We start from the raw sequence: 1,153,433 nt of genomic DNA, 5'->3' as shown, positions 1-1,153,433 counted from the left end.
CTGGGTCTATAAGGGGATGATGATTCTGTGTAAAATCGTCTTAAATTTTCCTCTATGCTAGCTATGTAGGTCAGATTTCCTGAGGTTCTATACAGCAAGGTGGCAAATCTATTGATTGCCTTTTTGAATTGACTTTGAATAATTTCTTTTATATTCTCAATATTACTTTTTTATTTTTAAGAGAAACAGCATCAAAGATTAGAAATCTCTAGATTTTTCTAGGAATTTTTGAGAATTCTACATTTATTGAAAGGAAAATTTTAATCTATGTACTGAGAAGAAATTTTTGGAATACAAGTAAGTCCTGGAATATAAACTGTAAATGCTGGAAGAGAGATGGGATTGTATAATGTAAATTTTTAAGGAGAGAATAAGGAAGCCTACAGAGATAAATTTATTTATCTAGGGGATGGTCATACAATCAGGCAGTGGAGAAAATGTGGTAGGAGGTTGTAGTTAAGGTCTAGAAAAAGTAGAAAGATGAAAGGAACTCTCAAACTTTTAGTAACTAGCCAGATATAATATTTCTTTGAGAATCTGTCTATGTAGTAAACAACTGGAGTGCTTCTCTCAATATGAAAGAGTTGACCTGTCAGCTCTCACGATACATTCACTAACCAACAGGAAGTAGGTTAAGATGAAAAGAGGTACTAGGCGGCTGTCGGACCAAGAGTGTATCACCATAAGAGACAAAAATCAAGCAGTAGTCATTTATTGTGCGGTGGGGACTCACAAACAGCTGCGTGGAATGTTTTACATATGGAGAGCATCTTAAAGTTGAGAGAGATTCAACTGGCCATTGAAAAACAAATTTTATACGAGGCCAAAGCTTAGAATAACGCTCTAAGTGAAGGAAAATCAGATGCAGAGACTTGACGGTGTACCAGAACATAGGTTTTGCAGGGAGGAAGACTTCAGGTTGTTTGCTGGGGGGAACCGCTTCACAGAAAAACATCCAATGTGAAGCAGGACAGTGCAGGAAGATGAGAACATAAGCTGTAGGACCTTTTAAATTATCTATGGCTACTGGGCAGTTGTTTTTTTTTTCCAGAGTAGAGGGCCATTGAGAGGTCCAAGCAGGAAAACAGTGCGGTCTCATTTATTTGAGAAGACCTCTCTGGCAACCTTGTGGAAGATGTGTCATGTAGGTAGGTGTCAGGAGTGGAGACAGAGACAGATAGGAGGCAGTAACAGGAAGAGATGGTGAGAGCCTGAACGGAAAGCACTGGTGGTGAAGATGGGGGAGGTTAGGGAAGCGGAGAGCATTACAAACAGTAAAATGGGGTGGCCTTGATGATGGGTGGAGTGAGGACTGGGAATGGGAAGACAAAGTCAAGATAATGCTCAGATCTCTGGTTGATGAGGACTGGGAGCCTTACTGGTGTCACAACAGGGTGACCATACATTCCAGTTTGCCTAGGATTCTCCTAATTTTAACAGTGAAAGTCCCATATCCCAGAAAACTCTCAGACCATGCACAGTATGCTTCCCAAGAGCCTAATACACTGTCCCCTTAAGTCCCCACCACCAGGCACTTCCCTGGCCGTGAAGCTACCAGCTCATACCCAAACTCTGTTAAGTTTTCTATTTTTTTTTAAGTAAGAGACAGACAGACAGACTGGAAGGGAGAGAGATGAGAAGCATCAACTTGTAGTTGCGGCACTTTAGTTGTTCATTGATTGCTATCTCATATGTGCCTTGACGGGGAGGCAGGGGCTCCAACTGAGCCAGTGACCCCTTGCTCAAGCGACCTTGGGCTCAAGCCAGTGACCTTTGGGCTCAAGCTGGTGTCCATGGGATTTTGAACCTGGGTCCTCATCATCCCAGGTCGATGTTCTATTCGTTCTATCCACTGCACAATTGCCTAGTCAGGCACTAAGTTTCCTAACTTAATACATCTGCACCGCAGCCTCATTTCCTGCTCTAAGAACAAGGTTCTCACCTGGGCGGGACAGCTGTACTGACTGAAGTGTACTCAGCCAGGTTGCGCTAGCCTAGGGACACCTCCTCCCAGCGGCAGCACCTTGTTTCCCACATTTTGGCAAGAAATAACCAACAAGACTGGCTACTCAGAAGTCACTGTAGCCCTTCTGTTTTGAGCTGTCCTCACCTTTAGAGCCTTATGCTTTGTGCCCTCCCACTAGACTAGATCCTCAATTATATGAAGCCAGAGTGAGCTGTGAGCCGGGAAAAGAGAATCAGCTTTGTAGTGAAACAGATCTGAATTGGATTTCATTTGAGTCACCTCAAGCAAGTTAGCTAACCTCTTGAAGCCTTATCTGTAAAAATCAGATTACTGTTGGAAATCAGTATGACAAATACATGTAAAATGCTAGCCATCAGGAATTTGATTTTTTTTTTCTTGCGTCTTTGGGATTTCAGGTGAGGCTTCCTCCCCTGAAGGAAGACTCTGAGTTCCAATCCTTTCGGCCTTTGTCTTTTCTGGTCCAGAGTCTGTCTTTCCCCAGCAGTCTCTGCTGAGATCCTTGAGTGGTTAATGCTGAGTCTATTGGGAGTAACATCCCCAGAGGAGAAAAGAGAAGAAAGTGACCAAGAGGAAGTACAGCCACCAGTGGTTTTGGGTACTGCTGGTTTCACACCTGTGCTTGGTATCTGTTTATAGAGTCATGCATATGCATTTTCTTTCTAGAAAACAGTAACGTTTCTTGTTTTTGAATAATTATTGAAGGATAACCTTCTTTCTTTGGATAAATCAATGCTACAATAAGTAAAACTACTAACTTTTCTTCTCCAGAGAGATGCATATTTCAAAGTATAGAGGAAGACTTGGTTGGCGAAGTTGAAAAGAGCTGATGTCTTAGGGAAAACTGTTTTTGTCTTTTTTGGTTTTTATGTTAGCCAAGGAGTGGAAAGGTAGATATAATCAGATATGTAATTCAAATTGCTGGTAAATTTAAACATTTTATAGGATTTGTGCACAAAAAGAGGAGACAGGTAAATGCCATTCTGATTTCAACGAAGTCAAAGTTGTTGCTACTAACTGTACATCTGTGAGTTAAATGTCAGTCTTTTTTTTTATTATTATTATTTATTTATTTATTTGTATTTTTCTGAAGTTGGAAACGGGGAGGCAGTCAGACAGACTCCTGCATGCGCCCGACCGGGATCCACCCGGCATGCCCATCTGGGGTGTTGCTCTGTTGCAACCAGAGGCATTCTAGTGCCTGAGGCAGAGGCCATAGAGCCATCCTCAGTGCCCGGGCCAACTTTGCTCCATAGGAGCCTTGGCTGCGGGAGGGGAAGAGAGAGACCGAGAAGAAGGAGAAGGGGAGGAGTAAAGAAGCAGATGGGCGTTTCTCCTGTGTGACCTGGCTGGGAATCGAACCCAGGACTCCTGCACACCAGGCCGACGCTCTACCACTGAGCCATCCGGCCAGGGCCTAAATGTCAGTCTTGAGTCAAAGTCTAGAATAGCCTACTAAAAGGAGACCATTCAGTAGATGTGTGTGGATGATAGCATCCAAAAGCTACTTCCTATTGTAAGCATGTCAACTTGAAGGAAGGCATCTGGAGAAAGGAAACTGAAATGTGTCATCAATGATTTTGGAAAGAAATATGAAAGGCACTGTCATTAAATATATGTATAGTTTGTATGTGATGAATGACAAATGTCATGACAATGTAAAGCATGTGTGAGAATTTGACAGAATGGAAATTACTAGGAAACTTCTGACATATTTATCAGGATGACAGGATAGAGATCACCTAGCTGTAGTACATAGAAAAAGATTTGGAATCTTTATTAGATAATAAGCTCAAACTATGACAGCAATATAATGGAAAATGCAAAAAAGTTTTTTAATGCAGCCTGCATTACTATAAGCAGCACATCGGAACAAGACAGGTGATGGGCCAGTCCTGCTTCTCTCTACCAGACAGTGTCTGCAAAAGAGCTGAACTGAGAAGCCAAGCTGACATATAGAAAAATATTACTCCATGTTCTTATTTACTTACTTACTTACTTACTTACTTACTTATTTTTAAGTGAGAGCAGGGGAAATAGTGAGACAGACTCCTACATGTGCCATGACCGGGATCCACCTGGCGACCCATCTGGGGATGATGTTCAAATCAACAGAGTTAATTTTAGTGCCTGAGGCTGACATTTGGACCAACTGAGCCACTGGCTGCAGAAGGGGAAAAGGAAGTGAAAGGGGAGAAGGGAGGGGGAGAGAAGTAGATGGTTGCTTCTCTTGTGAGCCCTGACTGGGAATCAAACCCAAGATATCAGTACACTGGGCCAACTCTCTATCCGCTAAGCCAACTGGCCAGGGCCTTATTCCATGTTCTTTATTAGAGGAGTGTCCAGGATAGTAAGGAGTCTGAAAATTTGAGACATGAAGAATAGTAGAAACAGATGGATAAGAGGAGACTTCAAAGACTTAAAGACTGTCATATGGAAGTGTAGTTTTATTTTTTATCCCAGTGATCCCCCAAAGCAGAATTAAATTAAAACAGTAAATGGAAGCTACAGAAAGACAGGTTTTGATTCAATGTCAAGGAAAAAATTTAAAGGAGAGGGGTGATTATTTAAATATAGAATGGAGGATGAGTCAACCATTATTAGAGGCATTCAAGAACAGACTGAGAATGAATGGGCTTTTGGGCACAAGTATTTCATGGAGGAGGAACACTTTTTCCATTGATGTGAGAGAGGGGAGCAAGAGAAAGAAAGAGAAAAGCGAGCAAGAGAGAGAGAAAGAGAAGAAAAGCGAGTGAGAGAGAGAAGCATCAACTCATTGTTCCACTTAGATGTTCCATTTTTAGCTGTACACTCATTGTTTGCTTCTTGTATGTGCCCTGATCAGGATTGAACTCATGACCTCAGCGGGCCAGGATGCTCTATCCACTGAGCCACCTGGACAGGGCTGAACAATTTTTTAAACCAGAGATTCTGTGATTCTCCCAAACTAGCGAATGACACATTAGGTCGAGACTCTTGCCACGAGAACTTATAATTAGTTATTTTGGGACTATGAAAATGGAAATTGTTATGAAAAATAACAGAGCAGTTGGAATTAATTGCCTTCCAGAGCCCATGTCTTTTGCTCTGCTAAACCGCTAGGAATTATATGCTGTGAGTGTACTGTCTTCCCCACTGGATGACCATGTCAAGCTCCCTCATGAAGGCACATTATCTTATTCACATCAATTCACTCACTAGATTTTTTACCTGAGTACACTCTTATTAGCCTCATTTTTTAAAAGCCTTCCAGAGTTCAAATGACTCCTCACCACTATCATTTTATACCATGTTTATCAATGCTAAATGTGTACATTTAGCCATGTCCTCAGCATCTGTCAATCATATGGTCTAACTGTCAATTATATCAATGGAGAAGAATACCATATATCTTCTGTAAATGTACCTCTGTGGCTCTGTGGTAAATAAAATGTACAAAAATGTGAGCATAAATAACTTGGAATAAATTTTGGGGTCTCTTAATAAGGTCATAAGTAGTCACAAGGCATATATTTCTTTCCCTTGATCAATGAATTTCCTTTATAAGTAACCATTCTGAACCCAAAACCATCAAGCCCAAATAATACAGAAACCAAGTGGTGAAGAATAGTGAATGTCGTAGCTATGCCAACAGAAAATTTCTGCCAGAGAGCAGCATAACTTTCTATGTTCATGTTTATGACAAAATGGTCATTAGGTAAAAAGTAATTTCCAAAGAAGACGGGTCAGCTTGACAGTAAACTGCGTTGTGTCAATGTCACTTACTTCACTTAAAATGAAATCACCATTAGAAACTATGTTAACATTTTATCTTTTCATTGTTATAAAAGACAAGAGATGTTCCAAGCTCAAAGTGACAATATTTTGGGTGGGAAAAATAGTGAGAGAAACACCTTTCTTTCTTTCTTTCTTTTTTCTGAGAGAGAAAAATGAACACATTGGTCTGTGAGCAAGAGTGAATTTGTGGCAGAACTGAGATTACCAGGGCAGATTTTTTATATCACTCGTTTCTTTACCCTGGCCTCTCTAGCTATACCCAAAAGCAGTTTCTAGTTGACTAATTTGAACTGTATAAAATTTACAAGAGGTGTGAACACTTGGATCAATGGGGATCACATGGCAGTTCTACATGATCTATTTTGGTGGATCCTTGGCTTCCATTTTTAAGAATCTTATAGTCATAGTGATCCTCTCAGAGCACCTTAAATACTGGTCTACTTTCCCATCTGGATGCTGACAATAAGTGCTACATCCAAGAGTACTAGGCTACCCGTTAACCCCTTTAAAGTTCTCATGAGAATCACAGTACCTTCTCATGTGTCCAAACCGCTGGCCTATGACTATTACACAAGGTGACTGAGCAGGGGAGTGAAGGATGAGCAGGGAAAGCAGGAGGAGTATACAGGGCTCCAGAAATTTTAAGGCTGCCTTATTCAATTTCCTTTTCTTATGGTGTGCTATATATTCCAGAATGTTCTTCCACTTCTCCCTCCTTCCCAACATCCCTCCCCCTTCCATCCCTGAATATTCCTCTTTCATCTCCCAGAGAGCTGGAGATAAAGACATGGTCAGGCTTGTTCAAGAGAAAACATGCCCCCACCCTGACGGAGGGTGTGAGCAGTTCTGTCTGCACTCCTGGGCTTGGGTGTCCTGGCAACCCCTGCTTTTGCTGAAGGTGGGTCCCCCCATTTGGAATCTGTTTTGATCCTCAGTTCGTGGGAGTTCAGGTCTTTGCCTGTGTCATAGGACACAGTTCAATCTTCATCTGTTCGGTCAGTCATTTACTTTACAGCATTGGAAGAATGATTATTGAAGTTGTGGTTAATAATAAATGACAACAATTTAGGTGTTTAAGGACTTGTGCATGAACAATGGAGTCTCTAAGGTATATTATATTCTACCTTGGAAAAGAACTATTTTTTAAAGCTACTTTATCTAGGAATATTCTTTCTTTTTAATTAAATGTATTGGGGGTGATATTGGTGAATAGAATCATATAGGTTTCAAGTAGATAAAGACCGTATCCTTTATTTAAGGGAGTGAAAATGAAAGCTAATACAGTTAATTGATGAGGGCTTGGAAACTTCATTGTATACATTATCTGTGCATTTCACTTTCATCAAGAAGACTCATCACTTTTTTTTTTTGTATTTTTCTGAAGCTGGAAATGGGGAGAGACAGTCAGACAGACTCCCGCATGCGCCCGACCGGGATCCACCCGGCACTCCCACCAGGGGCCACGCTCTGCCCACCAGGGGGCGATGCTCTGCCCCTCCGGGGCGTCGCTCTGCCACAACCAGAGCCACTCTAGTGCCTGGGGCAGAGACCAAGGAGCCATCCCCAGCGCCCGGGCCATCTTTGCTCCAATGGAGCCTTAGCTGCGGGAGGGGAAGAGAGAGACAGAGAGGAAGGAGGGGGGGGTGGAGAAGCAAATGGGCGCTTCTCCTATGTGCCCTGGCCGGGAATCGAACCCGGGTCCCCCGCACTCCAGGCCGACGCTCTACCACTGAGCCAACCGGCCAGGGCCTCATCACTTTTTTAAAAATTCTGTTTCTTAATTTTATTTTATATTTTGCTTTATTTTTTAGAGAGGGGGGAGGGAGAGAGAGAGGAGAGAGATGAGAAGTGTCAACTTGTACTTGTTTTACTTTAGTTGTTCACTGATTGATTCTCCTATGTACCTTGACCATGGAACTCAAGCCAAGCCAGTGACCCCTTGCTCAAGCTGGCAACCTCAGGGTTTCAAACTGTGGCCCTCAGAATCCTGGGCCAATGCTCAATCCACTGTGCCACCTCCGGTCAGGCAAGAAGATTTACCACCTTAAGAAATAGAGAAGCAAACAGGAAGACATTGAAAACATTAAATGGTGCCAAGGTAAATGACTCTGGATGCCAGTTAAAAAGAGGGGGAAATGATCTCATTTTTATAGTATTTAAAAGTGCTTTGGGCACAACTCACATAGGGCCCTCAAAGAGTAAACCTTCCATGGAGCGGTGTCTGAAAGTTATAGAACTTATGAAGGTAACCTGAATATATGTGAGGGTTCACCATGAGTGAGCTTCAAAATTAGTGACCTGTTAAGGCTAAGAAACAAGTGACTATCAAGAGAAAATCTGACTTAAATGTCTTGGCTCAATTGTTTCAACAATAGCAATTGACTAAACCTGACTTACTTCTTGAACTCTAAAAACTATGAATGAAAGTAGGAGTGCCTAACTGAAGCAAATGCATGTCTTTTTTCTTTGTGTGTGTGTGTGTGTGTGTGTGTGTGTGTGTGTGTGTGTGTGTGTAAATTAGAGTTGACATTCAATAATATATTCGTTTCAGGTATACATCATTGCAGTTAGACATTTACATACTTACAAAGTGATGCCCCCATTGATATTTCTAGTGCCCCTTTGACACCATTTATAGTAATTATAATATTATTGACTACTTATTTACAAATGCACCTGGCTGCTTTCACCAAAAGTAAAAGCACTGCAATTTTTCCCCCACCTTAGGCAAAGTGTATACTGAATATGCACACTTCCTCATTTAAGTGTTTATGGGCAATTTTGCAATGGAGCAAGTATTCCCTCACTGAACAAGCCATATCGCTTTGCAAACTTGAAAACTTTATTGATGAACTGCTCTTGTAACCTATAATATATAAGCAATGAAGCTAATTGGTTTCCATTTATTTATATTTATAGTTAACTTTTCATTAAGTATTCACTTGTCCCTGGCACTTTGCTAGGGACATAAGGGAAGGAAATTAATGTCCCCTGTATTCAAAGAGTTAGCAATCTTATTGAGGATGTAAGACTTACTTGCATTATTAAAATAGCAAAATATATAAGTCAGTCTACTCACGGATCAAAATCTGACTTACAGATACTAACTCAATGATTCTTATGTGTTAGTGCACATAAAACTGTGAGGAAAGCCAACGAAACATGAAGATTCCCAATCCACATGTTGATCTAATTTGGCAGAAAAAAATCTGCATTTTTATCAAGCACTCAGATTATCCCTGATGCAGTTGAGCCAAGGATCCTCCTGAGTAGATGTGCAGAGACTCAGGAATTGGAGGTTTGGGCAAAGACTGGAATTGTTGGGATGAATTTACAGACAGCAGGAGATTTGAGATGACGCTGCAAGGTCTAACTTCAAGGATGGATGGAATTTAAAGACACAGAAAAGAAGGATATTCTTGGAAAAGGGAAAGGACTAGAGAAAAGCCCAATTTTGGGACTAAATGTGGCCTAAGAGAGGAACAGCAAGAAAATAAGCCTGAAAGAAACATCTAAGTTGGCCACATAAACACTGGTATCCAACTCCCTCATGTTGATGGTCCACACAACTTAAGCATCTTGGACAACCTAACCTCTTTAAGAAGGTAGCCAGAATATAGAAAGAAAGAATCTTTCTTTTATGCTTAATCCTGAATTTCACATAAGTTATGTCTAATTATAAAGTTCTATGAACATTAAAAAAGCAAGCTCTAAGACCTTGGCTGGTTGGCTCAGTGGTAAAGCATCGGCCCAGCATACAGATGTCCCAGGTTTGATTCCAGGTCAGGGCACACAGGAGAAGTGACCATCTGCTTCTTTACTTCTCCCCTTCCCTCTTTTCTCTGCCTCTCTTTCCTTTCCTCCCACAGCTATGATTCAGTTGGCTCAAGCACAGTGGCCCCAGGTGCTGAAGATGGCTCCATGGAGCCTCTGCCTCGGGTGTTAAAAATAGCTCAGCTGGGAGCATGGGTTCCAAATGGGTAGGGCATCGGCCCCAGATGGAGGTCGCTAGGTGGATCCTGGTTAGCACGCCATGTGGGAGTCTGTTTCTCTATTTCCCCTCCTTTCCTCAAAGATAAAGCTAGCTAGATCACAGCTCATAATAGGAGGGTCCACAAGCCTTTGTCTGGTGAGAAATGGGGACCAGAGCAGGGAAACTAGGACACGGAAAGGAGGCCCTGAGAAATGTCAAGTGTTTTTTTCTTTAGGCACTCGTTTGAATACTGTTGTTCCCCAGTATTCACTTTAAATTCCCCATTTCTATTGAATGTCTCTCAAATGCCTTTTTATTTTTGATGTCATGTCACAAAGTAAAATTCTCTCAGATGAGAAAGTGAGGCTTACTTTATCTTTACCAGGTGACTGAGGGAAATCTGACAACAAAAATGGTTTCTTCAGAAAATAGTTTTAAAAATGTAATTATGTAGAAAAATATAAGTATTGGAATTGCTTTAGATAATTCATTTCCTTTAATGTGCTTTTAATTTTAATTTTATTTTTCTCAAATAAGAAGCAGGGGAGGCAGACAGACTCCTGCATATGCCCCAACAGAGATCCACCTGGCAAGCCCCCTGAGGGGTGATGCTCTGCCCATCTGAGGCCATTGCTCCATTGCTCAACAACCAAGCTATTTTATTGCCTGAGGTGAGGTTATAGAGCCATCCTCAGCACCCAAGGCCAACTTGATCCAACTGAGCCATGGCTGCAGGAGGAAAAAAGAGGACTAGAGAAAGAGAGAGAAAGGAGAGGGGGAGAAGGGGAGGGGTGGAGAAGCTGATAGTTGCTTCTCCTGTGTGCCCTGATCAGGAATTGAACCTGGGACATCCACACACCGGGTCAATGCTCTACCGGCCAAGGTATTTAATGTGATTTTAAACACAATTTATTATTACTGCCTCTTTGTTGTTGCCCACTATTTTTTTTACTAATGTTATTTATAATTACCCTCTCTTTTTGTCTGAGAAATTCTAGATATAATGTGCCTTTCTGGTTTCAAGACATTTTCTGCTTACTATTATAATTTTCCTGAATCACTATATTTAGAAATTTAAACTTGTAGAGGAAAATAATGCTTTTTCATTTACATTAAAAATACAGTGAGTGCTGGTGAAAAGAATTCTTTTCCTTAACAGGAAAAGAAGGCAGAGTACATTAGTATGGAATTGGAGATAAGGTCCAAATGCTAACCATAGATTAGATAGAAGTGAAGTTATTTGTGGCGAAAGAAACAGATTATAAATTATAGAAGAAAATGTGTTTTGTTTATACCTAGGGCTGGGGACATAGTTATTGCTTAGTTGAGGTTTATTAGAGGATTAACTTACAACACAATGGGAAACACACCCAAGTCCCTAGCCCTGAGGAGTTTCAAACAGGTCCTTTGTGTTGCTGTCAAAACAGTCTCCATTGTCACAAGTGCACATGTGTGCATGCACACACCCTTGGGTGGCCCTCGTGGTTCATTCCTTTGTGGTTATCTAGTCAGTATCAGCACAATAATATCAACTCAGTCTTGAAAAAGTCTTGCAGGGGGTTGCTTAGATAAGGCTTTAAGCAGGGGTCCCCAAACTTTTTACACAGGGGACCAGTTCACTGTCCCTCAGACCATTGGAGGGCTGCCACATACAGTGCTCCTCTCACTGACCACCAATGAAAGAGGTGCCCCTTCCGGAAGTGTGTGGAGGGGGGGCACGGATAAATGGCCTCAGGGGGCTGTATGCGGCCCAGGGCCGTAGTTTGGGGACGCCTGCTTTAAGGTAACTTTTGGTTTCTTATCAAAAGAGCCAACAGTGTCACAGAAACTTGCTTTCAAATTGTGAAGGAATCATTGGGCAGCTGAGTGTGGTCTCAGGGAGAATGAATGCTACTTGATTTTGGAAGCAGCATTACCTTTTCAGTGAGAGTCAAGGATTCCTGAATTAGAGAGGTCAGGAGTTCTTCTACGGGTCAAACTTCGCGTTGCCAGTGGAGAAATTTGCCTCAATACATTATCTGAGAAGTTCCCGAAAAATCCTGTGTACCAAAAACTTTCCCTTGCAGCGAAATGCTTACTGTTGAAATTGCTTCTATTCACACATGGAAAATGTGCTTTCTCAGGAAAGGCACCAGAAGCACCCAGTCAAGTATTGCTCGAGGCACCACCTAAGGGTGGTGCTTCTGTTGGGAAGCCCACAAGTCAGCGGACATCGAAAGGGGTAGGGGCCCTTCATGGTGGACAAACTCAACCAACCTTACTATTTTGTCTCCTCCTTGGAGATATACACTAGGCCAGTCTATGTTTCAGTTATTGTGAATACTGAAAATATGGGGAAATAAAAAACAATTCTACCTTTCTAAAGCCATCCCAGCAACTGGTCTTTGATTTCTTGCAAATGTTTGGCTTATCACTTTATGTTAATTGCGACAGTAAAACAATAAAGACTGGGGTTTAATTTTAACTCTTGCCGGTCAGTCTAGGGCAGTAGTGGAAGATGAGGAGCTGGAGAAATATTAATCTAGGCTGATTATTTAACTTCAGCTCTATTTTGAGAAGAACACTATGATAGATGCCCGCTCAAGACAATGAGTCTCTTCAGTTGTATTTGGGTTTATCGCCGGTTTCTCCTCATTCTTTTCACTCCATTGATTTTACTGCCCCTGCCAGTCATCCTCCAAAGCAAGGTAAGTGCAACCCTGGAGAACAGGCTGGTGGATTTCCTGATTTATTTCATTGTCCTTTATTGTTGGCCCAGGTGTTAGTTCATTCTGGTATACTTCTAAGCATTTTTCTGTTTGCTTCTAAGTGTGGTCAGTGTGTAACGTCCAGAATGACAAACTCAGTGCAGTGGCAATCTCTTAGTTAAATGACTTGAATCAGTACATACTTTGTGACTGCCTTCTCTGTGCCAGTCATGACGAATGTCACCGGCTGGTAAGAGGACAGGCGCCCTGCTTCAAGTCCCAGGTTGACCACTTACAAGCTGTGTGGCCTGGGTGAGTTACTCAAGCTCTCAGGGCCTCGGTTTTGTGAGAATCAAATCAGTGAGCACTTATCATTCCCAGAGCCTGGCACACAGGGAGTGGGGCGGCGTGGGTCTGCCTCGTGCGTTGCCTTCACAGCAGGTGCAACTCCCACGATGATGCCGTTTCTCTGAGTAGAGAGAAGCAAGGATTAATCAAGGCTATACCATTCCGGATTAAAAGAGAATCTCTGTCATTCTAATACCATGGGTCCAGCAGCCACTGCAGAAGTTGTCCACCAAGCTGGGAATCCCTGAAAGAAAGCCATGGGAGCCAAAGAATAGTCGTTTTTGATTCTGCTGAGGTTCCTTCTACCTGCATAGCCGGCAAAGGGACCAGCCTCTGCTGCCCAAATGCAGGTCATCTGCTCTCAGGGCAACTGGCCAGCTGGGCATCCCCTTGCGTTGAGGCCTCCTGGTCCTTTGTGGAGGGAAGGGAGAACCCCATCCTCACTCCTATTGGTCCAACATTGTTCTGAACCCCCAGATTTATACAGAATTTCTAGTGAAAACAACAGGCACAGTCAATTGTTTTTGGTTGGGTTGGTTTTGTTCTGCAAATCCCGTCCGTGTGACTGATCCTGCTTCTCCTCCCTGCCCCTCCCACACTCCTGGCTTTGGAGCTCTCCTCAGGAGTGTCCCGCATCCGTTAGAGCAGTGGTCCCCAACCCCCAGGCCTCGGACCTGTACAGGTCCATGGGCCATTTGGTACCGGTCCACAGAGAAAGATTAAATACTTACATTATTTCCGTTTTATTTATATTTAAGTCTGAACAATGTTTTATTTTTAAAAAATGACCAGATTCCCTCTGTTACATCCATCTAAGACTCACTCTTGACACTTGTCTTGGTCACGTGATACATTTATCCGTCCCACCCTAAAGGTCGGTCTGTGAAAATATTTTCTGACATTAAACCAGTCCATGGCCCAAAAAAGGTTGGGGACCACTGTGTTAGATGACAAATTGGAGTGTCAGACATGGGGCTGTAATTTGAATGCCCGCCCTCTACCCTCTTTGAAGAGTTGTTACTCCACCTAGCATATATGACGTCTTCTCGTTCCAACCTGGTCCTAAGGTCCCCCACACCTAGCTGGACCCTACTGTGAACCCATCCTGGTTCCTAGATGGACCCCTGCTATCGTGTAAGATCTCTTTGTTAGTCTCGGCATAGGTCCTGACTGTCCAGCCCTGGAAATAGGAAACCACGCTCGTTAAGACAAACTCAGGCCACAGCTGCTTACCATCTGGGCTGCTTCTTTGACGTATAAACCCAGAACACTCGGACTATCATCCATCCTTTTCAGAGAAAACAAGTAAATAAATAAAAAGCCATGACTTCAGCGCATGGTTCATTAACTGAAAAGTACATTCTTGCTAAGAAAGGCAGTCATTGATTTTTTCCAGGTGCTGTGATAAGAGTACATTACGTCTGTGGGGACACAAGGGGCTGGGCATTTAATGAACTGTGTTTCCTTTCCTTTCTCTCTAATCAACTTATTTGTTAAAACTCAAGTAATGTCAACAAGAAGATTTTTTCCTAGTACAATAACAGAATTTCATTTTTTGGCTACTCTGAATGCATAATCATTTAATCAACTGCCCATTAAATTCAGAGTATTATTTTAACTGTTGCTCACAATGAAAGCAGAATTTTTTCCCCCAGAGAATATGGGCCTTTGGAGGGTATAAAATTTAAGTAGAGGCTTGCTTTGACACAAATCCAAACCAATTTATTAAAACTTTTAGGTTACCAAATTGGAGAACCTTACACTTCTAAACACACAGTAACAGAAAAACTAAAGATTCACGCAAAATAAAATGTCAGTTTTGCTTTATAGGAACAAAATAAATCTACATGATCTAGAACCAACAAGCAATAAATTATTGACTGGTGCTTTTATTTTTTTCAATTTCCTTCCAGTTATTGAGTTGTTTGTATAGACCAGGGGTAGTCAACCTTTTTATACCTACCACCCACTTTTGTATCTCTGTTAGTAGTAAAATTTTCTAACCGCCCACCGGTTTCACAGTAATGGTGATTTATAAAGTATGGAAGTAACTTTACTTTATAAAATTTATAAAGCAGAGTTACAGCAAGTTAAAGCATATAATAATAATTACTTACCAAGCACTTTATGTCAGATTTTCACTAAGTTTGGCAGAATAAATTTTTATAAAACAACTTACAATAGTTAAGTTAAATCTATCTTTTTATTTATACTTTGGTTGCTCCACTACCGCCCACCATGAAAGCTAGAATGCCCACTAATGGGCGGTAGGGACTAGGTTGACTACCACTGGTATAGACTGACCTTTAATTCCATCTCAGGTCAAAATGTGGCATCAATAATGAGAGCTCCTCAGTGGTTTTTTTAATGCAATGTTCAAAGGGGAAAAGAAGAGGTTCACTCTGAGGAGCTTGCTTCTGTTCCAAGCATTCTGCTGGTTGCTTTATCTAGATTATCTTATTTCAGTTACAAATAATAAGATAATCGCCTCTGTTCTATCACTCTCTCTTTCCATTTGAGGACAGTGATGCTCAAAGGCGTGGGACAACAAAGGTCACACGAATTTTGTAGAAACCAGATTTGAACTTGGGTTCTATCAGAACCCTTAATGGACCCTTCCACTGTGGTTTTCTTTTGGTCTTCTTGAAATTTTATACTTTTGATGATTTACCCTCTATTTTGAAGAGTTACTTAGTGTGGCTTGATAATCATTTATTAACAGCTCGGGCATTTCTCTTCATGATGATGCTTAAAACAGGTCAGACCACAATACGCAATACTGTAACCATTTTCCCAATTGACCTCACGCTATTCAATATCTTCAAGAAAGAAACTTGCAGTGATTCTAGTCACTGGGGATGGGCCTTGCTAACCAGAGGAGAGGTTCAGGCTATAATACAGAACATAAGGCATTTATGTTAGCAAATAATTTGCCATCAGGAGAGGCAGATTCAGGTAGCAACTCAAACTGTGCTCTGGAGAGAACAAAATGTAATTGTCATGCAAGTGAAGGATTGCTGACTAGGTTAACAGGAACTGGTTAGTTCCAACATGCAAAGAGGGGAGATGCTAATTACAAGGAGGAGGTAAAGTCCATGTCGCAGTTGTCATTCCAGGATGTTTATGACTGAGCCTTGAGCTGAGGTTAGCAACAGTTGAGCAACTTACTATAATAGCAGTTTTGAGAACTGAGGCACAAGTCTTGTTGGTCCCACTTCCTTAATAGTTTCCTGACTCTGTTTCAAAGCGATTCTCTTAGCAATACATATTCTACACTGCTCACAAAAATTAGGGGATCAGGGAATGTGCAGAGACTCCAGTGCTTCCAGCCCTTTGAATAGAGCATTTTCACCAATGAAATAAGTTGGTTTTGATTCTCATTTGCATAATTGAACTTTCTTTGACTTGTTTTTTGATATTCTGCAGTTCTTGTTTAATAAAAAAATCAAATGTTTCTTTTTTTATCGCTTCATTTTCATTTTGAAATATCCCCTAATTTTTGTGAGCAGTATATTTTATTTTTTCGTTATCAGCCCATGAGAACTGAAGTAGCTGTTGGTCTTCTTATGTGTGTCATTTGAATCATGTCCCAGGGTCCTTCCCAGCTGTACAAGCTCTTGTCAGTATATGGTGTCCTCTTCCCTTCCATATTAAGTGTTCTCCATGAGTCACGGCATTCATTAAGTTGGTATCTTAATATCCTTAAGTTGGAAGAGACCTTAAAGCTGTGTGTTTTATTTTTCATGGAAATGATATTTTATAGCGAAGGAGAATATGCCTCACCCCAGAAGCTCATGGGCGTAAATTAAACAGAAACTCAAATTTAATCTTTTAGATTTTATTATTAGTTCAATTTTGCAGATTAGAAACAAAGACAGAAATAAGTAAATAGGTTGCCAAATGTGACTATTAAGATGTTTCTGTAACTGAGCTCAAGGGGTTGGCCACTTGAGGTGCTCTATTCTATTTTTAGTTTTTACTTATTTTATTCTTATTTTTTAAGTGAGAAGAGGAGAGAGGAGATAGACAGACTCCTGCATGTGCCTGAACTGAGATCCACCTAGCAACCCCTGTCTGGGGCCATGCTCAAATCAAACGAGCTATTTTTAGTACCTGAGGTCGGAACAACTGAGCTATCCTCAGTGCTGGGGTTGATGCTCAACAAATCTACCCACTGGCTGGAAGAGCAAGAGGGAGAGAAGCAGACAGTTGCTTCTTTTGTGTGCCCTGACAGGGAATCAAACTTGGGATGTCCACATGCCGGGCCAATGCTCTATCCACTGAGCTAGCCAGCTATTCTAAAATGAACTGTGGTTGTGGCAAGGTAGTTTCATTTACTTGTAGGGAGCTCTGTGTACCTGAAGGGAGACCTAGCTATTCCTTATATACATTGGCCAATTAGCTGTTGATTTCTTTTTTGGAGCTGGCTACACTTACCAGGTTGGGTTCCTATCTAGTTGATCCTGTTTAGAGCTGATCTGCAAAATACTGTGCTACATTTTAACATTTAGCAAGAATAGTATTTAGTAAGTACATTCCAGACCATTGAAGACTGGGAGACCCATGTCCTACCTAACATATCCAACCAACATCTGTCTGACTCTAGAGCCAGTGATCTCAACCACAGTTGAGTATCTGTATCTTATAACTTCCAGAGTGGTAATAAGTAGACCCTTAATACATTGGTGCAAATGTCACTTTACTAATGGAATCTTATCTTTTTTATTGCTTAATGCTAAATCATCAGAAATGCTGTTTTTTTAATTGTTACATAGATATCATGGTAGTTTTCCAATTAGTAGTTACTGATCAGTAAAACAAGCCTGTAATGTGATTGTTATTTATGTAAATATTTGAATGAAGTTAATAAGTACACTGGATTTTTCTCATTTCAGAAAGGAAATTTCTTAAATATTCCTAGATAAAAACTTGTTACAACTAGCTTAGGCTATGTTCCTAGTTCTAGTGGTGTTCTCATGCAACACTGTTCTTCTGCGACTATTTCCAACATCTTGTTTATTGTTACTCTTCTCAGTACTCTGTGCTGTTTCTTCACTTCTTTTCCAGTTCTTGGGTTTTCTTTGCATTTCTATAATGAAACCAAAAGATAGAAAAGAAAGCCAGGTTTGTTTGAGGAGTAGTAAGAGAAGAATATTGTACAATGCTATTTTTTGTTTGTGGAGAACATTTCTTCCAGGTGTCTCCATCTGTCTAGTGTCCATTAATTAGCAACCACAGAGCCAGTAAGCAGCATTCTCTAATTGACTAGTTGTAAATCCAAGACCAGATTTCAATTTTCTCTCCAGTACTTCTGGATTTCTCTAGAAAATATTTTACACCAAGAGAGACTTAAAAGAAGAGAATGTGAGAGTCAACATAGCAGGGCAGGACAAAGATGGGAAGAAGCCAAGCTCCGCCCCTTAGCCCTAAACCCAGACAATTCATGTAAGAAAGTGATTCACCAGACGGCATGGCTCAGGGAGGGAGGAAATCCAGTGTGAAGGGCTGACTCTATTTCATCTGCTGTTCCCCTCACAATATATTCATTTTCAAGATCATCAATTTCCTAATTTGAGTAGAAATTATAATAAATAAAAGAAATGATACATAATGAGAGGCTTATGGTGCCGAATTTAAATAAACTAAACAGATGGGAGAAACACAGTGCTTGTAAAGAACTGTAAACTTTAAAGGGATAAAGGACCTACTTAGAAGTCTGATCAAGAAAATAAAAGTGGGTGGGAAGAGATTTAAAAATACTACAAGTGAAAGAAGAGGAAGGGGACAAATGCCAAAGAAACATAAAACTTTTTTATTATTCTTGATTGATTTTAGGGAAACACAGAAAGGGAGAGAGAGAAGGAAGCATTTATTTCTTGCTCCACTTAGTTATATGTTCATTGGTCGCCTCCATTATGTGCCCTAACTGGTGATCAAACCTGCAACCTTGGTGTTTTGGGATGATGCTCTAAAACCGACAGAGCTAATTAATCAGAGTCAAATAATAAAGAACTTTTAAAGGGCCAAATCAAATAATTAAATATTTTAATAGAAACATTTGACATCATTTTAAATGTCGCTTTAAAATATTGTAGGAATAAGCCCTGGCTGGTTTGCTCAGTGGTAGAGCATCGGCCTGGTGTACAGGAGTCCCAGGTTTGATTCCTGGCCAGGGCACACAGGAGAAACGCCCATCTGCTTCTCCACCCCTCCCCCTCTCCTTCCTCTCTGTCTCTCTCTTCCCCTCCCGCAGCCAAGGATCCATTGGAGCAAAGTTGGCCTGGGCACTGAGGATGGCTCTGTGGCCTCTGCCTCAGGCGCTAGAATGGCTCTGGTTGCAACAGAGCGACGCCCCAAATGGGCAGAGCTTCACCCCCTGGTGGGCATGCCGGGTGGATCCTGGTCGGGCGCATACGGGAGTCTGTCTGACTGCCTCCCCGTTTCCAACTGCAGAAAAATACAAAAAATAAAAAATAAATAAAATATTGTAGGAATATAAGATGAAGGGGGAAATGCCATAAACTCTAGGAAAGTGACTATTTTGAACACAAGAAAGCACCACAATGATGGAGGGCAAGAGAAAATAGAACTCGTGCTAACAGTAATGAGATAGATGAACAAAGCCAAAAAAAATCCAGATTTGATATATTTTTATCATATAAATATTTTCTTAGAAGTTGCTAAGCCAAAGTGTTTGTGCTAAAAACTATGAAATCTAAACAGAAGTCTAAATTAATGTTCATACCTTCAAGTAGCTCATACAATGGCTGAAAAGTCAATGGATACTAGGGCAAATATGACTCACACAAGAAGGCTGTGCAGTAATAAAAATCATTCTTGTGTTATAGATGTGTAATCAACAGGTGGATAAACCTTTAACAGTTCCACTTGCCCATGACCTGATGCTCCTATTTTCTTTTCTTTTCTTTTTTTATTTAAGTAAGAGGAGAGGAGGAGAGACAGACTCCCACATGTGCCCCAACCAGGATCTACCCACCAAACTCTCTCTGGGCCCATAGTCTGCCCACTTGGGGCCATGCTCACAACCGAGCTATTTTTAGCATCTGAGACCAATGCACTAGAACCAATCGAGCCATGGTTGTGGGGGAGGAAGAGAGAGAGAGGGAAAGAGAAGAGGTAGGGGGAGGAGTGGAGTAGCAGATGGTCACTTCTCCTCTGTGTCCTGACTGGGAATCAAACCCGGGACATCCACATGCTGGGCTGATGCTCTACCACTGAGCCAACAGGCCAGGACCGCCTATTTTCTTTATCTTAAAGAATATGTCCAGTTGCTAGGCCTGAACCTAGGTATCATCTCAATAGCTTTATCTTGGCTCCCATCACTCCATCTGTGTTGATTTACATCTTCTATCCCTGCTCCACCCATCTGCTTCCACATCTTCTTTCTAGATGGCCTTGCTTGCTTGAAGCTGACCTCATCTCTTTCTCTCATAGACCATGTTCACACTCTTCCTCCAAAGTCTTCTTCCAGAGTACTATTTTTAACATGCCAACCTGATCTTATCATACCCCTGGTCAGACTTCTTTAAGGGCTTCCTTATACATACAGGGGGGAAATATCTAAACAAACATGCATATATTGATGGATCTTTAAAATTTTGTTGCCTGACCTGTGGTGGCACAGTGGATAAAGCATCAACCTGGAAATGCTGAGGTCGCCGGTTCGAAACCCCGGGCTTGCCTGGTCAAGGCACATATGGGAGTTGATGCTTCCAGCTCCTCCCCCTTTCTCTCTCTCCCTCTCTCTCTCCTCTCTAAAAATTAATAAATAAAATTTAAAAAAAAAAAACCTTTTAAAATTTTGCCATTTATTTGTCCTGACAATCCTCCCCCAAACCCCCAATACCTACTACCCCCATTCAAATTTTCCACACTAGTAGTATTTCCCTCTTTGCAGTCCCTAGAATCCCCAAGATCAGTGCCTCTGTCTCTGCTCATGCAGCATCCTTTTCCTGGAATACCCTCTCCTTTACCCTGTTCTTGGAAGAGCAGCTCAGGCTGGTATGGAAACAGTCTCATCGTCCACATTCTCATTGCATCACGGATACACTGGCCTCTATTAGAGTATACAGTGTATATATTCCACTTTGCTTTTATCCTTGCTTCCCATATAGACTGTAAATACCTAAAGAGTATGGAATATAGTATTTATTTTCTGTTTCTTCCAGCACCGAACACAGTGACTGTCACATGGTAGATAGTTGATAATTCTGCTGAATAGATGGACTGATGATCTTTCATGATAGAAGGGTGTGGAGAATGAAGCCAGATCTTCTAGGAAGGGCGGGATGCAGGAGACAGGGGTAATAAAATGAAGCAACTTCAAACAGAGTGAAAAGAGGTACTAAGGGACAGACAAGGATGTTGGTGTAACAACAGCAGGGTGTGTCTTCCACCAGCTCTTCTTTTCCTTTCATAGTACATTTTTATTATATATTTAGTTTGGTCACAATAATGTGAATGTCCACTATAAGCTTCATAATAACCATTAGAAATAGTCAATATTATCATCCCTATTTTACAGATGAGTAGAGACTCAAAGAGGTTAAGTAATTTGCCCAGAGTTACACAGTCTATAAAGGGAGAGGAAGGATTTAAACACAAGTCTGATTCCCAGTGCCGCCATTTGCATTGCTTATTTCATGGTCTTTATCGCTGATCTTTAGAAGTATGTGCATGGGTTGCCTTGCTCTATTGTTCCTGCATTTGCAATTACCAGAGTGTATTGTATATTGAGATGAGGGCCCCTCTGCCTGGATTACCGAGCAAGACATAAACCTGGGTTATTTAAACTGTTGAGATTTAGGGAGTTTTGCCACACTGTACCCTCATTCATTTATCATATTCTGAAAAACACCCCAAGTGATTCTGTTGTGTTCCCTCGGCCCATTTCCTCATCACTAAAATGAACGGGGCTCTTAAAAGAGTTTGAAATGCTATCTGTGTGCATCAGTGGCCTCAAATTTGCCTGGGATATGTGTTTAAAACTACAGCCTCTGGGTGTGAAGTCCAGGATGCTGCAGACTCTTAATGTTTTGGAAGCAGTAAATTCCGTGGTTGCATTTTGGTCAAAGACTAATGCACAATGCACTGTGTGGCTGGAGAACTAAAGGATCTATGGCTATTTCTAGTTCCACTGTGTGCATAGGGCATAAAGATAGTACATCTTCATTGCTAATTAGTTACAGAGATTAAATGAAAAGAAAGAGTTAAAAATTTCTCAGTAGCCTGACCTGTGGTGGTATAGTGGAGAAGCATCCACCTGTAATGCTGAGGTCGCTGGTTCGAAACCCCAGGCTTGCCAAATCAAAGCACATACAAGAAGCAATTACTATGAGTTGATAGTTCCTGCTCCTCCTCCCCCCCAAAATCAATAAGTAAAATCATAAAAAAAAATCCCAATAATAGGCATAATCCAGCCACCAATTACCTTTCCCTGATCTCCATATGGGCTAAAAAGAAAAGGACCAGAAAGTGCTAGTTAATTTTTCTTGGCTTTGTAGTTTAGCCCCTTCTTACTCTCCATCTTCCCAGAGGAAGATATTTCCAGTCATTTCAAGCCTTGCCGTGTACATAGATTAGGTCTTGAAAATCATTGCAGCATTATTGGTAGGTGTATTATGTACCAAGCAAAGCTGGTTACAGGCTCTGTCAAATAATGTGTTTTTCTTCTAACACAGATTTAGAATGCATGATTTTTTTCCCTTTATTAATTTCTTTGTGTTCTCTTTAGAAAATCAACTGCAGCCAGTGGGGTTTGTGATTGGTCCCACCTACTCAAGCTGTGCTGAGAGATCATATTCACATACGTACTAAATCATCAGCCAAATTACTTCCTTGTATTAGTGTGTCATTAAAAACGGAGGGAAGGGTGAGAGAAAAAAACACCTCTGTATTTTAAAACCTAATTTATATTTCAATTCCATCTGGAGCTATAATTTAAAGTAGAACCAAGGTGATTTTTAAGTATAATCAGCCAAGATAATTTGACAGTCAGAACTTGGTGGAGGGGAGGGGGAGGGGCAGCCCTTCTCCAAATTGCCTCGTCATAGCTTCATGAGCCTTTTCCGCATGTGCAGCAAGCTTCCTGGCAGTGTGGAGTTGAGGTGCTTAAGACAAGAGATATAGTTTAAATGGGGCTTGGGGAAGTGGGAGAAATGTCATCCATGGGAGATTCGCCAATGCAGGTAAAAATTTCCATTCCAATTCTAGTTTATTGCCAAGAGACATGTTACCTCCAGGGAAAAAGGAAAGACATTCACCCATTGGAGTGAGGGTCAAGATTCCCAGTGCCAGACAGGTAGGAGAGAAAACAGGAAAGAAAACAAGGCAGAAGAAAGAAGTTTATAAGCTAAAGAACTTACGCCTAGCATAGTGACTGTTTTATATAGGGGTCACGATATAGGAATAAAAACAATTGTAGAAAGAATACAGAGAAGAAACATTTGTTTATTTATTAAATATTCCTGAGCATTTACTACATATTGGGCACTGTTTAAAGCATAGGAATAGAGCAGCAAATGAAATGAGGTACACTCTCAGGGAGTTTATGCTTGGGTTGAACCCCAACTTTACCTCCTACTAGCAATGTGATAACTGATCCTTAGTTCAGCATGGCATTTTGGAACCGCAAGTGTTGTATTTGGCATGTTGTAGGCATCATAAATGTCTTTTTTTTTTTTTTTATGTAGCAGACTATCTTTTAATTTTTTTTTTATTTTTATTTATTCATTTTAGAGAGGAGAGGGAGAGACAGAGAGAGAGAGATAGAGAGACAGAGAGAGAGAAGGGGGGGAGGAGCTAGAAGCATCAACTCCCATATGTGCCTTGACCAGGCAAGCCCAGGATTTTGAACCGGCGACCTCAGCATTTCCAGGTCGACGCTTTATCCATTGTGCCACCACAGGTCAGGCCATAAATGTCATTTTTTCGTACTCTTACTTAATCATAAGTCAGAAAAAATATTTGTTTTACTTGGAAAACATCTTCACCTTTTTTTTTCTTTTTTCTATTTTTCTGAAGCTGGAAACGGGGAAAGACAGTCAGACAGACTCCCGCATGCGCCCGACCGGGATCCACCCGGCACGCCCACCAGGGGGCGACGCTCTGCCCACCAGGGGGTGATGCTCTGCCCCTCCGGGGCGTCGCTCTGTTGCGACCAGAGCCACTCTAGCGCCTGGGGCAGAGACCAAAGAGCCATCCCCCAGCACCGGGGCCATCTTTGCTCCAATGGAGCCTTGACTGCGGGAGGGGAAGAGAGAGACAGAGAGGAAGGCGGGGGTGGAGAAGCAAATGGGTGCTTCTCCTATGTGCCCTAGCCGGGAATCGAACCCGGGTCCCCCGCATGCCAGGCCGACGCTCTACCACTGAGCCAACCGGCCAGGGCCACATCTTCACCTTTTAAATGAGCTTTTCTATCTATAAAAGCTATGATCAGCAGTCTAAATAAATGTTATACAACCAGGACCCCCTTCCCACACACAAACTCCCTTCTCCACACTAACTTCAAAGCAAATAAAAATTTCTGTTGATCAGAATGGCTCAGAAAAGCAAACGAGTGGAGGGAAGGTGGGGAAGGTGGGGAAGGTGGGAGACTGTGGTCTCAAGTGCTCTCACATCATTCTGGGGTCAGAGTCGGCTTCAGTGTCACAAACTAAGGGCCAGAGGGAGGTTTTGTGCTGTCCTGGCAGGACAACACCTCAGACTGCCAAGGTAACATCTTCCAGACAGGGATCTAGGGACTAGTGGGAGGCAATTATAAAACTTCTAGATAAAGAATAAGGAGTACAGAAAGAAAAAAAACATAAAAGGGACAACTGCCACCCAGGATAAATCTGAAAATTAAATCTTAAGTTACAATAGGACAATTAGGAAAGACTGACAAGGAAATCAATACTGAGATGAAAACACTCTAAATAAAACAAAAATGTTAGGGAAATCAGTGAGAAAGATAATAAAATCCACAAAATAATAAACTATTTTTTACAAATAGAGATATGTTAACTAAACACTAACAAAATGGATGACATGGAAGAAATAGATAAATTTGTAGAAACATACAACCAATCAGATTAAATATAAAGAAATAGAAAACCTAAACAGTACTAATAATGAGAAAAGAGCTTGAATCAGTAATCAAAACCTCCCAATTCATATGCAAAAATATGAAATGTGGCCCTGGGTGGTTGGCTCAATGGTAAAGCATCGGTCCTAGGTTTGATTCCCAGTCAAGGCACACAGGAGAAATGACCATCTGCTTCTCCACCCCTCTCTTCTTCCCATCTCGCTCTCTTCCCCTCCCACAATCATGGCTCAATTGGTTGGAATACATTGGCCCTGGGTGCTGGGGATGGTTTCATGGAACTTCTGCCTGAGGCTCTAAAAATAGTTTGGTTTCAAGCATGGCCTCCGATGGGCCGAGTATTGACACGAGACAGGGGTTGCCAGGTAGATCCCAGTCCAGGCTCTTGTGGGAATCTGTCTCTCTATCTCCTTTCCTCTCACTTGGAAAAAAAGAAAAAAAAAAAGAAATGTACATAAGTGATTGAGGGAAGGCTCCACAGACAACATATAAATCAAACTGCACATTGAAGGATGGGCAAGTTTTCAAAGTAGGTTATGAATCTAGCTTGGGCAGAAGGACACTACCTGGAAGCAAGTTTCTGTTTGAAAATTGAGTACAGAATTAAAGATATAATGGAGGTCTGGAAGAAGTAAGCCATTCTTCTCACTTTACCCTATAAAAGAGACCACTTCAGGAACTTGCTGGCCCTGATTCAAAATGTTGGGAGAAGGCCTGAGACTGTGCATATCTCACAGCTTGGGGCTCATGGGATCATGTACCACTGAACAGGTTTACAGGGAAATTCAAATGAACCATCTAAGTGTTGATTCTAGGATGGGAAAGCAAGATTTGTGAGGCAGAGCAAGTGGGAAGTGTTTTTCTTGTCAGAGATTTTACTTGGATGCATAGAAAGACCAGGCAGGTAAGAGAATACATGAGATGGAGTGGTGGTGTTGAACACAGAATCGAAAAATACACACCAGTCTCTAAAGGGCAAGCTTTTCTCAAGTCTGGGGAATTGTTGACATGGGAGAATCTGATCCCGAAGTTACCAAATTTCTTCATTTTCCATGAGAAGCCAGAAATGTCTGTCTTCTTTTTAATATGAAATCTGTTGGGTTTCAAATCCTGACTTCAAACATACACATACCATTGTGAGTCAAATAAATGGTGTTTTGTTGCTAGACTTTGCCATCAGCTTGCAATTTCTTCGTCTAAAGAGTCAAACTAGGTCAGAATTCAAGAGTCCACAATAGGGTCAGAGGCAGTGGTAGGTGGGGACCGACTGGTGTGACTGGCTGGTTGAATATTATGGACTAGAGTTCAGTGAAGGAGTGCATAATCAGACCAGAGGTCAGAACACAAATTTCAAGCTTGGAAACAAAGACTCTTTAAAAATAGAGTTGATATCAGGAAGTAGTGGAGTAAGTGTTATTATGGTTAGACTGACGGTGACCTTGAATGCAAGAGGAGGATTTTGAATTGTTTTCAATCAACTACTGAAAATCACTGACTTGATTGTTTTAAATCAGGGCTGGGCCTGTTAAAATATGGAAGTATTCCAGGCAAGCAAATAATTTAATACTAGAAGTTTTGCTTTTTATTTCATCCTCCTCAAAGTTGCCCTAACTGAGCATGATTATGACTGTCTAGTTGAAGTAAATCCATGTTGAATTGAAATTTCACCCCTCATGGGATTATGTGTGTGAATAGAATTAATAGCACTGTTCTCTTTCCTTCTTCCTTCCTTCCTTCCTTCCTTCCTTCCTTCCTTCCTTCCTTCCTTCCTTCCTTCCCCCCTCTCTCTTTCTCTCCCTCTCTCTCTCTCTTTTTCTTTTTCTCTCTCTTCCCCCCCTTCCTCCTTCCCTTCCTTCCTTTCTTTCTCTCTTTTTTATTTTTCTTTTGTTGTTTTAGCAGTCCCTTATGGATGAGTGCTCCAGATTAGATGTCAGGAAGGCTAGCCCCTTAATCTGGCTTTATGCAAAGAAATGACAAAGTCAAAGTGGGTTCATAGAAGATGATCTGGTTTTGGAACAAGCTTGCCTGCTGTGAAAGAAGTGGGGTCAAGGCTGAAGGGCAGATTTGAGAGAGAAAATGATAGGAGGTAGAGGACCAGGAGACTGGTTGATTGTGCCTGGAGAGCAAGGTAGTAAAAGGTTTCTTTTATCTTTGATATTGAGGTCCTTGATACCTTTCTATGGTAGAAAACATAAAGTCATCAAGAGGAGCTCTTAGGTTATTCTAGTATTAGAATTACCACGGTGAGTCAAATAAATGGTCTTTTGTTGCTTGACTTGGCCATCAGCTTGCAACTACTTCATCTGAAGAGTCAAACTAGGCCAGGATTCAAGAGTCCAAGATAGGGTCAGAGGCAGTGGTAGCTGGGGACCGACTGGTGTGACTGCCTGGTTGAATATTATGGACTAGAGTTCAGTGAAGTAATGCATGATGAGACCAGGGATCAGAGCACAAATTTCAAGCTTGGTAACGAAGACTTTTTAAAAAAAGAGAGTTGATATCAGGAAGTAGTAGGGTAAGTCTTATTATAGTTAAACTGATGGTGGCCTTGAAGGGTTATTCATGTGTGTTCTAAAAAGCAAGGCAGGTCATCTAAAGGGTAAGCATTTATCAAATCTGGAGAATTGTTGACATGAAAGAATCTGATCCCAATGTTATCAAATTCCTTAGATGTTCAGGAGAAGTGAGGAATGCCTATTTTCTTTTTAATGTGAAATCTGCTGGGGTTTAAATCCTGACTTCTATTAAACACACACACACCATAGTGAGCCTTTCTGAAAAGCAAGACAGAAGCTTCCTCACCTCTGTGTCAATGTCCCTGAGGGGCTAATGCAGTCTCACCCATGCTACGTAAGTTGGCACTGTCCTCCTTTCTGTGAAACAAAGCACAGCAAAAAAGTTCTTCTAGGTTGATTTCCCCTTTAGTAGAAGGAAAGGAAGGCAGGCACGCCTGGGATCCAAACAACCCGGTTCGGAGGGGTGCAATTAAAGGCAAGGGTCCTGCCCCAGGGACATTTCTACACTCTGAAAGAAAATGGACGTGCATTTCATTAGCAAAGTAAAGGTGGGCAGCAGCATCTATATACATTGACAGGAGCTCAGAAAGTTAAATATATACTGTTATCTGTTGAAGGAAATATGGAAGAAACTTGACGAATGAGGATTTGTTTTTTAATGTCTATGGTTTTTTCATGTGCATTCAGTTTTGGCTCTTGGAACCCCTAAGAAATGAATTCACTGCCCAACTCAAAACACAGAGGCCTTGGAGTTTCTTCCTACTTTCTCCGTGACATGGCTCCACTCATCAAATGTGGTTGTGATTTGAACGATGACTTCCCAGCCTCACTGTTTCACTGTGTGTTTTTGCTCTTTCTAGGAAGCACAATGTGCCTACATACTCTTCATTGTCGCCGTATTTTGGCTTACAGAAGCTTTGCCTTTGTCCGTATCAGCTTTGCTGCCTGCCCTAATATTCCCATTGTTTGGGATCTTGCCTTCTAAGAAGGTAAGTTCTCTAGCAAATGTTTGTCATGATTAGATTCCATGTCTTGTGCTGATATTTACACAGAGAAAAGTTATATTTAAAGGTAGTGATAATCCTGTTAATAATGCTTCCACATAAGTCTTCCAAATTTCCAGTTGTATCTCTTCCCTTGAATTTAGCACATGTGTGTCAACCTTCAGGTGGACAAAACCAAACACAGGCTGCGGGTCCTTGGACTCTGCATGTCAGTAGAAGTGTGTGTTCCGTATCCCCAGGGTGACATCTATGTCTGTGCTTCTCTCCCAACAAAGGGGCCAATTCTTCCACAGCTGGCGTAAGCTTTTTGTGTTTAGCAGAATTCAGTCTCACACAGTGTTGGAAAGCAAATTTTTTTTTTAATGAAGAAGAAGCTTCCCCATTTTCTTTTCCAGAAACCTGCCATCTCAAAATATAAAGCCAAATTAACTTCGCATGTATTTCTCTTTTGTTCTTGCTGAGAGGAGTTTATTCATGCTGGGAGGTGCTTCGTACCTTCATACAGTCTAAAGGTACCCATCTGAAGAAAACGAGTTTAGTTTCCTATTAAAACCATGAAAGTCACTGAATCCAGAACATCTAGCTCCACGTGGTCTGCAGCCACCCAGCACACAGCAGCCTAAACCACAGCGGACACATTCTCAGGATAGGTGTCAAGATGCCAGTCCATGCAATTTCTCACCTTTGGGCTTCTTTCTTCTGCCAGGTTCCTATATTACTGTCATGAAGCTCATCTGTCTTATAATGTAGGCGAAGATTGTCCTTTAAATTTTTTTAAAATTTGTTGATTTTTAGAGAGAGAAAGAGAGAGAGAAACATCAATGCTGTTCCACTTATTTCTGCATCCATTAGTTGATTTTTGTATTTGCCTTGACCAGGGATTGAACCTGCAACCATGGCATATGGGAATGATGCTCTAACCCAGTGGTCCCCAACTCCCGGGCCGCGGACCGGTACCTGTCTGTGGGCCATTTGGTACTGGTCTGCAGAGAAAGAATAAATAACTTACATTATTTCCATTTTATTTATATCTAAGTCTGAACGATGTTTTATTTTTAAAAAATGACCAGATTCCCTCTGTTACATCTATCTAAGACTCACTCTTGACACTTGTCTTGGTCATGTGATACATTTATCCATCCCACCCTAAAGGCCAATCCGTGAAAATATTTTCTGACATTAAACCAGTCCGTAGCCCAAAAAAGATTGGGGACCACTGCTCTAACAACTGAGCTGCCAGGACAGGACCTGGAGATTTTTCTTTTTAACTAACCCATGATAAAGGGTTTTTTTTGTTGTTGTTGTGTTTTGTTTTTTTTGTTGTTTATTGTTGTGTTGTTGTTGGTTTTTTCCTGTGGGAGAAACTATTATTCTTTTCCTTATTTTCATGTTGCTCTTTCTTATTTTGGAGTCTTTAAAAAAATTATTCTTTTTGCATTTTTATTGCATTTCTGATCTTTTCTGCTCCTCTTCTTACTGCATCTTTTCCTCCCTCATAACCTTGACTCTTATCTTTCTAGACACCATTGATTTGGAGGAATGTAACTGGGGCTGCATGTTAGTTCTTCTCACAGACAGAAGCTTTGCTGCCCACAGAATCCAGGAGCTATAAACTAAGGAGTTCTCAAATGTTCCAACGTGCTCTATGGCAAAGGAAATATAAAAGGAGTTGGTCAGTCTTAAAAAATAGAGTGCCAAATTAGTAACTCCTGTCTTGCTGGCTTGTGGGTCCCACCGCCAGAGATAATTAAATTGATGGTCACATATTGATCTCTTATACTTTAATAATAATCAAACCAGCTAAATTCACATTTTATAAGAGCCTTAAACAGGAGCAAGATGAACTAGAATCGTGGGGCATTTCTGTAGTAAGCAGGCTGGAGGGAGGAAGGCGGAAAAGATTACCTGGAAGGCCTGGCTTTGTGGGAACTGACAAGAATGACTGTGCCTCTTTTTAGTACGTGAAGGCCCCAAGAGAGGCAGCAGAATTCTAAGCTCCAGGGCCAGTTGCATTACTCAAGCTGCTGTTAGCTGTCCGAGAGTCCTTTACCCCTGAAGTGTCAGCCTCAAGCTAATTTAACAGTAAAGGAATCTTGGACTTAGAAGGAAGTTCTTCTGAGTCATTCTATCCTGGACAAGGATTCCCCTCCACAGTATCTCTTACAGGAGAGATCACTCTCAGGGGGTGCTTAAAGGCTTTCTCGCTGTGGGCGTGGAATATGCAAAAGAATATCCAAACCATTTTTGAATAATTTTGATACTTAAGTGACTCAGCTTTATTGAGCCCAAGTCTGAACCTCACTCAGTCACTTTGACTCTTTAAACTTTTCTTGGACAGCTAAGATTCCACAAATAAGCCTCATCTTTCTTTCACAAGCTAGTGCTGCTTGGCCTTGAAAATAAATATTATCTCCTCTTTAAGTCTTCTCACCTCCAGCCTTTATGGTTTCCAGAGCTCGACCCCACCACCTCAACCTCCACCATCACCACCATCTTCCTTTCTCTTGCTGAACCTACCTCTGGTTTGTCAGTGGCACCGAAGGATTAAATAGTTAATAAATGCAATGTGTCACATACTAAGCACTCAATACATGTTAGTCAATATTAATATTATTATTTGTACACTGACAAAAGTGAATAGATCACTTTAGAGATATTCTGGGGTTTTTTAAAGATTTTATTTATTCATTATAGTGAGGAGAGAGAGAGAGATAGAGAGAGAGAGAGAGAGAGAGAGAGAGAGAGAGAAGCGGGGAGGAGCAGGAAGCATCAACTCCCATATGTGTCTTGACCAGGCAAGCCCAGGGTTTTGAACTGGCAACCTCAGCGTTTCCAGGTTGACGCTTTATCCACTGTGCCACCACAGGTCAGACCTGGTTTGTTTTTTTTCTTTTTCCAGATAAGATTTTATTTTGAAAATTATTTGAAAGACAGTGAGGACTCAATGGATGTAAATTCCAAGTTTCTACTCTGTCTAATCCCCACCATTGTCTCTGTCAAGCTAAAATCTTGCCTTCTTTGCTAATTTCTCTTTTTAGCTTCCTGGAGAAAAAAAAATCTTTTCCCAGAAACCATCGTGTGTGTGTGTGTGTGTGTGTGTGTGTGTGTGTGTGTGTGTGTGTGTGTGTGTAGAGTAGAGCTTTATTTCTAGAAAGTCGCAAGTTTGTTGGAGATGGGTATTTTTTAAAACAACATCTGGTATATTTAATATGTTCACCAAAGTGGTCGTGGCTCAGCCGGAGGTGTAGTGGTAAGGTTCTCTAGCATTTGCTTATCATTTGCTGCAGGCAGAAATCCACAGGTGGGAGTAGCATCCAAGTGCACGGTCCTACACAAAGTCGCCCTGTCTTTGTGGCGTCAGTACTAACCATGGGTACCATTAAAGCTCATGCAGCATGGCCCCTGCGCCTGACCACAGTCTTAAATTTCTGCACGGTTCATGTTGTGACAGCAATGCCATAGGCTATTGGAAAGTGGTTTTTCATTTTCTTCCAGGTCATTTAATTCTGTTACATATAATGTCACTAAGTGAATATCATCTTGTCTGTCAAATTTATTAAGAAGTTGGTGGTCAGTTTTTGTGACAACTGCCTATCATCCCCAAAGCTACCCACGAGGTGTACACTTCCTCCACACTGAGCATGGTTGGAAGAGGGTTTTATGGTGTGTGTGCAGGGGACCTCAGCTTTGCTGTAGGTTCCATCACAGTGTGCAAGCAGGTAGCCCCATTATCTGCGTGCCTCAGAGCCATCATGTGACAAGCACCGGCTTCATCAGAACCCAGAATGGAGATGATGCCATCCCATCCTTTGGGGGGGGGGTCTCTGCTAATTTTCTTTACTGAACATACAGAAGGCCCTGGGGTCCCATTTGTGGGACAGACTGACCTCTGAGAAGTCTGGCTCTTTCCTCCAGAAGAGGGTGAGCTCAGATGAGGTCCCCTGTGGAATGCCACAGCCGCCCTCACAGTCCCTCAACCAGAAGCAGCATCCTGGGGGCCGGCACCTCTGCACACTCCCCACCCCCTCCTAGAAACATTCTGATTGTTGCAAAGTTAAAGTGAGTCTGTCATGTCCCTTCTGGTGTTTCACCCTATATTTGTTTTAAGCTTTATAACATTTTTCAGCTGTTAAACTTAACTGGAGCTTGAAACAAATCAAAGTCCTTAGGACTTTTAGTGGAGAAAATGGTTTTCTAGTCTTGTGATCCTCTGTCCAGACAGAACAACTGACCTTTTACTAGAAATAGCAGACCCAAGCTGCAAGAGAAGGGCTAGAGATTTAATCAGAAGACCTGAGCTGAAAACCTGATATTCACCAATAGTTAACATGCCTGAGCCTGACCTTGTCTCATCTGTAAGTGGGGAATGATAATGCCACACAATCCAAGGGTTATAACAATCAAATTAAATAATATATGTGAAACAATGGTGCAAACTAAGCATCAACTATTCTTAGGTGTCTTAATATTCACATTTAAAGTTTGTTTGAGTGTTAAACTATCATTCCAGCCTACTGCAGCATTTTGGAATCTCAACTCTGCTATTAAAGTGAATAATATCTCTTTAATATCTTTATCTAAGTTAAGAGCCCTACACATCTCTCTTTGCTGCATAGTTTTAACCTTATTTTTCTTATCAAGCGAGTGCTAAGTACCTATATCTAACTGAGCCCTTTGTTGAATAGGAGAATATCAACAAGTATTGAATTCCCTCATCTATTGAATAAAATTTGAAATGCTAAATATTTTGTGTGCCTAATGATATATCCCAAAATGAGTTTATTATTATTATTAAAAACATTTACATACAAATTTTAGATATATAAACACAAAGATGTACATTACAATAAGATGTTATATTACATATTTAAATAGTCATTTAATAAATATTTATGAGATAAGTCTCAGCCAGGCATGTTAGAATACATCAATGAATAAAAACCAACAAAAAGCCCCTGTCTTTCTGGGAGAAAAGAGACAACAAACAACATGCCTTAATGAATAAGTAAATTACTTAGTGAGTTAGAAGGTAATTAGTGTTATGAAAAAAATGCAACAGGAGAATGAGGATCAAGAGAGGGCTGTATTTTGGGTTTGGATTTGGTTTGGTTTTAGTGAGAGAGGGAGAGACAGGGTCAGACAGACAGGAAGGGAGAGAGATGAGAAGCATCAACTCAGAGGTGCAGCACCTTAGTTGTTCATTGATTGCTTCTTATACGTGCCTTGTCTGGTGGTGGGGTGGGAGGTCTCTAGCTGAGCAAGTGACCCATTGCTCAAGCCAATGACTTTGGGCTTCAAGCCAGTGACCTTTGGGCTTAAGTCAGTGACCATGGTGGTCATGTCTATCATTTCACACTCAAGCCAGTGACTCCATGCTCAAGACAGAACCTTGAGATTTTGAACCTGGATCCTCAGCAGCTCTGGTTGATGCTCTATTTACTGCACCACCAACTGGTCAAGTGAGGGATCTGTAGTTTTAAACAGAATTATTGGAGTAGACCTCACTGAGGTGTCCATACCTGAATTAGCATCTTGGACATATAGGGAACAACCGTTGCTGAAGGGGAAATACCCAGTGCAGAGACCTTCAGGAAGGTTTATGTCTACAATATGATGGAAGTGGAATGAGTGAAGGAGAGAACTATGAAAGATGAGGTCGGAGAGATAATATGTTGAGAAACTGGATCACATAGAGCCAAAGTAGGCCACAGGTTTTAACTCTGAACAAAGTAGAGCCTCTAAAGAGCTTTGAGTAGAAGTGTGATATGAAGGATTTTACTTTTACTTTGAAAGGATAACATGGCTGCCATGTTGAGAAACAAGGTAGAAAGGCAACTATTTCCTGGGAGGTTTTTTTGGTTTTTTTTTTTTTTGTATTTTTCTGAAGTTGGAAATGGGAAGGCAGTCAGACAGACTCCTGCATGTGCCCGACCGGGATCCACCCGGCATGCCCACCAGGGGGCAATGCTCTGCCCATCCGGGGCGTTGCTCTGCCGCAACCAGTGCCATTCTAGCGCCTGAGGCAGAGACCATGGAGCCATCCTCAGCGCCCGGGCCAACTTTGCTCCAATGGAGCCTCGGCTGCAGGAGGGGAAGAGAGAGACAGAGAGGAAGGAGAGAGGGAGGGGTGGAGAAGCAGATAGGTGCCTCTCCTGTGCGCCTTGGCCGGGAATTGAATCCAGGACTCCTGCATGCCAGGCCGATGCTCTACCACTGAGCCAACTGGCCAGGGCTTCCTGGAAGGTTTTTTGCAATAATCCAGGTGAGGGGCCATGGTAGTTCAGACCAGGGATAGTAATGGGGATTTTGGATATATTATACCTATTTCTATTGATATATCTCATCAATAATTTCCTGAATGATTTGCTATGGCATATGAAAGAAGGAAAGGAGTCTAGGAGCCTCATAGCATTTTATTTTATTTTTGAGTTTTTAGATATTTGTGGGAAGTTCAAATGGAAATGTCCAGTTGGATACACCAGTCTGGAACTCAGAAGACTGATCTGTCTGAACATAAAGATCTTAGTATCATCAGCATTAATTCAACAAATTGTATTGAATGTCTACTATATGCCAGACATTATTTTAGTCACATAAGGAGAGAAATTGAAATCATAAGATTCAACCACTGGATATATAAAACAAGAAGACTACAGACAAAACCCTGATTGTACAAATATCAGCATTTAAGAAAAAGGCAAAAGAAGCCCTGGCTGGTTAGCTCAATTGGTTAGAGCTTTGTGCTGTAACACCAAGGTTGTGGGTTCAATCCCTGTTCACAGCACATACAGGAAACAACCAATGAATGCACAACTAAGTGGAACAACAAATGAATGCTTCTCTCTCTCTTCCTCTTCCTTTCATTCTCTGATTCTCTAAATCAATCAAGCAATATTTTTGAAAAAGAGAAGAGCAGAAGAAAATAATTTTGTACAAGGACCAAGAAGAAAAATTTAGAGAGGCAAGGATAGAACCAAGGAGCAAAAAAAATGGTTCACAAATGTGGAAACACTGGTAGAGTAAGAAATTGAAAGAATACTTATACTGAGAGTTAAGGTTGAAGAAGTAAGGAGAATAGAATTTTGGAAACAGAGTGTAGACAGTTGAGACTTCGGAGCTCTGTGACCATAGCTGATTCATTGATTCCCTTCCTCATGTATCCAATACTATTGACTGAACTCCTACTCCCTAGCAGGAATCTGCTAGGTGCCAAATACAGTGGCTAGCAAAACAGCATGTGTAGTGTAATAGAGAAGACATGTAACAAGCAGATAAACAGACAGTATTTACATATTGTGAAGTGCTGAGAAGAAAACACATAGGGCTCTGCAATTATGTAAAATAGTAGTATCTACTTAGGAAAGTTTGATATTTGAGCATTAAAGAGTTGGGAGGAGGAAAACTGTGAAGCATTTATACTTATATCCCCTGCTCATATAGCACTTTTGGCACATGATCAATGCTTATTCAATGTTAGAGTAATTGATAAATGAAATAATAAGAAAATCAATGTAATTATTTACTTTCTATTATGCAATTACTACTAAATGTAAAGAGATAAATAAAAACTTTGAAAGCATGATGAATTGACTTTTCATAACACATGAAAATATCCACTTGTCCACTTCTATGCAAGAATAATTTTTAATTTTTTTCTTTTTTTAAACCAAGCCCAAGCTTAGTAAGCTGTATTAAAAATGCAGATGCCGTTTAAAATAGCAAAATCACCATGAGAATTGATTGTCCTATTTAAATGGTTTCATAACATTAGCATAGTTTTGTTCCAGTTCTTCCATTCTTTACCAGATAATATTCGATTTTTTTTTCTAAAAAGGGATAATATAATCCTTTTCTTTCAACATAGCCTTTTGATTCAGGTTAGCTAAGCATTTCTTAAAGTCAGTTCTAGAATATCAGTCCCATAAGGTACATCACTTCAAAAAAATTTTTTTTAAGTTTCACCATTAGATAAGTTTGAAAAATGTGTTGTATATGTAATCCCACCCTTTGGCAGTGAGAATATATGTTAATATTTAATGGTTTTTTTTATGAGACTTACAGAAAAGAATATTCTAGTATTTCAAAGTTCTGATTTCTAAACTTATTTGACCACAATATATATATATAGTTTTAGAAAAATATTATATACCTGACATACTTCAAAGTATTCTTTGGTAAATACTGCAGCAAATGGTTTTCCAAAATGTCTGCACACTCTACTAAATCTGAATAGTGTTAGCTAAAAATTGCTTAAAATGTTGGCCCCATTCAAGGGAATTTATTTTATTTTATTATTTTTTTAGGTGAGAGGAGGGGAGATAGTGAGGCATACTCCTGCATGCACCCTGACTGAGATCCACCCAGCAACCCCCATCTGGGGATGATGCTTGAATCAACTAAGCTATCCTTAGTGCCTGAGGTTGATGCGCTCGGACCAACCAAGCTAATTTCAGTGCCCAGGATGTGCTCCAACCAATCAAGCAACTGACTATGGGAGGGGAAGAGGGAGAAAGAAGGAGAAGAGGGAAGAAAGGAGAAGCAGATGGTTGCTTCTCCTGTGTGCCCTGACTATGAATTGAACCCGGGATATCCATACGCCTGGCCAATGCTCTATCCACTGAGTCAATAGCCAAGGCTAAGGGCATTTACTTTACAATAAATAATTTTGAAGGTAAAACCAATTAAAATACAAACGGTAGTGAAGATATTGATGAGTTGGAAGGTTGACTCAGGACTTTCCCAAATCCCAGTCATTGACATTCTACGATAGGAGCATAAACCAATTAACCGCAGTTTACAGATGGAGAAGTTAAAGCATAGAAGGCCTTGTCTGATGTTACTCAGCTGTTTAAAAACCCGAAATCCTGGGTAGTTTTTTTTTTCTATATATTATCCCTTAACACGACTATTCCTGGATAAGAATATAAAACATGTTTAAGTTTGTAGTCAAACACATGTACCTTTCTCTCAGCCAAGTAGAAAGATCAAAGAGCAATGAAATAATGCCTTTCTTGTGTAACGTTATTTCCTCCCCACCAACCTAAGTCATCGTGGTTTCATTGTAATTTCAGGTAGCATCTGCTTATTTCAAAGATTTTCACCTACTGCTAATTGGAGTCATCTGTTTAGCAACCTCAATAGAAAAATGGAATTTGCACAGAAGGATTGCTCTGAGAATGGTGATGATGTTGGGTGCAAACCCAGCTTGGTAAGCGCTGTTTTGCTGTTCAAGGTTTCCTCTCGGAACATTATTTGCATGTAGAGAAGATAACCAAAAAGTAATGCATAGTCAGGCGATCATTTGTGCTGCAGCATAGTTCATGACTTCTTTTTTCCCTCTGAAACATGTAAATGATATAAAGTGTATTTGAGTTTCAGGAAAAGAAACAACTTCCCTTTCACAGACAGTCTAACTACAGGGAGACTGCACACTATGCTCTCACCTTTTATGCACCGTAGGAGTCAAAGCTGAGGGAAGTCTTGAACCTCAACAGACAAGACTGATAGACTTCAGAGTAGCTTTCATATCATCTTGTTTATCTGGCTGATTAGACATTCAAGACTTGTTCAAGAGCATCTTTAATCCCAGGGAGGTGGTTAGGAACCAAAAACAAAGACATTGTTGACAAAATACAAATATGTGCAGAAAAATTCCAAGGTGTACATTTTTCTTTTTAAAGAAAACTTTTTAAAGGCACTGTTGTTGCAAAGTGAAATAATCAATGAAGAAACTTCATCTGCAGAATGTGAAATCACTCGTTTGACTGATATTCCTCAATGAGATGATTTTTCCCCCATTAAATTAATTGGCTATTTTAGTTTTAATTCCAGCTTCTAAGAATATAGATGTAAGCTTAAAAACAAAACCAAACAAACAAACAAAAAAAACTCCCCAGTTTCAAAATTATCTGCATAATGGAATTATGCTTTACAGCCTTGGATGATACTTCCCTACTCATCTTTCTTTGAAAATGAGAAAATTGTATTGAAGTCTGTTGCATAATTCATTCCAGAGTATAAGCACATCTGTGTTTACCATTTATGGAGCAAATTGTTGTGTTAAATACAAAAAAAATTAAATAGCTCAGATGAGACAAATTAAAAAAAAGTTTACTAAAAACTTATTAATATATACATTAAGGGCATTTCATATCCTTAAGAGTAAAATGGTGTTCCATGCGTCTGGGGGCGTTATAGAAACGAGTCTCTTTTCCTCACCCCAGGGGATAGGGTCATGCACCTCACTGCGGAGCACTGTTCATTATGCTACTAAATGGCTTTTCAAAATAAGGCATTTTTTTTCATTTAATCATTTTATTTAACTAACATTCATGCCTTTAGAACACTGTGCCAAACACTGGCAAGGCAACCTTTAAATGTCTATTTATTTATTCTAAGTAACTTGACAATTATTACAGTGATTGTGTATAAAATAAGGCATTTTTATCACACAGAAACCTTAGCTGATTCCAACCATTTTTTATTCAAAGATTTTTGTCTTGCCAATGCATTATGTTAAAAGTGTTTCTAGTTGTCTTTTATTTTTTTCTTGAATTTATCTGAGTGACATTGGTTAATAAATTATGTAGGTTTCAAGGGTACAATTCCACAATATACCATCTGTATGCTGTACTGTGTGTTCACCACCCCACGTCAAGTCTCTCTCCATCACCATTTATCCCCCCATACCTTCTTCTCATTTTATTTTTATTAAGAATCATTTCTTGTCTAAGCAGACTTCTAAAACGTTTTCTTTTATTTTGCTTTTACACATAAGAAATATTCACCTTATCTAAAGTTGAAACTTGCAGTGTAAAATTTTTCTTGCAGATCTATTTTTAAAGGGAGTCAGCGAATTTAATAAATGGTTCTATATGGAAAGATGTGCTTCTGAATAATTTTGAGGGGACCACCTACTCAAAAAAGATCATATTTTATCCCAAGTATGATTTTGAAAACATATAGACATGGTTCAGAATCCTATAATTTTAGTTATGTTATTTTTAAGGAAGAAGAGCTACTCTCTTTATAAGAGAAGACAATGTGATATATTCAGTCCTGACAACAGGCAGGAATGTCAGATTCAGGAGAGCATGAATAATAGAATCTACAGAAAATTCTGAAACCTCATTTTAGCCATTGATTTTAACCATTTCCTCCACCCACTACATATTAAACCCAAGAAGCACACAAGTAAAAGGCAGATTTATAAATATTAGTCTTTCTCCTTGTCTTTTTGCCTCCTTGGCAACATACTAATAAACAGAGATATGACCAAAAGATAAAAGGAAGAATAAGCAATACTAAATTCAAAAGTTGATTGCATCTTATCTTACTAGGATTTGAAGGTGTCCTCTATGAAGGGCATTTGAATATTGGCATAATATTAGAACCTGTTATACCGTCTCACAACTCGCAGTCTAGTTATACATTTAATTATTATTCTCTTTTGGGAGAGAAGACTTTTACAGTTTCCCAGGAGACAAATTTTGCTGAGACCCACTTCTTACCTCTGTCACTTTGATTTCTATGGTCTGTGACTATCCTCAGAGTTTGTCATCTGGGAGGAAACCTAACCTTCAATGTTTCAAAAAAATAAATTCCCAACTCATAAACAGCATCCTTACAGTTCAGTAATAGAATAGTGAAGCTATGAGCACAGTTTATTCTAAAAGTCCTCTCATTTCAGGCTGTCATTGGGATTCATGGTCTGTACCGCCTTCTTATCTATGTGGCTTAGCAATACCTCGACTACGGCCATGGTGATGCCCATCGTGGAGGCTGTGGTACAGCAGATCATCAGTGCTGAAGCACAAGTCAAGGGCAATCAGATGACTTATTTCAGTGGATCAACCAATCTCGGACTGGAAATGAACGGTATCACATGTAACTATGGCCACAGGGGGTCTAGTCATATGAGTAATAGGCATAAACTCAAGAATTCTGGGTTATATTTTGAATGAACTGTCCCTATACGCATGATGTAAATTTAAAGTTCCTCTTTCTATATTTCCCAATATTTATACAAGGTAATTATGTCACCTAAATATTAACTTTAAATTAATGGTTGAATTGACTGTCTTAAGCAAAAGAAGAAGAATGCCCTGTCCATCCTGCAGCCAGTCTAATGGAACTCTGGCTCATATCTTTATCAGTAGACCTCCAGGTTACTCTTTTGTAATGAAATTATGTTCCTGCATAATATTGGAAATCTTTAATTCCTACATTTTGTTTGGAATGAGCATCTCACTAATTCTGCCTCTGATAAACTGCTCTAATGCAGTGAAAAATGTTTAGGAATATTTGTATTTATAAAATGTGTTATTGGCCCTGCCTAGTGGTTTAGTTGATAGAGCATAGGCCTGGTGTATTGACATGCCAGGTTTAGTTCCTGGTCAGGGAACACAGAAGAAGCAACCATCTGCTTCTCCTTCTTCCCTCTTCTCTCTTTTTCCTCCTCCCGCAGCCAGTGACTTGACTGGTTCAAGTATGGCTCTGGGCACTGAGGATAGCTCCATCAAAGTGCAACAGCACCAGGTACTAAAAATAACTTGGTACTCAAGCATCAACCCCAGACAGAGTTGCCAGGTGGATCCTGGTCAAGGTGCATGTGGGTGTCTGCCTCATTGTTTCCTCTCCTCTCACCTATAAAAAGAAGTTATTAAGATGAATACTATGTCAGTCTGGGTAAAAAAAAAAAAAAAATTTATTTTTCCAAAGTTAGAAGCAGGGAGGCAGTCAGACAGACTCCCACGTGCACCCGACCGGGATCCACCCGGCATGCCCAACAGGGGGTGATGCTCTGCCCATCTGGGATGTTGCTCCATTGCCGCCAGAGCCATTCTAGCACCTGAAATGGAGGCCATGGATCCATCCTCAGTGCCCGGGCCAACTTTGCTCCAATGGAACCTTGGTTGCGGGAGAGGAAGAGAGAGATAGAGAGGAAGGAGGAGGGGTGGAGAAGCAGATGGGCACTTCTCCTGTGTGCCCTGACCAGGGATTGAACCCAGGACTTCCACACACCGGGCCTATACTCTTCCACTGAGCCAACTGGCCAAGGCCCTCAGTGAATTATTTTATTTTCTGTTTCTAGGAATGCTTCCATCACACACACACACACACACACACACACACACATACACACACACACACACTGATAACCCTTCATTGAAATTATTTTTATTTAATGTTTTGCAGAATGTGCTAATGGATATGAAACAAATGAGAAGAAAGAGAAAACAAAACCAGTTCTACGGTAAAGAATATTGACATTTTGATTAAGATTTTCCAAATTACATTTTAATAATATTATAAACTGGATCAATTTATTTTTCAGACACAGTAATGATGCAGCAAAAATTTCAAGCAAGATGGAGTTGGAAAAGGTACATTAAGTTTGATTTTTTTCTAAATAATTATACATAAAATTTATTAGATCTAATGTTAGCTATGTATGGATTTTAGAAACTCTTACGCGCTTCCTTGTCTACAAATTACTGTGCTTGCCGAAGTCAAAGCACGGCGTAATGGTCCTCTTTTTCTTCTAAATACTTCAGTGTGTATTTTTTAAAAATCAAGAGCATTCTCTTACATAACAAGCACACAAATGTGTCAAAATCAGAAAATCAACATTGATAAAGCACTGTTATTAGACCCGTGGACCTTATTCAGATGTTGCCCATTGTCCCCCTTGTCCTCTGTAATAAGAATTTTTCAGGTCCAGGGTCAAACCAGGATCACCTGCTGCCCTTTGGTTACCACGTCTCTTCAGCTTTCCTTGCCCTGGGTCAGTTTCCATCCACTTTTCTTTGCTCTTCTCCACTTTGACATTTGGAAGGAATGGGGTCAGTTACTTTGCAGAATGACCCTCGTTCTGGGTTCATCTGATACTTCATTATGTTCAGGTTATGCTTGGGTGGCAGTAACACTGTGTTCTTCTCATTAACCCTATCGGGCGGCAGGCAATTGTGACTTCTTCCACATTGCTGATGTTAACTTTGATCAACAAGTCCTGGGCATATCCTCCAAGTTTGCAGTTTTTCCTTTTGTAATTAATAACCAACCTATGGGGAGGTTGTTTGAAGATTTGTGAATATACTGTTCCTTGTAGAAATTGATAACTCTAGCCTGAACCAAATTACTATAATGATTGTCAAATAAGTTATTTTTTTACCTCTGTCATTCCTTCTGCATTTATTAGTTAACACTTTAGTGTAAGAGTATTTGCTTTTCCCTTATTTATTATTTACTTCTGTCATTATAAACCTAGTAATTTTTATTTTATTCAGTGGGTTGTAATTCATTACTATCATTACTTATTTATTTTTTCTTCTTTTCCAAGTGAGGGAGGGAAGATAAAGAGACAGAGGCCCAAAGTGCCTCAACTGGGATCCACCAAGAAAACTCCATCTGGGGTGATGCTTTGCCCATATGGGGCCATGCTCACAACTGAGCTATTTTTAGCACCTGAGATGGAAGCTCCATGGAGCCATCCTCAGTGCCCAGGGCCAATGCACTTGAATCAGTCGAGCCATGGCTGCAGGAGGGGAAAAGAGAAAGAAACAGAGAGAGAGAGAGAGAAGGTGGTGGGAGGGGGCGAGGAGAGAAGCAGATGGTCACTTCTCCTGGGAGCCCTGGCTGAGAATTGAACCCAGTACATCCACATGCCAGGCCAAAGTTCTACCATTAAACCAATTGGCCAGGGCCTCATTACTTATTCTGATACTCAAATTGTCCCAGATATGGTCAGTAGGAGCTTCCTTCTTTAAGTTGGCCACCATTCTTCCTTGCGCACAGATGGTCCATGCTTCCTCTCCCAGCCCCAGCCCTGGATTCAGTCGTCCTAAATACCCCTGGTTCTTTCAATGGGTTGTGATATTAGAACTCAAGATCTAGAAGCTGCCTCACTGTCAGTGTGGTGTTGTTGCCAGGTCCTTTCAGTGGACACACTAGGAAAATTAGCTATTTCCTATCGATTCTTGCCTTTCCTTATCTTTTATTTGTAACTTTTCTCTCACTATCAGAGCCTAGATCCCAACGAGATCATTCTATTTACTCCTTTGCTCAATTCTGTAATATACATAAATTTGCTTCAGAATTACTACAGCCACACCACTGCTAACAATAAGCCTACTGACCTATTAAGTTAAATTTAACTTCTGTTTGCAGTTCTCTTGATCCTTTTATCTTCAGACTGTGGGTAGTGAAAGTACTCTATCTAGCTCAAAGCTACTTGGCTTCTTTTTTCTACTTTTCTTTAATGTGGTTGTTACCATTTGCTAATACAGGGGGTTGGAAAAAGTAGGTTTACAGTTGTAAGCATGCAAAACACAGTTTATTCTTGTATTATTTATTAATTATTGTATTATTTTCCATATGAACAACTGTAAACCTACTTTTGCCCACCCCTTTAGTTGAGTTTGTTTCTGCTTGTTTTCAACGCTGAAGTTAAAACAAAATAAAACAAAACAAGACTTATTCATTTAAGTTTTGGCATTTTAATTATGATGTGTCTTGGTGTGGGCCTCTTTGGGTTCATCTTGTTCAAAACTCTCTGTACTTCCTGGACCTGGAGATCTATTTCTTTCACCAGGCTGGGGAAGCTTTCTTTCTTTACATAGGTTTCCTGTCCCCTTCTTCCTCTCTTCTCCTTCTGGCATCTCTGTGATTTTATTGTTGGTACACTTGTATTGTCACAAAGTTCCCTTAAAGTATGCTCATTTAAATTTTTATTTTTTATTTTTTGCTGTTCTGATTGGCTGACTTTTAATTCTTCTTTTCTTCCAGATCACTGCCTTATTTTGAATCAACTTATCTGCTGTTGATTTTTCCTCGTGTATTTTTCATTTTAGTTACCATATTCTTAACTTCTGACTGGTTATTTTTTATGGTTTCTATCTCTTTGTTGAAGTTCTCACTGAGTCTATCTATTTTTCTCCAGAGTTCTTTGGGGTCCTTACAACCAGTGTTTCAAACCCCTTTTCTGATACATTTCTTGTGTCTGTTTCATTTAGTTCTTTTTCTGAAGTTTCGTCCTCGTCTTTCTTTTGGAACATATTTCTCTGTTTATTTTGGCTGTCTCTCTGTGTTTGTTTCTATGAATTAGGTGAAACAGCAACCTCCCCTGGTCTTGAAGGAGTGACCTTGTGTAGGACCTACCCCTCTGTAGACTGCAGAGCATTTTTGGGTAAAAGATAATTGGGGGCAAGCTTTGTTTGGGCCTGGAGCTGGAGCTGGAATGGGCATGGGCCAAGGGAAGTCTAGGAGGCAGGTTGCATGAGATGTGTTGGCAGGCCAATGGAGTCGTAGCTGAGTGGGCTCTATTGTCAGGTAGTCCTGGGGGCAGACGAGTCACATCACTACCTAAAGCGGAAGTGGGAGTATCTGGCGGAAGTCCTGGGGACAAACGCCAGCTGGACAGGAGCTGTAGCTAGAGGGGGTGTGAAGCTGGGGAACAGTCCCAGATGCCAGTTGCTCCTGCCAGAAGCTAGAGCTGGAGCAAACCAGAAGGAGACCTGGGACGAACCACACTGTGGGCAGTAGCTGTAGCAAGGCTGAATGCAAAGCTGAGGAGTCCTGGGGGCAAGTAACACCTCTGCAAATGCAGCCTTGGCAGGCTGGCTGGAGCCTGGAGCTGGCGCAGGCTGCAGGGAGACCCGGGATAAGCGGCAGATTCGCGATGGGCCTGGGGATTGGGGCACTGGCACGGCATGGGACTGCAGCGAGAGCACCTGGATCGAGCTCCTGCCCTTGTGATCAAAGGGGAAGGGGAGGGCCACAGATGGCGCTCTGGTGGCAGTGTGCTGGGTGTGGTGTCTACAGTGCAGTGTCTCCGGCTCTCATACCCATTTCTGTGTGGTCTGCATTTTGTATGTCCTGCAAAATCTGCTCAGTAAGCTCTTAGTTCTTCAAGGAGAACGGCTCTGTCTGTAAGAGTAAGTTTGATGTATTCTGGGAGGAGGCAAGCTCAACATCCTTTTACCCTGCCATCCTGGACCAGAGGCTGTCAGTGTAATGGTTTCATAAGCCTTGGTGGATTACCCAAATCACCATCCTGACAGAAAGCATTTCATGCTCTGAAAATTAGCATCATCATTTTCTCCATTTCCTAGGTTCTTGATGATGGCATTTAGCATATGTAGTTGAAAGAAATATAATTCCAGCCTCAGAATAGTGTTTCATTCTTTTTATTAAAATATCGCTGACCTGACAGCCTGATTTTCATTCAAGCCATCCTCATTTCTCCCAGTTTATGAACTTAGAGCTACTCCTATTCGTGTAGTCACAATCCAGTAATCTTTAGTGCCCCCATTGCCACTAAAAAATTCAATGCAGAATTCATGAGTTGCTACTGTCAAATGAAGATGAGAAAGCCATTGTAGCCATTCTATCAATAGTTATCAAAGGAAGGATGGAGACTCTTGTAACTATCCCATAGAATTTATTTCACTGGAATAAATCAATGTTAAAATGTTATACTAGGTTGTATTGGGAACAATATATGAAAAATAATATGGTTTTTTTTGTAATCTAGCCCACTGAAAAATAATCTTGCATAGAAATAGTCCTAAGGTAACCATGGCATTAGGAATAGCAGAGTGAGGCATATGTTCCTTCCTCGGGCTGTAATGCATTACTACTAATTCAATAGGGAAAGAAAAACCCTCATTATTTACAGAAATCTTCAAGGAAAGAATGATTTCTATGTCAAGAGAAAATGAATACAAAGATATATTTTAAGCCACTAGTTAGAGTGTACAATGAGGGTTTTAAAGTTGAGAATTTAATATATATTTATGAAAACATCAGCTTTAGGGATAGAAGTAATTCTTTTAAAACAGTAACAACTAACCAATAGCCTTTTAAAACCATTATGAAAATTGGAAGCCTAAACAGAAACAATAACCTTGCACTCTGGAATTTTCTGTGGTCATCTTTAAAAACTCAGTTCTCTGGCACGGTGCCTAAATTTCGGGTTAAACCCCTTCAAATTGCTTTGACATCCAACACTGTCCTAAGTGTTATCAGAAGGTCCATTAATTAAAAGGCCTGCTCCTTACCCTAAGGCGCTCAGAGTCCAGTGTGGAATATCCACTTAACTAGCTCCATCTGGGCTTATTGCAGTGGGGAGTATGAGGTAAAGAGAGCTGGGTGTAGAAGGCAGGCCGCATACACAGTCAGAGGAGTGTGGGTTCCATGCGTGCAGGGACCCTGTCAACTCTGTTCACCATTCAATCCCCTGGCAGTCCCATTGCCAGACACAGAGAAGTATTTGATAGGTGTTTTTACTTATTAATTGATGAATGAGTGGGAAAAGGAAGAGGTATTCTATTCAGAGAATACAATGAAATAAAAAACCCAAGTACGGTATGTAGAGAACAAGGCTTTATTCAGGAGCCATCTCCTGCAGGTGCTAGAGATGTGTGTTGGTGTGGCGAGTGAAGCACGTGGATGGATTGGGCCAGGTTACAGGTTTATAACATGCAAAGGAGTTTAGTTCATCTCAGGGGAAACAGAGAGCTTCAAAGCTGAGGAAGCAATGTAAGTTCTATCCTTCGAGGAGCTTACGGGGGCAACATTGGGAAGGGGGAGGGGATGAAGATGAACCTAAGTGGACTTTTTGATTAAGCAGACTTTGGGGATGAGAGACAGGGAGGTATAGAAGATGCTTCTGCTACAGTGGACTGGGGATTTATTGGTTCATCATGATGCTACTGATTGAGATGGGGAATAGGGAGGGGGAAATAAGCTTTCAAAGGAGAGAAGTAAGATACTTTGGGTGCATTTTAGGCAATAAAGACTGAGATTTGAATTTGGGAGAGAAGAGCGAGGCCTTTGAATGATGAATCTATTTTTTTTTCCTAGAACCCAATGCATAAAAATTCAGCGTTATATAAAAAAATAAATAAATAAAGGGAGATATTTTTACTCTACAAAGTAGTCTTTATAAGAAATATCATGAAAGTATTTTACACATTGTGCATTTAAGGTACATTTATTTGATTTTTAATAATTATAAATCTCTTCTCAGGAATGAGCAGATTATATGGTTTGTGTTATGATTATAATAAAATTGCACCTGTTCTTGGCTAGGTTTTTACAGTAGGGAATTTAACACAAAATGATTATGTTGAAAAATCTGTGCCTATTTTATCTTGTTATAAAAAGAAGAAATATTTACATTTACAATGTTTTGGTTTATATTCTTTTGAAATAGATGGCACATTCTATTGAATTAAAATAAATGCTGTGAGGTTTGGCTTTGAATTTGAACTACAAATTTTAAAAAAGGATTTAAACATTACTACTTCTGAGGGGGTATAGTTTCAAATAGATTTCAAAAACAAAAATAATAGAAGGGGTTAGATTTTGGGGGAATTGGCATCACTTTGCTGTGTTCCTCCTTAAAATATTAAGTTTGATTTCTAATGAAAATTACTACAATGTCATGCATTTGAATCACCATTTGCTTAGTAAAAAAATTAAAGATTTTTGTTAAATTTAATTAAAATATTTTGTTAATACAATTAAATCAATCAAAGATGACCAATAAGCTTATTACTTCATCTTTTAGAATTATATGCTTACTTAACTTTTTAAACAAATACAGTATATATTTATCTCTAAAGGCAATAACATTCATACTGATTTATATAAAGTTATATATGTCACAAGCAGAAAGTTCCCAATAGTACAAAAAAATCAAGAATTATTCCCAAATAAGTTCTAAAGTTAATGATTATAATAATATATATTTAAGAAATATATATTTAACATTTGCTCAGATATTACCTTCTTTATGAGGTCCACCCTAACCACCTATTTTTACTGTAGTCAATACATCCCTCCTCCTAATCCCCCTAAATCCGCCCTATTTTTTAAAGCATGGAAAACACCTTCTTACAAACTATACAATTTACCTAGTTTTTAATTTTTTTTAATTCTTTGTTTTCTCCGCTAAAATCATGGTCCATTTGTTGATTTGTATCTCAAATATCTAGTTAATTGCCATAGAATAAGCATTTAGTAAATATTTTCTGAGTGAATGAATAAGTTGAGCAATATTTTTCTTAAATAATTACAATTAGATTAAAACAACTCATTCTGGATATAAACAATAGTAATAGAAGAATCAAATTGATAAAGGTTAAAGGTAAAACCATGTATCAGATTAATATCACTGTTTTACAGTTTTATTGAATTATAATTGCCACATAATATTGTGTATGTTTAAGGTGCATAACATGTTGGTTTGATACTCTTACATGTTACAGAATGATTCCCACCATAGTGTTAACACCTCCCTCATGTTACATAATTAATTGTGTGTGTGTGTTGAAAACATTTAAGATCTACTGTCTTTAAAACCTTCAAGTATGTAAGTATTATTATACTGTTGTTTTATAAGACAATTTATACCACTCACAAAATACTGTATTATAAGAACGTACTCATCTTATAACTGGAAGTTGTACCCTTTGAATAACATCTTCCTGTTTCCCCCAGCCCCAGCCCCTGGTAACCATTGCTTTACTCCATTTCTAAGAGTTTGGCTTTTTTAGACTCGACATATAATGATAATGCAGTATTTGTCTTTCTCTGTCCTCTTAGAATAATGCTATTATAACGATTGCCATTCTAACAGTTGTGAGGTGATATGTCATTGTGGTTTCGATTTGCACCTACTACGTGATGATGAGTGATTTTGAGCACCCTTCCACAGATTGGTTGAGCATTAGTATATCTTCTCTGTGAAAATCTGGCTTTTGTTTTGTTTCACTATTGAGGTGTTTGAGTTCTTTACATATTTTGGATATTAACCCCTAATCAGATATATGATTTGCAAATCTTTTCTTCATTCCATAGGCTGCTTTCCCACTTTGTTGATGGTTTCTTTGCTGCAAAAGTTTTTTAGTCTAACGAGGTCCCACTTGTTAAGTTTTGCTTTTGTGCTTGTGCTTTTGGTGTCAGATCCAAAAAAAAATCCTTGTCCAGACAATGTCAAAAAGCTTTCCCCCATGTTTTCTTCTAGAAGCTTCCTGGTTTCATTTCGTAGTTTAAGTTTATAACCCATTTCAAGTTGATTTCTGTGAGTAGTGTGAGATAGGGGTCCACTTTCATTCTTCTGCAGTGTGCCTATCCAGTTTTCCCAACACCACGTATGGCAGAAACTATCTTTTCCATATTGAGTATTCTTGGCTTGCAAATATTAGTTGACCACATATGTGAGGGTTTATTTCTGAGCTCTTGATTCTGTTTTGTTGATCTATGTGTCTATTTTTATGCCAGTACCAACCTGTTTTGATTACTATAGCTTTTTAAATTTGAAATCAGGACATGTGCTATCTCCAGCTTTGTTCTTTCTCAGGATTGTTTTGACTGTTTGGGAAGATTAATTTTATTTTTATGGAAAGAGAATAAAAGTTTAAAATTAAATTTATCAGCCCTAAAATTCTTGATAGAATTGCAAAATTCTGATCTAGATGATAATAACGAAGACAATTTTGCCATTGCTGCTGCTGCTACAGCTGATGGTGATAATCATGTGTTAGTTTTGAAGATGATGAATAGTCAGCAGCTCCTATTCAGTAATTCCAGGAACTGATTAAGGAGGACTAATATCTAAGAGTCTGATTCCTATGAGCACACCTAGAAAAGTGATGTTATCCATTACCCACCAGTTGCCATAATCCAAACAGTAGCAGGACTCTTTACTTATGCCAGAATAAAAATGGTGGGTAGATATATAGCCCTTAGATCCTGCAGTACTCCAAAAGTAGCTAAATCACTCTTAGAGAAGAAACAGAGCAAGAAAAAAGGACCCCCCCAAAAGGGACATGGGACCATATATTTGTCAGGTTCCAGGGGGGAAACATAGACCAACTACCACTTATATTACATCCATGAGAAATGAATTCCAGGTATAAAAAACTTAATATTTTCATACCAAAAAACAAAAACAAAACTCAAGTTGCTAGATTTTCCCCTTTCTTATAAGCACTAATATTTTTCAAAGATATACCCCAGAGTTTTGCACTAGCTCAATTCTAAATTTCCAGCCATCTTCAAATAAAAGGAATTGAAAAATCAATACGCTTTTAATAAAAAGGCCGAGATCATTGTTTTTCTTTCATCCTCTATCATTTGTAGTTCCCCAAGGGAAAAATTTCAAAGGAAAATTTTTGTGAATGAATTGAAATCTTGCTTTTAATTAGGTATTGTTTAGTTTTAAGATTAAAATTCTTATTCTTTAAAATTAAATCCTATGAGATAGGACTTATAAATGTTCTTTGAGAATACACAGAACCATATAACAGTAATAAGCATGGTTCAGAATATCAGAGACGAGAAGCATTAGTTCTTTCAAGTAAGACAATATCAGTTCTAGTATCTGGCCTGAAGATCAAACATGGAAAAAGGTATTTTAGGTAAGGCCAAGCAGGTACTACAAACAAAAGTTAATTCTTCTTGATTACTCTTTTCTTCCCCTTGACTGGGTGAAATTGTGTGGCAAAGCCAGCGTTAGCGTGGCTCAGTCCTCACCTGGCACAACCTAGCTGTCTCCTTTTCCTCATCCAGCCAAATCCTATGGTTTATAGAAAGGTGATGAGACGTGCACACACATGTACACACACACACAGACTACCCCACATTCTTTAGGAATCACAAGAGCAGCACAAAGACAAGGGACAACAAATGCTGGTGAGAATATAGAGAAAAGGGATCCCATGCAGGTTGATGTAGTCACTATGGAAAACAGTATGAAGGTTCCTCAAAAAATTTAAAAAAAGAACTACCATCTGATTAAGCAACCCCACTTCTGGGTATTTATCTAAAGGAAATTAAATCACTATCTCAAAGATTTATATGCATAACATTACATAACATTATATGTAGCAATGTTCCTTGTAATATTATTCACACTAGCCAAGATATGAACACAATCTAAGTGTCCACCAAAGGATGAGTGGATAACAAGATGTGACATACATTTACAATGGAATATTACTCAGCCATGAGAAAGAAGGAAATTCTGTCATTTGTAATAACATGGATGAACCTTAAAAACACTATTCTAAGTGAAGTAAACCAGACAGAGAAAGACAAATACTACATCGTATCATTTACATGTGTAATCTAAAACTAACTAACTAAATAAATAAATAAATAAGGAAAACTCATAAAAACAATGATGAGACAAGTGGTTGCCAGGGGCTGGTGGATTAAATAAATAGGGAGAGGCTCATAATAGGATACAAACTTTTGTTTATAAAGTAAATAAGGTCTGAGCATCTAGTGTAAAATGTGGTGACTACAGTTGATAACACTATTGCATGGCTGAGACTACACTTGATAACACTATTGCATGGCTGAGATTGATAGGGGAGTAGTACTTGAATATCTCAATAATTTAAAAAATATGGTATGTGAGATATGTGGGTGATGAATGTTTCATTGGCTTGATGGGGTAAATCTTTTTTTTTAAAGACTTTATTCAATTTTTAGAGAAGAGAGAGAGGGAAAGAGGAAGAGAGAGAGAGAGACAGAGAGAGAAGGGGGAGAAGCAGGAAGCATCAACTCCCAAGTGTGCCTTGACCAGGCAAGCCCAGGGTTTCAAACCAGCGACCTCAGTGTTTCAGGTCGACACTTTATCCACTGCGCCACCATCACAGGTTAGGCATGGGGGTAATCTTTTAATAATGTATACATGTGTCAAATCACTATGATGCTCACTTTAAATATATTACAATTTTATTTGTCAATTATACCTGAATAAAGTTAAAATAAATTGTGGGATATTTAAAGTGTACATCATGGTGATTTAATGGATTTGTTATAAAAGGATTTCCCCATCTATATAGTTGATTGACATACACATCACCTCATTTATTTGTTTGTTTGTTTTGGTAAAAATTTTGAGTTCTACTCAAGTCTTGAGAGATTTCAGTCATGCAGAGTAGTATCAGCTGTAATGATCATGGTTTGCATTGGACTCTCAGTCGATGTTCAGCTCCGAGCTGGCAGTGTGGGGCCCTTGACTTGATCTTTTTGAACCTGGCAGTTCTCTGTGCCTCTAAGACCACAAAGTGAAGTTGAACTTTTAAAAGAAATCATAACTCATCCACTCACTAATCCAACTATGAGAACTTATTCCATTCAACTGAGAATTTAGAAGCCTCATTTTCAATAGTATTATATCAGGAGAAATGATTAAATTTCTGACATAGAATGGAAATTCAGTATGATCTGCAAAGGGTCTAAAGTGAAGGTAAATGCCTGGATATAGACAAGTGTTTAAAACCTAATCCATCTGAAATTCTGCCAGGTGTATTTTCTAAAAGAAGAAAGAAGTGGGTGGCAACAGTTGTGACATAAATTCACTTTGGAATAAAGGTTTTATTTAACATTCATTAAGAAAGGGAACTGTAGCAGCAACCAGTAAACATCACCTCACTCCAGATTTCAATTTTTATTATAGTCAAAGCCTAATTCCATTGATGGCTATAATTAGCTGTGTTTCCACAAACATTTTGTCCTTAAAGAAATGATTGACTGTTGATGATATCTAGTCTTCATATATCTTCAAGCAAATAACATAAGCTCAGCCATGTTGGAAGCATCTGTACTTTCCTCTAATTATACAGTAAACCTCCCACACTAATGTATTCTAATACCGTATTTTGTTCTTAAAATCTCAGCAACGTTTTTCTATGCATCTTTCAATGGCATTTCTTAACAAGGAAATGCATTTATTTTGTCTCCAAATTGTTTTATATATATTAATTATGAAATATTTTATACTTATTTATAAAATGTAATAATAATTTTTAAGAAATAATAAAATGAGCAAAATGGGATATATCATACCTCAGCTTAAGAAATAGAATAGCCAGCCCTGGCTGGTTGGCTCAGTGGTAGAGCGTCGGCCTGGCATGCAGGAGTCCCGGGTTCGATTCCCAGCCAGGGCACACAGGAGAAGCGCCCATCTGCTTCTCCACCCCTTCCCCTCTCCTTCCTCTCTGTCTCTCTCCCCCCCACCCCCCACAATCAAGGCTCCATTGGAGCAAAGTTGGCCCAGGCACTGAGGATGGCTCCATGGCCTCTGTCTCAGGCGCTAGAATGGCTCTGATTGTGGCAGAGCAACGCCCCAGATGGGCAGAGCATCACCCCCTGGTGGGCGTGCCAGGTGGATCCCGGTCGGGCGCATGCGGGAGTCTGTCTGACTGCCTCTCCGTTTCCAGCTTCAGAAAAATACAAAAGGAAAAAAAAAAAAGAAAGAAATAGAATAGCCAGAGGGAAACGAAAGGGGAGGGAAGGCAAAGAGGGTTGAATGGGGGTAGAGAAACTTTGTATGGGACCTGAGGGGGCATGATGTGGTATGTAGAGGGTGTTATATTGAGTGGGACATTTGAAACCATTAAAAATAAAAATTTTAAGTTAAGGCAATGGCAAGTTGGCTTAGTGATAGAGTGTCGGCCTGGCATGTGGATGTCTGGAGTTTGACTCCTGGTCAGGGCATACAGGAGAAGTGACCATCTGCTTCTTTCCCCAGTATTTCTTCTGGATCTGTCTCAGTCTCTTTTCCATGCTTCCTAACATCTCATTTCTTCTCTGTCTTGCGGGACTACACTATGAAGAATAACTTCAGATCTATCTACCAGTTCATTAATTTTCCCTTCGTCTATGTCTATATTGCTATTTAACCTACCCACTGAGTTTTTAAATTCAGTTATTTAAATTTTAATTTCTATAAATTTTTATTTATTTATTTATTTATTTATTAAGAGAGAGAGAGACAGGCAGACAGACAGGAGGGGAGAGAGATGAGAAGCATCAACTCAGAGTTGCAACACCTTAGTTGTTCATCAACTGCTTTCTCATACGTGCCTTGACCAGAGGGCTCCAGATGAGCCAGTGACCCCTTGCTCAAGCCAGCAACCCTGGGCTCAAACCATTGATCTTGGGCTTCAAGCCAGTGACCAAGGGGTTATGTTTATGATCCCACACTCAAACCCGTGACTTTGTGCTCAAGCTGGTGAACCAGCACTCAAGTCAGTGACCTCAGGGTTTCAAACCTGAGTCTTCAGTGTCCCAGGCCAATGCTCTATCCACTGTACCACTGCTTGTTCAGGCAATTCCTATAAATTCTATTTGTCTCTTTTTAAGATTTACTTGGTAATTTTTATAGTTTCTTTCTCCTTACTCATACTTTCCATCCTTTCTCTAACTATGTTAATCATAAATAAATTGACTTATATTTTGTATCTAACTGTAGTGTTTGAAGTTCTGTGGATCTTTCTCTTTGGCTTATTTTTGTTTCCTGTTGTTTCTTACTTTTGTTACCTTATTTTCTTGTATGCTTTGTGCTTTTAAATATTGAAATGTTCATTTTCCTTGAAACATCTATGGGAATTCCTCTAGTCCTGAGTTGCAGCTGCATGGAAGAGTTTTGAATTATATTACTGTTTTTTGTTGTTGTTGTTTTGGTTTGTTTTTTTTTTTGTTTGTTTGTTTTTTTGGAGCAGACATAGCCTTTATTATTTACACTACAGAGGCAGTATTGAAGGCGGCTAGTTGGTGAAAGTTTCATGCACTGGTGGGTGGGGTTGCAGTTTGAATAACTAAGCCCTAGGCAGTCACTCAAGTGAAACTTTCCATCTACATGCAAGCAAGCAGGTGAGCAGGAAGTAGGGGGAAGGATATGCACTGTTCTGTATTATCCCTCCTTGATACATATCTGGTGACTCAGTTCCATTGTTCTTAGTGATACCTTAATTACAGTTTTACTACCCTTTATCTCATGGCCTGCAGTTAGGATCCATGACCATGGTTCCATGTGCCTGGAGAGGGGGAAGAACAATGTCCTGCATCAATCTTACAGTTGGCCCCATTTATTCAGTTAAGCAAACCAAACACTCAGGCATCATTCTTAACACCTTCCCTTCCTTATGTTATATATCTAGTTCATCACCAAGTTGTATCAAATTTTTACCTTCTCAATATTCTTAAATCAATCCAAAATTTTCCATTTTCATCACCACCAGAAAGTCTAGGTTACCATAATCTTTTGTTTAGACCACTACAGTAACCTCCTTACTAGTTTTTCCAAGTTTACTTTCCCCTTCTCTAATCTGTTTTTCACATGTGCTACAGTAATAGTGATATTTTCCAGATGCAAACCTCATATTGCATACACTCCATACTCCAGCCTTCCAGCAGCTTTCAGTTATGCTTAAGACAAACTCAAATCATTAATATGGTCAACAACATCCCATATGTGCTTGTCTCATCCTATATTTTCAGTTTCATCTCACATTAAGCTGCCTCCTGCTCTCTGGGTTCCAGTACCTGTTTCCCCCCTTCAATTGTTCTGTTTATCTTCTTTTTTTTTTTTTTTTTTTTTAATAATTTTATTTTTTTAATGGGGTGATATCAATAAATCAGGATACATATATTCAAAGATAACAAGTCCAGGTTATCTTGTCGTTCAATTATGTTGCATACCCACCACCCAAAGTCAGATTGTCCTCTGTCACCTTCTATCTTGTTTTCTTTGTGCCCCTCCCCACCCCCTTTCCCTCTCCCATTCCCCCCTCCCCCCCGTAACCACCACACTCTTATCAATGTCTCTTAGTTTCACTTTTATGTCCCACCTACGTATGGAATAATGCAGTTCCTGGTTTTTTCTGATTTACTTATTTCGCTTCATATCATGTTATCAAGATCCCACCATTTTGCTGTAAATGTTCCGATGTCATCATTTCTTATGGCTGAGTAGTATTCCATAGTGTATATGTGCCATATCTTCTTTATCCAGTCATCTATTGATGGGCTTTTTGGTTGTTTCCATGTGAACAATGCTGCAATAAACATGGGGCTGCATGTGTCTTTATGTATCAATGTTTCTGAGTTTTTGGGATATATACCCAGTAGAGGGATTGCTGGGTCATAAGGTAGTTCTATTTTCAGTTTTTTGAGGAACCACCATACTTTCTTCCATAATGGTTGTACTACTTTACATTCCCACCAACAGTGTATGAGGGTTCCTTTTTCTCCACAGCCTCTCCAACATTTGCTATTACCTGTCTTGCTAATGACAGCTAATCGAACAGGTATGAGGTGGTATCTCATTGCCGTTTTGATTTGCATTTCTCTAATAGCTAAAGAAGATGAGCATCTTTTCATATATCTGTTGGCCATTTGTATTTCTTCCTGGGAGAAGTGTCTATTCATATCCTCTTCCCATTTTTTTATTGGATTGTTTGTTTGTTTGTTGTTGAGTTTTAGGAGTCTTTGTATATTTTGGATATTAGGCCCTTATCTGAGCTGTTGTTTGAAAATATCATTTCCCATTTAGTTGGCTTTCTGTTTATTTTGTTATCAGTTTCTCTTGCTGAGCAAAAACTTCTTAGTCTGATGTAGTCCCATTCATTAATTTTTGCCTTCACTTCTCTTGCCTGTGGAGTCAAATTCATAAAATGCTCTTTAAAACCCAGGTCCATGAGTTGAGTACCTATATCTTCTTCTATGTACTTAATTGTTTCAGGTCTTATGTTTAGATCTTTGATCCATTTTGAGTTAATTTTTGTACAGGGGGAGAGACTGTAGTCCAGTTTCATTCTTTTGCATGTGGCTTTCCAGTTTTCCCAGCACCATTTATTGAAGAGGCTTTCTTTTCTCAATTGTGTGTTGTTGGCCTCTTTATCAAAAATTATTTGACTATATATATATATGTGGTTTTATTTCTGGACTTTCTATTCTGTTCCATTGGTCTGATTGTCTATTTTTCTGCCAATACCATGCTGTTTTGATTGTCGTGGCCATATAATATAGTTTGAAGTCAGGTATTGTAATGCCCCCAGCTTCATTCTTTTTCTTTAGGATTGCTTTGGCTATTTGGGGTTTTTTATAGTTCCATATAAATCTGATGATTTTTTGCTTTATTTCTTTAAAAAACGTCATTGGAAGTTTGATGGGAATTGCATTAAATTTGTATATTGCTTTGGGTAATATAGCCATCTTGATTATATTTATTCTTCCTAGCCAAGAACAAGGTATATTCTTCCATCTCATTATATCTTTTTCGATTTCCCTTAACAATGGTTTATAGTTTTTATTATATAAGTCCTTTACATTCTTTGTTATGTTTATTCCTAAGTATTTTATTTTATTTTTTGCAATCGTGAAGGGGATTATTCTTTTGAGTTCCTTCTCAGTTGTTTCATTGTTGGCATATAGAAAGGCTATTGACTTCTGTATGTTAATTTTGTATCCTGCGACCTTACTGTATTGGCTTATTGTTTCTAGTAGTCTTTTTGTGGATTCTTTGGGGTTTTTGATGTATAGGATCATATCATCTGCAAAAGTGATACCTTTACTTCTTCTTTTCCGATATGGATGCCTTTTATTTCTTTGTCTTGTCTGATTGCTCTGGCTAGAATCTCTAGTACCACATTAAATAACAGTGGAGAGAGTAGACAACCCTGTCTTGTTCCTGATTTAAGGGGGAAAGCCTTCAGTTTAGTGCCATTTAATATGATGTTAGCTGATGGTTTATCATATATGGCCTTTATCATGTTGAGATATTTTCCTTCTATACCCATTTTGTTGAGAGTCTTAAACATAAAATTGTGTTGTATTTTATTGAAAGCCTTTTCTGCGTCTATTGATAAGATCATGTGGTTTTTGTTCTTTGTTTTGTTGATATGGTGTATTACGTTAACCGTTTTACGTATGTTGAACCATCCTTGAGATTCTGGGATGAATCCCACTTGATCATGATGTATTATTTTTTTAATATGTTGTTGTATTCGATTTCCCAGTACTTTGTTTAGTATTTTAGCATCTGTATTCATTAGAGATATTGGTCTGTAGTTTTCCTTTTTTGTGCCATCCTTGCCTGGTTTTGGTATGAGGGTTATGTTGGCCTCATAAAATGTGTTTGGAAGTATTGCTTCTTCTTCAATTTTTTGGAAGACTTTCAGTAGAATAGGAACCAAGTCTTCTTTGAATGTTTGATAAAATTCGCTGGTATAGCCGTCAGGGCCTGGACTTTTATTTTGGGGGAGGTTTTTAATGGTTTTTTCTATTTCTTCTCTACTGATAGGACTGTTTAGGCTTTCTGCTTCTTCTTGACTCAGTCTAGGAAGGTTGTATTGTTCTAGGAATTTATCCATTTCTTCTAGGTTGTTGAATTTAGTGGCATAAAGTTTTTCATAGTATTCTACAATAATTCTTTGTATATCTACGGTGTCCATGGTGATTTCTCCTCTTCCATTTTGGATTTTGTTTATATAAGTTCTTTCTCTTTTTTCCTTGGTAAGTCTTGCCAAGGGTTTGTCAATTTTGTTGATCTTTTCAAAGAACCAGCTCCTTGTTCTATTAATTTTTTTCTATAGTTTTTCTGTTCTCTAATTCATTTATTTCTGCTCTGATTTTTATTATCTCCTTTCTTCGGCTGGTTTTGGGTTGTCTTTGTTCTTCTTTTTCTAGTTCCTTAAGGTGGGAAGTTAAGTGGTTCACTTGGGCTCTCTCTTGTTTGTTCATATATGCCTGAAGTGATATGAACTTCCCTCTTATTACTGCTTTTGCTGCATCCCATAGATTCTGATATGTCATAATGTCATTTTCATTAGTCTGTATATATCTTTTGATCTCTGCACTTATTTCTTCTTTGACCCATTCATTTTTTAAAAGTATGTTGTTTAGTTTCCACATTTTTGTGGGATTTTTCCCCTCTTTTTTGCCGTTGAATTCTAGTTTCAAGGCTTTATGATCAGAAAATATGCTTGGTACAACTTCAATTTTTTTGAATTTGCTGATGTTGTTTTTGTGGCCCAACATATGGTCAATTCTTGAGAATGATCCATGTACACTGGAGAAAAATGTATACTCAGTCACTTTGGGATGAAATGTCCTGTAGATGTCTATCATATCCAGGTGCTCTAGTGTTTTGTTTAAGGCCACTATGTCTTTGTTGATTCTCTGTTTGGATGACCGATCTAGAGCCGTCAGTGGTGTATTGAGGTCTCCAAGTATGATTGTGTTTTTGTCAGTTGTTGTTTTAAGATCAATAAGTAGCTGTCTTATATATTTTGGTGCTCCTTGGTTTGGTGCATATATATTAAGAATTGTTATGTCTTCTTGATTCAGTGTCCCCTTAGCCATTATGAAATGGCCATTTTTGTCTCTGAGTACTTTTCCTGTTTTGTAATCAGCATTATCCGATATGAGTATTGCTACTCCTGCTTTTTTTTGGGTGTTGTTTGCTTGGAGTATTGTTTTCCAGCCTTTCACTTTGAATTTGTTTTTATCCTTGTTACTTAGATGAGTTTCCTGTAGGCAGCATACAGTTGGATTTTCTTTTTTAATCCATTCTGCTACTCTGTGCCTTTTTATTGGTGAGTTTAATCTGTTTACATTTAGTGTAATTATTGATACTTTTGAGTTCCCTATTGCCATTTTATATCTTGCTTTCTGTTAGTTTTGTGTCTTGTTTGATCCTTCTCTTTCGTTTTTCTATCTTTTGTTTTTATTTGGTTGTATTCCATACATCTTTCCTCTGTTGCTATCTTTTTTATCTCATGTGCTTCTGTGGTGGTTTTTTCAATGGTGGTTACCTTTGAGTAATGAAAAGGGTCCCTACCCTGTTCATTGTAGCAAACTATTTTGTGAGTACTTTTGCACTCCATCGTCCTTTGCTACTGTTAATCTCCATCTTCTCCCCCTCTTTCTTTTTGTTGTTGTCACAGTTTAAATTTGGTTTTATTGTGTTCTTCTTGGAGCTTTTACTTGTGGCTCTGTTTTTTTTTTGTTCTTTGTATCTGATTGGAGAACCCCCTTTAGTAATTCCTGGAGTGGGGGTTTTCTGATGATAAATTCCCTCATCTTTTCTGTATCTGTGAATGTTTTTCTTTCTCCTTCATATTTGAAGGATAGCTTTGATGGGTAGGTATAGTATTCATGGCTGAAAGTTCCTCTCTTTCAGGACTTTAAATATTGGGGTCCACTCTCTTCTAGCTTGTAGAGTTTCTGCTGAGAAATCTGATGATAATCTAATGGGCCTTCCTTTATATGTTGTATTCTTCTTTTCCCTGGCTGCCTTGAGAATTTTTTCTTTGCTATTGGTTTGTGTCAATTTCATTATGATATGCCTTGGAGTAGGTTTGTTGGGGTTAAGAAAACTTGGAGTTCTGTTTGCTTCTTGAACTTGAGGCTTTAGTTCTTTCCAAAGGCTTGGGAAGTTCTCATCTATTATTTGTTTATGTTCTCCATTCCATTTTCTCTCTCTTATCCCTCTGATATACCTATTATTCTTATGTTATTCTTTTTGATGGAGTCAGATAATTCTTGTAGGGCTATCTCATTTTTTTTTAATTTTTGAGTCTCTTTCTTCTTCTCTCTGTTGTGCCTCAAGTTGCTTGTCTTCTATTTCACTAATCCTCTCTTCTATCTGACCTGTTCTATTAGCTAAGCTTGTTACTTCGTTTTTCAGCTCGTGAATTGAGTTTTTCATCTCTGTTTGATTTGTTTTTATAGTTTCAATTTCCTTGGACATATATTCTTTGTGTTCATTGAGTTGTTTTCTGAGCTCCCTAAATTGCCTTTCTGTGTTTTCTTGTATATCTCGGAGGATTTTTAGGATTTCTATCTTGAATTCTCTGTCATTTAGCTCCAAGGTTTCCAATATATTAAATTTTTTCTCCATAGATTTTTCCTCATCTAGCTGTGTTACCTCTCTTTCTTTTGTATCCATGATATTTGATTTTCTCTTCCTTAATGGCATCTGAGGGTGGTTTTGTTGATAGTATTAATGAGATTTAATAAAGAATAAAAAGTTAAAAAAATAATAAAAAAATAAAAAATCGAAAAGAGTTGTTTTTTTAAAAAAAATTAATAATGAAATAAAGAAAAATAAAATAAAATAAAAACTTTTAAAAAAGGAAATTATTCCCCCCCTCCTTTTTTCCTCTCCTCTCCTCTCCCCTCTTTCTTGAGAAAATCTTGTGGTGAACTGTGAATTATAACAAACAATGCCTGTGATGGAGGGCCTGAATTGGGGAAAAGTAATAAAGGGGCAAAAAAAAAAAAAAAAAAAAAAAAAAAAAAAAAAAAAAAAAGAGCTTATGGACCCACAAAAAGCAAATAAGGAAAAAATTTGGGTCAAGAATAAAATGATTTGCTTTTAGGTGTTGGTTGTCTAAGAGTTATAATGAGAGGAATAAGAGGAAAACGGAAAAATGGGGGGACAAATTAAAAAATTACTATTGTATTTAGTGGAACAAGAACTAGATAAAATGGAGAGCCAGGGATGGGAGCACTGCTAGTGAGTTAAAAAGGTGAAGTAAAACCCCCCCAAAATGCCACAAACATAAGTTTGAGTCCCAGATAAGATAATTTGTTTGTTATTGAGGTTTGAATAAGAGGAGATGTAAAGGAGAAAGGAAGAAACTAATATAGAGGGAGAAAAGAAAGAGAGAGAGAGAAAAAAAGAGGGAACCACTAAAAGAAGAAAAAAGAAAGGAGAGAGAGAGAGAGAGTTAAGGGTTTTGGAGTGCAACCCTCATAGAGAGAAAGGAAGAGAAGAGAAAAGATAATGGGAGATGTAACACTTATGGGTAGTGTAGTTCAAGGAGAGGAGAGAGTAAGACCGGCAGAGAGTTAATCGGCCAAATTGGAGGAGGAAAAAAAGTATCAAGAATGAAGATAAGAGAAATAAACGAACAAATATAATAAAATGGGATAGGTTATAAAGTCTGCAGATTATTCTTGATTTTGAGAGGTTATCATCTTGCTTTTTCTTTTCTCTCCCTCTTCCTGGTCGGTGACTCTGTACCCCGGGTTCTGTCCCTTTGGCACGCTCAGGTAGAGGCTTGCAGTTGATAAGTCTCTATGGCAATGTCATGTATTGTGCTTTAGTCTTGTTGGCAGTCGAGGCTCATTAGCATTTATAGGCTCCGACAGTGAGAGAGTCCGTGTTCCTGGAGCCTTTCTCCTAGTCTTTCCTTCCTCAATTAGTAGCCTGATAATCCAGCTATGGGGTTGCTGCTGCCTCTGCCTGGATAGTAAGAGGCTCAAAGAGCTGGCAACTTCCCCGCTCTATTTCCACTCAGCACAGGGCTCTGGGTAAGGCTCAGTCAGTCAGAGCTGCTAGCATAATCAGGCGGGCTTTCTGCCCACTCAAAGACCTCTGGCTCTGTCTGCCACTCTGTCCGGTAACACAGGCGGGCGCCCACTTCCAGGGCACTTGGAGGAAACTCTCACTCACTGGCTGCGCGCGCAGACCAGGATATCCGGCCAGCAGTCTCACGCTCTGAGTGAAACCCACAACCGCAGGGAAAAGTTGCAGCGTTAGAATTGAGTCTCGCTCCGTCCCTGTGCGCAGCTTTTGCAAGGCGCTGGGGCGGCCCGAGATTCCGCTTTGGCCCACACAAAGGCCCCTGACTCTGCCCCTCAGTGCGATAACACGGGCGCGCACTGCCGAGGCACTTGGAGGAATCTCTCATTCACTATCAGTGCGCGCAAACCAGGATATGAGGCCGGCCGCGTTTCCCTCTGAGTGAAACCCCCTCCAGCATGGAAAATTTCCACCGTTGGAATTAGTTCTCACTCCCTCCCGTGCGTGGCTTTCCCAGGGCGCTGGGGCTGCCCAGAGACTCTGCCCTCGGCCCACAGAAAGGCCTCTGACCCTGCCTCTCCGTGGGGCAACACGGGCACCCACTCTTGGGGCCTAGGAAGAAATCTCTCGCCCACTAACTGCGCGCACGCCGACCAGGAGACCGGGTAAAATGGCCGCCCCGCTTGTCTTTCTTTGTTTGGGTTTGGCGCGAGTGTTAGCTTGTATTGCCCGGGTTGCCACAGGATCAGTTTTTCCTCGGTTTGGATCTCCGTGCCACAGCCTGGTTTGGCCATTTGTGCTGCGGCCTGGATCTATTCACCCCCTTTGCCCACCTCAGTTTCTATATTCACAGTTACCAGAGAAAGCCGCCCTGTTTAGGTTAGTGAGGAAGGCGGAGCATTTCTTACTCCCTATTTCCTTCGGGGTTTAGTTATATATTTAGCCAATTTTTCACTCAAGCATACCTTTGGGTGTATTGCGAAGCATCTGGAGGCTCCAAGTATAGGTTTTTCTGTTTCTGGTTGAAGATCTTGTTGAGTTTTGGGGGAGATTTATCGGTATCGCTTCCTACCCCGCCATTACTCTCTGTTTTGTTTTTTTTTTTGTATTTTTCTGAAGCTAGAAATAGGGAGAGACAGTCAGCAGACTCCCACATGCGCCCTACCGGGATCCACCTGGCCCGCCCACCAGGGGGCGTTACTCTGCCCCTCCAGGGTGTCGCTCCGTTGTGACCAGAGCCACCCCAGCGCCCGGGGCAGAGGCCAAGGAGCCATCCCCAGCGCCCGGGCCATCTTTTCTCCAATGAAGCCTCAGCTGCGGGAGGGGAAGAGAAAGACAGAGAGGAAGGAGAAGGGGAGGGGTGGAGAAGGAGATGGGCGCTTCTCCTGTGTGCCCTGACCGGGAATCGAACCCGGGACTTCTGCACGCCAGGCTGACACTCTACCACTGAGCCAACCAGCCAGGGCCTTTTTTTTTATTTTAATACACATACCAATTAAGGTTAAAAAATGCTCGTGGCTACGAGTTTTCAACATATATTATGTTTTCCCTGAAGTCAGCGTGAGATTTTCTTGCTGTCTACTTCAAAGGACACCAGCTTTGGGAATGTTTTCCTGTCCGGTCCCCTGGACAGGATGGACTTGAGGCATCATCTCCTGTGTCCCACTCTGCCTGCACAAGAATAAACTGAAACCCTCAGGTCACAAAGGTGCCTATTCAGTCACTGAGATGCCACTTCCACTTTTTTGTGATTAAGGCTGATTTCTTACCTGTGTATCAGTTTAGTGATACATTTTTAAAGACACTTTTAAATATTTTAAAGAATGGTTCATTTACCATGGAATCTGACTTATCATGTAGCTGGATAGAGAAACCTGCTACATTATTTAGATACTATTTCAGTCATTTTTACCACTATAGAAAAAGTAAGATGTTTCCCGATATCAGATATATTTTTACTGTCTGCTCTTCACTAAAAAATTACAAGTGAAGCTTCTAAATATTTAACATTTAGAATAACATGATTTTGGCAAATAAATCTTGAATTAAATTGACTTTCAACATGGTTGAAAAAGTAGAATATTTTTATGAAGAGTCCTCATGCCTGGAGTGTTAAATTTTTAATATCTATCTATTCATCATACTCGAATTGTATAAATGACTATCCCATCTCACCCTATGCAACATAATTCTTTATTAACTACAGTGACTATGACTCACATTTCAAGGAGCTTTATAGATAACGTCAATTTTGTCACCACCTTCTCTGAGCTGTTCAAGTTGTTACTGATCACAGCCTCACCAGATCTTTATGAAGAGATTGTGTCAAGAGCAAAGGACTCTCCTCTTATATTTTCTGCTGCTTGCTTACTTATTCTCTTCATTCTCGTTTCTTTTCATAAATCACTTTCTGTAGAAATCATTTAGAGCCATGTGCCTATCATGAGAGAGTTGGCTTCATTAAAATGAGAAAGCATAACCTGTTAGCCACTTACCCAATACCCTGTAAACCCAATAAGCTGACAGCTGCAAAGAAGATAGGGCCAGTGTCAGCCCCTCTGCACACTGGGGCTTTTCCTCTCCACTCCCCTTTCACCTAAATCATCGTCCAATGAATGGACAGCCAAACTCTGTGCAACACTTACCAGTTAATGTTCACTTATTTCTTGGTCTTTTTTAAATGTTAAAAGAGAAATATTGCAGATTGAATAGGCCCATTTATCTTCACTCTATCCTGAATCTCTATTAAAACAAGAACAGATGAGCCTTTTAAGTCATAACTCACAATTAGATAAATGTCAAGAGCAGAGAAGATAGCAGGAGCATTTTGGAAGCTGGAAAGTAAAAGAATGGGTGGGAAATGATCCAGTTAGCCCGCAGAAGTGGCATCCCAAGCCAGCAGTGAGGAATGACAATAACCTGATTTAAATGGCAGTAGCCTTTCAAGTTTTTAAAATGCTGAAAAGTAGGGGTAAGTAAAAAACACTTATGAAACAGTTAAATATCCAAATTTCTTCCCCAACTTAACATGAATACAACTGCTCCTCCCCCACCAAAGAGAAGTGTAGTCTTTAGACATGATGAAGCAGAGAGTAAGGAGAACAAGACACAGTTTAGGGCTGGGGGAAGGTTTCACAATGAATATAAGGGCATTGAGTGACAGTTTATATGCTGAACAGTGAGAACCCTGACTTGGCACTCCACCTGCTCTGTTAGCTAGGCCTACACCCTGGAGGTGTCAAAGGCAGGAGATTATAAATTTCTTCCTTAAAGGATACAATGCGCACAAGAGATAAGATGAAAATATACAGCATTGGGTTTTCTCACAAAAAGGTCCAATCAGATGATAATGCACTGAAGCCTACAGTCAACATCAAATCCCGAAACCCCAGTACAGAGCTTCCAACCAGCTTTTCCCTGACTTACAACTCAGAATTCCTGAATACCTGAAGACAACTTCAGGCATGGAGAGAGAGCATCCCAAACAAACAAATATCTAAGAGAAATCTGCAGGAAGCTGAGATGGTACAAGAAGATAAAAACACAAGAAAGGAAACGCTCATTAACTTATTCAGAAAGGTAAACAAAGAAATCACATTTGTGAAATATGAATGAATGACATTCTATAAAACAGGAAGAAGAAAAAATGTAAAATAGACATGTAAAGTATAATATAAAGATATAAATGGAAAATTTAGTAGGAAAAATAAGAAGCAAGAAAAAAAATAAGAGTTTCAGAAAAAGAATAGAGAAAAACAAGAAGATTGCATTAAAAATTCAAGCAAATATCTGTAATGGAGAGGATGATCGTTGTGGCTACAAGACCCACTGAATACCAGCACAAGAGAGAAAAAGACTTTGAGATTTCAGAATACTTGCCCTAGCCAGTGGCTCAGTGGATAGACAGAGCATTGGACCAGCAGAAGGATGTCCGAATTTAATTCCTGGTCTGAGCACGCAGGAGAAACAACCATCTGCTTCTACCCTCTCCCTCTCCCCTTTTCTCCCTCTTCCCCTCCCAGAGCCAGTACCTCAATTGGTTCAAGCGTGGCACCAAGGCCCTAAGCATAGCTCTGTTAGAGCACATCTGCCACAGGTGCTAAAAATAGCTCAGTCCTTGAGCATTGGCCCAAGTTGGGGTTGCCAGGTGAGTTCTGTTCGGGCACATGTGGCAGTCTGCTTCACTATGTCCCTTCCTCTTACCTAAAAGAGAGAGAAAGAGAGAAATTTCATAATACTGTGGGTGATGTGAAGACCCTAAAAGTTTCTGGAAATGGGGAAAAACAGATTCCTTAAAAAGGATAAAAATATAAATGGCTGAAGACTTCTCTATGGCAACACTTGAAACGCAGAGACACTAAGAAAAAAAAAATACCTTCAAAATTCAGAGTGACATTTATTTCCAATCTATAAATCAATAGTCATGAAACTATCAATGAAGTGAGAGGATAAGCTAACATGTAGATAGCCCATTGCAGGTCTAGAGGGAAGAAAATAACCTGGTGTAGAAGCAGGAAGGCTCTGGAAGAGGTGTGTTCTCAACAATGGAGCTGTAGACTATTTGACATAGATTAGGTATCCTATCACTTAACTAGACTGAGAAAAAAATCCAGTGATTTAGTGAAATGTACTTAGAAAACTAAACAATTAAGGAGGTGAGGAAGATGCAAAATATATAGCCAAATGCCAAGATGATAATAGACTTTAGACAACATTCTGAGCATTAAACTCTGCGATAAGTACTATCTAGCCATAATGAGAAGATGAATGAGACATGAAATGTGTGAGTGTGATTGGTGGAGGAGGCTGTGAAAGGAAGCTCACTTCACATTAATTGTAATGCCTACACCTTAGAAATCAAGGCGTAGTATCGTATGAATATTATTATGATAAGTGCAAATAAATATCCAATAAGAGCTAGAATATTTTAAAGTTGCTGTCTTTGGCAAGCAGAACGTGATTAGCAGGAACTAATATTTTGTGAAATTAGCCTTACATAATTATTTAAATATAAATAAGAACCCAAATGTTGTCATACCATATTCACCCAAATGAATTATGTTCTAGAGCGCTGTGGAGACCACTGGTTAAGTCCATGATTCACGTAGGTGTTTTTAGCCCCTGAGGTTGGAAATGCTGAACTGCCGCCAGGTGGCAATAGTGAGTTACTTCTGACTTGCAGAAATTTTCTTTTGAAAGGTCCCTTGAGCACCATCCCATGTGACGATGTCATAAGATTCTGAATTTGGTCATGTCCTAGACAAAATTTTTTAACCACTTAGGAGAATTTGTGGAACTCGTTCAAAGTCTAAGATGTTTTTATGTGAAATACAAATGTCTGACACAATGAGGATTGAATACAAACACAATAGGGTACAATTGCCTGGATGAATGCAGTGTGAAATGCAATTAAATATCAAGTCTTAGATGTAGTTTTAAACACTCACATAGGTAAAAAAAAAAAAAAGTGCTCTGGGAGGCGGGATAATAGAAGAAAAATTATCGAGAGGGAATTCATACATGGCTTCCCATTTCAATCTGCGGTCACCAGCTATGTCAAAACTGAGACTCATTCTGCTGTTCTGACAAGTTAGGCCTCTGTATCAGATAATAACTAAATATCTCTCTGCTGTAATAGTCTATGATTCTTTCATATATTAAAAAACTTTTTATGATTGTGGAAGATACAAAAAATATCCAGAAGGTAGTAGATATCCCCATAATCCCATTGTTAAAATTTTAACATATTTTATTTCAGTCTTATTTCTAGTTTCTAGGCACATTATGTACATGTATGTGGAAAAAAAGTCTCCATATATGTAATATATGTATGTGGATATATTTTTATTTTTAAAAATTACATCACTCTGTATATTGAGTTCCATGAAACATACCAGAAAAGCGCGTCCACTCACAGTACGTCCATGACAATGTGCCTTGGGTACCAGCACTGGAAACTTTTTCTGGCCAGTTCACCTCTGACTGTCTAGATATTTTGCTTCTCCTTCTTACTTTTTCTTTGGATTTTTTTTTCTCTCCTAAACTCTTAGGAGAAAACATGTCTCTCTGTCTCTCTCTCTGTGTCTCTGTCTCTGTCTCTCTCTCTCTCTCTCTCTCACACACACACACACACACACACACACACTTCCTTTTCCACTTTTGAAGAATGTAGTCATTATCAGTCATTTTTTTGTTGTGCTGTTATCTGCAAATATATGCTGTGAGAGTCAAGGTCTTTCTACCCCCAAAGACTGATTCCACCTCCCTCTTAGGCTAGGGTCAAAGCCTTGGTCTCATATCAAAACTACTGCCCTGTGGAGCTGGAGACTAATCTGCTGAGGACCATCCCACACTCCTTTCTGGAGCTCTTGTGCCATATTTGGCTCAATCAGCACCTCATCTCTGGCTCACTAAGAGCTCTATTTTCCTGCCCCTGCCCTCTACTACTGGCCCCTTGGTCCTCAATCTTTATGCCTTATTACAGTATCATCTCTTTAACTAGCTTAGCCTAGCAATCACCTGCCCTAAGCAAAAATAACACTAGAATTGACTGTGTGGGACTCACGTTTACTGGTTAGATAAAACCAGAAAAAAGTGGTGCACCCCATCCCACCTCCCAGACAACTCCACTGAAATGGGGATGGTGGCATTAGTACTACAGAATTTGAATTTATCTTAAGTTTTTAATCTGTGCCTAAGTTGTCTGTGTTATTTTCATAGACATCACCTAATGTGAATTAATGTATGTTTTAGAGATCTTTATAAAAGAAAAAAGTGTAGAAAATCCATAAGGGGTAAAGAATGGCAAATAAATTAATATTTTTTCTATTTTTATTTTTAATTTCATGTCTTCTGGTGCATTTTTATCATTGTTATAGATGTATATATATGCACATATTTGCCATTAAGTTTTTATATAAAATAAATTTTTCCTTTGTATTTTTGAAAGTTTTAACGTGATAGTGGGAAATTATATACACATTACATCTTTAAATTTTTATTCTTATTATCAACTTAATAATATCCAATCTATACATTCCTTTCTGGCTTGTGTTTGAAGTGTTATAATAAAGTAATATTTAAACCTTAAATTTCACTCATAAAAATTTATAAACTTATTTTGCTATTTTATTTACTTACCATTTATTTTTCAAATTCTCAATGGAAACTTTTATCATAAAGAATACAAATCATTTTCATCTAAGAAATATAAGGCAAAGGAGACATTTGTAAATTAATTTATTTGGAGTAAAGAGTAGATACCCCTGGGGGAGATAACCTTTAAGTTAATTAGAAAGTAAAAGGCAAATTACAATTCAATTCACATGACCCTGTCGTACTAAATGCCATTCAAATATCCAAATGGCTTTTAGTGAGAAGAAACATTTTTCCTATCATGAGTTCTCAAAAAGATCTTTCAGTTCCAATGTCACATTCAGCGGTGGAGCAGGGTGAGCCTCCTGTTTGTATATTTCTTAAATACATCTAGACTTTTTTAGAAGACTGTAATGTGCAGAACAGATCTGAAATAGGCCCGAATTGATACAAGGAGGCCCACAGGGAGGCTATTATAGCAACCCACAGAGATGATGGTCTAAGTCTTAGACCAACACAGTAATGACAGCAGAAAAAAAACAGAGTCCAGAAACACTTAAGTAGATAAATTTGAGAGGGCTTGGTGGGATGAGAAAGAGAATGAATTTAGGGAGGACAAGCAATTTGGTGTAGTGGCTGAGCTCTACCTGGGAGCTCAGGTTCTGTAATCTAAACCTGCCATTCCAGGCTCTGTGACCTTGGGCAGTCACGTAACCTCTCCGGGCTTCTACTATGTCTTCATAGTAGAGTGAGACAATGACAATACTAACCTATTGTATTGTGAGAATAACATGAATTTAATCACTTATTCAATTTTAACTTTAAATATGTTTATTACATGCTAAGCACACTGTGTTTGTAATTATGGGATAGAAGTAACTCAACAGCAGAGTTGGGAGAAGAAGCTGCGGTGAGGGAGCTGACTTCTCTGTCAGTGAGGCGGTGAAGTGAGGCCCTTCCTGGCCCCGAGGAACTGCAGTACCAAGTATTCCCATACTGCGCTTACATAGGACTTGCGAAGGGAATGACTAAACATCAGTTTAGGTGCTTAAACTTAGCATTGAAAATTAAAGAAGGCTGACAAACAGTCTTCCTTTAGAACAAGTTGGAATACTTTCCCCTACACCCTCTAACCTGTATCACCAAGGAGGAGGGAACGGAAGAGCCTCCCACTTACCTCAAGATGGTGAGATGGAGAAACCACCACTTGGAGAACTTCAAGATCTATTCTTTTGACTTAGAAGAGGTCAGTGCACTAGTATTTGACACACACTTGAAATTTTTGAAAGTGAAAGGCCATGACTGAATTTCCCTTACCTAAAGGAATTTCAGATGCACTTTTACTGCCTACAGGGAAGAGGTATCTATTTTCCATGGACCAAATGTCAGAAACATATGGGAGAAGTGGTGTTTGGGGTCATTTGAAAAACCAGCTTTCTCCAAGAGAATTTCTTGACAAGGCAAGTTGACTTAAGCCTGAAGAGATTTGAGTGGACCATCATATGCATAAACCACAAGTGTATCATAAACAATCATGTGAAAAAGATGCATTATCTGCAAAGGAGATAATGCAAAGGCGTGACTCTAATGTTATTATTTGAGTGATTGAAATCTCTTAAGAATCCATAAAAGATCCTGACCAGGCAGTGGCACAGTTGATAAGAGTATTGGCCTGGGATGATGAGGACCCAGGTTCAAAACCCTAAGGTCACTGACTTGAGTGCGGGTTTACCAGCTTGAGCATGGGGTTGCTGGCTTGAGCATGGGATCATAGACATGACCCCATGGTCACTGGCTTGAGCCCAAAGTTCACTGGCTTGAAGCCCAAGGTTGCTGGCTTGAGCAAGGGGTCACTGGCTCATCTAAAGCCATCTGGTCAAGGCAAATATGAGAAAGCATTCAATGAACAATGAAGGTGCCAATACTGTGAGTTGATTCTTCTTATCACTGTTCATTCTTTTCTTTCTGTCTCTGTCTGTTCTCTCTTTCTCCCTCTCCTTAAAAAAAATTCATTAAAAGCCTATCAGATGTAGGAGTCATTTGGACCAGTCATCAAACCTACAGAGTACTAATGTCATGTCTTCATCATACCAGTCAAACAAGACCTCTCCTGATCCTCACCACCCCTCTCCTAGTCCTGTCCATCCTCTGCATAGGAAGGGTTTAGGAGTTGACACTAGCAAGTTATGGAAGGAACTGAAGCTAGAAGAGAGAAATAAAGCCAATCTCCTTTCGACTATGATCCTTACAGCAGGTGAGATCTAAGGTAGAAGGTTTGAGATCTTTACTATTCAATGGAGAACTGTATATTTCAACTACTCAAATGAGGTTGCTGTTTGTTTTAACTAAATGTGATTGAAAGACTTTATTAAACAAGTGACCAGAAAAGTTATAGATTCTGCCCCAGACTTCACCCCAGGGACAACAAAAATCAGACCAATAGGAAGTGTTAATATAGCTCACGGGCAAGAAAAGAAACGAAGTTGCTTTTGTCTTTCACCCTAAGAAGTCCTATTCTGAAACAAAATGCATGAGAATTAGTGATTCCCAAGACGGAGTCATTTGAGGATATGTTGCTGTCCAGAGTGGAACTATAGGAGAGGGTGACTGAGATAGAAGAGTTAAGGGTTTCTGGAAATAAGGTTAAAAATAAAAAGATCTATAAGGCCAAGATATTGAAGGACTATTCATCAGCATGTGATAGTTATCCAGCCACCAACATAGGGAAACACTCCTAGAAGAGTCTTAGGGATGTACCACCACGTAACACCAGGTCAGCAGAAAAACAGTAGAGAGATTTGGGAGTGATAGTGAGAAGGAAAGAACAGAGGAAAGGGTTGGTTCAGGAATAAGAAAGAAGCATGAGCAAATGAGTAAGACTGTGTTTATAATATATCTCAGGAGTTTCAGGTTAAATATTAATATTGTTACATTTCTATTGATGGAAAGATACATGCTGTACTACCAGGCTGTCATAGCAAAATACTATAGACAGGTGGCTTGAACAACATGAATTTATTTCTTATAGTTCTGGAAATAGATGTCTAAGATCAGGGTGCAGCAGGATTGTTGTCTGGTGAGGGCTCTCTCCTTGGGTTGTAGGTGTCGCCTTCTTTGTGTTATTAGATGGTGAAGAGAGATCAAGCTCTCTGTTATCTCCTCTTAAAAGAGCACTAATCCTATTAGACCAAGGCCCCACCATTATGATCTTATGTAACCCCAAGTACCTCACAGAAGCTGCATCTCCAAATAGCATCACATTGCAGGGTAAGGCTTCAACATATGAAATTTGGAGAAACAAACATTCTATCTGTAACAAAGCTATTACTGCTTGTCATGACTGCAAATAGAGCTGTTCTCACAGTCCATTTTCTTGTTGGACAGAATGCAGTCACAAGAACCAAATACCGAACAAAGAAGGACCACATGATGTGTAAACTTATGTGTTTGTGCATTGCTTACTCATCTACCATTGGTGGGCTGACAACGATCACTGGTACTTCCACCAACTTGATCTTCGCTGAACATTTCAATACGTAAGTAATATACTGGATTAGTGATTTAATAATGGACAGCACACAACTGACCTAATTTAGAGACTCCAAGGAAAAAGATGCTGTATTGGGTTAATACTCCTCTGTTCCCTATCAGGCTATTCATGGGTCTAGAGACCTTCCCTTCTACTGAGAATTAAATATGTAGGACAAAGTAAATTAACAGATGCCTACAGATTCCCCAGGTCAGCTCAGAAGAGATCATTCCTGGCTGACCATTCTAATCAAACAAGGAATATATTTTAATTATAAATAATACAGCAAATGGGAGAAGTAACAAAAAGGGATTATTTGTGTGGGACAGTTTATATAAGGTTTGGGAACTGGTATTTAAACTTGAATGATGAATGTCAAATAGTGGTACTAATTGTAAAAGGCATGGCTTTGAATTCAAAAAGATCTCAAGAATTAAGCAATTACAAGAAATGGCAGCTTGACCAGGCAGTGGTCTGGTAGATAAAGTGTTAGCCTGGGACACTGAGGACCCAGGTTTGAAACCCCGAGGTCATCAGCTTAAGAGCAAACTTACCTGGCTTGAGTGTGAGTTCACCAGCTTGAGTGTGGGATTGGTGGCTTGAGCATGCAATCATAGACATGACCCCATGGTAGCTGGCTTGAGCCCAAGGTCACTGGCTTAAAACCCAAGGCTGTTGACTTGAACCCAAGGTCACTGGCTTGAGCAAGGGGTCACTGGTTTGACTGGATCCTCCTGGTCAAGGCACATATGAGAAAGTGATCGATGAACAACTAAGGTGCTGCAATGAAGAATTGATGCTTCTCATCTCTCTCCCTTCCTGTCTGACTGCTCCTCTCTCTCCCTCTCCCTTTCTCTCTCTCTCTCACTCATTTTAAAAAAAAGAAAGAAAGAAAAAGAAATGGCAGTAATAAAGTATTCTAAGGACAGATGTATGACTCTAAATATAAGTTTGGAACTGAGTTATCACTCCATTGCAGAAATGAGGAACCTGTGGATATAGTCAGAGCATTTGGGCAAAAAATTTTACAATATTCAGTCACTTTCTTTGTGAATTTGAAATATAAAAAAGTACATTCCACTCCAAGAGTTAATTTTTTTCATATCTAAAATATCCACTCCAAGAGTTAATTTTTTTCATATCTAAAATAAGCAAAGTTTATATGATTATTGTGAGAATTAAATGAGACGACTCTTTAAAAATACTTGACATTATACTTGAAACAATAGTTTAAAACACCATGCTTTAAGGTGAGAACTCAAACTGATTCTGCTTCCGAGGTATATTTTTAAGTACGACTAGTACAAATTATTGTCAGAGTTCCAGGAAAGTGGGCACCACCGTGATACTCTGAAATAGGATTTAGGACCTTATCACAGAAAAATTTAGGTGCAAAGGCAAGGAAGGTATACTCGAAGCAGCAGACTCACAGACTATTTATGAGCTTTCTAAAATTATTTTCTAAATGTTCTGCCTGCATAACTTTTCCAAGAAATCCAGAACTCAAATATATCACTCTCTGTTCTGGGAAGAATGAGAACTTTTGTACCAAGAAAACTGGAATAGAAATTAAGGGACCATACCACGGAGACCTCCACGTGCACGCATGTTTCTATGAGTACACATTCATTGTGTATATTCAACAGGCGGCTTAGAAACGAACCTTTGAAAGACATTAGGCCTATGTGAGGCTTCTGAAATTCACAGTGCCAGAGAGCATTTGCCCCCTAATTCAAGACAGGAAATGTAATCAGTCCCTTTCTGAAAGTAGATTTCTGTTCTTTGTCATGAATTCACCAAAGAAAGATTTTCCACATCTTAGTCTCTTCGGTAAATCTCTTCTAAGATTTAGACCAAATTTTTGGTTCATGGATGTTGATGTTAGAGAAATACTGCTTTCCACTATTCCCGTGGAATTACTTAATGCCATCAAAGGAATTCATATTGAGTTTACCCTTGGTCTTGGTTTTCTTGTATAATGTACTTACCAAATTTTCTTTCTTTTAGTTAACTGTTCCTGGACTTATTGAATGCCTTATTCTATTTGCAGCGACAGATTGAGAACATTGTAGTATTTTGAGCAAAATGTTTCAGTAACTATTTTTTCCTAATTGTCTAATCTTCTAATTCTCATAGTCATGGGAATTTGGCCAGAGTACTCTTTAAATGTAGAAAATGCTCAAAATATATTTTAAATTTAGCAATAATTTTTCTTCATGTTTGCTTTAACATTAGAAATTATATTAAAACTAAAAAAAAAAATAAAAACTTCCGAGTATCCCCTCTTGATAAAAAATATTAGACTAGAAAGGGAACATTACCTTATGTGACAAAATATAATTGATATTAAACAAAGTAGATAGTTAATTAACTTTTTCTTAAATACAACAGCATACAAAAGCAATAATAAAATCAATGCATTCCGTTTCACTGGGAAAAGTTTCACAAACCTAAAACATTAGGAAAAAAATAGATGTATTTATTTTTTGCCCAGATATTTGGAGTTGGAGAGAAATTGCCCTTTATTTCCAAATTCAGTACAATAATTTCAACTTTTTCTCTTGACACTGCTTGCATTCTTTTTGAGCAATATCAATGCATATTGGGTGTCACCCAGCTTCAAAGGGCACCTGTGCCAGTGATTTCCTACCATTGACATTTAAGGAAAAGCTTCATCTTAGTAATAAACTGTGGGAGGGAAATATTGGATAATGAATTTCAAAGCCCTATGTATCTATCCATCCATCTATCTATCTATCTATCTATCTATCTATCTATCTATCTTATATATTAGATATAATGGTTTTTGTTCTCTTTTGTACACACAAAAAAATAAGAACAATGAATTCTAAAAAAGCTAAACTCTATTTACTGCAAATAAAAACAGACTTTCATTCACTCAATCAACAAATATTTGTTAAGGACTCTCAATGTGCAAGACACTGTTTGGAAATCTTTTGGAGAATGCAAAAAAATAAAACCTACCAGAAGGAATAGTCCATCTAACTGTCTAGACAAAACACACCTATGTGAAAAGTATTAAAAAATTTAAAACATTATAACAATTATTTTATGACATCCAGGGCAGAAAGGTCAAGTGACATGAATTGAGCTCTTGTCAGATAATTACATATATTTTGTGTACACATGTCCTATATGTCCTTGCTATGGAAATGGTACATAACAGTGATTAAGAGCACAGTCTGGCCTGACCTGTGGTGGCACAGTGGATAAAGTGTCGACCTGGGAATGCTGAGGTTGCCCGTTCAAAACCCTGGGCTTGCCTGGTCAAGGCATATATGGGAGTTGATGCTTTCTGCTCCTCCCCTTTCTCTCTCTCTCTCTCTCTCTCTCTCTCTCTCTCTCTCTAAAAAAACTAAATAAAGTTAAAAAAATTAAAAAAAAAAAAAAAAGAGCACAGTCTGAGGGTTTAAAATGTCTATGTTTAAATCAGAACTCTATTTACACCTATTTACAAACCAGGTGAACTTGGACAAATCTCTTTAAGCCTGTTATCTTGCCAGAAAAAAATAAAGATAATAATATTTATCCTTTTAAAGAGTTGTTTTGTGTTTTACATGAAAGAAATAGCACTTTGAATAGTGTGTAGCATAGCTCAATAAATGCTGGTGAGTTTTATTAGAGTCAAGACAGTTGAGGTTCAGCTTAGCAGAAAGATAACCAAACCAAGATCAGTCAAACCCTCAAAGTGTGTCTCCCTAAAAACTAGTTCCCTAGAAACATAACTGAACATGTGTCCTGTAAGAGGACAGTAGCTGTAACTGCTACTTGATGTGGCGACACCCCTTTGATCACTAGGGGAAACTTGTCCTTACAACATGGTTCAGTCTTTAAAGAGGTAAACACCATACTTTTGAAGAAACAAATGCAAATAATTGATATAATTAAAGCACAAAAAGTCTGTAAAAGGCTTTTGGGGAGGCATTGGAATAGTTTGTGTCTCTTTTTGCACAGTTTAGAATAGCATGTGCAGAGTGATTGGCATTCTATGAGTCTGAGGACAGGAGACCAATGAGGAGTCTATTACCAAGTGCTGACAAATGATAACAGGGCAGAACAGGCTAGCTGTGAGTGATGGGAGGACTTAGACCCAGGACACGGTACAGTCAGAAGTGGTGTTTTTACTGAGAGTCTGGTGGAGGTGTGGGATTATTATTATTTTTATTGATTGATTGATTTTAGTGAGAGAAGAAGGGAGAGAGAGAGTCAGGAACATCAATCTGTTCCTGTATGTGCCCTGACTGGGTATCCAACTGGCAACCTCTGTACTTTTGGCTGGTGCTCTAACCAACTGATCCATCTGGCGGGGGCTAGCATGAAATTAAAAACAAGAGTAGATGTAGATTTAGAGAACAGTTTCACAGTTGCCAGAGGGGAGGGTAAGGGGGGTCTAGGTGGAAAAGGTGACAGGATTGAGAAATACAAACTGGCAGTTACAAAATAGTCACAGGAGTGTCAAGTACAGCAGAGGGAATACAGTCAATAATATTGTAATAACTGTGCCTGTGTCAGATGGGGCTAGATTTATCAGGATGATCACTTCATAAGTTGTATAAATGTCTAGTCCCTGGGTTGTACACCTGAAACTAATATAACATTGGATGTCAACTGTAATTGAAAAATAAAATATTACAAGAATAGAAATGTTAGCCTTGGAAAAGAAGGACCTAGCCTCTTGACTGATGGTGATGAGTGGGAAGAAGAGAACACACAAAGACAGAAATTTCAAGTGGTGTAGTGTAGACTCCTCCCTCACTGCGCAGATGAGCAAGCTGATGCTCTGAGCACCTGAGTGATGATCACTAGTCAGCGAGGACCTGGGAGGGGACAGGAGATGCCCGAGTCCCAGAGCTTCCCACACTGCAGTCTCACTGCCTCACAGACTGTATGTGACAGGGCCCTGTTGGCAAAATTCTAACTCAAGATGCTCTTTTCCTCATCTGGATCCACCTCTCCACTGACATATTCTTCCAATCATCACTCAATCCCTCCCATTACTAATACTGTTGTTAATAAACACCACTCTATAACCCATTTCTTCCTACACTGGTCATCAAAAGACAAGTTCTTTCTCCACTTGTGTGGATGCCATATTGAAACCCCTGTTCAGTTCCTCCCACACTGCCATTCCCGCCTCCTCTTGTCATAAACGTAGTCTGCTCCACACACACGCACAGCCACCACCCCTGACTGCAAGCTTATGAAGGCTTCATTCTTATTTTTCTTTTTGCCCACAAGGGGCACAGGTAGGAGATCAACAAACATTATGATTTTTACAAATTGATTTTCAAGAGAAAGTGAGAGAAGGAGAGAGAGAGAGCAAAACATCAATTTGTTGTTCCACTTACTTATGATGCATTGGCTAACTCTTGTATGTGCCCTGACTGAGGATCGAACCAACAACCTTGGCATATCATGATGACTTTCTTTTCTTTTTTCTTTTTTTTTCTTTTGACAGAGACAGAGAGAGAGTAAGAGAGAGGGACAGATAAGGACAGACAGACAGGAAGAGAGAGAGAGATGAGAAGCATCAATTATTGATTGTGGCACCTTAGTTGTTCATTGATTGCTTTCTCATATGTGCCTTGACTGTGGGCCTTCAGCAGACCGAGTGACCCCTTGCTCAAGCCAGCAACCTTGGGTTCAAGCTGGTGAACCTTGCTCAAACCAGATGAGCCAGTGCTCAAGCTGGTGACCTCGAGGTCTCAAACCTGGGTCCTCTGTATCCCAGTCCGACCTGGTCAGGCTCATGATGACATTCTAACTACCTGAGCTACCTAGATAGGGCTGGAGATCAATAAACATTAGTTGAGACAAACTGTACCAAGGCATAAATAAATTGCTGATTGTTCTTGAGAATCATCTAATTAACTAAATAATTTTTATATTAAAATAAAGTTATTAAGGGAAATCTTATTAAGTATAATTACTGTTTTCACAAGAGTAGCTTTGATGCATCAATATTACTTAACAAATGCAACAGCTATTAGCCATATACAAAACCCACATCTACCAGACTAAGAATGGAAGGTTATCACAAGTAAAATTTCATAGCTTGCTGATTATTGAAGTAAGTTATTCAGTTCGTGGGTGTCAGCTGTGAAATACGTGGGTATAAAAAGCAGCTTGGAAGGAAGTTGTATTATCAATGATTAGTACACTCGCTGTTGCTAATTATGTGTTAAATAATAACCATTACAGGTTCACAAACCAACAATGGTAAAAAGAAGTGAGTTTATAGCTGCTCTAAGTACAAAGCCCACATCCTTAACTTCTTTTCTTGGCTAATTACAGAGGGAAAAGCTAAACCAGTAACCTAGCAATAGCTACCTTCAGAAGTTACCATAATTTTCTCCTGCAAAAATGGGCAAGAGCTATTTCTCAGAAAGAATTTCTCTGGATACTGCAGAGTTTGGACTCAGACTTTGGTTCAGATTTCAGGCTGGCCATGTATTGGCTTAACTTCTGTGAACATCAGTTTTTTCATCTGTGAAATGGAGGCAGAACTGTAATTGAGGACATTATTGTGAAGATTGAATGGCCTAACACATATGGGGCTTTTAGCAAAGGGCCTGGCGCATAGGAAATTGTCAACAACGCTAGTGCTGTTGCTGCTGCTTCCACTTTTGTTATTACTGTTAGAAATCAGCCCAGTTCATAAATAACAAGTAGTTAATATTTGAAAAGAAACCCGTGGAAGTACATAAATACAAACCTGAGAAGTGGCTTTGATGCAGAAATAATCAAAACAGCCATTAATCAAAAAGACAGTAATCACTGTGGACACTAGTTTACAGGGATCTCAGTGGCCCACGTCTCTTTACAGGCTGTGTATTTCTATAGCTACATTTATTCTTTTGAGACCATTTTCATGCATTTCATTAGAATTATTCGTCATTTTGTAGTTGGTCATAAGATCGGCACTGACAACACTGTCCTCCGAAGTTTCAATGTTGGTAAGCATGTGTGCTTTAGGTCAAGGCATGTCTCTGCTATGGAGCAGTCATTTCCATTGCTCCACAATGTCCCTAAAACGTCAAAGATGGGCTCTAGCCTCTGCATATTGTTCAGTATATATGGAATTCGCTATTTTCTCCTCAGAGCTGCAGTTCAGAACACTAAGCTTTAATGAGAAAAGGTTGTGTTTTAAATGTTCTTCCTGGGTTAAAAATCCATTTTGACTGCACGGTCCCTGACCATGAGCAGTTTACCTTCTGGGACTCCATGTTATCCCATATAAAATAGAAATACAGTGGTTTTCTTACAAGGTTTTGTTAGATCATCTGCTCATGCCTACACCTCCGCCTGCCCTCTGACACCTACAGTGGCCTCAGGGTGCATCCCGGTTCCTTCTATCTCCATGGACTCCCAAAATGATCATGCTCATTCCCATGGTTTGTGAACCTGCCCATTATGTTTGGTAACTACCAATTTTACATCCCTAACCTGCTTTCTCCTCTCAGCTCCAGATTCATTCACCTCCTGCCCATCTTACTTCCCTCAGACTTCATTTGAATAAATGGAACCTTGTCTCCATTTCCTACATGCTACCCCAAATATATCACAGTCTATTGCCTTCCATTTATCTGTACCACTACCAATCTAACTTCAGCTAAAATTGACTCTACTCCCACTCTCCCTGTTCCTGTGAGAAACTTTCTCTGTCTACTGATAGATTTCCTTATGTGTTTGTCTCTATTGCTATGTTATAAATTACGATCAGTTTAGTGACTTAAAACAGCACAAATTTATTATCTCATAATTTCTGTGGGCCAGGGCAGGAGTCTAGGTATAGGTTTGCTGGGTCCTTTGCTCACGATTCACCAGCCTGCAAGCTGTCAGCTGGGCCTGTAATCCTCACAGAGGCTCGGGGTTCTATTCCAAGCTCATCCAGGTTGTTGACAGAATTCAGTTCCCTGTGTTTGATTACTGTAGTGCCCATTATTGGCTGACAGGTGGCGTGGGGTCACTCTCAGCAACTACCAGCTACCTTGAGATACTTGCCACGTGCCTCCTTCCTTTGAGCACTTGGAAGCTTACTTCTTTAGGCTGGCAGGAAAAATCTCTTTTAAGGTCTCACCTGATTAAGCCAGTCCCACCCAAAATAACATTTCTTTTGATTAATGCAAAGTCAAATTGATAGGGACTTTTATTACTTCTGCAAGATCCCTTCACTTTTGACATAAAAGAACCTAATCACAGGAATGAAATCTCATCATAGTCACAAGTTCTATCCACCCAGGAAGGGAAAGGATTATACAAGGCATGTACACCAGGGGCATAAATCTGGGGGATTCTCTTGGAACTCTGGCTATCACACTTTGGCTTCTACTCTTGTTCCCTTCAATGCTGAGAATTTACCTAGCTAACATGTTTTATTTAAATCACAACTGTACTCAGACTTTTAATTTATATATATATATATTTTTCTGAAATGAAAAGTAGGGAGGCAGAGAGACAGACTCCTACATGTGCCTGACATGGATCCACCCAGTATGCCCACCAGGGAGTGATGCTGCTCGGCCCATCTGGGGCATTGCTCTGTTGCAACTGGAGCCATTCTAGTGTCTGAGACAGAGGCCATGGAGCCATCCTCAGCACTCAGGTCAATTTTGCTCCAATGGAGCCTTGGCTGCAGGAGGGAAGAGAGAGATAGAGAGAAAGGAGAGGGGCATGGGTGGAGAAGCAGATGGGAACTTCTCTTCTGTGCCCTGGCCAGGAATCAAACCCGGATTTCCACACGCTAGGCCGATGCTCTACCGCTGAGCCAACCAGCCAGGGCTATATTTAGACTTTTAATTAGGTCATGTCACTAATTTATTTAACATGTTCCAACAACTCCTAATCCCATTTGTACTACTATTCAAAATCCTTCTGATAAGCTACAAGGTATTCTATGATATGACCCCTTCTGACTATGTCTTGGGCATTAATTTCATGTCACTATAACCTCAGTACACTACCCACAGCCGCAGTGGCCCTTTGTCTAATCCTCAAACATTCCAAATTCATTCCTACCTCAGGGCCTTGGTACTTGCTATTTCCTGTCTATAATGTTGTTTCCCAGTTATTTACATGACTAGATATTTCTTGCCATATAGATCTCATTTCAAATATTACCTTCATTGAGCATATTCTGTAAAATTACTCCCTCTCCCTGATAATTTTTATTAAATTATTTTCTCTTAATTTTGGATTCATTATATGCTTACCTGTTTAATGCCTGTGTCCCTCAATTAAATATAAACTTTAAGAGAGTCTGAACCATGTCTGTCTAATTCACCACTATACCCCCAATAGCTAGGAGAGCAGAAGAGTGCCCTGCACATGGTAGACACCCAAAACATAGTGTCAACTGAAGGAAGAGTATCTAATCAGAATTAAATGTACTTATATAGATCACAATGGAAGAAATCTATATTTGCTTGAAACAGATAATTGCATTCACTTCACTTTTAGGATATAAGGAAGTGGGAAAAGAGACACCACAGTCAAACTAATCCCTTAGAATATGCCTTTCATTCTATTTCCATCCAAAGTATAGTATATATTTACTCTGGGTAGAAGTGTAAGGGTTGTAATAATGGAAGTCAGTGTCCTATATGCTGTTTACTCCCTGACCACTGAAGACAAACAAACACATAGAATTTAGCTTTGTCAGGCTTCCATTTTTCTAAATGAACTATCCTTCCATGCAAAAATTCTGAAAAGCTCCCTTTTTCAGCCAACAAATCTTACAGGTTTCTTTCTGGTGTGTAGAGGTAACAGCGCAGCCTGATTTCAAGGTATGAGCCACAGATGGTGGAAAATGAAATTGGGTTTGGGGTATTCTTTTGACCCTGACCCAAGTAGCATTTCTAAATGTCTTTTGGCTGAACATGATAACACAGGCCATTGACCTGTGATACAAGTTAATAAATTAATGGGAAATAAGGTTAGGCCTTTCCCCCCTTATTTTATCTCCCAACTGAAAACAACAAATTATTATTATTATTATTTTAAGCAAGCAATATTCAGTAGAGCCTGTGGACATGAAAAGCATCTTTTCATTCATCAATTCTTTGTATTTACTAGCATTTCTTATTTATCATTTGTCACTTTCTAATGCATAAACATGTAAGCTAATCCTTGGATCTCTTCAAGGTAGATAAAAATCACCCTCATGTTGCCGATGATATGGCCTAGGGAGAGCAGCAACTTTCATATGCTCAAAGAAATTATAGAAATCGTTAGACGTCTAGAGTTTCAAACCAAGTCTTTGCATGCCTGACTAGGCAGTGGTGCAGTGGATAGAGTGTCAGACTAGGATGCAGAGGGCCCAGGTTCAAAACCCTGAGGTTACTGGCTTGAGAGCAGGCTCAACTGGCTGGAGCGCAGGGTCACTGGCTGGAGCATGAGATCATAGACATGACCCCATGGTTGCTAGCTTGAGCCCAAAGGTCACTGGCTTGAAGTCCAAGGTCGCTGGCTTGAGACCAAGGTCACTGGCTTGAGCAAGGGGTCACTTGCTCTGCTGTAGCCCCCCGCCTCCAGTCAAGGCACATATGAGAAACCAATCAACGAACAACTAAGGTGCCAAAGCAAAGAATTAATTGATGCTTCTCATCTCTCTCCCTTCCTGTCTGTCTGTCCCTATTTGTCCCTCTCTCACTCTCTGTCTCTGTCAAAAAAAGAAAGTCTCTGCATGACTTAAGAACTATCCTAAATTAAAGAAGGCTCTAAAATACATAAATTTGGCTTATGTTGATGCATTTATCATGAAATATTTTGTTTGCTTACTTGATCTTTTTTATTTTATTTTATTTATTTATTTTCATTTTTCCGAAGCTGGAAACGGTGAGACAGTCAGACAGACTCCTGCATGCGCCCAACCGGGATCCACCCGGTATGCACACCAGGGGGCGATGCTCTGCCCCTCTGGGGCATTGCTCTGCTGCATCCAGAGCCACTCTAGCACCTGAGGCAGAGGCCACAGAGCCATCTTTAGCGCCCGGGCCATCCTTGCTCCAATGGAGCCTCAGCTGCGGGAGGGGAAGAGAGAGACAGAGAGGAGGGAGGGGGGGAGGGGGGGAGAAGCAGATGGGCGCTTCCCCTGTGTGCCCTGGCTGGGAATCGAACCCCGGGACTCCCGCATGCCAGGCCGACGCTCTACCGCTGAGCCAACCGGCCAGGGCCCTACTTGATCTTTTTTAAACAATACAATACAGATATGATGTGACTTAGAATTTAAGTCTTATTTCTATAAAGTTCTCTATATTTGTGATTTCAAAAATAATAAAAATACACTAAAGTTGTTTTTATTAATTCTGTATAGTTTTTGTACTTTCAAAATTTCCAGTTTTGTCTTTATGTTCCTGCTTTAGGGGAAAAAAAAAAGCCAACTGTTTCTCATATTTCTTATTCTTCCCCATCCCCACCAACAACCATAAAATAGATAACTATATGAAAATTTATTTGGAATTTAGATTACATTTTGAAACAATGAAAGTTAGGTTACCGAAGAAACTGTGTTTGCACCTGACCTTCTTTTGCTGTTGCTATTATTTTGTTATTATGTGAGCTAAAAAGCTAAAAGTAACTAGGCGAGATAAAGGAAGAGTTGATGTTTTTACACCAAACTTTTAATTAATTTTTATCTGGCCCAAATTTATTGCATTTGACTGACCCCCCAGAGCACTGTCTAATTCTAGGAAGAAAGGACTGGTATATGTCTGGTGTGATGGTTGCAGTTGCTTTGGGGCAGAAGAAACAAATGTGGGCTGGATCCCAGTCCCTTCCCAGGCGCCTGGGGTGCCCGCTTCCAGGGTGCAATGGTAATGGACATCTGGTTCTGTTCAGTTAATTTTAACCAGTTCCCAAGCCTGCTTATCCATCTTTCCTCACTCCTACATTCATGATTGGAGTACTAACAAAGAAACATACACATACAAACGTGTTTCTCGTGCATTTAACGAGTAACAGGTCCCTGTGAGATGTTCTTTCACAAGCATGTCCTGACAGACTTGAGTCAAGGAAAAAAACTCATAACATACCCACTCTTGTGTTTGTGGGAAGTAGCAATAATTATGCAGTTAAGAATCAAGAGCTAAGGAGAAACACTAACCTCTATTCTTTTTTAAAAATTATTTTTATTGATTCATTTTAATAAGACAGAAAAGAAGCATTCCTTTATTGTGCCATTTAGTTGTGCATTCATTGCTCCCTTCCCATATGTGGGTTAACCTGGGATCGAACCTGCAACCTTGGTGTTTCAGGACAACGCTCTAAACAGCCAGGGCCTAACCGCTGTTCTCAATGGTGGATACCCCTCAACACCCCCAGACCCCCCTTTGGTTGGCATCACAGGAGAGATGTGTACTGCCGCTTCCCATTGACCTTTGGGAGGTCACTTGTCTCCCCTCTGAACACTTTCCCGTGTTTTCACACAGGCGCTACCCTGAGTGTCGATGCATCAACTTTGGATCCTGGTTCATGATGTCCTTCCCACTTGCCATTATTATTTTACTGTTGTCCTGGATCTGGCTGCAGTGGCTCTTCCTGGGATTCAAGTAAGTAAATTGTCCCCGTTTGACAGATAAATGAAGGTGTCCAGGTTCCAAGTTCTCAGGTCCTCACATATACTCTTCCCCATTTCATGAAGCTACATTTCTGCATTTCTCTTCCGCACAAAACTGACATGTATGAACATATATTTTAGGAATAGTCTAGAATACCATGTAAGCAACATTGACTGGGAAGAGAATTTGTGGGAAGCAGATTCCATCTTGGTTTCTTGTGAGTCTTAAACCAATAACTTGATAATAGGCCAGAAAAGCATATGGAGCTCATTATGATGAAGGTGAAATTTTAAGAAGTTTTGCCCCTCCTCTTGATTTAGTATGGGGATTTCCCCACGTTATTGAGTTACTTTAAACTATAATATGCAGGGCTTCCTGCTTTACCGTAGCACCAAACCAATATGTCCTTGGAAAACTAAGGATCTGAGCATGTGCTCTGTGCAAAGAACCTTGGATTTGGAATCAGGAAGTCAGGGACAAAGTCATGTCTTCTCCAAGCCAGACGAGTGCCTTTTGCATGTCTTGATCCAGTCTCAGTCTCAGCATCTTCAACTGTAAAAAGATAGAATTTAACTGAAAAAAAAGCCTGGCCAGGCAGTAGTACAATGGATAGAGAGTCAGCCTGGCACGCTGAGGACCCAAGTTTGAAACTCCAAAGTCACTGGCTTGAGTGTGGGATCATAGACATGATCTCTTGGTTGCTGGCTTGAGCCCAAAGGTCACTGGCTTGAGCAAGGGATCACTGGATCAGCTGGAGCCCCCCAGTCAAGGCACATGTAAGAAAGCAATCAATGAACAACTAAAGTGATACAGCTACAAGTTGATGCTGCTCTGCTTTCTTCCTTCCTCTCGGTCTGTCTGTCTGTCTCTCTCACTAAAAAAAAAACAAACCAAAAAACAAAAAACTGGAAAATCAGTAACATCACTTCCAGTACAGTAATTCCAACACCTTCAGGCCCAACATAGAAGCCACTCAATAAAGAGCCATTAAAATACCAGATGTATGTATTCAAGAAGAATTTGGAAAGGACTGAAGTTGGTGATTCATCAGTACCAATGAGCTACATGACTTTAGTGACAGCTTAGTATTTTGAAGTGCTTCACAAAAAAACCCCCAGATGTAACAACACTCCAAAACAAGAAGGTTACAGCTGGGTGTCAATCCTTGAGGACTTTTCCCCCTGAAAAATAAAGCAATTCAAGTTCATTCTTTTAGGGTTTTATTTAAATAATTCCAACGACCAGTGACTAAAAGGGCATGTTATCCACCACGCAGATGAAACTGACACCTGCTCTTTGTACTTCCCCTGAAAAGCAAAACGTCGTGATGGGGTGCTGGTCCATTTTCCAAGTCTAGCTGTAGAAGGACGGACCCTTTCCCCCTCCATTCTGCTTCCTGGTTTCCCTCCAGAACTGCTGCAGTGTTATTAGTAGTGGGGAGACAGTAATGATGATTTTTTTTTTAAATCTATATGGCCAGATTGTGGGAGCAGTGTGTGGCCATGCTCCTGCTGACGCAAATGTGTGGAATGTCACTGACTTCAGCAGGTGGGCATCAGGGGGGGACAGGCCAGCTGCACGCTAAATGCCCCTTCTTGAAAATCAAGCCTTCGGGGGGTCTACTCCATTGTCCAGGTAGCAATGCAGTCCGCAGGGGACAAAAAGCCCAAACCAACAGAGAAAGCATCCGCTCACAAACCCACAGCTGTTTCCTCCTTTTATGGCTACATTTATAAAACACATGTGCAGCTGTTGTCATTATTTGGAAATGGCCTCTCCATTTTAAAAGGAGAAATTAAAAAGATAAAAGGGAGAAGTGTTGAAATATGTTCTCTAGGAGGAAAAAAGAAATCGTATGAAGTGCATATATTAGGCAAAGTCCATAAATCACAACCGGTGGCATGTTCAGCAGTCCCCTTGCTGTTCCTGCAGGTTAGACATCGCACAGCTTTGTGCTCCAGCTCATTTTTCAGCGTCCTGTTCAGTCTGCCAGGGTGTCCAACTCCAGAGGTTTGAGATCAACAAACAGAAATGATGAGCCACTCCCTTGGCAGGCCACCATACATTTTGATTAGTGTGTCGGCTGTTAACACAGTTAACATTCATGTTATAAATGACCCCAACATACTTGGGAAGAGGAGGCTCATCTGTCAGTGCCACCAACTTATTTACGTGGAGAGGCTGATGCTTGTCACGTGCTTCATCGGTTCCTTTGTGAAGACATTAACCCTCATTTATAGCAAAGCCAATTTGGCTCTTAACTATTTATGGTCCCCAACCCAAGTGACAAAATGCAAATGCAGTCTACAGGGTGGAAAACATTTCTAAGGAGATTCATTTTTTTTCTTTGACTCTCCTTTTCTATTCTACAGATGGTTCTCAAGTGGGTCCATGGATAAGTTTCTTATACTAGCATTTACATGTGACAAGGGGTTAAATTCTGACACAGGCACTAGTTAGTAATTTAACTGACTGTTAATGCAACAACACCCACCTTATGATGTTCAGGGTTGGAGTGCATGCAGGAGAGTGATTAAATGTGTAGGATGGCTGACTTAAGAGCTGAGGAAGAGCTGACTTAAGAGCTGCTTCAAAAGCAATAGTCCAAATAAGTTTGAGTACCAGTTACGGAAAAATACGTAAGTGAATCAGTAAACTATGTCTTTGTGTGATGATAACCATCACACCACCTAAATCTTCCTATTTATTCCCTCATATATATTGATGTTTACCCCAACACTTTTACAGAAGAAAATGCTCCTGCTTTAATTCTTTTTTAAAACTGCTTTATCAAGGTTGGCTTGACATCGAATGAGATTCTATGTCATTCTTTTTTTTTTCTTTCTGAAGTGAGAAGCTGAGAGGCAGAGAGACAGACTCCCACACACATCTGACCGGGATGCACCCAGCATACCCACTAGAGGGCGATGCTCTGCCCATCTGGGGCATTGTTCCTTTGCAACTTGAGCCATTCTAGCACCTGAGGTAGAGGTCATGGAGAAGCAGATGGGCGCTTCTCCTGTGTTCCCTGGCTGGGAATGGAACCTGGGACTTCCATACGCTGGGCCAATTCTCTACCACTGAGCAAACTGGCCAGGGCCTGAGCTGTAAATTCCTAATGTGTTCAAAACCTGATGTGTTTGGGAATATATACCCAGGAAACCATCATTAACAGCAATGCTCGACCTTATCCAGCATCTCCTGAGCCCTTTGCTTTTCAGTTTTTTTCTTTTTTCCTTTCATGGTAAGAGCACTTAGCATAAGACCTACCTGCTTAGCAAAATTTTAAGTATACAATACAGTATTGTTAACTGTAAGCTCCATTCCAGAACTTAATTATTTTACATAACTGAAATTTTGACCCTGTGACTAACACTGCCCAATTTCCCCTCCTTTTAACCCCCTTGGAAACCACTAATTTTACTCTCTGTTCTATGTGTTTGACGATTTTAGATTCCACATGTAAGTGAGATGACACAGCATTTGTCTGGCTTATTTCACTGTAGCATAATGTCCTTTGAGTTCATCTATGTTGTAGCATGTATCAGTACTTTATTCCCTTTTATGGGTAAATAATGTTTCATTGCATGTATACACCAGTATATCCATTTATCTGTCTGTGGACAGTTAAGTAGTCTCAATACCTTGACTATTGTGAATTATGCAGCAATAAACATGTGCACGCAGAGATCTTTTTAAGACCTGGATTTCAATTCCTTTGATTATATATTCAGAAGAGTTTTTATACCTACATGTAATGTAATCTAACTGAGCTACTCATAGACATTCCAGGAGATAACCTATAAGAATCTAGGCATTTTCCATTTGTTTTTCCCTCAAAAGTGGGGACTTTTGTTTTTAAATCTAGGTGTAGAGCATTACTTTACCAGAAACTGTTCAAAGTTTTGAAGGCCCTGAACTTCAGGATATAAAAATTAGTCTCACCAAGGAAAAGGGTCACTAAAATTGCAGCTAAAGGAATAAGAAACGGAAAGTCACTATTGGAAATAAGTTGAGAAATTATCTATTGGAGGCTATCAGGAAACAAGAAGGAAAGAAACTTGAAGAAAAAATGTAATAGCATTGGTTTTAGTTTGGAAACTGGATCCCATTTGGACTATGTCCATAATCAGTGTATGTGACTTTTCTGCCCTCGTGTATATTTTGAATTTAGCACATTTTGTGAAAATTGATGGGTCTGACATCCTACTGTCTCAAAAATTTGACAAAGGTACTTTTGAGTTGGTGAATCAAGCATCTGCTGTGTGTGCCAGTGTCTAGCCAGTGTCTAGAGATATTGGGCCAAAGAAAACATCTATGAGACTCTTCTTTCCCTCAAATAACTAGCTACATAGTAAGATAAAACTCACTCATGTGGAACAATGAACAATCAAGATAGCTAATAAGTACATATAGTAAAATATATAACAGGTATATAATTAAGTGTTAAATTAGAGATGAGTGGAACATGGCAAAATTTTAAGGGTGCAGAAAGTCTTGAAAAAGGAAGAGATCTGTGGAAGATATGGAAAATACAGAAGATATGGAAAATATGGAACAAAAATTAAGCATTGAAAATTGAGCAAACCAGGCAAAAACAGAAATGAGGGGAGAAGGCATTTAAAAAGAGATGGAGGTACAGGCAAAGATCACAGATTTCTTTTTTTTTAATTTTTAAAATTCATTTTAGAGAAGGGGAAAAGAGAGAGAGAGAGAAGGGGAGAGAAACAGCAAGCATCAACTCCCATATGTGTCTTGACCAGGCAAGTCCGGGATTTCAAACTCTAGACCTCAGCATTCCAAGTCGACGCCTTATCCACTGCACCACCATAGGCCACACACAGATATCCATTATTAGCAGGGAGATTTGTAATCTATGAAGCTTTCATTACAAATATTTTCTATGAAAGGTGAATCCTTTGCTTAACTGGATTAATCACTCTTTTCAGTTTTAAGGAGATGTTTACATGTGGCAAGACCAAGACAGTCGAACAAAAGGCTTGTGAAGAAGTGATTAAACAAGAATATCTAAAACTTGGTCCAATAAGGTGAGATTGATGATGTGTGTGCATGCATGCAAGTGGTCACACACATGCACACATGTACTGCTTATACTACAAGTATTTATTAAAGGCAAACAAGCACATAAATGTCTGTTATGTATTTATAACACTTGAAAGGGCCCCAAGTAGCTAACCTGTATGAATGTTCTAACCTCAACATGACAAAATACATACTTTTTCTAAATAAAATTTACCATATAGAATGACAAGAAGCTGAAAGATCCATCAGTGAATCAAGTCCTTTTCTTTCTATTTTTTGTTTCTTTTTCCAAGTGAGAGAAGAGGAGATAGAGAGACAGACACCCACATGCGTCACAACTGGGATCCACCCGGCAACCCCCATCTGGGGCCAATGCTCTGCCCATCTGGGGCCATGCTCACAAAGAACTATTTTTGGCACCTGAGGCAGAGGCTCCACAGAGCCATTCTTAATATCAGGGCCAACACACTCAAACCAATTGAGCCATGGCTGCAATAGAAGAAGAGAGAGAGAGAAGAGGGAGGAGATGGGGTGGGGGGCGGGGGAGAAGGAGATAGTCTCTTCTCTTGTGTGCCCTGACTGGGAATGAACCCGGGACATCCACCCAGGGCTGACGCTCTACCACTTACCCAACCAGCCAGGGCCTCAAATCCTTTTTTAACTGCACTGATTTTCCCAAATTACTGACATGTCCAGATTTCAGTGTTTAGCGTTCGGGTAAGATTACTCCTGATAATAGCTTGGGAGTTTCTACAAATGCCCTGACTGAGAAAATAAATGAAAGGATTGAACTTTTTCCACAGGTATCAGGAAATTGTCACCTTGGTCCTCTTCACTGTAATGGCCCTGCTATGGTTTAGCCGAGAACCTGGCTTTGCTTCTGGTTGGTCTGCACTTTTTTCTGAGTAAGTGTTTGTGTTACATTTGTTAACCCTTCCTGTGTTTTCCTTGGCTCTTCTCCTAAGTGATCCCTTTAACTTTGATTATATGAAATTTTCTTCTTTCCATTGAAAAGATTTTTTAAAATTCTAATCCTTTCAGGAAAAAAAAAATTAAAAAGAATGCAATCTTAGCTAAGACCTCGGACCAGATAATCAAACTTCCACATAACTAAAAATCAGGCTCTTATAGACAAAACTATTTTAATCCTTATGAAATTAAAAATATAATCTGCAAGAGAGCTATGTTCTGTGGTAGGTAGGAGTGTAAATTTTGGAGCCACACTCCTTGGATTCTGTTCCTGCCTCTTTCACTTCCTTTGGGAAGGTTGTGTTTCTGAATCTCTTCATCTGCAAAATTGAGCTAATAATAACACTTAGAATAGTGTGGCCCTTCTCCCCAAACAAGGTGCAGTATAAATGTTTATTATATAAAATGTCACTTGATGCTTTTTAATACCGTGGCAGGAATTCATATTCTGTGATTTTTGTCAACTTAATTTTTTTTTTTTTACTTCTATGGTGTATTATTTATTTGGTTCAGTATGTTGTCTTTTTCTCTCTGTATGTCTATTAAACACTAATTCACCATAAATGCATGCCTGTCCCTATTTTGCAGATAAATAATTTCTAATTAAGTAATAAATCTGATTTTACAAACTAATGTTAGAAGCTGGGTCAGAGTTAATTTCATCTCTCAGGGTCTGATATCCCAGCAGTCATTGCTGAGTCATATAAAACGAGGGGGCAGAGTGTAGCCTACTGTTCTAAATTAAGGACCATCCTACATTTCATTATAAATACTTTGGCTTTCAGATTTGTGTTCCCAATCCATCTTTTACTGAAGTAATCTGGCTCCTAAATTCAGCAGATCTCCAATTTGGACTTCCTGTCTCATATCCCCCAGCAAGAACCCATGTATTTGGGGCAGAAATCAAAATTGTTGGAGCCAAAAATATTTTTTCCACATAAGATTAAAAAATTCCTTTTTTTTTTTTTTAAACCCAAGCCTTCTGGTTAAACAGGCATTGCCAGCGCTTTTTAAAGGTGCAAAATCCGAGTCCAAATTCCTCGTGAGCACACAAGTGTAGTGAGCAGGGTGGCAGCAGTTTTCAAAGAGTCCGCTCAGCTCTCTGAACTTTTTCCCTTAGGGCGAAACTGTTTGTTTTAAGAAGTCTAAATAAAAGACAGCCACCGATTATTTAATGCAAGCTATTTAAAGCAAACTATTGTTTCAGGTTTGATGGTGCTATGTAGCTTTGTAATAGGACCTAAAAATTACTGTTTCTCCTTTTTAAAATCTAATTTGTACCATCCTAGGTAAGGCGAGTCTTTACTAAACACCGGTATGTAAAAACAAAATGAAATCAAACAATAGCTAATAAAAACTAGGCAGAAATCACAATAGAAAATTCAATATAATCAGTTTCTAATTTCTATTACTTACAGGAGGAAAATGTAATGCAGAGATGTTTTGTTTGTAGCAGAAAAACAGTATATTTGCAATGGGCAGGTTCACCTGTTACCTAGAATTGTGAGAGAAAACAATAGGAAGGAGGATGGAAGAGTTGAGAGAGGGGGAGATTTAAAGATATAAATAAAAACAAACCAAATTATATAACCTTAATATTTTTTTAATACTGAGTCAGCCTAAATTAGTTTATAATAAACTAAAAATAAAATAATAACAGTTTTAAAAATCTTCTGAAAGTAAATTATGTCAGTATTTATGGCTTGATTTTACTTTATGTATATATTCTGGAGAAAAATATATTTGTAATGTAGTGGTTTTAGGCATTTAGATGTTCCAAAGCTAGACTGACAGATCAAGAGTTATAGCTCCCACCTAATGCTTGCATTCCATCTGTTTGAACTTGGACTGAATCCAATCTGTCTTTTCATAAAAACAAAATCAGATTACATGATGCCTGACCTAATTTGGCAGAATCCAACTAAAACTTATAAGTGAAATAAAAGAAATAAGGAACAATGAAATAATAAATATTGGTTAAAGTTATTAAATAAATTACACCATAGTAGCTTTTTTACCCAACAATGAAATAAAGAAAAAAATATATGTTTTAGGGAAAACCAGCTGCTTTCTGAAATTGTCAGTTTAGATAAAAGAATACATTTCCTTGATCATTTATTTTGTCTAAATAAATTACCAGAGTAGAGAGCATGTATAATATGTATGCATTGCTGAGTTACAAGGTAGCAAAATAACTTTTTGGATGTAAGGATTTCTTCTTAGAATCCAAAGATTCAACTAGTTAAATATTGCTGACTTTTAAACCTGAATTCTAATTATTGATGCCTGTGTCATTCCTATCTAATCTCCAGGTGCTTCTTTACTGTTGAGGCTTCTGGGAACCTGTCTTACTTCCTGGAATGGCCTTGTGATTCTGAGACCCCATCTGTTCCTGAATCACTCTTAATTTGAACACTGATCACTTATGAGCATATCATAAGCCATTCTAATAATTAATATCCTTGATTAAGTTTCATAGGGTGTAAAGCATTAAATGGGTTGACTTCATCTGTATGATATGGCTAGGGCTTATAATCATGAAAGCAGATGTTATAGCTTAGAAAAACAAATCATTCTCTTTCACCATTTACAAGTTTTCAAGGACTCTAGAAACATCTATGCCTTGCCACAATTCAGTACCAGGATGTTGTAAATCAGTTATACAAGGCTTTGCAATTGCTTCAACATCAATTCTCTGCCAATATAATTAAAAGAAATAATTCAAAGAAAAATTTGTTTACCAGATCTGTAAGCTTTATCTAAAAGGGAAAGTTGCCATGTTGGCCAAGTAGGTCAGCATGTGTACACGTGGTTTTGAAAATGAAGAGAAGAATAAGGAAACAATGGGAACGTGGTCTGAGCTTTACAGTTCCACTAGATTATTTAATGGAAAATCCATAGATTTTAGAGCACATTATCCAGAATGGACATACTACAACACCATTGCTATCTGTATGTCCTTAGCCTAGTCAGTTCGTGTTTAGTTCCCACAATTCTGGTTGCCGTTGGTTAATGTGCACGTTTGTCCTTTTTCAGGTATCCTGGCTTTGTCACAGACTCAACTGTTGCCTTACTTATAGGACTCCTATTCTTTCTTATCCCAGCTAACAAGTTGACTAAAACTACATCTACAGGAAGACTTGGTTGAGTATTCTTTATCATTCTGAATTAATTTGACGAAGAGCAAAAAATACACAAAATTCCCCTAGTTTCAGCAAAATTCCCCTGGTTTCAGTCAGCACTCAGAACAGAAGGCCTGGATGTGTTGACACATACCCGGTCTGCACACGGCAAGCCCTATGCAGACAGTACCCACCCTTCTGTGACAGGGAGGATCTTCTTACTTTGCAGAAGTGAGAAGTAGGTTTCCTTATGCTTCATGGTAGGAACTCTACTATGAGTGATACTGTTTCATCTGTGATAAGCCCACTTTCCCTCCAATGATCAGGATTACTCTTACTATTGGCAAACATAGGAACAAGAACTGAGAAGTCATATTTCATGATGAGCCCTTGGTACTAAATGCTGAGTATCTACAAAGGTGAGGAATTTCAAGGGAAAGAGGATTTACAGCCTCATAGTAGTCTTGAAGCAAATGCAAATCAACCCTACAGGAGCCCATAACCTACTGTGACAATTGAAAAAACAGGTATTTAGTGGGAGCTCTCATAACACAGACACATATAAAGTCAGGTGTCTTTTTAACTCATGGACTAAGACACATGCATGTGTATGTGAGCATACTCCCCTCTAAACACACACACACACACACACACACACACACACACACACACTTCTTAAACACATCCATGTTTGTTCTTTATACTAAAACACCATCATTTTGGAAGTCAGATTTCTATGTTGTTAATGTGTGACAAATGGTTTAAAATTTTCTGGTAATAAGTCTTGTAGAGTTGTGGGTTTTTTATTATAGATTTTTCTTTTCTTTTTTCTTTTTCCATTTTTTTTTTTCCTGGGATGGAACTGGGACTCATGCTCTTAGATTGGCCCACCTGACTCCCTGAGTCCGAACCAATAAATGACTAATGAGTCAGACTTCTAGACCCTGACAAATGTAAACAGCACAGCATAGAATAAATGCCTTTTGTTCTTCCTGGAGACTAGAACATCTCAAAGTATGTTATAAGGAGATATTGCAGGGCAGAGCGATGATTCTTTGAGACCCTGAGAATCTCTGACCATTGCAACCAAAGCTCCCTGGCTGGTAGGGCAAGTGTGGAGGACCAGTGCTTGACTTGACAACCCACCCCCCACATCTGAACCTCCCTGGAGAGAGCCTTGCCCTTATCTGCCGTTCTCTTTCTTCTCATTTTTCCCTGATAGACTCATTCACAGTGGGGTTAAAAATGACAGCTAAGGCCCTGGCCGGTTGGCTCAGCAGTAGAGCGTCGGCCTGGCGTGCAGAGGACCCGGGTTCGATTCCCAGCCAGGGCACATAGGAGAAGCGCTCATTTGCTTCTCCACCCCCCCCTCCTTCCTCTCTGTCTCTCTCTTCCCCTCCCGCAGCCAAGGCTCCATTGGAGCAAAGATAGCCCAGGCACTGGGGATGGCTCCTTGGCCTCTGCCCCAGGCGCTAGAGTGGCTCTGGTCACAGCAGAGCGACGCCCCGGAGGGGCAGAGCATCGCCCCCTGGTGGGCAGAGCGTCGCCCCTGGTGGGTGTGCCGGGTGGATCCCGGTCGGGCGCATGCGGGAGTCTGTCTAACTGTCTCTCCCCGTTTCCAGCTTCAGAAAGAAAAAAAAAATGACAGCTAAGACATATGCTAAATTTTTTTATGAAAGATCCATTTCAAAGATGTTTGCTTTTTAGCAAGATATATGGCCTTCATTTAGGTAAGAAATAGCAAAATTTCAGTCAGCAGTGAAAGTCGGTTTGGTTAGGTTTTGGGAAAAGGGATAGAAAGGAAGCTTATTAGTCACCTTAGAATCTCCCCATGTGGAAGGCTGCCTGTTACACATAAGTGTTGAGTGGGCCTAATGTGTTCATGGGAGACCTTATTCCTCAGAAAAGTCTATGAAGCCATCAGGACCCAAATATCAAGAGAAATCTTTAAGATAATTGCTGTAGAAGCATTTTAAGGGTCTCATGAATGATACTTAAATGTTTTAACCTAAACTTTGAATCACCGTAAACTGGAATTTTGATGAATATATTATGACCCCCGCATAATTTGAAAAAAAAAGTATTCAGATAAATACTAGTGAACATTAATGTTACACTGATGCTATGTGAACCATTGGACTATTGCAGACATTTTACATAGCAAAGAATAGTAAAGTCTGATACACTGTGTTACTCATAGTAGGCAAAGATGTTAGTGGAATCAAATGAATGAATGAAGAAATGAATGAATGAATGAATGAATAGTATTATAAATGACGATGTTACAATATATCTAAATTTACTCTGTAAAATAATCTAAAGGATTTCTCCAAGTTCTGACTTTTTTGAAGTACATAATATAATGTTCCACCTAGACCCAGTGAAAATTGCTCCAAGTCCAGATCAAACCCCCTAACTAAACACAACAGAAGAGTATTAAAAACTTCTTGTGAGATGGTTATCATGATCATGAAGAAAAATGTCATATTAGCGTATTTTAAGCAATGTGTAACACGAGGGTTTTTGTTTTGCAGTTGCTTTTGATTACTCTCCACTGATTACTTGGAAAGAGTTCCAGTCCTTCATGCCCTGGGACATAGCCATTCTGGTTGGTGGAGGGTTTGCCTTGGCAGATGGCTGTGAGGTAATACCCTGTGTTTAAGATATTTAACAATTAAGTAAAGTGTTCCCAAGGAGAACACAGAGACATGCAAGCTCTTGGTATATTCCGCTTCGTCCTATCATTTTAATGACCCATGTTTCAATAGCCACTCAGTAAGTACCTCACACAGATGAGGCGGAGTTCAGAATTCAAAACGTTTTACAGGCTACAAGCATAACGCATCATTTTTCATGATGTACCAGCCTGTCAAAAGAAATAAAGCAAAGATTAGAATTCTTAATTCGTGAAATAGTGTTAAAAGAATAGCTTAGTAAGAAAAAACATAAAAATCATATGGACGGTGACTCATTGAAATTTTTTTTTGTTTATATTTTTACCTTATTTCATGATGATTTTGAATAGTTCTCAGAGGTCTCTGCAATATTTCATGGTTCAAATGTTGTCAAAGGAGGAGAATAAAAAATATTAATACTTTATTACATTATTTATTATACATTAAGTATATTAAATGTACTGAATATACATTTAGTGAATCAAATCTTAAGAGAATTTCACATAACCATGCTTAATATTGTATTCCATCTAAATTTTAGGGAGAAGTATGAGGATTAGAGTTGGCTATTTCTTTGGCCTATCTATCCAGTTGATACAAAAATTAGGAGATATTTTACTGCTTCATATTCATTTTGAAATATCCCCTAATTTTTGTGAGCAGCATATAAAGTAGAAACCGGGGAGGTCATTGTCCCCTGAAATTGTCTGGGTCATTACAGGGTTGCTTCAAAAATTAGATAAATATCCACTACTCTTGGACATATTAAAGACCTTTCCTTTCTGGATTTTATGGCCTTCTGTGAAACACTCAAAACTCACAGATGTTCCATTGTCTTATTCTGTCATCAAAGTAAAAAGGATGGTGAGAGAGATGTCATGTCTAGGTTTTTAGTTCCTGGGAAGTTAAACTTTTTATATTTCTCAAGGCAAAACACAACCTGTTCTGTTTTCTTCTTTATAACCTATAGGGAGGTTGGTTTTTGCTTCTGAGTTTATTGTCAATTTTTCTGCACTGTATTTGGACACCGAGCTTTCAGCAATAAGATTTAGTAATAACTGTAATTCTGAGTGCCCTGACAAAGTTGTTTTCAGTCTAGATTTGGCTTGCCTTGTGGACTGCTCAAATATAAATGAGAGAAATATAAGACAAATACACTTTTCTACTAGTCCTGCAGTAATGAGATCTGGCTTTTCAGAATCAATAGCTTCCTTTCCTATGCCTGCTCGTTTGAATCGGGAGGAAATCTGAATCAGCAGTTTATCTCTCCTTCCCAGAATATCAGTCTGGATTGGCCACTCAAAGAGGTTTTAAAAGCATTGGCCAGACCCTAGTCTAGCAAAGTCTAAGGACTCTATCTGATGCAGTAGGCTGTCTCACTGGAAGAACCGGGAAACTACAGAAGGAGGTCTAGTTTACTATGAAAATTCTAGTACTACATAGACTCAGATTTCTATGGGGTACCAGAATAACCCTGAGTGGTGAGGTCAAAGTGACAAGCTCCAAAAATCTGGTTTGGGGCAAATATACCCCTAGAAACTGGATTTACAAAGATATGGAGACAATGAATTAAAAATTTATTTTTTCTTTCCTTCTAAGTGGGTCCATGAGATTGCAGATACTAAATCATTTACCTCTTTCTTAAATGTCCCTTGATGTGTTCTAACATGATAGAACTCTCACAAGCTGGTAGTCAGTTTCAAATTCTTATCAGGGAATAACCCCCCTCTTTTTTTTTCCACACATCCCTCAAAACTTTTCTCTTGATTTAACTAAATGTGAAAATTAAGAAAAAGTGTAATTTTGAAAAATTGCCATAAGTACCTAAACATAGCTCTAAATAACTAATAGCGGTTGAAAGTTTTTATCTCTATAGAAAACTTCTTAGGAAGGGTGGGAGGTAGACCACAAGGACAGCTCTTTTCTTGAAACCCTATAGTACAACTTGACTTGTTAAAATGTGCACATACATTAATTAGACAGCATTAAAAACTTAATTGAAAAATGGAGACAATTCAAACTCCCTAAAGCATATTGGTAGAGTTAAAATAAGAATAATTGAGAGCTTCTCCATGTCAAAGCTACCTAGATCTAGCGAACCACAAGAAAATATGAGATTAAAATTATATTTTAGACACTGAGTTTTTAAAGCAAATAAAGCATTTTATAAATTTAAATTGTGTCTATTAAAATGGGTTCTTAATGAATAACATCTATTACAAAATTGTTGTGTTTTTTTTTTTTTAGCATTCAGGACTATCTAAGTGGATAGGAAATAAATTATCTCCTCTGGGATCATTACCACTGTGGCTAATAATACTGATATCTTCTTTGCTCGTCACATCGTTAACAGAGGTAGCCAGCAATCCCGCTACCATCACTCTCCTTCTCCCAATATTAGCTCCATTGGTGAGTATCTCATTTATCCCACTTAAACTCTTCATCCAAAGAACTTTGTTGGCCCTTCTGTTGTGATTTAGAATCATTTTGAGCCTGAACGGTCCTCCTGGAAGTGACTCATAGAGTGGTCCTTATTTGCAGTAATACCTTTTAGGAGACCCCAACTCGGAACTCTTGCACATTTAGGAAGCAGGACTTTAACCACTTATCTTCTCTCCATCCAGATTTTTCATTTGCAGATAAATGGGAGGGTCAACCTAGATCCTTTCTAAACTCGGAGACTTCGGAATTCAGTTTCCTGGCCCATTTAGTATGGACACTTCTTCCTCCAGAAGATTATTTCTGGATTTCTGAGAAGTGCTTCATATAAATGATTTGCAAATGACTTTGAAAATGTAGGCTTGGACTTCAGGCTTCAAGCTTAAATATCTTAGACACAGTTCTCTACCTGCCTAGGGAAGATTTTTCAAAGGTAAGAGGCAGATTGGCAAGAATAGAGAAAGAAAGACTGTCTTCCCTGCTTCTTCACATCTAGCTAGCAATGACAAGAACTAGCTTTAAGGAAATGTTTTTCTTGTTGGGACAGATGGGTTTGGTGAGAGCAGAGCATTTTAAATTAAGGATTGCCTTCCTGAAATTTCTCTGCCACCAGCTCAAGGGGTATATGAGCTGGCATTCTTGAGCTGCTGCTTCAAATTGGAAAAGAAATGTTGGGAGTTTAAATTGGCAAGATATTATTTTGGTTCTTCTTTTTTCTGGTTTTTATTTCTCAACACAGAGAAGTTAAAATTTTATGTGATAAATTAAGAATCATAATCATTCTTCTTCTGTGATGATCCCTAAGCAAATTTGAAATTATATATGTCCCAGAGGCAGTAAAGTTAATGGATTGATGAGAAGCTTTGGAGCCAGAGGGATCTGAGACCCTACCTGGGCTCTACTGCTTCCCAGCTATGTGTTTGACAAGTTACTTTAGACTTCCTGGGCCACAGTTTCTTCACCTGTTATTTGGGGTGGCTATACTAGCCATCTCATAAGATCATTATGAAAATTAAGTTATATATATCTATATCTATATCTATATATATATGAAAACTCTACATATATTATATATAAACACATGTATTTTATATATATAAATATATAAACACTTAGCATAGCACCTATAAATAATAAATAGTTGCTGTTTTTATTAAGTTTCTGATATATATATTTCATTATCACAATAAACTGAGTTATAATACTTAAGTAGGCATTAATCACCACATATACAAGAGGAAGAGACATTTTTCTGGGGAATATTCTTCAAGTTATAACTGTATTTAGATATAATTTTATGTCTTTAGGTTTCAACCTGCTTCTGGGAAAGTGTATTATTATGGTTTTGTTCATTTGGATGCTTGGTTCATCTCAGAATTTTATTTAGACTTGTTTTTATTTTTTCCAACAGGCTGAAGCCATTCATGTGAACCCTCTTTATATTTTGCTACCTACTACTCTGTGTACTTCATTTGCATTCCTTCTACCAGTAGCAAACCCGCCGAATGCTATCGCTTTCTCCTATGGCCATCTAAAAGTTATCGACATGGTACGTTAGCCGAACAGATACTCTCAGGTTCAGTGGCCACTTTCTGTGATGTCTTACGTTCTCTCTCCTTCTACACACGAATCAACTACTATGAAGGGCACGGTTTGAGTTCTGCTTCTGGAAATGATGGTGTGGTCATAGGGTCATTTGTAGGAGCGATAACTAGAAGCAAACATGTCATTGGATCAGGAATAAAAGATAATGAATGGATCAGTAATGTCCCAGCAGAAGAAAAAGAGCATAAAATATGCTCAACACAATGGTTTAAACTTACATGTCAAGATCAGCTCTAACTTGACCTAGGCAAAGGAAGTAATGGGGTTAATGAAATTGAGCAATCAAGCACTGTCATTTGCTATCACAAATATTTATGCGACTGATATTTTCTCTGGATAGACATGGGGTTCAGTGCTCAACTGATGAAAAGTCATCTTTCTTGTTCTGATTCTAATAGCGACACCTGAAGTGAATGTACAAGCAATGGTAGAAAACATAAGTGATAAAACATGCTCATTTTTACAAAGATGAAAGTAGCAACGGTTTAGAACTAGCTTGAGAATAGTCTAGTCTCCCCCTCAATTTTGATTGCCAGCTTCCAAACCAAAACCAACAAGAATATAACTGAGGTAAATGCTGCAAGCTTGCCATAGAAATGCAAGATCAAGTTACCGTAAGTCCCAGCTCCCTTGCCTCCCCACACAGATTGCTAAAGCCCTGCAAGGTAAAAATTCTGGGAATGCCCCTATGCAGAAATCATGTAATATTATTTTGGTAAAGAAAAATGTGCATAACATAAGGTACGCCCTATATATGTGAATCAAAAAAAATAAAAACAAGGTTCTGGAATAAATGAGAGTGGCTTGTGGGGACAGGAAATGGGACCTCAGTACGGATCGCTGCTAGGTGTCCTCCTTTTACTGTGGGGCTGCATGTTTTAATACAAAGAATGCAAAGATAAGCAGCTTTCTGTGTAAAAAGCCAGATATTAACTGTTTGAAGCTCTGTGGGCCATACAGCCTTTGTCACAACTACCCAACTCTGCCATTTTATCATGAAAGCAGTCAACAACAACATGTAAACAAGTGAGTGTGGTTGTAGTGCCACAAAACTGTATGTACAAAAATAGTTCATGGGCAATAGTATGCCTACCTCTCTTTTAGTGGATAGGAAGCAACTTTGAGATTGTATGTATAATGGACACCAGAATGATGATGTCAGAGCTAGAAAAATGGACACTCTAAGAAAGATGAATAGAAGTGGCATTATTTAATCTCAATAAGAGAATACTGAAGGGTAAACTATTAATATTGACTATGTAGAATCCAGATATTATAAAGTGACCAGAACCTTATCCATTAAAATACAAAGCCACAAAACTCAAATTTTGAAGCTTATGTTGTTGTTTTTTTAATTGATTTTTTTAGAGAGAAAGAAAGGGAGAAAGAGAGAAACATCGATTTGGTGTTTCACATATTTACCCATTCACTGGTTGCTTCTTGTATGTGCCCTGACAAGGGATCAAACTGGCAATGTTTTGCATATCAGGACAATGTGCAGTTCAACTGTGCTACCCAGCCTGGGTTCAAGTTTTGATTTAACATGAAATGGCTGATTTTTAAAGGGGTTTTATTCTAATCAGAATAACTTCAGTAGATTCATAAGAGGAACCTCTCTGAGACTCTTCAGGTAAATGGCATTTAGTTGGGGACAGATTCTCTTTTAACCTGAAAGGAAGAACTCCTTGTTTTATGAAATCATCAGTTTATGCTAATCATCTAGTATGCATGTGAATCTGACAGGTGCCTTCTGTAACAATATTCCCGTTTTCCGGTAGGTTTTCTACTCAGGAGACTGACATTTATGCTCTTTCCTGTTCAAGGTTAAAGCTGGACTTGGTGTCAACGTTGTGGGGGTTGCTGTGGTGATGCTTGGCATGTGCACCTGGATCGTGCCCATGTTTGACCTCAATACCTACCCTTCCTGGGCTTCTGCAGTTAGTAATCAGACCATGCCATGAAAAGCACAAATGCCATCCTGTGGTGAGTTTTGGGATCCATTAAGAATTAGCTGCAGAATTTAACTCTGGAAACTGATGACACATGTAAATCAGTCCCGGTGTGGCTGCTGCAGTTCCAGAGAACACCTGAAACCTGCCGGCATAACTCAGAGTCCACCTTTCCTTTGAGATACAGCTGAAGAATTTCCAAACGTCTTTGTCAAGAAGCCTACGGTCATGATTTTGCTCAACAACCACGTGCATCCTGCTTCCTCGTACAAATTATTTATAACTTAACCTTCAAAGAGATTAGGTCATTTGCTTAATCTTTCAGTGTAGGTTCGGTGTAACATTTGAAATGTCAGTTTATTATTTGAGAAACTTTCCATGAAGCTATTAGTAGAAAATAAAATGTACAAGGTAATAGGATGTTTGGAAAAATTATTTCTGTAGTGTTGTTCAGGGAGATTTTTTGAAAAACAAAAGCTGTAGTCATCAGGTGGTACAAAAGCAAAGTTTAATCTAAATAAATGTGAAGCCACTAAACAACATAACACTCATCATAAGGACCAATTTCTATTTGACCTTATGGTTAGAGTAATATAATTCATACAGTGCACTGAGAAATACATTTCGTAGTCATATGATTTGCACCATTAGGACAGTATAGTTAGAAAAGAAATCTCAACACCATTAAACTATTAACCCACCATGTGCCATGGTATTGTTTTACCAATTTTTGCTAATAGGTTTTAATAAGTAATTGTAATGCTGGTGGTCAGGCCAGGCAGCTTCGCATTGGATTTGTCAGAGGGTAGAGGAATTGTGGAGCTGGAAAGAGTTGGCCCATTCCCATTTATTGGATTCTCGTAGGGGCGGGTGAGCAAACAGGCAGGGGCAAACTTCTCAGGGTGGCAGGTGAGCAAACAGGAAAACCATCCCTTGCAGTGGTGGGAAGTAATCTGTGCCAAGGGAAGGTCCCTGTAGCCTTCCATAGGCTACATGCATGTGGCTCTGCCACGTGCTCACACACTAATCATGCAAAGGTCAAGCAAGCCTAACACAGCTGTAATCCCAACAGTAATATTGGCTAAAAGTATTCCTCCTTACCTCACAGGCTGCAAAGGAAAGAACAAAGCTTCAGATACCAAGTAAGGTGAAAACAGGGCCCACATTTGAAAGGAAGGAAGTCTGAATTAGAGATGCTGACAGGCACAGAGGCAGCTGGGTGAGTAAAGGGTAGACATGTGCCAGTAAAGCCTTCTGCGTACCTAGGTGGACGGACAAACAAGCATTTAGTGAAATTGCTGCTATTATCTAGATAAGATCAATTCCTAAGTAAAATACTGGGATTTAAAGTGACAGAGATTTCTAGTTAACATTAAGTAAGAATCAAGATAATAACAAAAACAAGATCTACCACAGAGTGGGAGGACAAAGCATTGTCTGTCTGATCTTTATTAAAGTTGCCTTTTTTTGAAACTTTCAAAGGCAGTATGGAACTCTCAAACTAACAGAGCTTAGGATCTCAATGACAATGCAAATTTGACACAGTCTAATTTCTTCTTCAAGAGACTCTTAGCCAAAATCTCACTGAAGCCTTAGACAAGCAAATTTTGTTTAAGTCAGAAAGGTTACTCTTAGACCACCTCGGCAGAGATTTCCAAAGAACCATTTAATTTTGACCCAATGTCTCCTTAGATGAGTGAGGATGCTGGAGGTAAAACAATGAACAGAATATGCATGTTAAAAAATAAGCCTCCCCTTACAGAACTCAGCAGCACATAAAGAAAACAGGAAAACTGTACACAACAGTGGTTTTCAACCTTTTTACACTTGGAAACTGGGGAAAATTAGAGAACTATTTTAGGGACCACTTAAGGCAAAAATCACCCTGAACATAAGCAAATTCGACTAAGATTATTGGGTCTAACTAAAAATCTTCATACAGCATCAGGATGGTTAACTTTTTCATGGACTGGCACAAAATTTTCGGTGGACTGGTCCATGGATATGCAGTTGAAAAAAACTGGCGTACAATACCAAAAAAAAAAAAAAAAAAAAAAAAAAAAAAAAAAGCTCAGTATCTTATTGGAATAATGTGGCACACTGGCATTGAATAAGCCTCCCCCTCCACTAAATGATTCTCATCATTAGTGTTCACTTCAGGGTAGTTCAACCCCCACCCCATGTTGTCAGGGCTCCTTGGAGCATTCTCTGCAGGGTTGTGGATGAACCCAGACAGCCTTAGTTCTGCACACCTGCTGAGCTGAACCAACCCTCTGACCTTCCGTCAGCAGCACATCCAAGGCCGGGCCACTGAGTCAGACTTCAGACTTTATGCCTCTGTGCTTATTGTTCTGTAAAAAATGTATCTATTAAAGGCTATCAAAATACTCAGAAATGTCATGCAGCCTCTCCTTTATTCAAATAAAATGGATGTGCTCTTGCATCCATGTAATAGCCAGCCTTTCCATTCATTTTCTTTCTTGTTTATTCTAATTGCTGCAGTCGGTCTTTTTTTTATATGGTGCACCTTTCTTTCCTGACATGTCTCTTTTTAGGGCCTTCAAATGTGCTTGGAGTCTTCAGAAGAGTCAGATGCTGCATTTGTTAGAGTCTCTGAGAATAGTGGCTTCTTACAGTCTCCTACATAAAGACATTACAAATATATAGCTTTCTACATGGACTCTATGTTCTATGGCCCAGGAATAAATTTTCAAATAAAGCTTGAAAATAAGCTTATGTTTCATGCAATGGTTTTCCAACTTCAAGTTATGCTGAAAGAGAGTGAGGGAGAATTTTGGCAGAAAAAGCTTAGGGCGGAAGAGAAGAAATGTTCTGAAGACAGCATGTTTGATTCCCCTAAACATGATGGCCACAAAATCTTTTAGTTTGAATACCCCAATTCCTCCATTTTTTATCTTTTAGATATTGGGCTTCCAGACTAGTTTCCAGGAGTATTCCTTACCTCACATTTCTAGAGATTGGTTTCTTAAATGAATAATAAATAATGATGGGTTATTCCTCAGGTTCTTGGAAGTCTGATTTGACACAGTCCTTGTTATTCCTCTCCGTAAACTTTTCATCTCCATCTCAGCTGGAAAAGTAACTACTTTCTGTCAGAATTGGGGTTCCACAAAGAGTGAGTAGTCTTGTCATCAGGGCATGTGGTAGGTCTCTCTGGATTGTCTTTATCCTCCTCCATAGAGAACCTACCCGTGGCTCCTTCTCAGAATTTGAACAGGGCCAGAACCCATCATCAGAACTGGAACACGACATTCTCTTATTACTAAAACTGTCATCAAGATTATATGTGAAATTTCACGTGCTTGATAATTTACACTTCAGTCTAAAGCCAGCTTTAGAGTTCATATATTTCTGAAATCTAGTGTTACTTATAGTTACTAACTAGTTTGTCTCAGAGCGAGAACTGTGAATGTTATAAAAAAATCCCTGTCTTCCCACGGAGACAGAAGTCTCATTGGCCACACTATATATCTCCTACATCTATTTTCTTTATTGTCATACATTCACTTGACAAAAGAAGGTAAACAAAGAAACAAAACTACACACAATTCCCTAAAGTGCTTTTGAGCATTTCCTTAGTAATTGGCCTTTTAAAATATAACATGAGTCAAGTACTTTACAAAATAAAAAGCAAGTTTTCCACAAAGAGTATTCTTAACTAGTAATCCTTGCTGTATTTCTTGGAAAAACCTATATGGAAAGCAGAGATGCTAACTAATAGGCAAGTATGAGTTGCTATAAGTTGCCTCTTATGCAACCTCTCTTGAATCTATTCTCCAAATATTATGGATATCAAATCATTATTCAGGTGGCTCTATATATTAACTAAAAGCATTTAAGGAAGTTTAAAATAGTTCTTCATAACCATGGATCATTGTAATAAGCATTCCTGTCACTCTTAGGGGAAAAAGAAATCAAAATCAACAATGGGTTTCTGGGAGATTCTGTCGACTCTTAGAGGTTTAGATGTCACTTCCAAGCTATACCTAAACTTTGGTGAGCTGAAGAAAGGAATGCAGGACTGATATCGAGTCTCATTTTCCTCTTCCTTTTTTTCTTCCTCACACTCCATCTGTTTTTTGTTCTTACTATCTGAATGACTGACAGAATCGCTTTTTAAAGCACTCAGAATGTCAGTGTGTGAATTGAAAGACGAATCACAACATAATTGCATGTTCTCAAGGAATTTTCACATTGTTCATTTTTATTATAATCTGATTAAGTGTCTCCTAAGAGGCAAAGCAACAATATCTGAAATTATCGAAGCAATCATCGCCAACATATCTTCGAACTTCTCCATGAAGAAATGTCAGCTTGTAAATTAGGAGGTTTTCCAAAAGTTTCTTGTTAATATTTTCTAATTACTCTTTTTATTCCCTTAGAGTAGAAAATATAACAAATGATTTAAGAGTGCCCTCTGTCTCTCAAGTATTGTTCTAAATTCCTGTAAGAGTATGTACAAAAATTCTAGGAAGAGTTAGAAAACCAGGTACTCCCCCTTGTTCAGAGGTTCAAATCAGTAGGCTAGTAGGCTGATTCAACCCAATGTTCAAAGCATTATCTGTTTGTTTGTTTTGAGAGAGGAAGGGAGAGAGAGACAAGAGCATTGAGTTGCTCTTATATGTGCTCTGACCAGAAAATCGACCTGGCAACATCCACGCTCCATGAGGATGCTCCAACCAACTGAGTTATACAGCCAGGGTACAAAGCATTCTTCGAAACAAGATCTTCTGATGGGTTCTAGGAGTTCATGATAATGCATCATTGTAATAAACATTCCTGTCATGCTTAGGGAGAAAAGATCAAAATCAATGATGGGCTTCTGGAAAAGACTATTTAGTCCACGTTTTCACATATTGGATAAATATGAGTACATAAAGTTCTTTGATATGAAAAGCTCATTAATCAGTTGGTTCTAGAGTAGGTCTGACCATGTTGTTCGTTTGAGTGTTTGAGTGGAGTGTGAAAGCCTGGGAGAGGGGAAGCAAAGTGAAGAGGGACTTATTGAAAGAGCAATAGGGGAGTGACGTCACGGAAATGGCGCCGTGAGCAGCGCGTCCGACAGCTCTCCCCTAAATCACAACAAATTTATCAACTAGAAACAGAAAAATTTATCCTCGGAGCATTCCGGAATTCCACACAAACTGATAGCGAAAGGACTGTTATCACTTGAATCTGAGAGACGAGGGTGTGGAGGAAGCTACCGCAGGGACGTTCATTCAAGCCGCGAGGAAGTGCGCCTGTGGTGAGTCAGCCCACACTCGGGAGCCGCGAGCAGCCGCGAGTAGCCGCGAGCAGCCGCCGCGAGCAGCCGCCGCGAGCAGCCGCGTGCACGCCCGGTCCGGTCGCAGAGCGAGCACCGCTTACGTTCCCAGCGGCCCGCGCACTGCGAGTGAGAGTTGCCAGCCACCGGTGCCCGGAGCACCCCATTCGCGCGTGTACCCTGGGCATTCCACGCGTCCAGAGCGCCCTACTGGCCCGCACACCCAGGGTGCTCCATTATCCTGCGCCTGGTGCGATCCAGCCGCCAGCGGCAGGGTGAGCAGGAGAGGCCCCAGGGCGGTATTCCCTACTTGGGAGATTCTCTCCGTGGGCGGGGCACCTCACCCAGCCATTCAAGCTAACAATCAAGCATTGGGGGAGGGGCGCGCGCAGGCAGCCTAAAATACCTTCGGGAGCACAGCTGAGACCCAATCACTGAAATTAGCTTAACCCATGAAATCTGCGCACGCTCGGTTCTAATTGATAAGATCTCTCTCAGTTCAGCGATCCAAGACAAGAGGCGTGATATTTTTCAGTGCCTCTCGCTAAAGGGGCGGGGGCAACTTCTGATGGATAGAGCCTCCATATTCAGGGATAAATGCTAACAAGAAGGACTTGGCAGATAATAAGATCTATACTACACTAGTCGCAAGCAGAGACTAGTGCCTCTTCTTCCCAGCCAAAACAGGCTACAAAGTGTGGAAAGCCTGGGTTGAGAGGTCCAACTGAATGATAGGCGCTGAACAGTCACCTTGACAACAATTGACTCCCACCCCCGCCTGATTACACTGGAGGCCCTGACTGCCAGAGCCCTTCCCAAAGCCTTGCACTGAGTGGGGATAGAGTGGGGATTTCCCAGCTCTTTGAGCCTCTTACTCCCCAGGCAGAAGCAGTTGCAGCCTTATAGCTGGATCACCAGGCTGCTAATTCAGAAAGGGGGGACTAGGAGAGAGAATCCAGGAAAGAAAACTCTCTCATCGTTGGACCCTGCAAACGCCAACAAGCCTTGACTACCAGCAAGACTAAAGCCAATTATATGACATTGCCATAGAATCCCATCAACTGCAAATCCCTACCTAAGTGTGACACAGGGGCAGAGCCTGGGGTACAGAGTCACCGACCAGGAAGAGGGAGAGAAAAGAAAAAGGAAGAAGTTAACCTCTCAAAATCAAGAAAAATCCACAGACATTACAACTTGTTCCACTAATTTTTTTGTTGTTGTTGTTTGTTTCTTCTATCTTATTGCCTTTATTTCCTCCACCTCGGTCCTTCTATTCTCTGCCCATCTTATGCTTCCCTTTTCTTGAACTACACTACCCATGAGTGTTACATTTTATTTCTCTTCTTCATCCTCACCCTCCTTTAAGGTTATACTCCAAAACACTTAACTCTCACTCTCTCCTCTTTTGTTTTTTTTTGTCTTGCTTTATTTTGTTTTTTTTCTCTTCCTATTTTATTTCTTCCTTTGTTTTTCTCTTTTTCTTATTTTTTCCTTTCTATTCGTTTTTTCTTCTCTCATTTTACTTTCCTCCCATTAATCCTCAATCACGAACAAATTAGTTAATTTGGGACTCAAGATTTTTTTTGGCTTTATTTTTCTTTTTTGCTTTTGTTTTTATTTTTTTTCTTGTTTGTTTATTTTTGTGGCATTTTGGGTCCTCCCAACCCAAGGTCTCCATTGTATTTAGTCTTCGCTCCACTTAATACAACAGATTTTTACTTATTATTTTTATTTTTTTTCTTCCTTATTATTCTTTTTTGGTCCTTTTTTATGGTTCCCTCTTATCCCTCTCATTATATCTCTTAGTTGACCATCACTTACAAGCAAATCATCTTATGCTTGTCCAAGATTTTCTTCCTTTTTTTTTTTTTTTTTGCATTTAATAGGTCCCTACTCCCTTTTTTTGCCCCTTGAACTCTTCACCCCAAATCAGGCCCTCCATTATAGGCACGATATTTCCCTGAGGAGGGGAGAGGAGGGAAAGCAAAGAAAGAAAAAAGGGGGAAATAATAAATTATTACTGTTTTTTTTTTGTGGGGTGTTTTACCTTTTTTTTTTTTTTTTTTTACTTTTTACTCTTTATTAATTCTAATTAGTGCTATCAACAAGACCACCCTCAGATGCCAATAAGAAAGAGGAAATCGAATATTATGGATACAAAAGAAAGAGAGGTAACACAAATAGATGTGGAAAAATCTATGGAGAAAAGACTTAACATATTGGAAGCCTTGGAGCTAAATGACAGAGAATTTAAAATAGAAATCTTAAAAATACTCAGAGATATACAAGAAAACACAGAAAGGCAATATAGGGAGATCAGAAAACAACTCAATGAACACAAGAATATATTACCAAGGAAATTGAAACTATAAAAACAAATCAAACAGAAATGAAAAACTCAATTCACGAGCTGAAAAACGAGGTAACAAGCTTAGCTAACAGAACAGCCCAGATTGAAGATAGGATTAGTGAAATAGAAGACAAACAACTTGAGGCACAACAGAGAGAAGAAGAAAGAGACTCAAAAATAATAAAAAACGAGAAAGCCCTACAGGAATTGTCTGACTCCATCAGAAAGAATAACATAAGAATAATAGGTATATCAGAGGGAGAAGAAAAAGAAAATGGAATGGAGAATATACTCAAACAAATAATAGACAAGAACTTCCCAAGCCTGTGGAAAGAACTAAAGCCTCAAATTCAAGAAGCAAACAGAACACCGAGTTTTCTTAACCCCAACAAACCCACTCCAAGGCACATCATAATAAAGATGACACAAACCAATGACAAAGAAAAAATTCTCAAGGCAGCCAGGGAAAAGAAGAGTACAACATATAAAGGAAGGCCTATTAGATTATCATCAGATTTCTCAGCAGAAACTCTACAAGCTAGAAGAGAGTGGACCCCAATATTTAAAGCCCTGAAAGAGAGGAACTTTCAGCCAAGAATACTATACCCATCAAAGCTATCCTTCAAGTATGAAGGAGATATAAAAACATTCACAAATACAGAAAAGATGAGAGAATTTATCAACAGAAAGCCCCCACTCCAGGAAATACTAAAGGGGGTTTTCCAACCAGATTCAAAGAACAAAAGAAAACAACACCACAAGTAACAGCTCCACCAAGAACACAATAAAACCAAACTTAAACTGTGACAACAAAGGAAAAAAAGGGGGGAGAGGATGGAGATTAACAGTAGCAAAGGACGATGAAGTGCAGAAATACTTATAAGATAGGGTACTACAATGAATATGGTAGGTACCCTTTTCATTACTTAATGGTAACCACCCTTGAAAAAACCACCACAAAAACACTTGACTTAAAAAAGGTAGCAACAGAGGAAAGAAGTATGGAACACAAACAAACAAAAACAAATGATAGAAAAACAAAAGAGAAGAATCAAACTAGATACAAAACTAACAGAAAGCAATTTATAAAATGGCAGTAGGGAACCCACAAGTGTCAATAATTACACTAAATGTAAATGGATTAAACTTACCAAAAAAAGACACAGAGTAGCAGAATGGATTAAAAAAGAAAATCCAACTATATGCTGCCTACAAGAAACACATCTAAGCAACAAGGATAAAAACAAATTCAAAGTGAAAGGCTGGAAAACAATACTCCAAGCAAACAACACCCAAAAAAAAGCAGGTGTAGCAATACTCATATCTAATAATGCTGACTACAAGACAGAAAAAGTACTCAGAGACAAAAATGGTCATTTCATAATGATTAAGGGGAAGTTGAATCAAGAAGACATAACAATCCTTAATATATATGCACCAAACCAAGGAGCACCAAAATATATAAGACAGCTACTTATTGACCTTAAAACAAAAACTAACAAAAATACAATCATACTTGGAGACCTCAATACACCGCTGACGGCTCTAGATCGGTCATCCAAAGAGAGAATCAACAAAGACATAGTGGCCTTAAACGAAATACTAGAACACCTGGATATGATAGACATCTACAGGACACTTCATCCCAAAGCGACAGAGTATACATTTTTCTCTAGTGTACATGGAACATTCTCAAGAATTGACCATATGTTGGGCCACAAAGACAATATCAGCAAATTTAGAAAAATTGAAATTGTACCAAGCATATTTTCTGATCATAAAGCCTTGAAACTAGAATTCAACTGCAAAAAAGAGGGGGAAAAACCCACAAAAATGTGGAAACTAAACAACATACTTCTAAAAAATGAATGGGTCAAAGAAGAAATAAGCGCAGAGATCAAAAGATATATACAGACAAATGAAAATGAAAATACGACATATCAGAATCTCTGGGATGCAGCAAAAGCAGTAATAAGAGGAAAGTTCATATCACTTCAGGCCTATATGAACAAACAAGAGAGAGCCGAAGTAAACCACTTAACTTCACACCTTAAGGAACTAGAAAAAGAAGAACAAAGACAACCCAAAACCAGCCGAAGAAAGGAGATAATAAAAATCAGAGCAGAAATAAATGAAATAGAGAACAGAAAAACTATAGAAAAAATCAATAAAACAAGGAGCTGGTTCTTTGAAAAGATCAACAAAATTGACAAACCCTTGGCAAGACTCACCAAGGAAAAAAGGCACAGGACTCAAATAAATAAAATCCAAAATGAAAGAGGAGAGATCACCACAGACATCATAGATATACAAAGAATTATTGTAGAATACTATGAAAAATTATATGCCACCAAATACAACAATCTAGAAGAAATGGATAAATTCCTAGAACAATACAACCTTCCTAGACTGAGTCATGAAGAAGCAGAAAACCTAAACAGACCAATCAGCAGGGAGGAAATAGAAAAAACTATTAAAAACCTCCCCAAAAATAAAAGTCCAGGCCCAGACGGTTATACTAGTGAATTCTATCAAACATTCAAAGAAGACTTGGTTCCTATTCTACTCAAAGTCTTCCAAAAAATTGAAGAAGAAGCAATACTTCCAAACACATTTTATGAGGCCAACATAACCCTCATACCAAAACTTGGCAAGGATGGCACAAAGAAAGAAAACTACAGACCAATATCTCTAATGAATACAGATGCTAAAATACTAAACAAAATACTGGCAAACCGAATACAACAACATATTAAAAAAATAATACATCATGATCAAGTGGGATTCATCCCAGAATCTCAAGGATGGTTCAACATACGCAAAACGGTTAACGTAATACACCATATCAACAAAACAAAGAACAAAAACCACATGATCTTATCAATAGATGCAGAAAAGGCTTTTGATAAAATAAAACACAATTTTATGTTTAAGACTCTCAACAAAATGGGTATAGAAGGAAAATATCTCAACATGATAAAGGCCATATATGATAAACCATCAGCCAACATCCTATTAAACGGCATAAAACTGAGGACTTTCTACCTTAAATCAGGAACAAGACAGGGTTGTCCACTCTCTCCACTCTTATTTAACGTGGTGCTAGAAGTTCTGGCCAGAGCAATCAGACAAGACAAAGAAATAAAAGGCATCCATATCGGAAAAGAAGAAGTAAAGGTATCACTTTTTGCTGATGATATGATCCTATACATCGAAAACCCGAAGGACTCCACAAAAAGATTATTAGAAACAATAAACCAATACAGTAAGGTCGCAGGATACAAAATTAACATACAATAGTCCATAGCCTTTCTATATGCCAACAATGAAATATTAGAAAACGAACTCAAAAAAACAATTCCCTTCACGATTGCAACAAAAAAAATAAAATACCTAGGAATAAACATAACAAAGAACGTAAAGGACCTATATAATGAAAATTACAAAGCATTGTTAAGAGAAATCGAAAAAGATACAATGAGATGGAAAAATATTCCTTGTTCTTGGATAGGAAGAATAAATATAATCAAAATGGCCATATTACCCAAAGCAATATACAAATTTAATGCAATTCCCATCAAAATCCCTATGAGATTTTTTAAAGAAATGGAACAAAAAATCATCAGATTTATATGGAACTATAAAAAACCCCGAATAGCCAAAACAATCCTAAGGAAAAAGAATGAAGCTGGGGGCATTACAATACCTGACTTTAAACTATATTATAGGGCCACGATAATCAAAACAGCATGGTATTGGCAGAAAAATAGACACTCAGACCAATGGAACAGAATAGAAAGCCCAGAAATAAAACCACATATATATGGTCAAATAATCTTTGATAAAGGGGCCAACAACACACAATGGAGAAAAGAAAGCCTCTTCAACAAATGGTGTTGGGAAAACTGGAAAGCCACATGCAAAAGAATGAAACTCGACTACAGCCTGTCCCCGTGTACTAAAATTAATTCAAAATGGATCAAAGACCTAAATATAAGACCTGAAACAATAAAGTACATAGAAGAAGACATAGGTACTAAAATCATGGACCTAGGTTTTAAAGAACATTTTATGAACTTGACTCCAATGGCAAGAGAAGTGAAGGCAAAGATAAATGAATGGGACTACATCAGAATAAAAAGTTTTTGCTCAGCAAGAGAAACTGATATAAAAATAAACAGACAGCCAACTAAATGGGAAATGATATTTTCAAACAACAGCTCAGATAAGGGCCTAATATCCAAAATATACAAAGAACTCATAAAACTCAACAACAAACAAACAAACAATCCAATAAAAAAATGGGAAGAGGACATGAACAGACACTTCTCCCAGGAAGAGATACAAATGGCCAACAGATATATGAAAAGATGCTCAACTTCATTAGTTATTAGAGAAATGCAAATCAAAACTACAATGAGATACCACCTCACTCCTGTTAGATTAGCTATTATCAACAAGACGGGTAATAGCAAATGTTGGAGAGGCTGTGGAGAAAAAGGAACCCTCATTCACTGTTGGTGGGACTGTAAAGTAGTACAACCACTATGGAGGAAAGTATGGTGGTTCCTCAAAAAACTGCAAATAGAACTACCTTATGACCCAGCAATCCCTCTACTGGGTATATACCCCAAAACCTCAGAAACATTGATACGTGAAGACACATGTAGCCCCATGTTCATTGCAGCACTGTTCACAGTAGCCAAGACATGGAAACAACCAAAAAGCCCTTCAATAGAAGACTGGATAAAGAAGATGTGGCACATATACACTATGGAATACTACTCAGCCATAAGAAATGATGACATCAGATCATTTACAGCAAAATGGTGGGATCTTGATAACATTATAAGGAGTGAAATAAGTAAATCAGAAAAATACAAGAACTACATGATTCCATACATTGGTGGAACATAAAAATGAGACTAAGAGACATGGACAAGAGTGTGGTGGTTACCAAGGGTGGGGGGAGGGAGGACATGGGAGGGAGGGAGGGAGAGAGTTAGGGGGAGGGGGAGGGGCACAGAGAACTAGATAGAGGGTGGCGGAGGACAGTCTGACTTTGGGCGAGGGGTTTGCAACATAATTTAATGACAGAATAACCTAGACATGTTTTCTTTGAATATATGTACCCTGATTTATTAATGTCATCCCATTACCATTAATAAAAATTTATTATAAAAAAAAAAAAAAAAAAAGAAAGAGCAATAGGAAGGTTTTGTACAATTGTATTAAAATATTATTGAAATGCCTTTGCACTTAGGTGGTTTTCCAGAATGTTATTGTTTTAGATTAGTAAAGTAAAATATAAGAATTAAGAGCATGATTTCAGAATAAGAAATACCAGGTCTTAAATATTACCATTTTCTAGTTGCATAACTTTGACCCAGTTATTTAACTCTTTAACCCCCAGTTTCTTGTCTGTTCAATGTCATAATAGTGCTTCACTATTGTCCAATTTCATTACCAAGGATAGACTACTCTTATGTGAATTGAGTATCTTTCCAATTTTTTTATTCTCTAGAATCATTTCTATTAGATATGGATTGTTTTTCTTCCAAAATATCAGAGAAATTGACTACATAAATATCTGAAAAATTCTCCTAAGACTTAGTATGAAAATTCTCAAATAAACAATAAAATTGACAAAACTTTAGGAAATACCCCTACCACCTAGATCAAGGGTCCCCAAACTACAGCCTGCGGGCCACATGCGGCCCCCTGAGGCCATTTATCTTGCCCCGCCGCACTTCCGGAAGGGGTACCACCATCTCATTAGCCAAAAGGAGGCCCATAGTTCCCACTGAAACTGGTCATTTTGTTGATTTAAATTTACTTGTTCTTTATTTTAAATATTGTATTTGTTCCCATTTTGTTTTTTTTACTTTAAAATACAATATGTGCAGTGTGCATAGGGATTTGTTCATAGTTTTTTTTATAGTCCAGCTCTCCAACGGTCTGAGGGACAGTGAACTGGCCCCCTGTGTAAAAAGTTTGGGGACCCCTGACCTAGATTCTGCCATTTATCACATATCTGTCTGTCTATCCTTTTGTCCAACTAGATTTTTGCTTAGTATGTAGACTTAACATATTGATTCTACTTTAGTGTTATAAATCAATTCAAATTTAAAAAAATTTTGTTATGAAGTTCACCTTAGTTTTCAAATTATTAGAATAAATTTTTAATATGATTCTTATTATTTTATTTACTGTATTTGTAACTATACCTCATGTCTCTATTATTTACAGACTGATTGATCATGAACTAGTTTACAGAACAAGTCTCAAGAAATTAAAATAAATCAATTTTATGCAGTCTTTTCTCCTCACAGTGCAATGAAATTAGTAGCTAATAGTGAAAAAATAGTTCATAATAACCTCATATGTTTAGACGTTTTTTTAAAAAAACACTTCTAATAAATTTTAATACAATGCAAGTTATGTATTTTGTATGTATGTTACATATATTCTATATGTTACTTGCCAGTAACATCTTTAGGTTCTCAACACTTATTGCTATCAATTAATTTGTAGTTATAGTCAATATGCATTTTCTTTTCTACTACATTTCAGCTCTTGTTTTGTGTGCTTTAATAAGATTCTAGTTTTATTCTTATAAGTCCCATGCTGGTTCTTGTTTTTGATGTTATCGTTAGCAAATACTTTTCTTTTTTATATATATTTTTAACGTTATTATTATTATTATTATTATTTTGCATGTGTCTTCACATACCAACGTTTTTTGTTTGTTTTTATTATTATTTTTATTAATTTTAATGGGGTGACATTGATAAATCAGGGTACATATGTTCAGAGAAAACATCTCCAGATTATTTTGACATTTGATTATGTTTCATACCCCTCACCCAAAGTCAAATTGTCTTCTGTCACCTTCTATCTGGTTTTCTTTGTGCCCATCACCTCCCCTCACCCCTCTCTCTCCTCCCCCCCCCCCCGGTTACCATAACATTCTTGTCCATGTCTCTGAGTCTCATTTTTATGTCCCATCTATGTATGGATTCATATAGTCCTTAGTTTTTTCTGATTTACTTATTTTTACTTATTTCACTCAGTATAATGTTATCCACAGGCAAGTGAAATAAAAGACAGGATAAACAAATGGGACTATATCAAACTAAAAAGCTTTTCACAACTAAAGACAATAAGAACAGAATAAAAAGACAAACTACACAATGGGAGAACAGATTCGACAATACGTCTGATAAGGGGTTAATAACCAAAATTTATAAAGAACTTGTAAAACTCAACACCAGGAAGACAAACAATCCAATCAAAAAATGGGCGAAAGAAATGAATAGACACTTCTCCAAAGAGGACATACTGATGGCCAATAGGCATATGGAAAAATGCTCAACATCACTAATCATTAGACAAATGCAAATTAAAACCACAATGAGATATCATCTCACACCAGTCAGAATGGCGCTCATCAACAAAACAACATTGAATAAGTGCTGGCAAGGATGTGGGAAAAAAGAACCCTTCTGCACTGCTGGTGGGAATGCAGACTAGTGCAGCCACTGTGGAAAACAGTATGGAGATTCCTCAAAAAATTAAAAATTGAACTGCCTTTTGACCCAGCTATCCCACTTTTAGGAATATACCCTAAGAACACCATAGCACTGTTCCAAAAGGAGAAATGCACCCTCATGTTTATGGCAGCATTGTTCATAATAGTGAAGATCTGGAAATAGCCCAAGTGTTTATCAGTGGATGAGTAGATTAAAAAGCAGTGGTACATATATACTATGAAATAGTACTCAGCCATAAGAAATAATGACATTGGATCATTTACAACAGCATGGATGGACCTTGATAACATTATACTGAGCAGAGCAAATACTTTTCAACTGCGCTCCTCTCTTTGTGGAAATCCAAACAATGTTCAACTGACCCACAATAATTAGTGCATACTTTCCTTCATTTGTTTCAACATGGTTAAAAGCTGTTGTCCCGTATGTTCTCGCTGGGAGATGGCATGTGTCGCTGATTTTCTTAATCAGAATTTTTTTTTCTATTTAGGTTACTTACTTTCTGACTCTGAAAAGGGGTTGCTTGAAGAGCATTTGCTGAACACAGTGAGCGACAACTGCACAGTCCCATTGCAGGCACTGATGCTATAGAACAGCAATATATATTCCTTGTCTACATAAATGAGTTTCCCCCAGATCTTTTCCCTAATATTCAGAATCAGCAAGAGGAGAACTTCTGTGCTAACATCCTTCACTATGGTTCTTTTATTCAGTTATGCTTCCTTCACGCCATTAGTTGCAAGGTACTTATTTCATTCAAAGCTGTAATGGGCCCTAGCACTGATAGTAACAGTAACTTATACAGAGTTTGTCATGCCGAATGCTTGCTTCTGGGAGATTTACCTGTATTTCCTCACATATTTTGGGTGTGGCTATTTTATTTCACAGTCGTCATAGTAACATTTTTAACTCTCTTCTTATAATGTGATATAATTGATGTTTGTCCCACTTATTTTTTTGAGGGCAAAAAAATCATTAGAGTTCAGATTCAACATCAGCAGGGTTAGTTAGAAACAAGTTTTCAGCGTGTTCCTCTTGCCCTTATGGTTAAAATTAAGATTGTTGTAACATATTAGGTTAGCATAATTTCAGTTATTATTTGCATAGGCTATGGGAAAATATGCAAAGTCAACCAAATGTAATTTATTAGTTGGCCTTTAATACACTTAAAGTCTCTGCATTGACTGTAAAAGGTTATAAATAATTCTCGCAATTTTTAAATTAGTTTCTTCTCCGTCCATTTGGTACCGTTTACTAAAGCTCATACCCACCGCATTTGCATTCTGTTCATGGTAAAACAGACAGGGGAAAGTACATATATAATCTCATTTACTCTTCATAAGCAAGATCTGGTCTTATTCCTGCAAGCTGAGATCGCCATTAGGTGATTGTTTCCTAATGCTGCTAATTAGATACTTGCACCTTCTTTTTTTAGCTGCATGACATATCAACAGGTTCAAGAACCAAGATATGAAAACAAACAAACAAAAAAAAGAACCAAGATATGCAGGATTTTAACCCTCTTCTGAGTCAAATTCTTTAGGCTTGCTCTTAGTTTTCTCTAGTCTGGGCAAAAGCTTTTTCATTCTGATCACTACAGAGATAAGTGTTTGCCCTCCACTGGGATCTACCCTACTTCCATTTCATAAAGCATGGTGAAGAGGACAGGCCCCTCGACCAATCAAACAAAACACCAGGCCTTTTTCATGCACTGAGATCTCTTGTTCTAGGAGATTCTGATTTCCGTTACACATTTGCTCACTTCAAAAAACTAGCTTACTAGTTAGCCTTTGAATGTCTTTCCATATCTCATCAGCATAAATCAGGGTTCTCAAAACGAGCACTATGACATTTTAGAGCAGATACGTCTTCCATTGTGAGGAGCTGTTATGTGCTTTGTAGGATGTTGGCAGCATCCCTGGCCCCTAACCCTCTAGATACCAGAAACAAGCATCTTCCATTTGTGACAACCCAAAACATCTCTGGACCTTGTCAAATGTCAATATTAACATTTAATATTATATTTATTTGTAATTATAGGTAATATTAATCTAATTGACAGAAAATAAGTAATTGCAGAAAAGAGTGGCTACTATAACAAAGTGTGGTAGAACTTTTAAGTAATTGATCAGATTGACAAAAATATTAAGTAATTCGGTCCATGGGAAAAATGTTAATGTGACCAAGAACATTGCGTCATAGCTATCAGGGCACACCAGCGAGCTGTCAGGTGCTTGAATGACAGTGGCTGAGATGCACCACTCTTTCTTTCCTTCAGGAAATCTGGAATGATTATTCTAGAAATAGTGTGAGAGGCTGAGATTTGCAAAAATGAAAACAAAACAAGATAAGAACAGTCTTTTTCCAGAAGTCCCGGGTTCGATTCCCGGCTGGGGCACACAGGAGAGGCGCCCATCTGCTTCTCCACCCCTCCCACTCTCCTTCCTCTCTGTCTCTCTCTTCCCTTCCCGCAGCCGAGGCTCCATTGGAGCAAAGATGGCCCGGGCGCTGGGGATGGCTTCTTGGCCTCTGCCCCAGGCACTAGAGTGGCTCTGGTCACAACAGAGCGATGCTCCAGAGGGGCAGAGCATCACCCCCTGGTAGGCAGAACATCGCCCCCTGGTGGGCGTGCCGGGTGGATCCCGGTTGGGCACATGCAGGAGTCTGTCTGACTGTCTCTCCCCGTTTCCAGCTTCAGAAAAATACAAAAAAAATAAATAATAAAATTTTTTAAAAAAACAGTCTTTTCTTCAGATAAAATGGTGGTTGACAATATAATTTTTCCGAAGATATAATCTCGATAAACTTAAGACAGATGTAGTATGAAGTGGACTTTGAATCAAAGTTTAATTCTAGATTTTGTCATTTTCTCAATTTTTGTCAAACTATTGTGTACTTTTTCAGGTGTCAATAAAAAATAAAATTTCACTGCCTTTAGTAAGTGAAAGAAATATTTTTGTCAACGTTCAAATGTTGTTTAGTAAGTTGTTTTGCATTTTCTGTTGTTCAAAATAAATGAATAAAATCTCGCCAGTTAAAAATTTTAAGGATATGTTTTTGTGTCTCAATGAACATGATTTGAAGTTGGTTCATGTTTGTACATGTTTCTTTGATAAGATATTTTCCTTAACAAGATATATAATATATATAATGACATGATAATACACATATTTCATTCATGTATAAAGAACATAGAAAGTTTTCATAAAATGTTTCATAAACTTTATATTTAGAATAGTTTTAGATTCACAGAAAATTGTGAAGATAGTATAATATAGAGAGTTCTCGTATGTTTGGGGACCAGTTTCACCTATTACGGAAAGATACCTTTTACTGTGGTGTATTTGTTGTAATTAATGAACCAATATTGGTACATTATTATTAACTCAAGTCCATTTGGTCGGGTTTCCTTAGCTTTCAGACAATATCTTTGCTCTGGTTCAGCATCACATGCAAAGACCACAGTTTCATTAGGTTGTCAGGTCTCCTTAGGCTCCTCTTGGCCAACAGTGTTTCAGACTTCCTTGTTTTGATGATTGTCACAGTTTGAAGAGTATTGGGTCAGGCATTTTGTAGATGTCACTGTTGGGATTTGTTTATTTCATGGTTAGACTGGGGTTCTGTTTCTTTTGTTTTGTTTGTTTGTTTGTTTCTGACCTGGTTGGGGGCCTGAGCTCTCCCCAGAAAGCTTCCTTATGTGAACAGTACAGCTTCCCATCCTTATTGGTGCCTGTGTAGGTTTTCAGCCTGACATCAGAACCAAATCTGGGGGAGGAGAGACTGTCAATCCCCTCAGGAGGGTGGCCACAATGACCACATTGTTTATTAAAACAAATTAAGTCTTCTCTTTTTTGAATTGAGTCTCCAAACTTTATTCTAGTAAATGTTTACAGAATAACTGAATATTCCTTTCAGTGTCTGTCTCACCAGGACATCGATTGTGAACCTGCAGTGATAGTTATTGGTGCTGTCTAACTCTCCCCTGTGGACTAACATATATTACCTTCCCTGAGATCATAGTTATTCTCTTAAAAAAAATGTTAAAGCTTTGCTCTTACTATTTTGGTATTTAATACATCTTAAATTTATTTTGAACTTCTGTAAGGAAAATATCTTTTTTTTTCTATAAAAATAATTACCCAATACTGTTTGTTGTTTGCTCCCATCTTTCCCCACTGATGTGAAAGACTCTGTCAAATAAAAATATTTCCCTATGTGTTTGTGCTGTACTACTCATAGACTCCAAGAGGAGGAACCTCTAGCTTAGGACCCATGTTTCAAAGGGTCTGCTCTGGTCCCCCTGGGCCATATCCTTCCTATGGTAAGAGGACGTGGCAAGGCAAGGGACAGTCCCACTAAGAGCCCATGTCTCAGTTTTAAACCTACCTAGTAATAAGTAGCCCGTATTCCAGAATTTCCTGCTCAAAATGCTCTGAGACTACTTATAGAGCCTGAGCAATTTACTTCCCCCAAGAGCAGGCCATACCAGCAGTAAATAGTGAAGGCTGGTCAAGTGGAGGCTGTTTTGAGGGTTTTGGGGGAAGATCTTGAATATGTGAGTAGATTTTAACCACTACTTTGCTAACTAATTTCTTACTTGTTGTTGGGCAGATAAATTATTTTATGCCCACTCTGTTAAAGATGGCCACTGCCCATGTGGGGAGGCTGATTACCTTCTTGCTTGGGTAGGGGCTTGGTTATGCTAATGTGTGCTGGAGGAGGGGCTTTCGCACCAAAAAGTTTTAAAAGATGGAGCTAGGAGGCCATTTTTAGAGAGACCGCACTGTTTCAGGAGACAGAAAGGCCACGTGGAGGGGGGAGGCAGTCAAATGGCGGAATGATGAAGGAAAAGCCAATGCGCACAGGAGAAGGAGATGGGAAACAGAGGTGAATCAGACTGGTGAGTGGAAGCCTTTGATTCTGGGAATACTCAGATGAGTCAGTGGCTTTGGGAGCCTGGAATAGAAAGGGAAGTGTTTCCTGCTCTGTGTATTTACTCGCTTGCCGGGTGTGAGCTAGAATTAAAGGAAAATTGGCCACCAGTTCTTGGCTCAATTGTTTCTGTATGATCTGTCCGAATTAAATGTAAACCTACTTGGGCCAGGCGGCTTTGATGGTGGCCGTGTCTACTGGCCGTACATTACTTCGTCTGAGATTCTCCAACAAGTTTTCCACTATTATCTTGTTAATCCTGCCCCAATGCTCCAGAAATAGTTAACATACTCAACCCTTGTTTCATTAATTTAGAGACACAGATAGATCATGTTCTTTAAAAAAAAAAATAAAGCTATTGAAATACATGTTTTGTGAAGTCCTCTGTTTCATATAAAGCGATTAAAAAATCCCCTAATTTCTTTGAGCAGTATGTTATGTGACTGCTGATACTTTCTTTCATTCCTCTGCTTTGTTAAAGTTAAATGACTTTTTTTTTCAGGCAACAATACACTTTCTACTTTTCAACATACTATTGAATTCTAAGCACCTAACTCAATATAGAAAGGAATTTTATTTTATTTTATTTTTAAAGATTTTATTTATTGATTTTAGAGAGAGGAGAGAGAGTAAGGTGGGGGGAGGGCAGGAAGATACGGAGTGGGAAGCATCAGCACGTTGCTTTCTGTATGAGCCTTGACTGGGCAAACCCAGGATTTCTAATGGGCAACCTCAATGTTCCAGGTCAATGCTTTATCCACTGTGCCACCACAGACATTGGAAAAGAATCTGATTTTAATACACACTTTAAATTTTTAGTTGGGGGGTAGAACTATTTTCCTATTTAAGGAAAATCCAAGAAAAACTTTTATAAAAATAGTAATGGTTTAATGATTTTGGATCTTCCATAGAAACTAATGTTGTAAAGAAACAAAAGCGAATCAGGATAAAACCATGTTATTTTATTTTAGACTTTATTTGTAAGCATAATATTTGAAAGCACAACTATTATGCCATGATTCTTAAAGGATTATTTCTAAGAGCATTCTCAAGGAATCTCAAATCTGGATGTGGTCATAAAAGAATGTTTTATGGTGAGGGCATTGGTCCTGGGTTTTATAACTGGCAAGAGGCTTTAAAAAGGTTTATATTTCAAAAGAACGGAGAAACAACTTCAATGTTTTGTAAAGTAAAGAAAAGGAAGATCAGGAATCTGGACTCAGAAAGAAAGAAGCTTGTCTAAAGTCAGGCAAGCTGAGCAGAAGGTTAAGGCCATCTTGGTCATGGGTCCATTTGAGTTACAACTGAACTAGATTTTCCCCACAGTATGATTTTCTACAGAACAGAATTTGGTAGAAAACTAACTTTTGTAACGCCATACAAGAAGGGTTAGCCACAGGATTCTCTCACTGGGAGAAATTTTCCTCTGAGTCAGATCTCCACGCTCCTGTCTATTGAAAACTCACAGCAAGTTTCCCAATCTCACTGACTACTGTGATTAAAGCACAAAACTCATTATCAAATGAAATGAAATCAAGTTACCATATGGTTCAAGTGCCCTGAAGACAAAGTAATTAGTTTCTGGGCACTTGTTCTATGCTCAGGCATGGAAGAGAAACCCTTAGAAACTTTTCTTCTGTTTAAGGGTATGCAGTGATGGAGTTTATAGTTTGCACCCCCTTTTCAGACATCACAATCAGATTTTCTTATCAAAAATCAAAGGCTGATTTTCATTTCCAAATCAAACCTTCCCCCTTTTTTACCTCTGCATTTTTTTTTTTTGAATGTTGCAAAACTTATTTAACATCCTATTCTTAAAACATGATTTGAGTTCTGTTTCTTCGGGCACCCAGAAGCCAGAAGGCATCACATAAATAAAATTAATGGCATTTTGAACCAGGCTTTAAGCTGGTTAATGGAAACTGAGATGAATTGTGTCTGAATGAAAATCAACTCTCATCCCTGCAATTGGAACACCTGTCCAAACAAATAAAAGAACTGCTGCTTAAGGAACAATTTTCTGTGTATAAATCACTCCGTGAATCTCTAATTACACAAACAAAGTATAAGTGAGGGAGAAGTTCACTTCCCAATAGTCAGATCTTCACTTCCTAGCTTGCATCCCTCAGGCCTCTGCTGGGATTAATCATTCGTACCTGCATAAATTGCTGCCTAAAGCATTTTTGCTTATACCAGCAGCCATCAAAAATTATCCACCCTCTGGGCTAGACTGTTGCCCTAATTGCTACTTCTCTATGAATTGCTCAGAGCCAAACACTCACAGACTGCTTTTTTTCCCCCTAAGGAGTGTGCTTTCTTAGTATTCCTCTGTGTTTTCTTTTTTTCTTTTTCCAGCTTTCTTGAGATATAATTGACATATAATATTGTTCAAGTTAAAGTGTACAATATACCTATTTACTGTGAAATGATCACCTCCATAAGGTTAGTTACCACCTTCATCACCTCCCATAGTAACCTTTCTTTTTGGGAATGGAGGGGGGATTTTCAAGATTTAATCTTTTAACAACTTTTGAATATACAATACAATATTGTTAAGTATAGTCATTAGGTTATATGTTAGAGGCCCAGAACTTATTTATCTTATTAAGGTTTTATTTATTTGTTTTAGAGAGAAAAGAGAGAGGGAGAGAGAGAGAGAGAAAGAGGGAGAGAAAAAGAGAGAGAAGAGGGGGAGAAGCAGGAAGCATTAACTCTTGTATGTGCCTTGACCAGGCAGGCCCAGGGTGTCAGAAAGGCAACCTCAGCTTTCCAGGTTGATGCTTTATCCACTGTGCCACCACAGGTCAGGTTTATTTATCTTATAACTGAATACTTCTTTGCTGACATCACCCCATTTCCCTCACACCCCATGTGTTTCCCTAACAGAAAATCTATTCCTTTGGTGTATATTTGGCTTCTCAGTTGAGTTGGGTGATCACAAATTGCAACTTTTTAAAAAATGCTGATTGCTCATTTTTACCCTTAACTCAAGTTCTAACATTTTCATAATAATGATGATGATGGCTATCTAAGCAGAAGGAAATATTTCACCTTCACCTGAGCACAGTATATGTTTTGGGATCTTATTGGTTAGCACTGAATCATCTGAAGTCTCATTCAGTCTTTGTGACCAAAAAATTAAATGAGAAAGGCCACAGAAGTCTTCAGATACAATGCAAAATCATAAAATAGAGTCTCTTTAACATGATTAGATATTGCTATCAATTTCTTGAAGTAACATGACACATCCTTCATGGGAAAAAAAAAATAACTTACTGAATGCTAGTAACAAAACTAGTGAGAAGGAAGGCAGCCACGAGGGAAACAGGCAGGGAAGAAGGAAGAATGGAAGAAAAGGGGTATGGGTCTTAGAATTAGTAAAACACAATTTTTATCTGAGAAAAACATAATTCTCATTCATGATGTCATTTTTCATCATCTGTAACTCATTTAATATATATTCAACCTTTGGACTTGTATATTTTCTATTATTATAAATTCTTCTGCAGTAAACAGAAATAAATACACCTTACATTACAGCTAAATAGTAAATAAATACTATGACCAGGCACTACACATACCAGACCCCACACAGCAGTGACTGGAGAAAACTGGCCAAGGCAGGGTTAACAGCAGCAGGTGCACAGTTCCCTGGGGCTTATCTCATAGAGCAGGGGTCGGGAACCTATGGCTCACAAGCCAGATATGGCTCTTTTGATGGCTGCATCTGGCTCGCAGACAAATCTTTAATTAAAAAAATAATAATAATTAAAAAAATAATATAAAAAATATATATAAAAAATAATAACATTAAAAATATAAAACATCCTCATGTATTACAATCCATTCATTTCCTACTGCTCATGTTTATGGTTGCGGGTGGCTGGACCAATCACAGCTGTCTTCCAGGACAACACCAAATTTTTATTGGATAATGCATAATGTACACGGGTCATTGTGAGGTCAGGAAGTAAACCTTTCTCCTTTTAATCAAGTAGTCAGCTAGTTAATTGCAGAAACCCTTTTGACAAAGATGGCTAAAAGAAAAAAAAAAGATGAGGAGTATCGTACTTTTCAGCAGGAATGGACAGAGGAATTCGCCTTCGTGGAGAAAGCAGGTTCGAGTATTTTTAGCACTTGAGGCTGGTGCACTCCAATGGAGCTATCCTCAGTGTATGGGGCCATGCTCAAACCAATCAAGCCAGTGAGGGTGCAATGGGAAGAAGAAGAGAAGGGGGACGAGGAAAAGAGGGGAGAAGTAGGTGCTCGCTTCTCCTTTTATGCACTGACCAGGAATCAAACTCTGGATGCCCATATACCAGGCCGACTTTCTATCCAGTGAGCCACTGGCCAGGGCCTAAATTTGCCTTTTTTTTTTTTTTAAAGAAAATTGAAATTGAAAGTGAAAATACTCATGTGGCTTTAAAATATTTAGCAACTACTAAAAATAAAAAGAAATAAAATATTAACGTTTTATGGATAAAATACACATTCTTAAAGCTTGCATATTAGTGATTTGAATTTTCTACTCACAAGAAAAGACATATATCATACCTTGAGAAATTAAGCTGAGAAATTTGATGACAATTCCAATGAATGTTTTCTAAATGAACATTTTAAATAAAATAATTTGCATATTCTTGATAAGAGAAATGATTTCCATTTGTATTTGACTGACTCATGACAAAGATAAAATGTATTCTAGGCACCATTGCAAACCAGCAATCCTGAGAGTAAATTTACTAAAATCCACTCTCTTCCCCTGGGTCTGCGGATCAGCACTGCCTAATAAAAATATCATGCAAGACACAAAATTTTCTAATAGCCACATTGACACATAACATATAAACCAATACTAATTGTAATAATATACTTTATATAAATAAATATATTAAAATGTACTTTCTTGTTGTTCAATATATAGTTATTGAGACATTGTAGATGTTTTTCTCACTAATTTATGACATCTAGTGTGTAGTTTATACTTATAGGACATCTCAAATATCAGCCTAACTCTACACGTGCTCAAAGCCCTGTATCTAATGGCTTCCCTATCAAACAGCAGAACTCTTCTATATATCTTTAACTTTTAACTTCTACTGAAATAATAATGCAGGCACTGTAGACACGTAAACTAAAACTGCACTTTCTTTTCTTTTTTTTTTTAATTTTATTTATTTTTTTACAGGGACAGAGAGAGAGTCAGAGAGAGGGATAGATAGGGACAGACAGGAACGGAGAGAGATGAGAAGCATCAATCATCAGTTTTTCGTTGTGACACCTTAGTTGTTTATTGATTGCTTTCTCATATGTGCTTTGACCACGGGCCTTCAGCAGACCAAGTAACTCCTTGCTTGAGTCAGCAACCTTGGGTCCAAGCTGGCGAGATTTTTGCTCAAGCCAGATGAGCCCACGCTCAAACTGGCAACCTCGGGGTCTCGAACCTGGGTCCTCCGTATCCCAGTCTGACGCTCTATCCACTGCGCCACCGCCTGGTCAGGCAAACTGCACTTTCTTAACACTAAATGTAAACTAAAACTGCATTTTCTTTACTTTAAACAAAACTAAAACTGCACTTTTTTTACTTAAAATGAAACCACAAAAACTTAATTGTAAAAAAAAAAAATGCACTTTCTTAACTTTAAGCTTAACATTACGTATTTTTCATTTAATCATCACTGGGTTTTGCCTTTTGGGCTGCACTTTCGGCACTTTCACTTGTAGGACTTTTGAATAAAAATATATCCAAAGAGGTTTGCTTTTGCCTGCCTTTTAAAATGTTATGAAAATGTGACAAACAAGTGTCATTAAAAACTGCTGAAGCATGACCAGTTGAAACATTTTATGGGTGTTTCTTTTCAATGAAACTTGAAAGATTGTCCCACATTGCCAGCATGTCTTTAATTTCACTTGTAGAAATCACTTCCTCTGACTCTACCTCCTCCTCACTACTAATCTCTTGCAGAAGCTCCATATGTTGCATCATCTGTAGCTCCTTCAACTCCTCAGTTGAGAGTTCCTCTTCATGTTCCTCGACGAGCTTATTTAAGTCACCCTCATCTACCTCCAGACCCATCGACTTTATGAGGGACACAATCTTCTCCGACACTTCTACCTCAGTCTTGGTCTCTGGTTTGAATCCTTTGAAGTCCCTGTCTGCAACAACATCAGGCCATAACTTTTTCCATACTGAGTTCAACGTTCTTCTTGTAACCTCTTGCCATGCCAAGTTAATAATGCCTAAACATATCACGATGTTGTAGTGATCTTTCCAAAACTCTCGAAGGGTTAGAATTGTATTCTCAGGCACCTCAAAGCAGTGGTGGAACAAATTCTTTGTGTAAAGCTTTTTAAAGTTGGAAATGACCTGCTGATCCATAGGTTGCAAGATTGAAGTCATGGTGGGTGGGAGGTAGAGGACTTTCACGAATTTGAACTCATCAAAAATGTCATCTTCAAGACCAGATGGGTGGGCTGGAGCATTTTCAAGGATTAGTAATGCTTCTATCAGGAATTTATTTTTTTGAAGATATTTTTTCACTGCAGGACCAAGACGAGATTTACCCATTCAATAAAAACTGCTGCATAACCCCTGCCCTAGCATTGGTGTGCCATATAACCTGAAGTTTTTCTTTAAGAATCTTGTGAATCTTAAAGGCTCTAGAATTTGCAGAATGATACACTAGCAGTGGCTTTACTTTACAGTCACCACTAGCATTTTCACACAAAGCAAGGGTCAGATGGTCCTTTATGGGTTTATGGCCTGGCAGCTTCTTCTCCTCTGTGGTGATGAAAGTCCTCCAAGGCATTTTTTTCCAAAAACAATCCTGTTTCTTCACAGTTGAACACTTGTTGGGGGATGTAGCCTTCCTTTCCAATAAGTGCAGCAAAACATATGATGTACTCCTCAGCTGCCTTAACGTCAGCACTCGCAGCTTCACCATGCCTCACCACCGAGTGGATGCCTGATCTCTTCTTGAAATTTTCAAACCAGCCGTGACTTGCCTTAAACGTATCTTCTGCTGCCTCTTTTGAGGTTGATGGTTCTTTCTTCAAGTTGCTGTAAATAATACATGCCTTTTCGAATATTACAGTCTCCATCACTGTATCTCCTGCCAGCTCTTTCTCTTTCACCCACACCAGCAGAAGCTTCTCTATTTCTTTATAGATATTTGTCCTTAATTGGGACAGAATTGTAGTTCCTTTTGCTGGGTTTGCATTTTTGATGGCATCCTTTTGTTTAAGGATGGTACAAATTGTAGATGTATTGGGGTCATACAGCCTTGCCAGTTCAATCACTCGTACACCACGCTCATGTTTTTCTATTGTTTCTTGCTTTCCTTCTATCAACATCATTCTCTTCTTCTTCTCACTATTGTCCTTTACACTCACTTTCTTCAGCCCCATGATAGCACACAAAAAAAGTTAGGAAAAATGCAAAAATGATGCAAGAACAAGTACAGTGCATGAGATTCAACTGGATTCTGTGGGTAACACATGAGAAAGAACGAGATGCTGGTGTTGTGCTGCCAATACTGAACCCGTGCGCCAATGCATCAACTAGTGGCAGCTTCTCGAATCACGACTCATATCTCGGAATTTCTCTCAAATCTTGAACAAAAATATGGACAGAGTCGCAACTTATATCTTAAAAATTCATTTGTTGGTCTGCTCATATCTCAAGGTACCACTATATTTCAAAATGAATATGAAGCTATAAAATATCCCCTAACTTTTGTGAGCAGTGTAATAGAAGTTATAGATTTCAGTTACAGGGTCATCCTTTTAATGAGGAAAACTTGGAAATCTTAGACAATGGATGGTAGAAAGAAAGTCAACAACCTATAACTTACCAATTTGTGTATTATTATCTCTTTGGTTGATTAATTTAGTTGTAGTATGCCAACACGTTATATTTAGTGACTTACTGACTTCCTGCAGACTACTTAATTTTAAAGAATGTTTTCTTTGGTTTATACTTTACATTTCTACTCTTTTAGTGATCCTAACTAATCTTTAAGATTGCATATAGTTGTTTTTAGAGAATGAATTGAGTAAATATGCCCAGTATTTCTGTGTGTATGTAGACAACAAAACTAAGCTATTGTGTCTAAAATTCTGTGATCAAGCCCTGGCCGGTTGGCTCAGCGGTAGAGCGTCAGCCTGGCGTGCGGGGGACCCGGGTTTGATTCCTGGCCAGGGCACATAGGAGAAGCACCCATTTGCTTCTCCACCCCCCCTCCTTCCTCTCTGTCTCTCTCTTCCCCTCCCGCAGCCAAGGCTCCATTGGAGCAAAGATGGCCTGGGCGCTGGGGATGGCTCCTTGGCCTCTGCCCCAGGTGCTAGAGTGGCTCTGGTCGCTGCAGAGCGATGCCCCGGAGGGGCAGAGCATCACCACCTGGTGGGCAGAGTGTAGCCCCTGGTGGGCGTGCCAGGTGGATCCCGGTCGGGCGCATGCGGGAGTCTGTCTTACCGTCTCTCCCCATTTCCAGCTTCAGAAAAATATTAAAAAAAAAAAAAATTCTGTGATCAAGTATTCCAGTGCTTTAAACATTATTGATTTGGAATTTAATAAAATTAGGTGAATAATAACTTATAAATGTCAGCTCTGGATGGTAAGGTAGGTACACATCTCAGCAGTAAAGAAACAGGTTAGAAAATCTCTATAACACATAGTGTGTCATCAAGAAAAATATAGCCATGGAGGTCCATGAAACTGAGCATTTTAATGTTCTAATACTAAGTCAAAGACTATTATTTCCACATGATTAAAATGACTGATAAAACAAAGTTATGCTCATTGTGCAAAACTAAATAAGAGAAACAATCTTGTATGCAGTGTTTCCAGATCATTTCGTGACCACATAGTCTACACCACTTTTTTTTTTCTTTCTTTCTTATTTTTGTCAGGCAGTATCATTTTTTCATGGCTTGCTTTTCTCCTTAAAGTGTCATTCTTCCTAATAAGATCAATAGGGGGCACTGTGCCTTGAGTGGTTAAGACAACAGTAATATATAAATTTAATATGAGATATAAACAAAGTTCTTCAAATACTGTTTTTACGATTTTTTTTCTTGGATATTTCTATTATTTTTCATGTCTTCTAGTTTGAAAATCTTTGACCTCTGGAACTCCTGGGGCCCCTGGTAAAGTGCCAAGAAGCCTGCAGAGCCGGTGCCCAGGCGGGGTGAGGAATGTCAAGCAGGGGCTCCAAGGTCCTGAACAGTCCCTGCATGGCGGCTCATCTGATGTCAAACGCCTGCAGCCCATGGGGGGAAGTCCCAGGCTTAGGAAGTCCAGAGGGTAGGGCAGCCATTGAGAAGTTGCACTCTGCCATTTTCTCTTCATACATTGGACTTGTGAGTGCTGCCCCACTCCCCACCTCTGAAACTTCCCTTTCTCTTCCATGTGTCCACCCCTGTGTGCCCGCCCCTAAGATCTATTCATTTTGGCATCACAGGTGCATGGCCAAAGTTCCGTGGGTTCAGTGAGAGCTAGAACTCCGGATAATAAAGGCAGCGTAGGAGCACAGCTCCTACCATCAACTCTATTTCTGGGTTCCTATCACTCACAATCTGCCCGAGATGGGCCATTTACTTTCAAAATTGACCTTGCCTTTCTGCTGCTGCCATCCCTTGCCCGGTGGCCATCACCCAGCAACTTCCCCTGCCAGCAATAATCGTGATTCACCTGTCCAGGACTACTTTCGTATACCTGCACCTGCCCTTGGCCTTAGTTACCGGCAGATCTACCAACCTGACGTGGCTTTAACACTCAGCCTGTACACCGAGCAAAGGAGGTGGTGTCCTGTTCCACAGACCAGCTGCGCTCCTCTAAGGGTCTTCCCTGTAATTAACTAGCACTCTCTGAAGACGTCTGCTCATGTCACTCAGCCTGCTTTCTCTTTCTTCCAACCTGGCTCTGTGATTGTCCACACTCAGCCTGGAAAGATCCCCGTGTCCATCAAAGCTAGGGCCTGGGCAGGTTTGTCATCTGAGCCTCCTGTATGTGCTCACATCACTGAAATAAACACGTCTTCCCGCGCTGTCATAACTTCCGCAAATCCTGTAACGTCTGCTGTTAACATCGATGATCGTTCCTGGGGAGTGCTATCCCACTCTTTCCTTGTTGCCAGGGAGAATGATGCCAAACCAATGGGTACCACCATTCCTTCTGCAGCCGTATCCAGGGAGAATGAAAACAAACCGATGGGCACCATACTTCCTCCCATTGTTGCCTCCTGGAAGGATGATGGAGGACCAATGGACACCACACCTCCTCTGGACATTGTCTGCCTACAGGGATGACGAGGAAGTGCTAATGGACTCCACTTAGTCTATCTTTACCAGTATCTCCTTCTTACTAATGAAAAGCACCCCTCATTGTCTATGCTCCATCTCAAAACCCCTTAAACCTGGAAGAAGGAATTTCCCCAGCACAATGTGCAGGTCTAACTTCACCTGCCCTTCAGCCAACCAGGGGCAGCATAATGCACTCAGGTTTGCAATTGCCAGATTACACATTTGTCATCACTGGCCACACCCAATTTACCATTGGTTGACAACCCATGTATTATCCAGACTGACACATCCACTACTGTCCGTACTGGAGTTGCCACCCAGACACCTAACTCGGGTGACAGTAGCTCACTCTTTGCCACTACATTTGCAGACCCACCCGTTGTAATGGGTCCCCAGCTCCCATGAATTGTAAGAGCTGTGCAGTCCATGGATCCACTCAGGGACCCATCCATTCACAGGCATCCAGAGCATCAACATTAAAGGCAGATTTAGGATTCATGACGCTGCTGGATGTGAAGCTGACAGATGCCTGAGTTAAACTGCAAAGTGAGCATTCAGGAGTTGAAAGTGTGATGTGGGATGTGGAATTCTATATTATTTTGTGTTTACTTTTTCTTTCTCTCTTTGTCTAAATGTTTCCTTGTAGAACATAAGTTGCTTATGTAATAAAAGTTCTTATTTATTCATAAAAAGGCAAAAATACAGTCTTTGCATGAATCAAATCATAATGTCCTTACATAAAGAATCCTACCACTGGAAATAATAGCCAGACTCTAATCTTTGCTGATCAGCTTACCTCTACACGTAACTCTGATATCACACTTTAAGGGCAGCATTAATAAGTTAGAGGGAGAATGTGAGTTGCAAATAGGGTTTGACATCTTGTTAAAATCAATAGTTGCAAGAACTGAAATGTCTAGCGTGGACAAAAGTCTCCTTGTCCACCCTAGGCCCTACTCATTTGCAGGCATCCAGAGCATCAACTTTAGAGATGGACTCAGGAAGACACAGATCACTGCCTTCTCTCTCATTTTGGCCATCCAACTGGGGACACACCTGGCCACAGCATGGCTGCTGCAGTAGCTGCAGTAGAAGGAGCGGGCACCCTCTCAGTGCTCAGATACACTGCTTGTTCCTCCTTAATCTGATCACCTGAAGCCCAGCTATCCATAACACAAATATGATATAGTGATGGGGGAGTATAACACTATCCCCATTATTGGAGGTGCTAGCGTTTACACTTGCCATCAATGCACCTGGGCCCACCTGGACAGAGAAAGCCTCCTATACTTGCAACAGCACCACCATGGACAGTAAATGTATGTCATGAGACATGTCTGTTTCTACATTTATAAGATCATTAGGGGGCTCTCCTGGCTACACATTATCAATGCAAGCCATAGCTTCATGCCTGTGTTTAGACACAGTTGTAGTTGCAGTTTTCCCCCAAAACACCTGGAACCCACCTGTGCAGGACCTGTGTGATGCTATGGGAGGGTATAACCAGTGGTGGGATTCAGCTGGTTCACACCGGTTTAGCAGAACAGATACCTAATTTTTTGTTGAGTTTTGGTGAACCGGTTGTTAAAATGGCACTTGTAATCAGGGTTCTCTTTAAGGTGGGCACCTGGGCAGCTGCCCAGTGTGGAAATCACAAATTTACATACATTCCTTACTCTTTTTAAATGTTCATCTATGAAACAGCATATTCTAAGCACTCGTAGTAATGTTCATTCTGTCCATAGGTGAAAACAATTGCATAATAGGACTAATAGGACTCTTAATCAGGAAGTAATATGAAAATGTCTTAAGTAACAGTTTTGTTGTTTTTTGTCAGGTATTAGTTCATATTTTTTCATTAATATTTTGGAACTCTTTCTTATAACATAATCTAGTTTTGTGTCCCTCTTTCACTGTTTTTATTTAAATATTAAATGCATGAAATAAAAACCACCTTTTGCTATATTGTATTTTTTTTATACTTAAAACATTCATTAGGGCAGAGAATCAGTTGTCAAATTATTTGAATCCCACCACTGGTTCCATCAATAAGATATGACACAATCCTGGTCTCCTGCCCTGGACAACCCTCTGAGCATTCGTGGTGGATTGAAGATCAAGGGGAAAACCAACACAGAAGAAAGAATTTGGAAAAACAGTGGCTAGGTGAAATCTTTAAATCTTTAAGCTAGAAGAGTGTTTCAGGTAACTTTGTACTTTTAAGGAACAATTATTGCCCATGTTCTATAAATTTTTCCACAGACTTGAAAAGGAAGGATGGTTTCTCAACTTCTTTAATGCATCCAACATTATCTCAATGTACAAATTGTATAATAACTTAAAAAAAAAACAAGAGAGCAATCACACATGACATGGCTACATATGTAAATGTCCCAGATATACACCAGAGTGGGGACAGAAGAAAAGGGGACAGGAACTGAAGCAGTGTAAATTTACCCACATGTGTGAAGTATTATTAAGTTCAAAAAGAGATTGATATCAAATATTATGTATGATTAAAACAATGTTTAAATATTAACAGCTGCCACCTATTTTTTTAAAACTCTAACCATAAAAAGAGGATTTATTCTATCATTCAGTATAAAATGAGGAAATCTATGTGCTTATCAGCAACTCACTCTTTACACACCTGAACTCCATTATCCACCTGAACTCTGTTCATTTAGATACTGTTGATTTGAATTTTTAACTATTAGAGATTATTTTTGACATTTGTCTTCTGTTCTGGGTACTAGATTTATTGAGATCTATTATATAGACCATAAAGTTCACCTGTTTTCAATGTAATTAAATGCTTTTTAGTTAATTTATACAATCATGCAACCAGAATCACAATTCAGTTTTAAAATATTTCCATCACTCCCAAAAGATTACTTTTTTAGGTCTCCAGTCAGTCTTCCATTTAAATACCACTCCTAGGCAACCACAAATCTTCTTTCTGTCTCTGAATTTTCTTTTTCTGATATGTTATGTAAATGGAATCGTGCCATATGTAGTACTTGCATCTGCCTTCTTTTACTTCATGTAACGCTTTTGCTCTACATCTATGTGTCAGCATGTATCAGGTGTTTGCCCTTTTTACTGTTGAGTAATATTCCATTTTATGGATACGCAATAGGCTTTTTCTTCAGTTATTTATCCATCCCTTAGCCCATGCTAACTTTCTGCTTGGTATTACCAATACTCAAACTTCTTGTTTGATGTAATTAAACTTGGGCCTCTGGTGCTTTTGTTTTCAAATATCAATCAGTATTGAGTACTTTTAGGGTCCAAATAGTGTTGACTCCTCAGGAAGTGTGGGTACATTCTCACAGACTCTCCTTATAGTCTTCCCCTTATGCTGCTGTTTCTCAGAGGAAACCAGCAGACTTGGCATTTCTATCCAGCAGGATTTCTCTGAGGTTTCCACCCCATGGATGATACCACTTCCTAGTTTCTAACACAGTAATATGTTTTAATACACTCTCATGTCCTCCGGTCTTTTTGATGGAAATCTAAGAATGTAACTGACAGCTGCCTTTGCCCACTGGTCCCACCCACCTTTACATGAAATTTGTGTATATAAAACACCTTGATTCCAGGAACAAGTCATATTCTAATCACATTCAGTTACTTTCATTATGGATCTTCCCCACCTTCGAGCACTGTGGGAACTCCCTTTCTAGGTCTCTGTCCTACAGCAGCAGATTTACAGTGTCCTTTATAAATATGTGTATTGTTGGAAACAGACACTGTTCGGGCCAAGGCATGCTGTGGATATGGAAACAGAAAATCTGTCGGAACAAAGTATACCCAGCAAAACTATTCATGCAGAACTTAGCTTAGTGAAAGTATGACCTTGTTGTCTTGGCAGGGACATAAAGACCTGCAGTGGTTATTTCCTGAATATCTCACAGTAGTCTGACAAACTACTAACTCCGGGAAATCTTTGTCATTATGGAACTGTCAGCATGAACCTTTTAGCCCCGTCATTTCTGATAGATTTCTGGAACCCACCAGCTTCAAGCCCATTACCCTTTGGACATCCTAACTGTGAACCCATAGCTGCACCTAAGAAAAGACAGTTGTATTGAGAGGGGCAAAAAGGAAGCTCTTAAAGGGACAACTTAATGCTATTCACTTTTTAAAAATTGAAATTTATAGAATCAAGGAGCAAACCTAACCCTGCAAAAGAAATACCACGCACAGGACTATTAGTTTCTTGAGAGAAGGAATCACTTAGATTGTGCAAACGGCTACATTCCAGTATCTAATAGCATATTGTTTGGTATACAGCACATGCTCAAATAAATGAATAAATCACTTTAATATTTTCTGTTTAACAGTTCTTCTTTAATAGCTGAATAATATCTATAACACCTAACTTAATAAAAATGTTTTATTGGACAGTTTATAATGATCACAGTTACAATTTTTCCCTTAATTAAATGTCTACCAAATAAAAGGAAAAGTACCTGTTCAACAAGTTAAACATAAAAATAAAATAAAAAGTCTGTTCTATTTAAAGTAGTGTGTTAAGTAGGTTCAAATGTACATAAAACTTAAGTCCTTAAAGCATTTTTAGTGTTCTTCATTGCATATTCAAAAGTACCATGTGAAATAAACAGACCAAATCATATACATCTTTTCACCGCTGTGGATCATGAGACTAGAGTTGGAATATTCCCAACTGGTAAATTTAAAACCCAAGTGTCTTACATTGAGTTCAGAATAATCTGTTGTTATTAATGACAGATATTTTTTTGATACCCACTATGTTTATGGTTCTTCCCCAGAAACACAAGTTAAAACAAGTCCAAAATACACAATCAAACTATACTAAATGAAAGTGATACTAATAAAGGAAAAATACTAATAAAAAGTGTCTAGCACCAATGTATCTGGTTTGAGACAGCTACTTCATTATTTTTATTTATGAATGCTAGTTTACCAACTAGATTATGAGCTACTAAATCAGTACTGTCTAATACAAATATAGTGTAATCTACATGTGAAATTTAAATTTTTCTACTAACAGTTTTAAGGAATAAAAAGAAATAGTTGAAATTAGATTCTATAATAAATTTTATATTATACAAAACATCATTTCACACTACCCACATTTCAATTGCTCAGTAGCAAACATGGTGGTTAGAGTATTGGGTATTGCACAATAGATCTAAATTGTTAAATATGGCAAAGGATGTGCCATCTCCAAGTGTATATTACCTCTTGCACAACATAGCAGGTAGTAAATATTGAATGAATAAGAACTCAACACATGTTAAATGAACTGCTGAATTAGTATGTGAAAGAAAGAATATCCTGCTGAAGGTCACTGGGCTTCTCAGATCTTTAGGTTTTTATCAACTTTGAGGACTTTCAGTCTTTGTCTTCAAATATTTTCTACCCATTCGCATTCTTTTCTTATCCTGGGACTTGAGAAACATTTATGTTAAACTAGGTGATATTGTTCCACATATTTCAAAAGGACAGTTTATTTTTCTCCAATCTTATTCTCAGTCTGTTCCCGACTGAAAATGTCTATTGATATATTTTAAAGATTTTTGATTCATTTTTTCATTCTCAAATCTTCTCTTAATGTCTACTCAATTTCTCATTTTAGATACTATTCAATTTTAGAATTTCTAGTTTTTAAATTGATTTCAATTCCCTGATGGAATTTCTCATTTATTCTCTTATGGAAAGATATTTTTCTTTAGTTATTTGAACATATTTTTCATAAATTTTTGTAATCTCAGTTTAAGATATTTGCTTGCTAAATCTAAGATGTAGGCTATCTTGGAGGGAGGATTGTGTTGATGACTCTTTTTTTATGACTATGGATGCCTATTGATTTATATGGGGCTTCTAGGACAATACATGGCAGAGACTCTGGATTCTGTTATCTTCCTGTGAATAGATAGCTTAAGTATAGGCTGATCACCTTGAACTTGCATAAGCTTGTTTTTACATTTTTTTAGACACAGTTCTACAGTCCCCTAAGTGTTTTCCAAGTCCCTATAATTTGGTGGGTGTGAAACAACAAAGGCTATCTCACCAATTCCACTCTTTCTATCCTGAACAATCACTAAAAGGACTTACTTGTTAAAACATAAATGATGGCCCTGGCTGGTTGGCTTAGTGGTAGAGTGTTGGCCAGGCATGTGAATGTCCTGGGTTTGATTCCTGGTCAGGGCACATAGGAGAAGTGACCATTTGTTTCTCTACTCCTCTCTCTCGCTTCTCTCTCTCTCTCTCTCTCTCTCTCTCTCTTCCCCCTCAAAGCCATGATATAGTTGGTTTGAACACATCGTTTCCTGTCACTGAGGATAGCTCTGTGGAGTTCTGGCCTCAGGCACTAAAAATAGCTCAGTTGCGAGTATAGCCCCAGATGGGCAGAGCATTGGCCCCAGATGGGGTTGCTGGGTGGATCTCAGTTGGGGCACATGCAAGAGTCTGTTGCTCTATCTCCCTTTCTCTCACTTGCAAAAGAAGAAAAAAAAATGAGAGCACATCAATCTTCTGCTTAAAATTCACATTAGTGTCTACTGTCTGAAAATAGAATCTTTCCACCTTATAATGGTCTTCAAAATGTGAGTTTGAGTGATTTAATTTTCTTACCTCTTCTACCTTACTTCCTCCACTTTCTCACCCATTTCCTTGTCCAGGACCTTCTCTCAGTTTCTTACAAAGGCCAAACTCATTGCTGCCTCAGACTTTTAGTGCATCTGTTTCCTGCACAGACTTGTATGGCTGGACTCTTTTACTATACAGATATCAAATAAAACCACACTCTGAAAGTTCTGGCCTAACCTGCCCAGCTTACTTCAAGCATTCTCAATTACATTGCCCTTGTTTAATTTCTTTGTGGAAATTAAAATAATTCCAGGTATTATTACCTGGAATTAATTTCTTTAAGTATTTCTTTATTTACCTTGTGTCTCTTCAAACTTAAATATAGATTTCATGTAAAGAGACTTTGTCTAACTTATATTTCTAACACCCAAAGCAGTATCTGAATCATCATAAGTCCTTAGTAAATATTTGTTTAAAAAAATTAATAAATAAACAGTTTTTTGTTACCTTAAAAATTACCCATACTTTAGATATAGAATGCATAATATTATATAATAAAGTATACATACATTATTGTGGTGCAGATGCACCATACATACAGGTATGAGTATATATATATATATATATATATATATATATATATATATATATATAGTCCATATTTGAGTGTATGTGTCTGTTTGGGACTGACATGAAACTAAACCTTCATTGAGACTGGAAACTGGATAACTATCTAAAAAAACAACACAGCAGCATCACAATTGAATTCTCTCTGCCCACTGCCCCCTGGGTCTTGCTTCCTTCCAAGGGAAAATAACAGGCTATTTACCTTTTTCTTTTTTAATCAATATAATTGCATTCTGCCACCAGCTGTCCTTTCTCACTGTAGTGCAAACAAATTAAAGCTGGATGAAGAGGTGTTTCCTTCTCTGGAGTTTAGATATTTCTGGATTTACTTCTGGATGTGTCATCATGCTGATGTCTGCAAAGTGCCAAGGGGTTTGAAGGGTTCTCAATAATCTCATTTGGAAAACATTCTGTTATTGGAAAAGCAAATTTGGGGCTCATGCTATCCCCCCTTCTCATTTTGGAAAAATAAATAATAATAATAATAATAATAATAATAATAAAAATGGAAGGCAATCATCTTAGACTAAGAGGAAGATTATGGAAGCTAGTCTGAAATAGGTATTACAACTGCTCTGAGAATACATTGTCAGGAACTTGATGTATTAGATAGATAAATAAAGAGGAAATCAATCATCATATAATCAAAGAACTTCATCATATTTTCTAAAAGTTAAAAACCTAATTTAAAAATATCTTTAATGGTTTATTCCTTTGAATGATCAACAAAACCTCTTCAAAGACCTTCAATGTCAATGTCATCTTTGTTCTTCTGATTATTTTAATTCCCCTTCTTTTCAAATGTTATTTTTTGGTTAAAGGCTCATATTCCATGGGGCATTCTAAAACAGTTCCAAAGGCATGGGTGGAGGAATCTGGGTTGAACTGTACACTGATAGGTCAAGAGGGAGATTTGGTAACTCTTAGTTTCTGGCTGATGATCTCATTTCTTGGTGAGTATTCACAAAGGCTATATTAAATTTTCTAGCCTGTTTCCCCTCCTACAGCTGAATTAGACTTAGGCAGGGCTATGTGAGATAGGTCCTCAGAATGAGAGCATATAAGAAACTCTACTTGAACTTGCCAGCTAGGAATGAGATTTTCTCTTTCCTCCTCAGACACACAATTTATTTAGATATTAGAGTCCTTCTTAAAAAGACAACTGAGTTCTCTGACTTCTCATAATTAGAACTTTGTCACTAGTTGAGACTAGGTCTCACAGAAATTGGCTGCCAAGATTAAGTAGATTCAGGTAACACTGTTTTAAGACTTTTGCCACTGGGAACTTCACATGTATCACAGTGTCAGGGATGAAGGAAGAGAACACTGTTATATGGTTAGAAAATGTACTGACAGGGCTTGTCAATTGGTGCTAAGTGGAGACTTAGCTTAACAGGACAGTCATCAGCATTCAGCGTTAGGAAATAAACATTTATGTCCACTTAGTTTTACTGAAGAATGCCCATCAATCATAGAGAGAGGATAAAGCAAGGGGTGTAGTTACTGGGTTCACCTGTTGAAATCATACCTGCATGTAGACAGACAGAAAGGTCAGTACCTGCTCTACTAATGTGTTTAGACTTGGGGGATACTGACAAGGGTCCCATCAGCCAGGTGTTGTGAAATTCAGTTTGATGAAACTGAAGCATTAAGCCAATACAGCTTTCAAAGATGATCAGGAGTCCCTACCAAGTGTTAACTTTCCTCGGAACTCCTCAATTCTTGCTGTTAGTGAAGCTATTCATGAAGTATAATAAACCAGCAATGTCTTGGATCATACAAAAGCATTTTGATTGTAGCTTCTGTGTGAATTTGAGGGTCCAGAGGTGAGGCAGGCAGAAGCCAGGCTGCTGAAGCCAGATCCCATCCAGCTAGGTCTGAGTGAGCAGAGAGGTAAATCCTTAACCTGGGTCAACACCTCCAACTATCCAGGCATCTGGATCATACCATGAGCCCCAAATTTGCTTTCCCAATAACAGAATGTTTTCCAAATGAGATTATTGAGAACCCTTCAAACCCCTTGGCACTTTGCAGACATCAGCATGATGACACATCCAGAAGTAAATCCAGAAATATCTAAACTCCAGAGAAGGAAACACCTCTTCATCCAGCTTTAATTTGTTTGCACTACAGTGAGGAAGGACAACTGGTGGCAGAATGCAATTATATTGATTAAAAAAGAAAAAGGTAAATAGCCTGTCATTTTCCTTGGAAGGAAGCAAGAACCAGGGGACAGTGGGCAGAGAGAATTCAATTGTGATGTTGCTGTGTTGTTTTTTTAGATAGTTATCCAGTTTCCAGTCTCAATGAAGGTTTAGTTTCATGTCAGTCCCAAACAGACACATACACTCAAATATGGACTATATATAAATATATATGTATTCATATCTGTATGTATTGTGCATCTGCACCACGATAATGTATGTATACTTTATTATATAATATTATGTATTCTATATCTAAAGTATGGGTAATTTTCAAGGTAACAAAAAAGTGTTTATTTATTAATTTTTTAAGCAAATATTCACTAAGGACTTTTCTTTCTAGAGGATACACTTTTAGCACCTTGCACAGTATCTTTTCTGTTCCAGATTATTTTTAGCAAAGGTTTTTCAGTCTGAAGTATAATTCAAGATAGGGTATGGCCCTGGCAGGATAGCACAGTTGGTTAGAGCATCATCCCAATGCACAGAGGTTGCCAGTTTGATCGCCGGTCAGGGCACATACAGGAACAGATTGACATTTCTATCTCTCTCTCTCTTTCTCTCTCTCTCTCTCTCTCCCTTTCTCTCTGTCTAAAACCAATAAAAAATAAAATAAAATAAAATAAAAAGATAAACTATGAACTATTTCCACTCTTAGACTACAGATAAATAACCCCCTAAAACAATTATTACTATCAAATAGTATTTAAGTGGCAATTTTTCAATAGTAAAATATAAGGCTTGATTAATAGCTGTTTTTGAATGTCAAAATACGTCACACTCCTTTCACTTTTTATAGTCAATGATTATAGCAGCTTTGGAGGAAAAATATGTCCCTGATATGTTGCCTTTGAGTTACAAATTCTCCATAGACTGTTTTTAAATCATATTTGTTTCAACTTCTGTTTAAATGAAGTTGTCTCAGAAATTAGATTAGCTAAAAATATCAGATGCCCGATTGGAGTGAGACTTTGCAAACTCAGTATCTATTCAGTGTGCCTTTTAAATCAGCTGAACTCAGTGTCATACATTAGAGTCTCTGAGGAAAGTTTAATTGGGTTTTTATATATATTAAGTGTGGAGGAGACTAGAGATTTTAGAGATTTTAATTTAATTGGGCTAGAGTGGTGCTTCTAAAAAAGTCAAGATTCAAACCATTGATTTTCCTAAAAGGGAAAATTGAAGAGTCAGGGGAAACTGTAGGACCAGGAATCTGTTTGTTTATATCTTTATACTCCATGAAGGATTTAAGGTTAACTAATGATGCAAAAATCACTTACCTTCTTCCATGTTTGTTACTCCTACATATTTTCATAAATTTGGTCTACCCAAATCCATGTGGGGTTTTATTTTTGAGCAAGCATATGGGGGAGACAAACTTAGAGAAATCAAGAACGAGCTATCTTAATTTAGACGTGAAACTCACAAATGTACTTTCTAATGTGGCGATTTGGACTAGAACATTTTATATTGTTGTCTCAAGACTTTACACAGGAGAGTCTAAGGGCTATAAAGGATGACATGCTGCAGAACACACTATGCTTCTGCCTCTAAAAGTGAAAGTTTGGAGAGGTCACATCCAATTTTCTGCTGATGCAGAACAGAAGAAGGTGGAAACTTTTAAAAAGCAAGAGTTCCTACCTTGGCCGGATTACTCAGTTGGTTAGAGCATCGTCCCAAAGCAATCCCCATCAGGGCACATACAGGAACGGCTTGATGTTCCTATCTCTTTCTTTCGCTCCCCCTATTCTCTTGTTAAAATCAATAAAAAAATAATTTTTTTAAAAAAGCAAGGGTTTCTATCCATTCCTGGAGGTATAAAAAACCTGGGTAAAAATACTGAAAAACACCTCCTGGCTTCTCAAAGTCTTGAGTTCAGTGGCTTTGAGCTCATCTAAAAGACACATTCATAGCCAACTCCCCCATGCCTGGTACATAATAGATGCTCTGTCAATGTTTTGGAAATTGATCAGAAAAATGACAATAACAAAATGCTTGAATCCACAGGAAAAGAGAAGTCTTCCTTAGATAAAAGCCCACTGATTTACAATGATGAAGAAATGTTCTTTTACCTTAAGAAACTTGGTCATCTGTGTCCTTAGATTACAGAGACAATCTTTTAGAAAAACCAGCGGGACTGTGGTGCAAGGAGCTGACGCTTAGAAGGGACAGCTGGTAGAAGACCCACAGCCAGAAAAACACAGTCATGTGTGCCCAGTAAAACTAGGACAGTACTGGTTCCATAAGAGGAGTTTACACTGTGTTCAGACTGCTGTAGGTAATAGGACAAGAAAATATCTGATCTACATGAAAGGGATGTCACAAATATCTAAATGGTTTAAATATAACAGTGGATAAATCATGTCTTAATTATTATAAAATTTTAATTCTGGGAAACAATTTATTTTCTGAAAATGCTACATAGATGAAATAATGGTCTTTTTTTTTACCTCTATAAAATTAAGACTCCTGGTCTTACAACAGGAGTAAATTTTCTCTGTTCCACTGAAACCCATTAATTGTCCATTTCTTCCTGTTACTGTTCTAGCAAATGGATTGAACACCAGTCAATGTTAGGTACCGACTCCCAGGGGCTTCCGAAGCTCGCACGCTGACTCTGTAATTAAAAGCCCAGGCTAGGAAGCAACTGTCAGCTCAAGCCTTGTCTCCTACTGTTGGATGTCTGTCAACTTGAGGATTTATTTTTTTAATACGAGAAAATGTCAGCTGCCACCTCAAATAACTTTTTTGATGATTCATGCAAATGTTGAATGCCTGATGGTTAAATAAGAAAAAAAAATGCAACATTGCTTTGAAAGCAACTCCTTTCATACCGTGAAGAGGATTTTACCCAAGATCTCAGCATATATCATAAACAATATATATGCCCATTTTGTAAATGGACTACACACACACACACACACGTCTGTATGTATATTCTAGGAATAGTATTTTTTAATAGAAGAATCTAGAAAAGCTCAGGCTCCCTTATGATACATCTGTTTCAATGAACACAAAGACATTCTTAATAAGAAAATACCCATTTCCTATTACAAAGATAATATACTTTATCCAGTGGTCTGTGGATGGCACTTGGGCTGCTTCCATATCTTGATTATTGTAAAAAATCAATATATTGTATTGCTACAGTATAAACATAGGGTGCAGATATTTTTTTGAATTAGTGTTTTGGACTTCTTTCTATAACTACCCAGCAGTGGAAGAAGTGGTACATTTATATACAATGTAATATGACACAGCCAAAAAAAGAATAAAATGTTACCATTTGCAACAGCATGGATGGACCTAGAGGGTATTATGCTAAATGCAATAAGTAAGACAGAGAAAGACAAATACCATATGATGTTATTTATATGTGAAATCTATAGAACAAAATAAACGAATAAACAAAACAGAAACGGACTCATAGCTACAGACAACAAATTGATGACCACTAGACTGGAGGGGGTTGGTGCTGGGTGGAAAAGATGAAGGGGTTAAGAAGTATAAATTGGTAGTCACAAAAACAGTCATGGATTAGCTGGGGACATTGTTATCTCAATGAAATTAATGTTTATTAGAAAGGAGAAAGGGGATATTAAATACTGGCTGCATTGCTGGGCATTCTTAACACTCAACCTACAGTAGATTAGAAAGGGGGAAAATCGAATGCTTATTTTAAGAACATGCTACTCCACAATTAGATAATTATTTTTTGTACTTTTCAAAACACTTTTTCATACGTTATTGTGTTTGCTCCTTAAGACAACCCAGTGAAGTAGTGGGAAGTATGCTTTCAGGGTTATTTTAAAGAAGCAACTGAAAAATAAGAGATGGTAAGCAGTGAAAATAAAATAAAAACCAACTTTTGTAAGATTAGAACTTTTGCCATTATAACAAGGAACACGATGGACTGGTTTTCAGCTGAATTGACAAGACATTTTTAATATTCTGTAGACTTAGCTTCTCCATCCTTCAGAAGATATAGAGAATAGCAGCAATTTATTTTCAAGATGATATCAACTTGAAAACATGGGTCTATGATTTGCTTAAATAATCCGAGAACCAATATTAGGATAGCATCACAAAGGGCCTTGAAGTGGATGCTTAACAACTAAATGGTGGGGTAAGGGAATGCCAGGAGAATGGATGATCAGACAGTGTTTTCTCTCTCTCTCTCCTTTGATCTTATTTGCTACTTACCATGATGGGGAAGAGCTTTTGGTAAAGCAGACTTTGCTTGCTTGCTTGCTTGCTTGCTTGCTTACTCACTTGTGTTTAATAATGCTGCCATAAGACACAATTGAATGTACATACTGTAGATGGTTCATGCTGAAGAGACTGGATAAAAGGAGGTTCTTGCTCTGAGGGGTGGTGAGAGCCCGTCACTATCTGGCCATGGGAACTGTCACTCACCCTTACCTCAGAGACACCGACACTTGCCTCCAGAAAGTAGCTGGACCCCTGAAGGGACAACAGAGGCTAGCAAAGATGGAGGACAACCTGGAGGAGGAAAAAGGAAGGCAGCTGGAGAAAGAAGGTATCCGCACAGGAGGCAGCCTCTGTCTGCACAGAAAGGCAACTTGATGTAAGAAGTGTCACCCACCTATGGGCCTTTATGAGCATGTGTACCAGCTAGTTATGAATTTGTATTCTTTTTCATAATGGACTCTATAAATTCATTTCCAGATGTTATGAACATGAGTAAGTAAGTCTACTGATCAAAATAAAATAATCAATCATTGAAAATAGTTTCTGATTATTGTTTGAATCCTAAAACTTGTATTTCTGTTTATTCTGATTTATTCAGGCCTACTTATTTATTTATTTATTTATTTTTTACAGGGACAGAGAGAGAGAGTCAGAGAGAGGGATAGATGGGGACAGACAGGAACGAAGAGAAATGAGAAGCATCAATCATCAGTTTTTCGTTGTGGCACTTTAGTTGTTCACTGATTGTTTTCTCATATGTGCCTTTGACCATGGGGCTACAGCAGAGCGAGTAACCCCTCACTCAAGCTGGTGACCTCGGGGTCTCGAACCTGGGTCCTCCGCATCCCAGACTGATGCTCTATCTACTGCGCCACCACCTGGTCAGGCCAGGCTTATTTATTATATAGGTCAGCATACCAGAAGAAAGTAGAAGCACTGATGTAACCAATATATATATTGAGATTTTACAAGAACAAATTTCACATGGAGGAGGAAAGGAAAGAAATTGGAAAGTGTGACCTTCCACACAGAGACAGGGCCTGGGTTCTTTTGCATTTGCCACGTGTTAGCAATATTAATTTCCACATCTGTGGTTGCAGCCAGATTTTCCTACTTCAGAAATTAGAGGTTCTTTCTGACTGACCATTCCTTTAAACATCTTGGTATAGCTGGGATAGCTCTTTAAAAAAATCAAGACTTGAACACATGACAACCTGAGGAGTGTCACGAATGAGAAACAAAACTAAAATGCTCTACATTGTCTTGTTCAGATTTGAGCTCAGCTATTCTTCCCATAATTTCTCAGAAGCTTGCAAGTGTTGATGGTAGAAAAACAGAGAAAGTTAAAAGAAATACAGAAATGTTGCTCGGTGGCCTTTTAATTCCAGAGAGAAAAAAAGAAAAACTGACACCATGGAAATGCAGTCATTTTGCTGATGGTTCTTCCTTCCTTCCTTCCTTCCTTCCTTCCTTCCTTCCTTCCTTCCTTCCTTCCTTCCTTCCTTCCTTTCTTTCTTTCTTTCTTTCTTTCTTTCTTTCTTTCTCTCTCTCTCTCTCTCTCTCTCTTTCTCTCTCTCTTTTCCTTCCTTCCTTCCTTCCTTCCTTCCTTCCTTCCTTCCTTCCTTCCTTCCTTCCTTCCTTCCTTCCTTCCTTTCTCCCTCCCTCCCTCCCTCCCTCCCTCCCTCCCTCCCTCTCTTCTTTGTCTCTCTCTTTCTTTCTTTCTTCTCTAAGTGTGGTGTTCATTTGCAGGTAAACATACCCTGCAAGTCAACTTTCTTAGTTTGTTCTCTGGCATTCTTAACTGCCAAATGATAATACAATAACAAAATTTGCTAAATATTTCACTTCCTTCCAAAAACCATTTGATATTCCTTGTTCAAGCAATTTCTCATTAAGTGAAAAATATTAATTATGTTCATGATTGTTATATAAACAGATCAACTTTTGAAATTTCTGCTTTAAAAATGTTCTACATGCCAATCACCTTCTCCTTTCAACATTTCTCCTTTGTGACTAATATGTTTTCTTTTCAACTACTACCTTACTTTCCAAATTATTACTTTGTGAAAAATGTAAGAGCTATGACAATCTTATGAAAACAATCCTAGGCTCTGGCTGGTTTGCTCAGTGGTAGAGCTGGAAGTCCCATGTTCAATTCCCGGTCAGGGCACACAGGAGAAGTGACCATCTGCTTCTCCACCCCTCCTGCCCCTTCCACTTCCTGCAGCCATGGCTCAAATGGTTTGAGCAAGTTGGCCCCATGCACTGAGAACGGATCCATGGCCTCACCTCAGGTGCTAAAAATAGCTTGGTTGCCGAGCAACGGCCCAAGATGAGCAGAACATCAGCCCCAGATGGAGTGTTGCCAAGAGGATCCTAGTCAGGGCACATGAGGGAGTCTGTCTCTCTGCCTTCCTGCCTCTCACTTGATAAAAAAAAGATAGAAAAGAATCCTATATGAAAACTTTAAGCATTTTGTTTTCCATTAACCTCTGTTGTTAGTGTTGTTTTTGTTACTTGGAGAAAGGCAAATTTATCCACCAAGAATCTCTAGTGTAATAAATGAAGTCTTTATATTCGTGTATTGTCTCAGCTCAGGACACATATCATAGACTTCTCTGAGTAGCTCAACATCTCTGGTCAGTTGAGTGCTCAACACCCTATGATTTTCTTTAGTTCTGAAAGAATGGTGATTGCATTTTTCAAGGAGTAAATATGCTTGGCAGCTCAGGTAACTTTCCAGGCATTTTTTACTGCTTCTGGCAGGACTTGTGTCATCCTTTTGGGGGTTTATCTGTTCTTCCTGCCTTCTATTTTTTTCAATTTAAGACAGCTAAGAAATATACAATGTGTCTTTTACTTTCATTCTCAAACTTTCAGTCCTTCACAAATAGTAAAGAGAAAAATGTCTGAAGTTAATGAAAGGCAATTTTTTCTTCACCCACTGGAGAAATTGAAAATATGACCTTTCCAAGAGACATAGAGAGAGATAGCTTAAAGTCTTATAAAAATCCATGTCAAATTCAGTGATTCCCCCATCCCATAATTGGTCATTAAGTAGTTGAACTCAGTCAGGATTACTTAAGAGCTAGCCCATCTTGTACAATTTACAAATCCTTTCTGCCCCTTCCCTGTGAATTACCCTTTAGTTTCAGCCCCATTATTTTACTCTGTCATTTTTCAGCTTTCACCTATCTACTGATCAAATTACACATCAGACACCAGTAACCTTGAACACCAATTTCTAGCACAGTGATTTGAAATGAAGAAGTTCATAGAAATGTCTTCTTTACCAAAAAGAGCATCTTCATTTCTATGCTGAGAAAAAAAAAATCTACATACTATTATGGGTTTAGCTATGACTAGCAATTTAACCTGAAGTTAGTCTTATTTTTACATTGTAAAATAAGGATGAATAATCCTTTTAGGTTGGCTATAAGAACAGAGAAAGGTCATGTTCTACGATCAATAAGATACATTTTAATAAGGATACTAATAACATGAAACAAATGACCATCTAGCACTTTCCGTGATGCAAAAGAGTTTCACATATAAGTTTCATATATGTGCATTTCCTAACTTGACTTCACAACAAACTCAAGAATTAAATAGCTATTAGATATTCTAGATGAGGAAACTTAAACTGACTTGATGAAGGTCACATAATTAGGAGGAATCAAAACCTTCGCTAATACACAGTCACTTGAGTCTGCTCCCCACACTGTTTTTCCATGCTTTTAAAATAGAAATGAAATGAAATAAATTTTGGCCGAATCTGTTTATCTTCACTTGTAAAATAATATTATTCTGATCATTTAAAATAGCCTCAAAAACCTAGAAAAATCTAACAGCCCAGTCTCTCACTCCATCCATACATCTTTTCCACAACACAACCGATCCTCTGGCTTCCTTTGTTGCTGGTGTCAGGGAGCACGCCACCTTGTACATGGCAGCTGGCTCCACTGTTAGTTTGAGTTCTCCTATCTTCTTCCCTTCAGCTTCAAAGCCCGTTCACCATCTGTCCTCTCTGTGTAGTGCACTCTGTCTGGCATTTGGTTATGGCCTCCAGACTTGTTTAGCCTAAACTACCAGACAACAGCTCTATGGTGGTTCTGCATAAATTTTAAAATAGGTTTCTCTTCTATTATCTCTTCTCTCAGGTAAATTTCCCAAGATTCTTCTATGATACATTTACCTGCTTTCTCTCTAGCACTGATATATATCTCCCTTTTGGACATTTTTTAATGGTCAAAAGAGGATCCAAAAGAAATCCCAGATATCTTCTCTTTAAGAGTCCCGTAGACATTTGAAGTTTCATCTACCCTCTCCTCTCCTGCCTATTTCTCAAGGGGTGAGAAAATTAAAACCAAAAGAGCTAAGTGACTTATCTGAAGACACAGAAGTCATGACACATGACTCTTGGATGGTAAATATTATTCTATTATTATCGTGATACTAATGATTCTTCCTTCTTATATCTGCAAACATGAATGCAGAAAAGTCACTAAAATGTTAAAACAATTTACTAATTCTGTTAATTCTTCAGTAAATTGGTCATGTGACATACCTATTTTGGAGGGCTGAACACAACAGTATCAGGGTTCTACAAAACCAGTGCTGCACTTCAAGAGAAACCACTTCCAAGATCACTGTAGCTGTAAAACCCTCTGGTTCTATATTTGAGGTCAAATGCTCCTGTGCATTCTACTTCCAGGGAAGGGTACTTGTAAGACTATTATTGAATCTCTGCTGCTGGCCTACTGAATAACTGAATGATGTAAAAAAAGGTCTTGAATGTCTCTCAGTCTAAAAATAAGCTATAGGGCCTGACCAGGCAGTGGCGCAGTGGATAGAGCGTCGGACTGGGGTGCGGAGGACCCAGGTTCGAGACCCTGAGGTCACCAGCTTGAGCGCGGGCTCATCTGGTTTGAGTAGAAGCTCACCAGCTTGGACCCAAGGTCACTGGCTCTAGTAAGGGGTTACTCAGTCTGCTGAAGGCCCATGGTCAAGGCACATATGAGAAAGCAATCAATGAACAAGTAAGGTGTCGCAATGCACAACGAAAAACTAATGATTGATGCTTCTCATCTCTCCATTCCTGTCTGTCTGTCCCTGTCTATTCCTCTCTCTGACTCTGTCTCCCTCTCTCTCTGTAAAAAAAATAAAATAAAATAAATTAAAATAAATAAAAATAAAAGTAAGCTATAGGAAATATTTTTAAAAAGAGTATTATATATTTAACATGTATTTCTAAGCTCTTAATACAAACAAGTATTAAGTACACAAATATCTATTAACTGATATAATTGAGGTATAGGTTCTTTTAACTGGCTCCTGTTATTACTATTAGAACTACTGTGCTGGGCAGAATAATGATCCCCTAGAAATGCTCAATTATATCTGCAACATCCCTTTGGTCACCCATGGTGTCTTAGGATGGGGAGATCTTGGATTATGTTTGTGGACCCAACAATTGCAAAGGTTCTTGGAAGAGGAAGGCAGGAGATGTCAAAGAAGATAATAGGACAGCAGAGGCAGAGTAGAAGATGTGGAGACTGAAGTAGAGGAGACTAGGACAGACATTTGAAGATGCCATTCTGTTGGACTTGAAGACGGTGTTGGGGCAACAAGCCAAACACATGCAGGCAGCCTCAAAAAAGTTCAAAAGTCAAGGGCACGCATTCTCCTTGAGCTTCAGAAAGGTCACATCCCAGCAGACCCATTTTAGCCTTCCAATCTCCAGACTATAAGATAGTACATCTGTATCATTCAGAACCACTACAGTAATTTATTCAAACAGCAATAGATACAAAGGCAGCTATTTTCATTGATTGTGGTTAAATTATCATGGGTTGTTTGTATTTCTGATTTTTGAATTGCCCAAACCAAGAAATATGTATCTAGATCTTTTAGATTATAAATACATTTGCTTTTCTTTCTTTTTATTTTAATATTTTTCACTTCTATATTCATGCACATAAAATGTTTGGCAGTAGTCAGAGGTCATCCGAGGTTACCACCCAAGTTAATAAAATCATAGGCCTTATATCATAGAAGACACAGGTTTCACTAATATACTTGGAGACACATAGACTTAGAGACAATTAGCTCTTTAAAGAAACTTAGAGACTGTGTAGCCTCACAAAGACTAAAGGTGTTTTTTCATAAGGAATACCTCAAATTTTCTAAGAAGTGATGCACACTTAGATTAAAAATGCATATTGCTTAAGTTAAATTCAACTCACAATGAATTAAAATGGGCTAAGCTAGCAGGGTCACAGTCATCTGCTACAATAGACGTGAAAACATAAAAATATTGTCCAAGCATCTCCAAACCCTGGGACAGCCTAGCCAGCACACAGGAAAAGTTCACACCAAATAACCAACTCAGAGAGGCAACAACCAGTATCTACAGCTTACCCATGAAACAGGAAAGACCTAAGACTATACCTCCTGCCATGGTAGCCTCTGTTTCCCAGACACTGAGTATAGCATCCACATATCTGGACCCACCTTTCTGCATAGCAGGTGGTGTTTTGGAATCAATCAGCACCCTTCTTTTGGGGTCAAAATGCGAGTGACACTCTACATCAAATAGGCCCAACTTAACTGAAGTTTTAAGTGAACAATGAGATGAAAACTTCTGAATACCAAGGACTGGAATATTGCTAAAAAAAAAAAATGGTGGACCTATACCTTCAATACCTGTAATACCGTTATTCAACACTACATTCTGTTCTCTACCAATGAGTTCTCCTTTCTCAATTCTTTGAGTGCACACCAAATACCTACATAAGCACAGGTTCTCTGAGAAGCAGACATCAAGACAATTAAATATGCAAGGATTATAATATGGAAAATGATTGTGTAAAAGAAACACTGGGGGTGCTGGAGGAGTCTGGGAGAGACTGAGATGAAAAGTCAGACTTCAGCCCTGGATGGATAGGTCGGTTGGTTAGAGCATTGTCCCAAAACTCAGAGGTTGCCTGTTTGATCCCCAGTAAGGGCAGACACAGGAATAGCTCAATGTTCCTCTCTCTCTCTTCCTCTCTTGCTAAAATCAATAATTTTTTTTAATTTAAAAAAAGAAAGAAAAGTTAGACTTCAGGTGAAGGAGAAAGCCTGTGTTTCCCCATTCAGCCAGGGACATCATGCTCTAGAAACTGAAATATCTGGTTCTAAACCCAACTCCATCACACTATTTAAAAGTAGAGAGACTGTGGACAAAGAGACTTTGTTTCTTTGACGATCTAATGGGAATACTAAGAGTGTTCTCCTGCAATATCTGAGGTAGAGGATGAAATAATACACAATTCTAGCTCTCCACATATGCTAAACATCCAATAAATCAAGCTGTTGCAAACAAAACTTGATTACTTCACTTCTAGTTAAAAAGAAACTGGGTTTAAATAATATTTCTCTCTTGAGATGCAGCATAGTGAAGGGGTGAGGGAACTGGATGAAAGAAGATTAAGGGATAAGCCAAAAAACATCAATACATGACACATACACACAGAGAACAAGGTGGTGATAGTCAGAGCGAAAGGGGCGTGGAGGCAAGGTGGAGGTGGGCAAAGGTGGGGATAGGGACAGAAAGAGACTTTGCTTGAGGCAGATGCAGTGGGCAGATGATGTTATATTGTTGTACACTTGAAACCTGCATGGTTTTGTGAACCAATGTCATCCCAGTAAATTCGATAAATTGAAAAGAAAGACGAAAGAAATAAAGAAGGAAGGAAGGAAGGAAGGAAGGAAGGAAGGAAGGAAGGAAGGAAGGGAGGGAGGGAGGGAGAGAGAGAAAGAAGAAAGAAAGAAAGAAAGAAAGAAAGAAAGAAAGAAAGAAAGAAAGAAAGAAAGAAAGAAAGAAAGAAAGAAAGAAAGAAAGAAAGAAAGAAAGAAAGAAAGAAAGAAAGAGGAGGAAAAGAAGAGAAGAGGAGGCTTGGACTTTGTAATCCTAGTGACCAGAGTCTGACTCACATTTTAGCTCCCAGCCTCCAAAGCTAGCTTGACACTTTGCAACTTAAGTAAAATACCTGAGATTTCCAAAATCTGTAAAATAAGGACAATAATATTATTTATAGCACATGGTTATTTCAAGAATTAAATGAGATAATAACTATTCAAAATGCCTACCTAGTGCCAAGCGCATTATAAAAACTCAGTAAATGTTAGTTATCGTCAGTTATTATCTATTACATAATATATTTTCACAGTTGATGAGTTAAGTAGGGTCATCAATTCCTAAAGCTGATAAGTGAGAATGATTATCCTCAAGGTTTTCATCATCCTTTTAAAAAAGTCTTTAAATATTTTCCTGTTGTCATTCATCACTCCTGAATTCAAGGGCTATACTTGTCATCCTCACCACAGTTATTGTAGTGTCTTTGTTTCTTTCTTCTTAGATTTTGCTTCTAAGGTGCTTGGTCACTAGAGATTCAAATTTAACCCAATTGCATATAAAATAAGAATACATATATTATGAATGAGGGTCTGATGACTTTCTGTTGGCAGAGTGTTGAATGGGAGTACTAGGACTTCTATGAAATGCATTGTACTTTCCAAAGGCTCTGTTCATATGCCTCCTGACTGCAATTTTCCCCCACCAGAACTGAGCCTCAGGTGGGTTGTATTGCTAACTACAGTCCCAAGCACATAAAAGATGCCAATAAATGGTTGTTGATGGAATGAAATGGAAATAACTTGAAATTTAGTGGCATATGGTCCTCTCAGTGAGATATGCAGTGTAATAGACTAAATGGTCTATAAGTGTCTACATTATTTTAATTCTATCAATCACTTACATATCTGGTCATATGTCTTTAGTAACTTTTGTTTTCCATCTTTTATACCAAAAGAAAAATAAATGAAAACTTTGCTAATCTTGTCCCTTCCCCTGTGAGGACCCATCCCTGTGTCTGAATAGATAAGCATTGACATGTAAGCCTGCTTTTAGTCACGGCAAAAATTCACTGTCTTCCTACTTATCTGACTTTAAAAAGGTTTGTGAAATGTATGCCAGGGTATTCTGAGCACTTCATTTTCCTTCTTTTTCAAGTGGCTTTTAATACTAAACAAAAACTGATCAGAGGTTTAGAATTTTCCTTGACCCATTGTGTTTCCATGGTTACGGGTCTGTGGTGTTCATCTTCTGATTTCAGCCTCAATAACTTACGCAGCCTTTGTTAACCATGCTTCTTAAATCTTGAATACTGTGTTCCATCCATGATGACCTGTTACTTACACACTACAATTGCTTCTAAAGGAGGCAGCCTTCCTGCATTGTGAACACAAACACTGCTTTTTCTGTATCTCTTACCTCTCATGATAAAGTCCAAAATAAAGTAACTGGCCACTTTTCAAGTTACTCCTAAAAAGGGGTGAAATTAATCAATCAGGGTACATAGATTCAGAGAAAACATCTCTAGGTTATTTTAACATTTGATTATGTTGCATACCCATCACCCAAAGTCATATAGTCTTCCGACACCTTTTATTTGGTTTTCTTTGTGCCCTTCCTGTTCCTCCAACCCCTCCCCACCCCCAGTAACCCTCACACTCTTATCCATGTCCCTGAGTCTCATTTTTATGTCCCACCTATGTATGGAATGATATAGTTCTTAGTTTTTTATGATTTACTTATTTCACTCAGTATAATGTTATCAAGTTCCATTCATGTTGTAAATGATCCAATGTCATCATTTCTTATGGCTGAGTAGTATTCCATAGTATATATGTACCATATCTTCTTTATCCAGTCATTTATTGAAGAGCTTTTTGGTTGTTTCCATGTCTTGGCTACTGTGAACAATGCTGCAATAAACATGGGGCTGCATGTGTCTTTATGTACCAGTGTTTTCTGAGTTATGGGGGTATATTTCCAGTAGAGGGATTGCTGGGTCATAAGGTAGTTCTATTTTTAATTTTTTGAAGAACAACCATACTTTTTTCCATAGTGGTTGTACTACTTTACATTCCCACCAACAGTGGATGAAGGTTCCTTTTTCTCCACAGCCTCTCCAACACTTGCTATTACCTGTCTTGTTGATAATAGCTAATCTAACAGGTATGAGGTGGTATCTCATTGTAGTTTTGACTTGCATTTCTCTAATAGCTACTGAAGATGAGCATCTTTTCATATATCTACTGGCCATTTGTATTTCTTCCTGGGAGAAGTGTCTGTTCATATCCTCTCCCCATTTTTTCATTGGATTGTTTGCTTGATTGTTGTTTTTTTTAATATAAATTTTTATTAATGTTAATGGGGTGACATTAATAAATCAGGGTACATATATTCAAAGAAAACATGTCCAGGTTATCTTGTCATTCAATTATGTTGCATACCCCTCGCCCAGAGTCAGATTGTCCTCCGTCACCCTCTATCTAGTTTTCTTTGTGCCCCTCCCCCTCCCCCTTCCCCTCTCCCTCCTTCCCTCCCACGTCCTCCCTCCCCCAACCCCGGAAACCACCCCACTCTTGTCCATGTCTCTTAATCTCATTTTTATGTCCCACCAATGTATGGAATCATGTAGTTCTTGGTTTTTTCTGATTTACTCATTTCTCTCCGTATAATGTTATCAAGATCCCACCATTTTGTTGTAAATGATCCGATGTCATCATTTCTTATGGCCGAGTAGTATTCCATAGTGTATATGTGCCACATCTTCTTTATCCAGTCATTTATTGAAGGGCTTTTTGGTTGTTTCCATGTCTTGGCCACTGTGAACAGTGCTGCAATGAACATGAGGCTACATGTGTCTTTACGTATCAATGTTTCTGAGGTTTTGGGGTATATACCCAGTAGAGGGATTGCTGGGTCATAAGGTAGTTCTACTTTCAGTTTTTTGAGGAACCACCATACTTTCTTCCATAATGGTTGTACTACTTTACAATCCCACCAACAGTGAATGAGAGTTCATTTTTCTCCACAGCCTCTCCAACACTTGCTATTACCTGTCTTGTTGATAATTGCTAATCTAACAGTTGTGAGGTGGTATCTCATTGTAGTTTTGATTTGCATTTCTCTAATAACTAATGAAGATGAGCATCTTTTCATATATCTGTTGGCCATTTGTATCTCTTCCTGGGAGAAGTGTCTGTTCATGTCCTCTTCCCATTTTTTTATTGGATTGTTTGTTTGTTTGTTGTTGAGTTTTATGAGTTCTTTGTAAATTTTGGATATTAGGTCCTTATCTGAGTTGTTGTTTGAAAATATCATTTCCCATTTAGTTGGCTGTCTGTTTATTTTGATGTCAGTTTCTCTTGCTGAGCAAAAACTTTTTATTCTGATGTAGTCCCATTCATTTATCTTTGCCTTCACTTCCCTTGCCTTTGGAGTCAAATTCATAAAATGTTCTTTATAACCCAGGTCCATGAGTTCAGTACCTATGTCTTCTTCTATGTACTTTATTGTTTCAGGTCTTATATTTAGGTCTTTGATCCATTTTGAATTAATTTTAGTACAAGAAGACAAACTGTAGTCGAGTTTCATTCTTTTGCATGTGGCTTTCCAGTTTTCCCAGCACCATTTATTGAAGAGGTTTTCTTTTCTCCATTGTGTGTTGTTGGCCCCTTTATCAAAAATAATTTGACCATATATATGTGGTTTTATTTATGGGCTTTCTATTCTGTTCCATTGGTCTGTGTGTCTATTTTTCTGCCAATACCATGCTGTTTTGATTGTCGTGGCCCTATAATAGAGTTTGAAGTCAGGTATTGTAGTACCCCCAGCTTCATTCTTTTTCCTTAGGATTGCTTTGGCTATTCGGGGTTTTTTATAGTTCCATATAAATCTGATGATTTTTTGTTCCACTTCTTTAAAAAATGTCATAGGAATATTGATGGGAATTGCATTAAATTTATAAATTGCTTTGGGTAACATGGCTGTTTTGATTATATTTATTCTTCCTATCCAAGAACAAGGAATATTTTTCCACCTCATTGTATCTTTTTCGATTTCTCTTTACAATGCTTTGTAGTTTTCATTATATAGGTTGTTTACATTCTTTGTTATGTTTATTCCTAGGTATTTTATTTTTTTGTTGTTGCAATCATGAAGGGGATTATTTTTTTGAGTTTGTTTTCTATATTTCACTGTTGGCATATAGAAAGGCTATGGACTTTTGTATGTTAATTTTGTATCCTGTGACCTTACTGTATTGGTTTATTGTTTTTAGTAATCTTTTTGTGGAGTCTTTCGGGTTTTCAATGTATAGGATCATATCATCTGCTAAAAGTGATACCTTTACTTCTTCTTTTCCGATATGGATGCCTTTTATTTCTTTGTCTTGTCTGATTGCTCTGGCCAGAACTTCTAGCACCACGTTAAATAAGAGTGGAGAGAGTGGACAACTCTGTCTTGTTCCTGATTTAAGGTGGAAAGTCCTGTTTTATGCCATTTAATATGATGTTGGCTGATGATTTATCATATATGGCCTTTATCATGTTGAGATATTTTCCTTCTATACCCATTTTGTTGAGTGTCTTAAATATAAAGTTATGTTGTATTTTATCAAATGCCTTTTCTGCATCTATTGATAAGATCATGTGGTTTTTGTTCTTTGTTTTGTTGATATGGTGTATTACGTTAACTGTTTTATGTATGTTGAACCATCCTTGAGATTCTGGGATGAATCCCACTTGATCATGATGTATTATTTTTTTAATATGTTGTTGTATTCGATTTCCCAGTACTTTGTTTAGTATTTTAGCATCTGTATTCATTAGAGATATTGGTCTGTAGTTTTCTTTCTTTGTGCCGTCCTTGACAGGTTTTGGTATGAGGGTTATGTTGGCCTCATGAAATGTGTTTGTAAGTATTGCTTCTTCAATTTTTTGGAAGACTTTGAGTAGAATACAAACCAAGTCTTCTTTGAATGTTTGATAGAATTCACTAGTATAACTGTCTGGGCCTGGACTTTCATTTTGGGGGAGGTTTTTAATAGTTTTTTCTATTTCTTCCCTGCTAATTGGTCTGTTTAGGCTTTCTGCTTCTTCATGACTCAGTCTAGGAAGGTTGTATTGTTCTAGGAATTTATCCATTTCTTCTAGATTGTTGAATTTGATGGCATATAGTTTTTCATAGTATTCTTCAATAATTCTTTGTATATCTATGATGTCTGTGGTGATTTCTCCTCTTTCATTTTGGATTTTATTTATATGAGTCCTTTCCCTTTTTTCCTTGGTGAGTCTTGCCAAGGGTTTGTCAATTTTGTTGATCTTTTCAAAGAACCAGCTCCTTGTTTTATTAATTTTTTCTATAGTTTTTCTGTTCTCTATTTTATTTATTTCTGTTCTGATTTTTATCATCTCCTTTCTTCGGCTGATTTGGGATTGTCTTTGTTCTTCTTTTTCTAGTTCCTTAAGGTGTGAAGTTAAGTGGTTTACTTCAGCTCTCTCTTGTTTGTTCATATAGGCCTGAAGCGATATGAACTTTCCTCTTATTACTGCTTTTGCTGCATCCCAGAGATTCTGATATGTCGTATTCTCATTTAAATTTGTCTGTATATATCTTTTGATCTCTGCGCTTATTTCTTCTTTGACCCATTCATTTTTTAAAAATATGTTGTTTTGTTTCCACATTTTTGTGGATTTTTTTCCCTCTTTTTTGCAGTTGAATTCTAGTTTCAAGATTTTATGATCAGAAAATATGCTTGGTACAATTTCAATTTTTCTGAATTTGCTGATGTTTTCTTTGTGGCCCAACAGATGGTCAATTCTTGAGAATGTTCCATGTACACTAGAGAAAAATGTATACTCTGTCACTTTGGGATGAAGTGTCCTGTAGATGTCTATCATAGCCAGGTGCTCTAGTGTTTTCTTTAAGGCCAATATATATTTATTGATTCTCTGTTTGGATGACCGATCTAGAGCCGTCAGCGGAGTATTGAGGTCTCCAAGTATGATTGTATTTTTGTCAGTTTTTGTTTTTAGGTCAATAAGTAGCTGTCTTATATATTTTGGTGCCTCTTGGTTTGGTGCATATATATTAAGGATTGTTATGTCTTCTTGATTCAGTGTCCCCTTAATCATTATGAAATGACCATTTTTGTCTGTGAGTACTTTTGCTGTCTTGTAGTCAGCATTATTGGATATGAGTATTGCTACACCTGCTTTTTTTGGATGTTACTTGCTTGGAGTATTGTTTTCCAGCCTTTCACTTTGAATTTGTTTTTATTCTTGTTGCTTAGATGTGTTTCTTGTAGGCAGCACATAGTTGGATTTTCTTTTTTAATCCATTCTGCTACTCTGTGTCTTTTTATTGGTAAGTTTAATCCATTTACATTTAGTGTAATTATTGACACTTGTGAGTTCCCTATTGCCATTTTATAAATTGCTTTCTGTTAGTTTTGTATCTTGTTTGATTCTTCTCTTTTATTTTCTATCATTTGTTTTTGTTTGTTTGTATTCCATACTTCTTTCTTCTATTGCTACCTTTTTTAAGTCATGTGTTTCTGTGGTGGTTTTTGCAAGGGTGGTTACCATTAAGTAATGAAAAGGGTACCTACCATATTCATTGTAGTGCCCTATCTTATGAGTGTTTCTGCGCTTCATCGTCCTTTGCTACTGTTAATCTCCATCCTCTCCCCCCCCCCTTTTTTTTTTCTTTTCTTGTCACAGTATAAATTTGGTTTTATTGTGTTTTTGGTGGAGCTGTTACTTGTGGTTTTGTTTTGTTTTGTTCTTTGAATCTGGTTGGAAAACCCCCTTTAGTATTTCCTGGAGTGGGGGTTTTCTGATGATAAATTCCCACATCTTTTCTGTATTTGTGAATATTTTTATATCTCCTTCGTACTTGAAGGATAGCTTTGATGGGTATAGTATTCTTGGCTGAAAGTTCCTCTCTTTCAGGGCTTTAAATATTGGGGTCCACTCTCTTCTAGCTTGTAGAGTTTATGCTGAGAAATCTGATGATAATCTAATAGGCATTTCTTTATATGTTGTATTCTTCTTTTCCCTGGCTACCTGGAGAATTTTTTCTTTGTTGTTGGTTTGTGCCATCTTCATTATGATGTGCCTTGGAGTAGGTTTGTTGAGGTTAAGAAAACTTGGTGTTCTGTTTGCTTCTTGAATTTGAGGCTTTAGTTCTTTCCACAGGCTTGGGAAGTTCTCATCTATTATTTGTTTGAGTATATTCTTCATTTCATTTTCTCTCTCTTCTCCCTCTGATATACCTATTATTTTTATTTTATTCTTTTTGATGAAGTCAGATAATTCCTGTAGGGCTTTCTCGTTTTTTGGGGGTTTTTTTTGTTTTTTTTTTTGAGTCTCTTTCTTCTTCTCTCTGTTGTGCCTCAAGTTGCTTGTCTTCTATTTCACTAATCCTACCTTCTACCTGGGCTGTTCTATTAGCTAAGCTTGTTACCTCATTTTTCAGCTTGTGAATTGAGTTTTTCATTTCTGTTTTATTCGGTTTTATAGTTTCAATTTTCTTGGTAATATATTCTTTGTGATTGTTGAGTTGTTTTCTGAGCTCCCTAAATTGCCTTTCTGTCTTTTCTTGTATATCTCTGAGTATTTTTAGGATTTCTATTTTAAATTCTCTGTCATTTAGCTCCAAGGTTTCCAATGTATTAAATTTTTTCCCCACAGATTTTTTCAAATCTATCTGTGTTACTTCTCTATCTTTTGTATCCATGATATTTGATTTCCTTTTTCTTAATGGCATCTGAGGGTGGTCTTGTTGATAGCACTAATGAGAATTAATAAAGAATAAAAAGTAAAAAAAATGGGAAAAAAATTTTGGGAAAAAAAGGGAAAAAAATCCACAAAAAAACAGTAATAATTTATTATTCCCCCCCCCCTTTTCTTTCTTCTCTTCCTCTCTTCTCCTCTCTTCCTTAGGGAAATATTGTGATGACCTGTGAATTATATTATGCTAAATGGAAGAAGATGGGAAGAAGATGCACTAGTCACTGCCTGCAGTACAGGTCTTAACATCTGCCAAGTCCCTCTTGTTAGCATATATCCCTGAGTATGAAAGCTCTGTCAATCAGAAGTTGCCCCCGCCCCTTTAGCAAGGGATAAGAAGGAAACAGAAAAAAGGAGAAAAAAATCTATTGTATTAAGTTGAGCAAAGACTAAATAGAATGGAGATCCTGGGTTGGGAGGAATGCTAATGAGTTAAAAAGCAAAGTAAAAAGCACTCAAAATGTCACAAAAAAAAAAAACTTGAGTCCCAAGTTAAATAATTTGTTTGTGATTGAGGATTGAATGGGAGGAAAAGTAAAAGGTGAAAGGAAGAAACAAATGGAAAAGGAGAAATAAGAAAAAGGGGAAAAAGAAAAGAAGAAAAAAAGGAAAAGAAAAATAACAAAAGGAGAGAGAGAGTTAAGGGTTTTGGAGTGTAACTCTCATGTAGAGTAAGGACAAAGAAAAGAAATAAAATATAACACTCATGGGTAGTGTAGTTCAAGAAAGGGGAAGAATAAGATGGGCAGAGAATAAAAGGACTGATGTGGAGGAAATAGAAATAATAATAATAAAGGTAAGAAGATAAAAGAAAAAAAATAGTGGAACAAGTTATAAAGTCTGTGGATTTTTCTTGATTTTGAGAGGTTAACTTCTTCCTTTTTCTTTCCTCTCCCTCTTCCTGGTCAGTGACTCTGTACCCCAGGCTCTGCCCCTGTGTCACACTTAGGTAGGGATTTGCAGTTGATGAGATTCTACGGCAATGTCATATAGTTGGCTTCAGTCTTATTGGTAGTCAAGGCTTGTTAGCGTTTGCAGGATCTGACAATGAGAGAGTCTGTTTTCCCAGAGCCTCTCTCCTAGTCTCCCCTTCCTGAATTAGCAGCCTGGTGATCCAGCTATGAGGCTGCTGCTGGCTCTGCCTGGAGAGTAAGAGGCTCAAAGAGCTGGCAAATCCCCACTCTAGCCCCACTCAATGCAGGGCTCTGGGTAAGGCTCTGGCAGTCAGAGCCGCCAGCGTAATCAGGCAGGGCTAGGAGCCAATTGCTCTCAAGGTCTCAAGGTGACCTTCAATGAGCCTCTAGGCCTGTTCAGCACGCCTAGCACTCTGTGGGACCACTCTCCCCAAGCTTTCCGCACTTTGTAACCTGTTTTGGCTGGGAAGAAGATGCACTAGTCGCTGCCTGCAGTACAGGTCTTAACATCTGCCAAGTCCCTCTTGTTAGCGTATATCCCTGAGTATGAAAGCTCTGCCAATCAGAAGTTGTCCCTGCCCCTTTAGCAAGAGGCACTAAAAAGTATCATGCCTCTTGTCTTGGATAACTGAACTGAAAGAGATCTTATCAATTAAAGCCCTGTAGGTCAGTTGGGAGGTGCGCAGACTGTGGGTTAAGCTAATTTTAGTGATTGGATCTGCAGATGTGCTCCAGGACAGACTGCAAGCTGCCTGCGTGCCCCTCCCTCAATGCTTGATTGTTAGCTTGAATGGCTGGGTGAGGTGCCCCGCCCACAGAGAGAAGCTCGGGGGTAGGGAAGTTTGCTTTGGCGCACTCCCCGCTTGCTGTTGCCGGTTGGGTTGCACTGGGTGCGCGGGAGAATGGGGTGCTCTGGGTGCATGGGCAAGTGGGGTGCTCTGGGCACGCCAGCGGCTGGGGATGCTTGCGTGTGTGGGCCGCTGGAGACGCTCGTGGCATGCCGGACTGCGGCAAGGGGTGCCTGGTTTCTCACAGTAATGCTGGCGGCTGCTCTCAGCGTGCAGGCTGTTGCTCCCTGAGTGTGAGCGGGCAGTTGCTCACGTGGGTTGACTCACCACAGGCACACTCCCTCCTCGGCTTGAACAAACGTCTGTGCCGCAGTTCGCTTCCTCCACACCCTCAGCTCCCTCCTGACTCTCAATTCCAAGTGAAAGCAGCCCTTTCGCCTTCAGTGTGTGTGAAACTCCCTGATGCTTCCAAGGATAGATTTTTCTGTTTCTAGTTGATAAATTTGTTGAAATTTTGGCGAGATCTGTCGGACGCACTGCTCACAGCGCCATTTCCGTGACGTCACTCCATGTTGTTGAGTTTTATGAGTTCTTCGTATATTTTGAATATTAGGCCCTTATCTGTGCTGTTGTTTGAAAATATCATCTCCTATTTAGTTGGCTGTCTGGTTGTTTTGTTGTCAGTTTCTTTTGCTGTGCAAAAGCTTCTTAGTCTGATGTAGTCTCATTCATTTAATTCTGCCTTCACTTCCCTTGCCTTTGGAGTCAAATTCATAAAGTGCTCTTTGTAACCACAGTCCATGAGTTTAGTACCTGTAAAGCCAGTATCCACGGCGAGGGCTACCATCACAGCAGCCTGGCCCATGCAGGTTTGCATTGGATTTCAACAGTAGGTAAAGAAACAATGGAGCCAAAACTGATGGGCCATAATCTTTAATCCTAGCTTGCACCCAGCGGGCAAGTAAAATCACACACTGGGCTCCAAAACCCACTCACATTCAGTGCTCACAAAGATACTGACTTATCCGAGTTTCCTAGAATCAAAGGTTTCTAGCTCACCAGACTTATTCACCTCTGTTTCCCATCTCCTTCCTTCTTCCTGCGCAAACTCTGCACAAACTGGCTTCTCACTTAACACTTCACCATCTTGGCTGCTTCTCCTGGCCTCTTCCACGTGGCCTTTCTCTGCTCTCTGCTCTCTAATGTTAATTTCAGGAACTAAAAGAGCAAGATCCCATTCTGCCCCCATTTTATAGTGTAGAAATCCAGACCTTTAATCCAATATACAAAATAGGGAAGTCTCTAATACAAAGTCACTTTCTGAGGCATGATAGGATTGTACCACCCCACATGAAAAAGAGTTGGAAAGGCTTAATCCCAAAACCAAGCCCCAGGCTACAAGGATTCTGCCTGCCCACAGCCAGCCCCCAACACAATTAATATCACCTGGGCAACAGCTTCTATGTGGGCAGCACCATCTTTAACAAAGTGAGCATAATATATTTTATCTGCCCAACAGTACCTATGTTTTTCTTCTATGTAATTTATTGTTTCAGGTCTTATACTTAGGTCTTTGATCCATTTTGAATTAATTTTAGTACACGGGGACAAATTGTAGTTGAGTTACATTCTTTTGAATGTGGCTTTCCAGTTTTCCCAGCACCATTTGTTGAAGAGGCTATCTTTTCTCCATTGTGTGTTGTTGGCCCCTTTATCCAAAATAATTTGACCATATACATGTGGTTTTACTTCTGGGCTTTCTGTTCTGTTCCATTGGTCTGAGTGTCTATTTTTCTGCCAATACCATGCTGTTTTGATTATCGTGGCTCTATAATATAATTTGAAGCCAGGTATTGTAATGCCCCCGGCTTTGTTCTTTTTCCTTAGGATTGCTCTGGCTATGTGGAGTTTTTTATAGTTCTATATAAACCAGATAATTTTTTGTTCCATTTCTTTAAAAAATGTCATAGGAATATTGATGGGAATTGCATTAAATGTGTATATCACTTTGGGTAATACAGTCATTTTGACTATATTCATTTTTCCTATCCAAGAACAAGGAATATTTTTCTATTTCATTGTATCTTTTTCTATTTCCCTTAACGATGCTTTGTAGTTTTCATTATATAGGTCCTTTAAATTCTTTGTTATGTTTATTCCTAGGTATTTTATTTTTTTGTTGTTGTTGCAACCATGAAGGGTATTGTTTTTTGAGCTCATTTTCTGATGTTTCATTGTTTACGTATAGGAAGGCAATGGACTTTTGTATATTAATTTTGTATCCTGCGACCTTACTGTATTGGCTTATTGTTTCTAGTAGTCTTTTTGTGGAGTCTTTGGGGTTTTCAATGTACAGGATCATATCATCTGCAAAAAGTGAAACCTTTACTTCTTCTTTCCCAATATGAATGCCTTTTTTTTTTTTTTTTTTTTTTGTCTGATTGCTCTGGCTAGAACTTTTAGAAATACATTGAATAAGAGTGGAGAGAGTGGGCAACCTTGTCTTGTTTCTGATTTTAGGGGAAAAGTCCTCAGTTTTATGCCATTTAATATGATGTTAGCTGATGGTTTATCATAAATGGCCTTTATTATGTTGAACTATTTTTCTTCTATACCCATTTTGTTAAGTGTTTTAAACATAAAATGATGTTGTATTTTATTGAATGTCTTTTCTGCATTTATTGATAAGATCATATGGTTTTTGTTCTTTGTTTTGTTGATATGGTGTATTATGTTAACCATTTTACGTATGTTGAACCATCCTTGTGATTCTGGAATGAATGCCACTTGATCATGATGAATTATTTTCTTAATGTGTTGTAGTATTCAATTTGCTAGTATTTTATTTAGTATTTTAGCATCTGTATTCATTAGAGATATTGGTCTGTGGTTTCTTTTTCTGTGTTGTCCTTGCCAGGTTTTGGTATGAGGATTATGTTGGCCTCATAAAATGTGTTTGGCAGTATTTCTTCTTCTTCAATTTTTTGGAAGACTTTGAGTAGAATAGGAACCAAGTCTTTGAATGTTTTATAGAATTCAATAGTATAGCCATCTGGCCCTGGACTTTTATTTTTGGGGAGGTTTTTAGTAGTTGTTTCATTTTCTCCCTGCTTATGTGTCTGTTTAGGCTTTCTGCTTCTTCATGCCTGAGTCAAGGAAGATTGTAGTGTTCTAGAAATTTATCTGTTTCTTCTATATTGTTAAATTTAGTGGCATATAGTTTTTCATAGTATTCTACAATAATTATTTGTATATCTTTGATATTTGTCGTGATTTCTCCTCTTTCATTATAAATTTTGTTTATATGAGTCCTTTCTCTTTTTTCTTTGGTGAGTCTTGCCAAGAGTGTCAATTTTGTTGATCTTTTCAAAGAACCAGCTCCTTGTTTTATTAATTTTTTCTATAGTTTTTCTATTCTCTGTTTTGTTTATTTCTGCTCTGATTTTTATTATTTCCTTTCTTCTGCTGGTTTTGGGTTGTCTTTGTTCTTTTTCTAGTACCTTAAGATGTAAAGTTAAGTGGTTTACTTCGGCTCTCTTTTGTTTGTTCATATAGGCCTGTAGTGATATGAACTTCCCTCTTTTTACTGCTTTTGCTGCATCCCAGAGATTCTGATATGTTGTATTGTTATTTTCATTTGCCTGTATGTATCTTTTGATCTCTGCACTTATTTCTTCTTTGACCCATTCATTTTTTAGAAGTATATTGTTTAGGTTACACATTTTTGTGGGTTTGTGTACCTCTTTTTTGCAGTTGGATTCTAGTTTCAAGGCATTATGATCAGAAAATATGCTTGGTATAATTTCAATCTTTCTAAATTTGTTGATGTTATTTTTGTGGCCCAACATATGGTCAATTCTTGAGAATGTTCCATGTACATAGAGAAAAATGTATACTCTGGCAGTTTGGGATGAAATGGCCTGTAGATGTCTATAATATCCAATTGTTCTAGTGTTTCATTAAAGGCCAATATTTCTTCATTGATTTTCTGTTTGGATGAATGAATGATCTAGAACCATCAGCGGTGTATTGAGCTCTTCAAGTGTGATTGTATTTTTGTCGGTTTTTGTTTTTAGGTCAGTCAGTAGCTGTCTTATATATATTTTGGTGCTGCTTGGTTTGGTGCATATATATTAAGAAGTGTTATATCTTCTTGATTCAATGTCTCCTTTATCATTATGAAATTACCTTTTTTGTCTCTGATTACCTTTGCTGTTTTGTAGTCAGCATTGTTAGATATGAGTATTGCTACACCTGCTTTTTTTGGATGTTATTTGCTTGGAGTATTGTTTTCCAACATTTCACTTTGAATTTGTTTTTATCCTTGTAGCTTAGATGTGTTTTTTGTAGGCAGCATACAGTTAAATTTTCTTTTTTAATACATTCTTCTACTCTGTGTGTTTTTATTGGTAAGTTCAATCCATTTGCATTTAGTGTAATTATTGACATATGAGGATTTCCTATTGCCATTTTATATATATCTATATTGCTTTCTGATAATTTTGTAGCTTGTTTGGTTCCTCTCTTTTATTTTTCTGTCATTTGTTTTTGTTTGTAATCCATACTTCTTTTCTCTATTACTTCTTTTTTCAAGCCATATACTTCTGTGTTGGTTTTTTCAGGGGTGGTTACCATTAAGTAATGAAAAGCATACATATCATGTTCATTGTAGTATTGTACATTATCTCATGAGTGCTTCTGCACTCCATCCTTCTTTGCTACTGTCAATCTTTGTCCTCTACCCTTTTCTGTTTCTTTGTCACAGATTAATCTTGTTTTTTATTGCAATCTTGATTGAGCTTTTACTTGTAGTTTTGTTTTGTTTTTTTGTGTGTGTGTTTGGTTGGGAAACCCCCTTTAGAATTTCCTGAAGTGGGGGGGTTTCTGTTGATAAATTTCCTCATCTCTTCAGTATCTGTGAATGTTTTTATTTCTCCTTTGTATTTGAGGCTAGGATGGGTATAGTATTCTTGGCTGGAAGTTTCTCTATTTCAGAGCTTTAAATATTGGGGTTCACTCTCTTCTAGCTTTTAGAGTTTCTGCTGAGAAATCTGTTGATAATCAAATGGGCCTTCATTTATATGTTGTATTCTTCTTTTCCCTGGCTGCCTTGAGAACTTTTTCTTTGTCATTGGTTTGTGCCAACTTCATTATTATGTGCCTTGGAGTAGGATTGTTAGGGTTAAGATAACTTGATGTTCTATTTGCTTCTTGAATTTGAAGCTTTAGTTCTTTCAACAGGCTTGGGAAGTTCTCGACTATTTTTTGTTTAAATATGTTCCCCATTTCATTTTCTCTCTCTTTTCCTGATATACTCATTATTCTTATGTTTCTCTTTCTGATGGAGTCAGACAATTTCTGTAGGGCTATCTCATTTTTTTTTAAATTTATGAGTTTCTTTCCTCTTCTCTCTGTAGTACCTTTAGTTTTTCTGTCTTCTATGTCACCAATTCTCTCCTCTATCTTGCCTGTTCTATTGGCTAAGCTTGTTACTTTGTTTTTCAGTTCATGAATTGAGTTTTTCATCTCTGTTTGATTCGTTTCATCATTTCAATTTCCTTGGTAAAGTATTCTTTCTATTCATTGAATTGTTTTTGGAGCTCCCTAAATTGCCTTTCTGTGCTTTCTTGTATATCGCTGAGTATTTTTAGGACTTCAATTTTAAATTCTCTGTCATTTAACTCCAAGGTTTCTAAGCTATTGAAATTTTTTTCTATGGATTTTTCTCATCTATCTGAGCTACATCACTGTTTTTTGTATCCATGATATTCTATTTCTTTTTCTTTAATGGCATTTGAGAGTGGTATTGTTAATAACACTAGTAAGAATTGATAAAAAAATTTTCGATAACATGCAGTGAAAAACTAAAAATTCTATTGTGCTAAGTGGAACAAAAATACATAGAATGGAGGGCCTGGGTTAGGGGGAGTGACAAAAGCCAAAAAATGAGGCAAGAACCCACAAAATGCCACAAAAAATATCTGGATCAAGAATAAAATAATTTGTTCGTAAATGATGGTCAAATGAGAGAAATAGTGTAAGAGAAAATAGAAAAAAAGAAAAAGAAAAAAATACAGTGAAAAATAAAAATTCTATTGTATTAAGTGGCACAAAAACTAGAGAATGGAGAGCTGGAGTTGGGGGAAATACTGAAGAGATTAAAAGTGAAGTAAAAATCACACATAATACCACAAAGAAAAAATTTGAATCTAGAATAAAATAATTTGTTTGGGCATGAGATCCGAATGAGAGATAAAGTGAAAGAGAAAAGAAGAAAGAAAAAGAGAGAGAGAGAAAAATTAAGTTAAGTTTTTTGGAGTGTAAAACTCATAGAAAAGGAAGAATTGAAAACGTAACACCTTTGGGTAATAACATTCAAAATGAAAAGAAAAGAATAAAACGAAAAGAGGATAAAATGACCATGGTGGAAGGAATAAAGAAAGATAAAAAATACAAAAAAAATGGAAAAAGTTATAAAGAGTGTGGATTTTTTCTGGTTTTGAGAATTTATCTTTTTCCTTTTTCTTTCTTCTCTCTCTTTTTGGCCAGTGGTGCTGTACCCCAGGGTCTGCCCCTGTGGCACTCTTAGGCAGAGATTTGTTGTTGTGTCACTATGGTGATGACATAAACTAGGCCTCAGTCCCCTTGGTAGGCAGGGCTTGTTAGCGTTTGCAGGCTCCGACAATGGGAGAGTATGTTTTCTCAGAGACTCTCCCCAAATCTCTCCTTCCTGAACCAGTAGCCTTGGGACCCAGCTGTGAAGTTGCCCCAGCCACTGCCTAGAGAGCAAGAGGCTCTAAGAGCTGCCAAATCCCCCCTCTATCCCCACTCAATGCAGGGTTCTGGGTAAGGCTTTGCCAGCCAGAGCTGCAAGTATAATCAGGCAGGGCTGGGAGCCAACTGCCTTTCAGGTGTCTTTCTATGAGCCTCCGGGCATGTCTAGTATGCCTCAGCACTGTGCAAGTATGCTCTCCACAAGCTGTCTGTAAGCTGCCTGCACGCCCTTCCCCTCACCACTTCCACAGTTCTCTTCCCCAAGAGTGTGATTTGTTAGCCTGCATGGCTGGTGGAGGTGCTGTGCCCAGACAGGTTCGGGTGTAGGAAAGCTGGCTTTTGTGCACTTCCCATGCGCTGTTGTTTGAGAGGCTGAGATTATTCAGAAACTCTGGTCACAGTCCATACACAGGGTCACTACTGACAGTCTCTGACCCAGTCCCTATATCTGGGAACGCAGGAACCCATGCCCAAAGCGCCAGGTGGATCCATTTGCACACTGCCCGTGCTCACCAACCAGGATACCAGGAGTAAACAAGGCAACTGCTCACTCACCTCTGCCAAAGTCTGCCACTGGCATTAGCTCCATGTGGGCTGAGCCACAGGCACACTCTTTCCTTGATTTGAACATCTCTGCCATAGCCCAGCTTTTTCCATGCCCCCAGCCCTCACTTTCTTTCAGTTCCAAGTGAAAGCAGCCTTGCTCAGGTCAGTGAGGAAAGCGAATACTCCATTTTCCATCTTATTTCCTTCAGAGTGGGTTATATATTCAGCCACCTTTTCAACCAATAATACCTTTGTTTGATGTATGTGTATTTCAGATGCTCCTGTGATTGTTTTTCTGTCTATAGTTGTTGAATTTGTTGAAGTTTCAGGGAGCGGTATCAGGAGCACTCCTCACAGAGCCATTTCTCTGATGTCACTATACTTTTTTTTTTTAACTTTCATTAACAATGTTGTTCCTTTAAAATTCTCTCCAACATAGGATTAATCATCCACTTTTTGACCTTTCCATCCTGCAAAATGACTGTTTGTCTGTGTTATTACCAAGATAAAAGATTAATTAATATAGAAAACAATGAGGTTGTGCTATCAAATTAATAGAATATTATAACACTAATTAATAAAAAATATTTTGAGAATACAGTGGTAATTCAACTCTATGGGAGTGCCTGCTACCCTTAGTGAGTAAATTTTTGGAACATCTTAGATAAGAATATAGTAAAATAGAGACAATCAAAGCAAATTATCAAAGGAAGGTAATTGAAAAGTAGTCTGTCAGAATTAAGCACAGCTATTTCATATAAGGATAGTAACAAAAATAACAAAGAAAATGTCTCAAGTAATATACAAGTTTATATATTTCATACAAGGACTCCAAAAATAGGCAGTCTTCAAAGGGCAGCAGCTCCATTGTCATCAGGGACCCAGGCTTCTTGTACTTTACTGCCTTAGAGCCCTCAACAGGGTGACTCATGATCCAGTATGGATGCCAAAGCTCCAGCTCTTATATTGACATTACAGGCAACAAGATGGAGAAAGGGCAGATTCCTTGAAACTCTACACATCATTTATTTACATCAACTCTAATTGAAAATAAAAGAGATATTTCTTGAAAAAAGGCTACAAAGATTTGTAGAATTGTATGCAATTGTAGTTTTGATGGTTTGGTTTTTATTTGTCTTGATTGTACCAGCTGAGAATGTTGAGAATATTTTAAAGTATAAACAGCTTCTGGGGGCCCTGGCCAACTAGCTCAGCAATAAAGCATCGGCCTGGCATGTGGAAGTCCCAGGTTCAATTCCTGGCCAGGGCACACAAGAGAAGCACACATTTGTTTCTCAACCCTTCCCCCTCTACTTTCTCTCTATCTCTCTCTTCCCCTCCCATAACCAAGGCTCCATTGGAGAAAAGTTGGTCCAGGCACTGAGGATGGCTCTATGGCCTCCGCCTCAGGTGCTAGAATGGCTCAGATTGCAATGGAAACAACAACCCAGATGGGCAGAGCATTGCCCCCTGGTGGGCATGCCTGGTGGATCCTGGTAGGGCACATGTGGGAGTCTGTCTCTCTGACTCCCAGCTTCTCACTTCAGAAAAATACAAAAAAAAATAGCCTCTAGGCTATTTGGAAAGGAAAAAACAAAATGTGAAAGCAACCCCAGATAGGTGGGATAGGAAGTAACGAGTGGGGAGTGAAGAGCACAGGCTCAGCAAGAAGATAGAAATCCACTGTCCTGAGCTATTTGGAGGAATAGAGCTTGTAAGAGCAATTAATAATCTCCTTTATAAAGATTTGGCCAGGGGGAAACAAGACGGCCATGGAGTAGACAGACATTTCAATTCCCACATCCCAGAACCAAAATGGATTACAACTTAATTTTGAGAACAGTCATCTTGAAAGACTAACTTTGGACTAAACAAAGAGGATTGTACAGCCAAGGACCACCAAAGAACCCACACTTAGACTGGTGGGAAAGGCAAAGATGCGGAAAGGGATGCCTCGCTCCCGGGAGCGAGTGGTGGCCCAGAAGGACTCTCGTGGCTGGGAGGATTGCCCAGCCAGTTGTGGGTTGTGGGTCCTCCACCCCATAACTGGCATCTCAGCCTACAGCCCTGGAGCCTGGAAGGGGCAAACAGACTGTATATGGCTAAGAAAGGAGCCTAGATACTGTTTGAGAGAAGGAGACAGAACTCTTGGACCCAGGCTTCATATTAAAAGGACCACACAGAGAGCCTTGCTCAGAGCCACCTGTCCGGGGCTTTGGGAGAGCAGAGCACTGGGAGGACTGGAGTTGCCAGGGGAGAGTATGGTCTTAGAGGCACAGGGGGAGAGACTTTGAGTGATGGGCACCCTAACCCCTGAGCTGAATCATGCCCCAAATCTAAAGTGAACATTTTTCCTCGGGGCAGCAACACCAACAAAGGGAAGAAATTACCCCATCCACCGGAGGTTCCTCTGCCCCAGTTAGAAAAAAGAAGCACGTAGAGGCAGGCAGCATGTTAGGGACACAGGTAGTGAGTGCTGAGGTATGAGCTCCACTGCCCCCTTCGGCACCTTGCTGAGTGTTCACCAGGTATAGGTGCGTAGGCAGCAGTGGGGCATGGCTGCAGGAGCCAGGGAAGTCTGAGCGAGCACAAGTGGGTCCACCTGTGAAGCCAAAAGGCACAGGAGCTGCTGTGGAGATTGGGGCAAGCATACAGGCCTGCCAGGGGCACAAGCCCGGATGACTGCAGAGGTAGTCAGAGTGGGCACATGCAGGCCAACCCGTGAAGGTGAGGGCCATGGCAGCCACTGCAAAGGTCAGAGCGAGCCCACAATCCCACCCACCGCTGAGCCCGGGATACTGCAGAGGTGGTCCAATCGCAGATGAGCACTCGGGCCAGCCCATGGAGCCGGGGGCCCTGGCAGCCACTGCAAAGGTGTGAGCTTGCATGTAACTCCCTTCCCTTGTAGGCAGAGGGGGCACAGAGTACAGTGGGTGGGGTCCGAGCGGCTGTGCGCTGGCCCCCCCATGAAAGCAGAGGCCACGGCAACTGCTGCGGAGGTCTGAGCTTGCGTTCAATCATGCCTGTAGCTTAGGCCCACAGCTGCCAGTGGCTGAGGCATGGGTGACAGCGGAAGAGGTTCAAGCAATTGTACATGGGCCCACCCATGAAGCCAGAGGCCGTGGCAGCTGCTGCAGAGGTCTGAGCTCATGTGCAGTCCAGCTTGCAGCATGAGCCTGCACTTGGTGGTGGCTAGGGCCCAGGCAACCTTGGGGTCCTTCCAAGTGGGTGCACACAGGCACACCAGGGGCGGCAGAAGCCGCAGCCACCATGAAGGCGGGCTGGCACCCGCAGTGCCCAAGCCCAGATGCCTGAGGCGGCAACAACAGCAGCAGGGGGCTGGTGAACAAACCACACATCAGGAGCACAGAGGCCACACCCACTGGTCCCCTGAGACCACACCCTTCTGAGTGCTGAAAAAGAAGAAAAAAATAATAAAATAAAATAAATAAGAAGCCTGGATAGAAAGACATCTGAGGCTAAGGGACAAGCCACATCCAGTACCATACCTAGTCACTGAATTACACTACTGCCCAACAAGTAGCCAACAATAAGAGGCAGCAGAAGGCGAATTTCAGGGGAACTTGAACTTTCAAAGGAACTTCCCCCAGGTCAAGAGTTGATAAAAGTTAGCCTAGGAATGTAACTGATATTTACAATGGCACCTGGGCTCAGCAGAGGCAGCCACAAGATCTGGATCATCTGTAGCTCCAAAAAGGAAGATAAGAGCCAGTCACAGGCAGTGACCCCACCAATCTGGCCAGGCTCTGGACAAGGAGGTCCAGGGCAGGCACATCTAGCAGCCAGATATGGAAAGCATTAGCTCAGGACTTAACAACCCTTGTTAGAGAGGTAGCTTAAGGAAGGTCTCCTCACAGTTGACCCAGCTAAGACACAGAAAAGACTGACACAAATAACAAAGAATAGTGATAGCAGATAAACAGTCCACAGCAGATTACAAATAACAGCTGATGCCAACCTAAGGAGACCTAGAAACAACACAACTGAAAATTTGAGGAGACAATACCAACCCCAGACTCAGCTAGCTACCCAAACAACACACCTAAAGGAAGAGTGTATACACAAAATGGGAAGACAAAGAAATGCAATCCAAATGAATTGGCAAGAGAAATCCCCAGAAAAAGAACTGAGTGAGATGGAAATAACCAGATTACTGAATGCAGAGTTTAAAATAATGATTGTAGGGATGCTCAAAGATATTAGAGAAACAATGGATGCACATAATGAACACCTAAATAAAGACATAACAAGTAACAAAAAGGATATTGAAATCATAAAAAAGAACCAGACAGAAATGACAAACACTATAATAAAAATGAAGACTACACTAGAAGGAATTAAAAGCAGGCTGGATGAAGCACAGGATCGAATCAGCGACTTAGAGGACAAGATAAGCAAAAGCACAAAAGTAGAACAGCAAAAAGAAAATAGGATCAAAAGTTCTGAGGAAACTCTAAGAGAGCTCTCTGACAACATGAAGAGAAACAATATCTGTATAATAGGAGTTCCTGAAGGACAAGAGAAAGAAGAAGTGATAAAGAACCTGTTCAAAGAAATTATAGCTGAAAATATCCCTAAATTGATGCAGGAAAGAGTCACATAGGTTCAAGAAGCAGAGAGACCCCATTAAAAAAGAATCCAAAGAGACCCTCACCAAGACACATCATAATCAAAATACTAATGCTAAGAGATAAGAAAGAATACTAAAAGCTGCAAGAGAAAAACAGTCTATCACCTACAAAGGAACCCCCATAAGAATGACATCTGACTTCTCAACAGAAACACTTGAGGCCAGAAGGGAATGACAAGAAATATTCAAAGTAATGCAGAAAAAGAACCTACAATCAAGATTTCTTTGTCCAGCAAGATTATCATTTAAGATTGAAGGAGAAATAAAAAGCTTCCCAGACAAAAAACAAAACAAAACAAAAAAACACCTCAAGGAATTTATCACAACCAAACTAATGCAGCAAGAAATGTTAAGGGGCCAGCTGTAGACAGAACAAAGCAGGGGGAAAAATCTAGTAAAAGAGTAATATAGATATAAAGACTAAAATGGCAATAAACAACTACATATCAATAATAACCTTAAATGTAAATGGATTAAATGCTCCAATCAAAAGACATAGGGTAGCTGACTGGATAAGAAAACAGAACCCATACATATGCTGTCTACAAGAGACCCACCTCAAAACAAAAGATACACATAGACTGAAAGTAAAAGGATGTAAAAAATATTTTATGCAAATGGAAATAAAAAAAAAGCGGGGGCAGCAATACTTATATCTGACAAATCAGACTTGAAAACAAAGACTATAGTAAGGGATAAAAAAGGTCACTACATAATGATAAAGAGAACAATCCAACAGGAAGAGATAACCATTATAAATATTTATGCACCTAATATAGGAGCACCTAAATATATAAAGGAGACTTTGATGGACATAAAGGGTGAGATTAACAGCAATACTATAATAGCAGGGGATTTCAATACCCCACTAACATCACTGCATAGATCCTTAAGAAAGAAAAGTAACAAAGAAACAGCAGAATTAAGGGACACACTAGATCAACTGGATTTAATACATATTTTCAGAACCTTTCACCCTAAAGTAGCAGAATATACATTCTTTTCAAGTGCTTATGGTACATTCTCTAGGATAGACCACATATTAGGACATAAAATGAGTCTCAAGAAATTCAAGAAGATTGAAATTATATCAAGCATCTTTTCTGACCACAATGGCATGAAACTAGAAATCAACTACAATAGAAAAACTGAAAAACACTCAAACACGTGGAAACTAAAAATCATGTTATTAAATAACAAATGGGTCAACAATGAAATCAAGAAAGGAATAAAAAATATCCTTGAAACAAATGAAAATGAGTATATAAAAACTCAAAATCTATGAGACATAGCAAAAGCAGTCCTGAGAGGGAAATTCATAGCATTACAGGCATACCTTAAAAAGCTAGAAAAAGCTCAAATAAACCACTTAATCCTGCACCTAAAAAAACTAGAAAAATAACAGCAAGTAAAGGCCAGAGGAAGTAAAAGGAAGGAAATAATAGAGATCAGAGTGTAAATAAATGACAGAGACTAAAAAAAAAAAAAAAAAAAAAAAACAACAATGAAAAGGATCAATGAAACCAAGAGCTGGTTCTCTGAAAAGGTAAAAAAAAATATCGATGAACCCTTAGCCAGACTTACCAAAAAAAAAGAGAGAGGATTCAAATAAATAAAATTAGAAATGAGAGTGGAGAATTAACAACTGACACAGCAGAAATACAAAGGATTATAAGAAAATACTATGAAGAACTGTATGCCAAAAAATTAGACAATCTAGTTGAAATGGAAAAATTCCTTGAAAAATATAATCTTTTAAAAATCAATCTGGAAGAATCAGAAAACTCAAATAAACCGATTACAACAAATGAGATCAAAACAGTTATCAAAAAACTTCCAACAAACAAACTCCCATCTGGCCTTGGGTCAGATGCCTTCACAGGTGAATTCTACCAATCATTCAAAGAAGAACTAACTCCTATCCTTCTCAAGCTATTTCAAAAAAATTCAAGAGGAGGGAAAACTTTTAAGCTCCTTTTATGAGGCAAGCATAATTCTGATTCCAAAACCAGGCAAAGACAATACAAAGAAAGAAAACTATAGGCCAATATCTTTGATGAATTTAGATGCTAAAATTCTCAACAAAATATTAGCAAATCGGATAAAGCAGTACATGAAAAAAATCATACATCATGATCAAGGGGGATTTATTCTGGGGAGGCAAGGCTGGTACAATATTTGCAAATCAGTCAATGTGATTGATCATATAAACAAAAGGAAGGAGAAAAACCACATGATAATTTCAATAGATGCAGAAAAAGCATTTGATAAAATCCAGCACCCATTTATGATCAAACTATCAGCAAAGTGGGAATACAGGGGACATACCTCAACATGATAAAGGCCATCTATGACAAACCCACAGCCAACATCATACTCAATGGGCAAAAATTAAAAGCAATCCCCTTAAGATCAAGAACAAGGCAGGGGTGCCCCCTTTCACAACTCTTATTCAACATAGTTCTGGAAATCCTAGCCACAGCAATCAGACAAGAAGAAGAAATAAAAGGCATTCAAATTAGAAAAAAAGAAATAAAACTATCATTATTTGCTGATGACATATTACTGTACATAGAAAATCCTGAAGTCACAGTCAAAAAACTACTGGACCTGATAAATGAATTCAGCAAGGTGGCAGGATATAAAATTAATACTCAGAAATCAGAGGCATTTTTATACAACAACAATGATCTGTCTGAAAAAAAATGAAGAAAGCAATCCCCTTCTCTATTGCAACAACAACAAAAAAATAATGTACTTAGGAGTAAATTTAACCAAAAAGGTTAAAGACTTGTACTAAAAAAATTATAAAACATTGATAGAAGAAATCAAGGAAGATACAAACAAGTGAAAGCATATACCATGTTCATGGATAGGAAGACTAAATATCATTAAAATGTCCATATTACCCAAAGCAATTTATAAATTCAATGCAATTTCTACTAAAATACCAATGACATACTTCAACGATATAGAAAAAAATATTCCAAAAATTTATATGGAACCAAAAAAGAACATGAATAGCCTCAGTAATCTTGAAAAAGAAGAATAAAGTGGGTGGTATCACACTTACTGGTATTAAGTTATACTACAAGGCCATTGTACTCAAAACACTTGGTACTGGCATAAGAACAGGCATATAGATCAATGGAACAGAACAAAGAACTCAGAAATAAATCCACATCTTTATGGACAATTGATATTTGACAAAGGTAGTAATAGCATACAATGGAGTAAAGACAATCTCTTTAACAAATGGTGTTGGGAAAATTGGACAGCTACCTCCAAAAAAATGAAACTAGACCACCAACTTACACCATTCACAAAAATAAACTCAAAATGGATAAAACACTTAAATGTAAGCCGTAAAAATAAACTCAAAATGGATAAAACACTTAAATGTAAGCCGTAAAACCATAAGCATCCTAGAGGAAAACATAGGCAAAAAACTCTCCTACATCTCTTGCAGCAATATATTTGCTGATTTATCTCCACAGGCAAGGAAAATAAAGGACAGGATGAACAAATGGGACTATATCAAACTAAAAAGCTTTTGCACAGCTAAAGATATGAACAAAATAAAAAGGCAAACCGCACAATGGGAGAACATATTCAACAATATGTCTGATAAGGGGTTAATAACCTAAATTTATAAAGAACTTGTAAAACTCAACACCAGGAAGATAAACAATCCAATCAAAATATGGTCAAAAGAAATGAATAGACACTTCTCCAAAGAGGATATACAGATGGCCAACAGGCATATGGGAAAATGCTCAACATCACTAATCATTAGAGAAATGCAAATTAAAACGATAATGAGATATCAGCTCACACCAGTCAGAATGGCGCTTATCAACAAAACAACACAGAATAAGTGCTGGCGAGGATGTGGAGAAAAGGGAACCCTCCTGCACTCCTGGTGGGAATGCAGACTGGTGCAGCCACTGTGGAAAACAGTAAAGAGATTCCGCAAAAAATTAAAAATCAAAATGCCTTTTGACCCAGCTATCCCACTTTTAGGAATATACCCCCAAGAACTCCATAACACTGTTTAAAAAGGTTAAATGCACCCCTATGTTTATGGCAGCATTGTTCACAATAGCGAAGATCTGGAAACAACCCAAGTGTTCATCAGTGGACAGTGGATTAAAAAGCAGTGGTACATATATACTATGGAATACTATAGGGGCATAAAAAATAAGGAAAGCTTACTTTTTGCGACAACATGAATGAACCTGGAAACTATTATGTTAAGTGAAATAAGCCAGGCTGAGAAAGAAAAATACCACATGACCTCACTCATTTGAGGAATCCAATGAACAATATGAACTGAGGAATGGAATAGATGGAATCAAAGGGTCCAGAGGGAAAAGGGATGATAGGATGAAATGAGAGCAGAAAAACAAAACCAAGGGGAGGGCGTTGTGGGGAGAAGGATAGGGCGGAGGTGGTGAGGAACAAGGGGGAGGGCGGCATGTGGGGCAACACTAGAGTGTATGTACACCCAATAAATTAAAATGAAATTTAAAACAATAAAAAAATGAAAAAAATGTAAAGACTTGGCCAGGCATTACTGTTAGCTGAGAATTGAGAGTAGGAGAAGAAATATATATAAATAAAAAGGAATAATGGGGAAAAATCTTGGGGACCAGCCACGAAGTGACCCAGAAACTACACAAGGAAGGTTAGGTGCAGAAAAATCCTCAAATGGCTTTGCTACAGCATAGGAACAATAGTGATACCGAAGGGGCTAAGGAAGAAGTCACGGGGGGAAGAGACTGAGGAAAACGGTTGAAGATAAAAGGTTCTGAGAACAGGGTCGGGGTGTCTGGAGGATAAAGTGAGTGAGGGAGGGAACAGATGAGTAGACATTTCCTCTGATCAACCTTTCCTAGTCAGGTCATTGCATTCCAAGGTAATTTTTAAAAATGTGCTGTTTTCACACATGACAACGGGAGACGAAAAGGAGAACATCTTGTACAGATCAAATCTGTAAGAATATTTAAAGCAACAGCATATTGTTTATTATCATATTTTATAATCAGAGAGTCATTATACTCAATCGACATTTCCCTCAAGTAATCTTTTTACTTTCCTCACCAGTATTACATTTTACTTCTGTGATACTGTTTACAAATTTATCTATTGGGTTAAATAAAATCTTGAACCACTGTTCCCTGAAATAATGAATGAATTAGTATATACTACAGACACAAGGTTAAACTGTACCCTGTGGCAACTTCATTTATGGTAAGGTAGACGCTGGCTTTCTCCATGAAGGGATTTCTGTGTTTTCAACACCACGCTAGCATTTACTTTGAATTATTTTCTCAACATGGGGAGTATTTCCAAACATCTGTCTGCACTCCTTCATCTGGTTGCCTTTGTGATGATGAGCAGATATTTTCAAGATGTCAAGAATAGCCTTGGAAAAACTTACAAGAGCTTATGACGGAGAAGACTGTCCCATTCCTGTGAGACAGGAGACTCCCGTGGCTTGAGGATTCCTCATTGACTGCCTGGTGCTTAGAACTGCTCTGCTACCTGTTCCTCTGCCTGGTCCCCTCCTTCACTAGAGGTAGGACTTTCATCATCGTCTGTAGAATCTTCTCACCCTCTTCACTACATCAATTTTTCTTTCCTAGGCACTTATAAAATAAATCTCATGCACAGCTAACCTTATTTTGGTGTCAGCTTCTCAGAAATATAAACAAATATAGGAGATGAATCATCATTAATAAAAAAATATTTCCTGATTCTTTTTTTGCTTGATATAAGATTGATGACTATTGTTAATCTCACATTTAGTCTTTGATGACTATGCTTTACCTAAGAAGTAAGTCTATGCCTGACCGGGGGGTGGTGCAGTGGATAAAGCATCGGACTGGGATGCGGAGGACCCAGGTTCCAGACTCTGAGGTCACCAGTTTGAGCACGGGCTCACCTGGTTTGAGCAAAGCTCACCAGCTTGGACCCAAGGTCGCTGGCTCGAGCAAGGGCTTACTTGGTCTGCTGTATGAAAATATTCAAGATCTACTCTTTTAACAACTTTCTTATATAAAGTATAGTATTCTAGATTCTAATCACCATACTGTATGCTAGATTTGCCAGAACTTATTCAACTTATTCATCTGGACATTTGTACCCTTTGATCAATATATTACCATTTCCCCCATTCCTTTGTCCCTGGAAACCACAAGGCTATACTATAATTCTATACGTTAAGGTTTTTAAGATTCCATATATAGGTGAGAACATACAGTATCTGTCTTTCTCTGTATGACTTATTTCAGAGAGCATCATGCCCTCTGGGTTCGTCCATGTTGCTCAAAAGGCAGGATTCCCTTCTTTTCTCTGGCTGAATATCTATGTAATATATATCTAGATCAATATCAATATAGATATATAATAGTATTTTCTTTATTCATTCCTTCCTCAGTGAACAGCTAGGTTGTTTACATGTCCTGGCTAGTGTGAGTAATGCTGCAAGGAGCATGGGGGTGCAGATGGCTCTTTGAGATAGTGGTTTCATCTCCTTTGGACACATATCCTGAAGTGGGATTGCTCGATTATATTAGTTCTATTTTTAATTTCCTGAGGAAGCTCCATACTGTTTTCCACAATAGCTACACCACTTTATATTCTCACTAAGAGTGCACAAGAGTTCCTTTTTCTTCACATTCTCACTAACATTGTCTTGTCTTTTTTTTTTTTTTTTTTTTTAATTTTTTTTTTTTTTTATATTTTATTTATTCATTATAGAGAGGGGAGAGAGAGAAAGAGAAGGGGGGAGGAGCAGGAAGCATCAACTCCCATATGTGCCTTGACCAGGCAAGCCCAGGGTTTTGAACCGGCAACCTCAGCGTTTCCAGGTTGACGCTTTATCCACTGCGCCACCACAGGTCAGGCTGTCTTGTCTTTTTGATGATGGCCATTCTAACAGATGTGAGGTGGTATCTCATGGTGGCTTTGATTTGCATTTCCCTGATGTGAATATAACCTGCTAGTTCTCTTACCAATTTTTGTTGCTCCTTTTATGTTTAATCTCTTTCCTCTGTTATCAAGTTTTCCATATTCCCATCTAGGTCCTGCTGGGACTTAATCTTGTTATCAGCCTGTCATCCAGGGGAGGGAATAAGGCCACTCCTGAGGACATGAAGGGAGAGCCTCTATGCCTGACCAGGTGGTGGCGCAGTAGATAAAGTGTCGGACTGGGATGCGGAAGACCCAGGTTCAAGACCCTGAGGTCGGCAGCTTGAGTGCAGGCTCATCTGGTTTGAGCAAAGCTCACCAGCTTGAGCCCAAGGTTGCTGGCTCAAGCAAAAAATCACTTGGTCTGCTGTAACCCCCGGTCAAGGCACATATGAGAAAATAATCAATGAACAACTAAGGTGCCGCAACGAAGAATTGATGCTTCTCATCTCTCTCCCTTCCTGTCTTTCTGTTCCTATCTGTCCCTCTGTCTGACTCTGTCTGTCACAAAAAAAAAAAAAAAAAAAAAAAAAAAAAAAGGAGAGCCTCTAAAGCATCGTCCGGTGTGGGAGATGGACTGGCTCTTAAAAGGAATGGCGGGATACCTCAAATGTTTTGAGTGTACAATGGCATCTGTATACACAAAATCCTAAGGAACAGGCATTCAAATATTTTTTATCCATGTGTAAAATATCCCAGGTTTTCTCAAACACGGTCCTGATATGACCCTAACAAATCTGACTTGCTGACCATTTAAATGGCTCTGGATCTCTTCAACACTATCAAATCTTCAGCATACTGCTTAGCTCTGCCTGGTTTTTGTTATTCCTCTATAAGAGATCAGGACTTCATTATAATCCACCAAAGGTGCCTCTGGCTCTCACACTTAGCCCTACATTGTTTGCCAGTGACTCTTGTTGCCACTTATCCCCCTCCAGGGTCTCAATACAACTCATCAGTAACCACAACTCCACTGTCTTTATAGATATTGTTCATTTTGTATCTTTCAAATGACTCTCACAACTGCAAGAGCAGTTCATTCTACCTGTATGTTTCATCAGGGGTGAAATCTTTAGAAACCAGGCCACCATGTTATGCCAGGGACTCTTTATGTTCCAAATAACACTCATATTATAATCTTCTTTGTTTTCTGGGGCATGAGTGAGTCAGTCGTCAAATCCTATCTTTTTACTTGTTTCTTATACCACTCCTGATACCTTTTATGTTTGTCCCAAAGATACCTACATAGCTGATGATAATAACAAAAAGTAGATATCAAAGTAGAATTAGATGTGCAAGAGACTTATTGGAGAAATGCCTAGGAAACCAAAGGAGGACGGAGCTGGGGAAGACAGAGATAGAATTCAGAATGAGATGAGACATGACTTCTGCAAAGGAGTGGAGGGGGGGAAGAAGATTAGGTAGGAAGATTCTTGCACTGCAGTGGAGTTCTAAGAATGTTCTGGCCAAAATGAAGAGCATCCTTGAACCAAAGGCACACGGTTGAGGAGTCCCCACTCTCACAGAAATGAATCAGCATTATTCTTCCTTTTACCTCCACCATGCTCAGTTGCTGGGTGAGGGTATCCTATAGGAAGCATGGCTTTTATTGCAAGTGGTTGTGGATCCAGAAAGGCAGAAACTGGGACCGTAGGTCAGTTATGTTGCCAGCAGCAGGAAATCCGAGCAGCACATTTTCCTAGCCAAAGCCGCCACAGGTCCTTGCTGACGAGTCTATGTAAACGTTGCCCCCTTGAGTTCTGCGAGGCACAAGCCCTAAATGTCTCTGACATCCAAGGATCTCCTGCATAAATCTGCATGTGTTCAAATCTCAACGTTTTCATTCCTTCTTCATTCTCAACTCATGGGGCTCTCCTTCCAGCTTCACTAAAAAGACAGGCACACTAAGAAAGGAACTTCTATTGTGTTATCAGCATCAACAAGCTATCATGTGTGTACTTATTGTTCTCCTGCCACTAGGGAGAAAAAACTATCTTTGCATAAAGCAAACATCAAATCCTCTACTTGCTAGACCGCATCACCTCTTGCTACTAGGACAAAGCTCTAAAAGTTAGTCTCTCTCTCTCTTTCTCTCTCTCTCTTTTCCTCTCTCCTGTACCATTTCCCACTCATCCCCATCATATAAAAACATTCTATTATTTATCTTTTAAAATTTTATGAATTTGTGGGTATGAAGGTTGGAGGGATGGGAACTGGTTGTAGCAGGATAGTGGCATGTGGTTGGCATCTTTTCCCTGAGAAAGACTGTTCCCAAACTCCAGGGACACATTCCCAGCACAGTCTTCCTTGCCTCTGCTTGGAGGGGTAAAGCAGTCTACGAACAAGTCTGAATTCTAAGATGGGACAAAGACCGGGAGGCATAAAGACTCTTGTCCTTTTACTTTTCGTTTCTTAACCCTTCCCCTTTCTTCATTATCCTGTCTTTCCTTTTCGCTGTTTTTGTTCCCCCTGCTCTGTTTTTCCTATGCAAATCCTTCGGTGGTGTAGAGTGTTCTAAGTCATCCGTGACGGTTGGCATCACTGTTTGCTCTCAGGGCTGGCTGATGAGTTACTGCGTTCATACTTGAGAAAAATACAGAAGGTAACCAAAGAAGGCTTCTCAAAGCTCTGCAGTAGCCCATCTATCTCTCATTCCCCTTTACTGCATATTATGAAGTAGTTTTATTCTAAAACCTCTCTCTAAAATACTCAATCTCTGGAAATTTTATACTGCCCCAAAATTAGAACAAGAAACTTTTCATAGTGGGACACTATTAAAAACAAGAACAAAAATCTTACTTTTTTTGGGGGGGGGAGAGAGAAATAGAGAAAGGAAGGGAGGGGAGAGCAGAGAGATGAGAAGCATCAACTCATAGTGGCTTCACTTTAGTTTTTTATTGCTTACTTCTCATATGTGCCTTGATGGGCATGGGGGGGAGTGACTCAAGCTAAGCCTGTGGCCCCTTGCTCAAACCAGCAACCTTAGGCTCAAGCCAGCAACCATGGGACCTTGTCAATGATCTTGTGCTCAAACCAGCTACCCTGCACTGGAACTGGTGAGTCCACTCAGGCTAGATGAGCCCATACTCTAGCTGGTGACCTTAGAATTTCAAATTAGTGACCTCAGTGTCCAGGTTTGATGCTTTATCCACTAAACCACAACTGACTAGGCTTAAACCCACTCTTAATTTGCTGAAAGAATCTCAGCTTGGACCAAGGTTGTGTCTTTCAGTGGACTCAGATAAATCTATTTACATCCAGAAAGGCCATTGGGTAGCCTGTACGTAAAAGGACCAGAGTCATCCCAAGGGTAAGGGACCAGACATGAGATGTGGAAATCAATTTCTCAAGCTTCATCATGCATCAAAATCAACTAGAAGCCTTGTTAAAATTCAGATTGTTGGATCCCACTCCCATGATTCAGTAGGTCTAGGGAGGGCCCAAGAATTTGCATTTCTAACTGTTTTGCAGAAGAGGCTGATGCTGTCAATAAGGGAACTATGGCTTTAGATGTTATAAGAGAGGGGTGTCTCTAAGGGCAGTATTTATTGTCCTGCCCTAACCCCTCCCAGCCTTGTGGACGTATACTATATCTTAGGGAGAGAGACAAAGTCAATAAACCATGTCTGAGGCTCTGGAGTGTGTGTTTGGCTTTGATAACCCTGTAATTGAATGTAACGGAAGCAGTGGATATAGGGGGAGAGATTCTGCTCTACATCAGTGCAGAGGACACCAAGGTTCAAGGACACCAAGGATAATTGCTGGTAAGAGTGATGAAAGCAGAGGCAGTTTCCAGTGGAGTCACAAGTGTCACTTGAAACATAGTCGTTTTGTAGCTGATGATGGTTTTTATCTCCTTTTGTTCAAAATTTTGCCTAAAGCCTATGGGTGGCATCATTTTAGTATGAGAGTGTAGTGCTTGTATTTTCTATCATATAATTAGCAACTGACTACATACATGTTCCCAGGGTTTCAGTAATGTGTATATTCAATAAATTGCAAACTGAACAAATTAATGCCATGATTCTTCTTTAAAGAATAAAATTAAAGAAAGAAAATAAAGACTTGCTTCAGGCCATACAGGTTGGTGACAGAATTAGAAACAGGAAAGAAAATGCACCCTGTCCCTGTGCTTGGACCACACAAGTTACTATTAGATACTCTTTTTACAGTGCTGATCATTTGGATGTTGTTTTTCTACATAAAAAAAGAACAATTCTGTTATTGAATGCTAGTAACACAAGGAATAAAATGTGTTTGACTAATTGGGAAACATCTGAACCCACCGTTTTTTGACAAATGAAAGGGTCAGAGGCACAAAAACTCTATGACCAGCCTGTGGGGAAGGAGTTCTATTTTTCAAGAAAGAGATTTATGAATGGAAGGTAGGTAAACAAATCATGCTGTTCATTTGGAGGTGAAGATGAAATAGCTTTTTTCAGTCTTCAAAAATGGATGCAATCTTCCTTCACAGAAAAAAATATAAATCGGGAAAAATGAGACCGAATCACACACTGAAAGAAAACAAGGAGCCTCTTTATAGGAAGCAAGAGTAGGTTCGTTGCCTCCAAAGCTGAAATATCTCTACATTTTTCTAATACAGGTAAGGTAAAAGAGGAATATAGAGTATAAATCTTTGTAGGATCTTTAGAGAAGAAAACTTTGTTTAGAGGCTCTAGGTCTTGCTTAACGTACAGGCTTTAACGCTATTAGAGAATTATAACACTTATGGAGTTGGTGAATATTTTGAAATACTGAACTATATAGCATTAAACATTTTATTTGTAGTTGCAGAGAAGTCGTGGCTATTTTAGCATAATTTTCATATCAGATATATCAAGTTTGTCACAAATAAGAGGCTTTTTTTCTTTTTTTAAGCTGGCTAATATTCCATCGTAAATAGACAGTAGTTCCCCTTTATCTGTGGTTTCGCTTTCCAAGGTTTCAGTCACCTGCAGTAAATTGCAGCCCAAAAGATCAAATGAAAAATTCTAGAAATAAACAATTTGTAAGTTTTTAAAATGCATGCCATTCTGAGTAACAGGATAAAGTCTGGTGGTGTCCCACTCCACTGTTTGCACATCCACACTGCGCACGCTCTTGCCCTTCAGTCACTCAGCAGCCGCCATCTTGGTTATCAGCTCAACTGAGTGGTATCTCATGCCTATGTCCAAGTGACCCTTATTTCTACTTTATAGTGACCCCACAGTTCTAGAATAGTAATGTTGCGAATTCGAATATAAAGCTGTAAAGTGATTCTTCATGGGAAAAAGTGTAAGTTCTCAACTTAAGAAAAAAAATCGTATGTTGAGGTTATGAAAAAATCTATGGGAAGAACAAATCTCCTATCCATGAAATCGTGGAGGAGGAATGAGTTCTTGGTAGTTTTTCTGTCACATCTCAAAATGCAAGAGTTACAGCCACAGTGCATAATACGTGCTTAGTTAAGATGGAACAGGCATTAAATTTGTGGGTGGAAGATGTGATGTCATCGTGGTTGGATGACCTCTTTGCATTATTGTCAGAAGGTCAATAGCAGCAGCCTAACCCTACCTCACAAGGCCCACGTTGTTCATTTCCCTTCCTCTCAACATGTAAGCCTTATGTCAACACAAGAAGGATGACTACAGACATTAACATATTTTGAGAGAGGGAGAAAAACCTTCATATAACTTTTATCACAGTATACTGTTACAACCTATTTTATCAGTATCTATTGTTGTTCATCACTTACTGTGCCTAATTTATAAATTAAACTTTATTGTAGGTATATATTGATATGTGTAGGAAAAAGTAGTATATTTAGGATCTGGTACTATTTGCATTTTCAGGTATCCTCTTGGGGTCCTGGAAGGGATCCCCAACACATAAGAGGGTACTTCTGTAGACCAAGTGTATAAATATTATATTCAAGTTCTGAAGGTCAGAGTCACAGGTGGGTCTTACGGGTCTAGGTATTGGCAGAGGTGTGTTGGTTCTCGAGAGTGTGTGCTCTGCCTTCTGTTGTTGGTCTCAGCCTGCGTTCCTTGGCTCAAGTTCTGATCTCTGCCCCTTATTTAATTTCTCTCTGACTCTCACCTCTCTGCCTCCCTCCTGTAAGGATCTTTGTGGTTATATGAAGCTTACCCAGATTTTCTAGAATAATCTTCTCATCTCAAGATTTTTAACTTAATTATTTCTGAAAAGTCCCTTTTGTCACATAAGGTAATATAGTCACAGGTTTGGGGGATTCGGATGTTCTGGGGGTTATTATTTGACCTACAGCAGTATAAAGAAACTACCATGTGATGCAGACATGACCAGAGCATTGTGGAATTCACATTTATTAACTTGGCATCCATTTTACTAGTCCCCCTTTTCCTACTGCCCTAGTAAATCCATTTACCAGGATTCACTGGTCCAAATCCTGATCAACAATGCACATTCACAGTACAGACCATGGGAATTGCTCTTTACAATCTCACATATAATGGGAAAAAATTGTAATCATCATTTGTCTCGTTCAATTTCTATTCAATTTTTCAAAAGAAATACCCAAGACACACATTTTTTCCCTAAAAAATAATTGCTGCCAATTTGGTCACACTTATATTTTAACATCTTTGCTGATTTTCAGTTTAAATGACATAAGAATACAATCATATGTAATAACAGTGTGTATGTCTCAGCTATGCTAGGATGCTGGTTTTATGGCTGTCAAGGTCCTTAACACTTATAATACAGTAGGACACATGGCTCTCTAGTCTGTTGCTCTCCCTGTTCTCATTAATTATTCCACAGATATTTTCTGAGTGTCTCCAAGGTATTGTAGTGTCTTAGTCGCTGAAGCAAGGGATCCCAGAGGTGGTTCTGCAGGATTCATATGCACACAAAATAAAAAAGCCAGCCTTGAACTCCTCACCCCAGGGAGCATCAACTGCTAGTCTAAGAACTAACTTAGAATGTCTCACATTCCAACTCTCCCAAAAAGAGTTTCTGGGTTACACAACTGGCGACTAACACCTAGAGCAGTGGTCGGCAAACTGTGGTTCGTGAGCCACACGCGGCTCTTTCACCCCTTGAGTGTGGCTCTTCCACAAAATACCACGTGCAGGCACACAGGTACACGCAGGGGATCGCTGGTGGGGCGGCAGGATACGCAGCGCTGGGGAGGCGCGCGCAATTCATGCACAAGTTGAGTGAGCCCGTCAGTCAGCAGTCTCATTGTGCAGTGGTTAGTGCTAGTCCCGTCGCAAGTCGCACACGGGAGACATAAGTATCTACACAAAGCATAAAGTTACCTGTACTTTTCCAGCCAGCTGCAAATCCTACAGGTATTTTTGTCATCAATTTAAGAACTGTAATTATTTTGTGTTGGTGGCTTTATTATTATAAAGTGAAACATTTTTTTAGGTACCCTGTCTGACAAGGCTACAAAGAAGAAGCAAAGAAAACAGACGACGAAAACCGTGAATTTAAAGTTGAATGGACCAAGACTTTCGCATTTATTCAAAACTTACATGGCCTTCTGACCTGTCTTATTTGTCAGGAAAAATTGGCGCATAACAAGAAATCAAATTTGGAGAGACATTTTACAACTAAACACGTGTCATTTAGTGCTAAATATCCTGTCAATGATGAAGGAAGAAAGCAGTTGAGGAACTTCAGAAGAGTCAAGAAAAATCAAGTTCTGTATTTAATTACTGGATGCAATCTTCCAACAATGTTAATATTGCAAGTTTTGTGGTTACTCAAAAGATTGCTAAGAAAAGAAAAGCATATACAGATGGTGAATACATAAAAAGTTGTTTAATAAGTGCATCCGAAGAGCTATTTCAGGATTTTAAGAACAAAGCAGATATTCTAAAAATAATTAGAGTTACCATTGTCTGCTAAAACAGTGAAAGATACAACAGTCAAAACACTTTCAAATATAACCAACCGGGTAGTCGAAAATCTTAAATTGGTTTTAGCTTTATCAATAGCAGTTGACGAGTCTTGTGACAAATGATACAGCTCAAGTTTCACTTTTTGTATGATTTATTTCATCTACAGTTTCTAAAGAAGAACTTTTAAGATTATTACCACTCAAAGGTCAAACATGTGGAGAAGATATAGCAAATGCTGTAATTGAGTGCATGGAAAAACATCATATTCTACTCAATAAAATTGTCTCAATTTCAACAGACGGATAAATATAATTATAAAAAATATGACCGGCATTAAGAAACGGGTTTGTTGCTATTTTGAAAGAAAAAATTAATCACAAGGTACTTCCTTACCATTGCATCATTCATCAAGAAGCACTTTGTGCACAGACATTTCCAGAAGAAATTTGCAAAGTTATGGAATTGGTGATTAAGATTATCAACTCCATTGTAGCTAAAGCTCTTCATCATCGCCAATTTAACGAATTTTTAGTTGAAATGGAGAGTGAGTATGAAGATCTTCTGCTGCATGACAAGGCATGTTGGTTATCAAGAGGAAACGTTTTGAAACGTTTCGCTTCCTTATTAACAGAAATTAAAGCATTTCTCCTTGAGAAGGGTGTTCACTATCCAGAACTAAGGAACAATCAGTGTATCCAAAAATTTTATTTCATGATAGATGTTACGTCTCATCTAAATCAGTTTAATCGTAAACTACAGGGGAAAGAAACACAATTTTTTCAAAACAAATTATCTCTTTTTGCTCAAGATTTTGAAAGAGAAACTTTGATTCAATTTCCAAGCCTGTTGAAACATCACCAAAAAAATAATTCTGATATTGACATTTGCTATTTCAAAACAACACTTTTAAATATGAGGAAAGTTTTTCTCAGCAGGTTTCAGGAATTCAGAAACAGCAAAGTGACATTAGCCTTTGTTTAAAAACCTCTTAATGCTACTGTAACAGAGTTAAATTTTTCTCCCTTTAATATTGACATTGGCAACTTTGAAATGCAATTGCTGGATTTAAGAAACAAAGAATTGTGGAGCTCAAAATTTGAATGTCTTTGTGCTGATATAAAAATATTGGAGAAAAACAAATGTGAACTTAGTTCACAGCACAAGTGGTCTGCTTTGAAAGACCTGGAGAAGGAAGTTATGTTGATTTTTAACACCTGGAATAGTATTCTTGACTCATAATCAGCTGAAAAAACTAGTGTTTGCTGTTCTTTCCTTATTCGGGTCTACATACTCATGCAAACAGTCATTTTCAAGCATGAACCTTATCAATAGTAAATTGAGAAGTCATCTAATTGATGAGAACCTGGAATCATGACTAAAATTAAAAACAACAACATACAAACCTGACTTACCTAAACTTTCCAAGGAGATGCAAGGCCATTATTCACATTAGTGTTTGTCAGTCATTGTCATGATAAATTTTATGGATACCTTACAATTTAATTTTATCAATAAATAATATCATTATTGTTGGTCAAATAAGTTTGTAAATATGATATATATATTTGCTTGCTTATAGTCTGCATTGGGTGTGGGGGACAGGCTGTAAGCAGGCAGGGTCCTTATAGCCTAAGGCTTAGTTTTAAGACTAAGCTTTTCCCCACACCCTTGACTGTTGCATGATGTGGGTGGTGCACTCTCATGAGGAATCCCATTATGCCTCAGATAAGTGATTTTGTATCAGAGACTTCCTTGTTTGTATATTGGATTAAAAGTTTTGATTTCTACACTATAAAATGGGGCAGAGGAGCCCATGCTAGAAGAGAGCAGATAAAGGCCACGTGGAGGAGAGGAGAAGCAGCCAAAATGGCAGAGTGCTAAAGGAGAAGCCAGTTTGTGCAGAGCTTGTGCAGAGAGAGGGAGATGGGGAACAGAGGTGAATAAGGCTGGTGAGGTAGACACCTTTGATTTTAGGAAACTCTGAATAAGTCAGTGGTTTTGGGAGCCCTGAATGGAAAGAGAAGTGTTTTCCCACTGTGTGTATTTCTTCCCACCAGGTGCAAGCTAGGATTAAAGCTAATGGCCCACCAGTTCTTGGCTCCATTGTTTCATTACCATCTATTTGAATCAAACCTGAACCTGACAGGCCAGGTGGCTGTGATGGTGGCTGTGGCTACTGGCTTTACAGTTATTAAGTATGATATCAAGTTTTATTCAACGTACCTATAGTTTAACTAAGACTTAAAACTTTAAGTAAAGTTTATTAAGTTAATTTTAGGGAGCGCTGTGGAGTAAAAGATGGAGTGAATTTTAGGGAGCGCTGTGGAGTGAAAGAAGATGTAGTGTCAAGGATTAAGAAAGGTATGTTGAGATGGTTTGGACATATAGCGAGGATGAACTAAAGGAGATAGACAAAACAAGTATACAAGATGAGTGTGGATGGGAGAGTTGGAAGAGATTGACTTCAGCGAACGTACCTCAATCAGATTGAGGACATTTTTAGCAAAGGCCAGTTTAGGAGTACCCTAATTAAGTTAATATGATAACAATGTACCTACCTATATAGTTTAAGTTTAAAAAATTTGGTTCTCAACAGAAATTTCAATCTTTGTACTGTTGATATTTGGCTCTGTTGACTAATGAGTTTGCCTACCACTGTCCTAGAGCGTGCCTGTAGTATAGAGTAGTATTGGGTCATCTCTCAGGCTGCAGGCCAGCCTAGGAGTGGCTACTTTAGACAGATGCTCATTACTGGTCGAACTGCTCTGTCTGGTATCTAGTCATGAGGGCTATAGCGTGGGGATTGCCCTTCAAAGTCCCGCAGATGGCAGATGGAGGTTTGGGGAGCACCATGAGCTTTTCGGGGTTTCTCAGATTGAGCCAATATGTTTTAGGAGGCAACATGCTTAGTGTATCCAGGAGAGAAAAGCCAGTCAATGCTATTATTGACTATCTCCCTACATACCGCCATTTCTTTTCTTTTTTTCTTTTTTTGTATTTTTCTGAAGTTGGAAATGGGGAGGCAGTCAGACGGACTCCTACATGCGCCCGAGCGGGATCCATCCAGCATGCCCACCAGAGGGCGATGCTTTGCCATCTGGGGCGTCGCTCTCTTGCAACCAGAGCCATTCTAGCACCTGAGGCAGAGGCCACAGAGCCATCCTCAGCGCCCAGGCCAACTTTGTTCCAATGGAGCCTTGGCTGCGGAAGGGAAGAGAGAGACAGAGAGGAAGGAGAGGGGGAGGGGTGGAGAAGCAGATGGGCGCTTCTCCTGTGTGCCCTGGCCGGAAATCAAACCCAGGACTCCTGCACGCCAGGCCGACGCTCTACCACTGAGCCAACCGGCCAGGGCTCATACCGCCATTTCTTATCTTTCTCTCTTTTTATTATGTCTGGATACATTTCAACCAATTAACCTTTCAATTGAAAACTATTGGACAGATGCTCATTTTATCATCTCATTTTTAAATTTCCTGATTCTTACATTTTATTGAGAATGCAAAGCAGATGCTTTCTAATATTTTGACACCAAGTGTGCTGTTTAAAACTATGCTTTATCTGCCTGACCATGTGATGGTACAGTGGACAGAGCATTGGCCTGGGATGCTAAGGACCCAGGTTCGAAATCCCGAGGTCATTGGCTTGAGCATGAGCTCATCTGGTTTGAGTATGGGCTCACCAAATTGAGCACGGGGTTTGCCAGCTTGATTGAACATGGGATCATCAACATGACCCCATGGTCACTGGCTTGAACCCAAAGGTCAGAGGCTGGAGCAAGGGGTCACTGGCTATTCTGTAAACCCCTGGTCAAGACACATATGAGAAAGCAATCAATGAACAACCAAGGTGCTGCAACTATGAGTTGATGCTTCTCACTTGTCTCCCTTTCTGTCTGTCTGTCCCTCCCTGTATCTATCTGTCTCCCTCTGAAAATAAAATAATACTACTAATAAAATAAAACTAAACTTTACCTTTGCATTATAAGCTCAATGATTTTGTTTTATGTTAAAAATTTCTAAACTTTACATTTGAGTACTTCTGTTTTCTCCTCCTTGAATAATTAAAGTTCACACAAACTTAGTGCTTATCACACACAGGGTCAACAACTCTCTTGTCTTGCTCACTGAGAAACAATTATTAGAATTCTCCTCTCATTTTTGAAGCCACTAATTAAATATTTGGTGTCTATCTAGTATAGTTTTCATGAACTTATTTTCTGATTTCATTCTCTCATCTGCTTAGATAGCCATGAATTAATTTCTAGATACCGAGAAGTCATATGTAGTTTGTTCCTTGTCCAAAACAGCACCTAAAGTCACAAGTTCACAAGTTCCTGCTTAGAGGGATCTTTTGGCCTCTGAGCCTTTCCATTTCCAGCTTCATGTTCCAAACTCCCCTGTACTGAGTGTTTATATCTAATGGGCACTTGACATAGAAATGCAATTAAAAAAAAAAAACTTTTTACTCATAAAGAGGCCCTCTTTCAATTCATCTTGACCAATGTGAGCAGTAGCAGAAAGACCCTCGCCATGTAAGAAGAAAAAACAACAACAACAACAACAGTAATGTCAATGGAACAAAAGCAATTCCCAAAGATATATAAGTATCAATGCTTTAGCCTGAACAGGTGGTGGCGCAGTGCATAGAGTGTTGACCTGGGATGCTGAGGACTCAGATTCAAAACCTCGAGGTTGCCGGCTTGAGCACAGGCTCACCAGCTTGCGTGTGGGGTCTCTGGCTTGAGCATGGGGTCATAGACATGACCCCATGTTCACTGGCTCGAAACCAATGGTCACTGGCTTGAGCCCAGGGTTGCTGGCTTGAAACCAAGATTGCTGGCTTGAGCAAGAGGTCATTGGCTCAGCTGGAGACCTGGAGTTAAGGCACATATGAGAAAGCAATCAATGAACAACTAAGGTGCTACAAGGAAATATTGATGATTCTCATCTTTTTCTCTTCCTGTCTGTCCTTATCTGTCTCTCTCTCCATCTTTCTCTCTCCATAAATAAAACAGAACAAACCAAAAAAGAATGCTTTGGAATTGCAAGAAGAGTAGTGAAGGATGCCCCACCTTGATGTCAGGAGTGATATGGGGAGGGTGCAGGGGTTTCTCTGAGTTGAGGAATTCAACAGGCAGTTATGAAAGTGGTCTGGATTGGCAGGTGATACTTAAAGGTGTGGGGTCCCAGCATTTTCGTGGGTGGGTTCTCAGAATAAGGACTTTTTATTATATTTTATTGGCGCTTGTACTTTGGTTGCAGCATCTACCCCCAGCTACTGTAGAAGCAGGAAGACAAGGTTCCTGAAGTTGTCATGATTACAGCACTCTGTTAGCAGAATAGATATATTACTCAGGACATGAATGAGCAGCAAAGGATTTACTTTTCCTGTGGTTCAAATTTTAGGTTAAAAGAGTGAGAAGATAGATAGAAACATAAGTTAAAGACACCTCTCAGAGATAAAGAGGAAATAAAAGACATGGTTATAAAATAGGTATTTCTTTTATGGGAATAATCAAATCACCTTGGGGGCAGGAATCCACATTCAAACAACATTTCCCTGCACTCAGGCCTGATGACAAGCCAGCAAGCAAAGCACAAGCAAATCCTGCAGGTATGAAAATGGCAAAACCAAAAATGGGCCAGGGAAATTTTGCATCCTCAGGGAGGTGTTTTTTTGCATGAGATAATAGTGACCAGGAATGTGTTTCCTACCAGGAAATTATTGCAGAGGTTCTGAATCTGTGCACAGGAAGATACTTTGGAGTAGAAGGATGATGATACCCAGCCAACTCTCTGACTTCTTCATGATCATCTATTTCCTTGAGTCCACAACCATAATTGTGCAGAGTAGCTTAATTGTTGCAGTGCTGAGCAGAGAATGGCTGCAGGTCAAAAGGCTGTCACCTGTGGACATGATTCTCATCAGCCTGGGCTTCTGCCGCTTCTTTCTACAGTGGTCATCAGTGCTGTTCAATTGTTTCTCCTATTTCTACCCTAACATTTTACTTTGGCACGTGTCAATCACCTGGGAATTCACTAATACTCTTACGTTCTGGTTAACCAGCTTGCATGCTGTCATCTACTGCGTCAAAGTCTCTTCCTTCACCCACCCCATCTTCCTGTGGCTGAGGTGGAGAATTTTGAGGTTGGTTTCTCGGCTGTTGCTGGGCTCTCTGCTGATTTCCTGTATGACAGTGATCCCTTCAGCAATTAGGCAATACCTGGAGGGTCAGTTAGTCTCCAAGATGCATTTCTCTAGAAATGACACGGAGACTGAGAGACTTCATACATTTGTGCATAGTTTTTTCGTAGCTCAGCATCTGGTTCTGTTGTTTATTCCTTTCCTCCTGTTCCTGGCCTCCACCGTCTTTCTCATAGCCTCATTGTGCCAACACTTGGGGCAGATGCAACATCACAGGACAGGCCACTGCAACTCCAGCCTGAAAACTTACTCCACTGCCCTGAGGTATCTAGCCTTCTTCCTCATCTTCTTCACATCTTACTTTCTAACCATACTCGTCTCCTTTATATCTTCCAAATTGAAGAGGAGAGCCTGGTTCTGGGCCCTGGAATCCGCCATCTATGCTACAGTCTCTATTCATTCCACTTCACTGATGCTGAGCAGCCCTACATTGAAAAAGGTTTTCAAGGTAAGGTGCTGGGGCCTAGAGGCAGCCTGAGGCACCGGGTACAACAAGACTCAGAGCAAATGGGAGTTGGCATTGACTCAAATAATAACAATAACCAGCATTACCCTTGACAACCCCATATGGCCATGATGTTCCATAAATGCAGGCAAGCCTTGATCTCTTCCAATCTTGAAGCCATTCAAAATGGTGACTCTCTGATAGTGCTTGACATGGAGTCTGTTCCTAATTAGACACACAACCAAACTTATGTATTGAATGATATTTTCTATGCCCCTCTCATTCATACTGTTCAGGTTACATGGGTTCAACAAGTAAATTGCACTGTTCACTTATTTTGGAGCATGACACTCAAGAGTTTTCAAGATCTGCCTCTGATCTACTGGTCCAGCCTCATCTTCCAAGAATCTTCAACATAAGCCAAAGTGTTTGCACCCAATGCATCTGTTTATTGTTTCCTGAAAATCCATATGTAGTGCTACTTCCTCACATTTGCTGATGTCATTTACCTTACTTGGCACTAAATGTAAGCTCTATTCCACTATTAAACTTCTCTTTCTTTTACCTTTTTTTATATTAATATATAATGGACTTGTAACATTATGTAAGTGTAAGGTCTACAACATGTTGGTTTGACATCTTTATGTATCGAATTATGATTTCTACCATCGCATTATGTAACACTCCAACACACCACATAGTTATCATTTCTTTCTTGTGATGAGAACATTTAAGATATAGTCACCTAGCAACTTCCAAGTACATGATGCAGTATTGGTAACTATATTCACAGTGTTGTGCATTGGATTCCCAGAACCTACTTATCTTAACTGCAGTTTGGACCCTTTGGCCAACATATTCCAATTTTCTCCATGTTCCAGCCCCTGGAGACCACCATTCTACTGTTTGTTCAAGTTTGGCTTTTTTAGATTCCAAATCTAACAGATAGCATATAGTATTTGTTTCTCTCTCTGTTGGACATATTTCACTTAGCATAATAGCCTCAAGACCATTCAGATTGTTGCAAATGGCAGGATTGATTTCCTTTCTCTTGTGGTTGAATAATATTCCTGTGTGTGTGTGTGTGTGTGTGTGTGTGTGTGTGTGAGAGAGAGAGAGAGAGAGAGAGAGAGAGAGAGAGAGAGAGATCTTCTTTATCTGTTGATAGCTCCTTAGATTGTCTCTATATTTAGCTAGTGTGAATAATGCTGCAAAAAATATAAGAGTGCAGATAATCTTTTCAATATCCTGATTTCACTTTATTTGAATGTCTACTCAGAAGTGGGATTCCTAGTTCTATTTTTAATTCTTGCAGAATATCTATACTGTTTTCCATCATGACTGAACAAATTTACATTCCCATCAACAGTGCACAAGTGTTCCCTTGTCTCCATATCCTCCATAACAGCACTGGTTACCTCTTGTCTTTTTTGATAATAGCTGTTTTAACAGGAGTGAGGTAAAATCTCCTTGTGGTTTTGATTTGTATTTCCCTAACAATTAGTGCTCTTGAACATTTTTTTATGTACCTGTTGGCCATTTGTCTGTCTTCTCTGCAAAAATACCTATTTATTCCCTCTGCTTTTAAAAAATCAGGTTGTTTGCTTTTATAATTGAATTTTATGAGTTCTTCATATATTTTGGGTATTAGTGGATATTAACCCCTTATTAGATTTATAGTTTGCAAATATTTTCTCTTCCTATATCAGTTGCCTTTTTATTTTAATATTTATTTTGCTGTACAAAAGATTTAAAATTTGACACAGTCTCACTTGATTTTTGCTTTCATTGCTTGTGTCATATCCAAAAAACCATTGGCAAGATCTACATTTTTATTTTACAAACTTTATAGCTTGGGGTATTATGTTTAAGTCTTTAATCCATTTGAGGCATTTTTTTAAATTCAGCGGAAGAAGGAGAGGCAGAGAGACAGATTCTCACATGCACCCTGAAAGGGATAGACCTGGCAAGCCCACTAGGGGGTGATGCTCTCCTCATTTGGGCATTCCTTCATTGCTCAGCAACTAAGCTCTTCTTAGTACCTGAGACAGAGACTATGGAGCCATCTTCAGCTTCCAGAGCCAACTCACTCCAATTGAGCCATGGCTACAGGAGGAGAAGAGAGAGAGAGAGAGAAAGAGAAAGAGAGAGAAGTGAGAGGAGGAGGGTAGATAAACAGATGGGTGCTTCTCCTGTGTTCCCTGACCAGGAATCGAACCCAGGATATCCATATGCCAGACTGATGCTCTACTACTGAGCCAACTGGCCAGCTCTGAGCCAAATTTTTTATGTGTGGTATAGGATAGGGATCCAATTTTATTCTTTTGCAAGTAATTATTCAGCTTTCCCAATACCATTTACTGAAGAAACAATTCTTTCCCATTGAATGAATATTCTTGGCTCCCTTGGCAAATATTAGTTGACCGTATATGTGAACATTTATTTCTGGTCTCTCAATTTTTGCATTCATTTTTCTGCCAGTACCATACTGTTTTGATTACTATAACTTTGTAATATAGCTTGAAATCAGGAAGTGTGGTGCTTCTAACTTTGTTTTTTTTCCTCAGGATCATTTTGGCTATTCAGTCTTTTGTAGTTCCACATAAATTTTAGAATTGTTTTTGTATTTCATAGGGATTTTGACAGAAATTACATTGACTCTATAGATGTTTTTGGGTAATATGGACATTTTAACATTATTAATTCTTCCTAGCGATGAACACAAAATCTTTTCAGTTGCTTGTCTTCTTCAATTTCTTTCATCAAAGAGATTATAGTGTTCAGTGTCCAGATCATTCATCTTCTTGCTTAAATTTATTTCTAAGTATTTTATTGTTCTTGATGCTATTGGGGATGGTATTGTTTTCTTTAGTTCTCATTTAGATATGAATTGTTAGTATATAAAAACATAACTGATCCCTATTTGTTGATTATCTTACAACTTCACTGAATTCATTGATTAAATTCAGCAGTTTTTCGTTGAGTCTTCAGGATGTCTTTTTTGTATAATCATATCATCTGCAAATACAGACAATTTTACTGCTTCTTTTCATATTTAGTTGCTTTTTATTTCTTTTTTCTCACCTGATTCCTATAACTAGGACCTCTGGTGTTATGTTGAATAGAGTGATAAAAGTGAACACCCTTGCCTCACGAGGCAGTGGCACACTAAATAGAGTGCTGGACTGGGACACAGAGAACTCAAGTTTGAAACCCTGAGGTCGTCGGCTTGAGCACAGGCTCATCCAGCTTTAGTGCAGGGTCACTGGCTAGAGCATGGGATCATAGACATGACTTCATGGTCATTGGCTTGAAGCCCAAGATCGCTGGCTTGAGCCTAAGGTCACTGTTCTGTTGTAGCCCCCTGGTCAAGGCACATATTGAGATAGCAATCAATGAACAACTAAGATGCCACAATAACAATTGATACTTCTCATCTCTCTTCCTTCCTGTCTGTCTACCCCTATCTTTCCCTCTCTCTGTCTCTCTTTCTGTCTCTGTCACCAAAAGAAGAGCACCCTTGTCTTGTTCCTGATCTCAAAAAAAGTTTTCAACATTTTACTGTTGATCGTGATGTTAGCTGTGAGTCTGTCATATATATCTTTTATTATGTTTAGGTATGATCTTTATATACCCAATTTGTTGAGGATTTTTATCATAAAAGGATGCTGAATATTTTCAAATGCTTGATAAAAATCATTTAATTTTTATCTTTTATTATGTTAATGTGAAATTTTTTGTTTTGTGTATGTTGAGTCATCTTTGCATCCAAGAAATAAATCCCACTTGATCATGGTGTGTGATCTTTTTAATGTGCTGATGAAGTTGATTTATTAGTATTTTGGGGGGGATTTTTTCATCTAGGCTCTTCAGTGTTCTTTTCTGGTTTGGGTATCTGGGTAATGGTCTCACCAAATAAGTTTGGAAGTATTTCTTCCTCTTCAATTTATTGGAAGTGTTTGAAAATACTGGTGTTAATTCTTTAAATGTTTGGTAAAATTCACCAGTAAAACCATCTAGACTTGGGTTCTTTTTTTCCTCCATTACTTAGGTATTTAATCTCTTTAATCATTATTGTTCAGTTCCGATATGCTTCATGATTCAATCTTGGTAACTTTAATGTTTCTAAGAATTTGTTTCTTTCAAGTAACCCATTTGTTGGTATATAATTGCTCATAATAGTTTATTATGATCCTTTGTATTTCTGTGGTATCAGTTCAAATGTCTTCTCTTTTACTTCTTATTTAATTTGAGTCTTCTCTCTTTTTTCCTTGGTCTAGGTAAAGGTTTGTCAGTTTTGTTGTTGTTGTTGTTGTTTGTTGTTTTGTTTTGTTTTTTGTATTTTTCCGAAGCTGGAAACGGGGAGAGACAGTCAGACAGACTCCCGCATGCGCCCAACCGGGATCCACCCGGCACGCCCACCAAGGGCGACACTGCCCACCAGGGGGCGATGCTCTGCCCCTCCGGGGCATCACTCTGTCGTGACCAGAGCCACTCTAGCGCCTGAGGCAGAGGCCAAGGAGCCATCCCCAGTGCCCGGGCCATCTTTGCTCCGAGCCTTGGCTTCGGGAGGGGAAGAGAGAGACAGAGAGGAAAGAGAGGGGGAGGGGTGGAGAAGCTGATGGGCACTTCTCCTGTGTGCCCTGGCCGGGAATCAAACCCAGGACTTCTGCACTCCAGGCCGACGCTCTACCACTGAGCCAACTGGCCAGGGCAAGGTTTGTCAATTTTATCTGTTAAAAACAACTATTAGTTTTGTTGCTTTTTCCTATTATATTTCTAATTTCTATTTCATTTATTTTTGCTGTGATCTTTTTTATGCCTTTTCTTTTGCATACTTTGGACTTAGTTCCTTGAGGTGTAAAGTTAGGTTGTTTGAGATATTTTTTTATTTTTATTTTTTTATTTTAGTGAGGAGTGAGAGAGAGACAGAGAGAGAGAGAGAGAGAGAGAGAGAGAGAGAAGGAGGGAGGAACAGAACACTTCAACTCCCATATGTGCCTTTATCAGGCAAGCCCAGAATTTCAAACTGACAACTTCAGCATTCCAGGTTGACCGTTTATCTACTGCGCCACCACAGGTCAGGCTATTTGTTTTTTTTATTTTTTTAAATATAAACTTTTATTACTTTAAAAGTTCCCTAAAAGAAAGAGGCTATGGTTCCACAATGGGGCAAGAGCTTGGAGAAGTTTAGCAGACAAGCATCTCTCCCTTACCAAAGAATCATGAAGTATAGTAATCCTCTCTGGGCCCTGAACAGGAAACAGCCTGCAACAGATAGCAGTAGCACTAGTCAAGAAAGACTTTCAAATTTTATTTCTCTCACCTCCTCAACTCCATAGTCCTCTAAGAGCAAGAAGAAGAGGGGTACTAAGGGAGTAAAAGAATTGAATTTCCACTTTCTTCCCTTCTTGTTCCCAACCTCTATATCAGACCTATGGTAAGGGGGGAAATGAAGACTTTAATTAGAAGCCACATTAATAATGTCTTGATTTAGACTCTTTATTACCTGGAAACAGCAAACCTGTGGAATCTATAATGCTATCAGGAGGTGAGAAAGAATGAATGATCTCTGAAATATTTATATGTTTGAAGTTGGGGGTTAATGAAAGACTTGTTTCATCTGAACTCAGTCTATTCAATAAATTTCTTACACGAGACATACAAGTCAGTAAGATGTTAAATACCTCTACATTTTCTCTGAGGTTGTTTATCAGATGCTGTGTGTTACATTCCTCTTATAAAAAGATCCAGAGATAAATTTATTTCTCAGAAGCCAAAGACTAAGGTAAAAATGTACCTTTGATGAGCCTTAGTTTTCTGGACACCACAGCCATTGTGATTCCCTCTACCTGAATCCACATAAAGCAGCCTTCAATTTTGGGCTTGATCACAATACCTTTGTACGTAGGAACTCATGAGTCTGTCTAATCAGATCCTTCTTCTAGGCTAGATAGACAAGCCTCTGTGGTGGCCATTTTGGCTTCCACTGTACATACTTAAAGTGAAAGCACAGAAACACCCACTACCCCAAACACCTGACCATCAGCGCTTTGGAGGGATTCCCCCCAAATCTGAGTTCTGAGGGCTGAAGCACAATGGACTCTGAGGACACAATGGATTCTTGAATTGTGCTGTTGAGCACAATTGTGAATACTTTAGCTTTCTAGCAATTTACACTAAATTGGACCTTGCAGTTTCTTACTGAAACAGGCTTTCCAAATTTTTTATTTTTATTTATAAATTTTAGAGAAAGAGGAAGGGATAGAGAGATAAGAAAATTGATCTGTTCCTGTATGTTCCCTGACCAGGGATCAAATCAGCAACCTCTGCGCTTTGAGATGATGCTCTAACCAACTGAGCTATACAGCCAGAGCTGGCTTTCCAAGTTTTAATATACATTATGTCCAATTCCCTTTGCTCCCTTTCCCTACTAATATCTAGCTACCTGCCTATACTAACGGGTTCAGAACTTTACAATGAGTACTCAGCCACTTTTGCCACCACCCAGAGAGCATCCCCTGAGAAACACGAGAAACCCCGAGAAGCTGCACTCTCTGTGTCTCCAACGTTAGCATCATGTTTCTGACCCTGGATAAATAGTGATATACTGGTGTCGATGAAGTTCATTTCTGCTATCTTCATCCTCCATTTCAGTTTCCTTTACCCAGGCTTGAGATCTTGTAACTTGAATTTAGGCAGAAGTTCCCCTAACATCTTGACCATTTAATATACATGTTTCTCCCTGTCTCAGTCTCCTTTGTCTCAGTTTCAAGATATGAGTCAGTTCGTAAGCCCCACCACCCCAGAGAACTGACAAGGGTGGGTCTCTGGGCCCACAAGTTAAGGAGCAGAACTTAGCATGTGGTAACCACACTAAGATATCATTTTAAGAATATACCTGCCATACTTAGGATTATTACTTTCTAGGGTACTTCTCAGTTGTAGGCAATAATATTTACTCAAGGTGATTTGAAGAAGAGGCATTTATTACAAGATTCTAGGCAGCAGACAGATTCAAGGGAGTCTAGGAAAATAGACAGAAGCAATGCAACCAGAGGAAATGCCCAGTCATCCACGAGAGAGTGGTTCCAACAGCACCGTCTGCCACTTGGCATCCATGGCACCCAGGAACAGGAAACAGAACTTGCATCACAGCTGCCCAGGAGCCTTCTATGCCTGTGAACCAAGATCAGATCTTGCCTACACAGCCACTGTCCTATGCCACTTACTTCCTCCTGGTGTGACCAGGGTGGGTGCCCCTGCTTGACCGAACCTGGGTCACATGGAGACCCCTACCTGCAAAGTGTCTGCAAAATGTCATGTTTAGTTTCCCAGCCTTCAGTGAAGTCTCACAGGGAGGGATGTACAGGGAGAGCAGAGAAAGACCAAGCAATCTCTTCACAGTTTCTCTCTTTTTCTTTACAATCAGCAATAATCACTCACGCCTTGGATAAACCTCACTGGCCACGATATTGCCACATCACAAAGCTCTTCACCTCTTTCTTACACAAATACTTATTATCTGTAATTTATAGAACTCACATATTTGTCACCATTTTTCACTAATAAAAATTAGTTATTGCCAAAAAAATGTCCTTATATGGATAGGAAAATAAATAAATTCTCAAGCAATCGATGCCAGAAAAAAAATACATGTAAAATAAACAAGAATAATTTAATATGGCTACCTTGGTATTGGTTAAAATCAAGAATAACCTAATTTGAATAATTTTGAAGCTATAGGTAAGATACACGTGAGGTGATGGCAAGCTTGACAAGAAACACCATGCTCCTCCTTATGCTTTTTACATTCTATTTTAACGGGAAAGGTGACCTTAGACTTATTCATAGGAAAGGGGGAAAAAAGATTATTGTCTATAGTAAATGGTCTACATTTCCTTCCTTGATCCACTTTACCAAAAGTCAATGCATGTATCCCCTGACTACTATCGGTGTGAGCTGCCACAAGCTCACAGATGTCTCCTTCTTGAGAGAATTGCCAACAGGCAGCACCAGCCCAGGAACTGCAGCCTACAGCTAACGACTAAGTGACCCAGGGTATCAGAGACCAACTCCCCAGGGCCACATCAACTCTATGGTGTAATTCGTGCTCAGAATTCCCACTGGGTTCCCACATCCCATCATTACCTAGGTTTTTTCCACCTTGTCCAACCCATCCAACATTCCTCACTTATTTTCTCCAGAGAACATTTTTTAAATACATTACTTGATCAAGTGGCTGTTCAAGTTTTGTTTCCAGAATCATGAACTAAGAAACAATACTGTTGTGGTAGAAAACAAATAGAAATAGCAAAGTGAAAAGAGTAGGGAAAATAACATTGGGGAACATTTTTTTTTTTCATTTTCTGTTGCATGAGGTTTTAGAACTGTTTCTATATATTTCTGCATAGCTGATTCCAAATCCAGAATCTATTTGTTGGTGCATGCTATAGTATATATGCAATTTTAATTTCTTTTTGTTACAGTTAATGGCATGCACTGGTTTTTAAATTGGAGTTAAAGGGCAATGACTCTTGGATTGAACATAACCACAAGGCAATTAATGTTTTACAAACATCACTTTTACACAATTGTAGTTGTTTTTAAATGTAAAAAATTATTATTTGATAAAAACATCCTTTTATTTTGTTTTAAGATTGAATCATGGCTTCTTCAGGTAGGTGTCAATGTAAGAATAGTCCTGACACTTTCTGTTATATATGTAGCTGTTACACACTTCAACGTCAAAGGTGCCATATTTCATCATTTGTGACACTTGCATATATTGCCTATTTTCAAGTTCTCCTTAGCGATCAAGACAAGAATTGGGCTCCTCATATTGTGTGTCATAATTGTGAGAAAATGCTTCGTGATTGGACAAAAGGAAAACGCAAAGGAATGCCTTTTGGTATTCCCATGGTTTGGCGTGAACCTAAGGACTGCAGCAGTGACTATTATTTCTGTCTGATCCAAATAAATGGCATTGGCAAGAAAAAATGGCATATGATTGCATATTCTAATATTCCTTTAGCAATACGACCTATCCCACACTCTGAGATACTCCTGGTTCCAGTTTTCAATAGTTTTATTTCTTCTAAGGACAAAGAAAGTGAACATGGTGATCAAGTGTATTTTGATAAGATGCATGAGGAAATGGTTGTAGAATTTGAAGGGTCTTCTTCTGATGTCAAGCAGTCATTAACTCCTCAGCAGTTTAGCCAATCCAAATTGAATGACTTAGTAAGAATGACATAATAATTGTCCTCGACTTTCTGAAGTAGGAGGAGCATAATTGGATCATTTGTGTGGATCTTAAAATGGTAAATTTCCTGCTAGGACAACAGAGAGGTTTCACAAAGTATCCTTGCTTTCTGTGTTTGTGGGACAGCCGAGCTCAGGAGAAACACTGGACACAGAAGGAGTGGCCAAAACTTGAAGCTCTGGAAGTAGAGATGCAAAATATTGTGAATGAACCTGTAGTTAATCAAGACAGGATCATTTTTCCCCCACTTCACATCAAACTTGGCTTAATGAAGCAGTTTGTTCAGACTTTGAATAGAGAAAGTGGATGCCTTCAAAATATTATTTCTGCTTTTTCTGCCTTATCTTTCGAGAAGATAGAAGCAGGTATATTTGATGGACCTTAAATTCAAACCCTCATACTTGATGAAGAATTTGCCAAGAAGATGAATAAGGAGGAGAAAGCAGCATGGCAGTCTTTTGTGGCAGTTACAAAGAACTTCCTTGGCAACAAGAAAAGCAGAAAACTATGAACTTCTGATTCAAAGGATGCTGTTGGCTTTTTGTGACATTGGATGTAACATGAGTGTTAAGATTCATTTCCTGAACAGTCATCTTGATAAGTTTCCCAAAAATCTTGGAACTCTTAGTGATGAGCAGACTACTGCTGGAGCATCAAATGAGATTGTCCTCAACAAGTACACAAACACAAGAGCTACAAATGCAAATTTTTGCCTGAATAAAATTTAAATAAGTTTTGCACAAATTTTATGATTAAAATAAATGTTGTAATATGTTCTATTTCAAAATTGTAGACAAATTTTGATGCAGTCATATCTTTTAATGTATTAGTATATTTACTGCATTATATAAATTATTATATTTTCACAAAGATGGTGCCCAAGAAGACATTCTACTTCATTATGTTAAACTAAATGTTGAAAATTTTATAATAAGATGAAAACCTGAAATCTTGAATTGCAAAAAAACTGTAGCTTACAGAGAAAAACTAATGTTAGATTTGAGATCAGCATACTCGAATTAGGTAAGAACAAGTGTTTTTGTGGATGCAACAAAAATTTTGTTCCCCAGTGTAATTAGTGAAGAGAAATATATGAGAGCAAAACAGTATGAAAAATAAGGCAGATAGCCTGACCAGGCAGCAGCACAGTGGACAACAGGCCTGGGATGCAAAGAACCCAGGATCTAATCACCGAGGTCACCGGTTTGAGTGTGGGCTCACTAGCTTGAATGCGGGGCTGTTGACTTGAGCTTGGGATCATAGACATGACTTGGGCTTGAGCCCAAGGTCACTAGCTTGAGCAAGGGGTCACTGGCTCGGCTGGAGCCCCCCACACACACACACATAAGGCATGTATGAGAAGAAATCAATAAATAATTAAGGTGCCACAACAAAGAATTGATGCTTCACATCTCTCTCCCTTCCTGTCTGTCTGTTCCTGTCTGTCCCTCCTTCTCTCTATATATAAAAAGGAATGAAAAAGGCAGATATATGTCAACCACTAAACACAAATAACAGAAAATATGCTTTCTTTTTAGTTGTACATGTAGCATGTTATGAAAATTGACCATCTATTAGACCAGAATAGAAAGAAGTCTAACAGCATTTGACATAATGCAATAAACCTGATATTAATAATAGAGCTGTTTAAAATGTACTTTAAATAAAAAAAAACTTGGGTGAAGAGAGAACACAAATCAAGATTTCATAATTTATTGACAAAAACAACTAGAAAAATACATCAAATCTGTGAGATAAACTAAAATATCTATATGCCTATAAAAATACATACACAAATGAAAATTAACTAAGCACTCTACTCAAAAAGCTATAAAAGAGAAACAAGAGATAATTAATACAGATAAAAGCAACAACTAATGAATTCAAAACAGAAAAAAATAAATAAAATAAAAAAGTGTTCATTAAAAATTTTAACAGATCAAGTGTATTTTGATAGTTCACTAACTTAATCCAGAAATAAAGGTGAAAAGTAGTATTGTAAAAAATTATAAATGACCAAAGAGAAATAAACCATTTAAACAAAAGGACTTTTAAAACAATCCTTGAGATGACTTTGCAAAACTCAAAGCAAATCTATTATAAATACAAATCAAATAAATTATTTTTCTATAATAATATGAGAAACAATTCTAGCTTTTTATTCTACATGTAAAGATCTTAGAAGATGTCCTTCCTTCCTAATAACAAGTAAAAAGCTGGACAGACTGAACGCTGACAAATACCTAGACTATGAGATGAAGTTTAACCTCGTCAGTGACATGCCATGTCAGCAGCATGGGACTGTGGTATACTGTAATGGGAATGACACTTTACCTCTGCGGTATTCCTTCTAAAAGCCCAGTCTAACCATGAAAAAAAAAATCAGACAAATCAAAATTTGGGGATACAGTATTCTACAAAATATCTGACTAATATTCTCAAAATTGTTCAGTTTATCAGAAAGTTCAAGAAACTGTCACAGACCAAAGGAGGCTAAGGCAGCATGATAACTAAATTCATTGTGATATCTTGGGTAAGATCCCAGAACAGAAAAATGACATTAAGGAAAAGCTAATGAAATTTGAATAAACTTCAGAAGTTAGTTAATAGCAGTGTCACAAAGTTCGATCCTGAGCTGTGACAAATGTATGGTAGGTGCTCTATGTATCTTGATTAGCAGTAAGGAAAACCATGTATTAATGCTCTTTGTTCTATCATTACAACTCTGGCGCATCTCACAGTATTTTAAAATCATAGTTTATATTTAAAGAGCAATGAAATTCCCTGTATAACACTTTCAACACATGGGTCATTTCTGTCTCTTGAGAGTGATTTTATTCATTCTACTTATGTGTTTCATAAATTTTTATTGAATATCAGCACCTTATGCAGAATAGTAGAGATTGAGGTAAATAACATTTGTTCCTAGCGACAGGCATGCTTTCCTTCTGTGAGGGTCTAAGGATGGTGGCTGACATCTCTTTCTACCTTCTTTTATTCTACATGGTCCATTCTACACATCTCTCTATGAAGGAGGTTGTCCCTCATCTGTTTCCAATTGACCAGTTGCCTCATGTCCTTTGTTCTCTGAGAAATTCGGGAAAAGTTATCATTTTGTCATTTGTCCAGCTTTCTCATCTTTCTATATCCTAAGAGTAATCATAAATCCAGGGGTTTTTCTCCCTCCTTAATTCTGTATACACTACAATTAAACTTGCATGTAGAAAGAATGAAAACAGAGGAAATGATTTAAAACAGAAGAGTCTGAATATGTGAAAATTCAGAGAATCTCCACATGGGAAGGAAAATATTAGGAGCCTTCCATAGTAGTTTTAAAATCTTTAAACCATGTCCTCTTCTGTTAAAATTAAAATTTCACTCCTCATGTTTCTTCCAAGAAAAGATAGCTTCTACTTAAAAATCACTATGTCTTCTGCATCTTGCCACCAATTATCTTCTTTCAGCTGAAATAAAAAGTATAGTAATAATTTTCCATTTGATAAGTAAAAATGATCTATTCAGAATGTTTTCAAACTATACACCTTTTTCCTGATTCAGGTTAATAGCTCCATATAGTCTTCCCCCACTGCAATTTAAAACTAATTCACCTATTTCAAACCCCCACTTAGCAAATATTTTTCTCCTCTATGTGTGCCTATAGATAGAAGTAAGTGTAATATACTTTAGATTTTTTATACAGACACTACACACCAAGAGAGTAGTCACAAGGATGAGGATGCATATAATGGTCTGAGTGGAGGTCAGGCCTTTTCTCTTTTGCATGATTGAAAGATGGATTGTATAAAACAGAACTGCCCATCTAAGGACACAGTGCATCTAAGCCAAATGTGCTGAGCACCGAATTGCTGAAGAACTGAGGTGATGGATCAGATCAGATCAAGCATCTCTGTTCTCTTTTTGGAGGCAGAAGCAAAAATCCATTGAGGAAGAAATAAGAAACATCCACAGTGTGAGGCCTGAAGAACACAGCCCACCTTCTGTTTCTGTTTTTTTGTTTTGTTGCTTTTTTTTTTTTTTTGTGACAGACAGAGAGAAAGACAGAGAGAGGGACAGATAAGGACAGACAGACAGGAAGGGAGAGAGACGAGAAGCATCAATTTTCATTGCAGCACCTTAGTTGTTCATTGATTGCTTTCTCATATGTGCCTTGACGGGGGGGGGGGGGGCTACAGCAGAATGAATGACCACTTGCTCAAGCCAGCAACCTTGGGCTCAAGCCAGCGACCATTGGGTCATGTCTATGATCCCACGCTCAAGCCAGAGACTCCATGCTCAAGCCGGATTAGCCTGTGCTCAAGCTGGCAACCTCGGGGTTTTGAACTTGGGTCCTCTGCATCCCAGTCCAATGCTCTATCCACTGTGCCACTGCCTGGTCAGGCTGTTTCTGGAATTTTTAAGAAAAAAATGTGTAATGATTACCACTGATGAGTAAAATCTAATCTTGCCACAGTGTTTCCTGAATTTTATCATAGGAATCATCTGGTTTCCTATTAAAAATAAAGAGTCCTTGGAGAAGCTCCTCAGGACCTCAGAACCAAGGCCCATGGGACTCTTTGAATCACAATTATTTGGGAATCTTAGAACACAGTCTCTTCCCAATTTCTTGCCCTAAAGCACATTTTGTGTTACTAGCAAATCATTTCTGATGGTCAAGGCATGATAATCCTGATGCTTAACATTAAATTATTAAATACTGGGAGCTTCCTGGGTGCTTGTTAATTTATCATTTCCTTTCTGGAGCCATAAACAGAAGGAGCTCAAAACTGAATCTCCTTATAGTAAATTTTAGTGAAAAACTGGTAGCACACTAAGCAAAGTATGTTGTTTATTTTACTTTGAATAATTTTAGAAAATTATTTAAGGACAAAAGAAATAACCATAACCTGCTAACATTTTTTTTTTTTTTTTAGTAAGAGGAGAGGAGATAGTGAGACAGACTCCTGCATGAGCCCTAATGGGGATCCACCCGCATCCCGTCTGGAGTTGATGCTAGAGTAATTAGCTATTTTTAGTGCCTGAGGTTGTCTCTCAGACCAACTGAGCTATCCTCAGTGCCCAGTGCTCAAACTAGTCAAGCCATTGGCTGTGTGTTGGCAGGGAGAGGGGAAGAAAGAGAAAAGGGGGAGAAAGAGGGGAAGAGAAGCAGATGGTCATTTCTCATGTGTGTCCTGTTCAGGGATCAAACCCAGGACATTCATATGCCAGGCCAACCTGCTATTCACTGAGCCACAGGCCAGGGCCAAGATAACCTTTTAAACAAATTATTGCAATGCATGTAAAATTATACATGCAGGAAAATATCAAAAGTTACTTATGTGAAACAGGACTGACAGAGAGCAGGATCATTACTGCAAATCTCTTGAGAGCCTGTCTCAACCTCTTTGTGAAATATCCAGGGCTATGCACTTCAGGGAAAAGGTATCTGCTTTACTCAAAAGGGGGAGTTTCTAATGGCAAGAACTGTGTCTTTTGTAGAAAAGACCCAGCGTATTAAGCTTGGTTTTAATTTGGGGGGAAAAGATGAAAATACTTTGGAAGAGCTCTTTGAATTTTCCTACAAACTACCTCCTAAGCTTTGATTCTTAACCTGTAGGCAGTATTGCTTTTTCTTTACTTTTTAAATTTGTTTCTTACTAAAGTATAGTCAGCATACAATATTATATTAGTTTCCAATGTACAACCGAGTGATTCGACCATTTTATACATTACAATATGATCACCACGTAAGCCTAGTAACCATCTGTCACCATACAAAGTTACTACAATCTTATTGACTATTTTCCCCGTGTTGCACGTGGCATCCGAGTTATTTATTTGAGAACTGGAAGTTTGTACCCCTTATTCTCCTTCACCATTTTCATTCACCCCCAGCCCCTTTCCTTTCTGGCAATCATTACTTTGTTCTCTGTATCTACGAGTCTGTTTCTGCTTTGTTTGGTTTTCTGTTTTAGACTCTCCATGCAAGCAAAATCATGTGATATTTGTCATTTTCCGTCTGACTTATTTCACTTAGCATAATACCCTCTAAGCCTAGCCATGTTGTAGCAAGTTAATTCTTTCTTATAGATGATTAATATTCCACTATCTGTGTCTCTATCCATATCTGACACATCTTCTTCATCCACTCAGCTATTGATGCACACGTAGGTTGCTTCCGAGTCTTAATTATTAGAAATAATGCTGCAATGAACATAGGGGTGCACATATCTTTTTGATTTAGTATTTTTAAAGTAAATATCCAGGAGTGGAATGATCAGATTGTGTGATCGTTCTATTTTTAATTTTTTTGAGAAACTCATTCAGCTCAACATAAAAAAATAATTGATTAAAACTGATCAGAGGACTTGAACAGACATTTCTTCAAAGAGGTCAAACAATTGGCCAACAGACATATGAAAAAATGATCAACATCACTAATCATCAGAGAAATGCAAATAAAACTACAATGAGATATCATCACCTTCTACATGTCAGAATAATTATTATCAAAAAGTCAACAAGGCCCTGGCTGGTTGGCTCAGTGGTAGAGCATCGGCCTGGCGTGCAGAAGTCCCGGGTTCGATTCCCGGCCAGGGCACACAGGAGAAGCACCCATCTGCTTCTCCACCCCTCCCCCTCTCCTTCCTCTCTGTCTCTCTCTTCCCCTCCCCCAGCCAAGGCTCCATTGGAGCAAAGATGGCCCGGGCGCTGGGGATGGCTCCTTGGCCTCTGTCCCAGACGCTAGAGTGGCTCTGGTCGCGACAGAGCGATGCCCCGGAGGGGCAGAGCATCGCCCCCTGATGGGCAGAGCGTCGCCCCCTGGTGGGCGTGCCGGGTGGATCCCGGTCGGGCCCATGCGGGAGTCTGTCTGACTGTCTCTCCCAGTTTCTAGCTTCAGAAAAATACAAAAAAAAAAGTCAACAAATAACAAGTGTTGGCAAGGGTATGGAGAAAAGGGAATTGTAAGTGAAATTGTAAATTAGGCAATGTTTCTTAATGTTTGGTTCAAGATGATCTAAGTCACAATAATTTAAGTATGTATTTAAAATACAAATTCCTAGGCCTCTATCAATTCATTGAATTAATATTTCAAGAGTGAAACCCAGGACACTACATTTTAAAAAATCATTCCAAAGCATTGAGATAAACTTTGAAGAATGAAAATTAGTGCCATAAAGCAGAGGTCAGGAAATTTTTTTCTGGAAAAAGCCAAACACAGGCAGACCTTGTTTTCTTGCACATTGCTTTATTGCACTTCACAACTGGTGCATTATTTTACAAATTGAAGGCACAAGCTTTCACCAGCAAAAAAGATTATGACTCACTTTATTATAATCCTTGCTTTATTGTCGTGGTTTAAAACTGAACACACAGTATCTCCAAGATCTTTCTGTACCAAGTGTTTTATTTCATTTTAAACCACTTCTTTTTAAATGCAGTTGACATTAAAAAAATTGTACATATTTAATGGACACAGCTCAATGAGTTTGAGTGTTAAGTATAAACCTGTAAAACACTCATCATCGGTAGGTCATTAACATATTCATCACTTCCAAATACTTCTTCCTGCTCCTTTATTATTTTTATCATTGCTTTTTTCTGTGTGTATGATAAAAAGACAACATAAGATCTACCCTCTTAGCAAATTTTTAGTATACAATGCAAAATTGATAGCTATAGTCATTATGCTAGTGTAGTAGGTCTCCAGAACTTAGTATCTTGCATAACTGAAACTTCGTACGATTTGACAATCACCTTCCCCATTTACTTCTCCTCATAGCCCCAACAACCATTTTTTTTACTCTCTGATTATGTGAGTTTGATTTTTTTTAGACTCCATAAATTTCTGTGTCTGGCTTATTTAACATAACATATAACATCCTCCAGGTCTATCCATGTTGTCACAGATGGCAGGATTTCCTTTTTCTTAAGACTGAATAATACTCCATTGTATGTATGTACCACATTTTCTCTATTCAAACATCTGTCCTGGACAGTTAGATAGTGTCCAGATCTTGACTAGTGTGGACAATGCAATAATGAACATTGGAGAGTGGATATCTCTCTAAGATCTCAATTTTAATTCCTTTGGATAAATACAAAGAAATGGGATTGTTGGGGCAGGTGGTAGTTTTATTTTTTGAGAGAATGTAATTTTATTTTTGTTTGTTTTTTTGTCTTGTTTTTGTGAAGAGACAGAGAGAGTCAGAGTGAGGAACAGATAGGGACAGACAGACAGGAAGGGAGACATATGAGAAGCATCAATTCTGCCTTGCAGCACTTTAGGTGTTCATTGATTACTTTGTCATATGTGCTTTGACCGGGGTGTGAGGGGGAGCTACAGCAGACTGAGTGACCCCTTGCTCGAGCCAGTGACCTTGGGCTCAAGCTGGTGAGCCTTGCTCAAACCAGATGAGCCCACTCTCAAGCTGGCGAGCTCAGGGTCTCGAACCTGGGTCCTCTGCCTCCCAGTCCGATGCTGTATCCACTCTGCCACTAACTGGTCAGGCGAGAAGAATGTACTTTTAGAACGCATTTAGCTAGAGGGATAAACAAAACTGTACCTTTATCTAGAATGTTTTGTATTGTCTACTTAAAACAAAACTTAATAACCTTAGTTGCATTTTTAATAAGAAAATTCACTTAGAAATTCTAGTCATAATTAAGTGCTTCTTTTATTTTTAGCTTATTTAGAAAAAGACTAAGACTTTTGGAGCTCTTGGGACAAATTATCATTTGAATCTCCACCAACAGTCTTTGGCTTAATATCTTTTTGCCTTATTCTTTTTTTTTTTGAGGGGTGGGGGCAATGGTAAGAGATGGATAAATGTACTTTGATGTTTACAAATTTATTTCATACCAAATTGCTATAATTGTCTAGATCTAATATCAGAACTGAGTATCAACTTTGTTTTTATTTCATACTAAAAAACTACTATGTCCATGAGACATATATTTCTTTCCAAAGGTAAACTTTACCCTACCAAAAACCTTCCTATATACTACAGGTTCCCAAATATTTCATATATATATATATATATATATATATATGGTGTTTATATAGCCTTTGCTATTCCCATATATATATGTATGTGTGTATGTATACATATATATGTATGGCCTTTGCTATTCCAATCCCTTCATCCCCATATCCACCATGTTCACACACTCACACTGGGTCACTACATACCCTTTCTTTTCCATAGATCTCTAAACATGGTTACCTGACGTTTGTCAATTTACTAATAAATTTATTTTTTTGCAGGGGAAAATTTGTCTGCTGATAACAGAGAACTAGGAAGAGAATTGTAAAGAATGGAGTAGGAGTTGTTTGGAGGTAGCAATGAATGAAGTAATTGTTTGAGACAGGGAGCTTCATATGTCTCTTCCTTCATGATCTTGAAATAGTCATGACATATTGATACAGAATTTGAGAGCTAGGAGAGATCTTTACTTTCTCTAGCACAAAGCCGTTAGTTCACAGGTTTTTAAAAAAGAAGTAAATAATAGGTGACTTGCTTTAGGAATTTAAGTAGTTGGCAGGGAAACTAGAATTAAAAACTGTATCTTCCAGTTTTCAAGTGAGAGGCTATTTTTTTCTATTCATGCATTTAAAAAAAAAAGATTTTAGTGGCTCTGGCTGGCTGGCTCAAAGGTAGAGCATTAGACCAGTGTGTGGAAGTCCCAGGTTTGATTCCCAGCCAGGGCACACAGGAGAAGCGCCCATCTGCTTTTCTACCCTTCACCCTCTCTTTCCTCACTGTCTTTCTATTCCCCTCCAACAGCCAAGACTCCATTGGAGCAAAGCTGGCCTGGGCGCTGAGGATGGCTCCATGTCCTCCACCTCAAGGTGCTAGAATGGTTCCCCTTGCAACGGAGCAATGCCCCAGATGGGCAGAGCATTGCCCCTTGGTGGGCATGCCAGGTGGATCCTGGTTGGGCATATGGGGAAATCTGTCTCTCTGTCTCCCTGCTTCTCACTTCAAAAAGTACAAAAAAAAAAAGATTTTATTTACTGATTCTAGAGAGAGGAGAGAGAGAGAAAGAAAGAAGGGGAAGGAGTGGGAAAGATTAACTCAGAGTAGCTGCTTCTCATATGTAACTTGACTGGGCAAGCCCAGGGTTTCAAGCCAGAGACTTCAACATTCCAGGTCAATGCTCCATCCACTACACCACCATAGGTCAGGCATCTATTCATGCATTCTTACCAGAGTGTACTCATCCTAAGCCAAGTCAGACAAGACTGATTTTTCAGGCCCTGCCTTTCAGGGTCATTATCATCACAGTAATAGTTACAGTGTAGTTACACTAAAACTGCACAAGGGACCTAGTTATTTTCAGATTGCACAGGAACAGGACTATGATTCACTTATGCTAATTAATCTGGATTTAATTGGATGGATATACAAGGGCATAAATTAAATAGTAAACAGAATCTCTTGTCCCATAACTAGGCTTCACAGAGCACTGGAATTTACAAAATGACTTAGTGCCCCAAGTTTTTCATGTCCAATCATCAGCAGGAACACCTTGTCCACTTTTTCAGTGTTTTGACAGGATGTTGACTTAGCTAATCTCTAAATGTAATGCTCTTGTTTTTACTAATAATAGACTTCTTTCTCTCTCTGGGTGTGACTATTTAATTCCAACATCTTAGAAAAATGTTCGTCACCATTCAATATGGATTAACCCATGGAAGTCAGAGAGAACTTGCGAGCAAGTCACTTCAACCCACCGACTGGTTCTTTGAATCAGATGCTTGTCCTCATTTCAGTCAGCTGTGGTGACTCTGGGGGCACAAAACATGGCATCAGAAGACCTAACGATTCCTCAGTGAAGGCTGTCGGTATAGCACTGTGGTTTCTAGAAGGGTCATGGTAACTGTGAGTATTTCACATGGCTCAGTCTGCACAGAAACAAACTCTGTAAGCTACAGTATAATGGTGCAGTATACACAATGCAGTGAGATTTCTGATTTAGATTAAATGTACACAGTCGTCACTCCTGAAACCACATTAATAAGGATGATAAAAATTGAGGGAGGTTAGAGGTTCCCCAAACAAATAGCCCAGCCAAGTCACCCAGAAGTGATTTCCACATTCGACACACCCCCAGCCTGTGCCTGGAGCCCCCCATTGGCATGTTAGTGCCATATTCTTTAATATGATTGAACAAACAGCTTTCCAGATATTTAGAGAAATCTTCTAACAGCAAAAGGAGAGAAATAAGAATACAGGAAACAGTAACTTGGTAGGAACAAAAATTGAAGGCTTTTTTTCATATCCTCTAATGAATCAAGCTCTTTGCGGCCACACCCTTTGCAAGGTTGTACTGCTCCTCCTCCTGTGAACAGTCCGAGTCCATTTCTCCGCCTTCTTGAATCTGGCCTGGTGTGTGATGTGCGTTCACCAATTGACCAATGGTGGGGTGAGGGTGTGTCTAAAAGGCCTGGAAACAGCGGCTTTTGCTTTCTTAGAACCCGGAAACTGCCCAGCCAATACACAGAGTCATGAAAAATTATAAATTGAATTGTTGTTTAAAACTGCTAAGTGTGACATGTTCATTTTAAGATTGCCATGAGATTTTTGCCTTTATAAAAATTATACTTAAGCAATAGCCAGGTTCTCATTTTTCTTAAGTTTAGAGATAATGTCTAAAATTGAGAGGGGAAAGAAAAGTATGCTACTTAGAATAATAGGGGTTAATATCAAAAGATTCAATTAAAACTTGAAAGTGCTGCTTTTCCTAACAAACTTTGTAGAACTTTAGTTCTCTTAAAGCCTTATGCATGTATAACTGGGACAAAAACAAAACTTTCAAAATATAAAAGCCTGGCTCTGACCGGGTGGCTCAGTGAATAGAGTGACACCCCACACACTAAGGTTGATCCCCGGTCAGGGCACACAGCATATGCAACCAATGAGGGCACAACTAAATGCAACGACAAAGTAGAACAATGAACAATGAGTTGATGCTTCTCTCTCTATCTCTCATGCTCTCTCTTTCTCTCTCTTTCTTTCTGTCAAGTCAACGGAAAAGCTATTTTAAATTAAAAATATATAAAAGTCAATAAAATGATTAAGAATATGCACCAAAATCTTCATGATGTTATTGATTGTCTAGTAGATGACTAGTGATATTTATTTTTCTTGCTATACATTTCTCCATTTTCCAAATTTTCCACACTGTGTATATATATTGCTTACATAATCAGAAAGGGGGGAAAAGGAAAGAACTCTGAGAGACAGAGAAAAAAATGAGAAATGAAAGGAAGCTCTCTTAACCACGATGAATTAGGTTGAAGTCCCAGGCTTTGCCAGGCTTCGCATCCCCTCCCATTCTCCTTCTGATCTCTGTATGTGTTCATGTCTTCCTGCTCTCACATATAACGAGAAGACGGAATCAGCTTTGGTACAATAGCTCAGTTTGCTCTAGGTTTTTAGTTCTTCCTGAACACAAGGCTCCTTTTGCCTGTGTAGTTCAGTTTCCTTTGATTTCTAACAATCCTCTGCATTTCCCCATAACTGTTTGTTCCTACCCCATCCTAACCTCTAAGACTCCCAGTTTTGCCTAGTCTACCCTCCCCTCTCCAGTGATAAGATTCAAATAATTTCACAACCCGTTCTCTGCCCTAATGACTGTTTTTAGTATAAAAAACGATATACCAAAAGGTAGTTTATTATTTCATGCATTTAATACTTAAATAAAAACACTAAAAGATGTACACAAAACCAGATGATGTTAGAAGAAAGAGTTTTAAAATATTAATGAAAAATATTAAATAAAACCTGACAAAAAACAATACAAGTTGTCACCCCCTGGTTGTTTGGCACTTTTTCTCTTTATGTTATACGTTTATTTACTGAAGTAACAAACATGAGGGAGTGAAAATGCAGTACAGTGGTACCTTGAGATACAAACAGACCAACATACGAATTTTTAAGATACGAGCTGCAACTCGGTCTGTATTTCTGTTCAAGATCCGAGCAATGTTCCGGGATACGAGTCATGATTTTGGAAGCTGCCGCTAGTTGGCCCACTGGTGCATGGGTCCAGTATCAGTAGTTTGATATACGAGTTGACTGACTTACGAGCTCGGTTACAGAACAAATTAAATTCGTATCTCAAAGTACCACCTTTGTATTTCATCAAAGGATTTAATAGTGATTCAACATTTCTGTGTTGACCTATGATCCACTTTCCCAAGCTGTTGTTCTCACATGGTGGGCTGATGTTGGCCAGAGGAATGATACAAGTTTTACTGGTCTCCGGTTCCACTCCCTGTGAGATCTTTATAAAGGATGCTGTGACATTGAATGCCATTATTCACCCCATAATAGCACAGCTCACTCTATCTACCCTGTTGCCCAGGTTACAGGTTGATCTGCATGAAACATAATCTCTAGGAACCTAAGGGTCCTACAGAGCCGATCACTGAAGGAGATTAACCATAGGAGAAAGATTTTCCTAGAGTGTTAGCTCTTTCATGTTCAGAAGCAAGGCTAATTTCACAAATATATAAAATATGGTGGAGACAGCAAAGGCCAAGAGAAGGTTATGGCTTTCACTAAAACATAAATATTTTATACATGAGAGTTGAGATTAGCTTCTGCTCTGGTCTATGGATTTTATTCTCCAGCTAGAATTTGCTTTTTCAAACTGTAGATGAATATTATACTACAACAGCATTTCCTAACGTGGCCACTGTGCGACACTTAGCTTTCTTGGGTCACCTCTCTACATTTTGCTTCAGATTACACATATAAGTAATTCTTCAATTGTATGCTTTATAAATTATTTTTAATATTTGTATTCTTAGTGGGGAAAAAATCTCCCTCATCCTCTCTCCTCATCTACCTGAGAGAAAGGTGGAGTAAGAGAAGAAAGTGGTGATAAGCTAAGGGCGGGACCATGAGTAAAGTATTTGTTCTTATCTAAAAACTATATTGGTCAAACAACTCATGGAACACAAAGGATACTTATATTTACATATAGTGCAAGGTCTTCACATGTAAACTCTGCACGTTCCAGCTGCCTGTCTCTCAGGAAATAGGAGCTAATTCTTTGTGTCGAGGGACCAGGAAGCTCTCCACTGATTCAGGGAAAACCCATCAAGGGGAAGGAAGGAAGGAGCTAATTCTAATTCATTCAGAAAGTTTGAGCAATACTGATTTATAATAAAAAGAGTTTTGGATTTTTTTTTGTTTGTTTTTTGTATTTTTCTGAAGTTAGAAGCGGGGAGGCAGTCAGACAGACTCCCACATATGCCCAACCTGGATCCACCCAGCATGCCTACCAGAGGGCGATGCTCTGCCCATCTGGGGTGTTGCTCCCTTGCGGTGGGACCATTCTAGCACCTGAGGCGGAGGCCATAGAACTGTCCTCAGCACCGTGGCCAACTTTTGCTCCAATGAAGCCTTGGTTGCGGAAGGAGAAAAGAGATATAGAGAGGGAGGAAAGGGGGAGGCGTGGAGAAGCAGATGGGTATTTCTCCTATGTGCCTTAACAGAGAATCGAACCCAGGACTTCCACAAGCCAGGCTGACACTCTACCACTGAGCCAACCAGCCAGGGCCTATAGTAAGGTAAATTTTTAACTTAATATGAAGTTCAGGGGAAAGTGATGTCCAGACACATCAAAAAAAAGGACATTAAATGCTGTCTTATAAAAATGTGAGCAATAACGATCCGTGGTTGAGACTTTTTTGTTTAAAGGTACCAAAGAAAATAAAAATAAAAAACTGGCCCTGGTCAGATAGCTGGGTTGGTTGAAGCATCGTCCAGAAGTACAGAGGTTGCTGGTTTGATATCTAGTCAGGGTACATACAGGAACAGATCAATGTTCCTCTCTCTCTCCCTCTCTCTCTCTCTCCCTACCTTCCTCCCTCACTAAAATCAATAAATAAATGTGCTTTTTTTCTTAAGTGAGAAGTGAAGAGGCAGAGAGACAGACCCCCGCATGCACACCGAATGGGATCCACCAGGCAAGTTCCCTATGGGACAATGCTCTGTCCATCTAGGGCCATTGCTTGGCAACCAAACTATGTTAGTGCATAAGGCAAGGCCATGGATCCATTCTCAGCTCTGGGAGCTAACTTGCTCCAACCAAGCCATGGCTGTGGGAGTGAAAGAGAGAGAGAGAGAGAGAGAGAGAGAGAGAGAGAGAAGGGAGAGGGGGAGGGGTGGAGAAGCAGATGGTCACTTGACCTGACTGGGAATTGAAATCAAGATGTCTGTACACCAGGCTGACACTCTACTACTGAGCCAACCAGCCAGGGAAATAAATAAATATTTAAAAAATACAATAAAAGGACTGAAAAAAGGCCTTATCTATGGTGGTACAGTGGATAAAATATTGACCTGGAATGCTGAGGTCGCCAGTTCGAAACCTGGGCATGCCTGGTCAAGGCACATTTGGGGGTTGACGCTTCCAGCTCTTCCCCTCCTTCTCTCTCTCTTTGTCTTCTCTCTAAGAAATGAATGAATAAAATATTTTTAAAAAGAAGGCTGAAAAAAATTAAGTACTTTTTATATATCCCTGAGCCTGTGAACACAGCCCACCATGCCTGGGTTATTTGGGGGGACTGGAGTTTATGGGCACAGTGAGTTAGGTCACATACCTGAATTTAGAGAGTTTTTAGAGGAAAACAGCCTGGCTTCTTTGTTTTTAATCATTAGGGTATTTTACATTTAAAAAAAATTTTTTTTTTTTTTACAGAGACAGAGAGAGAGTCAGAGAGAGGGATAGATAGGGACAGACATACAGGAACAGAGAGAGAGATGAGAAGCATCAATCATCAGTTTTTCGTTGCGACACCTTAGTTGTTCATTGATTGCTTTCTCATATGTGCCTTGACCGCAGGCCTTCAGCAGACTGAGTAACCCCTTGCTCAAGCCAGTGACCTTGGGTCCAAGCTGGTGAGCTTTTTTTTTTTTTTGGCTCAAGCCAGATGAGCCTGCGCTCAAGCTGGTGACCTTGGGGTCTTGAACCTGGGTCCTCTACATCCCAATCCGACGCTCTATCCACTGCGCCACCACCTGGTCAGGCTATTTTACATTTTTTTAATTTTGTAAAATAAAGAAAAAGAACTCAGAGAGATAGAAAACTGTGATAGAGATTAAAATACTAAAATAAAACCTACAAAAAATGAGAATGGCATGGGGAGGTTAATTACTAATCTACATCTGATTTCCTCACCTATGTTTTATCAGAGTTCCTGGATCTCACTTTAAATATAGCCTTTATCTTTTCCTAGAACATCGTGTCAAATTTTTCTTCTCTTCTTTCCAGATGTATATATTTATTGCTCACTCTTCTTAATTTCCTCCAGTTGTCTTTCCTCCTCCACTTCCTATTTTTCTTTCTCCAATAACAAGAGAATACAGAATATAAAACAGAATGGCAGTCTTGTTTTTAAACAAGATGGTCAAGTTTTCACAGACACATGGAACATTTAGAAGAAACTTTAATTCTGTGTCTCTGCTTTTCTGAAAAAGCAAGATGAAGAAGAAGAGAGGAGGAGGAAGAGGCGGAGAAGAGGAGATTTTCACAGATAACATGTAGTGACTTTGGGGGCAATTGGACCCAAGCTTGAAGCACTAAGAAGTACCCAGTTAAAAGGTGGGGAATAAGAGAGAGTGCTAATAAGAAAACAGGGAATGGGATTAGTGGTGAATACAAAACAAGTAGGAAAATGTGTACATTTGATTATTAAAATTTATATTTAATGCTTTCAATGGTTGGAGCAATAAATAAATAAATAAGGCTTTCTTTCCGATAGTATCAAATAACATACAAGTTAAGTATTATACATTGTTTTAAATATATATTAATAACAGATAAAGTTATAATATGTATAAATTCTTAAATTCTGCCTATTTAAAACTATTAATAATTCAGCTTATTATATAGCTGATAGTTCAGACAAATGGTTTCAGCATAGTCATTAAATAATGAAAGACTTCATTAATTATAAAGGTTGGTAGATGAATAGAAAGGCATTCAAATTGGTTTCTTTCTGTAATATGCTCATTTTTTTTAGTGGAGAGAGGGACAGAAAGGGAGAAAAATGAGAAGCACCAACTTACAGTTGTGGCACTTTAGTTGTTCACTGACTGTTTTTTGTGTAGTTATTTATTTATTTTTTTTGTAACAGGGACAGAGAGAGAGGGACAGATAGGGACAGACAGACAGGAAGGGAGAGAGATGAGAAGCATCAGTTCTTTGTTGTGGCACTTTAGTTGTTCATTGATTGCTTTCTCATATGTGCCTTGACCAGGGGGGCTACAGCAGACCGAGTGACCTCTTGCTCAAGCCATTGACCTTGGGCTCAAGCTAGTAAGCCTTGCTCTAACCAGATGAGCCCGCACTCAAGCTGTAGACCTCGGGGTTTCGAACCTGGGCTCTCGGCGTACCAGTCCAGCGCTCTATCCACTGCGCCACCGCCTGGTTGGGCTCATTGATTGCTTTCTTATACGTGCCTTGATTAGGGGGTTTCAGCTGAGCCAGTGATGCCTTGCTCAAGCCAGCTACCTTGGGCTCAAGGTAGATGAGTCAGTGCTCAAGCTGGCAATCTTGGGGTTTCACACTGGGGACCTCAGCATCCCAGGCCAATGCTTTACCCACTGTGCCAGCACCTGCTCAGGCTCTGTGATATGCTTTTATACTGAATGTTTAAATCCTCTAAGTTTAAGCAAAGATAAAATTTCAAACTATCAGAACACCAAAAACTAAGGGCTTTACTACTGCCAAATATTTATTTGTACTCAGTATTATACCATACCATAAAGCTTTATTTTTTAAAAAAATTTGATGATCATGTCCCACAGATTGCATAATTGCTGTATGTCCAATTACCCTGCAAAATTTCTAAGGAGCACATTTTTTTTTCTTTTGTATTTTTCTGAAGCTGGAAACGGGGAGAGACAGTCAGACAGACTCCCACATGCACCCGACCGGAATCCACCCAGCACGCCCACCAGGGTCGACGCTCTGCCCACCAGGGGGCGATGCTCTGCCCCTCTGGGGTGTCGCTCTGTCGCGACCAGAGCCACTCTAGCGCCTGGGGCAGAGGTCAAGGAGCCATCCCCAGTGCCCGAGGCCATCTTTGCTCCAATGGAGCCTCGGCTGTGGGAGGGGAAGAGAGAGACAGAGAGGAAGGAGAGGGGGTGGGGTGGAGAAGTAGATGGGCGCTTCTCCTGTGTGCCCTGGTCGGGAATCGAACCCGGGACTTCTGCACTCCAGGCTGACGCTCTACCACTGAGCCAACCGGCCAGGGCAGGAGCACATTTTTAGATGAGTGGAAATATAACTAGGTAAATTCTATTTATTATACAAAATATACTAGGAAACATAGGATTATTGGTGAATTTAATTAATAGGATAATTGTCTTAAACTAACACTGGTTTGCAAAATAAGTAAATACACTTTAAAAATATGTTCTCTAATTTTATTCAGTCAAAATTACTAATCAGCTACTCTTTTTTTAAAGACTCTATATTAAGCACTAAGGTGAATCAAAGATTTTCGGTGGGAAACAAAGATACAAATAATTACAAAACCATGGTTATTTATACATGTACTTGAACAGTTCAACAGTACAATGGGAAAACATATGTGGGGGATATGAAAATACAATATGGAGACCTGAAAAATTCCCATGAAGAAGTGAGAATAGTGCAGTGCTTTCCACAGACATTACAGACAGAGGAAGAATATAGGCACCCCTATTCATTGCAGTGTTATTTACAATAGCCAAGACCTGAAAACAGCCCAAGTGCCCATCAGTGGATGAGTGGATGAAAAAGCTATGGTTTTTACACAATGGAATACACTGGGGGAAAAAAAAGAAAGAAAGAAATCTTATATTTTGCAACAGCATGGATGGAACTAGAGATCACTAAGCTAGGTGAAATAAGCCAGTCAGAGCAGTACAAGTGCCATATGATCTCACTTATATATGGAATCTAATGAACAAAATAAACTGAAGAACAAAATAGAAAGAAACACATGGACACATGGAACAAACTGATAACCTTCAGAGGGGAGGGAAATTGGGGTACTGGATGAAAGGAGGTGAAGGGATGAAGCAAAAAAGCATATATATCAGGTCTACCGGAAAGTTCTGTTCATTTCTATCACAACAAGTTTTGACATGTAAGCACATGTTTATTTGGCACATGTGTGCCTCTCTATTTTTATCACTTAATGTATACATACTGATGTAGCAAATTAACTAAAACAAAGTTGATTCACGTTAGTCTTATGTGTGAAGCCATAGTGTACCCATGGCTACTGATAAAGTTCATTTACGCCACTGTAATTTTTATGAATTTCAACGAGGAAGAAATGCTACAGAAGCATGTCTGTCACATCCACCATATTCCCCAGACTTAGCACCCTCCGACTATCACTTGTTTTTCTCCTTACAAAGTTTTTTGAAGGGCAAAAAATTCAAAAATGAAGAAGATATCAAACAAGCACTGATTCAATTTTTTACATCAAAAGATAAAACATTTGGCCCTGGCCGGTTGGCTCAGCGGTAGAGCGTCGGCCTGGTGTGTGGGGGACCCGGGTTTGATTCCCGGCCAGGGCACACAGGAGAAGCGCCCATTTGCTTCTCCACCCCCACCCCCTCCTTCCTCTCTGTCTCTCTCTTCCCCTCCCACAGCCAAGGCTCCATTGGAGCAAAGATGGCCTGGGCGCTGGGGATGGCTCCTTGGCCTCTGCCCCAAGTGCTAGATTGGCTCTGGTCGCGGCAGAGCGACGCCCCAGAGGGGCAGAGCATCGCCCCCTGGTGGGCAGAGCATCACCCCTGGTGGGCGTGCCGGGAGTCTGTCTGACTGTCTCTCCCGGTTTCCAGCTTCAGATAAATACAAAAAAAAAAAAAAAAAGATAAAACATTTTTCAAAAATGGGATATACGAATTGCCCTCATGCTGGCAAGAAATCATTAATAATAATGGCAATTATATTATTTAATAAAGTTTATTGATGGTAAGAAAAATTTGTATTTTGTTTTATTCCAAAAACGGACAGAACTTTCCGGTAGACCTTACGCGTTTATGTTATGATACTTAAACACAGACAACAGTGTGGTGATAGCCAGGGGGGAAGGGGGGGAATGAGGATGGAAGGAGAGTTTGCTTCGGCAATCAGGGCACCATGCAGTGCACAGATGATGTTTTATTGAGTTGCACATTTGAAACCTGTACCCCAATAAATTCAATTTTTTTAAAAAAAGAGCTAAGGCCCAGAGCTATGCAAGCTCTAAGTTCTGAAGTTCCTATGCTATATTCATCTGAAATCGGTACCTCTGTGATTTCAATCGACTTATATTTCTCCTGTCCATGGGGTCACACACACTAAAACTGTTCATTCCTTTGAAAGAAGGCTTTTAATAATTCCCGAGTCTTCTGTAATGAAAGCTCTTCTGTCCATCTTAGATGAAAAGTTTTAAGTGTTTCTTAACTGTCAAAGTTTTGAATCACTTTATTTTCCCCATTGTATTCCTCTAAATCAGTTTCATATCGATCACAGTATTTCAAATGTGTTGTGAAAATCATTTTAATAATGACAAAGCAAAGCTGGATTGTAAGATCTTCTACTTTCAAAAATTAAGTAAGGGCCCTGGCCGGTTGGCTCAGTGGTAAAGCGTCAGCCTGGCGTGCAGAAGTCCCAGGTTCGATTCCCGGCCAGGGCACACAGGAGAAGCGCCCATCTGCTTCTCCACTACTCCCCCTCTCCTTCCTCTCTGTCTCTCTCTTCCCCTCCCGCAGCCAAGGCTCCATTGGAGCAAAGATGGCCTGGGCGCTGGGGATGGCTCTGTGGCCTCTGCCTCAGGCGCTAGAGTGGCTCTGGTCGCAACATAGCGACGCCCCGGAGGGGCAGAGCATCACCCCTGGTGGGCAGAGCGTCGCCCCTGGTAGGCGTGCCGGATGGATCCTGGTGGGGTGCATGCGGGAGTCTGTCTGACTGTCTCTCCCTGTTTCCAGCTTCAGAAAAATACAAAAAAAAAAAAAATTAAGTAAGCAACAGAAAATAATATGTAAGTATTATCTACATCAGGGGTCCCCAAACTACGGCCCCCTGAGGCCACTTATCTGGCCCCCGCCGCACTTCCAGAAGGAGCACCTCTTTCATTGGTGGTCAGTGAGAGGAGCATAGTTCCCATTGAAATACTGGTCATTTTGTTGATTTAAATTTACTTGTTCTTTATTTTAAATATTGTATTTGTTCCTGTTTTTTTTTGTTTTTTTTTACTTTAAAATAAGATATGTGCAGTGTGCATAGGGATTTGTTCATAGTTTTTTTTATAGTCCGGCCCTCCAATGGTCTGAGGGACAGTGAACTGGCCCCCTGTGTAAAAAGTTTGGGGACCCCTGATCTACATCATTCTAGGTCCTATACTCTTTTTTAGGTGAGAGGAGGAGAGACAGTGAGGCAGACCTCCCTTGAGCCCCAACCAAGCTCCACCCAGCAACCCTGACTTAAGCCAGTGCTTGACTACAGAGCTATTTTTAGTGCCTGAGGCTGATGCTATCCAACGGAGCTATTCTCAGAATCAGGGGTCACACTTGAACCAATCAAGCCACTGGCTGCAGGAGGAGAAGAAAGAGAGAAGGAAGAGAAGCAGATGATCACTTCTCCTGTGTGCCCTAAACAAGAAACGAATCTGTAATATCCATACGTCAGGCTGATGCTATATCCACTGAGCCACCAACCAGGGATGGTCCTGGTACTTCTAATAATGTGACTTAAAATGACCTATTATTTTGAGGTTGTCAGACTACATTGTTGTTTCATTTTCAGCTAACAAAGAGAGAGAAGAAAATCTAGACCTTAACTTCACCTCTTTATCTGTCAATACATAACCACAGTGATCTTCAAAGAAATGACTACTTCATGTTTTCCTTTCAAACCTTGTGAAAATTTATCTGTTGTCCCACTCTAACCTAGAATCATACAGGCAAAGGGGATTCTGGGAAGAATAGTTTCCGCTTCACCAAGTTTATATGGTTTGTAAACTGCCACATTAGTAGCCTACTGAGTCAATCCATCAGAGGAAGGAAAGAATATGACACTGAGAAGCATAGAAGTCTGAATAATGATCACCCAAGGATACCAGGTTTTAATCCCTGGAACCTACAAATATTACCTGGTAAGGAAAAAGGGTCTTTTCAGATGTGATTAAGTTAAGAATCTTGACTCTGGGACATTATCTTGGATTAACCTGGATGATGTGGGGCTATATCTAATCATAAATGTCCATATTAGTAAAAAGCAAGCAGATATTGGGCACATACCAAAGCAGAGAAGGCTATGTGTTCAAGAAAATAGCTACATTTTGCCATCAAAACCCTACAAAATTCCTCTTTCATCTGGCTCTAGCTTAAAACCATACCAGAAAGGGGATTCTAGGAAAAGTAGTTTCAGTTTGTTCAAGTTGATATCATTGGTAATCTAACACATGAGCAGCCTGCTGAGCCAACCAGAGGAAGGTTGTGTCATTGAGCACTATGGTGACAAAATACAGTGAGCAAGGAGTAAAGCCACTGTTTATATTTTATTTATAATGTGCCAGGCAATGTTATAAGAATATACTAATTCACTTAATCTCCACTATAAGGTAGATACTATTTTTATTTAAATTTTACAGGTTGGGTAGCTGAGACACACCCAAGTAGAGTCATTTGTTTAAAATCATACAACTCATTAATGCTGGAATCAAGATTCCAATTCAGGGAGACTAGCTCCATTTTAGCCATTACACTACATGTAAAGAGAATATTTTATCCACCGGATATCCTATTTATCTACTGTTATAAAAACTTACAATAAAATTTAGCTGCTTAAAACAACCATATATTTATATCAATATCGATATAGATATAGATGATATAGATATAGATAATAACATATCTCATGTTTTCCTGAGCCAGATATTCAAGCAGAACTCAGCTGGGCAATTCTTCTGCTCAATTCTTCAACATCAACTGAGGTCAAGTTGTTATTTTTCAGCTTTCATGTGAGCTGATCTGGGGCATCAAAGAAGGTTTCACTTATATGGTTAACATATCGGCAAGGATTGTTGAAAAGCTGGACTCAGCTGCAACAGTTGGCTGGAGGTCCCACACAGGACAATGATAGCTGACAGGCTTAGGATAGTCAAACTACTTAAATGGAGAGTCAGGGCCCACGTAAGAGAGTTCCAAAAGAATCTGGTGGAAGTTTCAAGGATTCTACATTCTATTGGTCAAACAACTCACAAAAACCTGCCCACTTAAAGGGACGGAATTTAGACTCTCAGTGGAGATGCAGCTTAGAATTTGAGACCATTTTTAATCTACCACAGATATTTACTTAAATAAATTTAAGAACTATTTCCTTGAACTTTGTAGTTTCTAATTATCTTGACGCATTTTCGAATAGAAATGCTCCTAATGACCTGTATATATGAATTACCTGAACTACAAATTAGGGGACTTAGTTTACCATCTTGACTTAATGACAAAGTAATCTTGAGCAAATTACTTAAATTCTCTAAGTGTCAATTTCCTCATCTATAAAATAAGGATTTTGAACTATCTTTTTTAAAGAGTCTTTTTTCTCAGAAACTTTAGGTTATAGGCTAGAAAGATGTTGATACGTCCGGCAGCTGAGTGCAGAGAGGGCACTGCTGCTCCTCCCTGCTTGCTGTTTGTAGCAGGAAAGTGGCTGTGTGTTCCATTATGCAGGCCACATGAGAACCTGGGAGGCAGGTGCCTGGATTGAGATAGTTTCTAGTACTGTTTCAGCTTTCAATTTATCATCTGTGCCTGACCCGTGGTGGCACAGTGGATAAAGCATCAACCTGAAATGTTGAGCACACTGGTTCAAAATCCTGGGCTTGCCCAGTCAAGGCACATACATGAAGCAACTGCTACTATGTGTTGATGAATCCCATTCCTCCCCTCACCTTTCTCTCAAATCAATAAAAAAATATATTTTTAAATTTACCATCTGGCCTGATCTGCAGTGGCGCAGTTGGATAAAGTGTCAACCTAGAATGCTAAGGTCACCAATTTGAAACCTTGGGCTTGCCCAGTCAGGGCACATAAGAGAGGCAAATGCGATGTTGGTGCTTCCCACTCCTCCCCGCCCTTTCTCTCTCTCTCTCTCTCAAATCAATAAATAAAATCTTTAAAAAAATTTATCACCTGTTATCTGATACTTTTCATCATATCTAACTGCATTAGATATGGTTAGGTATGTCTAAGGACAACCTCAAAATAGCAGTGGATGAGTACAATTAAACTTTTTTTCCTTTTTGTATTTTTCTGAAGCTGGAAATGGTGAGGCAGTCAGAGTCCCGCCATGTGCCCGACAGGGATCCACCCGGCATGCCCACCAGGGGGCGATGCTCTACCCATCCGGGGCGTCGCTCTGCTGCAACCAGAGCCATTCTAGCGCCTGAGGCAGAGGCCACAGAGCCACCCACAGTGCCCCGGCAAACTTTGCTCCAGTGGAGCCTTGGCTGCGGGAGAGGAAGAGAGAGACAGAGAGGAAGGAGAGGGGGAGGGGTGGAGAAGCAGATGGGTGCTTCTCCTGTGTGCCCTGGCCGGGAATCGAACCCAGGACTCCCGCACACCAGGCCGATGCTCTACCACTGAGCCAACCGGCCAGGGCCAGTACAATTAAAATGTATCTCTTACATACATAAAGTCCATTCAGTGTGTGTGTGTGTGTGTGTGTGTGTGTGTGTGTGTGTGGTATGTGTGTGTGTGTGTGTGTGTGTGTGTGTGTGTGGTATGTGTGTGTGTGTGTGTGTGTGTGTGTGTGTGTGGTATGTGTGTGTGTGTGGTGGGGGCATTTTGCTCCATGAAGACACTCAGAGACATAGGCTGCTTATATACTGCGGTTTTACCATGTCCTATGAACTCAGACATCTATTGCATAATTCCATACATAGGTGGGACACAAAATAGAGACTCATGGACATAGATAAAAGTGCAGTGGTTACCAGGGGGAGAGAAAGAGAGGAGACGGAGGGGGTGGGGGGAAAGGGGAGGGGCTTAAAGAGAAACAAAATATAAGGTGACAGAAGATGATTTGACTTTGGGTGATGGATATACAGCATAATCGACTCTCTAAATGATGTAGAGATGTTTTCTCTAAATCTATGTACTCTGATCGACCAATGTCACCTTGTTAAATTTAATTGTCTAAATAAAATTAATTAATTTTTTTAAAAAGGGAAAAAAAAAGAATTCTCGGAACCCAGTTGGCTGGCAGAGGTTGAAAGAAAGCAGGGAAATCTCACTGTGGCCTGTATGTATTAACCTGAAAGTGGTATATAGCCTTTCTGCATTCCATTGGCTAGAACTCAGTTACATAGCAACCCCTAAGGATAAAAAATGAGGTCTACCTGTGAGCCTAGAAGAACAGGAAATAAATAACAGTGGATAAATAGCTGTCTGACACACAGTCTAATTTTAAAGCAGGGAAGCATCGTGGTGTTGAGCAAATCTAGATGAATTTTAGAATGAAAACAAAGGAGAAACATCTTTTAGATTTCCTGCCTGAGAGATGCCTAATATCAAGTACTAAATAGAGAAAAATTCCACTTTCTGATAAACACTATAAAAAAAGACTCTTTTTGTGAATGGAGAACTTTGAATTATAACTAGGTACACTATGGATATTAAAAATGCTTCAGAATGTGTGAACTTCCTGTTAGTGGTAAAGTTATGCCAATAAATTTATCCACCCTTTCTTAATGACCCAGATCATAAAAGAATCTCTGTTGGAAAGCTCCTAGAACATCTGCCCACATGGCATTCTTTTTTAGAGATAACACTCTTGAGCCTCCATATTTGTAAGCGGAATACTTGCAGACCACTTTAGCAAAAACATATCATTGTGTTCTCGCCGTTTCCAAGCAAACAAAAAAAACACACCTCAAAATCTTGAAAAGATTGCTCTGTAATCAGAAACCATTCAAATTAAATCAATCTGTATTTGTTTGTAAAACGGCCCACTCTCTCTTCATCTTGTTCTTTAATGATGCTTATTATTTTCAAGTCCAAGATTAAATGTCTATTCAAGCTTAACTAGTTTGCCCCTACGTTTATTTCAGGCTTACACCGCAAGGAAGTCATGATTTTACTCTTAGGATCACATATAGGTAAACTAAAATTACTTTTTAAAATTATTTAATGTCTAGCTTAAAAGCAAAAATATGAGAAGAAATAACAAATAGCAACGATTCCTAGTGTGTAGGTAGTTGACTCTTTCCACATAGAAATAAAATTTTTTTTCCCTTTTGAATTAACTTTACATTGATTATACCAAAGATAAAGTCTTAATTTCTTGTTAATATGTCTTTAAACATGCTTTTGTTTATTTTTTAAACATTCCTTTTAGTCTACCTGAGCTCTTTAAATAGAGATCAGGTCTTGGGTCCAACGCCATTGGCAGGCAATAGTATTTTTGCTATAATTAATTTGTTTAGTTTTTTCAATGCAATTATTTTTATAAATGCCCTCTACTTACTCTAAACATATCCATTTCCACTTCCATTAGTATAAAAAGTCAGTTTAAAGAAAATGTTATGTAAATGACATTAAAAGTGGACATGGATATGACAAGTAATATTATGAAGTAAGCACAGGAATGAGTGGACGTTTGGTAAGAGTGTATGGTGAAATTGGGCAACGGACATTCACCACATCTGTAGTTGTCACTGCTATAAATAACACACAGAAAGAGGCACAATCATCAGAGTTTATTTTCTGTGTTTATACTTAATATTATTCTTCCTAAGGCACATTCTTTTGAATAGTTATTTACACATGTTAAGCCAGATTGAATCAGTTATGATGTAAGTTCAGCTGCCAGTAGTGGTAACCAAATTTGTAAAGGCTCACACAGACTAGAAGTTTTATTCTTTCCTCATAATAGTCATGTTGCTAGTGGTCCAGGAGATTTCCATTTTTCTTGCTGCTCCTCTTGCATCCTTGGAGTAGCTGCAGTTCAAAGATGCCTCACCACCCTGTCTACATCCCATGTAGCAGGATGGAGGAAGAGGCCAAAGAAGGAAAGCTCCTTCCTTTTAAATGCTAAATCTTGGCAAGGACTAATTCATCTGTTCCCATTTAAATATAAAGAAAGCTGGTTGGTTGGTCATGAGGTCACCGAAAATTCCATTTTCATAGAAAAGGAAGAGAATAGATCCTAATGGACATCTAGCATTCTGTTTAAAGATTTGAGGGACCTTTCAATACAAAAAAAAAGATGAAATTACTTTTAAGATTATTTTACAATTAAAGCATTTTATAGTATCCTACTGTTCCATTCCATACCAAATTGAATACAAACCCCTTGGCCTAAAGTTCAAGTACTTTCATAATTTTCTACAATATAAAAATATGGCATTAAACAGCATATAGTTGGGCATGCCAATATACTAGAGCTGCACCTTTTAAACTACTGTACAGTGTGACTGCATTTATTTAGGTGACTCTGATCATCAAGCAAGATGGGACTTCAGTATTTAAGAGCATGTGTATAGGTTTTATTTCTTGAAGATATTAACTGACATGAAAGCCCACAAAGGTATTTTTCTATTTTTAGCTCTGCTAACAGATCAGCAGGTCACAGAAGGCAAATGTAAGGCTCCCACAGAAGAGGCTGACACTGACAAATGGAAATGAGGTTAAATGGAATCATTATAAAAATCCCTCTGGAAAAACTTCAGAAAGCAGAAGTTAAAAGCCAGATGCTTCGATTACCCAGCTCATCTAATTTAAATCTACATAAGAATCGAAAAGCTCTATTTTGAAACTTCATAGAAAATGATCAAGTTTGGAGGAATGGCAGGAGGCTTGGTTAGCACTTGCCAATGCTAAGACACTTTGCAGGAGGCCCCCAAAGTCCTATAACTTGAGTTATAGCAAGTCCCTGAAATCTGTCTCAGATAGAAGGATTTTAAACAATATTCCTCACTATGATACCATCATTTGGAAAATAACGTCAAAACTTTCAGTATCGTAGCCTGACCAGGCGGTGGCACAGTGGATAGAGAGTCTGACTGGGATGCAGACGACCCAGGTTCGAGACCCCGAGGTCGCCAGCTTGAGCACAGGCTCATCTGGTTTGAGCAAAAAGCTCACCAGCTTGAACCCAAGGCCCCAGGCTCCAGCAAGGGGTTACTCGGTCTGCTGAAGGCCCGTGGTCAAGGCACATATGAGGAAGCAATCAATAAACAACTAAGGTATTGCAACACGCAATGAAAAACTAATGATTGATGCTTCTCATCTCCCTCCATTTCTGTCTGTCCCTGTCTATCCCTCTCTCTGACTCACTCTCTGTCTCTGTAAATAAATAAATAAAATTAAAAATTAAAAAAAAAACTTTCAGTATCCTAGAAATAATTGTGACAGATGATAAGCAGAAAGTTTAATGAGATCTCCCCAAAGAGTAACATAAATTCCATTCCAAAACAAAAATTAAAATTGGGTGAAAACAATGATTAATAAAATAGAATAATAGTATTTCAACTTATTACTCAAGTAGTATCAGAATGTAAAAATGCACATACACATCAGACAACCATGTTCTCATTCAAATATATCCAATCTAATACCATTTGTCTTTCAAATCTTAGAATATTTTTAAAATGTAAAAAATTATATCTACCATACTTAAAAATTAATGCTACACTGGATATGAGGAAATTTGCTTTAGTATTATTAAGTGTAGTTCTAAACAAAATTACAGAGTAGGCAAAGCCTCTGTCTTCACTCCAGCCCAGCTGTCCTGCAATTTCCTCTTATTGTTGGTCTCTTCTAATCTTTGAAGCACCTGGTCTCCTTACCTTCTCTTTTGCCCTATTTTATGTCCTAGCCTCTGACTCACTCCATTCTTATTGTCTTCTCAGATGTGGATCTTCTAAATAATGGCAATAGTACATTTTATTTGATACTCAATTTTGGAGAGAAAAGACTGAGTCTGGATAGAGTGCCTGGGTGTGCGTCTGTGCTTTCAATCCTGTCCTCTCCCACCAACAGTACCCTAGGTTCCCATGAAAGAATTTGCTCCCTAGTCATTCTTGGTCATGTAGTTTACGTTGACTAAACCCCATTTCCAGCTCTAGGGGTGAGCTATACGATTACCTTTTGTCATTTGAAATTAAGTGCCTATTGAAGGCCAGGTTTTTAGTGGAAATAGAGTATAAAGCTGGGGATTTGTTTGATGCTTCTAAAAACTTGGATAAAAGAAAATGAGCTTAAAGCTTTAAATTACCAGCCCAAGCTCAAGGAAATGAACCAGAAAGTTTCCTTTTATCCTACAGCTAAATGGATGACATTTCTGAAAACAAACCCAAGGTCTAATCCTACTGGTAGCTTCATTATAACATACATAGAGTTCAAAGCCACAGATTCGCTTCTGTTAAAGTTATAGCATTGATTGGAAAAGAGTTGAAACTATAAAAATTGTAGTGAGAATTCCCTGGGTAAGCTCCAGAGAAGCTGGGGACCTTAAACCTCCAAATTCTGCTATGCCTCCTTTGGCAGTAGAAATAGCCATTCCCTTTGTCTGAGGGTGTTAGACTCCTCTTGCCTAAAGAACCTATAACCACTTTTTCAAAAGAATTGCCTTGCACGAAAACATTAATCTCATTACTCTTGACCTTTAACTATATTGAAATCCAAGGTGTTGGATAGAAAGTATGTCCTGGAAGGAAGTAGCCTATTTTGCTAATAAACAAAAACCTGAGGAATACTATCATAATGGAGCCTAAGAGTTCGTATCAGGTAGAAGGAATGAGTATTGAATGAGACCAAATTTATTGATACAGGGGAATTAACCAGAATTTTTCAGTTTAATAGGTTAACTTGGATCGGCTCTATGCGTTTGATTTGATTGGTTCCATGGGTTCAATTTTGCTTGATTGAACTTAAAATCAAATGTCGTTTATGCTAATTGATATTTAAAAGCCAGAATTACCCTGGTATTTTACAAAAAAAGGATATCAAATATTTAAGAAAACTTAAATGATCTTGTGACTTTATAATCACCTACCTTCTAATTATGTCCCCAGGGAAGGTTTGACAGATACTTCTTTTATAAAGGCAAAAGATCGACACTACATAATGATACAGGGAGCAATACAACAGGAGAATATATTTGTAAACATCTATGCACCCAATTTAGGAGCACTTAAATATGTAAAGCAAACCTTGATGGACATGAAGGGAGTGATTGGAAGTAATAGTCATAGTAGGTTTTAACACCCCATTGACAATGCCAAGATTACTGGTACAATCCCAGGGTCGTGGGCTCCATCCAGGGGTAATGGCTTAAACTTGAGGTCACAGGTTTGACTCCAAGCCCCCGATGAAGCCCCAGTCAAAGCATATCAGGGCATATATAAGAAGCAATCAACTGTGCACAGTAAGAGGAACAACAAGTTAAGCTTCTCTCTCTTTCCCACACCCCTTCCTCTCTCTCTCAATAAAAGAAAAAAAAAAGGAATTTCAAGAAAGGGTAGGAGAGGAGGAATACCCTTCAAACTTATAGACTAATGCTGCTTTCATTGACTCACAATTACTTGGCACCTGGGCCAAAACTATGTGTTTCCTCCTGAAAAAAATTTTTTTTTAAATGTTCAGTAAGCATGCACAGAGAAAGATATCCAAGTATTGCTTTTCATGACTGTGTCTTCGTACAAATTAGGTTTCTGTTTTACAGTTTTCCTTTTTGCTATTAGCAGAGAGCCGACATAAACATAATTAGTCATTAGAATCTAGGATGTTTCTAATAAAATAAAAAATACCTTGCTGTTTTTATTGATGAGCTCTCTCATTTTGCTGGTATTAAATAGCTACTATTAAATAAATTTTATTTCCTAATTTTTTGCTAAGCTTTCTGAGGATGCAAAGAAAAGCTTTCTGAGGTTGCAAGGCAAATTAGATGATACTCGGTTATTATAGTGTGCCCTAGGAAGTTAAGAAGCATGGGAACTCAGCTTAGCAGCTACACTCATTCAGAAGCGCATCGCCTCCAGGGAGGATTGCATCAAGCTCCATGAAGAACCACAACATTGGCCTATTTTCATCCAGAATATTTTAGACTAAGGCCGAGGAACCCACCTCCCATCGAAGCAGCCTCACGTTAATAAGACCATCTAATACGGAACACACTAATTGGGCTGCATTTACTACTGAGCTATCTCAGTAGCAGATGTCGTACCTTGTGTCTATTCTATGCAAGTTTAGTTTCTGCAGGAAGCCTACCCATGGCTGGATCACTGATAGCTGTGTCTATTTTATTTTCTGCACCTCTCATAAACAAGAGTTATTTATTTATTTATTTATTTAGTGAGAGAGACGAGGGAGGGACAGATAAGGATAGACAGACAGGAAGGGAGAGAGATGAGAAGCATCAGTTCTTCGTTGTGGCTCCTTAGTAGTTCATTGACTGCTTTCTAATATGTGCCTTGACCTGGAGGCTATAGCAGACCAAGTGACCCCTTGCTTAAGCCAGCAACCTTGGGTTCAAGTCAACAACCATGGGGTCATGATCCTGTGGCTTAAGCCAGCAATCCCACACGCAAGCTGGTGAGCCTGTGCTCAAGCCAGATGAGCATTCACTCAAGCCAGTGACCTCAGGGTTTCAAACCTGAGTCCTCTGCATCCCAGTCCAACGCTCTACCCACTGCGCCACCACCTGGTCAGGCTATACTAAAATTAATTTAAAACAGAAACTCATTTCCTTAGAAAGGGTCTGATGACTGTATTTGTTCACTATTCTTCTTGGGTACCATTGCATCTATAGGTAGGTGCTATCTAAATAATAAAACACTGGTTCTCAAGCATGGGTATTTAACAGTTAACCTGTGATGCTTCTTTAGAGTGTAGGTGTCAATCCATAGCGCCTAGGTATTTTGATTGCCTAGATCTCAAGGAAGACCAGAATCTCCATTTAAAAAATTTTTTTCCATTGATTTGAGAGAAAAGAAGTGGAAGAGTGGGGAGGGAGAGAGAGACAAAGGAAGTGAAAGAGAAGCATCAACTCGTTCTCCTTAGTTGTCTATTTAGTTGTGCACTCATTGGTTGCTTCGCATATGTGCCCTGACTGGGGATTGAACCTGCAAACTTGGTAGTCCAGGATGATGCTCTATCCACTGAATCACCTGGCCAGGGTCAGATTCTCCATTTTTTAAAGCATCTATGGTATTGCTGGTGAAGATGCTAGAGAATCACATTTTGAGAAATTACTTATCCAGAAAATCCAGGAATTGATGTTTTTTCTCAGTGTGTTCTCCTTTGTCCAAAGTCCTTTGAAGTTATTCAGAGTTTTACCTGGCCACACAATCTTGCAATAAGTTTCTTTAAATTCTCACTATTTTAGCATAGAGCCAAGATACCCATAAAATGAGAATAAAGAACATGAGAGAGAAAAGGCAGTTTTAAATGTTACCTATCACATCAAACTTAAAGAATGCTGTATCAGAAATTATTCCATGCAAAGTGTAATTCACTAGCATCACTTCTATGCTGTGAGACTCCATTAAAATAGAGGCCATTAGAAGACTCTAGCCAGCTGGGCTTGGAAATTTGAGATCATAGCCCAGTGGCAGATGGAATAGCATGGAAAATAATGCAAAGCACAACTAAATGATAGTAGGAAATGAGGATGCATATTGAGAGGGAGGGAGGGCACCATAATCTTTAACTTACTAATGAGAAATGAAGTCCAGTTAACGAAGCTTGTCTAAGCTTTCAGTATTCTGCAGTGTGAGATTTTAGAAAAAAAAAAAAACACCAACACAAGAACAGCCTATGCCTTTTATAGAGAACTTAAAATATAATCATTTTCCTTCTTATGTTGATATTTTCATTACCAAGATATCCTTGAAATATTTTTAATTTATTATTTCTGTTTAATAGGTAGAAGTTTCTAAGTAATATTAGAAAGATACATAAAATGTCACTGGGAAATTTTGCTGCTATGTAGCAATATAAAACTTAGAAAATACTTTGTTAGTAGAGGTGAACCTTCATCCTCCTGTAACTTCCAAGAAAGGATTAAGTGGGTGATAATTCTAAAATATTATGGGAGATTTAATTAAAATTATATGATGTAGCCTTGGCCGGTTGGCTCAGTGGTAGAGCGTTGGCCCAGTGTGTGGAAGTCCTGGATTTGATTCCCAGTCAGGGCACATAGGAGAAGCACCCATCTGCTTCTCTACCCTTCCTTCTCTCCTTTCTCTCTATCTTTCTTTTCCCCTCCCGAAGCCAAAGCTCTACTGGAGCAAAGTTGGCCCTGGCACTGCTCAGGATGGCTCCATAACCTTGGTCTCAGGCGCAAGAATGGTTCTGATTGCAGCGGAGCAACACCCAGGAAGGGCCAAGCATCGCCCCCTGGTGGGTACACTGGGTGGATCCCAGTAGGTCTCTCTGCCTCCCCCCATCCTGCCCCCAGCTTCTCACTTAGGAATAATATATATATGATGTAGCATTTAGAACTTAGACAAACAGTGTCAGTCAGCAAGAATGGGAAGACAGTTTCTGCAGGAAAGATCAGAAAAGCTAAACATGAAAGAACTTGGGATAGGTTAAGAACTCAGCACAAAGGAAAACTGAGCGCAAATAATGCAGTAGTTGAGAGCATGGAATTTGTTTTCTTTCTCCTTTTCTCTTGGCTGGGTTGGTAATCTTAAATCTTCTCTATCTGTAAAGCGGAGATAATAACAATATCTGTTTCAAAGGGCAGAGTCGATGAGCTAACATATAAAGGACATGAAACAGTGCTAACACATGGTAAGTCCCAAGTAGCTCTTTGCTCTTATTAACAACAGGAGATCCATGCTACTCCAAGACACAAGGTTTTAAATAATAAACTTTTTCCCACAGGTAAGCCAAATCCCTTCTTCTCTTTCAGATTAAACTCACATTCTCTTATTCTGTCATTCATGGCAATAGGGAGTCGTTGAACCCTCTCCTCTGCCCAATAACCCTTCCCATCCTGAACGATTTCATGTAATTGAAAACATGCACAGATGTACAGCTCTTCAGAGGAGTATGTGTCCCAATCTAATTTCACAAAGTTCTGTCACAAAGGAAACAATCAATTAAGTTGCTTCAAATCAAAGGATTTTAGAGAAAGTCTTTTAACCTGTCTTTAGGACAGTCAAGCACAGAGACAGAATAAGTGATATCCAAAAGGCATAGAAGAAAGGGTTTCTTACATATGTGCTCCTTTCTATATTTCGAGGTTAAAATTAAAGACTGAGAAAAGGTCTAGTTAAATCTGAGTAATGTAGGGCCTGTTCCAACATTAGGATAGCGGAACGTTTATTCTGAATTTTGGACTTCATAGCCCAGCATTTGGTTTTCCTAATCTTGGTTTTAGTCTTCTACTTTATGTAATATCTTGAAGATAGAAGACCCCATTGACACATATTTAGATTCTCACAAAACCTAGTAAATGTTCCACCTATGACAAGTGTTTACTAAACATTAGTGTTCAATGAGTCTGCGGTGGTCAAATTAGAAATTTAGAAACTAACATAATAATTTCTGAGCTCTGTTTATTGAAAATAATGGCAACTGCTGAACATCACACAGTGATATAAATGCCCAATGAATATACGTTTCTCCAAACAGTAGAGACAAATAGTAAATAAATGTCAGCCTTATTTTCTTTAATGAGTGCTAAGGGTGCTCATGGGCCAGTTGTCAATGCCATCCTGTGTCTCACGAGTGGGGTTTTTGATGGAGTTTGTGATGCAGTTAGTAGTCTCCATGTCCCTTTAATGCCTTCTGAGAGGCATACATCCCTCTGTATGCCACTCTCTCAGCCTGTCCCCTCTCTCCAGTCATGCAGCTCATGACTCAGTACTCTACATGGGCAAGACAGACATGGCCCTCTTGGACAACAACCCACGCAGCTAGGGGAGCTTGTTTCTCGCTCCTGTGCAGTCATTTTCTTCCATGAGAGAAATCGCAGGCCAATGAGTTCTCATCTGGTACCAAGCTGTGTCACTTTTGGGGGAGGGATGACACAGGTAAAGTCAAATTGTTCCTCTTATTCTCTCCAATGCAGCCCAACTTGTAATGTTTTTCTAGAATGGTGTACTAGAACCTCTCCACTGAAAACCTGAACTTTCACAAAGATTCTCTCACCCTTGGGTGACTGTCTAGGACAGAGCTCTCCAGGGACTCTCAGACCGCAGCCACGAGGGGCTAGAGCCAGTTCACAGCCACTGCAGAGTCCAAGACAAGACCGAGGACTGTGTGCCTATTACCCAACTCACAGCTGAGCAAGACTCCTCCCGGGGTCTTCGGCATATTTGGCCGGATCCCATAGTTCCCACAAAGGCACTTTTGTCTATGGATGCCAAATTGTTGTTGTTAAGGGGGAAGGGGGAGGTGATGAGGAATGTATTATTCAGCCATGTTGCGACATCATTCTTGAACATATACTTATATAGATTCTTCTGTGATTGAGAAATGTGCTTTATTCCCTGCGTAGTCACCTGTCTCCATTGGACCAATACCACTCTCAGGCCTTCCCACATGTTTTTTCATTCTCATTAGACTATTCAATCCCTATAAAGAATAAAACAGGGCCATTGACACTACAGACCCAGAGTTCCTCCTGACAAGTTAGTACCAGGATATGTTTAGCATATTAAACATTAATACATAAAATTCTTCTGCTGTTTTCAATAAGACAGAATTGAAAGATATGTCACACAAAAAATCAGAGCCTAACAGGCTGTGCTGCAGTGGATAAAGCATTGGCCTGGGACGCAGAGGACCCATGTTTGAAACCTTAAGGTCGCTGGCTTAAGCATGGGATCATAGACATGACCACATCATCACCGGCTTGAGTCCAAAGGTCACTGGCTTGAGCCCAAGGTTTCTGGCTTGAGCAAGGGGTCACTGGCTTGGCTGGAGTGACCCATCCCCAGTCAAGGCACATATGAGAAAACAGTCAGTGAACAACTAAGGTGCTGCAACTATGAGTTGATGCTTCTCAGCTCTCTCCCTTCCTATCTGTCTGTTCTTATTTATCTCTTTCTCTGTATCTTTTGCTAAAAGGAAAAAAAATCAGAATGTTTACAAATGATTTTTTACTAAGAAGTCTAGAATATTTTTCAGTGCTTTTTATCATTTATATCACCTCTATCATTTATACTTGGGAAATGAACAAAGAGCTTCAAATTACTCAAGATCGTCCAGTGTCAAGCTAGAAATAATCCAAGGATGACCAACTATTTGAATTATATCTGTGCATAATCTTCCAGTAACTGTATGAGTTTAAGATGTCGCTCTTGAATTTTGAATTCTTTTAAGCATGAGCTTGGTACACACCCAAAATTGTCTTTAGTCAGCGAACATAATATACCTTTCTTATCTATGCATTGCTATACTTAGAATGTGTAGATTACCATCTGATCAATAAAACACAGTTTGCTTCATTATTTCACTCATATAACAAGTATATATTAGGGAAAGTCACATGAATGCAGAGTAGCGATAGATAAGGTAGATACCCACAGGAAAACTTAGTTCTGTTACCAGAAGAAAGACAGCACATTTTGAGAGCAAAACCGGGAAATAGCCATTCCTTTGTTTATTTTCAAAATCTCTACGGCATGGAAAGATGGGAGTGAGAACTGAAGTTTTGAAAACTTGCCAATTCTTACCTCTTCCCCGTGAAGCTTTGTGTGTAGATTAATAATGAAAAGAAATGACATCCATGATATAATAGTCAGGGATCTGAGCTTTGGTCTTAGCAACATCACAATAAAATTATTTAATATCTCTGAATACTAGTTTTCTTATCTGAAAAATGTAAGGGTAGAGGAGGGAGTGAAAGAATTCAATAAGAAGAAAGTACTAACATTCTAGCAGTACCAAAATTCTATGCTTCTTAATGCTTTAAGATTCTTGAGTAGACAAAATCTCATTTTTCTTTTTCCTTTAAGAAATAGATATTTTTAAAGCCATTATGCTCCACAGTTATTATTCAAATAAATGCAATGGGAATAGCCTTATTGTCTGGTATTATGCTTTGAGGAAAAACAAAGCTGTATTATTCAATGAGAAATACATGAGACATTTTATTTTGGGTTTTAGATTTATTTATTAATTTATTGAGAGAGATAGGGACAGATGGGCAGGAAGGGAGAGAGCTGAGAAGCATCAACTCATAGTAGTTTCAGCACGTTAGTTGTTCTGATTGCTTTCTCACATGTGCCTTGATGGGGAAAGAGGGGTTGTGGGGGTGGGCTCCAGCTGAGTTAGTGACCCCTTGCTTGAGCCAGTGACTTTGGGCTCAAGCTAGCAACCACAGGTCATGTCTATGATACCATACTCAAGCAAAAGGTCCTGTGCTCAAGCCAGCAAACCTGAGGCTCAAACCTGGGTCCTCTGTGTCCCAGTCTGACACTCTATCCACTGCGCCACTACTTGGTCAAGCACCTACAAAATACTTCTTGCCACATTTGAATCTCAGTTAAATATAAGGTATATGCTAAACGAGGGAGCGTATATAAAAATGCAGAGCCTGACCAGGAAGTGGCACAGTGGATAGAACGTCAGACTGGGATGCAGAGGACCCAGGTTCGAGGCCCCGAGGTTGCCGGCTTGAGCATGGACTCATCTGGTTTGAGCGAGGCTCACCAGTTTGAGCCCAAGGTCGCTGACTTGAGCAAGGGGTCACTCGCTCTGCTGTAGCCCGCCGGTCAAGGCACATATGAGAAATCAATCAGTGAACAACTAGGGTGCTGCAACAAAGAACTGATATTTCTCATCTCTCTCCCTTCCTGTCTGTCTGTCCCTATATATCCCTCTCTGTGTCTCTCTCTGTCTCTGTCACAAAAAAGAAAACAAAATAACTAAAAGTAAAGAAATCATATTGAGGAATTATGACTTTTTATAAATTGTTATTTATTATCTGGTGGAGAACACAAAATCTTGACGTAAAAGGAAGAGCGAATTGGCTCGTATTTCCTAATCCATAAAGGCAGTTGGCAGTGGTAGTGTAGAAGCTACTGCTGGAATGTCTTGCAGAAACACATTTGGTTACTAATTTAGAAGACTAACAACAGGATTAATTTCTCTCTGTTTTCCAAGTTACCCAGAATGAGTGATCTTACTTGGCAGAGGACGCATCTGCAGCAAGAAGCGCAACTAACATCAGCTGAAAGTTTCTTACTGTTAAGAATGGTGATTGTTCCCTGTTAAATTGGTGCACATAGATCCACCAAGCTGCCTCCAAAGATAATTCAGATGAATCAAGCCCTAAAGAAATCAAGACAAAGGTTACCTACAGGCCTGTTAATTCGAATACTTCTGTAAGTGCTGAAGGCAGTAACAAAACTCACAGTAATGAGTATGCTAATAAAGTAGCTGGTTGTAGTATCCAGAGAAGCTGAATAGGTCAATAGCCTAGTTCCCTGGCGACATTTCTTTCTATTCTAAATTTTCACAACTAAGTGGTTCTACAAGCTCAGGTAAATCTCAAGAGGTTAAGTAATGCTTCACAGAACACTTGAAATGTTTCCATTTTCGATGTAGTCATTATTTTGGTAATGTCATTGCTTCATTCTGCTAGTTTCTTTAACAGTAAAAGGAAATGGAAACCATTGTTGTAATTGCCAATAGGAGGCTTTCCACAGACACCAGTTGGACTAGAATGAAAGCTATGCTGGGCTTTCAGTTAATGAGGTTTCTCAATCAATCAGCAATAGTTGCCAAGTATCTGCTCTAAAAATGTGTTATTGCAGGTAAACTCTGTGTTGTTAGGTTTTTTTATGTAGAGCTACGAGTGGCTCTCAAAAACTTGGAAGAAACAGAAATGAGTTTGCTTTAAGAGACAATGAAATCAATGAATAAAGCAGCAATAAGAAAATTTGACTTTAAGAGTTTGAATGGCTCCCATGATTAATTTATGTCATCTGATTGGATGAAATAGCAACAGATTTAAAGGAGAAATGTGCTAATGAATGTAGAAAAAGAGAGAGAGAAAGAGAAAATGGTGTGGATAGGCATTGAGAAGTCAAAGGATCTAGAGAAAAAGGAATCTGTCCAACGCCAATCTAGAGCAAATTAAATACCGAAGAGGCTTAACTCTCTCTGTGGAAAACAAGAGAACTTTTCTCCTCTTTTCCCTTTCTTAGAGGATTTATTTTAGAAAATGTGAGTTCTTTTGCTCCTCTTCAAAAGTGTGTATTTTTTATTTTATTAAATTTAGATGTAATTGACATAACATTTTCAGGGGTACAAACAGCATAAAGAATTGATATTTGTAGGCACTGAAATGATCACCACAGTTAGTCTAGTTAACGTCTATCACCAGACATTGTTTCAAACAATTTTTTCTTGTGATGAAATTTTTTAAGATGTACTCTGTTAGCAACTTCCAAATATACAATACTGTATTTATTGTTAAGTATAGTTCCCATGCTTATATTGCCATGACATTTATTATTTAACTACAAGTTTGAATTTTTAAACCCTCCCCTCCTTCACCCATTTTGCCTCCCCCCTAACCCTGTCTTTGGTAACTGTTAGGTTTAGGTCCAGAGCCCCTTTAAAACTCAAAATTCTCCTCATCTAACCTCCCACTAGGGCTCAAAACAGAACATTCCCATCCTCCACTGTGATGTTATCATGAATTTACTTGCTATTCTCTAGCTAATGGCTTCCTGGCCTTCACTTTGAAATGTAGCAAAAAGTTTATCTTTGCTGAAATGGCAGGGAAAGCTTACATTGGAAAGGGAACTGATAATTAGGGGAGTTTACATCACAATAGTTGTTTATAAAAGCCTAGCCAAGGCCCTGGCCGGTTGGCTCAGCGGTAGAGCGTCGGCCTGGTGTGCGGGGGACCGGGGTTCGATTCCCGGCCAGGGCACATAGGAGAAGCGCCCATTTGCTTCTCCACCCCCCACCCCTCCTTCCCCTCCTTCCTCTCCGTCTCTCTCTTCCCCTCCCGCAGCCAAGGCTCCATTGGAGCAAAGATGCCCGGGCGCTGGGGATGGCTCTGTGGCCTCTGCCTCAGGCGCTAGAGTGGCTCTGGTCGCAACATGGCGACGCCCAGGATGGGCAGAGCATCGCTCCCTGGTGGGCAGAGCGTCGCCCCTGGTGGGCGTGCCGGGTGGATCCCGGTCGGGCGCATGCGGGAGTCTGTCTGACTGTCTCTCCCCGTTTCCAGCTTCAGAAAAGTACAAAAAAAAAAAAGCCTAGCCACAGGCCCAGAGACACTGTCTTCTGATCAGCCACCAGTGCAAACCTGTAGGAGGAGAGAGAACTGGGTAGCCCAGGACCTTTGAACCAGCCCAGGACTTCTTTTAGACAGTTGAGGTAGGAGATAAACAATTTGGAGAAGCTGTGGTGCTACGCCAATCCAATATGAAAAAATATTACCTTGTACCTATAGAGGCAACGATGTCAGCCACTCTTTTCAAGACCCTTGACTAACCTATATAAACCGTGCCCCAACCCTCCCTGCCACCAACACTTTTGGTCCGTCTTGGTCCACTTGCACCCACGCGTTTTAAATACATTTTCCTTTGGGAACATACCGGCCTTGTGTTTTCAGTTTGACTCTCCTCAGTGCCTACCCATGGACCCAGGAAGGGGTTTAGCCTGTCAGCTATCACATACGGGATAAAGCAGTCCAGCTGGAATCCCTTCAGGTCTGACCTAGTCGGGTGTTGATATCAACCTGCCATTTGCCAAGGGAGACTGAAATGAGGCTTTTCCCCTTTCCAATGGACTGGCCCCTAGCTTTAACTTTTCAGTAACCACCTACCTTTTCTCTGTATTCATAAACTAGGTGTTGTTGTTTTTTTAATAACTTTGTTGGGATTTTTGTTTGTTTGTTTACTTGTTTAGATTCCTTGTATAAGTGAGATCACAAGGTATATGTTCTTTAAGGTTAAATAAGCTTCTTGCCAGCTTAAAGACCCAGGAATGCCTTTCTCAGGGACCTAGGAACCATCTCTCTAAAATGTAATTATCAAGAGAGATAGCTCTTCTATTTTTCTTGGAAAGATAGTGGACTAACTTCAGTAAGAGCTTCACTTGAAGTTGCAAAAGGACCTCTTGTCATAAAAATATTAGGAGTTTATTTTTCTTTTGAGTAAAGTCAATTAGCTAATACAGATGGTTGCCCGTATTACCAAGTGAATTGGGAATGAGCTCTGTGACAAACGGTGCTGTTACATGTTGTCTTTGTTAGAACTAGTTACTGTTCACCATGCGCACATGCATGCAATGGGTTCATCTACTTGGCTGTACAAAAGGGTGAGATTTCTTTTTGTCTTTGCAAACTTTTTAGCTGATTGCTTACAATGCACATCACATTGTAGTTTAATGCTTATTTAATAATAGAATTGTTTTCTTTCTCTTCTACCTTTGGGGTAACGTTTTCTGAGTCTGGAGGAGATTTTGTTTCTTCTTTCTGCAACACAACTCTCTTTGCTCTGATTCCAAGCACATTCCCAATTCTTGCTTAAAAATGTTTTTTCCTAAGAAGTCCAATGCATTAAATAGCTGCAGGAATTTTGATTTGCATTATTCTTCTCATTGTAGAATAATAAGCATTTGATTGTATACATGAGTCTCTTTGAATTGATTGTTAGTAGACTCTCAAAAGAGTCAATTTTTACTATGTTATCAAGCTTTTAACCTTATAAGTCTGAGAATCAACCTCTAATCCCTGATGAATTGTCAAGATTAATGCTATTCTGTGAGGACTGAACAAACAGCTCACAGACCTTCTCTAGTGAATGCCTTTAGACATGCATCTTTTTATGCAAAATTTCTTCAGAAAGTAGATGTTAGATTGGAAAAAAAATGTCTTTCTAGTGAGAATTGCTAAATGCTAAAACATGTTTTTTCAGGTCTTACTTTTGGCTTTGGGCTAAAAAGTGTAGATATGGGAAGCTTTTAAATTTCTTTTGGGATATTCATCTGAATTTATCAATGTAGAAAGAAACATGCATTATATTAAGGAATACAGAATTAAGAAAAACATTATTTTGCAATGTCCCTATCCAGCATCTCTCAGAAACAGAGCTTCACAAACAAAAGATGGAGGAAAACAGGCAACATTATTTTGACATTAGAATTAGGGTTCACTGTTCCCCATGGACGACAATGAATGTAAACCTTTCATTTTTGTTTTTAAAATCAACAACCTCCCCATTTGAAGAACTTGATATGCTATGATTTATAGAGGTTATATTGTGTTTATCTTTGAAAACTTTAGTTTTTAGAAATTATTGTGGAGTATTCATATTCTTAGGTAACATTGAAATAGAAATAAACACCAATTTTCTGGGAAATTTTAAGATACTATATTGACTAGAATTGACCATTTAACTCAGTAGCATACTTGTGTTCTTGCTCTTTCACTTAAAGTGCTAATAAGAAGCTCTCATTTCTGTTTACTGTTTCTATGCTCATTTTATCACCTATCTTTTAATATACTGGCACATTTTTATCCAGATCAGCTGGTCTTTGTTACATTAGTCTTTCTCTGAACCAAAAATAACCTAATACTATAGATATACGTCAACTAGCCACCCAGGCTGGACATCTATAAATAGCTTAAGATGTGAAATCATCAAGATTTATATTCATTTGAAATTTGGGGTACTTGACATTGATTCTGGATTATTTTACTCTCCAACTTTTCAATTCTTGTTTGTGTACTAAGAAACCTTTTAGTTTGTGAGTTCATGGTTTTTTGATTAGCTTGCATTTTGGTTATGATACACTTTGTTGCTGTGCCCTTGTTGGGCAAACAAGTGTATTAGGCTTGTTCGCTTGTACTTGGCCTGATTGGTGCATGAGCACGGGACAGCACTGCATGTGTACAGTCTATGTAAGGCGGCAGGTGCTTGCCCTCCGATTGGCAGATTGTAGGCTGTGGATTGCCTGCCGCCATTAGGAGGGGCCATTTTTGCTATTGTTTGCTGGAGAAGGGGTTCCCCACTCCACCCCAGCTGGTTTGCTCATCAGCCCTGAGAGAGAGAAGTGGTTTTCCCTGGCTGCTTGCTTATCTGCCATTGAGAAACTAATGAACGAATGGCCCACCATTTTCAGGCTCTGCAATTTCTCTATCATGTTCCCAAATCCAATGTGAACATGCATGGCCACAGCCACAGGTCTTACGGCTCTGAACTAAATTTAATTATTTAAACTAATTATTCATCCCAAGCTCATCCAGAAAGTAAAATATTTTTGAAAATAGTGGCTACTTACATTTTCATCTCATCCCTAACTTCCATGTTTTATAAAAAAAAAAGGGTAGTCGATGAGTAGGGTACTAATCTCAAAGCTTATTCCAACTTCAATCCCAAAATATGTAACATATATAATATAATCAATTTGTCACACTCATAAAGAGTGAAAGACAACGTAGATAGAAAACATAGGCATTTGATAATAATAAGAGTAATCTTCAGACTTTCTTGAAAGTCTTCCACATTTTTTTCCTTGGAAATTAAACAGGGGGAATGAAAGAGAATATGAATATATCAATATATTTCTTTTTTGTGAGAGAGAGAGGCAAGGAGAGAAAGACAGGAACATCAAGCAGCTCCTGTATGTGTCTTGACTGGGGAATCAAACCAGCAACCTCTGCACTGTGGGACAACACTCCAACCAACTTCAATATATATTTTAAGATACAACTTCTGAACTTAATCACAATCATCATATACAGACATAGACATACAGAGACATAAATATATGTACCCATACACACACACACAACACACACACAATTTCTTATTTATTTCCTGAATTTCCCACAATATTTGGTATCTCTGTTATGAATGAAATCAATACCTTAAGTTTTCTTTCTACAGTTTTTTTCTAAACTCTTAATAATATTGGTTTGCACTTGATAGATGTTCTATTTCATTATATATTACACATAGTTGGTTACTAAGTAGTTATTTGCTTCACTCTAATAGTTTGTAGATGTCATTTAAAGTAAAGCATCTATGTATAGCTCCTTCTCCACTTCCAAACAAACTCAAATGATTTTTAGTTACTCTTCGAGTGTAAGAACATTTACTAATAGCCATTATCATCAATTTTGTCTAACCATGTTCAGCGCTAATCAAGCAAATTATGTACGGGGAGCATGACTCTTCTTCTGAAATATGATACTTACAATACTGCATCATAAGGAATGTGATTTCTTCAAAAAGTATAGCAAGTTTGTGTAATTTAAATGATTAAGTTGTAATTAGCAGTTAAATGTCATTTCATTTCACATTGTTTTAAAGAATGTTGAAATAATAAGTTAAAAATCAAGGCAAGGGGGAACATGAGGGTTAAAGGGAGCAACGACAAAATTCTGATGTGCAGCAAGTTGCACTGACACTAGGTAGAAGCTGAGGCACCACGAAAACTGAAAGATCAAGTCACCTCCTTTGACTTGGATGCCTGGTTTCTTCTTTGCAAGGATTTAAGATAATCCTGTCTGATTCTTTGGCTCTTCTCCATGCTGCCTGAGTCACGTCAACGAAAGTTCGAGGAAGTAAGCAGGTGCCCTGATGTGGTCTTTCTCTGGGCCAGGGTACGTGGACAGTTAAGAACAGTTCTAGAAGTGCAATTTACATCCACTGCTGCCCTGTGGACTTGTGTACTTTTACCACAGTTATATAGCTGTTTGTTGGTTCTATAGCTCATTTTATAGCTGGTTATAGAGCTATTTGTTGGATGGCTGTTTGAGTCTTGAGCAACAGAGGGTTTTCTCCTAATATGAACAAAAACTCCATTCTGGTTGCAGCTATAAAGTTGGTACAACAACAGAAACTATTTCATGGGGGTTTTGTAAAAATCCAGTGAAAAAATTATACAAACTCTTTGTAAAATGCCTAGCTTGTGATACACCTTTATACAGAAGGCAATGTTTCTGGGTTTCACATTAGCTGTTATTATTACTGTTATTCATCACTTAAATATTTTACTTCAATGTGATGAAATATTATATTTCAGGTAGTAATACAATTTTGTTATGGGAAGGAAGGCTGAGGACTTAGGGTAGCTTTGGAAAAATTCCAGGTAATTTTACAGCTGAAAATTAAGAGTATCAACAAGAAGCATTCGTGCCAGGATTGTACTTTTAGTGTTCATAGCTATCATTTTTGGGGAAGGTTGTTGAGAGGTTTCCAGGAAAACTATTTATTTATTTTTAAAATTTTTATTGACTATACTGGGGTGACATTGGTTAATAGAATAACATAAGTTTCAAGTATACAATTCTATAATATATCATCTCTATATTGTGTTATGTGTTCATCACCCCAAGTCAAGTCTCCTTCCATCCATTTATCCCCCTTTTACCCTCTTTCACCTCCCCCTACCATGCTCTCCCTCTGGTAATCACCACACTCTTGTCTGTGTCTGAGGTTTTATTTCTTAATCCTTTCAACTCTCCTCCCTCTCTCCCCACTGACAGCTGTGAGTCTGTTCTTTGTATCTATGAGTCTGTTTCTATTTTGTTTATTTGCTTTGTTCATTAGATTCCACATATGAGTGAAATCATGTGGTACTTGTCTTTCTCTGACTGGCTTATTTCAAGTAGGATAATGTTCTCCAGGTCTATCCACGCTATTGCAAAGGGTAAGCAATCCTTTTTTTTTTTTTTTACAGCTGAGTAGTATTCCATTGTGTAGATGTACCACAGCTTTTTTATCCACTCATCTGCTGATGGGCACTTTAGCTGCTTCCAAATGTTAGATATCGTAAATAATGCTGCAATGAACATAGGGGTGCATATATTCTCTCAAATTAGTGTTTCAGATTTCTTTGGATAAATTCCCAAAAGCAGTATCACTGGATCATAAGGCAGTTTCATTTTTAACTTTTTGAAGAAACTCCATACTGCTTTCCACAGTGGCTGCACCAGTCTGCATTCCCACCAGCAGTGCATAAGGGTTCTCTTTTCTCCTCATCCATGCCAACACTTACTATTTGTTGATTTGTTGATAATAGTCATTCTGACAGGTGTGAAGTGATAGTTCATTGTGGTTTCCAATTGCTTTTCTCTGGTGATTAGTGCTGTTGAGCATCTTTTTACATGTCTATTGGCTGTGTGTGTGTGTCCTCTTTGGCAAAGGCCATCTTTTTGAACTAGAGAATGTTTTCAACCCATCATTTGAATGCACTGGTGGGTCTCTTCGGGGTATTATTAGCATATGGATATCTTATTACAGAAATTCTAGAATTCAAATAAACAGTTGATAGTGATGGTAAAAAAAAAATGTAAATAGTATAGTAGTTTACTATATATTCAAAATGCTGTAAACTTCTTAAGATTTCCATGCATGACATATTGTGAATAAGTCTGAATTGTGTAAGATTTGAATAATGGGCCATTAACTAAAACTTTTGATGATTTAACATTGTCCCTCTTTATTTTTTTCCCAATTCCAGCTCTTGAAAATTTGTGAGTGTGATGGAAATACGTGTAGGTATACATTTGCTAACAAAAATTTATTTATATATATGGCAATATTTCTAGGTGAAAAATCTCTAAATATGCAGATTCTATTAGAATTCCAAAGAATCTCTTGTGACTGTTTACAGTGGTTCTTTAATATTACTTCTTTGAAATTAAGTTAAAAAATCAAGTTACTTGGAACTTATAAAGACCATCCTGTTAAAAGCTTAACTATGGCTTTTAGTTAGATTACAGAAAATTTGAGTTTATTTTGTAAACAAAGCTTTAAACTCTATGCTGTTCTATGTAAACTTCATATGTGGGAAAGAAAAAACAAACATAAGATCAACTTGCAGACTCAAGTGTGCCAATTGTGAGGGAGAAGCAGTTAGAAACTGCAACAGTCTTCTCAGAGATGCACTAAATTAGGTCTGAATTTCATGAGTTTGGTAAGCACTATATGTTACTGTGACTTCGAGAGTCCTTTTTCTGAATTCTGGAGACTGCATATGAAATGTTTTAATTCATTCTTTGTTAGTACTTCCAATTACTTTAATGGGATTACATGTACTATCTTTAGTACTTTAATTTTACATCTGAAAATTCTTTCTTAAATTAAAAAAAAATTCTTTTGTATAATCGGCAGTGCCTAACATAATAGACCTTTTTCAACATGCAGAGAGATGGGATAAGGACAGAGAGGACGAAGGGAAGGAGGGAATGTCTACCCATTTGGCTAGAGAAATGTAGGCAGTACAGGTACGGCAGTAATAAGAATCCATTGACTAAGAGAGTAAGAATAAGAAACATTTTTATATATTTGATTATGTTACTCTTCATCTTTCTTTTTAGTTTTTTCATTGATTTGAGAAAGGGAGAGAGAGAGGGTATGTGAGAGAGAGAGAGAGAGAGAGAGAGAGAGAGAAGCATCAACTCATTGTTTTATTTAGTTGTTCTATTTAGTCATGCATTCATTGATCGCTCATCATACATTCCTTGGCCTAAATTCAAACCCTGAGACCTTGGTGTGCTAGGGCAGTGCTTTATCCACTGAACTGCCTGGCCAGAACCTACTCTCCATCTTCCATAGAATGTTGATTTTTTTAAAAGCACTGACTAAAGTGTGTTTTACAAGAATTTTGCAGTATTACAGTTTTTTCTATTTTGCAATAAATATTATCTGCCAATAAATTGTTGATTGTCTAGAGGTCATTTCACTCCCAGCCTTTGGAAATTTTTTAATCTTTCCATAAACTTTATTGAGGTATAATTTATGAAGAATAAACTACATCTGTATTAACTATACAGTATGTTGAACTTTAACAGATGAATGCACCTATGAAAATACTGCTACAAATCAAGATACAGAAGTTTTTGATAACCCCCAAAGTAGTCTCCGTAGTCCTTTGCAATCCATCTCACTCTCTGCTCCTGGTTCTAGGCAACTGCTGACCTGCCTTCTGCCACAGGTCAATCTGCAATATCTACAGTTTTATATAAATAGATTTATCTATGTACTTTTGGGGTCTGACATTCTTTCATTCATACTTTTAAGATTCATTCGTGTTGCGTGTATAAGTACTTCATTTTTTAATTGATAGGTAGTACTCAATTGTATAGATTTATTACATGAAAAAAAATTATTCACCTGTTAATGAACAGTTGAATAGCTTCTAGGTTATGGCTGTTGTGAATAATACTGATCTGAGCATTCATATACAAGTCTTTGTGTGGACATAGGTTCTCATTTCTCTTGGGCAAGTAAACACGTAAGAGTAGAATTGCTGGGTTATATGGTAATTATGAGTATGCCTAACTGTATTAAAATTGCCAAATAATTTACTAGTTTATATTCCCATCAGTAGAGTATAAGTTCGTTATTTCACATCCTCAACAACATTCAGTATTGTTAATGTTTTTATTTTAAATTCAAACAAGTATACAATACTGTCTCATTATAGTTTTAATGTGCATTTTCCCTAATGGCTAATGATGTTGAGCATCTTTTCATGTGTTCACTTGCCATTTGCATATCTTCTTCTGTGAAGTATCTGTTTAAATCTTTTGCTTATCTTTAAGTTGGGTTATTTGACTTCTTGTTAATGATTTTTACGAAGTCATTATGTATTCTGGAGACAAGTACTTTGTCAGATATATGTGTGGCAAACATATTCTTCCAGTCTGAAGCTTGCCTTCTCATTTTCTTAATAGTGTCTTATTCTTTTTTCTTTTTAAAGGGAACCCTTGTATACTGTTCTTTGTTTTTTGTTTTTTACAACTATCTTTATTGGTTTTTAGAAAGAGGAGAGAAAGAGAGTAGAAGCTGGAAACATCAACACATAGTACTTGCTTCCAGTATGTGCCTTGACCGGACAAGCCCAAGTTTTTAAACTGGCAACCTCGGCATCCCAGGTCAATGCTATACCCACTGTGCCACCACAGGGCAGGCTTGGCTCAACTGGTTCGATTGCATTGACTCCATCTCAGGTGCTAAAAATAGCATGGTTGTGAGTATGGCCATTGATGGACAGAGTGTCGGCCCCAAATGGGGGTTGCCAGGTGGATCCTGGTCAGGATGCATGAAAGAGTCTGTCCCTCTATCTCCCCTCTTCTTACTAGGAAAAGAATATAAATAAATAAATAAATAAATAAATAAATAAATAAGTAGATAGATAAAATAAAATAAAATAAAAAAGGGAAGCCTGTATGGCCTGCCTTATAGACTTTCCTTATAGTTGAATCATTTATTGATATGGTCACTAGAGCAAGCCTCACCTAAGTGCTTTTTGTCCTGTGCCAAATTGAGCTTCCTTAGAAAAAAGGAATGACTATGAGAGGAAATGGGTTAGCTATAGGAAGCCTGGAGGTGGCCATAGCATTAAATGAGCAGAGACATATCGAAATAATAGTGTCTACTATTTCCCTGGCGCTGACCGTGTGTCAAACATCCTAAGTGCTTTGGTGTATTCTCATAGCAATCTTAGAAAAGTTTTACATACAGAGAAATTGAGGCAACAGATGTTAAGGACACCATGGTAGATTAAGTTATTGTTTTAAAATAGTCACTCTTCCCCACCCTCACTTTCCAACACTACTGATGCTTGGTTTGGTCATGTGATGGGCTTTGGCTTCATGATGGACAGAGTGTACTTCACTGTTCCCTCACTTAGACTTTTGGTTTGACAATGTGATATGCTTTGGCCAACAGGATGCTGACGGACATAATAGAAGCATAGGCTTGAAAGCTGCACTCAGGATGACTTCTGTACATGTTATCCTTTGCCTTCTCCGGTCTCAATAAAGCAAGATATGGTCAAATGAGATGTCTCACTTTTAAGATGTTTGCACTGCATCACTGAGGATTCTGGTCAGGGCTATGGTTAGTTTGGGTTCAGGTTAGGTAGGTACTTTGTTCTTTACTTCAAATCACAGAGAAATTCAAGGACTAGAGATGGTGATTAACTTGTTCTACTTTGCATTATAACATAGGCTGCTATATTATCCCAAGAGTTTTCTGACAATTTTCCAAAAACAATTTTGGACCTAAGACAAAGGGTTACATTAGCTCCAAACTTTCCTGTTAAAATATTAAATGGGAGCATTTGAACAGTATTGCATCACTGACATGAAACTGACTAACCGTCTGGAAGCAATAAATTTTACTTAAGGATCCTTCATTGCATTGAGAGCTTCATCCTGTGACAGATATTCTCCAGTGAAGGTTTCAAGTGAAACTCCTTCTGTCTGCACTAAATTGTTTCAATAGCTACTCTGAATCCTGACCCAGTTCTAGCTTCCAGTTAATATGTGCTAAGAATATAATTAAATCTTTCAGTGTCATTAGTATATTGAGTTATAGACTCACCCCTAATATTAAAAAAAAGGAAAGAAAAGATCAATCTTCTAATTTTATTTGCTTTAGATTTTTAACATAATGACTCATTTTGTTTTACTCCTTGAAAATCTATTGTATCTGTCCAAAGATCAAACATCTCCAATCCTTGACTTGGAAATTTTGCAAGCTAATAGGGGGAAAGGAACATCAGGAATACAAATATCTCCGACATCTGGATTCTTTGACAGGATCTGGTGCATGAAACCTCGTTTTACTCTACTAATAAAAGCTTACCTAATTTTACGTCCCCTTACTCCAGACAAAGTAGAAGCTAAATAGAAAGAATTTAGGTACTTAAATCTTTTATTTTATTAATATTAGTGAGTGAGAGAGAAAGGTAGAGAAAGAGGGAGACAGAGAGAGAGACAGGAACATCTATCAATTCCTATATGTGCCCTCACCAGGGATCAAGCTGGTAACCTGTGAGCTTTGTCTAGGACAATACTCCAAACCAGGGGTAGTCAACCCTTTTATACCTTCCACCCACTTTTGTATCTCTGTTAGTAGTAAAATTTTCTAACCGCCCACCGGTTCCACAGTAATGGTGATTTATAAAGTAGGAAAGTAACTTTACTTTATAAAATTTATAAAGCAGAGTTACAGCAAGTTAAAGCATATAATAATAATTACTTACCAAGTACTTTATGTCGGATTTTCACTAAGTTTGGCAGAATAAATCTTTATAAAACAACTTACTATAGTTAAATCTATCTTTTTATTTATACTTTGATTGCTCCGCTACCGCCCACCCTGAAAGCAGGAACCCCCACTAGTGGGTGGTAGGGACCAGGTTGACAACCATTGCTCTAAACAACCAAGTTATCTGACCAGGGCTTAATTTTTTTTTTTAGTGAGATAGAGAGAGAGAGAGAGAGAGAGAGAGAGAGAAGAAGAAGAAGAAGAAGAAGGAGGAGGAGGAGGAGGAGGAGGAGGAGGAGGAGGCATCAACTCATAGTAGTTGCTTCTAGTATGTGCCTTGACCGGGCAAGCACAGGGTTTCAAACCGGTAACCTAATCTGATTGACGCTTTATCCACTGCACCACCACAGGTCAGGCTTAAATCTTTATTTTAAGAGAGAGAGAGAGAGAGAGAGAGAGAGAGAGAGAGAGAGGACTGAATTGCTCAAGGTGCCATGATCTGTGGAAGATACCAGCACTAAAATGTTATTTTTAAAAATCGATCAAAACAACTTTTTTTTTTTTTAACAGGGACAGAGAGAGAGTCAGAGAGGGGGATAGATAGGGACAGACAGACAGGAATGGAGAGAGATGAGAAGCATCAATCATCAGTTTTTCGTTGCGACACCTTAGTTGTTCGTTGATTGCTTTCTCATATGTGCCTTGACCGTGGGCCTTCAGCAGACCGAATAACCCCTTGCCCAAGCCAGCGACCTTGGGTCCAAGCTGGTGAGCTTAAAACAACTTTTTTAATAAAATAATTTCTTAAGACCAAACAAAAAGTATCAGGACACCTTCTTGATCTCTCTCATTTGGCCTGATGTCCATTTCTTCACTACGGTCTTCCATTCTTCCTCCTCTATTTCTTTCCAATCCCTTCCTTCCCTTCATGTCCACTGCCTTGACATAGTCTGGCCATCCTCCAATCACTGCAGCACAGCCTGAGTGATTTTTATTATAAAAAATGGAACATGTGAATAGAACTCTGATGTCTAACTCCCATCACTGCTCTTAGAATAAAGGTGAAAATCTTCGGGGTGGTCCACAGGGCCCTACACAGTCCTGCTTCAGCTCCCTGCATTTCAGCCACTCTGTCTTTTCAGGGACTCAGAACAAACCAAATTCCTTCATATCTCAGGGCCTTCCAACACGTTTCACCTTCTGCCCGAAACACTAGATTTATTCAAATATTTATTATTCAAATTATCAAGCATGTTTTTATTAACAATACACGCCCCATCTTCTGCCTGAAATATGATATGTATATATATTTTAAAGGATTTATTATTGAAATTATCAAACATTTATATTAACAATACAGGTCTAATCTTATTTCATTTATGGGACTACCCACCCCCCTCTACTTCAGATAATTTGGAAGTAAGTCCCAGACATGTTACAAGAGACTCTAACTCAGGTTGATCCTTAAGCTCTTTACTCCGGAACCCCTTGGGTCCCTAGTCATTCCCAGCTGCCATGCGCTCTCACTGTTTGCAGCACTTCTACTGTATAACCTTTATTTCAGCTTGTAACTGTATATTTATTGCTGCGAACCAGCACGGCTAGTAATTCCAGGTCCTAAATGAGAACAATACAGAATGAAGAAAACAGACTTAAAGAGAAAAAGGATGGGATCAGGAGGCCTCTGCAATCCCTTTAGCTTGCCAGAGCAAAAAAGCCCCTGGTTTTCTTTTTTTTCTTTTTTTTGTATTCTTCTGAAGCTGGAAATGGGGAGGCAGTCAGACAGACTCCCGCATGCACCCGACCGGGATCCACCCGGCATGCCCACCAGGGGACGATGCTCCGCCCATCTGGGGCATCGCTCTGTTGCAACCAGAGCCATTCTAGCACCTGAGGCAGAGGCCATGAGCCATCCTTAGCGCCCGGGCCATCTTTGCTCCAATGGAGCCTTGGCTGTGGGAGGGGAAGAGAGAGACAGAGAGGAAGGTGGGGAGAGGGGTGGAGAAGCAGATGGGCGCTTCTCCTGTGTGCCCTGGCCGGGAATCGAACCCAGGACTCCTGCACACCAGGCCGACGCTCTACCACTGAGCCAACCGGCCAGGACTCGGTTTTCTTTTTTATATTCCATATGCAAATAAGGAAGTCTTCCATACAAAGTCACACATCTCCAAGGCAACCCAAGAATTTTCCCAGATGCAGAAACCCTCCACCCTGCATAACTGAAATCAACCAACATCAGAACAAACAAAGGGTGAAAGGAAGAGCATGTAAATTGCTTCTAGCAACTTAAGCAAACAAGTGAAGTGGGGTGATGAAATGAGTACAAATACTCAGTTTTAAAGCCAATATGGAGGTGTTGGGGGGAGGAGAACTTAGCCTTTTGCTAAGCCTAGAACTTACATAGGCTTTGCTACTTTCAGTCTCCTACAATTTATCTGTGTGGTTTTGGAGTTAATGTCTCTCTTCGCCCTAAACTATCTGTTCCATGTGGGATAAAGTGTGTCCTTCTTTTGCTCAGCACTCTATCTCCTGCACTTATCACAGTGCCTGGCTCATAGAGTACTTTTTTGTGACAGAGACAGAGAGAGACAGAGAGAGGGACAGACAGGGACAGACAGACAGGGAGGGAGAGAGATGAGAAACATCAATTCTTTGTTGCAGCATCTTTAGTTGTTCATTGATTGCCTTCTCATATGTGCTTTGACCAGGGGCGGAGGGCTTCAGCAGACCTAGCGATCCCTTGCTCAAACCAGATGAGCCCGTGCTCAAGCTGGAGACCTCAGGGTTTCGAACCTGGATCCTCTGTATCCCAGTCCGACGCTCTCTATTCACTGTGCCACTGTCTGGTTAGGCTTATAGGGAACTTTTAAAAATTTATTGATTGATTCTAGAGAGAGGAATGAAGGTAGAGAGAAAGACTATTTCTGTATGTGCCTTGAACATGGATCAAACTGGCAACCCTTGCACATCAGGATGATGTTTTAACCTACCGAGCCATTTGGCCAGGGCTCATCTGAATCCTTAATCAGTATCTATTGAATTAATTATACTGTGGAGATTTCCTTGGTAGAACCCTTTCTGTTGCTTTCTTAGTATTTTTTCAGGTCTTTGACTGATATCTAAAGATTTCCTGTACATGACCTTTGCCCTGTAGAACCATTAGTCTTTACAAACAGAATTTTATCTTTTCTTTGGTTTCTTCCAAAGCACCTGCTAAGGTATTATTTTTTCTACAGATGCAGTCCTACTTTCAAAATGAATGTACAGATAAAATATAAGTAAATTTATCTTATTAGTCTTTCTAATAATCAGCTATTTCTTATACTTCATAATACTGTTTTCCCCACTGAATACAGAACGACACTGTCACAGAAAACAGTCCGTGGAAAGGTGCCATTGACATAAATGTTCAATTCTGTATCATTGCATAACCAATACTATGATCAAGTGGTTGAGAAAATAATTCATTGAAGGTTGATAAATTATGTTAATGAACATGGTCATCAACAACGTTACTTGGTTTTAGTTTCTTAATTTTAATATTTTATTTTAGCCCTGGCTGGTTGGCTCAGTGGTAGATTGTTGTCTGGGGTGTGGATGTTCAGGGTTCGATTTTCAGTTAGGGCACACAGAAACAACCATCTACTTCTCCACCTCTCTCTCTCTCTCTCTCTCTCTCTCTCTTCCACTTCTGCAGCCATGGCTCAATTGGTTCAAGCACATTAGCTCCAGGCACTGAGAATGGCTTCGTGGAGCCTCCCCTTCAGGTGCTAAAAATAACTGGGTTACTAGCATGGCCCCACGTGGGCAGAGCATTGGCCCCAGATGGGGGTTATTGGATGGATCCTGCTCCAGGCTCATGTGGGAGTTTGTCTCTCTATCGCCCTACCTCGCACTTGGAAAAGAAGAAGAAAAAAAAAGTAAAAAATTTTTTAAATTCTAAATCACAGAAATATGAATTCTGCTGTATTACTTTATTTACATAAACTCCAATATCATTTAGACTTTCTATTTCAGTACAAAAAAAATAAATTTTTTATTAGGAAAAAATTTAAAAATTTAGAGCTTAGTTGGAGCATTTTCCCAATATGCCAAGGTTGTGGATTTAATCCTTGGTCAGGGCACATACAAGAAGCAACCAATGAATGCATAATGAGTGGAATAATAAATTGCTTCTCTCTCTCTCTCTCTCTCTCTCAAATCAATCAATAAATAAAATTTGAAAAAAAATTTAAAAAGAAAATATTGAGAAATTTAAAGTCTGGGAAATTTTGTGAAGGTAAATACGCCCTCAAAAATATAGTAGCATATATTTTTCAGAATTGGCTTATAATTTCTTAGAATATTATTTGATATTTTGCTGACAATAAAACAGCCTAAATTTATATGTTCTGAACAATTACCATTCACTAGGTTTAGTTATTTTGTGATATAATGCTGTGCAGGATTCTCTATTTACTGGGACTTCATCATAACTACTAATCTATTCAAAAATTTTTGCAAAAGTGTCGCATTATATTACCACACCTTTTAAAGATGCAATGATGGTGTCATTCAGAAGATGGCACTGTTCATAGGGGAAAAAATTCTGAGTATTTGATAGAAAACCAAATCTATAAAAATGAAATATGCCTCAAATTATAGCAGTTCATATTTTGAGATTTTCATGTGGTTATGTCACGGGGACCTGGTTCCCAGCTTAGATATTATTGACCTTTGTAACTGCAAATATTTTCTTTCATGAACACATTTTGTCTTGTTACTTCTGATGTTGCTTTGCCATAAGATTATTCATCTTTTTTTTAAAAAAAGATTCTTTAATGAGTTTTAAGTGCTTTGTTTATTAAATATATTTGAGTGATAATTACACGAGATAGGAAATATTATTTCTCCTGACTATGTCACCCTAAATGAGAAATGCTTTTGTACAGTTAGCATACCTTTCTTTTTTATTATTGATTTTAGAGAGAGTGGAAGGGAGAGAGAGAAACATCAGTTTGTTGTTTCACTTATTTATGCATTCATTGGTTGATTGTTGTATGTGCCCTGATCCAGGGTTGAACCTGCAACCTTGGCATATCTGGACGACATTCTAACCAACTGAGCTCCCCAGCCAGAACTTGGCATATCTTAAATTACATTTCCCTCTGGGTAAATAATCGTACCAGGTATAGAATATTATTAAGTTCTCTATAGTTTTTCAACCTTTGAGGAAGTGCTTGCATGCAAAGTCATTTAATTTTTATAAAATTGGAAGTTTCAAAGGACTACTAAAGGCTATTATTGACTCGTATAAATTGATACTGTATATAATTCAACTGCTTCATCTAATATGTGAAAAGTGCCTATTTTTCAGGAAATGTCAGTTGAAATAAAAATTTCAATTTTTTTTTCACCTGTAATTGGCAACTAAATCTGGGACAAAGATACTTTAGCAATTGTATGAGATATGAAAAATAACTTATATAAAGATTCTGATTACACTTTATCAACATCTCTACAGCATAAGACTTATTAAAGCTTGAACTCTAGCCTCATTTTAAAAACACATTTGTAATAGATGTATTTGAGCATTCAAGTATCTGACTAAATTAAATTAAAGATACAGCACCATCTTATGGATATTTTTATATTTGTAAAATTTGGAAATGCAAAAGTCTTTCTGAGCTTGGGGAAAGAAAAGCTTTATAAGTAAAAAAAATTACAGGAGGGAAATATTTCAATGTAACAAGAAAAAAAGATGCAATATTGAATAACTTCAGTATGTGCTTACATATGAATGTGTATTAATGATGGCATATGAAGGCACAAACTGAGATTAGTAATTCTTTTTTCCTTTCAAAATTAAAAATTATAAAAAGAAAAATAATGCTGTTATTTACAATACAAATACATAACTTTGTGAAACAAAACATCACAGCCAGAATATTGTCAGTCTCTAAGTGACAGTGGTCATAACTGATTATTACCCAGCAAAGATGCTTTAGAACAACAAAACTACTGAAAGGTATAACTGTTCTCATGAGCTATGAGTCATACTTCATAAAGAGCACTGAAAAATCTAGGTATGATAATAAACCTACTTAACTATCTGCTGAGACTACATAACTGGTAATAAAATCTCCTTGTATTTATTTAGCACTTAAATATTTTCATAAGTGATTTATGTCCAATATTTTGTTCAGATACAGAATACAAATATTTGTGAATAAACACTTCCTAATAATCTTCTTTATTATTTTAATGCAGAACACATACCCAGTGTAAGGAGATTTCAGAAAAAATGATGAACAAAACTTCTCAGTTAATTATTAAGGCATAGTTACATATGTATGGTTCATAGTTTTAATATTTAATTCACCTTAGTTATCATATATAGGCCTGAGACATTATATGATGATTTACCTAGTTCATATAGTATAGAATTACTCTTCTATAATTAAAACATAAATTCAGTGGTTCCTAGCTTCTTGGTGTCTTGAACTTCACGTTAAAAGCTGTGGAACCTCTCCCTAAAATAAAAGTGCATCAGTAAAATTTATTTTGCATGTAATTTTAAGAGGCTTCTGGACTTCCTGGAGCTCCTTCATGCTCTATAATTTTAACTATTTTTCTCCTTGTTTTAGAATTTATTTCTTTAGGTACTAATTGTGGCGAGTGAAATCCAAGAGCTTAATTTCAAAAATATAAAGTCTTCTTGTTGTAGAGATGCTCTATATCAGGGGTCCCCAAACTACGGTCCGTGGGCCACATGCGGCCCCCTGAGGCCATTTATCCGGCCCCCGCCGCACTTCTGGAAGGGCACCTCTTTCATTGGTGGTCAGTGAGAGGAGCATAGTTCCCATTGAAATATTGGTCAGTTTGTTGATTTAAATTTACTTGTTCTTTATTTTAAATATTGTATTTGTTCCCGTTTTGTTTTTTTACTTTAAAATAAGATATGTGCAGTGTGCATAGGAATTTGTTCATAGTTTTTTTTTATAGTCCGGCCCTCCAACGGTCTGAGGGACAGTGAACTGGCCCCCTGTGTAAAAAGTTTGGGGACTGGCCCTGGCCCGTTGGCTCAGCGGTAGAGCGTCGGCCTGGCGTGCAGGGGGACCCGGGTTCGATTCCCGGCCAGGGCACACAGGAGAAGCGCCCATTTGCTTCTCCATCCCCCCTTCCTCTCTGTCTCTCTCTTCCCCTCCTGCAGCCAAGGCTCCATTGGAGCAAAGATGGCCCGGGCACTGGGGATGGCTCCTTGGCCTCTGCCCCAGGCGCTACAATGGCTCTGGTCGCGGCAGAGCGACGCCCCCTGGTGGGCAGAGCTTTGCCCCTGGTGGATGTGCTGGGTGGATCCTGGTCGGGCGCATGCGGGAGTCTGTCTGACTGTCTCTCCCCGTTTCCAGCTTCAGAAAAATACAAAAAAAAAAAAAAAAAAAAAAGTTTGGGGACCCCTGCTCTATATGTTTATCCTTACACACACTCCTATTTGATTTTAACTCATTTTCCCTCTTTCCCAACATAACATAAAAATATTAGTGTAAATAAGGGGTCCTTATTGGCTTTTTAAAAAGATTTTATTTATTCATTTTAGAGAGGAGAGAGAGAGAGAGAGAGAAGGGGGGGGGGAGAAGCAGGAAGCATCAACTCCCATATGTGCCTTGACCAGGCAAGCTCAGGGTTTTGAACCAGCGACTTCAGCGTTCCAGGTCGATGCTTTGGCCACTGCACCACCACAGGTCAGGCTTGGCTTATTTTTATATAGGTTTTATTCTTATGTTATTTACTTTAGAGTGAGATGTAGTGTAATAACCACTTTATCTTAAATCAGGCAGAGAGAGGAATATATGAGTGAATATTTGCTGAGTAACAATGATGTATTAGTTATGCAATAGTAAAATTAGAGACTTACCTCCTGAAGACTACAGATTCTCATAAAGTGGTCCTCAAACCCTTGGGGTCCCTGAGACCTTGGCCACTTGGTGTTACTTGTGTGAGGTGAACGTGATAACCTCTACACTACGGAAACAACTACCCTTGATGTTATTTGACTACCTCTTTTCATTTCCAAATCAACACTGAAAAGTTGCATATCTTTTCCACTGTGTTAACACTGCACAGATGCTGCAGAGCAATGGTGGAATTGTGCTGGAGTTTTATCAAGACAATCAAGAAAAGGCACTGAAATCTAGTAAGCATTGTGTTCTTTACTGGTATACTGTCACAGAAAAATAAAAGCCAGTTTCATTTAAAAATATTTCTCATTAAGCAGTGGAAAGTATTAATTCTGTGAAATCACAATCCTTGGGTACACATTAACAAATGCTCTCTGAGGAGAAACGACAAGCACACATAAAAAACCCCTGCATAACGGATTGTGGGGAGAGCACCAGGTTAAGCCGTAGACTGAACTAGCGGCTTTCTCATAGAACACCCTTCTCGCCGGAGACAGCAACTTGGCCAATTATAAGTAGTCATATTTAGATATTTGGCAGACATTTTCTCAAAAGTCAGTGAAGTGAGCTTGTCATTTTAAGGAAAACAACTTCCAGTGGTGCTGTCAGTGATAAAATTCAAGCTTTCAAGAGAAAATAAAAAATTTTGTAACTTCTGTTGCTGTCACTGTAAGCTTGATAGTTTGCCAGTACTTAACAACTTTCTTTGATGAGATTGGAGGTTACACTGACACATGTAATTTGTTAAATACTATCTAGTAAAAGTAAAAGTGTCAATTTTTAGACAATCTACATTACTCAATGAACCAGTGTTTCTCAAATGACCTATGGATGACGTCACAAAGCCATGTATCAGTAAAAACTTCATTCAAGGTGCAAGATAGATTAATGGATCTTTTACTATCACAGAGTAAAAATTTTATTGATATTTTTTAGATTCCACATTGCAGAGAATCTTAACGAAACACTCATTTATTGAGTTTGGTATAATATCAAAGAAGAATACGTACAACTATATAAAAAGGCTATTAAAACACTCTATACATTTTCAACTACATATCTCTTTGTGGCTGGATTTTCTTCATCTATTTCAAACAAAACGATATATTACATGGCCCTGGCTGGTTGGCTCAGCGGTAGAGCGTCGGCCTGGCATGCGGGGGACCCAGGTTCGATTCCCAGCCAGGGCACATAGGAGAAGCGCCCATTTGCTTCTCCACCCCCCCCCTCCCTCTCTGTCTCTCTCTTCCCCTCCCGCAGCCAAGGCTCCATTGGAGCAAAGATGGCCCGGGCGCTGGGGATGGCTCCTTGGCCTCTGCCCCAGGCGCTAGAGTGGCTCTGGTCGCGGCAAAGCGATGCCCCGGAGGGGCAGAGCGTCGCCCCCTGGGGGCAGAGCGTCGTGCCGGGTGGATCCCGGTTGGGCGCATGCGGGAGTCTGTCTGACTGCTGTCTCTCCCCGTTCCAGCTTCAGAGATGAAAATCCTCCTGAATTCAATTAAGCCAGACAGTAAAGAGATTTGCATATTGTAAAACGTTACTCTATTCACTCAACGCTTTACTTTGAAAATATAGTGCTTTTTCCATAAAAATATGTAATTTATTAGATCATAAATTTCTTATTTTAGAGAATTTAATAAATCGCTATTTCTAAAATTTTCTTAGTTTTATTTTTCTAATATTAGAAATACTAATTAAATATAACTCACATAACCAAAAAAATCTTCACAGTCATGTAAATGGGTTCTGAGAATAAGTTTATTAATTATTGCTACAGACCAAAATAAAAGTAAGTAGTTATAGACATATCTTTATTACTCTCACATGATGTTATTTGACTATCTCTTATTTCATCCAGTAAAAACTCTACTTCAATGTAGTTTAATTTTCTGGAGCACTATTGCTAAAACAATGTTAGTTTTACAGCAGTATAATTTTTCTGCTCTTAAATAAGACATTGAATTCCTAGTCAATCAATGCAATTTTCTCTTCATAGAGTCCTTGTATAGTGCTTAATATAGAAGAGGCACTCATTAGATGTTATTGACTGACCTGGCAGAAAATGCTTTAACAACAAAGTCAATATAGGTACAAAAAACTGTGAAAGGTGTGTGGGAGAGCTCTGATCATTTATTGCTTTATTCATTATGAGCATGGTTCCTAGATTTTATCCATTCACACAAAAAGTTCACATAGTTTGTATCTCTATTAACATTTAAAACACAAACATTCCCTTCTAGACTAAATACCTACTTGGCTAGGAGACCATAATAACTATCACATATATATCTTGAATTAATGCAAGACTTCTCTCATGGTATTTTGAGCACATAGGTCACAGTATGATTTACCTTTCTTCCTATACTTCACAACAAACTCAAATTTTCATTACTTCATCCAAATTTCTCACAAAATGAAAAATTAAGGAACAGAACTATAATCAATCACTAATGAATGCTCCCAGAATGAATAGGAACAGAAGGAAAGTAGCTTCTCATTGTGGGTCAACATTCTTATAAAAATTATGAAGTCTTTGAGATCTTACTAAAACACCTTAACCTATGTTTGGGAGTTTCTTTGGTCTGGTTGTTTCAAGGCAAATCAGTTGAAATACAAGTTCTAATTTCTATAAAACCCAGTAAATAAATGAACAGAACCATTTAGTAATTTATCTACAATTTGTTTCTATAGTTCTATGGTTAAAAGTGAGCTAAATGATAAAGCAATTATAATAAGCGTAAACTACTTGGCATTTACTGAGAATTGACTCTAACCAGATATTGTTTCAGCACTTTGATGCATTATTTAATCTTTGCAACAATCCTTTGACTGTATCGTGTGTCTCTGTGGTTCTGTGTATTAGTGTGGACTACTCATTTACTAGTCAATTTGTTCTGATCATCCACATATATTTTTACCCATTATCTGCAGATATTATAGCAGAATAATTCTTGGCTAGCACTCAAATTATAACTGGAGAAAAGAAAATGCTGAGCAAAGGGAAGAAAGGGATTTAAATGTGTTTGCCAGAAAGATTATTGCCTCATAAAATAAAAATACTCCTCTTAAAGTTTCAAAAATGTGTTGTTTTTATCTTTTGTAAATGCATACTACCCTTAACAGATGGGTTTGTAAATTGACAGTTCCAGTATGTATTGGTAAAACTGGTCTTTCCATTTGACCTGCAAAGATTCTTCACTCTGTTGTAATATAATTTTAACTATAACTACACTACAAAATACACTGCCCACTTCCAAAACACATAAAGGGTATTTTGCGCATTTTTTCTCTATTACCACAGAACATATATTACCATAATTTTTTATTTTGCCTATGTCTGTTTCATATGCATCCCCTCAAGGACAAACTTTTATTGTTTTTTTATCTACCCTGAATACTAACAATTTAGAGTGAGTCCCCAAACAATGTCTGGTCAATGAAAGAATGATTTCATGTGTGACTTGAAAGAGTTAATACCTTCCTTTTGGGTCAAATGCAGAAATCATTTCCCAACCAGAAAACAGACCACCTATAGCTATTCAGGTCACACACCTGTTTTCTTAAATGGCCATTGCCAAAACACATTTATATGCCATTTTATTACTGTGCATCCATCTTTTTCTAGCATTAAAGGTATATATCATGTATTCTTGAAATACTACAAACCAATCACAATTGTATGTTGAGCATATCATGTATTCAATTATTCAAGAGCATCAACAGATGTTATAACTTCCTCAAAAGTCAATATTGCTCACAGAAATTTGGCAAGAACATAGTGTGCAAAATTAAAAATGTTAATTAGGAATTATGAGGGCATAATTAATTTTTAAAGATCAGGTGTTCTTTTTAGGTTCCTTTTCTTCCATCCATTCCTTAATTGGCAGAGAGGCAGAGAGGGTTTCCCAGAGTCATTCTCCTCCTCTCACTCTGAACACAGGATCTCTGGAGCTTTTATTATCATCTATATCTGTAGCTGCAACTACCACCTTATCCAGATTTGAGTAACACATTTGCATTTCCAATAAAGATTAGGATCTCTCTGATAAATTCCCCAAAACTTGTTCTTCCTCCAAACCTCCATATTTTCTAGAAGTCCCTATCTGTTCTATTATCAGCCAAGTTATCTTATCTGGGAATCATATCTATCTTTGATCCTCTTCCTCTGCGCTTCATATGTATGCTATGCATTCCCTTGTTCATCTTAAGATTTCCTTCTCCCTTTGTCTCCTGTCTTAAATTCAAGCCCTCATTGTTTCTCTCCCAGATTTATTTTTCTTCTTTTTAAAAAAACTTCCTTCAGACCAGCTGGAAAGGGTCTGATAAGATTAATGTTGCTGGGATTTTAATAAGAGGTGGTTTCTTAGGGCATTTTCACTTTAATATGAGAGAATTCTATAATATCTAATTGCTTAGGATTTCAGGCTTAAACAGCAACATATTTGGTGTTCTACTTCGGATAGCAGAAGAAACTATTTTTTTCTTTTTGGAGAGAGGGGGGTGGGAGAGAAAGATATGAGAAACATCGATTCATAGTTGCCGTATCTTAGTTGTTCATTGATTGCTTTCTCATATGTGTCTTAACTGGGGGGCTCCAGCTGAGCCAATCACCCCTTGCTCAAGCTAGATACCTTGGGTTCAAGCCAATGACCATGGGGTCATGTCTATGATCCTATGCTCAAGCTGGTAAGCCTGTGCTCAAGCCAGCAACCTCACGGTTTTGAGGGGCCTCAGCATCCCTGGTCAATGCTCCATCCGCTGCAGCACTGAGCAGCAGGAACGTTTCTGCTGCCTCTATCTGAACACATATTGTAGGCAATCATGCCCACTAATGATAGCCTCTGAACTCACTGCCTCATGTCCAGTCTAGCTTAATTGCTTATTCATTCTGTGATCGTGAATAAATAACTAAACCTGTCATGATCTCACTTTGACCATTTAAAAAGCAAAAGCAGGAAGAACAATAACATTTATTTCAAAGAGTGGTTTCAAGGATTAAAAGAGAAAAGTGCATGTGAACTGCTTCTCAGGGAGCCTAGCAAATAGGAATTGCTTAATACAACTTAGCTATTATTTGAATTTTTAGGCCATAGGTCAATAGTGTCATACTTACATATAAAATCTAGAGTTCTTATTGAGAAACTGATCATGTTAACTTAGGGGGAAACTTAAATGAAGTCATCAAACTCCCACATTAGCCTGACTAGGCAAGGGCACAATGAATAGAGCATCAGACTGGGATGTGGAGGACCTAGGTTCGAGACCCCGAGGTCACCAGCTTGAGCGTGGGTTCATCTGATTTAAGCAAAGCTCACCAGCTTGAGCCTAAGGTTGCTGGCTTGAGCAAGGGGTCACTCGTTCTACTGTAGCCCCCCAGTCAAGGCACATATGAGAAAGCAATCAATGAACAACTAAGGTGCTGCAACGAAGAACTGATGCTTCTCATCTCTCTCCTTTCCTGTCCGTCTGTCTCTCTCTATCTCTCTCTCTGACTCTCTCCCTCTCTGTCTCTGTAAAAAGAAAGAAAGAAAAAAAAACCTCATATTAAAAAACTTAGAATGTATGGCTTCTTGTAGAAAGATACTGCCATATCCTTGGCAAATATTGGGGTTAATAGTTCTGAGAAGGAAAAAAAAAAAAGAATCCACAATGAGAAGAATTAAGGGTGGTTAAAGAAAAAATAAAATAGAAATTTAAGAGGACAAAATGAGACCGTGTTTCATTTTCCCATATTACAGAGGGCCATTGTGACCAGATTTCCTTCATAATCTCTTAATCTCTTAGCATCCTGCCTTTGATTTTACTGCCCTTAGATTGTTCCAGATTGATTCTTAAGAGTTACGTTACAGATCACCTTCTGACTTACCTTACTTAAAGCTGAATGTGTATCCCCATTTTCTTCAGGATATGGTTTAAATTCCAAAGCATGACGTCAGTACAAGGCCATGGGGGCCTGCCTGTTGTGCTGCTGCTCAGTGCTGTTTTGCCTTTTTCCTAGTCTCATCTCTCCCCGTTCACTTGCAGATGTCCAATGAAGCAAAGAGTTTCACACCTTTACAAATGCAGTTCCTCCTGTTTAAAGTGCCCTTACCCTAAAAGCTCTGAATCATTTTTCAAGCCTCTCAGAAGCCTTCCCTTAGTTCTTTCCTGAATTAGTATTTTTTTCTTTGTGTTACCCTTATCTCCTGATTTATTAGAATGATCAGCTTGCAACACCAATGTTTATTTTGTTTTTTAATAAATGTTTTCCTCATTTATCATTCTTTAACCTGTAAATTTATTAAGATCAGAGACTGTATCTTGTTCTTGTAAGTATATCCAGCATAGTTTTAACATGTTAGTTTATTAACCAATGTATGCTTAATTAATGAAATCCTTAAACATTCTCCTTGTTTTCTTTTGGATATTTAATTTATGCTCCTTAAACCATTTTCATCTTCATAGAGAAAACTCTGTGTATCATATTCTAAAAGTTATTAGATGTTTTCCAGTTCAATCCCCAAGGCTTGGAGAATCTTTAATTTGATAACCATTTTTAATAGGAAGAGAATAACAAGCCATCACACAAAGCAGTATTAACTAATTAATAAAGAAATATGAAAAATATACCTTTCCTTGGCAAGAAAAGGAAGGGCAATAAAGCTGCTATATTTCTTTTTTCTTTTTTTTTTTACAGGGACAGAGAGTCAGAGAGATAGATAGGGACAGACAGACAGGAACAGAGAGAGAGATGAGAAGCATCAATCATCAGTTTTTCGTTGCGACACCTTAGTTGTTCATTGATTGCTTTCTCATATGTGCCTTGACCGTGGGCCTTCAGCAGACCGAGTAACCCCCTGCTAGAGCCAGTGACCTTGGGTCCAAGCTGGTGAGCTTTTTTTTTTTGGCTCAAGCCAGATGAGCCTGCACTCAAGCTGGCGACCTCAGGGTCTCGAACCTGGGTCCTCTGCATCCCAGTCCGACACTCTATCCACTGCGCCACCGCCTGGTCAGGCCTAAAGCTGCTATATTTCAATTGCACTTTTATGTCCCTAGGAATTAAATTATTTTAGTTATCAGTTTAATAAATATCATATATTACTATACTGGTTTATAATTACCCAGATTGTAGTAGTCAAAGCCACTATTTGGAACTAGAGCAGATTTACTATGTTGAGTACTTGTTCCATTAGTTCTGTAGAAAAGGAAATCCTCTAAGTCTCAGGATCCTTATCTGTACAACGGAACTAAAAATAAGTGAGATCATGTAGTAAAGGGATTCGTGCAGCACCTGAAACAAAGAATGTCAGCAGTAATTTTCATCATCGTCGTCATCATCATCATCGTCATTGTCATCATCATCACCATCATCATCGTCATCAGCATCACCTGCTTCAAAAGGTTACTTTGGTGATATTATTGCATAAGCATATTCACAAAACTGCAAATTATTTTAAGTGCTATGTATATAAGCACTAGGTACTACGATTTAGAGGAATAACCTTGCATTTGTTTCCCTTGCCAGAAATGAAACACTGTCTTTAAAGACATCAGTTTTTGAGAGTCCCTATTTCTTGGCCTTTAGAGATCAGTCATGCTCTCCATGGACACCTTTTATCACTGTGAGCACCGGTTAAAGACTGAGAAATTGACAAGAAGGAGTAAATGCCTTTTGCTTTTTTACCCTATCTAGGCAGAATGTCACTAAATGCAGAGGAAAGCCTCCCTCTTTGTTTACCTAACTGTGAAAGTGGCTTGAAAAAGCTAAAACTGTTATTTGGCCACGGGGTAGAAAAGCTCAGAGCCAGTAATTTCATCTGCTTGGTGATACTTCCACCGACCTTTATCGCCTCCTGCCAGCTTGGCCACTCACTGCACGGTGTATTGAATGCACTGGTTTCCCGATCAACGCCCCCCACCACTCCCAGTCCCCGCCCCCGACTGGAATAAGAACACCTGAAACAAAATGACAGAAACTCCCAGGTGGTTCTGGCCTTGGGATTGAGAATTATCTGCGTAGATAAAACAGGATTCAGGTGCAGCTATGAGACGCCCACTGGAGGCCAGAACCAACATTGACAAGTGCTGTGTGCCCCAGTAAGCCGCTGGCTCCTGCAAATACAATACTTAACAGTGCTGGAGGGCGAGCACTCACACATTTGGTGAATGAATGTCTACATTGCACTACCTGTCCTGAGTCAACCGCATCCCAGCCCAGACAATAATCTAGCTATACGGGAGCTGAATGTGTGTGGCATTTCGCAAATATAAAATCTATCTAGCTCCCTGCGTCTAGAAAAATAAAAAGTTAAAAAAGAAAAGCGCCTCGCCTGTTTTGCTTTTTGTTTTTCTTTTCAAGAACGTTCCTCTGACTTTTATCATTTGAACTTCACCAGAGCGTCAAACAGCAACGGAGCAGAGCGGGAGTCTTTTCAAAGTCTCTTCCCAACGTAATTTGGAGGCGACTGGCTCTGGTCCCACTTCTCCGCGCTCGGGTTCAACCCTGGGGATCAGGTTCGGGTCCGAGAGAGGTTCTGGATCCCCTCATCTGGGGAGCAGTGAGGGCAAATCTCTTACCCCTCACGAAGCTTGCTAGAAGAGAGGATGGGAGGGTGGTCACAGCAGACCAAGCAACCCCGGGTGGGTGCACGCGGAGCTAGCACGCTCCACTGCTCCCGAACTTTGCAAATTGAGCTCCGCGAAACCAGGCACCCGGGTCCCACAGCCGCGGCGGCGCGCGCACGCGCACTCCGCGGCCCCGCGCCCGCTCCTCAACATTCCATTCCACGTGTTGCTTGTTGTAGGCGCCACAGGTTCCCCACCTGCGCCGGGGCGCTCGGGCCGCTCCGCCCCGGCCCGCGGGCTAGTCTGAGCGCGGGGTGGGCGGGCCCCGGGCCGGCCTGATTAATTCACGAGGCGCTCAGCTCAGCCCCAGCGCTAACTCCGCCTATTTAATCCCGGCGGCTCCCCCTCTCCGGTTCCGCGTCCTCCTCCCAGCGGCTGCCCTCCCCTTTCGCCCTGGTGGTAGGAAACACTCCTCTAACTCGACGTGTCCGGAAAGCCCTGGCCAGTTTCCCTTTCGCTCTGCGGCCGCTGCAGCCAGCCGCGCGGCTCGCTCCAACCCGCGGGCGCAGCCGCCGGGGGTGAGACACCCGGTGTTCCCGGGCCGAGAGGCGGGGCGGCCTCATCACCATGCTGGACCCTTCTTCGAGCGAAGAGGAGTCGGACGAGGGGCTGGAAGAGGAGAGCCGCGATGTGCTGGTGGCAGCCGGCGGTTCGCAGAGAGCGGCTCCGGCCCCGGCTCGGGAAGGGCGGCGGGACGCGCCCGGGCGCGCGGGCGGCGGCGGCGGCGGCAGCGCCGCCAGACCCGGGAGCCCGAGCCCCTCGGTGATCAGCGAGGGGCGAGACGAGCCCGAACGGCAGCTGGACGAGGAGCAGGAGCGGAAGATCCGCCTGCAGCTCTACGTCTTCGTGGTGAGATGCATCGCGTACCCCTTCAATGCCAAGCAGCCCACAGACATGGCCCGGAGGCAGCAGAAGGTGAGTTGCGTGCAGGACCACGCGCCTCCTGCCACTCCTTCCTCCCTGGGGTTTTCTCCCGGGAGAGCTCTGGGGACTTGTCCACTGGCCCTCTGCTCCACGCAGGACGCTGTGTTTTAGTCTCTGGGGGCAAGGGATCCTTTGAGAGAGGACAGTGTTTTAGCCCGCTGGGTATAGCGTTTTCGCCCCCGGCTTGGCAGAGTTGTCAGCTTGGCAGACGTGACACCGAGACCGACTGACCGGGCATCTCCGGCCATGCAGGTGGGCTCTAGGCGGGCTCGGCTCTGGCCGGGTAAGAACGCAGTTCCCATCAACTTTAATTTCTAACGGCGATGGTGCACCCTGTCACCTAGCCCAGGTCGAGCTCCACATCGCCATGGGTGTGCATGAATGTGCAGGTAGGAACAGGTGGAATCGGGACACTTCCATTGGTTGGAGGGAAGTATTCACTAGGGCGAAGGGGTGGAAATGTTCCTTGGTGGATAAACAACAAAGTAAAATCGACAAGTTTCCTATACTGCTTCATAACTAGGACATCAAACCTAAACACTGCAGAAGGTCTGCAGCTTGGTAGAGTTGCTGTGAGTTAGTAATTCCAGGTCTGGTCAGGCCCAATTAATAAAAAACACACTATTAATAAAAAGCCAAGGATTGGTGCATAACCACTTGAAAACAAATGTTTTTTTCCCCCTCTTCCCCCCCCCCCCCCCCCATAGAAGTAAGGAGTTTGTTTCAGGTGAAATGTGTGTCTTTAGTTTTAAAACAAGCCTCCAGGGGTTTTATGTTCTGTAGTAGACAGAAGTAATAACTCAAATAGCCCTAACTGGGTGTTTTCAGCAGAAACTGTCTAGGACACCTCTTTAGTAGAATACTGAACCTAGAAGGTTCAATAGAAATCTGGAACTGTCCCTTTGGTTTGGGACAAGATGTCAAGACCCAGAGAAATTGTAATCTGCCCAAGGTATACCTAGGTGCACAGATGTTTGTTTACTAAAGTATTAATTTCAGCATGTGGGGCATTTCGTAGAAATTAGGGCTGCATTCGAATTGCATTTTGAAAACCTGTACTCAGAGAAAATAGTCTTCCCATCATCTTCCTTACCCCATATATCCGTTCTCTTAAACCAGGCCAAAACTAAGCAGCTGCTCTGAACCATTCATTCTCTAGGTGTGCCTATGGGATGATTAGGGTAATTACATAGTTCTTTAAGTACCTAACCCTGTAGATAACTCAGAGTCCTAGAACGCCAGAGCTGGAAAAGACATAGGGATCCTCTCAGTAGACTTCTCATTTTGGCCGAGAGAAATGTGTCAGCATAGCATTTACTAATCCCAGAGCAAGTGATTGACATGAGCGAAGACACCATTCCTCAGGTCTGTTTTGAGTCTCCGGGAGTTCTGTGAGCCTCCCACCCACCCTAGGTGAGTACCATGCTCTCTCACGTGTAGCTTGCGTGGAGTTGTGTTGCAGTTACCCCTTACCTCTTCTCAACTCTCTAGGTCAAGTGACTTTCAATTTCAGGAGTTATTCTTTAAGTGTAATTTTTGACATCTGTGTTGTAATAGGTGGTCATACGAAGTTTGACCTGTCATCCAGTCTTCAGTTTTATCACTCATACTGCATTTAAGCTTATTTTTAGTGCATGAAAGTCTTTTTAAAAAATGGTGACATTAAGATGCTGTTCCTGTTTGGAATATTTTTGAAACATTGAAGATGTTTTTTGCAACATGTTACTGATTCGTAGCTGATTTATACTGTGCAGGCTTGTTGCATTTAAAAAAAGATTTTATTTATTCCTTTTAGAGAGGTGAGAGAGAGACAGAGAGAGAAAGAGAGAGAGAGAGAGAGAAAGAGAGAGAGAGAGATATGGGTGGGGGAGGAGTAGGAAGCATCAACTCCCATATGTGCCTTGACCCCACAAGCCCAGGGTTTTGAATCTGCGACCTCAGCTTTCCAGGTCGATGCTTTATTCACTGCGCCACCACAGGTCAGGCGCTTGTTGCATTTTGTTAACGAAACAAACTCTCCCTTGCTTGTTCAAATAGGGCACATCTCTCCCACTCCTCCTGTTTAGTTGCATCATACCTCAGAGGTTTTGCAGGTTTCCTTCTGAACCACCCAATAAAGCAGATTGTGTTCTTTTTGCTGGTGGAGGGTCTTGTCTTCAATTTGTGTATTTAAAAACAAAAACAAAAACAAAAGATAAACCTAAAACTGCAACATCTGTGAAGTGCACTAAAACGAGGTATGTCTGTAGAATGTTTGACCAGAAACTGACTTGGCAAACAGGTGCATTCCCAATATCAGTGCATATGTTCTGTTCAAAAATATTTGGAATGCCTGGAAATTTTTCTAAATGTTGAGAGCATTGAGTGCTATCAGATGAACTTCTGTGAATTTTTTTTTTTTTTTATTAAGGGGGAATCCTCACAACAACCTAAGTCGTTCCCTTATTCAATCTTATTCATACCTTCTCTCCCCCCCCCCCCCCCCATGTGCTGCTTGCTAAGGGGAGCTAGAGCCATTCTTGGCAGTCAGGTTTCTTCCTAGGAAAAGCAAAGTAGGAATTACCGATATTCTTGTAGTTTGTTGCTCAAGACAGTCTCGAATAACCCAGTTCGGTTATACAGAGAAAATAACAGGATAACTACAAAATCACAATCTATTGTATATTTTTATTCTGTGTCTTCAAGTGCGGACATTGCCTAAAAGGAATTAATAGCTTAAATTGTTGTCATTGAAATGCATATTGCTGCTTACTCACTTCTTTCAACTTTGAGAATTCAGAAATTCAGAAATTGGGATCTGTAAGGGTCCTCATTTTATAAATGAAGGAAATGAGTCACAGATTTAAGAGCCTTACCTTGCCAGTCCGATCCCTCTTTCTGGTAGGGCTGGTGAGAATCTGTGAAGAGCTGTGGTGGTTTTGTTTTGGTTTTCCTTCACTTGGCTCACATGACCCACAAAGCTAGTTAAGGCTTTATCTGTGAGTTACTTGAGAAAGCTTCATAGCATTACACTCACAGTTGATTAAAGCATGTCTGTCTTTGATTTTGGCTGGAAAATCTCAACCCTGAGGAATGACAGTTGTCAGCGGATGCTGGTTAGGCCCTGTGACTGATGACTTTACAGAACATTCTGGGTGGTCGTGGTGGGGTGTGTGTGGACCAGACACTGACAAAGCTCTGTACCAGGCGGTCACACCACCTAAGTGAACACACGTGGTAGGAATATGAGTAAACCACCAATGGCAAAATAACTTTCTCTCTGAAGATGCTTCAGCTTCTGATGCTTTTCTTTGTTTTTTTTTTTTTTTTTTTTTTTTTGAAGATTTTATTTTTTGATTTTAGAGGAGAGGGAGAGAGAAAGAAAGGTGGGGGAGGAGAGGGAAACAAAAACTCATAGTTGTTGCTTCTTGTTTGTGCCTTGACCTGGCAAACCATTGGTTTCTAACAGGCGACCTCAGCATTCCATGTCAATGCTTGATCCACTGCACCACCACAGGTCAGGCCTCTATTGCTTATTTACCTTGATCACCTTGGCAGCATCACGACGCTAACAGCATGAAGATGAACGTCAGGTAGTTCTGCATCGTGGGATCAGTGTCGAAATGGAAGAACAACACGGATAAAGCAAGTTACTTATCGCTTAACAAAGGCAGTTTGCTTGCTGCACCTTTGGAAAACATGGAGACGGTGGAGGAAACAGTAACAGTAGGGGTCCATGGTGGGTAGAAGGTAGGGAGACTGTGACAAATATAATATAATGGCCACCCCAGAAAAGGCTTAGTACATTCATTCACATAGCTGTGGATTCCCAGACTGAGAACTGTCTTTCACATGGGCATGACTTAAAAAGAGCTAATAGTTTTGGTTGGCCAGGAGTCTGCAGGTTTCTAGGTAGCAGTTGCTCTTTTCATTATTTTTGTTCAAATCCAATGTTGAGAAGGAGCCAACTATTTTTTAAAGGAGAAATAATGAAGAGGGAATTAAAAAAGATTAAAATGTTACCTAATAACTTTCCATATGCTTCATATACGCATGTTCTTTGTGCTTCTATGTGCATTGTCACTGTAATCACACTAAATTGTGCCTTATTAAAACTTTTTATATAATCACTCCCACCACTTTGCATAATTTTCCTTGTTAATTCTAAATTGGAGTAATGCATACAAGTAATACCGTGAAAGGAAGTAAGCTCCTTAGGTAAAATTGACCAGGAAGACGGCATTGTGGGGAAATAGAATTGGGTGCAATAATCCAGTGGGCTCTTGCCTACAGCTCTCCCATCTGAGTGTTATCATGCACTAAAGTTGACATTTCTGTCCCTCTTTGGAAATTGTTGTACTTTGTTTTTTGTGTTCCCCCCCCCCTAAATCTTCTGACTGCTTAGGTGATCCCCCAGCTCAGGGGAAAGGGCCACTTTTATATATAAAAAAAGATAGCTGCAGACCTACAAAGACTCATCTTCTGCTAGGAGTCATTGTGCCTTCGTGCTTAGGTTGCCCCATCTTCGGGGTCTAAGATACAACTGTAGCCCAGTGCACTCTCAGCACGGTGAACGGTGTCTGATAACTGAGTGGCTGTCTGGTCACGGGGAAGTGTCAGATTTAGTCCATGTCAAAGAATCAGTGATGTATAGGGTGGGGGAATAATAAGATAAAGGCAAAAGAGGAGTCTTGTAGTTTTCTGTGGAAACTAACAATCCTAAACATGGTTTAAGACCTCCAGGACCCACCTCCACCCTTCTAACGAAAGCCCAAAAATAGTAATACCGTTTGGTGTACAACTAGTGCTACTTCCCACCACCAAACCCAAGAGGCACGCAGTGCTTGTAGAGGCCTCACAGTGTGCCTTGCTTTTGTTTTGGGTTCCAGTAGGTCAGGTGGTGGCATAAAATGCCATCCTTTGTGCTCCTCAGGGCTTGCATGTTATGGTGCAAAAACAGAAGAGGTGGGTGGTGGTGTTTGCTTCTCTTAATCATAGGGAATACAATGTCCTTTGGGGAGTGAGTTGGAAACCACACATAAAAGTAAAACTTCAAACTGGTCCTAAACAGGATCTCAGAGACAAGTGCTTGTTGCTTCACCTGACTTGTCTAATGTTCCACCAGGGTACCCGGAGGCCACAGCACTTAATTTGGTAGAATGAGTTGTGCTAATGAGAACTCAAACAGATGAAGTGATAATTGGCGTTTGCTTTTTCCTTTCAAAAATCAGCTGTAAGTTTAATATACAATGACTGCTTAGAAAGTGGGCAGAAATATCGTCATTACGTGGTTTCCCTCTTCAGTTTTTTTTCTTTTTTGTTAACAGAAACAGTCTCCTGCATTTGTGCACTCGCAAGATGAATAGCACAGTTTGTAAAGGCATTAAAGACCTTCAAAACAAAGCAAGAAATCCAATTGCCAGGTTATGAAACACGAGCTTTCTGAATGGAAAACCTTACCAGTTATTTGTGAGTGAGGCAGGCGTCTTTTGAATTATTGTGCTACTTTATATGCATTTTAAATTATGCCTTTCTTTGGGAAGAAAGAGGTGGGTTGCTTCATCATGTGTTATTTCAGTTTTTAGGCTAGACCTAATGATTGTAAATAGTGGGTGTATTATTGGAGCAAATGACACCTTTCCTACAGTCTTAAAAATATTTAACAAATTATGGATTTGTCATCTTAAATAGTGACCGTGAGATGAAATGTTAGAGATTAAAGTTGCTAGCGAGGAAGGAGAGAGAGGGGTTGGGGTGGGGGGGAGGGGAGGGGCACAAAGAAAACCAGATAGAAGGTGACGGAAGACAATTTGACTTTGGATGATGGGTATGCAACATAATAAAATGTCAAAATAATCTGGAGATGTTTTCTCTGAACATATGTACCCTGATTTATCAATGTCATTGCATTAAAATTAATTTAAAAAAAGGTTTAAATTTTATTTCCTTTCTGCAAAGAAAAACACCTGTGGTTCTCATCCTTAGCTGCACATTGGAAACACCTTAGGGAACTTAAGAAAACTCCCATTATCCAGGTTGTACCCCAGACTAATTAAATCAATCTCTCGCTAATGTTAAAGCTTCCCAGGTGATTCCAATGTACAACCAAGCTACAGGGAAATGACTTATTTTCACTTAGGCAACATTGAAGCACTTGCAATAATGATTAAAATTACTGAGTAATCAAGCCAGTATTTTGAAGCATTTGCAATAATGATTAAGATTACTGAATAATTAAACCAGTATTCTGTATTAAGGAAAAGTTAATTGGAAGCTCTAATGAGGAACAGCCTCCCCTCCCATTTTAATAATATTGTAGGAACCACTAAAGACCCTGAATAGCTACAACAATCTTGAAAAAGAAGAACAAAGTGGAAGGTTTCCCACTACCTGATATCAAGCTATACTATAAGGCTATAATAATCAAAACAGCATGGTACTGACATAAAAACAGAACTGTAGATCAATAGAACAGAATAGAGAGTCTAGGAAAAAAATCTCACACCTACATGGCCAATCAATCTATGACAAAGGAAGAAAGCATATACATTGGGGTAAATAGTCTTTAATAAATGGCACTGAGAAAACTGGACAGAGAAGTGCAGAAGTGAAACTAGCCCACTTTACCACACCATATACAAGAATGAACACAAAATGGAAAACAATATTAAAGTTGTTCAAAAAAGAGCTACCTTATGACCTAGCAATACAATTCTGGGTATTTATCTAAAGAAATCTAAAACACCAATTCAAAAAGATATATGCACCCCTTTGCCCATTTCTGCATTATTTACAATAGCCAAGATATGGAAGCAACCTAAGTGTTGATTAATAGACAATTGGATAAAGAAGAGGCGGTATGTGCATATGTGTATATATAATGGAATATTGGCCACATAAAACAAAACCTTACCATTCTCAACAACATGGATGGACCTAGAGGGTTTTATGTTACGTGAAATAAGTAAGATGAAGAAAGACAAATACCATGTGATTTCACTTATATGTCTAGTCTAAGAAACAAAATAGTCATAGATACAGAGGACAAGTGGATGGTTGCCAGAAGAGGAAGGGTGTTGGAGGCATTGGGTGAAAAAGGTGAAGGGGTTAAGAAGTACAAGTTGTCATTTACAAGATAGCCCCTGGGAATATAAAGTACAGCACAGGGAGTATAATCAATAATATTGTAATAACTAACTATGGTGTCAGATTGGTACTAGACTTACGGGGTGGAAATGTCTAACCAATATGCTATACACCTGAAACTAATATTTAATGTTAACTGGTTGAAAATAAAAAAAAAATCTAGCCTTCATGGAATCCGTACAATGGATGGCCAGTGCATAAGGTGATTCAGTAACATTAGCAATTGTGTAATTTATTCATAAAACCACAGATAGATCACCACATTAGTAACAGAAAATATAGGATGCTGAGGGTAAGCCTGAGCGTTGCTTTCAATTCCAAGGTGAACTGGGAGGGAGAACATAGTGAAATCTCTGAATTGGAGTTGACACTGGGTGGGGCCAGAGGAGTACATTTCACAGAGGTCTTCCAAGGTCATTAGTGGGTGGGATGTTTTCAGGTAAGCAATAGTAAAGCATTTAGGTTTTTCCAAAAGTCAACTTTAAAAGGAGTTCTCAAGTAATTGTGTTACGTGAAATAACTAAACCTATTTAAACTTATATATGAGTGTTTTGATATATTACTTTTGCTTTTTCCAAAATTCTAATGTTGGGTGAACAGTAAGGAACTCATTTTTCTTCAAACAGCATTAATAGGTTAAGTTGTTGGCTGGAAGTTGGCAGCCTTCCACTTTGTAGAGCATCGTTGATGCTCTGTTTTGCTTCTTGAAACTTTCTCACATCACACTGTAAACTTTATAACATTGGATATTTTATAACCTTCAAATTAGTGATGAATTTTTTTATAGTGAAAATGTTACTGGGGTAAAGGATATAAACAATTTAAAGGCTGTCTTCATCAATTTGATAGCTGAGACATTTATTTTTTGACAGAGTCAGAGAGAGGGATAGATAGGGACAGACAGACAGGAATGGAGAGATGAGAGCATCAATCATTACTTTTTCGTTGCACATTGCAACACCTTAATTGTTCATTGATTGCTTTCTCATACTTGTCTTGACTGCGGGCCTTCAGCAGACCAAATAACCCCTTGCTTGAGCCAGCAACCTTGGGCTCAAGCTGGTGAGCTTTTGCTCAAACCAGATAGCCTTCGCTCAAGCTGGCAACCTCTGGGTCTCAAACCTGGTTTTCCTCATCCCAGTCTGACACTCTATTCACTGCGCCACTGCCTGGTCAGGATATTTAATTTTCTCCTTTCTGATTGCTTAGGCTGATGAACTGTGTGTATGTGTATGGTCTGATATCCTTTTCCCATTTTCCTATGGAGATTTTGGTTTTTCTTTTTAAAAATTATTATTTATCAATATGGTAATAATAGGGTTCCTTTGTGGAGGATGTGTCTATAGTCTACCTTTCATTTTGTTTTCAAGTATACTTCCATTGATCCTAAAAACTACTCATTTATGCCCTTGGACAATTTCTCATCTGGAATTAAATTTCGAAATAAGGAGTTGACTTGACTTTATCCCCCAGGTAATCAAAAAATTCTTGCAGTCAAATTATTGATTAAGTTCTACTCTCATTTCTAAGCTTTAAGGCCACTTTGTTCAGATTCTTTCCTTCATCAATTCATTGGTTCAATATTGGAGCCCCTATTGTGAGTTCACTATTTGATGGGCTGATATTATAGAGAATAGAACAAGCAGAAATCTTCTCACGGGCTAATGTTCAATAACATATATAATGTGCATATATGATTCTCTTTGTATCTGTTTGTAGGTTACCTATTCTAATGCATTAATCTAGTTCTCTTTTCCTGTTGCTGTTATCAAATAATTTTAAGATAATTTTACCATATTATGTTATTATACGATAGGGTTAGTTCCCACTTCTGTGTCAGGAATTCCTTTAATCTTTCTCTGATCCTCTCTTCCTCTTTAAAAGTATTGTACCACCAATATAGCATACTGGCTGGGAAATCACTCTTTGGCTTCAGAGGTCCCGTGCTTTATTCTTTTCTAGTTTCCATTCATTTTGTGAATAAGGCATTTTACGTCTCTGGGACTAGGGTTTTTCATTTATAAAGTAGAGATAATGACCTTATAGAGTTGTTATGATTAAACGAGATGATGCATGTAAAGTGCTTAGTATGTGCCTGCTATATGCATGTGCTCCAAATTAGATGTTATCGTTTCTTTTTTTTTTGGTAAATTTAATTAAGCCTGTTTAGGAAACAGTGCTTGTTTTTCCTCTATTCAGTCTTAGCATGTCCTCATAGCATGTCTCTTCATTCAGTCAAGCCTCTTATGTCTTTGTGATTGTTTCGTAGTTTTCATTGTATTTGTACCTCTTGCATTTACAATCAAGGTTGTTTTTAAGCATTTAATTTTTGTTATTGCGACTTTTTCTACTGTCTTATGAGGGGTAAATACAAAACTCTTTAATTGTTTTGTTACAACTGGTCATATTACTATACACTGATAGTTCTAAAACTGATCCTCCTAGCTTTCCTAGGTAGGCAGTTGAGTCATGGGCTAGTATTGATGGCGTCTGTCTGATTTCGGTTTCAGGCATCACTGTATCTGTAGGAATGTGCAGACCAGCGTTTGGGCCTGTTGCCAGGACATTTGTGCGGCTGCTCCAGGTTTTACTGAAAATGCTTTTGGTATTCTGCCAGTGAATACATTGTTGTTTAGTATTTTAGGATAGAATTCCTTTAGCATTTCTATTTTGATTCAGTTAAAGAGGATACAAAAAGATTGGTAATATTTGAATATTACCACTTTTCTGGTATCAGTTGAAGGGATTGCCTAGTTTTTATTTTACTGATTTCACATATTAGATTACTGGGCCTTCTATTAATCCACATTTGCATTTCTAGGGTAATTCTTATCTGATTGTAGCTGGTTTTTATGCATCTTTGATTTCGAGTTCCCTACACTTGTAATAATTTTTTTATTTTTATGCCTGTAGTATTCATAAAGGAAAGGTCTTATCATTTGAGGGCTGACATTGTCACAGGTTTGGTTTTAAGAATAGTGTTAAGTGAGAAACATCTTAACTTTAATGGTGCTGTAGGATAGGGTCTTACCGTTTGACTCACTGGGTAGAGCACTTGTGTTTCACAAGGCTCTGTCTCCAATTTTCTATAAGGATTATGAAGTTAGTGGTCATTCCTCTAAAAAGTGGGTTTTAGTTTTATATACTGCACACAAAAATTGGGCCATTTTATGTCTTCATATTCATTTTGAAATATCCCCTTATTTTTGTGAGCAGTGTATTTATCTGTAGTGTTGCTACCTTCGAAAAATATTATAGGCCCTGGCCAGGTTGCTCAGTGGATAGAGCATTGTTCCCAAGCACTGAGGTCAGGGGTTCAATCCTGGTCAGGGTATGTAATAGAAGCAATCAGTGAGTGCACAACTAATTAGAACAGCTACGTGAAACAATGCTGTTGATGCTTCTCTCCCCCCCCCCCTTTTTTAGGTGAAAGGAGGGGAGATAGTGAGGCAGACTCCCTCATGCACCCTGGCTGGGATCTACCTGGCAACCCCATCTGGGACCAGTGCTCGAGTACTGAGCTATATTTAGTGTCTGAGGCAGTTGTGCTCTGATGGAGCCATTCTCAGCCCCTGGGGACCATGCTAGGACCAATTGAGCCACTGACTGGGAGGAGAAGAGGGAGAGAAAGTGGGGAGAGAAGTAGATGGTCACTTCTCCTGTGTGTCCTGATCGGGAATTGAACCCAGGATATTCATACACCAGGCCCACACTCTATCCACTGAGTCACCAGCCAGGGCCTCTCTCCCTCTTTCTCTCTTCCTTTACCTCTCTCAAATCAATGAAAAAAATTAAAAAAAAATATGTGGATCTGCATGTATATTTTTATTGGGAGGTGGAAAATTAAATTCTGTCATGAATTCTGTATTCATACTACTTTAACAAATTAAGGGAAATATATTCCATATCTTATTTAGAGAGGATCTTATTTTAATTTGGTTTTCTAGAAAAATATGTAAAACTCAAAATACTGCTTTAGTCAAAGAGGCTTATAAAATGCTGAATATCGTCAGGAACAAAGACAACTGTAGCTCATGTTCGTGAAGTCTTGGTTTGCTTACCTAGAGCATTGCATATATGCTCAGGCCGTGGTATGTAGGGAGATCGAGACAGAGCAATTTCTGTTCTCCTGTCCCTACTTCGACGAGGGCTACTCGGCTCTGACGTGTTTGAACAATGCACCCAAAATGACTGAAGTGAGGAAGGCCAAAGTAACCAGATAACTATGAAAAACTGAATTTATGTGATTCAAGTGTACAGTCCCGTAAGAATTTCCACAGACTTTGATCTCTGCATCCTAGAATCGTAGGCTTTGGACTTCATTTTTCCCTTTCTTTTTATTCCCTTACAAATATTTGACGTATGTACATGGGCTATACAGTTTAATTCAATGCAGATCTTGCCATAAAAAGCTGAAATCTAATAGGTGATATATGGAATTTGTGGTCCTTCAAATAAGTAATGATCTAAAGGACTTTTGTTTGTTTGTTTTTGAGCTCAGAGGAGATATCTGGGTCCTAGGGGTAAATTTGAGAATTGCTGTGGGGATTTCAAGGGAAGCCATGGACTTTTTGAATGAAGTGGTTCCAGCAAAGAGAAGGTTCTAACTATTTGGTCTTAACGTCAGGATTTAAACGACAGGAGAGAAGGTTGACCTGACAGAGCAAAGGGAGAAGGAACAGCCAGCTATGGAAGCAGAAGGCTGGTCTGTTCTGTGTGGCAGAAACTAAAGGATGTGCTATTTAAAGGAAGTAAGGAGAAACCAATGTCGAGTGCTAGTGAAAGGCCAAGGACATCTGGGGACTGAAAATGTTAATTGGACTTAGGAATATGGAGGGGACTCCAACTCTGGTGACCCTAGCAACTCATTGTAGGTTTAATTTTTTTAACTTAATTTATTGGGGTGACATTGGTTAATAAAATTCTACAGGTTTCAGGGGTACAATCCTACAATGCATCATTTGTGCACTGTATTGTGTGTTCACCACCCCAAGTCAAGTCTCTTCCATCACCCTTTCTCCCCCTGTACCCTCTCCGGGCAGCCGCCACCCCCTTTCCATCTGGTAGTCACAATACTGTTGTCTGTCTGTCTCTGAGGCTTTTTATTTCTTTTAGGTTTAATTTTTAACCCACTTTTTCATATATTGATATTTGGGAACTATTTAAGTGCTGGATTCAACTTTTTTTGTGTGAGGGCCATCAGACAGGGACAGATTGGAAGGGAGAGAGATGAGAAGCATCAGCTTGTGGCACCTTAGTTGTTCAAGTTGTTCATTGATTGCTTTCTCATATGTGCCTTGAGCAGGGAGCTCTAGCTGAGCCAGTGACCCCTTGCTCAAGCCAGCTACCATGGGGTCATCATGTCTGTGATTCCACACTCAAGTTGGTGAGCCTGCGCTCAAGCCGAATAAACCTGTGTTTAAGCCGGCAACCTCAGGGTTTCAAATCTGGCTCCTCAGCATCTCATGTCAATGCTCTATCCACTGCGCCACCACCGGTCAGGCTGAATTCAATCTTTTTTTTTATATCTCATGAACATCTTGAATTATTACATGGTGGCATTGCCACTCAACAATTAAATTATATGTTATAAATAGCAAGTTTTTGGCATTAAATTGGGTACCTGTTAAATTTAGCTGTTTTTCATTTCAATTGTGAAGGAAACAAACTCAAAGAACTTGTATATAAATTCTGGAATACATGAGTGAAAAGTGAGGTGGAACCAGGCTGACTGTAACGTATTTTTAGCTCGGTATGTATGTCTCCCCTCCTGCACTGTCCCCTTTCTTTGTTTGGCTTTCCCACTTTCGGTGTTATCTGTGGGGACCTTGTCTGTAGGAGAGTAGGATTCTGCCCTTCCCTGTCCTCTTTAACTTGCTATCACCTCATTTTTCAAGTGACCACTTGTTGCTTCAACAAGATGCCACGAGGATCATGTTAAGATATCTGAAAGGCATCCAGCACAGTGTTGGCATGGAGTAGAGTCAAGAACACAGCCCTGGAGGATGCGAACTTGGTATCATCTCCCAGGTCCCATAAGACCATCCATCTTCAGGAGGAATTGACCAACAAGTATCTTTCTTTTCACAGAATTCAGGAGGCCAGGCCATATAGTCGGCTGAGCCTTCCCTGAAGAGGACAGAAAATGAGTCTTACCAGAATGGGAGCAAGTATGCGGCTTACAAAGTGTTGCTTTAAATTGTTACAAATTGTTGCTGGCTGGGAACTGTCAGGGTCTGGCAACTGTTCCAGCTTCTCCTGCAGCTAGACGTAGCCAAAAGCCTAAGTTCAGGCTTGGGGGATATAAATGGAAGTGATGTGGGCAAACTCTATGAGCCATTTCCTGAAGGGGGAAGAGCATGTCCTGCCTGGTCCCTTTGCCCTTCCTACTGGCTGGAGTGTAAGTGTTAGTGTCAGAGTAGGTAGAGCTGCCCTTTGCACTAGGAGATGGTTGCTGCTTATTGAGGATAACAGAGCAACCCAATTGGAGGATCCTAGAACCCCGAGAGCTTTGCAGAGGAGGGCTGCCACACCAGCTCAGATTTCTAAGAAATGAATTGTCATGTTTATGCTGACTTAAAGTTAACGGATTTGATTTCAGTTGTTATAGAGGTCTGTTATATCCCTAACCTATTGACAGTCAGCTCTGTACTTTGGGTATGAGACTCATCCCTTTCCACTTGCTTCTTTCTCTGAGGACCTTATGGCTGGGACCTTAATGCTGTACTCTCCTTGCTGTTAATGTTAATTACTTGATACTCATTTCCCTTCCTTTCTTGCTACATTTCCACTCCTTGGTTCTCTTGCAGCTATAGGTGGCCATGTGACATAAGCTCTGGTGTGTGAGACAGCAAACAATCATCCTGTGACTGTGAGGGAAGTACTTAAGGAAATTTTGATGTGCTGGCTGGGTCGGACACACCTGATTCTGAAACCATTGCCAACAAACATGCATCTAGATGTTTTTCTGTGAGAACAGTTTCCTCCCAAGGTTGCTAATTTACTTTATGTACTGGAAGATTCATTAAGGTTTCTGTACTTTGTTGAATGGTTGAATCTAGAGGTTGAAAACGAATGGAGTTCACATTATCAAGACTTTTACTGTAAAACCACATCATATGCTTTATTGCATTTCTTACAAATAATAAGACCAAAGGTTTTAAGATGACCTTAACATGATGAAATGTAAACTTCTGGTTGGGGAAAGCAATGTCAGAAGAAACTTTTGCTCAATCAGCATTCTGTTTTTGCCTAGAGGCATTAGCCGATGTTGTATATAGGATTATTTTGATTTGTTTATGACCTAAGTTGTTTTAATCTACTTATGACCAAGGGAAAAAAGTTGCTTTGATGTAAGTGTGAGGCAGTGTCAGGACGTCATCATTCCACTTTTCTTTGATGTAAGAATGAAGGTGAGTAGTCCCAGGACATCATCGTTCTATATCTGCTGTCCTTGATGAGCAGTCGGTGGCCCAGCAGCTGAGGGCCTCCCTGGAGGCTTCTCTGTAAGAAGCTGTGCAGAAGCAGCAGCGATGGCAAGGAGACATTCACAATATAGATCCGAGTTTGTGAGGACTATGTAAGAGTTACAGTTTGGGCAAGGTTAGCTCTCTGCTAACCAGGAAACTCTTTGGAGCTCTTTGGGGCATATAGCTTCTGCTGCGCTCAAGAGGACTCTTTGATTGGCAGTGGTGATAAACCACTGTGGGGCATGCAGTGGCCCCTTGGAAGAGATCAGCCCACCTGTCACATTTCATCTGCATTCCCTAGCAACGGGGCTCTAGCAACAGGGGACTTTTGTGTTGGCTGCTGGAAATCAGTTCTTGGTCGGATACTGACTCTCCTGAGTGCCTCCTCTTTTTAAAGAGGTACACCTGTTAGGTTTGGACTTGATTCCCTTGCCTCCCCTTGCCTGGGATAATAGCATCATTAATCTGTTCTTTGGAGTATGTTATTTCTTTATTTTGCTTATTAAATGAGATTATCCTATATCCTATTGGCTTGTGAAATTTTTACAATTCCCACAGCAAAGCTGTGCTAAATTCCTGGCAAAGACAGCTCAGTCTGAGTATAGCTTTTGCTGCTTCCCCCAAAACAAAACAGCACCACCAGTTACTATAAACATTAACTAAGATAAGAATAAAAATTAATTATTCAACTCTTCAACATGGATATGTAACTCCCATAATGAATCAATGATTTATAACATTTTATAGGAGTCTTTTGGGATATTATTTTTTAACATGAAATAGTATTAATTTTCAATTCATCAAAACCCAGTTGAATTGAATATTTTAAGTGGTTTTAGGACTAAACCAACAACGGGAGTAATAAATGGGAGTCAGGAGTATATTGTGAAAACAACTTGTGAGGTAGGTGCTAGCGTCAGGGTGAGACCTGAATTCCATTAGTAGCTTTTGGCAGGAGTCTCTCAGTTCTTTTTATAGCGTGGCCCTGCACCCTGGCCATATCAATATGTAATGGTTTCAGTAGGTACCATCTGTGGTTTTTTTCCTCCTCATGAGCCAACTGCATGACAATGAGAACATTTTAACTTTTTATGAAGCATCTTTTATTCTCATTAAAGATGGCTCTCTTCGTGTTTGCTTAAACGCCGCACTTGTTATTTGGGTTTTTTCCTCGCTGGGGACTTCGTTCACTGGGGCCCCAGTGTTTTCATTAATTTCAGAATTACGTTTTGCTGCTCAGGGGCCTCCCAGCAGAATGGTCTCAATCTCTTCACACAAAAATGTATAGTCAAAAATGTCAGCTATACATAATGTGCCAGAAATATTAATGTTTACCGAGAAGGTTAAAAAGCAAGGGCCAAAACACATAGTGGCTTTTAAAAGAAACAAGGATTAAATGGCATTTTTAAGTCTTTGAAGTTTGAGTTTGTCTTTTCTGTTTCGGCATCTGCTCCAAGATTGTCAGCACTCTGCCTGAGGTCATTCAGTTGGTGAATGGACTTAAAGTTCTAACTCAGATCTCTGCGTCTGCAAACCCTCAGACTCTTCAGTTCTGGTGCGTCCCAAGGTGGTTTCTCAAAATAATGACGACTTTGTTTCAGTTACAAGAGCTCTTATTTAAAATAGTTTTATTAGATTGCATTGAAGTCAAATTGCAGGGCAAATCCTGTGCCACTACAGCATTACTGCATCCTGTTAGAGCCCGACGTAAGGGGACTTGAGCATGTTTGTGGTCTTCCACGGCGGGTGAGTTAGGATGTCTGAGGAGCTGAACAGGAAATCTGAAAGTGGCTCAATCTTGTCATTGGAACTCTTGAATTCTCATGAACTCTATCTAGTAGAGCCTGTCAGACTCCTAGGGAGGTGACTGATCTTGATCTCGAGAGCCTGCCTTTGGGGCACTGGGGCTCAGGGCTTTCCGTGACCATCCCCACAGCAGTGTTGAATCTGCTTGTGGAAAGCCGTCATTATTTAATAAATAGTCCAATCTCAGCTTCTTTTAATGTTTTAGTTTTTCACTCCTTTGTCTTTATTACTCATGAATATCTGGAATAACATATATTTTTTTCTGAATGTAGAAATAATTTGTACTTGTAGTAAAGTCCAGAAACATACAGAGAAATTGAGGGGAAAATGTTTATGATGCAACCAGCTGTAACAGTAGTGAGTGCTGAGTAATTCATTCTTATTATTGTTTCCATGACTGTTCTCCCCCATTAATCACACTGTAAAAATAATTTTGAATCTTGCCCTTTTTTCCCCCATTTAACATTATAACCTTTTATTTTTTTTAAGTGAGAGAGAGACAGAAGAGAGAGATAAGAAGCATCAACTCGTAGTTGCGGCACTTTAGTTGTTCATTAATTGCTTTTTCATATGTGCCTTGATGAGGGGCAGGTGCTCTAGCCAAGCCAGTGACCCCTTGCTCAAGCCAGTAACCTTTGGGCTTAAGCCAGAGACCACGGGGTTATGTCTACGATCCCACACTCAAACCCACTTTCAAGCCAGCGACCTCGGGGTTTCGAATTTGGGTCCTCAGCATCCCATGTCAGTGCTCTATCCACTGTGCCACCACCTGATCAGGCAAACATATCCTGAATATCTTTCTATTTAAAATACTTTCTCTACAACTTTTTTAATGGTGTGTACTCCTCTATCATATTTCCATAGCATAATTTACTTAACATTTGTGCCATGATGACCCTCTAAGTACACCTTATGCATGATGAAGGATGGATTTCACAACATTTCTAGACTGGGAATAACGAACTAAAGAGCGTACATATTTTGAGACTTGTAATATATGTTGAAAGAATCCTCTCTGGAACATATACTGATATAGAAATATAGATATAGATACCTATATCTGTATATCCACACACTTGTGAATAGTTTGTAAGAATAATACCCATTTCACTGCAGCTTTGGCAACTTTCAATGTTGTATTAAAAATGTCTTTGTAAAACTTATTTTTTAACAGACATCTAGTTTTTATTATGCTCCATAAAGAGCTTGTTAGACATCTTTGTATATTTGGTGAACACAAATAGTGTCTTGTTTTTACTTTACTTTTAAAAAAATGTTAACTAGCCTGACCAGGCGGTGGCGCAGTGGATAGAGCATCGGACTTGGATGCGGAAGACCCAGGTTCGAGACCCCGAGGTCAGCTTGAGCGAGGGCTCATCTGGTTTGAGCAAAAGCTCACTAGCTTGAGCCCAAGGTCGCTGGCTCGAGCAAGGGGTTACTCAGTCTGCTGAAGCCCCACGGTCAAGGCACATGTGAGAAGGCAATCAATGAACAATTAAGGTGTTGCAATGCGCAACGAAAAACTAATGATTGATGCTTCTCATCTCTCCATTCCTGTCTGTCTGCCCCTGTCTATCCCTCTCTCTGACTCTCTGTCTCTGTTAAAAAAAAAAAATGTAAGCTAAACCGTTCACTTTCCACCTGATTTTTGGCAATTGGTGGGCCCTGTTATTGTTAAGATTCTCGTGAAGCTGAGAGCCAAGAATGCTTGCTGGTGTGTCTGATGAGCAGAGGTCTGCATCTCCCAGAAGACTGGCCGATTGGTTGCAGGCCGGGGAGCTTGGTGGCATTTCAGGAATCTAGGGAGGGAGAGCATGAATGAACGCGGTGAATGTGAGGGTGGATACGGTGATGGAGAAGCCAGAAAATGGCTGTAAGAGAGGGTTGGAAAACAATGAGAAGCAAAGGGACAGGAAGATGAGCAGGATTTAGAGCTCATCCTCGGGATCTTGCTGGTGGCACTTGTGGGATGGGGATAACATTACCAAGATGTGAGAAGGATTTGGGGCCATTGCAGTGAGGATTATGTTGACTCCGAACACAAAGCCTGTCTCAAGGTAGCTTAAGCCCCTGGGCATTATTTAGCTCAGAGATGCCATCTCAGGGCAGCTGTCCCTGCTTCCTGCTCTTCCAACTCTAGTGTGAGGCTTCTGCCCTCATGGTTGCAGCTGGCTGCAGGTGTGAGATTTACTGTCGAGGCAGAAGGGAAGGAGGAGGAGCCATAGGCTTTGTCAAGGAGAGACTTTATGCTGGAAAAGACCACCATTTTCTGTATCTTTATTTTTGTGGTATAACTGGTATACTAGGTTATATATATTTCAAATGTACAACATTACAATTTGATATTTGTATATAATGCATAGTGTTCACCGTTACAAGTCTAGTTACAATCCATTATCAAATAATTGATCCCTGTCACCCATTTCTGCCCTCCCCCAGCCCCCTTTCCCTCTGGTAACCACCCATCTGTTCTCTGTATCTGAGTCTTGCTTTAATTCCACATGTAAGTGAAATCATACGGTATGTCTTTTTTCATCTAACTTATTTCACTTAGCATAATACCCTCATGGTTAATCCATGTTGTTGTTGCAAATGGCAAGATTTCCTTTTTTATGGCTTAATAGTGGTAGTCACTGTATATAGATCCCACATCATCATTAGCCATTTGTCCATTAGTGGGCATTTAGGTTGGGGTGTTTTTATAAAAACTTGATTATTGTAAACAATGCTGCCATGAACTAGGGGTGTCTAGTTCAAATTAGTGTTCTTATATTCTTTGAATAAATACCCAGAAGTGGAATAACTGGGTCATGTGGTAGTTCTGTTTTTCATTTTTTGAGGAATCTTTATACAATTTCGATACTGTCTGCACCAGTTTATGTTCCCACCGACCGTGTGTGAGGGTTCCCTTTCCTCCATGTCTTGCCAACATTTAGTTTCCGTCTTTCTGATAATAGCTATTATAACAGGTGTGAGGGGAACTGTATGCTTTCTTTGGTAAAATGTCTTTAGATTTATCTGCCCATTTTTTAATCAGGTTTTTTTTTAATGTTTAGTTGTATGACTTCTTTATATATGTTGGATATTAACCCCTTATAAGACGCATGATACAAATACCTTCTCCCATTCAGTAGGTTGCCTTTTTATTTTGTTGATGGATTCATTTATTATGCAAAAGCTTTTTAGTTTGATGTAGTTTCATTTTTCAATAGAATTTATTGGGGTCACACTGGTTAACGAATTGTAGAATTGTGCGCTTGAACCCTCTGTAACACATCTGCAGTACAGTGTATTGTATATTCACCACCCACTCAAGTCTCCATCACCATTTACCCTCCCTATATAGCCCACCCCCCGTAGTTACATTTGTTTGTGTTTGCTCTTGTTTCCCTTGCCTTTGGAGTCATGTCCCAAAAGCAGTGCTAAGAGCAATGTCAAGGAGTTTACATGCCCGTGTTCTCTTCTAGAAATTTTATGGTTTCAGGTGTTACATTCAAGTCTTGAATCTATTTTATGTTAATTTTTGGGTATGTTGTCAGGTATCAGTCTAGTTTCATTCTTTTGCCTGTGGCTGTTCAGTTTTCCCAACACCATTTAGTGAAGAGACTGCTCTGTGTCTGTTTTTATACCAATACCATACTGTTTTGATTACTGTAACTTTGTAGTACAGTTTGAAATAAGGGCACATGATATTGCCAGCTTGTTCTTCTTCTTTCTCAAGATTGCTTTGGCTGTTTGGTATCTTCTGTGGGTTCCATACAAATTTTAATATTAGTTGTTCTAGTTCTGTGAAAAGTGCTATTGGAATTTTGATGGGAATTTCATTAAATCTGTAGATTGCTTTGGATAGTATGAACTTTTTATGTCTTATTGCAAACCATAGCTGTAAGGAAGGCTGGGCTATTCGTTTTTTTCTTACTGATGTCTGTACTAGAGGAGAGCAGAGGAGAAGGGATTTGAGATGGGAGTTAAGCCACTGCACGTATGGCAATAGGGGCCAGATAATAAATTTAATTTTGGCCGTGTTTGTGGAGGAGCCTTCTACGCAATGGAAAATGTGCTTAGATTTTAGAATAAATTGTCAGGGCTTTAAAGGTAAATGTAGAATACAGTCTTAATTTTTCTTTATAGACCTTTATCAGAAGGACTTCAAGTCCCAATTTCTAGGTTTTTCATTTCGTTTCCATGGGTTCTCTTGTTGCCCAAATTTCATTTATTAGGTCTCATGTCACTTTATATCAGGACGACACCCTACACCGTTCAGCCAGACTCCCCTATGACATCCTGTCATTCTGGTCCATTTGCTGTTATTTCATTATTGGTCCTCAGAATTCTCTTGGGTGTGTGCATATCACATTAATGGGGGGGCACTCCTGATTCTATGTTTGGCATTTGGATTCCAGCTTGCAGCTTATCAGGGAAATGGCAATAACCACATTTTCCAACCCCTCTCGATAGATGCCTTTTCATGTCTGGGGGAATGGAGTGCTGTGAGGACTAGATAAAATGTGTGTATAGTAACTCTCACTTTCCGGGATTGTTTCCTTCTTCCTCCCTGCCCACGATTTTGGTTTAGGAAGCACTAGCTTCCAGGCGGAGTGCTGCTAAGGAAGATTCTTGACACTACTAAGGAAATGATCTTGCCTGTTTTCCATCAGTGTTCCTCTCCCACCCTGACTATGGCAGATGGGGATCAACGTCACACTTTAAAAAGCGTTCAGATGCCATAATCAACTACATCCTTTCCAGAGAAAAAGGCTTTTAAGTAATTCAAAGCTTTTATGGGTTGTATTTCATCTATAACAAATCAGTAAACATTACCTAATTTTTTTTTGGTCTTACGCAAATATAGCAATGTCCCTTTATGCGATGATGTTCAAGGACATGCTTCCTCTTTGAATTAAACTAAATGGTGACTAACAAACAGCTATAGTGCTGAAGCCATGGTTTTTGATCATCTACTCCAGAGTCAACTCAGCATTCCCTTTATATACCAATCACTTTTGCAGCACAATATCACCTTAAGTGATTTGTAGAATTTGTGGCTCGCTGCATGTACTTGAAGCTGCGTTTTCTATCCTGCTCCCTATCTGCAGCTCTAATAAGCATTTGCCCCGAGTTGTTCGTGGAAGTCGCATGGCCCTTCCCGTGTGCTGTGCTTACGTTCTGGCACTGCTCAGCAGCATGGCGTGGGGTGGCTTGTTTGGTGACTTCTAGAGCAAATGTGGATGGTATCTTTGTCAGACACCTTAAGTTTCTTTGACTTCTCTGTGCGTAGACTTCCTCTCCTCTGACTTTTAAAATATTACTTTTAAAATATTAGAATTGTGCACCTGAACCCTCTGTAACACATCTTCAGTACACTGTATTGTGTATTCATCACCCACTTAAGTCTCCATCACCATTTACCCTCCCTGTGATGGAGGCTCAGTGGGTGGCTCAGTGGATAGAGCATCGACCTGGTATATGGACATCCCAGTTCAATTCCCGGTCAGGGCACACAGGAGAAGCTACCATTTGCTTCTCTCCCCCTCTCTTTTTCTATCCTCTCCTCTTTCTCTCCCCTTTCTCTCCCCTTTCTCTCCCCTTCTCTCCCCTTCTCTCCCCCTTCTCCTCTTACATCCAGTGGTTCGACTGGTCCGACTGTCAGCCCCAGACGAGGGTTACCAAGTGGATCCCAGTTGAGGCACATGCAGGAGTCTCTCTCACTGTCTTCCCTTCTCTCGGGGGAAACGAGGGGGGGGGGGAGGGAAGAAAAGACAAAAATTACGTCCTGTGAGCACCCGGCAGGTAAAAAGCAAGGCCTGCATTTCTGGCAGTGCCCAGGAGTACCGGAGCCTGGCTGTGTTGACCGGTGGCAGCAGGCTCTCTGGAAGGCCTGGGATGGGGTTTTTCATCAGAGTTGCATGCCGCCAGGGGCCTCTGGGGCTTCTCCTTTGGGCTCCAGATAAGAGGATGTTTGCAAAGCATGGGACGTGGCACACAGTGTGGGCCCTTTCACCTTCCCTGCCTCCCCCTCCCCACCCTCCCCTGCTTCCTGCTGCCTTCTCTCCTCTTCTCCCCTCGCCCCTGTTGTTCCAGCCTGACTTTCCTGGGAAGGAGTTGGTGTGAGTAGTGTTGATGATACAGAATGATAGATGTATACTTTCCCGATTTTACTTTAACACAGTATATAAACATACATTTATTAGTGTATCTTTTTTAAAATATTTTTTTAGTAACAGATTTTAGAGAGCGAGAAAGAGAGAGAAAGCGAGATCATACTTGCTTCACTTTAGTTGTTCATTGATTGTTTCTCATGTGGGCCTTGACCGGGCAAGCCCTGGATTTCAAACCTGCGACCTCAGGGTTCCAGGTTGACGCTTTATCCATTGCGCTATGCCAGGTCAGGCTATTTTTGTACATTTTGATGTAGTAGTCAGGATCTGGTCAGAAAAATAACTATTATGAAGTAGTTTAATAGTGGGAATTTAATATAGGGAACTCATTATGAGGGTACTGGAAAGTCAGGAAGGCAAGTATGAATCTGTTATGCAAGGCAGAGGTTACCACCTGCAGGAAGCAACTACTATCCCTTGGGCTAAAGGGACAAAGACAGGATTGGTGTGATGAGGGGGGTGGTGGTGGACTTCCTGGTGGGTGCTGAGCCAGAGTCGGAAAGCTGCCCAGTGAGAGCAGAACCCAGGATGCAGGGCCCCCCAGGGGTAACGGGAGCTGGGGAGGGGGCTGCCACAGGGAGCTGAAGCAAGAGGAGATGTAGCTGTTGCTGGTGATGCCGCCTGACCTTTTCCCTCCTCCTGATGCCTGGTTTCCTGCTAGTCTGTCGTCCGTTAGCGGCCCAGGCAAAGGACTGGCTCAAAGGCCAGGCCTTCTCCGTGCATACAGACGGCTCTGTGGACTGCAGCCCTGCCTTCTTCCAGCCTAAGGTGCTTCCCTGAGGCCCCTCCCTTCATTTCCACTTCATATTCTTTGATTGTAGGATTTCTTTAATTTCTCTTTGGAATTATTGGAGTGGAGGCTGCCATCTACATGCAGGGTGCTGCCGTAGCCTCTAAATTTGTTTTCCTGCTTCCATCCTTTTCATGTCCAACTCTAATCTGTGCTCGATGAGCAGTCGGAGTGATCCCTTTGTGAGAAAAGTGAGTTTCTCTTCCAGACCTCCAGAGGATTCCGCCAAACTCCCCGTTGAAGTCTTCACAGTGTCCCGTTGTACGAGGCCCTGTGTGTTCTGCCTTCTTTCTCTCCACCCCCCTCGCTTGTCCTGCCCTCGCTTGTCCTGCCCTTGCCAGCCTCCGCTCCTGGCTGCTGGGGGAGCATGCTGGCACATTCTGCGTGTGCCCCTCTGTGTGTGCCTTGGGCCTTCAGTGCTCTCCCCCAGCTTCCCTCCCTCCCGTCCTCGGCCTCTGCTTAGCCACCAGCTCGCTGAGGTGCTTTCTGACCTCCCTGTTTAAAATTGTCCTTTTTTTTCTTGTTCACAAACTACATTCTTTTCCTGTTCTATTTTCCCCTATTGCATTGATCATCTCCTAACATACTATGTAATATTCATTACCCATTATTACTCTCCCCACTCCCACCCCTCCCCCCCTCCTCACATGCATTAATGTAAACTTCTGTGGGGGTGGGGTATTTTTTGGTCAGTTTTGTTCATAGAACATCTGGCTTGTGCTGGTGTTGAATGACTGGCTGGAGAATCTTCCTAGATTTTCAGGATTTCTTTCTCATAATCTCTTTTAGTGGTTTTAATTGCATTTAATGTGACAGTAATAATTTACCAACTTGCTTTTAATGAGTCTTTCCAAAGTGTTTAACTCAATTTTTAATAGAAGAAACCAACTGCTGTTCACTCAGATTTTGGGGGTAGTAATGAGTTCTGGGTACAAATTACAGCTCTGATGCTTCCTTGTCTGCTCACGGACAATTACTTGTGCCTTCGCTTCCTTGTCTGTAGCAGAGCTAGTAATAGTACCTAATGTATGGTTATAAGCATTGAGTTAAGGCATGAAAAACACTTCAGTCTACACAGTGAGTACATGCTCGCTAAGTCTTAGCTATCTTTATGAGGTTGGTTATGTGCTGAGATGACCAGGAGAGTGCACACCTCCAGTCTCCGCTGTGGAGCATGATGACTGATAGGCCAGCTGCTGGCCCATGGCTTCCACCCTTGCTCTGAGGTCATGTTATCTGCGGGCCTCTCCCAGCCAGTGACAGGGCACAGAAGTGAGGTTGTAATGCAGACATGTCCCTCTGAGTGTGGGACTGTAGGAGCAGGTGAGCCTTTTTGGGACCTTTGCTCTAAGTTGTTTCCTTCCTTCTCTTTTTTTCCACAGATGTCAGACATGCATCTTGTATGGGGATGCTTTTTGTTCTCTGTTCATGGACTGACGTGTGTCTCCCCAAAATTCATACGTTGAAATCCTAATTCTGAAGGTGAATTATGGAGGTGATTAAGTCATGAGGGTGGAGCCCTCATGAATAGGATTAGTCCCTTTCATAAGGGACCCCAGAGGACTCTTTCATCCGTTGTCATGTGAGACACAGCAGGAAGACGGCCATGTATTAACCAGGAAGTGGCTTCACTAGAAACTGAATCTGCCTGTGCCTTGATCTTGGACTCTCCAACCTCCAGAACTGTGAAAAAGAAACGTTTGTTGCTTAAGTCATCCAGTAAATGGTATTTTTGCTTATAGCAGCCTGAACAGACTGAGACAGTACCCCAGTATATGTTATACATGTCTGATCTTATGTTAATATTCTTTTTCTTGGAGGAGCCAAATTAACGCACATGATATTTAAGTATAATATAAACAACTATAATAAAAGTAAAACTGACATGAGTGAGTTGAGAAGCAAGCTGTCTCATTGTAGACATACACCTTACCTAGGCCTAGTGAGAACAGGAGAGCTCAGGTGGCTAGTGCAGCAGCCCACTAGCTATGGTGTGCCCCGGGGAAGGGCAAGAGGTTGCCACGGGGAAGGGGGACATAATAAACTGTGTCTTCACTGGCTATTGTTGGAGGTTCTGCTGATCCATATTAACTTTTTGAAATGAAAGCTCCTTCAGGCAAATTCAGTCAGATGCATCTTGTATATCAGCCATCACAGCAACTTACAGTGGTAAACATAAACACTCAATAAAACTTTGTTAAATTGAATACACATTTATTAATTGATAGACACTGCTTTTATTTTGCTTGGACACTGGAAGTGATAAAGATGTTGCCCGTGGGTAGTGAGGGCAAACAAAGACTGAGGTGCTCTGGAGTTCATGAGTTCTGAGATTTTACCAGGAAATTTCCCTGGAAGTCTATAGCAACGGCATTTCTGGTGTCCAGAGTACAAAGAGTTAAGATTTCAGAATTCATCCGTTCTATAAGTATGTACATTTTAAAATGTTTAGGAGCTTCTGATCAAGATGGCGTTGTAGATAAACATGGTACTTGAATCCTCAAAATCACATAAAAAATACAACTAAACTACAGACCACTCATCATTCAGAATCACTTGAAATCTGGCTGAATGCAAGTCCCTACCACTAGGGATAAAAAGAAGAAGCCACATCGAGACTGGTGGGAGGGTTGGAGACACAGACCAGGCTGGTCCCACACCCACATGTGGTGTGTATAAATCAGGAAGGCTGTCTTGGCTGCGGAGGTCTCCAGTGAGGAGAGAAGGATCCTACCCACACAACAGCCCCCCACCCCCACCCCAGCCTAGGGTTTCAGTACCCGGGAGAGAAGTCCCCATAACTTCTGGCTATGAAAACCAGTGAAGATTGTGGCTGAGTGAGACAGCTGGTGGAGTCCCAGGCTGTTCCTCTTAAAGGGCTGGCACAGACTTAGTCTCGCTCACTCTGGGCCCCAGCGCTGGGGCAACGGCAGCGGCTGGATACCAGGGAAAATAACGGGGAGGAGCTGAAGTCTTTGGCATTAAGAACCGGAGGGGCAGCTTCCTCCCAGACAGAAGTATTGGCAAGAAACATTCAAAGTGATGGAAAGCAAGGACTTACAACCAAGATTACTCTACCAGCAAAGCTATCATTTAAAGTTGGAGAGATCAATTTTTTTCCCAGACAAGAAAAAGTTAAAGGAGTTGATCACCACCAAACCAGTATTACATCAAATGTTAAAGGGTCTTCTTTAAGAAGATGAAAAAGAAAAGGGAAAAAAATATGAATAAAATGGCAATAAATACATATCTATCAATAATTGAATTCTAAAAAACAAAATAAGTAGGACAGGAACAGACACATAGTTGCAGAGAACGCTTTAATGGTTGCCAGATGGGAGGGAGGTTATTGGATTAGGCGAAAAAGACAAAGGGATTAAGAAGTGTAAGTAGTAACCGAATAGTCGGGGGATGTAAAGTACATCATGGGGAATATAGTCAATAATATTATAGTATCTGTGTCTGGTGTCAGATGGATATTAGATTTTTGGGGATGATTACTTAGTATGTTACGTAATGTCTAATTGCTGGGGTATATACCTGAAGCATATTGTATGTCAATCAGAATTGAACAATAAAAAAGTGACTTAAAGAAGTTTGATAAAATGCAAATTACATTTTTTTAGATGAATTGAGCAGATTAGAGTGAAAAAATAACTTTTCCCAGATGTTTACTGATTGAGGAGAACTCAAGAATGTGCCAACATACGTTGTCAGCAGAGTTTTTCAAAATGTTGGCACACATGAGGAAATTAGGTTTGTGTATGTGAAAAACAGTGGGCAATTAACATGCGCATTAATCACTGATACAAGTGTGAATTTCTCTCTGGATAGTTTGGTAAGGGCACCAAGTTTAGACATAATTTCTGTGCCTTCAAATAAAAACTGAGTCTGCAGAAGGCTGAACAGTTTTGTCGTTGTCTGTTCCCCTGCCTGGGACTTACAAGCATGCTCCATGCTCTTGCATTGCAGCTCTTAATAGAGCATGGAAAGCTGTTCCAAGATACTTCAGAAGCATTTCTTTTCCTTGTGACGTCTTCAGAAAGATAGCATAGTAGAGGAAAAGTAATTTTTCTTGTGGTTTCTTGACTAAGACTCCCTCTGTAATAAAAGACAGATTAACAGGAGGAGAACAGAATTTTAACATCATCAGTACCTCCTGTATACCTGGCTGAGACCCAAGGAGAACTCCCTGAACTGACCCAGCCCCCGCTGTCAATACCATCTCCAGCTGAAGACAAGGTAGGGAGCGGTGCGTGTGTGGGTGCCAGGGATGGAAGGTTATTGGGCCAAGCACAGTAACAGGCTATGGTAATTGCACAGAATGAAGTCAGTTGCCTTCTCCATTAAAACAATTCTCTGCAGGGGTCCCCAAACTTTTTACACAGGGGGCCAGTTCACTGTCCCTCAGACCATTGGAGGGCTGCCACATACAGTGCTCCTCTCACTGACCACCAATGAAAGAGGTGCCCCTTCTGGAAGTGTGGTGGGGGGCTGGATAAATGGCCTTAGGGGGCCACATGCAGCCCGCGGGCCGTAGTTTGGGGACGCCTGCTAGAGATTAGGCCACCCCCCACTACCACCTTCCTGGCGCAGAGAGGGAGAGATGCTTACAAATGGGGATTTCCTTTCTAAATGTGAAGATCTCAAAAAAGGAACGTCTACTCGGTTTTTAGAGATTCTGCTATTTCTGCTATTAAAAATAATAAAAATAACTTTTGGGTAACTCCAGGTTTTCTAGGTGTAGTTTCTTTCTCATCTTTCCCACTTCTGAGCTGACCTAGTGAGTGGCTTGAAGCTGCCAGCTGCCGGTTTCCTTGGGACCTAAACCTTGTGGGGCAAAGAGTCAGAGCATTGCGTTTTAGTCACAGAGGCAAAGTGTCAGTCTAGCCCACTAACCTGGAAGTATTTATTTTAACCCGCAGGACCTCTGGGTGAGAGAATGAAGCAAAATGAGGTGGGGGAGAGAAAAGACATGAGAGGCCATGGTGTCTGTTTGATTCACAGTCCTGCTACTTTCTGGCATCCGATCTTGAAATGTCAGAGCCTCTGAGCTGGCTCCCATCTATCGGGACAACACAGAGGCTCTGGAGCGGGGCCGTGGCAGTCTCTTCTGTGAGGCTGCACAGGTGTTTGCTAATTTAAGGGAAGAGTTTTTCCACCTTGACCCTTTGCATGTAAATTAAGGAGAGATGCAGAAACCCTTGACCTCCTGTGCCTGTAGTGACTGTGATCTGAGCCCTTGGTCTCCGGGGGAAGGCTTGTCAACTTGGAACACGGCCCCAGGGGACTCCTCTCTTACATATTTGTCACTGGGCTGAGAGTAAGGACATTGCTTTTATCGGGGACAGATATAAAAAACTACAAGAGGTTAGCTATAGGGAAATATCTCAGGAGACAGAAGGTTCAAACCTCCCATCTTGAAAATTGACTGCGTAGCTGCTCTGTGACCATAGCTGTCTTCTGTTATCATCTGGGTGTGATATTGTTTTTTATTGTTTTGCTAGGTTGCTTTCAATAATTAGCCTTAACCAGTATTTTTGCCACACCCTTTACCACACCCCTACTCTGGGCCCAGAACTGGACCTCTTATTCCCTCTTTATATTCTGAAACAAAATTTATGTTGAGATTAAAGTTTACGTAAGTGATAGGTAAGAGCAATAATGGGTAAGCCAGTTGGAGTGGTAACTTGATTCATTTCTAGCAGCGTAAGCTGAAGCAAAATGATTTTTTGAAAATCTCAGTTTTCTGTTGTGTTAAATTGGCACGATGAGGTAGTATCATTTCTATATTGTTAATGGTTAAATGAAATCAGTCGAGTAGGTATGGCAGAGGCTTAGTCTGTGTTGGCTGTTTTTATTCAGCTAACAAGTGGAATGAAACAAGAACAGTAAGTACAATAAAACGGGACGAGAGACAGAGCTGTGTGCATAATTATTGAAGGAAGTAGACCCAAGAGAGTGCAAAGGAGTTTCACGGAGACTTCTGATAGAAGGTAAGTGTTGAGCTAGGTGAGAAGAAGTGAATGTGAGAAATAACGGAGAAGCAGGCTTATATATATATTTAGATGTTTGGAGTAGTGGTTCTCAAGCTGGAACATGAGTTAGTCATCTAAGGAGTCCTTTAACATGCACATTTCTGGACCTGTGGCCATGCAGTCTGGGTCAGCAGTCCTGGCATGGGGCACAGAAATGTGCATTTTAAAAAGCACCCCGGTTACGGCAGCTACTGGCCACACTAAGCGGGTTTTGGTAGAGGATTGCTTCCCTGACATGCAGAGCATGACATTCCGCTAGAAGGGAGTGTGCCGACTTGAGGGTCATCTTGGGAGGTAAGAGGTTCGGTTGACTTTGTCACAATCTGCTATTCAGAGAAATAGCACCAATTGTGTGTGTGTGTGTGTGTGTGTGTGTGTGTGTGTGTGTGTGGATTGGAAGGAGAGGAGAGAGATTTGTTACAGGAGTTGGCTCATATAATTATGAAGGCCGAGAAGCCTTATGGCCTGCTGTCTGTAAGCTGGGGACCCCGGACAGCTGGGTCAGACAGCTCAGTCTGAAGCCAAAGGCCCGAGAAATGAAGGGCCAGTGGTGGAAGTCTGAGTCCAGGGATTCTAATGTCCAAAGGCGGAGAAGGTTATGTCTAAGGGCAAACAATGAGCAAAGTTGCTCTTCTTCCACCTTTTTGTTCTGTTAGGAGCCTCGGTGGGTTGGCTAATGTCCACCAGCATTGGTGAGGACAATCTTCACTCATTCTTCTGACTTAAATACTAATCTCTTTGAGAAGCACCTTCACAGACACACCCCGCTATCTGGACATTCCTCAGCCTCAGTGAAGTTAACACACAAAATTAATATCCCATCAGCTTTAGTATCTTTGTTTTGTTTCCTGGAACCTAATTTTTAACTGTTCAGTCTGTTCATTCTTGCTGGTTCCTTACCGAGATGTAACTAATGGTTGGCCCCATCCTTCAAGCTGTTGGCTATTTGCAGAGTTACCAACATACTCTTCTATTTCATAGCTTATATCACAATTTCTCTATTTCTGTGATAATCCTCACGCTGAATCAATGAATATATAGTTCATGTAGAAACTGAGGTGGCATTTCAAACACTTCATTCTTGGCTTTAAATTGCTTATGTCAGGATACTTTTGTATCCATCTGAACTCAACATAAAGTTTACTTTTGAGATTTACAAAGCATACCCATCAAGAGTATCACCGTTTGTAAAATATTTACAATTATTTTCTTGGTATTGGAAAGAATTACACCTTTTGCTTTGGGCTGCAATGCGGTATACAATCTTTCTAGCATATGAAGCAATTTTTCTGGCACAGGATTGTTCAATCAGTTTTATATCTTTTTTATTCCTTAGAGTCGAGATGAATAAACTTTGCTTACTAGCTTTTATAGTACCTTTATCACTTAATATTCAGACATCCTCAGCACTCTAATTTTAATATGACTAAGTGGAATATGTAAGATGCAGTGCTTGCCAATTAATACTCGCCATTACAATCAGTGTCTCAGAAACTTAATCATCCAGTCAGTCTCTGCAGATTAACAGCTAGGATTCACCATAATTCCTGACTCTTGAATTTTTAGGATGTGTATATGTGCCAGTTTTCTCCTGTGACATTATTTTAACGGTTCTGTTGATATGCAAGCATAATGCAACCTTGTGTTTTTTCTCTGTCCCTTCGAACACTTCTTGATTTTTAAAAAGACTTTCTCCTTGAATAGAATCTCAGGCACCATTATTTTTCCTGGATAATAACTTGGAAAATGTTTCAGATTCTCCTATTGCCTGGAGTCCCACGAAGTTCTATTTCAGCAATTAACATGCAGTCCTGTGTCATACTGAAACCCCAAACTTTTTTTAAAATTGAGGCGTGCCCCCCCATCCCCAGGGCCTGTTTCAGGCGCAAGCCTGCAGAGGCCTGTGTACTGCTTCCTCTCCCTGGCTTGCTGGCCTGGGGTCTGACTCCCAAAGGGAAGACACATTTCTAAATATGATATGAGGCTAATGAGTAATAAAGCATGGGGCATTTATGCAAGAGGGTTGGTTTTAATTGGCGTGATGAAGAAGGCATCAAGGAGGTGGTGGCATTTGAGCTTGGTTGTGAAGAAGTAAGATTTTAACAAATTGGAGGAAAAGGGGATTGGCAGGGAGCTTGGGAGGACTTTGTGTAGCTTGGTGAGAGTCACAGTGTGACGGGCATAGGGGAGGAAAGGTCACATTGCGGATGTCCCTGAGAGCCATGCACAGAAGTCGGGACTTTATGAAGATGGTATTAGTTGCAGTGCAGCACCCATGATACCTTTCTAGAGCCTGCGATGGAGCGTGATGACCCTCCAAGTTGTGTGATGTGTGATGGGACCCACAGTGATGTCACACAGCCGCCAATCCAAGGACTTGTGAGAAAGACATTTTTCACTTGAAGTCTTTTGGATTCATTATCATGCTTCTGATCGACAGTCATAACCACTCTGCTCCCTCATTCCTGGGATTGGTGGTAGCTAATTGAGGATATTTATGCATTTGACTCAGATCATATCAGTCGGGCAACTGTGATTGAAAAGTCTTATTTTGAAGTTTTAAATCTCTCGGCAGCTTGCCCCTGTGAGCTTATGGGATGATAGGAAAAACTAGAAAAAATATATACATATAACATGTATAATACACACATTCCTATACCTCCGCACGTATGTATGCACTTGGCAACAAACAAGCCTTTGAATAAAATGATTTTGTTGTATCTTTTCATTTAGGTGTTATTTTCTAAGGCTACATGTTTATCTTTATAGCTGAGCTTTGCACAATTTCTTAAAATTGCCTTACACGAATTTTTTTGTCTCTTAAACTTGAATGACTGATCTTTCTAGCCACAGCAAACTTCCCGGATTTCCACTGCTTCAATTGATATGACTTTATTTAAACCCTTGAACATGTGTATTATACCTGAGCCCCCGCCACAAACTGTGTAACTTAGGATACATTACTGTAGATGCACACAAAAAGAGATATTTAAGCTGTATTACTTTTCATCCTACTACTTGAGTTCCAGTCTTTGAAAATGTTTCCTGTGTTTTGATATACTAATATAGAATATCCAATGATACTTTAACATTCCGTTTTTCTTTTTTCTTTTCTTTTTTTTTTTGTATTTTTCCGAAGTTAGAAGTGGCAGGCAGTCAGATAGACTCCCGCATACGCCCAATGGAGATCCACCCTGCCCATCTGGGCCGTTGCTCTGTTGCAACCAGAGCCATTCTAGCACCTGAGGTGGAGGCCATGGAGCCATCCTCAGCAACCGGACCAACTTTGCTCCAATGGAGCCTTGGCTGTGGGAGGAGAAGAGAGAGATAGCGAGGAAGGAGAGGGGGAGGGGTGGAGAAGCAGATGGGCGCTTCTCCTGTGTGCCCTGGCTGGGGGTTGAACCTGGGACTTCGACACGCCAGGCCGATGCTCTACTGCTAAGCCAACTGGCCAGGGCCAAAATTCCTTTTCTCTTAAGAGATGTGAAGAATGAATTTATTAGCAGTTCTGGAATATGGTCAATATACAGTAAATGTTGTAATTATTTTCCCTTGCCACAAGTCCCACAGAATATTGACATAAATATCCTGAAATGACAAAACCATAGATTCAAAGATTATTCATTTTTATAGAGCCCCATAGTCAACATGTTAAAATGAAATTTTAATTTCATTTTAATTTAAATCTCGTTCTAAGTTTTTTCCTGGCACCTACATGTCAGTTATAATTTACACACAAAGATGTTTCACAAATTTTCTTAACTATGAAGACATTTACAGATTACCAAAAAAAGTAACAAAAGCCCACACGTATATTTTAGTTAACAGATGTCTCAAATTTGAACAACAAATTTGATATCTGATGATATTTTAAAATTTCTCTGCATTTAAGAGAGCTTTGATTGTCTCTGCATTATGATGACATAGTCTTTAAGAAGAACTTGTAGACATAAAGGGATGGAAGTTGTATGTCTTTTTGGTGATGCACCTATTAGTAATCTGGGATTTGTTCAATTGAAAATCAGCATTTTTGTTTTTATCAGTGAGCATCCCTTTTAGAATAAAGGTCAAGCAGATTATTTGTTTTAGCTTTAAAACTATGAAAATGTTGACCAGTAACTTTAGAAGATGAAGTTCAACACAAAGGTGAAATCCAGCTTAGTTATGTCTGGATTGTGTCTAGTCATCTAGTTCTCTTGCACATGAGACACTTAACCCCAGTGGGTCTAGCCACACCCACAGGCAGGGCTGGCTCTGCCCCTCGTGCGGTCTGGAAGCAGAAGGCCACGGACTCCGGTTTGTGCTGGACTCGTGTTCAGTCCTGTGCTCATCTCCGGGCTGCAGCGGCGGGGAAGCTGGATTCCTGCTTTACTCATCTGGGATGATGTCTCCACTGAGCATCACAGTTTCAGATACGGTGTTCATCTTTTGGGTTTCTTGTTCAACTTTTTTGTCAGACCTTTCTGCTCTCCATACCTTCCAAACTGCACTCCACTTGGATCCTGTTTTCACTTCTGACTTTTGGCTTCTGATGCCCGCCCCACCCCCATCTGCGCTTTCGTCTTGTGGACTCATCATCTCTCTTGATATCCACTGTTAGACACAGGTCCTCTTCAGCGTGTCTTCATTAACCAGCTCCCTCTTTTTCTTGCTCTTGCATTCTGCTCAGTGTGGAATTTTAAGTCAAGCCTTCCGTGGTCGGTCTTGTCAGTTTTTTGTTAGTTTTATGGGGGAATTATCTTTTCTTTGTCAGATGTCATAGTCAGCATGATAGCATCAATTCCCCAAGAAACACGAACTCTTTGTTAAGGATGTCACATGTGCGTTGTTTGCTGTGCATTTTAAAATATAATGCTTTGTATCCGAGCTCCAATTTCCTGTCTTTGTCTTTCTGGTTTTCTCTCCAAAGGGTATTGCTTTTTATTCTGATACTATTTGCTTCATGATTTCAGATTACGGTGTTTGTGTGCGTACGTACATATATATGTATGTATATATATGCATGACAGGTCCCATTAAGTGAGAATTGGAAGCTTTTGAGTGTTACATGGTTTAGTCAAGGACACATTGGAAGCCAGAGATGAAACCAAGACCAAATGTCTCAGCTCTTGTAATTCTTTGATTTATGTAGCCCTCTCTAGGAAGAATGTTAAAAATAATTTTTTTTTTGGCAACTACTTTTGGTAACTTGGTGCTAATGCAAAATCCACTAATGTGTGTGTGGAGAGCTGATCTACTTGATTCCATAGCCTCTTCTTTGCCTCCCAGGAGGATTCTCTGTAGCTACACGGGCTGTGACCTGACTTCTCCTGACAGCTTTAGAAGTGACTTGAGTTGCCACTGGGCTGATGCAGTTGCTGTTTGAGCCTTAGGGACCCCGAGACAGAGGGGAATGATGAGAAGTCTTCTTGGGCTTTGAGAGTAGAAGGAAATAACTTTTAAATACATGAATGAATGCAACTGAACTCTCTGAGGAAAGTATGTAAAAACTAATTTGGAGAACCAGTGTGTAAACATAACTGTTTTTTAGACACAAGCATTTAAAGTCAGATAGTGGTGACACTGAATCACTTGTTCTTAATTCCATCAGAACCAGGGTTTTTTTTTTTTTTTTTAATAGTGAGTAGGCCCTGGCCGGTTGGCTCAGTGGTAGAGCGTCAGCCTGGTGTATGGAAGTCCCGGGTTCGATTCCTGGCCAGGGCACACAGGAGAGGCGCCCATCTGCTTCTCCACACCCCTACCCCTCTCCTTCCTCTCTGTCTCTCTCTTCCCCTCCCGCAGCCAAGGCTCCATTGGAGCAAAAGATGGCCCGGGCGCTGGGGATGGCTCCTTGGCCTCTGCCCCAGGCGCTAGAGTGGCTCTGGTCGCGACAGAGCGACGCCCCGGATGAACAGAGCATCGCCCCCTGGTGGGCGTGCCGGGTGGATCCCGGTCGGGCGCATGCGGGAGTCTGTCTGACTGCCTCCCCATTTCCAGCTTCAGAAAAATACAAAAAAAAAAAAGTAGTAATTTAAATACCTTTTTGAGCCTGAAATAGAATTTATAGGTGATATATTTACTAATTTAATTATTTATTTATTTTAAAAATTATTTAAATGTATAATATAATTAAAGTCGGTACACTGTCCTATATATAACATGGAAAAGTAAGAATAACTTCAGTAAAGTAACATGTAAATCAGTATGTAATTACTTGGGCACAACTCTCATAGAAAGTTCAATTTAAGGTGCATACATTCATATGGATAGAACATCACTAAGTATCCCAGTCACCAGTGCAGACTGATATAGGTACATTCTATTATTGACTCAAATACCGTGGCTAGCACTGTAATTTTCCAAACTAGCAAATAACCACTTGTTTCTAATAAAAGAAATTGCTGTCATCCCTGGATTTGCACAATAGTTATATTTTTGAAAAATTGTATATTATTAAAACTATGTAAAAATACTTTGTGTTTATGTAAACTTAGTGTTAGGCTCAAATCATCTCAGGTAGGATTTTCACTTCCATGGATGCCCTGGAGGGTGTTCGAAGCTTGGGACTGTCCTTCACATAGTAGCTCACCTCCACCTCTGGCTTCTGCTCATCTGATGCCAGCTGGGCCCCGGGTCATTGGGACAACCACAATTCACCCACAGACTTCCATAATGTTCCTCAGCGAGGGTGCGAGGTGACCTCCTTAGACTCTCAGCTTCAGTCCTGTGGCTGGTGGGGCTCACCTGTAACTGAACTGCATTGAGGGGGGGAAAGAGGGAGGTGAGGACAACCCCCATAACACCCACCCTGAAACGGTGACTCCAAGGGCCTGCCATTTCCTCCCCCTTCTCCACAGTAAGCACTGTGTTTTTTGAAATGGTATGTTATTTCTCTCAAAGAGGAGTTCTGTATTCAGAATTTGAACTTGACCCTCTGTCTTTGACATTTGAGCTAAAATCTAGATAAGCTAGGTTATTTTATTACATTTGAGGTGTTCATTTCTAGGCCTAAAATTGTGTGTGGTAAGGCACTGATTTCTAGAAAGGAGGGAGTTAGTATTTTCAGGACAGAGTGTGTGTCTTAGTTCTTATACACGGAATGACTTACTATGTAAGTGTCCTTCATAGATTTTTTTTTTAAGTCCTCAACCACAATTCCTATGTCCATGAACTTGGAAAGTGCCTTCCCCAACTTATTCTGGGCTTGCCTGTGTGTCTGGCTTTGGCCAATTGGATCTTATCAAACAGTCTACTTGCAGTTGAGTTGATCTAGACCAGAAAAACAGCCTAGTTGATCCACAGGATTATGAGAAATAATAAATATTTCTTGTATAAAACCATTAAGTTTGGGGGTGAGTTATAACACAGCAAGAGTGACTAATGCATGAATCAGTCCAGGCCGGACCAGCAGGGGAACCATCAGCTGCCTACATTGTCAGTCTGCAGACTTGTGAGCTGACATGAGTCTTGTTTTTAGCTGCTGGTTTGGGGCCATTTATTACATATAAAAGCAAATTGATACACACCTATATACAATAGAAACTTAGTTCTTGTTTCCCTTCTATACTGCGTCTCTTCACTTGCCAAAAATATGGCCATCTCCCGAATCTCTGGTCTGTTGATGTATGAGATCTTAGTTAATTTCTTTCCTTTTCATCTCTTGCTCTATGTAATGCTTTTAGTTACATTCTTCTTTCTAGTCTGTTGCTTCTTTCTGTCCCCAAACAGCAGGACCTGTTAGAACTGTTTGGCCAAGTGTGACAACTGCACTATAGGCTGTTACAACTTGTTCAGTGACCTCCATAATCACATGTGTAACTTCATGGTGGGGTGTGTTATGAGACAGATGTTGTGTAGTAGAATGAATGTTAAATTTGAAGCCATGATACCTGAATATAAATAGTGACTAATTATTAGGAAGTTTCACTTCTTCAGAGTTTCTTCAGATTTTTTTTCCTTTTCACACTTAACTCAATTTCTGTTTTCAGTCTTTTTTTTTTTTTTTTTTTTTTTTTTTTTTGAGACAGAGAGAGGGACAGATAGGGACAGACAGGAAGGGAGAGAGATGAGAAGCATCAATTCTTCATTGCAGCTCCTTAGTTGTTTATTGATTGCTTTTCACATGTACCTTGATGGGGGGGCTATAGCAGATTGAGTGACCCCTTGCTCAAGGCAGCGCCCTTGGGTTTCAAGCCAGTGACCTTTAGGCTTAAGCCAGTGCCAGTGGAGTCTTCTCTATGGTCCCACGCCAAAGCCAGCAACCCCGTGCTCAAGCTGGTAAGCCCGCACTCAAGCCTGTGAACTCAGGGTTTCAAACCTGGCTCTTCTGCATCCCAGTCAGACACTCTATACACTGCACCACCACCTGGCCAGGCTGTTTTCAGTCTTAGCTTTATTTTCTTCACTTCCAAAATGCATTTGCAAACTTAGACCTTTGCTGCTTCTCGCTCCTTGGAACTTCCAACTTCAGGCTTGTGGATACAGTTTGCATTTGAGATTGTTGTCCTCCCTGATTTACATGAGCATTGTGTCTATATGTAACTCGGGCATTCATAGTCCCCCACTCCCCTCCCTTCCTTCTTTCCTCCCTCCCTCCCTTTTCCCATCTCTCTTCCCCTCCCTCCTCTCTTCCCTCCTCGATTCCACCCAGTACTGGACTCAGCAGATAAAATTGGACTAAACACATTCTAGTCAAGATTCTTTCAGCTATGAGGAACAAAATGACTTGAGGGAGCTAAGGAACAAATGTCGGGCATGTGGTTATTATGAGGGGGATGTCTCATAGTGCTCCAGGCAGGGTCATCCTCCAGGCCTCTCGAGGGCCTTGACTTGGGAACCGGGAACTTGTTGGGCAGATAAAATATATTATGCTCACTTTGTTAAAGATGGCGCTGCCATTGTGGAAGCCTGTTGCCCAGGTGATAGTATTAATTGCCCTTCTTGCTTGGGATGGGCGTGATTGAATTAATGTGTGTTGGGGGAGGGCATTCGTGCCAAAAGGCTTTAAAAAGGAGGGATCACGTTCTGGAGAAGAGTGATTATGTTCTAGGAGGAGAGCAGAAAAAGGCCACGTGGAGGAGAGGAGAGGCAGCCAAGATGGAGTGCTGAAGGAGAAGCCAGTTAGTGCAGAGGTTGTGCAGAGAGAAGGAGATGGGGAACAGACGTGAATAAAGCTAGTGAGGTAGACACCTTTGATTCTAGGAAACTCGGATAAATCAGTGGCTTTGGAAGCCCTGAATAGAAAGGGAGGTGTTTTCCCACTGTGTGTATTTCTTGCCCGCTGGGTGCAAGCTAGGATTAAAGGTAATGACCTACCAATTTTGGGCTCTGTTGTTTCATTACTGTCTGTCTGAATCTAATGTGAACCTGCATGGGCCAAGCGGCCGTGATGTTGGCCATGGCTACTGGCTTTACAGAAGTCTTAGAGGCAGAGACAGTGAGACTTGCCTTGTCTTTCTCCCCTCTGCTTCTCTCTGGTTGGCTCATTCCTGGCACTGCGGTTTGGTATCCACCATTTCTTCATGCATATGATTCTTAATTGTAGCCTTGGACTTGACATAGTATACATTAGCTACCACGGGACTGTCTAGAGCTGTTCTAGATTCCTGGAGAGAGAGAACTCTGACCTGCCTTAGGTGAATTGTGCTGAGAAGTGACATTGCATCGTGTGTGTGTTATTTTTTCTGCAGTAGGCTGATTTTTGTGTCACTTGCCCTTCATTTATGAAGCCAAGTTAGGGGAATCCTCAGGGCATGTGGGTGAAGAGACTGTTTTTCAGTCTTCTGTGAGCCTTTGTTTATATCTGTGGGTAACTAACAGAGCTTCTTCCGACTGGATGCCTATGCTGTTTCTGCCTGTTGCGTTGGTCCTACCACTGAGGTGGCGAGAAGATGTCCGTTTGGTGGTTGAACCTGGAAGAATTTTACCTGAAGTACTTCTGGCAAGAAGGGGTGTGAAATACTCTGGTCTTTTAAGTAGCCCACAGGTCTTTAGGCTCAGTTAGTGCTTGTGGTTCCAATACTGGGATGTAGTCAGTGTGAGAAATGGTTGGTGGCTTTCTCTGTCTCCCACTCACGGGCCGGAGTTCTACTCTGCTCATGCTTGTCTGACTGCCTACTGCAGATGAGTGTGACATGTCGACTCGCAGAGGAACGCAAATCCGGTCTCCATGGGCTGTGTCTTCAGGATGGACTTCCTGAAGAAAGTGGAACTGGTACATCTTGAAAGCTGAGTAGCTGATCAATACGAGGAGTAGTGGATGGGAGTAAGAGGTGGGGTGAACTCAGAGCAGATCACAGCAGCTGTGTGACGCACTGGGACGTGAACTGGCAGGTGTGGGGCCAGGCGTTGGGGAGGGGTGCTCGCCAGTCCTGAAACTTGGCAGATGGATGGGGACAGATGTAAAGCCTTTTGCAGGAGTTTGGGTCTTATTCAACGAAGCGAGACCTAGCGAAGGATTTTCGAGAGAAGAGAACGCGATCAGCTGGGTGCTCTCAGAAACACTGTCCTGGGCAGATATAAGGAGGGCAGACTGGAGGAAGGCAGGGACTCAGGGTGGGTCCTGGTGAGGACGTGGCAGCCTGAACTGAGGTAGTAGCTGACAGGTGGGTAAAGAGATACTCTGTGGGGAGGGTCAGTGGGACTTGATTGTGGAGTGAATGAAGAGGGGGAAAAGGTTAGGAATTTATGATGAATCCCAACTTTGGGACATCGGGGCTGGTGGACAGCAGGAGACTTGCTCACAGTTGGTAACGCAGTGCCCAGTTTGAGGTGACCGTGATCCTGGCAGCTGGCAGGACTCATTGGCTCTTGAGGTTTGGGCTGATTTCGACCGGGCCCCCAGGAAGGGTCAGAGGAGGATAGTGTCGCACGCAGGAGTTTTGATCAGGATCCGCAAGGAAGTTGATAACAAGGTCTTTCTGTTGAAGCAGGTCTAAATCCCCTTAGAGGAGGCAGACAAGTCACTAGATCTGAGTCAGCAGGACTGGCAGCCAACTGTCCTCACAGGCCCTCAGCTGGGGCGAACGCAGTCGTTCACTGACCGTACAGCTCACGTTGGTCATCTCTGTGTCATCAAGTATCCCTTCGTCCTGAAGTCTGGTTGCGCCTTTTTGACAACAGATGGTGACCCTTCATAGGCCAAGTGGTGGTGTGATCAGGCTAGTACCTTCCTTTTAAACGTATTTTGCTAGCTTTTCCCGTCATGGCAGATATATATATAATTAAGTCTTACGGTTTCCTTTTCCAGGCCATCCTTATATATTGTTGATGGGGGCTCTTTTGTGCCCTTTTTGGTAGGAAAGACAAATGCTGCAGTTGTGTAAATGAGGATGGGTTTTTTGCCTAGCGTTCGTTCAGAAATGCCAGTCACCTGCTGCTCATAGAGAGTATTGCACCTTTAATGAGGCCTCTTGTTTTTCTAACTCACGTATGTATCTTTTAGTGCATTCTGAAAATCCGCCTAATTTCTTAATACCTTAATCGTATGTGATTAAAGCATTGTTTTCCTTTATGACTTCTTTCACATTCAGATATGATAGTTGTATTTTTGTGATTGTTCCATTTTTAACAAGCTTCTCTGGTGTTGTGGTCACTGAAAGGTTTAGTGGGTTCTCTAGCTGATTTCCTTTAGAGCAGGGGTCCCCAAACTACGGCCCGCGGGCCACATGCGGCTCCCTGAGGCCATTTATCCGGCCCCCGCTGCACTTCCGGAAGGGGCACCTCTTTCATTGGTGGTCAATGAAAGGAGCACATTGACCATCTCATTAGCCAAAAGCAGGCCCATACTTCCCATTGAAATACTGGTCAGTTTCTTGATTTAAATTTACTTGTTTTTTATTTTAAATATTGTATTTGTTCCCGTTTTGTTTTTTTATTTTAAAATAAGATATGTGCAGTGTGCATAGGGATTTGTTCATAGTTTTTTTATAGTCCGGCCCTCCAACGGTCTGAGGGACAGTGAACTGGCCCCCTGTGTAAAAAGTTTGGGGACCCCTGCTTTAGAGCAAAGTCATGGTGGTTTTCAAACTAATGAAAGAGCCCCTTGCCGGGCTCTCACTGGGTCAGGTAGACAAGTATGCCCTTTTCCCTTCTTCTTTACTCTGTATTTTGTAGTATCATGATCTTTGAATTTCTGGAACATATTAATACCTGTACATACTGTTTTAAAATACCAGCTTTCTCATTTGTTTTCATTTTAACACATATCCACATGGTTATCATTCTAACATATACAGGATGTGGGCTTTATTTTTCATACATCAGACTCTAAGCACCTTCTACATTGGGGCTTTGTAATCATGAGCTAAATTTTTTTTTCATGTTGTCACCCTGTTAGGTAGGATATTATTTGATATTAAGCATCAGAGTCTCTGACATAGATAAAGGGGTAGGGGAAGGCTTCAGATAGTGAGGGGCCTGTCACTGGATTCCAGGACAGCCTGAACTGCAGGAGGAAAGATGCCGACTGGAGGTGACGAGGGCGGTTGTGAGGATGGGCTCCTGTTGTTGGACCCGGTCTCTTTCCTTTGCCCCTGAGCCACCTTCCGTCCTTCCTCACACCTGCATGGATTCCTGCCCTCCGGCTTCTGGTTGGGTTGGCTGTACCCTATGGGCACCCGGCAGAAGCCAGAGGGAGAGAGGAAAGAAAAGTCAAAGTACCTTTTCTTCTCCCTCTACCTACTCTGCTTTTGTTGGGTCATCGGGAGTGGTCTGTACTCCTTAGCCAGAGCCCACTGCTCCCCACAAAGCAACCACTTTCTGTTTCTCGGGGTTTCAGAAACTGCCTCTTCACCTCTTCATTTCTGGCCAGGGAGTGCGTGGTTAACAGCTCCATTGCTGCTAGTCCAGGCCCAGGGTATCTGCCTTTGCAGTTCACATCTTGTAAATCACCCTTGTTAAAATAAACCCTCCTGATAGTACCCCATTCTGAGTACCCCATCTCTTTCCTCTTGGGACCCTGACTGGTCATAGTTTGCTTAAAATAGAAAATTCTGGGAAGTGAACACACGGTACAGTGTAGAATCTGTAGATGATGTGTGGTAGAACTGGACACCTGAAACCCGTATAATTGTGTTAACCAGTCTCACCCCCACATAGTCCATAAAGAGGAAAAAGAGAACTCTGGATACCACACATGGTAGAAATTAGGCTCTGTAAATTTGAATTTAGTTGACTCAGGCTGAAGGTCGTCAGATCTTCTCAGGATGGTTTTAAAGGGAATAGTTGAGAATTGAAGTTAGCTTTTCTGTTACTTTGGTTATTTTATGGTGTGCCAAAACGTTCTAATTTTTATTTATTTGCATAATCAGATTTCTGGATTTTCTCTTGACTGTGTTATCTTCTGTAGCAGAGCTGGAGGAAAATTAACAACCTAAGAACCCTAATAAATACTGTTTTCATTTCTACCTGTCCTTTGATAAACTGGCTTAAAATTTATTTATGGTAGCTGCAGCATGTTCTATGCTACAAGGTGTGCATTTGAGTGGAAAGTTTTCTGTAGTGACACATTATCTAATTATCTATCAACTAATTCCTCCCAATCCTTGAATTTGATATCTAATTTATTTACATATTAAATTCCATACAATTAGGTCTTCTCTGAGACTTCTTAGTTTTTACATCAGTCTTTTCTAATTTTGTTGTAGTATACTAGGGTGTTAATGATTGTTGCCTTGTAAGAAATGTATCAAATCACAGGCTGACTTGCCATGTTCTCTATAGTATTCTCTTTTAGAGTATTTGGTAACATATTTCATTTTTTCAAATTAAGTTTTGATTTACTCTGTCAGTGAATTTTTACTGATAGTGTGACTAATATTCCAGAAAATATAGGCAGTAACTAAAAGTTCTGACATTTTTGGAATATTTAGCTTTTTTGTAAAGGAACATGTATTATTTCTCCATTTATTTCTTACATTGAGTTATGACAGAAATGTGACAGTTTTGTTGGTTACAGAATCTCCAGCTCAGTTTCATTTTTTATAATTTTTGTTAGTCTTGTGGGCTTGTGTTAATTTCTACCTAGTTGCTGGCATATGAGAATTCAATTCTGATTATGTATGTGGCTTGTTTACTAAATATTGATAATGCTCATGAATCTTACCATGATCTTTTCTGTAGATATTTCTGCCAATAATGTAGTCATTTACAGTATGTATTTGATATCTGCTTCATATCATAGGGATATTAATAATGATGACCGTAGGCTTTATTTGGAGCTGGTGTATCGAAAGAGTTCTCCAGTTTTCACTGATGAAGCATGTTTTGGTTCTTTGTTTAGTGTGATACTGTTTATCATGTTTATTAACTTCCTGCTGTTCTTATTTTTTAAATGAAGAGGAAAAGGCATACAGGCCAGAGACTGTGGGAACCAAGGATTGATATGGTTGGTTGATCCTGCCTTATATGTCCCAGACTTGAAGCTGAAGATGTAGAAAACCTGGGAACACCACCAGACTCCAAAGAAAACAACAGCAGATCCCAGCAGAGGGCTCTGTTATCTGGCCAAAGGATCAGGGAAACAGGCAACCCAATAACACAGAAAACCACACAGGAAAAAAATATACCCTCTCCCCAACCATGTGTGTCTTCTATGTAATTTATTGTTTCAGATCTTATATTTAGGTACTTGATCCATTTCAAATTGGTTTTTGTGTATAGGGACAAACTGTAGTCTAATTTCATTCTTTTGCATGTGGCTCTCCAGTTTACCCAGCACCATTTATTGAAGAGGCTTTCTTTCCTCCATTATGTGTTTATGTCTCTTTTGTCAGAAGTAATTTGCTCATATACATATGCTTCTATTTCTGGGCTCTCAATTCTGTTCCGTCAGTCTGTGTGCCTGTTTTTCTGTCAGTACTGTGCTGTTTTGATTATTGCAGCTTTTCAGTATAATTTGAAATCAGGTGACTTTATTCTTTTTCCTCATGATTGCTTTGGCTATTCAGGGTCTTCTGTGGTTCCATACAAATCTGATGATTTTTTGTTGTATTTCTTTTATAAATGACATTGGTATTTTGATGGAGACTGCATTTAATCTGTATATTTTACTTTGGGTAATATGGCCATTTTAACTATGTTGATTCTTCCAATCCATGAACACAGAATATCTTTCCATTTTATTGTCTTTTTCTCTTTTAATAATGCTTTATAGTTTTCAGAATATAGGTCTTTCACATCATTTAAGTTTTTTTTGTTTTTTTTTTTGTGGCAGAGACAGACTCAGAGAGAGTAACAGATAGGGACAGACAGGAAGGGAGAGAGATGAGAAGCATCAGTTCTTCATTGCAGATCTTTAGTTGTTTATTGATTGATTTCTCATATGTGCCTTGACCAGGGGGCTATAGCAGACCGAGTGACCCCTTGCTCAAGCCAGTGACCTTGGGCTCAAGCTGGTGAGCTTTGCTCAAACCCGATGAGCCCACACTCAAGCTGGCGAGCTCAGGGTCTCGAACCTGGGTCCTCCGCATCCCAGTCTGACTCTCTTTCCACTACACCACCTCCTGGTCATGCTCATTTAAGTTTTTTAATAGGTATTTTTTTGGTTGCAATTGCAAAAAGTATTGTTTTCATTTATTTTTCTGAAATTTCATTGTTAATATACAAGAAAGCAGTGGGTTTTCTTTTTTCATAGATTTTGTATCCTGCAACTTCACTGTATTTATTGTCTCTAAGAATTTTTGGTGGAGTCATTAGGGTTTTCTATGTAAACAATAATTTCATCTGCAAAAGTGACACTTTACTTCTTCATTCCCAATTTGGGTGCCTTTTATTTTTTTTTCCTTGCCTGACTCCTCTGGCTAGGACTTGCAGAACTACACTGAATGAATGGAGTTATTCCTTAAAGGTGTGTGTGATTCTGCATATTTCTCAGTAAAACTTTTAATTAAAGATGAATTAATTTAAAAATAAAATTAAAGAAAAACTTTGTTTCCAAAGCTAAACCCCATATAGTAAGTTATAGTCATAGAGATTTTATTTCAAATCTTGACAGAGAGAGGACAGATAGGGACAGACAGAAAGGAAGGGAGAGAGATGAGAAGCATCAGTTCTTTGCTGAGGCCCCTTAGTTGTTCATTGATTTGCTTTCTCATACCTGCCTTGATTGGGGGGCTACAGCAGAGTAACCCCTTGCTCAATCCAGTGACCATGGGGTCATGTCTGTGATCCCACACTCAAGCCAGCGACCCTGCACTCAAGCTGGATGAGCCTGCACTCAAGTCAGCAACCTCGGGGTTTTGAACCTGGGTCCTCTGCATGCCAGTATGATGCCCTATCCACTGTGCCACTGCCTGGTCAGGCTGTAAATATATTTTCTGTGCATTTTATTTTGCCCGTTCATATTTAGGAGGAATCATAGTGAAACCATAACCCACCCCATGCTTTTTAAGTTAGTAGTTTTCCTTGAGGTCACAATATAGACTGGTCTCTGAAGAGTTCTTAGAGCTCTTCCTCATCACATTGCATAGATGAACCATAGTTTATTTACTCTTCTAAATAATGACACAGTGTTTTTGTGCTTGGGTGTTTTTCTTGTTTGTTGGTTTGTTTGTTTTTTGTATCCTTGCCAATATATTTTGGAGTAAACTAGAGATGTGATTTCTGGATTAAGTGTAAACATACTTGTAATTGTGCCAGAATTTTTAATTATAGAGCTTTTATAATACATTTACTATCTGTTAGGGCTGCACAACCCTCTCCTTCACCCAATTACTGTACCTTTTTTTCTTTTTTTGCTATTATTTATTCACTTTAAACTTTTAAATCAACCATTGAAGAATACCTGAATTGTTTATAACTTGATTTTTGGATTATATCTACGTTATTTTGCATTGGTTAAAAATTTAGTATATGAAAAAGTTGGCATACCAAATCAGTGAGAAAAAGATGGACTTTTTATATTTTTTAATAAGTAGTTTTGGGACAACTGGGTAGCCATATGGAATATAAAATTAGATTTGTTCCTCACATAATACACAAGAATAAATTTCAAATTCAGAATAAATTCTAAATAAAGAAAATAAAATAAAACAAGCACTTAGAAGTGGAGAAAATGTTCCTTTACAAGATTCAAAATCCAGAAGCAATTAAAAGAAGAAAATGGGTATATTTGCATGGCCAAACACATCATAAGCAAAGTCAGAATATTCACATAAACTGGGATTTTTGCTATATGTCTCAGTCAAAGACTAAGGACTAATTAATAACCATGGTTTGTAAGGAGCTACTAAAAACTGAGTAGTAACGTAATAGGAAAAAAAGGACAAAAGATGGAGAAAACAAGTGCAAAGGACCCTTAAACATATGACAGTTTTAATAAAGGACAACAACCATGAGGGGAAACAATGAAAGCAAAGCAAAACAAAGAAGAAAAGAAAAAACTAAAACAACCATGAGATTTCTTTCCTATCAGAATGGAAAAATTCCAAAAGCTCTTTTTTTTTTTTTTTTTGGCTGGTAAAGCTTTGGGCAAAGCACTCTGTGATGGTGAGTTGAGACCCAGCAGTGCCCATGCAGGAGTGGGTTGAGGGTGTGGTTATTAAGAGCATGGATGTTATAACTAGATGGGCCTCAACTCTTGTTAGCTATGTGACATGGTATAGAGTTCTTAACCTCCCTAAATTTTAGTCTTCTCATCAATGGTGTGGGATTGGTAGAAATAGTTATCTTGGATGATTGTTGTGAGAATTAAATGATCCATTACACGGGAAATTCTGGTTATTTCTTCATAATCACCTTTATTTTTACTGGTTCCTAATTTTTATGCTAAATGATGGGTGTTTAAAGGATCAGAAAAGTTAAGAGGAATTTATTTAGCTGAAGATCAAGGGGCGGGTGGCAGGATTCTTTGAAGTTGAGATTGGGCAATGGCAGCCTGCCTTTTCAAGTACAGGACTTAAGAAGGTCAAGTCTGGAGCTGTCTGCTGTCCGACGGAGCTACAGCAGAACTCTGAGAGAGCTGTTTTATAAACACAGCACCCCCCTCCACCCTTAGTCTGATGTGCAGCTGCTGGAGTGGATGGGAGGGGCCGCGGTGGAAGAGGAGGTAGAGGCTGCAGCAGATGCACTGTGGCCGGGAGAGACTCTTTCTCAGAGACCCAGCCCCGGAGTTAGGTCTGTTCCAGGTTATATCTTAAGTTTCCTAAGTGAACGCTCAGTGGAGCGAGTCTCTCTTCCTTGCAATCAAAATAGCCATTCTAATTGCAGCCAGTCTCCATCCATAGTTAGCCGCAGAGCTCTGCTACTCACAGTGCGCTCGTGTTCTCTGAGCTCATCAGAAATTCAGAATCTCTAGCCCTACCCCTAGCCTGGAAGTAGAGTCTGCATTTAGCGAAGTCTCCAGGAGATTTGTGTGCGTATTAAAGTGAGAAGCACTGTCTAGTGGGTAGTCTTACAGTAAAGCTATCTAGGAGAGAGAGAAGAGGGGAAGAACTACTTACCTAATTAAATTTTTTTATTACCTATTTGATTACATGTTCATTGTCAGTATTGAGACTTTATGGATGTATCATAAAAATGATCTATTAATCATTTATGAGATAAGATTTTGTTAAATACTGTATACAGTGTCATTTAGTAGCTCAAGCTTAGGAGTTAGATTCTAGCTTACTTATTTTACAGAATGGGAAACTGAGGCAAGAGAAGTCTGTTTTTCTCCTAAAATAGAATGGTACTGTGCTGCAATTAGAAGTTACTGTGAGATATGAGGATCAGATGTTTCTCTTACTTGATCAGGTTTGATGAATTTTTTTTGCAGCATACTCCTTGATATAACATAATGTAAGATTTAAACAAAATTTAACATTTGAGAGGGTACAACTTCATCTTTTTTTTCTCCTAACAGTAACTCAGTTGGTCAATTCCTAAGTATGAGTTCAATTGGAACTGATTTCTGAAAGTTAAAAGGAAAAATTTTTTTTTTCTATCAACATTTGCTAGTTTAGAGGTAATAATTGATGTCATTTTATAGTCATCTGAGAGCTCATATGGTTTGTTCTGTGTTAGCCTTATCAAAATCTAAGGAGTCTCTGGAGTACACTTTGAGTTTGGGGGTATTTTTCCTTACTAGCCAGGGCTATTTTTCTCTTCTCTCTTTCTGCTGTACTTCTCCATGTTTCCATCTTCCTAGAGCACTTCTTGCTTGTGGCCAAGATGGGAATAACCTTTATAGTGACATATTTTCAATGATTTTTGAGTGAGAATTAATGTTTTGATATATATATATGTATTTATATATGTATGTACATATGTATATATACATAAATTTTATAAATGGTGGATAAACTTTTGAAGTACAGCTTTGTGAAATTAGCTGTTAACATCTATATGATTTGGGCCAATTTACTTAACTTTTCTTGTCTAAACCAGTGGTTCTCAAAGTGTGTGCCAGGGCACACAAGTGTGCTCTAGGTGCGCCCTATGGTAGGGAGATTTCTAGGTGCGCCCTATGGTATACTAGAGAAATACGGGCCTGTTGGGGACCAAAAACCAATCGGGTTTTTGGAGTTTAGAGTTTTGAGGGACAGAGATGTGGGGAATTGGCTGTAAGCAGACAGTCTGCCCAATCCCCCATCTCACTTGCCTGATTAGGTTGCAAAAGGCTGTTAAGCTGTGGTGCTGGATTGTTTACACTACCCCCCATGTTCCCCAGAAAGACTAGAGGCAAGTTTCTTCTATCCTTTGTTTGGTATAAAGTTAAGATGATATGTATGGTGGGGGTTTTCTGCACTCAACACAATTAAAAGTAAAAAGAGAGGAATTCTTCAATGTATTGATGAGGAAAGGAGAGTTTGCCTTTCAAATGTATGCCCAAACACTGAAGAAATCACTAGGATACATCAGGCTCATGTTTCTCATAAAAACAAGAATGAAAAAACTTAACACATTTGCTCCAGGACCTGCCGAATTTACTAAATCTTACTAAAAATGTATCTATATATATAAAAAGATAACTTTTTTGTGTTTTTTTATTTTTTAACCTATTTTTTATGAATTCTAAAAAGCATAACTCAAAAATTGTAACATAAAACTATTTTTTAATGTCAGAATAAATTTAATTTTGTCATATTTATTTTATTTACTATAAAAACACGCTTGGACTTTATATTTTTTTCTTTAATATTTGACTTAATTATTATAACATATTTCTCAGAAATTTGTATATAGTGCGCCTACAATTATTTGTAGGATTTTAAATGCGCCCTGACTTCAAAAAGTTTGTGAACCACTGGTGGGGGATGTTCATGGGGAGGCTGTGAATTATGGAGGGATGGGGCATTTAGGAAATCTCTTTAATCTTCCCTTTAATTTTGTTGTGAACTTAAAACTGCTCTTAAAAGACTCAAGGATAAAAGCTAGTATAAATAGTGAATATTACCTTTAGAACTTTCAATCCGACCTTACATCTCCCTGGTTCACAATATTAAGGGAAATATTCATTCAGGGCCAACTCTTTGAAAAAATGGGAAGCTAGAGCAGCTGTATCTTACAAAGAAATGTTATCTGTCTCTTAAATCTGTGGTCCCCAACCCTCGGGCTGCAGACCGGTACCGGTCCGTGGGCCATTTGGTATCGGTCCGCAGATAAAGAATAAATAACTTACATTATTTCTGTTTTATTTATATTATATTTAAGTCTGAACGATGTTTTATTTTTAAAAAATGACCAGATTCCCTCTGTTACATCCATCTAAGACTCACTCTTGACACTTGTCTCGGTCACATGATACATTTATCTGTCCCACCTTAAAGGCCAGTCCGTGGAAGTATTTTCTGACATTAAACCGGTCCGTGGCCAAAAAAAGGTTAGGGACCACTGCCTTAAATATTTCCCAATGTCTATTGTCTTTGTGTGTGTGTGTGTGTGTGTGTGCTATACTAAAAATGGTGTTATCAAAAAGGCCTATAGAGTAATTGAGGCAAGGCTGATTTTCAGAATTGTGCAGTTTCAATGCAGGGAGATTGTTGGATGGCCTGTTTGTAGCCTCCATGTATTGCCAGACATTTATGGAAGTGCAACTTTTTGTAAATGAAGTTCAGTTTTTCAAAGGGTTTCTGTACCTGAAAGGCTTTTAACGCAAATAAGCAACATAATTTACAAGTGATGATGGTTTTGAGTGTTTTTTGACGAGAGAACTGTAAACACTCTAGATATGGTTAATAAACAGTTTGAAATGATGAGTTCTCTAATTTCACAACATTTTAGCAAAAAGACTTAACTGTAATTATTACAAATGAGCATAATGAAGCAATGTAATTATTGCAAGCTGTTCATATAATTAAAAATCGGACTTGTATAGAAAATGAAAGTGCTCCTTTTCATGATCTTGCTTTAAGTATGTTTTCTAATTGCGAGTGGGACGAGAAGAAAAATACATAAATGTAGGTATTGATTTACATCTCACAGGGAGAGTCAGAAGGGACTTGGTGCGGATAAAGACATAATTAGTTTTCACTTTTCTCTAAGATAATAGCATTGACTTCTGATAAACTGACTGCTTGTGCTGCTTTAAAATTTAGTGGGGGAAGAAGAATGGTAACTGATGGACAGCCTTGGTCCTTTTATTATAGTTTTTCTTCTTGTGTTCTGTATTGGAGAGCACATTAGGAGAATCTGATCCCTGACTTTCTGAATTCCAAGGAATGATTGACATACAGTACATTGAGAGCCAGCTAGAAATGTCTGTTAGGTTTTCAGGGTGCAGGGTGCATAACAGACGATACCTTTCGCTGTGTAGGGTAAGGTCATAGTAGGACACTATGCTTATCTTAAAAACAACCATAGTGTTAGTAAAAGAACTAAGTTGTATTTTTAGCACCTAATCTACTGTAATACTGGGGCATAGCAGGAATGAAATGTTTGTTGAATGAATAGATACTAAGTGCCGAGTACTGAGGAGGAACTCTAAAAATAACTGAGACATTGGCTTCATCATAAATAAAGACACCTCTCTCCTACCCCTTCTCTTCTTCACACAGTGAGTGTTTTTAATACCTGCAATTCACATGTTAGAAAGTTCTTTTTAACACGAGTTTTCTTTTTTGTTTTCTACATTCCTCTAAGAAACCTTTAAGGTGTTAGCATTTATTACTTCAAAGTTGTACAACATCTATAGATAACTAGAAGAACTAAATGTTACTTCTGCTCTATGAAGTGTTATCTATCAATATGTTATCAAGTTCTTAGGATGAGTCTTGATCAACATAAATAGCTCCCATGAGTAGCTCACTACAGTTTTACAGATGGGGAATTTATTGGCTTCAGAAATTGCTGATCGAGATATTGGTGCAAGTAGTTGAAGATGTAGTCCTTTGGGACTTGAAAGGGAACGCACAAGAGGAAAAGCAGTGAAACCCCCAGTTAACAAGAGGACCAAGACCACTGGAGTCTGAAAAGTAGAAGAGGAGAAAGCAGCAGTGAATGGTTGCAGTGATTGAGTAGATAATTAAATAAAAGGCGAGTCTCCTCGGGTTAGCAAATTCTCTCCCTACTGCTCAGTGTGGTATAAACGTAATCATTTTTTCAAGGACATTTTAGCTTCCTATATACAAAGCTACTTTTGTATCCATTTAAGTAATATGCATTTAGGGTTTCTCCATGGCTTGATAGGTTACATTTGTAGATATTTTAAAGTATATTATAAAGTTGCTTTATAATAGGATGCAAGGGAGCCTACTTTTTAAAAATCTTAGAAGCTTGCCCTCTTCTTGTGAAATTTTAGTTATTTAAAAAAACACTTTTATGATATGAAACAATATAGATACTATAGTATACATGCAGAAGAGCACATGAAGCAAATACAGAGCTTAATGAGTTATTCAAGCAAACCTCATTTTGGTGACAAAGTGGCAGAGCCAGGGCCAATACTCCAGAAGCCCTCTGTTGTCCCTTCTGCTAAGAAGATAAGTTTAGGACAAGAAGTTGCTTATCCTTAGACAAAAACAAGGTCCTCCTGTGAAGTACAGGAGCTTGTGATTGATAAGATTGCTAACAAATGGAGCTAGTTTTTTAGTGTATGGTATTAGAAATAGCAAAGAAGGGAGAAGAAGAGCTTCTTCTTCTTCTTTTGTGTGTGTGTGTGTGTGTGTGAGAGAGAGAGAGAGAGAGAGAGAGAGAGAGAGAGAGAGAGACAGACAGACAGACAGGAAGGGAGAGAGATTGAGAAGCATCAGCTCATAGTTCTGGTACCTTAGTTGTTCATTAATTGCTTTCTCATATGTTCCTTGCCCAGGGGGCTCCAGCCAAGCCAGCGACCCCACACTCAAGCCAGCAACCTTGGGGTTTCAAACCTGGGTCCTCAGTATCCCAGGTTGATGCTCTATCCACTGTGCAACCACCTGGTCAGGCAGAGGCTAAGAGCTTATGTAGGCAGCATGATGATTAGAGGGGAAAAATGATAGTTGACTTCAAGATGAACCTAAAAAAATCCTATAAAGTATATAAAAACTTGAAAATGTGTCAATCTAGAGTCATTAAACATATGGAAACAGACTCGTTTCCATATGGTGCATTGTGCCGTGAGGGCATTCCTGTATTCGAATCTAGAGTAGTACTTGCCATTGATGATAGGTCAGAGGTTTAAGTGTTTTCTGCTTCATTACGTTAATACCACATATTCTAGTTATACCATAATCCTTGGCATTTTCTTAAAATGTCATTGACTAGCCTGCTCTCGATCTCCTTTCCCGAGGACACCGTGCGTCTCCTCCCTCCTTCGTCCCTCAAGGTTGCATATCTCTCTTCCTTTTCTCCTAAGTCCGAGGGCTCTTCTGCTACTTCTGTAACTTTCTAAACTGTCCCTTTAAAAAATGGCATTGAATAACTATCCTGTGAAAGTGGTACATTAAATGATCTCTTGCCTTTAGACAAAACTACCAGTGATTCTCAAATTTTTAGCCTTTCATTTGCACAAGATTTCCAAGAGCAGAGGCTTTATTACATTGAAAATATTTTCCTGAAAGAAAAAGGGAAACTGTAAAGTGAAAAATGATAGTCTACATTGATTGTGTATATTTATATTCCAAATCTTGATATAGATATGCCTTGCTTTGGCTTGTGATAAGCTCTTACAAGAAGTCACCAGTTTTCTGTTCAAGAGACGTCCTGGCCAGGGCCCTGGCACTGTCATGTGTGGGAAGGACACCACAAGGGTCAGGATTAAAGTTGTGGTCTAGACTTTTCCAAACCAGAGTTCAGGGACCACAGAGGTCCGTGCTGTGTGGTGACTGGGAATGACAGACCACAGTGGGTGGCTTTTCCTAGCCTGTGGCCAAAGAGGAGCTGTCCCTGACTTCCAGCAGAAGCCCCGCTGGAAGCCTGGTAGTGAGTCTCTATTCCAGACTGGTTAAAAAGACCGTGCTGGTGGGTGGGTCAGCCTTAGGAAGTCCAAACTTAGGACTTCTCATTTTGTTAAGTAATACAACCCCTCCCCTCAATTTGAGTATAAGTGTATACTATGAAAAAAAGAAATGTGTATTATGAAATGGAAAAAGCCAGGACTTCAGCATGGCATTTGGTTATTTAACAAAAAATGGTTTTTTTGTTTGTTTGTTTGTTTGTTTTTCTGAAGCTGGAAACGGGGAGAGACAGTCAGACAGACTCCGGCATGTGCCCGACCGGGATCCACCCGGCACGCCCACCAGGGGCGACACCGACGCTCTGCCCACCAGGGGGCGATGCTCTGCCCCTCCAGGGCGTCGCTCTGTTGCAACCAGAGCCACTCTAGCGCCTGGGGCAGAGGCCAAGGAGCCATCCCCAGCGCCCGGGCCATCTTTGCTCCAATGGAGCCTTGGCTGCGGGAGGGGAAGAGAGAGACAGAGAGGAAGGAGGGGGGGGTGGAGAAGCAGATGGGCGCTTCTCCTATGTGCCCTGGCCGGGAATCAAACCCAGGATCCCTGCATGCCAGGCCGACGCTCTACCGCTGAGTCAACCGGCCAGGGCCAAAAAAAAAAAAAATGTTTTGATAGATGTGTTTGAACTGTGTGATGCTCATTTACAAATGTAAAACATTACATTTTTAAAAAAATTGGATTCATTGGGGTGACATTGGCTAATAAACTCACACAGGTTCCACATGCACAGTTCTGCATAGGTCGTCTGTGCACTGCACTCTGCTCACCACCCCACCCCCAGGCCCCTCCATCACCATTTGTCCCCCCTGTGCCTACTCCCTCCCCACTGCCTTCCCACTGGTCTGAGCACCTTACTGTTGTGTCTGTGAGCTTTCCTCTTTGTTTAATCCTGTCAGCTTGCATTTTAAAGACGAACTGAGTCTTTTATTTCTCAAACTTTTTTCATTGAAGAAAGCAACGATGTCAGAGGCCAGAGCTGCCAAGCCACAAGATCACCATCTAGTGGTTAAAGGTTATTGTAATTTACATTTGTATGACATTTTCATACATGATTCTGATATAAAACACCATGGAACACGACGAGCTCTGTGTCACGGTGGTAGTAGCAATGTGACATTTTTTCAGATCTTGAAATGAGATTCTCTAATAACATATTTTCTTCCCTGCTGGCCCTCTTATGTCACCAGGGTGAGAATTTAGGGAGGTTTCTTTTTCTAGTTCCTATCTTGAAAAGGAAGAAATGAGTCTTTTTGAATTGGGATTACCATTTACAAAAGAAATACTGGCAATATTTACTTTGTTTTACTTAAGATTTGCATTTTTTTAAGCAGCAAAGAAAGGATTAGGTGGATTTCTACAAATAACATTGAGCTGTATGATTTGTTGAGTTTACTGGTACGATTTTCAATTTTTTTCTGTTTGTAGGCATTGGAAAAAGATAATAAAGGAGTTTGGAAAGTAAAGAGGCCTATGATTTTAAAATACAGACACCAGCATATGATAGCAACACACTTATATTGGGTTTTCCTTATTAAAAATGATGCATGGTTATTTTATTTTTCTTAGTGAGAGACAGGATCAGACAGACAAGAAGGGAGAGAGATGAGAAGCATCAGTTCTTTATTGTGGCACTTTAGTTGTTCATTGATTGCTTTCTCATGTTTTTGCAGATGGCAAAATTTCATTCTTTATTATAGCTTAGTAACAGTCCATCGGACAGGGTGGGGAAAAAGTAGATTTATAGTTGTGAGTACACCAAACGTGAGTTTATTCTTTTATTATTATTATTATGAATTATTGTATTTTCCATAAAAACAACTGTAAACCTGCTTTTACCACACCCTGTATAGATGTACAACTTATTTATCCATCTATTAATGGACACTTAGGTTGTTTCCATATAGCTTGGCTATTATAAACAATACTGCAGTGAACATACTGGTGCATGTCTTCTTGATTTAATGTTTTGGATTTCTTCAGATAAATACCCAGAAGTATAATTGTTGGGTCCTTCTTTATCTCTTGTTATAGCCTTTGTTTTAATGTTTATTTTGTCTGGTATAAGTATTCCTGTCCCAGTTTTTTGTTTTGTTTTGTTTTTCATTTCCATTCTAGTGAAATATCCTTTCTCATTCCTTTGCTTTCAGTCTGTGTGTGTATTCCGATCTGAAGTAAGTCTCTTGCAGACAGCATATGTATGGGTCTTGTTCTGTTACCCATTCAGCTACCCTGTGTCTTTAGATGGGAGTATTTAGTCCATTTACCCTGAAAGGAATTATTGATATGCGTTTATTGCTATTTTATTATTCATGTTTTTTAATTTTTTCCTTCTTATTAAGTAAGTCCCTTTAATATTTCTTGTACTAGTGGTTTGGTGGTGGTGAACTCCTTTAACTTTTTCTTGTCTGGGAAGCTGTTTATCTCTCCTTAGATTCTAAATGATACCTTTTAAGAGACTTCTTTTTTTAAATGGATTTTTAGAGAGAGAGAGGAAGGGAGAGAGAGAGAAACATTGATTTTGTTCCACTTGTTTATGTATTTATTGCTTGATTGTTGTATGTGTCTTGACAGAGGATTGAACCCACAACCTTGGTGTATCGGGGTGACACTCTAAGCAACTGAGCTCCCAGACCAGGGCAGAGGTAGCCTTTCCAACGTCTATTAGATTATAAGTGGCAGAGCCAGGAGATAACATTTTACATTCCTTGTTTTGAGGTTCAGTGACTTTTATCCTACACCAATAAATGTACTGAATGAGAAAAGTACAAATAGGAAGCCCTGAACCAAACCCTCGGTGAGAAAAGTGAAGGACTGAATACTGCTACAGGTTTCAATTGTTAGGTATATTTGGACAAATTTGAGTACCACTGCTGACATTTTGATCTCTTTGTTCAGATGCTCTGACACAAAAATTTTATTCTTATATTTAGTTCCATTTTAATTCTTGACATTAATTTTGTATTGTATATATTTTTAATGAACTAGTCATTAAAAATATCCTTCCTCGTTTTCTTAATCTAAAAAGAAAAGAATAATATGCCTTGTTGTTCTGTTTCTTGCATTATTTGGTCACCACACTTTATAGGTAATATTTTTAGGTAAATGGATAATGTCTCAGAGCTGATATTTTTTAAAAAGTGCCATATTCCTTATTACATTTAGTTTTGAATTGCAGTAGACATACAATATTTTGTTAGTTTCAGGTATAACACATAGTGATTAAACATTTCTATTCCTATGGTGTAATTATCCATACAGCATACATATGGGTCTTGTTCTGTTATCCATTCAGCTACCCTGTGTCTTTTTATGGGAATATTTAATCCATTTACCTTGAAAGGACTTGTTGATACGCATTTATTGCTATTTTATTATTCATGTTTTTAATTTTTTTCCTTCTTTTTAAGTAAGTCCCTTTAATATTCCTTGTACTAGTGGTTTGATGGTGGCGAACTCCTTTCAGTAGGTCTGGCACCTATCTGACACCATGTAGTTATTACCATTTTATTGACAACATGACCGTGCCATATCCTTGAGTGGCAGGAAGATTACAAATTTGAATCTATTTAAGATTTTTTTTTATAAAGCCATTAGATTTATTTATCCTGTGTGAAAATGTGAGCAGTGTTTTCTAATAAGTTGCACCTGAACAAGTGACTGAACCTGTCCTCCTGGCCACTGGGAGAAGATGTCTTCATTGGATCACCATCCATCTGTCCAAAGCAACTGTGTTAACAAATGCTTTTTGCAAAGGAGATTACTTCCCCTCCACCCTCCCTGTCTTGAAAAAATCAAGCAGAAAATCGTGCAGGTTTGCAAAAATATTTTTTTTTGTGAACTCAGGGAATACCAGACAAACATTCCTTTCATCGAATAGCTCTTTATTTTCCTCCTAAAACAAGTACTTTATGAAGTAGACTTTATAATAAAACCGAAGTCTCTCCAGAGTTTTGTTAGTCTACATAAAAGCTTGTGATGGAGAGGCAATGGTAGAATTCCCTGTCGTGAGTTTAGTATGAAATTCTCATTAAGTAGTCTCTCAGAAACAGTCTTCCAGAATATTCTACATTAAGACTGAAATAGAAGCAAGCTTTGTGAAGACCAATCTTTGGTTGGCTTTGGTGAATTTGGGATAATATATGACATGTATATAGGTTGATGTAGACACAGGCTATAAAGTTATCCTCTAGGTAGCTGTGGTTCCAATTTAAACAGTTTAGCGTTATTTCGGTGAATAGTTGACACCTTAAATGATCTACTTAGTCTATGCTTAGTTTAGGCTTTTCATTAGGGAGAGGAACATTTTATCTTGATAAACGGGCTGAGTGCGCTGCAGTTGTAGGCAAGCAGGGATGGTTGGGTCAGGGAGGAAACTGGTATGTTTGGGGAGCTTCGTAGTGCCTTTTCCTCCCCTATTCTTTGCTCCTGATGGGTACATGAAGTTAGGGAAGGGCAGAGAACACTTATGTAGAGCTTTACCCTGGTGTAAAGTGGTTTTATAAACATTCTTGGAGGTATTGTGAAGATGAATTCTATGTCTGAGTTTGTCAAAGAATAATGTTCAAAGGTTAGGGGTTGGAGGGATGGACCAAGGAGTTTATTTATTTATTTATTTTTAATTTATTGATTAAAGCAAGAGAGAGAAACACCCAGTTTGTTCTTCCACTCATTTATGCATTCATTGGTCGATTCCTCTGTGTGCCCTGACTGGGGATCAAACCTATAACTTGGCATATAAGGATGGTGCTCCAACCAACCGATCTACCCAGCCAGGGCCCAGGAGTTTTAAAAATGAAAGTGAAGAGAAAAATGAGGGATAATTTGTGATGTCACAAACTAAAGAAGGGCCTGAGTAGTCTTGTTACATGCCTGACACCACGAATCAGTGTTTCTTTTAGGGAAGCTTTCAGTGCCTAATGGTATGGCTGAAGGGGACAGTCTTTATATTTCTCTATTTGCACTCAGTCCACGTTGAACAACAATCCAATATGAATACTTTAGTTTGTACAAGCATGCAGTCTGTCACGAATCCTGTTAGAATCATACAAATTCTGTCTGTGGTGTATTGAACTAGCAGTTGATATAGACATGGTGTTATTGAGCAAGCAGTTGAACTTGGGACACCAGATGGTCTGCTGCTAGCTTTCTGACCTGGTATCAGCCATCTACCTATATTTGTTCACTCTGTTCATGTTTCAAACAGAACATCTTGTAATTGGTTCAATTTCCTTGCTTTACTTTATGAAGAAAATAGACTGTTTGAAAAGCATCAAATCTAATTTACTTGAAATTCATAATTTCAAACTCCTTAATACCTTTGAGAATCTTATGGTTGCTTCTTTAAAGATTGTTGCCTTTTAATAGTTAAATGTAGTTTAAAATGGTATGTTTTCTGGACTATTTCTTTTTTTCAACATAGTTTGTTCCTGGAGTAATGGTGATCTCTGTTAGCAAGGGGTATGCTTGGAAACGCATTTTGCTTAGTACAAGATTGTGGTTTGATTGGCAGGCCCTGAGTCTGCCTTTTGTTTTTAGGTTCATTAGTATTCAGCACAAGAAAGCAAATGTGATATGCAGGAATTGGCTGGAGTTGTTTACAGATTGACATAGCTGTTTGACTTAGTTCCCCTATGGCATCAAACACTAATATGAAGTCTATTATCTTTACCAGTGATGATTCTGAGAAATAATTAGATTCATATAAGTCATTTAATTTAATGGTGACATTGAGATAAAGATGCATATATTTGTGATTTAATCAACCCATTTGGTAATTTCTAATACTTCAAAATTTTAGATTGTGGTTTATAATTAGATTGAGTTCATTTTTTTTTTTTTTTTTTTTCATTTTTCTGAAGCTGGAAACGGGGATAGACAGTCAGACAGACTCCCGCATGCGCCCGACCGGGATCCACCCGGCACGCCCCCCAGGGGCGGTGCTCTGCCCCCCAGGGAGCGATGCTCTGCCCATCCTGGGCGTCGCCATATTGCGACCAGAGCCACTCTAGCGCCTGAGGCAGAGGCCACAGAGCCATGCCCAGCGCCCGGGCCATCTTTGCTCCAATGGAGCCTTGGCTGCGGGAGGGGAAGAGAGAGACAGAGAGGAAAGCGCGGCGGAGGGGTGGAGAAGTAAATGGGCGCTTCTCCTATGTGCCCTGGCCGGGAATCGAAGAGTTCATTTTTTGTTTTAAATTTACTCGGAGTTTAAAAACTTCCAAGATAGGCTGTTCTTGTAAAAAATCCTTTCATCCTCTTTTGTTTTGTCTCAAGGTAACTTTTGATTTCTTCCTTGATCTCGTTGTTGAGCTATTCATTGCTTAGTAACGGATTATTTAGCCTCCATGTGTTGTGTTTTTCTTGATATGCTTAGAATCATTAAATAGCCATGAAATAAATAAGTTGATAAAGTCAGTAAATCACAGAGTACTTGTTCGTTGTCATCTGAGTAGTTTTTCTCTAGATTGTGTGAAAAGTGGCTGTTTACCTAGCACCTGTTGTGACTTGTCTGTCTCCCAATGGGCTGGACTCTTATCTTTTGCCCAGTTCAGAACAAAGTGAAGAGTTAGTTGACATTGAATGTTCAAGAAAATAGCCCAGGGAAGACTCGAATGTCTGAAAGAAGAATCAAGAATTGGCAAGGTTTAAGAGTTGATTCTTGGCCCTGGCCAGGTAGCTCAGTTGGTTAGAATTTCATCCCCAACACGTTGAGGTTGTGGGTTTGCTGGGGCCAGGTAGGGCACATACAGGACTCAACCAGTGACAGTGTGAATAGGTGGAACAACTAATTGGTGTTTCTCTCTCTCTCTCTCTCTCTCTCTGTGCATCTATTTCTCTTCCACTCTTCCTAAAACAACAAAAAATATTTATTCTTGTGTATGTGTATCTCTGTAAATAACCTCAACTATCTCTGGTTCCCTCAGTCCTTTATGGAGTATAAAATCTAAAAGTCAAACAATATTATTTCGTACCTAAGAGTAGAAATAATTTATAAGACAGTGATGTTAAAGTTAAGAACTTCAGCATCTGAACCTCATACATTACGAATTGGTCACTTGTACTTCTTTTTTTTTTTTTTTTTGCTTTTTTTTATTTATTTATTTTTTTGTGAGAGAGAGACAGACAGGGATAGACAGGAAGGGAAAGAGATGAGAAGCATCAACTTGCTGTTGCGGTATCCTAGTTGTTCATTGATTGCTTTCTCATATGTACTTTGATTGAGGGGCTCCAGTCAAGCCAGTGACCTTTGGGCTTAAGCCAGAGACCGTGGAGTCATGTCCATAATCCCACGCTCAAGTTGGTGACCTCAGGGTTTTGAACCTGGGCCCTCAGTGTCCCAGGTTGATGCTCTATCCTCTGGGTCACTTGTACTTTTTAACACCCTTGCCACAGTCTGATACTATTTATTTAACTTTGTTCTGGCCAACAAGGTCTACATATTTTAAGAAAAATAATTCAGATAGCTGAGGGAGTTGATGCATGTCTGCATACACTGTGGGCATACCACATACTGAACTCTGAATTAAAAATTATTTGTATTGCCTGACCAGGCAGTGGCACAGTGGACAGAGCATCGGACTGGGATGTGGAGGACCCAGGTTTGAGACCCCGAGGTCGCTACATTGAGTGTTGGCTCATCTGGTTTGAGCAAGGCTCACCAGCTTGAGCCCAAGGTCGTTGGCTTGAGCAAGGGGTCATTCAGTCTGTAGCCCCCCGGTCAAGGCACATATTAGAAATCAATCAATGAACAACTAAGGAGCCGCAAGGAAGAATTGATGTTTCTCAACCCTCTCCCTTCCTGTCTGTCTGTCCCTATCTGTCTCTCTCTCTGACTCTCTCTGTCTCTGCCACAAAAATATAAAATAAAATAAAAAAATAAAGTAATTTGTACCTTTTCCTTTGCTTCCTTATTTTAGGTGCTTGCTCATACTGTGTCTAAATTCTTGGGTATTGAAGCTTGATGGCCAGGAAAAGTTATAAAGATGGGCTCTTGGGAGATCTTGGTTCTGCAGAAGCCTTGGATTTTATTCCTGTGAATTTTCCAGCCGTGGATCAAATTAGGCAGAACTGGTCATGCATCGGAGTATCTTTAAGGGCTATCTTGAAACAAATTTTAGACCTGGATGGGTGTTCATGAGCTATAATTTGCAGAGTGACTGAGGGATATAAGTACTAGATTTAGATACTTTAAAAAATACAATTTCATATGGATTAAGTTGGATGTTTTATTCATAAGGAGAACTAGTTTGATCTTTATAATGCCTTGGTATTTTAAAGTCCTGTAGTTCCTGTGTTTTGAATTCACTTCTAGACAGAGTATAATTTAAAAAATCTAAGTTAGAGTGATAGGGTTTAGGAACATTGTATTGGGTATAAGATCTTTAATAAAACCTCATTTAAGATAAAACTAATCCACTCTGATGCTTTCCTTTTTAAAAAGTCCATAATTTTATCGGTGCAAACTCTTAATTATAGGGACCAATGTTTCTCCCTCAACAAACAAAAAAACCTGCCCTGTATATGATTCCTTGTTCTTCTGTGAACTAGAGGATTTCTCGTTCCTTTTCAGTGCTCTACCTTTAACTATAGTTTATTTTTCTAAGAAGTAAGAAAATGGGTGAGAGCCATTTTTATTTCCTTTTCTGTGAACTGCTTAGTCAAGTCTGTGCTCTATGTTAGGGAAATTACTTTTATCTCTGAGCAATCTAGCTATTTTCCCCACACATATTTTGGCCTTTCTCTGTGGTGTTTAGTGTTTTTGTGTTTTCATACAAAAGTTTTAAAATTTTATGCAGTCAAATTATCAGTGTTTTCCTTTTGGCCTTTGGGTTTCATTTGCAAATACCAGTTGAAAGCATTTGTTGCATGGACACATTTATCTGTGGACATTTTTAGCTGTAATTATTTTTCTTTTGGCAACTTAATTTTTTAAAGCATATTGTGATTATTTAGTTGCCATGGGAAGGAGCAGCATTTGTATTGATGTTCTTTGGGTTTGGGGACTAAAGATGTTCTCGGGAAGATGTAAAGTTTCTAGGACGTGGCTGAGCCCGAGACCCTTTTCCGTTCGAGTGCTTTCCAAGATAAGATTAAGTGGTTTAGTCAATTATATAGGAGCACTCAGTACTAAATTACTGGGCCTTTGGAGTACATGAACCAATTAATGGCTGACCCCTCCTTGAAATGTATGGGCCTTGGGGGAGACAGGCTAATGAAATAGTACATCTTTCTTTCCTGACTGGTCAGAAAAGAGTTTTAGAAACACTAAGCCCTGAATGTAATCGATGCGATGCCGTAGCTGGCATTCTGTATCCTTCCCGTCTGAATGGTCCCCTAGTCCTTAAGTCTACATTTGTAAGGGCATTCCCTTCAGTCTCTCAACCTCCTACTTCACAGGCATGTCCAGTGCAGCCAAACCGAGGACCCAGACAAACCATGGCCATTGCCTCCGCCATCTGACATGTTCTATGTCTGAGGACATAAGGACCAGGAGACTCTTATACTCTGGGACCAAGTGTTGGAGATAAGAGGGCATCACCTCCTTTTTGGTCCGTGTCTGACACGAGCCAGGGTGTGCTGGGTGTTGCAAGTAGGGTTGTTGGAAGGGAAATAATGAACTGTTTGTACTGCTAAATTAGCTGGCATTTCCTCAGTCCTTGTGACTGGGTTGAGGACTTAATATCCCGGGGAGGACAAGTACACTTAAGCCCGCCTGAACACAAGTGACAAAGTGGCGCCTTGTGACCTTAGGGAGGCCAGATGTATTGCATAAGGCATTGCTTGATGAACTCAGTCATGGAAGGGGTAGCTGCCAAAAGACTTGGGGAAGGTCTTGCCATCACCAGATCAGCCCAAGAGCATCAGGGACAAATCTGTAGTCCAACATCATCATGTTCATTGAGGTGGAGCCAGGGAGACCATGAACCCAGGGAACCACTGTTGGGACTTCTTGTCAATAAAAGGAAACTGTTGAGTTACAGGATTTTGCAGAAGGGTGGGGTTTAGGTTAAATTTAAACAAAGCAGCTTTTTGATAGGTTCAGAACCAAATAAGATTGTGCATACATGGGTCAGCATCTCTGCAGTGGGCCACAGCTCCATTTCCTTGGAAACTGCAAAGTTGAGAGTGATGTGGCAAGTTGTATCCAGAAACCTCTTTCTGAAACTCTCCTCCTGGGGTGTAAAGCAAGGCTGCTACTTTTTGTCAAAGTGACTTAGATCCTCCAGGCAGAAGTGAAATAAATGCTCCATTCTATTATAATTGAAAACAGCAAAGTTTCTAGTAATCTGATTTAGACAACTAAGTTTCTCCACAAGTGAGACAACAGCCACTCAGAGAAGGAGATTGTTATGGTGCTTTTCAGTAGCAGAACGTCCTTGAGCAAAATGTTGTTCCCTATTAACTCCGGAGCTAGCTCTTTCCATGTTTGTTTCAACCTGATGAATCGTTGGGCTGATTTTCACTTTCTGTGCCTGAGTTAATTTTCCTTTCTCAGTCTCCCGTAGCGTGATCTCAGCCTCACGGGACGACATTTATGTCATCTCGTCTTTGAGCGCTATTTGTCAGGGACTCTCTTTTTTCTCTGTAGCTGGACCACGTAAGTACTGAACAGATATCTTCCAGTGTTCTAAGCTGGTGGTTGGATCTTTGGAGGTGTCTCATGAGGGGTCAGCTGTTTGACACTGCTTTGCCTCATTTCTTGACTAATGCGAATTTTTTGTGAGTGATTAAAGATATTCTTGGAGGTTGCCCTAATGCCAGGAGATGTCCAGGGATGCAGGTACTTTATGTTTGAACTTACTACCTTTTCCCTGCCCCAGACACACAAGGGTACCTATTATGTGCCACGTAGTGCACTGGGCACTTAGGTTAATTACTATTATGGAAGCAGTGTGGTCTACCTCTCTGTGGAGCCATTCTCTGTTGGGGGGGATGGGTATAGAATCCGATGGTTGCAGTGGACTATGGTCAGGTTAGGGTAATGATAAATAAACTGTTTGGGTCACAAACTGGTGATGACAAAACCCCCATTTCCAACTTCCATTTGTACTGTAACAAGTCTATAGTGATCTGGAATTTGGGGCTTGTATTGTGTGTGTCTGGCTCAAAGAAGAAAGTCAGACTGTCAGTTTACTGAGAGAAAACACCATCCAGAAGTGTGTACTAACAGGAAAATAGCTGGAGGACTGTGGTTCCTATAGACTAGAGCTTCTGCTATGCTTCAAGGAGATGTCTGTATAAGTTCATGATACTTTGCAGTCAAATGGCATGAAAAATAAGAGGTTAATATTTCAGTGCTCCCCCTCTTCTTCCCTCCTTTTCCTTCCCTCCTTCTCCCTCTCCCCTCCCCTCCCCTCCCTCTCCCTCTCCCTCTCCCTCTCCCTCTCCCTCTCCCTCTCCCTCTCCCTCTCCCTCTCCCTCTCCCTCTCCTTCCCCTTTCCTCTCCTTCCCCCTCCCTCTCCTTCCCTCTTTCTCCCTCTCCTTACCTCCCTCTCCCTCTCTCCCTCTCCTTTCCTCCCTCTCCGTCTTTCTCTCCCTCTCCTTTTCTTTCCCTCTCCCTTCCCTCCCTCCCTCCCTACTCCCTTCCCTTCCCTCCCTCTTCCTCCCTTCCCCTCCCTCCCTCTTCCTCCTTTCCCCTCCCTCCCTCCTCCTCCCTTCCCCTCCCTCCCTCCTCCTCACTTCCCCTCCCTCCCTCCCTTCTCCCTTCCCCTCCCTCCCTCTTCCTCCCTTCCCCTCCCTCCCTCTTCTTCCCTTCCCCTCCCTCCCTCTTCCTCCTTTCTCCTCCCTACCTCCTCCTCCCTTCCCCTCCCTCCCTCCTCCTCCCTTCCCCTCCCTCCCTCCCTTCTCCCTTCCCCTCCCTCCCTCCTTCCTCCCTTCCCCTCCCTCCCTCTTCCTCCCTTCCCCTCCCTCCCTCTTCTTCCCTTCCCCTCCCTCCCTCCTTCCTCCCTTCCCCTCCCTCCCTCTTCCTCCCTTCCCCTCCCTCCCTCCTCCTCCCTTCCCCTCCCTCCCTCCTCCTCCCTTCCCCTCCCTCCCTCCTCCTCCCTTCCCCTCCCTCCCTCTTCCTCCCTTCCCCTCCCTCCCTCCTCCTTCTTTCTCCTCCTTCTCCCACCCTCTTCCACCTTCTTCCTCTCTCCCTCTTTCCCTCCCCCTCCCTGTCTCCTTTCCTCCCTTTCTCTGGATGGGGAGGGACCTTGTGAAACCCTCATGAGATACAGGAGGCTAAATATCTTGTCTCAGATCACTCAGCTGGTAGGAGCATGAGTTGTTGTTCTTGGTACTTAATGTTTTATTCTTTCTGGAATGGCTTACCCAGAGAATATTTAGACAAAAGTTTCAGGAATAGTGCTTTCCAAATAGTCTTACATACTCTTAAGGGAGTCATTTCTTAAACAAATGTAAGGAAGGTCTACTATAGTATCTTGTATTCTCTATCTAGCCCTGGCGTTGGAGCTGTGAGAACACAAAGGTGTCATCTCATAGCTCCTGGTTTGTCGCAGGGAGATTGCTTAGGGCCAGGACGATAGGGTTGTCAGAGCCTTGGCTCCACTTCCATTTGTTTTCTGGTGTGAGCTTTTATTTATTTATTTATTTTTTATTTCTTTTAGAGAGGAAAAAGAGAGAGAGAGAGACAAGCATCAGTCTGTTGCTCCAGAAAATATGGAGTGTGTCTCGACTTCGTGTGTTGCCCTTGTGCAGGAGCCATGCTCACCTCCACCTCGCTGCGTTTCAGAGCACAGGTGCTCCGAGCCATGCTCACCTCCACCTTGCCCCGCGTTTCAGAGCACAGGTGCTCCTAGCCATGCTCACTTCCACCTCGCCCCGCGTTTCAGAGCACAGGTGCTCCGAGCCATGCTCACCTCCACCTCGCCCCGCGTTTCAGAGCACAGGTGCTCCGAGCCATGCTCACCTCCACCTCGCCCCGCGTTTCAGAGCACAGGTGCTCCGAGCCATGCTCACCTCCACCTCGCCCCGCGTTTCAGAGCACAGGTGCTCCGAGCCATGCTCACCTCCACCTCGCCCCGCGTTTCAGAGCACAGGTGCTCCTAGCCATGCTCACCTCCACCTCGCCCCGCGTTTCAGAGCACAGGTGCTCCTAGCCATGCTCACCTCCACCTCGCCCCGCGTTTCAGAGCACAGGTGCTCCGAGCCATGCTCACCTCCACCTCACTGCGTTTCAGAGCACAGGTGCTCCGAGCCATGCTCACCTCCACCTCGCGCCGCGTTTCAGAGCACAGGTGCTTCGGGCCATGCTCACCTCCACCTCGCGCTGCGTTTCAGAGCACAGGTGCTTCGGGCCATGCTCACCTCCACCTCGCGCAGCGTTTCAGAGCACAGGTGCTTCGGGCCATGCTCACCTCCACCTCGCCCCGCGTTTCAGAGCACAGGTGCTCCTAGCCATGCTCACCTCCACCTCGCACCGCGTTTCAGAGCACAGGTGCTCCGAGCCATGCTCACCTCCACCTCGCACCGCGTTTCAGAGCACAGGTGCTTCGGGCCATGCTCACCTCCACCTCGCGCCGCATTTCAGAGCACAGGTGCTCCTAGCCATGCTCACCTCCACCTCGCTGCATTTCAGAGCACAGGTGCTCCGAGCCATGCTCACCTCCACCTCGCGCTGCGTTTCAGAGCACAGGTGCTCCGAGCCATGCTCACCTCCACCTCGCCCGCGTTTCAGAGCCAGGTGCTCCGAGCCATGCTCACCTCCACTTCGAGCCATGCTCTCACCTCCACCTCGCACGGCGTTTCAGAGCACAGGTGCTGCCGAAGCCACATGGGCTTTCACTTCGACCCCCCTTTGAATCGAGGGTGACTGAAACCAATTTGAAAGCCACTCTGATAGAAAAATTGGCATCGAGTGATGCTTTATTGCTTTTTACTTAATTCTCCTGCAATGGAGGGAGCTTGGGAAGTGTGATTTGCAGTCCTATTTGAAACATGGGGCTCCCAACATCAGTGAAGACATTTATGTCTCAAAACTGCAGACAAAATTACCCACGAAGTTGTGCCGTGTATTTATCTCACTAGTGACCTCCCGAGGGTACCACACACTCACTGTTAAATCTGTAAATATAACAGCTCTTGATAACTTCTTACAAGCAAAATGCCCCGTTGTTGGCAAATACTAGTCAGAAGGAGTGCAATAATGTCATTTCCTGTTCACCCGCTTCTAGCTGAAGACCTTGTATAAATCTGTTGGTCTTTAAGTGTACTACATATCTTTTTGTGTCTATCTGCAAGTCGTTTTGACTTTGCTTCAGTATTATGCCATTATCTGATCAGTTCTTTCTCCCAGTCTGGCGCTTACTCCTCCTCCCTTCCCCTTTGAACTCTGCTGTTGGCATCTAGTGTTCATTATTAGCAGACCTACCTTGCTCTCCCTGACTTCTCACCCCTCTCCCCAAAGAGGCTAATTGGCCACTTAACTGAACAAAAACTATATTTAGATGTTGACTTATTAACACAGGAAACATACAAGATCAAAGTCCAGGTGACTCCTCCTAAGAGGTGTAGTTTGCAGGTCTGGGTGTGGTTTATTTCTTCTGCTAGAACCTCCTTACCTGGTTCCTCCGGACCAGGAAGACCTGTGGGCAGCGCTGAAAGGAGGCCTTGGGGGGAGGGTGACTGGGGGGGAGGAGAATGATGGGAGCTTTCTACATGGTCTGCACCTTGCTGGAAGAACAGTGCTGCGCCACAGGGTACAGAGCTCCATAGAGACAGATCCTGGACAAATGCCTGGTCTTCGGAGATCTGAAGGTTCGTGGGAGGAGGGGTATGAAAGTGTGCTGCACGTTTCTGACCCCGAAGAGCCCAGGAGGGAGCTGAGTGGCTGGCCTTGGCCATCCGTGCCCTGAGCCGGAGCGGACAGGTGGGCCTGAGGGCTCTCTTCAAGGGCCTCAGCCTCCTTGCTTGAAGGAGCTCCGTAATTGCGCTGCAGGCTGGTGTTAGGGCTCTGGTTCCCAAGCTTGTCTTACTTGAGGAGTTTCCCTAGGCACTGAGGCCAGAGTACATCCTTGGGGTTTCTGATGTCGTAGGCCCCAGGCATTAGGAATGGTGAACTTCCCCAGCTCCCAGGGACTCGTGTGCGCCCAGAAAAGGAACCGGCACTAGACGGGGGCTGACACAGGGCACCATGGATGGGAGGCCTGCTAGCAGAGAGAGAAGAATCAGAATGAATGTGAAATGAGAAAGACAAGAAAAAAATTACTACTTTTTTAAAAGAAGAAAATCATGATTGTGATGTTATTTATGTTGTCAACCTGAGAAATGGTCAGACCTGCAGAGAATTTTTGTAACAGTTAATCGGGACCCAAACAGATGACAGTTGCCAGGAAGGAAGATCTCAGAAGCTCTGGAGAATGACAGTTTTGCAGTTAGGGAGGGACATAGGAAGGACAACTCCATGGAGGAGAGAGAGCAAGGTGGGGACTTGGTTATAGCAGAGGTGAGTTTGTGTGCTCTCCTGAGGGTGGTCACGCACTCCAGGGCTGTTACTGTGGCCGTACCAAAGGTGTTACCAGGATGCACAAGAATAATGATGGCCAGACTCACACCTCTCACTAAAGAAGTTACAGGCCTGGAGTGGGACTATCCACGTGACCTGCCCAGTTAGGATCTTATGACCAGACCACCTGAGAGGTTATCTTTGGTCCCTGGACTTGTCAGATTTATTATGGAGCCCCTTTTCCCATTCTCAGAAAAGACTAACAAATACCTGTAGATGAGGAAATCTGACAACAGCGTTAGAACAAGTGGGCAGAGCCCCCAAGCAGCTCGGGGTTCAGAGGCATTTCTAGCAGTTCCGCAGCTCAGATGGCATCAGATGAGGAGAAAAGGGTGTCCTGCTCACTGGCCCTGGATTCGGTATATGGGGCAGAAGGACTGAGTCTGCCTGGAAAAGGAGCCCGTCTGTGGTGGGTTTCACCCGGAAGGCGTCAGTGAGTCTGCAGGTTCAGACCAGCAGGGTATCGGGGCACAGTGGGTGGGTGATGGGGTGATACCTACTGTGGGAAGATGAATGCCCTTGAACACTTATCAATGAGTTCTGCATGTGTGACTCCTGACTTGATCTTTCTTACTGAACACTGTTCACAAAACAAAGGGGCATTCCCTGCAGTGAGCTTTACTTGCTTTGATACTCAAATCTTGAAGACCCAGAAGGAAAATTTACTGGGCAGGGGGAGGGGCTGTGAACAAAGAGAGAGGATACTCTGTTATGTTTGTGGATGAGTGACATGCTCTGGCTCATTGTCCAGCCAGTGCTTGCCCTCCTTCTTGCCCAAGCTGGGCAGAGCTGACTTCCCTACCCCTTCTCTGAAGCTTGGCTTTTCGACTTGCTTTAGCCGATAGGATGTTAGCACAGGTTATGCGAGCAGAGGTTTAAAACGGCCCCGTAAGAGGTTCTGATGGCCATTGTGGGAAGAATGTGTCTTGGTAGCTTCTGTCCCTTGAGACCGGCCCCAGAACGAGACCAGTGGAGTAGTCACCCTGCTTGACCTGTAGACTGAAGCACACCACCCAGGCAGACCAGTGAGTGTGAGGACAAGTGCTTATCACAGTGTGCCCATGGGTTGCCACAGAGCACTAGGTGAATGAGAAAACGTATATAGAAAATTTTAAAAAGCCTGTTTATGGGTTTAAGTACTCCATGCTTATCAACTTCACTAGAAAAAATTCTGAACTTGAGAAAGTGCTCTACCCAAGTGAGGAAGGAATTGTAATAAGGAACACGGAAGCGGAGTGGAGAATCGGCACTGAATACTAAGCCAGGAAACTCATGATTAAGATTATGATCAAATTCACAGGAGGTCATGAATCTTAATGCAGTGGTTAGGAAAGGATTTTCAACATTCAAGAGCTGTCCTGTTGATAATATCAGGCATCTACTTAGTAAAATTCAGGGGGTTGGCAGGGAAATTAAAAGTTGTTTAAAGTCCTGCTTTATTAGGGGAAAGGACGATATATGTTAATTCTTGACGGTGATAAGCAAATGGAGGTGCAGATATACTAAATTAAAGGTAACCACTAGTAAAGAAACAGCAGTTTTTTGGTTTTCTTTAAAGAATCTCTCTAGCATGGAGGGCAGGTTTATTTTCTCCTCTAGATAATAAATATTGTGTGTTCCTCTGGGATAAAGTTTGAGTAGATATAAGTGCTAATAACCCCTTTAAAAATTTTCCTAAACTCCAGTCTTCAGCTGTGACACAGCCCCTTTTGCATGGTGTATGCTTGAGCCACCTTGTGTCCCTCTACGGGACGCGGCAAGGAGAACCCATCAGAGCATGCAGCTGCGGCTGCCTTCTGTGCTGTGAATAACAACATCTTTTATCTTTGACCCAGGAGTCTCCTGTGTTGTGCCAGCATCTATCACGTAACGGGAGGCCAGTTCATTAGCTTGCAAATGGTAGAAGGTACAGGATACTGAGAATGAATGTAGTTGTCCAACTTTTATGATGCAAAGTAACATAAAAACCAAACTTAAAACATGGAAACTTCTAGAAGTAGGTGATTTTGTATTGAAAAAGGCATAACTGAGGCCCTGGCCGGTTGGCTCAGTGGTAGAGCGTCGGCCTGGCGTGCAGAAGTCCCGGGTTCGATTTCCGGCCAGGGCACACAGGAGAAGCGCCCATCTGCTTCTCCACCCCTCCCCCTCTCCTTCCTCTCTGTCTCTCTCTTCCCCTCCCGCAGCCAAGGCTCCATTGGAGCAAAGATGGCCGGGGCACTGGGGATGGCTCCTTGGCCTCTGCCCCAGGCGCTAGAGTTGCTCTGGTCAGAACCGAGCGATGCCCCAGAGGGGCAGAGCATCGCCCCCTGGTGGGCAGAGCGTCGCCCCCTGGTGGGCGTGTCGGGTGGATCCCGGTCGGGCGCCTGCGGGAGTGTCTGACTGTCTCTCCCCGTTTCCAGCTTCAGAAAAAAAAAAAAAAGGCATAACTGAGAGACTTTAACCTGGTTCTTTCAAAATGTAACAGCTCAAACAGGCAAACAAATAATTTTAGGTAACTCAACTATTCAAAAACCTTGCATAAGTTCATATTGAATATTTAAGGATAAATATATACAATATTATTTTTAAAAGTATATAAATTAAGTACCTATGAAACAGTTAAAGACAAAAAAGTATATATTGAAGTCTTTAAATGAAAATTCAATAACTACTAAAGAGTAGAAACAATTCAGCCTTTATTGGCTTACCTAAACCCATTTAAACAAGAAATTTGGGATAAAATTCTAACCTAATAGACATCAAACATTTTTCTCAATAATTTTGGGATTAAAGAGGATGGCAAATGTGAAATTACGTTACACTGCAGGATTGATGATAGACATTTTCTATAGTGAAGGTTATGGTTAAGCATATAGATCATACTTGGTAGAAAATTCATAACCTTATGTTTTCATTAAAGAAAATTACCTGAGAATATATGACGAAAGAATGCAGGTCTAGAAACTAGGCAGTCTTAACCAGCTTGTCCTTGGAAATGGTTCTGGTTCTTATTTCTAAATATAAGTCTGTGCTAACACGTTCTGTTTTTAGAAAAGAAAAAATATGTAGCTTTTTAACTTTGAAAGAAGTAAATTGGCTTGAGATGACTTTTTTTTTGTCAGTAGGTTTCCAGAATATGTATTTTTTAAAAGATTTTTATAGAAAGACTTGAACAAAATTTAGAAAATTTCCTCAAAGACAACTTTCAATAATTTAGACCTACTTTTAGAGATTAATACATACAACAATATGCGTGCTTGCAAATTAAAATGAAGTTGAAAAGTATTTTTGTAATTATTTGTTGCTTGATTTTAGAGAGAGAGCGGGGTGGGGGTGGGTGGGAGAAGCATTCATTTGTTCCACTTACTTGTGCACTCATTGGCTGCTTCCTAGATATGCCTGACTGGGGATTAAACCTGCAACCTTGGTATTTCTGAACAGCACTCTAACCAACTGAGCTAACAGGCCAGGACCCTCTTCTTTGTATTTTAAAATCTAAAATGCTTACAAGACTTTAATTTAGGGCCTGTGAACTATGCTGATTTTTCTGGCTGTTTGCGATTTCTTTTTAACAGCCTGTCGTTAATAAAAATTTTGATCTATCATAGACACAAAGTTTGCACAAGACAGAACTAAGCAGACATAGGTTGATAATCTGTGTGGCGTGTAGAACAAACAAGGTTGAAAGAAAATGTGCCTGCCAGACATCAGAGAGCAAAACTGGGAATCTAGCTGTCATCATTCTTTTTAAGATATGAAAGGTGATTTAAGAAAAGCTTCACAAGAAAAGTGGACTGAGAATTGGAAGTGCAGTCATGGAAGAGACGTTGATGTAATAGAAAAGAAGGTTAGAAAACAAGTGTTTTTGTATGTGAGCCTTTTTCTGATATTAGAGCAATGCCAGAAAAATTTGTTGTGTAACATTTAGGATGTGTATAAATGTACAAGCGCAGTCAGTAGGAATCTTATATTTCTCTCACGAAGCCTTTTCTGCATCTCTGCTCTGGATCCCATTCCTTCTCTTGTGCCCACACCTTCTTCCTTCCTTCTTCTTTCATGGTGTTTAATGCACCGTAATAAGTTATCTATAGTATGTTTATCTTTTCTATTGGCATAGAAAGCATTAGAGTTTAAATAATATCTTGATTTTTATAACATCAGCAATTTAGTGCTTAGTGCTATCACTAATAGCACTTGTTAATGAACATTGATGTTTGAGTCAGTTATTTTACTAGGCTTGATTTATTAGAGAAGAGGAACTGTGTAAGTAGAGAACACAATCTTCAGGCCTCAGGTTGACTACCATTTCAGAAATGCTCTACCATTTCATAGTAATCAGTAATGTTTGGTAGTTCCCACATCACCATGTCCTTGCCAGCACTGAGCATTACAACTTTAAAATAGTTGTTAATTTAATAAAAAAATAATGTTATGATACAGTGTGCTCACTTTCCATTACTGGAGCAGTTGGACAGTTAAAAGTAGTAGCTCATTAATTCTTCATATCTTCTTCCTCTTTTTATATTGATATCTACTTCTTCTTTTTTTTTTTTTTTTTTTTTTTTTTTATTTTTCTGAAGCTGGAAACAGGGAGAGACAGTCAGACAGACTCCCGCAAGCGCCCGACCGGGATCCACCCGGCACGCCCACCAGGGGCGACGCTCTGCCCACCAGGGGGCGATGCTCTGCCCATCCTGGGCGTCGCCATGTTGCGACCAGAGCCACTCTAGCGCCTGAGGCAGAGGCCACAGAGCCATCCCCAGCGCCCGGGCCATCTTTGCTCCAATGGAGCCTTGGCTGCGGGAGGGGAAGAGAGATACAGAGAGGAAGGCGCGGCGGAGGGGTGGAGAAGCAAATGGGCGCTTCTCCTGTGTGCCCTGGCCGGGAATCGAACCCGGGTCCTCCGCATGCTAGGCCGACGCTCTACCGCTGAGCCAACCGGCCAGGGCTTGATATCTACTTCTAATAAAAGTAACTGTCATCCATTTCATATGGTGCGATTTCCTGGCACTTTGATTTTTAATATTCCTTGGGGTCTGTTTGACATACAAAAGTTTTCTGTATTTAAAATTATTCTCTGTCATCTCCTTTGCCTGGAAGGTCTCCATTTCAAGAGCCTAGACTTTTTCCTTTATTTTCTTGTGTTTTTATTAAGGTTAAGCATCTTGTATATGTGTAAAGAGTGCATCATATTTATTGGATTTGCATTAATTATGCACGTCGATTTGTGAAGAACTGACATCCGGCGCCCCACCTAGAAATATGACACATTTCTCCAGTTATTTAAGCCTTCCTTTAAATTACTGTTTTTCAACTGCTGGTCTGTGTATTGGTCTAACAGAAATTTCATGCCGGTCTGTGAAAGAGTTAATCACCTGATGCTGTATGAAGACTACAGACCCAGTGATCTTAGTCAAATTTGCTTATGCTCAGGGTGATTTCTGCCTTAGCAGTCTTAGAAATAATTCTCTTATATTCAACAGTTCCCAAGTATAAAAAGATTGAAACCACTGCTTTAAATCTCTCAGTAAAGATATGTTTTCTTTATGTAGACTCCTTGAGCGTTGTATATTTTTTTAATATTTTAGTTTGTGATTACTTATGCCAGTAGATATTTCTATTACATTAAACAATTATTTTTACTACAATCTTTTGATTTTGGAGGGTAAATTTAGCAGGTAGTCATTGAATTTACTGAACTCCTTCATTTACCAGTAGCAACTCAATTAATTCAGGTTTATTAGAAAGTAATATTTAAAAGTGAAGTGACATTTTTTTTCCTGGTATTTATCAATTTCTTACTCATTAAGAGTGCTTTCTGGCTGACGAGACGGTGGTGCAGTGGATGGAGCGTCGGACAGGGATGCAGAGGACCCAGGTTCGAAATCCCAAGGTTGTCAGCTTGAGCGCGGGCTCATCTGGTTTGAGCAAGGCTCACGAGCTTGAACCCAAGGTCACTGGCTTGAGCAAGGGGTTATTTGGTCTGCTGTAGCCCCCTGGTCAAGGCACATATGAGAAATCAATCAATGAACAATTAAGATGCCACAACGAAGAATCCATGCTTCTCATCTCCCTTCCTATCTGTCTGTTCCTATCTGTCCCTCTCTCTGTCTCTCTCCCTGTTCACACACAAAAAACAGAAGGCTTTTTGTTGTTTAGAGATATGGATTGTAATGTTATTCCGAATATTTACATATTTAGTCCTAAAAATCAGAAATCCATATTGAAATTGGTGAATACATTTTAATATATATTAAGATCATTATATGGTATCCTAAAGTGTGATCTATTAGTGACATACTCATTGAATTTGTATCTTACACCATTCGTGGAGTAATATTGCATGGTCTTGATGGATAATCATTTTAACATACTGTTGAAATTGATTCACTATTATTTTCCCAAATATTTAACATAATCACCTTATTTCAGGAGTTTTCATGGGCTACTCACACCCCTGTCTGCCTCTTGTTCTGTTCTCACCTTTCCTAGGGGCTTCACATTGGCACCCTAACTTCATTCTAAACTCTTCTTTCTTTTACTTCTGCATATCAGAATGGGTCAACTCGGTACCGTGTCTACCCCTAAATCATTGGAGTCCCACCTCCACTGGCCATTGCCCTGCAAGTCCTCATTCTTCTTCACCTGGTTGTGGGAATGGCCCCTCACTGGCCTTCCTGTCTGCCTTTCTTCATCCTTTCTCTACCATCAGACTGATTTTTTCCCCCTGCAACAGAAATTTGATCATGTGAGTTCAATTAAAAACATTTTTTTAATTGAAGAAAATATTTTAAAATTTATTTTTGAGAAAGAAAGGGAGAAAAAGGGGGGTGGGAGAGAAACATTGATTTGTTCCACTTATTCGTGCATTCATTGGTTGATTCTTCTATGTGCCCTGGCTGGTGGTTGAGCCTAAAACCCTGGCATATGAGGATGGCACTCAAACCAACTGAGCTACCCGGCTAAAGCCGTCAGTTCAATTTTTAAGGTCAGTGAGTGGTATCCCATTGTCTTTACTGTGAAGCTGACACTTCTAGCTGATTCGTGTCTGGATTTGACTGCCGACCTTCACATCCCCACAGTTGCCCTTGTCCCAGTCTGGCTGAGCCGTTTACGTTTACAGAATCGTGCGTGGAGTCCTCAAAGCCTGGGGTGATCTGCCACCACCTTGCTTGCCTGGAGACTCCCATAGCTTCCCTCTGAGGCTCGGAATTCACTGCACCTGGGAGTGTTTTATGGTTACACACACCCGAGTTAGGTTTCTTTTCTTTGCTTTCCTCCTGGCCTTCACATTTGTATTCTACTTACTGCACATCATTTTAAGTAATGATTTTGCATCTTTCTCCCCTGCAAACTTCTTGAGAGCAAGAGTGCTGGGCCTCATTCATCTTACTCCCTTGTCTCCTAAACAGAGGGGCTCAGTAACTCTCAGGTGAATGGCTGGATGGACGAACAGACCACCGGTAGCCTGCATTAGATAGACCCTGGTCTTTCCTTCGTCTCATGGCTACCAGAGTGTTCTTACTAAGAGATAAATCTAACCCCTTCCTTACAGCATTGTAAAGCCTGTAATGACTGCCAACACCCCTGGGATGAGGTCCCGGAAGCAGTGTATGTCCAGACGTGAGCAGCCCAAGACTGAGGTTCTCAGCTCTTCCCGCAGGTTAGGATCTCCTGGGGAGCTCTGAGAAATCATTGGGATGTCTAGGTGCTGCCCAGACCAATTCCATTAACCCTGGGGCTTGGTCTCAGCAGGAGTGTTTGCCCAAGCTCCCTTAATGCTCACATTCAGCAAATAAAATCTGCAACTCCCCATAACATTAGCACTTCCAGCAGCCTCCCGACAAGTCCCTCAGTCTCTCTGGAAGTGCCCGAGTTAAGGGCTCATGGGACCCTGAGACTTCTCCCTGGCTGTTCTCCTTTCCTCTACTGACACCTGCTTGGTTGCTCTCATGTTGGTTTCTCAAGCCCTGATGCCCTGGAGTCACACACCCACATGCCTGCCTGCAGCGGCTCACACTGCAGCTGCTGCCGCCTCCATGTGCAGGGTTGCTGTCCAGCACTGTCCTGTGGGCATTGCCAGGCACAGCCCTCCCACCCCGTCCTTGGTGTGCAGAAGCCGGGCCGTGTTCTTTACAGCTCTCCAGAGCTTTCATTTCTGTGTCTGCTCTGCCCGCGCTGTGCCGGGCGCTATACTGGGCGCTGGGTTGAAAAAAAGACAAGTGTCTTTCTCTTCTGTTTGTGTAAAGTGGGCACTGGACAGCATAAAGCTACCTTATGCCTGGTGTGTACGGAGTTTAGGGAGAGAGGGTATCTTATCTCAGGCTGCTGTAACGAAACACTATCAACTGGGGGGACCGAAACAATAAGCAGTCATTTCTCATAGTTCTGAAGTCTGGGGAAGTCCTACATCGAAGGACACATAAATTCTCTGTCTGGTGCGAGTCTGTCCCCTGGTTCAGAGACAGCTGTCTTCTTGCTGTCTTCACATGGCCCACAGAGAGCTCTTTCTCCTCCTCTCTTTTAAAGATGCTGATGATCCCATCATGAGATTAGCTCTCGTTACCTAATCTAACCTTAATCACCCCCCAAAGCTTCACCTTGAAATACAATCACATTGTGGATTAGGGCTTCAACATGTAGATTTTAGGGGGGAAACACACATTTAGTCTATGGCATAGGATAGGTGGTCCTATGTGTGTAGATTCATCTCTGAGAAAGTTACTGTCACTTTCCAGTATGGTCTGCCTGACTCTGTTCCTTTAGGGTGAAATTTTTAACTACTCTTTAAAAAAATTTTTCCATTGATTTTTGAGAGACACACACAGGGATAGAAGCATCAATTTGTTGTTCCATTTGGTTGTTCCATTTAACTGTACTCATTGGCTGCTTCTCATATGTGACCTGACTGGGGATCGAACCTTCGACCTTGGCTGGCCAAGGTGATGCTCTATTCACTGAGCAACCCGGCCAGGGTGAGCATTTTAAGTTCTTAATCTATGGGAGCCTCTTAATCCTTCAAGTGTTTAAAAATATTTTTTCTGCAATAGTATTGTTTTCCTTTCCACTTAATTAAATTGATTCCACAATGTGCATGATGTAAGGTGGGGTGGAGATGGAGTAGGGGGAAGAGAATGGAAGAAGTGAGCATTTATTTTTGTGGCTGGGACTGTGAACAGACAGACCCCTTATACACAGTACTGTCCTTCAGTGAGGCAAGGTGTCCTGGGGACCCAGAGTTCTGCTGTCACACGTGGGTTTCAGTTCCTAGCCCATCAGGTACAGCTGGTGGCCTTAGGCATCCCTCCACCTCTCTGTCTTGGGTTCCCTATTTGTAAAGCAGTTACCAGTTCCCACCTCATGGGTGTTTTTGTGGATTAAGCGAGTTAATTATATAAAGTGCTCAGAATATTGCTTGATACAGAGAGTGCTCAATAAATGTTAGCTGTAATTATAATTATGAAAATTATAGTAATTTAACCCTCACCTCAGCCATTTGAGATTTCTATTGCTGTCTTCATTTTAAAAGAGGGAAAAACAGTCTTTAGAGATGTTCACACGTGTGTCTGAGGTCACCCAGTATTCAAACCCAACTGTCTCGCTCTGAAGTCTGCACCTTTTGTTTTGTCATACTGTCCCTGAAAAGGAGATGAAGGTATTTAAACTGATATATTTCAAGGTCTATAATTAGGAAGTTTTCTGTTTTTATTTTATTTGAGAACAATTGAGAATATTGACTTCAGTCTAGGGCCATACCACCCTGAACGCCTCGATCTCCTCTGATTTCAGAAGTTAAGCAGGCTCGGGCCTGGTTAGTACTTGGATGGCAGAATAGTGACTTCTGACCAATGTATTAATGGCATTTCCAGAAAATTATGGTCCATTACGATTTAGAGGAGGAAGAGGCTCTGGTAGGGTAAAGAATTGGCATTGTGAGGTGATGGATCTTAAAACTTTCGTTATTGATTTTTGGAGAGAGAAACAGACTTGTTTTACTTATTGATGCATTCATTGGTTGTCTTTTTTCTTTTTTTGGGGGGGGTGAGGGATGGACGAGAAGGGAGAGAGATGGGAAGTATCAACTAGTAGTTGCAGCACCTTAGTTGTTCATTTATTTCTTTCTCATATGTGCCTTGACCAGGGAATTCCAGCTGAGCCAGTGACCCCTTGGTCAAGCCAGTGACCTTTGTGCTCAAACCAGCGACCATGGAGTCATGTCTATGATCCCATGCTCAAGCTAGATGAGCCCTTGCTCAAGCTGGTGACCTTGGAGTTTTGAACCTGGGACTTAAGTGTCCCAGGTCAGTGTTCCATCTACTGTGTCATCACCAGTCAGGCTCATTGGTTGATTCTTATATATGCGCTGACCTGTGTTTGGACCCAAAACTTGGCCTATTGGGACGACACTCTAACCAACGGGGCTACCCGACCAGAGCTAAGGTGATGGATTTTGAATGAACAGAAGGAGGCAGATTCAGGGAACAGCACAGATACTGCAGAAGAGGCCTCAGAACTGTGCCGCTGCCGCTGCGGACACAAGCACTGCTTTCCCAAGGGGTGGATTGCTTCGCCCTGTTAGGAACTTGGATGGAACATAAATGTCACCAGAGCCCCAGCCAAAGGGAGAGAATGATATTTGAACACTAATTTTTAGCTATGAATCTTAAAACCATGTGTTGGCAGAAGACTCAGAGCTAAGTGCCTTCTTATCCAGTAATCATCAGACTGAGCTGACTTGTCCCGAGGGCATTGTGAATGAAACAGCAGAAAGTCACATTAGTTACAGTTGTCTCACTCAGCATCTTGGTCCTCTGAGGCTCTCTGGGTATGTGTCCCACATGGAACGTAGACCTGGTTTGACAGTGCAATTGGAATGGCAGCCTTGCTGTGATCTGGGAACAAGTACTTTTGGCAGCTGTGACTTTTTCTTGATAGTGACGCTTAGCAGCATATGCTGTCTGTTGGGTTACCCACATTTTCCATCAAAGGCTCTGTGCTTTGCAGTGTGCTTGTCATTCCTCATTTGGGTTTTCTCTTTAGAATAAAATGTATCTTCTGTGCTGTCTTGTGACTTGATATGCATGGGATCTTTGGGCTGTTCTGTACACGAAAGGGAAAAGGGAAAATATTGCTTATAAGTCTAAACATATGGCTTCCAAAGGAACTGTTACTTATATAATTATCCACAGTATGATTTTCTTCACATTGAAGCAGAAACTTTTAAGAATGGAATGCATTTTATTTCATCCTGCAAAATTGAAAACAGTATTTTGTGTCTTCAAGGCATTTTGTTTGTTCAGTCTTCAAAAACAAATCGCAGTCAAAAGAGGCAGGGGGGGTGGGGGTCAGGTAGAAGAGGTAAAGGGGGAAGAAATGGTGATGGAAGAGACTTAATGTGGGGTGTGAACACACAATATAGTATATAGATAATGTATTATAGAATTGTACACAGGAAACCTGTAAAATTTTATTAACCAATGTCACCCCCAATAAATTCAATAAAAAATTTTAAAAACCGTAGTTTTCTATGATACTATTTTGAATATCCCTACCGAATGACCCATGAGTAAGGTAATGTGGTATTTCCTTCTTCTTTTTATCTTTTCTTCTAAGTAAAAGGAGGGGAGATAAAGAGACTCCTGCATACGGCCTGACTGAGATCCACCTAGCAACTCCATCGGGGCTGATGCTCACAACCGAGCTATTTTTAGCAACTGAGGTGGAGGCTTCATGGAACCATCCTCAGTTCTCGAGGCCACTGCATGTGAACCAGTCGAGTCATGGCTGTGGGCGGGGGGCAGGAGGAGAAGGAGAGAGGGAAAGGTGGAGAAACAGATGATTGCCTCTTCTGCGTGCTCTGGCCGGGATTCAAACCTGGGACATCCACATGTCGGGCCGATTCTCTTCCACTGAGCCAACTGGCCAGGGTGGCATTTCTAAAGTCTTCCAGGTTTGTCTTTTATTTGACTCAAAGTTAAGTAGTTTTGTGGCATTTTTCTGCTTCCTTTATTGGGTTTAAAAAATATCTAATTTGGAACGAAGAAGGAAGATTTTTTAAATTCCTGTTTTCCTAACAGGATGGTCTGCTGTAGATTTAGATATGACCAGAGGTGTCTGTCTGAGATGGGTGACTCTGTCTTCATGAGACCTGGCAGCTCGAGCGCCCTGGAGCCGTGACTGGGAAATGAAGGTCGTGACCCTGGATGGAAGCTTGCCGATTTCAACTGTGTGTGTCTGATTAATATGCCAGGCACTTGTCTCACACTGCCAAGTCAGTGCCTGCAGACACGTGAAGGTGCCTACTCTAAGCCCTCCTTTATTAAGGATAAATCCGGCTTTAATTATCACTTTTCCCTTTCTTAATTTGTGATTGACAGCTGGCCGCAGACGACAGGAAGCTGTCTATAGGACCAGACACTCCTTCGAGCTACCACTGCTACCGGATCTTGACATATTTTTCTGGGCATGTGAACAGAAAGGAACACAAGCTTACTGTCTCCGCAGTGAAGTAACAGATAAGAAGCAGCCGATCACAGTAGGATACGGATTCTAGAAGCTTAATTTTCCGATATGGATTATCCAAGTTTTATTATGAAACACTTTCTTCCCTTTTTTTAACTACAACCTCATGAATGGGCTAAAAATCTGGGCGTTCTTTCAATTGGTGATGGCTCCTTTTATCATTTTTTTCCTGAAGATCCTTGGAGTTAGATCCATAGGAATGTCAGCAAGTGTCAGATCCACAGTAACTGAAGTTATTTACACAGCACAGTGTAGGGGCAAGGCGAAGGGCATAGGAGAAGTGCACAACGGGTGTGCCAGCTGCGTAGAATGAGAGGCTTTGTGGGGCAAACTGCATGCTTTCAAATGTCTCTCTCAACAGTTGACTTCTCCTGTAGAAACAATCCTACAATAATTCCTCTCCATCCGGGCGCTCAGCATTCCTGAAAAGAACTGTGGTTGGCACAGCCACGGTCTTTCAGGAAATAAGTGGTTAGGGTTGCAGAGTGTTTAGCAATATAGACTTTGGTCATCAGCAGGCTGGGTTGGGAATCCCAGCCCTGTCATTTATCAACATGGACAGTTTCCTTAGCTTCTGAGGCCATGCCCCCATCCTATAAAATGGGGGTAATAACATTTTCCTCACAGAGAGAGGAGAAATGGATGAGAAAAATGTCTTTTAGCTTAGTGTCTACACCTAGGAAGCATTCAAGAAATGAGACTTGCTTCACGAACTAGGGAAAACATTAAAATGACATATACATAGTTAAAATAAGCTCATTAAAATTGCAATATGTTGGCTTGAAAACATCTTACGTTTTATGGTTGCCCCGAAAACCTGCTTTGGCAGGTGGTCTTCTGAGCCCTTTTTTTTTTTTACTTTGTCTAGGTATTAACAACTTTTTAATAAGTAGTTAATAGGTGCTAGATTCTTTTCTTTTATATTAGGCTTTTGTATATTCTGTGTATTAGTTCATTTCATCCTCATGCCAGGGCTGTGGAGTGGGTACAGTTACCCCCGCATTACAGATGAGAAACGGAGCTGGAGAGCGAGCGTGTGGGGATGAGTGACATTCCCAGACTGAGCGAGTGGCAGAGCTGGGATTCAGCTTCAGCTCTGTCTTTAGGGCCCAAGTCGTCATCTGTAACTCCTCATCCTGTTCACTCAGATGTCGTTCTCTGCTGACACGCATTCACCCACCTTTCTATGTTCCGCGAAGTCTTTTTAAAAGCTTTTGAAACAGCCCTCCCTTGTTTGAGATTTGTTATCTCTTGCACGGGCATACACCCTTGCTAACACCTTCTTTTAGTTGCTAGCAAGATGGCTTTTCAAAGTGCTCTTGGTGTTAAAGGCCATGATTTTCTTAGCTGGATCTGTCTGTGTATTGAAAGAAAGGGAGTGAACAGTTTTTCTTGTTTCTCTACTCCAGAGATCAACAAATATGGTCTTTAGGACATGTAACAGTAAATACTGGGTTTGTTTGAGGACAGTAAACTATATGGTATATTGGTAAAATGGCCACAGATATAAAAATATTCTTTTAATTAGTGTATTTCTAAATTACAGCCAGCTAACAATCATTCTTTATTGCATTTATAGGAAAATGGTTCAAATAATTTAAAAGCCTTCTGTATTTGCTTAGTGACCTTCACGAGAGAGGAAAGTGGAGCTCGGAAATCAGACACACCTGGGATTTGCATATTAACTCCACAGCCAGCCAGCAATGTGGACTGTGAATCAGAGACAATAACAATTACCACATAGGTTTGTTTTGATGATCAGATGCAGTTGCATTTCAGCTAGTGTAGGCTCTCAATTATTGGGTGCTGCTGTGTCAGCTATGAGAATTTTTACTGTTATTTAACACATTTCCTTACATAGAAGACATGTCATATTCCTGACAGTAGTGTACACTTTAGTTTTAAAAATATTACAGCTTTATTTTAAGAGATACAGTATTAATTCTATTAGGGAAGGGATGCTATTGGCAATTCTTGGGCAGAAAAAGTTGATGCCCAAGTTCCTCAGGGGAAGAGAGTCAGGGTACTAGTGATCCATGAGTTCCTAACTGCTTCTGCCATCTCCCAGTGACTCACTGCTCAGTCAGTCATCCATGCACTTAGCAAATATTTATTTGGATTCTTATCATGCCCTGGGTATTATTATTCTGGGTGCTGGTTTTTCACCTTGAGCTTCCAGGCTTTGTTTATTAAACTTATCAAAAAAAAATTTTTTTTAACACGGATCAGCGATAGGCAGAATAAGGTAACCAAAATTTTCTGTGGCCATTTCAGTCTCTTACCCTCAACGAGGTGGGAGAAGTACATATACATTCGACTTGCATTAAAAAATGCTCAACTTAGAGATACCGAGGCCTGACTTGTTATCATTGTAACTGAGTCCTACTTTTCAGTGGAGTACCATCCAACTGTGAGCCCACGAAGTCTTGATTTGCCAGAACATGGCCAGTTCAGTGGTATAACCCATCACAGAGTCCAGTGGACCTCTGCCTTTGGGTTCAATTCAGGAGCGAACGAGTCAGGGAGTGACTCTGTGTATGTCTGAGAGCCAGTACACTCAGTCATCTGAGTGTGGTGGGAGGTGCAGAGCCATGACGGTAGGCAGTAGGACACCTGGGCTACAGGTGTTTTCGGTTTAACAGACTTCCAATTTTGTGGAGGGGGATAATAAGGCTTGGAGAGGATAAATGATTTCATGCAAACTTTTGAACCTGCCCTGAGTGCACCGGGGCATTTCTTTACCTCGGCCTTGGTCTTCGGCTGTTCCCTCTACCTGGGATAGTTTTCCCATTGATATATGGTCTACCGGAAAGTTCTGTCCGTTTTTGGAATAAAACAAAATACAAATTTTTCTTACCGTCAATAAACTTTATTAAATAATATAATTGCCATTATTATTAATGATTTCTTGCCAGCGGGAGGGCAATTTGTATATCCCAGTTTTGAAAAATGTTTTATCTTTTGATGCGAAAAATTGAACCAGTGCTTGTTTGATATCTTCTTCATTTTTGAATTTTTTGCCCTTCAAAAAATTTTGTAAGGACAAAAACAAGTGATAGTCGGAGGGTGCTAAGTTCGGGGAATATGGTGGATGCAGCAGAATTTCCCAGCCTAGTTCTGCAATTTTTTGACGAGTCCCCAAACCAGCATGTGGCCTGGCATTATCATGATGCAGTATGATGTTCTTCCTGTTGAACATCGCCGGCCTCTTTCCTTGGACTGCTGTCTTTAAATTATCCAGTTGCTGACAATACTTCTCCGAATTGAGCTTTTCGTTCGGTTTTAAAAGCTCATAATGTATTGGTCCTCGAATGTCCCACCATATACACAACATTCTCTTATTCAGAGTCAAATTTGGTTTAGAGGTGGAAGGGCTAGGTTTTCCGGGTTCACAATATGCCCTTTTCCTTACGATGTTTTCGTAGGCAATCCACTTTTCATCCCCAGTTATCATCTGGTTCACGAAGGGCTCTATTTTGTTCCAAGGAAGCAGAGATGTGCATATGACAACTCGATCATCCAAATTCTTTTGACTTAATTCATGTGGCATCCATCTTGAATATTTCCACACCAATCCTATCTTCCGAATATGGTCTGAAATGGTTTGCTGAGCTGAATTAAGCCTTTCTGCGATCTCCGATGTTGTCAGAAAAGGATCTTACACCATGGTCTGAACAACATTGTCATCGATCAAAGATGGTCGCCCAGAACGTGGCTTATCAGAAAGGTCGAAATCACCTGTTTCGAATTTTTCGAACCATCTTGTGCATGTCCTATCAGAAACTCTACTTTCATCAAACACTTTCAATAAATTTCTACATGCTTCTGTAGCATTTCTTCCTTGTTGAAATTCATAAAAATACAGTGGCGTAAATGAACTTTCTCAGTAGCCATGGGTACACTATCGCTTCACACATAAGACTAACATGAATCAACTTTTAGTTAATTTGCTACGTCAGTATGTATACATTAAGTGATAAAAATAGAGAGGCACACATGCGCCAAATAAACATGTGCTTACATGTCGAAACTTGTTGTGATAGAAACGGACAGAACTTTCCGGTAGACCTGATAATTTGCTTGACTGACTGACTGACTTACTTAGATCTCTAGTCCTAATCCTTATAAAGTTCTTCTCCCCTCATCATTCTAAGACAGCACTCACTCTTTCCCACCTTGCTCTATTCCTTTATCCTGCTTTATTTTGTTTAGAGCACTCAGCACCACCTTACATTGTGTTCTCTGTACGTTAAGATATATGTGTTTGTCTCTGCATCTAGAATGCAAGCGCCACAAAAGCAGGTTCCAGTCTCTTTACAGTTTTATCCTCAATTCCTGGAGAATGCCGGGTATGTAGTGGGTGTTGAGTAAATATTACCTAAATTAATGAACAAACTTATTTGTTAATCAGATGTCTGTGTCTGTCATAACCCGTATTCTGCTGGTTGCCAAGGATACGGTTATAAATAGGATACAGTCCTTCTTGTCAAGATCTCATTTTCTAGTGGAAGAGAAACAAAACTAGGAAACTTTATGTTAAATTCTGTGATCGAGTTATTACTAAGGTGATGTGGGTACCCACAGACTAGTGGGTACCCTTTGGGGAGCAGCGAAGGTATCCTGGAGAATGTGATCTCTGAGTTGAATTTTAGAAGAAGCTGAGAAGCAGCAGCTTGAGGGGGAAGCAAAAGTGTGGGTTGGGCGGGGTGGGGGGGCTCAGGCCAAGGGGACCCCCGTAGAAAAGCCCAGAAGAGCAGGACAGTCAGAGCATGTTAAGGGTTATGTACTTGAATGAGGAGGTTTTAACGTTCTTCTTTCTCTTCCATTTTATTCTTTAATTTTTAAATTTTATTTAGAAAATTAACTTTCACGGGGTGACATTGGTCAATAAGAGTACATAGGTTTCAGGTGAACATTTCTATAGCATTTGAACTGCCTTAATGTTTTTATCCAAGTTGAATATGTACATTTTTTAGATATACTGATGAAATAATCTAATATATACCTATTTATTTGGCTGCACTAAAGCCTATCATATAAAGTGAAAATGTGGGAAATACTGCTTTTGTTGCTTTAACCATTTTGAGACACCTTAAACTTTTCACATGTATCTTCCATTTGACCATTGTCATAAGTAGAATGCTTTTGGGTGATCTAACATCATTCTCCAGAGCTCCTCATATGAACTGTGCCTGGGCCACTCGTTTACTCTTCAATAAGCATCACAGAGCAGCTCCTTTCTGCCAGGCACAGGGACTGAAAACCCTTATGCGCAGGGGCGGAGTTTCCGTTTCGAATGTATGTGACACAGCGCTTTTTGGATAGGAATGTGTTGGAGTGATGGTGTTATTTCCACCTAGATCTGTCTGCAAACATTAAGGAAGCCATTTTTGCTCTTTCCTGTGTCTTCTGACAATTCCACATGTCTTCCACTCTGTCTTCTGACAATTCTGAAATTCTGCATTTCTAAATAATGTTTGCATACTGATGAAATCGGCCTGATGGGTTTCAGCTCTCTGCTGATTTCCTGTCGTGCTGTTGTCAGGTTTGGATTTGGTGCTGTGATCCCACTTGCCCCATGGCTTCCCATCCCCCCCCCCCAGCACTGTCATAGAATTGTATTAAATTTTTTTCTCTCATCACTTTATTATTTACATTATGAATACGCAAATGTGATTCACAACTCGGAATCGTTAACGGTTGTGATTCAGTTTCGTTGTGTTTTTCCTGAAGCGAATGGTGACTAGTTTCTTGCTGTGTGTAATCGTCACTGTTAACAATTTGCAAAATTTTGTACACTATCAAAGCTCTCAACACAGCTTTCACAGGTTGGTCCTGTTCAGGAAGACAGCTTCCCTGACTGTGTGTGTGTGTGTGTGGTTTCATCTCTCTGGAGACCTCTGCCTGCTGTCTGGCGGGCTCCCTCTGTGGGCTCTCCTCTCGAAGCTTCCCTTCACCGCTGTCCTGAGTATTTCCTTTGCTTTTTCTGCTTCCTCTCCCCTCTTACCTGGATCCACTATTTTGTTCTCTTTGGTTTTTCCCTGGTTTCAGTGGAACACCTTCTCTAACAGCAACAATTACTCTTTCAGGTTAAAATGAAGGTATGACATCCCAGTGCATTGTGATGACAGCCCTTCACAAACCTGCTTTTTGAGTCACAGGGCTCTAGTCTGAGCAGGATTGCCCTCTGTGGCTGGTACCAGTTCATGTCCTAAGATCTCTGTTATCATTTGGGCGATTCCTTTCCCCTTGCTCCTAGGTTGAAACTTCTGTTTGCTATGACCTCATTCTTCTCTCTCTCTCTCTCTTTATTTTTAAGAGTATCTCTCTCTTTAAAAAAGAATTTTTCCCATTGATTTGAGAAGAGAGAGAGAGAGAGAGAGAGAGGGAGGGAGGAAGTGGGGACAGGAGAGACAGAAGCATTCATTTGTTGTTCCACTCAGTTGTGCATTCATTGGTTGCTTCCCGTATGTTCCCTGACTTGGGATTGAACCTGCAACCTTAGCATTTCAGGATGATGCTCTGACTGAGCTCACCAGCCAGGGCTGAAACTCTCTTTAATAGCTATGTGTGGGGGAAGACTAAATGACAGCGGTGTGCAGTCAAACTGTTAGAAGGCAACTTCACTTGGAGAGCCTCTCCTGCTAGTGACCTTGTCTGAGACAGGTCTTTCTAAGGCCGTCACTCTGACATGAGTAGCAGACCCAACAGAGGTTTCATACACCATCTGTTCAGGGATGTGTATTTTTAAAGTGTCAAGGAGTGCAACTACCTGTTTGAAATTGCAAACAAACCACAAAATGAAGGTCCAGTGCAGATGCTGGGGGTCTGAAGTTCACACAGTACTGGGAGACCCTCCACAAAAACATGTAGGAATGCAGAGGCAAAGGCAATATTAGGTACAAAAATAGATATGTATTTAGAATGAGAAATCACCAAAAGTTACTGAAAATTCTGGTCCTTTTCTCTGAAGATCTTTTGGTCCAATTACCAGAGATGCCAACAAAGAAATGCTTCCTGTTGTCAACTTGCTTCTCTCCTCCACCTAAAAACTCTCACCAACTCCCAGAAATTCTAGCACTCACCAGTAAAACACCCGGAAGCTTTAGTTCATAATCTGCATGGTAAATTTACTGGTGCATAGTTAAACAAATGAATAAACCAAACCTAAATACTCTTTATCTTTTCAAAGAACCAGCTTGCAGTTTCAATATTATTTTCTTTATTCTACTCTGGGTTTTGTTTGTTTATTTTCTGGATCACTTAGGTAAAGTTACATGGTTTATTTGGGATGTTTTTGTTTCTTGAGGGAGACCTGTGTTATTATGAACTTACCTTTTAGAACCATATATATATATGGTTCTAATATATATATATGATTCTAAACCTCTTATATATGATTCTAAGATATATATATAATATATATTATATATATAATATATATATATATAGAGAGAGAGAGAGAAAGGCAGAGAGATGGAGGGAGAGAGAAACAGAGAAGCATCAACTCGTTTGTGTACTCTTTGATTGCTTCTTGCGTGTGCCTTGACTGAATATCATCAGACCGGCGATCTCTTGCACATTGGATTGACACTTCATCCACTGAGTTACGTGGCCAGGACCTAGAGTATCTCATTTTGACAAACCACATACTCCAATCATACCCTAAGAGATGGTGGTGCGTGTGAGGAATATTTTCTAAATTTTTGAATTTTGAATTGTCTTAATTTCCGGTGAAGAGTGTAAAGCCATTCTTATTCCTCCCCCTTTTTTTTATTACAAGGATGTTGTTTGATTCATGTTAATTTCAACTTTTATGCTGAGAACTCGGCCTTCTTAATCTGGAAATTCAAGTGCTTGCCTTGGGAGATTTTCTTGAATTATTGATTGCTTTTCAGTTTTCTCTACCCATTCTCTGGATTTCCAACTAGCCTGTTATTGGACTGATGAGCTAGTCTTCTGATTTATTTATCTTTTTCTTTTACTGTTCCATATTTCTTTTTCTCTCTACCTTCTGTGGGATTTCTTGAACTTGGTATCTTCTAACCCCTTTATGGAAGACTTCATCCCTGCTTCATATTTTTAGTTTTGAAGAACATTTTTGTTCTCGGAGTATTTTTATAGTTGTATATTCTTTTTTTGTGTGTGTGTGTGTTTTTCTGAAGCTGGAAATGGGGAGAGACAGTCAGACAGACTCCCGCATACGCCCGACTGGGATCCACCTGGCACGCCCACCAGGGGCAACGCTCTGCCCACCAGGGGGCGATGCTCTGCCCCTCCGGGGCGTCGCTCTGTTTCGACCAGAGCCACTCTAGCGCCTGGGGCAGAGGCCAAGGAGCCATCCCCAGCGCCCGGGCCATCTTTGCTCCAATGGAGCCTTGGCTGCGGGAGGGGAAGAGAGAGACAGAGAGGAAGGAGGGGGGGGTGGAGAAGCAAATGGGCGCTTCTCCCATGTTCCCTGGCTGGGAATCGAACCTGGATCCCCCGCACGCCAGGCCGACCCTCTACCGCTGAGCCAACCGGCCAGGGTCTATAGTTGTATATTCTTGTTTCATGTTGTAGCTTTTATTTTTAGATAACATTAAGGATGGGTTTGTTTTTCTTTTTTCTGCATAGTCTGTTGCTTCCAAGTTGACTTTTTCAGTGTGTTTGATTTTTTTCTTTTATATTAGAGGCTTTTGTCATTCTTTGACAATCCTTGTTTGAGTATATATGACTATATATTATCTAAATACAGTACATATTGTCAGGGCCCAGGGCAGGCTGCCCCCAAATAACTATAATGGCACATTGATTACTTTCAGTTAAAGTTACTTGACAAGCAGTTAGTACATGAAGGGCATGTTGACAATCCTTGTCTCCTTGAGTGCAGGAAATACATCTCCCTGGTGAAAGGTGCCCACCTTGCTCCTGAAGGAGCTCTGGGAATCACCCTTATAACTAGAGTTAAAGAATCCAGGGCTGTGGCCCTGGTCCGTTAGCTCAGTCAGTTAAGAGTGTTGTCCCAAAATGACAAGGTGCCCTGGTCAGGGCACACATCAGAAGCAACCAATGAATGCACAACTGAGTGGAACAACAAGTGAATGCTTCCCTTCTCTCTTCGTTTTTTTTTTTTTTTTCTCCCTTCTCTCTCCCTTCTCTCTGACTATAAAAAATTTTTTTTTAAATAAAGGCCTAGCCTGACCTGTGGTGGCGCAGTGGATAAAGCATTTTATCTGGAATGCTGAGGTCGCCAGTTGGAAACCCTGGGCTTGCCTGGTCAAGGCACATATGGGAGTTGATGCTTCCTGCTCCTCCCCCTGTTCTCTCTCTCTCCAATAAAAATGAATAAAAAAAAACAAACAAAAATGATGTGTCTCTCTTTTAAAAAAATGAATAAGTAAATAAAGGCCTGGCCAGATAGCTCGATTGGTTACAACCTTGTCCTGGAGCACAGAGGTTGCTGGTTTAATTCCCTGGTCAGAGCATATACTGGAGCAGCTCCCGGTTCCTGTCTCTCTCTCTCCCTACCTCTTTTCTCAGAAAGAAAAAAAAAATCCAGGGCTGAAAAGCTCACATAAACAAAGCTTCTTACCCTTTTTTACTAAGCCCACACTTTGTTTAGGTTCATCACTAATGAGTATCCCAAACTAAAGTGCATTTGTCCTGTCCCTTTTTACAAGTGTATTGTTTTTCCATCTAAGAAGTTTAAAAAGCTGGTTGGTGCATCATCTCAGGAGCTGCATCTGAGATCTCTTGTGTGCTCGTGTTAAATTGGATTTTCTCCTCTTAATGGGATCTTGTGTCAGTTCTATGATTCTTGAGTTCTTATGACTGGACTAAAGGTTGTGGGGGACATTTCCCCTTTCCAGACAATATGCTTATGAAAATATTCACAACTGAGAATTATTGTGTAATATAATATTTCCTTCTATTTTTTTCCCTAAAGCTAATGATTTGTTTGCTTAGATAATTACACAGTGCTTAATAATGTTTTACATATACAGTTGATTATAGTTAATCATTCAAATTGCCTAGTAATTATACAGTGTATATATGTATATACCTATACATGCCTGCATATACAATATGCATACATATATTCTATTATATTCTCTAGATAAATTATTCATTGTGCTATTGCTTATATACATATTTGCTACATATACACACATGTACATGCACAAATCAAACTTGTATAGTAACTGGAATTCTGAATTAGTTTGATAAGGATTTCTATGAGCTGTAGTTATCTTCTGTTTTATATTCTTATTTAAGGAATTCTTATTTGGATTTTGATTCTTCCCTTTGCTACTAGCTTTAAATGTTTACCATGTAATTTGAATAGAATTAAAGTAATATTAAAATTAAGTTACAAAGATAAGTCATTTTCATCAGAAATGGTGACAATTAGATTAATAGCAAAGATCTAGGGAATAAGGAATTCTGCATTTCTGTAACTCATTCCTGAATAATACTTAATCCATTAAAATTATTAAGGTCTTCTGTAAATCAGTTTAATAACTGTAATGGAATTAAGTACTTCAACAGAATTTTCAGAAGTTTGAAAAGCCTTTTTCCAATGAAATGCCAAATTTCTGAAAATTCAGAAACACCACCCTTGCCATATTCCTTTATTGACAATGTGATTTGCATAGTGAATGTACCGAGCTAGCAGTTTTTTTCTATTGGTACTTTTAAAAAAATTAGAAATATAACTTTATTAAAATGGATATTTTAAGTTCTTCTCTAACCTTTCCATTTCAATCTATCTTTTTCTGTGTCGTTAATATAAAATGGTTTCTCAGAGCCATAATTTTATTACCTCACTAGGTCCTCCTTTTCAGCCAGTAACCAAACCCAAATATGGAAAGCTCTATATTGGCTATACCTCCTAAGCATATAGACTGTGATAATCAATTTAGTGGAAAAATTAGTGAGTTTATTTGTCTTCAACTTCATTGACTGTGGTTTTCTGCTCTGAAAGTACTGGATTTCTTAAGCTTCCTATTTTTTCCTTTAAAGTCTTCTAGATTCATTTTTTTCTGAAATGAGATAGTCCTCAGAAACTATTTCCAGTTTGTGCTAAGGAAAATTTTCCTTTATAAACACATGTGCTTGTTAAATGTATTAACCTTAGTGATTATTTTCTGCTGGCAATTTTCCCCACCCTCCACCCCCCGAACTCTGTTGATAAAACTGGTTTAAGAAACATTGATGGTTTGCAGCTATCACTTTTTTTTTTTTTTTAAATCCCAAAGGCTTTCATGGTAGGAAAGAAAATTAATGAAATGAACTCAATTTTTTCTCATTTTAAAAGGTGGCTTAGCATCAGCTCTGAAGACTGCTTAGGGAAAGGTCAGTAAGCATAAGCAAATCACATCTTCCTTTGGGTTGAAGAAGCTTTTGCCCATGTCCCTGTGTGTCTGACTTCCTAGACTCTTCTAAGCATGGTGGAGATGACTGGATACGATGTGCCAGTCTAGAAACTGGCAACGACTTAGTATATTTTGAGTAGGAAATCCTTGTAAGAGGCATAGCTACTAAAATTTATGTCGTCTATACCTAAATCAGGCTCTTACTTTCAGCCTTAGGAGTTCATCGCCAAGATATTATTTTACACAGTCATAGTGGTTTTTTCATCAGTAGAAGAGCCTTTTGAAATGACGCAAGATTGCATTTGCTCTTTTTTCACCTTGTGATCATTAGAATGCATGTGAAAATGTTGGTAAGAGTCTTAATTTGAATATCTTAATTTGAATTAGATATCTATAGATCTATATATTGTATTTTATTTCATCCTCTAAAGCAGTGATTTTCAACCTTTGTTTCTCACTCACTCATAAACTAATTACTAAAGAAAAAGGGACCCTGACCTCTTCTTCCTTAGTAACTAATTTATTTGTGCCATGAGATGAAAATGGTTGTGTTTAGTCAGGGGCACTGACCTTAGTAATTAGTGTGTGTTTGTGCCATGAAAAAAAGAGGTTGAAAATCACTGCTAAATAATTGGCTTTATTTGTAGCCTGATCCTTCATTTCTTCTGCTGAGGCTGGGTACTGAACTCCAGAAGGAGTGAGAAATTTATGTACTGAAGAACCTATAGGCAAATTAAAAATGAATGAGGCCCAGAAGTTTTCAACTGAAAGGAACTCCTCATTTTGTGGGCATGGGATGGTAATGCATGTATGTAAATAACTGAAATTATATTCCGAGGTAGATCTAAAAACTACAAGGAAGTTATTAACAAAGGATGAAGGGAAGAAAGCTTAACTTTGGGGGGTTCCATTTGTTTCTAATAATAAATTGGATACTTCTCTGTTAGAGAAATATTATGTTCTGAAGGTCATTTTGTGAAATGATGATATTTTAACCTTAAATTTTACATTTTTGGTAAGAAAATAGATTTATTTGGAGAAATTGTATCTATACTTGTGTGGTTATCTCATGCTTCTGCTGATCTTAATTTTTCTCCCCAAACTACTATGTGAATAGACTCAGGAGATGACCAGGCTAACAGGATCTGGCCTAGATAGGTCTTTCATAATTTTGTTTTTATTTTAAAATGGGTCCTGTTATGCATATACAATATCATTGGGTAATGACTACCTGTGTAGTTTTTTTTTTTTAATTAAGAATATTAGCGTGACCAGGCGGTGGCCCAGTGGATAGAGCATCGGACTGGGATGCAGAGGACCCAGGTTCAAGACCCCAATGTCGCCAGCTTGAGCGCGGGCTCATCTGGCTTGAGCAAAGCTCATCAGCTTGGACCCAAGGTCGCTGGCTCAAGCAAGGGGTTACTCAGTCTGCTGAAGGCCCGTGGTCAAGGCACATATGAGAAAGCAATCAATGAACAACTAAGGTGCTGCAATGAAGAATTGATGATTGATGCTTCTCATCTCTCCCTCCGTTCCTGTCTTGTCTGTCCCTATCTATCCCTCTCTCTGACTCTCTCCCTGTCCCTGTAAAAAAAAAGAAAAAGAAAAAAGAAAATTATATTTCTTCATTTCTCCTAAACTACACGTATGTAATAGTTGCTGTCAGTTTTTAAAATATTCCTGTAGAGATTGTCCACACAGAGTGTTAACTATAAGAGGATCATTCAATACTTTTTTTGAATTTCAGCCAGTTTTTCAGGATGTGAATGTCAGGAACACCTTGTATCGTAACATAAATTCCTACAAAGCTTGGACCCAGAATTCTGAGTTGAGCCCAGTGAGCCTCAGTTCCTTCCTGTGTTGCCACGGGGAGGTCAGCGATGCCAAATTTATGGTAGTACAGAGCACTTAGGCGTATTTTTCAAACTTATGTTAACAGAAGCTGAAGGCTGCCCTTTGGCCATGTTTCAGAGATTTCCCACCTGTGTCCTGAAACTCGCTAAATATGGCATATGCCTAATAGAGGGCGGCCTTGCAGCCCAATTCTCTGTGGTCCTATTCACATTTATTTAGTGTAAAAGATGCCCCTCTGGGGGAGCGGTGTCGCTGTGCAGGCTGGAGGCAATCTGGCCTCTGAGGCACAGGGTTTGTGGAAAGAATTTATGACTTGATAACATATAATTTGAACATAAAAACATCAGTATTTAGAAATCCAATTATGTTAAAAGTACAAAGAGTCTTTAAATATAACATCTCTCCCCTTTTATTCACAAATGTGGGCGCATACATTACCTTTGTACTATCCATGAATTTCAAATCAGATTGAACTTTCTCACATCAATAACTTTGAAATGATGATTTTATGCTGTAAGCATACTTAGATGTCCGACAATGTCAGGATTTGAATGATGGCACCCACTGTTGTACAGGGCTTGTCTGAACCGCCCTTTTCTAATGTTAAGTTTCTGTTGGGATTCCATAAGCCTCATTTCATTCTCAGTGGTTTGTTGGTTAATACATAATTATGTGTTCCTTGTGATTTTCACTGAGTTTATTCAAGGGCTGCAGTGTCAGTTACCCATCCAGCCACATATCTGCAAGGTGAGAATAAAGGGTAGACAATTTTCAAGCATTCATGAATGAGTAAATCAACTTTTACCTCCTAAGCTCTTCATTACATCCTGCTGCACCCTCACTATTCCGAAGTAGGAAACAATAAAAAGTAGATGCTCTGACCCTCTTTTTTCACAGAAAAGCTGAAAACAGATGGGAGACTAGCAGCTCGGATTATATTCTCGTCACTCCTTTGTTAACGTCATCCCATGCAGAATCCAGGGAAACTTCTCTAAGAAGGCTTCTCTGGAAGAAAACTGTGTGTTTAATTGAATTTCAGTGTTTTCAGAATAATCTCTTGATGTCGGAAGCCTTCCCATATTCCTGCCAGGGCACGGCATGAACCCAGGCCTTGTTTGTGATGCCTTGACTTGTGGTTCTCTTCTACCACAGAGCGTATTTCATCCTCAGTAGTTTGTGTATCTTTGTACAAAATAAATAGTGCTCCTCCAAGCATGACTTTTCAGGAAATTTGCTTGTATTTATAATTTTTCCATTAATTTGGTGGGAGGAAAGAGAGAAGCATCAACTTGTTGTTTCACTTAGTTATTCCATTTCGTTGTGTACTCGTTTTTTTTTGTTTGTTTTTTTTTTGTATTTTTCTGAAGTTGGAAACGGAGACAGTCAGACTCCCGCATGCGCCCGACCGGGATCCACCGGCATGCCCACCAGGGGGCGATGCTCTGCCCATTTGAGGTGTCGCTCTGCTGCAACCAGGGCATTCTAGCGCCTGAGGCAGAGGCCACAGAGCCATCCTCAGTGCCCGGGCAAACTTTGCTCCAATGGAGCCTTGGCTGCGGGAGAGGAAGAGAGAGAGAGAGAGGAAGGAGAGGGGGAGGGGTGGAGAAACAGATAGGTGCTTCTCCTGTGTGCCCTGGCCAGGAATCGAACCCGGGACTCCCGCATGCCAGGCCAACACTCGACCACTGAGCCAACCGGCCAGGGCCTCGTTATGTACTCATTGACTGCTTCTCGCAGGTGCCCTTACCAGGGGTCAAACCTGTGACCCCTGGCATTCTTGTTTGAGATGTTATCTACTTGCCACTTGGCCAGGGCAGGAATTTTACTTAAAAAAAATTACCACTGTTAACAGCTGAGGGTCCATTAATGTATAATGGAAATTCTTTTGATTTAATAATCTTTGTAGATTAGTGTTGTCTCTGTTCTCTGACATCTTTGTCCCTCCTATTAGATTTTGCCAACGGATGCCTTTTCAATATCCTTTGCATCACTGGTCCCATATAAGGTATATTGGTAATATGTAAGTGATAAAATCAGTGATGTAAGACATCATGGCTTTAGCTCTTAATTACATGACCTTGAGTTCTGTAATCTAGCTCATAAAATTTTCAAGATTTTAAAATTCATACCTTTTTATATTTAAAGTGAATGTGTTATGGGAAGGTTTCAGCATATTTTGCTTGCTATTTTTGCTTATCTTGATAATATTTACATGAAATTAGACATTTAGACTACAGAAAAGAAGGGTTGGTGTATACCAATCTAGATTCAGTATAATCCTCCGTTTGTGTGGCCAGAGCCTTTCCATGTTTATTTGAATTGCTTTACTTTCTTAGGATATGGCCAATAAAATGTGTAAAGAAAAAAACAACAACAACTTTGCTTGTAGATTTGGTGGAAAGTTACCACCTTTGTAGGATTCAGACCGGTTAAGGTTAAGTTGTAGTGAGGGCTATTGTCCTGGGCATGCATGAAGGCGAACTTGCTTTCAATCTCTCCCACGCCATGCTCGGAGTTTCTGTTGGGAACAGACAGGTGCGCCTTGGGGGTTCCTTGTTTTAGTTTCCCACACCTTGGAAATGATGTCCTTTATTTCTAATGAGAAATTTGTCTTATGTGTAAGGACTTTGTTTTCTAAACAGAGAAGATACAAGACTTAAGAAGTGCCTCTATATTTAAATGTTTCATAATGATGCTAACCGGAAGAAAAATCTGTTCCTAGTTCTTTTTTTTTTTTATGAGGAAAAGCCTAATTTTAAGAATGGTTTTTGTCTGACCCTGTGTATCATGTGTATCTTTCTACTTACGGTTGATAAAAGTCTAGATTTTGGAGTGACAGCTAAGTATTATTCTGTGTAAATAACTCTAAATCCTCTCACTGATGCCTCCCTATCTCTGGTTTAGGTGGGTAGATTTCTCAATAATGAATACTACGTTCAGCAAATCCCTAGCCCAGCTGAATATCAAATCCTCAGGAATTTTAAAACTGAGTCACTTTCTGGGTCACTATTCAGAATCCTGAAATAGTCGTATAGGGTGGGTTTTCAGTAGGGCATGGTTAAAAAGAATTTTTTGAAGATAGTGATTAGCCGTTTTTTAATTCTGTAAAAATGATCACACTGCCTCTGAGGAGGATCTCGCTGTGTGGTGTTAGTCCTGCACAGCAGGTCGAAGTCTGCCGTGGAGATGTCCTTTGAGCGCCTTTTCAGATGGCACGCAGAAACTTGAGTTGGAGGTGACTTGAACCACAAGGCATCAAATCCTAAGAAGGCAACAATTCCAAAGCAGAAATACGTAAGACAGTCCAAAGAACAAAGGAAGACATTATCAAAGACTTCGAGTGTAGGCCAGAATATAAAATACAAATAAAATATAGAATGCCCAGTTACATGTTAATTATAGGTAAATCATAGATTTCTTTTAGTATAAGTATGTCCCAAATATTTTTATGGGACACACTTATATTAAAATTTGAGATAGATAATGATACAATTTTATACCTGAAAATTATGTGTTGTTTATCTGAAATTCAAGTTCAATGGGACATTCTATTTAATTTGGCAGTTCTGCCTGGAAGCCCACTGGTGCAGGAGGGGGATATGGTTTAATATACTGCTCACAAAAATTAGGGGATATTTCAAAATGAATATGAAGTGATAAAAATATCCCCTAATTTTTGTGAGTAGTATATTTAAACTCAGCAGCATAGCATTCAACTAAATTATCTCTAGGAGAAGGCTTTATTCTTTTTTAAAGATTTTATTTATTCATTATAGAGAGGGGAGAGAGAGAGAGAGAGAGAAGGAGGGAGGAGTAGGAAGCATCAACTCCTATATGTGCCTTGACCAGGCAAGCCCAGGGTTTTGAACCAGCAACCTCAGCGTTTCCAGGTTGACGCTTTATCCACTGAGCCACCACAGGTCAGGCGAGAGAAGGCTTTATTTTAAAATACCTTTTTGTTTGCTTTTTGGAGGGGTATCTCTGTTCATTATTTGAAAGCTAACTTTTTATTATCTTCAAAGTAGGAAATCGTTAGATGTTCTTTATTTTTTACCTTACTTGCTGAGCAGATATGCTGAAACATTTGCTTTTACTTAACAACAGTTTTCTAAATATGAATTCAGAATTTCTTTTAGAGTCCAAAAATCCAAAGCAAATGTATATGTCTTCCTAGTCTAGGTGTTCAGTTGTTTTAATGTTAATCTTGAAAAGGTCTTTTATCCAGTTGATCCTCCCAAATCCTTGATTTTGCTAGTATAAATATGTTTGCCATGATGTCTTAGAGGAAGCGTAGCATTTTTTGCTGGCTAAATTTTTTAAGGTTAAAGAAGGAAATAAACATGAAATTTTCATTGTTCAGGGAATGATGTGATCCTTGCATATTTCTAAGTGCATGACTATATAGGCAAAAATCAATGTGATATCATTTATTTGACATAGATTTTAGAAAATGGTTGCAGCTAAGATTTCCGTTTTAGATACAGATTAGAATTTTGTTGTTTGTTGAAGTACTTTTAGGCATTACAAACCTTTTAAATCTTTTTTTTTTTTTAATTTATTGACTTTTAGAGAGAGACAGAAACATTAATCTGTCCCTGTGTGTGCCCTAACTGGGGACTGAACCCACAACCTCTGTGTACTGGGACGATGCTCTAACCAACTGACCTATCCAGCCAGGGGAGTCTTGACCTTTTCATACAGTGTGATTGGAATGGAACAGCAGTGCTAGTTACCTGCACAGTAGCCATCCTCTGGGTTCCTTAGCAGGCCCTTGGTTTTACTCAGATATCAGGGTCCATTATTATGCGGGAGGGGCTGGATTCCTTAAGTCCCCAGGGTGACTATTGATTGGCCAGTCCTCATATGCTTTTCCCTTTCCCCACTGATTTCTTGAGGGATGGACACCTGCCGGAGGCTGTACTGTTTCTGGAAAAGTTCTCTCCTTGCTAATCCTTCCTTATTGTTGTGTGAGGATGCTTTGTGTGGAGTTAACTGGGCATTTAGCCGGAGGCAGTAAACCTGTGGTCAAGCCGGTAGGCTATAGGAAGGTGGAAAAAAAGGCCAGCGTACTGAAGAACGTCATTGAGCTGCTAAATTAAACGACACTGCCACTCTCTTACCTTTGGGCTTCTTTAGATACGTGCTAGCAACCCACTCTATTGTGTCACAGGCCATTTCGAACTGGAGTTTCTACAATTTTTAGTCACATGCACCCTACCAAAATTAAAGGAGTGAGGTAGATCTTAATGCTTATCTTATTAGATTCGGCCACTTCCGAAGGATGGGCCAGCAAAGAGGAGGAGCTGGAAGTCCCTCCCTTCTTCTCCTCCATCCTTTATAGAGAGCCATTTCTTATGCATGATATATCTCCTCTAGAAAGAGGTAGAAACTTCAGACATTTTTGGGCAAAGCAAATTCATATTTTCTTTTTTCAAAAGCACCTCTCCCAAACCACGTATCACCTGCTGGAGAAGGCTGTTGTGTGGCGTGGAGCTAGTCAGCATGTTGAGGCTCTCAGACCGGCATGCAGTGGTCTGCCGCTGCATCTGCCTGAATTCTTGGTAATGAACATGAAATCACTCTTTCTTGCAAATGTGGCTTCAGCATCCGGAACTCTGCCATGAAATACCAGATGGAACTGAGGCACAGAGTTCTTCCTGCCTAAGAACAAGATCATCTGCAAACAGAACTGCTTATACTGCCACTCAGCAACAAAATATCCTTTGCTATTTCTTCAGGCCTCAGTGAGTCTGGCCATGAACTTGTTATTTGGACAACACACAAGCTATCTCGGAATTCTTAGACTGCCTTTCACCTACCCCTCACTCAGTCATACCAGTGCTAGTCTTCTGTCAGTGGTTACGACAGGATACATCCCAGAGAAGCCGTTGTCAGTGGCAGTGCCCTTCTTCAGTCTGGCTCTTCCTCCACTGTGCTTGGATTCGCATCAGCAGATATTGGACTCGGTGGCGAAGGGGGATATACAGATGACAGGCGTCCCTGTTTAAGGAATCTGCACCCTCATAAGGAGACAGCACGCTAAGCAAGGGATAGATGTATTGATATGTATGAGGTGCATAAGTTACACACAGAGGACGGGAAAGCTTTACTTGGGCAGGCAGAAGGAAGGTTAAGAGGAGGTTTCATCTGAGTTATGTTCTAATCTAAAGGATGAAACAGTTGTCCTGGTGGAGATAACTAGCAGTATGTGCCTGTTCTGGAAAATTCCACAATCTGCCTCTGGCAAGCAATATGAACATGCGTGATGGGGTGATTTCTGGAGGTGATTGGGAAGGATAGGAGCTGTTATTCACCTGTTATTCAGGATGATCAGACCACATGGTTGGCTTTGCTAGGCTCAGCTAATCCTGCATCCTGAACTGAGTGTGGGGAATGTGACTCAGCTTCAAGAAGAATCCACAAGGGTAGCCAGGGGCTACGAGCTGCCACTCAGATGTACCCGGCTTTGCCCCCAGATGAGGGGAACTGGACCACTTTCTTAACTTTTTGGTCTTAGATTTCTCCTATTTGGAACAAGAGGTGCACCTCATCGGGGGAGTAAAATCATCTTTCTAAAGAGGTTAGAAATAGAAATGTTCTTACTATGTAGTAAGTGTTCAATTAATAGTAGCTATTATTACTAGGTGCTAAATTATACACTTATTAAGGGTGGTCAGGGGGAAATCATATTGTTCCCCATCACCTACATTGATGTAGTCCACTAGAATTATCTGTAGTAAAGCGTTGTCTCATAGCTGGGACAGCCTCTTCTGACTTTGCAGGACCATCACGTGGCAGAGCGTTGCTGGTAGTTTCAAATTCCTGCCCCCCCCCCCCCCCCCCGTAGTAAACCTTCAAGTCTACTTGTTTGGGAAGCTTTATTGATCTTGTCAGGCCTTATGGGGGAGGGAGTTACTTTTGACTGTAGTAAGAACTTCTCAGAATGGCTCCTAAGGGTTTCGTTTCTCTTTGAACCCTCTACCCCCAGCCCATAGTCATGACTGAATTGCTTCATTGCAACAGGTTGCTAAGGCCAATGTTTTTTACGATAATTAGTGTACTAGGGTTCTGTAGCATCAGACCCAGTAGGATACATAAGTAAATATGTACATATAAAAGAATATTTGTTAGAGGAATTGGCTCATGTGGATTGGAAGTGGAAACGTCCCATAATCCGCCCTCTGCGAGCTGGTAAACAGACAGCTGGTGGTGTGGTTCAGCCTGACTCTGAACCCAAGAAACAGGAGCTCTGATGCCCGAGAGCAGGAGAATACAGATGACCCTGCGCAAGGAAAGAGGGGGAGAGAGGGAATGCGAATTTACCCTTCCTTAGCCTTTTTTGTTCTATTCAGACCCCCAGTGGAGTGGATGATATTCCCTTACATTGCTGAGGGTGGGTCTCTACTCAGACTACGAAATCAAATACTGTTCTCTTCCAGGAACACCCTCGCAGACACACCCAGAAATAATGGTTTACCAGCTATTTGGACATTTCTTTGGGGAAGTCCAGTTGTCAACACAAAAGAGACCATCACAATTGGTTTGCCTTTGCTTTTGATGAGCTTCTATTATTAAAAGGGACCATTAAAGGTTATTATTATAGGTGTCTTTCACTCTCAGAGTAGCGGGTGAGACAGATGATGTCATTGAATAAGAGGGTCCCCAAGCAAATTTTTGGAATGTAGTGACCAACAAGACATGCCAGTTTTTTCTCTTACCTACTTAGCACCATGTTCAGGAACATGAGACGGACCTGCTAAATAACTCCTCAGCACCTAGCTTGTGTGTCTTTTACAGGACCAAGATGAGTGAAGACAGTCAAATAAGCACATGCCAATGGGTTAAGGGGCCATAGAGCGATAGGATAAAACCATGGGCCTGGGTTCAGGAGACTAGGTTAGGGTTTTATAGTTTAATCTCTGTCTGTTTTCTGTTTCATACCATGGGATTAATAATACCTACCTCACTCTCTGACAGTGGGAACCACTAGGCAGATACTAAGGTATCGCATTTTCATGCTTGTTAAGTTTCTCTTCAGTTAGTTATATCATATGTTGGACTTGCCACAAGTTTATATACTACGGGGCCAGCTACTGTGAGGCCACACCTGTTTAGGTGAGCATGGCCATGGTCATTTGTATCTTCAGGGGTCACTTGGCCATCACATACATTTGTCTGTAACAGTGCTGTCCAATTGAAATATAAAAAGAGCCACATATGTGATTCTAATAGGGGCTTATATAATAAGCAAATACATTGAAGCTATATATGACGTATCAGAGATAAACACCTCTTACTGGGGGGAAATGTGGCTGTGGGGAAAACAAGACAGTGCGGTGATTGGAAAGTATATAGACTTGAGGTCAGGATACTGGCTCAGATTCCGCCCCTGCGTCTTAACTAGATGTGAAGTTAGGAAAGATACTCAACTTCTTTGAGCTTGATTTCCTCATTTGTAAACTGAGGACAAACCCTTTATAGGTGACTTAGGAGGGTGTAAGGATGCATGCATGGACCGTGCTCAGCACAGTGCAACAGGGACAGTCACAGACTCACGGATTTAATGTTCCTAGTGTCATTGGTCCCAGCAGCCATCTCCCCCAAGGCAGCCTTGTAATGGAAGGTCATTTCGCCGAGCCTTGAATTCCACTCGTCCCTTGGTCGGCAAACCGCGGCTCACGAGCCACATGTGACTCTTTGGCCCCTTGAGTGTTTAGCAAAGGCCAGCTTAGGAGTACCCTAATTAAGTTAATAACAATGTACCTACCTGTATAGTTTAAGTTTAAAAATTTGGCTCTCAAAAGAAATTTCAATCGTTGTACTGTTGATATTTGACTCTGTTGACTAATGAGTTTGCCGACCACTGCCCTAGCCGGTCAATGAGAATGGGGGTAGTTGTAATTCCCCAAGGCGGAGGAGGCCTAGCCCGGGGCTCATTTGTCCACAGTGCAATGGGACTTTGCTGTTCTATTCTCATCACTGACTATACCTTTATTATGAAATATGTTAAAGCAGTATTTGCAGATCTGGGCTTTTTAATCTCCCCTTTCAATACTGTGGGACAATAGATTTCAGTCTCCTTCAGGCACTTGGACTCTGATCTTCATTGTTCAGTGGGCAAGTTCATTGGATAAGGAGTTTTTTCATATAAAATAACATGTAGAAAGAATATTTTATTTTAGACTTAAGGTCAACCCTAGCAGTACTATGGCATTTCCCCCTGGGTGGGCATTTCATGGGGTTTTATATCAGTTAGGATTTGGTTCAGTCACATGGCACACAGTAAACCCCAAAGGTGAGTGATCTGCGCATAGATGGTGTGTTTCTCTCTCACATGAAAGGGGTTGGGAGGTAGCAGTTCGGGGCTGCAGTCTCAGGCTCTGTGTGTCTTGCTCTGCCACCATCTTCATGGACCAAGTTCATAGTTCCAGCTAGCAATTCAAATTCCAGCCATAGGAAAAGGGGAAAGAGAGAAGCGAAAACCCTCGGCTTTAGCTACCCTATGGCTTCCTGGATGTCAGGCACGTTTTTGCTTATGTCTCATTGGCCTTAACTTAGTCATTTAACTAAGTCACTTGACATGGTCAAGTGAGGCTGGTATTTGTGGCCTCGGATGGGCACAGTCACTGTTTCAAATCCTGAGCTTACAGGAGAGGACAAGGAAAGTTATTTGGATAGAACACTGTTAATAGCAACACACCCCAAAGGATTTCATAGTGTGTAATAATAATGTGGTCGGGACCCCTCTGTTACTCGGATCTAATACGCGGTTTGGGGAGGTTCACTGCTTCAGAAACTGCAGGTATGATTGTTGAGTCCCAGTGGTTTTAGGTAGATCTTTTGATAAAGCATTGATAGGAAAGGAGAAAGAAAAGAAGACTTCTCCTTTCGTCTATGCCTGTTATCTTTTATTTCATTTCATTAACAGGCATTAAATCTATGCCTCTGTGCATTTCAGAGCCTGTGTCTCTGGGGTAAGTCTTTTAACCTCATCAAAAAATAAAAGTATGTTTCTACCTCTCCTTAGGATATATGCTCACACCCCCAACTCACCCTCGGATCCCGGAGACACAGTACCCACTAGTCACCTGCCACTGTGCTGTGGCATCTGTGGCTGCCTATACTCACCAGGCTGTCACGCAGCACCCACAGTGAGTGTCTTGGCATGATCATGCGGACCACAGGTGAGGGCAGGCTCTGCACAGCAGTGGTTGCTGGGTCCTGAGTAGCATGATGGCTAGTGTTCTGCTGTCCTTGCAATTGCATAAGTCTGCAATTGGTCATGACTTAAAGTGAAAAGGCTAGAATCAGATTTGAACATTCAAAAAGAAGAAGAAAAGGACGACCTAAGAGACATAAAACATCTCTGAACTCTGAAAGTTGTATTTTCCCTGTGGCAATTGTTATTATGGATACATTATCACAGTCAGCCAGGATTTATAAATGGAGCTTTTGCTGTCAGTATTGACGTGTTCTTCTTCGAAGTCTAGTCACTTGGTTGTATATAGATACAGAATTTGCTGAGGTATTTCTGTTCTTGTTAAGCATCCACAATTTAATTTCATACCTAAAGAACGCTTTTAACATTTCCATTAGGAAATTTCTGCTGGTTGAATTTTAATTTTTGAAAAATAGTTTAATCATTCATTGGTAAATGGACTAGTGTGAAGACAATATGTGGACAAAACCAAAATGTAGGCTGAGTAATAATAAAATCAGATGCCCCAAAGAGTATTAATTAATAGACAGTGTCAAACTGGATGACTACATCTAATGACAGGCTTCCTGCTTTCCTTAATCCTGAGCTGATGAAGGTTTTCATGACCTGGATGGAGGCTGCGATCAACACCTGATTATGATAGTGGCTATAACAAAGCTAGGAGCGCTTTTGGGTCATTGGGTGAAGGGATTAGAATTCTAAAAAAACCCCAAACATTCTAATCAACTGGAACAAGGAACCAAATGAATCTAGTAAGATGAAGCATGGCTTAGGGAAGCACATGTAAGAATGTTTTAGAAATTTGTCTTGATTATAATCATGATATGAGTCAGTTGATGTGACTGCCAAGAAGAGTCAATTTGTTTTTGGTTGGAATTAATAGACACAGCTTAGAGTGTGGGAAGTGGCCCTCCCACTTGTCTGTGTGTCAGCCATAGTGTCCTCGGAGAATCATGATCAGTCTATCCAGCACATTTGAGGAAGGACATTGCTATTTTAGGAGTTTCATTTGCATAATGTTATAGCTTTCAAAGTGCTTTCTTATACTTCGTTTTGCTTAACAGTTTAATGTGTAATTTATGGACAAACTAGAGAATAACCTTAGGATGTTGCAGGAACTGGCAGAATTTATTCTGGGCAAGAGAAGACTCACAGATAATCCAGGGCTCGTCTTCAAGTTTCTGAACTGCTATGTTGAAGAAGGAAAAGTCTGTTTTATCTTAGATAAAGCATAAAACCAGGATCATGTGGGAGTCATAGGGAAACAGGTTTTAATATAAATATAATGTTAATATAAAAGGATTTTGTATAGCTGTCCAAAATTAGAATTGACTTTGTTTTAAAGTAATCAAGTTGAGTGTCTGTGTTTGTGTGTGTTTTAGTTTAAGTAGGCTCAGGTGGAGGCTGAGAGACGAGTTGGTATAGATTATGTATGTTGATTAGTATCATATGCTGTCCCTGGTCTGTTGCTGACATGATTGTTTAGTCCCCTGTGAGATGCTGGTGTTACCTTTCATCTGTGCCATGCTCTAGAACATTTGTCCTAATAGGTCAGCATCTCTGATGAATACCTGTTTTACTTAAAACAATTCACATTTGAAATGTCAGGGAAGGGATCCAGTCAGGTCCAAATCTTCTACCCAAAAGGAAAACTGAAAAAAGTCCTTTGGTGGCCCTGGCTGGTGGCTCAGTGGATAGGGCACTGGCCTGGCAATTCAATATCCTGGGTTTGATTCCCCATCAGGGCACATAGGAGAAGTGACCATCTGCTTCTCTCCCTTTTCCTCTCCCCTTTCTCTCTCTTTTTGCTACAACCAATGGCACAGTTGGTTCGAGCGTTGGCCTCAGGGGCTGAGGATAGCTTGGTTGATTCAAGCATTGCCCTTAGATGGGGGTTGCCGGGTGGATCCCAGTTGGGGTGCATTTGAGAGTCTGCCAATCTCCCCTCCTCTTACTAAAAAAAGAAAAATGAAGGAAAAAGTCCATTGGTTTGTTGTCCAGTCTCCCTGCAGGATGAGCAGATTTAAACTGTTTGTGATGTATCATAATTGCTCTGAGTTTCAAGATGTGCTATTGTGGTTTATTTTAACTCTAAATTAAAATTTGCACAGATGGAAAGGGTCCTGTGATTTAAAACCCAAAGTAAATTAAGTGTTATAGGTTAAAAATTTTTTTTCACCCTTGTTTTTCATCTGCCAAGTTCCCATAGCCATCCTTCCATAGTCTCTGTCTGTGTTTGGAAGCAAATTCAAATACAGGTTCCAATTTGACCTGTTTTCCAGTAGTGGCGTGTTTGGCATGCTTTTCTGTAACCAGCTTCCTTCCCCGATATAGTTAGAAGATCTTTTCCTCTCAGTACATAAGAGAACTTTTTCATTTCTTTTTATAGAGTGAATAATATTACCATTGTTTGAATGTCTTATTATTTACTTAGTTTCCTATGAACATTTAGGTTGTTGGTATTTTGGGGGGGGGTGGCCATAGGGCTAGAGGGTTGGGGGTTGGGTAGCTGCAAGGGTGCTAAGAGATGAAATTGACCCATATTAATTGCAGTTCTATTCAACTTTCCTCTTCAAGTTGCAAGCCTTCAGGAGAGTTCAGAGTACAGTACTGCCAGTGCTCTTGTGGGAGACATATTTCTGGGTCTTCCTACTCCACCATCTTCCCATAACCCTTTCCCTCTCATGTAGATTTAATTGACATTTATTTGGTTATGAATGAAATTAGGCTTCCATAGTTTAGTAGTCATTTCTCTGAATGTATCAATTTTTTGGATTATTGATCACATTCTTATCATTGGTAGGATCCAATTGTTTGTAAGATATTAGTATATGACTTATAAGTATATATTTTTTTCTGTTTAGTCTTTTTTTCAATGATTTTACTTGTGATATTTTTTTTTGCCATGTTAAATTTATTTTGAAAGTTTATGCAATTAAATTTATGATGTGTAGATTTTGCTTACTGATTAGAAAAGTCTTTCTCACACCAGGATTTATAGGAATTCTCCCATCTTTTTTGTATTTAGTACCTTTACAGTTTCACCTTTTTATGTTAAAGTTTTCATTTGTTTGGGCTGTAATCATGTATGTTATGCTCCAATAAATGCTTTTTGGCATGGCTTCTCAGTTATTCTAATCTAAAACCTTGATTGAATAGACCTCTTTTACCATTGATTTTAGGCATTAATAAAGGTATTTTATAGTACATTCCGATTATATTGGTATTCACTTCTTGGGTATACTTCATTGGTATCTATATGTTGATGTATAACATAGCTAATTTTAATCATGCAAACAGCATTTAAAGAATTCTGCTTTCTCACAGCTGTCCCCACTACTAGATTTTAAATTTCATTTCTTTTTTTTACTATTTATTTGATATGGAAATATGAACCATAACAAAGTATTCATTTATTGTTTGTATATTACTCTTAATATTTATCTCTTAAATTTTTATTTGTCAAGAAGTAAAAGACTAATACTTATCCAGGTGCCTCTGGTGTATATTGTGAATTTTACCAACATTGGATTTTCTAAGATGGTTTGCTCAGATTGCCTTGCCTCGATTGGTACTCATGAAATTTCCATGCCGTAATCACCAATGGCTAGTTATACCCTGGTAAACTAGATACTTCAAAGAGTTAGAGGTTTGTTTGTTTTTTCATGAAAGAAAACCGAATGAAAAAATCCACTATATTTTTAAAATGCAATTCATTTTATTGATCAAATGAAGATTGGGACAAATGACAGTAAGGGCCCCTCCCGTTTGCTGTCCCGTATACATTGCCATTTCTGTTATTTTGCCTGGATACGTGGTGTGCAAGTCAAAGCCCTTCTTGGTGGCTCCCAGGGCTTGGCAGCTAATGTGCTCTCAGCTGTCTTGCTCTCAGCAATTGCTGTCCTATTTCCATCTGGTCTCTTTTGTGAACCATGCTTAGAGAGCTCAAGTCATGGACTTAATTTGTCTGCTATTACACACATACAAAAGGTCCCTGCTCTTATTCTCCTCATATTATAGAAATGGAGGATGCACTATAATGGTGATGTTTCTGTATTTCAGCTTGCTTTAGCCTTTCCTAAAATGAAGGCGGTAACCTTAGTAAAGAAATGGAATGGTCTCCTGTCAGCTGCTCAGGGCAAAAGGTTTTTTACACTGAGGCACAATAGGACATGTCTTTATCAGGCTGTTCCCACCAGCAATAGTGTCTTCGCAAACTGTCCTGTTTGTAAGACTCCTAAATAAAATCCATCTTAGAAAGGGTTGGTCTTTCATATTTGAATGGCATTTTAATAAGTCTTTGGAACTGATTTAAAGTTATTTCACATCAGCCTTCTTTTTGACGCCAAGTCCTACCAGTTTGTTTAGTCTTTCTAATCTTTTAATCATTTTATCCTCAGCATATTTCCAAATGCTTCACATCCCTCTGTTGAATCCAGACGGGACTGAGTTATTTTAATATCTGGTGAGGATTTAGTAAAATGGAAAGCTTGCTCCTGTCCTGCCCTATACATCTTGGGGTTTGTTGTCATGTCTTCAAGACTAGGTTATTCTTTCTCCAGTTCAGCATTAAAAAAAAAAAATGCTTCATTTGGTGTGACCTAACATGCCCGCCCTCCAGGGAAGCGTGCCCCTGTTGTCAGGGCTGGCCTCGCGGGCATGAGCCTGTGAACTGCACAGGGCTCTCTGCTCACGGTGCTCCAGGCTCTGCTTGGAGCCCTGTGGATGCTGACCTGAAATTCTTAGTATTTTAACAAGGGGGCTCTTCATCCTCATTCTGTACAAGGGCCTACCAATTAAGTAGCAGATTCTGCTTGCAGACCTGAGGACATGGTTGGTAACTCCTAGTTCCTGCCTAGCCCACCCTCAGTAGTAATTCCAGCAGCGAGACCCAAGGCGAGGAAACCTGGTTATAAACTTGTACCCCGTCCGTGGTTCAGGTGCTCAAAGGTGTGCTCACTGCCTGCCTGCTGCATCTCCGTTCCCTTTTGGGTTTCTCTCCGCCTTATCATTCCTTTATTGATCTCAACTCAGTCATTGAACTGACATGTTTATGCATGGAATCCAAACTTTTGGCATCCAACAGATGCCCTTGCCCGAGGACCCTCTCCCAGAACCGCCTGTGCGCTCCTCCTTCCCGTGAGCCCTTTCCAAGGCTAGTGGATGTCTTCTCACCCCTCGCCCCGGTTGCTCTTCTTCTGCCCTCCCCTCTCTGTTCAGGACAGCTGCCAGTTTTGTACAAGGTAATTTCTCATCCATATTTTGTTTTCTTCTTATCTCTGCCAAGAGATCAGGGTAGTAATCCCAGGAATCCCATTTGGGGCAGAATTCTGGATATCATTAGTGCAATGCCAGGATTCCAGAGTCTATGGGGAAGTGAATTGAAAACGTTTTATGATTGACTCATAATTATAAATGGTATAAATGTTTTAGTTTATTTATTTATTTATTTATTTTTTAAGCAAAGGAGACATAACAGCCTTGGGCTCAAGTCAGCAACCATGAGGTCATGTCTATGATCCCACACTCAAGCCGGCGACCTCGGGGGTTTCAAACCTGGGTCCTCAGCATTCCAGGTTGACACTTTTATCTACTGTGCCACTGCCTGGTCAGGCAGACGTTTTTAGGTTTTATTTTGCTTTACCATAAAGTTAATTCTAGGTGTCAAATCTAACATACATATGGCAAATACAACTTTTTAGAATCATGACATTATGTGGATTGGCAAGTTCTCAGCTGCTTCTCTTTTTCTTCCAGCTCAATAAGCAACAACTGCAGCTCCTGAAAGAGCGGTTCCAGGCCTTCCTCAACGGGGACACCCAGATCGTCGCCGACGAGGCATTCTGCAACGCGGTTCGCAGTTACTACGAGGTAACTGGGAGAGCTTTGTTCTTGGCATTCTGATACTTTATTAAAGGCTTTCCCCATTTTGTGGAATGAAAAAAAGAAAAAAAGAGAGACCGAGTTTGCAACCTTCCTGAAAGCATTGTCAAGTCTATTTTGCAGTTTAAAAGCTCTGATGCCTCAGCCTGCTTTGGAGAGATAAACAGAACCAGAAATTATTCACATCTTTTGAGGAGAAGTAAACAAGTTTGGAAACATTTTTTGGCAGTGATTGATATGGCTAAATGTAGCTATCTTTGGGTCCACGTGTCCAAATTATCCTTTTTAATTGGGATTGCAATATTAAATGGTGATCTTGTAGCATTTTGTTCCCCAAGCTTTATAATAAATAAGACCAGTAACCAATTTCAAGAGAATACACTGAATTCTCTTTCCTTCCTGAAGGAATAATACTACCAGTATCACCTCGCTGTGCCTTCTGATTTCAGTCTGTGACTCAGCAGGAATTCGCTATGGATTTCCTGTGGGCTCCTGTGTTCACACATGGTCATTAGCTGCTTCAGTGAGTTGCCAGTTGATGTTAGGTTTAGAGTGTTCTCTTTTTTCCTAAGTGTCTCAGAGTTATTTGGGGAATGGAGTCGTTCCATGTGCAGATCCCGTACACCTTTCAGCTGAGGAAGCGAAGCATGTAAATACATATTCGACTAATGAAAAAGCAGAAACAGTGTGTCTGAACTTCATGAAATGGAATAATATCTTTGCATAAAAAAATAAAGTAACTGGATGTACAGATAATTGGTCGAACTTGTAAATCATTGACAATATGCATCAAAAGTTATTTAGTGCATCCTGGGGAAGGCTATTATTATCCTAAGCCTTGGCCTGTTGTACTGGACTGAAGTATAGACATCATGCTTGCCATGTATGGGTATGGCCTGAATCTGGTGGCAATAGTGAATGCTGTTCAAATGGACCTTGACTTAGAGTTTCTCAACAAATACAGGACCTCATAATCTTAAGCATAGGATGTTACATTTCATCTTGCAAGACTCAAAGCCCGAGTCTTGGAGCCAAAAGCTTCCAAAATGAAATCTTGCGCTAAATCTTAAAAAGATAAAATGTAGGGCACTTAGTTGTATCATGCAATAAAACAAAACAACAGTGAAAAGTCTGTTCAGGATGAAGGAAGATACCATTCAGAAAAGTAATTTGTGTAAAAGGATGTCATGTAAAAAGGGAAACAGTAAGCTCAGTTTTGGTTTTGGTAAACGAGCTGTGGCATTGGGCATGTTAATATTAGGACAGCTGGAATTGGGTGAGGGGCTGGGGGAGCTCTATTATATGCACACCTTTGCAGTGAATCTAAAATTTTTCCAAAATAACTGTATGTAAAGGAAGTACTCAAAATATGATATGGCCATAGTTTACTAGGAAGGCATATTTTACCTGTGTGAATGAAAAAATTATAACTCTAATAAGGGAGAGAGTATCTACATGAGGACTGTGTTCTCTTCTGAGCATGATAAATAAAAAAGACATGGACGATTTAGGTTATCAGGTTTAAACCATTATCTGTAGGTTACTTGAAGGAACTGGAGATGCTTGGCCTGGGGAAGGTTTAGGCCTGTGTTGTATGTGGTCCCAAGGGTAAAATTATAGAGATGGCGAGTGAAGTGAGGGAGATTTCAGTCTAACACCATCAGCGTTTGGTTGCGCTGGCAGAGCGCAGAGGGACAGGTGAGCAGCATCGCTGGCAGCCAGGTTCTGGCTGTGTTCCTGACACTGCACATGAACACCCCGGAGCTCTGCTGGGCTTACCGAGGCAGAGTTTCATAATGTGTACTTTTCAAAGCTCTCCAGATGATGCTCTTACAACTGGCAGATTGCTAACCAGTGAAGTTCAATGATTGCTAGCTGGGCTTGTTAGAAAGAGAGATGTAAGTATTGAAGAAGTGGTTGGACGCAGTGGCCAAGGGTTTTCTGTTCCTTTGGTAATATTTCCAACCAAATTGGAGGACTCTCTCCAGCCTGTCTGAGTGCAACCCTCAAAGCGCTGTTAAGATTTTAGGTATTAGTAATAGGTTTATGGGAACTACATTTCTGATTACCATTTAGGGAGTTATTTTCAAGGTGGTATACAGTTGGCATTCACTAAACCCTAGAGCAAGTACATTTTGGTGGTAAAAATGTTGGTTTTCAATTTTTTTCTTGCAAAACTTGCTTTTTAGTTTTTATTCCCTTTTAATGATATTTTTATATACTTTACAATGACTGACGCTGCTGATGGTCTCTACTATTTTTCCTTTAGGTAGTATTTTTTTAGCTTACCAAAAATACCTAATTTCTTTCTTTCAAGTCTCTTTATGATAAAGAGTACAAATATTACTACCCCCAAAGTACCTGAATAGAACTCACGGAAGTGAACTAACCTGGGCAGTATAGTATATCAGGTAAGTAGCTAAGTGAGCTGGGAGTCCAGCTTCTGGCACCCCTGGTCCACCACCGCTATTTCGCAGTTGCCATTTGGAATACAAGTGTGCCAGGTGCCACATGACGCACTTCAAAGAATATTTTCAGGCTTTCGAATAAACCTTTTAAACAGATAAAATTATTTCCATCTGAGAGATGAAATTAAGTGACTTGTGTCCAAAGCTGCATAGGTAATTAATAGCAGATAAAACCTTACTCTTACCACAAAAGCTCAGCAACAGATGCTTAGGTTCCGTCCAAGTCCTACGAAATCAGAATCCCTGGCAATGGAGCATGGGAATTCTGAACTTGAACCTGATTTATTTGGCTCACACTATGATTTGAGAAAGATGCTGATTTAAGTGTTACAACTTCTAGACTATACAGTAAGTCCCCGAGTTACAAACATGGACTTACTTGCAATTTGTACTTATGAATGGAGTACTATAAGGGCTAATGGTAACCAACTGCAGTTGGACATCCATGAAAATGGTATCATAGTGTTCCTTGACTCCCATGGCAAAGAACTAACCAGTGAAGACCTTATGGAACTAGAGCAGCTGATGAGAGCATTTAGGGAAGAAAACAGGGACCTAGAAACTCTAGAACCAAAAAAGTTTTCTACAAAAGAGTTAGCAGAATCTTTTCATCTCATTGAAGCAGAACGGCAAAGTTAGAGAAGCAAGATCCTGATAGAAAAGTTCACCATAGTTAACTGTACAGTCACTGAAGGGCTGAGATGCTACAGGGCCATTTATGATGAGAAAAAGAAAAGCTCTGTACAAACCTCCCATGATGCCTACTTCCAGAAACTGACGCCAGCAGCAGAACCAAACCCTGATGCTCTAACACCAGTCCCAGCCTCTCAACGAGACCACCATCTTCTGCATCATCCAAGGTTGTTTAATGTATTTGAAAATGTTTAAGTCAAAGTAAATACTATGCTAAGACAAACATCTGTCTAAATTGCATTTGATAGGTAAATGTACCTGTTCCAACTTACATACAAATTCAGCTTAAGAACAAACCTACAGAACCTATCTCACTCATAACCTGGGGACTGCCTGTATGTATGTTCCTGGAAAGAGCCATTTCTGTCCCTGTTACTGTATCCTCAGTATGTAGCACTCAAATGCCTTCAACAAATATGTATTGACAAAGTGAAGGAGTATTTAATCACTTACTGCTCTATGTAGAAATTATATATTTTGTTCTTTACACTTATTTGCCCATAATTCTCTTTTTCTAAAAGTGTCATTTCAGTATTGGTGTGGAATTTCTTTTACCTGCCACTCTTCTTAGTCTCATAGTTTGGTTATTTCCTCAAAGATGGTGGTGATACTTTAAACACATAGCTGGGCTTTTATGTTCTTCCTAAACTTGTGATCTGTGAGTCTATGGTCCTTCGGCTTAGGTTTTTGGAAGTCTATTCTTTTTTAGGATGTTAATATGGTTCACTAGGTACACCTGTTTTCATGTGTTAATCTATCAATGGTGATTTTCTCATTTGTTAGGTTTAGTTGCCTTTAGCTGTGATGTGTGTGAGTGTGTGTGTGTTCATTGAGATTATGTGTCGGTGTGTATGAAAACCATAATAAATATATATTACCACTTAAATTGCAACTACATTCATGCTCTGGGGATGGGGAAGTCTCTGTTTGCTATTAACTTTTTTAGTTTTAGAAATGCTATTTCTTTAATTTCTTGAATAGCTTTTTTCATCTTGGTTGTTGGTTTATATTTTCTACAGTAAATAAAGGGTTACCCAGCTTGTTCTTACATTGGTTGTCCCTTCAGATACTTGGTCTGCTTCATTTCTCTTTAATACCTGAGATCTTAGTCTGGGACTCAAAGTATTGCTTTTTCTCCACATTATTTGACCAAGGTACAGCATTATTTAAAAAGGTAAATAGTTTTTTTTCAAGTAGGTCATGACAGGATTGGATCTTTCCGGGTGTTTATATGTGGTTCCCAATTGGATGTATGTGCTTGTGTGTCTTTGTGTGTTCATATCTATCAGTTTTAATATTTACTGTGAATGCTATTTGATATGTTATAAAGAAGCGTGTACTCTAAAGATAATTTTATATGACAATACGATTTTGTTGTGTTCTTTTTATAGGACATCTTAAGTTTGTGTGAATACTGACGTATAACGTAATAAGAATAATGTATTAAAAATCTGTTCTTAAAATCTCATCGATCTTTTTCCTCATAAAGTTAGAATAATTAGAACATAAAATTGATCCAAGCATCTAAATGACATAATGAGACAATGGAAATGGTAAAGAAGGACCGGAACAAGAAAAGAAGAAAGAAGTGACAGCTGGCATACAGAGCCACTTAATACAAGTTAGCAGTTATAATCCTGATATTTTTATGGTTGCTATTTATTGTTAGTTTCTGCTGTACCCTCATTTTTTATTTTTTTTATTGTTTTCAAGATTTTTTTAGGTCTGGAGAAAAACATGAAGTGGATATTCATTCTATTTGCGTTTTCTTTCTGTCCATATCTTTTTGCTTGCTTTTGTTTTTTAGTTTCGGAATCTTCAGCTGATTCTGTGGTCAGGTAAATAGCTTTATTGCAACGTGTTACTTTCCAAGTTGTTCTTCTCATGAGATATCTGCTTCTCTTTCACAAATTTCAAGTGGACATCATCCAAATATAAGCAGTGACAGTGTGATTTATAATAGATATGTGAAACTGTAAATGGCCTTTTTCTCTTGGAGATTTCCAAAAGACAATATATATAATTGCTTACTAACTAGCTGTTGTTCTCAGTCTAACAAATATTTGAGTTCTGGTATTGTGCAAAAAATGGATGTTGGACCTTCTCTTTTTCTTTTTTTGGGGGGGTTGGCTTTGTTCACAACTTTTTAGAAAGGGTGGGTAGTTTTCTTATTAGTTAGTTCTACTTGTTTATGTTCTCTTCTGATTCCACAGAATGGATGAGAGCAACAGAGGTATTTAATCTTTTAAAAAATTACCAATAAGTATTGAACCTACCATCATCATCATCATTACCATCAGCTTCTAAGACTTTCTAGTTCTTGATGATAAAAATGAGAATTCTTTCACAAAAATTTTTAAAAAATTGTTTTTTGTGTTTATTTTTGAATTTCATGTAAAAGGAAAAATCAGTAATTTCCATCATAAAATATTGAGCTCTAATTTGGGCCTTTTATTGAATTATTTTATTTAAAATGCAATTTTGGATTCTGGAATTTGGAAATTTTCCACTTTGATAGTACTTTAAGAACACTTTTTAATAGAAGTAATATGTGATTATGTTAGTTTTAAAAATACGAAAAAAAGGAAATGTTTCTGTAATCTTAAAACTGTTCTAAAAGATAAAGTCTTAATTATTTTTAAAAGAAGAAAAAAAATATTACCTATGATTCCAGCATCTACAAATAACTTCTCCAGTAATTTGGTGATTCACTATTTTACATGTAAAACTGTAGTCATTTAAAATTTTTTACATAATGTTACATCATGAGCATTCTGTAATAGCAAATATTTTCCACAGGCATGGTTTTAAGTACCTATGCGTAAGTGTTATTTAATTTCTTCTCTATTCTTAGACACTTTAGGTTTCTCCATTTTTTAACTATTAAAATAATACATTAAAATGATCATGCAGCCCTGGCCGGTTGGCTCAGTGGTAGAGCGTCGGCCTGGCGTGCGAAAGTCCCGGGTTCGATTCCTGGCCAGGGCACACAGGAGAAGCACCCATCTGCTTCTCTACCCCTCCCCCTCTCCTTCCTCTCTGTCTCTCTCTTCCCCTCCTGCAGCCGAGGCTCCATTGGAGCAAAAGATGGCCCGGGCGCTGGGGATGGCTCCTTGGCCTCTGCCCCAGGTGCTAGAATGGCTCTGGTCGCCACAGAGTGATGCCCCGATGGGCAGAGCATCGCCCCCTGGTGGGCGTGCTGGGTGGATCCCGGTCGGGCGCATGCGGGAGTCTGTCTGACTGTGTCCACGTTTCCAGCTTCAGAAAAATACAAAAAAAAAATGATCATGCATTTTCTTCAATTGGTTCATCCTTGACAAATTTCTGTGAGTCGTGTTACTGGGTGGTAGGAAATGAGCATTGTTTTCATCTCTGTACAGGCTACCAAATTGGCCTCAATTTCTGCTGTCAAAACAATAGGAGAGTTGATTTTCTTCACACTTGGTATCAGATAAATGCCAAATGTTAGGTTTATTTGTTTTTTTTCTACATTACTATTAGTGAAGATTAATGTTTCTGTATTGGTCATTTATGTTTCTTAATGAATTACCTGCTTATATATTGTGTTCATTTTTCTGTTTGGATGTTCATTTTTTAAATACTGACTTATAAATGTTCTTTATGCACAAAGAAGACTATTAACCCTTTGTTATGCAACAGGTATTTTCAATTTTTTTTTGGCCTTTTGCATTTTTGTATGTTTCCCTTACCTCTAATATTCATCCATTTCCTGTTCTGGTAGAACGAAGACATGTTCACATTCTAAGTGGAGACTGTACCCTGTTTTATTTTTTGGATGTATTTTCTTGTTCATAAATTGTTGGTGAGAGTGGTTTGCAGCATAATTTTCCCACCACTTCCTCATTCCAATTACCGCCCCTCTTCTATTAGTAGCGCTATGAATAGAATGTCAGTGGTCACGTCACTGCTGTGTACCTGTTTCCCCCAGTTGAAAGGGGGAGGTGACCTCTGAAACTTCTTCCAATTGCCTGCACCGAGTTAATCTGTTTCTTCATGCTTGTTCTTTTCTTTCCCCATGTCTTCTCACATCTCGAAATATACAGAACAAAGGAAGAGGAGCATGGCCCTGGCCACACAGCTCAGTTGGTTCGAGCGGCATCCCAAAACACAGAGGTTGCCAGTTTGATCCCTGCTCAGTGCACATACAGGAAGATTGATGTTTCTCTTTCTCTCTTTCTCTATCTTCTTTTTTTTTAAATGAGAGGAGGTGAGATAGTGAGACAGACTACTGCATGCGCTCTGACTGGGATCCACCTTGCAACCCTGTCTGGGGCCAATGCTCAAGTAACAAGCTGTTTTTATCACCTGAGACTGACGTGCTCAGACTAACCGAGCTAGCTTCAGCACCTGGAGCCACACTTGAACTAATTGAGCCACTGGCTGCGGGAGAGGGAAGGGAAAAGAAGCAGTAGTCACTTTTCATGTGTGCCCTGACTGGGAAATGAACCCAGGATGTCCATACACTGGGCCAATACTCTATCCACTGAGCCACCAGCCATGGCTCCTTCCTCATTCTCTAAAATTAATAAATAATTTTTTTCTTAAAATGGAGCATGGCTTGATACCTTAATTTAAGGATAAATCTCCAGGCCATGGTTTTTGAATTTTTATATACATTCATGAAAAAAAACAAAGCAAATCTAGATTTGTTACTTACTAGTTCAGAACACTCGGGAACTTGACCTCATCAGCCAGCTTTTTCCTCAGGAATACCTGCTACAGCTCCCCACCACCAGCAGTCAGTTTGGTATCATTTTTTTTCTTCTGTCTACTCTCTTTCCCTGACCTTACCAGACTCTTAAATTTTATTTACAAATTAAGTGCATTTGTTTAACAATTGGCTTGTGAAACGGAGAGCCTTCGAAGGCATTTGTTGTGTCTTGTTTGCTGTAATAGCCGTACTCTTGCAGAATTGGTATGCACCGCCTGCCTGTTCTGGAGTTTTGTGTGCTGTAACCTAGGGGAGAAGGACTGGGCAGATCGGCATTTAAGTATTTCCATAAGAACTTCTTTATCATTTTACTTTGGAATAGAATGATTTGCTTTTTATATTCCAAGGGATGTCTGACCTGTCAAAATCTCTTTTTAACTTTGAAATAATGCCTTGAAAAATGTTTGTTTTTTCACAGTGAATTGACGATCTCTAAGTAAACCAAGATTGGCAGCCCGTGGCAGGAAGGTATAAAAAAGGTCAGCACATTCAGAGATGAAATCCAGTAACCAGTAATGAGAAGTGAGGTTTTAAATTTGCATTGATTGGGCTCTGCAGATCATATTGTATTTATTTATTTTTTGATATTAGTCATTTTATTTGACATCACATTTCTGAAATTGTAAGGATGGCATTTTAAATGAGGTAGTCTGTAAGAATCTGGGAAATGTGTTTTCGTGTCTGAAATTCCCATTTCTGTTTAGGGCAGTTTGCTTTGTGCTGCCTGTCTGTGTGTATTCTGGCATTGCCTGCATTCTTGATGGCTTCCATTCTGAGATGAGGACTGCATGATCCTCGGATTGCAGAATTTTGTTGTTTGAAGACAGCTGAAGAAATCTTCTCATTTGAGCATTTTCTTCCATTTTAAACATGTATTTTTAGAAGAAACCGAGTGTCTCAAGCCCACATAACAAATTTGTGGCAGAGCAGGGCTAGACCTTTATAGACTCTTCGTCTTCTCTTTTTCTATATCTGTGTTCTTAAAAATGATACTGTGTCTTTACAGTGGGCTGTGGCGAGTAGACCCAGTGTAGATTTCCTGCTGGACCAGAGTGATCTGGAAGTTCAACCCCAGGCAGGTAGCCATAAACAGCAGAAAGGCACACATGGTTTACCTCCACAGCATTCTCTAATTCTCTAAACGCAGTTCAGGGGGTGCTGAACTTAGGATTCTCTCGCAAAGGTGAGCCTAGCCAGATCGGAGATGCTTCTTGTCCTGTACCACCATCTTTTTTTTTTTTTTTTTTTTTTTTTAATTTACTGAGATGACATTGGTTCACAAAACCATGTAGGTTTCAGGTGCACAACTCAACCAACCACCATCTGTCCACCACTTCATGACTTCATGCGCCCTCTGCCCCTAGCAATATCCCTTTCTGTCCCCACTTTCCCCACCTCTGCTCACCGCCACCTACTCCCCACTCCTTTTCCCTCTGGCCATCACCACACCATTGACTATGCCACAGTCTTCTTATACTTCATCCTGACACCACAATTCAGGAAGAGTTTTAAGCCTACCTGGGAGTGTTTATAGCCATCAGGCTGTCTATTGGAAACTCTTAATTCTTGTACTAAATTTAGAGTCAGCAAAGCCATATTCTCTATCAGGGAAAATGCCAAATTTATGTTTGGAGGATCTCTGAGCAGGAGCATTGTGTAGCCTTCTGATGGGTAAGCCCATTTGGTCACAGACTACATAGGATTAGATTACTCCCCCATTAATAAAGGTGTGCTCGCTAAGTGTCCTTTTCTTAGGAGGTTGCTTATTTTCATTTATTTTACTTCAGATTCATTATCCTTTCCTTCAGGTTAAGTAACATTTGCTTGAATAACTCTAGTTAGTGCTCAACTTACCTCATTAGGCTGACGGCATCTTATGGGAATTGGTTTTTGTTTCAGAAAGTTCTCCCTAATTTTAGAGTTAAAATTCTTTTTCTTTATCTTGATCATTTTTCAGTTTCTAAAAGTTTCCGGGGGTAGATAAACCCATCTCCCTGACTCCCTTTATGAGCCCGAAAGAATAGTGAAGTTGTGTGTTCGTTTCGATGTCACTCTTAAGCCAATTAAGTGTGTTTCTTCTGCTTATCTTCTTTTTTTTTTTTTTTTAAGTGAGAAACGGGGAGTCAGAGAGACAGACTCTCGCATGCACCAGATCAGGATCCACCCAAGGCCCCTGTGGGCCGATGCTCTGCCCATCTGGGGCCATTGCTCTGTTGCTTGGCAACTGAGCTATTTTTTTTAGTGCCTGAGGCGAGGCCATGAAGACATTCTCAGTGCCCAGGGCCAACTCCCTCCAACCAAACCATAGCTTCAGGAGAGGAGGAGAGACAGAGAGGGGGAGAAAGAAAAGGGAGAAGGGGAGGGGTGGAGAAGTAAATAGTCACTTCTCCTGTGTTCCCGATCAGGAGTCGAATCCAGGACTTCCACACGCCAGGCCGATGCTCTACCATTGAGCCCACTGGCCAGGGCTCTTCTGTTTATCTTCTATCAGATTTACTCAATAGAACTTTTATCATTAAACTTCTGTTTTTAAAGTCTTTTTCTTTTCTTTGGTTTCAGGGGTGTGATTTTGAGAGGAACCACATGTACCCTTGTTAGCCCAGTTCCAATGGGTGCTGGTCTCACCTTGGCATGTGTAAAGCTTTTCTCTCTCGTAATCATAAAAATGGAGAGAGAGCTCTCGGAGAGCTCAACGCATTCCACGGGTGAAATATGCAAGACAATGACTGGCTGAGAAAATCATGGATCATCTTTTGCTTAGTTTGTTTTTTGTTTTAGCTTATATAAATTAATTAAAATTTGTTAATTATTTTAAAAATACTTATTGAAAGGCCTATTTTTATTTAGCACCCCATATAATACACTAAAGACATACTCCCTATTATTTAACTCTTTACAGTTTAAAAAATTATTCATTTTTTTTTTGTCACTTGAAGTTACCTTTAGGATGGGGAATCTTGTTTTTATAAGATCATTAAGAGGAGCCATCCTTTTGCATATAAATCTAGGTTTTTGGGGGGAGTTTTATTTAAATGTGGTTGAGCTAGTGAGGTGAGACTTGGTGCCTTGAGGCACAGGTATTTGGAAACAAACTTCAAGCTTCTAGGAGGTGCCCAATATTTTTATCCAGGGGGATAATATCAAATCTGCATGCATTTCTCCTGTAAACCCTTGACCGTCCACGTCAGGTGAGATGCTGTTGCAGGCGCCCTCCAGGATCATGGGTTCTGCCGTGCTTGACATTCTGCTGAGGGTCAAGGTGCATTCTCAGCCTTCTTAGCCGGGAAGTGAGGCAGGACCATGGTGAGTCAGAGCAAAGGAGATGTCTCAGAGAGAAGCTACCGTTCCTCGTCTTAGTAGAGTTCAAGGACTCGTGAACTCAGATGGGAAAACATCACACCTTGATTTTCTCTAATTTCTAGCTGAAAAGTAGCATTGACTTCCATAATGAATGTAGATGAGAGACCCCAGTAGTGATAGCAGTATCTGTGACTTTATCACCAATTGAAATACATATATGTATTTAATTTTTTAATTGAATTTATTGAAGTGACACTGGTTAACAAAATTATATAGGTTTCAAGTGCATTATTCTACAAAAATACATATATTTTTGTCTCCTGAATTTTATTGCCACTATCTTGAATACTGGCTAGTTCATAAGCTACATACACTGAAACTATGGTATACTTAAATCTCTCATTACAACTTGTTAATGAGAATGTATGTGAATTGCTATAGCACACATTTGTTTTTAAAAATATCTTCATAACAGTTTGTCCATACAACGGCTTTCTTTCAAAATGCTATGAACTTAATTTTATGCATTTAGAAGCATCATACCGAGACTGCTGAAAGGGTCACGCTACAAAGCTGGTTCGAACTCCGATGTACAGGACTTGTGAAGGCTTTACCTAAGAGGACACAGAGCTTAAACACGGGGAGGAAAGCAGGCAGAGGCGATGGTTTTCTTCCTGTCTGGGCGGGGATCCCAGCTCTCACACATCCTATCTGTGTAACGGCTAGAATTTCCTTAGTCTTGCCGTGCTTCCTTGTGTTCATCTATAAAGCAGAGATAATAATGGTTCTACCTCCCGAGATTGTTAATGATGAAACCAGTTTAAATTATTCGGCTCAGTGCTAAATGGGAGCTGCTATTGTTATTATTACCTGAAGTATTGCTTTCCCAAAAGTATCTGCCTTTTTTTCCCAGAATTCAACATTTAGTTCATGTTGTCATATGAACTTACTTTCTAGTAAGTTCTTTCAGAGTAGAAAGCCACAGCTTATACGATGCTGCCTATATATAGATCCTAAATAAAGTTATATATATACATATATATATTAGCTAAACAGTTCACCTAATTAAACATTTATTTAAGTACTAATCAGTTACTGCCTTATGCCCTGGAAATATATGAATAAGACAAGGTCTCTGACTCCAAAGCCTCCACAGTCTGTTGGGAGAGACAGATGTGTAAGCAGTGGTGGTTATTAAAATCACCCTGGCTCACTTTACTAACTTGGAGTAGGAGGTGACTGAGACTGTGTCACTCTTAGAAAGTTTTTCGTTTTGTGTGGAGCAAACCTAGGGCTCTGAATGTGCTGGCACCTCCCTCCAAATGGAAGTGCTATGTCCATGGAAATTGACATTAGGTGGACAGATTTCACATGAAGTTGTGAGAATTAAGTAAGATGAAGCACATTAACTTACCACAATGCCTGGCATATATTACACTTTAAATGGTAACTTTTCACTTAAACCACACGGAACTGCCAATACCTGGACTGTTTTTGATGTAATGAAAAAGGGCAGCTTCCAATGGATACACCAGTAGTATTCATTCATATTGGATTTGTGTGGCAGTAGCCTTACTAATCAGAATCGAGCGAATTCACTTTTATACATGACACGGAAGTAGGTCATTTTTAGGGGTGTCCTAGAAGATGCTTCAAGGTTCCCCAGCTATATCTTCCTATGAGGTATATCACCACATACCTTTTCATAATACCTTCAACTTTATTTGCTGGCAGGTTTATATCTATATGCAGGTTTATGTGCTTTTAACTTTGTCTCCACATGTTTGGCATGTACTCGCATCATATTTGGAAATTAAAGCTCACAGTTACTTAATGAGATTATTGTCACAGTGGCGTCCATTTGCTGTCTTTAAAACAGTTCACTGCTGACTCATTGGGCTGACCTGCACCTTCCGTGTGACACTCACACTTTTATTTCTGCTCGGCCAGCGTGTCAGTGTCCACTGATATGTGCCTTTGGAGTGGTCCATTGCCCCCAAATGAGGGGGCGATCATGAAGTGTGGAATTCAAGCATGGTTTTTAGGGAAGCGTTATTTTAGTAATTGTGGTTTTCGATTGCAAGAATGCTCCTTTTTGAGCAAGTTCTTTCCATTTTGAGATGGTTTGTATGTAATTTTATTTTTTAAATTACAACAGAGAGTCGCCGAGAGGAAGTTCCCCTTCCCCTGCGGTCTTGAATCTCTGCGTGATTATGATGAAGCAGTACGTGGTGATTTACGACTGCTGTGATTCCTTTCAGTCACCTTGGAACATATTTAATCCTTTATATACTGTGGAGATTTTAGCTTCGCTACTGAGTTTTGTGCTAAAAATTTCTAAGTCACATAGAAGAATTTAACTCCCATTCTAGCTTAGCTTCTACCTCCCTTATAAAATTCTATGCGCATCTGAGGCTGGAGAATGGACAGGTCTTAACTAGTGGTGATTAGAGAAGGATATAAAGGGACTTCTTCAACAGGTAAGGTATTAAACATGCTTAGGCTCTGTTCCATACGTGCTGGGAAGAATAATGGGAGACCAGCCTTTCCTCTCTCATACCCACTCGCTGCCCACTAGCCTCTGTTTCTTAAATTGGCTTCATTGTATGCTCTGGTGCAGTGGTCCCCAACCTTTTTTGGGCCACAGACCGGTTTAATGTCAGAAAATATTTTCACTGACCGGCCTTTAGGGTGGGATGGATAAATGTATCACGTGACTGAGACAAGCGTCAAGAGTGAGTCTTAGACGGATGTAACAGAGGGAATCTGGTCATTTTTTAAAAAAATAAAACATCGTTCAGACTTAAATAAAAATAAAATGGAAATAATGTAAGTTATTTATTCTTTCTCTGCAGACCAGTACCGGTCCACGGCCCGGGGTTTGGGGACCACTGCTCTAGTGCACTCACTGATGACAGACGTGGTGTGAACTTGGCCCCACCGCTTAGGATAGTCAGAGAAGGTAGATGGTTTGAACCAACTAGGGAGCGGAGGGGAAGGGCTGTGTTTGGGGACTTCCGGCTCACTCCCCTCTGCAGACCTGCGGAGACTGTCTGGCTGGCCCCCTTCCTCCTTCCTACCCCCTTCCTCTTCCTTCCTTTCCCCCTCCTGCTTCCCACCCCATTTCCTCCCATCATTGCTGAGCTCTCTGCATAGTCAAACTGGCTCCCCAGGACATCCCGAGGTGACTGGGGTTGTCCCCTCCCACACTTGAAGACTGGCTTGCCCAGTTATCAGTACGTGCACAAAAGGGGGCTGAGCATCTTACATCGTGAGGGGATTTACACGGTGGCTTTTCCTTTGCTTAGCAATTCAGAATTGTGTACACTTATACTTGCGTAAGGTGGCAGTCCCTGAAAGTTTTATTATGGAAACAGTAAGTGACAAGTGATTACTACTGTAAATGCAACAGGGTTAGAGGAGAAAGCAGGATAGAGTGCACCATGACCTTAGTTTGTTGGTCAGAGGCTCTGACGGAAAAAATGTTCATTTCATTGTCCCTATTCAATGTTCTGCCAAACCACGCACACACATCTTCTCTGAGAGGGGTCAGGGCTTCCCTTCTCTGCCCAGGATTTTCTCCTCCTCTAGTGAGATGCTCTGATGCTTGGTTTATACAGGAATCTGTTTGATCAGTTCTTTTGTTCCCAACCCCTATACCATTGTGTCTGAGTCCATTCAGACTGCTGTAATAAAACATCATTGACTGAATGACTTTATAAACAACAGAAATTTATTTCTTACAGCTTTGGAGATCAGAAGTTCAAGATCATGATGCTGGCAGATTCATTGTGGTGTCTGACAAGGACCTAGTTCCTGGTTCCTAGATAATGCCTTCTCAGTGTGCCTTTATGTGTGGGAGGGGCTAGGGAATGCTCTCCCTCCTCCCTCTCCCTCCTCCCATCCCTCCTCCTGTCCTTCCTCCCGTTGCTCTTCCCTTGCTTCCTCCCTTCCCTCCTCTGTCTCCCTCCTCCCTCTCTCTCCTCCCTCCTTCCTCCCCCTCCTCCCTCTCTCTCCTCCCTCCTTTCCCCCTCCTCCCTCCTTTCTCCCCCTCCTCCCTCTCTCTCCTCCCTTCTTCCTCCCCCTCCTCCCTCCTACTTTCTCTCCCAGTTCCTTCCTTTCTCCCTCCCTTCCTCCTTTCTTCCTTCTCCCTCCCCTTTTCCACTCTTCTTCTTTTTTCTTTCTTCCTTCTTTCCTACTTTGTCTTCCCTCCCTCCCATCTTCCCTCCCTCCCATCTTCCTTCCCTCTTTTCCTCCCTCCTTTCCTCCAGTTACCAATTCCTGTGATTTTTTCCATGTCAGATAAGTTCCAGATATATAAGAACATAATGGAGAATATTGATATAAAGTTCTTTGAGTATTGATCAGATTAAGATGTAATGGTTGACTTGTATAATGACAGTCACATAAACTGCGCATAGAAACTTTCTACCTTAGTAGAGTTTAAATGTATACTTTTTTTTTTTTTTTTTAAAGAATGTGGGATGCACTACTGTTATGCTGAGAAAATTAAGTACTATTTCAATATTTTCTGCCCAGTAAGTCTGCTACACGGGGCAAATGATTACACTCTCTCCAGGGTACATGCTTAAGTGTAAGGCTTGTTAGCTAAAAAATGAAAGGGTTGGAAAGATTTCAGGTGCTAAATGCCATACAAGAAGATTTTCTACAGTGGAGTGTTTACACTCCCTAATCTTAAAAGTACTTTATTGTTACTATTAACTTTTGGGTATGAAAGTTATTACCTTTTCATTTCTAAGGTAACTTTCAGGTGGGAAATTTAAGTAGTTAATATTTATTGGGAGAAAAGAGATCTGCTACTATTTAATGTCAGTTTGCCTTAAGATTGTAAAAATTTTTATACAATCTTACCCATTTAATATTGTTGTTTATCCAAAATTTTAATGAAACTCATCAAACAAGAACTATTTATTATGGTCTGTTTATGTCTTTGTACCTTCAATTTACACATTTTTGAAGTTGCCAGACTATTCAGGCGTTGCTATTAAATATCTGTCATCTTTGCTTGTTTGGTGGGACCACACTGAGAAGAGGGAGAAAACATCTTAATTGGGTTCTAACAAGCCTATTAGGAAAATTAATGCAAAGTGGTGAAAAGTGAAAATGCCAAATATGAAAAGCTCAGATCAGTTATATCCTGAATTCAAAAGTGTGAATGTCCAGAATGGGCACTATTAGGAAAGATTGTTCACACTGCAAAAAAGTCTTTGTTTTGCCATTTTAGTTCATTATAAAGTTTCCTTAAGTGGCGAATTTAGTTGATGTACTGAAAATCAGATATAAGTTTGCAATTATTTGAAATTTTCTGTTCTAGTAAAATGAAAGGCATGTTCAAGTTCCAGGAAGAAACTAAACTCCGTTTTATTCCCTTTGAATGCGGAGAGACTATAAATAGACTTATACCATCTCAGATCTGGTTTTGTTCCCCAAATATTTTCTTCAGACTTTTGAAAAAAAATTGAATTGTGTATAAAAGATTATGGCCCTCAGGAAAATCTAGGGGAACACAATTGTAAGTAAGTTGCTGCCAGTGTTTCTACTACAGCGGAGTGGGTGACTTAAAGCTTGGGTGCTACCTTAGTGTATGTGAGATTTTTCCTTTGGAGCTTTTCACTGTTGTTTGATATTTATAGTTTGTACAATTTACTTTCTGCCACAGATTATGTGAGAGATTTTTAAGGCTTGGCTTTGTTGGTAGAAAGCGGCTCTTTTTTTGGTGCAAGACTGTAAACTCCACATCTGACCGACAGGAGCCTGATGCTCAGTTTGAACAGCAGGTGAGACACACAGGTGGCCGAGCTCCACAGCACTCCTATACATCTGTGTGAAGAGACAGCCCCTGAACAACCAGCATAAGGCTGACTGGTGACATTCTTTGACTTTGTGGGCTTATGACCACATCACTCCAAAATCGACCTTTGTTTTTACCTCCTTTCCTACTGTCTCCCAGATCTTCCCTGTGTGTCTCTTATGAGGACACTTGCTGTTGGATTTGGACCCATCTGATGATCTAGGACAGCGGTTCTCAACCTGTGGGTCGTGAACCCAGTGGGAGTCGATCAACCAAAACACAGGGGTCGCCTAAAGCCATCGGAAAATACATATTTATTATACAATACATCTGATGGCTTTAGGCAACCCCTGTGTTTTGGTCGTTCGACCCCCGCCGGGGTCGTGACCCACAGGTTGAGAACCGCTGATCTAGGATGATCTCTTCATCTCAAGATTCTTAATTTCATTTGAAAAGACTTTTTCTCTAAATAAGGTAACATTTCCAGGTTCCAGGGATTTGACATGGACATGCATTGTGGGAGGTCGTCATTCTTTTTTTTTTTTTAATATTTATTTATTTATTTATTTATTTATTTATTTATTTATTTATTTATTTTTTACAGAGACAGAGAGTGAGTCAGAGAGACGGATAGGCAGGGACAGACAGACAGGAACAGAGATGAGAAGCATCAATCATTAGTTTTTCATTGTGCGTTGCAACACCTTAGTTGTTCATTGATTGCTTTCTCATATGTGCCTTGACCGTGGGCCTCCAGCAGACCGAGTAACCCCTTGCTGGAGCCAGCGACCTTGGGTTCAAGCTGGTGGGCTTTTTGCTCAAACAAGATGAGCCAGCACTGAAGCTGGCAACCTCGGGGTCTCGAACCTGGGTCTTCCGCATCCCAGTCCGACACTCTATCCAGATCCTGGGTCTTCTGCATCCCAGTCCGACACTCTATCCACTGCACCACCACCTGGTCAGGCTGGGAGGTCGTCATTCAACCCACTACACTATGGAGAAATGATTGACATTCCAAATGATCAAGGATATTCAGATGACATTTCATTTGTCATCTTTTGGTTTGGCAAATTTGGGAACATGGATTTTTTATAAGGGTAGAGAAGACTAAGTACATACTTCTGGATAGAGTATAAATCTTTGCTAACACTTTGGAGAGCAATTTGGTGATATCTGTTCAAGTTAAAGATGCCGAGGACCTTGTCTGGTGACCTGGTAATGGAACTTGCAAGGGTATAATCTAGAGACATTCTAGTGCAAGGAAAACTATTCAGGAACATCCATTACAACATTGTGAAATATCAAAGGAGCAAAAACAGCCCAGATGTTTATCAGCAAATGAGTGAATTAATATAAAGTGTGGCAGTCAATAGTGGAATGCTATAAAGTTATAGTGAGTCTCAAGGCAATGGTGAGCCAAAGAAACAAGTTGCAGAATGATTTGTATCGTATAGTTCTATTTATATAAAGTTTTATGGCAGGCAGTATAGTTTTCTATATTGTTTATGAATACATGCGCATAAATCCTTAACGGGATTAATACCACATTCAGGATACGGTTTATCTCTAGAGAGACACTGGAAAGATGATTGGTTTGGGGACTGGTATATTAGGAGCTTCAACTGTTTCTGTAATTTACTTTCTTTAAAAAAAGAAAAATGATAAGAAGCAAATATAGTTTCCTGGGTTGTCAGTGTTCTACTAAAATTTAGATCCTTCCCAGAACCTCAGAATGTAACATTATTTGGAAATAAGACTGTTGCAGATATAATTAGTTTAAGTAAGGTGAGAGCATAAAGAAGTTGAGTGGGTTCCTAATCCAATGGAACTGATATAAGAGGAGAAGAGAGACAGACACACAGGGGAGAGCACCCTGTGAAGTTGATGGAAGAGGCAGACACTGGAATGTCATAGCTATAAGCCAAGGGCCACCCAGGACTGCTGGGAACCACCAGAGCCTACACCTCCAGGACTGGGGAAAAAATTGTTTCAAGTTATCCAGCTTGTGGCACTTTGTTACAAACAGCCCAGGAGCTTGAACACATATCCAAACTGTTAAGATTTGTTAAAGTTGGGTGACAAATTGTCCCCCCCCCCTATATATATACTACTGGAAAGTTCTGTCTGTTTCTATCACAAGTTTCGACACATAAGCACATGTTTATTTGGCCCATGTGTGCCTCTCTATTTTTATCACTTAATGTATACATACTGACGTAGCAAATTAACTAAAACAAAGTTGATTCATGTTAGTCTTATGTGTGAAGCGATAGTGTACCCATGGCTACTGAGAAAGTTCATTTACGCCACTGTATTTTTACGAATTTCAACAAGGAAGAAATGCTACAGAAGCATGTAGAAATTTATTGAAAGTGTATGATGAAGGTACAGTTTCTGATAGGACATGCACAAGATGGTTCGAAAAATTCGAAACAGGTGATTTTGACCTATCTGATAAGCCACGTTCTGGGCGACCATCTTTGATCGATGACGATGTTGTTCAGACCATGTTGGAGCAAGATCCTTTTCTGACAACATCGGAGATCGCAGAAAGGTTTAATTCAGCTCAGCAAACCATTTCAGACCATATTCGGAAGATAGGATTGGTGTGGAAATATTCAAGATGGGTGCCACATGAATTAAGTCAGAAGAATTTGTTTTTTGTTTTATTCCAAAAACAGACAGAACTTTCCGGTAGACCTTGTATATATTGGCATCCTAAAGATAGTTAAAAGCAGACTCCCCCTAGTTTGACTGAATTTTCTATAATTAACCTTTTTGATGGTGTCAAAGAGTAAAATAGATATGTTCAAATTGCCAAAAGGAACAGTACTCCAAATATTACATACGGAATCCTATGTGATGCGTGTTGGAAAACCCCAGCAGTGCATTCCCTATGGGTAGTTATGGGTTTTAAATGTTTATTTTTAAAAAGGTGGGGGAACTAACTCAGCATCAGAAAAGTTGCTCTTGACCAGTATCCAATATGGAAGATAATTGTGCATCTGGATCAAGATATAAAAAACAAAGGTAATTGGACTGTAAGACATTCACATAGCCACTGAGGTCAAATCCTAGTTCATTTACTTAATTAGCTGTATGGTGTTGAATAGATTACTTGCTTGCTTTGGGTTTTCTTAATTATAAGATGGAGATTATAGTATCTACTTTATTGCATTATTGTGAATATGAAATAATATATAAAACATCAAGCATTCAGTAAAGACTCAAATTGAAGCTCTATTTTTTTTTTAAAGAATTAAAAAAAATTTTTTTTAATTTTTATTTATTCATTTTAGAGAGGAGAGAAGCTCTATTTTTTAAGTGAGAATAGGGACAATAGCAAGACAGACTCCCACATGTGCCCCTACTGGGGTCCACCAGGCAACCCCCATCTGAGGCTGATGCTCTGCCCATTTGGGGCCATGCTTGTTGTAACTAAGCCATTTTTAGTGCCTGAGGCAGAGGTTCCAGGAAGCCATCCTCAGCACCCAGGCCAATGTGTGCAAATCAGTTGAGCCATAGCTGTGGGAAGGGGAGGTGGGAGAAGCAGATGGTCACTTCTCCTGTGTGCCCTGACCAGGAATTGAACCCAGGACTTCCACACACCAGGTTGATGCTCTACCACTGAGCCAATCAGCCAGGACCTTGTATTGTTAATAGCAATAGCATTGTAAATAACTATAATTCAACAAATTACAAAAGTACTAGACTTGAATTATCAGCTAGGACAGCTTGTACATTAATACCTTAAGAGTAATTTTATTCCTGTGTGTGGCATTTAGAACTTTGTGCTTTAAGCATTACTGCTGATACAATGTTAGGGCTTTCTTTGAAGTTTCAAAAAGGACCAAATTAATCTGATAGTTTTCTCGTGATAATGACCATTTGTACTAGTTTGTTGTCAATCATTAGTACCCTATACATATTAGTCCATGTTGTGTACATGTGTTTTTGTTAGGATGTAAACATAATAAAATCAAATTCTGTGAAGCTCAGTCTCTCCAGTTTGCCGTAAGTTCTTTCTATAATTGTTGCATAATTTAGCAACAACTGTGGCCCTCCTACTTACTTGATTTTATTAAATGGTTGATGAGAGAAAGGTATTGAGGAAAAGAAGAAATTTACCAAAGAATTTAAAATGAAAAAGTAAAGTGAAATGTAAAAACTCAAGCTAAAATTTAAGACAACTAGAAACAGTTGTGAAGTCAGAGAGAGGATAGAAATGGGTTCTACCATGTCTTCTCCCTCCAATGGGAGGTAAAGAGATTCTCTCCCAATGGGAGTCACATATATTCTCAGATTAACTGGATCACTTGCCCTCTTGATTACTGTAAGAACATTAATCATTTACTTTTCTCACCTGCATAATCTCTCTTAATATAATCTTAATTAAATAGAAAGTAAAACAGTAGTAATGAAATTCCAGGTCTTGCCCAGAACTAGGGTTTGGTGGGGGGTTTTTTGTTTGTTTGTTTTTTGTATTTTTCCAAAGTTGGAAACGGGGAGGCAGTCAGACTTCCGCAAGCACCCGACCAGGATCCACCCAGCACGCCCACCGGGGGCGATGCTCTGCCGCAACCAGAGCCATTCTGGCACCTGAGGCAGAGGCCACAGAGCCATCCTCAGCGCCTGGGCCAACTTTGCTCCAATGGAGCCTTGGCTGCAGGAGGGGAAGAGAGAGACAGAGAGGAAGGAGAGGGGGAGGGGTGGAGAAGCAGATGGGTGCTTCTTCTGTGTGCCCTGGCCGGGAATTGAACCCAGGACTCCTGCACGCCAGGCCGACACTCTACCACTGAGCCAACCGGTCATAGCCCCAGAACCAGGTTTTTATGTGGCTTTTCCAAACACTTTCTTTCACATGATAACTTCTTTTCTTGAATCTCAGATGGAATTTTGAGTTGTCAGTGGCATGATTATTCTTCTTGCAGTTTGACGTGGAACCATTAGTTGGTGAAACAATTTTTTTTTTCAACATATTGAAAAATATCATGCCAGGAGAGCTAATCAAAACCTTTACATAGTTTTACTCATTATTTGTTTTTATGGGAGGTGTGTGGGTGTGATGGAATAAGGAAAGACCTTTGGTTTGAAGTTGGCAGATCCATTATGACAATAATATTCATAATAAAAAAGCTGTGTAACTATTTTCACAAATGCGTTATGAGTCACCCAACACTTTGTCTTTAATGGGCAATCACGTGTTATCTGTTTAGTATCTGTTTAACTGGAGATGTTAACAGGCATTTCTGTAAATGCCAGTCTTTAAAAGGGAATGTTTAATGTGGAAAAGTAATACCAAGCGTTCTATATCAAGATAGAACTTCCTTAGAATTACAGGTTTGAGAAAGTCCCTTAAAGACTCTGGCATCATTCCTATCTAGTAAAATAAGTGAGTAAGACTATAATGTAGATAATGGTAAAGGTGGTAATGGTGCTGGGGATTAACATATCAGCTTGTGTATGAGCCACACAGTGTTCTAAGTGCTGTAGATACTGTACAATATTTACTTAATCCTCATAAGAGTTCTAAAAATTTGGTACCACTGTTGTGCCCATTTTATAGGGAAACATACATACATACATATGAACACAGGATTGGACAAACATAGGTTTACAGTTGTGAGTATGTGAAACAATTTATTCTTGTGCTATTAATTATTGTATTATTTTCCCCATGAACAACTATAAACCTACTTTGGCCCCACCATGTATACTCAAGTAACCTGTACAAGGTTGCAGAGCTAGTATAGACACAGGATTCAAACCCAGTCTTCAGAATTAATTAAATCTGTAAGATTTAACAATTTTTATTATTAAAACTCCTGGTAAAACTAAGGAGACCAAGTATGAGAAGTTCTAGAAAACAAAGATTTATGTTTAAATGTTAGAGTTTAACAGCTCCATGAGTTCATGAACCTGAATAAAGGACACTTTGACTATGGACAAGTGGGTGGGTAGGCTGCTTTCGTCTAAATTGCATAAAATATGCCAGGGAAAAGGATACCTTAAGATATCAGAACTGTGGGCCCTGGCCGGTTGCTCAGTGGATAGAGTATTGGCCCGGCATATGGATGTTCTGGGTTCAATCCCTGGTCAGGGTACACAGGAGAAGGGACAATCTGCTTCTCTGTCCCTCCAATTCCCTCTTCTCTCCCACTTTCCCTCTCTCAGCCAATGGCTGGGTTGGTCTGAGCATCAGCCACAGGTGCTGAGGATAGCCCAGTTGATTTGAGCATTGGCCCCAGATGGGGTTGCTGGGTGAATCCTGGTCGGGGAGCATGTAGGACTCTGTGTATCTCCCCTTCTCTCAATTAAAAAAAAATTTTAAATCATGAGTTATTAATAAACTGCTTCTTTCTCGGCAGGATTTATCCTTCCGTGCCTTTTGCCACTTCATCCATTACTGAGAATATTTTTTCTGTCAGAGTCTAAGCTTCTTGAGTAAGATACAAGCTTGACCTCATGTTTGCATCCCCATGTATGGATACATAGAATGAAAGATTCGTAAGGACAGGACATTGATTTTTTAACATTGCGCTAGCCTCAACATTTAGAATTGTACATATAGTAGGTTCTTGATAAATAATTGCATGAATGTATGAAAGAATCAATAGTGTTGATATTGAGTAGATAATTTTTGGATTGAATTGCTGTAAAGGATGTGAGAAACAGTGGGACATACCAGGTTTCTTATTATCTCAGAAAATCACCTTTATCATATAAAATCAAATAAGTATTTTATACAAACCAGTGTACTATAAGCTCTGTGGAAAGATAAGGGGATTTAACGAAGTCCTAACCTCTAAGAGCTTAGAATTGAGAAAAAAAAAAAAAAAAACTTAAGAGGGAAGAAGTGTATTAACATTTTTTTCAACACCTGCAGAAAAATATCACAAGGCATATAGTTTCCTAAGGACATAGAAAAGTGATGAGCAAAATAGTGCTTATTTTAAAAAACATACAAAGCATTAGATTGATCTTTATTTTAAATGTACATGCAGTACATGCTGTTTTTACTGTAAAATAAGTTAAAATTTTTTATGTCATAGTTCATAGCAGGAAGAGCATAATTGGGAATGGATGAATCAGAGAAGCTTTCTGGGGATTACAGGGTCTGACTGAATTCTAGGTTGGAGATGGAAGGCATTCTGGGCTGATGAGAAAGTTGGTTGCATTTAGAAATTTTTCCTTAAGATTACTGCTGGTATGATGTTAGGACTTTCTTTGGATACCAAACTATACAAAGTTTATCTGATAAAGTTTTCTCTTGAAACCATTTAGTTTATGATTTGAGATTATATCTAGACATTTATCTATCTATAAGTAGATGGTGGATAGATCTACCTATAGGTATAGGTAGAGAGTAGATAGATCTACCTTTAGGTATAGGTAGATAGATTTCTAGACATAGCTACAATATATTGACAAATAAAACATAATTAAAGGAAGGTTTTAAATTCAGTAGTATGCTTGCTTACATATTAGAAATAGTTGTTACTTTATGGCTGTATATTATCCCATATTTATTCCATTTTTCAGATACATAGATGTAGATGGCGTTTATTCTCGACTTTCAGACAGAAGACGTAAGGCAGGTGGCCTCTGATCCTGTAATATTAAATAAGCCCTTTTCTGGACAACTGTTATCAACGTAATTCTTAGCTGAGGGGAGAGTTGTCAAGTCACTGCCCATTCTGTTGTTATTTTCTAATGGGTGGCTGTGTAAAGCCCAGGTTGCCATAGCTGCTGATATATCTTAGTAATTTGAAGATGAAGTGCTTGAGAAGTCAAGCATTTGTCAGCGGACTTTGAGCAAGTTTTATGGTGCTAGTTCAGGGCAAAGGGGGGAAACAGAATTTACAAAAATGAGTTAGATGACACCGCTCCTCATAAGACATTCTAAATTAAGCCAAAGTATAGACATACAAGCATCTAACTGTACAAGATATATGGTAAAATTGACCGATTGTCAAACGACTACAAAAGAATGTGTTATAGCAGCTGGTTGTTTTGCCTGGGGCAATTGCAAAAGGAAGGTTGAGATCAGTGTTGAAGGAGAAGAATTTATTTGGTAAAAATGGAAAAAAAGGGGGCTTTATAAAATTGAGAAGTGCCTGAGACACTAGCAGCGTGTTTAGTGATTTACAAATAGATGTGAACTAGGTCATCTGATACTCCTCGTGACCCCGAGAGGCAGGCGTTGCTTCCCCATCTTATAAATGAGGAAACTGAGGCCACTGTGGCTCACCTCACCCAGGTAGCATGTTGCAGGAACTGGGTCTCATAGCAGGACTGCCACACAGCTGACGCTTCTGTACAGTGTCTGTTTGTGTGATGACTTTATACTCGTGGCTTTGCTTTGCTGCTGCCTCCCAGGAGGGATTAGTTATCTAATAAACGAGTAAGGGTTTTGTGATCTTTGAATTGGAAAACTGTAAGGGCTCTAAGTGGGAAGATCTCCTTACACTCCTGTGCCCTCTGTGGGGCCAGTCTTAGGAAGACAAAGCGAGACAGACCTTCAGTGACTTGTGTGGCTTAGGATGGTCTAGAATGGGGTAGTCAACCTTTTTACACCTACTGCCCACTTTTGTATCTCTGTTAGTAGTAAAATTTTCTAACCACACACCAGTTCCACAGTAATGGTGATTTATAAAGTAGGGAAGTAACTTTACTTTATAAAATTTATAAAGCAGAGTTACAGCATATACTAATAATTACTTACAAAGTACTTTATGTCAGATTTTCACTAAGTTTGGCAGAATTAATCTTTATAAAACAACTTACTATATAGTTAAATCTATCTTTTTATTTATACTTTGGTTGCTCCGCTACCGCCCACCATGAAAGCTGGAACACCCACTAGTGGGCGGTAGGGACCAGGTTGACTACCACTGGTCTAGAATCTCCTTCAGAGCTTTTGGATGACTTTGAATGACAGAGTCCGGAAGCAGCCTCCACACTTGGTCTTCATCCTTGGCTCTGATTAACTACAGGAGCAGCATAGTCTACTAAGAGAACATGGCACGTTCTGGTGGTTATTCAAGAGATAAATCTGGTCTGAAAAAAAGGGTGAGTTGATGTTAAGATGTGTTTTGTTCCAAGTTCTAAGAAAGGTAATGGTAACACCAAATGCTATCCTTTATCTGTTGGGTTTTCTTAAGAATGTTTGAGCTTCTCCCTTTATTTCTCCCAATGCAGAGGCTGCAGCATGAGGTTCTCCCTGGACCAGTTGTGGTGGTTCTACTCTGTTGATTATCATTTCATCTTCTAAGTTGAATTGAATGAGAAGAAAAAGTTTAAAATCACATAGATCTTGGCTTGAGTTCAGAATGCCAAAGGAAGTATAATTTATGTAGTTTGATTTATACCCATCAAAATTTTAAAGGATTTAGTCATATTCCAAATGCTTATTTATTTTTATAGTCAGGTGTGGATGTTAGAAATCCATTTTCATGAGTATGGCATCAATAGAAGACTTTGGATTTGAACTTGTTAGGCGTATTCCGACTATTCTATACTTTAGCAGAAATGATCACCCTTACGAAGATAAAACTAAATAGATGTATTATTGCATGAGGAATAGTACACGTTAGATTACAGAGGATAATGACATTTTCCATTTAATGCAACCTTCATTGAGAATCTGTGATTTACTGGATACCGGGCTGGAAGCTGAGTATCGAAGAAAATGAGAATAAGATCTAATCCCAGTTCTCAAAGAAAGTAATAGAACAGATAATTCTGTGGAGGGAACTGTATCAGCCGCTGAATAATAAACCACTCCAAGTGTATATCAGGGAAATTTTTCTTATAAACTATAAAAACGAGTCAGCACTGTTACTGCTCAGCAGTCTGTAGACTGGTGAGGTGATTGCTCAGGTCCTGGCTGGACTTGGCCATGTGTGTGACCCCCTCAGGGTCACGCTGACACCACTGTTCATCTTGAGTTCTCGCACGTTTGCCCATCTGTAGATTGCTGTACGGAGGTCTCCGGGAGGACTCCGAGTACCCCTTCTCTCTCAGGCTAGCTTTTTCTACTTGAGGGTAGCTGGATTCCAGGAGAGTGAGGGGAAGGCCCTGGCCGGATAGCCCAGTGGGATGGAGCACCGTCCGGCCATGCTGAGGTTGTGGGTTGGATCCCCAGCCAGGGCACATATAAGAGTCAACCGGTGCCAGCATGAATGGGCGGAACAGTGAGGCGGTGTTTTTCTGTCTTCATCTCTCTCCCTTCCTATCTCTCTAAAAATCAATAAATAATAAAAAAAAAGAGGGAAGGAAAGCATGCAGGGCTTCCTGAGGCTCAGATCAGAGATGACTCTCCGTCACTTCTGCTCCATCTGTTCACCTGCTTAAGTCACCTGGCCCTCCGGTGATTTGAGAGACGTAGACACAAATCCCACCTTCTAATGGACGTACCAGCTAAGTCCCATTCAAAGAGGGTGTCAGCCCAGGGAGGGAAGTAATTGGGGCTGATTTGCAGTTAGTGTACCTTCCATAGGCAATTTTTACAAGGGACAAAGCCTACCTAAGATCTTATATATAGTGGCTATGGCCATAGCATAGGAAACTAGAAGCCATTTAAACTGAAGGGGCATACATTTTAGGACTGATAATAGTAAGGAATGAGGCAGGATTTTCAGGTTAGAGGAACAGGCTGCAGAGGCTCATACTCCGGTCCTTTCTTGGGTGCTCTCCTTTGCACAGCGGGAGCCATGCAAGGTTTCCAGCAAACAGGAATGCCTGAGTAACCGTCATTACTTTTTTCCTATAAGTTGCTCTGGCATCAGAATGAATTTCAAGGTGAGAAAAACAGTGGTGGGAAATTAGATACTATTGCAAAATTCTAGAATGTGGGGACGATACTAAAGGCCAGGCTACAGTAGTGGAAAGTATTCATTCAAGAGGGGTAGACCTGTCCCTGTTCATCATTCATTCAAACACACCCTGTTGGGCCAGGAGCTCTGTTAGGCATTTGAGAAACATCAGTAGTTCCCTTTGATGTGTCACAAAGGCTTCGTGGAGCTTTGGAGTTCTTCTACAACTTCAACTTCGCTCATTAGGCTGTAGGTCAATAGAGAGGAAGGGTAATGCTGGCTCACATAGTGAAACGTGCTTAGGGACATGGTGACTTAAAGTGTGTCTGTTTAGGCTGTGTATTTTCCCTAACGTACTTAATTATCAAAGTTTTAATGATATAGCAAGTTGTCACATTGGTTAATAGAAAAAGAATGAGGAAGCTGGGTACATTTTCTGATTTTTTTCACACGTTTGCACCTGCCCTATTTATAGTATGTGATTGTCAAGGTAATTCAGAAGCCCATAGATTATTTAAAAAATTTACTGCATACCATTTAGCATATTTAGATCTTTGCTGGATTCAGAAATAGAGTGAGGAAAATGTGAATTTGTACATAGAATTTTTTATTGCCTATGTCAGAATATGTGGAATATGTGGGAGTAGTGATTAACTTATGGGAGAAATTTAGGAGAAAACACATTAATGTTTATGAGGATTTACCAATTTGCAAACAAATAGAACATTTTAAACTGAAATTTAGTTTTATATTTAAAAAATCTTTAAATATTCAGAAAATATGACTTGCGGTTTGGCTGTTCTCGGTAAACTACTTCGAGTGAGTATTCTGTTCCTGCCAAGCTCCATTATGATGCATTTAATTATTTGCTGAAAACCTATATAGTTGTTTTCGAGTTTAAATGCAAATCCAGTGTGTTTGTGGCTTCCTTGAGATCTCTAATAATATCATAGCCTTGCATACTGTGAACTGTAGAGTAATTTATTGAAGCCTCTTCTGTACTCCCTGCATCTGAGAGATGCTGTCTGGGCAATGCTATATGTACATGACTATTTTTCTTAGAAGAGTAGAGATTTTGGAAGTTTAAACATTCTTAAAAGAAGTTGATGAAAAGCAGAGACATGGAGGCCAGTTGATTTTTTTTCTCCCCTAACTTAATGAAAATTATAACCCTTTTGATATTTTAATTGGAACCTAGCTGTTAGGATACATACATACACCTAGTTTGTATTTAACTCTTTTCTCCTATTGAGATGAGGACCTTCTTAAGAACAGAGCCATGTTGTGTCCCTTTAATATAGGTTCTGGCTCGTATCAGTACCTGTGTATAGTGAGTATTATATGTTTGTTGTGGTTAATGATTATTTACATATCATTCCTTTGGAGAAACCTCAGGCATTTAGAGCCTATAGCTGCTATTTTTTCCCTTGGTGGGGATCACTTCTTCCATGGGCTGAGTCAGGAAATGGGTTCTCCATGCCAGGATGAATCATGATTCATGGAGCCAATCCAGGTGCATCTGCTCTGATTTCTAGGGTCTATTAGTCATGTGTTTTTGAAGTAGTGCTAGCCAGAAAGATGAGGGTGGAGGGTTCCCATGCTCTTATATAGATTCTTATATAGGGATCTGGGAGAAGAAAAGTCTCTTAGTGATTCTGGGTGTGGTCTGCCATTCTGCCTGTTGATACCCGGAACGACATGGGGGCATCATGAAGTGAGCCTATGTAAGAAGGAACTCAACACACAAGTTTTCCTGCTATGCAAAAGCAGAGTTCCTATGAAACCTTTCATAAGCTGAAACTGTGTAAAGCGAAGATGCACTTACCATTAATTTATATGAGAAAAGTTTGAGTGTTCCCAGACCCTAAAAATAAACTACTTAAATTGCAGTTACTTCCAGTTTTACACAAGTAACACCCTATGGGCTATCTTAGGTGTTTCTGATACCTTAGGACACCTCTTGCTAGTGGATGCACAGAATAACTTGACAGCATGGATGCTCCCAGACACAGTTCAGAGCTGTGGCGGGTTGAGCCTGAGATGCTGAGTGTGGTTCCCGGGAAGGAGCCTGGTGGAGCCACTCTCCTGCTCACGGTGAGCGCTGCCTCTGTAGTGGCTGCTGCAAAGAAAACGCTGAGAACTGTTTTCACTTTTCACCTTCGTTCATAAAGGCGAAAATCCTCTCTGGATTTCCTTTGCTTAGCAAAAACAGGTACTAATGTAGTTCTTTCCTGAAAGCAAAGTGGCATAACCTGAGCTTTCCAAAAGCAGGGATACCCAGAAAGAGGCCAAATGGCAAATTGGCAGGAGCTAGAATTTGTAGCCACCGGATCATTCAACCCCAGTGGTATATTTCAGTTCTCTTTAGCCTGCCTGCAAAAAGTGCTGTAAATGGACAGAGAAGAGTGGCAGCTGTCATCCAGCTCCTGCCCTTCTTTTCCTTTAAGACTTCCGGCCCTGGGATAGAAGACTTGGATCTGATCCAATAAAGCGAATGCAGTTTGTAGTCAGACTTCGTGAACGAATAGCTGGTTTGTGCAAGTCTGGACTGTTTCTATTCCAAGGCAAATGGGAAGTAGACATGTTCTGAAGTCATTATCTGGATGGGTGCACTGCCAGTTGTCCAAGCTCACTCTGTGACAAGTATGCAGACCTGATTGTCCATCAGAGATAAGTGAGTCTTTTTTTTTTTTTTTTGGTATTTTTCTGAAGTTGGAAACGGGGAGGCAGTCAGACAGACTCCCGCATGCGCCCGATCGGGATCCACCCAGCATGCCCACCAGGGGTCGATGCTCTGCCCCTCTGGGGCATCGCTCTGCCACAATCAGAGCCATTCTGGCACCTGTGGCAGAGGCCACAGAGCCATCCTCAGCGCCCGGGAAAACTTTTGCTCTAATGGAGCCTTGGCTGTGGGAGGGGAAGAGAGAGACAGAGAGAGCAGATGGGTGCTTCTCCTGTGTGCCCTGGCCAGGAATTGAACCCGGGACTCCTGCATGCCAGGCCGATGCTCTACCACTGAGCAAACTGGCCAGGGCCGATAAGTGAGTCTTGAAGTGGTTTCTTCCTCCCATGGCTCTTCCATTGGAGCATGGTTTCTTAGTCTCAGAACTGATGTCTTGGGCCAGGTAATTATTTATTGCACAGGGATGTCATGTACATTTTTAGGATGGTTAGTAGTGTCCCTGGACCTATTCACTGGTTGCCAGCAGTGCTCTTCCACTGTAACATCCAAAAATGTCTCCAAAAATAGCCAAATAATCTTCTGGGAGGCAAACTTGTCCCCCTCCTGACTCACTGTGTTACAGACAAAGGATTGTTTCTTATAGGTGCATTCGTCCTGAGATGCAGGCATGACAGTGGGGAAGTTCTATCTACCATTGTCTTCATCTCTTTTTTTAATTTATTTATTGATTTTAGAGAGAAGAAGGGGAAGAGGGTGTGTGTGAGAGAGATAGAGAGAAATACTGTTGTTCCACCCATTCATGCATTCACTGATTGATTCCTGTATGTGCCCTGACTGGGGATAGAACCTGCAACCTTGGCGTATTGGGATTACCTAGCCAGGGACTAAATACTTCATATTATAGTGAGGAAAATCCAATGAATTAATAATTTCTTCAAAATGCCTTTATAAAATTATATGAATGGAGCAAGTTGATTGGCTCCAATTTTATTTTTAAAAGTGAGTATTTACTGAAATATTATGGGCCAGTAAGTACAATAAATAAATGCCTTTGTCAGAATGACAAAATTCTCTCAACATACCCCTGACTGGAAACAAGATCTGTTTTTTTTCTTTACTTTTCATACTCCCAAGCCTTTATAGCATGCTTGGTGCATAGAATATGACCTGTGTATTAAATAATGTTTGACTGATTGTTACCAGTTTATTGACTCCCTGAAACAGACTCGGGATGAAAATTCAAAATAAAAGCAAACAAGCATGAAAACATCTTTAAATTAGTAAAGATACTATAGTTTGCAACATTAAAGTAATGTAGCGAATTGTGACATGTCTCTACATCTTTACTGCTCTTTCAAGAGTTGGAGCCGCTGTCTTCTGCCTAAACTCATCTCACCACTTCACTCCTGTCCTTTTCCAGCCCCTTTTCCCTGGAAGGCAGTCAAAGTGCACTCTTTAAAAGTGAACATTTTGAGACCCTTACATGTTACTTACATGTGTGTGCTCTAATTCATGATTTCTGCTTTCCCTGACAGATTAAAAACAAACAAAAAACTAAAACAGAAAAACAAGGAATATAAAACTGGTTAGGCTGCTTTTCGATCTATCCAGAAGTAGGAATGAAACTCAAGATCCAAAAACAATTCTTATCCATCTACTTATTACTTTAGAGTTGATTCAAATTGTTATACACCATGAATCATTGCTTAGTAGCTTTTGGGCCAATAGGGTTTCAGTATGCAGTTATGCAGTGAACTAATATAAACTCTTGGATTGGCTTAACTAGCTCTGATGTCACAATTTGCCCATTAGGAAGTCATAATTTTCTTGAAATCTCATTTACAAACAACAGCCCTTGTTTCATTATAAGAAAGATACCCAAATAAAAATACTCAGAGGAGCAAGATACCTTTGATCCACACAGACCTTTTCCATTAATGTTCTTTAGTTATCAACTATTAACAACTGAAGTTACCATCTTTTGTAGTTGATGTTTAGTTTTTCATGTTTGTTAGTTTAAGCAGCAAATGGAGGAATGAGCCTACTTAGAATTACTCCGTCGACCCGTGGTTCTGTTTCACCTCAGCTGTTGAGGCTTAGCATCTTTCTACTGCTTAGCCTTCCTGACTCAAAAGGAAAAGCCATTTGGACAGCCCACCTGAATATAACGTTCCAGGTGGGAAATCGCATTATATCCGAATTAGGAGAGAGTGGAGTGTTCGGGAATCATTCTCCTCTGGAAAGGGTGTCTGGTGCGGTGGTGCTCCCTGAAGGATGGAATCAGAACGCTTGTAACCCTATGACCAATTTCAGCCGGCCTCAACAGGCTGACTCTTGGTTGGCCCTCATCGAACGGGGAGGCTGTACTTTTACACATAAAATCAACGTGGCAGCAGAGAAGGGAGCCAACGGTGTGATCATCTATAACTATCCAGGGACTGGCAACAAAGTTTTTCCCATGTCTCACCAGGGAACGGGAAACATGGTCGCAGTGATGATAGGCAACTTGAAAGGCATGGAACTTTTGCAGTTGATTCAGAAAGGAGTCTATGTGACCATCATCATTGAAGTGGGGAATATGTACAGGCTCTGGCTGAGCTATTATGTCACATCCCTGCTTACTTTCCTGGCTGCCACGATTGCCTACCTTTTCTTGTACCGTACCTGGAGACCTAGAGTGCCCATTTCTTCCACCAGGAGGCGACGACAGATCAAGGCAAAAGTGAAGAAAGCAATTGCTCAGCTTCAACTGCGAGCGCTCAGAGACGGGGATAAGGAACTAGATCCGAATGAACACAGTTGTGTTGTTTGCTTTGACATATACAAACCCCAAGATGTAGTACGTGTTTTAACTTGCAAACATTTCTTCCATAAGGCATGCATTGACCCTTGGCTTTTAGCCCACAGCACATGCCCCATGTGCAAGTGTAACATTCTGAAAACTTAAGAAGCCTAGAGAAGTTTTTAAAGATGTAACTGAATGTTTCCAAAGATTAAAATTAGATGAATTCTTTGAGCATTGTATGTAGAGAGAAAATTCAACTCCAGCTTCTCCATGAAGGACTGAAGAGGGTGAAATGTGTGTGTTTTGAAATAAAACTCCATATCATGCCTACCTATTTGAACTTGTTGCTTTTCTAATAAGTGTGTTAGTTATTAGACATTTTTGCTCATCAAAATAAGGACATTAAAATATGTTAAAATCAAATTAGAGCCCTGGCCGGTTGGCTCAGCGGTAGAGCGTCGGCCTAGCGTGCGAAGGACCCGGGTTCGATTCCCGGCCAGGGCACATAGGAGAAGCGCCCATTTGCTTCTCCACCCCTCCACCACGCTTTCCTCTCTGTCTCTCTCTTCCCCTCCTGCAGCCAAGGCTCCATTGGAGCAAAAATGGCCCGGGCGCTGGGGATGGCTCTGTGGCCTCTGCCTCAGGCGCTAGAGTGGCTCTGGTCGCAACATGGTGACGCCCAGGATGGGCAGAGCATCGCCCCCTGGTGGGCAGAGTGTCGCCCCTGGTGGGCGTGCCGGGTGGATCCCGGTCGGGCGCATGCGGGAGTCTGTCTGACTGTCTCTCCCTGTTTCCAGCTTCAGAAAAATAAAAAAATAAAAAATAAAAAATCAAATTAGTCTTTATCTTCAAATTACAATATTGTTGATATTGATACCAAAGAGAATTAGTCATACTATTTTAAAGTTTTTATATTAATTTTATACTTTGGTACCATATTTTGTTTAATATTTGATATCTAATATGTCTGCTCAACAAACGATTATAAGGTTAGATCTTGATTTAATTCTCTATCACTAATTTTATTTATAACCATGGAATTTGGTTTCCAAAGTTACTGGGTAGGTAATATGTTCTAAATAATTATTTTAGTTGATAGCACTTTTAGTTATATAACTAAAAATATTTAAATTATTCTAGGTCTCATTTAGGGCAGCATTACAAAATATCACCTTTTTTTGCCTGAGCTCTTTAAATCCTAGCATAGTGAATCAACTGCTTATCAGATTTTTCTTCTAGAAATAAGCTAGTAAATGGTTTTCTTCTCAAAATGGTGAGGAGTGTCTCTTTGATAATAGAGAAAATACAAAGTTGAAATTTTCAGTTGCCCTTCCAAATTATATTTTTTGCTTTACTTTGTCTTTACTTTCTTCTTTTCAAATATGTATATGAATAAGCACCTGTGTAAATGAGAGAGGCTGAAGATTTGGGTTATGTTTGTTTTTTGTTTTTGTTTTTGTTTTTTGTTTGTTTGTTTGTTTGTTTCATTTTTCTGAAGCTGGAAACAGGGAGAGACAGTCAGACAGACTCCCGCATGCGCCCGACCGGGATCCACCCGGCACGCCCACCATGGGGCGACGCTCTGCCCACCAGGGGGCGATGCTCTGCCCCTCCGGGGCGTCGCCATGTTGCGACCAGAGCCACTCTAGCGCCTGGGGCAGAGGCCAAGGAGCCATCCCCAGCGCCCGGGCCATCTTTGCTCCAATGGAGCCTTAGCTGCGGGAGGGGAAGAGAGAGACAGAGAGGAAAGCGCGGCGGAGGGGTGGAGAAGCAAATGGGCGCTTCTCCTGTGTGCCCTGGCCGGGAATCGAACCCGGGTCCTCCGCACGCTAGGCCGACACTCTACTGCTGAGCCAACCGGCCAGGGCTTGTTTTTGTTTTTGTGACAGGCAGAGAGAGGGACAAATAAGGACAGACAGACAGGAAGGGAGAGAGATGAGAAGCATCAATTCTTTGTTGTGGCACCTTAGCTGTTCATTGATTGCTTTCTCATATGTGCCTTGACCAGGGGGGCGGGGAAGCTACAGTAGACCAAGTGACCCCTTGCTCAAGCCAGTGACCTTAGGGTTTCGAACCTGGGTCCTCCCCATCCCAGTCCGATGCTCCATCCACTGCGCCACAGCCTGGTCCGGTTATATTGTTTTGATAAAATATATGGACAGTATGCTAAAGCACTGATGTCCAAGTCCAGTGGCACTCTGTGAGTCTACATACACACTATGTACAACACTGTCTTAAAGTGTGGGTTGTATGGAAATCGAATCTGATTAATGGCCTTTGGTAAAGAAAATTGGCCATTATGAGCTGAAGGTGTAATGTGAGTATTATCTTGTGCCATTTTTTGCTGGGCCCACAGGGTCTTTTTCTCCTTCCTCTTCCCAGCCTCAGGTAATCATGTTCTTGATTCACATCCATTGTCCTGGTGACCCAACCACAAGTGTCTTCTTGGCATCCAATGTATTATCAATATATAGGTCAGAGACATTTATGTTCAAGGTCAAATCCTTCACTGGTTTCCTAGCTGCTGAGAAGAGCCGCTGAGCTATACCCCCCCTTCCCTGAGAAAGGGTGTGGCAGCTCCAGTGACTGTCCCTGTTTGTGAGTTCACAAGCCACTCTTTGGCTTTGAAGTCATATTGTGTCATTGACACAAGTGTAGTTAATAAGTGTAGTTAAATACAGGCAGAGCTTGACAGTGCGGGTGTGAGGTCTTTCTCCAGGGATGTTCGTTGACTTTGGCAGACATTTTATTAAAAGCATCTATGACCTTTCGTAGTCCCTGCTGCCAGTGGTTAATTTTAAGTGGGAACCTTGAGCTTTTCTTTTTAAAACCAATAGCTGCATTGGTGTTTACAATGAGTTTTACTAAACTCACAGTGCTATATTAAATATTGCCCCCTTCACCCTTCTTCCCCTTCCCTCAAAATATTGTTAGATTAGCAACAAATGTCAAGGTCCGCAGAGAAATGAGGTTAGTATTCCATCTTTCCTGCTGTAATTTCTGTTTGTTGTGTCAGTGAGGAAGCGAGGCTGAAGATTTAACAAGATATGCTACTTTTCACAGTCAGATCCAAACCGAACCCACAAACTTTTGAGCCACAGCTTTTTTTATTAAGTAAATTTCATCCAGTGGTTTATATGATAAATAAAAAATTTGCATTGGGACCAAATGTAAATTAAAAATGGTGGTAGAGAGTTTTTCTTTCTTTCTTTTTTTTTTTTACCACATATTTGGTCACATTGCTAATTGTTAATTTTGTTAAAACTTGCCATTTGGTTGAAAATATTTTTTTTGAAGAAAAAGTATGTGGCTTTCTTGCATGTTGCTTATCACTCCTGGTTTTAAAATGCATGTGTTGTGTGAATTTTATATTGAATTCTTAGTTCAGTGTGGTACCTGCTGACATTATATGTTGCTCAGGACTGGAACCCATCACAACCTAGAAATCATCCGTAACAACATTCAAGCTGATACACTTTACAAGATGCTCTAAGCTCTTATCTAATTGGTTATGTTGTTGCCTTTTATGTCATAATCCCATCACCCTACAGTAAGGAGGACCTAGAGATACAGGAGGGAGACTGGGATGTTTTGTTTGAACAGAGTTTTTCTCTCTCTACCTCTAATTAAACATCTGAAACTCATAGGTCTTGAAGAATCTCTCACAAAACCATGCTGGAAGCCAGTGGAAGTTGTTTTCACCCTGAAGATCTTTTTCACTGCGTTGTAAATTGATTGCCAACAGATGCAGGAGCAATATCTTTTCATTGGATTGTCCCTTTGGTCACTAGGCAGAGAGAGATGCAGCGACTCCAGATGGACATACAGAGAAGCCACACTGCATCTTCCTGGCTTGCGAGACTCGGCATTCTTTGGCTTCTTAGTCAGAACTGCTGCCGAGCCAGCGCTGTTTGGACTGCTTACATGAACATATCATTTCACATCGGGAACCGCATGCTGTCCGAGTTGGGGGAAACGGGAGTGTTTGGAAGAAGCTCTACTTTGAAGACAGTGGCCGGAGAGATTGTGCCACCTGATGGGAAAACTCAGAGCGCCTGCCACCCCAGCACCAGTTTCAGCAGATCACAGAGCGCGGGGCCCTGGCTCGCCCTGATTGAACGGGGAGGCTGTCCCTTCACACAGAAAATTAAGGTGGCCGTTGAGAAGGGAGCCAGCGGAGTGATCATCTACAACTTCCCCGGAACCAGCAATCAGGTTTTTCCCATGTCGCATCAGATGTTTGAAGACACCGTTGTAGTGATGATTGGTAACTTAAAAGGCTTAGAGATCTTACACTTAATTCGAAAGGGAGTTCGCGTTACAGTCATGGTTGAGGTGGGGAGGAAACACGTCATCTGGACAAATCACTATTTTGTCTGTTTTGTGATCCTCACAGTCGCTACTTTAACCTATGTCATCTTTTATCATATTCGAAGAGTCTGGGTCTCCAGAATTCAAAGCAGGAGAAGGCGGCACTTAGAGACAGATCTCAAGATAGCATTCGGCCAGCTCCCACTTCGAGTCCTGAAAGAAGGGGATGAGGAAGTAAGTCCCAACGGAGATAGTTGTGTAATTTGCTTTGAACTCTACAAGCCTAATGACACAGTTCGTATTCTGACTTGTAAACATTTTTTCCACAAGAATTGCATCGACCCCTGGATTCTAGCCCATGGAACATGCCCCATGTGCAAATGTGACATTCTTAGCGCTTTGGGCATTCAAGTGGATGTTGAAGATGGAACCCAGTCCTTGCAAGTTCTGATGTCAGATGAATTGCCTGATATTTTATCACCTACCGAAGAGGAGATGAATAATGAGCTTCCTCCTGCAAGACCATCAGATAAAGTGACCCGCGTGGACGAGGTGGAAGAGCCCCCTGCTTCTCACAGTCAGGCCAACCCAGTAGGAGATGCGCATCCTTTCTCTTGATAGCGTGAGGCTGGAGGAAGTGGATTAAACCTGTTTGTCAAGTCAGGTTCTAACACTGACACGCAGTTTGCTTGAAGTGTGGTTTTCGTGTCCTTTTTTGTTACTTTGGTAATTTTCTACATTTCATTGTCAAGCCCTAAAGACAGAAAAAGAAAAAAAAAAGGCCTAGCAGGATTTTTTAAAAAATCTTTGCTAAATGTAACTTTTTGTCAGTATATGCTTCTCCTGAGTTTATATCTATGTACTCACATGTGTTAAAACCAAGGGCAAACTTTTTTCCATAGATTTTTTTTTGTACATATATTGAGCTCTACAATGAGTAAGAACATTGTTTATATATTTGTATGTGTGCCCTATAACCCAAAAACTATCAATTAAGTTTGAAAAACCTAAATTTTCTTTGTGCTAGGAAGATTAGAATTTATCTTTTGAGATTTATGATTCAATGTAATAATTATGATGTCCACTGTGCTGTGTTTCTTCGTTCTTGGCATGAAAATTTTGCTGCATAGAATTTTATTCTTACTTTTGACAAAAAGTTCTATCCAAGCAATTAGTACATTTTATGTGACCTGCATATGCATAGTGTAGCTATTTTGGAAGTATAATATGAGCAATTGTAAAGCCAGTAGCCCTGGCCACCATCACAGCCGCCTGGCCCATGCAGGTTCGCATTTGATCCAGACAGACGGTAATGAAACAATGGAGCCAAGAACTGGTGGGCCATCAGCTTTAATCCTAGTTTGCACCCAGCGGGCAAGAAATATACACAGTGGGAAAACACTTCCCTTTTCATTCAGGGCTCCCAAAGCCACTGACTCATCCGAGTTTTCCTAGGATCAAAGGTTTGTACCTCACCAGCCTTATTCACCTCTGTTCCCCATCTCCTTCTCTCTGCACAAACTCTGAACAAACTGGCTTCTCCTTCAGCACTCCGCCATCTTGGCTGCTCCTCCTCTCCTTCATGTGGCCTTTCTCTGCTCTCCTCCAGCATGGGCTCCTCTGCCCCATTTTATAGTATAGAAATCAAAACCTTTAATCCAATATACAAACAAGGAAGTCTCTGATACAAAGTCATTTATCTGGGAGGGAGAAGGGGAGGGGCACAAAGAAAACTAGATAGAAGGTGACGGAGGACAATCTGACTTTGGGTGATGGGTATGCAACATAATTGAATGACAAGATAACCTGGACATGTTTTCTTTGAATATATGTACCCTGATTTATTGATGTCACCCCATTAAAATTAATAAAAATTTATAAAAAAAATAAAATAAAATGTAATTCCGTGAGAGCCATACAATGACCCATGTACGTTAAGCATTAGCCAATAAAAATTTGGTGTTGTCCTGGAAAAAAAACCCCAAAACAAAGTCACTTATCTGAGGCATAATGGGATTCCTCATGAGAGTGCACCACCCCACATCATGCAACGGTGAAGGGTGTGGGGAAAAGCTTAGTTTTGAAAAGATATTAGTATTAAAAGGGTGGGAAAGGCTTAGTCTTAGGCTATAACTAAGCCTTAGGCTATAACAACTCTGCCTGCTTACAGCCTCTCTCTCACACCCAATGCAAACTATAAGCGAGCAAACATATATATCATATTTACAAACTTATTTGACCAAAAGCACTCTTTATGTGACCAGCAAATATTTCTGTGCCCAGTACTATATTTCTTATAGTAATTATTACATGTTCATAATCTATAAAAAGGCTTGAATGAAAAGAATTCCTTCGATATTTAGTCAGGGTGTATTTACTTCCCATTTGTGCTGTACTAACCACTATATATATATATTTTACCATTGAAGGAAGGGTCAGGTTAGTGAGCTTGGGGACTGTCACTGCCAAGTGCCTGCCATGGAGCAGGCAGTGAACTCAGTGCTTTCCATCGCTGTTTCTTATTTCAGAACAAAACAGCAGCTTTGAAACTTTAGAATGTTAAAAATAGATTGTACTAGAACCCGGAAATAGCACTGATATATCAAATGTTAATTCGTTTCATTGTAGTCGTTTTTACCTAGTCTGTACACTATGCTGTTTTCTCTTGTTCCTATTGATGTAAATATACCATATTTTTCGCTCCATAAGTTGCACCTGACCATAAGACACACCTAGAGTTTTAAGGAGGAAAATAAGAAAAAAAATGTTCTGAACCAAATGGTGTGTTAAAATATTTAATAAAGTATCATATTTTTCACTCCATAAGATGCACAGGCATTTTCCCCTCCACTTTTGAGGGAAAAAAAGTGTGTCTTAAGGAGCGAAAAATACGGTATTTGCCACAGTGATATGGGACTATATTGTGAAGTATTTTGCTTCTGATACCAGTGTCATAATGGACTCCCCTTTGTATATATTTTTGCATTCTCTAGTAATAAAATTGATTCCCTTTGCCCACCTCCACTAGGTATAGGGTTGACGTTGCTTATAAAAATTACTAGAAAGCCCAGCGGTCATATGAAATGACCGCTGTTCTAGATATTATAAATTGTAATTAAAATGATTTGTGCAAAGGTGTCTGCTAATTGAAACTGAATTACCCAGGGCGGGCGGCGAGGATGCCCCTTTGCTTAGTGCCCCATGGGGTTTCTCCCTTCTACTTGCTTAATTGCTTAAAGTAGAGTGCAATGAAGGAAACCACTGGTGGTACATTTCTTAAGAGCCACTGCTAGCTCAATAAATAAAGGTGATTTAAATAATAAAATGTTAATTCACATGTCAAAGATCTCTTTGTACACAACATTTCTTGTGTAGATCTTTCCATCATTTTTAAGCTCGCCTTGCAGAGGACCATCAATTATTTTTAATTTTACGTCCGTTCTTTCACGAACTCTTGAACAGGTAACATAAAGTTGACCGTGTCCAAATGCAGGCTCAGGTAAAAAAATGCCAACATGCTTAAGCGTTTGGCCCTGAGACTTATTGATGGTCATAGCAAAGGCAAGTTTTACAGGAAATTGTCTACGTCTCAATTGAAACGGCAACCCTGTTTGAGATGGAGCCAAATCAATTCTTGGAATGACATGTATTTCACCTTTAGAGGAGCCAGTCAAAGACTTAGCTATTATGACATTATTTTTCAATTGGAGAACCTCTAGTCTTGTACCATTGCAAAGACCCCTTCTGGTGTTAAGATTTCTTAACAGCATAATAATTGCTCCAATCTTTAACCTCAATTTGTGAGGTGGCATGCCAGAAGGTGGGACTATTTGAATGCCGTGGCAACTTCACCCCATTGGCTAGTACAGTTACGCAAGCAACCAATAAGCTATCGGCGACAAACAGACACTTAAGCCACATATAATAAAGATACTTTATTTTCTCTTCATTACTGGGAGAAATTAGGTTTGAAGTTTACTAAAGTGAAAATGATGCTAAAGCACTTACCACTGACTGGGTGATTTTCGGTGAATTTATCTATGCAGTTTCTCTTATTACAAGACACTTAAACTGATAGTACACCTGTCTCTTGCTACCGAATCAGTATAATGCATTTACCCTGTAGACAGATGTTGGTCAGCCACAATATTTTCAGTAATATGAGTACTTCAGAGATTCAGTGAGGTAGACATCAGGCATTTCGGATCGTAGTTAAACTTAGTGGACAGTTAAAGTGTTTTCTTCCTTTCCAGAGTCACTGGGTTTCAAAGCAGCACAGAGGAATCACACGAGGAGAGGATCAGAGTTTACAGAAGCACCAGAGTAAAGAGGAAGGCTTCACGCTCTGATACTCTGAAAGTTTTTTGAGCGGTGACTCCATGTTCTTGCGTGTTTGCTGTGAGCACCAGTCTTTGTATTTGAGGATTGATTTGGTTCTGCGTTTGCTGTGTATTTTCAGTGTTTAGTGCTTAGTGATGAAAATAGGGTTCTGGGTAATTATAGCTACCACCACAGAGCTATCTATACATGCATTCCTGGTTTTCTAAACAACAAAAACTTTTTTGGGGAAAGAAAAGGAGTAATGGAATCCACGGACACCTCCCCTTTTCACCACTGTGCCAGTTTACATCCCCTGACTCCACAGATACGCTGTCATCTTTGTCATCCTCCACCATACTGTGTTTCTTTATGGTTTCAGCTGCTCACGTGAACTCTTCTCCTCACTGATGAGGACCACGGGAACCCGGATTTTAAAACTTGTCTCCTATGCCTGGACCATTCATCTCCATTCAGCAACATACCAATGTTGTGGCACATCATCAGGTGGTGTCATTTTTGAAAACTTCCTAGCACACACAGCATCTTTTTCAGAACTCCTCCTTTGAGCGCCCTGGTCATGTCCACATGTGCTCCTTGTTCTTGGTCCTAGTACTTTGCCTCGCTGTGTCTTCCCAGCCCGTCTCCTCTGTTCACCTTCAGCCTGGAGTCAAATCGTGAGCCCGTCTGCCCTTCTTGTACCAAGCGCCATTGACTCCCTCACTGCCTAGGATTTCTCTACAGTAATGTTTGCCCCCCTGGTGATATCTACTGATTTCCACCAGGTCCTGACTTCTATTTAAAAGCCCTTTATTTGTATCAATTTTGTGTGTGTGTGTGTGTGTGTGTGTGTGTGTGTTTTCCACATAGAGCAGTAATTCTCAGCCTAGGCTGCACATCAGAATCAACTGGGGACCTTTGAAAAGGCTCAGTGCCCAGGTTGTTCTCCAGACTCCTGGGCTGGGACCTAGGCATCCACATTTTTAGTTACCCAAGAGATTCCAATATGCAGATGAAACTGAGGACCACTGTCATAGGGCTGTTCCAAAGAGCTTTTGTAATTTTTTTTTTTTTTTTTTCAGAGAGGAAGGGAAAGAAAGAAGCATCACCTTGTTCCACTTAGTTCTGCCATTGATTGTTTCTCATATTTACCCTGATCGGGTTTCGAGCCAGAGCCAGGATTGAGCCGTTGTCCCTGGGCTCGAACTAGCCACCCTGGGACTATGCTTTATCCACTGTGCCACCAGCCAGGCCCCCAAAAAGCCCTTTATATTAATCAAATTCCCAATTCCACCCACTACTTTCTTCAGATGGACTTATTTTCACTTGACTGCAAATGTTTAGGGGTGGTTGAAGTGATAACTCGTGAGCTTTCCACATACTGTAATTAGGAAAGATCAAGGAGTGTGGGTGGGGGAGGGTGTGGGCAGGGTGTATCTGATTGAACAGATAATGGAATGTTGAGCTCTAGGAAATGGATACTTCCATTTAGGAAGTCCTGATTATGCAGCTGATAGGTTTCTTTGGTAAAGGATGATAATTTGGTCTTGTTTGTTTTCTGTAGGCTTCTTTTCCTCCAAAGCTTGAAAGGGGTAAAAGATGAAGTTCATAATTCTTTTAATAATTGAGAGCATTCCATTTAAAAAGTTCAAGCATGAGTAGAACAGAACACCTTGCTTTTATGTTACATGACCTGCATTCCTAGCCTTTCCTGAAGGCTGAACATCTCCAAGTAGTGGCCTGGGCAGCAGCATCAGCATCTTCTGAACTTGCAAATGCAAACTGTGAGGCCACCCTGCTGACAAACTGGGGGCAGGGCATCAGTGTGTTTTAACAGGTCCTCCCGCTGATTTGGGTGGACATTCAAGTTTAAGACCCTCTGCCCTCTCGGAAGGTCAGTTTGTTTTCAGAAAAGGAGGCATCATGCCTCACAGTTGTAATTAGAGATATTGTAAATGAAGGTACTCATGAGTCTTAAAGCACTACACTACACAAAGAACAGTTGCTATTATTACAATTAAGTTAAGAGACATTTATGCGCATGTCATTTGTCCAACTTCTGTCATGGAACTATGCCTGACTTGTGATGTGTGCCTGCCCACTCCTTCCCCTCCCAGTTCTGGCTTCTCTGCCACACAATCACACTGCTAAGGGAGTTGTGAGAAAATGAATAGATTCTAGACAGTTTATGAATCTGAAAGTAGAAGGGTAGAACAAAACCTGAAAAGTGGAACCTTCTACACACTGGTCTAGGCAGCCCACACTGGAAGAGGATAGATTTCCTGACAAAAGGTCCAAAAAAAACCAGTGGAGCAGTGGGCCATTGTAAAGCCAGTAGCCAGGGACGCCATCACAGCCGCCTGGCCCATGCAGGTTCGCATTGGATTTGGACAGTCGGTAAACAACAGAGCCAAAAACTGGTGGGCCATCATCTTTAATCTTAGTTTATACCCGGTGGGCAAGTAAAAACACACACTGGGCTCCAGAATCCACTCATTCAGTCCTCACAAAGCTACTGACTTATCCGAGTTTCCTAGAATCAAAGGTTTCTAACTCACCAGATTTATTCACCTCTGTTCCCCATCTCCTTCCTTCTCCCTGCACAAACTGCACAAACTGGCTTCTCACTCAGCACTCCACCATCCTGGCTGCTTCTCCTGGCCTCCTCCACGTGGCCTCTCTCTGCTCTCTCCTCTAATGCTAATCTCAGGAACTGAGAGAGAGCAAGCTCCCAGTCTGCCGCACTTTATAGTGTAGAAATCAAGACTTTACATCCAATATACAAAAATAGGGAAGTCTCTAACACAAAGTCACTTATCTGGGGCATGATGGGATTGCACCACCCCACATCAAAAAGGGTGGGAAAGGCTTAATCCTAAAACCAAGCCCCACGCTACAATCATCTTGCCTGCCCACAGCCCGCCCCCAACACACATTAATATCACCTGGTCAACGGGCTTCCATGTGGGCAGCGCCATCTTTAACAAAGTGAGCATAATATATTTTATCTGCCCAACAGCCATCAATGAAATTCAGAAGGAGTCATGTAAATTCCTAGGTTTGGGTCCATAAAACCAACTTCAACACTGTAGGGAGACTTGGTGCCCATAAAAATGTAACTGAAAATAAGTGCAGGCAGGCCATCTGAAGGCAGCAGTGATGCATCCATAACTAGAAGCAATTACTTTTATTTTCTTTACGTTGATGGTGAGATCTTACTAATGTCAAGTTCATTGATTTGCCATTCATTTATTCATTCATTCAGCAAATATTCATTGCCTTAGAAATACAGGGGTGAATCATCAAAACTCATTGCCCTCCTAGAGTTTACATTCTAATGGGAAGAAATTATGAAACAAATATATGTTAAATAGTTATAAGTGCTGCTGAGAAAAAGAAAACAGGATGGGGGCCTTGGCTGGTGGCTCAGTGTATGGACGTCCTGGGTTTGAATCCTGGTCAGGGCACACAGGAGAAGTAACCAGCTGCTTCTCCCTGCTTCCCTCTTCTTCTCCTCCCCTCACCTTCTCACGTGCTTCCCCTTCCACAGCCAGTGCCTCGATTGGTTCAACAGTGGCCCCAGGCTCTGAGAACAGCTTCGTTGGAGTGCATCCGTCTCAGGCACTAAAAATAGCTTGGTACTTGAGCATCAGCCCCAGACCAGGGTTGCCAGGTGGATCCTGGTCAGGGTAATGCAATAGTCTGTCTCACTATCTCCTCTCCTTTAAAAAAACAAACAAAAAAAACAAACAAAAACAAAAACAAAAAGCAAGATGGGGACAGTTGGAGGCAGAATTTCAGTTCTAAATAAAGGAGGCCATACCAAGAAAATAAACTGTTTAACCAAGACTTGGAAGGAACGAAGGGACTATGTCAGAACACAGAGAAAACGGCCACAAAAGGAGAGCCATCAGGTTAGCAATGGGGTCTTGTCATCTGACGGATGTCACCTGGATGGTTAGCTGCCATTAAGTAATTGAAGAATGACTTTGGGCAAAATTTAGGTTGTCTTTGCTATAGGTTAGAAGTAGGAGGGAGAATGACAGCTATAGGGAGAGGGTGACCACCTGGAAAGGAAGACTGTCTGGTAGCTGACCCCACCTGTAGATAGGTTACTGCCTCGGAGACAAAATGTTTCTCTTCCTTAAAGGAGTCTTACCAGTTCGGATGTCGTTTTATTGGTGAGTGAATATAAACTCTGGAACAGTGATTGGATTTATACCTTTGAAATGCCTCACAATCCTGAAAAATCTCATCCTGGGATTAAAAAGCATTGTTATTCCACAAAGAGTTGCCACCTGGTGGAAAAAATAAATAACTACAAGGTCTGAACTACACAATTCAACAAATCGTTATGGAGAGCCACTCTATACCTGGCGAACATAGTCCCATTCTGGTTTCATTTTTTCTTTGACGTAACAGAGTGTTTGCTTTTAAGAGTGATTTACTTTCCAGAAACTTCCGTTTTCCACTTTGATTTGGAGCTTTGTTTCCTGCTGTAAAGGCTCTTGGCTGATCAAGAGTAAAGAACTTGCTACTCTCTGGATTCATGCCTTATAAACCTAAAATAGGAAAGGGTAACAGCTCATTCTCTGGTATCCTGGTATAGTGTTGTGGAAAATATAATGACTTAGTTTTTAAAAGAATCCGTTCTCCCAAAATTAGTTTTTTCCCCCCATCAACATTAATACATCCCCCATCTGCTCAAGCAAAAGTTTCTTGGTCTGTTTTAAGTCTAGCAGAAAACTGTTGTTTACTATTTTCCAATTCATTGTGGATCATTTTGTAAATATAAAAATCACATTTTTAATTTATTTTGTATGCATATCAAAAATAATTTGGGTGAACAGAGATGGATAGATAGGTGAAAGAAAAACCAGACTTCAGTATTATTTGTAGAATCTAGGTAGGAGGCACATGTCACAATAAAGGATTGTTTACTGTCAGTTTTAAGTTTCCATGTCTCCAAATTTGGTAAGTAAAGGAATGGAATTTTTTTTTGTGTGTGACAGAGTCAGAGAGGGACAGATAGGGACAGACAGACAGACAGGAAGGGAGACAGAGATGAGGAGCATCAATTCTTCATTTCGGCACCTTAGTTGTTCATTGATTACTGTCTCATATGTGCTTTAACCAGGGGGCTACAGCAGACTGAGTGACCCCTTGCTCAAGCCAGTGACCTTGGGTTCAAGCTGGTGAGTTGTGCTCAAACCAGATGAATGTGGGCTCAAGCTGGTGACCTCGGGGTTTTGAACCTGGGTCCTCTGTGTCCCAGTCTGATGCTCTATCCACTGTGCCACCACCTGGTCAGTCAGGAATGGTATTTGTTAAATCAGTAATTTCCAAGCCCCTATAAGTTCCCATCACCCAGCTTTTCTGTATGTTTGGACATTCTCATAACAAAATGTTGGTATAAATTTTGCTCTCAGATGTCGTGGCAGTATCACAGCAACGTCAGATCACTGTAAGCAAGGAAACCAAGCCAGAATAGTTCGGAGTCTCAGCTCGTGTCACATCCTGAGCACTCAGGTCTGATTGCCCTGGTTCTTGTCCCATCATTCCCCAGCCGATGGGAGGGGAGTGGCGGAGAAGTGGAGGTGAGGTGGACAGAAGTATACTGGGCAAGTTGGAATATTGCAAAGCTTTAAGAAAGCAGGAGCGTGATTTGCTTGTTCTGTATAATAAAGATAAATCATTTCAAGGGTTCATTGGACATTAGCTATTATGAGACTCCACATGTAAAACACTTAAGCTTTTATATTTTATTTTCTATATCATTACAATGATGTAGAAAAAAAACCCACAATAACTTTGCTTCACAGACTAGGCAGAATGAGGTAGCCCAACCGGGAACCCGCCAGACTTTCCTATCATTCCAGGAGACATACCCAAGGTCACTGGCTTGAGCAAGGGGCCACTCAGTCTGCTGTAGCCCCCTGGTTAAAGCACATATGAGACAGTAATCAATGAAAAACTAAGGTGCCAAAACGAAGAACTGATGCTCCTCATCTCTGTCTCCCTTCCTGTCTGTCCCTATCTGTCCCTCTCTGACTCTGTCACACACAAAAAAAAATTCCATTCCTTTACTTACCAAATTTGGAGACATGGAAACTTAAAACCGACAGTAAACAATCCTTTATTGTGACATGTGCCTCACATTGAGTGAGATAGGGTCGGAGTGAGGCGATGGCCTGGAAGAGGAGGTATCTTTTCTTTCCTATGAATACATATGCTTGCGTTAGAAACTCATACCCACTGTGCCATGGCTCCGTTTCCACCATGAATGTGACCTTCCTTCTCATTCAGGGCTCAGTCTCAGCCTCACACAGACTGGAAGGAAGCCCCACTGGGCCCAGGGATCACATCTCTCCGTTTAAATTTACCCTCAAGAGTATGTGGATTGGTAAATTCTGTAGTTACAGGGTTAAGGAGAATTTGTCATCAGTTTAGGGATGTTTAAGATAATCCATGAGTTGGAAAGTACCCATAAAGGAAGATTGAAAGGATCTGTCATTAGTATTGTAAAATAAGTTTTATAAAAAGATTGTAATTTTGATAAGGTGATAGAAATAGTATGCATGGTTGTTGTTTTTTTTCTAAAAGTATAGTTTTATACTTTTCAAATTACATTCATGTTCATTTGGATATTAAAAACTTATTTCAGTTCCTCTCACAGAAAACAACAGACTTTGTTTGGGGAGTTTAGGTTTGCTCTAAGGGACTTAAATGACTTCTAAGGAAGGGTCCTTGGAAAGTACCTGCTTCACAGGGTACAGATAAAGGTCTAGAGGTGTATCACTTACATAAATTACTTTTAAAATTAGATTTCCTTTGCTGTCAGTTTTAAGTTATGATATGTTCATGTTTGATAAATAAGGGAATAGGATTGGTTAAATTAGTGGTTTCCAAACTTTTGGAATTCATTGATCAATAAAAATCAGTATATAATATATCAATATATAATATATTTTATATAAATACAATAAAAAAGTATAGCCCTATTAAAGCTATTTGCCAAGAAATATCAACCTCTACAACCAAAAAAATATATATAACCCACCATTTACTGTTAATAGCATTGTATTACAAAGAAGAGACTTTGGACTTATGATTTTTAGTATTAAAATATTGAATAAATTTAGCTTTATTAAAATTACCCTGTAACCTTATGTTCATTTCTTTACATCGGATCAGTGAAAACTTCTTTCCACACTAGTCAAAACATCATCCTTTGGAGTCAACAACTTTCCCAAGTTCATTAATATCATCAAGACCTGGTGATTACCTTTAAAATTTGAATATCTAATGATACCAGGCCCGACAGACGCTTTAAAGGTGGGGCAGGGATACACGGTGCTGTGTAGAAGTTGCTACCAGACAAAGACCCGTATGTTTGATACCTTCGGGGTTGGCAACATGCTGAGAAGGCTCAGAGTAAAGAAGAGGCATTGGGCTGTGGGAAGCTTCACAGGGAGGTAGAATAACAGTCCATTCCACCTCCTGCTTCTTTGTAATCCATCCATTCTTTGCTCTCTCTAGCTCAGTTTAATGAGCCCTCAGTTGATGAATCGCCAAGTTTGATTGCGTGATGATGAAGGGGAGGCTCTGGAGCAAGACTCTGGGCTTACATTCCATTCCTCCATGGTTTTGGTTGTGTGACCTTGAGTGTTTGTCTTCACCTCTCCCTGCTTTATTTATTTATTGATTGATTGATTGATTGATTTTTAGAGGGGGGGGGGAGAGAGAGAGAGAAAGGGGAGGAGCAGGAAGCATCAACTCCCATATGTGCCTTGACCAGGCAAGCCCAAGGCTTCGAACCGGCAACCTCAGCGTTCCAGGTTGACACTTTATCCCACTGCGCCACCACAGGTCAGGCTCTCCCTGCTTTTGTTTTCTTTTTTTCCCCTTTAAAATAGGTACTAAGACCTCGTTTATGTGGTTGTGGGTTAATATATGTAAAGCCCGTAGAATAAATTTTAGCTCTCAAAATGCAGTCTTTATAATGGGACTCCCTGACTTAACTCTTGTTTTTTTAGAGACAGATAGGAACAGACAGACAGGAAGGGAAAGAGATGAGAAGCATCAGTTCTTTGTTGCAGCACCTTAGTTGTTCATTGATTGCTTTCTCATATGTGCCTTGACCAGGGGTTCCAGCAGAGCGAGTGACCCCTTGCTCAAGCCAGCGATCTTGGGCTTCTAGCCAGCGACCCTGCGTTCAAGCCGGATGAGCCCCTACTCAAGCTGGTGACCTCAGGGTTTCAAACCTGGGTCCTCTGCATCCCAGTCTGACACTCTATCCACTGTGCCACTGGCTGGCCAGGCGCTGACTTAACTCTTTAGATGGTATCCATGGCTTTGCAGCAAAGCCCCAATGCCTTTCTGAGGCTTAATGACAGCCCGTCCCTTCTCTCTATCCTCCTGTATTTCTACTGTATTCTCTGCCCTTCACTGCAACCCAAGGAGCCTTTCAAACCCACTCAAACCAGCTGTGTCCCCCCAGGCACACTCCCTTGGTCTCCCTGCATTTCAAACTCTTGGCATTCAGCTCTCCACTCTCCTCCTTAGTGAAGCCCTTTATGACCTCCTCGACTAGATTCAAGTTTTTGTGGCTCCAAAAATCCTCTGTAGTGTTCATCAAGCCATAGTCATCTTTGTATGTGTCATTGTGTCCTCCACTGTATGCTCTGTAAAGGCAGCAAGCTTTGTAATTAGATCATCAGTAAATCCTCAACATTAAGCATGGCGCCCAACTCATAGTATGCTTTGGTGAATATTTATGGGACATGTGGATGAGGTATGGGGGAGGAAACTGGAAAGTTGAGGTTAACCAAGCATTCCTGTTTATTAAAATTGGAAATATGTTTTCGGAAGCAAAGGAAGAGAGGGCTGGGAAGTAGGTCGGGGAGACCTAGATGGATGAACAGACTGGCACAATATAGTGCCAACAGGGAATCCACTGACTGGCTTTGGACATGCAAGCCGACCTAGTAAAAAATCCTGGTGTTAATCTTGGGAAACTAGACATTATTTGCTCTCTAGTAAGACTAAACTCATCCCTGTTACAAAGCCTCATGAATTGCTAGCACCTGAAAATAGCTTAAAAGTTTGTTATTGTTTCTCTGTGGACAACATAGATTATGGGAATTAGTGCATTATTTTGTTTGGCATTATTGGAGAGAAAGGCATCTCCTGAGCGGGGCTCCTCACTTTCTCAGCATTTTCCCGGCTGAGCTCATACTGGCAGCGTTCCCAGGAGCCATCTCATAAACAGCCACAGTGATCTGGCGAGCAGATAATGTTTTTCTCTTCATTACACAACCCTTTTGAATCAAAGAAGCAATGCAGAGTTCCGATCCAAAGCAACGCGTGAACAATAGGTACCTCTGTGGCTGAGTATATCTGAAGTCTTATTTGGACAACTGAGCAGACTTATCCTTTGCATACGTAGTTTCTGGTTACAGTCATCATATTTCAATTTTGTCATTAGTTCCCCATGATCTCCTCATGACATGTAGTGACTTCTTATGTATGAGCTGTGCAGGAGAATAGAAAGGGTGACAGTTAATGGGGCCCAGACTGAGGAACCACATGTAAGTTAAAACACCCTGAAATGAGGAGAAATGTAACATATGGAGTATGTTATAGTTTTGTGAGGTTGGGTTCCTGATCCCCATTCTGAATTGGCTGTGAGTGGTGGCATTTTTGCAGGAAGGTCAATGATTGGTCATTCCAGAGGGGTTGGCCATCACCCAGCAGGCCTATGGCTGCTGGGGGCGAACCCTGATGGGGTGGAGGAAAGGTATTAGTGAAGGGATGTTGCCTTGGGGTCGCAAAGACAAGGGATGCCTCTGTATTCTTCCACTGACTTGGTGACCTTGAGCCAGTCACTACTCAACCTAAACCATTTCATCTATAAAAGAAAGTGAAAGAAGATACAGGGTGATAGTGAGGACAAAAGGAGGTAATGTGTGAAGGGCTCTAGAAAGACAGAAAACTTGCTCATCAGTGGGTTTGGTGACACACTGAGTTCCCACGCCAGCTTCAGCGACAGTGTAATAACATATTACCTGTACGCTAGACAGACTTGCACCGAGCTCCCTGGGCACAGAAAGCGGTGTTTGTGCACCCCAGGCCTGGAGACCGGCTCTAGGACCAGTCTCTGCCTGTGGCTGCGCTTGACCTGCCTGTGATTTGGTAATTGTCGTGACAGGATACAGGAATGAGGTAGTTGATGCTGAGTGAGACTAAATCCACCATTTATATATAGTTTCATAACTAACACTCGAAAAATTATTTTTAAAAACTGTCATTTCTGTAAGTGCAGCACAGATTATGGGAATTACACAATATTGTTTTTAAGATAATAGACCTTTTCTTCATCAAACTAATTTCACATCTCTCTGTGACATCACTCTTTGTGCTTGCTTTTACCTAAAGTGTTGTTCCTTCTCGCGTACATACAAACCGGGCCAGTGCCTTATAATTCTTTCTTGTGTATGCATTAACTAAAAATCAGTAAACCTCACTGCCTAATTATTAAAAGTATGCAGTTGTGTGGGATGAGGAAATTATTAGCTTAACCATCTCAGCCACTCATTTCTGCCTCACGTACTTCTTCAGTAGGTATTTTCTGAGCGCTGGCTGTGGCTGGCCTGGTGCTAGGTGCTGCAGACATAGTGTCCCTGAAACAGTCGCTGGCTTCATGGAACTTCCGAGTGAGGAAGAAAACAAGATGGTAATAGAATCTTCACTTATCTTCTACGGTGACAAAGCGGTTAAGTACTTAAAAGGAAAAAGAAAGGGTACTAGGATTGACAGATGACACAGGTTCTGGCTGACTCCGCGTGACTGGGAAACGAATTTCTGAAGAAAGGTCACTTGAGCGGGGGACCTGAAGAGTCACTAATAAAAGATACTATTGGGTGACAGTGAGATGGATAGTGTGGATTTTTTGAAAAAAAAGGCCAGTGGAACTGGAGTCTGGGGATTGAAGGAGAGAACATGACTCTCAATGAAACCAGAGAGGTGGTGTGAGGCCGGTTGAAGTAGGATCTGAGGCCTTTGTGATGATTGGGGTGGACAGTCAGTGGAGACATTTTTAAGTTGGAGAAGGATGAAAATGACCATATTTTTCTATGTTTTTATTAACTGGTTGATTTTAGAGAGAGGAAGAGAAAAAGAGACATCAAACAAAACATTGTTTTTTCACTTATCCATGTGTTCGTTGGTTGATTTCTGTATGTTCCCTGAGAGGTTGAACCTGCAACCTTGGTGTTTTTGGATGACACTCTGACCAACTGAGCTACCAGCTAGGGCTGACTGATCGTGTGTGTGTGTGTGTGTGTGTGTGTGTGTGTGTGTGTGTGTGTGTGTATTATTTTTTATTTTTAAAGGAAATATTAGTTTGATACCGGTGAAGAGGATATATTGGGAAGCTGATGATCAGAGTGGGGTGGCTTCCAGGAAAATTTCTGAGGTAAGAGGCCAGGTAAGAGGCTGAGGGCCAGTTAAGGGACTATAGCTGTTAACAACTGAGTCATAGTGAGGGATAAAGAGCTCTTGGGGCAGGAAGAGGGATTTGAGAGGATGTAGCGGGAGAATCAGCAGGTTTAGGCGAGAAGCTGTCTGTTGGGAAAATAACACAGAGGTGATGGAGGAGTTTGAGAGGGAAACAGGGTTGTGACATCCACCGAAGCCAGCAGGCAGGAGGCAGAGCACGTAACTGGAAGAGTCATGAATTCCACAGGAGGCTTGTTTAGTTGAGGGGACCAGAGGTGCATGGAAGGAGAGCTGATGGCTGGTATTGGGGATCCAAGTCTGAAGCTTCAGTGAAGTGGGAGGGCTGGGGAGTCACGTGGTGGGGTGGAAGGGGGCGTACATGCAGAATGGAGTGCCCAGACCTATCCGATGGCAGACAGTGGGGCATCCTAAAGCGGAGACAGGGAGGAAGAGCAGCCTTCCTTTCTGCTTTGCACCTCGGGCGTTGTCCTCCCTCTCTTGGGCAAAATCTCTTCTGTCTCTGGAGCACGTGCCTTTCAGCTGTACCACTTCTCACACTTTGTTTCTGAGCATTCACCCATCTCTTGGTCCCACTCCCACAGTCAGACATCTCTTAGGAAACCAGTGAGCTAGATGCCCATCTAATCCACCTCTCAAGCCTTAGAAAACCCAGTGTCTGTAGGTAGTCATTACTTTTTTCAACAAATCTTTTTTTTTTTTAATTTTTATTTTTTTATTTTTAGAGAGGAGAGAGAGAGACAGAGAGAGAGAAGGGGGAGGAGCTGGAAGCATCAACTCCCATATGTGCCTTGACCAGGCAAGCCCGGGGTTTCGAACTGGCGACCTCAGTATTTCAACAAATCTTTAATGACCTCTTCCAGTGTGTGTGGTGGCAGGGAGGAGGGCAGGCTCTGCATTAGGCACCAGATTCACCAGCAAACCAAACAAAGAGTGTGAGTGCCCTCTGCTTTCTCTTTTGGGAGACAAACAGTAAATGCACATCTGGTGGAGCAAGGTGAGAGGGTGGGGATGATGGACAGGAAAGGGGGCAGGGCTTCCTTTGAGGAAATAACTGTACTGAAACCCAAAAGGAGTAAGAGAGGAAGTCAAGTGGATTTCTGATTGTTGTGTGACAGCTTATCCCAGAATTCACAGCATAAAACAATGTAGACTATCAAGGTTTCTCAGGACTAGGAATCTTGGGGTGGCTTGGATGGGCGTTTGTGCTTAGGGTTTCTCAAGAGCTTGCAGCCAATCCTGCAGCTGAGACAGCGTCAGCTCCTGATCATTTGAGATGAAGAACTTGCTTTCTTGCCCACTCAGGTAGCTCTTGGCAGACTTCAGTTCACTGGGGCCTGGATTTTCTGCCTCCGGGCGGTTTGCCTCTCCCCAGGTCGCGTGCTGAGAGAGAGAGAACAGCCTCTTAGGAACTCAGCTCAGACGTGACTTGCCATCGTTATTTTGCCATCTGAACCGTAACTGCCTCTTGTTACTGAGTTGTCTTCCCCGTTGTCCCTTGTGTAGTTTTCCAGTCTGGCTTACCTCCCTCTCGCACTGCCTTTTTCATTCAAGTTTTTTTTTTTTTAAAAGAGCAGTTTGTATTTGCTGCCTTGACTTCATTGCCACTGGTCCTCTCCCCCTTCCTGCCAGTTGGTTCCATTCTTCACTACCCCACTAACCGTCTCTGCCAGAGGTGACCTACTGGTGACAAAGACCAGTCAGTTCTCTTGTGACTTCAGCTGATTTCTCTTGTGGCACTCTATATTCTCTCTCTCTCTCTCTAGGTTATCTCTCCTCCTAATTGCTAATATGTGCATATGTGCTAATATGTCATATTTTTCCTTCTGGTATTCTGACACCACCCCTCCACCCAACCCCTGGATCCACTTTCTCTGTCAACCATTTAAATATAGGAATTTTATAGAGTTGTATTCCTTTTTTATTGATTTGAGAAAGAGAGAAAAACATTCACTTGTCATTCCACTCATTCATGCATTCATCTGTTGATTCTTGTTTGTGCTCTGACCGCGGATCAAACCTGCAATCTTGGCATATCAGGATGACACTTCAACTGAGTACCCAGCCAGGGCTAGTTTTATTCTTGACTCTGTTTATTTATACCGTATTTTGTCTTCAAAGCTGACGTCTACCAAAACTAAATGATCCATGACCCACCGCCATATACAAACATCAAACAGACACACACAGATACCTTGTTCTGCTTGTGTCACGTCGGTCTTTATTTTTGATTACTAGAATCTGGGTACCCCAGGAAAAAAAAAAGCTGTAAATAATATTACTTTTTCCTACATTATAAAATTAGAATGTTTTTTCCTACCTTAGTTTTCACACTCTATGAATCACCTTGGCCTGTTCATCCTCTCTCTGCCTGTGCCCTCTGCCCTCGGCGCTGCCTGTCTCTCAGCTGGCCCGCTGCTCTCCTTTGGTAACCGACACCCCAGTCTCTCCTCTTCCTTCATGCCACTGCCGGTTATTTGTCTCTGTCTCAACATTGCCGTGCCGGCTGCCCACGTCGTTGGCTCCCGGTTTCCAGAGTGGACGCCGGCTCCCTGTGTGACCCACACTGTGTTTTGCCAGCGGGTCCCAGTTGGTCTGCATGACCCAGCCTCCGCTGCCCTCGCCCTGATGTGTAAGGCTCCTGCAGTATGAAAAGTTTTATTCCCGTCAGAGGTCATGCTGTGGCATGCCTCTCTGCTGTTCTTTTATTTTTATGAAAAGTGTTTTCTTCTCCCTTTGCCCCTCACTCAACCCATAGGTCAAATCAAATTGTAGGTCTCTTGTCTCTGCCCAATGCCCTCCCCTCTCCACCTTCCCCAGAGGAGTTAATAACGTTTTTCTTTTTTTTTTTTTTCATTTTTCTGAAGCTGGAAACAGGGAGAGACAGTCAGACAGACTCCCGCATGCGCCCGACTGGGATCCACCCGGCACGCCCACCAGGGGCGATGCTCTGCCCACCAGGGGGCGATGCTCTGCCCATCCTGGGCGTCGCCATATTGCGACCAGAGCCACTCTAGCGCCTGAGGCAGAGGCCACAGAGCCATCCCCAGCGCCCGGGCCATCTTTGCTCCAATGGAGCCTTGGCTGCGGGAGGGGAAGAGAGAGACAGAGAGGAAAGCACGGCGGAGGGGTGGAGAAGCAAATGGGCGCTTCTCCTGTGTGCCCTGGCCGGGAATCGAACCCGGGTCCTCCGCACGCTAGGCCGACGCTCTACCGCTGAGCCAACCGGCCAGGGCTAATAACGTTTTTCCTTAGCTTTTCCTCCCTTTGCGTAGGTTTCTATTATTGCTCTTGTTGTCTTTTATTGTTGTTCTGCATCTCAGGGAGCATACACTGTTGCAGGGCAGGGCCCTCAGTCCCTTTTCTCTTGTGACCCCAACACTTAACAAGATGTTGGACACACTGTTAACACTTAGTAAACACCAATTAAATACCATGTAACCAGACTGTGTTAGTATGGCTTTAGGTGTGGTTTTTTATAGGGGAAATTAAGAATCCAGATATTTAAATTCATTAGTGTTCTCGCTTCCGAAATGTGGTTTGATGACTTGGTGGAATTTAGCACTGACTGTTAGGAAGAAGTTGGAAAATATGAAATGCCTGCCAACTTAGGGTATTAAATAGCAAGTAATTAGGAGTTTTTCTGAAGCCAGTCTTACTGCACTTTAAAAATATCTTGCGTTCTAGCTCTGTACTTAATTACAAATTTATATAAGTTTGTTTCAACTTAAAATATTTTCCAATAAAAATAATATTACATACAGCATTTCTGTATCATGGTGCAATCTCTTACGTAACATGACCGTATTACTTATCACTCTTTCTTCCTACCCCTCTCACGAGCATCTCTCTCTGTACTGATCATTGTTTGTATTTTATATTTTACCTGCTATTAGTGAACAACTAGAAGTTCTTTAGAGATTTTTGCTTTTCTGTCAAAAAGCATTCTTCCTAGCTGTGTGCAACATGTGAGAAGTTGGAAGACTGGTGAAATCAGGGATGGGACGGGTGTCCCTTACCCCCCAGGTGGGAAGCAGTATATAACTGTACATGATGGGTGTCAACTTGGATACTGGACTTACCACACAACTGGCCTTCAGCTCACCACTCAAACATTAGGGGACCTTATCCCTGCTGGAGAACTAGCCAGAACTCCCAAGTGCAGAGAGGAAATCTGGTTCATATCTCCAAATACTTTCTTAATCAACTCTTACAGGAGTCATTTGGCAGAGATGTCTCTGACCTTCAGGCGGTGGTGTTGGGGTGGGAGGACATGTAAGTCAAGGTTGAATCATTTTATAGGTTCATCAGCATTTGTTACTTTCTCTCCTAAATATTTCAACATTTTGAAGAGAAGATTTGGGGCCCCTATTATGTCATTAGTTACCATGTATTGTGAAACATTTGAATCAGGGTAAGATGTTTAATGTTGTAACTCTGGCTTGATTGCTAAAAGCAACTGGTGTTGGTGTCCCTGCTTAGTTATACATGGCTTTTGTTCTTTTTTATACATGGCTTTTGTTCTTTTTCTCCCCCCAGGTTTTTCTGAAGAGTGATCGAGTGGCCAGAATGGTTCAGTGTGGGGGATGTTCTGCCAATGACTTCAGAGAGGTGTTTAAAAAAAACATAGAGAAACGTGTGCGGAGTTTGCCGGAGATTGATGGCTTAAGCAAGGAGACAGTGCTGAGCTCATGGATTGCCAAATACGATGCCATATACAGGGGTGAGGAGGACCCGTGCAAGCAGCCAAACAGGATGACCCTTAGCGCTGTGTCGGAACTTATTCTAAGCAAGGAGCAGCTCTATGAGATGTTTCAGCAGATTCTGGGTATTAAGAAACTAGAACACCAGCTTCTTTATAACGCATGTCAGGTAAGTGGTCCATGGTATACCTCATTTCCTTGCCTGACTCAGAATGAACGTCAAGTGTTCACAAGCCTATGGAGATGGACTTTACTTTCTATAATCGCTTTGGTTGAAAAGTTGAGGGAAGTTGAATTTCAGTAAGTCAAATAGGGATATTTTAAAGAAGCTTTGAAAGAATTATTTGATACTGGGAGAAGAATATCAGTCCATTTTATTGGGTAAATAATTGTTCCCCTGTGCCCTATTTCAGGACATCAGATTTGTGTCTATTGGGTATATGTGGAACATGTTCAAATAGTGAAATGGAAATCATCTGTTATCTGAAGAAGCTTGGCAGTTTCTAATAAACAGTTATTCCTCGGTGCAAAAATAATCTTACATAAAGATAAGATGCTAGTTTTCGCAATTTTATGGAAGTAACTGAAATTTCAAAATTTTTCTCTTCAACCTAACCAGATAGAATTTAATTGAACATGAATGCTAAGCTGCATAATTTAAAGGGATGACAGTCAATAATATATTTGCCTTTCCATTCTTATTCAAATCATCCATATAAAACTGAATAAAACATTGTGTTTGTGCCACGTCTTTCATCTTCAGTCCCTATGATTTGTCTAATAATGTATTCCTTCCGTATTTGCATTTTGTTTGCTTATTACAGAGGTATAAATTATTTAACTATGCCCTAATATACAATTTAAATTGACAAAATTCTGGTATTTGAAAGTCTATCGGTTCGTGAAGAGTTACCCTTCTGTACTGTATACACATTGACATTTATTTTTAATCTTTTTTGCAGATCTACTTCTCTGAATTGTAGTATTCTATCCATGTTTTTTACATTGCATTACTAATCTTTGACTCGTTTAAGATGAATAAATTAACAGTTAATTAATAGTAAAGCAACCTGGCACCTTAACCCTGTGAACAATTTGTGCATTTATGGTCATTGTGTTTCACTGTGTTATTAAACCCGTTGGTGGTTTGATGATAGTAGAGGACGACTGTAAAACCAAGCTCTTCTAAGAGATAAATTCATCTGGGACTTTGTATTTTTAATGAAACAACAGCTCATTCATACAGTTAAATATTGATGAACATAATTTAGTAGTAAAATTCAGATTCAGACAGTCAGTAGATATTTATTGGATAGTTATTTGAGACAAAAACCTTGGAGAAGTCAAACTGGGCAAAATAAAATATTTGTTCTCCATACGCCAAAGTCCAATAGAGCAGAGAGACCTCAGAAATGAGTATGACATATGCATGAGAGTTGATGCTGGCTGGTACTCAGCCATACATACCTGTAGGCCTGTAAGTTTGTTTATTGACTCTGTTTTAAAATTAATCCTTTGCTTGCTTTTTAAGATCACTTCTAAAGCAAAATGAAGGCTCCCCTGATTCATGTCCTCCATGCCATCGGAGACCCTGATGGATGGCCTTGGGGGATACCTGCTCCAAAGGCCCCTGCTCTGGGCGGAGCTCCCTCCCTCCCCAGCCTCCTTTCTGCAGTACTGAGCTCAAGTAGGACGAGGCCACCAGAACTTGAGGAAACAGGTCAAGGCGGGCTTCCCTTGCGGGTGGCCCCTGCTGATTCTGCGGGAAGGGGAAGAACTTGCCCCCCGCCCCTGTTCCAAAACCACATGGGCCACACAGTTCAGTGACCTTCTGAGAGTCTGCCTGTAGTTTCTCAGAGGACAAGTGTACCACAGGTCCCTGTTGGGTGCAGCCAATTGTCCTTTCTGCCGACGCCATCTTGGCAGGGTGCTGTCACCAGAGTTTGGAGGACCGTGTCAGTGCACTCCCCCTGCTGGTGCTGTAAGAACAGTAGTGCCTGACCCTGGGAGATGGTGCCTGAGGGCAGTGTGGGATGATGACTGGGACTGGGACCTCTCAGTAGCTGACTCTCCAGATCTCTCTCCGGAGCCATACCACCCAGATCTGGCTTTTCTTTATTCATGGCTCTGTATGCCCTGAGTCACCTTCTTCTCACCAGAGCCCTGGGTGAGTGCCCCAGAGCAAACTCCTCCTTGTTGACCCATTAGGAGAGCACCTGGGATTTCTGGCAGACTGCTTCCTCTTTGCAGCAGACAAACGTCCACCGCTGATTTTTGCTATTAGGTGCTATGCAGGCTCCTCTGTGCTCTGGTTTGGGGACCATGGCATGGGCTTGAAACCCCATGCTCCTCAGGGGGGACGTGTGCCGCTGAGATATCAGGGCTGAGATATCTCCCCCCAGGGCTGGAGAACCAGCACTACCCGCATCTCCGCCCTTCTTATCAGGCTCTGTGTAGCTTCTTTCATAAATCCTTGGATATGATACTCCTTTTCAGCTGCCCTTCACCTGGTAATTTGGGTTGATTGCTCTATAATTTAGCTATAAATCTGGTTTGGCACCCGGAGGAGGTGTGTGTGGCTTCCACCTACTCCGCAGCCGTCTTGGGTCCCCTCCAGAGCTTTTCCATAACAACAGATTTGTTTATGACTTTTTTAGTTCTATCTGTATTTGTCTCATATATTTTGATGCTCTGTTAGGTTTGGACACATTTAGAATGTTTTTTTATTTTTTATTTTTCAGAATTAATGCCTTTATCATTATATAAAGTCCCTCTTTTATTTTCCTGTAGTCTACTTTCTCTGTCTTTTCTTTTTAAATGCCTAGGGATTTTTATATAATTTTTTTCTTCCATGAACACATTTTTCCCCACAACATCTCTGTGAGGCAGTGGGAAATCAGGCATGGTTTTTGCCAATTTCAGGAGGCATCATTGAGGCACACAGAAATAATTTCCTTGCCAGGGTCACAAAGAAAGCCAGTACAGCAAAGTTGGGGGAGTGGAGATGCTAGGATGAGTCCTTTCTTGTATTTTTTTTTTTTTTTTTGTATTTTTCTGAAGTTGGAAACGGGGAGGCAGTCAGACAGACTCACGCAAGCGCCCCACCGGGATCTACCCGGCATGCCCACCAGGGGGCGATGCTCTGCCCGTCTGGGGCATCTCCCTGTTGTGACCAGAGCCATTCTAGCGCCTGAGGCAGAGGCCATGGAGCCATCCTCAGCACCTGGGCCAACTCTGCTCCAATGGAACCTTGGCTGTGGGAGGGGAAGAGAGAGACAGAGAGGAAGGAGAGGGGGAGGGGTGGAGAAACAGATGGGTGCTTCTCCTGTGTGCCCTGGCTGGAAATTGAATGCGGGACTCTTGCACGCCAGGCCGACGCTCTACCACTTGGCCAATCAGCCAGGGCTAGGATGAGTTCTTTATAAACTTGAATCTGGTAACTAACACATTTTCCTACTTGAGGAAATTGAGCATAGCTTCCAGAAAACTAGAAGTGAACTATCTTATAACATCAAGTATTAGAATGTTCATTATCCTTTTAAAATTATGTTAGAGGGTTAATTTCTGAGTTTTCCATTCTGAGAAATAAAAATAAGTATTAATAGGGAAAGGGGAATATAACTTCACCACCAGCACAGTTAAATGTAAGATTCCTTTATAAATAAGTGACTATTAAAAATAATTAATAGCTCAAGTCATGGAAAACCGAACTAGCATCAAAGAATGTAAATCATACTGTGAAATAAAAAAGCAAGCAAGCAAACAAACCAAAACAGATAAAAACTTAGGGAAGCTCTTCACTATCTGAAAAAATAAAACAGAAATAAATATGGGTGGATGGTAGGGGCAGAGTGTATTTGACAGACCAGTTTGTCACACACTGACACAGTTTTTCTTTAGAGACTAGACATGTTTTGCTCCACCAGTCCTGCTTCTGGAAAGGCCAGAGGTTGCGGCAGAGATCATAGATTGCTCTCTTCCGAGGCACCACGTGGGGTTTCCAGTGTTCCCAGTCCCTGTCAGCCTGGTGGCCACATCCTGTTAAAGTTGAACCCTCTTGAGAAATCCCATGATTGTTCAGACTGGATTTCACTGTAGACATATCCTGTCCATTTGGCATCATTCCTGGTGGTGGTTCTACCGGGCTCTGCTGTCCAGAAACTTCTCTGTGGGCAGTCCACGCTCGGGCCGTGCAGCCAGTCAGGGAGGCGTGGACTCTGCTGGTGCTGGGTGGTGCATCCCCTCTTGTTGGTTGGAGGGCCTTTGCTGCCCAGGCTGTCTTCCTTGATCCCACAGCCTGACTTTAAAAATAAATGTGACTTTTTAATCTCACAGGTTCGCCTTCTGTTTAAAATTTAAATGGATTTTCAGACTGCAGCTTGGAAGCACAGCAGCAGTACTGACGCCCACTGTGGTTCCGCTGTGGCCACTGTTCCTGTGTGACCTCTCTAACCCTTTTAATGCTTCTCTCTTCTTTGTCTTAAACAGAGATAACTATGCCAGCTCTTTTATTTTTTAATTTTAGTTATTCATTTTTAGAGAGAGAGAAGGGGGGAGGAGCAGGAAGCATCAACTCCCATGTATACCCTGACCTGGCAAGCCCAGGGTTTCGAACGGGCGACCTCAGCATTCCAGGTCAATGCTTTAGCCACTGCGCCACCACAGGCCGCCAGCAGCTCTCTTCTGATTGGATTAACCGGGCTCTCTTTCTCCATCTGTTTGCTTTTAACCTATCCGATTCCTTGTGTGTGAAGTGGGCTTCTGGTAGACAGTGTCTGATTGCATCTTGTTTTTTCTGCTCCCGCCTGACAGTTTGGGTGTGCTCAGACCGCTCGCAGTCGAAGTGCTTTGCGTAGATGAAGTTGCACAGTCTTTGTGTTGTCACTTGCCTGAGTTTTTATGCCTCGTCTCCCCTCCCTCTTTTTCTGCCTTCTCTCATTTTAACTGAACATTTTATGATTTCATTTTATATCCTCTTTTGATGTACTACTTATGCTTGGCATTTAAAAACTTCTTTAGTGGTTGCCTCGAGGTTTACAATATGCATTTTTAAATAATTAAAGTCTACCTTCAAATGACATGGTAAGGTTTTAAGTGTAATGCAGCTATCCCAGGAGAGAGAATTCTTCATTCCTCCTTCTCATCCATTGTGACACTTCTATCATTCATCTCATGGATTATATGCTGTACAATTTTAGATCAATTAAGCAAAAGAATGAGAAAAGTAAAAGATTATATGTTACCATGAGTTATTCCTTCTCTGATGCTCCCTTTTTAAATGTGGCTGAGTTTCTGACGTATATTCTTTTCTTTATCTCTGAAAAATTTCATTGAACATTTCTTGCCAGGCAGGACTACTGGTGATAAATTCACTCTGTTTTTGTCAGTCTGAGGAAGTCTTTGTTTCCCCTTCATGTTTAGAGCATAACTTGCCTGGGTGTAGAGTGATCAGTTACCTCTTTTTCTCTTGCACCATTCTGAAGACTTCACATGTTGCTTGCATGGTTTCTGACAAGAAGTCTGATACGGCTCTTCTTGATTCTCTACAGGTCAGGTAATTTTCTCCTCTGGCTTCTTCCAATATTTTCTTCTTGCCATTTAAATATGAATATGCTTAGGTATAAGGAATTTCCTTTCTTTTTTTTTGCTATTTCTATGGCTTTGTGTGTCCTAAGCTTTCTGAATCTGTGGGTCAGTGTCTGTCACTAATTCTGGAAAGTTCTCAGATATTCTAGTTCGAATATTCATTCTGTCCCATTCTCTCTTCTCTTATGGTACTACAGTTTTGATATTGTCCCATAGTTCTAGGATGTTCTCTTTTGTTTGTCTTGGAGATTAAACTTTTTTTAAATTTATCGACTTTAGAGAGGACAAAAGGGGAGAGGGAAACACCAATTTGTTCCACCCATTTATGCATTCACTGGTTCTCTTGTAGGTGTCCTGACCAAGAATCAAACCTGCAACCTTTGCATTTGGGGACAACATTCTAATAAAGTGATCTACCCAGCTAGGGCTCTCTTGGAGTTTTTTTATCTTTGCATTTTAGAATGAAAAGCTTTTATTGACCTTTCTTTGTGTTCACTGATTTTTATCCTCAGACTCAAGTGTACAGATAAATCCATCGAAGGCATTCTCATTTCTATTACAGAGTTGTTGTTTTTTTGTTTTGTTTTGTTTTTTATAAATAAATTTTTATTAATTTTAATGGGGTGACATCAATAAATCAGGATACATATATTCAAAGAAAACATGTCCAGGTTATCTTGTCATTCAATTATGTTGCATATCCATCACCCAAAGTCAGATTGTCCTCCATCATCTTCTATCTAGTTTTCTTTGTGCCCCTCCCCCTCCCCTTCCCCTCTCCCTCCTTCCCTCCCTCCCCCCCCCCCCCATAACCACCACACTCTTGGCCATGTCTCTTAGTCTCGTTTTTATGTCCCACCAATGTATGGAATCATTACAGAGTTTTTTATCTCTAGCATTTCCTTTTTTTGATTGAGAGTTCTGTCTCCCTGCTTACATTATTCATCTGTTCTTGTGTTTTCAACTTTTCCATTTATGGCCTTAACATATTAATAATAGTTACTTAAATTCCTTGATGGATAACTGCAACATCTCTGTCACATCTAAATCTAGTTTGGATGCTTGCTTTTGCTCTCAAGGCTGTTTCTTTTCCCCTTTTCCTTCTTTTACCTTCCGTATGCGTTATCATTTTTGTTGCAAGCCAGACACATTGTATCAGGTAATAAGAACTGAAGTACATTTGCGTTTTGTATGAGGATTTTTGTTAATTTAACTGAGAGCTGGGCTGTGTTTTATATTTTTTGTAGCCATAGGTACAAGAAGCTTCAAATTCTTCTAGTATCCTTGTCTTCGTCTTTTCCCTTGACTTTGTGTTTCCCTAAGTATATACTTCTCCTCAGAGAGGGTCTGTCTTGCATCTCTCTTGGCTGTGAGTCACTCGTACTGTACTGAAGTGTGTGATAGGTGCTGGGGAATAGAGTGGGTTCTATTACCTGATTACACTGCCCTCTTTTAGTGGGCTTGTGTGTTGGATTTATAATTCACAGCATTTCTGTCCCTGGTCTAAGAGTACTGCCACATCCCCCCACCCTTGTCCCATATTCCCTCCCAAGCTAATGCATCTGCAGTCTGTTCCCTTGAACTCTTTTCCCCTGTTCACTCTGGGGATATTTTGTTTATTTGCTTTGTTTTGGGAAAAGTTTTCAGTACTCCTGCAGAAATCTGCAACCACCCCCCCCCCCCCCGGTTAAAGAAGAGAAGAGAATCTAGGAGGTTTAACAATGGTGTTGCTTTCTTTCTCCCACCAGCTCTACATGGGGACCTGTCATGGACTCTTACTTTATGGGGTCCCTGCACAGCAAGCCCAGGAAAGTGTGAACCACCCTAGGACATTCCCACTCCCTGCACTCAGCTTCTAATGAGTGCTAGTTACTAGTCAAGTCAGTGGTCCTCCTCTTTTCAGCTCCACCAGCCTCTGCTGCTGCAAGTGCTGGACCTCTCTGGTGTCACCTGTTTCTCCATATTTGGGGGTCAGTGGTTCGTTCCACTGCCTCAGTTCTCCAACAAGTTCAGGATAAGTCAGGACATGGCTTGTTGGCTCAGTGGTAGAGCATTGGCCTGGTGTGTGGAAGTCCTGGGTTTGATTCCCAGTCAGGGCACACAGGAGAAGCACCCCTCAGCTTCTCTATGCCACCCCTCTCCCTTCTCTCTCTCTTCATCTCCCTCAGGCATAGCTGAATTGATTAGAGCAAGCTGGCTCTGGGCACTGAGGATGGCTCCATGGCCTTGGCTTCAGGTGCTAAAATAGCTTGGTTGCTAAGCAACAGAGCAACAGCCTCATATGGGCAGAGAATTGCTGAGTAGAGGGCTTTCTTGGTAGATCCCACCAAGAAAGTTAAGTTGGGGTGTATGCAGGAATCTGTCTCTCTGCCTTCCCAGCCATCACTTAATAAAAAAAATTTTTTTAATCATTGATTTTTAGTGTGTCCAGTTTGGTATTTACAGGACGAGAGTGAGTTTCCAGACTCTTTACATGTCAGAGCTGAAACCACGATTCCTTTATTTTCATTTTGAGATGTGAGAAACAGGCTTAAGGATTATTTTTTTGATTGTCTTGAAAACAAAAGAAATTACAAAAGGATACTCCTATAAATAAACAAAGAGTTTTTCTTTGGAATAACATTTATTTTGACCAAATGAATGAAATTATGAAAATGCTTCTTTAAGAAAAGAGCTGAGATTACCCCCTCCTCCAACAGGGGTTAAAAAGGAAAAGGTGATAAAATCCCAGAAAAAATAGCCTGTCCTTAATAGGAAAGGACTAGTGTGAGAAGAGGAGCGAAGACAGCAAGGTTGGGAGGCACAGAGAAAGGGTGCGAAGCTAGCTGAGCCCTGGCGCCTGCTCCAGGTGTGCGTCAGTGAAGTGCACTCCCCTGTCCCCCTGTCTCCGGCCACGCTTTGAGTCTTGCTAACTGTAGCATTCATCTGTATTTGTTAAACTTTGGCTCGTGCCATGTTTTTTCCCAGGTTGATCCCCTGGGAAACCCCCAAGTTGTATTGCTTCTTTCAAGGACAGAAGTTCAGGACAGAGAGCTGTTCTGATACATTGTGCGGGATAGCACTGGCCAGCCCACTGGGGGCTGTCTGGGGACTTGGGAAGGAGAGGGCACAAAGGACAAAGGAGCAGTCCCAGGGCTGCCACCTAATGCTGACAGAAGCCTCTTGTGACTGTATCTGGCGTCCCAGAGGTGTAGGATGAGAGTCTGGAATGGGAACCAGGAAGCTGTCTTTGAAGGAAGGTAGGCGTTTGCATTACTTCTGGTCAGAGCTGAGAATTTAGGAATGATCCAAATTAAGGCATAAAGGAAAAACTCCTAAAACTTTAATGGAGAAGATACCACAATTAAGTTAGGAAACCTGGGATGATCCAAAGAAAAATTATTGTTTACATGTTACCAGAAAAAGATTGTAAAATAAGAATATCACAAGCATGTCACAGATTAGCTACTGTGCCATTAAAGCTACCCATCATCCTTTGGGTTTTTTGACTTGAGACTCATGTGTTTGCATTGGTCCATGTTCATAGAACAAAACATTGGGTGAAAAAAGAGAGAAGAGAACTCAAGTCGTGCGTTCTAAAACGAGCCACACGACAATACCAGAATCTGAATTGTTAGCCACACTTTACAGGAATCAGAATATTAGAGGTACAGTAACATAACAGCAGTGCAAAGTTTAATTTCAGAATAATTTTAAGGAAATGCAGTGAAGTTCAAGTAAATATAGTTTTACTTTCAGAGAAACAATTAGTTGATGTTAAAGTTTTATATTTTTTAGTCTTAAGTGATTTTTTAATGAGAATGCTGTTACTTTAGTGTTACTAATAATAAATCAGCTGCCTTTTCTTGAACAGAAATTGAATGTTTACTAAAGATTATTTAAACATATGACAAAAGCTAATACAGTGTATTCAAATCAGTTTATTGTTGACCCGTTCTCCATAATTGTGTAGGAAATATAGAGAACTAGAAATTCAGTGCCCAGCACTGTGTTGAGTGATAAAAATACAGAGATCATATCTAATTATCTGCTAGATTTATTTATTTATTTAGTCTTTATTTTAGATTTTTTTTTTTTTTTTTTGGTATTTTTCTGAAGTGAGAAGCGGGGAGGCAGAGAGACAGACTCCCACATGCACTTTACTGGGATCTACCCGCCATGCCCACTACGGGGCAATGCTCGGCCCATCTGGGACGTTGCTCTGTTACAACCAGAGTTATTCTAGCACCTTAGGTGGAGGCCATGGAGCCATCCTCAGTGCCCGGGCCAACTTTACTCCAATGTAGCCTTGGCTATGGGAGGGGAAGAGAGAGATAGAAAGGAGAGGGGAAGGGTGGAGAAGCAGATGGGGACTTCTCCTGTGTGCCTGGCCAGGAATTGAACCTGGGACTTCCATATGTCGAGCCGATGCTCTACCACTGAGCCAACTGGCCAGGGCCTATTATTATTATTTTTTTAAACAGCTTTGTTTTAATTGTGGTCAGCTTCTGGCTCTAGCTTCTTGTGGTTGAGGGAAGGCATACTGGGGAAGGATGTGTGATCTATAGGTGAAGATGAGCCAGTGCTAAAACAGCCTGGGCAGAGGGACGAGCATGTGCCCAGCAGGGGAGGTCTGTGACACCAGGGCTTTGGGGCTGTCTCTGCTCCTGCTGAATGGAGTACAAAGAAGAGAGAGAACATTAGCAGAGATAAGAAAGGGTGACATAAACTATAGAGGGACATACAACCTTAAATATATAAAAATGATATCCATCCCATTTGTTAATTCCAGAATTTCCAAAGTCAGATACAATAAAATCGAATTATTCCTAAGGTCTTAAGCTTCTCCTTGCTGTATCCGAAAACATGAAATCTGCTATCTAATGGCATTTACTTGAATATTTTCTTCAAACATTCTGAGGCTGGAAGTTTCAGCTGAAGAATTATAGCTTGCTATTTATCATTTGTGCAGCTTGTTCTCCTGCCTTTGACAGTGCAGACAGTCTGAGTAGTGGAGTGAATGGTGTCACATCCACTGCCATCCCCCGCCCTTTACTTCTGTGTTTTGTTTTCAGAGGATTAAGTAACTGAATTTTACAGCTATCGAAATTCTGATCTTTTCTGCCAGAAGCAGTCTTCATTAATCTTTTATAATCTCATTCCATTAATGAAGAAAAGGATTCACCCACATGTACCGGAGTCAAAGCAAAGTTAACTGAAATCTTCCTCTCTAAAGGTCCCCCACCCAAATGCCTTACAGTCTGAAAGAACTAAATAATACTACAGAACTGCTGTGTATTTTAAGGAATAAGTAGGTTCCTATTTATGACTCTCTTTCCTTTGGAGATTAAGCACTTTGGGTTTAAGAAGGTTTTTATTTATTATTATTATTGATTGGTTTTAGAGAGGGGGAGGGAGAGAGAGAGATAGAGAGAGAGAAAGAGAGGCAAGGACTTGTTTTACCACCTGTCTATACATTCATTGGATTCACTGGTCGATTCTTGCATGTGCTCTGACCGGGGATCAAACCCACAACCTTGGTGTATCAGAACCTTGCTCTAACCAACTGAACTACCTGGCCAGGACTGGGTTTAGGAATTTTAAAGAAATCAACAAATAGAGGCAGTGGCAGAATTTCTCACCTTCCCACTGTGCAGGCGTTGCCCTGGGAGCCCAGGAACCATGAGGCACTCTAGTTCTGAAGCCTACCCCCCATTCAAGGTGTGTAAAAGGAAATAAGAGGAGAAATATGACTGCTCTCAGGACCTGGGAACTGCCTTTCACCATTGGCATCTTTTTTTCTTACCTGGCAGCATGTGATTGATGATACATTCAGTGTAACATAATTTGTCTACTTTGGCAGAAATAAAAGCATGTTCTACAGAGGCAATTACATGTTGTAACAAAACCATCTTCAAAGTAGGAAAATAAAGCTGTGAAAATGATAATTAGCAAGGTATGTTTTTTTGTCTGTGTTTATTTTTCAATCTCAGAATGCTTGAAGAAATATTCAAGTAAATGCCATTAAATAGCAGATTTCATGTTTTAGGATACAGCAAGGAGAAGCTTAAGACCTTAAGAAGGATTAGATCTTATAATAATGATTTTTGAAATTCTGGAGTTGATTATTAGAATGGCCGTAATATTTAGATACATGTCCACATTTTTAAAATAAGTGTGTCATGATATAAATCAGATGAATCTGCCTTAATTCAAATGGACTCCAATATCTGTTCAGTAATATGAATTAATTTCCTCTCTAAAAATTAAAATTTTGTGACTACAATTTTAATAAATTAAATTATAGGATACTATCAGTGCTGCTTTATTTGGCTCTGCATTATTTTGTTGTAGACCTCTGGCCTACATGTAGAGGAAGAATATAGAAATATTCCTAAATAAAATTTCTCCTAAACTGTTTTAATTTGTTTTTTAATAAAGTAGTCAACTACTTTATTAAAAAAAATACTTATTGATTTTAGAAAAAGAGGGAGAGAGAAAGAGAGAGAGAGAGAGAGAGACAGAAACATCAGTCTATTCCTATATGTGCCCTGACCCGAATCGAACCAATAACTTCTGCGTATTGGGATGATGCTCTAACCAACTGAGCCATCTGGCCCAGGCTTTTTAATTTGTTTTTGCAGTCTCCCAAACCTCGCCAGCTCACAAATACCAGCTACCTTCAGATATCCCTTGTATTTTTCTTCTTTTCCCAGATCTAGTCTATAGAAGTTCAGGTGTTATCCCAACTTTCCCCCCTTCTTAAATGCTAAGAGAACACACATTCACAGAGATCAGGCATCTTTGTAGTACAGTAGTAAGAGTAGGCAGAAAAAGTGATTTTATTTTACGATCTATTTTCAACTAAAAATGAATAAAAAAGATTAAATGAATGTATTGTTTCAAGTATAAGTGTTTATCTCTCATGATGTTTCTTTTTCATGATTTTAATCATTCTTAGAATATTCTATCAAACTTCAAATGAGATACATAAGGAATACGTATATTTCTTTCATTCAGAAATGCTTATCAGATACCTTCTACAAGTGTTAGTTATTGGGCTCAGCAGTGGAAATATTACAAGATGAACCCATACGAGGTTTGGTTCTTTCCCTCAAGGTATTTGCATGTGGTCAGGAGACAGGTCCATAAACAAAATGTGATAGTATAGTTAATCAGTGTGTTAGTGGGATATGTGGGTGGCGCAGCTGCACGGCAGCATCCTAACTTGATAGTTTGTATGGATTTCTTTGGTGTTCTACCCTGGCTGCACATTAGAATGACCGGAGGGGCTATTCAAAACCACTGGATGCCTGGGCCGCACCTCAGACTGAGTGAAATGATCCATAGAAGTGTGGTCCAGTGTCAATTTTTTGTATTACATTTATAGGGTGCTACTGGTTATGAGATTATACAGGTTTCAAGTGTTCATTTCTGTGATAATTGATCTGTATTTTACATTGTGTGCCCCACCCAAAGTCAGGTCTTCTTCCGTCCTCATGCCTTTGAGCCCTCCTACGCTTTACTCCCCTCCATACGAGTGAAATCATCTGGTTCTTGGCTTTCTGTCTGACTTAATCCTGCATTATGCTGATGCAGGTGCACAGTGAGGCTTGAGGACACCTGGTCTTACAGTTCCTCTAGAGATGTAATGCCATGATCACATCTACCTGGAAGGGAGGCTGAGGCACAATCTAGCTGTGAGCCCAGGATAAGAGGTGATTTGGCAGTGTGTAAAACATAATACTCCATTGGAGCTTTAATGAGAGTTTAATGAAGGTTCTAAGAAGGCAGAAACTCCTGGACTTTGGAAGATGGATAGAAATTTAACAGACAGAAGGAAAATAGCATTTACAAAGGCACAAGGAAAATGAAGGGGCTTAGACTCTGTTAGGAGTCTTGGAATCTGCTGTGTATGCATCTGGAGTAACAGGCGATAAGGCTGAAGAGTTAGGAAGGTACTTGAGTATTTATGCTCATCACAACTTATGTCATCCTTATATGCTAGCAGGGAGTACCCAGGACTTAGGGCCTCCACACAGGAATAGCCGGTGTGGGAGGAGCAAAACTCAGGAGCATGGCATCAGGGAGGCCACGGGGGACCGTGACACGGGTGGTGTTTATCTGTGCTACATGCTGCTCAGAGGTCAGGAAAGATGACCCTTCAATTTGTCAGGGTAGAGAATTCTCTTGTGTTGACTTTGACAAGAGAAAACTCCGTGGAGTGGTTGGGTGCAAGCCTGTTTGCAGTGGGTTAAGAGAAGAACCAAGCAGATTAGAAAAGAGAGTTAACAGAAAGATTTTCAGGGAATCATCCAGTAATGAAGGGCATTGTATACATTCCTTCCACAGTACATTTATGGGCACTTGCTATATAACAGGCTCACAGAAATCGCCTTTGTTGTGATTGTTTGTTCTTATTGGGCCTTGAGAAATGCATGGCCACAAAGCCTAATGCCTGTTTCTTCTGGTAGACGAGATGGTCAGAACAACTTCTCTGTTTCTGTAAAGTGCTCTTAAAAAGCAATCTGAAAAGGCTGAGGAGAAGGGATTGACGTGTATTCACAAAAGAGTTCTCAGTGATAGTTATGTTTTTTAGCTGATTATCAAGGTCATCATATCCTAAATCTTCTTTGCTTTAGACTAGAAAAAATATTAAATACTTCCTTTTGTCCTAATCAGTTTAGAGAGAGCAGGGTCCACTGATCTTTATCTTAGTAAGATTCTGCTTGTGTAACAGGCTGTGATTGACTCCAACTATTTGTTACAAACTGGTAAAAAGGCCCCAAATAGTAAATGCTTAAAATGATGCCCTTTCCTGTTTGCAAAATGTTTTTGTGATTCTGACACGAAGGTCTCCAGATGCGTGAGGCGTACGTCTCCTCCTCTGAATCACAGATGCCATTGAGATTGTTGCACTGGTTAGGTCCACTGGGAAATACTGCGGCAATCGAAAATGTACTGTGCCTTCCTTGAGCATCACTGCCTCTCACCCTCTCCACACAGATCAGTGCTCTCTCCCGTCTGCATCACTCTCATCCATGGCAAACCGAGGGAGCTGAGACTCCTCAAACTGAAATGTTCAAAATGCCATTTGTTCTCATCTTTAACCTGGTTCTCCTTCTGGTTATGTATGTTCAGCCTTTTGGCTAATAACCAAGAGCCCTTACTTCTTTAATGCCTTCCCAGCCCAAACAGTTAACCTGGCACTGTGCTTCCTCCATAATGCTACATTACCTGCTCTCCTGTCTTGCTCCCACTGCCCTCACCAGACTTCGTCACCACAGCACCGCCAGGCTCTGGTACCTCCCACGTGGAGCATGGCCGTTATCTCTTACCTGCTTGTTCTTTCCAACCCTACATATTTTTGTGGCCAGATTAGGATTGTTTTCTGGTTTTCATCATGACCTAACTTTGCATAAAAAATTTAAAAAGGGGGCGGCTGCTGTGTTTGTCAGCAGAAAGAAGTCTGATACCCCTGCCCTGAGCTTTCAACAACCATGGCGTCCGCAGTCTGGCTCACCTGCCTGCCTGTGTTCTTTGGCATGGAGCAATTCTTGACCCACCCGTGTTGCAGGCAAGCTGCATCACTCCCTGTTCTTCACACCCTGTCTGTTCTTATATTTTAATGTTGTCTTGCATTCTTCTCTTCACTCAGGATCCCCCTTGTGCATTCTTCAAGACGCAAGGAATATTTCTCCTCTTCCTCAAAGACTTCCATACTCTTGCCCCCTGGTCATTTTTCTTAAATATTGAGCAAAGGGCTAAAAACAAAATTTTACAATCCTCTATCAATTTTCTATCTTACCCAAAATCTAGTCATGCTTTATAATATAGATTATTTATGCATGTCTCTTTTACTGAATTTTAACAACATGAGCATGGGATAAGTGTTTAATCTGTGTGCCATTAATTGCATAGTAATAGTTAATGTGTGTCCTGGGAGGGCACTCACAGATAGTGAATGACCAAGAGACTGAAAATTGAGTGTGAGGCGTTGGGAAAGAGTGTGAGGTGGTTATATTGAACCCAAAGTCCAACTGCAGGATTCAAACCCTGGCTCTGTCACTTACTAACTCTGTGACTTGGATCCTGGAAGTTGCTTAAACCAATCTCTGCTTTACATTTTCCATCATTAAAATGGGATGAAACAACCTATTCCATTGGGTCGCTCTGAGGTTTAAATTCAATAACGTTTATAAAACTTAGGACATTGCCATTTGCGACCTCTTGCATGGATCTGGAGAGTATCATGCTAAGTAAAATATGTCAGATGGAAAAGGTCAAGAACCATATGATTTCATTCATCTGTGGGATATAAAACAAAAGCAACAACAGAAAAAGCCTTCATAGATACAGACAACAGCATGGCAGTTATCAGCAAGGAAGGGTGAGAGGGTGAAGAGAGTAAAAAGGGTCAAATACATGGACATGGTAGACTAGACTTTGGGGGCAAGCACACAGTGTGGTATACTGATGTTGTATTATGAAGCTGTACACCTGAAACTTATATGTTATTAATGAATGTCACGCTAATTAATAATTTTAAAAAAAACCCAACAACCATAAAACCTTAGATTAGGTCCTGATTTATAGTTAGTGCTTTATAAACTTGCTGCTTATTCGTCCTGACAAGGCTGGGGTTCTAATCTGTTTTGATGTAGTTCTCTAATATCACTAATAGTGTATGTGTTATTTTATTTAGTGCTAAACTTTCTCAATTTCAGCGTTATTTCATTATTAATATGAATGTATATTTAACTATTTTATTGGGGTGAGTATAGTTAGTAAATAATTGCTTGAAAATATTACCTCATTGCTTTTGTCCAGAAGATAAAACATTAATACCAAACAAAATACTAAAGAAAATTTCATGATGTTTAAAAATTTGCCAAATTATATCTACCATTTTAGAGAATATGCATATTCTCCAGGCTATAGAAGTCCCAGGGTTTTTATGTTTGAGGTTAAATTTCTTATATTCTTGCTTTTGAACATTTTGATCTATTATTTAATATAGTTTAGTTCAGTTCACATAGGGTAATTTTATATCTAATTAACTCATTCATCTTTTCCTTACTTTTAAGTATTCAAAAGAAAGTGTGGTTTGGGAAATGCATTTTTAAGACTCTACAAGAATTCATGGCAGAACTGCTATTTCTGAGTTAGGTTTTTTTATACATAATTTAGAAGGTAGATACAAGGGAGTTCTTTAAAAACTTTTCCTCCCGCGGACAGATGCTACCTGATTCATACATAACATCGTTTAGGCAGTGGGCTCCTCAGAGTAGAGGAATAACTTTATTTCCTTAGGTTCTCTTTGTTGTATTACATTATAAAAGGAGTTTTAGTTCCCTTGTAGTTGTTGACTAATTCTCAGTGACCAAAAGAAAAGGATGAAGGGTGGTTTTGTTTTTGTTTTTGAAGGAGATTGCCTCATGGAAGATGGGTCAGCATGGAGGGTATATTAGGGTCCAAGAACCTTTAAAATGCAGGAATTTATCTTGTATTTGCATTACAATTGAGACCAGTTATGTGAGTCCCACCATAGGAGACGGATTTCATTAGGTGGGGGTGTGCACGAATGGAGGGCGTCCATTGCACTTTGAGGTAGGAGTTATAAGTATTGGAGAAGTTCAACAATAAGACAGCTATGAAAGATAGTTATTATACAGTACCTGCTTTGTTACTGAATGATGGGTTAAGTAGTCTTCTCAGAAAATTTGGAGATTGACCCAGACATTGAAGGTAGATAAGAAGAGAGTCCCAGGCAGGAGAAACACAGGCAAAATAGTATAGTATTGGGTTGTGTAACGTGTTTGGTAAACAATGAAAAAGCTTATTTGTCTAGATGATGGAATTACCAAGAGGATACAAAGTTAGATTGGTATAATACATGGGAGGACCTGATACTAGGCTTGACTTATTGGGTATCATCTCCCTTGTTCATACCTATTTGTTTTCACCATTTATTCCCTCTTCTCCTTTCAGGTGATGGTGGAGAAATAAAAGATATATTGATAAAGTACTTTGCTAATTCTTAAAGCTTTTGATCAGTGTATTAAGGCTGTGTTGGAAAACGCATGCATATTTGGCCTTGTCAAAGCAAACACTGGGCATCTAGAATACTATATGGTAAAGCTTTGGTAGATTGTTCTTCTGAAATCAGTGTTATTGTGTTGACTATTTCTTATGATGGATTATTTATAACTCACCAGATTTACAGATAATATAATTATAGTGGACCAGTATCATATTTCCACATGTATAAGACCCATGATGGCGAACCTATGACACGTGTGTCAGCACTGACATGTGTAGCCATTTCCGATGACACGCAGCCGCATGCTGCTGTATACTAGAGGAGTATGGGGCCGCATGCCAAGAAGCACGTTTCATCCTCGGCTCCTGCACGGCCAGGTGCAGAAGCTGAGGATAAAATATTTGCTGTAGTGTAGACACTCCGTGCCAGAGGTCTGTAGGCCAAAACAACAGAACTCCGGCACAGAGCGTCTAGTTCTGGGACTTCCAGTTAGGCCGTTAGGGGATCTTTGACCTCACTTCCGGCTGGCGGAGCAGGGAACAGCAGAATGCCACGGGAGACGCATCTCTGGGGGCCCTGTCATCACCATTACCAGCAAGCACAAAACCACAGCAACCATCATCCAATCCACTGTTCTGGGGTGTCCTGGATTTCAAATTGACCATTATTACTGAGATAAGTGAGGGGGAAGCTGGGAAAGGTGAGGGCCTGTGCTATGGGTTCTGTTTCCCACCATTAGAAATAGTGGCAGACATCTTAATGTATATAAGATGCAACTTGCAGAATTTCAAGACAGCATCTGGGCTCAGATGTTTGTCAACTTGAGGTTGAAGATTTAGCCAATGAAATTCAGCAACAAAAAAGTTACTAATAAGCAGGTAGTTAAAGAATCCCCCCTCCCCTCACTTATCTTAGTTCACGGCACCCCAAACAAGTTAAATAATACCAAGACCAACAAAAGAAACCGACTGACAGATGAACAAATAAGTCACTAAGCAGGTAAGTTAAATAATTAGTTTTTGGTCTATTAAATACAGTTATATATTACAATTATACATTTTTGTTATTTAAGCTATAAATATTGCGAAATTATGATTTTTTTCTCAAAATGACACACCACCCGAGTTATGCTCGGTTTTTTGGCAATTGACACACCAAGCTCAAAAGATTGCCCATCACTGTATAAGATGGACCCTTTTTCAAAAAATTTGGGATCTGAAAACTGGGTGCATCTTATACAGTAGTTGTGGCATTTCAAATACCATAGATGGAACTGAGGACGAGGCAATATATGAAGACAGTGATTCGTCATTAGACACAGATGAGGACAAACTAATGGATGGGGGTTTTGACAGTCATGAGGAGTTATATGAATTTTCTGATGAATAGAAGTTGAGTTCAATAACTTTATGTAATACATTTTTTTTTTCAAATTTCGGGCCCCAAAATTAAAGTATGTCTTATACATGGGGAAATACAGTATATGAATTCATCTTAAGGAAAACACTAAATTTCTATGACAGCACAAATCCTTATCTACTTGTCTTTCTCACGCGAAAGGATAAGATGAATATTACAAGAAAAAAATATATGTCTGAAAAGAGTTACAACATAATTAGAGTGGGGTTTCAGAGAAAAAAAAATGAATTGATTTTGTGTGTGGCACAGTTAACTAGGGTTAGCGTGTACGAAGGCCTCATTATGGAAGAACATAGCCATTAACTCCCCCACTCTCCCACTCTCTTGTGATTGGCCATGTTAATGTAAAGACAGTAGTCCTGGGTTTGGAAAATAGAGTAATCAGAGAGGGCAGTGATGCACAGCAATACTGTGAAAAGCAGTTCTTAAAGGATGTTTTCCTTAATATATGAGCAGATTTAATGGATTCAAGTATTTGGTGTTTATAGTTTTTAAAGCACTAGAAGAATGATATTGCAAGTGATAATATGGAGCTATTGGCTTGAAATTAGTGAAGTTATTTTTATGCTGTGTTTTCTGAACTGAAAAGAGGAGGCTTTGGGACTCAGCAGGGCTTCTGGCAAATGGAGGTTTGCTGATTGCTGAGACCTCTGTTCTCAGCTCTTTCCACGGAACAGGAGCGGAATAGGGTAGGGAGAGCCTGGGGTTTGAGATTTGCAAGTCAAGGCGAATAGACCGCTCCGTAGGTCAGCATTCCTCTACCCTTCAAACTCTGTGTTTGATATTTCCATCTTTACAAGTTCATCCTGTTCCTGTCTGCTGGGAAACCTCTTCCATCTTTGAATTCCCACAATACTTGGCCAGTTGCTTTCTTGTGGCAATTATTGTTTTGTTTTACATATGACGTTTATTGTTATCTGTATAAGCTGTGAACTTCTGGAAGGTTACAGGTTTTGTAGCTACGAAGAACTTACAGTTAGTATTTGCTGTACAGACAGTGTAGGAAAAAGCAGAGAGAGTTAATACAGCAGTCTCAGGCCCTTTAGGCAACAATTTTCAGAGCCTATGTCTTACTGTCCCTTTCCAGAGAATTTTTTTTTTTTTTTTGTATTTTTCTGAAGCTGGAAACAGGGAGAAACAGTCAGACAGACTCCCGCATGCGCCCGACGGGGATCCACCGGAACGCCCACCAGGGGCGACGCTCTGCCCACCAGGGGGCGATGCTCTGCCCCTCCGGGGCGTTGCTCTGCCACGACCAGAGCCACTCTAGCGCCTGGGGCAGAGGCCAAGGAGCCATCCCCAGCGCCCGGGCCATCTTTGCTCCAATGGAGCCTTGGCTGCGGGAGGGGAAGAGAGAGAGAGAGAGGAAGGAGGGGGGGTGGAGAAGCAAATGGGCGCTTCTCCTATGTGCCCTGGTCGGGAATCGAACCCAGGTCCCCTGCATGCCAGGCCGGCGCTCTACCGCTGAGCCAACCGGCCAGGGCCCCTTTCCAGAGAATTTAACAAATCTCTCTACGGGTATGATTGATGATGTGTAGGTCTGAGGCAGCCCTTTTCTAAGGCTTATGTCTGAAAGTGATTACTGCCTCTTTCGTTTTTTTAACTTTATTTTAAATTTTTCCATTGATTTGTGAGAGAAGCATCAACTCGTTCCACTTGTTCCATTCAGTTTTTCACTCATTGATTGCATCTCGTATGTGCCCTGACTGGGGATTGAACCCCCAAAATCAGTGTGCCAGGACCATGCTGTATCCACTGAGCTACCCAGTCAGAGCTCATTATGGCTTTTTTACCCCCTTTGAGTTAACCACCCCTTTGAGAATCTTTGGTAAGCTATGAGATTTAAACAATTCCCCAAGGGCAGGAGGCGGGAGGGATGCATATCTCTACCAGATTTTCCCCACAGCTCAGACGGGTTCATACACTCCCAAATGTCCAGGTTAAAAACTCCCTCTTATAGAGAATTTTAAATGTGGAAACAGTAATCCTTGTGTAACAAACGAAAAATAAAACCATATTTTTTGTATTAAATATTTGTCAAACCAGTGGAATATGTTGATAATTAAGTGGTAAAATGCTGTTTGTGGTAGACACTAGGAGCGTTGTAGAGAACAGAGACACGTTTGGGCATCTGTTACGGTCAGGGTTGAATGAACTTCTTTAAAAACTTGGAAAGTATTCTGTGCCAAGAAAGAGCAGCTGTGGAGTAAGTAATCTCATCACATCAAGTGTTGGAATCAGGAATTTAAAGTAAAATACAGCGAAGTTAAGGTGAAGTCTTTGTGAAGTGGGGACTTGCCTCTGCCCCCTACCACTAACTCCAGTCTACATATCCCCATGATTTTTAGCTTATAACCCAAATCTGGCATCAGGGAGGTGTGCCACCTACATGTTAAAGCCTCATGCCTGCCATCTACAAACCAGTATTTGAACTTTTCTTTTTCCTTGTCTCTTTGGGGGAGGGGGGAGGTGCAGGGGTGGTATGCAAAACCAAGTTCTCAGGAGGGGTCAAAAAGAAAACAGTTGTGTGACAATGACAATATGTGGGACTATACGGGCAAAATGTGATGCAGTTGACGTGGCCAGGGGAACACTCCAGCTCAACGTAGTAGAGTGGCTTGAATGGAGCCTGAATTCTGGTGTGCCCTGCCTGTGCAGTTCTAAGCTGTACTCTACATGACTCTCGGCTGGATTGGATGTGGGTTGTGAGGGAAGGAGGTCAAACAGGACACCTAGCTTTTGGGCTTGACCAATTTGCTTGCCATGTATATGACACGGCACTGCAGTAGACCCCTTACCTGCAGGGAACGTGTTATGAGACCCCAGTAGATCAACCTGAGATCATTGATAACAGGTTGACCACTGAATCCCATATATACTATGTATTTTCATTCAAATACAGGCCTCTGATAAAGTTTAATTTATAAGTGAACTTGCTTTAGAGACAATATAGCAACTCCTTTACAATGACAATATAGTTTAAGAAAATCTTTCCTGTTTTTAACCTTATTTTTAAATGAATTTTATTTCTTTTTATAGAGTTGATTTTAAAATTTTTTTTATTCATTTTAGAGAGGAGAGAGAAAGGGAGAGAGAGAGAGAGGAAGAGAGAGAGGAGAGAGAGACAGAGAAGGTGGGGAGGAGCTGGAAGCATCATAGAGTTGGTTTTTAAAATCAACTTGGGAACATAACTTTTTAGAAAGGTAGCCGCAGATCTTTCTTTTAAATAAACAAAAAGACATCCTGTTTGTGCTGAAGGCAGAGTGATCTTTCTTTTCCAAAGCTTAGATCCGATCATGTTATTCACTTGCTTAAAACCATTTTTTTGTGGGGTGGGAGGAGCAGTGTCAGTATGACTGCATTATTTATTTGCTTGTGGTCTGACTTCCCACCCCTCCTCCGTGTCCCACTGCGGAAACGCTGTGTGACAGCTGCCACGCTTCTTAGCTCCATGCGCTCCCTTCCTTTTCTTTATTATGATATCTTCCTACACAAGAGGTAAAACCTTTGACTGCTCAGGGATCGAGGAACCCACTCCGTGCTCCCTAATGTGGCTGTGAAGAGTAGCTTATGAAGTGGCCCTGTCTCTCCAGGACCATCTCCCAAGTCCTCCTTGTCCTAACCAAAAGTATTTCATTTCCTGAACCATTGTCTCAAGTCTCAACTCCTGACTTATGGTGCCTCTCCCTGGACTCCCTTCTCGTCTTCTTTACTCTCCATGTATATTCCAATACCACGGTCCTGGTGACCTGGTTTGCTCCTACTTCTCTTTCTCTTTTCAAGGTGGTTTTTAAAAGGTAACATGGCCAGTTTGTTCTTTAGCAGATGGATGAATTAATCAGTACTCCCCTGGGTGTTTAATGTACTCAGTACTAATTCAGTCTTTAGGTGAACCTTTGGGAAGGCATGGTTGTATTGTGTGGCACAGGCTTCCTAATGCTAGGAATGGGAGAGGGAAGGAGTGAGCTCAGAGACACGTCTGCCTGGTTCGCGTCTGCAGCCCCCAGTGCATCCCATAATGAGCAAGACTGTAGGTCTCCCTTAGTTTACTAGGTTTATAGTAAACTAATAAAGGTGGAATGAATGAATAGTTGGGGGAAAAAGAATCATGAGGAAAGTTAAAAGGAAGTTATACAAAAAGTTAAGGATTAGTTCAGTTGCAAAGTGAAAGTCATTTTTCATGTAAATGGAAGATGAAAAGTGAGGATGGTAGTCGCTCTTCTTGCTTTCATCACGTTTAGAACAAGAATGGCATTAGAATATGGTGCCAGTCTGTGGAAGAATGGGAGGATTTCTTGGCAGTATTAGCTTGTTGGTACTAGAATCAGCCATACATGAAGACTTAAATGGTAGAAAGTTGTATCAATTATTCAAATAGTACTTATATAGCTTGGCACTAATACAAACGATATAAAAATGAAGGGACTATATTTTAAAAGAACAAAGAAAGATGTAAAACATCACCCAGGCTATCTAGGAATTCCTAGAATGCATTCCTAGAATGCATTCTAGGAATTCGAAAGAACAAAACAAGAAATGTTTCTCTCCAGAACTACTTAGGACTGACCTTGACAGAGACAGAAGGTTAGGCTGAATAAATGTAATGCCAGTTGAATTAACCTGAAGGAAATGAAGACATCTTGGTGTAAAGTTGTGTACAGGTTAGGTGAAGAATCACTCTGATTAGATTCTTTGGTAAACTGGGCTATTAACTCTAGAGCAGTGATGGGCAATCTTTTGAGCTTGGTGTGTCAAAATTCGTCAAAAAACCGAGCATAACTTGGGTGGTGTGTTACTTTGAGAAAAAAAACCATGATTTCGCAATATTTTTAGTTTAAATAACAAAAATGTATAATTGTAATATACAACTATTTTTAATAAACCAAAAACTAATTATTTAACTTACCTGCTTAGTGACTTCTTTGTTCATCTGTCAGTCGGTTTCTTTTGTTGGTCTTGATATTATTTAATTTGTGTGAACTAAGATAAGTGAGGGGGAGGGGGAATTCTTTAACTAGCGTGCCTATTAGTAACATTTTTGTTGCTGGATTTCATTGGCTAAATCTTCAGTTGAAGATTGGCATTTTGTACACTTCAAGGCCAAGCAAGCGCTACTAACTTCATCTGTCAATCTGTTTCTTTTGTTGGTTTTGATATTATTTAACGCTGAGAATAAGGTCTCACAAAAGTACGTAGAGGGAAAAATTGTGAGTAAAGCCATTGCTATATTTTTCAGGAAGCTAAAAGTGTCTGGTAATCGGTTGCAAACACTCCAAATTTCCTGTTCGTAGTGGCACTCCTCTTGATTCTCCAAGCAGCACCTTTCCGATTCTCAAGCTTTGACCTCAAGTCGACAAACACCTGAGCCCAGAAGCTGTCTTGAAATTCTGCAAGTTGCATCTTATGTACATTAAGATGGCTGCCACTATTTCTAATGGTGGGAAACGGCACCCATAGCACAGGCCCTCGCGTCTCCCAGCCTCCCCCTCACTTATCTCAGTAATGATGGTCAATTAGAAGTCCAGGGCACCCCAGAACAGTAGATTGGATGATGGTTGCTGTGGTTATGTGGTTGCTGGTAATGGCGATCACAGGGCCCCCAGAGACACGTCCCCCGTGGCATTCCACTGCTTCCTCCTCCACCAACCAGAAGTGAGGTCAAAGATCCCCTAACGGCCTAACCGGAAGTCCCAGAACTAGACGGTCTTTGCCGGAATTCTGTTGTTTTGGCCTACAGACCTCGGGCAGAGAGTGTCCACACTACAGCAAATGTTTTATTCTCGGCTCCTGCACCTGGCCATGTAGGAACCAAGGATGAAATGTCCTTCTTTGCATGCGGCCCCATACTTCCCTGGTATGTGGCCGCATGCAGCCACATGTCATCAAAAATGGCTACATGTGTCAGTGCCAACACGCGTGTCATACGGTCGCCATCACGGCCTTAGAGCTTCATTAACTCTTTTTATGAACAAAAACACAGTGAGAAGTGTCCAAGAGCTTTAACTGGACTGCCAATCTAACTAAATTGTCTTCTCTCTTCTCAATAGATAGCTAAAAAATTTTGTTTTAAAAAGTTTGAAGTCGTTTAGTTGTTGCTTTAATCTGTAGGTCACTGTAATTGTCATCACACGTGTCATTTCTGTTTTTTTTGTTTTGTTTTGAAGTTGGATAACGCCGATGAACAAGCGGCCCAGATAAGGAGAGAACTTGATGGTCGACTGCAGTTGGCAGAGAAAATGGCAAAGGTAAATCACCAACTTTGACATGCCATGCGCCATTTCCCTATTTTACTTGAGTTCTGCAAGCCAGAAGAGTTTGTGTAGATCAACTGAGCTTACTTGTCTTGTTTTTTCCTCACCGTGCATAACTCTTAAGCCCAAATATCTAAATGGATGCATGTTATTTAAATGGAGCCTGTTCTCTATTTTACCAGTCCATCCCTCTATGTGAGAGGTTTAAATTCAATAACTTCTGCAGATTAACAAATGCCCGAATTTCTCAAACTGACAGATTTGCAAGCATTTTAATACTGCACTAAACATTACATAATTAGGGAGAAAAATCTTCTGTGAAGTTCTATAATATAGCTTGGCACACAGTAGTGTCTACTACTTGATTGAATGACTGGGTGGATGGAAAACAGAATTTGAAGTTTCTAGCACGGAGTCTGGCAGCAGAGTGTGTCCAATCGATATCATAGTTACTTGATGTGTGCAGTCGCTGTGTTTCTAAGGACACACATCGATTTCAGACAAAGGCTATGAGTTTCTTTTTAATATTTAAGATGCGTTAGAGAGAATGGAACTTCAATGTCTAAATTATTCTTTAGTAAATGGGTACATTAATTTACTTCAGTGGTTCAAAATACTTAGTCCATCACAATAGTCTTGAGGTTATAATGCTGTTGCTTGTTCTAGAATACATCCCCCCCTTCCTTTCCGCTAAGCAAAACCATTGAATATTTGATGGGTAGATTCTCTCCCTCCTTTTCTGCCTCTCTGCAGAATCCGTTCTACTTAGAGATTTTTTTTTTTTTTTTTTTTGTATTTTTCTGAAGCTAGAAATGGGGAGAGACAGTCAGACAGACTCCCGCATGCGCCCGACTGGGATCCACCCGGCACGCCCACCAGGGGGCGACGCTCTGCCCACCAGGGGGCAATGCTCTGCCCCTTCCGGGGCATCGCTCTGTTACGACCAGAGCCACTCTAGCGCCTGGGGCAGAGGCCAAGGAGCCATCCCCAGCGCCCGGGCCATCTTTGCTCCAACGGAGCCTCGGCTGTGGGAGGGGAAGAGAGAGACAGAGAGGAAGGAGAGGGGGAGGGGTGGAGAAGCAGATGGGTGCTTCTCCTGTGTGCCCTGGCCGGGAATCGAACCCGGGACCTCTGCACGCCAGGCCGACGCTCTACCACTGAGCCAACCTGCCAGGGCAAGATCGAAGTTTTTTTAACATTCGAGAAGACATACTGATTTGGTTAACAATTGCATTTTTGTTCTTTTGCAAAGAAAATCTGAATTTATGAATGTATACGTTTTAAGAAAACTCCTTGTTTATCTGTGTCTGTTCAATAACAGAGTAGAGAAACAGTTGAAAAATAGACAAAATGGAGAGACGATGGGTAATAGAGATGACGGCATGTTGTGAGAACCAAGGCAGAGATGTACTGGGTAGGCAAAAGTAGGTTTACAGTTGTGAGTATGTGAACGTTTATTCACTACTATAATAATCATAACCTGCATGTCTTTTCCCATACGAACCACTGTAAACCTCCTTTGGCCTACTGTTGTGTAGGAAACAATCTCTAGATGAGAGAAGTTATAAGATGATATGAAGTGGGGGCTGAAGAGTTACATTCACAGCAAGAGTGGTGGTAGACAGGGCAGTTGCCACGTTACCATCCTCTAGAGTTCTAGAGCCACCACATAATTCTGGAGAATCGAGTGTGGACTTCACAGGGTAAATATCCAGAAGCTTGAGGCTTTTGAAAGCTTTTGAGAGAAAAGCACTTTAACTGAAACCCTAACCTAAACTGTCAGCTAGCTGGAAGGGCATTAGCTTTTCTTAAAGACCTGAGGTGGAGAGAGCAGAGCATCCAAGGGGAGCGGTGCCAGGCAGCATGGGGCAGAGCTCTGGGCCTGCACTCAGCATTTGTACACTGCCTACTTGTATGTAGATTGGACCAGAGACTGTGCACATTGTCATAAATTGGACTTGCTTCTCCAGGGGCCAGGCTGAGTATCTGATGCTTTAGAGTAAAGCTTGGATAATTTTCTAGATTAAGGGAACAGAAGAGAGAGCCTTAAATATGTTTTCACCTGCATATTTGCAGAGGGGATGTGCTGATAACCTCTGGAGTGGAGGAGAGGGGTCCGGGACACACGTGCAGAAACTCCTGTTTGAGGGAACCCTGGTGGTTTTATCAGAAATGTGACAAAGAAGAAAATGTGCAGAAGGAAATGAAGCCAATGGGATCGGAAGGGAAAAAATCACCAAAAATAGATGACTTTTGTTGAACAGACTGTTGACATAGCAGATAGAGTATGTTTAATTGTTTTCTACTTTAATTTCACCAAACTTAAGCCATCTGCATAAACTATTTATAAGGCTAATTATAATTTACTGATCTTGTTGGATTAGGTCTCTCCACTAATCCTATTAACCCACAAAGGCAGATGATATAATGAATTTATTCCGCAGACAGAGAGATCAAGGTATAGGGAAGACGAGTGACTTCACCCAGATTCCATAACAAGTAATGGCGGGGGCAGAACCCACGCCCTTGTCTTTGGCTCCAGAGTCTGGTACCTCTCTTAGACGCTGCTGCCTCTTCGGTCTGATAAATCAGAAGTGTATTAACAGTTAGTAGTTGGCAGTCAATAGCACCTCCTGCCACACTAACAACAACATAATATAATAAAACCACAGGGCAGAAATCTCTGTTCCAAGGGATAGAAATACTGACTTAAATATTTCAGCCAAGGCATAATTAGGAAGTAGTAGGAAAAAATGTAGACAGAGCCAGAAAGACCTATGGTCAAATCCATCATTATTGTTTCCTAGGTACATGCATTAGACAAGTTATTTAACCTTTCGGAGCCTGAATTTTGGGACCAGAATATTTATCGAACATCTCCTAAAATAGCCAGGCACTGTGTTAAGCACTTGGGATGCCTGCAGACAATAGAGTTGTCTTGAGATAAAACCAGCCAAAAGTATTTCTGCCATGCCCTGGGGAGCTCGCATCATATTTGGCAGAGCCCTCAATAAGCAGCAAACATGCCAGGTGACTGAACTCCAGAAAGTGATCCTTTGCTCTTTAGAAAACACAACAGAGAGGAGGGCAGTTACAATTCTCCCACAAGTGGTCAGGGTAGGCCAGTTCTGGGTAGTGCTTTATCTCCAGTTCCTCAGTCCAGAAATGTGAAATTATCTCTGTGTCCTTTCTTTTTTTCATACTTCATGCCATCTGTGGGAATCAGTTGCATCTGTGTTCAAAATATTTCCGGAATTTAACAGTGGCCACTATTTCTCACCTACTACCCCGGTCCAGTCACCATTGTGTCTACCTGGACAGTCATTCTGTCCTTTTGCCTGCGCTCCTAGCTTCCCCCTCTGCCCCTGTCAGCCAGGCAGCCAGTGAGTCTCTGTGCAAAAGCTTCTCCCCATATCACTGAGAGTCAAATAATAACAAGCCCTGCAAACCCTGCGTGGTCTGGCGTTCACTACTTCCCTGACTTCGTGGTTCGGTAAGCTCTCACTTTGGCTCAGTCCACGCCAGCTGTGCCAGCCCCTCGGGCTTCCTGCACGGGGTCTCTGTCCTCGTTATTTCCCCTCCTGCGGTCGTTTCTCCCTGACTTTCACATGCTTGTGCTCCCTATATCAATCAGAGTTCTCCAGAGAGACAGAACCAATATAGATATATGATCTCCTATTGATTCTCTTTCTCTGGGCGTAGATATACAGAAATAACTTTATGTGTATAACACACACAGTACATACATATATACATATGGACATGTGTGTATTTTTTGTCTATAGAAGTATGTATGTAGAGAGAAACAGTAATTGATTGATTGACTTGATTTATTGGAATTGGATCATGTGGTTGTAGGGGCTGTCAAGTCCAAAATCTCTGTAGGGCTAGGTGCTAGGCTGGAAATTCAGGTAAGAGCTGATGTTACAGGCTTGAGTTCGGAATCTGCAGGGCAGGCCAGCAGCCGAGAAACTTGGGTGAGCCCTTCAGTGTTACAGCAGTGCCGCAGCCCCGCTGCTCTTGCAGAAGCCTCAGTCGTTGCTCTCCAGGCGTTCCACCGACAGGATGAGGCCCACCCGCAAATTGGAGGGCAATCTGATTTACTCAGAGTCGACTGATGGTAAAGGCTAATCATAGCTGCAAATACCTTCACAGCAACATCTAGATTAGAGGTTGACTAAACAACTACGTACCATAGTATAGCCACGGTGACAAATAAAATTAATCATCTTACTCCTTCATCTGCTTTTCGGCTCAAGGTCATCTCCACATGGAGACCTTCCCTGACCACCCTGTTTGCCTGTGCAGCAACTTTCCACTCCGTGTCCCCATCTGGATCCACTCTCCACAGCACGAATCACTTTCTTTTTCTTTTTTTTCTTTGTGTGACAGAGACAGAAGCACAGATAGGGACAGACAGACAGGAAGGGAGAGCGATAAGAAGCATAAATTCTTCATTGTGGCACCTTAGTTTCTCATTGATTGCTTTCTCATATGTGCCTTGACCAGGGGGGCTTCAGCAGACCAAGTGACCCCTTGCTCAAGCCAATGACCTTGGACTCAAGCTGGTGAGCCTTGCTCAAACCAGAAGAGCCCACGCTCAAGCTGGCAACCTTGGGGTTTCAAACCTGAGTCCTCCGCGTCCCAGTCCAACACTATCCACTGTGCCACTGCCTGGTCAGGCACGAATCACTTTCTATCTTCTGAAATGATGTTCTTATTTATATATTTCTAACAGTAAAGTTTCAGATGCTTTTTATGACAGCATGTAAAGTTTGTCCACAAATATAAAAATCTGTTCTTATAGCTTATTTTGCCTTTTTATTTTATTTTATTTTTTTGTATTTTTCTGAAGTGAGAAGCTGGGAGGCAGACAGACAGACTCCCACATGCACCAACAAGGATCTACCTGGCATGCCCACTAGGGGGTGATGCTCTGCCCATCTGGGCCATTGCTCCGATGCAACCAGAGCCATTCTAGCGCCTGAGGTGGAGGCCATAGAGCCATCCTCAGTGCCCAGGCCAACTTTGCTCCAGTGGAGCCTTGGCTGTGGGAGGGGAAGAGAGAGACAGAGAGGAAGGAGAGGGGGAGGGATGGAGAGCAGATGGGTGCTTCTCCTGTGTGCCCTGGCTGGGAATCAAACCCGGAACTTACTCACATTGGGCTGATGCTCTACCACTGAGCCAATATTTTGCCTTTTTTTTTTCTGGTGCATGTACTGAAAAATCATCCCACAGCATTATTTTTTTCCAAAGGAACTCAAGGTACTCTGTAACTGAGTGATTTGTGTTTCCCATTGAAGCAAACTTCTGCTTTTGGAATGTTCCTTAAAACTATAGAGGAATGTAAAGAGGATACTTAATCTTCCTTGGGAAAGTTAATTATGAATGTAGGTATTTAATCACTCGATGATGATGAATATGCAGTTTTAATATTGATTATATGTAAATTAAGAGAAATATGTGAGGGTTGTATTGGGGGGGGGGTGGAGGGACGCAGAACAGGTGGCCTGGGACTCTGGGACCGATTTGAGAAGTGTGCCAGATGTTCTTTCCGTCCCGAGAACGCACAGGTGCGGGTGAGTCGGGAACTAGCAGCAGGTTGATGAGCACAGGCTGGACGCAGTCCAGTCCTGCAGGGGTGCGGATCTCAGGTTATGTTTTGAATGATACCAGAGGAAACAACAATGAAGGCATGGGTTTTCTGGAGCTTTCTACAGTCATTTGAAAGATGGCTGCCTAGGTCTCCTCCCCAGCCAGGTGTGTATGGCGGTTGTTATGTGGCATTGCACTTGACATTCTAAAGCTCTACACAAGGGGTCCCCAAACTACGGCCCACGGGCCACATGCGGCCCCCTGAGGCCATTTATCCCGCCCTCGCAGCACTTTCGGAAGGGGCACCTCTTTCATTGGTGGTCAGTGAGAGGAGCATAGTTCCCATTGAAATACTGGTCAGTTTGTTGATTTAAATTTACTTGTTCTTCATTTTAAATATTGTATTTGTTCCCGTTTTGGTTTTTTACTTTAAAATAAGATATGTGCAGTGTGCATGGGGATTTGTTCATAGTTTATTTTTAATAGTCCGGCCCTCCAACGGTCTGAGAGACAGTCAAATGGCCCCCTGTGTAAAAAGTTTGGGAACCCCTGCTCTACACCCTCCTACTTTAAGAGAGTAGAGCCAAGTGCCAGGTGGTCAGAGATTAAAGACAGACTAGAGTGTAAGGAAGCCTCCTTTGCTGTTTGTGGGAATATGAATGTATGTAGTCTTCTCTAAGGGTAATTTGAAATTAACTAGTTTTAGAAACATGACTATATTACTATTTAATATTATGGGGGGGTTTTTTTACATTTGAATGGTTATTTATAAAAAACATACCCTCCAAACAATGCATATCTGTGCTAAGAAAAAAAAGATATTGTTAAAATAGTTGTTTCCTGAAAGGCAAAGCAGAATATAATGAATATTGTTCTTGTGGGCCAGGTTTCACAAGCATTTCAAAGCTACAGTGGCTAATGAAGGTTCACGTGCACACCAAAACTTCCTACATGCATGTTTTCAGAGTTTGTTTATCCCTTAGGCAAATAAGTACCTTATCAAAAATAAAGTTAATGTGTAATGTACATAATGTTATTCATATTGTTGTACCATAATGATTCTCAATAGAGTATATAACATATACCTTTAGATATAATCAAAATCAGCTAAGCCCAAGGCTTTTAAAGCCTGGAGACTAAAGTAGATACATTGTATCTAGTGCCACAATTTCTAAGACTCAATATATACAAAATGTGTGTTATGAGAAACTGGAACTATGACTTATATAACACTGTTACTTTAAAAATTATTTTCCAGGAAAGGAAATTCCCCAAATTTATAGCGAAAGAAATGGAGAATATGTACATAGAGGAGCTGCGGTCTTCAGTGAACTTGCTAATGGCCAACTTGGAAAGTCTTCCAGTTTCGAAAGGTGGTCCAGAATTTAAACTGCAAAAATTAAAGCGTTCTCAGAATTCTGCATTTTTGGACATAGGCGACGAGAATGAGATTCAGCTGTCCAAGTCTGACGTGGTGCTGTCATTCACCTTAGAGGTAAGTGGCTTTATCTCATGCTTGCCTCTGATGGCATAAATGAGGCTGCAAATATTTTTTTCCTGACCCACAGTGGTGACATTTCAAATTTAAAACAGTGTAGTGTGTTTGAAGCAGATAAATTATTTGTCATTTGCAAGGCAGTCAGGTTGTGAATGCAAAGAAATGTAGACTGTCTTTTCAACACAATGGCAGTATGAGGATGAAATAATAAAATAACAAAAGTTTTGAGGCAAGTCTTTGTGTCAGTTTAGACTAGTGTAAGTTGATTGGTAGAGGAAGCACCCAAACATGGTTGGGTGGAAATGGGATTTAAACATGTAACTGCATTCTCTGTAATTTGGGAGCTCCATTCAAGCTATTAGTTAGCCTTTTTTTTTTAATCTCTTTTCTCTATGAGATCATCTTTCTAGAATCAAATCTCATAAACCAGCCATTCTGCACAGTGTCGGCACGTATATATAGATGATAAGTAGAGAATTCTTCCTTTCTAGGATGTCCGGTTTCCTTATAGGGACAATAAATATTACAGAGAAATGAAATAAATGTCATGCCTTTAAATGGTGTTCTGCAAGCCTTCCCTTTCATCCGTTTCACACAAATCACTGGAAACCAGGTTTTGATACTGTTACTACAGCAACCTGTCTTCATGATTACATCTCTTTGCTAATCTCTGTATATGGACTAGTCCACATTTATGTCTGTGGGTTTTATACAATACTCATACACCCTAGCAGTATCAGGCTGAAATGTGAGTCTCTCTCAAAACATATTAGAGCTTTTTTAGCTCCTTCCTGGCACTGTTACATTCTCTCTGCTGGTTCCCACTGCTGTTATTTGAGTTTGCTGATTGATAGAGAAAAAGTACCTTGGAGGTACAGTTGAAGTTCTTTGTTGCAATCTTTCTACACGTGGCTTGCTTAGTTTATGCAGAAAAAGCAAATCCCTGCTCCCCCCCCACACACACACACTTTTTTTTTCTCCACTTACTCATTCCTAAGAAAAATTTAAGTTTGGGAAGAAAACAGCGGCCTCTCACTTTCTTAACTTCCAGGCTAATGATGTCTTTGTCAGTTAATAGGCTAAATTTGGTGTTAGAGTAGAAATAGGTTTTCTTCTGACTCGGGACACAGTTCTGGGATTACTTTGCCAAATGGCTTTGCTACCTACTAGAGCTACCTACTAGATTTCCTCTCAATGCCTTTGTTTTTCTTTTTAAGGGAGGGAGAGAGAGACAGGAAGGGAGAGAGATGAGAAGCATCAACTCGCGCTGCAGCACCTTAGTTCGTTGATTGCTTTCTCATATATGCCTTGATGGAAGGGGTGGTTCCAGCAGAGCCAGTGACCCCTTACTCAAGCCAGTCACCTTGGGGTTTCACACTTGGGTCCTCAGCATCCCAGGTCAACACTGTATCTACTGCACCACTGCTCAGGTTCAATCTTTCAGCCTTTTAACCTAAGGATCTTTGCTTTGAAATTACGTTGTATCTTACACGCCGGAATTTCCTTAACACTCCTGCCTCGGGTTTCCTAATGAGTAAAATGTAAAGTGCCAAGCCCCTCCCCCTTTTTAAGGTTTTTGTATGAAACAGTCAATTATTAAATGACAGTATAAATTTTTCTATAAGGGTTTGATATTTAAGTTCATAAATGATAAAAATAATTTGTTAAAACAAATGATATTGGTAATGATTGTCATTACCTCTATAAGCATTGAGAACTGAAAACAATTGAAAACATTTTCTCTTTTCTCTGTTTAAAAATCTCAAATAAGCGTAAATAATTACTTTCTCATGAATTCTTTTTTCTCTTTTGTAAACAAAATTAGGCTGGCGAGTTAGTGCTTAAGTGAAACTATAAATTGTTATTCTGAGCTTTATTGCCAGTGTGTTAAATGGGGCTTGTTCGGCTAACAATAAAGTGGGCTTAGGGAAATACAAGTTAAAACTTCATTTTGCATGGTACTAGAAGCTTGTGTATTTATAAAATCATTTTGGTGTTCTTTATTGCCATTTTTTCTATCCATAGGAAGTAGGTATTTTCCTAGACTAGCACAATACAGATCTATTTTTTGGTGCCCGCAGTATTTGTGTGTGTGTGTGTGTGTGTGTGTGTGTGTGTGTGTGTGTGTTTCTGTTTTTCTGAAGTGAGAAGCTGGGATGCAGAGAGACAGGCTCCCACATGCGCCTGACCGGGACCCACCCGGCATGCCCACTAGGGGACAATGCTCTGCCCATCTGGGGCGTTCTTCTGTTGCAACTGGAGCCATTCTAGTGCCTGAAGCGGAGGCCATGAAGCCATCCTCAGTGCCTGGGCCAACTTTGCTCCAATGGAGCATTGGCTTTAGGAGGGGAAGAGAGAGATAGAGAGAAAGGAGAGGGGAAAGGGTGGAGAAACAGATGAGCACTTCCCCTGTGTGCCCTGGCCGGGAATCGAACCCGAGACTTCCACACGCTGGGTCGACACTCTTCTGCTGAGCCAACTGGCCAGGGCTGGTACCTACAGTATTTTAAGTGGAAGTTCCATGTTCAGTAATAAACTGAAACCACAGGAGGAGGAGACTACACAGTGCTTATCTGTAGACCTTCTGCAAGAGCAGAGTAGTAACCCCTCGCCCCAGGGCCTGTGCCCTCAGCCTCCCTGCACCGAATAATTAGCCCATTCCCCAGACTTTGCTCCTCAGTTCCCAGATATAGCCCAAGAAACTCCACAAGGCAAGCAGCGAATCTATTTTAAGGGACTCACATACCATCCGTCAAGCTTAGAGTTGGCCCAATGAGAAAAGAGCTATTTAAGAATGCAAGTCCAAGTCTAAGGAATAAGTGCAGGTTTGAAGAACTGTTGAACTTTTTATTTTTATTCTTTGTATTGTTACCCACTTACCCCTTCCCCCACCACATCCTATTCCCTTACCTAGCTTAATTTTTTTGTCACAGCTGTTACTGCCTGACATATTCAAATATTTCCTGTGTTTATCATTCCTTATCTGATTTTTTCTACTTAGAATATAAGTTGCAGGAGGGCAAGGTCTTTTTTATTTGTTTCTCTTTTTTTGTTTGTTCGTTTCTTGAGATGTCCCAAGAGCCTAGAAAAGTGCCTTCCTGCACGCAGTTATTGACGTGACATTTATTGAGTTAGGAACTTTGATAGTATCAAAAAGCATCAGCCTTACAGCATTATGTTACGTGTAATGCTCTTCATTCATGAAGCCTTCTGAGGGAACAATAAAGCAAGAGATACTCTCACCCACAGAGAAGTAAGCCATACAACAGTGTGGTAAAATTAAATATTCAAGCCTGACCTGTGGTGGCACAGTGGATAGGGCATCGATCCGGAATGCTGAGGTTGCAGGTTTGAAACCCTGGGCTTGCCCGGTCAAGGCACGTATGAGAAGCAAGCAATGAGCAGTTAAAGTGAAGCAACTATGAGCTGCCACTTTTCACTCCCCTCTCCTCTGTAAAATCAATAAATAAAATCATTTAAAAAATTAAAAATAAATATTCAAGTAAGGCTAGGAAAGCAGACATTCACCTATGAAGCTGTGAGTCTGGATGTTATAAGGGGATTTGGGTCACAGCATGAATGTCGCTGATTTTCACAGTGTTTTCATTGGTATCAGACTGGCAGACCTTCTGCCTTCCCATGTGTCTGGGCTGTGTGGTCCCCTCTTCACCGCGCTGCCCAGCACCGTTTCCTCGTGACCCACACATGCCTGAGTGCCACGTAACACCGTGGGCAGTGCGTTGCTAAGGAGGGTGTTTTCTTGTCCCATATTTTGTATATGCCTCCCTTCATTTTGCATCTAGGATAACTTTGTCAATTTTATCTTTACTATGTCGATCACAGAGACATCCGGGAAGAGCAGGTGAAACCAATCGGTTTTGTTTCTGTGGTTCCAGAGTTATGCTGGGAATTGGTTTGCCACAGTTACCTAAAATTAGGTTAATTTGATGGTCCCTGGAATGAATTCTTGGCTGTCTTTTATCATTAATGATCAAGACTGGCCATGGTTTGTTTTTCTTTTTTGTTGTCAATTATGTCTGTAGAATTGTGTTTTATTTATGTGTATGAGTCACAACAGAAGTTACATCTTTTGAAAGTGGCAATTCTGTGGGATGAAGCATCCCGGCACAGATGGGCGTATTGTTCTGAGGAGCAGAATGCAGTTTCACAAGTTGTATGTCTGAGGAGGTCCTGTTTACAGTCGCTTGTAACAGAGGTGACAGAAATACCCACAAGCAGATGCTCCTTTCTTCTCCCTTGTGCTTTGGCTGTTAAGCACAGCACAGCACAGGAGGAGAAAGGGTGCAGACAGTCCTATCCCCCAGTGTGAACCAAGGCCACCAAGATTTCTCAGCTTCTCTTGCCGTACACAGTTCCCGTGCCTCATCCGCTTTAAGTGACCATCAAAAAGTTATCATTGAATTAGGAAGTCTTTAGAGTCATGGTGTTAAGTTGACATATAGGCGGCTTTTAATTGATACAATTATAGTTATATATTTCTTCTGTCTTAGCTTCTGGTTATTTTGTTTGTATAGGTTTCTAACGAGTTTCAATATTACTAACAGAAAATTTGATTTATTAAAAATGCCTAATATTTTTATTTTTCCTGAACAAGATATAATACTTTACTCCAACTCCCATAAGTTTTGGAGCATCTGTGAAAGATAGTATCAATTAATTCTCTATTAATTCTTAGTCTGTTTTCAGTTAAGATCTTCTTTTTATTCATATGTTACTATGCATTTCAATATGAAAAAATGTCAAAGGCTTAGTGGAGGAAGGATAATGGTCCTGAATTTGACCTTTATTTTTCAATGATCTTTTCCCGATATATGTATATATATGTATATACATATATATGTATTTTTTTCCCCTAAAGTGAGAGGCAGGGAGGCAGAGAGACACATTCCTGCATGCGCCCAACCAGGATCCACCCAGCAAACCCACTAGGGGGGGATGCTGTGCCCATCTGGGGCGTTGCTCTGTTGTACCTGGAGCCATTCTAGCACTTGAGGCAGAAGCCATAGAGCCATCCTCAGCACCTGGGGCCAACTTTGCTCCAGTGGAGCCTTGGCTGTGGGAGGGGAAGAGAAATAGAGAGGAAGGAGAGGGGAAGGGTGGAGAAGCAGATGGGCACTTCTCCTGTGTTCCCTGGTCAGAACTCGAACCTGGGACTTCCACATGCCAGGCTAATGCTCTACCACTGAGCTAACTGGCCAGAGCCTTCAATATATTTTTATGGGGGGAAAACAAAGAAAACAAAGCAATATACATTGTGTTTATAAACATAGCACTCACTTTATACCAGAGATGAAAGAAAAAAGTTATTTTAAGATAGTCTGTTTCTTAGAGACCTTGATCTTGAGATTCATATCACAACCCTGTGAAAAGTATTATGACTTTAATAATGTATTCAATGATCAATAAACAGTGTAGGTGATGTTTTGGTGGAGATTTTGGTAGCCACATAGCATGAATGCTATTAATCTTGTTTTACAACATGAGATTAGTAAGGAAATGCATGTGCATATATTAAAATGCCATTGAGTATATTTTATAAATTAAAATTAGAGTATTTAGGGAACTTCATGATTCATGTTTGATGGGAAAAAATCATGGCAAAAAATATGTGTATGTCCAACAAGAATCTTTCAAGATTGGCAGCCTTTTGTAAAAACATAAAAAGTGCACTTGAAAAAATATATATTTCTCTTTCATTCAAGAATTATAATTGCAGTTTTACCAGGCAATGACACAGTGAGTAGAGCATCAGCCTGGGATGCTGAGCACCCAGGTTCAAAACCCTGAGGTCACTGGCTTGAGTGTGGGCTCACCAGCTTGAGTGTGGTGTTGCCGGCTTGAGCCTGGGATCATAGACATGATCCCATGGTCTCTGACTTGAGCCCAAAGGTCTCTTGTTTGAAGCCCAAGGTCACTGGCTTGAGCTCAAGGTCTCTGGCTTGAGCAAGGGGCCACTGACTTGGCTGTGGCCCCCTGCCCAGTCAGGACAGATATGAGAAAGCAGTCAATGAACAATTAAGGTGCTGCAACTATGGATGATGCTTCTCATCTCTCTCCCTTCCTGTCTGTCCCTCTTTCTCTTTCTTTCACACAAAACAAATAACAACAACAACAAATGATAGCTGCATAATTTCAGTCTTTTTTCCAGTGACTACCTTAAATGAGTGCATAACCTTAATGGATGGAAAAATTATCTTTTCCTTGTCAAATTATTATGAAAATGTTCAATGGCAAGTGATATTTTTTATATTATTTTTATAAGAAAATATAAAGTGGCCTTAAAATTTTCATACATACTTTTATAAATTCTTTTTATAATAGTTAAAATGAAGTAGGGTAGTTTTCTTTAGAAAATTCTTTTATAGAGAATTATCTAAAATCATTGAGTACAGAATGTTTCTGACCTCAGTGAATTGGTCTGATCCTGGCAGTGTCTGCCAACAATAAATATTATAACAGTTTCTATGAAATTGTGCACTCCTTTCATCAAATGCCCTGAATTTTCATTTGTAATTTTGCTTTACCTCATGAAGAGTTGCCATATTTGTCTAAAACCTCAGTTTAAATATCAGTTTACTAGGGGTTATATTTACGGACTTTAACCTTTAATCACTGTCAGGAGATATTTCTTCAAATACCAGACTTGCTCAGAATGTATTTTACAATCCCTAACATAAATAGAAGTGGATCCTTGGTAAGATAAAATTCCATTTATGTTACCAGATCCTTTTTTCAGTAGGTCTATCTAGTTGTAGTTTGTGCTGCCATCTCTCTATACAGCTAAAAGTTGCCAACTTGACGTGTCACTTAAAATTTTTCCTGTCTTTAGATTGTCATAATGGAAGTGCAAGGTCTGAAATCAGTGGCTCCCAACCGCATTGTTTACTGCACCATGGAAGTGGAGGGAGGAGAGAAGCTGCAGACGGACCAGGCAGAAGCCTCAAGGCCCCAGTAAGCCAGCTGAAAAAACAAAAACAAAAACGGTGTTTTGGTTTTTTTTCTTTCTCCCAAGGAAATGTGCTTGCTTATTTGCAGTTGTATGGTTTGACACTGGGCACTGGTTACTTGGCTAGCACTGTCTCCCCTGTTAGAATCAATGTGTGCCCTTCTGGATAATAATGTCATGGTTAGAAATGTAGCAGCATCCCATGAAGAACAAACAGAAAATTTGATGTGCAAATGCGAAGCTAGTTATTAGGCAATAACATGTAAGTCATTTATAAGGGTAGCATGTGTTGTGATCATATGTTATTTAAAAGCTAGTGCTTGATCGTGTTTCAGTTATTAGAATTGTAAAACCTGCTAGCATTTCTATTTCTATATATGTATTTATAATGGGGTTTTTTCTTCTTTTTCAAGTGAGAAGAAGGGAGATAGACAGATTCCCACATGTACCCCTACTGGGATCCAGTCGGCAACCCCCATCTGGGGCCAATGCTCTGCCCATCTGGGGTCATGCTTGCAACTGAGCTATTGTTAGCGCTTGAGGAGGAAGCTCAGAGAAGAATCCTCAGTGCCTGGGGCCGATGCGTTCAAATCAATTGAGCCATAGCTGCCGTAGAAGAGAGAGAAGGGGGTGGGGTGCAGAAACAGATGGTCACCTCTCCTGTGTGCTGTGACCAAGAATCGAACTCAGGATGTCCATGTGCCAGTCCAATGCTCTACCACTGAGGCAACTGTCCAGGGCCTCTATTCTATATATTATAGCTCTGTGGTGAAGTGGAGGGAGAGAGCAGGATTCTGCACAATGAACTTGGACTACTTGAAGGGCAGGCTTGAGTTAGAGTTGCTGTTGATAACTGTGCAGGAATCAGAGATGGAAACACTGTTCTTTGCTGGTGGTTTTATGTTTCAGATTCTGACAGTGAGTTTAATTCAGTTTGGAGGATGTTCTCTTTAGCTGGTTTAAATTTACCACACTTTTATCTCTGGTAGAAATAACCAGACCCGCCTGAAGAATTCCAGTGAAACTTGCCTGGCCTTCATTTGGACACGGGCTTTAGAAAGAACTTTTTTTTCTTTCGTTTAAACTTTATTCACAATTTCTGGCAAAATATACAGGATTTAGGACTTGAACCTTATCACGACGTTAGTATATGTGGCCTGTTCATTCAGGAAACCTCTGTTGAGATCCTGGATAGGCACTGATTGGGCCCTGACCCTGAAGATGAACATGACACTCCTTTCCAGTAGGGTCTGCCCAGTCTAAGGGGGGTGGGGTGGGTACCCAGTCTAAGAGGGGGTGGGTATAGAGGATGGAGTGTAACGGGTCATGTGCACAGAGTATTATGGGATGGAGGAGAAGCAAGCTGAAACTTCTCACCCTGCCTTGTACAGCCCTGCAAGTCTGCCCCTGACCAGCCCTGTTACCTCTGGGAGGACCTCGCCTTGTCCCATCCCCTGGTCCACTATGGTCCAGCCACCCTGGGCTCCATGCGGCTCCTCATACGTATTATTAATCTGTTCTCATCATTCGCCTGTTTTTCCTCCCGCCTGTAATCAGTCGTCTCCCTTTTGTTTTTGGTTGGATTGCCGGCATTGAGAATCTTAAAGGTCACTTCCTGAGACAGCCTTTCCTTTAAGTTAGCCCAGTGGGAAGCAGGTATTTCCTATGTATCTCGTCTGTTGATTTTGTGTTATGTTTTTGCTTAAGAAAAGGGATCTTGTCCTATTTGATATTTTATCTCCTAGTGCCTCGCAGCACACATTCAGAATTTATTTATTTTCTTTAGATTTTATTTATTGATGAGAGGGAGAGAAAGGGTGGGGGAGGAGCAGGAAGCATCAACTTGTACTGATTACTTCTTGTATGTGCCTTGACCAGACAAGCCCGGGGTTTCAAACCAGAGACCTCAGAGTTCCAGGTCGATGCTTCATCTACTGTGCCGCCACAGGGCAGACCAGAATTTATTAATTGAACTGCTTGAACTTATTTTTATGCCTTACTCATTATAAATGTTTGGGTGTAATATTTACTTCTGCAGTCTTGTAGAGTCGAATTACAATGTGGCAATGAAGTAAAAATGTTGAGGTTAAACCCTCTCAGGAGGAGTCTGCGAGAGCGAGAAGGACATATGCAGTCAAGGGAGAGGTTTGCTGTGTGTTTGTTTTAAAGATTGGCTGTTTTAGTATTGTAGTATTACTTATTCACAGAGTCATGCAACTATAGTCAATTTTAGAACATACCACCTTAAAAAGAAACTCAGTACCCTTTACTTAACAACCTCAAATCACCCCAGCCCTAAGCAACTACTGATTGACTTTCTGTCTCTATAGATTTGCCTATTCCAGACATTTTCATGTAAATCAGGGGTCCCCAAACTTTTTACACAGGGGGCCAGTTTACTGTCCCTCAGACCGTTGGAGGGCCGGACTATAAAAAAAACTATGAACAAATCCCTATGCACACTACACATATCTTATTTTAAAGTAAAAAAACAAAACAGGAACAAATACAATATATAAAATAAAGAACAAGTAAATTTAAATCAACAAACTGACCAGTATTCCAATGGGAACTATGGGCCTACTTTTGACTAATGAGTTGGTCCTCTCACTGACCACCAATGAAAGAGGTGCCCTTTCCGGAAGTGTGGCGGGGGCCGGATAAATGGCCTCAGGGGGCCGCATGTGACCCGCGGGCCGTAGTTTGGGGACCCCTGATGTAAATGGAATCCTATATGTGCTCCTCTGTGATTGGCCTCTTTCATTCAGCATAACGTTTTCAAGATTCATCTATCTAGTAGCATATGTCAGGATTTCATTTTTTTTTCATGGCTGAGTAATACTCCACTATCTCTATATGCCATATTTTGTTTATTCATGTATCTTGGCCAGCAATTGTCAACCTTTACATCTCATGGCACACCAAAAACTGCTAATTTGACAAAAATATAGGTATAATTTTGATTTATTCACACCGGATAGCTATTGTTGTGTTGACAGTTATTTTTTAATTTGCTAATCTAAGGGAAAAGAGCTCAGTACTCCTGACTAAATAGTCAGGTATTGCATTAGATTGTCAAAGGAGAACTGACAACAGCCAACACAGCAATAGCCATCTAATGTGGTTGCCCTGTCTTGAATCATAAATATATAGGTCATATAATAGAGTTGCATTTATTGGTCATTTCCCATAATAAGGTGGTGTCTGATTGGTTGTTTCTTGGTACCTGAAATTCTTATATACAAATATAGGCACCTGATTTTTAAAAAACTCACTTTGAAACAGAAGGGTAGATGATTACTATTCTTTTTATTTTATTTTAATTTTATTTTATTTTATTTTTTTGTATTTTTCTCAAGCTGGAAACGGGGAGAGACAGTCAGACAGACTCCCGCATGCGCCCGACTGGGATCCACCCGGCACGCCCACCAGGGGCGACGCTCTGCCCATCAGGGGGCGATGCTCTGCCCCTCCGGAGCGTCGCTCTGCCGCTACCAGAGCCACTCTAGCGCCTGGGGCAGAGGCCAAGGAGCCATCCCCAGCGCCCGGGCCATCTTTGCTCCAATGGAGCCTTGGCTGCGGGAGGGGAAGAGAGAGACAGAGAGGAAGGAGGGTGGGGGTGGAGAAGCAAATGGGCGCTTCTCCTATGTGCCCTGGCCGGGAATCGAACCCGGGTCCCCCGCACTCCAGGCCGACGCTCTACCACTGAGCCAACCAGCCAGGGCTATTCTTTTTAAATCAATCACAATTATATCTATTTTTTGTCACGTCATGAGAAAATATATTTTTTTGGTGTGCTGCAGAATTTTAGTAATTAGTTCATGAGATGAAAAATGTTGAAAACTGCTGCTCTAGCTACTAGGCCCTTATTGCATGTATTATTTTCAAAAGTTTTATTTCATTCTAAGGATCTTTTCACTTTTTTGATATATTATCTTTTGAAGCAAAAAGTTTAAAAATTGTGATTAAGTTTAACTTATGTATTTTTTTCTGTGTTGCCTGTGTTTTTGTATCATCTACAACTCCAGCGCCCATCCATGGTCACAAAGATTTTTCCCTATGTTTTCTTCAAAGACTTTTCATAGTTTTATTTCTTACATTTAGGTCACTGATCCACTCTAAGTTAATTTTTTTACATGATCTGATGTAAGGATTCACCTTCCTTCTCTTGTGTTTGACAATCACTTGTCTCACATAATTTATTAAAAACTATTTCTTCCTCATTAAATGTTCCTGGTATAGGACTAGCCAGTTCTGTATTCTGAAGAATGGCTTCCTACCATTCTGAAGTGGCTTCTTCTTCATATCCTTGGTTGAAGGACTTCTGTTCAGCTAAGTTTCTGGGGATTCTGAATGATGGTTGTTCTGTAGCTTAGTTATAATTTTGATGAGGTTGTCAGAGAATGCAAGCACTGTATTTATGGACACCGCCATCTTGACCAGAAGCCAAGAATAATTCTCTTTGGCTTATGCTTTGCCTTCTGTTCTCAGTAAAGTGGTTTTCCCACTTATGTGGCTCTGCTGGGTCTGCAGTTGTGCCTTGATGACTTTGCCAGATGAGAGTTGTACCCCTGCAGCTCTGGGCAGCTGTCATCTGGTTTGTTGGAACCAAGGTGGTATTCCCAAATACATGGCTCTGTTGGACAGAGGTCCTTTCCTTTGAAACTGAGGTGGAGACAGCCTTTCCCCTCTCCCTGCCCGTGTCCTGTGGGCCTGTGCTGGGAGTCCCCCCTTGATGGTGTCTGAATCACCTTCAGGGTCATTCTTCTATGCTCTTGAAGAATAGAATGTGTTCACCACTGAATCAGTGGTCCAGTCCTGTAGGTTCTTTTGGTTTGACAGCCTTTCTTTGTTTCTTTTTACTTCTATTTTCTCCAGTATTCAGTGGGATGGTTGATTAGGTCTGTGGTTCATACCCATACTAATCTTATTTTCAGATGGTATGTTTGACACACCCTAAGTGTTCTCTTTAAAATATACTTCCTAGTTTCTGTTGTAATGTGGACAGCCTAAGAATCTTCAGTCTTTACAATCTGATTTCTCTGCTTCAATCATTTCTTTCTTCTTGCATTTTGCTATCAGCACTCAGGATAATCAAGCCACTCCTTCAACATTTAACTAAGAAATTTTCTCAGCTAAATCTCCAAGTTTATACTGGCAAAGGTCACCGTTCAGAAAGCACTAGGACATGAACACGGTTCAGCCAGTTTTTGGGGTGTTTTTTTTGCCACTTGATAACAAGGATCACTTTTCTTCCCATTGTCAGTAATATGTTTCTCCTCTCCTTTCTCTCTAAGAGAAACCTCATCCAAAGGACTTTTACTGTTCATATTTCTACCCACATTCTATACAGGATTATTTATGTCTTCACTGAGGGGGAAGGTTTCTCTGTAGCTCTTTTTTTTCCTGAGCCTTCAACAGAATTAACTTTGAAAGTCCCTTTTTTTAGAGTGGTGGGTTATTTTTTTATTTTAGCATGCACCTCCACATTCTTCCAGCCTATACCCATTACCCAGTTCCTAAGCTGCTTCCACATTTTTAGGTGTTTGTTATAGCAGCACCCCACTTCTCAGTTCTGGCTGCTACACGAAAGATACCAAAGACTAGATGGCATAAACAACGAATATTTATTTCTTCTGGTTACGGAGGCTAGAAGTCTGAGATTGGGGTCTGGAGTCTTCAGGTTCCTGGAAAGGGGACTCTTCCTGGTTTTCAGACGGCTGCCTTCCTGCTGTGCCCTCCCATAGTGGAGAGACAGATCTGGTGTTTTTTCATCCCTTATCGGGACACCAGTCCCATCATGGCAATTCTACACCCATGACCACATCCCAACTCAATTATTAGGGACTCAACATATGAATTTGGGGAAGGACAGACACAAATGTGACCCTAATTAATGAGATATTATGGGTGTGGGCGTGCCTTAAAAATCTCAGTGTCATGTTATTGCCTACTGAATCTTTTTTGAAAAGTTTCATTGAGATATAATTTATGTAACATAAAATTCTTCTGTGACAATATAGGTGATTTTTAGTAAATTTATACAGTTGGCCTCTGTCATCACAAGTCAGCATTAAAACGTAGCACTACGAAAAAGCTCCCTCTGCCCATTTGTGGTCTATTCCTGCTCCTCCTCCCCGTCCAGGAAGCATGCTTTCCAGCTCTGCAGTTTTATTGCTTCTGGGCATTTTTGATTAATGAAACCATGCAGTATGTAGACTTTCGCACCTGGATTTTTTTTTAGCCTAGCATGATTTGTACAAAATCTTTTATTCAATTGATACTTAATATTTGGTCAACCAAACAAATTAACTTCTTTAGAAACAGCTATATTATTTTAACACTGATTATTTTTCACGAATAGTAAAAGTTTTCATAGGATAGTTTTCATTTAATTTTTAATATACTCAGTGTACTCATTTCTAATACATTCATATTCTGATTATAGGGAACCTCTATGTGGACATTTTAAACAAATTAAAATAGTTGGAAGTTAGGTAATATTATAATAAGCCTTCACTACTCTTTATTACTCTTAACACAAGGAAATTGGGCTAAAATACCTTATCTGCATTTCCTCATGAACACTGAGTTAACTTTTAAAATGAATTAAAAGATTTTTATTTATTGTCATATCCCTGGGCTGATTACCTCAAAAACATATCTCCTGAATGCTGACCGACTGCAGCTTTTTAGCAGTGTGGTTACATTTGCTTTGAATTCATCTTGCACAACAGAGAAGAGATTTGTTTCCTCCATCATCAGGGTGAATTATGCCTCAGACACGTTTCCTAAATTTTATTGCCTCAACAGTTTGTCCTTTGTTGGAGATCAATCCATCCTTCTGTCTGATACTAATTAAAGTGCCTTATTTAGTCCAGATTTCCAATAAACTTAATCAAGATTTCTAGCCATTGCCTATTTCATTCCTGTGGCTCAGATTTCCTACCAGCAATTAGGGGCCAACAGCATGCTTTGAATATAGAATACACGGCTCCGAATATAGAAATGGGGTTTCGGTGAAGGTGGTGGTTATATTTGATCTGTAAAGAGCGATAGTGAGGTAAGCTATGTAAGTTGTGTTTTTAGTATTTTAGTATAAAGTAGGGAATGGAGATAAACTATTTTTCATTTAACGGACCACACTCTGTTTATGGATTTTTAAGTCATTGTTTCATGGTTTCTCAGTCAGCTATGGAAGGTTTTTTATGAAGGGGGCACAGAAGCCTTGTTGCTACACATTTATGGCTTTTTGCCATTTACAGATATTTTGTTATTTTCGTCCTAGCCTATAGCCTTGCTAGCACACCTCAAAGGGAATGGAGTGATAGCTAGAAGAAAGGCAAGCTGAAGGCGGTGGGGCTGTTTGTCTTGGTCACAGGGTAGTCACAACTCTGATACGTACTGATCTTGTGGTGGTGGTGGTTTTTATTTAATTGAACTTATTGAGGTGACACTGGTTAACAAAATTATACAGGTTTCAGGTGCACAATTCTACAACACGTCTTCTGTACTGATGATATGTACTAGTCTTTAAAACGCTTCCCCTGCAGACAATGCACATCCTTTAAGTACCTGAAAACACCAGAGCTGACCCTGGCCGGTTGGCTCAGTGGTAGAGCGTCGGCCTGGCGTGCAGAAGTCCCGGGTTCGATTCCCGGCCAGGGCACACAGGAGAGGCGCCCATCTGCTTCTCCACCCCTCCCCCTCTCCTTCCTCTCTGTCTCTCTCTTCCCCTCCCGCAGCGAGGCTCCATTGGAGCAAAGATGGCCTGGGCGCTGGGGATGGCTCCTTGGCCTCTGCCCCAGGTGCTAGAGTGGCTCTGGTCGCGGCAGAGAGACGCCCCGGAGGGGCAGAGCGTCGCCCCCTGGTGGGCAGAGCATCACCCCCTGGTGGGCGTGCCAGGTGGATCCCGGTCGGGCACATGCAGGAGTCTGTCTGACTGTCTCTCCCCGTTTCCAGCTTCGGAAAAATGCAGGAAAAAAAAAAAAAAAACAAACAAAAAAACACCAGAGCTAATAATACCCTATGGAGGGCCAAGATAGATCTTGGTACTGATGAAATAAAAGCAAGGAAATTAGCAGCTACAGACAAACCAGGGACTGATTACAGGGGGTTATGGAGGTTGCTATTCAATGGGTGTAAAGTTTCAATTATGCAGGATGAATAAATTCTGGAGATTTGTACAACACTGTACCTGTAGTTAACAGTACTGTAAGGTATACTTACGAGTTCATTATTTGAATAGAGCTCATATTAAATGTTCTTACCACAATAACAAGAAATCCCCAGAAGCAATGCTGTTTTCTGACACATCCTCTCTATCTCTTCCATCCCATGTTGCTATTTTATTAAAGACATTTGAAAGTTAATTGGCCTCTGTTCCCTACCCCCTTCAAAGTAATAAAATAGAAAGGCAAGAAGCAATAAAAAAAAGAACTGATGAGTTGCGTCACTACCAAAGTATATTTATGGGTATTAGGACAGAATGTTCTTCTACCTCATGAAAACGATGGGAAATATAGCCTTCGGTACCCGTTTCTGGAAACTTTAAATTCTGAGCCAGAATTATTGTAATCTGTCAAACTATTGGAAAATTATGGAAGCTGCAAATGGGAAGCTTATCCGAATGACAAGCTTTGGAACAGTGTTTGAGAGAGATGAATACAGACTGATATACACCAAGGGAAGCTACCCATGCTTTGTAAAAGTATTCATTTTCATTTTAATATGGTAATATCAGTTTTAGTGTTGAAGTATAACTCATTAGCCAGTTACTCTTGTAGACCTGAGGAAAAAATGCTACATTTTTAAATGATCTATCAAAAAAGTATGCCTGTTTGTAATAAACCAAAGGGAAACACCAAACTGTACAAAAGTGTTATCTTATTTCTGTCTTTAAGAACATGAGACTTCTTTCTATTATATAAATAAATTCACCAGAAGATACTACTGGTGCAGAACAAAATAAAGCCTAAAGAACATTGGCCAACTGCAGAAATGACATTCATTGAGAATGTATTTGCAATCTAAGGAAGGTAACCTGGGGATGTCATAATTAGGGCATTGGAATTAAAGGGAAAGTACAATGGCTAGATTCCAGATGTTGGTTGAAGAGCACTAGTGAGAAACAGCACTGAGAGCTTGAAGGTTTGTATAATTGTGATGATCACCATCTCTACAATAGACTTACAGGTTTAAATGACTTCTCCTTACTATCTTTGACTCTCAGAGCCACCTTTTGCAGTTTTTAATTATTACTCTATTTGACTTTTTAACTGGTTTATTGAATGGGCTAAATTAGGCAGACTGTAAGTAGCAAACAACTTACCATATTTCCCCATGTATAAGACACACTTTTTTCCAAAAAAATCGGGTCTAAAAACTCGGTGCGTCTTATACAGTGGTTGTAGATTTTTTTACTTGCATTTCCCACTTTTTCACGCTTGTTTTTGCACTCATTGTTGAAAACTGATTCTTCATCAGACACAGATGAGGACAAGCTAATGGATGAGAGTTTTAACAGTGATGAGAAGTTGTATGAATTTTATGATGAATAAAACGTGAGTTCAATAACTTTATGTAATCCATTTTTTTTTCCAAATTTCGGGGCCCAAAATTAAGGTGTGTCTTATATACAGGACATCTTATATATGGGGAAATATGGTAATTTTTATCTAGTAGACATACTCCAGGATCTCTCTGTGTGTCTTTTGGAGACATGTTGGCAGGAGCCATAGTTTTTCTAGTTATTTTCAGGTATTAAATATCATATCTAGGCATTAACATTTTTATTCCAGTTTCAATCAAAACTTACCCATTTAAAACTTTTTTCTTTCCTCCCATTTCATCCAGAAACTGGTAGAGGGGGGGAAAGGGTACATAGTCTGTGGTTTTCACTCTTCTTGTTTTCCTGCTCATATATTCTTCCTGCCATATCGGGGGTCGCGCTGCAGTTGAGAGGAGGAGAATGTGGGAGAGAGCAAAATGTCTTTGTATAGAGTTGCTCTTTGTAGTCCCCTCTTGGTTGGCAGATGCCTTCTGTCATGGCACATGTCCCATGGTCACGTCTCTGTGACTCTGGTTGGCTCCTCGGAGGCGTGCCATGCTTCTGGTAACTTCTAGCCTCACCTCACCCCCTCATAGAACGGTGTGTGCTGTAGCTTCCCTCTGTCCCCTTCCCCTGAGCTAATGCTTGGTGACATCACCCACATAGCCTCATCCAGCTGGACTTCTGTTTCCTTAGCAGATAACTCAAAGTGGAAACTCCTAGAAGACAGGGGCTGTATATCAACTCTCTGGTTCCCTAACACTAGGCACCGTAATATGACAGTTTGGAGCTCAGTTTCTAATTAGTCCATGGGTGACACTTGATCCAGTCAGTGCCTGCCCGTATTAGTACGATGTCCAGTCCTTGTTTTCCTACCCCAATCTCCCATTTTTGTAGAAATTCCTTGGAAAACATGTTTGCTTTAAAGGGTATGTTCTTTTGTATATGTGCTAACTTGAGGCTGAAATTCAAGATGACTTCCAGACTTTTACTGCTGTGAGATGGGAGACCATGCAGGTAAACAAGGCAGCTTCCCAAGGGATATGCAGGCACAAAAAGAATTTTAATAGACTCAAATAAATTAAGAAGAATATGATTCCTGTAGTTCATAATTATTCTTTCCTAGAGCTCTTCTTTCTGGTAGAGAGCCTGCTTTATTCAAGTTCATTTTCTCAGCCCTCTTTACACAGTCTTCCTTCTTTGCCTTTGCAAAAGGAAAGTATGCTCTCATCCAGCTTGAGTCTCACTGTGCTTTTTGTCTCAGGGGGGAAACCTCCCGCTCGCCATTCAGAAGGAAAATTTATAATGTTCATGTTGGTTTTTAGAAAGTGATTTACCAATGATATAATAAATCCTTCTGTAAATTGGATGGCTTCTGCTTCTTTGCTTTCAACAAAGATGATGAAGGGATTTAAAATTTTAGCTGCTAAATAATTGAAAAATACTTTGGCTTATCAATCACCGTATTGTTTGGGGACATTTAAATTGAAATGTATTAAGCAAATTGATGGATTTTGCTATAATAATGTCCCATCTACTTATTCTCTAGCTTAAAAGAGAAAAACAAAAACCTGGACTACAACTGATGGTGAAAAATAAAATGAAAAAAAAAAAAGAAATAAAAGGGACAAAAAATGGATGCTGAGCTGTCTCAGTCTAGAATTAAGTAATAGTCACCAATGGATGTGTAAACTAATTGTAAAAAAAGTAACACTATTTGTTGCATTAAAGAGATACATAGCTAAGTTTTATGAGTTCCGTATATATTCTGGGTATTAACTCCTTATCAGATGTATGGTTTGCAAACATTGTCTCCCATTTTGGAGGATGCCTTTTCCTTTTATTATTTCCTTTGCTATGCAAAAGCTTTTAAGTTTGATGTAGTCCCACTTGTTGATTTTTGTTTTTGTTGCCTATACTTGTATCCAAAAATTCATTGCCAAGATTAAGGTCAGGGAGTTTATCTCTTATATTTTCTTTTAGAATGTTTATAGTTTCAGGCCTAGCATCTAAGTCTTTTAATTCATTTTGAGTTAATTTTTTTGTGTATGGTGTCAGATAAAGATGTAATTTCATTCTGTTACATATGGCTGTCCAGTTTCCCCAACACCATTTATTGAAGAGTCTGTCTCTACTGTATATTTTTAGTGCCTTGTTACCAAACAGTTGACCATGTGTGGATAGGTTTATTTCTAGGCTCTATTCTATTCCATTGGTCAATGTGTTTGTCTTATGGCAGTACCGTACTGTTTTGATTACTATAGTTGGAAATCGAGGAGTGTGATGCCTCTCTATATATATATTTCTTTGTGTAGATAGAACGTTATAGTCCTAGAAAATTATATACATACACACACGCACAAATTTGGTGCAGATAATTGTGATAGTGTGTGCTCAAGCATTCTAATAGATTTCGGTAGGATAAAATTCTAAATTTCTGAGTGAGAAATCAAATCAAAGTAGAAGTTTAAAGTAAATGATGTCAAATTTCTGCTAAAGAAGATTTGTACAGGTGTTTTTAAATGGGTTGTGGTGGGATCATATTGCTATGACAGTTGGAATCCATTGGATCTATTTAAGAACAACATCACAATTTTATGTTAAATGTCAATGTATACAACACCCAAGAAATTATACCTTTTGAAACTCTTTAAATTTATATTTAAAATTTCTAGATGTTAACTTGAAAATGTGTGAAGAGGGTACATAAGTTTTCAAAATCATTTTAGGAAGTACTTGAAAGAAAGTCTGAAGGGTGCTATTCTAGGACGGGGCATGTGTTGGAGCCAGATTGAGTTCTAAGGTCAGGAGACTTGACTGTTGCTGGGCTTCGATGCACACTGTTTAATTCATACAGTCAGAATAAAATGTCTTTATTCTTAGCTACTCCTACCCTTACATCTAGAATTTAGTCCACTAGTCTAGGAGCTATCCCTGGGACCCATCTCTACTGCTGCTGGGACAGATCTGTATCCAGCCCGAGCAGTGCCTAACGGTACAACATAGGACCAACCTATTCTTGTGACACATGCACGGTAGTAACTTCTTAGATCACTGCTGTGAGGAGAGCATGGAGGGAGCACGTGTTAGGGATTTGCCCACATCCTACCCAGAACAACCAGTGAATGGGGAAGAATGACGATATTGATAAATAAGGAAGATATTGTAAGAAGCCTAATGGATAGTGTTTGATGTGAGTTGGTAATACATTTACATTTTCAGAATCTGTATTTTTAAAAATAGAAAGACGTATATTGAAAATGAAAGTTAAGGAAGTGGGATTTTTAAAAAATTCAAAATTTTAAGATTTTAAAGTGTTAATTTTAGTGTGGTTATAGAGGGTCCTTATCGGGACAGTGTGGTTTTAAAGGAAAAAACGAGACAGACCAGAGTATCAATTCCAACTTTGCCAGCATTAGCCATGGTATCATGACTAGTTATTTATGTTTCCTCATGGGTAAAATGAGGGCAGTAGTTCTACATGAAGCTATTTGGCGACTTAGTTAAATTAATGTCTGTAGGAAGACACCCATGCTCTTTTGCTTTTACCTCTTTCCTTATGCTCACTATATTTTAATCTTTACTTTGCGTGCTGGTTTTCAGTTTTTAATTCATGTGTTTATATTTCTACCTCCTTTAAGCCTTTCCTTTTAGCATCCTGTTTTATAGTCCAGAGAATGCTCAGGAGGGGGCTCACACCTAATGAAGGATTGAGTGTTCCTGCCAACACAAAAGAATGTTATTTTACGAAGTAAAATATGCTTTTGTCTCCTGAGTCCTTGAGATTTTTGGCTTGTTTGTTTTTATTGTCATAAGTTATTTATTTGGTAGGAACCCCATAAACACTTTTTTTTTTAAAGATTGGAAAGTTAGTTTCAATCAAAATAATGTAGTTTTCAACATGAACAATGCACTCATGATGGTTATGAAGGGACAGCAATCTTTGGTTGTCATATTTACCGTCAACACTGGTTTGGTTTCTCAGCTGATGTCAGGGAAGGTTTCTGTCCACTCTGGTAGACTGTAGCTGTCAGAGGGTCGCTAGTGTGGTGTGCCCCAACGCTGTGCTGTGGTCGATGCTAACTTCACAGCTGTGGCCCCCACAGTGGCACCGTGTGAGTAGGTTTCGTGCAGGGCACTCAGCTGAGACCTATACCGGATCTGTGCAATTGACATGCAGCTGGTGACTCCACCACAGCTGGCATGTGGATCAGGAAAAGAAAGGAAAGTCCTGAATTCAGGACAACCTGATATTATTGGAATTATTTCAGATACAGGGAAATCTAGAAGAGTTTGTAAAAACTCTCAACCTGTTGTAGGTCATTGGTGGTGAGAAGGGCGTGCAGAAGGTTGTTTGTATAAACCTGTGTATTCATATAGCTTTGGTGACGTAGAGATCCCAGCAGAGTCGGCACCAAAAATGATGTGCTCCGTCATGCCTCTGCCTGAGAGCAGGGTGCATCCTCTGCCTTTCTCTGCCAGGCAATTCTTTGTTGATTTTTTTTTTTTTTTTACAGGGATAGAGAGTCAGAGAGAGGGATAGATAGGGACAGATAGACAGGAAGGGAGAGAGATGAGAAGCATCAATCATCAGTTTTTCATTGTGACACTTTAGTTGTTCATTGATTGCTTTCTCATATGTGCCTTGACCATGGGCCTTCAGCAGACCCAGTAACCCCTTGCTGGAGCCAGCGACCTTGGGTCCAAGCTGGTGAGCTTTTTGCTCAAGCCAGATGAGCCCGCACTCAAGCTGGCGACCTTGGGGTCTCAAACCTGGGTCCTCCGCATCCCAGTCCTACGCTCTACCCATTGCGCCCCCAACTGGTCAGGCTGTTGATTTTTTTTTTTTTTTTTTTTTTTTTGAGAGAGAGAAAGAAAGACAGAGACAGAGAGAACGAAAAACTGTGATTTGTTGTTCCACTTATCCACACCGTCTTTGGTGATTCCTGTATGTGACCTGACCAGGAATCAAACCCACAACTTCAGCATATAAGAATGGGGAACTAACCAACTGAGTACCCAGCCAGGGCTATTAGCACAATTTAACTTAAACAGAGTATAATAGCAATACAATGCATTGCACGTATTTAAGTTTTTATGTTCATTCTAGTCACTGATTATATATACCTTTATAGGAAAAAAAAGGACTTCTTTTGTAATATCCATGCTGTGTGCATTTACCTGTATGTACATTATTCTATACAGGTTCTTTTCAGTTAGGCGATTGTTATAAAATACAATAAGCTGAAGATTGACATTCTTTGCAAGCTAAATTTATTTTATTTACTTTTTATTGTTGGAAGAGCACTTAACATGAGATCGACCTTCTCAACAAATTCTTAAGTAAGCAATGCAGTGTTGTTGGCTATAGGCGGAATTTTGTACAGCGGGTCTCTAGAGCTTGTTTATCTTACTAACTAACCTGCACTTATTGAACAGCAACTCCCCAATTCCCTCCAGTGCCTGGAAACCACCATTTTACTCTATTGACCATTTTACACACCTCACATATGTGGAATCATGCACTGTCTGTTATTCTGTGCCCAGCTAACTTTACTTAGTACAGTGCCCTCAAGGTTCATGTGTGCTGTCATTTTGGCAGGATGTCATTCTTTTTTTAGGTAGAATAATATTTCACTGTGTGTGCATGTATATATATATATATATTTTTTTTATCCATTCATTCTATTTTATCCAATGATACATATTTAAGTTGTTCCATATTGTAACCATCATGAATAATGCTGAAATTATATGGGAAATACTGGTATCTCTTTGAGATCCTGATAGCAATTTTTTTGGATATATACCCAAAAGTGGGATTGCTGGATTATATGTTAGTTTTATTTAGAACTTTTTTGCCAAGTCTCTGTACCATTTTCCATAGCAAATGCACCATTTTGTATTTGCATTCTCACTAGCAGTTATCTTTTGTATTTTACATATTGTGGGTTTGATTTGCATTTCTCTGATAGTTACTGATACTGAACCTCTTTTTATATGGCATCTGACTCATGAGTACCTTTTTATATCTTTTCAATGCCATTTGTTTATCATCTTTGGAAAAGTGTTTAAGTCCTTGGATGGATTTTAAATCAGGTTATTTGACTTTTTGCTATTGAGCTATAGGAGTTCCTTATACTATATTTCAGATATTAACTCTTTATCATGGATATGACTTCCAAATGTCTTCTCCCATTGCGTACACTGCCTTTTCATTCTATTGATTGTTTCCTAAGCTATGCAGAAGATTTTTAGTTTGATGTAGTCCCACTTGGCTAATTTTGCTTTTGTTGTTTGTGCTTTTAGTGTCATATTCAAGAAATTATTACCTAGGCCAATGTCATGAAACATTTCTTCTATGTTTTCTTCTAGGGGTTTTATATATGGGTGTTTTACATGTAAATCTTTAATACATTTTAAATTTATATTTGTGAGATAAGGGTTTGGTGTCATTCTTTGCATGTGAATATCCATTTTCCCAGTACTACTATTTGTTAAACAGACTATCCCGTCTCCATTGAGAATTCCTAGCACCCTTGTCAAAGATCGGTATATACGTGGTTTTATTTCTTGGCTTTCTGTTCTGTTCCATTGGTGTATACATTTGTTTTTATACCAGTACCATGCTGTTTTAATTACTGTAGCTTTGTAATATTTTTTAAAATCAGGAACTGTGAAGCCTCTAGCATTTTTTCTTCTTAAGAGTACTTTTGCTATTTGGAGTTTTTTGTAGTTCCATTTGAATTTTAGGAATTTTTTCTCTTATGTAGCAAAAAAAAAAAAAAAAAAAAAAAAAAGACTGACATTTTGAAGGGATTGCCTTGAATTTGTAGATTGCTTTCCATTGTATGAACATTTTAACATTAAATATTCCAATCTATGATCATGAGATATCATTTATTTGTGTTTTCTTTAATTGCTTTCATTTGTTATATGTAGTTTTTATTCTATAAATCTTTTACCTGTTTTAAGTTTATTCCTAAATGTTTTAAATTTTGATGCTATTTTAAGTGGAATTGTTTTCCTAATTTTATCTTTGGATAGTTTGTTAATACATAGAAATGCATGTGATTTTTGTATGTTGATTTTGTATCCTGTGAATTTATTAAATTTGTTTTAAAATTTTAATAGGCTGTGTGTGTGCATGTGTGTAATTTTTAGTGTTTTCTACATACATGGTAATGCCATGCAAACAGATCATTTTACTGCTTCTTTTCCAGATTGTATACTTAAATTTTTTTTTTTTTTGCTTAATTGCTCTGAATGGGACTTCCATTGCTATGTTGAATAAAAGTTGTAAGCATGGGCACTGGTATCTTGTTCCTGATCTTAAAGAAAAGGTTTTGTTTTTCATAATTTTATATAATGTTAGCTGTGGGCTTGTTATATAAGGTCTTTCTTATATGAAGTTGAATTTCTTTTATACCTATTTTATTGATAGCTTTTTATCATGAAGTTGAATTTCTTTTATACCTAGTTGATAGCTTTTTATCATGAAAGGATGTTGAATTTTCTTAAATGCTTTTTCTGCATTTGTTGAAATGATCATGTGATTTTTGTCCTTTATTCTGTTAATATGGTATGTAACATTGATTCATGTATGTTGAACCATGTTTGTATTCCAGGATAAATCTAACTTGGTCATGGTGTATAATCTTTTTAATGTCCTATAGAGTTTGTCTTGTTAGTATTTATATTTTGTTGAGAACTCGTGTCTCAATGTACAGGATATTGGCCTGTAGTTTCTTTTCTTGTGTCTTTATCATTTATTCTTTAACAGTTTGATAGAATTCACCAGTGAAGCCAAATGACTGATCCTGGGCTTTTCTATGTTGGGATTTTTTTATTATTATGGATTAAATCTCTTTGCTAAGTATAGGTCTGATCATATTTTTTGTTTCTTGATGAAGCAGTCTTGGTAGGTTGTATGTTCTAGGAATTGATACATTTATTCTAGGTTATTCAATTTGTTGATGTATAATTGTTCATGGTCATCTCCCAGGATGCTTTTTACTTCCGTGGCCTCCTTTTTCATTTATGATTTTATTTGAGTGTTCTCTCTCTTTCCCCTACACAGTCAGCTAAATGTCTTATCAATTTTATGTAAGAAATTTCTGCTCAAACCACCTAAGTGACAGTCTTCTTCCTAGTAAGACACTTTTATGATTATATTCATGACAGTGACTTTTCTCATTTATTTATTTTTGGCACTAATTTAGTAATGTTAATCACCAGCTGATTATGTTTAAATTAATACAGCATTTTTAAAAATCATAATTTCTAAGCCTTCCTGTTTATATGGAAGTGGCTATTTAAATCTTTTTAAGTATTGACAGTGATCAGGTAATGTTTACAGATTGAGAGTGGTTCGGAACAATGCAAGCAATTGTTCAGGGCAGTGTTCTGTCTCTGTGAAGTTTTAAAGACCTCTGGAAGTATAGGAACTCTATTTTCCAGAAGATACGGCACTGTTTTTTCTTAAGTTTTGATTTAAGAGAAGAATAAGTTTTATGTAAGCTTCAGAGTTTTTTTTTTCTTTCCCCTGAACTTGCACATATTCCAGATTCAAACTACAACCACTGGCAACATTGCTGCGAAATATTGACATAACATCATTTAAAGTGATTTTTGAAAGATGAGGAGACAAGACTTTAAAAAATTTTTTTTCTCAAAAAAACACTTCATTGCCTTAAGACCACCCCAGTGATGATAAATTTGGCAAAAGAAAGAAAAGTGAAGAATTAGCCAATTTCTAAACAACTAACACTTTTATAATCCTGGCTCAGATTTCTTTATTACATAAAATGCAAGATGGATTTAGTTGGCAAAGATGTGAAATCTTTTGGCTTATGAAATAGCTCATAAAATAGCAAAATTTTACCTGAAGCAAGTTTGAGAAATTCTCACTATGTTCTAATCTTTAAATTTCCTTTTCTTGCAGTAATAGAGCTTTGTTGGCCAATGACAATATTTGGATGACATTATATTTGGCACATTCTCCTAAGAATCCTCAAAATTTTAATATTTCAATGTGTAAAAATCACAAATCTTCCATAGCTCTGCCAAAATGGAAGAGCTAGTCTTCTGCGTTGTTGTTTTTTTTATACCCTGTACTAGTTCACATTTAAATAGGGTAGATGTCTAGGAAAGAAAGAGAACCTGTTTACTTACCAGCAATAATACAATATTTTGTGGATGTATAAACTTACCGTCTTTGACATTTAAAAACTGTGTTCTGTAGCACCTTGTGTTTTTGCTAAGATAAAATCAGAAGCTAAAGATCAACATTCATATCAACATTAAACAGCTTCCTGTAGGGTTCCTCTAAAAATTTAAAACATTCACATCCAATTATTATTATTATTCTTTACATAGAGGCAATGGTTCAGATTGCCTCATTCTCGTGTTCTCTCTTTGCAAATACTAAATTCTGGGTAAAGGCCACAGAACCAACTTCCAGGGGCGAGACTGATTAGTTCCTTAATAAGACCCTTGGTAAGTAGGACCAAAACAGACATACATTATTCTACGTTCAGCTCCAAACAAACTGTGTCACAGCAGGATTTTAGTGGACTTTATTATTCATTAGAGCTGCTTTCTCACGTGCATATCCTCCGTAAAGAGGAAGTAGAAATGTAAATGGCTTAGAGGAAGGGTCTTGATTTCTGCTGCAAACTCATCAAAACGGCAAAAGCAACTATTTGTGGCAGGGTCAGCACAGGTTTGTGGACTCAGTGGGATTAGTCACTTTAGTGATGAGACTTAATGACAGATGGCCCTGTTTCCCCTAATAGTCGGACAGATTGGCGAGTACATGAAAATTTCATCATTTGTGGTGTTTTAGGCTTATCTGTGAAGGTTTCATGGCTTAGTTTTTCAGAGAAGGTCCCCAACCTCGTCACTGACCTTTGCCATCTTCCCGCAGTTGGTGGCATCTTTAGAAAGAGCAAGCCTGTTTATAGCAAGCTGAGCTTGGCTGTGTAGCTTTGACACCACGGGGCTCCTCTTTCTCCTCACGAAGAGGCTAATGCCTTTACTGAGCCACCGCATGGGGTGGGGTGCCTTGTTTTCTTCCCACCATGTCACTTGTGATGGCCTGGACAGAGAGTGCACAGCCATTCTATAATTGACCCTTTCCTTACAGCCGGTCCACATTATGATAACTCCTTCAAAACTGAACACAGTTTTATAACACCACTGTAAGCGTCAATTAAGATACATTGCAAGTTGGGTCCTTTAGCTGATCTAGGAATATTTTATCCATATGGCATGGATGAGCAAGAATGGCAGAGAAGAATATCATCACTCACTTTTATTAGCTGGGAGACAGGTGCAATTTATCCTGTATTACTATAATAAGTAAGTTATTCGTAGTATGTGCAGTATTGTTCATTCTGAAAGAAACTTTTACGTTAGGTCCACCCCTGTGGCAGAATAAAAAGGAATAGGATTTCAGGTTCTGAAGGCTGCTACTAAATGGAATTCTGCAGTGGATAGAATTGTTTCTTTAGTCATCCAGATTGATACTGAGCAGCATGTCCTCAGTCTCAGTAGCTTCACTCAGGTATCTGAACTTCACACTCAAAATAGAAACACTTTTTTTTTTTTTTTTTTTTTTTTTTTTACCTTGAATACGCTTTCTTTTCATCTCAGCATGTGGTATGTCTTTTTTTTTTTTTTTTAAGAGAAAGTGGAAGGGAGGGATAGATGGGACAGACAGATGGGGGAGAGATGAGAAGCATCAATTCTTTGTTGCAGCACCTTAGTTGTTCATTGACTGCTTTCTCCTATGTGCCTTGACCAGGGGGCTTCAGCCAAGCCAGTGACCCCTTGCTCAACCCCATAACCCTGCCCTCAAGCTGGATGACCCCATGCTTAAGCTGGTGACCTCAGACTTTTGAACCTGGGTGTTCAGCATCCCAGGTTGACGCTCTATCCACTGTGCCACTGCCTGGTCAGGCATCATGTGGTATCTCTTATCTCCAGAGAGGTCCAAACCAGCAACCTGAGCATCTGTCATCTCACCCTCTTTCTGATCCCCATACCTGATTCCTACTGATTCTGCCTCCACAAGGCCCAACAGATATACCCCCTTCCTACGTCTTCATTGCCAGCACGTTGTCTGGGGCCCCTGCTAATTTACTCCACGAGCCCCTGCTTGGTCTCCGTGCCTTCATTATTGCCTCTGCTTCCATCCAGTTTCTAAAACACAGATTGGATGATGTCATGCCTTTCCTCCCCTGAAACACGAGTCAGTGATGTTCCTTTGCCTTCAGGGTGAAGTCCAGCCTGAGAGGCTATGCTTCTGCCTGACTCCCAGTGACCTCTCCATCTAACCAAGCAGCTACATTTCACCTGTTTTGTAAACATTCATGATTTTGGTTGACAAAGGACTCGAGTAATATTTTTTTCTTCGAAAATCATTCCCTTAAGAATATGCCAAGTCTGGCTTTCCACCAGTTCAGGATGCTTCTCTGAAAAACAGGACCCACTCATTTACCTGATTAAATTGGAATACAAATTTAAAGTTAAAAGTTATGACTCATCTGAAGTTACAAAGATATGAGACCTTTATGTGGTTGACATCATGTGTTCTGTATGGCACCCAATCTGCGTTTTCTGCCTGGTCCCTCCGACATTGTCTCATGTCCTGCAAATATGAGCACATCCCTACCATTGGATTCGGCCTGTTTCTTGTCTCTAGTCATTCTAGTTAGCTCATCTATTCAGACTCTCTTTACATTTTAGTATTAGCTTCATCTTTTATAAATACAACTTTATTGGTAACCGTGGTACCTCAAGGACAGAGTGAAGGGAGAAAAAAATCCCCCAAAACTGAGTCTCTCTCTGCAGGTAGCAAACAAAACAGGGGTTGGGGCTGCCAGGTAGAGTCTTGAATCTTTAAGAGAGTGAACTTCAACTCTAAACTCGAGTTCCCACCAACACAGCAACTAATACTGCACCTACAGTTCTTCGATTGACCCAGAGGAGCACCAGCTTGCTACTGCTACTGAGTACTGTAAGGACTGGTTTTTGTTGTTGTTGTTTCAGAACCTATAAATATTTAATAAAGACGTCAGGAACTTCAAATGCCTTATTTGCTCTCTTAAGGTTTAATGCAACATTGCCAAAGGGCTTCCTAGCTCAGGATTGGGTATCATGAGCACGTGAAAATAACTGCCTTCTGTTCACTGTTTAAGGAGTACCCAGAGCCAAAGCATGCATTAGCCATGGTTTCTGGAGCTAATTCTGGTCTGATGGACTTCCCCAGACTCGGAGACCTATAAAGAAAAGCTGCAGACCCAACTAGTAATGTGGATAAAGCCTAGGGTGTTTCAGGACTTGTCATCTCTTGTACGTGATGTATTTGGTGCTGCTTTGCACGGGGAAGAAATGTACGACCACTCAGACCGCTTCTTTCCCTCCAGAGGAGCTGGTGTGTGGATGCATTTAGGGTTGTCACTTCTGTTCTGAAATCATAAAAATGGGGTCTCTGGTGAGACCATTCATTTTTGTATACCTTCTGATTTTCTGTACGTCATGATAGATGTTTTCTTATTGATTTTATTTATTGCTACTTAGGTCAGGTAAGACTTATTAATATGCCTATTGCCTCGGTAAGAAAATGAGTCCTACAAAAGTCTAACCAAAATTCCTAAGTTAGGCCCTGGCCAGTTGGCTCAGTGGTAGAGCGTCGGCCTGGCGTACAGAAGTCCCGGGTTTGATTCCCAGCCAGGGCACACAGGAGAAGCGCCCATCTGCTTCTCCACCCCTCCCCCTCTCCTTCCTCTCTGTCTCTCTCTTCCCCTCCCGCAGCCGCAGCCGAGGCTCCATTGGAGCAAAGATGGCCCGGGTGCTGGGGATGGCTCCTTGGCCTCTGCCCCAGGCGCTAGAGTGGCTCTGGTAGCAACAGAGCCACGCCCCGGAGGGGCAGAGCGTCACCCCCTGGTGGGCGTGCCAGGTGGATCCCGGTTGGGAGCATGCGGGAGTCTGTCTGACTGTCTCTCCCCATTTCCAGCTTCAGAAAAATACAAAAAAAAAAAAAAAAAATTCCTAAGTTAACTCCATGACTGAGTAGAGGAAGGAGTAGTCAAACCCCGTCCTCTTAAGAGTCCAGACGCCATAGTCCATATTCTTTCCACACACACTCTTCTCTCTTGAATAGGTACGTGTGCCTGTACGTGCTGAGCGCAGTGGTGCCGCAGCCAGGGGTGTGGCAGGAGCTGCTGGGACAGATAATACACATAGATGTAATGCAGTGGACCTTGATCTTCAAATGACGGCCACTATGTCATGTCTCTTAGCTCTCTGTATTTTACATTTCCTGCTTCCCTCTTTCCCGTAAGCCAGGGTCCCCGGAGACCAGAGTCAGTTTGCCTTCATCGTTGTATTTTCAACATTTATCACCATGATAGGCACATTCTAGTTGCTTATTAAGTAGCATTCCAGAGGTCACACAATGAGAACAACAATTACAGAAAGTGTCACTGGAGAGGGAAGTGTTGGAGCGACACAGGTCACAGCTGCGATTTCCACTCCCTGCAAACCTTTATCTCATGAGCATCAAAACTTTTTTTCCAATATATGAATTGAAGTGTCCTTAGTTTTTAAAAGCATGTCTGTGTTGCATTGGTGGTCCAAGGAGTCTCGCAGTCTGGTCATTGCTGGCCATCAGAAGTTCACAAGTAGGGATTTCCTTTCCTGAGTAACATGGGGTGTGTCTCTCGGGAACTGGAGCAGCGAGTGCCAGCGGTGACAGTTCAGCCTGTGAAGTCACCAGACCTCACTGCTGGATGGCTCTCTCCTGAGGCTGCAGTGAAGGTATCACCACGGTGCAGTGCACTCCGCTAGCCACACCTGGGGCTGGTGTCGGCCCCCACCACCTCTTGTGTGCCTAAGCAGCTGCTTGTCTCCACGCGTCATGCTCTGTGTCAAGCCTGGTGCTTGGTCTGTCCCCTCAACCACCTGAGCAAGCGTCTCATGCAGTCCAACCCTTTCTAGAATCTGAGGATATTTGCGGAATTCAGAAACTTCTATTGTCCCCAACTCCTTCAGTGTAGTTGGAAAGTCGTTTTTATTTTGTCCCAAGAAACTGTCTTTTAGGAAAGAAAGAAAATAAAGTCATGTAATGGGCAGGGACCCCAAGGGGACCATTGCCAGGAGAAATGAAACAGACCTGTGAGGATGCTCAGTCTGCCCTTCCTCCCTCATGCCTCCCCCACCCCCCACTCGCGAGGCAGGAAACAGCTGGGAGCATCTGCTTTTAAATGTAAGCTGTGAAGACTAGGATGCCCTGCCCATCCCAGGGCCTTCAAATTAAAACGTAAAGCAGAACATTTCCACACCCATATGTCTGGCCCCAGAGAATATTAACTTGTCTTTAAATTCTGACAAACGAGAGATTAAATCTCAGGTACAACAAAATATGTGCTAGTAACTGATGGTCACTCCAGCTCGCTAATAACAATTTGTTGCGCTGATTAGTGATAATTATAACCTAGTACTGTAGTTTGAAACCCTATGTTTTAAATGTTTATAGTATTTCTCATTTTTAAAAATAATGCATTCTATTACATTTGATAGGCTTTTATTTTTTCCAGTTTATACAACACATCGACCTTTTATTTTAAGTCAGAAAAAGAGGAAAAAAACAGGCTGCTTTTCTTACATAAGCTTCAGAGTTGAAGGTCTGAGAACAGTATGAACATATTTTGATGAATTTCTGTGGATGACTAATTGTTGGTTTCTACAGTACAATTGTGCTCATTTATACATTTGTTTAAAAATTTAAACCTCTTTCTAGGGATTTGTCTGTGATTACAGACTTTATGCTTTTTATTTACATTCATTCATCTTAGATGGCAACTACTTATCTTGTCTTCCTATATTTAAATCCTTAAAACTCTTGGTTTTCATCTTATAAAAAGTTACACATGTTTTTGTACTGTCTAGCCCAAGTAGAATTGTAATGCAAGGTGTGATACATAGTCGCGTTTAAAATTAGATGCTTCAGGCTAATGTTTGTGAACTATCCTGCTAAAAGGGAAAGAAAGGAAGACACTGGGGAGAGATTGGATCTTGTCTTTTCTGAAACCTGATCTTGTGCTAACATGCTCCGTAGACTTTCCCAGAGGAAAATAATACAAGCATAACATGATTTCTCTACTCCGGATATGGAGGTTTAATGGCATGAATACTTCATACATGAAATACAGACTTTAGAGGGTAATTTTATCCTGTTACTCTTGAAGCTTTTGCCAATCTTTACAGCAACAGAATGGGAGCTGTCTCTTCCTGAGGAAAGGGAAACGTCGGGGATATAATAAGGGAGAGCCTGAAGGTGCAGCCATAGGACTTTGCTCTTATTATAGAAGTGGCCATTACCACTTGGTATTTGAGCCTAGAAACTGTCTCTAGGGTCTAATACTCTAGCCCTGTCTCTACCACTCGACTCATGTGTAGGCAAAGGTCAGATACTGGTTTTAATATTTTCCTTTCCTATTAAAAAACAACAGTTTGACTTTTTCCTTATACATCTTCATGTGAAACTGTTTAGAACAATGCTGTGACATTTGTACGTGAAACAATTATTAGTGCATTATTTTTCATATGAGCAACTGTAAACCTACTTTTGCCCCAACCTGTAGTGATGTAGAATAATTTCTTTGGGTTTTGTTGAAAGAATAAAGTAGAATACTTCGATGTCTTAAATAACAAAGTTGTTTGTTGGATAACAAAGTTCCAGGCCTCATGTCCAAGAAAATCAGGCTATAATTTCATTCGCTGGCATAGCTATATTGCCTAGGGTATATTATTAACCTCTATGTGATTCAATTTAGATATCACAAATTGAAATTTCAAATTCTTTAAAGTATCTCAGCAACAATAATGGCAATAAGTAAGGCAATTTCTATAAACACTATTGATTACTCAACCTAAACTAATTTAAATATAAATATACACAGATTTTATTTAATTATATTCTCTGTGTGTGTGTCTCTCTCTATATATATATAATATATATTTTTTGTTTGTTTGTTTTTTACACAGACAGAGTCAGAGAGAGGGAAAAATAGGGACAGACAGACAGGAATGGAGAGAGATGAGAAGCATCAATCATCAGTTTTTCATTGTGACACCTTAATTGTTCATTGATTACTTTCTCATATGTGCCTTGACTGTGGGCGTTCAGCAGACCGAGTAACCCCTTGCTCGAGCCAGCAACCTTGGGTACAAGCTGGTGAGCTTTGCTCAAACCAGATGAGCCCACGCTCAAGCTGGTAACCTCGGGGTCTCGAACCTGGGTCCTCTGCATCCCAGTCCAACGCTCTATCCACTGTGCCACCACCTGGTCAGCCTATACTCAATATATTTTAAAGGAAGTTTAAATCAGTTCTACAGATTATTAAAATTGAAGCAGAAGGATGTTTATAATAAAATTATAAAATTCTAACAAAACTTAGATATTTGCATTATAATCATTTGTAAAATTCAGACTTGATTATAACAGAAATTTATGGTAAATTGTATTTAATAGGAAAATTTCTTATGAATCAACCTATTTAATTACCTTATGGAAATCTTTTACTTTTCAGAACAGTTTAAAATCTTGGGCTATCTTAAAATTCTGTCCTTTGTTTTTTGTTTTTAATATTAATGTAAAAACAATTGAATATACGAAAGGATATTTCTTTTGCAGCCTTGCTTTTTCTAAAAATTGATTTAATTTATTCTCTTTACATAGATACAAGTGTCCCACAGAATACATCCCCCACCCCCATGTTCCCCTCAACATCCCCATTGCCCCCCCCCCCAACACCCTCCCCCTTCCTTCCAGGATTTGCTTTCCTGCTCTCTATAACGCTGTGTTATGTGTATATAATTTCACCAATCTCTTTCCCTTCTCTGATCCCATCCTCTCATCCCCTTCCCTTCTGTTCGCTTTCCCTCTGGTCCCTTTGATAACACCTCTGCCTCTATTCCACTCCTCAGTTCACATTTTTCATTGGATTCCTCAAATGAGTGAGGTCATATGATATTTTTCATTCTCTGCCTGGCTTATTTCAATTAGCATAGTCGTTTCCAGGTCCATTCATGTTGTTGTGAAAGGCAAGATTTCCTTCTTTTTCATGGCTGCATAGTATTCCATTGTGTATATGTACCACTGCTTTTTAATCCACTCGTCCACTGACAGACACTTGGGCTGTTTCCAGATCTTGGCTATTGTAAACAATGCTGCAATAAACATGGGGGTGCATTTCTCCTTTTGAATCAGTGATTTGGTATTCTTAGGATATATTCCTAAAAGTGGGTGGCTGGGTCAAAAGGCAGTTCCATTTTTTATTTTTTGAGGGATCTCCATACTGTTTTCCACAGTGGCTGCACCAGTCTGCATTCCCACCAGCAGTGCAGGAGGGTTCCCTTTTCTCCACATTCTTGCCAGCACTTATTCTGTGTTGTTTTGTTAATGTGCGGAATTCTGACTGGTGTGAGGTGGTATCTCATGGTTTTAATTTGCATTTCTCTAATAATTAGTGATGTTGAACATTTTTTCATCTGCCTATTGGCCATCTATCTGTCCTCTTTGGAGAACTGTTTATTCATTTCTTTTGTGCATTTTTTCATTGGATTGTTTATCTTCCTGGTGTTGAGTTTTACAAGTTCTTTATAAATTTTGGTTATTAACTGCTTTTCAGATGTATTGTCGAATATGTTCTCCCATTGTGTGGTTTGTCTTTTTATTTTGTTCATATTGTCTTTAGCTGTGCAAAAGCTTTTTAGTTTGATATAGTTTTATTGTTCATCCTGTCTTTTATTTTACTTGCCTGTGGAGATAAATCAGCAAATATATTGCTGTGAGAGATGTTGGACAGCTTACTGTCTATGTTTTCTTCTACGATGCTTATGGTTTCCAGACTTACATTTAAGTCTTTTATCCATTTTGAGTTTATTTTTGTGAATGATGTAAGTTGGTGGTCTAGTTTCATTTTTTTGCAAATAGCTGTCCAGTTTTCCCAGCCCCATTTGTTAAAGAGACTGTCTTTACTCCATTTTATACTCTTTCCTCCTTTGTCAAATGTCAATTGTTTATAAAGCTGTGGGTTTATTTCTGGGTTCTCTGTTCTGTTCCATTGATCTATATGCCTGTTCTTATGCCAGGACCAGGCTTTCTTGAGTACAGTGGCCTTGTAGTATAACATGATATCAGGAAGTGTGATACCACCCACTTTATTCTTCTTTTTCAAGATTATGAGGCTATTTGTGTTCATTTTTGGTTCCATATACATTTTTGGAATATTCTGTATTTTTGATGTATGTCATTGGTATTTTAATTAGTATTGCATTGAATTTATAAATTGCTTTGAGTAATATAGACATTTTAATGATGTTTATTCTTCCTATACATGAACACGGTATATGTTTCCACTTGTTTGTATCTTCTCTGATTTCTTTTATCAATGTTTTATAATTTTCCAAGTACACGTCTTTAACCTCCTTGGTTAAATTTACTTCTAGGTACTTTATTTTTTTGTTGTTACAATAGTGAAGGGGATTGTTTTTTTAATTTCTCTTTCAGACAGTTCATTGTTGGTGTATAAAAATGCCTCTGATTTCTGAATATTAATTTTATATCCTTCTACCTTGCTGAATTCATTTATCAGGTCCAATAGTTTTTTTGTTTTGTTTTGTTTTTCATTTTTCTGAAGCTAGAAACGGGGAGGCAGTCAGACTCCCACATGCGCCCAACTGAGATCCACCCGGCATGGCCATCCGGGGCATCGCTCTGTTGCATCCAGAGCCATTCTAGTGCCTAAGGCAGAGGCCACAGAGCCATCCTCAGCACCTGAGCCATCCCTGCTGAAATGGAGCCTCAGCTGCTGGAGGGGAAGAGAGAGACAGAGAGGAAGGAGAGAGGGAGAGGTGGAGAAGCAGATGGGTACTTCTCCTGTGTGCCCTGGCCAGGAATTGAACCTGGGACTACTGCTCGCCAGGCTGACGCTCCACCACTGAGCCAACCGGCCAGGGCCTCCAGTAGTTTTTTGACTGAGACTTTATTATTTTCTATGTATAGTGTCATATCTTCAGCAAATAATGATAGTTTTACTTCTTCCTTCCCAATTTGGATGCCTTTTATTTCTTCTTCTTATCTGATTGCTGTGACTAGGACTTCCAGATCTGAATGCTGAATAATAATGGGAAAAGGTCTTTTTCCTGATCTAAAGAGGATTGCTTTTAATTTTTGCCCATTGCTTATGATGTTGGCTGTGGGTTTGTCATAGATGGCCTTTATCATGTTGAGGTATATTTCCTGTATTCCCACTTTGCTGAGAGTTTTGATCATAAATGAGTGCTGGATTTTATCAAATGCTTTTTCTGCATCTGTTGATATTATCATGTGATTTTCTCCTTTCTTTTGTTTCTATGATGAATCACATTGATTGATTTGCAAATATTGTACCAGCCTTGCCTCCTTAGAATAAATCCCACTTAATCATGATGTATAATTTTTTTCATGTATTGCTGGATCCGGTTTGCTAATATTTTGTTGGGAGTTTTAGCATCTAAATTTATCAGGGATATTACCCTATAGTTTTCTTTCGTTATATTGTCTTTGCCCAGTTTTTGAATGAGAATTATGCTCGCCTCACAAAAGGAGCTTGGGAGTTGTCCCTCCTCTTGAATTTTTTGAAGTAGCTTAAGCAGAATAGGAGTTACTTCTTTGAATATTTGGTAGATTCACATGTGAAGCCATCTGGCCCAGGGCTTTTGTTTTTTGGGAGTATTTTTATAACTGTTTCAATCTCATTTGTTGTAATCGGACTGTTTAGGTTTTCTGAATCTTCCAGATTGATTTTTGAAAGATTATATGTTTCAAGGAATTTGTCCATTTCACCTAGGTTGTCTAATTATTTGGCATACAGTTCTTCATAGTATTTTCTTATAGTCTTTTGTATTTCTGTTGTGTCAGTTTTTACTTCTCAACTCTCATTTCTAATTTTATTTATTTGAGGTCTCTCTTTTTCTTGGTGAGTCTGGCTAAAGGTTCATCAATCTTGTTTACCTTTTCAAAGAACCAGCTCTTGGTTTCATTGATCTTCTGTGCTGTTTTTTTAGCCTCTATATCATTTATCTCTTCTCTGGTCTTTATTATTTCTTACTGCTACTTCCTCTGGGCTTTACTTGCTGTTCTTTTTTTAGTTCTTTTAGATGCTTGGTTAAGTTGTTTATTTGAGCTTTTTTTTTTTTTTTTTTTGCTTCTTAAGGTATGCCTGTAATGCTATGAACTTCCCTCTCAGGACTGCTTTTGCTGTGTCCCATAAATTTTGAGTTGTATTTTCAAGTGAATTTGTTTCAAGTGAATTTTTTATTTTTTTCTTGATCTCATTGTTAACCCATTATTTAATAACATGCTATTTAGTCTCCAAGTGTTTGAATGTTTTCCAGTTTTTCTATTGTTGATTTTTAGTTTCATGCCATTGTGATCAGAGAAGATGGTTGATATTTCAGTGTTCTTAAATTTATTGAGACTCATTTTGTTTTCTGACATGTGGTCTATCCTAGAGAATGTACCATGAGCACTTGAAAAGAATGTATATTCTGCTGCTTTAGGGTGAAAGGTTCTGAAGATATTTATTAAATTCAGTTGATCTAGTGTGTCCTTTAAGACTGCTGTTTCTTTGTTAATTTTTTTCTTGAGGATCTATCAATTGATGTTAGTAGGGTATTGAAATCCCCTACTTATTAGAGTATTGCTGTTGATCTCGCCCTTTATGTCCTTCAAAAACTGCTCTGTGTATTTAGGTGCTCCTATATTAGGCACATAGATATTTATAATGGATATATCTTCCTGTTGGATTTCTCCCTTTATAATTATGTAGTGACCTTCTTTATCTCTAACTATAGTCTTTGTTTTTAAGTCCAATTTGTCTGATATAAGTATTGCTACCCCAGTTTTTTTTTCATTTCCATTTGCATGAAATAATTTTTCCATCCCTTTCAGTCTATGTATCTTCTGTTTTGAGGTGTTCTTTTGTAGACAGCATATGTATGGGTCCTGTTTTCTTATCCACGCAGCTTCCCATGTCTTTTGATTGGAACATTTAATCTATTTACAATTAAGGGTATTATTGATATGTAGGTGTCTTTTGCCATTTTATTCTTTAAATCTACGTTCCTCTTATACTAGATATTTCTCCCCTTTGTTCTGTTTACAACAGGCCCCTTAACATTTCTTGCAGCATTGGTTTGGTTGTAATGAATTCCTTGAATTCTTTTTTTTTGGTTGTAGGCTCTTGTTTTGCATTACTTTGAATATTTCTTGCCATTCCCTTCTGGCCTCAAGTGTTTCTGTTGAAAAGTCGGATGTCATCCTTATGGAGGCTCTTCTGTAGGTGATTGTCTGCTTTTCTCTTGCAGCTTTTAGTATTCTTGCTTTATTTCTTAGCTTTGGGATTTTAATTATGATGTGTCTTGGTGTAGGTCTCTGGGTTCATCTTTAATGGGACTCTCTGTGCTTCTTGAACTTGTGTGACTTTTTCCTTCATCAATTTAGGGAAGTTTTCAGCTATGATTTCATCAATCAGATTGTCTATTGCTTGTTCTTTCTCTTCTCCTTCAGGAACCCTATGATATGGATGTTGTTTCTCTTTATGTTGTCACAGAGCTCTCTTAGAGTTTCTTGAGACTTTTTGATCCTCTTTTCTTTTTGCTGTTCTGCTTCCATGCTTTCATTTATCTTGTCCTCTAAATCGTTGATTCAATCCTCTGCTTCATCCAGCCTGCTGTAAATTTCTTGTAGTGTCGTCTTCATTTCTGAAATTGTGTTTGTCATTTCTGTCTGATTATTTTTTATGATTTTAATGTCCTTTTTGGTGCTTGCTATCTCTTTGTTTAGATGCTTATTATGTCCATCTATTGTTGCTCTACGATCCTTGAGCACCCTAACAATCATTATTCTAAACTCTGCATCTGGTATCTTGGTTATTTCTATCTCATTCTCTTTTACATGGCCCCATACTATTCCCTTGTGCATATGCACCACAACCTTTTAATCCACTCATCCACTGATGGACACTTGGGCAGTTTCCAGATCTTGGTTATTGTAAACAATGCTGCCATAAACATGCCAATCTTCCTTTTCTGGAGATTTCTCTTGTTAATTCATTTTCATTGCATTTCTCTGTCTTCCCATTTTGTCTCTGTATAGACTGTTTCTTTGAATGTGCTGTTTGTATAGCTAGCTGAGTATAGGGTTGGTGTTTTCTGCCTCCAGCTTTCAGTTGTGTTGTTTCAAGATCTTCTTGGTTGGCCTCAGCTGTTGTTTGTAATTCACTGTGGGCTACTTGTCTGCTGCTACTGCTCTTTTTGCTATTTGTCAGCATTTTCTATGCCTTAGCTGGGTCAGGTGTGAGGAGCTCTTCTTTAAGATAGCACTCTAACTAGGGTTGTTGGTCCTGAGCTGATGCTGTCTGTATCTGGCCACTGGATGTATCAGACCTGGACCTCCCTGGCTGGAACCTGGTGCAGAGCAGTGGGTGTCACTGCTTATAACTAGCCCTTAGCAACCTTCTTGGAGCTACAAGTGATCCAGAATTTGTGGCTACCTCTGCTGGGCCCAGCTGCCCTTATAAATATCAGCTGCTCTCCTAGACACCAGCACTACCGGGCACAGAGGATGCCTCTCTGGGCTTTGCTTCTTTCCACCGCCATGTGAGCTGCCTTGCCAGTCTTCTGCCCCTGCCACAGCGTGGGCTGAGTGCTGTGGCCACTGCCACAGCTGGACCCTCCTGCCCCTCAGAGGGTACTCAGCAGTTTGGGGAGGCAGTGCAGCCCAGACTTCAGCACTCAAAACCTGTGTCCTTGATGCACCCCCTTCTTCTAAGCATCTCTTTGCACTGACTGGAGCAGGAGAGCCTCTGGTGGGCAGGGTAATTGCTTTCCTTTGCTGGTATTGGTTCTCCCAGGAAAAAATGGCCACTTTAGGTTTGGGGAGTGACCCTGTACAGGGTCAGGGTGGCTGTCCCCCACAGTCTCTTCCTGTGCCCCTGAGACTACACTCTCCTCTAGTAACTCCAGTTCTCTCAGTGCTCCCCGCTCCCGGAGCCCTGGGTAAGTGACTGTGAGTGAGGTTTTCTGTGCGGTCCCTTTAAGACAAAGCCTAGGTCTGAGAGTTCTCTCTCCCTTTCACAAACAGTAACCTGGCTCTTTTTTCAGCTAAATACTGTCCGTACTCATCTTCTAGTCTCTGGGGCTCCAGGCTGAGGTTCCAGTCCTGTGACTGAGAACCCACAACTCTCCGGGAGACCCACTCTGCCATGAGAGACTCTCCAGGCCGCCTCTTGCTCCTGGGAGTGGGGCAGCTCTTTCCGCATCTTCCCCTTTCTACCAGTCTCAGTGTGGTTTCTTTGGTGATGCTTGGTTATAGATTCCTCTTAGTTTAGTCCAAAGTTGGTTTTTCAAGATGATTGTTCCTAAGTTAAGTTGTAATCCACTTTGGTTCTGGGAGGTGGGAGTTGTAACGTCCGCCTACTCTGTCGCCATTTTCTCTTCCCTCTTTTTCAGCCTTTCTTATACTAGTTAAAATGGAAAACAACCTCCAGACCCATCCATAGAAGAGGGGAAGACCAAATAAATTATGGTCCAGGCATGCAGTCTTAAAGAGAATTGTGTAAATCTATGTACTGATACACACAGATGATCAATACGTAGTGTTATATAAAAACATGTTATAGAACTACCTGAATGTCCAATTTACTTAAAAGAAAGAATAAATCTGCATTTGGGTGCACACTGACAAGGAGATACACACACACATACACATACATACACACATACATATAGGGGCCTGTATTATAAGATACCAATTCATACCATCATGAAATTTCATGGTCACCCTTCACAAGCTCATTCATTGTCGTAGCTTCTACTACCATCTCTGTGTTAATACCTCTCAATTCTGTATCTTTGTAGCCTTTTAGCAAAAGTTCTAGTCCTGAATTTTCAATATCCTATTGAAATCAGTTGAATTTTTCAAATAAGTCTCTTCACCTCTTACAGTTTTGACTATAGTAAATGATGTGTCACCAACTACCTGCATTCTCATGCAAATGGAGTATTCTTCATCATTTCTTTAATCTTTGGCTTACATTTATCAGAACTGGATAAAACTCTGATACATTTAGGCCCTAGGAAATTACTTAGAAATCTTAAACTTTTTAAGTATCAAAAGCTGCTCTTCCAAGAGTGTCTTCTACCGAAAAAAAACTTTCCAGAAATGGCTATCTTAATTGTTTGTATCAATCAGAAATGCTTTATTTAAAAACATTGGTAACAGTGGTTAACATTGTTTTTAATATGCCTTTTATTTTTTCATTTTCATTTTTATAATTAATAAGCAGGGTCTTAGTAATTCTTTTTAAACTTAATTCCCAATTTCAAATTATTCAGTTTAAAAACCCATAGCCCTGTACATTCATAATAGTGAGGTCTTGTAGTTACTTTGTAGATTTTACAAATCCTGTTCCTGTACCTATTTTACATACGCATTTGTTTCAGACTGGTTTCAGAGTATTAATGGCCATCATGAGCAGGACAGCAACTGACAGTAGACCAACAGATCCAGGGAAGGGATACAGCTCTCTTTACATAACTAAAGCATATTAAAGCTCATCTGCATCAAGGTAGCTGCACAAGCAGGGACCCAGCTATGTGTCCTCAGTTGGCCAGGAAGGGTTCCCTGGCATCCATGCTCAAGAAGGCACACAGCTGCAGATGATACATGGCAATGTCAGGCCTCTCTGATCAACTAATTGCATCCCATCGCGAGCATCTTTTTCCCTCTTGGTCCCTGTTAAAGAACTGTAAAGGGTGCCCATCTATCTACTTTGCCAGCAAACACAAGTAATTGAAAAAAACCTCAAAACAATACTGTTTATTTAGAGTTGTGTGACTCCAACTCCTTTTCTTGGGAAAATTCTTTATTGGACAGTAAAAGAGACCTCAAACCTATTTGAAATCAATTGCAGAAAACAGGGAGATTTTTTTACTTTCTCAAGAGAATAGCTATATCAGTGCTACCAAATATCTGGTGCTTGGCGATTTAAGTTATGAACCAAAGCTTTTATTGAGGTAAATATTTTGGATAAATATTATATTGTGTTAATCTTTAAAATGTCTAAATTATGAAAATAAGTTGTCTGTAGTTGGATTGTTTGTAAAAATAATGATGCATTTGGAATGATATGCCATTGTTATTTGATTATTGTAATAGCTCCATCTCTGTCATGAAATTAATGGTAATTTGGTGAGGAACATCATTCATAAAAGGAATCGCTAGATTGCAAATAAGGCAAAGCTATCAATAGGAAAAAAGAAGAGAGCTTGTAACTTCCTTGTATACCAGCAGTAGTCAGACAGTGTAAAGGACACAGGTTACTTAGCATCCCAAAATATAAACTATGAAATTAATTTGACACAGAATGTGTAGGACCTACCTAGAAGAAGAAAAAAGTTTAAGTCTTAACCAAGGAATGTTAGGACAGATTTTAATAAATGGAAGGATCTTCTTTTTCTGGAATAGAATTATAGTAAGTCAAAATATCTGTTTCCTTTCTGTTCTAACTGGCATTATCATATCTAATAATGCTACAAGAATCTAAACAGGATAACACAGCTCAGTAGAATAAGTCTATAAGGCAGAAAATTCAAAACCAAATTCAAGTTTACATAATATAAACACATTTGACTTATAAACCAAGTAAGATTTGGATAGATGAAGAGTTAAATGAAACTGCCATTTAATAGCATTATTAAATTTCAGACAACTAGAAGATTTAAACTAAGGGAGTGCGTAAGCAATCAGGTTAATATTCATACAATTTTGGTGAAGGAGAGACTATGTTGTTAAAATCAGAAACTATAAATCAAGTTGATAGAACTGGGCCACCTAATATTTTTAAAATATACATTTTAAAAAGCCACAAACAAGAGTTAAATAGAAAATAACCAGGTGTGACAGTATTTGTTATGTGTATCAGAAACAGTAAGTGTCTTTACCGTATAAAGAGTTCTATAAAACCATCTATTAAAATAATGTCTTCTAATAAATTGACGATGGTAATAAAAAAGCAAGTCATAAGAGAAATTCAGGTGACTAATAAAAAAAAGTGCTCCATCTAAGAAGTCATTAACAGATGCAGTTTAGAACCCCATTCAGTTCTTTGTGCTTTGATTTATTATGTATATTTATGGACTTACATGTCTGTCTTTCCTACCAGTCTGAGCGCATTTAGCATAGCATCCGTCATCTTGAGTTTTTCCAGTGCCCACCCTGTCCCAGTGCCAGTCACACATTGGATGCATAAAAGGACATAGAGATGGATGAAATAACTTCTGACATTTCATACACCTTCTTTAATTCTCCAGTGCTGGTCATAGACAAGGAATGTGGGCTGAGTCTGTTTTTTCTGCGTTTACCTTCTGTAGTCAGGGATGTACAGTACTATATATTCACAAGGGGGATATTGACGGATTTGAATGGAGGGGGCAATGGTGAGAGAGAGTAAATGCTAACAGGAACCAAAAAGAATGCAAGACCTGGTGGGAGGAAGATATGTTGCTGTATAGAATGATAAAATTATTATCTATAATCCTGTATTACAGTATAAGTTCCAAAAGGATAGAGACTGGTTGCTGACACTAGAATAATGACAGGCACATAACAAAGAAATGGCTTTTTTTAAAAAGTAAAAGGCCACATTCAGCTTTGTGCCCTCTCCATTCTTTTTTTATTTTACACCATATATGCTTTTACATCATCTGCAAAACCATCATAATAAGCAGCAAATAATCCATGGTATGCCACATAATGTACATAATCATTCCCCTAATATCAGTTGCTTGTTTTTGTTGTTATACATAATGCTGCAGTGAATACGTTCCTGCTTACCATCTTTTCCAATAGGACTCATGATTATTCAGTTAGGATAAATCTCTAGAAACAGTCTTCCCGGATGAGTAGACCTGAACGTGTATTTTGACTTCTGATACAAATTTCCAGTCTGCTTTATGTAAGAGCAGCTGCAGAATTAACATCAGTTATTTCAGCTGATAGATGAACTACCCTGTGTTTCGATAGCTAGGAAGTCCCACTGTCCTCATAAAGGTGCTTTGTAGATATTTTATTCATTTGAAGATTTACACTGGAAGTCTGACTCCTCATAAAAAATGCACTCATAGAAGTAGAAAAAGGCAATGCATTTTGAGTCAAAGAAAATTGACAGCCAAGGGTAAATGTGTTCTCTCATCACATAACATAGAGGAAAGAGTAGGAAGATAATAACTGGTATTAATTCCTGAAAGTGTTTAAACATGCCAATTAAGTAGGAATCAAGGAAATACCATGGTGAATATTGAAGATGTTATCTTCTTCCTTCTTTCCCCTGTCTTTTTTGGGGAATAGAGGAAGAAGGCCTTTGGTTTTTAATTCATTTAGTGTAGATTTCATAAGCATTTTCTAATTGTACGTATCTTTTTAACTTTTATTTTTCGCAGGAGAAACTGTCAAGGGGATGTCTGTTTATGTTTGTAGTATTAAGGGCTACCATATACCATATTTATATTTATGCACCCCTTTAAAACTGCACATTTTGTTTAATGTCAGTAAGAGCTTAGTCTGTTACAACTGCTAGGACCTGTCAGTGTCCTTGTACCTTGATTTCTCCCCACCTGAAAGCATGTTATTCAAGCCCTTTTCACAGGAGCTGGTTTGTTAGCATGGCAGATGTTATAGGTAGAGGTATTCTTGTGGCTTACACTGGGTCCTGTGATAGTCAGCGGTTTCCTGCCTTCATTGGTGTACTGGTTTGGGGAGTGGATGTCCTGGATTCCCTTCCAAGTTCTAGATTACTAATGGCTTTCTGTAAATCTTAGCTAACTCTGTTTTCCCATAAATTGCTGCCTATATGTGGAATAGGTTGATTAGATTATTTGTGTGGCTTCTCTAAGCTGGTCTGTACTTAATGGTACATGACTCTAATTTAACCCTTCCCAGCATAGGGTTAGTTCTCTAATTTTACACAGATCCAATCACTGACAAATAATCATGGCCTTGGGACTGGAAGAGATAAACAGGTCATACTTCAAGAGCATGGTTACTGTGGAACATTTTTACATCACCAAATAGACACTAAAATCTGAGAAAATATGAAGGGAAAGTGACAAAAAACTCGCTCCTGGTGGGAGATTATAGTACTTCTACCTTGCCATATAAAGGATACCAAAAAATCAATGAGGAAAAGACAGATAGCACAAATTTAACTGGCCCACAGCTGATACTAAAAAATTTTGTCAGCACAGTTAACAAGCTTGACCTTATGGCCACCCAGCGCGCGCGCGTGTGTGTGTGTGTGTGTGTGTGTGTATAAAACATTGTACTCATAATGGAGAATAAATTTTTACCCTTCAGGTATTCACGGAAAAGCTACATACACACACATACATACATACATATGCTATATATATATTATATATACATGTAATATTTATAAAAACGCAATTAGAAGTAAATGTTTCCATGTGTTCGTTTTCCCAATTTAACCACATAATACCAAACAGACAAGGATGTATCATAGGACTCTATTCCAGCATTGTCACCCAGATTGCCTGACTGTATTCAAGGCTTAAGCTGCTACACACTAAATTGAGAATTTTTCTCTGCTCCCTCATTTTGTTCATGCATCTGTTTTTAATTTTTACTCCTATTTTAGCTCTACTTTATAGCAGACCATCTTAATTCTATAAGTGGCAAAAGATTCTTTGCGAACTCCCTTCTAGAAGTTCAAAATAGAAATTAAGCTGCTTTTCTATCCTAATTGAATCGCTCTTCCCTCTGGCATGTGACTCTAATTTAAAAAGATCAAACTGTATCTGGATGCCAGTTTCTTCAGTTATTGAAGTGGCCTCGGGTTTACTCTACACACACGGGATGTAATGGCTGTGTGGGAGAGGAAGTCATCATGATTATTTGTTTAATTCTTATTATACTTGCTTTTCTTCAGTTCTCTGTTTCCAAAGTTTTCTGAATAAGGTTTATTAAAATAAATATAGATAGATAGTTCCATGAAAATACTAATTTATACATTTTTTAAAAAAATTGTATAAATGACATAAGGAATTGGTATTTTAGTTGGTGATTTAACAGAAACTTTTACTTTGTTAAATCTTAATTTTTTTTCTTTCATGTCTATTTTCTCCATGGCATTGTCTTCATGTTGTACTGACTCTCATGCATAAGATTTTTTAATATCATCTGTATGCCAGTTAAGTTTATAAATATACTAGAATGAATTGGTGTGTGGTAACGATGAGATGCTATTAATTAAAAGTTAAGCCAAAGAAGCACGTTATTTTGTGATGATGATTTGAAAACCCAGATGTTGGCAGACTTGTCCCATTCTTAGCAGAGTATATGGGAAATTAACAGAAAAGCACTCATTTTTATACTTATTTCTTTCCCTTTGGAGCTTCAAAAAACTCATGTAAAGTAATAGACGAGATAATTAACTTCAGTTTTTAAAAAATAAATAAAATATTTAGTTAAGCCTTTTTACAAAGAGATGGGGTAAAATCCTCAGATGCAAAAAAATAGTTTTCTGGGAAATTACCTCTCACGTAAACAAATCCTTAGCAATTTTCCCTAGCCATCCATAAAAATGGGATTGTATTTGTATTTGATTTAAACAAATAGTAGATTTTAATAGTTGTGCCTGTAATGCTTTACCTCAAATTCTTATCACATGGCCCTGGCCTGTGGCTCAGTGGATAGAGCATTGTCCTGGCGTATGGATGTCCCGGGTTTCATTCTCTGTCAGGGCATGCAGGAGAAGCAACCATCTGCTTCTCTCCCTTTCCCTTTCCCCCTTTCTCCCTGAAGTCCATGGTTCAAATGTGGTCCCAGGCACTGAGAATAGCTTAGCTGGTCCAAACATGGTCAGTCTCAGGCATTAAAAATAGCTTGGTACTCGAGCATCATCCCCAGATGTGGTTGTCAGTTGAATCCCAGTCAGGGAGCATGCAGGAGTCTGCCTCACTATCTCCCTCCTCTCACCTAAGAGGGAAATAATTCTTATCACTCACTTGTTTTGTATTGCAGTGTGCTAATTTTTGGAACAGCTGAATAATTATTACAAGCTGTAAAGCCTGTTGCTATTTTCCTTCTTGATGGAGCCATCTGTCAGAAACAAAAGCAAAGATAAAAATCTCATTGAGCCACAAGAGTGTCTGTATGGCTTCATATGTCTCCTGAGGAGACACTTTTATCTGGGAAAAAAAACAAAACAAAAATAATGCTGCATTTCAAAGGAGTTTACATTCTGTTTTTGCAGATGGGGAACGCAAGGAGATTTCACCACTACCCACCCGCGGCCCGTGGTCAAGGTGAAACTCTTCACGGAGAGCACTGGAGTCCTGGCCCTGGAAGATAAAGAACTAGGCAGGGTGAGTGCCATCCGCTCTGGGTGTCTGAGGTCAGATGAGTCTAACATCTTTAATTCAGGTCAAGTGGGCTAGTATGCAGTGTATGAACTTTATGTTAATAAATTACAGAAAGGAATTCATTTGTGATTCCTCACGAGCCCAGCTTACAACTCTGGTTCATTGCACATTATTGACATTAACATGGTATCATGATGGGTTTCGGGTGTGTCAGGTACATCGAAGTGCCTACTCGCAGACTCAGTCATTCCTCTCCCACACGTGCTCCACGTGCCAACCTGAATTTCGTGGTAAAATGTAATTCCTTTTTTTTCATATAGATTTTATTTATAGTGTGTCCGTAAAGTCATGGTGCACTTTTGACCGGTCACAGGAAAGCAACAAAAGACAATAGAAATGAGAAATCTGCACCAAATAAAAGGAAAACTCTCCCAGTTTCATACCTATTCAGTGCAGTTCGATGTGGGCTCACGCGCAGATTTTTTAGGGCTCCTTAGGTAGATATCCTGTATAGCCTCTACAGACTCGTCACTGACTGATGGCCTACCAGAACGGGGTTTCTCCACCAAACTGCCAGTTTCCTTCAACTCTTATTCCACTGGGTAATGTTATTCCTATGTGGTGGTGCTTCATTATAAATGCACCAATATTCACGTTGTACTTTGGTCACAGATTCGAATTTAGCAAGCCACAGAACACACTGAACTTTCTTCTGTACCATCCACATCTTGACTGGCATGGCCGTGAGCTGCTCCGCTGTATACACGGTGTTACGTCATCATCTGCGCATGCGCACATGCTGCCACATCATCCTACAGAAACTGGGAGGGTTTTCCTTTTATTTGGTGATTTCACATTTCTATCATCTTTTATTTCTTTCCTGTGACTGGTCAAAAGTGCACCATGACTTTACAGACACACTGTATTGATTTTAGAGAGTGAGGAAAGAGAGAGAGAGGCAGGGGGAGGCACGGAAAAAAGGTAATTCTTATTAAGACATTTCTGCCCATGGGTTAAAAGCATCATTTTTAAATTTGAAATCATCTTCTTATGATTATCATGATTAGACTCATTACAGACCTCTCTGAAATGTATTTATCTCTCCCATTTTCCCTGTAAGAAGGTCTTTGTCACCCATCTTTTAACATTAAATTATTGTTTTTTTTCTTATACTCACCTCCCATTTTCTAAAATGTACTTACCCTCTAATTTTCATATATCCTCATTTTACTCAGCTTCTTCTGGCAGTAAAAGCCTTGAAATTAGGGTAGATCTGTGATCTTAACACCTTTCTCTGTGAAAAAGGACCTGCAGCCTGTTCACAAAGTTGTGTTCCAGTGAGTAGGCTGCTAGGTCATCATCTGTAATGTGGACCTGCCTTACACAGTCGCAAGACTGCATTCACCGATATTTTCCCTGGAATGACACCCTCGCAAATCTTACTTGAAATTTCTGGTGATGATGGACAGCTTGTGTGATGCTAGGATTATTGTGTATACTGTTCCCCCCCTCAAAAAAAAGCTAGTATTTTTATTCATTTCAAATCCTCCTCCTCTTCTTTGTCCTTTGCACTACTGCCCTGTCTCCACTGCTAGGCATTTTATGAATCTGAGCCCACAGTCCAGAAGTCATGAGTCTGCACTCACATTCAGGGTTCCTCTTTTGTCTTCTTGGTGCATGTAAGAGAGCTACGCCCTACCGCTGGTTCTCCCATGTGCTTGTATATTCTGCATTTATCCATTCAACAGAAGTGTCCGGGTAGCATACATAATCTAACAGAAGAGTCCTGGAGATTGCACACAGTCTGATGGATTTATGAATCAAGGTTTTTCACTTGAACTATTATTATATTAATTTTACTTTATTTCGCTTTGTAACATTTTCATTGTCTAACAGCAAGTATTTTAAGTCTTACTGCTAGAATGTAATTCTCGAGTTACTTTTACTTCATTTCTCAGCTGGCTAAATATATGTTTAAGCCTCCCCTCCTTTTTTTAATTCAGTGAGAGAGAGGAGGCAGAGATAGACTCCTGCATGCACCCCTACCAGGATCCACCAGCAAGCCCACTAGGGAGTAATGCTCTGTACATCAGGGGCTTGCTCTGTTGCTCAGCAACCAAGCTCTTCCCAGTGCCTGAGGCAGAGGCCATGGAGCATCCTCAGCACCTAGGGCCAACTTGCTCCAATTGAGCCATGACTGCAAAAGGGGAAGAGAGAGACAGAGAAAGAAAGAAGCAAGAGGGGGAGGGGTGAAGAAGCAGATGAGCACTTCTCCTGTGTGCCCTGACCAGGAACTGAACCCAGGACATCCACACACTGGGCTGATGCTCTACCACTGAGCCAACCAGCCAGGGGCACCATTTTTAAATTGTGGACCTAAGTGGCATATTTTCCAATCATTTGGTATTCTGAGAAAGGCCTTATGCTCCCTTGCTTTCTTCATACAAGAAATACAACTTTTCTGTCTATACAAGAGCTTCTCAACATCAGCACTACTGGTATTTTGAGCAAGATAATTTTTTGTTATTGGGTGCTCACCTGTGCATTTCATGGTATTAGCAGCATCTTAGTCAATGGATGCTAGTAGTTCCCCTCCACCCTTAAGACAATCAATAATGACTCCAAATGTTGCCAGATATACCCTGAAAGGTATGCAAAAACCACCCATACTTTATAACCATTGATCTAAAACTAATGACCTTAGTAGGTTCCATGACTATAAATATCATTTGTGTGTTAATGACTTCCAGTTTTTGATTTTTATTTCTTGGTGCTTCAGATTTATAGGTCCAGCCTGCATATTTGGCATCTCTAATTGTGTATTAACCGATATATCAAACAATATTTTTGAAATAGAACTTATGATTAGCATCCCCACAGGTCTTCCATAAAGGCCGTTCTCAAGCCAATGACCTTGACATTCCTTTTGATTCTCTCTCCTTAATCCTAATACCCAACCTATTTACAAGTTCTGTCAGCCTTTTTTTAAAGTTATCCTGAATCCATCACATCTTAACCTCTCCTCTACCCTAGTTCAAGGCACCCTGCTTTCTCACAGACACCGCAGTCATAGGCTGCTATCCCTCTCCCGTTTGTCATCTGGTCTCCTCTGAGCCAGTTTTCACACCTCAGTCACTGTGATGACAAATCACATCACTCTGTCCTTAAAATTGCTCAATGTGTTGTCATTTCTCTGAAATAAAAATCAGACTCCTTGTCAGAGTGAAGCATGCCCAGAGGGGTTCTCAAGATGGTACCCTGCATCAGCAGCATAATCAGGACCTGGAAAACTATCCAAAATACTGATTCTCAGGCCCCCTTCTTGATTTGCTGGGTCATAAACTCGAGGGTGGCAAAGAAATCATTGTACAAAATGATGTCTCTTTGAATCTTATCTCTGGCTGTCAGTGTCTTTTTATTTCTGTAAGTGCTTCTTAATTCTGTGCACATAGGAACCACCTTAGGGGGTGAGTACCTGAAAAGACATGAGTTCTGGTCTCACACTTTTTTTTAGTTGGTTCATGGTGAACCCAGGAAGGAGTATTCTGTTTTTTTGTTTTTTTTTTATAGGGACAGAGAGAGAGTCAGAGAGAGGGATAGATAGGGACAGACAGGAACGGAGAGAGATAAGAAGCATCAATTATCAGTTTTTCATTGCGCTTTGCCACACCTTAGTTGTTCATTGATTGCTTTCTCATATATGCCTTGACCGTGGGCCTTTAGCAGAGCAAGTAACCCCTTGCTCGAGCCAGTGACCTTGAGTCCAAGCTGGTGAGCTTTTGCTCAAACCAGATGAGCCTGCGCTCAAGCTGGCAAACTTGGGGTCTCGAACCTGGGTCCTCCGCATCCCAATCTAATGCTCTATCCACTGCGCCACCACCTGGTCAGGCCCCAGGAAGGAGTATTTTAAGCCCTCAGGAGATACTAATGCATATCTAGGATTGAGAACTGCTGTATAATGGTACTAATGTGTAGCCAGGGATTAGAATTAGCAATGCATAAGAATAAGAAAACAATGTATCCACGCATATCGTTGTCTGAAATGAGAGCTCCAGTTTCGATAGGCACTAGCCTGGAAGGTGTGCTCTTTGGCAAGTGCAGGACATGCAGATTTGTTTGTGCATGGCAAGTGCCAGTATTTATTTATGGAAACGGAGGTGGCATATGGAGATTTGTCATCGGAATTGGTGGCCAGTCCTCCACCAGGTGCTAAGGGAATACCTGGAGACAGAACAGGGAGTTTTTTATATTATGGGTATGTCCTAGCAAGTAAGTTGATGAGTCAGGCACCCACTAGTCTGTAGTTCATCATAATCAAGATGATTTTGTCCTCCAAAATTTTAAAAGCAAAGCTTACCTGGATAGCTATATAAAAATCTAAACAATGATCCCATAGAACATCTATCTGTGGGCAAGGCCGTTTCTATTGAGTCTTTCAGAATGAATTATTGTACTCCTGGGTAGGTGTTTAACTAGCCAAATGGTATTCTTGAATACAAAATAAGGTTTTGAAGTTTCTACTCAAATAACTTTTCAGTTTTAAAAGTGTTGCTATGAGGACATTTTTTTCTGACAGATGTTAGACAAATAACCTAGTGTCGGTTCATACACTCCTGAGATCATGGTCTTGGTACCCGTTGGTATGCACAGAAGGATACTGGTTCGTCTGCCTCCCAGAGAATGGAGAAGCATGCAAATCAGAGAATTCATGTTTTGACAGCACAGAGGAGCCAGAATGTATTCTTTTTCCCTAATTTTATTAAATAATATTTTAAGTTAGCAAAAGGCTAGAAGTTTGTTCACCACTTGGATAAACATCTTGAGGGTTGTAATATTCTTGAAATGAAGGCTTTCATTTTATGTTATTTTGTTCATCTTTTCCTGTTTGAATGTCTGTGCTCCTGTTCAATATTTCTGATGAACAGGGAGATGTTCACACCTAACATTCCGGAGTGGGTGTCACTATGCTTCTCTTAAAAATGTAAATACTCTATGGAAACAGCAGGTAGTGACTGATTTCAGACACGTTTTTAATATTAAGATAAATTAGGCCTGCTGAATTGATTAGTCCATTAAAATGAACTATTATTTTTCAAGCAGCTTGTTACATCTTAATGTAGCACAGAAAAATTAGCCTATATATTTGCCTTCATCAAGTTGTTTCTTCTGTTTGCTTTATTAAGCATTAGAGAGTCATCTGAGGAGTATCAGAATATGCATGAATTTTGTTTCTGAAACTTGCCAAGAGAGAAGCGACGTAGTGGAGTGTTCAAACCTCTGTCTTTGTGGAGAAAACTGTCTTAGAAACTCTTAATTCACTGGTCAGTCAGGTTTCCTTTTTTCTTGTCCCTCTTGTGTTTCTGGATTGTACTCTTGTTTATCTTATTTATATAATTCTGGTTAAATTGAATTCTCTGTAAGATAATTACCATTTTTTGTTAAAAAAATTTTAGGAACACATCAGTTATTTTAGCCAAATTCTGCCTATTTAACTGAATACCCTATACATATAACTTCTTAGGACCCACAAAGTTCAAAACATGTTTCCGATTGCCTGTTTATTTTAGGCAGTAATCATAGAAGTTCTCATACAACATAATAGATCAGATATGTTATTGAATAATTAGCCATCCTAATTATTCACAAATAATGATGCAATTAAATTTGTAAAAATTACCCAGGCCTTTCCTTCACTCAAACAGACAAGATTTATATTTGAGGATGTAAACAGAAAAGTTCCAGCACCGTATGAATTTGATTCATCTACATATGAATAAAAAAGCATTATGGAAGCTGCTGGGGAAATCATAGGTTTTTTTTCTTTGATTTTAAAGCAAAATTTAATATCTAATTTCATTGAAATAGCCAGTATTAGATGACTGGCACTGTAGCCAATGAATTAATATCATTTGCTGAAAAATAGAATGGAAACTTATTTGCATTTCATATATGTCGCATCCAGCTCACCATGCACCATAGACTTTCATATTGGTAGTTCTCACTAGTAGGATAGCTTTCCTGAAACTAAAAACCCCAGAAAAGGGCTCCTTCTTCCTTTAATCCTTTCATGTAACCTTCTTACCAGAGTTTGTTGTCATACCTCAGAAGCCATGTCAGTGACAAGAAGCAGGACCCTGCGGGCAGGTGACAGGGCAGGGATAATTCATATATGGTGCAGACTCTTCTGAAATACCTATTCTAGTGCTGATTAACTATGTCAGGCTCATTAATAACATGCTGTCAAGTGGTAGAGAAGGCTACTTACCACTGTACATCTGCCATGGAAGGAAAGGAGACTTGGATCATCTGTGTCAGTTTCTCAGTGGGTTTGCCTCAGACCTTCTCTGAGGAGTTGGCTGCCGTCCTCACGGCAGAGGTGGAGGATGCATTTTCTTACTTTCTCACCATTAAAAGAGGGTGAGCAAGTTGTCAATAGGCATCCTTCGTGTGGGTCCATGTGGGTGACTATAGTAGAAGCAGACATTTCAGTTCCCTCTGTGTAATAGAGCAAAGTTAGATATATACTATACTTAATTAATCCCTTATTTCTTAATTTTATTTAGAAAATTAAATTTATCCTGGAGGGAAGGGGGGAGGGCATTGGGGGAGGGGGACAAAGGGGATGTTGAGGGGAACATGGGGGGGGGGGGAATGTATTCAGTTGGACACCTGAATTTATGTAAACACAATAAATTAAAATCAATTTTAAAAAAAGAAAATTAAATTTAACAGGGTGATTGATCCATAAGAGTACATAGGTTTTAGGTAAACATTTCTGTAGTGTTTGATCTGTTGGTTATGTTGTATACCCATCACCCAAAGTCAAATCACTTAATAGGTGTGTTATATTATTTCGTTATGGCTTACTTTTTCCTTTTCTATCAACTGGTACTAATCATTTTGAACATGTTTTTGCATGCTATTTGTCATCTGTTAATCTCCTTTGATGAAGAATCTGTTCACATATTTTCCCCAATTTTTAATTGGGTTACTTGTTTACTTATTCTTGAGTTTGGAAAGACCATAGCATATGTTGATATATCCTTTATGAGATGTGCGATTTATGAATATTTCTCTCCTAGTCTTCAGCTTTTTTTTTTTTTTCTAGTTCTGTTAACAGTGTGTTTCAAAGAGCAGAAGTTTTTAGTTTTGAAGTCCAGCGGGTGAATTTTCTGTTTTATGGCTTGTGCTTTTGGTGCCATATCTAAGAAACCTTTGCCTGACCCAAGGTCACAACTCTCCTGTGTGTTCTTTAGAAGTTTTATAGGTTTAGATTTTTACATTTATATTATTGATAAGTTTTTTAGTTAATTTTTGCATCTTGAACTACATATAGATCAAAGTTCACTTTTTTGTTATTATCATGTAATTTATTGAAAAGGCCTTCTTCACTGAATTTCCTTAGCAGTTTTGTTGAAATTTAGTTGTCTAAATCTTTGTGGGTCTGTTTCTGCATGCCATTCTGTTCCGTTGGTCTATTTTCCTGTCTTCATGCCAGTAGCAGACCACCATGAGTGCTTGAGCTTTATCGTAAGTCTATCATATCAGGTAGTGGTAATTCTTCAACTTTGTTCTCTCCTCCCTCCCACCCCCACTCCAACTTGTTTAACCTGTTCCAGATTTTTACTTTTGCCCTATCAGTTTTTGTAATCAGTTTTTAGGATTTCTACAAAAAGCACCCAGTGCGATTTTGATTGGGATTGCATTGAATCAGTAGATCAGCTTGGGAATTGATCAACAATATTGACTTTAGCAACTCATCACACTACAGATGTGAGCAAAAGTAGATTTACAGTTGTTTTTATATTAAAAAAATGCAGGTTATGATTATTACAATAGCTTTATTAACCCTAAAGAATAAACTCTGCATCATGTACTCACAGCTGTAAGCCTACTTTACCCCCCACCCCCATATGTCCATTTGTTTAGGGCTGATTCCATTCCTTGTAGCAATGTCTAACATTTTCAGTGTACAGGCCTTGCATTTCTGTTGTGAAATCTATCACTGAATATTTCATACTTTGGATGAAAATAAATAATACATGTATTATTTTATTGGAATTTTTAATTGAGATATTGATAATATATTGAATTACAATTGACTTTTCTATGCTAATCTTATATCCACCAACCATGCTGAACTCACTTATTCTGGTAACATTTTTGTAGATTGATTATTTCTTCATAGCTGAAATTATTGTCTACAATGTCAAATAATTCAAATTATTGTTCAAATCTTCCATGACCTTATTGATTTTCTATCTACTTTTTAAATCAGTTATTGAGAGATTGGTATTAATCTCTCAGTATAATTTTGGATTTGTTCTGTCATTTTTTTGTTTCTTACATCTTTAAGATCTTTTATTAGGTGCATGAATATTTAGGATTTCCTCTTCATTAATTGATTACTTAGTCATTATGAAATGACCTTTCTTATCCCTGGTAATAGTCTTGGCTTTCAAATCTACTTTATCTCAGCCATACCAGCTTTCTTTTAACTAGTGTGAGCATATATTTTTTTCAATCCTTTAATCAACTTGTTTTCTTATATTTAAAATATCTTTATTGAAGCAGCATAAAATCAGGTCATTTTTTATTCAGTCTGACTATGTCTGCCTGTTAATCAGAGCATTTAAACTGATTTTAATATAATTATTAATATGATTAAGTCTATTTTTTTTTATATTTTTCCAAAGTTCAACTAAGTGGAATAAAAGTGAGAAGCAGGGAGGCAGTCACACAGACTCCCGCATACACCTGACTGGGATCCACCCAGCATGCCCATCAGGGAGTGATGCTCTGCCCATCTGGGGCATTGCTTCATTGTGGCCGGAGCCATTCTAGCATCTGAGGCAGAAGCCATGGAGCCGTCCTCAGTGCCCGGACCAACTTTGCTCCACTGAAGCCTGGGCTGCGGGAGGGGAATAAAGAGAGAGAAAGGAGTAGGGGAAGGGTGGAGAAGCAGATGGGCGCTCCTCCTGTGTGCCCTGACCAGTAATTGAACCCAGGACTTCCACACGCCGGGCAGATGCTCTACACCTGAGCCAACCTGCGAGGGCCTGTGATTAAGTTTAATTCTGTCAGTTAGCTGATTGCTTTTTCTGTCTCATAGTTCTTTATTTCCTTTTTCTTAGACCAACTGGATATTTTTATGGTATTATTTTGGGGGGTTTTGTTGCCTTATTATTGATAATTATGTTATTTTGTGTTGCTTTAACTCATCACAGTCTACTTCAAAGGATATTATTATATAAAATGTATTGTGCAAAAACTTTACATTTTTGTATTGCCATTTCCCATTGACAGTAAGGCTTAGGGCATGCTATTTCAGCAACAGCATCTGTTTAACAGTTTCTGGCTTATAGTACATGTAAAATTAATGTTGGAGGCTCAAATGCGCAAATAAATAGAGTATCACAAACTAAGAAGCTTGAAACCTGCTTCTAGAAGATATTGATTCCTGTGTTGGCTCTGCTGTGATCACCCTGAGGACGTGAGCGGGTCCCTGAGCCTCTCTCCTCCTCTCCTGCCCCAGCCTTAGTCCCCACCACTCGTCCTGCTTACCACACAGTTTTCTGAATTCACTCAGTTCTTTGGAGCATGTGAAATGTATCACCAATATTTCTTAACCACATACTCTCCTCTCTGTCTTCCTTTTTCATTATTTAAATGACTTCTGACTAGTTTGCATACACATAGAATTGCAAATTGGGAAGGTTTTCCTGATTCTTAATCATTTTGGCAAATTGTGAAATTGTGACTATTAGATATTGCATAGATTTCTTATTCAAATGAAGACCTAAGAATAACTTTCACTCTTCAGGGTGGTAGTTGATTTTTAATATAAATAACAATACTTATTAATTTCTTTATCTGAAAATTACTCAATCCCAAAACATTTTGCCACAATTGGGGATTTTGTGCTCTTCCGTTTTGGGATGCTGCCGAAGTTATTCAAGTTTAGATGCCGTAAAACTCCCTCCTTTCCATCCTACCATCATGCATCATGGATTGACAGAAATAAAACTGACTCAGCTCAAAGAGTCCTTATGGTACTTAACGACCAAAGAGTAAGAACAATGCTAATTTAGTTACTGTAATGTTGTGAGACAACTAAGGGAATAATGTGTTGGATTGCAGAACAGATGTCAAATTGAAAGTGTCCGTTGTTATCCTGAAGTAATTTTCCTTAGGTATGCATTTAACTTCAGTGTCAAGTTATTTATATAATAAAAGTAATGCCTATTTTTAAGGATAATGTGAGAATTAATTTAAATTTTACAAAGCCCTCTGAGACAGTCGAGAAAGGTCCTTTATAAATTCCAAGCATTGTTATGACCAGACTAGTAAAGAGAAACATGATAAAGCTACCCACCCACGCAGTGTCCTCTGACAGAAACTGTGTTGATAAGGAAATATAAAAGTTACTGCTAATCATAATTTATGTTGGAGGGGAATCGATTAAGAATAATAATGATGCTTACCTGTCCAGATAAATATTTAAAAGTACAGATATAGTTGTGATGGAATATATGCTACATCCAAGGGGAAGTAGGAAATCAATACCCTACAGGCAATAAAACTGATCTATGAAGATGAGTAAAGGCCAGTATCTGTAATTGAGCCATCAAGAAATAGTGACAAAGTTGTGACTTTAAGAACCTTCAAGGGAAGACTTTGATACAGAAGAAATAATTTTTGATCATTTGGGTATATGGAACTTGAAATTTGTTAGAAATATATGCATGATTGTTTTTATTCTGGTGACCAAAATAATCAGCCTCATTGACCATTCTTAATGAAAATATTTTGATTCATGACAAGAAAAATAAAAACTTTGTTCAACTAAGTGGAATAAAAGTGAGAAAAAAATTTTTTCAAAAAGGTTCATACAAGGCCCTGGCCGGTTGGCTCAGTGGTAGAGCGTCGGCCTGGCGTGCGGGGGACCCGGGTTCGATTCCCGGCCAGGGCACATAGGAGAAGCGCCCATTTGCTTCTCCACCCCCGACCCCCTCCTTCCTCTCTGTCTCTCTCTTCCCCTCCCGCAGCCAAGGCTCCATTGGAGCAAAGATGGCCCGGGCGCTGGGGATGGCTCCTTGGCCTCTGCCCCAGGCGCTAGAGTGGCTCTGGTCGTGGCAAAGCGACACCCCGGAGGGGCAGAGCATCGCCCCCTGGTGGGCAGAGCGTCGCCCCTGGTGGGCGTGCCGGGTGGATCCCGGTCGGGCGCATGCGGGAGTCTGTCTGACTGTCTCTCCCCGTTTCCAGCTTCAGAAAAAAAAAAAAAAAAAAAAAAAAAAAAAAAAAAAGGTTCATACAAGCAGGATGCTTCAGGAATGGGAGAAATCATCTCTCTCTCTCTCTCTCTCTCTCTCTCTCTCACACACACACACACACACACACATACACACACACACAAGCACATACACACACAAGCACAAAACCTCTCATTAAATTTATCAGACAAAGCTAATGATAGAAATCTATATGTAAGATATATTTGGACCCTGGCCAGTTTGCTTAGTGGCAGAGCATCAGCCTGTGTGTGGAAGTCCCAGGTTCAATTCCCAGCCAGGGCACATGAGAGAAACGCTCATCTGCTTCCTCCTCTCCTTTCTCTTTATGTCTCTCTTCCCGTCCCACTGCCAAGGCTCCCAGGGAGTAAAGTTGGCCTGGGCACTGAGGACGGCTCCATGGCCTCTGCCTCAGGCACTAGGATGTCTCTAATTGCAATGGAGCAACACCCCAGATGGGCCGAGCATCGCCCCCTGGTAGGGGTGCCGGGTGGATCCCTGTCCGGCGCATGCAGGAGTCGGTCTGTCTGCTGCCCCCAGCTTCTCACTTGGGAAAAATACAAAAAAAAAAAAAAGAGATATATTTGACTCACATTATATTTGACTCACACACTTAGTAGAAGAAATGTAAAAGGTAAATTTAGTGTTTTTTTAATATCAAATTTCAGCTTTTAGGATTTTTCATGAAGTCTCAGCTTTTATTGTCCATGTAGTTTCCTATTGAGCTTTAACAAATTACAAAAAGCTAGTGGCTGAAAACACCAGCGATTTATTATCTTAACAGTTGTAGAGCTCAGAAATCCAAAATGAATCTCCATAGGCTAAAATCAAGGAGTAGGCAGGGTTGGGTTTCTTTCTGGAAGATCAAAGGGAGAATGCCGTTTTTATCTTTTCCAGCTTCTTGAGGCTGCCAGTTTTCCTTGGCCCATGGACCCCTTCTCTTTTCAAAGATAGCAATGGCGGGTTCAGTATTCTCATGTATTGGTCCAATACTCACTCTTTTGTCTTCCTTTTCAGTACCTAAGAACCCTTGTGATTGGACTGGGCCCACCTGGACGATCTAGATCAGGGGTCTCAAACTCAACTCAGCATGTGGGCCGTAGAGCAAGATCATAGCCATTCGGCGGGCCCACTAGGTCTACAAAAGGCAACTGTTACGCAACACTTTTCTCACTGCAGTTGAAAACAAAAAAAAATCAGTACAACAAGCACAATCGTACATGCAGTTTACTCAGTGTCACAAAACGACCAGAAACTGTAGTTCGCATAACAACTGCTGTTAACTAAGCTAATATCTAGCTAGGATGCCAGAGAAATGAAAAATACAAGTAGGCCCCTAGGCTTACTTAATTTTATCCAAAATATTTTGAACTTCGTGGATTAGTCTGCGGGCCGCACAAAGGCCGCGAGTTTGAGACCCCTGATCTAGATCATCTTATTTTAATGTCAGCAAAGTAGCAACCTAATTCCATCTGCTCTGTCACTTGCCTTTGCCATGTAAGGTAGCATATTTGCAAGTTCTGGAAATCAGAACTTAGATGTCTTTGGGAGACTTTTATTCTACCTATCACAGTCCAGAAATGGAAAGAAAAACAGTTTCATAAATTTTTAGAGGCTGGCAAGTAAATGGCATATGAATTCTTGCATTTAGTGCTGTCATTTTCCTTTACCAAATTTTGATGAGCCTTTTTATTCTTTTTACCTCTGTGAAGTAACAATTTTACATTTGCATTTTGATTTCTAATTTCTCTGAGCACCCATCCAAACATTCAATCAACCAACTAACCAAGCTACTAACAAATATTTGGTAAGTGTCTACTATAGAATATAAAGGGAACCCTGGTGAAAAATTGCTTAAGTAAAGATGCAGGCTTAAATTACCCTATGAGCTACAGATGAGTTATTCTGTACAACAGATGAGCTTCTACCTTCAAGTAGAGCACTCTCCTAAGTGCATTCCAAGAGCCCCTTAATATGATGGCTTATGTGTGTGTGTGTGTGTGTGTGTGTGTGTGTGTGTGTGTGTGTGTGTGTGTGTGTGTGTGTGTGACAGAGACAGAGAGAGGGACAGATGGAAACAGACAGGAAGGGAGAGAGACAAGAAACATCAATTCTTCACTGGGGCACCTTAGTAGTTCATTGATTGCTTTCTCTATGTCCCTTGTCTGGGGGACTACAGCAGACTGAGTGACCCCTTGCTCAAGCCTTGGGCTCAAGGTGGTGAGCCTTGCTCAAACCAGGTGAGCCCAGCCTGTGCTCAAGCCAGTGACCTCGGGGTTTTGAACTTGAGTCCTCTGCATTCCAGTCTAATGCTCTATCCACTGGGCCACCACCTGGTCAGGCAGTGGTTCATTATTAAGTAGAGAGAGATGTTAGAAAGATTTGGGAATAATTTTATATACCTTGGTTTTTCATTTCCATGGTTTCTCCTCAACCTCCAGCATGTAAATAACACGGCCTTTTAAAGACAACAAAAGTTGCTACTTTATTCATATTCTTTCAGTTTTTACATAATGCTCTTTTTTTTTCTTATATTTTATTTATTGATTTTTAGAGAGAGGGGAGAGAGAGAGAGAGAGAGAGAGAGAGAGAAGGGGGAGGAGCAGGAAGCATCAACTCCCATATGTGCCTTGACCAGGCAAGCCCAAGGTTTCGAACCGGCAACCTCAGTGTTCCAGGTCGACGCTTTATCCCACTGCGCCACCACAGGTCAGGCCCCTAATGCTCTTTTAATGCTCAGGAATCCCATTCAAGACATCACATCACATTCAGGTGCCTCTTGGCCATGGAAGCTTCTCAGACTTTCCTTGTCTTTGATGACCCTGATAGCTTTGAGATGTACTGACCAGGTCAGGTGTATTTTGTGGAATATTTTTCAACTGTAATGTGACTGATGTTTTTGCTATGATTAGACCAGTCTTAAGGTGTTTGAGGGAGGAAGACCACAGAGGTAACATGCCATTTTCAGCACGCCCTATCAAGGGTGCACACTGATAAGGTGATGTGGCCCTGTTGCTGATCTTCGACACCAGGCTGGGGTGGTTTGTCAGCTTTCTCCATGCAATGCCCTGCTCCCTCCCTCCCCCTTCCATACGGGCCTCCTTGGGTGGACATCATTGCGTAGCCCACACCTCCTTGATGGCAGAGCAGCTCTGTAATTTACTTGGAATTCTTCTGCATGGAGGATTTATCTCTTCTTGCCCATTCTAATCATCTCTTTCAGAAAATTTTCATTGAATTTGTTGGAATGACATTAGTTAATAAAATTATACAGGTTTCCGGTGTACAGTTCTGCATCTGTATATTGTATTGTGTTCACCACCCCAAGTCAAGTCTTCCTCCACCACTGTTTCTCCTCTCTCTACCCTCTCCCACCTCCCCCTTTCCCTCCTGCAATCCCGACTCTGTTGTCTGCAGCTGTAATTTTTTTTCTTTGCTTTTAATCCCTTCACCTTTTTCTCAACCCCCCAACTCCCATCCCCTTTCATAGCTATCAGTCTGTTCTCTGTATTTGAGTTTCTTTCTGGCAAATAACAACGCTTTTAATCTCTATCTTTAACATACTAATTCCAGGGATAAAAAGTATATAATAAAAATAATAGTTTCCCTTTCTTTTTCCTTTTTGTTGTTTCTTTTTATTTGTTTGTTTTTGTTCATAAAAGACCTTTCTTATCAAAGAGTGCTATATACGTTGTGTGGTTCTGTCAGGCCAAGTACACATTTGGTAAGGGGTTTGGGAGTTCGATCAATTTCATATTGTAAATTCCAGGATTCTTCCCAGCTTTCAAAATAAAGGGAACTGGATTTAGCCCATGGACAATGGGAATGACAGAAGACTTAGTGCTAATCTTTGAGTACACAAAAGAGCATTTTGTTAGTGAGAGTGAGCAGGTGTTCTTCGTTTCAACTAAGTAGAGCAGGAAGCGTTGATATTAAATCAAAGTAGAAATAACTCAAGCAACCTCAAGTGTAATAACACTGGAAAATATTACTAGAAGTATGTAGGTTTCTCTCAGAGAAATGATCTGATTCATTTGCTCCACACACTAAAAATACAGGGGCTCTGATAGTGGAGAAAATATATGCTGATTATTTATTTGTTTGTTTGTTTGTTTTTTGTTTGTTTTTTTTAATTTTTTTTATACATTTTAGAGAGGAGAGGGAGAGACAGAGAGAGAGAGAGAGATAGACAGAGAGAGAGAGAGGAGAGACAGAGAGAGAGAAGGGGGAGAGGAGCTGGAAGCATCAACTCCCATATGTGCCTTGACCAGGCAAGCCCAGGGTTTCGAACCAGTGACCTCAGCATTTCCAGGTTGACGCTTTATCCACTGTGCCACCACAGGTCAGGCCATATGCTGATTATTAACATGTGCTAAAAAAATTTGTTGAAATGAAGTAAATACAGTTCTTTCATAATACACCTTGCTCAAGGTCCCAAGCTCTTAAGAAAATACTTGAAAGTTTCACAAGGGAATAGTCATTGTGAATCTTTGCTAGATTATAAAATCTGTTGGTTAAATAAGAAAGATAGAAAAATGTCAACCAAACCCAAAGAGTCAAGGTTCCTTCTGGAAATACCTGTACTCATCTGGAGAGATGTTCCCTTGGGCATTTCCTTAAAATATCCTGTGTCTCAAGGATGTCTCATTGTCAACAAAATGGATTTTTAATCACAAATTGAAACAGAATTCCAGATAACAATTTCAGTCCCTTCTTACTCTATTTTAATTATCTATCTGTCTGTCTGTCTATCTAGATAGATAGACAGATAGATAGATAGATAGATAGATAGATAGATAGATAGATAGATAGATATACATATATATATATCCCCCCCATACTAAGAAGCAAGGAGGCAGAGAGACAGTCTCCCACATGCGCCCAACCAGGATCCACCCAGCAAACTCACCAGGGGGCAATGCTCTGCCCATCTGGGCCATTGCTCCGTTGCCATTCTAGTGCCTGAGGCCAAAGCCACGGAGCCCTCCAGAGCACCCGGGCCAACCTTGCTCCAATGGAGCCTTGTCTGCAGGAGGGGAAGAGAGAGACAGAGAGAAAGGAGAGGGGGAAGGGTGGAGAAGCAGATGGGCGCTTCTCCTGTGTGCCCTGGCTGGTAATCGAACCTGGGACTTCCACATGCCGGGCCGACACTCTACCGCTGAGCCAACCGGCCAAAGCCTAAAGATATATTTTTAAGGACAGTTTATCTCTCATTTGGCTATCAAGATGCCTGACCACACATTAAGTCTTGTGACTTCTACAGCTGAATAGAGGGGCATTATTCTCTAAAGTATGAAAATTTGGTTGTCATTCTTTGGCATAAAAGCATCTTTTAACTGCATGTTATGAGAGAACATATCAAGTCCTTAGCCAAACACATTCTTTTACAGTCTAACCCTAGACTTCTTTTTTGTTCTCCATCAGTTCGGCCTTCTCATTCCCTTAACCTCTTCAGTCTACCTCGTCATCTCTTTTCCCCTCTGCCTCTGCACACAAGGTTCCTTCTTTCTAGCTGACATAGTCTTATTCATCTTGTCCAATCTTGCTCATAGAAGAGTTAAGTGAAGGTTTCACCCATTCCTCAAACAGATTTATTCCTCAGACAATTGCAGTCTTTTAGGTGCAGAAAGCTCCTAAGCTTTCTCTTGCTGAGGGCTCCAGTGCCTTCTCTGCTAAGCCAAGCAGTAGCCTTCCTGTCCTTACTGTGCTTGACCTCTCCATTGCCCTCTGGCCACTTTCTACTCCCTGAAGCCCCCTCAGCCTTGAATGTAGGACGTAGGGCGTCACACCTTCTGGGTTTCCTTCTGCCTCCTCGGCTTCTGGTCTCAGTTACAGAGTTCTTTTCCTTTTCCTAACCCTTAAATGTCCGTGTCCCACAGGGTTCTCTCTCCTTATCTTCTGATGAAGTAGGGAATTGATATGGCAGAAAAGGTAATGAGCGTTTGTATTGGTTGAAGTTCTTCCGTGGCAAGCTGTGTGAACTGACTAAGGGTAGATCCAGGGAACAAAGGGCTGACTAATCCAGCTTGGAGGAAGGGCTTGGGAACCAAAGGTAGCAGTAAGAACAGGGTTCTCCAAACTTTTTACACAGGGGGCCAGTTCACTGTCCCTCAGACCGTTGGAGGGCCGGACTATAAAAAAAACTATGAACAAATCCCTATGCACACTGCACATATCTTATTTTAAAATAAAAAAACAAAACGGGAACAAATACAATATTTAAAATAAAGAACAAGTAAGTTTAAATCAACAAACTGACCAGTATTTCAATGGGAACTATGCTCCTCTCACTGACTACCAATGAAAGAGGTGCCCCTTCCAGAAGTGCGGCAGGGGCCGGATAAATGGCCTCAGGGGGCCGGCCGCATGCGGCCCGCGGGCTGTAGTTTGGGGACCCCTGAGTAAGAATGTCAGCATCAGGATTGCATGCCTCTTCCTAGAGTTCCACTCTTAGGGAGGTTCAGCTGTAGCAGCTTTGTGTCTTTATTCCTCAGTACCTTCCCATGTCTTTTGCCTTGTGCGGCCTTTAGATTCCCAAATGGGACAGTAATTTCTAGGTAAACCCTGTCCTGATTCCTTAAATAATTGCTGGTTGTACCCATCTTTGAGCTACAATTGTACCAAATATGTATCTTTTTTTTTACTGTAAGACTACAGTACAACTATGGAGGTCATGGGGTCTTTTTCTTCCTCCAGGGTTTTATGGGAAAAGGCAGTGTAGTTCACCTAGCCCTAGAACTTATCTGGCCCCTCTTAGTTCTTCTAGATTTTTCCCTTCAGGTTTTTGTTGAAATAGAGTTTAGCAATGTAGAAAGATGTGTGTTTATAGGTCACAAAGTTCAATTGATGTGATCTATGCACAAATGCTTCTGGCTTGGTGTTAATGAATGGATCTAACTCTAAATACAGTGGTACCTTGAGATACGAAGCAGACCAACATATGATTTTTTTTTAAGATACAAACTGCGACTCAATTCGTATTTTTGAGATCCGAGCAAAATTCCAAGATACAAGTCATGATTGGGAAGCTGCTGCTAGTAGGCGCATTGGCGCACGGGTCCAGTATCGGCAGCACAACACCAGCATCTCGTTCTTTCTCAGGTGTTACCTGCAGAATCAAGTCAAATCTCATGCACTGTACTCGTTCTTGCATCATTTTTGCATTTTTAATAACTTTTTATGTGTGCTATCATGGGGCCGAAGAAAGTGAGTGTAAAGGACAGTGGTGAGAAGAAGAAGAGAATGATGTCGATAGAAGTAAAGCAAGAAATAATAGAAAAACATGAGCATGGCGTATGAGTGATTGAACTGGCATGGCTGTATGACCACAATACATCTAGAATTTGTACCATCCTTAAACAAAAGGATGCCATCAAAAGCACAAATCCAGGGAAAGGAACTACAGTTCTGTCCCAATTAAGGACAAATATCCATGAAGAAATGGAGAAGCTTCTGCTGATGTCGGTGAAAGAGAAAGAGCTGGCAGGAGATACAGTGATGGAGACTGTAATATACGAAAAGGCATGTATTATTTATGGTGACTTGAAGAAGAAAGAAACATCAACCTCAAAAGAGGCAGCAGAAGATACATTTAAGGCAAGTCACAACTGGTTTGAAAATTTCAAGAAGAGCTCTGGCATCCGCTGGGTGGTGGTGAGGCATGGTGAAGCTGCGAGTGCTGACGTTAAGGCAGCTGAGGAGTACATCGCACGTTTTGCTGCACTTATCGCAAAGGAAGGCTACATCCCCCAACAAGTGTTCAACTGTGAAGAAACAGGATTGTTTTGGAAAAAAATGCCCTGGAGGACTTTCACCACCACAAAGAAGAAGCTGCCAGGCCATAAACCCATGAAGGACCATCTGACCCTTGCATTGTGTGTGAATGCTAGTGGTGAGTGTAAAGTAAAGCCACTGCTAGTGTATCATTCCGAAAATCCTCAAACCTTTAAGACTCACAAGATTCTTAAAGAAAAACTGCAGGTTATGTGGCGTGCCAATGCTAGGGTATGGGTTACGCGGCAGTTTTTTACTGAATGGGTAAATCTCGTCTTTGGTCCTGCAGTGAAGAAATGTCTTCAAGAAAATAAACTCCTGATGCAAACATTACTAATCCTTGATAATGCTCCAGCCCACCCACTTAGTCTTGAAGATGACATTCTCGATGAGTTCAAATTCATGAAAATCCTCTACCTCCCACCCAACACAACTCCAATCTTGCAACCTATGGATCAGCAGGTCATTTCCAACTTTAAAAAGCTTTACACAAAGCACTTGTTCTGCTGCTGCTTTGTGGTGACTGAGAATACAATTCTAACCCTTCGAGAGTTTTGGAAAGATCACTACAACATCATGATATGTTTACGCATTATTGACTTGGCATGGCAAGAGGTTACAAGAAGAACCTTGAACTCGGTATGGAAAAAGTTATGGCCTGATGTTGTTGCAGACAGGGACTTCGAAGGATTTGAACCAGAGACCAAGACTGAGGTAGAAGCATTGGAGGAGATTGTGTCCCTCGGAAAGTTGATGGGTCTGGAGGTAGATGAGGGTGACGTAAACGAGCTCGTCAAGAAGCATGAGGAGGAACTCTCAACGAGGAGTTGAAGGAGCTACAGATGATACAACATATGGAGCTTCTGCAAGAGATTAGTAGTGAGGAGGAGATAGAGTCGTAGGAAGTGATTTCTGCAAGTGAAATTAAAGACATGCTAACAATGTGGGAGAAGCTTTCAAGATTCATTGAAAAGAAACACCCAGAAAAAGTTTCAACTGGTCGTGCTTCAGCAGTTTTTAATGATGCTTGTTTGTCACATTTCTGTTACATTTTAAAGGCAAAAGCAGACCTCTTTGGATAGATTTTTATTCAAAAGTCCTGCAAGTGAAAGTGCCGAAATTGCAGCTAAAAATGCAAAAACAGGTGATGATTAAATGAAAAATATGTAATGTTAAGCTTAGGTTAAATTTAAAGTTAAGAAAGTGCATTTTTTTGTGTGTGTGTATTTTTCTGAAGCTGGAAATGGGGAGAGACAGTCAGACAGACTCCCGCATGCGCCCGACCGGGATCCACCCGGCACACCCACCAGAGGTGACACTCTGCCCACCAGGGGGCGATGCTCTGCCCCTCCGGGGCGTCACTCTGTTGTGACCAGAGCCACTCTAGCGCCTGGGGCAGAGGCCAAGGAGCCATCCCCAGCGCCCGGGCCATCTTTGCTCCAATGGAGCCTCGGCTGCGGGAGGGGAAGAGAGAGACAGAGAGGAAGGAGAGGGGGAGGGGTGGAGAAGCAGATGGGCGCTTCTCCTGTGTGCCCTGGCTGGGACTTCTGCACGCCAGGCCGACGCTCTACCACTGAGCCAACCGGCCAGGGCCAAGAAAGTGCATTTTTTTACAATTAAGTTTTTGTGGTTTCATTTTAAGTAAAGAAAGTGCAGTTTTAGTTTACATTTAGTGTTAAGAAAGTGCAGATTTAGTTTACATGTCTACAATGCCTGCATCCCTTCCTCCTTCCCTCCTCCTCCACCATTCACCTCTGTTAGCCGCACTCATCTGTCTCCAAGGTAAGAATACAGTACTAAATAACACTTTTTTCTTTTATTTCATATATTTTGTAATGCATTGGTAAAGTATACATGTGTGTTTCTTAATTAAAAATGTCTTTTTTCATAATTTATGATGGTTTGGGGATGTTTCACAGGGCTGGAATGGATTAAATTTATTTATTTTAAATGGGAGAAATTTGTTTTATATATGAGTTGACTGACTGACGAGCTCGGTTACAGAACAAATTGAACTCGTACCTCAAGGAAGGAAGGAAGTATCTCGCTGTAGAAGGAGACCAATGGGGAGGTGCCGGCCTAAGTGCATTTTAAGAGACAAGTCTTTCTGGACCCCATATTACTCTAAATAACAGTATTTGTATGTTTACACTTCATTTTTAAGTATTTTTCTCCCTCTATAATACATCTGACAGAATTTATTGACATAATTTTAAACAAAGCCTAAAAGACCGTTTTGTGTTTCTCATTACACCTTAGCAAAGATGACAAATTATGTTGACATTTTATTATGAAGAAGACACATTGGCTTTATTTTTAAGATAAGAAACCATAAAATCTGTTGTCACGTTGAGTGACAAGACATTTAAAGTGTTGCTGACAAAAATAGGCTAGAAGAAGATGAAGTGTGTACGGAAAGGTTAAGAGACACGAATAGAAAATAACAAACTAGTTTGCTAAATAGTGTAAGAAGTTAGCTGTTTTGTACAGAGGTATAATTTAATTTAGATGTGAGCCTAGAACACAGAAGAATTCTTAGTCAATTTGTGTATATTACAAATACCTTTTTAATTTTAATTTTTTTATGTAAAAAATTTAATGGGATGATGTTGATCCATAAGAGCACATAGGTTTTAGGTAAACATTTCTATGGCATTTAAACTGTTGATGTGTGGTGTGCCCATCATACACAGTCAAATCATTTTCTGTCATTGTATATTTGTTCCCTTTTACTCCCCTCCCTCTCTACTCCCCCTGTACATATTTTAATTACTGCACCATCAACATCAGACACACCTCTCTGAACATGAACTAAGTCCTATTGAAGTAGAACTGTTTATTGTGAAATAAAACTCTTTAAGCATTCATTTACTTGTAGATGATTTATGAAGCAAAACTCTTATATTAATATTAACTGTAGTTAGTTAACTAGTTAAGATACTACTAAATGCCATAACAAACAAATTACATCATTTTGTAGGTTAAAAATAATAGCACCTCTATAACAGGCTAGTATGAGTGTTCCTGCTAGGTGGGTAGATTTCCTTCACAGGGTGATTCAGAGCTCTAGTTTTCCATTTTATGTCTTTCTCATTTCCCAGAGCATCGAAATTCTCTGCATTTGGCTAGCAGATGAATAAAGAGGGATGAATAAGGCACGTCTATGTCTTTTCTGTGTGTGTGTGTGTGTGTGTGTGTGTGTGTGTGTGTGTGTGTGTGTGTTTCCGAAGTTAGAAGCAGGGAGGCAGTCAGACAGATTCTGGTGCGGCTGGAGCTATTCTAGTGCCTGAGGTGGAGGGCATGGAGCCGTCCTCAGCGCCCAGGCCAACTTTGCTCCAGTAGAGCCTTGGCTTTGGGAGGGGAAGAGAGAGATAGAGAGAAAGGAGAGGGGGAGGGGTGGAGAAGCAGGTGGGCATTTCTCCTGTGTGCCCTGACCAGGAATAGAACCTGGGACTTCCACATGCCAGGCCAATGCTCTACCACTGAGCCAACCAGCCAGGGTGGCATGTCTATGTCTTAGTCATCTTTCTCCAAAGTGACACTGATCAGTCCTCTTCATATTCTATTAGTTAGAACTATGTCCCTACTTAGATGCAAGGAGAGCTAGAAAAGACAGTCCCTGGCTGACTTATGTGCTTCCTAGCAACAGTTCTATGCTAGAGGAAACACGAACCCGGTGGACAGTCAAATAGTCTGCCATAGTTCATCCCTGTAAGCAAGCATAACAACAATTGTGTTACCCTTCCTCCCACACATAGAACACGTTTGTTTCAACTCAAGGGGAACAACCCAAAGTCTCACCCGATCTTTACATCCAGTCCGAAGTCCAATGTCTCCCGCAGGTCCAGCTGTGGTTCTTTGCAGCCCCATGACTTATGCAGTGAAGTTTAGTTTAACTGCCCACTGCTCTGCCTCTCCCCCAGCCCCCCGCTGCTCGCACAAATCCAGTACAGGGCAGGGAAGCAAGGGCAGGAGAGTGACAATTAACTTCTCCATTTAAATAACAGTAAACTGGGGAAAGCAAAGCATTAACTGTCCAATGACAGCAGTGAAATCTTGTCATGGGAGGCACTGTAAAGACCCCTGCCCTGATTATGTTCAAGGTCTCAATTAGATCCTTTTTATGCATCTGAAAAGAATTCCTTCGTCCCTTCTTCTCCCTGGTAACCTCTAGGCTACCTGCATGGAGAAGTGCTCCCTTGACCTATCCTCCTCCCTGGCTAAATCATGTAAGGGAGTGTGACCACGGTCTGCGGTCACACTAGCCATTGGTTACTAGCCATTTTTAAGGCCAAGTTCAAAGTTTATTTGCCAGTATACATAGTTCTTTTGCCACAAAGCATTTAGGAACAGTGAAGTAATAGATCTGTGATATATAGAAGTAATTCGTATCTGTGAGCCCCCATTTGTTACTTGTGTTAGTGTTTATCAGTCAGAATCTGTCCAGAAAAGCAGAGACAATTCCAAGTCTTTTAAATGGAGGAAATTTAACACAGGAATTAGCTTCACAGGTGACAGAACAGAAGCCAAACACATGATGGTGAAATCAGAAAATCACCGCATACCCTTGGGATAGAAGAGCAATAGGAAGGAGTGATATTACCAGATAATATCTGAGCTCTGAGCTCTGATGAGAAGAGTCTGTGAGCTCTTTGAGGTATCAGAGCCATTTATATATTTTCTTCTTTGCCTGTACCCACATAGTGAGCACTCGAATGTTCATTTGCTTGAACAGAGATAAGCAGTAAATCCTTCCACCAACTTCATTTACAAGTACCCATCAGAGAACTGAAATGTGGCAGAACGGATGGCGTTCAATCCTGGGGTAATCCTGAATTTGTGGATCATCTGCAGTTAGTTATTTTGGGACCTTACTTAATTAACCCATCATTCCCTTTGGACAATGAAAAAATTGTCAGAAGTTTTAATTTAAGTACTCCCTCCCTGTAAAAGACTTTTAGAGTTTGGAACAAAACCAACTTTGCATAAACATAGAAGGGAGCATTACAAAGGAATCGAGTCTGTAGGTGGCTCATGCCAAAATAACTTTTTTTTTTAAACAGTGGTTCAGGGAGAAAGAGAAAAAGCTTTCCAGAATTGTTGAAAGTGGCAACTATAGCTACATATATAAACATATATGTGTGTGTGTGTATTGTTTTTTATTCTAATTTGGAATCACCTTCTAAGTTGATAATGCCATTCTTTTATCTACTGTTTTGAGCAAAAAATTATCAACTTATTTTCATTTACTGTTATTTAAGAAGAAAACTGTAAACTATTCCAGTAGATAGTTTAGCAGTCAAAAAGAACTTATTCTAGAATAATTTTTGAACACAAATGCTATTTAATCTGCTCTTGGATGTGCCTTTCTATGCTTCAGTGTACAGATCCGCCAGATTCCATTTGGCTGTGACTTTTAGAACGGGCTTGAGAAAAATCTCAAAATAGTAGGTACATTAACAACTTGGAAGTTGAGAATAGTTTGAGGAGCTTTTTTTGACTATGTTGCCTTTCCTAGAGAGAAAAAGAGCTTTGGTTGAAGATTTCTCAAGGAATATTTCTACTTATATATGGAAACGAAGAATCCATTTTTTGGCAGAGCATGTCAAATTCAGTTGTCATATTGTGCTTTAAAACCACTTTAAGGCCCTGGCTAGTTGGCTCAGCAGTAGAGCGTTGGCCTGGCATGTAGAAGTCACAGGTTCATTCCCTGGTCAGAGCACACAGGAGAAATGCCCATCTGCTTCTCCACTCTTCTCCCTCTCCTTTCTCTCTGGCTCTTTCTTCCCCTCTTGCAGCCAAGGCTCCACTGGAGCAAAGTTGGCCCGGGCACTGAGGACGGCTCCATGGCCTCCACCTCAGGTGCTAGAATGGCTCCGATTGCAGCAGAGCAACACCCCCGATGAGCAGAGCATCACCCCCTGCTGGGCATGCCAGGTGGATCCTGGTCGGGCTCATGCAGGAGTCTGACTGCCTCCCTCCTTCTAACTTCAGAAAAAAACAAAATCAAACAAAAAACATATTAGGGTACCTGAGTATGTTGTAATTCTCCATTTGCACGGGAATTTCAGGTTGGTTTACTTTTCACATTGGTTTAAAATAAGAATTATTTAAAATACAATGCACTTCATTGCTTATCTTTATCTTGTCCTTTGGAATATAGTGTCCCCATTTTAAAATAGCCAGTAAGGCTTGGAGACTGGATATGTCTACATGGTGTCATGATTGACTGCAAAGGGAGAAACACACTGTTTAATCTATTTGGCACCTAGCAGGTTTTCTTTTCTGTGTTGGTTTTTTTGTGGAGCTCTGTAGTGTTGTGAAATAATCGCTTGGTAATTTGGCAATTTTATTAAAAATAATTACTTTGTTTCAGTCACTAAAACATCATCATGATAGTTTTGAAAACATGAAGTCAAGGAAGAATTCTTTGGTATTGATCGGGAGCAGAAAACGCATGCTAGAATCGGTCTTTTCCACCTCTAATTGAGTTGATGTTCTTTCACGCTGTTGTGCAGTGAAAATATTAAAACACGAGGTGTATTTTTGGCTGCTTAAAATAATTGGTTTTGCTTTTTAAGCAGGCTATCTGTAATTTCAAGGCTTATTTCTTTCTGAACTTCCTTGCCCTGAGGAATTTAGAATATTCTTGCAATTTTCAGTGTCTATTAAGGATTTTTCAACTGTCAATTCAACTGTAGTTGTTGTCCTATTAATTCATTATGAAATGACACAGGAAGGAAACTTGGTGATAATAATGAAAACAATAATTTGTCCAAAAAAAAAGGAAATAAGGCTGTATTGAAAACCCATCTGCTGTGGGTAGGAGTGGAACGGGATAGGCACATTTTTGGCATAATGTCTTCTTTTCCAACAGGAAAACATATGAAGATTTCTGGTCAGACCCTTAGATACTTTGTATTGTACACTTAAAATTTTTTCTTTCTTTTTTTTTTGTCTCCTCCAGGTGATATTATACCCAACTTCTAACAGCTCCAAGACAGCTGAGTTCCACCGAATGATAGTTCCAAAAAGTAGCCAGGATTCTGACTTAAAAATCAAACTGGCAGTGCGAATGGATAAGCCACCACATATGAAACATAGCGGGTGAGTGTGTACTTGAAGGTGTTTTCTGCTGACTGAAGTTTATTTCAGGATATCACTTTTGTCAATTTACTGAGAGCCTGTATACCAGCTTTCACTTAGAGTCCCCCCACAATGATATACATAGGCTAACTTAATTTTTTTAAACCTGTGGACAAGTTAATAGCTAAGTATATATGGTTATTTAGTGGATATAACTGTTTGCATGCTAACATAATACTGTTACTTGATTGCATTGGTATTAAATATCACTTATATGATTAAAAAAAAACAGTGACTTATAGAGATAATGCCTTAGTTTTCAAAATACAGTAATAGTTGAAACAAGCCTAGTATTCAGGTCCCCAGGAATAGTTAAACTCACAGAGAAGTACTAAATCTAAAAGGTTATAAGGAGGGAGGCTGTGCTGGTGGGTAAGCCGGAAGTATGGTTGTCTCCTGGGCATCGCCGTGGGCACAGTCGTCTCTGCCAGCATCCTTTTCCCCTGGCTGCTGGTGAGGCAATAGGTCTGGACTACTGAGTACAATAAAATGAATTTTTTAAAAACCCAGGGCTTCTGGCCGGTTGGCTCAGTGGTAGAGCGTCGGCCTGGCGTGCAGGGGACCCGGGTTCAATTCCCGGCCAGGGCACATAGGAGAAGCGCCCATTTGCTTCTCCACCCCCACCCCCTCCTTCCTCTCTGTCTCTCTCTTCCCCTCCCACAGCCAAGGCTCCATTGGAGCAAAGATGGCCCGGGCGCTGGGGATGGCTCCTAGGCCTCTGCCCCAGGCGCTAGAGCGACGCCCCGGAGGGGCAGAGCATCGCCCCCTGGTGGGCAGAGCGTTGCCCTTGGTGGGCGCGCCGGGTGGATCCCGGTCAGGCGCATGCGGGAGTCTGTCTGACTGTCTCTCCCCGTTTCCAGCTTCAGAAAAATACCAAAAAAAAAAACAAAAAAAAAAAAACCCAGGGCTTTCTCAGATGAACACTTCTAGACTCACTACATACAGCGTAGGGTGTTAGCCACCAGGAAAGAATGCAACCCTTTTTGTTACTATGGAGAGAAACAGTTGCTAGTGGCTTACCCTGAATTTAGCAACAGATACAGGAGTCAGAGAAAGTGCACTCTTCTTGCACAGGGAGGCCTGTCTGCTGGCTTGGGAGCCAAGTCACCCCCAGTGTGGCAAATTTAACTGATGAGTCAACAAGACCTGGGTTTGGTGGATGACCAGCAGGGTGAACAAACCTAGGCTCTGAGCAGGGGCAGTCCAAATGAATGCAGGGCGGGGTAAAAGTAGGGTACAGTTTCTGTATGGGAAATAATACAGAAATTAATAAATAACTGTGCAAGCATAAACTGTGTTTTGTGTACTCACAACTGTTAACATACTTTTGCTACACCCTGTACTCTACAATAGGGACAGGACCAGGGACGATGTCGCTTCCTTGGTCGGGGGGCAGCGTATGCAGAATCGGTCTCATTGAGGGGAACTGTGATTTAAGCAGCCCACATTATGGCAAAGGAAAGACTGACTCAGCTCCCAATGCAGTTGATATTCCTGGGATTTCACATTTAGAATTCTTTCTTTCGTTCATCCATCTACCTGCTCAGCATTGATTTATGCATCTGACGTGTGTTGAGCACTTCTTCTGTTGAAACCAGAGTAGACCTCAGTGAGATAGCATACCAGTCGCACAGAAACTGGTTGCTCAGGGATTTAAGCTTGTGCACAAATAATTGCAACACTGTGTCTTAAGTACTATGAGGGAGGAGTTTGGACTGGGAGAAATCACATGTGATTCCAGCTGGACTTAGCATTGACTGTCTCACAGGACAGCTGACTTCCGAGGTGACACCTGAAGTATTAATTCAGCAGGTGGGCAGTGGAGAGGAAAGCACTGCAGTCACATGACAGAGCTTGGACCTGGGCTGCGTTCTGAATGACAATGCTGACAAGTGTGGTACAAGTTTGGGACGAGGGAGTTTTATTGCTCTAAAGAGACTGGTAGAGACTGTTCTACCTTGAGCTGGACGTAAAGGAACGCAATAACCTAATATCTTTCAGGCACTGCAGGTATTCTCTCTCCTGGTTTTAACTTAGTTTCTTTATTTTAATGAATGGCCCAAAAAAGAATGGGAACTTATGTATTAGTGCCAGGATAGCCCTTACTTTACGCAGCACCGTGGTGAATGACCTCTGGAGCCATCAGTTCACCCCAGGACCCACGACTGCCCATGAAAACTGAGCACAGGGCGGGACCTGCAGCCTTTGGGCTCTCTGGAAAGAAAGCCCTGCTCTAATCCTTGGCAATTCTTGTTTTAGAAAGAATGGTCCAGGGAAGGAGGGGTAAGCCCGTCCCCTCCAAGACTTCATGTTTGTTTGTTGTTGCTTTTAAAATCACTCCCTTGCACAAAAAAAGGATTGGTTTATCTCACATCACCGTGCCCTTTGACTAACTCAGAACCCCCAGGATGACCCTGGGACTGACTGCTACCCAAGATGGAGGGGATTCCCCGGGAGAACATATCGTCGTCTCAGTTTTATCTATAAAGCTCAAGATCCCATTTTGGATTCAGATCAGAAATGACTGAGATCCCAGCTACATCAATCATGACCTGCCACTGCTAAAAGGTGCTCTCGGGAATTTCCAGACATTCAAGTGTGTCTGCAGTTTACGGAATGTAAAAAGAAGAATTCTAGAATTGAAAATATCCATAGCTGGCATGTGGTGGAGCATAATGAAGAATATTAATATATAATCGTTAATAACAGTCATTCATAAATTACTTCATGCCAGCATTGAACATAATGACAATCTATCAGAATTGACAGCTGTCAGCGTTGATGGGGCAGCAGTGTGTCTTTGGCAGGGATAGTCCAGGTGCTTCCCCACAAGTACCAGTTCCAGTTTCCCAGTGCCCGTGTGGTACGTTTTAAACGTTTCTAATATCACCCCTGTGTATAGTTACATATGGGAAAACACGATTTGACCTACATGATAACTATATTCATCTTTTTCTGATGTGCTTCATAAATGGATTTTACTGAACTTAATTACACATAAAAAGAGAAAGTCAACTAACCTTTTTTGCCCCAAGTGCTCTATCCTATGCCAAAGCAATAATTTAATAGGAGTCATGGTAGCTTAATAGCATTTTGCTTTTGGGCTGGATCGTGTCCTGTCAATAATTTATCATATAATGAATAATTAACAGATGAATAATGAATAATTGAAAAAGAGACAAGTCAAGTTAAAAAAAAAAAGGTTAATATGTTTTAAAAATATTTCAAACTCCCCCTGCAGATAGAGTTGTCACGTAGATTAAGCAGTAAATTGGAGGGTTATGGGTTTTAATCTTCAGAGCATGGAGGGTTATGGGTTTTAATCTTCAGAGCATTTTCAGAAGTAGACTTGGAAATCCTTTTGGACTTTAATCAGAAAACCTGTTTTCTGTTTTAATAATGTGGGCAACATGTATGTCTTTCTTATGTGAACTATTTTAATACATAGTCTTTGTTTTATTCATTTATCACATTAGGTAGCCCTTGTCCCTATATAAATGTTTTTATCCATGTTATCTGTATTTTCATGTGTTCTCAACTAGACTTGAGTTTCTTAGATCTATTTGAGCCCCGGTGCCTCCCACAGCTGTAGACATGAGTGATGATGGTGAAAATGGTAATACCATGCTCTTTAGAGTTTTCAGGGCAAAGCAGTAAGAATGTGAATAAGCTATATATGTAAGTTGATACTGAAAGGGTTTTAAACATAGGTTGCAGGGGATAGTTTCATTTAAATGAGAAAATACCTAACATAAATGAAAGAAATAGTGTTTGGGTCTCAACTGTTGTATTTTAAAATGACCAATTTTTGTGTTGTTTATTTTTGTGTTTTTGTTTTTTTGGGTTTTTTTACATGACCTTTTTTTTTTAAGCAGAAAGGAAAATATATCTGATTTAAAGTTCATGTTTCTGATAACTAATAAATCCGTGACTGTTTACATTAAAGTTTTTAAAAATAGAATTGACTACATACAAGTGAAAATAGATATTTACTTTGGCTAGAATAAACAATGATGATTTCATTTTTTTAAATAAGAAACTGGACATTACTAGAAGACATATTTAGTGAAAAATAAAACTGGGTCTATTTATTCTTTTGGAGTATGTCATATAAAGTAATTATATAAACTCATGCACATAAATTTGTTAAATGAATTAACAGCTAGATTTTTGAATGGCTAAAGAATTCCCTTGCAGCTTTTGAAGGCCCTTGCGTGCCTCTGGCCGCTGGATGTCAGACGCGTTCGTGAACCGATAGGCTGTCCTTGAGCGCAGCCTAGTGGCCGAGTAGCAGTATTAACTTAAATCTCAGCGGTGCTATCCCCGTTTTTGTTAAAGAACATTTTCCTAATACAAATGATATGTTCTCAACCAAAAGAAAGGCACAATAAAATGGAACTAAAAAAATAAACGACTGTATGACAACTGAATCTACAATTAAAAGGGAGAGAGAAGAAATGGAAATTGGCTGTCACAGTTATGTGGAGGCATTCAGACCAGGACCTATCCGAGGTTTGCAGCAACTGGTTATCTTAGAGTTAAAAATGAATGAAAGCGTTGTGAATATGTAACTGTAGAGATTTGTCACAGGTTAGAAATCGGTAAGATGAAATTGTAGTTATGTCAGTGTTATATATATATCTCAGATTTGGCTATTTCAACATTTATTTAATAGAAGTAGTGAAATACCTTGAAATTGTCATATAGAAGTCTTCATTTAATTTACATCATAAAGGTAGAAAGGGACGGAGCCACCTCTTGGAGCAGGTGAGGGACAGCAGTTTAGCTTCCAGCAAGAAGAACAGGGTAAGCGCCGAGCTGGCTGTGTTGTTGCTGTCCCCTGCTCTCCCACAGAGGGGACCAGCCAGGCATTCCAGCCTGTGTTGCCGTGCCCACGGACACTTTCATACACACACTTCAATCCAAACAAGGCATTTGATCATGAAACGAAAAGACCGCAGTCTAATACAGTTGTGTTGTTTTATTTCTGATTTAAGGTTTGTGATCTTCAACTAATTTAGGGGACAGCCAGATGAACAAGGGGGAAAAAAATCTTTGATATTTTTAAAGATGGCATTGGCTTGGAGGGTTGGGGCCTTTCCAAAGAGACAAGTCTGAAAGATGGGGGGGCAGGGGGATTAGAAGAAGGCAAGAAAGAGAGAGAGAGAAAGGACAAGTCTGGCCCCAGGAAAAATTGATTTCTCATTTTAAATCAACCTTTTAGAATGAATTTCCTCTGTGTCCTTCACTTTAATAACCGTGGATTGACCTCTGACCAAAACCTAGATGCAGCTCTGCTCGCATTCCCAACTTGAATTGACCTCATCTGGGCTTATCCTGACTTCGTAGAAATCTCACTTCTTGTTGCCTTGCCAGAACTTCCTGAAATATTTGCTAGATTCTTCATACATATTTGATATCTTTTCCAAATACAACTTTCAGAAAAGATGTCTTCTGTCTGTAGTACTTTATAAACATTGATATATATGTATACATACAAAGAAAGCATTAAAATAGTCACTGTAGAGCAATAAAAAGAGGAAGTCCTAAAGCCAAATTCTTCTTCCAAACGCCTTTATATGTAAGTCATTTTCTATATGCTAAGTTAAATCATTAAGAACTCTGTTTTTCATTTTAATTTGAGTACTTAGTTATGTGATAGTGATAGAAACATTTTCAAGCATATCTTTAATGATCACTAAACTAAATGTTTTAACTTAACATTCCTTTACACAACTTCTCTGATTACCCTTGTGATCAGTTAGTCTTTAATGTTAAGTTGAAATGTGGCTTTCTATCCAGCATCCTTTACTCTCAAGACTTTTCTCCAGGGAAACAACCTACATTATTTTCTTCTCTTACTGTTCATGTAGCAAATAACTACTTTCTTTTGTTCCCAGACAACCTTAAGATGTCACCTCTGAGCATCTTAAACAAAGACACTTCAGGCCAAAAACATTAAAGAAGGAATATGAGTTCCCTTTTTTTATTTTCTTTCAGAAACCACAGGCTGTAGTCATAGGTTCTCTTAATTAAAGTGGGGTACATTTTAAAAAATTATAGTGAAAACTATTTAGGAATGCTTTAACCTTTTATAACTAGCTTATGTATAGAATTATAGGGTAGTTCCATGTTAATAACAGATGCCTTATTATAAATGTTTTGTAGAATGTACTGATACAATGATGTGTTTTCTTCTTCTGCACACATCCAGAAGTGTTACAATATTAACACTGAGGTCATAAAGCAGCACAAATCTTGGGCTTGTTAAAGGCTCAAGTGTGGTAGGAGGTCAGGGACAGTTTGGACACTATTTAAAGATGTCTGTCCTTAGCTCATTCTTCATGCATGAGGCTGAACTGTGGGCAGACAGAGGCCGGTGCAGTGAGAGTCATGTTGAATAAGAGCCACGACACTTGTCTTTGGGCTCAGTTCTGTCACTGACTTGGGTAAGTCAGTGCGTCTCTCTTGGCCGTGGTTTCATCAGTTGCTAAAGGAGACATGAGAGGAGAAAATGTGACTGGCTCCTTAGCCCCCTGGAAATTTGTGGCTAAGCAAGTCATCCCCTTTCAACTCTCCAGGGAGCACACGCCCCCCTCCAGGGCGCATTCCCCTCCATCAGCAGCTCTGTGGGGGCAGGATGTAGGGAGAGGTGGGAGAAAGGGGGCGACCTGGAGAGGGATGCCAGATTCACAAGTTACTTGAATTTTCATTTTTTTCTTCTTAAGTATACTCAGGGAGAGAGAGAGAGAGAGAGAGAGAGAGAGAGAGACAGGAAGGGAGAGAAAAGGAGGAAAGAGATGAGAAGCATTAATGCATAGTTGCTTCACTTTAGTTGTTCATTGCTTGCTTCTTGTGTTCCTTGACGGGGGTGGGGGGTGGGGGGGCACTCAAGCCAAGCCAGTGACCACTTGCTCAAGTCAGTGATCTTGGACTCACTCCAGCAACCTTGACCTTCATATCAATTATCTCACATTCAAGCCAGTGGTCTTGGGGCTTCGAACCTGGGACCTCAGCGTTCTAAGTCGACCTTCTATCCACTGCACTACCACTGTTCAGACTTATTTGAATTTTCTCAAGGCAAGAAAAGAAGCAATGACTGAAACAACAGGCTTTCTATAAGATTAATTTGAAAAATACACAGTATAGAACTTATGTTCTGATAGTGCATATAGAAAAAAGATGCATAGTAAATTCAGAAAGGAAATACATATACTAAACATACTACATTGAATAATGCAACTATGGCTAAAATTTCCTAGTTTTCAGATTTTCTGCGATGTCATTATACTACTTTTATGCTGAAAGAATGCTGTTATTACATTAAAAAGTAAAAAAGCAAATAGCTTTTATTTTTTGACAGAGATAGAAAGTCAGAGAGAGGGACAGACAGGAGGGGAGAGAGATGATAAGCATCAATTCTTCATTGCGGCACCTTCGATGTTGATTACATATGTGCCTTGACCATGAGGCTACAGCAGACCGAGTGACCCCTTACTCAAGCCAGCGACCTCAGGGTTTTGAACCTGGGTCTTCTGCATCCCAGTCCAACACTATTTACTGCACCACTGCCTGGTCAGATTCATTCTTTATTTTAAAGTTAAAATTAAGATTTCTCTTAATGAACATAAGAGGAAATGGTCATGTTTCCGGACAGGATAGAAAAAGTTATATGATTTCAGTCATATTATTCTGTTTAAGGACCTGTTCATAAATGACATAAACAGGAAGCAAGGTACAGAGTGGTTAAGAGTACAGGCTTTGGAGTTAGGCAGACCGTGGTTCCAATTCTAGCCCTGTCATTTTTATGCAGGCTTGGTCAAGTTAACTTCTCACATATAGCCTCACTTTTCTCAACCCTTCTAAGTTGAAATGAGATATACTCATAAAGTATGTAGCTCAGTGCTTGTTACATAAGTGCTTGTTACATAGTAAGATCTCAACTAACTAGTCACATTTGTTATTAAAATAAACATTATTTCAAAAATCATAGTTCCATGAACTATTATAAAACCTGGTTTAGCCATATCATTTGATTTTAGTCAGAACAAAATGTTCAAAGCTAGATGGGATAATAGAAGTGTACAAATTTTCAGTAACTCCCCGAGAATATAAAAGTTATATCCCTCATTAGGGCCCTCTGCTTAGTTGTTGACTTTAGTTTACTTTTTTTTTTTTTTCTGAAGTTGGAAACGGGGAGGCAGACAAACTCCCACATGCGCCCTACCGGGATCCACCCGGCATGCCCACCAGGGGGCAATGCTCTGCCCATCTGGGGCATTGCTCTGTCTCAACCAGAGCCAGTCCAGCGCCTGAGGCAGAGGCCATGGAGCCATCCTCAGCGCCCGGGCCAACTTTGCTCCAATGGAGCCTTGGCTGCGGGAGGGGAAGAGAGAGACAGAGAGGAAGGAGAGGGGGAGGAGTGGAGAAGCAGATGGGCACTTCTCCTGTGTGCCCTGGCCGGGAATCGAACCCAGGACTCCTGCACACCAGGCTGACGCTCTACCACGGAGCCAACTGGCCAGGGCTTAGTTTACATTTTTATTTGACAGCTCTTATGTATTTATGTGTTGGTGGTGGCGTTTTGTTTCACTGTGTGTGCCTGTGTATATTTTGCTGCTAACTTTATTTTGTCTTCTCTACGTCCAAAGGGAGAAAATTGAAAATATTACATAAGAGCTCTCAACCGTGCCTGAGGAGCTGACTTGAATGATTTATCTGAGAGATAAAATAAGCTCAGGCTCTAAAAAAGAACACCTGGAGGTTATTTCATAGCAAGTGAGAAGGAGAAGCTAGGACTTCTCCCTTTATTTGAGCCCAGTGCAGTCTAACGTATTAAAAATAGCAAATGCTTTCAAAGCATATTTTAAATGACTGGTGGTACCTTTGTTATATTCAATGCAGTTGCTAGTTTTACTTTTAATTTTCTCACCTAAATTATTAGACAAATTTTACTTGCTCCTACATAGCTCTAAACAATCTATCAGATTTTGTTAGTATTCAGATTTATCCACCTTTTGCTAAGTTGTTGGTATCAATTTTACAAACCAAATACAGCAGTTTTAATTTAATCTCAGCTATTTTTCATGTGTTTTAAGTTATAGTTTCTACGGGCTTAGTTTAAGGTGGGATTGATATGCTTGCTCAATACTCACTAGCTCAAAGGCTGTTATTTTGTAGTTACCATAGCACCCAAGACATTCATGTAATTGAAAAATTAGTCTAATTATATATGTTAATGTTTTATAAAACTAAGTACTCGGAGAGCTTAGTGTCGTTGAGATGGGGGTTCTGAAGCTGCCACTTGGGTCTTCTTGGCTGGTTCCGAGTACAGGAGGGAGACAGCAGCTGATACTTGGAGAATGGTCATCACCCACCTCCATACCCCTCCTGTCTGTGGGGTCTCTGATCAAATGTCATCACTGCCCAGAGCCCCCCCACCCCACCCTCTGTGGCTTTTTTTTAAAAAACCTATTTCATTCTTTTCAAGCTTGAATGAGTATCTGATACAACATTTATTGACTATTACTTTCTGACTGTCTCACCAACTAAAATTTTGTCTCCATTAAATAGTGATGCGCTGTTGACTAGATTTCCAACGAAATCTGACTTCAATAAGAGAGGAACCTTGTCTTACTTTACTGCTGTTTTTAAACTCAGTTATTAAAAAATTGCCAACCATTTAGTAGAAGCTAAATAAACATTTGGTGAACGAATGACTAAGTGTTTTCTAAAGAACAAACAATGCCAAACTTATGCCACTGTCTTTTAATATTCAAAATAAGTACTGGATTGATTATTTGGATATAAACTTTATGTCATTAGCTAATCGGTAACACAGGAATGTAAGTTTGTTGGAGTAAGCTTCAAAACATTATTGTCCCCAAAGGAACTACAGTAAGTTTTATTATTCCAAAATGTTCTATATTACTAGAAACGTAAAGACTACTACGGAAAAAATGTATTCTTGTCTAAAACTTTAAATTCAAAGTTGTTACTCTCTTCAGTGAGACTGGCTCTTTTCATGGCTTTTGGCCTCACTTTGATGGAGAAAGTAAATTTCTAATATTCTCTGTTAGGTCAACATTTATATTTAGACCACTCTTGTCATAGGTGGTTGAACTGTAGAAGGACGTTTTACCAGTTTCCTGTGGGTAGGAGTATGCCGCAGGGTTCGTTTATAAGATTGATGTATTATGTAACCAATACTTATTAAAGGAAAAACAGAAACCTAGCTTGAGCTTTGCACATCCTGTCTCTGTGGAATCAAAAGTCCTTCCCTTCTCCTACAGTGATTCCTGATTTGTCATAGTCATTTATTTCAGCCATTTATTCTGTCAGTTCTATTTAGTGGACACTTTTACTCCATTTAGACAAGACACAGAAGAACGTAGCAAAAATATCCTCTCCAACAACTGACAAAGCAGAATGAAGAGAAGTTGAAAAGGGGCCAGCGCCTTGCCCATCTGTCCGAGAGACAGGGCGAGGCACAGGCAGAAATGGAAGGGACATTGAGGGCGTGAACAGAAGAATGGCTGCGTGCTCCCGGGTCTGTGGAAGTTCCCAAGGGCCAGAGCGGGGTTGTGGGTCATAGTGAGGAAGAACTGCAGCAGCCTGAAGATTCTGTAAGTTACAAAATAGCGTGTAGCTTGGCACAGCGAGGGGCAATAGGTGCAGAAGAATTTGATCAACATGTGTATATTGCAACCCAGCTGGCCTCACTGGAAAGCCTTGACGAGTGGGGGAGTGAGATAGCTTAGGGAGCCTGGCCCGTAGTGGCACAGTGGACAGAGCGTCATCCTGGATGCTCAGGCCACTGGTTCGAAACCCCGGGCTTGTCTGGTCAAGGCACAGATGAGAAGCAACTGATACGAGTTGATGCTTGCCGCTCCTCCCCACCCTTTCTCTCCCTCTTTCTCAAATCAATAAATAAAATCTTTAAAAAAAATAAGATAGCTTAGGGAAAATAGAGTGTTTGTGGTTAGAATAGTGTCTGGAAGGAACAATTAGATCTCTTCAGAAGTAGTTCCAATGGCTAACAATGTGGTATTCTGGCCTTCTTTTCATACATGATAACATACCGTCATAAGGACTCTTTTCCGGTCCTCTGATGATCATAGCTGGAGTTGAGCAGGATAAGGCGTTGGTGGCAGGTTGTGACATCGCAGCCACAGATCCATATCTAGACTGGATTTGAAATACCTGAGAATCACTGTGCGTTAACAATAATGGGGAAGGTAACGAATGAATTTTCGCTGGATGAGTGTGTGCTCTGATTATCAAAAGAATCACTGCCACAATGTTAACATTAAGTACCAATGTGGATGATGTGAAAAGAGACAGCCAAGGGTTTGCAGGTATTAAACTTATTCATCATTCATTTTGGAATCATTTTTTTCCTTAAGAATAGTGTATTGCTATTCCATTCAGAGAAGAAAATCACATCTTATTTTCATGATTTTTAAAAAAGAATTATATATAAATGTGAATAGGTATATTAATGCTTTTGCTTATTTCAGATATCAGTACTTCTGAAATTTAAAAAATGTTTTTCTTTGGACTATGGATTAGAAGGATATAGCAACGGATCATAGTTCACTTAGAGAGAAAATTGAGTATCAGCCATTTCCACGTTAGTGAAATTTGGTAGCCTTATCCTTTCTGCCAGTTGGATTGAATCTCAGGCTCATCTTTAATTACTCACTTTCTCCTCCCACAGTAGCTAATCCCTGTTTCTCTCCAGTGTTTCTCACAGATAAATCCCTTCCCATTCCTCTGCCAACTCTAATTCAGTCTCTGTCCTAGCAAACCAAAGCGAACTGAAACAGAATCCAAAGCTTGGTGTATTTGTTTTCCTGTGTTTACCTTCCCAAGCCATAAAAGGATTTAGGAACACTATTTATATTATATCTCTGTTAAAAAATGTCTAATGTTCCTTTGCTGCTTATGGGTTTAGCCCAGCATTCAGATTCTTCAAAAATTTGGCTCCGTTCATTCAGTCTTTGTAACTTTTTCCCTCTTTATAACCAACAGAACCCCCCAACGGCACCCCAATCTGTCAGTCCATGTCCCAGAATGTGCTTTCACTAACCCACCCCTATTTCTCGACTCTTTCTTAACCAAACCCTACCAGTCAGGTATTGGGTTACATGGGTTCTCACACCAGGACAGCTGGGCAAGAAAGGTCGTTTATTTTCTCTGTAATCCAATCGGCCTCATGAGCAGACTCTCACTAGCTGTGAAGTCCCTTTGTCCCCACCCACCTGGTTTTGAGGGAACTGCGAGGTCCTTTTTGTACCACCCTTCCCTCTGCCTCCTGGGGCCAGGCCCCTTTTGTTACCGCCCCAGCGATGAGTGGGTGTGGGAAGCGGGGCAGAAGTCCCTCCCGTGGGCACTCTCCACACCTCCACAGTGTGTCACTCTCGGGCCACCTTCCCTGTCTGTTTCCTTTTCACTGGAGCTGCCGGTCCTGGAAACATGGGCTGCTTATCTTTCTGTCTGCCTAGGACCTTCCTTATATAAAACTTTTTGATCAAGACCTTGTACTTTGCTATGTTGAAGGAAGAGAAGAGTTTATTTAGAAAATTGATTTTTTGGACATCTTGCAATAGATTGACTATGTAAAGGGACTCTGTAAACAGGCTCCCTGAGTCCATACCCTTTGCCCTATCGCTGTGTTGTCCTTTAAGACCTTGGCCATGTTACTTGCTTTGGCCCCAAGATGGTAGCAAACTAGGCATAGGAGCAGCTTGAAAAGGCACTTGTGCTCTCTGCCTTCACCATGAGCACGCGTCAGGGCTGGAGGAGCAGAACTGGGCCACCCAGGTGTCTCGGCCACAGTCTCAGATGTGAGTGAGCCAGACAAAATGAACAATGCCGACTAGCCAACTTGTAACTGACCTGAGACCTATAGGCGGGTCTTGTAGAGCTCTGATCGGATCTGTAGAATGGCTTAGTCAACTATATAGATTGGTGAGAAATAGTAATTGATTGTTGGTTTAAGTCACTCGGTTTTAGGGTGGCATATTAAAGAGCAAAGGCTGGTGGATACTGTGGACTCCTGTCATGCTACAAAATTCTATCCACATTTCCCCCCTCTTCTTTTCTTTTTTCTTTTTTTTTTTTTTCATTTTACTTATGAATTTTTAGAGAGAGGAAGAGAGAGAGAGAGACAAGAATGATTTGTTTCTGCACGTTCCCTAACTGGGGATTGAACCAGCAACCTTTGCACTTCAGGACAAAGCTCTAACCTACTAAGCTGTCTGGCCAGGGGTTTCCCCCTCTTATAGTACATGAAATGCACAGAATTGAGTTAGTCATACACCTTGGCCCATGCTATGTGCCACATTGCTCTATTCATTTATACACACACACACACAAACATATATTATTTTTGTTATTTTATAAATCTATTATAATTTATCCATTTTATTATATATATTATGTTTATATATAGAATTATATATATAATCTTTATCTCATTTTATAAATGTATTATAATGTATCTATTTTATTAAAATGGGCATGTAAGTGAGTTCCAGATTTTTGTTATTTTGGACAGCACTATAGGAATAACTTGTGTATGTCTCTTGGTACATAAGTGCATTTTCTCTGGAGTGTGAACTTAAGAGTCATTACTGAATTGATGAATATGCAAATGTGTCTCTTTAAGACAATACTAAACTTTTTCAAGTGTTACCAATAGTTGTACCAAGATACATTTCCTCCAGTACATGTGAGATCCTTTGCCTTCTTTTTGTTCTTTTACTGCTTTACCTTCCTTTGATACTTAGATTTTTCTGGTGTATATGTCTGTCTCTATAGCTGTATCATTGTCTCCTAAAGGCAAGGATCCTGACTCTCTACTGTCATTAATTTGTTCATAGGCTTTATAACATAGTGCATAAAATTAAATACTGATTAATAATTTGATGATGTACTTTAAAATTAAGAGTCAACATGAAAATTCCTTGGTACTCCTCATCTTTCCACTTCAGGCTAACTCAGGCATCCGAATTCCCTGAACGTGCTCTTTTGTAGAATTATAACCATCCGTACTCCTGTTTGTCTCTCCGGCTAAGATTAACTCCTCATAGACTAGAGGTTACTATTCAACATTGTTTGACTAGGAACTGAGGACATGCTTGGTTTCATCAAATCAGTCATTGAACACTTACTTATTACCATGTGCCAGACTATTTGAGTGACAAATGAACTCATGGGTGAAATTTGTTATAAATAGTGATGCTTAAAGAGATATTAATCAGCACTAGAACTACATTAGATCTAGTAGAGCTAATTACTTCCACCACTGGAACAGAACAGCTGTTAACCTAATAGCATAGGATAGAAAATGTAGAAAACTGTAAAAGAAAACAATTTAAAATTGCAAAAGATGGCATAATCATATATAAAAAATGGAATGGACTTTCAAATACTTGATTGCTTCTTGTATGACTGACATCCTGGTTAAAAAGACATCATGAGCCCTGGCCGGTTTGCTCAGTGGTAGAGCGTCGGCCTGGCGTGCAGAATTCCCGGGTTTGATTCTGGGCCAGGACACACAGGAGAAGCGCCCATCTGCTTCTCCACCCCTCCCCCTCTCCTTCCTCTCTGTCTCTCTCTTCCCCTCCTGCAGCGGAGGCTCCATTGGAGCAAAGATGGCCCGGGCGCTGGGGATGGCTCCTTGGCCTCTGCCCCAGGCGCTAGAGTGGCTCTGGTCGCAACAGAGTGACGCCCCGGAGGGGCAGAGCATCGCCCCCTGGTGGGCAGAGCGTCGCCCCCTGGTGGGCGTGCCGGGTGGATCCCGGTCAGGCGCATGCGGGAGTCTATCTCTCCCCATTTCTAGCTTCAGAAAAATACAAAAAAAAAAAAGACATCATGAAATAGGGATTCACAGGATCTCTTATAACTGGAGATTTAAAACTGTTTCCAAAAACCCTTATACCAGAATTCAAAAGCAGTTTTAAAAAGAGACAATTTTTTTTTTTAACATTTTTACTCTTCTTTGAAGGTGTTATATGCACACACAAAAGTGTTGCCCAAGGTGTGAGTATAATATATATTGGTCCCTCTGGTCAGTGAATGAACAAAAATATAATGATAATTTGAAAACAATATTTGTTAACTGAAAATATTGTCCTGATAGATAAGGATCATGATAACTACATGTGTTTATGAGTGTTTATTAAACTAACCAAATATGGCACATATTTTAAAAGGATGAAAAGGGCTTGGCCCCGGCCAGGTTGCTCAGTGGATAGGGCGTCATCCCGGCATGCCGAGGTTGAGGGTCAGGACACAGACAAGAAGCAATCAATGAGAGCACAACCAAATGAAACAACCAAGTAGAACAATGAGTTAATTCTTCTCTCTCTCTCCCTCTCCCTCCTCCCTTCTCCCTTCCTCTCTGTCAAATCAATGGAAAAAAATTTTTAAAGGAAGGGCTCGATTCCTCTTAGAAATGTGAAAAATAATAGAAGGAAAGTTGACCAAACCTGAGAGATCAGATAGATTTCTAGACTGAGGTAGGTTATGATGACCAAGGCAGAAGAAATTACTGGGTGAAGCATGTCAAAAGGTATAAACTTCCAGTTATGAAATAAGCCATGGGGATGCAATGTTCAGTCTGGTGACTATAGGTAATAGTACTACTGTATTGCATATTTAAAAGTTGCTAGAAGAGTAGATTTTAGAAGTTCTCATCACAAGAAATACGTTCTGTAACTATGTTGATGAATGTTAACTAGACATTTTGTGGTTATCGTTTTGTAATTTATATAAGTATCAAATCACTGTTACACACCTGAAACTAATGTAACATTGTATGTCAGTTAGACCTCAGTTTTTAAAAATAAATAAGGATTGGAACTGAAGTGATAAAACTGTGTAAAATGAATAAAGTAGCAAGAATAAAACAGGAAACTAACGTTACATTTGCAAATACTGCAGGTAATACCTTCCCTGCAATACCTCTTTTGGTTTGGACTCAAATATACCGTTTTTATTCAAAGGAAAACAAGTTCCCATATGTGTAGTCTTTGCCATGACCTCAAGCAAGACACAGTCATAGACATTTTTTTTTTTTTTAGATTTTTTTTTTTTTTTATTCATTTCTAGAAAGAGAGGGAGAGAGAAGAGAGAGAGACAGAGAGAGAGAAGGGGGAGGAGCAGGAAGCATCAACTCCCCTATGTGCCTTGACCAGGCAAGCCCAGGGATTTGAACCGGCAACCTCAGTGTTCCAGGTTGACGCTTTATCCACTGCGCCACCACAGGTCAGGCAGTCATAGACATTTGATAGGATCTGTTTAATCTCTCCAGAACTTACACTTGTAGACAGCTGCACATTGTTCTCTCAAGGGCTTAGCCATTAGACCAGGGGTCCCCAAACTACGGCCCGTGGGCCACATGCGGCCCCCTGAGGCCATTTATCCGGCCCCCGCCACACTTCCGGAAGGGGCACCTCTTTCATTGGTGGTCAGTGAGAGGAGCATAGTTCCCACTGAAATACTGGTCAGTTTGTTGATTTAAATTTACTTTTTCTTTATATTAAATATTGTATTTGTTCCTGTTTTGTTTTTTTACTTTAAAATAAGATATGTGCAGTGTGAATAGGGATTTGTTCATAGTTTTTTTTTTATAGTCCGGCCCTCCAACGGTCTGAGGGACAGTGAACTGGCCCTCTGTGTAAAAAGTTTGGGGACCCCTGCATTAGACTTACTAAGTCCTATTTAAGAGAATGAAAGTGTTGTTATAGTGAGAGATACGAATGATTGATGAAATATTTTAAGGCATAACTCAAACTATAGAAAGGACAGTGTTGTATCATAGCAGCACTGTTTTGTTGCTGTGGTTCGGGTATGCAGCCAGTGTGGCTGCTTGTTCCATCGCTGTGTCATTGTGGGGTTCATTGTTTCGCCTCCCTGTGCCTCAGTTCTTCATCTGTTAAGTGAAATAATGATGATCACTTTGTTAAAAAGGTTGCTCTGAGGACTGTTAGTTACCTGTTGTTTATCAGGAGCATACTTAACACTCAGTACATTTTAACTATTAATAAGCAACAGGCAGTACAAACTATGATTTACAAATAAATGGCAGTTTAAATTTATATATATATATATGATAATATAGAATTCTGTGTATGTTCTATGTCATATTGAGATGTTTTCCTATTCTTGTTATATATATAGTAAAACATCATTAAAGGGACATAAAAGTCACTTTATTATTTTTTTTAATAATTTTATTTTTTTAATGGGGCGACATCAATAAATCAGGATACATATATTCAAAGATAACAAGTCCAGGTTATCTTGTCGTTCAATTATGTTGCATACCCATCACCCAAAGTCAGATTGTCCTCTGTCACCTTCTATCTAGTTTTCTTTGTGCCCCTCCTCCTCCCCCTTTCCCTCTCCCTCTCCCCCCTCCCCCCGTAACCACCACACTCTTATCAATGTCTCTTAGTTTCACTTTTATATCCCACCTATGTATGGAATAATGCAGTTCCTGATTTTTTCTGATTTTCTTATTTCACTTCGTATAATGCAGGCATCCCCAAACTACGGCCCGCGGGCCACATGCAGACCCCTGCAGCCATTAATCCGGCCCCACCGCACTTCCGGAAGGGGCATCTCTTTCATTAGTGGTCAGTGAGAGTATGTGGCGGCCCACCAGTGGTATGAGGGACAGTGAACTGGCCCCTTTTGTAAAAAGTTTGGGGAGCCCTGGTATAATGTTATCAAGATCCCACCATTTTGCTGTAAATGATCCGATGTCATTATTTCTTATGGCTGAGTAGTATTCCATAGTGTATATGTGCCACATCTTCTTTATCCAGTCATCTATTGACGGGCTTTTTGGTTGTTTCCATGTCCTGGCCACTGTGAACAATGCTGCAATGAACATGGGGCTGCATGTGTCTTTACGTATCAATGTTTCTGAGTTTTGGGGGTATATACCCAGTAGAGGGATTGCTGGGTCATATGGTAGTTCTATTTTCAGTTTTTTGAGGAACCACCATACTTTCTTCCATAATGGTTGTACTACTTTACATTCCCACCAACAGTGTATGAGGGTTCCTTTTTATCCACAGCCTCTCCAACATTTGCTATTACCTGTCTTGTTAATAATAGCTAATCTAACAGGTGTGAGGTGGTATCTCATTGCAGTTTTGATTTGCATTTCTCTAATAACTAAAGAAGATGAGCATCTTTTCATATATCTGTTGGCCATTTGTATTTCTTCCTGGGAGAACTGTCTGTTCATGTCCTCTTCCCATTTTTTTATTGGATTTTTTGTTTGTTTGTTGTTGAGTTTTATGAGTTTTTTGTATATTTTGGATACTGAGCTGTTGTTTGAAAACATCATTTCCCATTTAGTTGGCTGTCTGTTTATTTTGTTATCAGTTTCTCTTGCTGAGCAAAAACTTCTTAGTCTGATGTAGTCCCATTCATTAATTTTTGCCTTCCCTTCTCTTGCCTTCGGAGTCAAATTCATAAAATGCTCTTTAAAACCCAGGTCCATGAGTTTAGTACCTATGTCTTCTTCTATGTACTTTATTGTTTCAGGTCTTATGATTAGATCTTTGATCCATTTTGAGTTAATTTTAGTACAGGGGGACAAACTGTAGTCCAGTTTCATTCTTTTGCATGTGGCTTTCCAGTTTTCCCAGCACCGTTTATTGAAGAGGCTTTCTTTTCTCCATTGTGTGTTGTTGGCCTCTTTATCAAAAATTATTTGACTATATATATGTGGTTTTATTTCTGGATTTTCTATTCTGTTCCATTGGTCTGAGTGTCTATTTTTCTGCCAATACCGTGCTGTTTTGATTGTCGTGGCTCTATAATATAGTTTGAAGTCAGGTATTGTAATGCCCCCAGCTACATTCTTTTTCTTTAGGATTGCTTTGGCTATTCGGGGTTTTTTATAGTTCCAAATAAATCTGATGATTTTTTGCTCTATTTCTTTAAGAAATGTCATTGGAAGTTTGATGGGAATTGCATTAAATTTGTATATTGCTTTGGGTAATATGGCCATCTTGATTATATTTATTCTTCCTAACCAAGAACAAGGAATATTCTTCCATCTCATTATATCTTTTTCGATTTCCCTTAACAATGGTTTATAGTTTTCATTATATAAGTCCTTTACATTCTTTGTTATGTTTATTCCTAAGTATTTTATTTTTTTTATTGCAATCGTGAAGGGGATTATTCTTTTGATTTCGTTCTCAAATGTTTCATTGTTGGCATATAGAAAGGCTATTGACTTCTGTATGTTAATTTTGTATCCTGCGACCTTACTGTATTGGCTTATTGTTTCTAGTAGTCTTTTTGTGGATTCTTTGGGGGTTTCTATGTATAGGATCATATCATCTGCAAAAAGTGATACTTTTACTTCTTCTTTTCCAATATGGATGCCTTTTATTTCTTTGTCTTGTCTGATTGCTCTGGCTAGAACCTCTAGTACCACATTAATTAAGAGTGGAGACAGTGGACAATCCTGTCTTGTTCCTGATTTAAGGGGGAAAGCCTTCAGTTTTGTGCCATTTAATATGTTGTTAGCTGATGGTTTATCATATATGGCCTTTATCATGTTGAGATATTTTCCTTATATACCCATTTTGTTGAGAGTCTTAAACATAAAACTGTGTTGTATTTTATTGAAAGCCTTTTCTGCGTCTATTGATAAGATCATGTGGTTTTTGTTCTTTGTTTTGTTGATATGGTGTATTACGTTAACCGTTTTACATATGTTGAACCATCCTTGAGATTCTGGGATGAATCCCACTTGATCATGATGTATTATTTTTTTAATATGTTGTTGTATTCGATTTGCTAGTATTTTGTTTAGTATTTTAGCACCTGTATTCATTAGCGATATTGGTCTGTAGTTTTCTTTTTTTGTGCCATCCTTGCCTGGTTTTGGTATGAGGGTATGGTGGCCTCATAAAATGTGTTTGGAAGTATTGCTTCTTCTTCAATTTTTTGGAAGACTTTCAATAGAATAGGAACCAAATCTTCTTTGAATGTTTGATAAAATTCGCTGGTATAGCCGTCAGGGCCTGGACTTTTATTTTTGGGGAGGTTTTTAATGGTTTTTTCTATTTCTTCTCTACTAATAGGTCTGTTTATGCTTTCTGCTTCTTCTTGACTCAGTCTAGGAAGGTTGTATTGTTCTAGGAATTTATCCATTTCTTCTAGGTTGTTGAAAGGGACATATAAGTCACTTTATAACATCCCATTTTTATAAAACATATTTAAAAGTTAAAAATAAAAGTACTTCCTTTATTTTTTGATGCCATGCACAGTTTAAACAATTTTATGCATATATGTTATATTAATATATTCAATTTACACTAACTCTAGATGTCTCATATTTTTAGCACTAATAGTTTCTGCTGTACTCAACCACTGTTTATTTATTTTTTTGCTAACTTTTATTTATTTTTTATTTTATTTTTTGACAGACAGAGTCAGAGGGATAGATGGGGACAGACAGACAAGAAGGGCAAGAGATGAGAAGCATCAATCATTAGTTTTTCGTTGCAACACCTTAGTTCAGGCATCCCCAAACTATGGCTGCATGTGGCCCCCTGAGGCCATTTATCCAGCCCCTTCCCCCACCACACTTCCGGAAGGGGCACCTCTTTCATTGGTGGTCAGTGAGAGGAGCACTGTATATGGCAGCCCTCCAATGGTCTGAGGGACAGTGAACTGGCCCCCTGTGTAAAAAGTTTGGGGACCCCTGCCTTAGTTGTTCATTGATTGCTTTCTTATCTGTGCCTTGACTGTGGGGCTACAGCAGCCCGAGTAACTCCTTGCTCGAGCCAGCGACCTTGGGTCCAGGCTGGTGAGCTTTGCTCAAACCAGATGAGCCTATGCTTAAGCTGGTGACCTCGGGGTCTCAAACCTGGGTCCTCTGCATCCCGGTCCAACGCTCTATCCACTACGCCACTGCCTGGTCAGGCAACCACTGTTTATTTAATATGACCATTACAGCCATATCATGAATAAAGGGGTAAAAAATTATTTTTTAATTAAATTTATCCTTACAACTTGGATTTCTACAAAATCAATTGATTGTAATAAGTTATGAAAATGAAAAACTAATGCTTTGTGATATAGAGCACAGATTGCATTAATGATTGATAGGTATTAGGCATGAAATGAAAAGAATTGCTAGGCAAGGAGGAGAAAGTGTTTATCCCACGACTGAATATTCAGTGAATGGATTATAACTACAGTCTTGCCTGTAATGTTTCCCCTAGTAATTGTCAGGAAGAGGTACGAGGAATCATGGGACCTTAATAATGTGCCTTGCCATCTTAATTGCTGAGAGAAGCAAGAGAATCTTAATTGCCCGGAGACACATTACTAATTAAAATGTCATTTACGTTCATTCTGAATAATTACTTTGAATATTTGTAAGAGCTGAGATATAAATTTAGTTTCAAATTCAAGAGCATACTTTGTTAAAATGATCTATGGTTAAGAAACGTTAACAGTCATAAAATTTTAAATGTTTTTGTTTTAACTTGGTACAGTTTGATTTTTTACTGGATTATTGAATTTGAAAGAATGGAATTCAGAGTATTTTAAAACTTAGTAATGATTTTTAAATTGCCATAGCGCTAAGTTGAATTCCTAAGTTACTTTCAGATTTCTGGGTTTTGATCTTTGGTTTTGGTGATTATTGCAACTTGTAAAAACCTACTTCTTTAATAAATAATGGTGTGGACACATAGTTTACATTTAATATTTGAATTACAAGTTCAGTCAACAATGCATGGAAACTTGTAAATGCTGTTGTGACTCAGTGGACTTTTAAAATAATGGATTAAATCTCAGTAATTTCTAGTTAAAATTAATTAGTTTACAATGGCAGGAACTTAAAAGGAGTTGAACTGGCCCTGGCTGGTGGTAGAGCATTGACCCAGCATGTGGAAGTCCCAGGTTCAATTTCAGGTCAGGGCACACAGGAGAAATAACCATCTGCTTCTCCACCCCTCCCCTCCCTCTCCTCTCCTCTTCTCTCTCTCTCTCTTCCACTCCCACAGCCATGGTTTGATTGGTGAGTTGGCCCCAGGCACTGAGGTTAGCTCCATGGGGCCTCCTACCTCAGGCGCTAAAAATAGATTGGGCCCCAGATGGGCCAAGCATCACCCCATAGGGGGCTTACTGGGTGGATCCATATCAGGGCATATGCAAGAGTCTGTCTCTCTGCCTCCTCTCTTTATTATTTCTTTTGTTTTCCTTGCCCAAGGCAACATATCAGAAAAAATATTGCTACGAGAAATGTCCAAGATTTTACTGCCTTTTTTTCTAGAATGTCTATTGTTTTTAGTCTAACATTTAAGTTTTTAACCCATTTTGATTTATTTTTGTGTATGGTGTAAGAAGGTGGTCTAGTTTCAGTTTTTGCATGTATCCTAATTTTCTGAACACTATTGAATAGTCTATTATTACCTCATTGTATGTTTTGCTCCTTTGTCAAATATTAATTGACTATAAGGGCATGGATTTATTTCTGGGCTTTCTATTCTGTTCCACTGATCTATATGTCTTTTTTTATGCCAATACCATGCTGTTTTGATTACTATGGCCTTGTAGTATAATTTGATGTCAGCTATTCTGATACTTCCAACTTTGTTCTTTTTTCTCAATATTGCAGAGGCTGTTCAGGGTCTTTTGTGAGACCATAAAATCTTTTGGAATATTTTTTTCTAGTTCTGTGAAATACACCATTGGTATCTTTATAGGAATTGCATTGAGTATGTAGATTGCTTTGGGTAGTATGGACACTTTAATGAGGTTAATACTTTCTATTTGTGAACATGGTATATACTTCCACTTTTTTATATCTTCTTCAGTTTCTTCCTTCATTGTCTTACAGTTTTCTTAGTACAAGTCTTTTATATCCTTGGTTGAATTTATTCCTGGGTATTTTTAAAGAAATTGTGAATGAGACTGACCTGTGGAGGCACTGTGGATAAAGCATCACCCTGGAACGCTGAGATTGCAGGTCGGAAACTCTGCGCTTGCCTAGTCAAGGCACTTATGGGAGTTGATGCTTCCTGCTCCTCCTCCCTCCCTTTTCTTTCTCTCTCTCTCTTTCTCTCTCTCTTTCTCTCTCTCTCCTCTCTAAAATGAATAAATAAATAAAAAAATTTTAAATTGTGAATGAGATATTTTTTAGTTTCTCTGATAGTTCATTATTGATATATAAAAACACAGCTGATTTCTGGATATTTATTTTATATCCTGCTACTTTACCAAATTCATTTATAAGTTCTAGTTGTTTCTTTGTGAAATCTTTAAAGTTCTCTGTATGCAGTATCGTGCCATCTGCAAATAATGATGGTTTTACTTCTTCCTCTTCCGTAGGCATGCCTTTTATTTCTTCTTCTTGTCTGATTGCTGTGGGTCGGACTTCCAGTACTATGTTGAATAAGAGTGATGAAAGCAGATATTCCTTTCCTGTTTCTGTTCTTAAGGGAAATGCTTGTAGGTTTTGCCAGTGAGTATGTTACTGGCTGTGGGTTTGTCATGTATGACCTTTGGTACGTTAGGTTTAGACCTCACACTTCTCAGGGGGACACCTTGCAGCTGAGATTTCCCTCTGTGACTTCAGCCACCACCTGTGGGAGCAGAGCCAGCCCTTTTCACATCTCCACCCTTCCTCCCAGTCTCATGGTTTCTTCTGTAAATTCTTGGTTATAAAACTCCTCTTCAGTTGGTTATTCTGAATGATCTATAATTTAGTTGTAATTCCAGTTTGGTCCCAGGAGGTGCTAATGAAGATTCCACCTACTCCATCATTGTTTTGAGTCTCTATTAATTTAAATTTAAATAGCTACATTGGTCAACTCTGTTGGACAGTGAAGATGTTGATAATAGTCTTTTGTTGGTTTTAGATATTTCAGAGGTACTCATGAGCTATAATCTTCCAGATAACCTTGTTGAACACAAATAATAGTCAAATCCTTCCATTTTATTCCTGTATATTTGTGATTTGGGAGTTGTTTTAAAAGCATCGTCCGCCCCTAACTAATAGACATAATCTCCTTCATTTTTTTCTTTTAGATTGATCTTTAGGTTTATAGATTTATCTGTATAGAACTCCCTTTTGGATCTAGTATCAGGAAATCCTTCAACTTTGTTTTTTTCAACAAGCCAGTTTTCCCACACTATTTTGTAAAGGGCAGTCCATTCTCCACCTGCCCAACCCCCTGCTTTTGTGTAGTAGCACAGTACTGACTGTAATAAGCTGACTTGATTAGTTGTCTTATTCTAACAGTTTATTTGGTTGTATTTTTTTTCCTGTAGGTGATTATATCATATGTAAATAACAGCAGATTTTTTTCTTTCTTTCTTTTTTTTCACAGAGACAGAGTCAGAGAGAGGGATAGACAGGGACAGAGAGATGAGAAGCATCAATCATTAGTTTTTCGTTGCATTTTGCGACACCTTAATTGTTCATTGATTGCTTTCTCATATGTGCTTTGACCACGGGCCTTCAGCAGATGGAGTAACCCCTTGCTCAAGCCAGCAACCTTGGGTCCAAGCTGGTGAGCTTTTGTTCAAACCAGATGAGCCCGCACTCAAGCTGGTGACCTCGGGGTCTCAAACCTGGGTCCTTGGCATCCCAGTTCGATGCTCTATCCACTGTGCCACCGCCTGGTCAGGCATATTTTTTTCTATTAATTTCCACTCTTTACTCTTTTTTTTCCTTGTTTTGTACAATGGTCAGGGGCCTCTAGTGCTATGTTATTTGGAAGTCACAGCAGGCAATCCTGCCATTTCTAAGTCTTAGACTAAATCTGTATTTGTCAGGGTTCTCCAGAGAAACAGAACCAATAGTATACACATGCACTTGTGTGTGTGTGTCTGTATGTAGTAGTAGATTTATCATAGAGAATTGGCTCATGTTATAGAGTCTGGTAAACCCAAAATCTGCAGAGCTGATGTCCCAGTTTGAGCCTGAAGGCCAGAAGCCACTGTAGACCAGGACAAACCAGTGTTTCAGTTAGAAGGATGTCACAGGAGAATTCTTTTTCACTTGTGGAAGGATCAGCATTTTTGTTTTATTCAGACCTTCAACTAATTGAATGAGACCCTCCCACTTTTGGGAGGGTAGGCTACTCAGTCTACTGATTTCAATGATAATTTCACCCAAAAACATCCTCACAGAAACACCCAATATAATTTTTTGACAAATATTCAGGCACCCTGTGGCCCAGTCAAGTGGACACATAAAATTAACCATCACAATGTCTAAAATTTCCTTTATTATTCATATTTGCTCTGTGTTCTTAGTATACAGCTTTACTAAATTATTTATTAAAGCAAAAATTGTTGAACTGTATCAAATGCTTTTTCCTTATCTATTAAGGTACCAATATTCTTTTTTTTCCATGAAACCATCAATATAGTGATTTACATTTGATGGGTTTTCTGATGCTAAATCATTCTTACATTCATGGAAAACAATGTTTTATTATTAAATTAAATAATTTATTCAGTTTATCTGTCTGCTGAATTTGAATAAATTTTTATTTGCTTTTGAGCTAGCTGAATTCATATGCTTATCTCCATTTCAAAGTTTCTAATCTCTGTTAATAGGTGACATCAGCCAACATTTTTTTCTTTTAATATTCTCATCCAGTTTGAAGTTTGCGAATCAGTTATATTAATCTCATCAAATCAGTTGAGCAGCTTTTCTTGTTTTATTTTTCCTTTTTTTTCTTTTTTTCCCCCTCCTATTTTCCTCTTACTAAAATAGCTTGTACAAGAGGGATTTTCTGTCATTGAAAGTGTGTTTAAAAATATTCCAACTACTTATCTGTAAAATTCCCCAAATCTGGATCACTGACAAAAAATGCTGGCAAGGACACAGTGACAGAAACTCTCATTCCCGTTGGGAATGCAAAATGACACGAACACAGTCTGGCGGTTTCTTTCAAAGCTAGACATACTTTTACCATATGATCCGGCAGTTAGGTTCCTTGGTATTTACCCAAAGAAGTTGAAAGCTTATGTCCACACAAAACATTACACATGGATGTTTATAGCAGCTTTATTCCTAATTGCCAAAACTTGGAAGCAACCAAGATAGCCTTCAGTAGGTGAACGGATAAATGAACTGTGGTACATTTAAGAAAATGGAATTATTCTGTGCTCACAGGAAATGAGCTATCAAACCATGAAAAGGCATGGGGGAATCTTAAATGCATATATTACTAAGTGAAAGAAGCTAGTGTTTTTTAAAAGGCTGTGCGCTATATGATTCCAACTACGTGACATTCTGCAAAATGCAAAATTATGGAGACAGTAAACAGATACATGTTGCCGGGCATGGAGGGGAGGGATGGATAGGCAGAGCAGGGACGAATTTTAGGGCTGTGATGATACAGTGTATAATACCATAATGGTAGAAGGTATCGCTATGCATTTGTCTGAACACATGTATAACGTACAAACCAGGAATGGAACCATAATGCCAGCTCTGAACTTGATGTGATGTGTCAGTGTCGGCTCACCAGTTATAACATATGTACCACTCTGGTGCAGATGTTGTCCAGGAGTGTTTGCCTGTGTGGTAGGAGGGATTGTAAAAGAAATCTTTAAAAATATAAAACAGAAAATGCCAGAAATCAACCATCAAGTTTAAATTGTGAGCCTATCTGCGTGGCATTATGGAGTCTTGTGACCACCTGCTCTATCTTGCCCTGGCCATACAGCATTCCTTTGTCCAGCGTATACACGCTGTATAAGCTAACCACCCTGTATACATGCTGTATAATAAATAATAGTCATTTATTAACCATCTTAGTTATTAGATTGGTTATCAGAGAGAGAAAGAGCACACATCAGAAATAATAAAAGGTAACTTTTATTACGATGTATTGTTATAATTTTTGTTAATACTGTGCATAATTTATAAGTTAAAGTTTATCATAGGTATGTATTTATAAGAAAAAAACATAGTTCAGTATATATAGGGTTTATTACTTTGCACTGTTTCAAGCATCCAGTAGGAGTTTTGGAATGTATTCCCCATGGATAAGGGTGACTGCTGTATCTTCCTCTTAATTTTGCTGTGAACTTAAAGCTGTTCTGAATACAGTAAAATCTTGTAAACACACACACACACACATACACACACACACACACATCTTATCTGTAATATTGTCTGGAATGCAAGTTTGAGTTGGAAGTAAGGGGATGTCTTTGATAGCTGTTTCAATTTTTTTTTTTTTTTTTTTTTTACAGGGACAGAGAGAGAGTCAGAGAGAGGGATAGATAGGGACAGACAGAAACAGAGAGAGATGAGAAGCATCAATCATCAGTTTTTCGTTGCAACATCTTAGTTGTTCATTGATTGCTTTCTCATTTGTGCCTTGACCATGGGCCTTCAGCAGACCGAGTAACCCCTTGCTCGAGCCAGCAACCTTGGGTCCAAGCTGGTGAGCTTTTTGCTCAAACCAGATGAACCTGCGCTCAAGCTGGCAACCTTGGAGTCTCAAACCTGGGTCCTCCGTATCCCAGTCTGACGCTCTATCCACTGCGCCACCACCTGGTCAGGCTGTTTCAAATTTTTTAGTGCTTCTCGGTCTGTTTAAATTGCCTAGTACATGTTGCATAAGTTTTTTTTCTTTAGCTATATAAAATAGTTGTAGCTATTGGTATTTTAATATTTAAATATTTTTTATGTGTTTAGGCTCTTCTTTTTTTGTTATCCTCCCTTTCATTCTTTTTCTCACTTCAAATATGTTTATATATTTCTCTGTTTAATTTTTATTGTTCCTGAAGAGGTTTGTCTATCTTACTAATCTTTTTAAAAGACCAACACTTGGCTGTGCTCATTTTCTCTACTTCTGTTCCTGCTACCCTGATATCTGCCCATATCTCTATTTCGTCTTTGTCTCTCTAGTTGTGTTAGGTTGTGCTTTTCATATCTTCTTGAGTTGAAGAATTCAGCTCTTTATTTTTCTTTTATTTCTTGTATTCCAATAAACTTGACTTTTTAGCATGTAATTTTTGGTTTGGGTTTTGTTTTATTCTGTTACTTAAGTTAAAGGTTTTATTCTCCATTTCTTCAGATAATTTTTTCATATCAAAATAGTATTTTTTCTATGTATTTTGATCTTTTGTTTAATTTTCACCTGGCTCTATTTTTAATTCCCTTTGTATTTGCATAAATATGATTCTTCTTTGTCATGTGTCCTACTTCGCGATCTTCCTGCAGACTTCCCTCTGCATGTGTTGCTTCTTAGTCTCAGAGCATCATGTTTAGTTTTTGTCCTTTGCGCTATTACAGTTTGCAGATACTTGTGTAAATTCCCTTGGGAAAACAGTCATATAAATAGTTGAATACATGCTCCATGAACATTTTCTCGAGTATTCAGTTGCTCTTAATGGCCTCATCCAGTTTAACTTTTCATTACTCCCACTGAGGAATTATTTGGTCTAACCATCGGCAACCAAGTCTGACCTTGTAATAATGTGAGAGGCTTGGTTGGGCCTCCCTTCTCTTAATCTTTATTAGCACCCCTTCTACATTTCTGATCCGACAGTTGAAGTTTTCTGAATCCTTTTTTTTTTTTTTTTTTTTAAGTTAGAGGAGGGGAGGCAGAGACAGACTGTTGCATGTGCCCAGAATGGGATCCACTTGGCAAGCCCACTAGGGGGCGATGCTCTGCCCAACGAGGGTGTTGCTCTGTTGCAGCCGAATTTTAGCCCCTGAGGTAGAAGCCATGGAACCATCCTCAGTGCCCAGGGCCAGCTTGCTCCAACTGAGCCATGGCTACAGGAGAGGAGGAGAAGAGAGAGAGAGAAAGAAAAAGAAATGAGAGGATGATAGGTGGAGAAGCAGGTGGGCACTTCTTCTGTGTGCTTTGACCAGGAATTGAACCCGAGCCATCCTAGGGCCTATGTTCTACCACTGAGCCAACCAGCCAGGGATAGTTTTCTGAATCTTAAAGTGCTGTTCATACTGTCACTAAAAACATCTTCCAGACCCCTTTTATTTTCCTGCCCACTCCATTCATATAAAGAGGTTGTTTGCCATATGTTCCATCTGTGTAGAAATTTTACTCTACCATTTCAGACCTTCATCAATAAATGGTCTCACCTGATGAAGTATTGATTTTTCTCCCCCGGTAAGCTTCCAGTTTAAAAATGCAGTGGATTGGGGCACCTTGTCATCTTCCTGATCTTCATAGATATGATTTCTACTTAAAGTAGGAAGTCACTTGGATTTCTCAACATGCTCAGTTGATGGAAAAATTATGGTTTTTATCCTTGGATCCCATAGCCCAGTGGTAGTCAACCTGGTCCCTACCACCCACTAGGGCGTTCCAGCTTTCATGGTGGGCGGTAGCGGAGCAATCAAAGTTTAAATAAAAAGATAGATTTAACTATTGTAAGTTGTTTTATAAAGATTTATTCTGCCAAACTTAGCAAAAATTCGACAGAAAGTACTTGGTAAGTAATTATTATTATATGCTTTAACTTGCTGTAACTCTGCTTTATAAATTTTATAAAGTAAAGTTACTTCCCTACTTTATAAATCACCATCACTGTGGAACTGGTGGGCAGTTAGAAAATTTTACTACTAACAGAGATACAAAAGTGAGCGGTAGGTATAAAAAGGTTGACTACCCCCGCCATAGAGCTTTCTACTGGTATTTTAATTACATTTGAAAATGCCTTAGCTGCCCTACTTGCAAGCATCCTGTGGCCATGATCCGTGTCCATTTCATCCTGAACTCTTCATTGAATTCCTAATACACTTTTACAAAGGACAGGTATCTAACTATTAAATAAATAACCATAGATACCTCCCTTTGTTGAATCTGCTTTGTTTACTCTTCTGTAACTATAATCTATAACTATAGATTATTAATAAATGCACACAGGCAGACTTTGTCTAACATTGTCTTGTGTCTTCTACCCTATTCTATGGAGATTATGTTATGATAAATCTGGGTGTGGAGAAGCACAATTACAAAGGTTTCTAGAGGGCACCTCATCCTGTTACAGATGTTCTCCCTTTCCCCAAGAGTGAGGCTTAGTTTAGGGTTTCTTCTAGTGTCTTGTTATCCTCCCCTATCCTCAAGTATGATTGGAAAAGTCAAACTAAGACTTACAGTGGAGTACTTTGGAAAGTTCCCAAGAGGCCCCAAAATGCATGCAAGTCACTTTTGCTGATGTTGGGACCCAATACTGTGTTCCATCAATCTGCAATTTTACCATTAGCCTTAAAACCTAATCTACTTGCCATGGATTTCTTATTGAAGTTTCAGATACCATGTGAGTGTCCTCATTAGTGGCTCAGTGATAGTCTTCAGTAGTTCCTCAAGGAATATGTGGTCAATGTAAATTGGAGAACATTAGTAGTTGTGCCCTTTCGGTAGAAGTTGTGTAAACATACTGGGAAGATTCCTTAGCAGCCAGTTTTTAACATAGGACATGTGTCCATTATCTGGTGGACTGTCACCCATTCAGAGTACTCATCTGTCACACTGCTAATCAGTGAGCCGAGGAAGCATGCAACTTCTTAGAGCTGTGACATAAAAATAAAGCAATCACTATATATAAATATATTTAAAGCATATAGCTATACTGAATATATATCATCTTAATTAGTTCTTACACTCTATATGATGTATTTATATAGTTTATGGTATACTTATGTATGTAGATTTCATTTGTTGATATAAGTGATATCACTTTTATATCAATTTACCGAGAGATACTGAGGCATAAAGAGGTTAAGGAATTTGTCCAGTAATACAGCTAGTAAGTGACCATGACTTAAACCTCAGTGTGTCTGATTGAAGAGCTTGTTCCTACACTGCTAGGCAACATGCCTAATAATACCCAGTGCTTTTCTCTGGTGATCACACTAGGAGCTCACAAAACTCAAATATTACCAAGGGCAAGGCAAGCCGAGTGAGTAAGTGTGACGTGATTAAGTATAATGTTATAAAGAGTGGGATAGTTGGCATTAGGAGAGTCAAGGGAACGTGAAAAAAAATTGAAATATAATATTTTTAAATGCTGTGCTTTCAAAGCACATCTGCAGGCTAGCCTTGATCCATGAGGTCACCATTTTTGCATCTCTTTGTTTATTGAAATTATCCCTCTCTATTTTTACCTTCAAATTATTTGAGGCTTTGCTAGTTGCCACATATTCAGAAATAAGTTACTATTTTTTAATGAGTAAGAGTTATATATTTTCAAATTGATTTCATTGAAATACGAATTAAAAGATTTGTTTTATTTTTAAACTTTTTTTTTTTTTTTGTATTTTTCTGAAGCTAGAAACAGGGAGAGACAGTCAGACAGACTCCCGCATGCTCCTGACCGGGATCCACCCGGCACGCCCACCAGGGGGTGACGCTCTGCCCACCAGGGGGCGATGCTCTGCCCCTCTGGGGCGTCGCTCTGTTGCGACCAGAGCCACTCTAGCACCTGGGGCAGAGGCCAAGGAGCCATCCCCAGTGCCCAGGCCATCTTTGCTCCAATGGAGCCTCGCTGCGGGAGGGGAAGAGAGAGACAGAGAGGAAGGAGAGGGGGAGGGGTGGAGAAGCAGATGGGTGCTTCTCCTGTGTGCCCTGGCCCGGAATCGAACCTGGGACTTCTGCACGCCAGGCCGACGCTCTACCACTGAGCCAACCGGCCAGGGCCAAACTTTCTTCATATGTGTTTTTAAATGAAGTCTCATGAACGTGCACTGCTATTACTCTGTCATCTGACACAGTGACCCTTCTAGCTGTCTCTTCTGCAGTTATCTGACATTAAGGTTTGAGAGGTACGGCCCTTTTAATTATGGAATAACTAATTTGCCAACTCTGAATATTTGGGTCTTGATATAGAACATACAATTCAGCATTAGCCTGATATTTATTCATCCTCTCAGATTGCATCAGACTATAGGCTTGGCCTGGTAGATATCATAATTTATAAGTACATTTTAAGCCTGGGTCTTTGTAGTAATTTATATAAAAAGCAATTCTGCATAATGTCCTTTATCCAAGTGAGTATTCTTGATACCCGCTGTGTAGTGATTTTGCAAAAACAACATTTAGGCACTATCTTGGAAGGGCCTTGTTGACATTGGCTTTACATGTTAAAAGTGTGAAATATTCCTAGCTCAAGGAGTTTACCTGTGTATGAATGCAAACAATTTTGATTGTTTAAATGTAAGATTGGGAAACAGATGTTCAAGTGCTCTAGAATTTAGATCAAAACCATCCTTTTTAAAAGAATTCAGGTATAATAAATGCAATCCAGATCACCAGATTTTCCAGTCCGACATCAGTGGCACATTAGGGAGCACACAGGGCTAGAGATGTGAATATTATATAATGAGGATAATCAAGGAGTTGAGTGCGATGTGCCTCGGGCGCATGTTAGTAGCTAATTCCAATATGAATGCTTAGCAATCATTTGTTGGTTGAAATGCATGTGTTCAGCTAAATGGAAATCTTGGACGTTCTCTCATACACCCCATTATTTGTAATTGAACACCTGATTTCTATCATGCAACAAATTAACATCTGCACCGGATCTGTCTTTTATGCATATGGATACACTGATTAGAATTTTGCAGATAGGCAGGCACTCGAAAACAAAAAGACAACATGGTGAAACACTTCCAGCCATAATTTTTGATTACATATTGAGAATCGTTTAATTATCTTACTCCATTTAATTAGCCCTTCTACTTAGGTCAATTGCTTTTTTTATTAACATGACATTTTAGCAATTTGTTAATTGGCATGAAATAACATGAGACTTGACTGAGTGTGTCTTGTCTGCTTAAGGAAGTTGAGGAAAAGGCAGAGTGGTAAGTGTGTTCATTAGCCCCCTGCGGCAGTTACCTCTGCCGTCGTGTGCTGCCACCAAATTACATCTCCGTCCTGTGAATTTTGTTCCTTCTGTTATACCATGTGAGGCTGTTGATTTGAGTGATTACAGAAATCTGAGACCATGGGTATACATTTAAAAAAAAACAACCAGTCTCTTATGAAATTAAGAGAATGGTGGACAGTGAGGAAGATATATGTATATAAAAGTTAGGTGGGAGGGGGAAGATAGGTGAGAGATATATGATTATAAATACACATAAGAAAATTATTAAGAGAAAGATTTATTCTATCTCAAGCCTTTAAGCTCCAAGCCTCTTTAACAGTTTTTTTATGTTAAATAATGTTTGCGTATCAGCAGTATTCCTTTGGTGGCATTGACTGAGACCGTTCAGTGTACTGAGTCCATATATCCCCATCAAAGTAAACACTGTATTCAGCTGATAAGTTTTTAGATGAATTATAATACCACAAAATAATATACAAATTGCTATGGAGTGTGGTGTAAAGATGTTATCAATTATACCTAAGAAAAAACTTATTTTTATCCTAAAAAATTTCTCTAGAATACAGCCCAAGTAGACAGCCATCAGTAATCCTGCACTGGGGAGGGAAGTGTTTCACCAGAACCCACTTAACCACCTTGTAGTATATTCTTTAAGCATGAATCATTTTCTTACAAACTATCTAATGATTTAGTATTACAGTGCCTTCACGACTCTGGGCAACTTTGTGATGGTGAGAATTGGAGGGCATTGAATGATGCTGGTCTCCCTGTGACTTGTTTCTTTATATTCTGCTGTATTCTGAATAGGGTTACTTCATACCAGCATAGACTTTAAGAGCTAACAGAGATTTTGGATGACTCAGCCCAACATTAGTGTTGGGTCAGAGTAGTGGGCCTTTCTAAAGCATGTTTAGTTAACCTGTACCACGTGCATCCTGGGAAAAGCTCTAGGTTGGGCATTCTGGCAAATACAAGGGTAAATAAATTTACAGTAACTTCATCCCCTTGAGAATTATGCCAATTTCCTTTCTTGTCAGTAATACTTCTGTCCACTTGGGGGCACTGTGATCAAATACAGGTGTGAAAAAGTAGGTTTACAGTTGTAAGTACGAAAATGGTTTATTTTTGTATTGTTTATTTATTACCCCATTATTTATTTCTGTTATTTTCATATAAACAACTGTAAACCTACCTTCTTTCACCCCTGTATAAGAAGAAAAGAGAAAAATGGGGGTTTTTTTGGTTTACTTCAGTTAGAAAAGTTGTTCATAGTGCTAACTATAGGGAATCCCTAATTATACTATATACTTCTAGGTAAAATACCTTTTTAAATGTACATATGTATGAGGTTTTTGTTCGTGTTTGTTTAATTACAGTATAAGCATAGGTTAATCAGTGTTTAACGTGGTGCCTGGAACAGGTGAATTTGTTAGGAATGCAGGTTCTCAGGCCTATTCTAAATCAGAAACTTGGGGTGTGGGGCCCAGCAATATGTGTCTTCACAACTTCTAAGATCTCAATGTCTCCTAACATTTGAGAACTACTGAATTAGAATAAGTGGACTTTGACATACTTTTACAATTTCTAACTGTTAAAAAGTGATCAGGTTAAAAATAATCAAACATGCCTGGAATGTTGTGAAAATGTATTACTTAGAAAAGGTTTCTTTCTTACATTAACAATAAATGAGTCTGAAGAATTAATTAACTTTTTTTTTGTCCATGATTATTACAGCTGGGCTCCTATGAGTCAGAACAGTTAGTTGATTACTCACTTTCAATCCCCGGCTTCTCCACCCCCAATTTTTAATCAAGGGAAATTTTAGGATAAATCATTTGTTTTGTATGTTATAGATAAATCAACCAAGTATAGAATGTCTCAAATATAACTCCTTGTGATGATTTCAAGATATGGCCTTGATTTCAGCATAGTACTGCTAATAAGTCTTTCTTTACATCTTTGTAGTATCTTTACATTGATTAAAAGAGCTATTTTATTTATTAGGTTATGTGATCCTAAGCATACTCCTTTGAGGCAATTAAGAAACCAGTCACTACCGCTGTTTACAGTTGGGCAAAACTGACACCAATGTTAGAATTTTTTTCTAAGTGTAATATTGGGACAGAGACTATACTAGTTCCCTTCTTAATAAGTAGTTAATTTTGTTCCTCTGTTTCTGAGAGTCTGTGAAAAGTGCGGACGGAGAATACTGCTGCCCTTAAAAGACTCTAAACTTCCCATGAGTTTGTTAGGAAGCAGGGTAGGCTGAGCCATGGGCGACCAGACCGCGGGATTTTCCTCCCCAGAGGTGTCCTCGCACCTCCTCCTGACTAGGCCAGGACTCAGATAGGCCCTGCCTCATTTTCCTACTTTTCTATTTAGACATCTCTTTCTTGTTTGTCTTTGGTTCACTGAGGTAGTTAGAACTTCGGAGGCCTTTATGCTGAGGGGGAACATGTAAGTCATCACAGAGAATAATACAAGAAACTACCAGTAAAGCTTTTCTGGTGGATTCTGACCTGTTTATCTACTGTCATACTCTACACAGAAGGCTGACCCGACACAGGTGCCACCTCACAAGGGTGCCCGGCAATTTTCTCTACGTCTTTTCTCTAGTGGCAGACTCTGACCTTGACAGCCACCACCAGGACGTGGCCTCCTGTTTGAGCAACTACTTGCTCATTTACAACCAAACCAGCACCAGCAGGATGCCTTTCTCCCAATATCCCAATATACAAGGAGTGGTCTCCGTCTGATTGTTCTGAGGTCAAGACCACCTTCTCTGAGTATAAGAGGTAAACTCTTACAGGAAGGTGCTTTATGTATAGAGTAGTTGGGGGCCATTCACTGGCAATTGATTATCTTTGTGAAGTGAATCTGGTAGCAGAGTCAAAGTATACATACATATTGGGTGAACATTTTCTGTACTACTAAAAATATCAGAAGTTATAAACTATGTTTACTATAGTTTATAGTAGTAACTATACCTGCCTTATAGGATTGTTGTATTAGTTGACACAATATATGTAAAATACAAAATACAATGCCTGAAATTCAGTAAATCTTAAAAATATAACCTGTTAGAGACCGAGAAAATGGTGACTGAGTAGGCAGATGTTACAGCTCCCACCTCCCAGAACCAAAATGGATTGCAACTTAACTTAGAAACAATCATCTTGAAAAATCAACTTTGGACTGAACTAAGAGGAATCTATAACTAAGCATCACCAAAGAAGCCACACCGAGACTGGTAGGAAGGGGGAAGATGCGGAAAGGGCTGCCCCACTCCCAGGAGCGAGAGGTGGCCTGGAAGGTCTCTCATGGAGGGGTGGGTTGCCCCGAGCTTTGTGGTTCCTCAGCCCCAGGACCTGACCGGAACCCCAGCCTGAAGCCCCAGAGACTGGAGGAGGTGTACAGACAGTATTTAGCTGAAAGAAGAGCCAGGTTACTGTTTGTGAAAGAAGACAGAACACTCAGACCCAGGCTCTGTCTCAAAGGGACCGTGCAGAAAACCTTGTTCACAGCCACTTAATCTGGGGCTCTGGGAGTGGGGAGCACCGAGAGCACTGGAGTTACTAGAAGAGAGTGTAGTCTCTGGGGCACAGGGAGAGACTGTGGGGGACAGCCACCTTGACCCCTATACTGGATCAATGTCAAAAACTAAAGTGGCCATTTCTCCTGGGAGAACCAAGCCAGCAAAGGGAAGCAATTACCCCGCCCACCAGAGGCTTTCCTGCTCTAGTCAGTGCAAAGAGATACTTAGAAGCAGTGGGCACTTCAGTGACACAGGTTTTGAGTGCTGAGGTCTGTCATACACTGCCCCCCCAAACTGTTGAGTACCCTCGGAATGGCGGTTGGAAAAAAAAAACACAAGTTCCAGAAGCACAAAGTCCCATTAAAGAAAAACCCAAAGAGACCTACACCAAGACACATTATAATTATATCTCACAAGCTAGGAGATAAAGAATACTAAAAGCTGTGAGAGAAAAGCAGTCAATCACCTACAAAGGAGCCCCCATAAGGATGACATCCGACTTTTCAACAGAAATATATACTTGAGGCCAGAAGGGAATGGCAAAGAAATATTCAAAGTAATGCAAAACAAGAGCCTACAACCAAGACTTCTTTATCCAGCAAGGCTATCATTTAAAATTGAAGGAGAAATAAAAAGCTTCACAGACAAAAAAGAACTCAAGGAGTTCATTCAACCAAACCAATGCTGCAAGAAATGTTAAGGGGCCTGTTGTAAACGGAACAAAGGGGGGGGGAGTCTAGTAAAAGAGGAATGTAGATTTAAAGAATAAAATGGCAATAAACAACTACATATCAATAATAACCTTAAATTTAAATGGAATAAATGCTCCAATCAAAAGACATAGGGTAGCTGCATGAATAAGAAAACAGACCTGTACATATGCTCTCTACAAGAGACCCACATCAAAACAGAAGATACACATAGACTGAAAGTAAAGGGATGGAAACAAATATTTCATGCAAATGGAAATGAATAAAAAAGCTAGGGTAGCAATACTTATATCAGACAAAATGGACTTTAAAACAAAATCTATAGTAAGGGATAAAGAAGGTCACTACATAATGATAAAGGGAGCAATCCAACAGAAAGATATAACCATTATAAATATCTATGTGCTTAATATAGGAGCACCTAAATATATAAATCAGATTTTGATGGACATAAAGGGTGAGATAAACAGCAATACTATAATAGTACGGGATTTCAATACCCCACTAACATCAATGGATAGATCCTCAAGAAAGAAAATTAATGAAGAAACAGCAGCCTAAAGGACGGGAAACTAGATCAACTGGATTTAACAGATATCTTCAAAACCTTTCACCCTAAAGCAGCATAATATACATTCTTTTCAAGTGCTCATGGTACATTCTCTAGGATATACCACATACTAGGACACAAAATGAGTCTCAATAAATTTAAGAAAATTGAAATCATATCAAGTATCTTCTCTGATCACAATGGCATGAAACTAGAAATTAACTACAATAGAAAAAGTGAAAAACACTCAAACACTAGGAAACTAAATAGCTTGTTATTAAATAAGGAATGAATTAACAATGAGATCAAGGAATAAATAAAAAATTTCCTGGAAACAAATGAAAATGAACATACAACTCAAAATTTATGGGACACAGCAAAAGCAGTCCTGAGAGGGAAATTCATAGCATTACAAGCATACCTTAAGAAGCTAGAAAAGCTCAAATAAACAACATAACCTTGTATCTAAAAGAACTAGAAAATGAACAGCAAGTAAAGCCCAGAGGAAGTAGAAAGAAGGAAATAATAAAGATCAGATAGGAAAGAAATAACATAGAGGCTAAAAAAAACATACAGAGGATCAATGAAACTAAGAGCTGGTTCTTTGAAAAGGTAAACAAGATTAATGAACCTTTAACCAGACTCACCAAGAAAAAAAAGAGGACTCAAATAAAATTAGAAATGAGAGTGGAGAATTAACAACTGATACAGCAGAAATACAAAGGATTGTTTAAAAAAATACTATGAAGAACTGTACACCAAAAAATTTGACTACCTAGGTGAACTGGACAAATTCCTTGAAACATATAATCTTTCAAAAATCAATCTGGAAGAATCAGAAAACCTAAACAGACTGATTACAACAAATGAGTTTGAAACAGTTATCAAAAAACTCCCAACAAACAAAAGCCCTGGGCCAGATGGCTTCACAGGAGAACTCTACCAAATATTCAAAGAACTAACTCCTATCCTTCTCAAGCTATTTCAAAAAATTCAAGAGGAGGGAAAACTTCCAAGCTCCTTTTATGAGGTGAGCATAATGCTGATTCCAAAACCAGGCAAAGAAAATACAAAGGAAAAAAAGTATAGGCCAATATACCTGATGAATTTAGATGCTAAAATTCTCACAAAATATTAGCAAACTGGATCCAGCAATACATGAAAAAAATCATACATCATGATCAACTGGGATTTATTCTGGGGAGGCAAGGCTGGTACAATATTAGCAAATCAATCAATGTGATTTATCATATAACAAAAGAAGGAGAAAAATCACATGATGATATCAATAAATGCAGAAAAAGCATTTGATAAAATCCAGTATCCATTTATGATCAAAACTCTCAGCAAAATGGGAATACAGGGATCATTCCTCAACATGATAAAGGCCATCTATGACAGACCCACAGCCAACATCATACTCAATGGGCAAAAATTAAAAGCAATCCCCTTAAGATCAGGAACAAGGCAGGGGTGCCCCCTTTCACCACTCTTATTCAACATAGTCCTGGAAGTTCTAGCCACAGCAGTTAGACAAGAAGAAGAAATAAAAGGCATCCAAATTGGAAAAAAAGAAGTAAAACTATCATTATTTGCTGATGATATGATACGGTATGTAGAAAACTCTAAAGTCTCAGTCAAAAAACTACTAGACCTGATAAATGGATTCAGCAAGGTGGCAGGTTATAAAATCAATATTCAGAAATCAGAGGCATTTTTATACACCAACAATGAACTGTCTGAAAGAGAAATTAAGAAAACAATCCCCTTCACTATTGCAACAACAAAAAAAATAAAGTACCTGGGAGTAAATTTAACCAAGGAGGTTAAAGACTTGTACTTGGAAAATTATAAAACATTGACAAAAGAAATCAAGGAAGATACAAACAAGTGGAAGCATATACCAAGTTCATGGATAGGAAAAATAAACATCATTAAAATGTCTATATTACGCAAAGCAATTTATAAATTCAATGCAATTGCTAATACCAATGACATACTTCAAAGATATAGAATAAATATTTCAAAAACTTATATGGAACCAAAAAGAACACATATAGCCTTAGCAATCTTGAAAAAGAATAAAGTGGGTGGTATAACACTTCCTGATATCATGTTATACTACAAGTCCACTGCACTCAAAACAGCTTGGTACTGGCATAAGAACAGACATATAAATCAGAACAGAGAACACAGAAATAAACCCACACCTTTATAAACAATTGATATTTGACAAAGGAGGTAAGAGCATACAATGGAATAAAGACAGTCTCTTTAACAAATGGTGTTGGGAAAATTGGACAGCTACCTGCAAAAAAATGAAACTAGACCACCAACTTACACCATTCACAAAAATAAACCCAAAATGGATAAAAGACTTAAATGTAAGTCATAAAACCAGAAGCATCTTAGAAGAAAACATAGGCAGTAAGCTCTCTGACATCTCTCGCAACAATATATTTGCTGATTTATCTCCATGGACAAGTGAAATAAAAGATAGGATAAGCAAATGGGACTATATCAAACTAAAAAGCTTTTGCACAGCCTAAGACAACATGAACAGAATAAAAAGACAAACCACAAAATGGGAGAACATATTTGACAATACATCTGATAAGGGGTTAATAAGCAAATTTATAAAGAACTTGTAAAATTCAAACACCAAGAAGATAAACAATCCAATCAAAAAATGGGTGGAAGAAATGAATAGACACTGCTCCAAAGAGGACATACAAAAATGTCCAATAGGCAGATGAAAAAAATGTTCAACATCACTAATCATTAGAGAAATGCAAATTAAAACCACAATGAGATACTACCTCACACCAGTCAGAATGGAGCACATTAACAAAACAAGACATAATAAGTGCTGGCGAGGATGTGGAGAAAGGGGAACCCTCCTGCACTGCTGGTGGGAATGCAGACTGGTGCAGGCAGACAGTATGGAAATTCCTCAAAAAATTAAAAATGGAACTGCCTTTTGATCCAGCCACTCACTTTTAGGAATATATCCTAAGAATACCAAATCACTGATTCAAAAGAAGAAATGCACCCCCATGCTTATTGCAGCATTGTTTACAGTAGCCAAGATCTGGAAACAGCCCAAGTGTCCATCAGTGGATGAGTGGATTAAAAATCTGTGGTACATATACACAGTGGAATACTACATGGCCACGAAAAAGAAGGAAATCTTGCCTTTTGCGACAACATGGATGGACCTGGAAACTATTACATTAAGTGAAATAAACCAGGCAGAGAAAGAATATCATATGACCTCACTCATTTGAGGAATCCAATGAACAGTGTGAACTGAGGCGCAGAATAGAGGCAGAGGCGGGATCAAAGGGACCAGAGGGAAAGTGAACAGAGGGGAAGGGGATGAGAGGATGGGATCAGAGAAGGGAAAGAGATTAATGAAATTATATACACATAACACAGCATTATAGAGAGCAGGAAAGCAAATCCTGGAGGGAAGAGGGGTGGTTGTGGGGCAGAGGGGAGCAAGGGGAAGCTTGAGGGGAATATGGGTGTGGGAGGGATGTACTCGGAGGGACACCTGAATCTATGTAAACACAATAAATAAAAATAAAAATGTATGTAACCTGTTATAAGGAAAACAATGATGCAGTGTATTGAGAATGGTTAATGTGAAGAATATCGGTATAGAATGTAAGGGGAATGTCTTCTAACATTATATTTTTGACATATTTTTTGACAGAGAGAGAGAGGGATAGACAAGAAGGGAGAGAGATGAGAAGCATTAATTCTTCATTGCAGCATCTTAGTTGTTCATCAGTTGCTTTCTCATATGTTCCTTGGCCAGTGGGGTGGGGGTGGGGGGACAGCTACAGCAGAACACGTGACCACTTGCTTAAGCCAGTGACCTTGGGCTTCAAGCCAGTGACTATGGGGTCATGTCCATGATCCCACACTCAAGCCAGCAACCCCATGCTCAAGCTGGTGAGCCCGTGCTCACGCCGGTTGAGCATGCACTCTAGCCAGTGACCTCAGGGTTTTGAACCTGGGTCTTCTGCATCCCAGTTTGAAACTCTATCCACTGGACCACCACCTGATCAGGCTAGTCTGTCATCTTTTTGGTTTTTGTAATTTTACTGTCAGATTGAATTAAAAGGTTAGTTTGAATACTAGCAAAATAATTCTCACTGGGAATCTTTAAAAATGTTAAACGTTGTTGTTGAAAGTTTCATTACTATTTACTACAATTCTGTATTGCTTTGTAGAGTTGAGTTCATAAATATATTTTAATTTTATTTGATTTATTAAGGATCATTTATCTGCTCATGGTCACCTGTCTAGACATCTCTGCTCATAAGAAGTCTCAAGGTAGTTTATCTTCACTTTCATTATTTTCCTTTTTCTTTTAAATTTATTTTTATTAATTAGAGATGGGAAGGGGAGGAAAGAGAGACAGAGAGACATTGATTTGTGGCCCCATTTATTTATGCATTCATTGATTAATTCTTTTATGTGCCCTGACCGGGGTTTCAATCTGCAACCTTTGCATGTTGGGACAATTTTCCAACCAATGGAATTACCCAGCCAGGACTCTTTTTTGTCATTTTTCTACCTTATGTTAGTGTCTAGCATATTTCCTTTACAAACTGCACAAAGTAAACATTAAATAAACATCATTTAGTTACAGTTATGGTATGATTTAGAACTTTCTAATAATTCATGAAGCCCACTGAAAAGAAGATATGTGGCCCTGGCCGGTTGGTTCAGTGGTAGAGCGTTGGCCCTGCGTGTGGAAGTCCTGGGTTCAATTCCTGGCCAGGGCACACAGGAGAAGTGGCCATCTGCTTCTCCACCCTTTGCCCTCTCCTTTCTCTTTATCTCTTTCTTCCCCTCCCATAGCCAAGGCTCCATTGGAGCAAAGTTGGCTCGGGCGCTGAGGATGGCTCAATGTCCTCATCTCAGGTGCTAGAATGGTTCTGATTGCAACGTAGCAACAATGCCCCAGATGGGCAGAGCATCGTTCCCTGGTGGGCTTGCCAGGTGGATTCCAGCTGGGTGCATGCAGAAATCTGTCTCTCTGCCTCCCTGCTTCTCACGTCAGAAAATTACCAAAAAAAAAAAAAAAAAAAAAGATATATATGTGCCAGGAACTTGAATCAAATGCCACACCCAACAAGGATGTAATTATAATACGGACCTTCCAGCAAGATTCCCACTTTTCTCCCCTAGAAAAAAATAATTTCTTCTTAATTGAAAAGGAACAGATCTCAAATTTCTCTTCAGTTCTTCTGTTATTTATTTGGTGCCATCCAAAAGAGAATTGGAAAAATATATATATTTACAGGTTATTGCGATCTCGGTACTGATTTTTTTACAGTCCATCTTATTATGGTTGTTTCTGAAGACAAATTCAAAGTGCTTTCCCAGGCTGGACCTTTGGAGGGTCAAAGGAGAAGAAAAGAAGGTTCCTGTTGTGCCAGAAACCCTTGAGAAAAAGCAAAAGAATTTCTCAGAGCTGAAGATCAAGCATCAGAGAAAGAAGTCAAGGATGCTTGGAAAGGCAAGGAGGAAACTTACCTATGAAAAAGCTAAGTGCTGTCAATATAGACAGATGTACAGAACTAAGCTGGGAGGTCAGGAAAAGCTGGCAACTTCTCTGTACCTGTGAAACCCAAATTGGCATTTATCATCAGGACCAGAGGTATAGATGGTGTGAGCCCAAATGTCCAAAAGATGCTACAGCTTCTACACCGGCACTGGATCTCCAGTGGCCCCATGTTAAGCTCCGCAAGGCTTCAGTTAACAAGCTGAGGAGGATTGTGGAACCATTTACTGCATGAGGGTTTCCCTAACCTGAAGTCAGTGAATGGATTGACCTATAAGCTTGGTTATGGCAAAATCAACAAGATGTGAATTGCTCTGTCAGCTAAAACATTGATTGCCCGATCACTTGGTAAACATGGCATCCTCTGCCTTTGGTTATCTGACTCATCTGTACTTTTGGGGAAATGTTTCAAAGAAGCAAACAACTTCCTGTAGCCCCTCAAATTTTCTTCCATGGGATGGAATGAAGAAAAAGACCACCCATTTTGTGGAAGGTGATGCTAGCAGCAGGAATGACCAGATCAACAGGCTTCTTAGAAGGATAAACTACAGGCGTCAACATGGTTATGTTTGTAATCTGGTCAGTTAACAAACAGTGACTGCTTTTAACTTGAAAAAGCAATCCAGAGATATATTCAAAATGGCTTTAATTCCTTTCTGTGAAGTAATCTTGATATTCTACAAATTTCTGTAACAGAGTTCTAATCTTTATTTATATATTTGTTTATTTTTGACAGAGACAGAGTCAGAGAGAGAGACAGAGACAGGTACAGACAGACAGGAAGAGAGAGAGATGAGAAACATCAGTTCTTCATTGTGGCACCTTAGTTCAATGATTGTGTTTCATAAGTGCCTTGACTGGGGGACTACAGCAGAGTGAGTGACCCCTTGCTTAAGCCACAGATTTTTGGGCTCAAGCCAGCAACCATGGGGTCATGTTTATGATTCCCCACTCAAGCCAGAGACTCCATGCTCAAGCTAGTGACCTCAGGGCTTCAAACCTGAGTCCTCTGCATCCCAGTCCGACGCTCTATCCACTGCGTCACCGCCTGGTCAGGCAAGAACTCTAATCTTTATCCCTAGCTATATGGCTACATGAGAGAGGGCCTCTGCTATTACTTGTTTTAAAACTAGGTGCAGAATGGTTACTTACCTCCTTTCTTTCCTCTTTCCCATTACTTGTACCCGTGAATATGTAACTATCATATTATTCCATTAAGATGGGGGTATTGAATTATTTGAACTAATATATACTTGTATTATATTGGAGAAAAGTGCAGACTTCTGATACTGGCACATTCCTTAAAATGTGAGAAATAAAAGGGCCTGATTTTATTTCAAAGTTGCATTTTCGAGAGAAGTGACTCACAATTATCAATATCTTTGGAAATTGTGTTCTATATAGTTCCTTGTTTGACAAAAATGATAACGTCTCTCTCCAGTAGATGGCGCAAGCATTCCCTGAAAATAGAAAATATTTTTTGTCTTTTGAATAAAGAAAGTAGCAAACTTGGTAATGAAGGTGGCACTATTTAAGTAGCAGTAAGTAATCTTCAAGACATTTTCTTTTGAAAAAAAAAAGGTAAGAAGAAGAGGTTAAAAGCAGGTGAAGTGGTAGTTCACTTTGGACATATCAAAGTTGTCAAGACATTTTATCAAATTATTGTAGGGAAACTTTAATATTTAGAAGTATGTGAATAAGCAAAGACTAAGGTCAATTTTAACAAAAATATCTGAGACTTGAAATCCTGAATATGTTTTGTACATGACAAACGTGGTTTTCTGTTGACAACCTTGGTTTCATTGTTCTTTGTACCCTGCATTTATCAGCAGAAGCATTGTGAATATCATTTAATAGGCAAATAAAGACTGAAATGGCATCCTTAAACTTTACGTTAAAGGAGAAAGAGAAAGTTTACAAGCCTAGCCCAGTGAATTCCAACCTGATTGTATATGGTCCTCTTTTTGCTATTGCCTTTATTTTGTTATTCGTTCTCCTTCAAATGAGTAAATGCGTGTGAAAGAGAAGCTTAACATCCAAGTATGCTTTTCTGTGGCAGTCTGAAATTTTGGGTTGGTGGCTAAATAGCAGTTTCTGGCAACCCTCAGGAATTCAGTAGCTGGGAAACATAATATGTGGACTCTATAATAATATTACTTTTATCTGAGGACTGAGAAGAACTAGTTGTTTTATTGTTGTAACTTGTGTGATGTTGTAGTTACATTTTCTTTTAGAAAAAGAGAGACTGAAGTTTTCGCCCCACCTTTGGAAAGGTTCTTCTTTCTAAATGGACAAAGTTGAACAATTGGTTGCTACTCTCCCCAGGCTTTCCAATGAGTCCTTCACAAAAGTGAGATTAGAATATTTTTTTGGCCTGACCTGTGCTGGCACAGTGGATAAAGCATTGACCTAGAACGCTGAGGTTGCCGGTTCGAGGCCCTGGACTTGCCTGGTTGAGGCACGTGTGGGAGTTGATGCTTCCTGTTCCTCTACTCCCTGTCCCCTATAAAGTGAATAAATAAAATCTTTGAAAAAATACTTTATGGAATATTATGCTACTCATACAGAGGATGATGATGATGATGATGCCGATGCCTTGATTTCCATTGTGCTTTATGGTTTCCGAGGCTCTTTTACATACATCATTGAACTAGATTTTTGTCACGACACTATTTTAGTCAGGGCAAATATTGCTGTTCCTGTTTCACAGATGATACAAGGGAAAGTCACATTGGGCACATAGCATTATAAGTTAAAGGGAACCATTCCTTTGTCTGCTCGTTCTCTGTTTTTCTTTGTTCTCTCTCTCCCTCCCTCCTCCCCCCACCCACACATGCCCTATCATTTTCACTCTTTCATCTTTATTTTGAAAAAGCACTTATTCTACATTCCTAATGTTTGCTTCAGTGTGAAGGGGCATCCAGGGAGGAATACCCCAGCTTCTTTCTACCCTTTTTTTTTTACTATCTGATTGATTAGCTGGAGAGCCAGAACGGGTCATGCATAGATCGGCCTTTCTCTCTCTTTGTCTCCAGAGGGTGTTTTGTCCAGAGGGAGTCCTGTTCTCTACTTCGCCCTGCACATACCCACCACAGCAGCCTCTCTGTGAGGACAGGCCCATTGCATGTGACACTATCTGGGGCTGGAGTGGGGAAAGTCTGTCCAATGAGAATAGTGAACCTTGTAAGGAAGCCTACTCCTTACAGAAATAAGCATTCTTCAGTATTACCTTTATACGGCAATGTTTTAGCCTCTTGTTCAGTCTTTTTTTGTGTGACAAAGAGTCAGAGGGACAGATAGGGACAGACAGACAGGAAGGGAGAGAGATGAGAAGCATCAATTCTTCATTGCGGCACCTTAGTTGTTCATTGATTACTTTCTCATATGTGCCTTGACCAGGGGGCTACAGCAAACAGAGTGACCCATTGCTCAAGCCAATGACCCTGGGCTCAAGCTGGCGAGCCTTGCTCAAACCAGATTAGTCCGCACTCAAGCTGGCGACCTCGGGGTCTTGAACCTCCATCCTCCACATTCCAATTTGACGCTCTATCCACTGCGCCACCGCCCAGTCAGGCCACTCTTTTTTGTCTTAAGCCAATTTGTTCAGAACTCAGGCAGAAAGAAAAGAGGTCCTAAGTATTGGGTCTCCTCAGAGATTCCAACAATGTTTATATCTGAAATTTTAATTTAAAAAAAGAATAATATTTGTGCGAATTACATTATCTGGGGGCATTTTGAGATATTTATTTACATATTTTATTAAGTGAGAGGCAGGGAAGCAGAGAAAGACTTCTGCATGCGCCCCAACCAGGATCCACTTGGCAAGCCCCCTACTAGGCGATGCTCTGCCCACCTGGGGCCACTACTCTGTTGCTCAGCAACCAAGCTATTTTAGTACCTGAGGCAAGGCCTCAGAGCCATCCTCTGCGCGCAGGGCCAATGCTCAAACCATTTGAGCTATGGCTGCGAGAGGAGAGAGAGAGGGAGAGAGAGGAGTGGATGGGTGGAGAAGCAGATGGTCATTTCTACTGTCTGCACTGACCGGGAATTGATCCCAAGACTTCCACACACCGGACCAATGCTCTACCACTGAGCCTACTCACCAGGGCCTATGTTTTGAGATCTTTAGACATAGAATAAATTCTATTTCATTTTGACTTAAAAGGCACATGTGATACTGTGACCTCGGGGTTCTTTTCAGCACTAGCTCAAAGAGTCTCATCTAAAATGCTGCTGGACCTTTCTTCAGATGATGAGTGGTCAGTGGACTGGACTCCTGAACATCTGCCCGTTCCTGCTTTCATAGCAGCCACGTCCTGGTTCCTTTATGCTGTTAGATATGCTTCCATATTAAATATTAGGGTAACATTCCGCTGCTGAAACTATTTGAATAGACACTGACAAAAGTGTGAGGATTGCAGGAGGGATGGGGTTGGGAGGAAGTGGAGGACGGTAGAGAGGGGCCAGATGGTGAGGGAAGGAGACCTGACTTGGGGTACTGAACACACAATGCAGTGTACACATGATGCATTGTAGAGTTGTGCACCTGAAACTTGTATAATTTTTTTAACCAGTATCACCCCAACAAGGGCAATAAAAAGTAAAAAAAATACCAATTTTATGGAAAACCTGAAGTCTGTACAAGACTTTTTCCTTTACCTTGATGTATAGTATATATGTGTGTGTATAGATATATATGTAGATAGATAGCTAGATAGCAATATATATATATATACATATATATATATATATGTATATATATATTTGCTAGTGCTTTTTTTCTGTATTATGTTTTTTATTGTAATTGTTCCTGATGACAAAACTAGAAACAGCCATTTGGTCATTCTAAAACGTGTGTGGAATATCTGCTCTCTCCAAAGGCATGGTGCCGGAACAGAGTGGTAAGTCGACTCTTGGGGTCCTTGTCCTCATAGAGCTTAGGGTCTTGTGGTGGAATTAGACATTAGTCCGCTATGCCATGCCGCAGGCCATGGCAGGGCTCTGGAAGAAATGTCCACGTCTTACTTAATACATATAATAAAGAAATGTGACTTTATTGGCCATGTAAGGGAGGGCTTCTCTGAGAAAGTGATGGTTGAAATGAGGAATAGGAAGAAATTGGAAATGTGTGATTCAAGAACTAAAACTAACTTGTTGGAAAGGGTGAAATTATAAGACATGTGGGACTAATGGGGTAAGACAGACAACACATGAATAATTGAGAAGCCGTGAGAACTCAGAGTGTTTGTGTAAAGGAGTCCTTGGTGTCAAAATAAGCCAAGAAAAGTATCAAAGTGTCTCAAGCACAAGCAATGTTTATAAATGTGATCAATCAAAGAAATGGCTATGACTACAACAAATTAAAATTTAAATTAAAGAAAAGAAATGTCTGTGACCACCTAACATGTTCAGAATTTCAAGAACAGGGTATCAGAGAAAGATCAGCAAGAACAAGAGCAAAGCTGGGTCTTCGCCTGGCGTGTTGGGCAGCTTATCAAAACAGCCACTTCAGTGCGAGGAGCAGGGCAGGCACTGAGATACGGAGGCAAGGGCGCAAGGTCAGAGCTGGAGTGACTGCAAGGGGATCTCACTGCTCAGTCCCTCCAGGCTCCAGCCAGATCTCCACAGCCCTTGAGTGCAGATAATATTGGTACAGAGCATCAAATTTTAAGTGCAAGTGACAGAGTTCAGGTAGGCGAAGGCTGTTGGGCAGGGGAGTCTGTGAAACGTCCTGGCGTCAGGAGGAATCAGATACTTCTGTAAAAAGCTCACGTGGGCATTTTTACATATTTCACTTGAATCTATCCTAAATTTAATGGTAATGATTTTATCCATTGATAAAGAGGAGACTGAGATCTACATTATTCGTGTTGACTCAGGATCACCTGTGTTGTATATAAGGTTTAGCGATATTTGATCGTTTTGCTTTCAGTTGGGAATATTGTGTCCCAAAGGGGAAGGGATTTTCCATAGATAGTAAGATTATACAATACATACATAAAAGCTTTCGCTGAAACTTTTATTTTGTTATTACCAAACCATTTATGTTTTCAGGAACCAGAAATATGAATGGAATATCTTACAAAAATATCTAGGATTGCCTAAATGAATGATTTTGTTTTAAACCTTTAGGTGCCCTAGAGCTTTGCAAAGTGGAGTGGAGTGTCTTTCCCTTTGAAAAGTAGAATAGCCTGAGCCGCAGAGACAGCAACCTCACAGCCTCTGCACCCTTCCTAGCAGATGGAGTGCAGACTTGGCTCCATGCAAGTTTTTCTGTTTGCGGTAGTTTGCTTAATAAAGTCTTAGGGGCCCTGGCCAGTTGGAGTTGGCTCAGTGAATAGAGCGTCAGCTCAGTATATGGCCATCCCAGGTTTGATTCTCGGTCAGGATACAAAGGAGAAGCAACCATCTGCTTTTCTTCCTCTTCCTCTCTCCCTTTCTCTCCTTCTTTCCATACCGCAGCCAGTGACTCATTTGGTTCGAGCATGGCCATGGATGCTGACGAGCATAGCAGGCTCAGGTGCTAAAAATAGCTAGGTACTACTAGAACATCAGCTCCAGACAGGGGTTACCAGGTGGATCCCAGTCAGGACAAATGTGGAAGTCTGTCTCACTATTTCCCCTCCTCTCACCTAAAAAAAGGGGGTGAAGGAGGGAGGTAGGAAGGATATTTTTCTCCCTCTTACTCTCTTCTGAGATATTTTGTAATCAGCTTGGAAAGTCCATTAACTTCTTGAACTTTTAACAAAGCAGTGAAGCTTCTGCAGAGTCAAAAAAAAAAAGGTATTATCATATTTTGAAGAACATTTAAACTTAGGAAAAGCATGAAACCGTGCTTTACAAATATGACCTCCATGATGAAGAGTGTTAGAATGAGGTCCTATATAGTTGTAAATATTAGCATTGGTGAAATCATGACCATTACAAAACTTATGTTAGGGCACTTTTTCTACTAATCAGGATATAAAAGAAGGCTGGTCAGTTATCAAAGCTAAAGGTGGGAAAAGCTGCCTTTTTAATAAGAGAGTTCTCTGTAGAGTTGGATTGTTTAGCTATTTTTTTTTTAATGTTTTCACTGATGTGAAAGAATGAGAGAGGAAGCGAGGGGAGAGAGAGAGAGAAGAAAGAAGAAAGAGACAGGAGCATCAACTCATTGTTGCACTTAGTTGTTACATTTAGTTGTGCACTCATTGATTGCTTCTCCTCTGTGCCCTGACCAGGGATGGGTTTTTGGTGCACCAGGATGATGCTCTATCTGTGTTTAGCTATTTAAAACTACTTTCCATAGAACCACTTGCATGGTTTCCCCAGTTCCTGTTTTGTTTCTAGGTGAAAGTGCATTGCCATTGATTTTGGAACGCGATCTTTGAGAATGATCACTTGTAGTTCTCCATGTCTTATCTGAGGGTGGGTTGGGGTTTTATAGCCTTCTCGGTTTGCCTCTGTTCATATTCCAGATTGTACAGTGGCATGCCAGTTTTTAGAATAGCTTTTATACCTTACTCTGACAATCTAATCATGCTCATCTGAGCTGATTAACTCACATTAAATAAGCAAAAGATGGGACTTAGGAAAAGGAGGAGGTCACAGTTTTTATTACATTATCCAGTCTTCAAAATGTGATACAGAAAATGAGTGAAACACCGCATTTAACTAGTTGTGTTTTTTTTAAATCTCCTGTTTATGTAGCACACATATTTTAACTTCTTGCTCAACAACAGACGTTTCTGAATCTTCCTGACTCATGATTTCTCTCGAATGTTGTAATTTTGTTTGGTAGGGAACCTGTCCTCACCTCCCCGCCTCAGTACCCTTTGCTGCAAGAATTCAGAAAGTAGGAAACCCCACTGGAAAATATTTACTTCTTGATTTCTTAATGCCCAGGTCGCACTGTTGTCTTGAGTCAGTTTCTTTTCCTTGTTTTTTAGCTGTAAACCAAGCCACAAAAAGGAGGGGAGGGGAGAGCTCAATCTTGTGGGGCTAAATAAAAGAAAGAATGCAGTGAAAGGAAGAATCCCTCTATGCAAGCAGCAGAGAACAGAGAACGTGCAGGGAAGACTGCAAGTGCCCGAGGGCATTTGGTCCCTACTGGTTTTCACATCAAATGCAGTGGTGCCCACAGATAGCCTGTATTGTTGTCAGTTAAATGGGATCATGAGTGTCTGAAAGGTGTTTGAGAATGAACCGAAAATCATTTTCACAAGTGGATGATTACTTCTGCCACATGTTAACCGAACTCTATCAGAATGGCCCGGATTTTTGAGCCTGCATTAATTGCTCTTTCAACCTTGACTGAGGTTTCTCTTTAAGAAAGCCCTTTCCAGGGCTAAACTACTCTCTATATTGATTTTTTTTTTCTTTCTGTATTTTTCCTTGAAAAAAGGAAGGCTTGTAGAAGAAAAGGCTTTATCATTCAACATGCAGATTGATTGTTCCATTTCTTTGAATAAAAAGCTAGATTCATAAGTGACCCACCAAAAGTAACAGTCTTTTTTAAAAAAAAACATTGAATAATTCCCGTATTCTGTATACAATTATGTTTTTCAAATATTCATTAGTGATGATTTTTTATCATAAAGTAAAACCATGAACTCTCACAGCATGGCCTCAGTGCAAATAAATTGTCACAGTCTCTTTCCTATTAGAAGTGCATGCTGCACTGTAATTGAAACGAAACTACAATATTTAGTAATGTGCTCGGAGAATTTGGGTATGTTTAAGTAGTCTTTGAACAGCCTTCAAGTTAGAAAGGTTTTTAAAAGTGCCATTATAGTGTTTGGATAAATGGCATATTTATTTCATGTTACCATTTTCTATTTCATATGTGGTATAAACAGAGAATATTAGCTGCTTCCTTACTAGATAATAGAGGCTATATTTTACTTCAGATAAGTGTTATAAAAATGAGTTAAATCTCACTTTTCAAAACTCATCAGAAAATAAGTTCTTGAAATTCCATTAACTTTTGTTGATTATATATATTAGCAGAGATTATAAAGTACTTAGAGAAAAATAACTTATTAATAAAACTAATTTCTGAGATTTTTGGCTTAAAGTAAGACAAATCACAGCATGTTATGTGTGAATCGATTTTTTTAATCGTTGATAGAGGTGCTGTGTAAAAGAAGCATTCAAAATAATTTTATAAGCATTGCAGTCTGAACATGTTCTGTAATCTAAGTATCTGCTAAAAATGTAACAACAGTAAGTAAAGTAATTTTTCTGATTTTTGTTTTTCTGAAGTTTACCAAACTTTATTTTACTCTATAACTATATGGTTGAGATTATTTTATTAAAATAATATGTCAACTTATATCTAAAGAAATGTTTTTATTCCTGTCGTCAGAACATTCTGATGGATTCCATAAAGTTTCTGCTTTTGTTGTTTGACAAATGAAAACTTTTTGAAGTAATTACAGTCTATGTTTCAGTTGACTTACTAAGTTAACAGGTACTCTTTTAAGGATCATGCTGACACCACAGAGAGTACAGTTTTTAGTGTAAGTGTTGAGATATTCTAAAGCCCATATATAACTCCTGGTATAGAAGAGAAAAACATTCCCCGTTTGCCTTGTTGATAGCAACTATAGTGAATTGAAGTTAGGCCATACCAACCTTTTTTTGTTTCCTCTTTTTTACCTCTTCTCTTGACCTTTTCCCTAACAGCATAGTATGTGATCTGTTCATTCACACCATATTTTAAATATATCATTTAAAATCTTAAACTTAATTTGCTGATATCTTTGATACTTGAGGATAAAGCATGACCCGGGAATCGTTAGACATGCTAAGGAAATAGTCGGAGGCGAATGAAACATTGATGCACGTTTAGTTGGTTCTGTGGCTTATTTCCTAACAATGATTCCTGCTTCTTTGGAGCAAATAGTACTCTCCGTCAGAAACAACCCTAGAAGCGGGATTAATACTTTAAGATTATTGCTGTGTTTATACTGATTTATAAAACCAAGTGCTTTACAGCTTTACTCTCCTGTGTTAAATCCAAGCTTTGTGTCAGCGCTGCTAATTTCTTTGTTACCTAATCCTGTGTTAAGAAGAGCAGATTTTGAAGTTAAGCAGGCAGTTTTTTGTTCAAAGGGGACAACTTCTTAATGCCTTTCTTAAGTTGGATGTGCTGGTGCTGATGAAAGCAAACACTTTTAAATAATATTTGAGCAGTTATTTTAAAATCTATACTATGATCGTTACTTGAGTATTATGATACATTGGATATATTTTGATGGAAAAGTGATATATTTAGTACGAATTAGCATTGGAAATATGTGCTTTTTTGAAATATGTTACGTACAATAGAACATCTCTTTTATTCCTGTCAAATAATAATTCTTGGATCCAATTTAACTTTGATTAGGGAATTTCTTTCCCTAGAGTTGTACTCTGATAGATTAGTGGACAGTGTTGTATGACTTATGACTGCGAAAATGGTTTATGGGCATGTGCTTCTTCACTATCCATCCATTTCTTTACTGAAATAATTTTACAAGGGTGAAAAAATAATGTGTTTCAATCCAAATTCTATAGGGTAATGAAAGTGAATAATGTGGAAAGACCACCCCCCCCAAAAAAAATCAAAACTTGCTTTCCTCTTTAAAATAAGATAAAAATGATGCACAACGTTCATTAGAAAAATGTTGTTCCCATGCTATGTAATACATACTTTACTGGATAACATTATTTGTCATATAAAACCCATTTATATGTGTGGTCCAGTTTAACTAGTATTTGGTAGGACTGATTTACAATTTCTTAAAAAAATATTTTATTTGCATTAATCATACAATCAAGAGGAAGCTATTAATTACTCTGCAGATATATTTATATATATTCAGGAAGAATCCAGCTGCAGAGCAGACCCACCAGCAGACCTGTAGTACACTGGAGCGCGACCATCTCCAGGATGACAAGTACACTTCTTGTTCTCTGTGTCTTTATTGCATAAAATCCAGGTTTCATAAAACTGAGTAAGAAACCAGTTCATCCAGAATTCAGATGATAAGACTATATTCATAATAGACTTCTTAAAATTCTGGACTATTTTAAAAGAAGAATGAATGGTGATGGAAAGAGACTTGATTTGGAGTGGTGAACACACAATACAATATGCAGATGATGTATTATAGAATCGTACACTGGATCCCTATATAATTGTACTAACCAATGTCAGTCCAACAAATTCAGAAAGAACCCTATGTATTTTATGAAGCGGAAAGAAACAACAGGTAAATAGCTTCCAAGGATCTGTTTAATTAATGCTATTGCTGTTGCAGATCAAATAGTTAAGAGTTTATCAGCAATACCTTCTCCTTTTATGAAATTGTGTACTTATAACTGATGTTAATAATAATGACCTTGAAATGTTATACCATCCTTTGTAAATCATTAAAGAAAAATCAAATTATATTTTAAGACTGTTTGAAGTCAACATATTGTATACACATTCTTTAAAAATTTGTGATAGATATACGATCTCTCTATAGAGGAACTCATTTTTCAGTAATTAAGAATACTTGAATACAGTATCACCCTGTAAGTGTAACAGAATATATTACCTAGTAGAACATAGTATGTTAAATGCAACTTACTACACACACACACACATGCTATGACAGAGACACAGTCAGAGAGAGGGACAGATAGGGACAGACAGACAGGAAGGGAGAGAGATGAGAAGCATCAGTTCTTCATTGCGGCACCTTAGTTGTTCATTGATTGCTTTCTCATATGTGCCTTGACCAGGGGGTTACAGCAGACTGAGTGACCCCTTGCTCAAGCCAGCAAACTTGGGCTCAAGCTGGTGAGCCTTGCTCAAACCAGATGAGCCCATGCTCTAGCTGGCAACCTCAAAGTCTCCCACCTGGGTCCTCTGCATCCCAGTCTGACACTCTATCCACTGCGCCACTGCCTGGTCAGGCTAGTATATTTTTTTCTGAAATAAAAAATATCTTACTTGGATTTTCATCTATAAAAAATTGTTTATAGGCCCTGGCCGGTTGGCTCAGCGGTAGAGCGTCGGCCTAGCGTGCGGAGGACCCAGGTTCGATTCCCGGCCAGGGCACACAGGAGAAGCGCCCATTTGCTTCTCCACCCCTCCTCCGCGCTTTCCTCTCTGTCTCTCTCTTCCCCTCCCACAGCTAAGGCTCCATTGGAGCAAAGATGGCCCGAGCACTGGGGATGGCTCTGTGGCCTCTGCCTCAGGCGCTAGAGTGGCTCTGGTCACAACATGGAGACGCCCCGGAGGGGCAGAGCATCACCCCCTGGTGGGCAGAGCGTCGCCCCATGGTGGGCGTGCCGGGTGGATCCCGGTCGGGCGCATGCGGGAGTCTGTCTGACTGTCTCTCCCTGTTTCCAGCTTCAGAAAAATGAAAAAAAAATTGTTTATAATATAACACTCAACATTTTTAAAAAGCAAACAAGGAAAATAAAAGAACTCTGATTTAATAGCCATGCTGGTTATAAAGATGGGTTAGAGGAGAATGCATTTTGCTTTTTTTACATATACCTTCTAATGAATGTATTATTTAACTGTAACAAATTCTGTAATTCAGGGTACTTTTTTCTTCCTCTTCACACCTTAACCTTCCCAAAGCTGGTGAGAGCCCTCGCAAAGAATTTAAACTGCTCTAAATTCTAGGGTTTGAGAATAGCCTTGAAAACTAAAAAGCCCTCGTAACCATTAAAGCTTAGAGATCCCTTCTATGCTCAAGACAAGAGGACTAAAATCCTTATCCTTGGTCTATAGGTATTCCACTTAGTCGTACCAGAAATATTATTAATGGAGCCATAATAACCACATCCCCCAAATCCTTAATAATAGTAATTTTTTCTGATTATAAAAGTAAGATATACTCTCATTTATGGCTACTGGTAATGCTAAATTTTAAAGCCACTTTGAAAGCAGTTTGGGCAGTTTCTTATAAAGTTAAACATATATTTTTTTCAATGTAACTCAACAATTCCACTCCTAGATATTTACTTGGGAGAAATGGAAATATGCCAACACAAAGACCTGTACATCAATGTTTATAGCAACTTTATTTATGACAGCCAAAGAAAAGTAGAAACACCCCAAATGTCCACCAACTAGTGAACAGATGATCACAATGAAGTCAATTCATACAGTGAAATCCATATTCAGCCTGACCAGGCAGTGGCACAGTGGATAGAGTGTCAGACTGGGATGCGGAGGACCCAGGTTCAAAACCCTGAGGTCACCAGCTTGAGCACGGGCTCATCTGGTTTGAGCAAGGCTCACCAGCTTGAGCCCTAGGTCACTGGCTTGAGCAACAGGTCACTCGGTCTGCTGTAGCCCCCCGGTCAAGGCACATATGAGAAAGCAGTCAATGAACAATGAAGAATTGATGCTTCTCATCTCTTTCCCTTCCTATCTGTCCGTATCTGTCCCTCTCTCTGTCTCTCTCTGTCACACACACACACACACACACACACACACACACACACACACACACACACACACACAAAGAAATATAGAAATATATTCAGTAATAAATTGGGACTCCTGATCCAGACCACAGCATGGAGGAATCTCAAAAGCTTTATACTAAGAGAAAGAATGCAGACACAAAAGGCGACAAACTGTGTAATTCCACTGGTATGGGATTCTGGAAAACAAAAGATCTGAAAGGTCAGAAATCAGATCAGTGGTTTCAGAGGTGAGGACGTGAGTAGGAGATTGATCCATGGTAGCATGCAGCAGCCGTCAGGGGATGGAAGTGTTCCAGAAGTTCACTGCCACGGTAGTTACATGACTAGGTCAACACTCAACAAATTATATACCTACAATGGGTGAATTTTACTTCATGTAAACTAATAAACCTTACTTTCAAGAAAAGAGAAAGACATGCTCAACATAGAAATTGTAGATGTGTAGAAAGACAGAATGAATATGAAGCTCACCTTTAATCTCAACAGCCAGGCTATTTTGAATTATTTTTTGTATTTTGTGCTATTAATTATTTTGTAAGTTTATTTTGATACATCTTTCTGGGTTGTTTTTCCATTCATGTACTATAAGCTCATGTAACTTTTTTTTTCTTAAACTTAACGTTATAATAATTCTTCCATATGATTTTGGGGGGCATCATGTTTAATGGCAACTTTGTTATTCCTTATTGTTTGGCTTTTAGATGGTTTTGAGATTTGGCTCTTAAAACAAAACTGATGAACATCTCTTTTCTTTATTGTTCTGTTATTGTTCCACATAACAGAAATGTGTCTGTTATGCCAAGAAGCTTCTTTGATACCAGAGAAAAAGCACTGGACAGTGAGACTTGGTACCAAATTCCAGAATGCATCCTTACAAATATAAAAACTCAAATTTAAGTTTGATGCACTTTTTTTTTATTCAGCCTAGTGATCTTTTTGGATGTGCTTATTTTGTTTGTCTGTTTTTTGTTTTGGTTTGGTTTTTTGTGACAGAAACAGAGAGATAGGGACAGAAAGGCAGGAAGGGAGAGAGATGAGAAGCATCAATTCTTCGTTGCAGCACCTTAGTTGTTTATTGATTGCCTTCTCATATGTGCCTTGATGGGGGCAGGGCAGGGAGGTCTACAGCAGACCTAGTGATCCGTTACTCAAACCAGCGACCTTGAGTTCAAGCTGGTGAGCCTTGTTCAAACCAGATGAGCCTGTGCTCAAGCCGGCAACCTGGGGTTTTCGAACCTGGGTCCTCCACATCCCAGTCCCACACTCTATCCACTGCGCCGCTGCCTGGTCAGGCTGGATGTGTTTTTTTCATGCACATTTATTTATTTTACATAAAATTTTTGTCTGGCCAACATGAAAAATAAAGGACAGAAACTGTTGGATTCTCCTGCATAGCATTTATTATATTTCCTCTGTACAGTTAATCTTTTGCTGAGTGTAGTTTTTTTCTTATGCGGTGACTAAAACTCTTTTGACCAGATACTTTCTATATATGTTTGGTCAGCTGTGACTTCTGTATGTGTTTATTTGGATTCTTTCCTGCCATACAAGTGTCCAAATGCCTCGAAGCCCAACTCTAAAGAGCTTATCTTGCTTCCAGTCTCAAACTGTCTTTTATTCTACATTAGAACATCTTCCAACGTAGACATGTATGTGCCCGCCCACCCCTCCACTTTCTGCCTTCACAGTAAGCAGACAGGTTCATTCCAAATGTGTTGAGCCATCATATTGAATGATGTTGCCACTGACAGTATTACTCCTCATGCAATACCTTCACTGTCAGCAAGACTTACCCTTGACTTGCTTGTGGTGTTGATGGTTTGTGTATCAATATTCACTTTCACTTATGTATGACCCTGTTGCCCAGCAACATGCTAAGGGAGACACTTTGAAGGAGCTAAGAAACGGGCTGAGGTCACAGAAAAAGGTAATTCCAAGTGCCCTCTGTGAGTCCAAGACAGCTATTTGGTGCCCATCTTGCTAGTGTGCCTTCAGAGAGGGCATCTCTTAAGTGCACAGTATCTAGCTCCTGGGGTCATTGCCGTTAACCCTGTAACAGGAGGTTGGGTGCGTGCATTTGAGGGAAGGGGAATGATGCAGGAAAGACAGAAAGAGAGCAGCGAAACACCTTTCATCAGAATCACAGAAGAGAAATTAGAGGGTAGAGCAAAGGTGGGGCAGAAGGCTTTAAGGGCTATCAAGAGGAGAGAGGGAACAGGTGAGAACAGTAGGATAGATGGCTCTGTCAGTAACTCAGTGAACTCACATTACATCCACAAGCTCAGATGATACAGTATCAAAGGGATTGTGAGAGCCAAATACAAGTTCACCAAGCACTTCAGCTAGCTGATGTGCCAGAAGAACAGGTATAATTGATTTGGGCACATGGGTGACGCTTCCCACTGCAGGAGCCTAGCTTTTACTTTGACTTTTAATAACATAAGATTTTTGTTTGATTCTGAAAATTTATAAAACATAGAGAATAAAGAAAGAAACCTGAGTCATACAAAACCCTAACACACAAACATAACTATTACTAATATTTTGGATAATTTACTTCATATATATGTTTTACAAATTCCAAGTCATTGTGTGTGTATGTAGTTTTGAATCTGCTATTTTCGCATAACATTCTGTAGTGAGAGATTCTTTATATGGCTTTTTAAAAAATATTATTCAGTGGCCTCATAGGATTTCTTTTTATGTCTATGACAGTATTTATTAAATAACTCGCCCACTGTTAGACGCTTATGTTTCCAATAATAAAAATAACACTGTTCTTTGTATCCATGTAGCATACATCTTTATCTGCATAGCTAATTGTTTCCCTAAGAAATTCCAGGGTGGGCCTGACTAGGCGGTGACGTAGTGGATAGAGAGGGTGTCGGACTAGGATGCAAGGGACCCGAGGTCAACGGCTTGAGCGTGGGTTCATCTGGTTTGAGCAAGGCTCACCACCTTGAGCCCAAGGTCGCTGGCTTGAGCAAGGGGTCACTTGGTCTGCTGTAGCACTCTGGTCAAGGCACATATGAGAAAGCAATCAATGAACAACTAAGGTCCGGCAATGAAGAATTGATGCTTCTTATCTCTCTCCCTTCCTGTCTATCTGTCCCTATCTGTCCCTCTTTGTCTCTGTCACACACACACACACACACACACACAAATACACACACACACAAAAAGAAAGAAAGAAATTTCAGGGTGGAAAGTTGGGGCTGTTTCTACATATTGCCACATTAGCCTACAGAAAGGCAGCCTTACATTACTCTGCACTAGTCGGGAATACAAGTTCTCATGCATTTCAACACTCCTAAGCTAATATCCCCTGTTATTTTTTTAAAGGGGGGCAAAAAGGTATGTTTGCTTTGTATTGCACAAGGAATTCTTTTAATAAGACGAAAACTAAATATTCAAGCCAAGATTTTAGTTTTAAACATTGTGAAAGTCTAGAGATTTTAAGCCCTTATATAAACTATTAGCTGTAGTGCTTTTTTGTTACTCAGAATTGTATATAAATTGAGTTAGTTTGACTAGAGTCTCCAACAGTGTTTTTCAACCACTGGTCCATGCACCTGGTCTGCTAGAAATTTCATTCTGGTCCGTGAACAAGTTAACCACCCTGATGTTCTATGAAAAATACAAACCCAGTGACTTAGTCAAATTCGCTTATGCTCTTGTTGCCTGACCTGTAGTGGTGCAGTGGATAAAGCATCGACCTGGAAATGCTGAGGTCGCCAGTTCAAAACCCTGGGCTTGCCTGGTCAAGGCACATATGGGAGTTGATGCTTCCAGCTCCTCCCCCTTCTCTCTCTCTGTCTCTCCTCTCTCTCTCTCTCTCTCTCTCTCTCTCTCTCCCTCTCTCCCTCGCCTCTCTAAAATGAATTTTAAAAAAATTATTAAAAAAATAAAAAATTAAAAAAAAAATTCGCTTATGCTCTAGGTGATGTCTATTTTAGTGGTCTCCGAAATAATTCTCCTATTTTCACCGGTTCCCAAGTGTAAAATGGTTGAAAATTACTGGTCTACAATGTAAAACCTTCACTTCAGAAAAAGAGATTGTGTCAAAATACTGGAAAAGCTTACTTTCATTTAAAAATTAAGCCTCTTTTTGTCATATTTTAAACTTCTAATCTATTCTCCACTTCTGTGGTAGGTATGTGTGTAGTTTTGTGGTATAAATTTTAAATCGCTCTCCATGACATGTTCACACTTGATTAATTATTAGTGTCTTCTTTTTCTCGATATTTAAGCTTAACTCCCTATTTTCAGTAAGAACAAAAGTTTTGTTTTCAGATGGTCGGCAACGTTAATCATTTTAAGTCAGGCTTCTAATAGCATTGCATAGTTGAACAAAAGTGTTGATTGATATTATGTTCAATTTTACCCTGTCACCTTCGTTGTTATCTGAATTTCATAGTTAGGAAAATTTTCAAGATGCTTCCATAAATCAGGTAAACCTCCAAATTGTGGGGCTGGCACACACCGTGGTAATCAGCAGATGCAATCCTTTCATTTGATGGTTGAGGAAACGGACACTGAGATTGGTACGGGCACATTTCTGGGTCCCATAGCTGGACCGTGACCCCTGGGTTCTTCACTGTACAGCCGGCTCTGTTTTAGGCCACACCTGAGAGGTGAAACTGTCTAGCAATTCATAGCCTTTGTCTCTCCTGAGAAGCAGGTGTAAGAATAAAGTTCCTACTGGTTCCTTGATTATCCTTTCTAGCTCCAACTTCGCTCAATTTGCGGTATAAACTGACAAATTGATAAGCCACATAAATCAATTGCCTTTCAAGAACCTAGAATAAGCTCAGTCATTTTGTAATACAGAAACCGCGTGCTGTCTCAGATTCCAAATGAACTACACTTTGCCTTTAGCAGGCTGGTCTCAGGAATAAATATACCTGTGGAAGAAATGTGGTCACCCAGAGCCACGGTGTTACTCACATGAAGTGTTCTTTTGTTTGTTTGTTTTTCTTACCAGATATCTGTATGCCCTTGGACAGAAGGTTTGGAAAAGATGGAAAAAACGTTACTTCGTTCTGGTTCAGGTTAGCAAATATTTTTTTCTGTGACTTAATCACTCTAAGACAGCAGTTCTCAAACTTTTTCTTTTGTGGGTTATATTTATCAATATTCACTGTATTAGAAATTAAAATTGAAAACAATTTAAATAATTTAATTCATTTTAAAATAAAGTTAACTTTATGACACGCTAACACAAATTACTTTTATAGAGCAACTATTTTCCAAACCGTACTATTTAGTGAAGGGTGTGGCATTCTTTCAGACTTTCGTACATCTCTTTAGTGTCTGGTTTAATGGAACGCAGCCGTAATTTTATATCAGCTCCTACATTCAATCTGTTGCAATATCAGATCAAACTTAGCCTCTGGAGAACTCCACTGTTCACTAATGAGAGCATAACTGTGAAAATGAAAAAGGCAGATGATGTATGTGTATTATCAAAACAGGCGTGACCTCACCGATCCCCTGAAAAGGTCTCAAAGACCCTCAAGTTTATAAGATCACACCTTGAGTACCAATGCATCATTCTGCAATTTTAAAGATAAACGTAACACAACAAAGCACTCATGTTTATTCAAATATGCCACATATATTACTTATCTGCATAATTATGTTTTTAAGTCACTTTGGTAGATTTGTTTGTGATAGGATCCAGCATGTGGATGAATTACTGGATTGTACAGTTTGGCTGACTCTTTGTATGTGTGTGTGCTTGTGTTGTTTATATTTTGTGCATTTTGAATCATGGAAAATATTTGCTCGTAGAATATACTCATTAAATTCATTTTACATTGAAATAACTTTCTAAGTAATAGTCATTTTATTTGGTTATAAACCTAAGCTATTTTATTTCCATGGGAATATTTGAAAAGACTCATTTTTGGAATTCTTAACAGAAAATGCTCTGTAAAAATCTCATTGATTCCTACCCACGCATTAAAAAAGCTTAAATGATCTCAGTCAGAATGACACAGTGAAATGCTAAGGAAGGAAAACTATAATTTGCTATCTTCTAGAAATATGACCATCTATTAATTGCTGAATAAATTCTGTGCCATGATGACATGAAAATTTCATGAAAAGTATAAAACTTAGTGAAAAGTCATTTTATCTACATGGCAAACAGCCATGTTTTTCTTTTTCATGGTTAAAATGTAACCTTTTCTTATGTTATTAGAACCAGTATTTAATGAGCTACTTTAATCACAGATGTACACACATGCACACACACATTGACAGCCTTATGATCTGAAGCCCCAGCATTTACTGTAAGTAAGGGCCCCCCGTTGGGAGTTCTTGGTGACCTGTCCTCCAGATACCACAGCTGTAAGTCACTGTCTTTGGGTTACAGGTTTAAGTTCTTTACATTGGCACAAGAGCTGAAATATATTTACCACGCCATTTCAGTGCAGATCTTTCTAGCAGCCTTGGTTTTATTTCCATCACTAGATGTCTTATGTCTAATTGGACAAGTTTGTGTTAGTAGCTTGTCTCTATCAAGTCTTTCTAAAGCATTCAACTAATTTTTCATAGAATCAGGAGGTCCTTTTTCATAGTCACATTTCATGCATTTATACAGAAACTCAAATCTATAATTTCAATACCTTATGTTACTGGCGTAAACAAACCCCTGCTGACTCTTAATAAGCATAGTTTTACAAGTAACTGATTATGGCTTTTAAAAAGTATTTTCCTTTGTTATATAAGACTTAATTTATTAAAAGCAGCTTTGGGTTCAAAATTGAGAGGAAGATACAGAGATTTCCCATATATCTCCTGCCCCCCACACATGCGTAGTTCCCCCTGCCCCATTGTCAACATCTTTATACATTTGTTACCAAGGATGAACCAACATTGGACATTGACACATCACAATCATCCACAGTACACAGTGCACATTATGAGTTACTCTCGGTGATGAACGTTCTATGTATTTGAATAAATGTATCAGGACATATATCCATCACAGTAATATCATACAGAGTACTTTCACTGCTGTACAAATTCTCTGTGCTGAGCCTGTTCATTCCTCTCCTTCCCCAGGAAATCACTGGGTTTTCTTATTGTCTTCATAGTTTTGCCTTTTGCAGAATGTAATATTGTTTCAATCGTACAGTATGTAGCCTTTTCAGACTGAATTCTTTCCCTTAGTCGTATGCATTTAATATTTTTCCATGGCTTGAAAGCTCTTTTTTTAAAGCACTGAGTAATATTTCATTGTCTGGAGGAATCATAGTTTATTTATCCATTCACCTATTAAATGGCATCTTGGTTGTTTCCAGAATTTAGCAATTATGAATTAAGTTGCTGCAATCCTCCGTGTTTAGGTTTCTGTGTAGACACAAGCTTTCAGCTCCTTGGGTAAATACCAAGAAGCTCAGTGCTGCTTGTATTTATATATATACTCAATGTACATATTTATTATGTTGTGAGAATGAATCGGAGAATAGTCACTGGAAATATGGGTAAGTGACAGCAGGATAAAAGAGTTTCTAATATACTGATTGTTTTAATATGGAAATTAGGCTTTATAAGTAGATCGGTCTTGAGAAGTCAAATGACCATTTTATGTTTTGGCCAGGTACGGTTCAAGGCAGTCATTTTCTCCTTATTTTATTGCATATGATCCCAAGAATCAAAAGTTACAGGACAAGCTCTGGCCGGTTGGCTCAGTGGTAGAGCGTTGGCCTGGCGTGCAGGAGTTCCGGGTTCGATTCCCGGCCAGGGCATACAGGAGAAGCACCCATCTGTTTCTCCACCCCTCCCCCTCTCCTTCCTTTCTGTCTCTATCTTCCCCTCCTGCAGCCAAGGTTCCATTGGAGCAAATTGGCCCGGGCACTGAAGATGGCTCCATGGCCTCTGCCTCAGGCGCTATAATGGCTCTGGTTGCGACCGAGCAATGCCCCAGATGGGCAGAGCATCGCCCCCTGGTGGGCATGCTGGGTAGATCCAGGTCGGGCACATGCAGGAGTCTGTCTGACTGCCTCCCCGTTTCCAACTTCAGAAAAATACAAAAAAAAAAAAGTTACGGGACAAACCAGTATAATTTGATGATCACCATAGAAGAGGGTTTGGAAACCCAGTAACAAATATATGTTTAACATTTTTAAAGGTAAAATTTAACTCAGACCGTAGATAAACCTATATATGCCATGATTGAAATTCAGAAAAAGCATTACCAAACTATAATGAATTCAGATTTGTTCTGTCTGAGGTATCCTTTTAAAATTTGAAGTCTTGTTTATGCATTCTGACTTTACACAAGTATATGTACCCACATGCACTGGCACAGAGAATCCCATGCCCAAGTGTACGCTGAGATAGAAATGCCAGTACTCTGGCATCTTGTTGAAATTTTAAATACAGTTGAATCTTCCTTTCAACTCCAGTATGTATTGAGAAGACCAGTGAAGGCATACATCTCAAGATTAAAATGGATACGTATGGCAATTCCATGAGAATGAGCCTTTGAAGGAAGCAGGTAGATTTCATTGGTATTTTTAAAGGCGACTCAGTCTGTCGGCACAGGGCTGGTAGGCCCATACCTGTGGGCTGCACTGTTGGAAGGTAAAGGAGTCGTTATGCTGGGGAGGACAGGGGGCCCCTGCTGTGTCTGCAGCAGAATGGGGCTCTGGTGATAATGCGAGTCTCATCACCACTTGTGAGTGTGGATTACATGAGTGATATAGCTGGAGATCAGCCATCAACCTGGGAATTTGTACTCATAAAAATCGATTGAGAGTCAGGCTTGGCCAGCTGCAAAATCATGGTTCAAAGTGAATCCTCGAGGAGCCACTGAAGTGAAAAGACTTCTGCAAGACTCTCACGTACATATTTAAATCAGATTTAAAATGGGAAATTAAATTATTTATTGATGTCAGGTGCTTATTTAACTTCTAAGTAAAATTAGTTTTGATCCCCATTTAGATTCCGAAGCCAGCAGAGTTAACAGTGGTAAATAGATTTTCATGTTTTTTTTGTGTTTCTTTTTTAGGAGGCTGCCTTTTTTTCAATTAAGGTAAATTAGGGTTCATCCTGCATTAAAAGAACAGTGACTTGGAAGAATTATGTTTGAAATCTTACCAAAATTAAACATATATTAATATATTATCTCTTTTTTTTCTGTGGTAATTCAGGGTTTTTGTTTTATATTTGGAGGATATCAATTGGTACGAAGTACTTATGACACTCATATATTTTAGTTCATTTCAACACATTTAATAGCTTTAAACTTATCTTTGTGTTTATGATTTAACCAAACAATTATTTTGTAATTTTCTTTTCTGCTAATGCCTAGTCAAATAACTATCCCTGCAGGTATGGCATATTCTTTGGCAAATCTAACAATTATTAAAGCACTCATCTATTAATACAGTTCTTGCTATATTTAATGTAATATTTATTAATGTAAAGCACTTTAGCACATTATCTCATTTGCTCCTTTAAATAAGGTATTTTGGAGGGCAAGTATTATTATCCTCATTATATAGACAAAATTGATTTATGAAGGGGTTGTATAATTTACCCAAAATTACACCCAAAGTTAGTATGTGGTCTAGTAAAGGGGTCAATCCAGCTCTGTCAGAATCTCAAGATTAAGCTCTCATTTACTCGGTGATAATGCTGTGATTAAATTGATGCATGCAGCTCTAGCTGATCTGAAGACACACAGACATATGAATAGTCACACATTTCAAGATTAGTGGATCGAGCCCTGGCCGGTTGGCTCAGCGGTAGAGCATCGGCCTAGCGTGCGGAGGACCCAGGTTCGATTCCCGGCCAGGGCACATAGGAGAAGCGCCCATTTGCTTCTCCACCCCTCCGCCGCGCTTTCCTCTCTGTCTCTCTCTTCCCCTCCCGCAGCCAAGGCTCCATTGGAGCAACGATGGCCCGGGCGCTGGGGTTGGCTCTGTGGCCTCTGCCTCAGGCGCTAGAGTGGCTCTGGTCGCAATATGGCGACCCCCAGGATGGGCAGAGCATCGCCCCCTGGGGGGCAGAGCACCGCCCATGGTGGGCGTGCCGGGTGGATCCCGGTCGGGCGCATGCGGGAGTCTGTCTGACTGTCTCTCCCTGTTTCCAGCTTCAGAAAAATGAAAAAAAAAAAAAAAAAAAAAAGAGAAAAAAAAAAAAAAAGATTAGTGGATCGTTAGTTTCATGAGGTACAAAACAGTGTTACTGCGGAAAGGAAATGGCCAGTGAGGGATAGCGTAAGAAGCCTGTGCCTCACGAAGGCCACCTACTGTGCGACATCACTGGAAACTGAAGTAGACATCAGTTGTTTTGTATCAAAGTGTTCACTGCTTGTTGTTGACGTGTCAGAATCAGGACTTGAAGTTGCTGCAAACAACAGCAGGCTATCAAGACAGAATGTTAATTACATATCAGCCGAGTTGGCACAGGATGTAAACAGTCAGCCATGCCACTGCATGATCTGTGCATGCGGCAGACATACGAGAAGCCTGTTAGTGAGATGCCACCCAAATCTGTTTGAAACTTAAAGAAATGTCCGCCCCTACCTGTTGCTGTCTGAGACATCCAGCACCCACAGGGCCCACCGCAGCAGGCTGCTGTTACACGTCTGAGAACACCACTGCTGCGTGAAATCGTATGGTCTGGGTTTAGTCTTGGGACGTCAGCTGATGTTTGCTTCTGGGAGCATGAAGTGAACAGATATAGTGCTGTCTGATCAAGAAGGACAAGGGATAGTGGCTTTCTGGCCTTATGATTTAAATTGATTTAAAATATACAACCCCAGGACGTGCTCATGTAAGGTAAAATTAAGCCATACAGAAGTATTTATGGTGCCGTCAGTACCCCTGTCTGTAGAGCCACCTCATTCCATTCCCCTTCCTGGAAGTAGCCAGGAAACCATTGCTAGTAGTGTGACCTGCTAAACTTTCATCCTCAATGGATCCATTTCCTATATATTTTCTTCTGTGGATTGTTTGTCCCCCTTTAAAAAGATATATCAGCCATGGCCAGGTAGCTCATTTGGTGAGAACATTGTCCTGATATGCCAAGATTGAGGGTTCAATCCTTGTTCAGGGCACATAAATGAATCAACCAGTGATGTGTAAATAAATAGAAGAGCAAATTGATGTTTTTCTCTCTCCTCTCTCTAAAATCAATCATTTTTTTTAAAAAGGAACTTTGTTAAAAATAATTTCTTTTAAAAAGCATATCAATATATAAAAATCCACTTTATTCTTTTTAATGAATAATTGGATTCCATAGTATAGATTAATATAATTTATGTAACAATTCACCTCTTCTGATATTTAAGTTCCCTTTTTCTAAAAGTAACCATGCTAGAGTCTCTCTCTCTCTCTCTCTCTCTCTCTCTCTCTCTCTATATATATATATATATATATATATATATATATATATATATATAAACTTTGTGTATCTGGGAATATGGCTAAGGAAATGAAATTGTAAGGCCAAAGGGCATGGATGTCTGCAATATAAAGTAAGAGTATAAAACTTTAGATGACTCATCAGTGCTTAAATATTCACCAAAATTTTGGTTGTTTTTTCATGTCATTTTTTGATAGTAGTCATTACCTGCCCAGTTGCATGTGTTAGTTTATCTCTTAAAATGCACATCTCCGCCCTGGCCAGTTGCTCAGTGGTAGAGTGTTGGCTTGGCGTGCAGGAGTCCCAGGTTTGATTCCCAGCCAGGGCACACAGGAGAAGTGCCCATCTGCTTCTCCACTCCTCCCCCTCTCCTTCCTCTCTGTCTCTCTCTTCCCCTCCCGCAGCCAAGGCTCCATTGGAGCAAAGTTGGCCCGGGCCCTGGGGATGGCTCTATGGCCTCTGCCTAAGGTGCTAGAATGGCTCTGGTTGCAATAGAGAAATGCCCCAGATGGGCAGAGCATCGCCCCCTGGTGGGCATGCCGGGTGGATCCTGGTCAGGCTCATGCGGGAGTCTGACTGCGTCCCTGTTTCCAACATCAGAAAAATACAACAACAACAAAAAAAAAGTGCACATCTCCAAAGTGCTAGAAAATTGAAAATTGGTTTGCTTGTGAGGCCACTTGGAACAAAATATCAAAGGGAAACAATTTTTTCTTATTTTAGGTTTTATTTTTAAGATAACTTTTGTGATAAGTGGGTTTTCCAAAGGGAGAAAAATAATAGCCATATTATTTATAGAATTTGTTGAACATTAATAAACAATGCATTTACTCTTTAAAATCACTCTAAAATATAATTTAAATAATCATATATATCTCAAGTGCTAAAATTATAAAAAGAGACTGAGAAGGCGGAGTGAGAATTGGTCTGAATTGGGTAAGCAGAATCTCATTTGACTCAGTCAGTGATCCCAATGCAAAAATTCCTCTCTTTACCTCTACGTACTGTGTGCTACCTTAAACCTTTTGTTATTTTCATGTTTAGATTCCAGAGAAATGTCTGATTCCTCTTATTTTATAGCTCATACCTGCATGAAAGAGTAATGGAGCTATGCATGGAATTGTACAGTATTGTCGTGGGCTTAATTTTTCTTTTAAAAATTGTATTATGACTTCATTTTAAGCCTGACCAGGCAGTGGCACAATGGATAGAACGTAGGATTGGGATGCAGAGGACCCAGGTTCAAATCCTCAAGGTTTCCAACTTGAGTGTGGGCTTATCTGGCTTCAGCACAGCTCAGGGATGCTGGCTTGAGCGTGCAGTCATAGATGGGACCCCATGGTCTCTGACTTGAGCCCAAAGGTCACTGGCTTGAAGCCCAAGGTCGCTGGCTTGAGCACAAAGTCTCTGGCTTGAGCAAGGGGTTACTTGCTCTGCTGTAGCCCCCTGGTCAAGGGGGACTTATAATCTACTATGAGTAGAGAAAGCAATCAATGAACAACTAAGGAGACTAAGTAGCTTCAATGAAGAATTGATGCTTATCTCTCTCCCTTCCTGTCAGTCTGTCCCTATCTGTCCCTCTCTCTGACTCTGTCTTCATAAAAAAAAAAAAGACTTCATTTTAAAATGTTGTGTTCATATGTACTTGTATGTGTCTTAACACATGTGTATAAGGTGTGTCTGTCACATACTAAAGATTAAGTAAATATTTGTTAAATACATGAATATCATCTTTTCTTTAATTTGGGTTCTTTCTCAGACCTTTCTTTGGAACATAAAATTGACTTATAGTTCAGCTTACTTGAACCAAAACCTAGGTATCATCTTTGATCCCTCTTTTTTTTTATTACCGTCATGTCAATGAGAAGACAGTTTGATTTACAGCCAGAATGACATCCCTCTTAAATCCAGTTCTCCCCTTCTTCTCTGCTACCGTCCTAGCTGAAACTACTATCATCTTTCACGCTGGCTCCAGGTTCTCTCTGCTTCCCCTTTCCGCCATTCCCCTTTACAGTCTTTTCATTGCCGGAATGCTGTTTCAGACATAACTCAGGTTTTCCAAGTGGCTGCTTAACCCCTCCCGTGACTTCCCCTGGTACTTAGAATAACCCCTGGCCATCACCTCTGGTCCTCCGTGGTCTAGCGCCAGCTTCCTCTTTGTGAGTCCTTCCCTGTCACTGAGCAGCACCTTCACATGTCACGTTCTACCCCCAGATTAATTGTCATGCCAAGAGTTGGAGTTTAACACCTCCCAAGTCATCAGCCCCACTTTCTACAAGTCCTTCAAATAAGTGTATAATTAGGGTTTATTTCTTAAATGCAATTTCTATGCAAATATTCCTTTGAATTAAGACCCTTGTCTTTTTTGAGCCCAGTAAGAGTTTAGCTACCTCCCTTTCCTTTTCCCCATGGCTGGCTCATCCTGCTTCCCCATAGCAGGTGTCAAGCCATGTGTCTCCTCTGATGGGCCCTGTCTGTCCTCCTTGTCTCAGCTCACTCCTGTCACATTAAATTAGCCCGTGTTGTTATATTTTCAGAGAACTTCTCTCGACTCAAAGTTATCTGAGCTTTTCTGTATATATTATTACCTTTTTACTCTTTCTAGAATAGATACTCCATGAAACCAAGGACCTTGTCTTTCTTATAATCTACTGTGAGTAGAAACTAAATGTTTGTTAAATAAATGAATATATGTGAATAAGTCCGACCATTGTTTTTAAGAGACTGCCTTTTCTCTTTCTAATTTATATGCACTGGTTGCTAAATCTTTTTTATGCCATTTGGTCGAGACAATAAATAGATATTCCTCTCAAATCCATCATGACCCTGAAGATATATTCATTTTCCTTGATTAAATTAAGCTCAGATTAAAAAAAAAAAAAAACTCTAACTGCACCTTTGGCATCTGCCAAGAACATCTCCAGCTAAGGATTTTTAAGCCGCAGTCTTTACTGAAATTAGACGGTGGCAGTTGCTAAGCCGCCAGCTGTTCACATGATCCCTGCAGCAGGGATACGACACACAGCCTGGGTGCTGTGGTCTCTTAACAGCTCACGGTGACCACTCAGACGTGTGCCCATGGACAGGTGCTGAACAGGTTGGCAGTCGCAAATGAAATGGGAGATCTTCCAGACCAGATGCAGGCACCTCGTGGGGCCTCAGCAACTTAAGGTGCCCTGTCAAAGGTAGTGATGTCAAAACCTGATGTAAGTCCTCACATTTAAGTCTGTTTATATCCCCCAATTCTCAACAAATCCATTCTCTATGGCATTATTAAGAGTGGATTAGGTTAAGGAAATTGAATGTTCATTGTTGCTGTGTCTTTCGCTGAAAGGAGTTTTCACTTGCAATATAGGATATTATACAAGCTTTGGTTAGTAATATACCTGTAAGCTTAGAGGTGAAAGCAAATACTGGCTCAGAACAGGTCAGACCACCTGTTTCCATCTAATTCCCTGGCTTACGGTGATGGCAGAGTGCTGGGGTAGCCACAGACTGCCTCCCACTGCGAGCACAGGGAACAGGGTTACCAACTAATGTTGACAGATTTTTCAGAGTGTAATTTCTTCAGGTTACTCTTAATCAGGATACTGCCTGGCAAAGGAGCAGCTGCAAGGTGTTCACACTGTTCAGATGGGTCCACTTAAATTTACACTACATGTTCGTCATAGGCTTTGTCTCAAGATTTCACATGACTGTGCAAAAGAGAGGGTGAGAGGGAAGGAAGTTCTTGAGGATACCAGAGTAATCCAAAGAAGCATAAAATGCAGCATCTTTGGGGCCCTGGCCGGTTGGCTCAGTGGTAGAGTGTCGGCCTGGCATGCAGAAGTCCCGGGTTCAATTCCCCGCCAGGGCACACAGGAGAAGTGCCCATCTGCTTCTCCACCCCTCCCCCTCTCCTTCCTCTCTGTCTCTCTCTTCCCCTCCCGCAGCCGAGGCTCCATTGGAGCAAAGATGGCTCCTTGGCCTCTACCCCAGGTGCTAGAATGGCTCTGGTCGCAACAGAGTGATGCCCTGGAGGGGCAGAACATCGCCCCCTGGTGGGCAGAGCACCCCCCCTGGTGGGCGTGCCGGGTGGATCCCGGTCAGGCGCATGCGGGAGTCTGTCTGACTGTCTCTCCCCGTTTCCAGCTTCAGAAAAATACACACACAAAAAAATGCAGCATCTTTGTATGGAAACGGTTGCTCCTGGAGCCAGTGTATCTGAAAGCCAAATTTTTTAGTTGTCTCCTGGATTCAATCTCCGGTTGTCCAGTTGCCGTGACCACGTCACCGGTTGTTGGTGTTTGATCCTCTCCTAGCTGCACTCGCCTTGTGATCAGTGGTAAGAAAGCCACCAGAATTCTAAGAAAATTCAGGGAAAACAAAACAAAACTGTAAACCAAAAAATAACTCAGGAAACAACTAACTAGGGAAGGATTCTTCACATTAAAAAAAGTTCTACCTTCTCAAAACCGTATGATTCATGTAAATGGTGAGATCTTTCTATATCTTACATATTCCTATCTAGAGAAAAAAGTCAGTAAAGTCAAAATATTGGAAGGTTTGGCAAATTGAAAAGTGATCAGGAAAAATGGTAAGCTATTTTGGAGTTGTAACAAAACATAATAAAATGTATAATTTCATTCCAAATCTTATCTATATACATGTAAGATATATATATATCACATAATGGTATACATGGGATTGGATCTCTCAAAATTACACGTTTACTCTCTGATAATATTGCCATAACATTCTACAAAGGTATTAATCAGTAAAACTCAACCAATTGAATAAGATATTGTTACATTTGTTGGACTTATGGATTTAAATTATGTGGTGAGAATTTTAAGAGATAACATTTGTAAATTAGAGACTATGATATCAAGAGGACTCGAATCTCACTAAATTGCAGATAGTTTAAGCTATAGCTAAGCTTCGCTGGAAAGAACACATAAGATTATTCTCTGAAACATACAGGTATTGAGGGATGGGGCTTCTGGGCATTCGAGGTCATGATCGCATCCCCAGATTTTATGAGTAAGGAAACTTTTTTCTGAGGTCACCCAAAAGGAAATGGTCATCTTGAGCCTAGATAGAACACAGGTCTCCTCAATCCAGTAGGTGTTCCTTCCCGTATAACACATTATTTTATAATTCACTGACACTTAAAAACATTTGTATTTCAAAATAAGCCAATTACCTTTTAATTTCTGGCAAAGTTATTATTTAAGATAGCTCAGATATATAGATATCTGTAAGAATCTATAATGAAAGACGACTACAACTATTAGGGTATAGGACAGAAAAGTGAATTGAATAGGATATTTTGAGGCATTATCTCTTTATTATTTATTTTCTCACAGGTACATATTTAATAAATCACCATTTTTGTCAGTAATTGTTGGTTGTGTCTTAATATAACATAATACTTTGATGTGTTTAATACTTCTTTTAAAATTTACTTGTCTGAATTGTATCATCCCCTTTCTCTTAGTGATTTTTCTTTTGTTTGTGCTGTATCTTATAATCACCATACATATAGATTTTGGTTTTTATCCCATTCTAATAGGTCCATTTAACTTATTTATAGTAAAAATTGATATATTTTGCTTCTATTTTTGCCATCTTCTCTTACATGGTTACTAAGTTTTCTCCACACCCTGTTTTTATTCCACACTAGTTTATTCTGCACTTCAAAAGTTTTCAAGGACACAGTTGGTCCCATGTTTTTTGTATTAATTGAAAGAAAAATTATTTTGACTTCCTAATGTAACTTGAGGAATATAGGCTGGTTAGTGTTCCCCTCATTTTCTTTGACAACATCTAGGATTTAGGTTTTACAATCTGTTAAAATTACTTAATTACTTTATATGTCTTTAACTTACTTTAGGAATCAAAAAAAAAAAAAAAAAAAGGAAAAGAAAATAGCACCTGAGGCAGAGGTCAGGAACCTATGGCTCACGAGCCAGATGTGGCTCTTTTGATGGCTGCATCTGGCTCGCAGACAAGTCTTTAATAAAAAAAAATAATAACACTAAAAATATAAAACATTCTCATGTATTACAATCCATTCATTTCCTACTGCTCATGTTCATGGTTGCGGGTGGCTGGAGCCAATCACAGCTGTCCTCTGGGACAACACCAAATTTTTATCGGATAATGCATAACATACAATACATGGGTCGTTGTATGGCTCTCATGGAATTACATTTTAAAATATGTGGCGTTTATGGCTCTCTCAGCCAAAATGGTTCTTGATCCCTGACCTAAGGCATTCTCAAAGTGAAAATCTGGATCAGAGGTTACCTCATAAAGAATTTAAAAGCTAGATCTCAGTGAATTGGTTGATTAGGGGAAAAATTCTGCCCTCAAGCTGTTTGTATTTGGCTTTGGGCTCTGAATATGGAGTAAAAATGATACCTGAGAATTTGAAACTAAGAGAATGTTGAAGTTCTAATTTATTTTATCCAGATCAAAGGGAAACAGCAAGTTAAGAAATTAACATAAAATATACTTCTGGATTAGTGATATATCTGGTCATTTGACATAAAAACTTTTTTTTTGAGAACTCAGCCTTTAACCTGGGCTTTATAAGATATCCTCACATAAAATGGTGCTGAATTAATTAAATTACATAACAATAAACTAATTATGTACATCCTCAAGAATTTCTGCAATAGAGCTATCATACAGATAAACTAAAATAATTGTATATATGGTGATGAAATTTATAAGGAGGTTTAAAGTGTACAAAACAACAAAAAAGAACCTATGACTATGAAAAATTAACAAGTAGATTTGAAACAGGACTATACAGAACTAATAAAAGTTTAAAACAGCCTATTAATTTCAGCCTTATTAAACAGGTTAAACCATACGATAGACATATCTGAAAAGAAAATTAGCAATGTAGTTAATGAAATTATTAGTTATAATCTTAGGATATATTTAGAACTCAGCATGGAGAAAAGAAGAAACATACATAAAGAAGTTAAGAGATATGGAGGAAAAAACATCTAAGTTCCAAGAGACTTCTAATAGAATTTGAAGAAAGAATACAGGAAGAATGGGATGGAGTCAACTTTTGAAAATAGAAATGAAACAGTTTCTAAAATTGATATGTCATGAAGTATCAGATACAAGAAATACAACAAATATTAACCAGCATGAACATAAAACTTTTAGAAACTACAAGATAACAGCGATAAAGAGAACATTTAAAAGAAACCGACAGAAAAGGCAAATTAACTACAAGAAACTACAGTTGGACTTGCATCAATCAGACTTTTCCTTGTGGATATATAAGCCTTCTTAAAATGGAATAATATCTTTAAAGTGCTGAAGAGTCACTAGCCTACACTATACTATATAACCAAATAAACTAACTCAAAAAGCTTTTCCTAAAAGAAGAAGGAAATTCAACTCGGAATGAAGTGTGATTCAAGAAATGGTAAACAAAAACCGAGTAAACAAAACAAAACAAAACAAAAAATGGGTGTAGAAGAATTGGTTCTATTAAGATAACATTTTAATTACGAATATTTTCTGTTACTAAATGTTAATTTACTAAATATCACTAAAATAAGGTAGAACTAACATAATGAGCACTGGTTGTAAGATCAAAGCTGCTGGTGGGAATAAAGCAGTCAAAGGATCCTGTGTTCAAGGGGAGATGATAGAAACAAAAATACAGTAGGATTTGAGCAAACAATGACTGAAGAGAAACAAAATGTATAGTTTCTACATGATGCGGGAAGGAGAGATTTTCTTAACATTTAATTGAGAGGGAAGAAGAGAAAAAGAGGCATTGTAAACGGCGAAATAAGATAATCAAAACAAATTCAAAGGTAACACCAACTATAACAGAGTAATCTGTACTTGCCTTTTAAAAGACTAGATTTTCAGGGCTTTAAAAAAATCCAATTATATATTGTTTGTAAGGATTTAAAATAGAACATAGAATAATTGAGAATGAAGGGATGAAGAAACATTACCAGGCACATACTAACCAAAAGAGAGCCCGAATACCTTTGTGGATATCCAACAAAATACACTTCCAGGCAAAAAAACAGTATTAAGGATTTTTTAAAAGCCAGTACCATAAGTATGAATGGAACAATTCACCAGCTAGATAGAAAAGTCCTAGAAAGATATAACAATCCTAGGCACATATGTGTGAGATTATATTTCTTCAAAAAATATAAAGCAACATTTGAGAGAATTACATGGAGAATTGAGAGATGGACAACCTTGTTGAAAAATTTTAACATACCTCTCAATTCACACATCAGAAGAATATTAGACATTGCATAGTTGACAACACAATTAGTAAATTTGATGTAATGGACATAAATAATCACTGAACAATAATTGCAAAAGATGCATTTTTTTTAAGCAAACGAGAACATTAATAAACAGTGGTCACACACTAGGCAACAGAGCAGGTCAAAAAAATGCCCAAATTGTGAATCATTCTTTTTATTATTATTAAATTTTTAAACTTTTTGTGTTGACATGGATTCAAGTGTCACACTCAATATAACACCCCCACCCCCAACACAATGACCTTCTTTAAACCCCCTGTCCCTGACTCCATCTCTCCCTTCCTCTGGGATTTGCTGTCCTGTTATCTGTGTCTATGTTGACTCATTCTGATCACAATGGAATTACTTTCAAACTCCATAAGAGAAATATAACCACAAATCCAGACTTAAAAGCACACTTTTAAATAGCTTATGTGCCGAAAAGACTCAAAAAATATTTAGACCTGAACTAATGAAAACACTACATATGAATTGTGAGATGAAGCAGTGTGAACTTCGAATAAACTTAAGTGAATATATCTACAATGAATAACAACTGAAAATGAATGAACTATGTAGATCAATTAAAGTTCATAAAAGAATAAAGTTAACACCACCAAAAAAAAAAAAGAAATGAAAGAGAGTGGAAATTGTGGAATAGAAAACAAAGAATAGAGAGGATTAATAAAACCAAAAGATACTCTTTGCAAGCATTCAAAAACAAAGTAAGCCTCTGGCAAAATTGATTTTAAAAAAGGTTATGAATGACCAAGTGTTGGGCAAATGAATTTGTAAAATTTGTGTTTTTGAGTTTGCTCACTTTTAGTGTTAAAAGATGGAGCTATGCCTGACCTGTGGTGGCGCAGTGGATAAAGCATCAAGCTGGAAATGCTGAGGTCGCTGGTTCGAAACCCTGGGCTTGCCTGGTCAAGGCACATATGGGAGTTGATGCTTCCAGCTCCTCCCCCCTGTCTCTCTCTTCTCTCTCTCTCTCTCTCTATCTCTCTGCCTTTCTCTCTCTCTCTCTGTCTCTCTCTCTCCATAAAATGAATAAATAAAATAAAAATTAAAAATAAAAAATTAAATAAATAAATAAATAAAAAATGATGGAGCTAGGCAGTGCCAAGTATGTGATCTGTGAAATTGCAAATTACCTTCCTGCTTGTGAAGGGCTATTGTCTTGCTAATGTTTGCTGGAGGAGAAGTTTTCCATACCAAAAAGCTTTTGAATAGGAGAGGAGATAGAGGGAGAAGCCATGTTTTTACAGAGTGAGAAAGGAGAGAATGCTGAGTGCTGAGGAAGAAGCCAGTTTGTGCAGAGAGAGAAGGTGTGCAGATGGGGAATATTGGGCAGATAAAAGATATTCTCACTTTGTTAAAGATGGCGCTGCCCACATAGAGGCCGTTGCCCAGGTGATATTAATGTGTGTCTCTGTGCGCAGGCAGGATCTTTGTAGCCTGAGGCTTGGTTTTGGGATTAAGTCTTTCCCACCTTTTGATGTGGAGTGGTACAATCCCATCATGCCCCAGATAAGTGACTTTGTATTAGAGACTTCCCTATTTTGTATATTGGATTAAAGGTTTTGATTTCTACACTATAAAATGGAGGCAGAACGGGAGCTTGCTCTCTGGGTTCCTGAGATTATCATTAGAGCAGAGAGCACAGAAAGGCCACGTGGAGGAGGCCAGGAGAAGCAGCCAAGATGGCGGAGTGTTGAGTGAGAAGCCAGTTAGTGCACAGTTTGTGCAGAGAGAAGGAAGGAGATGGGGAACAGAGGTGAATAAGTCTGGTGAGCTAGAAACCTTTGATTCTAGGAAACTCAGATAAGTCAGTAGCTTTGTGAGCACTGAATGTGAGTGGGTTTTGGAGCCCAGTGTGTGTTTTTACTTGCCCACTGGGTGCAAGCTAGGATTAAAGATGTTGGCCCATCAGTTTTTGGCTCCGTTGTTTCTTTACCAACTGTCCGAATCCAATGCGAACCTGCATGGGCCAGGCAGCTGTGATAGTGGCCGTGACTACTGGCTTTACAGGGAACCAGAGAGGTGAGGGACTTTTGTGAGGCCTGCTGAGACTGGTGAGGCCTTTGATTCTAGGAAACACTGGAGAAGATTCTCCTGGTTGTAGAACCGGAGAATGTGTCAGTGGCTTTGGGAGCCCTGTGTATTTGCTCACCAGCCAGTGCAAGTCTTGAATAAAGGAATGGCCCACCATTTTTTTACTCCACTGTTTCTTTACTGTCTGTCCAAGTCTAATGAGAACCTGCATGTGAATGGCCACGACGGCAGTGACTACTGGCCATACACCATGGAATACACTAGAAAATGAGCAAACTCATCAGAAAACTCACAGAAAAAGGAACCTCAGGTGGCTAATAATATTGCAAGGAAATGGTCAGCCCTAGCGGTGATGGGACTTATAAATTCTAACAGCAAGATGCTATTTCCTACTCATCAAAATGAGTTTAAAAAATACTCAAAATACCAAGTGTGACAAAGGTGAGTAATATGAGGAGCCTCTTATCTACCCCTGGTGGGTGCATAAGTCGGAAAGTAGTTTAGCAGTATGTGCTAGCAGTGAAGATGGGCTTGTCCTAACCCAGTGACTCCAGTCCTTGGTGTCGCCCCTCCGTGGCCCTCACTGCTGTGGGTGAGATGTGAGCCAGCAGGTCCCTTGTGGGATTGTTCGTAAGGGCAAGTGGAAGAAACTGAAGGCTAGCACTGGGACGTTGGGTACATGGTGACAATTCAAGTAATAGAACATGAATCAAAATGATTAAACATCAGGTTGGTTATGGGGTTATAACGGGTGCAGAATATATATGATTCATTTATATAAAATTTCTGTAATATATGAAAAATACTTGATTTTATTAACTTTCTTCTCTGACACTGGTTTGTAATAAGACATATATATATATATATATATATATATATATATATATATATATATATATTGGCATAACTGAGAGGGAGAGCAGGTCTGGTTCCAGACCACCTCAGTGAGGTGAGTATTGCAGACTGATTGGCGGAGGACCTTGCCTTCCATATGTAAGAACTGCAACATCTCTGAAGCTCAGTAAAGCCAAGCACAACAAAAGGAGGTCTGCCGGTATTGCTCTTCGCTCTTCATCCCCATTCTAACACAGAGCTTTTAAAACCCTTGGAATTTCCTAATGAGAGTGAAAAGATTTTTTTTTTGTTATGTTAACGAGTGACTTTGAGACCCCACCTAAGGATGGAGAGGGGTTGCTGGGAGAACCAACCATGTGATTAGAGAGGTGGAACTTTCGGCCTCAACCCATTGACCTTGGAGGAGGGTTGTGGGGTTAGAGGTTGTCAGTCGACAATGACAATGGTTTAGTCAGTAATGCCTGTGTATAATGAAGCCTTTATAAAAAATCAAAAAGAAGAGGTTTGGGTAGCTTGCAGATTGGTGAACACGTGGAGAGTTGGGGACAGTGACCCATCTGGAGAGGGCATAGAACAGGGGTCGGGAACCTTTTTGGATGAGAGAGCCATGAACGCCACATATTTTAAAATGTAATTCCGTGAGAGCCATACAACTACCCCTGTACGTTAAGCATTTATCCAATAAAAATTTGGTGTTGTCCCAGAGGACAGCTGTGATTGGCTCCAGCCACCCGCAACCATGAACGAGCAGTAGGAAATGAATAGATTGTAATACATGAGAATGTTTTATATTTTTAACGTTATTTTTTTATTAAAGATTTGTCTGCAAGCCAGATGCAGCCATCAAAAGAGCCACATCTGGCTCGTGAGCCAGAGGTTCCCGACCCCTGGCATAGAAGCTTTGTGCCCTTTTCCTGTATCTTGTCCTATGCATTCCTTCCATTCGATTGTTCCTGAGTTTTGTTCCTTTATAATAAACCAGTGATCTAGTAAGTCAAATATTTTGATGAGTTCTGTGAGCTGCTTTAGCCAATTAATCTAAGCCAAGAGGCAGACATCATTGGGACTTCTGATATATGGATCAGAAGTACACACAGAGATTTGAGCTTGCATACAAGGAGGTTGTCATGGGAATCTCCAGTCTGTAGCTGGTCAGTCAGAAGCACAGGCAGCAACTTGGGTGTGAGACAGGTGCTTGAAGGGGAGCCTGATACTGTCTCTAGGTAAATAGTGTCAGAACTGAGTTAAATTGCAGGACACCCACCTGGTATCTGGAACACTGCTTGTTGGTGTGGAACCCCCCCTCCCCCCCCCCCCCACAGGAATTGGGTCTAGAAACTAAAAGAACTTCTATATAATAAAACTTTTAAAACAGTCATGGAAATAATCAGAATATTCAGCGTGGTGATTGCCTCTGGGGAGAGAGAGAGAAGGAAACAGGTTTGATTAGGTGCATACAGGCTTTAACTGTACCTGTTCTTAAAAAAAAAACCTGTAAGTATACAAAAAGTTATGGATCAGAAAAGCTGGATGACAAATAGATACATGTTAGAATTTTATCATACTTTCGTTTATGTTTGAATTGTTTCATACTGTTTTAAAGATAATACTGTGTGAGGTCACTTTATAGATTAATGGGACTTGGGGCCAAGTTATTGTCCTTAAGAAAGAAGAGAATGCAGTTCTTTCTAGAATAAATAATAAAGAGTGATATTATTGTTCACTGCTCACTACCCCTTTTTCATCCCCAAGAAAACCCCATGCTCATCACCTTGTACACAGGGAAACTGAAGCATTCTTTAATAACACACCGCTGGGGAGCCGCTGGGTTCTGTCTGTGAGCCTATGGGTCAGGCGGTGAGAAAGGAAATCCGCCGACTGTCTGTCTGTGAGATGAGGACAGAGGAGGAGAACTCCAGGCAGCGAGAACCACCGCTATCTTAAGTTTGGGCCTCACTCTTCCAAACAATGCTTTGTGCGTTTTTTCTTCCAAAATGGAAGTAGTTGTACTTTTATAAATTAAAATATAATTCATATTTCTTTGTAAAAAATAAAAACACTGAAAAAATAATTTATAATAACCTATACTTTCACCACTCAATAATAATAGTACATATTCTTCTTTTTATGTGTATGTATATTGTTTACCCTAAAATCACATTATATTTTTGTTTTTAACTTGCTCATTATATTATAACATATCTTAGACATAGTTCCATGTCTGGGGGAAAAAAATCTATCATATCATACCGTAAGGTTTCTAACTGAACATTGTTGGTTTGTCTCACAACAATGCAGTGTTGTGAGACATGCAGTGTTGCAGTGGGCGTGGTGCACATGTGCCTTTGAATACTTGTCCATTTGTTTCCTTGGAATACGTTTCTAGAACGTTTGCTGGATCGAAGGGAATACGTAATAAATAGCATGGCTGTAGCAGTCAGTCAGGGTTCTCCAGCTTGGTCGGGCTGCAGGCGGGAAGCCAGGGCAGGAGTTCCTGCCACAGAGGGAATTTCTCCTCCAGCTCCCCTCGGCTGTGGCGTTGACTGTCCACTTTCCTCACAGTATCCTTTAAAAGGGAGAATTTCTTCATCTTAATGTAGTCCATGTAATCACTTTTTCTTTCATAATTAGCTCTTTTTAGTCCTCTTTAAGTCATGTTTGTCAATGGAGAGATATTCTGATGTTTCTTCAGTTTCATTTCAGATTTTACAGTGGAAAGAGCTAGGATTTCCACTAACCAAATTGTTTGCCATGGAATCCTCTGGTGTAGTGTCTTTGCAATTTAGATATTATGAACCCACCCAACATTCTTTCCTCCTGGGAACAGGACCGTCCCCTCTGTTTGGGGGGAGCTTCTAAGAGCCTGCCTTTGTAGCATTCAGCATGATTTGCTAGAGATGTGAGCTCTTGACCCAAACTGGGTTAATGCTGGCATTCGCAAGCCCTTTGGCAGCAGCAGTTGGTCCAAACATGGCCTTATGACCCAAGAGGAAGCAGTCAGGGAGGTGACTGCAGAGCCGTGGCAGCTGTGGTTGGTCCAGCGCAGCAAGACTTCAGCACACGATCAGGAGGCCATTCCACCAGAGAACAGAGTGGACAGGGGTCAGATCTTGGCCATCTTATATCACTGGCCAGCTAGAACTCATTCCACCCTACTCCTTCCTGTAGGTTTGGTGAGTAGGCCAGTAAGTCCCCAGCTTTTACTGAGATCTTTTTTACTTCAAAGTCTTGAAATAAGTACACTTGAACGTGAAGTTTTGTTATCATAAAAGTTTGAGAATAATCCTAGTGAATCTCACTCTTAGAGATTCACAATGTATGTCAGCATATTAAAGGAGGTAAGCAAACCTGGAATGGAAGAAGCCTGCTTATCTTTATTTAACCCAGTGATTCCCAAACTAGTTTTTAACATGAATACGTACTTTTCTATGGTGCTTCTATTAGCATCTCAGAGTCTTGACCAGTGGACCACTGACTTGGGAAACGCTGGATCTTGGCACGGAAGATCAGATTGCAGGCTGACGCATGAAAGGAGCTTAAATGTTAGAGCGAGGTCTTGAAATGTGCTAACATTTCATTCTTCATATGAAGAATTTTTTTATTTGAGTCAAGAGTCTTCTGATAAAGAATAATCTAAAAGAGAAATTAATGCAACCAATCTGCAAACCTTTTTCTCCTGCAGGTTAGCCAGTACACCTTTGCTATGTGCAGTTATAGAGAAAAAAAGTCTGAACCACAGGAATTGATGCAGCTTGAAGGATACACTGTGGATTACACAGATCCCCACCCAGGTAATTCTAAATTCAGTGAGCTTTCCGGACATTCATGTTGTCATGAACATCCTGAATCCGTTCTACAGTCTCCACTCAATGAAGGGGGTACATGTTTCACTTGTTGTATGCCTGAACAGACCTTATGGAAATTGGATGGTATCTTTTTGAGGGCTCGTTAAATTTAGCCATAACTCATCATCTCTGTTATCTTAGCACAAGCAGGAAATACACAAAAGTCACTATTATAGAAAAATTTTGTGAGCAATACCATCAATGCTTACATAGACTTCTTTATTAGAAATCGAAAGGTGTAAGAGACAGAAATAGGGAAAGAAATGGGAAATGAATTATATATTCTACCAATTTTTCCCGAAAAAACACGTTTTTGTGCCTCCCTCCCTCCTTGTTAATACTAGTTACAGTACTAAACACATGGTAACTGAAATTGATGAGGGAGTCAGTGAATGAAGCAATATGTGGAGATAAGTGAAATTAATAAAGTGGTATTAAAAATGTATAAATATAGAGATTAAGATATTAGTGTATAGAGATTAAAAATACAAATCTGATCACATTCACATACCCATCATTTAAAAATGCAAAATATCTCCTCTGTGAAAGAATTTTGCAAAAGATAAAATACCATACAATCTAAGTACCATTTTTTGCATCACTGTTTTGTTTGTTTGTTTTTGTTTTTGGCTAAACTCATAGAGTTCTCCTGCACACTGGATGAGAACTATGCCAACAGATGACACTTTTCTGGCATGACTTATCAGACTATTGTCTTCATTTTTGTGGGGTAGGCTTGTGTGTCTTCATAATGCTACTATGTCACAGACTGTTTATTTCCCTAGATTATTTTTAATTTCCAAAGTGATATGGAAATTTAAACCTTTCTCTTATTTCCTCTCTTTCAATTTTTGGATTGTGTGTTTGATCCTCAACTAAAAAAATCGTTTAAAACATTGAGCTACTAATATCAATGCTTTTTTTTTTCCGATTCTTATCCATGAGACCATTTAGTGAATAAGGTTAAAATCAGCCAGTTGTAGAAGTTTTTAATGAATTCTTCCTCCCTCCACAGGCCTTCAGGGCGGGCGGATGTTCTTCAATGCTGTTAAAGAAGGAGACACTGTTATTTTTGCCAGTGATGATGAACAGGATAGAATACTATGGGTTCAAGCCATGTATAGGGCCACAGGCCAGTCATACAAACCTGTTCCTGCCATTCAAACGCAGAAGCTGAATCCTAAAGGAGGAGCTCTTCAAGCAGATGCTCAGCTTTGTAAGTTTTATTAAATAATTTGATTATCAATTAATAACCTTAAGGAGACATAACATTTTCTTGCAGTTTATATCATTAACTGATTCCTAATTGAATACAAAATAGTTCATATTAATAGTCAAAGAATCAGTTATCTAATTTTTCTCACAGATTTAGACTAAACGGTGCCACTGGTTTCTAATCGTGAATTTGCCAAGCGTTGGGGGACTCCAGGAATCACAAGAGCATATGATAAAAACTTCCAAAACTCTCCAAAGAATATTTATTTTAATTTTTGTAATTTTAACTTCTCCTATAAAAATTTTAACTGTGCCCTATAGAAATAGGAAAGTATTCCAAAATGAAATTGGCATTGGTAGGATTTCAGAAAACCAAAATGATGAACTGTCACTTTTTTAGGTTTGTTCTTCATAACCTGGAAGGACAATAGGGCTATTTTCTGTTGTAGATGATAAAAACAGAAGTCCTCAAGCCAGTTTTCTTTTTCTAAATACAACACCTTAATATTCATGTCATTTTTTGTATGCTAATTTAAGTCATTAAGGACTATATTTTTCATTTGAATTTATAAGTAAATTTGTTAACAAATTACATGATAATGATAGAAACATTGTCAACCATAGTTTTTGTAATCGTTAGACTCAAGATTCTAATTTGTGAGTCCCCTTTGCAAAACTTCGCTGGTTTCCCCTGAAATAAATCAGTTTGTCTCTGACTTTGAGCTCAAACTGTGGCTTTTCGATCAGCACCCTTTTTCTCTTAAGATTCTGCTCTATGGAAGTAATATTTTGACATCAGAGTTATTATGGGTCAAACAACTACTCCCTTTTCTTTTTGGCAACCTTTAGTATCACATGGGGCATCTTAAACAAAGGCACTTAAGTCAAATAATTAAAGATGGAATGTGGACACCAGTCACCTTTATACTTTCAGGTCTAAACTGTATACATTAAAACTCACCACAGTCCACCATCACGTGATACCACTTCAGGCACAGTCTATGGACCTTACTTCCATTTCTCCCGCCCTGGCTACTGGACTGTTCTTGTCATACACTCCTACCTCTGCTTGAAATCCCACAATACATTGCTATTAGTTTTATTGCCTTAAACAATTACCTTTTAAAGACATTTAAATAATATGAGAAACTGTTATGTAGTTACCCATGTGGTTACCACTTCTGAGCTCTGCATTCTCTCACAGAGACATTTTATTTCTTCTTGAAGGACTTCCTTTGATTTTTCTTGTAGTGTAGGTCTGATGGTGATGAATTCTTCTCTATATATGAAAAAGTCCTTACTGTTGTTTTGAAAGATTTTCTTTTTTCAGTACTATAAAGATTTTGTTCCGCTGTCTGAAAAGTTGCTTTTATTCCCTCTGATGACAAATGCACCATCATTTTTGTTTGCTTCTTTTACATAACGTGTCTTTTTGTTTTCATCTAGCTGCTTTAAAGATATTCTCTTTGTGCTGGTTTTGAGCAGTTTGATTACGATGTCCCTCAGTGTGGTTTTCTTCATGAAAATGTTCTTGATGTTTATTCCGAGAAACAGTTGAAGCTAAGTTACTTGGAAATAGTTTGATCCATTCAGATTTTGCTTTTCGGTTTTGTTAGGTGGAACCAAACAGTGCCTAATAGGGTTCATTGTAGCCACATCCAAAGATTCTTCTTAAGGACTCTGACTGATGACCCCTGAGTTTTGAGGTTTTATATTCTGACTGTTGGGAACAAGTATTGTTCCAGGCTCTGTGTGAGTTTGGGGCACTGTCTCCTCTAATGGGTGATCCTTTCCCTGGCTTCAGGTAGTTCCCTCTCATGCATGAGATGTTTCGTATTCACCTGAATACTGAAGGAGGTGGAGACAGGGGCAGGAGCAGTGCCATCCCCTTCCCTGTGGACCCAGCACCACCCCCCCCATGCCTCTCTGAACTGTTAGCTCTGGCTTCTTAACTCAGGGAGAACGCTGGGTTCTTGTTTCAGTGTTAACTTAGGGCAACTGTAAGGCCTGCCTCATTTGTGTCTCATCTCCTAGGAATCGCTCTCCTATCTTGCCTGATACCCATTGTTTTGAGAACTATTTTTTTCTGAATTTTTAATGTTTTCAAGTGGGAGGGTAACTCTGTTTTCAGTGACACCACCTTGACTAGAAGCACCTTGACTAATGATTATTTTTCACAAGTCAGAGCAAGATTTCTCAGCCTTGGCACTGTTAAGATTTTGGGCTAGCTAGGTAAGTCTTTGTTTCGGGGGTTGGGGAAAGTTGTCCTCTGTATTATAGATGTTTAGCATCATCCCTAACATCTATCCACTAGATGCCAGTCGCACACCCTGCTCTCCCCACCCTCTGCCTATTTCTTAAGACCAGAATATCTCAAAATGTTTTCAAATGTTCACGAGGGCAGGGTTGAAGATGGGGGGAAATTACTCCCATTTGTAACCCTCATTGAGGTTACAATGACCTGAAAATCATTTTTGTAAAAATATCTCGCTCATTCACTTTTGTTGACATCCTAAGTGCAATGCAGACCCAAGAAGTCTGCTGAGCTCATGGACACAACACATCTTGCACACAGGGACAAAAACGTGGTCAGGAACCACTGGCCTTAACATTAACAGACAATACAGAATTAATGAGTTAACGATCTCACGATCAATTGATTCAGATAGCCACTTAATCTCTGTGTGACTAAACCTCCTACTATTAGATAATCAGTGTATTTTCAAGGCAGTGCTGAGCAGGTGGATTGAAACCGAATTGTCATCTTCTGAAAGAGCGAAATTTATTCTAGAAGGCCAAAGTGTTTCAGTTAGCAACAGCTTTCTTGTATTCTGGGCTTTCAGTAAAGTTTTCTAATAGAGCATACTCTGCTGCTTTTATCTTTCTTTAGATAGGAAAAAAAATAACTAAATAAGTGAGAAAAATGTGTTCTTACCTCAAACAGATGATAATACTGAGTGTAACATCTATCAGAGATTCATGGGCCCCTATAGAAAGTTGCACCCCTAGTGTTTATCTCTTGGAAGAACAACTTTCAAAGTCATTAGTAGACACCAAGAAATAATAAAATCAATGTGATTATCTATGTCCATGAGTCTCAATTTTGTATCCCACCTATGTATAGAATTACACAGTTCTTAGTTTTTTCTGGCTTACTTATTTCACTCAGTGTAATGTTATCAAGGTTCATCCATGTTATCGTAAATGATCCTATGTCATCATTTCTTATGGCTGAGTAGTATTCCATAGAATATATGTACCACATCTTCTTTATCCAATCCTCTATTGAAGGGCTTTTGGGTTGTTTCTATGTCTTGGCTACCATGAACAATGCTGCAATGAACATGGGGCTGCATGTGTCTTTACGTACCGGTATTTTTGAGTTTTAGTGGTATATACCCAGTAGAGTGATTGCTGGGTCATATGGTAGTTCTATTCTTAATTTTTTGAGGAACCACCATACTTTCTTCCATAATAGTTGTACTATTTTACATTCCCACCAACAGCGAAGGAGGGTTCCTTTTTCTCCACAGCCTCTCCAACACTTGTTGATAATAGCTAATCTAACAGGCGTGAGGTGGTATCTCATTATAGTTTTGATTTGCATTTCTCTAATAGCTAATGAAGATGAGCATCTTTTCATATATCTGTTGGCCATTTGTATTTCTTCCTGGGAGAAGTGTCTGTTCATATCCTCTTCCCAACATAATCAAATGTCAAAATGATCTGCAGATGTTTTCTCTGAATCTATGTACTCTAGTTGATCAATGTCACCCTGTTAAAATTGTCTAAATAAAATTTTTAAAAATCAATGTGATTAGTTATAGAAATAAATATGTTTCTAACCCACTTAAATATGCTTTGTTTTTTATTTCTTTGCTGACTCATAGCTGGTAAGGGTAAGTATTTTATGATTTTTAAAATTTTGTGATTTTGTCTTCACTGTATAAAAAATTTTGTGATGATACAATTTTTGAAGGACAGGTATAACCTTGATTACAATGTGAGGCTCCTACTGTCTAGATAAACCCAGAATATTTAGATTAATTTTACCATTTATGAGACAAAAATGTCTATTTTTGCCACAATAGAAAAGTAGAAACAACCTATTATCTACCATTCATCTGGGCATGAAGGTGACACAATAGCTTGCAAAAAAAAATGCTCCATAAAATTAAGTAGAAAAATGCTAAATCATTTATGTAATATTATTTTCACTAAGTGAAAAAAATTTAAATGTAGGTAAAGTTCTACCTAAAATATTCACAGTGGATGAGTTTAATTGGAGGGACTAGTTGCTAATTCATTTCCTCTCCTGAACATTCTTTGAAACATCAATATTATAACTTTAAAAAATAAAGCTCATTTTTAAATCTCAGCAGGCTGAATGTTTAGGGATAGTCATAACAAAATAATAAATTTATAAAATCAAACTTATTATAAGACAACCTTGCCATTATTTATATCCTGAAAAAATAATAGTATGTGTTTATAGATTCCCTGGTAAGAGAATCTAGTCTACTTATCTATTTCTTTGACTCTCAGGATATATAAAAATTTTGAAAAGTGTGAACTCTGCCTTTTGCCTGACTGACAGACACCTTCAGTTAAACAACCTTCTTTGCTGTTACCAATCAAAATATTATGCAAACACCTTGTTTTTTATTTTTTCCCTTAACTCACATATGTAGTACAATATGTATGTCAACTGATACAGCCCGACACAATGCTGGTGGGCTTCCAGTCATAAGTTAATGTTGAAAGTGAACCAGAGAAGTTACCTTTTCAATTTTAAGCCAATTTTTAATCCTTAAATTAGACTATAAATTTGCATTTAATTATAGAACCTAGTTTTCCTGGTTGATCTAATAAATTAAATTTCACACTTCATGGGTAAAGAATGTCTTACTTTACATTGACTGTATTAATTTAAATAAATGTTGAATATTGGTTTACTTGGCCTGTGATTGTAGGTCTGTATGTGTTGATTAAAATTGTCATTGGGTGAAAATATTACATGCCATTTGCTGCAAAAAGCAGGATGTGTAAATCCACCTATCAGTTTTTAATCAATTTAGCAAAAACAAGCTAAGGAATTATGTGGGTCAATAATAGAGGTGTGAACAAACTTCTAGTTGATATATCTATCAACCGTTTTGTCTGGTCTCAGCATAAAACATGCATACATAAAACATGAACGTGCCAAGCAGGAGGATCTCTCTAAAATTTTAACGTTAAGCTCTTCCTATCAGTGTCTGTATGGGTGCTGTAAAGAGAAATGGTGTGTGTTTCTGTGTGCTACTTTTTACATCCTGTAAATTTTCAAGTCAATGTGAGTTTGAGCTGAAGGGAAAGTATAGCCAAGTGTAGTAGCAGTAAATGCAGCTCCAGGCAAGCTTCTAAAATAAACATAGGATAACTTGAAACCAAGTCACTGTATTTCAGTGTTCATGGCTGCTTAGTTCAGCTGGGGGTTTTGCAGGGGAGGTGACCATTACCTAGCAGCACCCTCTTCTGAGTCCTTTTGGTGCTGGACTCCCAGGTCTGGACACTTGAGTAGTCTCGGTTCTAGTGAGTGGCCACCTCTTCTCCCTCAGTGGTCTCCTTGCCCCTTCTCCCAATCTTTGTCCTCCCCTTTCCCTTTCAAAAATGCTTCTAATCTCTCACAACTCCAGGAGCAGGAAAAAACGCAGCATCTTTCAAATTAGTTGCAGAGAAAGAGTTCACATTCTGAACTCTAACTTAGATGCCTTTCAGGGACTTGGGTTCATGACCCAATGCTAATAATTTACACATTGTTTTCTGTGCCAGCTGTTTTCAGGTCAGTGTTGACAATCTAAATGGATACTGCCAGCCTATTTATTCTTTTCTCTTGACTTCCAACAGCTATTACCTAAGGAAAATGTTAATTCTCAGGTTCCATTTGAAGAAAGCTGCTCTAATTCCTTAAATCTATAGCAAATAGTAATCTTTCTCAGTTTGGTTTTTATTTTATCTGCTGTTACCACACCTGGTGACAAGACCACCTCAAGACGTTGGAGCCTGTATCCAACTGTTACCATAGAAACGCTCTTCAATTACCATGTCCCACATCTGTAGTTAGTCCATAGGTTAATCATCACAATTTACAACAGTTTTACAGTACATTGTTGAAGCTAACTAATATCTTGTTGATTTCTTTTGATAATTTTTATATCATTGCAGAAGATAAACTAAACTGAAATTTGTCATTATCAGTGATCATTTGATTAGTGCCATGAATAGTTTTCCATTTAAAACTAGTCACCGTAATTTTGTGTTATTGTAAACATGAATTGAAGATAACCCAGAGTAACCCAGTTTTAGAGCAAGTCAACAAGCTTTCGATTTTATTGTGTGAATGAATGATTGAAAGTGGGCTTTCCATTTGATCTAGATGATAACTCTGTTTCCTGAGAGTTAAAAGAAGAGATGTTATGCCCACAGAAAGCTATAGGAAAATATTCCTTTATGAAATTAAGAAAGAAGGTAATATCTTAATGACAGTTGACTTCCTGTTTTACTTTAATTCATGGAGAATTTGAAAGTGAAGAATTTCTCACACAAGGAGATCAAAACTGTTGCCTTTTCAATTTATTTTTCTATGTAAATTCATGGAAACTAATGGAAAAATGGTACACAGTGAAGTATATTTGCATAGAACATTTTGATTGTGCTTCTCAGACATAGAAAGCAAGAAGTCGAGACAGATGCCTGGTCTTTCCAGCCTGTGTTTGGAAGATGGGACAGTCCTTAGGAGTGCATTGTCTTTTCATAGAATTGTAACCCTGGAGAGATTATAAGGTGTCTTGTTTGTTGGTTTAAGAATATTTTTCATGTGTTTTCTTTCTTTCACTATAGAATCTGTATTTTTTACTTAAATTACTATTATGAATATTATTTTTATCACTGATAGCAATTGGAAAAGTAATTTTTCCATTTATGGGTAGCTCAGAAAAGCTTGTCACATTAGTAAGTTTATGATTTAGAGTTATATCTCATGAGGAAAATGCTTCCTAAAGTAAATTTATTTTTGAAACTATGACTCATTGTATAAATGAACCATAGATTAATTTTTTAGGAAGTTGTATATTTTATTTAGGGCTGTATACTTATTGCTTTAAAATAGAAATTTTTTTTTATAAGTCAGAGCCACAGGGAACAGATGGCCGCTGTCATAGGAAAGAGGGAAAAGGGAACCAGATCAAAGAAGGTGAAGGGATTGGCCAAAATCATATATACGTAACAGACATGTACAGACAACAGTGTTGCAGCAGCCAGAGGGAAAGGGAAGGGTGGTGGAAGGAGGTGGGGGACCAGAGGGGTGGGAAATGGGGGTGTTAAGAGACTCTGCATGGGACATGGGGGGCACAGTGTGAGTGTGACATTTGAAAATATGTCAGCATAAATGAATTTAAAATATTTTTTAAAAAGAAATGTCCTTTGAAGAATTAGTTGCAGTTGAACAAAATGTACTTAATGCCTAAAAAAAAAAAAAAAAGAATTTGTTTCTGTAAACCTTTATGGTTAAAAGAGAATTGTGGATTGTTTTTCTCTGAAATATATTACATACCCTGTTCTCAACAGCTAAGCCATTAATGGGTGTTATTTTTAACTTCTAGTTATGACCTTCTTTGCTGAAAAAAAAATAATAATGACTAAAACTCAGCAGATGTTTTATAAAACTAGTAATTTGATTTCATAAAGGTGATAGCAAAAGATTTTTTTATTCAGATAAATGGAAAAATAAGGATTCTAAGATAAATTCTTTAAAATAAATGTAATCTTCTGATTTTACACGTTCCTTGCATTTTTCAATATTCTGCCTCCTACTCATTTGTTATTATTTTACATTTTCATATATTTAATTTTCTATTAAAAGACTATAAGGCATAAGAATAAAATACAAGAGAAGTTAAATTATCTCATTTCAGAGTTCAGGAAAAGCAGTTTAGTGTTCATCTAATTAATACTAATGTACTACATCCAATGATTTAACCATCCAGGTAAGTACTAAAAGTAAAGGAAAACATATGTTACTTTCTCTGTGGATTATAACCTCATACTGTACATCATCAATGAATGGCCATTCATTACTTGCTAAATTCACCTTTCGATATGATAAGATGTATATTAGTTGGTGTATCTTTTTTGTGTGTGATTCTGAAAACCCTTCAGCTTGAATTATATAGCTCTTCCATCCACAAATATGGCTGAAAGTTGAACTTGACATGGATCGATATGATCTGGGCTAAATATCTAAATGTGACTGATTATGTTAGCATCATGTCCACAGATCAATATTGAGTTTTATTATGAGCCCGACTCTATAATTGGGTTGAATCAATAAACTTTTGTCTCCTTCCCTTTGCAATTTTAGGATTGCACCCAGATAGGTTTTCAAAACCACATTTATCTTACACTTATGACTCTGCCTCTTGCAATGACCGGAAATGAGATCTCTCTGTGAATTTTAAGGAACAATGGAGCTTTGGCTCTACCATTGTGAGGAGAGTCCACTTTTATCTTGATAACTGATTGCTTGACCAATATGCGCAACATTTCTAATGGAGCTAATGTAGTAACACCCAGCCCTTCTTTGGGGCAGCGTGTGGCTCTTTCTCTCTATCCTCAGTAAAGAACTCACAATTGAAGACTTTGACAAAACATACCATTAATGAAAGCAATCATAAAGGCTTGCCTTTTGACAAACCCGCAGGGTCTACGGGCGTTGAAAGATGCAATCTGTAAAGAACAATGACTTTGGGCCTTTGATTGAAGTGCCATGTGGGACGTTAGGCTTTGTCTGCATATTTGCACAAACACGATGCTGCCTTTTTCATGTCTCTTAAACTTGAAGCTTGAGAGCGTCCATTGCCATTTCTACATTAAGGTTGTTCCCATTAAAAGCGCCCTACAAATAAAAAGGACTGGAAGTGGTCCAGCTAGAGCTTGTGTGTTCATTTCTGCCCCAGTTTGCCATTTGGAAAGCAGGCTTCTAGCCATCACTACAAATAGACGTGAGTTCTTTCCCGGTCAGTTCCTTGAGTCAATATGTACTTAAAATGCATCAACTTTTCTTAAAATTGAAAAATAAAGATTATTTCGTGATGAAATATGAGAAGTAGCTTTGAAAGAAAATAGGATTTCCTCTCTTCGAGCGATTGGCAAATTGTGTTCTGTCATTTTTATGTAGGCTCCCCCCAAACTGCAATTTACACTCATGTGCTGAATTCTGGGCGTCGTGTTTTACGTAATAGAATGTAATCGTTTGTTGTGATGAGGCATGCATTTTGTGCTTTGCAAAAACTGCATTTGCCCATTATTAAACCAGAAAAATAAATGTATTATGCGTGCTTTCCTGAATATTCACAGATGCAGACCGTTTTCAGAAACATGGCATGGATGAGTTTATTTCTGCGAATCCTTGCAAGCTGGACCACGCCCTCCTTTTTAGAATACTCCAGCGGCAGACTTTGAATCACAGACTGAATGATTCCTATTCTTGCTTGGTGAGTACCAGGCTGCCTGGCTAGACCCCTCCAGGTTAGAATTAAAGGGGGTTAAAAGTGAGAAATACTTGGCGATGAGGCGGCATTTGAGCCCTGACTTGTTTAATAACAGTAGTGAGAGTTAGTTATGAAGGATTCCAATCGATTGCTTCCCAATTTGAAAATTATACACTTGAAGACCACCGCTGTGCCACTCAATAGACAGGAGCATAGACTCACACAGACTCTGAACTGTGGCTTGTCAGTCCCCCTGGAGAAGGGCTGAGTGAAAATAGAAGGCTTTAATGAACATGAAAACCCTCCGTGAGAGGAGTTACTAACCCCTGTACAGACATTTTAAGGTTGGAGTTCTGTTCGCCCAGTGTAGAGATATTTTTCGTTTCTCTCTTTTGTTCCTGGAAAGACAACCTAAGTGCCAGGGGGAGAAACAGTGGCTCGGCAGTAGGGCCTGGGCACTAGGTGACAGCAAGGCTTTGTTACATCTAACGCTCAAAAGACAATTTGAATTTTTTTTAAAAAGAAAGAAAAAGGAATTATATCGGGCAGCTAAACTGCTATTTGCTGAAGCCAGCCAAGATTTGGGACACAAAGTATAATTTTATTTATTTTTTAATTTTTCCATTGATTTGAGAGAGAAAGAGGAAGGGGGAGAGAAAGAGGAAGAGAGAAGCATCAGCTCATTCCACGGGCACTCATTGGTTGCTTCTCATTGTGCCCTAATCAAACCTATGACTTTGGAGCCAGTACAGTGTTTCTACTGAACCACCTGGCCAGTGTCACAAAGTATCATTTACTTTTATTTATTTATTTATTTATTTATTTATTTATTTATTTATTTATTTACTTTTAGAAGGGTTGTTTGGCTTCTCCAATGTGGACATTAAATGACAGCTTAGGAATCACTTGTGCCTTTCCAGGGATTATATTGTTAGTGGTAATTTCTCTGGAATTTTTCTAGCTAGAATATGCCTGTCGCCATTTAGTCTCTTGGCTATTGAACATGGTAGCTCCGTGAAGTAAACTTACATTCTTATTAAAAAATGATTTCAGCCCTGGCCGGTTGGCTCAGCGGTAGAGCATCGGCCTGGCGTGCAGGGGACCCGGGTTCGATTCCCGGCCAGGGCACACAGGAGAAGCGCCCATCTGCTTCTCTACCCCTCCCCTTCTCCTTCCTCTCTGTCTCTCTCTTCCCCTCCTGCAGCCGAGGCTCCATTGGAGCAAAGATGGCCCGGGTGCTGGGGATGGCTCCTTGGCCTCTGCCCCAGGCGCTGGAGTGGCTCTGGTTGCTCGTGGCAGAGCGACGCCTCGGAGGGGCAGAGCATCGCCCCCTGGTGGGCAGAGCGTCGCCCCTGGTGGGCGTGCCAGGTGGATCCCGGTTGGGCGCATGCGGGAGTCTGTCTGACTGTCTCTCCCCGCTTCCAGCTTCAGAAAAATACAAAAAAAAAAAAAAAAATGATTTCAAAAAGAACGCATTTCCTGCTCATGAAAGGTGTTTCAAACAACTGATTGTCAAGATTACACTAGTGGTTTATTAATTGATTAGAGACTCTATATTAAGTACTCATTATTTAGCAGGTAATTATGTAGTTGGAACCTGATCTAGCTCTACCTTCACAATTACATGGTGAGTGAAACTAATTATCGTCAACCTAACATCTTTCCGTGAACTCGCGCAGGCGGAGTGAACCTGTACGAGGGACCGTTTGCTCTTGGATTCCGCTCCGTGGGGTTAGTTACTGATGTCACAAGCTGCTTGGTTATGTGGAGGACCCCATGTGTCACTCAAAGTCTGAAGGGAACACTACAGTGTGTCTTCAGCGGCACCCAGAGGGGAGTGAACATGGTGTGATGAGAGTTTGGAGGCAGGAAGACTCTGGATGGAGATCATGGCTCAGCAATTGATTTGTAGCGTGATCTTGAGCCATTCACCGAATACCTCTGAGCTGTAGCTTATATATATACATATTATATGTAACATGGATCTCATAATAACAAGCATGCATGATGGTGCTAAATATTTAATATACATATCACTGCATAGATATATGACTCTGAGTCTAGGCTAGTGCCCGCACCATAACCGCAGTAAATGTTCTGTGGCTCGCTCTTCTCTCCTCCTCCTGTCTTTCCTGCAGCTCACCTTTCTACATTTCTCACCATTCTGTTCCTTCTCTTGCATGATTTTCCTGCCCCCTTTTAAAACCCTCCATTTTCCCATTTTAATCGTTTTTATCTTAAATCCATGTAATTCATCAAAACATTTTGTAGAGCAAACACTAACATTCTTATATTTGTCATAGAAAGACAAACAGAATGAGAACAATGTCTCAAATATTTAAATACTCAAATAATACATGTTTACCACTGCTAAATTTAACTGAAGCTTTCTTCTTTTTTTAAAATTTTATTTATTTATTTATTTTTTTACTAATATGCCCTGGCCGGGGATTGAACCTACAACTTTGGCATGTTGGGACAATGCTTTAATCAACTGAGCTACCCGACCAGGGCCTGAAGTTTTCTTTCAGTTTACTTTATAAAGTGCTTTCAGTAACTGAGCGTTTCCAATGATAGTGTCTGTTTTCCCCTTCTCTTTTAAATTGATTCAGGGGTTGCATTTATTTGGAATGTCATTTTTGTGACCGACAACTCTGATACTGTGAACAAATTTGACTAGATTTGAATGACGGGGAGAACAGGTCGCCCATGCCTGCCGTGGCAATAGAGAGGATGGTATTAGGTTGCCAGTTTACAAATCAGTTCCAACATTGATGACTTGAGATATTCTGAAAATAACATGTAACATACCACTAATTTAAAAATGTCAAAAGACACTTTAATTCAGCTTCTCTGTATAGTGCCTAGTAGCGCCTTCAGGAAAGCAGATCTTAGTACAGAAAAAAATAATTTTTTTTCTCTTTTGCAGGGTTGGTTTAGCCCTGGCCAAGTGTTTGTGTTAGATGAGTACTGTGCCCGGTACGGGGTAAGAGGCTGTCATAGGCACCTGTGCTACCTTACGGAGCTGATGGAACATTCGGAAAACGGCGCTGTCATCGACCCAACCCTGCTCCATTACAGCTTCGCCTTCTGCGCCTCTCATGTGCATGGCAACAGGTATTTAACTTGCAAACATGCAGGGAAATGGATCGGTCTGACTTGGGAAGAGAGAAACATGTGCTTTGCCATTATCACCTAGTAACAGATTTTAAATAGCAAACACTTAGAAGAGAGAGAGAGAAGAAAACCCACAAAGAAAAAATGTACATCACTACGCTGTTATTTTAGGTGGGCTGCACTTTAGGTGCCTTTTTGCCATTAGAGCCACTTGGGAAAGAGAGAGAGAAAATCTGAGATGAGAAGTCGCCTGAGTCCTTAGGGACCATCTAGTGCCAGGGTCTGCGGAGCTGGAGTATCATCGGTATTTTGTTGTAATGCATATGTATGTCTGGGGAGGTGTGTTAACAGGCTTGTGTACTCCCAACAGTCCTGGCTTTTCCACTGTGGAATAAGCCGTCATTAGTAAAACAACATAAATAATAGAGTTTATGTAGTATATTCTCCCAGCCCTTTCCCTAATCTGCACTTTTGGAATAAGTATTGCCTATTTAGCACCACAGTGATCTTATCTCTTGCTTTACCAAAAAGTCAAGAAATCACCTAATGTATACCCGCAAAACTGTGTACCTCTGAGCTTAAAATCTCTCCATGTCACCCTCCTGTCTTTTCTTACTCCTGTTCCAAAGAATCTAGGGCACCTCCCACAAAGGAGGTACCCTTCTCCCATCCCCTCTTTCCCTTCCTTCAAATGATATTCCATCTCTTCCTCCTTGTAGCTTTCTTCCCGCTAACCTGTCTAAGCTGCACCTAACCTCACTACATTATAGCGTGGTCAAGACATTCTGAGGTCAGACTGCCTGTCTTCCGATGAATACTTATGAACTGTGTGGTGTAGGTAGGGCAACTTTCTCACCTGTCTTTGCTTCATCAACTATAAGAAAGACATAAAATAGTATCTTTCTCAGAATGCATAAGTTGTGGTTGGGCTTCAGTACATTAAGAAGCATGGGAGTGATCAGAAGTGTTAAGTGATACCTTATGTCATCTTAAGTATTGTTACGGTGCCAGTTGCCTTTCCATTGTTCTCTTTCCGACCAGTCCTCTGCACCTGCTCTGGTCTGGCCTGAGCTCCTCACAGGCCAGTGGGCTTTGTGAAGAGGATTGCCTAATGACCTGATCCAGTAGCCTCGGCACATCTTCACCCTCCTGACTCTCAGAGAAGAGTTGATGCTACAGTGTCCCTGACCCTATGCTGCCTGTCTTCCTGGAGGCAGCACTGTCTCCGCTCTCTTCTCATGTATTGCTTGACCAACTCTTTGCTAATAGTTCCTGTTCCTCCAGACTCCGAGTAGAGTCTAGTGTTTTCTTCTCTCACATGCATTCTTAAACTTGCTCTCCTCTTTCTGAGACCTTTTCCACTTCAGTGAAAAATTCTACTTCAGTGATCTCATCCCTTTCCACAGTGCCAACCATGACCTCTCTCAGTACAAATACTTCCAACCCAATTACACTCCTAAAGAACACATCTCAGTCAACAATCGGGGGCTCGAATGTCCTGCTGGGACTTTCAACTCTCTGTATGTAAAATTAAATCTGTCCTATTTGCTAACTCAGCTCCTGTACCTCTCTTTGCTCCTAGCAGAGTGCTTGACAAAAAAGTAACACTCCTAGGAGAAAGTAAGTGTTCAGTAAATATCTGAGGAATGAATGAATGAATGAATGAATGAACGAATGGGTTCATTATTTCTGCTGTTATCACTTCCATTCACAGTTCACTTACTGTTCATTCATCTTTTTCTTTTACCTCCTTTACCCAATGTGTTGCCAGTGTGAATATTCTGTCTTCACAGTATTCCTCAAATCTGTCTTTCTACCCTAATTAATCTGTATGTCTACCCTAATTCTGGCCTTCACTTTTTTCTTGCTTTTCTGTCTTTATTCACCTTTCTATTGCTTTTTTTCTCCCTATCATAGTCTAGTATTCACCTCCTAAGTTACTGATTAATTTTCACTATGCTCCCTATCAAAAAACTTCAGTGATTCCCATTTGATTATTACATTAAAAATGGATTATAGTATCAGCATTTTTCCAGTATCATCTCACTTTGTCTACTCAGTATGAAGTCCAAATAGTCTTCGATGGGATCTCTACCTCAGACAACCTGTTTATTTTCCCTACAATGTTTCTGTTCTCAAGTTTTATAACAGAGCTCACAGAACTCCTCGAAGAAGACTTGTTAACTCATTCAGGCACTGAAAAGCTTTTATTTTTAGTTTTCTTAGGAATTTTATCATGTATGCTTATATGCTATACACATACCTGCTTCTATACTACTAGATTATATTTTGAAGGTAAAAACTAGTCTCGTTCACCTGTTACCCTCTGCAGCCCTTCCCATGGTGCTTTGCACACTGTGAGTTCACAATGAATGTGTGGAATTCAAGCTGCCACTGTTGCCATTGTTCATCCCACAATCAAAGTGATCCTATTCTCAGACTCTCTTCCAGCTTAGACTTCAGTATGGACCTAGGCCTTACTTGGAAATTGGGGATGTTGCAGGTTGTGGTGGTTTTTCCAATCACCTCAAATGAAACCGTCTGCCCTCAAAAAGTTGAGAGGTGGTGAGAGAAGCAGACACTCAGGGTAGCCACTATGTGACAGCCAGCGCATGAGGAGCTGTTGTCCTTAGACTCTTCCTTATCTCTGGTCCCATCTGAGCTCCTGACCAGTGGATATCACAGGGTAGGTCTCCAGTGTTAGGGAGCGTTCTGAAATGCAGGAAGATGGACAAAATGAAACAGACATTGCCCAACGCAGTTGGTATGACCAGTTATTTCTGTCGTTAACACAGAAAGGTCAGTTAAGTTGAAAACATGAAGTAGGAAATTAAGCTAATGCTTCCCCAAAATGTACGTGTTTGAGAGACATTTTAATGGAGAGTTACTGAGGCAGCTGGGAGCTGCTGCCACTGCCTGGGAGGCAGCCTGATTTGAAGCTGTGGGTTGCCATAGTTACTTTTATTCTGCTAAAAGTACTGTTTTCTTTATCATGGGACACTGTAAAGTGTAATCGAAGGTATGTTAAATGCTCGTGCATATATTAATAGTACACATTAAATCCATTTTCCAGGTTAAAATGTGACCATATGCAGGTGTCTCCGAGTGGTGGTTTAGAATAGAAATTTGAGTCAGTCTCTGATTCAACATTTAGGTCACAGGTAGCTTAAGAAAAAAGGGAAGGAAGAAGTGTTTAATTTTTAGAGTCAAGCAGGTGTCATTCAGGTATGTCATGCTGCCACAATGAAAGAATAAAAAGAGGCAGAAGATCTCTCCTTGAATGTCGACTCTGGTATTTGCAAACTGGCCCAGGTGGGGCGAACCACTTAACCTTTCCAAAACTCAAAGCCCATAGGTAAAAGGGGAGACACTGATATGCAGGTGCTCAATAATTATAAAACATGTAAAATATGTCCTTATTGATTAGTTATCATTCTCATATGCTTCTCTTTGTCACCCAGCCACAAGGATGTAAATTGTGAGGGAAGGGAAAACATGAAAAATGGGTGGTTACAGCTGTAACATTTTATGCTAAATGGAAGTATTTCAGTGTGTATGTCATTATACTGTTAATTTCTCTGCTAATAGAATAGTCAGGTTTTAGCAACTTGTCCTTGTGGAGGGAAAAGAAAAAAGTGTCTCTTCTCTATGTGTGCATCATCTGATATTTATGTAGATTTTCATTCAAAATGCTGTCAATGTCAAGCCTGTCTTTCCTGTCCCTGTTTGCCATAGCTTCCTTTTATGATCATTTTTACATCTGTAAAGACACACATTCAGAGAGTCATTTTGCTCATTGCCTGAACTACCTCTATCAAAAATTCAAAAGGAGGAGAGATTGCCTTTTGTCGCTGCCTGATGTGAAGGACGCAGCGGCGTCTGGATGTGAGCTTTCTCCAGAAGCGCATGCTTCAGCAGACACCGCGCGCTCTCGGCGTGCTCCTCCTTGTGCAGACACATCTCGTCTGAATAGCACTCGGAGGGTTTCAGGAAGAAAAGAATAGAGTTAAACAGAAAAGGTCTGGCTGGTGCTGAGGCTGAGAAGGAGAGGAGGAAAGAAAGGGAGACAGAAAACAGCAAGTCAAGGACAGAAGCAGACACGCACCGGCGGGATGTGAGACACATGTATCTGTGAATAGCACAGCCTCTCTCTCAGCGCAGGTGCCGCCGAGGACTGCCAGGGACGAGAAAAGAGGCGTGCAGAGACAATGCTTCGCAGGGCAAAGTTCTAGGTTGATATGTGTGGTTATACAGCTTGGTTTCCCTAAGTCAGGCTGAGGGTGGAGAAACGAAAGCAGCAACACAAAATGGCTTTTCTGTGTCAATGTAATGGAAGCCACGTGGTGCATTCACTGCCTCTCCTGTGGTTTAGGAGGGCCATCCCTGAGCTGTGGCAGAGCGACAAAGGCCAGCTCAGATGTCCTGCTTCCAAGTACTGGGTGCAGCATGGCTGCAGTTTGCCGTAGCAAGTGACCCCTGCTTTCCGGGGATTCCAGGTCGGATCACAGAGTGGTAGACAACCTCCATGGGCATCAGTCAAAGCCTAGCACAATACTTTCATCTTCACCTTTCCTCTTATGTGTCACTTCAGCAATCATGCTGCACCTTCTTGCCTCTGACTTTAGAGAGAATGCTGCAATTTTGAGTAAAATCGTAGGTAATTACATCAAATAGGATTCTTACGAGTTTTCATTACCACCTCTTAATTCTAGTCTTGACTGTACAGCGTGGAGAAATTAAATGTAAATGCCATACACATTCTGAATCTAGAGAGTCACTTCTGGGATAGGGGAGCCATCAGATCAAATGTCAAAACAAGGTTATCCTGTGTGAGGTTTCTTTTCTGAGTCTTTGAAAAGCTACAGAACAACCTCGATCTGCCTCAGACCTTCCCAGCAGTAGTATCTGTCCCCACCCAACCTCGAGTTTAATACTTAAGCAAGCATGCCTTTCAAAACAAGATAGATGCAAGCAGCAAAGGTGAGTGGCACAGGGAGAAGCTGGGAGGTTGGAAATGGTAGTGAGCTAGCAGTCTGACCATTTGTCTTCCTGCCCTGGCTCTGCTGCCTGGGGGCTGTTTTATTTTGCACAACTGGTCCTGTCTGAGACTCAGTGTCTCATCTATTTACTGTTATAAGAATATTAGTCCTGGCTGGTTGGCTCAGCTGTTAGAGTCAGCCTAGTGTGTGGAAGTCCCAGATTTGATTCCTGATCAGGGCACCAAAGAAGCAACCGTCTGCTTCTCCACTCTTCCCTTTTCCCCTTCTCTCTCTTTCTTTCTCTCTTTTCCCCTTCCATGGCCATGGATTAATTAATTTGAACAAATTGCCCTGGTCACTGAGGATGGCTCTGCTGAGCCTCCACCTCAGGTGCTAAAAATAGCTCTATTGTGAGCATGGCCCATGATGGGCAGAACATCAGCCTCAGATGGGGGTTGCTGGATGGATCCCAGTTGGGGTGCATGCGGGAGTCTTTCTGTCTTTCCTCCTCTTACTTGGAAAAGAAGAAAAAATGTAATCGTATACTTTATACAATTGTCTGATTTTTCTTTTTTATGCTTTTCCTTACTATAAACTCTTAGGGTAAGGATCATTTTTGTTGTGCTTGTATTGTATCCCCACGACGTAGTTAGTTTTTCAATAAATATTTCTTGACTAAGTAAATGAATGACATTGGCCATGTATTTACAAATTTTACAGGTAACATCTTGGGACACATCATAAATAGAGTTCACAATTAATGCCCTTAATTAAATGCAATGATTTTCATGCGCCACAGAAAGATCCTACATAACCAGCAAGATTGATTCATTTTTTACCATAGTAATTAATACAGTAATACTCCTTTTATATATAAAATTAAAAATGATTGTAACAAATCATAAAGACCACAGTTGATGAAGTTGCAGGGAAATTAATAATTCCATGCACTATGGATCAGAGTGTAAGCTGATAAATGCTTTCTTAAAAAGCACTTTTGCAATGTGATTCAAATGCCCAGAAATATTTTTCCATTTGGTTTGGTCATTTCAGGCTGCCGTAACAAAATATCATAGACTGGGTGGCTTAAACACTAGAAATTTATTTTCTCACGGTCTGGAGACTGGAACTCTCGAGATCAGGGTGCTGGAATGGGCAGTTCTGGGGAGGACTCTCTTCCTGGTTTGTAAGCGGTTGCTTTCTCTCATAACAGAAAGGGAGATTGCGGCTCTTCCTCCTTTCATAAGACCCCCGATCCTATCAGATTAGGGCCTCATCCTTGTGACCTCTTCTAACCTTAGTTATCTCCTAAAAGCCTTTATCTCCAGATGCAGTGACATCAGCAGTTAGGACTTCAATGAATAAATCTGAAGTGAGGACAAATTTATTCTATAGCACCACTTAACCTAGCAATACACTTTTGGAAATTTATCCCAAATAAACATTTAAGGGTGGGTTAAAAATATATAGTATAAAAAATATATATATATATAGTATAAGATTTGTTATTGCAGCAGTATTTATGGTAGGATAAGTGGAGAGGAAGAAAGTTTTTAATTTTTACTAATGGAGTATACTATTAATAAATTATCATATATTCATATAATGAAATATATTGTTACTTCCTTTAAAAAGTAAATATTAGAATATTTAAGTGATGTGAAAAATGTTTACAGTTCATTAAAAGAGTCAATTTATGAACCAGAAAGTTCAGTAATATCCATATTTTATAGAAATAAATCTAGAATTATATTTACAGAATTGCACTACCAGTTATTCCTGGTTGGGACATTTATAGGAAATTTTAATTTTTGTCTCTGTGTTTATCTGAATTCCTTCATCCATTTATAGTGTGTATATAGGCCTTTAATTTAAAAAAGTGTCATTTAAGAAAAATAATGTGATATTGATATCACAGAATAAACCGTAATACTCTTTATTTTTATCATAAAATCCTCTTGATATTTTCTCTTGAATTTTAGAGTTCTGTGCTGCATTGATTTTAATTTGGATTAGTCCACAAATATCTGTTGGTTCAGTGCAGGTCAGCTCAGTTATCCCACACCTCAATAAAACTGTCCTTGACATATCACTGCCTTAACACAGAAACTGTCACAAAATCCTGTATCTTCATCGAGTCAGATAATTGCTGTCCCTGAAAAAGTGTCTACTCTTTTAAAAACTCCTATGAAGATAGAATGCGTAGGAAATCCAAATAAGGAACGCAATAGGGGGGACTGTTTGGAGGAAGAGAAGAGTGATTTTAAAATTTTGCCTTTGCCCTGGCCAGTTGGCTCAGCGGTAGAGCGTCGGCCTGGCGTGCGGGGGACCCGGGTTCAATTCCCGGCCAGGGCACACAGGAGAAGTGCCCATTTGCTTCTCCACCCCCCCTCCCTCCTCTCTGTCTCTCTCTTCCCCTCCCGCAGCCAAGGCTCCATTGGAGCAAAGATGGCCCGGGCGCTGGGGATGGCTCCTTGGCCTCTGCCCCAGGCACTAGAGTGGCTCTGGTCACGGCAAAATGATGCCCCGGAGGGGCAGAGCATCGCCCCCAGGTGGGCAGAGCTTTGCCCCTGGTGGGCGTGCCGGGTGGATCCTGGTCGGGCGCATGCGGGAGTCTGTCTGACTGTCTCTCCCCATTTCCAGCTTCAGAAAAATACAAAAAAAAGAAGAAAAAAAAAGAAAAAGAAAAAGAAAAATAAAATTTTGTCTTAAAAATCTTTTCTCATAGATAAAGTACTTTTTCTATCTCAGTGAATGTCAAGGGGTCAAATTAACTTCTTCCCTGGATGTGTAACATTTCAAGGGAAGTAAAAAGACACTGATTATATAACATATGACCATCCAAATGATATATATATATATATATATATATATCATTTTGTTTGAAACAATAGTAGGTGTTATAGATTGGAGAACAAAAACAAGAAGAGAGGGTTGTTTTCCTCTTCATCTTCCATCATTTCTTATTCAGGCTGGGTCTTCCTCTCTTTCTTATTCCGTTCACAAATGGATGTTGGTGGGAAGTACACCAGTGCAGAGTGGCTCCTGCCTGCTGTGCTGTGGCGGCATTGACAATTGAGAACTGCCACCCTGCAGGTGTCTCCCCGTCTCTCTTTAGAGGAAGCTAGGGTCTCATACATCCCTCATAGCAGAAGGCAGGTGAAGAGAAGCCTAAAAGAAACTCAGAAGCTCCATAGACTTTGTCATTTGTCCACTTGCTTACAAAATGTCTTTTACCGCAACCGACCAAACTACCAGGACAAACCAACTTGTCTGATGAGTTGGGGAGGGAGGAGGCCTGTGGATGAGGATGAAGGAAATGGATGGCGTCAATCTACCAGACTGCTCTATTCAGTGTTAACTCCTGGTATATTTATTCAGCCCACCAGCTTCCTGAGCACTGGGTTCCAGGCCACATGCAGACTCCTAGAGATGAAAAAGACAAGGACGCATTTACCGCGCACAGATCTGGAACCTGTTTAGCTGACGACTGTGACTGAGGAAATAACTGTAGAAGTTAGAGTTTTCATTAAATAATAAAACAAGTGCTCATCAGCACCAAAGGATGCTTTTTAACTGGGAGTTGTGGGGCGATCCCATGACTAAATGATTTGGGGACAGGCTGTTTAAACAAAGTTAAACAGATTTCTTGACTTTCGGGCTTCTCAGACTCTTTAATATGCCTTGGTTGCCCTATGAACCTCCAACTAGATCTTTTTAAACAATTTGAATTGTTCAAAAAAAAAACAAACCCAAAAAACAGCACTTGGGTGGTTTAATCTTTCTAGTTGCCGTTTATCACAGGACCATTGTTTCTGAAAACTTAACAACCAGGTCTTCCTTACTCAGACTTACCCTGATAAAATGAATATTAGTAAACAGGCCAACATTAGGTTTTACTGGTCTTATGAGTCTCTGAAATTTTGTATTATATGGGAAGAAATGCCTGTAAAATGTGTGAACTGTAAATTTTTCAACCAAGAGAAGTGGAGCTACCAGGTTAGTTCATATCTGAATATTTAAGAAGATTCTTCATGACAGTTTGCCTTCTGCCCAAATGTCTGACTCTTTAACCCAGTTTTATACCCTTTTCCTCTTAGATCTTCCCTGAGCCAAAGCCTATTCAGCCTTTAACTTCATGGAAACTGATTTCTTGTCTGAACTATCCCAGAAGTCATCAGAGAGAATAGGAAATAGATCAGTACCTCTTGTTTTTGAACTGTCATTTTTTAAAACAATCTTTCTCAATTTAGAGCTTATGTTGCACTCATTACAGAAGGAATTGGTACTCATGACAAGATATCCAGTCTACATAAAGGATTCCTTTTTGTTTTAATGCTTAATCTGTCAGATTGCTGAATAGCACAAATTATAAAATTCTTTAGTTCGTGGAGGAATTGAGTGAAATTAATTTATTATGGCCTTAATATAGGTGGGAACTATTTTTTGCATGAATCTGGCTTTCAAAAGAGACATTGTGCATGTATGTGCACACATGTATGTCACATGTGACAGTTTCTCTTAAAAGAAAATGTGACCCACGGGTAGGCTGTTTTCCACAGGGAAAGAGCTCCCAGGCAGGGGGAACAGCATATGCAAAGGTCCTGAGGCAGAACATACTTCATATGTTTGCAGCTAGATAGGAGGCCAGTGTATCCAGAGTGAGGGGACTTGCTATGAAGGGGTAGAGGAGCTCAGTGTCAGTGGCAGGCAGGAAGATCATATAAAGTCTTGTAAATTATTATAAGGACTTCACCTTTTACAATGATGGCCACCATTACAAGGCTGTGACTTATGCTTGAAAAAGGCTCACAGTAGTGAGTTGCCAATACTCTTGACAGGAGACTGGAGGAGAAACCAAAGAGGTTGTAGCTGTTCTCAGGGGAGAACCGATGACACCCAAAACCAGAGGGGAGGCAGTGGAAGTGCTGAGTGGTAGTCTGGTTCTGGATAGTTCTTGTGGTACAGCTGACAGAAATTACTTTAGCCTGACCAGGCAGTGGTGCAGTTGATAGAACATTGGACTGGGATGCAGAGGATCCAGATTCGAAACCCTGAGATCGCTGGCTTGAGTGCTGGCTCACCAGCTGGAGCGCAAGGTGGCTGGCTTGAAAGTGGGATCATAGACACGACCTCATGGTCGATGTCCTGAGCTCAAGGTTGCTGGTTTGAGCAAGGGGTCACTGGCATTACTGTAGCCCCCTGGTCAAGGCACATATGAGAAAGCAATCAATGAACAACTAAGGTACCTGAATGGAAAATTGATGCTTCTCATCTCTCTCCCTTCCTGACTGTCTGTCCCTGTCTGTCCCTCTCTCTGTCACACACACACAAAAATTACTTTTTAACTGAGTTTATAATGCTATTAGTTCAATTCTCTTACTTCCCTGAGTCTACTCAGTAAATATTCATAAGCTATAACTAGTTTACATTTTTCTCATAGCTTCTGCAAGTTCCTATTTTGCAGTGTGTGAAAGAGCAGAATATAGGACTTCCTTTTTAAGGTTTTCTTTTTAATTGACTCACTGATTCAGTGGATAGTATTTTAAATTTTATTGATCTTTAAGATTTTTTGCCTTATAATAAAAGTAACAGAAAATATTTCTAAAGTGTATGCATTTACAATAGTCCCACCATTATTGCTTCTCAGGTAACGCTTCCATTTTCTATGAGGGTTTTTTAAATTGCTCTTTATTATTTTCTTTCTGGGGGAAAGAAAATAATGCATGGGTACTAAGAGCACTAGCTTTGACCTGAACTGTGGCAGCACAGTGGATAAAGCATCGACCTGAAATGCTGAGGTTGCTGGTTCAAAACCCTGGACTTGCCTGGTCAAGGCACATACAAAAAGCAGCTACTACGAGTTGATGCTTCCCACTCCTCTCCTCGCCTTTCTCTCTCTCTAAGATCCATAAATAAAATCTTTTAAAAAGAAAGAAGGAGTACTGGCTTTGGAATGCAGAAGTCCATGCTCTGGCACTTGCCAGCGTGTGACCTTGGGGAGGTAGCCTATCCTCCCTGAACCCTGGGAGCTTTTTTCCTTGGAGACTACAGCAGTTAGGCTTGACTGCATCAAAGTTGCATTTATTCCCAATAATTTAGATACTGAATGTCGCTTCATATGCCTGATATTCAGTAGATAATCTGAAGTCTACATTAAAATGAGAGCATGTGAATAAAAGCAATTCCAAAATATTGAATGTATTTAACCTGTCAGATGTGTACCTAATTTAGTAATAAACTCAGTAAAATGACCCTTAACTGTATCTAATAGTCTTTATCTTAGTGAAGGTTGACCTAAGTGACATTCCTATGACTTATCTTTCTTGCTTTTCCTCCTGGACCCCTGGCTCCATTCCAAATGTAGGCATTGTGCCCCAGGGTAATTTATGACAGAATAACTTGCTCTTTCACTGTGGATGAGAGTTGAAGCAAACAGTAAAATTCACTCAAACATAACCATGAGGCATCTGTCAGAGAGCAAAGCCAAAGGACATGTCACTTATTAGAACAATGAGTTCTTTTCTATTTTCCATCAAGTTTGCATAGGTGTATTTAGTGAAGTAATCATCTGCAACTTTGTGGTATGAGTTTTTATTGCTGTCTGTTACATAATAGTTTGTGTCAGAATGCCCAAATTCCCAAATTGTTAATTTATATAGAACTTTCCAGTTGAACTTTTGTGATCATTGTCAATACATACTCATAGGTCACAGGCTAGGTTTCATGCTACCATTTGCTCAATGAGAATTGGCTCTGAAGTAATATGGGGAAAAGATTCATTATTAAATTATTATAGGACCTGGCTGGTTTGCTCAGTGGGTAGAGTGTTGGCACAGCATGTGGACATCCTTGGTTCAATCCCAGTCAGAGCACACATAAGAAGACCGTCTACTTCTCTTCCCCTCCCTCTCCCCCTCCCTCTCCACCTCCCTTTTCCCTTCTCTCCCCCCCCACCCCCCTCTCCCCTCCCTCTTCCCCTCCCTCTCCCCTCCTCACATCCAGTGACTTGATTGGTTCAATTATCAGCTGGGCGCTGAGGCTAGCTCAGTTGATTCAAGCATCATCCCCAGACGAGGTGGTTGCTGGGTGGATCCCGATTGGGTTGCATGCGGAAGTCTGTCTTACCATCTCCTCTCCTCTCGCTTAAAAAAAAAAATTATTGTGAAACATTGGAACTATCCCATATTTTATTGCTCTATAATTTATAAATCAGACTTTCTTTTCTTCTTCCTAAAAAACATTTGAAAGACCAGTATTTTACCATTAGTTTTTCTATAGTTAACATTCAATGCATTCTGATAGGGAAAAATGTGATATATTATTCTGACTTGATAGTTAAATAATTGATCTTTCCCCATTTAGAACAAAAATGTAATTGTAGGAAATATTTTCAAAGCATAAATTTTACCAGCATGTGAGTTTCTGAAATAAATTATTTACTCTATATTGGAAAAGAAATTTAGACTTAAATGATGCTTTGATATGAATAAAAAGGTCTTTATGTCAATGAGATACAGGTGTGACTTTAAAATTTAATTGCTTTTTATCCTAATTGACTAGTTTACAAGAATCACAGTACAAACACAGATATACTTAAAAAAAAAAAACCTGTGGGAACATCAAATAAAAATCTTGTTGGAAAGTTATTTTAAGCATTTGCTTTTGTTTTTCATAATCCTTGTTTCTACCTATCTTACACAAAGATGTTAAAAATTAGGAAGTTGGAATGAAATGCATAAATCTTTTGGGAATTAAAATATAGTCTTTAGAATAATTAGCTGATAGAGGAAGAAATTATTTGTGTTAATTGTCAAATGCAAAGATTCATTTTGTTGAAATAGATTTTGAAATGAATATGAGATTACTATATGCTTTTCTCTGTGTTAACAAAGACAGTTAAAATTTATATGTTCAGAAGTTTAGGTGGTTGCTATACCACCAATATATCATATATTTTATATTCTCACTAAAAGATTTCTGTTCAGTCTTCATAGCTACTTATAAAAATCCTAATGAAAACTCATATTGATTCCATAGGGATATTTGGTTAAGCACAAACTATCTTAAAACATAGCTGTTCTTTTCTTTCTGTATGTTTTTATTCAAATATTTAATTTTATTTATAATATTTATACAGATACATTAATTTAAATTTAAACAAAATAATGTGGGACAATAATGCACTACTTGTATCCACACCAAAACTTCTATATATTTTTTTTTGACAATTAAAATCACATCCCCTATTCCACATTAGCTTAATTTGGAAGAGAAGCAGTTAATACATTTTAACTTGCATTCAATATTTTTTTATAATGTTTCCATTAAGGGGATAGTCATTTATTGGTCAGATGTTTGGTGCAATGTAGAACACTTTTCACTGCCTTTTTCAAGGACTATTCATTGTTTTCTGTAGATCTGGAAAATATTTATTATAATCCTTTACCTTGAAGGCTGTTGAAAACAGAATAATTCCATTCCATTTATTTCAGGTCAGAAGAGGAAAGCAAATGGCTACAAGTATCTTCAATAAATTTTCACTACAGATACCAATAATATGTATACTCTATACTTATAGGCAATTTCCTTAATTATTTGTATTTTTCAGGTAACTATATACATGTGTGTATACATACATAGCTATAGATATAAAATATGTAAAAGTAAATGTTCTAGCAATATAAATGACTGATTCTGATTGTTTTTCAGGCCTGATGGAATCGGAACAGTTTCCGTGGAAGAAAAAGAGAGATTTGAAGAGATAAAAGAGAGACTGTCTTTCCTTTTAGAAAATCAGATAAGCCATTTTAGGTATATACTCTCTTCATTAATACAAGATGTGCTTTATTATTTTGCTCAACCCTCCAATCCCCTACAAATGTTTATGTCCTATGTCCTTATGCAACTACTCCACAGTTAGTAGCTTCTCCACGCTCATCAGTGTGGTCTGCCCCCCAGCCTGCTGGTCAGTTTCCACTGCTTATTGGAGTAGGCCCCAGCCTCTGTGATGTCTGGTCCTCTGTACTCTGGCTGGCCTTGTGCATCTCTCTGGTGACGGCTGTCCCTCTCTCTGTATCACCAGGCAAGGGGACTCTCAAGTCCACCCTCATCGCAGAACCTTTCTCAGTTAAGAGTGAGCAAGCTGAAGTCTGATCTATGCTCTGCACTTATCATGTGAGGGTCATACACATTTCCAGAGTTGTTATTTTTTTAAATTTACATTCTGTGAGAATGAGGACCACAGTGTCTAGCACAGTACCTTGCTCAGAAAATTAACTATTGACTCTTAAGAAACATTTTCAGAGTGAAAGGTAAATATCTTGGTAATATTTCTTTTCCCCTGAATATAGTTAGCTCTTTAGAACCTAATAGTAAAAAACAGAAATATGCTAATACATTTTCTTTCCTATCCTGTTTATTATTTGATCCTATAAAATGTTGCCATGCCCACATATTGCGTCTTAAAGCATGTCTGTCACATTGAAGGTATGCTATTTGGAATCAACCCATGTGAATACTGAAAAAAATAAAACGCAGTTAATGTTTCCCTTTAACAATTTGAAAATACTACTATTTAATCATTTGAATGGTGTAGAACTCGCTGCTCTGGCTTCAGTATCCTTATTTGTAATATGAAAAGCTTAGACTGTGATTTTTAAATGAACTGAAAGGAAGAAATTATCAAAAGTTATACTGTGCATCCTTCCCCCTACATTAGTGGTTTCCTCTGGGGCTGGTTCCTCCACCTTAAAATAAGTGAATGAGGGAGGACTTTCATTGTCACAATATCCAGGCACAGGGACAGTCATTTAGTGCTGGGTTTAGAAATGTAGTGCAGGGAACAGTCTCACATTGGAGAATTGTTTTGCCTAAAAGACCAACAGACTCACAATAGTAAACACTGTTCTTGAGAACAGTCAAATTTAACATACAGGGTTTAAGATTGAAATCTCTGCTGATTTTTTTTTTTTCTTAATGGAGACATGAGGGAGGCTTTTGAGTTTGCAGAAAATGTTTCTATATCTGCAGTAAAAAGTGCTTACTCTTAGGTTATGTAGAAACCCTTAAATTTATTGTCTGTGTCTTTTGATCAGCTAGTTTTCCAGTTTTTGTCATTCAGTTCAGTATCTGTGTTATTCAGTTCAGTATCTGTTATTTGTGTCAGTGCTTTCCTGTACAAGTAACGGACCCTTCTTCACACTGGTATAAACAAATACACATGCTCACTTACCTGCTGGTGAAGACAGGCTCAGTTCAGTAGCCACGGCCCAGTTTCCTGGTAATTGTCACAGAGCTGTCTCCTTCCTGGGAAGGCTTCCTCCCAGATTGGTAGTGAGACCACTGAACTCCTCGGCCTCACATCTGTACATGCTGGTTATCAAAGATGGTAGTGGGGCCATCTCTTCTATGGTGCTCTCTTAAGATCGTGAAAAGTTGTGTGAGACGACCCTGGCAAACTACCCCTCATATCTCATTTTCCCTACATAGGTGCTGAGCCAGTCCTGAACCAAACCCAGCGGCCAGGGGATGCCCATGCAGGTGCCTCAGTCAGTCACTGAGGAGCAAGGGGATCACCATGACTGATTAGACCAGGGGTAGTCAACCTTTTTATACCTACCGCCCACTTCTGTATCTCTGTCAGTAGTAAAATTTTCTAACCGCCCACCGGTTCCACAGTAATGGTGATTTATAAAGTACGGAAGTAACTTTACAACATTTATAAAGCAGAGTTACAGCAAGTTAAAGCATATAATAATAATTATTTACCAAGTACTCTGTGTCGGATTTTTGCTAAGTTTGACAGAATAAATCTTTATAAAACAACTTACTATAGTTAAATCTATCTTTTTATTTATACTTTGGTTGCTCCACTACCGCCCACCATGAAAGCTGGAACGCCCACTAGTGGGCGGTAGGGGCCAGGTTGACTACCACTGGATTAGACTAATTGGAGCCACCGTCAGAGGACTCCATTGCCCCCCACTGCCACTCAGCAGCTACACAGTTGTCCACATTATGTATTAATTTCCTCTCCCACAGTTTGTGTTGTCTCTCTTAAATGCACATCCCCTTTTAATAATTTATTTAAAGATGTACTCTTTCATCCTTTTCAGCTTTTGTTTCTTTGATGCACTGAAGACAAGAACTGAAAGGGATTGGTCTAGACATTTTGAACTGACTTTTATATTCCCTGATGTTTGTATAAATTTTGCTACTTCTTGTTGTTTTTATTTTCCTTAGTCCATTGAACATTGAATAACAGAAAATGGGACTCAAATAAAACAGAAATTTTAGGCATCCACACAGGCAAATTTATAAAAATTTTGAAGTTGTCCATGAAGGTCTTTTTAACGATTCTATCAAATGATCTTCCTTAGTCACTTATGTTAAAATTTAGAGAAATTTTAGAAAGAAATAGAAATCACTTATCGGCTCAGGCTAAACAAGTGACCACAGTACTCTTAATAACTCTTATATAGAAATTTATTTATTTAGGTCTGGCTGTATTCCAGAAATGGGTTTCAAAGACTTAGATAAAATAATAAGGCAAAGTGAACTAAACATAAACGAGGGACTCAGGTGGAAGAGAGCAGGTTGGTGAGTGTCTGCTCAGTTCCCTCCCAGAACCTAACTGAAATGGCAGAGCAGTTCTTTTCAGAAGACAGAGACCCACAAGGACAACTGCAGTAGGAGAGGAACGACTTTGGAACGCAGATGGACGAATGGTGTCTAATTTAGCCACCCAGGAAAAACTGACTCATAAGCTGTCAGCGGGGAAAACAGAGAAGCGATCTGATCTGATTTATGTCACACAATCACCAAAGTGTTTAGGAATTGCCTGTGTCCAGCCCTTCCAGAAATTAAGAGTGAAAGACATTTTGTCGTAAATATGCTTAAAACTCACTTAGATCCCCACACGTCTTTTCCACCTCAGTGCGCCTGTGCCCTCCCCATGCCCCTTTGCAGAGCACTGCGGATTCAGTCCCTGGAGAGGGGAGAATTAGAGGGGACAGAACTGGGGTGGAGGAGGGGAAGAGACCTCAGGCACAGCTGGAGTGAGGATTAAATGCAGAAACACAGAGATTAAATAAACGTTTATTGAGAAATCTGAGAATCACAGCCCTCTCCTTGCCAGCTCATACCCTTGACTCCCAAAATGCTGCCAGGCAGGCAGGCAGGTTTATAACCTCCAGGTGTATCCTAAATATCTTCTCCTGGGACTCTGACTAGCCCAAGAGAAAAGACCTTAAGCTCACACTGAAACACCCAGCCAGATGCCCCTTCCACAAAGACCATGCTGTACCTGTACCCAGCCAGGTGTACATAGCTTTCATTCTGTTTTTGAAAATGACCAAATAGCCAAAGTCATCAGACATTTAACATTTATTGTGGAAGACAGAGCCCCAAACAAGTAAATACTAAAAAAGCAATTTAGAAAAAGGAATAAAGATTATATGAGAAGAAGAAAATGGGTGAGGTGAGGGTTGTGAGAATGAATTGTTGATATCCTTTGAGATGATAGAGCGTCTAGAAAACAAAAACAAGATGTTGATAAAAAGAAAAAGGTAAAAAGAAAAAAAACCACTGGAACAAATAAAAGCTCTTAGAAATTATATACAAATGATACACAAATATATACACACTATTGGAAACTTAAGTTAATGAAACCTTGCAGAAACTAAGGTGGGGAAAACGAAAATAGGGGTACAAAGAAAGAAAAATTAAAGATCCCAGAAATAGTTAAGTCTGAGAATAGAAAACTGAATAAAAACATTCCAAAAATTTCTTCCAGAATTGAAAGACAGAACTGTTCAGATTGTGACATTTAGTACCCAGTACAGTAGATTAAAGTATTTACTCATCAAGGTAAATTTTCATGAATTTTCATATTCTTGGTGGTAAAAGAGAAGATCCCAAAATACAAAGAACCAAAAGTCAGAATGGCTTCTCAACGTTTATTTATTCCAGAAACATTTATTGAGTGCCTACTATGTGTCAGGCCATAAACAACTGCAACCAACCAGGAAGATTCTTTGCTTCTGCAGCTTTCATTTTGATGTGAGGAAGAATCCAGAAAACAGTACATCAGTGACTTCATAGTTCTGAGAAAACATTATTTTCAACCCGGACTTCTGTTACCAGCAAAACTCTTGATTTAAGGATATGATAAAATGATATTTTCAAATATGCAGGATCTCAAAAAGATGGGATTTTTATATTCTTATTCTGGAGAATGCAACCTACCGAGACAAAGGAGGAAACAAAGGAAGAGGAAGAGTTAAGATCCCTGCAACAGGAAGTCAGCCTCAGAGAGGACGGAACAGGGTGGTTATAGACTCCAAATGGGCAATTAAACTTTGAAGGCAACCAGTTCTCACTGGGAGATCAGAAAATTCTTCAAGTAGATCCAGTTGACAAAACACTGAGATATATGTATATTTTTTTAATTTTTTTTTCCTCTTTTTTTTTTTCTTCTGAAGCTGGAAATGGGGAGAGACAGTCAGACAGACTCCTGCATGCGCCCGACCAGGATCCCGGCACGCCCACCAGGGGGTGACACTCTGCCCACCAGGGGGCGATGCTCCGCCCCTCTGGGGCATCGCTCCGTTGCAACCAGAGCCACTCTAGTGCCTGGGGCAGAGGCCAAGGAGCCATCCCCAGCACCCGGGCCATCTTTGCTCCAATGGAGCCTTGGCTGCGGAAGGGGAAGAGAGAGACAGAGAGGAAGGAGAGGGGGAGGGGTGGAGAAGCAGATGGGCGCTTCTCCTGTGTGCCCTGGCCGGGAATCGAACCTGGGACTTCTGCACGCCAGGCTGACGCTCCACCACTGAGCCAACCGGCCAGGGCAAAACACTGAGATATTTTAACATGTTGAGAGATTTATTACCTACATGGAATGGAGTGTGGACTTGTATTAATTAGATTGTATTAGAGTTTGGAGTTGTATTAGAGTAAGTAAATAAAAACAGGATATTAAAAACAAAGGCAAGTATTATAAATAGCAGGACATAAAAAGTGATCAGAGTTAAGAACTGTCTCAGCTAGGACAGTTACATAATTAATATAATGTAGATACTGAATTTAGATCTAACCCCTCAGAAATGATGTAACCATATTAGAAGGATGAGAAAGACAGGAATTACATTTTGGGTGGGGAAAAATAGTCTTAAGGGGAAAAAAAAAAGCTTCTGTGTCTCAGATGAAGTAGTAAGATATTTATTTTCCTACCTGAAACAATTTTTTAAAGGATAAAATATGTGAAAATATGCTTTTAAGACACTAAGCATAAGCAATGAATAACATTAATTTCTGAGAGTTGGAAATAACTGAAGTAAGTCCTTTAATTGCCCCTGCTTACTACAAAAAGAGCGTTTCCAGGCCACGGCCCAGAGAGGAGGAACCTGGGTGGGTCCCAGGACTTCCTGACTTGAGGCGCCAAGGCTGGGAGTCGAGGGAGGCAAAGGCAACCGAAGTCTTCAGGTCTGAGTTCTAAAGAAGAGAGCAGAGGCCTACGGAAGATCCCCTGAAGGCTTCTCCCCATGTATGTAAGGAAACTACCCCAATGTGAGTGGAGCGCAGAGTGCATTCCTAGCAGCTGTGGCTGATGCAATGCTATGAGAATACTCCAGCACCTGAAACCCTCCTGGACACACCCAGGAAGGGAGCTCGCCAGCAATAAGGAAGTGACTCAACGCTAACCACGCAGCTCCCTGATCTTTTCAGCCATTGGCTATGAAGGACACGCTGTAACACCCTATTGGCTGTACCCATGTATATAAGCTAGTTTACTTCCTGAATAAAGTGGATCTGCATCACTGAACCTGGTCCCTGGAGTCGGGTCTTTGCATCTCCGTTGTCCTCACCCCCGGCAGGACTTGTCCACACCCCAAAGCTAGGCAATGAACACTGAGAGGATCACAGGGAATCCCCAAAGCTGGCACGGGGCTGCTTGCAGCTTCTCCCCAGAGTGGAAGCCTTCTAACGCACAGACAACAGGCATAGTGCTCACAGCATTTTGCTGCAGTAGTGGAGAAGAATTAACTTGAGAATAAACACTGCCACAGTCTTCCCTAATGAGGATTAAATTCAAGGTGCCAATAAATCAGACTGTTTTCAAGTACAATAACTGAACTGCATTCCAAAACAAAGCTCAGAAATATTTAAAGGAATACAAAAGTATTCAGCTATCAAAAAGCTAAAATGTCTAGCATCCAATCAAAAAAATTTAGGTATACAAAGAAATAGTAACATATGACCAATGAAGAGAATAAAAACAACCAAGTGAAAATGGCACAGAAGATAAAAATTAATGAACAATAGTGTTAAAAGAATTATTATTACTATACATTATATGTTCAACCTATTAAGGGCTTCTATGGAAAACTTATAACTCACATCATACTTAATAGTGAAAAACTGGATGTTTTCCCACTAAGTAAAAAACAAAGCAAGGATGTCAGCTGTCACTACTTGTAGTTAAAACCATATAGATGATGTGCTAGCCAGTGCAGTGAGTCAGAAAAAAGGAAAATATTCAGATTGGAAAAGAAGTAAAACTGTCTTTATTCAGAGATGATATGATTATCCATGTAGAAAATCCTATGGAAACTAGAAAAAAAAATGCTTCTTTAATTAGTAAGTAAGTTTAGCAATATTGCAGGAGCTTAAATATATAAATATCTTATTTCTGTATGATAGCAATGAACAATTGAAATTGAAATTAGGAAATAATACCACTTATAACAGCAACAAAAATTACTAAATACTTAGGGCTCAATCTGACAGAAGATGTACAAAACCTGTACACTAAAAATTATTAATACAATGTCTTGCTGAGAGGAGTTAAGGAAAACTTAAATTGATCTGTAGAGTCAATGCTATTGCTATCAAAATCCCAAAAGGATTTTATAGAAATTGGCAAGTTGATTCTAAAATTCATATGGAAATGCAAAGAACATATCATAGCCAAAATAACTCTAAAATGAATAACTAATTGCAAGACCTATAAAGCTATAATAAACAAACAGTGCGTATGGAGTGTCCAGAAAGAGACTTACGTGCTTGTGGTCGGCTGATTTTCAACAAATGTATGAAGGCAACTTGCAAATTATACTTTTTTCAACAAACAGTGCTGGAACTGTTGGAATTCCACGTGTAAAATATAATATTAGACTGGACCTATACCTCATACCTGTTACAATTGTTAACTCAAAATGGATAGAGCTAGAGGCAGAAAGTCTCTATGTCCTTGGACTGAGCAGAAATTCACATATAGAACACCAAAATCATGGTGCATAGTCAGAAAAAAATTGTCTTGAACTTCATCAATGTTAAGAACTTTTGATTTTCCCATGGTTTTTTAAGGGAATAAAGAGGTAAATCTCAGAATGTGAGAGAACATTTGTACAATTCATATCGAATGAAAGACTTCCACCCAAATTGCATGCTTTAAACCTGTGCAATTCATTATATGTCACTTATATCTTTAAAGCTATTTGTTTTAATTTTATTATATTTATTCACTTTTTAGAGAGGACAGAGAGAGAGAGAGAGAGAGAGAGAGAGAAGGGGGGAGGAGCTGGAAGCATCAACTCCCATATGTGCCTTGACCAGACAAGTCCAGGGTTTTGAACCGGCGACCTCAGTTTTTCCAAGTCGACGCTTTATCCACTGCACCACCACAGGTCTAAAGCTATTTGTTTTAAAAAGGAAAAGCTAAGCGCTTTCCTTCCACAGTGGGATGTTAGAATACTATCTGAAACTGAAATATCAGGAATTAGATATGTAGCTTCGAGGTTAGGGAAACCATATTTAAATACCAAAAGAATTGGCTGAAAGTTAAAAATAGTTTTTCTAGGGAAATTACTTAAGGAGTGGGGTAGCACTGACATAAAGGATTTTTGTTTTTCATAAAAAGCCTTCTAGAAAAAGTTTCCTCTTAGACCATGTGCATATATTACTTTGATGAAAATAAATACTGTATCTAAAAGAGGCTAAGTAAAAAACACGTATAACTCGTAAACAGGTTTACGAAGGCTCATTTATCTGTGTAACTAATTTACTAAAGTGGGAATAAGGAGGATTTTAATTTATTCCGATTAGGGATTAAATTTAGTTGAGTTTTATTTGATCATTGAGTATTTCCCAGTTTGCTTTGTGTCAAAAGTGGTAAAAACCGAAATATTTATCCTGAAAGGCAGAACAAAATGATTCCCTTCTTTTAAAACTTGTTTTGTAAAGATTAATTAAGCTTCTGTGTAGTTATTTTCTGTACTTTATTGATTCAGGATTACTTGTCCTCTGTAAATGTATTGAATTATTTACACATCATGGGCAACTAATGCTAATTCGGAACAAACCCAGTGGGGCCCAGAGCCCTGAAATGCTAAATGTAATCTGGGGATCAGTAACATTCCATTCATAAAATTCGTCACCCACAGGTTAATGGAAATAAACAATAGGCAAGACAAGGAGTGGATTATGCAAATACAGTGAAAAGATTTAAGCAAGGGGAGGGGACAACAAGAACCCAATTTGTGTTTCATTTAAACGTGGATTAAGGTATATGGTATACAAAATGATTAAAGCTACTTTGCTAATTTGCTAATGCTTTAAGAAGCCACATTGCACAGGGAAAAGTAGCAGAATAAATTGGCTGTGGCTTTTTTGTGTGTGGGAGAGTCTAATAGGGTGAGAAGAGGGAAGGTTAAGGGAAGGAAACTTTTAACGGGAAATGAAATGATGAACAGTCTTCGGAAGAAACATTTGAGTGACTAGATTCATAATGCCATTTATTTGCATTTATCTGAAACCAAAAAAAAAAAAGCTGCATGAAATAAAAACTCTGTCTTTATATTCAACTACTACTTTGTGAGAAATCCACCTTTTTCTTTTTCATTAAACTGGTCCCTGTAAAACAAATTGAACTTAAAATACAAGTGCTTTTTAGGGAGACCCTTTCAAATTACAGCATGAAAAAAAGATGTCATTGTTAATTATGTTTTAGAGAATATGTCTGCTAAGTCCTGAATAATGGCAAAGGACGTGGACATAAGTAAATTTATGTTCAGGTTATGGGTTTGGAGATTCCTGAGCGTGAGCAAGGAGGCACCCGAGGACAGCCCAGCTGCCCGTGGCTCTTGTTCTTGGGACTGGCAGCAGTAAGGGAGGGAGGGGATGTTCTGCTGAACCTGCGTCAACAAAGCAAGGAGTTCCAGAAGGATGAGTTAGCCCTGACATTCTGTCTCTTAAAGTAGAAAGTGACCTGAAGAGGGACCCTCTTGTAAAGAGCCATAAACCTGTCACCACCATGTGGCACTAACTTTTGAGGAGCCCACTTGCACTCCCAGCCTCTGACCTCTGACCTTCCCTCAATCTGCATAACGTGCCCTTTGCTGTTGATATGTGGTGGAAATGCACTGGCCTAGATATACTGCACGTAAATGACTCTGCTGGCCAACAAGCTGCAGAAGGTTTGTGTGTTTTGTGTGGGGAGGTTGGAGAGTTAGACACCAGTGTAGACAAATGTCAGGAAAGAGGGGAGCTGGAGCCTTGTTTGTCCTACAAGTTATGTCAGTGGTGTGTATTTCTATCTTAAACCACAGAAAGAAATGGGGGAAGTCATTTCATTTTTCATAGAAAGGGAATTATTGGCCCTGGCCAGTTGGCACAGTGGTAGAGCGTCAGCCTGGTGTGTGGAAGTCCCAGGTTTGATTTTTGATCAGGGCACACAGGAGAAGCACCCATCTGCTTCTTCACCCCTTCCCCTTTAGCTTCTCTCTTTCTTTCTTTCTCTTTCTCTCTCTTCCTCCTTCTTCCTGTCCTGCAGCCACAGCTCAATTGGAGTGAGTTGGCCCTGGGCGTTGAGGATAGATGCATGGCCTCCGCCCTTTAAGAAGAGCTTGATTGCTAAGCAACAGAGCAATGCCCCAGATGGGCAGAGCATCACTCCCTAGTGAGCTTACCAGGTAGATCCTGTTTGGGGCACAAGTGGGAGTCTGTCTCTGCCTCTCCTTCTCTCACTGAATTTTTTTAAAAAAGGAATTATTAGGGAATGCATTTTAAGTATCTCTGTACTCACAAAGCCTAGTGGTCTTTGCGTTTACTATCAATATATTATTTCTGTATCTGTATCATCAAAACTTTAGGATTTTATTCATCACAGTTTGTAGCCTTGATTGTTTAAGACACTTAACTCATGGAGCTAGATAAACTTCAGCATTAAAATTTCCTTGGATTGGCTGATACTATTTTAACCACTTTTCATTGTTCTCCAATCGTGCCAGGTAATAGAAGAGGGGATTATTTGGCAGTTTGGATATTAAGCATTTGACCTTTTGTTCCTCCTTTTGTTTTTGAAGATACTGCTTCCCCTTTGGACGACCTGAAGGTGCGCTAAAAGCTACCCTTTCCTTACTCGAAAGGGTAAGTTTAAACATTACTTTATGAATACTGTTCGTGTTGTCAGTCGCTGTGTATTTTAGCTGTTGAACTAGGCAGACAGTCCCATGCCTCATGAGCGTGTTCTCTGCGTCCATTGCATTTCTGCAGTTTCTCCCATTTTCTTGGCTACATTCAGAATCTCCCTACATCCCGCTTCTTCCCCCCAAAACCTTTCTGAAGCCTACCCCTGCCATCATGTGCTGAGTCGATGGCATATTTCGGGTAGTTACCTATTTCTCCACCTTTTTCTCCCCTCATGGAATAGTCTCTTTTTTTCAATGAAGTATACTTAACTGTTTTTCAGACTTCACCATTGCCTTTTATTATTCCCCCTGACTTACGTGTACTTCTACCTCTCATATTCCTTGTACCTATAAGAGTTGATCATTTAGTATTCACAAATGTATCACTGCTTTTATTCGAAGTTCAGAATTTATTTCAGTTCAATCTGTGTGTTGCTGTAAATGAATTCTTGAATTAGAGATATTTATTTTCCCTCAAAAAATAAATAGCAGATAAGGTTTCATGTCCATGCTAAAACATCGCTTATTAATGTAAGTCTGTTCTTCACTCCTGTCTTTGTGGTAGATGAGATTTGAAAGGGAAGTATCATTTTCATCTGTCTATAAAACTAATTCATATACTCACTGGGAACTAACAGGTATGTAGTGTGGACCCCTCCCCACTCCTCTTCTTAGCAATGTTAAAAGACAATCTAGGGATCTTCTATAGCCCGTGATTGGATTCTTCTGGGCCGTAAGCACTTATTTCTGTCTATTTTTCTGCCTAGTGAATTCTAGATATTGCGTTGTTTATTAGCACATCTATGAAAAGCAAAAAAGAAAGACATTTTCAGGAAGTTAAGGACTTAGGAGACGAGGGCCAGAAATAGTGGCTAAAATGAGAGATCTTTCCCTTTTAGATTGGCTTCATCTGGTTACTGTGCATTGTGCGATAGAAATATTATTGTAGGAATTATGTGCTTTATTAACATTTTTATAATATTAAAAGCTGCATGCCACCCAAGCTTTTCAAAGTATACTTTTCATCTTATTTATTAAAGTATCGGGGATAAAATAAAATCCTGAAAGATATCTTTACTTTTGGGACTGGCATCCCATCCGGGGTACCTAGTGCAGTCTTTCTGTGAGCTGGTTTCCATGGTAGCGCTCCCTCCTCCCCTCCCCGCTGCCAGCAATGAGAAGTTAGTGGTAGCAGAGATGCCTTCGTGCCCTGCACTGACGGGGCAGGGTGAACAGTGACCTTTATTCCAGTTATAGTCACTAGTCATGTCTCTTGCTGAATTGAGAGAGAAACGGTAAAAGCCATATCTTCATTTTCATGTCTCTGTACTTACTGACATGTGAGAAAAATGAAATCTACACATGAATGCTTGATACTTAGCATACCTTGGAAGAACAAGGGGAGGAAGCCTGAAACAGAAGTTGTGTCTCCCTTTAGGCACTTGCCAGGAAAAAGAATTCAGTTCCCCTCTCTCCAAATGAAGTGTCCAGCTCCTAATAATAAGACATAATGTCTGATTTCAACCCTGGAGTTATCTCTGTCATAGACATTCTCATTTTAACAGCCATAATAAGACATAATGTCTGATTTCAACCCTGGAGTTATCTCTGTCATAGACATTCTAATTTTAACAGCCATTTCTATTGTTTAAAAGTCTGTCACCATGGCAAGGCCTAATGGTTAAGTTTAGGATTCTGCATATGGTACAAAATTCATCTTAAATTCAAAATTTTGTAATATTTTAATAGTGCCTGTTAAATTTTTTTACTACACATAGAAGGATTTTTCTGGCTATAGAGGGTCTAATGTTCAGTTCAAAATAAAGTGCAAATGTGGGTCTGTGTTAAAGATTTTTAATAGAGTATGAAGAATAAGTGAACTTGATGGAAGAGAAGTTTTTAAATGGTGAAGTTTTCTGTTTTCAAAAGGAAACTTTGTTGAACAAAATTAAAATAGTTGTCAAGGTTCACCAGTGCTAAAATGATAGAATAACTTGACATGCTAGGATCCTTACGAAAGGAGAATTCAATAATAAAGCAGGAAATGAGTGTTTTCATGTTCTTTCATTATTTTTTCAAGATCAAATGACCAATAGGATGGTAAGAATTCTTTAAGTGTATTGCCTTCTCTATAGTAATATTTTGCTATATACTTTATAACTTGAATGTAAGCAAAGCAAGGGGGAAAAAAAGCATTAACTATCTGGAATAATAGTTTGATTAATAGTTTAATAGTTTAATCAAAACTTATTGTGAGCAGTTTTATCATTAGGGAAGTTTTAAGGAAAATTGTGAGAGTCATTAATGAATGTCTAAATACATTGTATTTTGAATTCTGGATATAATTATATTTTACCCTTGCCAGCAGTAGTATTTTTAAAGGGAAAATCCAAAATCGCAATTTAGGAACTCATGAGAAAATAATCAGTTTCTTTCCTAAATTCAAAAAGTTTCCATGTATTTTAACATTTGATACATTTCACTGAGCCAAAGTAGTTTTTTCCCTCTTCAGTAGATCATAGTAAAGAGTTTAATTAATCAAAGTAGTGGTTCTGATTTTTAGAATCAAGATGGTGAAAAAAGGCCAAAAGTAATGGAGTTTTGTTATTGTTTTTAATCTATGTTGCTCAAAACAGTTAAAGCTTTTAAATTAGAGGTGAGGAAGAAGAACTTTGTTTATTACTTGTCCTAAGAACAGTAATCCTGATCTGAACCAGCTGTTCTAATGGTGTCATGGGTCCCTGGAGGAAGAGCAGCGGTCACACTGAATGGTGGCTTGGCTGATGGGAGGTTTCGATGTGCACACATGAAGCTTAGACTGGAGGAGACGGGACTGGAGGTGTACCTTGCAGTTGTGACATGCCAACTCATTACTTCCCCCAGTGTTGCCTAGGCCCCTCCTGCGAAGAGTCAGGTCTAGAACAATTTGTGTCATTTGTTTTTAGTATTTTATGCAATCTCTCTCTCTCTCTCTCTCTCTCTCTCTCTCTCTCTCTCTCTCTCTCTCTAGGTTTTAATGAAAGATATTGCCACTCCCATAGCACCAGAAGAGGTGAAAAAAGTGGTCCGAAAGTGTCTGGAGAAAGCTGCCTTGATCAATTACACCAGACTCACAGAATATGCCAAAATAGAAGGTCAGTGCTGTGAGCAGTTGCCCAAGTGGCAGCGAGAACCAACAATGCCTATTAACTGAGTTTTCTGTGAGAAGCCCATTCCTTTCCTAACTAACCTGTGCTGTGGCAAAGGGAAATGTCTCATTAAAATCTCAGCTGGCGAACTGAAGAGCTTTTTCCTATTCATTGCTTTAATATGCCTCCCGGGACTCTGCTTGAATGAGAGACCTAGGATTCCTGCTTAAGTTGTCCTTTGTTCTTCTTCTGAGTTTGCGAGAAATCCAAAGGTGTTTTCATGGGTCGGGACCTATTTTTTTGACATTACTGTAAGTATGTCGAACATTTAAACTATGGACAGGGTATTCTTTCCTGATCAGCAACAGTGTAGTATTATGTAATTTTATCTTTTATTCTGTAGTGTCCAAGAAGGAGGAGACTTGTTGATTATCATGAGGGCTCACATAAACTGATAGAATTCCCTGCAACTTTTAATTGCTTTCAATATATCGATGCATTTAGAAGATTAGCTCCCTTGAGAGGACTGTGCATTTTTTTTTCTCTTTCTCCAGGTTTTAGTCATTAAGGATTCTGAGATTTAAGATATTTAGAAATAAGTAGATTGAAATTTGTGGCAAAGTCACACAATCAGATTTTACTTGACAGTCCTTTGGTTTATATGATTAAAAGTAAGTGAAAGGACCTTAAATTTTTTCCTTTAATTATAAAACTAGCTTGTACAATGTGTGTGGCATTAACTAAGGGAGAAAAAAATTATGCAATGTTAAATATTTATCTCTAAAAATAAAAAGTAAGTCAGCCATTAGAAACACTTTAATAACTGCTAATATAAAATTGTATATAATGAGTTACACATTCACTTAATAGTTGCTATTATGATCAAAATTGGGACAGTGAAAAAGATGATTATAATTGACTGTGTTGTAGCTTTTTTCTCTCTCTCCAAATCTGATCAAGCTTTCTAACAAGCATGTGATAACCAACCTCCCGAGTGATTAACAAAAAAGCCATCCCATCGCTATAGCAACCAATATTATATCACGAGAGTAACAACATGAAACCACCTTAGTTACCAGTTTAGCATCGTTAATTATATCATGTTGTGTTAAAGCACAAGCAATGAATATTAGATCATTTGGGGAAAGTGGAAAAGAAGGAGATTGGTTTTCCCATTTTGAATTTGCATTCAAACAGTTTTCATGTTTTGGGAATAGTGGGTGTTTTGTACGTGGATTGAAAGAATTGATATAAAAATAGACATTAAAACCTTTCAAACCTGGCAAAGACAAAAATGTGGAAAACCTACATAAACACCATACAGGTATTGTTTTATCTAAATATTATGAACTCTATCCAAAAAAAAAAAAAACAAAACTATGAGAATCTTTTTGTTCTTAACTGCCTACTTTAGTTAATGTTTTCGGCCATTACCTTATCCAGAAATACTGAAAAAATATGCAGAATATATATAATTTTTTGTTTTTCTCTGTATTTGATTTTTTTTAGCCTTGTCATGTGTACAAATGGAGACTCTTATTTGTACCTAAACATGGGCTTCTTTTATTAATCAGCTAAACAAACATGGCAACACAGGTATTGTTACTTTCTGGGTCACAGGGAAACACAAGCCCATGTTAGAGAAGAACCTAGAGAGGACCTGCTGCTGTTCAGGGAGCTGAGAATTCTTCCATCTTTTCCCTTTCCGTTGTCACCCTTTCTTGTCTTCAGTAGGAAAAGATTCTAGAAAATGGATCCTAAAAATATAGCCAGGTAGAACAACTAAAAAGTCCCCTGTTAAAAAAAAACAACAAAATATATGCTTATTACCTGAGAATAACTTTTATGCTTTTTATTATCTCCTTCTCCTTTTCTTTTGATCTTAAACAAATAAAGAACTTTTGTGTTATTCTTAAGTTCATACCAGGAACAAAGTCAAATTTAGATTAGAACTAGGAATTGGGCTACTTTGCTTGGTTGGCCTTCTGTATTATGTGAGCAACATGGGTAGAGTTTGCTTTTCTCCTAAATTGTCTTTTCTTATGTTTTAGGCCCAGCAGAAAAGGAAACAGGTAACTGATGTCTGTGCATGCACGTGCCATTCTTTTTAACATGGTGCTGTTGTGTTTTGAGTATTATGAATAGCTCTTTCCTTTTCAGGGCTCCTATTAGATCGCTTTAACTAAGATAGTGAAAATACTTCGATTTTATCAGAACTATTGCTAATGCTTTGTAGGGAAAGTATAAAGCCATTTATCTCTGTAAAAAAGTTCCGCACTGGTTTTTGGTATGAATTCAAAGCAACACACCCAAGGCTGTATTAATGTTATGCATTATGTTTTAAGTGTGGACACTAATTTTATTTGGAAGCTGTTGCCAGAATTTGAAGGGCTCTTACAACTAGAAAAGAAAGCCATCTTTTCTTTTATCACTCCTGAAAAATAACATGAAAGTGAAAAGCGTAAATGTTATTGCTGTTAAATAAAAAAAAAAAATAAGCAGCTCTTAACTTTGAAAGTTGTTAAGCATAGGAATGAACAGAAATTATGAAATCCCATCTCAAGAAATTGATGGGAAGAAGTTCTTTAAGGTCTCTAAATTTTGAAAGGTTTTGTTACTTTTTTTCTAGTGTCACTTATTCCAGTTGTAATTATTTTAATTACCTATGCTGTTACCTATTTATCCTTATCTATCTACTCTTCAGCCTCTTGAAGGCAGGGTCTTGACTGAACTTGCATTCCAAGGTCAGTGTTGGATTCCCAGCACCCAGGACTCTGCCTGCCACTGACACAAAGCAGGTGCTTAGTACTTTGTAGAGAGACAAGAGGTTAGGTGGTTTCATCTGAAAACAATGGAGGGAGGAAGACAAATGATGAAGCTTTTTAGTCCTCGTTTGCTTATCATAGTCAAATTTTGCATGCAGTGTTATAGACAAGTTTGCTCGAGTTGTTTTTAACTAAAGTCTTCCATTAAGGACTTTGTTTCTTTTTTTTTTTCTTTCAATGTTTTTCAGTATTTTACCCCAGAAAGAGTCAGAAACAAAACACTCAGAGCCAGGAAAAGGAGAGAGCATACCTACAATGATTGCTAAAGTACACTTTAGAAAAAATGAACTAGAAACAAATAAGAGATTGCCAATCCCTTTTCTGACGGCCCATTGTGATAGCAGCAGTCCCATGCTCTCTAACAAACTTTTTCAAAACCTCTTACGGCATGTTGTCGCCCACATCGCTGCTGTGAAAATAGTGTTTGTAGTTCGCACATAAGACATCCAGGGTTGTTGGTGCTTTCCCCACTGCCAGAGAGTAAACAAGTGGGCCAGCTGGGACTGGAGTCAGGTGTCCTGATCCCCAGTCTGCAGAGGCTGTGCTCCCTCCTCTGTGACATATGAAGGGTCACAGTGCAGCTTCATGAAGGATGGGGCCAAAGTGGTACCCTGTTCCCCTTAAAGAGGCCAGGGAAGGAAACCTATTGTCCCCACACCCCTCGCTTCCACCAGAAGGAAGCCTGCCCTTCATGTATACGGTAACATCTACACCCCTGTGAGGCTGTGCAGCCCGACTTTAGGAAAAATACCTTCTAAAAATTGAATGCCTGCATAGAGAAGAGGAAAAAAATCAGTGTGGTCTCAGTAATTTAAGTGGATGGAAGAGAAAGCTAATCTCAATTAAAGAATGTTCTAAAGGAACAGAAGAGAGGTTTTTAAGAAGGGCTGCTATATTCCTTTCGTTGCGTTGATTGCAGGTTAACAGTTATTTAGAAATGTTTTGGGGGCTGTTAAAAGTGAATAGAAAGTTGCACACGTAAGAGCACCACTGCTTGGTTCAAACAGCACTCTGTTGAGCATTATAATCATTATCCGTTGTTAGTTTGTAGAAGAGAGGAAAATTCTGCCCAATGTTTGTCATAATTTTGTCATCTGTTGACTGCCTGTTGCACCAAAGGTTTTTTGTTTTGCTTTGTTTTTGCATTGCTCCTGTAGTTCTTTAATCAACTCTTCAAAATATATACTTTACAAAAGAGGTACTGGAGATGAGAAAAAGTTAGTAACTTGTGCAAATGTGTCCTGTGGTTGTTAAAAATTCAGCATACCTGTGACTTGCGCCCATGTCTCAGACACCAGAGTCCCCTTCCTGCCGAGGCTGTCTGATTTAAAGCGATAGCATTTTTTTTATATATAAACACCTCAGCCCCATCACAAATGTCAAGGGTTAATTAAAATTTATAGGATCATTTTTTCCAAAAATGAAATGCTATTTAATAATCAACCCTTAATGTGCCACTCGCTGTCCTAAGCACTTGACATGTGTTCATTTATTCCTTACAACTCAAAATTAATGCCATCATTATTATTACTTTTTCAGGAAACCGAAGCACACGGGTTACTAGCTATTAGCTGGGCTCTGGTCACAGAGCTATTTAGTGGAAGATTAGAAGCCATTGTCTAATTGTTACATAATCATAGAATTGTCTTCTTCTCTTCCTATGTCTTCTTCCCTCTTCTTTCTCAGTAAGTCTGTGTAGTTGAATTTACACTCAGTTAAAACACGTGGCTATTTGAAAGGGAGTCTGGAATTCTGTAGAAATACAACAGAAGCCATATTGTAAGTAACTTAAAATTTTCTGGTAGTCACATTAAAGAGGTATAAAAGAAACAGATGAAATTAATTTTAATAGTATAGTTTATTTAACTCAGTATATCCAGAATATTATCATTTAAAAATGTATCCACTATACAAAAATACTAATGGGATACTTGACGTGACTTTTGTTAATGTCTTTGAAAGTCGGTGTGCAGTGTCCTCTGACAGCCCGTCTCAGTCCAGACTAGCCCCCTTGCAAGTCCTCATTAGCCATGTGGGGTAGCGGCTATTGAGTTGGACGGCACAGGTTTTTAGTATGCAGCGAAGAGTCGGACTCCCTAATCTGAATCTTTTATTTTTCCCCACACATCTTCAGTGTCAGGTGTTGAAAGTGATTAAAATGTGCAACCTCCCCCAGCTCAGAGCATCTCTCTCTCTTCCCTGCTTTAATATTCCCTATAGCACTTGCAATCTAACATCTAATACAGTTCATCATCTGACTGTTGCCCTAGAATGTTAGCCCCACAAGGGCAGGATTTTTGTATTTTATTTTAAAATATTTTATTTATTGATTTTAGAGAGGGAAAAGGAGAGAGAGAGAGACCACAGAAACATCGATCTGTTTCTGTATGTGCCCTGACCATGGATCAACCCGGCAGACTCTGTGCTTCTGGGCAATGTTAACCAACCGAGCATTTGGCCAGGGCAGGGATTTTGTATTTTAATAACAGCTAAGTCTCCAGTGCCAAGGGAAGTGCCTGGCACATATCTGGTACTCGATAAATACTTATTGAGTAAATGAAGGAGTATATGGCATGAAGAATGATCGTGCTATTTATAGCAGAGAGAACATCTGTAAACTAGCAGGTTGGCTTGCAAAAGGTCATTCAAACCAATCACTGAATAATTAACCATATACAGCAAAAACTAACCACTTAAAAATAATAACAGAAAAAATTAAACTAGGATTTCTTGTCATTGGTGGAGGGAGGGGCAAGGAGGCATTAACTCTGGACCACAGAAGCCAGGGGTTAGAGATCACAGTTGGAGTACCAATACCTACTAATCTAACCTGTTTCAGTTGTCTCTGTAATGTCTCTATAAAGCAGCATGATACTCAGTTTTGACTCATTATTCTCTTCCATCCTTGGGAATTCTTCTAATTCTCCATTGGTGGCATACATTTACAGAATAAAGGGATTTTACAATTTCCAGATGGATGAACTAAAATGACCTTTGTCTAAATGCCTTGTTTTTCTGGACTATTTGCATGTGTTTTGTGAGAACAATTTATTTTTAGAATGTACAATTTCTAGAAAGCTCTATTTTTTAAGTTTTAAGACATGTTTGAGATTTACAGTGTTGCAAAATCACCTAGTTTTCTTCTTTGGTTTAATCTTATCATTAACTATGCTATTTATGTAATAATAAGACCCTTTTTCTTTTTAAGATTCAAAATAATATTGAAACTTTATTTTCCTAATTTTTTAAATCACATGCCCATTGATGCAAATCTGCTATTATGTTTAAAGAAACAATTTGTTCTTCAGTTTGAGAAATTTCTTATAGACAACAACAATAATACATGTATAATAACAGTCCCATCTTTCTCCTGAAAACTACATATTATATAGTGACTTAGGATAAAAGGGGTGAGAACTGCGACTTAGCGCTTGCCTTGACCTGAGGTCTGTTGCAGACATTTAGTGCTGAGGTTTATTGTGAATCTAGGAACGTGGAGGTGCCTTGTAAACAAAAGGCGGCTGGGAATGAACAGGCAGAGTCTTCGTGCAGGGAGGCGCAGTCTGGCCCTCCGGTTGCCAGGTTCCCTGGTCTAACCTCCAGTGTGCTCATTTTCAAAGTCGCAGTGTAACGGATGGAGATGCTGTCCCAGAGGGCCATGCCGCTGACTCTGTGAGAGGAGAGGTTGCACTGCGGCCGTCCTTACGTCATTAGGATGTGTTCGCCACCCGGCTGGCATTTTAATTTAGCACTCCATTGTTAGTGGAGCAGTGAGTAATAAGTATTATATATAAAGTCTGTTCTGCTGTAGGGATGTGTGTGTGTGTAGGAGGGAGGGTATATAAATATCGCGCAGTTGATGGAAACGTTATTTGTTAGTGGATAATTACCTACTGATATTTCTAGGATAACATAACAGTTTTCTCACAAAAGGTGTGTTTCCTTATAAATTTGATTTAAAAAAATTTTCGGTGTTTTATGTTACCATGAATTCAGGCTACTAATTACTAAATGATAGCTCCTAAAGGTTGTATTCACATAATAAGCATTGACCACACTTAGCAAAATATAATTTGAACATTACAAAAACAAACAAACAAACAAACAGAATCCTTACCCTATAGAGAATACAACAGGTAATTAAAAAATTTGCCCTACCTTTTTAGATAGTGTGGCTTGGAGGAGGGACTGTGCCCTGAAAGTAAATAACCTTGGTGACCATTTCTGCTTCTGAGTCGCTTAATGATTTAGGGACAAATTCATTAATGTAATTTCTGGCTCTAAAACAAACAATAACTTACTGTCATTTTCATTAGAATATTTGAGAAGGTCATATAACCCTGTAAAAAGTTTGGAGTTTGTAGGGTAGTACGTTTATGCATAGTAAAAAACTCATTGCCTGAGCTGCCTAATTTAGCGTCTGTGATCATCCGGATGAGGACCAAACTAAAATTTACTTCTGTACTATACATAAAGAATAGCTGTGAGTATTTTTTAGATGGTCAGTGAACTACTTAAATTACCTAAGAAGATAATTTTTTTCTGATAGCAAGAAATTGCTTTGATTTCTATCATCTACTATGATACAACTGAAATATTAATTTTAAACTTCTTATCAATATATTTTCATCAGCATATTGAATTAGCTGTCTTTAATACAACTTCCTTATCATACCATTAGTCTTAATCTATGTACTGTATACACCATAGAGTATTAAGACCATATTCCCTTTTAAGTACTATGTAAGGATATGTAAGGAATACTTCGCTTTAGCCTGGAGTGAATGGGGATTGCTAGTCTGTTCATGGGCTCAACTTTTCTCCCACCACCTCACTGGCCATTCAAGATAACAACCCAACAACATATAATTTGTGCTCATACCAATTAGTTAGCTTATGACAATGTTGACAGGTTAATTCCTATGTATCAATAGCTGTTTGGCAGACATAATAAATAGGAGTTGCAGGGGTTATTGACTAGAAGAGGCAAATGAGGATGCTATTTGCTTATGTCTAACAGTGCTTTATTTATTTATTTATTTATTTTTCATTTTTCCGAAGCTGGAAATGGGGAGGCAGTCGGACAGACTCCCACATGCACCCGACCGGGATCCACCCAGCATGCCCACCAGAGGGCAATGCTCTGCCCCTCTGGGGCATCGCTCTGTTGCATTCAGAGCCATTCTAGCGCCTGAGGCAGAGGCCACAGAGCCATCCTCAGCGCCCGGGCCATCTTTGCTCCAATGGAGCCTCGGCTGCGGGAGGGGAAGAGAGAGACAGAGAGGAAGGAGAGGGGGAGGGGTGGAGAAGCAGATGGGCACCTCTCCTGTGTGCCCTGGCCGGAAATTGAACCCGGGACTCCCGCTGTCTGACAGTGCTTTAAAGTGCTGTGTGTACTTTCACTTATCTTAGAACAGTGGCCAAGTGTGTCATATGGTGTCACAGTAGGTCTTTGCATACTCAGGTGACTAGCTAAGTGAAGAATCAAACGAGGACACGAGGAGAACCCCCTTGGACCCCATGACAACATGATGGTGAATACTTGTGACACTCTCGGGTTCTCTGTACTTCTGCTTACCCACAGCTTAGTGACCAAAGGAGAGGCCAGACCCTCTGTCAACTCCAGACACACCATGGTGACATCTAAGGACACCGAGCTCTCTCTCTCCTCTAGTCCTGGTCCTGAGTCTGCAGTCCTTCAGCATCCTTCCTGTTGTGTCTGAGTTTAGTTCTGGGGAATCACTAGCGCTTGTAAAACACCGGCTGTGGTGCTGCCACGCTGCACTTGGCTTTTGGCTTTCCTTCCTGTACTGGAACTGTGATTGCCAGCTCGGATAATTTGTTAGCCTCAGCCCAGCTGTTCCTCAATCCATAGTCTTTGTCATTGAGTCATCCAGCCTATCTCCCCTTATTTTAATTTAACTTATTGTTGTAGGCTGACTTACAATAGATGAGTTTTAGTCAGAGGTGGTCACAGCTACTTCCATATAGTATAAAAATGGAAACAAGATTCAATCTTGAACAATGTTCTCTTTTCAAATCAGGCCATCCTAGGACCTGGATCTGAAGTTCAGGTGACACTAATGTAGGGAATTTGAGGACAGTTGCCTCCTTTGAAACTTGTGAACATGGAGCCTGACCAGGTGGTGGCGCAGTGGATAGAGTGTCGGACTGGGATGCAGATGACCCAGGTTCAAGACCCCCGAGGTTGCCAGCTTGAGCGCGGGCTCATCTGGTTTGAGCAAAGCTCACCAGCTTGGACCCAAGGTCACTGGCTCAAGCAAGGGGTTACTCGGTCTGCTGAAGGCCCCCAGTCAAGGCACATATGAGAAAGCAATCAATGAACAACTAAGGTGTCGCAACAAAAAACTGATGATTGATGCTTCTCATATCTTTCCATTCCTGTCTGTCTGTCCCTGTCTATCCATCTCTCTGACTCTCTCTGTCTCTGAAAAAAAGAAAAGAAACTTGTGAGCATGGTGAGCCTGCCTCAGCTTTTCGTTCTGTGCCTGACACTTACTGGCTCCACTCGGGCCCATATCTCCTGTTCTCCAGCATCAGCAGATATGCAGTGTCTTCCTCATGAAGGCCGACTCTTCGACCTGTGATATGGACCCCACTTCCACCCACCTCTTGCTGGATGGATTGTACTAGCCCAGATCACTCTTCTTTTTCTTGTGGCTTTTACCAGTGTCTTCTTTCTACATATTTCCCTTCCATTCATAAGCATGATATCTTCTTCACAAATGCCTTAACCTGACCTATATACATCTCCTTCTAGCTGCCATCCAAAACTAGAAGTTAAGTGGAGAAATGTATAAAATATTAATGTTTTAAAATAGCATTAGTAAACCCATTTCCTGTCCATGTAAAACACTTTTATGGAAAAAAAAATGTTTCAAAATAAATCAAAAAGGAAAGACTATATAGTGAGAGGCATGACACTGTTTTGCCTATTTGCACATCTCTTTAATGGTCATGTTAATAGAAGACAATTGTATTCTCCTTTGTGCTTCTGCACTTAGTATATTGCAGGATACTATTCTGCACTTAGTATAGTGCAGTATACTATTCTGCACTTAGTATATTGCAGGATACTATTCTGCACTTAGTATAGTGCAGTATACTATTCTGCACTTAGTATATTGCAAGATATTGTTCTGCACTTAGTACATTGCAGGATACTATTCTGCACTTAGTACATTGCAGTATACTATTCTGCACTTATTACATTGCAGTATACTATTCTGCACTTAGTATAGTGCAGTATACTATTCTGCACTTAGTATAGTGCAGTATACTATTCTGCACTTAGTATAGTGCAGTATACTATTCTGCACTTAGTATATTGCAGTATACTATTCTGGTTGGTAAACATGGAAAAGAAACCTGCCACCTACTGATAGGCAGTTGGAAAAGGGAAGAATATTTTAATAAATGTTTCAGATAATTGAGGGGTTTTTTTCTATAACATTGCATCAAAACTTAACAAGTAATAGTTCCTGACAGTTTAATTGCAATGTGGAGTCTGAAAGCCTATCAATGAACTTTTCATGTTGTTACATTAGATTCAAATTGTTTATCACGCACTTTGAATTGAATTTTCATCATGCATGATTTCTTTAACATTGTGTATTGATCAAGGGAAATATTGGTTCTGTGGGTTTTGATCTTTTTTCATGTCAACAAAGATTATATAATATCAAAAGAAAATCTCCATGGTTAATTAACATCTCCCCTGTTTCACCAGAACCATTTTAAAGTATCAGGAAGCTGTCAAGTTCATGACAAATTTCTAAGATTCTACTTTCCCTTGAAAACTCTGAATTTATCATAGGCAACAAATACTGTCTCTTTTTTCTGAATGTGAGACACATTTATTAAAATGTGTCTGCCAAATATCCAAGTCTGAATAACCATATTTTGTCCAGCAGGACTCCTTTAAACTAAACTGGTTCTCTGTGAAAGAAAAAAAAAGCCATTAGTTCAGCCCTCCACTCAATCACACAGGTACTTCTCCGTGAGACGGTCATTGTAGTTCAGTGACTCGTGCAAGCTCCCCGTGCTGTCACAGATGATATTTACGGGATACACACAGAAAGATTCAGTCAAATTAATCATTTTCACTGTTTCATCAAGGACGTTCTTATGTAAAACTGTTATTTTTTAGTGCATTGTGGTGCAAACTACAATGATAAGTGTGGTTTAGCACCACAGCCTCGATTCATGGATTCATGCCCGGGCAACGAGGCAGTAGCAATTTTATCCATGTTACTTTTGCAGCATCTCTGTAAATATCAACAGAATTAAACAGGCAAACCATCTCAGTACTACAACTAGTGCTCGACTTACGACCACCATTGGTTCCGACAGACTGGTCATAACACGATTTGGTCATAAGTTGAGTAGGTTGTATATACAGTACTGTGAAATGATGTTATAAAAATCTTTAAGTCATATTTTATCATTTTTTCATTATTGTTATATATCATAATTTTCTTTGTTCATTTTATGCCATTTGTATCATCTCTACACCATTTTGTTTCTTATTTTTATATTTGTCAGGTTTAAGGAAAACACTGCATTACCAGTACAACTGGTTTAATATTTGCAAAGACAGTTTCCTCTTGGTAGACATCTTGGGAGGGGTTTGATGAAAAATATCCAAGACACAAAACACAAATTGCTGTACCAAGTATGGGATAACAGTTGAAATGGTGCACACAAAGATGGTAGTGCTGCCGGAAGCTGGTCCGCACTGTCATACGCCCAGCTGGGCAACGCTTGCGCTGCCAGACGCAGAGCAGTCGTGGCTAGCGATTGTGGTCGTAAAGTCGAATGGTTGTAAGTTGCATAGGTTGTAAGTCGATCGATATTTATAGTAGGAAAATAGCTTTGACCTTGCAGAACCCCTAAAGATCTTAGAGATCCCCTGTGGTCCATGGACCACCCTGAGGATTGCTGCCTCACACCATCAATCAACTAGTTAAGCAAATATAACCAAAAATAAAATGCTTTGCACAGAAACAACCAAACTATCAGGTTTCCACGAATTAACTTTATCAAAAGCGTGTAAAACTTTCTAGACCTCTATAAAGAAAATTGTGAAAGTCAGAGAAAGGTCATAGAGTGATAGTAAACGTAGAGTCCATGACGTGAAGAAGGGATGATGTAAAGCCTCCTCCCAATTTAATTTAGAAAGTCACTGAAACGTCCATTAGAATTCCAGAGTTTTTTTAAAAAAGAACTTGATAAATTTAGTTTAAAATTTAAATGGAAAAACAAAGAGTACTGACTAACTAAGTCATCTTTTTTAAAAAGAAAGAAAAGAGCAGGGCGCAGACTTGTCTTGCCAGATACTAAGACGAATGATCACCAAGGCCCACATCAGCCAGATGCTCAGAATAGAAAAGGAGGGAAACACTGGTGTAAAGTCCTTCCTCACTTCGTATTCGCAATAGGTTCTGCACTGTTAAGCAAAATGACAGTCAGTGAAACCAGTTTTACTATAGGCTAACTGACCTGAACAAGAGCTAATGTCATCAACACAATGAAACAACATTGAGCAAAATGACATTATTCGAGGATCTGCTGTGTATATGGGAGCCTCGTGTGCTTTGTTCTCAGTAAAGTGGGACCAAAAATGAGTGGGAAGGGATGGGCTGTTTGGGAGGTGAGGTTAGAAAGATGGGCTTTAGTCCAGGGATAAAAATAAACTGAATTCCTCTCCACTAGAGACGTCTCCAGGGAAAGAGACGTCAGTGTAATGCAGGAAATGTCCACCACTATAAATTGAACATTACTCTTTATTGTCTCTATCGCTCATTAATATATTACCTTTTCGCTTCCTTGATGATTTTCTGAGATTGTATAGTCTCCATTTCAGTTAAAAAAAAAACTGTTTAATCTTTCTTATAAAAACGCATGTTCCATTTTGTTAGTTTATTTTCTGCATGGACTTTTCAGACCGCTCTTTATGCTTGAAAAAAATACTTCTCATACTCTGTGAAGAGATGCTGGGATAGCTCCATGAATCATATTTTGGTGCACAGAATCAAAAAAAAAAAAAAGAAAATTAATAAAATATGTGGCAACTACACAGGGAAAGAACTCAGGAATACTTAGTTGAATATATGCCCGAGTCCCCAGGAGCTGGAACAATGACTTTATATTCTCCCAAAGCTTCTCTCCGCTGTATGTTTGCCTTCTGTAAAAATTCTTAGCGGGAGCTTAAGCACCTCCTGAGGACACGAAACATTTCCTGTGACGTGCTCTGCGCTGTGCTCCTGACAGAATTATTCCCTCGGCCGTGATCTGTGGCACTGTGAGCACCTCTTGCGAGAATCTTGTCTCCTTCCTCGGAAGATGCATGAAAATCTCATTACAAGTGTTCAACACCTGTCCCCTAAAAGGTCTCAAGAGTTTCCTTAGCTCACTTGACAGTGTCGTGCGTTTGTGTGTGTGTGTGTGTTTTCTTTTCTAGGAAAGGTGATTCACAGATTAGCACAATTTCGAAGTAACAAGCTTTCTTTCTCTTATGAGCAATTTTGTAGAATTTACCATTCTCCAACTCCAGAATTTGGAGGCAACTGATTGATGCCCCCCTCATTTATTTACTAACGTGTGTCATCAGGTAAACCGAGTGACATACAGCAGTGTGGCCCCTCTGTCACCTTGTTAATCCGAGTGGTATAGATGTATTAAGAAGTGTTTCCCAATTGGACAAAACCAGAGTAATGCAGACTGACAGATTTCTACCTCTCTCACTCCTCTACAGAGTTGCTAAGTGTACAAAACCTGGGCAGTTTTGGAAATTAGGAAGGATTCTGGAATGTGGGCCATAACTAATTGACCATATATAGCTTCAAGCGCTAAATTAAAAGGTCTCATCAAAGCGATTATAATGCCATATATATATATTGTTTTTAATTTAAAGAGGGAAACCTATAAAATGCCCCCGAGGCATACACACACATTCATGGTGGCTAGCAGACCCAGGGCATTAAACTGTAGAGATATTTAAGATGTCGGTAAGCCCAAACTTGATTCTATTCTTGTTCTTCTAGGAGACTTTCTCCAAATCTTAGCATCAAATATATTATCATGGCCCTGGCCAGTTGCTCAGTGGATAGAGCATCAGCCTGGCATATGGATATCCCAGGTTAAATTCCCGGTCAGGGCACACAAGAGAGGTGACCATCTGCTTCTCTCCCACTCCTGCTTCACTTCTCCCCCTCTTCCCCTCCTGCAGCTAATGCTTGATTGGTTTGAGGATGCCCCAGGGCACTGAGGATAGCTTGGTTAGTCAGAGCACATCAGCCTTAGGCACTAAAAATAGCTCAGTTGGTGCCAGCATTGGCCCCAGACAGGGGTTGCCAGGTAAATCCCAGTCAGGGCGCATGTGGGAGTCTTATTGCACTATTTCCCCTCCTCACTTAAAAAAATATTTATATATAATCACTACTAATGCATGACAAGGCTCCCCTAATAGATATTGATTATATGTCAAAGACAATACATACAGACATTAAGATCTTCTGACTCTATTTCTTAGCACCCAAGACTCTAAATCTTTTTAAATGTTATCTTTCATTCTGTGGTTGCTGTGTCCATGAAGCTTCTCTTTCTCCCTTCAGCCTGCCTCCCAGCTGGCAAGTCTCTGGGTTCCCTTTCTTCTTTTCCATTGCCCATTCCACAGTGGCCATCTGCTCCCACCACCTCACTGGATCCTACCTCACCTGACCTCCACTGTTTAAGGGCAGACTGGAGGGGTTTGGGAAGGCTGGGTGGAAAAGGTGAAGGCATTATGACATAAAAATGGTAGTTACAAAATAGTCATGGATGTAGAGTACACCACAGAGAATATAGTCAATAATATTGTGATAACTATGTATGGTGTTAGATGAGTACTTGAAATAACGGGGAACACTTGTAAGGTATATGATTGTCTAACTGCTATGTTGAAACTAATACAAAATAATACTAAATGGAAACTGTAGTTGAAAAATAAAAGAAAAAAGCAAAAATGATGAAAGGAGTTTAAGGTACAGGAGGAGAATGTGAGACATTCATTGCACAAAGGACTCTGCATGAAGGTTAAGATGCTATAGACCTTAATTACGTGATAAGTTAGTGTTGGCATAGAGTTGCAGAAGTGAGATTGTTCTCATGGTTTTTAGTTTCTGAGTGGGGATTATATTGAAGGGAAGTGGGCATGATGCAGTCAGACCAAGGAGGAGACCATTTATTTCAACTACCGAACGGATATCCATGTGTGAGAGAGATCACAGCTAATGACCAATCTGAGAAAAGCTCCTGTTACACGATTAGTTAGCAGAATTACCTGGAAATTTTTTACACTGTCATTAGACTCCTACCACATAGTTCTGGCCAGAGCTAACCAAAGCAAAGTAAATACACGGTAGATAGCAAACTTTCTTCTCTTTCAAACGTTCATGATTCTTGCAGCCAGTAACACTAGGGAAATCTATTTTTTCTGCAAGATCTTAGATCTTCCAAACTTAAGGAGAACCCAGTCTCGCTAATTAAAAGGAAAACTTTAATAAAATTTAAACCTAGGTGTCTGTTTCTCCACCCTTCCAAATCACATAACTGTAAAAGCCTGTGACAGATGTTCAACCAAATAGTAAATGACTTGTGTTCTCTAGTAATCTTTGCTCTGTAATTTCATCACCATCATACTTTATTTTAAGATCTTCAAAGGAGAATATCCCTCCTTAAAGAAAGGCTCACAAAGCATCAGTGACATTCACCTCCCAAATGTATCTGAACTTCTATGGCCCATCATTATGGGTCACCACTTAATGCCGGCTTTGGGACACTGCTCAGTTTGTGTCCAGTCTAGCTGCCGTTGACCTATATACTCCAGTGGCCAATTCTTTTTTTGTTCTATTGCTGACCATTTGCTTAAAAATGAATTCACTGATGTGAGAGATAATCCAGGTAAAGTAGTTAATGTGAAATTGTGACCACAGGACAATTATTCAAGCACTGTATCATTAGCATGGTTAATTCAAAGGAGGTATTAACCGGAACTGTTACTTTAAATTTCAGGGTCATTATACAAGTTGGCCCCAAAGGGAGTCTTGGTATTAGGAGGCCACAGACCTATTGTTTTCAAACATCTGTGGCATTAGTTTTCTCATAGGTTTTAAACAGCTGTAGGGAGGCCATAACATCCTAGATTAGTTATTTTCATTCATATAAGGATTGTCCAAATAGGTATGCAATTCTATCTGGAATAATGGTACAGAGGGTAGAATATATTCAGATTCTACAGGAAAACTCACATTTTTCCTAAAATGGAAATTTTTATGTAAAGATATAGCTTGATTTCAGGTAAAAGAGGAAGTTTAAAGAGACATTGATAAGAGTGTGGTGGTTACGGGGGGAGGGGGGAAAGGGAGAGGGAAAGGGGGAGGGGGAGGGGCACAAAGAAAACTAGATAGAAGGTGACAGAGGACAATCTGACTTTGGGTGATGGGTATGCAACATAATTGAAAGACAAGATAACCTGGACTTGTTGATCTTTGAATATATGTAACCTGATTTATTGATGTCGCCCCATTAAAAAAATAAAATTATAATTAAAAAAAAAAAAAAAAAAGAAGTTTAAACAAGTCACCTTTGTTTTTGAAGTTGTTTTTCACACGCACCAGCGGTTCTCACAGTGTGTTCCCCAGGCTGGCGTAGTCACTATTTCCTGGAAACTTGTCAGAAATGTGAATCCTCAGGCCCCACACATAGGACCTACTGAATCTGAAACTCTGAGAAGGATGCCAAGCAATCTGTGTTTAACAAGCTCTCTGGGTGATTCTGGCTCATGCTGATGTTGAGAACCACAGATCTATACTGAAGACACTCCATTAATTGATCACAGCCATATACAGGGGAGGGCAAAAGTAGATTTAGTTGTGAGGATGCGAAACAGAGTTTGTTCTTGTATTATTATTTATTCTTGAATTATTTATTTGTTTTACAACTGTAAGCCAATTTTGGTCAACCAAAATAGCATTTAGGTTGCAGCCAGACAAACCAGGAAAGTCAATGAGGCATCATTCTTTCACATTAGCTGACAGTGCCAGGCCTAGGGGAAACGAATAGTGGGTAAGTGTAAGTCAGGTTGGCTCTAAAGAGTTGGGTTTAGTTTTAGTAATTAACTCTCCCCTACATTCTGAGGCAGTCTTAGTAACCAGCAAGTTATACACTCTTCCTTCTAGGGCACTAAATCGAAAGAGTTCCCTCAGCATCACCTGATCTAGTCACATGCTCTAAAGAAAGTGACAAGTTCAGAGGGGAGGAGTTTTGTATATAGCAGGGGTCGGGAACCTTTTTGGCTGAGAAGAGCCATGAACGCCACATATTTTAAAATGTAATTCCATGAGAGAGATACAATGACCCGTGTACGTTACGCATTATCCAATAAAAATTTGGTGTCCCAGAGGACAGCTGTGATTGGCTCCAGCCACCTGCAACCATGAACATGAGTGGTAGGAAATGAATGGATTGTAATACATGAGAATGTTTTATATTTCTAAGATTATTTTTTTTTATTAAAGACTTGTCTGCGAGCCAGATGCAGCCATCAAAAGAACCACATCTGGCTCACGAGCCATAGGTTCCCAACCCCTGTCTTACAGGCAGTCCCGGGTTACAAACAAGATGAATTCTGTAGGTTTGTTCTTAAGTTGAATTTGTATGTAAGTTGGAGCAGGTACATTTACCTATTAAATAATACTCTTAGATGTTTGTTTCAACATAGTATTTATTTTACCTTTCTGTGCATATAAATACTCAAACATTTTCAAATACAACCTTAAACAACCTTGGATGATGCAGAAAATGGTTGTCTCGTTGGAGAGGCTGGGACTGGTGTTAGAGCATCAGGGTTTGGTTTTGCTGCTGGAGTCAGTTTCTGGAAGTAGGCATCATGGGAGGTTTGCACAGAGCTTTTCTTCTCATCATAAATGGCCCTGTAGCATCTCAGCCCTTCAGTGACTGTACAGTTAACTATGGTGAACCTCTCTGTATCAGGATCTTGACACCTAACTTTGTGCCATTCCTGCTTCAGTGAGATGAAAAGAATCAGCTAACACTTTTGTAGAAATCTTTTAGGTTCTGAGTTTCTAGGTCCCTGTTTTCTTCCCTAAATGCTCTCACCTGCTGCTCTAGTTTCATAAGGTCTTCATTGGTTAGTTCTTTGCCATGGGAGTCAAGTATCTCTGTATCATTTTCACTGATGTCCAACTGCAATTGATTACCAATAGCCCTATGGCACTCTGTTTGTAAGTATGAGTTGTATGTAAGTAGGATGTTTGTAACCCAGGGACTTACTGCAATGGGAAAGAAAATACCTGATCTGCTCCCCTCCTTCTCTCTGGGGTGAGAAGGCCCGTGACTGTTGAGGTCCAGCCAGCATCGGGACCCCCAGGAGCCTGGTTGTGCCGGGCTCCGGTATCTCTCACTTACCACAGGTTGCTATGCCTAGAGCAAGAGCATAGGTCTGGAACTTTCAATAAAAATTAAGTCTTTCCAGCTGAGTCATCAATCTGGATCTTGCAAAGAGGGAGAACACTGACACCAGACAAGAATTAAGATTCAATTTAGGACAGCTAAAAAGCCAGGAGAAACTCCCTGAGCCAGCTTGACAGTTCTGAGGGGTTTAGGAATGGAAGAAAGCACTTGTCATTGAGGCTCAGACGGAACCTCTTCTGATCTTCGATTAGAACAAATCACTTATGTGCCCTTTGAAATATGTGTGCATGTGTGCACGCATGCTCTGGTGTTCCCTTATATTTCTCTGGGGTGAGGAAGATGGAGGGAGCAATCTCTGACAACTTTGGGGGGAGGAGCACAGGAAATGGAGGGACCCATTTTCCATTTCAGCATTTCTCAGCTGGGTCTGAGGATAGGTAAGTTTTGCCAGCCAACAGACAAAGAGAGGGTGCTGACAGTCCTTGCTACTGGGTGGATTTTGAGTTCCAGTTAGAAGAAATCAGGTGCTGTGCCCTTGGCCCAACCAACTTCCTTGTTCTTTGAAAGTTTGCAAGGCACAGCCTCCCTGCTTGGGTCTCTAGAGAGTGGCAGGTAGATGCTGCCGCATTTCTAATCTCCCTACTGCTTCCAGACGAGCCCTTCCCTTAACTCTTTTCCCACTTATCCATTTCCTCCCATCCTTCCTTTTTGCTTGGTTTTCTTCCCAGCACCGGCAGTTGTCCCTCCAGCCCCTTAAGCCTTACATGTATCCCACCTCCCGATAGTCAGGGCTTTCTCCTCATCTGGTTTATGTTCTTTCTAAGGAGGAGAAGACAACGGAAGAGTGAGTTCTTTCTCTTCAGATGGGAGGGGGGAATGTCAGGCTGCTGCTAGCTTTCTCTGATCTAAACTTGTTGAACTCAAACACCCGCTAACAAAATAATTTCATTCTGAAGAACTCCACTTGTTATAAACGAGTAATTTAAAGCCTTTCTAGTGATAGATCTTTGATTCTATTCCTTGCAAACTAATATCCTTATTCATTCATACTGAGTGTGCTTAATTCACTTTCTATCAGAGTTATTACAGAACGTTCTCGTATTGACCACAAATGGATGACATGGGGCTCTTGTCTACCTTATAATTTGGTTAGGGAGAGATAGACATAAACTCTGTGAGGGCAAAAATATCACCTTGTTCATTGTTGTATCCCCTCAGTTGTTTGTACAGTACATTACATGTTTGTTGAGACACAAATTCAGGGCCACACAACCTGGGGATGTTGAAGAACCAAGCAAGAAATCTGAATGCATATGCAGGAATAATTTTTTTATATACCCTAGCTGGTCATGATGACCTAGATGCAAGAAAAGGAAGACAGGGTAATATTGTGATGGGATTAGTTTCATGTCCTTCAACCCAACATGGTCTTGAATTCTGTTTCTTGTTTAGCTGCAAAGGCAGGCACAACCAGTCTGTTAAAAGTTAAGGTTTTAACAGATTACGAATTTTATCGAGATTACAAATTTCTACATGTCCTAGCTGGAGAAAAAGGAATTGAGGTGATCTTACTGGTCTTCTCCCCATGACCCTTTGTAACTCTCACCAAGCCCATCATTATGTATCCACCACTCGGGACTTTGACAGGACTTGGGCACTAAGGGTGGCAGCCAAGGAGAATGTGCTGGGAATTCAGTAGCCTGTCTGAGGCGGAATTAAAACAAAACAAAACAGGTGTCTTCTTAACATCTTCCCTACCTTTCCTTCAGAGATCCCTTCCTAAGTGGAGAGGCAGAAGAAAAAAGAAGTGCTTCAGGGAATGTTTTCATAGAAAAGTAAAAATGTTGCAAAAGGAAGGCAGGCCATAGCCAAGAGCAATGTGCTGCAATTCATCCAGCAACCTTGCTACTTGGGGCATATTTGTTTTAAATGTCACTCTTTGAAATGTATTACAACAATCAGCAACTTGTGAAGCTGGAAGAATACAGAGACATCTGTAATGCTGTGGAAATGTTACAAAAGGAGTGAAAGTGAACATTTTAAGGAGGAAGTCACAAATATTCAGTGTTTGAAATTTTAATGGAGCTATTGATAACCTTGCTCTCTGATAGAGTTCTGACTATAGAATACATAAAACTGCTTGGCTGTAGTCAAATTGATGACAGCCAGAGATGACATTAGTAGTGTACTTGATAACATTGCTGTTTATTTAAAGTATTCAAGTGGCCATTATGTTCAAGTACAAAGTTTTAGTCCTCTTCAGAAATTTAATCTAGGAAGAATAAAATGTTTTAAACTGTTTTTAAGTTTTAGTAGGACACAGGGTACTCAGAGAGGTTTATTATTATTACTATTATGATAGTGTCAAATGTAAAAGCTGGTGTTGACCTAATTACAGGTAAGCAGAGCTAAGTTTTGAGGATTCTTTTCCATTATTGCATACTCGTGGCTAAGGATGTGATGGCTTTATAAACTCCTCAAACTTTCAGCTACTTCAGAAGTTTCTGTTGAAATTTCATTCAGTTTTGTGTCAATGCGTGTGTTGTTCCTGTTCAGAAAATTGAAAGTGGAACAGAATTCAAGTCATTGTGCTATTGCTGCTTGCATGGCATCAGAGGTGAGATTGGGTCCCATCCCAGACAGCCTCTGTGTGACTGGGGACACCTTCTCTCACCGCTCCAAGACTCCCTAAGCTATAGAAGGGCCATGGTATATAAGAAAAATAAGTTTCTCACTTGTGATAAACAGTTAAACATTGTTGCCTTTTCTTATGAGAAATACATGCTATAAACATATATAAGTATGTTGATATAACATACTCCAATCTAGATAAAGCCCACATTTACAGGAAGCATAGAATCTCTTAACTGGGAGGAATCTTTGAGATTATATCATCCAGTGATTCTTAGCCCCTGTTTGTTTTATGGACCACTTTGAGAATCTGACAGTTATAATCTATCTCTTACCAAAATGCCTCTTATGCACAAAAATTAGTATATAACTTTAAGGAGGTCAAGGATGCCCTAAAACCTATTCTTAACTTAAGAATCCTCAACTTTATTCAATACTCTCAGTCTAACAATGGAGAAACTCAGCAATGTAAGTGATATGCTCTTGAGAATTAAACATGATTTTGAAAATGCTCTTCCACAAAAGTTTTAATAATTGAGGACGCAGCATCCATCAGTTACATGAGCTGTATTCTCAGACTGCAGCTGCATTTTATTGGAGGACTTTCTGTCTAGTCTTCGCTTGGCACACTAGTGACAGCAGAGCAATTTCTAGTCCAACACAAAAGTAAATGAAATAATTTGGATAATGATTTTATTCTTAGTATGCTTTCCCCAAAATTATACTACTGCCTTCTCAGTAAACATTCCTTACGTACCCTTCATGGTCCAAAGCCTGTATAAGGTCACTGAGAGCACAAGATGATGAGACCCAGTTTCTGAGCCTATAATGGTGAACTCAGAATGAGGAGCAAAGCATTCAGCCCCAGAACTTAGAGAAGGTCGTGCATTTAAGATAGCAATCAGGTTGGGTCTTAGAAGTTGAGTAGGAGTCTTCCAGGCAATAGAGCCAGATGTCCTCACTCGCAGTGCATGCAGATTTCAAAATTATTATTCATGATGTATGGTAATTAGCATATGGGATGGCACATTGAAGGCCCATTTCCTAGTTTCATCCACGGTGTGTTGTGTGTCCTAATTCTCCAAGCATGTAGCCGCAGAACACCACGGTCATTCTCTTCTCTGGCTTGTGGTTTCTAGTCGCTCCCAGGGCTTGCCAGTTCTTTCTTTAGAGCAACTGCTCCTTCCTCCTCTCTTTTCTTCCCACTAAGCCTTCCCTCAGACCTCCATCCGACTACACCTGACCCTCTGTGTCCATGTCGCCCAGCCTCACCAAGCCATGCTCTACACAACCGCCGAAATACACCGTCCTGAAATCAACTTATTCAGAAGCCCTGCTGAGGAGCATTTGCCTCAAGTTATCTGTAGGAGATGGCTATCCAGTCTCCTTATTGTCTTACTTAAAGATGCCCTGTCTGACCTTGGGCTCAGCCCCGTGGCCGCTGCCCAGCAGGCTGTACTCGCTGCACTTGCTGTACTCGGCCAGCATGCACAGGCGGGGGCAATGAGAACCCACAGTGAGTGCAGGCCTCACCTTCCCCCTTACTGGCTGGTGCGTTCTGTCTCTCCAAGCTTGTTTGCTTATCTCTGAGTTTTATGGATAAAAAAACAAACCGCTTTAAGCGTTAAAAAAAAAATAGTGTGATAACACCTGGGAAGCTCTTAGTGAGTGCTGTGCCTAACACATTAGTTTGCCCTCAGTAAATGGTAACATTTGTGACCATCATCGTCATCACCTTCCTCTGATACACAACACTTTCAATCAGACACACCTTTCTAGAAACCCCTCCTCTTCTTACCCCAGTCATTTGTCACTTCTTTAGGACCTGCTTACCTTCCCACCGATCCCCTCCCCCCAATGCACCTGCTCCTAGCACTCTCACATTTCCGCTTCACCACTGCATTTGCCTTACGTTGTTTTCCAACTCTTCTTAAATGTCTTGTCTTCCTCACCAGGCTGCGGTGGGGGGAGCTGGCCCTAGCGCAGTGCTAAGCCTGTGGTGCTAAGTCATGAGCTGCCTTGACTTCATCCTTGTCTGAGTATGATGCAGCGTTCACGGAACAGGTGGAAGACTGGACGGTTGGAGTCTAAGGTCTCTTTCAGTAGCAGCTTTTGGATGTTGAGCTGTGTAACATCAGAGACATGTCATACTTTCTCCACCTTCCCAAAGCGAAGAGCATTGTAGGCACGCTCAAGAAGGTGTTGTTTTGCTGTCTGTTTTCTTGAAGAAGCATAGTACTCTTTGATCCCTGTCAAGGGAGAATTGAATCCTTCCCTGCAGGGGGATTTAGTAGGATGTCTGCCAGGGCTGGGGGATGGTAGCCCCCACCTACATCACACTGTGACTTAGAGTGAGCTTATGATAAATACTCAATGAACAAGCACCAACCATTAGCAGTGTTTTGCTGCATTATTTTAAGCCCTTGGGAACAAATTAAGAGCAAAGGGAAGAGTCTCCTCCAAATTTAAGACTGAAGTTTTAGGGAGATGTTGAGGGAAAAAATAATGACTCTTTAGGTTCCCACAGAGTAAGTTCTTCTTTTGACAATTTTATTTCTCTTCCTTACAACCTCCATACTGGTTAAAGAGGGTCCATGAACCTAAGACAATGTTTATCTTTAATGACCTTATTAGAAACTTGACTCTTCACATTCAATTTTGAAACAGTTTCATTACACAGGGCACCTCTAATTTCTGCCAATTGGACGTATCTCTTAAATCAATGACTTTGCCTTCGGTGTTACTGAATTTCAAGGCAGCCTTGCTGAATCTCATTGTAGTCTGGCCTTTTTGTAGCAGTTTGCCTTAATGCAGAAAGGACTTCAGCTTTAAGTACACCTCCCCACTCCTTCCTGGCTGAAGGAGGGGACAGGGTGGGGTGATTGTGGGCAGGGAAGTAGGGGAAGAAATCAGTTCATTGCAGGCTGTCAGAGTTGTTTTAGGTGACTTCGTACTTCTTGGATTTAAGATCAACATGAACTCTAGACATGTGAGGCAGGGAATTTAAATAGCAACAAAAAAAAGCATGGGTTTTGCTAATGTCAGGAATGACTCATCTGGTGAGAATGGTATTGTGTTGAGAATACAATAGAGAGAGAAGGAAAAGACTGTGGTATCTGCTGTCTTTGTGTTTCTGACCTTGAGGGGGATTATAACTTGTCTGTTGTAGAAGTTGAGCATCCAATGTGCTGATGCACCTGTTAGTTCTTATATATTAAATGGCAGAGCACTTGCAGTTCCCTGTGATTGCTTTGTGGCTGAAATATTTTCTGCAGTCTGGTGAACTGGTTTCCTTTCTCTAAAGAATGTATTTATATCTGTTGCTTCTCTTATGTCTCAAAAATATTCTTTCTCATTCCATTTGCACACCCTTGCCTTCTCATTACATCTTGGAATACGTTTGGCTTTTTATTCATAAGGTAATATTATTATGATTTGTTTTTAATCTAGAGACCATGAGCCAGGCCTCTCCCGCTAGGAAGCTGGAAGAAGTTCTTCATCTAGCAGAGCTCTGCATCGAAGTCTTACAGCAAAATGAGGAGCACCACGCCGAGGTGATGCATTGCCACTGCTGTACAGTGCCACGTGTGATGCTTTGTCCTGGTAGGATCAGCCCTGAAGACATGGCCAGCCGTGGACTAGGATCCACACCTGGCCGTTTAACTGTAGAAAACTCAGTACGTGGGTGCATGGCCAGGAAGCACAACTCCTGAATGTTACCAAGGAATGGTATATGTGTATAGTTTAATGTCTATTCCTGCCCTGCTGTGGGGAACATGGGGGAGCTCAGGAGACCTGCAAACAATGTACGGTACACCTAGTAAGAAGCAAAGCTGGGACACGAACCCCATCTTTTGATGCCTTGTGTTTCCCCCAGGCCACGACCCATTCGGTTAGAAATGCCAGTCAGTGGGCAGAAGGAAAACCAGTGATAAACTGTGAGATAACAAAATGAACGGAAGACATTTATAATTCTAGTTTTTGGCTCTTACCATCAAACTTTAATTTTTCACTAAACCTGCTTTGTTTGTAGTTTTTAGATGTTCTGATTCTACATTAGCAGTCACTAGAGATATAGAGTTGTTATTCATCAGGCAAACCGTTTATTCTAAGACTTAAAGGTAGCACTCTTTCCTGTACTCATGAGTTTATTTTTTAGAAAGAGTTTCTGACTTTAAATCGAGTAGGGGAAAATATGTGAAATTAGATAAATGTATTAAATTTTCTGTGCCCTGAAGGGGCATTTATCTTTGAGGAAGCACAAGAAATGAGCAATAATAAAAGAAAACTGTATACCTAAGAATTTATAGAGTATTTATAGTTAGTGAAGCCTAGTTTTTCAAAATATAAGAAACTACATGGAGGATATTTAAAGCAAATTCTTGGAAAAGGATTCAAGAAACCTTGCTGCCGGTAACTAAGATTTATTGTATCTGGTTATAAATATGATCATTCAAAACAGCTGCTTTTAGCTCTCACTGTAGAACCCAGTTCTTACCTTGCATCTGTCATGTGTGAACTTGTTATGGATATTTTATTTTAAACTGAGGAAGCAGCTGCTTCAATAATTTGAAATGAATTCCCAGGAGGCCCTGTTCTAGGTGAGGACTACCGCACCGTTACAATGAAAATGATTATAAGATAAAGTATATGTTTGTGCTGTCTTTGTCTTTTGTTAAAAGACATTATTATCATCAGAGTAGTGGACCTTTTTGAATTAAAAAAAAAATTCCAGTTGGATATCCCATTGCAGTCTATTTCACCTAAACAGGTATATCTAATATTCTCATACATTTCACAAAAATCACACTTAATTTTCCTGCACTAATAAAAATAACAGTGATCTTTTCTTTTCAATGTAATTAGTGTTATGTGTACTCCACTCACTAAATGCTTGTTAAAATATAATGTATCCAAACACAGTTAAAATGTAAATATTAGTTATTTTCTAATCTGCAAAAGTGGAGTTAACTTTATGGAACAGAGATAATAGTAACTCATAAATATCACTCTGCTCTATGCTGAAATATAGAACTAGTATAATGATCTCTTTTTTTAAATGCTCTGTAACACTGTGGCATTTTTCCATTCTACAATGCTTCCAAATCCTTGGACTCCCTCAGGGAAGAGAGGTATGTAAAATAATTTCCACTATTTTTCTAGCACGGGAAAAAGTAACTTACAGTAAAGATCTGAGAGACCCCACTTGAATAATAGTTCATTTTAAAGCCAACTTAGTTTCTCTCCTTGGAATTAAAGATTATTTCTTTGAATAGGCCAAACTTAATTATAGTGTTTCTTTGCATATGTCTTATTCATAATTGCATGCATAATTACTGCTGGCTACCTAAGTAAAGGCCAGTTGAGAGGATTTTAATGTTTTGACTTTTTTGTTTGTTTGTCTGTGTGTGTGTGTGTGTGGGGGGGTGTTTGGAGGTTTTGAGGGGGTTTTGGGGGGGTTTTTTGCCTTTTTTTTAACTGGTAGGTCCATCTTTTTTTTCTGAACAATATTGGGGAGTGAATGGGTCTGATTCCAGAGTCATTGGCAACGTGACTTGGTGGACTGCACTCCACACTGATCTGTATTTTGCTGCATGTTTAAGCCAGAGCTTCTTTAGCTCATGAATGGGGCCTGGCCCAGCCCCTTCGGAAGGGTCAGTGTTTCTGCTCAGAGCCCTGCAGGAGGCTGTGTCCTTCTTAGTTCCATCCTCCTCCCTCCACAGCGGCCCGTGGACCTGCCAGGGCCAGAGATGGGTCCTCCCTCCCGCAGTTTCTCAGGGAAGCAGTTTCCATGTCCTGCAGCGCTTTGGCCAGAAGTTACTTAGAGGACAGTCCTCCTCTCTGAAGGCCTTTCCAGCTCTCCGGCTCTCCTCGGGCTTTCTTCTGAACTTCTCTTTAGAAGAGTAGCTTAAACTCCTTCCCGGGGAGTCTTGAATACTGTCCCCACATCCTGGGGACTAGACTGTGTCTGACCAGAAATTGAAGCAGACAGATCTGGCAGCTGTCGCTCCAGAGGCACTCATTTCCCCAACGCTGTGCAGTCCCAGGCTGATGGGACAGTCTCGGTTCTCTCCAGCCCACCCCTCCCATAGACACCGTTTTACAGCTAAGAACCGCAAGAGCCAGAAAGGTTGGGTGACCAGCCAGAGGCACACAGGTGGCTGGTGACCTGGCAGAGACTCCAGTCAGACCTCAGACCTGGGCACTTTCTCCAGTGAACTACACTGTTGTTCCTTGGTTTAGATACAGTGGCCAAAGGTTGTCCTGTTCAGGATTCACACTGGGCATCGCGGCAGGGAGAAATGCAGAGGGGACGAGGGCGGTAGGAGCCTGCCGATGGCCCTTTCCACCTGGTCACTCTCATCCTTTCCTTGCTCTCTCGCCTGTCCCAGGACTCTGCTCAAGGGGACGGGTAGCTGACAGTATCAGGAGAGGGACCGAGGGAGGCAACATGAGCAATGCAATACAGCTCAAGTTGTTGTTTCTTTTTCCAGCTGAGTAATGGATTTAATAAGTGATTTAAGGTCCCTGAAATATTCTCAGTATAAGAGTGTCCACCATATTGCTGAGACTGTAAGCAAGAAGGATGCTTGGCAGTAATTTGGTGTCTGCAGCTAGAGGGCCAGCAGTTCCTGCACGGGGTTGACTCTCCCCGCTCCTGAGCTGGCTCTGTGGCCGGCGGCTCAGCAGCTGGGCCAGGACAGAGTCAGGAGTCCATCGTGGGCACACAGCAATGCACGTGTTCACTCCCATGAGCATCATATCTGAACTAGATTGTGCTTCTGGATGGATTCCAACCCAAAGAGAAAAGGGGTTTGATTTTTCCCCCATTTGTTTTTGATTGTTTATGTCCCGACTCCTCTCCACTAGCGTGCACATCCATCACAGCTGCTCGTGGACAACATCCGTTTACTGCCTACTACTAACTGAAATGGCAAAACCTCAACAGTTGAATTGATTGTGATTATATTTTATTTATATCTGTACAGCCTGTGAGATAGACCAACATTTTTTAAGAGGGGGTTTAGGTGTAGGGTGAGATTAACCTCTGATCCAACAAATGTCCCTCATTTTGGAAGAAGGTAACCAGCCAGTGGCTTCAGATGCCCAAGTGATAGAGGCGGGGTTCCTTCTGCAGCAGCGACGGTCAAAAGAAACAGCATGGGCAAAAACACCTGCCAGAAATGTTTGTTAATCATTTACTAATTCGTAAGTATATAGTAATCAGAGTAGTACTTTACCTTAACGTATGTTTTGTAGTATTTTCAGTTTATCATCTCATTTGGTTATTTCAATATTTATATTCAGATATGAACTCATTATAAGGGAGAGATTTGGGTGAATCCGAAGAATTGTAAAACTTTTTTGATTAGTTTGATGGTAATTTAGTATCTCCCTGAAAGTTCTAGGGCTAGGCCATTCTACTGGCTCCTCAAAGAAGCATAAATAGTTCTAGCATGTGGGCCCTCAGCATCATGTTGCTGTGTGAGTGTGTGTGTGTGAGTGTGTGTGTGAGTGTGTGTGTGTGTGAGTGTGAGTGTGTGAGTGAGTGTGTGTGTGAGAGTGTGTGTGTGTGTGAGTGAGTGTGTGTGTGTGAGTGTGTGTGTGTGAGTGTGTGTGTGTGTGTGTGTGTGTGTGTGTGTGTGTGTTGGGGCAGGGTGTACCCTAGACACTAGACTGTCTCTAGAGCTTCAGTATCATCTACAAAACACAGGTTGCAAACTGATTCTTTTTCTTGGGGGAAAAAATAAGCATATAATACATTTCAAAATCAGATTCACTGTTTCTGTTCATTTATTAGGCACCCTTCTTTTTTGTTGTAAGTTATCATTCTAACTATATTTTGAAGCTAAAGTAATCAGAAGCCTCAAAACTCAAAGAAATTAGAAAAAGACACAGAGAAATTGTACCATAATAGATGTTCTGACATGAGAAAATCAGAGGATATTACCAGTGGTCTGATGGGGGAGAGAGAGAGAGAGAGAGAGAGAGAGAATAGACAGATGGACAGGCAGACAGTAAATAGATAGATATGCATACATACAAGAGTGGAGAAAGTAGCTTTACAGTGGTGAGTATGCGAAACAGTTTAATCTTGTACCATTGTTTTCCATACAGACAACTGTAAACCTACTTTTGCCTCACCCTCTATATAGTTAATTAAGAAGAGGATATATGTGGGATAGTTTGGTTTCTGCACCCAAGTTGACCTAGGTTTAAATCATTACTCTGTTATCCATCGACTATGTGACTTTGGGCAAGTTCTTTAATCTCTCTCAATTTGATAACATATAAAATAAGGAAAATTATACCATTTATCTGAAAGGGCTGCATGGAGGATTAAGATAATGTATAAAAAGGATTTAGAGCAGTACTTGATACATAGAAACTATTCAATTCATGTTGGACAATATTATTATTTCTAAAATATATAAACTCTCATATTAAGATCTGTATGAGCTTACAAACAGTTTTGTAATTACTGGTAATGTTTAGTTTTTTTACCTTTTTTGTTTGTTTTGGTTTTGGTTTGTTTGTTTATTTGTTTTACTTTATATAACAAGAGATTTTCATGGTAATTGAATTTTTACAACAACTCTGGGGGAGATTAGAGCAAGTATTGTTACTGCCAATTTGCAGATGAGAAAATGGAAGTCCACCCGGGGGCTGATTTGCCCATGATCACTCATATCTCATCACTAAGTTCAAAAGCTCTGTGCTCTGCTCCATTGCAGGGTTCATTGCTACCTGCCACTCTGTTCTCTACCACAATCAGTAAACATGGCTTTCCAAGTGTTGACAGCCTAGCCTGCCTCATATATTATTCTCATTGTACAATATTTATTTTTTGTTGGAACTTTGATACAAATGGTATCGCTAAAGGACTACAATCAAGTTTGCTTTTATTTCCCTCTTAAACAATCTTCTACCTCTGCCATCTCATTTACACAAATGAGCAGAGATATTTTTCACCCCCATGATCATGACATTTTTTTAGGGAAAAGGAGGGGAGATAGTGATGCAGACTCCCGAATGCTCAGTACTGAGCTATTTTTAGTGCCTGAGACTGATGCACTCCAAAGGAGCTATCCTCAGTACTCAGGGCCATGCTCAACCGAATTCAACCACTGGCTGTGGGAGGGGAAGAGGGAGAGAAGGGGGAGAGGGAAGGGAGGAGAAACAGATGGTCACTTCTCTTGTATGCCCTGACTGGGAATCGAACCCGGGACATTCATACGCCAGGCCAACACTCTCCACTGAGTTACCGATCAGGGCCATGATCATGACTTTTGATCAAGTAGATCATGACTACTACAGATGGAGGCATTTCTTTTTCTTTTTTGTGAAGCTTTATTTTTTTCCTTTTTATTGAATTTATTGGGGTGATAGTGGTGAACAAAATTATACAGGTTTCAGAAGCACAATTTCAGGTGGATGCATTTCTGAGAAGGGTTTTCTCCTCCATGATGCTGTGAGGTCTCAGGCATCCTCCTGAAGGTGGACTCAGGGGAGGACACTAGACAACCCCTGTTCTTACTATGGACCTGGGTTAGATGACTGCCACCCAGGACGGTGGCGAAAAACAGGAGGGGATAGGTGTGGAATTGACCCTGTGTTCTCAACCATCTGTGGCTCTTGAGTTTTATTTTCAAAGACTGTGACTGCTTAACACTGTCACTAGTCACCACTGGAACAGTCGACCCTAGTTTACACCCATCAGGGATAACGGTATCAGAAATACAGTTTCAGGCATGAAGAGGTACGGGTACAAAACATAATGAAAATTTCAAGTTGATGGCAAAAACTTGCCACCCTGGAGCTACTTCTTTTTTTAAAAGAAATATTATCTTTATTTTTTATTCATTTTTTAGAGAGGAGTGAGAGTGAGTGAGAGAGAGAGAGAGAGAGAGAGGGAAAGAGGGGAGGAGCAGGAATCATCAACTCCCATATGTGCCTTGACCAGACAAGTGCAGGGTTTTGAACTGGCGACCTCAGCGTTCCAGGTCAACACTTTATCCACTGCACCACCACAGGTCTGGCTGGAGCTACTTCTTAAAAGAAAGTTATGTTCCATTTCATTTCCTTTGCACAGTGTTGTCTTCCAAGTTCACTTTTAAAAGGGCTATAAAAATAAATAAATAAATAGGCTCTGGAAATTTTTCTCAGAGTCTTGAGACAATCTGGACCTAACATGACTGTTATTTTCTTCATTTTAACCTTTGGCAAAGGTACGGGTTGTGAGCTGGAAGTGAGAGTTTGTAAATGTCTCTTTCTGCCATGCTGCATTTTTACAGTGTTTCTGTCCTGCTCTGTCCAGTGAGGACCCAGGTTCCTTCCGCACGGAACCACTATGGCTGTCAGACAGGACAAGCTGTGTGTATGAAGTGGTGTGTGCTATTTTATATTTTACTTTTATATTATGTGTCGTATACCCATTCCCATAGTTATGTATATGAAAAGTATTCAAAGGTAATGTTTCCAAAGACCAATAGCTCCATTTAAATAGATCATATCATTTCCAGTCTTTTAAGTTATAAACGTTTCAAGCATTGAAACGTTCCTCACTCTCAAGTCTGTTATGTGCCTTGCAGTCTACCTTTAATTACCAGTGAAGTTTTCTATTAATACAGTGTGTCCATAAGGTCATGGTACACTTTTGACTGGTCACAGGAAAGCAACAAAAGATGATAGAAATGCGAAATCTGCACCAAATAAAAGGAAAACTCTCCCAGTTTCATACCTATTCAGTGCAGTTCAGTGTGGGCTTACGCACAGATTTTTTAGGGCTCCTTAGATAGCTATCCCGTACAGCCTCTACAGACTCGTCACTGACTAATGGCCTACCAGAACGGGGTTTCTCCGTTTCCTTCAACTGCTTATCCCACCGAGTAATGTCATTCGTATGTGGTGGCACTTTGTTATAAACGCGCCGATATTCACGTTGCACTTTGGTCACGGATTCAAATTTAGCGACTGAACTTTCCTCTGTACCATCCATATCTCAACTGGCATGGCCGTGGGCTGGCTGCTCCACTGTATACATGGTGTTACATCATAATCTGCACATGCACACATGCTGCCACATCATCCTACAGAAACTGGGAGAGTTTTCCTTTTATTTGGTGCACATTTCACATTTCTATCGTCATTTGTTGCTTTCCTGTGAGCGGTCAAAAGTGCACCATGACTTTACGGACACACTGTATATTGAACATGATTCTTGTGATATGTCTTGAAGGGAAAACTCAGTGTGCCAATATTTTATCATCCATGTCTGGCTTTTGTTTTGTGATTTGACTCCTTTTGTGGTTTAAATCTAACTTACATTTGGAGAAATTAAATGAACTTTGCAGCTATACATCTCACTTGTTCTAGAAAGTCCTCGAAAGTAAACATGAACTTCTCTGGCAATAGTATGATGAATCCTTTTTAAAATGATTTTTTTATTAGAAAAATAGCAATAATATCTCTATCAGAGAAGTTGTGAATGAGTTTCAGTTATTTGATTAAAAAGTTATAGTACCATCAAAAGCTAAGTTTTCAAAAGGGAAAAGACCTAAAAAACAATTCACTAATGACAGTATAAAGAGAGTCATTCAACATATAAAAAAAGAAGTGTTTAAATTTATTTATAATTAGAGAAATGCAACTTAAAACAAAACTGAGATACACGGTAGCCAGAGAAGTTCATGTTATTTTTTGTGGGAGTGGGATAAGAGCATTTAACACAGAGTGTGCACCCACAGCAAGATTTTGAGTATTCACTACAGTACTGTTAGCTGGAGGCACTACACGGTACAGCATATGTCTAGGACAGAATTGTCCCCGTTTCACACTCCAACCAGACATTCTGCTTTCAGAAAAATATCTTTTTACTCGCTGCTTTTATGAATGTGACTGTTTTAGATTTCCTCATAAAGGTGTGACCATGTAATAGTATTTGTCCTTCTGTGTCTGGCTTATTTTACTTAGCATAATGTCCACCAGGTTTAACCATGTTATACATGGAATAATTTCTTCTTTTCTGAAGCTGAATGATATCCCACTGTATATGAATATCATATCTTCCTCACTGATTCATCCATCAGTGGACATTTGTGTTGCTTCTGTGTCTTAGCTGTTATGAGTGGCAGTGCAGATATGTCTCTGAGATTCTAATCTTGGTTCCTTTAGATGTCCAACTACAAGTCCGATCCTGGATTATATGGTAGTTGTATTTTTAATTATTTGAGGAAACCCCATACTGTTTTCCATAGTGGCTGCACTAATTTACATCCACTCAAACAGCGGACAGTGTTCTGTTTTCTCCACATTCAGCAAATTTATCTTTTGTTTCTTTCACAATAGCCACCCTGACAAGTGTGAAGCAATAACTCACTGTGGTTCTAATTTGCATTTGCAAATCCAGTGATTATTACTGGTGTTGAGGACCTTTTCATATTCCTGTTAGCCCTTTGTCAGTCTTTGGAGCAACGTTCAGGTGTTTTATCTGTCTTTTAATCAGGTTGTGTGCTTGTTGTTGTTTTTGTTTGTTTTTTGCTATTGTAGGAGTATTCTTATATCTATATTTGGATATTAACCCTTTATCAGATATTTTTTTGCAAATATTTTCTCCTGCCCTGGTTACATAGCTCAGTTGGCTAGAGCATTGTCCGGAAATGCGGAGGTTGCTACTTTGACCCTTGGTCAAGGCACCTACAGGAACAGCTCAATGTTCCTATCTGTCTGTCTCTCTCCCCTCCTCTCCATTCAAATCAATCATTAAAAAGGAATTTTGAAAAATATTTTCTCCCATTCTATAGGTTGCCTCTGCACTTTGCTGTTTCGGAGATTTTAGTTTGATGTAATCCTGTTTAATCTTTCTTCTGTGCTGCCTATGCTTCTGGTGTCAGATCCAAGAAGTCATTCCCAAGGCTAACGTCAAGAAGATTTCTTCCCTGTTTTTTTCTAAGAGTTTCATGAGTTTAGGTCTTATGTTCATTTTCAGGTCTTTATGTTCATTAAGTCTCTAATTCATTTTTAGTTGATTTTTGTGTATGGTGCAAGAGAAGGGTCCCATTCTATTATTTGATATGTGGATACGTGGATTTCTTGGCACCCCCCATTTATGGGAGAGACTACCCTTTCCTAATTGTGTAGTTTTAACCTTGTCGAATATTAGTTGTCCATAGATGCTTGAGTTTATTTCTGGGATCTCCATTCTGTTTCATTGGTCTGTATGTCTGTTTTTATGCCAGAACTATATTATTTTAATTACCATCACTTAGTAATAGATTTTGAAATCAAGAATAGCTCTGTTGTTTCTCAAGATTGTTTTTGGCTATCTGGGTTTTTTTTTTATGGTTCCATTGAACTTTAGGATCATGGTTTTTATTTCTATGAAAAGTGCCAGTGGGATTCTGAAAGAGATTTTACTGAATCTGTAGATCATTTGAGGTCATATGGACATTATAACAATGGATAAATTCCTAGAAACATGTAAGCTGTCGAGATTGAATCAAGAAGAAACAGAAATTTTAAACAGACCAAAAACACATAAGGAATTTGAATCGGTAACCAAGACCCTCCCAACAAGGAAAAGCCCAGGAGCAATCCTTCTTAAACTCTTCCCCCAAAATAGAAGGAGCACTTCAATCTCATTTTACAAAGACAGCATCATCTTGATACTAAAACCAGACAAAAGCACTACAAGAAGAGAAAATTACAGGCCAGTATTCCTTATGAAGATGAATGCGTAAATCCTCGACAAAGTATTAGCACGTTGATTTCAATAGCATATTGAAAGGACCATACACCCCACTTGGTTTAACACTGAGGTGCAAAGATGGTTCAACATACATATATCAAACAATGTGTATGTGCTCCTCTGTACGACTGGGTGGGAACACCTCTTGAATCAGACTTCTGGAGGGATCTTGGTCCAAAGAGGCTCCATTTATCTGCTGAGTTTCCATCTTTATCCCCACTTCCAGAATCCAGGGTGCTAAGGTTTGGGCCAGGTAAGGCTTGAGGAGAGCCAGAAGAGAACAGCCTCCAGGATTCTGCTTAGGGGAAGAGCAGGGCTTGCTGCTGGGAAGGGGCTTGGCTGAGATGGCTGCTTCTCTTTTCTTGTTATCTCTCCAGTCTGTACTTTAAGTTTGTGAAATACTTCTGCCACTCAAAGGTCCTTGGTCTCCTCAGGGGTAAGGCCCTCGTGGGGGCCAGCATCTCTCAACTCTGCCTGTTGTTTAAAACACTGAATGCTCTCCAAGATGTGTTTTGTGATCAGAGAATTCATGGTGACAGGGATGACTTTAGCTTTCACCACGGGGACCTTGTCCATACTGTCAGTGGTCAATGACAGAATCGTGGCTGGGGAGGAGACACTGTCGTCTCCTTCCCCCACCTTGATGAGGTACTGATACTTGCTCTCTGCAAACACTGGCTTCCAAGGGATGCTGATGGAGGAGGAGCCGTGGGTGTGGAGTCTTCCTGGGCAGCATCATAGCTGAATGCCTGGTGACACATCTCAACAGGCAGGGACCTCTTCCCCAGATCTAGGCCCAATAGGCCCGAGAGTTGGCACTTCTGTTTATCTCGAAGCCATTGAAAAACTGTGGTCGCGGAGCTTTTCCTATATAGATTTCAGAGCTGAGAGTGAAATAATGAGATGGTCACATTGACAGGCAGATATTAATGAGGAACATTGTCCAGCTGCTGCAAATTAGCTAAGAGTTTGAGAAGAGTCCATCCATTTCTGAGGTTCCGTTTCGTTGCTTTGTAGGCTCTGGTACTAAACAGGCTCCTGGACCCGTGTCTCTCTAGGTTGTAGCGCAGTCAGGGCGCAAGCCATGGTGTGAGTGGCATTCTGTCCGTCATGACCCTTCTCCTTCATTTTTATGGATAGCCTTGGTGACCTTTTGTTTCATTTTTAAAGGGCAGTATTCTTGGCTGGCAGTTCCTTCTTTAGCATTTTATATAAATATATCTTATCAATATTTCAAAGCCTCCCAAGATTTCTGTGGAGAAGTCTGCTCATAGCCTTATGGGGGAGAGAGTCCCTTGTATATGATGAGTCGCTTTTCTCTGCTGCTTTCAAAATTCTTTTTGTCTTTGACTTTTGACAATTTAATTATAATGTATCTCAGTGCAAACCTCTTTAGGTCTAGCCATTTCGTATCCTTTGGACTTCATGTATCTGGGTGTCCATTTTTCTATCCAGACTTGGGAAGTTTTAAGTCACTTTTTAAAAATAAGCTTTCTGCCCCTTTCTCCTTCCCTCTTTCTGGCACTGCCATAATAGATATCCATTTTCTGCTTAAAGATACTTCGTAAGTCCCTTAGGCTTTCTTCACTCTTTTTTAATTTTTTCCCCTCTTTTGTTACTCTGCTGGATAATTCAGATTATTTCTTCTCAAGTTCACTGATGCTTTATCCGCTTGTTCAGGTCTGCTGTTGAAGTTCCCTGTTGAATTTCTCAGTCACACATATTCCTTTGGTTCTTTTCTGTGGTTTCTGTCTGTTGAACTTCTCATTTTATTTAGGTATTGTTTTCTGATATCACTTAGTTGTCTGTCTGTGTTTTCTTGTAGCTCACTGGGCTTAGGATGTTTTGTTTTATTTTTTTACTTTCAGGCAGTTTGTTTATAAATCTTCATATTTTTGGGGATTGGTTACCCAAACTTTATCTTGTTCCTTTGTTGGTGTCATGTTTCTCTGACTCTTTGCGATCCCTGTAATGGTGTCTGCACATTGGAAGAAGCAGTCACCTTTTCCATTCTTTACAGACTTGCTTCTGCAGGGAGGACCCTTCCCCAGTCACCCAGCCGGTTTCTGGGTGGGCCAGCTGGCAGGACCATGGACTGGTGGACCTGCTGCCAGGGTCCGTCTGTTGGCTGGCCTGCTGCTGGTTTCATGGGTAGGCAGGCTTGGTGCAATGGTCTACAAGCAGTCCACACTATTTTTAAGAACTTTCTAAAAAGTAAATATTATTTTTGCCCAACTAACCAGTTCAGAGTTTTCAAAATGATTATTGCCATTACTTAAATGCAGTAGAAAATGCTTAGTGGAGTATAAAGTCTCATTTGAGAGGCAGACATTAAAATATTCACATGAAAAAAATAAAATATTCACATACGTAGTCACATATACAATGCTAAGACCTGTGACATAAAAATACTGGGTATCAGAGAGACTGTTTAGGGAGACCTAATTCACGCTGGAGGGTCAAGAAATCAAGTGTGTTTTAGCTTTAGACCTTAGGTTTATTTTTTTAAATGTACTAATAAAAAGCAATAATTTTTAAATGTGAGAAGAAATTTTATAGATACACATTTAATAAGCAAATTTGTCATTCATGAATACAATGTGAAATTTAAAATAGAATTAAAAAGTAAAATGGCACTCATTGATTTATTTTAAAAAATATATGTTTAATGTAGAATGCTTAAAAATAAATAAAACAGAAGGAAAGATTCATTATAGCTTATAGTTTGAACATAACCACCGTGAATGTTTTGGTGTATTTATTTCCAAAATTTCTTTTATTTTTCTCTGAAAAGAAGTATTAAAACATTTGGGTCCATACTCTACAACATTTTATTATAACTGCACTTTTAATGACATGTATTCAAGTGGCATAGTACTCATGTGTGTTTTTAACCAATGATCTATTTTTACACTGTTGTGTTCTTTTTTGTCTTATCACAGGCATTTGCCTGGTGGCCAGACTTATTGGCAGAGCACGCGGAGAAGTTCTGGTCTCTGTTCACAGTGGACATGGATACTGCCCTGGAGGCCCAGCCGCAGGACTCCTGGGATAGTTTTCCTCTTTTCCAACTGCTTAATAACTTCCTCAGAAATGACAGTAAGCACTTGAATTTGCCTTAGCATGTGAAGTGTGGAGGTGTGGGGGGGGTGCCATGTGTGCTAATGTGTATTTACAGGGCTCTGAGCTGCTCAACGAGAATCCACATAGATGGCATGAATGTTCTCTCTTCATCGGGCCTGGGTTGGGGGGAGACCAGCCGCGCTCCCCTCTTGCTCTGCTTGCCTCTGGAGTTCCCCTTATGCCTACCCTCTGCCCTCACTGAAGACTGACAACACAGGTTCTCACTGTACCTTGTGAATCAGAAAATCTTCAAAGGTTAACATGTCTAAAGCACTTGAGAATACTTAGATCTCTGAAAGGCACCCTAGAAATTTATCATCATTCTAGAAATCATGCAGTATTCAGGCTTCTACTAATATGCATCATGATAATATTGCTTTCTAAAAGGGATTCTGAAGATGATAGTATAATAGCGCTATATGGCGTAGCTTGCTCTCTTAGTGTTTATTTAGAAATTAAAGAGATTGCAAAGGTTCTCTATTAATAGAGTTGTTGTTGTTTTCCTAAAGCAATACAAACCTAGTTTATATCAGAATTTTAAGGTGCATCCTAGGCCTTTTCTATAATGATTCTTTCTAAAGTTTCCTTTAACCCCTAGTTTAGTAGCTATTAAGGGGCTTTGTTTCAACACTTGCCGTGATCAGTGACGGGGAGGTCAGTAACTCTTCCCGATATAGACCATGTTGAGCTCTGTCTCCTCCCAAACTCGGGCTCTGACTCCTCCCAAACTGGCTCTGCCTCAGTCTGTTTGATCAGTGTAACAGCTTCTTCTGTCGTGTTCTCTTCTCTAAGCCCTTATTCCCTGGTCGTTCAGCTCTTCCGTACGTGATAGGGTTTTCAGACTCATTATCATTCTTGTCACCTCTTTCTAAAGACACCTCACTCCATGTTTCAGTACTGCTCCGGAGTGTAGTGTGGACAAGAGCCCAGTGTTCACAACGTGCCCCGAGTCACCCGGAGCGCCGTGAGAGCTGCCTTTCTCCTGTCTTCCTGAAGCCCATGGTGGCCCCAGCTCTCCAGGGAACTCAGTCACCATGTTGATACATTTCAAACATTTAAAACTCAAGGTCTTTTTTGCTGCTCTGTTTCTGGGACACCACTACTGTGTACTTCTAAGTTCAAATGTATGTTTTTATGTTTGTTTTTGTTTTTAAAAAAAATACTCTGTTGGCTTTGTTCATCACTCTAGCCCATTATTTATTTTCTTTCTGCGGTGATTCATCCCTGTGAGTCTCTGATAAAACAACAGCTGTTTTACTGGGGGAAAAATTCACATAGATATGAAATTGTGTGTAGTGTCAGACTCCCCACGGACATCTGGCTCCACGTTGAGAACCTCTGTTCTGGTGAGAGAGGCATCATGTTATAATAATTAATAACATGGCTTTTGACAGATTCACATCTGTCTCTACCACTTGCTACTTGACCTTTGACAATAGCTTACCCTCTGTCAATTTTAGATTTTTTATATATAAAAGAAGGAAAATAACAGTACCTACAGTGTCATTGACGGTGACAAACAAAATAATAGCTCCTATATAATAGATGCTAAGTAACTATTTTAATATTAATCTATTAAAACATCCCAATCTTGACACTCTCAGTGCTTATTCCTTCTCCTACCCAATTTTACTTCCAAAAGATCCTATTCAAAAATCAAAGAGCGAAGCTACAATTTCTACTTTCGGTTCAACCACAATGTCTGCTTTCAGAAGTTGCTAAAGCACATTTCTTTACCCAGACGTGAATCATTCATTCTGTAAATTATCCTCATCCAGTTGTGAAGTTTCAGTTTGGTTTCTTCCCACCAGCTTGCAGGCTTGGAATGACCTTTATTTGCCAGTCACTTACTGTCATTCACTTTCTGCTGAGAAATCACAAGTCAGACTTAATATTATCTTAAGACAAATGTGTAACAATGAACCTGCTGCCAAAAATAAAGATGGGCATCATTCATTAAGTTCCTAAATGAGAATGACTTAATGTAAGATTGTTTCTAACATTGCTTTTCCCACTTGCATGAAAATTCAAGAATCGATCGTATTTAAATTTACTTTGGAGTTTATTCAAAGATGACATATTTGTTAACATCAACAAATTGTTAGTCAAAATGATAATCCATTTAATGCATTCAACCTATTAGAATTATAGAAAAAAACAAAACAGGTAGATATCATAGCAGTTTTTTGGGGGGGATCTTCTACTGCAACTCTAATTAAGTAACAACTTTTAATACTTACAGTATTTGTAAAAAGAGTCCTTACATTGCAAGTTGTAAGTTTGTGACAGTTATCTCAAAAAGAACACTAAAAGGAGAGTAACAGAAATTTGATTTTCAACCAGACTTGTAAATAGTTAACTCAAGAGTTATATATTCCTCTCCTGCTTTAAACCATTTCTGTAACATTGGCTACTATTAAATGCATAAAGAATTATTTTATTTTAGTATGCATTACTCATACAAAGCACAAAACTATTTATTACTGATCCCTGTTGAGTGTTACCTATGGGGGGGGGGTGTATAATTCTAGATCTTGGCTTTGATTTTATGGTGATTAATAGATTTTATTTTTATTGTTTTTTTTTTAATTCACACATTTTAGAAAACATGATTCCAGAGAAAAACAGCACCTCTGTGTAGTGAGGTACAGAAAAAAGTCCCCTAGTGCCGTTGTTCCCTTTTGGTATTGGGACTGCTGTGTGGGAATTGAGACAGGATATAGTGACTGCTTTCAGAAACTCACAAAATACTACCCAAAGCCAAAACCTCTGAGTAATATCTCAGAAATTATTAAGACATAATTTGCTTACTAGTAATAACACCTTACTAGTGTTATTAATGATATAATAACTGAGTTTGTTTTATTAAATTCCTGAAATATTTCGATAGTGATGTGGTGCATTCAATTCAAACGTTAAATATCGACCTGTACTGCCCCCACATTGTCCTTTTGGAAAAGCAGTGGGAAAATATAAAACTCCCATCCTTTTAGCCCCCGTGGGATGAAATGCCATGCCATGGCTTGCAGTTGTTACCATATTGACCCCATTAGAGTTACAGTCCAAGTTCTAATTAATTACAACTTTCACCAGCGAGGGGCAACAGATCCGCTTGCTCTGAAATGCCCAGTGTTGGGACCGGAGCTAATTTGCTGAATAACAGTGCTTGCCGTTGCCGCGCACGTGGCGTACCACTAATTATAAAGAGATTTTAAAATGATTGTGATTATTATTCACAATGTCACATACTTATGTTTGCTTTCCTAAAACAAAAATTACTCACATGTCTCCAACTAACGAAGGTTTCCTTTAGAACTTGTACTTTATTGGTGCCTTGAAAACTTTATTGCCGACTTGTTTCTGTGACTAATGAGACATTCCCACCGGTTGCTTGCCATCTTTCTTTTATTAACATCTTGATGCTTTGATATATCTGCATACGTGCTGCCAAAGCAAGCACTATGCTTTGATATTTCAAAATAGGTGTTTTTCTTTTGGAAAGTGGAAGGAGTTTTAGACAAACCTCTTTCTTTTCCAGCTGAGGAGACTGAATCCTAAGAGGTGCCATGCCTGGTCAGGGGCTTGCTAACAGGGAACCAAGAACAGAGGTGAACTGAGTCTGGGCACTCGGTCCCCGGGTCTGTCTTGGTCTACGGCAATCAGAGCAGAGTCCAGGGGCATTTATAAAATAGTATAATTCTTTTAAGGACAATAAGTGATTCCTTGAACATTGTCTTTAAGAAAATGTTTATAGGGTCTTGAGCCTATAAATGGGGACAGAGGAAGCAAATTGGTTAAAGGTACAGAAAGGGCCAGATAAAGGTGTATTTTGTCTCATGTGTATGTCACACAACGTCCATGATGAGAATTTCGGGGACTGACCTAATTCTTGGGGGAAGGGATTCGAGAAAATATAGTTTGTATTTTAAGGGGTAGAAAATCCTGTCAGGGGCGAGTGTCTTTTTTTACAGTTGGACATGATTAGAGAAAGTCTTACTTAGCCTTAAGAACCCTTGGAGATGAAATATGGTTTTCCCCAAGAGAAGAGTACCAGCTGCACCATCATTTTAGCGACTGTCCCCAGTCCCCCCACCCATCACAAACTCACCCACTGATTTCCAGAGCAGGACTGCCAATGAAAACCAACTCAGGCTCCTCATGGCTGTCCAAAAAGAGACCACACCCCCCTCCGCTTTTTCCCCTGCCTCCACTCAACCTCATCCACGCCCCCCAACTAAAGAGATCATTAGATGGGCAGTCTCTTTCAGTGGTATCTAAGGAAACTGTTTTGGAAAAGAGATATATTAAAATTGTGGGGGAATAAATGTTTTCATAATTAAGCAATTAAATGATACTAAACGACCACAAAGCTAGAACACATAGATGTTACCCTTACATGATGTTTCCCACAGTCTTCCTGTCAGTCTAGTCATGGCAAATGACAGCCTGGGACCAATGAAAGCCATCTGCAAATGGCACAAATCATTTCTTTCAGCGCTACTGAAAGGCAAACCCTTGGAGCTAGTCACCTTTTAATCTGTGGATATGTTAGCAAGTGGCAAATGACCATTCTGTTGGGGACCGATTCCCAAGTGAAAAATACCACGGTGCTGCTTCTTTAATTAACAGGCTTTTCATTCACATTGCGGGCACATTAAAGCCATCCGAAGAACACCCCTGCTTTTGTAATCAAAGTCACAGTGCCGCTGCCTAAACGAATAATAAATGTTTGAGCTCTCCGCTAAGTGAAAACCTATTCTCCAAGACTTTCACCTTCATCAAGATGGGCTCATACAAAATCAGGAAAAAAAGAAAAATTGTAATGTCTCATGAGGATAAAAAGGCTAGTGTTAATAATTAACAAAGAGAGTGAAGTGGAGTCAAATTAGTCATAATAGAGCCCAGAGTGACTGGCAAAGTCACCTCTCATTATCAAAAAACTCATTAAGGAATGAAGAGGTGGGAATCCCGCTGGGTTCTTCTCACACTTCGGCTGTATCAGGAATGATTTTTCAGATTTCTTTCAAATGAAGAACTGTTAGGTCACCATATTGTAGACTAGGTTAATCTTCAAGCTTTGAAATATGGAGGGCTGACACCTGCGTGTCATTCTGCCTCAAGTGCTTAAATGAACTGTGCATCTGAAATTCATGAATCGGTGTTTATAGTTAATATCTATACATACACATACTAGGAACAATGCAGAAAGAACATAACTTCTGGATGACAGCAGGGCTGCATGCCAGCTTAGTTTTAAAAATGATGAAATGACCATAAAATGTGACAATATATTTAACTCTAGTCCCCAGAGTTGATGAATTCAAAATTGTATGTTTTAATTTGTTTTACTGGCTGGTATAGTAAAAGAAATATAAAAGCAAGGAGTCACTAGCATTTTTTAAAATCGAATTCCATAGTACTGTTCTAGTGTCTTTACTACCTGTAGACCTTTTTTCAGTTTCAATCTGCTTTGTGTATTTTTTAGAACTTAGTGCCTTAAAGAAAATAATCTGTTCTAAATGTCTGTCTATCCTTCACTGTAGATTTGCAGGAGCATCTGTAACTACTAAAGGCCCCCTGAGCATCAGAAACACACATTTGGAGTTGTTGAATTGGGATTTGTTGCCCAAACGTAATGAACATTATAAAACCAGTGCTCTCTCTCCTTGTTACTTTTTCAATGGATGGATGGATGAATGGATGGAATTTTTTTTAACAAGTGGCCCAAGGGAAAGGGAGAATTTGGTGCAGCTTTGAAAGATTGTTATGCTAGTAGATATAAGTTAATATCAAATGATATAAAAATACTTATCAATTCTAATTAAAAAGAATAAAATCCAATGAGTTTCATATTCTACATAAGCCTCAATAGGATACTCTCAGAATCTCTTTTAGTGGGTGGGTTTTTATTACTATTTATTCATTAACAGAAATTTATTGAATTCTTACTTGATGTGCCAGATTCTCTGTTGAATGCTGTTCCTAGATCTCAGGGTATTTTTTTATTTGGTGTGTGTGTGTGTGTGTGTGTGTGTGTGTGTGTGTGTGTGTTTTACTTAATACTGTACTAGGCTGCTGCTAACATTTCTTGATGCCCCTATTTGTATTGTCTGTGATTGAGATCCTCATTAGATGCATTTCTCAACATTATGCGTGAACTAGTAATTTTCCATCTTATTCCATTGTGCTTGCATTGTTCACAGGTGGTATAATTCATAGTCTCTTGAATAATTATTTTATGGCAAAGTCCATTGTTTTATTGTGGCTGGTGTTTATTTGATCAAGAATTACTTGTTTCCTGGCCCTGGCCGGTTGGCTCAGTGGTAGAGCATCAGCCTGGCGTGCAGAAGTCCTGGGTTCGATTCCTGGCCAGGGCACACAGGAGAAGCGCCCATCTGCTTCTCCACCCCTCCCCCTCTCCTTCCTCTCTGTCTCTCTCTTCCCCTCCCGCAGCCGAGGCTCCATTGGAGCAAAGATGGCCCGGGCGCTGGGGATGGCTCCTTGGCCTCTGCCCCAGGCGCTAGAGTGGCTCTGGTTGCAACTGAGCGACGCCCGGGAGGGGCAGAGCATCGCCCCCTGGTGGGTGTGCCGGGTGGATCCCGGTCAGGCACATGCGGGAGTCTGTCTGACTGTCTCTCCCCGTTTCCAGCTTCAGAGAAATACAAAAAAAAAAAAAAAAAAGAATAATAATTACTTGTTTCCTTCCAAAATACCTAATTAAAATTTTAGGGAAAGTGGAATCACTCTTCCTAGCAATCCACCAATGTTAGTTGGGAGGGCTGCACACAGTAGAATGGTTTATATGCGCTCAGGAGCAACAGCACATTTTCCCCCTAAAAGCCGTCTATGAGCTCTTTCATCTGTTTATCTTTCATTTACCCAGTGATTATTGTCTCAGTAATCGTTATTAATTGGACCTTGTTTTAAATTCTCTGTTGGAATCTTACTGTTAAAGCCTATGACAAGTACTTTTGCTAATGAAAGACTCTTTTTGGTATATAAATAATCAACACTCGCTTATTAATTATTGGGATGTTCAAAATAATTGGGCACATCTGCATCTCTAGTTTACCTTTTATTTAAGCCATTTTGCTTTTTTTTTTTAACCATTTCTAATTGCACCATTGAGCTTGCTGCCTTTGGTGCTTCATTGTTTCCTGAAAAGGTGATATTTGGAACACGGAATCTTTTGGGGAAAAAAAGTACATTATCCTTATCAACAAAGTAGATGCTGATCCTTTGCTCCTGTTCTTGCAAGCACTGTTGGAGGCTCCTTCTGAGCAGTCCTCTCTACTTCCACACCTCCGGGTGGTGTCAGAGCATTCTCGGAGGAGGTCGCATTGAGAAAGCCTCTTCCAATGAGTTGTTGCCTGGGTGCCTTGTAAAGGCTTGATTTGGACAGGCGGCAGCCCCAAATCATAAGCTATCCTTATTAAACCATGTGGAGGAGGTAGAAGCACTCATTCTGATGCCCGGGGCTACATATTAAGAGGGCTTTTGAGAGTGTCCACGAGGAACGGACTGCAGATTGGCACACTGGCAGCAGAGAAGGAGCCGACGTGTCCATGAGCAAGTGCACCCTGCTCCACATGTCTGTGGGCTTGCCTTCTGAAGCCCGATTCTCTCTCTTTTCCTCACAGAGAATATTTTCTTTTTATTTCTCCTCTTTCTCCCTCTCACTCTCTCCATCTCTCCCCTCCCTTCCATCTTCCCCTTCTTGAATCTAGTTACCAAAAAATAATAATTGCCAGTTTTCTAAAACTTTGGAATATGGGCTTAGGACTTGATTTTTTGAATATCAAAAGGAACACTAAGCTGAAACATGAGTGAGCTTTTAGCCAGAATTCAACATTTGTGACAAATCTTAGGAACTATAGGAAGTCTCCATTTTTTTTCCTTATTTTGCAGGATGTAGTATTTTGCTATCAAGTGTCTTGACTGAACAGAAAAAATTCTGCCTTTGCTACCTTCATTAAAATAAGAGACATAAAATAGCCGGCATTCATATTCAGTAAAATTTTTAGCAGTCTGGTCTTAGACATATGAGTCAAAAATAAGATTTCTCATAACATTATTATTTAATGCCTTGTATTTTATATAAAATATGAAGAGATATGCAGGCTTCCATAGGTCTCTTATACAGCCTCCTGAATAATAATGTAGTAATCTAAATATTGTATCCAAGTGTTCATTCATTCAGCAAGCCTTTGAACACTAGCTCTGAGCCAGGGACTCAGCTGGATACTAAGAATACAGACATGGTCCCTGCCTCAAGGACTTTGCACCTTCGTGGGGAGGAAGAGATACACCAGCAAGTGCACACGTACAACATGGACCACAGTGGAAGCCTGTGCCGCTCAAAGAGTAACAGAAAAACCAGCAACAGGGCAAGGGGACAGCATGTCAAGAAAGGCTTGGAAGAGAAATCATATACTTAAACTGAACCATGAAAATCATAAGGTTGGACTTCAAGAAATGAAGGGATCAGGCAACAGAAATGAGTGAGAGGAATCATTTTAAGACAGGTCATGGCCCTGGCTGGTTGGTTCAGTGGTAGAGCATTGGCCCAGTGTATGGATGTCCCTGGTTTGATTCCATCAGGGCACATAGGAGAGGTGACCATCTGCTTCTCCACCTTTCCTCCTCCCCCTTCTCTCTGTTTCTCTCTCTTCCTCTCCCACAGCCATGGCTTGATTGGTTTGAGCTCATCGGCCCCAGGTGCTAAGGATGGCTCCATGGAGCCTCTGCCTCACGCACTAAATATAGCTCAGCTGTGAGCATCCACCTCAGACGGAGGATGCCGGGAGTCTATCTCCCCTCCTCTCACTTGGAAAATAAGAAGAAAAAATTTTATTTAAATAATGTAAAAAAAAAGCAGGTCATGGGTGGCTTTCAGACTATGCTGAGAAGGCTTTTGGACTTTGTTGTGATGATCCATTAAAGGATTATCATCTTTAGAAGGGATATTGTTAGTTTTCTATTTTAGCAAGCCCCTGTGCTTGAGATTTTAAGAAGACAAATTGACAGAGGGAATATTAGGAACCTAAAGACCAATTAGGAGATGATTGCATTAGTTGGGGCCAGAGATGGGGAATGGTGGGGCTGGTGCCACGGCAGTGGGGAGGAAGGGGGGAAGGGGAAGTATTGGAAAGATTGCGTGGAGGAGGTTCAGTAAAGACCTGTGGAACCACTTCTGTGTGTCTGGGGTGGTGATCTGGTAGACAGTCTCTATTTTCCCTCTCAATGGGAATACAAGAAGAGAAGCAGACTTATTTAACAAGGTAATAGATTCAGTGCTTATTAAGTGTATAAAAAATAGAGAGATGTTGCTAGCTGTACATAAGAGTGAACTGCTACTTAATCTTAGAATCTTTATAACATTTAGTAACAACATTGAGTATGATTTTCCTTACGTACCTCTTTATTTTAACAAACTGTGACTTGATAGCTAATCTCTAAATGCATATAATAAAGTAGCACTTGAACTTATTTGTAGATATAATAATTTTTTGCATAAGCATGTGGTTTGGTATTGGGATTATAAACAATGACAGTGTTTAACAGTACCGATCAAGATGTACAGCCGGAATTTTTTATATTTTTATTAGTAAGTCATATAAATTAAAGCTTAGGCATACAGTCTAGCTGTACAGCAATGTAAAATTGTCCTGCTTTTAATGTATGTTACAAGCACATCAAATATTTTCACAGCATTAATTCAATTTTCAATTCATTGAAATAATAGTTTTGCTCAACCTCTTGACTTCTTCATAGTGTAACAGTTTTTCAGAAGTCTATCTCTGAAAACATATAATTCATTTTAGATATGGTGTAAGGAGTTGGTCATTTGCAAGATCTTTTTTTTTTTTTCCCCCTAAAGCAATCTACTATACAACATTTCTAGATCTTAAGAGATGCTGATGTGATGATGGTAGGTTGGATAAATACTTGAATGGCTGGACAGATTATTGTTTATGGCAACAAGTTGAGGATGATGGTATAATAATTCTGTGGAAGTTAAGAGAGGGATGTGTTATAAAGTCCTTGTTCTACTGTCTGTTAACTAAATGACTTGGGCAAGTATCCTAAATTTTTTGTGCCTCAATTTCCTTATTGATAAGATTGAAAGAAATTATCCTTCTTTTCTGTGAGTTGTGGTGGTGGTTCAATAAGAGGATCCTATCAAGCACTTGACACTAAACATGCTCATGAAGAGGAAGAGGAGAGTTCTGAAGTAAAGAGCTGATCAATTCAGATTTGGTTATATTTTTAAATTTACTCATTGTAGTTGTTTAGATGGTTTGGATGAGAATTTCAGCATCTTTATTCTGTGGCATTGGGTAAAGGGAACTGTGTTACATCATCTATAGTAGCTTCTGGCTCAATGATTGAATCTCCAGGAATAAATAAAGATTCTTTTTGTGTGCTAATGAACACATCATTAAGATAACATTAGTCTTCTAAATAGATATTTATTATTAAATATAATTATTATTCTCACCTTAATAGGAAATCTCTTAGCATATAGATAAGCTAGAAAAGATTATTTAACCACAAAAAAATGCTAAACCATAACAACTAGTGATAGAAAAAAAATCACTGTTGTATTTCCTTCTGTATTAAGAATTACTTACTATTCCATTTTCATGTGTCTGTAGTTTTCCAGCCTCTAAAAAATTTCAGAATCAATTAAAGTAATGTATAGTAGGAATTTTCATATTCATTCCACCATGGTGTCACATATTTTACCCAAAATAAACATATATATATAGTCTTTCAGGATAGTGTTGCCATGTAGATTATTTGAGATTTGGGCTGCTTTTTTTTTTTTTTTTTTGCAACAGACACAGAGAGAGGGACAGATAGGTACAGACAGCCATGAAGTGAGAGAGAAAGGTTGCTCAAGCCAGCAACCTTTGAGTCCAAGCCAGCAACCTCTGAGCTCAAGCCAGCAACCCTGTGCTCAAGCTGGCAACCTCAGGGTTTTCAACCTTGGTCATCTGCGTCTTAGTTCAACGCTCTATCCATTCTGCCACCACCTGGTCAGGCAAGATAATGGGCATTTTTAGCTGAGTATTTTATAAGACAATACAATTAGTGTTGCTAGTAATTAACTTTAGTAACTGTAAGTATATACAGCTATTCAAATCTGTAGAAGTGAATGAGAATTACTGAGGGGTTTTTCCTCACCTTCCACCTCTGCTCCCTAATCCAAGGCACCACAATCACCACCACCATCACCTTCATCATCATCATCTTTATCATCTTCATCATTATCATCTTTTATCTGGTCTATTGCAGTAAAGAGCTGAGCACTAACCACCTCCTCTGCTTCCACGCTTGGCCACCTACTCCATTTTCACACAGGAGCCAGAGAGATTATATCATGTCACTCCTCTACTTAGTAATAATAAAAACAATAACGCTTCCCATTGCACCCATTAAAACCCAGACTTCTCACCATGTTCTGTAGTCTAGACATTACCTTGGATTAGTCTTCCCTCTCTATCACTCTACTCCTGCCACACTGGTGTCTTTGAACTTTTGAAAACAGCAGCTTGTTCTTCCCTACAGCTTTAGTGCTAGCTGTTTCCTCGATCAGGAAACCTTCCCTCCGAATCTTCCATGGATGACTCCCCTGTCATTTAGTTGACCCTCCTAATCACAAAATACATATTTTAAATGAACATGTTCTCACTTTGAGGGCTATAAAAAATCACAAATATATTTAGGGTATGTTTACTTGAAAAATATGTACCATCCAAAAATTACAAATTCTTGATTGAGGATTACTTAGCAATACTTGGTATTTTCCCACAGATCTCTGCTCTTCCAGGGTGCAGTGTGGGCACATACTGACTTAGTGCCTTTGGGATGCTCTAACACAATACCACTGACTGCATGGCTTAGGAACAACAGAAATTTACTTCCCAGGGTTCTGCAGGCTAGAAAGTCCACGATCATGGTACAGGTAGTCTCAAGATCTGGTGAGAGCCTGCTTCATAGCTATCTTCCTGCTATGTCCTCACATCATGAAAGAGTTGAGGGATATTTCTAGGATCTCTTTTATAAGAGCACTAATTCCATCTGGAGGGTTCTGTCCTCACAACCTAATCACCCTCCAAAGGCCCCATCTGCTAATACCATCACACTGGGTGTTAGGATTCCAACAGAAGAATGGAGGTGCGGGGAAAAACACTCAGCCTATAGCACTGACCTGTGTTCTAGTGAAGAGTAAGGTGCACAGAAAGCATCCATCTTCTGATGGAGGCAGGTGTACTTTGCCCAAATCCTGAGACTTCTACAATTGCTTTAGGTGGGTTGTGTCATACGACAGTTCATTAAAGACAAGTGCATGAGATATGATGTACTGACTGTTTTTAAAGACACACATGGGAAACTGGATGATTGAAAAGAAAATACACAAATAATTAGAAAGTTCATGAATCAGAATAGACATTCCCAAGGCCACAGTCATCGTCTTGGTGAATTTATCAACTCTTTCTATTAGAAGCAAGCAAGCTTAGCTCTTTGAGTTCAGTACATTTAGCTCTTCGGTGATAGACAGCATAGCACAGGTGTTGCAACTCTGATTAATCACTATATTTATATGTGTTTAGACCTTTTGGGGGATCCAGCAGCTCCTTTGAATCTCTAGCAAGAAGCCACATGACTCATGTTAAACCACTAACAAGAAGTCACATGACTCATGTTAAACCACTTGGAAAGTAAAAACATACCACCTTCCAGGAACATGTTCTAGAAATATAATCTATTTGTGTTTTTGAGAACCATATATAGGAGGCCAGTTATACTTCTTGATCAGTTTCCATGATGATATTCAATATGAGGAACAAGACCCGTAATCATTTATATTTTATCAGTCCTTCTGTGTCAGACTCTTTCAGGAAAAGATTTTCCACCCATATTTTCCAAATGCCTGATTTTATCCCCTCTGATGAACACTGTTTCTGCTTGACTATTTCAGCACTTTTGTGTAATGGAAAATTTCACAAACACTTGCAAGAAATCTTTGTGCCCTTGGTTGTTCGCTACGTCGATCTCATGGAGTCCTCCATCGCCCAGTCAATTCACAGAGGTTTTGAGCAAGAGACATGGCAGCCTGTCAAGTAGGTATCTTGCCTGGTGCCCATCCAGCATCTGCCTCTTCTTCCCTGACCTTGACTGTACACATGGCCATCTGTAGTTATTGCTTACAGTGGTCCCTTCCCACGTTGTTTGTTTCTTTACAGGAATATCGCCAACAGTCTTCCCAATGTAGCTCTTCCAAAAGTTCCAAGTCTGCCTCTTAATCTTCCACAGATTCCTAGCCTTTCTACTCCTTCATGGATGGCTTCTTTATATGAGTCCACGTGTGTATTCCTCACTTATTTTCTGACGCTGTGGTAGCTAGTGCATGGCCTGGGCTGTGTTCTGTGCCGATGTGTTTAGATTGCATGGCATTTATCGTCGTTGGTGGAGGAATACTATGTTTTGGGTTTCTTTAGCTTCTTAAGCCATTAAGCTAAGCTTAGTACTTGGATGAAAAATGATACAGATTTTTAAAAAAATACTTGCTGATTTGATGTCTGGGATCCTTAGCTGTCTCCGGCTTTGTTACCACCCGCATGACTTCTCTTGTGCATATAGAAGGTCGTTGCAAGAACAATCACAAGAATATAATCTTTTTCTATTTTTATCTTAATCTCACCTTTAAAGAAACAATTTTGCTGGTTGTCCTTTATTTCCTAACACCAGCAAGTTCTTTTTTTTTTTTTTTTTTTGGTCCTTTCATATATCAGTTTACATGCCTTGTTATTTTTAATGATCTTTATATCATTAAAAACCATATTTATTAATTTATTAATCACTGCAGATTTAGTAGCTAAGAGTCATTAAAGGGAAAACACACAGGTTTTGAAATCAGTCATCCCCAGATTTAGATTCTAGTTTATTAATTCTTCCATCCTTCTTATCCTTAGTTCCCTCAGCTCTAAAATGGATATGACACCTAATTTCAAGACATTCTTCTGAGGATTAAATAAAAGTTATGAAAAGTACTTGGCACATTCTGGGTTCTCAGTAAATGATTACAACTGTTCTACATTATGATTGTTATTACTGTCATTATTATTAGTAGTACCATCAATCGTTCTTATTTAACATTCTTAGCAGTATAGTTTTCAAAAGCACAGCCTTCACAGCAATCAAATAAACCAAATAATCACCCATACTTGGCCCAAGATATCATATGAAGTCAGCTAGGAAGGATAATAATTAGAAGGAGAAAAAGAGCTACAATTTATTGAGAATTTATTATGTTCCAGGTACAGTGCCAAATTCTTTATTGCATCTAAGCTTTATAACAACCCTGGGAGGTAGATGTCATTATCCCCATTTTACTATTTAGGACATACCTCATAAAGAAGTTAAAAAACAAAACTTGCCCAATATCTCAAGGTAAGGACATAATAGGTAAGATTTGAACCCAGGTTTGCCTGACTTCAGAGCCTTCATTTATCGTTATGCTGTGTCCAGAGAATATGCTGGTTAGGAACTTGTTTAGCATGATTTCCACCTACCCTACCATCACCTGTCAAATCTATTCACAGTATAGTCTGCATACAATTGAGAAAATACAGAAGAAAAGACCAAGAAAGAGAACAACTTGCAAAATAGTTTGGCAATATCTCTGCAAATTCAACATCATCACTGTTCTTGTAATATGTATTAGGATATCAGGTGACATGTGAATCTTACTCTTATAGGCAAATGCTTTGGGCCATTATAGTGTGTTGAGCAGTGCCTGTGTGTGCTCAGGAACTGCCTTGGAAATATAATGATTTTTATATGTATGATTTTTATTCGTACTTCTTTACACTGTCTAATCCTTATTCATCATTTGTTTAACAATCTTGATTTTAACCAAGAACATTATTGTGGGCATTAACCTTGTGAAATTAAAAGGGTTTTTTCTTGGTCATCACTATTTTATTAGCTCTGAGATATGTGTGAACCCTGAATCTCATTCTTGGGAGGCCCTTTGTAAAGTGACCTGCATCTCAGCAAAGCGATCATGACAAATTATCACTCTGTAGATTAAGTGCTTGTTCTTTCATCATTCTGAGCAAATAATAAATATGTTTTACATTTAGTAATTTATGTTTATTATCTTGCCAACACAATCAACATTAGGCTCTTTGTCAAAGTGTCACGGTTACTCATAATGTTGTGATGTCCTTGCACTTAAATTTTTGCTAGAAAGCATTAAATAGCAAAAACATTTCCATTTCACATGTTTAAGGAATTAAATATACAACTACTGGCCCTGGCCGGTTGGCTCAGTGGTAGAGCGTCGGCCTGGCATGCAGAAGTCCCGGGTTCGATTCCCAGCCAGGGCACACAGGAGAAGCGCCCATCTGCTTCTCCACCCCTCGCCCTCTCCTTCCTCTCTGTCTCTCTCTTCCCCTCCCGCAGCAAGGCTCCATTGGAGCAAAGATGGCCCGGGCGCTGGGGATGGCTCCTTGGCCCCTGCCCCAAGCACTAGAGTGGCTCTGGTCACAACAGAGCGATGCCCCGGAGGGGCAGAGCATCGCGCCCTGGTGGGCAGAGCGTCGCCCCCTGGTGGGCGTGCCGGGTGGATCCCGGTCGGGCGCATGCGGGTGTCTGTCTGACTGTCTCTCCCCGTTTCCAGCTTCAGAAATATACAAAATATATATATATATACAACTACTGATTAAGTGAAGATTAGTGATATTAGAGTATTCATGGGTTTGAAAATATTATATCCCTTTCTACTAATATATATATTTAATGAGGAGTAAAGGAAGTAGAGGGAGAAAGACAGACTCCTGCATGCATCCCGACCAGGATTTACCAGGCAAGCCCATTAGGGGGTGATGCTCTGCCCATCTGGGGTTGTTGCTTCATTGCTCAGTAATAGAGCCATTTTTTTAGCGCCTAAGGTGGAGGTCACAGAGCCAACATCCAAGGCTCACTCGAACCAATTGAGCTATGGCTGCAAGATGGGGAGAGAGAGAGATGGTGGGGGTGGGGGTGGAGAAGCAGATGGTCTCTTCTCCTGTGTGCCCTGACCAGGTATCAAACCTGGTACATACACATGCCAGCCCAATGCTCTACCACTGAGCTAACTGTCCAGGGCTCATATCTACTAATGTATAAACCACCTTAAGAGGTTCTTTTCCAATATCTTCTTGTAAATAAATCTTCATTCTGAGGGTTTATTTTTTTTAAGCTCTAAAAGTGAATGCCCATAGGATAAGTTTCCTGCTGGCATTATTAGGAATTATCTGAGTCTATTATTCACATCTAAATTGTTTAATCTGTTAAGAATACTTTTAGGAAGAAGCGACTCATTAGAAATAATTTTAGAATGAAAATATTCTTTAAAAATAGCAGGTTATAGAGCAAACCTATTTACACTTTTCCATCTATCTATTTAATTATAACAAATACTTCTTGTCTTAATTACATTTCCAATTAAGCACATTTATTGTTCAGAATCATACCATAGGATTAATGAACAGAAGAAACATATACCCATATTCTCTATAAAGATTTAATTGTTACATACTATAAGAAAGTTCATTTTTAATAGACTCCTACCTTTATTATTTGAAATTTTGTTTTATGATTTTGCTGTTGCTGTTTTATTATGCTGTTAAAGAATGCATACGTGTTTCAAATAGCTACTAATATTTCCCTAAGTAAAAAAAAATTACAAGAAATAGATTTGCTTCCTTGCCAGTTATATTGAATTACTCTTAAAACATAGGTCCTCTAGTCTAAGCTACCAAATATTACACTATGGATATAAAGGGAAGGGGGGGTTTTGCTTGGTCATTTTTTCCTCTTGTTTTTATTATATAGATGGCAAAAGGAGAAATATATATAGTGGGATTTTTCCCCAAATATTTTTCACAGCAATATCAGCATTTGGTGTTCTGGTTCTTCTGTTTGCCAGCACTTTGGGTGCACTAAAAGTTAGGAGACATTTAGTAAATAAAGTGATCTGGGTCGGTTCAGGGCTTTGCTGTGAGTGGTCCCCTGAGAATTTAACTCTGAAGACATATGGCTAGACAAGGAGATCAGGAGGAACTATGGGCAGACTGGCAGGAGGAGGGCATTCTGGTGATGGGGCTGGGATGCTGAGGTAGGCTTGGGAGGTGGGGGCGGGTTAGAGAGGTGAGGGAGCAGAGACAAGCCTTTAATTAGCCAGAACAGGAAGTGATTTTTTAAGCTAGCTTGGTAATTAAGATATGGTTATCTAAATAATGTGACATTTAAAATAATTTTATTTTTTATGAAAGGTTTCCACCATTCCCTTATGATGAATAGGTTTATTATATTTAAATATTTTTCTATTTACAAACCAAAAATAGAAATTTTAGATTAATGTACATTAAGTAATTGTTGGAAAGTTAAGGTGAAATGAATCATACCTCAACTTTCCCCCCTTTTGTTCTCTTTTACAGTCAAGTGTCAATATGTTTTAATGCAGGAATATTTTACTTTCTATATATGTTTCCCTGCTGTACGATATATGTGCATAATGGAAAGTAATAGTATTATCCTTTGTCCCAATATTATATATACTACGGGACAAATTACCTCCATACCTGGAGTGAAAATATAATTTTACCGTAGTAGTGAATGCATAGTATAGCTTGGCTCAGCAGCTAGAGAGAGGTAAGGACCTGAAATACATGATTTTACTCCAACTGGAAAGCTCCTGAATGTCCTTTCTGTGTTAGACCATTCCTTGTCCTATTAGGGTTAATTATAAGCTAGGAAAGGCACAGAGCATTTCAAAATAGACGTAAGATTTGATTCTCTCCACAACATGTTATTTAATTTCCAGTACCTGTTCCACTTGAGCTGTAATTGTGAGGGTTAAGGGCTCTGTGTGCTGCATACCTGTAGACAGACAAGCTGTCCATCATGAGGACAGAAGCACAGAGCCATGAGTGGAAGAGTAAACCTAGTCATTGCTGTATATGGATTTCCTTGCATAAAATGTACTTCTATGAATTTCTAGAAGGGGATATTTATATACTGCTCACAGAAATTAGGGGGTATTTCAAAATGAATATGAAGTAATAAAAAAAAGAAACATTTGATTTCTTTTATTAAACAAGAACATCAGAAAAGCAAACAACAAGTAAAAAGTTTGATTATGCAAATGAGATGCAAAACCAACTTTTATTTCATTGGTGAAAATGCACTACACAAAAGGCTGAAAGTACTGGAGTACCTGCGCTTTCCCTGATCCCCTGTATCTCTGATTTTTATCCTAGAGCTTAGTCAAGAACATTTAAAACATTCTACGTACACAGTTTGATCTCCTTACAAGAGCATCCTTATCCATTTTACCCCTTTTTATGAAACCTTACGATGGTATTTATTTCTGTTTTGTTCTTCTTGCCTTGCCTTATTCATTAAGAAGTGAAGCCTAACTGGTGGTGGAACAGTGGATAGAGCATTGACCTGGGATGCTTAGGTCCCAGGTTCAAAACCCAGAGGTCGCTGGCTTGAGCACGGGCTCACCAGCTAGAGCACAGGATCGCCAACTGGAGCATGGGATTATCGACATGAGCCCATGGTCACTAGGCTTGAGCTCAAAGGTCACTGATATGAAGCCCAAGGTCACTGGCTTGATCAAGGAGCTGCCTGCTCGGCTTGAGCCCCCCAGTCAAGGCACATATGAGAACAATCAATGAACAATTAAATTATGAGTTGGTGGTTCTCATCTCTCTCTCTTCCTGTCTGTCTGTCTGCCTCTTGCTAAAAAAACTGAAAAATAAAAAATTAAGTTAAAAAAAGAAGTGAAAATAAAATATTAGGAAGTTGAACAAAGAAAATACTGATCATTAGAGATTTTCTGTGGTGGTTTCGCACTGATGGTAGTTGACAGGAGAACAAAAAAGCAATGTATTGGCTATCCACAGAGCTGGCAGTGGAAGCTCACGATCTTCATTTTCCCTTTCTCTTCTAGCAATGGCTCAGCAACATCTGAAGACCTTTTTTGGAAACTTGATGCACTGCAAATGTTTGTCCTTGACCTACACTGGCCAGAACAAGAATTTGCCCACCACTTAGAGCAAAGACTTAAGCTCATGGCCAGTGATATGATAGAGGCCTGTGTCAAAAGGTAGACATGTATTTTCAAGTTGCTGCTTAATACGCCAGCACCCAAAATACCATTTTTCACCAAACACCTGTTACATCATTGTCCCAAGAAAGGTTTCAATGTGTACTACTGTTCCTAAGTTTAATGGACATTGGGTTCTCTGACCAAAATTCTGGGGACCCATATAGTTCATGGCCCGATGAGTTGTTGTTGTTTTTAGCTCTCTTCGCCATTGCTTCCATCAGCAGCGCCCATACTACGTTAAGCATTATTGTTGTGTTTATTGTTCCCTCTCTGGGAATACTATGTTTAAAATCCCCAAGGCAGCAGTTCCTAAGACATATGGAAAAGGTCTGTTCAGTACTTTATGCATGATGCACTGTCTGCGTGCCGTGCAATGGTACGGCAAGTTCTAATTATGATCAGTGCCGTCCCTGTGTTTCCTGGTATTCTCTCCCCATCAGATGAGTTTCCGGTATCCAAGCACACTCTTCAAAACTTAACCAGAAATAAGTTATGTGGCTTTGGATTCTCCCAAGTGTGCTTTCATGTTTTAATAGTACTTACAAAATCAGCATTACATCCTGATTAACCGAGCAGTGGCTTTTCATTGCCCAGGTTCATGACACGAACAAGAACAAGGTAGAGCAACACGGTTGGAATAGCAGATGCTGGTGGGAGCAACTGAATAATCTTGAGGTCTTTATTAAAGCAAGAAAAATCAAGTCATTAGAATAATGATAGCTTTCCAAGGCAAGGCCATGGGTTTGATCATTTAATGTTTTTATGTAAAAAAAAAAAAATGTTCCTCATCTGTGGTTTTGATGTCTGAAGTCAATAGGTATTCTTCAGATACTTATCAATACAAATTCCAAATTTCCTGTTACACAGTTTCTTTTAAAACTCTAACTGCAACTTCAGGTATTTGAAAGAGAACCTAAGTGATGTAGGAGAATTACACATTCCATACTGTTGTTCATCAATTATGATGTGTTAGAGCAGTGGTTCTCAACCTGTGGGTCGCGACCCCGGCGGGGGTCGAACGACCAAAACACAGGGGTCGCCTAAAGCCATCGGAAAATACACATTTATTATACAATACATTTTTAAATAAAATATCTATTTCAAAAATATGTATTTCCGATGGCTTTAGGCGACCCCTGTATTTTGGTCGTTTGACCCCCTGCCGGGGTCGCGACCCACAGGTTGAGAACCGCTGTGTTAGAGTTTTCCAGACTTGTACTTTTTAAAAAAAAAATTGTTAATAAACCACATGGAGGATTTGTTCTGCTGTGATGCAGACAAGCAAGTGATCTTTCTGCTTGGATACCAATTCAGGCAGCTAAGTGAAGCTATGAGGTTTTTCCATTAAAATGATCCACTTGTGCTAGCAAATAGCTTTATGTGGGTAAAGACAGTGTCTGAGCGACTGAAAAAGTTATGTGTAATATAAATGATCACAGCCCACTCTTTCATATGAGAGCATCCCACCCCCAGCTCCCAAGCCCTGCCACACACCTTATTTGCATGTTTTAAATTAGCATCCCGTAGTGTTGATTTCACTCTTACAAAAACAGGTCGGACATATGGCAGACTTTCTTACTCTGAATTCATATTTTAATGACCAGAACAAGAACTGCATTTGAACTCAAGCTGCAAAAGGCAAACAAAACCACTGACTTGCGCATCCCAGCTTCCATGTGCACCATGTTTAACGTATTAGTTGATGCCAAAAAGCAAAGCACCAAACTCTGTGCCCTGGATGGAGGACAGGAGGTAAGTGGCTAGGGTGGCACCTAGGGAAATGCGACACGGGTGTCCTGGCAGAGGACGAGTTTGTCTCCAGAAGTCATTCACTTGATTAAATTAAAAACAGGACCAAGTTCTCCAGCACAACTGTTTGGTCTTTTCTTCCCTAGAATACAGAATGCCCTTTATCCTTTGCTTCTGTCAGTTTCTTTTTTATATATGAAGACTGCCTAAAATTTTGCAAGTGGCCATGGAATATCAGGTATACTTTTTAGCAACTTAGGTGTTATGTATTTATATGAAGTTTGCTTTTCATAAGCAAATGAGAAAGCTGCCCGCTTTGTTTATGCAAATCTAGCATATAGAGAGTTTGCATCCAAAATACAAGCCTCAGAAAATAGCGTAGGGAATTGTTTATTTACATAAAAGTTTCTATTTTTTAAAGACCAAGTTGGAAATATAATTGAAAATTAGGCATTATTCTTTTCAATACATATCCCATTGTTTCAGCTTTATTTCTATTTTGTTTGTGTGTTCAGAAAGAGATGATTTTATCCCATAATTTGTTTTTGTTGAGGGTCGTGATTGGGTGAAAAAATGGATGTTTTTTTTAGATTATCTATTTAAGTTGACATTTTGTTGCCTCTTTTCCATTGTTATTTCTCATCATTTTTTTTTTTACTCTTTCCTATGTTCTCCTTCATCGTCTTTTTTTTTCCCATGTCATGATCCAGTTTGGTAGTCAATGGGTAAGTCTCTTTTTTTTTAAAACCATATTATTTGAATTATTATTTTCATAAATGTACTTTTTTTAATTTTTGTGTTTTCAAATTAAAATAATTCCATTTTCAGGTGTTTGGTTTCTGTTTGTAGGTTAAATGCCAAGAGCTTTCGATTATATAGCAATAGGCCAAAGACACGTGGGAACCTGTAAATACTTACACCTTAAGTAATGTCAAGCAGGTGGTTTGTTTCTTCCTGTGAGACTGTGGAATCTACAAACTATTCTCCAATTTTTAAAGATGAAATTATGTAAAACCAAATGAATCCTGTCTCCTTTAAGCTAAGTTCTAAGTAAATTCAGAAACAGAATGATTATTGACATTTTCAAAATACATTTATCTGGTATATTCTTTAATACTAGGTAGATTTAGCGTGTGGGACTTTAAATGACATAGAGCATTATCAAGGTAACCCCTAAAGTCAGGGGCCAAAAAGACACTGTGAATGTCACTTCCGACAGAGGAACCCAGTTGTGGATTTCAGTGAGGTTCATGCCCGCCAGTGACACTATCTTCCTCCCACTCACAGCATAGGGTGGGGCCATCAGCAAGGAGGAAGGAGGCAGGCCTGTGTCATAGCCTTCCCCAGCCCCACACAAGGCTTTCTTGAGCTCCCACACAGAACCTTAGAGGAACATGGTTTGAAAACCCTTATGCATACAGGATTGACGAGATTATACATATTTGTAAGTCAAAATGTTTTTGTGCTGTATGGTTATATTAAATTTACCAGTCTTACAGTTGACCCCTGAGAGTCAAACTCAACTCTGTACTAGGCTAACAATTCTCTCTGCAGAAGGGCTCAGATAACTGTGAAAGAAGATGAGCAGGCCCACTATTTGTGAACTGCAGGCTTATTTAACCCAGATAGAGGCATTAGCTATTTGACCATAATGTTTGTGTATATACACATATTTCATTCTTTGGGAAACACAGGGGTAAAAGATGCACTTCTAACACCATAGCACATGATCCTACTTATTATGTAACTGATATGTAAGAGTTATAGAGTGTTCAGAAATTATTCTCTCATCATTTACAACATGATTTATTCTCTCCAATTATCTGAACACAGGCAGCTAGTTTGTATGTCAATGCCTCATCTTCACCTCCTCATGTTTCTCAGTACCTAGATGGAAGCCTTTGATTGTCTGCTCAAGAATATTGTCTTATGTCTCTTTATAATAAGCCCATCCATTTCTCATCAGGTTTATAGAACCCTCTTACCTCTTCCCAGGACCACTGGGCTTTCCCATTTGTTCTTAGTTTAGCATCACGACAGTACCAGAGGTAAAATAGACACTTAGTAAATATTTGTGGGATGAACAGACTGATTTGTGGTCACTGCTTTAAAAATCCTCCCTGTCAAAGGCAACTCCAGTTCTTAATAAAGAAAGACAGGGACACACACAACAAAACATGGGTGCATTGTCAAACGATTCTTTACATTAATAGGTGGGTCGTTTTTGAAGAGTAATCTGCTACTGTTCATTATGCCTGCACCTGTACCTTCTCACCAGAGACAATTAATTCCCCGCAACTTTCACACAATTAATATAGTTCACAATGTGCAGGTGTAAAACCCATTAGCTATCCGGAAAAGTGGAAAACAAGAATTTCAATGCAAAGGAAGGATGTCATACTTTGCTTTTAATCTCCAGTAAATATGCTCACATAATTATACAGGCTTTCCCACTACTCTGTATGTGCCTGAGATAAGTTATGGAATTGTTGCAACTTAGTAAATACATTACATGCTTTTAAGGCTGTTGAAAATACTAGCTCATTATACAATTTGGAACCTGGTAAAATATACGTACTGAATAGGTAAACCAAGAAGAGATCTATTTTCTGGATTATAAGGGAATTGTCTCTGCACAATCTCCAATAAATTATTCTCATTGTCAAGGGATAAAACCTTCCCAACTCTTTACCCAAAAGGCAGCCCCTGCCAGGCTCCTGAGTTATGATTCTGTTTCCTTCTGTGTCACATAGTGATTCAAACATGATCAGCCCCAGTCCATGACTGTTTAATGGAGTGATTAGTGAATGAGTGATCTGCTCATGTGACAGTTGTGTACAGTGAGTCAGCCAGCTCAGGCCAGTCCCATGGGGACAGATGTTGAGATCACAGAACCTCCAGTGTTTAAAATCCTTATTATCTATCTATCCCTGCAGTAACGCAGACGACTGCATGGGCCTTAGGCAGCCATCCACCCTCAGAGCCACTGCATCCCATGGCCCATCCATTGAGGATGAAAGCACGTTAATGGGACCACTGGGTGCTGGGGTGGTAAGGGGGCTACTTGTAGGGGACTTGTTCTCAATTACAGTAAAATACTTCCATTTCCAGAACTAGCAATCCAATATGTTTAAAATCCATCCCAAGAGAAGGTCTCTTTACAGAATTTATGCATACGGTATGAAAATGGAGGCCACCTCCCCATTCCCACCCATAATGCTCCTAGAACGCTTGTGCCAGCTGGGCTGCTAGAATAGATCCCAGAATCCCAGAAGCATTCCCACTTAATATTAGTGTCATTCAGAATGGACAGATACATTTATAATAGCAAAATCTTATACAAACCAAACAAAAGGTGTCCTGTTGCGTTTGCCCCTTAAGTAGCACATTGAAGGTATATACTTTTCTTCCTTTCTTTCTAACTTTCTCTCCCTCTCCCCCGTCCTCCTCCCCTTTTCTGCTTCTGGCTAGATCAAGAATCAAATAGGCTAAAAGTGTGTGATGATATGAGAATTTTATGGCTCCCAGAGTCTGTGGCTTTCCCTGCCTTTCAATAAAAATGGACCTGTTTTGTGGCTTCTCTCTTGATTTTAAGAATTATTCTTGTCATAGCACACATGAGAGGTGACTGTCTGCTTTTCTTCCTCCCCTTCTCTCCCTTTAGCCTCCTGCAGCCAGTGGCTCAATTGGTCTGAGCATCGGCCTCAGGCACTGAGAATAGCTTGGTTGACTGGAGCATTGGCCCCAGACGGGGTTGCCGGGTGGATCCCGGTCCAGGTGCATGCAGGAGTCAGTCTCACTTTCTCCCCAGCTCTCATTAAAAAAAAAGGAAAACAAATTGACAAAGAATTGCCAAAATCAGTCCTACCTAAAGCTTTAACATATAGAAACTTTACTATTGTATATTCAATGGCGTCTAATAGCCTTTTAATGACATTTGTTGTTTACTTTGGCGTTAAAAAATGAAATTTATGGCAAATAGTGATAAACATTGAGAATAAGCGTATTTAAGACAAGGGAATTGTTTGGAAGTCTGGGTACCCGCGTCCCTGCAAGGCCATAGCACGTCCTGTGTAAAAGGGAAGTGAGAAGCTGGGAGCCCACCTGCTGTCTCCCTTTCCTCTCCTACCTCAAAAGGAGCCTCAGTCTGGTATCTCCTTCCCCCTGCTGTATAGACAGAAATTAGGAGAGAGAAGAAAGTGAGGAGAGAGTGACAGAGAGGTAGAACTGGGGGCAGAGCTCATTTGCATGAACTCCTTCCCAGCCCGTGAGATCAGGACATTCAACTGGGGGTGGCTTTTTGTACCTGTGTCTGTGGGGGGCTTCCAGACTTTTTAAGCACTGACCAGCTTTTCCAGGCTCTTTCTCCTCTACCTTTTTTTTTTTTTTGCTTTATTTTCTCCCCTTTTGCTTCTCTTCAAGCTGTTTTAAAAGCAAAAGTGTCAGCATAATTTAATAGAAAGCCACCCCTATGTTTCTGTTCCATTTGTCCTCTGGGGAGCACAAGTTTGGGAATCAGGCTGTGAGGATACTTAGTACTTCACTTTCCTGGGTAAAGTAGATGCCTAAGAATTCCCACTTTTATGTGTCAACCTACACACACACACACACACACACACACACACACACACACATACAAACACACTCTAACACCCAGGCAGAAAAAGAAAATAATTCACATGCTCCAAAATTATACTTCCTTCCTTTATTATTTATGTAGGTCGATAACCACTTGTGACTGTTGGAGAGCCTGTGGGGAGGAGTCATTTTTGTGTATTCCAAAGCAGATCTCAGTTGATGTTTTGTTCTGTGTGGAAACTTTGAGACATGTTTTGAGAAGAAAAAAAATAGCTTTCAAAAACTTACATCTTAGGAAACCATTCTACCAGAAGCTGTTAAGTTGGTTTAATGTTTATCCTGACCTGAGTACTTTTACTCTAGGCATTATGTTAGCTGTTCCAAGAAGCCTTGAACCATCAAGATAGGGTTAGTCTTTACAAGTCACATTTTCCATGAAGTGGCTATTGGGGACAATCAGCTGTCAGATAAATGTTTCTAAAGGAAGAATGACTGTTTCCATGAATATGCCTTCATACGCCGCTGTAGAAGCTGACGCTCCTGCTAATTTAAGAATGGAACTCTCTAGTATTCTCTAAAGAAAGCAAAAAAAAGAGAGAGAGAGAGTCTTTCAGGTTTATTTTAAATACCGCTCTCTCTCTCTCTTTTTTTTTTTTTTTTTTTTTTGCATTTACTTAGGCACCTTTTCATGAGGAAACAGTAATAAAACGATGGGAGTGAGTGCTTTTCATTATACCTTTTATGGCCTATTAATTTGTTACCATCTATTATTCACCTTTGTTGATGAAATTTTAATTTTGCCCTTGCTGAAGCATATTGTAAGCATTGTATAAACCGCTGCTCTGTGCACTGACAAAAACGTCCTTTTAGAGTGGACAATTGGGGGCTCATTCTGTTTCTAGAGCACATTTAAAATAACTTATGAATGAGAGTTGTCAGACATGAAATGCTGTATTAATTAAATCTTTTTCTAGTCTTTTTGCTTCTCCAGCTAAACCAACCCTTTAGAAAAATACACGGCCACCTTAATTATAGAGGAGGAGACAAAAAGTATCCTTCACATTCCTGCGCCTGAATGAGAAGGAGAACCGAATTCATCTATATAATAACCCCATTAGCTGCTTAACTCAACAGTGCACATGGGAAAATTTCCAAACAACAATGGAAAAAGTGTTGCTTGGGGAGATCATTTTCAAGGTTTTGTCCTTCCAGTGTTCAAAATGATCAGTTTAAATAAATCTGATATGTCATAACTAGTAGTTTTAAAGCACTGATGACTTAAGACAAAAGTTTTATGTCCACATCAACTAATAAAATGCACCTTTGTCTTTTCATATCTAGCAACAGTACCATTCAAAAATAGACGATTTGATTGACAACACTGTAAAAGAAATCATTTCACTGCTAGTTTCAAAGGTAATGTATTGTTTTTTTTTACCCTTTTAAATTTAAATTTTTAAATTAAAATTTTAGAGATACGTCTTAACATTTCTGAATACCTAATTGAGAAATAGTTTTAAAAAGTAGATGCAAGAGAAGTTCATATTAAAAGAAAAGTTATAAGAAAATATGAACACTCCTTGTCAGCAGTTTGGATGTTTTGTTTATAATTAATTTTGGCTTTACTTGCAGTTGTTATCCTTTTAAAAACAACTCTGTCTTCCATGATGCTTTATTGTTTCACATTCATGTTCTCACACTATTTGTCTTCCGTCCAGGGCCAACGTGAGTAGTTCAGTTCTTGAATATAGCCTGTGTGTTGTGGTTTTCCTTGGGTTTGCATCATTACTTTTTTTCTGAACTCATTCCACAAATTCCCATGACTTTTACACCTCTGGCTTTTAACTATATGCTGAAGATTTCCAGTTCTGTCCCTAAAAGCCCAACTGGCAAGAGGAAGTCATGAGAGGATTGGAGAGGCAAGGAGTATGGGTAGGGAATTCATCATATTTGCTTCATAAGAAGACTTATTTGATTGCCTGCAGCAAACATCCTAGACAGGAAGTAGTAAGACAGCTGTTAACATTTGTCCCTGCTGGACTAATACAAAGACATTTAAAATGTTCAGTGGACAGGGATGCTATAGACTAAATATTTGTGCACCTCCCCCAAATCATATATTAAAACCTAATAATCTCCAATGTAATGGTTTTGGTAGGTGATTAGTTCATGAGGTTAACCCCAGTTAGCGTCCTTATAAAACACACTCCACAGAGCTCCCTAGTCCCTCCTGCCACATGAACACACAGCCAAAGACATCATCAGTGAACCAGGAAGGGCGTCCTCACCACAGAGCAAGTCTGTTGGTACCTTGATTATAGAATTCCCAGCCTACAGTCTGTGAGAAATAAATTTCTGTTGTTTATAAGGCACGCAACCTATGGTATTCTGTGATAGCAGCTGGAACAGACTGAGACAAGGGGCTGGTTGTGCAGAGAGAAAGGAAAACATGAAAGATGGCTCCTCAGTTTACGGCTTGAGGCACAGGGCAGGTGTTAATGGTGTTCACTGGTGCAGGTGCCCTGTAAGAGGGGCAGGTTTTGAGGGAGAGACGGTGATGTCAGTACTGGGCATGTTGTGATGCGCTTCTTCTGTGATACCTGAAGGAGGAGATGCCAAGGAGGCACTCAGATATCTGGGTCTGGAGTTCAGAGGAGGTGTAGATCAAAATACCAATGTGATTTTAAGATTCCCACCATTGGATTCTGACCAGTGGTGGCATGGTGGATAAAGTGTTGACCCAGAACAAGGGATCACTGGCTCTGAGTGAGGGCTCATCAGCATGGGGTTGCAGGCTTGAGCTGAGGAATCAGCCAAATGGTCCCAAAAGCTCTCCAGCTTGAGCCCAAAGGTTGCTGGCATGAAAAGCCCAGGGTCACTGGCTTGAACAAGGGGACACTGACTCATCCCTGCTGGTGGCACATCTGAGAAGCAGTCAATGCACAACTAAAATGATAGCAAATCCTCTCTCTCTTCCTGTCTCTCTCTTACTCTTTCTCTCTTTCAAAAAAATAAAAAGTTTTCCACCATTGGAAATTATTCTTTATCAGTGGCAGCTAACCCAAACCATGTTCTATATCAGTTGCTGCTGTTCTCACACATAATCCATAATTTGAACCCCTATGGAAGAACTAGGAAATTAAGTGGAAGAAATAAAAAGCCACCATGAAGAAGGGGGGTGGGGGGAGACGTCTCAAGCCAGAAAAGGACTTAGATAATTTTTATCAAGAAAAAAATGGAGTGACGTCAGAGAAATGGCACAGTGCAGAGTGCTCCTAATTTCTCCCCCTGAAATTTCAACAAATTCAACAACTGAGGACAGAGAAACAATCTCAGGTGCATCTGAAATATACACACACCAGACAACAAAGGTACAATTGGGTAAAAAGGTGGCTGAATATATAATCCACTCTGAAGGAAGTAAGATGGAAAATGGAGTATTCCACTTTCCTCACTGATCTGAGGAAGGGCCTCTTTTGCCTGGAACCAAGAGAAACGGAGGATTTGGGGCAGAGGGAAGAAGCTGGGCTAGGGCAGATGATCAAGCAGAGGAGACATTGCACCAGCTCAGCCTGAGATCACAGATGCGGAGCTAGCGCAGGGGGCAGGTTCAGATGGAGATTACTGGAGTGGGTTGCCTGTGGAGGCCAGCACCAGAGTGTTTTTGGGTTTTGTGTGCTCCAGGTCCACGATCCCAGGCAGTGTGCAAGTGGCTCCACCTGGCGCCTCTGGCGTGGGCGCACACATTCGCAGGTGGAGGGGCTAGGCCTGAGATTGTCAGCAGTGGACTTCTGCATGGGCTGTAGCCAGTGTTTCTGTGTGGTCCTGGCTCCCCGACCAATAGCACGGAAAGTGTACAAGGACCGGGATCCTTAGGCCTGGACCTGTCTGGGCAGGGCGCCTCTGTGAGCCGATACAGGTCACAAAGTGCATTCCTGCAGAGCAGACCTCCGAGTGCACTGCAGAAGTCGTGGGGGCTGGGCTGTGGGCTTCCAAACAGGGCATAAGGGAGAAAAGCCTGTGGATATTAGACCTGCAGAGTGCTGAGGCATACTAGACATGCTCAGGGGCCCTTAAAAAGGTGCCTGCCTGATCAGCAATTGGCTCCCTGCCCTGCCTGCTTTTGCTGGTGGCTCTAGTTGGCACAGCCTTACCCAGAACTGTGCTTTGAGTGGTACTGGAGGAAGGACTTGGCAGCTCTTAGACCCTCCTGCTCTGCAAGCAGTGGCTGGGGCAACTTCACAGCTGAGTCCCCAGACTGCTGGCTCAAGAGGGAGAAACGTGGGGAGAGACACCTAGAAAACTGACTCTCTCATTGTCGGAGCCTGCAAACCCTAACAAGCCCTGCCTACCAACAGGACTGAGGCCCAGCCTACGTCATCACAATAGCAACACATCAGCAAATCTCAAAAGCGCCACAAGGGCAAAACCTGTAGTACAACGCCACCTGCCAAAAAGAAAAAAAAAGCTACCTTTCAAAACCAGGAAAAAATTATATATTTTATAACTTTTTCCATTTTTTTCTTGTTTTTTTTTTTATCTTTTTTTCCACATTGGTCATTTTATCTTCTTTCTGTCTGGAAAGAAGGGGAGAGACAGTTAGACAGACTCCCACATGTGCCCGACCGGGATCCACCCGGCACGCCCACCAGGGGGTGATGCTCTGCCCCTCTGGGGCATCGCTCTGTCGCAACCAGAGCCACTCTAGTGCCTGGGGCAGAGGCCAAGGAGCCATCCCCAGCACCTGGGCCATCTTTGCTTCAGTGGAGCCTCGGCTGCAGGAGGGGAAGAGAGAAGCAGAGAGGAAGGAGAGGGAGAGGGGTGGAGAAGCAGATGGGCGCTTCTCCTGTGTGCCCTGGCTGGGAATCGAGCCCAGGACTCCTGCACGCCAGGCCAATGCTCTACCACTGAGCCAACCGGCCAGGGCCTTCTTTTCCTTTTGAAGTTCATTATCCATAGGTGTTACATTTTTCATTCTTGTTTTTTTAATGAGGATTGCATTTCAAAAGCCTTACCATTTTTTCTTCTTCTTTTCTCTTTTTCTATTTTTCTTTGTAGCATTTAGTGTTTATTATTTCGTTATCTCTTTGTCATTTTCCCCCAGTTCTGGCTCCCCAATCTATGTAGTTTTTGTTCCACTTATTATAATAGAATTTTCATTTTTCCACTGTATTTTTTTAATTTTTGTTATTTTTAATCATCTCTTATTAGTGTTATTAACAATACCCACTCTCAAATGCCATTAAGGAAAAAGAAGTCAAATATCATGGATACAAAGAGATGTAGCTTAGATAGATGATGAAAAATCTCTAGAAAAAAATTGCAATTGCTTGGAAACCTTGGAGTTAAATGACAGGGAATTAAAAATTGAAGTCCTAAAAATAGGGAAATACAAGAAAGCACAGAAAGGCAATTTAGAGAGCTCAAAAAACAATTCAATAAACAAAAAGATTACATCACCAAGGAAATTGAAACTATGAAAATGAATCAAACAGAGATGAAAAACTCAATGCATGAACTGAAAAACGAGGTAACAAGTTTAGCTAATAGAACAGGCCAGATAGAGGAGAGAATTAGTGACATAAAAGGCAAGCAACTAGAGACACTACAGAGAGAAGAAGAGAGAGACTCACAAATTTTAAAAAATGAGAAAGCCTTACAGGAATTATCTGTCTCCATCAGAAAGAGCAACATAAAACTAATGGGTATATTAGAAGGAGAAGAGAGAGAAAAAGGAATGGAGAACATATTCAAACAAATAATAGACAAGAACTTCCCAAGCCAATGGAAAGAATTAGAGCCTCGAATCCAAGAAGCAAACAGAACACTGAGTTACCTTAAGCCAAACAGACGTACTCCAAGACACATCATAATGAAATTATCACAAACCAATGACAAAGAAAAAATCCTCAAGACAGCCAGGGAAAAGAATAATACAACATATAAAGGAAGGCCAATAGGATATCATTAGATTTTTCAGCAGAAACTCTACAGGCCAGAAGAGAGTAGACCCCAATATTTAAAGTACTGAAAGAGAGGAACTTCCAGCCAAGAATACTACATTCATCAAAGCTATCCTTCAAATACGAAGGGGATATAAAAACATTCACAGATATAGAAAAGATGAGGAAATTCATCACCAGAAAACTTCACTTCAGGAAGTACTAAAGGGTGTTATCAGACCAGTTACAAAGAACAAAACAAAACAAAATTACAAGTAAAAGCTCCATCAAGATCACAATAAAAACAGGATTAATCTGTGACAACAAAAACAAAAAAGGGGAGAGGAAAAAGATTAACAGTATCAAAGGAGGATAGAGTGCAGAAGCACTCATGAGATAATGTACTACAATGAATATGATATATATCCTTTTTATTACTCAATCATAACCACCCCTGAAAAAAACACTGCAGAAACACATGGCTTAAAAAAAGAAGAAACAGAGGAAAGAAGTATGGAATACAACCAAACAACAACAAATGACAGAAAAACAAAAGAGAAGAACCAAACAAGAGACAGAGCTATCAGAAAGCAATATATAAAATGGCAATAGGAAACGCCTCAAGTGTCAATAATTACACTAAATGTAAATGGATTGAACTCACCAATAAAAAGACACAGTAGCAGAATGGATCAAAAAACAAAATCCAACTCCATGCTGCCAAGGATAAAAACAAATTCAGAGTGAAAGGTTGGAAAACTATTCTCCAAGCAAATAACATCCAAAGAAAAGCAGGTATAGCCATACTCATATCTAACAGTGCTAACTACCAGACAGCAAAGGTAATCAGAGACAAAGATAGTCATTTCAAAATGATAAAGGGGACGTTGAATCAAGAAGACAAGATATAACACTTCTTAATATATATGCACCAAACCAAGGAGCACTAAAGTATATAAGACATCTACTAACTGATCTAAAAATAAAAACAGACAAAAATACAATCATACTTGGAGACCTTAATACACCACTGACAGCTCTAGATCATTCATCCAAACAGAAAGTCTATAAAGAAATATTGGCCTTAAACAAAACACTAGAACAATTGGATATGATAGACAACTACAGGATATTTCATCCCAAAATGTTAGAGTATACATTTTTCTCCAATGTACATGGAACATTCTCAAGAATTGACCATATGTAGGGCTACAAAACTAATATCAACAAATTCAGAAACATTGAAATTATACCAAGCATATTCTCTGACCATAAATCTTTGAAACTAGAATTCAACTGAAAAAAAGAAGTAAACAAACCCATAAAAATATGAAAATTAAACAACATACTTTTAAAAAATGATTGGATCAAAGAAGAAATAAAAGCAGAGATCAAAAGATACATACATACAGACAAATAAAAATGACAATATGACATATCAGAATCTCTGGGATGCAGCAAAAGCAGTAATAAGAGGGAAGTTCCTATCACCACAAGCCTATATAAACAAACAAGAGAGCTTAAGTAAACATCTTAACATCACATCTTAAGGAACTAGAAAAAGAAGAACAAAGGCAACCCAAAATCAGCAGAAGAAAGAAAATAGTAAAAATCAGAGCAGAAATAAATGAAATAGAAAACAGAAAAACTATAGAAAAATCAATAAAACAAGGAGCTGGTTCTTTGAAAAGATCAACAAAATTGACAAACCCTTGGCAAGACTCACTAAGGAAAAAAGAGAAAAGATTCATATAAAAAAAATCCAAAATGAGGAGGAGAAATCACCACAGATATCATAGATATACAATTATTGTGAATACTATGAAAAACTTTATGCCACCAAATTTAACAATCTAGAAGAAATGGATAAATTCCTAGAACAATGCCATCTTCCTAGACTGAGTCATGAAGAAGTAGATAGCCTAACCAGACCCATAAGCAGGGAGGAAATAGAAACAACTATCGAAAACCTCCCAAAAAATAGAAGTCCAGGGCCAGACAGCTATACTAGTGAATTCTATCAAACATTCAAAGAAGACTTGGTTCCTATTCTACTGAAAGTCTTCCAAAAAATTGAAGAAGAAGCAATACTTCCAAACACATTTTATGAGGCCAATATAACCATCATACCAAAACCTGGCAAGGACAACACAAAAACAGAAAACTACAGACCAATATCTCTAATGAATACAGATGCTAAAATACTAAACAAAATACTAGCAAATCGAATACAACACATTAAAAAAATAATTTATCATGATCAAGTGGGATTCATCCTGGAATCACAAGAATGGTTCAACACATGTAAAACAGTTAACATAATACATCATATCAACAAAATGAAGAAAAACTATATCCTACCTATAGATACAGAAAAGGCATTTGATAAAATACAACATCATTTTATGTTTAAAACACTCAACAAAATGGGTAAAGAAGGAAAATATCTCAACATAATAAAGGCCATTTATGAAAAACCATCAGCTAACATCATATTAAATGGCATAAAAGTGAGGACTTTTCCTCTAAAATCAGGAACAAGACAAGGCTGACCACTCTCTCCACTGTAATTCAACATAGTGCTGGAAGTTTTAGCCAGAGCAATCAGACAAGAGAAAGAAATAAAAGGCATTCATATTAGGAAAGAAGAAGTGAAGGTTTCACTTTTTGCAGATGATTAGATCCTGTACATCAAAACCCCCAAAGACTCCACTAAAAGACTATTAGAAACAATAAACCAATGCAGTAAAGGTCACGGGATACAAAATTAATATACAGAAGTCTATTGCCTTCCTATATTCCAACAATGAAATCAGAAAATGAACTAAAAAACAATAACCCCTTTTATGGTTGCAACCAAAAAAATAAAATACCTAGGAATAAACATAACAGAGAATGTAAAGGACCTATATAATGAAAACTACAAAGCATTGTTAAGGGAAATGAAAAAGATACAATGAAATGGAAAAATATTCCTTGCTCTTGGATAGGAAGAATAAATATAGTCAAAATGACGATATTACCCAAGGCAATATACAAATATAATGCAATTCCCATCAAAATTCCAATGTCATTTTTAAATAAATGGAACAAAATGTCATCAGGTTTATATGGAAATTATTTAAAAAACTCAAATAGCCAAGTAATCCTAAGGAAAAAGAATGAAGCTGGGGGCATTACAATACCTGACTTCAAATTATATTATAGAGCCACAATAGTCAAAACAGCATGGTATTGGCAGAAAAATAGACCAATGGAACAGAATAGAGAGCCCAGAAATAAAACTACATATGTATGGTCAAATCATCTTTGATAAAGGAGCCAAAAACACACAATGGAGAAAAGAAAGCCTCTTCAATAAGTGGTGCTGGGAAAACTGGAGAGCCACACGCAAAAGAATGAAACTCGACTATAGTTTGTCCCCTTGTACTAAAATTAATTCAAAATGGATGAAAGACCTAAATATAAGACCGGAAACAATAAATTACATAGAAACAAATATAGGTACTAAACTCAGGGACATTGGCTATAAAGAGCATTTTATGAATTTGACTCCAAAGGCAAGGGAAGTGAGGGCAAAGATAAATGAACAGGACTATATCAGACTAAGAAGCTTTTGCACAGCAAGAGAAACTGACAACAAAACAGACAGCCAGCCAACTAAATGGGAGATGATATTTTTAAACAACAGCACAGATTAGGGCCTAATATCCAAAATATACAGAGAACTCACAAAACTCAACAGCAAAGAAGCAAACAATCCAATGAAAAAATGGGAAAAGGACATGAACAGATATTTCTCCCAGGAAGAAATTAAAATGGCCAACAGATATATGAAAAGATGCTCATCTTCATTAGCTATTAGAGAAATGCAAGTCAAAAACTATAATGAGATACCACCTCACACCTGTTAGATTAGCTATTATCAACAAGACGAATAATAACAAGTGTTGGAGAGGCTGTGGAGAAAAAGGAACCCTCATCCACTGTTGGTGGGAATGTAATGTAGTACAACCATTGTGGAAGAAAGTATGGTAGTTCCTCAAAAAAATTAAGAATAGAACTACCGTATGACCCAGCCATCCCTCTACTGGGTATCTACCCCCAAAACTAAAAAATACTGGTACGTAAAGACACATGCAGCCCCATGTTCACTGCAGCATTGTTCACAGTGGCCAAGACATGGAAACAACCCAAAAGCCCTTCAATAGAGGATTGGATAAAGAAGATGTGGTACATATATACTATGGAATACTACTCAGCCATAAGAAATGATGACATTGGATCATTTACGACAACATGGATGGACCTTGATAACATTATACTGAGTGAAGTAAGTAAATCAGAAAAAATTAAGAACTGTATGATTCCATACATAGGTGGGACACAAAATTGAGACTCATGAACACGGACAAAAGTGTGGTGGTTACCAGGGGTAGGGGAAGGGAGGAGAGAGGGGTGGTGGGGGGAGAGGTGGGGCACAAAGAAAACCAAATAAAAGGTGACTGAAGACAATTTGACTTTGGGTGATGGGTATGCAACATAATCAAATGTCAAAATAACCTGGAGATGTTTTCTCTGAATCTGTGTACTCTGTTGATCAATACCACCCCATTAAAATTAATTGTTGAAATAAAATTTAAAGAACAAAACAAAAAAAAAAGAAAAAAATATGACAGTAGGTAGCTACATTAAATCTTGTCAAAGAAAGAATAAAGCCTGACCTGTGGTGGCACAGTGGATAAAGTGTCAACCTGGAAACACTGAGGTTGCCGGTTCAAAACCCTGGGCTTGCCTGGTCAAGGCACATATGGGAGTTGATGCTTTCTGCTCCTCCCCCCTTCTCTCTCTCTCTCTCTCTCCCCTCTCTATAATGAATAAATAAAATCTTTATAAAAAAAAATTAAAAAAAAAAAAAAGGAAAGAATAAAAAAATGACAAAAGTTTTTCCCACCTTATATTAAAATTTATGTAATTGGACAACATGTGGGATAGTCAGGAGAGCTGGACTCTTCCCATTTCTTCATGTGGCCAGCTGGCTGTCTTTGAACAACTGTTTCCTCATCAAACAGAAAATGAGGAGGAGCTTGACCTGTGGTGGCGCAGTGGATAAAGCGTCGACCTGGAATGCTGAGGTCGCTGGTTCGAAACCCTGGGTTGCCCGGTCAAGGCATGTAGGAGAAGCAACTACTATGAGTTGATGCTTCCTGCTCCTTTCTCTCTCTCTCTCTCTCTCTCTCTCTCAAATCTAAAAAAAAAGCAGATGAGAAACAGATCTGTCTACAGCTTAGATCCTCATATACATTTGTGGGGGGGGCTCTTTGGGCACCTGTGTCCTTTCTTCCAGACTCCAGAGGCCCAGAGCACACAGTGATGGAGCCAGAGCCGTGAGACCATCCAGCAGGGGTTTCATACATTTTATAATGGTCATAAGATGTGTTGTTCCCTACTTTTATAAGAGGTATTGAATGTTTTCAAATATATCTTTGGCAGCACCCTAAAATTTGACACCACCAAAGATGTGCTAATTAAAGGGAGGAAGGGGCCGAGAGCCCTACACGTGTGGCCTCCTCTCCCAAGGCAGGCCTGGCCACCAGGGTCACCCCAGGGTTTGGTCTCCTTGTTTAAAGATGAAGAAACAATGGTCCAACTTTGTAATGTAGATAGCCACAAAGTTAAGACTTGACCACTGGGGTACCTGAAGCCTGTAATTTTTCTAAGACACTACACATAACAGAGCAAGACCAGAGAGGAAAATATGGGAGCTTCACCTTCCCATCTTCTCATGTCCCCCTTATGTCTAGGTTGCACTGACCGGCCTTTGTGTCCTTCCTCTGACATGTGTTGTACACAGGCATACATGCTGTGGGCCCGGCTTGGACAGATAATCAGGTGGGGCAGCTGTGACACAGGTATATGAGAATAGACTTCATCAAGTGTAACATAAGGCTGCTGAGCAGAACCTGGGGGGCTATGAGGAAGAACTGGTAGAAGGAAGTGGTCAAAGGAGCGCAGGAGGAGAAAATGACTACCTTCTAATGCACATTGGTCACAGGGACTCAGTAAATTCTTGGTATGAGTTTAAAGGTCAGCAGTATATTCAACTTACTAACTCCTCAATTATTACAAAAAGGGATTTAAGAAAGACTGTACACTTTGTCACTAAGTACGGTACAGGTATAGATACGTAGTTGTATAGGTATAAATATATACACACACACACACACACACATTCTTTACTGTAATAACCTGGAATAGTTCCCCCTGAATTTCTCTTACGAATAAGGGTAACAGAGGACAAATTCAACCTGACTGCCTAGAGGATGTAATTCAAAATCTTTCCAGCTCAACCTGGTGAGATTAAATTTACTCTTGAATCAAGTCCATATACTGGAAGACAACTATTCAACTGCAAGGATGTGCTTAAAAGGAATAACACATTATTAGGAGCCATTAGGAAAGAGGAAATACAAAATAAGATAAGTGACTCTATTTGTGGGGTGGGGGTGGGTGAGGACCAGTGAAACAAATGTAGAGAATTCACCAACATCTGGGCAAGGTGTGAGAGTTTGAAAATTGTCCTAAGTTTTTTGGGGAACAAGGTATGTGTCGTGAATAAATTTGTGCTGTCAGATACTGTCCATCCTTAATACAGATACAGAGACTCTGGAAAGACCTTATAGGAATTCTAGGAACAAAGGGTCAAAGAAGAAGTAGATTCACAGTTGGAGAAAAGAGGGTGAGGAAGACACAGTTGCATTGTATCATAACATTCCTATTCCCATTCAGGGGAGCAAACCTGGTTTCTTCCAGTCCCTGGTGTTCTGATTCCTTGTGCATTTTTAACACCACCAGTCAGTCCTGATCTTACCAAGCAAATATAAAACATCTGCTAGTAAACATCTCCAGCCTCACTATAAGCAAAGCACCCCCAAAATCACCCTCTCACACACACACAAAAAGGTCAGTCTTATTTATGGATGACTCTCTTTTCTGTCGAAGATTTTATAACTTACAGTCAGGGGTCTCCAAACTTTTTACACAGAGGGCCAGTTCACTGTCCCTCAGACCATTGGAGGGCTGCCAAATACAGTGGTCCTCTCACTGACCACCAATGAAAGAGGTGCCCCTTCCAGAAGTGCAGTGGGGGCTGGATAAATGGCCTCAGGGGGCCGCATTGCGGCCCGCGGGCCGTAGTTTGGGGACGCCTGGAGCTATCCCTAGTTCATGAAATGTCACGGTTAAAAGAGCAAGAACTGTGTGTTTTTGAGCCCACCAAGCTATAGCTGGAATCCTCCCTGTCACTCCTTAGACTTTGTTTCTACTTTCCATACATGTAAGAAAAGGAATCTTACACCCTGTTCAAATAAAACAGAAAATTTAAACCATCCTGCCTTGTGGCATACTTCATGTTTCATTCTACCCTTCTTTAATTTCCTTGAGAGCATGTGTGATGAGGCAAAGTCAGTGATTATCCAGAGTTCAGGTGTTAAATATTATTCAAACAAACGCAAGAAATGGCATCCGCAATAAAGAGCAGGGAAACAGAGATCACGGTGGTTTGTTCCAGCAGGACCCCCTCAGGAGAGGAGTGCACAAGGCAGACCGCAAGTATTTACGCACTCCCTGAACTGTGCAGGGAAGGTTCACAGGAAGCAGTTACAGACACAGCAACTAAACCAGCATTTAACTGGATTTCTTTGGAATCTTGCTGTTTTGTGCAATTAAAAGCCAGGTGGAAACAGATACCATTTTTAGTCACTCTTGATGTTAATAGAGTTTGGTTTTTCAAGTGGCTCTTCTGCCGCATGTACTTCAATAAAAATCTTACAAAGAATAACCTTTCGGTAGGAACTGCGTGGCTCACATCAGTGGTCCCAGGGGTGCAGGCCCTGTTCACTGCCTTGAAGCGTTCGAGTCCCTGCTGTAGCCGCCTCCCCAGGGACCGTTTGGGGTAGGGAGGAACCTGAGAACATGCAGGGGACATTACTTTCAACATCTCATTTAATGCTTATGGCTCGCTCTATATGATAGTAAAGAACACAGGCTTTGGAGCCAGACCACCTGGGTTCAAGCCTCGCTCCTCTACCATCAGCCAAATGCCCTTGAAACAGATGGGATGCCAGTGTGGGGCTTCTGACTTACAGCCTCAGCTCTGTTCTGCCTTCATAGGTATCATTTCTTGAATTGGACCCATTAATTTTGCTTATCACTAAACAATCCTAAAGTTGCCCCCATGAACTTGTGACTTAACATATTTAGGTTTACAGACTTATATAGTAGATAACGATTTAACGAATCACATCCATAGTATGAATTCTTTACATTTCCATAGTATTTCACTGTTATCTCCACTGAGCTCTACGTCATTCCTGAAACAGGTAACTGTTATTTCTCCATTTTACTGATAAATACGCTGAATGTGTACGCCCTTGTCGCATAGCCAGAGAGCAACAGAGCTTCAGGGTGAATTCAGATCTAAATCCAGCTGCAGGGGTTTTGCTGCTTCTACCTTGCCTTGTCCCTCAGCATCGCTTATGTACATAAACATATACTAACTTGAAAGCACAGAGAACCAGGTGCATGCCAGAGCCTTCAGCGGTTCAGGTTGTCTGGTAACCATAGCAATTGTTGCTCTTCTCCAGGCAAATGAGATCACCCAGCACACACTGGCTCTTAAGATTTTAGTTACAAGAGATGAGGCATTTCCCACAGAGGGCCATTAAGTTTGGAATTCCCTTCCCCTGGTCTGGCATAGCCCCAGAGCATTGGTCTTCCAGGTCTTTGCAAACCACATCAAGTTGAGTCAGCCAGCTGTGGCTGGTAAGAAATCCTAACGGGCAGGAAAAAGTGCCAAATTGACTTGCAGTTGTTTAGCAGTTTGTCATTTTGTGTTTTTTTGCTGTTTGTATCCCTTAGGATGCCTAATGCACCATAGGTGATTCTCGTTCCTTAAAAATGAAGTGGTAGTCGGCAGTTTGCGTGCTTTTTGTTTCTGTGTTCTTACATCATGTCGCGCATGATGTGATGGAGAAACCTATAGGGAAGTTTTTGTTTCTTTTGCATAAACTATTTTGCAGTAATTGACCAGCCGCAGAGAAAAGATTATCTCCAGCGCACTCTCCCCGAGTTCTGTAGTCACCAGAGACCAATAAGCCGTGTCCCTAGAACCATTATCACGCTGCTGAAGAAGCTGCTATGTGAACAAAAACCAGCCTTCGTTAATTTTCCTTTTCGTATTTAAAAAACCTTATCCGTGTTTTCCCTTTGGGAGTGTGTAATTTGTCAATAGCACATATTATTTTAGTTCTAAAGAGGAAAGATGTAGGCCAGTAGATCCTTATTAATATCTCCTTTTTTATCTCCATGCCAGATCTTAACATTTCTGCTCAATGAAGTAAAGTTCTCCACATTTTAATTGTTACAGTATGCATGCCTTAACTTTTGTTTCATAGAACTGTAAAATTTTAGAAATGAAGAACACTTTTTTTTTTAATTTTATTTTTTTAGTGGGGCGACATCAATAAATCAGGATACATATATTCAAAGATAACAAGTCCAGGTTATCTTGTCTTTCAATTTGTTGCATACCCATCACCCAAAGTCAGATTGTCCTCTGTGACCTCCTATATAGTTTTCTTTGTGCCCCTCCCCCTCCCCCTTCCCCTCTCCCTCTCCCCCCTCCCCCCGTAACCACCACACTCTTATCAATGTCTCTTAGTTTCACTTTTATGTCCCACCTACGTATGGAATAATGCAGTTCCTGTTTTTTTCTGATTTACTTATTTCACCTCGTATAATTTTATCAGGATCCCACCATTTTGCTGTAAATGATCCGATGTCATCATTTCTTATGGCTGAGTAGTATTCCATAGTGTATATGTGCCACATCTTCTTTATCCAGTCATCTATTGACGGGCTTTTTGGTTGTTTCCATGTCCTGGCCACTGTGAACAATGCTGCAATGAACATGGAGCTGCATGTGTCTTTACGTATCAATGTTTCTGAGTTTTGGGGGTATATACCCAGTAGAGGGATTGCTGGGTCATAAGGTAGTTCTATTTTCAGTTTTTTGAGGAACCAAAAATACTTTCTTCCATAATGGTTGTACTACTTTACATTCCCACCAACAGTGTATGAGGGTGAAGAACACTTTTGAAACTAATTTTAATTCCCATATGCCCCCTCAACGTGTACACATACATACACACACACACACACACACACACACACACACACACACAATTTAACTGATGCAGAAACTGATTGGTGCTGTGGTTGGCCTGAGCTCACACAATAGTCAGTGACAGAATTATGACATGTGTTCAGTCTAGTACTCTTTCTGTTGGACACTGTAGTGTATATATCTGTATTAACTCCCCAACTTCTTTGTAGGGTTTCAAAAGCAGAAGTGACCCTTATATATCCATTTGGAACTGCTTGGTAAATACTTATTAACTAATGTCAGATGTCATTTTAGTGTTACAGGGGTCCCAAATGTTACACATCATTATCTGTACTTTTTTATTCAACCTCTTCTGTAGATAGAAAAAGTTAGAGAATGGTCAAGTGATATATGATGGAAAGAACTTGATTGAGCTTGACCATCATTACTTCTAATCATCTGCATGTTTTTATTGAAGTCTAATTGACTTACAATATTATATTAGTTTTAGGTGTACAACATAACCATTTGATATTTGTATATATTGTGAAATGATCAGAATAAGTCCAGTTAACATCCGTCTTCATGCATAGTTAAAATTTTCTATTGTGATGAGAACTTCTAAACATCTACATTGAAGTTGAAAATTGTTTTAAAGGGTTAGTCTCAGGACTAATTTAAAGCTATTTTCTCATAGTTTACGTTATGTCGCATTAGTGAGCAGACTCCTATTACATATTATTCTTCTATCTTTAAAAATGCCTGTGTTATTTTCAGCAATTGGAAGTGACCTTAGAGTTCATCCTCAAAATAAAAGAGTAAACATAACAAGTCAGCCTCTCAGCAGTTGGCTTATGCATCATGAATTTTTGTGCCATGGCAGAAGTTGGTCCAGGAATTATTTGCCCTATGACTAGTTGGCATGCCAGTGGTTTTCTAAATACTCACCATAAACTGTTTATAGTTTGTTTCAGTGTTGGAAGGGGTTCTGTCAAAGCTGTCAAGATATGATGAAGGCAATTTCTTTTCATCTATTCTGTCATTCACCGTAAGTATTTCAATGAGTCTCTTCTACTGACTTTTGACTGTTGTCGTAATACTTATTAACAGGAAAAGACTCTGGCCAGTGGCTCAGTGGATAGAGTATCAGCTCAGCATATGGACATCCCATGTTTGATTCCTATTCAGGGCACACAGGAGAAGCAACCACCTGATTCTCTCCCCCTTCTCTTCCTCTTTCCCTCCTGCAGCCAGTGACTCAATTAGTTCAAGTGTGGCCCCAGACACTGAGGATAGCTCTGTAGGAACATGACAGCCTCAGGTGCTAAAAATAGCTCGGTACTCGAGCATTGGCTTCAAATGGGTTTGCCAGGTGGATTCCAGTTGGGGTGTATGAGGGAGTCTGCTTCATTATTTCTGCTCCTCTCACCCCCAAAAATAATAGTAATAATAATAATAACTCTCATTATTATCTCTTTTCCTCTTAAGGCGAAAGCAGCTGCCAAATATGTTGATGTTCCAGTAAGTATTTTTTACTTGCTTTTTAAAACTATATTTAACTCTTTTAAAACAAATATGGTTCACTTTGGGTTTATTTCAGATCTTGAAACCAGTGCAATTCCCCCAGGGAGCAGTCTTTTTTTCTTAAGGGCTCACCCTCCTCACAGCGCTTGGCAGGGTGTTTTAGTATACTTGCCCACTGTGACATGGGCACTCTTGTGGAGGTCTGTTCATCATGAGAGCTGCTCAGCCCAGCTGTGAGGGTGGTTACAGCGCACTGGGCTGGGGGTAGGAAAAGCCTCACACTAGTTACAGAAAGGATGTTCACTATCTAGTCCCTTTCTACGCAAGCTGTAACAGGCTTCTTATTCGGTTAAAACAACAATAAAGACGAGCTAGTTAAATGAAAGGACTAATGTTCTATATACAAAAGTGTAAAAAATCAATATTCACTTATTTAAACCTTTAGTTTTTTGCAGAATTCTTGGGAAATAATTGTAATCTGTAAATTTGTTAAAAGATGAATATAACAGGGGAGGAGATGATGAATCTTACTAATACGATGAAAGAATTCACATGAGAAATACAGTCAAGTTAGTGCATCATTTTAAAATTGATAATCCTAACAAAATTAGTTTTTGCCTTAAATCCTATCACCACACATATGATCAAGGCTTGAAATGTTCTGTGTAATCATATATCTTGGCGTATGTATCAATGTTCCAAGAATTAGGGCATAAATAGGAAAAAAACCTTACAATTTAAAACTAGATAGAATATCAGTGACCTCACCTTTGGTTAAGACAGCTTGAGCAAGCCCTGGCTGGTTAGCTCAATTGGTTAGAGCATTTTTCACCTACACCGAAGTTGCAGGTTCGATCCCCGGTCAGAGCACATATGAGAATCAACCAATGAAAACATAAATAAGTAGAACAACAAATTGGCATCTCTCTCTCCATTTCATGCCCTCTAAAATCAATTAAAAAAAATTTTAAAGAAAGAAAATAAAATTGATTTAAAAATTTATTTTTTAAAAAAGACTGCTTGAGCAGTATCACATCTGTGAATCATTATTATGAATGTCAGAAGTTTGAATCGTGGCCAGCCTTGTATTATCAGTAGTAGATGGCTATCAATTGTTGTTGTTTTTTTCTCTAGCTTAGTTTATTGTAAGAATACCACAAATGATACATATAACATACAAAATGTTTGTTAGTTTACTATGTATGTTATCAGTAAGGCTTTGGGTCAACAGTAGGCTATTAGTAAAGTTTTGCAGGAGTCAGAAGTTACAGGCAGATTTTCTGGTGTGTCGGGTCAGGTTTGCTAACCTCAACATTGTTTAAGGTCCGCTGCACTGTATGAGCACATTTATATGAGGCTCTTAGAGTAGTCAGATTCTTGGAGCTAGAAAGTAGAGTGGTAGGTGCCAGAGCTGGGGATTGAGGAGGCTCAGGAGTCATTGCTTAATGAAGATGGAGTTTTGGTTTTACAAGGTGGGAAGAGTCATGGATGGTGGTGATGGTTGAACAACACTGGCAATGTATTTAATATCACTGAACTGTATACTTACAAATGGTTAGGGTGCAAAGTTTTTGTTATGTGTATTTTGTTCAAATCTTAAAATACTTTATTTATTAGTTTCACATGCCTTCAATAATTTTATTTTTTGGTTGTTCTTTATTTTTTATTGTATTTTTCGGGGTGACATTGGTTTGCAAAATCATACAGGTTTCAAGTGCACTACTCACTAAACATCACCTGCACACTGCATCGTGCACCCTCCACCCCAAGCAAAGTCTCTTTCCGGCTCCATTGTCCCCTCCCTTTGCCCACCTTCACCTACCCCCCTCTCCCCTTCCCTCTGCTATTTTTTTTCCATTTAAAGTCTTCAATGAAAATTGTATGTACGATTACTTTTCCTCCTGCATCTTCTCAATGGCTTCTTCCTTGTGTTTGCCCTTTCCTTTCCTGCTTGTTGAGATTTGGCTTTTACACTGTGAATAGATAGCCCCTAAATTAACTGCTGCTGTAGGTGTTATAAATTGACAATTTCAATGAATAGGCCATCAGTTTCCTTGCCTTTGCATGGGGTTACTTTGGACCAGGGCTCTTTTCTTTTATGAATGACTCCCAAAGAAGTCTTGGCATACTCTTTGTCTTCTACTGAGAATCAGAAAATCCCTGTTGGACAAAGAAGCAGGAAGGATCACATGTACAGGGTCCTGCGAAGCAGCAGCACAAAGAGGAAAAGGGAGATTTAAGGGGAACAGTTGATATTTATTATCTGAAAAAGAAGCAAACAAGTAATCACGGGAACACATGAACTTCATTGGAATTCCTAACACATTTTATCCTATAGTTTTAGTTTTATTTTGAATTAAAAATTTAAACAGAATGGGCCACCATAATGATTCCTGTTTCCAGGGCTTTTGAAGTTCTTATTTTGGCCCTGTACTAGATTGTTAGACCCATAGAACCTCAAGTTGAGAGATACTGAAAGGGGTTCATTCACTCTCCTTCTCCATGTAGAAACCCCCTCCCCTATATCCCTCACAAACATTCATTCAGACTTTAAATTTTTTTTTTTATTGATTGCAGGCTCACCATAAGGCAGCCTCCTCTTATATATAATGAGTTGCAATTCTGTAGCTCTGTGACTTTGGCCTTGGTTCTAATCCCTCTTTTGTATGACAGCTCTTCAAACATTTCATGATAATTATCATGCCTTCTCTTCCCAAGAGATATGGTATCTATTCAAAGGGATATATTGTCTGAGGAATTCTTATTTCCTATATTAAATATTCTCAACTTCTCCACTGAGCTCATTAAGTATTTATTGAGCATGTACTAAGTGCTAGGCCCTGGGCATACATGATGAAAGTATGGGTTTCCTGCCCACAAGCTGTTCAGTGTCCAGGGCTGAAAGAGAAAGGAAAATAGACATATCATGAAAACAGCTATAGCAATTATACCCTTTATCATGGCAGTTACCCGCCAGATGACTTCCAGCTTAATCATGTCACTATTAAATCAAACTGGCCACTCCCCCCACTGCCAGCAGAGCTTACTAAACCGTCGATGTGGTCCAGCTATGACAGATTACTAAGAAAAGAGTTTCTTCCCCAAATCTGAACATTATATCTCTATGGTTGATGCCTCTAAATAGTAATTTCAAAAGCTATGAAGTACTACTGACTGTTAATGTTTTTATGCTAAAACTCCGGAAACTATGTGTCTCTGATACAGTCTTTTAAGGAGAACCACATGAGAAAAAAAAAAAAAAAACCATAAAACAATGGCTCACCTTTTACAAAAATTAACTCAAAACTGGTCAAAACCTACCTGTAAGATGCAAACTATACAACGTCTAGAAGAACAGCACGGTACTGGTTTAAAAGCAGGCACAGAACAGTGGCACAAAACAGAGAGTGCAGAAAGAAACCCATGCTTTTATAGTTATTATAGTCTAGTCAATAAATGGTGTTGGGAAAATTGGACAGGTACATGCAAAAAAAAAAAAAGAAACTAGACTACCGTCTTACACCTTACACAAAAATAAACTTAAAATGAATTGAAGACTTAAACATTAGACTCTAAACCATAAAAACTCTAGAAGAAAACATACACAGTAAAATCTCAGACATTTCTTATAGCAGTATTTTTTCTGATATCTCCTTGGGCAAGGGAGACAAAAGAAAAACAAATGGGACTGCATTGAATTATAAAGCTTTTGCACAACAAAGGAAACCATCAATGAAATGAAAATACAACCCACTGAGTGGAAAAACATATTTATTTGCCAGTAATACATCTGATGAGTGGTTAATACCCAAAATTTATAGAACTTATAAAACTCAACACCAAAAATAAAACAAAACAAAAAAAAAATCCAATTAAAAAATGGGCAAAGGACCTGAATAAATACTTCTCCAAAAAGAACATGCAGATGGCCAATAGACATGAAAAGATGCTCAATGTTACTAATCATCAGAGAAATGCAAATTAAAATTACAATGACATTTCACCTCACACCTTTCAGAATGGCTGTCATCAATAAATAAACAAATGACAAGTGTTGACAAGGATGTGGAGAAAAGGGAACCTTCATGCACTATTGGTGGGAATGTAGATTGATCTAGCCACTGTGAAAAGCATTATGGAGTTACCTCAAAAAATTAAAAATGGAACTGCCCTATGACCCAGCAATTCTGCTTCTGGGAATATATCCAAAGAAACCCAAAATACTAATTCAAAAAAATATATGCACCCCTATGTTTATTGCAGCATTATTTACAATAGTCAGGATTGGAAGTAGTGCAAGAGCCCATCAGTAGATGAGCAGATAAAAAAAGCTGTGGTAAATTTACCCAGTTGAATAATACATAACCATAAAAAAGAAGGAAATTTTATGTTTTTCAATAGCATGGATGGTCCTGGAGTACATTATGCTAAATGAAATAAACCAGACAGAGAAAGACAAGTCTCATATGATTTCATTCATATGTGGAATCTAATAAACAAATGAGCAATAGAGAGACAGACTCATAGAGAGCAGGCTGACAGCTATGTGTGTGTGGGGGGACTGCTGGGTGAGGGGGTGGAGGAATTGAGCAAAAAAAGGACAAAAAAGAGAAACACTCATGTAACAGACAGCAGTGTGGTGATTATGGCAGGGAGGAAGGTTGGGAGGTGGAAGGGATTCTAGGGGGATAAATGATGATGGATGGAGTGTTGACTTGGGGTGGTGAGCACAATGCATTGAGCAGATCATGTGTTGCAGAATTGTGTACCTGAAACCTGTATAATTTTGTTAACTAGTGTTACCCCAATGAATTCAGTAAAAAGGGGTTAAAACTTCTAAAGGAAAATATAAGAGATATATGTATATGTGGCCTTGGATTTGGTGGTAATTTTTTTTAGATACAACACCAAAAACATCCATGAAAGAAAAAAATGTAAGTTGACAACACTGTTAAGGGAATGAAAAGGCCAGCTACAGATGCATATTTGATAAAGGACTTGTACCTAAAATGTACAAAGAATGATTCACAGTTAACAATAAGAAAGCAAACAACCAATTAAAAAATGGGCAAAATATTGAAACAGACACTGCAATAAAGAAGCATGGCTAACAAATAATCATATGAAAAGATGCTTATTTGACATGGAACTGAAAAGATTGCTTATAATGACAAATCATTTGTCATTAGGGAAATGCAAATTAAAACTGAGCTACCACTGCACACCTATTGGTGAGGTTAAAATTTGAAAAACTGACAATATATAATGTTGACAAGGATGCAGAACAACAAAGATTCTTATTTATTGCTGGTGAAAATGCAAAAAAAATACAGGCACTTTGGAAGACTGTTTGGTGGTGTCTTACACAGCTAAACAGTCCTACTGTGCAACTCACCACTTGTGCTCCTAGGCATTGATCCAACTAGTTTTAAAATGTGTCCACACCAATGTTCATAGCAATTTCATTAATAGCCACCCAAAATTAGAAGCAACCAAAATGTGTTTCAGTAGGTGAATGGCTAAATAAGAAATGGTATAGTCATACAATTGGAATACTAATTCTGCAGAGGAAAGAAAAATTAGCTACCAGATCATGTGAAGACATGGATGAATCTTAAAGGCATGTTGCAAACTGGAAGAAGCTAGAAAAGGCTGCATACTGTATGAGTCCATTTATATTACATTCTAGCAGATGTTAAACTATAAAAGTTATAATCAGATTACTGATCGCCAAACTTCAAGGTTAGGGAGGGTGGAATGGATGAAGCCTAGGGAACTTTTTGGAGCAGTGAAACTATTCTGGCGATGGCATGGATAGACCTGGAGATCATTATGCTAAGTGAAATAAGCCAGGCAGAGAAAGACAAGTACCAAATGATCTCGCTTATATGTGGAATCTAATGAACATGGTGAACTGAGGAACAGAATAGAGGCAGAGGCGAAGTCATGGGGAGCAAAGGGACAGCTGTCAGAGGGAAGGGGGATGAGGGGATAGGATCAGAGAAGGTGAAGGGATTAGTGAAACTATATATACATAACACACAGATACAGATAACAGGACAGCAAGTCCTAGAGGGAAGGGGGGATAGATGAGGGGTAGAAGGACAAAAGGGATGTAATGGGGGGCATGTTGTTGGGGCTTGAGGGTGTTATATTGAGTGGGGCACTTGAATCCATGTTTACACATTAAATTAAAAAATTTAATAGAAAATTTAAAAACTATTCCAGGTGATTCTATAATGGTAGATACGTGACACTAGACTTTTGTCAAAACGTACCTTTATAGCACAAAGATTAAGCCTGACTGTATGAAATTTTAAAAATCAATTAAGATATCCTGGGATCCCAGAATGGAGACTGTGATAAAATAGATCTGACTCTATGGAAAACATGTAGAATAACAGGACTGGGAAAGATGAAGGGAAAGGTATAGATCTGAGTAACTCGAGATGAGTGGGGTCTGTAGAAACAAAGGAAAAGGAATGGTGCATAAGCACTACCCGTGAGTTGATAAAGCACTTCCCCACAGGTTAACAGTTCAGGAAGCACTATGCATACACACTTAGACGCAGAGGAAAAGCAAGACCTTGAAGAGGTGAATCTGTCCTGTTCTCTAGTAACTTAGAAGAAGGGAGCTCAGACCTAAGAGAGCGAGCTGATATATGAGATGCAGGACCAGCAGGAAAACGCGCAGATCAGCTTTGCAGACAGGACCACTGGGCCAAAACAAAATATTCAGCAGGGTTAAAAAATTAATTGGCCCTGGTTGATGGCTCAGTGCATAGAGTGTTGTCCCAGCATATTGAATGTCCTGCGTTCGATTCCCAGTTTGGGCACATCTGCTTCTCCTCCCCCCTTCTCTTCTCACAGTAAGTGGCTCTATTGGTTTGAGCATGGCCCCTGGCACTGAGCATAGCTCTACTGGAGTTCATCAGCCTCAGTCATTAAAAATAGCTCTGTACTTGAACATCAGCCCTGGATTGGATTGCCATGTGGATCCCAGTTGGGGAGCATGTGTGAGTCTGCCTCACTGTCTCTCCTCTTCTCACCCCCAAAAAAAAGAAAAAAAAGAAAAAAATCTGTGTTCCCCACCTCAAAAAAATAAAGAATTCACATAACCTGCCCATACCCCAAAAATACTGCTTACCTATAAAATTAGGTAGCCATAGCCAATACCAATGCATGTTTAAAAAGTGTGTAACGTCGACCCAGCATGTGGAAGTCCCAGGTTTGATTCCCAGCCAGGGCACACAGGAGAAGCTCCCAGCTGCTTCTCCACCCTTCCCCCTCTCCTTCCTCTCTGTCTCTCTCTTCCTCTCCTGCAGCCAAGGCTCCATTGGAGCAAAGTTGGCCTGGGCACTGGGGGTGGCTCTATGGCCTCTGCCTCAGGCACTAGAATGGCTCCGGTTGCAGATGAGCAACGCCCCAGAGGGGCTGAGCATCGCCCTGGTGGGCGTGCCGGTGGATCCTGGTCCGGCTCATGCTGTCTGTCTGCCGCCCCCTGCTCCTCACTTCGGAAAAAAAAAATTTTTTTAAGTGTGTAAAACATCAAGAAAGACAATAATGTGGGGCAGCTGCTAAAAAATAACAACAACAAAAAAAAACCCAGAAGGTTTTTTGGGGCTGAAACTGTGGGGACAGCACAATAGAGAAGCCACATTCCCAGACTAAGAGCCAGACTGCTTGAGTGTGAGTTCCTGCCCCATCACTGTGCTTAGTATTGAATAACGTTGAGTACCAGAGGTTTCTAACAGCTTTATTGAGGTATAATTTATATTAAAAACTGCACATATTTAATATATACAATTTGATGAGCTTGGACATATGCATGCATCCCTATGGACACCAATTTTTTTCATCTACAAAATGAAGGTATAATTATACCTCTTCTAGGTTTGTTGTAAATACGTTCAGCACTTTTCATCATTCCTGGAGTGAAATCTGTGCTCAGTAAATGTTAGTTGTTATCACACATTATTATTACTGATTATAGTAAAATCTAGGGTCCAGATTCTAAAATGTATCATTTTGCTCTATACTGTGTCAGTCCAGATGATAGAACTAGGAACAGTGATTAAAACCTAGTGGGAGGTAGACCTGAAATCAATGTAAGGAAAATCTTTTAAAAAATAAATTATGTACAAGGTGATAGATTGTAATAGAAGCTACACCTCTATTTGCTAGATAGGTACTGAAGATTTCTCCATTATGTAGGAACACTGCCAGATGACATTTAAGGTCCTTCCCAACTCTGATTCAGTAATTTTGTTCTATAGGTCATTTAGTTATGGGGCGTGTGTGTGTGTGTGTGTGTAATGCTTATTGAAAATTACCATATTATCACACACAATGCTCTGTGCTAGACAGTGAGGTGACACTGCTAAATAGAACCAAGGCACATGGTAAGGATTACTGTGACCAAGAAAAGACCAAGGACAATGAGTGAGGAAGCAGAGGAGAAACTCCCCATTAACTGGCTTCAGTGCTGATGTCCGTGTCTGTCCTTAGAAAAAGGAGAAAACGTCTTTTTCTCTTGTCTTCCATAATAATTCTCTCAAATGATTTGTCTTCTTTATGACATTTCCCAAAGATTTCTGATCTCTTAACTCCCTAAAATGTGGCCCAAATTCAGCTCTGTCCTGTATGGATTCGATGTGGAGTCTAGGATCTCAGTTCAAGTCCCGTCTTCACCTCCTGCTCACTGTCTGCTCTGTGGGCTTCCATTTTCCCACCTGTGCAATGAGGATAATAGTCTAATTCCTGTGCCACCTCCTCACCAGGTTCTTAGGGGATTCACTGAGGATATGAAGGTGAAAGCACTTTGTTAATGAAAAGCACTATTGCAGTAAATGGAGTTGGTGTAGCTCTTACCTCGACTGGTGCTTCCTGTTCCATGCGTTTTTCTGCAGTTTCTCTGCTTCAGAGCAAAAGCATTTTCCAAAACAAAAATCACTTTCCTTCCACAGAGTGAAAAACATGAGTTTTTTATTTCTTTTCCTTTTGTTGTATAGTATTAAGCACCTTGCATATACTTAATAGGTACAGTTGCTCAATTCATTATGATAGTGTCTTCCCTCCTTTTTTTCTTTCTTGCTTCTGATACTGTCTATTACTGAGACAAGGGCACTTGAACATTTAGTGCCTCACGTCAGAGAGGGAGCCGGGCAGAACCTGGGGAATGGAACGCCTGGCCCCTGGGACATTCTCACTTGGAGAGGGAGTAATGCGCACCAGGACCAGGTTCAAAGCCTCACCATTATAAGAGCCAGGAAGGTTGTGTATTGTGCTTCCTAGATGAACAGTTTGCTTCTCTCATCTTTACTGCTTTGTTTTTTGCATGTTTGGCTCTTCTCACATAAAGTCAATCCACAGACTTCCATGGGACCCTAACATTCTAGCATCCTCAGGTCTCCCTGAAGCCAAAATCTGAAAGGTTCCATTGGTACTGAGTAAATCAATCCCCATCAGTATAACTTTTAAAAGCCCAATGAAATAATACCCACAGCATTTCAATTTCACTTCATGTCCTCAATTCAGTTTTTGTAGGTGACATTGTAACAACTGCAGATAGATGAGAGGAAGGTGAGTGAACATTATTATAACCTGGTAGAGTTAATATCTTCGTCACCATTGTAACCATTACTCATGAATATAATAATGTAAAGCTAGCATGTGATACACATTCGTTGTCTGGTACTCCTTATCAGCAGCTATTTCTCTAAACTCTGAGGTGTTAATGATCCTTATAGACAGAAATAGCAAGAAAGATACTGGTTGCTCATAGTCTCAAATGTAGAAGGCACAGTAAGATTAAAATTGAACTCCTAAATCTCAGTTGAAATTCACCTGCCTTTTTTCTTATAGTGTTAGAGGCTAATATCTTAATCTGTCATTCAGTATTTCTTTTAATATTTAAAATAACCTCCTCTTTGGAAGGATTTCCCCAAGTGATACAACAAAAATGTTCCAACATACTAATGCTATGAATGCATAAACTACATCACTACTTAAAAGAAATGATGTGCAGCATTCAAGTGAATGAGGACCTAAGTTATAGGAGCATTAGTTATAGCAGACTCCAATTTCAGATATCCTCAGAGACACCAGAATGGTGGAATCTGCCTTTTACTGACTGCTCACAGGAAGCAGGCAGAAGAGCCCTACCCAGAGTCAGGATGCTGGAGTAATGGACCCCTCTCCCGTGAAAACATGCAACTGGATGAAATGAGCACATTCAAAACACACGCCACATGCTCCAAGTCTAAGGGGTGTTTCCAAAAGACTGGATGCCAGTGTCTTTAATTCAGAATTTTCTTCCCAATTTGGAGATAAAATACATACCGTACTTTTTGCTCCATAAGACGCACCTGACCATAAGACACATCTAGGGTTTTAAGGAGGAAAATAAGAAAAAAAATATTCTGAACCAAATGGTGTGTTAAAATATTTAATAAAATACCATATTTTTCACTTCATAAGACGCTCAGGCATTTTCCCCTCCACTTTTGAGGGAAAAAATATGCATCTTATGGAGCAAAAAATACGGTAATCGTGTTAATAAAAGGAATTTTGAATACACTAAATTTAACAAAGAGAAAGGTGACTTGGGCAGCTTCACTGCTTGTAATAAGATACTGCTCACAAACATCAGAGGATATTTCAAAATGAATATGAAGCAATAAAGTATCCCCTAATGTTTGTGAATAGTATGGTTTGGAATTTTTCCAGAGAACAAGGAGAATTTTTTCATTCATTGTTTCAAACAATAGATAAAAACACTGTTAAATAATCTTGAAATTTTTCTATCCTTGTGAATTTTCATTGTTTACATTTCTTCCTTTCTCCCCTCCACCTTTTTGTGAATTATTTCCCTTCCTGGGCTTATATAATATTTAAACTGGCAAAAATTTAGTTGAAGGCTCAGTTCTGTTGTTTACCTTTGGCTTTTCTGTATGAATACAATATAACTTTTCAATTTTGTAGAAAAGCAAATATGTGTATTTTTACAACATAATCCTAATAGCTATACTCAATACCTTCTATTATTTAAAAGTGTTTCAGAAAATATAATTTATTTAAACTGCTCCAAATGCTTTTGAAAAGTTTAGCTTTAAAAACATTTTTACTCATATATAAAAAATATAGAAATTGTTGCATAAATGTCAAAGTAATGAAGGATATATTAATCACTGAAAGAAAAAATTACATTGTTTTTAGTGTCATGTCCTGTGTTTTTTAATGATCAATTATAGACTATTTCTGAATCTGAAATGCTAAACTAAGATATCAGTTGTTCCTATGACAGTTTCAAACTAAGAAGGAATGCTATTGTTTTAAATCTTGCAAGAGTCATTTATTTTTCAAAAGAATAATAGTGACCAGAGGCAGGTATTTCATTTATGAAGCAGATGGATTATCATAAATGAGGATGTCACAATTTCAGTCTTGATTGTTGCTTCAAAGCAAGCTTTTCTAGATTATGAGCCGTACACTTTCAAATTAAGTCAATTAGACTGTCGCTTCTAGTTCATCCTTGAGATTGGAATAGTATATTTAAAAATTTGTCCCCTCATTAAATAGACACCATGACAGTGTTTGCATAGTGTATTGTGAACCTCCAGTGGGAGGTTAGACAGCTTCTTCTGTGTCCTAATCTGTCGCTGTGAAGAATGACAGGCAGCCTTGCACCCACCTAGCCATGAGTGGGGAAGGTGAAGACTTGCCCCTGTGGGATTAGACATAGCAGCAGGAAATAAGAGCATTTCAGCATATAATTAACTAGGACCTGTTTTTTAAACAGCATGTTCACCTCACTAGGTTAACTAGCGATTAACACTTGAAAAAAAATTTGCTGGAGTCTGCACCCTTCCTTAAACTCATTCACTCACTGGTGTATTCTGTTACTTATACAGCCAGTGCCAGAGGTCATCGGACCATACTTCATTTCCTTAGATAGTTACTGATTCTTTATGCTCCGGGTGAATTTTTTCTAGTTTTCTTTTTGTCTTTGTATTACAACTTTCTTAGCCAAATTCTGTTATTTTCTGAATCAAGTGAGAAGTAGTTTAGAAACTCCTGTTAGATTTAGAAATATTACCCTAAATTTTATTAGATGAGGAAGTTAATTCTTAGTGACCTGAGGCTCTCAGAGTTTCAAATGGGAATCTGAAAAAAAAAAAAAGCATTTATTCTAAGTGGTATTTAATATACAACGTGCTTGCAATGTGGTTTCTAATTGTTATTTTTTCATTCAGTAGGAAAACTATAATTTAATTACCAATATATAAAAAAAATTTCTAAATATAAGCTCTCTAGAATGTAGAATTCTTGATCCAAACTGATGCAAACTCACAGTTGAAGATGAACAGGCCGCCCCTTGGATGAGGTTGGTGAGCGGGTGTGGAGGGCACTCGCCCGCGCCAGTGTCCGTAGCAGATCCGTCTGTCTCTGCCGTGCCGTCACGAGCTTTCTTTTCATTTACACCCCAAGACAAAAACTTAACAGAATGTGCTCAGGTTTGTTTTATATTTTTAAACTCCATTTCTCAACAAGATAACGTGTAATTATGGAATTAGACGCAGTGACTTCCAAAGTATGTAAATTCCACTGCCATAAACAGTCTTTGCCCAAAGGAGCGCTGAACCAGCGATAATGTCTTCTATCCAAACACATTTGTACTGCAAGTAGAAACTGTTTAAAAGGAAAATTACATCTTTTTCAGCAATTTATCAGAGATAATTACCCTTCATACACCAAAGGAGGGATAAAGTGTTTTAAAGAACTACAATTCTAATTGGGAAATGTCACCAGCTGTTGCAGTTACTATTACTTGTGTATATTCTTCTAATGATTCTAGTCTCAAGCCACCAGCCACATGAAAATACATTCACAAGGTGTGAATATCCCATATGTCAAAGTTTCAAGAATAGGTAAACAGCTCCAAGATAAAGGAAGAAATAATGCTAATGAGGAAACGGAAGAATTCTAGGTTTTGTTTACCGGGCAAATGGGTCTTAATATGCCAAATGGGAAGAAAATGTAAATTTCAAAAAGAAAGATAAAGAAAAAGGCAGAAACGCTTAATTTGTTGAAATAAACTTTGAAATGAGCTTTACCTCACACCAGAGAGTCTTATTTCCTTAGAAAGTCATGGGATTGTCTTAGTTTATAGATTTCTCTTTTATGTCGTTTGGGGCTGCCAAACAGCATTTAGTTTTGTTTTAGGCTTAAACTGTAAAGTTCTTGTTAGTTTTAGATAGTAGAAGATAAACTCCTTCTGTACAACGTTTCATGATGTCTCATGTCATCTCAAAAGTGACCAAGGAGACTCAAAGTACGTTAGAGTCTGTGGCAAGTGTCTCAAGTCATCCTTCTCCTGTCTTCCTGGTGGTAACTTGGTCTCCAGTGAGTCTGATTGGTCCAGTGATTGACTAGATTAACTTCTATGCAGACTCTGCCTTTGAAAGGGGGAAGTGAAAATGGGGTTGGGTGGGGAGAAATGATGGAGAAGGCAAGCCTCTAATTTGTTTGTTCTTTAACTGCCACTTTAGTGGGCAGTGCTGAACTGTCTGGGGTTATTTTTATATATCATAGCATTTTGTTTCCAGGCACCTGACTGCGACTCTGACATAGAGCTAACTTGTTATTATGTACAGAATATTGTTCTCATTCATTTTTATTCTGTGGCTGTATATTTCTTGAATTTTCTCATTTTCAGTGTTTTGAAAAAGTTTGAGGGCATGGACAGAAAGACTAATGGATTAGTTGTCCTTACATATTTCATAGTAGCTAGTAATATTCGTACAAGTCAGCCTGCCTCTTCCCTGGAAATACTGATGTGTAAATGCCCCAAACCCACAGAAGAAAGCAATGTGGTTTTCTCTTGATTATCCTTGTAGTTATTTAAACTTTCAAACATTACGTATGAGATTTATGTAGAAAAATAGGAGGAATAAACGTGCTAAGTTGCCTTCGTTATGTTTGGAATATATAATATACATTATCAATAGAAACTCTTGAAGGAAAAACCAGTGAAGACATTTATATAAATAGTTGTTTCAAATTATAACTGATAACTAATTTTGTTGTATCAGGGTTGTGTTTGAAAGATTCCCTGATTTTTTTTTTGGTATATATTTCCTTTTAGGCTAGGTATAAGAGAAATAAAAACTTGCTATAATGCTCATTACCAAAACATAATTTTTTACCAAAATATCAAATTTTTATTCATGAGATAATAGTCATTGCTTATAATGCACATTGGTTAAGAGAAGGGGGTTTATCATTGTATGTAATATATTCTACCCCTGAACCCCAAAAAAGTGGTATGAACTTTCCTTCATTTAAGGAGACATCACTACCATCATCCTAGCATCACTCAAATGTATACCTTGAGTTGTTTTTCGAGAGACTATAGATGATTTAACTTCTAGTGTTTAATAGATAAATACTTATTAAATAATACTTAATAGTTAAGTCATCCATATCCCCTTTCACCTACTTTCCTTGCAGTACTTACTTTTGCAAAATGAATCTATTGACAGTGGTTACAGGTGCATTCTGTGGATATGGAAAGATGCAAGACTCACTTATTTGGCATCAGTTCAATAATTTAGTCATTATTAATGCTGTATTCTAATAAAATAAAGAAATCCATATAGATTATGACTCAACCCCAGGTGTAAATCATACAAAGAAGCATTTTTTTGTATGTGGCAGAGACAGAGACAGTGTCACAGAGAGAGACAGATAGGGACAGACAGACAGGAAGGGAGAGAGATGAGATACATCAATTCTTCGTTGTGGTTCCTTAGTTGTTCATTGATTGACTTCTCATATGTGCCTTGACCTGGGGGCTACAGCAGACCGAGTGACTCCTTGCTCGAGCCAGTGACCTTGGGTTCAAGCTGGTGAGCCTTGCTCAAACCAGATGAACCCGCGCTCAAGCTGGCGACCTCGGGGTCTCAAACCTAGGTCCTCAATATCCCAGTCCTACGCTCTATCCACTGCGCTACCACCTAGTTGGGCACAAAGAAACATTTTTATTAACTCATGCAGCTACCTGAAACTCAGGAAAGAAGTAAAGTTAAGCCTAGAAGGAAAACTCTTCAGGATCCATTCTATTCCCTTCCTTGTACTGATTTTTCAGCAAGGAGGAGTTCTGTTCACTACCCTATGTCCTCTAACATTAAAAGACACCAAATGTTGGATGACTGTCGAAAGTTATCCACACCTTTGGCTCTTGCAATACTCATACTGCATTTCTCAAAGAAAATAAATCCTTGAGATAGTGTTGATAAATGTAAATGAATAGAAGCAATGGATAACTCACAAAATTTTGCTTTATGTTTTATTTTGTAATACAGTAAATGTTCTTTGTCTGATGTCTTCCTAATAATGTTTTATTCAGGTTAGTAAGAAAATTTATTTTGTAGTTCTTGAGCACCCATAGTGGTTGAGGAAGGCAGCCAAGAAAGCTCTGGCTGGATAGCTTGGTAGGTTGGAGCTTCGTCCTGGAGTGTGGAGGTTGCCGGTTCAATTCCCTGGTCAGGGCACATTCAGGAGCAGCTCTATGTTTCTGTCTCTCCCTGCCTTTTTCCAAAAAAAAAAAAAGGCAACCAAGGAAAGGTAACATTTTTAAAAATTTGTATGGATAAACCACCCAGAGAAAATGCAGAGCAAATTATATTTGCAATTAGGATCTGATTATTGCATGTGGTATTTTTTTGAAAAATTCTTTCATCTGTACTGCTTGGCATATTGACCTCTCAAGGTAGCCACTTAAAAAATACATATCTAGTGTACATATCTAGTATAATATGTACAACTACATATTCTAATCATTTTAATAATGAATAAGTATGACTTGAAGTTTATAGACACTAATGATAAACTTGTATTTCCTTTATGGAACTTACTCAAGGTGCTCATTGTTGATGTGGGCTTGAGCATACTTTTCTAGAGCAATTTTGGAAACGATATAGTGAATGATTTTCCGGGGTTGTGCTTAAATATTGTCACAATCAAGACCTGATAGCATTTTCTTCCCCATGCTTTTTCCTCACAACAGAAACCAGGCATGGACCTAGCAGACACCTACATTATGTTTGTTCGGCAAAACCAGGACATCCTTCGAGACAAAGTCAATGAAGAAATGTACATAGAAAAGTTGTTTGATGTAAGTAACTGCTCTGCAAGGTATGCCGGCATTAGCTATTTGGTGAAGGAAAAAAGGTTGAATTTTGATGTGTTTGCAAAGCAGACATTCCTTTTTTTTATCCTTTTTCTTCTCTGCAGTTAATATAGTTGATCGCTTTATTTCTTTGATGGCTGACAGAAGCCTTATTGGCTTCTTTCTTCCCTAGAAAACTGTCACTTAAGAATGAGAGCCTCAAAAACCTTCTGAGGTAAATTTTAACAAGCAAGACGGTAATCAGTTTACCATGCTGAACGGCTCGTCTCACTGGCCTCCGCACGTTCCATACACAGAATCCGGTTGTAGTGGGATGTGGCCCCCTACAGTAAAAGCCTCTTTAAGTCAATAAAATATTCTTCAGTTAAACAAAGAAAGAAGCTGTAGTAAAGCCAAATACCTGCCACTCTCCTGTTACTGAACATTTTTATCTTGATTTGCAGTGCCGATGTATGCTAAAGCAGTGGTCCCCAAATCCCGGGTCGCGGACTGGTACCGGTCCGCAGAGAAAGAATAAATAACTTACATTATTTCCATTTTATTTATATTTAAGTCTGAACAATGTTTTATTTTTTAAAAATGACCAAATTCCCTCTGTTACATCCGTCTAAGACTCACTCTTGACGCTTGTCTCGGTCATGTGATACATTTATCCGTCCCACCCTAAAGGCCAGTCCGTGAAAATATTTTCTGAAATTAAACCGATCCGTGGCCCAAAAAAGGTTGGGGACCACTGTGCTACAGGATACGATACTGCCATTCGGTCAGTATGAGGTCTTTGTTTAAGCATAGCTACTCCTAGAAATGGGGTCCTATGATTTTAGATACCATGATCATCAAGTCATTTCTTGAGTACCTGTAAATGAGACTAAGAGAGCAGTCCCTTTCAGTAATGATGTTGTCACTCATTTGTAATTATTAACAGCTTAAAGGAAATGGTACTTTGTTCATGATGCACCTGCATAATTCAATGCAAGGCTGATTCGGAAATGTACCATTTCCTTTGAACTGTATTTATTTGTATACGTCTCTGCATTCTAGAAATGCTTTTCTGGCAGTTCTGTTTAATTATGCAAGTTACTGCAAATGTTTTCATAACGGCAATTCACGGGCTTCCGGCGACGCTCAGCTGTGGCGGTTAGGGAAGGTCCTGCGACGTCATCGCCCCCGCCATGGTCTGTCACGTCAGGGTTCTCTGTTTGTCAGATTGGGTGGTCAACATGAGTCTTACCTTTCGTACTTTATGTTTCTAGCTTGTACCCGGGGCGTTTTACAATAAAAGTATCATCTGTTTTAATAAGCTAAGTGTTAATATGTGTGAAAAGAATGATTTCCTAAAAGCTTTGAAGCCCTGCAGGGGTAGAAAAATTATCATCCATCCAGCTGGCTCCTTTTACAAAATACTGAAACCATATTAGCAACTTCTGCTACCATTTGGTATCGCTTTGAATTTACAAACATATGTTTCACGTCCAAATTCTCTTCATTTTTCTGCTTATGTGGTGATTTTCAAAAACGTTGAACAGAAAAGGAAAGTTGAATTGATGTTATTCCCATTATGGTTCTTTTTAGTGTAGCTAACGCACATAATTCTCTGGTGAAGAAAAGTAGAGTCATTCTGGAGCTAGGCCATTGTAGACAGGTGTCTGTATTTGTTGTGGTGACCTATTTATTGCAAAGCTTGCTATCTGTTCCTAACAGACGTAGAATTTTTTTTCTCTGTACCGATGTTCCCCACTTCAGCTCCACTTTATTCACCAGACTTCTTTTGAAGACTTTTTGTGTGGTAACAATAGCAAATGAAGCTCACTCAAGTGGATCCAAGGAGTCCAACATTAAAATGATGTGCTAGTTTAATTGTCCCTGTTATGGATCCTTTCCTTTCAGTGCCTAAACATCTGACGTGGCTATGGGTTTGCTTCTAAAAGGAACCCTGGACCATTCCGCCGTGGTCGTGAAGGTTTTGCATTTTGCATCTACCCTAGTAGAACACTGGACTTGTTATTTGTAAAGTAGTTACAGTGTCCTTAAACATTATTATGTTTTATATTTTTGTTACTGTAGTTAAAAATAAAAAGTAGGCTCTGATTTTCTTGATAATGTCATCAAGAATAACATATATGAGGGGGTACTAAGAGCCCCTAATTAGCCAAGACTGAATTTGCCTCAATTATAGTTAGTAAATGAGAGGTTATCAAGTATGTGTTGAAAGGTAAGATAGAATGTGTATCTTCAGCAACAGATCATTACTGAGAAGTATTATATAATTATTGGAAATCCACTTAGCTGGAGCTTAAAATAATACTGTTAGGTGTCAAGGAACAGTTGAAAGTAATGACCCTATAAATACTGTTAGCAACCTTAGTCTATTACAGATAAAAGATTGAAGAGAACAATTTTATTCAGGCATCATGATAAACTTTTGCTATTCTAATTAAAGTGCTTTCTGAATACGTAAGGAAATGAAGCCTCCTAACTTCAGATGCAGAGGAAAGCTTGTGTACATATGCATACGTGCACACATATCAAATCTTGAAATATTAAAGTATCCTTTTGAAGATCAAAAAGTTAGTAATAAGACAAATATCAAGACATTCTACTCCATAAATGTTTAAACTTATAAAACAATTTTGCTTAAAATAGAACTAACTTCTGCCCTGGCCAGTGGTGCAGTGGATAGAGCAGGGATCCCCAAACTTTTTACACAGGGGGCCAGTTCACTGTCCCTCAGACCATTGGAGGGCCGGACTATAAAAAAAAAACTATGAACAAATGCCTATGCACACTGCACATATCTTATTTTAAAGTAAAAAAACAAAATAGGAACAAATACAATATTTAAAATAAAGAACAAGTAAATTTAAATAAAAAAAACTGACTAGTACTTCAATGGGAACTATGGGTCTGCTTTTGGCTAATGAGATGGTCAATGTCCGGGTACATATTTGTCACTGCTAGCCATAACAAGTGATATGATGCACTTCTGGAGCCGGGACGCATGCGTGTGTCCCGCGTCACCCGAAATAGTACTGCATGTGAGTGACGACTCGCTTTGTGGCACCGCCACATACAGTACTCACATACAGTGAGAGGATGCATCCTGTGCTCCCCTCACTGACCACCAATGAAAGAGGTGCCCCTTCCGGAAGTGCGTCAGGGGCCGGATAAATTGCCTCAGGGGGCCGCATGTGGCCCGCGGGCCGTAGTTTGGGGACCCCTGGGATAGAGCATCATCCAGGAGTGCCTGAGGTTTGATCCTGAGGTTTAATCCTGAAGTGTTGACGGTTTTAGACAGACCAGTCAGGACATGTTCGAGAAACAGTCAAATGGGTGTACAACTAAGTGGAATATAAGTTGATGCTCCTCTCTTTCTTTCTCTCCCCCTCTCCCTTCCTCTCTCTCAAAAATGAACAAAATACAAAACAGAAATAACTTCAAAAAGTACAAATAAATTATACCAGATCTCTGCTTCTAATAGAAGGAACCCACTTTGTTTAAAGTATATCCCTAATCTTTTCATATGATCAATAAAGTACCAACAGCCTTAGCTGTCACCACTGCCACTCCTGCGGTACCACCGTTTCTGAGCTTCTAGGCTAGAGGCCATCGCCCCTATTTTATCCTTATTTTCAGTTTATGGATCTCCCATTCAGAGGAGTGACTTAAGTGTTGAATCAGACTTTGAAATGGCATCTCTCCAGTTTCAAAGCCCATACTGTCTCTACCATAACTCCTGTGTATACAATTTGAAGTGGTCATACAGTGTGGTGGAAAGAGGGACAGACTAGAAATCCAGAAACCTTCCTCTCAGCCACTGTTCTGCCACTAATCGTCTGTGTGAGTTTTCAGAAGTTATGTCACCTGTTTGAGGCACAGTATAGTTAGTACACAGAAAGTGGAAAAGTTGGTCTAGAACTTCAGACGGTTTCAGAGTTTAAACCACCTAAATTAAATTGGTGTTCATTTTAGCAGTGGCTGGAATCAATAGGTTGGTTGCATGCTGGGTCTTGCACCCAACACGAGCAATTCTTTTTATTATTATTATTCATTTTAGAGAGAGGAGGGTGGAAAAGCAGGAAGCATCAACTCCCATATGTTCCTCGACCAGGCAAGCCCAGGGTTTCAAACTGGTGACCCTAGCATTCCAGGTCGACGTTTTAACCACTGTGCCGCCATAAATCAGGCCTGACACGAGCAACTCTTAAGTTTCTCTGTGATGCCCAGATGAAAGCAATGGCAAGTGCAGTGGATATAAAGGTAGAAAAGAGAACCTACATAAAATAACTTTCATTCCACATGACATTCTGTGCCTCTACCACCATGGTTCTGAACCCCAAATTTGGAAAAGTAGTTGGAACTCATATATATCCTGTATTCATAAGTCTTTCTTAGTGACTAAAATATTTTAAATAGAGACTGTCTCTGCCTCTCTAGTAGTCATTGGCGCACATGCTAAGTTTAAAATTTACATGTTAAATTTACTTTTTCAATTGAAACAAACAGAAGACCACGCATCTTATCTGGATAAGAGAAATCTTAAAGGAAGTTCTCCTATAATAAGAGAGACATCATGGCTTCACCACAAGGTTTTTCTGCTTCATAGGTGGTCTCTCTTACCCTTGGGTCCTTTTCCTTCTTATATAAAGGTCATTGTCATCAGTCTTAAAAATTTTTTGTATTTTTCTGAAGTTGGAAATGGGGAGGCAGTCAGACAGACTCCTGCATGCTCCCGACTGGGATCCACCTGGCATGCCCACCAGGGGGCGATGCTATGCCCATCTGGGGCGTTGCTCTGTTGCAACCAGAGCCATTCTAGCGCCTGAGGCAGAGGCCACAGAGCGATCCTCAGTGCCGGGGCCAACTCTGCTCCAATGGAGCCTTGGCTGTGGGAGAGGAAGAGAGAGACAGAGAGGAAGGAGAGGGGGAGGGGTGGAGAAGCAGATGGGTGCTTCTCCTGTGTGCCCTGGCCGGGAATCGAACCCAGGACTCCTGCGTGCCAGGCCGACGCTCTACCACTGAGCCAACCGGCCAGGGCTAGTCTTAAATTTTTGATCAAATCAAAACCATCTACAGCTTGTCTAATCCCAATATTAAAAAATGACAAGGGAGTTCTAATTCTTAAATCCCATCCTCAGTGCCTACTGCAGTGTTTCTTCCCACACTCTCAGGTCTCCAGAAGTGCCAGCAGCAGGTGCCCATGTGTCAGGAGAGATGCTGGTAATGGGCCTTGAGGGCTTTGACTGTCCAGTTGGAAAGTGGCAATGTCTCCCAGGTCAAAATTGGCATCTCTAGTAATTGCTGCAAGAGCAGGCTCTGTACAGGTCAGTTCCTGTAGCCCAGGGTACACAACAGCAAGGGGCTGACCCAAGTGCACCAAGCCTGCGCCTTTAAACCTGATCACTTGTTGGGCAGCGCCCACCTTGAGTCCCTTTCTATCCATTTCGTTTTAGCTCTCGTGTTGCTGAATGCTCATCAGGGTGCAGTGTTTAATTGGCAGATCATGAAGATTACACATTCTCTTGTGTTATGAACTGATTAAATACTTAATTGTCGAGGAGTTTCAGCTCAATAACATCTTTTAAAAATACTGTTCTGATGCCTTGTAATTAAAAGTAACTCTTTAAATGATAGTTAATCAGTTATATTCATCCAAATAGTGTTTTATAATGCTTAATTTCTCAGGACTCTCCTTGAAAAGAATTCTCTTTGGTAAAGAAACTCGTAATTAAACACTGTAAGTAAAATTGACCTCAGCTATATAAATGACTTCAGTAGTCGTTTTAAAATATGGTAAGATAAAAAAAAAAAAACCACAACTATTACAGATAGCTGTACTTCTCAAAAAAACTAATTTTGCACTTCTATGCTTTTGTTTATCTCTGGATTCCCAAACAAGAAAGGGAGGAGATGCTCAGAAGTTTTGAGTTTAGTTTTTCACACTAATGCCGAAATTTTTTTATTTGCTAATTTATTTCTCCTAACTAATATCAACATTACTATTCTCAAGTTATGTAAAGATTCAGGTTATTGTCAGGTTGATTTCCCAGGAATAAAGTCAGCAGATCCTGGGTAAGAATGACTGGTGGATAAAACTTTCCATAATTCCCTCCGGGGTGTATTTAGAACTGACCATCTACTTTTTCAGTCATATTCTTTGAATGAATTTACTTGTATGTATCATTAGCCCTTTTATTGGGAAGGCAAGCTGGAACCTGTTAAGTCTAAAGAATTCTTTACCTTCTTGCATTTCATAAATTCTATATTCTAATCTAGATCTATTCTCTTATATGTGAGTGCTGATTTACAAATAGCAGTTTTCCTCTTTCCAATGACCCTTCACTCTCAAATAACTGGAAAGTTTTTATACAGACTGCATAATTGAATATATTCCACTCTAGAGTATTTTATTCTTGGTTTTATATCTGTTATAAAAGAAATTTCAATTATGAAACATTACCTGTGGGTCCATTATGTCCAACCATGGTTTTCCTATCAACACTCAAAATCACCCAGTAACACCACTTGCATGTCTTTTCTTTTTCCTTTTTCTTCTTTTCCAAGTGAGAGGAAGGGAGATACACAAACTCCCATATGCACCTGGATTGGGATCCACCCAGCAACCCTGTCTGGGACTGATGCTCTGCCCTTCTAGGGCCATGCTTACAACCGAGCTGTTTTTAGTGCCTGAGATGAAGGCTCCATGAAGCCATCCTCAGTGCCTGAGGTCAGTGTGCTTGAACCAATTGAGCCATGGCTGCAGGAAGAGGTGAGGGAGAGAGAGAGAAGAGCAAGGGTGAAGGGTGAAGAATCAGATGATTGCTTCTTTGTGCCCTGACTGGGAGTCGAACCTGAGACATCCACATACCAGGCTGATACTCTACCACTGAGCCAACCGGCCAGAGCCCCACTTGCATGTCTTAAGTATTATTATTTTTTAAATCAATAGAAAGGGATGGATGAAACAAGTTCAATGATGTGCTCACAGCTATTTGAGATCATGTGTTTCTGAAGATATGTATACACTGGTGCCTCCTTGTGCATTAAAAGGAGATAAAAAGTTTGCGTGTCTGTTTGATCGATATGTTCCAAGAGCAGCCTTTCATTCATTTCACATCTCACATGTTTTAACACTGAGTTTTTGAGCTGTTTAACACGTTGTTTCCTGGTGGGGTTTTTCTCTTAATTGAATATATTCTCACTTTGCTTTACCTACAGTATTTGGAGTCACACTGAAGTTGTTTGACCTCTTTTAAGATAGTCCCCGTCAACCGTGTTCTGTATATGGTCTTGTGAGCCTCAGTAAACGCCAAGTGGAGCTTGCTCCTTAGTTGTGGTTGTTTTTTCCCCTCAAAATTCATTTAAATCTGTGCTCTCAAATCACAGCCGTCTGGTCTGTTTCAGTTAGTAATCCTTATTTTAGTGTTAAGTTGTTATTTGTAAGTGTAAGAATTTATAAAACAGGATCTGTTTTGATGTGTGGTGTGTGTGCCAAAATACCTTTGGCAAGTCCGGACGTGGCTCAGAGTGGCCAGAGGCCCTCATTTGAATCTAAGCTCTGGGCGAATTAAAACCCGAGAAACTTGAGATAAGCGTGCCTAATTGCCTAAAAAAGAAACTCAAAGAGAAAAACGCATTGTAGCTTGTTGATCTTACTTCTTTGATAATTCAAAAGGCTCTTCAAGAAATATGTGGACGTCTTACTCATATTATTGAAATGTGATCATGGAACACAATTGTCATTTGGCACGTTCCCAGAAATACAGCTCTTTGCAGGAGGCACCTGGACATACGAGGCAGGTCTGGTAGAATCAGCTAATTAACAACACAGGCTTAAACAGGCACCTCATCTGGCAGTGCAGTTAGTTGCCTGATGGTGCTCAGCAGGGTTGGGTAGTGCTTTTTATTTTTCTATCCTAATGGTCTGCTGCCCACCTAATTTTGCCTTATTGTCAGTCACTACTTACCGCAGCTTGGGGCCCTCCCAGGAGGCTAAATTATTATCAAAGGATTAGGGAGATGTAGTCTTGGAGCTCTGACATTTCTGATTACTTGTCTATGCCAGAACACTAATTAGCTGTGACTAATTAAGAAAAATGTCCCTGCCATAGAAAACCATTTAAAAGAACTGAGAAGAAGAAAAGCAATTCAAAAGCTGAGCAGTGCCCAGACTTACTGATGCTCTTTAGATTTGCACACCAGCACCTTAACTCACCTTTAATGGTGCTTAGGATTTAAAAAAACAAAAATCTCACTTGCAAACTGATCTGAGGTTTCTACTTGAATAGGGGAAAAAATTATTGTTGATCACCTAAACTCGCTTAGCCAGGGTAAAATTGTCTTTGATGAATAGAAGATGACAAAACTCTCATTTTTTGTCCAGATATTTTTCTAAACATCAAATGCGTTGAGTGTGCGTTTGCATTCATTCATGCATCCAATAACGAGGGTTTGATAGTTATTGAAGAAATTAAAATTCTTTCTACTGATTTTAAAAAAAGATAGTTGAGATGATTACAAGAAACAAATTGAGCATTTTTAAAGTTATTTAGTCTAGATTTCATGCTGCTTTTGCATTTAAGATGGTCTGGATATCCTGGCTCCTCCACGCAGAGCCTGTTTTTTCCATGGTGACTTTGAATGTTGTGCTGCAACTGGTCAGAGTGACTTAATGAAAATCCCCGCCCCCAGACTGCTTCTATATCAGTTGACTAGTGTGATGTTTTCATAGAACCAATAACTACTACTCTCCTTCTCTTCAAGCCTAAAGTCATAAGCAAATGACACATTACTTTAAGAACATTTTCTGTTGGGCTTTTTTTTTTGGCGGGGGGGATGAGGTGAGAGGAAATAATGAGGCAAACTCCCACATGCACCCCTACTGGGAGCCACTTGGCAACCTCCATCTGGGGCTGATGCTTGAGTACTGAGCTGTTTTCAGCACCTGAGGCCATGCTTGAACCAATCAAGCCTTGGCTGTGGGGTGGGAAGGGAAGAGAGAGAGAAGGGGAAAAGGGAGGATGGGAGAAGCAGATGGTCGCTTCTCCTGTGTGCCTAACTGGGAATCGAACTGGGGACGTCCGTATACCCGGCCAATGCTGTATCCACTGAGCCAGTGGCCAGGGCCTGTTGGGGCTTTTGAACTGCCCTTTGATAGCCACCCCCTCTGCACACATGCCCTGCGGCATTGTCACCGCCATTCACAAGTGGACACCATAGTGGCAGCCAGGTCGCCACTATTGGCTAAATCTGTGTAAGTGGCTATTGTGATAAAAACCTTTTATTCAGTGTGTTTGTGAAGTGCATTGAAAAGAAGTTATAAAAGAACAATTTTTAAAAATATGTATAAACATCAAAACTGAACACAGAGCCCAATTTCTTGATTTCAGCCCAGCCCTAGATAAGCAACCATTAAATGTTGCTTGTCTTAATCTAGGGAAAATAGTTTGTTTTATATAAAGCAAGTTCCAACCTCTGCTTCACCTAAATTCTTCATGCTGTTTCTTTAAACCCATTTCCCCTTTTCCTCTCAGCGGAGAACAAAAAGCAGGTAGCCAGCATCCTCTAAGGAGTAATCTTTCCTGTGTATGAAGACTATTATTAAGCCACCTGTCATACTTGTCTACTCCAGGACAAATAATCCCTATTTGTTTAACTTCTCTTCATAGGCCCCCTTTCTAGCCCTTTAATCATCTTTGTGGCTGTTCTTTGAAACTGCTCGGTGTTCTCTGTCGTGTTTTAGGGTTTAGAGTCAGGAACAGGATGCAGTATTTGAATGTGGCTGAACAAGATTCCTTCTAGCCACATGACTAAGTTATGCATTCTAATAACTATCCCAGACCACTGCTGTACTTATTGATCCTGATAAACGTAGTCCCGCTATTGTCTTATCGTACACACTGACAATGGATGTGTTTGTTAATGTAGCATGTTCATTCAGTTGATGTTTTGAATGCTTAAGGTCTAGAAAACAAATTCAACTCACCATTCAATTCTATGTGTACAGAATGGTGGTGGGTGTTGGGGTTAAAAGGTTAGGCGTTGGGCTTGTCCCACATTGTTGGATGTCACTCTCACAATGACTCAGTAGGATGCTGGTTAGAACAGGAAATTGAAATCCCTCTGACTAATCATTTATTCACCCAACCAGCATTTATTGCCCCTTCTCTGAAGGCCACATGCTGTGGTAGAGGCTGAGGATTCAATCTGAAAGGAGGCAGACCCAGTCCCTACCCTAAAGGAGCTTACATTCTTATGACCAGGTGGGTTGTTGAAAGTTCTTAATTTTTACATTGACCCTTTGAGGAGTGAGTTTTTTTCATGCTCGCTGACCCCCAGGAGTGAGTTTTTATTTTTTCAAAAAATGAAATTAGTTCCAGTTACAGTTTTTTTAACTTAAAATAATGTTTGTTTGATAACTAACTTATGGAAACAAGAAGAAAATACATTTGCCTTTTTAAAATGTTGCCTTACACATTTTTAAAATAAAAAGTTTTGTTATCTGGATGGTCAGGAGGCACGAGGACGTACGTGAATGTTCGTACTACTCAAAGGGTTAAAGTGCTTCGTTCAGAAAGTAGGTGTGAACAGATCTTTTCTTCAAACGGGCATCCTATGGACAGCTGAAATTCAGTGCTCTTTCTAAGCAGATAATAGAGATTACCTATGAAAGTTGTCAGTTAGCCTGACCTGTGGTGGCGCAGTGGATAAAGTGTCGACCTGGAAATCCTGAGGTCGCCGGTTCAAAACCCTGGGCTTGCCTGGTCAAGGCACATATGGGAGTTGATGCTTCCAGCTCCTCCCCCCCTTCTCTCTCTCTGTCTCTCCTCTCTCTCTCTCTCTCTCTCTCTCTCTCTCTCTGTCTCTCCCTCTCCTCTCTAAAATAAATTTTTTTTAAAAATTAAAAAAAAAAAGAAAGTTGTTAGTTTCTCTCTATTGCAAGTAGATGATTGAAAACTTGCCAAACATTAGGGCTAGCATTAAAGTTGTATCTGGCTCCCCCCTTTTGCAATATCAAGTGCCATGACCGGGAGGTAAGGGCGCTCCCTCCCCTCTCTCCCCTTCATAGGTTCTTTGCTTAAAAGCCAGGCTCACTCCAGCTGGCTCCCGTGAGAGCACTGCTGTCCCCTCAGATTGATGTCAACAATGCCACCACAGTGATGATTCTGTGCCCTTTTTACAGAACAGCTCACAGAGGCAACAAGTAGAGAGCGCACCCAGGCCATATCAATTAAGAGGTATACCTGTCCAGGCAGGCAGCATAGCCAGCCGTACCCCTTGATAAGCCCCAGAGCCTCAGATAACTCCCAGGAATGGGTACCAGTCCCCTGACATCGGCTAGAGATACAGCCCCAGCCTGTGTGGCAGACCCTGCAGGGTCAACCCAAGAGCCAAGCACATCAGCAGGTGAGCGTGTAATGTCATATCGTTGTGTGAAAGGGTGTAATATGGCAACACCCATGCACGGGCATAGAAATGGGGGGTTATTAGATTACAGTAATTTCTCCTTTATTTAATCCACCACCTAAATTAGACTGTCACCTTTAAAGCTTTGTTTAATTTCTTTAGCCAAAATCAGTTGCTTACTTTTGGGTGATGTCTACAATATTAACATCTTCTAAATTACTTTTCTATTAATGAAGCATGATGTACATTAACAATTAATTTGGCTCTGGTAGTCTTTTTTGTTTTCTGTTGAAAAGCTGCCCTGTCACTGTTATATATATAGTGCTTTATCTTTCCAAATATTTACATTCAATTCTTCAACAAATACGCAGTGCAGGCTGTGTGCCTGACGTTCTGCTTAGGGCTGCAGGTATCAATAAAAATAAGAGCCCTTGCTGCCTTGTGGATGCTCACAGCCCATTGAGGCAAACATACAAGCACATTGTGCAATGTTTTTATAGACCTGCTCAGAGTTCTAGGAGCAGAAGATGTGGGAGCATCTAATTCTATCCAGTAAGAGATAGTATCGGCTTCGTAGCAGAAATAACGGTTGAACTGAGTCTTAGAGGTTGACGAGGATCTGGCCAGGGAAACATGCTTGAGAATAAAAGTTGAGAAAGAGGGACTGGCCCAGAACCATGGATACAGAGAAAGCTAGCGTCTAGCAGAGCAGGGAGGGGGTCAATCAGTTGCTGAAGATGGTTCCCATGGGAGTGCACTGAGTCAGAGCTTGAAAGGTAGCTGATACTCCAGTCCTTACTGCAGTCCTTACTCGAAAACTAATTTTGGTATGATTTTGTCCCTCAGCTTTTATAAGAAGACTGAAGTAGAAAGACCTGCTAGTAATTAATTCTTAGACTTAGGTGTTATCTCAGAACAAACTTGTGCCATTTAGTTACAGTTCTTGGAGTCTAACTTATTTTTATGCAGATATCCTACATAATTGATTGAAATGCAGTGCTGATCAAAAAACTTCACCTGTAGTATTCAAAATGAGTCCTTCAACTGTATGAAAAGGGCGTGGTGCCCAAATGAACTATTCATAGACTATGTCTGTGCCCCAAACTGGTACATATGCCAGGATAACCAGATTGAGCCTTGAGTTCATTTTAGTCAAAAGACTCGTCAAACTAGCGTGCATCCCATCATTTGATAACAACCGAGTATCTGAAATTTTCACTTTGCAATCATTGGTCTTTTTAGCATCAGGAAAGGAACCACCGAATAAATGCATAGAAGTACTTGCCTGCTTGATGGTAATGAACAGAAAAGAACAGTGTTGACTTTAATCCTGTGTGTGGTGTGGAGACAGGGAGGCCAGTGTAATCACTTCCGGGGCATTTTGGAATGGAAGAAGTTTGGGTTAATGACATAGTAGTGAACGGGCTAGAGCTTGGGCTGCTCTCAAGTTCTGTAATTTACTCTGTCCTTTAACTGAAAAAGATCTAACTCATCTAGAAATATCTTAGTGAAAAAATGTATTGAACTTCAAGAGTTGGAAAGTTTCTTCAGCATTTAACAAGCATTTATTAGGTGCCTACTGTATACCGGACTTCCCATGTCAGCTCTTTTTACATTTTTTTCTTTCTTAACAGACATCATGGTGTTTGGGAACTCTCTTTTACAGACTTCTGGTAGAGATTTTTTTGTTTTTGTTTGTTTGTTTGCTTGTTTTACTGAAAATCCACATGAATATGAGGTTATTAGTCATAGAAAAACAGAGATGAATACCACACTTCTCTGTTCTGTGTTTTAGAAAAAGAAGAAGAAAGCTGCAAATATAGATCAAGTCCCCTTGTGAGTGAACCAAGGACATTTGTCCACATTGCCTTGTTTTGTTACAGAGAAAAAATCTTTTCCGGTATTCCTAAGCATTTAGGTGTGTAGCACTTTAAAATGTCAGGGGACATGTGGGAGACTCCTAGCACAAGAGCCATTTGGTTGGTTATCCTAACATCGAGTGTGGTTCTTTAAATAATTTATTTATATTACGTATTAAATTTGTGGGTTTACAGATATCTTTGGAAATGTAGGTTGCATTAATGTGCAAGAAAATGTGGAGGACTTTTTTGGAGCAATAAGTATCTTCTGTATTACTTCACAAACCTGTGTTGGAACTACCAGCAGGAACCTCCAGGAATGATAGAATTATCTGCTAAAGGCATCAAACTACCCTTAAAGAATCAGAGATTTTATTGAAAGAACAGACTGTTTTCTAGAAAGAAATAGAATAACCTGGCAGTCATGAGCATAGACTCTGGAGCTTAAATATAAGATAAAAATCTTAATCCTGCCACTTATGCTTATGTAAAATTGGATAAATTGCTTAATCTAAACTCAGTTTTTTACCTGTAAGTTCAGTTTCCATGTGTAAAATGGGGATCATAGTGGCCATCCATCAAGGTTGCTGTAAGAATGAAATGTTATTTGACCTGATGTGTTTGAACTGCCCATGTGGGATTAAGAAAAACCTATCAGATGCCTCTATATAAGATGACCAACTTTTTTACAATGAAAAGGAGTATAAAAATAAATTGAAGAACACAATATCGTAAATAAAAGAAACATTTTATTCATTGCAACAATAATACACTATAATATGATAAATGTATAATAAAAACATTTGTAATACTTTATATTGTAATTATGCTTACATGCCTATTAATTTTTAATAATAATTGTAAGAAAAAAGTACTCATTTAGATACAAATACACCACATCTTATGCAATGGATCGACTCTGATGTGATCAAATACAGACATTTGTAGATAAGTCTTCCAATATCAAAAAGGAGGACATGTAGGAGGACACCTTTCGAGGGAGACAGAACTTACAAAAGAAGGACTATCCTCTCTAAAGGAGGATGATTGGTCACCTTACTTTATAAGCAGAATTTATAAGGATACCTGTAATAAGAGTAACTGTATCTTACAGTTCTTCATAAATCTCATTCATTTTCATTACACTTTAATTCTTATAGGTCAGTACTTTGTTAAAAGTATGGTGACCAATTTTCCTCCTTTAGGGAGAACAGTCCTTCTTTTGTAAGTTCCATTCTCCCTTGAAAAGTGTCCTCCTACATGTCCTCCTTTTAGATATTGGAAGACTAATCTGTAATGTTCATATTCGATGGGTACAGAGTCAACCCATTACATGAGATGTGACATATTTGTATTTGACATGACAATTCGTCAAAGATCAGAACAGTGTGGCGAGACACGATTATGAGATGCATGCGCTCTGCACGGGAGACCTTGAGAGAGAGCGCGATATACGGAGCGTGCAAAGGGCTTTGTGTACTTCTTACTGAAACATGACACCGCACATACAACATTGTAGACCAGGGGTCCCCAAACTTTTTACACAGGGGGCCAGTTCACTGTCCCTCAGACTGTTGGAGGGCCAGACTATAAAAAAAACTATGAACAAATCCCTGTGCACACTACACATATCTTATTTTAAAGTAAAAAAACAAAATGGGAACGAATACAATATTTAAAATAGAGAACAAGTAAACTTAAATCAACAAACTGATCAGTATTTCAATGGGAACTATGCTCCTTTCACTGACCACCAATGAAAGAGGTGCCCCTTCCAGGTGTGTGACGGGGGGGGGGGGGGGGCGGATAAATGGCCTCAGGGGGCCGCAGTTTGGGGACCCCTGTTGTAGACTCACGATTATTTCTTTCTCAGTGAATATTCAATCATAGACAGGTAAGCACAATTCACATTTTATTCCTTATCTATATAGTAATTTCTAAATACATATAATTTTATTTATAAGTATTTTCCCAAAATTTGAGTTTTAAAGTAGAAATCTAACCTCAAACCATATCTATTAATAATGCATTTTGATTAAATAGTTGTATAAAACACGTTTTTTAACTAGAAAATGATAAATACACCCAAATATTACTCCAAATTAGTGGTTTTGTTTGATATTTAGTTTTGTTAATTTAGCTTCTGAAAAATTCGCCTACCATGATGTAACATTTTCAGTTCCTAAATGTGCTTGCATCATTCGTGTAGCTGTATATTTTATTTTTAATTTTTAATTTCATTTAAGGGATGGAAAAATCAAAAATGAAAAAATGCCATTTCAATGATAAATTGAAAAAGGAATTTCCATTCCTCATATCAAAGAAAGATACCATTGTTTTCTGCAATATTTGCAGCGGAGAATTTTGTATTGCAGTTGGGGGCAGAGCAGTGATAACGAACCACTTGACCACCAACAAACATAAGCAATCATTAGATGCATCAGCTTCCAGTTGTAAAGTAAAAGATTTTTTTTTAAACTTCAAATTATTCTGAAGATAAAAAACAGTTGGCTGCAATGGAGGGAACATTTGCATTTCATACCATAATTCACAAAGTTTTCATAGTATGGATTGTACAACTAAATTATTGAAAAAGTTTCCTGTGCCAGGACAAAATGCGAGGCTGTTTTGAAATCAGTATTTAAAAATTACTGTGACAAAATACTTACAGAGGGAAACTGCAGCATTTGTGGCGATTTTATCTAATGCATCAAATCATAATGACATTAAATTGTATCCAATAATGGTAAGATATTTTAATGTTACCAAGGGCATTCCAGTAAAAATTTTAAATTTAGAATCTATTGAGGGTGAAACTTCTGAAATGTTGTCAAACCATCTATACAGAGTAATGAAAACAATTTGAAATCCAGAGTTGTTGCACTAACGGCTGATAAGACAAATACAAATTTTGGTGGGTGGAGATGCAAAGGGGTGAATACTGTATATATAAAATTACAAGAGTTACTCCAAAAGAAAATACTAGGAATAGGTTATAATGCACATACTTTGTCAAATGCAATCAACACAGGGTCATGTGCCATACCAGTTGATGTAGAAGTAATAATAACTACAATTTATTTGCATTTTAGTCATATTACTGTTCGTGTTGCTACTTAAAACAATTTTGTGAAGAAGCAAATGTTGAGTACAAAAAACTTTTAGGATATTCAAAAGTTAGATGGCTTGCTCGAAAACCTACTACAGAGCGTGTTCTACAATTATTTGAGCCTCTCTGTTAATATTTTTTAAGTTTAGTCAAATGTCCTAAAATCCTGGAATCATTTTTCAATAATAAAATATCTGAGATATTAGTATATTTTGTACATAATCAAGCATCTATTTTTTACAAAACAATTCAAAAGATTGAAGGTGGACATATTTCAGCTACGGAAGTTAGTCTTATTTTGAATGACTTTATCCTTCAATATAAATCTCATTTTGAAGAAAAATTTCTTCCTTTAATTATAAAAAAAAATTGTCAGACTTAGAGTAATCAAATCCAGGCATAACAAAAGTTTTTCAAAGAAGTGCAGAATTTTTACCAGACATGTTTTCAATATAAAGAATGGTCTGAAACAAACATCACAGGAAATAACAGTTTTCAATGGTGTTTTTTTATTTCATTTCAAGTATATTGAACAGATATTGAATCTTGTCTTGAGTTTTTATCTAAAAAAATGCCAGATATCAAAATAGACGACAGTTGTCTCTTCAAAGACATTAGAAGACTGGATGTATATTTAAATTCTGAAAAATTAATACAATGGGAAAATGAACATGTTGAAATTGATGAAAGATGGGTGGAAATATTCAACCATTTCAAAAATGAACACATTCCATGTGAAAATTTATTTGTTCTTGTTCAATTTACATTGTGCTACCCTGGAACTAATGCAGAAGTTGAAAAAGTTTTTTCAATTGCTAATGATTTTTGGACAAGTGAGAAATCGAGATTGAATGTTGATACTCCAGCTGCAGCACTTGCTGTAAAATTCAATATGAAGGATTCAATATTTTTTGTTCAGATATTTCCAATATATTGTTATGAGATGATACATTGACAAAAAATATTTATTGAATGGAAAAGTACTCATTTAGATAATATTAACTAAATGAGTAGTTAATATTAACTAAATGAGTACTTTTTCTTACAATTATTATTAAAAATTAATAGATATGTAACCATAATTACAATATAAAATATTACAAATGTTTTTATTATGCATTTATCATATAATGTATTGTTGCAATGAATAAAATGTTTCTTTTATTTACAATATTGTTTTCTTCAATATATTTTTGACCTCCTTTTCATTGTAAAAAATTGGTCACCTTATTAAAAGGCCAAAATGAGTAAGTTAAAAACAAAATAACAGGTAGTAGAAAGTTCTGGCACTCTAGGCTTGCATTGGGGTGGAGAATCAAGTTAAATTTAAGCCACATATGAAAAAAGAAATGTTTTGGCTGTTTGGCTTTTCCCTTCAGTTCATTTTTACAAGAATCACAAGCTATATTGTTTCTAATCGGGCCCTTTACCCTGACAGTCAAATATAACCTCATAGTATTTCTGAAGATTATCAGAATCTTATTATTGGAATGCTAGATTCATAAAAACTGTCCTCGCTCCCTGTTACAGATGAGAAAACTGAGGCACAGGGAAAGCAGGTGACAGGCTCAGCCAGGCAGAGGGTGGCATGGGAGGGCTGCACAGCTCGCCCCTCAGCCTCCATATGGACGGCCTCCTCCGCGGTGCTCACACCAGCCCGCAGCTGCCCTGGGAGAGCAGGTCTGTCTTCCCGGCACCACCTCCCTAGTGACGCTGGGAATGTTGACCAGTGCAGGTTGGGTTGAGCACTTTCTGGATTTTTAACCATAATAAACTTGTTTCAGTTGTCTGTAAATATAACCCTTACTCCTATTCCAAGCCAACAACAACAAAAATTCACACTCAGAACTTTCAAAATGCTCATGTTTGGGGTATGTTTTTGAAACTAAATATAATCATTTTAGTGGGGTAGCTTGCACCAAGGGAGGAAAGGTGGCTATTACTGTATCGAATTTACTAGTAATATAAAATCTGCATTTGCATGTCTAGAAATGGGAAGTGAGTGGCCACAAATTTAGTTCTACTAAGTAGATGTGCTGATGACAAAAGGAGCAAGCACTGCGTGTATAATGAGGCATTTCTATTTACTTTTTAATACACTGGTGAAACGGTCGGGCGTTCATGTTTTTAAGTATTTTGTTGCTCTGTGAAGCTACCAAATGATCCTAAAGGAGGCTTACATTTATCAAACTTATCAAAGTCTGCAACATTTCGAAGATATACTATTTATTTTATTCAGTCCAAGTTAGCATTAAAAAGGCACATATTTTCTAAGGTGAGAGATGGTATTTCAACACAGTGACTCAGTCCTTGTAAAACAGACAGCATCTCTTGAAATAAATGAAGAAATATGTACATAGTGGAAATTTGGCCATTCCATATCTCAGTGCAATAAAAAGTATTGGTTCTTTGTTGTTTTTTTTTCCCGGTTGTTCACCTATGGAGACAAATATTGGCTGGAGAAGAATGAAAAAATGTATCCACTAGTTCTACCAATTCATAATCAATAAAAAGCTAAACACTTAAGCAGAAAATGTGTCACAGATTTGTTCCCGAGCAAAGCAGCTATTTTTACCTCGCCATCATCATCAGAAGCCACATTCTGACTGAAATCATTTGCTGGAAGCAGCCACAATATATAAACGCTATGTGGTCTTGGGGTTCTGATTTAGGAATATCAGGCACAGAGGGTCTAAAGGCATTGTGCATTAGTATGTATTGAGACCTCATTCCAGGTGGCAAGCAGCTGGACTTTTTAGAACTAAAACTTCCAAAATCAATGTGAAGTGCTTGTTTCCAGGCAATAAGCATTATATTTAATCGAATCATCCTCCAAATGTGATAAATTAGCAGAAAAGGAACTCGTGCATATTGAATATATTTGTTTTGTATCTGCACTAGCCAACAGAATAATGAAATTCCTGAACTACTTCTCTTTTAACTTGCACGAAGAAAGCCCGGTATGTTGCTAAATCTCTTTTCACCAGCGTTGCAGAGAAACAACTTTAATCCTTGTTAGAAAATTGCCGAGTCTGGGGCTGACAAAGAGCTCATGCCTGTTCCATTGTTAGTGCTCCGGGCCTCAGGAGCAGAGCCCTTTACAGCTGCGAGGATCCCGCCCGGCTCAGCTGCCCTATTTAGGAGAGGAGGTTTGTCAATTTCTATTGACAATGGAGAGAGTTTTTCAGGGCCTGTAGCAGTGCGGACACAGTTGGGGATCAATGCCAGCCATTCAGACTGCACCCTCTTTCATTGCTTTGGTTTGTTAATTCAAGACTAAAGGTCCACGGAGGGGGTTCAGGGTGTTTAAGAAAGCTGATGAACTGTTTAAGAAAGCTGATGAACTACAAGCATTTATAGCCCTGGTGTGGCAATTTCCATAGTCAGTGGCAACTCCTGGCACTGAGGGAGCTGTGTCCTTGTTGACCCTCTTGTTATTAAAAATGCACAAGTGCTGCGCTTCTCAATATTTCCACACTCTTACATTGTCAATACCACCTTCTGAGCCCTTCAGCTTGTTGCTTGCTCTAAAGATCTTCTTAGATTGGGTTTGAAAACTTCACCTTAAACACTAGATTAGACTGATGTTCTGTTTTCCGTGCTCCTGTTGATTTGTTGAACCTTCCCCGGGCTGGAAAGCAAGTAGCGGCTTGATGGGGAGACAGGCCGCTAATATGATTTACCCGTCTACAGTCATGCACAATAAGTGTGAATAAATACAGGGGTCTCACAGAGTCAACCCTGGCCTTTCCTTTCCTTTTATTTTTGCTTTCAAAGAGGTATCTCAAGAAAATGAAGTAATACATGCCCTTACAGGAGTTGAATGGACCACAAAAAGAAAACAAGGAAAAGCTATTTTTCGTTCAAGTCGTAGGCTGTTGTCATGGATTGGCATGGAAGGAAATGCGGAAGGAACAGAGGCACACTGCTTTATCCTGCACAGAGGACAGAGCAATAATCCACACCCTGGCCCCAGGGCCCTCGCCGAGCCCCTTCCTCGGCAGCCCCCGGAGGGAATAGTGAATAGTCAGTCAAGTTCTTAGTTAAAATGAACTTTTCCAAAGTGGAAGGATGTTCAGACTTCACTGCACATTCATCCTTTTCAAATGTTTTTCCTTTGTTTGGGGAAGTGGGTTTAGTTTGGTGGGGGACTGAAGCCAAGCTACCTTTGACTTTTTCTCTCAAGATGAAAAAATGGGACTTTCTTATGTCAGCGCCCAAAAGAGAAAAATAGCAATGCCAGCTCCAGAAACAGGACAGTGCTAGAGGTTTGTTGGGTGGTTTTGTTTGCTTGCTTATTTGTGTGTGTGTGTGTGTGTGTGTGTGTGTGCGCGCGCGCGCGCGCCCGTGCACACCCGTGTTTCACCATATATAAGAGAAGCAGTTCTAGGAGGGGGTGCTTTTGTCAGCTTATTCTCAGTAGCGACATAAACTGAGAACTAAGCTACTGCGCTCTTCATTTGCTTATTTTGGCTGAAGTTCTTCAATATGCTTTGACATGGGAACCAAACATATGCATTCTTTTCAGATATAATTAATTTTTATCATAGAATTTTTATTATAGAATAATTTGCCCTTAAAGTAAGATGATGGTCAAGTAGCTTAAGCATTCTATTTAACTATAGTTCTCTTTTTTCTCTTTTCTTCAATTTGGATCCTTTTATTCCAAAATTATTTTTTCTCTATGATTATAATTTTGGCATTTTGTATTAAAGAAAATACCACATTAATAATAAATGTGTTATATTAGATGTCTTTTTGATTTCCACTTTATCACAAGTATTACTCATCTGTAATGGAAAAATGAAGTTAAATTTTAAATTATGTAAGGATTTTTTAAAAGAAAAAATACATATGGAGTAATTTTAAGAAAGTACTTCCATTTCACTCAAATTTATATAACTTACTTTTTATAGTAACTTTACAGTCAAACAGATTGGTATATTATGCTAAACTTTGTATAATTTATCATAGTTTGTCCCCCCAACAAAAATTTTATTGTTGCCTGCAGAAGGACTCTAATTTCAGAGTCGTGAACATCAGGTACATGGATAACATATGTTTTTTAAATCATAGTCTGTTCCATAGTTTTAAAACTTGAAATGTTCATTCATTTGATAGCATACTATTTTGTAAATCAACTCTTCATTTTACTTAGCTTATCTCATTTTTTATATGTATGTTCACTGTACTAAAAAAATTAATAAAATTAAGTCTGATGAATAGGAAGTAGTAGTCATCTCTAATTTATGCTTAAAATACCGTTTCTTATACTAAATTTATTAGAACAGTGTTAACACAAGCCTAGATGAATTTCAGACTCATTTGTATCCCTTGGGATTTCTCGTAGATGTTGGATTTACTGTTATATTATGTGAAGAAAGATACTGAAGGTTTTGTTCTATGTTCAGACACCTGAAACATCTGCATACACATGTGATCTGCAGTGTCACTGTGTTTGTGTACACAGACAAGGTGCAAAATTTCTTCTCATTGTAAACCGCTTGTCATTTCCTAAGTGCTGATTGGACTTGGCTGTTGTTCATGGTTATCTGAATGAGTAGCATGATCATGTGTAGTGTCACCTCAACTGAGCCCTGACACATAGTAGTCACTGAATCTCTTAGAATGTCACCATTAATAGCAGATTGCCTTTTTTTTTTTTTTTAATGGGAACAAAATCCCTCCTTTTACTCTACTCACAGACATTATATATAAACAGGAAGTTACATGCAAAATGAATTTCAGCTATCTCCTCAGGAGAGTTGTAATAAACAGAGAAATCCGAACCACCCAAAAACACTTGTAAAATGAAACAGATCCTTGCCTTTCATAACCTGGTCACCTGACATCTGTCCATCCTGATGATGTACCTGCCTCAGAGCTCAAATTTTTACTTTAGGTGGTTTGAAAAGATCTTGGCCAATACATCACAATCGATAGTAGATACAGGTGTGATTGAGGATTACTGATTAGGAAGCTGGGGATATTTTTGCTGTTGCTCCATTCAAATGTTATTTCTAGGCATTGACCACATGCGTTATGGCATAACATACTTACTCTTAGAATTTTACATAACATGCAGGCTAATGGCAGATTTTCCTTTGAAAATAATTTACCTGGGTTTTTTTTTCTTGCTGTTTGGCAGTCCTTTCAGTCCCCTAACACGTGTTTAGTACCCATTGTTACCAACAAATGACAAAGCAGGCCATTAGGCAGCAAGTGCAAAGAAACCAGTTTCCCATGAATATGTTACAGCTGAAGACTGCAGTGTTAATTCATGGAAAGAACAGGCTGGGTCAACTTGGCAGGCTTTCCAGCAAAACATACAATTCTGTTAACAGGAAATTATAGCATTATTGACTTCAAGTGCTGATCTGTGGTCATTTCAGACTATTTCATTACCCCCTCATTACCAAATCTGTTAAATGAATACTGCAGAGGTTTGTTTTTTCCTTTTCTCCTCTCCTCCCCTCTGCCCCATCCCTCTTTCCAGCAATGGTACAGCAGTTCCATGAAAGTCATCTGTGTGTGGTTGGCTGATAGATTAGACCTCCAGCTTCATATTTACCAACTGAAGACGCTCATCAGGATCGTGAAGGTAAACAAAATGTGTTTAGATGGGAATTGCCCAGCAAGCTAGAGAGAGAAATGGGCAACATACTGACATACAGGGGGAAATGATTGTATTTGCTAAAACCAAGTGGATGTGAGTACTTTTTAAACATCACTTTTAGCAATGATGTGCTGCTGTTTATTTCCACTTCCAGTTAGATTGCTAAATAAATATAAACTTACCTTTTTTCTTGCTCTGAATAAACAAAAAATATTTTAATCAGTCACATTTCAGGATAATATGCATAAAGGCCCTAGCACATTTACCTGAATGTAGTTGTGGGTCCACAGTCATTTTGTGTTTTCTTAAGTATAGAAATGTGTTTTCATAATACATTTCCTCCATATTGACTGAGATCCTATGTCATCATGAAGGCTCTTGAATTGCATTTGTCAATAGTTTAAGAAGTGTCTCCATTATTTTCTTTTTCTATTTTTTCTTTTTCTTTTTTTTTTTTTTTTTGTATTTTTCTGAGGTGAGAAGCAGGGAGGCAGAGAGACTCCCTTATGCACTGGACCTGGATCCACCCAGCATGCCCAACAGGGGGCGATGCTCTGCCCATCTTGGGGCATTGCTCTGCCACAATCAGAGCCATTCTAGCGCCAGACACAGAGGCCACAAAGCCATCCTCAGTGCCCGGGCCAACTTTGCTCCAATGGAGCCTTGGCTACGGGAGGGGAAGAGAGAGATAGAGAGGAAGGAGAGGGGGAGGGGTGGAGAAGCAGATGGGCGCTTCTCCTTTGTGCCCTGGCTGGGAATTGAACCTGGGACTCCTGCACGCCAGGCCGACGCTCTACCACTGAGCCAATGAGCTAGGGTCTATTATTTTCTTATATCCTGATATAAAAGTAGAATATTATCACTGCCTGAATTCTTTGGGAAGCATGCCCCTTCCTCGATGTAAGAGCTTATCGGGCCATGCTGAGGACCCTGCATGTCTAACAGACGTCATATCAGTTCAGCAAGGCCATTTTGACTTTTGCCCTTGAAGGGAAAATATACTAACACAAATGTTATATTTAGTGAGCAGAGATTTAAAATAACATTTATTCAACATGATTTTTTATGCTTTGTAAATTATAGTGGAAGTACAAAATGTTACTCCTTTTCACCCCAAGTATAACTTTTTCTTAAAATTGAGTCAAATCCTACCTGATGGGTCAAAACTCTAAGCTACTAAGAATCAGCTGTTGCTGACCTGTTTTGGCACAGTGGATAAGGCCTTGATTTGGAAAGCTGAGGCCATCAGTTCAAAACCCCGGTTTCCCTGGTCAAGGTACATATGGAAGTTGATGCTTCCTGCTCCTCCCCCCCTTCTCTCTCTTTCCTCTCTAAAATGAATAGATAAATAAAGTCGTAAAAAAAAGAATTAGTTGCCCCTTTAAATAGATAATCTTTATTTCCATGTTAATACCATTTACAAATTTCTACATACATATATACACATACACGTAAATACATATATATGAAATAATTATATATAATTATATATGTGCCTATATATGTGTATATATGCACATGCATATTCATGTGTGTGTGTATGCACACATGCAGACACATGTATACATATTAATTCTCAAGTGTCGTTGCTGACCGACCACTATCAACATCACCTGGGAAGTTGCTAGACATGCTGACGAGTTGTCTAACGTCAGACCTATTGAGTCAGAAACTCTGAGATTTGGGCCCAGCAATCTGCATATTACCAAGCCCTCCGGAAGTTTCTGATAGTTGTTAAAGTTTAAGAACCACTGTTATACCATTAAAAGAAGTTTTTTGCCACATTAAAATATTTTCCATCATTCTCTTGGTTACTGCAGTCTAATTAGAATACAAATTCTCTTGTGCCATAGACACACAGGCTATTACAGATTAGAAAGACCCCAAAATAGGCAAGTTCTGTTCCAAAGTAAGAACTTGACACATCTGGAGTGTAGAACCAAATTTATAATGGCACAGTAATAGCAATCATGATTAGTTATAAATAACGAAATGATAGTCACCACCCACTACTTTTAAATGCTGTCAACAAATCATGTTTCAGTGCACAAAACACCTTTGTTCTAGAACACTTTTTACGAGGTGTTATTTATTTTACAAAGAAGGTGAGCGCACACTAAGATCTTAGCATTCACATTTGCCTAGATTTCTTTAGCGTTTCTTCCTTGTTTCTGAAAACATGACTGAGAGAGCTTTCCAATGAAGGTTGTCTTTCGTAAAAATGAATCGGGGTAATCTGTGTTTACCTTCTAAAAATGTGTATATGCTAAGGTTGCAGTCTATACTGTTGGGATTAGCTGGCTGCTCTTATGAGCAGCCATATGTTTTTTATTATTTAGAAATTTATTTTAATGGGGTGACCATGATCAATAAGAGTACATAAGTTTCAGGTGAAAGCTCCATGGCATCTGAACCGTTGATTGTGTTTGGTACTCATCACCCAAAGCCAACTCATTTTCCGTCACCATATATTTGTCCCCCCCTTATTCTTCTCCCTGATCAGCCATATTTTCAAGCTGATGTCTTCAGTGTTCAGAGGTCAGAAATGATACATTCAGTCAATTGATAGTAGTTAACAAATTAAGCACTTTCCTTTGTTTTTTGAATAAAATTTTCATTTTTTTTTATTATCCCATCATTTGTCTCTTTCAAAATCATTCCTTTTCTCATATTCACACATCATTACAGGTAAAAAAAAAAAAGATCAAGGACCAGTAAATATTTCAGCAAAACATTAACAATACTTTCATGAATTTTATGGTAACCCTTTCATTGTACTCTAAAAAAATCAATTTATCTTAATTTTAATGTATTCTTCATTATGGCTCCTGATAGTCAAGACTGATAAACCTGAAATTAAATTTCATGACCATGTTTGACTGGCCGTGTTTTGGTTTCCACAAGCAGGCTCAGCCAGTGCTTTCTGGGGCTGATATGTTTAATTAAGTCATAAGGTTTTATTTAATAGTTAAAAATAATTATTTCCACAATAAAAATCAGGATGAATTCATAATTTAATGTTCTAATTGGGGTTTTTTTCCTACTCTGAATATAAACAGACTTTAACCAGTTTCATATGTGGATTCTTCATTCTTCAGACCTGTATGATTATGTTTACAATGATCATTTTCCGGTGAATCTAAGGAGCTGTTAACTAGCACATGTGTAGAATTGCGGAGGCTCCTGACTAGGCTTTCCTGCCATCCACACCACTTAGACTTGGCCTGCATGTTACAGCAGAGCGGTGCCTTGTACCCAGGAGCCAAGCCATCCCACCCTTACTGCTCACCACTTTTGTCATTCACCTATGCCCATGAAGACCCAGACATAGATTTATATGATAGCCAACTTTGTCCTACAATGATACGTAGACACACATTGGTTTATTCATGTTGCTCACTAAGAAAAAAACAAATTCTGGAAAGATTCTCACAAAATAGGATTATGAAACTATTTGCAGAGTTTTAACATCAGTGATTTACTTAGGGAGGGGAAAAATAGAATCCTCAAATAACCTCAGTGGTGGGTTTTTGTTCTCACTACTGGCCATGTGACATTTAAAAGCAGTTAACATAAATCAGCTGACTTTTTTACTAGGAGAAAAGACAAGTGAGCAGCACCCTGTGGCAGACACTTGTCTTAAGTAAGAGCCAGGCAGACCGCCATTGACAGCCACAGAGGATGTCCAAGTGTCAGTAACATGTTATGCATTCTAAAAAGACAGGGAAGGAGATTTCGAGGGTACCTGCTCCTAACTGCTTATTGCTTGCTAATAGAATAAGGATGTGGAGTTTTAAATGTATGTAAATTAGAAAACCTTCAGGACTGCAAGTCTACAATACAAACCTGTCCTTGCCAATTTACTAATAATTTAAGCTAAGGCTGAGAAAAGTCATTCCAATAAAATAAGAAAGTAGGACTCACAAACTAGGTATATAATTATCAGTGGAACAATAATACTTTATATCAGAGAGATCATCTGTAGGTGAATATTTTGTGCACTTGATATGTGTTTAGTCTTAACTATTAGACACTTGTAGACTTGAACATAGATGTCTATGGTTATAATACCATGTGTAGCACTTACCAGAGTCTCTAGATAAAACTTACCTCTCAGAGTTACTTTCCAGGTTCTAATGCCACCATAAATTTTGATGTATTATTACCTTAGTAATAATAAGCTTATCATCTTACAAAGAGAATATAAGCATGATGGGTTGCATGTGTCTTAAAACAAAATATTAGAATCTAAGTGAAAATAGTTTTGATCATTTAATAAAACTAACTCTGCATCTAAATTTTACTTGCTGTTGAGATGCTAATTTCAGGTGCTGCAGTGTTCCTCACGGTTCAATTTATTTTTGGACATTGATGGACTTTTTAAAAGTGAATTTTATTTATGATCACTGATTATCTAAATAAATTATTCATTCTTTGTACTTACTTTTGACATATCACTTCTGAAACTTGGTGTGATACCATGGGGCGTAAGTCATTTGAAAGAAGACAGGAAGAAAAAATATGAAAATCCCAGTGGACCACTACCTTGTAATGGTTCTCCTCCTTCCCAGAGGTCTGTTAGTGGCCAGGTGTATTTACCACAGGGATTAAGATGTCATCAATCAGCACTTCCTACCTTACATGAATAAGCTCCTTTAGCTCATCCCTTTGGATATTATGATCTTTTCCTTCTGCTGTTTTGGGGGAAATCAAGCATCCTTTAATGTTAATTTCCAGATATTGGAGTTGTAATATTGGGCCATCAAGGACAACATTCCTCCTTTTTATTACTGTGTTCATCTATTAAATGTAAACAACAAAAAAGACCACTAGCAATCAGCACATTGATATATACAGATACTTTGGGCCAGTTCATTGAAATCTGATTGCTTAATATTCTAAAGCTAACATAGGACAGTAAAAACCTATTTAGCTTCAAAACTGGCCTCTACAGAATGGAAATCTTCATTTGTTCTTTGTTTCCCCATAGAACCAGTTCTGATATTTCTTATACAACTTCAAAAATTAATAATGATAAACCAGTCTTGTTTAGTCATAGAACTATCACATACAGTGGTACCTTGAGATATAAACAGACCAACATATGAATTTTTAAGATACGAGCTGCGACTCGGTCCATATTTTTGTTCGAGATCTGAGCAAAATTCCGAGATACGAGTCGTGATTCGGGAAGCTGCCGCTAGTTGGCACATTGGCGCACGGTTCCAGTATCCACAGTTTGATATACGAGTTGACTGACATACGAGCTCGGTTACAAGAACGAATTAAATTCTTATCTCAAGGTACCGCTGTATGAAGAAAACCACACTGAAGGGGAAAAGTAAAATTAAGGGAAACTCTATTATAGGTTCCATATTTTAAGTGCCACCTACCCCTGAGTTCTGCTCTTACTGTTTCCAAGAATCACTATAGAAACGATCACTTGGTATTTCTTTTATTTTTTGACATATAACACACCAAGTTATAATTCACTGTTTCACAGAAAATGTAAATACATGTTTTATTAGCCCATCTATGAAACTTCATGCCAGAATTTGACAATTCACATTCCAAAATAATTTCAAAAGGAAAGGGCAGAGCTCATCCAGGCATTTAGGAATATACAACATTTTACCCAGTGCTACATATAAGTGAGTTTTATAATTCACAAGTTCTGAAAATACAAACATTTTACTAATAGTAGGATTAATCTTCTCCCTCCACTCATCTCCCGCAAAAAGCTAACACATTTTATAAAATGTGATGTATTTTTCAAGTATTAAGGTAAAGTCTCCTCAATTAGAAAACTAAGGATTTTTTCATATTAAAAATACACGTAAGTGCATAACATTTTTCTCTTTGTTACAGGTTATCCAAATAGTAAATTCTGCATAATTAGTAATATTTTGAGAAAAGCTTTATTTGTCATCTGATAATTACAACCTTTTGGTCTGTTCAGAGTGATTCTACTTTGAATAGCACTACCAAGAGCCTCTCGTTTCATTTTCTCCCCAGAAATACACCAGCAAGACGATTGACAATCTGAAGCCATTAGTGGGTTGTCCCAGATCATTTTTGAAATGCCAGTTGAGTTTATATACATTTAGACACCCATATATATATACCTGCAGCCATATACTCCAAAAGTGATCTAAGTCGTTCATCTTCTTCCTCCTCCAGAAAACCTATCGGGACTTCCGATTGCAGGGTGTGTTGGAAGGCACGCTGAACAGTAAGACCTATGACACTGTGCACCGACGGCTAACAGTAGAGGAAGCTACAGCCTCTGTTTCGGAAGGAGGCGGACTTCAGGGCATTACAATGAAAGACAGTGATGAGGAAGAAGCCTGATGCCATGTAGCTCTGTAGACGGACAAAGGACCTTGACATTGTTTATTTTGTACCTTGTCCTTGTAATTACATTGTTTGACCAAATAAAAATGCCAGTGTTTCACTCCACATTTTAAAAAGTAAACCTGGATGCAGAAATAAAGGGGGAAATGCCAAGGTCTTTTGTTTTTGTTTTTTTCATTTTTAAGAAGATCAGCCACCTTTTTGTAGCTTGACCTAAAATGAGCTTTGGCTCTGTTTATGATTGGAACATGAACTATTTTTTTTTTTTAGGTTGTCTTTATTTTGTTCTGTAATCACATCAAAGTAGTGTCCTGTGTGTGCCATATATACTTCTCATAATACAACATGGTGAGAAGTCACTCTGGATCACTCTGCCCCTGTTGTGCCCTGTTAAAATGGTGTCTGCAGTTTATCATTTATGTGCAAGGTTTGTTTCGTAGTTAATTTGTCATGTGATGTGTGTGAAAACTCTACCCTTGGTTCTTAGTCCTCTGAATTGGTCTGCAGGTATATTCTTGGGCTTAAAGATCGCCAAATACAGACTAGATTATCCAATGCACTTGTGTCTTGTTCCATTCTGAACAAAAAAATCCCAAAGTGTGGGTTAGTGAGTGTGCTGCCATCTACTTCATTCTCCTACTTGCAAGAGCAGGAAGGCACCAAAAATCAGTTCAGTCATAACCACTTCTGTCTTGATTAGACTTGTATAGATTAAATGCAGTAAAAAAAAAAAATGCAGTATTACAAACATCCCAACAATTTGGCTCTGTTTTGTTTCTTGCTTTTTTGTGTGTGTGTGTCCTGTTCACAATTAAAAGAGTAAAAGATATTAGCACTGTTCTGTATGTAGTAGGCACACACACTTGTTAAGACTTGGGTCCTATGACAGCATCTTTCCACAGCAGAAGTAAGGGTTGATTGCATCTCATATATTGTGTATTATTAGTTAATATGAGCAATTAATGGTAACTAATAACTGAAAATACTAGGAATGCTACTAATGTGAACTAGCAATTGACATATTAATTAGCAGTTACTTCTTCCTCCAAAGTATTTTCTTGTAACTATTTTGAAAGATAAATAATAGTATTATGCTTTATAATTTCTCTATGAATTTTTATTTTCTTATTTTTTTTCTAAATAAGTTGGCATGTTGTGCTACTGCATTCATTCGTAAGTAATGTTTATATGAAGTAAATTAATACTAAGGAAGTGGAGTTATCCCTGAATTTATGTAAACTTAAGTTCCAAAACTTCTGCAAATGAAACAACTCAGATTTTTAAATTCATTCCCCCATTGGTGTTATAAATGGTGGATCCAGACTAACCCAGAAAAATCTATTTAGTTCACAGTTACTATATAATATTGTTTTGGCTCAACTTCTGGGTCATAGAGTTAAGAGGCTCTGTGATACAAGATCTACATGAAAGATTTCTTCCCCTTTGCTGGGCTGGAGACTAACCCTCACTCAGTAATTCTGAACGGGAGTTCCCCTTGGGAAGCTCTCTTTCTTTCTCATCTCCCCTCCCACTTCCCTCCGCCCTAGGCACAGTCCCATCCTTTCTCCAAGCCCTCAGGTGTCCAGTGATGCTCCTTGAAATCCCCAGGCTTGCTGCTTGCTGCACAGCTCAAATTGCTCTATGCTTAGGAGTTACTCACCCTTGTTTTCCTTTCAATAAAATGTCTATTTCCTTGATACAGCTCATCTCAGTGTAATGGACCCATTTTGTCCTAAAGTATGAATATGAATGACGGGTGACCCCTTCGTGTGTGTGTGTGTGTGTGTGTGTGTGTGTGTGTGTGTGTGTAGCTGATAGAATTAGGAAATAAAGGGGAAGCAGGCATTTTAGGGGAAAGTACTTGGGCCAGTACTTGGGAGGGTCTTGCCGCTGGCTTGACCTAATTCCTCTGCCTAAGGACCCTCTTTGCTTGTCAGCCTCTGGTAGCTTCTCTGTATTTGGGTGCTCTCTGCTCCGGCCCTTCTGCACCCAGATTTCTAAAAGCTCCGTGACCACTGCACCCTCCACTGGCTCCCACAGCCCGAGTAAGAGCAAAGCCAGGCTGTAGGGGTGCTCACAGTTGTCTGAGGGCTCTTGACTATCTTCTGAGCCAAGAAAAGGTGTGTTAAGGGAAGTTTATAAAGTTTGGAAAAGGCTGAAAAGTTGCTTTTGGGTTTTTGCCCAGAAATGCTCTTCAACATAACTGCTAATTGCTGGAAGGACTTACTAACTGTACATTGATGTGTGTAACTGTGAGGGTGAGTGCCCAAGCATCTATTAGGGCAGGGGTCTCAAACTCAACTCAGCATGTGGGCCGCAGAGCAAGATCACAGCCGTTTGGCGGGCCGCACTAGGTCTACAAAAGGCAACTGTTACGCAACACTTTTCTCACTGCAGTTGAAAACAAAAAAAAATCAGTACAACAAGCACAATCGTACATGCAGTTTACTCAGTGTCACAAAACGACCAGAAACTGTAGTTCGCATCACAACTGCTGTTAACTAAGCTAATATCTAGCTAGGATGCTAGAGAATGAAAAATACAAGTAGGCCCCTAGGCTTACTTAATTTTATCCAAAATATTTTGAACTTCGTGGATTAGTCTGCAGCCCGCGGGCTGCGAGTTTGAGACCCCTGTATTAGGGGAAGCCAAGTGTTGTTATTCTTTAAAAGTGTTTTGTTTTTTTTTTTAATTGGAAAGCTAACAAGTCTTGCAATGAGAGATTTTTGAAATGAAAATCATGTTTAACCCAAAAGAAGTAGCCCTACCCTCCTAAGTGGCCTTGGGAAGGACAAAAATGTCCTTCATTGCACAGTTTGGTAAGTGTTGCTGGAGAAAATAATTAATACGGTCTGACGTCCAGCCGCAGTGGCTTGTTGAATAACACGTCTAGAAGGAAGATTTCTGCAAACACTTGGAGAAAAATCGCGATAATACTCGTTCCTGCAAAGGGAGAGAACCACACAGAGCTCGATGGAAACCTCGGCTCCAGCTGTGGGTCGTTCTTGCATTCACGGATTTTTTCCACTTGAATTCCCTTTAGTTCTTGTTCATTGTCCCTCGCTCTGGAGAAAGGATTTCCTGCTACTTTGGCAATAAACGCCTGTTTGCCAAGTGTCTCGGGGCTCCCACCCCGCCCCCCAGGGTCGTGGCCGGACTTGGCACCGCCCTCCTTGGCGACCTGGAAGGTGCGCTTGAATGGAAAAGAGGTCACACGGCCCTCGCCGCTCGTGGAGCCCCCCAGCCCCTTCCTGGTACCTCAGTCTGCCTCCGGAGAGGGGCGCGCCACCCGCGCAAACCTGTGGGCACCCCAGGCCGGAGCCCTGGGCGCACGGGCGCTCGTGGGATCTGCGCTCTCCGCAGCGGAGAACCCAGCCTCCCAAACCCCCTCCGCCACCTGCTTAGTAAAAGCACCCGAGGAGGGTGGGGGGCGAGTAGAGCAAGAGACTGGTCCCTTTTATTTTTTCCTTCCAAAACAGAAAATGGAAATTTCCCGGTCCGGGTCCCTAAAGGGAGGTGATAGATCGATGTTCCTGAGATGTTCACGCGTCACTGGCGTCCGGGCCTCGACTCGCCGGCAGAGCAACCAGCCGGTCCCGCGCTGGGCGCCGCTCCCTTCAGAGCACCGCGGCCCCCACCGCCAGCCTTCACGCATCCCTCCCTCGTGGGTCGTGAGGGCTTTGGAGGCCCGGTGTGTGGGGCTCGGGAGCACAGGGTTCATCTTGTCTTCACACTGAGACTGCCCCCAGCCCTGCCGGACCCCGGGCCGCGAGGGGCAGGAGTGGGCCTGCCTTCCCCTGCAAGACCTGCTCGCTGGCGCCAGGAACCGTGGAGCAGGCCCCCGAGGTTCAGAACTTTGCTGCAGACGCAGTCGTGCCCATAGGCCAGCGACACTCAGCGTCGGCTGCAAGATGGGGCGCAGAGCTACCTTAAGCTGCTCTTTCTGTGACATTGAAGTAAGATTCTTAAGGGAGCAAAGCAGGTACAAGCTCTGAGCCTGGGTACCAGCAGTCACGAGTGACCGCCACCGCGGCCTTGATCTGTGTGCAATATGTGATTGTTTTTAAAGAAGTAGGTACTGCAGTGTAAGTGTGTACTGCCGAGAAGAGGAAGTGAGCAAAGAATTCAATGATTTTGATTTTGGGTTGGTTTGATTTTTTTCCCAAATGAAGAAGACCCCTGATTTCAAGAACTACCCTGAAACCACATAAGGAGCCGGGATCTTGAAGACAGAAAAGGTTGGGTTTGAATCCTAATAGTTTCCACTTCCCTTCATGTGAGCTCTGTGGCCTTGGGCAAGCTATCTCACCTTTCTTAATAAGGTGTTGCAAGGCTTAGAGGCACATAAGTCGTGGCCATTATTAACTGTTTCTTAATGTAGGACTGGTTTCAGAAGAAACCTCTGGCACATGCTCCACCAGTCCACAAGCCATTCTTCCCAGGATTGGCACAGGGTCCTTCTAGACTGCACTCAGGTCCACTGACCTTCAGGCGCGCCCCGGTGTGTCCGTGGACTGACTGGAATTGTCCAATTCTGCGGGTATATATATAGCCAGCCTAGTGCGAGGAGAGGAGGAGACGGGGAGGTGAGGGGCACGCTAGCCTGGTCTCCAGAATGGGCCAGCGTTGTTGAGAGTAGCCCCTGGAACTGCAGTTGGAGGGGAGGCAGCTGGAGGCGTGTGCCATCGGGTCCACATTAGGATGAGGTTGGTCAGGAGCTCTGAAATCGGATAGGTATTATCTGGGAAGTGCCAGGCCGCAAGTCGGGAATTCCAGACTGGGGCCTGTGACCAGTAGGTTGAGTTCAAGAGAATTTCAGGAGCAAATCGGTGTTCATTACTGGTGTCCAAACTTTAAGGAGGCCTTGAGTAGCTCATCTCTGGTCTGAGATGTACACACAACTCTTGGAAAATGCCAAGCAGAACCGAGAGAGCTGCAGGGGAGTCCCCAAGGCGCCCCAGCGTGCTCCAAGGTGACCTCAGCTGTGACAGCTGTGCCAAAACTATTGATGAGACAGCCAGCACCGAGTTCTGGCCCAGAGTGCTGAACTAGCAGCCCTTCTAGGCTTCGTGGACAACGCCAATAACATGGAGGCCCTAGCTCACGGCTAAGGGCACACCCCTGTGTCACAATCCAGCAGGCCCATTGAGAGGGAGACTCACTCCTTGATGGTGCTGGGGCCAGGTCATGGTGGCCCTGGGAAGGCAGAAAGTGATCACTTGTCAAAGGGTAAGATGCCATCTCCATCATTTCTTTAAGGAGGTCTGCCTGCAGCTTCTGAGTTCCAGATCCAAGGAACGTGATTTCACCCTGGCTGCCTGCTGACTGTGGAATACCATGAAGTCTTTCATCTCACGGAACTTTGCAACGTTACATTAACAGTGGATGTATTAGTGTGCTTATTTGTGAGTGATTAAAAAAAACTAGCAAATAAACATATTCTAGACTTGTCTGCATTCTCCCCCCACATTGTCCATCTCTAGGATCAGTGGTTCTCCAGTAGAGAGGGAGGGAGAAGTTGATTTCAAACTCAAGAACCATTGGGCAGATTAGTTACTCTTTCCCTGGGCCTGGCACAGGCTGTATATGGACTCCCTACACACATCATGTACCTTTGCAACAATTAAAAGTGGTGTATTAAATGATTTCCCTTTCTGCTTGAAATCAATTCTAGTTTGTCTTTTAACACTACCTGTTGTGTGAGAGCCAACAAGAGATATGTCTCTGGTGTGTGATTGGCAGAAAAGAAAAAGAAATAAATTGTTGTGGTTTGTTGTGTAGGGCATTTCCTTCGCAATGCCAAGGAAGCAAAACTAATTATTAATTTGGGAAGAGATTTTAATAAGGAGGCAGAAAAAGTCCTTGAAAGGGGTTAGGTAGTGAAAGGTCAGAACGCAACAGAAGTGGATTTCAAAAAGTAGACAGTGAAACCTGAAAAAGGCAGGGGTAGTAGCTGATTGTGGAAAGGTTTGTTTGTTTTTTTTTAACTAGGTCCTACACTACCCCCCACTGCCCACCCCCTACACACACACACACACACACACACACACACACACACACACACAAACACACACACCCCAAAGCTGGGTAATACACATTACAAAGTTGCCATATTAAAGAAGCTCATTCACTGCCATTCATTCAGACTGCCCAGATTTGTTTTGTTTTTTTGGTGTCTTCCTTTTTGTTACATTGTGTAATTGCTAGGTGAGTTATTTCATATCATTAGGATAGTGTATCGGAAAATTACTTACTTTAAAAATGCACAACTGCTTCTAAAGAGATGAAATCTGCTTTAATCTAACTGGGATTTTTGAAAGGCTTTTAAGAAAGGTTAATTCATGAATCACAGAAGAAAATGTCCCCTGAGGAACTCAAGACTGAATGTGGGAGAGCAAGCCCCCAAGGACAGGGAACATCCTGGGGGGGGGGGTCGTAAAAAATAACTTCGCAAATGTTATTCTTTATGTGTATTTTAACATTTCCTTGCGGATAGCCAGAAATCAAATCACTGAGAAGGGTTGTTTTGAAATACAGTTGTCTGAAAAAAAAATATTTTGGAAAAGTTTATAGTTTAACTTCCAATAAGGTGATAGATAGCTTTTCATAGTTAAGTGGTTTTGTTTTCATATCTTTTTTGAATTTCAAAGCCTCCCAAGAATGAAGTGGGCTTTGACTCAGTCCCATTTTACAGACAAACTATTCAAGGCAAAGGGAACTGCCGCCATCCTTTCTGGTTAACAAGGAACCCACCAGTTCTGTGCCTCCCCCACCCCCTCGGCTGAAGCACCCTGCGTGGGAGGCCATGCAGGAAACTGGCTTCATTTACCCACCATCAAACTGGGACAAGTAGATGGTAGAAGTACTTAGAAAGAACTTCCTGAGAAAGGAGGAAAGTTTGTTCTTGATTTCAATAGACAGTTGAAGAACCCAGCTTTGAAAGGATGGTCCAGGGACCAGAGGAGGCAAAGGGATTATATTTTACCCTTTGTGGGCAGCAGTTGGGGGTCACATGAGGGTAGACTTCACTGAATACTTTTTAAAAATGGACGTTTTCTCCTCTTAAGTTCCTGCTTACATGGGTTTACTTAAAAGTTCTAAAAGTTAATGTAAAATAACAACTGCCAACAGCCAATAGATTGCATCGAATGTCAGAAAATATGGCCAATTTTGCATGTGGATTTTACAGAGAAAAGGGGAGCCTGAATAATATTAAGATGCAGAAGGCAGAGGAAGGGGAAGAAAGGCCTTCCATTTCTCATCACCAGTGACCACCGCCCTGAGTTCCAGAGGGGGCGCTCCCTTGCTCACCCACGGGTGGGGCTTGACCACGGATGGGACAGAGACACCGCCCAAGACCAAAGGGCACCTGCACACTGTAGCCTCAGTTTCACTGGGATCCTACCACCTTGTTCCCAGATTTCCTTTTGCCTGGCGTTCCTCAGGGAATTCTGAAGAAAACATCGTAAGCAGGGATCGGAATTTAAATTTACTGGTAGCACCTGAGTTCAAATGCGGTGTGTGTGTGTGTGTGTGTGTGTGTGTGTGTGTGTGTGTGTGTATGGGGGTGGTGTGTGGGGTGTGTGGTGTGTGTGTGTGAGTGTGGTGTGTGGTGTGTGTGTGTGTGAGTGTGATGTGGTGTGTGTGTGTATGTGTGTGTGTGTGTATGGGGGTGGTGTGTGGGGTGTGTGTGTGTGAGTGTGGTGTGTGGTGTGTGTGTGTGTGAGTGTGGTGTGGTGTGTGTTTGTGTATGTGTGTGTGTATGTGTGTGTGTGTATGGGGGTGGTGTGTGGGGTGTGTGGTGTGTGTGTGTGTGAGTGTGGTGTGGTGTGTGTGTGTGTGTGTGTGTGTGTGTATGGGGGGTGGTGTCTAATCATAAAGACAGCAACAGCAATCACGTGTATTTTGAAGCTGCCACGTTTGGCTCTTCCATCTTATATCTGAGTTGGTCAGTGAGAGTTGGGTTGATAGAGGTGGCTCTCTTTCAGTAGGTGTGGCCTTCTCTTGGGGAAATAAGAAATTGGAATTTCCTATTAATATCAAAGGGTCATGGCTTTGCTTTTTCAAATAAAACGTTGTGTCCCTCAAATAAACAGGGAGCAGATCCCCGTTTGGAAAGGGAAGGTCCGCAATTATACCAGGCTCACCACCTTTTGAACACAGCCTGTCCTCATAATTTTTAAACCCTTTTGCCGTAAGAAATCGAAATCAGCCTGATGGAAGCCAATTTCTCTGTCTCTTCCTTTTTCTTCCTCTCTGCCTCTCCTTTCAACAGCGGTGTGAAAGTTCAGCTACTCTCCGGCGTGAGTAAAAGCGCTGAAAATCAGCTCATGTGCCAACACCGGGAACACATCCAGGCCCGCGATTCGAAAAGGAGCCTGTGCCGCTGCATTATTATTTTTGTCCTTTAGGTTTACGTCCACGCCCTTGTATTATGTAAATTTCTGAGAAGCTGTGAATCGCAGGGTTAGGCAGAGGAGCTCCCCCCACCCCCCAACACGCAGCAGGAACCGACCCGGTTCAGTGTTTGAACGATTCACAGCCTCTTTCTGCCTCAGTTTTTACCCACAACCCGCTTCGCTGCCCAGCCTCGACCCTGCGGGCTGGCAGGGACGCAGGGCCACCGTCTCGGCCTCGGGAGCCCTGTGACCACAGCAGGCCGGCCTCTGGAGGTCACCGCGGGCCACGGGATACGGTTCCTGGCTGCCCGCATCCACGCCCACGCGGGCGCGTGATGCTTCGCGGTGTCTCCGGGACCCTCTTCCTCCCTGAGACTAAACGACGACTATCAGGGTGGACTTCCTCTTTGTGGAATTCAAAGAATTAGCTGAACTTAAATAAAGAAGATTCGGTGGGAAGAAATACGAAAAGTTACTTCCTAATGAACCCAGACTAAGAAAGCAATAATTTAACGTCACATTGGAAAAGTTACTAGGATTCCTTAATGTGGGATCAGTCGTCCAGCGCGGATGTTAAGGCTCAGCTCCTGAACCTGTCCCAACCCCTGGAGGGTCTGGCCTGCGAGGGGAGGAGTGGAGGGAGAGAAAGAGGGGGAGACGCCAGGGGGGCGCCACCCCCACCCAGAATAAGGGGCCTGCCAGTGCCTGAGCGTCACCTCCCCTTCGGGACCGTGGAACCGGCTGGCGGAGGCCGCGCGGTGACTGTGCTCTGTGACCCGCCATCCCCTCCTCACCTCGGGGGGGGAAAGGGATTGCGGGGCAGATCCGGGGCCGGGATGGAAGGACGAACCAGGGGACAGGGCCAAGAAAGGAAGGTGGAGGAAACTGTCTTAAACAGAAAAATCTAGTTAGGAAATTCTCTCGCTTTCCCCGGGACCATCAGGAAACACCAACTAATCCTAACGCAGGTCAACCGGCCTGGCAGGACCCGCAGGGGCAGGGAGGGGGCGGCACAAATGCACCTATGACAACGGACTGAAAGGTTTTGGGGGGAGCTGCTCAGAAGTGCCTCCTCTCCCCGTTTACAATTGGCTTCGGAAAGTGTATTCCGGGAAATTCAAGTGACAAGCGAAAGTAATGAGAAGATGCTCCGGCCCCTTCTTGGCGCGCCGCAGCGCCGGGCCTGCTCCCTCTCGCCTGCCATCCAGACTAAGTAACCCTTCAGTTACAATCTGCGTCGTCAGAGCAAGTCTATTAGCGAATGTTCTGTTCAGAAACTTTTCAAACAGGAGTCCTCAGCCATCTGTTACTTTGTCTTTAAACTCGATCCCGCGCCTCCTCCCAAAACTCTTTGGAGTTTCCGCTCCTCCTACCCTGGGGCCGGGTGGGGGAGGGGCCGCCGCTGGGTTCTCGGGGTGGGAGGGGGGATAGGAAGGGGCGCTCTCCAGTCCCCGGGGCTCGCAGGGGCGCTGGCGGTCCGGAGGCCGGAGGTCAGACCTACCCGGGCGGCGACCGCGGCATGGGCGGGCCCGGCTCCGGGAGGGCTCTCCAGGCGCGGGAGCTCGGGCGGCGCGCGCGCAGCGGGCAGGCGCGGGGGACGCGCGGGGGCCCGGCGGCGGGGGGTGCGCCCCAGCCCGCAGTTCCTCCGAGCCGCCTCCCCGGGCCGGGTCGCGCTCGGCCTCGCCACTGTCGTCTGAATTGTTTGGGATTCGTGAGCGAGAGTCAATCAATGGAGATCCCGGCCGGGGAGAGTTGTCAGCTTTTCTGTTTCACTTCGGGTTTCCATTAAATGGCTCTGGTCGAGCCACCGCCTGCGGCGGAAAGGCGGTCTCTCCAGGGCCAGGGCCACCAGGGCCACCAGGGCCACCAGGGCCGGGGCCGCTGCGGCGGTGTGGACGCCTAGGCGGCCGAGGGCAGCGGGTCCTCCCAGCACGCTCCCGCGCGGGAAACGACCGCCCGCCCTTCCCGGAGGGAACTGAATCTGTACACGGCTCTCAGGCATTTCTGCTCAAGGATTTTAATTTACCTCAATTGCTTCTCCATTATTTTCAAGCTTATCCTTTGCTCTATGTTATTTAAATCTTTATTGTTGACTCTTTTTTTTTTTTCATAAAAAATAAGGGGGGGGGGAGTTTGAAAATAACATTAAAACTGCTCCAAACATCAAGGAAAGCGTGCAGCTCTGTGTTGAATATAGTCGTTATTTTTTTTTTATTTTGACAACCAAAGAGTTTTTTTAATTACCCCGGGTCTACAACAAAACACTAATTAGCCAAATTGCACTAACCAGCTATCAGGGTGGGCAGGAGAGCATTGGGTGGGGGGCGGCTGTCTTCTAATTGTTCACTTCCCAGGTTTCAATAACACGGTCAATTGGAAGAAAAACTTGGCTGGTTTTTGTTGCTTGACTCCTTAGGCAGCTCCTGGAATAAGTTGGAGAAATTGGGTTGCTTGTTTATAAACTTCTTTTCCATCAAGTCGGGCCCTGAGTCGCAGCATGGCAGTCTGGAGGGAACACACCGAACAGGCCTGTGGGAAAGGTGAGAAAAATCCCCGCATTAGTGGAGTGGCAGAAACAAACCCAGGGCAGGCGACCCGTGTTGGTAAGGCCAGCCGCTCATGAACTGTTTTCACCCTTGGGCTCTTCATTTACTTTTACAAACTGATTTAATATCTAAACGTTGTCTGGAGAAGAAGAATTTCACTAGGTTTAAACGAAATCCTAATATAAATGATATAGGAACCCACCTCTCCTTCCCCAAAAGAAAGGAGGACTGAGTCCTTCCTATCTATACTCCTGACTTGTGATAGTGCCTTTTAGATACATTACGAAATTAGTAAGAATTCTTCATTTGCTACCAAACTGAAAGCACACTAGTAGCCTTAAACCTGAACTTGTGGCCCAGGTGTCTGTTAAGTGCTGGAAAGTTAGTTTTTACTCTAAATTCACTAATATTCAAGACTCTTTCTTTGAACCTTGCAGACCCTATTTGTGTCCCAGTCCATCACCTCCCCCATCCTTCACACACCACAAGAAAGAGCAAATGACCAGTCAGAGATAAAGACTGAGAAAAACTACCGGAGAATGTAGGGATGTCTTTCCACCTCTAGAAGGAAGGTACTTTCCTATTTATTGAACAGGGAAAAGGGTGGATGAGTCTGAAAGCCTGGAATGGGATTCCTTAGAATAATAACCCTTTCTCCCTCCTTCAGCGGGAAGCAGCTGATATAACAAGCAAAGAGAAAGCGGGCTGTCTCTTGTGATGAAGAGGCAGGAGTCGTGGATGTTGAAAAGGCCTGAAATCCCCCCAAACATGACCAGAGCTGAATAAATGTACTTGGCAGAAGGTTGGATAAGGTATTTCCCAATCCATACTTTATGGTTAAAAAAATATAGCAGTACTTCATGACTTATCAAAGAAGAGATTATAAAAATTATGAATTATTTGGTCATTGTTGACTCTATAATGCTGGCTTTTAATTGGTCCTATTGCAATAATCGGAATCAGAAATTGCATTTACTAGTGACAGGCATGCAGATTAAAAGCCTGTGGAAATTATTCAAGTTCTTAAGTAATATCAAGAACACAGTTTAGAAAGCACTGAAATCTAAATTAGATGCCCTAGAAAAAAAAGAGAACTTTAAATTGGTCTCAGGGAAGACAGTTTGGTTTGTTTGTTTGTTTGTTTGTTTGTTTGTTTTTCGGTCTTAACTCGGAGTTTGTTGTCTGGTCTTTTCCTATCAAGGACCTCTCTGCTTCACATCTCACACAGGACAAAAAGCACACACTTAAAACTCACTATCCACATGGACTTAAATCGGTAGGTAGGCAAATAAACAGTGCCTTGCCCCTGGTAGGAAGGGGAGGGACCCTTAATCACCAGCTATGACCAAAAAAGTAGGGATTAGAGGGTTCTTCAAGATAATCCAAGGAAACTAGAACCAAGTTTCTCTTTTGCCATTAACAAAACAAGCAAGGCTCCCTTGCAATTTTAATAAACAATTTTTAAGTGTTGAATAGTTTAGAAGCTTCTAAATTATCCAACTATGCTCTGCCTTCATTGGTGTTTTTTGTTGTTATAATTTACCAAGTGTGTTTGGGGGGTGCGAACACTCAAGTAGTGGATAGATTGACAATAACATGGAAGCCTTTTCTAAAGGACACTTTGCGTTTTGTTTAAGACAATATTTACTTAATAGAGAGTTTAAAATATTAACACCTGCTTTAGTTAGGTTTTGAATGGAAAATGATCACTCACTAATGTTGGAATATCAAGGCCTGGGTTTAGAAAGCACCTCTTCGGTCTTTAGGATCAGTAACCTCAGGTCTAAGTGTTTTTTTTTTTAAAAAAAGGGCATAATTGCTACTTTGAGATATTGTTACTCAAATGACACCACTTTCAAATACTAGTCAAAAAAAGGTAAATCCAGGAAAGACCAGTGAAAGACATACTGCTGAAATATGAACTGTACTAAACTTGTATAACCCTTAGACGATAACTTCCCCCTTTAGGAAAAGCAAAAATTTGCTGAGGTCAATTCAAGGCTCTCTTGCCTTGCAGGAGAAGGGAGTGGGGAGGAGGGATAGGGAAGAGGAGAGGACACGCGTCAAATTTAGAACAAACTGGTGGCATTCAGTCAACGGAGGGTAACGGTCTGGCAAGCTGGGTGCTCCAAAGCTTCCCACAGCCTGCCTGTTTCGCGCTTCTTTGCTTTTTGCTTTAAACCCGGCCTTGTGTTGTAGGGATGCGACAGGAGGGGGATTTTTAGATGTTGGGAATCGGTAGGTAGGAAAGGAAACCCGATCTGTTCCAAAAAGCTGCAATTAAAGTCTTAACCGCGACCCATCTGTCCTGGGACGCACCACCCCCCCCCCCGCGCCCCCCGCAAAGCTGTCCGGCGCCCTTTGTCTGAGCCGGGGAGTAGAGCAGACTGGTTCTGCGGCCACGACAGCCAACGGAAAGAACATTCCCGCCCTGGGCGCACCCTGGATGACTGCGCTCGGGCCAGGAACTGCTCCGAAGTGCCGCCGGAGATGTGGCACCGTTTTGTGGACTCGGTCCTGATGTCTGCGCTTGCCTCTTGCTGCGCTTCTCTACCGCTGCTTCTGTCTAACCAGCTCGAAGCCACCCCGAGACCTGACACGCGGCACTCACCGGCCTAGTTGCTAAGGCCCGTGGCACCCCCCCCCCACCTGGCCCTTCGGCTGCCTTCAACTTGCAATAGGACTCCAGGCTCCCCCCGCTTTTCCTCCGCAGTTGGGTTTCCCCACTCCTACCCCGCTGCTGTGCTTCAGCCTCGTGCAGCGGGCGCAGTCCCAGCCCCGGCTCTTCGTCTGGGCTCGCCAGATTGGGGGCGAGGCCGGCCCTCACGACAAGCCCGAGTGAGTGGCCCCTGGCAAGTGCTGGGCAGCGAGGTAGGGAAGAGGGGATGTTTTGAGGTCAGTTTCCCCAGACTCCACATTTTTGAGGTGGTATTGGTCAGGGGCTCAACAACCCCAGGGGTTGTAGTCAATTTGCATCCAGCTTCCCACCGCAGAGCCTTTCTAGAGACGCCCGCACCCGCTCGGCCTGGTGCCCGCCACCCGCCACCACCAGTCCTACACGCACCCACTCGGGGGTAACTCACCTGGCAGGTTGCATCCTGGGCTGCTGCGGACCGCCACTTACAGGGGCGCGCGGGACGCAAGGCCCTGGCTGCTATCGCGTCGCTCCTCCTCCGCGCTCCGGGTGCGGGCTCGCGGCGGCGGCAGAGTTCCCCCTGCGCTGCCGCCAGTGCACGCCCGGCCCGGGCACGCCTGACCCCTAGGCTGGGCTCCGCACAATCTGCGGCGAGCTAAGGAGAAGAAAGAGCAGGGCGCGCGCCGCTGCTCCCGGCGCGCTCCGGGCCGCGCCCGCCTGAGCAGCGAGAACCCGCGCAGCTGGAGTCGCCGCCACTGGAGCCTTCTAGAAGCACTCCTTACCGCTCCTCCTAGGAAGTTTTGGCCGGGACACCACACCCGGAGGCTGCCTGGATGCGGGGCGCTGCAGGAGCAAGTTCTCCGCGCACTCGGGAGGTGGAAGCGCGGCTGTGGCCGGGACTCGCGCGTGGGCAGGTCGCGGTGCTCGCCGCCGGACGACCCCCCCACACACACACACACACCCTAGTGCCGCCCGCGCTGCTTTAAGGAGGCGTGCGGACGCCAGCAGTTGGGAGGTTAGGGGTGGAAATCAGTAAGATGTTTACCTTCTCTGCTCAATATTCGGAGTTTAAAATGCTCCGAGACAGCACTAGTGAGCGCAGGTACTTAAAGAAATAGTCTCTTTCCAAGCCCTCAATAGAAACGCAGAAAAGCGTGCCTGTGCGGGGGGTGGGGTCCGGCCCTCACCCAGGTTTCTTCCCGCGTGACACCCGCTGATTCCTGGCAACTCCTCCTTAACTTTGTGGATGCAGCGTAAGGCCACGACATCGCATTTACAAAACCACAAACACATAACAAGCCTCCCAAGGTCTGTAATTCTCAGAGGTATTTGGGGAGGCCAGTTACCTGCTGGCGTCTTCCAAATTGTCCAGACTCCGTTCGCGGCGCAGGGGCTCAGGACGACGGGAGCGCTCAGCCTCGGGCCCTAGGGGAAGACAGAGGGCCGCGGAGCAGATGTCGCGGCTCAGACCAGCTCGCAGCCCCGGCCTGAGAGAACCATGCAGGGAAAACCGGGATTTCGCTGCCTGAGGCTTCCCGGCCGCCGCTTTCTGGAGCCTGGAGTTTGATAAATATAGCCTGGCGTTTGCCCCTGAATTAGACCCGTTTCCTTATTTAGCCCTTGCACAATGATTTTAGATGATGTCACTTAGAGCTAAACGAGAAAATTGATCTCAGATTTGCTTGGCCTCTAAAGCCTGGTTAAGCAGATTGAGAATTAAAAAGACAGAGGAAAAAGCAAAGGGGTGGGGGTGGGGGTGGAAGGGAGCGAAGTGTGCGCCCTGGAGTGTGTGCGCCGGGGGGAGGGCGCGCCGCGTCGCGGAGAGCACCCCCGCCTCCTCGGGGCGGGGGAACCTCACGAACCAATGAAAAGTAGTCGCCGACCGCAGAGAAAAAAAAAGTTTTCCTGTTGACTGTTGGAAGCGAATTGAGCAATTATCTAGTTTACCTTCTCCTCTTGGAAGTTAACGATTGGCGAGATCTTGGCTGCATTATTGACACAACACTTTCTATTGATAGAAATAAGTAGTGATTGTCCCCGAGCCATTGGTGCGCCAAGAACTCTGAGATGGGCTGGCAGGAGTCCATTGGGCTGGGCAGGCAAGTTCGGCTGGTGATGCTGGGGAGGAGGAGGAGGCTGCTGGTGGCGATGGTGCTCGTCCCCCTCTCCGCAGGTCTGTGACAAGCAGGGAACACGGCAACGACAGCGCAGCCCGGCCCTGGCTCACGGACGCTGGCGACTCAGACATGGATGGTACCTGCCACAACGCGACTGCCAAAATGTTAGCGACTGCTCCGGCCCGGGGCAACATGATGAGCACCTCCAAACCCTTGGCTTTCTCCATCGAGCGGATCATGGCGCGCACGCCCGAGCCCAAGGCCCTGCCAGTCCCCCACTTCCTGCAGGGAGCCGTGCCCAAGGGGGACTCCAAGCACTCTCTGCATCTTAACTCGTCGATCCCCTGCATGATCCCCTTCGTGCCCGTGGCTTACGACCCGAGCCCCAAGGCTGGGCTGACGGGCTCGGAGCCGCGAAAGGCGAGTCTGGAGGCTCCGGCGGCGCCGGCGGCGGTGTCGGCAGCGGCCCCCGCGGCTCCCGCGGCGCCGGCCTTCAGCTGCAGCGACCTGCTGAACTGCGCACTGAGCCTCAAGGGCGACCTGGCCCGCGACGCCCTGCCGCTGCAGCAGTACAAGCTGGTGAGGCCGCGCGTGGTCAACCATTCTTCCTTCCACGCCATGGGCGCCCTGTGCTACCTGAACCGAGGTGACGGCCCGTGCCACCCGGCGGCCGGCGTCAACATCCACCCGGTGGCCTCCTACTTCCTCAGCTCCCCTTTGCACCCGCAGCCAAAAACGTATTTAGCCGAAAGGAATAAACTGGTGGTCCCGGCGGTGGAGAAGTACCCCTCGGGAGTAGCTTTCAAAGACTTGTCCCAGGCTCAGCTGCAGCACTACATGAAAGAAAGCGCCCAGCTTCTGTCGGAAAAAATCGCGTTCAAAACCTCTGACTTCAGCCGAGGCTCTCCCAATACCAAACCCAAAGTTTTCACTTGCGAAGTGTGTGGAAAGGCGAGTATTGTGAAGAAAGGAGGTTTCCCTCCCTCCCTCCCTCCCTTCCTTCCTTCCTTCCTTCCTTCCTTCCTTCCTTCCTTCCTTCCTTCCTTCTTTCCTTCCTTCCTTCCTTCCTTCCTTCCTCCTTCTTTCCTTCCTTCTTTCCTTCTAAATTTTATTTTGTAATTATTTGTTTACCATTGTTACACGGTTATATGCTCCCTCTCCCCCAACTCCCATTTGCCTTCAAAGTATGTGCTGGGCTAACTTACTCTACATATGTTTAACTTTAAGGTCTTTAACGCACACTATAACTTAACCCGTCACATGCCGGTGCACACGGGAGCCAGACCCTTCGTCTGCAAAGTGTGTGGAAAGGGTTTCCGGCAAGCCAGCACTCTGTGCAGGCACAAGATCATCCACACCCAGGTGTGTTCTTCTGTCTCGATTTCAGCTGGTTTACTTCGGAACGGTTTGTAGAAAGTGGCCGATGAACTCTTACCTCTTAGTGTAAGGTTTATTTAAAATGTGTTTGCTGGACGCAGGGAAATGCCATGTATTGTTTGCCTTTGTTCTGCCTAAAAGCATGAGTGAGAGCATTACTGTGTTTTTGAGTTTGCCGGACTCCACTTAATAACAAAATATCTTAATTTCTTTTGCGTTTCCTCCCTTCTGCTTAGGAAAAACCTCACAAGTGTAACCAGTGTGGCAAAGCATTTAATAGAAGTTCCACTTTAAACACTCATACCCGAATACACGCAGGCTACAAACCGTTTATATGTGAATTCTGTGGCAAAGGATTTCATCAAAAAGGTATCGAACCGGGGAGACGTCTTTCACAACAGTCTCAGCGAAAACCCTCATCGTGCGGGATATTTCGGAAAAACGATTTTTAAAGTGCAGCTAGTTTACCTGCGCGCGCGCGTGTTGCCACCGGAACCTCCTACCCGCGAGTCTGATTAGTATCAGAAAAAGGCAGGGTGCCTATATCAAGGGGGCATTCTTCTTAACCGCCTGTTCTCGGTTTAGATAATTGGATTAATGAATAGATATTAAAATATGGAGGGAACGGCCTTCCTGTTGATGTTCACAGTAAACGTGGGGATGCTCTCCCCACGCAGGCTCGGGCGAAGTCTGCACCAGCTGTCAGAGCTGAGGCAGCTCTCCCACTTGCCTCATGGTCCTTCGACCCATCCGCTCCTCCCTTCTCGAGCCTTCTTTTCACTCCATCTCTCTGTCACTTCTCTGTTTTAGGGAATTACAAGAACCACAAGCTGACGCACAGCGGGGAGAAGCAGTTCAAGTGCAATATCTGCAACAAGGCTTTCCACCAGGTCTACAACCTCACCTTCCACATGCACACGCACAACGACAAGAAGCCCTTCACTTGCCCCACCTGCGGCAAGGGCTTCTGCAGGAACTTTGACCTCAAGAAGCACGTCCGCAAACTGCACGACAGCAGCCTGGGGCTGGCCCGCTCCGCCGCCTGGGAACCGGGCGCGGACCCACAGTCCGCCCTGGAGCAGCCGGCGCCCGCGGCGCCACTGCCGCCTCTGCCGCCCCAGCTGCCGCCCCCGGGGCCCCTGCAGCCCGGGCTCCACCCGAACCACCAGTGATCCAGGCCAAAGTCCCTTCCCGGCCCCCGCGGGGGTCTCCACCACTGAGGTAGCGGCAGCGTAGAGCGGGACCTCCCGAGCCAAGCTGACAGGCAGAACCCGGGGCGTGTTGGGCCCCACACCTTGGCGCCCATCAGAAGCCTCTGCGTTTCCCAGCTTTTTGCCTCTTGCATGCACCTGCTACATGTTTTTGTGTATTATATTCTATATAAGCACTAACAATGATAAAAAAACAAACTCGGGGGTTTCGTTTTTCTGACTTTTTTAATTTGGAAAGACTTTTCATCTCGGATGGAGAGATGGTGTTTGTTTTGTTTTGTTTTTTTAAAACAAATTTCTGCTGTATTTATTGAGATCTGTATTATCCTATCCGGTAATGCTGCACCATTTTAATTTTATTACTGTATATATTTCCATTGTGATGATTCTGTGGTCTCAAGATGCCTGCTGATTGTTTATAATCATCTCCTCTTTCCTTGAAGTAACAAAACCCTGTGTGTATGTTGTATATACACGCAGAGGGGACTGTACCTGTAAAGGCACGTTTCACACTGATTGCGCGCACGCGCGCGCGCGCGCACACACACACACACACACACACACACACACACACACGAGAAAAGTGTGGTTCATTATGGATGAATTTGATTTTTGGTTTTGGTTCTTGCACGTGAAAATTGATTCATTGACTGTTGGAAATAAATACTTGGAACATGCTTATTTAATCCACAGCTCCGGGGTTCTGTTCATATTACTCCGCTAGAGATCACTGACTCTGACTTCATCCTTTCTCCTTTTTAAAAAATTCAACTCTATGTTAATGTCACTTAATGTTTGATCTGAAAACTTCACCGATAGCAAACGATAGTCTCTCCAAATAGGTACCACTTTGGTAAAGTAATGAAATTTGATGTTCAGAGACAGGCGATGAGGAGTTTTGCAACAGACTCATGTCTTTGTCCTGGGCCATCTGACAGGTTTGTAAGTGCTCAACCAGATGGGGACACCCTCTGGAGGAGACCTACATCCCCAGGAGCATCAACGCCACACCGTGTAGTCAGGTGTCAGTTGTTTGCCTCCTGAAGGGACATACTGATGTCACAGCTGGCACAGGGAGACTGCCTGTTTTCAGGTGTGTATATGTGTTTACAGATGAATATACACACTTCCATTTGAGGAGGAAACATGGAGGAAAACCAAAGTGTAGTGGGTGCCAGGTCCTTGAAATGCTTCAAGTGCTAATCAGCAGCTCTGCTGTGAGCTTGGGCTCTGGTGTTTTCCAACTGCAAGTCTCTCCTGTTTTCTTGCCAAAACAGTGAAACAACTGCTAAAGACTTTAATTAAGAGGAGTAATTAGTTCAGATTTATCAAAGACGAGTTGTTATGCTATTAACTGCTCAGTAGAAGCTGCCAGATAAGCTCCCAGCCCAGCGCAGCCTCCCCTGCCTTGGAGCCCCAGTGGGGAGAGCTGTTGGGGAGCCGGCAGGGTGCGCCCCCTGCGGTCCCCGCCGCCCCGCCACCCCTGCGGGCAGGTCTCTGCCCCTCGCTCCTCCCTGCGCTCCCGCCGGGCCTCGACGCAGCGAAGATCCACCCCACAGCCGCCCCGCACCGCGAACGAGGCCCGGGCCCGGATTTCCTTCCCGCGTAGGAGACACGCGGGCAGCGGGCTGAAACGCGCGGTCTCGCCTCACTTCTGCATTCCCGGCGGCTTTCCGGGAAACGCCGCGCCGCGCGCGACCCGCGACACCGGGACGGAGACCCGCGCGGGCACCGCCGGGGCGAGGCGGCGATTTCCTTGGCAACCAGAACCCGCATCTCCAGGCGGGGAAGCCTGGGCCGCGGCGGGGCGGGAGCCGTCCCCCAAGGGCTCCTCCGAGGCCCAGGCAGGGGTGGCAGGCGGCCCCGCGGGACATCGGCCGAAGCCCCCGGTGGCCCCTTCGGGGCGGGGCGCCCGAGCCCCGCGGGAGCTCGACGGCAGGTCCCGGGGACGGGCAGCCGGGTTTCACGTGCAGACCCCGGAGGCAGCCTCGCCGCCTGCAGACCCGGGTCGGGCCCGTCACGGTGTCCCGCGCGCGGCCTGGGCTCGTAGGTCCCAGCCCAGCAACCATCCGATCGAGTCCCTACATTTCCGTTTCCCCAACGTCCCTACACCCCGCCGGGCCCGTTTAGATTTGACTGCGGAAAGATATGGACAGTTTTGGGATTCCATACTCGGGTGGATTCGGAATCTGAGCGGCTGGCAGAAGGGTCACCTCTCACCGAATATCGCAGACGACAGTAAAATCTTGTCCCAGGCGTGCCCACCCCGCCGCCCGCGCCGCCGAGGGCGTTCCGGGCCAGGCCCCCAAGCTGGTGGGTAACCGCATGCGGAGGCGGCTTAGTCGGATCCTGAAAACATTTGTTCTTGAGTAAATAGAATGAGGGTCGGGGTTATTATAAAGGGCAGAAAACAGCTTTTGCCGCTTTAACTTATTCTCAATAACTGAACTTCTCGAAACCCCAGTACATAATCCTTCCAGACTTTCAAGGTGACACGATGTTACTGGTGTAAAACAAAATGAACATCTGTTGGGGAAAATTACTAAGCCGCAAAGTACTTCCAGTGCTGAGGGAACTGTATGGTAGCTCCACCTTCTAACACATGCCAGTGTGCTTTCATTTATATGGAGAAAGAAGTCTCTATGAACAGGCAGAATTGGTCCATGGGGGGGGGGGGAGAATCTGTTATTGTAATCCGGAATTACTTTGTAGAGGTCTAATTTGCGATGGTGCAACAGTTACAGAAAAGGCAGGCAAAAGGAAGCGGCTGTCTGTCTGTTTGAGTAGCCTGAAGTGGTGCTGATTAAGTAGGAGAAGCCAAAAGGAAATTCTCTAAAATAAGCGCTCAAGAGATTACTTGTCAGGAGGCGAATTATCAATAAACTTTGATTTATGACAAAGCTGTTGGAGCTTACAAAACGTCAAGGAGAATCTCCCTAAAGATAGCATGACTTGAGAAATTAAGTTGGAGGTGGCAAGAATAGGTGAAGAGGAATATTTAGCTAACAGTCCATGGACAACTACAATTCTATCCTCTCTAACAAATTTAAAAGGTGATTTCCCCACTGTCTAACCTATGTGTGCTTATGGGTGCGCTGACATAGATGTTTATGTTTCCTCAGGAAACAGTTACCCTAAAAGTACAAATAGCAAACCGGCTGATCTCAGTATACCCTTTTACCAGAGTTAACCAGCAAATTCATATTTAACAAGGTAGAGTGGCCAGTGTTCTTATCACTGCAGAGGGAAATGGTTTATCTTCAACTCTCTCTATTGGAATTAACTTTTAGAAATTTACTGACCTGTGGCCTTATGTTTTATTCAGTTATGAAAGTCAGAATATATTCAGAACATATAACAGAATTAATCATGTAACTAGTTCATTCCTACTGATTTTATTTTAACATAGAACCCTAATTCTGATTTCCTATAGCTTCTTCCTACGATACAGTTCGTTTAGACTTTCAAAATTTTATTTTGAGAGCAAGGTTAGGACTAAGGTGTCAATTTCTCAGCAGTAAATGAAGCGTTGCTTAGGGGTTTCATCAAAGTTACTTGTTAGTGAAGTTTGAAGCTTGGTGAGTTTATTTTGTTTTTAAGATTTTATTGATTCATTTTAGGGGGGGAGAGAGAGAGAAGAGGGGAGGAGCTGGAAGCATCAACTCCCATATGTGCCTTGACCTGGCAAGCCCAGGGATTTGAACCAGCGACCTCAGCATTCCAGGTCGAAGCTTTATCCACTGCGCCACCACAGGTCAGGTGCTTGGTGAATTTCTTATAGAACTTTGCTTCTTTGCAAATGTGGAAGAAATGAATCCATAAGACGCAGAAGTCATAATTCCCAGTCATATGCACCCTGTTTGATAGATACCCTTTATCTAAGTGGCAGTTAGCAATGTCAGAAATCATCGTTTATTAGATCTGGTGACAACTCAAAGTATTGATTAAATTACACTCTAATGGGTGTACTTTGTTTTTTGTAAAGTATTTACACCAAAATATACAATATGAAATATAAATGACCACAAATTCAAAATTAGGGGAGAAACAAAAAGTTTTCTTTATAACTTTATAAACACTGGTAACGGGTAAGTCTTTGTTACACATGATCTTTATCATTTTAAGGGATTGTGATTCACTCTCTTATTAGACAGTGCACTTTTAAAAGCATGAAAATTAAAGACAAATCTAAATCTCAATGGATAAACTATAAAATTACTGATTAGTACGGTCCCCCCCAAATTTTCACCAGATAAAACATTGTCTTTTTGCTAGGCTTTGGCCAAAACCATAAATTATTTTCACACTAGAAATTATATATTTTCATTAGGTTAATTAAAAAATAAAAACTTACCCATATTTGGAAGTAGAACATCCCTTATTATAAATTTCATTGTTTCTAGAAATCAAGACACATGTTCATTCCAACTTCAGGGAAGACTAACTAAAAACAAAGATATAGTAATCAACACACCGATCATCTGTGTACTCTTGGTGATGAACCAATTGCTCGTTCAAGCCAGCATGGGTTATCTCACTCCAAGCAATAAAAAAGAGGAAATGTCATGCTTAAATGAGCTTGATAGAAAAATCTACCTCTGTTATTATATTTTTATGCTTGCATCATGACTTGTTGCCCACAATGAACTTTGAGAAAAAGTCAAAATCGATCATGTACACAAATGGACACAAAGTTATCACAAATAACCATGTACATTTTCTGGTCAAGTTTGAGGTGACATTGGTGTCAAATGAAAACATGTTGCCATTGGTCTTAAGGAGATTAAGGTATTAAATAAAGAGGAAATAAAATTCTGTCAGTACAAGTCTCCAGGGCTAGTACTTGCATCAAACAAGCAAAAGTTGCTTATGGATACAAAGGCATAGGAGTGAGGAGAGATGATATCATAGATCAATTCTTAATTGGAGATAGAAATATCTCACAAAATAAATACATCTCCTGTTTGGCTTAACTCTGTTTTTCTTGATAACAATAATATAGTGTGTGTGTGTGTGTGTGTGTGTGTGTGTGTGTGTGTGTGTTGGTGGGAGCAATCTAAAAGTTCACACAAATACAGAACCCTCTAATCATACTAACAAATAAGAATCTCTTGATAACCTACTATAGGAATGTAATTTGTCAGTTAAATGTCAACCAAATCTGGAATAGGTGAACTATTCCACAAATGTAAATTGTTTACACAAATCTCTCAATAAGATTTGCATTGTAAAAATTTCAGCCATAAACAAAGTTTAGAACAAACCTCTGCAGGACAAACAACCCAGTTTCTTTAACAAATAATAGTAAAGGAAAGAGGGAGAGCAGGGGACAGAGAGTGAGAAGAAATGAATGGGGGTGGGGGGAGAAGAGGGAAGGGAAGGAGTGAAGGGGGAAGGGTGGAGGAGGATAGTGGGACAGGGAGAACAAGAAAACCTATTAGTTAAAGGAGATTTTCAAAACAGAATGACCAGTTGCTATGCACAAATCTTATTTCATCTCATTCAATTAAATTATACAAACAAAAGTTATTTATGGCATCTAAGTTTTGCAAATTTGAACACTGACTGGGTGATAAAATTAAGGAAATATGTTTACTGTTTAAGATGTAAAAAAAAGTATTGTGGTTTTGTTTTAAAATAAAGTTTTAAATATACATCTTCAATTATTTAAGAGTGAAATAATAAGGTGTCTGGAATTTGCTTAAAAGTAACACAGAGGAAGGGAAGTAGGTCTAGGTACAGAACAATGAGATTGGTCATGAATTGATAATCATTGAAGCTGGGAGATGGTGAGTGAGATTATCTTATATATACATCCTAAGTATTTCTCATTAAATTTAAAATTTCATATAAAAAGCTTTTAACAATCTTTTATGGTACGTTGTGTCATTTCACAAAACACTTTCCTCACTAAACACTCATAATCCTATCACCTTAAAGTATTAACTGTATTTTTTTCACCTTGTTCTTTTTCATCTGATTTCAGGACAAATATCATCACAATATAGAGCTTTAAACATTTTGTAACAATGTTGAAAAAAAATGAAGTTATAAAAGATATGTAGAAGGATTTGAAGTGGAAAGATGGGCTTTTAAGAGACAGGAGATGCTTTTCAGTAATTGTCAGATTGTGATGTAAAGGAAGAGAACCAGCGACTCTCTTACTCTCCTGAGAAACAGAGAAGGCTGAGAGCAAATGACAATAGGAAATTTATTTTGGTCAAGGTAGTGAGGAGAAACATATACATACAGGAAAGGCACACATACACAGTTGCGTAGTCACGTTGAGTCCCAAGAAAACCAGGACTGAAACTCAGGATTCATTCATTATTTCATCGACTTATCCAAGGCACCAGTTTAGGGGCTGGGTATGCAATAGGGAGTAAGCACATATTATCTTATCTTCCTGGAAGTTACATGCTACCAGGGAAAATTGAAGTCAACAGTGATTATAAGTTATCCATAACTTATACTGTGAACAACGTGCTCTGTGTTCATATACTGAGAGCAAGGTTATGGAGTAGTCTGAAACCCAGTCATCTGTTCCTCTTTATTCACTTAAAACGATGGGTTTTGATTGGAGGGCAATTTTTCCCTCCAAGGGCATTGAGCAGTGTCTGGAGACATGTTGATTGTCACAACTGGATGCTGTTAAATATATAAAAATCCATAGAGTAGTCACTCACAACAAAGAATTATCTGGCTCAAAATGTCAATAATGCCAAGATTGAGAACACCTGACTTAGAGTTTCTAATTCTTCAGACAAGTTCTGCTGAGGTCAGTTGGGTCTTTTCATCTGACCTGTTAATTTGGGTACAGATTTGTGGTCCACTCACTTGTGGCCTAGAGAATCATTTTTTTTTTTCTTCTGTAGTGTCCAATGTGCTGTTAAGCCTTATCAGTGAAATTTTTATTTCAGATATTATATTTTTAGTATTAGAACCTCTATTTATTCTTCTTTATAGTATCCTTTTCTTTTCTGCTGAGAGTCTCCAGCTATAATGTACAATATTTCCTTTGAATCTTTGAACTTTAAAATAGTTGTTTTTGCCTGCTAATGCGAACATCTCAAGACACGTTTCTATTGCTTGTTTGTTCTTCAGATTCTCCAGATTCTAGGTCACATGTTTTTGTTTCTTTGTCTATTAATTTTTTATTGTATGCCAGATATATACTATCAGTACTATATTGTTGAGAGTTTAGCTTTTCATATCCTTTAAATAGTTATGAGTCCCTTTAAAAAAACAAACAAACAAACTGGTAGATAATTTGCTGATGGACCAGCTTGGTCATATTGGGGAACTTGAGGTTTGGTTTTGTTAAAGAAGTTTGTAGAAGCCATAGCAAGGTGTAGTTTTCTGGAATCTCGACTGAATGCTTGAGTTTTCAGCAAGTTCTCTTCACCTTCATTGGTCACAATTCCAACATCTCCCAGAATTGGGCAAAATCTAAAATCTCAGCTTAGCTCAGAGTTCCCAGGAGTTGTACCCTTCCAGGTTATACATGCATAGCTTAGTATTTACGAAATACTCAATGGGACCCCATGCATATTTCCATATTCCTGTCTCGTATCCTATTCTACAATAGCCAACCACTTTTGCAGTCCTACACTCTGATATTTGTTTTCTCCACCCAGTGACGGCTGCCAGTCAGTGGAGTTGACCTGATAGATTCCCTTCCTAGAGGACGACAGTTCTGCACAGTTTGTTGTTTAATGCCTGAATCAGCTGCTTTATATATTTTAACTTGTTTTGTAATTCTTTACAATACACGGGTATCTCAGATACCCATCATTCCATTACTGTTGGAACTGAGATTTTTTAAGGTAAGTTTTTTTCTAAAGCTTTTGGTGCAGACTGTAGGAACTGTATGCAGAAAGAGCTGTATAGGTACTTCTCCCCAGAAAGAGTCTACGACAAGGTAGACAACTAACAGGGTGGCTTTGACCTTCTTGTCTGTACCAAAAGTATACAGCTTTTAAATGTGTTTTAAATCTTAATTCTTGAAGGCCACTTAGCTCTTTGCTTTTAACCTTTCATATCTTGTTTAGTTACTACTCAACATCTACCACTTAGCAGGTGATCACTCATGGTTGAACTTGAACCAGATAATCAGCATAAATGTAACTGTTCATTGAAAGGGATGAAGCGAAGTAGATTTAGGAGGAAATATTTAAAGAATGCTTCATGATAATATAACTTTTTGTTATTGTCTTGCATTTTTTACAGCTCTTATGTATAAGATTTTACTTTGTCCTCTGCAAAAAATCATAAGTTAGGAAGATCAAGTCTAACCAGCATCATTTTACAGGTGAGGATTTTAAGGACTTCAGAAATGAAGAGACTTATTCAAGGTCACCCAGGGAGCAAAAAGCAAGAGCAAACTGGTCTCATCTTCTGATTCCAAACCCAGGACAACTTAACCTATCTCATCTAAGACTAATATTGAAATCAGCGGGGTCTGACAATAATTTCATGGTCACTAAAAGAATAGGGCTTATCAGAGCCAAAAACAGAACCAGAAAAGACTCAACTTTGAAAATAATTGCTAATCAATAATTATTGATAATTATTAATAAATATCTTTCAATTGGAGATAAATTGATGTATACTCATAAAACTTACAATTTAATTAGTTAAGAGGAGGAACATCTGGATTATAAACAATGGTTCTACTTTCACATAACCAGGGAATTTATACAGTTTCCATTGCTAAAAGTAGATGGAATACTATATGATTTGGTTGACTGGTTATTTTTTTAACTTTGAGACAATTTAATCTTGTTATTTATATAATCAATATATTTAATGAGATATGTATAAAGTTAGAAAAGAGTATGATGAAAACATAGCATGTGAATTAGACTAAAAGTCAGGAAAATCCTCAGTCTCAAATAAATTGGCTGAAAATGCTTCATGTCATTGGATAATCCACAGTGCGTCTTCCTACATATTTATACAGTGGAGATCTCTCTCACATACACACACAGACACACATATACTGCTGTGCAATTAAGCTCACCTGTTTTACAGAGTGAATTTAAAATATAAAGTAAGAAATCAAATTTCAAATACTTGGGGGGCTTTTTCAGGCTTTTATAGGAATTCTGGGATGGAAGCTTGAGAGAAAATTAGGAAAGTTTTATGAAAGGTACTTCAGTTAGTCCACCAACATTTATTAAGTGCCTACCACAAGACAATATTGCACTAAATGCTGTGGCAGTAGTAATACAATAAAGGGACACTATGTATGCTTTTATGAAACTTGGTCATAATATATATATAATTAGAAATAACTAATTAATTTTTACAAGTGTAAAAAGTATAGTGTAAGAGTAGGGAGAGTCTCTCAAAGAAGGATCTAATGAATTTTGGAGTGGGAGAGATAATATTTGGAAACACTTTCTTGAGAAAGTGATTTTAAAAGGAGTATTTTTACCACTTTTCCTTATCTTCCTTGTCTATAATCCAGGCTCTTTCAACAAGAGATTTAAATCTTAAGGAAGAGAGGAAAATACAATTCTAGAACAAAAAGATTACCATTTTATTTTAGATCTCAGAGTTGACCTTCAGAATCCATGGTGAGACATATCTTAAAATCCAAGCTTTGTCAAGAGACAAATAATTTTTTCCAATTTCAAAAACCTTGTTAAGTCCGCTAGATATCTTGGGAGAGTTTCAAATATTAGTGTCAAACACATAAAAGATACAAAAACAGTTACTTCTATAGCATTTACCTGTTAGGCCTGGGCCAGAGACAAGCTGATTTGGGAAAATGACTCTTGGATTATAAGATTTAATTGGGGGGTGATTCCATTGATAGCTGCTGTCTCATGGACGGTCTCTTTTCTGGAGTGAATGAACATATCCTTGGGCATGGCATACTGTTGTTTATCTACCAAACACTTCCCCCCTCTGTAATGATGAGTAAAGATGGCCTGAAGCTAGCTGTTTTCACTTGGCCAGGACAGCAAGTACACTTTCCTGGTCTTCCCACCGAGCTCTGTGATTCCTCGTGCTCTCTGCACAGTCTGCACTGCAAGAGACGTGGCAGTCTCACGATCCCCTCGGGAACTCACGTTGAAACACTGGATTGATTATATCAGGCTGATTGGATTTGTTGAGCAGAAAGTTGCAAGGCTACTACATGTCATCTATTATATGACACAGGGGTGTCAGAAGTTTAGAGATAAATTCAGCAAAAATTCAGGAGCCTGTCATGTTGGTGACGTTTTAGAGGTCTAGCTGTTGGGGTTGGGGGGTATGATGAGATAGCACCTCCAAAGTGAAAATGTTGCTGCATCCCACACCTCCTACCTTTCATTAAAAAAATCACAACCCATGTTTGTTTGTTTTTTTATTTAATCTAATTTTATTTTTTTTTAAATTATTTTATTTTATTTATTCATTTTAGAGAGGAGAGAGAGAGGGAGAGAGAGAGAGAGAGAGAGAGAGAGAGAGACAGGGGGGAGGAGCTGGAAGCATCAACTCCCATATGTGCCTTGACCAGGCAATCCCAGGCTTTCGAACCGGCGACCTCAGCATTTCCAGGTCGACGCTTTATCCACTGCGCCACCACAGGTCAGGCACCAACCCATGTTTTTTTTATTGTGGTGGTAGCATACACATCCTTAAAGGTATGCTAAGCTACTGAATTAATTGTCTATTACAAATTTAATACTAGTCTTCTGGTTATAAGAATAAATAAAAGTTGGGACTAAAATGACAATATAAAGAATGTTTGAATGTGCTGTTCTTTTATTGATAATGAGCTTGAATCTTTGCATGTTCATTGACCACTTATACATTCTCGTTATGAATGCATTGTCTGCTCATGTCCTTTGTCCATTTTGGGAAGTCTCACTTTTAATAGAACTTCCAGCTTTTTGCTGGTCCTAGCCAATTGCTTCTCTTGCCTACCTGTCTGAGGCTGGCCAGAGGGCGGGGATCTTGGCTCAGACCTCCCTGTCCAGCCAGCTGTGGTCTGCAGTGTTTGGCTACAGTCCCCTTAGCCAGTCTTATTTAGCATGGATGCTTTTCTAGGTTAGTAAGGAATCAAGGCAGGGGTTCACATCCCTCCTTGTCAAGGTTTGTTTGTGCTGCTGCCTCTCTCTATCTGCATAACTCCACCCAGTTTCCTGTTACACCGGAATTCCAGGTACTGTCAGTCTGCTGCTCTGTGCCAGTTCCAGTTTGCATGGCTTTGGGGTGTGCCATCCTTGTGGTTTCTGTTGGGGTCCCCAGCTTCTGTTCCTCCTCTTTACTAAGCTCCAGCCTCTCATGATTTCTGACAGTTCTTTCTCCATGCTTCCTGCGTCCTGGTTCTTGACTGACTGCTGTCAAGAACCCACTAGGACAAGAGCATTAAGAGGGCACCTGGTGGCATTTGGCTTTAGGTCCAGGAAAGAGGAAGCAGTAATACATCATCATGGTGGAGTGCGGCAATGAATTGGACAGAAGGGCAGGTCACAAAATTGCCCCAGACTCTCTTCTAATTCTTCATTGTTGGCATTCTGGACTGGTGGTTGTGGTCCAAAAACCAAAGATTTGAAACTCCTCTATTGTGAGTCTAGTTAGCATTGAGTAGTGCTCTATACCTAGTCTTCCTTATGATGTGCAATTGTCGCAAACACTCTCTCAATGCACACCCCTCTTAACGAACTCTCAAATCTTCATAGTTCTCACTTAACAGTGATCACTTCTGTGCTCTGAAGTACACAGAAAAACTTCTTCCAAATGTATAACTGGCAGGGATCAGACCCCTAAAGGATGGCGAGAAGTTCTAGAGCAATATTATAGGTCATTTATCTGCAAATTTTATTGTTTGGGGGGAAATAATTGGACAAAAGTTTTATTCTTAATTTCTTTATTCACCATATCCTTGTTGGATATATATACTGCTGTGGTAAGAACTGAAGGAAATAATAATTAGGGCCACATGTGAGTTTCTCTTTCATAGCAATTACTGCTTAATATTTATTTATAAAAAAAGAGCTATCACAAAGTACTTACTGTAATCTGTTCTGTGATAGAAGTATTGTGAAAGATTTCATTCATTCAACAAATATTACTGAGTGCCTACCAAAGCCTGGAGATACTGTTGTGAATAAATAAAACAAAAGTTCTGTCTGTAACATAGGTAAGAGAGAGATTGCTTTTTATTTAGGCAAATTAGGGAGACAATCATTGAAGAGGTAGTATTTAAGAGAGCCGTTTAAAAATAGGCAATATTTATACACATCCATCCATCCATCTATGTATCCATCCATCCATCCATGCATTCATTCATCATTCATCCAATAAGCCCCTGTTGTGACGTTTCCATCAAAGAAGCGCAGATGCCAAAGTGGCAAAGGAACAAGAACTGTGGAGGCTCAGTCTAATAATGTTTAGAAGCTGCCATTTGAATTGTATGATATTTAGCTGGGCACTGCTGGTTTCTTCAGGAATGTGATTTCCTGCATTTGTTACACCAGTCTGTGTCTTCTTTGGGGCTTGCATGCACCTCACTATTGAAAGTGACTCACAAAAGGTAGGTACTGATGAGACTGTGGAGAAAAGGAAACCCTTGTGCTCTGTTGGTAAGAATGAAAATTGGTGCAGTCATGTGGAAAACAGAACAGAGATTCTTCGAACAATTAAAAATAGAACTAGCTTATGATCCAGCAATCCCACTTTTGGCATATATCCAAAGGAAATAAAATAACTATCTCAAAGAGATATGTGCACCGCCATGTTCCTTGAAGCATTGTTCACACTGGCCAAAGTATAGAGAGAACCTAAGGGCCTGCCAATGGATGAGTGGGTAAAGACCACACACACACACACACACACACACACACACACACACACACGCACACACACGCACATACACTATTCAGCCTCAAATACAATGAAATCCTGTCATTTACAACAGCATGAATGAAACTGGAGGACAATTCTGCTCAGTGAAATAAGCCAGGCTCAGAAAGATGAATATTACAGGGTATAATTTATATGTGAAATCTAAAAAAAAATAATTAAAAAAAATTCAGACTCATCACAAAGAGAGGAGAATGTTGTTTACCAGGGACTGGGGTGGTGGTGGTGGGGGGATTGGTGGAAAAGGGGAGATGTTGGTCAAAAGGTACAAACTGTCAGTTATAAGATAACTTCTGGAGACACAATGTACATCATAATGCTTATAGCTAATTATAATATATTGCATACTTGAAAATGCTAAAAGAGCGTATGTCAAGTGTTCTTATTACAGAGGGTAATCATACAAGATAGAAATATTTCTTCCAAATTTATAACGGCATAAAAAGGTCACCATATGAGATGATAGTATGCTAATTAACTTCACTGTGGTAATCATCACACAATGTACATGTTTATTAAAGTACCATGTGGTACAAACTAAATGCATACAATTTAACTTGTCAGTTATACCTCACTTGACTTGTGGTGGCGCAGTGGATCAGGCTTCGACAGTTCGAAGCCCTTGCCTGGTCAAGGCGCACAGAAGAAGCAACTACAAGTTGATGTTTCCCGTTCCTACCCCAACCCCACCCTGCCTTTTTCTCTCTCCTCTCTCTAAAATTAATAAATAAAACCTTAAAAAAATATACCTCAACAACACTGAATAAAAAGAAAAATACTCAGATTGATGGTTAAGGAAGGGCTTTTCTGGTTCTGAGAAGTAATGGCTTCCCAGGTTGGAGGGAAAATAGGCAGGTTCCACTGCAGCCCTAGGCAGCAGCCAGGTGGTTCCTCACGCTCCTGTCATTGGTGACACTAGACAACAGCAGCAAGCTCCTTGTTGGGGAGGCAGGGCACGAGGGAACAGTGGCCTGCGCCCCTCAATGCCTGCAGCAGAGCCAGCACAGAAGCTCAGACCTCCCACCGCCTGGTCCTGCGCTCACTCCTCAGTTCCCTGCTGCCCTCGAATGCAAGTCCCCCTGGTCAGCTTTGCTCTTACGCCACGTCACTGTCATCTGGCAAGCCATTCATCTGTTCCATTGCCAGCCTCTCTCCCATGCATTTCTCTGAGACCTCTTCACCCTTCTTTGTCATCCGGGTCATTGTCACTCTCATGGCCTCGCCTCCTTCACTGTGGATGATGTCAGCCACTTGCTGGCTGGCATTTTCAGTGTCCTAATCTATTTCTGTTGTGCCCTCACCTCAAACCTCAGTCTTAAATCAATTTCCAGGTCTGCTTTTTCTCTTACTACGCTCAGGCTGCTAAAGTGCTGAGGCAGAAAACCACACAGGTGAGTGGGTGTTTGCCACCGTATCTGCCTGGTTCCGACCTCGGGTGGGGTGGTCCACTTCCTGATGGCAGAGGAACTGCACAAATTATTTGGTTTCCTTCAGCGTGGGACAATGATCTTTTCTTCATTCCTTTATGGATTAGTCATTTATTTATATTAGTGTGAACTCATGAATAATTATTTTGTACTTGGGGTTATAATGAAATGCTACTTTATTTTTTGCTCAAATTGCCCCAGATTTGGCCATAGAGAGCACTTTCCTCTGTCCCTCTGATGTGCCCTTTCTGTTGTCAGTGTGTGTGTTGGTGTGTGTGCGTGTTTAGGTGCTTCCTTACAGACTGGCACTGCAGTGTGTCCAAAGCTCATCTTGTATCTTTTCTGCCCCAATCCTAGAATCAACCACTTCCCCTAGGATCTGTGGTTTCTTTTATTGGAGAATGATATTGCAAATCAGTATTTGGGTACCAGGTATGCTTTGTCGTTGCTCCCAGAGATAATGTCATAGATATTGGTATATATACACATGCTTATAAATATATATTTCTGTACGTATTGATATTAAGATAAACATGAATTCACAGCGATGTCTTGAACTTGAGTCAAGTAGTACATATTTCATTCCTGCCTTCCCCTCTTTCTTATCTGTAATCTCCCATTTCAACAGTGAGAAATCTGGTTCCCACCATCCACTATCCATTTATTTATTTGTTCACCTCTAGTGGGTTCTGTATTGGTGATCTGTACACTTGTGGGGAAAAGCTTTATCAGCTAGTGTGCAGTGATTGTGTGTGCTTTCCTTTGTCTTACAGTGATCACTTATATCCAACATTAGTTAGATCAGCTTAATATATTTCTTGTACAGTTAGACTCACTTATCTCAGTCTTCCTTCATTCCTGGGATTCCAAGACTTCTTCGGTAACTTTTTAAAACATGCACACATTAAAGCTTACTTCCTGTGCGATAAAGTTAAATGGGCTTTGACAAGTGTATAATATCATATATCTACCATTATAAAACCGTAGTGCCATACAGAATCATTTTTCCATCCACCAAAATCTCCTGTGTTTCACCTATTCAACTCCATTTCCCTTCGAGACTCTGGAAAGCATTCACTGGTTTTAAATCCGTGGACACAAACTATAAACTATCTCTCCATTTATTTAGATTTTAAAAAATTTCTTTCTCAGGGTTATATAGTTTTCCACATACAAATTCTGCATTTATTATGTTAGATCTATACAAAAGGATATAATTTTGGGGTGTTACTGTAAATAGCATTTAAAAAAATTTTTAGATCACAGTATTTATTACTGGTATATTAATTTTTTTTTCTTTTTTTACACTGCCATTTTTATCCTGAAACCTTGCTCTACTAACTTATTAGTTTCAGAGATTCTTTGTAGATTCTCTGGGGACTTCTCTATAAATAACAATGTCATCTGTCTCTAAAGATACTTTCATTTCTTCCATGTCAATCTGTGTACCTTTTTATTTCGTTTTCTTGTCTTAGTGAATTAGCTAGGACCTCTAGTACAATGTTAAATAGAGTGGTAAGAGAAGAAAGCCTTGCTTGTTCCTAGTCTTAGGGGGAAAGCATCCAGTCTCTCACTAATAAGTTTGATATTATCAGTGTATTTTTTATAGCCATTATTATTATTATTATTATTATTATTATTATTTGTATTTTTCTGAAGCTGGAAATGGGGAGGCAGTCAGACAGACTCCCGCATGCGCCTGACTGGGATCCACCCGGCATGCCCACCAGGGGGCAATGCTCTGCCCATCCGGGGCGTCGCACTGTCGCGACCAGAGCCACTTTAGCGCCTGGGGCAGAGGCCAAGGAGCCATCCCCAGCGCCCGGGCCATCTTTTGCTCCAATGGAGCCTCGGCTGCGGGAGGGGAAGAGAGAGACAGAGAGGAAGGAAAGGGGGAGGGGTGGAGAAGCAGATGGGCGCCTCTCCTGTGTGCCCTGGCCGGGATCGAACCTGGGACTCCTGCATGCCAGGCCGACGCTCTACCACTGAGCCAACCGGCCAGGGCTATAGCCATTATTTATCAAGTTAAGGAAGTCCCCCTCCTCTAGTCTAGTTTGCAGAGAGTTTTTATCGCTCACGGGTTTTGGAAACTGTCAAATGTCAAATGCTTTTCCTATCTGTATCAATGAACATGATCATATGATGTGATCATATGATTTTTTTTCTTTAAGTTACTGATCCAGTGGATTACATTAATTGATTTTTGAATAATGTTGAACCAGCCACGAATACTTGAAATCAATCTCACTGGGTGGTGGCGTACAATTCTTTCTACATGTTGCTGCATTATACAAATAGGAATAAAAAAACATTGCCTGCCCTGAAGGATTTTATAGTCAGAGGGAAATAGAGAGATAGGTACACACTCAACTATGATCCAAGGTGGAGCATAGCAAGTGTTCTCAAAGGGGAGAAATTCTACAGGTTTTTTTCTGGAGAAAGAGACCAGGTCTGCTTTGGAGGAGTTAGGAGTCACTGTGACGTTAAATGTGGCTAATGTGGAATCAGAATTTGGGACCTGGAAGAAACCTTTGTATCATCTCATACAAACCCTTCCCTTGTCTCTAAATGAAATGGCACCCAGTCTGTCTCTCCTGAAATAAGCCACTGGGATCCAATCTGTTCCCCAATCCTCACGTCTCTCAGCTTTCCGCTGCCTCACACAGCCACCCACTTCCATAGGTAACATGAATCTTGACTTTTAAGTAGCTTATTTAGAAAATGAGCATGGCCGATCCTTTGAATTTCCTCACTCCTTCAATAAAAAAGAAAACTGGAGAGCCCTAGATGGGTCTAGAATTGCTTAATTCTGCCATTGAGTAACTCCATCGTGTTCCTGTGCTTCAGACCCATAGAGCCAAACAAAGAAAACCTAATCCCCATCTGCTACAGTCTGCAGCTACCCACTCCCCCTGAGGGAGGTGGTTCCCAGCTGAGACAGCCATGACTCTATTCCCTGCAGGAACTTGCCTTAAACATGTGAGTAAGTTCTTTTTTTCTAGACTTGGACCAATTTTTTTTGCTACAGAAAATTTACAGCAAAACTTAAGTTGAAGTTCACCTGTTTTTATTCTTTGCAATTTAAAGGGACAAAGTTCACTTTGCCTTAAGGACATTTAAAATAAATTTGTGGCCCTGGCCGGTTGGCTCAGTGGTGAAAATGTCAGCCTGGCATGTGGAAGTCCTGGGTTCCATTCCCAGCCAGGGCACACAGGAGAGGTGCCCATCTGCTTCTCCATCCTTCCCCCTCTCCTTCCTCTCTGTCTCTCTCTTCCTCTCCTGTAGCCAAAGCTCCATTGGAGCAAAGTTGGCCTGGGTGCTGAGGATGACTCCATGGCCTCCACCTCAGGAGCTAGAATGGCTCTGGTTGCAACGGAGCAACAATGCCCCAGATGGGCAGAGCATTGCCCCCTGGTGGACATGCTAGGTGGATCCCGGTCGGGCACATGCGGGAGTCTGTCTGACTGCCTCCCTACTTCTAACTTTGGAAAAATACAAAAAAATAAAAATTTAAAATAAAATAATTTTTTAGTAGCTCATTTCAAGCAAAGTATGTTTTTTAAGACTATTCGAAATGGAAACAGTATATGTCCTAGTTGCTTTGTATCATATTATTCCTGATAATTGGGTTTTTTCTATCATAGCCATCTACAATGATAGTGATAGGTATTGCTACTCATATGGAGAATTTTCCTGAAATAATAATGTTGATGTCAATGTCAGTGTCAACATTTATACTTAATCTTACAATGCATCTAGTGCCTTATGTAGACAATTTTATTTAATTCTCTTAACCATGCCATGAATTGGGACTTGTTAATATCATCCCCATTTGGGACAAGGAGGTCATTTAGCCTTACACAAGATAAGTACATCACCCAAGGTGGCAGTCAGTAAGTAACCATGCCAATATTTTAGTTGTGGCTGGTCTGATACCCCTTCTCCAGTGTTCGTTGTGGTGCTCCAATGGATGATCCACTGCCACGTACTGGCTGTCCCTTGTTAGTTTAAGTCATTGGGCAGTACCACCCCCCACTCACACATTCAACCCAGTGGACTCTGTGGCTTCCAATTACCCTACTCCTCAAATTGCCTCTTCCTCTACAACCACCTCCCCACATCATCACTTCAATGCAATGAAAAGAACGACTTGATTTATTTCCTTTCTGGAAGTCTCATCTGTGCTCAAGCAGCTCTCTTCCACTGCAATGCCCACCCCCACTTCCTCCCTCTGCTTACACTCTAGCTGGGTCAGCTCAAAAGAAAAATTTCCAAGGATGGAGAGAGGGTAGGCAGTGGGTGGCTGAGCCCAAGGTGAAATAGAATAATGTTTTCTTTTATTGATTTACCAATGTTTGTCTTTTAATTTCTGGAGAGCCTCAATTGCATTAAAAAAATGTTAATAGGAGTTGAAGGTCTCTTATTCATACAGTTCCAATCTATTCTGCAAATAAAAAGCGGTGGTAATGATTCATACGTGAATACTTCCCCCAAACCTTTGCTTATTGAAATGGATCAGAGATGATTACTAGGTTGGAGAATTTGCATCTACACAATTTTCCAGTCTCACAAACATACTTTTCTTTAGCATGAATAGAAAATATTTGCTCTTTTAAAAGCTGTTCTGAATGGTGGGACTGGGTTTTCTCTGCATCTGCAGGAATGTGGCAGTACAGAACACGGCTGCAGATCCTTAGAGCTGGGATTTCTGTTCCCTCCTCCCGGGCTCGCCAGCCATGTGGGGCTCAACTTGTTTGCTTTGACCTCCCATCCGTCTTCACCTCTGAGAAAATGTTTGTGTGTTGTTGCTCATTTCATTCACTAAAAAAAAGTCATATATGTATGTGTGTGTGTGTGTGTGTATTAACATATGACACATTTTAGTTTTTAAAATTCATTTATTGATTTTAGAGAGAAAGGGATGTTGATCGGCTGCTCCATCCATTCAGACACCCATTGGTTGATTTTTGTATGTGCCCCAAACAGAGATCAAACCCCAACTTTGATGTGAGGATGACGCTCCCACCAACTTCGCTGTCCTGCCAGGGCTGAAGTTCGTGTAATCTTAACAATTCGAATGTTAGGAGTCATCTTTCCTGCAGGACAACTTCACATGCAAGTTGGAAGAATAAGGATAACCTGTCACATCTTAGGGGTTTATTCTCCCACTTAACTTTCAGTATTTAGCTAAGATTAGGAGGACATTTTAATTGGAGTTGCTCTGCAGAGGGGGCGGGGATAGAACGCTTTTGTCTGTGATCCTTCAGAACCATCTGGAACACACACGAGACTTGTTTTCTGCCATTGTCTCCCCACAGCATCAGGCTGCTGTTCAGGTGTGTGAAGTGCCTGGCTGGCATAGGTTTCATACTTGATTTTCATTATGCCCAACAGCTTGGCCCTTTATTCTCCGAGGGATGTGTTTTCAATGCCACAGGAGATTTCTTTACGACCAACCAAATGGATCTTTACAAACAGCTCAACTGGTGTAAGGTCTCAGGTGGGCTCGAGGGACTCATAGAGCCAGGCTTCTGTGCAGGTGCAGGAGTGTTCAGATGTGGCGGTACAGGGAAAGCACTTTAAACTTCTCTAGTCTGGTTTTCTAGAAAAGCAAGCAGCCCCTGCCTCGAGACTAAGCAGGAGAATACAGGGCTCCTTGCAACTATGTGAGTAAAACACAAAGCAAGCCACGTGTGAGATACTGAGCCAAGAAAATGAGGACACTGTGGAAGAAGACAGAGGAAATAAAGTAAAAAAATTAAAGGATGGTTTTTAAGGAATAGAGAAGAAAAATAAAGCTAATGTCTACAGATGAATTTCCAGAAATGATGATATTTCTGTGACTCAGTCAACATGTTATGTTTCAAATAGAATAAAAAGTCAGTAACAAAATGAATACATGTATTTTAGGAATATAATTTAAAGTGAAAAGCATCCTGTGTAATACTGTTATAGAATCCTTTTTGTTGTGAAATATAACAGAGTGAAAGTGGATTAAGTTAGCCTTTTTCAAAAAATCAATTAAAAAACCTGAACAAAGGTATATGCGGTTAATAAATACATATAAGTGTAATAAAACTATTTCAGAAAGTAAGCAAAGCAACAGTGAACTCAAGGTCAAGGTGGTAGGCAGGGGAACAGGACAAGCGAGTACCTCATGTAGCTGTAACTTATTGTCATCATTTCAGTGTTCTGTTGGGTGGTGTTTTCAAATCACTTATTATATTGTTAGAACAAACCAACCGACACATGCATGAACAACAAATAAATAAAAGAGCTTTTTATGTAGAAATAATGAAAGCCCAGGATGAATAGAGGGTTATGATTAATACAGTTCCATGCACCTGAGGTCCAATAAGAAATAAAAGAAAAACGGGAAAGAAATATTTGCCCTTTGAGTAATATGTTCCAAGCCTGGCAGCTCCTACACTGTATATGTCTTTCCTCCCAATATTGGACATTAATTACCGTCTTTGCCTTTAAATACAGATGTATACATCTAAGGGGATCTCTAGAGAACTCTCAATTCCACCAGCAAGCATTAGCCTTTTGGGAGCTACCCAACAGGTCCTGCAGAAAAAGAGAAAGTAATTTGTTCACACACGTTCCAGGCAAAAGCGCCCTCTGCTGTCAGGTAGTAGAATGGCAATCCTACTCTGGTTAAGTGTCCACCGTCTGAAATAAGAGAATTACAAAAACCAAAGTAAACTGAAAAACAGAAAGTGATGAGACTGTTTCTATTTTGTTGTTAGTTTATTGTGTTCATTAAGATTCCACATATAAGTAAAATCTTATGGTACTTGTCTTTCTTTCACTGGCTTGTTTCACTTTTTTACGGCTGAGTAGTATTCCACTATGTAAATGTACTAGTTTTTCTATCCATTCAGCTACTGATGGACATTTGGGCTGCTTCCAAATCATGGCTGTTGTAAATAACACTACAATGAACATAGGGGTGCATATATTCTTTCAAGTTAGGGTTTCTTTGGATATATTCCCAGAAGTGGAATCCTGGGTCATAGGGCAATCCTATTTTTAATTTTTTAAGTTATATCCATAATGCTTTCCACAGTGGCTGTGCCAATCAGCATTTCCACCAACAGAAGGAAAGAGGAGACAAATGGAATGCACAGAGACTTGACTTAGGGTGGTGAACAAACAGTGCAATATTCAGATGATGTATTGTACACTTGAAACTTGTGTAATTTATAAAACCAATGTTACCTCAAGAAAGCCCACTAGTAGAAATAAAAAAGTAAGGGGCTTCCATCCCCAACAGAGCAGTGAGAAGAGAAGGAGAGCACTCTTGGCAATGGTGAGGGAAAAACATGGTAGTTATATATTTCTCATTAATAATAGTTACTGAGCATCCTAAACAGCCGAGGCATTTTTCCAAGTGTTGAAGATACTTTTGTTGAAGGAGACAAAGTTCCTGCCCTCATGGAGGTTACAAACTAGGTAAGGGAGGTTATCAAGAAACAAGTTAATATGTGAGATGGTATTACATGTGTTGGGCAGATAAAATATATTATGCTCATTTTGTTAAAGACAGCACTGCCCACTTGGAAGCCTGTCACCCAGGTGATGGTATTGATTGCCCTTCTTGTTTGGGATGGACATGATTATATTAATGTGTGTTGGGGGTGGGCTGTGGGCAGGTGGGATCCTTGTAGCCTGGGGCTTGGTTTTGGGACTAAGCCTTTCCCATCCTTTTTGATGTGGGGTGGTGCACTCTCATGAGGAATCCCATTATGCCTCCGATAAGTGACTTTGTATCAGAGACTTCCTTGTTTGTGTATTGGATTAAAGGTTTTGTTTCTACACTATAAAGTGGGGCAGACTGGGAGCTTGTTCTCTCAGTTCCTGAGATTAACATTAGAGGAGAGATCAGAGAGGAGAGCAGAGAGAGGCCACGTGGAGGAGGCCAGAAGAAGCAGCCAAAATGGCGGACTGTTGAAGAAGAAACCAGTTTGTGCAGAGAGAAGGAGATGGGGGAACAGAGGTTGTAGAGCCAGCGGCCACGGCCAGGGCCACTATCACAGCAGCCTTCTGGCCCATGCAGGTTCGCATTGGATTCGGACAGTTGGTAAAGAAACAACGGAGCCACAAACTGGTGGGCCATAGTCTTTAATCCTAGCTTGCACCTGGCAGGCAAGTAAAAACACACACTGGGCTCCAAAACCCAGTCACATTCAGTGCTCACAAAGCTACTGACTTATCCGAGTTTCCTAGAATCAAAGGTTTCTAGCTCACCAGCCTTATTCTCCTCAGTTCCCCATCTCCTTCCTTCTCCAGCGTCAAACTGCACAAACTGGCATCTCACTCAGCACTCTGCCATCTTGGCTGCTTCTCCTGGCCTACGCCACGTGGCCTCTTTTCTGCTCTCTGCTCTGCTCTCTCCTCTAATCATCCCAGGAACCAAAAGAGGGCAAGCTCTCGCTCCGTCCCCATTTTATAGTGTAGAAATCCAAACCCTTAATCCAATATACAAAATAGGGAAGTCTCTAATACAAAGTCACTTTCTGAGGCATGATTGGATTGTACCACCCCACATCAAAAAGGGTAGGAAAGGCTTAATCCCAAAACCAAGCCCCAGGCTACAAGGATTCTGCCTGCCTTTAGCCCACCCCAACACACATTAATATCACCTGGGTGATGGCCTCCTTGTGTTATCTTTAACAAAGTGAGCATAATACATTTTATCTGCCCAACAGAGGTGAATAAGACTAGTGAGCTAGAAACCTTTGATTCTAGGAAACTCGGATAAGTCAGTAGCTTTGTGAGCACTGAATGAGTGGGTTTTGGAGCCCAGTGTGTGTTTTTACTTGCCCGCCAGGTGCAAGCTAGGATAAAAGATGATGGCCCACCAGTTCTTGGCTACACTGTTTTATTACTGTCTGTCTGAATCTAATGCGAACCTGCATGGGCCAGGCAGCTGTGATGGTGGCCATGGCCACTGGCTATACAACATGGTATAAAGAAAAATGAAGCAAGAAATCAGAGAGAGCTTCTGATTTGGAGCTGGTAGTGGTTGTAATTTTAGCTAGGATATTTGGGGAAAAGCTCACTAGGCAGGTCACATTAAGATTTTCTGTGGAAGCATGTCAAGGACTCTGAAGGCCCAATGAAGAGATTTTTATTTAGCATCTCCCACATCATCTAAGTTAGCAGCAAATTGGGACCAAAAGCCACATATTAGGATCTCCCATTTTCTGCCTTTCCCATTGCGTGACACTATTATAAGGGCTCCTAAGCGCCTTCACTGAAGCGCAGTATCAAGCAGTATGGTGTCCCTGTAAATCCGTGATTCTCAAAGTGTGTGCCAGGGCACACTGATGCACCCTAGAATATTTCCAGGTGTGCCCTATGGTATTCCAGAGAAATATATGCCTATTGGGGACCAAAAAACCAACAAGGTTTTTGGAGTTTAGATTTTTGGGGGACAGAGGTGTGGGGAATTGGCTGTAAGCTGTCAGTCTGCCCAACCCCCCATCTCACTTGCCTGACTAGGTTGCAAAAGGCTGTTAAGCTGTGGTGCTGGAATGTTTACACTCCCTCCATGTTCCCAGGAAAGACTGGAGGCAATTTCTTCTATCCTTTGTTTGGTGTAAAGTTAAGATGATATGTATGGTGGCGGTTTTCTGCACTTGGTAAAATTCTTGGGTTGCCTTGGAAACATGATCAAAGATCTCATTGATTCGCTAATGGCCCACTCTGCCCTATAAATAAAGCAAGATGCAATTTTGGGGTGTGCTTTGTTCTTGCCAGCTGCAATTACAGGGCCCTCCCGACCCCATGATTTCTTAATTCCATGTATTTTCTTAATTCTGCACTGTTCCCACTCAGGACCTGGAATTACTAGCTGTGCTGGTTCGTGGCATGTGCTCAGATATAAAAATAAATATAGTTACTCTATTATACCATTTCATTATGGAAATACCACTCTTTTTGTTAGCATATCATTATTATATTTATTATTACCACATCATTATATTATTTTTAGATAAATACACCCAAATAAAATGGATAGATTTCTCAAAAAGAAGCGTGATATTGAAGAATCTGATTCTGGAAGTGAGCAAAAGTTAAGTGTAAATAAAATAGGACTTGAAGGCTGACTGCAGAATTTAATTTATAGTATTTTCCATCACTTAACACTGAATAATACAATTGGATTAGAAACTCATTCATGGAAGCTTCAAGTGACTTTGGTTTAACATTAACAGAAGAAGAAGAACTGGCAGCTATATCCACTGATCCTGGATTGATGATTAAACATAAGAAATTGTCTCTTGAAGCCTTTTGGATTTCTATAAAATAAGAATATGTGGCTGTTGGGCAGATAAAATATATTATGCTTTGTTAAAGATGGCACTGCCCACGTGGAAGCCCATTACCCAGGTGATTGTTTGGGATGGGTATGATTGTATTAATGTGTGTTGGGGGAGGGCTTTCACACCAAAAAGTTTTAAAAGGAAGAGAGATCATGTTGTTCTGGGAAAAGAGGGATTACATTCTAGGAAAAGGGCAGAGAGCAGGGAGGAGAGCAGAGTAAGGCCACATGGAGGAAGCCAGGAGAAGCAGCCAAGAAGTGCTGAAGGAGAAGCCAGTTTGTGCAGAGAGAAGGAGATGGGGAACAGAGGTGAATAAGTCTGGTGAGCTAGAAACCTTTGATTCTAGGAAACTTGGATAAATCAGTAGCTTTGTGAGCACTGAATGAGTGGGTTTTGGAGCCCAGTGTGTGTTTTTACTTGCCTGCCCGGTGCAAGCTGGGATTAAAGATGATGGCTCATCAGTTCTTGGCTCTGTTGTTTCATTACCGTCTGTCCGAATCTAATGCAAACCTGCATGGGCCAGGCTGCTGTGATGGTGGCTGTGGCTACTGGCTTTACACTGGCAATATCTAAAAAAGCTTTGAACATTTTACTACAATTTTCAACATCCTATTCATGTGAATTAAGATTTTCTACCCTCAACACAATTAAGAGTAAAAAGAGAGGAATTCTTTAATGTATTGACGAGAAAATGGGAGTTTGCCTTTCAAATATTGAAGAAATTGCTAGAACACATCAGGCTCATGTTTCTCATAAACACAAGAATGTAAAAACTTAACACATTTGCGCTGGGACCTGCCAAATGGACTAAATCTTACTAAGAATGTATCTATATATATAAAAAGGTAACTTTTGTCATTTTAAAATTTTTTAATCGCTCTTTTTTTTACAAATTCTAAAAAGCATAACTCAAAAAATGTAACATAAAAATGTTTTTTTAATATCAGAATAAATTTAATTTTGTCATATTTATTTTGTCTAATTACCATAAAAGCACGCCTGGACTTTATATTTTTCTTTAATATTTGACTTAATTATTATAACATATTTCACAGAAATATGCATATAGTGTACTTACTTTGCACTATATATTTATAGGATTTTAAATGCGCCCCAACTTCAAAAAGTTTCAGAACCACGGCTGTAAACTGTTGGCAAACAGGAGTGGCAAACATATTAGCCTAACAAGTCTTTATTGATTATCCACCGTCCAGGGAACACCACCGGTTTCCTAGGGACATCAGAGAAGCACACACTGGGTTTCCTGGTTTCCTGTTTCCGGGGCAGGCTTGGACCAATCAAGCAGATGTCTGAGGACACAGTGTGCACAGGGCCACTGCAGCGCCACAACCACGGATGCTCCTGGGCAGTGCCTTTTGCCAGAATCCCAGTGATGGTCTTCATGGGCTTGCTGTGAGGGAAGAGGATTCTGCGCACTCACCTCGTCAGCCCTGCTCTCGCCCACGGATCGACATAGCGTCAGCAGCATCATCTAATAAGAAAGATGGAGATGTATCATTTTTTGTTAGCTGGCTGAAACCCCAAAACTGGGGACGCTGAATGCGGAAGGGCAGATGGATGGAAGTTTCACACTGTTGCGTAATTGCAAAGTCGCCTCACCTTTGAGAATCCCTTGCAGAACAGCATCTACTACCTGTGGTTAAGTTGGGATGCTGCGTTTTAAAATAGCATGGACTAGACCTACTGGCGAAACTTAATTATTACCAATTAGATCTAGCAGAGGGAGAATTTATATGAGTCCTGCAGCCCCCTGTGACTTCCACAGCAAGTGTCTGTGTGCGGGATGGGCGCAGGGTGGGTTATGGAGCTGGGTGTGGCTGTACAGGTCTTGGGAAGCGCTAGTTCCCATGTGCCCCCGTGTCCTAATCCCCCAGGACAGAAGGACACAGGACAGACACCAGGTCCCTCTACTCCAGTATGCCCTCGTCTTAACTAATTACATCTGCAATGACCCTATTTCAAATAAAGCCACATCCTGAGGTACTAGGGGTTAGGGACAATTTTCAACCTATGATATGCTGCCCAAACCCTTCCTGCTGCTGAGAGTTCTGCCAGTGGAGGGTCCGCAGCTGTCAAACCGTCTGCTGAGGAAAACGGCCTCTCCCAAGAGCTGGCCTCCTTCCAGCGCAGCCTGCCCTACTTGGCGACCATCAGGGGGTATCATTTCCCAGCCCCTTTGCCCCACCCCGATTTGGACAACTCTGAAGGGCCGTCCCAGCACCAGAGTTCCCTGTGGGGTCGGCTGAGGCCTCTCGGAGCCTGCATCCCTGCCAGACTCCTCTCCACGGTGGAGATCCGAAGATCGCTATTTAGTGAACTTCCCCCGCACGCTCCTCGGGGTCTCAGAGTGGGCTTCCCAGCTGTGCCACAAGGTAGCACTTATCAAAAGTAAAACCGCAAAGAATGTTGTTCATGAGCCATTCTCTGAACACGTACATAAAATTGGTCTATGCCGCAGATAATTTTTTCTACCACTTTTCAAACTGCTGAACGTCTTGGTTTCTTATTCTGCTTTTCTGGGCATCCTTAATATGTACGTTCCACAACATTTGGTTTTATCATAAAGGTGGGTGGATAGTAAATTAAAAATATTGTGTGAAGAGAGGAAGGAAAACTGCTAGGAGGATGGATAGGTCATTAACGAGCCTTCTGATGTGGTAGACTTGGGTTTGGAGGCCAGCACTGCCCTTCCCAGCAGTGAGACCTTGGGAAGGTCACTTAATTTCCCTGACATTTCATTTCCTCATCAGCAAATCAAAGGACTACTGTGAAGATTAAAGAAAGTGCATATACAGCCCTGGCCAGTGGCTCAGTGGATAGAGCATTGGCCCGGTGTATGGATGTCCCAGCTTTGATTCCTGGTCAGGGCACGCAGAAGAAGTGACCATCGGCTTCTCCCTCCTTTATCTCCCATTTCTCTACCTCTTCCTTTCCCTCAGCCAGTGGCTTGATTGGTTTCAGTGTGGACCAGGTGCTGAGGATAGCTCAGTTGGAGCTCATCAGCCTCAGGTACTAAAAATAGCTCAGAACTTGAGCATCGGCCCCAGATAAGGATTACCTGGTGGATCCTGGTCCAGGTGCATGTGAGAGTCTGCCCTACTATCTCCCCTCCTCTCACCTAAAAAAAAAAAAAAGTGCATATAAGGCACCTAGTGGGTTCTTAACTCAGACTAACATTTGATAAATTTTATTCATAACCTTACAAGCTCTGTGCCAGCAGTGCCAACATTATGCTTAATGATAGTTTTGTGTGTGTACAGTATTTCAAATAGCATCTTGTCCTCCAATTTCCTGAATTGTCATTTCAACAGTTTGCAGTGCAAGAAATAAACCATCGCTTGAAAAGAATGTATTATATATATATAAAATGTAGTTCTAAGAAACTTGAATTTATTTAAAAAATGTTGCTGATGCTCAATTTGCTCACCAAAAACATTTGTTTCACGTAAATAGCTATCTCAAGAATTGACACTTCTCCATTAAATGCTAAAGATCTCACACTGTGCCAGGTTTGTAAAGGTTTTCTAAAGAACCCCTGAAAACACGGAGGACACAGCATGCTCCGCCTGTGCCTGCAGAATGAGAATGCACCTACTGACAATGTCGCCGATGCACTGACACTACTGTGAAAGGCCCTTAACATTATTATGGAACACTTGAACAATATCTGTTTGTTCTTCCCAGAATCGTATAGGAAAGATCAGCAGGTTTCAAGGTTTTCAGGTGCTTTTTTTTTTCCTTTTCTTTCTTTCTTTTTTTTTTTTAAACCAAAAGTGACATTGGCAATGACAAAGAGTAGAGTAACAAAAACTGACAGTTTCTGTAGAGATAAATTCTCATGTTATCGTTAATAGTGATAAAAGTCTCCTGCTGTAGGTAATTTTGTTATGCACTTATTATTTTTAAGTGAAGTACTTGACTAAAATCACTGTTCTCTTTAGAATTGACTTACCTTTGGAAAGGTTTTAAAATAACTTTACATAATCTGTTACATAAACTCATAGCAGCTATTTCAGTTTGGCTCCCGTTGCGTCGTGATGTGCGCATGCGTTTAACCAAGGACACCCTAGGCTTACTGTGCTGTCATGTCCCTGCATCTGACTAGGACTCAAGTCACTACGTTTCCAAGAATATAACATTTCATCCGTCTCCCCAACTTTATGTTTTGGTTCCTTAAAATAATATTTGGAAAAATTAAAGAAGACAAAAATGGTATGCTATCCCAATACCTTCAGATGAACTTTTTAATTAAGAAAAGTTAAAGTACTAGTGACATGGTTAGAGAGCTACAGTGGAACGCTACCAGTATGGGTCATGTTTTAAGATGAATGATTCACAGAAGTTTATCTTATCATTACGCTTCAAAATACAGGATGGGCAAAAGTAGGCTTACAGTTGTTCATATGTTAAATAATACAATAATTAATAAATATAGTACAAGAGTAAACTCTGTGTTTTGCATACCCACAACTGTAAATATACTTTCCCCCACCCTGTATAGCTAGATGTTACATACATTATTTGTGTGCATCTAATATTACATGAAGAACAATTTTTAACTCCCTCCACCCTAATAAATAAATAACAACCAAAAAAGAGAGAATAAAATAAAAAGGAAGAGCCTCTTTAATTCCTAGATACTCTCCTTAAAGGTATCTACTATTTTGATACTTTTTAGTGCATCCTTCCTAAAAAAATGTTCTAAGTATATATAAATACATACATATATATATATATATAATTTTTTTTTTTTTTTTTTCTGAAGTTGGAAACGGAGAGGCAGTCAGTCAGACTCCCGCATGCGCCTGACCGGGATCCACCCGGCACGCCCACCAGGGGGTGATGCTCTGCCCATCTGGGGTGTCGCTCTGTTGCAACCAGAGCCATTCTAGCACCTGAGGCAGAGGCCACAGAGCCATCCTCAGCACCCGGGGCCAACTCTGCTCCAATGGAGCCTTGGCTGCGGGAGAGGAAGAGAGAGACAGAGAGGAAGGAGAGGGGGAGGGGTAGAGAAGCAGATGTGTGCTTCTCCTGTGTGCCCTGGCCAGGAATCGAACCCAGGACTCCTGCACGCCAGGCCGACGCTCTACCACTGAGCCAACCGGCCAGGACCTATAAATACATATTTAAAATATTCTTTTTGTTGGACTGAAAAGGCAGCATAGGGCTGCTAGGCATTTAGGTTAGTGAGCTGGAAAACCTGGCTGGAAATCCTGTCCCCTCCAATGACCAGTTCTGCAACTCTTATCAGCCTCAGAAAGATTGTTTTTAGGATTGAATGTGCTGTTTATGTTAAACACACTCCTGGCATATAGTACTAAACAAATGTGTCCTATAATTATTTTTTAATGCAAAACAGATTATATTTATTTTTTTCAGCTTTATTGAGGTACAATTGCGAGTAAAATTGTAAGATTTCTGATGATTTGATATACATAGACATGGTGAAAGAGCTCCCCCCATTGAGTTAATGAACACTTCCATTATCTTACTTAATTACCATTTTTGTGAGAACATTTAAGTGCTACTCTTTTAGCAAATTTCAATTATATAATAGCATTATCAACTACAGTCACCATGTTCTACATTAGACTCATCTTATAACTTGGGTTTATTTATATTTTAAACATGTATTGAGCAATATACTTGTTACTTGTATGCTTTGGTATGTATTTATACTTCAGTAAGTAGCTTACTTGAAAAAAATAATAATTTGCTTATTCTTGATTCTAGAGTTTGATATGAACTCATTTAGAATTTGTTTTCAATTTTGAAAATGGCTACAATTGGCCTTTGTGGGTTATATTTTATTTAACATTTACTGTTTGCTAGACAGTATACAAAATATTTTGCATTTACTATCTTATTAAATCTTCACAATAATCCAATAAGTTAGAAATTAGGTCCATTTTGTATACAAAAAATAAAACTCAGAGAAATTAAGTTTTTTTTGCCCAAGATCACACAACCAGTAGTATAGCTATGCTATCCTGCCCTAACAATATTTAAAGCTACAAGTTAATTTTTAGAACGGAGGCAGTTTACAAATTGGCATCCTAGGCATGGAGACACAGATATGTCATTTGACTGCCGTTACTTACTAGCCATAATATAAATTACAATTGACAGCAGAGTGGTACTGTTATTTTTTTCCTAAGTTTTTGAGACCATGTGAATAGAAGAAAAAGTCATAAACAACTATTGTTAATACTAAATATTTAAAGTGAACATATTTACCCAAATTGCTTTCTAAATAAAATCCTTGGAAAAATAATATTAATTCTCTACATCTGTTGTTCAGCAAAGAAATCCATCCAATCACCGGGCTTTGGAGGCAGCAATAAATACTTGCTACTGTTTGTCTTTTGATGCCTTACACAGGGAGGCAAACTGCCTAACATGGAAAAGCATTCTCTTTCTACTATGAAACACAGTGTCTGACATTACATTAACTAGCTTGAAAATACTGTAACTATAATACGCAGTTGTTAAAGTATTCTTAGAATCAATGAAAGAAATTAATAAATAGAAAACCCAGTCTTAAGAGAGATTTCTAGTTAAGAAAATATAAATTAGCACTCTCAGCAGGGAAGAAAGCTTAGATTGTGTGGGATTCTTTTGATAAAGAACTTCACTTCTAATGTTAATTTAATTTACACGCACTTCTGGGAAACTCATTTATCACCTTAGTAGGCATATACCATTAATAATATTTATACTTCCATGTAAGCTCTTAATAAAAGAAGTATTCTACTATCTCTGGAATAGCAACTCAGAATCATTTAACAAAGGAAAAGAAGGAAAATTTTGATAAGAATTCAATGCAATCTTTTCACATATCATTTTCAAGAAGATGTTATCAGTGTTCTGATTAAAGACTTAGAAGAGGGAAATCTGGTGGTAGTTATCCTTTCCTTGTGCTATTTGTGATGTTCTGAGCTTCTCTTCTCTGATTCACAAATGCAAGCTGTTGTCGAAACCTGACTTCATTTTCAGTAGCAGTCGTGAGTTTGGGGAGCTCAGGTACTTAAAAAGAAGACTAAAGCTGATATGCCTTGCAGAATCTGAGCAATAGCATGAATATCAGCATACACCAGTGTATGAGTACATATTCATCTGAGCTCCAGAATGAATGTGCTGGTTTAACAATTGTATCAGAAAGTGAAAAGAAGTCTCCCACTCTGTGGTTGACAGTTCCACCGCTGGGACTGGCTGTTGGGAGGCTCCCCTAAGGTTGCCCTCCACGCCCTTGTGAGCTCTCAGCTGCACGTTGGTCTCTGCTTGAAGGAGTGTTGCTTCACTCATGTAAATTGTGTCTTTCCTCATCATGATGTCCTGAACCAATAGATCAGATTATCAAAATTAGTTGGCTACTCCATAGGAAAAGGTGGACGATGAATGTTGGAAGAGCATTGGGACTGCAGGTGCGTACAGCAGAAGATAGAGAGGGACTTGAACCACTTAGATTCAAGCCCCTGTACCTCCACTCACTAGTGCAAGGGTTGGGAACCTATGGCTTGCAAGCCAGATGTGGCTCTTTTGATGGCTGCATCTGGCTCACAGACAATCTTTAATAAAAAAAATAATAATGTTAAAAATATAAAACATTCTCATGTATTACAATCCATTCATTTCCTACCACTCATGTTCATGGTTGTGGGTGGTTGGAGCCAATCACAGCTGTCCTCCAGGACAACACCAAATTTTTATTGGATAATGCATAACGCACACGGGTTATTGTATGGCTCTCACGGAATTACATTTTAAAATATGTGGCATTCATGGCTCTCTCAGCCAAAAAGTTTCCCAACCCCTGCACTAGTGGTAAGACTTTGGGAAGTTACTTAACTTCTTGAATCCTCAGTGTTATGTCTAGTAGGTATAAGAATAACACATAATTTTTAGGGGTGATGTAAGAATGAGAAGCACATCCTATAGGTATAATGTTTATTAATGATATTGATTAATATTATAGCATTTATATAAGTATATATATATAATTATATATTATTATATTATTTATTATAATATATGTTATATGTTTATAATTATTTTTGAGACTTCCCAAATCTGATTTGTGAAAATTGTTAAAACCCCAAAGAGAATGTGATTTGCCCAAACTGACCAGCGTGTTACGGTTTGACATGTTAAAGGCGGAAAGAATGGGAAAGCTGGTCCAGGATTAAGGGAACATTAGTTTGCAATGAGACTAATGGTGACATAAGCTCATTTATTTTCCTTTGGTTTAGTCCTTAAATTGCTTTGAGTAAGAGTTCTGTCCCAATCAGGAGACTCCTGATCAATGTTAAGAAATGACAGGGGTAGTTTGTGTGCAGAGACATTGTCCACGTGCTCTGGGAGCAGTGCTCAGGGCAGCTTAACCATCAGAGCTGTGTGAGGTCAAACTGAGGCCAGATTTGGATCCTTAAAAAAAACAAAAACATAACATGCTGGTTAGTTTGGGCAAATCGGATTTTATTTGGGGTATTAGCAATTTTCACAAATCAGAGTTGGTAAGTCTCAAATTCCCAGATGCTAGGATAATTAATAGTAGCACTCTCAGCCATTACAACTTCTTTCTTTCATTGAAAAAACTAGCCCTGGCCAATTAGCTCAGTCAGTTAAGAGTGTCATCCCAAAACAACAAGGGTGTGGGTTCGATACCTGGTCAGAGCACACAAAAGAAGCAACCAAACAATGCATGACCGAGTGGAACAACAAATAATGCCTCCCTTCCTCCTTTCCTCTTTCTCCCTCTCTTTTTGTCTCTCTAAAAATCAATAAAAATTAAGCCCTGGCCGGATAGCTCAGTTGGTTAGAGGATCATCCTGGAGTGCAGGCTGCCAGTTCAATTGCCCGGTTGGGGCACATACAGGAGCAGCTCGATGTTCCTGTTTCTCTCAAAAACACAAACAAACAAATAAACAACAACAACAACAAACAAGAGAGAGAGAGAAAGGAAAAGCTGCTCCTTGAACACTTACTATGAGCCCAGGACTCAGGGTAAACTGCCCTTTTTGATACATCATGAAATTCATTATTTTGGTTGGAGTGCCCTGGTGCTCCTGACAGGAGTTTTTAACACTCCGTCTCACAGTAACAGAATGTATAGTTGGACTGCTACTTGACTTTCAATCTTATTATTTTTTTTTGCATTTCCCACCTGAAGTTTTAAATCAAATATAATTTCAAACTAATTTGAAAAAAAATTAATTTTAAAACAGATTGGAGGAATGAACCGATTGACGTAGCAGAAGGATTTTAAACCTGAATTTTACTTAGGTTCACCTTCATGCAGTAGTGATCGTCTTCATCCAATCAGCTTTCAGTGTTTAATTGTGAAACCGATGCTTCCAGGAAATCTGATGCCTTGATGACCATGAGACTGGTCAGTGATATTTAATTGTGTCTATACCTTTCATTTAATTTTTGTTTTGGTCATACCCCATTCGTTGGTCATTCCAATATCTGGCCCAGTCACATTTTATCTTTAGGTCAGAAAATTGCCTCTATTAGAAAATCTTGTAAGTAGCCATGGGCTCTGGGTTTCCAGCTGCCATTTGAGTAAATAATATATATTTTTTAATAAAAAGATTGTGCAATTTAAAGGGCACATTATAACGACTCGCTTTAGCCGTTAATAGGACCAGCCATCCGAGATGGACTTAGTGGTGAGAGTTGGGAAAGAAAGAGCCACAATTCTGACTTCCATCTGCGCTCCTTGGCGACTCCTCCTAAGAACAGTGTGAACGGAATTCCGCAACTAAATAGCCAATAGCATAATACATTTTCCAGCATGCTGAGAGACGGAGAGCGAAGAAAATTAAAGCTCCAATGGTTCCTACGAATGATTTATAAATTATGTTCTAGCACAAAAATGAGGTTGAAATAGCTCTCCTAACATTGTATACTTGTATCAGGTTTAGAACTATGACAAAACCCCCAAATTGTGAGGGTATTGCCACATGCACAATATATTTAAATATGAGTGAATATAATTTTAATTATAACTGCCAATAGCATTGAATACTTACTATTTAATAATTTTACATAGCATGTATTCGCTATTATGTATATAATTATTTATAGAAGCATGTATAATTATAGTAATTTTACTCATAATTATAGTGCCTGGCATATTTTAAATACTCAATAAATGTAAATCTTTTTAAAAAGTTGAAAATGTTTTTAGGTCTGTTGAGCGCCCTTCTTCCCCTTCATCTGGCTGGGCACATGATGCAGACAGAGGTGGGCACAGCCAATCAGAACATCCTAACCCTGTCACTGTGGTTAGTTTAGCTTAGGCAAGTGACTGAGCTGGGCAAATTATTCCAGTTCTTTTTTGTCCACCTTAATGAGTGTAGTCACTTAACACAGCTTTTATCATTAAGTTTACTTAAAATATGCCATAATGATACGTAATTAGTCCATATAATTCTAGAAAATTTAGTTCTCATTAACTCTCACAATGCTCACTCACAATCTATATACACTGCTTCAAATGCTAATCTCATTCACAAACATCCTCACAGATGCACCCAGAAATAATGTTTAATTTGGGCATCTCATGTCCCAGTCAAATCAACATGTAAAATTCCATCACGTAGAGATACAGAGAAAGTTGTTGAGCATGCACGCACGTGTACACACACACACACATGCCTGGGGAGATACTCCACACTCTTCACCTAGCCTCCACCAGTGGTAACATATTGGGTAACTATAGTACACCGTTAAAACCAGGGAAACGACCTTGGTACATCCCATATAGCTTATTCTGATTTTATCACTTTTACAAGCATTCTTTGTTCACCACAGTTTGTTATAGGTTTGTGATGCCTCCCATCAAATGAAAGATCCCAATTTTCTGTAATCAAATATTTATTTTATTTTATGTTAGTGAGCGAGAGACAGACAGGAAGGGAGAGAAATGAGGAACATCAACTCATAGTTACACACTTTAATTGTTCATTGATTGCTTTCTTTCAGCCTTTTTTTTTAAACGGCTCTTACTTTTATTGACTTGCTTACAGATGTTCCCTGACACCCAATTATTGGCATATCTTTTAATATTTTCTTTGGCACTTCATTTCTTTTCAAATTTACATTTTGGCTAGTGTAAACAAAACCTAATTTTATTTTCCCTCTGAATGTACAATCCGTTGTCATAACGCCATTTACTGAGTGCCCAAATCCTTTCTTACGAATTAGAAATACATTTGCCTGCTTTTGTACTCTCTATTTGGTTTTGTTTTTCTTTTATTCTATTGTTGCACTGATAATGTCTCATTTAAATGTAATTTTCAAAAGTGTATATCTAAATATTGTACAAGGAAATGACACTGAGATGACCCTCCAGAGTATGAATGGCTTCACCTTTCTCTGGGTCCATCATGGCCTAGGGCAGGGCTCTAACTCAAATGCATCTGGAGAGCAGGCACATACAGTATTATAAATGTGTGATGAGGTCAGCACTAGTCAATAAAGATTGGTGTACAGCATACATATGATCACATGTCTCTTCTGAAAGCATTTCAATTTTTTCTTTTTAGGTGAGCAGAGGGGAGATAGTGAGGCAGACTCCCACATGCATTCCAACTGGGATCCACATGGCAACCATGTATTGGGCTGATGCTAGAGTAGCAAGCTATTTTTAGACCTGAGGCTGACATGCTTAGACCAAATGAGCTATCTTCAGTGCGTGGGGCTGACGCTGGATCCAATCAAGCCACTGACTGCCAGAGGGGAAGAGGGAGAAAAGAGGGAGAGAGTGGGAGAGAGAAGTAGATGGTCATTTCTCCTGTGTGCCTTGACCAGGAATCAAATCTGGGATATCCACCCACCAGACTGACGCTCTATACACTGAGCCCCTGGCCAGGGCCTTCACTTCAATATTTAACCTCCTCCAAAGCTTCCCATTTATTAACTATAAGGCTTTGAGCAAATTACTGAACCTCTCAGAAGCTCAATTTTCTCATTCCAAAAAAGGAATAACAACACAGGATTGGATGAGTTATTACATAAGATAATATGCATAAAACACTATGCATAGTGCCTTGAATATGTTTGCTAAATAAATACTAGTGGAATTTGAGCAATGACTTAAGGGAGGGGGGGGGAACATTCTATCTTTTGAGCTGGATAATGACCTCTTCTAACCCATTAAATCCAGGAAGCTAGAAAATTTATAAATAAAAATGATTTATGAGCTTTTATGAAATGTACTATGTGGGTGCTTTCAGGGGAATACAAATAATTATCAGATGTAGTCCCTGCTCTGGAAAGTTTACAGCCTGATTAAGACATAGACATTGTAGAAGAGAGAACATCTTTAAAAATGTTTTTTTTATAAATTTTTATTAATTTTAATGAGGTGACATCAATAAATCAGGGTCCATATGTTTAAAAGAAAACGTGTCCAGGTTATCTTGTCATTCAATTATGTTGCATACCAATCACCCAAAGTCAGATTGTCCTCCGTCACCTTCTATCTAGTTTTCTTTGTGCCCCTCCCCCTCCCCTTCCCCTCTCTCTCCTTCTCCTCCCCACCCCCCTCCCCGGTAACCACCACACTCTTGTCCATGTCTCTTAGTCTTGTTTTTATGTCCCACCTATATATGGAATCATGCATCTTTTCTCACCCTTTGAGAACTTGACCATTTCACACTCAATTCCTGAGTTGATAAATATATATGTCACAGACCTTAACTTTTGGAGATCCGCTTTCCAATTACCATAAATTGTTTCACCTCTGGGGGTGGGAGCCAAATCAGCTAAATACATTCTAAGACTTTTGCTAGAGTTATTGGGAAAGAAAATCTTTCTACCAATTTTTATCCTAGTAAAAATTAAATCTGAAGCTGCTCATGGGCCATCATCATCAAGACAAACAAACAAAATACAAAAAACCAACACCACCACCAAAACATGCCACCATGGAAGAGAGCAGAGTATGAGACAATGCAGGGAGAGGCCAAGGTTGAGAGCATCATTGGGATCTCTGAATCAAACCCTGTCTGTGTGTTCATTCCTTGACCATCCCAACGACCTTTTTGGTTTAAGCTAATTTAAGCTGTGTTTCTGTTATTTTGAACTAAGAGTTCTGACCAATATAGAAATACAAAAAATATACAGGGAAGCTTACAAGGCAACATAATCAATCCTCAAGAAATTTGAAAGTTCATTTCTCTTTTTAGGCATAACCATCCCCAAATCTAGTTCATACATTCTGGGGAGGAGTATTGGGAGCACATGACAGGCACTGGTAAAATTTCAAAAAGTGTCCTCAGAGATCGAGGTTCAAGGGGAAGTACGGAAATGGATGCAATAGAAATACAGAATGAATTCCTTGGGTGTAAGGATTAAGATTTAGCAGGCCAATATTCAGGCATAGCAAGAGGAGTTCCTGGGTGGAAATGGCCAGCAGAGGGCGCTTTCTTCTGTTGATCCTTCTACTTCCAGCCTTTCTCTGGAAATATAATACCTTTTGGGTACAGGACATCCCTGTCCGCTGAACACAGCTCCCTGACACAGAGCTCAGCATCAGGGCCAGTCTTTTGCTTTAAAACATTACATTTTACATCTGCACTGTTACATCAAACACGTAAACATCTTTAAAATAGATACTAGAATCCACAAACCCAGCAGATATTTGTCTTTGAGATTAGTTAATAACATTTCCCAGCCCCGTGCTCAGGCACAGAAATGGGAAGTTCTGATCCGAGTGACACGGAATGGGTGACAGAATCTGAAACACAGAGAAGGACCAGTCACTGGCCTCTGGCCTCCTTTGGACAGCACAGAGGGTGTCGTGAGAACAAGGGCATTAAGAGTTAGGCTCATCTAGGTTTGGTTCATGGCGCTGAGCTTACCTTGGCAGTTACTAGGGGCTCCTTATCCTCTTCTGAAGTAAAGGATGATAATAATGCCTATCTCAAGTGATTTTGAGAACATTTGATAAGGCATTGACCACAGACTATATATGCTCAATACATGTTAGCTATTATCATTGTTATGATTATCATCATCGGTGTCAATGTTGGTTTTATTAAAATAAGTAAGATTGATGACTTCAAGAAGAGGCTGTGCTGAAGGCAGGTTTGCTTTGGGTAGGTATATTCTGTTAGAGCAACAGTGTCCACATGATAAGTGGATGTGGGCTGCATGAGAAACATTTAGTTACATGTGCTTTGGACCTCAGTAATTTTAGAGAAGAATGAGAAGACAGAATTCCACCACAGGAAAACAGCTGTTATTAAAGTATGTAATGCAAGGAAATTAGCAGCCTTATTCTTTTTTCCTTATCATTACTAGATTTTAATAGCAGCAGTATCTGAGTGCTTTATTTGGTCCAAATAAATGCACAATCCTATAGCTAGCAGTTTTCCTCTTTCTTTGAATTACACATGTTGCAATTAACAGAACCTCTCCCTGTGAACACTGTACCTGCTTAACCACATTCTGTTGGTCTCCATAGTCCCCAAACATTCAGATAAAATGTAAGACTAAGGTCCCTGGTTTATTACCAAAATCCAAATGCCCAGGTATTTGAAAGTATTGACTGTAGTACTGTGAAGTCAGGATGTTCAGATGCCTGGGTGAGAATTTTTTCCTATATTGTTGCTCAGAAAACAGCCCAAACCCAACCAGAGTCCAGAGCCTGAGTCCAAGGTTATCCAATTAACTTCCATATTCAGATGTTTTTCAACAGAATCGTGGAGATTGGGACCAAAGTGCAGCACAGGAAAATGAATACAGCTTTCAGAGTCCAGCAGACTTGGGTTTGACTTTGGTTTCATACACTCACTAAACACGTGAGGGTTATGAAGTTGTAGCTCTCTGAGACTCATCTGTCTCACCTGCAAGATAGAGTTGAGCATTGTTGCTGTGACCTGGGCAGGTGAGGGTCAGATCAAAGTTCTGTGATTTCTGCCTAGAACTCAAGGATAAATGGGAGGTGGGGAGGGAGGAGGAGCTTTTCCTCACAAGAAAGGGTAGAGCACAGACGTGACAACTAGGAGAATTGAGGCTATGACACCAATTTAGGTTCCTTATACCCTATGGCCCAACAATCCTATTTCTAGGACTTTACCTACAAATGTACACACACATGCAAAAATGCCTGTACAATGAGAATCCCTGAAATTATTAGTAAAAAACAATTTCAGAAACACCCTCAATATTCATACATTGGGTATTGGTTAAACAAATCATGGCACAGACATTCAGTATACCACTGCAGTATAGCAATTAGAAAGAATGAAGTAGGTCTTCCATAGTGACATGGAAAGATGTCTAAAGATACAAGGATAATCCAATAAAGTACTTTGCAGAAGAATATTGTATTATGATCCTATTTGTGTAAAAAAATATACCCCATAGCAAATTGTCAACAGTAGCTTTAACTAGGAAGAGGAGATTCCTTGGGAGTCTTACTATATTACTCCTGATAGAAATAATGAAAGTTATTACATGAGCATGTATTATTTTTGCCATTAAGAAATATAATGACTCACCTAAAAAGTCACAACCTTTCTAAATCAATGAGGAAGAAAAAGCCATTGGAGAAATCTGAGCAGCAGAGTAATGCTTCGCCTTTACCAAGTTGAGAGGCAGCTGTGTTGACCGCAGACTGTAACGAAGGAAGGCGGTAACAGAAGGACCAGTTAGGAGGCTATTGAAGTCATTGAGGGAATAAACGATAGTGTCTTGGGTCAAAGTTTGAAAGAAAGGTAGAATGAGGTGACTAAGTCCTTGTCTTGGTCCATGTGAACCGCTGTAACAAAACACACAGACGGGGTGACTCACAAATAGCACAAGTTTATTGCTCACAGTTCTGGAACTGGAAGTTCAAGATCATGGCCAACCTGGCAGGGTCCTGGTGAAGGCCCTCTTCTGGGTTGCACACTTTTATTTTATTTTATTTTATTTTATTTTATTTTATTTTATGACAGAGACAGGGAGAGACAGAGAAATGAACAGACAGGAAAGGAGAGAGATGAGAAGTACCTTAGTTGTTTATTGATTGCTTTCTCATATGTGCCTTGACCAGGGGGGCTACAGCAAGACTGAGTGACCCCTTGCTCCAGCCAGCAACCTTGGGCTCAAGCTGGTGAGCCTTGCTTAAACCAGATGAGCCTGTGCTCAAGCTGGTGACCTCGGGGTTTCAAACCTTAGCCCTCTATATCCCAGTCCGATGCTCTATCCACTACGCCACCACCTGGTCAGGCTGGGTTGCTCACTTTTATTTTGTTTTTTAAAATATTATTCTTCATTTAAATTGATTTTAGAGAGAGAGGAAGAGAGAGAGAAACATCAATGTGTTGTTCCACTTATTCATTCAATGGTTGTTTCCTATGTGTGTCCCCACTGGGAACTGAGCTTGTAACCTTTGCATATCAAGATGATGCTCAAACCAACTAAGCTACCCAGCTTGCAAACTTTTTGTTGTATCTTTACATGGAGGAAGAGGCTAGGAAGCTTTGTGTGGCCTTTTTTTTTTTTTTTTTTTTTTTTAATAGATGTACTAATCTTATTCACAAAAATTCTACCCTTATGATGGAATTCCTTCCCAGAGACCACACCTCCCAATATCATCAGATTGGGTGTTAGGATTTCAACATACAGATCTTAGGAAGACACAAATATTCAGACCATAGCAGTTTTGTATATATTTTGAAGGGAGAGACAATGAGGTTTTCTAATAAGAGAGAAATCCAGGATAATCCAAGTCCTTCTGCTTTGAGCAACTGGAAGGAAAAAATTGTCCTACATGACTTTTCTCTTACCTTCTATGCATTTTCCTCCTTCTCCCATGCAGTTTTTTGGTATTACGTGAGAAGCCTGCCATGCATAAACAGCCAATAAATATTATGAAAATTTAAGGTGTACAATGATGATGATTTGACACACACATTTGTTGTAAAATGATTAAAGGACAAATTGAATCAAATATGTAAATTAGCATTAGGAGGAGAAGGAAAGCAATTTCCAGTCAGGGCACAGAGGAGAAACAGCCATCTGCTTCTCCACTCCTTCCCCACTTCCTTCTCTCTTTCTGTTTCTCTTTCCCTTCCACAGCCATGGCTTGATTGGTTTGAGCACATAGGCCCTGGGTCTGAGGATGGCTCCATGGAGCCTCTGCTTCAGGTGCTAAAAATAGCTCAGTTGTGAGCATGGCCCCAGGTGTTCAGAGCATTGGCTCCAGATGGTGGTTGCTGGGTGGATCCCTGTCTGGTTGCATGTGGGAGTTTGTCTCTCTGTCTCCTCTCCTCTCACTTGGAAAAGAAGGAAAAAATAAAATAAAAGGAAGCCAAAAAACAAGCCAAGAACACCTTGAAGGTTTACTCCTTTCATGACATAAAAATCAAAAGATGGCTTCCTTAATTACAGCAAGGCTAAGAAAACTCACTATGGGCATAAAATATTGGAGTAAATTCTCAGAGTAGATCGTTCAAGAAAACAGGTGGCCGTTGTCCGACCTGAATTCACGCAGCTGGAGTAAGTCTGCATTGCTTTCTGTGTTTTGGTACTGCGTGCTTCTGAGAGTTTGTTCTGTCATGGACTTGAGTAGTTTTCCTTTGGATTAGTTTAATTTCAAGTTTAAACATTCACTGGTGCGGTTACATATAATTTACTTTGAGTCAGCACATTCAAACCGTATTGTTCACTTATACCCATATTTTTGCTTCTTGAATTACAAATGTGCTATGTAAAAATGTTGGTTTTTAGCATTCACTTGGGGATTAGGGTGTGATTTTTATCTGATTGAAGTGTTTAGTTCTTAAGTAACTCCTATAACTTAAATATTTACTTCACAGCTGTGCACCAGTCTCTATTTCAATGGAAAATCGACTTTATAAGGTAAAATTTGGTGCCATCCAGTGTCGAAACTGTGAATTGCAGTGTAAGCACAATTGGGAGAAATTTACAGAGTTCAATGAAACGTTCAGTCTCTGGGATAGGAAAACTACAATTATACTGTAAATTTAGCCCTCCTTAAACGAACACTTTATTAAAATCTCAAGTTTCCCCCTACTTCAAAATGGAATGCTAAAGTGTTAACAGCAATAAAATCAACTACTGTTTTACACACCTGTGTTTACATACAGTTTCTCATCTTTTTTCAATTGTTTGGAAAACTGACTCATGAAATGTGTGACACCAGGCTCTGTCCACTGAAAGGGCACTGATGACAAGTCTCTGCTAGTGACCTACAAGTCAGGGAGCTTTGCTTGAGTCAGAAAACAGGAATTCAGCTCTGGCCAGTTGGCTCAGTGGTAGAGCGTCGGCCTGGCGTGCGGGAGTCCCCGGTTCGATTCCCGGCCAGGGCACACAGGAGAAGCGCCCATCTGCTTCTCCACCTCTCTCCCTCTCCTTCCTCTCTGTCTCTCTCTTCCCCTCCCACAGCCAAGGCTCCATTGGAGCAAAGTTGGCCTGGGCGCTGAGGATGGCTCTGTGACCTCTGCCTCAGGCACTAGGATGGCTCTGGATGCAACAGAGCGACGCCCCAAAGGGGCAGAGCATCGCCCCCTGGTGGGCATGCCAGGTGGATCCTGGTCGGGCGCATGTGGGAGTCTGTCTGACTGCCTCCCCATTTCCAGCTTCAGAAAAATGCAAAAAAAAAAAAAAAAGAAAGAAAGAAAAGAAAAGAAAACAGGAATTCACATGGTTTCTGTCCTTTTCCATCTCATTTATTTCACTTAGCATAATACCCTCAAGATTCATCCTTGTTGCTGCAACTGGCAGGGTTTCATCTTTTTATGGCAGAGTCATATTCCATTGTATGTATGGAACACATCTTTACCCACTCATCCGTCAATGGACACTTAGGTTGTTTCCTTCTCTTGACTATTGCTTTTATTTTTGTTTAATTTTTCTTCTTTTCCACATGAGAGGAGGGGAGGTAGAGAGACAGACATGTGCCCTGACTGGTTTCTACCTGGTGACCCCCACCTGGGGTGGATGCTCTGCTCATCTGGGGCCATGCTCGCAACTGAGTTATTTTTAGCACCTGAGGTGGGGGCTCCACAGAACCATCTTCAGCATTCAGGCTGATGTGCTTGAATTAATGGAGCCTTGGCTGTGGAAGGGGAAGACAGAGAAAGAGAGAGAAAGGGTAGGGGTAGAGAAGCAGATGATTGCTTCTCTTGTGTGCCCTGACCGGAAATTGAACCAGGGATATCCACACACTGGGCCAATACTTTACTGCTGAGCCAACCACCCAGGGCTCTCTTGGCTATTGTAATTAATGCTGCAATGAACATAGGCATACATATATGTTTACAAATTAGTGTTTTCATATTTTGGGGGTGAACACACAGAAGAAGACTTGCTGGGTCTTATGGTCATTCTAGTCTTAATTTTAAAAGAAATACCCTAAAAATTATATAGTGTCATTAACTAATGTTACCTCAATAAAGTTAAAATAAAACAAACAAACAGAACAGAAATTCAGCCTGACCAGGTTGTAGTGCAGTGGATAGAGTGTTGGACTGGGACGCAGAGGATTCAGGTTTGAAACGCCAAGGTAGCCAGTTTGAGCAAGGGCTCACCAGCTTGAGCTCAGGGTCACTGGCTTGAGCGTGGGATTATAGACATGACCCCATGGTCACTGGCTTGAGCTCAAAAGTCCAAAAGTTACTGGCTTGAAGCCCAAGAACACTTGCTTGAGCCTGAGGTCGCTGGCTTGGCAAGGGGTCACTTGGGTTCTGCTGTAATACCCCCACCCCCCGTCAAGGCACATATGAGAGAGCAATCACTGAACAACCAAGGTGCCGCAGCAAAGAATTGATGCTTCTCATCTCTCTCCCTTCCTGTCTGTCTGTCCCTATCTGACTCTGTCTTTGTCTCTGTAAAACAACAACAACAAACAAACAAACAAAAACCAGGAATTCAGAAATGTCTTTAGAAAACACCTATTGGAGTCTATATTTTCTTTGTGCCTATAACTATTACAGTCCTCATTTTTGTACTGGGTCAACTGGTTGTAGCTACTATTTATTACTAACTTCTTTCACTCCTCCTCCCATGTTTCCTCTGCCCTAAGCATTTATCTCAACTGAGCATTATCCTTTGCCTGGTGAGGTGACCCTAGCTTTCATTCCAGCAAGATCTGAGCCATTGGCAGTTCTGCCTAAATTGGATTGCTGTGCTTTTCCATGAACTTGACTCATAGGACATGATAGTGTTCAGAGGTGACCTGGAGAATCTGTTGTTTTTCATACAAACTCTTTTTTCTTTCATCATGTACTAGAAACCTCATGTCACTTTTTACTCCAGATCAATCAACCCCTAAGCAGTGCAGTCGTCCCCTCTTTGCCTGTTGATTCATTGTCAGGAGGAGCTCACAGTGCCTAAGTGCCAGACTCGACTACCAGTACAATGGATTCACTGTATGTCCCTTAAGAGTAGGTTTCATGCACTGGAAAGTGTTAGAAAATCTATTGAGGTTGAACATTTAAGCTATATCCTCCTTCTAGTTTTTTGTTTTTTTTTTCTGAAGCTGGAAATGGGGAGAGACAGTCAGACAGACTCCCACATGCGCCCGACCGGGATCCACCGGGCACGCCCACCAGGAGGTGACGCTCTGCCCACCAGGGGGCGATGCTCTGCCCCTTCGGGGCATCGCTCTGCTGCGACCAGAGCCACTCTAGCGCCTGGGGCAGAGGCCAAGGAGCCATCCCCAGCGCCCGGGCCATCTTTTGCTCCAATGGAGCCTCGCTGCGGGAGGGGAAGAGAGAGACAGAGGGGAAGGAGAGGGGGAGGGGTGGAGAAGCAGATGGGTGCTTCTCCTGTGTGCCCTGGCCGGGAATCGAACCTGGAACTTCTGCACGCCAGGCTGACGCTCTACCACTGAGCCAACCGGCCAGGGCCCCTCCTTCTAGTTTTTATCTCTAATAAAGTTTATGCTTTGATCTCTATCAGATTCCCGGATCTATGGGGTAGGGAAAACAAGAGTGCTATAAGCTTTCTAAATCCACAAGAACTCTCTTTTTTAACTTTGGGTGCTCCTTCTTCTCCTAGAACAGTGGTCTCCAACCCCCGGGCCACGGACCGGTACCGGTCCGTGGACCATTTGGTACAGGTACGCAGAGAAAGAATAAATAACTTACATTATTTCCGTTTTATTTATATTTAAGTCTGAACGATGTCTTATTTTTTAAAAATGACGAGATTCCCTCTGTTACATCCATCTAAGACTCACTCTTGATGCTTGTCTCATAAATTCAACAATTATATTTTAAAATTCCACAGTTTTTACTGTGGTCACATAATTTTATTTTGTGCATTTATCTGTTGCATCCTAAAGGCCAGTCCGTGAAAATATTTTCTAACATTAAACCTGCCCATGGCCCAAAAAAGGTTGGGGGACCACTGTCCTAGCTGACTCACACTACCCTTTGACCACAAGGTCTAGAAAAACAAAATAAATCTAAGTATTTCATTTTAAAAGTTAGGTTCTGGCTGGTTGGCTCAGTGACAGAGCATTGGCCTGGCATGTGGAAGTCCCTCATTTGATTCCTAGCCAGTGAACACAGGAGAAGCACCCATCTGCTTCTCCACTCTTCCCCCTCTCCTTTCTTTCTATTTCTCTCTCCCCTTCCCACAGCCAAGGCTTCATTGGAGCAAAAGTTGACCCAGGCACTGAGGATGGCTCCATGGCCTTTGCCTCAGGTGCTAGAATGGCTCTGGTTGCAGCGGAGCAACATCCCAGATAGGTAAAGCATCACTCCACAGTGAACTTGCTGGGTGGATCCCAGTCAGGCTCATGCTGGAGTCTGACTCTCTGCTTACCCGCTTCTCACTTCAGAAAAAAAAAAAAAAAAAAAAAAAAAAAAAAAAAAAGTTATATCCAATCATGCCAGTTTAGAAATATTTAGGCCCTGGCCAGTTTACTCAGTGGTAGAATGTCAGTCAGCCAGATGTGTAAATGTCCCAGATTTGATTCCTAGTCAGAGCACACAGGAGAAATGACCATCTGCTTCTCCACCCCTCCCCCTTGTCCTTTTCTCCCTCTCTATCTCTTCCTCTTCCAGAGCTATGGCTTGATTGGTTCCAGTGAGTTGGCGTCAGGCACTAAAAATAGCTCAGTTGCCAAGCAACATCCCTAGATAGGCAGAGCATTGCCAGTAGGGATCTTGCTTGATGGATCCCAGTTGGTTCACGTGCGGGAGTCTGTCCCTCTATCTCCCCTCCTCTTACTTAAAAGAAAGGAAATGTTTAGAATAGACATTTGGATATCACTGAAGCTCTGAATTTTCAGTGATCCCCTTGTAAATGTCTATGTTCCAGCGAAGCCCTTTCAAAAACATAGCTGCTGAACACTGGGAGTCTTCAACCCTCAAAATTGCCAGAACTCATAATAAGATGAAAAGAACTCAATTTCCTCATGGCTGATAGATGCAGTTCTCCTTAATTTTACTTCATTACAGAATGTTTTCTTATTTCACACAATGTTAGGTAGGTGGTCCCTGGAGTGTGTTGTGCATGGAATAAAGGTGGTTGATTCAAAACAAAACAAAATGAAACAAAACAAAACAAAACAAAACAAAAAAACTGGCCACAGCAGTGTTTTTAAATTCAGCCTGTAAAATATTTACTGTCTCTGAAATATTTTGTACTTTCTTTCAGCTGTGCACGTATTTTCTGCTCTCAGACTCCTTTGACAATTGTAACCAGATAGACAGTTTTAAAATAAAATTGCATTTGTAAATCATTTGTATCAGACTGTAATAAATCTCTACTGAAGAGCCTAAACATATACCTGTGTTCAAATGCAACTGCATATTTTAATTGCTAATAACACACTGTAGAAGTGGGGCATGGGTAGAATTTAATCCAATTTAAATTCTTTCCCAAGAGATTCAATAATGCTCTAAGAAAATGGAATAGAAAAACTTCACCTTGTAGCCATTATTGTATATTCATTGCTGAGACTTCTCCTTCAGTTGCCATTGAAGGGTTTCTGTTTGAAAATGTGAAAATCAAGGTAACAATTTATTGTCAGACTTTTGTTGCTATGGAAGTATTCATTATCTCAGAACACCTATTGCAAAGGAAACAAATAGAATTATTGGAAGCATAAATGGAATATGAACTTGTGACCCCCTACACTGCAATTAGAGCAATTCTCTGTCCTTAACTTTCTCCATTGTCTGAAACTGATCTGTGAGAACAGAGATGGTAGTTGGAGGGAGTTCATTCAGCAAAGTCTGGGGAGCCTGAACCAGGGCTTTGCTACCTGCTAATGCTCACATTGGTTTCAGTCTCTGGAGTGGGAGGCAAGGAGACAATAAGGTGGAAAGTTTGGATGTTTGGCTTGGCAATGTAATATGCATAGAATCTGGTCTTTTTGTTTAGGAACTTAAAGTGAATAATCCAACCTCTCATTTTGGTCATTTCCTGGGTCCTTTAAATGGATTGAGGCAACAAATGAGACCTATCACAAAAGGTCTCAGAAAGATCTCACTAGTGTCCGTCTCCAAAACAACTCCGGTACCTCTCTCTAACCACGTCTTTATTGTTGCATAGAGTGCTGGCCATTGGCTCTCACACCCATCTCACTACAATCTCCGATCTTACCTGCAGATTCGGAAGAGCCACTTCGCTCCGCTCCTGCGTTTGGTTCTCTCCCTGGAGCAGCATTGTGGAATTCAACTTTTAGCTGGTGTAGCTTTAGAATTTCGGCACAGGAAATGCATAGGGGTTACAGAGGGTGGACAGTGGGGGTGGGGGTGGCTCTCGAGAAGTGGCACATTCATGGCCAACACACTGCTTTGATTCAGCTTGTTTGTTATAACGCAGTAAAAATGCAAAGTTTTAAAAATACATTAAGTATACAATTAAGAAAATGCCCTTACCGAGGAATTTGGGTCTTTCCTAACACCCCTGACGGCTTAGAGATGGAATAGTAAAGGGCACTCGATTACGGAGGGCGATAAAGCTCTGGCATAGGCCAGTCCTTCATTTTCTTTTTTTTTCTTTTTCCTTTTTTTGATGACAAGTATATTTATTGGGCAAACAGAAAGAAGAGACACCTTGATTTACAGTACATAGAGTAAACCTTTAGTTTCAATATAATTAATATTGATATTTTAAAAATCTGCGAAAAGATCATTTCTTCAGTGCTGATCTTAGTCCTGTCTAGTAATAATTATGTCCCCGAGCATGTATAAATGTAACACAATGTATTCCGATCTAGAGATGATGCTTATTCGGACTTCTGCCTCTAAGATACATACAAGAGATCGTGGTAGCGTGTCTCTGAGACGTAGACTGTGGCTCAAGGGCCAATTACCCTGCTCACAAAAATCAGGGGATCATGGGACATGCAGATACTCCAGTACTTTCAGCCTTTTGTATAGTGCATTTTCACCAATGAAATAAAAGTTGGTTTTGCATCTCATTTGCGTAACTGGATAACTTTCTTTGACTTGTTTGCTTTTCTGATGTTCTTCTTTAATAAAAAAGAATCAAATGCTTCAAAAAATCACTTCATATTCCCCTAATTTTGTGAGCAGTATATTTACCTGTGGCATGAAGTCCAAGGCTGTTTAGTCACACACACGGGGACACAAAATTTAATCAATCTTCACTCCAGAAAACCGCTCATTAGCACAGAGCTAACAAGCTGTCAGAAGTTTGCAGGGGTAGGGGAGAAAAGCGAGAAGGCTGGGTACAAGGGGCAGCTCAGAGCAAGAAAAAGCACACGGACATCCCCAGCAGGCAAGGTCTTGGGCAGGGGTCCCCAAACTACGGCCCACGGGCTGCATGCGGCCCCCTGAGGCCATTTATCTGGCCCCCACCGAACTTCCAGAAGGGGCACCTCTTTCATTGGTGGTCAGTGAGAAGAGCACATTAACCATCTCATTAGTCAAAAGCAGGCCTATAGTTCCCATTGAAATACTGGTCAGCTTGTTGATTTAAATTTACTTGTTCTTTATTTTATTTATTTATTTATTTATTTATTTAGTATTTTTCTGAAGCTGGAAACGGGGAGAGACAGTCAGACAGACTCCCGCATGCGCCCGACCAGGATCCACCCGGCACGCCCACCAGGGGCAAGGCTCTGCCCACCAGGGGGGGGGTGCTCTGCCCCTCCGGGGCTTCACGGCGCTCTGCCGCGACCAGAGCCACTCTAGCGCCTGGGGCAGAGGCCAAGGAGCCATCCCCAGCGCCCGGGCCATCTTTGCTCCAATGGAGCCTTGGCTGCAGGAGGGGAAGAGAGAGACAGAGAGGAAGGAGGGGGTAGGGGTGGAGAAGCAAATGGGCGCTTCTCCTATGTGCCCTGTCCGGGAATCAAACCCGGGTCCCCTGCACGCCAGGCCGACGCTCTACCGCTGAGGCCTTGTTCTTTATTTTAAATATTGTATTTGTTCCCATTTTGTTTTTTCACTTTAAAATAAGATATGTGCAGTGTGCATAGGGATTTGTTCATAGTTTTTTTTTATAGTCTGGCCCTCCAACGGTCTGAGGAGCAGTGAACTGGCCCCCTGTGTAAAAAGTTTGGGGACCCCTGGTCTTGGGTCACGGGTTTAATCCCATGTGATATTTATAAAGAGCAAGTGTGACGGGTTCTATTTTCATCAGGCCAGTTGTGCAGATGAGGAAACGCAGAGGTTAGCTTACTGGTAAAGGCGGAGCCAGGCTTCCTGGCCGGGTTGCACAACTCACTGTGTTCCACCCAGGGAGTCCCTGAGGGACCCTGGGGAGCTGTGCAGTTTCTCTGTACTTCATCCCATGCTGCTCCTTGGAGTCCAGAGCTCAGGGTCCTCTCTCACACAGATTATGTCACTCCTCTCAGACTTTCTCACTCACTGTCTCCCTGAGCCTAACCCTTTGCTTTCATACTGATCCCAGGGCCACCTGTAATGCCTAACACTGAAGAGTCCCCAGGAATCTTGACCTTGATCTCAACCTAAAGGCTATTCCAAATAAGGTCACGATTTTTGCCCTTTTGTGGGCATATCCAGGCCTTTGTTGTCAAACCCCGCAACTTCTACTAACTTGTTCTCCAGCCTAAATTCCTTGACTGCCCATCAGAGGAAGCTGACACAAGCACCAGCGGTACCCATACGTGGAGGGTATATTGCTTGTACAACAAAACCTTCTATGATATGTTCATCAGAAGGTTCATAATCACAGTGACGGAAAACCCCATCCTAGATGGCTTCAGGGAAGAGGAGTTTGCCTACTATATTATAATAAATGTACGAAGGTAGCTAGCTTCAGGTCCATTTAGCCGAATGTGATCTCTCTTCGTCCCTCGGTATTGTTCTATCCCATAGGTTAATGTCATTTGCAGATGGGCTCTCATCTTGTTGATGTGAGGTGACTGCAGCAGCTCCACCTTCTCATTCTCACTTGAAGAGGCTAGGGCTACCTATTCCTGGTAACGTCTTTGCAACTTCATGAAATCATGAAGAACAGAAAACTTGAGTCTCACGCCTATCCCTGAACCAACTTTGACAATTACAGAGATCAAATTCTAATAATTGGTTTTATGTGCATTCTTAAGCCACTTTGACAAGATGAACGTGGTGTTCTGATATTGCTTATTCTATCCTTTAAAAAAAAATTTTTTTTTGCCCTGGCCAGTTGGCTCAGTGGTAGAGCATCAGCCTGGCGTGCAGGAGTCCCAGGTTCAATTCCTGGCCAGGGCACACAGGAGAAACGCCCATCTGCTTCTCCACCCCTCCCCCTCTCCTTCCTCTCTGTCTCTCTCTTCCCCTCCCGCAGCCAAGGCTCCATTGGAGCAAAGATGGCCTGGGTGCTGAGGAGGGCTCCATGGCCTCTGCCTCAGGTGCTAGAATGGCTCTGGTTGCAAGAGAGCGACGCCCCAGATGGGCAGAGCATCGCCCTCTGGTGGGCGTGCCAGGTGGATCCTGGTCGGGCGCATGCGGGAGTCTGTCTGACTGCCTCCCCGTTTCTGGCTTCAGAAAAATACAAAAAAAATATTTTTTTTAACTGAGGTAAAATCGACATGTAATATTGTATTAGTTTCAGATGTATAACATAATGATTTGATATTTGTTACATATAAATAATCACAGCTTCCAAATATGTAATATAGTATTTTCTTTTCTTTCTTTTTCTTTTTTATTTTTTTGTATTTTTCTGAAGTGAGAAGTAAGGAGACAGAGAGACAGACTCCTGCATGTGCCCGACTGGGATCCACCTGGCATGCCCACCAGGGGGCAATGCTCTGTCCTTCTGGGGCGTTGCTCAATTGCAACCGGAGCCATTCTAGCGCCTGAGGCGAAGGCCATGGAGTCATCCTCAGTGCTCCGGCCAACTTTGCTCCAATGAAGCCTTGGCTGCAGGAGGGGAAGAGAGAAACAGAGAGAAAGTAGAGGGGGAGGGGTGGAGAAGCAGATGGGCACTTCTCCTGTGTGCCCTGACCAGGAATCAAACCCGAGACTTCTATACGCCAGGCTGATGCTCTGCCACTGAGCCAAACAGCCAGGGCCATAATACAGTATTATTAAATATTCCCACTGTGTTCTATTGGAAGTTTGTACCTGTAGACCCCCTTCACCTATTTCTCCCTCCCTCCCCCACTTCTTATTTCCACCTTTGGTGACCACCAACTTCTTCTTTGTATTTACCAGTTTTGTTTTGTTTTGTTTTTATATTCCACATGTAAGTGAGATCACACAGGGTTTTATTTTCTATGATGGAATAATATTCTAATATATGTATCACATTCTCTTTATCTGTTCACCATCCATCAATGGACACATTGTTTCCATATTTTGGCTATTATAAATAATGCTGCAATGAACATGGGGGTGCATATATCTTTTTAAGTTAATATATTCATTTTTTTGGATAAATACCCACAAGTAGAATTTCTAGGTCATATGGTAGTTTCATTTTTAATTTTTTGAGAAACTTTCATATTGTTTTCTATAATGGCTGCATCAATTTACATTTTCACCAATAATTCACAAGGGTCCTCCCTCCTCCACATCCTCACCAACACTTGTTATTTCTTGTCTTTTTAATAATAGTTATTCTAATAGGTGTGAGGTGATATCTCATTGTTGCTTTTCAAAAAAAAAAATGTTTATTTATTTATTTTAGAGAGAAAGGAGTGAGACAGAAAGAAGTGGGGGAAGAATGGGAAGTGTCGACTCATATGTGCCTTGACCTGGCAAGACTGGGGTTTTAAATTGGGGACCTCAGTATTCAAGGTTGACACTTTATTCACTGAGCCAGCACAGGTCAGGCTCATTGTGGCTTTAATTTCCATTTTTCTGATAATTAGTAATTTTGAACATCTTTTTATTTAACTGTTGATGTCTGTATGTCTTCTTTGGACAAATGTCTATTCAAATACTTTACTCATTTTTTAATCAGATTTTTTTTTGTTATTGAATTGTATTAGTTAGTTCTTTGTATGTTTTGGATATTAACCCTTTATCAGATATATGATTTGATAATATTTTCTCCCATTCTGTAGATTGCCTTTTCATTGTGTTGATGGTTCCCTTTGCTGTGCAGAAACTTCTAAGTTTGATGTAGCCCCATTTGTTTAGTTTTAATTTTGTTGCATTTACTTTTGGTGTCAGATTTTAAAAATAATCACCAAGGCCTAGGTCAGGGAGCATATTGTCTATGGTTTTCTCTAGGACTTTTATAGATTCAGGCCTATGTTCAAGTCTTGAATCTATTTTGAGTAAATTTTTTTTGAGTATGGTGTAAGATAATTGTAGAGTTTCCTTTTTCCCTTTTTTTCTTTCCTTCCTTTTTTAACATTTTAAAAATTATTATTATTATTATTATTATTATTATTTTTTGCATTTGGCTGTCCAGTTTTCCCAGCACCATTTATTGAAGAGATTGTCCTTTCCCCCATTATATATTCTGGCTCCTTTTTTTGTAGATTAATCTTTATTATATGCGGCTTAAGTGTCTGTTTGTCGCCGATAGCTTACTGGTTGCTTGTGTAACTGTACTAGCCAATAGGGTGAAGTTGCCACGGCTGAACGCAAATTGAATGGGTCAGGGGGAAGGTGAACATTTGTTTGCATTGGCAATCATCTGTTTTACATAAAAACTACGTCTTAACGTAATTTCTTTTAAGAATGCCTCCTAGAAAATACAGCACTGAAGAGGAGAGAAAAGGAGCTAAAGCTGCACAAAAACGGCTTTCTCGACAAAAAGAAACCACTGAGCAGAGAAAGACAAGGCTTGCTTCAGTTGCAGAGCAAATGCGTCTTTCTCGGCAAAATGAGACTGATGAGCATAGAGAAACAAGGCTTGCCTCAGATGCAAGACAAAAGAGCCTGTCTCGACAAAATGAGTCCCTTGAACAAAGGCAGGAGAGAAATGCAAAAAAATGACAGAGTAATGCTGACCGAAATGCAAAAAGGATTAAAACAGTTTCAAGTGGAGAAACTTTAATTTTTGAGCATTCCTCTGGTGACATGAATATTAAATGTGAACACTGTCAGTCCTTAAACTTCAAGTTAGAAACTAATCGATTTGACCGTGGCAAGAAAGGATTTTCTCAATGTTGCAAGTACAGAAACATTGTAGTTCCACTAACTGAGAATTATCCACCACTCTTGAATAAATTATTGACTAATCAGCATCCAAATAGCGAACAGTACATGGATAGCATTCGATCCATTAATAGTTCGTTTGCTTTTGCATCCATGGGAAACAAACCAATTGACTTGCCTGGACCAGGACTTTATTGCTTTCGACTTCATGGTCAAGTTTACCATCAAACTGGAACTTTGCATCCTTCTGATGGGAAAAGAAAGTTTGCTCAATTATATATACTTGATCCCTCAGAAGCCAGTTCGGCACGTTTAGAATGGAATAAAAGAGTTCCTGAGACCTTACTTAATGAAATGGGGGAATTATTTCAAGACATTAACCCATTTGCTACTGCATATAAAATGATGCACGAAGTTGAAAAAAAGTTGGCCTCTAATGCTATAGCAAGCAATGAGCCAACAATCAGCATTGCCATGGCCATTGTCTGTGATCGTAACTTAGATCAAAGGTGGTATAATGTCCAGCAAGCCATTGCTATGACCATCAATAAGTCTCAGGGCCAAACGCTTAAGCATGTTGGCATTTTTTTACCTGAGCCTGCATTTGGACAAGGTCAACTTTATGTTGCCTATTGAAGAGTTCATGAAAGAACGGATGTAAAATTAAAAATAATTGATGGTCCTCTGCAAGGCGAGCTTAAAAATGATGGAAAGATCTACACAAGAAATGTTGTGTACAAAGAGATCTTTGACATGTGAATTAACATTTTATTATTTAATCACCTTTATTTATTGAGCTAGCGGTGGCTCTTAAGAAATGTACCACCAGTGGTTTCCTTCATTGCACTCTACTTTAAGCAATTAAGCAAGTAGAAGGGGAAAACCCTGTGGGGCAGTAAGCAAAGGGGCGTCCTCGCTGCCTGCCCTGGGTAATTCAGTTTGAATTAGCAGACACCTTTGCGCAAATCATTTTAATTACAATTTATAATAACTAGAACAGCGGTCATTTCGTATGACTACTGGGCTTTCTAGTTGATTATATATTCATGAGTTTATTTCTAAGCTCTTTATTCTGTTCCATTGATCTATGTGTAAAGCAGTATGTCAGTACCATACTGCTTTAGTGACTATAGCTTTGTAGTAATAATGTTTGAAGTCAGAGCACCTGATACCTTCAGCTTTGCTCTCCTTTCTCACGATTGCTTTAGCTATTTGAGTTTTTTGGTGGTTCCACGTCAATTCGGGGATTGCTTGTTCTATTTCTGTGAAAAATGCCACTGAAATTTTGATAGGGATTGCATTGAACCTGTAGACTGTTTTGGGTCGTATGGACATTTTAACAATATTAATTCTACTAATCCATGAGCAAGTAACATTTTTTCCATTTATTTGTATCTTCTTCAATTTCTTTCCTTAATGTCTTATAGTTTTTAGTGTATAAGTCTTTTATTTCCTTGGTTAAATTTATTTCCAGATATTTTATTCTTTTTGAATTGCTTTACAGTTTTGGAGCAGATAGGTCTTATAACTCCATTCATTATCCAAGACCATTCATTCTACAAATTTCTAATAGTCTTCAGGAATTTTTCTAGTGTGAATTCACAGAAGAAACTACATTGAATTCCTTAGGATGAACGATCCAGGATTTAACATCTGAAGAATGGGAAATTCATAGTTATGGATGTTAAGGGACACCTCACACAATAGAAACATAAAGGGTTCTTTGTTTCTATTACTATGTATCAAAGAATAATAAGGGTCAATAATTATACGTAGCTAACTTATGAAAAATTCTGTTAGTTCCAAATGCTCATCAAGTTACCTACTTGGGTCTGTCTAGTTTATTGAGAGAACTTTCAATGTGGGGAAGCTAATAACAACTACCAGGTTTTTGAAAATAATGTTCTTTTGAAACCAATCAACTTGATTACATTTTATCATTGAATTGAAAAAGATTCTTTAGAATAAACACCGGGGCCTGACCAGGTGGTGACGCAATGGATAGAGTATCGGACTGAGATGTGGATGGACCCAGGTTTGAGACCCTGAGGTCGCCAGCTTGAGTGTGGGTTCATCTGGTTTGAGCAAAAAGCTCACCAGCTTGGACCCAAGGTCGCTGCCTCTAGCAAGGGGTTACTTGGTCTGCTGAAGGCCCGAGGTCAAGGCACATATGAGAAAGCAATCAATGTACAACTAAGGTGTCGCCACGAAAAACTGATGATTGATGCTTCTCACTTCTCTCTGTTCCTGTCTGTCTGTCCCTATCTATCCCTCTCTCTGACTCTGTTAAAATAAATAAATAAATAAATAAATAAATAAATAAATAAATAAATAGAATAAATACCAGGGCATGAATAATAGTTTTGAAACACTGTGCACTGAGGATGAGGCACTTAATATGCTTTTTTTTTTTTTGAAGTGTCTAGTCAGAGTGATGTTTTATAAGAGCCATGGGAATGCTTCTAAGTGGCAGTGCTCAAATATATTTGGACCTTGGCTTTGAAATATTGGTAAAAGTATTTGAAGGCTTAACTTCTTGGAACAGCATCATGGCTTTGTACAGAATGTTAGTGAATTTTTTTTTGTTACTGTTTGTTTTTTTTTGCTAGAGTTTGTTTAGCTACTGCCTTGGGTACTCTTGACCAGTGCTAACTTATAAATATTAGGCTTTTCTTAAGTCTACATGAGTATGTACTATGTACTTAAAACTGTTTCAGGAGAAAAAGAAGCACACATATACCTCCAAGTCCAGCTGAATATCTCTTAAGATATCTAGATTCCAAATCTTTCTTTTTATTTTTTTTTCCAAGTGAGAGGAAGGGAGGTGGAGAGACAGACTCCTGCATGTGCCCCCACCAGGATCTTCCCAGCAACCCTGTAGGGCCCAAAGCTCTGCCCAGCTGGGGCCATGCTCACAACTGAGCTCATTTTAGCACCTGAGGCAGAGGCTCCATGGAGCCATCCTCAGCTCCTGGGCCCATGCACTCAAACCAATTGAGCCACGGCTATGGGAGGGAGAAGAGAGAGAAAAAGAGAGTTAGGGGAGGAGGAGGGATGGAGAAGCAGATGGTAACTTCTCCTGTGTGCCCTGATGCCGCGGACCAGCGTGGCTTCTAATAACGGTGCAGAATTAAGGAAACATACTCATCAAGAAAAAAATGGGACCAGGAGGACTCTTCAAATGCTGATGGCAATATTCGAGGCTAAAACAGGAACTCCCCCAAGGCATAAACAGGAATCCCCCACCATGCATAAATGAAATCAACCAACATCTGAACAAACAAAGAGTAAGAGGAAGGGTATGTAAATTGCTTCCAGCAACTTAAGGAAGCAAGTGAAGTGGGTGCAAATACTCAGCATCATAGCCAATATAGAGGTGGTGGGGGGAGAACTTAGCCTTTTGCTAAGCCTCGAATCTACAATGGCTTTTTGCCATTTACCCTGACCAGGAATGGAAACTGGGACATCCACATGTCAGGCAGACACTCTACCACTGAGCCAACTGGCCATGGCCCCAACCCTTTCTTACATTGTGACTAACCAGGTGTCAGGGCTTCAGGCATCAGAATTATTATTATTATTATTATTATTATTATTATTATTATTATTTTGATAGAGGCAGGAAAAGAGATAGGAACATTAAGCTGCTCCTATGTGTACCCTGATTGAAGAATTGAACTGGTAGGCACCAGAATTCTTGTTTCTGTTTGGGAATTGGCAAGTACATGGACAAGCTTCAGTTTGGTCAGTGGTTCATTTACTCCACATGTTCATTTGTTTATCCATTCATCAAATACCTATTTAGCTCCTCTGTATTGCAGGTGTCACGTTGAATACCAACGACACAAAAGTGAATAAGATTTATTATCTCACTTCATGAGGCTCAAAACCTCAGTAGATAAAGACATGTATGAATGTAATTGTAGCAAATGGTCACTAAACATCTTATCTGGATATACTCTGCATATGCCTAAAAATACATATGCATGAAACTTAACTCATTATCTTTCAAATACCACATCTCGTCCTCCACTGTCCCTTCCGAAAGCAGCACTGCTGTGACCTTGTCTCCAGGAAATGTCATGGGACCCTTCTTAACTCATACACTGGTTAAATCCTTTCAGCGAATAGAATTGATCATTTAAAAAAAAATCTATTTTGTATCTCTTTATTAGAGTGTTTTTCTTATTTGTGATTCTGATGCATAGGCAAAGTTGAGATATAAATTCATCCTAAACTGAGGTCATAATTGGTCCTTAGAGGACAAAGTGATCTATATTGTGTGTGTGTGTGTGTGTGTGTGTGTGTGTGTGTGTGTGTGTGAGAGAGAGAGAGAGAGAGAGAGAGAGAGAGAGAGAGAGAGAGAGAGAGAGAAGGAGAAGAGTATTAGTATTTTTAGCTACCTGAATATCTATATGCACTAGAAGCCAGGCAGTCCTTGTTGGAGAGGTTAAAGATATAGTGTGGCTGGGTGTTCACCCACAGGTTCTCAGGGTGAATTTATTTGCTGGAATCCCAGCATTTAAGCTTCTTCATTATTACCAGTACTTTTAGTTCTCAGGAACTGACTCATGCTAATTGACCTTCAAAGAGACTGACAAGCCAAAATGTCAGTTTATTATTTCTTTACAATGAGGAATACATGTCCCTGCTTGGCAGAGCTTTCTCTCCTGCACAAGGAAGTATCTGTTACAACTGGATGCAGCCCTCTCTGCAGAAGTAGATGTAGCATAAAGCAAAAAGTCTTCAGGTTGGCCCCTTGCGTTCACGAGTCCTGTGAGTGCTGGGAGTGCCTGGGAGCTATAGACTGTTTTAAGTAGAGAAGAGAAGCCAGAAGCCAGAACTATAACCAGAAAGCATCTCTGTGGAGATAGTTTTGGTAAATTGCCTAAGAAATTTCATAAAAAAAAAAAGGAACTTGAATTTTTAAGCCTGTAGTGATTCACTGTGAATTCTTTTCTTTTTTTTTTTTTCCTTTATTTTATTTTTTTACAGAGACAGAGAGAGAGTCATAGAGAGGGATAGACAGGGACAGACAGACAGGTATGGAGAGATGAGAAGCATCAATCATTAGTTTTTCGTTGGGCATTGTGACACCTTAGTTGTTCATTGATTGCTTTCTCATATGTGCCTTGACTGCAGGCCTTCAGCAGACCAAGTAACCCCTTACTCGAGCCAGCGACCTTGAGTCCAAGCTGGTGAACTTTTGCTCAAACCAGATGAGCCCGTGCTCAAGCTGGTGACCCTGGGGTCTCAAACCTGGGTCCTTTGCATCCCAGTCCGATGCTCTATCCACTGTGCCACTGCCTGGTCAAGCGAATTCTTTTCTTAGTATAAGTATTTATTTTTTACTTAATTTTGAATTTTCATTTTGCTTTTTTTTTGTTAAAGAAGGTCTACCATGTAGTATTTTAAGACCCACTCCCCACACCCCGATCTGGACCTGCCCCTTTGTCTCTAGTGTAGGGATAGAGACACTCGGCCGACATGGCCAGAGAACCTTCTTTCATGGACAAGACTGTTTACCTTCGTTTAGATTTTCATACCTTTCAAAACCCTTCTATTACTATATCATTGCTTCATACAGACAAGAAGCAATTGTGTTACAGTTTACATCATAGTATTCCACAGAGGGCTTTTTGAGAAGCCCATGGGCCTCCTGGAGGAGATCTGGGAAGTTACTTAGTACCTTCAGTGATTCATTTAAAAATAGTTTCTGCCCTTGCCAGCTAGCTCAGTTGGTTAGAGTAGTGGTCCCCAAACTTTTCTGGGCCACAGACCAGTTTAATGTCAGAAAATATTTTCACAGACCTGCCTTTAGGGTGGGACGGATAAATGTATCACGTGACAGAGACAAGCGTCAAGAGTGAGTCTTACACGGATGTAACAGAGGGAATTTGGTCATTTTTAAAAAATAAAACATCGTTCAGACTTAAATATAAATAAAACAATATAATGTAAGTTATTTATTCTTTCTCTGCAGACCAGTACCAAAGGCCCACAGACCAGTACTGTCCATGGCCCGGGGGTTGGGACCACTGGTTTAGAGCATCATCCTGAAGCACAGAGGTTGCTGGTTTGATCCCCTGTCAGAGACATATAGGGTCAGATTAATGTTTCTGCTTCTCTTTCCCTTCTTCTCTCTCAGTAAAACAAACATTTATAAAAATAGAAACAATTTTTAAAGTTGGCTATTTGTCTCTCCATTTTGTTGTGATTCATCTGTTTCATTTGAGAGTGATAGTTTCCTGAGTTTTCCCCCATACTCCGGGGTACTGTGCCCAGTGTACTGTGTATAATAGTAACAAGGAGGCTGGTTTCAAGTAGTTTCCACCAATTCTCTGATACGCCTTTTGTCAGACTACCTCATGAAGGGGCAAGAGTTACAGACAGACTTTTCAGGGATAAAGTGATTAAAAATAAGTTTGTTTCCACTATTTCTTTGCATGTTCTGTGTCCTCAGACCAAGTGCTATGTAGTAATCACCCCAACATCAGAGGGCAACTTGGATATGTGGTGCTTTAAGGCTGTATCAGTTTCTTGGGGTTGCCATAACAGAGTGCCACAAAAGTGGCTAAGAATGAGAAAAGTTCATCGCATCACAGTCCCAGAGATCAGAAATCCTATATGAAGGTACTGGCAGGGGCATGCTGCTGTTGCTGGCTCTCAGGGAGAATTCTTTCTTGCTCCAGCAAGTCCTGGTTTCTGGGTTTCCTTGACTTGTGGCAGCATAACTTCAATCTCTGCTTCGGTCTTCACCTGGCCTTCTTCCCATTGCTTCTGTGTCCTTTTCTGTTTCATATAAGGACATTTTTTTTCTTTCTTTTCTTTTTTTAATTTTTCTGAAGTGAGAAGTGGGGAGGCAGAGAGACTGACTCCTGCATGCACCCGACCGGGATCCACCTGGCATGCCCACCAGGGGGCAATGCTCTGCCCTTCTGGGGCATTGCTCCATTGCAACCGGAGCCATTCTAGCACCTGCGGTGGAGGCCATGGGGCCATCCTCAGTGCCCGGGCCAGCTTTGCTCCAATGGAGCCTTTGCTGTGAGAAGGGAAGAGAGAGACAGAGAGAAAGGAGAGGGGGAAGGGTGGAAAAGCAGAAGGGTTCATCTTCTCTGTTCTCTGACTGGAAATCCGATCCTGAGACTTTCACACACTGGCTGATGCTCTACCACTGAGCCAACTGGCCAGGGCCACTATATAAGGACATTTTAATGTATTTAGAGCCCACCTAAATCCAGTATGATCTCATTTTGATTCTCATTTTAATTATATCTGCAAAAACTCTATTTTCAAATAAAGTCACATTCTGAGGTTCTGGGTGGACAAGAATTTTGGGGGACAATATTCAGCTCATCAGAGAGCCTGTTTGATCCCACCAGCCATGGAGCTTTTGCAACATCTTGGAAGCCAAGGAGAAGCCACAGATGTGAGCAGGCGAGGGGCTCCTGTACCCAGGAAACAGAGGCGGGAAGCATACGTTCGGAGCTGTGAAAGTGCTCTTGAAATTAATTTCCTTTTTAGAGTTCAACAAGGGCATTCCAAAATTTGGGTGTTCTCACAAAACCTGTAACTTCTTTGCTCTTTGGAAACATTGTTATGTTCTATTCTCCATGATGGCTTGTATCTCCTTGTTTCTCTTGTTCTGGATGTGAACACAGTGAGTAAACTTTGCCTTAATCCTCCTGCTATTGGTTTCTCACCCTCTACCTACTTCATTCTTTATCCCTGTCTTCTCCACCCTCCCTCATTTCATTTCCCTGTTTTGTCTGTGCCCAAATCTATTTATTTCCCATAATGGCATCAGGTCCTCAGGCTCTACCGTGTATACCAGGGGTCCCCAAACTTTTTACACAGGGGGCCAGTTCACTGTCCCTCAGACCATTGGAGGGCCAGACTACAAAAAAAACTATGAACAAATCCCTATGCACACTGCACAGATCTTATTTTAAAGTAAAAAAAAACAAAACGGGAACAAATACAATATTTAAAATAAAGAACAAGTAAATTTAAATCAACAAACTGACCAGTATTTCAATGGGAACTATGCTCCTCTCACTGACCACCAATGAAAGAGGTGCCCCTTCCGGAAGTGTGGTGGGGCCGGATAAATGGCCTCAGGGGGCCGCATGTGGCCCGCGGGCCGTAGTTTGGGGACCCCTGGTGTATACGGTGGGCAGCAGACCCCAAGGACACAGTGCACATTTGTCTCCTAGGAGTTTAAACATTGGTGTGGTCTTTGTTCTGATACATCTTAGTCATTTTAGGCATTTAGCCTTAGGGAAGTGTTTATTTAAACTATACTTACAAAACAGCTAGCAAGCTTTTGGAGTTAGCTCACATACTCTCTGCTTTTTGTAAATTCTTGTCTTTTAGGCTTTTTGCCTTTGTTTTGTTTTAGGTGTTTGGACTGTTCAATTGCAATAAATGATAAAGACAGAAAGGCTTGTGCCTATCACGGGCAGTGTCAACACTGTACCAACCAGTGGGATCGTCCTCCTTTGCTGTTCTTTTTCTGTGCCTTTTAAATTCTGTTTTATTTGTTCTGAGGAGCTGTACTGACAGCAATGATTATGGAGTCATTTCGATGTGAGGGATACTTTATCTTATTTTCTGCTCTTACAGTGACCTTGCCTATGCTGTGATTATTTTTCTTACTTCTTACACTGCAAAAACTGTCTTGCTATTCTTTTATCCTTCCTCTTTCTATAGTGAGACAACTACTATAAAAGATCGGTTTCATTTAGTATCTGACTCAGACTGGTACTAGAAGAAGAAAATCCTGAGTCTCCTTATCTCTGAAATAAACCTGGGTTGTTAGCTGTCTCCAGCTCAGTTATACTTACAATTACTCCAGAGAGTCTGACCTGTGGTGGTGCAGTGGATAAAGCCTTGACCTGGAATGCTGAGGTCCCTGGTTTGAAACCCTGGGCTTGCCCAGTCAAGGCACCTATGGGAAACAACAAAAACCAGTTGATGCTTCCTGTTTCTCCCCCTGCCATTTTCTCTCCTCCCTAAAATCAGTAAATAAAATCATTAAAAAATATATAATTACTCCAGAAAAATTACATGTGTGCTTCATTTCATTTTAATAACTTCCTCCCTCCTGTCTCCAATCTTTTCTCAGTCCAAGACATTTTCCTTTTTCAGAGTTTCAATCAAGACAAGCGGACAGGAGGAGCACTGGGCTTTCTCCCATTTATTTGAACATATTAGATTTATCATGTGAAAGTGAGCTACATTATAAAATTTACATTCTCCAAATTTGCTTACGCTATACCCCAAATTTTCTTATATTATAGCATGTTTCTCTCACTCAATTTATAAAAACACATCACTATGTGTAATGGAAAATGCCTAAGTCTTGGCAGACTTTTAACGGTAACTAAGCAGGAGATGAGAGATAGTCAACTTGCCCCATGAGCTATGACCTTCACTTGTAACAAACTCTCTAGGGATGCCATGGGTCATTGGGAACTTTGTGAAACATTAGAAACCAACAAAATTGACTCTAAAAAAAAAAGAAGGGGCTTGGAATTGTCTCGAAAACTTTTTTTAGCAAAGCTCCCTAAGTACTGCTATTGGTAGAGGAGAAGAATCAGCAACCAGTTTTTTCTGCTTCTTTCTTTTAAATGTTTATTTTAAAAATTGATTTTTAGAGAGAGAAGAAAGGAGAGAGAGAGAAAGAGAGAGGAGAGAGACAGAAACATCAATCTGTTCCTGTATGTGCCCTGACCTCTATGCTTGCAGGTGATGATCTAGCCGACTGAGCAATCTGAACAGGGCTTCTGGTTTTTCTCTTAAGACCAGGGCTTCTGATGTAGTGAGGACAACCCCCCCAGGACATCATTATCAGTCCCAGAACCTGTTTTTAGGAATTTCAATTTACCTGTGGGTGGTTCCTGCTCTTGCCTTGCCTGACCAGATTTTTAAATTCCTTGAATATAAGGAATGTATGTTTTATTCCCATGTGATTTGAGATTTGGGCAACATAATAATTGTCATTTAGAAATGTTTCTTCTCCAAACTATTTCTTATCTTATATGACATTTGACTTTGAGCTTTCTGGCTATTGAGGAAGGAAGGGCAGGCCCTCTCTTCCCTGAGAAAGAAGAAAAGAAAGAATACAAGGGAAAGGAGCCAGCAGGGGTAACTGAGTCAGCCAGTGATAGATTAACTATATCCCATAGTTACAATACAAAGCAATAATAGCAGGATCTGTATGTAGCTATGACCAGTGATCTAGAAACTCCTTCCCCCTTGCCGACCCCACCAAAACTTTCCCTCCCTTCTCCTTGAGTCCTGGGAAAACTTAAACAAAGAAATCCCATGCCCATTGCTTAGATACTGTAAAGCAGGGGTCCCCAAACTTTTTACACAGGGCGCCAGTTCACTGTCCCTCAGACCGTTGGAGGGCTGGACTATAAAAAAAACTATGAACAAATCCCTACGCACACTGCACATATCTTAAAGTAAAAAAAATGGGAACAAATACAATATTTAAAATAAAGAACAAGTAAATTTAAATCAACAAACTGACCAGTATTTCAATGGGAACTATGGGCCTGCTTTTGGCTAATGAGATGGTCAATGTCCGGTTCCATATTTGTCACTGCTAGCCGTAACAGGTGATATGACGCGCTTCCGGAGCCGTGATGCGTGCATCCCACGTCACCGGAAGTAGTACTGTACGTGAGCCATGCTGTGCTTTGTGGTGCCGCCACATACAGTACTCCCGGAGCACAGGATGAGGATGGATCCTGTGCTCCTCTCACTGACCACCAATGAAAGAGGTGCCCCTATCGGAGGTGCAGCGGGGGCCGGATAAATGGCCTCAGGGGATCGCATGTGGCCCGCGGGCCGTAGTTTGGGGACCCCTGCTGTAAAGGTATATAACCTGTAAGAATTGGGGAGCCTGTGTTTTGGAGCTACAAGTCCCACATGCTCTGCCAGCTTTAATAAATCTTACTTCCTTCATCCATTTGTCTGGGCAATTTTGTCCTCCTTTGATTCCTGCAATACTATGAGAAACTTCTATTTAAAATAAGTAGAATAAGTTTATGAGGGTGGGCAGATTATATAGGTGATATCACAAAAATTGCTGTTCATGTAAGAAATAGAAAGTTTTGAGAATCAGTAGGACAAAGTTAGGAGTGCTCCAGATTCCTTCCCCCTCTGCCATTCACCCACCTCTTCTCTCTCTCCCTTTAAAAATATTTTGTTTATTGATTTTATAGAGGGGGGGAGAAGAGAATGTAAGTAGTTGCTTCATTCTAGCTGTTTATTGATTGCTTGTTATATGTACCGTAACCAGGCAAGCCCAGGGTTTTGAACCAGCAACCTCAGTGTTCCAGGTCAGTACTCTGTCCAGTGCGCCACCACAGGTCAGGCATCTTTTCTTTTCATGGCAAACATCCTTTAAGAATGAGAGTAGGTTCTGAATACAAAGATAGAGGAGGAGAGGAGGAGCCTTATATTTGGCATAGTTCACAGGATTTGATACAAATCTGTATGGAGCCACCACCACCTTTGAGTAGTGGAGTAGAGGACTGGCTGCTGTTATGGCTCCCCATGGCTGTCCTTTTGGGGGCTGTAGGCTGGCTGACTTTTATAGCCATGCTTGAGAAAACCAAGAGCTCTGTGGAAGATGCTGCCCAGGACCTGCAAACCAAGCAGTGGAAGGAGCTGGAGCAAACGTGGGAGAAAAAAATGCTGACCCTGGAGCTGGAGCAAGCACCAGAGGAGGCTGACCAGGTTCATGAGATTTGCTTGGAAATGGAGCAGCCATTGGAGAAGGAATCACAGGTTCGTGAGTTGCAAATTGCCCTGGACATTGTGGAGAGCCAGCAACGGTGGGAGGCCGGGGCTGAAGCTGGGGCTGGGGCTGCAAGGCCCACGGAGCAGAAGGCGGCAAAGGCCCAGGGCTCAAGCCCTGCAGCAGGAGCTGGTGTTTTCAGTTCTTCTTTGGAGGATGAGGAGAATTGGGCTGGAGTTGCGATCCACAGTCTCCAGAAGGTGAGAGCCCAGCAGCAAGGTGTACCTACTATGCCCCTGGTAGGTCTACGATTTTGGGACATAGGGGTGCATGCCATCATGCTCTCTGGAGCAGAGATGGAAATGCTGACTGCCATTGCCACGCGCTCCTCTTTGGGACAGTGTAAGACCGGCCAGGACAACAGGGATGGGAGGGGACTGAGGCCCCATGTGCGTGGACTGATTTCCTGGACTATGACTGGAGTGAGCACTGGCTCCTTTGTTGGATGGACTTACAGATTTTGGACAATGTGAAATACCCTGATGGGGGTGGGGGGTGGCTTTGCTGGAAGCACTACCCTGTTCCGGGAAGCTTTGTCCACGACTAGAAAGAAGGCTGAGGAAATTTTGCGCTTTTGGCAAAGTGCTCAGAGACTGGTGAAATATACCTTTGTAATTGTTGAAATTGTATAATTTGTCATGTTGTTGTAATTTGTGTAATGTGCCTAATTTCTTTGTGCAGAAATACCTGTGCTTTAGATTGTAAAGTGAGCAAAAGGGATGGAATGTTGGTCAAATAAGTTTGTAAATATGATATATATGTTTGCTCGCTTTGGGTGTAGGAGACAGGCTGTAAGCTGGCAAAGTCATTATAGCCTAAGGCATAGTTTTAAAGCTAAGCTTTTCCCCATACCCTTGGCTGTTGCATGATGTGGGTGGTGCACTCTTATGAGGAATCCCATTTATGCCTCAGATAAGTGACTTTGTATCAGAGACTTCTTTATTTGTATACTGGATTAAAAGTTTTGATTTCTACACTATAAAATGGGGCAGAGGAGCCCATGCTGGAGGAGAGCAGAGAAAGGCTACGTGGAGGAGTGGAGAAGCAGCCAAAATGGCAGAGTGCTGAGGGAGAATTCAGTTTGTGTAGAGTTTGTGCAGAGAGAAGGAGATGGGGAACAGAGTTGAATGAGACTGATGAGGTAGAAACTTTTGATTCTAGGAAATTCGGATGAGTCAATGACTTTGGGAGCCCTGAATGGAAAGGGAAGTGTTTTCTCACTGTGTGTATTTCTTGCCCACGGAGTGCAAGCTATGATTAAAGTTAATGGCCCACCAGTTCTTGGCTTCGTTGTTTCATTACTGTCTGTCCGAATCAAATGCGAACCTGCACGGGCCAGGCGGCTGTGATGGTGGCTGCGGCTACGGGCCTTACAGAGCCAGAATAAAATAATAAGCCCTAATAATACTCACCTGTATTAAGAACAAGTTCCCTTTTTGAGAACTTGATCTTCTATATCTTCCACGTCCCTGATGGGCAAAATGAGGCTTACAGAGATAAAATGCTCATCTAGTGAGTTGGCCAAAGAGGGATTAAGTCTAGGTCTGGCTCACTCTAGTGCTCAAATGTATAACTATCACCCTCATGCTCTTTCAGAAGGAACACTACATAAATAAGGAACACCTAAGGAAGAGAGAAAACCAAAGAAGATGGGAGAAAGAGAGGAGCAGAATCAACTTTCAGATCTCAAGAGTGTCGACCTAGCACACCATATGGTGGAAGGGGTCTCCATATTGAAGGCATCTGTGGCGACTGCGGGAGCTGACCTGGATATATATACAAGCCTTGTTTCTTCTCTCATCCATTGTCACTATTCATTGTGATGAAATTTGAGAACTGTCATACTTACAACAAATATTACTATGATGAAAAACGTGTAAAACCCCATTTGAAAGAATAGTGTTTCTCATCTGCATATTTTGCAAAATACTTGAACACCACACCATATGAACAGTAGTTTAGAATTCAGAAAAGAGAGATTTTTTGGCCAGGATAATGTTTCATCAGGATGACAGCAGGTCAGAGGTGCATGGGATACCAAAGCAAGGAAGAGATGAGCTCATGAGCTCTTGGCAGAGTCACTATGCTCCAGCGCCCTTTCCCAGTGTTGTCCATTCAGGAATGCAGTTTTCATAGTATTTCCATCAGTTCCAACCATTTTCAGTGTAATTCACAGTGACCAATCATATAATTCATTCATCTCAACAAGCGTCTGCTCAATGCCTGTGTGCTGGGTCTTCCTCTTTGAACCCTCCAGCCCTTCTGCTCCTTCTCTACCTGCTCTGTCCCCTGTAGACTGCACCAGTCTCTGGCTATCCTTGTGTCCAATTTGTAGAAACCACTAGCAGGAGATGGCAGGGTAGGAGAGCAAAGTAGGGTTATTCCTTTCCTAGGCCAAGGGACAGCAAACTATGACCATTATTCCATATCTGGCCTGTAGTTTGCTTTTATAAATAAAGTTTTATTGAACAGCCATGCCCATCCAAGTATTATCTATGGCTACTTTTATATTTCAAATGGCAGAATTGGATAATTGTGACAGAGACTTTAAAGCCTGAAAAGTCTAAAATACTAATTTTCTGTCTCTTTACAGAAAAAAGTTTATTGACTTCTGCCTTAGGGAGCTCTCTCTCTGGGTGGAGTTATTAATTCCCTAAGCAGCTCCTTCCTAATTGATTCAAAAGCCACCTCTATCAGGAGGCACTTCTTATAGCTTCAGCTACACTACAGCTAGAGCTCTTTCTGAATTTAGTGACCTCCCTTCCTCTGGCCCTGTTAAGGCTCCAGGTAGTTCTCCTTGTTACTAGCCCCAGGGCACATCAACTTTTTTTTCTTTCTTTATTTCTTTCTTTTCTTTTTTTTTTTTTTAATTAAGTGAGAGGTGAGGAGGCAGAGACAGACTCCTGCATGTGCCCTGACTGAGATCTACCCAGCAAGCCCCTATTAGGTGATGCTCTACCCATCTGGGGCTGCTGCTTCATTACTCAGCATCTGAGCTGTTTTGACACCTGAGCCTGAGGCCATAGAGCCATCCTAAGCACCTGGGGCCAACTTGTTCAAACCATTAGAGCCATGGCTGCAGGAGGAGAATAGAGTAAGAGACATAGAGGGGGGGAGGGGGGGAGAAGCAGATGGTTGCTTCTGTGTGCCCTGACCAGAAATTGAACCTGGGACTTCCACATGTGAGGCCGACACTCTACTGTTAAGCCAACTGGCCAGGGCCATCAATATCTTTCATTGTCCTCCTTTATCCCTGCACCAGTGGATTGTGCCATCTATTTTATTCTGAGATCCCACCTTACCTGTGACATACCACATGCATAGTACTGTGCTAGAAGCAGTAGGAGACAAAGAGGGCGAGGACGAGTACATATCCTTGCTTTTATTAAGGTTTTAATGATGATGACGGGGAAGGATGGCAATAAGATAAATACAAATGACTGTTATATAGGGAAGACTGTAGTATGTACAGGGGAGGCAGATACATAGGAGAAAAGGGGAGATATCATATCTGGTTGAAATAGTCTGGGAAGACTTCATAGATGAAGTTTGAATTGAACCCTAAATGATGAGTTAGTTTCAGAGAGGTGGACATTTTTTTTTTTGTAAATGAGAATTACAGGTAAGTGGACAACATGAGAAAAAGAAACAATAACCACCAGTTTCTTTAGCTAGACACTTGGCAGAGCAGTTTGGACATCATTTCATTTTATCCTCAGAATGACCCCATGAAGCAACATTGTGTGTAGGACTCCGGGCAGAGCTCTAGGACTAGTGAGTAGCTGAGAGGCTTTCTGTTCAGGCCAATGAAAAAAATCAGAGTTGTGTGCTTAAGTTACCATGGTCTAGTAGTGTATAAGGAGGTTTGATGAGAGTGATAGTAGAGGGATTTTAAAGGACAGAGTCAACTCCATGGTTAAGGATAGCTGGCCAGAAGAAGAACTGAAGCCCAGTTGGTGTATCAGGCCTGGGCAGGTGGTGATTAAGCAGTTGGTGCTCTCAAGAAAAGAGCTGGGAAACAGCACGAAGAGGACTACAGAGGAGTGAATCAAAATATAATTTTGGGTATAGGAAGCTACAGATACAAAGAAAAATTTCAACTTCCAGAGAAGCTTCTCATTTTCCCCTGCAACTAGAGGTGTGATTGAAGTTCATAAGAATATTCTAGGCTCTAGATTATTGATATGAGAGTTTAATACCTCTGTAGCAGGCATGAGAAAAGTGTAAGTGTTGAAGAAAGTTGTGAAAACCGGAGGGAAGATTACCTAGGAGAATCACAAATGGGCTTCACGCGTTCCTTCAGCCTCTAATGCTGATGAGGCTAGTTTTCATGAAATGCATTTTCCCCTGTCCCTCTTGGGCTACATAGTTAGGACTTTAAAAGAACACTGTTAGATACACACGGATCCTTGATACTCGTTGGATGTAGATATGCTAACTTTTTCAGTCTCGGTTTGCTGGGCTCTAAAAATGTTCTAAGAACTGTCAGCTGCTATCGTAGGCTTGCTAGGAGGCTGTGAACATGGTTTGAAAAGTGCACATCGCTAAACAAACGCGATGTCCCGGAGCGAACAACTTTTCCAATAAATTCTGTACACACATCTGTTTAACGGGTGAGACCTAGACTGTTTTCGTCCTACTCTGTCTCCGCCTGTCCCCTGCTATGGACAGTTTCGAATTTGGTCAATAAGTATCCTGGGAGGACTTGATGCCCTCAGCTGAGGACGCAGGTCAGCGATCTAAACGACAGCGGATTTTCGGGGAGGAGCAGGGGCCGGGCATGACCTAGCACCTGGCAGCGCCGCCGATTGGCGGAGGAGAAGGTTGTTCCCTCAGAACGGCCGCTGATTGGCTGCGGGAGGAGGAGGCGTGACGTCTTCAGAAGTTGAGCAAACACCTCCTCCTCCCGGCTCGCATCCCAATTTCTGCCGGGACTGCGGGGCCTACGCTCCGGGACCGGGAGCACGGCGGCGCCCCGAGGACAAGGTGAGGCGTGCCGGGCGCAGCAGGAGGGATGCGCATGGAAATCCCGGGGGAACTCGGGTGGGCCGGGGCCGAGCTCTGCCCCCGCTCCCCGCGCGGCCGGCCCCCGCGGACTCTCTGGACCCCGCGTGGTCCGGGCGAGCTGTGGAGAGAGGGAGGAGAAAGACTTAAACTTTGCAAGGGAGGGCAGTTGGCGCAGCTCCGAAGTTTCTGAATACGAAGGGAGAGGGATGCAATTCGGATTTCTTTTTCTTTTTTGGCGGGGGAGAAGGGTGCGGCTGCTGAGGAGTGCGAGCTTGGTGTTGAAACTGCAGAGCAATCCCCCGGTTCTTGGATGGGTGCGTCTTCAGATTGGCTGGCTGCCGGGTGGTTGATGGAGATCGTGGGGCACCCCGCCCCCCCCCGCCCCCACCCCCCCCCGCCCCCACCCCCCCCCACCCCATCCCCACCCCCACCCCGCCCCCACCCACCCCCACCCCCACCCCACCCCCACCCCACCCCCACCCCACCCCACCCCCACCCCGCCCCTACCCACCCCCACCCCCACCCCACCCCCACCCCGCCCCTACCCACCCCCACCCCCACCCCACCCCACCCCACCCCACCCCACCCCGCCGCGTTCCTTCTGCGCCGCGGGTTCCCGGCTGGCCTTTCCCGCTCCGGCCTGCTTAACCAAACGGCAATCTCGTGCTGACCGTTCTCTCGGGCTTGGAGCCCCGCGTGCACGCTCCCACCCTTTGTCCACGAGCTAACAGCGATGGGGGTGGGAGGAAGCTGGACATCTTGGGTCTCGGCGTCTTCTGACCTCCTGGGACGCTGCAAGTCTGCGTGGGTCAGGGACAAAGCTTGCGGGGCAAGCGGGCGCAGGTGGACGCAGTTCGTTGCCTGCTCCGCATGACTGCACAGGGTTAAAACTCCCCGAGAACTTCCAGAGTAGATGTGCTTTTCTGACACTGGTTTTAGGGGAGTGGGAAGTGGAATGGGAGCTTGGAGAAGAGGGAAGAAGAGAGTTTAGTATCCCGAACAAAGAGGAAAATGTGTTGATGCTGTGGGTCATCATTCATCCCGATATGGAGAGGACGTGTCTGTGATTGTGCCCACGTAGCAGGAGATCGCTGACCCGGGCAGTGGCTTTCACATACTTTATTAAAAAACAAAACAAAACTGATAGCTCTTTGTGTGCACATGTTCATGTCTCTGTGAGTGTGTGTGGTTTGATTTGGTCACTTACACTTCCCTTTCCTCCTTTCCCCGTGAAGACTAGTGACTTTAGGGCTCCATGACCTGGGAGTGTCAACTGGCCTGTCTACACCGTGAGTTAGGTGGACAAAGTTTCAGACCAGCTTGCCTTGGTCACTTTCCCACTCTCCAGAAGTTCACTTGTGTTATCAGTCTCACTTGCTATGGGTGACAGCATCATCAGAACTTTAAATTTGAATTATTTACAATTGAAAATGTACTCCCTCACTAACTAATCCTTTATTTAAGCCTTAACAGAGCTTGGTTTAGGATTTTGGAATTAATCTTTTGTGTATAGGTAGTGTCCATTTGACTAAAAAAAGTTTTTATTTTTCCAAATTTTTTTAAATGAACTTTTTTCATAGAAATAACATTACAAACAATTGCAAGTTTCCTTGGTGAGGCCACAACAAATTCTTGAAACTCCTGAACTCACCGAATTGTGAAATAACCAGCAACATTATCATCATATTAATCTCAGATTCACCATTTAAGATACATCCCTACTTGAGGATTGCTAAAATGTGAGGGGAAAAAGTCTTAAATGTGATGAAATACTGGAGGAAAGTGGTAAGTTTAGTATCTCGAACACCCATGCCTAAAGGGTGAAGTTGAAAAGAGGGCTTAACAGGCTCCCACTTTTGTTGTAAGTCTGGGAGGAAATTAGTACGGAGCCATTGTGAGGGCGTTACACAGTGCGCCAAAGAGGAAAGGAAGATGGTGTTTTCTGTTAGTGGTGTGGCTGTGTTCATCTTTGAGTGGTGAGCAGGCTCAGAGACTTGTCATTTCCTAACATTTACTGAGTGCTTATGGCATGTACAGCAGTGCTCAGATAAATTTCTCAGCAGACATGACTCCATTTTGCAGAAAATACAGATAGGTTGTTATGCGTGAAGATCATAGAGGAAGTGCAGTTGAGCCTAGGCCATCCTTGGAGACTGAGGAGTCGGTGTTCCTTTGAGGTATGCCGCTCCCACTGTAAGCTCTGGGCTTCTGGTTACTGCAGTTAATCAGGTAGCCTCAGTGAATATATCCTGTCACCCATGGTCTTTTTTAGTGTTCTGTTTTCTTTGCTTAGTACATATAAGTACTTGGTTAGATGGATCTTCATGAGTCAGAGTGCCTATTTATGTTCTAAAATTCTCGAGATTTTGTAATCTATTACAGTGCCCAGACACTAATATGCTTAATAGACTATTAGAGCTGAAAAAGACTTCAGTATTCTAGTCCAATCTAGATGAGCAAACTGAGGTTAAGAGAAGGAACCCCACAACTAGTTATTAGTTGCAGCTCCCATATTATATCGCATTTAATAACATTTATTGGTCTATGAGATCTTGGCAGAAAATAGATTTTTGTTGTTGTTGGACATTGTGGTGAGGGCGGGGTGGAGGTGGAGAAGGGAAATATGAGTACCTGTTTGGTGTGTCTACTTTGTTTTCTTTGCTGCATTGGTCTTTATGATCTTTTAAATTTGCTCATTTATTCATTCATTCTTTCTTAAAACATTTGAGTTTTCCTGTGAACCCACCACTAAGATGAATAAAATGCAATTTATTCCCTCAAAGCATTTATAGTTTAGCAAAGAGGCAGACAAATGAACAGGTAAACATTTGGATTAGCCTGTGATTTCAGAATTAACTTTGCATTCCATCTCAGTGAAACAAAATTTCTGGGCTAGAGACCAAGGGAACCATGGGTCTTATATCTTTGGATGACTCTGTGTAGCTGATGGGCTTGAGAGCATTATGAATATTCCTAGACCAGATTAGTTAATACTAATAAAACTCGCCCACCAAAATCTACTTATTTGGTTTATTTTTAACTTTTGGCTAACATAAGGGGTTACTGTGGGAGCAATATAGGATGTACCTATACAACAAGAAGTACATGTGTGAAAGACAGTGTTACTGCTTGCCCAAGCTTAGTTTTAGCAAGCCTTAGGGTTGGGAAGTATTTGAATTGGTTCTAGGCCATTATCAGGTGTTCTATTAATATGTAACTGTTTTGGACCTCTCTATGATTATTATGGTCTAGTTGCCAACCACTATATAGCATGGGCCAAGACTCGTGGCCACGGAGCTAGCCTCCCTTATCTACACTACTTGGGCTTCCTGGCGGAACATGGTATTAAAAATACATTTACATTTTTTAAATGAACTTGGAGGGATTTTATAAATAATTTGCATTTCTCATTACCTTATTTTGTTCAACTCAAGGCGATTCCATTGTTAGTCTCGCAATATTTAATCAAGACGTACAACTAACAGTGCAAATAATGTGCACAAATAAACGACATTGAGAAATCTCCCCATGTGATTTGATAGTTTTAGTTTGAGTCATTGAATTATGTTCTAGAGGCATTATTTTACAGAACTAAAATATAAGGTCAAAAAGCATCTCTCTGACTATGGAGGCTAGAGATGGAAGATTTGTACTTTATTTGTTAGTAAGGAATTTGTAATCCTTTATAAATGTCCTACTAGCAACAACAGAGATTAAGAGGCTCTTTTTTGTAGTTAAGTTCTTGTGTTTGTTTATAAATTGTTTTGGTTTAGGTAGGTGGTTTGTGAGTTTAAAAGTTTTCTGGTTAGGTTGATGCTGTGGAAAAGATTGGAGAGACAAAGCTCTTTGTAGACCTCAGTTCTATTAATCTCCCTATCATTCTTACTCATAAAACCCTTTTATTTTTTAGAGAGAGATGGGGGAGGGGTAAGAAACATCAACTCATAGTTGTGGCACTTTAGTTGTTCATTGATTGCTCTAAGGGACTCCAGCCAAGCCGGTGATCCCTTGCTCAAGCCAGTGACCTTGGGCTTCAAGCCAGCAGCTTTTGGACTCAAGCCAGAAACATGAGGTTATGTTGATGATCCTAGCTCAAGCCAGCATCCCCTGCTCAAGCTAGTGAGCCTATACTCAAGCTGGATAAGCCTGTGCTCAAGCTGGCAACCGCAGAGTTTAGAACCTGGGTCCTCAGAGTCCCAGGTTGATGCTCTATCCACTGTGCCACCACTAGTCAGGTTAAATACGTTTTTAGGCATAAGTACTACCTGAAAATTTACATTACAGTTTATGCCTACAAGAACAGTAGATTGTTTTTTATTGTATTATAATTGCTTAATAGAGTCTTAGAAAATAATTTTTATAAAACATTAGAAAATCCTTATTTCAATAAGACTCACTACCTTCATTTATATTATCAGGTTTTAGATTATTTTTTCACAGTCTCATTCTGACTCTAATATTCACCATCAGATTTTTTTTTAAGTTTTCATTTATTTTATTTAATTTTTTATTTATTCATTTTTAGAGAGGACAGAGAGAGGGAGAGAGAGAGAGACAGAGAAGGAGAGAGAGGAGAGAGAGAGAGAAAGGGGGAGGAGCAGGAAGCATCAACTCCCATATGTGCCTTGACCAGGCAAGCCCAGGGTTTCGAACCGGCGACCTCAGCATTTCCAGGTTGATGCTTTATCCACTGTGCCACCACAGGTCAGGCTTCACCATCAGATTTTGATGAAATTGTCCCATGATGCTCCTTGTGGACCCCATGAAAATGAGCTGAAATTGGATCTCTGCTTCTTTGCAAATACCTAACATCATGCTGTGCACAGCTCAAGTAACCGGCTTGATTTTTTTTGAATTAAAGAAAGAAATCAAAACAGTTATTCTATAATCAGTGGCCAAAAGATAACTCCATCAAGAAAACTTGAGACTTTTATTACATTTTTATTTAAATACTCAAAAGATTCCTGCTAGAAACAGATGACTAGCTATGACTATATTAATATATATAATTGTACAAAGACCAGTCTACCCATCATTTGAAAGTTCCCTCCCAAGGAGAAATGAGGTCCTTTGCCTGTGAACATGGCTTTCTTTCTTCAAATGGAATCTTTTATAAATCTGCCACATAAAAATTTGTTTTATTCATGTGATTAAGGGTGATGATATACTCAATGATTATGGTTTAATTCATGGTCACTGAAGAAAATGGTAGGATATGTGGAGTGCCATGCTCTATCTATCGATCTATCTATCTATCGTTTCTAACTCTAATCACCATTTTTCTTCTCATTTCTCTTGAAAAGGATAGAAAATACCCAAAACAAATAAGCATGTTTTCCTTCCTTCCCCTGATTCTCATGTGTGCATTGCAAAGATTGATAATGTGTAAATTAAATTCTTACGTCTTCCTTCCATTGAGAGATGGTAAGAGAGGTATGATGGCATCCTAGACTGTGTTGCGTTGCTACCGTCCATCCACTGACTGTCCTGCTGCCTGTGTATGTCTGTGCAGTTAATTCACTGTAATACCCCATGACTTTCAGAGTCTTTTCAAATTCTTCATTGATCCTAGATAAGCAAAATGTGTACCTTAATTCTCTTTTTGTTTTACAAAAACATAGGGAAGAATATTTTAAATTCCATTTTGATGCTATTTGAAACATTAGCCCTTCCTGTGTTGAGGGGAAGACCTTAGCAATTGTCTGGGGAAGGGTCTTATTCCTCTCCTCAGACTGGGTGACACTTCTCTTTCTCCCCCTATTCCTCTTCTCTTCCTTCTATTCTCCCAGCTCCGTTTCTCCTCCACTCCTGCTCTTGCTTTCCCACACCCTCTTTGCCCCTGCTGCAGGCTGTTCCCAGCGGCTCACAGTGTCACGTGACCTCACTGGAACCTGTGGTAAGCCAGGGGTCTTCTTTTCTTTTTCTTTCTTCTTTTTTTTCTTTTTTGTATTTTTCTGAAGCTGGAAACGGGGAGAGACAGATCCCCGCATGCACCCGACCGGGATCCACCCGGCACGCCCACCAGGGGCGAAGCTCTGCCCACCAGGGGGCGATGCTCTGCCCACCAGGGGGCGATGCTCTGCCCCTCCGGGGCGTCGCTCTGCCACTACCAGAGCCACTCTACCACCTGGGGCAGAGGCCAAGGAGCCATCCCCAGCGCCCGGGCCATCTTTGCTCCAATGGAGCCTTGGCTGCGGGAGGGGAAGAGAGAGACAGAGAGGAAGGGGGGGGTGGAGAAGCAAATGGTCGCTTCTCCTATGTGCCCTGGCCGGGAATCGAACCCGGGTCCCCCACACGCCAGGCCGAAGCTCTACCGCTGAGCCAACCGGCCAGGGCCTCTTTTTCTTTTTTAAATTAACTTAAATTTATTGTGTTTACATAGATTCAAGTGTCCCACCGAATACGTCCCCCCACCACCGTGTTCCCCTCAACATCCCCCTTGCCCCCCTCTCCCCAACGCCCTCCCACCTTCCCTCCAAGATTTGCTTTTCTCCTCTCTATAACGATGTGCTATGTATATATAATTTCACCAATCTCTGTCCCTTCTCTGATCCCATCCCCTGCTTTCTTTTACTGAAGGCCTTGCCAGAAATATGCATTATGTTTACTTCCTGATATCTTGGAAAAACCTACAAAATCCAGGACAGGGAAATCCACAACAGCCCCCCCTGGGCAATTCCAAGAAATACCAGAAATACCTGCAGTGCCCTGCCTAAAAGCAATTAAGAAATTAGATATTTTTTGATGACCTTAGATTGAAATGAATGATGCTCCCGAAATGTTCTATGCTGAGACCAAGTTTCAGGTTCAAGCAGTTACCGATACAGTAATACCTGCTCTAATGAAATCCTTTTTTTCTAAGCTCCCAGAAACCTAGATTTTACCTTGGCAAAAACCTAGGAAGGATTTTTGGTGGGAAAGGGATGGATAGAGGCAGCACATGCCGGAGGGAGAACTGATCATTTACTATATACTAAAGTTGATGCCATATGGATCTGATCTGTTCCTGAAACAAGCTGGCAGCAATAACAATGTGAGTGAAATCTACATGGCGTGGATGTGCAGGATTTGGCAAAAAAGAGAAAAAGCCCGAGAGTTCAATATAAACCTAGGAATCCTGCTTCTGCTTAAAATCAGCAGTTCAATTTGGACTCCATTTCAGTTTCTTTTCCTGTAAAATGGGGGTAATAGTATCTACTTAATACGATTTCTGCAAGGAGGAAATGAAATAGCCTTTGTTTAAGGTGCTCAACCTAGTGCTTGGCATGTTATGTTGAATCAATGATATCTATTGTTACATTTGTTTAAAAATAAGGTTACTGGAAATATGATCTGAGAATTCCCCCAAAAAGTGAAAGTGAAAGCTGCTTCCTTAATAAACCAGAGGGTCACACCCTGCTGTTTTCATTTTCCTGGCCCCATGGGAAGCCTGCCTTTGTGACTATGTATGTGTGTATTACATGTGTGCTTGTGTCTGTGTCTCTCCTCCCTCACCGCGCCCCCACGCCAGACAGAGAGGGTGGGAGGAGGAGGAGGCATGATCACTGAGGGAGAGGAGGCTGTGATTATAGATCAATTTGGGCAGAGGGGAGAGGCAGTATTACCTGAATGTGTTCCCTCATGTTAGCCCCGAGAATTGCTACAATGAATAGAGGATGTGGTGTCCCTCTGTTACCTAAGGCACATGAAATACAGTCCCTGCGGGAGAATGGGACCATTTCTGGGCTTATCTCTGTGTTCAAAAGAGTTGCATGTCTTTGGAATTGGTTTTGTTTGAGAACATAAGGATGCAAGTTCTATGGGATGCTGCAGTTTTTTCTTAGCCTTGGGAGAGAATAAATACTATGGGCTTTGGCTTGGGTTTGGGCCTGATGTTGTCTCTTTTAAAAACAAAACTATGTAAGTAACAAAAATTAGAGTACATAGCACTCTTTTACTGATCATCAATTTTGGTCCTAACCTTCCACGTGTTCACTTGCTAAGTGGATTTCCTGAAGCCTTCTTAGACGATCTCCTTGCTGTTTGTCTTGTTCTTTTGATCTGTTGTGCTGTGAGTTACCCTAAGAATCTTCTCTCACAGAGGCAAGTATTTATGTGCCCTCAGGTTTGGACAAACGTTCCACATTATATAGTGGGTCTGATTTAGAGGTTGTGTCTGATGTAACAGAAATGTATTCTACACAAATTTTGCTGAATGTTACCAGTCATTAGTAAAACATTCTGGAAGGTGTGAAATCATTTAGTCCCTATATTTTGATGCCAACCTTAAACATAAAAAAACTAAGGCTTAGCTTCTGTAAGGCCAGGAGCCGCCATCGTGGCCATTCACATGCAGGTTCCCATTGGATTCGGGCAGACGATAAAGAAATGGCGGAGTCAGAGGATGGGGGGCCATCCTATTTATTGGTGTCTCACCAAGACAGGCAAACCACAAAAGAAGACAAGGGAAAAGCAGAAAACCAGCTCTTCCCATGAAGGGCCAGGGATCAGGGAAGCCCCTGCAATTGTGATAGCAGGAACTGTGTGTCCAAGCTCCTGGTCTGTCCCACTTTATAGTGTAGAAAACCAAAATCCCTTAATCCAATATACAAACAAGGAAGTCTCTGATACAAAGCCACTTATCCAAGGCATAATTGGATTCCTCATGAGAGTGCACCACCCAGATCATACAATCAGTCAAGGGTGTGGGGAAAAGCTTAGTCCCAAAACCAAACCCCAGGCTACAACGACCTGGCCTGCTTACAGCCTGTCCCCCACACCCAATATAAGTCACAAGCGAGCAAACATATATATCATATTTACAAACTTATTTGACCAACATTCCACCCCTTTTGCTCGCTTTACAATCTAAACCACAGGCATCTTCCATGATGGTCACTGTGCAAGGAGTAGGATACATTGCATAAACAGAAATAGTACCAACTACAGCAATAGGATTAACAGATCAAAAACTATGGGCGAAATGAGAGAGCTGTCAGTGGCACCAAGAGAGGCAAATCTTTTCCCTCTGGCAGAATACAGGCCAGAGTTTTGTCTGCAGACAGCACCGTAGCTGGCACCAGAGGCCGCCCTGAGCGGGCATACCAAACCTTATTGGCCAATACACCAGCATCTGCTGGTTCTATGTGTAGTAAAATAGGGGAACTCATTATTGGCCATAAAGAAATTACAAAGGTGCCCTTCAAAATGCTGTCCCCTTGAGCACTCAAGGGATAATACACTTCTACCTTAGGTGGCCAGGTGCTGGTTGCCCAAGGGGTTAACTAGAGGTCCACCTCTAACCCCTTTCCCCATGGTGCCAACAAGGCCACCCATCTCAGATGGGGGGCCTGTACAGTCCAGGGCCAAGTCCATTGAAGCCGTTGTCCTTTAAGAAGGGCTGTTGGAGCAGGCAAGAGCACATTGCCCTGCTGTCCGAAACCTGGCTTGAGTAAAATGTCCTTGGTGCATATCTGCAACTGAATAGGGGCAGCTGTCCGATGCAGGAGGGCCTCTACTGGAGCTGGGCTTCCCCGTCGAGGTCGCTCATTCAAAATCCGAAGTACTGTCCATAAGCGGCGTGTCCATCCAGTAAGAGAGCCGGTGCCCCCTTCCTGTCGCAGTCCCTGCTTTAAGAGTCCATTATAACGCTCAATGATACCAGCAGCCTGGGGGTGGTAGGGAACATGGTACTTCCAGTCCACCCCCAGCTTTTGAGCCCATTGCCTCACCGTTGAACCAGTGAAGTGGGTACCATTGTCACTTTCAAGGACCAGCGGTCGCCCATATGCAGCACTCAGGCGGTCCAGAGCCTGTATGACTGCCCTCTGGTCAGGGTTACGAGCGGGGTAAGCAGCAAGCAGCCCGGTGGCAGTATCTACACAAGTGACTGCATACTGGTACCCTTCTGACTTTGGTAAGGGTCCAATGATGTCTATCTGCCATCGTGTCAGTGGGACATGACCCCTCTGGATCTGTCCAGGTGACACCAGTGGTCTCCGAGGGTGTTCCTTGGAACATACTGCACATTGCTCACAGGCTGCAAGTACCTCTGCATAGGACACAGGCAAGTTCCACGCCTTAACCGTAGCCCACATAGTTTTCTGTCCTGCATGGAGCAGGCGCCGGTGGAGCCACTGTGCCACATCACCTGCAGGTGCAGTCTCCAACCATCGCACCCTTGCCAACGTATCTGCCTCATCATTCCCAGGATGGGCTAGAGGGGCATGCCCTGTGACATGATATACTGTCACCTGCTTCTGGTGTCCTATTTCCCATAAGTCCTGCCACATGGCCTGACCCCATAATGGACGGTGCATTACCATCCACTGGTTAATGTGCCAAGTAGCAATCCAAAGGGTCAGTCCACGATAGACAGCCCAACTGTCAGTACAGATCACCAGAGGTGAAGGGTCATTATGGGCAACTAGCCAAACAGCTCTTAATTCTGCCCATTGGCTGCTTTGGCCTGTACCCGTGTCCATCCAAATAGTCTCAGTGGCCGGATGGAAGGCAATAGCCGTCCATTTGGCAGGTTGGCCCCTGCTGGAACCATCAGTATACCAGGCATCTTCGGGGATGGGCACCCGCCCCTCCTGGTAGGGACTGACCTCAGGTTCTGCCTCCTGAGCCCCAGTTGCACCTGACTCTAAGGTCGCATAGGTGACTGGACCCAAGACTTCCTGCAGTTCTGCCCTCAATGGGCTGGTGCTAAGAGCACAGCGTTGTTGCAGATAGGCACCCCACTTGGCCAGGGTAGACATTTGGGCCATACCACTACGTGGTTTAGTTGCCCAATCTCTCACCCATCCAGCTATAGGGTATGTTGTTTTGACTGTAACTGGTGTTGTGGTTGTAATACTCTCAGTTGCCAGGAGGGCAGCATACACAGCTGCCAGCTGCTTCTCTACTAATGAGTAACGAACTTCAGCACCTTTCCACAATTGGGACCAAAATCCAATAGGTTGCCGTAGGCGCTCTGTCCGCTGCCACAAGCCCCATCCAAACCCCTCCGAGGTTACATGAACATCCAGCTCACAGGGCCTGCCACCTTGACAGCTCTCTTAGCAGCTGCAAATGAACCTTGCGCCTGCTCAGTCCAATCCCAGCGAACCCCCTTTCAAATAAGGTTGTACAAGGGGCGTAGTAACTGAGCCAAATGCGGTATAAATGCTCGCCAATACCCCAACAAACCTAAGAATTTCTGTAACTGTTTTACCATAGTGGGCACGGGGTATGCTTGAATCTTATCTATAACTGCGTCAGGGATAACTTTTGTCTTACCCGACCAGACAACTCCCAAGAATTTAACAGATAACCCAGGTCCTTGTAACTTGTTCTCGTTAACTGCCCAGCCACATGCTTTCAAATGGGATAGCAGGGTAGGGACTGCTTGCTCCAATTCTGAAAGAGAATCACTAGTTAGCATAATATCATCAATATAATGGTACAAGCGGACTACCTCTGGCTGTTTCCATTTAGCCAGGTCAGCAGCCACCAGCCCATGGCACAAGGTGGGGCTATGCAAATAGCCCTGGGGTAACAACACTGTAAAGGTCCATTGTCTCCCTTCCCAACTGAAGGCAAATTGGTCTTGACTCTCTGCAGCTATATCAATAGAGAAAAAAGCATTGGTCAAGTCTGCCACAAAGTGGTATGTCCCCAACTCATGGCTTAGCCAATCCATCATGTTAGCTATCGAGGGAACAGCAGCGTGCAAAGGGGGAACAACTTTATTAAGTTCCCTGTAATCTACTGTCATTCTCCAGGTTCCATCTGCTTTGCGCACAGGCCATACTGGGGAGTTGTAAGGACTGTGTGCTGGCCGGATGATCCCCACCTTTTCTAGTTCAAGGATTGTCCCTGTGACTTCTTCATAACCACCTGGCAGGTGGTACTGCTTGGTGTTAGTCACACGCCGAGGGACGGGTAATTGTAAAGGGGAATGTGATGCATGTCCCCGCAATACTGCCTTCAGAACCCTGATCCGCAGCTGGAACTCCCCAGCTGTAGTTTCCAACCACAGTCCTTGCAAGACATCTACCCCCAAAATATATTCAGGAATAGGAGATACATACACCTTATATGGCTTAGGAGGCAGTCTCCCTATCCCCAATGGAATAGTTATTGGCTTCACTTGAACAGTTTGGCCCCCATAACCGTCAATGGCCACTGGGGTCCCAGCAAACCGCTCTGGGTTTCCATAGAGAAGGGAACATTCTGCACCTGTATCCACCAAGGCCAACACCTGTTGTACATTGGAAGGGGACCAGTGGATAGCCAGTTCCACATGTGGCCTCCGGTCCCCGCCCATCCCCGTTAGACGGGTCCCTCGGCCTTTTTCCTATTCAAACTGGTACAATGGGTCTTGGGAGTTCCCCTCTCCCTCGGCCGTCTCTATCATATAATCTTGTAACCGAGCTGTGCGCGCACCAAACGTTTTATTGGTAGCTGCTGGGGCCTTTCGTCTCAGTGGCTGGAACTTCTGTTCTGGTTTAAGCTGCCGCCAAAGCTCCAAAAGAATTTTATTAGACTGGCCATCCAATTTCCCCTTATCTGCTCCAGCCGCAATCAAGTCTACCCACATCTGCGTTCGGGTAACCTTTACAGGCCCGTTTCCCTTGTTAGTTGGGGGGGAAACATAGGCAGCAGCCCTCACTGCTTTATGATCCCGAGCGGCCTCCAGCTCTCCCAAATCTGCTACCATCTGTGTAACTGCATTGATGGGCTGCCCCACATAGGGGCCCAAGATGGCCACCAGTGACCCAAAAAGGGCTGACGGGGCGCTAGCAAGGACAAATTCCCTCATTTTGGCTGTAAACACTTCCTCGTCTGGCCCACGAGACCCAGGGTTGAAAACAGCATTCTTCATACCTAGTTCTCGAAGGACCTTTACTAACTCACTGTAGCACTGCCACCGACTCATTGCCCCCGGCAGTTCTCCAGCATTCTGCCAGACCATACGAATGGCAGCCATCACCCATTCTAATAGGGTATGGTCTCCTGGGTTGCCATGGCAGTTCTGAAGACGCTGCCTCAAGGAAGAGTGTGTGGTAATGGCGGCCAATTTCTCCATCTCTGTTCCGGAGAGCATGATGCCATCCACCCCTATATCCCATAATCATAGTAACCAGGCTACCAGGGATTCAGTAGGTTTCTGCCTAAATTGTGCCCCTGTAAAGCCAGCAGGCAGGGCCGGGGCCACTATCACAGCAGCCCCCTGGCCCATGCAGGTTCGCATTGGATTCGGACAGTCGGTAAAGAAACCATGGAGCCAAAAACTGGTGGGCCATAACCTTTAATCCTACCTTGCACCCGGCGGGCAAGTAAAAATACACACTGGGCTCCAAAACCCAGTCACATTCAGTGCTCACAAAGCTACTGATTTATCCGAGTTTCCTAGAATCAAAGGTTTCTAGCTCACCAACCTTATTCTCCTCAGTTCCCCATCTCCTTCCTTATCCCAGATACAAACTCTGTACAAACTGGCATCTCACTCAGCACTCCGCCATCTTGGCTGCTTCTCCTGGCCTCCTCCACGTGGCCTCCTCCCGCTGCTGGCTCTATTCTCTCTGCTCTCTCATGCTAACCTCAGGAACCAAGCGGCAAGTTCCCGTTCTACCCCTATTTTATAGTGTAGCTTCACAACCTTTAATCCAATATACAAAATAGGGAAGTCTCTTAATACAAAGTCACTTCTCTGAGGCATGATAGGATTGTACCACCTTACACCAAAAAGGGTAGGAAAGGCTTAATCCCAAAACCAAGCCCCAGGCTACAAGGATTCTGCCTGCCTTTAGCCCACCCCAACACACATTAATATCACCTGGGCGATGGCCTCTTTAACAAAGTGAGCATAATACATTTTATCTGCCCAACAGCCCCCAACTCCATCAGCTCTGCCTGGGTATAGGGCCGGACCACAGAGTGTTCCATTACCTGGGCAGGAGGCTATGGCTGCCCCTGAGGGACTCTTTGTTGCTGGGTTTTTACCTTCTTGGCGACAACTGGTCGGGTTCTCAGTGTGCGTATGGCAGCTTCAGCCTGAGCCTTCTCATCCTCAGAAGAGGAGTCGCAAGCGCCTGCTCCCGCTGACTCAAAGCCAATCCACCAGCACGGATGTTGCTGCTCCTTTGGTGACCGTTTAGGCTCCTGTGGCTGCTGGCTTTTGGCCAGAAGCTGAGACTCGAGCTCTTGAATCCGCAGTTGTTTCTCCAACAACTGCCGGTGAAAACGTTCAGCTTCCAAGGTAAACTGCAACTCGCGAACCCGTAATTCTGTCTCCAGTGCTCGCTCCAATTCCAGCCTTTTCTGCCGTTCTATTTGCAATTCATGCTGAAGCTTTTGACCTTGGGCAGTTTCCTCTTGAGTAAAAAACATGTAGCCCATGGCCCCTAAAAGGACAGCCATGGGGAGCCAGAGCAGCAACCAGTACTCTATCCCACCCATCAAGGGTGGTGGCTCCATACCAATCTCTGAATCCTGCTGGAAACTACGCCAGTTGTAAGGCCAGGAGCCGCCATCGTGGCCATTCACATGCAGGTTCCCATTGGATTCGGGCAGACGATAAAGAAATGGCGGAGTCAGAGGATGGGGGGCCATCCTATTTATTGGTGTCTCACCAAGACAGGCAAACCACAAAAGAAGACAAGGGAAAAGCAGAAAACCAGCTCTTCCCATGAAGGGCCAGGGATCAGGGAAGCCCCTGCAATTGTGATAGCAGGAACTGTGTGTCCAAGCTCCTGGTCTGTCCCACTTTATAGTGTAGAAAACCAAAATCCCTTAATCCAATATACAAACAAGGAAGTCTCTGATACAAAGCCACTTATCCAAAGCATAATTGGATTCCTCATGAGAGTGCACCACCCAGATCATACAATCAGTCAAGGGTGTGGGGAAAAGCTTAGTCCCAAAACCAAACCTTAGGCTACAACGACCTGGCCTGCTTACAGCCTGTCCCCCACACCCAATATAAGTCACAAGCGAGCAAACATATATATCATATTTACAAACTTATTTGACCAACAGCTTCCAAACAATCCAGCAAATTATCACATGAAATGACATTTGACTACCAAATGTACGTGTAGCCATGTGAAGCAAGATACATATAAAAAACTTTATATAAAATTTATAGTGAGCCTCTTGTAAACATTTCATGATTGAGTGAATGAGTGGTTTTGCAAGCTCGAATAGTTAGAAGCTGGTTGAGACAGGTCCAGGTTTAATATAACAGAAGGATGGGGTATGGAAAAGAAACCCTGGGAAAGGGAACAGCATGTTCAAAGGAACAAGAGGGTCAGCAAGGAGGCTGTGGGTCTCAGGTGGGAGTAGGTGTGCATTTAGGGCCGAGTTTCTTAAACGTCTAACACAGGTTGTGGGTCAAATAAGTTTGTAAATATGATGTATCTGTTTGCTCACTTATAGTTTTGCATTGGGTGTTGGGGACAGGCTGTAAGCAGGCAGGGTGCTTATAGCCTAAGGCTTAGTTTTAAGACTAAGCTTTTCCCCACACCCTTGACTGTTGCATAATAGAGGGTGGTACACTCTCATGAGGAATCCCATTATGCCTCAGATAAGTGACTTTGTATCAGAGACTTCCTTGTTTGTATATTGGATTAAAGGTTTTGATTTCTACACTATAAAATGGGACAGACCTGGAGCTTGCTCTCTCTTGATACCTGAGATTAGCATTAGAGAGGAGAGCAGACACAGGCCACTTGGAGGAGAGGAGAAACAGCCAAGATGAAGGAGTGCTGAAGGAGAAGCCAGTTTGTGCAGAGGTTGTGCAGAGAGAAGGAGATGGGGAACAGAGGTGAATAAGGCTAGTGAGGTAGAAACCTTTGATTCTAGGAAACTTGGATAAGTCAGTGGCTTTGGGAGTCCTGAATGGAAAAGGAAGTGTTTTTCCACTGTGTGTATTTCTTGCCCGCTGGGTGCAAGCTAGGATTAAAGCTAATGGCTCACCAGTTCTTGGCTCCATTGTTTCATTACCATCTGTCCGAATCGAATGCGAACCTGCATTGGGAAGGCGGCTATAATGGTGGCCGTGACTACTGGCCATACACATGTGATGAAGGAACATGTTTTATTTTCTTAAATTTCCAATCTGCTGGGACCAAAACTTTTATAACACCCAATAACAGTGAATTACTAGAAAAATGATCATGTGATACAAAGATCTATAAGTGCTGACTTTCTGTTTCTGTACATGTCTCACCACAGACCAGTGAAAAGCAGTCCACTGCCAGAGGACAGATGGGCTGACACTCTGGGCAGCACTAGGTAGAGAATGGTTCAATATGAGACTCCAAAGGGGTTGAAGCTCTTAGAGATTGTCAAGAATCTTACACATAATTAAAGGGTTCCAAACTCCATGCTCTCAAAATTGGCATAAATCGTCTTCCTGAATTTATTTGCATGGCAGGTTAACTTGCTTAAAATTTTGTGCTGACTAGTTGTTCGATAAAACACATATTCAAAAATCTATTTCAGCTTCACAGACATGGGTTTGTGTCTCATATGTTGCTCAGTATCTTATTTATTTTTTTAATTTGGAAATAAATAACCCTGTCTGTGAAAGGTTGTGTCTGTTTGCGTAAAGGAACACTCTATATCCTCCAGGCTTCCTCTCCCCTTTGCTCTGTCTTGTATCCGTTATCATCTGAGTGGGCTGGATTTTACAGCAGATTTCTCCGGAGACCAGAACCGCGCTGCCTTGTGTGGTCCTGTGCTCTCACGATGTCTTTCCAGCTCCTAGGTTTCAAGATGCTGCGTGTGCACAGGACAGCACTGGGCAGTCTGGGGCTCAGGCGGCTTCACCACAAACCTGTGATGGCCGTGAGGCGGGAGGACGTGAACGCCTGGGAGAGGAGGGCACCGCTGGCTCCCCGGCACATCAAGGGGATCACCAACCTGGGCTACAAGGTCTTAATACAGCCGTCCAATCGGCGGGCCATTCACGACAAGGTAAATATTTCCGATTTTTCAGAGACGTGGAAATAAAATGACGCTCTAATTGAAAATGAAGGAGCATTTGCGTTCAAATAAAATGGTGGCTAGTGTCACTTAAATACCACATGGCAATATTCCTTTACTTTGGTTATAATGAGATGCTTAGATCTTTACTTGAGTCTAATACATATTATTTTCATTCAATTCCATGCTTTCTCCAGCTAAGAGATAGAGGAAATGCTTTAATTTTATTTTATTAAAATTTCTTTTGAGTTTTTTTCCTCCAAGATTTTTTTTTACTGAATTTATTGGGGTGACGTTGGTTAATAAAATTATATAGGTTTCAGGTGTACAATTCCATGATACATTATCTGTACATTGTATTATGTGTTCACTATACAAAGTCAAGTCTCCTTCTCTCACCATTTATTGCCCCTTTACCCTCTTCTACCTCCCCCACCCCCTTTGCCTCTGGTAAACATCATGCTGTTGTCTGTTTATGGGTTTTAATCCCTACACCTTTTTCATCCAGCTACCTAACCCCACTTCCCTCTAAAAGCTGTCACTCTGTTTTCTGTGTCTATGAGTCTGTTTTTGTTTGTTTATTTTGTTCATTAGATTCCACATATGAGTGAAATCACGTGGTATTTGTCTTTCTCTGACTGGCTTATTCACTTAGCATAATAATCTCCAGGTCCGTCCATGCATAAGGTAAGCTTTCTTTCTTTTTTATGGCTGAGTAGTATTCCATTGTGTAAATATAAAAAAGTACATCTTTATGGTTTAAAAAATTTTTTTTTTATTTATTTACTTTTTTAGGTTTTATTTATTCATCTTTATTAGAGAGAGAGAGGGATGAGAGAGAGATAGGGAGAGATAGAGAGAGAACAGGGGGAGGAGCAGGAAGCATCAACTCCCATATGTGCCTTGACCAGGCAAGCCCAGGGTTTTGAACCGGCGACCTCAGCATTCCAGGTCGATGCTTTATCCACTGCGCCACCACAGGTCAGGCTGTTTTTTTTTTTTTTTATCCACTCATCTACTGATGGGCACTTAAGATGCTTCCAAGTCTTGGCTGTGGTAAATAATGCTGTAATGAACATGAAATGTAGAAACACCATATCCTTGACCATAGAATGAGTTTTGCAAGATTTGCAGATGAGTAAATGAAAAGAGTTCTGTAAAGGCCATAAATATTCTCTAATGTCTAGATTCTGGAAAGCCCTCAGGACGCTACCCTAACAACCTCTGTAAAAGGCCAAGATTCTTTTGCTTTTTGTAAAGTGCTTCGCTGAGCTCTCTCTCCCTAGATTGTCCCAATGATAACCAAAAGCCTGTTTTGCTTCTGTAAAACTGCTTTGGCTAGCTGTTCACCTCCTCCCCTCTCTTGTTTAGGCCTATAAAAGCAAACCCCTAAGTTCATTTGGGGCCACGAGTTCTTTAGTATGTGAATCTACTTGTGGTCGCCAGCATTAAATTAAAGACTCCTTAATTTGGCTACAATTGTGTGGCAAAACATTTGTTTCCTTGCTGTCCAGATGTAACGAACATAGGGGCACATATAATCTTTCAAATTAGTGTTTTGAGTTTTTTCAGATATATTCCCAGAAGTAAAATCACTGGGTCATAAATTCCATTTTTAATTTTTTTTTTTTTAATAGAGACAGAGAGTGAGTCAGAGAGAGGGATAGACAGGGACAGACAGACAGGAACGGAGAGAGATGAGAAGCATCAATCATTAGTTTTTCATTGCACGTTGCAACACCTTAGTTGTTCATTGATTGCTTTCTCATATATGCCTTGACCGCGGGCCTTCAGCAGACTGAGTAGCCCCTTGTTGGAGCCAGCGACCTTGGGTCCAAGCTGGTGAGCTTTTGCTCAAACCAGATGAGCCCGCGCTCAAGCTGGCGACCTCGGGGTCTCGAACCTGGGTCCTCTGCATCCCAGTCCGATGCTTTTTCCACTGCGCCACTGCCTGGTCAGGCCCATTTTTAATTTTTTGAAGAAACTTCATACTGCTTTCCACAATGGCTGTACCAATCTAATCTGCATTCCCACAAACAGTGCATGAGGGTTTCCTTTTCTCCACACCCTTGCCAGCACTTGTTGTTTGTTTATTTGTTGATTATAATCATTCTGAAAGGTGTGAGGCGCTATCTTATTGTGGTTTCAACTTGCATTTCTCTGATGATCAGTGACTTTGAGCATCTTTTCATATGTTTATTGGCCATTGGTATGCCTTCTTTAGAAAAGTGTCTATTCAGGTCCTTTGCCTGTTCAATTGAATTTTTAATTAATTAGTTTTATTTTTTATTTTTTAATTTTAATTTTATTTTTTTAGATTTATTTATTGATTTTTGGAAAAAGGGGGGAGAGAGAGAGGAAGAAAGGGAGAGTGAGAAAGATGGGAGAGAAGCAGGAATATTCTACTCACAGTAGTTGCTTCTTGTATATGCTTTGACTGGGCAAACCCAGGGATTTGAACCAGCAAACTCAGTGTTCCAGGTTTATGCATTTTTCACTGCACCACCACTGATCAGGCTCAGGTTATATACTTTTGATATAAATATTCCATAAGTGATATGTGCTCTTTCTATTGTATCACATCAAAGACAAAAAAATCAGTTAGCTTGTAATGAATGTGTGATCACTTGGGTATGGTGGTTATTTCCACCTCTCTTTATTGCAAAAATACTTTCTCACTTTGCACTTACTGAGTCATCTGCAGAATGCTGTCTTGAGACCTGTGAATTTCCTGTTTCTTAGCAACCTTTCAACTAATGATATTAGAATTCATTGATAATTTTTGCCTGAATCAGTTTTTACATGGAGGCTTGCATAGTGATGATTTTCTGATTTTATCACTCTTCCATTTCTTGATTTTATCACTCTTTCATTTCCTGATATTGGTATGGATTCTGTTGAAGGAGAAGGTGAGGAAGAAGGAGAGAAATACTAATTGCCATTCCTTTCAGCCCTGCAACGCATCATTCTCAAAACTTCAAGTTCAACAGGGGACAAGCATTAAAGCTTTCTGGTTGGTTTACCTGTAAGAGTTTCCCCTCAAGTCTCAAAGTAAAAAGCATTGAGAAAGAAAAAGAATCTGATTCTAAGACCAATAAAATTTTGAAGGTTTTTATAAACAAACGATTCCTTTAGTTTCTCCCTTCCCTTGCTCTTTTGAGTGTCATTATGAGTATATAATGTCTTAATTATCCTAAATTTTAGATAGTGGGAGTCCCCTTAAGGGGGCTTCTATGTTTTTTGGACATGAATCCATTTCTCTATGAACCTTCTGGTTGCCTGAAACAGTGCTTTTCCTGACCCAACCTGGAATCAGCCATTTAATCAAAGAACCCAATTTCTTTAAGTTTATAGAAACCAAGTTCTGGTATCTGGTGTTAGATGTGCATATGTTGAGATATTGTTGCTCTTAGCCCTTTTATGAGACTTGTTTGGAGGTTCTAGCAGGGGAGCACAGCTACTTGTATACCCTTGACTGAAGAACGGTCTTCTCCTCTAGTGGGGAAGGTCATCCTCTTCGACCGAGCACGCAGCTTTGGGAGGGATGCACATGGAGCGGTGAGGGAGGAAGGGGACACCCGCCTAGCCAGCCGGATCAGCTGAATCAACCCTGGCGATCAGTGGGGTGACAGATGTTGCAGCCAGATCACACTCACATCCACTTAGCCCTTTTATGAAAACAGCAACACATACATGGACAAAAACACACAACATACACATATATAAATTATATAATATATATTTTACATTATATATAATTTAATCTTGAATTAATAGTGCTATTTCTAATTAAAATTTGACATTGCAAATTTCTTACCTTTAAAATGTTATATCTACATTTGTTTTTTCCAGCAGTGAAAATTTTAATTTCTTATACCATGAATGCACATCATTTGCTCTACCCCAAAATATAAATAAAATAATTTTGAATCACAATGCTAATATTACAATTAACAATAAACCTATTAATGCTAAGAGAGTAGACCTTAAGAGTTCTCATCATTAGGAAAAAGAATTCTGTAACTATGTATGGGGACAGATGTTCACTAGACTTAGTGTGGTAATCATTTCACAACATATACAAATATTGAATTATTATGTTGTATACTTGAAAATACTATGATGTTGCGTGTCAGTTATACCTCAAAAATATATTTATATTAAAAGGAGCTTAATATCTTTTTGGATTTTTTTCTGTAGACTAGATCTCACAATGAATTTTCAGATTGCTATGTTTAAATTATTTGAATTTTTTTCTTGTGTATGGTTATGTGATATCCAGTTGGATTATTTTTTTTTAAATTTCTATTGTATTTCATATTTGCTTTAAAATCCTATTGGTTGAATTTCATTTTTCAAGTAACTTAAACATTTATGAGTTTAAAAAAATTAAAACTTGTAAATAAGTTGTAATGCAAAGAAGTCTTGCTGTCATCTTAATCTTCCTACCTCCCGTTCCCACCCATAGCCCCCAGAAGCTACTAGTTTCATTAGTTTCCAACCTACCATTCCTGTGTTTTCTTTTGCAAAAATAATGTGCCTGTGCATGTTTGTATGCATGTTCTTTCCACTTCAGTCTTATACAGAAGATTGTATACTTTATGTACTCTTTGCACCTTGCTTTATTTAGTCATCAGCATATCCTGGAAATCACTCCAGGTCAGTGCACAGAGATCTGTTTCATTCTATTTAATGGTGAGAATTACTACATTGTAATTACTTCATGGTTTGTCGTGATTTATTTAACCAGCCCATACTATAAGTAGGCAAACAGACTGTTTCCAAAGAAACTAAGTATAAACCATATGTTCATTCCTGTATTATTCCTTCTAACCAATTTTACTTTCTTTTAAAGTAGATTCCTAATAGGATTTATCTTCATTTTATTCAATTGTCACCTTTAGAGTTCTTTTAATTCTTTTTCTTTTAACTTGTTGATTTTTTTAAAGGGAGAGAGAGGTATGGAGAGAGAAAGAGAAACATTGGTTTGTTGTTCCACTTACTTATGCGTTCATGCTTAATTACTGTATGTGCCCTGACCGGGATCAAATCTCCAACCTTGTTATATTGGAACGATGCTACAACCAACTGAGACACCTAGCCAGGGGATGCTCTTTTTTTTTTCTTTTCTTTTTTTTAAAAATTTTTTATTTATTCATTTTAGAGAGGAGAGGGAGAGACAGAGAGAGTTTGAGAGAGAGAGAGAGAGAGAGAGAGAGAGAGAGGAGAGACAGAGAGAGAGAAGGGGGGAGGAGCTGGAAGCATCAACTCCCATATGTGCCTTGACCAGGCAAGCCCAGGGTTTCGAACCGGAGACCTCAGCACTTCCAGGTCGATGCTTTATCCACTGCGCCACTACAGGTCAGGCCCAGGGGATGCTCTTTTAATTCTGCTTGGATCATGCTACCCCTATATTTACAGATCTGAAATGATTATTGCCTCCAGATCACTAGCTATGTGATCTCAGTTAAATGTGTAAGCTCCAGGTTTCCCATTAATAAAATAGGGATAATAAGAGTACCTACCTCTGGGGATTTTTATGAGAATTAAATAAGATAATTCATATAAAGAGCTTAGCAAAGCACCTAGTAATTTATTAATAAATGATGCTGATGATTATTTTTAATTTTTTTATGCAATAAAGCACATATTCACCGTGATAACATTCAGTTCTACTTTCCCAAATTGATTTACCTATTATGCCCTAAACATCTTTACTTTCTTGCCTCCATATTTGTGTATATTCTTTCAAAGCCTCTTGAATCAGAAGAATAACTTTTAACCAAAATTATGTTCCCAGGAATATGTCAAAGCTGGAGGCATTCTTCAGGAGGATATTTCTGAAGCTTGTCTGATTTTGGGAGTTAAAAGACCCCCAGAGGACAAATTAATGCCCAAGAAGACTTATGCATTTTTCTCCCACACAATAAAGGCTCAGGAGGCTAATATGGGCTTATTGGACGAGATTCTAAAACAGGTAATTGGTGACTAACACTCATAAATGTTAACATAATAGAAGTATAATATATTCTTACTCATAATGGTCATTGGAGCTTTAGTTTTGTTTCAGCATCTAGGAAATATGTCATGTTATTTACCTTAATAGGGAAGTTGACCTATGAGTTAGTGCTTGATAATTCTGCAGCTCATTAAGGTCCCTCTGCTGCACGAGTCTGGAGTTTATCAGAAGAGTAACTAAATGCATTTTATTCATTTTGTATTAAAAAAATGGAAAGAAGGATAGAAGTGCCCCCCTACCCCCAGAGGTTTACCAGTTCATGAGGCCAATCGGTCAGATATCAGCCAGTAGAATTTTTGAGCTGAAAGGATGCTCTGGGATCATATAATCCACCACCTTAACTTTTCAGGTAGAGCCCTGAGAGGTGAGGTGACTTAACTGCCGGTGCACGGCTCTGTGGTACCAAATGGAGTGGAGGCTGTTTTTACTTTCATTAACATTATAAGGAGAAAAACACCACTTTATGAGATATAAATACTGTTGGAAAAACTATCAGCTATTTAAGATATAGAGTTTCTGTTCAACAAATATTTGCAGAGTGTCTACAATGTGTCTGACACTGTTCACTGCAATGACAATAAGATATCCCTTTCAGCACTGACAGTCTAGTGCGAGGAGATAGATGATAAATAAATAAATAAATAAATAATAAAATCATTCTCATATGTCACTTGGTGGTATGCGTAACGGAGATCAATAGGACGCAGAAGGAGGAAAGGAGTGTTGGGCCTTGGGGGAGGTGACAATGCTGGTTTAAACAAGATGATCAGGGAGGACCTCAGTGTGAAGTTGTCACTGAGAAAAATTTGAAGGAGATAAAGGATCAAGCCTTATCCATCTGGTAAGTCTTCCCAGCAGAGACCATAGTAATGCAAAGGCCTGCGGGTCTTGTGAGTGGAGAGAAAGTAAATCACGCTCTAAAATGCTTGTTCTGCCAGCTGTGTGGAAGGGGGAGGTGAGGGAGAAGCACAAAGCTGGTAAGAATATTGTAAGTCTGGATGTAAGTCTAGATGCTAGGCTGCAAACGATGATGGCTTGCATGGGGGAGGTGGAGCTGGTGATATGAACAAGTGTTGGATGTATTTTCAAGGTCTGATCCTACAGGGCTCACTGATGAAATGAATGTGGAGTATAAGAAGAGAGAGGAGATAGAGATGATTCCAAGAGTTTGGCCTGAGCAAGCTAAAAGAGTTGCCATAGGTTGAGATGATGCCCCCATAGGAGAAGCAGGCTTGGAAGGGGGATCAAGAGTTGAGTTGAGGGCCTGTCAAGTTTTATTTTCCATTAATTAAGAGGAGATACTCTGTGGGCCGCTGGATGTGAGTTTGTAACTCAGGAGGGCAGCTCCTTCTGATGTACATTTTGTGATCATCAGACACTAGATGGTATCTAAAGTCGTGAGAGTGGATATATGTAGGGAGTGAGTGTGGAAGAAGAAGTCCAAGGTCTGCGTCCTGGGGTAAGGACCATAGAGCATCAGAAACTAGACCAGAGTCTGAGAACAGGTAGAGGGCACAAGAGGTCACAAAGAGTAGAGGCACTGAAAGTATTTTATAGAGGTATATGTACACTCCTATGAATTTAAAGTATGCTAGACCTGGGGTATAGTTCATTTGCAGTATTTCTGAAGAAGAAATTTAAAACGTAATTAATGAAAGTAATATTATAAGAAGAATGTTTTACCTTAAGCGGATAAAGTTCTTAAAAAGTACTTTAGAAACTTTTTTTTTGCTATATGAAACTTTGGTCATGACAAGAAAATTAATAAAAACAGACCCAGCAGGGCTGCTTTTGGGCAGCAGTTTGTAACCAGTTACTCGGATTTGGATGAGTATTAAACATTCTTAAATACATGCACACAGTAAGTCATATGATCTTTGAGGCAACAAAATGACTGTTTCAAGCATTCCATAATCACAACATGTCAATAATTTTAACCACGAATTAATAAGATAGGAGGAAGACTGAGGTTTTAGTGAAGGCGAGGGGGTGAAAAGCAGGCAGACTGTGCTATTTTGCAAATGAAGCTTACTTGTGAAGGGATGGAGAGAGAGGGAAAGAGAGAGAGAATGAGTGATTTGTGTGTATGGACTTGAGGGGGAGTGATGTTACTATTTTTAAGGCAGAAATGACCTGGGTGAGTGTCACTGGAATGGCCGAGGGGAAGGAGCAGTGCCCAGAGGAATAATGCAGGAAAGAGAGAAAGCCCAAGGGGAATGGCCTTAGAGGACATGGAAAAAGCTGGGATCTAGCTCACAGGGCTCTGTCTCAGGAGGGACTTGTTTTCTTCAAGACCAGAAGCAAGATGTGAGGATAAATGTGGCTGGAGCTACATTTATAGATGCCTTTATTATTTGTTTGACCATCAAGGGTTATTTAGGAGCCTGCTAGGACCATCCTTCCTCTTCTAATTACTACCTTATAATTGGCTTGTGACCTTGCTTTTCTAAATATTTCAGGGTACATCTGATGCTAACTTAGATATAGTTTATAAGAGGAAGACGTGTAGAGTACTGACCACCTCATCTATGAACTTATTGAAATTGAGCTTGATGGGTCTGATTGCGAAATTCTTTATTCTTTTTTCAGGAAATCAGACTTATTGATTATGAGAAAATGGTGGATCACAGAGGAGTTCGGGTGGTGGCATTCGGACAGTGGGCCGGTGTGGCAGGTAGGTGTGCTGGAGTTTTTGCTATTTGCAAGACATCCTAACTGAGAAATCCATGAGGTGGAAGGTTAAGTATTGAAATAAAATATCTGTGTTAGACATACAGATTTGGGGTCATCCATATGCAGAGAGTACTTGAAGGTTAAGACTGAATGAGGTTTGGGAAAGGGAAAAAATGCAGATGCTGAAGACAATAGGGCTTGGTACAGAATCAGGAAGTTGGTGAATATACAAGAAAAGGGCAGTAGAATGAATATGAAAAGAGTTGGCATGGGAAGAGGCACCTACAGAAATGCAGGATGAAAAGTTTCAAATCAGGGATGCCGAGGGAAGAGTCCTCCAACACAGAGGGGCTCGACATTGCTAAATTCCTCTGACAAGTTAGTCACGATCTGAAAAGTGTCCACTACGTTTAGCTGTTTAGGTCACTAAAATTGCTGAAGGTCATGGGCTCAATGGTGACTTCATTTTTTGGTTGGTTTGTTTGTTTTTGTATAGGAGGAATGGAAGAGTGTTTAATGTTGCTATGAATAAACCAATAGAGAGTGATGGTGAAAAGAATAATGCAAGATTAACTTTCTTAGAGAAGCAGGAAAGGATGGGATCTGGAGCAATGATGGAGAGAGCTCACCCTTAGAGAAGAAGAGGGACACTCACTCCATTTTATCAGGACTGAAAGTGGATAGGATGGGTGAGGAGGAAGCTTGCTTAGTGCTTTTGATGTCAGAAAGCTAAGGGGTTGGATAAGATGACAGCTGGGTCCCAATCCAAATCTGAGATGCTGTGGTCTTGCTTCCTCAAGACCCTGAGCAGGTTGGGGAATGGGCAGAGGGAACAGCTTCAATTCCTTCCAACTAATGTCTTTCTGTTGGTCTGATTCTGCAATAGGGATGATCAACATTTTACATGGAATGGGTTTAAGGCTCCTTGCTTTGGGACATCACACACCTTTCATGGTGAGTTGTTTATTTTATTTTTTTAAAGACATATGACACTTTAAGAATAGAACACTGTCTGTTCTTAAGTAGTAGACTAACTTGAACTGTGTGCTTGCTTTCAGCACATTGGCATGGCTCATAACTATAGGAACAGCAGTCAGGCTGTGCAAGCTGTCCGCGATGCTGGCTATGAAATATCTCTGGGTTTGATGCCCAAGTCAATAGGGCCCTTAACATTTGTGTTCACAGGGACTGGTAATGTATCTAAGGTAATTCCACCTGTCTTGTTTCTGTAAAGCAGCCTGAAACTGAAACTAACCCAAAAGATATGGGCATTTTGTGGGCATTTCAGAACGCTGCTTTCTACAAATGGGCATCTATTTTGGGTACTTTCTTACCTATGCACCTTTCCCATACTAAAGAACAATCATGGTCCAAATGTATGTTCTTTGCTTTAAGTTGATTCCAAGCTGTGTGAAGTTTTGAATATTCCTTTTTTTTTTTTTTTTTTGAGAGAACTCACTGTTAGTGGTATAAAGCTCTGTTCTTAGGGTGATCTGTTTTTCTACCATCACAGAGAAGTCTGAAAGTTTGGAAGTTACTCCAGGATGTAAATTTTTAATGATGACTTAGAGTTTTGCCAATATTAGATATTAGGAAGCTTAATTCAGGATTGGAATGAATACTTTTTCCCTCTGGGGTGGTTTTGCGAATTCATTTATGACCCTCCATCCCAAAGAAACTTATAATTGTAAAATAAATCTTTCTTCAATGAAAATAGTTTACAAAGAGGACTTCAGTGTGTTTGTATTATGTTGTGAGATAAGGCACCTCGTATTTTGGGAGGAAATATAGTTTTTCCACTTGAAATGATTTCTGCAGTGGAAAAAAAATAAATAGAAGTGTTTTTTTTTTAAAGATTTTATTTATTCATTTTAGAGAGAGTAGAGAGAGAAAGAAGGGGGGAGGAACAGGAAGCATTAACTCCCATATGTGCCTTGACCAGGTTTCAAACTGGCGTCCTCAGCATTCCAGGTCAACGCTTTATCCACTGCGCCACCACAGGTCAGGCAGTAGAAGTGTTTTATTGTGCTCTCATTTCTAACTACTTTTGTCTCTATACTGAATGACTTCAGTAAAAAAATGAAAGCCCCTTCCAGTGCATGGCATTCAGACCGCAGGCCGTGAGCCAGACTCTCTACACTCCCAGTCTGGCTGCACAGGGCAGGTGGGGCTGTGTAATTCTGGGGAAATAAACTAGAATCCTTGCAGGAAGTCGTGTTGGCTCTTTCCCTGTTGAATTTTAGATTTTGACTCGTGTTATTTGCAGGGAGCCCAAGAAATCTTCAATGAATTACCCTGTGAATATGTGGAGCCACATGAATTAAAGGAAGTTTCCCAAACTGGAGGTGAGAGTGGGAGGGTGACTGCATGTATTTTTTACTGTTTTTTTTTTCAGTGATAACAGTTTCTGTGTTATAATATTTTATCACTATAAATCTTTATTGTTTGTCACCCACTTTGCTAATTCCTTTCTCTGCAAGACCTGAGGAAAGTGTACGCAACGGTGTTAAGTCGCCATCATCACCTTGTCAGGAAGACAGATGGTGTGTATGATCCTGTGGATTATGACAAATATCCTGAGCACTACGTAAGCCGTTTTACTATGGATGTGAGTATCATGCTCGGCTTTTGAGCTGGTTGCTCATGATGCACTCTAGACAGGCTGCTATCAGAAGAGAAATCATCAGTGTGTACATCGACGATCAGCTCCTCAGGTTGACTTGCAGGGAATCCCTGGGGTAAGAGGAGTCAGCCTAAGGACTGGTGACTTTTACTGATGTATAGAGTGGCCTCTGCTAAGTGGTTTTGGTGGTTTCACTGACTCTCTTTTTACTTCAGATCTGCATGTGCCCAGAAGTAGCTCTAAAACATTTCCTGTGGCTTAGTGTTTTCTGTATTTCTCCTGGACTAGTTTGTACTGTCAGCAAAGCACAGTGTCTGTGAGGTTCGATCTCAACCTAGGTTTGTTCCTTCTATGGCCATGAATTGTAGTCATCACAGGGGACCAAGCTGTGTAAGCACAGACCTATCCCTGGTGTACAAAAAAAGTTGCTTACAATTAAAATTCCTCTGATGGGGGCACACTGGCTTCATCTTATATTAAGAACAGTATGTGGCCATGGCCGGTTGGCCCTGGACAGTGGATAGAGCATGGGCCTAGAGTGCCGACGTCCCAGGTTTGATTCAGGGCACACAGGAGAAGCACCCATCTGCTTCTCTTCCTCATCCTCTCTGCCTTCTCTCTCTCTTCCCCTCTCACAACCAGTGGCTCATCAAGTGTCAACTCCGGGTGCTGAGGATGGCTCAGTTGATTCGAGCATCAGCCCCAGGTGGGGGCTGCTGGGTGGATCCCAGTTGGGTGCATGCAGGAATCTGTTTCTCTATCTCCCTTCCTCTCACTTAAAAAAATAAAAAAGAGCAATATGTTTGTCTGTTCTGTAGCCATTGGTCATGCAAAAGTCCTCCAAAAAAGAAACTAACAAAAATAAACAAAACAAAAAAAATGCATGAATATATGGTGAGGATATTTTAAATAATTTTGAATATGTTTGAACAACATAGCATATTTAGATTCTGGCATAAAATTTAGTGTGTAGCATATAAGGCACGTTACTGAAAAGAATTCTTATCACTTGCTTATTCTTGAGATATTGAGAAGCAAAAATGGCAAAACTAGTCTCAAAGTGAAAAATTTTGACTAATTTTTCTATTCCTTGTCTTATCCTCAATCACAGAAATATTAGTGATTGGCTGCATCCTAAAACTGATAGTGATCTAGTTACCTTCATCTTTCTTGACTATGTAATACATTATAGGGCAAATGCATTAATATGTTTCTGTTCCTATGTTTCTCTATCATGGGGAATTCCACACTCAATCTGGGTGGCGAGTATTGTCTTTGACACAAAAGATGGTCACTGACCAGACAAATAAAAAAAAAGAATCAGCTTGAAATAACATTAAATTACTTCTCATGGGATTTACTGATAGCTTTTTTTTTTTAGCAGATTGTATTGAAACACACTGTTTCCTAGTTTGTTGAACTTGGGACTTAACTTTACAGATTGCGCCCTATACCAGTTGTCTTGTTAATGGAATCTACTGGGAACAAAACACCCCTCGTCTACTCACCCGCCAAGATGTTCAGAGTCTCCTGGCTCCAGGCAAGTCCTCAGTTGTTGGTGTGGAAGGCTGCCCTGCATTGCCACACAAGTAAGGACTTTACTTTAGTAATGGTGGCAGTTTTTAGCAGCAGGGCCCACTATTAGGATATCACAGATAGGGGATCCACGTATCACAGGACTCGACTATTATAGGCTAGTTGTCTACCTTATATGACCTCTTGGGAACATTTGACACTTAAATTTCCCTTTTTCTTCAAATTCTTTCTTTCTTCCCTCCCTCCCTCCCTTCCTCCCTCCCTTCCTCCCTCCCTCCCCATCCCATTCGTCTCTCTCTCTCTCTCTCTCTTTCTTTCTTTCTTTCTTTCTTTCTTTCTTTCTTTCTTTCTTTCTTCCTTTCTTTTTCTTTCTTATTTCTTTTTTTAGAGAGAGAGAGGGAGGGAGAGACAGACAGACAGGAAGGGAGAGAGATGAGAAGCATCAACTCATAGTTGTATTGCTTTAGTTGTTCATTGATTGCTTCTCATACGTGCCTTGACCAGGGGGCTCAAGCTGAGCCAATGACCCTTTGCTTAAGCAAGCAACTTTGGGCTCAAGCCAGCAAATTTGGCTCTAGCCAGTGACCTTGGGATCATGTTGATGATCTCATGCTCAGACCAGCGACTTCGTGCTCAAGCTGGTGAACCTGAGCTCAAGCTTGTCAGCCCAGGCTCAAGTTGGTGACCTCAGGGTTTTGAACCTGGGATGTCGGCATCTTAGGTTGATGCTCTATCTACTACACCACCAGTGGTCAGGCTAAAACTCTTAATTTCTGCAGCCCCATATATAGCTCAGAAATAACCACAGAAAGGTCCTTTCCTGCCTTCCCATTTCCATCTCTCTGTAGTCTGTTCCTCTCTTTCTTTTTCAGAAACTCATTATCATTTATTTTCTAGTGTTTATGATTCCTGCTCCTACTTGAATTTAATCTTACAGAAAGGGACCCTATTTCTCTTGTCCACAAGTACCCAGGACATTGCCCGACAAATAATATATATGCAAATAAATATTAAATATCCAATTAATTAATTTATTAATTAGTATGTCTGAGATGCTTGATCTGTCTGACACTGTGCTAGGCTAACAGATAGAGGAGAGTTGAAGTATGGCTGCTGCCCTGGGCACATGGCTGGCAGCAAGTCAGTGCCAAGGGAAGGTGAGGAGCAGTCAGCATCACCAGAGTTTAATGAAAGTGGGATCCTGGGCTCAGCAAAGCTTTAAGAGGGAGCAGCAAGGAGAATGAGAATTGCAAGTGATAGGATTACTGTTTGGTAAATACAGAGTCACCAACACAGTTTCAACCCAGTGTTTGGGACAATCTAATTCTAGGATAGGATTTATATAGGCAAGTGGTAACTGAGGAGTGGGCAGAAAAATTGGGGTCAACCTCTAATGAATTTTAAATGGTGGGCTGAGATTTTTGTTCATAATTCTAGACATGTCCATGCAATAACATGTAAAATTATGTAGTGCTAAGCAGGGTGGAGGGAGTTGGCTAAGTAGGTTAAGTTTAGGCTGTTGTCAATGATGGATCTAGGGGAGGGATTTTCCACTTTTATTTCTTTACTCTTCCTTGCTTTCCCTCCCTCCTCGTCTTCCTCCTCCTCCTCCATTTTCTTCCTTGTGAAGCCTGAAACTCACGGTGGGAAGATGCTGTGTATCCCAAGAGGACACCAGGAGCTGTAAGGAAAAAAGTTAAGAGCTTGTCAGCCACTTTGAAAATGTTCCCAGCACCTTTCATGTTTATTCATTTTTAATCTGGATGGGGACTTCTGAGTTCCATGCTCTGATCTAAGTGTTGATGTCATTTTCAGACTTGTAGCAATCTGTGACATTTCAGCAGACACCGGAGGATCTATAGAGTTCATGACCGAATGCACGACAATAGAGCACCCTTTCTGCATGTATGATGCAGACCAGCATATTATTCATGACAGGTGAGTTTGTTGACACTGTTTGATGGTGATAGCCCAGAAAAATACATCATTTACTTAACTTTATATACTCATCTTAAAATACTCAATATTTTACGTTTTTATAAAGACTATGACAATTTTCAGAGACATGCTAAAACATACTTAGAAATTTGGTAGAAAACCCACATGCAAATTTGAACATGTAAAATCCATATATGCCATAATTAAATGGGAGATGGGTTGGTGAAGAAAGAAGTTCTGTTTGAAAATTCTTGTTTTATTTTGTTATACACTGTGAGAAGAGGGGAGATAGAGAGACAGACTCACACTTGAGCCCCGACCGAGATCCACCCAGCAACCCCCATCTGGGGCCATGATTGCAACTGAGCTATTTTTAGCACCTGAGGTGGATGATCCACAGAGCCATCTTTAGCTCCCAGGGCTGATGCACTTGAATCAATCAAGCCATGGCTGTGGGAGGAGAAGAGAGAGAGAAAGAGAGAAGGAGAGAGGGTGGAAAGGAGAAGCAGATGGGCACTTCTCCTGTATGCTCTGACCAGGAATTGAAGCCAGTTCATCTAAACTCTGGGCCGACACTCTATCACTGAGCCAACTGGCCAGGGCCATACTTTGGTACAATATTACAAATGATACAAAGCAGACATAATGGAGTAGACATATGGAAAAGTTAGAGCTTAGAAGAACATTTGTACATCCAAATAAAGCATATTGCCTCTCCTAGTGTTGAAGGCTCTGGGATTCTGATGTGTTCCATTGACAATTTGCCGGCGCAGCTTCCAATTGAAGCGACAGAATACTTTGGCGACATGCTTTATCCATATGTTGAAGAGATGGTAAGCAAACTGGAGCCTCACGAGGACTTCATGGCTTTAAAGAGAACTGCAGCGGGGTCTCACCAGCGTTCTGGTCTTTGGGATTAAGAAATCTGTTGTAAAATGAAATGCCAGCCCTTTCCGGATGCACTTTCTGACACTCAGTTTGCATTTTCTGCTTCCTCGTCTCCTGAGGACCATGGTTGTATCACTGTCTTCAGGCTTAAATACAATTTGCATTTGTCTCTCATTATGCGTATTTTATTCAATAGTAAGAATGTTCATGACATGGAAGATAAAGTTTGCTTTATTTTCGATTCTTCCTGCTTTCTAGGTCAACTTATATTGGGGTATTCTTAGTGTGCCGTGATTAACAGAGTTTGAAAAATCAGAAATACAGGCAATTGTATTAGGTTTTGGTCACTAAGTTAAGGGACAGCTTTTCCTGAGGCCATGTATATATATTTTTCAATGTGATCAGTGATTGACTCCTGAAATATGGTATAATCTAAATTTCATTTTCTTTACCAAAAACAGACTTTCTTATTTCAGTATTTACCTTAAGCCTTCACAGGCACCTGCTTTATTTGTACTGCTAGTGGCTGTTACCTTAGGCCAGGGGTCTCAAACTTGGGCCCGCGGCCGCATGCGGCCCGCCCACCAATTTTGTGCGGCCCACAGACTGGCCCGCAGACTAATCCACGAAGTTTGATTAGTCTGCGGGCCACACAAAATTGGTGGGCGGGCCGCGAGTTTGAGACCCCTGCCTTAGGCCACGAGTCCCCAGGTGAAGCCTGTGACTGCTGTCCTCTCCATCCCTGGGTTCACCCGGAGGCTCACGCTACAGTGGGACAGTAGTCACGAGGCATGAATAAATGATATTTTGTCAACTTCTTCTTTTCTTTCCCATACTGTTTCATTTTGAACCTCTGGTTTTCCTCCTGGAATATGTCAGCAGGGAGATGTAGCAGGCCTTAGAGAACACAGGCAGCAGCCGTGGCATAGTTGGCGTGATATGTTGCATCTATGATAAGCCAGGCAGCATTTATTTTATTTTATTTTTATTTTTTGTTTTTTTTTTCTTTTTCTTTTATTTCTGAAGCTGGAAACGGGGAGAGACAGTCATACAGACTCCCGCATGCGCCTGATCGGGACCCCCCCCCCCCCCCCCCCCCCGCACGCCCACCAGGGGGAGACGCTCTGCCCACCAGGGGGCGCTGCTCTGCCCCTCCGGGGCGTCGCTCTGCCTCGACCAGAGCCACTCTAGCACCTGGGGCAGAGGCCAAGGAGCCATCCCCAACGCCCGGGCCATCTTTGCTCCAATGGAGCCTTGGCTGCGAGAGGGGAAGAGAGAGACAGAGAGGAAGGAGGGGGGGGTGGAGAAGCAAATGGGCACTTCTCCTATGTGCCCTGGCTGGGAATCGAACCCGGGTCCCCCGCACGCCAGGCCGATGCTCCACCGCTGAGCCAACCGGCCAGGGCCAGCCAGGCAGCATTTAAATGACTAGGTATTTTCATTTGTATGTACTCATGAGAGCTTTATCAGGTAGGTACCATAATTAAACCCACTTTACAGATTAGGAAACTGAAGCACAGAGAAGTGAAGGCTGAGATGGGTTGTGGCTGCCCCGCTGGAATTGGTGCTGAGTGATTTAAGTAGCATGAATAGCAGAGGGGGATTGTCGGGCTTTACAGGAGACGTCAACTTGCTTTATGACCTTGAGCAGGGCACTCTCCTTCTGAGCCTCGGATGTTTCATCTATATAAAAACGTGGTTGCTATATATATATATATATATATATATATATATATATATATAATCTTAATGGTCCCTCCAGTTCTAACATTCTCTATTGTGGATGTCTCAATGGCTGAAAGGCATGTGTATAAAAAAATTATAAGTTTACCCAGATGTTTACCATTTCCAATTATCTTCATTTGTTTCCCTCTGGCATCATTTCTTTGCAGACTTAAGAACTTCCTTTAGCCCATTCAGTGAATTTACATATTTTACATACTCTCTTTTCAGTGCTAAAATTTCCACTTGTTTTTTTCTCTCTCTCTTTCTCTGCAGAGACTTTCTATTTTTAAAATTTATTTTGAATGTATTTTCCTTTGTCACATGGAGCTTAATGATAAGAGCCGCTCTGCATACACTCTTTGCCTCATATTTTCAAAATTCCACGTTAACTTGTCTCCTCCTTTGAGAATGGATTGGGTCACAGTTTTCTGGTTTTCTTAAGGTGAATGATTTTCAAATGATACTGGATGATGTGAATCAGTTTTATTTCTCCCTAAAAAATAATGTTTTATTGGATTTAGCAGGCAATTAACTTGGTTAGACTTAAACTGAAAACACTGTCTCACCTGAGCTGGGGGCAGCACCAGTAAAAGTTCGTCTCTTTCCTCTTTATCTGGGCTGACCTGTCCACAGTCAGTTCTGGGGTCATAAAGAGACTTGGAATGGAGTTGACATGGAAGTTGGCTTCACTTTTTCCCAGTCTGCCTCTCTAGCATCCCCCTCGCCCACTCAGAGGTTGTGGTTCCATTTGTTTCCTTGGATTAGAAAGTCAGTGAGCTCGCAGGTGTCTTTTCCTTCTCCCACCAAATGGCGCACCCTCATCCTCAGGGCAATGGCAGAAGAGGAGAAGCTCAACTACTCACTGTGCTAAGTTTTTCTTCCAAGTTTTGACAGTTCTCCCCAAATTGTTTGCCTTTTGTCATTCTCTGAAGCCCTCTGTAGTTAGTCTTGTCTGTACTCTGTCTAGAGTTTGCAGTAGTTATCTGTAGGACTGATGGTCTGTTAGAATGTAGTCCCCATACTGAAGGTGGAACTCCCCCTGTCATAATGCATCAATTCAGTCAACTTGACTCCAGCAGAGGTTTGGAGTAGCTAGAAGAGCTATTGGAGAGTCCTTGTTTTTTACTGACTGTTTTGAACATTAAAATTATGTCTTTCATTGCAATTCTTAACATACTATGCCAGATTATGGAAAATGTTGAATATAAATTTGTCTTGTGGGTGGATTTGATGGTTAATTTCTTGAAATGTCCTTTTGTTTGGCTGCTCTAACATTATTTACTACTCTAAGAAGTTGGTATAAACTTTTACTAGCTAAAAGATTATTATATTTCAAAATTTCAATGATAAGTTTATTCATTTATTTATTTTGGACCTTATAGCACAGCTTTTCATTTTCATTTGTCTTTGATCAAAATCACCATTAATGAAGTACAGTTGATCTCATGTACGTGTTAGAACAAAAGCAAGCTAGTTCAATGACTTCTTATTAGGGGTTAACCCAAATAACTAATGAGGGGTAAGGGCTTTTCTGTTTATTTTTATTTTTTTGTGAGAGAGAGATGGGAAGGGAGAGAGATGAGAAGCATCAGCTCATAGTGCGGCACTTTAGTTGTTCATTGATTGCTTCTCATAGATGCTTTGATGGCGGGGCGGGGGGTGGCGACTCAGGCCAAGCCAGTGACCGTTGGGCCCAAGCCAGCGACCATGGGATAATGTCTATGATAGCTACGCTTAAGCCAGCAACCAGGCTGGGAGCCCGTGCTGAAGCTGGTTAAACCTATGCTCAAGACGGTGACCTCAGGGTTTTGAACCTTGGACCTCAGTGTCCCGGGTTGATGTTCTACCCACTGCGCCATCGTCTGGTCAGGCTTAAAAAGGTCTTAACACCAAAGGACACACTGGAACTTAAACAACAGGAAGAAAGGTGGGAGGTGTTTCCTGTGATCCCAGTAAGGCGTAAATAAGCTATAGAAATAGAGATGAAGAGCCTAGTGAGGGAAAAGATACACAAGAATTCAGTGGTTTGACAATACACCAAGTCAAGTTCAAGCATTTATTTTATTATCTACCAATGGCTTCTGGTCTGTAGACAGGGTTGGTATGCAGAGGAGTCAGCTTGGGCAGGACTACTCCAAAAGTGCCTGGGAGAAAGAGACAGAGGGAGGGGACCCCAGCTGTGTTAATTCCATAAGCTTTCCAAGGTATGCCCTGGCTTATCCTATCTTTTTTTTTTTTAAATGCCCATAACTTAAGAATAGATAGCCTACATGTTCTGTGTTTTAAATACATGGAAGTAGTTTTATGTTTATTTTAATACAATTAATAAATACTCTCCTGCTGGCATCTCTTAGGCACATTTTGCTTTTTTTATTTGGGTGAGTGCTCTAGACTTTAACCTATGGGTAAGGGGTGGTGGTGGTGGGAATGATTGTCTCATTGGCCCTAATGCCCTGTTGATCATCAGAAGTGACAGTACTGATTTATATGAACTTTACCCCTTGGCAGTTTATTTAAGAGTTGGATACTTTGCAAGAAAAGAGAACAAGAATGATGTTGGTATATTCATATGAGAAATGTGGTTTTTGCTGTTGGCCAACTGACGCATTCTTATGAGATAATGGGAAGAGCGTGGATGATATTTTGAGGTCTACTTGAAAATGTCATTTTCCCTGACTCTTGAAATGCTGATATGTCTTTATATAAAACTAATGTTGATCTGAGGCACATTCCTTATTGTGATCTTGGCTTGTTGTCTGAAAGACCCATTCTCTACTTTAATAGAATAGCCTGAACCTTTGAAATGGGTAGAGGCCTCCAGAAGGAGGCCATAAAATGTGTGCTGACATTTGCCAGTGTGCTCAGTGGGAGACAGCTAACTGGAGAGAAAGGATACACTTCTTCATGTTTCCAGCAAGTCAAGATGGTTGTCTTTGAATTTTACTTTTAAAATTGAAAGCTGTTTGAAATAGTATGTGCTTGGCAGATGCAGATTTCATTGTTTGTAGAAGACTTCTATTGCTGAATATTCAATGATCTTCAGAAACTTTTCTAATTTTTTTTAACGTGCATGAGAGAGATAGAGAGAGAGATAGGAAGGAAGTGAGAGAGATGAGAAGCATTGACTTGTTGCAGCACTTTACTTGTTCATTGATTGCTTTCTCATATGTGCCTTGACCAGGGGGCCCCAGCTGAGCCAGTGACCCCTAGCTCAAGCCATTGACTTTGGACTTCAAGCCAGTGGCCTTTGGACTCAAACCAGTGACAGTGGGTTTGATTGTCATTGATTGATTCCATGCTCAAGCTGGCAACCCCACACTCAAGCACATGAGCCCATGTCAGGTGGATGAACCTGCACTTAAGATGGTGACTACGGGTTTTTTTTTCTTACATGAGAAGCAGGGAGGCAGAGAGACAGACTACTGCTTGTGCCCCAATTGGGATCCACCTGTCAAGCCCCCTATGGGGCAGTGCTCTGTCCATCTGGGAGCGTTGCTTTGTTGCTCGGCAACTGAGCTATTATAGTGCCTGAGGTGAGCCCCTAGACCCATTCTCAGTGCCTGGGGCCAATTTGCTCCAACCCAGCCATGGCTGTGGGAAGGGAAGATAGAGGAAAAGGAGAGAGGGAGGGATGGAGAAGCAGATGGTTGCTTTTCCTGTGTGCCCTGACTGAGAATTGAACCCAAGACATCCACACACTGGGCTGCCACTCTACCACTGAGCCAACCAGCCAGGGCCGACTTTGGGGTTTTGAATCTGGGTCCTCAGTGTCCGAAGTCGATGCTCTATCTACTGTGCCACTGCCTGGTCAGGCTCTTTTTTTCTTTTGACTAATATTTTAATGTGGATACAGATACCAGGAAGCCTTCTTTGCAATGTCACTTATCTCTTACCAATCGCATTTTTCCCCCAGATATTATCTGATGCAACACAGCCTCTTGAAAGTCAGAATTTTTCACCTGTGGTGCGAGATGTAAGTTATGAAAATAATTTTTTTCTATGAATGTATATTTTTTCTGCTACCATCCTCTCTTCCCTCTCTCCTTTCCCTTTCTCACTCCTTATCTTTCTCTATCTCTCTGTCTCTTCTCTATCAGTCATTAGCCCATGTTTGTGGGACTAAAATGTGGATATTAAAGAAATGTCTTGTGTCATATACATCTAGGCAGTGATTACATCCAACGGTATATTGCCTGATAAGTATAAGTATATCCAGAAACTCCGAGAGAGCAGGTAAGCATTGTTCTTATCTTGGATCTGATGAGTATTTTTAAAAAATGTTTTAATGTGAGTTTATGAGACTAGGTTTATAGAAGATGTAAATTCTGAAAATGTCTATAAATGTAGAAAATGCAAACTAAGTGACTGGCTAAAACCAGTGTGAGTTATTTTCTCTTGAACAGTACTGTTGCTTTCTAATACCTGTGTAGACTTGTCTGCAAACAAGCAAAAGTCCAGAAGGCTCTGTCCTTTTCATACTGAACTCAGGTTCTGCTGCCCGCAGGTCTGAAAGCCAATAGTCAGGAGACATGTGCTGATGGCAGGAGAGACAATTGATTCAAGTGCTGGCAGCTTGAGAAGATGGGAGACCCTCATCCTAAAGACTATCTTAACATCGCAAGGAAAGCAGGGGTTTTTATTAGGAAGCAGAGGAAGGCCAGAAAAAGAAATCAGGGGGAGATGGGTTGACATGTCTCTATGTGTAAGTCAGCCTAGTCCATTCCAGTGATTACTGAATTTCCCCATATATAAGACACACTCCAATTTTTGGGCCTGAAATTTGAAAAAAAGTGTGTTACATAAAGTTATTGAACTCAAGTTGTATTTATTTATTTATTTATTTATTTATTTTTACAGAGACAGAGTCAGAGAGAGGGATAGATAAGGACAGACAGACAGGAACAAAGAGAGATGAGAAGCATCAATCATTAGTTTTTCATTGCGCGTTGCAACACCTTAGTTGTTCATTGATTGCTTTCTCATATGTGCCTTGACCGTGGGTCTACAACAGACCGAGTAACCCCTTGCTCAAGCCAGTGACCTTGGGTCCAAGCTGGTGAGCTTTGCTCAAACCAGACAAGCCTGCGCTCAAGCTGGCGACTGTGGGGTCTCAAAATTGGGTCCTCTGCATCCAGTCTGATGCTCTATCTACTGCGCCACTGACCGGTCAGGTTGAACTCAAGTTTTATTTATCATAAAATTCATTCAACTCCTCATCTACACAAAAAGCAGGAAATGCAAGTAAAAAAAAATCTACAACCACTGTATGAGATGCATCCAGTTTTCAGACCCCAAATTTTTCAGAAAAGGGTGCATCTTATACATGGGGAAATATGGTATCTCGAAACCTATCAAATGGATGAAAGTCATGAAGTCTGGATCAGAAACATCTGGTTGCTGGGGTCAGCTTACTTTGAAGTTAGCTCCTGGAACACATTGAAGATAATGCTGTGTATTGACAGGTTGCCTATTAGTTAACAATTCATCTTTCACAAAAACACTTTTAACAGGAGCAGTATCAGAGGATAGCTGTGTGGGTTGCACTTGGGGTGGCCCCTCCCTCTAGCACTTTGCGAAGTGTCACATGCCTCTGTAATTCGCTCAGAGGAAAAGGAGCACACTGACTCTTTCTGTGGTCTCACTTTTAGTGGAGGGTTTGGATTCTCTTTTGTTTAGTATAATGTTTAGGAAAGTGGGTTCTTGGTTAGAAATTAAGAGAAGCAGCGAAGAAAGAAAAGAATCAGAGGTCAGTTTTCCCTGGTGATTCTCAATAGGAGGCTGGTGTCAAGAAGAACCATAGCAAGCCTTCTGGAGAGGGTGGTTCTCACAGAAAGGTACTCAACGAAGGCTCTTGATTCCTTGATTGACTTTTCTACTCAATGTTTGAAAACATTGACATTTCCTTGGAATGTTCTGGTCCACTTCAGCTGACTGTACTTGATTTGTGTTTATGTCTGCTCCTCTGATCTATTTATAGCTAACAAAATAATCTGTGCCCTGAATCCCAGGAGAAAGTAGAGGGGGAAATTAATAACAAACAAACTTCCTTATTGTCTTTCTTAGTACTTGTCCCTACAAGAAGTAACTACAGAAATCTGGCTAGATCAAGTATACCACTCTTACTCTTTTCCATATGTGTTAGTTTTCTCATACTTACTTTTATGTATCAATGAAAAATTTTGGCATAAGACAGCAAGAGTATATATATATATATTTAAAGCAGCTAGCTCTTGAACCCATTAAGAGAATTAATTATTGGGGGAATGCCCATGTAGTTGTTGTTCATAGCTTTCTGTATCTTTTGATTCTCATCACCTGATGATCTCTTAGATTAATCTTAATGGTGTGTCTAACATGACCAGTCATGGTGACAGCTTTATTCTTACATACCACACTACAAGTAGCAGCAGGTCAACTTGGCTCCAGTTGCTAGGGTTTCTGGCCCTCCTTCCCTGGTGGAATCTTGTGCCAAGAGAGTGATCTGAAGATTGCATTTTGAAAGGAAATTTAAGTTTGCTTGTGTGTTCTTCATCACTGAGCACAGTGATTATTAACCTGGAGAATTGGGTGCTGATGAGATGGACCATGTTAGAATCTAGGTGTGACTTTAAAAAAAATGTATTTTGGGCACTCTATTTAGACATCAAACTACTGTATTTTAATTATGTAAATTATAGAAAGTGTTATTAGGAAAGATATTCAATAACCAAATAATAGTGGTTCTTTCTGGGAGGAGGAATGGGATGGGGTCAACATCAAAGAAGACCTCACCTCATAAGGAATATGAATGTTGGGGGTGAAGAAGGGCACGGACATTTTTTATTTATAGGGATTTTTATTTACTTATAATTAATGAAAAGGTTAATATTTGGGAGATAGCCTGATCTAAAAGAGCCCAACAACAGAGCTTGCTGCTTAACCCTTTGAGTAGTGAGTTTTTTTCATGCTCGCTGACCCCTGGGAGTGAGTCTTTTATCAAAAAATGAAATTAGTTTCAGTTCTAGTTTTATTAACTTAAAATCATGTTTGTTTGATAACCAATTTATGGAAACAAAAAGAACATACATTTGCCTTTTTTTAAATGTTGCCTTACACATTTTTAAAATAAAAGTTTTGTTATCTGGATGGTCAGGAGGCACGAGGATGTACATGAATGTTCGTACTGCTCTAAGGCTTAATTAAGTGCCTGGCATCAAGACGTTTCCATGGTTTTACATTGATACCTGGGAATTTGATTCAAAAGGTCTTTAATGAGTATCTTTTATTTTAAGACAAAATAAACTAAGCATCAATGGCTATATAAAGATACGTAAGACTTAATCGCTTCATGGAGGTCATAGTTTGGTGACAGGAAGGCTCAAATTCTTAACAGAATAAACTGTCCAAGAATTAAATTCCTGCCTAATAACTTGTCTTAGGTTTCTGTATTTGACCCTGGCATTTGTGATTTCAGAGTTATGCTTTCATCTGTTCTCAAGTGATCCCAAGATAAATGACCAAACAGATGTTTAAGATGGTTAATAGTTCTTCAGATTGTGACCTCTTATTGTTGTGTAGAGTAAATAAGGTTTATGCGGTAAAGTACCTAGTTTGATTTTGAATCTTGTTTCCTCGAAGGATGAAGTATGAGACCTAGCTACTCAGTTCTGAATAAAACAATCAATGGTCCATCATGTGCAGCTCACCAATCAAATTCATGAAAGTCTATGGACATATATCTCAGAGATGTCAAGGTCCATTGTCCATTGTACAAAACCTAAAGTAATGAATGAAAAATGTTGGTAGAAGGAATTCCTGTTGAGGTTTTTGTTATGATTTATGTGGGAAAAATTATTGCTTCGTAGTGGTAAGTTTTAGTATGGAGGACAGCAAGGTTAGGTTATTAAACATTTGAATTTTCAGTTAAATGATCCCCCCCTCCCAACCTTGCCTTTTTATTTTATCTTTTAATAGGGAACGTGCTCAGTCACTTTCAATGGCCGCCAAGAAGAAAAAGGTCCTGGTCCTTGGAACTGGTTATGTATCTGAGCCTGTACTGGAATACCTGTCGAGAGATAACAATATAGAACTAACAGTAGGTAAATAAGCTCTCATTTTTGAAGATGAAGAAGAAAAACTAATTTTGTAGCATGTTGACCCTGAGAATTTTAAATGACTATTTTGTTTCTAAACTTTGAAAAAATTTATTTTGGAGCTGTTAAAATGTGTTTTGCTCTCTGACTAGTGAAAAACAATCTAAACTTTCGGCTTCTTTATTCTTGAAATAGGTTCTGACTTAAAGAATCAAATTGAACAGTTAGGCAAGAAATATAATATCAATCCTGTTATTATGGACATCAGTAAACAGGAAGAGAAGTTGGGCTCCTTGGTGAAAGCACAGGATCTTGTCATCAGGTTGGTATCTACTGTCTTCTACCTTCCTTCACCTTCCTTTCCTTCTGGTTATCACTATGCTATTGAACATAATGGTGCATATACTCTTGAGTTAATGTTTCGGGTTCCTTCAGATAAATTCTAAGAAGAGGACTGGCTAGTTCATGAGGCAGTTCCATTTTAAAGTTTTTGAGGTAACTCCATACTGCTTTCCACAGTGGCTGGACCAATCTTGATTCCCACCAACAGTGCACAAGGGTTCCCTTCTCTCTGTATCCTCACCAGCACTTACTTGTTTGTTTGTTTGTTTATTTATTTATTTTTACAGGGACAGAGAGAAAGTCAGATAGAGGGATAAATAGGGACAGACAGACAGGAACGGAGAGAGATGAGAAGCATCAATCATCAGTTTTTCGTTGAGACACCGTAGTTGTTCATTGATTGCTTTCTCATATGTGCCATGACTGCAGGCCTTCAGCAGACTCAAGCCAGTGACCTTGGGTCCATGCTGGTGAGCTCTTTGCTCAAGCCAGATGAGCCCGTGCTCAAACTGGCAACCCCGGGGTCTCGAACCTGGGTCCTTCCGCATCCCAGTCTGATGCTCTATCCACTGCGCCACCGCCTGGTCAGACTACTTGTTTATTTATTGATGATAGCCCTTCTGACAGGTGTGAGGTGATATCTCATTGTGGTTTTAATTTATATTTCTCTGATGATTAGTGATGATGACCATCTTTCCATATGTCTTTTGACTATTGAAACCATAAAAATCCTGGAAGAAAACATAGGCAGTAAAATCTTGAACATTTCTAATAGCAATATTTTTTTTTTCCTGATATATCACCTTGGGCAAGGGAAACAAAATAAAAAAGAAACAAATGGGACTACATCAAATTAAAACATTTTTGCATAGCAAAAGAAATCATCAACAAAATGAAAAGACAACCCACTGAATGAGAGAACATATTCACTGATACATCTGATAAGGGGTTAATATCTAAAATTTATAGGAAACTAATAAAACTCAATACCAAAAATCTCAAACAATATAATTTAAAAATGGGCAAAGGACCTGAATAAAAATTCTCCAATGTGGAGAGTTTTAAATGTGATAACAGGGTGCATTTACTCTATATTCCTCAAGGAGTCATTAATCATCTCTGAGAGGCAATGTCTCAGCTATAGTGCAGTTGAAGGTACATTGAAAGGTAGGTTTGGACAAGCAAGTTTCTGATTAGCTCCTCTCTCTCTTTTTAAGTTTGTTGCCTTATGTACTGCACCCCCTTGTGGCCAAGGCGTGCATCACAAGCAAAGTTAACATGGTCACTGCCAGCTACATCACACCAGCGCTCAAGGAATTAGAAAAGAGGTACGTTTCAGTCATTTTCAACAAAGTAGCTCCATGGCATTGTTTTATGTTATATCCAACTTTTCCTTTCTCCTCTTTCCACCTGTCGTAGTGTGGAAGAAGCTGGCATCACAGTCATCGGTGAACTGGGATTGGACCCCGGTCTTGACCATATGTTAGCAATGGAGACAATAGATAAGGCCAAGGAAGTGGGAGCCACGGTGAGCCCTGAGTACACCCAACAGTTCATTTAGAAAAATGTTCAAAACCCAGGTTTCTGTGTTTGGAAATAATCTTCCTATGAGTTTGATTCAACATGTGGCTATATTCTAGTTATACTTTGACCAGAAATTTCAAGTAAAATTTTGTAAATGCAAAATTATCTACAATGGTAGAACAATGCCTAAGTTTTAGCAATCAAGTTTTAGACTGCCTTGAAGATTTTAGAATACAATTTGAGTATTAGAAGTTGGAAAAATTCTTTTTTTTTTTTTTTTACAGAGACAGAGAGAGAGAGAGAGAGAGAGAGAGGGATAGACAGGGACAGACAGGAATGGAGGTTGATGAGAAGCATCAATCATCAGTTTTTTGTTGCGACACCTTAGTTGTTCATTGATTGCTTTCTCTTGGGTCCAAGCTGGTGAGCTTTGCTCAAACCAGATGAACCTGCGCTCAAGCTGGCGACCTCGGGATCTCAAACCTGGTTCCTCTGCATCCCAGTCCGACGCTCTATCCACTGCACCACTGCCTGATTAGGCGGGAAAATTCTTAACAATATCATTCATCTGTTGGTACATGAAATATATTTTACATATGAGGAATTATTGGACCAGTGAATGTAATGAATCAAATGAAATTTTTTAGTTTTTATGTATCTAATATATAGAAACAAATGTAGTTTTAAATTAATTATAATTAAATATTATTTATATGACCTATATTGGTGAATATATCTAAAATTACATGTTATAATGTATATAATCAACTTGTCATCAAACATATAATTTGAATACAAAAGCCAGGAGGAACTGACCAAGCATAATTCAATTCATAGTTAGATTTTTAACTGAACACAATGTTAGCCACAATCTCCAGAGGATTTTTAAAAATAATTAGTATACATAAAATATAACTGTAGCTTAATCAAATGATGTTTGCCTTTACCTTTAAGAAGTCCTTAGTAACTTTAAGAAAGGGAAAACTGTAGCAAAGCTATCTCATGCATGTCATTATGCTCAGTTAATTACTTAGGTACATACTCTCCCTAATTTATTGGTTCTTTATTTTACAGATTGAGTCTTATATTTCCTACTGTGGTGGGCTTCCAGCCCCTGAACATTCGGACAATCCTTTGAGGTACAAGTTTAGCTGGAGCCCAGTGGGAGTCTTGATGAACATAATGCAGCCGGCCACCTACCTGCTCAATGGAAAGGTACAGGACTCGTATCAGAGCTCTCCGTGCAAACCCGTGGTGACCGCCTGAGCGAGGGCAGGCGCTTTCCCCCCGACACGCAGCCCTTTATCCTGGCTGTGCTGCCGCCTGCGCTCCAACCTCTGCCCCCTTAGCATTTCACAGTGTGTGTTTTCTGTTCCGTCTTGTCTCCTCACCATTCCCAGCATGGCCTCTGCTCATTCCTTCCTCTTCTTGCAAGCTGTCTCTGCATTTGGAAAACTCATTTCCCAGCCCCGCGGCATGTGTCAGTACTGGCCATCTTGTGTTTATTTCAGCACAGCAAACAATGACTGAGTCCTTACTGTGTGCTGGCCATGGGACAAGGCTCCAAAGCTTGTCACAATGAATGAAGTTCCTGACCTCAGAGGACTCGCAGCTGGAATGGGGGTGGCTCTCGGAATGGAAGGTTTGGTGGGTCAGGGAACGAAACTAACCCTTCTCCGCCAGCTGCTGTGCACGAGAGAGTGTACATGCTCTCTGATTTTAGTGTTAGTTCCATCATTTTAGAGTAAGCCAACAGTGGCTTAAAGAGGATGTTAAGATCTTTTAGCTGGGATTCAAACCTAAGTCTAACTCAGTCTAGGGCCTTTTGTTGTTGCTTGTTTACTGAGTATTGATTTTAGAGAGAGACGGAGAAAGAATCATTCATTTGTTGTTCCACTTAGTTGTGCTTTGTTGGTTGATTCCCGTACTTGCCCTGACAGGGGATCGAACCCACAACCTTGGTGTTTTGGGCCAATGATCTAACAACTGAACTAACCAGCCAGGGCCACTCCAGAGCCTTTTCTTTCCCCCTTTACCAAAATCCTCATGGCAGGAAAGACAGACACTGGAATGACAGCCACAACCAGTGAGAGTCGTTCCCCAGGGCGCTCAAGTGCCACGTGGTGAGATGAGAGGACAGTAGATTTGACCTTGGGGGGTGGAGTGGGGAGAGCAAAATAAGCGAAGAAGAGAAGATGCACTTGGCCTTGAAGGAGAAGACGCTGCCAGCCGGGTGGGGCACTGCCACTCAGGACTGTGCTAAGCGGCGACTTCACTCGATTCTCAGAACAACCCTACCAGGTTTATCAGAGGGAAGATAGGCACGGGAAGCTTAGCTAACAGCCACGGTGACGACCCGGCAAACGGCACAGGCGGTGTTTGAGTCACACTGGGGTGCATTCGCAGTTTATCCTCAGGCTAAGGGAAGACTCGTGATTGGGCACAAATGTGACTAGACTGGGGGCTCTTCTTTACATTTTGTGACCTAGGCACCTCCCTCCCTTGCGCTAGTGCTGGCCCGCAGGGGGTGACCAGTTATATGAGCAGATGTGTGTCTTAAAAAGATGATTCCGGCAGTAGTATTAGAAATTCTCAGTGTGTCTGTGATCCTAAATGTGTTTTGTGTTCACACAAAAGAGAGAAGTCGAGAATTTTTTTATAAATGGGGCAAAGGTCATTACCAGCATGGCCTTCCAAGCCTGCAGTGGGGAGCGTGTTGGAATCACCCTGGCAGCTTACAAAATTCTGATGTCTGATTCCTATCCCCAGAGTTGTTGATTCTCCTGGGTTTGGGGATCTTTAAAACCTCCACAGTCAAATCTGCTTTCGTCAGTTGACATGGGGAACTGAACATACAATGTGTAGTACAGATGAGGTGTTGTAGAGTTGTGCACCCAAAACCTATATAATTTTGGTAATCAGTGTCATTCCCATAATTCAATAAAATAAAAAAAGGAAAAGAAAACAAGAAAAAGAAATAAATATGTGATCTTAGCATAGGTCATAAAACAAAAACAAAAACAAAACTCCCATCGTGATTCTAATATGCAGCTGAATTTGAGAAGTGACTGAGTAACCGGAGGACCTCAGCTGCGTGTCAAGACTCTACTGAACAAACAGGACACGTATCTTGGATGCTGGAAAGATACGTTCACATGTTTCAGGATGTGAAACAGGACCCCTGAGTTCTGGTCCAAGTGGTGGCATCCCTCACAGTGTCACCAAAGGCCAGGCGATTGTAAAGGCCCCTAGGTGTCCGTCTCCTGATGTGTAACGTGAGCGCCAACGTTTCAAAAGTTCTCCAAATCAATACATCATGGAGGTTTGGGTAGGAAATTCAGCCTATGTCCTGATGCCCCTTTTACTTCCGAGCCCTGGGAAAGAGACTGACTTCACATGTGTGAATACAGGACAAAGTCTTGCTTCATTTGGGCAAGGTGCTCACTGTCAGGAGGCCGTATACATAAATGATGAAGATGGTAACAATGAAAGAGTCAGCGGTGTGCAACCCGAAGAACGAGGGGCTTCATGTCAGTGGGCCTGGCTTTGTGCGCCTGCCCTGCCCTCAGCAGCCTGGGGCACCACAAAAGTCACCCCTCTCCCTGAGCTCTGTGCTCCATGTCTGAGGACAAACATAGTCACTGCAGCCTTGCAGGGCTCTTGGCAGAGGGCTCAGTGAAGTCATCTAGATTACAGTCGGCTCCACAGCAGATTGTCAGGCATGTACTGTTCCTGGCAAATGTTAGTGACCAAAGAAATGGATGGCGGGAGCTCAGGGGAGGCAAGAGGTGATTTTTCAGGCAGCACAAATTATATTTGTTGAATTTGAAGTTTTTCGCTTTCATCCTGAACTCCTTTGTTAAAAACAGCACTTATGCATCACCCTGACTCTGTGGAGGACACCAAGAGAGGGCTGGATTCTTTCCTTTGCTAAAACGATACTTTTTTCAAGGTCCTGCTCAAGTTCCCTCTTGTGGACGCATCCTTCCCTGACCGCCCCAGCCTCTGTTCACTATTCCTTTGTCTGAACTCCCACACTTTGTCTGTGACTAAGAATTTCCCGGATGCGGTGTTATTCAGTCAGTAACTCAAGTGCAGCAGTCTGTCTCACAACCCAGAAGCCTCTCTTGTATCCTTGTCCCTCCGTCTCTTCTGTGACTGCGAAGCAGCCTGACGTCATTCACAGAATCATAAAAGGGAAGCCATCGGGCCTCTGCTTCTGCTTTAAGTTGAAGCCTTGAACTTTTCCAGTGACTTAGACAGTCACCTGTGAATTGGGACACTTCATTGTTCTGCATCCTCCCAAGGATTTTCAGCCACTGGTACAATTCTTAGCTTCTAACGTCTAATCCTATTTCTAATGATACTTGGTTTTCTTCCACGTATCTGGAGACAGTGATGGTGCCTTCTCTTAGTTCTGTTCCCTCTGTGGGTGGAGGGACTCTCCTATATCGTAGCACCCGGGAAAGATGTGGCGGAGCCTCACCATCACCTCTGTCAACCCCCTGTCCCAAGCTAACGCCCACCCCACAGCTAAACAAACCCTCTGAGTCCGGATGGCTTGCTCTGCAAACACAGCTTTGAGATAGGTCTGCTAGCCCTCAGGTTTGCCTGCAGGTCAAGGTTACTGTGATGGCCAAACCCAGCTCCTCCTTGGTAGGAAATTCAGTTTCCGTAGATGTTGTCATAAAGTTGTTTGTGAAGTAAAACAAGTTTCTTTTGAGAAAAGAAAGTAAAAGAGCTGCTGCTGCTCCCCACTGCCTGTAACCATGCCTAATGGGTCTTCAGGCGTAAATCCGGCCGTCTGGAATACCCTACCTTGCCAACCGCTACCCCTCTTAACACACTGATCCAGAAGTAAATGCAATGAAGGGTCTTAGATATGGTGCGGGAGAAAGAGTGTGGACAGGGGAGGAAGGCAGACCGGGGTTGTAAAGCCAGTAGCCAGGGCCACCATCACAGCAGCCTGGCCCATGCAGGTTCGCATTGGATTTGGACAGTCGGTAAAGAAACAATGGAGCCAAAAACTGGTGGGCCATAGTCTTTAATCCTAGCTTGCACCCGGTGGGCAAGCAAAAAACACACACTGGGCTCCAAAACCCACTCACATTCAGTGCTCACAAAGCTACTGACTTATCCGAGTTTCCTAGAATCAAAGGTTTCTAGCTCACCAGACTTATTCACCTCTGTTCCCCATCTCCTTCCTCCTCCCTGCACAAACTCTGCACTAACTGGCTTCTCACTCAACACTCTGCCATCTTGGCTGCTTCTCCTGGCCTCCTCCATGTGGCCTTTCTCTGCTCTCTGCTCTGCTCTGCTCTCTAATGCTAATCTCAGGAACCAAAAGCGCATAAGCTCCTGTTCTGCCCCTATTTTATAGTGTAGAAATCCAAACCTTTAATCCAATATACAAAATAGGGAATACAAAGTCACTTTCTGAGGCATGATAGGATTGTACCATCCCACATCAAAAAGGGTGGGAAAGGCTTAGTCCTAAAACCAAGCCCCAGGCTACAAGGATCCTGCCTGCCCACAGCCAGCCCCCAACACACATTAATATCACCTGGGCAACGGCCTCCACATGGGTAGCGCCATCTTTAACAAAGTGAGCATAATACATTTTATCCGCCCAACAGGGGTCCAAATGTGCCCCTACGTGACTCAGCTGCAGTGTTCACTCTGAACAAGGGGTTGTTGTGTGGATTACAGCTCATGTCTATGGGGCATCGAGCACACAGTAGGCCCTGCGTAAATGACTCTCTGTATGTTTCTTGTGGTATATTTCTTTTTTTTATTTTATTTTATTTTATTTTTTTATTTTCTGAAGCTGGAAACGGGGAGAGACAGTCAGACAGACTTCTGCATGCGCCCAACCGGGATCCACCCAGCATGCCCACCAGGGGTGACGCTCTGCCCACCAGGGGGCGATGCTCTGCCCTTCCAGGGCGTCACTCTGCCGCGACCAGAGCCACTCTAGCGCCTGGGGCAGAGGCCAAGGAGCCATCCCCAGCGCCCAGGCCATCTTTGCTCCAATGGAGCCTTGACTGCGGGAGGGGAAGAGAGAGACAGAGAGGAAGGAGGGGGTGGGTGTGGAGAAGCAAATGGGTGCTTCTCCTATGTGCCCTGGCCGGGAATCGAACCCGGGTACCCCGCACGCCAGGCTGACGCTCTACCGCTGAGCCAACCGGCCAAGGCCAATGGTATATTTCTTGTTAGTTTAATAATCAAGCTCCTTATTGATTCTCATTGGTTGGGAGACTGTGTGTGTGTGTAAAAGAGTTAGACCTAGAGCAGCTAAGCAACCACAGTGAGTAGTGAGTTTTTGCTGAGAGTAGGTAGGACATGTGAGTATTGTCGAGACAGAAAACAAGGCCTGGTTTGAGTAGCTCAGTTGGTTAGAACGTCATCCCAATATGCCAAGGTTGCGGGTTTGATCCTCAGGGCACATACAAGAAGAAGCAACCAATCAGTATTTCTCTCTCTCTCTGTCCTTTCCTCTCTATATAAAATCAATCAATAAAACTTTTAAAAAATGCATATTCTGTCAAATAGATAAATCTGTCTTTCTATCTTTATCCAAGGCATTAATAAAATATTAAACAAGACAGGGTTCATTAATGAACCTCTGATATACCAGGAAAAGTAAATCTCTGAGTTGGCATCAAATGGTAATGATGACCCAGTCATTTTGGGGTTTCATTTCTTCAGAGAATTCCATCTCTGTGAAGAAATCATTACCATTCAGCTTACATTTCCATGTTTTCTGCCTGAGGATCTCAGGGTAGACTTATGAAGCAGATTTATTTTTGATTAGTAAGTTGCCGGAGTATAGTAGCCTTCATTGAATTTTTCTTTTAAACATTTCTTAAACTTCAAACATGATAGAAGATGTTTTACAAAAGAGAGCAGAAATGTTGTGTCTGAAAATGGTGACAGTGCAGTGCGGAAGTCACCCAGGACCAGGTGATGAAGAGCATCCCTCTTTTGCTTTGGATCTGCACTGCTTTGGGCTGTTAGGGGGTGTCAGGTGTTCTGCAGAGTGAACCTGGTAACTGGAGACACTGCCAGGCCTGACTCTGTAGTCAGCGTAGCGGGCTTCCTGCTGGGGCTTCTGCTACAGGGAGGCACGGGTCCCCATCTTGCCTCTCAGGCCAAGGCTTGGGCAGAACCCATCTACAGGTGAGCTCTGGGAATCGTTAAGTTTAGCTAAAGGCTCCTGCAGGCAGTTCCTCAGAATCCCGAGGGTACGCGGATGGCTCCCTTGTGCAGGGTTGTTCTGTGCAGGTTAGACACGTGATCAAAAATTGTTTCCCAGGGTGCAGGCAGGACAGAAACCTGTCCCGCCACCTGCCACACCCCCGCCTGGGAATCTCAGCCCTGATTCTAGCATTCCAGAAGGTTTTTCCTTATCTCAAGAATAACCATAAACCTCACCAGCCAAATAAAAAACAGTCTTTTAATCAACTTTAAAGGAGAAAAACAAGGGCTTCCCTGAATTCTGCGTGTGGCGGGGGGAGGGGTGCGGGTAAGAGGATCACTGAGACGTTAGAAGAACTTGCTTGTTGGTGGTTTAACTTCTCACCAGGAGTAAGATTGGGGGGAGCACCTTTTAGAGTTTCACTATATGTTCATTGGGTTGTCTGTCTTATGAGGGGACATCTCCCCACTCCTTGTCCCCAGCATGCACTGTGGCTTGACTAGTCTGTGAGCTCCTCGTAGCTGCTCCAGCTTGGCTCCTGGCGTGTGGTGGACACTCAGGAAATGTTTGTTCGATGAAGAAAGGAGTGAATGGAGACGGGACTTGTACACTCCTCCATTCCTCTCCCCTCCGCAGTGAGTGGGACCCAGACACACGGCAAGGGCGGGGTGCTCTGTGAATGCTGGTGTGTGACTGAACGGTACAAGGCTGGTGCCCGAGCCACATCAGAGGGGACGAGAAGAGAGAGAAAGAGCAGTGACAATACTGCTACTGCTCTTGGAGCACAGAAGCCATTTATGTAGGTGTCCGTTGTGTCTAGTTTTTACTGTTTGTTTAAAAAAAAAAGCAAACTCTCTTGGGACACAATTCAGTGTCATCTGATCCAGGAGCAAGACAATCTAGAGAAAACAAGATCTTCGTGAAAAACTAAATGCTTTAAAGTCAGATTTTCAACTTTGAGAGAAGAGGGAAGGGCATTGGCCTTGGCTGAACTGGGTAAAGGGGTCCAATGTCTGGGAAGTGAAGGGAACAAGACTTTTGCTGGTGAACACGCAGTAGAGGATGTGGACAGCGAACTGTAATGTGGCATATCTGAAAAGTATATGATGTTATTAACCTCGATAAATTTAAAAATAGAAGCTTGGGACCATGATGGCCTTGTGGATCATCTTTTTTTTATTTTTTATTTTTTATTTTATTTTATTTTTTCCTGAAGCTGGAAACAGGGAGAGACAGTCAGACAGACTCCCGCATGCGCCCAACCGGGATCCACCTGGCACGCCCAGCAGGGGCGATGCTCTGCCCACCAGGGGGCGATGCTCTGCCCCTCCGGGGCGTCGCTCTGCCGCGACCAGAGCCACTCTAGCGCCTGGGGCAGAGGCCATGGAGCCATCCCAGCGCCCGGGCCATCTTTGCTCCAATGGAACCTTGGCTGCGGGAGGGGAAGAGAGAGACAGAGAGGAAGGAGGGGGTGGTGGAGAAGCAAATGGGCGCTTCTCCTATGTGCCCTGGCTGGAAATCGAACCCGGGTCCCCCGCACGCCAGGCCGACGCTCTACCGCTGAGCCAACCGGCCAGGGCCTGGATCATCTTTTCAGTGGGACAGCTTGAGTAAAGAGTATCGATTAGGGTATTTTCAGTAAAATAAAAAAAATCCAAATCATCTATTGCTTTCTTTTAAAAATTTTATTTCTTTATTATGCAGACAAGTCGAAGGGGAACACAATGTTGTGACCAGTGTGCCTTTTCCCTGCTCCCCAGGTTGTGAATGCTGCAGGGGGCATCTCCTTTCTCGATGCAGTCACCCCCATGGATTATTACCCCGGACTGAACCTGGAAGGCTATCCTAACAGAGACAGTACGAAATACGCGGAGATCTACGGCATTTCATCTGCTCACACCTTGCTGCGGGGCACTCTGAGGTACAGGGTAAGTGGCTGTGTTTAGATGAGACACGTTTGATATAAGTGAGGTGTACGCTGCATTTTTCTTAGGAACTCAAATCATCAAGATGATAAGCCAGGCTGGCGTCTGTTTTCTTGGGACTCTTGATTGGGAGACATTAGGAGGCAACTCAGAATGGCTTGAGCTGAAGGAAACTTCTTACTCGTGAGCAGGGGAGGGCATGCAGAGGGCTAGCTTCAGGTGGAATGGGTTTGGGAGTCAAGTGGCCTCCCTGGGACTTGGTTTTGCTTCCCCTCGCAGCTGTCCCTTCCAGGGCTGGCTGTAGTCCCAGAATCCCGTGTGGCAGGGTGGTGGGAGTCCCTCAGCCTCTTAGGTTCGAATCCAGTGTGAATGAAGGAGCGCATCACCTTCATAGCTGAACATGTAATTTTCGTCTCATTAGCCCCTGAGGTCAGTGGCTTAAAATGTGCTGACCAGTTGCCTTCCCTTTCATGTCTGTAAAGCTGAAGTCATAGTGGGCATCACTTTGTCCGAAGCAAAAGCTTTTTACCGCATGAGGTGGAGACCCTAAAGGTGTAAACATAAATGCCCACTACCCATTTATTCATCCTGAAAGAGTAGTTACAAGTGTGACCAGATCGAGACAATCAACGAAATAGTTGCTTAGGGTGTTATAGCACATGACTATAAACTGGGTGGCTTTAAACAGCAGATATTTATGTTCTCACATTCAAGGGGTCAGAAGTCTGACATTGAAGTGTGGGCAAGGACAGGACCTTCTGGAAGCTTTGAGGGAGAAACTCCCATACCTGTGAGCCTTCCCATACCGTGTTATTCAGAATCACAACTCCGTCATCCAGGGTGTTTCCGGTCCCCTTCCCTACGTGAGGTGGGCGCCGGGAGCCAGTGAACACTGGTGGGGTTATGCAGTGGGAGAGGGAGTAACTGAGAAAGTTCACGCGAGAGCAGAAGTTATTTCCATGGTGCCAGCTCACAAGGACCGGTATCTGGCTTGCCTTGTTTCTTGTGCGGAACCCTGTTTACGAAAAGACAGCATGACATTTCTTACTCTTCAGAGCTTCTGCCGCATGTGTTGGCACTTAGCATCTACCACCAGCATTTTTAGTTGGATTTTACGGATATTTTTCTTGTTTCCTGAAATAGATGTAAGCCCCCAAAAGGCAGGTGCCTGTACTGTTGTGAACGAGATGTCCTCACTGTCCAGGAATCAACTGGGCCACCTGTGATAACATCCTAAGGGGATCTAAGAACCATGGGTGTTCCGAAAGCCCTCAGGCACAAAAAAATTCTAGTCTGGTTTGGAGTCAAACCAGCCCCAGCTCCGGCACATGAGTGGCGGAGATGATGATTAGCAAGTCAGGCTGGGGGTGCATTTTGGGATGGGTTTTATATAACATGCTGAGGACTTCAGACTTGTCCTGTATACAATGAACACGTGAAGAATTTTTTATGACTTATGACATTTTAGAAAAATCTTTCTGATCTACCTGTCTTTCCTGCTCTTTGCATACATTGCAGTAGGGGCTCTTAATCATTAGAATGGATTATCTGGTTTTGGGGCTGTTTGTACAAGCTCCTTCCATTAAGAGAGAGAACAACTGTTCTGTTGAATAGTGTTTGCAGCACTGAAGGCATATGACTCAGAAGGAAATTAGCAGTGTGTTGCCAGACAGCCCCGAAACAGAAGTAAACCCAAGTTTTGCAAGGCCTCTTATGTAAACGGTGGCATTGTTGTGACTATTGATTTTCCTTTGAACCTGAACAGGTCACATTCACATGATTGATGCAAATGATTCTTGCTGTCTGTTTGCTCAACAAGTTGTCAAGATGGAGTTCTCTTTCCAAAAACACTGTTTCTTTGAAGAAAAAAATTTTCATATACTGCTTAATAATTCTCATTGCAGGGATATGCCAGAGCCTTGCATGGATTTGTGAAATTGGGTCTTATAAACAGAGATGCATTTCCTGCCCTTCGACCTGAGGCCAAGCCTCTCACCTGGGTGAGTGACTCCAGAATTGTATGTTGTCTGCTGCTCTGCAGAAATGCCATAGGACATGGTCATGTTGGAACTCGGTTTGGACCAGCAAAAGAACGATGCTGTGACTTATGCGCAGGAAGATAAACCTTAGCTCCATAGTTGTCTTTCCCTTCACTGTTGTGGGTGGATGGAGCACTCAGCTCATAGTCTGGGCCTATTTCCTGAGCAATTTGTACAACCTGATGGCTTTGCCAGACTCCGGTAGAGATGGACTTGCTGTCTGCCCTGGGCACTGGGCTCTGCCACGGGTCTAAGTGGTGACCCATTAGAGCAGTGCTTCTCAACCTTTCTAATGCTGTGACCCCGCAATACAGTTCCTCATGTTGCGGTGACCCCAAACCAAAAAATAATTTTGGTGGCTACCTCATAACTATAATTTTGCTACAGTTATGATTTGGAATGTAAATACCTGATATGCATTATGTATTTTCCGATGGCTTTAGGCGACCCCGCTGGGGTTGCGAACCACAGGTTGAGAACCGCTGCTTTAGAGGACTTAAGTATGAGCCTCCTACAACTGGTACCACCAGAGGGCTGCTGGTGACATCACAGAACTGGATTCTTTTTATTTTATTTTTATTCAGTGAGAGGAAGGGAGGCAGAGAAACTTTTGCATGCACCCCAATAGGGATCTACACGGCAAGCTCACTAGGGGGTGATGCTCTGCCTTTCTGGGGTGTTGCTCCATTGCTCAGCAGCTGAGCTCTTCTTAGTGGCTGAGGCAGAGGCCATGGAGCCATCCTCAGTGCTGGGGCCAACCCACTTCAATTGAGCCATGGCATTAGGAGTGGAAGAGAGAGAGAGAGAAGCAAGAAGAGGAGGGGTGGAAAAGCAGATGATCACATCTCCTATGTGCCCTGACTGGGAATTGAACCCGGGACATCCATGCACTGGGCCAGCACTCTACCACTGAGCCAACTGGCCAGAGCCAGAATTGGATTCTTAACCTGTGATCCCATCAGGTCTTTCATTTAATTGTTTATCATAACCATAAATAATTTGAGTTTTCAGTCCCTGCCTTTATCCCCAATCTCTGTGTTGTTTAATATTCTAGACCTAGAGGTTCAGGCTTGGAAGAGATTTTGGAGACTAGGAACTAAATGTAAAGATGAGCTTCCACCATCTGCTAGGAGTTAACTTGTCACCAGCTGGTCATCCAACTGAGATTAATGTGCTCACGTTCCAATAGAAAGGCCCCAAATTTATCACGGGAAGAAAAGGATCAATGCTGCTAATTTTATTAAGTCTCCCCAAAGAAATTTGGGTATTCTTACCAGTAAATTGCTTTTCAACTTAGTTTTTGGTACATCTGAGAGCCTTTCCAATCTAAGTTCTGTCAAAAATGTACGAGTGAGTAAGTATCTCTAGGTGAGGCTGGGGGTAAGGCAGCTGCATTGGGAAGGTTGGTTCTGGTGTTTTGGGGCTGGTCCCAGTATCTTGGTCACTATGATCTACTAGACTAGTGATTAAAAAATCCGTTGTTTTTTTTTTTTTTTTTTTTGGTAAAAGATCAGATTGGAAATAATATTAGGCTTTATGAGTGATGTGGTGTCTGTCAGATGATCATTTCTGCCATAGACATTAGATAAACAAATAACCAAGTTCCAGTAAAACTTATTTGCAAAGCCTGGTGGTGAGCTGAATTCGGCCTGTGAACCAGCTTGTTTCTCCTTAATCTAGAGCAAAACTTTACTCTTGGAAGCCTAGAAAAAAGTCTTGTTTAAAAGGAGAAAAAGCTATGACCACTGTTTGAGTTTTCTTCCATTGAGCTTTTATTCTCTGCAAGGTCTTTTTTTTTTTTTTTTTTTTTTTTTTTTTTTACCTCTTGAACCTACAGAAGAACTCTGGTTGCTATTAGCAACTACAGCACTAAACCCCTTTTACTTTATCCAGGCTAAAATGGACCGTGGGAGGGGAGGGGGAGGGAGAGTGGGTGGAAAGGTGACGGGGAGGCTATGTGAACGCTGGGTATATGAGGTTTATACGATACCATCTGTTTAGTATCAATGAATGTTGTGCCCCATTTTTATTGTTGAAACACCATTCTGGACAACCGTGCATTTACTGATGTGTGGAGGTGTCCAGACGCGTGGGCCTGTACATGTATGTATTATAATTTACAGGTTCTGATTTAATGTGAGGTGCATTTGAGGTCCAATGCCCTAATCAAATACTTTTCTCAACAGATTTTTTTTTTTTACTTCATTAGGAACTTAGAATTTTTTATTTCTATCTTTCCAACCAGAAAGAGCTCCTTTGTGGCCTAGTTGGGATTTCACCCTCCTCCATGCAAAGTGTGCTTAAGGAAGCTGTCTCTGAGAAGCTGGGAGGAGACAGTAGCCAGCTGGAGGCTATAGAACGGTAGGCACCCACCAGTCCACTCACAGCAGAGGACTGGCTCACAGCGACTTAGTCCTTCATCATCAAAGGAAGGTCCAGGGAGAATGCACACTGTCTTTGATTAATTCGCTGCTCTAGTGTCGGCCTATGGTAGAGAGATTATCATGTACCATGTTCATGTAGGGATGAAATGTAAATAGAGAGAGAAACTCAATGGCAATTACAACTTATTCTGAGATACTTTACTGCTCAGTTTCCAAGAAAGGTAGGATCTATTTTTCTCCCATAAGAGATTCACTCAGTCTTCCTGCAACTGCTTTAAAACACGCATTCCCACACTGTGGCGCATTTTGCTGGTCTCTTGAATGTGGGAGAATTAGACTGTAAGTCAGTCTCATAGAAAGCTTTGCAGAATATAGATCTCCAAAGTTGTCAGTGCTGCTCTTGAGAGCGCTGCTTGGGAGAGTCTGCGGATGGTTCTGATTAAAACATTACAGTTGTTATTATTATTTTACAATTTAAGAGAGTCCTGTATCTTGAACTGTCACTTTGTGATTGTGCCCTTCAAGATTAAATCCAAGAAGTGCTCCCTTCTGCTCCCCATGTGAAAATATGTATAGGACTTGGACTAACAACAGCCGTCTCCTGTGCTCCTCAGGTTGGGCTTGCTTGGGGATGAACAAGTCCCTCGGGCGGAGTCTATTGTGGACGCGCTTTCCAAGCACTTGGCCATGAAACTTTCCTATGGTAAGCCATGAGCTTGGAACAAACCAGCCCAGAGAAGGAACCGTAAGATGTACTCAGTACAGCTCGCAAATGAGATTGGAGGGCTGGAGCCACGCAGTAGGAGTGGGGAAGTATGATATGAGGCAAAGAGTGCTTGGCTATTTTTGCGCAGGGAAGAATTCTATCAGTTCTTTTAAGTAGGAATGCACTTGAGTAATGTGGGAGAGGAAAACATTGTGAGTTTGACTTGTAATTTTTAGCTCATAGAAAACGTTCAGGAGGCTGCTGTAGCGGTGCCCTCGTGTCTGTGGCCAGACTGAAGGTTATCACCTGGATGGAAGAACGCGACTGCAGTTATAATTTCCCAGAGTTTTTCAATTGATCTTTGGGCTAAAAAGCAGTATAGATCATTGTCTAAGGACCATGCATAATGGGAGAGGAAAACTTGTGAGTGCAGAAGGGAGGCAGCGGGAGAGGAAATAGAGTACCAGAATTATAATGATAGTGACATTTGAAATTGTCTGTTTATTTATGTTAAGGTCCTGGAGAGAAAGATATGATTGTGATGAGAGACAACTTTGGAATCAGACATCCGTCTGGACATTTAGAAAATAAAACCATTGATCTTGTGGTTTATGGAGACATCAATGGCTTTTCGGCCATGGCTAAAACTGTGGGGTTTCCCACAGCAATGGCGGCCAAGATGTTACTTGATGGTAAGTTCTTTCATTGGAAGACTGAAACTATCTACATATCATCTCTTAAGTCATTCAGTGCCTGGACATCAAATAATTATTCTTGAATATGACACTGGCATTTATTAAAAGTGACCCATTTCGGGGGAGAGGGGGGAGGTAGAAGAGAGTTTAGAGGGCATAAATGGTGATGGAAGGAGACTTGTCTTGGGACCGTGAACACACAATACAATATAGAGATGACGTATTCTAGAATTACACACCTGGAACTTACATAATCATATTAACCAATGTCATGCCAATAAATTCAATAAAAAAAGAAAAATAAATGAATAACCAAAGTAAGCTGTCTCAAAAGATCCAAGTGGTGGCCAACTGCGAGATGGCTCTGTGGTGAGTAAAAAAGCATGGGCTTCAGAGTGAGACCTGCTCTGTGTCCCAGCTCAGTCACAAGTTGTCTGAGTGACGAGATGTAAGCTACTCAGCATCACTGAGCCAGAGTGCCCTCATCTCTAAAGTGAGGATTAGTGTCCATTCATTGAGTTGTTCTGACCCTAAAGTGAAATAATGCATAAAGCTCCTACCACATAGAGGAACCCCCCTGGCCATGTTAAGTCCTTCCTTCTTCCCTTGGGTTTTCATATTTTGGGGGTTGTCACACTGAAATAACAGAGGATATTCATTTGCAGGTCTTCAGAAGTAGAGGCTTTGTTTTATATTTTTTTAATTTTTGTTTTGTTTTTTGTTTTGCTGGAAACTATTCTGTTTTTTTTTTGAAAAAATGTATTATTAGTTGCAATGTCTCCGTATATTATCAGTACTAATAAATATTTTGGACAAAATGAATTCACATGTCAACTCTCCACACCTCTCTTAAGCTCACATATACGTCCCAGTAAGCATTACCTCTGGGCATAATACCCCAGTTGGCTGTTGTGAAAGTATGAGAGTTAAAGAACATCAAAGCATATCTATGTCAAATAATGGGAAAACATCTGCAATAGCATATTGGCTAATATGAAATTAGACCAGGTGTGTAGTTACTGGGAACCAGAGTGATGAAATGATGAAGGATGAGGTCATAATGACCTTTAAGGAACATGTCCAGTCTTACTGTTTCAGCAATTCTAACAGATACCTGTGCCCAAATAACCAGATGTGCTTTAATTCATTCTATCAGTATTATGCTTTTAAATAAAATGACATCAGCAAATAATGCCAACCTGTTAGCTTTACTTTATTTTTTATTTTATTTTTATTTTTAGGTGAGAGGAGGGGAGATAGGCCGACTTCCACATGCACTCCAACCAGGATCCACCTGGCAACTCCCAGGCCAATGCTTGAGGACCAAGCTATTTTTAGCACTTGAGGCCAATGTGCTCCAATGGAGCTGTCCTCAGCACCTGGGGCCATGCTCGAACCAACTGAGCCACTGGCTATAGAAGGGGAAGAGAGAGAGAAGGGGGAGAGGGAGGGGGTAGAGAAGCAGATGGTCTCTTCTCCTGTGTGCCCTAATCAGGAATTAAACCCAAGACATTCATACGTTGGGCCGATGCTCTATCCACTGAGGCACTGGCCAGGGCCTGCTTTATTTCCTTAATTATACTTTATCCTCTGTCTTGGCAGGAGTTAATTCAGTTAAGAGTAAAAATTCTGACTCTGTGCCTAAGTTCAGCTATGTTTTCAATCTAAAACAAATGCCTTTTTTTGCAGAGTATTGATTAAGTAATAATTTAGCAAGGGCATTTAAGCAGCTAGTTTAAAAATGTCTAGGCCTCCAACAATTCATTGACTCTGATTTTACTGCTATGTGGAGACTTTTGCTGTAGAAATTAATCTTTAATTCCAGCTTTAAAATGGTAACTACAGATTTATTTTTTTTTCAGGTGAAATCCAAGCTAAAGGCCTAGTTGGACCCTTTTCAAAGGAGATCTATGGACCAATATTGGAACGAATTAAAGCAGAAGGCATCATCTACACAACACAGAGCACAGTCAAACCTTAATTAAGAATTATATTTTATTTTTATCTTCTCAGGCAATATAGCTCCAAACACTTGTGCAACAAACATGTTTGCTACTGTGGTATTTTACAATATAAAACAGATGTTTAGATCAAGTCACTACAATGGTGTTTTGAAATATAAATCTCTATTTTCATATGAAAATATTTGGATCAGGATATGCCAGTAATTACCAGAGAACTTTAATAATTCTATCATGTATTTTTTCATGTTTGTGTAAAAACGATAATGATTGTACTATTTGTTAATTTATTATGCAACTGTTTTCCTACAAGAATATATTTTCCTATACTCTGCAGATGAAATTTCATCTTTTAAACAGACAATATTTTCTCAACACTACAGAAATACATAGGATTATTATATATATATTTAAGCAACTGCTAAAAACAATTAAATGCCAACAAATTGAGAAACCTTAGTAGAAATGGATACATTTTCAGATGCATACACCCTTCTAAGACTCAGTCATGAAGAAATTGTAGAAAATCTGAGTAGACAGCTTACAAGTAATGAAATTGAATCAGTTGTTTAAAAACTTCCCCCAAAACAAAGTCCAGGACCAGATGGCTTCCCACGTGAATTTTAACAAACATTTAAAAAGAGTTAACACTTATCTTTCTCAGATTATTCCAAGAAATCAGAGAAGAATAAACACTTCCAAAGTCATAGGATTAGATTGAAAGTCCAGACATAACCCTCACATTTAAGGTCAGCTGAGTTTTGAAAATGCTGAGAAGACAATTTGCTAGAGGAAAAGTCTTTTTATCAAATGGTGCCGGAAGAACTGGATATCTACGTGTGAAGGAATGAACTTGCACATTCCTTACCTCACAGCACATATAAAAACTAAGTCTAAGTGAACCAAAGGCCTAAATATAGCGCAAACATTATAAAACTTTTAGGAAAAACATCGTAGGTGTGAATCTTCGTGACCTTGGTCAATGGCAGTGGTTTCTTAGATAAATGACCCCAAAAGTGCAAGCAACAAAATGGGAAAAGAGATAAATTGGGTATCATCAGAGTTAAAAACTTTTGTGCTTCCAAAGATACCATCAGAAAAAGCAAAAAAGATAATCCACAGAAGGAGAGAGAGTTTTTACAAAGAATACATCAGGTAAAAGGGAGATTTGTATTTAGAATATATAAACACTTCCAGAAGTCATTTAAAAAGACAAAGATCCCAATGTGAAGAAATGGACAAAAAATCTGAATTGATAGTTCTCCAAAGAAGATAATGAAAAGGCCAGTAGCACATAAAAAAGATGCTCTACATCATTAGCTATCAGAAATGCAAATCGAACTTACAGTGAGGTACCACTTCATACTCACCGGGATAGTTATAATAAAAAGATAAAAACAAGTGCTGGTGAGGATGTAGAGAAATTGGAACCTTCATGAAGTGTGGGTGGGAATGTAAAATGGGATAGCTGCTTGGGAAAAACAGTTGAGCAAAAAGGCTAAACATAGCTACCACATGACCCATCACATCCACTCTTAAGTATTTATATATACTCAAAAGACATGAAAACATATGCCCATGCAAAGACTTGTAAACAAATGTTTGTGGCAGCTTTATTCATAATAGCCAAAAATGAAAACAAGCCAAATGTCTGCCAACTAATAAATGCATAAACGAAATTTGGTGTATTCTTACAATGGAACATTTGGCAGTAAGAAAGAAATGAAGTAATGATACAGGCTACAACATGGATAAACCTTGAAAACATGTTAAGTGGAAGAAGCCACACATGATTTCATTTATATAAAATGTCTAGAATAGTCAAATCTCTATATAGAGAAACTAGATTAGTGTTTGCTTGGGACTAAAGGTTTGGGGGTTAGAAGTGACTACTAATAAAATTGGGGCTCCCTATTGGGGTGAAGAAAATGGTGTCCAGTTAATTGCAATGATGGCAGCACAACTCCAAACACTAGGAAAAATCACTGAGTTGTATACTCTGAATGTGTGAATTGTTTGGGATGTGAATTAAACCTCATTTTTTTAAAAGAGCTTAAATTACCAATAAAACTTTCTTTGGCTTCTTGGGAAAAACATTATGTCTAATTAAGTATAAAAATTAAAAATGTTATACATATAAACTATGACTTTCGCAGACTATGCTCATATCCTAGCATATGACACTTATTCTACCCTTGAAATAGCAGGTGTTATGTGTGGGGTATGTGGCAGTGAGAAGGCAGCCATGCTGTTTGAAAAGGATCAATGTTGATTAAGACCTGGTCCTACCTATCACAAATAATATAGCAAGGTCAATAATCTATTAATAAGCAAAAACATTCTCTTATGGAAGTTTTTTATCACAGCATTGAGTTTAAGATAATCTATTTGGACATTGATATACAACGTGATTCCATCCCAATCTTTTTTTTTTTTTAAGTGAGAGGAGGGGAGATAGACTCCTGCATGTGCCCCGACCGGAATCCACCTGGCAACCCCTATCTCGGGCTGATGCTCGAATCAGCTGAGCTATCTTTACCACCTGAAGCCAACGCTGAAACCAATCGAGCCACTGCTTATGGGAGGGGAAGAGGGAGAGTAGGGACGAAAGTGGGGAGAAACAGATGGGTGTTTCTCCTGTGTGCCCTGACAGAACCCAACCTGGGACATCCACACTCTGGGCTGACACTACCACTGAGCAACCGGCCAGGGCCAAGTTTGATAATTTCTTCAATCTTTTGGATATCTCTGAAGGACTCCGAAAACATCCATGCTCAAGCAAACTAGATTTATCTGCTCTACAACAAGGATCCTAAAGTGGTCGTAGAGCGGAAAGGACCAAAATGATCATTTGGCCAGGTCTTTGATTTTATAGAAGAGAAAATGTGCCTTACAAAGTTAAATGACTTGCCTAACATGATAAGACAATATAATGTTAAAATTCAATCAGTATTTGAAGGCTCAAAATACTTGATAACATTTAGGAAACATTCTGACTTACGAAAGCGCTCTTTTATGGGTTATTAGGGTTCTCACAAGCCCACTTGGTGCCTTTTTGAGAATTAGAGAAAAGCACTCTTTCTTCAAGACACTGCCATCTGTCAAAAAATTGCCATCAAATATATAATTACAACACATTTTGCTACCACCTGATGAAAAATTGGCATAATAAATATTAATCACATTAAATAAGTCACAAATATTTAATGGCTGTGATGTGATTAGCTCCCCCTTAAATGCAGTGGACAATTGCAAAGCCATGCAAGGTAGCTAATCTTATCCTTACATGCTGAATAAATTAGCTTTCTTTACAGTGATTGAGGTTTGTTGATTATTTGCAGTGGAAGTACATTTACCAGACCCCAATTCCATTGGGAAGGATGCTGTGAGAAAAACCGCCTTGTTAGCCACTGACACCTAATCTTATAACTTCCTGACTTCAATTTTATTTTAGTTCTATCAATCATTCTTAATATTTTTAATTAGCAAGATTTACAGAACACAAGGTTAAGAGTCCTAACTTGGAAGGTAACCGGTTCTGCCCTTCCAGGAGAGGTTGTTGGTGTAGGAAAATAGAGGGTTTCTAGAACCTTCAGTGTTGTGTTGACTGGCAATGTGTACCACATCACTGGGTAAAAATCCATAAATCCTGGAGTTCATTCATACTTCTCCCAGCCTAGAGCCTGATGGAACAGCATTGATATTCCTCTCATCTATGCCTGACTGAAGTTGAGTGTGGTCTGCTGGCAAGCACAACTGAAACAGCAGCCCAGCACTTGGCTTCAACGACCTGGGTTCACGTTTTCGAGCCAAGTTCATGGTAAAGTTGGCACAGGGTGAAACAAGCCCTCACCATTGATCAGAAACCTGATTAACTCCAATGAAGCAAAAACATACTTGCCTTATTAGCAAACTACTGATAAAGGAGATTGCTTCTTAAGTTGAAAGATATATTTACATGGAAGAAGAAACTAATGGGCGTTTGGTAGAGAAGAGATACTAAAATAAGGGCTGTAAAACATGCAGAAGATCAGGAAAAAAGATGAGGGAAGAGCAATTTACAGCAGCAGCATGCATTGTTAAAATGCTCTAATAATTAAAAAAAAAAACTTAAATATTTGGCTGGTGCAGAGTGGTTCTATTTAAGTTCTGGTCTGAGATTTGAGGTTCAACATTAGCTGAAATTGTGCAAATGGTTCAATATGTAGAAGGCTTAATGAAGATGCTGGTCCATTTCAGCCTCTTATTTATCTGCTCATATCTTAAATAATGATATTTTTCAGGGTTCTTTCCTGGCCTCTCTTTTCTGTTTCCGTGTATGCTCTTGCTGGATGCATGCATCCTACCCTATGGCTTTAAATATTGTCTACATCTTTCAGGAATCCCAAACGTTCTCCGCTGAGTTTCAGAGTATCTCTGCAACTACCTCTGGACACTGGATCTCTTAGACTTCTTAAGCTCAGTGTAGGTTTAGAGAGTTTATAGTATATAAACAACAACAAAAAAAGAGTTTATAGCATAACTAATGTTTCTCAAGGGGACCGCTCTAGAAATTTCTCCCAAACCATTTCTTCCAACTGGCTGCCTGTCTCAAGACACAGCAAACAATACCTTTCTCCTTTATTTCTCCTTTATCAATTTATTCATTCATTCATTCATTCCTCATTCATTCACCTGGAACGTACTGAGTGGCTTTAATGTGGCAGGTACATGCTTCCCCTTTCTCTCACACCCATATTTCACAAATATAGATGGTCTTCATCTCTTAAATTCTATGTGAAGGTATCTACAGAATAACCATCAATTCAGGAAGTATAAGTACATATATATGATTTATTATGATAGTACAATGCATGATAAAATAGTATCATTATATTTTTAGAATTTATGGCTCCCTGTATTTAGTAGAACATAATTCACATCCAGAACTCTAGCTGCAAAGGAGTCTGGAAAATCTAATTTTTTTTTTAAAGCTTTGAAGTATAAGAAGTGTCTTCAAATGTAGTGGCTTGAAACAAGTCATTAATTTTGCTCATCAATCTGCAATTTGGGCATGGCTCAGTAGAAACAGTTTATCTTTGCTTCACACAGTCAGTTGGGGTGTGGTGGGTGGGAGTTGGGGAATCCATTTTAAGACCTGTTGCTTACATAGGTGGCAAGCTGGTTCTATGTCTCAGGTCGAAGCGCAGCAGGAGCAGTGGACCAGGACTCTGGGTTCTTCCCATCAGACTTCCCGTGCATAGATTTTTTTCACAGCACAGTAGCAATATTTTAAGAGTGAACATCCTAACAAGAGAAACAATCATGGTCCTGGCTGGTTGGCTCAGTAAGTAGTGTGTTGCCCAGGCATGTGGATGTCCTGGGTTTGATCCTTAATCAGGGCACACATGAAAAGCAAACATCTGCTTCACTCCCCACTCTCCCCCTTCTCTCTCTCTTTTTCTTCCTTTCTTGTAGCCAGTGACTCAATTGGTTTGAGCATTGGCCTCAGGTGTTAAGGATAGTTCAGTTGACTCGAGCATCGGCTTCTGACAGGAGCTGCTGGTTGGATCCCAGTTGGGCTGCATACTGGAGTCTGTCACACTATCTCCCCTCTTCTCACTTAAAAAAAAAGAGTGAACACCTCAAGAGAACCAGGCAGAAGTTGAACATGATCGCCTTTTATGACTTAACCTCAGAAGTCCCAGCCTATCATTTGCTGTAGTTAAATTACACCCAGATTCAAGGGGAAGAACACAGCCCCACTTCTCAATAAGATGAATTTCAAAGTCACATGTGGGATAAAAGATATTGTTGAACTATTTTTAGGAAATACAATCTGCCACAGGAAGACACCCTAGAAAGAGAGTGGCATGTAGGGGGAGTCTGTGAATACACAATAATGAGCAAGTACAGAACACTTTTTTTTCCAATTGGCTTATATTACAAAGATGCTACAGAAAAACACTAAGATTAGACATATTTTGTCAAAATTGATATTTATTATATGTTGAGGAACATTACCAATGGTGTCAGGTTTTCCAGGACTATTAAAGAGAGGATTTCTATTTAATAATAATGAAAAATCAATTTATTCATTAATTCATTCATTCACCTGAAACATATTGAGTGGCTTTAATGTGGCAGGTACTATTCTGTGTGAGGGAATACAGACATTAAAAAAAGTCAGACTTTATCTCCTCATTGAGCTTTCATACTAATAGAGGAGACAGGCAACAAGCCAACATAAAATATGTCAGGAAATGAAATCTGTTACTGAGAAAATTAAAGCAGGACAAGGCAATGTGGAGGTCCTGAGGGCAGAGGGGTTGAAGAGAGGTGGGCTGGCTTTCAGCTGGGACACACAGAACACTGAAATAGCCCGTGTCTCTTGTGACGACCAGTGCTAAATAATTTGAGTATCTTCCATGGGACGAGGGGATGCTGTTTCAGATGGGCTAATCTGGGAATGCTTCTTGGAGGAGGAGACATCTGAGCAGAGGTCTGAATTTATGAATGGAACAATAGGCTCCTAATATCTTGCCATCGGGAGTGAAAACTTGGCAGCTCTCTTGGAAAGTGAAAGAGTATTAAGACATGAAAGTGTTCATACAGTCTGCTCGCCAAGTGATCCTTACAGAAATCAGGACTAAGCAATAATTCTACACACAGTAAAAGCTTTTGACCTAAAGAAATGTTTGTCGTAGTGTTGTAGGAAAAAATTTGAAAAGAGCCGAAGTAGCTAACATCAGAAGCAGAGCTTCTTCACTGTGGTGCTGTTACTTAGTGTTGGATGAGTCTTTGTGTGGGGGGGACTGTTAACCACTGTAGAATAGTTAACAGCATTTCTGGCTTCTGTCTACTAGATACCAGTAGCACCCTGTCTCCCACAAGCTGTGACAATCAAAAATGTCTCCAGATATGGCCAAATGTCCCCTAGGGGGCAGGCAGGCAACATTGTCCCTGTTGAAAACCCTACTCCAGAAAGAATATTGTACAATGACAATGCTAGGTTTACAAAGTATGTGTAATAAAACATGCCTACATAACAATATAAAAAATAGAATTGAAACCTATTCACTAGGCAATAAAACAATGCATGGATAAAAGCTGTAAAGGCAACAAAACAATCAAAGAAACTTCGGTAATAGATACAAATAATTGAGTAAGACTTACCTGACCCACTCACCTGGTTTCATTTGTTTTCACTTCTTACAGTGGATTATCATCTCAGAATTATGGGTCAAGGAATGAGGTTGCTATATCTGTTAGGAATTGTTTTCGTTACTGGTTTCAGGGTATATTTATTGCACTATGACTATAAAATGCTTAATTAGCATGCATGTTACTTGCATAGTTACTTTCTCTTGGAAGAGATTCTGGAAGGCACATCACTGATAAATACCACAAAGAAAAAGAAAATTCTTTCTCCCCTCAAAGGCCGTTTATTCCTAGGACAAAGGCTAAGGAAAAAAATAGGCAAAATAATGAAGGCGGCATGAACTTCCGCTTCAGATCAGTTTATGAGTAGACTTTGTGGGTTATGGGGAAACAAAACTGTGAAACAAGAGGACTAGGACTAGGCTAGAAACGCAATCAAGGAATCAAAATTAGCCTGGTGGCCTTCCTCCCTGCGAGGGTTGAAAGAAGTACATTTTCATTTTTTTTTCTTTTGTACCCTGCAGAGCAGAGCTTACCAACATTCTGTGATTTGTGACACTCTACTATTTCTTTTTATTCTTCTTTCTTCTTTTTAGGTGAGAAAAGGGGAGCTAGTGAGGCAAACCCCTGCATGTGCCCTGAGTGAGATCCACCCAGCATCCCCGTCTGGGGCCGATGCTCGAGTACTGAGTAATTTTTAGCACCTGAAGCTGACATGCTGGGACAATCCGAGCTATCCTCAGTGCCCTGGGTTGACACTTGAACCAATTGAGCCATTGGCTGGAGGATAGAAAGAGAGAGATAAGCAGATGGTCGCTTTTCTTGTGTGCTTTGACCGGGGATTAAACCCGGGACATTCATATGCCGGGATGATGCTCTATCCAGTGAGCCACTGGCCAGAGCCTGTTTTTCTATTTCTTATTTTCCTATTTTCTTATATGTTTATGATTACTGCTTTAAAAAGTAAGCTTCAAAATAAAGAGCTAATTAACTTTGGTTCTATTTTAAGGATTTAGTGAAAATTTCTTGATACGTTGCTTGAGGAAATTGGAGGCTCCTGAATTGTTGCTAAAGAGCAGTGGTTCTCAAACTTGAACATGCATTAGGTAGCTGATTCCCAACCTCAGAGCTTCTGATAGGGTAGGTCTGGGGTGAGAATCCAAGATCCATTTCTAACAAGTTTCCACGTTTTGCTAATGCCGCTGGTCTGGGAAACTCACTCCAAGAATCACTGATTTAAATGAAATGTTGCCTGACCATGTGGTGGCGCAGTGGATGGAGCGTCAAACTGGGACATGGAAGACCCAGGTTTGAAACCCCGAGGTCTCCAGCTTAAGTGCAGGCTCATCTGGTTCGAGCAAGGCTCACCAGCTTGAGCCCAAGGTCGCTGGCTCGAGCAAGGGGTCTCTCAGTCAGCTGTAGCCCCCCAGTCAAGGCATGTATGAGAAATCAATCAATGAGAAACTAAGGTGCTGCAACGAAGAATTGCTGCTTCTCATCTCTCTCCCTTCCTGTCTGTCCCTGTCTGTACCTCTCTCTGACACTCTCTCTCTGTCATAAAAAAAAAAAAAAGATATGTTTCCTAGCCTCTTCTGTCAGGCCCTGTGCTGGGCATTCATGGGGATTATAATACACTCCTCACTGAGGCAGGGAACTGTTTCCAGAGCCAAAGTAGGCTGGTTACCCATCCACCTCTGTCCTCCTCCACTTACATGCCATACAGCTTGTGGGTCCTGACAGTTTACCTTAACATTGAACTTCTTTCCTCGTGTATTCTGGGATTAATGACCTCCTGGTCCTTATCTATTCACCTGACTTCCAAACCAGCTTCACTCGTCTCTGTCGGGCAAGTCTAACTTCCAGTGCAGTTCTCAACCTAACTTTCCAACATTTCTTGGTACACGGTGTCCTTAGCTTCTCAGTAACTCAGTAACATTTTCTTTTCTTTTCTTTTTTTTAGAGAGAGAGAAAAAGAGAGGGACAGACAGGAAGGGAGAGAAATGAAAAGCATCAATTCTTCGTTATGGCACCTAGTTGTTTATTGATTGCTTTTCAGTTGTGCCTTGACCAGGGGCCTCCAGCCAAGCCAGTGACCCCTTGCTCAAGCCAGTGACCTTGGGCTTCAAGCCAGTGAACTTTGGCCTCAAGCCAGTGACCATGGGGTCATGTCTATGATCCCATGCTCAAGCCAGCGACCCTGCACTCAAGCTGGTGAGCCCCCCCTCAAGTTGGCAACCTCAGGGTTTCGAACCTGGGTCCTCAGTGTCCCAGGTCGATGCTCTATCTACTGCACTACTGCCTGGTCAGGCTCAGTAATGTTTTCATAACTCCACTAAACCAGAAAAAAAAATACAGAATGGTCCTGTGTATTAAGTAATTAGGTCCAGATAATTCAGTAGTAGCAGCTGTGCAGTGTCAGTACATGTTACTGTGTTGTTCTAAAAATGTAAAATGTTGTGAAATCCCTGTGGAACTCAGTGCAATTTAGGAATCGCAGTTCTACACACTGTCCCACCCCATCACCCTTTCTCATTTCTGTCATCCCAGTGGGACTCGTGACCACCAGTTACTGTCACTCACGCTGCAGCACAACACTCCACAGGCAAACAGTAGTCGCTGGTAATATTTATATTTATCTTTGCAATACCTTGGATAAACCATTTAAACAATATTGGGTAAGGTGTTATTTTTCATAAAAACATATTTCCCCCCCAAAACAAATGTATTTCTATTTTCCATAAAAGTTAGAATTACATGCTAAAACAGAGTTAATCACTGAGACAACATGAAACACCGTCAGGAGACTTATAAAGTAAGACCAGATAGTGAGCTATATAATTAAACTACACAATTACATAGAACTAGAAAACCGACTCAGTAGTAAAATATAAAAATCTACAATTATAAATATAAATTTGGTCCATGGAGACATTAGGGCAGTATTTACAGTCAGTATCAGATTATTCCCTACTTTAGGTGAATACTGCAGTTGTAAAATATCGAATAGCAGAGAGAACAGAGCATTTTATATACAGTCTACTGTATTAAAAGTTATATTTCCAGCCAACCTGATGATAGCTACAAATACAGCTAAAAAAATTGACACTAAAAAACAAACATGTTTTCTGTAGTTGGGAATTCCTAATATCTATAAATTGAAAATTTCTGTTAAATCAATACAAAAAAACACCATAATTTCAGTCTTAGAAATACTGCAAAATTCAATCATTTTAGTTTAAACACAATAAGTGAATTACAAGAAACTTTGCAAAAAAGGCACACATTGTTAATGAGATCAATTTGGCAGCGGAACCCTCTGTCATGAAAGTTACTGTCAGGTGATGGGGAAAGAGACGGGTAACAGAAAAACGAAACTGACTTTCTAGTCTAATTTTAGAAAGAGGAGAACAGTGCTCAGATATGGGTTTTCCCAGCCCCATTCTGTGTTAAACTAAAGACTCTAAGCTCTCGGCCATGTTCCCATCAGACAGTGCTGCGCCATTACTGTCCAGAGAGGTGGACGGGTTCTCTTCCTGCCTCGTGCTCACCAGGCTCAGGACCGCTTTGTAGAGAAACTGATACTGCTCCTAGGGAACAGAGAATGGGAGGTTATAAACAGGAAGCTCAGCGAAGACACACATTTGTAAACAGAAGGAATAGTTCTAGCTCTACTTTGACACTTCATGGGAGGGTGTTGGATGATGGGCTCAATCTATACACAATCTATATTAATGCCTCCTTCTGATAAATTTTAAAGTAGCTTTTTTAATTTGTCAACGTTCATTGTCTTAGAACATGGGTCCACATACATTTGCTTATGGAAAGCACTCTATTCTTTTATTCATTTCCTTCATGGAGATAAAAAGGTGAGGAGACAGGGTTCTGTTACTGATGGACCAACTTATGTGTAAGCCCTTTGGCACTAGGCACCTATAACCCACTCACAAGTCAGTTACTCATTCTCTTTTCTCCAGCTGCCAGGGAAACCCATTGATTTGTTTATTTACAGGGAGGTCTCACAAAAGACTGCATGTCAGCCGAGGGTCCCACGCGGGCCTTTCACAAGGTCCACTGTTTACCATTCTCCCCACTCTACCCGCCTGACCGCTCTTATCGTCCTGCTTTGAGCAAAGGTGAGCGAGCGTGTGCCCTGCTGTGGTCTCAGAGTAGAGGCACACAGAGAACAAAGTAGTTTTTCTCTTGCAGATGCTGATTTGGTTTGTGGGGCTTGGGGTTCGAAGGCAGGTGCACAGAGTGTGAGCTGGTTACTAATATCATAGTGGGGAATCATTAGGATCATATGTGAAATGGTGCCTCATTGAATGCATTCATGAAATGAGTCAATGGTCAACTTCTGGAAAGTGATTTCATACAGGACGAGCTTGATACAACTCAACTGAACTGAAGGAGACTTTTAATAGGGGCTCCTCTGAGGTTCAGGTTTGCTGGGGTTCCCTTGCCCTTTGGCCAATGGGTTTGGGCTGGAGCTGGAAAGATGGACCATTTACAAGTCCCTTCTACATGCCCCGACCATGGAACTGAGGCTGAGCTTAGATTGCTATATCCACAGAAGCTTCTCATTAGGCCATGTGCACTAAGCTCCCTGTGGGCTTTTCAGTCCGTATTTCTACAGTCACAAAAACTTCCAAATTACTTTCAGAGTCAAGACTAACTTCTCCAAATGAGCTACGTCTCTTTTTTGATTGTCCAAGTTTCTTTCTTTTGAAAAGTACCCTGCCCTTGCTGGTTGGCTCAGTAGTAGAATGGGCCCAGCATGTGGATGTCAGGGTTCGATTCCCGGTCAGGGCACACAGAGGAAGCGACAATCTGCTTTTCCACCCCTCTCCTCTCTTTCTCTCTCTCTCCCCACTCCAACAGCCGTTGCTCGATTGGCTTCAGCAAGCTGGCCCCAGGTGCTGAGGATGGCTCCATGACCTCTACCTCAGGTGCTAAAAAAAAAAAAATAGCTCAGTTGCCAAGCAACAGAGCAATGATCCTAGATGGGCAGAGCATCGCCTCACAGAAGGCTTGCTGAGTAGTTCCTGGTCAGGGCGCATGCCGGAGTCTGTCTCTCTGCCTCCGCTTCTCTCAATTAAAAAAAAGAAAAAGAAAAAAGAAAAGTACTCAAGAATTAGCCATTTGTTAATTTTAGAAATTAAATTTCACTTGAGAAAAAAACACTTTAAAAGTTAAGACTTTGAGGTCTGCTTTCTGACAGTTTTCTGAGCTAGGCAGAACTTGAACTCTGAAAAAAATAACTTTATTTTGTTGGAAAAGTCAGTGTAGTTGGTGCTTCTAGTGAGGGTATTTTTCAGAACTATAATAAATCTTTTAAAAAAAGGCACACATGCAATCTAAAATTTTTATCCATCAATTTTGTGGAAGATAAAATTTAAATTTTTCATTATTTATAGTTCCAGTTCTATGGACTGTGGACAGCAGAACTTGCAATTCTGCTTTAAAATACATGCTAACGCTGTCAGTTAATGTGATCTTTTTTTTTTTGATATATGCTAAAATGATTTTGGCGGCCTCTACGAAGTCAGTGGAATTCTAACGGTGAAAAGCTTGGCTCACTGCTTTATTACTTACGATGTCAGCAAAGACTCCTGGCCTCATCAAGTTGATCATCTTGGCTACCTGGTAAACATCCATGGAATTTTCCCTTTCTAGCTGGTGCATAAGGGTCGTCAGAGCACAGAAAGTTCCTGCTGTCACTCCTCCATGCCTTGAAGCAAAGGGAAGGGACAAAGACTCCATTTAGATGCACCAAACTTTCACATGTGGGACTCAGAGCATGCAGCCTGGACAACTTTGCGGGAAAAAAAAGACACTGAAATTTCTAATAAGTGGCTTTTCTTTATTGTGCACAGAACTATGGTTTATGGATTATTAAACACTCACCAATGTTCATAATATTAGTAATGGGATATTTCACAGAAGATTAAGATTTGCATACATTAGGAGCTGGGAATCAATCAGAATGATCTAAGGTTATAATATGTTATATAATATACATTACATATAATATGTATGTAACATATAATTCTTGCACATGTATTTTTTATTTGTTTATAACAGAAACCTGGCAAGATCTATTGGATAAAGATTCCTGTGTTTGGTAAATAGAAAATGTAGCAATTTTACTCCTATCTCAAGAAGTCAGTGGCTGAGAAATGCTTTGGTTAACACCTGTAAAAATTCACATGCTAAAAACAAACCATTGCACCAAGTGTTCGCAGCAAGTTCCTGTGATCCTGCATCCATCTCCTGCCTTCCACGGGAGTGCCGAGAACAGGGGGGAAACATTCTGTGCTCACCTTGGCTATAGAGGCAGATAATCCACCCTGACTGAATCACCACCACAATTGGCCCAAAGCATGAGGCGAGTATAAAGACAATGGAAATACATGCTTTTCCAGAGTACGCTACGCCACAAAATGATTCAAAGTGTGAAACTTACTCATCGTGAACAATCATGGGCCCATCCCTGCTGGCAGCTTCCTCTTTGATAATACTTAGCAGTTCAAAAGTTTTGCTGATGGGGCTATCTGGATTTGGCCACTTGGGACATTGAAAATGTCTCACTTCAAGTACATAATCATCCTATAAGAAGAAGGAAAAATCTCATTGGTTGCTGGGTAGAATCATTGAGGAAAATCAGGAATTGGAGGAAGCCGGTAACACCAAACAGCATGCATGAGTCAGCAGTAGTGTCAGCCCAGAGGGAAGTAATCACTCTGAGGATATGTTTGTCATGTATAGATGTGTCTCTTTTTTATTCTAACAATCAACCTTATTTGTGGGATTATCATGTCAATCAAACCGTGGAAGTATATACCAAAGATGTGTCTGTGCTGCTACATTAAAACTTCTAAAAAAATAATCTTCCGTGTTAAAATGCATTTTAAAAACAGCATAGACTTTTTCAAATTTCAACATTACCCAGTTCAACTAAGGGAAGAAGGAGACAGTGGGGAAGATGTTGGCAGGGAGGGTGGCGCTCTGGGTTCCACTCTGGCCCCTGTTCTGATTCTTGCTTAAGTGACCAGCCAGCCTCTGTGACTTTGAATTCTTTAAATCTCTGACTCCCCAAGCTTCTGAAGTGTACTCAATAAATTGCTACATTTAAAAACAAGCAGCAGAACCTATATTTTATATGGTAGTGCCAAAGTTCAAATTAGCCAAGATATTACTAAAGACGAAAAACAATATAGGAGATTACCACATTAGATATCAAGAATTCTGATATCCTATAAGAATTAGCAAGAGACCAATTGAATAAATAGAGATTCCAGAAACAAGCTCATATGTATATGATAGCATTTTGATTTATGACCAAACTGGTATTGCTGATCGATACAGGATGCTGAGACAATACTTATCCACACGGAAAATAAAGAAAGTGAACTCTTGCCTCACAACACATGATACAAAATGTCATTCCAAGGAGAGCTATAAAACATGCAGAATAAAAAGTAAAAAGAAAAACTTTCAAAGTAAAAAGGGAATTTTTAAGCGAGAGGAGAAAAGATAGAGAAATAGACTTCAACATGCACCCCAACTAGGATCCACCTGGCAACCCCTATCTAGGGCCAATGCTTGTATCAACCAAGCTATTTTTAGTGCCTGAGGCCAACATTTGGACCAACCAAACTATCCTTGCTAAGGCTGGAACCAATCAAGCCACTGGCTGCAAGAAGGGAAGAAAGAGAAAAGGGGGAGAAGGAGGGGAAGAGAAGAACATGGTTGCTTCTCATGTGTGCCCTGATTGAGAATTGAACCTGGGATATCTGCATGCTAGATGATTTTCCATCCACTGAGCCAGCCAGTCAGGGCAAAAGGGATTTTTTAGACACCAGATGATTTCCTTATAAAACTAGGAAAGGATAAGCTTAATAAATTCACATAGATTACACATTAGAACTTTTCTTCACCAAAAAAAATCACACACAAAAAGTCAAGCCCTGACCAGTTAGCTCAGTGGATAGAACATCGGCCCAGTGTGGATGTCCCAGGTTCGATTCCTGGTAAAGGCACACATGAGAAGTGACCATCTGCTTCTCTTCTCCTCCCTCTCTCCCTTTTCTCTCCTTTTCTCCTGCAGGCAGTGCCCTCAGAGAGGGTTGCTGGGTGGATCCCGGCCAGGGTACATGCGGGAGTCTGTCTCTCTATCTCCCCTCCTGTCACTTAAAAAAGTAAAAATAAATAAATAAAAATAAGTCTCTCAGACACAGAAGTTAAGTGTTTATAAAAAAAAGTCAAATAACAGACAGGAAAGAAGGTATTTTTAACATGTATAGCTGACAAAGGATTGGTACCCAGAGCATAAAGAGACCTCTAATAAATTAGTAAGAAAATGGTCAATAACAGTAGAAAAATGGTCAGAAATCATGAATAGAAATGTCACAAAAGATGATGTAAAGTTATCCAACTTCACCTGCAACCAAAGAAATGCAAATGATAACCACCATGAGATGCCATACCATTCCCCTCACAAAACTGGTGAGGACGCAGAGATTCCATATCACTTATACACTTCTGTGGGCACGGGGACTGGAAGAGCCACTTGGAAAAATAGTTGGCATTTCTTAATAAAGTCACAGAAAGTTGAAGATGCTCATGCCAATGACCCAGCAGGGGAATTGCAAGGCATACCAAACAGAAAATATTGCATGTGTTGAAAAATATTCATAGCTGTATTATTTACAATAACAGAACAAGAAACAAAACAAAACAAACAGCACAAACAAGTAATAACCAAATGTAGATTGGAAGAAGTCTATCTATCTATTATCTATCTATCTATCTATCTATCTATCTATCTATCTATCTATCTATCTATCTATATTTTGTGACAGAGACAGAGACAAGGACAGATAAGGACAGATAGACAGGAAGGGAGAGAGATGAGAAGCATCAGTTCTCCGTTGCAGCACCTTACTTGTTCATTGATTGATTTCTCATTATGTGCCTTGACCAGGGACTACAGCAGAGCAAGTGACCCCTTGCTTAAGCCATTGACCTTGATCTCAAGCCAGGGACCTTGGGCTTCAAGCCAGCAACTTTTGGCCTCAAGCCAGCGACCACGGTGTCATGTCTATGATCCCATACTCAAACCAGCAACCCTGAGCTGACGCTGGTGAGCTTGTGCTCAAGTTGATGACCTCGGGGTTTCAAACCTGGGTCCTCTGCATCCCAGTCCGACGCTCTATCTACTGCGCCACCGCCTGGTTAGGTGGAAGAAGTATGTTTATAAACTGGAATGCTAACCAGCAGAATTAAATGAATTGGAACTATACTCAATTACATGGATAAATCTCAGCAGTATCATAATGAAGAAAACTGAAAAACCTCTTCAAAAATACACAAAATGTAACTTAAATGAAGTTCGAAATGATTTTAAACTAAGAGCAGGGTGTTGAGGAATATAAGCACAAAAAAATAAAATTATGAAGCAAATCAATTTTGATGTAGTCTCATTTGTATATTTTTTATTTTGCCCCCCCATTGAAATTAAATAAATAAAGTACATCAAGAGAGGGATGAGCACTGATTCAGGAAGTAGCTGTTTCAGGGGTGGGGAGGATAGAGTGGGGTGGGGTGGGGGCTCAGCAGGGGCTTCACCAGTAAAGGCGGAGTTCTCTTCCTTGAATATATTGACAGTATCATTTTAATACCCTGTATATATTTTATGAACATTCTTTTTAATCTAGCCAATATTGACTCATCACATAAGCTCATATAACAGATCAGTAAGTAAAAGCCCCCGGCTCTTGGTTTCAGTAGGTTTTGCCACACCCCGGGCACTGAAACAAATCCTGGTCTCTCTACTACAGACCTTCACTCCTCGACCACCCTCAAATGCTGTGGGATTTTTTTGGAGGAGGGGAAAGTGCTTATAAATGTCTGAAGTTAAGAAAGCGCCTACTTCCGTCTTTCCATCATCTATCCCCATTATTTTAGAAACACTGCCAGTCCCTCTGTTAGACTCCTGGGTGAGCAAGGTGTTCACAGTAGCTGATCTGTGTAGTGGAGACACACCAAAGTGGGATCAATCACGAATGCTGCTTTTCGGCGTGTACCTGGAGTAAAATGGGCTGACTGCCCAAGGCCACGCTAGATCCTAGACATGACCAATAATTAGAATAATGGGTATGAAAAGACAATGGGTATCTCATGATTATTACTCTCATAATTAACTTTTTATGGGAGAAGGCATGGGAGACTACGGATCTGAAGGGGTGATTCTGAAGTGTTGAGAGAATAGTTACAGATGGCAATCAGCATGGAATGTTAAGAGTTCTTAGAGACCTTAGCCTTCTTCTGGTATCTGCCCCTCATTTTACAAATAAGAAATATAAGCCCATCTCCCAAGGCCATGCTGCCCATCAGCAGAACTGGAACCAACATGTTCCTTTATTTGTGTGTGTGCTTTAATCAAGTAGGATGCTATTGCAATGTTTATACCATTAATTTACTTGTATTATCAAATATATATATTTTTGTATTTTTCTGAAGCTGGAAATGGGGAGGCAGTCAGACAGACTCCTGCATGCGCCCGACCAGGATCCACCGGCATGCCCACCAGGGGGCGATGCTCTGCCCATCTGGGGCGTCGCTTTGTCGCGACCAGAGCCATTCTAGTGCCTGAGGCAGAGGCCATGGAGCCATCCCCAGCGCCCGGGCCATCTTTGCTCCAATGGAGCCTTGGCTGCGGGAGGGGAAGAGAGAGACAAAGAGGAAGGAGAGGGGGAGGGGTGGAGAAGCAGATGGGCGCTTCTCCTGTGTGCCCTGGCCGGGGATCGAACCCGGGATTCCTGCACGCCAGGCCGATGCTCTACCACTGAGCCAACCGGCCAGGGAAAATATATATGTTTTGGTCACTCAAATATTTTGGAGAATGCTGAATCTTCTTTTCTTAAATTGAATTTATTGTAGTGAAATTGGTTAATAGGATCATGTAGGTTTCAAGTACACATCCCTATGATACTTGATCTGTATATTGTGCTGTGTGCCTACCACCCAAAGTCAAACCACCTTCCGTCGCCATGTTTGGGCAGCTAGGAATAAAGATGAAACACTGCCATTTGCGACAACGTGGATGAACCTTGAGAGGTTCACTTATGCTAAGTGAAATAAGTCGGGAAAAGCTAAGAACCATATGATTCCACTCATATGTGGGATATAAAACCGAAACGTATAGATACAGACAACAGTATGGTGGTGAGCAGGGGGAAGCAGGTGGAGGGCAGTAAAGGGTGAGGAGCATAGATCACGAAACATGTGCTTAAGGTGAAAAGTTTGTGATTTAAATTATATCCGTACCTGTGTAGCTTCTAAGATGAAATCTTGAATTAAAAGTTTTTCCTCATTAGACAGACATTTGTGCTCTTCAGCCATAAGAGTGACTTTAAAGCTCTCACAATTTATAGGCTCATCTCTGTTTGGCCAATAAACAAATTCATCTTCTGCCTGGAGGATTGAAAACCAAAGAAAATGCTAGCTTTTGATACAATATCTAATTAAGCAGGCTGTGAATGAAGTTAACTGGTTGCCATAGAAGATTCAACTCAAATTTTTCTTTGCATTGCAAAATGTAGTCTTAAAATTTTGTGTCTTAAACCAGACTGATCTGCAGCATAAAACTTAAGAACCTAAACTATTGCTTTGTTGTTTTGCTTTCTCAGTTTGTCAATAACAAAGACTGGTTGTTGCTTCCGTGAATGACTACTAAGTAGAGAAAAAGTCAAGTGATTTTAAGAGCTCAGTGATTTGTAGGATCATTTGGAATGATCAGCACAACTGATGAAGCACAACTTCATGGACAAAAAATAAATCTCTAGGTATACATGCAAAGTCAAATGAAATATTAATTTGATTTTATTTTGTGGGTTTTCCAAATACATATAGAAAATGAGAATAGGGTATCTATGATTTTCTGATACTAAAAAAATCCTTCCAATACTAAGAGTTCACTTTATTCCAAATTGATCTTCTTCTTCTTCTTCTTTTTTTTGTGAGAGGAGGGGAGATAGCGAGGCAGACTCCCACATGCACCCAGACCAGGATCCACCTGGTAAGCCAATCTGGGGCCAATGCTCAAGTACTGAACTATTTTTAGTGCCTGAGGCTGACGCACTCCATGGAGCTATCCTCAGTGCCTGGGTCCACTCTTGAACCAATCAAGCCACTGGAAGGAAGAGAAAAGGGAGAGAAGTGGGGAGAGAGAGAGGGTAGAAGCAAATGGTCACTTCTCCTGTGTGCCCTGATGAGGAATAAAACTTGGGACATCCATATACTGGGCCAACATTCTATCCACTGAACCACCAGTCAGGGCCCCAAATTGGTCTTCTATGTATCTCCTTAAACTGAGGAATCTCCAAGTATTATTGAAAAAATATAAACATGGACTGACTTTATTCATGATTGTAATTATAACTTTCTTAGCAGCATCACAAAATATTTAAATTTAAATTAATTTTAACCTACTCTTATTTAAAATTGTCAATTAACAATTTCAGACATGGTTGTATGACCAAACCAGACCCAATAGTAGTCAAGGTGCAACTCTAATGACATTAGTTTATTAGTTGAAAACATTATTTTTTTGTACACTGGAATTCTGGGTGTTGTGACGAGGTATTCCCCCCACAAGGAAGGTACTAAGAGTGACCTGAGGGACTTACCATGTTTTGGCCATCAGGCAGCATGACCACCAGCTGAGCATTGTGGTCCCATATCATCCTCCAGAAATCCTTGATGGTGTGGAGAAGGGGATGCTGGGTGATGACAAACTCATTGCTCTGATAATAACCCTACAAAATCCAAGAGAAGACCACTAGAACCCTGATCTAGGACTTTAAACATTCAGAAAACATTTATAAGTTTATGACAGCCGTTTAATTTTCAGATAATGTTTACCTATAATACTGTGATTACACTAGTTAATATCTTATTTTTTAAAATTTTTTATTAAATGAGAGGTAGGGAGGCAGAGAGACAGGCTTCTGCATGTGCCCCAACTGGGATACACCTGGTAAACCCCTACAGGCAATGCTCTGCCCATCTGGAGCCACTGCTCTGTTGCTCAGCAACTGAGCTATTTTAACACCTGAGGTGAGGCCATGGTGGCATTCTCAGCACCTGGGGTCAACTTGTTTGAACTATTCAAGCCATGGCTGCATGAGGTGAAGTGAGAGTAGAGAGAAAGAGAGAGAGAGAAGAAGGAGGAGGGGAGGGGTGGAGAAGCAGATGGGCACTTCTCCTGTGTGCCCTGACTGAGAATCAAACCCGGGACTTCCACATATGGGGCCAAAGCTCTAACACTGAGCCAACCAACCAGGGCCTCTAGTCGATGTTTAAGGGGCACTTCCTGTATTCCAGGTACGGCACTAAGCATTTTTCTTCCCCTTTTGTCGGTGACTCCTCCCAGCAGTTCTTTGGGATAGAAAATGTGATTCACACTTTACAGATGATTCAACAGAGGCTTAAGAAGTTAAGTACTGTGCTCACATTTACACAGTATCAGCTCTAGGAGCACACTTACCAAGATGACTCGTGGACCGTGTCTCCTACTCTAGATAGGGTGGAAATCTAGAGGAGAGTTTATATTTTTCACTCCCTACAATGTGGCAGGGCACCACATTGCACACCTCTAATAACAGGGCACGTTTGGTGTTCAGGTACCCTCTCTTTGACAGCTGAGTGTATGCTTTGTGTCTATTTATCAGCCCTGCACGGTCTTTGGTTCCTGCATCTACTTATTTGCAGGTTTGTCCAGTTCCAGCACACATGGAAGTGTCAGGAATGTTGTCTCCTATTGCTCCTGTGGTGGTGTCACAGCTGCTGCCTCGGGCGGCTCATTCAGTTGGGGTCCTGGTAACACAAACAGGCAGGCCGTCTCCCCAGTGACTCCTCGGACTTACCATGATGTAGGAGGCATTGATGTAGTCTGTGCCTTCCCCGCTCAGGGACGAAATACCAACCCTCGATCTCTCCACTGCAACACAGAACATGCGTGGTAAGCAACCATGCTCACAGCGCTGCCCCTCCCACCCCCCATGCCCAAATTGCAACAGAGCTGCATGTCTCAGGTCGAGTTTTCTTTGACATTTAAGCTAATTTTACTATGCATTTTGCAGTTTTAGATGAGGCTTCAGTGTTTGAGAGTGCTTTTTAAAAGTTAAATTATCCTGCATAATTAGAAAAACATGAGTGTATTGCTTTTGTCCTAAAATGTATAAATATTGTCAAATTACTTACAAGCCTTCTGCTCTAAAAGAAAAAAAAAATTTTTTTTCAAGATTTAACATAACCTACCAGGAATAATGGAAGAAGTTCTATTCTTCTCCCTGTTGCATTGCTTTAGGGCTGTGGAATAGTCACTCTGCTGTATATTTGATTGACTCAGGAGCTGAGAAGAGGTCAAGAAAAAATACAGATTATTTCCTTTAAGTTACACACATACACACACACACAGACACACATACACACACACACTCACACTCCCACACACACATAGCCCAACCAAGGTCACGTACTGACTATAGATATATCTGACTTGTTTTCCAAAAATTCCTTGCACTTTCAGAACCTCCCTGGCACATTTATGTTTTACAACAGTAAAGTTGGAAGAAGCAGAGACATTGTTCTCTAGTCTGACTTTCAGCATTGGGAGGACCGTCCTCAGGGCATCCTCTCTAGGTGTGCACTCTTCACTTCTTATCTCTCACAGCTGGGAGGAGATAAGCAGCGTGTGTGTGTGTGTGTATGCGCGCGCGCGCACGTGCGTGCACGCGTGTGTGCACTTACATACAGGAGAGGGCAAAAACAGCATTCCCTTTGTTCGTATATGAACAAAGACCGCAGAATTAACTCAAAAGGAGGACAACATGACACAGTAAACCTACTTCTGCACCCCTGTATATAGAAATAGTTGGATTTTACTGATTCTTTTAGAACTCCATCACATGAATAATGTACTTGCTATTTACCTATTTTCCAATGACTGAGAGCTCAGGTTATTTCTAATGTTTTGCTATGTCAGATTTTGTAGCAATGAATATCCGTTCTGTATTTCTGAATGTGCACATGTGTGAAGTTTCTATAGAGAATTAAGAGTAATCAGTGTTTAAGTTCTGATATTCTGATAAGATGAAAAATGAGGAGAAGAGAAACAACTGAAACCTCAATGTTTGCTAACTAACTCTCCTGGGTTTTTCCCGGCCCTTCCGAATTCTCCCTAGATATTCCTCCTTCAGACATTGGCCCTTTTCCTCTAGGATTCCCAGGAGGTAAGAGTTTAGTACAGGAATAACATGGTCAAAACAACCAGCTCCCTTCCTCTAGAAGCCTGGCCCCTGCAGCTGCCCCCACCCGGCTGCAGGCTTGGTCACAGCTGCTTTCTGAAGTTTTTGCTGGCTGATTTCTAGAAGTCGAAGAGCTGGGTTGCAGGAGGAATAATATTACACAAAACACGCTCTCCTCTCCAGTTCATGCCTCGTGACAGATGAGTGGCAGAAAAGAGGTTGGAGAAGCTATTGTTGTGGTGTGGCCTATTCTAGCTCCGGGGCTTAGAGTGAGGCAGATTTCCTCCCAGCGAGCAGCCTGAGCAGCCCCACCACAGCACTTGCGCTGAGTGGTCTGGTTCTTTCAAAGTACAAAGAGCACTTGAGCGGTCTGTGTTATGAGTTTTGTCTGTTCATTCTGTCAGGCTCCCTGTCCTCCTTTCCCAGACCACGTCTGCATTTATAAAAGTTAGTCTAGGGTTTCAGAGAACTTTTCTTTTTGCCACTCAAAATTAAGGTTCTCCTTGAGATGCACCACGTGGCTCCGTGGCCTCTTGTGTACAACAATACCAGCCACGGTGCCAACAGGGCTCTCCACTCACCCGCACGGCCTTGTCGACTCAAATGGGAAGATGCAGGCACATTCAATGCTGTGGGGGTACCCACGAGGCTTCCAAGAGGACTCACCTTGAATTGTTTCTCGAGCTTCGTTTTGCCTGTTGGTCCAGGAATGAGGAGCGTGTTGACATAGGCGTGAATGTGACTCTCTCGCACCTCTGTCTCCTTACTAAGTATGGCCTCAACCAGCGCGTCGTGAATGAAGACATACTGTTCCTGGCAAAACAATGACAATAAGGAATGTTACCTCAGATTTTTTTTTATTTGTATCTAGGTATAAAAGCAGTACTTTCCATTGACAGACCAAAGAGTTTTACAAAAGGCAGAAAGAAACCCACTAAGACTACTTTTCAGGCCTGGCAGGATGTCAGGCGGAGGAGAAGACAGGAAGCAATGCAGACAGGACACAGCTCTTCAGCTCTTGTCATCCCTCCCTTACCTCTCTACTTCTTCTTTTTCTTTTTCTTTTTTTTAGAGCAAAAGAGAGACAGAGAGGGACAGAGAGATAGAAAAGAAAAGAGATGAAAAGCATAAATTCTTTGTTGTGGCACCTCAGTTGTTCACTGATTGCTTTCTCATATGTGCCTTGACCGGGGGGCTCCAGCCGAGCCAGTGGCCCCTTCTGCAAGCCAGCACCTTGAGCTCAAGCTACCGACCATGTGGTCATGTCTATGATCCCATGCCTAAGCTGGTGAGCCTGCGCTCAAGATGGCAACCTCGGGTTTCAAACCTGGGTCCTCAGCGTCCCCGGTTGGTGCTCTATCCATTGTGCCACCACCTGGTCAGAGACCTCTTAACTTCTTGTGGAGTAACATTTACAAAAAGGAGGCAGGAAGATGTTGGGCAGCAGAGCAATGCCTTCTTTGCTCGTCCTTCAACCTGATGCCCACTTCCACCGTTTGCACGAGGACTTCTATAATGTCTACAGTTCTGATGGGTCTTTCCCTCTGTCCATATCAATTCTCCTTTAGCCAGTCTTATAAAATTTAGCATAGTTGTCTATGCAGTTCTTTACCCTTTGAGTAGTAAAACGCTCATGTACATCCTCACTCAAAGGGTTAAAATACTCACTACTCAGAGGGCTAATAGTTACCTTGTCTTTTATGTGTAGAACTCGCCTCTGGTCTATGTGACAAGAATGCCCTTGTCTTCATGGAATGAATAAACTTTGGTTTGGTTTTAAAACTAATTATATGTTTCTGGCTGCTTTCAAGCCACCAGCCATAATTTTCTATTTCCATTCTTTTATATGTAGATAGAGTGAAAACAAATACAGATATGCAGACTCTGTCCAGTGTCATAGATAGGCAAAGGATATGGGCCTGAAAAAGGACAGAATGTGGGCATAACTCTTACTTTTTCAATATGAAGATGAATCCATTCATTTGCTATGTGCAAGAAAAACTTGAGGATTTTGCTAGCGAAAATAGGTGCTAATTGATTCATTTACGGATTTTCTGCAATTTTCTCTGTCACCAGTGTTATTTTAAATATATTCCCTGATTGGTCACAAAATAGGCAAAGTTTAGCTGTCCCATGACTTATATGCAATTAAGTATTATGTGTTGAATTTTGCCCCCCACAAAAAGGTATATTGAAGCCCTAATCCCTCAGAACCTCAGAATGTGACCTTCTTTGTAAATAGAGTCATGACAGATCTAATTAGTTAGAATGATGTAGTGACTAGAGTTCTTTTAAAAGGAAGATTTGAACACAGGCTCAGAGGGAAGACAGCCATTTGAAGACAGAGGCAGAATTATGCTGTCACGTCCAAGGCAGGCAGGGAGGTACTGGGAGCTCGAGGAGACTAAATAAAATATCCTTCCTTAGAAATCTCAGCGGCAGCAGGGCACTGCCAACACCTTGATTTTGAACTTCTTTTGGCTCTGGCTGGTTTGCTCAGTGGTAGAGCATCAGCCTGGTGTGTGAATGTCTTTGGTTCGATTCCCAGTCAAGGCACACAGAAGAAGCATTCATCTGCTTCTCCACTTTTCTCCCTCTCCCTCTCGCTTCTCTCTCTATATATCCCTCTCCTGCATCCAGGCTCAATTGGAGTGAGTTGGCTCCAGGCACTGAGAATGGCTCCATGGCCTCTGCCTCAGGCACTAGGAAAAGCTTGGATGCTGAGCAACGGAGCAACGCCCAAAATGAGCAGAGAATCCCCCCCCCCCCAAGTGGGCTTGCTGAGTGGATCCCAGTCAGGTTGTATGCAGGAGTCTGTCTCTGCCTCCTCTTCTCTCACTTAATAAAAGAAAAAATAAAAAAAGAAGCTCTTTCTTCCAGAACTATGACATAGTACAAACCCATGGTTTTAAACCACCCGGTTTGTTATACTTTATTGTGGCAGCCCTGCCAGACTAATTCACTTGATAATACAAACTCTAGTCTACCCAGCTTTAGCATTTTAGTGATGTTTTCAACCCTTAGATAAATAAAATTGTCCCTTTTATCATACCTCAGTTTGTACCAAATAATTTCGCTGTGAACGAATGTGCTTTAAGAAGCCAAACACATTGACCGTGCCTTCATGCTGAATTTGTTGCAGCATACTGTCTAGGACAATATATGTGCCTGTTCTCCCAACTCCGGCACTGAAGAGAACACAAATAAAAAACTCTGTCAATGTCAAGAACAGAATAAATTGGAAGATAGGTCCCTACTAGCTGTCTTGTAAATTAAAATAATTTCCTTCCTCAAGCAAATCAGTCACATAATAAATAATTAGCCATTCAAAACTGTAAGCAGTTTAGTTCATCATAGTGCTCAAAGAACAGAAAGTTTCTTTCTTGATCTCTTTGCTACCTGTCAAATTGCAGAACAATCTATTTCTGTTGGGAGACTTGATTTTCAATAATTATATTTCTTATTTGTTTTATATCCTACAATAAAAATATTGTGTATCAAAGCATAGCAAATAGACATGTAATCTGAGAAAAAAAAAATCAAAGCACCAGCTTCACCAAACTGAAAAGAAGAGGTCTCTGGGTCTGTATTGTCGGGTAGACATGTTTGTAAAGGTTTCCGCGTTAATGGGAAAAAGAATTTGATAAGGCTTGCCGCTGAAAATGTCATTTCAGTGAGACCGTGAAGAATGAAGCGTAACTTCAGTCATTTCTAAAGGGCCATTATCTATCGACTTATTCAAAGAGTCTAGAGAAGGGGTTCTTTTCAGACGCATCAACAAGTAGAAGGTGCTAGAGTGGAAAGTTTTCACCTGCACGGCACAATACCCTGGTCCTTCTCTGTTTTCTCAGAAACAATTCCTGACCTTCAGAGCTATTTTTCTTACATCTTCCTGTTTCTCTCAGCTTATATTCGGTAACATTATAAAAAACTCAAGATAGGGCTCTTAAAATTTCTCTGACGATAACTCCTGCGATAGTTAATTAGAATATGTCAGATAAGCTGCATATTGATGAAAAGTATTTGCTTCTATAGAAACACAGGCACTGCTTTGACAAAAACACTGTACATAGAAATGAATTTGATTTTTGTGGTCATACATTTTTTTGAATCAAAGCTCAGTAAAGGTTAACTGATTTTTTTTCTTTAACAAAAAAATATCACCTGAAATCTCTAGCATAATTTAATTTCCTCTTCCTCTGTTATACCATTATTTCTTATCATCAAACCAGTCTTTTTTTTTTTTTGTATTTTTCCGAAGTTGGAAACGGGGAGGCAGTCAGACAGACTCCCGCATGTGCCCCACCGGGATCCACCCAGCACGCCCACCAGGGGGTGATGCTCTGCCCCTCTGGGGCGTCGCTCTGTTGCAACCAGAGCCATTCTAGCGCCTGAGGCAGAGGCCACAGAGCCATCCTCAGCGCCTGGGCTAACTCTGCTCCAATGGAGCCCTGGCTGCGGGAGGGGAAGAGAGAGACAGAGAGGAAGGAGAGGGGGAGGGGTGGAGAAGCAGATGGGCGCTTCTCCTGTGTGCCCTGGCTGGGAATCCAAACTGGGACTCCTGCATGCCAGGCTGACACTCTACCACTGAGCTAACCAGCCAGGGCATCATCAAACCAGTCTTGGGAATAAAAATACTTGCAGCAACGATGAGTTGATAATGCATTCAATAGGATATATTAGAAAGAACTCAGGAAAATGAGAAAGGGTTTTAGATTTCAAACTGTTTTAAAACAACTTAAAAGTATTTTGTGTTTTATCAAATTCCTCACACTTGCCCTGGCTGGTTGGCTCAGTGGTAGAGCATTGGCCTAGAGTGTGGATGCGCTGGTCAGGGCACACAGGAGAAGTGACCATCTACTGCTCCCTCCTCCTCCTTTCCTTTGTCTCTATCACACCCCTTAGTCCCCACAGCCATGACTTGATTGGTTTGAGCAAGTTGGCCCCTGGCACTGAGGATGGTCCTGTGGAGCTTCTGCCTCAGGTGCTAAAAATAGCTCGGTTGTGGGCAGAGCATTGGCCTCAGATGGGGTTGCCAGGTGAATCTCGGTCAGGGGTGTGTGTGGGAGTCTGTCTTTCTGTCTTTACTCCTTTCACTTAAAAAAAAAGAAAAAGAAGTAAAATTCCTCATGCTCTATGTTCTTCATTGTCTCTGATATAAACTTGGCATAATAACTCCATAATAGCATATCACATCCTAGGAACAGAGGTTGGTTCTCAAGCATTTTTATATTGCTGTTATACTGTAGTGAATGTTTAATGACAAAACATTGTTCTGCTTGCCTCACATAGTGAATAAGTTGACACCCAATTCAACAATCAAATAGGATAATAAACACCATAAAAATACCCAGTGCTTTGAAATATTCAGCAATCACATTCTAGGTCTGGCATACCCTGTTCCTACTAATCAACAATTATGAAAACAATTTCATTCCCCGTCATTGTCCTTGTGGCAAAACCTTGGTGCCGTTGATTCTCGTGTAATCAGCATAAACGATTCTGTGGGTAAGAGAGTCATCTCAGTGACCTACCTGCAGTGGACAACAACAGGCCCCACGGCATGGCGCTTGGCATGGGACGCCTTCCTCACGAAGGTCAGCACTGGCAGGGCATACTCGGGCACACCCATGTCCGGCCACTGCGTGTAGTGGTACTGCGTGATCACACGCCCACTGGGTCGCCCTTTCTGGGAGCCCTGGAGCAGACCAGACAGCTGGTGTCAGGAACACACATAAACACATGGGCTCTTCAACAGCAACTCAGGAGTCACAGCCTGATATGGAGAGTCTATGCCAGGGGTAGTCAATCTTTTTATACCTACTGCCCACTTTTGTATCTCTGTTAGTAGTAAAATTTTCTAACTGCCCTCTGGTTCCACAGTAATGGTGATTTATAAAGTAGGGGCATAACTTTATAAAATTTATAAAGCAGACTTACAGCAAGTTAAAGCATATAATAATAATTACTTACCAAGTACTTTATGTCGGATTTTTGCTAAGTTCGGCAGAATAAATCTTTATAAAACAACTTACTATAGTTAAATCTATCTTTTTATTTATACTTTGGTTGCTCCACTACCACCCACCATGAAAGCTGGAACGCCCACTAGTGGGCGGTAGGGACCAGGCTGACTACCACTGGTCCACACTGACATCATTTGTGATGGTCGGTTTTACATGTTGGCCTGGCCAGGCCGTACTGGCTTATGGTTTGGTCAAACGCCAATCATACCAAACACGGCAGTCAAGGTACTTCTTAGATGGGATGGACATTTCAATTCTAGACTTTGAGTAAAGCAGATTATGCTCCAAATATGGGTGTCCCTCATGCCATTAGTTGAAGGTCTTAAGAGCAGACTGAGGTTTCCAGAAGAAGAAGGAATTCTTCTCATGACCATGACACTGCCTGAATGTCCAGCCTGTGTCACTTAGGGAATATCAGTCTCTCTCAGTATTTCTCTCTCTCTCTCTCTTTCTCTCTCCATGATTAATACATTACCTTTATGTTTTCCTCCCCTTCTCTTACTTCAAGCTGCACTACATTTAGTTGGATGTGCAGTTATCAAAGGCACAGGAATTTTTGTTCATGCATGCAGCACACCACTGCTACCATTGGCAGCATGACCAATCTAGGTCCAAAGCCACGGCTGGCACTCAAGACTTGGAAGAAACCTTTGGGATTGAGTTGTGGTGATAAGAACCCTTAATGCCTTTAATTATACATTTTTACCCTACCTTGGTTATATCCCCCACTCACTTAAAAAAGGACCAGAGGAGTCACTCAGTTGTTAATGTCCATGATTTGTTGACTTACCTTTTTAATTTTTGTGTTTCTTAGAGTGAAAGTTCTCACAGTATAATAAGCAAGCATTTGAACACTCTTCTGAGTGACCAGAAAGTTCCCATACTCTTCACTACCGTCGGCAGGCCAGTACTGGTCACATTTTCTCTGCAAAAAGGGAAAATAGAGATGCTATTTCCATACCCAAATGCATTACGTAAGAGTAGCCCCTGAAACTTGTAAAGGTCTGAGACTGTGGGAGGAATGGACTATCTCACTCTTCGAAATACTTCCTTCCTTTCTAAGGGAGTGCAGATTGGCTGCTGAGGATACCACGGGCACAATCACAGAAGTGAAAGGGCCACGACATGATTTGGTCCAAAATTCTTATTCCAGATGAGGAAACTGCCGACACGATACAGCTAGCTCTGGAAGCAGATCTTCTGAATTAAAATCAATCTCACTCTACAGTGCTTCTCTATGGGCCCCATTTACTTTTTCTCACAATATAAAGGGTGCATTTAAATAGCAGATAACTTCATTGACAGTGAAACCTTTGGATCTAGTATGTTAACAGTTCTCTTTCAGCTGTCACACTCACTAGAAAGGAATCCTGAAGAGCTCTCATTACTTCTGTGGTTTCTTAATGCTGACTCTATTATAGCAGTGTAAAGCACCTCTATGTGTTATTTCATGGATGTCATAATAGGATACCCACACGTGTCCATGGCCCTACTACCCTGAACACGCCCGATCTTGTCTGATCTTGGAAGCTAAGCAGGGTTGGGCCTGGTTAGTACTTGGATGGGAGAATACCCACATACCCTTCCCTTCTCCACGAGGTTTGTGATCATGACGATGACTTCCACATTGTGCTCCCATATCATTCTCCAGAAGTCTTCAGCTGTGGATTTCAGTGGGCCCTGGGCAGCAATGTAAGCTTTTGGTCTGGTGTAACCCTGAAGGAACAAATAACAAGCATTTCTCACTGATTCGCCTGCCATTTTTAACCATCTAAGCCTTAAGTTTTCTAAGTCAGTGAATTTTTTTATAAAGAAATACCCACATAAAATACACTTGCAAAGCTAGAGAAACTTAATAGAACTAACAAATATGGCAACTCTCTTCTATATGTTTTTGTAGAAAAAAGGTGCTCACATCTTTGCACCTTTAGCCCAAGTACATTTAATCTAAGTCTAAATAATATGGGTAATATCTGGTCCTTAATTGTGCTGTTTTGAAACATGTTTCAAGCAGCATTGGGACTCAATTGTCTACAACAGTTAGAAAATCTCTGGTGGTGTCTCCTGAACCTCTCCTTGGGGGCACTGAGCAACATCACTGAGCGTCTACTGCTGGCCAAGATGCTTTACAGACATTGACCCTATTCTGTAAGCTATTTGCAAACTGGAAGCAACATCTAATTTGGAGATGAGGAAACCAAAGTCAGAGGAGTTAAATGGCTTTCCAAACTCCCGCAGCTAGCAAGTGGGAGAGCTGGGGTTCAAAACAAGTCCTGACTCCCAAGCCCATACGCGATATGACATACATACCGCCTTCTCTGGCAGCAGGAAGTAGTGGCCAGAACAGGCCCACTGGACATTTGTATTTGGTGCTCACCTCTTTGAGTTCAGTGTCCCACACAGAATAAAACTGAAAGCAGCTAGACTGAGAAGTCACTGTCAGGAAAATAATTGAGTTCCTGTGATATTCACCTGACCACAGTGAGAAATAGGAAAGTAGAAGTAGTCGGCAGCCCCTGGAAAGCTCTAATAAGTTCTACAAAGCTGTGTATCCCAAGGGATGCCCAAGATTAGGAAGGTTGATAACTGGTTTAGTGGTAAGCACTTTTAGCCAGTGCCACCTTGGAAATTCTTTGTTCAGAATGTATTGATCATTGCTATCTACACAGTATTGTGTCAAGGGCTCTGGGACATTCAAAACAAGCACTGGTCTTGCCCTTTATATTGAAGGGGTAATAAACCTTCCTAAATGTATCTACTCTCTCCATCCATCCATCCATCCATCCATCCATCCATCCATCCATCATCTGTTCATTCTACCTTGAATATTCCCAGTCTGAATCCCTTTCTCATCTAGAAGATAAACCAAATACATAAGCTTGGCTGATATCCAATCTAAAATCCTTTAGTCATGGGATCTCTCCTCACTGATCTGTATTACATACTATCTATCACATAACATGTATTATGTACTAGTGTGTGTTTGGCACAGTAGTATAATAAATTATCAACCTAGTATAATTTCCATAACGTTTTAGTTAAATCATGCTTACATCAACATAATTGGCATTGATGTAATCAGTCAGTTTGCCATCTTTTTCAGCAAGCTGTGCAAGCTTAACCCTACTATGGTCATCTGTAATAAAAAAAGAAAAGAAAATATTTCATTATAGCACAGATTACAGCATAAAGCTCTTATATATCGACATAATAATGTATCAGGTACAATTAAAATCAATTGAAATATAATTTACTTTAGTAGGCCTTTTGGGGATGCAGAGATGACAAAGATAAAGATAAAAAGAACAAAAGCTTCTGCTTTGAGAATTTTCCTAACATAGAAGGTGAGGATGGACATGTACACAAAAAGGAATATCAGGTGTCAAAAAGAGAGGTGAAAAGTAAGTGGGAGACCATGAAGGAAGAACCTGTGTCGGTTTGGGATAATAAACATTTTTGTAGAGACTGAAACCTGAACTTGGCATCTAGATGCGTGTCTAAACGTGGGCCCTGGGGCTGGGAACGGCAGCGAGCCAATGAAGGGAGAGAAGAGGGACGGCTCTGAAGAAACTGAGGAAGGGTGGCAGTCTCTGTGCTCTGAGGTGAGGCTGATGCAGAAAGGGAAGCAGAGAAGGAAGCAGAAGGGACCAAGGATGTTTCCACGAATGGGCACAGCAAACAGCTCTTTCAAGGGAAGAACCTCAAAGTGAAACTACTGCAGAAGGAGAGAGAAGGAATTTTGCCCAACAATAGATGTGGATCCTGCCCTGTCAATAGTGGAGTGAAAACTATGGTGACTTACATGCCTGTGTACGGTGGTAATTAAGCTGAAATGAGGCGTTCGGGATAGACTTCAGTTCTACAGAGAAACTATATTTATTTGGAGGAACCACAGAAAAAGAAAGGAAAGTGGAAGGAAATTTAGTAGTTTCACTGGGCAGACTCTGTTCTATTTAAGGATGAATAAGTGAGTGGATCCCGAGCCAGGACAGTTACAGAGATAAGTGGGATATCAATGCTTCTGTGATAACAGTGGCTCACAAGGGGGCAGGGAATAGACACAGAAATGATGTGTGACAAAGGAGAAGGGTGTGGGGCCAGGCTGACTGCAGTTTAGTTCTAATACATTCTGACAGACATTCCTGGGTAAATTTTCTGGGTTGTTGTACTTCATCTTTAAAATAGGACTGTGATTACATATCTTGCCAGGTTGTTTTAAGGATTAAACAAAATAATGTTTTCACCGTGCAAGGCACATAAGGTGTCCAACAATGTTAATCTCCATCCTGTTCTTAGTGACCTGGTGGTTTTTCCCATTGAGCTTGTGGTGGGAGTAGTTTAACAGCAACTTCATCAAGCAGCAGTTGAGTTTTTTTTTTAATTTTTTATTTTTATTTTTTCATTTTAGAGAGGAGAGAGAGAGAGAGAGAGAGAGAGAGAGAGAGAGAGAGAAGAGAGACAGAGAGAGAGAAGGGGGGGGAAGAGCTGGAAGTATCAACTCCCGTATGTGCCTTGACCAGGCAAGCCCAGGGTTTTGAATTGGCAACCTCAGCATTTCCAGGTTGTCGCTTTATCCACTGCGTCACCACAGGTCAGGCTAGCAGCTGAGTTTTTATGTGCACTCATTATAGCTGCTGCAGTTACAAAAGACAAACATGAAGTGGAACCTTTTACTAAAAAAGAAATACTGGTGTAAGTCCTGTGGAAAAAAAGTGGCGTTTGTGCAAAATGTTTAAAAGAATGTGATGATAAAAAGGAGAAGAATAGCTTCAATGGCTTCTGGAAACTAGAATGGAACTATAATTTAAGTAACCCTGCTGGTAATAGCATGGTCATATAAATCTAAGGAAGCACATGGAATAGATAAGAAAGAATATGTGTAGACATTTCAGGAAGGGGAATTAAGATGGACTGCAAGAGATGGAGGGGAGAGAAGACAAAAGAAAATAAGAGGTAAGAGAAGGAAATAAGAGGCAATGTGTGCAACGTTGAATCATTGTGTTGCACACCTGGGACTAACATAATGTTGCGTGTGCCAGTTATACTCTAGTTAAAAAGATGGAAGAGCCTGAACAGGTGGTAGTGCAGTGGATAGAGTGTCGATGTTGAGGACCCATGTTTGAAACCCCGAGATCACTGGCTTGAGCGCAGGCTCATCTGGCTCAGGGTCGCTAGCTTGAGTGTGAGATCATAGACATGACCCCATGGTCTCTGGCTTGAGTCCAAAGGTTGCAGGCTTAGGTCCAAGGTCAATGGCTTGAGCAGAGGGTCACTTGCTCTGCTGTAGCCCCCCCCCAGTCAAGGCACATATGAGAAAGCAATCAATGACCAAGTAAGGTGTCACAACAAAGAGTTGATGCTTCTCATCTCTCTCCCTCCCTGCCTGTCTGTCCCTATCTGTCCCCCTCTCTGTGTCTCTCTGTTTGTCTCTGTCACACACACAAAAAGAAATAAAGTCCAAAGTAAAGATCACTTGATTAATAAATTCACATTAGAGTAAGTGGACCTCAACTGCAAATAAGACTAGTATATAATAATGACAGAAATCATAAAATCAGATTTATGGTCCATTGGCCCTGAAGAAAGAACTGGATTAAAGTTTGAGTTTGTTTTATTTATGAGAAACAGATGTGATTAACTGCAGAATGTATTTAAATTGGAGTGATATAATGTGACGCATTATCTAACACAAGTCTTATTCTCTGAAACAAAGGTCCTGAAACAGCTACAATAAGGACAATGTTTAAAGCCATGGCAATGGCAATGTTAACCAAGTCAGAGCTGAGTTAAGGACATACTTACAGGCGACGATATTTATGTACCGGTTCTTGTGCTTATTGTCTGGGTGATTGGAGCTGTCTGCTGTAATGCCTAGATCAACAGTACAGCTCTGCACTTCCTGGAAAGAAATTGTACATATGACATTTTAACACGTATCCTTTCAAACAAAGTGCCTTAAAATGTAATGAAGACAAAACAAACAAAATAGTCTAGCCAAACAAAAATGTTTTTACATGTTACAACTATTTCTTGGCTAAAAGAAAATGCAGTGAAATAATGCCTTACCTGGTAAAACTCTTTCAGTGTCTAATGAGGGAATGAATGCCAAAAAAGTAAAGAAATCAAATTCCACAGCACACGACAAATGAGAAAAAAAAGCGTTCATATTAGGTTTACAATGGAAAACTATGATCATGCAATAAATACATTTGTCAAATATTAACAAAACAACGCTTCAAACAATTGCATGCAAATCAAAATTTTTAACTATATGGAACTTTAAGATTATGTAAAATAAAAAATTAACATTTAAAAAACAGATTGTGGTACAATCATATGATGACTTTAAAAAATGCAGATGAGAAAAACCATATATTCAATGACACCTTTTGTCATGATTCGTCAGATTTGCTAATATCCAAATATAATGTTAATTGATCACTGTAGCACCATTTGAAACTCTGAATTAGTTATATATATTTTTGTTTATTTTGAGTAATTTTAAAAAATAAACTGCTTCCTGTTTGGTGGTTTGTAACAGATTTAGGGCTATCAAAATATTAAAAATCTCTGAAAACACTTTTATCATGTATTCTAGATCATTTGAAACAAAACTTAGTGTTACTTTCTATATGTTTAACTAGTAGATCTCTTTTTAATTTAAAATTTAGTGGGTATAGAAAAATTACTTATGGCAATTATCTTTCAAAATGAACTAAAATCCTTTTCAGAGTTATTTTCTAAGTATATTAGTTTAGAATTCATAATTATTTAATAGTAAGATAACACAAAAACCTTATAATTTTTGAGAAAGTATATGACCCAAATATGAATTGATTCATCAACAAATGACCCAATCTCTCTCCAAATAAGCTTTTTAAGGCCTCTTCTGCAGGAAATCTTTCTGATTTTATGTTTAGAAACAATTTAATATATGCATCACTTAAAAGACATATTAATTATGTCTTATTAGTTATTAAGCTAATTATTAAGTTAGTGAAAAGTGTTCTTAATTCAGAATGTGAGTTAAAAGCAATGGAGGTAAGAAAACACTTTTTGAGTTTATTTTATTAATTTTATTATTACAAATATCAAAATGATTTTATAGTTGTGAAAGCTATAAATCTGCTTTTGTGGCATATGCTATTAGTTACTTTATTGTAAATTGTCTATTTCTTTCTTATGGTTTTTAACACCTGGAAAATTAGATCTGCCCTTGACACATTTCCCTCCTTCAATCACAGTTTTGTTTGATGTGGGCTTGACAGTGTCTATGAGTTAACATCACATCACCCAGTAACCTCTACGAAGGTAAGAAAAATTCATATGATGCTTTAAAAGTGTAATTCATTATACTATTCCAATTAACTTAGTCATTATCTCACCTGGCTTTCTTAATCAATGTAGCTATGACTTAGGTTTCTTTTAAGATTAGATGAATTGGCTATTTTTAATTTAGTAAAACTTTATCATGTTTCATTTTTATTTCTTTTGATTTCTTCAAGCTTTCTAATGGATGGCATTTTCCTTTCCTAAATATACTTTGGTTGACTTGATTCTTGGGGAGCAGTTGCTGAGCGCAAGGGAAAGAATGGTACACCTTCTGACCAGGATCAGACCTCAAAGTGCTTCAAAGAAGGAGGTCCACAGAGACTTGGGGGTCTAGGAGGGAGACAGAAAAGCAACGTGATGCTTCCTAGAGGGGAGGAGCCAGGGCAAGGCTGATGATCTCAGGCTTGCTTGAACGGAAAGGACGTGAGTTTTCTTTACAATCACAAACCTAGGTTCGAATCCCAGTTCTGCTATTTGTTAGTTGTTAATTTGCTTCTGTCAAAGTTGATTTCACTGGTAATATGAATAGAAATAAAAACAAATAACTTTCAGAGCTGGGGGAATGCTAAATGTAGAATCATCAGTACAAAGAATGTCCTTACTTTGAAAAAAATCTGTTAAACCAATGTTCAATGGCCATGATAAACTCACAACAAAATTTTCTGTCCTGTCTATCTAAGGGTATTTGAAGGGGTATCACTAGAAAAATTTTCATTGATTTTAATAATTAAATGCTTTTTAAGAAATGCATATTTTCTTGAGAAGATGGGATTTTACTTGTATAATATTTATTATATCTGCATAATATAAATGCTTCTGCATTTACACTAGTGACTTACAGTTAAGAGTTTGTATATACTTTGGCTAAGGAGCATGAAACTTGATTGTTTAGTGTAATTTATATAATTTAGAAAATTAAAAGGAATAAGGGTTACTAATGAAGATTATTATTTTTTAAATGCTGGTATCTGTATTTTATTGACCCGTATTAACAATGTTTTTTTAAAAAATTTTTCCACTATCACAACATGGCTTTTTAAAATGAAAACCAATTTTCTTAATTATATGATTATTATAACACATCTCTTAAATACATAAGTGATTAGGGAACTGATATTCTCACTAGTAGTGAAAATGGTTATCATGTCATTAGTTCAAGAAATAGTCTGCTGCTGTATCTTAAATTTTCAATATTCTATATTAGTTAAAATAGACGTAGCAAAATCATACCTCAAATTCTTCAGTGAACCCACTACTTGCATGCAAATCTGCAACATGCTTTGGAAAGTGCTTTATTGGAATTGCTCCAACATCATCTAAGTGAATAAAAAAAAATAGGTTGAAAAAGATAATTCCACTTACATAAATGTGCCTCTTATTTATAAAGATTTAATAGGTGCATTTTTTTTTAATTAAAAAAAAATATTGTGTTAACATGGATTCAAGTGTCCCACTCAGTATCACACCTTCTATGCTCAAAAAGGTGCTTCCCCTTACACCCCCTTCCCCTGACTCTCTCCCCTCTTCCCTCTGGGATTTGCTGTCCTGTTATCTGTATCTATGTGTTCACAGGTGCTGTCTTTTAAAACAACTTCAACGTTCAAGTATTTTTAAGATCCCAGTGCAACATTTAGCAGCGTTCACTAATTTTCACTATATTTACTATCAATTATAACCTTCATTTTAGAATTTTGATTTGTTCAGGAATCTCTTTCCCTTTTATACTCTAAAGAGAAAAAAGTTCATTTTCAATGTTAAATTGTAAGTATCACCAAAGCCTCAGCTCTTATCAGTGGGCTGCATCTCTTTATGGGTAATTTTCCTTAACGTGAGTAGGAAATTCCAAGCAAAATGCAGAAATAATATACATTCAATTTTCTTATGGCTTAAACAAGATATGTAATGTAATTTTAGTTTTGAAAAATTATATAGTTAATATTTAACAGTTACAGATTCAGATTTTTACAGTGAAAAACACTTTTTCCTTCACCTTACAAGTAAAAGAAAACATTTATATAAAGACTATTCATTGAAAATGATATAAAAAACCTTTGGGACATTAATCTTTAATATTTCAAGAATTTTAACTTGAAAATATGCTATGCAAACAAAGTCATTGGAGCTGTTAATTAATTGTGAAGAGGCCAAATTATTTCAATTGGCTCTATTTTTTTTTTCCTGAAAAGACTTTCTTAGATTAAACAAATTACTAGTTCACAGAATGCAATTTCACAAGTGATTTCTCTGACAAGGAAACATCAAACACGTTCCACTAGTAACAGTTCTTTACATCAACAGATGTTCAGCATCTCGGCCATTTGATATCTTTAAGCTTCAGTTACTAAGAATTTGTTGTTTTAAAAAAAATTAGAATCCATCTGTTCTCTTTCTTAGATGAGTATACCTGCATACTAAAATTGAATTAGACAGTTAAGCTTAAGAAACACTAGACAAAGGTGTAATTCCACCTGCACACTTATGGAAGTAGCTTTTGCTTTTTAGGTAAGAAACAGAAATAACGTGCCACATCAAAACGATTGATTCTTCTATTAAAGGTCCTTCAAGTCCATTGATACAATTGTGTACAGGTAACCTCTTTGCACAAGCAAACTGACTACTTTTTATTTACAATTATGTTATTCTGGCAATTTCTTTGATGAATTGATCTGCAAGTAAGTGAGACCAACATATCTTTTTATTTTCCAATTTTCCATGAAAATGCACATACTGTATTTGGGCGATCAGGAGGGCAGTTTTGAGAGCTGAGCACAGAAAAGAAGGCTGTGGTCTTGATCACTATTCTGAGAAGAACAGGGATTTTGGATTTCCTAAACAAGCTCTCAATTTGGGATTATTTTCCATATTGTTAATAATGACCTATGCTGGACTATGGATAATATTACGGTTAATTTGCACATTTATTCAGACGGGGTATATCATTGAAAATGAAGGGAATCAAAATGCAATTGGTAACAGAGCTGTCGGTTTCAAAATTCCTAATATGTTCATGAGAAATTCTAGCATACTAAAACAAATGCTCTGAAGTTGAATGTAAACTAGAAAAATAGAAATCAGACAGTAGCAATGAAAGACGTATAGAGTTGATGAAGGGAAAAACAGCCAAACACGTCTGCTTTCTATGCCTGTTTAAAATGACACAGAAAATGCTTCTGTCTTTTTTTTCTTCTTCTAGTTTTTAAATTGTTAGATTTCATAAAATAACAATGAATAGAACTTGGGTCTTTAGCAATGACATATGTAGCACCAGATAATTTAAAAAGAGGCTTCTGTAAGATGGTCCCATGGATGAATTTTTCCTTTTGTTTTCCCTGCTTCGGTGACTATGTTCTTATCTCATTCTCTATCCATGTTTATTCAAAAGGCCACACATTTCTAGACAATTCCTTTTTTCTTTCCACTGTCATTCTGAAATGTCATACAATGTCAATTAAATAAATGTCTGTGAACTTAGTCATAGTGTGAACTCTAGGGTCAATGGGTGTCTTAATCAAAATGACACAGGCTAAATCTTGTCGATAGCTTACCAGGTAGGTTCTGATAAAACAAAATAGTTGATGTTTTCTCAATATAGCTGAGAAACCTTTTCTCACATAAACTCAAATGATCAGATAGGAACAAAACTTGATCCTCATTTTTGTTATCTTGTGCTATTGATTTAGTTTGCTTTTGTTGTTTAGGTTTCCATTAAATTAGCCGAAAGGACCGAAACTCAGCATTATTCATAACTAATATGTGAATGCTATAAATGTCTGTGTTCTTTAACATATTACATCTCAACAATTGTAAATTATTTTTTCATGTCACCTCTATGGTTAAGAATGTTCAGAATTGATGAGAACAAGTTATAGACCTAGGTGCTTGCTACATGATATAATATGTATTATGGGCAACACAAATATTTACTAAAGTGTATTATAGCCACTTGCAAAGTACTCCAATAAGGACAAACCATCCAACATTTTGATTCTCACTCAACATCTACCAGCTACGCATGGTCACATGTTAAGCTATTACCTGAAATTGGGAAGATAGGTGTTGGAGGTGTGGATATTACTCGAGGGGAAGTACTATCCTCCAAATAAAAGTGTGCGGTCTGGAAGCATTTCCTGGAGAGGAAAAGAAAGCAGTTTATATTACTAGCTGCCAAAGATAATAAGACAACTTCTGAGCTGCTTAAAAATTATGACAAATTTTCAGCAACAAAATGTAAGTGGAAATCTATATTAATTTTATAAAAAACAAGGTCTAAAAGCAACTTATAAGCCTTTAAATTTATCTCCGTTGTAGCAGAACTAGATGCAGAGTGCACATATCAGACATGCTCGGCGCAGAAACGGCACTTGAAGTTGTAGTTGATAGCAAGTAGTGCGAACTACTTGATGAGATAGGACCCCTCCACACTGCAGTCATGGTGGCTATATGCCAGCATCCTGTCATCTCGGACAGGATCAAAGTGAAAGAGATAGTGTGTCAAAGCTTTCTGCACTCAATACTTCAGTGACCAAACTCTTCTGAGCACACTGAGCTGCTAGCAGAAGGCAGGAAGCTATGACCATGTAGAAGCAAACTCCACAGTGGCAACATTTTGATGAAAAAGAAGGCAGCTTTATACTGTATGATAACGCACTAATGACAGAACAAAGTGAAGAAATAATGAGCTACAACCAAAAACAGAGGTGATTTTTCTTCCAACAGATGCTAACCTTGTTGATGAGGGTTTTGAGAATAAATATCTTTGGAATCAATGACAGCTATAACCTACAATGTCACCTGAATCTATTTTCATTCAGATAATAAGAGTAACATCTGGTAAGGGCACACTACAAATCACTAAGAAGAGCAAAGAACCAACTGCTGCTATAAACTACTGCAAACTCATCTTAATTAAAAAAAATTAGATAATTAAAACTGCTAATGACATGCTTTGATGTGGGTCATTTAATTTATTTGAAGTATTATTCATAAGTGGTCAAGTTTAAATAAAAGTATCTGTTTGAGTAAAAATGCCAATCTCATTTTCCATTTAAAAGCCTCAAGCTAAAAGATAGTTATCCTAATGGACTTTAACATAACATTTATTCTTATACAACACACATAAATTGCAGTATTTTTTTAGTAATCAGTTCTCTGCATAAAATTTTTCAATGGTTTCCCACTGAAATGAGAATAATATTTAATTATTTCAGCAAAGACTAGAAGACCCCCCCAAGACCTGGTTCTCTGGCCACTTCAACAGTCTTACCTCCTACAACCTCTTCCCACTCCCGCTGTGCTCTAGTCCTCACAGTCCCTCGTTTCTCCCCCCAAGAGGCCCTGTCAGTACCATCTCAAGGCCTTGGCTCTTGCTGTTCCCTCTGGCCGCCTTCCTCCTTCCTATCTGTTTTGCATTGGCTCAGATGCCACTTCCTCTGAGAGTCCTTCTCTGACCATGCTAGCTGAACACATAGCCCAGCCCACCAAGTCACTACCTTTGCCCTTGTGTTTACTCTGTGGCACTTACTCCTAGTATATGGAATACCTTATTTATGCATTTGCTTATTTGTCTTACATGTTTTTGGCTGGTCCTCCCTCATCAGAATGCAGTCCCCACAAAGGCAAAGCATTTTGTCCTAATCACTGCAATGTCAGTCTTCTGTGCTAAGACTGGTGTCAGCATGTTGTGGGTGCCCCCAAACAGTTGCTCAATGAATTCACGGCCTCAAGTATAAGCTGTATAACATTATATTATTTATTTGTAGCCTAAATGTCACAAGAAAGAAAAATCCAAAAGCAATGATGTGCATAGTGAAACCTAGCCCTCTGCTGTGATGTTATGGCCTTGATAACCGCACCTTGGAGAACATAGATAATGGAAAGAACACAGGAACATCCTTACAAGAGGACACGTGGTGCAGAAGGAAGATGAGTGGATGTAGAATTGAGTGTCACAGGGATCCTGAGCTAGGCTCTTACCCTGGAGAGTGGAGAGATATGGCAGACTAATGGGGAATGCAGGGACGAGGGCTACAGGGGTCATGCTAAAAAAGCCACTGTACTGAATGTTCGCATTTGAGCAGAAGTGACAGCAGACTGGAGCAGGAACTACAGGGAAAGTTTGGCTTATCTGCAAGCACAGATGTAGCATACTCTGACACATTGATATGAAAACACTGGGTTTGCTACCTGCTTTTAAGGTCACAGAGTAAAATCTCTTTTAATTCCTCTAAAATATGGTTACACAAGCCCAGTCAAAGGGTTTCTTCATTCATCAATGAATCTAAAAATTACAAAATGCAGGAAGAGACCCAGTGTCACATCACAGCTGATACAAGAATACTTTTGACAGCATCTTTGACATATAAAGAGGGTCCAGTTTAAATACCTCCAGTGACACAGAGCTCCCTTCTTTATGAGTTATCATTAATTGCAAGATTTTTTTTTTTTTGCTTCAAAAGTCTTTTCCTTCTAAGTACCTCAAGAGTAACAAGGGGAGGCCTTCCTGTCCAACTGTTACACCTCTTCCTCTTGAAATCTTTCTCATATTGTCTATGGCCATACCACCCTGAACGCGCCCGATCTCTTCTGAAATCTTTCTCATATCAAACCAAAAGTCTGTCTCCCTATGCTTCTGACGCCCTGGCTCTAGTTCTGTACATTACAGGCTTTTAGATTATGATACCCACAATCTTACACTATGTATACACTATCTACGTATGGACCTCACCCTTTTTGACAGTGATACCCCAATAATACTAACAAGTGTAGATCACTGAACATGCCTTGTTCTTTCCTAACTCAGTATTTCTCTTCCCTGCTATAAACATGGTTTTCCTTCAGCCAAAATGCCTCTCTCCCTTACATGCCAGGCAAACACTGTTCTCCTTAGAGGCAGCTCAGTGGCATGTTCCCTGTGAAACAGCCTCTCTAGCACTCCAGTTTGTCTCCACTGCCCCCAGCACACATTTCCATTCACAATCACATTTAATTGATTTGAAAAATACGCTTAATGAATCCAAAGGTGCCCTGCACTGCACTGGACATTATTCTCCATGATTTTGTTTTAAATACTCTTATTAATTGGTAGTTAGGTTTTGCAATATATTTTTTTGGTGCCTATTATATATCTTTTTAAAAAAGATGAGGCTGCATCCTTTTGATTCATGTTGACCCAACTCTTAATACAACGTCAGGAGTACAGTAAGTATGAAATGTCCAGTGATTAGATGGATTTCCAGGAGCAAGTAATCTCACCAACCATGAGTTATTCACAGCTGGATTCTACATTCTCTCGTCTACTCCTGCCTCAAATGCGGTAACTTAAAATCTCAAAACATCTGGAAGAGAGAGATGGAAGATGTAGCCAGAGAAAGACAAATGGGTAGATAGAGGATGTGTCTAAGAGAATGGGAAGAAGGCAGCATCTCATAAAATAACAAAGGTAAATTATAACCATTGGTATTGATGTTAAACATGTTGCTATAATGTACACTTTGGTATCTGGATAAATACCAACTCTTTTCAGCCTTGTAATAAAATATTCGTTGTTTTTTAAAAAATAAGTGGTCCAATAAAGTTACTTGCAATAACTAGTGACAAAAGAACCTTATAAATCATAACAAAAAGCTCATAGGTGGGAAAAATTAAAACAGTTCAGGATAAATTCTGGATGAAGGGCATCTGTATATTGCTTGGGTACACTTTATTGTATGGTCTTAGCTAGGAAGTGACATTCTACTTAAAAGACAGCATGATACTTACTGGAAGGTCTCTATGCTGGGTTGGGAGCTCCCCTCAATGGCCCACAAATTTAAATTTAAAATCATGAGAGAATTCTAAATGCTTTTCTTCCCCCTCCCCCAAGCTAAAACAATGTGTTTATGACAAGTTTTTTCTATATTGCTTTTGATAGAGTGCTGATTTTGTTAAATATACTTTTGGTATATTTTTTAGAGTCTACTAAAAAATCTCTATAAAATTTACCCTTTGTCTTCTTTAAAAAGAACTTTTTGAAAATCTTTCTTATTGAAGTAATCTTGTGTCTTAGAAACTTACAATTTGGCTCATGTAAATTATACCTTAAAACATCTGGAAGATAATTTCAAGGCATATTATTATTTAGTGTATGACAAGATTCAGTATCTATAGTCCATCTGTTCTGTATAAGCAGGGGATGTCTTCACGTCTATGTGCTAAGTGTTGATAACTATGTCTCCTGCTAATTATCACTTAGCCATGATGAAGAAAGTGATGACTGTTTTAAACTTGCAGACATAGGTCCTATCAATCAATGTTAATCTGATTATTTAATTTACACCTTTTCATCACAGTAAGTATTTAGAATTAAAAGCTAGAAATATGTAATTATTATTCCATTTTTAGATCCTTAGACAAATATGAAACAATATTCATTGTGCTGTATTCATGACAGGAACTCTGAAGAAAGTCAGACTGAAATCTCTAAGATGAGTCCCCCCCGCAAATAGTAAAAAGAGAAAATGAATTGATAACAGATTACTTATTCTAATTATTTCAATCTTATAACTATAAGCCATCTGACATCTTTTATTTAAAATTGATTTTTAGAGAGAAAAGAGATAGACACACACACAGAGAGAAATCAAATTGTTGGACTTGTTCCACTTATTCATGCTGTCACTGGTTTCTCTTATATGTACCCTGACCAGGGATCGAACCCACAACCTTGGAATGTTGAAACAACTCTCTAACCAACTGAGTACCTGGCCAAGGCCAAGCCATATGACATCTTTATTGAAACTTGGGTGTATGTCTATTTACTATGAAACAGAATTTGGTCCTGTTTTCCATCTTATCTTATTTTAAATTTGCTTAACCCCAGTTTTCACTGATTTCAAAAATTGGTTTGCAGAGAAAATCAGATCAGACACAAACTAGTTATCTCAATAAACATGAGATCAAGGTTGATAAGAAGGTGGACTAACAAGCCCAATGGGGAGAAAAGCAATATGAATTCTTGTTGAGCCAACATTTTTGAATTCTGCACTGCGTTCTCAGGGCTCTACTGAGTACGGTATCTTCTCTAAAAAGGGTACTTGGCAATTACAGAAATTTAAGGAAGCAGTTTGTTTGTATCAGGTTATGGATGAAATAGACACCTAACCTATGTGAGATAATAAAAGCATGAATGTCTGTTCTCTATGGCCTATAGTCTTCTCTGTTCTGTAAAGGAAGTCGGGCATGAAATACAGTTGGCTGTGAGAACATTCTACCTTAGTGAACCAATGGGCGTGCAAACCGACATGCTCCGGCTTGGCTCTTCCTGCTTCCGGTCTTCCCTCCTGCCTGGAGTGCCCTCCTCCTTCACTGCCACGTTTTGAGTTCTACCCACTTCGAGCACCACCTTTTACATTGACCTGTCATCTCTGGCCTATTAGTATCCTTTGTTCTCTTTTAGCTTTAGCCCCTTAACTCATTTAGATGACTTATATATAGCTTTAGAAATTTCACTGTCATGCATATACTTTTGTAATATTATATATATATATATATATATTTTTTTTTTTTTTTTTTTTTTTTTTTTTTTTTTTTTTTCTGAAGCTGGAAACGGGGAGAGACAGTCAGACAGACTCCCGCATGCACCCAACCGGGATCCACCTGGCACGCCCACCAGGGGGCAACGCTCTGCCCACCAGGGGGCAATGCTCTGCCCCTCCGGGGTGTCGCTCTGTTGCGACCAGAGCCACTCTAGCGCCTGGGGCAGAGGCCAAGGAGCCATCCCCAGCTCCCGGGCCATCTTTGCTCCAATGGAGCCTCGGCTGCAGGAGGGGAAGAGAGAGACAGAGAGGAAGGAGAGGGGGAGGGGTGGAGAAGCAGATGGGCGCTTCTCCTGTGTGCCCTGGCCGGGAATCGAACCCGGGACTTCTGCACGCCAGGCCGACGCTCTACCACTAAGCCAACCGGCCAGGGCTTATTTTATATATTTTTATGGAAAATTATTTCTCCTCAATAACCAAAATTTCTTGACAGAAGTGACTGTCATTCATTCATTCATTCATTTAAAAATATTTTCCCATAGTAGTTAACATAGTACTAGGTATATGGAAAATAGTCAATACACATAGTAAATATTTTTGAATAAAATGAGAGAATATATTTTGTGATGACACAAAGAGTAGTGAGGTGAACTTATATAAAGATGTTGCTAAGCAAATAGAAGTTAATTATGTATCTTCTGAACAACATTCTCTTTTAAAACAAAAGTATAAAGTACTAAGTTATGCCCATTTTTAGTTTATAGATATGATTCTTTATGTCATAATGAAGTTCTTATTGTCCAACAGACACAGGCAGAAGTTCTACTGCTTACATTATGTCCCTATTAGACTTAATAATTTGCTGTGTGTTCATCTTGCTATAGGATGGGAAGCTTATGATAGGTACATTTTCAGTCTTCTAAGGATTTTATAATGTTATTGATGAGAGTAAAGCTCAATTTCGTCCTCAAGCCAAATTTTAATCAATTTTTAAAACCCATGGATCTTAATATAGTTCTTAACTTTATCTTTCCATTATAGTCACATTTTAATTGCTTGATTTTTAGTTTTGTATATAGGATATCTTTTTTGTTTATTAGTATGCAGTTGATATAATCTCATATAAAACCTTATTAAAAACACTTTTACTATATCAAAATTATGTTTTTGTAAATAGCAATTTTAAAAATAATAACAGTAGGAGCACTTTAGTTGATAAACTTAAATCTCCGTTAAGTGTTATGATATGTTTAAATGTTAATTACATTAATATGAAAGTGCAACGGTCAAAATACTGCATGACAGTAACTGAAGCCAATGGTCCACCATTTTACCGTTAATTGTTTGATTAGAGTATGAAGAACCGTAGAATATTCTATTATTGTGTCTCTGGATTCCAATATTTACCTTATTCACAGATACATAGATACATTAATGGTAGCTCTTAAGTAAAAGGAATTTTAAATACGCTTTGAAGAACTTTCAGGTAAAAAAAAAAAAAACAGGCAAAAATGTGACCGTTATGAAATACATGTCCAAAACAAGCACTCAACTTACCTCCAGTATATGAGAATACCCACAAGAACCACTAGACAGATAAAAGTCAGGGCGGACACGACCACAAGGGGTATAACTGCCTTCTTCTCGGATTCCAACCCCTCAGCTAGACCAATACGAGACTCATGGCTACTATTACTGGCCTCTGCAGTCAGAGAAAATGGAGAGAGTTGACATTTAAACTTCAAGTCACAACATTTTTCAACCGAATAATTGCAACCTTCATTGGTTTTGCTTACCTTTAAAATATTGACTCTATGATGCAAAGAATGTGTATGATTAGAAGCCAATTTAAGTGAAACAAAATTTAAAAATAAGGCAGGCTATCAGAGCTGAAGCACTACAATATCCTAACAGAGAGAGGCACCCAGGTAGGGGGCGCTGTGGCAAGAACTGAGCATAATACTGACGTGAAAAGATAGTTAAAAGGGAAATGGAAGTATTAAAACATAAAAATTACCCAGTTTATAATAAAGTGATCAGGAAAATAGTGCTATTTACTGGAACACCATGTACAATCTTGATTTTCCACAACTAATTTTAAAGGAACTATTTGAATTCTGCAATTTAGTAAGTAATTAGGAGCAGTTAATAATTTCATGAAGAGAGAATCTTAGGAGAACCCTTTCTTACATTAAGATAACCCTTCAATCCACCAAACTATTTAAAATTCAACAATAGGGTGCTTTTAAAATGGTATTTTGAGTGCCCTTCTTATCAAGTATTTTTCTCTATCAAAAATAAAAATACTACTGTACATGAATTGAAGGACTACATCGAACTAAGACATTCTTTTCAAAAACGCAAATGCAAACTATGAAAAAGGCTAAATTCTCTCCTTGGCTTCATTTTGGAAGATGGCAAATGAGTGTTTTTGTGATCAGTCAGGTGTGTTACTATTCTAACACTTTCAAAATCATGGCCACTGGAACTGTCCTTCCAAGTTGTTACAAAGAGCTTCGGAGCTGCAGGGTGTCTGTGGCCAGATATCACCTTCTGTTCTGCTTTTAGATGAGTGCAGCGGGCAGTGAAGGTGCTGAACCTTACAGCTGTTTTACCATGATGAAGTGTTGACACTACTACCAGTCTGCCTGGAGAAGTCTACATTGCCTCCTACCCAAGTGACACATTTGGTGCTGTTACGCTAAGTACCTTACCATTAGTGATAGGAGGCAAAGGGATTCAACTGAAATTTAAATAGTTTGAGAGTAACAAAAGTTTATAAACAGATCATTACCATATATCAAATGAGGAGAACTTAAGATTTAGAAATGATAGCTTTCTTCTATATCTGGACGATGCAAAAAGGCCAGTAATTTAATCTACTCATATGGATCAAAGGCATATAAATCACACCCAAATTTCCCAAGATGTATGTTCTTAGCATTGTGGATGCATTTGTTAGAAAAAAAGTGGAATTCAAAGATGTGCCTAAAAATTGTAAAACTGAAAAGTGGGAATATTATAAGTCAACTGATGCCTGAGCGCTAGTTAACATTCCTTTGAGAGATGCCCAAGTTTACTTTCTTTTTTGTTAATCGTGTGCTCTGGTAATTACGTATTATGGTGAGGCTCATCGAGAATCCTAATTAGCTGATAGTGAATGCACTGAAAATTTCTCTATGAAATTTTTGAAAGCCCCTTGTTTTATACATAACTATCTTCACATATTTTCTACTGTCACTATTGTTATCTAAATGGAAAGTCTGTGGGTAATAAATGAAATCATCCATTTGGCAATGTCCCTGGTACCTAGTAATTACAAAGGTGGTTCATATTATCAGGAGCCATCATTCTTGAAGTGCAGTCCTTAGAAGAGTTTCACCTGAAACTTGTTAAAAATGCAAATTTGGGGCCTGTCCCAACGACCCCAGATCTACTGGACCAGGAACTCTGTGGCTTTACCAGAAATCTATGTTTTAACAAGTCCTCCAAGTGATTCTGGTTCACATTAAAGTTTGAGAACTAATGATGTACAGTAATTTACATACAAAGTGAGCTTATATGATTACATAGGTCTTCAATGACTACAAATATTCATAATCATATGTATAAAGTATATAGATACACACATATCTCATTTAAATAGATGTATGTGCATACATATATATATGTCCGAACATATGTGTGCTACATAATCATATAAGATATATAACACAAAAAATATGTAACAAATTACCATATAAGTCATACACAGTATATACATACTATCTATACACATGTGCACACATATAGTCTTATATACAGACTTTCTCTTAAATTTTCTGGGAGGTCTTATTTTAAAATAAACCCTTTAATTGAGGAGTTAGAATAACAAATTCAGGGTAGTTACATATTATGAAACCTAGGCATTTTATTCAAGATAGGATACTACATAAAAGTTCACAAAATCAACTGGTTGCTTTGTACATTATAATTACAACTAGTTGGATTGATTTTTATATTCATTAGTGAGATTAAAATATTTATTTTGATATTGTTTGGTAGTATGCATATGAGTTACCTATATCTACAATTAGAAAATAAAAAAACTAATTAAGATTAATATTTTAAAGTATTTTTTCAAAATAAGACAATATAATTCTGATATTGCAAATAAAGCATTATATACATATTTCATTGTCTACAATCTTGAAAGCCTAGACCTAAGACAGAGACACCAATAACCCAGGTTTCTCGTCTCATTTTTTAAGTCCCTAATTGACCTGGATCATGTAGTCTAGAATTTTCAGGTCTCAGTTTATGCTGTCATAAATTAGATACTAATATTTGGCTTACCTATATTATTTTGATGAATATGTCCTGTAAGTTAGTCTACATTTAAAAATACATACTCAAATTATAAGTTTCAGAATAAATCTATAGGCAATTGATAGAGAGGCATATTCAGTTATTTGATAAGATATATTGCATATGATTTTTTTACAGATACAGATTTCCCTAATCTTATTTTACCTTATTTATTTCACTAATTGAGTTACTTGATGATGTTGGATATTATAGTCATACTGCTTTCTCTTCATCAGTGGGAGAACATACTCTTGAAACTTACATAAACCTAGTAAGATTTATTGGAGAGAAATTGCTAAGTTTTAGTCAATAAGTCTAGATTTGCTATTTTCCTATGCATATCATCTGTCTATAAAAGTATAGTCTAGCAAGAACATCTCAATGATGCCACTACCACATTAAGATAGAAAAATAGATGGATTCCTGATATTTTCCTTTAAAATACATCTAATAAAGCATTTAAAAAATCTACTATAATTGGAGCCATATAACAATTTATATATATATGGCAATACTAGTGAATATGGTGACCTATAGGTTCATTATTTATTCTTACATAGAGTTTAAGTTTTTAATCTGGAATGCAATGCTAAATGGTATCAAGTCAGAATACTTGGAACAACTTCTCTATCAAAATGTACAGACTTTTCATTGCTGCTGTACTGAAAGCACAATATACAATTCAAGGGACAAAAATAACAAAAGACAGAAAATATCCTAATGATACTGGTGTCTATGCTCTGTATTATACAGATTCACTTTTGTGTAAAAGTAATGTAAGATGTTACTAAGTCTGTCTTTTACTGTTAAGAGTTAAATAATTTTATTAATTTAAAAAATGCCTTAAAATTTAATAAAGACAAATTATAAAGTTCTTATGATCAGTGAAATAAAATAGCTAGAATTTTATGTGGTTAACGGTATTGAATTTCCCTTGTCTTCTCATTGGCATTTAAAACAAACATCTGTATTGTATATGCTGTCGGTAATCTGCTCTAAGAAACATCTGGCTGATCAACTAATTTGCATAAAATAATTGCATAAAATACATGAACAAATGAAATGCATCTCTACAGAAAATGTTCTAGTGTTTTGTATTTATGTATACATACTGTATACACTGAATATTAATGTTAATTGTTTAACTTCTTAAAAAGGTGTGTAACAGAAAGTATGAAGTAGAAAGTGTTTTGTTAGTTTACACTGCCCTCTTTAGGCAACACTGAGGTAATCAAAGGAAGACAATTTTTAAAAATTAAAAGTTTGTTTCTAAAAAAAAAAAATCTTACCATTCACTCTCAAAACTTAGCAATAGGGCTTTTTAAAAAGCTCCCCAAGCTAATGTGGTGCAGATTATGTAATTCCTGTTCACGGGGCTGGTCTGAAAGAGGTGCTTATCGTATTACTATCTGAATTTCTAATTCATTTTATAATTCAGTAGAATTAGTTTATAACTTACTTATTTTAGAACTTGAGTACATATGAAAGTAAAAATCACCTAAAAATAGTACATTCCAATCTATTATTTAAAAAGCAGTATACTAAAATATATTATGCACACATAATTGCTCTCACATATAATAGCCATCTTGTAGACTATAAAAAATCAACAATAGCCTGACCAGGCGGTGGCACAGTGGATACAGTGTTGGACTGGGATGCAGAGGACCCAGGTTCGAGGCCCTGAGGTCGCCAGCTTGAGCACAGGCTCATCTGGTTTGGGCAAAAGCTCACCAGCTTGAACCCAAGGTCGCTGGCTCCAGCAAGGGGTTACTCGGTCTGCTGAAGGCCCGCGGTCAAGGCATGTATGAGAAAGCAATCAATGAACAACTAAGGTGTTGCAATGCGCAATGAAAAACTAATGATTGATGCTTCTCATCTCTCTCCATTCCTGTCTGTCCCTGTCTATCCCTCTCTCTGACTCACTCTCTGTCACTGTAAAAAAAAAAAAAATTGACAATAAATAAAAATCACTTTATCTACTTTGCAGGAAATTAAAGACCAAAACAAACAAAACAGCAAGAGACGCATAGATTCAGGGAACAAACTGATGGCTACCAGACAGGTGGTGGCTGGGGAGACGGATGAAAAAGGTGAAGGGGAAGAAGAGGGACAACCTTCCGGTCATAAATAAACAAGGCCCAGGCATGTAGTGTACAACACAGGACACAGGGCCAGTAGTATTGTGCTGCCTGTGCACAGTGATAGAGGGTTAATAGACTTGTCACGGTGATCCCATTGTAAGGGAACTAAATGTCAAAACACTATGTTGTGCACCTGAAACTAAACAGATATGTTTCACCAACAATACTTTAATTAAAAAAAAACAACCATATTGAGTATTCATTTGAAGTAATAAATATAATCATACTTTAAAAACTGTAAATTGATTTGATGTTTTGATTATAAAGTTGATGTGACATTTTACCAAATTTCTATGTGTCTATGATTTTTCTATTTTGTTGTTGTTGTTGTTGTTGAGTGTGTGAGAAAGAAAAGCACCACATCTCAGTCTATCCCTCTGATCCGTGACTAACCTGCCTCTGAAATGTTGAACACTTCTGAGTGCCCACTAGGAACAGTTGGTGCTGAGGACTGTGGGGATCTGGGAGTTATTTCTGAGTCACCCGCTCCCAGGACCCCAGCCACATCTCTCTCCTTAGCATCTGGGAAACTGAAATCTGTGGAAGTCTCCTTATCGTTAAGGCCCTCGGAGGCACTCTGCCCTGATCCGCTCTCTCCGTCACTCGTGAGAACTGCCCAAGCTTTCGATTCCGGGGTGAAAGGGAGCAGGGCATCGCCAGTCTTCATGTCGTTATCCTGTTTTCCTTCGTGGTGCTTTTGGGGGAGCCCCTCTGTTGCTGGCGACTTATCAGGACTTCCGTCCATATCAGTCTGACTTTCTGACATCCTGCCTGTGGCTGTGTTTTCTTCAACAGATATCTCAGATAGTGAATATGAGATTGGGGTATTCTGATCCACAAGACTGTTTTCGTGGGGGTCTGAATCATCCATTACCTTTTCCTGGGATTCTCTATAGGAGGAGCACGACATACACTTATTGATGGATAAGCCACCTCTATCTCTGTCATCATAATCATCATCGTCATAATCATCAATATCACCACCACCCACCAACTCAGCATCAGGTCTGGCACTGTGAGTCAGCCCAGAAGTTGTTTCAGAAGGAAACAGCAACTTGGTTGGGGTAACAGAACCATCTCTGTTCGGAGAAAGAGCTGTAATGGAAACATACACATTTCCTAACGGAACAGAAGGATCAGCAGTTACACGTGTATCAGGAACAACCGTCGGGGCGCCAGCCAATGCCTCCTCAGTAATGGAACCCTTGGCAGAAGTGAAAACTTCATCAGCATGCACAAGCTTATTTATAAGTGTGTCTGGAGGCACATCCATTGATAAAACAGGAGTAGCAAAAGCCTGCCTTCCTTCTGGGGGAAAGGCATGGTCGACCACCAAATCGGCCGTCTGGAACAGCTTATCATTACTGTATGGTGAAGGCACCGCTTGCTGGGAACTTTCGCTTTTAAGCAAAACTGGTTCCAAAGATTTCTCCTCTGCATAAGAAATGGTTAAACGTTGAAGTGAGACAGCGGGCATATTAGAAGCAGGCGATATATCAACAACTGGTACAGAGGCAGAGTGCAGCATGCTTTCACTTGGAGCTGAATTTGATGCCATGGGATGCAATAGTGTCGGGCTAATTAGATCGATCTTGCGGGTTTCACCCAATACTGTATCACTCGGCACAGCCGGAAGAGCAGTTTTAGGCAACGGGTCAGCATCAGAAGCCTGAAAAGAAGGCTGCAGGAACACTTCAGTGTTAAAAGAAGCTGAGTCTTCATAAAATAAGAGTTGAGTTGAAGTCTCACTAGAAGCAGGGTCGGAGGAGGTGGGCTCTGAGCTTGCAGTAAGCACAGGTTTAAGAGAAGTGTCACCAGGTGCTTGAGACATAGCAAGTGTGAGTTGAACGGAAAAGTTATTTTCTAGAACTTGACTAATCTCATGATCAAAAACCTTAGTGGCAATAGAAGCTAGAGAGCCTGGAAGGGTGCCCTTTGTGACAGAGATGGAAACAGGGGGTTCTTGCAGAGAGGCACTCAACTGATTTACATTAGTGTACAGGTCGGGCATGACTGTGCTTTCAGAATGGTAACCCATCTCACTGGAGGAAGAAATGTGTAGTTCAGTTTGATCTCCATCTATTATGTCACTTTGAGAAAGTGGCCTACTATCCTCACCAAACTCAGATGGTGTATATGTAAATTCAGCTACAGAAACAGGTGAAGATATGTTAAGGGCGCTCAGACCATCTGTGTCAGGTGAAAGAAATTCACTACCAGGGGAGGCTCCAGACCACTCCCCATCACCAGAGAGGCCCTGAGTAGGCTGCAGCGACCGTGCGGTTGGGGAGACTAATGAAGACCGAGGCAGTGGTATGTGGCCAGGGCTGCTAAATAAGGACCCCTGAGGAGACACATCGACAGAATCATGCATAGGTATTGCCGAACTGTGAGACACAATGAAGAGGTGCTGGGAGCCCCCGTTATCAGACAAGGCACAAGAAGGCTCAGGCCCTGAAGAAGGTGCATGCATCACGACATCACTGCTGGCCGGCTCGACTTGAGAAAACAAGGGCGTTTTATAAAGGACCCCAGCGTCACTACCACCAATTCCCAGTGTCTGTGAAGCAGCATGAGCAGCAGTCTGATGTGACAGCACATGAGAATACTGAGCAAGGCTGGGCTCTAAGGTCAAGTCGCCCTCAGCCACTGGCAGAGAAGCATGCAGGGAACCTTTTGCACTCTCCACAGCGGAAGTCACTTGTGGAAGGAGCTGAGGGACTGTATACAGGTGGCGGAACAATTCACTACTGAAGGAAACAGAGGAAAATGGAAGCACAGGTGCGCCATCATAGGACGACAGGATGGGTTCAAATGACACATCAACACTGGGAAATACAGGCGTAGTAGCATGCAAGGCCGAATCACTACTGGAAGCGGCAGGGAGAGTGTTCAGGATCTGCCTGTCAAGCAACAGAGGGGTGACTAGAGGGGAGACGGCACTACCAGAGGAAGGTTGGAGAGGTGTCTCACCATTGTATACCGGTTGAGTTGTCTGCGCGTGTGCCACGCTGCCAGTGGGGACCGAGTCGTGTTGTCCGGAGGATGGGGTAAAAGCAAGAGGTGTGACCTCAGTTGGGAAGTAGGCAAAGGAAGAATAATGTGGCATCTCCACCTCTGTGACTGGGGGACCCTGGGACACCTGCGGGCCTGGGGAAGATGCCTCTGTTGTCTTCTCAGATTTGTCACTATGTGTCTCGGGGTCAACAGTCTGAAGAGGGCCCTCTCTGCCTGATCCAACATCGGGCTGTGTCATCAAATCTGTCGTGCTGGGAAACCACACACTTCCATCAACGGAAGGGTCTTTCAGAGGGTCTTCTGAACCCGAGGACGCTGAACCTTCGGAAGCGTTTCTTGTAGCTTCTGCTGTAAGGACATCATAAGTGATGGCCTCTGGGTTTTCTGGAGAAAAAACATCCCCGGGGGACATGTTCTCAGAGGTGAATGGCACAGCGGCCGTGGTGGGGCTAGAGCCTGAAGAATCGTCAGCTCCCGCATCGAGCTTGAAACTGGTTAGTAAACTCTCTTCCTCGCTGATATCTGTGGACATCTCTAGGGATTCCACTATGGAAACTGTGCTCAAAGACTCTGCAGTCCCAAATAAGTTCATCTGTGGAAATCTGACAACAGTTTTAGAGGCTGAAGTGCTCCCCAGAGGGTGGGGTGGCAGTTTGATCACAGTCTGTGAAGTCAGAGAAACATCATTGTCTGGGGTTGATTCAGGAACTGGTTGGGAAGTAGAATCTAAAGATGTGTTGGGAATATCACCCTTTCCAGAGAATTCACTTCCCTTCATTGGGGATCGGTTAGTCTTTGCCTCGTTGAATTTAGTCCCCATGCGATCATAGTTTGTTGTGGTAGAAAGCTGAGGGTCCTTTCTCCTTATCTGGTTTGTGGCCCTGTCTCTACCAGGATTCACAACAGTGTCCTCTTCAGTGTTTTTTTCCTCTCCTTCCTCCTTTGAAAATTAATGGAACATAAAGAAATAAGAGAGAAATGAAATCTTAATATTATCTTATACTGCGTTATACTGTTAATCTTCATTTGTGGGATCTTGGGCACTTCTCATCTCATAAAGCACAATTCCAGAGAAGCCACGCCTTATCTCAGTGATTTTCAACCTTTTTCATCTCATGGCACACAAAATTACTAAAATTCTATGGCAAGCCAAAAATATATTTTTTGCCAACCTGAGAAAAACAACATAGCTACAATTTTAATATTCACACTGAAAGGCTATTGTGTTGGCTGTTGTCATTTTTTTTTATTTGACGATTTCAGGGAAAAGAGGTCAGTGCCTCTGACTAAATAGGTGTTGCATGTTCAAAAAATTCTTGTGACACACTGGTTGAAAATTGCTGCTCTGTCCTGTAATCTTTCTCATCCAACCTCTAGAGAAAGTAATTAAACTTAATGAACACAACCTATTTAATGTTGCCTTTATTTTAATGCTATGTAATGAAGTAATTAAATGAGTAGATACCACAACTTGAAAAGAAGACACATTGTAGTTGTATTTATTTACTGGGGGTGTTATTTAACATAGTACTTATTTTCTTGTTTTTATATTTTTCTGTTCTGTTCATCTGGCAATGAGCTAAATAGCAATTAGCTTCTTCTAATATAAAATATCAGTGAAACAACCTATTTCAAAGACTAAAGTAGTTGCATATTCAGCATCTTTCATTGTGTATATTCAGAATAAATACAAATTTTGAGACATCATAAGAGGAAGAGGTTTTTATTTTTTGTTTTTCTTTCTACTTAATACTTAGGCAGACATTTTAGACAACTTGTTAAAATATAGTTCTAATAGTAGTAATTTAATTTTGTGTTTCCTTTAGAAACACTATTCAGGTGACACAGTTTTTCATGAACACATAGTCATTATAATGTCTCCAGGAACAGTATGGCTAGAGGTCAATGAAGACCATGCTTTCTGGTTTTGTTTTGCCTTTTAAAAACAACTGTTCATCTTATAGTGCGTATAATTACATATTTAGAAAACCAAAGTTCCAAAGGTATCTAGATATAACATTTTTAGTTGATTTGGAATATGATTTGTCAGCTTGTTAACACTGTCATCGAACAGATCTTTTAGGGGCATGTTTTTTAGAAGAAAAAAGTGAGTACAAACTAGTTAGCAGAACTTGGCCAATAACAGTAGATAGAATCTGAATCTTAAACCATGTGTGCTCATGTTCACGTGTCTCTTAAACATTAAAAGCTGCATTGTATGAAATGAGTTTTCAAGCTTAATTATCCAGAGCTTGATTATTTCACTGATTTTAAGTATTTTTTAAGGTATATGTGACCATTATGAGTAGTGTACCCACTTTAATGATCTAGATTTCATTTATACTATAAATGAATATTCTTAGATTACCTAGACAAATTTTCTCAATAGTGGTCAGTATTTCTTCACAAAATTTTGCATTGTTTGATACTTTGTTCATAAGGACAACCCAAATGATTTCACCAAATAATTTCCTGAAGAAATTACTTACTTAATATACAAGCCCCACAACTTCATAAAAAAGGAAGTAAGAATATTTTGCCTTGACTTGCTCTCAGGGAAAATCTGTTGGTGCCAGACATCTCTTCTTTCCCTAGCAGTTCTCCAAATTTTTTTATATAATCTCATCAAAATTTTTGCTGAGGATCAATGTTAAGTTTAGCAATATGGACTTCCTGAATGCTTCCTTATTTTTGCAACTCTGAATTTGTGCCTAATTTTCTGCTATCACTCCATACTCTTACCCTCTACTAACATTTTTCCAACTTTTTTCTGCTCTATTTAAACCTCCATTTTTCTTTTCTCTCTACTCATTCTCAGCAGATGACCTTACTGTCTATAGAGAAAATAGAAGCCACTAAAAAACAAAACAAAACCCACAAACAAACATAAAACACACTTTCTTCTAACATTAATTCATCCAAAACAGGGACCAACCAACTCCAGTTGCAACTGAAGAGCTGTTGTTCTACTTCCTACCTCTGTGCTTTAAATTCCCTCTCTATTGTTTTCATGGGAACTGAATACATTTGAATATTTCCTTCTATTTTGTGTCTTCAAGTTTATTTTCTCAATGGATTATTCTTAGCTTCAATGAAGTAAATCTCTCCTATTTAAAAGGAACATAAAGGAAAACTCTGATTCAGCTTCTAGATATCATTCTCCTCACCTTCAGCAGAAAAGCTCCTAAAAGACATCATCTCTATACTCTCTATATCAGGGGTTCCCAAACTACGGCCCACTGGCCGCATGTGGCCCCCTGAGGCCATTTATCCGGCCCCCGCCGCACTTCCAGAAGGGGCACCTCTTTCATTGGTGGTCAGTGAGAGGAGCACTGTATGTGGCGGCGCATCAAAGCGCAACATAGGTCACATACAGTACTACTTCCCGTGACGCGGAATGCACGCATCACGGCTCAGGAAGCACGTCATATCGCTTGTTACGGCTAGCAGTGACAAATATGGAACCAGACATTGACCATCTCATTAGTCAAAAGCAGGCCCATAGTTCCCATTGAAATACTGGTCAGTTTGATGATTTCAATTTACTTGTTCTTTATTTTAAATATTGTATTTGTTTCCATTTTGTTTTTTTACTTTAAAATAAGATATGTGCAGTGTGCATAGGGATTTGTTCATAGGTTTTTTTTATAGTCTGGCCCTCCAATGGTCTGTGGGACAGTGAACTGGCCCCCTGTGTAAAAAGTTTGGGGACCCCTGCTCTATATGGTTCTAACAAATGTCTATCAAATCCCACAACAAAACTGCTTCTCTTTCTTTTTGCTTATATTCCCACACCTATACAGTTTACTATCCTTCTACCATAGGATGTAGAGTTCTATATATGTATATGTAGAGTTCTGTGTTTTTTAAAACATAATCATAATGCTACACATCAGTTCTTCTGTCAAATCTGTGACAAATACTATACACACATGAATACACACACACACATCCTTTCTAATTCTTTCTTTTTCTGGAAGACTTTAGACATTATGAAGTCCAGATACCTTTCAGAATCTGATGAAAGTGATGGATCATTTATTGATTCCACCCATCAAGTTTTGCAACCTAATTGCTATTTATTGCTAGATAATAGCATTAGTTATCATACTTTGAGCTCATACACATGCAGGGTAGGGCAGAAGTAGGTTTACAGTTGTAAGTTTGTGAGACACACAGTTTATTCTTGTATTATCATTTATTAATTATTGTATTATTTTCCATATGAACATTTGCAAACCCACTTTTGCCCCACCTTGTATATGTACCTAGTGCACATTCATACTACATTAATAATAGCATAGATTTAAACATAATCTCAGTTAAAGTAAATGGTACATTTGGGTTTATGATTAAATATAAAACATCAATTTGTATTTTAAAAATTGAGACAATGTTAAAATTCCTGAATATTTTTATTACCCCTTTACTTTTAAGAACATTATGATAACTACAGACATTTATCATCTGAGTAGTCCAAACACAAATATTCAAAATAAATGGGCAAAAAATATATTTAATTTATACTTTGACTCATATTTATTATCAATCTATCAATCATTAGTTAAATTTGTTATAAATAACCTGTAGCAATATTAAGAATTGGTTAAATATTATTTTGGTCTTTTAGACTAATTCTACACTGAAAAATTTCTGATTTATAGCTATATTTCATAGCAAAATTACTTTAAAAATTCATTTTTTTATTATAACCAAATTTTTTGTATCTTTCTGTTATTTTTATTATACTAAACTTTCTTCTAAATTCTTCATATAAGGATCATGTATATCAATTATATGACTACCTATGAAGCTCAACAATTAACCCTACAATGAATAGTGCAACCTAAACTCTTATTAATGCAAAATCTGAATCAGAACCAATAATTCAAAACAAAATTTTAAGTCTTAAAACATTTGAGTATAAAACATAAGTATGATACCTTGATTATTTCTTCAGTTCCAATTTCATCAGGAAAGAGATTAAAGTCTACAAAATTAAAAACAAAATTATTAAATTTTTTATTCAAGTATCTCAGCTTCTGGGTTTACATTTGGGTGGAAAGAGGAAAAAAAGAGACTGTTAGCTTTGAAAATACAAAATCTCTCAAAATAAAAATTTTAAATTTCAGTTTTCAACACCATTGAACAATATATAACACATCACTATGTAACACACCACTACATAAACCTGTGTAAAACTGCATTCAAAGCCTTCCTCTCTGTCCTCCACTCCAACTCCCTTCCCCTATTTTCACTCAAGAGCAATCAAAGTTAAGAAGGAAGAGGGGAGCCTGACTAGGTGGTGGCACAGTGGATAGAGTGTCATACTGGGACACAGGGGAGCCAGGTTAGAAACCCCGAGGTCACCGGCTTGAGTGTGGGAATCACAGACATGACCCCATGATTGCTGGCTTGAAACCTAAGGTCGCTGGCTTCAGCAAGGGGTCACTCACTCTGCTGTAGCCCACTGATCAAAGCACATATGAGAAAGCAATCAATGAACAGCTAAGGAGCCACAACAAAGAATTGATGCTTCTCATCTCTCTCCCTTCCTGTCTGTCTGTCCCAATCTGTCCCTCTCTCTGTCTCTCTCTATGTCTCTGTCACAAAAAAAAGAAGAGGGGAGCAGTAAAGCTTATATTACCGAGTGTAAAATATTCAAATATACTGTCATCAGTGCAGAATTTTTTTTTTTTAGAGAGAGGCAAAGAGAGCGAGCGAGAGAGAGAGACAGAGAGACAGGAGCATCAAGCTGTTCCTGTATGTGACCTGACTGGGGATTGATTCAGCAACCTCTGGTTTTTGTGACAATGATGCAACCAACTGAGCTATCCAGCCAGGGATAACTGCAGATTTGCTTTCAACCTTAGCAGAGCTGATAACAGTAGAGTTGGGGGAATGCCAGGGGCTTGGGGGAGAAGTGATAGAATTTACTTTCTTATTCAGCTACTGTTCCTTAAATTCCTCTTCTAACTGAGGATCAAATAATTCTTTTAATTCTTCAGATTTGGGCTAATAATTTTTGTACACAGGTACAAATTTTAACTGAGAATCAAATAATTCTTTTAATTCTTCAGACTTGGGCTCATAACTATTGGGCTCACAACTATTTAAACACAGGTCCAAATATTTTACCCTGGTATCAATAAAGAGTATTTTCTAGCAGGTCCTGACTGGCTGGTGTTCCCTGCAGTCCCCAGGGAAACTCTAACCCTGTCTGTGCAAAAAATGCAATGACTAGGATCACTCACATCCATTTGCCCAACTGACTAGAATGAATCAGAATATTTCTAGTACAGAGATATCTTAATCCTAAAACAAGACTTCTCAGTAAATATTAGAAAAGGTTAGGAGCTGGTTCTCTCTTTCCAAGAAAGGATCTAGCCCCACGGTCCAACACAGAGGGTATAGAGGAGGATTTCTGCTTATTCTTCTTCGTCTGAGCTTCCCAGGTCATCAGGAAGTTGGCGCATACTCTGCAGGATTTTCAAAGGCATAACTGAATAAACAACACCTAGGCCTGTGTTATAACATAGACTTACTTGAGTTTATTTTTATCAAAAAATTTCTAGGTCTTCAGAAATGCAAAGCCATAATTACAGTGATGTGCATGAATTCCCAAAGGATTTCGATACAATTAATACTCTTCAATAGCTGTTTCAAAGTTACTTACCCTGGACAATTTCCTGCATAGTAAAAATGAAAACAATCTCTGGAAACAATCACAGTCTTAAATTTTAACTCTCAACTATTATTTTTTTTCTTGTTAAAACTGACCTTGAATGAGTCTGGAAACTTATTAGTATGATTACTATTTTCTTGTGTGTGTGTGTGTGTGTGTGTGTGTGTGTGTGTGTGTGTGTGTATTTGTCTCTATACAATCCTTTCCCACTATGTTTTTTTCATGCTTTTATTCCCCAGGTTATCAAATTAAAGTGGTTTTAATATTTTGAAATAATTGTGTCACTAACCTCCAAGGGAACCAGTAGCTACTACACGTGAATTTAAAAGTGGATGCAACTCTCCTGTGGGAGAGTGGTAGAGCATTGGCCCAGCATGTGGATGTCCCAGGTTTGATTCCTGGCCAGGGCACACAGGAAAAGCAATCATCTGCTTCTCCACCCCTCCCCTCTCCTTTCTCTCTGTCTCTCTCTTCCCCTCCCTCAGCCAAGGCTTCATTAGAGAAAAGTTGGCCTGGGCACTGAGGATGGCTCCATGGCCTCCACCTCAAGTGCTAGAATGGCTCCAGTTGCAATGGGGCAACACCCAGATGGGCTTGCCAGGCAGATCCAGGTTTGGTGCATGCGGGTCTGTTTCTCTGCCTCCCTGCTTCTTACTTCAGAAAAATACAAAAAAATAAAAATAAATGAGAAGTTCTCTGTGGCCCCTTTAGGCCCTGGGAGCAGTATGTGTGGACCAAGGCAGCCCCCTGATCCCTCTTGGTTTCCTGACACTCTCATGATGATTATCCAAGTGTGGGCCCTTGTATATGTAAGTATAAACCCACTTTGACAGATCTTAATTTTGATTTCTTATTAGATTCAGATCATTTGAATTGACTAAAATTCTGGAGTTACAAGGCAACACTTCAACAACACCCCCCACACCCCCACCCCAAATAATCTAAAAATCTTTTGCTAAGTCTCTTCAGAACAATTTTGAGACAAAATATTATAATTTTGGAAGATAGTTTCTATTGTCCTGGGGACCTGGAAGTCATACTTCTGGATCTGAGATTTCAGAGCAGCTGAGCTCAATTGCTGGTGATTGGCACAAGACTCATATTGAAAACTCTCTGGCCTACTGTTTCCTCACAAATAGTAACTGATATTTTAATAGCCACTGATTGGACTCGGGCACTACAATCATATAGAATAGTTAAAAAATTATACTAGCTTACAGAATCTTCTCACTTCATCCAAACAGACTCCATGAAGGTTGTAAAAGGTTGTCAATATTTTTTCAGAGTGAACACTTAAAATTCATATTTGTGTGATAACTGAACAAAAGCTCTTGACTCATTCTGGTTTTGTTTTGAGGCAGTTGCAATGCTAGATCTTCTAAAAGAGCATGTGGGTAACACATTATTATTCCATAACATAAAAAGCAACACTAATGTAGATTGGCAAGCAAGACTTATTTAACTGTTTGAAGGTAAGCCAAGTTTCACAGTGCATCTGCTAAGGCAATGTGGACTATAATCTCTTCAAACTGGGATTGTATATGTTATGTAATAACACTTATGGAATTGGAAGGTATAAGCAGGGTAAGGACAGACATAGAGGGATTTAACAAAGACAACTGTTATACAACTGAAAGGCACACAATAACAGAAAACTGTGTTGATCTAATTCACTATGCATTTAAATTGAACACATGTAATTAACAAGGCCCTAAAAGGTGTACCTAAATAATATCTCTATAATTGTATAATAATTAGCTCTATGTTATAGAAGGAAAAAACACACAATTATTTTAGTTACAATGAAATAAATACATTTATGAATCATTTAGTCATAAATATAACTTTCTACAAAGTATTTGAATATACTATACTCTTTGTTTAAACTTAAAAAAGTTTCCTTGACAAATTTAAGTTCTTTATGCATATGAATTTATGGATTTTTTTAAAACAGCAGTTTATGATAATATTTAACAGACACTAGTGATTGATGATACTGTTGTATACAGCAAGTGTCATTAAATGCACAAGCAATAAATTAATCAAATTTGTCAAAGTTAAATGCACATTTTGGAAGATTGAGATTCCCTTCACAGACATTGATTAGAATATTTGAAATCTATGACTGAAAGAATAAGGGTAATTATAAATGACCTCCACTTGTTTTTAACAAAAGCAATAAACAACCCCGTGTTTAGGAAACAGCTTATCCATAATAATAATAATAATAAGATAATAATTCAACAGGACATATTGCAATGTTACTAAAGTAATGAAACAGCATGATAAACAGGATGAAATGGTATTAATATAAACCATGAAAATAAGCAGCAAACTCAAATCCACTTATATCTAAATTAGTCACATAAATCACAAAATTCACAAATCTTGTAGGTAACATCACAATGAACTACCAGAGATTACTGCTCTCAAGACTTTTACTGTTATATTTGCCATAGAAACAATATTTAACATAATGAAATTGCAATAATGAATTGAAAATACGAGTGTTAAAATGCCACTGCAACCTGCAAGTTCAGAAAGAATGAGTTCTCAGAGAATCAATGTTTTCTCTATAAAAATCAGGAAGAAAAAAAAAATCAGGAAGACCCAAAACTTTGGGTAAATTGGCTTTGGAGGAAGTACTTTTTGAAAGAATAATAAAAAATAATTTACCTAAGTCTTCAATGTTTGGGTTTTAAGAGGAACAATAGCATAGGGAACATCAAATCAAATACTGCCTTTTATTAAAACATCATTACAGTACAAAAGGTTTAAAGAATTGAGACGTTCATGGAGATCAAATGGTGTGGCCACACTAGCATCTCATTAGTTCAATATCGTCTCGATCCTTTAAATAAATAGAAATTAAGTTATAATATCTATTATTTTGTACTAATGTGAAAGAGCTACAAATGATACAAGAATATTGTACTTTGTGCCAACACAGATTCAGTCTAAAAGGATCACACAGAAATCACTTTTGTAGAAAACTGACCTTTGATCTATTTTTTCATATGCAATAAGTTTCTCAAAAGAAAAAAAAATTCTGAATGTTTAAAGTTTTGTCATAGTGGACAGAATCAGAAAGAGCATAATATAAATAGCTAATAACCATTTTTTATAAATTACCAGGGAATTGTTTTGTGAAATCAGTAAAATCAAGTGAATGTAGTCAACATAATTCATATTGTAAAACATAATAGGATTAGAGGAGATTTTTATATGCAATATTTCACCAATTCACATATGATACTGAGAAACATGGTCAGTGCTGCACTGCTAAAGACATTTTCTGGGTCGATGTGGGGAACTTTGGTGAGGGACATTTAGTGGAGGAGTATGAGATAGGACAGCTGAAAGCATGGTCAGTGATTTTGATACTCACCTTTTAATAAGACTTAGAGCTCAGATTCCATTTAAAAATAATCTGATTTTGAAAAAAACAATGCTTAATAAAAGCAATAAGAAAGAAGGTGATACCCCGGCTATGAGGCAGGTCATAAGAAATATTATTAAATAATGACATTGCCATCATAATAGTGGTAATATTCATAAGCCACCAATGTTTTAACTTGGGAAATATCTTGGCAAGGTTTGTAGCCCATTGTTTGGGAAAATACATAATCTAACATCTAATGCTCTGACATATATTCTTTAAATTAAAAATTCAATTAGTAAGAACACTATGATGTAATAATTAGTGAACAGGCTCACAATGGATTAAAGTCCATGATGTAGCAAAGGCAAACCAATACACTTCAGTTGTCCATCCATATGTAAAACTGAAACATGCTATACTTAATACTTAATATTTTGTAGCCATTCATTTCTATTAAAACTTGTAAAAATTTCAATGAGTAGCATCATGACAGGAATGACCAAAGAACATTTGCATTTATTTATGTATATATATTTGATTATATTTATAAAAATGTATATGTATAATGTATATGTGTATACATATGTGTGCATACACATACATATATAATACATACATAATTTCATTTTTATTGATTTTAATTTGTTGTGTTTAAATAGTTACAAGTGTACTCCCGAATATATCTCCCTCCATCCCTCCTTGTTCTCCTTGATATCCCCATTGCCCCCTCCCCCACCACGTTCTCCCTTTTCCTATTGAGCTTTTTCTTGCTTCTTAAGGTATGCCTGTAATGCAATGAACTTCCCTCTCAGGACTGCTTTTGCTATGTTCCATAAATTTTGAGTTGTATGTTCATTTTCACTTGTTTCAAGGAAGTTTTTTCTTTCTTGATGTCATTGTTAACCCATTCATTATTTAATAGCATGCTGTTTAGTCTCCAAGTGTTTGAATGTTTTCCAGTTTTTCTAATGTAGTTGATTTCTAGTTTTATGCCGTTTTGATCAGAGAAGATGCTTGATATGATTTCAATCTTCTCAAATTTATTAAGACTTGTTTTGTGTCCTAACATGTGGTCTATCCTAGATAATGTACCATGAGCACTTGAAAAGAATGTATATTCTGCTGCTTTGGGGTGAAAGGTTCTAAAGATATTTATTAAATCCAATTGATCGAGTGTGTCATTTAAGGCTGCTGTTTCTTTGTTAATTTTCTGTCTGGAGGTTCTATCCACTGATGTTAATGGGGTATTAAAATCCCCTACTATTATAGTATTGCAGTTGATCTCACCCTTTTTGTCCATCAACATCTGTTTTATATATTTTCATGCTCTTATATTAGGCACATATATATTTATAATAGTTATATTTTCCTGTTGTAATGCTCCTTTTATCATTATTTAGTGACCTTCTTTATCTTTTACTATAGCCTTTGTTTTAAAGTTTATTTTGTCAGATATTAGTATTGCTACCCCAGCTTTTTTTTTCTTTCCATTTGCATGAAATATTTTTTTCCATCCCTTTACTCTCAGTCTATGTGTATCTTTTGTTCTGAGGTGGGTCTCTTGTAGGCAGCATATGTACAGGTCTTATTTTCTTCTCCATGCAGCTACCTTATGTCTTTTGATTGGAGCATTTAATCCATTTACATTTAAGGTTATTATTGATATGTAGTTGTTTATTGCCATTTTATTCTTTAGATTTATAATCCTCTTTTTCTCTATTTCTTTTTTCCTTTGCTATTTCTACAGCAAGCCCCTCTTTATATTTCCTGAAGTACTGGTTTGGTTGTAATGAATTCCTTGAGTTTTTTTTTTTTTTGGTCTGGGAAGCTTTATATTTCTCTTTCAATTTTAAATAATAATCTTGATGGATAAAGAAGTCTTGGATGTAGGCTCTTGTTTTGTATTATTTTAAATATTTCTTGCCATTCTCCTCTGGCATCAGGTATTTCTGTTGCAAAGTTGGATGTCATCCTTATGGGGGCTACTCTGTAGGTAATTGACTTCTTTTCTCTTGCTGCTTTTAGTATTTTTTCTTTATCTCTTAACTTTGGTATTTTAATTATGATGTTTCTTGATGTAGGCCTCATTGGGTTTCTTTCTTTTCTTTTTTTTTTTTCAGAGACAGAGAGAGAGTCAGAGAGAGGGATAGATAGGGACAGACAGACAGGAATGGAGAGATGAGAAGCACCAATCATTAGTTTTTCATTGCACATTATGACACCTTAGTTGTTCATTCATTGCTTTCTCATATGTGCCTTGACCATGGGCCTTCAGCAGACTGAGTAACCCCTTGCTGGAGCCAGTGACCTTGGGTCCAAGCTGGTGAGCCTTTGCTCAAACCAGATGAGCCCACGCTCAAGCTGGCAACCTCGGGGTCTTGAACCTGGGTCCTTGGCATCCCAGTCCAATGCTCTATGCACTGCGCCACCACCTGGTCAGGTAAGGGTTTATTTTTATAGGGACTCTCTGCGTTTCTTGAACTTGTATGACTTTTCCCTTCATCAACTTAGGAAAGTTTTCAGCTATGATTTCTTCAATCAGGTTCTTTATCCCTTGTTCTTTCTCTTCTCCTTCAGGAACCCTTAGGATGCAGATGTTATTTCTCTTCATATTGTTACAGAGTTCTCTTACAGTTTCCTCAGACATTTTGAGCCTCTTTTCTTTTTGGTGCTCTGTTTCTGTATTTTATTTATCTTGTCCTCTAATTAGCTGATTTGATCCTCTGCTTCATACAGCCTGCTGTTGATTCCTTCTAGTGTAGTCTTTATTTCTGATATTGTAATTGCCATAAATGATTCATTCTTTTTTATGATTTCAGAGTCCTTTTTGATGCTTGCAATTTCTTTATTTAGTTGCTCATTAAGTCCATCCATTGTAGCTTTGAGATTCTTTATGCACCCTAACAATCATTATTTTAAACTCTGCAACCAATAATTTGATTACTTCCATCTCATTCAGTTCTTTTTCTGGGGATTTTTCTTGTTGATTCATATTGTTTACATTCCTCTGTCTTCCCATTCTTTCTGTGTGTGGTTTGCAAGTTTGTTAGAGTTGTGGATCTGAGGTTGGTTTTTGAAATGCGGCTTCTCCTCCCAGACTTTATTCTTCAGCCTTTTTTTTTTTCAGAGACAGAGAGAGAGTCAGAGAGAGGGATAGATAGGGACAGACAGGAATGAAGAGAGACGAGAAGCATCAATTATCAGTTTTTTTGTTGTGACACCTTAGTTGTTCATTGATTGCTTTTTCATATGTGCCTTGACTGTGGGCCTTCAGCAGACTGAGTAACCCCTTGCTTGAGCCAGCAACCTTGGGCTCAAGTTGGTGAGCTTTTTTGCTCAAACCAGATGAGCCCGCACTCAAGCTGACCACTTCAGGGTCTCCAACCTGGGTCCTCTGCATCCCAGTCTGATGCTCCATCCACTGTGCTGCCACCTGGTTGGGCTATTCCTCAGTTTCTTCTTGTTGCTTGGATTTTAATTCTCCTTAACTAGGAAAACTGCTTAAAAGTCTTAATTTCCTTGTTGTTTGTTTGCTGAGTCCATCAGGCAGCATCTGGGTTTGCTGATTACAGCAGGGGGCTTCTGAGTTTAGAGGGGAGGAAGTGGGTGTATCTTTTTTTTTTTTTTAGTGGAAACTGTATCCAAGAATGTGGTGGGTGTGACCTCTGAGATTCTGAATGTGTGGTCTGCCCAGTGCCTCTCCAGGGGCAGAGCATGTTCTCAGTTTGAAGGGGGAGGTGTCACTGCCTCTTCCTTTAACTTCTTCCTTTCTGAACATCCTTTCATGCTGATTGGAGCTGGAGAGCTTTTTGGAGGTAGGTCCACTGGTTTTATGCTAGGCTTGTGCAGGTTGGAAGGAGCGACCCCTATTTTAGTTATAACCCCCTCAACACTGGAGAATGACTCAGCCTAGCTCAGGTCAGCTCAGGTTTTCTTCTCCCTGTCACTGTTTGTGTCTCTGTGTCTCAATCTCCCCACTCTCCTCAAGCAACACCTGTGTTTTCAGCCCTCCTTGCCCCTGGAGCCCCAGGAAAGTGGCTGTAAGCAATATTTTCTGCACTGGCCCTTTAAGGCTGCAATTTCTTTCACCAGCCACTTCCCACTGACAGAACTCTTGCTATTCTCTCCACTTAATGCTGTCAGGCTGTCTCCTCCAGTCCCTAGGTTTCTAGGCTGGGGCTTCGGTTCTGGGACTGAGGATCCCGCCTCTCAGGGTTTCTCTCCTTGCAATGGGAGCCTATCTGGACCCTCAGCCTCAGCCTCCCCTTGCTCCCAGGAGCAAGGGAGCCCCCACTGCACCCCCACACTCCCTACCAGGATCAGTGTGAATTCTTCTGTGTTTCTTGGTTTTGAAGTCCTGTTCTTTTAGTCTAAAGTTGGTTTTTCATGATGATCTTAAATTAATTTGTAATCCAGTTTGGTCATGGGAGGTGGCAGTCTGTGTGTTTGCCTACTCTGCTGCCATCTTGGAATCACCCCATAATTCCATTTTTTAAAAGACTACTTATACTAATGAAGATTTTAATTTAATTATATAAATTTATATACTGTCAAATTATAATAGCAATTTATTTAATTATTGCATATGCTTTGAGATCAAAAGGTTTTTCCATAATACTCAGAGAAGATGCATGCAAATCAATTAGAAATACAATTAGAAATAACTTTTTATTTTGCTTTTCTGAAATAAAACTAGGAAATCAACTAAGAAGAAAACACTTCCACCCACCTCCAACCAAATTACAAAAGTTATCTAAGATAAACTGTTGAGATGCTTTGTATAGATAGCTCAACGTACCTCACATGATCCTAGTATCATGTGTATACTTACTACAAAATGCTTTGGGGGCTGGAAAAAGAAATAAACATAAATGAAACCAAATCTTCATTACCCAAAATAAAGTCTTTTTTTAAATTGAATTTTATTGGGTTCACACTGGCTAACATAATTATACAGGTTTCAGATGCCTAATTCTACAACACATCTCTGTACACTGACAATGTGTACACCCCCAAGTCAGTCTTTGTCCATCACCACTATCCCCACTTTAACCTCCTCCACCTTCCCCCCAAATAAATGTCCTAATGTTTACGTAGTTATTTTCATTTGATGATCATCATAGACATTACAAAAGATTCTGCTGCTTTTCTTCACAAATAGAAAATTTCGATATTCAGAATAATACTGATGGTCCTGTCCCGGACCTGCTGAATGAAACATGGGTTCCATGTTTCACAAAATTAGTTGTAATTCAGACTAAAAAAAAATATATTGCCTTGTGGCCAACAAGATATAAAATCAGAAAGAAAGCACCAATACTTCTAGTAAATTAAACTAGCCTCATTTACTTTGATAGTATTGATATAAAGGTATATTAGGTGATCACTTACCAAGGTCATTGGAAGGCATGTCAACAATCAGCTGGTCACTGTATTTTCCAAATAAGCCATTAGTGCATATGGCTACTATTTGAAGAACATAACTCACGTTGGGTAGTAAGTTACTGAGAATAGCACCCTGAAATAAAGATGTCAATAACTGTACGATGGTGTTATTTTCAAAGAGTACTATCAATACAGACATTTGTCATTAGAAAACTATTTCTTATTTGTCAATGAGAAATATTTATAGTTTATTAACTAAAGAAAATGTTTATGCGATATTAAGTTGAAAAACTAAAAAACTAAGCACTTTTTAGCTTTTAAAAAAATCTGATTTATCTTTAGAAAGTTTCATGTTTAACTAGAATTCATAAAATTCATAAACAATTTTCAAAACCTGCAAATTAATATTTTAGACAAATAAACATGTAGCATTTGCAGGGAGCAAAATGTGAAAAACACAATGAAAACCAACTTATCTCTTTATCCCAACAATATAGAAGCCAAAAAGAAACAGTATCTTAACATCATTATGAAATCAAAAATAATATTTTCCCATAAATTCCACAACTTTCCCAGTTTAAAATTTCTCTGTTTTAGTCAACCGAATTAAAATCTTGGTGCAAATTTTAATTATTTTGTCCATATGATATTCAACACCATGATAACAGGAACAGTTTTTATTTAAAGGCCGATTCCTAGAGTGTGTGGGGCTCTAGCTGTCTGAATACAAGTTCAACGTATTTAACCTGCATTGGATTCTTCCTAGAGTCACACCCAGATGGCGTTTCTCAACCCCCAGTCTATGGACAACACTTTCTTATGAAGGCAAAGTTCACTACTGAGATGCCCAGGTCACAGAAGGAATCAGTCAGTACTTTATTTTCCTTAGTTCATGTGCATGGGTGGAGAAAGAGAAGGTGAATCTTCCCTGAGGATTATCTGCCTTGTGACCTGAAAGTTCTGTCTCAAATGACTTCACCTGGGCTATTTGAAACTTTGATGCCCAAAAGAGGTGTTTTGAGACCCCTGCTGTATTTTCCTTGTGCTGGTGCAGTACGACAGTGAAATAATACACGGTGGTTTCAAAGCACTGAGACTCCGGGCCCAGTTCTTCCCACAGCCGTGAGATCCCAGCCAAGGAATTAAACTGCTCTGTGAATCCCTTTATAAATAAAGAGAAGGCGCATTAGAGGATCTCTAGTTCCTAAGTGTTCCACATGTGTCTGCTCTGTAATGGTGTTGTTGGCAAAGTCATAGACTCCTGTAATTCAAAACATAAATAAGAACCTAGTGTGATTCACTGTAGGTTTTGATATAATGTAAGATAGTGTCTTTTTCGCTTCCTCCGAGAGCTTCATACAAAGTCTAAAGTAACGAGGGCAACACTAAACAATCACTTGTAAGATCTTCCCTCGGAAATGAAACTGTAATATTAACAATACAAGAAATGATTGATCTTATAGTTACCAGGTCTTGATAGCCATCTGTCAGAAACTCATGCTTGGTTTGGTCTGTCCCCTCTAACTGCTGGTAAAGAACGGCAAACTTCTCGATCATGGTGTCATAAACGACCCGAGGTCTCTCCCATGTGACAAGGAGGCTGGTGTAATTCTCTGGGTCAGCCTGAACATTTTCTGGTTCTGAACTACAAACTTCATAGAGGAAAAAAAAAATACAATTATTGATATAACTGTCAGCCTCTAGGATTTTAACAAGTAAAACATATTCCATGAAAATTTTTGTTGTATCTTATTTCAATAGAATGTAAAAAGTTGCACTTACCCACTGTGGAGTTTTAGGCCATTTCCTTTATACGAAATACCTCTTCCTTTCAAACTATATCTGTTCAAGTTCTACCTTCCTATTCAGGAAAGTTCTCAGTCAAATGCTCTGACCTCTACCAAAGTGATGTGTCATTTTCAGTGGTCTGCTTTGTTTTACTACTGTTATTGGATTAATTGCATGTTCTCTTATATTATTTTTTTCTGAATAGGTCTTAATTCCTCTAGCAGATTATAAACATAAAAACTTTAGTTTTTATCTCTAGGTTGACTTAGAGCACTGTCTTGAACATATCTGGCATGAATTCATTTTTGGAAATAAATGATCAAAAGACACTTAAGAGATTATAGTGCCTTTATTTCTCATGTTAGGTACCTGACAAATGTGTTTAGCTTGGGATGAGGAGAATTTTAGTTATAAAAGATGGTCTACTACTGGATAGTTTGTTGACAGAAATCTTTGAAATGATTTTAAATTTCCAACCAGAGAGAACTATAAGAGAACAAGTAAAACTATCATTTCAGTATTTTTCAGATCTGCTGGAAAAAATCCCACTTTTCCATAATAAATTTATTAAGCAATTCATTTCAGGGAATTAGAAGGTTTATTTGCTGCATCTGAAAAAATAATATTTTGAAAATCTTTCAGGGAATAAAAATAGAATTCAAGCCTGGGAATGTTGCCCAAAACTTAGTTCCAACAGGAAGAGAACTCTGATACTTTCTGAAAATACATCCATAATGTGATAGTTTGGACTAATTGTGAAAATTATAGAAATTTGTGATATTGTGCAAATGAAGCAAAGTAATAAATATATCTCCTCATAGGCCAGACAGATTTGCAAAAGAGAGGGAGACGAAGGTGACTAAGGCCAAAAACTACTTACTATGCTCACAAAGTGGAAGTCTTGTTTTCAGGGGATACTTGAAGTTACAAAGCCACTGGATGTGGTCACACTGTTGACTTAGGTCACCCAGTTGCCACTGCTACAAAAACTATTCCGAAGACTCAATGAAAATTTGCCTCAAGAGCATCCAAATATCACCAAAAAGCCTTATCTCCATACTAGGCTATAGTTTATCTCATGAACACAAGAGGGCACCCCAAACTAACAATTAGTCTATGAATTGAAACAAATTTTACACAGTATTTAGTATTAACACTAAACACTATTGAGCAAAGGGATGTATGCTAGTAATGGTATATGAATGATTCAGAAAAATATAAATATATGCACTCTGTATAAATGCTTATATAACTATATGAGACACAAGATTGATCACTGTTTTAACTATAATTTTATTTGTTTGTTTATCAAAGATTAGGGTAGGGTGGTCATTTGGAAATAAGAGGACAATTATTCCGTTATCAAAAAACATGAATTCAGAATAAAATGTATTCTAATTTACGTCCAGACTACATCAATTTTACTCTATCTAGTGACACTTTCGTTAGTGTCCACCGGATGGCAGAAGATCATCATACCATCTCAAATAAATGGGAGCCACTCACAGAAGCTGTCATTGTAAGAAAGCAATTGCTTCCGTTTTGCTTTCAGTGATCCTCAAGTTCATTTCAGAAGGTTGAAAGAGATGCTGGACAAGACCATTTGTAGATTTTGTCCTCAAAACATCTAAGTTTTAGAGAGTGGGAATAATTTAAAGTTAACTATTCTCTTCCTCCAAAATGAAGCGATCTTAAGATGTATTAAAGTTATACAAATGCATATAAAACTCACTTGAGAAAAATATAAAAATTAGCTGCAAAATATCCAAAAGACTACTGCCTAAATAGCACAAACTTCTTTAGTCAAATGTCTATGTTGATCTTAATAGTGGAAATCACAGATGCTTCATATTAGAAGAATCAGGATTTGCATAAAGTAGGATCCTAAAATAGAAAGCTATACTAATCAGGTTTTCTTTGCTTTACTGTCCACTTTATAGATCTACAAGAGGTTATTGGTAATTTAAAAAATAGTTTACATTTATATTTTATTTTATTTTTATTTTTTTAGTGACAGAAGGAGAGAGAGAGAGAGAGAGAAAGCGCCAGAGAGAGGGACAGATAGGGACAGACAGACAGGAAGGGAGAGAGATGAGAAGCATCAAATCTTCGTTGCGGCACCTTACTTGTTCATTGATTGCTTTCTCATATGTGCCTTGACTGGGGGGCTACAACAGAGCAGTGACCCCTTGCTCAAGCCAGTGACCTTAAGCTCAAGCCAGCAATCTTGGGCTTTAAGCCAGTGACCTTTGGGCTCAAGCCAGCGACCATGAGGTCGCGTCTATGATCTCATGCTCAAGCCAGTGACCCTGCGCTCAAGCTGGTGAGTCTGTGCTCAAGCCAGATGAGCCTGCGCTCAAGCCAGTGAACTAGGGGTTTTGAACCTGGGTCCTTTGCATCCCAGTCCAACACTCTATCCACTGCGCCACTACTTGGTCAGGTGGTATTTTAATTTTAAATGAGTTTTAAAACATCTTTTTTGTTTATTGATAATAAATCAGTAACTTAGTAGCATATTGTAGAGCTGCTGTTAAATCTTTTCTTTTAGATACTGAAACACAGATTTTATGGGACACAGATATATAGTTAGATTGTATTCAAAAGATAAGCCTATCCTTCTGTTTGCAGTCTATGATCTGGCCAAAGGGTAAGATCTTCTTTCTAGAAGGTAGGACTTGGCCTTTTAAATAACAATCTAGTTAATTCCATATACACTACCTTGTGTTCAAACACAAAACCGGGTAATTACCATGAAATTAATTATTAATTTACACTAAAATTTCTAGGTTTCCATTATATTTCTTATTGCAATTAGTTTAATTATTTTATCAGTAGGACAAACACTTTATAGACCACATTATCTAGATTTAAAATCAAGAAGGGTTTTCCAGATCAACATATTCAGACACCAAATACAAGCTACCAATTAATATAACAAAACAGTAACACGAAATGTAATTTCCTTGATTATGGGGAGTTCAGACTATGTTGAAGTCTCATTTCCTATAGAAGGACCGATTCACACTCCCCCAATCCTTTCCCCAAGCTACACGTGATCTGGGTCACAGTTACTGATTCTTTAAGGAACGCTGGCTAAGAATGAGAATCTGGTTTCTGCAAGTCCTTGACCATGAACCGGGCTACGACAGGCCTGGAGTCCATGTCAAGTCACATGGAGTAAAGTAAGTGCTTCGGTACAAATGCAAAGGACCCTTACATATAAAGAATGGGGATGGAGTCTCCTTTTTCAGGGAGCAATGAAAGGTCTCACTTAAACACTTCAATTCTCCTCCACTTGCTGCAGGTGATGCTGTCCCTACCTCTCAGAAGCTCATTCCTGTGATAGCCTTTAACTTTTATATTGAAATATTAATAAGCAAAGCACTGGGTGTGACAAACAAGAAAAAAGTGTAAAAGGGAAATAAAAAGAAGAGGAGAAGTACAAAATAGGAGACCATGACAACTCTTTGGTGTGACAAGTCTCCCAGCTAATCATGAGAGTTGACGCCCACAGTCAAGGGCAGATACGCATCCCCTGCTCTGTGCACCACGTGCCCACCGAGGAAGAAGGGACCTCTCCCTGAGGGGGCAGGTCCAATTCGAGCTCCATGGGTTATAAGTAAAAATGAAAAGACAGAATGGTGATTCTGGGGAGTGGCACAGAAAATGTCACAGTTGCCTTAGATGTTACTAAGTTTTTACCCAGTTATTACTGACTTGAAGTTTGGTGCAGTTTAACATGACCCATGACAGAGTTCTTTGAGAATGCACACTGATAAGTCCACCACATCTCTGTTTGAAGTGTATGAACACCGTTTAAAAAATATCGAGACAGGCCCGGTTTACAGACAGAGAAAACAATATTCAGGTTGTGATTTCCCCTTCAGGGAGTGACAGATCTTAATAAAACGAATATAAACATTGCCACAGCTGTTAAAAATAATAACTAGAAATTGATCTGTCACTGGATTACACCTTTAAATGATTCCATCATTCAGTTGAGATATAGAGTCAAAAGAAACCTTTCAAATTCTACCTAACTCGGTCAATCTTCTCTTGGGCTATAAAGTAACCTTGTCAATAATGTGATTTGTAATATATAGTCTTCGAAGAAGTAAACAATCTTAATGTCACTTTTCTGTATAAAGCTAGAGCACCGTGTTAATGTACTTGCGCCATTAATGAATGCTATTTACAGCTACTGACCTTCAAAAAGGTATGTTGATGTATAATTCATCATGACATTTTTCAAGGAATTAACAGAAAACTTTTCATTGCTCAAATACAACATTATGGTAGAAAGACACTTCTTTTATGCTACCCTGCCTCAAAAACCACTTATATACATATGTATATTTACAAGTTTGCATTAAATATATTATAATGTTAGCAAATAATATATGGAGTAAATTTAGACTTGTAAGAGCCTCAATGAATAAGAGCCTTAAACACAGAAAACTTGACTAGCACCCCATACTTGCTGTCATTACTTGCCCCTGAAATACAGACATATATATGCACACACACGTACACACAAGTATGTACACACATTACAATAATAACAGCTATTATCTGGAGCACATTATGTTCAAAGGACTGCTCTGCTTTGCAGACTTTAGTTCATTTACTCCTCAACAACCCTACAAGGTGGCATTTTACTCCCATTTTATAAGTGAAGGACTGAAGTTTTGATACATTATGCAAATTGACAATTTTTATATAACTAATACATACTGCACTCGGGTTTGAATCTAAAAGCCTACTGGTCTTTAAAGCCCATGCATTTCCCCACTGTGCTTCAAGGGCCCCTGCTTCTTCTTTTCCAAGTGAGAAGAGGGGAGATAGAGAGACAGACTCCCGCATGCGCTCTGACTGGTATTCACCCAACAGCCCTGGTCTGGGGTCAATGCTCTGCCCATCTGGGGCCAAGCTGACACTCTTCTGCTGAATCAACTGGCCAGGGCCGGGCCCCTGCTTCTCAGTGAAAGAGTCTCATGAGTGGACTACGAGGGCAGTGGGAAAGCAGGTGGTGCCTGGGGCAAAGGGGAACGTCACCTGCTCTACATTCACACCGTGTAGTTATTCACATATTATATATTTCTCATGATCAGAAAGACAGCTTTTATTAACTCCTTCAAGACCCAAGGGTTCTACTAAATTCTGTGATTCTTAGAAAAGCCAGTGAGCACTCCATCATACCAAAAAACACATGCCTTTCTAATAAATGGCAGCTCTGCATAAAAATGCAAACATTGAGGACTGAAGTTTTAGTAAAACATATTCATGCACAAACATTTGTTGAGTTCCTGCTATGAATGCAAAATTAAATAAAGCTTGATTCCCACTCTCAAGGAGTTTACATGAATATACACATCTCACAATAGCTTGTAATTTATTTTTGCAATTATTTGCAATGTAGTTTTGCAAAATATACCTTTCTACAATGCATTTACCGAGAGAAGAATTCTGACAATTTTCACACCAACTCCTATTTTTCCATTGGTCAAAATGAGAATGTTAGATACTTATCATGATAAAATATATAAATGTAACCTGAATGTCCAAATCTGAGAAGCTGATTTAGCAAGTTGTTATGACTGCACAATGAAATACTACTATACATAAAGAATGGCGTGATAACATTATATTTATATCATGGAATAAAACAAAATCAATAAACAGATATATGTAGTGCAGTTTAATTTCTATGTGAAATAGTAATGAATTTTTTTTTTCTTGGTATTTTTCTGAAGCTGGAAACGGGGAGGCAGTCAGACAGACTCCCGCATGCGCCCGACTGGGATCCACCCGCATGCCCACCAGGGGGCGATGCTCTGCCCATCTAGGGCATTGCTCTGTTGCGACTAGAGCCATTCTAGCGCCTGAGGCAGAGGCCACAGAGCCATCCTCAGCGCCCGGGCCAACTTTGCTCCAATGGAGCCTCGGCTGCGGGAGGGGAAGAGAGAGACAGAGAGGAAGGAGAGGGGGAGGGGTGGAGAAGCAGATGGATGCTTCTCCTGTGTGCCCTGGCCGGGAATCAAACCTGGGACTCCTGCATGCCAGGCTGATGCTCTACCACTGAGCCAACCAGCCAGGGCCAAATAATAATGAATTTTTAATTTAAGAGGCAGAACTAGAAGGATAATCACCGAAATCTTCATAGTAGTTATCTTTGGGTGGTAACATTATAGAAGATTTTTACTTTCTTTTGTTTGCTTATCTATATATTCTACTTTTTAAAAATGTTCATTTAAATAAAAACTTATTTTCAGATTAAATTTAATAAAAATTAAATACTGAGCATAAATACAAATTTCAGTTGTTATCTCAAATTCAGTTCAAGAAAGTAGAAAGAAGACTGTATCCATTAAGAAAAGAAAGCATCGCAGAAATATGCACAAGGCAAATGATAATAAGTGCTGTTGAATGCCAATACTCATGATGGACCAAGCAAGAATGCAGTTGTTTTGTTTTGTGAATAAAGGTAATACTATTTTTGAAATATTTTATGCCATGAAGGTCATCAGTTTTCATTACAAAATTATATAAACAGAAATGATGTTCCCTTATAAATATAAAGCATAGTAGAAAGAGTTTTGGAAGTCTTTAAAACCAAGAAGACTTGGGTTTAAACAATGACTCAGTCCTTTATAGTTCTGTGAACTTGGACAAAGCATTTACAAATTATAAAATGAGGAGAGTACAGCCAATACACCAGTGTGCTTGAAGGCACTGGTTCTCACAATACACGGCAGCCATTACTATTTTTGTTATGATTACTTTTGGACTTAATCACTTAACTGTGGGAACAACAATGTTACACATTAAGTGAGAATGACATATGAGTAGATACACTGGATGGTGCGATAGACAGTCATTAAGTGTAACCTGACATATTTGCATCATATGGAAATGGATTTTTTTATTTTTATTCACTGAAAAGAAGGGAGGCAGAATCAGACTCCCTCATGTACTCTGACCAAGATCCCTCCTGCAAACCCACTTGTGGGCAATGCTCGGCAAATCTGGGGTGTTGCTCCATTGCTCAGCAACCAAGCACTTCTTAGTGCCTTTGGCAGAGGCCATGGAGCCATCCTTAATGCATGAGGCTAACTTGCTCTAATTGAGCCATGTCTTCAGGAGGGGAAGAGAAAGAGAAAAAGAGAAGCGACAGGGGTAAGGATGGAGAAGCAAATGGGCGCTTCTCCTATGTGCCCTGACAAGGAATTGAACCTAGGACATCCACACGTGGGCCAACGTTCTACCACTCAGCCAGTTGGCCAAGGCTGGAATTGGATTCTTTTGGTTATTCAGTAAATGTTAAGTGAATGAGAGTTTTACTGTAACTCAGCAACAGAGGTAAACAGGTTAAAAATGTAGTTACCTCTTTTATGGGGCTCAGAGTCAGGTGGGGAAGACAAAGAGACAATTAGCATTCTGTGCCAACTGCTATGAGGTTTGGATGCACACAATATAGGTGCACATGGGCACATCACACAACTTCAGATGTGTATAATTTATCTTGTACTCTATGGGTATAGCGCCTCCAGTTGGGCACAGTCCTGTGCCCCGGCCAGACTCAGACTTGGTGAGAATCGAGGTAGAATCAGAATGGCTCCCCAGTGGATGGGATGGTCTACTTAAGTGTTGAAGAATGACTTGACCGGTGAGTGAAGACAGCAGGGAAGAATTTGCCATGAACAGGAAAGAGCATGTGTAAATACAATCTGGGAGATGTGGTCTGTCCTCTGCAGGGGACCTCACAGGTTTCAATACAAGAGCAGGAAGCCAGCTGGGGAGGTGAGCACACTGACACTATTAAGAACTAAGCAGGACCTACCTTGCAATGGCAAATGCTTTGGAAGGGTTCTAATAAAATATAACTGATATAAGTATATGACAAAAAATCACATTAATTTGTTATTTGGTCATTTGCATTTTAGAAAAGGCGATGGTAAATCCAGTTTCTTTTTTTCTAATCAGTTGTCTGTTATTTACCAGATAGGATGTTATAGTATTTAGTGTTACTAATAGAAATATAATTAAATTTTCTCACTTTGGGGCAATTTAGTTGGAAACAACATAGCATTAAATGCAGCTATTCATCACTGCTGTCTTATGCTTTGTGTGTGTGTGTGTGTGTATGTGTGTGTGTGTGGTTAAAGGGTAAACAACACTCACAAATATCACATTAAAACACGTCATTTTAATGCCTAATCTTCAAAAGCTGAGGATTATTAAATTAATATTATATGTAGTCAAAAATTCATTGCAGGGCTGAGATCAAAGAGGACCATGTACTTGGAAAGGTCAGTCCCCAACGCAAAGACCACTTCAACTCTTTCTTTCATGAACCAGTCCATTCAAAGGGTACAATAAAAAGGACAAGTCAGTAGATGCAACTGATTGTGTCCTCTGGGCATTTTCAAAGGCTCCTGAGCACTGTCAGCTTCAAAGGAGGGCCCTGCAGGGATGCCTTCCCCCGTGTCCTCTCCCCTCTCTGTTGCTGCCTGGCAAGGACAAAGTTAATTCCCTCCAAAGAAGGCAACTGGGGAAAAGACTCACTTTTTATTCATCCATAATTCCGTGCATTTGGTGTCAGTCCCTACTAGGTGCTAGGTCTTGTCTAGGAGCTGCCAACACAAAGACGAACACTTTAAAATCCACATATGTGGTGGCAGAGGAAGATCTGACTTTGGGTGGTGGGCACACAATGCAATGTGGAGGTCATGTGTCTGGAACTGTACACTTGAAACCTGTATAATCTTATTAACCAATGCCACCCCAATGATTTTAATTAAAAAAAATACTTGTTAAAATAAATGATTTCTGTGTCTTAAAAACAAAGATATAAAAACCCCAGATGACATGTCAAGGCTCAGCTCAAATGTGGTTCTCTCACTGAGGTTCCCTGATCACCAGACGGGATCTCCCCATGCTCTGAACACCTGGGTCATTTATTCATTTCTCTTTATAGCTCTTAATACAGGCAACTGCCATGAAGTGAATTTGGCGGTGTGTGTGGCTTTGCCATCTATCATTGTGTGTTTTAGAAAAATCACTTCCTTACTGAATCTTACTGTGGCTCATCTGAAAATGGAGGTTATTCATGTGGAGAAGAGTAATATTTTAAATTACCATTTTACAAATGTGGCGACTGACACTCAGAGAAGTTCAACAGTCTATGTAGAGCTACACGGCTAATAACCAAAATATTTCTAAAAATCTATGTTTTCCATTGTATCACAACTATCTTCTACAACATCCAATCTGTGAGCTGTAAATGAAGTATATTTTAATACATACCTGCTTCATGAATCTCTTCTTTTCCAGTGTAAGAGGAAAACACCTGCCTAGAAAATTTATACTGTTGCTCTCGAAAATTATTCTGTAAGTAGTCCATCAGCATGACGTAACCAGACTGTTGCATTGTAAGAACTTCACAAAAAACAGCCAACTGAAAAGAAGATAATTTAACATAGAGTTTAACATTCCTGCTGCAAGGGCATTAGCAAATGCTCTAAAACATATTCTGTAGTAAAGATGAGAACACCATTCTTTTTAGATGTCTTTAAAATACTTCATTTGGGCCCTGGCCGGTTGGCTCGGCGGTAGAGCGTCGGCCTGGCGTGCGGGGGACCCAGGTTCGATTCCCGGCCAGGGCACATAGGAGAGGCGCCCATTTGCTTCTCCACCCCACCCCCTCCTTCCTCTCTGTCTCTCTCTTCCCCTCCCGCAGCCAAGGCTCCATTGGAGCAAGGATGGCCCGGGCGCTGGGGATGGCTCCTTGGCCTCTGCCCCAGGCGCTAGAGTGGCTCTGGTCGTGGCAGAGTGACGCCCCGGAGGGGCAGAGCATCGCCCCCTGGTGGGCAGAGCGTAGCCCCTGGTGGGTGTGCCGGGTGGATCCCGGTCGGGCGCATGCGGGAGTCTGTCTGACTGTCTCTCCCCCTTTCCAGCTTCGGAAAAATACAGAAAAAAAAAAATAAATAAAATACTTCATTTGTTTTAATGTCCAAGATTACCTGGCTTTCAGAGATGCTAACTGTATCTTTAAAAACAATCCAGTCAACTGTGTCTGTGCAGGGAGGTGAGGTCAGCGAGCCATTGTAAGTGTAATACTTGTCAGTTGAGTTTGGCAGGAGGTTCAGCAATATGAATGGATCTAATGCAGCCTGTTTCCCTACAAAGTAATAAACATACATCTCAGCTGGAATCCCAACTCTGGAACTTAGCTGTTCAAAACTTCTATGAAACAGAGACATATGCTTTGTTACATATTTAATCAGAAATGAAATATTGAAAAAGTTTTATATATATTTTAAAATGGCAATGAAACTGGCAACTCCTAATTTTCTCACATTTATTGCTACATAGTGTTAGAGGCTTCATCAGCAAGATGCTTGAGAGATAGTTCTATGACCATTTCAATAAATACAAGAAAAAAATTATTTGGTAAGATTCAACACAGTGAAAAAAATCTTACTCTTATTTTATTGGTTGATTTCAGAGACACAGAGAGAGGAAGGGAGCAAAAGGAGGGGGGGGAGAGAGAGAGAGAGAGAGAGGAAGCATTCATTTGTTGTTCTAGTTACTTGTGCATTTATGGGTTGCTTCCCTGGGTTTCAAACTGCAATCTTATCATTTGGGGACAATGCTCTAATTGACTGAGCTAACTGGCCAGGGCTACAAAAATCTTATTCTGATGATTATCTTCAAAAGTCCATAGTAAACATTTTATTTAAGGATTACTTATTGAAAGCTTTTCCTCTAAAGATCAAGAATGACACAAAGATGTCCTGCCATCACCATTTTTACCTAACACTGAACTGGAAGACTGGGCCAGTGCAATAAGGTAAGGAAAAAAATCATAAAACACTGAATAGGAATAAGTGATAATATCATAATTTTCAAATAACATGACTATGCATGTAAAATATCAAAAAATTTAGACAATTAGAATAAGTGTTTTTTTAGTAAAGTCACTTTATATAAACCACTGTATAAAATATATTCTATTTTTATATAACTATCAAACAATAAAACTTAAATTTAAAATAATATAAGTTATAATATCAACAAAATATCAAATACAAGTAAGTCTAGCAAATGACATATTTAAAATTACAAATTTTTAAAAAGAATTTGGTAAAACCTTGAAATAATGGAAAATACCACATTCATGGGCTAGAAGATTTAGTATAACAAAGGTGTTGATTTTCTCCAAATTAAAATATGTCCTTAAGAAAATTTTAATTGAGGTCCCAAGAGGGTTTGACTGTTTCTGTGTGTCTATATGTGTGTTGGGTGAACTGACATGCTGATCTTAAAATTTAATTAACAATGCAAAGAAAATTTAGGTGAAGGGATTAAGAAGTACAAATTGGTAGTTACATAATTGTTATGGAGATGTAAGAAACAGCATAAGAAATATAGTAAATAATATTGTAATAACTATATATAGTACCAAGTGGGTACTAGACTTATTGGAGGGATCACTTTGTAAGCTAAATACATTTCTAACCAATATGATATATATCTGAAACTAATATAATGGTAAATGTCAACTGTGATAAAAAAAAAAAAACACAAAAACATCCTGACCAGGTAGTGGCGCAATGGATAGAGCATCAGGCTGGGATGCAGAGGACCCCGCTTTGAAACTCCGAGGTCAACGGCTTGAGTGTGGGCTCATCTGGTTTGAGCAAGGCTCACCAGCTTGAGCCCAAAGTCGCTTGCTTGAACAAGGGGTCACTCGCTCTGCTGTAGCTCCCCCCCCCCCCGTCAAGGTACATATGAGAAAGCAATCAATGAATAACTAAAGTGCCACAATGAAGAATTGATGCTTCTCATCTCTCTACTTTCCTGTCTGTCTGTCCCTATCTGTCCCTCTCTGTCTCTGTCACAAAAAAGAAGAAAAAAAGAAAGTTAAGATACTCTTGAACAATAATAAAGCTGATAAACTTTCACTACTAGATAGTAAGACCTATTATACAGTGTGTCTGTAAAGTCATGGTGCACTTTTGACCAGTCACAGGAAAGCAACAAAAGATGATAGAAATGTGAAATCTGCACCAAATAAAAAGAAAACTCTCCCAGTTTCATACCTATTCAGTGCAGTTCAATGTGGGCTCACGCACAGGTTTTTTAGGGCTCCTTAAGTAGCTATCCCGTATAGCCTCTACAGACTCATCACTGACTGATGGCCTACCAGAATGGAGTTTGTCTACCAAACTGTCGGTTTCCTTCAACTGCTTATCCCACTGAGTAATGTTATTCCTATGTGGTGGCGCTTTGTTATAAACGCGCCGATATTCACATTGCACTTTGGTCACGGATTCGAATTTAGCGAGCCACAGAACACACTGAACTTTCCTCTGTACCGTCCACATCTCTACTGGCATGGCCGTGGGCTTCTCCACTGTATACAAGGTGTTACGTCATCATCTGTGCATGCGCACATGCTGCCACATCATCCTACAGAAACTGGGAGGGTTCTCCTTTTATTTAGTGAGATTTCACATTTCTATCGTCTTATGCTGCTTTCCTGTGACCGGTCAAAAGTGCACCATGACTTTATGGACACACTGTAAAGCTATAGAAATCATGATGGTGACATCTTATGGAAAAATATACCAAAGGAACATGGAAGAAAACAAAGATTCCATACCCATACAATATATGGTCATTCAGTTTATGACACAAAAAGTTATTCTGTAGTTGGAATGGACTGCATTTTCACTATACACACACATATATGTGTGTGTGTATGTAGTATATATATAATATATACACATAAATACATATTTATATAGTATATATATACATATATAGTATACACATACATACTATATATACATGCATATATATATAGTATATATATACATATGTTATTACAATTTGATTGACTTTATTTCCTATGTGGTACTTTACATTCCTATGGCTATTTTATAACTATCAATTTCTACTTCTTAATACCTTCACTTAACTTTTCTTTGAGTTTCTAATTAAATTTTAAGATCAACATGTTCGTTCACCCAATACACACACACACACACACACACACACAATTATATATACCACACACACACACACACACACACATCTAACAATAATAAATATTGATTTAATCATGCTAGATAGACAAGTATATATAACTTGTATCAAAATAGAGAATTCCTATTAAAAAATAGGTAGAGCTTTTTTACCTGTGTCATCTGGCCTTAGAATCCTAAACAGCCTAATTCGCCTGTCTGAATAGTCCTGTTTTTGTTTCTGCACCTTCCCAGTAGCCTGTCCCAACAGCAATGCCTTGGTCATTTAGCTGCTTGTGTGCCAGCCCTGTCAGCCCTCCCTTATAATGACAGCAATCGGTTTCTCAGTGAGATATGTGTATAGTTCACTCTCCCATTCTCGTAACTACCTACTCCTGTTTATGTCCTCTGCTCTGGCAAGTGAGTTAGGTCATCAAGAAACAGTCCCTGGAGCCAATTAAACCTAGTCTAAGTGAGGGAGTACAGTGTAGAGCACCCTGGTTACCCCTTATTTGCATCATCCGGGCAGATTTAAAAAAAACACCAGGGTAACAAGCCCCACACTTGACCACTTAAATTCAAATGTCTAACTAATGGGACCTGAGCATCCACATTTTTAAAATGTTTATTTATTGATTTTAGTGAGAAAAGAAGGGAAAGAGGGCAACATCAATCTGTTCCTATATGTGCCCTGACCAAGGATCAAACTGGCAACCACCGTGTTTCAGGATAATGGTCTAGCCAACTTAACTATCTCATCAGGGCACATCTGCATTTTTAAAAAAAGGATCCCCAGATGATTCCAGCATAAAGCCAGTATTAAAAATACCAAGTGAAGTGAAGCCTTTTCAAGATTGAGTCTTTGTGAACATGATTTTAGTCCTTAGAAAATGAAATTATAGGAAGAGAGGATCGTAGGTATACTATAGCTCTAAACTCTATGAAACACTGAACATATACAGAAATAGAAAAAAAAATTCCATTTCAAACTTAAATCATGAAATGGTAATTTTTCTGCAATACAGAAAATTTGAGGGAAGGATGCTTTTAATAAAATTATTGATAACTGCTTCCAATCTGAGTTTAAGACTGAAAGTCTAAAATAAAATCTACTTCATGGAATTGATCATGTTGGCTATATACAACCTAACTATAGTTTTATCCAGTAGAAAGTTTTAGCTCTATTTGGTTTATGGATAAGCAGCAAGTTCTTTTTTATTCAGTGAGAAGAGGGGAGGCATAGACAGACTCCCGCATACACCCCAACCAGGATCCACCCAGCAAACACAGTAGGGGGTGATGCTTTGCCCATCTGGACTGTTGCACCATTGCTCAGCAACTGAGCTCTTCTTAGTGGCTGAGGCAGAGGTCATGGAGCCATTCTCTGTGTCCGGGGCCAACTCCCTACAATCGAGCCATAGCTGCAAGAGGAGGAGAGAGGAAGAGAGAGAGAGAGAGAGAGAAGCAAGAGGGAGAGGGGTGGAGAAGCAGATGGATGCTTCTCCTGTGTGCCCTGACCAGGAATTGAGCCTGGGACATCTACACACCAGGCCAACGCTCTACCACTAAGCCAATTGGCCAGGGTCAGCAGCAACTTCCAGAAGTATGTGTTGCTCTCCTCCAATGTCAGGATGAGATTATCAAAATTCAGACTCGGATTTAAGTTTTCTGAAACAGGAAAATGTTTATTTCCAATAAGCAAATATTTTCCATCTTTAGATTTATGTTTTTCACACTTAAAGATTTTGTGATGAAGAAACAAGTTCCAATCACTACAGCCAAAGCAGAAAAGGATGGAGTGGAAGCCTCCCCGACCCTGGCAGGATATTGCATCAGAAGTAAACAGCTTTCCAATGACAAGAGCTCAGGTCTACCTTATGACGACTTGTATGATGAGAGCATTGATAATGAAGACAAGGAGGAAGAAGATGCTGACTGTTAGGATGCTCATCATCACTGAAGTATAATTTTTCCTTTTTCTCTAAAGACATTTATCTACAACTGTGCAGTGAAAATGTGATGTGGAGCATTCTAATTGAGGAAGGAGCCAGAAACTGCGTCACTGCTAAATTAGGTGGGAAATGAAATGACACCAGGGGAGCCAGAGGCCCGAAAGGAATGAAACAAAAGTGAGATCTGAATAGGAATGATGAAACAGAGAATTTTCTTGAAATTGGGAAACAAACTAAAGGGGAAATAAGGATAGAAAAAAATCAGAAGAAAGTTGATTTCTCCCTCCCTCACCCCAACGTGGAATCTATTCTTCCTGTCTCTGAGCCTCAACAGAACTTATCTGGTCTCTCTTATGAACATGTTAACTGTTTTCTATCTTTTTGTTTGTTTCTTATTTACATGCATGTCCCAAGTTTCTGTCTTGGATATCACAAGACATTTCAATTGCAAGAGTGCTTTTCAATTATACCTTCTTCTTATGAGACAATTAGACTAAGGTGGGTTTTTGTTGTGGTTTGCAAAAATATGTGTTTCACTGGAATCATCTCATTATTGTTTTTTTGTGATAGAGAGAGAGAGAGACAGATAGGACAGACAGACAAGAAGGGAGAGAGATGAGAAGCATCAGTTTTTTGTTGTCACACTTTAGTTGTTCATTGATTGCTTTTTCACATGTGCCTTGATGGGGGGGGGGGAGTACAGCAGAGTGAATGAGCCCTTGCTCAAGCCAGTGACCTTGGGCTCAAGCTGGTGAGTCTTGCTCAAACCAGATGAGCCTGCGCTAAAGCTGTTGACCTCAGGGTTTTGAACCTGGGTCCTGCGCGTCCCAGTCCGATGCTCTATCCACTGCATCACCACCTGGTCAGGCTCATTATTGTTAATATGAGAGAACCACACCTAAACCAACCTGCTCTGTTTCTGAACAATCATCATTAATTCAATCACTTTTATTTGAACACATATATTAGTGATTAACCAATCAATCAGATCCCCCTTCCATAGGAGGTTTGGTAGTAGGAGGGGGAAAGATGAGGAGGTTGAGAAGTAGGGAAATAAAGACCACAACAGGGCTAAGCACTAGAGAAAAATATCTGAATACGTAAAACTAACTCTTACTACGCAGAACAATGAGACTTAAGATGAGGTTACATGAACACTGTCCGCGAGGATTTTTCAATATAGACATTCCTGGGCTGACTCATTCCTGAGTGATTCAGAGAGCACCCTGAGTCATGCTAAAGAAAATTCCCATTTAGGAATCACTGATGATTGTATCTCAGATTTGTCTGTTCTGTGCAATTCGAAAGAGTTTAAGGAACAGTCTCTTTTTTTGTGGTCTCTGCTAGGAGAATATTAATGCATTATCTTTGGGGGACTGCCACATCAACCTCACTCTCACCACACCATGGACAGGATAATGCCTAACATAGAGTAGGGATGGTGGAAGAAAGAGAAAAAAAGGTACGGGTAAGGGAACTCATGGGAAATGGCTTTGTCTCTTGGAAAGGAATACAAGAAATGGGCAACCAGGTCACAGTATAATAAGACTGAGTTTATGATCTGGATGGTTGAAGTGTTGTGTTTTGGATAACTCCCATTACATGGAGAACAAGGAGCTGGATTTGAAAGCTTAGCTGCAGATTTGGAGTCACTCTCTAAGGATAAGCATGGTCTTCAACCCTCCAGGGTCCCAGCAATAATGCCTGGGGCCAACATGGGGAAGCCTTCACTTTACTGGGCACTGGGACATTGCTTAGTCTCTAAAATAGATTTAATCCGAAAAGTCTCAAAATGAAAACACTTAATTTTAAGAAGAACTTAGCTTATTTAGTTCAAATAGGTCATCTTTAACAACCATTCAAGTAAAATTAATACATGTTTCCTATCTGTTCTGAAATATATGACGAATACAAATCTCCACAGTATAGTGAAACAAACTTTGTGGACAGGATAGAATCTAAATTCTGGTTCTACCACTTACCAACTGTATAGCCTTCAGCGTCCATGCTGAGTGTATTCAAATATTAGGTATCTAGCAGATGAGTTGGTAGACATGGAGGATTTTATTTTTTGGTAAAGAGGAGGAAGGAAGTTGGTGCATAGGTAACAGTGTGGAGAGACAGAAGATAGGTGGGGAATGGAGGGAAGACTATACATGTTCCCAGGCAGTCAAAGAGACCATCAGTTCTGCTTCTGAGGTAAGAGCCAAGATATAGACAGAACAATGTTTTCAGGAAATCCATGTTCTTGGGGGGAGGGTATTATGTGGCACCAAGTGGCTCTAATGAAGCCCCTCCCTCAATGGCTTGCAAAAAAGATATTAAAAAGTACGCTTTAGTCAATGAACATGAGCAAACTGGTGGCTGAGCTCATCTGAACACTCTCTTAGAGATCTTCAGGAATAACTGAGAGGACCCGAGAGGAAGCAGTCAAAGAGCCTCACTCACGCAGTCAGGACTAACAACTCAGTGTTTGCATTGCTCTTGTCCCAGGCTGGTGCAAGGTTTGAGAACATTCAGAATTCATTTTTTAATACAATTTTAAGTGTAGGAATTCACACTAACTGTCTTCTTTCAGTCTTGACAGAATTCACTTTCTTACTGAGGAAAAAAAATTAAGTGTGGCTTATGCCATTCAATGTTGAATTTTGCAGTCCAGATGGAGGGAGATAAAAGCTTCCTCTTGCATTTGATTACACCTTTCAATAAAAAAGGAAAGGAAGAAAGAAAGAAAGAAAGAAAGAAAGAAAGAAAGAAAGAAAGAAAGAGAAAGAAAAGAAAGAAAGCTGCGATGCAAGAGTTCATATACTCCTGACTTCTCAGAAGTTCAGTCAATTCAGCTCCTCACATGTAACTGACAAAGATAAATCAATCCTAGACCTTGCTTCAGCAGTCAAGAAATGGACCCACACGGATGTCATTTCTGATTTCAAAATTTGCAGTTTCCCAGAAAGAAATAACCATCATTTCATGGATAATCCAGGAAAGCATTAATGCTCTGTGTGTGGGTGCTTAATAAAAGTAAAGCAATAATAAGAGGTTTTCTGTCTCTTCCAATGTTGTCAAAAGCACTTGTTGTGACAAATTACAAGGGCCATGAGAAAGCAAGGAGAACATTATCAAATAAATAGACCACTTCTTGTTGTATGCGGGCAGATACCATTTTCCAAAAAATCTCATCTTGTTGTATTGGTGAAGCAACGGGCTTATCAAAGAAACCACCAAGGAATAAATTTTAACTTGAGTGAAATTCCACTTTTCACCTTGATATTTATAAAATTAACTGGTTACAAGTGATAGAGTCTTTAATAATTGTACAATGCAGAGACAGAACAGATAAAATACACTTTAAATACATGATGTAATTAAATTACATTCAAAAATAAAATTAGAGAAGTTCAACTTCTTTTTTTGTTCAACTTCTTACTTACAATAACATTTTATGATCTTTCTGTGAAATAAAATTTGTAAGTTGTTCTTTAGTGTGAAATGTATACATAGTCAAATGTGAGAAATGAGAGATAGCTCCTTTCTTCTTTTGGAACAATGAATTTTGTAACAATGTATATAAAAATTCATATGCATCCAAAGTAGAATCTAGAGGAAGCAGATTTTTCCAAATAGCTTACTTACCAAAACGACCAACATTCTCAACTCCATCAATAATTGCTTTGTAATCCAAATTTTCTTCTATTCCAACCTATTAAAAAAGAATGACACACTAAAAATGGGATAAAATTGATGAACTGTTCAATAAATGTAAAGAGGAGTGATTTTCATTTTAAGTATTCAAAAGTAATGTTCTCCAAATGATCACTTTTTCTTTTCCCCTGAAGCAAGGTAAAAACAAAATCCTTTTAAGCCTTTTAAGTGTTCCACAGAGAAAAGTACATTTTAAACTGTCATGATTCAAAGTCACTGCTATATCACTATGACACTTTGCATATACAATTAGGCTAATCGGTGCACTCAGAACAGTTTGAGCCGGCTGGAAGTACATATCCAAATAATGGGGTACAACAGTTCCTGTTCAACTTCCCAGCTGAGGGGGTGTTCTCTTTGAAAATGACCACCAGTTTAATATTCTAATTGTGAGCTTCCCCAAGGTGTGTTTTGATATTTCACATCAATACAGCGGGTCCTTGAGTTACAACACAGTTACATTCCTATGACAGTGATGAAACCTGAATTCTGGTGCAAGTTGAAACCCATCCTAGCCTAAGTCACTTACCTTATCCTAACACAGTTGTAAAATCATGATCTAGAACAGTGGTAGTCAACCTGGTCCCTACAGCCCACTAGTGGGCGTTCCAGCTTTCATGGTGGGTGGTAGCGGAGCAACCAAAGTATAAATAAAAGCCAGATTTAAGTATAGTAAATTTTTTTATAAAGATTTATTCTGCCAAACTTAGCGAAAATCTGACATAAAGTACTTGGTAAGTAAGTATTATTATATGCTTTAACTTGCTGTAACTCTGCTTTATAAATTTTATAAAGTAAAGTTACTTCTCTACTTTATAAATCACCATTACTGTGGCACCGGTGAGTGGTTAGAAAATTTTACTACTATCAGAGATACAAAAGTGGGTGGTAGGTATAAAAAGGTTGACTACCCCTGATCTAGAACATAAAAACACAACTGAGCCACAGAAAAAGAATACTGCGTATTCTTTTGCCATGCACAACCAAACTAGCCCACCCACATAGTCCGTAAAGATGATGCTAACCACTTAAGCTGAAACACTCACGTCTCAATTCTTTAAAGATTTTATGGGAGTGAGCATCGTAAACTCAAAATGTCATGTGTTGTGACTGTCATAACTTGAGGAGCACCTGTACTTCATGTGATTAAAAATTAAGTTAGTGGGCCCTGGCGGGTTGGCTCAGTGGTAGAGCATCGGCCTGGTGTGCAGAAGTCCCGGGTTCGATTCCCGGCCAGGGCACACAGGAGAAGCGCCCATCTGCTTCTCCACCCCTCCCCCTCCTTCCTCTCTGTCTCTCTCTTCCCCTCCCGCAGCCGAGGCTCCATTGGAGCCAAGATGGCTGGGGCACTGGGGATGGCTCCTTGGCCTCTGCCCAAGGCGCTAGAGTGGCTCTGGTCACAACAGAGCATCGCCCCCTGGTGGGCAGAGTGTCGCCCCCTGGTGGGCGTGCCGGGTGGATCCCGGTTGGGCGCATGCGGGAGTCTGTCTGACTGTCTCTCCCCATTTCTAGCTTCAGAAAAATACAAGAAGAAGAAAAAAAATTAAGTTAGTGGTAAGTCTGTGTATAATGATTACCTCAAATAAAATGGATAAAGCTCTTATCTTCCCTTTTCCTTGAACTGCTTCTTCAAAACTTGAAACTTGGTCCGCATCAAAGCAGTAGATCTGCATCTAGAAATGTAATGGTGATGGCTCTTACATACAAAGGCTTCACAGAAATCAGCAAAGAGACAATAATTTATCAATTCAATCAATTCTATCTAAAAATTCTATAAACTGATTAGTTCTATATTCTGCATAATTTAACAATATTTTATCATTATATGTATACACAACTGCAATTACTAGTATTTATCATCCGCAATGAAGAAGGAAAAACAAGTTAGACACATTTAGAACTGAAATGACCACTGTGAGATTACCAAGCGACACCAAAGTAACAATTTACTTCAGAAATTATCATGTTATTTCAACTATTTTGCTGGTATTTTTTCAAATATGGCTTTGTTCTTTCTTGAGTGGACGTGCCTTTCTTGATGGTCTGAGTTACTGTCTTTGGACATTGTCTTGCCCTTTATCAGTGAAACTCACACGGACTCTGCTTTTACTTGAAAGATGCCAAGAGTTCTTGAAGTTCCTTATTTTAAGTTCCCTCTGCCGGCTAGCCCTTGTTAATTTCTACTTTATTGTAGTGTCTGTCGATAACAGCCTTTACTTCCACTTATAATTTGGTGCTCCTCAGTCATGGGCTTAAAAATGAGGTAGCTCAGCTAACCTAGAACTATAATTAAGGGAAGAGCAGAGAGCCTCTGAGAAGATTAATGTGCAGGCAGGGCTGTGATCAGAGAGAAACAGCAGATGTGAAACCGAGTATGGCGGTGGCTCTTGCCTAGGGTGATCACAAACGCCTTTCCTAGGGGATTTCTACACTGAGCCCATAAGGATGAGCAGCGTAAAAGCTCACAGGTGAAAAGGCAGAAGCGGTGAGTGTGTGTTCAAGTCAGAGGATCGGCTTGAGAAAGGCCAATAGGCAAGCAAATATGAGGATGCAGAAAATGGGAAGTGACTTGCATTGTGATTTCAGCTGATCAATCATGTGACACAGAGGAGAGAGGAGGCTGGGAATGTAGGCAGGGGCCACACCAGAAATTCCTTCCAGGTCTTTGATGCCTGCAGATTTCATCTAACAGATGGGGGGGGGGCATGACTCAGGGTAAGGGAGTAAGGTGGAAGAGATGAAGACTAGAAAGAAGGAGACCAGTTCAGAAACATTCATAACCCAAGAAAGAGACAAAGGCGGTTTGACTTTTTCTCTCACCTCCCATATCATCTAGGGACAGAGTGGAGGAGACCGGGTTGTAGAATGTGGAAGACCAGAAACAAAGAGCAAGCTGAGGATGGCCTTCAGTCCCCCTGCTTGCTTGATGACATGGACAAGAGTTAAACAAACAACAAACAAATGATACCACTTGGCAAAGACTGAAGGAGCTTTTTAAATAAGAAAAATATCTCAGGTTCAGTGCACAGATTCTGTACCATTTATTTTGCTGGTTCAGGGCTATGTTGTTGTCAGGGTTTTTCTTCACTTAAAAAAATTTTATTGAATTTACTGGGATGGCACTGGTTAATAAAATCATATAGGTTTCAAGTGTATAATTCTCTAATACATCATCTGTATATTGATTTTCACCTTTGTTCTAAATGAGTAACATTGTGACAGAGCTAAACTCAGAGAAACGAGAATGTTATATGTTTAATGAACTATCATTTCTTCAATAAACCAAATTTGACAATGTGTTTCTTTAAGGATATTTAATATATTTTAAAGTAAAGCTATAAATTTGAATGTGCTTATCCACACTAAAAATATTTTTTAGTCCTAGTCTTATTTTTATTATCACCACCTATTTTGGATTCTAAACTAGTAATTTCATTAAAGGTAACAAAAAATATGGGCATTTTAAAAGACAAGGCACCTATATGATGATATCACAAAGAGAAAACAACTGTTAATGTTTCCTGGATTTCCCTAAATTATTTTCATATTAGTAATAATTCATCTCTGATCCAATTCTCATTATAAATTCATAAGGCAGGTGCAACTACAGTTACATCAATTTCACAGAAGAGAACTGGAAGGTTAGGTAAAGTAAAAGTTACTTTAAAGGTGATGCCATATCTTTAACTAATAACTAAATGGTGAAGTCCATATTCAGACCTAGTCTAGTTGATTCAAACTCTGTACTCTCTATCACCAAATTTCATGTTTTACAAAGTTAGAATAATCATACCATATTCACTATTGTATATTCTGTTTTTTAAAACCATTGATATATTTTAAAAAGTAAAATCATTAATATCTTTTCATGAGCCATTTTTGAGTAAATCATGCAAGAATATGATTTTTACAAGATATATAACATCCCATCATAATATAATCATTTCTTTTTGTTTCAACTCTTATTACTGTAAATAAATCTTTATACATACATATTTGAGTATGTCTTTATTTTCAGACTAAATAGCTACAAATGGAAATGATTGATATTAAGAATGAAATGTTTAAAGTTCTTGATAAAAACAAGCAAATTTGCATCCCAGAAAGTCTACCAATTCATACTCTCTTCAGACATGTATGAAAGTGTTTATTTCACCCCATACTCATTATTTATTATAATTATATGTATTTTGAAAATTTTAAAGCTGAAAAATATTCTTGTTATATTTTATATTTCTTTAATTATCCAATATATTGATAAAACCACCTCTTCCTTGCTTCTCCTACTGGAATATGGGAAAAGTTTCATTCATTCATTTGCTCATCAATATGTATTGATCTTCTATAGTGTGGTATTCTCGGTTACCAGAAAATGGACAATCAAATTTGGTTGTTACCGAGCTTATACTAATGAGGATGACAGATTGACAGATATAAACAAAACAAACAAAACATAACTGTACAAATTGCAAAATGTGATAACAAATTAATAAAATGACACACTAAATAAATTCTCAGTGATTTATAAAATGAAGTAGTATCTAGAGGAACTAGTAACTTACCTCAAGTGGAAATTTCTGTCCTTCTAAACTATGTTCCGACCCATCAGATGACATATTGCATTTTCCCCAGTGAAAAGTTATCTTGCTTACTTTGAACACCGTTTCTGAAACTCCCCCACTGAGACGGTAGTCATTAGTGAGATTAATTTCCACTAAAACACATACACATACACACACAAAAAAACCACATACAAAAAAGAGAAAAATTACATCTAAATTTCTAAAAATCAAAATAACAAATTGAATTTTCTTTCTTTACTTGATAAATTAAAAAAAATCAAGTTGCCATTTTGGAAGCTGATTTACTGTAACTGCGCAGTAAATATATCTTATTGCCCAAAATGTAAACAAATGCAGGCTTTAAATGTGGTGGGACCCTATAGCAGAAGACAGTCAGCCAGTCCACCTGCCTTGTCTGTCTGGGTGTTCTGATATGGCTGGTGCCCCGAAGCTCTGCTTCCCTAAGGCACACGATGATAACGAGGGGACAGGGTGAAGGGACAAGGAACACAGAGTGGTGGGAAGCAGTCTTCTCTTGGGAGAGCTCCCCACCTTCTCACTTTCAGCTCATTTGTACTCCTTATCAGGCTGCTGTTTCCGTCCCACCTCCTTCTCCCTCCACAAATCACTGCAGCTTCATCGAGCTCCGGAACCTCTGCCCCAGCCAGGCTGCAGCAAGGAAGTCGGACACCCATCCCCACTGAAGGGCTTAACTATCTCATGTTTGAACCCTGAGTGGCAACTTTCAGATCTTAAACCCTCCTAATTTGGGTTTCATGGCAGATATTATCTGACTATAATTAATCTCCAGTTGTCTGGAGATTAATGAATCTCGATAGCCTAACACAAGATTTTAATGTCTCTCAGACTTAAGAGTTTTTGTTCTATGAGGCAGAAGCCATGGTTGGCATTAGGGACTGAATCCAACATACTGGCCAGATGATAAACTTCCATTAAAAACAACAGCAGCACAACAATAATGGTCAATATTTATATATCACTTACAATGTGCCATGCATTACACTAAGTAATTTCATGTTTTAAACATTTAATCTTCACACAATCCTGGGAAGGAGACATCATTATAATCCCTATTTTACAGGTAAGGAAAGTGAGTCACAGAGAGTAACCTGCTCCAGGTTTCACAATGAACTTTAAAAGCCAGCAGTGACCTCAAAGGTGAGTCTCCTTGGACCAAGTTCTGGCGCACTCTACCGAGACAATACAGGAGAGATGACAGGACTCACTGCTTTGTGACAGCCTTCAAAGCCAGTACCGAAAACATCAAGATTTGGGACAATACGCTTTTATTAACCTCATTAATGATATAACATGCAATAATTTTCTCAATTTTTCATTCAACACATACTTATTGAGTATTTAATATGTATTAGGCACTGATGTAGAAAAATACCTACCTTCATGGGATTTAAAACTAAACTGCCACATTTAAATAACTATATTAAAAAATATGAAAAATAAAGGAAAAGTTCACTAATGATAAATCACCTTAACACAGCTACTATTATAATTTTGAATATTTTTTCTAGTCTCTTCCACATGAATATATTAGGTTTTACCCAACTTTTTGAAATACAGATAATTTCATTCAAAATATATCAGAAAAGATGCTCATTTTTTAAAAACTATTTTGTCTACTTATCATTTAGCAGAATTTTTAATGCATGTTTATTTTTTAAAATATAGTAAAAAAAGGCACTTAGAAGAGTACTGTCTGAGGATCATATATCATTTTAAACATTTATATGGAAGGACTAGTAATTTATTTTCTTAAAATTCCATTACAGTCAATTGCTTTTCCTTACCCAATTATTAAATATAGCATGAGGCTGAGCAGACAAACTCTAATGCCCAGTAAAAGGAAATTCTGATTGACCGATTAAGCAGTGATGAAATCATTAGATTACAGTAGCTATATATTACATTCTGTATTCCACATCTTCTAGTGGAGGTATCATTATTTTATTATTAGTGAACATGATGTAATGACCTTGGTCATTTCATATTTTTTACACATTTTCAAAATACTCTCTAAACTTCCAATTTTCTATGCTCTATTTGGTTTCTTCTATATATAGTTTTTATCCAGTTCATAGTTTAGTATTTAAAGGAAAACCAAATGAAGCTAATCTAAACATACTCTAGGCCCAGTGAACAAAATAAAGCCACAAAATGCAAACATTTTACCTGTTTTCCCATTGTTATGAATAAATGTGTTTGCCAAAGATGTTTTTTCCCAACCTTGAAATTTAAGTTTCTTCAGATTCACATTGACTTGTGTAAGATCTTCATCAATATTGATAGGAGATTGTTTGGGGCTATTACATGTTGGATATTTTTTTTCCCAATTTTTTTGATTTAGTGCTCCTAGGGGGGAAAAAGGTAAGAAATTAGTTTCATAAATTACCATGCAAAAGCTAAATTTTAGGAAGAATTAAGATATTTTTGAAAAATTTCATAGAACAACCTAGTATGCTAGATTTAGATTCTGTGTTGTCAATACAAGGCAATATAAAAAGAGGCCTATAGAACAGGGGTCCCCAAACTTTTTACACAGGGGGCCAGTTCACTGTCCCTCAGACCGTTGGAGGGCCGAATTATAAAAAAAACTATGAACAAATCCCAATGCACACTGCACATATCTTATTTTAAAGTAAAAAAAAACAAAACGGGAACAAATACAATATTTAAAATAAAGAACAAGTAAATTTAAATCAACAAACTGACCAGTATTTCAATGGGAACTATGGGCCTGCTTTTGGCTAATGAGATGGTCAATGTCCGGTTCCATATTTGTCACTGCTAGTCATAACAAGTGATATGACACGCTTCTGGAGCCATGATGTGTGCGTCCCGCGTCACCGGAAGTAGTACTGTATATGAGCGATGTCGCGCTTTGCGGCGCCGCCACATACAGTACTCCAGGAGCACAGGATGCTCCTCTCACTGACCACCAATAAAAGAGGTGTCCCTTCTGGAAGTGTGGCGGGGGCCGGATAAATGGCCTCAGGGGGCCGCATGTGGCCCGCGGGCCGTAGTTTGGGGACCCCTGCTATAGAACAATCATATCAGGTGCAGAGATCAACATGACTTTCCTTAGCCATCACTCCTTCCAAATTAACAGAAGGCCTAACTGTATCGTAAGGCAGTCAGTTCTAAAGCCAAGGGTGCCGGATTGAAAGGTGTTCAGATGATAGTGCTGACTTCCTTAGCACTCTCCACGAGAAGCTCCCTTCAGACTTCTGTCATCCCTGCCATTGAATGATTTGGCTTAATTTTTATCTGCTTAGCATCTTATTTACAAAAATACAATCACCAGCACATTCTTGAAATATTTCCTTCCTCCCCCACTCCTTCTTTTCTGGTCATAAAATCTAACAAGTTTTATTGTTTAACATCAGTAAAAATAAAACAGGGCATTCTAAAAAGATTTTGGCAAAGTGAATGCTCACCTGTTGCACAGAACGAACAGTCCTCTACCACACGGCCCTGTGCTGCCTTCATTTCACCCCTACCCGAAACCAGGAACCAGCTGTCATTAACATACTTCACTAAACATATTATAGCTAGCACCCTTGCAGTACTAAGAACAGCTATGTTTTATTTAAATGTCTATTAAAATATGTAAAATGTTGCAAGTCCAAGCCTTAAACTTTCCTCTGGCTATCCCAGAGTTTCTCAGCGTCCCAGGAAAAGAGCAGGCAACAGCACAGTTTCCAGCTTACATCCTGTCTAATGCTTTTGTCTCAGAAAACAAGCTGGGCAAAGCCAAGATTTTACATGGTCGATGTTGAGGGGAAACTAAGTAAACACACCTTCCACATTCTTGTCTCTTCCATTGACTTCTTGCGGCACAGCAGCAATTTTTGACCAGTGTGCTGCAAATTTTTTTTTTTTTTTTTTTACAAAGACAGAGAGTGAGTCAGAGAGAGGGATAGACAGAGACAGACAGACAGGAATGGAGAGAGATGAGAAGCATCAATCATTAGTTTTTCATTGAGCGTTGCAACACCTTAGTTATTCATTGATTGCTTTCTCATATGTGCCTTGACCTCGGGCCTTCAGCAGACCGAGTAACCCCTTGTTGGACCCAGAGGCCTTGGGTTCAAGCTGGTGAGCTTTTGCTCAAACCAGATGAGCCCGCGCTCAAGCTGGAGACCTCGGGATCTCGAACCTGGGTCCTCTGCATCCCAGTCCGACGCTCTATCCACTGCGCCACCGCCTGATCAGGCAAGAATTTTTAAAACATGCAATACCTGACTGTTTAGTCAGGGGCACTGATCTCTTTTCCCTTAGATTGTAAAAAAAAAAAAAATGACAGCAGCCAACACAACAATAGTGGTCCAGCATAAATGTCTTGTCTTGAACCATAAATACATATAATATATAGGTCATATAATAGTTTCATCTTACTGGTCATGGCATATAATAAATTTGCATCTGATTGCTTAATTCTTGGTACCAGAAATCCTTATATACAAGTATAAGCACCTGATTTTTTTTTTCTTTTTAGTGATAGACACAGAGAGATGGAGAGAGAAGGACAAACAGAAAGGAAGTGAAATGAGAAGTATCAACTCATAGTTGAGGCACATTAGTTATTCATTGATTGCCTTCTCATATGTGCCTTCACTGGGGGGCTCCAGCTGATCCAGTGACCCCTTGCTCAAGCCAGCGACTTGGGCTCAAGCCAGCAACCATAAGGTCATGTCTGTGTGATCTCATGCTCAAGCCAGTGACCCCGCACTCAAGCTGGTGAACCTGTTGCTCAAGCCAGATGAGCCTGCATTCAAGCTGGTGACCTTGGGGTTTCAAACCTGGGTCCTCAGCATCCCAGTTTGATACTCTATCCACTGCACCATTACCTGGACAGGTCAGGCACCTAATTTTTTTAAAAAGTTACTTTGGAGAAAAAAATGTATGTAATTACTATTATTTTTATAAATCAATTAAAATTATACCTACTTTTTTGTCCAATCATTAAAATCATACATATTTTTTTGGTGTGCAGCCATATTTTAGTACTAAATTAATGTGTGCCATGAGATGACATAGGTTGAAAATTGCTGTGATAAAGCAATCAGTGACGATGGTCTTCCATGCAAGCTCTCATTATGTGGCAAAACTAACTTCACATAATTTAGCCCAGGAAAGAAATGATTATCAGTCATATTACGGAACTGCCTACATAGCCAGGGAAATTTAGGTAATTCATCTCTTAGTGAGGCATCTACCAAAATTAACAGATGTTGACATTTTTTATTTTTAAAAATCCAACTCTATTCCTAGAGAGTGCTTGAGTATCATATGCTTTAAATATGCACAGTGACGCACATGTCAGATTCTAGGAATGGCTCTAATGATTTGAATAATGCTGTGTTAATTCCACTGTATATAACATTAGCTAAAGCAGTGGTAGTAAACCTAGTCCCAACCACCCACTATTGGGAGTTCCAGCTTTCATGGTGGGCGGTCGTGGAGCAACCAAAGTATAAATAAAAAGATAGATTTAACTATAGTAAGTTGATATAGTAAGTTGTTTTATATGGATTTATTCTGCCAAACTTAGCGAAAATCTGACATAAAGTACTTGGTAAGTAATTATTATTATATGCTTTAACTTGCTGTAACTCTGCTTTATAAATTTTATAAAGTAAAGTTACTTCCCTACTTTATAAATCACCATTGCTATGGAACTGGTGGGCAGTTAGAAAATTTTACTACTAACAGAGATACAGAAGTGGGCGGTAGGTATAAAAAGGTTGACTACCCCTGGGCTAAAGTACAAGAAAACACTGCTCATTTTACTAATGTGAATGCAAAAGGAGAGAGAGGCTCTGGCTGGTGGCTTGGTTGGCTGGAGCATCATCTTGATATGCAGAGGTTGCCAGTTTGACCCCCTGTCATGGCACATACAGAAACAGATTGATGTTTCTGTCTGTCAGCCTGTCTTTCTCTTTCTCCCTCTTCCTCTCTTTCTAAAATAAATAAATAAAATTAAAAAAAAAAAGTAAGAGAGAGAGAAAATGCAATGCCAATCAGTAAAGCTTAAAATTTTAATACAGTTAAGTAAGTTCCAAGACACTTAAGAAGAGTTACAGTTGTGGTTCACAGAAACATAAAAATTTAAGTTTCTAGTAACAGTGTACATAAACATGCCCTTTCCCATAACATTTCGTGATCATCTCTATTGGATTCTAATTTGGCTGAGCCAAACTGAACACTTGGTTTCTGCCCTGAAACCTGCTCCTCCTACATACTTTGTCATCCCTTAAGCTTAGAGTCATCCTGATGCCTCTGCCTCCTCCTCAGCAAGCCCTTTGGGTATACCTTCAACTCATATCCCTACTCAGACCATGTCTCTTCTCCACTCTAACCACTGCCCGACCCACTGCCATCGTTAGTCTATATCTTGCTCTTCCATAAGCAGATTTGCCATCACCTATGAGATTGTTAGGAGAGACAGGTCATAGTCTCTCTAAGTCAGAATCTTTAATACAATCCCCAGGTGATTCATACATGTTAAATTTTGAGAAGCAATGGCTTAGCCACCTTCTGTGCCTTCTATCTGATGTCCACCTTCTGCTCCTGCCCTTCCCACAATTCTATTCTCCACTTACATACTAGACAGGATTCTGAAATGGCTTCCAAACCCCCCACATCCTACGTAGGTAGGAACTATGAGTGGTCCGAGGCAGATAGCCAGCAAAAACAAACAAATGAGAAGTCAGCCACAAAGAGACAAATCCCACACAATTCCACTTACATGTAGTATATAAAATCATCAAACTCATAGAGACAGAAAGCAGGATGGTGGTTATCAGGAGATGGGAAGAGAAAGAAAAGGATAATTGTTTAATGGGGGGCAGAATTTCAAATCTGCAAGATAAAAATGTTTTAAAGATATTTCAAAACAATGTGAGTGCACTTAATACTACTGAACTGTGTACATTTAACAAATGGTTAAGGTGGTAAGTTTTATGTATAAGTTCCTTTTTACCACCATAGAAAAAAATTATTAGGGTGGCAAACAAGAAAGAAACAAAAATTGGGGATGTGGACCTCAGTCCTTCAACCACAAGGAAGTGAATTCTGCCAACATCCTGCATGTAAGCTTGGAACAGGACCCTGCATTTCAAATAGCATCTGGACTTTAGACTTACGAGAGGCTGAGCCAGAATCCACATAAGTGGCCCATCCTCTCTGACTCTGGATCCATGGAAACTGTGAGATAATACATTCTTTTAAGCCACTAAATTTGTAGTAATTTGTTATGTAGTGTAAGAAAATAAATACAGCCTGACCAGGTGTTGGCACAGTGATGGAGTATTGCCCTGGGATGCTGAGGACCCACCTTCAAAACCCAGAGGTCATTGGCTTGAGGGTGGGGTCACTGGCTTGAGTGTGAGATCATATATATGACCCCATGGTCGCTGGCTTGAGCACAAAGGTCACTGGCTTGAAGCCCAAGGTGGCTGGTTTGAGCAAGGGGTCACTGGCAGGGTTGGAGCTCCCCCCATCAAGGCACTTATGGAAAGCAATCAATGAACAACTAAAGTTATGAGTTGATGCTTATCTCTCTCCTTTCCTGTCTGTCTGTCTGTTTCTCTCTCACTAAAAAATGAAAAAAAGAAAGAAAATAGAAAAAGAAAATACAACCAGCAGGAAAAGTGATCTTTTAAAAGTGTGTCACTGCTTGGCATAGGTGCCTCTCATCACTCTTCATTTCACTCGGAGTAAAAGTAAGTAACCCTTTACCACGGAAGGCAGATTCTAAACAAATATTACCACTCACATCCACTCTGATCATATTTCCTATGGCTGTGAGGTGATCACTCTATTCTAGCCACACTGGCCTTTCTTCTGTTCCTTGAGCATGGGAAGCAGCCTCAGGGCTCAGCACATGCTGCCCCCTCTTCCGGGAACAGTTCTTGAAATGCTTTAACTCACGTTTCTGCAAGGCTCTCTCGCTTCCGTGAGGTCCCCGCCCCAGTGCACTTGAGAGAGGCTTTCTCTGGACATCCTGTATAAAACACACTTCCTCCCTTGGGCCTTCTCAATTCCCTCTCAATTTCCTTTTGTGCTCCTGAGATTAATTATGTTCATTGTTTCCACATCTTAGCACCTGGGAGGGGGGAAGCCCTGGCACATAGCAAGTGTTCAATAAACATATGTTGAATAACTGAATCAGCCAAATAAAAGATGGTGAAGTCTTCTGTTATGTGAGTTTGAGCTCACAGAGATCTTACATGCAATGGAAGCAGAAAGAAACAAAATCATTTCTAAGCTCAACTGTAGGTCACATTTTACTGTTTGTTACATGAGAATTTTATTGAGTAGCCCCTATTAAACTTCTGCTGAAGAGTATCAAGAAGGACGCGGTGCCCAATGTAAATGTGGTATGACATTGTACAGCACAATGATCCTGGTAACACGATTATGTCAGAAGTGAATCAAATGATCACACTGAGTATGGACCTAGTTTAAAAGAATTCCTGGATCATGGCATCCAGTACAGTACAAGAAGCTTTCTTAATTTACACAGTTAAAAGAAAATAAAAACATAATTTTTATGACAATGCTGTAAAATAGAAAACATCCATAAAAAGAAAAAAACAACAAAAGTACACTGAGGTGTTTTTTTTGCAGAGGACGCTAGAAATGAGGTTGTTTTAAATTGTTATAAGTAGAAAACCAAGGGAATAAAGTGATAAAATTGTGCACAAGGATGAAATGTAGAGCGAAGAAGCATTGCATGTGTTTTTACCTCTTTAGTAATGAACCACTAAATTAATATTATGCTTAAACATTATATTTAAAATTTCCAAATTAATATTTTTAATGTCACAATTTGAGACCTCAGTTCAAGTAGTGGTTAAAGACAGGATGATGTACCTGGGAAAGCAGGTGTCCAGAATTCATTAGAACTACACTTGTATCCACCAGAGTGTTATTAGTGAGTGTGGGGAAGGAAGAAATGAGGACACTTACTGTAGTTGCAACACAAAATTATCTGACTGATTTCTGATTTTACCCAGGAGGAGAACTGAAGAGCACTAAATGTCAGCTCTAGAAAATTAAAATAAATTATTCATTCACATAGTCATTCATTCTTTCATCCATCTAATGACTCACCTGAATTAGTACCACTCCTATAAATTTCCTGTGGCTACCTTTATTGCAGCACAGAACAGATTGTATGTTGTTTGTTAACTTATCTATTTCAGCTGTAGCTCATTGTCAAACTCCAAGTTGGGCACATAGTAGAAACAAATTAAAGTCTTGTGAAATAGTCTTTGTGTACCAAATGAATGTTTTCAACGTTGAAATATTATGCACTTTCTATTCCTCTGTGAGGAGAAATATTACTTCACCAATCTCTGACATTAAAGTATTAACTGAAGAAAACTAAAGTTTAAAATAAAAAGGTAATAAACAAGCAAACAAAACACAACAAAAACAAAGAAAAACAATGTATGTTTTTACTAATTTGGAGAAAAAAAGAAAATGATGAAAATGAAAGTAAAAAATTCATTTTTCAAGTCTCCTTTTAGCATTATTCCTGTTGCATCTTCCCTTCCAAAATAAAAAAAAAATGAATAAAGTAATTATAATATTGTGTAAAATATTGAGCAGAGAGCTACTGGAAATTCATAAAAATTTGATAACAATTCCAACATGATTTCTTCTTAAGTTATCAGAAATGGCTATTATTTAACAAGATTGGATTAACAGTCGACTTAGAACTGATTCTTCAAATATCATAATATTGTTAAGAAAAACATACACTGCTTTTATTCTTGTTGAATTTTTTCTATAATTCAGATTTTGAGGTAAGAAAATATTCATATTTCTGTATACTTACATGTAAAAATATTATAAGACAAATATAAATGTAATATTGAGGTAAGGCTGTAGTAATAATCATAGCATCCATTACTAATTTTCCTTGAATATACTCCCAGATTCCATACACTATAAATCACAATTTTACAAATTACTGTGGACTTCATTCACATATGTTAACAAAAATACCAAAAGCCAAAATTAAAAAGTCACTTAAATAGTATAAAGTTATTAACAGTAAATGACTTGGATTCAAATTTCGGTTTATTCAAATATTAAAAATGAAATGAATCAGTTTTATTTTCACTGGAAATGAGCAGAGAATTTAGAACACCAGCAAAACGGAAAGATGCTACATAAGTAGACACTTTTCACATGCAGCTCGCAGATGCTTGAGAAAGGGGGGCTTCCTCAAAGATGAGACGCTAAACCCTAAAAGCGCTGATTAACAATCATGAAGTGATATTATGTCCCACCAATGAATGTCATCATACACACTGATCGAAAGCAAAGAAAAAGTTGTCTGAGATAGCTTTGCATGATGAAAACCAGAATGAGGACATGTTTCAGAGTGTAAGCCAGCATGTCTGTGGGTGTTTCTGGAGCTAGAAAGACAAAGCAGTTGGTGAAGGTAAAGAATGGCCACTATTAAAGTTGCCTCAAAACCAGATCAATTACAAACAGTGTCACATTGAGGAGGTGTTTTGGCCAGACCACATTTTCCTTTATGATCTGTTCTAACGGGACACTCACATCAACACAGTAGAAAACCTTTGCAAGTCTGTAGGACATATCTAATTGACAGCATTACATGTTAGGGAAGGTAGTTCCTAATTTATTTATTAAGTTGCTAGCACAAGTGTTCCTGAAGCTTTATGATACTTAAGAAAATTATTCACTGAAGTTCAGTTTATAGTTATATAAACTGAAGTCCCTATTTATATTGGGAGACAGATCAGAAACTTCTTTCATAATTATTGTTCAAAATTCTAGGACTTAGCAAGTTGCAAAAATCCAAATAAACAACAAAATTACCCAAAAAGTAAAAATAAAAACTGCTGCTCTGTAATATAATACACAGCTTAAGTTTCTGCAGGAAAACTGGAAGCACGCTCATAAGCTGTGAGAGGGAGGCAGGTAGGGGAGTGAACTGGAGGAAAATAGTGAAGAACAAAACAGTGGATGCCTGACCAGGCAGTGATGCAGTGGACAGAGGGTCAGCCTGGAATGCTGAGGACCCAGGTTCGAGACCCTGAGGTCGCCGGCTTGATTGTGGGCTTATAGACATGACCCCTTAGTCACTGCATTGAAGTTCAAGGTTGCTGGCTTGAGCAAGGGGTCACTGGCTTGGCTGAAGCCAGTCAAGGCACATATGAGAAAGCAATCAATGAACAACTAAGGTGTCTCAATTATGAGTTGATGCTTCTCATCCCTTTCTGTCTGTCTGTCCTTGTCTGTCTGTTTGTCTACCTGTCTCTCTCTTTCTCCCTATCGCTAAAAAAAATAGTTAACATTGAGGGCTCAGCTGAGGTAAGAGACATCACACTGCGCGCGTGCGTGCGTGCGTGTGTATGTGTGTGTGCGTTTGTAGGTTCAGTAGTCCTGGTGGACGAGCAGAGAGGGCAGGGAGCTGCCATCATACAATGAGGTCAGTAGGATGGGGGATGCATGTCTACAAAGTCAGGGAACTGGAGATACTGGCAGGAAGGTGTTGAAGCGCCCCTTCCCCATTGACCCCCCCCCCAAAACCTGCTACAATGAAAGAAAGGTAATTTTTAATTGAATTTATTGGGGTGATATTGGTTCACAAAACCATACAATTTCAAGTGTACAACTCCATAAAACACCATCTGCACACTGCATTGTGCGCCCATCACCGCAAGCAGTCCTTTTCTGTCCCCATCCTCCCCTCTCCTTTGCCCATCTCAAGCTACCCCCACCACTCTCCCCCTCTGGCTATCACCACACTGTTGTCTGTGTTTATGTCTTATGTATATATGTTTTTAGCTAAAAGGTAATTTTTTAAAAACCCATTAACAGTTACGAGCCCAGTGAGTTCTCCCATCTTTCATTTTAAGTTATTGAGCCATCAGTTCCCCCTTCCCGTATACACAGGCAGGACTAAGAAAGAGGCTGTGGGTAATTGTCAATTGTCAATCCAGGGCTTCAGCTGGCAATTTTCTGTTCTGTACCATCTCTAGATCCCATCAAAATTTAATTTCAGTGAATGTAGCTTTCATTTATTCAGTTCACACATTCATCAAACATCTAATGAATTGCCTAGTAGGAATCAGAATAAAAATCTGGTGCAAAAGACTCAAAGATGAATGAAACAGCTTCTATCATCAAGGCACTCATGTTCTAGTGAGGACCCAAGACATAGCAACAGTGAATCAGAATATACTCTAATAAGTATGATAACAGAGATCTGCACGGAGTACCCCAGGGACGTGAAAGAGTGGTACTAAATCCAGGTGGGACAAGAGACAAAGAAGGCTTTTGAATGACAAGATAACTGAGAAAAGTCTTAAGTGATGGGCAAGGATTATTATATTGAAGGCGAGGAAGGAGGTCAGGGCTGAAGGTTTCTAGAGAGAAGAGTAGAGCAGAGAATGGTTACTTGGCAAGAACAGCAAGGAGTTTTCTGTGCTAACACATAAAACACCAGGCAGGGAGGGAGAGGAGTGGGGAGAGGTGGGCAGATTTTGAGGTTCTGATGCCAGGACAAGGGGTTGGGAGTTTTTCTGATTAGCTATGGCAGGGATTTAAGTTGCAGGCGGATGGTCATACGTAAGTTTTATGGAGGAACCAATGGTTACAGAGTGGAGGAAAACAGAACTGATGGCAGGTTGATCAAAGGTTTTTGCAAATTTTAGGTCTAAACAGGGGGACAGACATGTGAGGAGAGAGAAGACATCCATTTGAGAAAGAGGAAAGAATTCAGGACTGGGAGTTAATCAGCTGTGGCGATTAGGAAGGAGGACAGTGAACGATCATTTTAGTGATGCTGGCTTGGGTGACTGAGGAGGACAGTGCCGCCAGTCAAGAAACAACGGTTTCTATTCTTTCAGAGATCTACTGGTTGCCAAGTTATTCTGTCCCATGTCATCCTCCATGGTCACTCTGCGACCATGCATTGATTTGAGGGGGAGAGGGGAGATGTATCATTTTCTATGGTCCACACTAAGCTCTCTGCAGAGAGCCCTGGTAATTCAGAGGAGCAGCAGGAAAAGTCAGCCTAACTGACTTTTCTCTGGGTCCATCCTCTACCAGGGGTGTGGCCAAAATGGTGTCATTGGTCCCCAGGCCCTCTCAGAGCATGATGGCTGGTTACAGGGGACTAAAATAATACAAAAAATTTACCCTGATGATTCTGTATGTGAGAAAATTGCAAACAAATAGATAATACGATAGTGCTCACACCAGGAGCAGCACAAAGAATAATTTTTTTTTTTTGTATTTTTCTGAAGTTGGAAATGGGGAGGCAGTCAGATAGATTCCCGTATGTGCCCTACCAGGATCCACCCGGCATTCCCACCAGGGGGCGATGCTCTGCCCATCTGGGGCATCGCTCTGTTGTGACCAGAGCCATTCTAGTGCCCGGGCCAACTTTGCTCCAATGGAGCCTTGGCTGCAAGAGGGGAAGAGAGAGACAGAGAGGAAGGAGAGGGGAATGAGTAGAGAGGCAGATGGGTGCTTCTCCTGTGTGCCATGGCCGGGAATCGAACCCAACACTCCTGCATGCCAGGCTGACACTCTACCACTGGGCCAACCGGCCAGGGCCACAAAGAATAATTTAATAGCAGCAGATTCCTTAAACATGTATATTGCTGAATAATAATATGATGTGACATCAACTATCATTTTGATTGCTCCTTATAACAGCATAAAACCAGAAACATTAAAATAAACAATAATAGAAAGGGCTAGAAGTGATTTAAAAATATTCCCCCAAAGAATGAGAGGCCTGTTTGTCTTTTTGCATAAATTAACACTTTCCCAGTCTTGCTATTGTTATCATGGTCCTTACAAAACAAGTGAAAGTTCTATAGACAGGTACGTATATACATACAGATATTATTTGAGGGAAACAGTGACATCTTAAATATTTTTCTTTGTGAGAAATTTGTAATAAGCAGCCCAATGAGAGCTAAAAGAACCCATGAAATATAAAATAGATGATGAGAAGTTATTACCTAAATTAAAAGTCTAAAATGAGAAAACAAAAAGTGTTCAAGTGATAATTAAACTAAATTTCTTTCTTTCTTCTTTTTTGAGCCAGAGCAAAACAAAGGTTATTCATTTTCTTTTAAAGAATTTTGGATAATCCGATGAAAATCATTTTACCAAATGCATATCAGCAACACCAGGGAGTTTCATATCTATGAAAATGAGGAAATAATAAGCTTCCTCATATTTGTAAGAAAAGTAACTTCTTCTGTAACATACAAATAAAGTGCTCAGAACTGAGCCTGGCACCTGGTAAACATTTTAAATGTTGCACAAAGCTTGACAAAAGAGGCCCGTGGCACAGGCATAGATAGCTAGTTATTAATAAAGGAAGGCAGCAGAGGGGGTCAGACATTGAGTATAATAAACTAGGGAAGAAGGAAGCAAATGTTAAATTTATTAAAACTGGGAAGCTGGCTTCAGTAGAAAATTACAATAGTCCATTGAGCTTAATTCACTAGGAAACTATAATATAACACTTACAGGCTTATTCACATGCTCCAGGTGACCACTGTACCTTCTGCCCTCGAGACCTAATCCCCCTGCCTGAGAGCAAGGGCAGAAATTCTTGTGCTGGGCACATGCACAGCAGAAACCCGCTGATGCAATTAAACTATCAGACATGCGCAATGTAAGTTAAGATGGGTAGAGGGAGGAGCTTCTACTTTGAGACATGCATAGTAAATGCCGAATTCATGACAAGCAGGGGCAGAATCTAACCTGGGAAAATCTGGGAAAAGAATCTGATTGGACAGGGGATGCAAACCCTGGTAGGTCCAGAAACGACATTGTTTAAGGGAGGGTCCAATTCAGGCCCAGAAAGAGTCACGGAGTGGGTTGGAGGATTTGAATGGGAGCTTGATTGTTACTGAGAACCAAGACAATATGTGGAGGATTATCTGGAATCTCTGAGCAGCTGCTTTAACAAGCTTGCCCACCTTCTGTGTCGCCGAGGGTGTATTAATTCCCTTCACCCCCAATATAATTTTGCTGCTATGTTTAAATTTCTCCATGACTTTGAAATTTATTTCTCTTGACAATGCAAAAGGACCAATTTCACTGGCAACACAATCACGATGCTTTTCTACAAGAGAATCCTTCAAGACATAACATCTTAAAGTCCTGGCAGCCTGTGTCTTCCTGTATTTCCTTCCCCAGCTGTTTTTTGTCAGGGGCCCCGGGGAGCAGAGCCCACATTCCTGAAACCCACATCCACACCCTGGGGTCAGGTTCTGGTGGACCCAGGAGCCCACTGGGGTTCACTCTCAATGAAGCGGGTCTTGTGCAGAGAAATCGTGGCATGGTTCAAAGACCCCCACATCCTTCGCTGCCTGGTGAACCAAACCTTGAGTAGCTCTTGGTCGCTTCGAAAAAAAAGTGCAGCTTCCATCGCCGTGAGACGAGTGAGTGATCAACAACCACAGACAAGCAACTGAGCTAAATCTCTTCTCCTGCCGCTGCTGTGGGTTGTTTCCGTTGTGCTACTAAAATCAGGTTCCTTTTTTGCTATAGTTTTATATTAACTTTTTGAAAAAGGATTAATAACATTTGTTTTCCCTTTTTTTGTGTGTGTGAGCTAAATTTGAAGGTGAGTCCGTTGAAAATAGAGGCAGGTACAGTTCAGGCTCTGTGATTTGCTGTCCCCCGTTAGAGAGAGAGCAGATGAGTACCAGCTGCTGTCACCAGCCATCCTGTGCAAGGCAAACCTCTTTAAAAATAGTAAACGTATTTTGGTTTTGAAAATCTTTAAGTTGACTAAATAATTACAGTTAATTTTTTTTTTTAGGTGGCATTGAAGACCTTGTAAGAACCACATAGTCTATTGCTGCATTGTAGATTTTCTAGACTCTGTACCCATTTTTTAAATTAGTCTCAGTCAGAAAACTTCTTTAAATAGAAGAGAAGCCTAAATACTGCCCCTTCCATTTTTTTTTCTCTCTCAGTTATTTCTTAGTGATGATGTTTAATGTTTATTTTATTGATTTGAGAGAGAGAGAAAGGGAGAGAGAGAGAGGAACATCGATCTGTTCCAGGATGAGCCCTGAATGGGGATCAAACTGGCAACCTCTGTGCTTCGGGACAATGCTCTAACCAACTGTATAACCAGCCAGGGCGGTGATGTTTAAATACAAGTGTTTTAATATACGTTTTTCCAGTACAGGACTATTTATAAATCAAAGAAAACAAGCCCCCTGGCATCAGTTAACATTGCAAAGAGATGCACTACCACAGTCCGCTAAACAAGCCAGTGTCATACTCTAAGTATCTGCATAAAAGGCTAAAGGAGCAAGTGGCTCAGAAACGAAAGTGTATGAGTCACTGCTAAGGAACTGTCAATCCTAAATCAAGATAAAATATTAAAACTGTCATGCAGGTCAACTGTATCTGATTTTTAATAAACTGATTATTTCAGGCTTTACTTACTATGCAAATAAGGGTGTACCTGCATGGATTTAAATATATCTTAACTGTGTCTACCTTGTGTCCAGCCCAGTGGAAGATTCCATAACAGTTTTTTCAGTACCAAAAGGTTTAAATAGATTTTCTGTTTGGATGAGTACGTTCCCCGCCTTGCATGACAGCACAGAACAGGGACAAGGGAAGTGAAGCCGGCACAGACAAGGGAAGCCCCTTGACAAGTCACAGAAATCGTAAAAATCACTTAGGATTCCACAGACAGTGGTGTTTGCAGAGATGTCGAGGCTGGCTGGCTACTGAACCAACATAACCTAGATCTTTGAAAGGTTAGGAGGCCCCAGCAGACTTACATTTCAGACATTTTAAGCTAATACTGAGGGATGGCCAAAATTGAAAACAAGGTCAAGTCAATAAGATCACTTGCAGAAGAGCAAATTCCTCTCTTTGCTCTGGTTATTTCAGACAATAACCATTCCTTCACAAATGCCAGGACCAAATATTAAACGCCACCTTCCTAAAGGAGTTCGTGGCAGTCAGATCAGGAAAATTCTTTAAATGAGTCATTCATTTTTACTGTCCCAAAATAAAATAATTGGTTTTCTACACTGGTAAGAAGTCACTGCTATCCTTTAAAAAAATCTGTCTAAAATTGGAAGTTTCAGAGAAGTTGACCCTAAACCTCATCTCTATAAAAATAAACGAACTGGCTTAGCATACAGCATGTATTTCCAACTTATTCGCTGTGATTTCTTTTAGTAGAACTCTAGCACACCAAATAGAGGAAGTCTTCCAGACCTAAAATGTGACTCCATCATAACTCATCATGCCTTTTATTGAATTGCTTGCATGGGTAATTGTAAAGTGAATGCTGACCACAAATGTGTTATGTTTCCAAATCCAACTTTGACTTTCTCTGGACCTATAGGAGACTGCTAATTATTGTCTTAATTTTTTTTTTTTGGTAATACTTCTAGATCTGAAAACACAAATAGGAGTTTTCTTTCAGAGAGTCTAGGCTCTGGAAGGAGAAGAAATATGAATAAACAAATCAATGTAATGCAAATTACAGGTATTCTAATAAATATATGTCTATATGACCAATTTCTTGAAGTGTCAGGATTGGTTTTGCAAAGGAAATGATGCTGCCCTGGCCAGTGGTGCTGTGGATAGAGCATTGTCCCAACTCTGAGATCACCGGTTCAAGCCCCATTAAAGGCATGTGTGAGAAGCAATTAACAGGTGTACAACTAAGTGGAACAAGTTGATGCTTCCTTTCCTCCCCTTCCTCTCTTTCAAATCAATGGGGGGAGGGGAGAGAAAAAGAGATAATGCTGCATACGCGTTCACTAAAATGGGATTATTCCTGCTTTCTAGCCTGAGCCCGATGACTAAGTCCCCTTGAAAAGCAAAGAAGACAACAGGGTTTCAATATTTAATTGCAATCCTCTCTCCTGGGATCTTACTTTGCTTCTTCCCCTGTGTCTGGCATGGGGGTCTGTGCCATGCTCCGCCAAGTCTGGCTCTCCTGGCCTCTGATCACGGTTGTCCATTATAGAATCTTAGGATGGGAAAAATCCACCCTAGTTCAATGACCCAATGATTGCTTGAATCCTCTACACAACACTCTCGATAATAGGTGTTTTTGTCTTGTTTTGTGTTGCTTCAGCTTAAATGCTACTGATGCGAGGGTCTATCTCCTGCAGCACAGTTTATTCCAATTTTAGATTGTTTGATATTAGAAACTCCTTTCCTTTATCAAAGTAAGTTCTTCAAAATAATTTCTTTCTAAATAGTATCTAGTCGGGGCCATTCAAAGTGTTTAGCTCTTTTTCCATATGCTAGCTCTGTAACTGGATGAACATTGACATGATAGCCTCCTGAACCTCATCTTTTTCATGGTAGAATCATGTGTGTTTTACCTATGTTGAGACTCTTTACCACTGGATAGAGAGTCTTCTTCCAAATACTCTCCAGTTTGTCTATATTTTTAGAAAGCTTGGCATCTGGAGGAGGACATAATATACTTTAAGAAATGAAATGTGTTAATACAGATGAGCTTGCTAAGCTAAAAGAAGGGAACAGAAACTTTAGCATGATATTAACAATAGCACTCCGCGTCTGTAAGGCACTCTCTTTGGGAAACAGCACAGGGTAATACTGACAGGTCTGAAGTCAGATTGCTTGGCTGAAAATCCTGTTCCCACCACTTATTAGCTGACTAATCACGGGGAGGACTCTTTACCACTTTATTCCCCATTATTTACCACCTAAAAATACATATTGTATCAGGGTGAACCTCACAGGATTACTGAGAGGTATAAATGAGTTAATACACGGGAAACAGCCCAGTGCATGACACAGAATAAGGGGTTATGTACTCTCTCTAGTCTACCACACTCCACCATTTCTCTCTCTCCATAACAACAGTCTCACTGCCTCAGGGCCCCTGCACACACTCTACCCTTGCCTGAAACATTCACCTCCTCATTCTTCATCAGCAGGCTCTTCCCTTCCACATATTTCTGTTGAAATATCCCCCGCTTGGAATCCCCCACCCCCACTTCTGCTAAGCAATCATTTATCACATCACTGTGTTTATTCTTTTCACAATCCTTCTCATGGTCGGCAGTTATCTGGTTTGCTTATTTATTTTCTGTCTTTCCCTCCCTAATAGAATGTAAGCTTAATCAGAGCAGGTACCATATCTGCTCTGTCTATGTCTCTGCATGAATACATTGAAGACGATTACCTATAATTATTATTGTTATTGTATTTACTAGTATTTATTATTTCTCTTCATTCTCATGAGTGCTCTCTGAAGCAGGCAGATAAATAAACTCCCATTTTCAGAATAACTAAAATGAACAATGAAATCATTTTATAACATAAAGGGAAACATTGTCACTAAACTGAATAAATCCATAAAAACTCTGCAAATACCTTGAAGCAGCTACAGAGGATTCAGTTCAATGGAGCATAAAACTCCATTCCATGCATCCCAGTTTGCTATATTAGGATATTTCAGTATGCATATTGAAAGGAAACACTAATTTAGAGCCTGAATGATGTTACCATGATCAATATGTTTAATTTAGTCTGCCTTTGGCCTCACAAACAAAATTCTTCTAATACATGTTAAGTAACAAAATCTTAGAGAGTTACAAAACACATTCTCACTGCAACATCCTGCTTTCATTTATTTTAGTTAGAATTTCTGGCAGACTTGAATAAAAGAAGGCCACATTAAATGATGCATTTCTGAAGTCCTTGCATTGTTTTCTAATCCAAATTATTCCTATTGAAAAAGCATTAAACTCAATGTACAATTACCAATGAAATTATCTTTGTTTTTCAATTAAAACCAGAGAGTAATTCAATAGTTGAAACTAGTGTAATTGAATTTCTGCTTTGTTAGGCACATACTTGTGGGCTCTGTGATATGACCTTTCCCCTTCTTTTCTACTAAACAATTAAAATCCACATGTATTCTCAGTGTGAACAAGCAACACAAACAACTGCAGAGCAAAATAATAAAAGGCTCCCTTTTCATCTCCCTCACTTGTACTCTTTGAAAAGGGAAGTCCTAATACCTGGTTGTTGTATAATCTTTTTGTGTGGAAACAATTTTAAACTTGCAGAAAATGTTTAAGTATCAAATAAAGACTTTTTTATTTTCTTGAACTATTTGAGAAGATTGTGCCTTGTGGACAGGCTGTCATCTCCATTCTTAGATCTGACACCCAATGTCGGGCACCCCTCCACCAAACAGCCTTCTCATTCTCACCATGACCTTGCCCAGACAGTCCACCTGAAGCTGCCTTCAGTGTGGACATCCTCCTCACTTCTTGTGGAAGTACTCCGTAATGAACAGCCACCACCCAGATGACATCTTCCTTATCCTGTGGTTTCCAAAACCCCACAACAGGCAGCTGTCTAATGTGGACATTCTCCCGGGGTCACTAGGGCTCTGATCCCCTTTGCCAAGCCACTGATTGCCCTGAGGGGGTGCCCTGCTTATCCCACTGAGCATCTGACACTCTGCCCTGGTCAGTCCTCCTTTGGGTGGACTGCTCACCATGCCTAGACAGTAGCACATGGCTCTGGGCCACGCTTGCTCCATTCCACTGGTACCCACATTTATTTTCCTTGGGCTCTCCTAATGACTTTAAGCCTAAAATGGTCAGGAAGACATGATGTGAGATGGAAATGAAGAGAAGAGGAAGAAGAGAGGAAATCTGATCATTTGTCTACACCAGGGGTCCCCAAACTTTTTACACAGGGGGCCAGTTCACTGTCCCTTAGACCGTTGGAGAGCTGGACTATAAAAAAAAACTATGAACAAATCCCTATGCATACTGCACATAACTTATTTTAAAGTAAAAAAACAAAACGGGAACAAATACAATATTTAAAATAAAGAACAAGTAAATTTAAATCAACAAACTGACCAGTATTTCAATGGGAACTATGGGCCTGCTTTTGGCTAATGAGATGGTCAATGTGTTCCTCTCACTGACCACCAATGAAAGAGGTGCCCCTTCTGGAAGTGTGGTAGGGGCCGGATAAATGGCCTCAGGGGGCCGCATGCAGCCCGCGGGCCGTAGTTTGGGGACCCCTGGTCTACACATTCACATTTGCATATACAGTATGCACCTGTACCCATAATATTTTCTCTGATTGTTTTTCTATACAAATGTGATCATGTTATATAAGTGAATATGACTTGCCTGTTTTCTCTAAAGAATAATGTGTTGGAGATAACTCAATATCAGCATATGCAATTCCGTCATATTTTTAAAAAAGGCTACGTGGTATCCCATAGCATAGATGTACTATAATTTACTATAGCTTATGTTACACACACACACACATACACACAGTATAGTTATCCACTCTCTATTCTTAGACATTAAAGTTGACTCTAATGTTTCTTATTACAACCAAAGCTTCAATTAACATCTTCGTACACCTATATTTTTAATCTCACTACAGAAATCTCATGACCTTAAAATAGTGATAAATTTTAGAGACTTAGTCCAATAATAATGTTGACTCACGACATCCAGAATGCTGCTTAAGTCTGAAATAACATGCAAAATGTCCAATCTTGTCTGATGAAAACAAAACTATTCTTTTACCTGGTATGACTGGGAGGACACAAAAAGGCTTGCTGAACAAAGTTATCTCCCTCGCAAACCAACACCGTGCCTGAAATGCTTAGGAAATTATCCTTTGAAGGATTTTGCCTATGAAGGTAGTCTGAAAGGTAAACATCTTCCCTGAAAGGGCTGCCATGAGCTCAAGAGTTCCCATTACGGTACCAGGGTGGAGTTCACCAGATCAGTAAAACAATACTTGAGAACAAGTATGGAAGATGAAGTTCTCAAGGGCAGAATTAGCTACATGATAGACTTTAGATCAGGGGTCCCCAAACTTTTTACATAGGGGGCCAGTTCACTGTCCCTCAGACCGTTGGAGGGCTGCCACATACAGTGCTCCTCTCACTGACCACCAATGAAAGAGGTGCCCCTTCCGGAAGTGTGGCGAGGGCCAGATAAATGGCCTCGGGCCGCACGCGGCCCGTGGGGCCGTAGTTTGGGGATGCCTGCTTTAGATGAAAGTGATAAATGGAAGAGCAGACATTTGGCAGATTCCCGAGGGCAGGTTCTGTGGAGAGAGAAAGGAAAGTACTCAAAGGAGAGGCTGGAGTTGTGTGTGCAAGATGGCTGAAGTCGGGGGCGGTGGCCAGGGGAGAATACTGCCCAAGAGCAGACTCAGGGGCTCACTTTAAATCACCGTGCACATGGTCAATTAGGGAAGGGAGAAAGACGAGAAGTTTAAAATTTTAGGAGGCACCAAAAGTTGCACTTTGCATTCATTGGTTAACTATAACTTTTTTATTTTTTAAATGATCTCTCTTCTAGTTTAATAATTTTGTTATATAAATGTAGGAAATTATAATATCAAGTAAAACAAATATAGTTAATTAACCATGGCTAAGTATCATTAAAATTCAGTATTCTTCAGCAATTTGATTTGAATGAAAACCTTACATTATCGGTTTTGTTAGTGTAGTCATTAGTGCTTTTTAGAAATCTTCGGGCTGTGCCAATGTCAATATAACATTTAAGAAATTATGCTGTCATATTTAATGAGTGTTGTGATGTAATTTTGTTGAGGTTTGAAGGTAATACAGAATTTTTAATTAAATGAAATTCTGCCTTTGGCAAGGCAATTTTGTTAAGTAGCTGTAACTATTTATAGAAGAGACACCACCATTGTTTCAAAGTAATTTTACTTAGATTTTATCTCTTTTTTTCTACAAGAAAAATTGTATGGAAAAGTATCAACCATTAATTATGCTATTTTGAGAAATCTAACACCTTTTAAGAATAAGTGGACCAAGGCAACCAGACTAATGCATTAGTAGAGCAAAAAATAAATGGATCGTTTACTCTGAATTTCATCTGTCAATAAAAGGGCCCAAGGATCAGTCAGCATCCAAGTTACCAAGACACAGAGCAGTGAGGGGTAGGAAGAAACTGACCCATTGTCAGATTACAGGAATTTTGGCAGACACCCAGGGAGACTGGGGTCAGCAGTGACGGGCATCTAGAGAACCAGAGCAGGATAGCCTGGGCTCTTCACAATCAGTGTGAGAGAACCCTGTATGTGGCGGCTGGGAACAGATTCTTAAGGCAGTAAAACTCATACCACCTCCTTTCAGTTACTCTCCAACCCCCCAACGCCACCCTTACTGTCCCAGGAGGGACAAAGACAAGATATGCCCAGTGAGCCTGACCAGGCAGTGATGCAGTGGATAGAGCGTTGGACTGGGATGCGGAGGACCCAGGTTCGAGACCCCGAGGTCACCAACTTGAGTGTGGGCTCATCTGGTTTGAGCAAAAAAAAAAAAAAAAGCTCACCAGCTTGGACCCAAGGTCTCTGGCTTGAGCAAGGGGTTACTTGGTCTGTTGTAGCCCCCCAATCAAGGCACATATGAGAAAGCAATCAATGAACAACTAAGGTGCCACAACAGAAAACTGACGATTGATGCTTCTCATCCCTTTCTTCTTTCTATCTGTGTGTCCCTCTCTCTGTCTCTGTCTCTTTTGCTAAACAAAAAAAATAAATAAATAAAAAACCACCAACAACCTTGACATCAACAGGACCCAGGCTCTCTTAAAACCAGGTCAATAATGAATGCTTTTTAAAAAGATTATGAAAAAAATGTAAAAGGACGTTTTTTTGGAAATTGCTAGAGATAAATGTGTCTAGATTAATTCAAGGTAAAGATGGCTTGCAGCCAGACTCACAAGTGAGGGATTCCCACTGGACCCACGTCAGCCAGAAATTCCCTGATACAGGTAATAAGGCCTCTCATTGCCTTTCAGACAAGTTACTTGTTCAAAAACTTCCTCATCTCTCTATAGATGCAGACAGTAGGTTGGGCAAACTACATTTAAAATATTATTATATATTAAATAGAAGCAATGATAACATTCTTTTGTGTCAATTTAACACCTCTAGAGGGTGAAATCACATTCACATGCATAAATGCATCCATGTATTGATATATTCTTTCTCTTAATTTTTATACTATCATTCATTCATTCCACAAATTAAGGCAATATAAGTGGAAACTGATCTAGATTCTGGACAACATAACATGAGGTTCCCCAGACCAGACCCAGGATCCCCTGAACATTTGTTAGGTATTAAGTTTGCATTCTCCACCTAAGATGTACTGAATCAGAGATTCTGGAAGTCAGACCCAGTAGTCTTATTCTAGTAATTCCCCAGGTAATTCTGATGCATACTATAGTTTAGAAGCAACTGTCTAATTTATAAACTATATTTAGTGTTTCCTTTATTCCTTACCATTGTAATTTCTCCTCTGGTCATTTCATTTTCCAAAAAGGGCAAAATTTAAAGTTTAAGAACATTCTAATTAAGACAGTGGAATTCCTTAGTAATACAGTATTCTATTATTTTTAATGTTAAATATAAATCGCCTTCACATAGTCACAAAAAGTTATTTTCAGTTGATGCATCTTCCCATAACTATGGGCAAACACGTACTAAACCATCAGTGGTGATTTATCATAAATGTTAACATTATTATTAAATAGATAAAAACATTTTAAGTGGTAACTTATAATATGCACTCTTCGTAAGGTATGTGCATTTTAACATGTCTAGGAATCTATTCCATTAGAGTCCAAATATGGTGAACAAGTTGATATATCTACTTGGCAAAGTTTAATATTTATCAGGCCAACAGCTGCTTGTTTAATTGCTTAACATTAGGAAACTAGAAAGTGGTGTGATTACTTATTTAAAGCCAAATATTAATTAGGATCAAATAAATATAGTTCCTTAGATCTCTGTGGTATCTAATCTATATTGACATCTTGCATAGATAACTCATAAATAATTAAACAAAGGCCAGACACATTAGAGGAATCTGCATTATATGCCAGAACTTACTATCTTTTTCTCTTTTTGAAAAATTTTTCCATGATTTGAGAGAGAGAAGGGAGAGAGGGGAAGGGAGAGAGAGCAAATCATCAATCCATTGTTCCACTTAGTTGTTCTATTTAATTGTGCACTCATTGATTACTTCTCACATGCGTCCTGAGCAGGGATGGAACCCACGACACGGCGCACAGGTACGATGCTCTATGCACTGAACCATCCAGCCAGGGCCCAGAACTTAATTTGCTACTTCAATTTACTTTTTAAATTATTTATTTATTTATTCATTTTAGAGAGGAGAGAGAGTAGAGAGTGAGAGAGAGAGAAAGAGAGAGAGAGAGAAAGGGGGGAGGAGCAGGAAGCATCAACTCCCATATGTGCCTTGACCAGACAAGTGCAGGGTTCTGAACCGGTGACCTCAGCATTCCAGGTCGTCACTTTATCCACTGTGCCACCACAGGACAGGCATTTAAAAAAAATTTTTTTTCAATTTACTTTTTAAAATGTTGATGGCATAAAAACAGGCCAAGAGGACTTGGATTTTAAATGAAGACTTTCTTGTGCTTAAGCATGAACAAGAAATCATCATAAATAAAAACAGAAGCTATTATAATTTACCAAAACATGCATGTGTTGAGGATAAATGATCATAATTAAAAGTCATAGAACCTTCTCTCCAAATCAACTCTCTGAAGCCACATGGAGGTGCTTGAACTGGCTTTCTTTATTATCTCAACAGAAATTAAAGATGTAATTATTCTGCTAAAAGGAAACAATAGAGGCTGCTTTCTAAAGAGGAACTGTCCTCCTTTCAAAAGAGAATGAACTCTTTCATATCAATAGGGACTCGCTCAGGAAATGGTGAATTGGCATAGGGACTCCTTTATCTGTAGGTCAGCAACACTGTCAATCAGCCTGCGGAAGAATCTGAACTCCAGGGCGGTGACTGCTCCCAAGCACATTTTGGGGGCATTTCAAGTCTCTAGGTGACCTGCACAATTCTTCTGATTTCTAAAAACACTATACTTTCTGCTAAATGATGTAGAAAATGTGAGTGAGCTGTAAGTGATTCAATCAACTATGAGAAATGGATTCTCACTGAGCTGGGATAATGACCCAGATTATGAGATGGATGTAAAGTAAGCATCTTGCATCAGCAGAAAAAAAAAAATCAGCCTGTGTGATACACGAAGTGTCCTTGATGAGAGGCTGACTAGACTGAGTCTGGCAAGATGTAAATGTATAATGACATGTCCATTTTTGTGAGAGAATTTTATTCTTTTCTACACAATTACAATTTACCACCTTCTGATAAGGGTGTAAATGATTAACAGTATTTCCAACTTTATCGATTAGTAAAAAGTTCACCTGCTATGTATCAAATAGATACATAAACCACTAGACCATTATTAGTAAGGAAGTAGGAAGAGGCAGAAGACTTTTTATGTTGCAAAACAACTTTTTAATTACCTATACAGAAAATTAATTTATATTAAGTAAACAGTTAAGCCCTCTTTTCTCAACTCGATTATAAAAGAAATACATGTTCAGTGTAGATAGCTAGAATGCATGGAAAAATTAAGAGATTAAAGTAAAAGGCACACGCAATCTCACTTTTCAGAAGTGACTCCTCTGAACACATTCTTTAAAAAAGATACATGCGCAAAGCAAAAACTAAAAATAAATAAATAAAGACTACATCAAACACAGTGGCTTTGGAACCAGCATTTTTTATATTCACATAAGAATTGAAAACCCTAACAGCTTTATGCCTTGTGTTATCACCCACGTCACTGAAACAAATGAATCAGAGGTGGCCTTCAGAAGTCTTAGGAAATAGTGTGGGGAGTCAAGACTCAGGGTCAGGTTTCCAGTCTCCTGCTGTCTTTGTACAACCTAGACATAGAAGGGCAAGATGATGGACAAGAGCATGCACGTGGCCTTAAAATGTAAACAGGGCAGGCATACAACTGCCCATTACTGGCAGAGACGTGTGCACAAAATGGGCAGGGACAAACTGGCCAGGGAGGAGAAGCCAGGAGTCGAAAACGTGCCCAGATGAGCATAGAAATAGGGCTGTGTAACCAAGGAGGGCACTCAGATCAGTCTGAGTTGCCTGCTTGGAAATCTTCTAAGTGCACTTTCCTTTTACAAATAAACCACTGCCTGCTTGCTATTTGTGCCTCAGTTTCTCTCTGAAATCCTTCTCTTGAGAAGACAAGAGCTGAGGACCCCAGAATAATACTGCAGAACTGGTGACAACATCAATTCTCCATTTCTTCGGTTGTAAAATGAAGACACTATCTGCTTCTCAGCTTGAGTCATTCATGCCACAAACACTTGCTGAGCACCTACTGTGTGCTTTACCCTGAAAAAGTAAGATGAGGAGGAGAATGTGAACCTGCTATGTCTCTACGCCATAGGCAGCAAAGGGGAGAGTCCTGTGGCTTTAAATAATATCCTCCTTGAATTCTGTGTATGTACAAGACACTATTCTGAGCGCTGTGAGTACACTGAGGCATTGAATGAGGCAGGTACTAATACTAGCCATTTTACAGATGAGGAAGCAGAAGAGAAGTGTGGGCTATGGAGCCCATCTCTGAAGACAAACAGATTGTCATACCCCAGAGCTTGAACCTCATCAGACAAACCAGTGAAAGAATCCCCACTAAATCCTGCTTAGAATATGGCCAGGTCCATAATGTTCTTCTCACTGTGAACTCCCTATGAAGTCACGTTGTGATATTGATTATTCCTGTCTTCTTGGAACCCTCTTCCATTTCTGTAAAACTGTGAGAGTCTGTAAAACCTCCCCCTTCTCATACCTCTCTCTTTGGGTCTTTTTAAAAGTTATTATTAGTTCCTCTTCCCTTAGTTTACTAACATGTTGACGTTAATCTTGCCTAACATTCCTTAATGCAAAATAATTCAATACCTAAACATTTAAGTCACTGCCAATCAAAACATGGTATAAATTTTATTACCCAGAATTTTGAATAAGACAAGGATATCAATTAAATGAGAATTAATTCATGGGGCTCTAAGAATTATCTCATCATATTTCTAGTTCATTTTTTTTTCTTCAAATTAGAACAGAAAGTTTATTCAGGAAATCACAGAGGTAGAAGTGAGCTGTAGAAGAAGTGGGCCTAGGGAACAAGTTACAACAAAGGAAGGGCCCTTGAGGTTAGGAGGGAGAGAAAGAGATATGCATGCTGAGAGACAAAGGAAGGAGGGGAGATTGGGTGTGCTCTGTAGAGAGAGCCAACACATTCTCAGTTCTGTGTCCAATGGCAGGAAGAACATCTCAAGGGCTGGACCTCAGCCCTTTCCCTCTCACTACAGGTTAGCACAGCTACTCTCATTGCCTGGAACAAACTTTCACCTGTTAGCTTATTCAGTGCCTACTCATGCTTTATCTCAACTTAGAGTCCCCTTAAAGGAAGCCTTCCCTGAACCCCTGAAACTATGAAGGGGCCCCTAGACCTTGTGTCACCACAATCTACCATGAAGCATTTATCACTCTTTGTCATCATTGTTGTTGGCATGCTTCCATCCTTCATCGCACCCTGGAGTCTAGCACAGTGTCTGGCTCAGGTTTCAAATCCGGTATGTATTAGCTAATTAAACAAAGTGATCTAAAATCTTTAAACTTTCCTTAGTCAAAGACTATATAATAACATTCAGATAGAAGAAAAGTCAGGAAGTGATGAGAAGCTGAATCTTACATATTCTAAAACCTATTAACTGACCCTAAAATTTTTCTCAGGGATACAGTATATGAAGGCACTATATACATAAGTGCAACTGGTCTTCAAGAACAAACTTTTGGCTTTTTGGAAAAGTAAAACTACATGTCATCTGTGGAAAATGTGCTGTAGGCAGCTCACTCTTCCTAGAGATGCTCATGAAATATGAAGACAGGAAGCACATTTGAAAATACAGGTCACTTCATAAGAACTTGTTCTGAATATAAGAACTGAGTCACTTACTTATTTTTCATCTTTTTGCTCTTTGAAAATCTTTGGTGGAAAGAGTCAGAATGGAAAGAAAACATAGGAAGCTAACTAAAACTAAGCCTTGTAGTCAGTCTTTACTGAGTCATAAAATAGGAAGGTAACACAGGTCACCTTAAAATCATTGCAATGGTATTTTGCCTAGAAGCTAAAAACATTCAAATGAACTTTGTGTGACATTAACTGTGGAATAATCTTATATATTTTTTTAAAATTTTTTTTGAGATTTTATTCATTCATTTTTAGAGAGAAAGGGAGAAAGAACGGGGAGGAGCAGGAAGCATCAACTCCCATACGTGCCTTGACCAGGCAAGCCCAGGGTTTCGAACCGGCAACCTCAGCGTTCCAGGTTTAATCTTATATTTTTTAAAAACCATCAAATATTCCTTTCACTTTTGCTGAAATATGTAGTTCATAAACTAAAGCACGCCAGAGAAAAGAATAGTGAGATTAAAAAAGTTCCAAACAAGAACAGTATACGTAGACATGAAACCCAGAACTGTGAGCATAGACAGAGGAAAAGCAGACACATTTCCCAGTTTGAACTGCAAGAACTTGTCCCAATTCATTCAAGACTTAGTAGATGCTACTTGAAGGGTAGGCTGGACTATAGAATTTTAATTTTACTCATGGCAGAATACTCACTTGTATGTAATTTTACCATTGGATAAATTTAGCTATGGTAATTTAATTAGGATGCTATTCTACAGCTGCATCCTTTATTTGTTTTTAATTCTATACTAAATGACAGTTGCAGAGAAATACATTCTGAGATTCAGATCATGTAAGTGAACTCTGTTCAGCCTCTACAATGAGGCATACTCTAGTGATCATATTTTAGCCTTGGAAATATTTGCCCAGAACATAAATCTTAGCTAAACTCTTAAAAAATATACAGATGACAGGAAATACCTGTCCATACTATGCATTCAAGTAAGTCAACGCCTTCTAAATCCTTTTGTGAGATTATCATCTACGCCCAGACTTGTGCAATCTGTTTGGGCTCAAGTTAAAGACACTGTCTAATTATAATCACTTAGAGTTGCAATGAACTTGTTCAGAGAGCTTTCCTACAACATGTATTTGATCCATGAGCAATTAAAGAGGGCATTAACAAAAAGTTTTAACAAATCACAAAACAGAAATACAGAGCAGTTCAGGAGAGTGGTGAGTCTGTGCATCAGTGGTGTCTTCAGAGCCTGATTCTGAGTGCTCTCTGCTCTGATCAACTCTTTGGAATGTCTTCTCCTTGTGACTCAGCCAAGCAGAGACTCGACATTTTCACTGGTGAAAATCCAAAGCTGTAGCTCTTATCCAACTACCTTGCCTTTCTCAGCTAAAACTAACCTAAGTAAGTTGAAAACCTTTTGCTTCAATATACTTGTTAAGAATAATTAACTTAATACACACAGCATACAATAAATAAATGGTGAACGTCGCCTGCCTTCTTTGGCTTTCCACAGTCCCATCCTCACAGGTAACTATCTCCAATGGCTGGTGTGTGTCTTCCCAGGCCTTTCGTCAATGTTCACATAGTTTTTTTTACAGAAATGAGATGCTTCTATACAAAGAGTTCTGGACTTGCTTTTTCACTCTTAAATCGGAAATGATAAATGAACAGTGTGTTAAATATAAGTAGTTATAAATTGAAGAAGAAAATCATATGTTAAAAATGTGATCTTGATTCTAGAAGCAAAAAAAGCCAGAAATCTGCCACTGTTCTACCTGGATTCAGATTTGTTTTCTGAGTTATAGTTGGCTCACCTTCTCCTAGGTTAAGAGAAATAAAACATCACCCCTAACTATGTCTGAACATAAGTGCCAAACATAGAACCACACTGTACACAACTTAATATTATAGCTCTTCAGTTTGTTGTAAGAAGTGTCTTCAACAAGATAAACTGTTATGCATGAAACTAGGATTAAGTGTAATCAAACTACAATTTACCTCAGCTATTCATCAATTAGTTAAATTTAAAAATCTTAAAATTAATTTACTTTGAAATTTTATCCAGGCAGTGCTTTTCATTTTCTAGGTGGAATAATAAACATAGAGACTGAAGATACCATCAACCTTTAACTACTTGTATTAAAAATAAATACTTCTTTATATACTTATTGGCATGGAGATACTATGTAGACAGAAAATTCTACTCAAGGTAACAGAATCAATTTAGTATTTAAAACCTCTGTCCTTCAAGGGTATTCAGCCAACTGTCTAATAGTGACATCTGTATGGCCTTTCTTACTTGTATCCAATGCAACTTTTTACCTAAAATTTTAAAGATATCTAGGTTTTAAGAACTTGAGAACATATCAATAAAAAAATTTCAATTTAAAGTTGCTGTGAAGTTCAGTGAAAAAAAAACCAGACTGTTTTCAAAAGCCGAGGGAATAAAGACTACATTTCAATAGTGACACTTCTAAGCGTGAGGCAGTGGAAGTCCATCTGTTTCTGATGATCCTCATTGCTTGAAGTTGCGGCAGTCTGACTCCGCAAACATAAAGATCTGAATGTCTCATATGATAATCAGAGTTATGTGTTCAAGAAAGTAAAAAAAGATCAAGTAACTTAGTTTTTATTCTCAGTGAACTCTCTTTCTTTAGACATTGTCAGAGAAAATTTTAGGTTACCAGAAAGAAGAAAATTCACTTTCTGAAACCCTTAAATGAAATGAAGTTAGTAAGAACTAGATTTTGGTGCTGACGTTCCCAGATTGACCGACCAATCACTCTTCTGTCTCAGCGTGACTAACACGCCTTGCTCCCATCCTATAATAACTTTAAAAATGGCCTGTCTATAGTATTTATCAACCTTGTCATTTCTCAGCAATTTATAGCATACATCCTAAATAGAGAAGTTGTTTTTAACCTATGTAAAAATAACAGAACTCAAAAAGTAAAATCTCTTCCAGCCTCTATTTCTCCACCCATCTGGTAGCCAGCAGAAATTTTCCCATCATTTCTTCACATGCTGTAACTGTTTCATAAACAACCTTAACTTAAGTGATTTCATTTCAATAATATTCTGTGTGTGTGTGTGTGTGTGTGTGTGTGTGTGTGTGTGTGTGTGTGATAGAGAGATAGAGATAGATAGGAAGGGAGAGAGATGAGAAGCATCAACTTGTAGTTGTGGCACTTTAGCTGTTCATTGATTGTTTTCCCATATGTGCCTTGATCAGGGGAAGCTACAGCTGAGCCCGTGATCCCTTGCTAAAGTCAGCAATCTTGGGATTTAAGCCAGCGACCATGGGGTCATGTCTGTGATTCCACATTCAAGCTGGCGACCCTGCACTCAAGCTGGTGAGCCTGCGCTCAAGCCGGAGGAGACTGCACTCAAGTCAATAACCTTGGAATTACAAACCTGGGTTCTCAGTGTCCCAGGATGACACTCTATCCACTGAGCCACCACCTGGGCACCATCACCTGGTCAGGCTCAATAATATTCTTAAAAGTTGATGGTAAAGCAATGAGCTCTCCTAAAGACAAATGTTATAATGTTCTTAGTAATTTTTAATAGAATTCTGTATGTACAAACATTCATAGCAAGTCCTCTCTTCTGAGATTGCAGCTAATCTGACACATTTACAGGATAACAATACATGAAGGAACAGAAAATCACAGTTCAACAAGATAAACTGTTATGCATGAAACTATGATTAAGTGTAATCAAACTACAATTTACCTCAGCTATTCATCAATTAGTTAAATTTAAAAATCTTAAAATTAATTTACTCTGAAATTTTATCAAGGCAGTGCTTTTCATTTTCTAGGTGGAATAATAAACATAGAGACTGAAGATACCATTAACCTTTAACTACCTGTATTAAAAATAAAAAAAGGGAAGCCCTGGCCTGTTGGCTCTGTGGTAGAGCATTGGCCTGGTGTGTGGAAGTCCTGGGTTCAATTCCTGGCCAGGGCACACAGGAGAAGCACCCATCTGCTTCTCCACCTTTCCCCCTCTCCTTTCTCTCTATTTCTCTCTTCCCCTTCAGAAGCCAAGGCTCCACTAGAGCAAAGTTGGCCCAGGTGCTGAGGATGGCTCCATGGCCTCTGCCTCAGGTGCTAGAATGGCTCCAGTTGCAACAGAGCAATGCCCCAGATGAGCAGAGCATTGCCCCTGGTGGGCATGCCGGGTGGAACCTGGTTGGGCGCATGCAGGAGTCTGTCTGACTGCCTCCCTGCTTCTCACTTCAGAAAAATACCAAAAAAAAAAAAAAAAAAAAAAAGAAAGAAATTAAAAAAAAAGAGAGAGAGAATAAACTTTATAGTAAATAATCCACATTTTAAGTGCTTGGCTTTGGTGTAATTTTCTTGGGAGAGATGCATTCATTTGGATAAAGATTGATTTGTTTTCTTTTTGATGCTCTAGGAATTCAGACAAAATAATAATCTGTAGGCAGTTTGAACTCAGCAGTTGAAAAATGTCCTCATCTGAAACATCCTCTTTTGAGCCCTACCACACCTCCCCCATGATGAAAAATGATATTTTTTAATGACTCTATATCCTTTTGATCCCCGAAAGGAGCTGATGCCAACAGTCCTCAAGTTATAAACAACTTGATTGTAAAGCAAAGAATTGGGGAGCATCTGAGATCTTGCTCCCCAGCATATGTCCTCATTTTGGCTCAGATAAACTCTTACAAAACTCTCCACAGTTTTGAATGTTTCTTATACTGACATCTAATTAGCGTAGTCAGCAGGATTTCAAAGAAGCCCACCCAGAACCACCCAGCAGCCTTGGACCTGGCGCTAGGTACAAGCAGGGGTCCACTGTGCCCCACCGGCTCCTGCTTCACATTGGGTAAACTGGGGTGAGTTTCATTGAAATTTTGGGCCTCCTTGCAGCAGACCACGACTTTATTTGGACTAGTCTTGGAAATTCCTCAAGGTGAATAAGGGTTGAGATAACCCAGAGAAAACAAACAAACACCAAAATGGGTTGTTGCTTTTAATTTTGGCTTTTTAATTGGATTGCTCACTGTGAGCCTGAACAAAATCTTTGCTGGTTAAACGAGACACTGAACCCTTCTAGCTCTGAAAGAGAAAGGACACTTGCTTCACCAGCCTGAGAAGCCAATGGGGTTTCGGCAGTTGTCTCAGAACCCCGTTCTGAAGGGGTGAAGGTGGGTACCAGGAACGTCCAGTGCAGTAACACTGCTGATCCTGGAGAAGCCAGCGGGAGCCCCAGGGAGAAGGACAGGGTGCCCTGGAATGGGTTCCCCCGAGAGGGGCCCATGCCTTGGAAAGCTTCCATGTGACAGCTAACTGCAGATCTCAAAATTAGCATGGGAAATCATGCTTTGAAGGCCTACAAGCCCACCACAGTCAGCCTCCCATTAATGCCTGAATGGCCAAGAGGAGTATTATTTGACACTTCTAAATTAAGTTCTGTGCACACAATTAGAAAAAGCTAGCAGTAAAATTAGACATAAAGACTAGAAAATATATTTCATTGGTCTCTAGAAGCTTCAAAAAAAGGATTTCAAGAAATAGAACAACCTATGACATCATTTAGGTGACAACCTGATTCTTTTAGGTATTAAAAATAGCTTTCCTTATTTTAAAAGGAGTAAGGTCATTTGGAACTTGAGTTGTCAAAGACAGACACAAACTGTAAAAAGCCTTCAAAACAAAATTTGAATTCAACTGTTCTCTGTGTCTGTTTGGGTATGTCTATACTGTATATGCGTATTATAAATATGAGATAATTTTCTACCTCCAGATGGCATAACATTAATTTAAAGGCAAGCGCTTGAAAAAATTGAGTGTTCTATAATTCTCAGAAAAATAGAAATGAACTCAAATATTTTTCAAGTTCAGGTGATCTAAGATTAACCCTTAGTAAATGAAAGCTAGCTTAAGTCATTGAGAAAAAAATAAACAAATAACTATGCATTCTTTATGCATAGACTCTTCCATAAGGGTCTATGCATAGACCTTCTGGCTTCTCTACAGCTGCCATGTAAATGCACAATCTATTAAAAGGAAGAGCTCTGTGGCTTCCTCTATGGTAACAGGAAACACACTGTGGAATATTCATTGGTAAGTGTTGTCTTTTCCTGACCTGATGAGGCTCACCCAGCTGCTTAAAGACCTTGGTCTGATGGAAAACACACAACACTACACTCCATCAGTCAATGCAGGCACAGTCACCTAGCTGGTGGCTCTCTCTCTCCCTAGGCCATAGGTCTTCCGTTTTCTGATTCTAAGTTTCGGGAGAAAGGAGGATACATTAAAGCTTGTCTTTAACATTTTACTCATACCTGGTGAATTTTTGAGTTCTGTCTTGAAAGATTTATTGTCTAGAGGGAAATAACCTGCTTTCAGTTCTACCTCTAATCTAAAAAGTTAGTTGTAAAAAAACTAAACCAGGATGATTTTAATCCTATGAACACGTCTCTATGTGTCAAGTTTTCTACATGAGTTATATATATATTACTTTTCATCCACAGCAGAAACTATCCAAACAGCAACAGAGTGTGAACTTTTAAAATATGGCTTATGATATGCTTAGCAGTTAAAGGTCAAAAATATAAATGTAGCTTGACCAGGCGGTGGCGCAGTGGATAGAGAGTTGACCTGGGACGCTGAGGACCCAGGTTTGAAACTTCAAATACGCCAGCTTGAGCGCAGGCTCAACCAGCTTGAGCACAGGGTCACTGGCTTGATAGTGGGATCATAAACATGACCCCATAGTCACTGATTTGAGCCCAGAGGTTGCTGGCTTGAGCAAGGGGTCACTGTGCAGCTGGAGTCTCCCCAGCTGCCTCATCAAGGCATGTTTGGGAAAGCAATCAACGAACAACTAGGGTGCCACAAGTTGATGCTTCTCATCTCTCTCCCTTCCTGGCTGTCTCTCTGTTTCTCTCTCTCTGGCTAACCCCCTCCCCCATATATATATAAAATATATATCATATATATCACCAGCGAAAACATGGACAAATTTAATTCTCATGAAAAACTTCTTGGAAAAAAGTTTATACTGGAAGCATCATTCCCAAACTACTACTAGTGATATCTAAATAAATCTTTTAAAAAGATAACGTACATTAAATAGTGACATCAGTAGATATTTTCCAGAAGAACCAGAGGGCTGTCCATTGTGATGTTATCTTCCAAGGTTATAAACACACTCAAGCTTTCAGAATTTTTCCTAACACATTTTTCACAATTATCAGGGGACAAAAATGAGCGGTAACTTAATGGGTTACAGCTGTCAGATATAAAGTTACAAAGCATAAAAATGTGTTAAAATATAACAATATAATACTTTATTATATTAGTTAACAAACTTACAACCTGGAGTATAAAAAATTAATTATCCACTTTTTAATACTAGTTATCCATGTCTATCATTTTTATTCAGTTAACCATTCTGTCAAGTAATATTGATTTATCATAAAGCCTTCAAAACCTTAATTCAAACCCTATTGTTTGGTGTAATTGAAGACATTAAGTGATCAGAAAAATATAAATTAAAAATGAGATTCTAAGTTTTGTCAATCAAATTGACCAAATTAAAAAATAGTATTAAGAAAATGTGAGAAAATGAATAAATTAACAAAATTTTCTGAAATTAATTTGGCTACACAAATTCTTTTTTTTTGAGAGAGAGAGAGAGAGAGAGAAGGGAGAAGCGGGAGGCATCAGCTTGTAGTAGTTGCTTCCTATGTGTGCCTTGACCAGGCAAGCCCAGGGTTTCAAACGGGTGACCTCAGCGTTCCAGGTCGACACTTTTTTTATCCACTGTGCCACCACAGGTCAGGCTTGGCTACATCTATTCTTATAAACATTTAAGCCCTTTGATGTAATAATACTTTTTATTAAAGTCCATTTTTCTTAAAAAACAAATATGTCAAGTAACTACAGTTTGAAGATGTTTATTTTACTGGGTATGTAGTAGCAAACTATTTAAAATAATAATTTATTTTAAATAATTAAAAGTGGCATAGAGATATGGGTAATTTTGGTTTTTATATATTTTTCAGGATTTTAAATATTAAAAATAAAAAACAAGTATTCCTTAGATATACAGTTATAATTATAAATGCATAAATTAAGGGCAGGTTCTCCCATATAAGATCACACAGATCTATCTCATACTTATCTGCCAGTAATTCACTGTATAGATATGCCTTAATTATCATAGTTAATTTTTTTCTCTAATGAATACCTTGATTATTTCCCATGTTGTAATTTAACTCATTTTATAAATAGCTAATAGAAATTAAAATCTTGATTTCAGTGACAATTAAACAAAACAAATTAAAACAAAATGCCATTTTTAAAAGTATCAAAGTAAAGATTTAAAAAATGCCAATTATCAATTCTGGCTAGCATTCACTGGGTTTGTCCCTTATAGTATATAGCAGTATAACCTCTCTGTAAGATAATTAGGCAACATCAAAAATTTTGAAAGCTTTTAAATTTTTTCTACTCAGTAATTGTATATCAAATATTTGCTAATAAAGAAATGACAATATTACAAAAAATGCTTATATTAATCTATTTTTATAGTAGCTTTTATATCAAAAAGTAATGAATGGTTAAAAATAAAACATGATAATCAACACGAATCATCATTGAAATGATGAAATGCTGAAAAATAATTTCTAGAGTAATTTGGATGTATAACGCTGTGTATGAAATAGGCAAACATAATAGAATAAAAATTGGCTTGAAAGTAATATACCAATTTGTTTAGTGGATATCCTTAGAAGTAGTTAAGTATAATTTTTATAGTCTTCTTTGTACTTGACTGTATTTTCTACTCAAATATTTACTACTTTTAAAGGAAGAGTAAAAAAACATAAGATGCATGCTTATTTACAAAAGCCATGCTGCTGTTCCCTTTCATCTGTAAAATAAAGTTCAAATTGGCTAGGTTCATGTTAAAGCACTTCTAATCTGCTTCCGTCTTGTCAACCCAATCTTATTGCTAATGAGCTCCAACTCCACCGCTCAGCACTGTCCCAGACGGTTGCCAGGAATGTTCTGGGCCAGCTAGACGCCACCCAGGCTCTTCTGACCAGGCCTGGAGCTTCTCTCCCCTCGGATTTCCAGTCATGGTTTCTGGCTGTAACCATTTTATGCCAACTTCAGATAGTCATGATGCTCTAAGCAAGTCTGGCACTCTACAAAACCATTTCAGACCCTGATTCCAATGAATGCAGCAAATATTGGTGGGATTTCTGCTCTTAGAGGGGTCTTCCTTCTTCATCAATATTTGTTCAATGAATAAAAAAACCACCATTATGATCATAACTGCAACCAACATTTCTTGAGAGTTTTCTGTTTATAAGAAGGCACTCTTCCAATTTCATTTATCTCACTTAACAGCTAGAATAATCCTCCATTTCAAAGATGAAAAAAGTGAGCGTCAGGTAGTCTATGCATATTTCCCAAGAAAATACAGCCACTGTGGGCGTGGGATTCAAATCCAGCTCTATCTGATACCCGTATCTCTACACTAACAGAGGTGCTTATAGAAAGTCCACTAGAAATCATATTGTACAAAACATATTTTTATTAATTAATCTAAATGAATATCAACATAGCTAAGTTAAAGAGATGTGTTATGTTACACAGTTTCCTCTTCTATATAAAAAGAAATAAAAAGCCAATACAATTTTCTTCTTCAATTCATTATACAACAATATGCTTACCTGTATAGGACCATCCAATCTCTTCAACAAGTTTCCTCTGTTGTCTGTAGTATCCATAAGCCCAATCTATAACCAAGAAAAACCAATTGATCAATATGTAGGAAAACATGTGTCTAAATTTTTTTTTAATATAAGATAACCAAATCTTATCACGAAAGGTTCCTGATCGCTCCTTTCCATGTCACCTCCCAATGTCTCTTGCCGACCCAACCACCACCATTATAGACTCCATTGTTCCTCTTTTTATAGATAGTATAAATTCTAGGGGTCATATTTAAAGAAGGCTGAAGTTCACACAGGGACAAAGCACATATTCTGAGTAAAGCAGGAGCAATTTAGAGGGGTTTATCTTAAAGAGAGATTGGGGTCAGAAAGGACAGCTTGCCTGATCAGTGCTGGCACAGGGAATAGAGTGTAAACCTGGAACATTGAGGTCCCAGGTTTAAAACCCTCAGGTGGCCAGTTTAAGCACAGGCTCATCCAGCTTGGGCATAGGCTTGCCCTTGCCAACTTGAGCACCGGGTCACTGGCTTGAGTGTGGGATCATAGACATGATTCCATGGTCATTGGCTGAAGCCCAAAGATTGCTGGTTTGAAGCCCAAGGTCACTGACTTGAGCCCAAGGTCACTGGCTTAAGCAAGGGGTCACTACTTCAGCTTGAGCTCTCCCACACAAAACAGATTATGAGAAACAATCAATGAACAACGAAAGTGACACAACTATGAGTGCATGCTTCTTATCTCTCTCCCTTCCTGTCTTTCTTATTTCTCTTGTCTTCTCTTCATATTTTTCTTACCATTCCCTAAGACTAATATTTACAATCCTATTGATTAGCAGTACTTCTGGGTTTCCAAAAACCCAAGTCTTATTTGTAAATGACTCTAAGATACCCAGAGGTTCTCCTGTTTTCAAAGTTTGATTCTTTTACAACAAAAAAGTAAATTAGATGCCTTGAGAAAGTGGGGATTTAAATATATATATTTTAGCTGGGAAAAAGGTTATTTTAGACAGTGTAGGTAAATCTGTCCCTTGAAGAAACACAGATACTTGAGCCTGGTAAAACTGTGGAAAGCTTAGTGCTTCCTAAAGCTTTGAAAGCCTCATGTCTAGAGAGAGAAGCTCTAGATTTGGAATGTGGGGAAAGATATAGAAAGGAAAGTGGGTAGAAGCCTGTGAAATTGTGATTTATAATAAGAAATATATATTTGGTCTTCATCCCTGTCTCTGGCACAGAGCTTCTAAAACCTTGGAATTTCTTGAGTATAGAGAGCTACAAACATGTGTCTTATGTTATGTTAATGAGGTGACTCTTGGACACCCACCAACTGAGGGGTTGTCATGGGTACTACCTGGTGATGAGAGGGTTGGAACTTTCGGACACCTTCTCACCAAACCTCTGGGGAGAGAAGAGGAGCTTGAGGCTGAACCAACTGCCAATGGTCAATGACTTAATCAAACATACCTATGTAATGAAACCACCATAAAAACTCGAAAGAAGAGGGTTTGGAGGACTTCCATGTTGGAGATGATCCCAGGTGGTGAACACATGGCGATTTGGGGAGAGTGGTGCAGGTGGAGAGGGCATGGAAGCTTTGAGCCCTTTCCCCATACCTGAACTATGCAACTCTGCCATCTGCCTGTTCCTGGGTCATATGCTTACATAATAAACTAGCGATCTAGTTAGTAAAAAGTTTCTCTAAGTTTCGTGAGCCACTCGAGCAAATCAATAAAACCCAAGGAGTGGATGGTTGGATCCTCTAATCTACAGCTCGCTGGTCAGAGGCATAGGTGAAAACATGGTTTAGTGACTGGTGTTTGAAGGGGTGAGGACAATCTTGTAGGACTAAGCCTATAGGATCTGATGCTGTCCTATTTAGATGGTGTCAGATTTGAGTCAAATTGTAAGACACCTACCTCATTGGTGTCCAAGAATTTTTGATGTAGGAACCCCCTTATTCCACATGTACAAATAGGTAACTTTTAAAACCAAAGTCTCATTCTGCATAGTTCAAAATTTTGCCATGCCTGCACCCAGGAAATGGGGATTGTTTGACTCATCCTCCTTCTTGTACCATTGTTCTTTACACTCAAAGGAGCAAAAAATTATCAGATTTGTATAAGATCATGAAAGATTTTGAATACACAAAGCAATCCTGAGAAAAAAGAACAAAGCCAGAGGTATCATACTACCTGACTTCAAATTGTACTATAGAGCTACAATAATCAAAACAGCATGGTACTGGCAGAAAAACAGACACACAGAGCAATGGAACAGAATGGGGAGCCCAGAAATAAAACCGCATATATGTGGGCAAATAATTTTTGACAAAGGAGCCAAAAACATATAATGGAGAAAAGAAAGCCTCTTCAATAAATGGTGCTGGGCAAGTTGGAAAGGTATATGCAAATAAACAAATAAACAAACAAATAAATAAAACTAAGTTACAGTTTGTCTCCATATATAAAAATTAATTCAAAACGAATCAAAGACCTAAATATAAAATCTGAAAATATAAATTAAATAGAAGAAAACATTGACACTAAACATATGAACCTTGATCATAGAAAGCATTTTATAAATTTGACTCCAAAGTAAGAAAAGTAAAGGCAAAAATACATTAATGAACTATATCAAGCTAAAAAAGCTTCTGCACAGCAAAAGAAACTGATAACAAAACAAAAAGGCAACCTTCTAAATGTGAGATGAAATATACAAACAGCAACTTCTACAAGTGGTTAATATCCAAAATATAAAAAGAACTCATACAACTCAATACCAAACAATGTAATTAAAAATTGGGCAGACAACCTGAATAGACACCTCTTCCTAGAAGACATACAAATGACCAACAGATATATGAAAGGATATCCAACTCTATTAGCTATTAGGGAAATGCAAATCAAAACTGTTAGATAGGCCGTTAGCTAGTTATTAAGGGAAAAAATAGTAGTCAGAAGAAGGAGTCAAATATTAAAGTTTAATAAACATCTTATTGAGCTCAATCAAATTGCTAGAAGGCTAGAAACAGTCACAGGCCCAATTGCACATTTCAGGAATCCATTGTGTCCTTAGGATCCATTGTGCCTCAGGCCTCAGGACTCAGGTTTGGGAGGAATCTCCCCAAGGCACTGCTGGCCAGGTGCTGGCAGGGGAGGTGTTTCTATGATTGCACTATAAGCACTGCACAGGAAGCCAGAATAGTGACCACAGAGGCTTGTCAGTCCAGCCAAGAAGAGGATCTGATTGGTCACTGGGAGGAATCAATGCAAGCCCACAACATTTTAAAGAAACTGATTGGTTTGTTTAAGTAAAGCTATTCCTTCTCAGCCTGAAAATATATGCTGGCAGCAAGACAGTCTCCTAAGTAAAAGCTCTGATCAGCGCCTGGACTGAACTGAGTTTTGATATTGGCTAAATCGGTGCAGAGTATGTGGACTTTGGTTTTTATACTGGACTTAATGAAGATAAGTCGAAACTTTTTTTTTTTCTTGGCAAACAGGGAGATAATACATTGGGAACCTGTGAACAACTTTCTATATAAACTCTGAATAAACTTTACTACAATAGCCTGAGCTGCTCCAAGTGCAGGTTTTATAAGATGCTTTTTATACTACACCATACATGAACCCCACCAGAACCAGCTTCAGAATCAATTCAAAACTACAATGAGATATCACTGCACACCTTTTCGAATGGCAATTATCAATGAGACAAGTAATAACAATTGTTGGAGAAATTGTCAGGGAAAGGCATTCCCTGCTGATAAATGTAGACATCCACCATGGAAAACAGTTTGGTGGTTCCTCAAAAAATTAAAAATATAGTTACCATACGACCCAGTGAGCCCTCTTCTTAGTATATACATAAAAAATGGAGAACATTTATTTGCAAAGACACCTACACCCCCGTGTTCACTGCAGCATCATCATTCACTGTGGCCAAGACATGGAAAGTGTCATTAGATAGAAGGCTGGATGAAGAAGATGTAGTACATATATGCTATGAAATACTACTCAGCCATAAGAAAATATGAAATACTGTTATTTGTGACAACATGGATGGACCTTGAGAATATTATGCTAAGTGAAATAAATCAGTCAAAAAAAGTTTACAACCATATGATTTGACTATACGTGGGATATAAACCTGAAACTCATAGACATTGGCAACAGCATGGTGTTTACCAGAGGGAAGGGGATGAGGATGGGAAGGTAAAGGAGGCCAAATATATGGTGACAGAAGATTGTCTGATACTCGGTGGTGGGCACACAATGCAACATACAGATCATGTATCATAGAGATGTACCCTGAAAACTATATGATCCTCGTAACCAATGTCACTCCAATAAATTTAATTTAAAAATACTTATAGTATGGTGACCAAAATGGCCTTAAAGTTCCCCTCAGATTGAATAAACTTTGGCCTGACCTCTTTCCGACTCTACTAGAGTTTAGAATACTTGTAAGTATATATTCTCCCTCTGTTCCTTTGAGATGTAAATCATTCTTCACAGGGCAGTTTTACAACCAGAAATGTATTCAGAAGGACGTGGGAATCATCTCTTTGAAATGTAACCATCAAAGTAGATAGCACCCTCATCTCCCTGTTTCTGGAAGAGGGTAAAAGCCTAACTTCACTGGGGTGCCTGCTTCAAGTTGTGAAAACTATCCCCTTGCTGTAAGGTTATACATTAATTTTTTCCTTTAGATATCGCCAATTAGGAAACACAGATGGTCTATGATTTCCCCCTTAATACCTGGCAGTACTTTCCCATTGTGGCTCAGTCCAACCTTTAAAAACCTTACTGTCTGTCTCTGCTTTAGTGCAGTTGACTTCAGACTGAATTCTGGCTTCTCTTCCAGCTGCAATAGATTTGAATAAAGTATTCCTTGCTGTTTAACCTTGTCTGGGACAATTTTGTTTTGGTAACAGGTATACCACATGTTATTTATCCATTCATCAACTGATGGATACTTAGGTTGTTTCTTCTTTTTGCTATTATGAATAACATTGATACTAATATCCATGCACAGACATATATTTGTTTTTCTACTTAAAAATTAAATGTTAGGTTCCTGCTTGAGTTTTCAAATAGAGTTGGCCCATAGTATGGTGGTCATGTATGGTTAAATTCTGGAACCAAGGGTTTCTTCATGGTCAGAAAATATATCCAATTAAACGTTAGAAAGGGCCTCAATGGTCATTTGACTCATATCTTAACAGTCTACAAAAAAAATTTCCTATTTTAGAGATAAGGTAATTTATGCCAAGTAAATATAGGTGGATTGTATTGATAGTGACAAAAATGGAAATAGTAATGCATGGCTCTTGCCTCCTACTCCATTGAGCCTTCCTCAGTATCAGGGATTCCTAACAATCCTGAGCTATTCTTAGTGTCTGAAGGCTCACTGCTTGAGCAGGAACCCTTATAGCATGTGTAATACCTTCAAGAAAAACAAAATAAAACAAAATTATATACCTAGACATTCATGAGCAGGAATTATTTAGATACATAAACTATTTAGACTTGATTGTATACCTGATTTGACCTAACTATCAGTTAGAATTTTCCTCCAAAACTTTGCAGTCACCACAGGGAAAAGGGTTTTCATCACCTATTATATGTTTTAAATATAAATATTTTTTAAATGTAAGACTTTTTTTGTCCTATAAATTAATGATTTTAGATCAAATGCCCTACAAAACCTTATTATTTAGCAAGTATTACATTGAAATAAATAAAACAGTAAGTTCTTGTTTTAATGATTCAGTCTAAAAGATGACAACAAATATCAGCAAATGGTAGCTTTCCCTATAGGGCTCTAACACGACACAATGAACATTTGTCCTTGGTTTTTAATTGCTTACATTAAGAAAGCTTTTTTCAATTCAAGACTCCCAGGTGTTGGTAGCTCCCTTCAGTTCCTTTCTGTATTGTTCCCTTAATTGTTACTTCAAACAATCCGTTACACATTCATATGCTAATTTCACAGTCTTTGGGCGTGAGAGCGTACCCTACTTTGAAGATTCTACTTAGAGGGCTGATAGATGAGATGTGATAGCTCCAGTGAACAAGAAAAAAGAAGCAAGATTAATTCTTTTCATTGCATTATATACTTTGAAAACCAGTAAATCCTATATAAACTCTATCAAACAACTTAAACGTTTTGAAATCAATAAAAACTAGAAAATGGACTTTTTTTCTGTTTCTGTGAATTTTAAATTCTTCAGTCTTTATATGTTTTTCTTGCCATTTAAAAGTATTTGCCATGTCTGTTTCAGTGTGCAGTGTTATACTAAGAAATAAATCTCAAGAATGAGTTGTACACATGATACACAAGAAAATATATATTAAAAAATATTTTTAAGGTTATTCTAAAATTTGTCCTAAAATAGTCTTCATAAAGTGGTTTTATAATCTGCTACAAAAATAGAGGTAAATTTGCTTTGTTTCATTTGAGATAACCTTCAAAGATTTTGTTTCAACATATTCCATCTTATACTTCCCTTGAGCACTTAGATATATGTAAACATGCATATGTATATGTATTTCTTTATTTTTTTATATTCAAAGTTTTGATTACCACCATATGCACATGAAATATATAGATAAGTTTAGAATATTTTGCTCACATTTTTACAATAAAATATCAGAGCGTACATTTCCTACTAAAAATATCATTATAAACATTTCAAGTTATAAAAATGCCTCTAATTTTGCCTTACCCTAAAGACAGTCTCTGAGTCATGTTAATTAACATGTATTCTACTTGTCATCTGTATCCTAGGTTATAATCTACCAGTGGTGCGCTCACCAAATATACCACACAGTACACACTTTAATGCTATAAAGTGGCCAAATATATGCCAAAAAGATATATATATATATATATATATAGAGTAGTCCTCAGAAAAAGAATCTTTTGGCAAGAAATAACCACAGATAGAAGTTTGAAGAGGCTTTACTGAAGTAGATGTTACTAGCAAATTGCATATCCTTTAAAAGAAAATCATGGCCCTGGCTGGTTGGCTCAGTGGTAGAAGTCAGCCCAGTGTGTGGATGCCTTGGGTTCGATTCCTGGTCAGGGCACAGAGGAAAACGACCATTTGAGTCTCCACCCCTTCCCGCTACCCTTTCTCTTTCTCTCTCCCCCTCCTGAAGCCAGGGCTTGATTTATGCATCAGCACCGGGCACTGAGGATGGATGGCTCCATGAAGCCTCTGCCTCAGGCACTAAAAATAGCTTAGTTGCAAGTATGGCTCTAGATGGGCGGAGAGCATCGATCCCAGACAGGGGTTCTAGATGGATCCCAGTTGGGGCGCCTACGGCATTTGCCTCTCTGTCTCCCTCCTCTCACTTGGAAAATAAAAAAAAAATTAAAAAAAGAAAATCATAAGGAACTTCAGCAGAGGGGGAAAGGAAGACAGCTGATGGTAAAAACCTGGAAAGGCAGAGAAGAAATAAAGTTAGAGATGAATCTTTTTTTTTTTTTTTTTTGTATTTTTCTGAAGCTGGAAACGGGGAGAGACAGTCAGACAGACTCCCGCATGCGCCCGAGAGGGATCCACCCGGCACGCCCACCAGGGGCGACGCTCTGCCCACCAGGGGGCGATGCCCTTGGCTGCGGGAGGGGAAGAGAGAGACAGAGAGGAAGGAGGGGGTGGGGGTGGAGAAGCAAATGGGCGCTTCTCCTATGTTCCCTGGCCGGGAACCGAACCCGGGTCCCCCGCACGCCAGGCCGACGCTCTACCGCTGAGCCAACCGGCCAGGGCTTAGAGATGAATCTTAAAGCCTTTCAGTAAGTATAACTAGGACAACTTAGAGCAGGACTGACACGTTCTGGTGGAGAAAGGGCATGAGCACCAAGGAGAGGCAAATGCTGAACCAAAAGTTTAAGAGGCCAGTTGGACCCTCAGGTAGAGTCTTCATAGGTTACTAGGCACTTATTCTCAGTGACGGCTCACATCAATTTTCAGACTGTTTTCAGCCAACGCTCTCTTTGTATCTACATTTCTTTAAACACAAGTCCACTGAGTTGACTGTAGACTGTAAATATATTTCATATATTGAGAATATTTTAAAGGGAAATATTAAAGAAGAGTATGTAATAGTCAAATAAACATTTCTAACTAAAGTGAAAGAGGTTAGGGGTGGTGAGTGAAGAAAGGCTGGTGGCTGGTGTCTGCTTGAACAGGACCCGGAAACCCCTGGAGACAGTCTAATGTCATCAGAGCCGTTATCTTCCACTGAGTAATCTAACAATCAAACATGCACAAGACTGGGGTGGCAGTGATGAGAAAGGCCAATCGTTACAGCAGTCACAGCCATCGATCACTAGAAACAAAATAATACAAGTCCCTTCTTAGAAAAGAAGAAAATCAGAACTCTGAGTTGCTTTAAGAAGAGAATTAGCTGTTCATTAAAGAACCCCTGTGAACACATCACCTGGCTGCAAAAGTCCTTCATTCATCAGTATTCTATTGTCATATCTTTGTCTGAGAAGAAAGCTGAGTTCAAGATCCAAGTGATGTAAACCAAAGAGAAGGCAAGCTTTTCAATTCATATTAAATCTGCTGTGAGTATAAGGCATAACGTCTATAAAATCATACACACACAGAGGACTTTCTCCTGATTTTCATGTCATCCAATGTAGCTGTCCAACTGTGTTATCATATACCCTGTCTTTATCAATCTGGATTATAACCTTTTATCCAGTATACATGAAAAGACATATGTAAAATATAATTTAACTAATTATGATAGTTCAGGGGTCTCAAACTCAACTCAGCATGTGGGCCGCAGAGCAAGATCACAGCCATTCAGCGGGCCGCACTAGGTCTACAAAAGGCAACTGTTATGCAACACTTTTCTCACTGCAGTTGAAAACAAAAAAAAAATCAGTACAACAAGCACAATCGTACATGCAGTTTACTGCGGGCCACGAGTTTGAGACCCCTGGTTCAGATAATAGGCTTGTTTAGGCTATTGTTATAGTTTAAACATAATAATTATTGTTTAATCTTCAATGTAATGGAACTCCCTAGAAATACTGCTTTTTAAGGTTTTTATATATGTATATAAAACTTTCCCCTAAATTACTTGTTTTCCATTTCAGCTACTTTTTAGTGTTAATGAGAAGAATTCCATTGGTTCTCTTTTCTCTGCAAAGATTTAAAAACAAAAGTATCGCTTACAGTCTCAAAACTTGTATTACAATGTAATGCCAAACAGAAGGACTCATGAACTGATATTGTTAACTACAGGGAATTCTGGAAAGAAATGAGTTCCTAGAGTTAAGGTGACCTCTTCATTTAAAGATAAGGGTAAAGGATGAAAAAGGAAATCCTTGAGACACTATACTAAAAAAAAATAGTAAAATTTTCCCGAGAAAAAAACACTTAAACATAACGGATAATGGGGAAGCCCAAAGGGAGCCATTTCTTCCACACACTTGCTTTGGAGTCAGATATCTAATTAAATGTCTTTTCTTAATAGGACTAAGGAGGGGGTTGGAGGTGAGCAATTAGATTTTATTGTTCCTTAGACACGGTGTACTGTATGTGTTTCCCCAGACAGGATTTGTACACAGGCAGTTTTTTCTACCAAATCTATTGAAAACTTTTCAGTGAAAGCTCAAAATATTCTCAAGCTTGTCTTGGAAAAGTAGCCAGCGCATTTTCTTATATGTACTTAGATATATGGGTTTAACTTCATGTGATTTATATATATTTCTAAAGTGAGGTCTTTTCTGTCAACAACATATTAATCGCTTTGTTCTGTATTACATGCTTGTTCCAGAGAGGTTAGAAAAATAAAGCCAAACAAAAATAATTTTGAAAATCACCTATAATTCTATCTTTTACACATAACCATTTTAAAATAATTTTGTGCGTGTATATGTTTTTCTAGCTAGACAATGCAGATATAATAAATATATATTTAATTTATGTAAGTTGAATCGCACCATTTCATTATTTGGTGACTTGCTTTTTCTACATAATAATACATCATTGATGTAATCTTAAGTTAAAAAATATGGTTTTATAACCTCATAACCGATCATTTAAAGCATTCCCTACATTTTGAATATTAAAATAAAAAGTTGATTTCACTTTGGAAAATATATTCATTGGGCTTAAATGATATGAGTGATGAAAGTTTTCAGTAAACTAGTGAACTTAATGTATAAAATAAAAACTGAAGGAATCAGGCACCACTTGTTATTTTCCCTGTTAACTGTCATTTACCACACCAAGGAAACACTGAACTTATTGCGCAGGGCTATAATTATCATAGCTAACTATTTTTATGACCATAATTCACAGTGAATTTATTCTACTATCATAGAAAAATCCAATTGTTAATTCAACAATGGTAATGGGAGCAAAGACAGAAATAACAACATGTAGGAAAATACATATTAGAAGAAAAAGTTAAAAATAATACTAAAAGTGGGAAGAGAACCAAACTTTTAGAAGAAAAAGCATATGAAGGTGGGTAGAAAACATGGAACTCATCAAAATGCAAAAATAATGTACTATTACATTTGTGTTACATATTAAAATGCTCGTATACTATTATATACTATTACATTATTAGTTAGATTCAGCAATCTAACTAATCTAACTCATGCTTCTGTTGTGAAGTCTGATGCTCATGTGCTTTCAATGGGATCAAGAGTGAGCAAGGATTCTTGTGCCCCTTGGTGGTCAGGATCACTCAGGAAGTTTTGGACAGCTGGCACACCAAAATGTCCAGTTAGAGGATACAATGGGATTTCATTTCTTTTTACCATGAAGAGCATAAAATATAAAGAAGGTAAATAAAGAAAGACATGACTTATAATTAACATAAAAATGTGAATAATTAAAGAGCTATGACATCCTTAAAGGGAAACACTGCATTTGGGGAAGACATTAATTCTTTCTATATCAACGAAGAGGTCAGAACTTAATGGGGTGTTTTTAACTGGCAAAATTATTTTAAAGTTCAGTAGAAATATAAATGGAAATAATAATTAATAACAATGTTAAAAAAATGAAATAATGGGAGCTTGGTTAAGCAATCACTAAAAGATAAACGGATAAGTAAATCAATAGAGCAAAACATATAACACTAATACTGGACCTAGGATAGCTATCAGTTTAATCCATGATAAAGAAATGTTAGAGTTAGATAAAGAAAGTGTGAAAGTTCAACCAATTTTGGGAACCTTGGCTATTTGGAAAAGAAGTTCAATCACACTTTACACACATCAAAATAAAGTTCAAGGTTCACAAAAACTATGAGAAAGAAATAAGCAAATATTTAATCTATTATAAGATGGGGAAACCCTGTGTCCACACAAACAAAAGAAATAATAAAAATATTCATAGCTTTGACAACATAACATTCAAAACTTGTAAGGAAAATGTTTAGTAAATTGCAAATTACAAATATCAAGCTATTGGTAACTGCTAAAATGTATTCAACAATGTAACAATATAGTCCAAACATATAAAATTCTTACAAATCAATAAAAGAAAATATATAAACAGACAAGTTTTTAAAATGCAAATATAATTAATAACCTATTATATTAAGTATATAGATAGACCTTACTGGTATCAAAGACAATAAATAGGTTTTACTGGGTATCAAATAAATAAAAATTAAAATAATACTGACATACCATTTTTCCAGTTATCAAATTGTCAAATGTTTATTATTATTTATTTATTTATTTTAATATTTAAGTATACCTAAAATATCTTAAGAAGTTCCTTTACATACAGGTGGAACTATGAACTAGTATAAATTTCCTGGAAAGTAAGCTGGCAAGAATCATCTAGATTCTTAAGAATCTTCATATCCCTTGAAACAGTAATTACTTTTCAAGGAATATATTTTAAAAGAGTAACAGAGATAAGAACAGAGTGCCATGTGCCAAGATGTTTACAACACTGAGAGTAAGTGACCAAATGGAAAATAAGTTAATGTACAATGAATAAAGAAAGTTTAAAGAAATTATGCAATATTCATAATATAAAATAATGTGAATTTATTAAAATTATGTTTAAAAATATTGGTGTGAAAAAATGCACATGATTTAAAACCTTGTCAATAGTTTTGATAAAAATTTTATGATATTACATATAATTAGAAATGTAAATTTCTGTGTGTGGCTACATTGGGAATGATTTTTACTTTTTAATATGTTCTTAAGCTTTCTATGTATCTTATGTTTGAATTAGTTAAATATTTAAAAATGTAAATTTTATATGAATTTCCAAAAGAAGAGCTGTGAATCTAAAATCAAACAGCTTAAAGACAAATTTATGTTTTGAAGACTGAGTATAGAAAAACTGAAACACATTTTTCATTTCTTATTTTAGATTTTACAATCAAAGCTTATCCTTATTCACAAGAGACTGCCTGCAGTAGCAAGCATTAGCAGCATTTTTAAGTTAAGTTTAGGAAATAAAGCCAAGTCTACACAGCATGGTAGGCAATCTGAGCATTTCAGCTACCAAGAAAATTAAAAACAAGAGCCATGGCACAAGAGGCAATACAGCAAACTCTCAGATCATTTTATCGATTTGTGCCTTACTTCTAAAACAATACTTTTCGTTTAGACAAAAATTAAGCCTGAATGTACACATCGATCCACTAAACAGGAGGATCTGGCAACTGCATAAATTAGCAACCTGTTAAGGAAATAGGTGTGGATTCTATATTAAAATAGCTGCCAGTGTTTTGACTGATTTGTAATGTGGTTATGTCTGGGCAAGGCAGGAAGATTTTCTTGACTCCTTTCCAAGGTAGTGACTGAAGATTCATTTTTGTCACATGTTTCATTTTGACTTTATTTTCTTACTGATCTAGAAAAGGCAGCTTTTATTCATACAAAACATATTTGTTATAATAAAGAGGCTGATAATTTTTCAATATATTTTTAATGATTTGAAGTATTAAGTATTATTGATTTTCTAATACATTTTACAAGCTTCATAAGCCAGATATTACTGCTCATTAAACCTACAAAGGCTTGGGCAATATTTCAAAAGGAAATCAGGGTGAGCATAGTAGATATGCTTAATTTAAATCATAAACACATTATGTGTATTTTGGGCCTCTTTAATGAATTTTTATGGTCAGAAAACTAGCCCTCCCTTTAAGTGGTAACCTTAGAGAAGTCACATGTCTTTGCTGGTAATCTGAAAATTATAAAATGGGGGTAGTTATTTGCTATTTACATACAAGGATACCATAACAAATGAGAGGGCACATGTTAAACTGTTTTGAGCTTTGTAAAAAATGACTCATAATAACTCATACTATGTCTGAATTTATTTTTCAAGTGTTTAGTTTTTTCTTTCAAGAGTGAAGCAAAATCTCCCCAAATAATATGATACTTATATAACATGCAGAGACCATTCTTGTTCAGTCACATTATTCAATATTTTTACTGTTGTCTGATTTTTAGACCAAAGTAGTCTTTAGTCTCAAAGCTAAGTATGAAAATTCAATAACCATGCCAAGTACAAATCCTTATATACAGATGTTCAACTGAGATCCATGAGAACAATATGAACAGTGAAAAACATAATATTTAATTTTAATTAAAGGAACTATCCTTATCTAATTTCCTAGCTACATTCCAAAATGAATATATTTAAAAAGCTAAGATTCACAGAACATTAATACTTTTTGTTTCAGAAGACAAGGCAGTTTAAGATCTTTATTTAAAAGTTCATATTATTTGCATTTAAAGAACTTCATTTTAGAACCACTTTGCTCATTAGCAATTTCAAGATATCAAATGCTTTGATGACTTCCTTAATCAGTTTCTTTAAATTGTTAAAAAGCACTTACCTATATTAGTCACTGATTTTGTTCATAACTATATAAAATGATTACATTTATTGCTTTACTGGTATAGATGTTTCATTGCTACTAGATTATCAAGTGATAAATATTATCCATCAACTTAATTTGCTCTGTTACAAAATTTATTTGAAGTGAGTGGAAGCTGCTCAAATTCTGTTGGATCAATTGATTGGGATAGTATAGGGATGTTCTGTCTGGGTAGAAGAGTCATTTTATTTGTTTCACTTTCTTCTGCTTAATGTTAGCCTCCTACCATGCTGCTATTCTTCATAAAGCATCCCACTGCACTCTTATTTTTCTCCTGTACACAGGAACCTGGTGTCTCCACAATGTTCATTCTGTGAACCACCAAAATCTACTCTAAGAAAAGAGGAGTCAGTTCAATCATCCATCACATCACACTTATATTCAAGTTTTGTACTGGTGACCTATCTTGACCAGTGATAGCACAGGGTGCCTCTGGCCCACTTCTACAATAGTTTCTCCTAACCTTTTCCTGAAACTCGAAAGCTCTCTGTAGTGGCAGATGTTCAAAGATGCTCACTAGGTTGCCCAGATAACTCAGGTTTATTGCACTCAGAGGAACAGTATCTAAAAAGCATTCCTGTTCTGTAGATAATTAATCAACTTGGAGAATATAGTTTATTTGTTACTTTTAACACACAATCACAAATGACTGGCCAGGGGTTGACTATTATTTATTTTGGAAAACTTAACCCAGCTGGAACAAATGCACTTTTGCTCCACATTTACTTTTGTGGAGATGTCAAGAGACTGAACAAGTTAATACAGGGTTTTTGACCTGGATTGCAACCAGGACTCTGCTGGCAATTTGCCCTGGAGTTACTGGGCCACTGGGCCACCTCAAGACAATTCGCATACTTCTGCAGTGTCTAATGTGATAATGGTGATGGCTAAATGAAAAGAGCATTTTAAAACAGACAACGGGTAGTATCTTTGTACCTCAAGGGAAGAGAGAAGTTGCTTTTTTTTAAGTGATTTAGTCCTTGAAATTTATATATATATATCATTAAGACAAGATAATAAAATAAAGTTTATGTTTTCATTAACATATTTTTAAACAGCTAAGTGACTTTATACTTTCATGAAGTTTATGCCTTTACCATTAATTTCATTTTTGGTACCCAATGTTTAATCGGATAATTTATCATGCATCTCGTCAAACACACATTGATTTAACCTGGGAAATAAAATCACATAATATCTATTTTATGCTGAAGTGAATGCTATTTTATTGATGTCCTGAGTTTTATACTTAAAACAAAACAACAACAAGAACAATAAACAATGGGGTAAATGAACAGATCTATTATTAAAAGGAAGAAATGCTACAGAGCTTCTAAAATGGTTGCAGAGCAGGTGGAAGCTACACTCACCTGCTCCAAGCTCCAAACCAGAATTATAACTAAATTATAGAACAATCAATCTGAATAACCTACTGATGGCTAGGGGAACTGAAATATTAAACCAATGATTTACAGAAGAAGCCATATTGAAAATGGTAAGAAAGACGGAGATGCAGAGAGGGCTGCTCCCTGCACCCAGGTGTGCACCTTCACCTGCAGTGCATAGCCAGTGGCCCCTTCCCCCACCTGATGAATCACTTGACTGACCTCATCCTGCTGAGTTCAGTCCCAAAGGAAGATCAGAGTGCCGCACAGGGCTGGGAAACTCCAAGTGTGTCTCCAGGAAGCTTTTACCCAGGACTCAGACCAATAAGAGCTGGGGTGTATGGCTACATTGTTCAGGAGGTAATGCCTATCTTACCAGTGAGCTCAGCTTGTGCCACCCAGGGAAGGAGAAGAAGTGCCCCCCCTCCTACAGGCTTGTGGGATCAGGTTCTCAGGTGGAAGGAAGAATGGTTTAGAGCAGGGGTCCCCAAACTTTTTACACAGGGAGCCAGTTCACTGTCCCTCAGACCATTGGAGGGCCGGACTATAAAAAAAAAACTATGAACAAATTCCTATGCACACTGCACATATCTTATTTTAAAGTAAAAAAAACAAAACAGGAACAAATACAATATTTAAAATAAAGAACAAGTAAATTTAAATCAACAAACTGACCAATATTTCAATGGGAACTATGCTCCTCTCACTGACCACCAATGAAAGAGGTGCCCTTCCAGAAGTGCGACGGGGGCCGGATAAATGGCCTCAGGGGGCCGCATGTGGCCCGCAGGCCATAGTTTGGGGACCCCTGGTTTAGAGCTTGAATATTCACTCAGAGGCTATCGTCTAGGACCAGGAAGAAGTACTTAGCTCCCTCCAATGGGCTGGGCTGGCATCGCCCCCATTCAGAGGCTTTTTTTAAAATTGATTTTTAGAGAGAAAGGAAGGGAGAAAGACAGACAGAGAGAGAGAGAGAGAGAGAGAGAGATTTGTTGTTTCACTTATTCATGCAGTCATTGGCTGATTCTAGTCTGTGTCCTGACCAGGGAATCTAACCTGCAACTTTGACATGTTGGGATGATGCTCTAACCAACTGAGCTACAGAGCCAGGGTCTGGAGATTCTTTTGATCTGTCCCACAGTGCCTGTTTGTTCTGCCCAGTTAAAATTGTTTCTATAGAGGGGACAGCTGGCCACACCCATCCTGGACTTCCATCTCAATTTTCCTGGGCAACTCAAGTTGGAGACTGGCAGAGATTGAGTGATTTGTCTCTGGAGTAAGAAATACTTCCCCTCATTGAATGCCTGACCCATCATCCCCAAGTAGGGGACCCACTAGCCCTGTCCTCTTGATCCCAGTTGCCCTATCTACTGAGCTCTCAACTTGTGGATGGGTAAGTGGGACATGACAGTCTGGGCACACTCTACAGTCTCTCTTTGACAGACTCTGGAGGAAGACCAGGCAACTTCATGAGGAGGCAGCAGAGCTGATAGGTATAGGCAGACCTCAGGTCTTTTACAGATCTGTCCCCAGTTCTAAACTGAAGGAGGCCAACTCTTCTACAAAGAATGACCTTTCCCAGTAGACACAGCCACAGACAGTGAACAGAGTGGTAGCTCCAGACAAGTAGCCCAAGGCCAGTTACCTGAAACATCTGACACCAATCTATAGCAGGCTTCAGACCACACCAGAGTGCATTTCAACTAGCCCACACAAGCAGCGCATCCAAAAGGGAATTCCAGCAAGCATCAGACCCTGCTGGAAGCAATTCTGCCTTGGGGGCCAGCCCTTGCATAGCTTCTCATACACAGTGATCAAAGTTTACCACTATGGTCAATCAGCCTGGAGAGTTAACTCTACCTCCGAAAGGGCCAATACCATTCAGGACTCAACTACAACAAGAAGATGTACATAACCCATAAAGAACATTTTTGGAGCTCTAAGTTCAGGTGATCTGGAAGATTGTGCCACTGAGTTCAACAGAGAGTCCCAATCAAGATGAGTCCAAAGACACCCACATCAAGACACAGCATAATTAAAGAGACAAAGCTTAAATACAAAAAAGAAACTTAAAAGCTGCAAGAAAAAGCAACAAGTTACCTTCAACGGAGCCTCCATAAGTCTGTCAGCTGATTTCTTTTTTATTTTATTTTTATTTTTTTATTTTTTATTTTTTATTTTTCTGAAGCTAGAAACAGGGAGAGACAGTCAGACAGACTCCCGCATGCGCCCGACTGGGATCCACCCAGCACCCCCACCATGGGGCGACGCTCTGCCCACCAGGGGGCGATGCTCTGCCCACCCTGGGCGTCGCCATGTTGCGACCAGAGCCACTCTAGCACCTGAGGCAGAGGCCACAGAGCCATCCCCAGTGCCCGGGCCATCTTTGCTCCAATGGAGCCTTGGCTGCGGGAGGGGAAGAGAGAGACAGAGAGGAAAGCGCGGTGGAGGGGTGGAGAAGCAAATGGGCGCTTCTCCTGAGTGCCCTGGCCGGGAATCGAACCTGGGTCCTCCGCTGATTTCTTAATAGAAATACTTCAGGTCAGAAGAGATTGTCATGAAATACTCAAAGAGATGAAAAGCAAGGACCTACAACCAAGACAACTCTATCCGGTAAAGCTATCATTTAAAATTGAAGATGAAATAAAGATTCCCAAACCAAATAAATAAATAGCTAAAAGCATTCACTGCCACCAAACCAGTATTCCAAGAAATTTAAAGGGCTTCCTTTTAGAAATAAAAGAAAAAAACTATAGAAAGGAATATAGATATAAAGAATAAATGGCAATAAATAAGTACATATCAATGATAACCTTAAATGTAAATGGATTGAATGCTCCAATCAAAAACAGGTTAGCTGAATGGATAAGAAAATACGACCCATATATATGTTGTCTATAGGAGACTCAAGTAAGAACAAAAGATATATATAGGCCTGACCTGTGGTGGTGCAATGGATAAAGCGTCGACCTGGAATGCTGAGGTCGCCGGTTCAAAACCCTGGGCTTGCCTGGTCAAGGCACATATGGGAGTTGATGCTTCCTGCTCCTCCCTCTGTTCTCTATCTCTCCCTCTCTCTCCCCTCTCTCTCTAATAAAAATGAATAAATAAAAATCTAAAAAAATATATATATAGACTGAAAGTGAAGGGATGGAAATAATGTTATATATAAATGGAAACAAACAAAAAACCTAGGTAGTAATATTTATATCAGGCAAACAGACTTCAAAACAAGGGCCAAACAAGAGACAAAGTCACTACATAATACTAATGGAATTGATCCAACAAGAGGTTATTACCCTTGAAAACATAATCAATCAACATATAAGCACCTAAATATATAAAGAAAATCTTGGTGAACATTAAAGGAAAGATCAACATCAATAAAGTCATACTAGGGGATTTTAATACCCCACTTTCATCAATGGATAGATATTCTAGACAAAAAAATCAACATGACAACAGTGACCTTAAATGACACATTGGATCAGATGAATTTAATTGACATAACAACACACTTTATCCCAAAGCAACAGAATATACATTTCTCAAGTGCACATGGAACATTCTCAAAGATAGACATGTTAGGACACAAAATACATCTCAACAAATTAAAGGAGACTGAAATCATATCAAGTATGATAAACTCAAAACAGATCAGAGACTTAAATGTATGTTGCAAAACCATAGAAATCTTAGAAGAAAACATAGGCAGTAAAATCTCAGACATCTCTTGCAGCAATATTTTTGCCAATATATCTCTTTATGCAAGGACCAACAAAAAAATTAAATAAATGAAACTACATCAAACTAAAAACCCTTTGCACAGCAACAGATACCATCAACAAAATGAAAAGAGAACCCACTGAATGAGAGAATATATTTGCCAATGATACATTAGATAAGGGGCTAATTTTCGAAATATGTAAAGAATTTATACAATCCAACAACAGAAAGATAAACAATACAATTTAAAAAATGGGCCATGTACATGAATAGATACTTCTCTAAAGATGACATACCTATGAAAAATAGACATATGAAAACATACTAAACATCACTAATCATCAGAGAAATGCAAATTAAAACCACAAATGCAAATTAAAATCAACAAATAATGAGAAAGCCCTCATACACTGTTGGTGAGAGTGTAGACTGGCACAGCCACTTTGGAAAAGAGTATGGAGTTTCCTCAACAAATTAAAAATGGAACTACCTTTTGACCCAGTGAATCTACTTCTGAGAGTATATCCTAAGAATCTCAAAACACTAATTCAAAAGAATATACACAACCCTATGTTCAATGTGCATTATTTAAAAGAGCCAAGATCTGGAAAACAGCACAAATGCTCATCAGTGTATGAGTGGATAAAAATGCTGTGGTACATTTACACAATGGAATAACACACAGCCATTAAAAGAGGGAAATCTTAAATTTTCCAAAAGCAGCAATGCACCTGAAGATGATTATGCTAAATGAATAAGCCAGGCAGAGAAAGACAAATACCATATGATGTCTACTTACATATGAAATCTAACAAATGAAATAAACTGATGAACAAAATAGAAGCAGAGGCATGGACATACAGACAGACTGACAGCTGTCAGAGGGGAATAAGGTAAGGGGACTGGATAAAAGAAGGTGAAGGCATTAGCCATAAACCATAAACATAAACATAACACATAGACACAGAGAAGAGGCAGTGATCGCCAAAGGGAAAGGGGGTTGGGATTAGGCGGAGACGGACAAACGGGGGCAGAACTGGGGATGGAAAGAGACTTTGCTTGGTGTGGAGTGTGCGTAATGCAGGGTCTAGATGGTGTTTTATTGAATTGTACACTTGAAACCTGTATAATTTTGAGAACCAATGTCACTCCAGTCAATTCAATTAACAATACTAAAAAAAGAAATGTTACAATCACCGTTCCAAGTTTACGTTTAAACATAAAAATGGCAAACTTTTGATTAAAAATAATACTTTCCTCTCATGTTTACTCTTTAAACGGTCACACTGACTGAATACAGATTACAGGAAGAAAACGCAGGCTCTAAATAATAAGTGATCTTTTGTATTTGTATTTAGCACTAATGTCTCATTAAAGATTTTAAATTCATGTGATCTAGTTTATTGCTGCTTGCCTCTTATGATGGCTCAACTTCTTCAGTCCAGGGTGCCACTCATAAAAGTAAAAGCTATTTTTCATTTGTGACACTTTGAAGGGCTATGACTCATACTAGAAAGAAACTGGAACTGAGTGAGGGGGGCAGACCTAAGAACGTGAAATGTGGCTTTTAAATTCATGGCTTTGAACTTTTGGATGTGTGCTGTGCCTCCTTATAGTCTCAGTTCCTCCTTCTGAAACATATGTCCTCTTATCTGGTGAGGTGGTTTCGGATCCAATGAAGTAATTCATTTGAATATATTTATAAAAGATAAGACAACATATTAACATAAGCAATGTTTCATCTGGGAAGTAAACTGAACCCTGTTCACACATTATCTTATAGAACAAAGGCTACATTACATACTGTTATGGCAGAAGTTTTCTGTACCCTCCATGTGCCATGTGAGAGATTACCCCATTATATTGTTTCAAATGGCCCTCACGTTGCTTGCTATCCTTTGGGCAAGTCAATGCCTGTCTTTAATTTTAAATTCCTGTATCTACACAATGGGCATAATTGTATCAACATATGCTTGGGATAAAGTACATGTTGCTATTAGTTCATATGTATATATATACATATATATACACATACATATTATATATATACATGTATATATACATACATATATATTAATATATACACACACATATATATATTTGTTTATTTTACAGTTAGAGTTCAACTTGCTCTTGCCTCTTTGAACTTCAGCAATTATCCTGATTAACATCTTTGGAAAACAAAAATCTTAATTTGCAAACAAATAGGGTTGGGCAAGTCATTGTACATAAAGATGCTTAGCAGGAACATATTCACTGAACTCCAATTCAAGAAGTACACATTTTGAAAGATGTTTTTATAGTCAGATTTACTCAATAACATACTTAATCTAATTGAAGAGATCTGAAGAAGTAAGCAATCAATAATAATTTTTAACTTATTAAACTGTAATCAGTTCATTTTAAAAGCTGAATAGTTAGAGAAATAGCTTCAAAACAAATGAGTACATAGAATTCTCCTTCTATAACCCAGCACTGAGATTTCGACATGCTCAATATACATACAACTATCATCAATCTAGGGAAAGTTAAGAGTCACAAACACCATCCCACGGCAATGGAGCCAAGATCTTAACAGTCTCTAATGCAAAGGAGAAAATCTGAGGCCAGAAATCACAATAGTATCAAAAAGTGATAATGAATAGTAGAGGAAGTTGACCAAACAAACAATAAAAATCAGAAAAGAACCTCAAAATATAGTAATGGGCTATTGAATGACATGAAAAACAGCCCTTATTCTTCAATAGAATCTTCAGGAACTATTATAGATAAGAACACTGATATGAGTTGTCATTTAAAAAGTTAAAGTATATTAAAGATTTTTTAACAAAGTATAGAAAAACCAATTTATATTTTAGCATTCCCGGTCAATGCTTTATCCACTGAGCCACCACAGGTCAGGCTAAATTTATATTTTAGAAAGATGTTTTAAATCATAAATGGGGGAGATTTTAAAATAAATATCTTGGGTTTTAATGAATATATTTTCATTATTTAAAAAATTCCAATTCTGGCCCTGGCCGGTTGGCTCAGTGGTAGAGTGTCGGCCTGGCGTGCAGGAGTCCCAGGTTCGATTCCCGGTCAGGGCACACAGGAGAAGCACCCATCTGCTTCTCCACCCCTCCCCCTCTCCTTCCTCTCTGTCTCTCTCTTCCCCTCCTGCAGCCAAGGCTCCATTGGAGCAAAGATGGCGTGGGCGCTGGGGATGGCTCCTTGGCCTCTGCTCCAGGCGCTAGAGTGGCTCTGGTCGCAACAGAGCGACGCCCCGGAGGGGCAGAGCATCGCCCCCTGGTGGGCAGAGCATCGCCCCCTGGTGGGCATGCCGGGTGGATCCCGGTCGGGCGCATGCGGGAGTCTGTCTGACTGTCTCTCTCCGTTTCCAGCTTCAGAAAAAAAAAAAAAAAAAATTCCAATTCTGTGGACCTCCAAGTTCTATCACAATGTTGCCAAATAGAATGTTCATGTAAAATTCATGTAACAGTTAGTAGCTTTATATTAATTAAATGGTGTACTAAGGATACCCTATTTAAATAAAACAGTTCTCTTCAAAGAGTTCACAAACATTAATAACATAATACCTAAAGTTCTTTAAAATGTCATTCAAGTTTGTTGGCAAGCTAAGAAAATAGTGACTACTGAAATACAAATTCTACTACCTTTTTTTTTTAACCTCAGAAAAAGCAGATTACAGAAACTGTCAACTCCCATTTTAAATGACATCTACGTACCTCCAACTAACTGAAATGTTTTGTTTCATATAATATTTAAGGGAAAGAAGTGTTTCCTGTGAGGAAGGGTTCCCAGAAGCCTCCCGAAGACCTGAGCAAAGAGCATCTGGTAGACCAAGTCGCCTGGCATTTCCCTAGGAGAGCTCTGTCGGACCCCTCCAGTCTGGAGGGTCCATACCCCTCGAGGTTATGCACTCGCTTTCTGGTTACTATAGTGGCCGGAAACTCACTGTTCCCTCCTGTTGAGGAGCATCTGGTGATCTGGGGTGGTGTAACCAAATCAGGAGAACTGATGTGGTATCATTGCCCCAGAGCGTCCATCTCTCAGCAGGAGTACGCATGCAGTACATAGCTGCACCCTGATGGGCTTGCTTATCCAGAGGGAGAAAGACCCCCACCCACCATCTTTCCACCACATTCAACAAGAACTAACGTGATTGTATGACTCCTGATATAATGTCCTTAATGCCCAGTCCACCTAATTATTTATGGGAAACCTCGTAGTGCTTTTGAATATAACAGGAAAACCCTGGGATACTTTCCTCTGTGGAACAAGAGCAGTTCCTGGCACAGGAGTGGGTAAATGAGTGAAAATTAGAAACCTCACACTGTGTTTGGTTCTATAGTCAGGAGAGGTCTAGCCAGTGTCCAGCAAAAAATACGTAAGGAAGGCATTAGGGATTTTCTTCCATGGTCTTTAGCAATCATATTGTTTATTTTGGCCTTTAAAATACAACAAACCACCAAGGACATCTCAAACAAAGAAAAAATAAAAAGATTAATAGATGACTTACAATTTCAATGAACTTGTGTCTTTGTATTCAAGGCATGTCTTGAGGATTTTTCATAAAAACAATTGATCCTTTTCACAGCTAAGTGCTGCTGTGACTTCCTGTACACAAGCAGCAGATCGCCATGGACACCCCCTTGCCTGTCCTGCACTAGTGCTCCACAGTTCCCATCAGCACGGGAGGCAGCAGCAGAAGCTTCTCCCTCCACGCAGGAAGCTTATTTAGGACCTTCATATGCACCTTTGTAAGTGATAATACAAATCACTATTGGTAAAGTCTATTATGCTAAAATCCTTTTCTAAAAAAATAAAAAAGCCATGCTTCACACACTCAGATTATATCAAGCAACCAGAAATCAATGATTTAAGACAATGGTAAACACTTGATTTCAGAGGTGTAACAACCCACAGCCAATTAGAGCAATGCCAGGTTTTTTGCTTCTCTTAACTAGGTGCTGTATATAGAAATAAAGAGGATAAGTATGCAACTTAAAAATATATATATAGTCCATGTAGCTAGATTATAAATCCAGGCAACAGTTCCACTGTTCCTTAGCAACTAACTTGGATTATTTTCTGCCAGAACTTTATGAATGATTTCCTGAATGAGTTATTTAATTTGTGCAAATAATTTGAGAATTCTTTTGGAGGGATATTACATAATATGAAATTCCACTCATTCTTATTCTATTGTACTACTGTATGTGGTCAACATAAAAAGGAAAGAGAGAAAACTCGCCCCCCTACCTGCTAAGATAAGAGCACTGTTCCACTTTCCCTGTTAGCAATCCCAAGATAAACTTTCTTTTCACATGTGCTGATTTAGAATATTTATAAAATGAAAACAGGTTAGATGTAGCATCATTTTATCAAATACACATTTAGTAAATAAAGGAATTAAGTCAATGACTGTAAACACAGGAGATGTAAAACCAACTTTGGATGTGCCAAACTTGGTACACGTCAAGTGCCAAATGAAGGTACCACCCAGGTATCCCCGACTCCAGGCATCTGGCTATCGATTCAGAAGAAAACCTTTTCAGGGTCAGTTCCCCTGGTGCAGGACTTCTCAAACTTTTTCCTGTCATGACTCAGTTTAAAAAATGATAATTTTTGCAGTGCTCTGGGCTGACATATAAGAGCCGAACAGGTTAATATTAGATGCACCTGTCACCCAGCAGAGACACTTTGGCACCATGGGTGCAAAGCTCTCCTCCTGCCACCTCTTACCCGAGAGCCCTGGCTCATCTATTCACCTCTCTGGCTATCACTACTCTGCCCCTCCTCTGCCTCCTTACCTGCATCCAATCCTTCTCATCTTAATACCACTTTTCCAGAACGGTCCTTTCTATGATGACTCTCACGCAGCCTTCCTCCCAATTATATCAGAATAAAAACTTGTGGAATAGTTTTTGTTATTTGTTTATGGTGCGAGGATGTGAACTCTGAGAACTGGCAGCACCTAACTTAGATGCACTGTTGGTCTTAAATAGTCATTAAACCAATAAACTACAAATTTAGGATTGAAAATCTTAGAGGAAAGTTTCCTGCCACCTGTAATTCATTTACCCCTCTCTGGTCATCATTTTCCAGACCAGTGACTGTCATCTCATCCTTTACTATTAGGAGCTGACCCAATAATCTGTTATCTCTAAGAAAACAGAAGCTGTTGCACCTTTTAATTACCTCTGATATTTACTCATAGGCCTTGTACCCCATAGAGAAAAGTGCCCCCACATGTTCCCGTTCTCATTGTCCTACCTCCTCCAGGATTTCTTAGTCTTTGATCTCTCTCTCTTCAATGGATGGTTTCCTTGGGCCCTTGTAACACACACCCTGGTACCCTAAAATTACCCTTCCTGTGACCCCTCTTAACAAATGCACTAAGCATCTTTGCTCCCATACATTTGTCTAATGACAGCTAGTATCCTCCTTTGATAAAGGTATACTTGTCTGTATCCCTTCTGAGGTTCGCTGTAAGAACAGAGATCTGTGAATCCTAGGTCCTCTATAATACCAGGCGCAGAATAAGTGTTCAACACCCATGTAACACAAAAAGAACCAGTGAATACATAATGATGCACAGCAGTGCTAAACACGTTACCAACTTTATTTAAAAATGTCTTATTTTATGTTTCCCCTACTTGACAGCTCTCAAAGAACAGTGGATAGCGACACAATATTGATCATGAAATGCTGAATTAGGTAATCTTGCATATCTTTTTTTGTTTTCTCCCGAATCCTTCTGTTCCAGTTGGGTGGCACCACAGCCTGCTGCCTTGCTGGTACCCTTGGGTTTTCCCTCATTCTGATTGCTGTCAGGAGCTGTAATTTGAATTCTGCAACTCCCCCTGTGGGTTTACCTCCTGGCCTTGGATGGAGCACTGAGGCACATCTTCCAGCAGCTCCTGAGAAGAGTGCATGAGATGAAAGATTTGTCTGTGTATGAGGTTGTCTTGGTCTGTCTTCACAAGTCCGGGTTGAAAATAACTTTGCCTCTTAATTTTTCAAGGATGTATTGATCCTTTATCTTCTAATTTCCAGCATGGATGCTGAAGAGTTTGATGTCTTTTTTTATTAATTGAATTCATCGGGATGACATTGGTTTGCAAAACCATACAAGTTTCAAGTATACAACTCAATAGAGCATCATCTGCTTACTGTATTGTGCACCTCTACCCCAAGAAAAGTCTCTTTCTATCCCCATTCTCCCCACCCCTGATATTTACGCCTTTTTTTTTTTTTTTGTATTTTTCTGAAGTTGGAAATGGGGAGGCAATCAGACAGACTCCGGCATGCGCTCCGGCATGCGCCTGATGGGGACCCACCCGGCATGCCCACCAGGGGGCGATGCTCTGCCTATCTGGGACATTGTGGCTCTGTTGCAACCAGAGCCATTCTAGCACCTGAGGCAGAGGCCATAGAGCCATCCCCAGCGCCCGGGCCAACTTTGCTCCAATGGAGCCCTGGCTGCGGGAGGGGAAGAGAGAGACAGAGAGGAAGGATAGTGGGAGGGGTGGAGAAGCAGATGGGTGCTTCTCCTGTGTGCTCTGGCCGGGAATCAAACCCGAGACTCCTGCATGCCAGGCCAATGCTCTACCACTGAGCCAACCGGCCAGGGCTGTTTACACCTTTTTTAATTCTCAGTTCTTTGTATATTAAATCTTTTTTTTTCCACTATAAACTTTCTGAATATTTTTTTTACCTCCGGTATTTTGAATTTTCTATAATAATCCTTTGGTTTGGTTCTTTTTATTGTTGACTATACTGGGTCTATTTTGCCTCTTCTAGTGTAGAGTACCCTACTCTCAGTAACAGCATATTTTCTTGATATTTCCTTTCTATAAATTTCTCTTCTTTATTTCTTTTATTCATCTCTCTGCAACTCCTATTAGTTTGATATAAGACCTTCTTGATTGATAATATGCTTTTAATTATCTCCTCTCTTATTGTCCAGATTTTTGGATTTTGTTCTACTTTTAGGAAAATATTCTACCTAATATTTGATAGTTTAGTTTAACCATTATTTAAAAAATTTCTGGCCCTGGCCAGTTTGCTCAATGGATGGAGTGTTGGCTCAGCATGTAAATGTCGTGGGTTTGAATTCAGTCAGGGCACACAGAAGAAGCAACCATCTGCTTCCCTCTCCCTCCATCTCCACCTTCACTTTCTCTTCCCCTCCCACAGCCAGTGTCTAGATTGGTTTGAGTGCTGGCCTGGGTGCTGAGGATAGATCACTTGTTCTGAGCACATCAGCCTCAGGCACTAAAAATAGCTTGATTAATTCAAGCATTAGTCCCAAATGGGGGTTGCCAGGCAGATTCTGGTCAGGGTGCATATAAGAGTCTGTCTCACTATCTCCCTTCCTCTCACTTAAACTTTCTTTTTTCTAAGGGCTCTTTCTTCTTCTCTTATTATGCTATTTAAAAAATACGTTGTTCTCATTTTAGAAATGCAAAATCTATTCTCTAAATCTAAAATGATAGATTTTATAATATTTCACTTTACTTTCTGCTTTATCTCATGTTTCTTCTGAGTTCCTCCCTTTTTACTAATTGATTTGTTTCTCTTGATCACATTCATTTTGGAGCCTGTGCTTAAATCTATGGTCATCCTTGATCGACTCTTCTTATGTATGAGAAACACACTAAAATACAGAGTAGATGCATTTAGTGAATGAAGTTTGTCAAGTGATGTTTTATTGTAGGGTGATCACAACATAAAATAGATTTTCATTGTGAAGTCCTAAATATCCCTATCTGTTGTCCACACTCTTTTGGCATTCTTGGACCAGGATGTAGGAATGCATCCCATCTGACGCTCAGTCTTTCAGCTAATTCCCCTGTTCTCGCCAACATAACCTATCTCTGCCCTCTGCTACACATGGGCATACAAGGCAGGATGTAAAGAGCAATATGACAGTTCAATTTGAAAATAGAAAAATTTAATTCAAAATAAGACAATGCATAGAACAGCCAGAAACGGTACAACAGTATTAAAGCCTAAAGGTGTCTGCTGATTATACTGCAAATCCTTAAAAAAAGTGCCATGAAATCCTCAGGTACCATGTTTCCATGAAAAATTCCACACAACAGATTTTTTTACTACTACAAAAATAATTCATTCTATATTTGCACTTTGCTAATCCTTATCCCAGACTATCTGACATTTATTTCAAAAAGACGAGTAGCACTCTCAGACAGGGTCATCCATGGTGTTATTCTAGCATAAAAACTGCTTATGGGAACACAGTTCAGGTTTAAATGGCTATTTAGTGACCTATTTTAAAGTCTCCCTTTATTCAAGTTTCCAATTGTTTAAGGGGAGCTGACTGAAGCATTGTCACTTGCAATTAAGGTAGTAGAAATACAGAGAGAATCATTCCAGAACTACACAACCCATTCTAGAGCAGAGGAGCAGTTAAGAGTAGGGAGAGCTACCATCTGCAGCCCCACAAAGCAAGGCTGGATGAGAAATAAATCTGTTGCGGAAACTAAAGCATGACACAGACAGAAAGGAACATTAAGCATGCATCAGCTCTCTTAAAAAAGAACAAACAATAAAACTAAGAACTGCGTGGTTTATAGTGGATCATCTTTTTCAATACAAATGAAGCACACATTTGATGGGAACAATTTGTGATACACGAATTCAGTGACTTCAGAAATGGCTGAACTAGATAGATGTGCAGTTGAATACAAGCATGCAGAAAAGATTTTAAGATCTTATTGTTCTGTTTCCCCAACTACTAACCCATGGACCAATACATGTCTTTCTTTCTTTCTTTCTTTCTTTCTTTCTTTCTTTCTTTCTTTCTTTCTTTCTTTCTTTCTTTCTTTCTTTCTTTCTTTCTTTCTTCCTTTCTCCTTCCTTCCTTCCTTCCTTCCTTCCTTCCTTCCTTCCTTCCTTCCTTCCTTCCTTCCTTCCTTCCTTCCTTCTTTCCTCCCTCCCTCTCCTCCCCTCCCTCCCTCCCTCCCTCCCTCCCTCCCTTCCTTCCTTCCTTCCTTCCTTCCTTCCTTCCTTCCTTCCTTCCTTCCTTCCTTCCTTCCTTCCTTCCTTTCTCCCTCCCTCCCTGCCTCCCTCCCTCCCTCCCTCCCTCCCTCCCTCCCTCCCTTCCTCTTTCCTTCCTTCCTTCTTTCTTTATTGACTTATAATCAGCTTTTATTACATTGCTCAGGAACTTGACATTACATCGTTTCTATTCTCAAGAAAGAGATATTATTCCTCAGAATCCATGGGCATTCATGGTGTAAGTATCAGAAGCTGAGAATAGGGTACATACATAAAGGCAGATATTCCTCAGAGCCTCCCTTCTCTTTGGGTTTACTGTAATCCTTCCCTCCTAAGTACTGGCTATAGGATACTGAGAAAGTTATGTAGCTTCTCTATACTTTACCTTCATTTTTAAATGGGTAAAACAAATCTTACTGGGTTGTTGTTCAAGTTAAACTACATAAGAAATGGAAAATGCAATGATTGGCACACAGGTCAAGTTGTAAGAAACAGGGGTCATCATGCTAGGCATTAGACCTTGCAGGTAAGGATTTCATCATTTTCATCTTGTATCCCAAACACTGATCAGAGTGCTTAACAAAAAAATAAATAGAAAGAAACTACCGGTTCCAGGTATGTCTATAGATCTCCATACCCTCAACCAATGCAAAGATTTAGAGCAGACAGGGAGAGGCACTGAATTAATAGGAGTGATATGTCTTATACCTTTATCTATATTCCAGAATGAGCCCATCTATCAAAGCGATGTGTTAGTTCTCACCATGGACAGACACAGAGACTCTCAGGATCTCTTTGCCGATCCAATATCATTCATGTGCCACGTGGAGAGCTAGTTTTGGGCACCAAGTTCACAGACTAGAATTGGAAGAGAAATGTATAAACAATGAACATACCATGGGATCTTATCAATGAGAGACACATCTGAACAATCTGACTTCGCAGAAGAGGGAGTGAGCCTCTCAGGACAGTGAGACTGGCATCAGAGATACAGGGGTGTTTGTATCTTGTTCCTGGGTGGTCCTGGACTCCGGAGTGGCTGGGGCTTTGACCCTGGTTCCCATGTATGACCATGTCATTGGCATCTAATTTCAGTTGCCCTTTGCATTTACCCGCTCCCAGGTCATGTTTCTTCCTTCCTTCCAGCTCCCAAACTTGACCTCTTCGCTCTGAAAACCAAATACGAATCACTGATACCTGTTATCTCAGGTTTCAATGACTGTCCCTGTGTCCTGTTGGGCCCCAGTGAATGGCTGTCTCACCTCTGCTGAGACTTTGACCCTGAGCGAACCTAGTGACTAGCCAGAATTTTGTTCAGAAAATGGATGTGGGTCCAGTCTGAGAGCAATGCAATCCTCAACGCTTACCCACGGATAGCAGAGTTGTCCCTGCTCTTACACAGCTAGGTCCCTTGTGTCACAAATGATAGTCCCAGAATTTGCCTGGACTATAAAATGCTCTCTTGGCCCAAACCCCATTTGGTTTCTAATAATCCATGGAAGGTACCCTCAATCCATAGGCACCATGTCATCCTGCTCAGGAGATGTGTCAAGTGCCCCTGAAGGCTGCCCCATCCCCTGCCCCCGGCCTGCAGAGCGTGGAGCCTTCCGATCAGATCTGGCCGGCTTGGGCTTAGATCATAAGACCACAGTCACCCTCTGTCTCCAAGCCTCAGCCTAACCCCCAGAGCGCTAGGATCCAAGCTTCCTCAGGACGGAGAGGCAGTCTGCCAGAAACTAGATACGGCTCCTAAATGATCTTTCTGTTTAAACGAAACCTGAGCTTTCAGTTACTTTAAAGATAAAACAGAACTTCTGATAATGTAATAAACAAGATAGGCACTTGTCCAGAGAGCAGAATTCATCTTTCATATATTCAGAGTGTCACATATAAAATCTTAAGAATATAACAAAGTGGAGAAGATCAGGAAATGTATTTGAGAGATCTGGAAATTGTACATTAATGTGTCTACAAACATTAGGAGTCAGAGACATTTTGAGTCATGATGGAAAAGAGATGCAATCAATTTGATCAGAGACATCAGCTGCAATGCCTAACATGATGTGCAAAGAAGAGAAATAGAAATATGTTCTCATCACTATTGTTTTAGTCTAATGAAAAATTTTGGCTTCAAAGCTAATATCTCCGAGGACTGTTAAGACAAGCTAAGAAAGAGAGAAAGAAGAAAACAGTCATGGCAGTTTCCTACCTAGAAAAATGTAAGATATAGCAATAATCCAGGGCTAGTGATCATGGAAAAACAGACACATGAGACTGGGTTTCCTTCTTCTCTGCAATGTTACTTCATGCCAACACCTCACGCACTGCCACCACTGACTCCTCTGTCCCATGTCTCCTTTTATAATTCTCACACATACACTCTGCCTGAATTTTCCCCCTGAGGCGAATCAACCTGAACTACATATTAAAGAGCTCTCTGCTTTCTTTGGCGGATTATAAGTAAATGAAACACTTCTCTTGGTAGTGAGATATCCTTATGTTCAGAGTAGTATCTGCCCCGTCTTGATATGTAAGCAGCAAATAAAGCACTCAGCAGTACTTCTCAGCCAGACTTGCCGTTTACAAAAGAAATACATTCAAGATCACTCCTTCATCTACCCCAAAGAATTGTGGAAATATAAATGAATTTGCCACTATTCTTGCAAAGAAGAAAACAGCTATTTAAAAAAAAAAAAAAAGAATAGTAAGGGTCGACAGCAAACTTCAGTTTCTCAAGCTCCAGAAAGTACTATTAGAATTTAACAGAGATGATACCTATTATATTTATATTATTAGTTTCCCAAAACAGCTGCTGAAAAGATTTTTTAAAAGTCTCTTCACCAGCAGACTCACCTTCTGATCTGTACACACTACCGTGTTCTGGATTGGGAAAAGAGCTCAGCACTATTTTTTTCAAATTCTTTTCACACTGACACAGTGCATAGAGCAAGAGAAAACCCATCAATACTTCCATGGTTCAAGTAATTCTTCTCTCTCTGAAGGCAATTCATTGACCAGGGCAAAGTCTATGAGAACTGCACATACTGTTGGATGCCTCCAAATACTTAATATGGTTTATTGCTTCAGCACCAAAAGGGGCCATACAACTTGATATACATTTTCAGGCATCACTTTCTACTACTATAGCCTTTAAATATTCTGCCAATAGATGTTACTTTTCTACTATCCTAGGAAAAAAAATCTTCTTATTTTCTTTTCATTTAGGCTGAGGCAACCAATGGATCCATAAAGTTTTAGGGAAAACAAGTGCTCAAAAACTCTAGTTGAATGATGAAATGAGTAATGGATGCCTGACTTGGATAACTGTCTCATGTACCATCATGCTTTGTATTTCCTGCCCCTACAATCACTTAGTATTTTTTGCAGTAAATGCAGTCGCTATGTGTTGCCTGGATAAAAGGCAGAGAAAGCTGATGTGCACAATTCTAGGTGGAGAAATGCTGAGAGACAGGCAGAGACCAGGGCTCAGGTTTCCATGTCCGTGGGGAAAAGTGAAGAAAACCTTCTAGATACAAAAAGGAGGAGTCTTGGAGAAATATGGCCATTAAGACAGGTATAGACAGAGTGGTCAGACTAACCAATCAAATAGCTCTGGAAACCGAGGAAGCACAAAGTGGGGTAAAGAGTGAGAGTGACAAAGGTCCACATTTCTGAAAGCACCATGGTGGCAGGAAGCCTGAAACCAAAAGTAGCAATGTAAAATGCTTGAAACTCTGGTTTTTGAAAAACATGTTGCAACGTTCCCTCAGAGATTGGTACTTTAAAATGTCTATACTAAGATCTGTCAAACATTAAATTCTACCATTATTGTGAGAAAGCCATTTCCTCAGAATGGTACAGGGTTAAACGCAGACGCTTTGAAATCAGTAGACTTGGGTTCAGATCTTAGCTCTGTTACCTTCTAGTTGTGACTAGAAAGAAACTCAAAGACGAAGAAGAGAACAGCAGAGATAATGTCTATCATAGCATTACAAAGATCATAGGCAAACATAAAAATTAAGTGTTTTGGTACCATAAATGTTCAACAAATGGTTTTTTTTTAAAGATTTTAAAATTCATTTATCGATTTTTAGAGAGAGGAGAGAGATCACAAGGGAAAGAAGGGGGAGAAGCAGGAAGCATCAACTCATAGTAGTTGCTTCTCATACATGCCTTGACCAGGCAAGCCCAGGGTCTCAAACTGGTGACCTCAGCATTCCAGGTCGATGCCTTATCTACTGAGCCACCACAGGCCAGGCAACAAATGATTATTATTAATAATGAAGAAATCAACCAAGTTAGTGTCTCTTCACACAATCAACATTGATTATTAGATAAAGCCACTGCCAATCTAGAAATTAAGGTAAAATATCACTGGATGGAAAATTAGAATGAAGTGATACATACAAAGCAGTGGGAAACATCCTACTCCAGAGAGCCTGCTGCTCCAGTCCCTCAAAAATACCTACTCTATACTTAGAGCAGTTACAGAACCTTTGGTATTAATGTGCTTGTCTTCTAAAGGTACCTATGACCTTATATTAATTTTGGCTATTTATAGATCAGCATGAATTACATGGATCAGATAATCAGTGAGGAAATAAACAATTGAGTAGTCAAGATAAAGAAATGCAGGTTTGTTAAGAAAAAGAGCCATGACATCTGAACAATTAGGGAACCCAGAACACTCAGCAAAGAGGAGGTACAGAAAGAGCAGACTCTGGCCTTCCGAGGGCAGCCTGAGTGTTCCGTATCTGTGGCAGTGGGAGAAGAAGAAATCAAGAAGGGGGCAGAGTAACATTCCACTGTGTGAATGTACTGCAGCTTTTTAATCCACTTGTCTACTGATGGGCACATGGGCTGCTTCCAAATCTTGACTATTGTAAATAATGCTGCAATGAACATTAGGGTGCATACATCCTTTTGAATCAGTGTTTTGGGTTTCTTTTGATAAACACTAGAAGTGAAATTGTTCCCCTTTTGTATTGAACTTGGATGTCTGGATGTGGCTTACACTCTCAAGCGCACACCCAGCCAGGCCCAGCACTCTCCCGATTCCTGTCCCATTGTTTTCAGATCAGAGATGGAAGGACTGACATCCAGGTTGGGGAGGGAGTTCTCTTCTAGCTTGCCCCGTGTTCTTTGTGGAAGAAGGGAATGAATTATCAGGTTCATTTTTTAGGTACCTCCATCTGTGAATCTTCAGGAAAGAGTTCCATCAAGTCTCTGGTGCCTAGAACTACCTAGAGACCACTTAGAACTGATATCAACCAGGGCTGGCTAACATTTCACATCATTATGTCCTCCAGAGACAGAGGCTATAGTTGCAGCTGAGAGGAAAACATAAAGCAGTTCCATTTTTAACTTTTGAGGAAACTCCATACCTTTTCTCCACAGTGGCTGTACCAGTCTGCATTCCCACCAACGGTGCATGAGGGTTCCCTTTTCTGTACATCCTCTCCAACACTGCTCTTTGTAGATTTATGGATGATAGTTATCCTGACAGGTGTGAGTTGATATCTCATTGTGGCCTTCATTTGCATCTCTCTGACAATTAGTGTGACATTGAGCATCTTTCCATATGTCCATCGACTATCCGTATGTCCTCTCTGCAGAAGTGTTTATCCAGGTCCTCTGCCTATTTTTAAAATTGATTGTCTATTTTGTGTGTGTGTGTGTGTGTGTGTGTGTGTGTGTGTGTGGTGTTGAGTAGTATGAGGGGAGAGGGTTGAGCGACTGGGTGAAAGAGATTAAGGAACTAAAACGTACAAACTGGTAGTTACCAAATAGTCATGAGGATGTAAAGTACAACATAGGGAATATAGAAAATAATGCTCAATAGCGATACAGTGGGTACTGGAAATATGGGGAAGCACTTTGTAAAGTACATGATTGTCTAACCATTGTGTGGTATGCCTAAAACCAATACAAAATAACATTGAACATAAGCTGTAATTGAAAAATAAAAAATATAAACAAATGAAGGGATAAAGATGCTAAGCTAAACATTTTTCTTAGAGTTCGGCCTGAAGTGTCTGAGATCGGGGTCTTCTGTGTTTCATTAAAAATTATTTTCTTAAAATGTTTGGGGTCCAGGCTGTAGGTTGTCAATTCTTTTTATATCCTTTGCTCACAAGGCTAATCTGAGTCATCACAAAGACTCTCACATGATCCTTTAAGGTGAAGATATCTTTATTTCTAAGATCAATAGGGTGTGACACCAGAAGATCCATCACAGTGTAGAAAGGGCTATAATAAAACACTTTCTACGCTGAGCCTTCACCACAACAGGGGATGTATAAAAATCTCTCCTCTTTCCTTTGCCACATGTCCTTTAAACTATCATTGTTTTATGTTTCTCTAAATAAGTGTATTTTAATATATATAAAAGGAGCATGGCTATTTTTGATGCAGGTGATCTATAAGAATTCTAAGCAGCTTATGGGATCGACTTCACCCAATACTCGAAACTTCCTAGGTATCCCCATTTTCTTAAATGACTAGAACCCAATAACTGTCCCTAAAGTATTTATATATTTTTTTATATATGTGCATATATATATATATATATATATATATATATATATATATATATATATGTATGCTTATCCCACACCTGCAGGATCTGGTTGGGGCAAAACGTTAGGAGAGACAGGTCTTATTTATTTTTTTCATTAGGGTTACAGCTAGACTTGTTTTAGGCCAATGCCTATTTTTACACATCCTAAACCATGGTGGCATCCTCTGTTTTAGAACAGAAACATGTCTTTTCCAAGTGTTTGGCTCTCAAAATACCAAAACATTTTTAAGTGAAACAGATAATCAATTCATGAATATAAAACCCATCGGAGAACGTATTTTACTCCAGACCTCTATACCTTAAGAAAGGATTATTATTTTTAAAATTAGGGTGATTCTTTCATGCAAAAGAAACTATCATGATATTTAGGCTATCTTTCACTTTTAAAACTGACTGACTTTCACAGTGGTAAATCTCAAAATGCTGCTTATGATGAAAGCAATGAACTTAACACATCCTCTCGCAAATCCAAAAACACTATATCAAAATCCAAAGACATGAGGAAAAATCTCTCTCTCTCTCTCTCTCTCTCTCTCTCTCTCACACACACACACACACACACATACACACACATATGTATGCTTAAAAAAGTGTTTTAGTGATCTCTACATAAAAGAGAAATATCTCAATTGACGTGACTTGTACAAAAGGCAATTCACACCCAAAGAAATACAAATAATAAAAAAGATATAAATGTTTAACCACATTATTTATTGATAAATGTAAACTAAATGCAAACTAAAACAACAGTGGGTTTTAATTAATTAAAATTTGTTTCTGCCTCTCATATCTAATGGCAAAGGGACCCCCCCCCCCCCATATACCACTGACAGGGGCATCCCTTGGGAGCTGTTATCCATTTGACAAAATGAATCATTAGCCTTAGACATATGCATACCTTGGAGGCAGAACATTTCTTTCTGAAAAATTACCTTAATATAACAATTAGATAGTAGGAATAATCCAAAAAGTTAGGATTTGGAAGTCAGAGAGTCCTGGATCTGAACTCCTGTTAACCCACCATTTATGAGGCTTGTGAATGTGACAAAGTTATTTAACATTCTCTTACTTAACTTTCTAAGCCTTCTGAAGAAGACTTATAAGTCTTGATTTCCTCAGTCCTATCCCTGAATGAGAATCAAGAAGAGTAACTACCTATTAAGATTATTATGTTTAGGCCCTGGTGAGTTGGCTCAGTGGTAGAGTGCCAGCCTGCCGTGTAGATGTTCCAGATTCGATTCCTGGTTGGACCACACAGGAGAAGCAACCATCTGTTTCTCTACCTCTCCCCCTCCTCTTCTCTTTCTCTCTTCCCCCCCTGCAGCCATGGCTCAATTGGTTCGGCCAACTTGACCCCAGGTGCTGTGTATGGCTCCATGGCCTCTTCTCAGGTGCTAAAATAGCTAGGTTGCCAAGCAATGGAGCAATGGCCCCAGATGGAAAGAATATCCCCTGGTAGGGGGCTTTCCAGGTGGATCCCAGTTGGGCGCATTTGAGAGTCTGTCTCTCTGGCTTCCCACCTCTCACTTAATTAAAAAAAAAAAAAAAAAGTTATTGCCTGACCAGGCAGTGGTGCAGTGGATAGAGTGTCGGACTGGGATGTGGAGGTCCCAGGTTCAAGACCTTTGCTCGCCAGTTTGAGCAAAGGCTCATCTGGTTTTAGCAAAAGCTCATTAGCTTGGACCCAAGGTTGCTGGCTCCAGCAAGGGGTTACTCGATCTGCTGAAGGCCCACGGTCAAGGCACATGTGAGAAGGCAATCAATGAACAACTAAGTTGTCGCAACGAAAAACTGATGATTGATGCTTCTCATCTCTCTGTTCCTGTCTGTCTGTCCCTATCTATCCCTCTCTCTGACTCTATCTCTTTCCCTGTATATAAAAAAAGGTTATTATATTTAGAGGAGAAAATTTATATAAAAATTAGCACACTATCTGGCACCTGATAAATATTCAGAAAACCCTCAGCTGTCAGAGGGGAGGGGACTAAGCAAAACAAGAAAACAAAAAACCTCATAGATACAGACAACTATATGGTGATTACCAGAGGAAAAGGAGGGTGGGGGGGGGAGAAGAGGTTAAGGGTGGATACGTGGTGATGGAAGGAGACTTGGGGTGGTGAACATACAATATAATATACAGATGATGTATTATAGAATTGTGCACCTGAAACCTACATAATGTTATTCACCAATGCCATCTAAATAAACTAAAAAAAATTGAAAAGTAGAAGTGAAAGAAAATCATAATCCCCCCAAAAAGAAAAGTATGGCCATCTTTAAAAAGCTGGTATTACAAGGGAACGGATTTGGAGGAGGATGCTCATAATACTTTGCAAATAACAGCAAGAAATTGGTCAGAGCTTAGTTTAATAGAATACTGTTGGACAGGGACTGTAAATGTTCCATTCTCCCGTTCTTCTACAGTAACCAAATGTTCAGCTGGTCACCTGGCTATCCAGAATATTCTCTACACTTTCCACTTTCCCTGTGGACTCGTGGATAAGTTCTGGCAAAGCTCTAAGTACAGCTTCAGCATTGTATCGTTAATGAAATGTGAAAATGTAAGCCATGCTCTTTCCTTATTTACACTTCCCACTGACATGGTTGTGAGTCATCAGGGACACACAGGGAGAGGATTATACCCCAGAGGTGGTGGAACAACAAGATAAAAAGACTTCGAGTTTTGACACTTTCAAGTACAGACTATCAACACTGACTTTCTGGGCAAGTGCTCCAACAATCTGGACTGAGAAGCAAAAGAGAAATAAACTTGATTCTTACTCGAGAGACACAGTCATTTGGGGTTTCAACATGCAGTTGAGCCAAATTCTAATTAATTCAGTAATTTAAATCACAGTGTTTCATGACATGGCAAATTATTCGCTATATATTAAACTCAAAAGTCAAATCACTAAGCCATTTGTTGGCCAATCTTTGTTAAAAATACATGCTTTTCTCTCTCTCTCCCTCTCTACTTTCTTTCTCTTCGTGTGTGTGTGTGTGTGTGTGTGTGTGTACGTACTTAGAAAAATGTCAGAGAAGAGGTAAACTAAAATGTTAAAAATATTTATCTCTGATGGAATTTTGTGTTGAATTTCTGAATATCTGCAATGAAAATCATATAATGGTGAAAAAATATTTTTCCAAAGAACAAGAAAACCCACTATCATGCCAAAAGTGCCAAATATGCACATTTTAAAAAGTATTAAACTATTATTATCTTTATCTGGCAAATCTCCAAAGCTTTATCAGAAAGATTAGATTGTTTTCTTAAGAGTCACTGCATGATACACACACACATCCACATATATGTGTATATGCATGAGAAATGCTTGCAGAACCCTAAGATATAGCAGGTAGAATGACTTTGCCCTTTAAACAGGAAAATAGAAAAGCCAAATTAAATAGTTGTGAACATTCATGTTAAATATTATAGTTTTAAATTCATGATTGTTAACATAGTTCATTATTATGATGATGAAGAGCACATTGATACATGGGTTTAATGTCTCAACCAATCAGAAGTCTGTGTCCCGTCCCTGTACCAGGCAGGCACCACATTTTGAATAAATCAGGATACAGCGTCACTCTCCACGCCTGCCTTCCCTCCTCAGCCCTTAAATATGCCAGTTCTGGAGGACAGGGAGTGTCCTTGGGTGGAAACTGTCACTGTTTTTTCAGTAACACTAGTAAAATAAAAAAAAGCAGAGCCCATATATTTTATAAGAAAAAAGGTTGTGATAAAATATTTTAGGTCATCCAAGTTTGTAATGTGAAGAAGAAAAGACTGATATATATGTCTCGAGACAGAAAACAAGTCCCAAGTTTCCTTTAAACAACTACTTAAAGGAGAAATCCAAGAACGATAAAATTATGATACACAACAACCAACTGTAAGCACTAAGGCATAAAAACTAATCCAAATGTATCTCATAGAGATAATTGTTGAACAATTATGAATTTTCAAAGAAAATGCAAAAAGCAGTAACTTAACAACGTTCTGTATTTAAAATAACAGATCCGTATTTATAATACCAAGTAATAGTAACAGAAATTGAAGAAAGCTGGTTGCTGGGCTGGAAGAAGGCTGTTGGTCCTGGGTAATGTATCTCATGTCTGCTGTTGGGAAATACTCAAACAAACTTCTCTCTTGACAATTAGAGAAAAAAGTTTTAGAATACTCTATTAGTTAAAAAAATCAAATAAGAATTAAAACTATAACCCAGGAAAACATAAATACAAATACTATACAGTGCATAAGGCAAAAAACAGACAGCATGTAAAACAATTAGGATGCATAAATATGAAATTGAAATAACAAAACAGATGAAGGAAAGATGTTGAAAAACTACACTAAGATTTCAGAGAAAGCCAAAAATAGACTCTATGATTTTTGCAAGGGTCATTTAATTAAAAGTTACATGAAATGTCAATTTTGGAAGGAGAGCTTAAGACATCTATGACAATGTAAACTAAAGAAAGATGCAGTGGTATCATCCAAAATATAATTCAAACAAAACTGTTTATTGTTTCATAAAACAGGAGAATAGTTTTAGTTATTTACTCATACAGCAAATACTGAGCACTATTCTGTACCGGGCACTGTGTTGGGGACTGGACTAGAGAGTGAATAGCTTCTAATGGGGAAAGATAGAAAACATCATTATTAGAAAATACACCTGACCAGGCGGTGGTGCAGTAGATAGAGCATCAGACTGGGATACGGAGGACCCAGGTTCAAAACCCCGAGGTCGTCAGTTTGAGTGTGGGCTCACCTGGTTTGAGCAAGTCTCACCAGCTTGAGCCCAAGTTCACTGGCTTGAACAACGGGTACTCGGTTTGCTGTACCCCCTGGTCAAGGCACATACAAGAAAGCAATCAATGAATAACTAAGGTGCTGCAATGAAGAACTGATGCTTCTTATCTCCCTACCTTCCTGTCTGTCTGTCTCTATCTGTCCTTCTCTCTGTCTCTCCCTGTTTCTGTCACAAAAAACAAACAAAAAACACATAAGTGATAAGTACTAAGAAGGGAAACAAAGAGAGTAACTAGAAAAAGTGATTAAAGTGTCCAGTGACATAGTAGTCAGTGAGACAGCTAGGAAAACCAGGCAAAGTGTGGTGTTCTCAAAGTCAAGTGACCAAAGCCTTTCCAGAAAGACAAAGTGATAACTGTCAAAGCTGCTTGTAGGTCAATAACATGAGAACCAAGGACATTGACAATTGATGTAGCGATCTTGAGTCCGCTGATGTGATTGATGAGGACAGTTTTTGGAGTGGTGGAGACAGAAGCCTGTTTAGAGTCAGTTCAAAAGCAGACAGGAGACCAAAGGGAGATAATGAGTATAGGAAACTTTTCAAAAATCTAGCTGCAAATGGAATGAGAGGATTTGCTTAATGGTAGAACTAACAGCATGACAAGAAACACCCACTATTTTACCCACATTTACTGATTCATTTGTGTTATCATATGTTAAGCTAATAACTTGAAAGAAAACACCAACACTTTCATTATAAATAGATATAATGCAAAAAATAAAAGTCTGTGGTTAAAAATGTGACCTTTAGCTATAAGCATTCACACAGAGCCTGCTTTCGATGGAAGTCCTTCCAAAGTTATTCACAGAAATTTTACCTACAATTTCCAATATTATATTGTCACTTCTGCTTTTGCAAGAAAAAAAGAGAGAGAGCAATAATTTCTTATCAAAAACTTCTGAAGTCATAGTAAACTTCATCAAAAACATAGGCTACACAAAACTTTATGATTAATATTACCTCCAAAGGACCATGAACATAATGGCTGAATTTTATGTCAGGCTTCTTATACTGAATGTTTAACTCAAGACTTCATTTTAAATAACTAAAATTATCAAAGGCTTTTTAAGCAGCAGGGTGGCAATATTGCAACTCTTAATAGTTAATGTTAAATTCACTCAGCTTTTCTCTGTGCTTATGATTTGAAAACTTGGATAATCTAACCCATTCCCTATAATACTGTTTTGAATCTTGATTTTTCCTAATGTAAGTCCCATAGGAACCTTAATTACTGCTTCCAGCTATTTGCTAATTCTTCATCAGATCAAATACTGTTGCTTCTGGATATTATACATAACAAAATAGCTTTTTAGACTTTTAATAACCTAATATTCTATCAGACATCACTATTTATTTCAACAAATACTCTCTTTTTCAGTGTCTTTTAATTAAATATCTGAATATTATAATTATATTCTTCAGAGGTTTTATTTTCTCTTAATTCTGTATTTCTTAAATTATAATGCTTACATTTTTGTTCTGGACATATTAAAAATATTTCAAAATAATTTCTTAAATTATCCATTACTAAATATCAGTATAATTAACATTAAGTTAAAAATAATGTCTACTTTTTTCAGTATGAGTGATTACGTGTTTTAGGGGGTCCTTTATTCTATTCTAATCTGAAAAAGTTTTCCTGAATTCAATTTTCTTGTCACTGTTGTGCACAGAATTGAGACGTTATGGAGATTTACTAATGATTTTTATTTGCCTATCAGTCTCATAAATATTGAAACTATTTTTATTGTACAGAACACTGAACCATAATAGTTCAGAACAGTGAACGATAAGAGTTGACCAAATACTTGTGCCATCTTGATAGACTTGTTTTTAGCAATCTTTTTATAATCTCTTCATATTTTACATATCTTATTGCGGCTACATTTCTTTTTAGAATGTCCCTTAGAGCCCCCTCACACCTCCCCCTTCCCAGGGTAGCGTGTAACTTCTGTTGCATCTTTTTGAGATTTTAAGGTATTAAGAATACTAGCTCTCTTTTCCACGAAAAATAACTTTCACTTTACAAATCTCAGACTTATTTTGTTCAATAATGTTAAAGCAATGGTACACGATAAATGCAGACAATGCAGCCATTGACAGCACCAGGTAAAGCAGCGGCTGGGAAATCTACAGAGCTTTCTCCACGCTTGAATCAAACAGGATCTCATGTATCTCCGATCTTGTTCTTGGTTAAAAAAAAAAAAAACGAATAAAAGAACTGAGAGAAATGTTCTTGGCTGGCACTGAGGGGATGTGGAGGTGTTAGCAACAAGGATCCGGTATCTTTTTGTTTCATTAAAACCCTGGCTTGACAGGAAACATCGGGAAAACTTAGCCACAGACACAGCGCATCCACTGAGCGGGCCAGCAAGTAGATTCTCCCACCGCTACTTAGAATAAAGACACTTATAGTCCTCTTTCTCTCATGTTTCTGGCCACAGTCATCTTTCTTCCCTTCTTCTGCATCCACTATTATACTTTACTCCAGTCACTTAATTTTCTTTCTTGAAAGTCTGAATGCCAAGAGGAAAAGCCCTTAGAAAGCGGTCCATGATTGTATGCCAATTCAGTTCAAAATCTATATAGAGTCTTGGGCCTATTAAAATGAGAATGTGATTTGATTGACCTACTTTTGGTTTACTTTTTTTAAAGTAAAAGGGATTGAGTGACTTTGAGGGTGGACGGAATTCTAATTCTGAATGCTGGGAATGTGATCCCAAGTTTCTTACTCCGCTAAAGCGCATGCTGAATGAGATGAGATGGTGGGATAGTCTGTTTTTAAAATGACTGCTTTGGAAGGAATTTCACTCCTTGATTTATGTCACAAGTATTAACTGAGCACCTACTATTTCAGGAGTCAGGAACCTATCGCTTACAAGCCAGATGTGGCTCTTTTGATGGCTGCATCTGGCTCGCAGACAAATCTTTAATAAAAAAAAATAATAACGTTAAAAATATTAAACATTCTCATGTATTACAATCCATTCATTTCCTACCACTCATGTTCATGGTTGTGGGTGGCTGGAGCCAATCACAGCTGTCCTCTGGGACAACGCCACATTTTTATTGGATAATGCGTGATGTACATGGGTCGTTGTATGGCTCTCACGGAATTACATTTTAAAATATGTGGCGATCATGGCTCTCTCAGCCAAAAAGTATCCTGACCCTTGTGCTATATAAACCAAGGGTCTTTAAAGCCCAGTGCTTGTATTTCTTGAGACCAGACTCCTTCAAGGGAGAGATCTATGGGCACAACTGGAGTACCTGAGTGAGTCTCCATCTCTGTGGCAAGAACAGTGAGTTAGAGAAAGTTTCACAGCAGACACGAAATATAACTAAGAATGCAAGGGATAAAAGCCACCAAAGAAAAAGAAAAACCGGCACAGGTGTGGAGGATTTGGTCAAGTTGGACAGGTAGCCTGAGTTCAGGACTGAAGCACCTTGAATGCCGCTGGTAAGAGTATTGTGTGATGTCAAGAGTTACATGAGTCTGACCAGGGAATGGCACAGTGGATAGAGCATCGGACTGGGATGCTGAGGACCCAGGTTCGAGACCCCGAGGTCACCAGCTTGAGCACGGGCTCATCTGGTTTGAGCAAAGCTCACCAGCTTGAACCCAAGGTCGCTGGCTTGAGCAAGGGGTTACTCCATCTGCTGAAGGCCCACAGTCAAAGCACATATGAGAAAGCAGTCAGTGAACAACTAAGGTCTCGCAACAAAAAACTGATGATTGATGCTTCTTATCTCTCTCCGTTCCTGTCTGTCTGTCCCTATCTATCCCTCTCTCTGACTCTCTATTTACAATCCTTTGAATTTCTGCTGTTACAGTTGTTACTTCTCCTCTCTCATTTGTAATTTTATTTATTTGAGCCCTCTCTCTTTTTTTCTTGGTGATTCTGGTTAAAGGTTTATGTGCCTTGTTTACCTTTTCAAAGAATCATCTCTTGGTTTCATTGATCTGCCATCATGCTGAATTCATTTATCAGTTCCTGTAGTTTTTTGACTGAGATGTAGGGTTTTCTATGTACAGTACCAAGTCATTAGCAAATAATAAAAGTTTACTTCTTCTTTTCCAATTAGGATGCCTTTTATTTCTTCTTCTTGTCTGATTGCTGTGGCTAGGACTTCCAGAACTATCTTGAATAAGAGTGGTGAAAGGAGACACCCCTGCCTTGTTCCTGATCTTAAGAGGATTGCTTTTAATTTTTGCCTATTGAGTATGATGTTGGCTGTGGGTTTGTCATAGATGGCCTTTATCATGTTGAGGTATATTTCCTGTATTCCTGCTTTGCTGAGAGTTTTGATCATAAGTGGGTGCTGGCTTTTATCAAATGCTTTTTCTGCATCTATTGATATCATTATGTGGTTTTTTATCCTTCCTTTATTTTATGTGGTGAATCATGTTGATTGATTTGCAAATATTGTACCAGCCTTGCCTTCCCAGAATAAATCCCACTTGATCATGATGTATGATTTTTTTCATGTATTACTGGGTCCAATTTGCTAATATTTTGTTGAGAATTTTAGCATCTAAGTTCATCAGGGCTATTGGCCTATGGTTTTGTTTCTTTGTAGTGTCTTTGCCTAGTTTTCGAATGAGGATTATGTTCTCTTCATAAAAGGAGTATGGAAGCTTTCCCTCCTCTTGAATTTTCTGAAATAGTTTGAGAAGAATAGGAGTTAATTCTTTGAATATTTGGTAAAATTTGCCTGTGAAGCCATCTGGCCCAGGACTTTTGTTTGCTGGGAGTTTTTTGATAACTGTTTCAATCTCTTTTGAAGTAATCAGTCTGTTTAGGTTTTCTAATTCTTCCAGATTGATTTTTATATGATTATATTTTTCAAGGAATTTATTCATTTCATTTTGGGCATACAGTTCTTCATAGTATTTTCTTACAATCCTTTGAATTTCTGCTGTTACAGTTGTTACTTCTCCTCTCTCATTTGTAATTTTATTTATTTGAGCCCTCTCTCTTTTTTTCTTGGTGATTCTGGTTAAAGGTTTATGTGTCTTGTTTACCTTTTCAAAGAATCAGCTCTTGGTTTCATTGATCTTCTGTATTGTGTTTGGGTTTTTTTTGCCTATTTGTCATTTAGTTCCACTCTGATCTTCATTATTTCCTTTCTTTTACTGCCTCTGGAGTTTACTTGCTGGTTTTTTTTTTCTAGTTCTTTTAGGTGCAGGGTTAAATTGTTAATTTGAGCTTTTTCTTGCTTCTTAAGGTATGCCTGTAGTGCTATGAACTTTCCTCCCAGGAATGTTTTTCTGTGTCCTATAAATTTTGAGTTGTTATTTGTTCATTTTCATTTGTTTCAAGGAAGTGTTTTATTTCTTCCTTGATCTTATTGTTGACAAAGTCATTATTTAATAGTATGCTATTTAGTCTCCAAGTGTTTGAATGTTTTTCAGTTTTTCTTTTGTAGTTGATTTCTAGTTTCATGACGTTGTGATCAGAGAATGTTCTTGATATGATTTCAATCTTCTTAAATTTATTAAGACTGGTTTTGTGTTTTAACATGTGGTCTATCCTAGAGAATGTACTGTGAGCACTTGAAAAGAATTTTTATTCTGCTGCTTTATGGTGAAAGTTTCTGAAAATATTTATTAAATCCAGTTGATCTAGTGTGTCATTTAAGGCCACTATTTCTTTGTTAATTTTCTGTCTGGAGGGTCTATCTATTAATGTTAGTGGGGTATTAAAATCCCCTACTATTATGGTATTGCTGTTGACCTTGCCCTTTTTGTCCATCAAAATCTGTTTTATATATTTAGGTGGTCCTATATAGTATTAGGTATACAAAATTTATAAAAGTTATATCTTCTTGTTGTAATGCTCCTTTTATCATTATGTAGTGACCTTCTTTATATCTTACTATAGTCTTTCTTTAAAAGTTTATTTTGTCAGATATTAATATTGCTACCACAGCTTTTTTGTTCCTTTCCATTTGCGTGAAATGTTTTTTTCCATTTCTTTACTCTCAGTCTATGTGTATCTTTTATTTTGAGGTGGGTCTCTTGTAGACAGCATATGCACAGGTCCTGTTTTCTTCTCCATGCTGCTACCCTATGTTATTTGATTGGAGTATTTAATCTATTTACATTTAAAGTTATTATTGATATGTAGCGGTTTATTGCCATTTTATTCTTTAAATCTATAATCTTCTTTTTCTCCATTTCTTTCTTCTTTTACTTTTTTTACAGCAAGCCCCTTAAGCTTTCCTGTAGTACTGGTTTGGTTGTAATGAATTCCTTGAATTTTTTTTTTGTTTGTTTGGAGAGCTTTTTATTTCTCCTTCAATTTTAAATGATATTCTTGCTGGATAAAGAAGTCTTGGTTGTAGGGTGTTGCTCTGCACTACTTGAAATATTTTTCTTTCCATTTCTTCTGGACTCAAGTGTTTCTGTTGAAAAGTCAGATATCATCCTTATGGGGGCTCCTCTGTAGGTAATTGCCTTCTTTTCTCTTGCTGCTTTTAATATTTTTTCTTTATCTCTTAACTTTGGTATTTTAATTATAATGTGTCTTGTTGTAGGCCTCATTGGGTTTCTCTTTACAGAGACTCTCTCTGCTTCTTGAATTGGTGTTACTTTTCCCTTCATCAATTTAAGAAAGTTTTCAGCTATGATTTCTTCAAACAGGTTCTCTATTTCCTTGTTATTTCTCCTCTCCTTCAGGAACCCTTGTGATGCAGATGATATTTCTCTTTATATTGTCACAGAGTTCTCTTACAGTTTCCTCAGACTTTTTGAGCCTCTTTTGTTTTTACTGCTCTGTTTCTGTGCTTTTGTTTATCATGTCCTCTAATTCACTGATTCGATTCTCTGCTTTATCCAGCTTGCTGTTGATTCCTTCTAGTGTAGTCTTCATTTCTGATATTGTAATTGCCAGTTATGATTGATTCTTTTTTATGATTTCAGAGTCCTTTTTGATGCTTGCAATTTCTTTATTTAGGTGTTCATTAAGTCCATTCATTCTAGCTTTGAGATCCTTAAGCATCCTAACAATCATTATTTTAAACTGTGCATCTAGTAATTTGGTTACTTCCATCTTATTCAATTCCTTTCTGGGGATTTTTCTTGTTGATTCATATGGTTTATATTCCTCTGTCTTCCCATTTTTTCTGTGTTCAGTTTACTAGCTTGTTGGAATTTTGAGTCTTAGGGTGGTTTATGGAATGCGGCTTCTCCTCTAGGACTTTATTCCTCAGTCTCTGTTAGTTGCTCGAATTTTAATTCTCATTAACTAGTAGAGCTGCTTAAAAGTCTTAATTTCCTTGCTGGTTGTTTGCTGAGTCCAGCAGGAAGCATATGTGTTTGCTGATCCTTGCAGGGAGCTTCTTTGTTTAGGATGGGGGAAGTGGGCATATCTTGGTTTCTTTTTTGGCCTCAGTTGAAACTCTATCCAGAAATGTGGTGGGTGTGACTTTTGAGAACCAGAAGGTGTGGTCTGCCCAGTGACTCTCTAGGGCAGCAGTTCTCAACCTGTGGGTCGTGACCCTGGCGGGGTCACCTAAAGCCATCGGAAAATACATATGCATATCAGGTATTTACATTCCAAATCATAACTATAGCAAAATTACAGTTATGAAGTAGCCACTGAAATTATTTTTTGGTTTGGGGTCACCGCAACATGAGGAACTGTATTGCGGGGTTACAGCATTAGAAAGGTTGAGAACCACTGCTCTAGGGGCAGGTGCGTTCTCCTTGTCAGAATGGGGAGGTGTAGCTTAGGTCTCCCCAGAAAACTGAGTCACTGTCCCTCCCCTTTACTTCCTCTTTCTGAACAACCTTTTGTGCAGATTGGAGCTGGAGAGCTCTTGGAGGTGGGTCAGCTGGTTCCACACTGGGCTATTGCAGAACAGAGGGAGCAACCCTGCCCCCAGCTATGGCCACCTCAGCACTGGAGAATGACTCAGCTCAGGTGTTCTTCTCCCCATCACCATTTGTGTCCCTGTGCCTTGATCTCCACACTCTCCTTATGCAGGACCAGTTCTCTCACCCTCCTCGCCCCTGGAACCCTAGGCAAGTGGCTGTGAGCAATATTTTCCTATCTGGCCCTTTAAGGCTGCTACTTCTTTTTCCAACCACTTCCCACCGATAGATCTCCCACTCTATTCCCCACTCAACGTTGTCAGGCTGTCTCCTCCAGTCCTTGGGTTTCTTGGCTGGGGCTCTGGTTCTTTGACTGAGGACCCCTACCTCTCAGGGTCTCTCTACTCACAATGAGAGACTTTCTGGACCCTTAGCCTCAGCCTCCCCTCACTCCTGGGAACAGGGGAAACCCCTCCGCATTCCTGCACTCCCTACCAGGCTCAGTTTGGTTTCTTCTGTGCTCCTTGATTTTCGAGACCTGTTCTTTTAGTCCAAAGTTGGTTTTTCACAATAATTGTTCTTAAACTAATTTTTAATCCAGTTTGGTCATGGGAGGTGGCAGTCTGTGCGTCTTTCTACTCTGCTGCCATTGTGGAGTCTCCAATCTTTTCTTGATGACCTATTTTCATTGAGTTTCCTCCAGTAATGCAATCACCTAAACAAACTCTGCTGACTGTGCACTACAGTCTCAAAACCTCTCATTTAAAAAGGCAGCCCTCCCAGGTATTCATAGGAAGAATTCATTGCATGGAGGTGCCACTTCTCTGCCTGTAGTTAGAGAAGACTCAACCTGTTTTGAGGTAAAAAGGTTTATACACTGTAACCACTACCAGAGAGATTATTTGGCTAATTATTAATTTGCCTGAGTGGCATTTAGTCTAGTACAACTTAACAGCTTTTCATATTTATGAAAATGAACAGTTGTTTTACTTTTTCAAAATGACAGATGTTCCAGGACTCTGATTAAAAAATGTAGAGGAGAAGGAACAGCCACCTTGAAAAACTCCCACAAAACAGAAGACTAGAATACTTTATTGTCTTTTATTTTATGGTGGGTGTTTTATCATTTCAGCATGAAATTTTGAATAAATCACAGAGGAACAAAGAAGATTCTTGAGTTTTCTTGATTCCTCCTGCCAAGAACATATTTATATAATAAATAGCTAACATATTAATATAATAAAAGATTAGGAAGAAAATAAGTTGGAATCACAGGCAAAAGAGAAGCATTATGGGGTACTCTTTTGTGAGTACAAACACAAGTTTTGAGATAGATGATGCCAGATTGTGCTGCATCTTGAAGAGTTTAAGGGCAACATGTACTAGCTATCCCTAGCTAATTAAAAGTGATTTCATTCTCTGTGCTTCTTTTCAGGAATCAATTTTGCAGACTGCATTGACATCTATTAAAATTCTTGCCCTCTTTTGATAAACTTTTAGCTAAGAATCATATACATATCAACCCATCCTTTGAAATCTCAGCACCTTTGTCACAAAATAGCAGCTGCCACCACCAAAAAATTAGGCTTTGGATCGGGAACAACATAACTATGGAAATTATGTGACATTTACTTAGCAGTAAGTGTTGAACAGAACATACAAGATAAGTGTTTTTAACACATATTTTGCTTACATAATTTGCTACTTACACTATTATTTTGAACACGGTGAGGGTACTTAGGAAAACTAAATGCATTTCAGACTAGAGATACAACAGCCCAACCGACTGCTGTATTCAAGCTTCTCTTTGAGTGAGTAATCTAAAGTGAGTAATATAGGCTTATCTTTTGTTTCTATAAACAGCAAAAATAAGGGAGGAGGTCCAAAGAAGGCTTAAATTATTAAATGAAACAGTAAATGTTCCATGTTCCAAAAGAGAGAGTGTTGCTCATATGTTCACAAAGATATTTTTAAGATGAATTCATGTCTTTATTTTGTCTCTCCTTTTTCTGACTTTCTGTAGACTTCAAATCTGATTCACATAATCTACCATTTATTTCATTATTCTCTATTCTAGTATGCTCCCACCAGGGTTCATTTTATATCTGTAACAAAATTAACTCCTCAAAGAGGAAAAGAATTGAGGTTCAGCCCAGTGTTAAGCAAACAGGAGTTGTTTGGTGAAGACCTGGTGGAGTTAGTCCCATTGATCTCACCTGGATTCAAACCCTTTGGATAAGGACAGACTGTATTCAGGTCACAGGAAGAAGCAGACATTCTTCCTCTCTTTTCTTTATGTTGGAGGCAGAAAAAACACAAGCTCAAAATACCCAGGATAATTCCTACCATTAATCTTAATAATCTTTCTAAAGGATATAATCTTATAAAGCTCAAAATAAGGCAATATCAATTTTAAGAAGCAGAAAACATATTTATCCTTAATTATTTATTGTGTATGTATATATATATGCATATAGTCAGATATAAAATGCTTATATAAATATATTATATATGCATATTACATGTCATTTCATAACTCTGAAAGCCAAGGGAAACTTTACCATAACCAAATATTACTCTTGAAGAATCCGTTCAGTCATAGTTCTTAAATACAAAATTCTTGCATCCAACTCTTATATAGCACAATACAGCTACATTTCTTTACACAAGAAAAAATATGCTTATATTTCTATTCTTGACAGCTGCTACTTTATCCCTTTCTTAAACTTAATAATTCATTAATTTACCACTCATGTATCCTTAATGCATACTGTGGCATACAGTTATTAAAATCCTATCACCATTTTTCCTGAAATTAGAAGAAAAAATTTGCTAAAATCAATTTAGAAAAAAATTCTGGGAAACTTATTCTATGGGTTATTTTTCATTGCACTGTTTTTACGCAAAACTCAAGTTGCAAGCAATTACAAAAATACTAGTTTGTGCCAGATGAACATTATAGTCTTCAAGCAATCTAAAATCTCAAATAATAAGAAAGCCTATTTATTGGCAGACAGCTGAAGTGAAAGGTCACATTAATACCTGTGCTCATTTTACAAAGGACAAATAAAAGAACTTTAAAAGTGATAAAGTAAATAGTTTTGAAACAACATGATAAAACTAGCCTGACTCTTTGAATATACTCAAATCTTTCCCATCCTTAGGGAGAAAAAAAAATCTTTGTTAATATTTAGTTGTGATTGTGATCTCTATTAAAGTGGATAAAAATAGATCATTTTAATCACCAGCATTTCTTTTTATTACTTCTCAGGGCACTGAATAATCAGTTCAGAGAAAGTATTTGACTTCAATTCCTACATCCTAAGGTAACACATCTGGAGTTCTACCATTCGATAAGTAAGCAGGTGTCAAGCTACTATCTTTTTTTCTCTAGTATTTTCTTCCCTTCCAATTATCATCTTCTGTAGAACTGTATGTACCTGCTGCCTCCAATTGTCCTTCCTCCATATTTCTCGGACACTATGTGGTCCTTGTGACATCATCACCTCTCTAGCAGAGATACTCCCTTGAGGACCACCAGTGACTCAGTCTACAGAGAATGGCTCCAAGTCATGGCAGTTATACCCATTACACTTATAGCAAATGAGAACATGTATTTGAGTACTTGTTAGACATTAAACTATTATAGAAAACTGATGGCATAATTATTATTATTATTTTTTTATATATATTTTTATGAAGCTGGAAACGGGGAGAGACAGTCAGACAGACTCCCGCATGCGCCCGACCGGGATCCACCCGGCACGCCCACCAGGGGGCAACGCTCTGCCCACCAGGGGGCGATGCTCTGCCCCTCCAGGGCGTTGCTCTGCCACGACCAGAGCCACTCTAGCGCCTGGGGCAGAGGCCAAGGAGCCATCCCCAGCGCCCGGGCCATCTTTGCTCCAATGGAGCCTTGGCTGCGGGAGGGGAAGAGAGAGACAGAGAGGAAGGGGGGGGGTGGAGAAGCATGTGCCCTGGCCAGGAATCGAACCCAGATCCCCGGCACGCCAGGCCGACACTCTACCGCTGAGCCAACCAGCTAGGGCAGATGGCATAATTATTATAATGCCAAATGATCTATTAACTTTCTACTCTGACTGCCACAGTGTAACAGATAAATACTCCTGATTCCAGTCTCACTGTGCTCCAATCCACCTTATACTCTGATACTTAAGCTACTGTTCTTAAATACAGAGATCTACTTAAGTCCTTCCACTGCTCAAAACCCTTCAATAGTTCCCCATTATATATTGGGCAAATTTCAAACTCCAAACTCTTCAATTAGCCATTGAAAATCCCACTTATTGTTTGACATTTACCCACTAGGATACACCCTACCTAGTTTTTTCTTCTCTCCGAACACCACACTCTCTTTTCTATTCAATGCTTTAGTGTGTGTCATCCACTTTTGAAACTAATGCCCCTTCCCCAAACAGTGACCCCTGAAGCCCTGCCTACCCACAATGCAGGGGTACCACAATACACCCAACCCTATCTCCTCCTGGAAAACTTCCCAAAGATGAATTCAGCATACACTCTCCCACACAACTCACACTTCCATATTTTGAAAACTCTGCTATATATGCAAGCTATTTATGTATAGATCTTCCTCTTGCAAAGGCTTAGCAAACCACTAGAGGAATATTCTTTCCAGGGGAACATTTATCATAAGGGGGGAGGCTCAATAAAGGCTCACTGAATTGATTCGTGCTTGTGTCTTCACCATGAATGACTAACAATATTAATCATTAATTTGAAAAAGTTCTCTACTAGTTTTAAAATGGAGCCATTGGTGCTTTTCAAATATAATAAGAACAAATAGCCTAGATGTGATAAATACAAAAATGTTATTTTATGACATACATACAAATCAATTACTGAAATAAAAAAATATAACTATATCTTGTATCTATTACCTAACAGAAAACAACAACTCTGATGCCAACAACTTATGCACGGAGAAAGGAAATAAGCAAGACAAAGGAATAGCAAGAATATGTGTCACTGATAAAACTAGATATTACATGCTCGTGCCCCGGTGAATGCACCTAGGACTCGTCTCAGAGGCTGGTTCAGTTATCCATACACCTGCTGATAGACTTGAATCTTTGGACCAACTCCAAGACTGTCTGGCCTCCTGAAGTTCCCCTGGTTTGCAAAGACTATGAGGTCAGCCACTATAGTCCATGCTCCTCCTTCTAGGGTTTCGCTGACACTGAAACTGCCTTAAGAAGAAAAGAGAGGGATGGGAAGTTGTCCAGGATCTTTGTTCTGTGGCACTCGCTTTGTTTAAGGATGGCATAAAACATGCCAGTATCTCTACTTAAGAAAAGTGAGCTAAGATTAGTCACATCACAAGTTGACCTAGATGTGTGGTTTTAAACCTTGGCTGTATTCTGTAAATCACCTGGGGAATTTGAAGACAATAACCATTTTGGGGCCCTGTACCCACACACATATTTCATTAAGGTTAGGGCCCAGACATAAGTATGCTTTCAAAGTTCCAAAGGTGTATTAGTCAGCTCAGGCTGCTGTAACAAAATATCATAGACAATATGGTCTAAACAACAGGCATTTATTTCTCACAGTTCTGGAGAATGAGAAGCCCGAGGTCAAGGGGATGGTAGATCTGGTTCTGCATGGGGTTGGCGAGGCCTATCCCCCCGATTTACAGACAGCTGCCTTCTCACGGTATCCTCACATGGCAGAGAGAGAGAGTGAGCTCTGGTCTCTTTTGCCCTTCTTATAAGAACACTGATCCCATCATGGGAGCTCCACTCTCATGACTTCCTCTAATTACCTCCCCATTCCCCACTTCCAAATTCCACCGAATTGAGGAACAGGACTTCAACATGGGGATACTGGGAGGGGACACTAATATTCAGTTCACAACACCTGAGAATCCCAAAGTGCGCCGAGGATTGAGAACCAATGACATAGATAAAGAGTTGCCAAACTTTTTTTGCATTGAGACAAACATAACAATGATATCACATATGTAATATGCTCCTGTGGGCAGACCAAGATTCTGTACAATTTTGTGTGCCAAGTAAGTTGCTACCCTTAAGTGTCTCATTCAAAAAAATGTGTCAGAATGCAAGAAGGTAATAACATATGATAGATACATGAATTTACCAAAACTTCCAAACTGCCCTTTTGCTGTTCTGCTTGGCTATCTGACCTACCCTTACTGGACTATCGCCCCTGAAACAGAAAAGTTCTAGGAAGCTGGTCAGCCACCCCGAGGAGTCTCATTCTTACAACATCATTATAGAAATCATTTTTAATCTGATGATGACATAACTTAAAACCATCTAGAAAAATATAGAAAATCCCTTACATCTGGCCAGCATTTTGTTATTCTAACCACACCATCAGGACTCTTTGCTAAAAGAGCTTATTTAAAAAGCAACAGTTTCTTCTTTTCTTATTCAAGGTTCTAAATTAATCAGTTCAGAGAAAAGGTCTAATATCAATCCCCATTGTTAGGTAAATACATTAGAGCTTTAGGATTCAAGAAATAAGCAGTCCACTCAGTGACTTTGGAAAGACAGAAAGATCATGGCGTCCATGCCATCAGGGAAAGCATAGAATGTAGGATAGCATGATTCTACAAGAGCAGAAAAGTAACTGTATTCATCATTATGAATATTTCAACAGAAAATCTTTCTCTCCAACTAATTAATAAATTATTCTTTTCAAGTATATAAAGACTCTACTGCCAAAGAAACTTGTAAAAAATTTATCTCTTCTGTACCTAAATTACTTCATGCTTATTGAATGAGATCAGAAAGTCCACATTAACCAGGACATTAAATAATTTCATTTATTTTAATACCTGTGTGCAAATATGAAAAGCAAAAGAGAAGACAACTTTCCTATTTTAACACACTATAATTTTTAGGCAAAAAGAAATGTGAACCCACCTCTTAAAAATTACATAATATTAACTGCAAAGCTCCCCAAATTATAGCACAGTAAAATAATTTTAAATAATGGTATCAAATAGCATCAATATCTTCCCTATCTAAATCTTCACCAAGATGCTGAGCAACATTAAAGATTTTCTCAATCTTAAATTCATGCTTAAAGAAAGTGAAGGTGAAGAGAAATAGCCACAGAAAACTACTAAATAAACAAAAGAAGGGGAGAAGAAAATATAACAAAGATCCTTATAGAAGAGCAAGTCTTTCTGTTGTTTTTTTTTTGTAGTTTGTTTATTTCGTTTTGTTTTGTTTTTTAATTTAATTTTATTTTTTACCTTAGTGAGAGGAGGGGAGGCAGAGAGAGACTCCCGCATGTGCACTGATCAGGACCCACCCAGCAAGCCCACTAGGGGGCAATATTTTGCCCATCTGGGGTCCTTGCTCCATTGCAACAGGAGCTATTTTTTTAGTGCCTGAGGCAGAGGCCATGGAACCATCTCAGTGCCCAGGGCCAACTTGCTTTAATGAGCCTTGGCTGCAAGAGGGGAGGAGATTGAGGGGGGATGGAGAGGAGAGAGAGGGGGAGGAGTGGAGAAGCAAATGGGTGCTTCTCCTGTGTGCCCTGACCAGGAATTGAAGCCATGACGACCACATGTTAGGCAAACACTTTACCACTGAGCCAACTGGCCAAGACCTTGTTTTGTTTTTTGAGAGAGACAGGAAGGGAGAGAGGAGGAGGAGAGAGATGAGAACCATCAACTCATAGTTATTTCACTTTAGTTGTTTATTGATTGCTTCTTATATGTGCCTTGATGGTGGTAAGAGATGGGGGGAGGCTCAAACCAAGCCCTTGCTCAAGCCAGTGATCACTTGCTCAAGTCAGTTTCCTTGGACTTAAGCCAGCAACCTTTGGGCTTCAAGTCAGTGACCTTGGGATCAAGCTAGCACATAGGCACTCAGGTCGGCAACCCTGCACTCATGCTGGCAAGTCCATGCTCTAGCCAATGACTTTGGGTTTCAAACAAGGGCTCTCAGTGTCCTGGGCTGATGTTCAATCTACTGCGCCACCACTGGTTGGGCAACATTCTGTTTTTAACTCCTATGAGGATTTCAAAGTCATCCGATGCCCTGTGCCATTTCAATTCAACTCAGTTCAAATATTTGCTGAACATCTGCTATGTGTAGGGCTAAATCAAGTGTAGCACATCATTTCTAGGATTAGTGATCAATCTAGAGACAAATTCCAAAAGCATGCATATCCATGTAATGTAACTGTACTTCCTGTCATTCATCTGGTTTCCTGCACTGCCTTGGGCCACCACCTCCTGGGACCAGCTTGACTGAAAGAGACTTAATCCAATACGATGGCTTTTTACTGACTGAAAATAGTCCTCTTGGGCTCTAGATACTTTATTTCTCTTTACTGACCAACCATCACCCCTGCTGCCCTCTCTACCCTTACAGGTCAAGATGTGTGTACACACACAACACACACACACACACACACACACAGGCACATACACTGATTTGCTGCCCTGCCCCATGGGGCATATCCAAGCTTTGCTGGTGCCAATTCATCTAGAATTTAATCTTCACTCAAAATTGTTCCTGCAACTTCATGTGCGTTTTTTTTTTTTTTTACCAGGGGTCTCCGTTTTTAAGACACAGATAGTGTTTATATCTTGGTGACGCTTATATGCCTTTCTGGGAGAATCAAAGACTGTGAAGGTTTGGTGCCAGAAGTGGCATCAAAGGTGGATGGCTCCAAGTAAATGGCGACCTAACTCTGAGGTTGTGATCAGACTCGCAAAAGAAAAAGGACAGATGAACCTGACCCATCTCAACAGCAAAAAATCTAGTGTCTCAGAACCTCCACAGGTCTTTTTTTCTCTATAACTGTACACCTTAAATATTTATTAAGCACCTGCTATAAGTGCTAAGCCCAAGAATTCTAAGTCCAAGGGTGAATGAAATACAGGCTTTGCCCTCAAGGAGCTAGTCTAGTGGGGAGATAGAGAGAAACACCACAGAATCATACAGTGACAGCCAAACCACATCATGGATAATTTGTTGTGAGAACAGGACACTCACTCCCAAATTAGCTTATAAGTTCACAAAGTGGCCACACAAATGTCTTCCTCGATTAATACTCTACCTATGGCTGCCAGAATGTCTCTGTGACTTTTGTGTGGCCAAAACAACACAAGCCAATGCTAACCCACATACATCAACATTTTAAATAATTTTAATGACTTGTGAAGTTTTTCTCGCTGAGATCACAAGTATTCAACAGTACTATCAATCAATACTATCAGAAGGTACTAGCAATACTTTATCAGTTTTTTTGGACTCTGAACAGCACTGTTCAAAAGACTTACTGCAGTGATCAGTATGCTCTATATCTGAATTGCTCCATGTGGTAACCACCAGCCACCTGTGGTTACTGAGCACTTGAAAGATGACTGAGGAACTGAATTAATTTATTTTAATAAATTTAAATAGCCTCATATACTTAGTGGTTATGGTATTGGACAGTAAGTTCTAAAATATAAGTGCTTTAGGATTGTGAATGTGATAAAACAATTTTTCCCTTAATGCCTACACAGTATGTTATATATGTCTCTGGACGATTACAAACACAGATAAAAACTAGTTTCCTTTCTGTGACCTGAAGTTGTTGTCAAGGATACCTTCCAATAAGGCATTAAAAGTTAAAGACAATGGAGGCATATGCATGTTTTCCTTAAACCGGCTCTGACTTTCACCACTGGCTTTCACTACGAAGTGGGAAACATACTAAAATATTTGAAAGTTAAGGCATTTAACACACTAAGAGATATTTGTCATGGTGATGGAGAATGATTTGACTTTGGGTGATGGGCGCACAATGCAATCAACAATGATATAGAGATGTTCACCTGAAACCTATGTACTCTTATTGATCAGTCACTCCATTAAATTTAATTTTTTAAAAAAGAGAGAGATTTTGGAAAGACTGTTATTCTCAACTAGTTCTAAACAAAGTGTTTTAAAAGGGAGACTTAAAGAAGGTTTCCAATGTGGGGATTGAGTCAGACTGGCTGGGCTGTGGACATCATGAGCATCAGGACTCCATGTGTATGCACTGCTCAATTACTAGTGCTTACTATATGTCAGCACTTAGCAAGCATGCAACAAAGAGCAGTTAAAATAATATGTTTGGGAATGTTCTATATCTGAATCACAATGGTTGTTACATGCTTTACTTTTTTGAAAAGTGAGTAATATGGGCGGACATAGAAGTCTCATGAATGGAGATCCACAGAAAGCAACAGGGAATGGGAACTGCAGAGTCACATTTCACATGAAGCCAGCCAGTCAATTCCAGTAGCAAGGCGACCTCTTGGGAATGGAGAGAGAGGAGTCCCAGGAACGTATAAACTGAGACAGATGAGTCAGTTGACTTCTCTGTACCTTAGTTTCCTCTGCTGTAAAATGTATAAAATGAAGCCATCTACTTCAAAGGGGCTTGGGGAGAATGAAATGGAAAAAAAAAATAGAGAAACGATGTTCAGCACTGGGTCAGCACCCAGCCAGAAAAAAAACCCCACAAAAAGACAAATTGAACATTTTTGCCAGAAGCAAAATTCCCACAACGTCAAAATTGAAGCAAATCCCCAAATCTCTAGTGCAGACATGAGAGCATAATAAATTTATCAATGAAATAGTTTATCCTGGCAAATTTCCCTGAGTGGAGCCAGCAGAGTCTACATAAAAAGGAGAGGTGAAATTTTAAAAAATGCTACTCTGTAAGTCAAAGTAATTAATTTTCTAAATGAAAACTGGTTATTATTTGGGGGGAAGGGGGGGAAAGCATAAATATTTTCTATTTTTGGTTACAATTTGTTTTTGGAGGGTCAATAGACCAAACTGAGACTCACAGCATACTGGGTTTCCACCGATTCCATATTGGGAATAAACTAAGCAATTAATTCTTGCAGAAGAATTGGGTATAATTTGTAGTTAATGTGGCCCCAAAAGCAGTAAGACATAACTTAAAAGTTCAGAATCTGATTCACTGCATATTTAACAATAGTATTTAAACATTTGAATTTTGTGTACCTTGCAGTGCTATAACTCACTGAATTCAAAGATCCGATTTTTTCATTAGTTGAAAGAAACTAGTCCTTCAAAGCTCTTGAAACAGCTCCCTCTCCTCTATGACTCACAGTTAAGCCTCGTTACAGTAACGCCACTGCAGGTTTCCCCACTACCTGTTCAGTGGGTCATGATTAAATAATAATTAGAGTCGTACAGTCATCACATCAGCTCTCCACTTAACAGGAAACCTCTCGATTACTTTAGAGAAGGCCCAAATTCACTTAGGGAATTATCTTGGAGTCATTTTTAATTCTTGCTTCTCTTGTTAAGAATCTCTATCAGCTATATAACATTAAAGGCTGTGTTGCTTGTGTGATTTTTTAAAAATATATTAAGTCAGGAATTAGAAATCAACAGTAAATATTTGTTAATAAGCCAGGTACTCTGCTAATACGTAAATGTCAAACTAGCTTGGTAGCTGTGGTAGCATGGACCTGGACCACAACATTAGCATATCCTGGAAATTTGTTGAATTTGGAGTTTCTCAGGCCCCGCCCCAGAGCTACTCAATCAGAAACTTCTGGAAGGCCCTAAAATCTGGGTTTTATGAGTTTTTCTGGTGACTCTGTTGCACACTACTGTTGAAGAACTGTAATATAGCTAGTTGTCAAAACAGCTGAGTCCACAAGCCAATCTTGATAGAATAGTCCAAGTAGATGAACTCACAATGTATTTAACAATCCCTGGCCCCACTCCCCAAAAACCCTTATAATGTTCCTCTTTATTCCCTAGTAATAATTCAAAAAGAATTTGCTTCAGTCTAAATAATCTAATTAAAATTTTTTGTTTTGAAGTTATTTGGAAGAAACAATTGGTCTATATGTTTATTCAAAATAGGACATTCTGGACACTAAGTGATTAAGGTCATTAAGATATTCCTAATTGCTAACAATGAACACTTTTGTGAATTCTACAAATTGTTACAGATAATAATAAGACTGGCAACCTAACACTCCACTGTCCTGGTGCTGTCACCCTGCACAGAAAGTCTCAGTAGGCAGACCTCTGCTGAGCACTGATTATATGTTCTGGGACTCTCATGGGCTCCAGGGACACTGAAGATGAGTAACAAACACATCAGGCAATACCAGAGTAGATGTCGAGGGAAAGATCATTGAAGTGGAGGCTGAATCTTTCATTTGTAAATAATATGCCTCAATTTATCTAAATGTGCTTCCCTATGATCAAGATATGCATCCCATTTGAGGTTGCCAAGGCCCTCAAGGTTGTCAGCCTGTAGACAACACTGTAAAAGGCCAACTTTGTTAAAATGGGAAAGAGATAAAAAAGTAGTCACCTGCCAGTGGAAGGAAGGAAGGAAGGAAGGAAGACAGGGAGGGAGGAAGGGAGAAAGGGAGGGAGGGAAGGAGGGAGGGAGGGAGGGAGGAAGGAAGGAAGGAAGGAAGGACCCACAGTTTGAGTTCTAATATCATTTAAACTTGTGATACTCTTAATAATTAATTTAATCCTTGACAGTTAAATTTTACATCATCAAAACCTTAAAGAAAATGTCCAATACACTAAAATCGAAGTAACCAAAATCAACCAGCTATAAATAATGCTTTATTGAGAATTTGCAAAATGTGGCACATTGGAATGGAATATCATTCAGCCACAAGAAAGGAATGAGACACTGATACTGGCTACAACATGGAATCCGTGAGTCCTGAGTACATTACGCTAAGTGGACAAAGCCAGACACCCAAGGCCATGTATTGTATGACTGTTTATATGAATTGCTCAGAACAGGCAAATCCATAGGAAAAATAAAAGTAGATTAGAGGTCTCCAGGACTGGGGGGGGGGGGGGTTAAGAGAATGAGGAAAGACTGCTAACAGAGTTTCTTTAGGGGATAGCTTAAAGCTCTGTAATTACATAGTGGTGATGGTTGCACAACTTTGTGAAAAACCCCCAAACTACTGAATTGGACTTTAAAAAGATGAATTATATGCCATGTGAATTATACCTCATTAAAAAAATCACAATGGACTCAGGGCATGCGGTTTGGAAGGCATACAAAGCAGTATTTTCTGATTTATTTCCACATTATGGTGTGATTTACTTAAAATAATAATCTAAGTACCAAGGGGAGCTACCTGGCTTTGCTGTTAAAACAGATCTACAATGGAAATGGAAATTCAGCAGGTGTGTATCTGACGACCACGACGCTTTAACAAACGTCTTCTTCTCTCCAGAATCGACTGTGATTTTAGAGAAACCAGGGACCAAAATCTCCTGCAAGTCTTAAATGTCAGTGTGCACACCCCATTTGCCTTGAGTGCTTCAATAAAGCTTTTGGAATTTAAATTATGTCGTCAATGTGTCTGGGGGGGCTACAGGCAATTATCACTCTGCTTGCAATGCAATTCTAATTAGTTAAAATATGGAAATGATTTCTTTTTGCAAAGGTTACTGTGCCAAGAGCAGCACCATCTATTGGATGAAAATGTGAGTTAATATCAACTTTATTATAGACAATCTAAAAATTAAAAACAACAACCCTGGTATCCTCTAACTGAAAAGAGTATGTGTATTTATTAGGGGAGGTACATTTTCAAACTTTAAGGTGAATGTTTCCGAAACTGTTATGTTTGATCCTAATAGCTAATCTTCCTAAAGAAAAAAAAAAAAAAAAAAAAAAAAAGAGAAAGAGAGAGAGATTTCTTTAATAAAATGCAAAAACCCTATCTTACAATTCTTCTGGCAAATGATCAGAACACTTGAACCTGCACGCCAGGTAAATATTCTAACTAGCTGTATCTGAATGCAATTTCAGTACTAAACGCGTACCCTGGAAGGTGGTGGGTGAAATCCATGAATAAAATATACCAACCTGCAGCTCTGCTCTGATGTTGGCACCGGTGGCAGAACGTTGACAGAAATTTTGATTGAAACTTTTTTAAAGTAACTGTCCAGACTTGAATGTGACTAAATTAAAAGTACTAAAAAACACTGAAAAGTCAAGTCAGTGCTTGTTCCTGCTACTACCTTTCGGGCGTTGTGCTAGTGAGCGTGTACATGTATGTGAGTGTGTGTCATTCGCATTAGACACGTGTATATTTCATTCAAGGCCGTAATACCCGTTGCAGTACTTTAACAGCAAAAACGAGACGTAGTCTGTAGCTCCCCCCCCCCCCCACCATGGTGGTATTTCTGGTTTTATCTTCTTATGTATACCGAACAGGCTCTCTGCACACTTTGCCAGAGATCGGAGCTGTGAGGACAGGGACGGTGGCTGCCCAATCTCTCTCCTGCGCGGGTGGCAGCACGGATCCCCGCGGGCAGACGGAAGGTGGCGGAGGTGCGAGGTGGGGAGGGGGCGCATTCTCCCACGCTGCTGCTGACACTCGAGTGCCGCCGCCGACCCGGTGGGATCCCGTCCCTTTTAGCAAGTACCTAATGCTCTGAATCCCCCCCCCCACCTGTGTCCCAAACGATCCCGCGAGGAAACCCCACCGAGGTCTCATCACTCACCCAGGCGGCAAACACAGATGAGCTGAACGCAAGCGACGAAGCGCGTTAGGATGAGCATTTCCAGACGGTTCGGGGGTCCTCGCCACGCGGCTGCTCAGCTTCTCGGGTGCAGAGGGAGGGGGCGCAAAGGAAACGTTTCTCCTCCAGTGTATAGATCGACGTGATAGTGTGTGTGTGAAAGAGAAAGTGAGAGAGAGAGAGAGAGAGAGAGAGAGAAAAGGACGCGTGGTGGTGGTCGTGGGAATCGGAGCCACTAGCCGAGGCGCATGTCGGCGGGCGGCCGGCCGGTCCGTCTCCTTCGCCGCTGCGGGGACCGCGGTCTGGGCGCTCGGAGCGCAGCGGCGCCTGGGTGTCGGGTGCGCGCTCGGCTGGGCTGGGCGCGCGGCTGCACGACGGGGGCGGGGACGGGGACAGGGGCGGGGACGGGGACAAGGGTGGGGGTGCCGCGTGGGAGCGTGCGGCTGGCCGGGGTCGCGCGCGGGGACGGGGGTGGAGGGACACAGCTGTCGTTCAGGGTCCCCACTGTAGCCCTTCACATGGCGACACCCCTCCAGCGGCCCCTGCCAGTGGCTTCCCGGTCCTGGAGTTAGTGGAACCCGCTGGGGTTTAGGGTCTCCACGGAGGAAAGGTCTCTTCATGAAGACTCCCATCATCTCTTCGGAAGAGAGAACGCCAGAACCCCACTGTCCTGCACAGCCAGAAATTGACCTTTGGGGTTCGCTCTTGGAAATGTTTTTCATTTTATTGTCCTCCCTGAGATATTAAGTGGATCCAATCAGAAAGTGGCAGGGTAAATTGGGTGCCCTCTTCCCATTTTCCAAATCACCAAAGGAGTTCCAGACCCGTTTCCTCTAGGACAGCTGACCGCAAATGACCTCCGGCCCCGGTTGTGTGACCGAGTCAGACTTGCTCTTCCCCAAACTCCAACCAAACTGTCCTGCTGTGCACAGCAGCTCAGAGGAACTTTCAATTCTGCAAAGGGTCGCAGGGGCAGAGTTTTTAATTGCTTGACTGAAGGATAAACAAAAGAAATGTAACAAAGCTGGAAAAAAACCTCTGTACGCCAGGGGCATGTGTCTGTGGGGTCTCCATATCTAGACTGTGAGCGCCTTGCTGGCAGGGATTTGCCTTGTTTATAATAATAACTGCTCCAAACACACAGAGACAGGGGTAGCCAGTAGGTGTTCCTTAAATGTTTGTTTAATTAATTTGAAGCCTATATGAAAAGATAATGCAACCCCCTGAAAATTTATGACTTCTCAAAGATTTTCATTTTTATAGCTTTTAACTATAAGACATGTTTTTCCCTACTGATATGAGACCGAATTTGGAGCTTTTGAGAAGTCCACTCTGAGACACAGAATTTCAGGTTCTGGATTTATCTCCTGTATTCTTAGCAACCATTTTATGTAGGTTATCTATAGTGTGTGCTCCTGTGTCCTGCTCTTGTCTCAAAAATAGTGTTTCCGTTTTGAATTTTTAAAGGAAGTTATTGCATACAAAATTGAGTCCTGATTTCGAGTATTGCCAGCTGTCCTCACTAATTTCTGCATCTGCTGAACCCCAGGTTAAACATACAGAGCCCCTGAATCAATTTGCTATTGTTGCGGGAATTTATTGTAATTGTGTAATAAATTTCAAATCCATCTAGAGTGGTTATTCAGGAATACATACAAGTATTAAGTTGACTTTTTTTTAAATGTGAAATAAGCCAGACAGAGAAAGACAAGTACTCATATTTGGAATCTAATGAACACAATGAAATGATAAGCAAAATAGCGACAGACTCATACATACAGGCTGACTGCTGTGGGGGGAGGCTGGGGAAGGAAGGTGGAGGAGCAGAGCAAAAAGGGACAAAAGAAAAAACTCATGGACATGAGCAACAGTGTGGAATAAGTTATAGCTGAGATAAATGGTGAAAAAATTAACTCTTGATCTTATTCTTCCCATGAATAAAACTGCAATTCTGTCACTTTGAGAAGAATTAGAATGGGGGCTATTTGCCCCATTTCCACTGAGGAAGACAATTTTTGCCGTCCCTGCAAATGTGCATATAAACTAGAAATGTACTGAGAAGTCAGGGACAGTAGTCGAGGAGCTGGCAGAGGAGGTTTCCTAAAGAACTGTTGTTAAGTGAGAAGGACTAGCAGGAAAAAGATCATGTCAAAAGGTGTGGAGACAGCCCTGGCCAGCTGACTCAGTGGTAGAGCATCAGCCCAGCGTGTGGAAGTCCTGGGTTTGATTCCTGGTCAGGGCACACAGGAGAAGTGACCACCTGCTTCTCCACCCTTCCTCCTTTTCTCTCTCTCTCTCTCCCCCTCCTGCAGCCATGGCTCAGAGCAAGTTGGCCTAAGGTGCTAAAACAACTCTGTTGCTGAGCAATGGACTGATGGCCCCAGATGAACAGAACATCACCCCATGGAGGGCTTCCTGGGTGGATCCTAGTGGGGTGGATGTGGGAGTCTGTCTCTTTGCCTCCCCGCTTCTCACTTAAGGAAAAAAAAAAGTGTGGGACAAGAATGAAAGAAACAGAGCCAGGTGCTATAAAAACAGCGTGAATTCAATCTGAGCATATTAAGTGGAGTAGCTATGGGAAGCATTGATTCCTTAGCAGAGGTGCTTACACATGAAACACTACACAAGACAGGATCACACAGGGAACTTCCAAGGACTGTTTAGAAGATAGTTTTGCTCAGAGGCATGTATAGCATTCCTTAAGGTCTCAATTATCAAGTCTATCTGACTAGCCTGCCAGAACAATCCAACAATAACAGCAATCCCGCTAACTCTTCTCTCACTTGGCCTGAAAGTCACATCATTAGTCACTCTTGAGTTAGATCAACAAACAATGGCACTGTTAGGCCCTGGCCGGTTGGCTCAGTGGCAGAGCGTCGGCCTGGCGTGCAGGAGTCCCGGGTTCGATTCCCGGCCAGGGCACACAGGAGAAGCACCCGTCTGCTTCTCCACCCCTCCCCCTCTCCTTCCTCTCTGTCTCTCTCTTCCCTTCCCGCAGCCAAGGCTTCATTGGAGTAAAAAGTTTGCCCAGGCGCTGAGGATGGCTCTGTGGCCTCTGCCTCAGGCGCTAGAATGGCTCTGATTGCAGCAGAGCGACGCCCCAGATGGGCAGAGCAGCCCCCTGGTGGGCATGCCGGGTGGATCCCGGTCGGGCACATGTGGGAGTCTGTCTGACTGCCTCCCCATTTCCAACTTCAGAAAAATGCAAAATAAATAAATAAATAAATAAAAATAAAATAAAAATAAATAAAACAAACAATGGCACTGTTGAAACCAAAGTTACCCTGTTAAAAAGGACAGGTGGCTCCTGTGGTCTCTGCTAATTCACTTCTCAGTGAAAATTATTGTCATTCTTCTAGGAAGGCACAGGAGCCACCTCTAGGGAGTTGTCAAGTTGCTACTGAGGTTCGTATGGGGAGCAGAATGGCAACCAATTCTGTGTGACGGAGTGACAGTGGTGGAAAGCTGACTCGGAGAACCAGCCAATGTGCCCCTGATGGTCCTGTCGAGGATGATGGAGTGGGAGGTTCAGGTGGTTCAGGTCCTTAAAAAAGAGATCATTGCTACAACTCAGGTGTTGGAGAAGAGAAGGCACCAGAATGGCAGAAACATCAGTAGCCTATTGTATCTCACGTTTCACAATTTTATGCGATCATGGTCATTTCTGAGATGTGTTGCCTGATTAATATTTATTAGTTATTGTGATTTAAAGTTATAAGCCTATGAAACCACATTAGAGTCTGAATCTCTCTATCTATGTATTTACCCATATATAGATGAATTGAGCCTGACCAGGTGGTGGCATAGTGGATATAGTGTCAATCTGGAACGCAGAGGACCCAGGTTTGAAACCCCGAGGTCGCCGGCTTGAGTGTGGGCTCATCTGGTTTGAGCAAGTCTCACCAGCTTGAGCCCAAGGTTGCTGGCTTGAGCAAGGGGGTCACTCTGCTCTGCTGCAGCCCTGGTCATGGCACATATGAGAAAGCAATCAATGAACTACTAAGATGCTGCAATGAAGAATTGGTTTCTCATCTCTCGCCCTTCCTGTCTGTCTCTGTCACAAATATATATATATATATATATATATATATATATATATATATATATATAAATGAATTGATAGATATAAATTTCTAATATTTATATTTATACTATTTTTGTATATAGTATCTATATATACTTATATCTTTT

At 39.9% G+C, this 1,153,433-nt stretch overlaps 8 protein-coding genes, 2 non-coding genes and 4 pseudogenes across 16 annotated transcripts; 8 read left to right on the top strand and 6 right to left on the bottom strand.

Moving 5' to 3' along the window:
• Nucleotides 1–7,434: 7,434 nt before the first annotated feature.
• On the bottom strand, nt 7,435–7,510 carry TRNAS-GGA (transfer RNA serine (anticodon GGA)). Its single transcript has one exon. It is a non-coding gene; the product is annotated as a tRNA-Ser (tRNA).
• A 4,721-nt stretch (nt 7,511–12,231) lies between these two features.
• On the top strand, nt 12,232–103,928 carry SLC13A1 (solute carrier family 13 member 1). Its single transcript, XM_066362572.1, has 15 exons — nt 12,232–12,421; nt 28,249–28,377; nt 37,464–37,600; nt 40,082–40,269; nt 41,590–41,647; nt 41,729–41,777; nt 72,989–73,140; nt 85,583–85,702; nt 90,661–90,759; nt 91,558–91,659; nt 94,760–94,866; nt 97,380–97,489; nt 99,768–99,929; nt 101,371–101,508; nt 103,388–103,928. The coding sequence occupies exons 1-15, from the start codon at nt 12,323–12,325 to the stop codon at nt 103,523–103,525; spliced, it is 1,788 nt and encodes a 595-aa protein (XP_066218669.1). The 5' UTR covers nt 12,232–12,322; the 3' UTR covers nt 103,526–103,928.
• On the bottom strand, nt 31,389–32,382 carry LOC136394009 (protein N-terminal asparagine amidohydrolase pseudogene; annotated as a pseudogene).
• Nucleotides 103,929–197,535: 93,607 nt separating the features above from the next.
• TAS2R16 (taste 2 receptor member 16) lies at nt 197,536–198,441 on the top strand. Its single transcript, XM_066366150.1, has one exon. The coding sequence runs from the start codon at nt 197,536–197,538 to the stop codon at nt 198,439–198,441; it is 906 nt and encodes a 301-aa protein (XP_066222247.1).
• A 77,148-nt stretch (nt 198,442–275,589) lies between these two features.
• CADPS2 (calcium dependent secretion activator 2) lies at nt 275,590–802,709 on the top strand. Of its 4 annotated transcripts, XM_066362567.1 has the most exons (29): nt 275,591–276,127; nt 387,039–387,152; nt 445,139–445,471; nt 470,494–470,574; nt 477,434–477,670; nt 484,524–484,645; nt 524,577–524,688; nt 550,717–550,856; nt 612,603–612,669; nt 633,884–633,992; nt 635,062–635,262; nt 644,655–644,791; nt 647,718–647,905; nt 661,597–661,698; nt 672,249–672,312; nt 675,364–675,487; nt 699,883–699,986; nt 713,122–713,278; nt 726,291–726,432; nt 726,556–726,675; nt 732,318–732,473; nt 734,081–734,228; nt 734,936–734,950; nt 740,145–740,219; nt 755,875–755,958; nt 756,399–756,431; nt 772,504–772,611; nt 795,494–795,598; nt 801,794–802,709. In XM_066362567.1, the coding sequence occupies exons 1-29, from the start codon at nt 275,780–275,782 to the stop codon at nt 801,962–801,964; spliced, it is 3,897 nt and encodes a 1,298-aa protein (XP_066218664.1). In that variant the 5' UTR covers nt 275,591–275,779; the 3' UTR covers nt 801,965–802,709. The 4 variants fall into 4 exon arrangements, with proteins under 4 accessions (XP_066218665.1, XP_066218664.1, XP_066218666.1 ...); XM_066362568.1 differs by lacking the exon at nt 734,936–734,950 and having other exon boundaries at nt 275,590–276,127; XM_066362569.1 differs by lacking the exon at nt 726,556–726,675 and having other exon boundaries at nt 275,592–276,127.
• On the top strand, nt 419,705–420,616 carry RNF148 (ring finger protein 148). Its single transcript, XM_066366148.1, has one exon. It carries the CDS (start codon nt 419,705–419,707, stop codon nt 420,614–420,616), a length of 912 nt encoding a protein of 303 aa, XP_066222245.1.
• Nucleotides 424,256–425,383, top strand: RNF133 (ring finger protein 133). Its single transcript, XM_066366538.1, has one exon. The coding sequence runs from the start codon at nt 424,256–424,258 to the stop codon at nt 425,381–425,383; it is 1,128 nt and encodes a 375-aa protein (XP_066222635.1).
• On the bottom strand, nt 449,322–463,575 carry LOC136394007 (arginine/serine-rich protein PNISR-like; annotated as a pseudogene).
• On the bottom strand, nt 488,290–488,365 carry TRNAS-GGA (transfer RNA serine (anticodon GGA)). The gene has a single exon. It is a non-coding gene; the product is annotated as a tRNA-Ser (tRNA).
• Nucleotides 593,987–594,745, top strand: LOC136394006 (large ribosomal subunit protein uL30-like; annotated as a pseudogene).
• Nucleotides 710,263–711,019, bottom strand: LOC136394005 (putative monooxygenase p33MONOX pseudogene; annotated as a pseudogene).
• A 14,906-nt stretch (nt 802,710–817,615) lies between the features above and the next one.
• On the top strand, nt 817,616–820,778 carry FEZF1 (FEZ family zinc finger 1). The gene is made up of 4 exons (XM_066366147.1): nt 817,616–818,615; nt 818,892–819,026; nt 819,278–819,410; nt 819,852–820,778. Exons 1-4 carry the CDS (start codon nt 817,794–817,796, stop codon nt 820,211–820,213), a joined length of 1,452 nt encoding a protein of 483 aa, XP_066222244.1. The 5' UTR covers nt 817,616–817,793; the 3' UTR covers nt 820,214–820,778.
• A 70,337-nt stretch (nt 820,779–891,115) lies between these two features.
• Nucleotides 891,116–953,642, top strand: AASS (aminoadipate-semialdehyde synthase). The gene is made up of 24 exons (XM_066362566.1): nt 891,116–891,206; nt 907,959–908,174; nt 913,984–914,160; nt 916,792–916,876; nt 917,762–917,829; nt 917,934–918,080; nt 919,142–919,220; nt 919,356–919,483; nt 920,939–921,087; nt 922,850–922,972; nt 923,694–923,805; nt 929,499–929,558; nt 929,751–929,818; nt 933,539–933,663; nt 933,853–933,979; nt 935,217–935,327; nt 935,419–935,527; nt 936,598–936,738; nt 944,482–944,649; nt 946,551–946,646; nt 948,931–949,046; nt 949,684–949,772; nt 950,291–950,467; nt 952,333–953,642. The coding sequence occupies exons 2-24, from the start codon at nt 907,974–907,976 to the stop codon at nt 952,449–952,451; spliced, it is 2,775 nt and encodes a 924-aa protein (XP_066218663.1). The 5' UTR covers nt 891,116–891,206; nt 907,959–907,973; the 3' UTR covers nt 952,452–953,642.
• An 8,673-nt stretch (nt 953,643–962,315) lies between these two features.
• PTPRZ1 (protein tyrosine phosphatase receptor type Z1) lies at nt 962,316–1,149,555 on the bottom strand. 4 transcript variants are annotated; one of them, XM_066362561.1, is made up of 30 exons: nt 1,149,225–1,149,555; nt 1,086,426–1,086,491; nt 1,049,957–1,050,136; nt 1,047,749–1,047,900; nt 1,044,764–1,044,859; nt 1,043,118–1,043,184; nt 1,034,524–1,034,681; nt 1,033,808–1,033,958; nt 1,024,181–1,024,365; nt 1,022,720–1,022,846; nt 1,012,205–1,012,251; nt 1,004,637–1,008,201; nt 999,310–999,454; nt 992,276–992,367; nt 989,471–989,556; nt 986,975–986,995; nt 986,711–986,807; nt 983,962–984,044; nt 982,490–982,624; nt 981,699–981,833; nt 980,417–980,580; nt 977,935–978,070; nt 975,549–975,695; nt 973,894–973,987; nt 973,500–973,573; nt 972,261–972,389; nt 970,900–971,046; nt 966,035–966,177; nt 965,164–965,299; nt 962,316–963,158 (listed from the first exon to the last, which is right to left on the bottom strand). In XM_066362561.1, exons 1-30 carry the CDS (start codon nt 1,149,280–1,149,282, stop codon nt 963,018–963,020), a joined length of 6,957 nt encoding a protein of 2,318 aa, XP_066218658.1. In that variant the 5' UTR covers nt 1,149,283–1,149,555; the 3' UTR covers nt 962,316–963,017. The 4 variants fall into 4 exon arrangements, with proteins under 4 accessions (XP_066218658.1, XP_066218661.1, XP_066218660.1 ...); XM_066362564.1 differs by having other exon boundaries at nt 1,007,217–1,008,201; XM_066362563.1 differs by lacking the exon at nt 986,975–986,995.
• Nucleotides 1,149,556–1,153,433: the final 3,878 nt, after the last annotated feature.

The sequence above is a fragment of the Saccopteryx leptura genome, chromosome 2 (assembly GCF_036850995.1).
Source record: "Saccopteryx leptura isolate mSacLep1 chromosome 2, mSacLep1_pri_phased_curated, whole genome shotgun sequence".
Taxonomy (NCBI): Eukaryota; Metazoa; Chordata; class Mammalia; order Chiroptera; family Emballonuridae; genus Saccopteryx; species Saccopteryx leptura.
This window is presented reverse-complemented; position numbering and strand designations above follow the sequence as displayed.

Coding starts and splice junctions, on each gene's coding strand:
- TAS2R16 (XM_066366150.1), top strand. CDS start 197,536: ATGATACCCAGCCAACTCTCTGACTTCTTCATGATCATCTATTTCCTT.
- FEZF1 (XM_066366147.1), top strand. CDS start 817,794: ATGGATGGTACCTGCCACAACGCGACTGCCAAAATGTTAGCGACTGCT. Junction 819,027..819,277: donor ACAAGATCATCCACACCCAG/GTGTGTTCTTCT, acceptor CCTTCTGCTTAG/GAAAAACCTCACAAGTGTAA. Junction 819,411..819,851: donor CAAAGGATTTCATCAAAAAG/GTATCGAACCGG, acceptor TCTCTGTTTTAG/GGAATTACAAGAACCACAAG.
- RNF133 (XM_066366538.1), top strand. CDS start 424,256: ATGCAGCGACTCCAGATGGACATACAGAGAAGCCACACTGCATCTTCC.
- AASS (XM_066362566.1), top strand. CDS start 907,974: ATGCTGCGTGTGCACAGGACAGCACTGGGCAGTCTGGGGCTCAGGCGG. Junction 908,175..913,983: donor GGCGGGCCATTCACGACAAG/GTAAATATTTCC, acceptor TTATGTTCCCAG/GAATATGTCAAAGCTGGAGG. Junction 929,559..929,750: donor TTTCACCTGTGGTGCGAGAT/GTAAGTTATGAA, acceptor ATATACATCTAG/GCAGTGATTACATCCAACGG.
- RNF148 (XM_066366148.1), top strand. CDS start 419,705: ATGAGCCTACTTAGAATTACTCCGTCGACCCGTGGTTCTGTTTCACCT.
- SLC13A1 (XM_066362572.1), top strand. CDS start 12,323: ATGAGTCTCTTCAGTTGTATTTGGGTTTATCGCCGGTTTCTCCTCATT. Junction 85,703..90,660: donor TGGCTCTTCCTGGGATTCAA/GTAAGTAAATTG, acceptor CACTCTTTTCAG/TTTTAAGGAGATGTTTACAT. Junction 90,760..91,557: donor CTAAAACTTGGTCCAATAAG/GTGAGATTGATG, acceptor CTTTTTCCACAG/GTATCAGGAAATTGTCACCT.
- CADPS2 (XM_066362567.1), top strand. CDS start 275,780: ATGCTGGACCCTTCTTCGAGCGAAGAGGAGTCGGACGAGGGGCTGGAA. Junction 445,472..470,493: donor TTCTTTATAACGCATGTCAG/GTAAGTGGTCCA, acceptor TTTGTTTTGAAG/TTGGATAACGCCGATGAACA. Junction 699,987..713,121: donor ATGAGGAGCACCACGCCGAG/GTGATGCATTGC, acceptor GTCTTATCACAG/GCATTTGCCTGGTGGCCAGA.
- PTPRZ1 (XM_066362561.1), bottom strand. CDS start 1,149,282: ATGCTCATCCTAACGCGCTTCGTCGCTTGCGTTCAGCTCATCTGTGTT. Junction 989,557..992,275: donor ACCTATCTTCCCAATTTCAG/GTAATAGCTTAA, acceptor TTATTCACTTAG/ATGATGTTGGAGCAATTCCA. Junction 963,159..965,163: donor CAGGAGTCTTTGCTGACATC/GTAAGTAATAAA, acceptor TCTGTTCCCTAG/GAGCAGTATCAGTTTCTCTA.